Here is a 1,153,433-nt window from a genome sequence, read left to right on the forward strand (position 1 = left end):
AATTTCGGAGAAGAGAGAAAGTGCGATAATTCATTACCAAAGATGGATAAAGCGATGAAACTTGGTACGTGCGTTGAACTTACGACGCAAAATAGAAAATTAGAAAAAATGAGGACAATGGGCGTGGCACCGCCCACTTTTAAAAGAAGTTAAGGCAAGCTGTAATTTGGCAGTCGTTAAAGATGTCATGATGGAATTTGGTAGGCACGTTACTCCTATTACTATATGTGTGCTAAATAAAAATTAGCATGAGTACGCCCACTTTAAAAATTTTTTTTTTTTAAGTCAAATTTTAACAAAAAATTTAATATCTTTACATTATAAAAGTAAATTATGTAAACATTCGACTCCAGTAATGATATGGTTCAACAAAATACAAAGATAAAAGAAAATTTCAAAATGGGCGTAACACCGACCTTTTTCATTTAATTCGTCTATGACACTTTTAATGCCATAAGTCGAACAAAAATTCACCAATCCTTGTGAAATTTGGTAGGAAAATAGACTCTATGGCGATAACTGTTTTCTGTGAAAATGGGCGAAATCGATTGAAGTCACGCCCAGTTTTAATACACAGTCGACCGTCTGTCCTTCCGCTCGGCGTTAACACGATAACTTGCGCAAAAAACGATATAGCTTAACTAAACTTAGTTCACGTACTTATCTGAAGTCACTTTATCTTGGTTTAAATATGGCGGTAATCCGACTAGGACCAGGCCCACTTTTTCGATATCGAAAATTACGAAAAATGAAAAAAGTACCATAATTCTATACCAAATACGAAAAAAGGGATGAAACATGGTACATAATTGGGTTGGTTTGTTGACGCAAAATATAACTTTAGAAAAAAACTTTGTAAAATGAGTGTGACACCTACCGTATTAGGTAGAAGAAAATGTAAAAGTTCTGCAGGGCGAAATCAAAAGCCCATGGAATCATGGCAGGAATACTGTTCTTGGTATGACATATATAAATAAATTAGCGGTACCCGACAGAAGATGTTCTGGGTCACCCTGGTGCACATTTTGGTCGATATCTCGAAAACGCCTTCACATATACAACTACCACCATTCTCTTTTAAAACTCTCATTAATACCTTTCATTTGATACACATGTCATGCAAACACATTCCAGGGTTACCCTAGGTTCATTAAATGGTGATTTTCCCTTATTTTGTCTCTAAAGCTCCCAGCTGAGTATGTAATGTTCGGTTACACCCGAACTTAGCCTTCCTTACTTGATTTGATTTGACTTGGTTTGATTTCATTTTATTTTAATTTGTTTTTTTTTTTTTTATTTTATTTAAAATTCTTATGTAATCAATTTAATTTTATTTAATTTCAATTTTATTTCTGAATTTTTTTAAATTTATTTTATTATATTTTTTACCTTACTTCATTTTACTTGATTTATTTCTTTATATTTTTGTTTTGTTTTATTTTATAATTTTTTTTATTTAACTTTTTTCGTAAATTTAATGATTTCGAGACGTTTTCACAATTATTTGTTTTCTAGTTAAACTTACGAATGTTTAAAAGAGTAGTATTCTATTTTATTTTTTTTTTATTTTATTTTATTTTGTTTAATTTTATTTCTTCCTTGAGCTCCACTTTGGGTTATATATTTTACATCGGTTGTATACAGCAAGACATATAAAGTTGTTTATGCGTAATATAGATATATTCATAATAATTTGTAAGTTAAATGTCAATATCTAAAAACGAACGAACAATGGATGTTGTTGATAGAATTACTGCCTTTTGAATAGGTAGAAGCTTATCTTCTAATTTTAGTTTCTCCAGGGTCATCATAAGGGATTTGGATACCACGCCTGTTGACGAAATGATGACTGGCTCTATGCTTATTTTATTTTATTTTATTTTTTTTTTTTTTAATTAAATTTTTTTTTTTTAATTTTATTTTTTTTTTATTTTATTTTACTTTATTTTATTTTATTTTATTTTATTTTATTTTATTTTTTTTTTGTTTTTTTTTATTTTATTTTACTTTATTTTATTTTATTTCATTTTTCTATTTTGTATGAATTAAGCGGGAACTGGCCTCATTGCTTTTAAATGTATGAAAACCTTTATATGAAGCAATTTTTAATTTATAATTTATTTCAGAGTTTGGGAAAAATTTTAGCATTCTTATTTATTTCATTTAATCTAATTTTATTTAATTTAATTTAATTTTATTTTATTTTCAAATCGCGGGTTCGAATCGAGCTCAAGGCCTAACAATAATTATTTTTTTTTTAAATTATAAAATAATTATTGTTAGGCCTTGAGTTCGATTCTTACCTGCTATCTTATAAATCTGTAGTCTGATAGAACAACAAAAATTATTTTATTTTACTTTCTTTAATTTAATTTAATTTATATTTAATTTAGTTAAATTTTTTAAATTTAATTTTATTTTGTTTTGTTTGATTTTGTTTAATTTTGTTTTATTTTACTTAACTTTATTCTACCTTATTTTATTTTATTTTTATTTATATGATGTTATATTATTTTATTAAATTTTTATTTAACTTGATTATATTTTTCTCCTTATTCAATTAAATTTTTTAAATTATTATTTTTTTCTTTGTGCAATTTTTATTTTGTATAAATCAAACCAAATAATGTAAAAATATTTTACAACGAAGAAATCCTCAAAAAGAAACCAATTTCTACCCAAACTGTATTACCTTACCTCGCATTGCTTTTGAAAACACTTTGTGTATCAATAATAAAAAATACGCATTTGCCCGTATTTGCAATAATATCTGGGCTCTTTATTTCCAACATAGCAGTGCTCTATACATCTCCCGCATTTGCATGCACAAAAATTTTGTACAGTGTAGTGACTGCACTTACGCTATCATTCTTTATTGCACGATATAGCATACTAAAACCAAACACTATGCCTATGTTAACACTTTCTCTTCTACTCCATATAGTACATATACCATATAGCATACCAGTTGCAAATACTACTCTTCCACTTACGCTTACCATATACTTACGTTCAGGATTCCCCCATACCGCGAACAGAGTTGTTTACACATCAGAAATTACTTTATTTCACTTAAGGTAATCCTCATTTTAGTAGCATCGTAAGTATTTACACCCTAAGTCGTTACATTGCTTTGGGTAATATCACAAGTATGCTCGCCACTAGTCATTACCACCACACACCCCATCATTGTATTATATGATAAGCACGAATATACCAGGCACAACGCAAGTGAGCGCTATGCATTTCATTCGGCAGAGCCACGTCGAGTACCATAACTTCATAAACGCTTTATGTTAACAGTACTAAATCAATTTAGTGAACCCGTCGTTCTGGCATCAGATACCGATTTTTTGAAATGTTTGTATGGTGAACACCCCGGGGGATTCCAGGGGGTGTGCCACTGGCATCGATCGGTGGGTCGGGCCTCCAAAGTTAGTGGGTGTCGGCCATTTAGAGTGCTCCAAATGAATGGCCGCCCCCACTTACTTTGGAGGCCCGACCAACCGATTACAGTGGCACACCCCCTGGAACCCCCCTGGGGGTTCCCCATACAAACATTTCAAAAAATCGCCGGTTTTGCACTTTACATGCACTTTATCCACAGGAGGTGAAGTAGAACATCTAGCCGACTGTATATAAGGTGCTTACTTCACCACCCTGGGACGAAATTCCTTTAAAACCCCTAAAATAATTTATGTCCTTTTGAATTGAAGGAAAGCACCGATCATGCTGACTTTCTCGGCGAATCTTGCAATCTTTGAAAATATATACTTTTATTAGCAAAGCCTACAATCGTTTTCTAGACCAAACTTGGGTTCACCTGCGTAATTAGGGGACATTTTTAGGAGTTGCTGTTGCTCCTTCATTTTCTTGTTTGTGGTGAAATGTTGAACTTTCTCAGTTTAAATGACCATTTTGTGGTCAACTAAGATGAAAATGAGACGGAGTGTGAACAGCGAATAATGCCTGATTGTTGAAGGAAGGTTTGCATACCGAAGAAATTCCTGACCACGTAAGTGACGTAAGAGCGCCCTTTAATTATGGAACAAACTGTTTCCTTCATTGCTATATATCGATGGATATAGCCGCACTCTAATCACATGTGAACGAATATAAATTACGCACCAGAATGTCAAGAAGTGGGAATGTTAAAATATCGTCTGAGAAAAAAAATGATGAACACCTGTCAATCTGTTGAAATACTATGTGCCTATAAAAAAGAACATCTATCAATGATCCCACCAGCTTCAACTTGGCTAAGTGCGCTGCATGTTAGAAAGCAACCAAGCTTATCAAAACTTAAAGGAAAAACTAATCGATGTACTGGCAAAGCATTTTTACCTGGCATATGAAACCTTGTACACATGACATAATCCGATTAGTTACGATAGGGTATTCTACTCGAGCATATGTATAACTGCATTTAAACTAAATAGAAAATTAGCCAATCAAGGGATTGTCTTCACGAAAACTAAAGTACTGAACTCCTCATATACTTATACCTGCATGGTCATATAGAATAACGCACACACACACACACACCCATGGGGTACTTAAATTAAGGCATTCACATTTTTTACATGGAAATGGAAAAATTGTAGAGCCACATTGGCGATGCTGTTTTTCCTATGAACTTCCCATTAGTCTTTCATTACTTCAACTCATTCCTTTCATAAAAGATTGCTCCCTTTGCGTATTGGCTCTATCCTTATTAATTCAGTTTTGTTTGTATAAATTTTCTAATGTTGCTTCTAATCGCTTTTTGCAACTTTTTGTTTTAATACTTTATGTATTTGTATTTTCATACCACTCCTCCCCTTTCAGTCGTGCTAATGATAAGAATTATGTGCACGTTCATAAAAATCGACAGATGAAAACTCGTAATGAGTTGTTTGTTGAAAAAGGTACTATTTAGTTTTAACTGTTTCGTCGAAGGCATCTATTTCCTTTGTAAATAAGTAAAGGTTTCTTTGTTGGTGGTGCTCACCGTGGCGGAGAACTGTATCCAGTTGTAATATTGAATGGTAATTATTACCAGCTGCTAATTAAGGGAAGGGGTGACAGGCGTAGGATTGATGCACATCATTCAGCTGCAGATTAAATCGGCGGAAAGGCGGCGGAATGGATGAATGGTATATCAGTTGCTGGTGTAATTTATGAACGGTGATCGATTTTCGGGGGTACGATTGATTGTTTGACAGGCGGTGATCGGGTCTCGATGATTAATATTCGGTTGACGGACACCTTAGGTTTGTTGGTGTAATCGATGAACGGTGATCGAGTTTCGGGGGCTACCTTAGGTTTGCTGATGTAATTGGATGAACGGTAGTCGAGTTTTGGGGGCTACCATGGTTAGAGAGGCTGTGGGGGCGGCGACGAGAAATCGGTGAATCGATTGCCAAGCAACCGGTGGTTGGAAGAACATGGCGAATCGCAAATGACGAATCGGTGGATGCCCGAGTATTGGTGATGACGAATCGGTTGATCTGTTCCACATGCATCCTTTGGTTGATGGAAACGATAACTGGCGAATCGCAGATGACGGATCGTTGGAGCGGTGGACGTCGGTGGATAGGATTGGTGATTTTACGATGCGCAGATGAAGAAATGATTGATCGATTTCCAAGCAACCAATGGTTGGGCAAATCGATATTCGGTAAGCCGCAGCTGTCGTGCATCGGTGGATAGCATTTGTGACTCAGCGATGCGCAGATGTGGAATCGCGGAAGTATGCCCTAATTATTTATATGGTAGCATGGCCCTGTAGGTATGGGAAGGTGAATACACATGTGTCTTGGAGATAGAGTGGGTATGAATGCGGCAACTTCATGCCTAATCTCCGGACACAAAAAAAAAGGTGGGTGACCCGGCTTGTGGTACCGACTTCCCTTATGAGTTTTTTGTTTAGCACTATATTATTCTGTCCATCGCCCGCATCCGTGTTAGGTATCAACTTCCTTCCGCCTACCAATTTCTTCGTTTTTTGGCACATCACAACTATTTCCATCTTTTACCGGCATTGCTGCAACCGCAAGGTCTTCCTTAGCCCTGTCTTGTATATTTTCAATGGAAAAGTCATCGCGGCTTGTTTACCCAGCAGCCCTAAAAATACAGCAGCTCTCTTCCATATTCGCTTCTAAAAATCTGGCTTGTGTACCTCAGTCGATCGCTGCATATTCTACAAACTTGATGGGGTTTCTTCTATTATCCGTGTTTCTATAAACCGACTGCGATATCGAGGACTGCTCACAAAAAATGTGTTGTCGGCGTACTACCTTTGTTGAGGTTCTGCTACATCTCGGCCCAATTCCTCGCTGAAAGTTTTGTAATCGGCAGTGTATTACATATGGACATAAAAATATCGTCTGATACGGTAGACCTTCCTGCTGTAGCAAGGTCACCCCTACTCTCCGAGGTGCTCCACGTTAAAATTTGATTGAACATGCCCGTTGGCTCAAATCATAAAATAGTTGCAACTGGCATAACACCCTTAATTATGGATTTAGAATTTTAAGCTAAAACATGGAAAAAAGTTGCTAATCTTAGTGAGATATGTCGTCTACTAATCAGGCACATTTTATTTAAAAATATTTTGAACAAAATTTTCAATTTTCTCCGGAAAGTGTGGAGCCTCATAAGGGCACATCATCTTAATATTTGTCCTAGAGAACGAGATCGTTGTTGTGATAATAAAATAATCGCATAAGAAATTCCATCAACCGAAAATTATAGCAAAGAACATCGTATGGACAAAGCAAAATGAATTCAAAGTCTTTAAGTTTCTATGGTCCTGTTTTGATAGAAAAGAAGCGAGCTTCCATCTTCAAACAGCATTAACACAAACAACAACATGAGCTCTGAAATTCAACGAAGATTGCCAATAAATGCAATTTTGGACTAATTAGGCAACTGAAAAGTAAAGTTCTCTCTCGGCAAACAAAAATCTTGATATCCAAGTCACTTGGCGTACCCGTCTTGCTACAAAGTGCAGAAACATGGACCATGACAACTTCAGATGGGTCGGCTCTGAGAGTGTTCAAGAAAAAAGTTCTTCGAAAGATTTACAAATCTGCTGAATAGACCATGTTACACGAATGAAAGATGATGCTAAGATAATATTTTTATCGGAGCCCGCCTATAGAAGCAGAGAAAGATAGCGGTCCGATTACCAAATATCGCCGGTTAATTCTAAAAAGCAGCGACATGCGCGCCTTGCTGGACGAACATAACCGTTTAAACGGCTAAGCGCCAACTAAGTAAGTAACTAAGCTTTGATCTCTAACTACACAGTGAGGGTAATTATGCGCATTATCACTGGACACAATACTCTTCAAGACAGATTGAAAATGACTCAGATTTCTCGAGTTACATTCCATCGATGACTCTCAAATGTAAGGTAAGATAGTCTTTCATCACAAATTGGGAAAGAGAGGAATTGGGTGAGGGAGAGACAGAGAGAGAGAGAAAGCAAGTAAGGCGGGTGGGAGAGGAAGAAGGAGAGGAAGCGGTTTCGAAACCAAATGGGCAACATCATCTGCTGGGAATACTGTTACAAAAATCAATGTGTCACACACATCCTAAGAAAGCGGGGCTCCAAGTTACCCATGGAACTTGGGGGTGTTGGGGGACATTTTAATGTGGTCATACAAAATTGCTCCCGGGATGGTCGGGCTTGTACCGTAATGGTGCTTGTGACCGGAACGTACTGGATCTGTATTCGTCAAAGGCTCATCATCAACGATAACACTCTTCATAACTTTCTCGGACTGTCTATATCGCTACGGAAACATTAACAGCAAGCATAACAGGAAAAGGAAAGCAATATAATACGATCCCTGGTGTCTTGAAAGTATTTTTACTCAAAAATTCTTATCTGGAAGGTACAATCTCCTTTATTACGGTTATGGCTTGCTTTGAAAGATTGTCGCTTCTGCTAACATCTCCCTAACATACACATACTTAACACATACATAACTTCACACAAATTGCCGCAGATATGGGTAGTATATGCATTTCTTTTTAGAAGCGAGAAAAATAATAATTACTTGCATTCTTTTGTCGCCTTGTTAGCCTTTATTGACCTTATCCTCCGCGAAGGACTTCAAAGCTTACGTTCCAGTGCAAATATGCAGAGCTTTTATTTGCTTTTACACGCGCTAACATATTGTTACGAATATTAGCAAAACTAAGGAGTGCTGCCAGCTCTAAGCCGATCTAAGCAGTGACGTGAATGCACATCAATAATTCAATCATTATGTATCTACATAAACGAATCAATAATTGCGTCTACACATATGTACACATTCCGACGAGCAACATTTACATACAAGGCAGCGAGAGATGAGATGTCACACACCGATGAATTTACTTATACGCTCATGTGTGTGCGGGAGACTGTAAACTACAAACACATGCATATACCTTATCTGAGTTGTCACAAGAGAGAGCAATAATTTGTGCACGTAGTTGTGGCTGGCGATTTTGTAGCCGAAACAACTAGTAACTTCTGGAAATCGAAGAGCCTAGAAGTATGCAGCGTAAACTATAAAAGCGATGCAGGCGAGTAAGAAGTAATTCAGTTTGATTTGAATTGTCAAGCAGTTACGAGTAAGACGATATCTAGCGAGCAATAGCACTATTATTTTGAAAGTCAGTTTCCTTTAAGATATGAGTTTGGTTATTAAGCTATTCGTTGCACAGTTTGAGTGTTATTGTGAAGCATTTTAATAAAGGCCATTTTTCCATTATTCAATATTGGAGTTATTTATTCAACAGTTTTGTGATTCGAACTTAGCAGAGGATTGCAAATAAGAGGATTTGCAGTAAATTCGTTACAATTGGTGTCAGAACAGGAATTGTTGAATAAATTCTAGAGGACAACAAGGACATGGCAAAGTTAAGTGAATTGAAGATCCCGCAACTGAAGAAGGAGTTGGAGAGCCGTGGATTGAATACAAGCGGCGTTAAACTCGAACTTCAGGCACGGCTACGAGAAGCAATGGAAGCAGAAGGAATTGATGTGGAAGAGCATGTCTTTCATCTTGATGGCGTGGAGACAACAAAAATTGAAGAGAAGAACGAAACATCGCAGACGGTTACCAGTACAGACTTGAACATGATTTTAGCTGCAATATCTGCTCAAACATCGACAGTGTCATCTCAACTGGCAGAACAGCAGACATATATGGAATCGCAGGAGAACCGTATAACATCCAAGATGGAAGAACAGAAGACATATATGGCATCACAACTAGAATCGCAGGAGACACGCATAACATCCAAGATTGAAGCACAAGAAACGCGTATGGCAGAAATGTCGACACAGATTACATCAAAAATGGAGACACAACTGAAAGCACAAGAGGCACGCATAACAGTACAACTCGAAGCACAAGAGGCGCGTATATCATCAAAACTCGAAGCACGTATGGACGAGAAAATAACGCAGTTTGAGGAAAAAAATCGAAGCCGAGGTGGATGCTTTGAGAGGTCGTATACAAGAGTTGCAATTAAACCGCCCAGCTGTTTCAGCAAGCAATACAAAGGTAAAAACACCATCCTTTGACGGTTCTGTTCCTTTCCAGGTCTTTAAGCTACAGTTTGAGAAGACCGCAGCAGTGAACAACTGGAATGCGGAAGATAAAGTTGCTGCACTATTCGTGGCATTGAAGGGGCCAGCAGCGGAAATTCTACAGACGATTCCCGAAGGAGAGCGGAACAATTATGAAGCATTGATGGCTGCTGTAGAACGACGTTATGGAAGCGAGCATAGGAAACAGATATTCCAAATTGAGTTGCAAAACCGCTACCAAAAAGCAAATGAAACATTGCAGGAGTTTGCTTCAGATATTGAAAGATTGGCTCATCTCGCAAATGCGGACACACCCGTGGAATACACCGAGAGGGTAAAAATCCAGAGTTTTATAAATGGCATACGAGACGTGGAAACGAAGCGAGCTACATACGCGAACCCAAAACTGACATTTGCTGAAACGGTATCACATGCATTGACTCAGGAAACTGCCTCCCTATTAAGTAAACCAGCATATAAGGCTCATCGTGTAGAAGTAGAAAGGCCAGAATGGGTAGACACAATTTTGGAAGCACTAAGGGGATCTCAACAGAAGAATGCCGGAGTTATTAAATGTTTCAAGTGCGGCAACCCAGGTCACATTGCACGTCATTGCGATCTTGGTCCTAATAGTTCCAACAATGTGGGTGGCCGTAAACGCAAAGCTGGCGGAAATGAGCAAGAGCGTGTCGAAAGTAAAGAACGAAAACTTGCCCCGGCTGTTGAATGTCCTGTGATATCTGTGTCGCAGATTGGAAGGAAATCAAGCAGTCTTACCATCAGAGGGAATGTGGATGGTAAAGAGCGTGTACTGACTGTAGATACGGGGGCATCTCATTCCTTGATTCGATCTGATTTGGTCTACAGGGGAATAAAGTCATTACCTGGAGCGAGGTTGCGTACGGTCACAGGCGAATATAACCAAGTTCAGGGAGAAGTAATATGTGAAATCCTAATTGGGAAGGTCATGGTTCTACACAAATTCGTTGTGGCGGAGATCGTTGATGAAGTTATATTGGGAGTGGATTTCTTGGTTGACCATGACATCAAGATCGATATGCAGAGAAGGGTGATGCATTATGAGAACCAAGATGTGCCACTTAACTTCAGTTTGGAAAAAGGGTTCAGCAGTAAGCGAGTGCTGGTCGAGGAGATTCGACAGAGACCACGAAAGTCAAGGAAAGTAGATCGAGCAAAGGTTGATGGATCGAATGTGCCAAATAAAGCGAAATTAAAAGTACCTGCGAGGAAAGGCCGGCATCAACAAACCCTAATGGACGCACTAAATTCACTGAAAGAATTTTTCAGAAAGAATGCAAGGATGATTTCAAGCCAGCGCGCACTTTTGTTGGGAAACGTCGGAACGATACTGAGTATGTGAAGCCAATCCGTCAAGAACAAGCTCTACAAAGTAGTTCTTCATTGGCCAGCAACAGAGTGCGAGAGAACGATCCAGAATAATGAGTAGTAAGATGGAACACAGGTACGACAGGGAAAATAATTCGGAAGGTTTCCGGAATGGAGATTTGGTACTGTTAAACAACCCTCACCGGCGGAAAGGTGTCCCAGCCCAATTTCGGTGCAGTTGGGAAGGCCCGTACAAAGTTGTGAAGAAGATCAGTGATACCATCTACCGCATACAAACCACTACCAAACCGCGAACCAAAATGAAAGTGGTTCATTTGGAGAGATTAGCAGCGTTTAGATCGAGAGATTTGTCTGATCGGGACGATCAGACTTAGGTGGAGGGCAGTGTTACGAATATTAGCAAAACTAAGGAGTGCTGCCAGCTCTAAGCCGATCTAAGCAGTGACGTGAATGCACATCAATAATTCAATCATTATGTATCTACATAAACGAATCAATAATTGCGTCTACACATATGTACACATTCCGACGAGCAACATTTACATACAAGGCTGCGAGAGATGAGATGTCACACACCGATGAATTTACTTATACGCTTATGTGTGTGCGGGAGACTGTAAACTACAAACACATGCATATACCTTATCTGAGTTGTCACAAGAGAGAGCAATAATTTGTGCACGTAGTTGTGGCTGGCGATTTTGTAGCCGAAACAACTAGTAACTTCTGGAAATCGAAGAGCCTAGAAGTATGCAGCGTAAACTATAAAAGCGATGCAGGCGAGTAAGAAGTAATTCAGTTTGATTTGAATTGTCAAGCAGTTACGAGTAAGACGATATCTAGCGAGCAATAGCACTATTATTTTGAAAGTCAGTTTCCTTTAAGATATGAGTTTGGTTATTAAGCTATTCGTTGCACAGTTTGAGTGTTATTGTGAAGCATTTTAATAAAGGCCATTTTTCCATTATTCAATATTGGAGTTATTTATTCAACAGTTTTGTGATTCGAACTTAGCAGAGGATTGCAAATAAGAGGATTTGCAGTAAATTCGTTACAATATATACACACGTACACACTTCTGTATGTTTATCGCACTGATTAAATCCAAGTGTACCATGCAAAAAATTGTACGATTAGTCCCTGAAGTGAGTGGTTTACGATTGAACTCATTTGTCTTTATTGGGGTATAATTGATTTCCTCTAGTCCATTTTGGGTACTGTTGGGATAAGTTAGTTTGAAACTGTATGAGTATAAAGAGGACTTATCCGACAATACTCATAGCCGAAGAAAGAGTGTCTGTCAGATAGCACCCGAAGAGGTATGAAGAGGATATGCCCGACAGTAATCAAACAGGTACAAAGAGGATCTGCCCGACATCACCAGTTGTGTTACATAGGGGACCTTCGAACAGTACCCCTTATGGATATAAATCAGAGTAAAAAAAAGACTGGTCTGCCAGTTTCCTTAGGGGTATAAAGAGGACTGACCGACACTACCCATAGGGGTACAAAGAGGCCCTGTTCTATAGTGTCCGCTCAGGTTTTCTGCGCCAATTTATTGTTAGAACTTCTTTAGCGGCTTTGGTGAACTATAGTCCACTGTGGTCCGGTAAAGGTATTTTCAAACCCGACAAAACGACAACAAAAATACCATTCGCATTTAGCTATAAAGTCATGTCGGAATCGAACGCATTTTGTTCATATGTAATTTGGCCTTCGGCGGTAAATGCCAAAACGAGCAAAGAGGTGAGCGCAAAAACACTAGAAACCGCAGACGTTTTTGAAGCCATCAATCATGAGCATTCCACAGCAGAAGGCTCAGTAGTCATACTAACGGATATCGCAGTAATTGTAAAAATCTAAAAGGAATCCTCATTACCAACTTTTCTAGTTTTATAATGTTCCTTCACTATCTCTGCTGATTTAACATTTTGCGGCGGACCATTAACACTTACGGTTCTTATTTTGGAGATGTTTTTATTTACATAACTATTAGTGGTAAATTCACTCATCCTATGATTGGATCGCGCAAAGTTTTCTATCACTGCACCAGGTACAAGTTTTCTCCTCTGCCTTCAGATTGTTGTTGTTGCGGTCAATACATGTATTTTGACACAAGAAAGCGTCCACTATAATTAGAGTATCATTCTACTACTATTGGGGTTAAAAATGCGACTGAACCCTATTTGAATCCTTATTGATACAAAAAAGGATTAGCCTTCATATGTTCTCATATGGGTACAAAGGGGATTAGTCCTACCGATCCCTTTCGGGTAAAATTGGTACAATTTGTCTCTTTATAGGAAATGCTTAAACCAAAAGGAACAGTTCAACTCATACAAAGAGATCCAAACTGGCATTGGTCGCATAATCCCTTTCGCAGGGTTATAACACTTTGAAAAGAACAAACATATGTATGTATGCGTGGATGTAAATATGTATATGTATATGCACGTTTCTGTAGATTTGCTTTCACAATCCGGCAAATACTGCAATTAAATTGTTTTTGCTTATTAGTTAATTTTTCCTATGTCGCGTACTTACTTAGATGTCTTCTTTGTTGTTTTTATTCTGCTTGTTTTTTTTGTTGTTGTCTTGTCTTTTTCACTCTGACTCTAATATGTAAGTATGTGTATATAAGTATGTGTCATATAATTAGCAGGATTACAACTGAATCATTATAGTAAAAATAAAACGTTTTACAGAAACACGCCAACTTACAATGACAGTCAGACTAACGAGGATAAGTGGAAAAACACAGATCCTACTATTTCATAGATTGACTTTGTTTTGTGGGTGTAAAATTGTTAGTTCTCAACAAAATAGATGTTTAGATAAAGTCTTTAATGAAAAAATTTGTCTAAGTAAGAAATACATATATAAATAAATTAAGTGATTATACACGAACCCACCAACAAAAATTGCACCATATTAGACGACGCCAGAATTTGATACGGATTTATGCCCATCATTTGTGAGGAAAGGTAATGTTTGCAGACATAGAATGCTCTAGCGAAACGGCAAGACTGAGGAAAGTTCTATCTTAGGTAGAAAGAGTTCAGGGAAAACTAAAAATGAACGACGGGGAAAGCTAACACATTGGTGATGAGTTCCTAGAGGCGCTTCTTAACACATATGTACTTCCCATCAGCATATGGTGCGGAATGTGTAACAACGTTTATAATCCAAACACGAATTGAGCAGTACCAGATTGAAAACCAAATTGAATGGGTGATAAAAACTTTTGGGTTGAAATAGCCTGCTCCACGTGAGATATTTCCTGCTACGGTGTACATGGCAGGTGGAACGATTGTAAAATGACTTGAAAAAATTCTTGAGGGTTGTATAAATCTACACCACATTCCGTAATATTGGAGAACGGCTTAAGTAGTCTTCATTAACTTCGGAAGATTAAGTCATTTGCACCCGAAATACTAAAGTCATATTAGTTTGACATCCTTTCTGTTCACAACTCTAGCAATTTTATTAGAAATACATATGTGTATATTAGACTGGGTCGATTTATTAACCGCTACGCTTACCCAAAAAAATAATTTTCGAGCCAAATCCCAAAAAATATTTTTTTTTTCCAAAAAACTGTTATCGCCAACGTTTTTAAAACAGTTTTTAAAACAAAAAAAAAAAAAAAAAAAAAAAAAAAAAACAAAAAAAAAAATAATATAATATATAGTTTTTGGGTTTTGACCCTTTCGCCATTTTTTTTTCGCAGGCTCGAAAATTATTTTTTTGGGTATGCGACTTTCGTCCATACAAATCGACCCAGGTTAGTTTATTTAACATCAAATATGATCGAATAATTATTTTATAATATTACCAGAAGAAGCGGAATTTGGCCATTTTAATAAGCTTTTTCCGTCTGACTCTGCCCTCGCCCCTTTTCACTTTTTCCTAATCCTTTTATTCACTCCTCTCTCCGTCTTTTTCGCTTCATCTATCTCCATCTTCGTCTCATTCTATCTCTTTCTCAATCTCCATCTTTCTTTTCTCTTCTCTCAATTCCTTCTTATTCTTCTGCATACCTTATTGCCTGTCCCAGAAGGTGGTATGTATTTTATTCCAGTCCCAGTTCCAGTCCCACTCCCAGTCCCAGTCCTAGTCCTAATCCCAGTCCCAGTCCATCTCCGGATAACATATTACTTCTACTAAAGCATTCATCAACAGCTTTCGTTTGATATCCATATTCTATAAACACTGTCTAAGCATTCACTGGCCCACGTTTTGGCCTATATCTCGAGACCCTAGTCACCCACGGGTATGAAAATTATCCTCTACTAAAGCACTCATAAACAGCTTTCATTTGTTATCCATATTCTATAAACACATTCTAGGGGTACTCGGGTCCACGTTTCGGCCTATATCTCGAGACCCTGTACGCATCTCTTCAAACACCGGCGACCAACTAACACACATTTTAGCCTTTCTTTTGATATATCGATTTTTATTTTTCACACTTCACTATAATATTAAAACGAAATGCATATTTTCGTTGCTTTTGAAATTCGGCTTAAAAATTGCACATGGAGCAACTAAAGACTCTCCTGAATTAAAAAAAATTTCATAGTACCTCTAAATCGCGGGCCCCCGCGGGTGCGTCTGCATTCGCTAAATGTGCCAGCCTTTCAACATCCGACGCAAACTCTTGCAATGTTTCGCCAGGCCTCTGGAAGCGGTTTAGTAACTCCATTTAGTATATCTGTCTCCTATGCTCGGTTCCGTATCGCCTCTCTAGTGCGCCCATTAATGCTTCATATCTGCTCGGTCCGTACTCTGGGATGGTCTGTAAGATCTCAGCAGATGGTCCTTTTAAAGCCACGAACAATGCAGCAACTTTGTCTTTAGCACTCCAGTTGTTCGCTGCTGACGTCTTCTCAAATTGGAGCATAAATACCTGGAGAGGAACAGAACCATCAAACGATGGGGATTTTACCTTCAGAGTAGACGTTGAAGTGATTGGACGGTTCAATTGTAACTCCTGAATACGATCTTGCAAAGCATCTATCTCGGCCTCCATTTTATTTTGTCGACCACTGAACCCTTCCTGGAACTGCGTTAGTTTCTCTTCCATTCGCACTTCCAGTTGTGCAGAGATCTGCGATGATACCTGTGCTGAAATTTGTGCCAACATTTCTTATATACGTGCCTCTTGTGCTTCAATTTTAGATGTTATTTCAGACGACATCTCTGAGATATGTGTCTCCTGTGATTCGAGTTGGAATGCCATATATGTCATCTGCTCTTCCAGTTGAGATGTCTTTTGGGCTTCAATCTTGGATGTTATGCGTGTCTCTTGGGATTCCAGTTGGGATGCCATATATGTCTTCTGGGATTCAAGTTGAGATGCCATTGTCGATGTTTGAGCAGATATTGCACCCAATATCATGTTCAAGTCTGTGCTCTTAACTGCATGCAATGTTTCGTTTTTCTCCTCATCGCCATCAAGATGAAAGGCATACTCTTCGACGTTAATTCCTTCTGATTCCATTGCCTCCCGTAGAGTGCCTGAAGTTCTAGTTTATTGCCGGTTTTATTCAATCCACGGTCTACAACGCCTTCTTCAGTTGCTGGAACTTCAATTCACTCCACTTTGTCATGTCCTTGTTCTACTCTGCAACTGTGGAATTTATTCAACAATTCCTCTTTTGACACCAATTGTAATAAATTTAGAGAAATTCCGCTTATTTTCAAACTTCTGCGAACGTTCGAATCGCTAAATTGTCTAATAAATAACTCCAATATTCAGTAATGCAAAATGGTCTCTATTAGACTAATTTAAGGTACAATAACACTTATACTTCACAACTTATTGCGTATTTAAATCAAACTTATTACTGACTACTCAGCTTGCGCTGCTTTTATACTCTCCGTTGCTTCACTCGCATATTTCTACTATAGTCGGGACGTTTCGCTTTCTAGAACTGCTGTATCTCCTGCTTGGTAATTGAGCTACATATATGTACACCTATTTGTAGTTTATAATGTTTCTCCATATGCGTGTGTATGGGTGAGTAACACTTCGGCTGATGACTATATCTGTGTGTGAGTTATCTCTTCGTTGCCTTGTATGTGTGTGGGTAAATGATGATTGATTTGATGTACACAAGAGTGGCAGCTTGCTTTATTGTTGTTGTGTCTTTATTTAATAACCCTAGTGATGTGAGTATGACTTAGTGATGGTAATATCCGTCACAATATTATTGCTTATACCAAAGGCAAGTCAGTTGATATTGCATTGAATATACAGAAAGTCCTGGAACACCAGAACTATGCCTAAATTTTTTGGACATTGCCGGGGCAATCAACAATGTTTCAAAAAGAACAATCGTGGGCAGTCTCAACACGTTTTAAGTACATTCGGCCTTTACAAATTGGATCGCCTCCATGTTAAGCCGAAGAATGATCAGATCGCAGTTGGGTCTATGCGAGGACAAAAAGTCTGTTAACAGAGGACCGCCGCAGGTTGGGGTATTATCACCAACGCAGTGGACGCTGGCCATCAAGCAATTGCTTAGGCGGATCGATAGCAGATCAGGCAAACTCACGGTATATGCAGATGACGTTTCAGTAATTACAGACTGCAAATGGCTATCAACAACTAGCTATCTGATAGATAAAGCGCTTCGGGATGTATATGCATGGGCAGCTGGAGTTGGACTAACCACGAACGCGGAAAAACCGATCTAGTATTATTTATTAGATATCACAAGGTCCTTAACTGGAGGTGGAACGCTACAGTACAAAATATATAGGAATTGTACTGGATAGTAAGCTGTCGACGAAGCTCTTTGTGAAATAGTGAGCAAAGAAAGCCTTCGTAGAACTGTATGCATGAAAGAGGATGCTATGTTGTATTTGGATCTCTTCCAAACTATTTAATTGGTTATTTAATGAAGTTGTAAAACCCATATTTAAAAATGCGTTCCTTATTTGGTGGACAACCACAAAGAAGTACGTATACCAAAAAAATAGAGGCATGTGCAGATTACCAATGATTCGCATAATAAACAGTGCTTCCTAAAACTATCTCGAGGGCAGCATTGAATGCCATTCAGCACATAAGCGAAAATTGTAGGCGCGAATAAAGCAGCAGAAATTCTGGATGAAGTGTGCTTAAGATGCAGTTTGGTCGGGATATACATATATTGATATTCGGCCGGCGATGAAGGCAATCATCTTACACAGTGCTTCATAAAGTGACCCGGAAAGCAAAGAAGCAGCAAAGAGAGTTCTTTTAGGCCGGACAATACAACTTTACTGGTTTCACAGTCATAAAGAGATAAAAGCTAACGAATAAGCCTTTAAGTTGGCAAATGAGAGTGCAGCACTGAATCGACGTTTAACATCACAATTCTTTTGGGAGTAATCAAGACAGGGATTTTTCCGTGTTGTAGTCAAACAAATTCTGCTAACACTATGGAAATATTCAATCAATACGAAGTCCTACTAAAACATAGTAAAAATGAATTTCTAGTTTTAAGCTGCATCGAAATTGAAGCAGTAGAAGACCTTGGCATATGTTAGGTTAGGTTGAACTGGCCGGTCCACGAGGACCTCATATAGACTGAATGAGTCCGTAGTCTTACCAGAAGTTTGTTTTAACGACCAAACTGAAAAACCCTATCAAAAACCAGGACCTGCGTTATAAAATATCTCTGCCCTCTTGGCAAATACTAGAAGATTCCTAGGACTTAAGCCACTTGATGCTTTTAGATCTGACAGCTGTATCACTCCTAATAGCTGGAGTTTTAGTCTGGCAAGCGCAGGGCACGAGGACAGAACGCGCTCGATCGTTTCCTCCTCCAACCCGCACTTCCTACATCTGGTATCACTGACCAAGCCTAATTTAAAAGCATGTGACGCCAGAAGGCAGTGTCCGGTCAGAATACCCGTCATGAGTATACGGTCCTCTCCTTTTAATAATAGAAGCAACTTTGATAGTCTAAGGTTGTAAGACCTACACATAATCTTCGAAACTTTAAAGCCCCTCGTTTGAACCCACGCGTTTCCCGCTTGTTCGATAACGTGCACCTCTCGCCTTCGCTTAATCTCGCCCAGTTTAATTGGAACGTCTAAGGAGTAAGATTCACGGGATGTGCCCTTTTTAGCTAGTTCATCCGCTTTTTCATTCCCATCTATTCCAATATGCCCTGTCTCGATTCTCTCCAGAGACTGCTTACTCTCTAACACGCATTTGGACGCTGTGCTATACGAGGCTATTGCCTTAATTGCTGCTTGACTGTCAATATAAAAGTTAACACGGCTTGCAGCTTAAGCTATTATCCTCCAGAGTTTCTACTGCTTTGGTTACGGCTAATATTTCCGCTTGGAAAACGCTACAGTAATTCGCCAGTAGGATCTGTTTATTTCCGGATCAGCACAGTATACCGCAGGTCCTACCCCTTCCACTAACTTGGAACCATCTGTGTACACATGTGACGCCTCGTCCGTCATTTGAGCACCCTTGCGCCACATGCCCACCTCTATTGTGGCCTTAAGATCTCCCTCGAAGCGCAGGTCTATTCGTCTTGTGATTGACGACGCTATACTACTACGACCGTATGGTCGGCGCTCAAGTTGCCCCAAGGCACCGAGCCTGGTTGCAGTTGTTAACGCTATGTTATTTGCTACCAGGTCTACAGGTGGAATGTGCAGAATGGGATACAGTACAGCCACCGGGGTTGTTTTTAGGGCTCCCGTAATGCTAAGCATTGATATTCTGCATAAGCCTTCTAATTTAATCTCAAGTGTTATTTACCCTTAATGTTTAAATACTTAATCATCATTAATACAATATATTTATTACCACAAGCCTTCAATCGTTAATTCCAGAAAGAAATTTATTAACCGTTATAATAAACTCACGTACGTAAGTCATCCAACTGCAGCCATTACTGAAAACTCACAAAAGGATCTCACCTGCTGAAATGAAAAGCTTAAAACTTCCTGTTCCTCCACATTCCCATATCGGCTTTATGCTCATCAAAATCAAAATCAAATTCAATTTTCGTTCGAAATTTTCATATTCAAATCATAATTCACCTCAAGGGAAATACATAAATATTTATATGCGTCATCATCTTGATTTTTGAGTATTTTGGTTAGCGCAAAATTTTACGATGCACATACAGGCAAGTATGACTCTACGCAGTGAAAAATTTGAAGCTTATATGCGGCTTATTTCATATGACCAAAAGGCTTATGACATCAGGCCTTAATTCTATGAGGAATAATATCAGGGCAACCCTAAATATGTAACACCATATTTTTTATTTGACTCGTAACCATTAAACCAACAAATATGCATACATTTCAAGTGGTCGCCGCAAGAGTTGATGGCCCGTTTTACGGACTAAAATTTAGACGACAGGTTCTATCATCAGTGTCAAATATTTATCTTAAGGGTTCAAGAGTCTGAGGGTTATATTTACATAAGCACGAACTGAAAAAAAAAAAAAACATAAAAAAGGTCTGGGCCGGTTAAAATGGCATGATTTGACCGGACAGTGCAAACCATCAAAACAAGAGACTAGTGCACGAGGAAATGCTTCCTTCGGAATATTTCACGATTATGAAGAGGTGAGCAGTTTATCCTGATTTGTTTTCTGTATTTGGTTTACAGCTTGGCTCTTGTAGGGGCAAATAAACCACATCCAATTTGCTTGAATTCACAACTCACGTCTTGAATGGTTTTAGAAACAATCATCACACCGACGTTATATACACTGATTTCAGCAAAGCATTCTACAAAGTATCTCACTCATTTTGTCTATAAACTCGAGGTGCTTGGCTGTCGACTTGGTTTGACTCGCTAGGTCTCCTCTTATCTTTGCGCCAGAACTCACAGTGTAATTTTAAAAAATATTTGTTCGAATGCCATTGATTTTCCCTCGAGTGTGCCACAGGGCAGCCATCTTGGTCCGATTCTATTTTTGCTCTTTATAAACGATATTTCCACAATACATGTATTGTATAATTTTAATGTATAATGATGACGTACAACTACGTATTTAAGTGATACGCGTCGATTGAAGAACGTTCTGTAATCCAGGCGGATCTAACTTGTTTGATTACTTGGTGTAATGCGAATTATTTGCCATTGATCATAGCAAAATATAAATTCATGTATTTTTTACGTAGATACTGTAACAAACTTAGTGCAATTCCTCTTATTTGCAACCTTCTACTAACGTTCGAATCACTAAACTGTTGAACAAATAACTCCACTATTAAATAATGCAAAATGGCCTTTATTCAAGTACTTCACAATACTACTACTTCTCGACAGATAGCTTGCTTAAATCAAACTCATTGCTGATTGCTCATATTACGCTCTTTTATACTCTTCGATTTCCTCGTTCCATGCTTCTAGGCGTTTCCAGAATTTACTTAGTTACTGCTATAAAATTATAACTACAGATTCACGTGTATACCTTCTGCGCGTATGCGCGTATATATGTGAGTGACACCTCCACAGATAATTGTCTAATTTTGGAAGCATCTCAGATAAGATGTGTTTGTGCGTCTCTTCTGCGCTGCGTGTACGTACATATGTAGACATAATGATTGATTCGTGTATGTAGGTACAAGTGACCGCCTCCTTTATTTTTGTTGTGGCTTCATTTACTTAGCATCAGACTAGTGATGTGAGTGTCACTTAGTGTCGCTAATAATCGTCACAATATTTTTGTCGACTTGGGTGTTACAATTAATTACAACCTTAGTTTTAAACCCTCATACTAATGCCACAGTCAATAAAGAGAGAGGGGTTTTAGCATTTGTTACCAAACGAGTTTTGCGATGCTTATGGTACGAAAACCCTTTTTGCAACATTGATGAGGCCGATATTAGAATATGGATCGATAATACGGAATCCTAGTTACCAAGTTCATTCAATTTTTACTTTTCGCTTTGAGAAATCGTCAAAGGGACTCTTCGTATAACCTTCCTCCTTACACTAGTCGGTTAAAACTAATAACATTTCTTACCCTTGCAAGTCGTAGAGAAATGTTAGGAGTAATATTTTTGGCTAAGCTATTTAATGGGTCGATTTCAAGCTCATTTCTTTTGAACGAAGTTAACTTTAATGTCCTAACAATGCATAACCGATTTCCAACTAAACTATCCGAATGAACAGGATTATATTAGTACGGTTTAATCGGGCCATATTTAAGCCGAAGTGACATTTAGCGCCAGTTGCAAAAGCTTAAGTGATTTCCAAAAGCGTGATATAAGACATTTTATAAGCGCCTAAAATCAGTTTTTGTGCATATTTTGGGATGTCCTTCTTATGATACTCCCTATTTTTCTGTACATATGTAATCAGGCTTAAGGTTTATCTGAAAGATAACCTTGTGTGTAAGGCTAGCTAACAGCCCATATAAAATAAAGCTTACATAAGAAACTATTATAAGCCATTACGTAGAATATAACAACTTTACTATAAGGCTTATCGACCAAATAAAGTAAGGCTTATATGATGCCTTTTATAAGACAAATCTCGGAAGATATAGGGTATATATGAAAAAAAAAGATGATAAAAAATTTTTAACGACTACCTTTATATAAATGAACCAAGAAATAGAAGGCAATTTTTCCTTTAATACAGACATAGTCTTGTTGAATTTTGACTAAATAACTTTAAAAATAGCTCTTGTAAAAGAATTTTGGGATTTAAAACTATAAAAGTGGAGCGCAGTCTTTCAATTTAAGGCAAACCATGTACTTGGGATTAACTAATTGATTATTTAAAATTTATACATGCGCTCTACCTTTATAATTTTAAATCCCAAAATTCTTTTTTAGGAGCTATTGTTAAAATTTTTTAATCAATATTCAACGAAACTATGTCTGTATTAAGAGAAAAATTGCCTTATCTTTTTTGGTCCATTTATATAAAGGTAGTCCTTAAAATTTTTTTATCGTTTTTTTTTATTTTAAATTTTTTAGTACTGCCTATAAGAAGGGAATTGCAACTTTGATTAGTAATTTAAGTAATTCCTAAATGAAAATTCTTATCTTTATTTCTTTGTTCAAAATAGCAAGATTTAAGAGAATTTGTGGAATTTTCGCTGACAACACTGGCGAAAACAACAGAATTGCATCTCCCATTTGATAAAATATTGCATTGTTTCTCGAAAATCTCTGGCAAGATTACCCTCATCTTTGAAGGGTTTCTAGTTATCTTGACTAGCGCACCACCTGGCGGAACTTTGTTATCTATAAGTTGTATTGTCACCAGGCCTCTAACTAAGTGCCAAGCTTCAAGTCTCTAGGTAACCGTGAAGTTAGTTAAACATGGATTGAAAGATGCCTAAATTAAAATTTTGTTTCTTACTCTCTCGATCCGCGTGCCACCTAGCGAAGTTTTTTTGATCGAATGTTACATTGTCACCGGGTTCTGAGCCACGGCCTAAGTTTCAAGTCTCTAGCTCACCGGCAAGTTTCTCAAAAACCGATTACAATATTCCCCTCGTTTTTCAGGGATTTGTAGTTATCTCAATTAGCACGCCACCTAGCGGAACTTTGTTTCCAATAAATAATATTGTCACCGGGTCTCGAACTATGTGCTAAGTGACAAGTCTCTAGGTCACCGGGAAGTTAGTTAAAAATAGATTGAAATATTCCCAAATTAAAATTAATTTTCCTAATATCTCGATCCATGCGCGACCTAACGGAATTTTTTTGATAAAATATTGTATTGTCACCGGGTTTTGACTTACGGCTCAAGTTTCATATCTCCAGCTCACCGGGAAGTTACTCAAAGAACAAGATTCCCCTCGTTTTTCAAGGATTTGTAGTTATCTCACTTAGCGCGCCACCTAGCAGAATTTTGTTTTCTGTGGATTGTATCGTAACCAAGCCTCGAACTGTGTGCCAAGTTTCAAGTCTCTAGGTCACCGGGAAGTTAGTTTGTTAGCGCCAGATCTGAACTATGTTCTAATTATCAAGTGTCTAGCTCAACGGGAAGTTACCGCAAAAGACTTTTCACTGGGTCGAAAATTCGTATGGAAATGAGGGGACAAACATGAAATGGACTTAATGTAAACGTAGTAATAATAATAATAAATTGGCATTCAATATATACATATATTGTAATAAAATTTTCTACATTTTTCAATGTGGTCATATTGTATAAAAAATAAATTTATAAATTACTAGAAGACCCGGCAAACGTTGTCCTGCCCTAAATTTGGCCTATCTGCATACATTTTAATTAGCTTTTTCCATCTGACTCTGCCCTCCCCGCCTCTGCACTTTTTCCTAATCCTTTTATTCACTCCTCCCTCCGTCTTTTTCGCTTCGTCTATCTCCACCTTCGTCTCATTCTATCTCTTTCTCAATCTCCTTCTCTCTTTTCTCTTCTCTCAATTCCTTCACATTCTTCTGCATTCCTTATTGCCTGTCCGAGAGAGTGGTATTTATTTTGTTCCAGTTCCGGTCCCAGTCCCAGTCCCACTCCGAGTCTCAGTCCCAGTCCTAGTCCTAATCCCAGTCCCAGTGCGTCTCTGGATAATATATTACTCTGTACCAAAGCACTCATCAACAGCTTTCATTTGATATCCATATTGTATAAATATTGTCTAGGCATTCACTGGCCCACGTTTTGGCTTATATCTCGAGACCCTGTACCTGTAGTAACCACCGCGTGAGGTTTACGCAACTTGTGTGAAAGTTTGAACAAAGTCGACCGACGCATCTCTTCAAACACCGGCGACCAACTAACACATATTTTAGCCTTTCGTTTGATATATATATTTTTATTATTCACACTTCACTATAATATTAAAACGAAATGCAGATTTTCGTTGTTTTTGAAATTCGGATTTAAAATTGCACAAGGAACAACTAAAGACTCTCCTGTATTAAAAAAAATGTCGTAGTACCTCTAAATCGCGGGCCCCTCAGAAACCCCCCTCGTACATAAGTACAAATTAAAAATCGGTGCAGTAGTTTAGGAGTCCATTCGCCTCAAACATGTGACACGTGTTTTTTATATATTAAGATATTACGGTACAAAAAGAAAATTTTCACTGTCGGGCACACTTTTTCGCATAACTTTGCAAAAAATATTCGCACGACCCTACAAATGTGAACGTAAGCTATCCAATAATAGATTGTGTTAGTCTGCCATGCGAGAAGCCGTAACGTTTTAGTTTTTCCCGAGAATAACGAATCGTGTTAGTCTTCCATGGCATCGACGAAATGGTTTATGAATATGTAGAAAATAATGCCGGCCTGTTCGTTCTCCTGAACTCTCTTGCGAATTTGTAAGTTTTTTTTTTACCAAACAAATTTTCATTCAGTAAGAATACGTGAACCATTATCTACAAAAAGAGCCACCTTGCAAAGCTGCAGGTGGCCTAGTTCATAAGTTGGGCTTCAAGTTTAACATGAGGGTACAATTTTATTCAAAACAGAGAACGTGATAAGGAATGGTATGTCACAATACAAACAAACTATATGTCTTGTCGCAAATGTAAAATCTTGCATAGGTCACCATCTGGCTTTAAGTTATTTAATTTATCTTTATAATCACCTATTTCAAAACTTTATTTAAGTATAGTTGAGAAACCTATCATCGAAAACAAATTTTCAGTACCTATATAGTTCCTATTTATCATGTATGCTTTAAGTTTAGGCAACATTTATTTTATTTCTTCTATATTAGGTCGGTTGAATATTTGTCCGCATGTTGAATACGAATCTTGCAATCGACTTTTTAAGTAACTTCTAATTGAGCTACAAGGGTGAAACTTCACAAATATGTAGGTTAAGACACCGAGACAATGCAACAAAAGTAGAAAAAAATTACGTTAGGTGGCACACGGTTCGAAATAATTAGATAACAATTTGGAAATTTTGGATTCGGTTTTTAAGTAACTTCTCGGTGAGCTAGACTCTGGTAATTACAAACTTGAATCAGAAGCCGTTGGCAGTATAAAATATATTACAAAAAGTGTCGCTAGGGGGCGCACGGATTGAGATGTTTAGAAAAATCATACGGAACGAAGGGAATCTTACGATCAGTTGTTATACTATGTTGGGCTTGCACAGTTCACAAAATGTAAGGGTGTACGGTGGATAACGTAGTGGTGAATCTACACTGAAAGAAAACGACTGGTAAAATCAACCGAAATACGGGTCAATTCAACCGAAATCTCTGTAAATTTTTATCCATCGAAACAAGATGTTGAATCAACTGCGCACAAATCGTTGATTCGTAATTGACCGTTTTAGTAGTCAAATGAACAAAAAAAGTTGTTGCGACAGCCTTGTACGAAAGTACCTATGTTGCGGCATTTGCAAGGCAGATGAGTTTTCACTGAGATCTTTTCATGGCAGAAATACACTCGGAGTGCTTGCCGAATAGTGCCGAGGGACAACCCCGCTTAGGAAAATTTTCTTCTAATTGAAAAACCTTTTTTTCTAAAATTTTTATGTTGCTTTGCCCGGGGTGTGAACCCACGGTCTTCGGTGTGGTAGGCGGAGCACGCTACCATTACACCACGGCGGCCGCCATATAAATACGTAAATATGTGCATACATAAGTACAAAGTAGATAGCGCAGTGAGCGTAAAATTCTCTTTGAAATTTGCTCATGTATTGACTGTTGATCGCTGTTGAAATGACCAGTGAGATCAGTTGTGTTAACAAAAAAATCAGTTAGGTTGATTAGGAATCTGCCAATTTTACAGAATTTTGTTAACTTAAGAGCGACAATTTATCTTCTGTTGAAATTACTAAACTAATTTGTTCGCTCGACAAAGAACTCGGTCGAATTAACCATAATTCGATCAATTTCACCGAATCTCCGTTAAGTCAAGAACAACAGAATCGATTTGTTAATTTTACTAGCACCATTTCTTTCAGTGTAGGATCTGCACTTTTCACCAAAGGCCAAGCCTACGTAGCATTGAGCCGAGTAAAATCTTTGAATGGTTTTCGTATAGAAGGGCTCGGTTGAGCCAAACTAATGGGGAAAATACCATGCAACGAGAAGGCTATGCACGAAATGGAGCGATTGCGGCAATTAAAGTATCCACGAGAAAATAATATGTTCTGAAAGCTATTATACAGAGAATGTGAAGCTTCATTCGTTTACGTTAACATACATACATATGGGGTATTCCATCGCATTTCGACCAATTTTGAACCCGACCCCTTTAGAATTGGCTGAAAGTTTTTCTTCTTTTTCTAGCTTACGAAAGACGTTTTTCAGAATTTTTTCAAATTTTTTCAGCCAACTCAAAAACAGTTATGAATTTTTAAAAAAACACCGTTTTTATTTTCAAAATGCTATAACTTTTTCAAAAATTGGCCGTTTGGGATCTTTTTTTTTTTTAATTTGTTTTTAAATGTACTTGTCGGAAAAAATATAAACAAATTTTTAAAGTTTTTTTTTTTTTTGTAATTTTTCAGTTTTTCGAGATTTTTCGAATTTCGCCTTTTTTTCTCATAAAAAACTTCAATCAATTCTGCAATCATCCCCACTAATCCCGGAGTGTGCCGATATTTTTTTTTTATTTAATTGAAAAAAAAAAACTTTAAACATTTTTTTTTATTTTTTCCGAAAAGTATATTTAAAAACAAATTAAAAAAAAAAAAGATCCCAAACGGTCAATTTTTGAGAAAGTTACAATTTCTGGTACAAAAAGTTCAGCAAGAATATGTCTTTATATAAGGACAAATTTTTCGCTGATTTTTTTATTTCCCTTTATATAACTGTATACCGTAGCATATTGTATATTGTAGCGTAAATAAGCCGTTATTATAAGGCATATATGCACTATATTTACCTTATTCTAAGGTTTATCTGTCAGGAGTGAAAACAGTATTTCCTCCGCTTACACCAGTTTTTGCTGGGTAGCAGCATCCTTTAGTTATATGCATGCGTGTGTAAACATTTGCCCTTTGACTTTACAACCCTTTCATGGTAAATCATCTACCTTTTGCCGTTTAAGCGAGTAGTTATTATTTTATTATTATTAATGGCCATTTGGCGTCAAAAGTGTTTAGCAATTTATGATAATGAAGGCATTTATGAGCCACTTATAAATAAATTTGAATGGATGTGCTTATCGATGAATGCAAATAAACACACACACACAAATTGATATATATATAATATATAAACTTTTAAGAGCATATTAAAAATACTTATTGAAATATGTTTTTGTTATCGACTGAAGATTTAAAATGTGACAGGATAACCAGATAAGTAACTTAAACATATACATATATACCAAAAAATATTTGCCTGTGTGTTTTTTTAAGTGAAAGGATTGCAAGTCTCTTTTGTTGCGATGTTTTGACATTTTCTCCACTCCCTTTTCTTATAATGCTCATAACTACATAAATGCATACATCAATAAATATAAGTTTGGATTTGTTGGTCTTTCCTTCTCCTAAACGACTCAAGTGTCGTGTCATCATAAATTTCAGTCTCTATGAAAATACCCATAACTTTTGTATTAAAATGGGAAAGGTCACCTTAAGTATGAAAGTTTGCTTGTGATGTGCTGATTTCATTTGATTTGAGATTAAATAATATTTAAAGTATTTTGTGGAGATTAAGTTTCCTTTAAGCTATTCTGATCTATTTCGTTGTAGTGCGAATAAAAACAAGGTTTATTCCACCTTACGGCCCAACGTTTCGCCAAATTTTCTTGGCATCATCAGGGGCGTAATATTCTATTTATTATTGTATAAAATAAAAACAACAAGAAATGCAAAAGTTACAATACTAAAATTTTTTAAATGCTTTTGAGTATACATATATCCACAGATACTCCATACTCAAAAGCATTTAAAAAATTTTAGTATTGTAACTTTTTGCATTTCTTGTTGTTTTTATTTTATACAATAATAAATAGAATATTACGCCCCTGATGATGCCAAGGAAATTTGGCGAAACGTTGGGCCGTAAGGTGGAATAAACCTTGTTTTTATTCGCACTACAACGAAATAGATCAGAATAGCTTAAAGGAAACTTAATCTCCACATATTTCATACTGATCGGAAGAAAATTATTCAATTTAAAGTATTTTGTTTATTCAAAGTTCTGCTTGCAATCCTAAGTATATAAATTTTTACTTAAAATTTAAAAGCATTAAAGTTCAGCCAAAAAATTCGTCAGATATATACTTCTTGTACTAAGTTTGAAATTATCATTTAAATCTATTAATATTCATGATCATAGGATCACACTTTTGGTCGCGATAACTGGCGGCAGTTGGGAGCACCAAGCTAGGACAATTTTCCCTCGAATTCAGTAATGGGCTGCCCCTTCCTCTGCTGCCAAACTGCCATGTCGACTGTTAGCCGCTGCTGCGCTCTCTTCAATCTGCGTAAAGCTCATACACCACAACTCCTTCGATACTTGCAGTCGGTATCACGAACTCGAACACTCCAAAAGCCATCTCATTTTTTGCTGACACCGTGCATGAATCCAAGTCATACATCAGGACAGGTATGTTGAGTGACTTGTAAAGCGTGAGTTTTGTTCGTCGAGAGAGGACTTTACTTTTTAATTCAGTAATACTTGTAGGCAAGTGTTATTCTCCGTTTGATTCCTAAGCCTACATTGTTTCGCAGTCTCCAATTTAGTTATATCCGTCAAAAGTGACGTGCTAGGCCAATAATATCAATATCATTAGCATATGCAGCAATTGTACGGCCTTAAAATAGATAGTAACATTACGGTTTAGTTCTGCTGTTAGAATTAGCTTCTCTGGTAATACGTACGTTAAAGAAACCGCACGAAAGGGAGTAGCTTTGTCTGAAGACTCGTTTCTTCACCACTGTATTTTTCATTTCAAGGTTAAAACGGTAAAAAGCGGTCCTTGGAACATATTCTCAAAATCCTGACGGATTTAATCTTTGATGCCTAAGAAGATATTGACCCTTTTAAAATTAGTAACACTTTATAACACTTGAAAATTCCTCCGTTGTTCTTTTTAACACTTTTTCCAATTTTTCTCAGAGCCACCAAAAAGTACCTACGTGTTCATGCGTCATATTGCTTAGGATTTACATGGTTTTTTGATTACTTGGTTAGAAAAATTATTTAAAGACTAGGCGTAGAAAGTTGAAGTATATGTACGAATCGTTAAGCTTTATACATGAGCACTAATTTCTAGAATATAAAAATTGCCTCGTTGCAGTCGTCATGGTGTAGCCGTAGCATGCTCCGCCTTCCACACCGATGATCCCGGGTTCAAGCCTTCGGGCAAAGCAATATTGAAAATTAGGAAAAACGTTTTTTGTTTTATTTTATATGATTTTTTAATTTTATTTTTTTAACTCTATCTAGTTTTATTTTATTTTATCTTATTTTGTTTTATTTTTTCATTTTATGTTATTTTATTTTATTTGATTTAATTTTATTTAATTTTGTTTTATTTTATCTTATTTTTTAAATTTTTTTATTTTGTTTTATTATATATTTTTATCTTATTTCATTTAATTTAATTTTATTTAATTTTATTTTTTTTATTGTATGTTATTTAATTTAATTTAATTTATTTTATTTTGTTTTATTTTTTTAATTTTATTTTTACTTTATTTTATTTTTTTTTAATTTAATTTTATTTTATCTTGTTTTATTTTATTTTCTTTTATTTTATTTTATTTTATTTTAATTTATTTTATTTTAAAATATGTATGTAATAAGCGAGACTTGCTCATATTGCTTTATACAATGTTTTTTGTTATTGATATTTCTGAATTTCAGGAACATGTCCTAGTAACCATCGCCGTTTGTAAACTTTGCAATTTCTCTCTAATATCAATAACAAAAAGATAATTTATTTTATTTTACTTTATTTTATTTCATTTTATTTTATTTTATTTTATTTTATTTTATTTTATTTTATTTTATTTTATTTTATTTGATTTTATTTCATTTTATTTTATGTTATTTGATTTTATTTCATTTTATTTTATGCTATTTTATTTAATTTTATTTTATTTAGTTTTAGTTTATTATATAATATTATATTTTTAAATTTAATTTTATTTTTTATTTTTATTTTTATCTTATATTATTTTATGGCGGCCGCCGTGGTGTGGCGGTAGCGTGCTCCGTCTTCTACACAGAGGATACTGGATTCAAGCCCCCGGGCAATCAACATCGAAGGTTTAGAAAAATTTTTTCTCAATTAGAATACACATTTTTCTAAGCGAGGTCGTCTCTCGGTAGTGATTTGGCAGCCAATTTAAAACTTCTTTGTGAAAATTCGTCTGCTTTGCAGATGCCGTTCAGAGTCAACTTGAAATATGTAGGTTTGTCGCGTCAATTTGTAGGAAAAATTAAAAGGCGCACGACCCAAATTGGAAGAGAAGCCTGCCCTAAAATCTATTCGGTTGTTATCGCGCATTGAATGTTTTTATTTTTAATTTTTATTTTTTTTTTTATTTTACTTAAATTTATTTTATTTTATCTTTTTTATTTGATTTTATTTGTTTTTGTTAAATTTTTTTATTTAATTTAATTTTGCTTTATATCACTTAGACTTATTTTTATGTCTTGCCTTAATATATATTTTTGAAATTTTTATTAAATTAAATTATTTTGTTTTACTTCAATTCCTTTTTTGTTACTAATTGCAATTTAATTTAATTTAGTTAAAGTTTTTTTTTATTTTACTGTAATAAATTTATTTTATTCTATTTTTTTTTTTTTTGTAATTTTGTTTTATTTTAATTTTATTATATTATATTTTATTTTCTTTCTCAGCTTTATCTTTCGTTCATATCAACTGGTTTATGTATATTGTTCGCCCAAATATTATACTGCCCTCCATATAAAAAGCCAGTAAAATGCACTTACTGCTTTTTAGGAATTTTAATGCAAATAAATTTCGGCGACTACCATTTACTCATTAACTAAATAAAATGGATGTTTAAAATTCACATTAAAAGAAAAAACGAAGTCTTAAATTTGAATGGTTACTTGAATAATCTTAAATTTCCTCCAAAATATATTACTTTTTACACCTTACTGACTGGACCACAGTGAAGTATAGTGACTGCATGAATCAGCAAAGCTTTTTGAGAACTATGTATCTGCGGTTAGCTCGCTTAATTTGCTCTGTAAAATAAACAATTATTTTCTTTAGAAAATTTTACTACAAAATGTGCAAACAATTAAATAAACTAAAACTATAAATTGCAAACTTTAATGAAGTTTTCTTAATTGCGTTATTAGCGAATGCTCTCATGCAAACAAACAATTAAATTTGATTACTTCATATGTGTTAAAGGATCCTTTCGTCTGTGTACGGCTTCTATATATTCCTTTATGTCTAGTAAGTATAAACAATTTTATGTATTTACAAAAACATATTTTAATAATAGTAGAAAGTTTAACACACATTCTAAATTTTATTGCATGTATAACGAATTTTCATTATTTTAACCTTGATACATGAGCTGAATATTTTAGGTGGGTGTTACGCCCATGAGTCTGCTATTAACAGTTTAGGGGCCAAAAGCGGGCCGCTTCAAATAATTTCGCAAGTGAAACATACATACATACCCAGCAAAAAATGGCGGTTGAAAGCAATAAGGAATAAACATAAATAGGTACTGATTAGTAAAATATTAAGTCGTATTACAAATATTTTTTTTGTTTTGGTTCGGAATTAACGTAGTATTGGCCAAAAAAAATTCCCAGTGTATCTTTCGTTCCATAATACTTAATATGTAAATTGGAAATATTAAAAAATAAACGTAATTATCGAAAAAAAAAAAAACAAATAAATATAAAACAATATTTGAAATTTTCCGATATGTGGTAAAATCCTGGAGGTGAAAATTAAGTTGCAGTAAAAGTTAGAGAGCTTACTTCATTATTGAAATAATTTTTCACTCGAATCGAACATTTAGTCCTTTTTCACTGTCTTTATCTAGACTAATAGCTGAGCTCAGTAGCAAGTCGCAATAGTTCTGAGACAATTTGCTCTTCTGTAAGTCGTCTCGCATCTACAGTTTCACAAAACCAGTCACTCATTTTTAAGTTGGGCCGTCATTGAGACTCGAACACTATAGTCTCTTCAACCAAAAGTATGAGCGGAGCCTTACTAAGCGGCGCTACTATGATTCGAACCCTTTGGGCACTCCAAATAGAAATGTAAGTGCGCCATATTAGACTCAGCCACAACAATATGAAATGGAAATAAAAATAAAAAAAGAGCGAGGGAAAGATAGAAAGGAGACTAAGGAAGAGAGAAAGGAAGGAGATGAAGAAAAAATTAACGGTGGTTGAAGGTGAGGAAAGAATAAAAAAATAAATTTAAGGCGCTATAACCTCCGAAGAGATCTAAGGCCGAGCTTCTCTTCCAATTTGCGTCGTGCTCCTCTTGATTTTCCCTACAAATTGGCCGGACAGGACCTACATGTTTTACGCCGACTCCGAACGGCATCTGCAAGGCAGATGAGTTTTCACTGAGATATTTTCATGGCAGAAATAGACCCGGAGCGTTTGCCAAACACTGCTCAGGGGCGACCCCGCTTAGAAAAATTTTCTTCTAATTTAAAAACCTTATGAGGAAAGCAAGTGAAACTAAAAGAGAGAAACATCCTTAGGGAAAGCGATGCAGTCGTGAAAAGTAGACTTAGGATTCTTGGCTCGCTGAAAGCCGAGAACCATTCTGGATTGCTGGAGGGTACAGTAGACAATAAGTCGCAGTGCAAACGTAACAACAATCAAACTATCTATATATAATCCAATTTTTAGTAGGAGTGAAACGTCTATTTGCATGTCTACGTATGCCCGCTTTAGGGCTGGTTTATAATAGCATTTGAAAATGTTTCTGTTAACTTGTTATTTCCATTATATAATGTAAATTGTTTTGTTTTTTCAAACTAGTACATAATACTTTTATTAAATAATTGCTTGAAAATTTCCAGCAGAATATATTCTAAAATTTTCTCCGCCATCTGTTTTGATTTTATGGTTGTTATTATCAGCGGAAAATGTTTTGGTGTTTAAAGAAGAAACCAATGTCGTTGTGGTTGTGTTATCACCTCGTTTGTGACTATCCTTTTTGATAGTTTTCAACGTTGTCTGTTTAGTTTCTGTTTTACACTTCATATCGTTCTCGTTTATTACTTGTAGTTGAAAGATATTAAAGAAAATCTGTTGACAGCCACTATAAAAATGTTAAGGCAGCATAAAAAATGTAAAACGATCTTCTTTTGTTTTTTGTTCTTTAATCCCAATGGGGGTGCACACACAAAGCTCACCATTACAGCTCGCATACTTAACAACAAAAATATTTATTCATGTTTCAGTGTATTTTACGTGTTGCTTGTAGTGGCGTCTTATCAGTTTTGCTGCTATTAAATAGAGTTGCCAACATTTATGCACTTATAGAAGAAAATTACTTAAGCATAACGCGCAACATCCGATTTAAATTATGGCTGTAAACGTTATATTTTTGATGACGTTGTTTAAAGGGAGGACAATTTCGTGAGAAAATTTTATGACTATGTAAATGGAAAGTACTGTTATAGTTTTTCGCTACTTTTCCTACTTGTTTGAAGCCAGTCACGCTAACTTATCGAAGTGAAAGTAAAATTGTATGCTGTTATTGCATAAAAAACAACAGTTTGTGGCTGTACCGATCGTTCATGGATGGACCTGAGCAATAATCTCTCCTCATTTGTAATATCCGAACAATCGGGAGTATAAGATATTGTGGCGAAAAATATTTGCACAACTATGATGCTAGTAAATAATCAAAACAACAAAAAAAGCAAGCAGCCACACTTATTTACAAGGTAACGAAGAATATTCTACACACATAACCAGCAGCTTGAAACAAAGATACTATTTCACATACACATATGTAGTCATCAGCTAAGAGCAGAAGTAATTACTCACACATACATACACATATAGCTAAATAACCAAGTATGAGGTACAACGGCGCCGGAATGCAAGTTCGTGAAAAGTCTAGACGTCAGGAGAAATATGCGAACATGGCAACATAGAGCATAAAAGCAGCGCAGGCGGAGGAATGACAAATCAGTTTGATTTAAAGACGCTATTAGTGAAGTATGATTGCGATTGTGAATTACTACTCCCAAAGTAGTCTAAATAAAAACCATTTTGCAATACTGAATATTGGAGTTACTTATTCGACAGACGATTCGAACGTTAGCAGAAGGTATATAATTATTAGGAATTTCCAAATTCATTACATTAGGTAATATAAAGAGAATAGATGTATATAATTAAGCAAAATTTTCGATAAATATAAAATCTTTATATATAAGATTGCAATTGTATATCAAATACTATTTGGAACACCCATTATAAATCTTCCAAGGATGGTCGTAGGCTTAAAATAACTTCGATATATAAGGGGGCGTAGCATCTCTCATACAAAAAGAATTTTTGATACTGCATAACTATAGAAATATTTATCCTAGATCATTAAAATTTAGTAAATAGCTATATGATGTCAATCCCTATGTTAGGTTAGGTTGAAGTTCCTGCCCGAGGGCACACTAAGGGCAGTGATATTAGACCCATTGTAATACCACGAAAATACATCATTACCGGTCTTCTTTAAACCATTTTAGGGACCTGATTAAAGCTACCAGGTCCTTGACGTCATGCTCTATAACATAGCTCAGATTATCTAGAAATGGAGCACCCAGCAAACGCTGCAGTGCGCCATTTAGTTTCGGACAGTCGCAGATGAGGCATTCCACCGTTTCCTACTTCTTATTGTTTTTACAGAATATACAATAAATCGCTCTTAAGCTTTTTACATGCCTACATATAAAGCATAACCCAGTTACTGTCCCTTCTACTTTGGAAAATGTATCCCTACTTAGGTCGTACATGTGACGGTATCTTTTAGAATCCCATTTTGGCCACGTTTCCTTCGATATCCGACACCCGGGTATTTGTAGCTATCTTTCGTCGACTTGACGGTAGATGTGCTCTCTTACTTAGCATTAGGTCAACACCGCTAAGAAAATGTGGTGTGAAAAAGAATTCAATACAATTGGAATATTTCATACTTCATAACTGTAAATGTAGTAAAGGTGGAATAATGAAAGTTGGTAAGGGGATAACGGTCAGTCCTAACACCTCCAGTAAAATGTGAAAGTGAGAAAACAAGGCATGGCACTTGAAAGTGTAGACTACCTGTTATGGATTCATGATATTAAGGCTGCGTACCTAAACTATAAATGACTTCGAGAAAAGAAAAAAAAACCGTGTCCGAAATAACTTATAAATCCGTTCACACAGTCGTGCAAGAATACTAAACTGCTCACTATCCGGTTAAGTTTCTTGACTAGTTGGAGCCATCAGGAATTCCTCCTCATCGATTGATCCTTAAAAAACGGTCTATATTAAATATGCTTTGTAATTTGGAAACTCCGCGCTTATGTAGGACAAGGCTTATTATCCCAAAACTTTTACCGAATGTCATTGAAGCAAATGATTTTATCTGAAGATTTCGAGTAAAACCAAGTTTCCATTGATATGCCGTTCTATTTTAAACGCCGCCAATTTCCTATTACGTGGGCTTTCGAAATGTCTATCAGTAAAGCTCAAAGACAGGCACAGCTGTTGCAGGAGTCAATCTTACTTACCATGGCTAAGGTAACCTACTCCATAGTTGGCGAAAAATCTTTTTATGTATACTTCAAAATATTGTAACGAATTTACCGCAATTCCCCTTTTTTGCAATCTTCTGCTAACGTGCGAATCACTGAACTGTTGAATAGATAACTCCACTATTCAATAATGCAAAATGGTCTTTATTAAAGTTCTTCACAATATGACGTACTTCACAATAACACTACTATTCCTCGTCAGGTGGCTTCTCAAATCAAACTGATTGTCGCGCATCTACTGTTGCTGCCTTTTATACTCTATGATTTCTCGTTCGCATCTTCTAGGCGCTTCCATTTCCAGAATCTGCTAGTTGGTTATCTGCTATAAATTTTTCAGATATAACTACAGGTACACAATATTTATAGTTTCTCTCACAGCTCATGCGCGTGTGTTTGTGAGTAATACTTGCACAATTGTTGCATACTTTCAGGAGAATCTCAGATATATGCATGTTGTTGTGCGTTGCTTCTCCGCTGCGTGTACGTACATATGTGTAGATATAATGATTAATTTGGTTATGTGCATACAAGTTACTGCTTAGCATCGGCTTAGAAATGACAGTACCCTTAGTGTTGCTAATATTCGTAACAATATAATAAAAAAATAATGTCTTATTACAAATACGGGTTTTTAATTTGAATACTAAAAAAGTTGGACCAATTATCCTATAACTTTTCAGTTGCTATCTTGAAGATATTAGAAGGGAAAATATGAATTTATCAGAATCAAAAACAAAAAAAGGTACGTGGACTTATTGGGTTCTGATATGGAACTCTTCAAAAAGTATTACACAAAATATCGTATATCCTGTGATTTTCAGCAGTTCCTAAATAATAAATAGCAATATTGACACAAAATTTCACGTTTCTTAATGTCAACATGTTTTGAATCTCTTATCTGAATAATACGACAGCATTTCGTAGGATTTGAAGCTTCTAACTGGGAAATTGAGGAAGATTTACCTCTTTTCCGAAAAACTGGTTTTATGGGGTATATAAACCTTAGTGTTCGGACAGACGGACATACAGACATACGGACATGGCAAAATCACCTCAGTTCGTCATCCTGATCATTTATGTATATCGGTATACTTATTGGTGGGTCTATATCTTCTCCTTTGCTCACTTACAATTTTGAGATTCGTGAAAAACTAAATACAAGCATTTCATTTTCATGAAAGGCATAAAAATCCCAACAAAACTGTTTTTTTCCCGGAAAAGAAAGCCTTTCACGTCCGAACTATGCCTGGGTGACAGTGAACTCCGATTTTCAATGGAAGCAAAATATCTAGGGGTTACACTGGACAAAATCCTCACGTGGAATCCTAATCTAAATTCTGCATTTAACAAAGCAACAAGAGCTTTCTTCGCCTGCATCGACTATATGGCAAAGATGGGGCTATCTCCCAAAATTGTAAACTAGATACTAAAAGCTGCACGCCTTCTTAATTTTTATCCAACGACTATGCAAAGAACAGTAATAAAAAAAAAAACTAAGCAAACTGCATCGCCTACATTGTTTTTATTGGCATAACGGTTGCGGTAATAGGCCTCCCTCAGAAGCCTGGTTCATGGAGTGATAGATAACAAAAAAAAAAAAAAAAAAAAAGAACTGGTATTTTGTCCTTCAAGAAATCGATACCAATCGAATGCGACCCTACTACCACAACAGAAGTTTGCGGTGTAGGTGCTTGTTAGACAGCCAGGCTGCCTACTTCTAACCTAAATGATCTGGGAGCCAAAAATAGGGCGAATGTGTCTCCGGGAATTAGGGAAATGAAGTTGATAAACAAGCAGACTACGCTGGGTGCTATAGACCAAGCAGGGGGCCAAAGAAGAATTTTATGCTCCGGAGTTCTTCTGTGGACTCACAAAGGCAAACAATGGGAAAACTACAAGTAACTGGGTAAAAAAGCAGTTAGGGTAATACTTTATTTACTGTACAGGACGAGGGCAGGCCAAATTGTTTATATTCCTAGCAAAGAAAATAATGGCCAAACTCATAAAGATAAGCGGAGGGAACTTTTGACGGATGTTAATTCAAGACTGTGAAGGATTTCCTCTGATTGAGAACCAGGATAATTGACAAAAATTAATTAGAAATTAAATAGAGAAGAATTCTTGCCATCTTTGCTACTTTGAACTGAGTAGGCAATTGAGAAGTAAAGTCCTCTCTTGACAAACAAAAATCAAGCTTTACATGTCGCTCTTATACCTGTCCCGGTGTATGGGTCGGAATAATGGACGTTGTCGAGAGAAGATGAGTTGGCTCTTGCAGTGTTCGAAAGATTTTTGGTCCGTGATGCTGACGACGAGTATCGAAGGAGGCATAATCATGAAATGTATGAACTTGAATATATGTAGATTGTACAGCGAATAAAAACCCAAAGGCTTTGCTGGCTAGGTCATGTTATGCGAATGGACAAGGAGGCTATAGCCAAGAAAGTATTAAAGTCGACACCGCAGTTTGAAAGCAGGGCAAGCCTCCACCGAGCTGGTGTAGGTAGGTGCAGGAAGACTTAACCATACTTGATGCTCCCAATTGGCGTCAGTTATCGCGAAACAGGGATAGCTGGCGTGACTTGTTACGAAAGGTCCAAAATCGCTTAGGCGGTTTAGCGGCAGTTAGTCATGATGATGAAGATAAGGGGTCCTTCGAGCTCTTACTAGAAACTTCATGAAATAATGCAGTCTACGAAATCACCTGAGTACGATAAATATATCCGATGCGCAAATCTGTTGCTTTTAAGAGCTTGAGGATGAAGGGTCCGTGACTCTTGGTCCCTTTGTGATATGGAGTGAAAAGCTTGGAAACGTTCTCAAATACGTTGAAAACCTACAAATACAGTAATTGGCTAAAATAGCAAGAACAATAGGTTTACATAAATGTCGCAGTGTATAGAGGCCTAACAAATGCAAATATTTTTTTGCTGTCACTGCCAGGCTGATTGACCTAATGTATGAAGGGTAGTAGTCCTCTGCATACTTTTAAAATTTTCTTTGTCCAATGTGAAGGATGTGGGGACGCTATTTTCGGAATTGCATAGTATCAGCGCTTGAGCAGTCTGTGGTTGCCGTTAAAAAATCTAAATTAACTGCTATACACGGCGTTTTTTGTTGCAGTTTGGAAGTGCTCTGAGATGGTGTTCCCGTTAACTAGCTTTAGTCCAAAGTACTTCACTGTGCGATGCTATTCCACATATTATTCTCTGCTCATCACTCTCAAGGACTGCCAATATGCTACAAATCCTTTAAATAACTTCGCTAACTATTTGATGATAATCGACTCTAAAAATCTTTTGAAGACCTCTAGAATACACCTCAAGTAATTAAACTTCATTATTAAGGTCTCATTCCCACTTTTTCTTCATACGTATTTGCTACTGTCATCAGCTAAAAAATTTTAATTTTATTGAGCAGAAAAGTATTCCTGTGACAAATAGTTCTTTGTTATAATTAAACAGTACTCCAAGTACTTAGTGAACTGCATCACTGCATTTTAGCAAATCCAGCAATGCCCTCCCATCATCGACATCATCAACATCATCATCACAATCGAAAGCAGCAGCAAAATCAGTATATCACCAAGTAGGAGTGATTAATGAGCGCTGAGTTATTTGCATGCGTAGGGCAATGAAAGCTATTCGTTACACAAACAAACATTTTGAATTCACATCAGTGATCTCCAGCCTCCACTTCATAAATCACACAAAATCATGCATTTAAAATAACGCACCTCCGGCATTTATATGAGATTTCGAAGAAGCAGAACATATGGCAACAACAACAAGAAACAAATATGTTACCATCGCCATTTGCTAAACCAAACAAATTCAAAAGTATGCATGCTTCAAAAAAAAACAAACAATTTGTCTCCGCAAGGGGAGTGCAATGCTTAAATATTGCATTTATCAGCCGATTGTTTGTTTGCCGACTGCTTGATAAAGAACCAGAGCTCTGAAATAACTAGGTATTGACCGCAGTATAACCATGGTTAGGTAAGGTTGCATTGGCCGGTCCGTGAGGACCTCACATAGATTGAATGAGTCCATAGTGTTACCAGAAATTCGTTTGACAACCAAACTGAAAAGCCCCTTTCAAAAACAAGCACCTATGTTGTTAAATAACTCACTCCTCTTGGCAAACACTAGTAGCTTTGTAGAACCTATGCCACTTGCTGCTTCTGTACAACTGTTCTCTTATAGCTGGAGTCTTAGTCTGGCAAGCGTAGGGCAACTGCACAAAACGTGCTCGATTGTCTTCCTTCAACGCGTATTTTCTACATATGCTTTCACAGACCTAACCATCTTTGAAAGCATGTGACGGCAGAAGTCAGAATACCTGTCATAAGTCTACAGTCTCTTTTTATTGATTGGAGTAAATTTGTTAGTTTAAGATTGTAAGACCTACATATGATCTTTGAAAGCTAACAGCACTGCGCTTGGGTCCATTCCTTTCCCGCTTGATCGATCATGTGCAACTCAAGCTTTCTTAATCTGCCCAAATCTATTTGATTCGTCCAAGGAGGAAGATTCGAGTGATGCACCTTATTTAACTCGCTCGTCCGCTTTCTCATTCCCATCTATTCCCATAAGCCCTAGGACCCTTGTCCCGATTCTTTCCATTGATTGCTTACACTCTAACACACTTTTAGATGCTGTGCTATGCGAGATTATTGCCTTAGTTGCTGCTGGCTATCAATATTAAAGTTGATACGCCATATTCCACTTGTGGAGATTGCAACTTCATCTGCGTAAGTCGTAAGTTTGACGCGTTCCTCATCAAATCGCCAGAGCAGTTGATTGATGGCCAACGTCCATAGTAGATATGATAGCTCCTCGGCCTGTAACGTGCCCATTTCCACTGATTTCGTGGTCTTGTGCAATATCCATTGTGAATTTAACATGCACTCGATTCATAGAGACATTTCTAAAAGCCCCAGCAATGTCTAGCGAGACTTCTGTAGCTGTAAATTGATATTTTTTCGATAAAAACTCCACAAAATTTCGATAAAAAATCGATTAGTATTCGATAACAAATATACACGACCCCAAAAAATTGTCAATACTACGATAACAAATCGATAACTTTTCGAAAAAACCGATAACTATTAGATAAAATGTCGATCGGTTTGATAAAACATCGATAACTTTTCGATAAGAACCGATAACTACTCAATGAAAAATATAACTTTTGCTATGAATAGAAACTTTATATCACTTCGATAATTCGTTTATGCCGCGTTCGTAACACACCGACAATATAACTTTCTTCTCCTTTCCTTTCCTTTCCTTTCCTTTCCTTTCCTTTCCTTTCCTTTTTCTTTATATTAATAACTTTTGCTATAAAAGAAGCTTTATATCACTTCAATGACTCATCTATACCGCGTCTGTAACACCCCTATAATAAAATATTCTTCACCTTTCCTTTCCTTTTCTTTCCACCTTCCCTTTCATATCATTTCCGTATACTCCGATAATCAATCGATAACTTTTCGAAAAAAAAACAATAACTTTTTGATAAAATTTCGATGGGTTTGATAACAGGTCGATAACTTTTCGATAAGAACCGATAAGTATTCTATGAAAAAAATGGATTACGCCACGATAACTTTTATCACTTCGATAGCTCATCTATACCCATTTCGTAACGCACATATAATAAAACATTCTTCTCCTTTCTTTTCCTTTTCTTTCCTCCTTTCCTTTCATATCCTCGCCTTTCTCCCCTTTATTTGTTTCTTTTTAGCCTTGCATTGCCCTTATTAGCTGTCTGATTTCATTCACATCATATCTGCCACGTACGTTGTTCCCACAATATGCTAAAGTGTTTTACGTAAGCTCAGGCTTACCTGCCGCATTCCCCCATATAGCATTTAGATATCGAAAAAATATTGCACTACTTTTACTAGAAAAAGTGCAGAAATGAATTATAAATGGTTTGCGCCCATGAGCTGGCAAAAGTTCATCTCCCTATTGCAACTGTTGTTATAAGACATTTTTAAATAAGCTTAAAGTTATTTAGGAACCTTGCAAAAAAAACAAAAAAAAAAAAAAAAAAACTAAGTAAGGAAGGCTAAGTTCGGGTGTAATCGAACATTACATACTCAGCTGAGAGCTTTGGAGACAAAATAAGGGAAAATCAACATGCAGGAAAATTAACCTAGGGTTACCCTGGAATGTGTCTGTATGGCATGGGTATCAAATGGAAGGTGTTAATGAGTATTTTAAAACGGAGTGGGCCTTAGTTCTATAGGTGTACGCCTTTTCGAGATATCGCCATAAATGTGAACCAGGGGTGACTCTAGAATGCGTTTGTACGATATGGGTATCAAATGAAAGGTGTTAATGAGTATTTTAAAAGGGAGTGGGCCTTAGTTCTATAGGTGTACGCCTTTTCGAGATATCGCCATAAATGTGAACCAGGGGTGACTCTAGAATGCGTTTGTACGATATGGGTATCAAATGAAAGGTGTTAATGAGTATTTTAAAAGGGAGTGGGCCTTAGTTCTATAGGTGGACGCCATTTCGGAATATCGCCATAAAAGAGGACAAGGGGTGACTCTAGAATGCGTTTGTACGATATGGGTATCAAATGAAAGGTGTTAATGAGTATTTTAAAACGGAGTGAGCCTTAGTTCTATAGGTGTACGCCTTTTCGAGATATCGCCATAAATGTGAACCAGGGGTGACTCTAGAATGCGTTTGTACGATATGGGTATCAAATGAAAGGTGTTAATGAGTATTTTAAAAGGGAGTGGACCTTAGTTCTATAGGTGGACGCCATTTCGGAATATCGCCATAAAAGAGGACCAGGGGTGACTCTAGAATGTGTTTGTACGATATGGGTATCAAATGAAAGGTGTTAATGAGTATTTTAAAAGGGAGTGGGCCTTAGTTCTATAGGTGGACGCCATTTCGGAATATCGCCATAAAAGTGAATCAGGGGTGACTCTAGAATGCGTTTGTACGATATGGGTATCAAATGAAAGATGTTAGTGAGTTTTTTAAAAGGGAGTGGGCCTTAGTTCTATAGGAGGACGCCTTTTCAAGATATCGTCATAGAAGTGGGCCAAGGGTGACTCTAGATTGCGTTTGTAAGATATGGGTATTAAATTAAAGGTTTTAATGAGTATTTTAAAAGGGAGTGGGCCTTAGTTCTATAGGTGGACGCCATTTCGGAATATCGCCATAAAAGTGAATCAGGGGTGACTCTAGAATGCGTTTGTACGATATGGGTATCAAATGAAAGGTGTTAATGAGTATTTTAAAAGGGAGTGGGCCTTAGTTCTATAGGTGGACGCCATTTCGGAATATCGCCATAAAAGAGGACCAGGGGTGACTCTAGAATGCGTTTGTACGATATGGGTATCAAATGAAAGGTGTTAATGAGTATTTTAAAACGGAGTGAGCCTTAGTTCTATAGGTGTACGCCTTTTCGAGATATCGCCATAAATGTGAACCAGGGGTGACTCTAGAATGCGTTTGTACGATATGGGTATCAAATGAAAGGTGTTAATGAGTATTTTAAAAGGGAGTGGGCCTTAGTTCTATAGGTGGACGCCATTTCGGAATATCGCCATAAAAGTGAATCAGGGGTGACTCTAGAATGCGTTTGTACGATATGGGTATCAAATGAAAGATGTTAGTGAGTTTTTTAAAAGGGAGTGGGCCTTAGTTCTATAGGAGGACGCCTTTTCAAGATATCGTCATAGAAGTGGGCCAAGGGTGACTCTAGAAAGCGTTTGTAAGATATGGGTATCAAATGAAAGGTGTTAATGAGTCCTTTAAAAGGGAGTGGAACTTAGTTCTATAGGAGGACGCCTTTTCGAGATATCGCCATAAAGGTGAACCAGGGGTGACTCTAGAATGCGTTTGTACGATAAGGGTATCAAATGAAAGGTGTTAATGAGTATTTTAAAAGGGAGTGGGCCTTAGTTCTATAGGTGGGTGCCATTTCGGGATATCGCCATTAAGGTGGACCAGGGGTGACTCTAGAATGCGTTTGTACGATATGGGTATCAAATGAAAGGTGTTAATGAGTATTTTAAAAGGGAGTGGGCCTTAGTTCTATAGGAGGACGCCTTTTCGAGATATCGCCATAAAGGTGGAAAAGGGGTGACTCTAGAATCCGTTTGTAAGAATGGGTATCAAATGAAAGGTTTTAATGAATATTTAAAAAGGGAGTGGGCTTTAGTTCTATAGGTGGGCGCCATTGTGGGATATCGCCATACAGGTTGACCAGGGGTGAGTCTAGAATGCGTTTGTACGATATGGGTATCAAATGAAAGGTGTTAATGAGTATTTTAAAAGGGAGTGGACCTTAGTTCTATAGGTGGACGCCATTTCGGGATATCGCCATAGAGGTGGACCGGGGGTGACTCTATAATGCGTTTGTACGATATGGGTATCAAATAAAAGGTGTTAATGAGTATTTTAAAAGGGAGTGGGCCTTAGTTTTATAGGTGGACGCAATTTCAGGATATCGCCATAAAGGTGGACCAGGGGTGACTCTAGAATGTGTGTTGTACGATATGGCTATCAAATGAAAGGTATTAATGAGGGTTTTAAAACGGAGTGGTGGTAGTTGCATATGTGAAGGCGTTTTCGAGTTATCGACCAAAATGTGGAACAGAGTGACCCAGAACATCATCTGTCGGGTACCGCTATTTTACTTATATATGCAATATCGCCAACTGTATTCCTGCCATGATTCCAAGGGCTTTTGATTTCGTCCTGCAGAACTTTTTCATTTTCTTCTACTTAATATGGTAGGTGTCACACTCATTTTACAAAGGTTTTTTCTAAAGTTATATTTTGCGTCCATAAACCAATTCAATTACCATGTTCCATCCCTTTTTTCGTATTTGGTTTAGAATTATGGCATTTTTTTCATTTTTCGTAATTTTCGATATCGAAAAATTGGGCGTGGTCATAGTCGGATTTCGGCCATTTTGTGTACCAATACAAAGTGAGTTCAGATAAGTACATGAACTGAGTTTAGTAAAGATATATAGATTTTTGCTCAAGTTATCTTGTTAAAGGCCGAGCGGAAGGACAGACGGTCGACTGTGTATAAATACTGGGCGTGGCTTCAACCGATTTCGCCCATTTTCACAGAAAACAATTATCGTCATAGAATCTATGCCCCTACCAAACTTCACAAGGATTGGTAAATTTTTGTTCGACTTATGGCATTTTCTAGACAAATTAAATGAAGAAGGGCGGAGCACGCCCATTTTGAAATTTTCATTAATTTTTGCATTTTGTTGCACCATATCATTACTGGAGTTGAATGTTGACATAATTTACTTATATACTGTAAAGATGTTAAATTTTTTGTTAAAATTTGACTAAAAAAAAAAATTTTTTTTAAAAGTGGGCGTGGTCGTTCTCCGATTTTGCTAATTTTTATTAAGCATACATATAGTAGTAGGAGTAACGTTCTTGCCATATTTCACCATGATATCTTCAACGACTGCCAAATTACAGCTTGCAAAATTTTTAAATTACTTCTTTTAAAAGTGTGCGGTGCCATGCCCATTGTCCAACATTTTATTAATTTTTTATTGTGCTTCATAAGGTCAACCCACCTACCAAGTTTCATCGCTATATCCGCCTTTGGTAATGAATTACCACACTTTTTCGGTTATTCGAAATTTTCGATATCGGAAAGTTGGGCGTGGTTGTAGTCCGATTTCGTTCATTTTAAATAGCGATCTGAGATGAGTACCCGGAAACCTACATACCAAATTTCATCAAGATACCTCAAAATTTACTCAAGTTATCGTGTTACGGACAGACGGGCGGACGGACGGACGTACATGGCTCAATAAAATTTTTTTTCGATACTGATGATTTTGATATATGGAAGTCCATATCGATTTCGATTCCTTTATACCTGTACAACCAACCGGTATCCAATTAAAGTTAATATACTCTGTGTGCAAAGCACGCTGAGTATAATTAAATATGTCGCAGATGTCGCCAAAAATAATGCGTCGATGGAATTGTCAACACCATAACACAACTTGTCTTCACATCTATTTTACTTTCTCCTCTTTGTTGTTGTATTCGCTTATAAACGCATTTTTATGCAGGATGCACAATTCTGAGTTTACAAATTGTAGGGGGAGCTTATTTTGGAAACGGCGGAGATCCATACATTTGAATTCGAAATTGTTTACGCTCCGCAAGGTGTGAGAAATGTGTTATTAATGGGCGGTATTTTTATTTACGCAAATATCTGTTGCGAATTTGTGGGATTTGCTTGAATTGCAGAGTTGCGCGGGGCGAATACGTATTTAAAACAGCACTGAATGTGTTACAAAATTGTTTAAGATGGATTCAGTGGTATTTATATAGCGGTGAGATTACATTGCAATTTGCGCAGAAGTTTGTGTAAATGTATGTATATATATTATGAAAGTATTGCCGCAGAAATTAGGATAGGAATAAGAAAATAGATACCGCTTTGATCATTAGCGGCATACAGTGTCAAAACATGTTACAAATATCAATCTCTCCTTTGGATTTCAAAGTCATAGTCTGGCTAAAACCTTTCTGCTATTGAATGTAAATCATCAAATGTGATCAAAAATTTTCGACTAAGTGAGTCAGCCAACATCTTTGAAACATCAAATAAGATACACTCTCCCATTCTATTCATGTGAGACGAAAACCGTGGATGAAGTCCTTCAAACTGCTTATAGAGTTGAAGGTCGTCAGTCGCTTAAACAGACGTCGTGTCCGAAAAAATCCATAAAATGTTTTTCCCTCATTAGACGCCAGCATTTTCGAATATGTTTAATTGTCAAAGCACGTTCAAAGCCCGAAAAATTTGTTCAGTAACAGGCCATATCTTCTTATGCCCCCAAAACACCATCTGTTTTCTTATGTCCATCCTCAAGACACCATCTACATAAGGAGGCGAGAACACTCCCCATTAGTGAAAGAAATTAAATGCTAACCAAACAGTTTCCGTTGAATACCCAAACCTGGGCATCTCAACAGACATCTGATTTATGAGGCTCTGCTGCCCAGGGGCTTAAGGGGTCACCTCCGCAAGCATTATGAGGAAATACGGCACCTGAGAACACAGCCGTATAAAGCAAAAAAGCACAAGCTGGTCCTCAGTGATATGCGCAAACACTCGTCGGACCTCTATATCGGGAATTTCAGGGCGAATCCATTTCTTAAAGAAAAATACCCAGAACTCGCAGAAGAGGAACGCACTCTCCCTAGGAAACGCGCGTCACTCTAGCTCAACTTCGCTCTGGGTACTCTAACAGGTTATGGAGCCTATCCAGAATCAACTCCGACATACAAAATGTATGTCCTGCTTGCAATGTGTCCCCACATGACACCAACCTTCTCTTCAGTTGTATTGTGGAACCAACGCTTGTAATACCCCTCTCATTATGGTCCACCCCTGTTGAAACAGCAAGTTTCCTTGGACTCCCGTTAGAGGTAACTGATGACAATTTGTGATTGGTCGCACCTATTTGATGGGGCGAAGCACTGCTACAACAACCAATATTTTTAAATTAACTGGATCATGATTAGGTATTGTTTTATTAACGACTTATTATTGATAGTGAATTATTATCGCCGAGCTGTGGGTTCGGTTTTGGCTTGTTATCGCGGATTCATAGCTTCCTATTTATTCCTTATCATCTTGCCATCGACGGGTAACAGATGTTTCGTCGATTTAATTCGATCCAGTCGAACGAATCGCTTCCAACCGATTTCGTCTGGCAGTGGTATTCTGTATAATTTTCGTTCGACCCTTACGTTTCGTACATTATGTTAATGCGGAAGAATTCAAAGAGATGTTGCCATCGTTTAACATAGTGCGCTCGTAATACAGAATGAGGCCCTATATATGTATCTATATATTAATACGTTAACAAAATTTCCATACAATCAATTGCCAGGTTGTTTCGCATAGTTAGCATGCGTAAAATCATATAAAAGTTATATGAACCGATTCGTATGGATCAGCTGCAGTGCATAGGCCTATTTTTGTTAACAAATATTACTCTATTTGTTTATAATTAATAGAAAAATGTTTTTGTAAATTCGAACAATCTGTGCAAATATCGAAATTACCATATGTAGGACCCATTTTGTTAGTCCTCTAAGACACAAATCCCGCTGAATTCGAAAACTTGAGCAAATCTTGGGGTATCTTGATGCAATTTGGTACGTATTTTCCTAAGCACTCATCTCAGATCGGTAACTAAAATGAACGAAATCGGACTATAAACACGCCCACTTTTTCGATATCGAAAATTTCGAAAAACAGAAAAGTGCGATAATTCATTACCAAAAACGGATAACGCGATGAAACTTGGTAGGTGGGTTGACCTTATAACGCAGAATATAAAATTAGAAAATTTTGGACAATGGGCGTGGCTCCGCCCACTTTTAAAAGAAGGTAATTTAAAAGTTTTCCAAGCCGTAATTTGGTAGTCGTTGAAGATATCATGAAATTTGGCAGGGACGTTACTCATATTACTGTATGTGGGCTCAATAAAAATTAGCAAAATCGAAATGACGAACACGCCCACTTAAAAAAAAAAATTTAAGTCAAATTTTAACAAAAAATTGAATATCCTTACAGTATATAAGTAAATTATGTCAACATTCAACTTCAGTAATGATATGGTGCAACAAAAGACAAAAATAAAAGAAAATTTCAAAATGGGCGTGGCTCCGCCCTTTTTCACTTAATTTGTCTAGAATACTTTAAATGCCATAAATCGAACAAAAATTTACCAATCCTCGTGAAATTTGGTAGGGGCATATAATCTATAAGGCTAACGGTTTTCTGTGAAAATGGGCAAATTCGGTTGAAGCCACGCCCAGTTTTTATACACAGTCGACCGTCTGTCCTTCCGTTCGGCCGATAACACGGTAACCTTAGGAAAAATCGATATATCTTTACTAAACTTAGTTCACAAACTTATATGAACTCACTTTATCTTGGTAAAAAAAATTGCCGAAATCCGACTATGACCACGCCCACTTTCTCGATATCGAAAATTACGAAAAATGAAAAAAATTCCATAATTCCATACCAAATATGGAAAAAGGGATGAAACATGGTAAATGGATTGGTTTATTGACGCAAAATTTAACTTTAGAAAAAACTTTGTAAAATGGGTGTGACACCTACCATATTAAGTAGAAGAATGAAAAAGTTCTGAAGAACGAAATCAAAAGCCCTTGGAATCATGGCAGGAATACTGTTCGTAGTATGACATATATAAATAAATTAGCGGAACCCGGCAGATGATGTTCTGGGTCACTCTGGTCCACATTTTGGTCGATATATCGAAAAAGCCTTCACATATAAACCCAAAGGCGACTCCCTTTTAAGACGGTCATATCTCGAAAAGGCCCACTTCCTTTTAAAATACTCATTAACACCTTTCATTTGATACCCATGCTGGTCGGCCTTTATGGCGATATCCCGAAATGGCGTCCACCTATAGAACTATGGCCCACTCTCGTTTAAGATAACCATCAACACCTTTCATTTGATACTCATATCGTACAAACACATTCTAGAGTCACCCCTGGTCCACCTTTAAGACGTTATCCCGAAATGGCGTCCACCTATAGAACTAAGGCACACTCCCTTTTAAAATACTCATTAACACCTTTCATTTGATACCCATGCTGGTCGGCCTTTATGGCGATATCCCGAAATGGCGTTCACCTATAGAACTATGGCCCACTCCCTCTTAAAATACTCTTTAATACCTTCCAGTTGATACACATGTCATACAAACACATTCCAGGTTTACCCTAGGTTCATTTTCCTACATGGTGATTTTTTTCGGTTACACCCGAACTTAGCCTTCCTTTCTTGTTATATATATAGATGAGTAAAATTTGAAGAGAAACCTGGCCTTATTCTCCTCGGAGGTATATAGCGCCAAGTATTTTTTTTTTTTGAGCAGGCTGATTCCGCGGGTGTTGACTCTATTTGCAGAGTCTCGTTTGCGTTTCTAATACAAACACTCAGGGTAGCCCATACTAGGAGGAACTTTTGAGTTTGTTGCAATGGCAACTATTGTTAGGCTATGAAAGATAGCCATGATTTTGTTGCCCCCCTTTTAGCAGTGCAACATCTATCCCAACTCCCTATCAATTCAGAGTGACGCTTCATTGTAAAGGCTGAACTTTCTGGCCGTGGGCCCATACCTTTTATATCATGACGGGGAAGCGTTAGTAGGTGTCCTCTTCTCCTCCGTCAGTGCATGGGCTCGAATGAATGAAAAAAATTTGCATATAATAATTTTGACTTTCAGTAATATGAGTGGGCTTCAACAGTTGGCGAATATCTACCAAAAATCTGCGTCGTGTTATAGGCTTGGGACCTGTTTTCCCTTCGAATGAGATACAAAAATCATAAGCCGCGGATCAGAACTCTTTTTTATGACGATTACGACAAATGTTTAACCGACTATGATTTTGAAGAACATTATCTGAGTTGTCGGAAATCCTTAAATAGTAGGTACCGCTGCCAGGCTGTTTCGGTTGATTTACGTCCTCGCCAAAGGAAAAGCAGACGTCATCGGCATACATGAAGCATGCTAAATGAGGCAAGGCAGAAAGTCGATAGAGCTTTAGAAGGTACTGTTGCTATATAAGAAGCCCTTTGGTTGGTTTTGTGATGGGAAAGATACTTCGCCGCAGAGTACTCTATTTCGCAGTTGTGAACGAGCACCTAGCTGCGATGCGCATCAGGATGAATCTTTTCAATGTGCGCATACGCACCAATAGAAGATACGGGCGACAAGGACAAGGACTCCTTCAATGAGAAACTAGAATAGACATAACATAACTGACATTGCTGTGATATTAAAATCATGCTGAGCCACTTCAACACCAGGTGGGTAAAGAAGGTGCCTTTGGTCCCACTTTTGGAAAATTAAGACTCCACGATACAAGAACGCACTCTACGGGGTGCATATATCGACTCGGGCCTCTATCAAATTTGCATACAGGATACGCTCTGTGCACTGAAGAAAGTACGCACAGCAGCGAAACGAAAGTTTGCCATTGAAAAAATACTCCCGAAAGATACAGCTAATTATTAGTGCACTCGAGCAGTGGGAGCCTATTTTTTTCTCAACGTACCGCCGCTGCAGGCGCCATAGATTTACGGGGCAAATTCCTGCAACAATGATAATGCATACGTTGAAAAGGTCATACGACGAGTACTTTAGTTTTCTTTATACTCTTCTATGTAGTCTTTTGGTGCTAAGAATCAAAAGGAATATTAATTAGCAAAGAAATATAACTTATTTGTAAGTCTATTATCTATATATTAATACGCTAACAAAATTTCCATACAAACAATTGACAGTCGGTTTCGCATAGTTACCATGCGTAAAATCATATAAAAGTGATATGAATCGATTCGTATAGATCATCCGCAGTGCATAGGCTTATTTTTGTTAACAAATTTTACTCTATTTGTTTATAATAAATAGAAAAAGTTTTTTGTAAATCCAACAATCCCTCCAAATATGGATATTTACTTCCTTCCACAAAAGCGCGCCATCTTTGGACAAATTATGTAAGTGCTCTAAGACACAAGCCTACATAAGCGTGCGCGCTACACGGTTAAATATTAAAACACGGTTTCCCATTGTTGCCACTTACCTATAATAGCCTCTACCAAAATACTAAATAATTGTTCCAAAATAATTTGTAGCGTACCAAAAAATCTTAAATAAAATTAATTTCTGACCGGCCCATTTTTTGTGGCAAATTTCACTTACACGTAAATATACATAAGTCTTTATTTAACAGATTCTTTGTTTTTTATTTTAGTTGTTTACAAAAAAACAAGAAACTAACTTATTTATTTATAACAATTAATGGCAAACTTGCCCGAAAATGTTTTTGTATTTGCAGATTTAATCCTCACTTTGGATAAAGTACGTCTTATACTGAAAAAAAAAAAAAAAAATTACAAAAATATTACATTAATTTTTTTTGGCATTGCCTTTTATGCTAATTTATTTTATTTCTTATTTTATTTTATTATATATTCTCTTACATGGCGGCCACCATGTTGTGATGGTAGCGTGCTCTGCCTATCACACCGTATGCCCTGGGTTCAACTCCCGGGCAAAGCAACATCAAAATTTTAGAAATAAGGTTTTCAATTAGAAGAAAATTTTTCTAAGCGGGGTCGCCCCTCGGCAGTGTTTGGCAAGCGCGGGTGTATCTCTGCCATGAAAAGCTCTCAGTGAAAACTCATCTGCCTTGCAGATGCCGTTCGGAGTCGGCATAAAACATGTAGGTCCCGTCCGGCCAATTTGTAGGGAAAATCAAGAGGAGCACGACGCAAATTGGAAGAGAAGCTCGGCCTTAGATCTCTTCGGAGGTTATCGCGCCTTACATTTAATTTTTTTTTTTTTATATTCTCTTATGTCAAATTGGTTTATTATTACTTAAATGCAACTTGAATAAATCGGAAAGTTTCACGTTGTATATTAAACGAAACAAAAAAAGGTCCCAAAAACATTTTTGATTTTAGGTCAAAACGGCAACCGGCATCATAGCGGCCGTATTGCATAGGCAGTATATTACCCACATTTATTACAGATTATATTTTATGGTAGATATGGTCATATATATTCATTAAATGGAGTGTTTACAAAGTTAATACAAATTAATTACGTACATAGATCTCAATGGGAATCCCAACATTAAATATCCGAAAATTAGAATCTTCATATTTCCCCCATGATCACATTAAAACCCGGAAAAAAGTCTAAGTGCACTTATTGCGTTTTTATATGGAACTGTTTGTTCACTTCACTTAATTTCAAGTAATTTCACCATAATTCTATGTCAATTTCATTTGCTTTTACATAATTTTTATATTTTTGTTTAAGGAGCTCCATACCAAAACGTTATAATTACATGTGAAAAGTTTGTAGAAAACTTAAGAAAATACATTCAAAAAGTACAAAGTCTTAGATAAAATTCAAAATTTTACAGAAAAAGTTAAGTAAGTTAGACCAGTCTGCTATATTTCCAACACTTGATGCATAGACTGAGTTGAAAAAAATACACGTTGGTCGAATTCCGACCACAGGCGATACTAGTTATTATTATTATTACTATGCCTGGAATCACTGCGACCTTTGTACAGATCTATTGTGTATGACCTTTCAATCTAATTTTGTATCTGGAGGATTTTGATGTATCTAAGTACCTCTCCAGGCTTGTTACTCCATATCACATAGGGATTAAGAGTCACACCACATAGATAGAAGAATCTCTGCCTAGCCGGAGGGACATATTCGCAGAGAATGTGAACCGGCGTTTCATCATCCAGCTTACAGAAACGAAATATTTGGGTATCGGAGAGATTTAACTAACTTAGGTGATATCGTAGACCACAGTGTCCCGTATTGCTAGGTAATCTGAATATTCATTACCTTCATGTCCCTGATGTCCGGGAACCCATCCTAACAAAACATTGTTTTGGCTCCCAGGTCATTAAGGATTTCAGTGCAGTCATCCATTACCTTAGATGTAACTTTGTCGAATTTGGATCCATCCGTGAACCAGACCTCTGAGTCAAGGTCATTATAGGGATTCCCTGTTTTCCAGTGGGTCCTGTTCACAATGGACCCTTCAAAGTTCCGAGATATTCTGAGCTTAGGGGTCATTACGTCATGCAGTTGTAATGTGGGATTTCCTATGAATTTTCTTACTACTTTCATATGCCCTATTCCTGGCTTCAACTCCGAAATATTTGGAGGTCTTAGTGTGCCTAGTGTTGCCTCTTTCTGTATCAGCTTAGGGAAGGAAGGTATTGCCACTAAAGCACTAAGTGCATCAGCAGGGCCGCTCTCATCGCACCCGTTATTCCAATCCAAACTAGTCGATGTAGTTTGCTTAGTTTTGCTGTCACCGTTCTTTGCATTGCCTTCTGCCAGTCTAACTCATGCTCATCATTATTGAAATAATCACATACCTACGCACAAAAATACACACTTCAAAAAGCCGTTAATATTTTCTGACCACAGCTGCATTGAGAAAAAAAGAAAAATTGGCTAAAAACTTTGCAATTGGCAATAATCATATTTTCTCACTTTCCCGCAGCAGCGAACTGCCAAAGAACTCTTACAAAACTCTCTTTATCCATCGTCATTTGATAATGGTTCGAGTTGGTGCAGAAAGAAAAAGTAGCCATTTGTCTGCTATTCTCAACTGAGACTTAAAATGCAACACAAATAGTTGGCGTGATAAAACAGAAATCTTAGTGGTCAGTGGTGTACAGCATTGTTAGAACTTGCAGTAAAAGCGCAAGGTCTTTTGTGAAAGCCTTTACCTGATTGGAAGCAAAAATATTGAATAAATAGCTGCAGTAGTTTCTTCACAAATCTACTTACTGTATGCACTACAGCCTCACATGCACACAAACCATCACATATTTGAAAATAAATTCCCGCAATGCTCATATTATGGCTATTTTGGGGGCTACCAAAACGACACGACTTAAGTGGTTCTTATGCAATTTCAAGATATGTCAAAACGCTTGACGCTATGCTACGTAAAGTTTCAGCTATTTGTATGAATTTTGTTTGTAAGTAAATATGTATGCGTTTCGAAGAACCCAGCAAAAATTGGCATAAGCGGTTGTAAGCAAAAAGGGAGGTTTCACTCCACGCAGATGAACAATGGAGTAAGGTAAATACATACAGAACATCATACGCCTTATAATAACGCCTTATTTTAGGCTTATTTACGCTACAACTAAGCCTTATCCACCATAATCGAGAACAAAGTGTGCAAGAGCACGCCGTGTTCTATCTCCTCTGCTCTGGGTTGTAGTAATCAACGAGCTTCTTATGGAGCTGGAAGCTAATGGCTGTCGGGTGGTTGCCTACGCATATGATCTGGCGATTCTAGTCTGGAGAAAGTTTTCTGGGCACACTGCATGATATTCTGCAGGGCTAATTTGACACTGTGGACAGGTGGGCTGAATCATGTGGACTGGCGGTCAACCCGGGAAACACAAAACTGGTTCTTTTTACCAAGAAGGCAAAATGTAGCCGATTTCAGAATTCGCTAGATTGGGGGGTACCGTTGGTACTTTTTGGACAAGAAATTATCCTGGAGACCGAATTGGCCGCCTTGTACTGCTGCAGGGGGGCTATTGTCAATAGTTGGGGGCTCTGTTGTTGTTCTTGTAGATGTGGTTCACCCCATCCAATAGGTGCGCCCAATCAAAAATTTGTCGTCAATGTCCTCTAACGGGAGTCCAACAAATTTGCAGTCTCAACAGGGGCGGACCATAGTGAGAAGGTGTGTTATGGGCGTTGGTTCCACATTACAATTGAAGAGATAGTTGGTGTCATGTGGGACACATTGCAAGCAGGACATACATTTTTTATATCGAGGTTGATTCTAGTTAGGTAAGAGTTGAAACCTGTTACAGTGCCCAGACCAACGCGCGTTTCCCTAGGGAGCGTGCGTTCCTCTTCTGCGAGTTATGTATATTTTTCTTTAAGAACTGGATTCGCTGGGCAATTCCCGACATAGAGGTCCGACGCCTGTTTGTGGATATCACTGAGGACCTGCTAGTGCTTTTTTCCTTTGTAGGGCTGTGTTCTCAGGTGCCGTATTTCCTCATAATGCTTACAGAGATGACTTCTTAAGCCCCTGGCAGGTGTAGCCTCCTCATCAATCAGACGTCAGTTGGGATGCCCAACTGTCTGGGTATTCAACAGAAACTGTTTGTTCAGCATTTAATTTCTCTGCCTAATGGGGAGCAATCTCGTCTCATTTTCTAGGTGGTGTTCTGGCGACATAAGAAGAAAGCTCGTAACGGTTTTGGGGGCAGTGTTTTGACAGGCCTGTATTTTCTTCCAGTGAGTAACCTTTAGGGTGAGTAACAAATAGGGGACGCGTAACGTGTAAACGGCCGGCCAATTGCTTTGAGAGTAGTAATGAGCGTTTCTTTGTCTTTACCTCAAGTGCTGACGGCAAGAGATTTGAGGATTTCCTTATGGCTCTGGATTTGAGGAATAATTGCGGTTGCATGCTTTCCAAAATGTAGATCCTGTTCGAACGTCGCATACAACATTTTTCGGTGTAAGACAGTCGTTAGCGTAATGCCATCGACGTGGATATTCAATATGGTTGGTATTTTGCACGTCCATGTTGTAAATAAAATCGCCGCTGATTTGGTCGGTGACAATGTCAGGTTTCGCCGCGAGGAGTTGGGGGCTCTCGCCAAAAGTAATACACTGGCTTTATGAGATAGTAGACAAACCGATTCTGCTCTATGGGGTGCTGGTATGGTGGAATGCATTGAATATGGTCAGTACAAAGGACGGCGCTGGTTGGTATCACATGTATATCCTGTAGATAATGTTGAAATGGCGGCCGCGGCTCGGTCGTTAGTGCGGCTACGTGATATGGGCTATGGGCTTTCTAACTTTGGACACTCTATTCTTTTTACCAGGTTCGACTTTATCCCTGACAGGAAATGTGCCGATAACTGCACTCTTATTATGATGTCATATGTAATACTGATTTTTAGTGAGTTATAAACCTTATATGTTATTATAAGGCCTTATGTAAAATAAATAAATATAAGGCACGATAACCTCCGAAGAGATCTAAGGCCGAGCTTCTCTTCCAATTTGCTTCGTGCTCCTCTTGATTTTCCCTACAAATTGGCTGGGCGGGACCTACATGTTTTATGCCGACTCCGAACGGAATCTGCAAGGCAGATGAGTTTTCACTGAGAGCTTTTCATGGCAGAGATACACCCGCGCTTGCCAAACACTGCCGAGGGGCGACCCCGCTTAGAAAAATTTTCTTCTAATTGAAAACCTTTATTTTTAAAATTTCTGATGTTGCTTTGCCCAGGGTGTGAACCCAGGGCATCCGGTGTGGTAGGCGGAGCACGCTACCATCACACCACGTTGGCCGCCTTATGTAGGTATTTATTTATTTGACCCTTAAACCTTAAAATAAGGTTGTTATATTCTTTCTAATGGCTCATAATAATTATAACTAGTATCGCCTGTGGTCGAAATTCTACCAACGTGTATTTTTTTCAACTCAGTCTATGCATCAAGTGTTGGAAATATAGCCCACTGGTCTAACTTACTTAACTTTTTCTGTAAAATTTTGAATTTTATCTAAGACTTTGTACTTTTTGATTGAATTTTTTTAAATTTTCTACAAACTTTTCACATGTAATTATAACGTTTTGGTATGGAGCTCCTTAAACAAAAATATAAAAATTATGTAAAATCAAAGAAATTGACATAGAATTATAGTGAAATTACTTGAAATTAAGTGAAGTGAACAAACAGTTCCATATAAAAACGCAATAAACTTAGACTTTTTTCCGGGTTTTAATGTGACCATTGTGGAAATATGAAGATTCTAAACTCGGATATAGCACTTACATAATTTGTGCAAGAAAGTAAATATCCATATTTGGAGAGATTGTTGGATTTACAGAAAATTATTCTATTAATTATAAAAAAATAGAGTAATATTTGTTAACAAAAATAGGCCTATGCACTGCGGCTCATTTATACGAATCGATTCATATCACTTTTATATGATTTTACGTATGCTAACTATGCAAAACCGCCTGTCAATTGTTTGTATGGAAATTTTGTTAGCGTACTAATATATAGATAGTGGGTAATATACTGACTATGCACTTTATGATGCCGGTTGCCGTTTTAACCTAAAATCAAATACGTTTTTGGGACGTTTTTTTGTTTCGTTTAATATACAACGTGAAATTTTCCGATTCAGTCAAGTTGCATTTAAATAATAACAAACCAATTTAAAATAAGAGAATATATAATAAAATAAAATAAGAACTAAAATAAATTAGCATAAAAGGCAATATAAAAAATTTAATGTTATATTTTTGTAAATTTTTTGGTTTCGTTCAGTATAAGACGTACTTTATCCAAAATGAGGATTAAATCTGCAAATGCAAAAACATTTTCTGGCAAATTTGCCATTAATTGTTATAAATAAATTAGTTAGTTTTAACTAAAGTTAACTCATTATTTGCGATTTCATGTCTTTTTTAAAACAACTAAAATAAAAACAAGGAATCTGTTAAATAAAGACTTATGTATTTACGTGTAAGTGAAATTTGCCACAAAAAATGGGCCGGTCAAAAATAAATTCTATTTAAGCTTTTTGGTACGCTACAAATTATATTGGAACAATTTTTTAGGATTTTGGTAGAGGCTATTATAGGTAAGTGGCAACAATGGGAAACCATGTTTTAATCTTTCACCGTGTAGCGCGTACGCTTATGTAGGTTTGTGTCTTAGGGCACTTACATAATTTGTCCAAAGATGGAGCGCTTTTGTGCAAGAAAGTAAATATCCATATTTGGAGAGATTGTTGGATTGACAAAAAACTTTTTCTATTAATTATAAACAAATAGAGTAATATTTGTTAACAAAAATAGGCCTATGCACTGCGGCTTATCTATACGAATCGATTCATATCACTTTTATATGATTGTACGTATGCTAAGTATGCGAAACCGCCTGTCAATTGTTTGTATGGAAATTTTGTTAGCGAATTAATATATAGATAGTGGGTAATATACTGCCTATGCAGTACGGCCGCTATGATGCCGGTTGCCGTTTTGACCTAAAATCAAAAACGTTTTTGGGACGTTTTTTTGTTTCGTTTAATATACAACGTGAAATTTTCCTATTCAGTAGGTTGCCGTTTTGACCTAAAATCAAAAACGTTTTTGGAACGTTTTTTTTTTGTTTCGTTTAATATACAACGTGAAATTTTCCGATTCAGTCAAGTTGCATTTAAATAATAACAAACCAATTTGAAATAAGAGAATATATAATAAAATAAAATAAGAACTAAAATAAATTAGCATAAAAGGCAATATAAAAAATGTAATGTTATATTTTTGTAACTTTTTTTTTTGTTCAGTATACGACGTACTTTATCTAAAATAAGGATTAAATCTGCAAATTCAAAATGGGCCGGTCAAAAATTAATTCTATTTAAGATTTTTTGGTACGCTAAAAATAATTTGGAACAATTTTTTAGGATTTTGGTAGAGACTATTATAGGTAAGCGGCAACAATGGGGAACCATATTTGAATGTAGGTGAAACATTCGTGCTTTCGAATTTAGCGAGTATACATAAAATTTGAAATTCACATTAGAAAACTTAGAAATTGTTCCCAAAGACGGCGCGCTTGTGCATAAAGGTTTAGGTCTTTGAAATTTGCATTAGAACACTTAGATACTTGTTCCCAAAGATGGCGCGCTTGTGCACGAAAATGACTTCGATTTTGTATGAATTGTTCGAATTTACAAAAAAATTTTTCTATTAATTATAAACAAATATTTGTTACCAAAAATAGGCCTATGCACTGCGGCTGATCAAAACGAATCGATTCATATAACTTTTATATGATTTTACGTATGCTAAGTATGCGAAACAGCATGTCTATTGATTGTATGGAAATTTTGTTAGCGTATTAATATATAGATTCCTTATATAAGCATTGTTTTATATAGGCCATAAGCCTTATACATAACGTTATCTTTTAGATAAACCTTATGCTTGATGACATAAAAAAAGAAAAATAAGGAGTATTATAAGGCATATGCCATACAGCGAATATTTCTTAAACAATTAAGGCCTGTTGTCTTAAGCATTTTGGCCTTATGAAAAAAGCCTTATATGAGGCTAAAATTTTTTGCTGGAAAACTCTTTCGTCATTACAGTGTTTGTTTGTGTTGGTTTCCTTAACTACAATCCGTTTCATTTTAAACTTTTTCAGTGGCTCAGCAGTGGGAAATTTAAACTTTTTAAGTGAAAAAGCCTTTAGTTGACTAACAAATAGACAAGTGAAATTGAAAGTTCAGGCATTTTACAATAAGAAATATATTTGTTATTATAAGTTGCAATTTTGTGTTAAGATGTTACAATGCAATGAAAGTTTTTCAAAGAGTTTTCAAAAAATGTAATTCTCAAATATTGTAAAGTGCTCGATTATCGCTCTTAGTATGTCAAGGAAGTGAATATTGATTATATTATTTGTAGTAAACAAATTTACGGGAAATTCAAAACACAACCAGAGACCCAATTTAATTATTATTTCCAATTTTGAAATTGTAAACGTTGGTCGAATTGAAAAATTATTCAAAAACGTTGCTTTGTAATAAGAATTTAATAATAATTATACGTCAACGTTTATTTATTTCATTGCTTAACAATTAATGTAAATGATAAGTAAATTTTTTCGTTGGCTATAGCAAAATGCAGGGATGTTGAAGACAACTACAGAGCTTCTGAGCTGGTCAGGAAGGGAACGACTGCCCACATTATTCGGTAGGTATACGCATGACCTCTTTTAAATGCCGTGCGATCACTGCAAGTATAGCAAATGTGTTTAGAGCACTTCCTGCGACTCATTAGGGGGGGGTGGGAGTTGGGCGTTCCTATAATAAAAGATGCACCAACACTCTTTTGACCCTGAATGAGTCTAGGCTATCGTCCCTGACATGTTTCTCACTGTTCACATTTTGTTTAGCACCCACACTGCCAGAAAGGGCATAGAATTCTATGATTACTTCCGCAGCTGCAAATGATAGCATGTATAGTCCTCTGAGTCACTCTGTGGTACGAAGTATGTATGTATAAGAAATTTGACTGCTCTAAGAAGGTTGACTGCTCTGGGTTAACCGTTTTCAAATGACCATGTGAAAGTTGTCAAGCTTGAAATAAGGGCAACTGTCAAATTTATTGACTCCACGAAGTACTTTATTGCACAGAAGCAGTAAGGGTTATTTAACGTTTGGGGCATCACAATAGGGCCATCGGTGGTGTAAGTGTCAGACTAGAAATGTAGTTTCTTGGTTCAGTTCTTTCAACCCAACCTTGCCTTTTAAGAATGAACAAAATAATTAAAAAACAAAAGATTTATTTGTATAGAAATGTTGGTTAACCCAGAAATGGTAGTGAGGTTTCGGGAACAGAAAACAAGTTGTGATGTGCTCACAATGAAGCAGCACTCTATAAACTTTTTTTGCGCAAAATTCGAATGTCAAGAAATTAAATGGTTTGACTCCAAGTACTAAACTCGAGCTAATTCGCTTCTAATTCTTTATCGCTATTTTTGCTCAGTGTAGAATATATATGCTTTGTCAGATTGATTTTATATCGTAACTCTCTTATGAACTTTTTCATATCAGTTAGCAGTGCTGCTACATCAGTTCTCTGTTCATGGCTTCGATAAAAAACGCAAGGTTTTTGGTGGGACACTCTACTTGTCGTACGCATTAAGTCCAATCCATGTTAGAATGTAATGGTCTCTTTGTAATTCATTCATATTAATCTTTTTGGCTCTGCGGCTCTGTGCTCTACTACAGCAATACGTAAATGAAGCTTAGTCGTGTATAATTCGTAAAAAAATATGGTCTCAAATTGTGTTAAGATATTATTAGACTAGAAAATATCTAAATACATACGCAGAAAATTTCATTTCATTCAAATCTTCTTTAATGCTGGTTAGCCGCATTCTATGGAAATATGAAGATGTACGCTAAACCGGTTAAATGCCTGAGGTCACTAAACGATAAACCAAAATATGCATATAAAATATATTTTATATTTACATACATTCATACATACGCAAATTACATTAGAGAAATTTAAACTATTTTAGCAGGTATTGTGGAATATACAAATGTATACATTTTGTTAAAATTAACTAGCAGAGATATAACTTTGAAGAAATTTAGGCCAAGTTTCTCTTCGTATTTACGTGGTGCTACTTTTCTTCTTTCTTGCTTTTTGTTATTCCTCAAAAAGGTGGGAGCAGAAGATCGAATAGGAATAAGCAAGTGCATGCCCGACGATTGGAATCTACGTGTTTTTCGGAAGTCCACAAGTTCCTACACTCAGAGAAAAAATCGTTCTGAAACGAACAAAACGAAAGTTTAAAATTAAGAAAATTCGTTCAAAAAAGTCTGTTAAGTACGTTTTTTCTAACTCGTGACCGATCGGCTTGTTTTAGGAACAGTTTTTCCAAGCACACCGATATTATGAACAGTTTTCTAAGCGGGGTCGCCCCTCGGCAGTGTTTGGCAAGCGCTCCGGGTGTATTTCTGCCATGAAAATCTCTCAGTGAAAACTCATCTGTCTTGCAGATGCCGTTCGGAGTCGGCATAAAACATGTAGGTCCCCTCCGGCCAATTTGTAGGGAAAATCAAGAGGAGCACGACGCAAATTGGAAGAGAAGCTCGGCCTTAGATCTCTTCGGAGGTTATCGCGCCTTACATTTATTTATTTTTTTTTTTTTGGTATTGATGTCTGAACCTTCTGTGCTTATTTCAAGCAATACTTGAACTTGATTTAGGATTTTTCGTTCTCACGCTTCGAGAACGATTTGTGGTCGATTTAACGGTTTTCGGCCTCAATTCAAGAACGGTTTGTGCTGGGTCATTGGTGGGAGTGGGAAGGTAATTTTTCTTTAATAAGTACCCATTTATTTATTTTTTTTTAATAAAAAAATGTTTGTAATTACTAAAAAATATAAATAACTAGTAACTTTTAATTTTTCTATTTATCTTATCCTTATGTTATTACGTTATACTTTCTCTTCTCTTCCTTCCCATTTCCAGGGAGTAAAAAAGTAACAAAATTGTACCAAAAAGTATCCCTCCTTACTACTTTAAAATTCATGACCAGATTATGAGGGCCGTCAAATTGTTTTTTTTTTTTTTTTTTGTTGTACTAATGACTTCACCTGCCAGGTTCTACTGCGTCATGTTCAAGCTAATATTTCAGTGTTAGGTGTTTGTTTGGTTGTCCAAAGTGTGGTTATGTATTGAAGATGAATATGAGAACATATTTTGATGAATTTACTGCAAATCCCCTTATTTGCAACCTTCTGCTAAGTTCGAATCACTAAACTGTTGAATAAATAACTCCAATATTTAATAATGCAAAATGGCCTTTATTAAAGTACTTCACAATAAATAACTCTACTATTGCTCGACAGATAGCGTGCTTAATCAAAACTGATTATTGCGCCTCTACTTGGTTTACTCGTTGACATTTCTAGGCGGATCTGTTCTAGAATCTACTAGTTTGTTATCTGCTATAAGTTTCTCAGCTATAACTGCAGATGCACAATTTTTATAGTTTCTCTCACAGCTCATTGGTGCTTGTGTTTGTGAGCGACACTCAATTATATTGCCTATCTCAGATAAGATATCTGCATGTGTTTGTGCGTTGCTTCTCCCTGCGTGTACGTGCATATATGTAGACATAATGATTGAATTATTGATGTGCATGAAGTAACTGCTTAGCATCGGCTTAGAGATGGCAGTATCCCTTAGTGTTGCTAATATTCGTAACAATATTGTAAAAAATTTTGTGAAATTCCTGATAATTATACAGCTTCTACTAACGTTCGAATCGCTGAACTGTCGATTAAATAACTCCAATATTTAATATTTAAAAATGGTCTTTATTAGACGGCTTTGGGAGTAATACTGCACAATCACAATTATACTTCACGAATAGCATGTTTAAATCAAACACGAACGTGCCTTCTAGAACAGTTGTATCTCATTTTTGGTTATTTTGCTATGTAGTTTATGTTTTTCTTCTAGCCATATGCGTATGTATGTGTGAGTAACAACTTCTGCTCTTAGCTGTCGGCTACATATATGTATGTGAAATAATCTCTCTGCTTCTAGCTGCTGGTCATGAGTATGACGCATTCTTCGTTGCCTTGAATTATTAACTGTTGTGACTATTTACTAGTGTGATGCTAACATTCGCCACAATATCATGTAATTAATGGCAGTGAAATGATGTTAATTGGATATACAATTTTTTTTAAATCAATCGTTATCTAAACAGAACTCCAACAATTAAGAATCTCAAATCTTGGATAGCTTTCGAGAGTTAATCAAGCATTTTTCTCTTACGCATGTTAAAATTATTTTATCTTTCGATAATTCCTACTACTATATGGAAGTGTGATATTTCTTTGCCCGTTACTGTATGTCTGACATAGCAGCGCAAAGCGTGGCTGGGTTTGCAAATTAATTATGTTAAACAGATTTAAATAATCACTTCTGGGAAACGCCAAATGTAGCTTCTATGCAAATACAAAATATTCAACAATAAAATTTGCTTCATTTTGCGTTTCAATAAAAATTTATTTTCACTATCGTTTTGGAGAAATTATTATTAACAACAACTGCAATTTATATGAGCGAAAGTATTTATAGTTTTTAATAGTTCCTATTTGCTAATAAAAGAAGTGCGAATATTAATCTGTGGTTTAGTCGAAAAGAAAAAGTTACGATAACAAAACTTAGTTGTAAATCTATACATGACTGAGGCGGTTAAGAGCGTGATAAAATTTGAAATCCTAAAGAAAGTGAACATTTATAGGGATATATAATTCCACCTAATAAAAGAAGTTCCATAAATATAAAAATTTAAAAATGCGACAAAGTTTACTACTTTCAACAGCTGTGATAACGTTTATTACCTTCAGTTTACCGGCAGAAGGTAAGAACAAGAGTGGTAAAGTAAATACTAAGAATTATGAAGTAGATGTTAAGTGACAGATTTGTGTTTTCGATACATATAATCTACTTTTTTTTGCGGGAGGACTGAAAAATGCCTAATTCACTATATTTACCGTCGCAGCAGCCGTGTGTCCGTATACTAAAAAACAACTACAGTTCCGGAACCGTCGCTCACTTCGGTACCACTTTCGCATTACTTCGAGGTGGCGTTCCTTATTTCTCATTTTTTGAGAAACTACTGTTGTCCCTGCGTTCAGGTTCCCGCTATTTGCTCTGAGTGTCGATTTGCTTTGCCTGCGCATTTCTCTGCGTTCCCTCTCAGCATCAATCAGGCGTGCCATGATTATAAATGCCATTTTGCTCACTGCAGTCCAGCATTCCTTCTTGTGGCACATTTGTGGTACTAAATTTCTCGTGGTAGGTTCCTCCCCAAAAGCTCTATGCAAGGTGAGTCTTTCCTCGTGAAAACGGGGGCAGTAGTACATGACGTGTTCTGCGTTTTCTAACTCTGGGGTACACCTTTGGCAAAGAGGATCTGCTTCTATCCTATGCTTCCATAAATACTCTTTGAAATCGCCATATCCACTCAGTAGCTGCATGAGATGGTAGTTACGTTCGCCGTGCTTCTGCTCATTCCATTGAGCTACGTCCCAAACTAACGTGAAGGTCCAACGCCCTTTACTCGAGGCCTCCCACAGTTCTTGCCACTTAGCTATTGTTTGTGTCCTTTCTCTTATCTTGCCGGCTTCATATGGTCGCTTGATATTAGTGTTATACAGATTGTTCATTTCGCCTGCCAGTAAGTCCACTGGGATTTTGCGGGTTAGGACCAGAATCGCGTCATTTTAACCTACCTAAGCGACATTGTACACTACTTAGATTAATAACTTTTGCTGATACTCTCGTTGCTGGTAGGATAAACAATTTTGACTCCCTTTGCTTTGGTAATTTAATCAATAGTTGTCTGAACTGCTATGTTTCCAAGTTATTATGGTTTCCGTAGTGTGTGTCTTTATGAGTCCACAGTCTCACGCGGCCCATACACCAATACAAAACAACCTTTGTACACAGCCGGTCACCTAAAGACTTTCGAATCTAATGTGAGAAAGTCTAAGACCGTGCAATGGTGTCAAGCCTTGCTGGTATCCAAAAGGCACATCAGTGTCTCACTTTGCTAGGACCCTGGGCGCTAAGGAAAATCTATGAATACGAGATTAGGGAAAGATACTTGCTCTGCACCAACCAGGTCAATTACGCGTTATCAATTTCCTTATGGCCATGTTTGGATAGTTGGATAGGAAAGGAACTAGCTTCCTCCTCCAATTTAAACAAATATGCGGACCCTCTCTGCTTACGGGTATTATCAAAGGTCCTCGCACTATTGCTCCAATGCTTCGACGGTGTCGTATACCAACAAGCTCCTTTTGAAGAAGCTGCCAGGATGACTAAGAAGAGGAGTAAATTTATCACTTTCTCTGCCGATGTCCAGGACTAAAAACAAGATGACTAAGATTTCTATGCACACAGTTTTTCGAAAATCCGTTAAAGGTTTGGAATGTGGACTATTCACTCCCATTTATGTTCATCAGAGAAAGCAAGTGGTTCGTTGAGGACTACTAGGAAAGGGTTCGATTGGATGAATGTGACGTCCGGCTCTCGCTGTACGCTCTCACAATGGACAAAAAGTCTTCGAGTGGAAATGTGGGTAACTCTTACGCCCGTACTATTAATCTAGCCTAACCTAACCTTTATAATTATCAAATATTTTTCTACTTTCCAATAATTAATAATGAAGACGCCAACTATTAATAATATATCCTCCTATTTCTTTCAGGAAAACGCATAACTCTAGTACCGCTATCAGCCAATGAAGTCTATCGCATACTACGTCAAGTAGGACGTGAAAATGCTGTTCCAGAAGGTCGTGTCATATCACAAGGTATAGCTGCTGTTTCCGGATTTACTGCAGGTTTGGCCAAAGGCATTGGTGGCTCAATATTATTCGATATAGCTGCAGGTCTATTGCGTGCGCAAAATCAAACCGTGCAAACTCAAGAAATTTGTTTCAATAGTCGCAGTTTGAATAATATAAATGATGATTATTATGATGACAGTGATGATGATGATAATAATGTGGACTATGCAGCACTCAGTAGGCAAGTGGGTATTGGTGGGACTGGTGGAACGGGAGGTACTGGTGGCACGGGCGGTACTGGCGCTGGTGGTGTAGTTACTATTGGTACTGGCGCTGGCACTAATACGAATTTCGGTTCTGGTACGAATACCATCTCGAACATTTTAACACAAACAGGTCCAAGTTCTGCGATAAATTGTATTGTAATTCAGCAGCAACCAGCAGCGGCAGCGACTGTTGGAGCGTTTGGATAATGAATGATGAAAGAGGATGATGAATTTATGTAGGAACGCCCGTAAACTTTGTCCTGCATTTATTTGTCAGTATTCCAATTTGTTGGTATATTTATTTACTGTAGTTTTAATAAAAACAAATTTAACATTCTGAGTTTTCAAGCCACTTAAATTGAAGATTAACAGCGTTTAAGATTAAATTGTTCCAAAGTCTTAAATTTCCATCAACGCACAGATGCTCGTCTTTAATTTGTAATAAACTCACAAAGGCCAGTTCTTGGTGTTCACTTTAATTGAATTTTATGATAGTTCGTGAACAGATAAAGACTCACCCAAAGGCTGGAATTTCATAAATTTCTCTTGCGCCACTCAATACGTAAAATGGTAATAAATACAAAAGAAAATAACTTACAAAAAGCAAATACAGAAACAATGGAATAAAGAAAGTAAAGACGAAAAGCTGTATAGATAAGCCCATGTATGTATATAAATTTGTATGATATTCAGATATACATATTTACATATGCATGCCCCTCATATTAGCATTCGGTTAAGAGATATAAATAACTATGAGCGTACCAGGTGACGCAAAAGGAAATATTATGTTGAGAGTTAAACTGGTTAATATTTCAAATGCTTTTTGAGTGACTATCTGTGGAGCTAGAGTCTTGAAACTTGTAACATATTGTAACGAATTTAGTGCAATTCCCCTTATTTGCAACCTTCTACTAACGTTCGTATCGCTAAACTCTTGAATAAATGACTCCAATATTCAATAATGCAAAATGGTCTTTATTTAAGTACTTCACAATAATACTGATACTTCACAACTAATAGCTTGCTTAAATCAAACTGATTGTCGTGCCTCCACTGTCACTGCTTTTATATTGTGCGGTTTCCTCGTTGACATATTTCTAGGCGCTTCTATTTCCAAAACTTGCTAGTTAGTTATCAGCTATAAAATTACTCAGCTGTAACCACGATTTTAAAGCTTCTCTCATTGCATACTTTCGGGAGTATCTCAGATATATGTGGTTGTGCGTTGCTTCTCCGCTACGTGTACGTACATATGTGTAGACATAACGATTGATTCGTTTATATAGATACAAGTGACTGTCTGCTTTATTGTTGTTGTGACTTCATTTACTTAGCATCAGACTAGTGATGTGAGTATCACTTAGTGTCACTAATATTCGTCACAATATGTATATTAGGAATCATGCTATTTAAAAATGTTTCCAAACTGAAATTGACAAACTGCCCAGACTATCCCAAAATCAGCCTTCTCAACATCGCATATACGTGCTTGTCTAGCGGGCTGTGCTAAAAATTAAAGCCCACCGCAAATCGTCTTATAGGGTTTATCAGGTTAGCTTTAGACCTGGTAAATCTACCATTAACCATATTGTTGTTGTATTAACAGTGCTTCGCCCCATTCAATGGTCACGACCACTTACAAATGTCATCAAAGTCCTTTAACGGGAGTCCAAGGAAACTGACTGTTTAAACAGGGGCGGACTATAGGGAGATAGGTGTTAGAGGCGTAGGTTCCACATTATAATTGAAAAGATGGTTGGTATTATTGGGGACACATCGCATGCAGGACATATATTACGTATATCGGCTTTGATTATGGACAAGTAAGAGTTTAACCTGTTACAGTATCAAGAATGAAGTTGGGCCAGGGTGACTCGTGTCTCCCTTGGAAATATGCTTTCTTCTTCTGCAAGGGTGGGATATGGCATATTAATAACGGGGTTCACTGCGCGTCCTGACAAAGGCGTTTACCGATTCTGTGTGGATTTGGCTAAGGGCCTGCTTATGCTTGCCTGGATCAAACGGTTGTGCTGGCAGGTACCCGATCTCGTCATAGTACCTTAGGAGATGTTCCCTTAATCACCGTGGATGCGGAGCTAAATCAAGCAGTTGTTTGCTAGGATGTCCTGGTTTGTGACAATTAAGCAAAAACTGCTTGTTGAGAATTTCGTTGTGCTCCTTAATATTGAGCTCTTTGGCCTCATTATGGAGGTGGTGTTCGGCGATCATAAGGAGACATTCGCTGGCAGTTCTGATTGCAATGTTTTGAAAGGTCTGTAGTCTTTTCCAGTGTGTAATTTTAAGCCCAGGCGAACAAATTGGCGACGCGTAGCTCATGAGCGGCCGCCCAGTTGCTTTGTACGTGGTTAGCAACGTTTCTTTATCTTTTACCCATTTGCTGCCGGCAAGCGACTTGAAGATTTTGTTGCGACTTTGTACTTTAGAAACAATCTCGGTGGCATGAGCCTTGAAGGTTAGAGTATTGCCGAATGTTACCTCTAAGATCTTAGGGATTGGATTTGGTATGACACCATCGATGCGTACGTCCAATATTTGCGACATCTGTTCCTTCCACGTTGTGAACAGGGTGGCCGTGGATTTTGACGGTGATAATGACAAGATGCGTGAGGTGAAGAAACCGGAAAGATTGGGGATAGCCGTTTATTTTAGAAACTAATTCATCAATTGAAGGGGAAGGACTTGTAGCCATAAGCGTGCAATCGTCAGCATAGGAAATGATGGTAACTCCTTCTGGTGGGGAAGGGAGTTTTGATATGTAGAAATTAAACAGAAACGGGGATAGGACACCACCCTGTGTAACCCCCTTTTTAATTTTTCTGGGTTTAGAAAATTCGCTCCTAAATTGAACTGACGCATGACGACCATTCAGATATGGTCCATCAACCATATTTTCATTATGCATCGCATCTTGAAACAAACCGGCGAAAAAAATATTTGACACACATCACCTCGTGGTCAATATCAAAACCACCTTCGACAGCATGAAAAAGAGCTGCATATATTCCGCTTTGTCTGAATTTGGTTTCAATGCAAAACTGATATGGTTGTGCAAAGTCACGCTGATCAATAGCATCAGCACAGTCAGAATTGCGAAGTTCTGCTTACTCCAAACTGAAAAAAGAAGCGGAAAAGGTGAGTTTGGTGGTGAATGAGGACAAGACAGAGAGTCAGCCCACCAAGCCTCTGTTAGGAACCAGCATGAACACAAGCAACAACAAATAAAAAATAAATTCCATACGCGAAAGCCTTCAAAGAGATTTTAGGCCAAGCTTGTCTTCCAGTTTGAGTCGGGATGATGCCTATTCATCTTGTCAGGCGGGGAGGAGTGCGCTTATTGCTTTAAATATATGAAAATATTTGTTATAAAGCAACAAGTGTACTATTGCAGACTTAATCCTGCCCGAAAATTACATATTGTAACGAATTTACTTGCAAATCCTCTTATTTGCAACCTTCTGCTAAGTTCGATTCACTAAACTGTTGAATAAATAAATCCAATATTTAATAATGCAAAATGGTCTTTATTAAATTACTTCACAATAAATAACTCTACTATTGCCCGACAGATTGCGTGCTTAATCAAAACTTATTGTAGCGCCTCTACCTTTGGTGCTTTTATACTCTCTGATTTCCTCGTTGCATCTTCTAGGCGCTTCCAGAATTTACTTAGTTACTGCCATATAATTATAACTACAGATGCACGTGTATAGCTTCTCATATGCGCGTGTATTTGTGAGTGACACTTCCACAATTACAATTGCGTACTTTTGGGAGCATATCAGATAAGATATCTGCATGTGTTTGTGCATCTCTTCTCCGCTGCGTGTACGTACATATGTGTAGACGTTATGATTGATTCGTTTATGTAGATACGTAATTATTGAGTTTTGGATGTGCATACAAGTCACTCCCAGTATCGGCCTAGAGATCACAGTACCCCTTAATGTTGCTAATATTCGTAGCACAGCCCTCCACCTAAATCTCATCGTCCCGATCAAACAAATCTCTCGACCTAAACACCCCTAGCATCTCCAATTGTACCACTCTTCTACTTCGTGGTTTCCCAATTGTGTGTATGCGGTAGATGGTATCACTGATCTTCTTCACAACTTCGTACGGGCCTTCCCAACTGCACCGCAATTTGGATGGAACACCTTTACGCCGGTGAGGGTTGTATAGCAGTACCAAATCTCCCTTCAAGAAACCTTCCGAATTCTTGTTCTCGTCGTACCTGTGTTTCATCGTACTACTCATTACCCTGGTTCGTTCCCTCACACTCTGTTGTTTGGCCAATGAACTACTTCGTAGAGCTTGCGCTTGACGGATTTGCTTTGCATAATCAGTATCGTTCCGACGATTCACGACAGTAGTGTACCCTGGCTTGAAACCACCCTTGCATACTTTCTGCGAAATTCTTTCCCTCGCTTTAGTGCGTCCGTTAGTGCTTTTCAATGTCAGTGTTTCTCTCACAGATACCATCGGTTTTGATTTGCTTGGCCCATTTGTTCCATCAACCTTTGTTCGATCTACTTTCCTTGACTTTCGTGGTCTCTGTCGAATCTCCTCCACCAGCATTCGCTTAGTGCTGAACCCTTTTTCCAAACTGAAGTTAAGCGGCACATCCTGGTTCTCATAACGCATCACCGTTCTCTGCATATCGATCTTGATGTCATGGTCAACCAAGAAGTCCACTCCCAATATGACTTCATCAACAATCTCTGCCACAATGAATTTGTGTAGAACCATGACTTTCCCAATTAAGACATATCACTTCTCCCTGGACTTTGTTGTACTCGCCTGTGACCGTACGCAACCTTGCTCCAGGTAATGGCTTTACTCTCCTATTGACCAAATCAGATCGGATTAAGGAGTGAGATGCGCCCGTATCTACAGTCAGCACATGCTCCTTGCCATCCAGCTTTCCTTTGACGCCAAGACTGCTCGATTTGCTACCAATTTGCGCAACAGATATCACAGGACATTTAATAGCTGGAGCTAGCTCTCGATCTCTATATCTTACTCGGTCTTGCTCATTCCTTCCATCTTTGTTATTAAGACCACCCATACTGTTGAAACCACTAGGATCAAGATCGCAATGACGTGCAATGTGACCAGGCTTCCCGCATTTGAAGCATTTAATAACTCTTTCACTCCGCTTTTGCGATCCTTTCAGCGCCTCCAATATTGCGTCTACACACTCTGGCCTTTCTACTACCACACGACATGCTTTGAAAACTGGCTTACACAGAAGCGACGCTGTTTCCTGAATTAGAGCATGTGTTACCGTTTCTGCGAATGTTAGCTTTGGGTTTGCGTATGTGGCTCGATTTGTTTCGACGTCCCGTATGCCATTTATAAAGCTCTGAATCTTTACATTTTCAGTGTATTCCACGGGTGCGTCCGCATTCGCTAAATGGGCCAGCCTTTCAACATCCGATGCAAACTCTTGCAATGTTTCATCAGGCCTCTGGAAGGGGTTCAGTAACTCCATTTGTTATATCTGTCTGCTATGCTCAGTTCCGTATCGTCTCTCTAGAGCACCCATCTATGCTTCATAACAGTTCCGTTCGCCCTCTGGAATGGTTTGTAAAATCTCAGCTGCAGGCCCTTTCAATGCCATGAACAGTGTAGTAGCTTTATCTTCAGCATTCCAGTTGTCACTGCTGCGGTCCTCTCAAACTGAATCTTAAACACCTGGAAAGGAACAGAGACGTCAAAAGATGAAGTTTTTACCTTCGGATTGTTTGCTGAAACGGCTGGGCGGTTTCGTTGCAACTCCTATATACGACCTCTCAAAGCTTCTATCTCGGCATCCATTTTGTCCTCGAGCTGTACAATTTTTGTATTCTGTGCTTCTAACTGCAAAGACATTTGTGCCACCTGCAATGATAAGCGCTCCTCTTGTGCTTCCATCTTGGATGTAATCTGTGTCGAGATTTCTGAAATACGCGTTTCTTGTGCTTCAATCTTCGATGTTATTTCTGATGACATTTCTGCAGTACGTGCCTTCTGTTATTCCATTTGTGATGTTATATTTGTCTTTTGTTCTTTCAGTTGACATGACATTTGCGACGACATTGATGTTACTGTCGATGTTTGTGCAGATATTGCAGCCAATATCATGTTCAAGTCTGTGCTCGTAACTGTCTCCGATGTTTCATTTTCCTCTTCAATTTTTGTTTCCTCCTCGCCATCCACGTTAACTCCTTCTGCTTCCATTGCCTCTCGTAGTCGTGCTAGAAGTTAGATTTTTATGCCGCTTGTATTCAATCCACGGCTCTCCAACTCCTTCTTCAGCTGATGGATCTGCAATTCACTCCACTTTGCCATGTTCAAGTTGTATTCGAAGTCTTCAGAATTTATTCAACAATTCCTGTTCTGACACCAATTGTAACGAATTTACTTGCAAATCGTCTTATTTGCAACCTTCTGTTAAGTTCGAATCACTAAACTGTTGAATAAATAAATTCAATATTTAATAATGCAAAATGGCCTTTATTAAAGTACATGACAATAAATACCTCTGCTATTGCCCAACAGATTGCGTGCTTAATCAAACCTTTGTTGCTTTTATACACTGTGATTTCTTCGTTGCATCTTCTAGGCGCGTCCAGAATTTACTTAGTTACTGTCATATAATTATAACTACAGATGCCCGTGTATAGCTTCTCATATGCACGCGTATTTGTGAGCGACACTTCCACAATTACAATTGCATACTTTTGGGAGCATCTCAGATAAGATATCTGCATGTGTTTGTGCATCTCTTCTCCGCTGCGTGTACGTACATATGTGTAGACGTTATGATTGATTCGTTTATGTAGATACATAATGATTGATTTATGGATGTGCATAAAAGTCACTCCCAGTATCGGCTTAGAGATCACAGTACCCCTTAGTGTTGCTAATATTCGTAACAATATTTTACCTACATTAAAAAAGTGAGCTTCGCTTCCCTTATTCAAGAGCAAAGCCTAAGGGCACAGCAAACATTGCTCTCACAAACAATATTTGTTCGATGGGATTTGCGTGTACTTGAGATGACAATGCAGCGCATTGCATCGACACTCTCTCACTCTTCGTGCTTTTAACATTGTTATTGCAAAGAGTGGAAAAATAAGCATCACTCTCAGAGTATCACATATTGATTTCTTTTGTTGGTGTATATTTTATATATTAACTTCATTTGGGTGTGTGTCTGCCTTTGGTAGCGATAGTCTATTTACTCTACATAAAGTATAATCAGGTCTAAGTTTAACATGCTATGTATTGCTTTGTAATACAATAAGTATAATTAGGCCTTCACTCTCTACACCACTATCTTATATTTTATCTTCCATTGATACCTCTTTATTTGCCATCCCCTATTCCATTTGTCTGCTTCCAAATTCCACTCCCATCCCCGGTATCATTCCAACTCTCAAACACACTCCCACAGCCACACCAACATCAATACCACTCCTATTCTTATTACTATTCCTATTCCTATTCCTATTTCCATTCCCATTCCCGTTCCCACTGTCATTCCCGTTTTCGTCCACACTCCTATTCCCATTCCCATTCCCGTTTCCGTTGCCACTCCCCCTCTCATCTCACTCCTACTGCCACTCCATCCCACTCCCACTCGTATTACCACTTCCCACTCCCATTCCCGTTCCCACTCCCACTTTCCTTTCCATTCCCGTTCACACTCCCACTGCCAACGCTCCCACTACTACTCCCCCTCCCATTCTCACATCAATTTTTCATATATTGAATATCGATAACAGATATCGAATACTTGATTGCTGGGTTAAGTGCATCCTTGAACCATCACGAACGAAAAAAAAAATAATTTTTATATAAGTATATAGATTCTGAGCGGGTACGAAGTTTGTCTGCTTAGCTAGTTCCGAATAGTTTAATCACATTTACTCAGTTTCCAAACCTGCTCTGGACTTCTAAAAATAGTTTCTAATCAAGACTAGCCAAATTGGTCTAGCCGTTCTTGAGTTTAAGTGCGCAATTTATTTATTTATATATAGATATTTTGCTCTAAATGTATTTAATAATTTGAAAAAATTTCAGCAGCGTAACATCAAGACGGACAGCTGTAACGATTATACCTTGTAAATCTCTTCAAAGCCTTTTGTCCCGGAAGTGGGATTTACAACCCTACTCCTGCGATAGTTCAACTGTTAGAACCATATTTGGCAAACCATGTTTCAGCTGTTGTGCAACTTTGATAATTTCCCGACAAGAAATCGATAACTTTTTGATATCAAATTGATAACTTTTGTATAGCAAATCGATAAGATTCTTCGCTAGACGCAACACTTCGGTAGCAAGTCGATAACTCGTCTTGAGTTAGTCGATTATGCTTTCCTATATGCACACACCAATCATACACTACGCCAACACTTACCTTACCATAAGCAAGTACCAAAAAGTTTTACCCCCAGCGGGTTGGTGCTTGGAATATACCCGCCGCACATATGCCTGTCGTAAATGGCGACCAAAGTACCAAATTGACTGAAGACGTTGTATAGCCAAACCCCTTCGCCAACTTAATTGTCAACCTCACCTACCCGTGGCGAATACTGTTTTTTTTTAACAGCCGAAGCTCTGGCGACCCCAAGTTTCTCATGGATATATGAGGTAAGAGGGAGAGATGGCCTTGAAGGTTTCATGTGGTCATATTAAGACGTTCCCGAGATGGTCGGGCTAATACCCTAATGTTGCTTGTTACTACAATGTATCGGCTATGCATCCGTCAAATCATCATGAACATCGATAACAATCCTAAAGGCCTTCGAGGAGTATCCTTATCGCTACAACAACAACAACCAAAAAGTTTTTAGGTACATTGTTTTGTGTTACCCTGTATTCTGATAAAAATCGTATTCAAATTGCCCTTTTTTGTTATCTAAAGAATGTTGATATGTCTATGCAGTCTCGTATGATTGCATGTAAATATGCGCATTGAAGGGTTTAACGTAGCGTAAGTGTTGGCGGAAATGATTCTAAACGCCTCTTCGTTTGACGACGTATCACTTTTGAGCATTCCCACCATTAACACCGTTACTATGTGTTGAGTGGAGAAAGAAAATAGACATTAGACTGACTTTCAACCGCCACAGTGATTTCACAAATACAACGAATCGGAAGTTTGTGGTTGTGGGCAGGAAGCGTCGGGTAGTCGGGCTCAATGAAAGTTGGCAAATGCGAAACAATGTCCAAGTATGATGCTGCAGGGGTGAGGCTTGTATGAGGCTTGTCAGACCTTTATATCTACCAAATAAAATGTCTGTTTGATTGTCAGCTGGTGTTTCGTTGTTGTTTTGATCAAATTTCTTTACTAGAAAAGGCACTGATATGTGTTAGCCAAAAATAAAAAAGGCCAGTGAGTGTGATAACGAAGCGTTTGTTTGTGTGTGTGAATTTATACATATCCATATACTAAATATATAAAAGCTTTTTTGTATACACATATATATATAACAGTAGACTAGTAGGTATATATACATATGTATGTAACTACTTGTAACGCATCACATCGTTTGAAGGTTGCTAATAACTGATGACAAGGGCATGTATTCGAGACTCATTCCTTTTTTATGAATATTAAGTGTTTATTTGCTCACTCATCTAAAAAGTCACTTTATGAGTGGCAACTGACTCTATAACTGAATGGTAAGTTAATGGGCGTAGAAATTGTGGGGATGATAGAAAACTTTCCCTGCCAACGCCATACGTTACGGGCTGTTTTCAAAAGTAAGCTTTAAGGTTTGTTTCTCCGATAAAAATAGTTTTTGTGAACAATATTTGATTTTATAGGCCCTAAAGTTTAGACGAGAACACGGTTCTAAGTTTTTCATGTATTTATTTGTTATCAGGAACCAAAGATAATTTTTTTTCAATCCCAAAAACTTTTCGTAGAAAGGAATTTTTGATGTCCTGGTATATCTCGTGCTGTTCTCTCCAAGGGCCAATGATGCCCTAATTATGTTGGTCAAAAACCATAGCAATGGTTAAATGTAAATAAATTTGTTATCAATCGATTGATCTAAATATTTAGCTGCTTTAAGTTCTCGTGCTCCTTTTAAATTTTTCCTTCAAATTGGCTGGACTGGACCTACATGTTTTATGTCGAACGGCATTTGCAAGGCAGAGAAGCTTTTCATGACAGAAATACACTCGGAGTGTTTGCCAAATCACTGCAAAGTAGTAACCGATTTGATAAAACATTCGGTCCTATAAAAGTATTGGGTTCCGAAAAGTAACCGGTTCTAAAAAAGTATTCTGTTACGAATAGCACTAATTTGGCTAAAAAAGATATATAGTTCCAAAAATGGTACCGGTTCAATAGAAGTATTTGATTCCAAAAGTGTATTTGTTTCCATAAAAGTATTAGGTTCCGAAAAAGGAACCGGTACCAAAAAATTTCCAGTGCCATAAAAGTATTCGGTTCATAAAATCATTCTGTTACAAAAAATACTAATTGGGCTAAAAGGTATTTAGTTCCAAAAGAGGTTCCGGTTCCAAAGAAGTATTTGGTTCCTTAAAAGTATTCGGTTCCGAAAAAGGAATCGGTTCCGTACAAATTGCCAGTGCCATAAAATTATTCGGTTCCAAAGAAGTAACCGGTTCCAGAGAAGTGTTCGGTTACAAAAAGCTTTAATTTGGTCATAAAGACATTTAGTTAAAATAAGGGTACCGGTTCCATTGAAGTATTTGGGGCCAAAAAATATCCGGCTTCATACAATTTTTCGGTTCCGAAAAAGGGATCGGTTTCAAACCAAATTACCATTACACAAAGTATTAATTACAATGGCATTTAATTCCAAAAAAGGTACCGGTTCCCAAGAAGTATTTAGGTCCGAAAAAGTATTTGGTTTCATACAAGTATTCGGTTTCGAAATGGAATCGGCACTATAAATGAGCTCGTTTCGTAAAAGTATTCTGTTCCAAAAAAATATCCGGTTCCACAAAAGTATCTGGTTTCATAAAAGTATTCGGTTTGAAATCAGTAAATGTTTCCATAAAAGTAACGGTTCTAAAGAAGCATAAAAAACAAGTAAGGAAGGCTAAGTTCGGGTGTAACCGAACATTACATACCCAGTTGAGAGCTATGGAGACAAAATAAGGGAAAATCACCATGTAGGAAAATGAACCTAGGGTAAACCTGGAATGTGTTGTTTGTACGATATGGGTATCAAATGAAAAGTGTTAATGAATATTTTAAAAGGGCGTGGGCCTTAGTTCTATAGGTGGACGCCTTTTCAAGATATCGCCATAAAGGTAGACCAGGGGTGACTCTGTAATTTGTTTGTACGATATGGGTATCAAAGGAAAGGTGTCAATGAAGGTTTTAAAAGGGAGTGACCCTTAGTTGTATATGTGAAGGCGTCTTCGAGATATCGACCAAAATGTGCACCCGGGTGACCCAGAACATCATCTGTTGGGTACCGCTAATTTATTTATATATGTAATACCACGGACAGTATTCCTGCCAAGATTCCAAGGGCTTTTGATTTCGCCCTGCAGAACTTTTTCATTTTACTCTACTTAATATGGTAGGTGTCGCACCCATTTTACAAAGTTTTTTCTAAAGTTAAATTTTTGGCGTCAATAAACCAATCCAATTACCACGTTTCATCCCTTTTTTCGTATTTGGTATAGAATTATGGCATTTTTTTATTTTTTCGTAATTTTCGATATCGGAAAAGGGGGCGTGGTCATAGTCAGATTTCGGCCATTTTTTATACCAATATAAAGTGAGTTCAGATAAGTACGTGGACTGAGTTTAGTAAAGATATATCGAGTTTTGCTCAATTTATCGTGCTAACGGCCGAGCGGAAGGACAGACGGCCAACTGTGTATACAAACTGGGCGAGGCTTCAACCGATTTCGCCCTTTTTAACAGAAAATAATTATCGTCCTAGAGTCTAAGCCCCTACCAAATTTCACAAGGATTGGTACATTTTTGTTCGACTTATGGCATTAAAAGTATCCTAGACAAATTAAATGAAAAAGGGCGGAGCCACGCACATTTTGAAATTTTCTTTTATTTTTGTATTTTGTTGCACTATATCATTACTGGAGTTGAATGTTGACATAATTTACTTATATACTGTAAAGATATTAAATTGTTTGTTAAAATTTGACCGATTATACTAATTTTTATTAGGCCTATATATAGTAATAGGCCAAATTTCATCATGAAATCTTTAACGACTGCCACATTACAGCTTGCAAAACTTTGAAATTACCTTCTTTTAAAAGTGGGCGGTGCCACGCCTATTGTCCAAAATTTTACTAGTTTTATATTCCGCGTCATAAGTTCAAGTCACCTACCAAGCTTTATCTGTCTTTGGTAATGAATTATCGCACTTTTTCGGTTTTTTGAAATTTTCGATATCGAAAAAGTGGGCGTGGTTATAGTCCTATATCGTTTATTTTAAATAGCGATATGAGATGAGTGCCCAGGAACCTATATACCAAATTTCGTCAATATATCTCAAAATTTACTCAAGTTATCGTGTTAACGGGCAGACGGACGGACGGACATGGCTCAATCAAAATTTTTTTCGATACAACCAACCGTTTTTCATGTACAACCAACCGTTATCCAATCAAAGTTAATATACTCTGTGAGCTCTGCTCAACTGAGTATAATAAATGTAAGGCGCTATAACCTCCGAAAAGATCTAAGGCCGAGCTTCTCTTCCAATTTGCGTCGTGCTCCTTTTGATTTTCCGAAGCGGACCAACTTGTTTTATGCCGACTCCGAACGGCATCTGCAAAGCAGATGAGTTTTCACTGAGTGCTTTTCATGGACCCGGAGCGCTTGCCAAACACTGTCGAGGGGCGACCCCACTTAGAAAAATTTTCTTCTATTTGAAAAATCATATTTCTAAAATTTTGATGTTGCTTTGCACGGGGTGTGAACCCAGGGCATACGGTGTGGTAGGCGGAGCACGCTACCACCACATCAGTAGCCGCAACCAGTTCCATAAAGTCACTCTGTGTTACAAAAAATACAATTTAGGCTAAAAGGTATTTAGTTCCAAAAAAGGTTCCGGTTCCAAAAAATATTTGGATCCAAATAAGTATTAGGTTTTAAAAAAGTATTTGGTTCCTTAAAAGTATTCAGCTCGAAAAGGAATCGGTTCCGAACAAATTTTCAGAGCCATAAAAGTATTTGTTTCCAAAAAAGTAACCGGTTCCATAATAGTATTCGCTCACAAAAGGTATTAGTTCGGATACAAAGGTATTTAAGTCCAAAATAGGTACCGGTTCAATAGAAGTATTTGGATCCAACAAAGTATCGGTTTCATAAAATTATTCGCTTCCAAAAACGGAATCGTCTCCACAAAAGTAACCGGTTCCATCAAAGAATTCAGTTACAAAAAGTACTTCGGACAAAAAGGTATTTAATTCCAAAATAAGTACCGGTTCCATAGAAGTTTTTGGGTCCAAAAAGCGTTTGGTTTCGTAAAAGTATTCGGTTCCAAAATATTATCCGGTTCCACAAAAGTATCTGGTTCCATAAAAGTATTCGGTCTTAAAAAAGTGATTGTTTCCATAAAAGTAACGGTTCCAAAAAAGTAACCCTTTCCATAAATGAGTGCTGTTCCAAAAAAAAAAGAAAAGTAACCGGTTCCATAAAAGTATATGTTTCCAAAAAAGCAACAGGTTTCATTAAATAATATGTTCCTAAAAGGTATGCGGATCTATAAATGTAGTCGGTTCCAAATCAATACCTCGTTCTAAAAAGTTAACCGGTTAGAAGTTTTCGGTTTCAAAAAAGTAAGGGATTTAAGTACTTAACAAACTATTAAGTGGTTCCATAAAAGTATTCTGTCAAAAAAAAGTCATCGGTTCCATAAAACTTTCCAGTTCAAAAAAAATAATCGGTTTATACAAGTAACCTGTTGGAAAAAAGCACACGGTTGAAAAAGAAACCGGTTTCAAAGATAAACTGGCTTTAGAAAGTGAACGTAACCGTCTCTAGAAACCGATTCAATAAACTGGCTCAAAGAAGTCAATTCTAAATAGAATCGGTTAAAAAATTAAAGGTACAGAAAAAGTTACTGAAATATTTAGAAACTAAACTGGTTTCAAAACGGTAAGCTTGTCCTTTAAGATTGTAACCGGTTACAAAAAGTTATATATTCTAAAAATGTAACAAGTTACAAAATTGGAGGCCTGGCGCAAGTAACAGGTTTCAAAAAGGAAAAAAATTGTCCCAAATTGAGTGCTTGAAAATTTTAACCGGTTCCAAAAGTAACCGTTTACCTTAAAATAGACGCTTTGAAAATTTAACTGATTTTAAAACGCTAAAAAATAGACGGTTTTCCAAAAGGAAAACTTTAAAAATTTATAAGGTTTTTGTTGTTATATCGGCCTACTGATTTTAAGATCGCGGGTTCGAATCGAGCTCAAGGCCTAACAATAATTTTTTATCATTATTATTGTTATGATAAATTTTTTCTTAATTGAAAAAATTTTTAAATTAGAATAGAAGAAAGAAAAAATTTTTTTTTGACAATATTTTTTTGTGAATATCAATTGGCACGAACCAGAATAGAAGTAGGATTAATGAAGACAAACAAAAAACCGCTGTGGTGGCTGAATGGTTATAGCAGCGGCGCCTAAACGTTGCCGATGAAGGAATTTAGCAGTTCCCGAAATGGATCTATACAACGAGCTTTGGCAGTTGTCAAAAAAAAATTTTTTCTTTCTTCTATTCTAATTTAAAAATTTTTTCAATTAAGAAAAAATTTATCATAACAATAATAATGATAAAAAATTATTGTTAGGCCTTGAGCTCGATTCGAACCCGCGATTTATAAGGTTTAAAAAAGCGTAGTGCTAGTTTTTTTATTTTTTCACCTTATACCTACATATATTGCTCTCCCCATTTTGTAGAAGCCCCTGCCTAAAGCAGATACAATCGCATTCTATTTCTAAGTATATAAATGTCATCTAATCATTTCACATAATAACACCCACCAGAAGTATAAGAAGATAAAATAAAAGAAAAAGTTAGCTAGGGTAGTCAAAAATTGAAACGTTGGCTGTCATAATCAGCAACAACAAATGCAACAATATAAGTACATATATGTACATACTTGCTTCAGAAAATAATAAAGCAATTGAAATTCATTTATAAGGAGCTTGTCTTTTTATGATATACTTTTTTCTACGACTGTAGTCATTAATTTTCTTGAATTCCCTTTTTGACAAGTTCATTTCAAGTCTTTAATAAATGAAGTTATTGAATGACTTTAGCGAATTTCATATTTGAGGACTAGACCATGTCGGGGGTGGAAATAAAAAGTCCCAAGTATCTTTTTATCTTTATCCATCTTGAAAGAATTCGGGGTAAGTATTATATTTTCACAGAGGTACATATGTATGCACATAAAAGTACTAACGGATGTTGCTCCATGTAATTTTCCCTTAAAATAGTTAAAGACACTCAGGCATCCCACACAATTTCAAAAATGATTTACGAAGGTGTATATTCCAACCGATTTCGGTAATGATAGTGACGTAGCGGTTTAGAAGCTGTCTAAAGAGTGCCGGTGACGCTGTTTTTGTCCGTCCATCCGCTTAAGCGGCAGTTACCCACGAACGTACGTACAAAAAACGTGTCAGCTGACACGACCTATCTTATGAGTGTGCAATGTAAACGAAAACTCACCGACGTACAACGCCCGTACGTACGTAGCTCGGAACGTAGAAATCAAAAAAATTTTGATGTTTTCCGTAAGATCTTGTCAGCTGATCGCTCTCTCACTAGACAGAGTTGCCTAGTAAACGTTTGTGCGCTAATTTTTGACCGTTTGCAGTTTTATGCAAAAACACCTAATTAAAGTTTGAAAAATTGGGAAAATAATTCGAAATAATTATGTAAAAGTGCAGATTATAAATATGTAATCTATTTATATTTATTTAATATACATTCCAGCCTTTTACAACATCAAAAATTAAATTGGAAAAAGTAGATGTTTCCATAAGCATGCATGCAAAATGGACAATGGCAACAGTGCTTATCTGTAAACAATACACACACAAATATGTTATGTACATGTACACAGACGCACACATTGATTCCTACGGGCTTGAGGGTTCGGTCAAACGTGTTTCGTACGACAAACGTCCGTACGTATGGCACACGTCGGTGGGTAATTGCCGCTTTACTCGTTGCCATATTCCTGCATTTCAGAAACCCAGAAAAGTCTGATTATTTTATGACTTCCTGCTGACTGTAGTGGCTTCTTACAGTCGCCGCCATGACCGCTGCTTGTATTTTTTTCAGCAATACTAACGCTTTTAGGATGCATCTTACCACAGATGTGTTAAGCCACAGCTCGCCACTCTTCACTGTACTTTTTCCAGGTTCCTTTTTTCAATATTCGGTAGCTAACTAAGCTTGATATCTATTTTAACACCGGGATATTTTATGCATGGGAATGCCGGTCTGATCGAGGTAACGCTAAGCCCACTTTAAGCTGCAAAGATCTACATCTCCCTATGTCATCTCCATATTCTGCTATCCTCAATATATTTCTATTTAGTTCGAGTGGTATTTTGTTTAGACCAACAACCCATAGTGGTAGGATAGAGAATAAGCGCAAGATTTTATTCGCTCCTATTTTTAAATTTATACCTTTCATGAACATGAAATTGTATATTAACTTTGGTCCGATGTTTGTAACGTTGAGAAATATAGAAGATAGACTCACCATTAAGTATACCGAATTGATCAGGGCGACGAACTGAGTTGATATAGCCATGTCCGTCTGTCCGTCCGTCTGTCTGTTTGAACGCAAACAAGTCCCTCAAATTTTGAGATATCTCAATGAAATTTGGCACAAGGTTGTATTTTGTTATAATATTAGACATTTGTCGGATTCGGTAGGATCGGACCACTATAACATATATCTCCCATACAATCGATCGTTCAGATAAGACGACTTTGGTCATTCCTGCCGCAATTTAGAAAGTATAAACGTGAAACTCGGCGATATATATTCTAATATATCATAGAAGATATCCTGAAAAAATCACTTTGATCTGAGCTATATATATCATATATATCCCATTCAACCGATCGTTCAGATAGAAAGATTTTTGGCAATTTCTCCCTTAATTTCCAATATAAAAACCTTAAACTTGGTGATATTTATTCTAATTTATCATAGAAGATTTCATGAAAAAATCATTTCGATCGGAGTTATATATAATATATATCCCATACAACCGATCGTTCAGATAGAAAGATTTTTAACCATTTCTCCCTTAATTTCCCATATAAAAACGTTAAATTTGGTGATATTTATTCTAATATATCATAGAAGATTTCCTAAAAAAATCACTTTGATCGGAGCTATATGTATATAGTGTATACCTATCCCATACAACCGATCGTTCAGACAGAACGATTTTTGGTCATTTTTCCCTTAGCTTCCAATACAAAAACGTGAAACTTGGTGATATTTATTCTAATATATCATAGAAGATTTCATGAAAAAATCATTTCGATCGGAGCTATATATAATGTATATCCCATACAACCGTTCATATAGAAAATTTTTTAGCCATTTCTCCCTTAATTTCCAATATAAAAACGATAACTTTGGTGATATTTATTCTAATATATCATAGAAGATTTCATGAAAAAATAAGTTCGATCGGAGCTATATATAATATATATCCCATACAACCGATAGTTCAGATAGAACGATTTTTAGCCATTTCTCCCTTAGTTTCCAATGTAAAAACGTGAAACTTGGTGATATTTATTCTAATATATCATAGAAGATTTCCTGCAAAAATCATTTCGACCGGAGCTATATATAATATACATCCCATACAACCGATCGTTCAGATAAGGGGGTTTTTTGCCATTTTTTATTTTATATTTATTTTAAAAATCGCTTAGATATGTACACCTGTTCACTATATTATTCTTGTCTTATACATCCGATTATTTGGATATTACGAACGGGATAAGATTATTGTTCAGCCCCATTCATGAAAGGTATGAAGTCCTTACTTGTTATACTCAGTTGAGCAGAGCTCACAGAGTATATTAAGTTTGATTGGATAACGGTTGGTTGTACATATATAAAGGAATCGAGATAGATATAGACTTCCATATATCAAAATAATCAGGATCGAAAAAAAATTTGATTGAGCCATGTCCGTCCGTCCGTCCGTCCGTTAACACGATAACTTGAGTAAATTTTGAGGTATCTTGATGAAATTTGGTACGTAAATTCCTGGGCACTTATCTCAGATCGCTATTTAAAATGAACGATATCGGACTATAACCACGCCCACTTTTTCGATATCGAAAATTTCGAAAAACCGAAAAAATGCGATAATTCATTTCCAAAGGCGGTTAAAGCGATGAAACTTGGCAGATGGGTTGACGTTATGACACAGAATAGAAAATTAGTAAGATTTTGGACAATGGGCGTGGCACCGCCCACTTTTACAAGAAGGTAATTTAAAAGTTTTGCAAGCTGTAATTTGGCAGTCGTTGAAGATATCATGATGAAATTTGGCAGGAACGCTACTACTATTACTATATATGTGCTAAATAAAAATTAGCAAAATTGGACGAAGAACACGCCCACTTTTTAAAAAAAAATTTTTTTTAATTCAAATTTTAACAAAAAATTTAATATTTTTACTGTATATAAGTAAATTAAGTCAAAATTCAAATCATGTAATGATATGATGCAACAAAATACAAAAATAAAAGAAAATTTCAAAATGGGCGTGGGTCCGCCCAGTTTCATTTAGTTTGTCTAGAATACTTTTAATGCCATAAGTCGAACAAAAATTTACCAATCCTTCTCAAATTTGGTAGGGACATAGATTCTATGACGGCAACTGTTCTCTGTGAAAATGGGCGAAATCGGTGGAAGCCACGCCCAGTTTTTATACACAGTCCACCGTCTGTCCTTCCGCTCGGCCGTTAACAAAATAACTTGAGCAAACAACGATATATCTTTACTAAACTTAGCCCACCTACTTATCTGAACTCACTTTATCTTGGTATAAAAAATGGCCGAAATCCGACCATAACCACGCCCACTATATCGATATCGAAAATTACGAAAAATGAAAAAAATGCCATAATTCTATACCAAATACGAAAAAAGGGATGAAACATGGTAACTGGATTGGTTTATTGACGCAAAATATAACTTTGGAAAATCTTTGTAAAATGGGTGTGACACCTACCATATTAAGTAGAAGAAAATGAAAAAGTTCTACAAGGCGAAATCAACAGCCCTTGGAATCTTGGCAGGAATACTGTTAGTGGTATTGCATATATAAATAAATTAGCAGTACCCGACAGATGATTTTCTGGATCACCTGGTCCACATTTTGGTCGATATCGCGAAAACACCTTCACATATACATCTAAGGGCCACTCGCTTTTAAAACCCTCATTAATACCTTTAATTTGATATCCATATCGTACAAACACATTCTAGAGTCACCCCTGGCCCACCCTAATGGCAATATCTCGAAAAGGCGTCCACCTATAGACCTAATGCCCACTCCCTCTTAAAATGCTCAGTAACACCTTTCGTTTGATACCCATATCGTACAAACATTCTAGAGTCACCCCTGGCCCACCCTATTGGCGATGTCTCGAAAAGGCCTCCACCTATAGACCTAATGCCCACTCCCTCTTAAAATGCTCAGTAACACATTTCGTTTGATACCCATATCGTACAAACATTCTAGAGTCACCCCTGGCCCACCCTATTGGCGATATCTCGAAAAGGCGTCCACCTATAGACATAATGCCCACTCCCTCTTAAAATGCTCAGTAACACCTTTCGTTTGATACCCATAATGTACAAACATTCTAGAGTCACCCTTGGTCCACCTTTATGGCGATATCTCGAAAAGGCGTCCACCTATAGAACTAAGGATTACTCCCTTTTAAAATACTCATTACCACCTTTCATTTAACACCCATATCGTACAAACACATTCTAGAGTCACCCTGGCCCACCCTAATGGCGATATCTCTAAAAGGCGTCCACCTATCGACCTAATGCCCACTCCCTCTTAAAATGCTCAGTAACACCTTTCGTTTGATACCCATATCGTACAAACATTCTAGAGTCACCCTTGGTCCACCTTTATGGCGATATCTCGAAAAGGCTTCCACATATAGAACTAAGGATTACTCCCTTTTAAAATACTCATTACCACCTTTCATTTGATACCCATATCATACAAACACATTCTAGAGTCACCCCTGGCCCACCCTAATGGCGATATCTCGAAAAGGCGTCCATCTATAGACCTAATGCCCACTCACTCTTAAAATGCTCAGTAACACCTTTCGTTTGATACCCATATCATACAAACACATTCTAGAGTCACCCCTGGCCCACCCTAATGGCGATATCTCGAAAAGGCGTCCACCTATAGACCTAATGCCCACTCCCTCTTAAAATGCTCAGTAACACCTTTCGTTTGATACCCATATCGTACAAACACATTCTAGAGTCACCCCTGGCCCACCCTAATGACGATATCTCGAAAAGGCGTCCACTTATAGACCTAATGCCTACTCCCTCTTAAAATGCTCAGTAACACCTTTCGTTTGATACCCATATCGTACAAACATTCTAGAGTCACCCTTGGTCCACCTTTATGGCGATATCTCGAAAAGGCTTCCACATATAGAACTAAGGATTACTCCCTTTTAAAATACTCATTACCACCTTTCATTTGATACCCATATCATACAAACACATTCTAGAGTCACCCCTGGCCCACCCTAATGGCGATATCTCGAAAAGGCGTCCATCTATAGACCTAATGCCCACTCACTCTTAAAATGCTCAGTAACACCTTTCGTTTGATACCCATATCATACAAACACATTCTAGAGTCACCCCTGGCCCACCCTAATGGCGATATCTCGAAAAGGCGTCCACCTATAGACCTAATGCCCACTCCCTCTTAAAATGCTCAGTAACACCTTTCGTTTGATACCCATATCGTACAAACACATTCTAGAGTCACCCCTGGCCCACCCTAATGACGATATCTCGAAAAGGCGTCCACTTATAGACCTAATGCCTACTCCCTCTTAAAATGCTCAGTAACACCTTTCGTTTGATACCCATATCGTACAAACATTCTAGAGTCACCCTTGGTCCACCTTTATGGCGATATCTCGAAAAGGCGTCCACCTATAGAACTAAGGATTACTCCCTTTTAAAATACTCATTACCATCTTTCGTTTGATACCCATATCATACAAACACATTCTAGAGTCACCCCTGGCCCACTCTAATGGCGACATTTCGAAAAGGCGTCCACCTATAGACCTATTGCCCACTCCCTCTTAAAATGCTCAGTAACACTTTTCGTTTGATACCCATATCGTACAAACAAATTCTAGAGTCAGCCCTGGTCCACCTTTATGGCGATATCCCTAAATGGCGTCCATCCATAGAACTATGGCCTACTCTCTCTTAAAATACTCTTTAATACCTTCCATTTGATACACATGTCATACAACCACATTCCAGGGTTCCCTAGGTTCATTTTCCACATGGTGATTTTCCTTATTTTGTCTCCATAGCTCTCAACTGAGTATGTAATGTTCGGTTGCACCCGAACTTAGCCTTCCCTACTTGTTTTATTTTAATTAAGTTTATAAAACTCAAATTCAGAGTAATTATTTTGTAGGGTCGTAATCATCATCATTAAAATCCGCCTGGAGCTGGGTGGGACAAATTAGTCAAATGTGGCTTCTGTGGTATGCCCTCAAGGGGGTATATTGTGGAAGATAGTCATTCATTTATTAATATCACATGGATTTCAAACACACTGCTGTGCAGATGACTCAGTAATCTCGGGCGTCAGGCATAGTTCAAGGCAATAATTTCAAATAATACTTTATCAAGAAGTGTTCCGCAATGCAAAAAGTATTGCGGAGACTTCACTCAGGCCGGAACATACATGTGTACTGGGCTCCCTGTCATAAAGGGATGGAAGGTAACGATGACTTAGCAAAGGAGGGTGCAGAACTCGATGGATCGACGTTAGGTTAAGTTAGGTTGAACTGGCCGGTCCATGAGGATCTCGCATAGACTGATTGAGTCCGTAGTGTTACCAGAAGTTTGTTTTAACCACCAAATGGAAAAAACCCTATCAAAAACTCCGTCTTCTTGGTAAATACTAGAAGCTTCCTAGGACTTAAGCCACTTGCTGCTTCTAGATCTGATAGCTGTATCACTCCTAATAGCTGGAGTCTTAGCCTGGCAAACGCAGGGCACGAGCACAAAACGTGCTCGATCGTTTCCTCCTCCAGCCCGCACTTCCTACATCTGCTATCACTGACCAAGCCTAATTCAAAGGCATGTGACGCCAGAAGGCAGTGTCCAGTCAGAATACTCGTCATGAATCTACAGCCCTCTCTTTTTAATAATAGGAGCAACTTTGTTAGTCTTAGGTTGTAAGACCTACACATAATCTTCGACACTTTACAGCCCCGCGCTTGGACCCACGCCGCTTTCTCGTTCATGTGTACCTCTCGCCTTCGCTTAATCTCACCCAGTCTAATTGGGACCTCTACAGAGCAAGCTTCAAGGGATGCGCCCTTTTTAGCTAGTTAGTCCGCTTTTTCATTCCCATCTATTCCCAAATGCCCTGGGACCGAATATAGATGTATGCTTCTCCCTGTCCCGATTCTCAACAGAGACTGCTTACTCTCTAACACGCATTTAGATGCTGTGCTATGCGAGATTGTTGCCCTAATTGCTGCTTGACTGTCAATATAAAAGTTAACGCGATTGCAGCTTAAGCTATTCTCTTCCAGGGTTTCTACTGCTTTGGTTACGGCTAAAATTTCTGCTTGGAAAACGCTACAGTAGGATCTGCTTATTTCCGGATCAAAACAGTATACCGTAGACCCTACTCCTTCCACTACTTTGGAACCATCTGTGTACACATGTATGGCCTCGTCCGCCATTTGCACACCTTTCCGCCAGCCGTCCACCTCTATTGTGGCCTTGAGTTCTCCTTCGAAGCGCAGATAGGGAATCAGGTAGTCTGTTCGTCTTGTGATTGATGGCCCTATACTACTATGGTCATAAGGTCGGCGTTCAAGCTGCCCCGAGGCACCGAGCCTGGTTGCAGTTGTTAAAGCTATGTTCTTTGCTACCAGGTATACAGGTGGAATGTGCAGGAGGTGCAATGTTTTTCCTGTAAAGTCACCTCTCCTAACTTATGCCTGGTCCAATTTGGGACCGTGTACCTCTTTGTAAACAAGACATTTTCCGTCTTCTCCGCATTTACCTTCAACTCGATATTAGATGCCCAGGTATGAATATGCCGAAGCGCCGGATCCATCAAAGAACTAATCGTTGGAAGGCACTTTCCACTTGTGACAATTGCAACGTCATCCGCGTAAGCCGTAAATTTTACGGGTCCCTCATCGAACCGCCTGAGCAGTTGGTTGTTGTTGTTGTTGTTGTTGTAGCGATAAGGTTGCTCCCCGAAGGCTTTGGGGAGTGTTATCGATGTGATGGTCCATTGCCGGATGCAGATCCGGTACGCTCCGGTACCACAGCACCAATAAGGTGCTAGCCCGACCATCTCGGGAACGATTTATGTGGCCACATTAAACCTTCAGGCCATCCCCTCCCTCCCCACCCCCAAGATCCATGAGGAGCTTGGGGTCGCCAGAGCCTCGTCTGTTAGTGAAACAGGATTCGCCGCGGATAGGTGAAGTTGACAATTGGATTTGGAGAAGCTATATACTGCGCTGGCAACCTGAAGGGTTGCGCTACACACCCCTTGAATCTGGTATTTTAGTCGCCTCTTACGACAGGCATACCTACCGCGGGCATATTCTGACCCCCTTACCCGCTGGGGTGAGCAGTTGGTTGATGACCAGCGTCCACAGCAGAGGTGATAGCACGCCTCCCTGCGGCGTGCCCCTGTATACTGATTTCGTGGCCTCGTACAATCCCCATCTTCCTGCAATTTAACATGCTGTCGATTCATCTGGTTAAAGCTGGATGTACTTTAATGTAATTAATACCATCCTTAATCGCCCATTTAGAAACATTATTGCAAGCCGCGGCAATGTCCAAGAATACTCCTAGAGCATACGCCTTATATTCCAGGGATTTCTCTATGCTTATTACCACCCTATGCAATGCGGTGTCTACCGACTTGCCTTTGGTGTACGCATGCTGTGTTGTGGAGAGCAGCTTTTCATCCACGTTGGACTTTATGTACACATATATCAGACTCTCAAAGGTTTTGAGCAGAAATGATGTTAAGCCGATGGGTCTATAGTCTTTGGGATACACGTGACCGATCTTCCCCGCCTTTGGTAGGAAAGCTACACGAGCAGTTCTCCAAGAGTGCGATACATGATTCAGCCTTATGCACCCATAGAATAATATTTTAAGCCATTCCACGACCGCCATACTTGAAACTTGTAGCATATCCGGGAATATACCATCTGGGCCCGGCGATTTAAACTTAGAAAACGTCTTCACTGCCTATTAGATCTTGGTATCAGTCACCAAGCCCGGCACTATCCGCTCCGTGATCAAAGTGTGAGTGATATCTGCTGGCTCTTCTGAACCATCTCCCGATGGAAAATTTGTGTCAAAAAGCACCTCAAGGGATTCCTCACAATTACATGACCATTCCCCGTTCTCTTTCTTTATTAGTCCCTGGACTATGTTTCCCCTTGCTAAGACTTTTTTCAACCGTGGTTTTTCGCTGGAGAAATCTACATGAGACACGCTCCGCTTTCCGCGGTCTTTGCGAGCTTAAACATTTCTTTTACCTGTCTTTTGAGAAAACTCAGTTCATTGCTCCACCATGGCGGCTTTGCTTTTCCTCTGAATCTTCTTAGAGGGCAAGCTATGGTATACGCAGTCATAAGCGTCCTTGTTAGGAAATCATTCGACACCTCCAGTTCCTCCACATTGGCAATCTCTTTGGGTTGTCCCAGTTTTGTTTCTGCCTATTTCTGGAATTTAGTCCAGTTCGATGACTTAGGGTTTCTAAAGGTTCCTCCCTTCTCTACCCTCTTTAGGGGGATGCTGAAGCTAATATACGCATGGTCGGAGAAGGGTGGTCTATCAAGAACCATCCAATCATACCTTGATATATCACGCTCGGAGCTCAATGTAATATCCAAAAATTGCTGGATGTTGGACCAATGTATGTAGGGACATTTCCCCTGTTGGCTATCTGCAAATTGGTTTGTAGGATGTAACAAAATAGAGATCGACGTTAGACGTGCCAATCTATTTTTGATAAATCAAAAGAAGACGGGAGTTACATGTGATCCATCAACCATGAAATTTGTGAACCAAAGCGTGAGGCTGCAAAGTTTCTGAAATCATATTCAAATCCCACGAAGTTAGATTCACAAAGTTGCTCATATCTCTAAAGTGATAAAATTTAAGGATCACTGTAGGGATAGTAACTATAGACACTCCCTTCTGGCGTCACATATTCATAAGTTGGGCCTCGTCAGTAACAGCAGATGTAGGAAGTACGAGCTGCAGGACAAAATGGTTGAGCACGTTCTGTGCTCGTACTCTACGCTCAAAAAGAGACGTCTCCAGCTACTAGGGGTGAAAGAGTTGCCAAATCTCGAGGCTGGGTCCAACGAAGCGTTTAGTATTTTCCAAGAGGACGGAGTCATTCTATAACTTAAGCCCTGATGCTTAATTGAGGTTTTTTTCGTTTGGCTGTCAAACCAATTCGGGTAACACATTGGACAAATTCCGTCTATGTGAGGTTTTTACTGAACGGTCAGTTTAACCTAACCTAACCCATATCTAACGGAACATTGAGGTGCTCATTGCGGAAAGAAGTCTTATGGAAAAAGGGGAATTTATATACTGACCTGACTCAGAGATCTGGTTTACGGATGGATGGAAAATTTCTTAGTGGAAAACTGGGAGTTGGAACCCAATCTTCAAGAAATCGATGCGCTTTCATTTTTCAGACAGAGTTGCATATAATAAAAATTTGCGGAAAGGAAGAGAGAGAGAGAGAGAGAAAGAGTCTTATTACCGAGGAGTATCTATCTTCATTATGTCAGACAGCCAGGCAGCCTTGCGTGCCTTGCAGTTTTACATAGCTACTGCTAAGCTAGTGGATGAATGCATAGCAGTCCAAGTTATCTGGGACCCAAAAACAAGTTTGTTTTAGGATGGGTTCCAAGAAGTCAGGGACTTGAAGGCAATGAACCCAGAGTGCTATAACAGCAAAAAGGTTTACACTAGAGAAGCCATAAGTAACTGGAAAACAAAGCAGTTCAAAACAGATTTAATGCCCAGAGCAAAGAAAGATCCATTGATTTACTACCACAATAAAGAGAATTATTAAACACTGATAAATCAACTACTACCTTTAACGAGAAATTCACCCACACATGGAGACGCGCGCTTTGCTAGGAGATTCCGTAAAAGGTTTGTAGAACATCTGTTTATAGGTACTTATAAACATGTAAAGTAAGGTAATAATGTTCAGAGAAATTAAATAAAGCTAATGGCATCAACAAAAAAGTACTCACACTTGTATCAGTGCAATAAAAGACGAACTCTTTTGGAGGTGAGAAGATGTAAAGTAGACTAATAAACTAAAAATTGATTGTGCAACAAAACTTGCAACTTTCGTTATATACAAAAAAGTTTACTTTAAAGTTGTAGTATGAACATTCGTTTGTATTGTAACGAATTTGGTGCAATTCCTCTTATTTGCAACCTTCTGCTAATGTTCGAATCACTAAATTGTTGGATAAATAACTCCACTTTTCAATAGTGCAAAATGGCCTTTATTAAAGTACTTCACAATAACACTACTATTGCTCGCCAGATAGCGTCTTAAACCAAACTGATTCTCGTGCCTCTACTGTTGCTGCCTTGTATACTGGCTTGTTTTCCTCGTTGTTTATTTCTAGGCTTTTCTATTCTAGAATTTAATAGTTAGTTATCAGCTATAAAATTACCAGCTATAACTACGTTTATAGCTTCTCATATGCGCGTGTATATGTGACCGATACTTGCACAAATTATTGCCTTCTTTTTTGAGCATCTCAGATAAGACATATGCATGTGCTTGTGCGTCTCTTCTCAGCTGCTCGTATGGACATATGGGTGGACATAATGTTTGATTTAATGATGTGCATACAAGTCACTGCTTAGCATCGGCTTAGAGATGATATTATCCCTTAGTGTTGCTAATATTCCTCACATTGCCCTCCACCTAAGTCTGATCGTCCCGATCAGATAAAGTTCCTGATCTAAACGCCGCTAGCATCTCCAAATGTACCACTCTTCTACTTCGTGCTTTCCCAATGGTTTGTATGCGGTAGATGGTGTCACTGATCTTCTTCGCAACTTTGTACGGGCCTTCCCAACTGCACCGAAATTTGGATGGAACACGTTTCTGCCGGTGACGGTTGTATAACAGTACCAAATCTCCCTCCAAGGAACCTTCCGAATTATTGTTCCCATCGTACCTGCGTTTCATCTTACTACTCATTATCCTGGATCGTTCCCCCTGTTGTTTGGCCAATGAAGAACTATTTCGCAGAGCTTGATCTTGACGGATTGACTTTGCATCATCAGTATCGTCTTAACGTTTCAAAACAGTAGTGCACGCCTGCTTGAAACCACCTTTGTACCCTTTCTGGAAAATTCGTTCAGTCGTTTTAGTGCGTCCATTAGGGGTTGTCAATGCCAGTGTTTCTCTCGCAGGTACTTTTGGTTTCGCGTTATTTGGCCCATTCGATCCATCAACCTTTACCTTTGACTTTCGAGGCCTTTGTCGAGCCTTCTCCACCAGTACCCGATTACTGCTGAAATCTCTCTCCAAACTAAAGTTAAGTGGTATATCCTGGTTCTTTTAACGCATCACCCTTCTCAGCATATCGATCTTGATGTCATGGTCAACCAAGAAGTCCACTCCCAATATGACTTCATCAACGATCTCCGCCACAACGAATTTGTGTAGAACTGTGACAATTCCAATTAAGACTTTACATATCACTTCTCCGCGGACTTGGTTATACTCGCCAGTGACCGTACGCAACCTTGCTACAGGTAACGGTTTTACTCTCCTGTTGACCAAGTCAGATCGGATTAAGGAGTGAGATGCGCCCGTATCTACAGTCAGTACACGTTATTTGCCATTCACGTTCCCTCTGACGGTAAGACTGCTCGATTTTTTACCAATTTGCGACACAGATAGCACAGGACATTCAATAGTTGGAGCTAGCCCTCGATCTCTACATCTTACTCGCTCTTGCTAATCCCCTCCAGCTTTGTTATTAAGACCACCCATGCTGTTGAAACCACTAGGATCAAGACCGCAATGACGTGCAATGTGACGGGGCTTCCCGCATTTGAAGCATTTGATAACTCTTTCACTCCGTTTTGCGATCCTTTCAGCGCCTCCAATATTGTGCTCACCCAATCTGGTCTTTCCACTTCTACACGATGAGCTTTGTACGCTGGCTTACTCCAAAGTGAGGCAGTTTCCTAAGTCAGTGCATGGGATACCGTTACAGCAATTTTTGACTTTGGGTTCGCATATGTAGCTCGTTTCGTTTCTACGTCCCGTATGCTTTTTATAAAACTCTGAATTTTTACCATTTCGGTGTATTCCACGGGTGCGTCCGTATTTGTCAAATGAGACAACCTTTCAACATGCGAAGCAAACTCTTGTAAAGTCTCATTATCTTTTTGGTAACGATTTTGCAACTCAATTTGGTATATCTGTTTTCTCTGTTTGCTTCCATAACGTCTCTCGACAGCGGCCATCAATGCTTTATAGTTGTTCCGCTCTCCTTCGGGAATAGTCTACCGGATTTCGGCTGCTGGCCCCTTCAATGCTAAGAATAGAGCTGCAACTTTATCTTCAGCATTCCAATTTTTCACTGCTGCGGTCTTCTCAAACTGTAGCTTAAAGACCTGGAAAGGAACAGAACCCTCAAAGTATGGTGATTTTACCTTTGGATTACTCGCTGAAACTGCTGGCTGATTTAGTTGCAACTGCTCCATACGACCTTTTAAATCATCGATTTCTGCCTGAAATTGAGCGATTTTTGCATCCTGCGCTTCCAGCTTTGATGTTACTCTTGCTTCCTGTGCTTCTAACCTTACTGCGAAGACATTTGTGCCACCTGCAATGATAAGCGCTGCTCTTGTTCTTCTATCTTGGATGTTATACGTGTCTCTTGCGATTCCAGTTGGGATGCTATATCTGTCTTCTGTTTTGCCAGTTGATATGATATTTGTGACGACATTTCTGAAATACGCGTTTCTTGTGCTTAAATCTTCGACGTTATTTCTTACGACATTTCTGCAATACTTGTCTTCTCTTCTTCCATATTGGATGTTATACGGTTCTCCTGCGATTCCATATATATCTTCTGTTCTACCAGTTGAGATGACACTGTCGATGTTTGAGCAGATATTGCAACTAAAATCTTGTTCAAGTCTGTGCTCATAACTGTCTGCGATGTTTCATTTTTCTCTTCAATTTTTGTTGTCTCCTCGCAATCAAGAGGAAAGACATACTCTTCCACGTTAATTCCTCCTAATTCAATTGCCTTTCGTAGTCGTGCCTGAAGCTCGAGTTTATTGCCGGTTGTATTCAATCCACGGCTCTCCAACTACTTCTTCAGTTGCTGAATCTTCAATTCACTCCACTTTGCCATGTCCAAGTTGTATTAGAAGTCTTCGGAATTTATTCAACAATTCCTCTTCTGACACCAATTGTAAGGAATTTAGTGCAATTCCTCTTATTTGCAACCTTCTGCTAACGTTCGAATCACTAAACTGTTGAACAAATAACTCTACTTTTCAATAATGCAAAATGGCCTTTATTAAAGTACGTCACAATAACACTACTTTTGCTCACCAGATAGAGTCTTAAATCAAACTGATTCTCGTGCCTCTACTGTTGCTGACTTTTATACTGTCTGGTTTCCTCGTTGCATATTTCTAGGCTTTCCTATTCTAGAATTTACTAGCTAGTTATCAGCTATAAAATTACCGGCCACAACTACGTTTATAGCTTCTCATATGTGCGTGTATATGTGACTGATACTTGCACAAATTATTGCCTTCTTTTTTGAGCATCTTAGATAAGACATATGCATGTGTTTGTGCGTCTTTTCTCCGCTGCTCGTATGGACATATGGGTGAACATAATGTTTGATTTAATGATATGCATACAAGTCACTGCTTAGCATCGGCTTAGAGATGATAGTATCCCTTAGTGTTGCTAATATTCGTCGCAGTATGTATGTATGTTTGTAAGTTAAAATTTCACCAGAAGCCAGAGCAAAGTCAGAATAAATAACGAGCATATGTATATTAATTTACAAATTGCCTCAATAAAAACTTTTAACAAACTATGCAGCTCATGCATGTATATGTATATATCTACATATGATCAAATACTTAGGTATTTGCAGATATATATGCATGCATATTATGTGTGTATATATGTGTGTATGTATGTATATATGCAGGACAGTTGATTAACTTAGCGCAAGCTGGAAACTAAATGCCAATAAATTGGGCAGCGGTAATAATTAGAAAACTTTTTTCGAAGGAGAGGGAGACGAAGCACAATGCTCAGAAATAATATCCCAAGCAACTAACTCAAATGAGAGTTGTAGATTTTGACTACACGCCCCAGAGTTCCAATTTGAGCCGGAGGGTTGGTGCGGGGGTGCAGAAATGGCAGAACATGCTATCCATGTGTATAAGGATGGTTACAATTAATGGAAGGGGTTGGGTCTGCTGTTTATTGTGGCGATCCAGAAACAAGTAGATCCTACTGGCAGTCAGATTACCGTAGCGTTTTTCAAGCGGAAATTATAGCAGTAAAGAAAGCAGCAGAAGTTCTGAAGTAGGCGTGTTTAAGCTGCAGTTGCCTCAATTTATATATTGATAGTCAGGTTGCGATTAAGGCAATAATCTCACACAGTACTTCACCAAGAAGTGTTCTGGAATGCAAAGAAGCATTCGCAGAACTTCACACAGGCCGGACCATACATCTGTACTGAGTTCCCGGTCATAAAGGGATAGAATGTAACGAAAGGCCAATGAGTTGGCAAAGGAGGGTACAACACTAGCTGAGTCGACGATAAACATCCCAATCCATTTGGAAGAAACCAAAAGGAGACATGAGTTGCATACGATCCATCAAGCAGGAAAGGCGTGCACAAAAGCGCGGGACTGTAAAATTTCTAAGAACATATGCAAAGACTACGATTTTAGACTCACAAAATGGCTCATATCTCTGAAGAGAGAAAGCTGAAGGCTGACTTTGCTCATACTGACTGGACACTGCCTTGTGTAGGAAGTGTGAGCTGCAGGAAGAAACGGTTGAGCACGTTCTGTGTTCATGTTCTGCGCTCTCCACGTCAAGGATCCAGCTATTAGGGCGACAGAGTTGCCAGATGATGAGGCAGCAATTAAGCTGGGTCCTATAAAGCTGCTAGTATTTGCCAAGAGGACGAAGTTATTTTATAAAATAAGTCCTAGCACCTGATTGGGGTTCTCCCGTTTGGTCGTCAAACAAATTCTGGTAACACAATGGACACATTCAGTTCTATGTGAGGTATTTATTGACTGGCCAGTTCAACCTAACTTCACCTTCCAGAGTTCCAGGAACATACAAAAACATGGAACTTTTTTTAAGGAATGTTTTCTCTTCTCCAGGATGCATCCTTCTGAAGGAATGATGTGGCATGTATATTTTGTTGTTGATGTTTAATAACCCTTCGTTCTATTCGATATGTGCAATAACTTCCAGATATTCATCGAAATCCTATAACATCAGTCCCAGTAAAGCGGCTGTTACAATAGAATAGGGTTGGACCTTGGGGATAACTAGGAATTTATCCTGCTCCGACTTCGAGTTCGAAATAGGGCCAGAGTGGCTGTTGTGTATCATTAGTGACATTCTTGATTGTGGTCCAAGAAGGAGGTATATATAACCAGTGCTGTAATCATGGATAATTAACTCGGATACATGCTAAAGAATATATGAATTACCATACCTGCGTTTTTTCGTTGGCTGGGAAGAAAAGAGACAATAGACCGGCTGGAAGAGATTGCTGTTGTTTTGCATTGCTCCTGGTCGTTGATGTAATGCTACTGACATTGTAGAGAAATCGGTAAGGATAGAGCAGCATTGCTTCCGATATCCGAGTTTGAGGATGTAGAGATTCTCTTGGTAGTGAGCAACAAACAGCAAAATATTTAGGATGCTTTCTTTTTTGCAATTAACGCCGATAAATGAAACTAAGTGTCAAGTTTGTCTACTGCATAAGTTTGGCGCATAAACTTGTTAATATACATAAATTAAATAAGTCTATATATATCAAGAAAAAATAACTCAATATTTACATGTCCATCCATCCGTACCTTCGCCTGTAAGCACAAGTAAATTTAAGATACCCTTCTTGAAATTTTGTGTATGAGTTCCTTGGCACTCATCTACAATATGTTTTTAATATGAACAAAATCGGACAAAAGCCCCGCTACTTTTTTATATATGTACTAGAAGACCCGGCAGACGTTGTCCTGCCCTAAATTTGGCCAATCTGCATACGTTTTAATAAGCTCTTTCTCCTTCCCCCCCTCTTCACTTTTTCCAAATCCTTTTATTCACTCCTCCCTCCGTCTTTTTAGCTTCATCTATCTCCATCTTCATCTCATTCTATCTCTTTCTCAATTTCCTTCTCCGTCTCTTTTTTCTCTTCTCTCAATTTCTTCTCATTCATCTACATCCCTTACTGCCTGTCCCAGAAGGTGGTATGCATTTTATTCCAGTCCCAGTCCCAGTCCCATTCCGAGTCTCAGTCTTAATCCCAGTCCCAGTCCGTCTCTGGATAATATATTACTCTGTACTAAAGCACTCATCAACAGCTTTCATTTGATATCAATATTCTATAAACACATTCTAGGGGTACCCGGGTCCATGTTTTGGCCTATATATCGAGACCCTAGTCACCCAGGGGTATGAAAATTACCCCCTAAAACTCATCAACAGCTTTCATTTGATATCCACATTCTATAAACACATTCTAGGGTTACCCGGGTCCACGTTTTGGTCTATATCTCGAGATCCTAGTCACCCAGGGGTATGAAAATTACCCTCTAATAAAGCACTCATCAACAGCTTTCATTTGATATCAATATTCTATAAAAACATTCTAGGGGTGCCCGGGTCCACGTTTTGCCCTATATCTCGAGACCCTAGTCACCCAGGGGTATGAAAATTACCCTCTACTAAAGCACTCATCAACAGCTTTCATTTGATATCCATATTCTATACACACATTCTAGTGGTACCCAGGTCCACGTTTTGGCATATATCTCGAGACCCTAGTCACCCAGGGGTATGAAAATTACCCCCTACTAAAGCACTCATCAACAGCTTTCATTTGATATCCATATCTTATAAACACATTCTAGGGGTACCCGGGTCCACTTTTTAGCCTATAGCTCGAGACCCTAGTCACCCAGGGGTATGAAAATTACCCTCTACTAAAGCACTCATCAACAGCTTTCATTTGATATCCATATTCTATACACACATTCTAGTGGTACCCAGGTCCACGTTTTGGCATATATCTCGAGACGCTAGTCACCCAGGGGTATGAAAATTACCCCCTACTAAAGCACTCATCAACAGCTTTCATTTGATACCAATATTCTATAAACACATTCTAGGGGTACACGGGTCCACTTTTTGTCCTATATCTCGAGACCCTAGTCACCCAGGGATATGAAGATTACCCTCTACTAAAGCACTCATCAACAGCTTTCATTTGATATCCATATTCTATACACACATTCTAGTGGTACCCAGGTCCACGTTTTGGCATATATCTCGAGACCCTAGTCACCCAGGGGTATGAAAACTACCCCCTACTAAAGCACTCATCAACAGCTTTCATTTGATATCAATATTCTATAAACACATTCTAGGGGTACACGGGTCCACTTTTTGTCCTATATCTCGAGACCCTAGTCACCCAGGGATATGAAGATTACCCTCTACTAAAGCACTCATCAACAGCTTTCATTTGATATCAATATTCTATAAACACATTCTAGGGGTACACGGGTCCACTTTTTGGCCTATATCTCAAGACCCTAGTCACCCAGTCACCTATCCTATATTTCAAGTTAGATCAAACTACACACTGGTGCAAAACAAATTCAAAATCGGTTCAGTAGTTTAGGAGTCCATTGGCCTCAATTGTGTGACACGTGTTTTTTTATATATTAAGAAGGAGAAGACATTAAGAAGATTAAAAAGATAAAATTTTGAAAAATACCAAAAACTTGATTATTCATTAAATAATGCAGCTACAATAACATTGTTTTGTGTATAGGTTAAAATACAAAAACCCCGTATTTATATTTTCTTAAATTTTCAAAAAGGGGCGTGGTAACGCCCACTTCTAATAAAATAAAATTTTCAAATATTATTTGTCGTTAATCAAAAGCGGCTTAAGCCGCCATCACAAAACTTGGTGAAATTATCACACATTTCATAAGGAATGAGTCTGGAAACTACTTACGATATCGGTAAAGAGAAATACCCATCTTTATACAAAAGATTTTTAAATAGATCATAGGCGAATTAAATTGACAGTATCTTTGCGATAATATTTTTTCTAATGCTATTTTTATACGGTTAAGTGCGTAAAGTGTGTAAAGTGTAAATGAACAATGCGATCTTCTATCAGCCGAGTATTTACTGTTCAAACTCAGACAATCTTACTTCATTTGCGTAAATTTTTGATATAACTTTAAAACGTGTTCGTTGAACAAAGGGGATGGAAAGAGGTGTGGCTGTTGTTGTTTCAGCGATAAGGACACTCCCCGAAGGGGAAAACTTTCTAGGCCATACCGCCCTTCCACCCCCTAGATCCATGAGGATTATAGGGTCGTAGGAGCTTCGTCTGCTAAAGAATTCGCCACGGGTAGGTGAGGTTGACAGTTGAGTTGGAGAAGCTATAAATTGCGCCGTTAACCTCCTGTATCAATTTAGTTTTTTAGTAGCCTCTTACGAAAGGCATACCTTCCACGGGTATATTCTAAGCCCTCCTAGCCTGCTGGGGGAGAAAGAGGTGTTGTAGGGAGTACCTGTGTTAAGATTGTGGCGGGTACTTAAATCTCTGACATATTCCCTGCGGCTTGAGCCTCATTTTGCACGCGTTGACTGACTTATATTGAAGCAGTAAATTGTATTTCTGTGAGAGAAATGTGATTGTGGATGTAATAAGTTTTTTTCGAAAGAGTCTTTCTCATAATATTGCGACTCTATCACTATTTAATCTAAACACGCATAAAATTCATTGTAAATTCGAAGACATAATCAAAAATAGCAGAATCTGCTACATTTATTGCCAAGCCCTAAATGGGAGTGAGAGACGATAGAGCCGTATATTCTGTCTATAACTCGATTTCAGTCATAAATTCGGCACGTTTTGCAATGGAGAGAAGTTTTATTAAAAATGGTGCACGTATTTTGAACGTGACTTTGGAATTCCGATGGTTGAGCGAACTGAAATGACATATTTCCTTTTGATGAGTGGGGTTTAAACAGGAGACAACACAATACAAATGCAAAGCGAAACTACTTTATTCGTTTTAACTACATGAAATCTAAGAAAAACCTAATACAAGACCAAATGGAACTTTCTCAAGACTAGCTCATTTAAGCACATAGTTTTGCTGACTTGCATAATAACTTACTGTTGTCGTTTTGTCCAAGTTCGTTTATCAATGTACGGCACCTTGTTCATGAGAAACCGTTACGAGTCCACGATAATCAGTCAAATAAGCCACAATGAAATGGAGATGGGGGAGAAGTCCCTTAGGCTGCGAATGTCCTATTTACAGGCCATTTGAGGTCTGTACCACTAAATAAGCCAACACCTATGGAGCGCTGCTTCTCTTGAAAACTTATATATATCCGTAAGATCATTTGAGAAAGAGTTACCGATGAGTGCTGATGCCCATCACAAAGCAAATTAACAAATTAATTTTTATAAGCAATGCCTGGAAAGCTCCCCAGTCAGCGACAATACCACCGATTTCAGGTTTTATAATATATATATAGTATAATATATATACTATATTATTTCCTATCCTCTTATAAATTACGATATAAAGCAGGTGTATTGGATTCTCTAAAAATTACGTAATCAATACCATGCCCTCCTAAAAGTAGGCCAGGTTTATTTATCTGTTTCACGTAACATATTGAAGAAATCAAACGGTGGTACTAAGGCCCGGTTTTTCATTACAAGTTCAACTCAGTTTGTCAGTTAAACTACTCCTAAATTTATGCTGCAGTTTTCCAGTCTACTTTAACTGAAGTTTGCGGCCGATCTGGCAAGGTTAAACTCTAGTTTACTTATCAGTTATATGCGTTCGTTCAAAATGGCGTTGAATATATCCAAAAAGTATTTGGGCTTGAGTACCATTAGAGCTCATGTTGATAACTAGGAGTACTTCTTAAATCTCAAGAGGTGTTTCGAAGCAGTGGCTCAATTAATTACGCTTCGTTACTGGTATCAGCAAGGTGTTTAGCTCTTGCTTTGGTGGTACCATCTTGGTGATTTTTTTCAACTCCACCTCAACTTGATATGCAATGTAGGATATTAACTGGAGAAATGTGTTGAATGTTCATTTGAAAACTGTACATTTCTCAAAATCTCTATGTTTGAGCGACTGTCGTCGTCGTCAACAACGAACCTCTTTATTTTGTACAAATTAGCTTTAAGAATATTGAATTATAAACTGAAGGTTGAATTTATACAAAGATCGAATTAGTTATACGCTCCAATATGTATTTTATTACATATTTTATATTGAATTTAAACTTATTTGAATTATTTATGAATTATTCTGATAATACCCATTTAATCTCATATTAAGCACTCATCAAAATGTATTGCATTTAATCTCATATTAAGGCACTCATCAAAATGTATTGCAGTATAACACTTTATACTTCACCTCTCTGGCAACCCCAACAATGGGTTGACAGATGTGAGTGTATATATATTAGGGCGGGTCGATTTGTGGGGGGGCAAAAAAATCGCCCATTGCTCTGTGAAAATCATATTCTAGGGATCAAAATAAGAAACTTTGCCGAAGGAACCATACCTCTAAAACGAATTCTGATGCCGCCCCCAATTTTGAAAAATTCCACTTTGACCCATTTAGAGTGCTCCAATCGAGTCCAAATGTATGACCGACCCCCACTAACTTTGGAGGCCCGACCCACCGATGCCAGTGACACACCCCCTGGAATGCCCCTGGGGCTTCACCATACAAACATTTTTGGTCAGGCCTCCAAAGTTAGTGGGGGTCGATCATACATTTGGACTCGATTGGAGCACTCTAAATGGGTAAAAGTGGGATTTTTCAAAATTTGCCCCTACCCAAAAGTTCGACCCAAATTGGGGGGGGGGGGGCATCAGAATTCGTTTTAGAGGTATGTTTCCTTCGGTAAAGTTTCTTATTTTGATGCCTAGAATATGATTTTCACAGAGCAATGAGCGATTTTTAAATCGACCCGCCCTAGTATATATGTATCTTTGTTTACATTTTCTATTCGAATTTATCTTCTCGGTGTGACTGCAAGAAAGGCATAAACCATTGTGAATGATAACTAAGTGTGATATCTTATCTGTCAAATGCCTGACAGGATGTTCAATATGGCTACTTTTTAGCGTTTTGACAGGGTGTTCAATATAGCGGCGCCTATCTTCAGCGGGTGATAGAAAGAGATACAGAATGAGACAGCGATAGTCAAATACAAATCAGGTGATCCAATCACTTTGGAATTTTGACGTCTATGCAGAAGATATCACAGTTAGTTATCTTTCACAATGGTATACACCTCCCATATTAAAACAAAAAGTTTGTAAGAAAAAGTAAAAGTTAAAGTTGTGAAAATAAGGAACTGTAAATTAGACGATGTAGATTCTCGCACAAAAATGTAATTTTTTTTGAGAATGGATATGTATTGTATTATACGTATACACAATTAATAAAAAATAGTAAGGATCGAAACCTCATTAAAATGTATGATTATAAAGTTTGTAAAGAAATTATATTGTACTTTAATACGGAAATCGTTGGAATACATTTCAACGAAACAAGTGAATATTATAAAACCAAAACCCCTTTGAATGCTGTTAAACCTTTAACATAAACCATCGACACTGTCCAGCCACTCTCCCGTTATCACCAATCCATTCGACACCGCCGTGCCACCACAGTGAACACTCTATAATACATTTCTCAAAATCTATAAAATAATGATAACAAAGTTGGAGATAAGCTCAAAAACTTCAAATTTTACAAAATTTCTCAAAGGTTGGATAGGGATTGGGAAATGAAGTTGGATATCAACTCGAGAACTATCTGGTTTAAGAATAATTAAATAATGATGTTGGATATCCCTTCGGAATTAGATATATATCTCGCTGAAAAAAATGTTTTCCATGTTTGCTGTGTAAACAAAATCCAGCTGTTGCTGTATCTAGAAATCCTCTAGATAATAAATAAAATAATAAATTGGGCGTGAAATTTCTAAAAATGTGAGGCGTAGCATAACCTGATTAGGGTTCAGTTGGTCTTATATATGACTATCAATAGAAATTTTACGCGTCCAACGCTTTTATTTAATTGTCTGATAATTTGTTACAATCTACATCTACAATCAATCCTTCCAGAGACTTTACTCGACGCTTCTACCGGACTGAATGTAATATTTGTTCCCAATATGGGTCAAATCGGACCACAAATATGATTTTTGTGAATATTTCGATCCCTGCACCACCCAGCGGCTTATAGGTGGCTTTCTAATCTTGTATGTATTATGTGTTCCAAATATGAGCCAAATCGGACAACAAATACGATTTTTGTGAATATCTCGATCCTTGCGCCCCTTTGCGGGAATTTTTTTTTTCATATGTCGATTTCTATTCTTGTATGTATTATGTGTTGCAAATATGAGCCAAATCGGACCAAAAATTCGATTTTTGTGAACATCTCGATTCTTGCGCCACCAGCGGCGATTTTTTATTAGTGCATTGTCATCGGGTTCCGAACTATATTCCAAGTTTCAAGCTTGTAGCTTATCGGAAAGTTATTTAAATTTCAATTAAAAAATGCGTGCCAGCCTGTCAAGTCAACCTAAATAAAACCGTTTAAACACCAATGTTGCCACACAAAAAAGCCTACCACGAAAGCTGCCTTAAACTGTGACTGAAAAACTGCTTAGTATTTTAATTGGAGTTTAAATTTGACTAGAGTTTAAGCAAACTTAGTTTAAGCTTAGCTTAACCAACTACTGAGAGGCCGGGCCTAAGACGAATACTGCCTAGTTCTAGACAAAATCCCTTATGTTGTATGATTTTAGGTGGGTGCAACTTATATTTTCTTAGAACTTGTAGGAGATTAAATCTTAGTGAATACGGTTACAGGAAATTTAGAGTACACGAACAATCTGTACCTAGTGGAAACCTATTGGCTATATTTTCCGTTTTTTTTTTTTTTTTGTAAATTTTTAAAAAGTAACGTTAATATTCAGCATAGTGAGTGGTGAGATTATGCCAGTCTCCAACTTAAAATACCGCGCTGGGTAAATTTTTTAATCTATCCACAATAATTTGAAAATATAGTTTAACGGTTAACAGCTACATTCGAATTGTACGAAGGATTCATAAAGAGAGTATTCCATGTGTGCGCTTTTTTGATACAAAGTGTGGTGAATTTGATATGATATTTAATGGCAACTTCGAAACAGAGAGAAGTTGAGAGACGTTAATATAAGAGTTACTTTTTTCGGTAAGTTAAAGAACTCAAAAGAGCAAATTTTATCTTTAGTAATATCGAGTTTGAAATTTTGCGAACTGACCTACAGCAGGTGGCAATTGTTGACGCAGTTAAGTTTTCTTTTTGGATTATTTGTGCAATTTGATGGATGGAAGCATTGATAGAATTTTTTTTTTCCGGTAATTTATGGAAAAGATATTGACACGTGAAAAATTTAGTTCCAATGTGAAATTTCAAATTTTAACATTTTGTCAACGCACCTACGCGAGTCGAAACCTTTTACAAATATCACACATATTTAGTAGGCGAGGCTGTGTTGACTCCAAAATCCTCATAGAAGTAGGGAGTGAGGCCGGGGCGACCTAAGACGACCGCGATGGTCAGACTAGTACCTTAATGGTGCTTGTTACCGGAACTTACCGGATCTATATCTGGAAAAGGACCAATCACATCGCAATATAGCGACATCAAAGTTCCTAATAAGGCGCTTTTCGAAATCGTAGTTAAATACATCACACTCCCAGATGGACTCTTCTTATATATGTACCTTCGAGCGCAATCTTGATTGGCAGAACTCTTATCAATCAGTATTTTTGAAAATGATAGCAAGTCCATGATTTGGACCAGGGGCCGAAACTGTTATTCCTTTTATAATATAATTCCTTGCAAAACTATTAATTTTGGACTTTTAATATACATATTTGGATCAAGATAAAAATAATTTAGGATTTTCATTTTTTGATTCCAATAGAACTAGTTAAACTCGGACTTTTAAAACTAAAGTCCGTAAATAAAAGTTAAATCCGGACTTTTATTTTTTAAGGCCAAAATAAAAGTCCCGCTTGATAACAAAGAAATGGCTTATCCGAGACAAACATTTTTTTTTTAATTCGGATAAGCCCTTTCTTTGTTATTCAAGCCGGACTTTTATTTTGGCCTTAAAAAATAAAAGTCCGGATTTAACTTTTATTTCCGGACATTTATTTTTAAAAGTCCGAGTTTGACTAGTTCTATCGGACTAAAAAAATAAAAATACAGATTTTACTTTTATGAAAAAAGTTCGAAAAATAAAAAGGATGCATGATTCGACATGATATTGCTATAGGGATACCTGGGAACTCAAACATTTTCACCTAGGACCATTTTTTTGACCAGTACTTTTCGACTCCGAAAAAAAAACAATAATTATTTTCCGTCCCTGATTTGGACTGCTGAATGAATGGATGCTAGGGTTAGAATTCGTTAAGCCAGTCAACGCTAATGAAAAAAAAAAATTTAAATTTATAAGGAAAATTTGACTTCAAGAAAACTAAAGCAAAATTTGGCTTTAACATTCACAACTTGACTTGTAAATTCCTCATAAGATATTCTCGTCCTCACAGCTTTCTTAAAAAAGTCTTTCACCTTACTTGTCCAAATCTTATTTTACCGGCTTTTCCGACTACAATCATTTTTTTTTTTTGTTCGAACATCATTCTCTTTATTGACTTTTCTCTTTGCATGCGCGCACTTACTCTTGCAAACACAAAATGTAATATTCGAAAGTCTCATTCGTTAGCAGTAAACATTACTTTCGTACTGCGCCAACTTAACGAATCATACACAGCTCGTGTACTCGTTTTTCAAATGTGTCCCTTACTCCTCATTACCTATGCTGTCCTAAAAATGGCAACGACGCAGCAGCTGTTCAGCTGTGTAGAGCTATGAAAGGCAGCTAAGGCTACGACTGCATGTGGAGCCAGTAGCCAGCCAGTAGTTTAATACGATGTGTTAAGTGTATTACAAGTGGGTGCGCACGTTCATATACGAGAATGCTAATGCCAGCCAAACCAACTCACTTGAATCGAAGAAGGAAACGAAGACAGCAGAAAAATAATATGTGAAAGTGAAATAACAATTTTAAATGAAACGAACTAATGATATGTCAATCAATTTATCATATTAGTATAGTTTTTAATAAATTTTCAGTGACAGCCTAAAAGTATGCAGCACATAATAATGTGAATATGCGTCGAGCTGGCATTCTTTTACAGTTGCTATTATAAAGTTGTTGTAGCCTTAAAAGAATAACTACAGATCATAAGACGTATTTATTTCATACGAAAGTCAGTGAGTCAATTGTATGAACGTGCAGTTGTTAGTTAGCTGGTTTGCCTACTTCTAGGCGTTAAAAGTTGCCTAAAACTAAGCACAACAAGATAAATGACATCTAGTTAGGCATGAGTTCAACACCATTGTGAAAACATTGCCGCAGCATGCTAATGCCGAAGCAGTAAATAAATGAGATTTTAGCTACGAACAGCAAAGATTACAGGTGAAATAACAAAGAAAAAGAAAACGAAAAAACAACAACAAAACATAGAAGAAAACCAAAGTTAAATAGCAAAAACAAAAAGTTGGTGAAAATAAAAGTAAAAAGTTTCTTGCACGACACTGATATAAATTGGTTGCCATTTATGCGCAAAGTCAAATATTGTTGAAATAAGTAAGCATTATTAATGATGGCATATATATAGGCGCCGCCACAGGCGATAAGCGGGCAAAGCTTACACAAAAAGCGTGACAGCAGTATAAAATCTAGGATTGTATGTAGTAGAACAGTATGACACCTGCTTTTGTAAAAGTGAATTGACATGAAAAATGTGAAATTAAAAATGCAAATAACGAAATTATTGATCGACTTTTGATGTGAACAAGCAATTAGCCGTAATGTATGCTAGAATGTTGGAAGTAATTGGTTATGCATTATAAAATTTTTTGTAGCTGTAGTGAACTTTTTATCATGTTCAATGGAAAATTTTTGAGTGATTTTCTCACAACGCCTTAAAATATGCTTCTATGTTTGCAGTTGTAGTTGTGAAAGCTAAGTGGTGAAGCAACTCATTTTATATGGTGTGCTTGAAGAAACAAATATGTGAGATTTTTCGTAAAGTTTTAAATGTTTACTTAGTTAAATGATAATCAATCTATTACTTTGCAATTTATAGGGGCCAAAAAAAGAAAGCTGTAACAAATTGTGGTAAAAACATGGGCTGATTAGATGTTATAGTGATCGGTAAAAAATTAATTAAAATAATAGCCTGAACAAATACATACTTCTAGGCGCATAATGGAAGTATTCTTCTCAAAGTGACCTGAAACGTGCTGAAATGGAGTGCAATGGGAGTGATTAAAAAAATAATTATTTTTAGAGTGCATATATACAACAGTAGTTCCCTCACATAAAAAGGAGTAGACAGCTTCAGCTGGTGGTGATTGAAAACTCATTTTGTTAACTTATTACAAAATATTTGGTCAAAATAAATTGAATGCTTTTATGATTTTTTTGTATATTTATCAAACACCATTCAAAAAGAATTTAATAGAAAAATGAGCAACAAAAAAAAAAATCAGGTTTACCCAACCAAAACGCGAAGATTAACCAACAACATGGTGTCCCTTTGCATTAAAAATAAAGGAGTATACTTTCATGCTACATCAAGCAGCGGTAGCATAACTGTGTTACGGTCAAACTAAATTAAAAAAATAATAACGAAAAAGAAAAATAAATTGAAAAAGAGTCTTCAACACTATCAGCAAACGTAGCGACTAAAAAATCACACCTACAACAGGCGGAACTCAAAGGCAAAACAAACAATTTCGTTTAAGTGCCTTTGGCGCCCAAAAGTATGCAACACTGCAGCGAGATCAACAAGATATGATGAGCTTAAATAGCGTATAACGTTGTAAGCATACTTGAAACGGTTATGGCAAAAGCTTAGTACCACCTGACAGCCAGAAACCAAATAACCCAATAGAGAATTCATAAAAAGGACGAAGTAAAAGAAGGAATAGAAAAGTGCGAAAAAGAAAAAATGTTTAGAAAAAAAAAGAAAATTAAAATGTGTACTGTTTTGTGTTATTAGTCCCGAGAGTGATATATAAAAAAAGGCCACTAGCCATTTTCGCGTTTTTGTTTCTCTTTCCTTTTTTTTCTTTCGAAAAACTTCATTTGCCTTTTGGCCGCCTGTCGCTAGGAGGTTAATTGAGTGTGCAAGAGGAAACAATTGTTGTGATTTACGGAACGGTGAATATGCAAATTTTTTAATAGAAAATTGAATATTTAAAATTCCAAACTGGCAAAAGTTCAATATGATGAGTTGTTTGCCTATTCAATGCGATTTTCCACGTCACTAAAGATGCCTTTGGGAATGCAAAGGCATTGTTAGCTGTGTGCCGCTGGTGTGCGGTGTATATTCCAACCAAACTATTTACAGTGAATAATTAAGCATTGGAAGGAAAAGGTATTCTTCCTTTTGGGCTCACTAATCAATTAAAATTAAAAAGAAAAGGGAAATAAAAAAAGACGTACATTTCAAAACCCCAAATGCTATAAGCATCGCAGCCAAAGCTAGTTAACAATAAATATTGAACTTAAATCAGTGACAAAAACTCACATCAGCACATTTCTACAACATAGACGCTTTACTAACAAAATCACAAAAAAAAAAAAAAAAAAAAAACACCAAAATAAGCAAAAAAATGTCTGCTGCTTTACCTTCTCATCGTTTTGTGGGCGCTTTCGCGTTCGCATTCATTTTGCAGCAACTTTTAGTGTTGGCAGCAATTCAAGGTGAGTCGGCATAAAAAACTTTGTTGCATATTTTAATTTGATTTGGTTTGACTTTACAATTTACAATATGCGGATCATGCCGCCTTAAACTTTTTGTATGTCGTCGTTGATGCCCTGTAGAAAATTTAACTTATTAATTCACATCACCTTCAACTAATATTTTAGGCGCTTTTACACAGACGCACAAATTTTGGTGTCAAAACCGCACTTTATGGTGTTGTTTTATATAAAAGCCGAAATAGTGTTAATTGCATCCACAAGTAGCACTGAAAAAATACTATTCTAAAAATAGAATTTAATTTTTAATAAAAACAAGTAAGAAAAGCTAAGTTCGGGTGTAACCGAACATTTAATACTCAGCTGAGAGCTTAGCTGCGTTGGTTTTGTAGATGGTTTATACGTGGTTTTTAATTCCATAACACATACATTTGGGAAATATCGACCAAATTGTAGACCAAGGGTGACGTTTTTTGGAATGATTTTCCTTCATCCTTTGTCGAGTAAGGGAAAATCACCATGTAGGAAAATGAACCTAGGGTAACACTGGAATGTGTTTGTATGACATGGGTATCAAATGAAAGGTACTAAAGAGTATTTTAAAAGGGAGTGAGCCTTATTTTTATAGGGGGACGCCTTTTGGAGATATCGCCATAAAAGTGGGCCAGGGGTGACTCTAGAATCCGTTTGTACTCTATGGGCATCAAATGAAAGGTGCTAATGAGCATTTTAAAAGGGGGTGGGCCTTAGTTCTATAGGTCGATGCCTTTTCGAGATATCGCCATAAAGGTTGACCAGGTGTGACTCTAGAATGTATTTGTACGATATGGGCATCAAATTAAAAGTATTATTGAGGGTTTTAAAAGGGAGTCGCCCTTAGTTGTATATGTTAAGGCGTTTTCGAGATATCGGCCTAAATGTGGACCAGGGTGACCCACAACATCATCTGTCGGGTAACGCTAATTTATTTATATTTGTAATACCATAATAACAGTATTCTTGCCTTGATTCCTAGGGCTTTAGATTTCTCCCTGCAGAATTTTTTCATTTTTTTCTACTTAATATGGTAGGTGTTACACCCATTTTATAAAGTTTTTTTTTTTTTTAAGTTATATTTTGCGTCAAAAAACCAATCCAATCACCATGTTCCATCCCTTTTTTAACACTTTAGCTTTGCCTGTATGTAACGGAATCTTTGAGCTTAATTTTCACTGGTTTCTAGAAGTCTGATTAATTTGAAACTTTGCATACGTATCAAGGACCGATGACAATGCATTAATGTGATGGTGTGGTGACATAAGGTCAACGGCCATAAAGTCAATTGGCCTTATTACCACTTTGAATGGCCATGAGATTGATTGAAACTTTGGACACGTATCAAGGCTCGATGACAATGCATTAATGTGATGGTGTGGTGACATAAGGTCAACGGCCGTAAGGTCAATTGGCCTTATTACCACTTTGAATGGCCATAAGTTTGATTGAAACTTTGCACACGTATCAAGGCTCTATGACAATGCATTAATGTGAAGGTGTGGTGACATAAGGTCAACGGCCATAAGGTCAATTGGCCTTGTTACCACTTTGAATGGCCATAAGTTTGATTGAAACTTTGCACATGTATCAAGGCTCTATGACAATTCATTAATGTGAAGGTGTGGTGACATAAGGTCAACGGCCATAAGGTCAATTGGCCTTATTACCACTTTGAATGGCCATAAGTTTGATTGAAACTTTGCACACGTATCAAGGCTCGATGACAATGCATTAATGTGATGGTGTAGTGACATAAGGTTAACGATAGTTAATTAAGTTATTAATAAAATTTAATTTAATTTTTCGGAATCCTGCCATCTTCGCTGCTCTCGTCTATAATGCCAATGATCTACCGACCTTTGGCAATTTCGGCGAAAAACCGCGTCCAGCTTCCCTGCGTCTTGGCCCTTTTCGGTTCCGTGGGGTTGGATTCATCCATGGACCGCTGACGTTTCCAGGTTTCATCACTCTCTACTAAAACTTTTAAAATTACTTGAACTAAAATATTAAAAATAAATAATAGTTTAAAAAAACTAAAAAAAAAACACGCTTTTATAGCTAACCGAACTAAAAAATAGAAAATAATTTTCAATTAAAAAGAGTTTATATAACAATTCAACCCACCTGCCAAGCTTTATCGCTTTATCCGTCTTTGGTAATGAATTATCGCACTTATTTGGTTTTTCAAAATTTTCCATATCCATAAAGTGGGCGTGTTATATTCTGAATTCGTTTATTTTAAAAAGTGATCTGAGATGAGTGCCCAGGAACTTATATACCAAATTTCATTAAGATACCTCAAAATTTATTAAAGTTTTCGTGTTCACGGACAGACAGATGGACGGACGGACATGGCTAAATAAATTCCTTTTTTCGCCCAGATCATTTTAATATATAGAAGTCTATATCTATCTCGATTAGTTTATGCCATTACGGGGTACCGTTATACGAACAAAATTAATATACTCTGTGAGCTCTGCTCAGCTGAGTTAAAAACAAAAATGGATGGTGCTTCGGATGTGTCTTGAACTCGAAGACGTCCAGTGTGAAAGGCGATTCACACTACCACCACTCCACTATGGCTTGTTGTTCACATCTGCCATTACGCACAACGAGCAAGAGCATTGACTTCAAAATTACATCCTAGAGGGTTAGGGGATTAGAATATACCCGCGGTAGGTATGTATGTCATAAGATGCGACTAAAAAAGCGGATTCAAAAGGTTTGTGTACGGCAGCCCTTTCAGGTTGTCAGCGCAATATATCGCTTCTCCAAGCCCAATTGTCAAACTCACCTATCCGTGGCGAATCCTGTTTCTTTAACAGCAGAGGCTCTGGCGACACCGAACTCCTCATGTATGTAGGGAGTGGGAGGCCGGGATGGCTTAGAAGGTCGTATGTGGTCATAACAAGTTCCCGAGATGGTGGGGCTTGGTACCGGAACGTACCGGATCTGCATCCGGCAAAGTACCATCAACTCGATAACACTCCCAAGGCCTTCGGGGAGTGTCCTTATCGCTACAGCAACAACAAGAACAAGGGGTTGTATAGTGCAAACCATTGAAGGGGTTGTCAGTGTAATATATAGCATCTCCAACCCAATTGTAAGCATCATCTACCCGTGGCGAATCCTGTTTCTTTAGCAGTCGAGGCTCTGGCGAATCTAATTTCCTCATGGATCTAGGCGGTGGGAGGGCGGTTTGTCCTAGAAAGTTTCATGTTGTCATACCAAATCGTTCCCGAGATTTTCGGGCTAGTACCTTAATGGTGCTTGTTAACGGAACGTACCGGATCTTCATCCGGCAAAGAACCATCAACATTGATAACACTCCCCAAGGCCTTCGAGGAGTGTCCTTTTCGCTACAATAACAACAAATTCAAAACTAATTTTTATATCACGCCGAAAAGTGTTACCACTGCACTTATTTTTTTTGTTCGCAAGGTAACAATGAAACGCCCCTCCGACCTCTGCGCTTGAAGCGACAAAAGTGTTTGTCTAAATCCATATTTATAGAGCCTTGAAGGTCTTTAGTTGTTTTTAAACTAGCTGCAAACAAGTTACATGAAAACTAGTTCATATTTAGTAAGTTATTAAAATATGCTGGGGAGATGGTTGTTTTTACTACTGCTGTGTATGATTAGTTGGTTATTGGCTATTTATAATAATTTTGATTAAATATTTCGTTTTTACAGCAAACATTTGCGTATTGTTTTTTTTAATATGACCGAAATTAGATTCCGTTTCCCATTGAAGGTAAAGCCAGTTTTGAAAATATTTTTTTTGGGTTGTCTAAAATTTGGACGTGACTTCATACACATTCGACTTGAGAATCTAACTCGAATTTTTTTTATGTAAAGTAATAAAAATAAAGTTAAAAATTCATTTGGTATATAATGAAATAAATGAATTAGACTATTTCTGTCAAAACTACAGAAATATCCCCTACAGAAAGTAGGACCCTTGTTACATTCCGTGCCGTTTTCGTGTTCCTTTAAATCCACCCCACTGATGAATAATTGAACGCGATTCGATTTCAAAGAGCCCAGGTATTTTTTTCCCAACAAATCTATTTCAAAGGCAAATAATAGATTCGAGCGAAAGTCGGTGCACCGAAAATGCTCGGCCGCCTGATCCTCACCGTTAACGCAAGAAAAGAAAGCAAGGGTTGCCGTCTCGATCATATTCATGTTTTCACTGAATGTGAACTGACCTATCAGAAATCTCAGAATTATCTGCCATTCTGAATTCTGAACGAAAGCAGACATCTAGGCAGACCTCTTAAGGTTGATAGCATTACTATACTTGCTTTGGGCTTTTAAGAGACCCTCCAGAGTTTGACATTAAACTTGTTTTTGGGTCATCACTAAAGATGTACCTCATGGAGCTCAGCATTAAAAAACGTCCACAGAAACTATAAAGACATAATACACACATAGCATCAGGGGCTTTTAAGGCATTGTAGAATTTCAACTCGGTTGTCAGCTATTTGAATTAGGCTAGAGTAGCGTAAGCCGCGAACTTGAATTACCTCATTATTGACCGTACAACTTTCCGCTTTACCACAGATACTATCCGCTTTGTTATAGGAAGTGTAGATCCAAAGAATTTCTGTTGGAGACAGATTCCACGTTTTATCGAAAACTTTATTTTTCTTCTTCTTCTTGTAGGGGTGCTTAGGCACATTCATTAAAGGCGACCAGTCATAATTGTCATCAACATCTTTCAACTTCAGTCCTAAGCAACTTGCAATCAATAGGGTCGGACTTGGAGATATGGCTGTTAGAGACATTGCGTATGTTGGAGTTGATTCTGGATAGGCAAAAGTTTAACCTTTAGCAGTATTTAGACCGAAGTTGTCGTATTTCCCTGTGAATTTCGCTTTTATCTGCTGCAAGTTTTGCTTATCGGAAACTGAGGCCGGGGTTGGCAGGGCATTTATGGGCATAAGAAATAGCCGACTGGACTAAGCTAACGCCCTGTTTATGCTCATCTGATTCAAATAGCTGTACTCTTGTGTGCCAGCTGGAATGCCCACGTTTCTGAGTATTTCGCGGACACTTTTCGTGGAGTATTCTTCTTCGCTGTGCAGATGATGTTCTGGCGGTGTAAGAATACATTCCGTGGCAGTTCTGGTCGCGTTATTTTGACAGGCCTGCAGTTTTAACCAGTATGTTTCTTTTAAGACCGACAAGCAGGTAGCGTCTTTCCACATCTCTACTCTTAAACTTAACCAGATGGAGCGATTGTGTAACTTTCATGTATATTAAACTGCGGGTCAGTTTTTTTTTTTTTTTTAAGGAAATGATTTCATGAGAATCTGACGTGCGGAATCTCGTTTGTTGTGATAAAAAAGCAAACAGCTAAATCTCAGAACTGTGGAGGGTTAAACCTCCGATGCAGTGTGCTAGTTTACGTCAAAATGCATGGTAATTGCCTATCTCAATCCAACAGGGCGAGCTAAGAAGTATAGTTTTAATTTCGAGTAGAAAAACTGTCCGCCAAAGCAGCGTCCCTTACTGTGATGATACTCCTGGTACTTCCCGGTATTAGGAAGGATTCATTGAAATGCAGCAAGCCATCTCATCTTTGTTAATTTCGTGGTACGCTCGGCGCTCTAAAGTAAAAAAGCAAAGTTCAGTGGGTAAGTTTATTAATCTGGCGTAACACCGCTCTCTGGACTATTAACGAAAACTTTCTTGGAACACCAGCATTATAATTTCATAGCAAGTCGCATTAAAGAACTTATGAAACTGCTTCGGTTTGACTATCATTTTATGAGACACCAAAGAGACTATGTTTCGTCGCGAAACTGCTTTCCGGACGCATGAGAAAGCACTACGATATGAAATGTAAAGTGATATGATAGGTTTAATCTATTCCTCAATATTCCATACAAAAAACTAAACAAGGATGGAGCAGAGCCTAAACTTCAATTTTACTCGCATTGGACTTACATCTCCATCCTGGCTGTCAGTGACTGATAATTGTTGCAGCTAAAATTCAAATTGCTCAAAACTATCTCATTGAGAGACAGTAATAGTTATAGTTCTGGCCTGCAAAGCCTTCAGGCTTTCAGGTGATACTTTTACCATTGCGATATTCATCTCATTTTGCAGACATTAAGAACGGGTTCTTTGCTCAAACTTCAGCACTGTTTGTGTAAATAAGTACGACTATCAACTGCTTCGCTTTTCATTCGGCTACCACCAGCTCGGAGGTTGTCATTAAACCCGTAGGGCGAAATTGTGGTTTTGTGTTACTGCCTTCCATATTTTCTGCAGTGTTTTTTCAAATTGAATATCAGTTGAGAACTATTTGAGAGGGCCACTTCGAGTGGACTTTTTTATACTCAGCGTGCTTTGCACACAGAGTATATTAATTCTGATTGGATAACGGTTGGTTGTACAGGTATAAATTAATCGAGATAGATATAGACTTCCATATATCAATATCATCAGTATCGAAAAAAAACTTGAATAAGCCATGTCCGTCCGTCCGTCCGTCCGTTAACACGATAACTTGAGTAAATATTGAGATATCTTCACCAAATTTGGTACACGAGCTTATCTGGACCCAGAATTGATTGGTATTGAAAATGAGCGAAATTGGATGATAAGCACGCCCACTTTGTATATATATAACATTTTGGAAAACACAAAAAACCTGATTATTTAGTAAATAATACACCCAGAATGTTGAAATTTGACATGTGGACTGATATTGAGACTCTGGATAAAAATTTGAAAATTTTTTTTTAAAATGGGCGTGGCACCGCTCACATGTGATAAAATCAATTTTACAAATATTATTAATCATAAATCAAAAATCGTTAAACCAATCGTAACAAAATTCGGCAAAGAGGTTGCCTTTACTATAAGGAATGCTTTGAAGAAAAATTAACGAAATCGTTTAAGGATCACGCCCACTTTTATATAAAAGATTTTTAAAAGTGTCTGGGATGAATAAAATAAGCTATAAACTTTGCAAAAAGGAGCTTTATATCGATGGCATTTCATTTCCCAAGTGAATTTATAACAGTAACTAGGAAAAGCTTCAAAATTAAAAAAATTGGCATGGCACCACCCCTTTTATGACTAAGCAATTTTCTATGTTTCGGGAACCATAACTCGAAGAAAAATCAACGGATCGTAATAAAATTGGGTACACAAATTTTCCCTATTGCAGGAAATATTTGTAGGAAAAATGGACGAGATCGGTTAAAGACCACGCCCACTTTTATATAAAAGATTTTTAAAAGGGTCGTAGGCGAAAATAATAAGCTATATCTTTGCAAAAAGGAGCTTTGTATCAATAGAATTTTACTTTCTAAATTGACTTATAACATTAAATTGGAAAACACTAAATTTTTTGAAAATGGGTGTGGCACCGCCCCTTTTATGACTAAGCAATTTTCTATGTTTCGGGAGCCATAACTCGAAGAAAAATTAACGGATCGTAATAAAATTGGGTACATAAATTTTCCCTATAATAGAAAATATTTCTAGAAAAAATGGATGGGATCGGTTAAAGACCACTTCAACTTAGATATAAGACAATTTTAAAAGGGTCATAGACTAGAATAATAAGCCATAACATAGCAAAAAATAGTTTTGAATCAATGATATTTCACTCATAAAGATTTATTGTAAGAGGAAATGCGGTAAATTTTTTTTTAAACGGGCGGTGCCACGTCTTATATAGAAAAGTAATTTATATGAAATGAAATTTACACATGAAGCTCACGCTGAGTATATAATGTTCGGTTACACCCGAACTTAGACACCTTTACTTGTTTTTATTTAAAATGTGATTATCTCTATTTCTTAAATTGACCATCTCAACTTGTCTCGCAACTTGTACCTGAAAATCGAAAAAGATTTCGTCTCAAGTGATGAAGACTCCAACCTTTAAGATTTTTTGTATTGTCATTTTCTTTACTGCTACATTTCCAGCTGGGCATATGATTAATACATGTGTATGTGTGGTATGCTAATATTGGTCTTTTTGCTTTGCTTTCGTTTGTCTGACAATGTTTTAATTTGAATTTTTGTTAATGATTAAGAATAACGGTTGAACGTTTTTTTATTGAAAAATTTTTTTTGCAATTCCTACATTAGAATAAATGCTTATTCATTATCAAGCAGTTTTTTCTTCTCCGATGTTGTTTTTTCAACCTCAGCAATGATTTTTCTCTTGCAAACATAAAATCTGCGGAGAAACTCGTTACTTTTCTATTTTATTTTTTATTTGATTTGAGAATTGTTTGCACTGAGAATTTTTTCAATTTAGCAAAGAATTTTTATTACTTACGTAGGTTGAATGAATTTTACCAAAAATTATGCATTGTCAGCAGGATGACGTTAAAATGGAATAATATGACTGGGGAGCCAATAACGAAGCTCCTTTGGAACGTGTCTGCAGTAAATAAGTATATGTGACTCGGTCTATGAAAAGGTGGCTTATGACTCAAAAAATTGTTTCCACCTTTTTTCTGGTTTCGACAGTTTTTGAGGCGCTCTTTCACGTGGGGAAACTAGAAAGTCCTAACTTGCTTAGCAGTGTACTAAAAATGTAGAGAAAGAAGAGCACAAATGAAAGACGATGAAGCCTCTGGTTCCTTCGATGCCACTTTGGTGGCTGGTGAAGCATCCTTAGATTTTTTTGATAGCATTTTTTTCGATATCATTGGAGCCAAAATATCGGTCAGAAACTGGTTTGTGCTTTGCCTTTGCATGACTGTTCATAATGCAGAAGAAAAACTACTAAGAAGCTGAAGAAATGCATTGTTTATCTTTAACAGCTGTTTCCCACAATTAATTTTTTGAGTCATAAGCCACCTTTTCATAGGCCGGATCACATATAAAAAGACTGCATCGTCTTTAAATTTGAATCTTATGATGAGATGTTCTCGGAACAAATTTATATAAAAGAACAAAATTTGAAATGTTTTTGGAACGATTTTGCTGTAGACACGTACGGGTTCTGAGTTCATTATTACTTATTTAAATATTAAGGGTTTAAAATGGATCTTTGAGCTGAATGTTTAAAATCTGGAAGAGTTACAGCTATGGTAGCTAAACGGATATTGTTTCCAATAAAAAGCTTGAAATATCGTACTTAATTTCATAGTTTTTTTATCCGATAGGTAAAAATGCTGAGAAAACTTTTAGCAACATGTTGCATCAACATGTAGCAAATTTATGATGCCTTAGTGAAGTAGATGGAATATTTTAATGTTTCAAGCTGCCAGGTAAGGTTAGTTAGGTTGAATAGGCCATAGTCTAGGCTTACAAGTAAGATATGCTTGCTTTTCTCTATTTCGAACACACTGTCGTTTGGCACTGACCGAAGTTTCAAAACAGTATGGAATGTGATGGAATGAGCGGTTGACCCTAAACGGAGTGTCAAAATTACTAGAGTTGATGACATCGGGATCGACGCAGGGATGCAAATTTAGTATGAAATATATAATGCATTATATGGGACCTATAGAATATTTTACAACAGTCGTAGTAATACACTACTACACTATTTTTTGCAAGTAAAACGTTTCTGAATAACCTCCATAAATTCGGAGATAGAAGAAGAATTATGATCAGGTGAGCGCAGCTGTGTACATACTGCTGATACATATTTTATTTGTAAACCTCTACAATGGAAGTGGCAGTCGCGGAGGCACGCATAGAACAGTGTCAGGAGTCTCGTTGTGACAATGGTCATAACTGAGCTTTCCTTGTCAGAAAGAATTTGCTTTATAGTGCCCTGTCTAGCAAGTCAGCCTGCCATACAGTTTCCCTCAATATCAACGCGGTTGAACCTTGGAGGAACATTCGATTTGGGCATGCCCAGGTCCTGAAGCAAATATATATTCTTAAAGCGTGTCCGAAAATTGCATGGAAACGGGAAGTAAAGAAATCTCCGCCTTAACGGACGGCTCTAAGCTGAACAACAGAGTTGGCAGTAGAATATTTTCAAGGAAGTTCAATATAAGAAAATGCCATCGGCTTACCAGACCACTGCAGTATTTTTCAAGCTGAGCTTATAGCTTTCTGGGAAGCTGCTCTCTATTTAAATAACCTGCCGGTGGCTAATATTGTTCCAATTCTTTTGAAAGCCAAGCTGCCTTAAAATTCCTGCAATATAGTGATACCGCGTCACTAGTAGGGAAGCTCTAAACAAGCTAGCTGATAAGTGCAACCTGAGCCCTCACCTCTGCTGGCTGCGTGAATCCTCTTCCGAATAGCTACTTGCAAGCACTGGCTGCACTTCACGGAAGAAGGTAACGCGAGATGGCCAATCCTGTTTTTTTATACGAAGAGGCTCTGGCGACCTCAAGTTGCTCATGGATCTAGTGGGTGGGAGGGCGGTATGGCCTAGAAGGTTTCATGTGGTCATACCAAATTGTTCCCGAAATGGTGGGGCTAGTGCCTTAATGGCGCTTGTTACCGGAACGTACCGGATCTGCATCCGGAAAAGGATCATCAACATCGATTACACTCCCCAAGGTCATCGGGGAGTATCGTTTTCGTTAAAACAACAACAACAACAATAGATGGCCCACGGAACCAACATATAGGGTGTCCAGGCAAATCTGGCCCAAGCTGGACGAAAAGAGCACACATGGAGCTCATATGGGTCTGCAAACAAATGACTTCTGCCGCAGCTGCAGGGACTTGGAAGAGATAGAAAGTGTAGATCATTATCCATGCCATTATTCCAACGTATTGAATACTCCAAACTGGAAAAAGAAGCGGTAAAGATGGGTTTGATGGTGAATGAGGACAAAACGAAGTACCTGCTGTCATCGAGCAAAGAGTCAGCGCATACACGCCTTGACAACCACGCTGCTGTTGGCAGCCATAATTTCGAAATAGTAAAAGACTTCGTTTATTTGGGAACCAGCATCAACACTAGCAACAACATCAGCACTGAAATCCAGCGAAGAATCAATCTTGCCAATAAATGCTACTTTGGACTAGGTAGGCAATTGAAAAGTAAAGTCCTCTCTCGGCGAACGAAAATCATACTCTAAAAGTCACTTATCATACCCGTCCTGCTATATGGGGCAGAACCATGGACCATGACAACAGCAGATGAAGCGGCTTTGGGACTGTTCGAGAGAAAAGTTCTTCGAAAGATTTATGGACCTCTACGCGTTGCCTATGGCGAGTACCGAAGAAGATTTAATGATGAGCTTTACGAGCTATACGCAGACATCAACATAGTCCAGCGAATTAAAACACAGCGGCTGCGCTGGCTAGGCCATGGTATACGAATGAAAGATGATGCTCCGGCCAAGAAAGTGTTTCTACGATTTAAACTCCCTTGGCATGACCAATTGGCGCCGGTTGGCGGAGCGAAGCAGCGACTGGCGCGCCTTGTTGGACGGCCATAATCGTTCAGACGGTTAAGCGCCAATTTAAGTGAGTAAGTAAGTAAGTATTTGAATACCAGGTACCGATGTCTCCCCAAACAGTTCTTTGGGTGCATTGCGGAGCTAGAATCCACAAACAAAAACAAAATTTCGCGCAGCATTAGGAAAACGCACTGGTTTAGTTTTATGGGTGTATAAACAACATTCTACAGAAAGGAAACAATAGCTTCTTCGTAGTAGCACAAGAGCCTACGTGAGTTTCCGGTTGGCAGCGGAGGAGGCCACTTTAACCTAACCTATTCCATAAAAATATTAGTAAAATGGAGAAATAAAAAAAAAAAAAATTTGTGTAGTGTCTCGTCTATTCACTTCTTTTGTTGCGGGCCGTCACTGAAGAAAGATTTAAATGCTTTAAATCTAAACACAAAACTTAAATTTGAATGCATTTAATATTTTATTGAATTTATTATTCTTCCTATGAAAAATCAACAAAAAAATTATGACTTTACTTAATCCAAATGGCTTCTAATTTATTCCATTTATTAATTATAAAATTATATTATAGTGTTTAACTAAAATTGTTAACCCGAAATTTACGCTCATTACGCTAATGCTAATTAATACACAAATTAATTTGTGTTATTGCAAATTTATTATTGCAATTTTAAATTAATCATCAACATCATTTTGTTAAAATTTTGTATTTCTCATAATAAAAAAAAATCATAGCCATAAAAGAGTCAAATGTGAGTCGTAAATGGAATTGCTTATGCATTCTATGTGCTCAAAAATGATTTAAAATGAATGCATTTGCAATGCACGCTCGAAAAGAGCTTTATTTCGCGCATCACATGAGGGTTAATGAAAGCCATATATGCCACCTATCGCGAAATGTATACATATTTCACATAGCCTTGCTTTATATTTTTTTGGCCACTAAAATACTTCCTTGGGACGCCTATTGGAGGTAATTTATTTTCCTTTTAGCGTAATTTTCTGCTTATACCCTGTAGGGAAAATCTCTAGATCAAAACTGGTGCACTCTAGTGCACTCAGAACCACTAATATGGCGAATTTACCATGGCGATGCTCTGCATTACTGTTTATATAACTCCGAACTAGATACAAATTTCTACTTTAGAACAAGTTGGTTTATCGGCACTTTTTCGCTAGTTCAGAGCTAGTGAAAAGTTTACAGTTGAAATCTATTTATTTTGTTAGTACTATTTCGTTGGCTATGAACCATACCAAAGCTCTGCATCTTGTTTCTTCTACCATTTTTCATAGTCCCAAAGCACTTCATAAATATTTGCATTGGAAATATCAACTCCCTTTTTAAGATAGTTCTGATCCACCCGACAATTCTAAACATTTTAGCTGGTAAGTTTCTACATTCCCAACTTTCGCCCGTTCTTTAAAAGAATATCCCTGGATAGGTCTAACACCGAATATGCGATACAAGGTATTTACGCGTAAGAACACTTTCATAAGTTTATGTGTATACAGGCAATAAAGATTTCGTATCCCCTTAAGTTACCCTCTGAAGGACTTCGACATATTTAATACGAATTGCTGAGTTAATGGTAAAACAATACTTACTTATTTTGATTTTTTTGATTTTCCGACATGGTGGATAAATGATATATATTGGAACAATTTTCCGTCATTCCTTGTCATATTTGGTTTTGAGATAAACCGGTTTCGGCGTTGTGCCATCATTAGTGTCGATTTTCGTTCTGATCTGTTATTGTCATTTGTCCTGTATTTATAGTTCGTAGGTACATGATCAGGTATTGTCAAAATTGATGCTTGTGTATATTTAGTTATGTGTATGTGCTGTGTGTTTATTCAGAACCGAGTGTAGTTTTTACTGATCGATTTGTGTGGCTGACTGGGGCAGGTAAAAATCCGTAATTTTAATCGATTGACCTTCTTTGTGGGTTTGTTGTTTTGGTGCGTTAATTGTTTTGTGTTTATTTGTTGTTGTGGGTTTGTCTGTTGTACCTGTGTGATTACTTTGTTTCTTGTAAAAAAATACCCTTGGTCGAATCCCATTCCTGCCAATTTGCGTACATGTATGCTATAGAGTTTACGAAAGGGTTTTAAGTCAGATTTGAGTTAGAGGCTCGATAGAAAAGATTTTCCTGAAACTTCAGTAGCTTTGTTTTATATTGACAAATTCCCGGAACTTAATAATCATACCCAGGGACGGAAATTAATAATTTTTTTTTTTCGGAGTCCGGATTTGAAAATAAAAGTCCGGAAATAACTTCACACAGAATACTCCGATTTGAAAACGGTTTTTTGCATTTGAAAGTTTAGCTACGTGAGATGGTACAGTTAATATAATTTGAAGATATATATTGTACAGGCGTGGCAAATTGCCAAAATGTAGCAAAAATCATAAAATTTTTGTTTACACAGCTATAACTCATACTCGGATGGATGGATTTCAAAAATTCTGCTTTTCAGTAAAACTTTGAAATATATACCTTCGATCTGCATCAAAAAAAAAAAACTTAATTCCTTTCTTATATCAGCCAAATTGTTTAAACAAAAGTGACATTTTTATCAAAAAATGCGTGTGTGTGGTTGTTCGCTGTGAACTGTCCGCGCTAATTGCTTTTGAGTGAGGCTTGATGCGACACATACATACGTACATATATAGCAATCGCTGCGTTATTTAACTTCGGGCGTAGGTTTATAGGTATGTATGGATGTACATCACTACATAGTATAAAACAAAGTCGCTTTTTCTGTCCCTATTTGAATGCTTAAACCTTTAAAAATACGCAACGGATTTTGATGCGCTTTTTTTTAATAGATAAAGAGTGATTGAAGAGGAAGCAACAGATGAACATATTTGGCTTAAAATTGGTGGAGGCGTAGTTAGAAACAGGAGACAGGCATAGGCTAATTTTTATTCCGTTCTGGATAGGGTCTTGAGATCAAAACGTGGACTTGGGTAATCCTGGGATATGTTTGTACAATATGGGTATCGAATGAGTACTTTGATACGGGGTATTTTTCGTACCCGCGGGTAACTAGGGTCTCGAGATATAAGCGAAAACGTGGACGCGGGTACCCCTAGAAAGTGTTTGTACAATATGGATAACAAATGAAAGCTGTTGATGAGTGCTTTAGTACAGGGTAGTTTTCATACCTATTGGTGACTAGGGTCTCGAGATATACGCCAAAACGTGCATCAGGGTAACACTAGGATGTGTTTTTACATTATGGGTATCAAATTGAAGCTGTTGATGAGTGCTTTAGGACAGAGTAATTTTTATACCGCTGGGTGACGAGGGTCTCAAGATATGGGCAAAACCTGGACCCGGATACCCCTAGAATGTATGTGTAATATGGATATCAAATGAAAGTTGTTGCTGAGAGCTTTAAAGTAATTTTCATTGTGATATTCGATTTAGTCGCATCAACCTGGCAAAACTGATAAATGTGCATGCGAAGCCGAAATAAAGACATGAATTAATTATACCCACATAACTATTTACATACGTCCTATTCGATTTGCCTGGCAATAAGGGATGAAGAAGAATGGGAAAAACTTTATAGAAGAGAAAAGAGAGAAGTAGACTGAGAAAGAGATAGAGTGAGACGAAAAAAGAGATAGATGTAGCGAAAATACAGAGGGAGGAGTAAATAAAAGGATTAAGAAAAGGTGAGGAGGGGGGGCAGAGCTAGACGGAAAAAGCTTATTAAAATGTATGGAGATAGACCAAATTTAGGGCAGAACAACGTCTGACGGGTTTGCTAGTTATATTATAAAAAAAAAGAATAATAGTTTCCATCCCTGATCATACCTCGAAAAAGGTTAGCGATTAAACTTAAATGTTATAAATTTTTTCGCGGGGAGTATTACCTGCACACATATTTCGGACTTCTATATTGGACTCCTAAGTCTGAAGTGAATAAATATTAACCACAAAACAAATATATATGTAAAGTAGATATGCTAAAATTTTAGGTTTTTACGTTCCAGCTTTTCCAACTGTATTTGAGGAAAGGGGAAATATATTTGAGAAACTAGAAAATGTTTTTTTAGAAATGAGCAAATTTATTTCAGAAATTGGCAATGAATTTGAGAGGAAAAGAGATAAATTTGAGAAATGGGGAAATATAAATGAGAAAAGGGTAAACTAACTTACGATAGACATACATTTATTTCAGAAGACGGCAAATGTATTTGAGAAACGGGTAAATGAATTTGAGAAATGGGCAAACGTGTTTTGGAAAAAAGAAAATTAGGTTGAGAAAAAGGCAAATATATTTAACAAAAGAATAAATACATAACAGGAATCCGTAATTTTATATAAAAAATTGGCCAATTTATTTAAGGAAAGGTCAAATGTTTTTGCGAAAAGGGCAAATGTATTTGTGAAATGGGTAAATCAGTGGGATAAACCGACAAATAGATTTAAGGAAAGGGAAAATGTATTTAGGAATAAAGCAAACAAATTTGAGAAAAGAGTAAAGGGATTTGAGAAGAGGCAAACATATTTGAGAAACTGCGGAAATTGATCTTTTCACATTACGCGATCTGAAATTATCACTGACCATGTCCGCGGCCACTTTGTTTAGGAGGTGATAGGAACAGGTGACGCAAATATTCGACATTTACGCCCATGGCTTTATGCTATGGACCCCCAATTACCCAAAGATTTTTGGTGCAGCGCACTTTTACCTTTAAAGCGCATGCCCTCGAAGTTGTATCTTAAGTACAAAGCCACAAGAAAAACTCCAAATCTGCTGCAGGCAATATAACCTACAAAGGAGTTGGTCTTACTTAAAAACATTCACATTGAAAAAGCTTGCAGGTGTATCAAAATACCGCACACAGAACTACCACGGGAATGGCTTCTTTTGACCTCTGACCACCACTTACATAGTGATGCAAAGGAGCTCAACTTAAAGGGGGATGATAATACGTCGATGATACAGTTTTTTCTGAATCGTCACAAAGCGGGGAATACCAGCAAACAATTGCTTGATCTAGGCCCACCTCCCAGAGGGATAAGGAAACAGCTCCACTCAGCCAAGTGATCCATATATAGATAAGAAAGACCTTATCCTAATACACACTCAGACGGTAAATATCTACCTTAGCTAGGTCGCGCACGGTGAACATGGTTTTCAGTAACATGTTACATGAACTAACTAGTAGGTCAATTGTTATGATATTGGTGTATATAAAGTATGCCATCTGGTATGATGCTGGCGCAGAGGCTGACTAGTGTGGAATCTGGTACGACTTTGGTTTATATAATGACTAGTTTGTCAACAGATATGATGCTGATGCAGAGCCTGGTAATTGATATTTCGTAGGACACCACCCGCTTAGAAATATTAGTTGCTGAAATGGAAAATCTGTAAAACTTTTTGCAAACTAGTATTCTTGTACTATACTACTAGTTAGTCTGAATGCATGGATATATTAGAAAATTTTTTCTATTTAGAAATACATTGTGAGCCAGGTGCCTAGCTGTGTGTGATATATTTGGTTTAGGAGTTGAGCAAGAACACCTTATGAACTTCGTGCATGACATTCCTTGATTATAAGTTGTACCCGAACAGTTGTCTTCTTCGATTTTTCGCAATTGCCTTTCCGCTCATCTGACTGGCAAACTGCCTACCATGCCGTACGAGTTCTGTACTTCAGGTATGCAGCCAAGTTTCGAAAAGAAACTGCATCAATATTATTTTTAAATTAAAGTTTTGTTTTGCCACAGACCTGTGCGGTAATTATGGCTCTGTGAAACGACGAAGTGGCTAAAAATGTCCGTACATTTGAATAAGTTTTTGTTTGAATTTTTTTATTTCACCGTTTCACAGAACAAGAATTGCCCCCCTGTTAATTACTAAGTACACACTTGTAATAGTATTAGGTTCGGAAAGTAATGCTTTCCAAAATTTCAGTGAAATGCTTCTGTTAACTGATGATAAAGATATGACAGATTATTGGCTGGAGTCCTGCTCTTTACGCCAACATATTCAATTATACAGAAAATAACTATGAAAATAAGTAATCAATGTAATACCCTGTATGAAATATGAAGATTTGGTTAATGAAAAATAACAAATAACTAAACTTTTCTGATAATGTACGTCGGCCGCTGTAATCTTTAACTAGAAAATTTAAGATGAGTTACGATATTTAACAAGTTTATGTTTGACATGAACAAAAAATAATACTTCTCAATTCCGTGTATGACCACAATACAAAAGGTCACACAAAGGTTGCTGATGCAAGGAAAAACTAAATCAAATTTTTTAAAGAAATATTTTTCAGATAAGAAATAAAAGGGTCTGCGTTTCTCAGAAAGAAAAATGTAAAAGAAAAAATAATAATTTGGGAAATTTGTGCAAAAAATATTTTAATATTTATATAATAACATTGTACTGCATATTTTGTTCGTTATGCAAACTTACGGTCCCAGCTACACGTACAAACATACAAAGTTCTATATATATATGATGACTTGTTATAAAATCTATGGCTCTTATAATCTCCACTTTGATAGTTTTCATTGAAATGGAAAGGACAATGAAATGTACAGCCCAAAGAGTTTACTCCTGAAAGAAAGAAAAATGTGTACAATAAAAAATGTTAAATAAAATATATTTGTATATAAAAAGTGAAAATAAAAATATGATGGTATATGCAAGTAATAGCATTGAAGTAGCGGTTATAAAAAACTAAAAACAAAAAGAATGGAAATAACACTCAAAAATACACTTGAATGCAATCAAAAAATAAAAGGGCAGAAATGTACAAGGGCAGTAAAAGACACGATAAGTTGTGTTTGTGTGCGCGTGTGAATAGATATGGTTGAAGAGAGATGAGCGAAGAGCAGTGCCACCAGAGAAACTACAAGACATAGAGAAGCGCCAACGATGCTTGCAAGTGAAAGGTGTCAAACTGATTGTAGGTAATTCACCATATTATCGGCCTGAAGATGGTCAAAACCGTACGGACCCTTAACTCAAAACTTGCAAAATTGTTAAACTGTGAACATTTTTATAGACGCTTGAATACAGTTCCACCCTAATCCGAATTAGTTCGTAGAAAATTCCATCTCAAATTTTTTTTTCAGAAACGATTTAAAGATTTGTTAGAAGAAAATGCAATCACAGATTTTTTTCCACGAAAATGCTAACTTGAAATTTTTTACTAAAAAAATCTTATCTCGAGACTTGTTGCCAAAACGAGCTGTCACAAAATTTGATTGAAATCGTCCTATCAACAAATTTTTTTCATACCTACTTCAGCTTAGGTTGGCTTGAAGTGGCTATCATGGAGGAATACATAGGCCAGTGCCAGGAGACTCATTGTGATACTACAAAATATATACTATTTTTCCTCCGCTTCGAACCGTTTTAGTGATCTGAAAAGGGTTATCAAGTCCTTGATGTCGTAACTCACGACTTGGCGTAGATTATTCAGAAATGGGAGCCCTTGTACCACTTCACACCGTGTAGTTGAGCGTGAAATGATCTAGCGTTTTATTCTCTTCGTCATATTTACAATTCCTACACTATCGAAGATACTGCACTCCTGGTCTTTCTGTATGCCTAACAATAAAGCAGCACTCAGTTATTACTCTTATACGTCTGGAAATTTTATACCAAAATAAGTTGTTAACTTGATGGAGTCCCTTAGGATCCAGTTTTGGCTAAGTTTTCTTAGATAAACGACGCCCAGAGGAACGTCGCCAGAAGACAGTTTAGTGAAAGTTCAGACTTGAACAAATAAGAGAGAAGAGATTCACTCAGTTGTTGCTAAAAGTAAAGATTTCCTAGCGGAAAGTATGTTTTCATAACTAATTCACAACTTTCATGATAGCTGATACTTCTGCCTGGAAGATACTACAATTATCAGATGGTCTGAAAGAGAGTTTGAGGTCGCGCTCCTTCTCAGCTTATATGTATTAACACTTTACTGAGAGAGGACGTCCTTGATCAGTGTACATAAATGAGGTCTCTTTAAAAAAAAAATCAGTCTTGAAAAGCTGGGCGTTTATTCTGTTATAGGGCGTTATTTTTAATTTTTGTTAAGCTAGGGAATTCTCGGGATAGCAGGTCAAGAAAGGGTGGCACTCCACTCATCATCCAATTAATTAAATTCAAATTATTTCTATTTGTATGTAGAAATATATCTCAACATCTCTTGAAGACCTTCCTAGCTCTATAGATAATTTTTATAAATATATTAAGCTGGAGTGGCGTCGGCCGTCCTAATCTTATCTTACGTAATGCATTTCTCTGAAAGTGTAAAAATATTGAAATTCGTTAAAAAGTTGCTCGAGACTTTTTCCTGAAATCCTCAGACCACAGACAGATGAAAATTTTCATAAGCATTCCCTAGAGTTTTATTTTAGATCAGCTCAATCAAAAAAGGAGATATGTGAAAAGGGGGCGCGGCATTATCCATATTAATAGAACTTTTTGTACTCCGGACCTCCGGGAGCATTTTATTAAGGATATTTAAAGAAGGCATGGCATCTGCCATACTTATCGAATCTGACGTACCCTGCATCTCTTGAATTATTCATATATACATATATAAATACACTGCAGTATCGGGAGTAGTGATAAAGCTAGGCGCTCTCTCTTATTTTGATCATCTTATAATTCTTAGCGACGTCGCTTTTGCCCAAGACAGGAAATACGATATTAAGCCGACAACTGTTCCCCGTAAAGGACTCCCCTCAGTCGTTCCCTAAGGGGTGTATTAGAAAACTTATTTGAGGCAGTAGCCGGGGAACTTGTGCGAATCAGACGATAAGCCCAAGAACTTGGTGTTTGCAATGACTTAGTGCCGCCTTATCACTGAAGCTTTTCCAAGAAGAAGTGACCGAGATTAGTGATGCGGTGGATGCGAGATGTTCAATCTACTTTGTCGACTGACATGCCAGCCGTGTGAAATATTGTGAACCTCTTAATCCGCTGCGTATATAATGCTTCTTTTGGAGTAGAGAGAACATTCTGGCTTAAAATGGATACAGAAGATCTGCAAAGATTATAAGATTCACCAAAGCTCATTTAACAAAAGTGATTAAGGGCTTGTCTAAATATATTAGAAAGCTCATTTCTTGCATCAAATATGATGGGGTGGAATCGACAAATCGCTTCATGCTTGACTGTCCATTTTTGCTGAAAAAAGATAAAGTACTTAGTTCTCGGCTCACTTGTCTTCCCGCAAGTCTTATGTTTTGTCGAGATCGGTCGTATTCGAAATTATATGCTTACTACATAACGATTCTCCTAAAAGCTACCGTCTACATTGCCAGGTGTGCATACCACTTAAACTAGCCTGACCTATAATGTTCATATTTCTCTGAATACTATAGGTTAGCATCACTACTTAAAGTTAAATAGCATTTAGAATTTTCGAACTCGAATTTTTGAAGTCGAATTTTCGAAATAAACTTTTTGATTTCGAATATTCGAAATCGAGTTTTCGATCTTCAGTTTTTCATATTCGCGCTGTTGAGTTTTCTCTTTACCCACAATGTTCTCTGGTTCCCACATTTTAGTTGTCATAGAAAGTGCCATGAATTCGTTGTGTTGTTGCCGTGGTTTTTATGACACTGACAGGTAAATCTTGAAATACTTTTCAACTTGTAACTTGAAAAGATATACATATGTATACATATGCATGCTTCACTAACAAGCACCGTACACAAAAGCTCGTCACACGCACACTTACACAAAAAAATATCAGTTGTTTTTTATTTACTAAAAGTGGGAATGCTTGAGGTGGCAGTTAGTGACGCAGCAATAAACAAATGTATATAACTGCATAAGGAGAAAGTTTCTGTATATGTTTGCGTGCATGTGTGCATGTATGTACTACACTGGTCAGGGACGTTACACTTGTTCTGATTTTGATGTTTGCTGTCGTGGCTGTTGCTGATGCCAATGCAACTACTCACTCACTCACTACAATATTCAAGTGGTTATGCATGAATGGCAAGTCCTGTTTTATCTGGACCACAATATATATTTTAAAAAGTAAAAAAAGCGATCCAAAAAACAAGTGGTGGATATAGAAATAAAAGTACAAAAAAAAAAAAATCGTTGTATGCGATAAAAAACAATACAAAAGCAATGTTGTGCGCATAACAACAGTTTTGTTTGCAATATTTATGAGACACACGCGCAATGGCCCATATCACTCAACGAGCGCGCTTGAATTGGGAAATAAAGTGCGCCTAAATTTATGCTTCAAGTGAAGATAAAGCTGCATGCGCAAACTTTTAAAACTAACAAAAGTGTCTGTAACAGGAACGACTTATTTTATTTTATATGTGGTTTAGGCAGTTGTAAATGCTTGCAGCTCTAAAATAATAAATATCACTAAATTTGCATTCTTTGGTGACCTTCATGTCTAAAGTCTTATATGAATTTTGGCTGTCCTAATTTATACAAAAAAATGCTGTACAAATTGTATGCAAGTGTTAATTAGTCCGAAAAATTTAAAACACAGAAGCGAGCCTATAGTTTAATGAAGGCATAGTGTATCTCAAAGCTGAGGCCGGCTTGGGAAATAGTGCTTTTTGAAATATTTGCGCCTGAAAGTGAAAGTTTTTTTGATTTATTTACTGTACTTTTGTTTCTCCACAAAAACTTTTTTATATTGCGAAATTTATATCTTAAAATTTAAAAGTCGAAATTGTCTTTTTAGAACATGTAGTTTGCAGTTTTTGAAAGTCTCACTTTGTGATATGCGATATTGTTCTGTATACTGGATTAGGTTTGCGTTATTTCCACATACAATTTTTTTTTCGAAATTTGAAGTCTGCTTTAAGGCATTTTAGTCTTTTAGTAACTAAGCGAAGCGGGTTTAGCAAGTCGTATTTATGTTAAAATGAATTAAATTGAATACTCTATCTGCTACAAAATTCCAAGCCCAATATAAGAAGGCCCGCATTAAATTAGGCTACGCACATTGCCTTTGTTCGCAGTGATTAAGAACGTCGAGAACAAGAACATATCCACCATTTGTGAGGCTATCTTCACCCCATGGTACCAAATTTAATGTTTTTGGTCCGACGAAGCTATTTCCGAACCAACGGTCTAGTTCACAGAACAGTCAGAGGTTTCCACAGTCCAGTGAAAAGTTAGACATAAAATCGGGTGAAGCAGTTATTTTATACTTGGTATAGAGATTACGTATATGAAGAAATTAATATGAGGGAGGGAGTTGAACAGGAGGGTAGGAGTGGGAGTGGCAGTTGGAGTGGGAGCGGGAGCTGAGGTGAGAATAGGTTCGGGAGTGTGAGAAAGATAAATCGAATAAGGGATGTACAATAATTAAAAGAGAAATGAAAGAAAAATTTGAAGAGAATGTGAAAGGGTGTAAAGATGGGAAGCGGGGTTCACTATTGAATAGGACGGGTCGATTTAAAAATCGCTCATTGCTCTGTGAAAATTGTATTCTAAGGATCAAAATAAGAAACTTTGCGGAAGGAACCATACCTCTAAAACGAATTCTGATGGCCCCAAAAGGTGTTTTAAATTTTTCCCTTACAAAGTTTGAAAATTTTTGTTTTATATGAAAGAAAACTAACACACCCTGCGGAAAAAATTTTTCAAAAGTCAGTGCGAATTTTCGCAGATTAAAATTGTTTTGGCTACCAAAGTGCATGCTCAGTGAAATTCAAAAATTCTAAAATAAAATTTGAAATTTTCAAAAACATTTCTAGCGTTCTCGATTTTTTTTTAAATATTTTCGAAATTGGTTTGTTAAATTCATGAAGTTTCTTCTTAAAGTATGGAAAATAAAAGAAATAAATTCACTAGACGAAATTTGTTAAAAATTGTCAATGTTCTTTTTCTAAGAGTCTTTGAATTATTTGTTGAGTTTTTGAATTAATGTTGCCTTTTTGTTACCATTGCATATCCTGTGGTGTGATAACATTATTATTAAATAGTGTGTGCTCAAAATCAGCTGTTGGCTCCACAACAATTCAAAAGGATGCAAAAGTGAAATATGTAAAAGAATAGAGCAAATACTAAAAAAAATACACCTTTGAAGGTTACATATGTATTATGTTTGAGTATAGGCGAATTATTCATTGTTGAGTGCTTCATACCTTGCACTTGATCCAATTTTTATTTTATATATTTTTTTTTCGTGGTCAGTGCTCTAATATAATGCACCATCAGCAAAGTACAGCTATGACCAAAAAATAACTCACAGCGCAAACAAAATCTAAGCGCGCTTCAACCAAGGCCATGTTGCTCAATAAATTTCCCATAGGTGACCATAGTGCCATTGGTGTTGTTTTTGTGCACGAGGCATATCTTCCATTAAATGAAATAAATATTTTGTTAAAATGCGTTTTTGACTAGCAAATGTATATTTTGGCTTTGTTATAGTTTTTGTTGCTGATGATAGTGATATCCTTAACAGTTGTTTTACTGCTTGTTTTGTCTAATGTTACAAATTCATAGTGATTTCAGTGTACATTTGCGAGTGTTCAATACGAATGTATTTATGTATATGAAACAGTGAGTTCCAGTATCAGGATGAGCTCACACAAAGCCCGACAGAGGCAGTAAAAAGCTCTCGTTGTACTAAAATGGGAGGAGCTTACGGGAATGATTAACGAGGTCGACAAATTTTGCACCTAGAAGTAAGCTAACACTTCTATGATGGCTTGAGATATGCTGAATCTGAATAGATTCTCACATTTCCCAGATTTTTTTATTAGAAGTGGACGATTTTTGTTCAACTTATGGCATTAAAATTGTTGTGGAGGTATACACTAAAAAAGTGCAGGGCTGCACACGTTCTAATTTTGTTTTTCTTTTTTTCAATCGAATTTATCCTACTAAATGTGGGTGGAGCCACGCTCATATAGCAAAATATTACTTATTTTTTTGCTTCGTACATTTAATGCAAGTTTCACCTCTAAAACAGCATTTGTTAATGCATTGTGTAAACTTTTCCATTTTTCGAAATGTTCGATATCGAAAAAGTGGGCGCGGTTACAATTTTATTTCGGTAATTTTCAATGTCAATATATATTGAGTTTCGATAAGCTATTATACTTAATTTGTTGTTGATATTTATTTTTTAATACATTCTCGGTAAAAGTCCAGTTGAGGGGTCGACTGCTAATATGCTCCCAAAACTATTGTGAGATTTGGCAAACGATGCGTCTTGACCTCAGTATTAATAATCTGAAGGCGGAAAAGGAAATTTTAGCTTCAAAAGATATTGTAACGAATTTAGTCCAATTCCCCTTATTTGCAACCTTATACTAACGTTCGAATCACTGAACTCCACTATTCAATAATGTAAAATGGCCTTTATTAAAGTACTTCACAATATCACTAATACTTCACAACTTATAGCTTGCTTAACCAAAACTGATTGTCGTACCTCTACTGTTGCTGCCTTTTATACTGTCTGGTTTCCTCGTTGCATATTTCTAGGCTTTTCTATTTCCAGAACTTACTAGTTAGTTATCAGCTATAAAATTACTCAGCTGTAACTACAGATGCATGATTTTATAGTTTCTCTCAAACCCTATGCGCTTGTATGTGTGAGCGACACTTGCGCAAGCATTGCATACTTTCGGAAGTATCTCAGATATATGCATGTGGTTCTGCGTTGCTTCTCCGCTGCGTGTACGTACATATTTGTAGACATAATGGCTGAATTATTGATGTGCATACAAGTCACTGCTTAGCATCGGCTTAGAGATGATAGTACCCCTTAGTGTTGCTAGTATTCGTCACAATATTAACGAAAAACCGAAAAAGGACCCGCGAGTCCCTCCCAAACCGAAGGTGGGATCTATAGTATTTTTGCGCGGAACACCTTTCTGCATTGGCAGCCTTCGGCCGCGCTTATAAAAATTACCCTGGGTGAGTCCAACACCGGCTTGGAGACAAAAACTATATCCGCGTAAAACACTTATGTTCAAACTTTTTTTTGTGAGTAAAACAACATTACAACAACCACATGAAAATCGCCAACTTCAACTGGATTATTATTGTCGAGGTCAATACGCGTTTTTTTACACCTCTCTCGATATTTTTGGTAGCGTTTTAGCAGTCAACCCTTTAACCTGTTAACATACGATCGAAAGGACAGACGGAAGGCTGGGTAAAAAAGTGGGTGTGGTTTCAAAGGCGATTTCGCTCATTTTTGCACGAAATTTTAACAGTCATAAAAGAAATTCTCTCACCATATTTCCTTAGAATTTAGTGATTATTGTTCGATTAATGGTATTATTTGTTTATTGAAAAACCCAACTTTTCTGCATCATTTCACTTCTGACGTGCAATATTAGAACAACTAAGTTTTATACCGTTAATGTAGTAATTTTTTTTTGCACAAATTGGTCTTAGAAAAATATTTTTTTTAGAAGTGGGCGGTTCGTCAACGGATTTTGAAAATTTTCATTAAGTACATCTTGCCCAATCTCAACATTTTTAACGAAAAGCTTTAAAATTTTCTTCTTCGAAATGTGGGCAGGCCGCAGCCATTTTTAAAAGCTTTAGTGATTTCCATTTTATGTTATAATGTCAACCCAAATATTAAGCTATATGACTTCGTCGATTTTTGTGTATTTATTTTGGTATTTTTTCCGTTTTTCGAAATTTTGATATCAATTTTTTTTTGTAAATGGGCGAAGACGATGCCACACCCATATTCCAAAATTAGAGCGAATTTCAGTTTTTTGTTATAAAAATAACTCTCGCATCAATTGTTATCAGTTTAAAGGTTTTTTTCTAATCTCGGTATCGATTTTTTTAAAGTGGGCGTGGCCGTCAAAAGAATTTTGTTAGTTTTTGCATAGTGAATATGTGATAGCAAGGGCAAACTTCATTCCAAATTTAAACATGATAGCTTCAAAGGCTTTTGATATACAGTTTGCAAAACAAGCGGTGCCACGCCCATTTTACAGAAGCTGACAAATTTCGGCCTTTCGTCATAAAGTTACTCCACATTTAAAACTCCATTACTTCATTGGCTTTTGATAATGCAATAATTCGGAATATTTCCATTTTCAAAATTTCGATATCGAATTTTTCTAAAGTGGCCGTGGCCACCAGCCGATTTTGTAAATTTTTAAAGGTTATGTATATAATAGCAAGGGCAGCTTAATGGCAAATTTCAACACGATATCTCCAATCACTTTCAATTTTTTAAATGTGCTCCTTCTAAATATGGACAGTGGCTTATCCATTTTCCAAAAATCCACCAAATATCTATTTCACCACATAAAGTCTGCACAAATATCAAGTTTGATTCTCTATACGTCCGTGGTATTGAATTGTGGCAGTTTTACCACTTTTCGAAAATTTCGATATCGAAAAAGGGGGTGTGGTTATAATTATTCCTGATCGTTAGCAGCTCAAGATCCTCGCACTAACGCTTTTCTGCCTATGTTTTTTTTTTCTTCCTGGAAAGGCGTCTCGGACGGAGATGGCTCAATCCAATTCTTTCTCGAAGCTGATAATTTAAATTAATTAAGGAAGCCTTTGTCTATCTGGCTTCCTTTTGGGCACTACGTACAACCGTTATCCAAACGAAGTTATTATACCCTTAAGTGCAACTACACGATGAGTATACAAATCTGTTTTGATTTTCAGAATTGCAGAGTCAAGGACCTTTTAAAAAGTATCGAAAAGTTTCTGGGTCTGGCCACAATTAACATTGTGTCGGCCTGTTTTATCTTTTGCCGATATTAATGGTCTGAGCACGAAGGTTTAATGCTTTTCTATTAGACATTTTATATTTTTTTTGTATTGTTATTACCAACCAAATCTTTTTTATATTCGAAATTTGTTAACCTATTTGTGTTTGGTCAATACTGACCCATATAAATAAAATCCACGCATTTCCCGATTGAAGTGCTTAAAACATTCCAAATATTTAAGTTTGTTTATCTTTTTGTTGAAATTTGGCAAATGGAGAATTGAAATTTAATATCTTTCTAAATAGTGCTTCTACTGACTATTCAAAAATCACTTTGAAGGCCTTTGCTTACACATACAGATATATATATATATATATACACATATATGTATGTTAATGTGCTTACATTTATATGTAAGAGTTGTTTTCCTGCAAATACGACTAGTCTAGGATGAATACGGGATAAGCCGTCAAGAAGTATGTGACTATAGCCAGTTCTGATCCCCTTATATGGGATGGTTGGTTTTGTTTGAGCATGACCTATAGAGAGACCAATTGTTTATGCCTGAACGGGTAGTGTCGGAAGGTCCTCTTTATACTCTTACGGCTACTGTCGGACATACCCTTTTTGTAATGTTCGACACTTCCTCTTTGTACTCCTATGGGAAATACCCGTCAGGCCCTTTTTGTATCCATATGAGTAGTGTCGGACATATTCTCTTCGTGCCTTAGCAGCCAGAGTCACAGAAGTCTCTTTTGTTCGCCTATGTGTACTTTCGGACGTCCTCTTTCTACCCGTATGGAATTTCTTACGGATTTTATAATTGTGTAAACTCTAATACAATATTGTTAATTTTTGTTCGTATTGGTATTGTAGAATAATAAAAAGAAAACATATATGACGATAATGGGACATATGGTCCTAGTATTTTAGGTTCGGTATAGAGCTCCGCATTTCTTTTAAATAATGCTATTAAATCACATTTAATCGTTTTGTTTTATTCATTTCATTTCTGTTTGTTTTTTGTCTTTTTTCAACTGGCTACATACATTTCACAATGAATGATGCCAAATATACCCAAAAGAGATTATAGGGGATCAATTATACCCCAATATGGACAAAAGAGATCAATCGCAGACCGCTCTCTTTAGGGATATATCGCACAATATTTGTAATAGTCAGATATACACATGCACATACACATTTACATAGAATCAGTTGTAAATGTAAATACAAATTGTTGTGGCCTGAATTTTTTGTGTTTGGTATTAGTTTTGCTCGTATGGCTTTTATTTGGAATTTCAGTATGTTTTGCTTGTTTGTAGTTTGAAGTTGTACATTTTGATAATTGCTGGTTTTCGAAAGTTTACCGCCATGTGAGTGATACTTTTTTGTTGGTTTTGGTTTTACAGTCACTTCAGTTGGTATATTTAGTTTTTGTTTTGTTCATTCGTCCAAATATTTAATAATTTGGAAATACTATTTGAAATGTATTAATTTAAGTGAATTGAAATGTTTATGTTAGTTCGAAATTTTTAATTTGAATTTAATTGAGGTAAATATGTAGCAATATTTTAACGGACCGGAGTGTGGTTTTCAAAAAAAAAAAAAAAAAAAAAAAAAATTTGGGAATTTAATATTTTTCCAATCATGTGATTTATCGCGCTGATTGCTGTTTTGATTTTCATAGATGTGATCAATATGTGAAAAAGTTACTCATACGCCCTGACAAAAATCAAATTCTGTGTGTGTGGGTATTACTTATGGAAACGTATTTCCCACACTTCAATCATCACCAAATTTTGGCTATAGGTTCCTCCGATCACCGGGAAAGTTTTAGGCTAAAAATAATTTGGATATATAAAAGGGGCGTGGCACCTCCCATGCAAATGAAATCTTTGGTACTGCATAACTCTGAAGGTATAAATCTCAGAACATTGAAATTCAGTAAGGAAATATATGAGGTCAATGCCTAACATCACCACGAAAATGTGGAATTGGGAAAAATTGGGCGTGGCACCTCCCATACAAATCTAAATATATAAAAGAAAGTCGTGTTAGTTACACTACGCATAACTCAAGAACTGATGAAGCGATTTGGCTGAAAATTTGTGGAAATGTAGCTTAGAACCAGGGAACGGGCATAGGATACTTTTTATCCCGTTCTGGCTAGGGTCTTGAGATAAAATCGTGGCTACCAAATGAAAGCTGTTGATGAGTGCTTTAATACAGGGTATTTTTCGTACCTATTGGTGACTATGGTCTCGAGATATAGGCCAACACGTGGACCCGGGCACCCCTAGAATGTGTTTATACAATATGGATATCAAATGAAAGCTGTTGATGAGTGCTTTAGTACAGGGTAGTTTTCATACCTATTGGTGAATACGGTCTCGAGATATAGACCGAAACCTTGACCCGGATACCACTAGAAGGTGTGTGTAATATGGATAGCAAATGAAAGCTGTTGATGTGTGCTTTAGTACAGAGTAACTTGTATATCGCTGGGTAACAATGGTCTTGAAATATAGGCCAAAACGAGGACCCGGATACCCCTACAATGTGTGTGTAATATGGATATCAAAGGAAAGCTGTTCCTGAGAGCTTTAAAGTAATTTCCATTGTCATATTCGATTTAGTCACATCAACCTGGCAAAACTGATAAATAAGCATGCGAAGCCGAAATAAAGACATGAATTAATAATACCCACATACCTATATACATATGTACTTCCTATTCAATTTGCTTGAAATTTGGTGTATTAATTTACCTGTATTAGTATTTACGATCATTTTTTCCGGGAACTAGACCAGAGACGGACTGGGACTGGGATAAGGACTAGGGCTAGGGCTGAGACTCGGAGTGGGACTGGGACTCGGAATAGAACTGGAACAAAATACATACAACCCTCTGGGACTGGCAATAAGGGATGAAGAAGAATGAGAAGAACTTGAGAGAAGAGAAATGAGGGAAGGAGAAGGATACTGAGAAAGAGATAGAGTGAGACGAAATAGAGATAGATGAATCGAAAAAAAACGGAGGGAGGAGTGAATAAAAGGATTAAGAAAAATATAAGAGGGGGGATGCAGAGTTAGACGGAAAACCCTTATTAAGATGTATGCAGATAGACCAAATTTAGGACAGAACAACGTCTGCCGGGTCTGCTAGTAAGTAATAACTAGTTTAGTAGTTGTGCGAATCTCTACATATTGTCACGGATATTAGCATCACTAAGCTATACCATCACTAAGGCCATGCTAAGCAGTGTTTACGTCAATAATCAAATCATGTATACACATATATAAGGCAGCCGAGATATGTCACACACAGATGCATTTACTTATACGCCTATGTGTGTGCGAGAGACTGTAAACTACAAACTCACATATATCTGAGAGACGCTGAAAAGTAGAAAATTGTAAACAAGTAGAAACTATATGAGAACTATAAACACTCGAAATAGTTGGTAAGTTCTGGAAATAGAAGAGCCTAGATGTATGCAGCGTAAACTTTAAAAGCGGCACAAGCGAGTAAAAAGTAATTCAGTTTGATTTGAGTTGTCAAGTAGTTGCGATTAAGACGATATCTAGCGAGCAATAGCAGTATTATTTTGAATAGTAGAGTTTCATTGAGCTATCAATCAGTGTGGTTATTAAGCAAGCTATTCGTTGCACAGTTTGAGTGTTATTGTGAAGTACTTTAATAAAGGCCATTTTGCATTACTGCGAATTTGAGTTATTTATTCAACAGTTTAGTGATTCGAACTTAGCAGAGGATTGCAAATAAGAGGATTTGCAAGTAAATTCGTTACAATATAATAAAACTCTCACAGCTCGATGTCTGTACATTGAAGATGTTTAAGAAAAATTGATTGGAGGGGTTGTAATTTGGATACCCTAAACCCAAGTAACCAGTTTTTAAAATTGTGCTCTTGCTGTCTGTAAGTTTGTATTAACACCACTCAGAAACCATGGCACAGAGTTTAGTGACACTTTCACTATTGCATCAGCTGAGGTCTAACTTAAATGTGAGGATACTTTTCAAACCCCTCGAGACTAGGAATTTGAAATGCAAAATGCGTGCCCGGGTATTTTAAAAATATATTTGTGTAATATGGATATGAAATTAAAGCTGCTGCTTTAATAAAAAGAAGAACGTATTTATTATTATTATTATTATTATCATTATTATTATTATTAATGTTGCAGATGGCAGGGGGAATGTTTGTTGTTGTTGTATTAACGGTAAAGGCACTCCCCTTAGGTCCTGGCGAATGTTATCGTTGTTGATGGCCCTTTGCCTGATACAGATCCCGTACGTTCCGGAAACAAACACGATAAAAGTACTAGCCCGACCATCTCGGGATCAACTAATACGACCACATTAAACCTTCAAACTGCAGAATAATCACGTCGCTATTGAATCTGTGCGAGTTCACTGAATCTGTAAACAATGCAATGCTACAGGTATTATTACCAATGCAGGGCACGCTAGTCATCAGCCGATTGCTTGAGTGGTTCGACGGAAGACCAGGCAAATACATGCAGTATGAAGACCCTACAAAGAACTGCAGCAACAAATATCTTGGAGATTTACTACATAGCAAATTGCTGTGGAAACTCCATTTGGAAGCGAGAGTGAAGAAAGCCATCGCCTCACTTATTGTGAATTTATTACAGTTATTGTCAAGCCCGTTCTTTACTTTGGGAACCTGGGTTGGTGACGAGCCACACAAAGGTGTACATTTACTAAGAAACTTGGAGGGTATGCGGATATTGTAGCAGTGAAGAAAGCTGCAGAAATTCGTGAGAAAGCGTGCTCAATAAGCACTTGCGTCAATATGTACATATATTGATAGTCAGGAGGCGATTAATTCAATAATCTCAAATAGTGCTTCATCAAGATATGTTGTGGGATACCAAGAAGCATTGCGGAGATTTTGATCAAGGGGGAGTTTTCATCTACATGCGGTTCTCGGTCATAAAGGGATCGAAGGTAAGGAAAAGATGAGTCTATGGTAGAAATCCCAATCTACTTGGGAGAAATAAAAAAGGGACAGGGGTTCGATCAATTAAGCAGGAAAGGTGCTGCGTAAGCACAAGGCTGTAAAATATCTAAGAAAATGTGCAAGTCCTACCAATTTTGATTCACCAAGTTGCCCATATCTCTAAGGAGAAAGGACTTAAGTCTCACTATTGGTATACTGGTTACTGCCTTCTGACGTCACATGCCTAAAGGTTTGGCCTCGTCAGTAACATCAGTTATAGTGAGTGCAAGCTGTATGGAAGAAAATCTTACGAAATGGGTTTGATCAAAAGCTGAGATTTGCTTAGTGGATCCAGAGTCGGTTGGAGGTCCCACTTCCCCACCTAAATAAACATACAGTAAATTTATGTTTTGACTTTAAATACACGAGCAAAACGCGGCTTTGACACCAGAGTCCCCACAAGCTTAAGTCCAGTTGAGAGGGAGAGAGATAGATTAGAAGGACGGGTTTTTATAGGTAATGTCGCCGAGGCAGTTGCGATTCAAGGACGGTGATGATTTTCCACGGACAGAGGGATATAGTACTTGGCAATGGATTCAGTACCGGTGACGCTGGGAGAGAGAATATTAACGAAGTTAATCCTTACCATAGACTAATTACGATATTCCTCCATTAACGGTGACGCTCGGAGAATTTTCACGCTTCCATCTCTCTTTCAAACAACGGCGAAAACTGGTTGACTGAAGCCAACATTAGTGAACAGTTCCCTGCTATTTAAGATACATTTAGACTCAATATATTGGCTCTGGAATTCAATCAGGGCAGTAGGGGCAACACCATCTGAGCAGAATGCTTCTGCATTACTTTTCTTCTTCTCTTATAGCTTCCCCAACACAAAAGTCAACCTCACCTACCCGTGAATAGTCTTGATTCATTAACAGCCGAGGCTCTGGCGACCCCAAACTCCTGATGGATTTAGGGGGTTAGTGGGCGGTATGGCTTAGAAGGTCTTATATAAAATCGTTCGCGAAATGCTCGGGCTCGTAACTTTATGGTGCTTGTTACCGGAACGTACCGCATCTGCATCCGGCAAAGGATCACCAACATCGGTAACACTCCACAAGGTCTTCGAAGAGCGTCCTTATCGCTACAACAGCAACAACAAAAACAACAACAACAAGAAATGTGGGCAATAGTAAGGTTCCCCAGTAGTGGTAAACAAAGCCCCTCTAACGCAAAGGGACTCCCTTGCATGCCATCACAGCAGCTTACATCTTCTTCATTTGCCCGTATGTTAATGTCTTAATTGTGTTTAAGTTTAACTTTTTGTACATAGTGCCTATAAATTAATTCAGAATTGCTTCCTATTGTGTGACAGCGAAATAAATTTTCAGCCTCCATGAGTGGACTACAAAACTGTATACCTACTCACAAAAATTCAGGTAACACCTGATATATTTATTTGGGCAAAATTTCTTTCTTGCTTAAGTCGTTCAGGTAAAAATGCAATTTTTTACCCACAAATACCAAATATTAGCATCACTATGCTGTTAGTAAATATTCGCAACAACAAAACACAGAAAGCTGCAATACTTATGTACAAGGCATCGAAAGAACTTCGACAGAAAAGTCCACCTTAACCGAAAAAGTAAACTATGATTTAAAAAAAGGAATTGCTTGGACTATTAAAAAAATATTTAAATGTTATAAAAATAATATTTTCAAAATTTTCCTTACTTGCGATGGTGAGCTATCGGTACACAAATTTCGTGTTCCATCGGTGATCAGTTTTTTTATTTACAAGAGCATTTTCTCTTTGCTGTTTAAATTTCTAAGAGTAACTCTGCAATTCAACTCTAATAACTCGAATTTGGCAATAACAAAAAGTAGGCATAAAATCAATGTAAAAGAGCTGTGACGCTTCAATTAACGGTAAATTTTGAATCTACTTTTAAACAATATTCTATAATAACTTCACGCCATACAGAGGCTATTTAATCTTATTATATCTGCGCTGTCGATTGTAAATGCAAATAGTTTTGTGTTTTAATAAAAATTGACAAAGTTTACAAATTAAATTAAAAATCACGCAATTTAAGCAAGTACTTACTTTCATATTGAGTTTCAAAGTTTCGTAACGTCACGCCATACAGTAAGTAATTTTCTCGACAGGTGATCTTTTATTCTGAATTCCAATTCAATCATGTCTTATGCAGATGTATTCTTCGAGTAACGGTAAAAAATACTCAAAGTGCTATAGGGAAAAATTAAAAACTGACCCACTAAGGCAGGAGAGAAGCGGTTTAAAAGCAAAAGAGAGGGCATCAAAGTATAGAAAAGGTTGGAGTCCAGCAAGCATAAATATGATGCAATAAGAAAACAAAATTGTAAAAGACAACAAGCATTTCGCCTGAGAAAGAAAAATGAATGTGCTATAAAAGATAACCCAGAAGCCAATCAGCCCTATAAATGCAAGCAAATAATAGGAAAGGCATTAAAAAAAGCCAAAACTGCTTTGCCGGTCGACCCAGAGAAAAGAAGATATATTGTTGACTTGTTATATAAAAAATATGGAGGACGACTCCAAATCTGCAATACAAGAAAAAAAAAAAACAGTTTGTCGTAGACTTTTACACAAAAGAGGATATAAGTGTCCAGGCCGCTGGTAGAAAGGAGACATTAATTGTCTATGGAGAAATAGTGGCCAAGCGTTTTATGTTGCTTTCTGTTGCTGAGTCGTATGAACTCTACAAATTGGAGAAAAATATCAACTTCGTTAGCAAGTTTGCATTTTACGAATTGAAACCAAAACACGTGCAACTATCATGTAAGGTACCACATAATATGTGTGTTTGTAAGCATCATGCCAACTTTGCATTTATTTTGGAAAGCAGTGCGGATGTTATAAAATCTTTTTCGTCCAACTTTGAAAATTTTCTCAAATCTGCTTGTTGAAACATTTAAAACGAAAATTGTATGATGAATAAATGCAAAAATTGCGTTCAGGATGTAAGAAATGGATTAGTTTCCCTAAAATGTTGGCCATTGATGGATGAAGCTGTTAAATGGAAACATTGGCGCAAAGTTAAAGACCGCCTTGCTTTGACATACACCGAAGGTTCTTTATCTGATCTTTCGTATGAACTAGATGCACAGTTACCTTTGTTTAAACACCACTTTTTTATTAAACGTTCCCAATAATACTATTTCGAAAGCAAAAAAAGTAACATTAGCCCAGAAGATCTAATTCTACAAATTGACTTTGCAGAGAATTATAGGTTAACTTTTCAAAATGAGGTGCAAAGCGCACATTTTAACCACCGTCAAGTTACCATTTTTACTTGCGTTGCTTGGCTGGTTCGCGAAGTAAAATCGTATGCTATAATCAGTGACAAACTTACTCACAATAAATTCGTTGTGTGCTGTTTTTTAACAAAACTTGTAGACATAATCGAAAAAAAACATGGGCAACTTCAAAATATTTATATGTTTTCGGATGGCAGTAGCTCTCAGTTTAAAAATAAGTTTATTGCGCGAAGCTTGCCAGATTTTGTTTTTGAATTTGGTTGCAAAGTTGTAGAGTGGAGCTATTTTGCAACTTCTCATGGAAAAGGTGCGGTCGATGGGGTAGAAGCAACGATAAAACGAAAAGTTTGACAGGTGACAAAAACGAAAAATATAATTTTGGATACTGCAGTTTCTTTTTACCAATGTGCTCGAAATCATATCTTTGGAGTTAACTTACTTTCCCACACAGCAAATAGAAGAGTTTTCTGTTTTGCTAATAGAAAAGTGGAATGAGTTGCCGAAAACTTCTGGAATACATAAAATTCATCATTTATCAAGCAGCGACGACAGGCAAATAAAAGCAGCCGACACTGCGTTTTCACATAAAAGTGTTGTATAATAATAAAATAAAATTTGAAAATGTTATTATTACTTATTTAAAATATTTTTAAATAAAAAAAAATACATATTTTTAAATAAAATTCATGTTTTGTTTTTAAATGTCAAATGTTGTGTGCATATTTATTTGGTTTAGTTTTTCAAAACAACAAAATCACAGCACTAACCCCAATTGAATATATCGATACATGCATTCAATTTGAAATTTCTGCAAACAAATTTAAAATTGGAAAATTGGTATATCAACAAAGAAAATTTTAATGTATCTAATTTCAGTAACATAACGCCAGGTAACGTCACGCCAGATACTTCGTCTGGTAAAAAAAAAAAAACCGAAAAGACTTTTTAATATAAGAAATTGGAATATTAACCTTAAATATTTAAACATCATGACAAGAAGTTTAACGCGAATAGTTCTACCCAATTCGAAGAATTATGCCTTTTCACAATTCAAGCCAAAGAGGAATTTTTTTGTAACGTCACGCCAGCCCATTTATTACCTTACATCTATAATTTAGTATTTTTAATAAATTTCCGTAACTTTTTTTACTAAAATAAAGTCCACTTTATAACAATGCAACTATTTAAAAAAAAATTTCCGAAATGTTAAGTAAAGCATTTTTTTTTAAAATTTAGTCATACAAATGTCACGCCACGCCATTTTGGAAATACCCATAATTCACATACGCACATATAGTCATCAGCCGAAGTAGTTACTCACATATGCACACGCATATGGCTATAAGAAAAGCATAAACTACAAATATACATGTATATAGCTGGTAACTAAGCATGAGATACAGTTGTTCTCGAACTGTTCGCGAAATGATTGATAAAGACCATATTTCAATACTGAATATTGGAGTTATTTATTCGACAGTTCAGCGATACGAACGGTAGCAGAAGGTGCAAAATAATCGGAATTCCCCAGAATTCGTTACAATATGCTATTTTCACTCAAACTAAATCAAAAATTGCGAATATTTAAACCTTTGAACTTTGCAAATTCTCAAATATTTCTGCTTAGCCAATTGTATACAAATATTTACACACATCTGCTGGGAATGGATAAAAATCTAGATCAAAAATTAAAATAAAAAAATTCAAACGTCTGCACAAAATTTTTAAATTTTTTGTTTTTTCTCGGCTATTTTTATAAAATGTTATACCCTACGGTTATTTGTCAGCATCTGGTTGCATTTATTTTAAATTGCGTTGGTGCGAGCATGCAATTTAGAAACATTAAGCTTTATTGTTGTATGTGGGTGTGAATGGATATAGAAAAAAATAAATTCAACAGCGGCCAATGAACTCCTCCAACGCATACTTAAGTACGAATCTAAACGCTTTGAGCTATCAGTGTAAACTGCCAGAACAACAACAACAACAACAAAAAAACTACAAGAATACTTAACTAAATGCAAACGTACTTCCAACACAACCAAACAAACCGACAACAGCAACAAGATTATATCCTGCGGACAAGCTTAAACAAATTGTTTACGCAATCATCAAAGGTTGTGGAAACGAGGCAAATCGTAAATCAAACCAAAGCAAATAAGAATTGTTAACGCAAAGTGCAGAGGTAATTGACTGGGAGTAAAAGAAAGTGCTAACACTTGCAATAATGCGAAAAAAAATAATAAGAGCTAAGAAAAATACATAGCAAACTAAAAAAATTTCAAATACGCAGAAATACGGCCAAACACTAATGGCCAAAGTAATAAACCACCATTTATTTGAATTTTAATATTAGAATTTTTATTTGAATAAATCAAACGGAAAACTCTGTTTCAACGTTGAAGTCAGATTTCATACCCAAATACAGGTGTTTCCTTACAACGACGTCAGATCTGACGTGGCTTTCTGTGCTAGCGTAATAAGCGCCGAGTCCACGTGCTTTGAGTTCGGAAATCGTTCCTGCTGATGACAGGCATGAATCCGGTATTCACCCAAATCGGACGCTACTCAATATTCGGGAGTTGCTTGATAGACGTCATTTTTATTATTTTCATATTTAAGGTTTATTGGTAAGGCAATGATGCTGCGTGCTTGTCTTTCTCATATTTCTCGCCATTGTGTTGTAGTTTTTCGGTGCTGAAAGTCTACTTCCTGTGCTCATAGCGTATATTCATGTTCTTGAGGTTAATTTCTACCACCCTTGATTTTAGCGTTTGGTGGTTATTTGTAAGATACACTGCATAATTCAGCTGTAATTTGTCACTTCTTGCATATTATCGATATTTCTTTCTACCTCACCTGCTTTTAGCGTATTGTGGTTATTATTGCGCCTTCCAGGACATGCTCTCAAGTTCTGGCTGCAATGTGCAGGTGTGCTGCAATTTTTTTCAGATATTAAAGATTGTGTTATTTGGGTAGGTCATCAACTTAACGTCATTGTACCTTCCTCCCATCCTCTACTATACCGGTAGCGGTTTATTTGGTTGAGCCTGATATTAACCAGATTCCCTTAAACATATCTACTTCTCAGTAGATATTTGCCTATTCTGGTTGTTGCAATCTTTTAGTGCCACAGTCAGGAGCAGCTACGCAACTTCGTTCGTCTTCTTCGGAGTGGCAGCGTCAGGGCAGGGTAAATGGTATCAAAAATTTAATAAATTTTGTTTTTTTTTTATAAAAGCGGTATTCATGTATAAATTTCCATGCATCGTGAAATGCCAAAATTTTGTGCCTACTGCTATTTTCATGCTCAAGAAAAATGCAAAATTTTTCTTGAATGTTTTTTGATCTGCGTACAGCGCTTAATAATACCAAAATGTAAGCTTTCGATTTCAAGGTATTTTCGAAAGTATGTATGCATTCTGTTTTTAAATACTTTCAGGGCCGCGGAGAGGGATGGTTTTAAGTTAGATAAACGTTTTTGACACAATTTTATAAGCGCTATCTGTCAAAAATGCTTCAATTAACTTAAAATCACATTTTATTTCGACTTCCGAACGACTTAAGCGGTCACCATTTCCTTCAAATCACATTCCATACTACTCTAAAAAAAACGGAGAAAAAGTAAAGAGTGATTGGCTCGTTTCGAGTGTGACAAAAGAAGCGCTTTTTTGTTTTCCATGCCGGCTTTTCTGCAAAATTTCCGAAAATACCCGATCAGTTTTGACAAAATCTTCAGGTTATTCTAAAGAAAAAGGTTGAGAGAGGTCACACGACAAAATTCCTGAACACGAAAATAGTCAAAATCATAAAACTTGCTATATAGAGTGGCGCCAATATGAAATGAGAATTCGAAATGCAAGTTCAGTGGATTTTCTCTTAGCGGAAACCTTTAAAAATGAAGCAGCTCGCTGGAGTATTGTGGAACTGATCAGCAATTATGACCCCCTATTGCATGAACATTTGGAGAAGGTGAGGGAATCTCAAACGAAAAGGAATCGTCTCCAAACACATTATTTGTCTCATGGAATACAAAATGAGTTCATATAAATCTGTGTGAGTCAAGTAATAAGAAAGATAGAAGGCGAGAGAAAGTCCGTCAAGTAGTACACATTAATAGTGGATGCGACCCCTGATTCGGAGCATATTGAGCAGACTGTTTTTATATAGCGTTATGTTTTATTAAACAGAGACTCCGGAAAATGGAAAATCCAAGAACGCTTCTTAGAGTTTGTCGATTGTAACGCAAAAGCAGGAGAAGCTATCGCTGAGCTGATTCGCAGCACTCTAAAAAAGCACAATATTCCCCTGGATGACTGCCGTGGGCAGGGGTATGGTAATGGCAGTAATATGAGCGGTCCTTACAAAGGAGCGCATAGTCATATCCTGAGAGATACTTACTTACTTACTTAATTGGCGCTTAACCGTCTAAACGGTTATGGCCGTCCAACAAGGCGCGCCAGTCGCTCCTTCGCTCCGCCAACCGGCGCCAATTGGTCACACCAAGGGAGTTTAAATCGTTTTCCACCTGGTCCTTCCAACGGAGTGGGGGCCGCCCTCTACCTCTGCTTCCATAGGCGGGTTCCGATAGAAACACTTTCTTGGCCGGAGCATCATCTTTCATTCGCATAACATGGCCTAGCCAGCGCAGCCGCTGCATTTTAATTCGCTGGACTATGTTGATGTCTGCGTATAGCTCGTACAGCTCATCATTAAATCTTCTTCGGTACTCGCCATCGCCAACGCGTAGAGGTCCATAAATCTTTCGAAGAACTTTTCTCTGGAACACTCCCAAAGCCGCTTCATCTGCTGTTGTCATGGTCCATGCTTCTGCCCCATATAGCAGAACGGGTACGATAAGTGACTTGTAGAGTATGATTTTCGTTCGCCGAGAGAGGACTTTACTTTTCAATTGACTACCTAGTCCAAAGTAGCATTTATTGGCAAGATTGATTCTTCGCTGGATTTCAGTGCTGATGTTGTTGCTAGTGTTGATGCTGGTTCCATGAGAGATGCTGGTTATTCCTGAGAGATAACTCCCTGGCAATATTTGCACATTGTGCTTGTCACAGTTTAAATTTATGTGGAGTGCAAGCTGCTGAATGTTGTGCAGAAGTCATCACATTTTTCGGTATTACCCAGAAAATGTATAATATCTTTAGCGCAATCTCTCAGAGATGGGAAAAAACTAATTGCTCCTTGCACAGCATATCACAAACACGATGGTCTTCTCATGTGGATAGTGTGAAACCTTTCCCAACTCACATTCCCCAAGAAAGCTATTGATGAAATCAAGCTTTTAAATCTGAGTTCAGAAACAGTAACGGATTTGGAATGTATTGAAACATATATGGGGAAATTTGAGTGTATCCTCTTAGCCTCCATTTGGCTCAAAGGGATGACGGTAATCAACCATCGAAATCTGGTACTGCAAGCTAGAAATGTCACACTGGACGTGGAAACAGGAATTATACGTAGCATTATTGATGAGTTGAAGAAGTTCAGGGATCAATGGTCGATCATACTTCAAGAATGTAAGATTCTGGCAGGGAGTATAGGAGTTGTGAATACCTTCGCAGAGAAAAGAAGGAAGATAACAAAGCGCCAGTTCGATGAATTACCTGGCGAATCACCTGAGTGTGATTCCAAAACTCAATTCAAACAGCAAGTTTTTCAACGGCTAAGCGCTCACACCATCGACAAGGGGTGGGCACCTTTCAGATAATCTTTTTGGACTTTAAGGATTTTTCAAAAATTGTGAAAAGATATGCAAATAAATACTTAAAAGTTTGTTACCGAAACTTAGCGAATAAATTTTAAAAACGTTTTCCAAAAATGTCGAAAATTCGAGACAATTTTATGAAAGTTTCGCTGTTTTTGATTCGAGTTTTCTGAATTTTTGTTTGTATGCACTTTCGTAACCAAATTAATTTTAGTCTAACAAAGTACAAGTAAAAGGTCTCTCGAAATTCGCGTAAGAAGGAAATCTTAAATATTCTACGACAAAAAAAAAAAAACAAACAATTGTAAAAAAACAATGCAAGTTTTTTTTTTCATTTTGGTATACAGAAAATATTGCTACGGACTTCAAAAACGATATGAATAATATGGGGAATTTTCAAGTTCTTATAAAAAACGTACCACAGCACTAAACCTAGGTTAGGTTGAACTGGCCGGACAATAAAGACCTAACATTGACTGAATGTGACCATAGTGTTACCAGAATTTGTTTGACGACCAAACCGAAGAACCCCAATCAGGTGTCAGGACTTATTCCATAGAATAGCTCCGTCCTCTTGGCAAATACTAACAGTTTTTTAGGACCCAGCTCAATTGCTGCGCCGATATCTGGCTACTCTGCCGCCCCTAATAGCTGTAGCCTTGACCTGGCGAGCACGGAACACGAACACAGAATTTGCTCAACCGTTTCTCCCTGCAGCTCACACTTCCTGCACTTGCTGTTACTGACGAGGCCTGACTTATAAGCATGTGACGCCAGAAGGATGTGTCCAGTCAGTATGCGGGTCGTGAGCGTTACGTCTTCTCTCTTCAGAGATATGAGCCTCTTTGTGAATCTAATATCGTAGGCTTTTTACATGATCTTAGAAATTTTGCAGCCCCGCTCTAACTAAATTTTAAAAATATTTTCTACTAAGTTGTTTCGTTCAGTTGTTATTCGAAGTTAAAATTCAAACTCAAATAGTATGTGGTTCTCCATGCAATTCGTGTAGAAAAATTGAAGACGTGTTGGGTATCTCTACACATAAAAATTAAGAGCTGCACTTTTTAAAGGTTATATTTTTGGATGTCCTGAAAAATGGAGATAATATAATATTTTTGGTTCACCCTAATGCGCAGGCAGAGTTATAATCAATTTTTACATACAAACATTATAATAAGCGATACTATTTTTTAGCCCAGGTATTATTTAAGAATAACCAGCTGATTTTAAGATTAGTTTCTTTGGAAAGCGCTTAATAGTTTGCAGCGATGGTCGAAAGCAAATAACAAGCAAAAAGTAGCGACGAGTGCTTAGTTCAAAGGCGATGCTGCATGACTTGAAAACTAGTTTAATAGGTTACTTTTTTATTATTCATTAAAAAGGAGTTTTTTTGAGCATTCCTGTAAAACATTCAACTATTACGAAGCTCGTTTTTAACTACTGCTCACAATTTTCTGTATGGGAAATTTAACAAGCTATTTGAGAAAAGAAATGTTGAGCGATATTTGTTCTGGAACGCATAGCCAATGAATATAATGATTGTTTTTTCATTGTTAATTTAGCAACTTCTTAAACAAACAAATAAGCATATTGTTTTATTAAAAATCCACCAATTACACACAAACCAGTTGAAAAGCTTTTTGCGAAACTTTCAAATCACGTTATTTGGGGAAATCATATCTAAATAAAATAATAAAACAAATTTTAAGTTAAACTGCTTTATGGAAAACAATACTTACATTAAGTAGTAATAATACTAAAAGATAGAAAACAAGTAAAGGTGTATAAGTTTGTGTGTAACCGAACATTATATACTCAGCGTGAGCTTCAATTGTACATTTCATTTCAGATAAATTACTTTTCTACATAACCGTTTAAAAAATTTGTCTCCATTCCCTCTTTCAATAAAACGTGATAAGTGAAATATCATGATTCAAAACTATTCTTTGCCAAGTTATGGCTTATTATTTTCGTCCACGACCCTTTTAAAAATCTTTTATATACAGGTGGGCGTGCTCCTTAACCGAGTTCGTTAATTTTTCTTCAAGGCATTCCTTATAGTAAAGGCAGCATCTCTGCCGAATTTTGTTACGATAATTTTAACGGTTTTTGATTAATAATATTTGTAAAATTGATTTTATCACAAGTGGACGTTGCCACGCCCATCTTACATTTTTTTTTTCAAATTTTTATCAATTTAGTCCACCCGTCAAATTTCAACATTCTAGGTATATTATTTACTAAATAATCAGGTTTTTTGTGTTTTCCAAAATGTTATGTATATAAAAAGTGGGCGTGGTTATCATCCGATTTCGGTCATTTTCAATACCAATCTATTCTGGGTCCAGATTAGCTCGTGTACCAAATTTGGTGAAGATATCTCAATATTTACTCAATTTATCGTGTTGACGGACAGACGGACGGACGGACGGACATGGCTCAATCAAATTTTTTTTCGATACTCATGCTTTTGATATATGGAAGTCTATTTCTATCTCGATTCCTTTATACCTGTTCAACCAACCGTTACCCAATCAAAGTTAATATACTCTGTGAGCAAAGCACTCTGAGAATAATAATCAGACAGGTCCTAGGTACTAGTTATCACACTCCTCATCAATCTAGGGCGTTGATCAGACAATTAAATAAAAGCGTTTGGTGCGTGAAATTTCTAAAAATGTGAGGCGTAGCATAACCTGATTAAGGTTCAGTTGGTCTTACTTATGACTATCAATAGAAATTTGGCACGTCCAACGCTTTTATTTAATTTTCTGATCAACGCCCTAGATTGCTGAGGAGTGTGATGACTAGTACCTAGGACCTACCTAATTATTTTCTAGCTTTTAATATTATTATTACTTCATGTAAGTATTGTTTTCAATACAACCTTTTAACCCAAAAATTTTTTTATTTATTTTATTTACTAAAGCGGTTTCTATTTCTGTATATCAAATATGAACCAAATTGAACCACAAATACGATTTTTGTGAATAACTCACTCCTTGCGCCACCTAGCGGCGATTTTTTTTTTTATGGGTCGCTTTCTATTCATATATGTATTATGTGTTCCAAATATGAACCAAGATCGCTTTCTATCCTTGTTTGTATTATGTGTTCCAAATGTGAGCGAAATCGGACCACAAATACGATTTTTGTGAATATCTCGATCCTTTCGCCACCTAGCGGCGATTGGTTTCTTATTATTGCATTGCCATCGGGTTCTGAACTATATTCCAAGTTTCAAGCTTGTAGCTTATCGGGAAGTTACCTAAATTTAAATTACAAAATTCGTGCTGGCCGTGCGGCCTGTCAAGTCAACCTAAATAGAACCGTTTAAAAAATGGTGTAATCAGAAAATTTTTACAATTTTCGCCTTTAAACTGAAATTGATTTTTGTGTAACATTAACTACAACTCTAAAAACAGGCTGCGATTTATTACCTCGTTGGTCAAATTGGCAATGTATCATCCATGCTAAATGTGTTTTAGAAATCAATTTTGAAATTTTTTGTGCGCATTATTGCTCAGCATTTTTTGTTTTTCACAAAAACAGGCAATGATATATTTGATCATCAATCAGTGACCAAACCAATACAGTAACAATGTAAATCATGTGTTAAATTTTGACATTGCTTGACATAACAGCAACAATGTGATATGACAGATAATGAGGCAACCAAATAACGTGAGAATACAACTTTACAAACAAAAAAATATATTGAAGAAACTTTTTTATAAAATATTTGCACGAACGCAGTTTACACGCATATTGAGCACGTCCGTCCATCCTTTTTATATTCATGACGATATTTCTGCTTGCGTGAGCTCAGCAAATGCGTGTGCTTAAAGATTTGTTATGTATTGATTAAGTGGGCGTACCTTAAATATGTTTATAATCATATTTGTATTAAATGTCTATGAAATTATGCTAACACACAAAAAATCGATGTGGAAAATTTCTTGCAAAACGCTTAGGTTAGGATTACTTTGCTGCTGTATTGACATACGTGCTTAACAAAAAGTTTGTGTGTGAATGACAAAAGGGTTCGAGAAGTTTGTTAATAATATTTCTTCTAGTGATGCCAGAAATAATTTACTAAAGAGTAAGGGCTCCTAAATTCACAGTAATGGTGTATGGTTGGCGCAAAAATGCCCAAATGGCGGACGAGGCGGTACACGTGTACACCAAGGGCTCCAGAGGAGTGGAAGCACTACGACTTGCGGTTTACAGGAATACACAGCTCACACGAAGTTTGTAATTGAATTTTAAGTAACTTTTCGATAAGCTACAAGCTTGAAACTTAGAATATAGTTCAAAACCCAACGACAATACAGTAAAAAGAAGAAAAAACTCCGCTAGGTGGCGCAAGGATCGAGTTATTAAAAAAAAAATCGTATTTGTGGTCCGATTTGGCTCATATATGGAAGAAAATATTACATACAGTCCGGTAGAAGAGGCATCAAAATACTTTGGAGTTCGAGGACGGACAAGCATACGTGGCGCTGAGTCGAGTAAAGTCTTTGGAAGGATTATGTATTGAGGAGTTAGTCTGTAACGAATTGTCAGAAAAGACTCCTTATAATAATGAGGCACTAAATGAACTAAATAGAATGAGAAATAATAGGCAATTAAATAAACCCTAAACACTTGGAAAAAAAAAATAATAAAAAAATTTTTAAGTTAAAAGGTTTTATTGGAAAGAATATTTACATTAAGTAATAATAAAATTTAAAGCTAGAAAATAATTAAGTAAGTCCCAGGTACTAGTCATCGCACTCCTCATCAATCGAGGGCGTTGATCAGATAAATAAATAAAAGCGTTGGGTGCTGATTAAGGTTCAGTTGTTGAAAATATGGTGGCCCTGATAATTATATACCTTCCGCAAACCTTCGAATCACGGAACTGTCGAATAAACAACACCAATATTAAGTATTGAAAAATGGTCTTTATTAGATTACTTTGGGAGTAGCGTTTCACCATTACAAATATACTTCACTAATAGCGTGTTTAATTCAAACTGACTACTGATTCCTCAGCTTGCGCTGCTTTTATACTCTCGGTTATCTCGTTCGACATTTCTCCTAAGGCTCGAACTTGCCTTCTAGAACAGTTGTGTCTTCTCTCGGGGAAATAATTGGGTGTAGGTTGTATAGGGAGCAGTTATCGGCATACGATAGTTCGTCCTGTCCGGGACAAAGTCGAACCTGGTAAGAAGTCTACAGTGTCCGAAGTCAGAATCACAAAGTCCATATCACGAAGCCTGACCAACAACCGTGCCGCAGCCGCCTTTCCCGCAATATCTACTGGATTTATGTTCAGCATAACATTCAGTGCTAAGGTAGGTGTTGTTCTAAGAGCGCCATTGATACCGATTAGCACCTTGCGTTGCACTGACACTAACATTTTGGAGGTGCTCGCCGTGTCCAGTGCTTTCCACCAGACCATCCCGCCATAGATCAGAATCGGTTTGACCACCATCTGATAAAGCCAGTGTACTACTCCTGGCGAGAGTCTACATCTCCTTCCGATAGCCCTCCTGCAGCAGTACAAGGCAACCGCTGCCTTGTAGTGGATATGTAGCTCGAATAAAAAACAAATAAAAGGACCGATATACCTCCGAAGCTCATTTAGGCGAAGATTCTCTTCCAATTTGCTGTTCCCTTTTTATATTTTCCTACAAATTGGCGAGACGGCAGCTACTTGTTTTATGCCGACTCCGAGCGGCATCTGCAAGGTAAATAAGTTTTCATTGGTAAACTTTTCATGTCAGAAAAGCATTCGGAGTGTTTTCCGAAACATTGCTGAGGTCAACCCCGCTTATAAAAACTTTCTAATCGAAAAAACATGTTTCGAAATTTTTAATGTTGTTTTGCCTGGAAGTTCAATACAAACCAGTATCTTCGGTGTGGGGAGCGAAGCAAGCTACCACCACACTACGGCGACCCGATGTACTCTCTTTATTACTCATATTTAAATTTTTCTTAAATTTTCACAATATTAAATCCTGCACGAACCCTCATACATTTGTAGACATGTAGACGCCGTAAACATATAATCCCTTCTGCATGCTTCGTTTAATGAAGTGCACATTTCAAATGCTTGTCCCTGCTCGAGCATCGCGCAAATCTTCTTTGACGTGACTATGCAGACGCAAAATACCTTTTAAGAATATCTTATTAAGCGCTACTTAATAATATGTTTTTGTTGTTGTTTTTGTTTTCCGCTGTCATATTACTGGTTCGCATTTCATTTAAGTTGTTTGAAGGGAGGCTGTTAGCTTTGCTTATATTGACGGTAAAAGGTAACAGCAGAGACGTGCGCATGTGGTCGCGGGGATGTACACAGGCAGAGACGGGCGTACGTGGTCACGGGGATGTACACAGCATTGTTTCATAAGAAATATTTCATCCTTCTCAATCTCCTGCTTGTTTTTATATATGTATGTATGTTTGCTCGTGCTTCTTTACATTCTCTACGTGACTTGTCCTATGCCGCTTTTTATCAATTTTATTTAGTTTATTATTGTTTTCATTTTCCTTTTTTTTTTGCTTACTACGCTTTGCCACAAGTGTCACGTTTATTGCCACATATCTTTCTTTGACATTTATATGATACCAGTAGGCAGAAGTGAGCTAAGCATGCTATGTAGACTGCAGTTATGAACATAAGAGGGGCAAATTGTTTTTCCGCAATATTAATCATTGTGATAAAATGTCCGATTTTCTGCACAGCTGGACACTCCCATCTTTGTGTCAATTATTTCTGTTGTTATCTTACGCTTGGTCACATTTGTTGTTGGAGCTTAGTTTTGCTTTACTCGAAAAACTTTTTTTGTTTTTTTTTTTAAGAGTTTGGCAAATACTTAATAAAAGTTTGCCGCCGCCACTTATGTTGTTATTGTTTTGTCGTGATGTGCTCGCAAAAGCAAACAATTCTTCTGAGCTCAATAAACAAAAAGATAACAATAAACGTGACTATGGCCCAGCTTACGAAACATGATCTGGTTGATTTGGTTCAAATAAATAATTTGGTTTTTCAATTGGAAAATTTAATAGATTCTTGCTTTGTAGGCTTTATTGTTTGTTTTATGACCTTTTTATTATTACCTTTATAATAAGTCGCTTTCATGTTTGTCCCCCCCAGTTCCATACGAATTTTTGACCCACGGAAAAGTCTTTTTCGGTAACTTCTCATTGAGCTAGACACTTGATACTTATTAGGACATATGTAGTTCAAATCTGGGAGACATTACAATGCAAGTAAAAAAAATCCGCTAGGTGGCGCACGGACCGAGATAGACAGGAAATTAATTTTAAAATGGAAATGTTGCGATCGAATTTTAACTAACTTCTCGGTGATCCAGAGACTTGAAACTTAGCACATAGTTTGTGAGGCGATGGTACTACAACTCGCGGAAAACAAAATGTCGCCAGGTGGCAGACGAATCGAGATAAACGAAAACACCTGAAAATCCCTAAAAAAATGCAGGGAATTTTGCGATCAATTTTTAAGTAACTTCTCGGTGAGCTAGATACTTGTAACTTGGGTAGGGAGTCAGAACCCGGTAACAATGCAATATTTCATCAACAAACTTCTGATAGGTGGCGCGCTAAGTGAGATAGCTACAAATTCTTGAAAAACTAGGGGAATCTTCCAATCGATTTTTGAGTAACTCCCCGACGAGCTGGAGATATGAAACTTGAGCCGTAAGTTAGAACCCGGTGAAAATACAATATTTTATAAAAAAAATTCCGTTAGGTGGTGCATAGATTGAGATATTAGGAAAATTTATTTTAATTTGGGAATATTTCAATCCATTTTTAAATAACTTCCTGGTTACCTAGAGACTTGTAACTTAGTACATAGTTCGATACCCGGTAACAATACAATTTATAGAAAACAAAGTTCCGCTAGGTGGCGTGCTAATTGAGATAACTACAAGTCCCTGAAAAACGAAGAGACTCTTGCGATCGATTTTTGAGTAACTCAGTCAGAACCCGCTGACAATGCAACATTTGATCAAAAAAAAAAAAATTAGCTAGGTGGCACGCGTATCGAGATTGTAAGAAAATGAATTTTAATTTGGGAATTTTTCAATCCATTTTTAACTAACTTCCCGGTGGCCTAGAGACTTGAAACTTGGTACACAGCTCGAGGCTTGGTGACAATACATTTTACAGAAAACAAAATTCCGCTAGGTGGCGCTAAGTGAGATAACTACAAATCCTTGAAAATCGAGGGGAATCTTGCAATCGATTTTTGAGTAACTTGCCGGTGACCTAGAGACATGAAACATGGGCAGTGGGTGAGAACTGACTTCCCGGTTACCTAGAGACTTGAAACCTAGTTAGAGGCCTGGTGACGATGCAATCTATAGAAAACAAAGTTCCGCTAGGTGGCGCTAATCAAGATAACTGCAAATCCTTTAAAAATGGGGGGGGGGATATTGCGATCGATTTTCGAGTAGCTTTCAGATGGGCTAGAGACATGCAATATTTTATCAAAAAAATTACGCTAGGTAGCGCATGGATCGAGATATTGAGGAAAATAGTTTTAATTTGGGAATCTTGCAATCGATTTTTATCTAACTTCCTGGATATCTAGAGACTTGAAACCTGAAATATAGTTTAAAACTCGGTGACAGTGCAATGTTTCATCAAAAAATTTGAGCTACGTAACGCACAAGTCGGACTATTTAGAAGATTCAGCCATACCTTCATGGTTAGCCTCCTGAGTGTTGCAGGCGTTGTAGAATTCCACCTCGCTTAAGCTGTGCAAATTAAGTAGCTGACAAACAAGGTGGAATTCTCTTGTTATGATGCACATTCACCAGCAACGAAAATTCACCACATAATCAATTATGTTGATTTTACTTCCTCAACAATTGTGATCATATTCACCAACAACGATTGCGTTACACTATCCGGCTTCGCCAATTATGAGAATAATCGCCAACAAGAATGATTCACCACATTCATTCTCTTTGTTCAACTCATCCGCTCTACCAATATAAGTCCGAACAGCTATAATAATTCACCGATTTATATGTAGCGCACATATATCTCTCTACAGTCTCCTAAGCCGAATATGGATATAGACGTTAGTACGTCCGAGCAACGCCAAAGAACGGGTAGCTATTTTGAACAAATAAATAACGACAAGAATTTTCACTTAGGAATTACTTAAATTACTAATCAAAGTTGCAATTGCCTTTTTGTAGGCAGTACTAAAAAATTGAAAATAAAAAGATGATAAAAAATTTTAAGGACTACCTTTATATAAATGGACCAAAAAATAGAAGGCAATTTTTCCATTAATACAGACATAGTCTTGTTGAATTTTGACTAAAAAGCCGTAAAAAATCCTCAAGCATCTTGCCGGCAATACTTCGGAGGCAAAAATAAAGAAACGCTCATAACCACTCATAAATCAACTGGCCCTTCGCTTGAATACTACGTGTCCCAGATGTGGTCGCCGAGCCCAAAAGAAACATACTGTAGGAAACTGCAAGCCTGTCAAAATATCGCACTTGCAACTGCCATGGAATATCTTCTTATGTCCCTAGAACATCACCTACAAAGTGAGTTTCAAAAAAGAGAAAGGAAATGCTGAACAAACATGTTTTTCTGAATACCCAAAAACTTGGGCATCCCAGTTAACATCCGATTGTAGAGGCTATGCCTGCTAGGAACTTAATAAGTCATCACTGCAAGCACTATGAAGAAATCCATTACATAAAACTTCAGCCTAATAAGGAAAAGGAGCATGAAACGGCTCTCAGAGATATGCACAAAAAGGTTTTGGACTACAACGCCAGAGATTTCCCAGTGAAACCCGTTCTTAAAGACAAATACCCGGAGCTCGTGAGTCAACTTTGATTTGGATACTGCAATAGGTTAAATTTATACTTTTTCCAGAATATTTCGAATGAAAAAAGACATACCCAATGCATGTCCTGCTTGTAACTTGCCTCACATTACACCAACCATCTTTTCAATAGCAATAAGGAATCCACACCACTAAAACACTGATCTCTCTGATCCAACCATGTTGAAACATCAAGTTTCCTCAGACTGCCGTTAGAGGATATTGATGACAATTTATAAGTGATCGCACGTATTGCATTCAACGAAGCTCTTCTACAACAACAACAACAACGACAACCATCATATTGGCCCACTTTCAAGGCGAACCTTTCAAGCTCACTTCGTTGAAACGCTTCTCATTGGAAGTTTTGCTTACCGCTAAGAGGTGATACAAAGCGAATATGTTTTTCTTAAAAATAAGTCAGCTTCTCTCGTTGAGATATGCTTATCGCTTGAAATCAGAGAAATAGTAAACGTGATCACAGAGTTCTGTAACGTCACATTGCGTGCCACGTGACCAGTGAAAAAGCAGAAACCACCATAGTGGAGCTCCGGGCCTTTCTCGGTCTGGAAGATTAATTGAAAACACCTAAGAAAGAAGTGAAACTTACCAGATCGTGACAAGCTTATAAAGATACTGTAAAATTCTTAAAAAAAAAAAAATAGTCAAGGAACAAGAGGACACTTAGGAGAACTCTTGCGACAAAGTAATATAAAAAATGGGACTCAGGGCCATTAGTTTTGCATTGGTTGTACACCACGTTCGTTAGACCATATAATTCAATGGTACTCCGCTTTAATGGCCCACATTCGAAAGAAATGGCACATTCAGCATGTTCACTTTAGTGCAGCGGTGAGCTGCAACACTTATATTAAGGATACTATCCTTTACACGCACAAAGGCTCTAGAAGTTTTGTGCTGCGATGAACCGCAAGACTTATATTAAGGATATTACTTTCGACACCCAGAAAGGCTTTAAGAGTTTTGCAAAACCTCCCCCCAATAGACCTGCATGACAAGCTTCTGAAGAAATACAGTCCTGCCTTGAAGTCACATTAGGCTTGGTCATACCACGGTTCTGGGAAACATTTCGGAAAACTTTCGTCAACTTGATGATGCTAATCAGTCTACTCTTCCAGACAATGAATTCTTTATTAAAATGGGATGATGTCTCCAATCCATGCTTAGAAAATACAACAGTCTTCACGGATGTCTAAAATCTGAATGCCAATTTGGGCTTTGGTATCAACTCAAAAGAACTTTCGTTCTCCTTATGCAAGCCATGGTAGCGTCTTCCGGACGGATCTAATAGGCATTAAGGGGGCTACGCATCAAGCAGCGATCGAAGCTCTTCAAAGCAGCAGATTTTCGTTCAAGGTTTCTATAGAACAGACAGTCGCCAAATGACCTTTCACAATTGTGTTGATGTTCCCGGGTCAGAGTGATATTCTCAAACTGTGTTGCTGATGTACTAGCGAGGAAAGCCAGTGAACACACTTGGGTAATTCAGTTAATGCACATCGCTACTCCTCCTGGTACATGTAAATACTTCCCCATGTCTATATACAGTTATCGTTACATAGTTGTCTAGCACCATACTATGCTGCAGTAGTCTGGTTGCTCTCTCTATGGCACAGACCTCCGCATGGAAGACACTACATGCCAGTAGATCAGCTATTTTGTGCTAAGAAAATCCGGGTTTTTAATATAAAAAAATTGCAAATGCGAATCAGGTTTAGATTTCTTGCGAGCTTAATTTTAAACATATTAAGGCAGAATTACATGAAAAAGATTTTTCTACCAAAAATTAAGCTGCATGTGCTGGCAAATTAAAACCACGCTAACTCACCCTGGCGGCCACCGTGGTGTGATGGTAGCGTGCTCCGCCTACCACACCGGATGCCCTGGGTTCAAACCCCGGGCAAAGCAACATCAAAAAATTTTAGAAATAAAGTTTTTCAATTAGAAGAAAATTTTTCTAAGCGGGGACGCCCCTCGGCAGTGTTTGGCAAGCGCTCCGGGTGTATTTCTGCCATGAAAAGCTCTCAGTGAAAACTCATCTGTCTTGCAGATGCCGTTCGGAGTCGGCATAAAATCATGTAGGTCCCGTCCGGCCAATTTGTAGAGAAAATCAAGAGGAGCACGACGCAAATTGGAAGAGAAGCTCGGCCTTAGATCTCTTCGGAGGTTATCGCGCCTTACATTTATTTTTTATTTAACTCACCCTCTAGCTGAAAAGTTTTTGAAAGTATGAAACTTTTGAAGACAGTCCTCAGTTAATTTCTAATTAAGAACTTCTTGATGTATTTATGCGCCTAAAACACATTTGTTACGTTTGAATGCGATTGTGTGACAGCTGATATGTGTGGGCGTGAGATTAAATATATATTTTTATTTTAACAAATTACTTTTGCATAGACTCTCAAACACCTGCGCACAGGCAATCAGCCTCCTACACTAAACGATATTCAAATTGCAAATAATTTACCTACTAAGTAAGCTCATAGCATATATTTAGGCATTAAAAATTTGACATTAAGTTTTTGTGTAAGTGTGAGAGAATTTCGAAAAATTCACCTACTAAGTACTCTTGTTGCATATATTTAGGCGTCTAAAATTTTCCATAAATATTTTGTGTGCATGTGGGGTGTATGGTCGTACTCTGTCTAATTTGGCACGCTCAATTTGTTTCTGTAGTACACAATTTTGCCACATCATTGCAAATTTTTTTTTTTTTTTGAAATTTGATTACGTTTTACTTGCCTTATAAGTCTCACTCCCATTGCAATATGCCTAGTTTAGTTAGGAACACACATACTCAGTCTTTTGTCAAATATTATTTGAGTAACCTTGTAGAGAGCTGATGAAAGGAATCATGATTGTTGAAGATTTTAGCACTGACAATGTTTTTAGGTTTGATAGTTTCATTTAAGCAGATTTTGAAGGCAAGGCTCTGAAAAAGTCGAAAATGTTCAAGAGAGCGGGTCCCAAAACTTTCGCGAGTGTCTTTATCGTTAATACAACAACATCAAAGCATGCAAAGCACTCGGCGCTGCCATCTAGCATAGCAAACTTACATGCAGAAAGTGTACCGAGACCCAAGAGACAAGGATATAGGATATTAAGGAAGAACTTAGACACAACGAGCCAGTGTGTACGGTTCATTTTACATCCAATTACCCAGAGAGAAACCATCTCACGAAGAAGCCCTAAAAACAGCTCTACCCTAGGGTCTAACTTAATACCCGCAAAGGAAATTAGGTTATCTGCAAAAAGTTATTCTAAAGTCTTGCTGCACGTGTTCATTTAAATGTCAGGAAAAAAGAATCTTTATCAATAGATGTTATACACAAAAACTAGTTATAATTCCTAAGAGAAAATCACATTTCATCTACTCGTCATTTTTCCGTCCACTGGTCTGCCCCAACAATTATGACAAAACATCTCAAACAACACCTATGGTAAGCATTGAGGTTGGGTAAGAACTGTCTCACCGACAGCATGACTTCCATAGAGGGCATTCCACAATAACTGCAAAAGGCCCACTAAATAAAACCGGCACCGCGTGACACCAATCAAAATCAAAACGCTTTTTTAGCTCTGCGTAGTAGGAATAAATGTTATTGGCTTTAGAATGTCATTGCAAGGTAAAGCAAAAAAAAATCAAGATAAGAGGTCTAGCAGCACAGCAATTTCACTAAGGACAGCGTCTTGGACAGGTCAGAAAGCATCCATAACAGCTAGACGCAAGCTAATATGTATAAAACCAAGTCTTGCGCAGCGTAAATAAATGCATTGTGAATCAGAACTCCGTCAGCAAAAACGGAAGTCGTCATCCTCACGATGAGGCGGATCGACAGTTCCATTAACATCATAGTTGGAGACCAAAATAAAGTAACAACCAAATATTTCGAGGTAAGTGTAGACGCCAAACTCAAATGCTTGGAGCACATTGGGAAAGCTAACGAACACAATGATGAATCTGAGGAGATTTATGGCAGCAAAGATCCGCGGTCCATATTCATATGCAAAAAATCGGACATCGGTGAAGGATTCCAGGTTGAAACACCGAAAGTATCTAGTCGCTCACACCTGGGGACTATAAGTTTCCTTAGCTAAACTCTACGAGGTGGCAGCCACACCAATATAACATTACGCTGAGTAAGTTTAGGAAATATGCGACACCGATACAGAAGCAAACGCAGATGACATTTCCAATTAGGCACGATACCCTCGCTGGAGGATAGGAGTACAGCAGGCATATGAGCTAGTAGAATAATACCTAAATTGAGCCTATTTATAAAACAACCATCTGATCAAACTTTTAACCGGACACAATTACTTCCATGCATATCCGCATACAATGGAAAATGTTGAAAATCGGAACTGCCTATACTCCGGAAGAACAGACGCCACACTAAGTGCAAATACTTCTCTCAATAGCGAACATGACCCATGAAATGGTTTGATGGCATGTGGTTTACAGACATTCAAGGCACATGATTCTTCCCAATCGAAAGAATGGCCACTTATCCCCTTTACGTTAGAATAGTAAAATCTTGAATATGATCCTTGAGGGTTGGCTAATAGAACGGTTATTGATAAAATTACAGGGAACAAACCAAAGCAACCTGAATGTGCTATACCAATGGGAGCAATAGTTGTAATTCTTTTTTCGGCAAAAGTTTGCTGGACCTATCAAAGCGAGCACCCCGAAGGTATGAAAATCCTACAAATAACAGAGCGTGAGGTATTGGATGCAATACATAGGATCAGAGGGAGTGCCATATATAGCCCTTAAATCAGGGATCAGCATTTACGCCTGCATTGAAGAAACCATCTTCCTTCGCTCATGGAAATGTCAAAGACTGCTCCTTTTGCCTGAACCTGGTGTGATGCCCTACCATCAATCTTCATACAGGCCACTTTGATGAATTTGATTGATAAGATTCGCGAGCGTATAATAACTGAGACCCTGGAAAGACCAATGTCAAATAGTAACTTTGGATTTCGAAAATCAAGAGGCAAAAATGATAGATGCAATTCAAACATTTGTCAATATAGCCCGTAAGGCCACAATTGGAGGTCAAAATAAATGGAAGCTTTGATCTGTTCTAAAGAAAACGCTATGGAGTGCTGTACGACGGAGAGGAAAGAATGGCTTACAAGCATAGGATCGGAGATACCTAGCAGTAAGACAGAACTACTGGTTGTGTGAGCTCAACGCGGACTGTGGATGATTAGGTCCTACTCATAGGAGATTATGAAATCTCAGTAGATCTGTTGTCAAGGGAAATTGGAAATGGCGATATACCTATACATAAGTTTGGAATATTGAGAAATGGTATAAGCGGAAGCACGACAAACTATACTATTACCTGATGCAGATACTGAGTGGGTACGGCGGTTTCAATGAGCATAAGTATATCTCACCGAATTGGAAAACGCAGAACAAGTAATGTTTTATTGCCCTCGTTTTCTCGGCGAAAGACTCTCTGTACACAGAGTTGTTTGAGGAAGATTCAATTAGGAATTTAGCTCCGCTAATGTAAAATATAAATAAATATAAGTCGCGATGTCCTGCGAAGAGGTTTGGGCCGAGCTTCTTCTCCAATTTGCATCGTGCTCCTTTTAATTGTTCTTACATATTGGCGGGACGGAACCTACTTGTTTTATGCCGACTCCGATCGGCATCTGCAAGGCAGATCAGGTTTCACTGGCAGCTTTTCATTGCAGAAGTACACTCGGAGTACCTTCCAAACACTGCCGAGGAGCGACCCTGATAGAAAAAATTTTCTTCTGATTGAAAAAAACTGTTTTCTAAAATTTTGGTGTTGCTTTGCCCGGGGCGTGAGCCCGGGATCTTCGTTGTGATAGGCGAGCACGCTACCATCGCACCAAGGCGGCCGCATTGTGCCGAGCAAAAAATTGTTGGACCGCTGTGATCAAAATGAACTTTATAGTTATGATCAACCTCGAAAAATGCGCATGCAAAGCAGTGGTGATTAAATCGTCTCTTTCCCGCGTGAAGTTATGCCTAAAAGCGGTCTCGCGGCGTGTGGACACATGAACTGGATAAGTCTGGTTTCATTGGAACACTTTCATGCAGTAGTGCCCTGCCTCAACGTGAAAGAAAAAACATAACATAACATACCATACTATAATATAACATTACATAACTCAACATAAATGCCCTGGCAAAGTTGACGTATTCATATCCGTATAAAACAGCTGATCCAACCAAACTTAAATAATAAAATTATAATGGATAAATAAAAATTCGGTTATGACTTTGGCGTTATGACTATGTTAATTTTACCAGGCCCTTAACCTAACCAAACATAACATACCATAACATAGCATAACAAGGGCAAAGTTGATTACCCGCTGCCTGTACTCTGCACTGCGGAAAAATAGCTGATGTACGCTATACCTTCTTTGAATGCGGGTACTTCCCCGATCAGCGGAGGAGGGTAGACGATACACTTGGCGACTTATCCTCGGACAGTGTCAATAAAAACATGACCTGATGAGGGGATGTGTGGGATACAGGCACATATGTGAGGCATTACTATTATTATTATTACCAGGCCTGGAAGCACTGCGACCCTTGTGCATATTAATTGTGCAAAACCTTTCAGCCTAATTTTATATCTGGAAGCTTTTGCTGTATATTAGTACCTCTTCAGGATTTTTACTCCATATCACATAGGAATTAAGAGTTCCACCACCTAGATGGGACAGTCTCTGCCTAGCCAGAGCGACAAATTCGCAGAGAATGAAAACCGGCGTTTCATCACACAGCTTACAGAAACGAGAAATTTGAGTATCGGATAGATTTAACTTACTTAGGTGAAACCGTAGACTACAGTATCCCGTATAGTACCCAGGTAGAGTTCTTAGGTCAACCTTGCTTAGATTAATGAGTTTGGCTGATACTTTTGTTGGCGCAAGTATAAACAGTTTGGCCTGTCTTTGCCCTGGGCAGTTAATCCATTGTCGTCTGAATTGTTTAGTTTCTCAATTACTTATAGTTTCCCTGGTGTGTGCTTTTGTAAGTCTACAAAAGGGTTCCCGACCATAGAATGCTGCTAAAACACCCTGCTTTGCTAGGTAATCTGCATATTCATTACCTTCGTGTCCCTGATGTCCGGGCACCCATCATAATAATACCTTGTTTCTGCCTCCCAGGTCATTAAGGATTACAGTGCATTCATCCGCTAGCTTAGTTGTAACTGTGCAGAATTGTACGGCACGCAGGGCCGCCTGGCTATCCGAAATAATGTAGATGCTCTCTATGTTGGGTCTCACCGTAGACGCATAGACTTACTTTAAATATTTCGGTAAACTTTACTGAATATACATAATCAACATCACATAGCTGAATATAACATGATATAACAGTAAATGAAATCCACTAATATAAAATAATTAAATTTATAACAAGCCACACATACCATTAAATGTTATACATATTTGTTGTTGCCCCATGAAAAAACCATAATTTTCCGTCAAATGACTGCAATAATTGTAAATAACAATTTCTTTTTTTTTAAATTCTACATTTTAATAATTTGCAAATCAAAAACTTGTTTTATAATACACATCAGTGGCAGTATATACTGTTACGAATTTAGTGCAATTCCGCTTATTTGCAACCCTCTACTAACGTTGGAATCACTAAACTGTTGAGCAAATAACTCCACTATTCAATAATGCAAAATGGCCTTTATTAAAGTACTTCACAATAACACTTCTACTACTCGACAGATAGCGTGCTTAAATCAAACTCATTCCATGATTGCTCAGATTGCGCTCTTTTATACCCTTCGATTTCCTCGTTCCATACTTCTAGGCGTTTCTAGACATTACTTAGTTACCAGCTATAAAATTATAACTACAGATGCACGTGTATAGCTTCTAATATGCGCGTGTATATGTCAGTGATACTTGCACAAATAATTGCCTACTTTTTGGAGCAACTCAGGTAATATATATTCATGTGCTTGTGCGTCTCTCTCCGCTGCGTGTACGTACATATGTGTAGACATAATGATTGATTCGTTTATGTAGATACAAGTAACTGCCTGCTTTATTGTTGTTGTGGCTTCATGTACTTAGCATCAGACTAGTGTTGTGAGTATCACTTATAAATAAAAAAAAACAAGTAAGGAAGGCTAAGTTTGGGTGTAACCGAACATAACATAGTCAGTTGAGAGCTATGGAGACAAAATAAGGAAAATCAATCTGGGGTAACCCTGGAATGTGGTTGTATAACATGTTTATCAAATGAAAGGTATTAAAGAGTATTTTAAGAGAGAGTAGGCCATAGTTCTATGGATGAACGCCATTTAGGGATATCGCCATAAAGGTAGACCAGGGCTGACTCTAGAATTTGTTTGTACGATATGGGTATCAAATGAAAGGTGTTACTGAGCATTTTAAGAGGGAGTGGCCCTTAGGTCTATCGGTGGACGCCTTTTCGAGATGTCCCCATTAAGGTGGACCATGGGTGATTCTATAATGTGTTTGTACGATATGGGTATCAAATGAAAGCTGTTAATGAGTATTTTGAAAAGGAGTGATCCTTAGTTCCATAGGTGGACGCCGTTTCGAGATATCGCCATAAAGGTGGACCAGGGGTGTCTCTAGAATGTGTTTGTACGATATGGGAATCAAAAAAAGGTGTTACTGAGCATTTTAAGAGGGAGTGGGCATTAGGTCTATAGGTGGACGCCTTTTCGAGATATCGCCATTAGGGTGGGCCAGGGGTGACTCTAGAATGTTTGTACGGTATGGGTATCAAACGAAAGGTGTTACTGAGCATTTTAAGAGGGAGTGGGCATGAGGTCTATAGGTGGACGCCTTTTCGAGATATCGTCATTAGGGTGGGCCAGGGGTGACTCTAGAATGTGTTTGTACGATATGTGCATCAAACGAAAGGTGTTACTGACCATTTTAAGAGGGAGTGGGCATTAGGTCTATAGGTGGACGCCCTTTCGAGATATCGCCATTAGGGTGGGCCAGGTGTGACTCTAGAATGTTTGTAAGATATGGGTATCAAACGAAAGGTGTTACTGAGCATTTTAAGAGGGAGTGGGCATTAGGTCTATAGGTGGACGCCTTTTCGAGATATCGCCATTAGGGTGGGACAGGGGTGACTCTAGAATGTTTGTACGATATGGGTATCAAACGAAAGGTGTTACTGAGCATTTTAAGAGGGAGTGGACATTAGGTCTATAGGTGGACGCCTTTTGGAGATATCGCCATTAGGGTGGGCCAGGGGTGACTCTAGAATGTTTGTACGATATGGGTATCAAACGAAAGGTGTTACTGAGCATTTTAAGAGGGAGTGGACATTAGGTCTATAGGTGGACGCCTTTTCGAAATATCGCCATTAGGGTGGGCCAGGTGTGACTCTAGAATGTTTGTACGATATGGGTATCAAACGAAAGCTGTTACTGAGCATTTTAAGAGGGAGTGGGCATTAGGTCTATAGGTGGACGCCTTTTCGAGATATCGCCATTAGGGTGGGCCAGGGGTGACTCTAGAATGTTTGTACGATATGGGTATCAAACGAAAGGTGTTACTGAGCATTTTAAGAGGGAGTGGACACTAGGTCTATAGGTGGACGCCTTTTCGAGATATCGCCATTAGGGTGGGCCAGGGGTGACTCTAGAATGTTTGTACGATATGGGTATCAAACGAAAGGTGTTACTGAGCATTTTAAGAGGGAGGGGGCATTAGGTCTATAGGTGGACGCCTTTTCGAGATATCGCCATTAGGGTGGGACAGGGGTGACTCTGGTATGTTTTTGTACGATATGGATATCAAATTAAAGGTATTAATGAGGGTTTTAATAGCGAGTGGCCCTTAGATGTATATGTGAAGCCGTTCTCGCGATATCGACCAAAATGTGGACCAGGTGATCCAGAAAATCATCTGTCGGGTACTGCTAATTTATTTATATATGCAATACCACTAACAGTATTCCTGCCAAGATTCCAAGGGCTGTTGATTTCGCCTTGTAGAACTTTTTCATTTTCTTCTACTTAATATAGTAGGTGTCACACCCATTTTACAAAGTTTTTTCCAAAGTTATATTTTGCGTCAATAAACCAATCCAGTTACCATGTTTCATCACTTTTTTCGTATTTGGTATAGAATTATGGCATTTTTTTCATTTTTCGTAATTTTTGATATCGATAAAGTGGGCGTGGTTATGGTCAGATTTCGCCCATTTTTTATACCAAGAAAAAGTGAGCTCAGGTAAGTACGCGGGCTAAGTTTAGTAAAGATATATCGGATTTTGCTCAAGTTATTGTGTTAATGGCCGAGCGGAAGGACAGACGGTGGACTGTGTATAAAAACTAGGCGTGGCTTCCATCGATTTCGCCCATTTTCACAGAGAACAGTTACCGTCATAGAATCTATGCTCCTACCAAATTTGAGAAGGATTGGTAAATTTTTGTTCGACTTATGGCAATAAAAGTATTCTAGACAAACTAAATGAAAATGGGCGGAGCCACGCCCATTTTGAAATTTTCTTTTATTTTTGTATTTTGTTGCATCATATCATTACTGGAGTTGAATTTTGACTTAATTTACTTATATACAGTAAAGATATTAAATTTTTTGTTAAAATTTGAATTTAAAAATTTTTTTTTTTTAAAAGTGGACGTGTTCTTCATCCAATTTTGCTAATTTTTATTTAGTACATATAAAGTAATAGTAGTAACGTTCCTGCCAAATTTCATCATGATATCTTCAACGACTGCCAAATTACAGCTTGCAAAACTTTTAAATTACCTTCTTGTAAAAGTGGGCGGTGCCACGCCCATTGTCCAAAATCTTACTAATTTTCTATTCTGCGTCATAACGTCAACCCATCTACCAAGTTTCGTCGCTTTACCTGTCTTTTGTAATGAGTTATCGCACTTTTTCGGTTTTTCGAAATTTTCGATATCGAAAAAGTGGGCGTGGTTATAGTCCGATATCGTTCATTTTAAATAGCGATCTGAGATGAGTGCTCAGGAACCTACATACCAAATTTCATCAAGATACCTCAAAATTTACTCAAGTTATTATATTAATGTAAGGCGCGATAACCTCCGAAGAGATCTAAGGCCGAGCTTATCTTCCAATTTGCGTCGTGCTCCTCTTGATTTTCCCTACAAATTGGCCGGACGGGACCTACATGTTTTAAGCCGACTTCGAACGGCATCTGCAGGCAGATGGGTTTTTAATGAGAGATTTCATGGCAGAAAAATACCCGGAGCGCTTGCCAAACACTGCCGACGGACGACCCCGTTTAGAAAAATTTTCTTCTAATTTAAAAACCTTATTTCTAAAATTTTGATGTTGCTTTGCCCGGGGTGCGAACCCAGGGCATACGGTGTGGTAGGCGGAGCACGCTACCATCACCCCACGGTGGCCGCCGAGTGAGTATCACTTAGTGTCACTAATATTCGTCACAATATTGTAACTTCTTTCCAACAGGGCCTTATGTCTCACAACATGTTTGAATTGCTTTGTCATCAATTTTGTTTTCTTGTTGACATGTTAGCGCCTTTATACGAGTCATTTACTTCCTGAAGTATTCTTAATAACCTGTCATCCACAAGGCAGACACAAATCCAAAGTTCATAAATAGGGGGAGGGAGTGAGCGATTTGGGGGTAAGTTTCTTTCATTTACTTACACAGTGTAATACGTAGACTTTCAATTACCCAATGAGTGAGAATCCTGATTGCCTTAGTGTCTGCTACTATACAAGCAAACATTTCTACCCACATCTGTATGTAAACATTTCACACTACTTACCCTTTACACAATTCACTTTATTTGCTCTGTGAGTATTTACTTAATTTCAAATCTATTACTCATTTCGCTTACTCTTGACACAAGCAGCAATAATATTAATTTTAATGAGAAAACCCATATACAAATATTGATACACGTTTGTGTGTATGTACAAAGAAGATGCCTAAGCTAGCATGTGTAAATCTGCAACACTTCGAATTTTATTGGCGCCTGGAGGGCTGATACGGGTTCAATATGATGTTTTTCGTCTGAGCCATCACCCTCTGTGTATGCATGAAAACACAGTTACCCAAAAATAAACAGTAAATATTTTTATAAAACATACATGTCGTTGGCTTAGCGTGTAAATATGCTAACTGGCAAAAAAAAAAAAATTACGTGGCAGGCAAAAAAAAAAAAAATGCATTTATTATTAAAGCATAGAAAGTAAAGCTAGGTAAGATAAGGTTGAACTGGCCGGTGCACGAGGACCTTACATATACTGAATGAGTCTGCAGTGTTACCAGAATGATTATTAAGCTGGGTTTATTTGTATGCACGAAAGTTAACCCATATCGCGCCAACGATTTTTCGATAGGTTTTGGGCTCAGGGAAAAAAGTTCCACTAAGCATACCCAAAAAAATAATTTTCGAGCCTGCAAAATTTGAGTTTTTTGATTTTTTTTTTCTTTGATTTTTGAGGTTTTTTTCATGACCTACCTAAAAAAATTCAACAAAAATAGGCTCTTAAAAAATAAGAAATATGGAACGCCACCCTGAAGTAATTCGAAATTGGTACCGAGGTGGGCGACGGTTTCAAAACGGTGCTATTTTTTAGTCTACGGACACACAGTTACTGCGACGGCAGCAATTATGGTGCACTAGGTCGTGTGCTCATGCCCTGCGGTTGCCCGGCGAAGACTCCAGCTATTAGGAGTCATACAACTGTCAGATCTAGAAGAAGCAAGTGGCTTAAGTCCTAGAAATCTTCTAGTATTTGCCAAGAGGAGGGAGTTATTTTATAAAGTCCTGGTTTTTGATAGGGTTTTTCAGTATGGTCATCAGACTGGGTCGATTTATTAACCTATATCGCGTTATCGATTTTTCGATAGGTTTTGGGTTCAGGAAAAAATATTTCCACTACGCATACTCAAACAAATAATTTTCGAGCCTGCAAAATTTGAGTTTTTTGAATTTTTTTTCTTTATTTTTTCATTACCTACTAAAAAATTTTCGTTTGATTTTAAAATTTTCGTGTATACCCTGTCCGACTCAGAATTGTCCGCTAAAAACTTTGGCGATAACAGTTTTTTGACAAAAAAAAAAAAAAAAAAAAAAAAAAATTGGGTTTTGAGGAGTGTTTTGGTGAAATAATTTATTTTTTTGGGGTTTCTTCAGAAACGTACAAAAGTGTTGCAGATGAAAACGAATTTGTCTCATAGTTCCTATCCCACTTAAAATTATGGGATAAAAACGTTGGCATTTTTTTTTGGTTTTTGGGACTTGTTTTGGTCGAAATCGAATCGATTTTTTTTCATTTTCAAGGCTCCAAATCATTTTTTGTGTATATGTTTCCGTTAGACCCACCAATAAGTATACCAAAATGATCAGGAGACGAGCTAAGTTGATTTAGCCATGTCCTTCCGTCCGTCCGTCCGTCTGCCCGTTTGAACGCAAACTAGTACCTCAATTTTTGAGATACCCTGATGAAATTTGGTAAACAGGCATATTTTGATGAGGATTTGACATTTGTCGGAATCGACCGGATCGGAACACTATAGCATATACCTTCCATACAATCGATTGTTCAATAAGAGGGTTTTCGTCATTTCTGCCCCATTTCTGCCTCATTTTAAAAGCTAGCAACATCAAATTTTACCACGAGCTTACGTATTGGGCATAGATGGCTGTCTGAAAAAATCGTCAAGCTCGGACATATTTATAATAAAAATTGTATGGGACTGTTCAGGTAAGAGGATTTTCATCATTTTTTTCGAAATCGATTTTTATTATAAATATGACCGATCTTAACGATTTTTTCAGACAGCCATCTATGCCCAATACGTAAGCTCGTGGTAAAATTTGATGTTGCTAGCTATTACAATGACGCAGAAATGGCGAGAACCCTCTTATTAAACAATCGATTGTATGGGAGGTATATGCTATAGTGGCCCGATCCGGTCGATTCCGACAAATGTCAAATCCCCCATCAAAGTATGCCTGTTTACCAAATTTCATCAAGGTATCTCAAAAATTGAGGTACTAGTTTGCGTTCAAACGGGCAGACGGACGGACGGACGGAAGGACATGGCTAAATCAACTTAGCTCGTCTCCTGATCATTTTGGTGTACTTATTGGTGGGTCTAACGGAAAGATATACATAAAAAATTATTTGGAGCTTTGAAAATGAAAAAAATCGATTTCGACCAAAACAAGTCCCAAAACCAAAAAAAAAAAATAAATAAATTTTTTCACCAAAACACTTCTCAAAACCCAAAAAAATATTTTTTTTTTTCAAAAAACTGTTATCGCTAAAGTTTTTAGCGGACAATTTTGAGTCGGACAGGGTACAAATGAAAATTTTAAAATAAAATCAAAGTAGGTCATGAAAAAATAAAGAAAAAAAGACAAAAAAACTCAAATTTTGCAGCCTCGAAATTTTTTTTTTTTTGGTATGCGTAGTGGAAATTTTTTTTCCTGAGCCCAAAACCTATCGAAATTCGATGGCGCGATATAGGTTAATAAATCGACCCAGTCTGATGACCATACTGAAAAACTCTATCAAAAACCAGGACCTCTCTTATAAAATAACTCAGTCCTCTTGGCAAATACTAAATTTCTAGGAATTAAGCCAATTGCTTCTTCTAGATCTGACGGTTGTATGACTCCTAATAGCTGGAGTCTTCGCCTGGCAAGCGCAGGGCATCAGCAGACGATCTAATGCACCATAATTGCTGCCGTCGAAGTAACTGTGTGTCCGTAGACTAAAAAGTAGCCCCCTTTTGGGCAGTGGAATATGACGTGTTCGGCGTTTTCTAACTCCGTGGTACACATTGGGCAAAGAGGATCTTCCTCTATCCTACGCTTCCATAAATAATCCTTGAAACCGCCATGTACACTCAGTATCTGCGTGAGATAATAGTTCAGTTCGCCGTGCTTCCACTCATTCCATTGAGCTACGTTCCAAACCAGCGTAACTTTGTTAGTCTAAGGTTTTAAGACCTACTTATCATACATTTGATTTAATTTGTGTGTGGCCAATATTCGATGTTATTGTTTAGCCTGTTTAATGCAATAGCTCATTCTCTATCAGACTGCATCAAAAGTTCGTTTTTAGAATAAATATATATATGGTACTTATCAGGTTTACTATCTGAGCCTACGATACGTTTCAATGAATTACCACGTTTGTATACAATTTGTCAGTAATCAGTTCAAAGTGACAAAAAATAAATTTCTAACTTTGCGTTATATTGCTATATTGAAACAGCCGATTCCCAAATATATTGGCAATATTGAACTGTCTAATAGATCAGTCACTTCAGATTGTACATATTAAAGTATAGGCCTTCGAATCTAGAGCCAAGTTCATCTCCAAAGCGAGAAAAACATTATCTTATGTTGTTAGCAACGAAATATAATATACCGACTTCGAGTAGGCCTATAGAGGTAGAGGCGACTATAGATGAAAAAGAGCACAAAATATCTCGGAATCATATCAGATCGTAATTGCAGTAGAAACTCAATGTGAAAGAGGACGAGAAAAAATCCACACAGCACTGTGTTCCTGTGCAAATAACGGGCGGAATGTACGCGGTGCTAACTCCCGAATGCTCTCATTGGATATCAAAAATGGTTGACAAGTCCCACCCTTACTATGAGATGATAGAAACGTAAGTATGTCTAAAAACAAGATAAATATACAGACAATCAATGGTAAGCATAAGGAAAGGTGTGAAAAACTACCCTGAAAGCAGCATTTTATGCCATTAATACATCCCAACTATTAACAAATGTGATGAATGCAACAAGGATTAGGATTTCGCTTTAGCCATATTTTAAGAGTTATCTTATAAAGCGCTGCCATAACATATATTCCTGTGTTTGTGTTACGAGGTCGGTAGGTATAATAATCAAAATATAGATCAGAGGTCGTCAGAGAGTGAAATAAGTATTCGCTGAGCGGCAGATTAGTGACATACATAGAGGCTAGTGTTTGTTTGCGTTGTATAATGTTTTAATTTTTTTTAGTGTTTGTTAGACTTTGACAATAAAATTATATTAATATAGCGGATTTACGGATAATCTTTTGAATGTTAACAAACATGTGCGCATACGTCTTAACTCGTTTCTCGTTAATCAATAAACATACTACTACATCTACAAAACAGTACTCTTACCAACACAATCCTTGCTTTTAGTTTGATGATGCTTGGTTTTAACTGAGTTCCCTGCCGTGAAGTTAATGAAAAAGCCAATGAGTTTACAAAGGGAAACGCAGCACTCGGTGAGTACACGGCAGATGTCCTATTAACTTTTGGTGAAATAAAAAGAAGACATGACTTGTATACGATAAATCAAGAAGAAAATGCAGTAAAGATTTTTTCACCTCTAAAGAGATTCATTTTGTAGTTTAAGATGGATGTACTTGCTCTAGTTCCGGAATGCACTAGATTCAAGAAATTTTCTAGGCATGTTTTTTCAACAAAAATTTAAAGCTGTTTGCGCCTACAATTGATCCTACTACCATAACAGTTGACAACTGCATTAAAATAACAGGACATACTTATACTCATTAGCACTAAACCGCTGAAAGGTAAAGATTCTGCGCCACGCCGAAGGTTAAAGACAAGTTCCGTTACAGTTTGATGATACGGACTTCTACTCGCTAGCGACGGCGAGTACCGAAAAAAATTTTATGATGGGCTGTACGAGCCAGCAAATAAAAATGCAGCGAATATGCTGGCTAGGTCATATTATGCTAATGAAAGATGATGCTCCGGATAAGAAAGTATATGAATCGAAATCCGCCTATTGAAGTCGAGGAAAAGAGCAGCCCCCACAATAGTTTTTGTTACAGTCAACAACGGCACGATGACTGCACGATAGTGGCTACAAGCCTCGGCTCACCCATCGGTGAGCTACGTAAAAAAATAAACAATTATCTCCATGATCTCTCCAGTTTGTCGCTCCGCGAAACCTGCAATCGTCACCGACCAAATCATTGGAAACATTATTTACAATATACAAAAAACAAGTGTCGCCATATTGGATATCCACGTCGAAAGCATTTCTCTATCGACTGTTTTACACCCAAAAATACTATGTGTGACGTTCGATCAGGATCAGAATATCTTGGCAAGCTTGCATCCGCAATTTTACCTTTAATCCAGAGCCAGGTTGAAATCTTCAAATCTCTTATAGGCAGAACTTGGGATAAAGATTAAGAAAAGATCGCTTCTACTTAAAAAAGTAATAAGCCAGCCGCTTGCATGCAACACCTTCCCGATATGAACGCTGAGTCTGCAGGTTACTCACTGGAAGAAAATACAGTCCTGCCAAAACACCGCTCTCAGAGTCACTATGGGCTGTCTTTTTATGTCGCCAGAACACCACATACACAGTGTGGCGAAAGTACTTTCCATTAGGGATGGAAATGAAATGTTGAACAAAGAGCTTCTGTTAATTACCCCGAGAGAGATTGTCTATTTTGGAAGAATTATTAACAGCAAAACCAATGTCAGTAAATACACAAAATGGAGAATTACTCTGGCCAACAGGTGCTACTTTATACTGCATAGGGAACCGAAAAGTAAAGTCTTCTCTCGTTGAACAAAAATCGCGCTGTACAAGATGCTTATAATACCTGTCCTGATGTATGGCTCGGAATCATGAACGGTATCGAGAGAAGATGAGATTGCTCTTGGAGAGTTCGAGAAAATCTCCTGAAGATTTATGGTTCTGCTCGTTATGCCGACGGCGAATATCGAAGGAGGTAAAATGATGAGACATACGAGCTTTATGCAGATATGACGATGGTGCAAGGAATGAAAACCCAAAGACTGCGCTGGTCATGTTATGCGAATGGGCGAAGACGCTAGAGCGAAGAAAGTATTTCAGTCGACACTTCTGTTTGGAAGCAGAGGAAAGGGGAAACTTCCTCCGAGTTAGGAGAGGCAGTTGGAGGAAGACTTGAGCTTACTTGATGTTACAAATTGGCGTCAGCTATCGTCAGTTATACGAAGGGTTAGAATCGCTTAGACCGTTAAGCGCCAATTAATGATGATAATGATTTAGTTGGTAAAAATTGCTTGCAAAAATTAAATTTTTCGAATTATCACATCGCGACCTAAGTGTTTATGACTTATGAGATGGTGGATCACTAACAGCAAAGGATGTAAATTTTTATATGCAGAAATGCAGGAATTGACTAAATCGCAAGTCTGAAAATTTCCAAAAATTATGTGTGTGATGTTATTTGGTTCCTAAAATATTTTGATAGCTCTGCGAACGTAGGTGTGTTCAGTTCCGAAATAGATAAAAATTTCCACCGTAGAACTAGTTCTTTATTGGCACTTGTTTGTTCCGAAGTAGTGTTGAAATTTACATAATAACTGTTGTTAGTTCTTTTCTTAGCACTATTTTGTTTGCTTGGAACCGGGCCCGAGGTCCGCATGTTGCTTCTAGTACGATATTATACTCGACATTTGCGAACTAGTGCGAAGGTTAGGGGATAAAAGGAATACTCATAGCCGAAGCTTCTTAAATCTGGTACCACTTTTTTTACGTTATGGCCTTTTTTCTTTCTACAGGTGCATAAATAGATATTGTAACGAATTTATTGCAATTCCTCTTATTTGCAACCTTCTACTAACGTTCGTATCGCTAAACTGTTGAATATGTAACTCCAAAATTTAACAATGCAAAATGGCCTTTATTAAAGTACTTCACAATAACACTGATACTTCACAACCAATACCTTGATTAAATGAAACTGATTGTCATTCCTCTACTGTTGGTGCTTTTAAACTCTGTTATTCCTCGTTCGCACACTTCTAGGCTCTTCAAGAATTTACTTAGTTACTGCCATATAATTATAACTACAGATGCACGTATGTAGCTTCTCATATGCGCGCGTATTTGTGAGCGATACTTCCACAATTATAATTGCATACTTTTGGGAGTATCTCAGATAAGATATCTGCATGTGTTTGTGCGTCTCTTCTCCGCCGCGTGTACGTACATATGTGTAGACATAATGATTGATCTATTGATGTGCATACAAGTCACTGCTTAGCATATGCTTAGGGAAAATAGTATCCCTTAGGGTCGCTAATATTCATCACAATATGCATAAGTATACTTTCGGAGAATGGAAATCCTTGAAATTTAATTCTAATTTAATTGGCACAAACTTTTAGCGCCTACGCAGCCCAATCAATTATTTACTGGGAACTATGCCGATATTTATGTAGCTTTGTGGTGCTATGCTTCAAATTTAATATTCCTTAGAATTGTTTTCTAAGGTAAGGTAATTCATATTTCTAGATATTCGCGCCCAACTGAACAGGACGCATCAACTTTTGAGTTGGTGTAGCATACCTTTAGGCTATTGGCAATTGATGAGTTATTTATATATCAATTTCGCAAATCCAACCTGGCAAAACGTGTATTGGTTATTAAATTGAATAAAATTTATAACAAAATATTATGAAATAATAACGAATAATTCAATAGAAAATAGATAATGATAACATTGTTTTAGGTAATGACAGCTGCCCTTCCCAATTTGACGAGTGCTGAAGATATGAAGGGATGAAAAAGTACTGCGGTATATTTTAGGGCCCAAATTTCGAATGAATTTTTACATGAATTTAATAATTTTTTTTTCAAGTTTTGAAAAAAGAAAAAGCAATTAACGGTGTCTAAGTTCGGGGGTAACCGAACATTACATACTCAGCGTGAACTTTAATTGTACATTTCATTTCCGATAAATTTCTTTTCTACATAACACGTGGCACCGCCCGTTTAAAAAATGTCTCCCCATTTCCTCTTAAAATAAAACTTGATAAGCGAAATATCATTGATTCAAAACTATCTTGCTAAGTTTTAGCTTATTATTCGTGTGCCGTGGTCTTTAACTGATCCCGTCCATTTTTACTAGAAATATTTTCTGCTATAAGGAAAATATGTGTACACAATTTCATTTCAATATGTTAATTTTTCTTCGAGTTATGGCTCCCGAAACATAGAAAATTGTTTAGTCATAAACGGGACGGGGCCACACCCATTTTTAAAAATTTTAGTGTTTCCAATTTAATGATATAACTCAATTTATAAAGTAAAAAACTATTGAAACAAATCTCTTTTTCGCTAAGGCATAGCTTAGTATTTTCGTCTACCACTCTTTTAAAAATCTTTTATATAAAAGTGGGAGTGGTCTTTAACCGATCTCGTCCGTTTTTTCTAGGAAAACTTCCTGCTATAGTGTACCCAATTTTATTACACTCCGTTAATTTTTCTTGGAGTTATGGCGCCCGAAACATAGAAAATAACTTAGTCATAAAAGGGGCAGTACCACGCCCTTTTTCTAAATTTGAAAGTTAAATTTGAAGTTAAATCCACCTGGGAAAACAAATAAAATCTTTTATATAAAAGTGAGCGTGGTCCTTAACCGATTCCGTTAATTTTCCTTCAAAGCATTGCCTATAGTAAAGGCAACCTCTCTGCCAAATTTCGTTACGATAGGTTTAACGATTTTTGATTTATGATTAATAATATTTGCAAAACTGATTTTTTCACAAGTGGGCGGTGCTACGCCAATTTTAAAATTTTTTTTAAATTTTTATCAAGAGTCTCAAGAGTCTGGGTCCAGATAAGCTCATGTACCAAATTTGGTGGAGATGTCTCAACATTTACTCAAGTTATCGTGTTAACGGACAGACGGACGGACGGGCGGACATGGCTCAATCAAATTTTTTTCGATACTACATTTCCTTTATACCTGTACGACCAAACAAAGTTAATATACTCTGTGTGCAAAGCACGCTGAATATAAAAATGTTGAATAAGCGCAGTTTTTCAGATAAACTGAATAAATTCCTCCAGGAACAAAAATTGCAACTGCAAATTCTCTAAAAAGCTTTTCCGATGGAAAATTTTACAAAAAGTTTCTAATGACACCTAGTTTATTCCAAATACGACAACGTATTAAGGGCTATGATTTGATTGTATGCACCTACCCCGAATGCCAGGGGGATTTGTGCCTGGTTGACATCACTAACCTTCATGAAAACGGGAAGGCAGGAAGATAGCGGAGTCCTGAACCATTTATCCCACTGACCATACAAAGGAAAGCTCCAGTAGTTAGCTTAGGTTGAACTGGCCGGTCCATGAGGACCTCACATAGACTGAATTAGTCCGTAGTGTTACCAGAAATTTGTTTTGAGGACAAAACTGAAAAAACCTATTAAAAACTAGGACCTATGTTATAAAATAACTTCGTCCTCTTGGCAAATACTAGAAGCTTCCTATGACTTAAGCTCCAGTAGTAGTCACTTTGCTAATTTTGGAATGGGAAAAAATTAGCTCCAAATACCATTGTTAGCGGCTATAAAAGAGCGTTATATAGCTGTAAGCATCACCATCCCTTGCAAACTCAGCAAATTAATTGTCGCTTTCTTAAACACGGAAGAAGTCTTTTAAAATATAATCGATAAACTCAGCCGTCACGGTGTGATATCCCGTAATGGATTGAGTTTCACCGCAGCTCGAATAAGGGCCATCTGTTCTATAAATTTTTAGCATATAGGGACAAACAGAGCTACCAGAAGACAAAACCAATCACATTGGAAGAGACGGTAGTTATAGCACCAGTGTCCTGGATGTGAGTACTTTACGAGGTCCAAATATCGACATGGACCATTAAAATGTCTAAACCAGGACACATTGACAACTCTGTGCAGATAATAAATTGCACGTGTTAATAAAATGCAAGCTTTTTGTCGAAAAGTTGCTCACAATATATATATCCACTCCAGTTGGCTCTTTCACCTGGTCATTGAAGACAATGTTCAACATTACGATGTTGCCCACAAGTGGGAGTACGTTATTCTTTTACTACGAAGCGTTGAATATTTTTGGCTTTTAGATAACCCGCAAGAACCAATGATAAATTGAAGAATGTCGCTCTGCCTTGGAAGAAAAATAGAGCGTGAGCTATAAGGGAAGAGCGAGAGAAAAAATGTGCTTAGGCAAAAGTGCGAGTAAATTTCATCAGAAAATTGATGACGTTTGGTAGCATGCTTAAAGGTGACAATTGTCCTCCTTACAAGAGCGATGTTGAATCTTATGGGGATTCAGTGGGTGATAGGCATATAAAGAATCTTTATAGCTCTACAGCTTTCGCAATCCAAGTGTATAGCCATCTTAGTTGAGGGTAATCTTTGATCCTCTTTCGACCGCAATTTGCTCATGGACGGGAGGATTGAACAAGAAGGATCAATGTGGTCGTAGTGAATTGTTTCAGAAGATAGTCGTCGCAGTACATTAATGTTGATTTATATCGAAACCTAACGGATCTACATCCTTCATGGTGTGTTATTATCACTATATGAAAAAGAAAAGGACGAATCCGATACCATCATATCTGACGATGGAATACGCTTATCATTCCATCAGTGGACCATGAATAAGTGAAAAAGGCTATAACATTGCTATGCTCTAAATAAAATAAAACATTTGGGTATACAATTATTTAATTTTTCACCAAATTCCTTGAATTATCGAATTGCCTTCTTGTTATATTAGCTTTTGTTGTTATGCAACAACGGGTAAACTGCTTCGTACGCCTTAAAGTATGTTAAGTATCACAAGTATAAAGCTTAAAAGTTTAATGGGAAATTAACGCCTAAAAATATGTACTTTTGAAAGCAATTCTCAGAAATGGATATATGATCGTAAAGGAAACAATTGGGAGTGGAAAAGGATTACTCGAATAGTTAGTATGTATGTAAAAAGCTGAACCATAAAAGATTGGATGGAAGAATATTTCCAAGAACTCATAAGCGAAATACAAACAAACATTAACGCTTTTGATTTTTGATGCATTGTTTTTGCTAATCGAATTTTTTTGCGTGAAATTTATAACGAGGATGCAACGAAGGAACAAACGGAGCTCCTCCACTATCGTCCCGTCATAAGCCACTGGAATTAAGGATATTTTATTGCGTAGGCGTATTTTTCTGTAATATAATGTGAAGTATAAAATATTTAATTTAAATTTAAATTAAATTATTATTTAGGCCAGGGTTTTCAGTAGTTTGTTAAGCTAAGCTTAAACTAAATTTGCTTAAACTCTAGTCAAATTTAAATTCCAGTCAATCTACTGGGCAGTTTTTTAGCCACAGTTTAAGGCCCCCTTTGGGGTATGCTTTTTTGTGCGGCAACGTTGGTTTATTTATTATCTTGATAATTTTTAGATACGGCAACAGCTAGATTTCGTTTTATCCAACAAACATGGAAAACAATCTCCAGCCAAATATATGTATATCTAGTTGCGGAAGTGATATCCAACATCATTATTTAATTATACTTAAACTAGATAGTTCTCGAGTTGAAATCCATCTTCATTCTCCAATCACTCTCCAACTTCTGAAAAATTTTGTAGAAATAAAAGTTTTCGAGTTGATCTCCAATATCATTAATATTTTCCAATTATTATCCCAATTTCGAGATATCTTGAGAAATGTACACTGTTCAAATGAATATTCAACACAATTCTCCAGTTGATATCCTACGTTGCAAATCGAGTTGAGGCGGAGTTGAAAAAAAACTCCAAGGTGTTACCACCAAAACCAACACCTGTTAGTTAGCAGTAATGAATAAATTTTATAGGCAGCCGCCGTTGTGTGATGGTAGTGTTCTCCTCCTACCACGCCGAAGATCCTCGGTTCACGCCCCGGGCAAAGCAACACCAAAATTTTAGAAACAAGATTTTTCAATTAGTAGAAAATTTTTCTAAGCGGGGTCGCCCCTCGACAGTGTTTGGCAATCACTCGGAGTGTATTTCTGCCACGAAAAATTAAAACGAGCACGACGCGAGTTGAAGCTCGGTCTAAAATCTCTTCGGAGGTTATCGCGTGACATTTATTTATTTTTTAAATTATATACATATATTTCATTTTATTTTCATGAAAATACTCTAGTATGGAGTCCAGTTGGAGAAACACAAGTTGTTAATTAAATTTTTTCAACTTAAGTAATAGCATTTTTTGCTTTATATGCTATGATTCTCGAGTTGAGCCTCTGTTTCGAAAATACACTTGAAATTTTAGAAGTATGCGTTATCAACATGAACTCTAGCCCAAATGTAAATTGGGTATATTCGACGCCATTTCGAACGAAAGCAAATGACCTATAGGCTAACTAGTGTTTAACTCTGCCAGATTGGCTGCTTAGGCTCAGCTTAAACTTCAGTTAAAGTGGACTGAAAAACTGCAGAATGAATTTAAACCTAGTTTAACTGACAAACTGAGTTGAACTTGTACTGAAAAACCGGGCGGGAGAGGCTGCATTGTTCCTCTATCTTTTTCTCCAAGAAAGTTTTGACAGCGAAAACGAACTCCCACACTCCCGCAGATAAAACACTGACGTTGGCTATAGATATATTATTGCATAATTTTAGGCGCATTTTTTTTTTTTTAAATATAATGTTAAATCTAATGTTTTTAAATATAATGTTTAAATATAATGTTTTTTTTTTTTTAATATAATGTTAAATATGAGATCATACACTGCCTGTCTATTAGTTCATTGACAGCAGCTGCAATTGAGTATTTTAACAAATTGTTGTGAATATTTCTTACCAGCTTGGCAATAATGTACACACATATATTAACATATTTTATATCCGGGTTTATTGCCTTGTTCTACAACCATTCACATTTGCTGATTTCGCGTATTAATAGTACTTGTGGTATCAGCTGGCTTTTCACTAAAGGATGTAGCAAAAACAACATGCGTGGCTCTTCCATGAATGGCTGCAATAAAGTTGTGCATATTTAAGTGACACCAAGAAGAATAAGTCGAAAGAGTTTACAAATTTAATTGGGGCTATGAACTTTAGACTCAGAAGGCAGCTACAAATTTTCCAACAAATAAAATGTAACTAAAGAAGTAAGCGAACGCTGATCAGAACAGAATGCCAAAAATATGCGATATATCGAACGAAAGGATAAGAATGTCACGACGCCAGTGTTGCAAAATAGTACAAAACCAATGTGACTTACTTTAGTTACAACAAAAATGATTATTTACAGTCAGTTACAGTGAAAACGAGATTTTATATATTTATTTTTTTGTACTTAAAGGGGTTTCGCCTTAAAGGGGTTTCGCTTATTGCGAAGAATATTATAATGATTTTACTGAAAACTGAATAAAAAATCGCTAGAGAGAAAAAGATCCATACAGTAAGACTTTCAAAACCGTTTTGCTATATTTTATAAAATTGCATTATTTTGCCCGAGTTATTTTAACCCATTAAACGCCGCACGTTGCGTCTGCGCAAAATTTAGGGCTTCGCATATATTTCAAAGATTTTCGGAAAATTTTACGAAAAAACAACTTAAACTTAATAAAAATGAACTTACTTAAAATGTGTTAGACTTATATTTGAACGTAGTAATGATTTATACACATTTATTTGGGCGTATTTTGTTAAATTATTCAAAAATACTCTCGATTTAAAAGTTAAGAAAATCTCCACGTTACCAGGATTTTGTCTACCTGAGAATTAGTTTTGTCTATTTGATCCAATTGCATTATTTTGACCGAGTGATTTAATTAGAGTTAGAAAATTGAAAGACGGAGTTGGGGTGTATTTAGTAAAATTTTAGACTGTTTAAAGCTGACACCCCGAATTGTTTTTTTTTTAATAAAAGCTGTGTAGTTCGCTAACAAAAGATCAACCAAGGATAGCTCGCTTTTGGAAAAAGGATTTTCGGAACAAAAATTTTAAAATAGCATAAAGCTGTCAACCCGAATATAAACTAAGTCGTTAGTTTGCCCAGTTAAGCCCCACTCTCTTTGTTTGCTAGACCATCCTTGAAAAAAAAAAAAACTATCGTACAAAAAAAATCTGTTTAAAAGCACGAACCTATCCGAAAAAATTCAGAAGATACTGACGATAACGACAAAATACCTGGGGTGATGGAGGAGAGTTCTCCATTGGCCATAGAAAATGATAATTCATCCAAGGCAGTGAGCTTGGACGGAATTTGTGATGATTCGCAATAAGGGAATCGGCTGTTTGTCAAACATTTCCCATCTCTCTTAATCCACTTTTGTCATTTCTGAAATAAATTGCGGACGTAATCACGACCATCAATGCAGAACAGTACTCGTTGCGTCAGAATTTTCAATAGTCCTTGTAACAGTCAACTACGGCACGTTACTGCAAGACGCTAAAATACGTACGTCGTGCACCGTGTATTACTTGAGTTATCATAGTCATCAGTAAAGTTTAAACCTTTCGTTCCAGATGGAGTCATTTGTTTTCTACCACGGCACGATAATGGCTACTGGCCTTGTCCATTCCATAGATGAGCTATGCCATAAAATCAATGATTATCTCATTGGCCTTTCGAGTTTTTTCATTTTGCTTAACTTGAAATTATTACCGGCATTATTAGGGACATGAAAGAAGCAAAAATGTCTACTACTGGACATCCACGTCGATGGGACCACATTACTGACTGTCGGATAACCAAAAATATTGGAAATAATGGACATGACGCCCGATAGTGATCTAAATATCCACGAATATGTAGCTCCGAATGCATCTATAGTACAAAATTACAGCAAAATCCTCAAGTCTCACACTGGTAGCACTTGCAGCAAAGACATGGAAAGGTTTCGATCTAATAAAACGACTGGTCTGCCGTTCATATACTAAGTGGGCCCATACTGGGCACTGACCTTTAAGGAAAAAACTTAAGGAGGCTAATAGCATGCAAAATTGTTACTTAAAAACTTGTACTGGATGTATCATTATGGCACCTGAATAAGCCGGAAATACTCCTCATAAAGTAGAGTAAAAAATGCTAGTTTCTGTTAAATTCCCGGATGGCTTCGTAGTGTCTACAAGGATGTCCACTTTTATTCTGGTTGTCTGGTATATGACTGAAAATTCATAGCACAAATATAACTTGGTGCAGAAAGGCGTGTGTGTGAAGAGCTATTAGCTAAAAGAAATAATATCCGAAAAATTTTGGAAAAAAACTCGTCGAAAGACTTAAGGTTTCAACACCTGGCCATATCCCAGCAACGCCACCGCTTCAGCATTAATGCTTATATTATACAGGGAAAACTACTCTGCTTTTTTAAATTAAGGCGGTAATGAAGCGTCCGAATAATATTCTAATGTTCCCCAAACCGACTACGAGAACTCTCTGCGAAACCATCCAAATAAGGCACCGAATATTCGGAGAAGCATATGCATTCATCTATCTGCAGAATATAGTCAACAAAATATTTTAGTTAATTCTACCTCTATTAAAACTGTAACGAATTTATGGAAATTATCTTTAATTTGGTATATTTTGTTATCGTTCGTGTCGCTGAACTGTCGAATTAATAAATCAAATATTAGTATAGCAGAAACTTTTTTATTTACAGAAATACTATAGTAGTAGTGCTTAACAGTTAAACTACTCACGTGTTTTAGTTAGAACGTATTAAAATCAAAGTGACAAATAGTTCCTAAACTTGCATTGTTTTTATACTCACAGTGGCTTCGTTCGCCTATTTCTCTCAGGTGCCAAGATTAAAGATTCGTTCAGCCTTCTCGAATAGTTCTATTTATATTTCTCATTGCTGCTTCCCATATTCACTGTTTTGTGTTAGTGATAACTTCTGCGCTTTTATTTGCTGTTTACATGTATTTGTAAATGCGTCTGGGCTCTTATGCGCACTCACTGCTACCTTCTATGCCTATGTGTGTATATGAGTGAATAATATAAGCTCTTTTCTCATTCAGCGGCATAGTGACGTATCCAAACTGCTAGCATTCAGCACAATACATTCTTTGTACAAGAATTTCGGCCGAAAGCGCCTTAAATGAAGTTTTATGTCGAAGGTTTTTCCATATTATTTTATTCGTGACGACTTTCGAAATTTCACTTTATTCATTATTTCCAAAAAAATGAGACAAAAATAGCTTTTTATGAGTGTGCTTGGATATATAGAGAGTTAAAATATTCAAAAGAAAATATTTATAGTAAAACTTGACTACATTAGCCCTAGTACGTGAGAATTTAAGCCCTATTTTAAAACCAACTCTCTAAATATATTTCGAATTCAAAATATCCATAAAAAAAAAAAAAAAAAAAAAAATTTGCCTAAAGGTTGTTAAACGGTTTTCAAGTTCCAAAATAGCAATTATTCCGCCTCTAGATAATTAGACTCAACTTGCTGCATACTAAAGTTGCCTTGTCTGATTTAACTTGCGCGTTACTGTATATTTACAATGAAACAAAAACAACAGTTATGTGCACAAACATTGGTGATATTTGGCTCATCATCGTTTTCACAACATACTAATGTATATTGTTGTTATTTTTTTGCTTCTTATTGGCACTTACTACTAAGTTTGGCGCATAGCCAATATTGGGTAATTAATTGCTTAAGGATGAGTGGGCAGAAAGAAAGGCTTGCGGCTAAAATAGTATCTATTCATAGCAAGAATGATATCGTTGCAAGAAGGAAAATGTAGCAAAACGAAGCAGTAAAACAACTTCTGATTCATATCTGGTGAAATTGACATCTAAATTTGCTGCACCCGAAGTTTCGTTACAGTTTGTATATGCTATTATTTGAGTTTTTCTGTTTAAAAAACTTCAAAAAAATATGTGCAGAATTTTTGAAAATCGTACAAAAAATATTACAATCTATATACATATGTATGTATATAAAGATCAAATTCTGTGCGTGTGTGTGTGTATTGGTGTGTTCCTATGGAAACGTATTTCCCACACTTCAATCATCACCAATAGGTTCCTTCGATAAAGACGAAGGTTTTTCATATTTCAGAACTAATAGTCTTAAATTTAAAGTTTTTTTTTTTTTTCAATTTCACGTGCGCCACTGGGTGGTACTACAAATTTTGTATGCCAGAAAAAGTTACTCATACGCCATGTACGCACTTAAGTGCAGAACTTTTGTTTGGTCACAGCATTGAATTCACAAAAAGTTAAAGCGATTGCATTGAGTGATTTAAATGTGTTTATTACATTTAAGCATTCCATTGTAAAAATAGCTGTCGCTATGTGATGATGGACAAAAATTGTGCAGCTAAAATATTTTGATTAAGTTATGAGATTTTGAGTATGAATTGTGTATGACAAAATAAAATTTGAAAAATAAAGCAAAGAATGATAAATTAGAGGAATGAGGGAACTAATAAAAAAGAAGAAGAGAGGTAGAGGGTGTAAGAAAAGAAGAGCGAGAGATAAGAAAATTATAGAGGGTAAGATTGTTGCATTATATTTAATTGGTGCTCCCTTCACCACGAAAAAAATCACCGAAAAATTTTGTAATATGAGTCTCATATTTCATGTCTCAGCCGTATTTATGCAGATTATCAGATTAATAAAGCATAGCGGTAGTGCAGAGAGAAATTATTCCGACAGCAGCATTGCATACCATTCAGCACATCAACTTATAGACTTAATGAACAAAACTATGCAACAAGGCTTAAGGCTTCGTGGCATACCATAGTGGTATAGCGGCTTTAAACAGAGGGCGAAGTGACTATATGGTTCCATATTTGAGCTTCGTAAGAGTTTTTGGGACCACAATAGAGCATGAGAGTTGCTGCAAGGGTATTCTAATGGCAGAGCACGGTTATACCGATAGTTCTAAATTAACGGAAGGGTTGAGTCTGCTGTTCAGTGTGTCGATCCAGAAATAAGTTGATTCTATAAGTTGCTGGAAGTAATGCTCTATCGAAGATTATGTCAGAGGTGGTACTTCATCAAGTGTACTGGAGTACAAAGAAGCATTGGTGAGACTTCGGCTAGGTCGGACTTTACATCTATACTTGGTTTGCGGTCATAAAGTGATAGAAGGTAACGAAAAGGTGGATAAGTTAGGAGGGTGCAGCACTCAAAGAATCGACTTTAGACGTCCCAAACGGTTTGGGAGATATCAAAAAAGCGTTCACAGATGAGTTTGATTGCAACATTTTTAAGATCATGTACAAATCCTACGATGTTAGACTCACAAAGTAGTTCACATCTCTAAAGTGAAAAGACTCACGATGAGCGTGCTAACTAAACAGCCTTCTGCTAATAAGTTAGGCCTCGTTAGTAACAGCAGACTTTGAGCTTTTAGGTAGAGTTGTAAAGCCACTAATAAACAAAAGACGCTAGGGCTGGACTATAAATTCATGAAAATACATACACTGAAAGAAAAAATAAATTTCGATCAACTTTTATCCATCGAAGATAGCTACTTAATTAACTTAGAATTGTGGATTCTAAACTGACGCATTCAACAGCCAAATCAACAAAAAACATTTTATTATATGTAAGATATACCTTTAGCTCTGTTATTTTTACAATTTTAACTGTCAGCTTGTGAGTGCCAATGATAACTTTTAAAATAACAAGTTTTCGTTAACATCACAAAAACAGTGTTATCTGCTTATATGACAGGGATTTCTGCAGCACAATGGTCATAAGAACAAAGCAAAAAAAGTACCGTGAGCTCAACTTCCTCTTTAAAATTCGCTGAAATATTTAAAAAATAGTGACAGGTCTTTTTATTCTGTCATTTTTATATAGCCATTGATAACTTGAAACCAATCTTCTTTTGTTGAAATGGCTATACAAATTTGCCTTCTTGACAAAACAACTCGGTTGAATTAACCATACTGCGCCAGTGGCGTAGTGCGGGGCGAGGGGCGCAAAGCAGACCTTCCTGGATAATTTGTATTTTTATTATAACTGATTTTTGGAAAATACAGATTTCTGGAAAAAATTTTATACAATAAAAAAAAAAAATGCATGCATATATCCGGAACACTTGCGACAGGTTGTGGAATAATTGCAAGCATATATCTTTTTTTCTCACGTGGGAATTATTAAAAATTCTTAAACAAAAATTGTCAAACGTGAATCTGAAACACGATGAAGCGCCAGAATGCAGTAGAACAATTAGCAGGAGACACTTACACCATAAGTAACACCAGAGCCGATGCTGCAATTCTGTTGCAAAATATACTAAATTTTAGTTGCAGAACATTAGTCCATTTCTGGTATGAAGTCTTAAGGAGGATTGATCGTGTGTAGCTCAGATTAAAAGGTCCGTGGATGAATTTTAGAGAAGCGTAACATGATCTTGAATCATTATCGACTGAACTATCCGAAATTTTGGGAAAATGGGATATTGATATAGTAAAACGTGTAAGAAGGCACTGCAAAATACGCGGAGAATGGGCTTGAGATGTTGGTCTTTACGCAGAATGTGAAATTTCTCGCGCCATGAAAATATTTCGCCCGGGCGCAAGAAAACTTTACTCCGCCACTGTAATGCGCTCAATTTCACCAAATGTCTTTTAATTCAAGAGCTACAATTCCGATTTGTTGATTTTATTTGCGTCATTTCTTTAAGGTTACAAATATATACATACGTATATACATATCTCTCTCTAACACATTGTAAAGAAATTCTGCTAAGCCTACAAACATTTAAATAAACGGATGAGAACAAGAAGACTTAAATTTTTAAGCTGCAACAAGTTTGAGCTCCATTTAGCTACTTTAACAAATACAGACATACATCTGTATATGTACGTGCAAATAATAGGGACATTATGAATGTAAAATTAAAAAAAAAAATTATCAATGATAGTACGCATATTAAAAATTTGAGTTTTCGGATATAAAAAATTTGAGTTTTCGTTTACAAATAACAACATTAGAAGACTGCATGCAGCCCATTCTATGGTAATAGATGCCACCAAAATTATTTCTTCTATTCACCTGATAATCCGAAATGAGTCACACTTATATTTAACCGTACGCATACATTGAGTGTCAAACTCAACTAATTTGTTTTGCTATTTTCATAATTTTATGAAAAATTTCTATAAATTCCGTAACTGAAACTATAGAAATCACGGTCAAAAACTTTTTCAAAAAAATTCGAAAATTCCAGAAAATTTTAACGATATTTCGAACTTAAATTAATTTTTTAATTGAAACTACACACATAAAGCTCAAATCCAATTCCGATAAAATTAGAACATTTTAGAAACTTTTGAGAAAATTTCGCACTCTTTTTTTTAGAGTTTTCAGAGGCTTTTCTGCATATGCAGTTTTATAGCCCTGCCAGGTTTAGTCAAACAAAGTAAGAGTGCATGTCTTAAAAATTCAAAATTTGCTTACATTTTGTTTCATAGAAGGGCACAAAGCTTTATTTTTGTGTGATAGAAAAACTGAAACAGACAGACATTTTCAAATATCAATGCGAGTTTTAAGAGGCTTTTGTTTTTCCTTTGACGGACTAAATTGGACTCGGCTCCAAAACTGCACACTGAGAAAAAGTCTGAAAACTTTAAATTAAAAATTTGAAATTTTCTTTCATGTCGCAAAATAAATCAGCATTGTCGTCTACCGCATGCAAAAATTGGAAAATCACGAAAATGTGAATGCTGAAAAACGACGCTGTATACATATATATAGTGCTGAAATCGAATGCATTGAGAAGAGTGCGTGTATGCTGCAGTAAGTTGAAAAAGGAAGGGATACATCTTTTCAGAAAAAAAAACTAAATGTAGAAAGACGTGATGATGAGTAGCATGAGCAAATGTTATCAATGAATTCGGCGAAAGATGTAAGTGCGCATCCCCCGCGTGAGCTCCAAAGGAAGCTTTAACCTGCTAGCACATGTCTAGAAATTGAAAAGATTATGAACGGACCACCATTTGCCCTATTAGCTGAAAGCAGCAATCATGCGCCGAGGGATAGGATCAAGTCCACAATCGGATAAGAAGAATATTAGAAGAAAAGCATGGAATTATTATTGACAACAAATGCTAGTTAAAACAATTCAGAAATAAACACGTATTTCTTCAAAAGAACAACTAACTGAACAGGTCACTTCTTGTTCACGTTTCGCTACATGGTGTGACAGCTTCGGGACTATTCAGGAGAAAAGTTCTACGGGTGGTTTGTGAACATTTGCATATTTGCGACAGCGAAAAAGCTGTAGGAGCTTTTTAAAGACATCAATGTTGTTCAGCAGGTTACAACACAGCAAATACGCTGGAATTATGCTAATGAAAGTATATGCTCCGATTAGGATTTGAAATTTGATCAGACTATTGCTCAAAATGATTCGTGGAAGGTATGAAGTCTTCGGCACAGCCAAAAATAGTCCCATCTTTAGTTGTTTCAATTTTGAAATTTTTGGAAAAAATTATTTTTAGGTCTACTCATGAGAGCAATTTTGTAGGTTTAAGTGCTTTGCACCAAAAGAGAACGTTTTTATTGTTATCTAGCGATATGTGATATGGCATATTTATTTTAAAATTTTCACTAAAATTTCTGAACTCACTGCTGATTGCTGAACGAACACAACGAATTAATTCGCATATACGGGACTTGGAATATTCGCAACATTATATACATGTACATAGAGTACGTATGTATTTTAAGTGAAAGGGTAGAGGTATTTTTATATTCCTGCACTTCCTGTTGTCAAACGTGATTGATATTTCACTTACATTTAAATTCGTATTCCTAAAATGCTTTTTAGTGTTTTAGGGTGCCTTTTCGTTTTACGCAATAGCTTAAGGCAGTGAAATCGTTCCTTTGAACTGATAGTATTTCTACGAATTGCTTGTCAAGAATTGAAATAACTTCTGAAAACAAGAGTATAAAAAAGTTCAAAAGCTTTTTCGAACAACAAATATGACAACGCAAACATAAATAATCACTTTCATGCATTTTTGAGTTGATTCATGGAAAATTCAAATTTTTTTCCTTTTTATGAATACAAATTTGACGTGAAAACGCTGCGAGGTTAATGCGGTTTTGAATTTCTAATAAGTCTGAAATTAAATTCCAGCTAATTTATGTGCAGGAAATTGAATTTCAATGTAAGGTTTAGAGGGATCATTATGCTCGTATCGTTTCTCGAAATTGGAAAATAATAATTAACTTTAAAATCTAATATCAACCAGGCAATGGTTGAAGCGAATTAATTGGAAGCACTTCACTTTTGACGATAAATTATTACATATTTGATTAAGGTTATAGATTCGTTTAAAGTGAAGTAGAAGTGAAACTCTTTTTGATGAAACTAAATTTTCAAGGGAAAATCGTAGAAATTTGATAGTAAGACTGTATGATTGAGTTGGTAAAGGCAAAGTTGGTTAATAGGCAAAAACTTCAAAACGTGTATATAAACCAAATGCAAAGAACAAAACATGAGGATGAGGTGAAAGAAAAAAAAACTGAATAAGTTGAGTAAGAAAAGCTAAAAAAAGGCGTTAGGCTATCAACATTCAATATATTAAAAAATATGAAATTTAACCCAACACCCGATACGAGCTAAGACTAAATATTAACGAATTTGGGTATTAGAAAGCAAAAAATATCATTTTCACTTTTTGAGCTTTCCCAGCAGAATCTTAACTTGGTCCTTGCAAATAAAATACGAGGTCTGGGTAATGTATTCAATTCAACGTTATCATTGACTGAGCATCAAAATTTTATAATCCGCAAGGGATATTCCTTATTGTCCTTTATTAAGAGAAATGGATCTGAGTTTAAGAACGCATATACTAAAGAGCTATTGTACAATGCCTTTGTACAATCTAAGCTGGAACATGGTTCCATTATACGGAGTCCCTATTAAAAGGTACTTAGCCAAAGGATTGATAGTGTACAAAAAATAGTTTTGAAATACTGTTTATCCTATGTCATATTGGATTTGAAAGCTTTTTGATAAATTTCTAATAGCTAATAGATACATTTTAGATAACAGATCGAAAACTGTCAAAAAACAAATCAATTCATAATAAAATTTAAGGTGCGATAACCTCCAAAGAGATTTTAGGCGTTTCTCTCTTCCAATTTGCGTTGTGCTCCTTTTAAGATTTCCTACAAATTGGCGGGACGGGACTTTCTTCTTTTTGCCGACTCCGAACTGCATCTGCGAGGCAGATGAATTTTCAATTATATACAATATACTCGAGCGGCTACCTCGATTGAAAAATTGTTTTTCTAACTATAAATAAAAAAAAAAATTGTCGATGTTCCGTTTCCCGGTTGTTGAATACAGGACCCTCGCTGTGCACGCTACCCCGATAACAAATGGATAATTCTTCTTCAACAAGTTGATAAGTTTTTTATATTATATCCCAAACAAACAAATCAATAATATTGTCAGAATAAATCGAAACATTTTTGAAAAAAATTAATAACTTTCGATAGGGAATCGATAACGGCGATTGCTAAATATTAGCGACTCGAAAGCAAATCGATAACGTCTCAATAACAAATAAAAAATTTTTTATAACATATCAAAACAGTTCGATAAAGCGATATATTTTTAACAAAAAATTTATAATATTTTGACAACATATCGATAATTTTATTTTGGATAAAAAGTCGATAAGTTTTTTGATAAATAATCGATAAAAAAAGATAATACGTCGAGAAAAATCTACCACTCAATGATATCCTTTTTTCGATTACAAATATAAAGATAAGGAAAGGAAAGGCAAGGTAAGGCAGGAAAAGAAAGGAAAAGAAAAGAAAGGAAAGAAAAGGAGAGGAAAGGAAAAGAAAAGAAAAGAAAGGAAAGGAAAGGAAAGGAAAGGAAAGGAAGGAAAGGAAAGTAATGTAATGGAAAGAAAAGGAAAGAAAAGGAAAGAAAAGAAAAGAAAAGAAAAGTAAGGAAAGGAAAGAAAAGAAAAGGAAAGGAAAGGAAAGGAAAGGATGGGTAAAGAAAGGAAAAGAAAAGAAAAGAAAAGAAAAGAAAAGAAAAGAAAAGAAAAAAAAAGAAAAGAAAAGAAAGGAAAGGAAAGGAAAGGAAAGGAAAGGAAAGGAAAGAAAAGAAAAGGAAAGGAAGGGTAAGGAAAGGAAAAGAAAAAAAAGAAAGGAAAGGAAACGAAAGGAAAGGAGAAAGGAAAGGAAAGGAAAGGAAAGGAAAGGAAAGGAAAGGAAAGAAAAAGAAACGAAACGAAATGAAATGAAAAGAAAGGAAATAAAAGGAAAGGAAGGTAAAGGTAAGAAAAGGAGAGGAGAGGAAAGGAAAGGAAAGGAAAGGAAAGGAAAGAAAAGGAAACGAAAGGAATGGAAAGAAAAGGAAAAGAAATGAAAAGAAAGAAAAGGGAAAGAAAGGAAGGGAAAGGAAAGCAAAGGAAAGGAAAGGAAGGAAAAGGAATGTAAAGGAAAAGAAAAGAAAAGAAAGGAAACGAAAGGGAAGGAAAGGAAAGGAAAGGAAAAGAAGGGAAAGGAAATGAAAGGAACTGAAAGGAAAGGAATTAAAAAAGCTCCCTGTAAAGTGTCATATCTAAAAGTGATATCTGAATAAGAGAGAAAACAATCTTGTATGTGAATTCCTCACATTTCACGCTGCAACGTGAGCTGTAGCTGATTTAAAATAATTGACATTATAAGTACATAGGGATTCCAAATAGTACTTACATACGTCGTTTTGTACTTAGACGAAACTCATTGCACTCAAATACGATTAACTCTTTAATATAAACTCATATGAGCGATAATGCATACATCCCGCGTTCCAATGGATATCTATATGCACCACACTTTTGTTGCATTTGCATGTTAAATTTTTATAGGGCTCTGTATCACGGTCAATCGGAACACGAAGAAATTTACTTACCAGTTCGCAGTAAAACTTACGCTATTATGCTTAGCGTAGCTACCCTGCACGAAATTCGGTAAATTCGCAATATGTTCAGGATACAACTTGTTCTTGTTGTTGTTGTAGGATAAAGATACACCCCGAAGGTTTTAAGGAGTCTTATCGATGTTGATAGTTGTGTGCCGAATATAGATTCGGTACGTTCCGGTAATAAATACCTTAAAGTGCAATCTTTTACATTTATTTATTTTTTTAATTATTTTTTTATTTATTTATAAGACTCGTTGGTGTAGCGTAAGACTAATTTCTTTTAAGCCCATCATCATTAAATCAATTTACAATATTTTCATGTATAATTAATAATGATAATATCAAATCTAATATATAAAACTCTTCTGTCACGGTTTTAGAGGCTGAACTCCTCCGAAACGTCTGAACCGATTCTCATGAAATTTTGTGAGCATATTGGGTAGGTCTGAGAATCGGCCAACGTCTACCTTTTTTTCGCTACGTGTCTAGGGTCTTGAGATCAAAATGTGGACCCGGGTACCCCTAGAATGTGTTTATACAATATGGATATCAAATGAAAGCTGTTGACGAGTGCTATAGTACAAGATAATTTTCATACTCCTGGGTGACTAGGGTCTGGAGATATAGGCCAAACGTGGGCCCCTGAACGCCTAGACAATGTTTTTAAATTGTAGGTATAAAATTGAAGCTGTTGATGAGTGCTTTAGTGCAGGGTAGTTTCCATACCTGTTGGTGACTAGGGTCCCGAGATATGGGTCAAAACGTGGATCAGGGTAACACTAGGATGTGTTTTTACATTATGGGCATCAAATTGAAGGTGTTGATGTATGCTTTAGTATAGAGTAAGTTTTGTGCCGCTGGGTGACTAGGGTCTCGAAATGTAGGCCAAAACTTGGACCCGGATACACATAGAATGTGTTTTTACATTATGGGTATCAAATTGAAGCTGTTGAAGTGTGCTTTAGTACAGAGTAAATTTTACACCGCTGGGTGACTACGGTCTCGAGATATAGGCCAAAACATGGACCCCTATACACCTAGAATGTGTTTTTATATTATGGGTATCAAATTGAAGCTGTTGCTAGGGAGCTCTAAAGTTGATTGTGATATTCGATTTGGTCGCATTAACCTGGCAAAACTGATAATTATGCATGCGAAGCCGAAATAAAGACAAGAATTAATAATACCCACATACCTATTTACATACGTCCTATTCGATTTGCCTGAAATTTCGTATATAAATTTGCCTATGTTAGTATTTACGATGCTTTTTTCCGGGAAGTATACCAACGGCGAACTGGGACTGGGATTAGGACTAGGACTGGGACTGAGGCTGAGACTCGGAATGGGACTGGAACAAAATACATACCACCCTCTGGGACTGGCAATAAGAGATGAAGAAGAAGGAGAAAAACTTGAGAGAAGAGAAAAGAGAGAAGGAGACTAAGAAAGAGATAGAATGAGACGAAGATTGAGATGAAGCGAAAAAGACGGAGGGAGGAATGAATAAAAAAATTAGGAAAAAGTGTAGAGGGGTAGGGCAGAGTTAGACGGAAAAAGCTTATTAAAATGTATGCAGATAGGCCAAATTTTGGACAGAACAACGTCTGCCGGGTCTGCTAGTACAATAATAAAATTGCATTTATCTAAATCATAATTAACAATTTATAACAAATATTTTAGGTTTAGAAAGATTTATTCTTAAAAATATGAAAAACAGAAATTAAGCTCATAAGGATGAAAAAGTAAAAGAAAATAGGAAGAAATATTTAGGAATTTAAAAACTTAAACACTTCCAATTTAAAGCGCCTGGGATTTGCTATAGATTTAATTTTGTTTGGTAAAGAGCTCCAGAGTTTCACTACACTGACAAAAACCGTTCGTGATGAAGTATTATGATGATGTTTTGGTACGATGAGGTTGCATGTTCTAATCGAATGCGCAAAAGCCAACTTTTCAAAAAGGTACTTTGGATTTCTCGTATTAATGAGTTTATACGTATATATAAGATTACGGTACTTCAAGTCAAGTCAGATTGCAATCGCGTATCTTGTAACTAACCTGTGAGATGTGGTCATACTTACACCTACATAACATATACCTTGCACAGCTGTTTAGGGCCATTGCAAGTTTTCACTCAGATGCGCTATCTAGGGGCCCGTAGATGAGTTCGCCATAAAAAATGAGTGGAACTATAAAGGTTTTCACCAAACGTAATTTTGTGTCCTACGGGACGAAATTAGCTGTGCACCACAGCTTTCTTAGAATGAAATAACTTTTAGATATGGTTTGGTTTATATAATCGGAGCACCCAAGGTATGAAATAACTTTGTAACCAAGGCTAGTTACAACTGATTCGAAATTTATATACGAGTGCTCTAAAATTATTGGGGGAAAGAATTCCTCACAATTCGACCTGTGTGGCTTTGGTTTTTTTTTGCGTTAAGACTCAAATTATTACATTTGGCCCTAATAGAGATTGAGTGCAGATCATCAATGATTCTAGCTATCAAAACTTCACATAGTCCTGTTGGACGGGATAGATATACCTGTGCATCATCCGCATACAGTTGTATCGACACATTTTTACAGCAATAGACCATATCATTGATAAAAATACTGAACAAAATCGGGCCCAAAATGGATCCCTGAGGTACCCCCGAATACAACCTTCTTAGCTCAGAAGCCATATTTTTAGTCACAACCTTTTGCCAACGATTACTAAGGTAGTTTTTGAGCGGATTTACCGCGCTTTCAGAAAACCCAAAATATTTTTCAAGCTTGAGCAAAAGTATTGTATGGTCAACTTTGTCAAATGCTATGGAGAAGTCCAATAGAGTTAAAACAGTTAAATCACCTTTATCGAAGAACGGTCTAATATCACCAATTACTTTAAGCATGGCAGTTGCACAGCTGTATCCCTTTCTATATCCTGAATGATTTTCGGCAAGAAGATTATTGCTGTCTAGATATTCAACTATTTGCGTAACCATTAGCCTTTCCAAAACTTTTGACAAAGAAGGAAGTATGCTAATTGGCCGAAAATCTGACGGAATGGTACCCGAACGATTTTTAAAGATTGGATTAACTTTAGGTATTTTCTAGGAGTCGGAAACGTCGAGGTAGTGATGGAAAAATTCAAAATGTGTGTTAGGGTTGAAAGTATGAATGGAATTATTAGCTTTATAAATTTTAAGCTTACGTTGTCCTCTCCAATGGCATTCGATTTAATTGAAAAAATACTTTTTAGAATATCATACTCAGTCGCGGTTGAAAAGTCAAATGTTTTTTCTGTTGCAAGTAGTAAGCTTTCATTCAGTATAAAATCTCTGCTGCTTTGGATAATGTTAATTTAAGCTTGAAGTGAAAAAGTCTAGTTTTTGGTTTGTATATGGAAAGAACCAAGCTGTGTTCCAATCAAGGATGCTAGTCTCATATCTTAATGCATCAATATCAACAGATTTAAAATCCCTGTAATAAAATTGTCGACATCATTATTAAACTGTAAATCATAGGCTAAAAACATCATATCATGATCTGATACTCCTGGAATGGAAAACTGATTACAATGAAGTACGTTAGAACTGTCAGACACACATATAATATCAAGCAGATTTGATTTACAATTATGACCACAACGTGTGGGAAATTTATTTATTACTTCCAAACTAGCAGAAATCAGCCTATCGGTTAAATCAATGGAACTGCTATCACTGTTGAGAAGATCAATATTGAAATCCCCACATAACAAGACATGCTCATATTTGGGAGCTAACTCAGCAACTTCATTGAAAAGGCCACTAAGATCGAATCTTCTACTAGGATTGTAAACACATACGACCAAACACTTCCTGTAATCATCTCCAATTTCTACCACCAAATACTCAACCGGATCATCACAACTTGATTTAAATATAATTTTTCGATTAAACCTGGATTTGCAGTAGATGCCGATTCGGCAACGATTTTATATGACCACATTAAACCTATTAGGCTATCCCAACACCCATCCCCGGTTCCATATTCTAAGCCCCCTTACCCGCAAGGAGACTCAGTATACAGGGTATATGGAGGTTGTTTTCGGATCTTCAGAGATAAGAACTGAATTTTTGGTGGACATGATACTTTTCGCTCTTCAACTCAAATGCCACATTGTACCAAATAATGTGTTATCCATGATGATTTTCTGCAGTGTGTGTTCGCCACATTTTACAGTGTACACAACAGTATATGTGCATACGAATGTATGTGTGTGTGTGGATTAAATGAAATTAGTGAGTGAAAGCTAATTCACTCACGCGCTAATGCTTACTAACAACATAAAATTTAATAGGCGAATATACTGAAACTGCATTAAAAATACATTATCAGCATAATTTACGCAATGTTGCCATATTTACGAAATTTAATGTGATGCATTTACAAAGGTAGATGTGTTGCTACATTTGTTTGGGGGAATGTTATTTGTGTGTGGATCGTAAAATATGGCGATGTGCATATCTCACAGCACACATCAACACTTCGTAAATTTAGTCTTTATATCAAGTTGGGAGAAAGAAATAAAAATGTATTATATTAGAAATGAAAAACTGCGTACTAAACGTGAATGAATGTACCAATGTTTGCGTTAAGGTGGGAGTTTTTCCTGTGATCAACCTAATATATTGGAGCACTTTAGTATACCAAAATAAGTGCAAATTCACTTCGAGCATTTTTGGTGCCAGATTGGAGTTGATGGCAGTGCCACCTTTGACAAGACGAAAACCACGGAGTTGTGGCCCAAACGCGCACTTCTTCAAACGGCTTAGGCCAGGTTAAGCAACATTTAACGATTATGTCCGGACAATGCATGCTTTTGGGTCTATTTTGGCACCATAACGGGATTGTTTTCGAAATCCTCTCAGGAAGATTCAGAATAGTAAAGAGCTCACAATTTCTTCCCGCGCACAAGCGATAGTTTCTAGACTTGAGAAATCGAGAACTCGGCTTCACTGAAAACATTTTTATATAAATTTGGTAATAATATCCAATTTTTTCATCGTGAAATCGAGAGCTCTTGAATCCCGAAACTCTCGTATATCTCGCAAATTTCTCGAATTTCAATTTAGTCTTATTCTATGCACTCCGGTACTTTTATATGTGGTTTAGTGGGAATCATAAGCTCTATAGTCAGCGCAGAGTTTAAGCTGCAAGAATAATATCAAATAACAATAATAAAATTGCATTAATCTAAATCATAATTAACAACTTTAACAAATAATTTAGGTTTATAAAGACAAAATAGGAAGAAATATTTAGATATTTAAAAACTTAAACACTTCCAATTTAAAGCGCCTGGGATTTGTTATCGATTTAATTTTGTTTGGTAAAGAGTTCCAGAGTTTGACAACACTGACAAAAAACGTTCGTGATGAATTATTATGATGATGTTTTGGTACGATGAGGTTGCATGTTCTAATCGAATGCGCAAAAGCCAACTTTTCAAAAAGGTACTTTGGATTTCTCGTATTAATGAGTTTATACATATATATAAGATTACGGTACTTCAAGTCAAGTCAGATTGCAATCGCGTATCTTGTAACTAACCTGTGAGATGTGGTCATACTTACACCTACATAACACATACCTTGCACAGCTGTTTAGGGCCATTGCAAGTTTTCGCTCAGATGCGCTATCTAGGTGCCCGTAGATGAGTTCACCATAAGAAATGAGTGGAACTATAAAGGTTTTCACCAAACGTAATTTTGTGTCCTGCGGGACGAAACTAGCTGTGTACCACAGCTTTCTTAGAATGAAATAACTTTTAGATATGGTCTCGTGAACTTTAGGAGTATTTCAAGATACGACAATATCGCTAGAGCCCATACTCGCGAGAAATTTTTTCACGAAAAAAATCGAGAATATGTAAGCTCTAAATATATTAGCTACTTCAAGCCAATTTCGAAATCGAAACAACCATGATCTTATATCGGCACAGTTTCAGTTTTTTTTTATTTATAATTCCCAATTGGACTACTTGGGGACAATATCCGTATCGATCGAAGATTTTTTCCGGTTTAACTTTATGCTATTTCTATACTGAGTTTTATTCCAGAAATTTCAATATAATTTTGTGACAATTTCAGGACCGTTTATGTGATCATTGCCTTGTGAGTATATTTGTTGTAATTTCGGGAGTGTTTGAGGAGAATTTTGAGTTGGTTTTGGGCATACTGCGGGACTATTCAGTACTATTTCGGGTCGTCTTGGTATTGCGGCGGGAATAGTTTCAGGGCTATTTTGGAACTTTTGGAATTGTTATAGAAACATTTCAAGGCTATTTCGGTATTGTTTAAGGGATCAATTTGAGCCTGTTTTGAACCTATTTTGGGGCCGTTTTTGAATAAACTCGGTACTTCTGCTCGATTTTTTAATGATATATTTGATGATTTTTTTTGAGTATGTATAAGGTAATTTCGGGATCATTTTGAAATCATTGCGGCATCAATTCGGGACAATCACGAGACCATTCGGGCGACCACCGTGTTGTGGTGGTGGCGTGCTCTGCATCCCACACAGAAGCTACTGTGTTCAAGTCCAGGGGAAAGTCACAATAAAAAACATTTTCTAATCGGGGTCGCCCATCGGAAGTGATTTGGCAAATACTCCGAGTATATTTCGGCCATGAAACGCTTCTAAGTGAAAATTCAACGGAAAATTTCGTATGGAGTCGGCATAAAACATATAGGTACTTTGCGGCCAGTTCGTAGGCAAAATTTAAAGGAGATCGACGCAAATTGGAAGAGAAATTCGCCCTAAAAGGAAGTTATCGCGCCCCTGCATTTTGTCCATTTCGAGATTATCTAGGCAATGTCTGAATTAGTTTCGAAATCATTTACACCATTTCGGTATAATTTTCACGATCATATTTAAACTACTTTGGGGTACTCTCTTTCACTTTTTCTAAGCCTTGTTCTCCGCGTCTCTCTTCCGATTTCACTCACGATTTTTTCAAAATACCTTTACGTATCTGCTTCCCTATTTATCTCTAAAATCTTTGTCTGGACTGTGGCTGATTGACTTCGCCAATACTTAAAATATGGTCATATCCAGCACGAGGTTCTTACATAAAAATATACGTCAAGCTACATAGCTGTCCCCGATCGAAACACACGCAACCATATCGACCACGTATTGATAGACGGACGAAATGCCTCGAATTTAGTAAATATGCGCAGGATCCGAGGACATAACAATGCGCCGGATCATTATCTTGTTGCAGCCAGAGTTCGGGCTCGCCTCTGCGCTCTAAAAAGCCAAAGAACAGACTGCCATTGATTTCGCAACTCGACTCTCACATCTACTCTTTGAGTGCACAAATCAACCCGACGGAATGCAGAGGCATATCTCTAAAGCACTTGGTACTGCCCAAGTGGAAAAAATAGTTATTGGCGACCACGGAAAAACAACTGATGCGATGAAGAATGCCGCCTTGCACTTACAGGAAGAAAACCCTAGAAGCCGAAAAACTTGGGTGCGGCAAGCTTGAGTTTATAACAAACAAGTGTAACACCTGAAAATCTTGCGTTAAAAATTGGCGACAGGTTTTAAGTCCGGATCAAACTCCTGTAAGTATGAAAAAAGCGACCTTTTAACCGGTGCCCGGAAGGTACTAAGATTATGAAAAGAAAACTTCTATGATCTCAGTAATGGGGTCAGCGATGCACCGCACAGGGTTAATGAGCCCGATCCCGCAATTCATAATTTTGGATGGGCTCCGATTATGACGGAGTCAAAATAGCAACACATAGGTTGAAAAATAGCAAGGCCACGGGCGCTAATGGATTGCTGGCGGATCTATTAAAAAACAACGGCGAGGAAATGGCTAGGCGCATACATCAACTTTTTACACAATATGGTCGGATGAGTGCATGCCCTATCCACAGTAAGGGGGATCCTGCAAACTGCGCTAACTACCACTGAATCAGCCTTCTACACATATCGTATAAGGTCCTGCCAAGCGTATTGTGCAACAGATTGAAGCCCACCCTGAATCGGCTGATTAGACCTTATCAGTGCGCCTTCACCCTCCTGGTAGATCTACAATCGACCAGATTTTCACTTTGCAAAAAAAAATTTACACAAATTACCTCTTCATTGATCGTAAAGCCGCCTTCGATAACACGCAAAGGATCTGCCTATATGCCGCTATGTCTGAATTTGGTTTCCCCCAAAACTTAAATGGCTGTGCATAATGGCGTTGAGCAACACCATCAGGTCAGTCAGAGACCTCTCCTAGCCGTTCGAAATTAAACAAGGTTTCAGACAACTTGACCACCCATCATGCGATTTCTTTAATTTGATGCTGGAGAAAATTATACTAGCTGCAGAACTTAACCGCTCTGGAATAATATTCTATGAAAGCGTGCAATTGCTGACATATGCTGATGACATTGATATCATGGGCATGAACACCCTGCTTACTCCAAAATGGAAATAGAAGCGGTAAAGATGGGTTTGTTGGTGAATGAGGACCAAACAAAGTACCAGCTATCATTGAGCAAAGAGTCAGTTGCACCTCGGCGACCAAGCCACTGTAGGCAGCCGTAATTTCGAAATAGTAAAAGGCTTCGTGTATTTGGGAATCAGCATCAACACTAATAACAACATCAGCTCTGAAATCCATTGAAGGATCACACTTGCCAATAAATACAACACTAAAGCAGGTGGGAAATTGAAAATAAAAGTCCTCTTTCGACAAACGGAGAGCATTCTCTATAACAGGGTTCTACTTCCAAAGCACAATGTTGATGTCACTGCCTTTGCGAAAGGGGAATTACTTAAAATTTTTGGATACCCATGCTCTATATATCGTACCGCTGCTGCTATAATGTGTGAAAGTGGTCGAGAGAATAGTTCTTTGAAAGATTTACGGACCTCTATGCATTGACGATAGAGAGTATCGAAAAAGACTTATTTATGTACTTTACGAAATTTACGCAGGGATCAACATAGTCCAGCGATTTAAAATGCAGCGGCTGCGCTGACTATCCCACTTTATGCGTATGAAAGATGATGCTCCGGCTAGGTATTCTTATCGGAATCTGCTAAGGGAAGCGGAGGAATAAGGCGGCCTCCACTCTTCTTAAAGGACCAAGTGAAAAAGGATTAAGATTCCATTGCCATTTAAATAAGTAAGTATAACGTGGACCTTGGTTAAAATTGATTGGGCTACAAATCTGCGTTTTCAGAAAAATTCAAAATAAAAAGCTCGAAAGTTTGTTGAAATTTTCCCGATGTTTTAATATTTTTTCGAAAACGATTTTAAAAATGATTTGAATAGTGTCAGTAACACAACTCATAAAAGACTCTGCACTAAATATGAGAAATACTAGCAGACCCGTCAGACGTTGTTCTGCCCTAAATTTGGTCTATCTGCATACATTTTAATAAGCTTTTTCTCTCTAACTCTGCGCTCCCCTCTTCAATTCTTCTTAATCATTTTATTTACTCCTCCCTCCGTCTTTTTCGCTTCATCTATCTCTATTTTCGTCTCACTATATCTCCTTCTCAGTCTCCTTATCCTTCCCTCTTTTCTTTTCTCTCAAGTTTTCCTTTTCTTCTTCATCCCTTATTGCCAGTCCCAGAGGGTGGTATGTATTTTGTTCCAGTCCCATTCCGAGTTCCAGTCCCACTCCGAGTCTTAGTCCCTATCCTAGTCCTAATCTCATTCCCAGCCCGTCTCTGGTCTACTTCCTCGAAAAAAAGGATCGTAAATACTAATATAGGCAAATTTATATACCAAATTTCAGGCAAATCGAATAGGACGTATGTAAATAGGTATGTGAGTATTATCAATTCATGCTTTTTTTCGGCTTCGCATGCATATTTATCAGTTTTGCCAGGTTGATGCGGCTAAATCAAATATCACAATGAAAATTACTTTAAAGCTCTGAGCAACATCTTTCATTTGATATCCATATTACACACACATTCTGGGGGTATCCGGGTCCAGGTTTTGGCCTATATCTCGAGACCCAGTCACCCAGCGGTATAAATTACTCTGTACTAAAACACACATCAACAGCTTCAATTTGATACCCATAATGTAAAAACACATCCTGGTGTTACCGTGATCCACGTTTTGGCCTATATTTCAAGACCCTAGTCACCAATAGGTATGAATACTACCCTGTACTAAAGCACCTATCAACAACTTTCATTTGTTATCCATATTCTTTAAGCACATTCTAGGGGTACCCGTGTCCACATTTTGGCCTATATCTCGGGACCATAGTCACCCACGGGTACGAAAAATACCCCGTATCAAAGTACTCATAAATAGCTTCCATTTGATGCCCACATTGTACAAACATATCCCAGGATTACACAGGTCCACGTTTTGATCTCAAGACCCTATCCATAACGGAATAAAAAGTATCCTATGTCTGTCTCCTGGTTCTTAGCTACCCTTCCACCAATTTTCAGCCAAATCTGTTCATTCGTTCTTGAGTTATAAATAGTGTAACTAACTTTCTCTTATATACATATGTACATATGTACATCACATTAGAAACTCTAAAAATAACAGTATTTCTCCACCATTTAATGGAAGTTATTTATTATACAATCTACAAACTTCAATCACTCTATCTATTAAAAAAAGCGCATGAAAATCCGTTGCGTAGTTTTAAAGGTTTAAGCATTCAAAGGGACATGGGACAGCAAAAGCGACTTTGTTTTATAATATGTAGTGATAGTGATACATGCAAAAATACCAGAAAATAAAACTTTTTTGAAGAATTTTAAGGAAATATTTAATATTTTTAACGAAAGATTATTTTTCAATAGATGTATGCATTCTTAACCATTTATGTTGCATTAATATGTATGTATGTACATACATATGTCAAGCTGATGGGATGTGAAAATACATACATATGTACACTCATACATGCCTATAAACCTACGCCCGAAGTTACATAACGCAGCGAATGCTATGTACACATGTACATATGTGTCGCATCATGCCTCACTCAAAAGCAATTAGCGCGCACAGTTGACACCGAACAATCACACACACGAATTTTTTGGTAAAAATGTTACTTTTGTTTAAACAATTTGGCTGATATAAGAAAGGAATCAAGTATTTTTTTTGATGCAGAACGAAGGTAAGTATTTCAAAGTTTTACTGAAAAGTAGAACTTTTGCAAATCGTCCTTTCGTTTATGAGTTATAGCTGTGTAAACAAAAATTTTATAATTTTTTACAAAAATTTGGCAATTTGCCACGCCCCTAAAATATATACCTTCAAATTATATTAACTGTACCATCTCACGTAGCTAAGCTTTCAAATGCTAAACACCGTTTTAAAATCGGATCATTCTGTGTGAAGTTATGTGCATACATGGCATTTAGTGACTTTATTTTATAAAATTTATAGATAGATGAATTTTTTCTGACGTTATTGAAAAACTATTCACTGCTATTTTTCTGCTCAATGCTGCTATTGTGTGTAATAGAAAAGTAAACCAATAAAGAACATTGATTATTATGATACAACGTAATGGAGGAGACTAAAATATTATATTTTACACGAGAGCAATCAAATCGAATGATGATTATTTACGCTGGCATAGGAAATAAACTATTCATCAAAATACTCATACAAGTAGATACAAATATGTTGGAAGGAAAAACAAAAAAAAAAAATATTACTAAAATTTTATAAAAAGCTTTCTTTAGCTCATTATCCTAACTTAGTACGATTACGAAGTTTTATTGTGAATATAAAAAAAGTTGCAGCAACAGTTAGCTGTTACTAAAAGCAGTTGCAAACATAAATCTTTAAGTAGCTTGAGGGGCTATTTAGATGCATTGTTGTTTTTTTTTTTTGCTTATTGCAGATTCTTTTTCGCGAAAGGAGCAGCTACATAACTGTATTTTATTACATTTTAGAATACCTTACTTAGTTAGACAAAAATAAACAAACATATAAAAGCTCTCCCTCGAGTTTGTTAATAAAACTAGTCATAAATTTAATGTTTATTTAATGAGTCAAAAAAAGTTTTAGGGTTGCTTCAATTAGGAGTATATGACTTATATGCGGTAGCATTCATTGTTCATTTTATAGTGCGAAGGAAAGCTGTAATGGAAAGTATATACCGTTATTGGTTGCCCATTACTTTGTGGCTGTATCTTAATTGAGAAACATTTTGTAGTTTTATAAGAAATAAAATTGATTTATATTGGAGTTGTGGCGAATCAGCGTTGGTAGTAGGTTTTGGTAAACGTCCGTAGACGAAATTAGCGTTTACCAAGTTGAGAGAGGAGACAGCAGACATCACTCACAATTCGATCACGGAGCTAGTAGTGCCGGGCTTGGTGACCGATACCAAGATCGAGAGGGCAGTGAAGACGTTTTCTAAGTTTAAATCGCCGGGCCCAGGTGGTATATTCCCGGCCATGCTACAAGTCTCAAGTAGGCCGGTCCTGGAATGGCTTAAAATAATATTCGATGGGTGCATACGACTGAAACATGTACAGCACTCTTGGAGAACTGCTCGTGTAGCTTTTCTACCAAAGGCGGGGAAGATCGGTCACGTGTATGCCAAAGGCTATAGACCCATTAGCTTAACACCATTTTTGCTCAAAACCTTTGAGAGGCTGATAGATGTGTACATAAAGTCCAACGTGGATGAAAAGCTGCTCTGCACAACACAGCATGCGTACACCAAAGGCAAGTCGGTAGACACCGCATTGCATAGGGTGGTAATAAGCATAGAGAAATCCCTGGAATATAAGGAGTATGCTCTAGGAGTCTTCTTGGACATTGCCGGGGCTTTCAATAATGTTGCAAAATGGGCGATTGTGGATGGTCTTAATTACATTAAAGTACATCCTGCCTTAATCAGATGGATAGGCTGCATGTTAAATTGCAGAAAGATTACATCACAATGGGGATTGTACGAGGCCACGAAATCAGTGGACAGGGGCACGCCGCAGGGAGGGGTGCTATCACCTCTGCTGTGGACGCTGGTCGTAAACCAACTGCTCAGTCAATTCGATGAGGGACCCGTAAAACTCACGGCTTACGCAGATGACGTTGCAATTGTCATAAGTGGAAAGTGCCTTCCAACGATTAGTTCTTTGATGGATCGTGTGCTTCGCGATATTCATACCTGGACATCTAATGTCGGATTGAAAGTCAATGCGGAGAAGACTGATATGGTCTTGTTTACAAAGAGGTACAAGGTCCCAAATTGGACCAGGCCTAAGATAGGAGGGGTGACCTTACAGGGGAAACCTTGCACAAAATATTTAAGAATCATCCTAGACAGTACGCTGTCATGGAAGCTCAACGTGGAGTAGAGGGTAAAGAAGGCCTCAGCGGCACTCTATGCATGTAGGCGTGTACGTGGAGCCTATCGCCCTCTCCTTCTCATTGGGTTTTTACAGCGATTGTAAGCCCTATTCTATACTATGGAGTTCTTGTTTGGTGGAAAGACACACAAAAAACAACATAACTCAAAAAATTAGAGGGGGTATGCAGACTATCGAGGCTTAGCATTACGGGAGCCCTGAAAACAACCCCGACGGCTGCACTGTATGCCATTTTGCACATCCCACCTGTAGACCTGGTAGCAAAGAACAAAGCGTTAACGACCGCAACCAGGCTCGGTGCTTCGGGGCAGCTTGAGCGCCGAGCATATGGCCATAGTAGTATAGCGTCATCAATCACAAGACGAACAGACTACATGATTCCCTATCTGCGCTTCGAGGGAGATCTTAAGGCCACAATAGAGGTGGACGGTTGGCGCAAGGGTGCGGAAATGGCGGACGAGGCGATACATGTATACACCGATGTTTCCAAAGTAGTGGAAGGAGTTGGGTCTGCGGTATACTGCGCTGATCAGGAAATAAGCAGATCCTACAGGCTGCCGGATTACTGTAGCGTTTTCCAAGCGGAAATATTAGCCGTAACCAAAGCAGTAGAAACCCTGGAAGAGAATAGCTTAAGCTGCAACCGTGTTAACTTTTATATTGACAGTCAACCAGCAATTAAGGCAATAATCTCGTATAGCACAGCATCTAAATGCATGTTAGAGTGTAAGCAGCCTCTGGAGAGAATCGGGACAGGGAGAAGCATACATCTATATTGGGTCCCGGGGCATATGAGAATAGATGGGAATGAAAAAGCGGATGAACTAGCTAAAAAGGGCGCATCCCTTGAAGCTTGCTCCGTAGATGTCCCAATTAGATTGGGCGAGATTAAGCGAAGTCGAGAGGTGCACATGATCGACCAAGCGGGAAAGGCGTCGGTTCAAGCGCGGGGCTGTAAAGTGTCGAAGATTATGTGTAGACTAACACAGTTGCTCCTATCATTAAAAAGAGAGGACTGTAGACTCATGACGGGTATTCTGACTGGGCACTGCCTTCTGGCGTCACATGCCTTTAAACTAGGCTTGGTCAGTGATAGCAAATGTAGGAAGTGCGGGTTGAAGGAGGAAACGATCGAGCACGTTCTGTGCTCGAGTCCTGCCCTTGCCAGGCTAAGACTCCAGCTATTAGGAGTGATGCAGCTGTCAGATCTAGAAGCAGCAAGCGGCTTAAGTCCTAGGAATCTTCTAGTATTTGCCAAGAGGACGGAGTTATTTTATAACATAGGTCCTGGTTTTTGATAGGGTTTTTCAGTTTGGTCGTTAAAACAAACTTCTGGTAACACTACGGACTCAATCAGTCTATGTGAGATCCTCATGGACCGGCCAGTTCAACCTACCTACCTACCAAGTTGAGAAGTTATCACAAATTTCGACTCTTAAAATCCAGACAAGTCGTAGCCCAGTTAGCTAAGGCAACGCAAGATGAGAAGTACAGGTAAAACAAGGAAAAAATAGGGAAGAAATAGGGAAGAAAATGAAAGGAAAAAAGGAAGGAAAAGGTCGGAAAGAAACAAGAGCAAAAGAAAGGCGAGTCTTGCAAACTTACTTATTTGACGTTTAACCGCTTAAACGATTACGGCCATCCAACCAAGCCCACCATTCGATTCATCTGCCAACTGGCGCTATTTGGTTACACCAAGGGAGTTTATATCGTTTTCCACTTTGTCCTTTCAGCAGAGTGGTGGTCCCCTCTTTCTCTTCTTCCATAGGCGGGTTTTGATAAAATTACTTCCTTAGCCTGGCATCTTTCATTCGCCATTGTAGCCGCTGTGTTTTAATTCGCTGGACTCTATTGATGTCTGTTTGCTATCTGTATTTTCGATTTGTAGTCGATTTCTTTTTCAAAACATTCGATTTCTTATCGAGTTGTTGTCGGTTAAATATTAATTATTACTACTCATTTATTTATCGATTTGTTATTGACATTTTATATGCGTTTTATCAATTTTCCAGAGTATCAAATATTTTTTTCCACTTGTTGTTGGAAAGGTTGTCGATTTTTCCAGTAGTGAAATTCACTAACTTTTTTTATCGATTTTCTTGATAGATATATCGGAGACGTGATAACTATGTTTAACAATTTTGGTATTCATTAACCACTTTTGATCGATAATCGGTAAATTTTGATCAGCTTAATTATAGAAGATAATTTTGATATTATAGAAGACAATTTTAAGATTTTCGAGAGCATTAGCTGGAATTCCACAATTCTTCCATTTAAACTGATAATTGTAGTCACCGTCTTAGCTACGTAAAATTGAGTTAGCGAATACCACGATCGTTATTGTAAGTGAAAAAGTTGTTAGTTAAAATTATACAGTTCGTATCTTTAAAAGTTAGCGAATTTCACCAGAAATTGGTATTACCGTGTTAACAATTTGTTAACGATCTCTCATTATGAAACAAATATCGATAGCACTTCTATAAATCGACGACAGCAAGCCGAAACAAACCCAAAAAAGAATTCCATAGATTCAAGGGATTGTGCAGCGCAACCCTTTCAGGTTGCCAGCGCAATATAAAGCTTATCCAAACCCAATTGTCAACCTCACCTATCCGTGGCGAATCCTGTTTCATTAATAGCCGAGGCTCTGGCGATCCCGAACTCCTCATAGATGTAGTAAAGGAGTGTTTTCATTACTACAGAAGAAGAAGAAGAATTACTTAATGCCCACACCTTTTCGTTAAATTTTCGTTTTTCTGTTAAATAAATAAAAAAATGTTGTCTTTAGCTTTAACATTAAAGTACGTGTATTTAGAATATGATATGAAAAAGGTTACATTAAAAAATTAAGCCATTTCATTTAAAACTTCATCAACGTTAATAATTTGATCGCGGTGTATGCTTAGTGATGCACAGCCATTCAATCGATTTTCACTCATCGTGTTTCTTAAATAGTTTTTCATCAGCCTAAGAGTTGAAAAAGATCTCTCGTTCGTTGCCGTTGTTACTGGAAGCATACACAAGATTCTCAACAACATGTGAACATTAGGAAAAGCCACAGAATCGCATTCCCGTAATATTAATCATAGATAAATTGATAAAAAAAAAAAAACAAAGTACCTCCTTCAGGAATAAGTAGAATTCGTGGTTTTTGAGCCTATGCATGAGATCTAACGTATACGTGTATAAAATTCAAAAGAAAGAAACTGATCGAATAGAAAAAAAATTTTTTAAAAAAGTCATATCTACACGGAAAAAACACTAATGTGTTTTTTACATTTTAAAATGTGAAAAACACATTATTTTTTCATTTATCAAATATTTTGAATTTTACATTTGTGAAATGTGTTTTTGATATGAAAAAAAAAAAAAAAAAATGTAGATATTATATTATAATAATGTGTTTTCCATATGGAAAATAATGCCAAATTTGCATTATATTTCGAAATAGGAAATGTGTACTTCAAAAAAATGCTGTAAACTTAACATTACTTAAATGTGGAGAATGAAATCAAAGCACGAGAATTAGTATCGTTTAGTTCGACAAAAAAACAGAACCGTAAGCAATGTTTATATGTATGTTTATATGTAGCTTGTCGCCGTAACGTAAGGACAGAAGAACCATGCAAATATTCAGAGGCATGGACTTTTCATATTTGTCTTTTCATTCCGATGAATGTAATCGCGGTTGAGGCAAACGAGCAAACGCCTGAATTAATTATATTCACGTATGCAATAGTTGGTGGATTTTAAATCAATGTCGACTATGTTCGTTTAAGCAAGTTGGATCATTGAACACGATCATGTTGCCGAATGTAATCGAACGTTGTTGTGTTCGATTTTTGCTGTTCTCTGATATGTATGTAGATGGTCTTTAGGCAAATTTAGAAGGAAACTTCTATATGAAATTATAGTAAAAGTAACATGTACATTTGTGTATTAAATAAATTGCAGAATTATTATGAAACAGAATATGATTAAAATATAAGTGTTGACTTCGTACATACATATGCTTGCATATTAAAAATATAATATCACCAACAAAGTAAATACGTAGCAGAATTTTAAAGAAATTTATTAACATAGACAAAACATTAAATATTTGAATTGTAACGACCTAAAAAATCAAACGATTCTGTAGAAAAAGGGGGGTGGGGGCTTAAACCCCCAAAACCTCCCGTCGCTACTCCCCTGACCACAACTCTTGTTTTAAACATCCTGGTGTGGGATTTTGAAAATGCTTTAAGCTTCTCATGTTCATGTGTCATATTAGTTTCAAAATTGTGACTACACCTATCTAAATACAACAACAAATGGACTAAGGTTATGTAACACTTAAGAAGAGAAAAAAGCAAAAAAAGAAAAGCGAAATGAAAACAAAATCCAGAAGCAAAGTGACATAAAACCGAAATCAACATTTCTAACTACTTTTAGTTTGCAAAGGCTTCTACAAATTTGTGCTTCAGTAAACATATTTTACGCCAACATATTTTACGCCAACAAAAAAAAAAAGAACACAACACAGCACAAGTTATGTGCAGTTAAAAACCCGCCAAAAAATATGGACTCTAAATAAAATCTCTTCGGAGTTTATCACGCCTTACCTTTACTTATTTATTTAGGATATTGCGTGTTTAAAAAAAAACCTAAACTGATGTGATTTTATTGGTATCTAAATATATTTAAAACTATGTACAGATAATAAGTTGGTGGATTTATCATTGAGCTCTGGCTGTACTATATTTTTAAAACAAGTTGGAATATCGTAAATCACTTTATGTCGAAAGCCTTTTTCGACACCCAAATCATAAGCCCTCATTTCACTCCGTTATGCATCTAATAAGCCCTCACTATGCCATATCCTGCGAAAATTTCTTTAATTTTAAATCCTCTTAGCACAAATAAGAAAAAATCCCCAAAAGCACATCTTCTGTTAGTTTCATCGTTTTTAATTCTGCGTAGAAGAACAAATTACGATTTAATTTTATTTGTATGAATTTAACATGGATTGAAACAATTTTTTAATTTATAATTTATTTAATAATTTAAAAAAGCTATGAGTGCAATCCCGGCGTAATTCATACTGTAAAGAATTCTGGAAAATTCCGATTATTTACAAACCTTCTGCTAACGTTCGTATCACTGAACTGTTGAATAAATCACTCCAATATTCAGTCTTATAAACTGGTCTTTATTCAGATTACGTTGGATGTACTTCACTTCACAACTAATTCACTTCAAAACTGAATCGTCATTCCTCAGCTTGCGCTGCTTTTATGCTCTCTGTTGTCTCACCCACATATTTCTCCTAAGGTCCAGACGTTTCACCTCCTAGAAATGTTGTATCTCCTGCTTGATAATTGTGATATATGCATGTGGATGTGTGAGTAACAACTTCGGCTGATGACTCCATGTGTGTGTGTGTGAGAATTCTCTTCACTTCGAGCTGCTAATGATTGCATGTACATAAGTTTGGCTGCTAACTGTATTTTTTGTTGTGATTGTTTATTAACAGGGTAGTGATTGTAGTATTCGCCACAAATATTCAACAATGTTCAATTCTTTGTATTTCTAGACATAGAATAAAGCAAGTACCAGTTTCTTTGAAACCGCCATTAACAAAAAGCATAACTTTAACATATGGTTACATGCAAAGTATGTGCTGTGCAGAGAATAAAATATACAATAAAAGCAATTGGGAGAAGTTTACAACAACTAACGCATGACGTGGCTGAATGTGTTTGTAGGACTTCAAGGAATGCGGCTTCGAATCCCCTCCCGTGAGAAAAGGCTGTGCAGAGATTTACAAGGTATAATCGAAACAGATGTTGCGATAGTGCCGTGCTCCCCCTACCGCACCGAAATCCAGAGATCACGCCCCGGGCAAAGCAATATCAAAATCTTAGACACAAGGTTTTTCAATATAAAGTAAATTTTTCCAAGCCTGATCGCCCTCCGCAGTGTTTGGCAAGCACTCCGAGTGTATATCTTATTGGATGAAATCTCTTCGGAGGTTATTGCGCCTTACATTTATTTTTTTATTTATAGTGATATAAATTCGCACTTTACTAAATTTCACAATATTGCAATTGCATTGAGTAAATACCGAACAAATCACCATGCCCTGCATTTCGCTCCGCTAGGTAAAAGTTTCTCCACATTGATATCTCTTATTTTGTCTTTGAACTGTTTGCGCATTACATTATAGAGCCTTTGACCCTCTAGTTATCTCATGATGCTCGTCAACTCACATTAGACGAGACCATACATAACTGCAACCATAACTTTTTTATAGATGTGTATGTGTGACATATCTAGTGCTGCGCTTACGTTGTTGTTGTTGTTGTTATTGTAGTAGAGTTTTTTTTATTATTTGCGTAAGTTTTGGAGATGTATAACGAGATATGTAATTTGATAGCATTCGCAAAAATACAGATTTTTTCGTAAATATTGGCACCACCCAGCTGGAAAATAATCTAGGAAAGGTCAAACATAACCTTTATACTGATCAGATATACACTATGGTAGAAAACTCTGCCTACGACCCTGAACAGTTTCAAGTAAGGAAAACATTGTCTATTTACGGGAAATGTCCCATATATTATGTGAAAGGTCTAGCTGGATTATTCCAAACGCGGATTAACGAGAGCTATATTCTTGTAAATTTAACCTCAGAGAAACAAAGGGAATAAGTGAACACATTGAGGAAATTATCACCCTCATATTTTACTACGCTGCGTCAAGTAGTTCAAGCTAGGCAATATATTGTCAGAATACAGAACGATGCCCATAATAAGAAAAAAATTTAAAATATGCCCCGAATTCAAATATTTACTGCACATATTCTAGCCCGAGAAATCAGAACCTTTCTTAGATATCTTATATCTAGAAAATCAAGCTAGAGGTAAAATTTTTCCCAAATATCGGTTCCAAGCCCAATTGATCGAAGTTTCACTCATATCGAGTTATTTATGTATCCAAATATGAAGTTTTAATTATAGTTTAAGATATAAGCTTATTTTTAGATACAGTATGGAGCACAGATATACACAAAACAGAGAATATGCTCAGAGTACAGACAAAGATGAGGCGAAGTGCTTGAAAGAAGCTTTATGCCCAATAGGAGGCTATGGTGAAAGGACCTCCCCATTTCACAGAAAAAAATTTCACGCAAACACTTTCCGTGTTTTTATGAAGCCATAATAAAAGTTTAATAAAAATGGGCTAAATTGAAAAACGCAAGTATGTATGGCGCAAAATATTGATATTTGAGTATATGTATGTACTCTCGTAATTGATCTGTATAGAATTTTTTAAAGGAAGGCGCTGTCACATCCACTATTACGAAGAATTTTTATTCGCTATATCTCCGCAATTATTTAAAGCAGGCATAATATTTTTGGCATGGAAATTCAATATACGAGTGTACTCGTATGATAATTGGGATGGAAGAGGTAGAGGAATGTGGCAGTAAACGGGATTCGGAGTAAGTGTAGAGTATTAGTTAGAGTTTGAGTTTCAGCGGGAGTTGAATTTGTTGTTGGAGTTGGAATTTTAATGGGAGTTGGTGTGGGAGTGCGATTTGTAGTAGGAGTTGGTGCGCGTGTTGGAGTTGGAGTATGGGATTTGAGTGGAAATGGAAAAAGTACTTTTTTAAATTTTTGTTTCACTAATTTTTGTTTGAGAAAGTAACGTCTATCAAACTTAACTTTTAAGATCAATTAAGTCTTGATGTAACTTCGAGAGTGCCTGAAAAAGTTATAAAAGATCCTAATAATACTAGTGCAATATTAAATTAATGTAAAATATGAAATAAAAACATTAAACTGAAAAAATTTTATTATTGTATGTCTGCAAACTTTTTAACACAAAATAAATTTTCTCTTGAAAATTTTGGATAAATTCAGAAAGTTGGCTATGCGTGAACCATATGTATCGAGATCCGCTGATACTTCCTCAGATCTTTTTCTTGTACCCATAAGTGGTTCTTGCATTGACCAACAATTATCATCCCAGTGCCAGAAAACGATCTGATAAATGATTTGCAGGCCACGAAACATGTAATACAAGCATTGCTGTGGTTTTGGAACCATTTTTGTGACTTTATCTTAATATTCCAATAAAAAAAAAAAAAATGGCAATCCTTGCTTAATTCATACAAAATAAAAAAGCCGTAGTTGCAGCGAATGTTTCGGACATTTGAGCAAAAATATGTGTGCGATTGTAACGTTCAATACAAAAATGTTTTTTGTGTTGGGTACTTTTATATATAACACCCTAAGATTTATATATATAAAAAAAACAATCAAAGTTATAACAAACAAGTAAGGAAGGCTAAGTTCGGGTGTAACCGAACAGTACATACTCAGTTGAGAGCTATGGAGACAAAATAAGGAAAATCAACATGTAGGAAAATGAACCTAGGGTAACCCTGGAATGTGGTTGTATGACATGTGTATCAAATGGAAGGTATTAAAGAGTATTTTAAGAGAGAGCAGGCCATAGTTCTATGGATGGACGCCATTTAGGGATATCGCCATAAAGGTGGACCAGGGCTGACTCTAGAATTTGTTTGTAAGTTATGGGTATCAAATGAAAGGTGTTACTGAGCATTTTAAGAGGGAGCGGGCCTTAGGTCTATCGGTGAACGCCTTTTCGAGAAATCGCCATAAAGGTGGACATGGGGTGACTCTAGAATGTGTTTGTATGATATGGGAATCAAATGAAAAGTGTTACTGAGCATTTCAAGAGGGAGTGGGCATTAGGTCTATAGGTGGACGCCTTTTCGAGATGTCGCCATTACGCTGGGCCAGGGGTGACTCTAGAATGGGTTTGTACGATATGGGTATCAAACGAAAGGTGTTACTGAGCATTTTAAGAGGGAGTGGGCATTAGGTCTATAGGTGGACGCCTTTTCGAGATATCGCCATTAGGGTGGGCCAGGGGTGACTCTAGAATGTTTGTACGATACGGGTATCAAACGAAAGGTGTTACTGAGTATTTTAAGAGGGAGTGGGCATTAGGTCTATAGGTGGACGCCTTTTCGAGATATCGCCATTAGGGTGGGCCATGGTGACTCTAGAATGTGTTTGTACGATATGGGTATCAAATGAAAGGTAGTAATGATTATTTTAAAAGGGAGTAATCCTTAGTTCTATAGGTGGACGCCTTTTCGAGATATCGCCATAAAGGTGGACCAAGGGTGACTCTAGAATGTTTGTACTTTATGGGTATCAAACGAAAGGTGTTACTGAGCATTTTAAGAGGGAGTGGGCATTAGGTCTATAGGTGGCGCCTTTTCGAGATATCGCCATTGGTGTGGGCCAGGGGTGACTCTAAAATGGGTTTGTACGATATGGGTATCAAACGAAAGGTGTTACTGAGCATTTTAAGAGGGAGTGGGCATTAGGTCTATAGGTGGACGCCTTTTCGAGATATCGCCATTAGGGTGGGCCAGGGGTGACTCTAGAATGTTTGTACGATACGGGTATCAAACGAAAGGTGTTACTGAGTATTTTAAAATGGAATAATCCTTAGTTCTATAGGTGGACGCCTTTTCGAAATATCGCCATTAGGGTGGGCCAGGGGTGACTCTAGAATGTGTTTGTACGATATGGGTATAAAATGAAAGGAGGTAATGAGTATTTAAAATGGAATAATCCTTAGTTCTATAGGTGGAAGCCTTTTCGAGATATCGCCATAAAGGTGGACCAAGGGTGACTCTAGAATGTTTGTACTTTATGGGTATCAAACGAAAGGTGTTACTGAGCATTTTAAGAGGGAGTGGGCATTAGGTCTATAGGTGGCGCCTTTTCGAGATATCGCCATTGGTGTGGGCCAGGGGTGACTCTAAAATGGGTTTGTACGATATGGGTATCAAACGAAAGGTGTTACTGAGCATTTTAAGAGGGAGTGGGCATTAGGTCTATAGGTGGACGCCTTTTCGAGATATCGCCATTAGGGTGGGCCAGGGGTGACTCTAGAATGTTTATACGATACGGGTATCAAACGAAAGGTGTTACTGAGTATTTTAAGAGGGAGTGGGCATTAGGTCTATAGGTGGACGCCTTTTCGAGATATCGCCATTAGGGTGGGCCATGGTGACTCTAGAATGTGTTTGTATGATATGGGTATCAAATGAAAGGTAGTAATGAGTTTTTTAAAAGGGAGTAATCCTTAGTTCTATAGGTGGACACCTTTTCGAGATATCGCCATAAAGGTGGACCAAGGGTGACTCTAGAATGTACGATATGGATATCAAACGAAAGGTGTTACTGAGCATTTTAAGAGGGAGTGGGCATTAGGTCTATAGGTGGACGCCTTTTCGAGATATCGCCATTAGGGTGGGCCAGGGTGACTCTAGAATGTGTTTGTACGATATGGGTATCAAATGAAAGGTAGTAATGAGTATTTTAAAAGGGAGTAATCCTTAGTTCTATAGGTGGACGCCTTTTCGAGATATCGCCATAAAGGTGGACATGGGGTGACTCTAGAATGTGTTTGTACGATATGGGTATCAAACGAAAGGTGTTACTGAGCATTTTAACAGGGAGTGGGTATTAGGTCTATAGGTGGCCACCTTTTCGAGATATCGCCATTAGGGTGGGCCAGGGATGACTCTAGAATGTTTGTACGATATGTGTATCAAACGAAAGGTGTTACTGAGTATTTTAGGAGGGAGTGGGCATTATGTCTATAGGTGGACGCCTTTTCGAGATATCGCCATTAGGGTGGGCCAGGGGTGACTCTAGAATGTTTGTATGATATGGGTAAATAACGAAAGATGTTACTGAGCATTTTAAGAGGGAGTGGGCATTAGGTCTATAGGTGGACGCCTTTTCGAGATATCGCCATTAGGGTGGGCCAGGGGTGACTCTAGAATGTTTTTGTACGATATGGATATCAAATTAAAGGTATTAATGAGGGTTTTAAAAGCCAGTGGCCCTTAGATGTATATGTGAAGGCGTTTTCACGATATCGACCAAAATGTGGACCAGGTGATTCAGAAAATCATCTGTTGGGTACTGCTAATTTATTTATATATGCAATACCGCTAACAGTATTCCTGCCAAGATTCCAAACGCTGTTGATTTCGCCTTGTAGAACTTTTTTTTCTTCTACTTAATATGGTAGGTGTCACACCCATTTTACAAAGTTTTTTCCAAAGTTATATTTTGCGTCAATAAACCAATCCAATTACCATGTTTCATCCCTTTTTTCGTATTTGGTATAGAATTATGGCATTTTTTTCATTTTTTGTAATTTCCGCTATCGATAAAGTGGGCGTGGTTATGGTCGGATTTCGGCCATTTTTTATACCAAGATAAATTGAGTTCAGGTAAGTACGTGGACTAAGTTTAGTAAAGATATATCGGTTTTTGCTCAAGTTATTGTGTTAACGGCCGAGCGGAAGGCCAGACGGTGGACTGTGTATAAAAACTGGTTGTGGCTTCCACCGATTTTCACAGAAAACAGTTGCCGTCATAGAATCTATGCCCCTACCAAATTTAAGAAGGATTGGTAAATTTTGTTCGACTTATGGCATTAAAAGTATTCTAGATAAACTAAATGAAAATGGGCGGAGCCACGCCCATTTTGAAATTTTCTTTTATTTTTGTATTTTTTTGCATCATATCATTACTGGAGTTGAATTTTGACTTAATTTACTTATATACAGTAAAGATATTAAATTTTTTGTTAAAATTTGAATTAAAAAAATTTTTTTTTTAAAAAGTGGACGTGTTCTTCATTCAATTTTGCTAATTTTTATTTATCACATATATAGTAATAGTAGTAACGTTCCTGCCAAATTTCATCATGATATCTTCAAGGACTGCCAAATTACAGCTTGCAAAACTTTTAAAATACCTTCTTGTAAAATTGGGCGGTGCCATGCCCATTGTCCAAAATCTTACTAATTTTCTATTCTGCGTCATAACGTCAACCCATTTACCAAGTTTCATCGCTTTATCCGCCTTTGGAAATGAATTATCGCATTTTTTCTGTTTTTCGAAATTTTCGATATCGAAAAAATGGGCGTGGTTATAGTCCGATATCGTTAATTTTAAACAGCGATTTGAGATGAGTGCCCAGGAATCTACGTACCAAATTTCATCAAGACACCTCAAAATTTACTCAAGTTATCGTGTTAACGGACAGACGGACGGACGGACGGACGGACATGGCTCAATCAATTTTTTTTTCGATACTGATGATTTTGATATATGGAAGTCTATATCTATCTCGATTCCTTTATACATGTACAACCAACCGTTATCCAATCAAAGTTAATATACTCTGTGAGCTCTGCTCAACTGAGTATAATAACCGGAGAAGAAGATACTCATAAGCGTTGTTAACGAAAGATGACAAGAGGAAATTATTTTAGATTGCCTTGGGAGAAGATTACTTCTTCACACAATTTTCCTTAAACAAAACCCACATATATGACACAACATATACATTTCTGTATATACGCTAACCATACATGTATATATATATAAATGTATCTGAAAGAGGATATGTGCATAAATAAGTATATATCATTCAAGCTTACTTAATATCATAGGGACTTACGCAACTTTAGCTTTAATGTTAAGTTTGTTATTTTCTGTCCACAATAAAATTGCTGTACTAAGCACATAACTGACACACTTCACTTATGAGGTCGTTTCAACTGGACTTTACAACAAAACTGCTCAGAAGCTGAGGCAAGAGTTGTTGGTCATTTTTTAGTGTCAGCATTTAACTAAAAACTATGTTCAGAGAAATCTTAGGCAGGATGTGAAAGATTATGAGTGCCACATTGTAGGTTTGTTACAATTTTCAACACTTTTGATTTTAAACAGAAACTTGTAGCATTTTGTATACCCTGTTGTGTTAAGCTCATCAAAGCATACTGGTCAATATCCGGGAACGGGCTATCATAATGGATTGCCTTCATCACTGCTATTACGAACCTTAGGTCCCCTGCGGCACCTGCTTCTGGTATTTGCCAAGAGGACGGAGTTATTTAAATCATAGGTTCTGGTTTTTGATAGGGTTTTTAAATTTTGTCGTTAAAAGAACTTCTGGTAACATGCATGGTAGGACTAACTCAGTCTAAAGTCTTCACCTACCTACCTTATCTAAGCTCTCAAGCGACATCATAACATATAGATACTTGTATCGCTGGATACTAATATTTCCTACTCGATACTTTTCTGACGATATTTTGAATTTTCTCATTCCGAATCTTTGTGTAATATTGAATTGAATGCAGTATTTTGTGGTAGCTACGAAGTCAATCAATCTTTATTTATTTATCAAACTTGTATGAGCTCGGACCTTTTGGTCTAAAAGTTCATCAATCCATGAAATTTTTTAATTTTTTTCATTTAATGGCAGTTTTCAGAAAGCTACTAAATAGTTGGAGAGAAAGTGCTTTCAGCTTTCAATAATTCTGTATTTTATAAGACTTACTAATGATATTTTTGGGAGATAGTTTTTAACTTGATATTATGGTTAAGATATTTTTTGTATCGGATTTTTCTTTTCGATATTTGCAAGGCTATATTAGAAATTAGCATCCTATCGATTCTTTGCATTCAATTTTTTTACCCTATTCTAGCCAGAAATATTATCATAAACAGTCGCACTGAAGACTAACAACCATTTCTTTTGCAAGACAATCAACTTTCGTGCACGCAAGATCTTCTAAAATATTTTTAGTGACACCTACAATTGTTTCAATTTGGGATTGACAGCATATAAAGAGATCACTACTGTTATCCTACACAAATTCCCCATTCTTGCCAGGTACTCTAGTTGATGACTTCCATTAGCAGTTATTTTTGATGTCCCAGGAATTTGAGATTTGAGAGCCCCCTAAAACCCCCGTGCTTCCTCCTATGATATTAGTTTACGGAGTAATAGCTTAGTTTCAATTTTATCGGTTACTAATCCACCAGTTATTTAGCACCATTTATCGATCTATCGGCATTTTTTGACATCGGCGCATCGGTTATCGATCCACCGTTTATTTAGGCGGCAATTCATCTATTGTTTGGACACGGCATTATAATTCAGCTATCAGACACGCCTACCGACAATCCTGCCACTCTCCACAATTGGCATTACATCTTCAATCATTTATTGTCCTGCCTTAAAAAAACCACCTTACACATTTTAATTGGGTATGTAATTTCGTTTTCAGCATAACTGTTTTCGTTACGTATATATGAATCGCAAGATTAAGACGTGAATAATTGCGTATATTTGTAAGTCCCCAATAGGAATAGAAGTAAACTACACCAACGTGTAATTTTCAAAACACACACTACTTTTGTATGAAGATGGCTTCAAAATAAAGAAGCTGCATTACTTGTCAACTAACTATAAGTCAACTTATATAAGTCTTAAATAACTTAGACTTTAGTTAACGATTATACATAATCAGGCAATTTACAAGGTCTCCTACTCGCCGTATGTGATATGCTTTAATAAAATTGTATATTGGAATCCATGGAATGAATTCATATACGACACTCTTGTCAATTGCCTAAAATATTATGTATGTAACTGTTATATTAAAAAACATAATCCAGATCCAGTGGTTCATCACACCCAAATAAAAGCTTATATTACAAATGTATAGAATCAGATCTGGCTATAGAAGTTAAAGCATCTATTTGCATATTTTATAGCAATTATTTCGAAAATGCAATATTTCAAAAAACTACCAGAAAAACGTTCAGAAAGCAATTTTTTCTTCTTATTCAAAAATGTCTTTGAAAAATTCGACTGCTGATGGGAACATCACCCTATCTCGGATGCTGTTTCGAAAACACCCTATCTCAGAAAACTGTTGATTAACGTCCTATTTAAATTTTTTTGTCAAAAACGCACAATATTGGAATTTGGTTGAAGAGCGTCCTATCTGAGCTCAAGTTAAATATATTTTGACATTAGCTGTGGCGTTTATGATGAAAGTGCTGAGATAGGGCGTTCTTCGACCAAATTCTGAGATAGGCTGTTTTTGAAACAAATTCTGTAAAAAGGCATTATTCAAACATTTTCTGAGATTTGAACTTTAAATTTCAAAATTACAATGGTTGCCATGGCAACCCCGTATGACGTTGACAGTTGACTAGTTGTAGCTAACTAAAAGTGAGTAACTTTCTGGAATACCGTAAAGTAGTAAATTATTAGATAACTTTTTTGTAACGAAATGGATAATTTTTTACTGCGGGGTATGTACAAGTAAATACGATAAGATCATGTACATGAGTTGTAGCTAACATATAGTACGATGCTGATATTTATAATGTTGTTCATTTGTGACCAATTTGCGAAAGTTTGATTTGTTAAATTCCTTCAAGGATTTCGAGGAATACAGAAATCATTAGAGTAACTGAGCTATTGCTAAGTGAGCAAGAAATAATATCAAAGGCAGTTATTTAACTTTTATCGTTTATATTAGAAACATTTTTAATCATACACACAAGAGACGATTTTTATTACACAAGTGTGAGCAAAAATGGGTATTATTGTATACATATTGGTTTTTATTCAAGCTTTAAGTCAAGCTTTATAAGTAAGCTCAGTTGTTTTTCATGCTTAGATAATAGAACAAAGGCATCTTCCGAATGTTAGAGGATGGACTTCATGTTGAGCTTTATGTGATTGTTGTTACCTATTTCTTCAGGCCGCCGAGGTGTGATGGTAGCGTGCTCTGCCTACCACACAGAAGATCCTGGGTTTATACTACGAGCAAAACAACATAAAAAAAATATATATATTAGACTAAAGTTTTTCAATCAGAAGACAATTTTGCTATGCGACGTCGTCCCTCTGCAGCGTTTGGCAAGCACTCCGAGTGTATTTCTGCTATGAAAAGCTTTCGGTGAAAATTATCTGCCTTGCAGATGCCGTGCAGAGTCCGAATAAAACAAGTAGGTCCCGCTATGGACAACGGAGGCAGATTTCCATATCAGGTTTTTTCAATTAGAGAAACGTTTTTCGCATGGGTGTCGCCCTCGGCAATGGTTTGGCAAACACTTCGAGTATTTTTCTGCCATGAAGCAATTCACAGTGAAAATGCATTTGCAGTTCAGCTGCCGTTTGGGGTCGGCATAAAACATGTAATTCCCGTCCCTATTATATGAGGGATAAATAAAAAAGGAGCACGACCCAAATTGAAAGAGAATCTCACCCTTAATTTCCCGGAAGTAAAACGCGTCAAGACTTAATTTTTTTTATGGTTTAAGCGGCTGATGGGGATTATTATCCTGAGTAGAAAATTGATATGGAAAAAAAAATAATTTGGAATTAAAAATAGACCTATACTGTATTCTTTACTTGTAACAGAGCATTGATCCTAGTGATATCTATTTCGAGTAAAATACCCATCGCTTTATTTTGGGTGTTAGCAAAGCGACGCCGTCTAAGCTGAGGGCCAAACCTTAATACTTTGCGATTAACGTACAGCGTTGGTTTGTATCAGCGGTGTCTGCCTTGGCATTGAATGTCATGCTGAGCAAATATTCGTTAGATGGCGCGGAAATGGGCTATGGGCATTCTGACCTAGGGCATTCGAGTATTCTCCACAACTATAACTCGATTCCAGACAAGACAGACTACTGTGTGCCAATAACTTTCCCTATGCAAGCAAAATTAGTTAGCAAACGAATTAAAGGACAGTTGACTGAATAACCCGTTCACGGATTTGTTGAAGTTAGAAAAAAGTAAGATGCTTGGAGGAGGGAGGGTTGTCTGTCAGGTAATTGATCCAAGCCGCTAGCTAAAGTTGCCTGATCACTGCAGTGCCTTCCAAGGGTGCCAAAATTTAAAATGTAATAGATGGGGTACAGGCCAGTACGGCTACGTTTAGAGAATTCAGTGCAACTGCGGGAAAAGTATTCAACATCTATCATCCCGATATCCAATCGGCTACCAAAGACCTTTCTTCAACTGTAGAGCAATCCAGAGAAGTATGGAAATACCTACATTCGCTTCTAGTTTCTTCGAAATTTATTAGTATTAATATTATCTGTGTTCTGGAACATAGTAATGTAGGTGCAGCTGAGCTGGATTTAAAAGGCTGTAGTTAATAAAGAGTACTTCTGGCCATATGTGGTCTTCTTCTCCATAGATTGGCCTCGAGTGAGCTAAACAAGCGCTGGGCAGACACTAACTTTTTCAGTTTAGCAAGCTAATTTTGCACTGAAGTGTCCTGCGAAATTAATTGTTTACACCGAGGTTCATCTATTAGTGTTGATTAATACTTACTGATGGTTCGCTGCCCAATGGAAGTTCACCCGGTACGTCTTACCAAAGTGGAAAACACATCTTACTGCAGTTACATCGAGAGTGGCGATGTGGAATCATTGACTTCGAATATTCAACTTTTGCAAGAGCTAGGTAAAAATATGTTTACAAGTCCAAGTGTACTTACAGCTAGCCGTAAATACCTTTTTAAATATATGAATGTAAGTCACTTAAGGCTCACTTGGTTAGAAAGTCCAAATATAGCGACAAGGTAAGTGGAAAAAAAATTATTATCAAGGCGGCAATATCTACTAGTACTTCAAATGACCATAAGTACAACTGACTTTATAATCTTTCCTAATTTGGATTTATGACCATTCAAAAACTTTCAGCTTGACCTTATTAACATTTCGAGAAAAGACCATCACCACGACCATATACAGCTATTTAAGATCAGCACTAAATAAAATTCCGCTTCTTATTTCAGAGGACTCGTCACCGGCCAAGATTTGAGTCCGATTTTGCACCGCAAAAATTAAAAATTAAAATTGTACGATTTGCAGATGAAGAAAAATGGCTGTAAGTTTTTAGTTTAATAAGTTCTTCTTATCTCAGAGAGAACCGATTTTATATTTTTTTTCACAAGAATCGGAAAAATATATAGGCGCCGTAACTTGAAACTTAAAATAAAAAAATTCTTAACTTCGATTCAGCAGTCATCAGTGTTCAATTCATGTTGTTGTTGTTGAAGATCTTATCTTACCGCTCCAATTTAAATACCTTCCTTAGTTATTTCGCATTCTTATTTACATTTTATATAACCACAAATCCAAAAGCTAAGCAAGTTTTCTTTGGAAGAGAAATAAAAATTACTGCCTTTTAATTCGCTCTCTACCAATTTATACATTGCATTTTACTGCCTTTGAGATTAATTTTAATTTAGTAGGTCACAACAAACTTTACTGTTATTACAAGAACAGAGATTTTACTAAGTTGACGAGAATTGAAGTGGTCATTGGATGTATTAACTATTTTATTTAGTGCACCATGTTTGCATGGAAGTATTGTCGTATTTTTGTAAATTTCACTAACCGACATAATGACATAATGTAAGCTTAAATCTATTTTGAAATAAGAAAACCATTATACAATAACATACATAAATATATATGAGAAGGATTTTTGTGGATGATCCCTTACGTACACACTATAAATGCGTTTATAAATTTGGAAGTCTGCCTTTGTTTCGTATGCATGCACTACTTTCTGCTAAAGTGTAATAACTCCAATTTCGAAAATATATTTGTTAAAGGTAATTTGTCCCAAGCAACCGTATACACCAAATTTAGCACTTTTTGAAAAATATTTTGAAAGCCGTTTTATAGCATTTTAAAGGAAGAAGCCTTTTTGTATTGTGCATTTCTTTTTGCATTACTCATGGAATTTCCTGCAATTATGGTCATGCAGTTAGACTTTTACAAAATACGTACCTTAGGGTGCTCCTTATACGGGTGCAAATATTATTTTTTTTGCATCCGTTCGATATGTCGAAAAAAAAAATTGCCGAAACAGAAAAGGCCGAATTAAAAGCCTCTTTATACAGAAAGCTTTTGTTAACGAATCAAAAAATGTGGAAAAAAATGACCGAAAATGGCCGAAAAAAGTCAAAATTGGTATACTTAAAACAAAACTGCAAAAACAAAATTTTAAGGCAGTGTTTTATTATTATGGTTGTAAATTATGACAGCATCAAACAAAAAAAAAAAAAAAAAACTATACTTGTACAATGAATGCTGGGTAACGTCTCCAATATAAAAAACACGTGTCACAACATTTTTTGGTGCGATGGACTCCTAAACTACTGAACCGATTTTGAATTTGTTTTGCACCCCGTGTGTAGTTTGATCTAACTTGAGAGATAGGATAGCTTATATCTCAGTTTATAGTCGCAATATTATTTTATTGCAATTTTTTTATTTGTTTATACGTAATAAAAAATGTTGCGTATACGCAGTGGCACTCATATTTTCAGGTGGTGCGGATATACTTCCGTGTAATTGCTTGGTGTTTAATTAAACAACCTGCTTATCAATAAAAAATATTCTAGAGAATGATATCAAGTATAGTACATCACCAGGCCCGCCGAGTGGTTGGGGGGGGAGGGGGGGAGGTGGTTTCTGAGGGGCCCGCGATTTAGAGGTACTATGACATTTTTTTTTAATCCAGGAGAGTCTTTAGTTGTGTAGGGGGTAATTTTCATACCCCTGGGTGACTAGGGTCTCGAGATATAGGCCAAAACGTAGGTCAGTGAATGCCTAGACAGTGTTTATACAATATGGATATCAAATGAAAGCTGTTGATGAGTGCTTTAGTACAGAGTAATATATTATCCAGAGACGGACTGGGACTGGGATTAGAACTAGGACTGGGACTGAGACTCGGAGTGGGACTGGGACTGGGACTGGAATAAAATACATACCACCCTCTGGGACAGGCAATAAGGGATGCAGAAGAATGAGAAGAAATTGAGAGAAGAGAAAAGAGAGAAGGAGATTGAGAAAGAGATAGAATGAGACGAAGATGGAGATAGATGAAGCGAAAAAGACGGAGGAGGAGTGAATAACAGGATTAGGAAAAAGTAAGGAGGGGGAGGGCAGATTCAGGCGGAAAAAGCTTATTAAAATGTATGCATGTAGGGCAAATTTAGGGCAGCACAAAGTCTGCCGGGCCTTCTAGTGAAATATAAAATGTAAATTCGCGCGAATTTAACACATCATTCATTACACTGTTTCAACATTTTTTTCTTCGGCATTTTATTTTTCGATATATGATTTTCAACATTTTTGAATAAATAATTTTCTCGCCGGCTTGAGGTCCAATTTTTGTAATTAAAATTCAAAAATTGTTAACTTTTTCAATATATTTCGGTTACCTACTGTAACAGTCTTCAGGATTGACTATACATTTTTGGTTTTCGACTTTTTTTTCTGCATTTTTAGTTTCGACATTTATATTTTCGTCATATCGTTCCAGATTTTTTTTTGATGTAGTTCCCAATCCTGAGAAACTATTTCAGTATTTTTCTAAAATTTGTTAAAGGAGCATAAAATTTTGTATGACGCAGCGTCCTTTTACGGTACTATTTAGTATTTTACATTTTCCCGTAACAATCAACAATTTCTTTGTCACAAAATAACTTATATTAACTTTAAAGTTATGAGCAGACCTTTTGGAATGTGTGCATTAAAAATAAAAATTTCCAAAAGTTTGACCTTCGGTAGCGATATTTGTAAACCTAACCCAAAAATATGCATGTCGCACAGTAACTGCAAAACAGTCACAACTTGAAAAATGTAAATGTTCAGGAGAGAAGAAACACGGTTTATGTGAAAACGTCTGTAATGTTATACTGAAATACAGTTTTACAAAGAAGGAAAACTTCATTATAAAATGAACTGACGAAATTTTGTTGTAATTATTTGTTTACGGACAAAATATTTAGCAATTTTGAATTATGACATTTATATATGATAAATATTGCATCAAAAAGGCACATTTCACAATAATACAAGCAAATTTACTTACTATTTACGTATAAAAAGATACAATTTTAATTAATACACCACAAAGTTAAAACTTTTTTGCAACAAGATAGTCAGAATTTAAAATAATATGCTTTATGCGTAAAAAAACTGTTCACTTGTTCTTAAGCACATTGACACAACTAACAAGTAAGGACGGGACTGTCTTCGGCTGTGCAAAAGACTTCATACCTTTCATGAATGGGGCTGAACAATAATCTTATCTCGTTAGTAATCTCCAAATAATCGGATGTATTAGATAAGAAATATATAGTGAACCGATGTACATACCTAAACGATTTTTAAGATAAATATAAAATAAAAAATGGCAAAAAACCCTCTTATCTGAACGATCGGTTGTATGGGATATATAGCTCCGATCGAAATGATTTTTACAGGAAATCTATGGTATATTAGAATACATATCACCAAGCTTCTCGTTTTTATATTGGAAACTAAGGGAGAAATGGCCAAAAATCTTTCTATCTGAACGATCGGTTGTATGGGATAGGTATATACTATATACATATAGCTCCGATCAAAGTGATTTTTACAGGAAATCTTCTATGATATATTAGAATAAATATCACCAAGTTCAAAGTTTTTATATTGGAAGTTAAGGGAGAAATGTCTTAAAATTTTTCTATCTGAACGATCGGTTGTATGGGATATATATTATATATAGCTCCGATCGAAATGATTTTTTCATGAAATCTTCTATGATATATTAGAATAAATATCACCAAGTTTAATGTTTTTATATTGAAAATTAAGGGAGAAATTGCCAAAAATCTTTCTACCTCAACGATCGGTTGTATGGGATATATATTATATATAGCTCCGATCAAAGTGATTTTTTCAGTAAATCTTCTATGATATATTAAAATATATGGGGAAATCCGCCAAACTTTGGTTTTTTTGGTATCACTTAAAATCTTTTTGTTAGGAACATTGAGGGGTAAATTGGAGCTATAGTGCATCGCCGTTCCTCGTCTTACATAATGCCTCAAAAAGATATAGTCAAAAGATCGAGCAAAATACATATATATTGAGGTCGCAGTGTTAAATATACATTTATTTCAACACTTCTGTACCGACTATATCGAACTTTTAACAAAATATGGAGATATATGCAACTGCTAGGTATGTAAAATTTTTTTGATACACGAGACCCGGTTTTGTAGATATCGGTAAAAATATAAAACCGAATAACCGTCAAATATTTTTTATTGCAAACTTTGCAACACATTTATTTTAACACCTTCCTACCGTTTCTTTTGAAACTTTAAAGACGTATAGATGTGTGAACAAAGTATATTTAGGTAAAAAAGTTTTAATACTCGAGATCCGGTTTTGGAGATATTGATAAAAATATAAACCCGGAATACCTTAAATTTTTTTACTTATTTAAACACTTCTTAACCGATTGCGTTGCAATTTTATCAGGATGTACATATCTATGTGGGTTATATTTAGGTAAAATTTTGTACACCATTAATTGCCTCATCTTGGAATATTCACGCAAGGAAAGTTATTGATGTTTGTACATGGGGCAAATATACGAAATTTTCGCCAAAAATTGGCAATCGTCAAAAAGTTTAGAAAAAAAAATTTTTTTGTTTAATTTTTGTGCCACATTTGTGTTTGTTTTCATTTACTTTTAAATAAAACCTGTTTAAAAAAGAAAAATTAAAAAAAATTTTCTACACTTTTTGACGATTGCCAATTTTTGTCGGAAATTTCGTATATTTGCCCCATGTACAAACATCAATAACTTTCCTTGCATGAATATTCTAAGATGAGACAATTGATGGTATAGCACTGTGGTGTAGAGATAGAATTAACAAACGGGTATGAAGTGATAAAAGTAAAGTTGTAGCTATGACCACAAAAAAACATGCTCCTGAAAAAAATTTACGCAACCAAGCGCTTCCACTTTTCTGCCTCTACCTTCAAAACTGAAAGGGGCAAATCGAATTTGAAGCCCCAGATATTTTTAGTCCCTCACAGGCTATTATCGTGCATAATCCAAATTTCAATACTCAGTTGCCTCAAAAAGCTGTAAGCAAAAAACTGTTAATATTGAAAATGACAAAAAAAAAGGATCGCTAATTTGATTGATGATAGCTTTGAGTATTGGAGGGGCACATTAATTTTGCCCACACCTTTCGAATTTCCGTCTCAAAAGCAACATTCAGTTTAAATTCCATAACGTTTCAACGATGTCTCAAAATTTTATCGAAATAATTGAAAAAAAAAAAATCAATAGTATCGCTTCAAAAAGTGTAAAAATCGACGATTTTACGTTTGGAAGTTCTGCAAAAACTTACTATCAACTTTCTTGATTTTTAAAATCATCAGATCGGATAGTCAAAAGATCAAACTTAACGTCCTTATGCTTTTTTCTGGCCTTAAGTTTTTTGCCCGTGTGTAAAACCCGAGTATCCAAAAAAGTAAAAATTGTTGGGATTTGCCCATATATCACCAAGTTTAACGTTTTTATATTGGAAATAAAGGGAGAAATGGCCAAAAATCTTTCTATCTGAACGATCGGTTGTATTGGATATATAATATATATAGCTCCGATCAAAGTGATTTTTCAGGATATGTTCTATGATATATTAGAATAAATATCACCGAGTTTCACGTTTATACATTCTAAATTGTGGTAGGAATGACCGAAATCGTCTTATCTGAACGATCCATTGTATGGGAGATATATGTTATAGTGGTCCGATCCTACCGGATCCGACAAATGTCTAATATAATACAAAAATACATTCTTGTGCCAAATATCATTGAGATATCTCAAAATTTGAGGGACTAGTTTGCATTCAAACAGATAGACGGACAGACGGACATGGCTATATCAACTCAGTTGGTCGCCCTGATCAATTCGGTATACTTAATGGTGAGTTTATCTTCTATATTTCTCAACGTTACAAACATCGGACCAAAGTTAATATACCATTTCATGTTCATGAAAGATATAAAAATAGTACTCATTATTTGATACAGCGCAAGCGATGCATTCAACACCAAAACTGGCATAACGGTAATTTTCCAGTTAAAGAAGAAAATAATGATAACGTAATTTAACGGGCAGTTAGAGGTGTGTACTGTGAATTGGTTTTTGAAAAAAACCGATTTTGAAAAATTTTATGTTAGTCTTTTGTAGTTAGTGTGCGATATACATATATACACTGTCAGTATTTTTGAGTAAAGAATATTCCGCCTAAATTTTTTAAAAGTCGAAAAATAAGGACCACCCTAATGTACTCACTTCTTTTGTCACATTCAAAAGGAATGATGCAATAAATTAGGGAGGAAAGTGGAAGCACTTATTGAGGGAGAAAAAAAAACGGAAAAGTAAATTTAGCAAACATCATTTATGCCCAAAGAGTAACAAAGATTTAGAGAGCAATAAATCCTACACGTGCACATGAGTACTTTTGAGCTTTTTTTTGTGATGCATGAAAGAGCAAGAATGGATATGGAAAACTGGCTGCTTTTTTGGAGCAAAGGTTAGGGCTTAAAAAAAAACTAACCCTAAATTAACTACTACGTTTTCGCTTAAAGCAGTGGTTGGCAAAAATATAAATGTAGGCGTATAAGTTAAAGTGAATTCTGGGTCAAGCTAAGGTGCCTCAGATGCTCTTCGACGTAACACACAGAACTAGTATATGTGCTATGATCGAAAACACACACACACACTCATGATGGCGCGTATCGATAGCGGAGTCGGCGAAAAAATTTCGCACTCCTTTGTATTATTATTGGAATGACTTTGCTATCATTCTGTACCAAATAAGAAACTTTTTCGTAATGATGCAAGTACAACTTGGAGATCTATGGGGATATTGGCAGCGTCATTTCTGATCGACTCCGAGATCATTTGTTGCACTTATCGAGATTATTTAGCGATCATTTCCGAAGTATTTCGGAACTGCTTTATGACATTTACAGTGCCATGTTGGATAATTTTTATGGCCATTCTGGTATAATTTGAAACTTTGTGACTGTTATCTGTTTAATAACAAAGATATGAGTCGCCTATAACGATGCTTTGGAGAGAAAATCGAAGAACAAGAAAACTCGTCGATAACAAATTTCGCAAATTTCAAAGCGATAAGTCATCGGCAACAAAGCAAAAACACAATGATACCATATACCAATAACTCGTCGAAAAAATATCCATAGCACTTCGTTTACTAGCCAATAACTCGTCGATAGCGATTGTTATCGAATAAAAAAAGGTAGCTCTTGGATAAAATATTTCGATATAGCACGTCGACCGGTTTCGGTTACTATTCCTATTTTGGTTTTAGTTTCTAATCGTTCCATTCCTCACTTATCGTTTTCGTTTTCAAAAATTAAGATAAACGCTTTCTCTCTATGTCTTCAAATTAAAGTAAACACTTGCACACAGAGCCGCCGCTCTGCAGAAAACTTTAGATTTTAATTCACATCTCCGAACCATATATTATACGTTGGAAAAATTCGGTTACACTCCGATTTGGAAAAATAGCCCCGAGTGAGCTGCCTTTGAAAGAGTTTGTATTAAACATCACGAAGTTTGTCTCATTTGTTTTTTCGTTTAAGTAAATAAAGATGATTTTTTTCACATGTATTTGTATAAATTTATATGTATGTATGTACAGTACGGAAGTGATAAAAACTCCCAATGAGAGCAATATAGCGATTAAGCCATCTAGGTAAAAGCAAAGACCCCGTAGGAAACGTTGTCTTATTTGTTTTTTATGCTTTCTTTAAGTTCTTCCTCTTTATGAAAAAAAAATTTATATCAATTTCGTACGTTTTATCCAAAATTTTTTATAGAAAAACTTTCCCGAATACATTGTGCTTCATAACGATATTTGTGAGGTTGCTTTTTACAGTAACTTATAAATATTATCTGGTTACTGTTAGCCAGTGCCTACTGTAAATATAAACAAAAGCAGTATCTTTTTGTCAGCATCGTTCCGCCTTGTTTCATCACATTTTACCTTTGGTATTTGTGTCACATTCGTAAGCTTATAAGAGTGTGTGAGTTATTGTAAGCAATTTTGTTTTCCTAGCCATTTACGCTTGTAACAATTTTGAGGCCGAAATACATATTAAAACACAGCACAACACAATATCAGTAAGAAGAGACGAAAAACTATTTCTTTTTAACTTTGCTGCCAATTGCCGCCAGAGCTTTTTCTGTCGCCGTTTATAATCTTTGTGGCCAAGACTTAAAATTAAAACAATTTCATTGTGACTCTGTTGGAAAATGTATTAATCAAAGGTACTATAAATATTCATTTGCTCAAAAGATATGGCTAGATAAATTTTTAAGACCTATATTTTCTCTTTTTTCCGCAGAAGTGTAATCAGTAATAATAAGAAAGGTAAATCCAAAAAAATGTATTTCGCCATCTTCCGGCAGCTGTCACTCGATTGAATGACCAATTTATGCTTATGGCGGTTTACTCTACAATGTCCTGAAATAATAGCTGTTAGAATTTTCAGGTTACTTCTTAAAGGGCCCATGATTGCCCTAGAGAGATTTGTACTATACCTCCTAGAAGTAACTTAGCATGCCTTAAGCCTAAAGCCGCATTGCGCCGGTACTGTTCTCTCTTTTGCCTCTCTTCTAGCAATAAATGTTCCTTCTTTTCTATGAGTCAATTGGCAAATACGGCTTAGGATCCGCGGTGCTACATTGTGTGTTCCTAGCTGGCTTACCTTTTTCACGCACTCTAAGACTAGTGCTAATTTTTTTTCGAACGTCGAAATTGCCTCGAGTGCGGACTGACTGTAGCTTAGGGGGCTTGGAATATACTCATGGCAGGCATGCCTGTCGTAAGAGGCGACTAAAAAATCGCACTCATTCGATGGGTTCTGTAGCCCAACCCTTTCAAAGGGTTTCCAGCGCAAGACATAGCTTCTCTAATTGTCAACCTCAACTACCCATTGCAAATCCTGTTTCTTCAAAAGCTAATGCTCTAGCGACCCCAAGTTCCTCATAGATCTATGGGGTGGGAAGGCGAAATGGCCTTGAAGGATTCATGTGGTCATACTAAATCTTTCTAGAAAGTGCCTTAATGGTGACCTAAGAACGTACGGGATCTGCATCCCGTAAAGGATCATTAACATCAATAACACTCCCCAAGCTCTTCGAGAAATGTCCGCAACGCTGCAACAAAAAAAAAAAAGTAGTGATGGTTTCGACTTATGGCACATGCTTCCGCTTGAAATATGCTAAGGTATACTCCCAAAGGCACTGATATTCTGGATCGTGGTCGCAAAGACTTCTACTCTAGTCCAGTCTGGTGTCTACGAACTATATGTGTAGCCTACTATCTTGTGTAGGCGTTGGATGATCTATAGTCTGGATGCACTCGATTTAACCTTGTTTACTAATTCTATTTTATATCTTTTCTGAAAGACTACCCGCTTGAGAATATCATTTCTAGAGATCAGTAATAATGGATTTTATATTAAATGTATGATTTTAATAGCAGCAAGATGATAATTTAATCTGATCCGTGAATCCATGCATCTCTACATCAGGTTTGCTGTGCAGAGGAATGTTTTAAATAAGAGATTGTATGAAAGGATCGAACAAGTTCACTCTTCAACAGAGATATGCTGGTAATATTGTAAGCTTTACCAAGTGAGACGAGATCGACACTGTACATATCGACGGGGACGTCACCGCATACTCGATTCAAAAAATGCTGTGATTATTTTCTTAGTTGCTCTTCCGAAATTCGGTTGTTGTTGGGAGCCAACCAGAGCCAAAATATTATTGTTGGGAGCCATAAGGAGCCAAAACAGACATTGCTTGTACTCCGTTGCTTTAATTCGCGTTCGACTAGTGGCTGATTTCATAGAAACACCGATTTGAATTGTTGATTTTTGGGAGTCAGCCAGATTCAAAGTGATGTTGTTGAGAGCCATATGGAGACAAAGAGATATTTAATGGCCACTCCTGCTTTAAGGCGCTTCCTAAATGTGTCAACGTTTGCTTTAGCTGCGGTAGTAATTTTTAATGGAAGATCTTGTATTCACATATGAATTCTGAATTCGCAAAGAAGGAATGCGCAAAATAGATGGGGAAATAGGGACGGCGTGTTTCAAAATAAAGGTTTCGTCTCGTTATAGGTTGATCCATATGAGTGTAGTCCTCCATTATGTAGTGTGTGTGAAGTCTATGAAGTTACCACCTGGCAGTGCCTTTTGCTTATGTTGATATTTACATTAAAGCGTATTGTGGTTGTTATAAAGGATTAAATTTATTATATTTTTATAAAAAATATATATATCTTAGACGTTTTGTGCGTAAATGTAAAAAAAATTACGCTGTTCGTAAAAGGCGAGCAAACTACAAATATGCTATCTAATCCTGAGTGATGACATCTCTAAAGGGAGCAATGCGGACACATATATCGCTTGAGCTACCCCTTCAACGTCAATGAAAACTGTACCTCAGGGAGTAGGAAACGCCAGTTGTAATATGAACTTATTGTATCTCTTTTGTATGTAATGGTGTTTATATACAGGTGTATTCTGCTGTCCTTGGGATCGACTCCCTAGTGGGAGATTCACGTTGCCTGTGGCTTGATCACGCATGTTTGGTTATTTCCTTAAAAGCGCTGGAGCTCACTTTTGGAGATGTTGAAAATAAATCATATTCAACGAAGTTATGTAGCGTCTTCTCACTAAAATTGGTAATAAAGCATCATCTTCGGAGTAATGTGGTTTCTTTAGATTTCGAATAAGCTTTGGTGATTCGGCGGTCGGATCAGTTTTTTTATAATTATATTATTTTGTTATTTTTAGTGGACTTTATATTATTTTATTGTTTAGAGAGAGGTCGCTATGCGCCTGTTACCGTGGGGCCCTCAGGTATTGGCTGCGGGTTGAGCCACCTTATTTTACTTTGAAACCCGATGCAGGAAATTATTTATGCTTGGAATAGAGAGGTATTGGAAATCAAGGTAGAATGGCTTGCGAATGGATGCCCATATCCCTAAAAGGGTAGGAACTTTGACAGTATCTTACCAAAACCTTGTGATTACACACACGATCACAAGCTAATTTTTTACAAGCCAAGGCAGCTGTAGTGCGATGGTAGTATTCTCCGCCTACCACACCGAATATCATGGGTAAACGCCCCGGGCAAAGCAACATCAGAATTTTAGAAAACACTTTTTTGTGGCATAATGCGTTTGTAACATTCGGGTTCAAATCCCACTCTCGGGAGAAAAGGAGAAGAGATGATGTCAAGTTGTTTAAATTTTTGCCAAATTATTAAATAATAGTTTTTTTTCAATTTGAAGACAATTTTTCGAAGTCACCCCTCGACAGTGTTTGGCAAGCACTCCGAGCGTATTTCTGCCATGGAAATCTTTGCAGGGAAAATTCATCTACCTTGCAGATGCCGTTCAGAGTTGGCATAAAAACAAGTAGGACCCATCACGCCAATTAGTAGGGAAATTTAAAAAAGGAGCAAGACTCAAATTTGAAGAGAAGCTCGGCCTAAAATCGCTTCAAAAGTTGTCGTATTTACATTTATTTAATTCGGTTATGAAGTGCTTGTGCAGAGAAAATGAAGCGGATAGTTGGATCACTGGTCTGTTAGATCCGTTGTGTTTTTACACCTTAAAGAGCAGCTACTCAATCATATATATATAAATTTTTCAAAATGCAGCTCATCAAGTAAATGTGTAAATGTTTTACCCGATAACGTAGACGGGCTATATGCTGAACAAACGAGAACTCTATTTTCTATTGATGACTATGACAAACGTGTTTGCTATGGGAAGCAGAACCTCTTCCTAAATTTACTGGTGCCCGTGTGATCGTTGTGGCTCCACAGGAAAATCGATGTATGGTGCGACGCCTGAAAGCAATCTGGTCCCTCTGTTTGTACTACAACGCTATGCAAATACTCTTGTTAGCATATACAAACAAATTCGGTACGTTCCGGTACCAAGCCCGACCTTCTCGGGAACGATTTGGTATGACAACATGCAACCTTCTAGGCCACCCGCCTTCCCACTCCCTAGATCCATCACAAGTTCGGGGTTGCCAGATCCTCGGCTGTTAATAAAATAGGATTCGCACGGGTAGCTGAGGTTGACAATTGGGTTGGAGAAGCTATATATTGCGCTGGCAACCCCTTGAAAGGATTGCGCTACACAACCCCTTGAATCCATTTAGTATTTGAGTCGCCTCTTTCGACTGCGGGTATATTCTAGCCCCAAACCCGCTTAGGGTATATATTATTGCTCTTTACCAGTACAGTCCAGTAACCGATTAGCTGGAGAATATTTCTCAATCACTACATACCATAAGAAATGACGGTCCGCCGTGAAAAAAAATCTTATATAGAGGACTCGGCGGTTTGGTGATAGCTTGTTAGCACCCGTAAACCTTGGCAGCACTGTAATTCTGCCATGTCAGGATTCTCAGTGAAAGCAGTGATTCAGTATAAACCTACGTTTCACAAATTCGTGAGAAAATTTAAACAGGAGCACAAAGACAATTTGAAGAGAAGCTTGACCTTGGAGGTATATCGGGGTTTATATATTTTGTTGTACTTGAAGCGAAGTTAACGATTGCTATTTATACCTCAACGATTTTATCTTACTCCCATGATTAACTTAACAAAAGCTCACCCATGGGTTAAAGTTTAACCGCGACAAAGGTAACAGTGATGATATCATCGGCTTCTTATCGGTAACAACAGCTACCGATAGACTATTATTTAGCTACAGGATTAGCCTTGAATGAAAACTACTATTGTAGATTAATCGGTCTCCTATCGCCGAGCCAACGGCTTGTAATTGGTTTCTTATTGGCTTTTTATCCACGGATTCCATTTGTCTCAAAAATTGTATGTCCATTTCATAACCAACTATTGAGTCGTCCACAACAAATCGATAAAAATAGACAGCAAATAGGAATCTATTTTTTTTACGATACTAAATCGAAAACTTTTTGATCAAAAGTCAATAAAATTTGGGTAACAAAACGACAACACGCCGGTAATAAGTAGATAACTCTCCGATGATAAATCGATACATTTTCGATAACAAAAAGATTATTTTTCTATTAATAATCGATAACTTTAAAAACAAAATCGTTAACTTTTCGGTAGCTAACCGATAAAAAAACTATTGTGTTTGACTACGAACAGGAAAGATCTATTCTGGGTTCCAGGATTAGAATAACTTAGTCATCTTATAAACTGCTACAAGTTTTCTAAGACACAGATAAACTGCTGCCTCGAAATCTGCCGCCCCTAGTAGCTTTAGCCTTCATCTCGATTGTGCTGTGCCCTTTCTCTTGCAGCTCGCAGTTTCTACATCTGCTGTTAGTGACAAGGGAATTAGTGATCAGGATGTGTTGCCAGAGAGCAGTGTCCAGATAATATTCCCATTGTGTGCCTTAAGTATTTTCCCTTCAGAGATATGAGCACCGCGCTTCTGTTCACGCCATTCATGCTTGTTGGATCATATGCAATTCCTTTCTCTTTTTGGTTTATACCAATCGGATGTTGTTGTGTCATATTAACGATAAAGACACTCCCCGAAGTCTTTGGGGAGTGTTATCGATGTTGGTGGTCCTTTGCCGGATATAGATCCGGTACGCTCCGGTAACAAAGCACCATTAAAGTACTAGCGCGGCCATCACAGGAACGATTTATATGACCACATTAAACCCCCAAGGCCATGCCTTCCTCCCCACCCCCTAGTTCAGTGAGGAGCTTGGGGTCGCCAGAGCCTCGCCTCTGTCCCAATCGGATCGGAACGTTTACTAATGTTTCGTTTCATTCCAAGACACTTCTCGATAAAGCACTGTGTGAAGTTATTGCGTTGAGTGCTTACTGACAATCAATATATGTATAGATTGAAGCAACTGCAGCTTAAGCACTCTTTCTCCAGACTTTATGCATTATGGGACCCCTGAAAACATCCCCGTCCAGTGCACTGTATGCCATTCTGCACATTCGACTTGTAGACCTGGTGGTAAAGAACATAACGTTAACAACTGCAACGAGGCCCAGTGCCTCGGGGCAGCTTGAGCGCTGACCATACGGCCTTAGTAGTATAGCGTCATCAATTACAGGACGAACAAACTATATGATTCCGTATTTATGTACGTTTCGAAGGGCAGCTGAGAGTCACAAATTTTAACAGCAATATTATAAAAACGCAGATGATTTCAATTATAACCTTATTTTTCGATATCCGAAAAAAAATTTCATTACCAACGTCTTTCAAAAGAAAATAAGAAACTTTTGTTATTTGTTCCGACTGTATTTCCGTGAAAAAATTTTCTTCATGTGGAAATTTGCATGAGTTAAAGATAAATTTCAACATTTTCGACGAACAATCACAACATTGTCAAAGCATATGTTTTGCAAAATATGCTGCCGGAAAGTCACAGAAGTTTCTTTCTTTATGCATATTTCAAATTCCCAGAAACTTTCACTTACACTCACATGACACACAAATACAGGCACATACGGACACTTTTGTACATAAATACGTGTAATAGAAAACTTGACATGTCAAACTTTAAATTGAAGCTTCAAATTTACACCATCGCTATAGAGGGGATAATTCCACGTAAAACCGTTCATCAATACTTAACGCTATAAAGCCAACACACATGTATGTGCATGCATACAGATGTAATATAACGTAAATTAGTAGTTTCAAAATTTTCGATTTTTCAATTTAGTTTTCCTCTACGCCCAACCCATACATATGTACATATAAATTGTGTTAGTGGGTGCTCCACTGAGAGTTGCATCTGTGTATGTTTTTTGCATGCATATTTATAGTTTTATATGTAGTAGTGTTATGGTTGTCTCAAACGCAATCATCGGCATAGTTCTAGACGCACTTGTTATTCAGCAATTATTTCACATGCGTCATAAAGGGTGTTTTGTTCTTTTTATACTCAGCGTGCTTTGCACACAGAGTATATTAACTTTGTTTGGACAACGGTTGGTTGTATAGGTATAAAGGAATCGAGATAGATATATACTTCCATATATCAAAATCATCAGTATGGAAAAAAATTTTGATTGAGCCATGTCCGTTCGTCTTTCCGTCTGTGCGTTAAACGATATCTTGATTAAATATTGAGAAATCTTCACCAAATTTGGTACTCGAGCTTATCTGGACCCAGAATAGATTGGTATTGAAAATGAGTGAAATCGGAGTATAACCACGCCCACTTTTTATATATATAACGTTTTGGAAAACACGAAAACCATGATTGTTTAGTATGTAATACACCTAGAATGTTGAAATTTGATAGTAGGACTGATATTGGGACTCTTTATAAAAACTAAAAAAATTTAAAATGGGCGTGGCACAACCCACCGGTTAAGGACCACGCCCACTTTTTTATAAAAGATTTTTAAAAGGGTCGTGCACGAATAATATAAGCTATATTTATTGCAAAAAAGAGCTTTATATCAATAGTATTTCATATCCCAAGTAGATTTATAACAATAAATAGGAAAAACTCCAAATTTAAAAAAATGGGCGTGGCACCGCCCCTTTTATGACTAAGCAATTTTCTATGTTTCGGGAGCCATAGCTCGAAGAAAACTTAACATATCGCTATCAAATTGTGTACACATATTTCCTTATAACAGAAAATATTTCTAGTAAAAATGGACGGGATCATATAAAGACCACGGCAGCTTAGATATAAAACATTTTTAAAAGGGTCGTAGACTTGAATAATAAGCTATAACTTAGCAAAAAATAGTTGTGAATCAATGGTGTTTCAATTATCAAGTTTTATTGTAAGAGGAAATGGGAAGACATTTTTCTTTTAAGCGGTCGGTGCCAAGTGTTATGTAGAAAAGTAATTTATCTGAAATGAAATGTACAACTGAAGCTCACGCTGAGTATATAATGTTCGGTTACACCCGAACTTAGACAGCTTTACTTGTTTGTTTGAGTTTTCGATATGCAAAACTAGGGAAATAGTTTTGACACCAAATAATTAAGCATATTTGTGTGCTGGATGCGTATGTATGTATGTGTGTATGTGAAGGTGTTAAGCAACATGTTACAAAGTAGGTCAGCGCTAATGAAGTGAAATTATGCGTAAATGTAGGAGGCAAGCTTTTCTTTTCACTAAAGTTGCAAAATGTGCAACACATGTTTTTTTTACTTATTTTATAATATGAAATTGCATGGAATTTTGATATGAAACTTTATTGATGACACAAGCATTGCTGCATAACTGGCGCATGCACATGCAATTTCACACACATTTGTATGCGCTGAAGTAAAGAAAGATATCTTATGTACTTCGGAGAAAAGATTGAAAGCTACTAACTTTAAATTGGAATTTAGTGATGTCTTGTAACTCTAATATGAAAACATGGCTGCATATATGTATGTATATGAATATAAAAACATATCTACCAATTTTATTAATGTTGAAATTAGCGAACAGGTTGAATGGGGGATATTTACCTTATGGTCAATAAAATGTATTTAGTAGATCATATTATGGCGAAAAATCATTTCCACAAAATCAATACCGCATATACATATATATGTAAGTATACTTAAGAAATCCACATTTCATTTCATTGTTATTTTATTTTATTTTGGTTTTTAATTTTTTTATTTTATTTTATTTACTTATTTTTTATATTATTATTTTTTTATTTTATTTTATCTTAATACATTTTTTTAACTTATTTTAATTTAATTCATTTTATTTTAGTTTAGTTTATTTTATTTTATTTAATTTAATTTAATTTAATTTTATTTTATTTTATTTTTTTCCCTTGAGCTCCACTTTGGGTTATACATTTTGCATCGGTTGTATACAACAAGATATATAAAACTATTTATGCATAATATAGATATATTCATAATAATCTGTAAATTACATGTCAATGTCTAAAAACGAACGAACAATGGATGTTGTTGATAGAATTACTGCCTTTTGAATAGGTAGAAGCTTATCTTCTAATTTTAGTGTCTCCAGGGTCGTCATAATGGTTTTGTGTACCACGCCTGTGTATGAAATGATTACTGGCTCTATGCTTACTTTATCAAGGTGCCATAACAGCTTCATTTCCTGAGCAAGTCCTATGTAAGCTGTTTTCTTTATTTTATTTTATTTTATGTTTTTTTTATTTTACTGAATCTTTTTCTATTTTATTTTATTTTATTTCATTATTTATTTTGTTTTATTTTATTTTATTTAATTTAATTTAATTTTATTTTATTTTATATTATTTTATTTTATTATATTTTATCTTTTTCTGCTTTCTTTTATTTAAATTTATTTTATTTTATTTTGTTTTATTTGATTTAATTTTATTTAATTTTAATTTAAAATTGTTTCCTTTGAGCGTTAACATTAAATATCGGTTATAAACAACAAGATAGTTAATGCAATTTAATTCTATTAACTACTTCTATTTTATTTTGTTTTATTTTATTTTATTTTATTTTATTTTATTTTATTTTATTTCTTGTTGTTCCGATTTGATTTTTTTCTTAAGTTTAATTTTATCTAATTTAAATTAAATTAAATATGATTTTATTCCACTTATTTTTTTCTATTACCTTGTTTTATTTTTATTAATTTTACACTATTATTATTTTATTTTATTTTATTTTATTTACTCATTTTTTAATACTATTATTTTTTATTTTATTTTGTTTTTTTATTTTATTTTATTTTATTAGATTTTATTTTTATTTATTTTCTTTTGTTTTGTTTTATTTTATCTTAATAAATTTATATATTTTTTATTTTATTCGGGATTGTTTTTTATTTTATTTTCTTCTTAGTTTATTTATTTATTTTATGTTATTTTATTTTATTTTATTTTATATTATTTTATTTTATTTTTTATTTGGATCTTATTTGTTTTATTTTACTTTATTTTAATACCAATTTATTTTCTTTTAAATAATTTGTTTTTTTTTATGTATATTTTTTATCTGTTATCTTATCGAACCCTGCATCATTTCTAAGCTCTAATTTTTTTGGAATAGTAGTTATAACAGATGTTGAGTGGTACTTGAAGGTAGTTTTTAGACATAAAAGTAGATATGTATGTATATCATTGCTGAAATCAATCTTTATCATATAAAATAACCCTGCCTACCATATATGTATAAACGTAATAAAAGCGTAGTAATGTTTTCACCGACCTCATCCACTTCACGTCATCACTATTATGCCACTGTTTATTTACATTTGTATTTACATACATACTTATGTACGTTTCTGCGTAACTAGATTATATTATATAAATTCAATGCATAGCTAATGAGGCGAATCCAAACAAAGTCTTAAGTACTTAATATGAGAGAAGATTATTTAGATATTCAGCATATGTATGTGAACTGCAAGACATACATGTATTTGTTAGTAAATGAAATCATATGACTATGTCATTATAAAAATAATAAAAAAGATGACAACTTCAAAAACGCACACTCATATTTCCTTTTGGATACATAAGATGTCACGCAACGCTTTTTGTCGAGTGATCCAAAATTCGTAAAATAAATAATCATTCACCTATTTTCGTGTGTGATAGTGAAGCTGAGTGCCTCTATGAATTATTTGTTTTTATGAAATGGTGGTGCCATATCAAATTTTCCTTAGACCTTCGAAGTTACCTATGTGTATATGTATTAAAATTTCTACATTAAGTCAACATAAGTCAAGTATTTAGCCAAAGCAAAATTTTGTTTATCAACATCAAAATCAAAAAAGTTTGTCAAAAAATGCAACATCTGAAAAACGCTAAGAGAACTCAAAGGAATAGCTGTGTACACACACATACATAGGCAAATATACAAATGAGTGAATTTCTACAATACCATGGTTTCATTGCTGTTTAACTTAACTTATTACTACACACACAGCTAAAAAATACATACAAAACCTAGCTCAGCTTGCATGCAGTCAACAAACAGTACTTTTGAAAAAACTGCCTTTTCAATTCGCACGACATAGACGAACTGTGCGTTTCAAAAAATGATGGCAAAGAGTAAATAACTTTGACACACATACAAAAAAAAACTAAGTCAACTGTTAACTCCATAGTTGAATTTAATTTGGCACATTTTGTTTGTGTTTGTATGATTTCACTTATTTTTGTTAATTTATTTGAGTGCTGCGCGTAACGCAATCTGAATTTGTTGAGTAATGTGTGTGTGTATGTGATATCGCTGTTGTGCGTGTGTGATAAGCTTGTGTATTTCGCAGCCTTAAAACTTGTCTTTCGAAATTGATTATGAGTTTTTTAAACATTTCAAAGCTATTTTTGACATTTGCTTAACCGCATCAAGGTGCTTGTATGATTATGTGGTTTTAAACTTCTCATTGAGATTCTGATTTAATTGGAAAAGTTTTCTGGCGTTGACACAAATAAATGTACCACGAAACTCTATGAGCTCACTGAATATATGTACATATATTATGATATATTATTATAATACATATTTATTTATTTCGTGCCTTTTGCGCGAAATACAAGGTTATTTGCTGGCATAATTATACTCAGTTGAGCAGAGCTCACAGAGTATATTAACTTTGATTGGATAATGGTTGGTTGTACAGGTATAAAGGAATCGAGATAGATATAGACTTCCATATATCAAAATCATCAGGATCGAAAAAAAAATTGGTTGAGCCATGTCCGTCCGTCCGTCCGTCCGTCCGTCCGTCCGTCTGTCCGTTAACACGATAACTTGAGTAATTATTGAGGTATCTTGATGAAATTTGGTATGTAGTTTCCTGAGAACTCATCTCAGATCGCTATTTAAAATGAACTATATCGGACTATAACAACGCCCACTTTTTCGATATCGAAAGTTTCGAAAAACTGAAAAAGTGTGATAATTCATTACCAAAGACGGATAAAGCGATGAAACTTGGTAGGTGAGTTAAACTAATGACGCAGAATAGAAAATTAGTAAAATTTTGGACAATGGGCGTGGCACCGCCAACATTTAAAAGAAGGTTATTTAAAATTTTTGCAATCTGTAATTTCGCAGTCGCTGAAGATATCACGATGAAATTTGGAAGGAACGTTACTCCTATTACTATATGTATGCTTAATAAAAATTAGCAAAATCCGAAAACGACCCACTTTAAAAAAAAATTTTTTTTAAGTCAAATTTTAACAAAAAATTTAATATCTTTACAGTATATAAGTAAATTATGTCAACATTCAACTCCAGTAATGATATGGTGCAACAAAATGCAAAAATAAAATACAATTTCAAAATGGGCGTGGCTCCGCCCTTTTTCATTTAATTTGTCTAGGATACTTTTAATGCCATAAGTCGAACAAAAATTTACCAATACCTGTGAAATTTGGTAGGGGCTTAGACTCGGGGACAATAAATTATTTCTGTGAAAAAGGGCGAAATCGGTTAAAGCCACGCCCAGTTTTTATACACAGTCGACCGTATGTCCTTCCGCTCGGCCGTAAAACGATAACTCGAGCAAAAATCGATGTATCTTTACCAAACTCAGTTCACGTACTTATCTGAACTCACTTTGTATTGGTATAAAAAATGGCAGCAATCCGACTATGACCACGCCCACTTTTTCTATATCGAAAATTACCAAAAACGAAAAAAATGCCATAATTCTATACCAAATACGAAAAAGGGATGAAACATGGTATTTGGATTGGTTTGTTGACGCAAAATATAACTTTAGAAAAAAAATTTGTAAAATGGGTGTGACACCTACCATATTAAGTATAAATAAATGAAAAAGTTCTGCAGGGCGAAATAAAAAACCCTTCAAATCTTGGCAGGAATACTGTTCGTGGTATTATATATATAAATAAATTAGCGGTATCCAACAGATGATGTTCTGGGTCACACTGGTCCACATTTTGGTCGATATCTGGAAAACGCCTTCACTTATACAACTACCACCACTGCCTTTTAAAACCCTCATTAATACCTTTAATTTGATATCCATATCGTACAAACACATTCTCGAGTCACCCCTGGTCCACCTTTATGGCGATATGTCGAAAAGGCGTCCACCTATAGAACTAAGCCCCACGCCCTTTTAAAATACTCATTAACACCTTTCATTTGATATCCATATCGTACAAACAAAGTCTAGAGTCACCCCTGGTCCACCTTTATATCGATATCTCTAAAAGGCCACCACCTATAGAACTAAGCCCCACGCCCTTTTAAAATACTCATTAACACCTTTCATTTGATACCCATATCGTACAAACGAATTCTAGAGTCACCCGTGGTCCATCTTTATGGCGATATCTCGAAAAGGCGACCACCTATACAACTACCACCACTCCCTTTTAAAACTCTCATTACTACCTTTAATTTGATACCCATATCGTACAAACACATTTTAGAGTCACCCATGGTCCACCTTTATGGCGATATCTCGAAGAGGCGTCCACCTATAGAACTATGCCCCACGCCCTTTTGAAATACTCATTAACACCTTTAATTTGACACTCATATCGTACAAACGCATTCTAGAGTCACCCCTCCACATTTATGGCGATATCTCGAAACGGCGTCCACCTATGGAACTCCCTTTTAAAATACTCATTAACACCTTTCATTTGATACTCATATCGTACAAACAAATTCTAGAGTCACCCTGGTCCACCTTTATGGCAATATCCCGAAATGGCGTCCACCTAAAAAAACTATGGTCCACTCCCTCATAAAATACTCTTTAATACCTTTCATTTGATACACATTTCATACAAACACATTCCAGGATTACCCTCGGTTCATTTTCCTATATGGTTATTTTCCATTATGTTGTCACGATAGCTCTCAACTGAGTATGTAATATTCGGTTACACCCGAACTTAACCTCTCTTAATTGTTTTAGTCTAATATTGGATTTATTACAGCGCATTTGAGTTTACTAAGCCCTAATACGACATGGTATTAAGAAAAGTAAAATTCTGTAAAAATAACATAAGTTTCATATACTCGTGCAATTTTATGTGCAAATAGGTAGAAAAAGAAAGGAAACGGAAGGAAAGGAAAGGTAACGAAAGGAAAGGAAACTAAAGAAAAGGAAGGGAAAGAAAATAAAGGAAAAAAAGAAAAGAAAAGATAAGAAAAGAAAAGAAAATAAAAGATAGGAAAACGAAAGGATAGGAAAGAAAAGAAAAGGAAACGAAAGGAAAATAAAGAAAAGGAAACTAAGATAATGCAGTGGTTGAATTTGAACTAATTGGCGAACCCTAGTTTAAGTTACTTAAAATACAAATTTTCAATGAATCAGTTTAGATATGGTACAAAAGGCCTTTCAAGGGGTTATTTTGCCATACCATAGGACATCACACTTTTAAAATTTCGATTTTTTTTACTCAAGACAGATGGTTAAATTTGAAATACATACATATATATGAAAAAATTTACCGATACTTCATAAACATCGTTTTTCGATTCGTAAGTACAATTTTTTGCGAGACCACCTTCGCCACTTACCGGAGAAATTTTAATGTGCCCCTTTTAAGCTCTTAAAAAGTTAGACTCCTTCTTAATATGAACGCAATCAATTGGTTGATAAATAAATTTGATTAGCATGTACCAGCTCTAGCAAACGATGATTTTTTTATACAGTGTTACTGAATTCTAAACTTTGCCTGCAGTATTTTGTTGCTTACCCAAAGGGAGGTAGGCATAATGGCTGTGAGCCAGGTTGCCCAAGTTGCTATTTAAAATCAGTTTCGGTACCTGGAAATCTCTCTTGATATTCTGAATGTTACATCCGGTATGCAGTGCAACCACTCAGAGTTGTTAAAGTATCATGAATATTTAGAACCTTTATTTCCGATAAATCGATCCATCTTCCCAAAAGTGAACTACCGAAGGATTTTAGACACGTTCTTGCAGGGGCTGGGCTTTTACGCCGAAAGTGTTGAACAGTCTCTGCAGTAGTTACATCTTTACTCCTTCTGCAGTAGTCAAAATAAGAAGTATCGATTTTTTCCGCGAGGTTCAATGACTTCTGCATTTCGCTTTAAGTTCATGAGTTTTATTAACAGTTCTCTCCACTTGTGCTCATCTTCTTTGAAGTCAGAACCCACGAGTGATTTGCAGGCTTGCCAAATCGCGTTGACTTCTGACTGAAACACAGTATATTATGATGGCAGTTTTAATGACGTAAAAGTCTTTAGAGAAAGCGAAAAGAGCGTGTGGGTTCAATATGGAGTCGTCAGTGTATATTTGTATGTCGTTAAAAGCTTGAATTGTAATACCCTTCCAATCATTCCCGTTCGGAAAGATATCATTAAAAATGCTTTGGAACCAAAGTTTATGAGAATAGTAATTTATATTGAAAGTAAAATTTCCCACTCGAAATGAATGCTGTGCCCCTTCTGAGTAGCTTTCTCGCATTCAGATTCCTTGAATCCCATTGCGGTTTGTGCAGTCAATGCGGCAGGTGCGGCAAGTTCCGGTGGTGGTTTTTATTTCCTCATGAAGGATAACAGAACAGTTTTTTTGAGATACTGCGTGAAGTCACATCCCTGTGCCCACCTACTTTAAAGGAAGAGAAAAAGGGAAAGAGGAAGAGTGTGGGAATAGAACTAAGAGATAATACTATTCAAAAGTAATACATATAAAGCAAACTTAGGTCAGAATAAATTCTGCCGGGTCTGCCAGTATTTACACATTATAATCCTCTTATGCCCCAAACAGTGTTATCAGAAGTTTGCTATGAGCTACGTACTAAATATGTGATTACGCAAAAATAACAGCCCTTTTTCGGGGTGTCATTTGGCATACGGCACTTCGGTTTGACGACAGAAATTGGTGGGTTTGATGCGAATCAGAGTTTTGGACAAAAATACATCTGAACATCTATTTCATTCGTACATGGGATCAGTATCAGGTGAACTACTGGGCGAGGGTGACCATATTCTTTCGCGCGCATTGATTTTCTTTACGTAAATAAGCGAACACGAAATTAGCAGTATTAATTTTCACCAGTTTTGCCAATTGAGGTATTAATTTTTTGCTTTCGAAAATTTAAGAAAAAGTTGCTGCGAATTTGGAACTTAAACTATGGAAGCTAATATCAAAAAAGTTTCAAAAATTTGAAAAAAATTTACGAAAACTTCGAAATTTTTATTAATAGTTTTCTGAGTTTTCTAAGTATGTAGTTTTGTAGCCCCAGCAATTGTTGTCCAACAAAGAACAAGTACTTAATATCTAGATCGCTCAAAATGCTTGAAAATTCGTGTTTTTTTTTTGAAGAATGGTTTTTATTTTTCTTCATACGAAACACTCTTCGAAAAAAAAAGTGTCAAAAATCTATGCGAATATCGATAGATCTATAAGGCCTTATTAATTGGGCTACGTAACTCCGTACCCAAAATTCATAGATATTTTTTTTGAATTCTCGAAAAAAAAATTATAAAAATTTAGTCGACGGAAATTTATAAAAACTGCAAGCTTTCGCTTAGGTCTTAACTAAAGTCGAGGCAATCTATTCGAGAACTCTTCAATTACCATTTAGCACATACTTTCTTCCAATGTCGTAACTTATTTATACAATGCTCAAAAAGAAAATAAATTGAGTCAGTTTCGATTTAAATTGTGTGGTGTTCATACAACTCAATTTAGCTAACACAATAGTAATGTGGCTCACCTCTACAGCAACAATATAACTTTATTCAGACTGTCAAAATGTGCGTTTTGGTATTAGGCGAATGGGATGGAATGAAAACATAAAACTTTGAAATTTTTGTGTATTCTAAGAAAATGTGTTTAAAGTTTTGGTTTAAATTGAGTCTACCATGATCTTTTGACAATCCCTGCTCCAGGGAAATGAAAAAAAAAATAAAATCAGCTGATAAGACGAGCCAACCATATAGTTGAGCCATGCGTAACTGACGTTTAAATTTATTCAATAAACACACTTTACAAGGTTGCATTTGCAGTTTGAAACAATTTTTTACGCAATTTTTTTTAAATTGGCAGTTTATTATTACAATATATGATATGATAAATTGGTTAATAAATTGCTCAAATGGTATAAATTGTCTTTTCGGGGTTCTCCCGAAGTCATATATTCGAGCTATATCCGGTATGGCTTTGGAGACAGAAAAATTGCAAAAATATTTCGAATTATCGAGAAATACTTTAAAAAAAAAAAAAGGAGCTATGTTAACGAGCAATTAGTTGGGTGGATTTATATTTAATCAAAAAAGCTATGCTAGGCTATACCAAGAGCCAAAACTGACAAAAATATGAGATACAATTTTTAGGGTTTCAGACAACTTTTTCGAAAAAGCAGTGTTTAAAACTCTCATCTGATCACATCACGGCCGATTTCGCGCATAATTTTTTTCGTAGAAAGCTTTAAATGTTTGTAATGATTACAATTGGGTTCGAAAAAATTATAAAAACGGTCTAAAATTTTATACAGTCTTACCTAAATATTGATTTTTCGCAGAACTTTTGTATATTTAGCGATGATTTTCTCAACTGAACTGAAAAGCTCTGAAAAGTTTACTTGGGTTCATAATTTTTGAGACATATCATCCCATCGGCAAAGATTCAACATAGATGAAATACGCGGACATACATGGCGTATACGTAATTTTTTTGTTTCAACACCACATACAAAATCGAAGTTTGAGAACCGAATAATCGTTGAGCTGCGATTACTCGAAAAATCGAAATAAATGGTATCCGAGTAATCGAATTATTCAATCAAGTATTCGAGTAATCGAATTATTCGAATATTTTCAGGTTCCTTTAAAATACTTCGTCTGTACAAAGCCAAATTTTGATTACCAGCTTTTGTTCATAAGCGCAAAAAAAAAAATTTAGGAAAAAAAATCATTTCATTCAAATTTGTGACTGTCTTATCAACATCTTGCCACAAGCAGGCAATTAAAATTAATTTCTTTGGCACAATGTGCTTAGATGTGTCTTTGTTTAAATTTATGAGTTTTTTATTGTCTGAGTCTTGAGATTGTGCTACTCATTTTTTGAATATTTTTTGAGGAAACGATTAACTGAAAAATGTTTATTTTAAAGTAGCAAAGACACATATGATTTTGATATATTAAATTACTTTTTATTTGCCAAGATTTGTTGGCAAGGAGGGTGCTTTGTGAAAGTTGCTGGTATTTTGTGTGATTTTTTCAAGCGCCTAGACGGTTCAAGATTCGCAACAAAACAAAACCGATTGGGCCTAGACGGGGTTTATCGCATGCGATAAGAAGTCAGAGTATTTTATTCTTAAAAGAAATGGTTGCGAATTAGGATTGGATATAAATTAATTAATTTAGTTCATTTTATAAAATTTACAAAGCTAGAGGAAATACGGTCCAAGGTACTAATAAAGACAGAGCACGAGGAATGGTCAAATCAAACTCAGACATATGTATCCCAAAAACAACAGACCCATTAACTTAAGATCATTTCATCTGTCACCTCTGCTGCGAATGCTGGTCATCAGCCAGTATGATGCTGGACCCGTCATAATTACGGCTTACGTTGTAATTCTTACAAGCGGAAAGTGCTTTCAATGCCTAGCATAAAGGGAGCCCTGAAAACTATCCCGAAGGCTGCACTATATGTCTTTCTGCTTATTTGACCAGTAGGCAACAAGACTCAATGCCTCGGGGCAGCTTGAGCGCAGACCAAAAGTAGTAAAGCTGTATCAAATAATGGACAAACAGACTACCCATTTCACTACGTGCGCTTTTATGGGTCTCTTAGAGCCACGATAAAGGTGGGTGCTTAGCGCAAAGCCGCTAAAGCGCAACATGAGGCAATATATGTATTTACGGGTGAATGCAAAATAATTGAAGAAGTAGGGTCTGACGGAAGCTAGTTTAAAATTGTTCCCACTACATCCTATCCTATCATTTTCTTACTTATGCTTCCATTGAGAGTGAGTTAAACAATTGCATCATAGCAGAGCTAACCAATGTAGAAGCTGAACGTTGCTTTGATATTTCATTTTCTGGCCCAGTATGTTTTTGACATTTTTATACTCAGCTGAGTAGAGCCCACAGGGTATATTAATTTTGTTCGCACAGTGGTACCCAGTAACGGCTTGAACTAATCGAGATAGATATAGACTTCTATATATCAAATTGAACTGGGCGAAAAAAGAAATTCATTTAGCCATGTACGTCCGTCTGTCCGTCTGCCCGTAAACACGATAACTTGAGTAAATTTTGAGGTATCTTCATGAAATTTTGTATGCAAGTTCCCGGGCACTCATCTCAGATCACTATTTAAAATGAACTAAATCGGACTATAACCACGCCCACTTTTTCGATATCGAAAATTTCAAAAAAAAAAAAACGAAAATGTGCGATAATTCATTACCAAAAACAGACAAAGCGATTAAACTTGGCAGGTTGGTTGACCTTATGACGCAGAATAGAAATGTAGTAAAATTTGCACAATAGGCTTGATACTGCCCGCTTTTAAAAGTGGGTAATTTAAAAGTTTTGCAAGCTGTAATTTGGCAGCTGAGTATGCAGTGTTCAGTTCCACCTGAACTTAGCCTTCCTTTCTTGTTTTCCGAAGCGAAGTTTCAGAAATTTAGATAGAGGAAACGAGAGAAAATGAAAAACGAAGGAGCAGAAAGAGATGACACAAGACGAAGATGGCATAATAGACAAATATGGAGTGTGGGAAGGAAAACAAGGGAGAGTTAGACTAGGTGAGGTGACTATAGGTACTTAGAGAAACATTGCGTAGCAACGTAGTTTCGATTGAGACCGACTTTAACCTTGGATTAATACTCCGGAGATCCAAGTGAATAGATAATTCAACACCATCGTCCTTCATAGAGCGGCAGAAGGATGGGGTTTCCAGTATATTGAGATGTACTGCATGGATTCCCATTGGACAGTGTCCTGCCAAAACCCCAATGACCATAGACAGATGAGCCTTAGTGAACCCAATTACTTGCGGCTTACATTTAGCTCCTCCTCCTCCTTTTCTTCCAATGTAGACCCATTCGTGAACAAGTTAACTGGTCTTCTGCCCCAGATATGTCCCCTTCCCCATTCCTCTCTCGGGGGAATGATTGTGTTGAAAGTTGCAAAGGGAGCAGTAATCGGCACACAACATTCCGTCCTGTCAGGGACGAAGTCGGACCCGGTGAGAACGCTGGGGTGCCCGAAGTCAGAAATCCCAAGCGCATTTCACGAAACTTGACCAATGGTCACGCTGCGCCCGCCTTACCCGCGGGAAGGCGCTAGGGGAGAAAAATGCATGCGGAAAGAGGAATACAGAGAGAAACAGGTAAAGGTGTCTAAGTTCGGGTGTAACCGAACATTATATACTCAGCGTGAGTTTTAATTGCACCTTTCATTTCAGATTAATTACTTTTCTACATAACACATGGCACCGTTTAAAAAAAAATGTCTCCACATTTCCCCTTACTATAAAACTTGATGAGTGAAATATCTTTGATTCAAAACTATTATTTGCTTAGATATGGCTTATTATTCTAGTCTACGACCCTTTTAAATTTCTTTTATATCTAAGTTGCCGTGGGCTTTAACCGATCCCGTCCATTTTTTCTGGAAATATTTCCTGCTATAGGGAACATTTATGTACCCAATTTTATTACGATCCGTTAATTTTCTTCCGAGTTATGGCTCCCGAAACATAGAAAATTGCTTAGTCATAAAAGAGGCGGGGCCACACCCATTTTTCAACATTTGAAGCTTTTCCTATTTATTGTTATAAATCCACTTGGGAAATGAAATACCATTGATATAAAACTCTTTTTTGCAAAGATATAGCTTATTTTATTCGTCCACGACCCCTTTAGAAATGTTTTATATAAAAGTGGGCGTGGTCCTTAACTGATTTCGTTAAGTTTTCTTCAAAGCATTCCTTATAGTAAAGGCAACCTTTCTGCTGAATTTTGTTACGATAGGTTGAACGATTTTTGATTTATGATTAATAATATTTGTAAAATTGATTTTATCAAAAGTGGGCGGTGCCACGCCCATTTAAAATTTTGTTTCCAAATTTTTGTCAAAAGTCTCAGTATCAGTCCTCACGTCAAATTTCAACATACTAGGTGTATTATTTACTAAATATAATCAGGTTTTTTTGTTTCCAAAATGTTTTATATATAAAAGGTGGGCGTGGTTATCATCCGATTTAGCTCATTTTCAATACCAGTCTATCCTGGGTCCAGATAAGCTCGAGTACCAAATTTGGTGAATATATCTCGATATTTTCTCAAGTTATCGTGTTAATGGGCAGACGGAAAGACGGATGGACATAGCTCAATCAAATTTTTTTTCGATACTGATGTTTTTGATATATGGAAGCCTATATCTATCTCGATTCCTTTATACCTGTAAAAACAACCGTTATCCAATCAAAGTTAATATACTCTGTGTACAAAGCACTCTTGACTATAAAAACGGAGAGGGGGAAAGGAAGTGGACAATGTAGAAGGAAAGAGAGAGAGAGAGCGCAAAGGAGAGTAATAGATACACATTTTTTAAAAGGCAGTGAGTTAGAAAAAATTTAGAACAGAACGTCAGACCCGCCTGCTAATAATATGTATGTATGACAGAACTATGAATTTCACTACGCTTAGAATACATAGCAGCCGAAAATTACGCTTAAATGCTAAAAGCCTCCACGGAGTTGGGCTTATAAACAGAACAAACTTTTAATAAAAGAGTACAAGCCCTCAAAATTAATTACAATAAATATATATGTATATGTGCATAACTACTAAGATTATGCTGTATGTTCACATACATAAATGTGTAACATGACAAGCTCATCTTACTGCCTTAGTATTATATTTTACATCCATACTTAGTAGAAAAATAAACAAGTATGTTAAAATATCTTATCTAGGCTACCTCCTTTTACTTTCACATGAAATTTCACTTATCTTGGCATTAATTTTTTCTTCTCCCTCTTTCCATTTTGACATGAATCATTCAGTTTTTACTATCCCAGCAGAGAAATTATTGGTAAATGGTCGAGATTTCAAGTCCACAGTAAGCGCTAAATATTTATGTAAAAAATGTCTCGTTCGTATTTTTGTTTCTACTAAAAGCTCTTGGTAGTGAAGATTAGTCGTGAAAAGTGTTATAAGCACTAATCATAAGCACTAATCGTAGTTTTACAGAAAATCTAAAAATACAACTTTTTATGGAAAATATCACATTATCACCGAAAATTTTCTGTTTGTCGAATTGATATTTGAGCAGTGAAAATAATAACGCTTATAGAAATAGGTCACTGCTTGTAACCATTCAACAAATGAATGTAATTATAGTAATATTTCATATAAAAATATTGTATAATTTAATAATTATGATTATAGGTAAAATTAACGCAATTTCTACTCTTTCTATTTGAAGTCTTTTTGATACTTGTATGACATATACGTCTTCGATAAGATTTTGCCTATCTTAGAGCCAGCACTATACTAACGATAACGACCGTACCATAAAACAGCACGTTATTTCAAATATGGAGTGCAATGCTTGTTTAACTAACAAGACATTTTTCCTACAGGATCGTTACTACTCAAAATACCCTTTTGTTTATTTTGAGGAAAATTGATTACCTTTTCCGTATTTAAGCATGTTAGAATGTATGTTGCTCTAAAAGTGACAAAACCCAATACACATGAGAACGTTTTTTTCCGCTTCCACAAAAAGACACAAGAACTTAATTTAATTTTTTTTTCTGAGCAATGCTACTTAATTTAATTTACTCAAGTCTGTTTTGGGCTCATCTTATTCATTAAGGTTGAAAAGTTGTCAAAATATAAAGGAATTTTCGTATTTTCTTGCCTTACATGCGTAGACACTTAAGCCTAAATTTATGTATGATATTTTCTATATATATTTGGTACCTAAAAAAATAATAAGTAAAATTTTCTTTTTACATACACATACATCAGAAGGCTCTGTTGAAAAATTTCTTTCACATACATATTTTATTACTGGCCAATACAGCTTTATTCGTTCTACTCGAGGGCTATCTAACAGAAATAAAATGAATACAATTATTCTAAGGCATAATTTATTATGCAAATTGTAACAAAATTATCACCAGTTCACATGCTAACACAAGACATTTTGCGGAATATTTGATGTCGATGCTTATTTACATATATGTAAATATTTGAATGCGGCTATCGCTAAATTAAAGCGACCACTTAGCAATCAATTGACAACATTTGGACATTTCATAAACACTCCCAAATTAACTTAATGCTATGCATATTCTTGTCAAAATTAAATGAAATTTACGGTCTGCTAGTTTTTCAGCGAAGTTCTAGATACGATTTATTTGTTTATTTAGATTAATAAATATGGACTTATGTGAGTTATATAAGGGCAAGTAAATTTGTTTTTAGAAATCGTTCTAAGCAGTTTCGAATTGCGCATGAAATTTGATGACAAAAAAAGTTCGTTGAAACAAAGCTTTAAATGTGATGGTAGCAATACTTTCACGCTTCACTTATTTTTCTTCAGTACACATTTCTAACCTTAAAATATTTACAAAAGTATCATAATAACATTTGTAAATACCAAGGAATTAAAAAAAAAGGTTTTGCTTTTTCAGAGCTACGTGAAGTGGCCGATTATCAATTTACAAAAGCAACACCACTACAATTGACCAACACGTATTTTTACTATGAAACTTTACACGCAAAATAAGGTTTACGCTCACAATATGGGCTTTTAGTGTATTTACTTTACTTAATATCACGTTGTTGCATAGAAAAAACTAACAGACCTCATTCGAACGAACTGGATGAGCATTTACTCAGAATTGATCTTGCGTGCAAATAAACGAAGAGAATGTTCTTAGTTATGGTGCGAGTAAAGCGTGACAGTCTACAAATGTGACTAAAAATGCAATTTTCTCCGCTGATATTCAGTGTTCGCAAAAAGAGAGGATCACACTCAAGTTGGATTTGCATATATTTATTAATTTGTATACATTTTTGGTGGGTTTTTTGTTGGTTTTAACAATTTTGTTTATTCATTTGTTAAGCAAAAATATGAAAAAAAAAATAAAATAAAACGCGTAACTTTACCGCTTGATGCCATACGAAGTACGGACTGTGAATAAAGAAAATATGCAAAGAAGGCAACTGGGATAAGGTTTACAACAACTAAGGCATGAAGTGGCTGAATGCATTTGTAATACTCCAACAATCGTAGAAATGAGGGTACAAATCCCATTCCCGGGAGAAATGCCTTTGAAGAGATTTAGAAGGTATAATCGAAACAGCTTTCGCCTTGTACGTCCTGATGTCACATTGTTTAAATTTTTCACAAGTTATTAAATAAATTATAAAATAATATAAAAAGAAGTAAAAGAAACTAAAATAAAATAAAATAAAAAATTTAATATTATAAAATAAAATAAAAAAGGGTTAAACATAATAGAACAAGTATTTTTGTTTATTTGTTTAATGGTGTGTTCAATTTATATTTATTATTAAGAACTCATGAGCTTAACACCGGCTTTTAATAATTGAATATTCAATTAATATGTTCTTCTAAGAGAAACTGAAAAGAAGGAAAGCAACATTTACTGGCATATTGCGATGGATCCATTTCGAAAACCGCCAACGTAATCATTATTAGGCAATTTCGTAATGTTATCAAAGGTTTCACCGGTTTGTTTGTTTAATAGTGTGTTCAATTTATATTTATTATTATAATAATAACACAAGTACATCTGTAAAACTGAGCACGAGTTTACAAAGCTTCTCATTCTCAACGAAAAAGAAACTTCACAAAAACAAATCTACACAACACGTCAATTAGTAGAGCCAGAATGTCACAATTGTGTTGTTAGTGTAGAAATGAGAAAAACTGAATTAAGCATGAAAACAAATAGCAGCAGGACAGCCTAGTGGTTAAGGCAGTTTCACCGTATGATTCGCGGTTCGAATCTCGGTGAAACCTTTGATAACATTACGAAATTGCCTGATGATGATTACGTTGGCGGTTTTCGAAATGGATCCATCGCAATATGCCAGTAAATGTTTCTTTCCTTCTTTTCAGTTTCTCTTGGAAAATCATAGTAATTGAATATTCAATTAGTATGAACCGGTGTTAATAATAAGTATAAAATAAATATATAAAATAAAATAAAATAAACAAAAATAAAAATATTATGTTGAATAAAATAAATTTAAATAATATAAAAAAATAGATAACATAAGGCGAAAAAAAATTAAATTAAATTAAATAAAACAAAATAAAATTATGTAAAATAAAATACAAAAAAATTAAATAAAAGAGAATAAAAAAAAATTATAAAATAAAATAAAGAAATAAAAAATAAAACGAAAATAAAAAAAATTGTTGAATAAAATAAATTTAAATAATATAAAAAAAATTAATAACAAAAGGTGAAAAAAAATTGTCTGTCTATCTGGTAATAGTCGTCGCAGTATGTTTACACATCAAATTTCAGGCCTCGCTATTGTGGGCTGAGTCAGCAATTGAAGAATTTCCTTGCGCACATAACATAATATTTGAATGAGTGATATTACTATTTGAATTACTAAATAAAATTCCAATCATTCAGAAATCAACAGTTGAATATATGAATATTTCAATTTTTAAGACACCTATCTTGAATTTTAGTTGTATTTATACTCTTTTTCTTTTTTCAGGTAAGAAACTACAAGACATGTAACTATTCTATATAAATAGTGTTAAATGGATATATTAATTCAAAGTAAGTATTACAAAAAATATATTGTTTTTACTCGGAAATTATGTACAGCAGCGAACAAGAAAATAACGGTGGCAAATTTTATAAAATTTTGTCAAGTAGACCCTTTTTTATTTACGCTAGTTTGAGAAAAAAAAAACAATGAATTTTGTTACGGAAACTATGCAATTCATTCTCAAAGACGATTCCAAACAATTATAAAATTTCGAATTTTTAATTCGAGATTTGTGCATTTTTTTGGGTACGTAGTTTTGTATCCCAGTAAATTTTTTTCACAAAAATTATAATTTGTAATCATCTCAAAATTTGCGTTGCTTTTCGACAATTTTTTTCTAAGGGTGTTGCAAATTTTCTTTGATATAAAAAAAAAAAATTTAGCTCATTCTGTGTGGAATAAAATCTAAAACACCCTTCGAAAAAAAAAAAAAAAATAAAAAATCGACACGACTTTTAAAAGTCATAAATAACTTGTACATTGATAGATTTACACTGATTCGGCTGCAAAACTGCATACTCAAAAAAGTTTAAAAAGTCAACATTAAAAACTTGAGTTTTCGTAAAACTCTCGAATTTTCATATTTTTTCAAAAATATATTTTAGACTTCTTCGCATAGGTTCAGTTAAAAAATTAATAGAAATTTCTCTTAAAATTTGCCAATTCTTTTTTTTTTTTTTTTTTTTGTTTTCTGCTGTTCTTCTGTTCGTATACACATGCAATATTCGGGCAAAAAAGTAATCAATAGTTTTAGGTAACCAAAATCTGACCATTGTATAAACCCAGTTGAATGAAAAAAAAAATTATTGTTAGGAAGATAAAGCAAAGTATTCAAGCTATTAAAAACTCATTTTCTACTAAAATTCCCAAAGCCAAATGCAAACAATGTGAACAATGCTGTTAAGTATGGCTAACAAACCACATATATATGTACTTAATCACATGTAGACATACATAAATATTAGGGTGATCGTCCCGGTTTATTCGAAACGGGTTTAAGCCGGTTTTTTCTTAATGTTTTTGGCCAGTTTTTTTTTATACTAAAACTTTGAATATCGCATAATCCGGTTTTTTCTTGAGTTAACCGTTAACTTTTAGATATTTTGATACTAAATTTAATTCAATTGATTCAATTAATCTAGGATTGGACGGAAAAAATAAAAGCGACAGCATATAACTTAAAGAAAATACCATAAATGAATATAATTTTGTGAAATGAAATAATAATAAATATTCTTTTGTATATAATTGTTTTAAATACACATTGAATTTATTTTGTTTTTAATAAACGATTTACCTATTGGTATGTTAACTTTTTATTTTTAGCTGAACGGAAATTTTATTATTTTGAGCAAGTACTAATAATCCGGTTTATCCGGTTTACCCGGGTTTGAGAACTTACAGCCATTTTTCTTCTAATTAACATTTTTCGAATAATCGGATGACTGGTTTTTGAAAAAAATTGAATAATTGAACACCCTAATAAATATATAGGAATACATAAATCTATAATAGCATCAGATTTACATTCTAACAATGCACAACAAAACTCTTGCCTTACTAAAAAAAAGGAAAAACTGAAAAGGTTTACTATAGTTATGGAAAAGTATAAAATGTATTTTTGTTAAGCAGCAATACAGATATATCGGGATCGAAAGTTGATTATCGTTCTGAAATGAAATATTTTCTCGAGTTCTCTTGTAATCTCCTTATAAATTAAAAAGTAATGTGATTTTTGCTTTATTTTCGTCAAAGTCATTTTGCTATAGATGCAGGGGGTAAAATATAGGGTAAACATATATTGACTTAAAAATGTCGTAGGTAAGCTATATACATAAATTAGATAAGATTTTAATCCGAAAGAAATGTTTGTGTTTTACCAGCAGTCCAGGTTTGAATTCGAGCTCAAGACCTATAATAATAACTTTTATGATAATTTTTGTTTTATTTACATTTTTCTATAATTGAAATTTTTTATAATTTTTTTTTTTGAATAAAAGGTACACAATTTTTCAGACACCTGCAAAAGTTGCGCCGAGAGAATACAAATTACCTTTTAAATTATTGTAAAATTAGAAAAACAATCATCATAAAAATTATTGTTACAGCCCTTGAGCTCGAATTCTAGGCTGGAAATCCAAACAATTGTATTCACATCAATTAAACTTCGATATATGCGGCATAAATATGGCTTTATAAATTTTGGAAGGCTGCCTTTAACCACAAAAATGCTTAGTTCCAGATATGTTGACAACGACTTCTAATATCTATTCTGAGACAGCTACTTTAATTGGATCCTTTACACATAATTTATGTACTAAATGCAAATAAGAGTAATAGTATGATTAAGAGAAAGAGTAATAAAAGAGCAAGAGTAAGGGTAATGGTAGGAGAGTCCATCCGGTTTGTATAGGTAAAAGTAAAACTATTTGGAAGGATACTTGTAAAAATTAAACTATTAGTAGGAGTAATAGTGAGAGTGGAAGTAAGAGTAAGATTAGGATTAAGGTTAAGAGTAAGAGTAAGTGTAGTGGTAAGAGTTAGAGTATGAGTAAGAATAAATGCAAGAGTAAGAGTGAGGGTAAGAGTAAGTGCAACGGTAAGAATAAGAGTATGAGTTTGAGTTAGAATAAGAGAAAGAGTAAGAGCAAGAGTAATAGCAAGTGCAAAAATAAGAACAAGAGTAAAATTAGATTACAACAAGAGTAAGAGTAAATGTAGGTTACGACTTTGGGATTTTTGTGTTTTAATCATTTGAAGTAACATAGCCTTTTTGTTGTTTTAGCATTTGAAACATTTTCTTCACATAAAGTGACTCATTCCATTTCACGGCACCCGGTCCGCGCAGGACATGATTTTTGATTTCGATGAAATTTTAATATGTTGTTATTTGGTCAAAATAAGGAAATACGTGTTGTTTTTTTTTTTGCCTTAAAAAAATTTTTTTTCGGATTGATCGGCAATTGAATTCGATAAAATGCAATCCATATTTTATTCACCTATTTTTTCAACTGTCAATAACTTTGTCAAAAATTAACGGATACTCATGAGTTTTTCTTTGAAATGTTCGTTATTACATTTCATTTTATATAAATTTATAAACAATAGCATATAGTTAAAAAATATTTTTTTTTAGTATTTAGTAAAAATTTATGACTATTTTTCAAAACTAAATATTTCAAAGTAATTTTTTTTGTTTAAACATTTCTATATTGATTGGTTAAAAAAGGAAAAATTATTAAGCCAATCAAACGTGAGAAGCGGCCTACAGCTTCGCCGAGATATCGCGGTTTTATCCAAGGTAATTAAAAGATGAGCGAGAGCAGATAAGAGACCATATTATGAAAGATTAGCTAGTGAGGCTGAGGTTGCTGCATCTAAAGGAAACTTGAAAGAAGTTTTTGTTATCACTCGGAAGCTTTGCAACTATAAATCTAACCGAAGCATGCTCGTGAGGGATCGCGACGAGAACATGGTTACTATGGATGAAGAGCAACTCAAAATATGGCAAGACCACTTCGATAAAACATTTAATGTAATAGCTCACAATCCCGATATGGCCAGCTTTAGTCAACAAAGGAGTCCACTACGTAATATATGCAAACAACCACCAAGTAAGGAAGAAATCGCCGCGGCCATTCGTACGTTGAAAAATAGCAAATCAGCTGGAATTCCTGAAATGATGTGGACAGTACAACCGATATGCTTTATCCCCTATTTAGAGCCATATGGAACTCAGAAAAGATACCGCCACAATGGAATGAGTCCATCATCGTAAAAACACCAAAGAAAGGCGATTCAACTGACTGCAACAATTGGAGAAGCATTGTGCTTGCCCCTGTGGTGAGCAAAGTCTTCAACAGGATTATATTGGAGCGCATTGTTTAGCCACTAAACGAACGTCTACGAAAGCAACAGTCTGGTTTTCGTCCTAATTGCTCCTGCATTGACAACATTAACGTTATGCGAGCTATCATAGAACAATGCATTGAGTACAACAGCACGTTGTATGCAATTTTCGTAGACTATGAGAAGGCTTTGGAGTTCCTCAAAGAATTATTAACATTATAAGGAAAAGCTATGAAAATTCAAAATGCAGAGTGTTGCATAATGGGAAACTAAGCAATGCATTTGAATCGACTACAGGTATCAAGCAGGGGTGTATATTATCACCACTGTTGTTTATTGTGGTCTTGGACTGGGTGCTTGAAATATTCGACTCGCAAAATGTGGGCATAAACTGGAGACTTATCTCTAGTCTTGAGGATTTGGCTTACGCAGATGACATTGTCCTGCTATCACACACACACCAGCACATGCAGGCAAAACTCGACCACCTGCATCACCAGTCGTCAAAGTTTGGGTTGAAAATAAATATAAGAAAAACCGAGTCTATGCGCATTAAAGGTAACAACTCAGCAAATTTCACAATTGACGGCCAAAATGTTGCAGATACCGAAAGCCTTACATACTTGGGAAGTATTCTCGCCGTAGATGGTGGTGCAAAAAGAGATATAAACGCTCGAATCCTTAAAGCCCGGGGAGCTTTTGCCAGACTTCGTGGTATATGGCGAACTAACAACCTTCGAAATGAAACAAAAATAAAAATTTTTAACGCATGTGTGAAGTCTGTTTTGTTGTACGGATCGAAAACTTGGCTTGTAGCTGCTGAAACTAAAGCCAAGCTACAGTCCTTCATTAACCGCTACTTGAGAAATATAATGCAGATATGGTGGCCTAGAACGATATCGAACGAAGAGTTATGGAGGCTGACCAACCAAACCAGTGTACATATTGAAATACGGAAGCGTAAATATGGCTGGATATGCCACACATTACGACAGCCATACGATGACGTTGCACATGCTGCCTTAACCTGGAATCCTCAAGGGATACGATGCAGGGGCCGACCAAAAATGACTTGGAGTAGAACGGTTCTTCAGGAAACTGGCAAATCGTTTAACGAATTAAGGCAAATAGCACGAAATAGAGATAATTGGAGAACTTTTGTTAAATTCTTAAGCTCCTAATGGAGTATGGAATAATAATAGTATCGAGTGAATAGTTTATATTTCAACTTGGGTAAATATCTATTAGCCAAAACACGTTGTTTTCGAAATATGAATTTTTGAATATTAACATTTTGCTCGCCATATATTGAAGCAATACATAACAGCATAAAGGGCGATCAATGCCAAATTGTTAAAATTAATTAAAATATCATATTTATTATTGAAAGCATTCATTTGTTGTTCGATCGAAATACGTGTTTCATTATTTTGACCAAAGAACAACATATTAAAATTTCATCGAAATCAAAAATCATGTCCTGCGCGGACCGGGTGTCTTGAAATGGAATGAGCCAAGTATATTTTATATATAGTGATTCCAATATAATATATATATTATTATTTAAAAAATTAATTTTTCACAATTTTTACCAGATATGGTGAAATAATTAAATATAACATAGAAGCAACAGTGGTGTGCCAATGAAGTATTTGTATGTCCCACCTCATATGTAAAGAAAATAAAATATATAATTTCAGTGAAATCGGGAGACGTTTATGTATCGAAATACGTCGGAGGAACACTGTATACACTCGCTCTTTCAGAAATAGCGTCATGACACACACTGAACATTTTAGGGTACACTTTTTCGCAACATATACAAAATTGTCCACTAAATGCATTGAGAAGTACAGGCTTCATAATGGGCATCATAATAGAGCTATGGAAAGTGCTTGCTGAGTTGAAAAACAGATAAGCGTTATAGCTTTACTAAAACTGTAGTAAAATTTAATAATACCTCACATATTTAATTGTGATTTGCTGTAAAATCAAAGGGTCATTGTGCTTTTCATTATTAATATTAATTTTAAAAAACTTTTTAAAACACCTATTTAAAGAATTTGTTCATTAGTAAAGCAATGACTCGGTCTAAAAGTCAGATTTTCATTATTTCATCTAGTTTCGGTGTGAAATTGGTGCAATACTGACACTAAATGATTTGGCTTGATGTTAGTTTTAAGCTAAGGGGACGTATATTCTGCAGCTAACATACAAACACACATTGTGTTCATTCATAGTAGTGATTCCCCTTTACGCATATATATACAAAATTATTTGCGTGTCATAAATTTTAAATGCCATACTCAGATTGTATAATAATTAAAATTTTAGTGTCTAATTAAGTGGAACACACACACAATTTAACCACAAATGATATAACTAAACTGTGATAAAAATAATTACAGAAGCTAAAATCCCTAGAGCAACTAGTTTAATTATTTTACATAAAGTTGCCATATCGACAGTGGATATAACTACATATATACGAAAGTATGCATGTATGTGTGTAGTTCTGTAGTGGGTACTTCTGTTTAGAATTTTATGATCGAAAAGATGTAGAGTGTCGTCACATCAAACATAATGGCTGTTAAATTAGTGTTAAAACGTTTAAATTGAAATAATAGAGAATATGTGAAGTGGTCGAAATTGATTTTATAGAGAAAAAGTTTATATGTATGCTAGAGTGGGTCAAATTGTATGGGTGGATTTTTTTTCATCAGGGGTATAGCAAAAACGTAATCTACATATGATTTTAAGAAAAATTTTTGAAGACACCATTTCTCTAAATCAGATTTCGAGCCCCCACTTTTATTGTTAGATAGATAATAGATATTTTGTAGGGTTTGGAAAAAATCTTCATAGCTTCTGACAGAAATAAAGCAAATAATATATTTGGGCTTATTTTGAAGGTATTTTACGCACGTTTCAGAATCTGTATTAATATCTATAGTGTTTTTAATTTTAGTAGAGATATCAGGCTTAAATTATGAGAAGTTAGCCTAAAATGAACTTTTAACTATTATATTAACAATTTTAACAAATTTCTTATGGACATTTTTTTTTCTCTACAGCTAAAATAAGTTCAGAACATATGCAACAACTTTCATTTAGACACTGTTTCTTTTTTCGAATTCGTTTTAGTAGAAAAATAATTTCAACAAGTAAGGAAGGTTAAGTTCGGGTGTACCCGAACATTACATACTCAGTTGAGAGCTATGGTGACAACATAAGGGAAAATAACCATGTAGGAAAATGAACCGAGGGAAACCCTGGAATGTGTTTGTATGACATGTGTATCAAATGAAAGGCATTAAAGAGCATTTTATGAGGGAGTGGGCCATAGTTCTATAGGTGGATACCTTTTCGAGGCATCGCCATTAAGGTGCACCAGGGGTGACTCTAGAATTTGTTTGTACAATATGGGCATCAAACGAAAGGTGTTAATGATTCTTTTAAAAGGTAATGGGCCTTAGTTCTATAGGTGGACGCCTTTTCGAGGTATCGCAATAAAGGTGGACCAGGGGTGACTCTAGACTTTGTTTGTACGATATGGGTATCAAACGAAAGGTGTTAATGAGTATTTTTAAAAGGGAGTGGGCCCTCGTTTTATAGGTGGTCGCCTTTTCGAGATATCGCCATAAAGGTGGACCAGGGGTGACTCAAGAATGTGATTGTACGATATGGGTATCAAAATAAAGGTATTAATGAGGGTTTTAAAAGGGAGTGGTGGTTGTTGTATAGGTGGTCGCATTTTCGAAATATCGCAATAAAGGTGGTCCAGGGGTGACTCTAGAATTTGTTTGTACAATATGGGTATCAAAAGAAAGGTGTTAATGAGTATTTAAAAAGGGAGTAATCCTTAGTTCCATAGGTGGACGCCGTTTCGAGATATCGTCATAAAGGTGGGCCAGGGGTGACTCTAGAATTCCTTTGTGCAATATGGGTATCAAAAGAAAGGTGTTAATGAGTATTTTAAAAGGGAGTAATCCTCAGTTCCATAGGTGGACGCCGTTTCGAGATATCGCCATAAAGGTGGGCCAGGGGTGACTCTAGAATTCGTTTGTGCAATATGGGTATCAAACGAAAGGAGTTAGTGAGTATTTTAAAAGGGAGTGTGCCTTAGTTCTATAGGTGGACGCCTTTTCGAGATATCGCCATAAAGGTGGACCAGGGGTGACTCTGGAATGAGTTTGTACGATATGGGTATCAAATTAAAGGTATTAATGAGAGTTTTAAAAGGGAGTGGTGGTAGTTGTATATGTGAAGGCGTTTTCCAGATATCGACCAAAATGTGGACCAGGGTGACCCAGAACATCATCTGTTGGATACTGCTAATTTATTTATATATGTAATACCTGACAAGATTTTAAGGGTTTTTTATTTCGCCCTACAGAACTTTTTCATTTTCTTCTACTTAATATGGTAGGTGTCACAACCATTTTATAAAGTTTTTTCTAAAGTTATATTTCGCTTCAATAAAACAATCCAATTACCTTACCATGTTTCAGCCCTTTTTACGTATTTGGTATAGAATTATGGCATTTTTTTCATTTTTCGTAATTTTCGATATCGAAAAAGTGGGCGTGGTCATAGTCGGATTTCGTTCATTTTTCATACCAAGATAAAGTGAGTTGAAGTAAGCACGTGAACTAAGTTCATTAAAGATATGTCGATTTTTGCTCAATTTATCGTGTTAACGGCCATGCGGAAGGACAGACGGACGACTGTGTATAAAAACTGGGCGTGGCATCAACCGATTTCGCCCATTTTCACAGAAAAGAGTTAACGTCATAAAATCTATGCCCCTACCAAATTTCAAAAGATTGGTTAATTTTTGTTCGACTTATGGCGTTAAAAGTATCCTAGACAAATTAAATGAAAAAGGGCGGAGCCACTCCCATTTTGAAATTTTCTTTTATTTTTGTATTTTGTTGCACTATATCATTACTGGAGTTGAATGTTGACATAATTTACTTATATACTGTAAAGATATTAAATGTTTTGTTATAATTTTACTTTAAAAAAATTTTTTTTTTAAAAGTGGGCGTGGTCCTTCTCCGATTTTGCTAATTTTTGTTAAGCGTACATACAGTAATAGGTGTAATGTTCCTGCCAAATTTCATCATGATATCTTCAACGACTGCCAAATTACAGATTGCAAAAATTTTAAATTACCTTCTTTTAAAAGTGGGCGGTGCCACGCCCATTGTCCAAAATTTTACTAGTTTTCTATTCTGCGTCATAAGTTCAACTCATCTACCAAATTTCGTCGCTTTATCTCTCTTTTGTAATGAATTATCGCAATTTTTCGTTTTTTCGAAATTTTCGATATCGAAAAAGTGGGCGTGGTTATAGTCCGATATCGTTCATTTTAAATAGCGATCTGAGATTAGTGCTCAGGAACCTACATACCAAATTTCATCAAGATACCTCAAAATTTACTCAAGTTATCGTGTTAACGGACGGACGGACGGACGGATGGACATGGCTCAATCAAATTTTTTTTCGATCCTGATGATTTTGATATATGGAAGCCTATATCTATCACGATACCTCTATACCTGTACAACCAACCGTTATCCAATCAAAGTTAATATACTCTGCGAGCTCTGCTCAACTGAGTATAAAAAGGAGTGGGTCATAGTTCTATTGGTGGACGCCATTTCGGGATGTCGCCATAAAGGTGGACCAGGGGTGACTCCAGAATGTGTTTGTACGATATGGGAATCAAATGAAAGTTGTTGATGAGTATTTTAAAACGGAGTGGGCCTTAGTTCTATGGGTGGACGCCTTTTTGTGATATCGACATAAAAGTAGACCAGGGTGACTCTAGAATGCGTTTGTACAATATGGGTATACAAAGAAAGTGATAATGAGTATTTTAAAAGGGAGTGGGCCTTACTTCTATAGGTGGACGCCTTTTCGAGATATCGCCATAAAGGTGGACCAGGGGTGACTCCACAATGTGTTTGTACGATATGGGAATCAAATGAAAGGTGTTGATGAGTATTTTAAAACGGAGTGGGCCTTAGTTCTATGGGTGGACGCCTTTTCGAGATATCGTCAAAAACGTGGACGTGGGGTGACTCTATAATGTGTTTGTACGATATGGGTATCAAATTAAAGTTATTAATGAGGGTTTTAAGAGGGATTGATGGTAGTTGTATATGTGAAGGCGTTTTCGAGATATCGACCAAAATGTGGACCAGGGTGACCCCGAACATCATCTGTCAGGTACCGCTAATTTATTTATATATGTCATAGCAAGAACAGTATTCCTGCCAAGGTTCCAAGGGCTTTTGATTTCACCCTGCAGAACTTTTTCATTTTCTTGTATTTAATATGGTAGGTGTCACACCCATTTTACAAATTTTTTTTTTCTAAAGTTATATTTTGCGTCAATAGACCAATCCAATTACCATGTTGAATCCCCCTTTTCGTATTTGGTATAGAATTATGGCATTTTTTTCATTTATCGTAATTTTCGATATCGCAAAATGGGCGTCGTCATATTCGGATTTCGGCCATTTTTTATACCAATACAAAGTGAGTTCAGATATGTACGTGAACTTAGTTTAGTAAAGATACATCGATTTTTGCTCAAGTTATCGTGTTAGCGGCCGAGCGGAAGGACAGACCGTCGACTGTATATAAAAACTGGGCGCGGATTCAACCGATTTCACCCCTTTTCACAATACAGTTATCGACCTAGAATCTAAGGCCCTACCAAATTTCACAAGGATTGGTAAATTTTTGTTCAGCTTATGCCTTAAAAGTATTTTAGACGAATTAAACGAAAAAGGGCGGAGCCATGCCCATTTTAAATTTTCTTTTATTTTTGGATTTTGTTGCACCATATCATTACTGAAGTTGAATGTTTACATAATTTACTTATATACTCTAAAGATATTAAATTTTTTGTTAAAATTTAACTTTAAAAAAATTTTTTTGTTTAAAAGTGGGCGTGGTCGTTCTCCGATTTTGCTAATTTTTATTAAGAATACATATAGTAATAGGGGTAACGTTCCTGCCAAATTTCATCATGATATCTTCAACGACTGCCAAATTACATCTTGCACAACTTTTAAAACACATTCCTTTAAAATTGTGTGGTGCCACGCCCATTGTACAAAACTTTACTAATTTTCTATTCTGCGTCATAAGCTCAACTCACCTACCAAGTATTATTGCTTTATCCGTCTTTGTTAATGAAATATCGCACTTTTCGGTTTTTCGAAATTTTCGATATCGAAAAAGTGGTCGTGGTTATGGTCCAATATCGTTCATTTTAAATAGTGATCTGAGATGAGTGCCCAGGAACCTACACACCAAATTTCATCAATATACCTTAAAATTTACTCAAGTTATCGTGTTAACAGACGGACGGACGGACAGACGGACGGACGGACATGGCTCAATCAATTTTTTTTTCGATACTGTTTATTTTAATATATGGAAGTCTATATCTATCTCAATTCCTTTATACCTGTTCAACCAACCGTTTTCCAATCAAAGTTAATATACTCTGTGAGCTCTGCTCAACTAAGTATGAAAAGAAAAACTGTCTGAATGAAAGTTGTTGGAAATGTTCTGAACTCGTTTTAGAAAAAAATTATATAAGAAATTTGTTAAAAATTATAATATAATAATTAAAAATTCATTTTAGGCTAATTTCTCATAATTTAAGCCTGGTATCTCTACAAAAATTCAAAAAGACTATAGATATTAATAAAGATTCTGAAACGCACGTAAAATACTTTTAAATTAAGCGCAATATGATAGTTTTCCTATAATTCTATCTGAATCTATGAAGATTTTTTGGCCAAACCCTACATTCATATGGCAAAATATCTATCTTGGAACCATATGTAGATTACGTTTTTGCTATACTCCTTAAAGGTAAAAAATTTCGACCCGCTCTAATGTATGTATTTGCTTAAATAATTTTTGCCGCAAGTTTGTGAAAAACGCAATAACAATCAGAGAACAAATTTGTAATGCGTGCGTCTTGCAAGTTTAAGTTTTTGAATGAATTTTAGTGTTCGCCATTGTTTTTTCCCATATAAAGTCTTAATTTTTATACTCAGTTGAGCAGAGCTCACAGAGTATATTAAGTTTGATTGGATAACGGTTGGTTGTACATATATAAAGGAATTGAGATAGATATAGACTTCCATATATCAAAATAATCAGTATCGAAAAAAAATTTGATTGAGCCATGTCCGTCTGTCCGTTAACACGATAACTTGAGTAAATTTTAAGGTATATTGATGAAATGTGGTATGTAGGTTCCTGGGCCCTCATCTCAGTTCGCTATTTAAAATGAACGATATCGGACTATAACCACGCCCACTTTTTCGATATCGTAAATTTCGAAAAACCGAAAAATTGCGATAATTCATTACAAAAGAGAGATAAAGCGACGAAACTTGGTAGATGAGTTGAACTTATGACGCAGGATAGAAAATTAGTAAAATTTTGGACAATGGGCGTGGCACCACCCACTTTTAAAGAAGGTAATTTAAAAGTTTTGCAAGCTGTAATTTGGCAGTCGTTGAAGCTATCATGATGAAATTTGGCAGAAACATTACACCTATTACTATATCTATGCTTAATAAAAATTAGCAAAATCGGAGAACGACCACGCCCACTTAAAAAAAAATTTTTTTTGAAGTCAAATTTTAACAAAAAATTTAATATCTTTGCAGTATATAAATAAATTATGTCAACATTCAACTCCATTAATGATATGGTGCAACAAAATGCAAAAATAAAAGAAAATTTCAAAATGGGCGTGGCTCCGCCCTTTTTCAATTAATTTGTCTAGGATACTTTTAATGCAATAAGTCGAACAAAAATTTACCAATCTTTGTGAAATTTGGTAGGGGCTTAGATTCTGGGACAATAACTTATTTCTGTTAAAAGGGCGAAATCGGCTGAAGCCACGCCCAGTTTTTATACAGAGTCGATCGTCTGTTCTTCCGCTCGGCCGTTAACACGATAACTTGAGCAAAAATCGATATATCTTTACTAAACTCAGTTCATGTACTTATCTGTACTCACTTTGTATTGGTATAAAAATGGACGAAATCCGACTATGACCGCGCCCACTTTCTCGATATCGAAAATTACCAAAAACGAAAAAAAATGCCATAATTCTATACCAAATATGAAAAAGGGGTTGAAACATTGCGATTGGATTGGCTTTTTGGCGCAAAATATAACTTTAGAAAAAACTTTGTAAAATGGGTGTGACACCTACCATGTTAAGTAGAAGAAAATGAAAAAGTTCTGGAGGGCGATACCAAAAGCCCCTGGAATCATTGCAGGAATACTGTTCGTGTTATTACATGTATAAATAAATTAGCGGTACATGACGTATGGTGTTCTGGGTCACCTTGGTCCACATATTATTCGATATCTCGAAAACGCCTTCACATATACAACTAAGGGCCACTCCCTTTTAAAACCCTCATTAATACCTTTAATTTGATACCCATATCATACAAACCCATTTTAGAGTCACCCTTATCCACCTTTATGGCGATATCTCGAAAAGGCGTTCACCTATAGAACTATGGCCCACTCCCTTTTAAAGTTATCCTTATTACCTTCCATTTGATACCCTTGTCCTACAAACACATTCCAGGGTTACCCTAGGTTCATTTTCTGCATGGTGATTTTCCCTTATTTTGTCTCCAAAGCTGTCATATGAGTATGTAATGTTCGGTTACACCCGAACTTAGCCTTCCTTACTTGTTAAATTTGAAGTGTTTCATATTTATTCTTATAAATCGACTTGGGAAATGAAATGCCATTGAAATAAAGCTCTATTTTGCAAAGATATAGCATATTTTATTCGTCCACGCCCCTTTTAAAAATCTTGTATATAAAGGTGGCCGTGGTCTTTAACCGATTTCGTCTATTTTTCTTCAAAGCAGTCCTTATAGTAAAGACAACCTCTCCGCCGAACTTTGTTACGATAGGTTTAACGATTTTTCGTTTATGATTAATAATATTTGTAAAACTGATTTTATCCCAAGTGGGCGGTGCCACGCCTATTTCACTGAGATGCTTTCCATGAAAAAATACAGAAAGTGCTTGCTAAACACTTGCCTCTAAACTTTTAAAAATTGAGCTTTCGATAATAGTTAGGCCGATAAAGAAAACAATAACTTCTCAGTATTGGTTATTACCGAAAAGAAGTCAACAAAAGTCTTCTCAAATAACGCGAAATTATTTGTGTTTGGTAAAGTTGCTTCTTTTATGGGTTAACTTTAACGCCTGGGCGAACACCTGTGTGTTTACTTTTCGCACTCCACTAATACTTTTACTTACGCCTTTTTTTATAACCTTCTGCTGCCGAAGTTAGTAATAATCATTAAAAACTATTAAGTTGATAAATTGTGTCAAAAATATTAAATAATGGGCAACAATAGCTAAAATTAGACAAATCCCATTTGTAAACCGTTTTTTGTCATTTAGTTGACAAATCATTATATTTGACCCCTGATGATGCCTAGGAGTATGACAAAACATTGAGTAAAAATAAAACAAAGTTCAACAAGTTATAAACCAGCAAAGCCTGTGTACAAAATATCTGAAAATTATCAAAATTAATATTGATAGCAGCGGAAAGTGAGATATTTATCGATAAAATATTTCAATAATTTATTAGAATGAGAAATCAATAAAAATCTGTAAATATTGGAAGAAATTAAAATTTAATAATACCTAGGAAGAAAAAATAAATTGAATATATTTATTCTAGTCCCTAAAATTGTTTTTATGTGTTTTTAGATTTCTTTTTTGTGCAAATGTTGTTTTTGTTTTATGTTTGAAAACTTCATAAGCTAGATACGTCATGTCGATCCGAAATAAATTGATACATTTCAACACACATACACAGACGAGCAAACCTGGAACAATAATTTAGAAAATAAACTTGTTTTTATATACTAACTTGATTTGTTTAATTTGTTTCATTAAATCAACTTTTTAAGTGTTAACATTAATTATATATTTCAATATTGCTGAAATGCTGATTAGGTTAAGTTGAACTGGCCGGTCCATGAGGACCTCACATCGACTGAATGAGTCCGCAGTGTTACCAGAACCTATGTAATGAAATAACTCCGTCCTCTTTGCCACTTGCTGCTTCTAAATTTGACATCTGTATCACTCCGAAGAGCTGGAGTCTTAGCCTTGCAAGCGCACGGCACGAGCACAGAACGTGCCCGGTCGTTTCCTCCTCCAACCCGCGATTACTTCATCTTCTATCACTGACCAAGTCTAATTTAAAGGCATGTGTCACCAGAAGATAGTGTCCAGTCAGAATATCCGCGACGAGTCTACATCCCCCTGTTTTTAATGATAGAAGCAACATTGTTAGTCTAAGGCTGTAAGACCTAAACATAATCTTCCACACTTTACAGCCCCGCACTTTAACCCACACCTTTCCAGCATGGTCGATAATGTGCACCTTTTGCCTTCGCTTAATCTCACCCAATCTAATTGGGACGTCTACGGAGCAAGTTTCAAGGTATGCACCCTTTTTTGCCAGTTCATCCGCTTTTTCATTCCCATCTATTCCCTCATGCCCTTGGACCCAAAATAGATGTATGTTTCTCCCTGTCCCGATTCTCTCCAGAGACTGCTTACACTCTAACACGCATTTAGATGCTGTGCTATGCGAGATTATTGCCTTAATTGCTCTACTGTCAATATAAAAGTTAACACGGTTGCAGCTTAAGCTATTCTCTTCCAGGATGTCTTCTACTTTGGTTACAGCTAATATTTCCGCTTGGAAAACACTACAGTAATCCGGCAGCCTATAGGATCTGTTAATTTCCGGATCAGCACAGTATACCGCAAACCTTACTCTTTCCACTACTCTGGAACCATCTCTGTACATATTGTAACGAATTTACTGCAAATCCTCTTATTTGCCCTTTTGCTAAGTTCGTATCACTAAACTGTTGAATAAATAACTCCAATATTGAATAATAGAAAAATGGCCTTTATTAAAGTACTTCACAATAACACTTATACTTTGCAACTAGCTGGCTTTATAACAAAACTGATAGCTTAAGTGAAACTGACTTTCAAAATAATACTGCTATTGCTCGCTAGATGGCGTCTTAATCGAAAACTGCCCATAGCGCCTCTACCGCTGATGCTTTTATACTCCGTGATTTCCTCGTAGCATCTTCTAGGCGCTTCCAGAATTTTACTTAGTTATTTATAAATTTCTCAGCTACAACTACAGATGTATAATTTCTCATTTGAGTAATACTTGCACAAATTATTGCCCTCTTTTGTGACAACTCAGACAAGATATATGCATGTGTTTGTGCATTGCTTCTCCGCTGCTCGTATACGTACATATGTGTAGACGCAATTATTGTTTCGTTTATGTAGATACATAATGATTGATCTATGGATGTGCATGATATCACTGTTTAGCATCGGCTTAGAGATAGCAGCACCCCTTAGTTTTGCTAATATTCGTAACAATATGTATAGTCTCGTACGCCGTTTTAGCATCCTTGCGCCAATCGTCAACCTCTATTTCGGCATTAAGATCTCCCTCGAAGCGCAGATAAGGAATCAGGTAGTCTGCTCTTCTTGTGATTGATGACGCTATACTACTACTACGAAGTACTGATTGAAACTTATATAATGCAAACTAAACTCCTAATAATTTGATGTGGCTGGATTGTTTCTGTGTCGCACCCAACTAAGCCTGCAAAAAATATTTTTTGTTTTTGTAGTTTGCCCACGGCCATTTTTTTATTTCTTGCTTTCATTTTTAAATTTCTGGTTGATGGCATGCCCTAAGCTTTCAACTAACATATGGAAGAAATCTGGTAGTATAGCCTATTATTAATTCTGAACATGTTCCCAGAACTTCTGCATGCCCTTGGGAAAAATAGCTTAATTCTTTAGCTGCCGTTTCAGAAAACTCCTTAAGGCTACGTTTATGTTCGAGCGTAATCTCATCGCGCGATGCGACGAGAATCGCTCTTAGCGATAAATTATATTAGTGCATATGGAGATGTTTATGACAAAGCGATTCAGCGTAAAGCGAATTGAGCGGTTACAAGCGACAAAAGCGACGAAAATTTGCAACCAAAATGTTTTGATTCAGTTGAGCGAAACTAGCTAAACAATATGGATGTTTTTATTGAAAGGGTACGTGACAGAGATGGTTATGGGGACTCCCTCGGGGTCATTTGGGGGTCATTCCGGTATAGTTTTGGGGACTCTCTCGGGGTCACTTGGGGGTCATTGCGGGATGCTTTTGGGTACTCCCTCGATGTCGTTTGGGGGTTATTCCGGGATGGTTTTGGGGACTCCCACGGGGTAATTTGGGGATCATTCCGGGATGGGTTTGGGGACTCCATCGGGGTCATTTGGAGTCATTCCGGGATATTTTTTGGGGACTCCCCGGGGGTCATTTAGGGGTCATATCGGGATGGATTCGGTGACTCCATCGGTGTCACTTGGGGTCATTCCGGGATATTTTTGGGGACTCCCTCGGGGTTATTTGGGATCATTCCGGGATCTTTTTGGGGACTCTTTCGGGGTCATTCTGGGATCTTTTTGATTACTTATTTAAAGTTGAGGATTGCGGAAAATGGGCAGCTGCAATCCATCCGCAATTCAAAACTCAGTTGATAGGTTGCCTCTCGACCGAAGCACAGAGAAAAGTTAGCTGCCCATTTTCCGCAATTTTCAACTTTAGATAAGTCCCCAAAAATATCCCGGAGTGACCCCCAAATGACACCGAGGGAGCCCCCAAAACCATTCTGGAATGACCCCCAAATGACCCCGTGGGACTGCCCAAATAAATCCCGGAACGATCCCCAAAAGACCCGGGAGGTCCCCAAAAACATCGCCGAACGGCCCCCCAAAAGATCCCGGGAGAACTCCGAGGGAGTCCCGAAATGACCCCAAAATGAACCCCGAAAGACCCCGGGAGGATCCAGAGGGTGTCCCCGAAATTACCCCAAAAACCCGTGGAACACTCCCCAAAATCATCTAAATTTTACACTTAGAAGCTTCAGACTACACCCGCACTGGTTACGCATATGGGCATATTTTCAAGGCATTTCGAGGGTTTATTTTTTTATTTTTGTATATCTGTATAAAAATTGAAATTTTATTGTTATTCCATATTTTTTAAATAAGGAATAATAACTCAACTCTTTACTCAAAATTTACAAAAATAAGAATGACCGATTATCATGACTCAGGATATTTTGAATAACGATAAATTGTTATTCATTATTCCAAAATGTTTGAATAAAAAATACCTTGTAATTCATCACTCAAATTTTCTTGAATAATGAATAAAAATTTATTTTTTCTCTTAACGTTCGAATAGCTTAACTGTCGAATAAAAATTCAAATATTCAGTATGGAAAAATATTATTTATTTACAACACTACTGTGCAGTAGTACTTCACAATTACAATACTTGCGTACTTCACTAATAGCGGGACAAAGTCAAACTGATTGATCATTCATTTTACACTCCCGTTACCTCGTTCACACATTTCTGCTAAAGTCTTAGCTTTTCACAAACAGTTGCTTATTTATTTCTCCTTTTGTGTCTGATATTTACGTTTTTCTTCTAGTTATATGCGAGTGTGCGTGTGAGTAACAACTTCTACCCTTACCTGCCGACTGCATTTATATATGTGAGATATTGTATTTACTGTTAGCTTCGCTGTTAACATGGACGTATTTCTCATTTGCTGCAACGTCATCATAACTCAAAAAACATGACTTTTGAGTTAATAACATATAAACATACCCAATATCATGATCTATGTCGTATAGAAAAATCTTCGTGGTCAGTTAAAAATTTTGCACGTGGTATAAAAATGAACATGTGCCTTTATATGCGCAACATATGGCAGTTAAAATCTTTGAATGGCTCTCCTGGAAAATTGTGTTTTTTGAGTTATGACGGCGTTGCAGCAAATGAGCGATATGTGTGGCAAGTTTATTTGCTATTGTTGGGAACTAATTTACTAGCAGCATAGTGATGTATAGAAGTGCTAATATTCGCCACAATATTGTTACTCGGGGTTTGCTCGTTAGTGTGCATACACTAGTACATAAATATATGCAATTGTTTTTGTCTTTATCGGCCTATTGATAAATGATTCAAGGCTGCGTTCCTAAAGTGTACTGATGATGAAGACTTAGCACCTTTCGAAATGGATCTATTTATCTGCGCAGCTATGGCAGGTTGTCTGAAAAATTTTCTACTTACTATTCCAAAAACAAAATACATTTTTTTAATTATAGAAAATTAAAAAATAACAATAATTATCATTTGAAAAAAAATTATTGTTCTGGCTTTGAGCTCGAATGGAATCTTGAATCATACATACATATATGTGTTAAAATGTCTCATCTATTCAAGTTTTAGATACACACGGCATATACGTAAAATACTTTAATATGTAATAATTTCTTACAAAAAAAGCCTTAGGTTAGGTTAGCTTAGGTGGTAGCTGCCCTGATTAGGATAGCTCACTTGGACAACACGAAGGTGCGTTGTGATACCAAATACACCAAAAATAACGGTGACTTAGATCTAGCTACTTGAGAATCGTTGGGTAGCAACGATAAAGCTCCGAATGATACCGATCTCAACTTTGGATAAATCGTCGGGAGATCCAAGTGAGTCGCGACCGAAGTACTTTCGCCTAGTTCTGGCAAAAGCTGGGCAATCAAGCATAAAGTGATTTGGTGATTCCACCTCATAATCCTCTATACAGCTGCAGCACGATGGAGTTTCCGGTATATTGAGACGTACCGCATGGATATCCATGGGGCAGTGCCCTGTCAAAACCCCAATGACCATTTATAGGTGAGCCTTAGTGAACCCAATTATTTCAGCAGACCTCCTGCCATCCAATTTCTGCCATACAGATCTTGCTACCCTGCAAGACGTGGTGTCCGCCCAACGTTTGCTGAGCTGACTCGAGGCCCAGCTATGGAGGAGCAATCCACAGGTGGCCAGCGGGATCCCGAAATGCCTACAGCCATCTTCATCCAGTTCAGTTGTACCAATGCGGGCTAAGAGATCCGCTTGACAGTTACCCGGGATATCACTATGGCCCGGGATAATCTTAATTGTAAAATAATTCGATGCAATCGCAAGCGAGGTCAGGCACCCCCAGACCGAGCTCAAGGCCTTGATAGCCGCTTGGCTATCAGAGTAGATGTTAAATTCCCTAACCGTAGTAGCACAGGATAGCATTCCATCCACCGCATCCTTAATCGCAGCAACGTCCGCTTGGAATACACTGCAGTGATCAGCCAACTTAAACTTGCGGCTTACATTTAGCTTTTGTATGTTTTGCTCACGATTTCGTTTTTTTAACGATTGTTTTATATTGTTTTTTATTTCGTTTGTTTTGCATTTTTATTTGTTTTTTTTTTTTTTATATTTTTTATTGTGCTGAGTTTTCCGCGTGCAAAGCTACTTTAAAATTTACGCTGTGCTTTTGTGATCACATTTTAATGCTTTTTATAAAGGCAATATTATTAATACAAATACATAATTGTATAATGCAGCGAAGAATCACTCTTGTCAATAAATGTTACTTTGGACTAGGTAGGCAATTGAAAAGTAAAGGCCTCTCCGGAAGATGCTCTAATCGTCCAAATGTAACTAATCGTAGCCATCCTGCTATATGGTGCGGAAGCAAAGACCATGGCAACACCAGATGAAGCGGCTCTGGAAGTGTTCGACAGAAAAGTTCTTCGAAAGATTTATGGAAGTCTACGCGTTCGCGAGTACCGAAAAATGATTTGCTGTGATGCCCTGTACGAGCTTTACGCAGACATCATCATAGTCCAGCGGCAAAAACACAGCGGCTACGCTGGCTAGGAGGTGTTATGAAAATGAAAGATGACGCTCCGGCTAAGAAAGTTTTTTCAGCGAAACCCGCCTATGGAAGCAGAGAGCGGACCCCACTTCGTTGGAAGGACCATGTAGAAAACGGTTTAAACTCGCTCGTTTGACCAATTAGCGCATACCGAAGAAGCGACTGGCGCAACTTGTTGGACCGCCATACCCGCTTAAACGGTTAAGCGCCAATTAAGTGAGTAAGTAATTGTATAATGTAAAAGTGAAAGTTTTTTGGAACACTCCAAAACGAAAAATGTCACAAGGTAAGGGAGCGCTTTTTATACCTTTCAAGAACATGAAATGATATATTAACTTTGGTCCGATGTTTGTAACGTTGAGAAATATTGAATATGGACTCACCATTAAGTATACCGCATTGATCAGGGCGACGAACTGAGTTGATATAACCATGTCCGTCTGCCCATCCGTCTGTCTGTTTGAACGCAAACTAGTCCCTCAAATTTTGAGATATCTCAATAAAGTTTGGCACAAGGATGTATTTTTGTATTATATTAGACATTTTTCGGATCCGGTAGGATTGGACCACTATATCATATATCCCCCATGCAATCGATCGTTCATATAAGACGGTTTTGGTCATTCTTGCCGCAATTTAGACATTATAAGCGTGAAACTCGGTGATGTATATTCTAATATATCATAGAAGATATCCTGAAAAAATTACTTTGATCGGAGCTATACATAGTTATATCCCATACAACCTATCATTCAGATAGAAAGATTTTTGGCCATTTCTCCATTAATTTCCAATATAAAAACGTTAAGCTTGGTGATATATTTTCTAATATATCACAGAAGATTTGCTGTAAAAATCATTTCGATCGGAGCTATATATAATATATACCCCATAAAACCGGTCGTTCAGATAAGAGGGTTTTTTGCCATTTTTTATTTCATATTTATCTTAAAAATCATTTAGGTATGTACAACTGTTCACTATATATTTCTTATCTTATACATCCGATTATTTGGAGATTACGAACGGGATAAGATTATTGTTGAACCCCATTCATGAAAGGTATGAAGTCTTCGGCACAGCCGAAGACAGTCCCGCCCTTACTTGTTTTTTTTTAGCAAACTTACAGAACCACTTGAAATTCATGGTTGGATCATAAACGGTATAAAGCTGGTGGAGTAGTCGCGTGAAAAAGCGATAGATATACGAATATCATCTTTTACATGCATAAAGCGCTGTCGATGCCTTTTCCACTATCTCCTCTACGTCGGCCTTCCACGACAACTTATTGTGTGTAATGGTTTCTAGATGCTTTGTGAAAGGTTTCTCCTGCAGTATCACATCTGCTACCTTAAGCCTTGTACGTTGTGGGACCTTGCACCACTTAGCAACTAAGGTCATATCCGTCTTCTCCGCCTTGTCGATCAACATTACATTGTATGCCCAGCTATATTTATCTTGAAGTGCGCGGTTCATCAAAGAGCTAATTGTTGTAAGTGTACATTTTTTGATAGAAGTTACGTAAAAATGAAGCTACGTAAAAATGAAGTGAAACATATTTTATAAATTTTTGTCTGTAATATTTATAAGTCCATACTTAATCAATATCATCACATGCAATATTTTGGAGTCATTCCACTCTTGCTGTGTTTAATTTTAAAGTGAATTTTAAATTGCTGCTTATGCAGCTTAAAATTATAGCTTGTCAATGTTTTTATGAGAAAAGTTTGATTGACTACAAAATTTGTACATATTTAAATTTTGTAAATTAGAAACGTTTTGCATTGAGTGGACAGTTGAGTAGTCAAATTTCGTACAAACATCTCCAAACTTTGAAGCCTTACTGATTCTTTTATCAACTATGCTATAATATTTTAATTTTATGAGGCGTAAGTTTATCAAGAATATTAAGATTTTTTCTTTGTAGGCTTATATGTTACGGAGAGAGTTTATTTAAATTAAGTTGCTATGGAAATCTATTTTATAAAGTAAAAAGTTGAAGTGTGTGCTTGCAATAAGAGCTGTTTAAATATGTACAACATGTGTTGCTGCTAATATGCCCAGATTGAGTAAATAACCACAAAATGTGAGTAGCCCGGCTAAATTGATCAAAGTGACGGATAAATGGGGTTTTTGTACATTTCATAAAAATGCCATGAATCTCAAAATTGTATGTCCTGAAAGGGGAAGAGATAGACCCACCCATAGGTATACCGAAATGATCTGGATGAAGAGCTGAATTGATTTAGCCATGTCCGTCTGTCCGTCTGTCTGTTTGTATGCAATCTAGTCCCTCAACTTTTGAGATATCTTGGTAAAATTTGGTGAACGAGTATATCTAGGTGTCCGATTAGACATTAGTAGGAACCGTCCGGACCGAACAACCATAGCATATATCCCCCAATCAACCGATTTTCCAGAAAAGGGGATTTTTGTCATATCTTGCTCGATTTATCATATTGCATTTTCAAACTTCACCTTATGCTTTCGTATATTGCACATAATATTGTCTGAAAAAATGGACAAGATCGGTGGTATATATGCGTTTTCGGAGTTTCTGCCCCATTTTAACAGCTAGAAGCTTCATATTTCATCAAAATCTTACGTATATATCATTTATTGTTGTCTGAAAAAATCATAGAGATCGGAGGTATATATATTATATACCCCATATAAACTGTAATTGTTAGCCTTCTGGGATGCAACTCTAAACTGGATTGTTGAAGTCTCCAATTTTGTACGGAAATTGGAGGAAAAACATCAAACAAAACTAATATAAAGGAAGTAAAATGGATACAGAAATGTAACGCCCAGGGATAATAAACCTGATCCCACAATTGAAGATGATGGTATTAATGTCCCCTTACACAATTATGATGCAATCAGCATAGCAATAACCAGATAAAAAACATTAAAGCTGCAGGCGCTGATAGTTTGCTTTTAGATCTATTCAAGTAGGTCAGAGCGGAGTTGGTTAGGCGCATGGCTTAGTTTTTTTTGCAAAATACGGTAGGATGAGCGAATACCCTGCGATTGGAATCTAAGTGTTCTTTGCTTAGTCAACAAGAAAGGTGATCCTGCAAACTGCGCCAGCTTCTGCGGAATCAGCCCTGTTAATATAAAGTATTGTGTGACAGATTGAAGCCCAACGTGAATTGGCTGATTGAAAATTATCAGTGTGACTTGAGACCTGGTAAATTTACCAACGAACTTATTTCCACTATGCGCCAAATGTTGGAAAAACGCTGCAGAACTTGGCCACTCTGGTCCCTCACAAGGGTAGGCACCTTGTCTTTGGTGTGACGGCTTCGCTGAACTCCATAACGCTCGACTATGAGGCGGAGAACTTAAGGAATGGCATCTACGCTGTTTCGCCTCACAGGAGGGCAGCGGTATGTTGTTAAACAAGAACTCCCAACCCCTTAGTCCAGGATGTTATGCGAACCGTGCCAATTGGCCGATTTGCGGCCAGGGCTGTATTCGAACGGAGCCTTCCAGATACAGGCCACCAACCACAGTTAGGGGCGCTGCTGTGGCGGACGGTTCTTTCTCCGTATATAATACTGGACCACTGAGCCCGCCTTGTCGGGCAGGTGGTCCTGCGACTAAGATGAATGACACAATATTTAATTTTAATAAGGTCGATGATAAAGGGAGGTCTTTATCGCAAGCTAAGGAGGACAAAAGTACACTAAGCGATGTGTGGACTCTGGAAGCGAGAGCAGTGCTGATTGAATGAACTCCGTGTTGGAAAAGCATACATATGAAAACAGTGTGGTACTGTGGAGAAGGGTACGTATCAGAGGAAGTAAGAGAGTAATGGCGCAGTACCATGCAGAATTAAGAATTTTTGGAGCAGTGGTCCATACAATATAAGTGGAGATCGCGGGCATGAAATGGGCTGAAGAGGCGGTAGAAGTAGGTTGAAGGAAGTTCAAAAGGTATGATGCGTTACTGCGACCGCTACTGATACAATAATCTATAAAGGCTTGCAGTTACTGGCGTATGCTGACGACATTGATAAAATCCTCCTGACCACCCGCGCCGTAAATTTTTCTTACTCCAAACTAGAAAACGAATGAGGGCAACACAAAATACTGTCTTCAAGCAAAAAGTCGCGCCTCGGCAACCGCGCTACTATTGGTAGCCATAATTTCAGAATAGACAAAAACTTCGTGTATTTGAGAACTAGAATGACTACAACCAAGAACATCAGCTTTGGCATCCAACGAAGAATCATTCTTGCCAATAAATGCAACTTTCAGCTATTCAGTTGATAAGTAAAGTTCTTTATCGGCAAACAAAACCCATACTCCACATGTCACTTATCGTACCTGTCCTGACATGTAATGTAGAAGAATTCTTTGAAAGATTAACGGACCTCTACTCGTCGGCGATGGCGAGTACTGAAAGAAGATTTAATGATGAGCTGTATGCTTTAAAGCAAAGGGCAGAACTGACTGATTCTCTTCTGTTGATTTTCAAAAAAATTTCATTTCATCAAATAAATACATTTAAAAAAATCCTTTTACTATTTGGTAAAAATTTAACAAATTTAAAAGAATCCTACGCTGATAGATAAAACAAAAAAATTCACCATTTCAAAAGTAAAAGCCTCAAATATTTCTATTAAATCAAATAGTGAACAAACCAATTAAGCGCAGATGTTTTTTGCGTTACCTCAAAACAGATGAATATAAGTTGAATAAATTTTTCACCAGGACATTTTTTTTATTTCTTTTTTTTTTCACTTTCAATAAAATAATTTTGCGTGCCAAACTGGTGGCTCATTTTTAAAACCCAATTATTGCCTTTTTATGGGTTTTTAGTTCGCTGAAAGTGGCATGGCTCTTTGATGCGTAATTTTCTTGTTAAGTGAATTTACGTTTTTGTACTCACCTATGTTTTATGACTTTTTATCTTCAATTTAATGATAATATACCAAAAGGAATCATAATAAAAAATCTGCTGCATCTATCAAAGATGAATTCAATTAGAAAATTAAAATGCGAAGATTTAATTTTGGCTTAACGGCGATAGATTTCATTTGCATTTTTTTGTTGAGAATTTGGCATAGTCAGTTGGAATGAAATTTTGTGTTCGTGTGTGTCATTGGCAAGTCTGGGACTTGTAAAAAAATGTTCATCACGCCTCAGTACATACGCTTTATACTGTAGTATACTTTGAAGAGAGATTCTTTGATATTTTTATCTATTAGGCCGAGGACGGATCATAACGATGCGCAATATGAAACCATCAAATGAAGATATTAATAAAAGAGTCTCGTAGATGCTTCAAAGTATTATTATTATTCGTAGAGGAAATTGAACAAATATCCAATTTTTGTTGCACAACTTCTGGTGTGGTCATTATGCGGAATATCCATATTTTCCGCATGCGTACCTAGACCCTTGTTACCGGCGAAAATAGCTAAAACTTTACGAGTATCGGCCCATGATCTATCCAGCAGACTTCTTGTTCTCCTTTCATTGTAGTCTTGAAATCACACAGATCATGGTGCTCCTCAAATTTTGCTCAGCTTTGTTCACATAAAAATTCCAAATTTCCATTTTGGCCACCCTTAGGGGTATGCCTACTTCGACGCTGGTTACTCCTATTCTATTTGTGCCAATTCATTAGCCATATCATTTCTTTGAACCACCTACGTCCTGGAACCCAGATAATTGATACCTCAAAAGTGTCGGTTAGCACAGCAATAAGTTCCTTAAATTACAATTTTAGTTGAAGGTAATGCATGGTGCTGCTAGTGCCTTAATTTCGACATGATTTTCAAAAAAGATAGACGCTTTGCCAGTTTTGCTTCGGGCCTCGCTTGTTTTAAAACCCTACCTGATGGCGGGGACTTCTGCTTAAAACACACAAAAGTGTGGCGCTGTTTGAATTACGTTTACATTTATAGGAGATGCGAAAAGATTCCAATCCCCACCACTGAGTCCATCTTGGAGCTATTAGTGTAGATTAGTATGCCGTAGTTAGCTAGAAACATTCCCCCTTCCCATTATTCCATACTGGAATGATAGTGCTAACACCTCCCTTAATAAGATGGCTCCAAAGTAATGGAAGGAGTACGGATTTGCGGTATGCTGCGCTGATCCAAAAATAAGCGAATACTACCAGTTTCCAGATCACTGTACCGTTTTTCAGGCAAAAATTTTAGCCGTAATCACAGCAACACTAGAAGAAAATAGCTTAAACTGCATCCGCGTCACACTTATATTGGCAGCCAAGCATATACGTTTAAATGAAAAACGGATGAGGCAACTAAAGAAGCACATCTCCCGAAACTTGATCCGTAGACGTTCCAATTAGGATGGCGAGAGTTGCACATGATTAACCAAGCGGGAAGGGCGTGAACTCAAGCGCGGAGCTATGTGTGTGATATTGAAGATCATGTGTACGTTTTAAAACCGTAGACTAAATCTAATTCTATCATTAAAAAGTGTGAACTATACAATCATGACGGGTATATTGGTTAAACAATGCCTTATGACGTCACATGCCTTTAAATTAGGCTGGGCTAGTGAGAGCAGAAGTGGAAGATCACGTGTGTTGGTGTTGTTGTTGTTGTTATTGTTGTGGGGATAAGGACACTTTCCGAAGATTTTGTGGAGTGTTATAGATGTAGATGGTCCATTGCGGTATATCCCGCTCGTTCCAGTAATAAGCACCATTAAGGTACTATCCCGACCATCTCGGGAAAGATTTAATATGACCACATTGAATCTTTTAATCCACATAGCAAAACAAGTTCCATAAAGCAATTATTGAAATTGTGTGTTTCTAAAAACTCGCTTCATCAGATTTTTCTTTTTTCGGTTGAAAGAAAGCTTCTGTCGCTTGGACTATGTATCACATGTGCTTAATTAAAAAGAGAAAATTGTTGTATTTGTTGTTTCTTATATTCATGAAGTTTTCTTTTCAGTTCGCACCAAATAAAATTGTTTACCAACAGCAAATATCTCTGGCTACATATATCACAAAACATAAATGTACAACACATCACTTCAGCACACTGCATATCTAACACCTAGGCCACTGAACCATTTTGGTGCTAAGAGTATAATGATAGAAAACTTTCGCATAAATAAGTAATCGCTCCAGCAATATTACTCATACGCCATGTAGCCACTTTCAGCATACAAAGCCGCATGAAACACACAAAGTTCACCCACTAGCGCTCAAGAACGTACACACACATACATTCACACATACGCTAAAATTAACTACACTAAACGAACTCATCCACTTAGTTCGGCTATATAAAGTCCTCAAAAGCCCACATAAGTCATTACTTAACTAGGATTTTCACGCTCATCCAATGTTAAGCTTTACACAGACAACTAAATTTCTAATAAGTTTCGAGTTAAAACTACAGTTTGTATAAATGTAAGTTTATATTGGTCTATACACATTTGTATGTATTGGTGTTTGATATCTGTGTATTATTGCTCATTATTATAGTTGTTATTTCGTAGTTTGTTGAGTAGATGGCATGAATATAAACTAAAACCACGGGAGTTATCTATTGATGTTTGTATGTTATAAATGCGTATGTATGTGTGTCCGTTAAGAAGAGCAATATCAAATATTCAAATATGTCAACATGCATTAATGTTAAATATGTACATACATATGTGCATATGTACGTGCATTTGTTCACTCATTCATCGCTGTAGGTTTATGATAGAGTGTTGCTACTCTGGTTTCTAACGTGTATTACGCTAGCTGGTTAACCAGCAGGGACGCCCACCATCGTCGGCTTTGCATCAGCTCAGCAGCATGCTAAACGGCGCATGACATAGACGAAGTAAATTCATCATATGATGGGCAAATATCCCAATGATGTCAAAACGAGTTCACACTCGATAGAAATTAAACCTTTTTCTATGTAGTTGTACTAAAGTGTGTGTAGAACAGCCCTACAGAAAATTTGACTATGAGACAAATACTGAATTTTGATATCCTCAGCGTAAAGTCACCTATATGTATTAAATGTACAGTGTGAGATGATATGCAGCAGCGATCACGAAAAAAGTAATAAGTGGTAAAATACAGAATGTATGCGTACTGTGTAGTGTTGGCTTGTTGTGTGGAATTAATATGTTGTATGGGGGAGTAGTGAATGTAAGTGTAAGTGTAGTCACTGCACCATAGCATAATTTGGGAACAATGCATGTGAAGGCAAGGAGTGGAAAGGAAAACCTTGCTATGAGTGTATTATTTACGAAGTGTAAACAAGCTATCTATTTTTTATCGATGAGTTATTCTTGTTATCGATAACATTGGTTTTCGACACATATTCATCAAAAAGTTAGCGTTTATTTATGCAAAGGTGACGATATGTTAACAATGAGTAATCGAAAAACTTTCAATATATTCTCAAAAAGTTGTCGAGCTTTTATCCAATAAGTTTTCGAAAAGTTACAAATTTGTATTACCAATTTGTAATCCGCGTTGTTTAGGTTTCTTCCCGAAAATTTATCGATTTGTATACAGCGTGTTATCATTTGCTATTGATTTTTTATTAAAAAGTTATCGAGAATTTTCGATTTCTTATCGGAGAGCCACCAATTTTTTATCGGTGTGTTATCGACTTACTAACAGCGATGGGATTTTTACGAAACAGAAGAAACTTCTGCAATTTTATAATAACTCAATAAGAAACCAATATGAAGCCGATGACTAGGTGTTAACATGCTGCTGACTAACATATAGCTCGACGATAATAATCTAGTATCGATAAGTTTGGCTTTGTTTAATCTCAAACACACTGAACTTTAGCAGCATTTGGTATTTATGCCATTTATTATTTTCGATAATTGAGGAAATCGTGATTTTCTAGTTATGATACCATTGAAGTAAATGAGCGACCTGCTTATATGAGCAGGTGCCTTTTAAGAACAGACTATTTTTTTAGAACCGGGTACTTTTTAAATCCGGGTACTTTTTAACCCGGGTGCTTATTCAGAAATGGGCACTTTCTCGAATATGAGCACTTTTTAATAACCGGTACTTTTAAAAACCTCTAGCTTTTTCAGAATCGGATAGTTTTTCGGATTCAGGTAATCTTCAATAACCAGGTAGTTTTTGAACCGGGCTCTTTTTAAGTGTTTCCAAAATTTTAGTTCGATAAGCTTTAAAATGGTGTTTTCATAAACTTTTACACTATTTTTTGAGTTATAATACCGTTGGAAAAAGGAGTGACATACTTACATATATAATAAAAGAAAACTTTCTTAAGAACCGGATACTTTTTAAAGGCAGGTACATAATTTATTATCGAGAACTTGTTTTAAATGGGACTTTAAATCAGAACCGGCTATTTTCTAGAACCCGAGTATTTTTTAGAATCGTATGCTTATTAGAATCGTGTAATTTTTTAGAACTTGGTAATTTTTCTGGTTCAAGTACTTTTTTATAACCAAGTACTTTTTCAGAGCCGGCCCTTTTTGGCTCAGGATATCTACTTAAAATCGTGCGCTTTTTCTGAACCGTGTACATTTTCAGAACCAGGTACGTTTCGCGATCCAGATGATTTCTTATAACTGGGTACTTTTTTAGAATCAGGCCCATTTTCTAGCCTGGGTACTTTCTTAAAACTTGGGTTTTTTGATCAAACTAGATCTGGGAGCCGGATAAATTTAAAAGTCGAGTACTTTTAAACCCCGGGTGCTTTTTAGGACTACTTTTCAATTAACGAGTACCCTTTTGTAACTGACTTCATTTTAAAAAGCGGGCTTTTTCCAGATCCTGGTACTTTTTGATATTCGGGTATTATTTCGCATCCGATAATTTTTTTTAAACGGGTACGTTTTCAAATCGGTCCTGGTTTCTTATATGGGTAGTATTTAAGATTGGATACTGGTTAGTTGCAGGGTGGTTTTTGGGATACGAAAAGTATTTCATAACCGGGTATTTTTGAAAACGATAATTTTTCGGTTCTGAGTACTCTTTTAGAACGTCTTATTTTTGATATCCAGGTACTTGTTAAGAACCGGATATTCTTTTAATAACGGGTTCTTTGCTCAACCGGATATATTTTCTAGTCCGGGTACTAATTTGGAACCGGTTTATTTTTTAGTACGGGCAGCTTTTGGATGTGGGTACCTTTTCACAACCGGTTCCTTGTTTTAACTAGTACTTTTAAGAACAGGACACTTTTTTAAAACTGGGTAAATTTTAGTATTGGTTGCTTTTTCACAACTGCTTGCTTCGTATCCAGGTATTTTTTAGAACCGGGTACTTTTTCGCAACCGGTTACTGTGTACAAGTTCTTTTTAGTACCGGGTACTTTTTTACTGCCGCCTGCTTTTTCGGATCCGAGTATTAATTTAGAATGTGGTACTTTTTTAATATCGGCCTTTTTTGCGAATTTGGGTACATTAACACAAACGGTTACTCTTTTGTACCTAGTACTTTTAGGAACAAGGTACATTTTTAGAACTGGGTAAGTTTTATAACAGATGCCTTGTTTCATATACAGGTGTTATTTAGTACCGAGTACTTTTTCGAAAGCGTTTACTGCTTCGTGTCCAGGTACTTTCAAGTACCGGGTACTTTATGGGATTCGGTTTCTAATTTAGAGTCTGATACTTTTTTGTTACCGGTCATTTTTTCGTATTTGTGTACTTATACACAACTGGTAACTTTTCGTATCCAGGTACTTTTTAGAGCCAGGTACCTCAGTAGAGGGGTATACTAGTAGTAGTAAGCCACTAGCGCTTAGTCCAAGGCATGTTACACAGTCCCAAACAATCCTACAAGTGAAGCCGTAATAGGCGTTTTACAAGAAAGGATTTTTCCACATAAGTTGATCTTTCAAATTGCTATGTGGTTGTTGGGAGTTGAACGTAAATTAGCGTAACAAAGCGATTTAAACAACTTCGGATTAAAAGTGACAAAAAAAATGAAAAAATTTCAGCAAAATTAATATTCTGAATAACTGTGCGCAATTGCTGTTGGCAGCGCTATTAATAAGATTATATATATGACATTGTATGTATAGTAGGGGTATGACATTTTACAATTTTTTGAAAAAAATTATTTTACATGGCAGCACATGATGACGAATATTGATAAAATGATAACTGTGTTCTTATTTTTTCATTTTATTGCAAAAACTTCACGCAGAAACAAAAAATAAAATTTGAATGTTATCTGCAAGCAAGAAGAAGACAGTTTTCATTTAGAACAGCGGAATGTTCAGGTTGCTATTCAATAATTGTTTATAAATATGTAGTTATTTTTATATTAGATGATTTGGGATTTAAAGTAGAATCAGATTTACAATTAGGGTATATTTCCTGTATGACTTTAAAGGCTCTTTCAGCGCAGATATTAGTTCGTTTCAAAGTCGAAATAACAGAATCTTCTTTAACCCAGTGTTTGAGAAAACTCTTACGAGCAGCTTTAAATTGCTTGACGGATTTTTCAAAACTTTAAAAATCGTTTATTTGGAAACAGTGATCAGAGAACCATACGTCATATCATGCACTGTATATGAATTGACAAATTGGCAAAAGTTTTATTCTGTGTTCAGGAATGAGAATGAACATTAAAATTGCAAGAATAGCTCTTGAAATCCAGCGAGCCTTGCTGAGCGATGGAAGAACTTTGAATTTTATGTATGGAAATTTGTTGTTTATGTCATAGTGTTTAAAACCTTGTCCTAGTTACTATAAAAACTGCATATGATCACGCCATTTTATAGATTTTATTTCTAATTTATCTCCGGTTTGTTTGTACTTTTATTTGAGATTGTCGTAGTTAATTATCAATTCGGAAAAAATATCATAAGAGATGTTTGGCGATATTGACTTTCCAACAAGTAACTCATCCATTACATCCTTCAAAATTAAATCTAGCACGTGATGCTGGCAACCAATATACTGCGGTGGGGACAGAGCTTTTTTCTCAAAACAGGTCTGCAGTGACTTTACAACTCCATTATTTTTTCCGGTATTAACGTTTGTTGTATCACAAACTATCACTTTGACGGAATTCCAAAGCTGAAATTTATCCAGGTCATTCTTAATTGCTTCAAAAGTTATAGAAAATTAAGTAAAGTTTTACAAATGTATTATTAAATAGGTATCTTCAAAGTTTGTCAAAATTTTTCCGTTTTCAAGAATCATGACCGCTACCCTTACTTCTTTTGTTTCGTTTGTCAACACAACGGCCTGCACTTCTTTTTTCCCAAATTTCTTGCCACCAAAATGAACACACCAAATATCATCTTTTACGACAGTTTTATAATTTTTATCCAAACGTTGCGCTGCTTTTATCGATGCTTTGTAAATACCAGATTGTGACGGTGTTGCTAAATCAATTCTTTCTTTTGCCAACTCGTTACATATTTTAGCGACATTTTTGGTGCTAACACTGGCTTTTGTAACCATTGCCACTGTCGCTTTTGTTGAACACTTCACTTGTTTGATTCTTGAAGGAGCTTGATATTCAGCAGCAGATGGGCTGTATGATTGCTGGATAGTTTCGGTTGATGATGTAGAATTGTCGAGTTCATTTTCATTAATACACAAGGTGCTTTTAACATTTTCTTCATTATTTTCTTGTTTAAAAAGAGCAGCTTTGGAGGGATGCACATCAAGAGCTTTAGCTGTCGTGTATCCAGCTTATCCATTCGTAGATATTTGAAGTTGATATAACGCTTTGTCCTCAGTACTTATCCAAATGCCTTTTAAATTAGTTATACCACATAAGTTGTTGAACATCATTATGACATTTCGTCCAGTCGGATATTTTAGAAATGTTGAATAATCATTTAAAATGTTTGTTATTTTCCGTTCTATGGATGATCATCTTATGCTTGGAAAGTTTAGTTTAGACCACAAATCAATCATTTCATTTTTATAATCTGCCATCATTTCTTTCATAATATTTCCGTTTTCGCTAATTCATTATACCTTCCTATTATAACGGTCAGTTTTGGAATCTTGCACAGTTCACTTAAGGCTCTCTCAATGTTATTGATATCTCTTCTTTTATTCTTGGATTTTTCAAAGATGGTTAAGTTAATTTTGCATTGCTTTGAATTTTTTAAAACTTCATCACCACTTTTTTTTTAAAAGACATTATTGAACAAGACACCTCGAATACGAAGAGACCAAAAGCAAACTATATGTAATGGCAAGTTGATGACACGCGCTTTGGTTGTTTCATAAACAATCTAAAAACAGTTATGTATTGTGCAGAAATACAAATGTATGGAATTTGTATTCAAATTTTATTTTTTGTTTCTGCGTGAAGTTTTTGAAATAAAATGCAAAAATAAAAATGCAGTTATTATTTTTTTCACTATTTCTCATCACGTGGTGCCATGTAAAATAGGTGTTAGAAAGATGTCATACCCCTAATGTATAGTCTTATAGTGGTTATAGCAACAACTCAGGTAAAAATAGATGTGGTTGCTGCCGCTTGACTGTCTGACGTGTTAAATGATGTGTAAAATTATGCAAAACATAATTTTGAATTTTTTTGTTTCCACTTGAATGCAAGTAAAATTAGAAGGAACAAAGGAGAAAGAGAGAGAGAGGGGGAGTAAACTAAGTAGACTAAGGCTGATAGGCGAAAAATGTTGGCAAAGCTCTCGCTAACGCATCAGTGCAAGTGTAAGAATTTTATGGCTCGCTTGAAGTGCTTTAGCACAGGAAAAATTTTTAAAGCCAAAATACTAGTTAAAGTAAACTGCTTCCCACTCTACATAAAGCCTAATATATGCAAAACAAAATAATTTTGAATTTAAGTACACGCACCAACTATTTGCGCTATTTTATTTTGGCATAATTTATGCAGCGAAGAAATTTACTTAATTTGCATACGAAATGACAACTAGTTTTTTTTTGTTGGAAAAAGTCGTCATGAAAATGCGAACGCAAGAGAACAGGGGGGAGGAATGAAAGAAAACACTTCACGTTTAAATTAAACTTCTACTGTGCACTTATACCCACTTTGTAGGCGCTAGTGTATTAGTAAGCAGTTTGCTAGAATTTTTACTTTAAATTTATGGCTATTTGATGTTTGACGCATTTCTTGTTAATATAGAATTTTGCAAATGGATGAAGTGTAAAAACATAGAGTATTAAAATATAAAAAAAAGAGAAGCAACACTTAATACAAACGTTAAATTTGGCAAAATTTTATATACACAGATGTATCTTTTAATATCAGCTTTAGCATAACATGCTTTCAAAAAGCAGGATCATGCTTTGGGGGAAGATTTGTATCACTTTTTCATATATAATTTTCTTAGCTCGATGTTCAATATTTTGAACTTCGGACATGTATGTGAAATACCATTAAGCCAACACATTCCGAAGGTAAAATTTTAATTTGCAACCTTGAAACATAGCCTCTTACAAGGTAGCCGAATATATAGGTGTGAAACTAGACTCCCAAGGTAGACACAGGGCGTAAATTCAACATGCGACTATCATCGACCTACTTGAAATAAAAGTATAAGTAAATCATTTCCATAACAAATAAGTTGGGACGAGACTACCGAAGACGTCAACATCATTGCTATATTTTTTTATCGGGTGTGTCTTCATCCATTCGTGTAGCTCGATTCCGAGCACTACAAATCTATCAATACAAATATGGTGAGCGATTTATGGAGCATGATTTTTATTCGTCGAGAGAGGTATTAACTTTCACTTGCCTAACCTCCGTTTGATTCCTAAGCTGACATTGTTTCTGCTATTAATGTTGATTCCCAAATATTATAAATCCTTCATAACCTCGAACATCCTATCATCAGCATACGCCAGTAGTTGTATGTAAGAAAGTCGCCTTGTTGTTTGATTTTGAGGTGCACGCAGAGGTACTTCCCATTCCTAATAGAGCTAATGGTGTCTTTCAGCGTCATTTGGCAGAGCCTTATTAACTTTGCAGGAAACTTAAATTCAGACATAGTAGCTGAAGACCTCATAACTTAGTAAAATGGAGCCGAGCAGTGTCCTTATCCGGTTCTTAATAACCACATTATCGGATGTATCTTGTATGTAATATGTTAAGAAGAGATGCACCTAAGTGATATTTTCGATAAATATCAAATAAGTAATTGGCTGATCCGGAAAATAAAGACCTCACTTACGCTGAATGTGTCCATAATGTTTATTGGTACTTAACCCTTTCTCCCCTGAGTTTTTTTTTTTTGAAATCAGACGGGATTTTCATCATAACGACAGAAAATACTGTAATATGGCTAAAATATAAGATGTTTGGCATACCTGAATTCTTACCGTTATTCTGGGATATATAATCCCAATAACATTTATAGGTGGGACGTATAATTCCCAATAATACCAAAAGGTCCAAACAATTTTACACATCTAAAGGTACAAACAAATTTTGGGATATTATTATCCCAAACAAATACATTATTGGGATTATATGCCCCAATGCAGTTATAAATATAAAAAACTTACACTTTCATTATAATTTCTTTCCAATTTCGAAGGAATAATATTTGTTCACACCTAGATTTTACAGCAAGCGGTATACTACGAATAAAAACGGTACCAGTTAGACGTTTCACACTGAACTACAACGACTTTCTGATGAAATTTCGCGACATGTCTGTGCAAAATATTCTGTAACGGGAAACTGATATCAATAATAACGGAATGCGGTTACTGATCATCAAAAAAGGCTTTAAGGTTTTACTGGGCGCATTTCAATGCGAAATTGGATAACAATTAAAAGTTATACAAATGTTTGAAGTTTGCTGGGACGTATTGTCCCACTAGGGGCGAAAGGGTTAATCCAAACACAAAACTTCACGCTTCTTTTTGTCTACATGAGATAGATAATACTATGATCCCCCTTTTCTAAACAGTAAATTGTATGGGATATATACTAGCTTAATGATTTTTTCAGACAAATTATACATTCCATGAGTGAGAGCATATGATGAAATTTAAAGTTTATATTTGATAAATAGAGGATAAGTGACGAAAAACCATCTTTTCGGAAAAATCCGTTGTATGGAGTATGTATGTATGCTAGTGGTCTAATCCCGTCGGTTCCGAAAAACGTCCAATCGGACACCGATATATACCTTTCCACGAAATTTTACCAAGATTCCCCAAAAATTTGTGGAACTTACTTGCATTCAAACAGACATATCGACAGACGGTCAGGCAGACAGATGAACATGGCTAAACCAACTAAGTTCATTATCCCCATCATTTGCGTAAACTTATTGGTGGATCTATCTCCTCTGCTTTAAGGACTTTCAATTTTGATATTAAGACGGAATTTAATATACTGTTTCATTTTCATGAAAAGTGTCAAACAAAACGTAACAAATCTCTAAGTTTTCGATAAAGAATCGGCCACTTTTTGATAATAAATAGATAACTTTTCGACAACGAATTATTAAAACTGACATAACAATTTTTATGTTTTTATTATTAAACGGTTTTATTTAGCTTGAGTTGACAGGCCGGCCGTTGTGAACAAATCTTCTAATTGAAATTTAAGTAACTTCCCGATAAGCTACAAGCTTGAAACTTGGAATATAGTTCAGAACCCGATGACAGTGCAATAATAAGAAAAAAATCGCCGCTAGGTGGCGCAAGGATCGAGATATTCGCAAAATTCGCATTTGTGGTCCGATTTGGCTCATATTTGGAACACATAATACATGCAAGAATAGAAATCGACCTGTGAAAAAAAATCGCCCCTAGGTGGCGCATGGATCGAGATATTCACAAAAATCGTATTTGTGGTCCGATTTGGCTCATATTTGGAGCACATAATACATGCAAGAATAGAAATCGATTTGTGAAAAAAATCGCCGCTAGGTGGCGCATGGATCGAGATATTCACAAAAATCCTATTTGTGGTCCGATTTGGTTCATATTTGGAACACATAATACATGCAAGAATAGAAATCGACCTGTGAAAAAAAATCGCCGCTAGGTGGTGCATGGATCGAGATATTCACAAAAATTGTATTTGTGGTACGATTTGATTTGGTCCATATTTGGAACACATAATACATGCAAGAATAGAAATCGACCTGTAAAAAAAAATCGCCCCTAGGTGGCGCATTGATCGAGATATTCACAAAAATCGTATTTGTGGTCCGATTTGGCTCATATTTGGAGCACATAATACATGCAAGAATGGAAATCGATCTGTGAAAAAAAATCGCCGCTAGGTGGCGCATGGATCGAGACATTCACAAAAATCTTATTTGTGGTCCGATTTGGTTCATATTTGGAACACATAATACATGTAAGAACAGAAATCGACCTGTGAAAAAAAATCGCCCCTAGGTGGCGCATGGATCGAGATATTCACAAAAATCTTATTTTTGGCCCGATTTGGCTCATATTTGGAGCACATAATACATGCAAGAATAGAAATCGATCTGTCAAAAAAAATCGCCGCTTGGTGGCGCATGGATCGAGATATTCACAAAAATCCTATTTGTGGTCCGATTTGGTTCATATTTGGAACACATAATACATGCAAGAATAGAAATCGACCTGTGAAAAAAAATCGCCGCTAGGTGGCGCATGGATCGAGATATTCACAAAAATTGTATTTGTGGTACGATTTGATTTGGTCCATATTTGGAACACATAATACATACATGAATAGAAAGCGACCTATGATGCCCGATTTGGCTCATATTTGGAACAAATATTGCATACAGTCCAGTATAAGTGACATCAAAATATTTTGGAGTTGGAGGAGGGACAAGCATACGTGGCGCAGTCGAGTAAAGTCTTTGGAAGGATTATGTATTGAGGACTTAGGTTGTAACAAAACGTCAGGAAAGAGTCCTTGTAATACTGAGTCACTAAATGAACTAAATAGAATGAGAAATAACAGGCAATTAAATAAAGACTAAAAACTTGAAAATAAAATAATTTAAAAAAAATTTTTAAGTTAAACGGTTTTATTGAAAACAATACTTACATGAAATAATAATAATATGAAAAGCTAGAAAATAATTAGGTAGGTCCTAGGTACTAGTCATCACACTCCTTATCAATCTAGGGCGTTGATCGGACAATCAAATAAAAGCGTTGGACGCGTCATATTTCTATTGATAGTCATAAGCAAAACCAACTGAACCTTAATCAGGTTATGTTACGCCTCACATTTTTAGAAATTTCACGCGCCCAACGCTTTTATTTAATTGTATGATCAACGCCCGAGATTGATAAGGAGTGTGATGACTAGTACCTAGGACCTACCTAATTATTTTCTATCTTTTCGTATTATTATTATTTCATGTAAGTATTGTTTTCAATAAAACCGTTTAACTAAAAAATTTTTTTAAAATTATTTTATTTGTAACATGCGCTTGTTACCGCAACGTACTGGGTCTATATCCGGCTTAGTACCATCAATATCTATAAAACTCCCCAAACTTTCGATAGTGTCTCTATCGCTACACCATCAACAACAACATTCCGATAAAAAATCGTATCACTGCGGTAACAAATACATTAATTATCGATGAAGGTTAGGTTAGGTTGAACTGGCCGGTCCATGAGGACTTCACATAGATTGAATAAGTCCGTAGTGTTACCAGAAGTTTGTTTTAACGACCAAACTGAAAAACTCTCTCAAAAACCAGGACCTATATTATAAAATAACTTCGTCCTCTTGGCAAATACTGGAAGCGTCCTAGGACTTAAGCCACTTGCTGCATCTAGATCTGACAGCTGTATCACTCCTAACAGCTGAAGCCTTAGCCTGGCAAGTGCAGGGCAGAAGCACAGAACGTGCTCGATCGTTTCCTCCTCCAACCCGCACTTCCTACATATGCTATCACTGACCAAGCCTAATTTAAAAGCATGTGACGCACGAAGGAAGTGTGCAGTCAGAATACCCGTCATGAGTCTACAGTCCTCTCTTTTTAATGGTAGAAGCAACTTTATTAGTCTGAGGTTTTCAGACCCATACATAATCTTCGACACTTTACAGCCCCGTGCTTGAATCCACGCCTTTCCCGCTTGGTCGATCATGCGCACCTCTAGCCTTCGCTTAAACTCACACAGTCTAAATGGGACCTCTACGGAGCAAGCTTCAAGGGATGCACCCTTTTTAGCTAGTTCATCCGCTTTTTCTTTGCCATTTATTCCCATATGCCCAGGGACCAAATATAGATGTATGCTTCTCCCTGTCCCGATTCTCTCCAGGGACCGCTTACACTCCAACACGCATTTAGATGCTGTGCTATGCGAGATTATTGCCTTAATTGCTGCTTGACTGTCAATATAAAAGTTAACACTATTGAAGCTTGGGCTATTTTCTTCCAGGGTTTCTACTGCTTTAGTTACGGCTACTATTTCCGCTTGGAAAACGCTACAGTAATATGGCAGCCTGGAGGATCTGTTTATTTCCGGAACAGCACAATATACCGCGGACCCTACTCCTTCCACTACTTTGGAACCATCTGTGTACACATGTATCGCCTCGCCTGCCATTTGAGCACACCTGCGCCAATAGTCCACCTCAATTGTGGCCTTAAGATCGCCCTCGAAGCGCAGATAGGGAATCAAGTAGTCTGTTCGTCTTGTGATTGATGAGGCTATACTACTATGGCCGTATGGTCGGCGCTCAAGCTGCCCCAAAGCAGCGAGCCTGGTTGCAGTTGTTAAAGCTATGTTCTTTGCTACCAGGTCTCCAGGTGGAATGTGCAGAATGGCATACAGTGCAGCTGTCGGGGTTGCTTTTAGGGCTCCTGTAATGCTAAGCATTGATAGTCTGCATACCCCCTCTAATTTTTTGATGTAGGTTGCTTTTTGTGTGGCTTTCCATCAAACAAGAACTCCATAGTATAGGATAGGGCTTACAATCACTGTAAAAACCCATTAAGAAAAAGAGGGCGATAAGCCCCACGTACACCCCAGCATGCTTTTACATTCATAAAATGACGTTGAAGCCTTCTTCACCCTCTCCTCCACGTTGAGCTTCCATGACAGCTTACTGTCTAGGATGATCCCCTCCTAACTTAGGTCTGATCCAATTTGGGACCTTGTACCTCTTTGTAAAGAAGACCATATTCGTCTTAAATGCGTTGACTTTCAACCCGACACTTGAAGCCCAGGTATGAATATCCCCAAGTGCCCGATCCATCAAAGAGCTAATCGTTGGGAGGCACTTTCCACTTATGACAATTGCAACGTCATCCTGGTAAGCCGTAAATTTTACGGGTCCCTCATGGAATCGCCTGAGCAGTTGATTGATGACCAGCGTCCACAGCAGAGGTGATAATACCCCTCCCTGCGGCGTTCCCCTGTCCACTGATTTCGTGGCCTCGTACAATCCATTGCGGTGTAATCTTCCTACAATTTATCATGCAGCCGATCCATCTCGTTAAGGCTGGATGTACTTTAATGTAATTAAGACCATCCATAATCGCCCATTTTGCTACATTATTGAAAGCCCTGGCAATATCTAAAAAGACTCCTAGAGCATATTCCTTATATTCCAGGGCTTTCTCTATGCTTATTACCACCCTATGCAAAGCGCTGTCTACCGACTTGCCTTTGGTGTACGCCTGCTGTGTTGTGGAGAGCAGCGTTTCAACCATGTTGGACTTTATGTACATAGCTATCAGCCTCTCTTTTGAGCAGAAATGATGTTCAGCTAATTGGTCTATAGTATTTGGGATACACGTGACCGATCTGCCCCGCCTTTGGTGAGAAAGCTACACGAGCAGTTCTCCGAGAGTGCGGTACATTATTCAGTCTTATACACCCATTGACTATTATTTTAAGCCATTCCACGACCACCCTAATTGAAACTTGTAGCACGGCCGGGAATATACCATCTGGGCCCGCCGATTTAAACTTAGAAAATGTTTTCACTGCCCATTCGATCTTGGTATCGGTCACCAAGCCCGGCACTACCCGCTCCGTGAGCGAAGTGTGAGTGCTATCTGCTGGCTGTTCTAAACCATTTCCCGATGGGAAATGTGTATCGAGAAGCACCTCAAGGGATTCCTCACTATTACGTGACCATTCCCCGTTCTCATTCTTTATTAGTCCCTTGATTATGTTTCCCCTTGCTAGGACTATTCTCAACCGTGCTGTTTCGCTGGAGCATTCTATTTCCGTACAGAAACTTTTCCATGAGAGTATCTTCGCCCTGGAAATTTCACGCTTGTAGATTCTCAGTAGATCCCTGTCCGCGTCCCGACACGCTTCGCTTTCCGCAGGTCTGTGCTAGCTTCCACATTTCTTTTAATTGTCTTCTTAGAAGACTCAGCTTATTGCTCCACCATGGCGGCTTTGCTTTTCCTCTGAATCTTCTTAGAGGGAAGCTCTGTTATACGCAGTCATAAGCGTCCTTGTTAGGAATTCAAGAGACTCCTCCAGTTCTTCCACATTGGGTTGTCCCAGTTTCGTTTCTACCTGTTTCTGGAATTTAAACCAGTTTGTTGACCTAGGGTCTCTAAAGGTTCCTCCTTTCTCTACCCTCTTTAGGGGAATGCTGAAGCTGATATACGCATGGTCGGAGAAGGATGGTCTATCAAGAACCACCCAATCATACCTTGATATATCACGTTCGGAGCTCAGTGTAATATCCAAAACATTGCTGGATGTTGGACCAATGTACGCAGGGACATTTAACCTGTTGGCTGTCTGCAAATTGGTTTGCAGGATGTAACAAAATATAGATTCCCGTCTCTCGTTCGTATCTGCTCCTCCCCACGCATTGTGGTGCGCATTTTCATCCGCGCCTATGACCAACCGCCCTTTGCGCCCTTCGTCCTGTACTAGCCTCTTGTACTCCATCGGTGGAACCTCCGCAGCATGGGTCATGTAGCAGGATGCCAGGATAAATGCCTGCTTATACCTTTGCTCAACGGCCACCACTACGAGGTCCTCAGTAGTGTAATTAGGCAGCATATATGAATGCAGCTGTTTCCTTCACATTACTACAGCTCGCACCCGTACCTTCGTTTGCGCATAGTAAACGCCAAAATCCGCGCGCGCTATGTCCAGAAACCTTTCCTCCCGATGAGAGCCACGGCTCCTGGATCAGCGCCACGTCAAACGAGCCCTTGCATGGGTTAGGAGTAGTTCGCTCGACACTATTTTACTGTGTTGGAGGTTTATCTGTAGGACTCGCAGCATCATTGGGCTGTTTGCCCCCCTCCAGCATCTTCGTCATGACGTCGTCCTCCCCTTGCCATTTTGGTTTAGAGTGTTCGAAGCCCCCTTCAGCCTCTTGTAACTGTTGTGCCGGGTTTTCCTCTGTGCGAATCACAGCACCATTTGGCTATAGGTCCTCTTCTAACAACTTTGTGGTTACGGTGACTATCTCCACCGGTCTTTTTTCCCTTAGGCTTTTGAGGTCCTTTTCGACTTCGCCCACTTCCAGCGTGTTGCGATTTTTATCCTCGGGACTTCTTTTCCTGAGACGCATATAAATTTTGCCTGTACCAAAGGACATTTTTCCAAGCTGCATGTATAATATATCCTCCGCCTGCTGGTTTATTTGGAAGATGTACTGAGCTTCCTCCGTAGGCCGAGATACAGTAAGTATCTTCCAAACCTGTGTCGGTATGTTCGGAATCTGATTCTGCAGAAGTCGCAGTGTATCCTCCGACTTCATCACGCATGGTATCCACACCATAACTTTTGGTACCGTGGGGATTTGCGCTTTATCCACCACCTCAAACTGCGCCTTCGTGCCTTGCCTTTGGATGTTTGGAACCACTTCCTCCAGCCATTGCAAGCTCGCGATGTTGTCGCACGCTATCATCTTCACACCATTATACCATCCACTTCGATCAAAGGTTGAAAGGAGCTTATTTGGTTGTTCCCGCATCATCTTAAGCATTAAGCTAATAAGCTTTTTACAGATCTCCGCCTTTCACTAGTCATCTGTCCGAAAGGACTGCTACGATCAACCAGCTTCGCCAGATCACTCATCTGCTCGGGAAAAGCCGGCGTATTAGTGTTAACTCCCTCTGGCACCTCCGAGAAAGCCAGAGTCTTAGCCTTATCTCCCTTTAGCCCCTCCGAGAAACCCGGAGACTTATCGTTATCTCCCTTTGTCTTATCTCCTACTTCTGTAGTTGGAGCATCCCTCTGACTCGCAGCTTTCGGGGTAGTTGCTACCTCGCTATTGGGGCCCATCTCTCTTACAGTTTTGGGCCTACTTGTCTTGTCTACGCGACTGCCCTGCTTCGCGGCTATGGGACTGGGTCTTTTCTGCCTCTTAAAAGTAGGCTTGTCACCTTCCGCCGAACGTTGCCTCTTCATTCTGCCATTCGACGCTTCTTCCTCCTCGTACCTATTGCAGAACCGAGGGTTTCTAGCAGCAAACATTTTGAACTGCCTTCGACCTACCTCTACCGCCTCATGGACCTATTCCATGTGCTCGATCTCCACTTCTGTTGGTCCGACCACTGCTCCCAGGCGTTGGACAATTCTTAGTGCAGCACGGTTCTGCGAGAGATATCTTTTACTTCCTCTGCTCCGTACCCTTCTCCATTCTTCTAGTTCGTTTTCATTTGTGTGCTTTTCCAACACGGAGTTCATTGAGTCATCACTACTCTCGCTCCCCGAGTCCGATGCATCGCTTAATGCGTATTTGTCGTCCTTGGCTTGCGTCTCAGTCCTCTTCTTATCATCCTCCTTATTACAATTTGGTAATGAGTCGTTCATCGTGGTCGTACGACCACCTGCCCGATAAGGCGGGCTCAGCGGTCCAGTATTATATACGGGGAAAGAACCGTCAGCCACAGCAGCGCCCCTTACTGTGGTAAGGCTATCAATACTTTCCGAGGTGGCCCGGTATCGGGAAGGCTCCGTTCGAATACAGCCGAATTTAACCCCTGGCGGCAAATCGTCCAATAGGCACGGTCCGCATAACACCCTGGATTAGGGGGTTGGCAGTTTTTGGTCACCGACTTCCCGCCGCCCTCCTATGAGTCGAAGCGGCGCTATGGAGATCGCATAAACCCTCACACCAACGACAAGGTGCCTACTCTAGTGAGGGAAATACCGATATATTGTGATAAAAAAAAAATTTTTGTAAGGCGCGAAAGCCTCCGAAGGGACTTAAAGCTGAGCTTCTTTTCCAATTTGTTTAGCGCATCTATTTGTTTTATGTCGACTTCAAACGGCATCTGCAGGGCAGATGAATTTTCACTGAGAGCTTTTCATGGCAGAAATGCACTCGGAGTGGGTACAAAACTTCTTCTAATTGAGAAACTTGTTTATAAAATTTTGATGTTGCTTTGCATCTGGCGTGAACCCAGGATCTTCGGTGTGATAGGCGGAGAACACTACTATCAAACCACCGCGGCCACATATTTGAAAATGTATCGATAAATTATCTACCAAATTTTCGATAGTCAATATAAATTTTTTCTTTAATATAACGATAACTTTTGGGTAACAAAATTGTTAACAACCCAATAAAAAATCGATAGATTTTCTATATATAATCGATAACTTTTCTATAATTAAGTAATATCTTTTCAGTAGGGATTCGTGAGCAAAAAATCTATAGCCTACGATAATCTACGTTAGCAATGGCAAATCGTATATCGTCGTCCTTCAGGTAGTTTAAGTATTGGGGTTTTCCTATAATTTGCATCGTACCGCAGAGGTGGGTGCTGACCTGTTCTGAAATAGTTTAAAGTCATCAAGATTGAATCCCTCGCTTACTGCCCTCGGCTGAAGCACTTTTAGTATCATACCATTCACTGCCGTTTGGCGCTACGAGTGAATGGACTGTATTCTAATTAGAGTGGAATTTTGTTTATATGCTAACTCCGTTTGTTAAACTTTTGATTATGTCATAGTTTTTGGCATTGTTTTTGTATTATTTTTGGACATGTCGCCATTTTGCTAAAAATAAATTGATAAATCGTACGAAGACAATGTAGAGAAAGTGACTTTGCCTCCAAATTTAACAGCGTTAGCTGGGCTTGCTGCTTATAAACCAAGTATACAACATTGTAGAGAAACTTTCAGTTCCTTCAACTACTTAGTTAAGTTGGTGCCCTGTGCGCAGACCCATGGCGGGGATCCTCTTTATATAAGACTTTCACTTGATTAATTTCTCCATTAAACTTCAACTCCAAGAAAATTCCAAATTTATGCGCAATCTTTTTCTCTACGTTAGATCAGAAAAAATTAAAGTAATAATATGTAGTAATGATACCAGAGGTATAAAGAAACCGGTGGAACTAAATTTTTTGGATTCATCCAAACTTCCTTCGAAGAAATCATGCCAAAAAAAAAAAAAAAACAAGTAAGGACGGGACTGTTCTCGACTCTGCCGAAGACTTCATACCTTTCATTAATGGGGCTAAACAATAATCTTATCCCATTCGTAATCTCCAAATAATGCGCTGTATAAGACACGAAATATATAGTGAACAGATGTACATACCTAAACTAATTTAAGATAAATATAAAAAAATGGCAAAAAACCCCCTTATCTGAACGATCGGTTGTATGGGATATATATTATATATAGCTCCTATCCAAATGATTTTTACAGGAAATCTTCTATGATATATTAGAATAAACATCACCAAGTTTAACGTTTTTATATTGCAAATTAAGGGAGAAATGGCTAAAAATATTCCTATCTGAACGATCGGTTGTATGGGATATATATTGTATATAGCTCCGATCGAAATGATTTTTTCAGGATATCTTCTATGATATATTAGAATATATATCACCGAGTTTCACGTTTATACTTTCTCAATTCCGGCAGCAATGACCAAAATTGTCTTATCTGAACGATCGGTTGTATGGGAGATATATCTTATAGTGGTCCGATCCTACCGCATCCGACAAATGTCTAATATAATACAAAAATACATCGTTGCGCTAAATTTCATTGAGATATCTCAAAATTTGAGGGACTAGTTTGCATTCAAACAGACAGACGGACGGACAGACGGACATGGCTATATCAACTCAGTTCTTCGCCCTGATCAATTCGGTATACTTAATGGTGATCCTCTCTTCTATATTTCTCAACGTTACAAACATCGGACCAAAGTTAGTATACCATTTCATGTTCATGAAAGGTATAAGAAAAACAAAAAAGTGCCTGCTAAAAAAAAAAAATAATAATAAGACAATTTGCAAGCCTGCTACGTGTAGTGTTCATTCCAGCAAAAACAAGATATAAAAACTAAATAGAAAAAATCAAAACGTTTCTCTCAAATTGGCCCAATTTATTTTTATCCTTATCAGGTGTTGAGAATGTGCTTTTATTATAAATGAAGCTCTTTATTTCCTATGCTTCAACTTTAATGCCGTGCATGCCTCTCATGGATAATGCTATTTGTTTTTTTCTTTTCTTTATTTTTTTCTTACTCATTCTTTAGCTAAATTTTCTGTTATGCCATCTATTTTACAAAACACTTTGATGTTGAACATTAATTTAGTTTTCTTTAATAAATGTTTTCATCGTGTTGCTCATACGCCATGGCACTCTACTAAGCTTTAGTTGAATACTAAATGAAATGCTCTAATCTCTAAAATGCCCAAAGGCATTTGTGTTGCTTTGAGTGGTGAGTCCAGTTTGCAGGTCACTTAATGCTTAAACAGGCAAATTCCATGTTGCTTTTCCCGAATGGAATTCGGTAATTTGACGAAAACTTTATTTGATGTTTGAAAAATATTTTCATACACAATTTGATGATATTCATTTATCACGAATTTTAAAGAGCCAAAGCTTAAGCTTTGTTTTGAAATTGAAACTTTTAATAGTTTTTGATAGTATTATACTAATATATGAAACATGGGCTGTGAGGTAGATATTTCTCTGGGTAGGGCCAAACACAAAATTGTCAAGGTCACCGGTTGCATGCCAACTTTCACGGTATTGAAGGGATTCTTCAACGTTAAATTCCTGACGCACTGTTTTTTTCCTAACCGTGGCTCCATATATTACCGAATCTTTGCTGAGGGCTTTCAACTGATTTTAGGTCATCCGATGCGGTGCTTGTTTGAGGACGATGGGAAGGAACTTCACTTTTCTTTTGGGGAGTATAATATATAATTCCTGCCTGAGATGTAGCTTAAGGCTGCAAACTATGGTATGATGAATGAGATGAATGTAGAATTGCTATCGGATATATGTAGCAACTATAAAACTTGTGACCGCATGTCTATAATGAGTATATATGAAGGGGATTACTCAACCTGATGGCCATCGAATCCACGGGTATAAGTGAATAATTTGCAAAGCTTAAACTGGTAACTGGCTGTAGCTGGGCACAAGACATGATGCTTTCTATCTTAGATGGTAAGGATAGGAGTCTGCTGATAGGAATCACGGTAATATGGTCCTTTCAAGGACATATTAAAAAGCAGCACGTTTGGGGAATTATGGATTCACCTAGCACCAGCGTATGTTTGCTCTCGACAACGTTTGAAAGTAACATGGCTTGTTCCGTCTTACGCAATGCCGAGCACAGGGACCCCAAGATGGTAAGGAGATTTATATTTTAACCACGACAGGGATACCTATAGTAAGAGGCGACTAAAACAACTAAAGTGATGGCAAGGAACCCTGTTTATTCAGTAGTCGAGGCTTTGGCGAACCCAAGTTCCTAGAATATACAATAAGGTCATACTAAATCGTTCCCGAGATGGTCGGCCTTGCACCTTAATGGTGCTTGTTGTAGAATCATAACGAACCTCGATCAAGCGAGGGGCCATTGTCATCGAGAACACTTCCCAAAACCATCGGGTAGTGTCGCTACAAGAACAACAACCGAGCACAAGAAGACCATTAAGCTACAACCACTGCTGTTTTGAGATTAATGTAGGTTTTAACCACGAGTAACTGTTCCAAAATTTATATCCTCTCCCATTCGCTGTTTTAGAAAAACCGGAAACCCATGAGGATTTTATATAGATTTCGATTGAATTCCGCAAAGGGCTTAGAAATATAGATCAGAGGAAACAATTCAGAGTGCAAAAGTTTCGCTTCTTGATTATCAGTAACAATTGATACACAAAACTTATAGCAGAAAGAGTATCTGGACCGAGGTTGGTAAGTCACACAACCTCATACTGATCCTGAATTATGGGTATAATGAATAATAGGCTGTTAAGGAAAGAAACTATAGTGCCCCTAATTTTTAGGTTTCCATTCCAAAAACTGTTTAAAATAATCGAGATAATATGAAAGATGAGCCTAACATGTAAATCTTTCTGTCAATAAATGATGAGGCAAGCTTAAAGGAAGGCCGGGACGCTCAGATCACTTCCAATGTGCGCGCTAAGAAATATTTCAATAAAGAATCACTTGAGCGGAGCCCAAGCTGTACGATGCTTAAAGAGTGCCTTCATCACAATCATCTTTCTGGTACAGCTTGTATTAATTTGTTTAGATACTTCTCCTTATAAAGTGCTGCAGTTAAACTCTCAATTAATCTTGTTTATACTCGGTTTTTGGAATCTAGGAAAATAGCTTCTTTCGTTTGTGGTGCAGATAAAGCTAGAGCATGCATCATGTACAAAAATTGGCTTAATCTCTTCCCTTTATTGAATTTTAGTGAGCGCGGATTATCGTGTCACGAAATGATAATGAAATGGAAGTGGGTGGCTGATTTAGGAAATGGCGTCTCCGTTATCTGTTTAAGACAACAAAAAAACTATGGGAATCAATTCAAAATTCGAGGGATCAAATACATTGCTTATACGGCTTGTAAAATTAGGCTACCATTATAGAGGCTAAAGCTCTTCCCAGCAAGTTTGGATTGTTTGCAATAAAGGCTTTCAATTTAATCTCTACACGTTTGCCTTCTGCGCATGAAAGTCAAAACTAAAACAACAATATTTGCAGCCTATATATTATTGTTTAAATAAAATGATAAATCAGCTCTTAAATTATAAAAAAAATTCAAGAAATTATATACCTAAATACAAGCATGGAATAATTCTGCCATTAAATTATGGAAATTATAAATACAATTCCTTTTCCATCCATACATTGTTTTCATTTTAATATTTTTCTGACTTTCATTAAATAAATCCCATGATCCTATTACGGGCTATAATTTATTACAAATATTTTCTCATTCTCCCACACTTGCTATGAAAGAGTCTTGTGAGTAGCTGATAGAGTAAGCGATGAATATTTATGAAAACTGTATGTGCACATTAGGCCGGGTCGATTTGTGGGGAGGCAAAAAAATCGCCCATTGCTCTATGAAAATCGTATTCTAGGGATCACAATAAGAAACTTTGCCGAAGGAACCATACCTCTAAAACGAATTCTGATGCCCCTACCCAAAAGTTCGATCCAAAAGGGGGGACATCAGAATTCGTTTTAGAGGTATGGTTCCTTGAGCAAATTTTCTTTTTTTGATCCCTAGAATACGATTTTCACAGAGCAATGAGCGATTTTTAAATCGACCTGCCCTAGTGCACATATACATACATTTATAAATTAGTATTAGAGTGCCATCATTTTATATTTGGTTAAGGGCTTTACAAAATTAAAAATCTTGAAGCAAGTTATAAAAAAAAAAATAAAGTAATATAAACCGGCAAAAATATTAAATAAAATAAAATGAGAAAATAAAATAAAATAAATAAAAATATAATAAAATATAATGAAATAAAATAAAATACCATATGAAAAATAAGATAAAGCAAAACAAAATAAAATAAAATAAATTAAAATAAAATAAAATAAATTGAAACAAAATAAAATAAATAAAAATAAAATAAAATAAAATATAAAAAATAAGATAAAATAAAATAAAATAGATTAAAATAAATTTAAAAAATAAAATAAATTTAAAAATAAAATAAAATATAAAGAAATAAAATAAAATAAAATAAAATAAAGTAAATTGAAACAAAATATTATAAAATAAAATAAATTAAAATAAAATAAAATTATTTTTGTTGTTTACGGCCTTTGAATTATAACTTTTTAAATATAAACGAGCTCTAGGCCAAATATTTGTATATTCTTAATAAAATACAATACGTGAATTTTTGATATACAATTATATTATTTAATTTGTCGATATTTCAAATACATATACAAATATTTGGCCTAGAGCTCGTTTATATTTAAAAATAAAATAAAATAAAATAAAAAAAGATAAAATAAAATAAAATGAATTAAAATAAATTAAAAAAAAAATAATAAAATAAAATAAAACAAACAAGTAAGGAAGGCTAAGTTCGGGTGTAACCGAACATTACATACTCAGCTGAGAGCTTTGGAGACAAAATAAGGGAAAATCACCATTTAGCAAATTGAACCTAGGGTAACCCGGGAATGTGTTTGTATGACATGTGTAGCAAATGAAAGGTGCTAATGATCATTTAAAACGTAGTGGACCTTAGTTCTAGATATCGCAATAAGGGTGGACCAGGGTTGACTTGTATGATAAGGGTATCAAATTAAATGTATTAATGAGGGTTTTAAGAGGGAGTAGCCCTTAGTTGTATATGAGAAGGCCTTTTCGATATATCGACCAAAATGTGGACCAGGGTGACCCGGAACATCTTCTGTCGGGAACCGCTAATTTTTTTATATATGTCATACCACGAACAGTATTCCTGCCAAGTTTCCAAGGGCTTTTGATTTCGCCCTGCAGAACTTTTTTATTTTCTTCTACTTAATATGGTAGGTGTCACACCAATTTTACAAAGTTTTTCCTAAAGTTAGATTTTGCGTCAATAAACCAATCCAATTACCATGTTTCATCTCTTTTTTCATATTTGGTACAGAATTATGGCATTTTTTTCATTTTTCGTAATTTTTGATATCGATAGTCGAATTTCGGTCATATTTTATACCAAGATAAAGTTACTTCAGATAAGTACGTGAACTAAGTTTAGTTAAGATATATCGTTTTTTGCTCAAGTTATCGTATTAACGGCCGTGCGGAAGGATACACGTTCGACTGTGTATAAAAACTGGGCATGGCTTCAACCGATTTCGCCCATTTTCATAGAAAACAGTCATCATCAGAGAATCTATGTCTCTACCGAATTTGACAAGGATTGGTAAATTTTTGTTCGACTTATGGTATTAAAAGTATTCTAGACGAATTAAATGAAAAAGGGCGGAGTTACGCCCTTTTTGAAATTTTCTTTTATCTTTGCATTTTGTTGCACCATATCATTACTGGAGTCGAATGTTGACATAATTTTTGTTAAACGTGGGCGCGTTCGGCATCCGATTTCGCTAATTTTTATTTAGCACACATATAGTAACAGGAGTAACTTACTTACTTAATTGGCGCTTAACCATTTAAACGCTTATGGTTGTCCAACAAGGACTTTACTTTTCAATTGCCTACCTAGTCCAAAGTAGCATTTATTGGGAAGATTGTTCTTCGCTGGATTTCAGTGCTGATGTTGTTGCTAGTGTTGATGCTGGTTCCCAAATAAACGAAGTATTTTACTATTTCGAAATTATGGCTGCCAATAGTAGCGTGGTTGCCAAGGCGCGTATGCGCTGACTCTTTGCTCGATGAGAGCAGGTACTTCGTTTTGTCCTCATTCACCATCAAACCCATCTTTACCGCTTCTTTTTCCAGTTTTGAGTAAGCAGTACCAACAGCGCGGGTGTTAAGGCCGATGATATCAATGTCATCAGCATATGACAGTAATTGCACGCTTTTATAGTATATTGTTCCAGTGCGGTTAAGTTCTGCAGCTAGTATAATTTTCTCCAGCATCAAATTAAAGAAATCACACGATAGGAGGTCACCCTGTCTGAAACCTCGCTTAGTTTCGAACGGATCGGAGAGGTCCTTCCAATTTCTGACTGAGCTGATGGTGTTGCTCAACGTCATTTTGCACAGCCGTATAAGTTTTGTGGGGAAACCAAATTCAGACATAGCGGCATATAAGCTGCTCCTTTTCGTGCTGTTGAAGGCGGCTTTAAAGTCGACGAAGAGGTGATGTGTTTCGATTCTCTTTTCACGGGCTTTTTCCAAGATTTGGCGCATTATGAAAATCTGGTCAATGGTAGATTTACCAGGTCTGAAGCCGCACTGATAAGGTCCAATCAGCCGGTTCACGGTGGGCTTCAATCTTTCGCACAATACATTTGAAAGGACCTTATATGCGATAATAAGAAAGCTGATTCCACGATAGTTGGTGCATTTTGCAGTTTCCCCCTCTTTGTGGACTGGCCAAAGAACACTTAAATTCCAATCGTCGGGCTTGCACTCTTCCGCCCATATTTTGCTAAGAAGCTGCTGCATGCGCCTTACCAACTCCTCGCCGCCGTACATGAATAGCTCCGCAGGCAATCCATCAGCGCCCACGGCCTTGTTGGTTTTCAATCTGGTTATTGCTATTCTAACTTCGTCATAATCGGGCGGGGGGACATATATTCCATCATCATCGATTGCGGGATCGGGTTCTTCATCTCTGCGCGGTGAATTGCTGCCTCCATTTAGGAGAGCAGAGAAGTGTTCCCTCCATGATCTGGGCACTCTCTCTAACAGGAGTAACGTGCCTACCAAATTTCATCATGATATCTTCAACGACTGCCAAATTACAGCATGCAAAACTTTTAAATTACCTTCTTTTAAAAGTGCGCGGTGCCACGCCCATTGTCTAAAATTTTTCTAATTTTCTATTTTGCGGCATAAGGCAACGTACCTAACAAGTTTCATCGCTTTATCCGTCTTTGGTAATGAATTATCGCACTTTTTCGGTTTTACGAAATTTTCGATATCGAAAAAGTGTGCGTGGTTGTAGTCCGATTTCGTTCATTTTAAATAGCGATCTGAGATGAGTGGTTAGGAACACACATACCAAATTTCATCAATATACCTCAAAATTTATTCAAGTTTTCGTGTTTACAGACGGACGGACAGACGGACGGACATGGTTAAATAAATTTCTTTTTTCACCCAGATAATTTTGATATATAGAAGTCTATATCTATCTCGAATAGTTTATGCCGTTACGGATTACCGTTTTGCAAACAAAGTTAATATACTCTGTGAGCTCTGCTCAGCTGAGTATAAGAAAATAAAATAAAAAGGAAATAAAATAAAATAAAATAAAATAAAATAAGATAAAATAAAATAAAATAAAATTAAATTAAATTAAATTAAATTAAATTAAATTAAATTAAATTAAATTAAATAAAATAAAATAATAAAATAAAATAAAATAAATTAAAATAAAATAAAATAAGATAAAATAAAATTAAAAAAAAATAAAAAAAAATTTATTAAATAAAATAAAATAAGATAAAATAAAATAAAATTAAATTAAATTAAATAAAATAAAATAAAATAAAATAAAATAATAAAATAAAATAAATTAAAATAAAATAAAATAAGATAAAATAAAATAAAAAAAAAAATAAAAAAAATTAAATTAAATAAAATAAAATAAAATAAAATAAAATAAAATAAAACAAAATAAAATAAAATAATATAAAATAAAATAAAATAAAATATAATAAAATAAAATATAGTAAAATAAAAAAAAAAAAAAAATATAAATTAAATAAAATAAAAATTAAATAACATATATTAACAAAAAAATTAAGGAAAACAAAATAAGATAAAAGTAAATAAAATTAAATATAATATATTTCCTTTGGTTCGAAAATAATTTTTTAAAATGAAATTATTATTTTTGGACTTTTATAAATATTTATCACTAGGTCACTGGGCTCAAGTCATAACTTTGTAGTAATAAGACTCTAATGCATACATATATACATTAAGTCGGTATGAGAACACGTAATTCGTTTTGAGTAGTTAAAAATGCCAACAGAAGTGAGAAAATATAAAGGTTTCATTTTCGCGAAATAGTTAAATATGTACGTGTGTGATTGCAGAAATGAAAAAAATTTAACAACCATTTATCATAATTTCAAGTCAAATGTCAACCGAAAATAAATGCTCATGGGGCTCAAGAGATGACAAACCATCAATGGAAATTTCTCATTAAATTTCGAAAAAGTGAAATCAAAGCAAAAAAAAGTAAAATACGTAATTAAAAAAATAAAAACGAAATAAAAATACATAAATACAAAAACAAAACGAAAGTTTTTTAGAAACAGAAGTTTGTTCTACAAACTGTAAGCTCCTTTCGCTGTAAAAATTGCTGATATTATTATTAATTTAGGTTATTTTCGGATACTCACTATTTCGCTGCACCATCATAGGACCAATTTTGCTTCCCCGGACTATGCAACCGAATATTCTTTTCCAACCTCCAAATTTCAGCTTTTGCCAGCGCTAAAACTCAATCATCAAAAACATGTAAAACGGTATCAAGTGCGCAGAAAGTAAGCAAAATTTCGCCTAAGTTCTGTATAGTAGTATAAGATATGGTACTAAGTGTTGCATACTTTTCTGCGCACTTGATGCTGTTTTAGATATTTTTAGTCTTGGAGTTTTAGCGTTAACAAAAACTGAAATTTGGGAGCATATTTTGCTACAGGCTCATTCCATTTCAAGACACCCGGTCCGCAAAGGACATGATTTTTGATTTCGATGAAATTTTAAAATTTTAAAAATGTTGTCCTTTGGTCAAAATAATGAAACACGTGTTTTTTTTTTGTCTCAAAGGATTTTTTTTTGGATTTATCGGCAATTGAGTTCCATAAAATGCAATCGGTATTTTATTCACCTATTTTTTCACCTGTCAATAACTTTGTCGAAAATTAAACGATTCTCATGATTTTTTCTTTTAAATGTTCGTTATTACTTTTAATTTTTATATAAGTTTATAGACAATTGCATATAGTTTCAAAAAAATTATTTTTTTAGTATTTAATAAAAATTTATGACTTTTTTTTCAAAAATTAATATTTCAAATAACGGTTATTGTTATACTTAGCTGAGCAGAGCTCAAAGAGTATATTAACTTTGTTGGCATAACGGTAATCCGTAACGGCATAAACTAATCGAGATAGATATAGACTTCTATATATTAAAAGGATCTGGGCGTAAAAAGAAATTCATTTAGCCATGTCAATCCGTCCGTCCGTCCGTAAACACGATAACTTGAGTAAATTTTGAGGTTTCTTGATGAAATTTGGTATATAGGTTCCTGGGCGCTCATCTCAGATCGCTATATAAAATGAACGAAATCGGACGTAGTTGTAGGCCACTTTTTCGATATCGAAAATTTCGAAAAACAGAAAAAGTGTGTTAATTCATTACCAAAAACGGATATAGCGATGAAACTTGGTAGGTGCGTTTACCTTATGACTGAAAATAGAAAATTAATAAAATTTTGGACAATGGGCGTGGCACCGCCCACTTTTAAAAGAAGGTAATTTAAAAGTTTTGCAAGCTGTAATTTGGCAGTCGTTTAAGATATCATAATGAAATTTGGCAGACACGTTCCTCCTATTAATATTTGTGTACTGAATAAAAATAAGCGAAGTCGGATGACGAACACGCCCGCTTCTAAAAATTTTGTTTTTTTTAAGTCAAATTTTAACAAAAACTTTAAAATCTTTACAGTATATAAGGAAATTATGTCAACATTCAACTCCAGTAATGATATGGTGCAACAAAATACAAAAATAAAAGAAAATTTCAAAATGGGCGTGGCTCCGCCCTTTTTCATTTAATTCGGTTAGAATATTTTTAAGGCCATAAGTCGAACAAAAATTTACCAATCGTTGTGAATTTTGGTGGGTGCATAGACTCTATGACGATAACTGTTTTCTGTGAAAATGGGCGAAATCGGTTGAAGCCACGCCCAGCTTTTATACACAGTCAACCGTCTGTCCTTCCACCCGGCCGTTAACATGATAACTTAAGCAAAAATTTACATATCTTTACGAAGCTTAGTTCACATTTTTTATGTGAACTCACCTTATCTTGGCGTAAGAAATGGCCGAAATCCGACTATGACCACGCCCACTTTTTCGATATCGAAAATTACGAAAAACGAAAAAATGCCATAATTCTATACCAAATATGAAAAAAGATATGAAACATGGTAATTGGATTGGTTTATTGACGCAAAATATAACTTTAGAAAAAACTTTGTAAAGTGGGTGTGACACCTACCATATGAAGTAGAAGAACATGAAAAAGTTCTGCAGGGCGAAATCTAAAAGCCCTTGGAATCTTGGGAGGAATACTGTTCGTGGTATGACATATATAAATAAATTAGTGGTACCCGACAGATGTTCTGGGTCACCCTGGTCCACATTTTGGTCAATATCTCGAAAACGCCTTCACATATTCAACTATGGGCCACTCCCTTTTAAAACCCTCATTAGTACCTTTAATTTGATACCCATTTCGTAGAAACACATTCTAGAGTCACCCCTGGTCAACATTTATGGCGATATCTCGAAAAGGCGTCTACCTATAGAACTAGGGCCCACTTCTTTAAAATAATCATTAACCCCTTTCATTTGATACCAATATCGTACAAACGCATTCTAGAGTCACCCCTGGTCCACCTTTATGGCGATATCACGAAATGGCGTCCACCTATAGAACTATGGCCCACTCCCTTTTAAAATACTCTTTAATGCCTTCCATTTGATACCCATGTCACAAAAAACACATTCCAGGTTTACCCTAGGTTAATTTTCCTACATTGTGATTTCCCCTTATTTTGTCTCCAAAGCTCTCAGCTGAGTATTTAATGTTCGGTTACACCCGAACTAAGCCTTCCTTACTTTTTTTGTTTACGATTTTTTTCTATCGATCGAGCAGTTCATATTTCAACTTGGGTAAATATCGATTGCTCAACGCTCGTTGTTTTCGAAATATGAATTTTTTAATATTAATCTTTTTTTCGCCATATATTGATGCATTACATATAAGCAAACAAGGCGATCAATGCCAAATGGTCAAAATTAATTAAAATATCACATTTATTATTTAAAACATTCATTTGTTGTTATTTTTCAGAATATGGCAAAATATTTCACTAAACCTCCAATGCCGTCACAAGAGCCTTTGCATTTCCTGTTACAAAATCACTGTAATTCTGAAAAATAATAACAAATGAATTTTTCAAAGAATAAATGTGATATTTTAATTAATTTTAACCATCTGGCATTGAGCGCCCTTTATTCTGATATGTATTGCATCAATATATGGCGAAAAAAAGATTAATATTCAAAAATTCATATTTCGAAAACAACGAGCGTTGAGCAATCGATATTTACCCAAGTTGAAACATAAACTGCTCACTCGATACAGAAAAAGCTTAAACAAAACACAGTAACAGTTATTGGAAATACTAATTTTTGAAAAAAAAAAAACAAGTCATAACTTTTTACCAAATACTAAAAAAATAATTTTTTTGAAACTATATGCAATTGTTTATAAACATACATATATAAAACTAAAGTAATAGCGAACATTTCAAAGAAAAAATCATCAGAATCGGTTATTTTTCGACAAAGTTATTGACAGTTGAAAAAATAGGTGAATAAAATACCGATTGCATTTTATGGAATTCAATTGCCTATAAATCCGAAAAAAAATTTTTTTGAGGCAAAAAAAAACACGTGTTTCATTATTTTGACCAATAAGCCGAAGTTATGCTTAAACAAAAAACAGTAAATTCATTTTCAACATAATCGGATTTGCATTACATAAAATTATCCCTGCCGGCACTGAGTCATCCACATAAAGCATGGAGCTAAGACATATCTTGAACTCAACAGTTTGCAAAAAAAAGGGCGATTTCCAAGAAACATTTTGCATAAGCGCAAGAAAATTTGTGTAAGCTCAACGAATTTCAAGGCAAATATTCTGCGAAGACAGTGAAAATTTTTAAAAGAACTAAACATAAACTAAACTCAAACACAATCGTCCTTTCTCAAGAAATGAGGGCGACTTTTATCCAACATTTATGTCAGAGTAAGAAATTATTATCATACTATAATGTAGGCTTTTTTAGTGTCTTACTTACGCGCAATTGTTCAAAGTAGTGAATAAATGAAATAAGAAAAAGACAATAAGAACTTTAGTGTATGTTTGACGCTATGCAGAGTTCAGGATACAGCAGTACATATGGATATACAGCAGCAAACAGAAAAACAGCAATGGCATTTTAAATCAAATTTTGTTAATTAAATTTTTTTTAAGTGTTAATATTTTAAGAAAATACTTCTGAGTTTTGTCATTGAAACTATAAAAACCAAATTAAAAAACGTTTTCGAAAATATTCGAAGTTTCGAGAAAATTTCCGGAAGTATAAAATTGTTTATTTGTAGTCCTATGAATTTTTTTTTGGTATGCCATTTTGTAGCTTAACTGATTTAGGTCACACAAAGTACAAGTTATAAGCCTCTCTAAATTCGTATTGATTTTCTACAGTATTTTTACCGAAGAGTGCTTCAGATTTTTATACTCAGTTGTGCAGAGCTCACAGAGTATATTAATTTTATTCGCATAAAGGTACCCCATAACAGCATAAACTAATCGAGATAGATATAGACTTCTATATATCAAAATGATCTGGGCGAAGGAAGAAATTCATTTAGCCATGTCCGTCCGTCCGTCCGTCCCTTCGTCCGTAAACACGATAACCTACGTAGATTTTGAGGTATCTTAATGAAATTTGGTATGTAAGTTCCTGGGATGAGAGCTCAGATCGCTATTTAAAATTAACGAAATCGGACTATAACCACGCCCACTTTTTCGATATCGAAAATTTCGAAAAACCGAAAAAGTATAGAAAATTAGTAAAATTTTGGACCAGAAGGTAATCTAAAAGTTTTGCAAGCTGTAATTTGGCACCTGAGTACGTAATGTTCTGTTACACCCGAAATTAGCCTTCCTTACTTGTTTTTTATAAAAAGTGTGAACATAAAAAAAAAATATAGCAGAAAATCTGTCACACCCATCAAACAATTTTTTCTTATATTAATAAGGGACTTTTGACTTGTACTTTGTTAGACTTAAATTTGTTTGATTACAAAATAAAATTCTCAAAAAATAGGAGAACTCCAAATGAATGAATGAAGTTGGAAATTTTTTCGAAAACGTTATTGAGATTGATTTGCATAGTTTCAGTTGCAAAGCTCATTAGTAGTTTTCTCAAAGTATTTACCATAAAAACAAAAGACGAAATTTGATCATAACTGCTACTGCTATTTTTCTCTTCGCTACTGTATAGACTTGTATACCCGCATTCGTGTGTTTGACGAATTTCTTTCATGTGCATGCGGTGATTCACTCGCTCATACTGTTGTGGCTGAAGCAGCAACAAATGAAATAATTCGAGTTCAGTTTAACTTATAACCAGCTGTAGCATTTCGCTTGTAGCTCAAATATCTTGAATTTAAGATTAAATTGAATAAAAAAGAACTGTGTCATAAGGTATGCCTCTGTCAGCCGGTCCGCTCCGCTTATTTATTCAAGATAAATAATAAAACTATTAGCAGCTCTATCGCATTTTTTCGTTGGCTGAAATCGGCTTAAAGCGCCTTTCGAGATTTCACTGAACTGCAAAGGGTTTACCGTGACAGGAATCCTGGACATTGAGTGTCCCTTCTTTAACGCTAAAATGCAGGCCGTTTGCAAAGAGTTTATGCAGCAAAAAATTCAAGACCCTGTGCCTCCTTGGATGGGCTATATGATCAGAAATAGGGTCTTCAATGCAACTTAATTAGCTGGCTCTGTATGTAAAATGGCTACCATAGATACCCCTCAGGGCGGCATGCTATGACCTCTTCTATGCATAATGATATTTAATGAGATTCTAGATATTTTCAGGGCAGAACGAACGAGGGTGGTCGCATATGCCGATTGCTTAGAGATTCTAATCCCAGGTAAATTTTTGGTAACAATAAGTGAGCTCATGGAAACGACACTTTTGTGGCTGAGCAGAGCAAAACAAAACTAGGGGTAAACCAAACAAAAACGGAAATTGCTGTAGAAAAAAAAATTTCGCTCCTTCATCTTACCGAGGCCAAACGGCTCAATGAAAAATTTGTCTTCTGAAATCAAAAACATTGGCATGATTTTCGACAAAAAATGAAGCTAAAAGGAGAAGCTTAAGGTGAGATGATAGGAAGCTTTCACAGCAAGCTACACATATAAGAGGGATTTCGGGGGAAACTCTGTACAACAAAGTCATCCACCGATGCTTGCGTATGAAGCTTTTATTTAGTGGAAGATACTGAGAAAGAAGGGCAATCAACATGTGGCTTGGAAGGTGCAGAAGCCATTATGCATGGAAGTATAGGCGCAGTGAGTAGCGCAGGAAGCGTTAAACGCAATGCTTTCACTTAATGCCACCACAAGTGTTCCTGCAAGAATGGTTGCGAAATAGGTTCTCCGATTTGGAAAATCTGATATGTAGAAATCAATCGAATACGGGCACGTGACGATATAAAACGATATGGCAAGGGGACGGCGAAACGAGATCAAAACTGACCTTACCACAGATATCGCACAACGACATTATCACGGCAGATTTTGACTACTCGGTGCAGAACATAAAATATCTTTCGAGGGAATACAAGGCGGACAGCCCAGACAGTATGAACATAATAATCTATACACACGGACGGCTCAGAAATGGAAATGTGAACTAAAGCTGGACTTAGCACAAATTATCAACATGTAAATCAGTTGTACTGAATTGTTGACTCGTGCTGTGTTTTCCAGGCGGTGGTCTTTGCTATAGAGAGAAAAGCCAGATTGTTCTTGGAGAGCACGATATCTCAGATATACCAATGTAACTATATATGCTCATAACCCAACCTTCGTAAAGGTATGATAATCCAAAGTGAAAAAATGAGATATCGATAAGAGGTTTCGATGGATTATATACAGCATCTCAATACCTCTATTTGTAGGGTTGCCTGAACTTGGAGATAAAATAGCCAGGAAAGGTTTCGAAAAGAACATAAACAAGACCGACAACAAACAGGTTGAGCTAGATTTCTAGGTGCACGGGTTTTCGACAGTCCGACCGAGATAAGGGAAGCGCATATTTTGCGCCTATTTTTTAATTAAATAATGGAAGCGGTTCGTTGAGGACTACTTGGAAACTATCTAGGGCGTTCAAGGTAAACAAAAATGTCAAATGGGAGTGTTGGATGGTCTAATACACGCTCTCTTAAGCTAACCTTATCCAAACTAAATATTTATTGAATACTTCTTGATATTTTGATCATATGGATATGGATAACAAAGTAGTATGTTTGAATCTGTGTTGTCTCAGATATAGCAACCAATTAAGCCTCTTAGCAAATGCTACAAAGAGATATTCTCCCGAACATTGATAAGCCTTGAACCGGCTAGCACATAAAACCCCCTGCTTCCTTGAGGAAATTGGGACAGCAGAACCTCGAATGATAAATAAATATGATTCACCACGTGTAGGCGAGGTTGACAATTGTGGTGGAGAAGTAATGAGTTTTGCTGAAAATTCCTTGAACGTGGGCACAACCCCTTGAATCTTTCCGCATTCGTATTTGGGTACACTACTGATATATATTCCGTTGTCATAAAGCTACTGTCTACCGTCAAGTTACTCAAATGGTGCTTCCCGCACTATCATTAGGACGGCTGCTGACCTTCCAATGCCTACAGCCGTAAAGACTTGTTGCGTGCTACCTTTGCCTGAAAAAAAACCAGCTGATAGTGGGAAATCTCAAGGGGTAGCTTTTATAACTGACATCAATTTTGCGTAATAAATAGGTTTTAATAAGTTGTGTCTGATTTCGTAATTCACGGTATACATGAACTAGTAGGCGATAGTGCGAACTCTGTAATCACCAAACACACTTATCAAATTCTCTAATAAGACTGAGATCTGACACGTCTCTTAAATGTTCATACCTTGAACCAAAGGTCGTCTAGAGTAAGAACGAAAGTGTTTGCAATACTATGCGGAAGTCTTAAGTCAGTCACAACATAAGCATTTGGACAGGCGGCCCTATGGACTTGACCAACAAGGTTGACGATAATGATTTGATGGATTAGGCTGATCGAAGTGGGGTCTTTAATTAAGATAACTAGGCGCTGTAACATATCGGCAAACGAGATGATATGTAGGCATCCTAAGCCCGGGTATAACGTAGGTCTGTATTTCACAGATATAAAGCGACGTTCAACAAGTAAAAGTGCTGGAAATCCTGAATTGTGATCATAACTTATCGATTTATAATTCGGTATCGATAAACAAAAAATCACACCCTACATGTCGGTCAAAATACCTCTACTAATATATGGCTTGATATCGTGCACGGTGTCGAGGAAAGATAAGATTTCTCTTTAAGTGTTCGCGAGAAAAGTTTTTCGGAAGATTTGCCGTCCTCTCGTTACGCCGAGGCCTGGTATCGAGGGAGGTAGGATGATCAGCCGAATAAGCTATACATGAATATGAAGAGCGAATAAAAGCCGAAGGCAGCGAACAAAAGCGGTAATGCCGGCTAGGTCATATTATGCGAATAGTCGAAGGCCCTCCAGTCAAAAAATAATTTTAATCGACACAGCCATTTGAAGGGATAGTAAATGAAATTGGCGGGTAGAATAAAATTTAAGCTTCTTTAGTGCTCCTGAATGGTATAAATTATCGCGGAAGGGGGATAGTTGGCTTAAATTAATACGAAACGACCAAAATCGCTTCGAGCGTGAAGTCCCAATTAATGATGATGATTACATCTTTCTCACAAAATTTTTGATAAACTTCCACCACATTTGGGTATAAAAACCAGTATTTGGCCAATTATCTAGTGCAAATAAAAGTTTGTCACTTTTAAAAGTTAAAATGACAGTTGATTCAACAAAACGTTAACAAAGAATAGTTGGCTTACGAACTCAGAATTTTTTGATATATGTAAATATACACTTGCGAAAGCAAACAGATATATGTGTTAATATGTAGATAGCCCTGCAAAAATATTGCGACTAATCCCTAAAGAGGGCGGTCTCCGATTGATCTCTTTTGTCTACATTGAGGCCTAATTTATCCCCTCTAGTCCCTTTTGGGCACAGTTGGGATTAGTCAAGTTGAAATCTATGAAGTCTGTTTTAAGAAGGATAAAAAAAGCGGCAAAGAAGTGTGTTAAATAAAAAAAAATTATAGGTGATTGATTCGAATTATTTAAGAAAAATGCGGAGACCTATATGGAAGCTAAATGACTTGCACCATATGTTCCATTATTGTTGACCCATATCTCTTGGAATTAGTTGGCGACTTAATAATTTTTTTACATAGATGATACAAATTTTTTTGTAAGTTTTAATATTACGTTTAAATTGTACATAACCTCGTACCATACGAAACACTTTTTGATGAGAAACCAGATTAGTACTCATTCGTTCCGATATGGATACAAAGGCGATTGGTCCTATCGTTCCCGTTCGGGTATAAATGGGTACAATTAGTTTCTTCGTAGGACATGCTCAAGCAAAAGGGAACAGTTCTACGCATATAAGGAGATCAAAACTGGCATTAGTCGCATACTACTTTCCGACTCAACCCGGACTCAACCTAGAGTCCGCATTTTTTGAAGGGATGTTTATATACTTCTTATATGTACTTTGATGCATTATTGTCTCGTGTTTATATACGCACACACACCAGAGAACAGCAAAAATCGAACACAACAACGTTCGATTACATTCGGCAACATGATCGTGTTCAATGACCCAACTTGCTTAAACGAACATAATCGACATTGATTTAAAATCAACCAACTTATTACATGCTTGAATATAATCAATTTAGGCGTTTGCTCGTTTGCCTCAACCGCGATTACATTCATCGGAATGAAAAGACAAATATGAAAAGTCCATGCGTCTGAATATTTGCATGATTCTTCTGTCCTTACGTTACGGCGACAAGCTACATATAAACATACATATAAACATTGCTTACGGTTCTGTTTGTTTTTCGAACTAAACGATACTAAATATAATTTTCTTCCGATCTGTTTGGATAATATTTATGTATATTTTAAGCTACGCAGATCTATTGTGTTGGGTGCAAATAATACTAAGTTTCTTGCTTTGATTTTATTCTTCGCTTGCCTTCGTTTCATCAATACAATCGTACGCAAAACCTGTTCGGTCATTCGATCGCAATCATGATAACGGAGTCTAGTAAAGACAGATGCTGAGTTTATTCAATTATAAGTTTATTCGCATGATTGATGTGATAGCAAGTTTTAGTGTTTGATTAAATCAAGAAAATTGTGTTTTTGCAGTTCTCTGATACACACCTACATGCGAACAAACTGCACCACTGTTGCTTGTCTGACTCTACTCAACATTACATATATAACAACAATAACAAAAGCAACTATTGTGTTGATTTGCATCATGCTACGTGCATTTGTTATTGCTGCATTTTGTCTTTTTTGATTCTTTGCAAAACAAAATGCACTCAAATGCGGGTCTCTGTGTGTTTTAGAAAATTTTGCGTATGCGTCTCTAACTGCGGGGCATTTGTCTGACACAAATTCACTTTTAAGTGCGTTGGCGTTGGTTAGCGCTTTGCTGGTTTATGTTTTATGCAAATTTGTATGTGGTAATTGTAAGTCACTGCATGTGGATTTGACTTTAACCCTTAATTAGGCGCATGGGGTCAGGGCAACTTGAAATTATAAAAATAATGGCTTACAGTCTTCAGAGCGTACTAACGCTCTTTCTACCTTCCTCATTTCCTGCGGGGTAGGCAAATTGGTCCCGTTCAGAACATCAACGCGCGCACCCATCGCTGCCCTTTAGACCGCTGATCCCATGCGACCAGTTACGTTTGGCGGAGGTAAGTTTTTACTTTTGTGATTTTTTTTGCGTTTATATTAGTATATTGTTTAATATTTATTTTTGTACGTATGTATTTTTATACTGTATGATTTCTTTATGTATTTTTGAGTTGTTTTATCCAGTTTTTTTTTTTTTTTTTTTTTGTAGTTTTTTTTACTGAATTGAAATGCCTGACGACAAACATATATTGCAATATATGAAAGGAAGCCTGATATTTCAGCTGAATTTTTCCCAAACAAAAATAGAGCAGTATATAGTTCAGTTTTCGGATTTCATAATCAAATGACTATAGTCTCATATGTTCCTAAGCCAAACAAAGCTGTTTTTGACTTTCAACCATGTACAATGATAACGCCATTGAAGAAACAACATCAAACGCTCAGAAACCAGAAATGATTACTTATTACAATAGTACCAAAGGTTGTGTGGATTGTAGTGTCCAACTTTGCGGCAATTATAATATTGGAAGAAGAACAAAAAGATGGCCACTGGCTGTATTTTTTTATCTTATAAACATATCTGGGATCAACATATTTGTCATACACAAAGCGAATACTGAGAAGACTATGACACATACAAGACAGATTTTCTTGAAGAAAGTAGCAGCAGAACTTGTGGAAGATCTCCAAAAGCGTCGCATACAACTACCTGCTTTACCAGCGACAACAAAATTCATGATGTGAACGAGGCGGTGCATCAATCGATAACTAAGCGCGGGCGCTGTTCGTCATGTCCCAGAAAGGACGACAACACTCAAGGGTCTACTGCATCGGACGCAGAATAGAAGAATCTGCTGATGAGACTGAATAATTTTTATTTTTTAATTTGATCTCGGTTATGTCAAAAAAATTAGTTTTAAGAGAGGTTTACTGGGTTCTTTTTTTTTTTTAATAATTTGAATGTTCCAGTCAGTTTTTGTTTCTTAAAGTGAAGTATTTAAAGAACTTTATTTATTACTATAGAAATCTATTTAATTTTGTTGCTTTTTGATATTCCTTTTCCAATGTTTTTTTGTGGTCACTCAAGACCCCATGCGCCTAATTGGGTGATTTTCTTAATGCGCCTAATTAAGGGTTAAGAATACGCAAAACAAAACTGGAAATAATTCACTAGTGCGTTATGCTTTTGTTGAATGAAATTTAATTATTTATATTTCCTAAATTATGTGGGATACTGGCGCAAAGTCATGGAAAATCAGGTTCTCTTATTGGCTAAGTGACTTTTTAGTACGAATAAAAAATTAAAAAGCGACAAGAACTTCATAAAGACAGATATCTCAATTACAATAATATACTAAAAAAAATACGTAATTACATCAGGTTATTTTAGCTCTAAAGTATATTTCCAAGGCTTGCTAAAAAGGAGTCGTACAACGTAAAAATTTCCTTGTCCACCGTAACGAGCACATTCAGTTCGCAGTCGCGCCATTATCTTCCAAATTTAAAGTCACAAATTTTCTGATTTAAGTTTAGTATTCGGAAGGTGAGCCGGTAACAGTGGATATTTATTGGCATATTTTGCTTCGACAAGGCCGATACATTTTAAGAGTATTTATAAGCTAGGTTACGTTAGGTTAACAGGTCGTAAGTGCGAGTTTCCCACAATTCCTCTCGGAGACATTTTTGTCCATTGTGTGTGCCGGGTGGCGGCACATTCGTACAACCAAATCACTTTCTAGGGGTCCTCCACGTACCACTTGCTGTCTCTGATAAATTTAGGTAAGATTGTAAGATACACCTTCCAAACCACTACTAGACTGTGCCCAGAATCTGTTTGTTTGTAGTCCTGCACATTGGCAGGCAAAGTGATGAATCGACTTCTCTTTCCCCGTCTACCTGGCAGCTTCTGTAGCAAGAGATTGTTGGTATGCGTCATTGTCGGAGCATCGGCACAGATGCGCAATAACGTATGAAGACACTCGTTATCACTCTCACTACAGATTTTTTTAGTTTGCAAAGAAAGCATGTTCATATCCAAACATGCCCATAAGGTAATTGAGACTAAAAAACCAACCCGGCTGGTCCACAGCAAGTCCGTTGCCCTAATCTCATATTGTGTGATTTTCTGGAAGAGATAATTCAAAGGTGGTCGCACGGAGCTATACGCCACTTTTATGCTTCTTTCGGAACCTTTACCAGCTTTCACGTCTGCAAATGCATTTCGTTAGGGCCCTCTCCACCACACTTAATTAGTTATTTATCTCAAAGTTACCGAAAAACTCGTTCACAATAGACTTGTGCGATTTGTATTACACAATCTTCTTCTTCTTGCAGCAGTGCTTCGCTTCATACAAGTGCAATCCTTTTGGGATGGGTCACCCTGCGTTAGTGAAAAGGAACATGTCAAATTAAGCTATCTGAAGTATTGCTATACTTATTAATGTTATGTTCTGGTTTATGGTGAAAGAGTTCCTTTAAATTGATTTGCGGCGGTAAAGTACAATAAGTTCAAGTCCTTAATTGTATACTTTTAAGCTGAGCTCACGAAAGAAAGCGCACATAGGAAGTTTTTGGGTTCAAAACAAGATTTTTTATTTACAAATTTATGAAACGTAACAGGAAATTGAATAAGCAGCACAAATCATCATATAAATTTTTATTTATATAGCTGTAGGTAAGACACAAAGGACTCAGACATATATTCGTACTTTGATTTAAAAAAAAAAATACGAATCAACTCACATAAAAAAACAAACAAAACAAGTTATCAAAGTTATGGCGCCTAAGAGTCTGCAATATTATTGTTAGACAGGCACATTGTTGCCGTTTCAAAATTTTTTGGCGCACAAATTTAGTTGATTGCGTTTTTATTCAAGTAAGTAATCCGAAAAAGGGAGGGTTGTCAAAGGAGGGTTTAAAATAGCTGCGTGGGTGTGTCGTTGTGCGTTTTCTTTGCTGCCGCTGCTGTCATTGGCCTCTACTTTTGTGAAAACAAGCAATAATAGCCAAAGTTGAATGAGGACGGAATCGGCACTGTTATACAAATAATGAAATTGCTACTTTCGCACACAAATATAAATATACATTTTTATAAGCATGAGCTAAGCTGGATTTAGTTATTGTTCAAAAATCTTTTAGATTATTTTCGTTTAGATTATTTATTTGCTTCGATCTTTTTAACGTTTTTCTCTTTTTTTGGCGGAAGTTCAATATTTCCTTTATGCAGCCTTTGCAGTACTTTTCTAACTCCTTAAAATGAACAAAAAAGAAAAGATTATTGAAAATGTTCACGGTTGTGTTTCTTTCAATGTTTTATATGCCAATGGTTATTTGTTAAGAAACATTATTTAAAAAAAAGTTATTTCGCCTTTTGCAGATTCAATGTGTACTTAGAACCCGCGTTGTATGCCAAGGAAGTTTTCCCTCTTAGGTTTTTTTATTTTTATACTCAGTTGAGCAGAGCTCACAGAGTATATTAAGTTTGATTGGATAACGGTTGGTTGTACATATATAAAGGAATCGAGATAGATATAGACTTCCATATATCAAAATAATCAGGATCGAAAAAAAATTTGATTGAGCCATGTCCGTCCGTCCGTCCGTCCGTCCGTTAACACGATAACTTGAGTAAATTTTGAGGTATCTTGATGAAATTTGGTATGTAGGTTCCTGAGCACTCATCTCAGATCGCTATTTAAAATGAGCGATATCGGACTATAACCACGCCCACTTTTTCGATATCGAAAATTTCGAAAAACCGAAAAATTGCGATAATTCATTACAAAAGACCGATAAAGCGACGAAACTTGGTACATGAGTTGAACTTATGACGCAAAATAGAAAATTGGTAAAATTTTGGACAATGGGCGTGGCACCGCCAACTTTTAAAAGAAGGTAATTTAAAATTTTTGCAAGCTGTAATTTGGCAGTCATTGAAGATATCATGATGAAATTTGGCAGGAACGTTACTCTTATTACTATATGTACGCTTAATAAAAATTAGCAAAATCGGAGAAGGACCACGCCCACTTTTAAAAAAATGTTTTTTTTAAAGTAAAATTTTAACAAAAAATTTAATATCTTTACAGTATATAAGTAAATTATGTCAAGATTCAACTCCAGTAATGATATGGTGCAACAAAATACAAAAATAAAAGAAAATTTAAAAATGGGCGTGGCTCCGCCCTTTTTCATTTAATTTGTCTAGGATACTTTTATCGCCATAAGTCGAACAAAAATTAACCAATCCTTTTGAAATTTGGTAGGGGCATAGATTTTATGGCGTTAACTATTTTCTGTGAAAATGGGCGAAATCGGTTGATGCCACGCCCAGTTTTTATACACAGTCGTCCGTCTGTCCTTCCGCATGGCCGTTAACACGATAACTTGAGCAAAAATCGATATATCTTTACTAAACTCAGTTCACGTACTTATCTGAACTCACTTTATCTGGGTATGAAAAATGAACGAAATCCGACTATGACCACGCCCACTTTTTCGATATCGAAAATTACGAAAAATGAAAAAAATGCCATAATTCTATATCAAATACGAAAAAAGGGATGAAACATGGTAAGGTAATTGGATTGTTTTATTGAAGCGAAATATAACTTTAGAAAAAACTTTATAAAATGGTTGTGACACCTACCATATTAAGTAGAAGAAAATGAAAAAGTTCTGCAGGGCGAAATTAAAAACCCTTAAAATCTTGGCAGGTATTACATATATAAATAAATTAGCGGTATCCAACAGATGATGTTCTGGGTCACCCTGGTCCACATTTTGGTCGATATCTGGAAAACGCCTTCACATATACAACTACCACCACTCCCTTTTAAAACTCTCATTAATACCTTTAATTTGATACCCATATCGTACAAACTCATTCTTGAGTCACCCCTGGCCCACCTTTATGGCGATATTTCGAAAAGGCGAACACCTATAGAACGAAGGCCCACTCCCTTTAATAATAACATTAACACCTTTCATTTGATACCCATATCGTACAAACAAAGTCTAGAGTCACCCCTGGTCCAGAAAGGCCCACTCCCTCTTAAAATACTCATTAACACCTTTCATTTGATACCCACATCGTACAAACGCATTCTAGAGTCACACCTGGTCCATATTTATGGCGATATCTCGAAAAGGCGTCCACCTATAGAACTAAGGCCCACTCCCTTTTAAAATACTCATTAACTCCTTTCGTTTGATACCCATATTGCACAAACGAATTCTAGAGTCACCCCTGGTCCACCTTTATGGCGATATCTCGAAAAGGGGTCCACCTATAGAACTAAGCCCCACGCCCTTATAAAATAATCATTAACACCTTTCATTTGATACCCATATCATACAAACAAATTCTAAAGTCACCCCTGGTACACCTTTATGGCGATATCTCGAAAAGGCGAACACCTGTAAAACGAAGGCCCACTCCCTTTTAAAAATACTCATTAACACCTTTCATTTGATACCCATATCGTACAAACAAAGTCTAGAGTCACCCCTGGTCCACCTTTATTGCGATACCTCGAAAAGGCGTCCATCTATAGAACTAAGGCCCACTCCCTCTTAAAATACTCATTAACTCCTTTCGTTTGATACCCATATTGCACAAACGAATTCTAGAGTCACCCCTGGCCCACCTTTATGGCGATATCTCGAAACGGCGTCCACCTATAGAACTAAGGCCCACTCCCTTTTAAAATACTCATTAACACCTTTCGTTTGATGCCCATATTGTGCAAACAAATTCTGGGGTCACCCCTGGTCCACCTTTATGGCGATATCTCGAAACGGCGTCCACCTATGGTACTAAGGATTACTCCCTTTTAAAATGCTCATTAACGCCTTTCATTTGATACCCATATCGTACAAACGCATTCTAGAGTCACCCCTGGTCCATCTTTACGGCGATATCTCTAAAAGGCGTCCATCTATAGAACTTAGGTCCACGCCCTTTTAAAATTCTCATTAATACCTTTCATTTGATACCCATATCGTACAAACGCATTCTAGAGTCAACCCTGATCCACCTTTATGGCTATATCCCTAAATGGCGTCCACCTATAGAACTATGGCCCACTCCCTCATAAAATACTCTTTAATGCCTTTCATTTGATACGCATGTCATACAAACACATTCCAGGGTTTCCCTAGGTTCATTTTTCTACATGGTTATTTTCCCTTATGTTGTCACCATAGCTCTCAACTGAGTATGTAATGTTCGGTTACACCCGAACTTAACCTTCCTTACTTATTTTTATATATGAAGATTTGGATATTGCGCAGATGAACGCAATAAAAATCCCCGTGCAGTACTTTCAGAGAACCTTTTGAGCCACACTTATCTAGAAAGGGAAAAAGAAAATAAATATTCCCCATTAAAGTATGCAACACTTCTTGGTGATTTCTTGAATTCGCAATTTTGTTGAAAGCGATAATTTCTGGAGGACTGGTTAAGTAACGTGGTGCGCAAAGCCACCAGAGTTTCGAATACAAATGCAACTTTTTTTGTAGTAGGATATGTGTATAAGAAGAATGGTGAAACAAATTCCTGCACAGAATTTACGCAGAAGATCTTTACTGCTTGAAGTATAAGCAAAACCTTATTCATTGTTTGCTTTGCTAAGTCTCAGTCGGTGCGCTCACATGGCATGTATGTGAACGGTGAATAAATTTCCGACGCTCTACGAAGCTCTCAAGGGCATCACTGGTTAAGTGGAAGGAAATGGAGACGGAAAGGAGGAAAGAAAAGGAAAAGAATGGAAGCGAGCAGTAACAGGGAAAGTGTAAAAGAAAGCTTCGATTAGACGCAATAGAATAGGAAGTAGAAAAGTAAAGCTTAATTGACCCATTGTTTATCCTTGTTCCCCTAATGTAGCGCAGATGTATTTGGAGATTTACAGAGCGTACTAGAAACAAGTCCTATCCTACTTGCTGCTTCTCAGTCTAATAGATATTTTACTCCTAGACCTTCTTTAAGCAATCGATAAATTATATTTTTTTATTTTTGTTAATTGCCATGGTTAGAGGAGTCCAGTGTTTAACTCTCCCTATAGTCTCCTTTTATTTTGTATATTTTTCTCGTCCCTAAAAGTACTACGAAAATCTATCGTTAGGAGAGAGGGAGAAACGATTAAGATTGGTTATAAATCTGATCCGGTTCTCCTCAAACCGGACACAATTTTGTCTCTCAGTCGCCCTTATGTATTTGTGTGCTTTATGAAATCAAACTGAAAATGGCGAGGATTGAACAATGAATCTAATTTGGTTCATATTGGTGTTTTTATTGACCTTTCCTACAAGATATTCGGCAATGCGGTTTTTAGGTACATCCACGTGAGAAAGCATAACTGTTCCTGAGTACTGCGGTGCACGTTATTTAAAACACTTGTTGTTATATTTCTACCTACGACACTGAAGATCTACATGAGTGTAAATTTGTTAAATAGTAGCCATTTTATGGCTACTTTATGATTTGAAGTTTGTTTTGAAAAGGTGCTCGAAAGCCTTAAACCCGAGCAGTGTTATCGATCTTACGGACAGAGGCAACTGCTTACATCGCAATTTAGTTGTTAGGTATCTATGACTACAGCTGCGGACTGCAGGTTTAGACTGTAGAGTATTATCGATATACCACAGCGCCTCTCGGGGATTTTTATAATGAAATTTTATGTCGAGGGATATTCTCGGAATTAAGATTTAAATATTCCGCTTTTGTATGAAAATTTTGAAACGTCTCTTCGTTTCACCTCCTTCCCTGAATTCGGTCTAGTTGTTCTAAAGCGTTCCTTGAGTTAAACAAGTAGGACTTTCGAAAGAAAGGGGTTTGGGGAAGAGGCCTTGCTAAAAACGTTACGGTGGCTACACTCTATCCATCAAAATGTTAGTGCTGCTTTAAGAATAGAACTGGTCTTACGAGCAAGGTGTATATACAAAATATCTGGCAGATGTCTTTGTGGCATAAAAGGTAGTATAGAAGGACAATTTATATGAACTTAGAAAGTAGAGCAACTACAAAGAAATTATTCTAGATGTTCGTATAAGACCGAGGTAGTAATAATTCGTTGGGATTGTCACCATATATCTACATTATACAGCGGTCCTTTGATATTACAAAATCTAGGAAGATATATCTAAGCAGTGGGGCCAATTTTTCTTGAGTTTGCAGCAGTCAAATTAGGCCTCGTTGCATTTCAAAATAAAAGCCGGTAACCGGTTAAGCTGTGTCATCGGTACGCTGTTTTTTCACTTTGTACTAGACGTTCAATGCTGATGATTTTGATAATATTGTCCTCAAAAACTGCCATGAGTTCTGTCTTATCTTAGATATAGAGGGGAAAAAGTGAGTCTTGAAGAAAATGCCGAAAATACGAAGTACTTGTTGTCATCGAAGAAAGAATAGGCACATTCGCACTTTGGCAGCCACATAACTGTTGACGGATGTAAGTTTGAGACTATGAAGATTTTGTCTATCTGGGAACCGTCGTGTACAGAAAGCCAATGGCAGCTTAGAAATCAAACGGAAAATAAATCTTTCCAACAAGTGCTACTTTGCTTTTAGTAGGCAATTGAATATTAAAGTCCTCTCCCGTCGAACATTAGTTATGATATACAAGTAGCTCAAAATTCCTGTCCTGATATATGGCTCAGAATCATGGACGATGCCGATGTATTTTGAAGCAGATGAAGTGGGAAACCTATACTGTCTTGGGAGATGTAGTTACGGGAAAACTTGACGTCCCTCGGTGCTTCTAATTGGCGTCAGTTATAAGTAAATAGGGATCTCTGGCGTGACTTTTTACGAAACGGCGTTGATGCCTAAGCTTTTTGCGCCAATTATTGATGTTGATGAGTAAGGTTCTTACAATAAGACAGCACAATATAGGGTATCAGACACTTGGGAGTGCCCCTACTCGGGTATCGAATGATAGTCGTAAGTGGCAAAAGGGTCTCACTCGATAAAGGCAATTTTTTTTGTATCAGCTAGATCTACGGATACAGTTATGCTTACACATATAATTGTGATTGTTGCGGTAGGAGTTACTTATGGTTGTTGTTTTGGTTATGCTTCTGTTTATCTTAAAAGATAAAAATAATTGTTAAGGTTGTGGTTATTGTTGCGGTTATTGTTACGGTTATGCTACCGGTTTTGTTATGGTTATGGTGATGGTTGTGGTTATGGTTATGGTTATGGTCCAACCAATCTTATAAAAATCAATGTAATTGGTCAATGGTGTCATGCTATAACGCTCTAGCCATAACCATACCATACCAATTGGTTTTTGTGCTTTCGCCATTTCTGTAACCTAAAAATATTTGAGTTAGGGAATTTATTAACTTTTTGTAGATTTTATATATTGTTTTGGATACGTTTTGACTAAGAGACTTATTTTTTGTGGTATATGTTTGTACTGTAGTAGTAAGTAAGTATTGTTTGTACTTTATTCCGTTTTCTTCTTTTTATGAAAATTTCACGATTTTTAGGTTAAGGCACAAATAACTGATGCCAATTAATATCGATTAGTAAAAATATGGTTATGACTATGGCGTTATGACTATGTCATCTTTGCTAGACCCTTAATGGTTATCGTTATGGTTATGGCTGTGGTTATGGTTATAATTTAGGTTAAAATTACATTTACGGTTATGGTTACGGTTATAATTATGGGTATGATAAATATTAAGTTTACGGTTATCGTTACGGCAATGAACACGGTTATGGTTATGGATATGGTTACCTTCATGTTTATTGTTAGAATTTCGGTAAGGTTAAGGGTTACGATTACGGGTATGATTAATTTTATGATTACTGTTATGTCTCTGGCTGTGGTGAGGGTTATGGTTTCAGTTATCTTTCCAGTAAGGGTTAAACACGGTTACGTGATGTTTAAGATGGCTGTTCAAGCTAAAGTTCTAGTAATGAAACCTTCTCTGATAACACTGGAACACAAATTCCAACTTTTTTCTGCACCATAGACGCCATTATGAAATTCCTATGTAAAATCACCCCCTGACTCCGAAAATCAACGTTAGTTTTAATTCTATGGTAACGTTCTTTCGATATTTACAAATTACCGTTAAAAAAAAAAAAAAAAAAAAAATTGGGTCCACTTAATCATATATATCTCAAGAATCAATGGAGTAATTCCAACACGATTTAAATCTTTTAAAAGGTAAAAAAATTTGCTATAAACTGTGTATACAACACTTCTTGCCAGGCCTTGCAGATTCAAAGATAACGAATAATTATTACGGATTTTTAAATTTTTTTTATAAAAATATAAAAAAGTTTGTACTTTGCGAGGAAGGATCTCGAAAAAGTTTTACTTTTTGCAGTTTTTTTTCTCTCTAAGCTCTGTTTTATTACAAAAAAAATAAGCTTTCATTCAACAAAATTGATGAACTAGTACAAAAGTTATAAGCATTTAAGTAAATATATCCATTTAATACTTAAGTACCCTACTGGTACATATGTGTTATAGTATTCGTATATCAGTTAGTTAGCAGGTAGATTTTCGAAGGGTTATAGAAACAAAAAACTGTTAGTGTCGTTTTCTCAAACCCAGGTACACCGTGGTGTGATGGTAGCGTGCTCCGCGTACCACACCGTATGCCCTGGGTTCACACCCCGGGTAAAGCAACATCAAACTTTTAGAAATAAGGTTTTTCAATTAGAAGAAAATTGTTCTAAGCGGGGTCGCCCCTCGGCAGTGTTTGCCAAGCGCTCCGAGTGTATTTCTGCCATGAAAAGCTCTCAGTGAAAACTCATCTGCCTTGCAAATGCCTTTTGGAGTCGGCATAAAGCATGTAGATCCCGTCCGGCCTATTTGTAGGGAAAATCAACTTGAGCACGACGCAAATTGGAAGAGAAGCTCGGCCTTAGATCTCTTCGGAGATTATCGCGCCTTACATTTACTTTTTTTTTTTAGGTACATTTCAAACAAGAACATATTTTTAAGGCAGGCAGTGTTTTCTTTGTAGAACTAGGGAACCTTTTTGTCTAGGTAGGCTTGAGTTTTTACTTGATCTAAGTATAAATAATAGTACATGCGCCTTTTTCCTTCATAATATCTGCAAGTCTCACCGGACACTGTTCAGTTTATAATTGCAGTTTATAACCCGTCATTTATTTAAAAAAATTTTATATGGATAAAAAGGCGCGGGAGTTCGAGATATGTTCTCTTTCATCTGTGGTCAATTTATCGTTAAAATGATACGACGTGCGTTTTCAAATCCTTTGAAAGTTACATACTATAAGTACTTTGGAATTGAGCCAATGAGAAACAATGGACATCGAATACTGTGTGCACCACATGTCGAGTCGAATTGATATTTTTGGAAACCGGAACACAAAGGTGCGTTGTAAAAATTTGGAATTTGCTCCCTTTTAATGCATAGCTGACAAATTTCTGAAACTATCTATTTAGGCGACATATGAAATCTATTACACCAATGAAGTGGAGGGAGCCAATTTTCCATTCAACGAACTGCTATCTTTGTACTATAAAAGTACTTGGGGTTGGAAATTCAAGAAAAGGAACCTATGCGAGCGTACCTACAGTATCATTACCAGAACTAAATTCAATGGGAGCTACATTGCCAGGATCAAATTTAACTTTTGTTCCGGCTCCAGTTTCATTGTCAACAGCAGTATCCTATTACGCGGCATCATGTTGTACTGGATTTCAAACGGAAAACGAAAGAAACTCTTTGTCACTGTCACAACTCAATGATTGGATAAGGGATTTGGAATTGTCAAAGGAAAAGGCCGAACTACACGCTTTTCGTATGCAACAATTTTAATTTGTTTCATTTGATGTTAAGGTAACATATTATAGAACCCGTCACGAATAATTTTCCAAATACTATACGAAGGAGGACAGTGTTTGTAACTGCAACGACACTGCTGGTCTATTCAAACAGTTTGGTGAACCATATGATTCAAAAGAGTGGCGAATGTTCATAGACGGCAATAAATTAAGTTTAAAGGCCGTATTATTGCATACTGGCAACCAAAAGCCATCTATCCCGATCGTGCAGGCAGTAAATACGAAGGAAACGTATGAAATAATGCAAAAATTGCTAAAATTAATCAAATACGAAGAATATGATTGGAAAATATGTGCCGATCTTAAAGTCGTTGGAGTGCTATGTGGTCTACAAAGTGGATACACAAAATACTGTTGCTTTCTATCAAATATGATAGCCGAGCTCGTCAAGACCACTACATAATAAATGATTGGCCAGAACGAATCGAGTTTCAAGTTGGGGTGGATAGCATAAAATACTCCCCACTTATAAAGAAGGAAAAAATAATTCTACCTCCGCTCCACATCAAGCTCGGCCTTATCAAAACTTTGTCAAGGATTTGTACAAAAAAGGCGAAGCTTTTCATCATTTGAAGATAATCGTTCCAGAGATTTCAGAAGCAAAAATAAAGGAAGGGATTTTTGTGGAACCGCAGATAAGGAAAATGATGACCTATAACCATTTCATAGAACTATTGTCACTAGTGGAGTCAGCAGCGTGGGATTCTTTTTAGGCAAACACAAAAGTTATAACTACGAGATGATAGTGAACGACTTAACTAACTATGCGGAAATGGGTAAATAAAAAACATATTTAAGACCGTTTTCTCATTTAACTTTAAAACTTATCTGCCCGATAAACAAAAAATTTGTATGAAAATTTTTAAATTTACATGAGAATATATAGCCCAAATCTGAATTCATCGCCCAGTTCCGAACAAACAAGAACGAGAACAATGTAAACAACAAATTTGTTCTGAATTGAAGGATAAATCCAGCCCAAGAAAATTATATACTAATGTGTAACTTATGTATTTATCTAATTTACATTTTTTGTTTTCTTTCAGGAGTAAATATCTCTTTAAAATTTCATTTTCTACACTCCCATTTAAATTTTTTTCCCGCAAAATCTTGGCGACGAAAGTGACGAGCATGGCGAATGGTTTCACCAGCAAATGAAAATGATTAAAAGTCGGTATCAAGGATTCAGCGATGTCGCTATAATGGGTGACTACTGTTGGTTTCTCATAAGAGAAACCGATCCTAATCTAAATAAGCGTCAAAACAAGACTCATAGCTTTTCAATTATAAAATAAGATTATATAGTTAAGACAGAATCCTATGTACATAAGCTGTTATTTGTAGGGTACTTAAGTTTTACTATATGGATATATTTATTTGAATGCTTATGTATTAGTTCATCGATTTTGTTGAATGAAAGCAAATTTTTTTTTTCGTAATAAAACAGTGCTTAGAGAAAAAAAGAATCTGTAAAAAAAATAAGAGTTTTCGAGATCCTTCCTTGTAAATTACAAATTTTTTTATATTTCTATAAAAAAAATTGAAAAAATCCGTAATGATTGTTCGTTATCTTTGAATCTGCAGGGCCCAGCAAAAAGTGTTGTATGTACAGTTTGTAGCAAATTTTATTACCTTTTAAAACCGTTTTGGAATTGCTCAATTCGTTCTTGAGATATATATTTTTACGTATATTAACAACACTAAGGGGTACTGCCATCTCTAAGCCGATGCAAAGCAGTGACTTGATGCACATCAATAATTCAATCATTATGTCTACACATATGTACGTACACGCAGGGAGAAGCAACGCACAAACACATGCAGATATCTTATCTGAGATATGCAATATAATTGTGGAAGTGTCGCTCACAAACACATGCGCATGAGCTGTGAGAGAAGATATAAAAATTGTGCATCTGTAGATATAGCTGAGAAACTTATAGCAGATAACCAACTAGTACATTCTAGAACAGAACAGCCTAGAAATGTCAAAGAGTAAACCAAACCGTATAAAAGGCGACACCAGTAGAGGCGCAATAATCGGTTTCGATTAAGCACGCTATCTGTCGAGAAATAGCAGTATTATTTTGAAAATTAGTTGTAGTGTTATTGTAAAGAACTTTAATAAAGGCCATTTTACATTATTAAATACTGGAGTTATTTATTCAACAGTTTAGTGATTCAAACTTAGCAGAAGGTTGCAAATAAGAGGATTTGCAGTTAGTTCGTTACAACTGGTGTCAGAAGAGGAATTGCTGAATAAATTCCGAAGATTTTGAATACAACTTGGACATGGCAAAGTTCAGTGAATTGAAGATCAAGCAACTGAAGAAGTAATTGAAGAGCCGTGGATTGAATACAAGCGGCATTAAACTCGAACTCAAGCAAGACTTCGAGAGGCGATGGAAGCGAAGGAATTAACGTGGAAGAGTATGTCTTTCAGAGCTTTATAAATGTCATACGGGACGTCGAAAGAAAACGAGCTACTTACGCAAACCGAAAGCCAACATTCGCAGAAACGGTGTAACAAGTTCTGATTCAGAAAACAGCGTCGCTTCTGTGTAAGCCAGGTTTCAAATATGATATGTGAAGTCTTAATTAGGAAGTTCATGGTTCTACACAAATTCCTTGTGGCAGAGATTGTTGATGGAGTAATATTGGGAGTGGATTTCTTGGTTGACCATGACATCAAGATCGATATGCAGAGAAGGGTGATGCGTTATGAGAACCAGGATGTGCCGCTTAACTTCAGTTTGGAAAAAGGGTTCAGCAGTAAGCGGGTGCTGGTGGAGGAGATTCGACAAAGACCACGAAAGTCAAGGAAAGTAGATCGAACAAAGGTTGATGGTACAAATGGGTCAAACAAATCAAAAGCGAAGGTAACTTTGAGAGAAATACTGGCATTGAAAAGCCCTAACGGATGCACTAAAACGAAGGAAAGAATTTCGCAGAAAGAATGCAAGGGTGGTTTCAAACCAGGGCACACTACTGTCGTGAAGCGTCGGAACGATACTGATTATGCAAAGCAAATCCGTCAAGCGCAAGCTCTACGAAGTAGTTCATTGGCCAAACAACAGATTGTGAGGGAAAGAACCAGGGTAATGAGTAGTACGATGAAACACAGATACAACGAGAACAAGAATTCTGAAGGTTTCTTGAAGGGAGATTTTGTACTGCTATGCAACCCTCACCAGCGGAAAGTGTTCCATCCAAATTTCGGTGCAGTTGGGAAAGCCCTACAAAGTTGTGAAGAAGATCAGTGACACCATCTACCGCATAAAAACCATTGGGAAACCACGAAGTAAACGAGTGGTACATTTGGAGATGCTAGCGGCGTTTAGATCGATAGATTTGTCTGATCGGGACGACCAGACTTAGGTGGAGGGCAGTGCTAAGAATATTAGCAACACTAAGGGGTACTTCCATCTCTAAGCCGATGCTAAGCAGTGGCTTAATGCTCAATGAATTATTGCAATCATTATGTTTACACATATGTACGTACACGTAGGAAGAAGCAACGCACAAACACATGCGATATGCAATATAATTGTGGAAGTGTCGCTCACATACACACGCACATGAGCTGTGAGAGAAGCTATAAAAATTGTGCATATGTTATTGCTGAGAAACTTATAGCAGATAACCAAATAGTAGATTCTAGAACAGAACCGCCTAGATATGTCAACGAGTAAACCAAACAGTATAAAAGGCGACACCATTAGAGGCGCCAGAAGCAGTTTCGATTAAGCAAGCTATCTGTCGAGCAATAACAGTATTATTTTGAAAATCAGTTCTAGTGTTATTGTAAAGAACTTTAATAAACGCCATTTTGCATTATTAAATATTGGAGTTATTTATTCAACAGTTTAGTGATTCGAACATAGCAGAAGGTTGCAAATAAGAGGATTTGCAGTAAATTCGTTACAATATGATTAAGTGGACACTATTTTTTTTTTTTTTTTTTAAAAGCGGTTATTCGTAAATATCCCAAAAACGTTACCATAGAATTAAAAATAACCTCGATTTTCGGAATCAGGGGTGATTTTACATAGGAATTGCATAACGGCATCTCTGGTACATTTTGGCTGTAAACCAGTGTTATTGCTGCCATTTTTATCAAGGTTTCTATGGCCTTTAAAGGAAAATGTAGCAGTAGCAGTTACGGTTACGGTTATGGATACGGTAGCTATTCACGTTTTGGTTACGATAACGATAACATTAACGATTATGGTGTCACTGAGTTGCTTTATTCTATTTAAATACGAAAAAACACCTATTCGATTATTTTTCCAAATTAGGCTGTAAGTGACGGCTTTGTGTTAGGCTTACATTTTGTCCATCTGCTGTCACTTACAAAAGTGGTCTAACTTGACGATAATATATTCCAGTTCGCTGACCAGTCCATTAAACTCACAATAACAGTATACCAAATTCACAGCTAACTAAAATTTAATTGAGTGCGTATGTAACAACTTACAATACAACAGAAGAGCTAGCAATACAAAGATATTGCTGTATGTAATTATATCTAAGTTTCTATTTATAGGAAGATAACTGTATAGTGCAGTAGCAGCATTCAACGGAAACTTTCCGTCATGAAAGTTATTTTGATGCTGATTTACGCCATGAGATACATAAAACGTATCTAGATTAATATCGCAGGCTTGAATAAATAAATTGTGGACAACTCAAAAATGCGCAATGTTAACAAAATACGAACAATTGGCAGTCTATTTCATATGAGCAGAGACTTTTTTGTTTTAAATTATTATTTTAGAATTGAGTAATAGAAATATTTTCTAATCATGCACAAATCAGACAGTTTTGCGTTTAGTAACCCGATAGCACTGATAACTTCAAAAATCGTAATTTTCCACTTAAAACATTTTAGATTTTGGTGCGCGTTATGTGTTAGCACATTGATATCAGCATAATTGCAATTGCGTGTACACAAAGTATTTACCTACATATTGTAACGAATTTACTTGCAAATCCTCTTATTTGCAATCCTCTGCTAAGTTCGAATCACTAAACTGTTGAATAAATAACTCCAATTTGTAGTAATGCAAAATGGCCTTTATTAAAGTACTTCACAATAACACTCCAACTGTACAACGAATAGCTTAATAACCAAACTGATAGCTTAAAGGAAACTGACTTTCAAAATAATAGTGCTATTGCTCGCTAGATAACGTCTTACTCGTAACTGCTTGACAATTCAAATCAAACTGAATTACTTCTTACTCGCCTGCATCGCTTTTATAGTTTACGCTGCATACTTCTAGGCTCTTCGATTTCCAGAAGTTACTAGTTGTTTCGGCTACAAAATCGCCAGCCACAACTACGTGCACAAATTATTGCTCTCTCTTGTGACAACTCAGATAAGGTATATGCATGTGTTTGTAGTTTACAGTCTCCCACACACACATACGCGTATAAGTAAATTCATCGGTGTGTGACATCTCATCTCTCGCTGCCTTGTATGTAAATGTTGCTCGTCGGAATGTGTACATATGTGTAGACGCAATTATTGATTCGTTTATGTAGATACATAATGATTGAATTATTGATGTGCATTCACGTCACTGCTTAGATCGGCTTAGAGCTGGCAGCACTCCTTAGTTTTGCTAATATTCGTAACACTGCCCTCCACCTAAGTCTGATCGTCCCGATCAGACAAATCTCTCGATCTAAACGCTGCTAATCTCTCCAAATGAACCACTTTCATTTTGGTTCGTGGTTTGGTAGTGGTTTGTATGCGGTACACTACATCGTTGATCCGTTTTACAACTTTGTATGGGCCTTCCCAGTTACACTGCAATTTCGGGGACAAACATTTTTTTCGTTGTGGGTTGTATAGCAGCACCAAATCTCCTTCCTGAAACCCTTCCGAATTAATTGCTTTATCGTACCTCGCTTTCATCTTGTCACTCATAATCTTTGCTCGTTGCCTTACCAGATCGTGTATCTCTCTCAGCTCTTCTTCTAAGACATTAGTGGATTTCTTGACATTCCTCTCCGCATCGGCATCTATCCCATACTTCAAATCAGCTGGCAGTCGAAGGTCATTGCCAAAAATTACCTTTGCGGGAGTTTGGCCCGTTGTGTCATGTACTGCCGATCGGTAGGCCATCAAGAATAATGATATGTGTGTATCCCAGTCCTTATGGTACTTGTCGACTACTTTCCTTAAATGCTCCTCCAATGTTCTATTGAAACGTTCCACCATACCATCGGACTGAGGATGCAATGCAGTTGTCCGTGTTTTTCGAATGCCCAACTTCTTGCACAGTTCTTGGAACACAGCTGATTCAAAATTCCTGCCTTGGTCAGAATGTAACTCAATTGGTACACCATACCTTGCAACCCATTCGTTTTTAACCACTTCTGCTACTGTTTCTGCTTCTTGGTTTGGGATTGGGTATACCTCTGGCCATTTACTGAAATAATCCATAACCACCAATACGTATTTGTTTCCGCGGTTGCTAGTAGGAAATGGACCTGCGACATCCATGGCGATCCTTTCAAATGGTGCACCTGAAATATACTGCTTCATCTGGCCACGACTTCGGGTTTTGGGCCCTTTCGCTCTGTTGCATACCTCGCAATTGGCAATCCACTCGGTGACCGACTGACGGCAACCAACCCAATAGAATCTCTGCTTAATTTTCTCGAGTGTCTTCGTGATTCCAAGATGGCCTCCACTTGGACCATTGTGCAACTCGCTGAGCACGTCAGGAATCCTCTTCCTGGGAACAACTATAAGTTTCTTCTTACACTGACCATCCTCACTCTCCCATACTCGATGCAAGCAACCGGATATCAATTCCAAACTGTTCCACTGTGCCCAATATGACTTCGCAATGGGACTCTCTGCTGACATATCCTCTCTGCTTGGTCTTTCGTTTCGTTCGAGCCCTTGCATAACATGTGACAGATCTGTATCTTCTAGCTGACACTTTCTTAGTTGTTCCTTGTCCCATTCATCCGTACATGTTATAGTCATTAGCCGGACATCTATAATGTCTTCTTTAGCCTCGGCCTTTGAACAGTGCTTGCATTCCAAACTACATGGCCTTCGTGACATTGCATCGGCATTTCCATGGGTACTACCTTTTCGATGCTCAATGGAAAAGTCATAGCTTTGAAGTCGCTCGATCCACCGTGCCAATTGTCCTTCCGGATTACGGAACTGCAGTAGCCATTTTAAAGCTGCGTGATCTGTCCTGACACGGAATCGCTGGCCGTAGAGGTATTTGTGAAAATGTTTAACGCACTCTACCAATGCCAACAGCTCTCTCCGCGTAACGCAGTAGTTCCTTTCTGGTTTTCCAATCGAACGGCTGTAATATGCAACTACCTTCTCCTGTCCATCGACCAGTTGTGATAAAACGCCTCCTATAGCATATCCACTCGCATCTGTATCTAGAATAAATGTTGCTCCTGGAATCGGATATGCTAACATTGGGGCAGTGCACAAACGCTCCTTCAATGTTTGGAAAGCCACTTCTTGCTCTTTCTTCCATTCAAAAACTTTATTTTTTCTTGTAAGCTCATGGAGGCTATGGGCTACGCTGGAAAAATTTGGTACAAATCGGCGGTAATATGTGCACAGCCCAGAAAACTTCTCAATTCATGTAGGTTCTGTGGTCTTGGCCAATCCTTTACAGCCTCTATTTTTTCGTTCGCAGTGCAGATGCCCTCTGTCGTTACCTTGTGACCCAAATAATTGACTTCCTTTTTAAACAGCGCACACTTTTTGGGACTTAACTTCAGACCAGCGCCAGCTATTCTCTGGAAAACTTCCTCCAAATTCTTAAGATGTTCATCAAAGTTCTTGCCCAATACGATGATGTCGTCCAGGTACGCCAAGCATGTTTTCCAATGTAGTCCTTTCAGTACCTGGTCCATGAGTCTCTCAAAAGTAGCTGGTGCATTACAAAGTCCAAAAGGCATCACTGTAAATTGCCAAAGACCATCACCGATACTGAAGGCTGTTTTCTCTTTATCTTCCTCCTTCACCTCCACTTGCCAGTAGCCGCTTTTCAAGTCCAGCGTGGAAAACCATTTCGTACCAGATAGCGAGTCCAGAGTGTCGTCAATTCTTGGCAATGGGTAGCTATCCTTTTTCGTTACGTCATTCAACTTCCGGTAGTCCACGCAAAACCTCATTTTTCCATCCTTCTTTTTTACAAGTACTACCGGTGAGCTCCATGGACTAGCTGATGGTTCGATGACGCCGCTGTCGCTCATTTCTTGAATGATTTGACTCACAACTTCCCGCTGCGCCAGTGGAACACTACGTGGAGCTTGACGGATCGGCCTCGCATCGCCAGTGTCAATTTGATGTTTCACAACGTTGGTGCGGCCTGGTTTAGAATCATCCTGGTCAAATATGTTCGCGTACTTTAGGAGCAGTTGTTTTGCCTTACTCTGATATGCTTTCTCTAGCCCCTGCATCCATGCCGTGATGTCATTTGAAAGATCAGTATTACTAGCTGAAACGTGTTCCTGGAGTTGTTCACAGTTAATAACTACTTCAGCCTCTTGGCATCTTCCCAAAATAGCTCCTTTAGTCAGTTTGAGTGGTGACTTGAACTCATTGAGTACTCTTACCGGAATACGACCATCTTGTTGTGTCATAGCCAGGGTTTTTCCTACAAGTATGTTTAGAGCTGATTTGTTTGCTGCTTCGACAACCCACAATTTGTTTGTCCCACAATCTCCATCAACCTTTGCCCAGATGACTGCTTCGGATTTTGGTGGTATTTGCTGACTCTCTTCCACCAGCACTCGTTTACTGCTGTAGCCTCTCTCGTAGCCGAAATTAAGTGGTACATCCATGTTTTTATATCGCATCGTCTTGCTTTGCATGTCGATCTTGATGCCCTGGTCGATTAAGAAGTCGACTCCAATTATGATTTCATCAACAATTTCTGCCACTATAAAATTGTGTACTACCGTGACGTTCCCAATTGCGACTTCACATTCTACTTCTCCAATTACCTGGGTGTCCTCTCCCGTGGCTGTACGTAATCTTGCTCCAAGCAATGGTCTTATCTTTTTGTTGACTAAATCCGCTCGAATGATGGAATGAGATGCACCCGTATCTACAGTCAGTAACCGTTCCTTTCCGTCCACATGTCCTCCAACAGTAAGATTGCTCGATCTTCTTCCAATCTGCGAGATGGAGATTATGGGGCATTCAATTGCGGGAGCCAGCTGTCGCCCCTTGCGGCTGACTCGATTTAGTTTAACGATTGAGTGGTCTTGGATATTTGCTCATCACCTTCTGCTCTGCGTTTACGACCACCCACATTGTTGGAGCTATTGGGACCGCTGCTGCAATGTCGTGCCATATGACCTGGGTTGCCACACTTTAAACATTTAATAACTCCGGCATTTTTCTGTTGTGATCCCTTCAGTGCTTCCAAAATAGTGTCTACCCAATCTGGTCTTTCCACTTCTACACGATGAGCTTTGTATGCTGGTTTACTCAATAGTGAGGCCGTTTCCTGAGTCAATGCATGTGATACCGTTTCAGCAAATGTCAGCTTTGGGTTTGCGTATGTAGCTCGCTTCGTTTCCACGTCCCGTATGCCATTTATGAAACTCTGGATTTTTACCCTTTCAGTGTATTCCACGGGTGCGTCCGCATTTGCAAGATGAGCCAATCTTTCAATATCTGAAGCAAACTCCTGCAATGTCTCATTTGCTTTTTGGTAGCGGTTTTGCAACTCAATTTGGAATATCTGTTTCCTATGCTCGCTTCCGTAACGTCTCTCTAAAGCGCTCATCAATGTTTCGTAATGGTTCCGCTCGTACTCTGGGATGGTCTGTAAGATTTGCGCGGCAGGCCCTTTCAGTGCCACGAACAGAGCTGCAACTTTATCTTCAGCATTCCATTGGTTCACTGCTGCGGTCTTCTCAAACTGTAGCTTAAAGACCTGAAAAGGAACAGAACCGTCAAAGGATGGTGTCTTTACCTTTGGATTACTCGCTGAAACAGCTGGGCGATTTAGTTGTAACTGCTCCATACGACCTTTTAAATCATCTACTTCTGCCTGAAATTGAGCCATTTTTGCATCCTGCGCTTCCAGTTTTGATGATACCTGTTCCAAAATTTCTGCCGAAATTTCAGACATACGTGCCTCTTGCGCTTCCAATTGAGATGCCATATATGTCTTCTGCTCTGCCAGTTGAGTTTCCATCTTGGATGTAATACGTGTCTCCTGTGACTCCAGTTGGGATGTTATATTTGTCTTTTGTTCTTCCAGTTGTGATGACATGTTGGTGGATATTTGTGATGACATTTCGGACATTTGTGCCGATATTGCAGCCAATATCATGTTCAAGTCTGTGTTTGTAACTGTCTGCGATGTTTCGTTTTTCTCTTCAATTTTTGTTGTTGTTTCGTCCCCATCAGGATAAAAGACAAACTCGTCCACATCAATTCCTTGCGACTCCATTACCTCTCGTAGCCGTGCTTGAAGTTCGATCTTATTTCCGGTTGTATTTAATCCACGGTTCTCCAACTCCTTTTTCAGTTGCTGGATCTTCAATTCACTGAACTTTGCCATGTCCAAGTCGTATTCCCAATCTTCGGAATTTATTCAACAATTCCTCTTCTGACACCAATTGTAACGAATTTACTTGCAAATCCTCTTATTTGCAATCCTCTGCTAAGTTCGAATCACTAAACTGTTGAATAAATAACTCCAATTTGTAGTAATGCAAAATGGCCTTTATTAAAGTACTTCACAATAACACTCCAACTGTACAACGAATAGCTTAATAACCAAACTGATAGCTTAAAGGAAACTGACTTTCAAAATAATAGTGCTATTGCTCGCTAGATATCGTCTTACTCGTAACTGCTTGACAATTCAAATCAAACTGAATTACTTCTTACTCGCCTGCATCGCTTTTATAGTTTACGCTGCATACTTCTAAGCTCTTCGATTTCCAGAAGTTACTAGTTGTTTCGGCTACAAAATCGCCAGCCACAACTACGTGCACAAATTATTGCTCTCTCTTGTGACAACTCAGATAAGGTATATGCATGTGTTTGTAGTTTACAGTCTCCCACACACACATAAGCGTATAAGTAAATTCATCGGTGTGTGACATCTCATCTCTCGCTGCCTTGTATGTAAATGTTGCTCGTCGGAATGTGTACATATGTGTAGACGCAATTATTGATTCGTTTATGTAGATACATAATGATTGAATTATTGATGTGCATTCACGTCACTGCTTAGATCGGCTTAGAGCTGGCAGCACTCCTTAGTTTTGCTAATATTCGTAACAATATTGTAGCAATCAAATAGAATGCATTGACTTATTTTGTTGCCAATTATATAGTTTTATTTGCGCATTGAAATTTATGCCAAATACATGAAGTTCGAAAATTAGTTGCATGAAAATCGTTCATGCACAGCTTTTGGATTTTATGGGAGTGAACAAATATCACTTATATCAAATGATTCGATTATATGCGTGCAAACCCAGTGAAGACAATTTATTAACAGATCACGGAAATCAGAATGAAAATAGAAATAAGCGAGTTAAAAGTTACATTTAGGTTAAAGCTATTTTATTAGCACATCGAGGCCGAACAAAAATTTTTTATAACAAACAAAAATAAAATTTTACAGGTTTTTAAGGTACAATCCCATGTTTCAAAGAAACAAAATTCCAAACGAAAATTGGGACTATCTCAGCTCTTGTAACATAATGACAACCTCTTTCCTTAGAATTATGCTAATACTGTAATTTTTTTCATCTTTGGTTACACTAGAATTGCCGTTAGGGCTCGATATATTGAATATGGCTAAATACGACAGACGAAGCATTGGGTGTCGATATTGCCAGCAACTCCTTCTTCGGCTGGCAAGTTCGTACGCAGAAAAAGATGCGTCAGGCAGTAAACCATAATACAAGACAAATGATAATGGAGCAAAAAGAAATGAGAGGCTGTTTTTGTTATTCTTGTTGTTATCGAAATACGTGCCGTCCTTATTGCTGTCTGTAAGTCCTTTTTTGCTCGAACTTTTGGGTTTGAGAATTTGCAGTTGTTTTTTATGACAAGCAGCCCTACCACGGACATATTCTGATCCAATATTATCTTTTCTAAGTCAACGAAGATAAATTTAATAGAATATCGGTTATGGTAAGATAGTATACCGGTGAAAAAGAGGGAACCCGCCTATAGAAGCAGAGGAATAGGGCGGCCCCCGGATTTAAATTCCCTTCAAAATACCAATTCGTGTCAGTAGAAGAGCGAAGAAGACTGGTGCGCCTTGTTGGACGCCAATTACGCGCAAACATATTGATTTGGTTTAGAAGAAAGATATGTATATTAGGGTGGGTCGAATTATATGGACGAAAGTTAACCGATATCGCGCCATCGATTTTTCGATAGGATTTGGGCTCAGGAAAAAAAGTTCCACTACGCATACGTAGCCTGCGAAATTTCTTTTTTTGATTTTTTTTTCGACTTTGATTTTTAAGCTTTTTTTCATGACCTACTAAAAAATTTTCATATGTATATTTTGTCCGACCTAAAAATGTCCGCTAAAAACGTTGGCGAGAACAGTTCAAAAAAAAAAAAAAATACAGGGTCTACATGAAAATGTTACAATCAAATGAAAATTTTTTTAGTAGGTTATGAAACAACTTTACAAATCATAGTCGAGAAAAGGAAAAACAAAAAAAGTGAAATTTCGCAGGCTCGAAAATCATTTTTTTTAGGTATACGTGGTGGAACTTTTTTTCGTGAACCCAAATCCTATCGAAAATTCGATGGCGCGATATCGGTTAATAAATCGACCAAGTCTAATGTACATACAAACATACAAATGAAGCATATATTATAGTGCGTTTATAAGGAATCTTGTTTAGAAATTTCTGTTGTCAAATTTGCTCTCAGCGAAGGACACACAAATTTGGTTTAAGTTCATTATTAACTTTGCTTGCAACTCCTTATGATCACAGTTTGCATATTATTTGTAGCACTTATTTTGTGGGCCTTCAAATATTCTCAATATAAAGTTGGCGCCCTGATTTTATTGAAATTAGTTTAGTTCCTTAAATGTGGCTCCTTGCGGTAAGAGCTTGTATGCTATGAAACGTATACATTTTTTCCCCCAAAACAAATACACTTTGCGAAATTGGCGCCCAATGTGGGGCGGACTAATTTGGTTTATGTTAATTCAGTTTTTTGTATGCAACTCCCTACGTTGATATTTTGTATATTTTTTGAGACGTCTGACATTCTGACGTTGCGAAATTGGCCCCCAACGTAGGGCACATTAAGTAATGCGATTGAAGTTAATTTAGTTTTTTTGTGTAATTGTTTACAGTGATAGTTTTTATAATTTTCTAAACGCACTGTTTTCGTGCCATTAAAATTTCACTGTATGACGCCCCACATGGGGCGCACTTATGTGGTAGAGGTAGTCGTAATAAGAGTTGTTTTTTTTTTTTTTGCATTTTGACTAATATGTTTCAAGCCCAAAACTTCAGTACGCTTTCTCAAACAACAATTTTCGAAATGAAGAATATATTAGGAAGAGAAAGCGGCCTTTAGGTACATGTGCAATATTTTATTATATATATATTTATTATATATTATATTATATGGTATGTATTCAAGTGTTAAATTGAGTACTTTTTTCAGAGAAATATTTGTGAATAAAAGAAATTTAAATTTTGGTACTCCTTCTATTAAATTGCTTAACCAATCTAAATTTTGAAGAAAGAGACTGATTTGTATATTGAAATATGTATGTATTTGCAAAGCGAATCGCACCGATCACATATCATTTAATTTCAGTCCAATGATGTGCTATTTGAGCAGATGGTTAGTTTGTGCTCGGTTTTTTAATTCATCGATCACAACTTGGTTATTTTGGCCGTATTTTAGCAAGTCTTATCCGTCATATCTACTTTACGGTAACTGACGTCAATCGAAAGCCCCAAACAAAGCCAAGTCTTCCTGGACTTTTTCCGCACTTTGCGGCACAGAAGAGCTCATAGCGGCATTGTACGATTGCAACGCTACTCTACAAGAAACTGAACATCTGAAATGAAACTGAAACTTAACACCAACAGACAACTTTAAAGCCCAGAAATAAGACACAACCACTGCTCTCATATTTAAAAAAATAAAAAAAAAAATGTAAGGCGCGATAACCTCCGAAGAGATCTAAGGCCGAGCTTCTCTTCCAATTTGCGTCGTGCTCCTCTTGATTTTTCCTTACAAATTGGCCGGACGGGACCTACATGTTTTATGCCGACTCCGAACGGCATCTGCAAGGCAGATGAGTTTTCACTGAGAGCTTTTCATGGCAGAAATACAATCGGAGCGCTTGCCAGACACTGCCGAGGGGCGACCCCGCTTAGAAAAATTTTCTTCTAATTGAAAAATCTTATTTCTAAAATTTTGATGTTGCTTTGCCCGGGAGTTGAACCCAGGGCATACGGTGTGATAGGCGGAGCACGCTACCATCACACCACGGTGGCCGCTCTCATATTTACTGTGCCCTAAAATTCCTCATACGATTTTCAACGGCGAATAAATTTAAGAATTAATACCCACATGAGAAACATTTGCAATGTTAAAATATTTCTAATAACATTGTCTTAAAATATAGCAAAAATATTAAATTACACCTTATCACGTACATATGTCGATAAATATTCACAACAAAACATCTGCGCAAGCATAGCTGATTATAAGCCTGCTAAAATTTTAAAAAAATTTATAATCCAAAATATTTTTTGGCGAATATTTATTATGTTAGTTGGTTGACCTTAGCATATGTTTGTGATGTACCCTAAAACAATTTCCATATTGTATCAAGTTAAAAGGAAAATCAATAGCTTTGTTCGAAAATGTAAATTAATCTTTTCACACGTGAATAGCACAAGCTTATTGCCAAAAACGGTATGTATTACAAAAGAAAATTATTTAAGTTCGAAAGATTTCCCTTTTAACTAAATACAGAACAAAAGTGTATTGAGTTCATTTATTTAGACAACAAAAGCAAAATATGCTGTAAAGCTTCTCGACGACGCTTTAAAGCTTTAAATATAATTGAAAAAATAAATTGTTGTTATAAGAATTATTGTTAGAGTATTTATATCATCAGATTACATTTATATGTAAGGGCATATTGCATGTATTGACGTTTAAAAAAAGTTTATAGTTCAGTCGTGTATAAAGCATATATGCAATACAACTTATGTTCAGGTAAGGAGCTTTTCGTAATTTCTGCCCCATTTTAACAGCTAAAAGCTTCAAGTTTCACAAAATGCTTCCGTTCATGTCATACCAAGTGATCTGGAAAAATCATAGAGATGTGTTATATAAATTTATTATATATATAGTGTATATATCCCAAACAACCGATTGTTCGATAAGAAACTTTTCCTCATTTCTACCTCACTCTAACCTAAATGCTTCAAATTTCATCAGCATCTTATGTATATGGCATGTATTGTCGTCTGGAAAAATCATAGGGATCAATGTATATAGTATACTAGCAGACCCGGCAGACGTTGTTCTGCCTTCATTTGGCCTATCTGCATATATTTTAATAAGCTTTTTCCGTCTAACTCTGCTTTACCCCTCTACACTTTTTCCTAATCTTTTTATTCACTCCTCCCTCCGTCTTTTTTGCTTCATCTCCATCTTCGTCTCATTCTATCTCTTTCTCAGTCTCCTCTCTTTTCTCTTCTCTCAAGTTTTTCTGCTCCTTCTTCATCTCTTATTGCCAGTCACAGAGGGTGGTATGTATTTTGTTCCAGTCCCATTCCGAGTCTCAGTCCCAGTCCCACTCCGAGTCTCAGTCTCAGTCCCAGTCCTAGTCCTAATTCCAGTCCCAGTCCGTCTCTGGTATACTTCCCGAAAAAAACATCGTAAATACTAATATAGGCAAATTTATATACGAAATTTCAGGCAAATCGAATAGAACGTATGTAAATAGGTATGTGGGTATTATTAACTCTTGTATTTATTTCAGCTTCGCATGCATATTTATCAGTTTTGCCAAGTTGATGCGACTAAATCGAATATCACAATGAACTTTAGAGCTTTCAGCAACAGCTTTCATCTGATATCCATGATACACACACATTCTAGGGGTATCCGGGTCCATGTCTCGACCTATATCTAAAGACCGTAGTCACTCAGCGGTGTAGAACTTACTCTGTACTAAAGCATACATCAACAGCTTCAATTTGATACTTATAATGTATAAACACATTCAAGGGGTGCCAGGGTCCACGTTTTGGCCTATATCTCGAGACCCTAGTCACCCAGGGGTATGAGAATTATTCTGCACTATAGCACTTATCAACAGTTTTCATTTGATATCCATATTGTATAAACATATTCTAGGGGTACCCGGGTCCACGTTTTGGGCTATATCTCGAGACCCTAGCCTCCCAGTTGTAGGAAAATTACCCTGTACTATAGCACTCATCTACAGCTTTCATTTGATATCCATATTGTATAAAAACATTCTAGGGGTACCCAGGTCCACGTTTTGGCCTATATCTCGAGACCCTAGCCTCCCAGTTGTATGAAAATTATCCTGTACTATAGCACTCATCAACAGCTTTCATTTGATATCCATATTGTATAAACACATTCTAGGGGTACCCGGGTCCACGTTTTGGGCTATATCGCGAGACCCTAGTCTCCCAGTTGTATGAAAATTATTCTGCACTAAATCACTCATCATCAGATTTAATTTGTTAACCATATTGTATAAACACATTCTAGGGGTACCCGGGTCCACGTTTTGACCTATATCTCGAGACCCTAGCCTCCCAGTTGTATGAAAATTATCCTGTACTATAGAACTCATCAACTGCTTTCATTTTATATCCATATTGTATAAACACATTCTAGCGGTACCCGGGTTCACGTTTTGGGCTGTATCTCGAGACCCTAGCCTCCCAGTTGTATGAAAATTACCCTGTACTATAGCACTCATCTACAGCTTTCATCTGATATCCATATTGTATAAACACATTCTAGGGGTACCCGGGTCCACGTTTTGGGCTATATCTCGAGACCCTAGCCTCCCAGTTGTATGAAAATTATCCTGTACTATAGCACTCATCAACAGCTTTCATTTGATATCCATATTGTATAAACACATTCTAGGGGTACCCGGGTCCACGTTTTGAGCTATATCTCGAGACCCTAGCCTCCCAGTTGTATGACAATTATCCTGTAATATAGCACTCATCAACAGCTTTCATTTAATATCCGTATTATATAAACACATTCTACGGGTACCAGGGTCCACGTTTTGGGCTATATCTCGAGACCCTAGCCTCCCAGTTGTATGAAAATTATCCTGTACTATAGCACTCATCAACTGCTTTCATTTGATATCCATATTGTATAAACACATTCTAGCGGTACCCGGGCCCACGTTTTGGGCTGTATCTCGAGACCCTAGCCTCCCAGTTGTATGAAAATTACCCTGTACTATAGCACACATCCACAGCTTTCATCTGATATCCATATTGTATAAACACATTCTAGGGGTACCCGGGTCCACGTTTTGGGCTACATCTCGAGACCCTAGCCTCCCAGTTGTATGAAAATTATCCTGTACTATAGCACTCATCAACAGCTTTCATTTGATATCCATATTGTATAAACACATTCTAGGGGTACCCGGGTCCACGTTTTGAGCTATATCTCGAGACCCTAGCCTCCCAGTTGTATGACAATTATCCTGTAATATAGCACTCATCAACAGCTTTCATTTGATATCCGTATTATATAAACACATTCTAGGGGTACCCGGGTCCACGTTTTGGGCTATATCTCGAGACCCTAGCCTCCCAGTTGTATGAAAATTATCCTGCACTAAATCACTCATCATCAGATTTCATTTGTTATCCATATTGTATAAACACATTCTAGGGGTACCCGGGTCCACGTTTTGACCTATATCTCGAGACCCTAGCCTCCCAGTTGTATGAAATTTATCCTGTACTATAGCACTCATCAACTGCTTTCATTTGATATCCATATTGTATAAACACATTCTAGCGGTACCCGGGCCCACGTTTTGGGCTGTATCTCGAGACCCTAGCCTCCCAGTTGTATGAAAATTACCCTGTACTATAGCACACATCCACAGCTTTCATCTGATATCCATATTGTATAAACACATTCTAGGGGTACCCGGGTCCACGTTTTGGGCTACATCTCGAGACCCTAGCCTCCCAGTTGTATGAAAATTATCCTGTACTATAGCACTCATCAACAGCTTTCATTTGATATCCATATTGTATAAACACATTCTAGGGGTACCCGGGTCCACGTTTTGAGCTATATCTCGAGACCCTAGCCTCCCAGTTGTATGACAATTATCCTGTAATATAGCACTCATCAACAGCTTTCATTTGATATCCGTATTATATAAACACATTCTAGGGGTACCTGGGTCCACGTTTTAGGCTATATCTCGAGACCCTAGCCTCCCAGTTGTATGAAAATTATCCTGTACTATAGCACTCATCTACAGCTTTCATTTGATATCCATATTGTATAAACACATTCTAGGGTACCCGGGTCCACGTTTTGGGCTATATCTCGAGACCCTAGCCTCCCAGTTGTATGAAAATTATCCTGTACTATAGCACTCATCAACAGCTTTCATTTGATATCCATATTGTATAAACACATTCCAGGGGTACCCGGGTCCACGTTTTGGGCTATATCTCGAGACCCTAGCTTCCTGTTGTACGAAAATTATCCTGTACTATAGCACTCATCAACAGCTTTCATTTGATATCCATATTGTATAAACACATTCTAGGGGTACCCGGGTCCACGTTTTGGCCTACATCTCGAGACCCTAGCCTCCCAGTTGTATGAAAATTATCCTGTACTATAGCACTCATCAACAGCTTTCATTTGATACCCATATTGCATAAACACACTCTAGAGGTACCCGGGTCCACGTTTTGGGCTATATCTCGAGACCCTAGCCTCCCAGTTGTATGGAAATTATCCTGTACTATAGCACTCATCAACAGCTTTCATTTGATATCCATATTGTATAAACACATTCTAGTGGTACCCGGGTCAACGTTTTGGGCTATATCTCTAGACCCTAGCCTCCCAGTTGTATGAGAATTATCCTGTACTATAGCACACATCAACCGCTTTCATTTGATATCCATATTGTATAAACACATTCTAGGGGTACCCGGGTCCACGTTTTAATCTCAAAACCCTAGACACGTAGCGAAAAAAAAAGGAATACGTTGGCCGATTCTCAGACCTACCCAATATGCTCACAAAATTTCATGAGAATCGGTTCAGCCGTTTCGGAGGAGTTCAGCCTCTAAAACCGTGACAGAAGAATTTTATATATTAGATATCCCACACAACCGATTGTTCAGATAAGAAACGTTTCCTCATTCATTAATTTTCCTCACATCAGCATCATGTGTATATGGCGAGCACTGTTGTCCGGAAAAGTCATAGGGATCGATGTACTATATAGTATATATCCAAAACAACCTTTTATTCCAATAAGAGGTTTATCGTCATAGCTACCTCTTGTTGAAAACAAGAAACGAGGAATACCGCTCTTTTATTATTTTTTTTGTCGAAAATATTGCTTAAGTATGTACATCAGTTCTCTATGTATAACGTATCTTTTAAAGCCGATTATTTGGATATGTGTTTGGGATAAGATTATTGCTCAGGTCCATACATGCAAGGTATGAAGATATAGCCGAAGACAGTACCGTCACTGCTTGATTTTTAAACGGTTTTATTTAGCTTGACTTGGCAGGCAGGCCGCACTGCCGCATGCACGGCCGTTGTGAATGAATTTTGTAATTGAAATTTAAGTAGCAAGTTTGAAACTTGGAATATAGTTCAGAACCCGATGACAAAGCCACTAGGTGGCGCAAGGATTGAGATATTCCCAAAAATAGTATTTGTGGTCCGATTTGGCTTATATTTGGAACACATAATACATACAAGAATAAAAAGCGACCTATGAAAAAAAATCGCCGCTAGGTGGCGCAAAGATCGAGATATTCAAAAAAATCGTATTTGTGGTCCGATTTGATCCATATTTGGAACACATAATACATACATGAGTAGAAAGCGACCTATGAAAAAATTGCCGCTAAGTGGCGCAAGGATCAAGATATTAAAAAAAACGTATTTGTGGTCCGATTTGGTCCATATTTGGAACACATAATACATACAAGAATAGAAAGCGACCTATGATGTCGGATTGGCCTCATATTTGTAACAAATATTACATACAGTCCGGTAGAAGTGACATCAAAATATTTTGGAGTTGAAGGAGGGACAAGCATACGTGGCGCAGAGTCGAGAAAAGTCTTTGGAATGATTATATATTGAGGACTTAGATTGTAACAAATTGTCAGGAAAGAGTCATTTTAATAATGAGTCACTAAATGAACTCAGTAGAATGGGAAATAATAGACAATTCAATAAAGACTAAAAACTTGAAAAGAATATAATTAAAAAAAATTTTAAGTTAAACGGTTTTATTGAAAACAATACTTACATGAAGTAATAATAATACGAAAAGCTAGAAAATAATTAGGTAGGTCCTAGGTACTAGTCATCACACTCCCCCTCAACCTAGGGCGTTGATCAGACAATTAAATAAAAGCGTTGGGAGCGTAAAATTTCTATTTATAGTCATATATGAGACCAACTGTACCTTAATTATGCTACGCTTCATATTTTTAGAAATCTCACGCGATCAATGCTTTTATTTAATTGTCTGATCAACGTCCTAGGTTGAGGGGGAGTGTGATGACTAGTACCTAGAACCTACCTAATTATTTTCTAGCTTTTAATATTATTATTACTTCTTGTAAGCATTGTTTTCAATAAAACCATTTAACTTGAAATTTTTTTTAAATTATTTTATTTAACTTATGGTTATTTTATTTAACGAAAGGACGGGTGCGAGCTGTAATAATGGTAAGGAAACAGCTGCATCCATATATGCTGCCTAGTTACACTACTGAGGACCTAATAGTGGTGGCCGTTGATCAAAAGAATAACCAGGCATTTATCCCGGCGACCTGCTACATGGCCCATGCTGCGGAGGTTTCAACGATGGAGTGCAAAATGCTAGTACAGGAGGAATGGCGCAAAGGGCGGTTGGTCATAGACGCAGATGCAAATGCGCACCACAATGCGTGGGGAGGAGCAGATACGAACGAGAGAGGCGAATCTCTATTTTTTTACATCCTGCAAACGAATTTGCAAACAGCCATTAGGGGAAATGTCCCTACATATATTGGTCCAACCTCCAGCAATGTTCTGGATATTACATTGAGCTCCGGGCGTTATATATCAAGGTATGATTGGATGTTTCTTGATATACCATCCTTCTCCGACCATGCCTATATCAGCTTCAGCATCCCCTTAAAGAGGGTAGATAAGGGAGGAACCTTTAGAAACCAATGGCTAACGAACTGGACTAAATTCAAGAAAGATGTAGAAACAAAACTGAGACAACCCAAAGAGATTGTTAATGTGGAGGAACTGGAGGAGTCGAATGAATTCCTAACAAGGACCCTTATGACTGCGTATACCAAAGCTTGCCCTCTAAGAAGATTCAGAGGAAAAGCAAAGCCGCGATGGTGGAGCAATGTTTAAGCTCGCCAAGACCGCGGAAAGCGAAGCGTGTCGGCACGAGTACAGGGATCTACTGGGCATCTACAAGCGTGAAATTTCCAGGGCGAAGAGAATCTCATTGAAAAGTTTCTGTGCGGACATAGAGAGCTCCAGCGAAACAGCAAGGTTGAAGAAAAGTCCTAGCAAGGGGAAACATAGTTTAGGGACTAATAAAGAAAGAGAACTGGGAATGGTCACGTAATAGTGAGGAATCCTTTGAGGTGCTTTTTGACACACATTTTTCATCGGGAGATGGTTGAGAAGTGCCAGCAGACATCACTCACACTTCGATCACGGAGCGGGTAGTAGCGGGCCTGGTGACCGATACCAAGATCGAATGGGCAGTAAGACGTTTTCTAAGTTTCCAGGCCATGCAACGAGTTTCAAGTATGGCGGTCGTTGAGTGGCTTAAAGTAATATTCGATGGGTGAATAAGGCTAAATCAAGTACCGCACTCTTGGAGAACTGCTCGTGTAGCTTTCCTACAAAAGACGGGGAAGATCGGTCACGTGTATCCCAAAGACAATAGACCCATCAGCTTAACATCATTTCTGCTCAAAACCTTTGAGAGGCTGATAGATGTGTACATAAAGTCCAACGTGGATGAAAAGCTGCTCTCCACAACACAGCATGCGTACAACAAAGGCAAGTCGGTAGACACCGCATTGCATAGGGTGGTAATAAGCATAGAGAAATCCCTGGAATATAAGGAGTATGCTCTAGGAGTCTTCTTGGACATTGTCGGGGCTTTCAATAATGTTGCAAAATGGGCGATTATGGATGGTCTTAATTACATTAAAGTACATCCAGACTTAACCAGATGGATCGGCTGCATGTTAAATTGCAGGAAGATTACATCACAATGTGGATTGTACGAGGCTACGAAATCAGTGGACAGGGGCACCCCGGAGGGAGGGGTGCTATCACTTCTGCTCTGGACGCTGGTCATCAACCAACTGCTCAAGCGATTCGATGAGGGACCCGTAAAACTTACGGCTTACGCAGATGACGTTGCAATTATCATAAGTGGAAAATGCCTTCCAACGGTTTGTTCTTGGATGGATCGGGCGCTTCGGGATATTCATACCTGGGCATCTAATGTCGGGTTGAAAGTCAATGCGGAGATGACGGATATGACAAAGAGGTACAAGGTCCCAAATTGGACCAGCCCTAAGTTAGGAGAGGTGACCTTACAGGTGAAACCTTGCACATAATATATAGGAATCATCTTAGACAGTAAGTTCTCATGGAAGCTCAACGTGGAGGAGAGGGTGAAGAAGGCCCAAACGGCACTTCATGCATGTAAAATAATGCTGGGGTATACGTGGGGCTTATCGCCCTCTCTTTCTCATTGTGTTTTTACAGCGATTGTAAGCCCTATTCTATACTATGGAGTTCTTGTTTGGTGGAAAGCCACACAAAAAACAACATACCTCAAAAAATTAGAGGGGGTATGCAGACTACCGATGCTTAGCATTACGGGAGCCCTGAAAACCACCCCGACAGCTGCACTGTATGCCATTCTGCACATTCCACCTGTAGATCTGGTAGCAAAGAACATAACATTAACAACTGCAACCAGGCTCATTGCCTCGGGGCAGCTTGAGCGCCGACCATATGACCATAGTACCTGATTCCTTATCTGCGCTTCGAGGAAGATCTTAGGGCCACATTAGAGGTGGACAGTTGGCGTAAGGGGCGGACGAGGCGATACATGTGTAGACAGATGGTTCCAAAGTAGTGGAAGTAGTAGGGTCTGCGGTATACTGTGCTGATCGACCATGGAATAAATATTTGTTTGGTGTTATTCTTAATGGGAAACAGATTACATAGATTAACACCATACTGTTAATATGTGCCTGAACGATCACATGTTAATGCCAAGAAGGGCGAGATGTCGGCCTTTGGTCGTACAACTGCGAGTTAAGCCTTTAAAGTGTAAGCTGATTTATTTTCCCGCTGCTCCAAATAAGTTTCATGCTATAACCACACTTAACATAAAATGATGTTGGCGCTGGTTGGGACGTATTTTTCACTGTTAAGTAATGTTTATCTGAGAAGAGTTTCAAAAACTCCACGCAAATTAAGCAAAGCTTATCTTATATCTTATTTAAGCGTAGCCGTATATTCTTTCTAGCCCGTATTTGTAATAGATTTTCTTAAAATAAATTAACAAAATTTTTAGGATTTCAAAAATACTAAGCATGTTGTTTTAGTAAGAACTGAGAAGAACCGGGGCTCAAACGCAGCATTTTTTATAAAATTGCGTTTTCTTTTCTAAAAATAATATCGCCCGGTTGTTTTTTTCACAGGTCTTTGGTAAGTTTGTGCGTTTTTTTTTCCAAAAATTTGTTCTATTCAATAAGAAAACGGGCACCATTACCTACAAATACGGCCATTTTGCAAAGCTCAAAGTGACCTAGTACAAAAGTTGGAATTTAGGAGCTCTATTACTATTGTAACGAATTTAGGGAAATCCTGGTTACTTTGCACCTTCTGCTAACGTTCGTATCATGAACTATCCAATAAATAATTCCAATATTCAGTATTGCAATATTGTCTTTATTTAGTTTACTTTGGGAGTAGTACAATTATAATTTAATATCACGTAATTCATAATTGCGTGTTTAAATCAAAACTGATTACTGATTCCTCAGCTTTCGCTGCTTTTATAATCTCAGTTTTCTCGTTCACCTATTTCCTTAAAGTCTAGTAATTTCGCGAACAGTTCGAGAATAATTGTATCTGGTGCTTGGTTACCAGCTAAATACATGTATATTTGTAGTTTATGCTTTTCTTATAGGCATGTGCATGTGTATGTGTGAATAACTACTTCGGCTGATGACTACATGTGCGTTTGTGAGATATCTCTTCGTTGCCTTGTACACAAGTTTCCCGCTTGCTGTGTTTTATTGTTGCGATTATTTACTAACAGCATAGTGATGCTAATACATGATGCTAATACATTATGATATGATAGTAGTATCACGTACACGTACTACTACACATACTGTTTTGTGTGTCTGTGCCCTGGTGATGGGATTGACTTCTGAATTATTCATTGCATGTCCATCTTCATCTTTATAGAAAATAATCGGGTATTGTAAAAAGCCTTAAGGTTGAAGAGTTTCAAACTGTCGTCATTACTATGAGTGCGTTGTCTATTAAGGTGCTGTTCTGATATGAGAGGTGCCAATTTAGTAGTGCTAGAGCATTATAACGGCCGCGATTTTTGATAGCTGTCACCCTGTTTGAAAGACTGCACATACGTATTGCATTCTAACAACATGTCCTGATTAAACCTGTAAAGTTTTCCTGTTGTTGTTGTTGAAGCAATAAGGTCCTTTGCCGGATACAGATCCGGTAAGTTCCGGTAACACAGCACCATTTAGGTGCTAGCCCCACCATCTCGAGAACGATTTATATGGCCACATTAAACCTTCATGCTCTTCCCTCCCCACCCCCAAATACCATGAAGAGATTTGGGTCGCCAGAGCCTCGCCTGTTAATAAAACAGGATTCGCCGCGATAGGTGAGGCTGACAATTGGGTTTGGAGAAGCTATATATTGCGCTGGCAACCTGAACGGTTGCGGTACATAGCCCCTTGAATCTGGTATTTTAGTCGCCTCTTACGACAGACATACCTACCGCGGGTATATTCTGATCCCCTAAATAGTTATGGCCGTCGAACAAGGCGCGACAGTCAGTTCTTCGCTAATTTGTCACACTTGAAATTTTCAAAAAAAAAAAAAAACAAGCTATATTTTCAAGAAAAACATTTTTTTCTACTAAAACGAATTCGAAAAAAGAAAAACTGTTTGAATGAAAGTTTTTGGAAATATTCTATACTTATTTTAGCTGTAAAGAAAAACAATTTTCCATAAGAATTTTGTTAAAAATGATAATATAGTAGTTAACTACTACTAAAACTATAGATATTAAAACAGATTCTGAAACGTGCGTAAAATACTTTTAGAGCAAGCCCAACACGATATTTTTCCTATAATCCTATCAGAAGCCATGAAGATTTTTTGGCCAAACCCTATATTCAAATGCAAAATATCTATTTTGCAAAAGTGAGGACCTCGAAATCGGACTTAGAGCTATGGTGTCTTCAGCAATATGTCTTAGAATCATCTGTAGATTACGTTTTTGCTATACTTTTCATGGGCAAAAAATTTGACCCGCTCTATCATACATACATTAATTTTCTCAAAAAATATAAAACTTTGTGCGAGAAGATATCGAATACATTTTTCTCATTTTGCATCAATCAGTTGTGGTAAAAGAAAATATTTTTAATTAGGGGAAAAAATAATTTGGATTGTTCCATAAATATTTTAAGTATGTGGTCATATATATATTTATATATTTATATTCTAAAATTGTAGCTATGTATATATACATATATCTAGAAAAAAATATTTAGAAAGATAACCACATTTACAGGATACTGGCAATTTTTCCCACACTCAGAAAAAAGTCATGTACCGAACTCTAGGCGGTTTCTTTTTGTCCAATCTAAGAGAGGTATCAAAATATTCCATTAACGATATACACCGGGTTATTGAACTAAAAGAGTGGTTCTCATTCCTGATAACTAATTTGTTTCAGGAGATAGTGCATCAAGAGTGCATATGGAGTGCTGCATGTGCTCGATCTCACCGGCCGGGCAGCACAGCAACCAACCAACCAAACATGGTTTGTAATAGCGTTGCTATCATTGCAGCGTAACGAGAGGCAGTTGATTTCCGACTCTCTCATTATCACACTTCTTGCAGCTACAGCATTTAATTTGAGTTTCTTTGTAGCAGTGCTGTGCGTGCTGTAATAAATAATCTCCTAAAATGCACTAATATTTCCTGGACCTTTATCATTATTTATTTATGAAATTAATTTTTTTTTTGCAGCAAGTCATCCCAACTCTTATGTAAGGTACTTTTACAGAATTTCATACCATCTCTTTTTAGAAAACTAATTAAATTTTATAAAAGTCATGCGCACCACAAATATAAGGAAAAATGACATAAAAAAATGCCATAAAACTCATATATTTCTTTTCTTTTGCATGGAAAAGTGTTGAATGCTTTTGCATATATGCGTACCCAAAAATACTTGCCCAATGACTCAAACGAAAACTTATAAATTTTTTCAAAATAAACATTTTCCATTTCTTTTTTTTATATTTTTATTTGGTTTTGCTATTTCCGTTTTTACAGAAAATTGTCCACCTTGTCATGATATTTGTGCAAGTGAATTCAGCTATTTTATTAATTATCATTGCATATGACATGAACACAATTACTTAACATTTTGCTGTGTTAGATAGAAAATGCAATTTTCAGAAATATAGATTGGAAAATAAAATTACAAATAATAGAGTCTTTTTTGATATGAAACTATGCATGAAATGAGAATAAACATTATATCATCTCATGGTATAAAAAAGAAGGTAGTTCCGCTCAAAATTTTTTCGCGTATTTGAGGATTTTTGAAGTTTATTAATGTTTGTTGTTTAGCTTGAAGCGTTACTTTTAACCGTTAATTTTTAACGCAGAATTGTGGCTTTTGTGAATGGGAATTTCCTTCAGGATGAAAAGGCAATGGTCATCTGAGACAATGATAATATACTTTATCACGATCAATATCGATTGAAAATACAGTAAAACATGAAATTTTGTTGAAAAATAATGGATAATGACCCATACATTGGTTAATGACTAATATTTTTATGGCAGCTTGACCCCTAGAGAGCAAAAAAAAACAAAAAAAACAAAAATACACGAACAGCCTGTTGTTCTAGTATGGCCTTATTATCGTGCCTCTACAGTGGATATTTCTCAGGGAATGTTGAGAAAATGTGTACCCCCAAAGTTTGCAGGCAGTGGTAATTTGTTACGTTTGTGAGGCGCCACATCCATGTCAATGCTAAAAGGGCACAGAATGTCCATTAGCGGTGCTTGCCCCAAGGTGACCACTGGTAAAACGGGCAAAAGAACTGTCATAACTAGTGGCTAACCTGCAGAGCTAAATTGAAATGTTCTCCCTAAAAATGGTTTATGGAATTTCCTCCTGAATCGCTACGCTATAATTATACAATAAATAAAAAAATGTGGGCTTGTACCCAATTAATCACCATTCAATTTCATAAAAGTATCTTAAACTCTTTAGAAATTGTGGTGTCGGATTATAAGGACCCACTTCGGACAAGCATTTGACAAACGTGTATGTTTTGTCAAGATGTTCTGAGCAAACGTACGGACACTTAAAAGGGCTATATTTGTAGGATTCTTATTATTTTCATTTAACTTTGTGTTTAAGTTACTTTGAATTTTGTAATTTTGAAATGTTTTACCAATTTTTAATATTCAATATTGATTTTGTGATTATCAAAAATTTTCATTACAAAAAGAAATTGTGTTGAATATAAACTTAATAAAAGATAAATATCTATCAAAATAAAAATTACATTTTATAAAATAATATATATTAAATAGAAATTTATTAATTTAGTTGGATCTGTATATTCAGTACGAGAAAGTCGCGTATACGCCTAGTGGTTACACGGGAAGTCTAAACAATTGGATCTGTACATTCAGTACGAGAAAGTTGCGTATACGCCTAGTTGTTACACGGAAAGGCTAAACAACATATGTTCATATAACCACAATTGCCGATCCTCCCAGGAGTCGAACCTGGAATCTTCTGATATTATCTTAACAGCAGCTAATGGTTCAGCGATTTTTACATATGGAAATAAACTTATAAATGTTAATTTAGGTTTAAGGAGATAATTTCCTTTGTGTTTTTGATCGCTGATATAGTAAAACCAATTATAGGTGCAGATTTTTTATGCAAATATGGACTTCTTATTGATATTAAAAACAAACGTTTAATAGATCCATTAACAAATTTATCAGTAGAAAATAAATACACAAAATTGTTGAAAGAATTTCCTTCTCTTATAGAAGAGCCAAATTATTCAAAACCAGTTAAACATACCACAGTTCATAGATTAGTTACAGAAGGTAATCTCCCTTTCTCAAAACCCAGACGTTTAGACCCAATCAAATTTAAGGTAGCTAAAACTGAATTTGATTTTCTTGTAAAAACTGGAATTTGTAGACCATCAAATTCCTCTGTAGCATCACCACTTCATTTAGTACCAAAAAAAGAGAGTAATGATTGGCGTCCCTGTGGTGATTTTAGAAGACTTAATACTGCTACTGTTCCTGACCGCTATCCTTTACCACATATTCAAGATTTTAATATGAATCTAAGAAATAAAAAGATATTTTCAAAGTTGGATCTTGTTAGAGCGTATCACCAAATACCAATGGCAGAAGAAGATATTTACAAAACAGCGATTACTACTCCTTTTGGTATGTTTGAGTTCATTCGAACGCTTTTCGGCTTGAGGAACTCAGCACAAACTTTTCAAAGATTCATCAATGAAGTTGTAGGTGAGTTAGATTTTGTTTTCACGTACATTGATGATCTTTTAGTTGCAAGTGAGAGTGAAGAGCAACATTTTAAAGATCTACGTATACTTTTTGAACGTTTGTCTGAATATGGTTTGAATGTTAAACCAAATAAATATATTTTTGGTGTTACTAGAATTGATTTTCTAGGGCATAGTATTTCTGAGTTAGGAATACGTCCATCTGAAGATAGAATAAAAGCTATTCGAGATTTTGAACTACCAAAATCCATTAAACAAACACAAAAGTTTATTGGTATGGTTAATTATTACCATAGATATATTTCACAGTTAGCAGAATTTACTGTAGTTATATATGATTTAGTTAACAAATCAAGTAAAAAAAGAGACAAAATTGTAGTTTGGGATGATAAATCTATTAAAGCGTTTGAATGCATTAAAGATAAATTTGCATCTAAGATCTTGTTAAATCATTTTAGCAAAGATGCAAAATTGACTTTAACTGTGAGGCTGTCGGTGGTGTTCTACAACAAAATTTTAACAATAAATCTGAACCTCTCGCATTCTTTTCGAAGAAACTTCCTCCAGCTGAAATAAAATATAGTGCTTTTGATAGAGAGCTATTAGCAATTTATCTTAATATTAAGCATTTTCGATACCTATTAGAGGGAAGAGAATTCACTGTGTTTACTGACCACAAGCCTTTAATTTTCGCTCTAAATTCAAAAACTGATCGTAGTCCACGACAAACCAGACATCTTGAATTTATTGCACAATTTACAAGTGATATCCAGCATATTACTGGACAAGCAAATGTGGTAGCCGATACTTTATCTAGGGCATTTGAAATAGAAACAGTTCAAAATTCAGAACTTAATTTTAAAATTTTAGAAAAGGAACAACAACAAGATGATGAACTAAACAACCTTGTATCTCAACAATCATTTCAAAATTTAAAATTAGTTAAAATTCCTGTTTTAAATTTCAATATATGGTGTGAATCATCTAGAGATTATCCTAGACCGTTCGTTCCAAATAATTTACGAAAAACAGTATTTGATAAGTTACATGGAATAGTACATCCGGGTACTAAAGCCACTCGACGTCTAATTATAAAAAAATATTTTTGACCAAACATGAATAAAGAAATTAATACATGGTCCAAAGAATGTATTAGTTATCAAAAATCTAAAGTTTATCGACATGCGAAATCACCAGTTAGTAAAATCTCAATACCGAACAAAAGATTTGAACATATTTATTTAGATATTGTAGGACCTTTACCTATTTCAAAGGGACATCGCTATATTTTGACTATTATCGATAGGTTCACACGTTGGCCAGAAGCATACGGATTAAGAGAAATTTCTGCAGAAACAATTGCAAATAAATTTTTACGTGAACATATATCTCGGTTTGGTGTACTCTAGAAATAACTACTGATCAGGGTGCTCAATTTACTTCAAAATTGTTTACAGAATTAACAAAGTTATTAGGCAGTCATCAAATTACAACGTCAGCTTATCATCCTCAAGCGAATGGCATGGTAGAGCGATTTCATAGGCAATTGAAATCTTCTTTAATGGCTACAAATGGAACCAGAGATTGGTATGGAGAGCTACCTCTAATACTGTTGGGCTTGCGATCAACATTTAAAGAAGATATTTTGGCTACACTGGCTGAAATGGTTCTTGGACAAAATTTACGATTACTCGGTGAACTTATTGTTCCAACATCTGAAAATCCATCGTCAAATGAAATTTTGGGTAAATTACGTGAAAAATTTAGAAATGTTCATTCGAGTTTAAATCATCATAACTCTAATGTTGGTTTTTATGTTCCGAAAGATTTACAAACATGTAAATTTGTTTTTGTTCGTTTAATTAATAAGCGTTCTTTACAACAACCGTATGAAGGTCCATACAAGGTACTTGAAAAAAAACAAGAAGTATTTTAAAATAGAAATTGATAATGAAATCAAAACTATCCCGATTGACAGGTTAAAACCAGCGATTATTGAAACGTTATCTAACAACTCTAACACTCATCACAATAGCATTAGAACAAAAAAGAAAGTCACATTTAATTTATTTAATGTTAATTCTCTGGAAGGGGGAGTAATGTAGGATTATTATTATTTTCATTTAACTTTGTGTTTAAGTTACTTTGAATTTTATAATTTTGAAATGTTTTACCAATTTTTAATATTCAATATTGATTTTGTGATTATCAAAAATTTTCATTACAAAAGGGAATTGTGTTGAATATAAACTTAATAAAAGATAAATATCTATCAAAATAAAAATTACATTTTATAAAATAATATATATTAAATAGAAATTTATTAATTTAGTTGGATCTGTATATTCAGTACGAGAAAGACGCGTATACGCCTAGTGGTTACACGGGAAGTCTAAACAATTGGATCTGTACATTCAGTACGAGAAAGTTGCGTATACGCCTAGTTGTTACACGGAAAGGCTAAACAACATATGTTCATATAACCACAATATTCACTTGCTTTGTATACTTCGATCCATGTTTCTTCCTCCAAAGCAATTTTCGGGAACTCGGAAAACTTATTGAAGACTTTATTTTCTAGGCTGATATTTCGTATTTCGAACGCATGCTGCTCATTTTTTTCTTTTTTATTTAAAATAACTATGAAAGTAATTTAGTCGTATCCGTTAATATGAAATCCATCAAAATTAGAAACATTCGTGACACTTTTCAATCTGGTAGCTTGTTTGTGGTGAAATTGTCATTGTCCTCGCAAAAGTCAAGTGGTAACGTCACAATAAATAGAACCGACTCCATTTTTTGTATCATGTTTCACCTGCTATATAGGATTCTTTTTGTTTAATGGAAAATATTTAAATAATTGCCTTACATAGAAGTACATGCTGTGTGTATTATAGAAAATAATGATATATATAGAACCTCTCTTCGGAGGAAATCGTTCCTTGAATTTTTTTTATAATAAAATATTTGAATACCACTAAGATAATCAATACAAATAATATGCAAACAAATGAGATGGAGAAATGTCAACAAAAATTTGTGTTAACATATAAAATCATCGGACTGGTAAACATTTCAATTTATATTCGTGAACATAACCTGAAGCTGTCTCAAAACATTTTATGATTACCTTTCCAAGCACACAGAAGCACGTACATATAAACAAACATAGATATGTCAGCAACTTTTCAACTCAATGTTATAACATTTCATGACGTATACAAAAAAAGGAGAAATAAACCGAATACATACCAAGTAGCACGTTTCTTATAAGTACAAAAATTTGTTTCCTCGTATTCATGAAGAGAGAATATAATAAAATTATAAATAAATATATCAAGAATATGATTGCAAGGACATTAAATGCTTTTGAACTAAAAATTAAGTAATCAAAATATATTTAGGATATGCAAGTGTGAGTACTCGTAAAGTTGATGCATATAAATACCTAAGTGAGCCATAGTCTCCTATCACAAAGACAAGTTCAATTATTTCAAATATATTAAATATGAACTAGACAGCGTTTGGCTTTATGGCAGCAGACAAAAACACCTACAAACATTCGCATATACTATATGAATACATAGGCAAATGCATACGCAAATATCTTTACCTACGTACTAGATTTTTCGTAATTACAGTTGACTGTGCACCCAGGTGTATACACAACATTTTCACGCGCGCTTGACGCACAGCGGGCTTATATATTAAGTGTAAACATCTTTGCAAGCATTTATATATGGAGAAATTATCAAAAAGTTACCGATTTATTGATTAACAGTTATTGAAAAATTATCGATTTTTTATTGAAAATTTATCGATATGTTTCTCGATTTGTTGTAGAAGAGTTATCATTTTGTTATTGAAAAACAAGTAAGGAAGGCTAAGTTCGGGTGTAACCGAACATTACATACTCAGCTGAGAGCTTTGGAGACAAAATAAGGGAAAATCAGCATTTAGCAAAATGAATCTAGGGTAACCCTGGAATGCGTTTGTATGACATGTGTATCAAATGAAATGTGTTAATGATTATTTAAGACGTAGTGGGCCTTAGTTATATAGGACACCTTTTCGAGATATCGCAATAAGGGTGGAACAGGGGTGACTCTAGAATGTGTTTGTACAATATGGGTATCAAATTAAAATTATTAGTGAGGGTTTTAAAAGGGAGTAGCCATTAGTTGTATATGTGAAGGCGTTTTCGAGATATCGAACAAAATGTGGACCAGGGTGACACAGAACATCTTCTGTCGGGTACCGCTAATTTATTTATATGAGTCATACCACGAAGAGTATACCTGCCAAGATTCCAAGGGCTTTTGATTTCGCCATGCAGAACTCTTTCATTTTCTTCTACTTAATATGGTAGGTGTCACACCCATTTTACAAAGTTTTTTCTAAAATTATATTTTGCGTCAATAAACCAATCCAATTACCATGTTTCATCTCTTTTTTCATATTTGGTACAGAATTATGGTATTTTTTTAACTTTTCGTAATTTTCGATATCGGAAAAGTGGGCGTGGTCGTAGTCGGATTTCGGCCATATTTTATACCAAGATAAAGTGATTTCAGATAAGTATGTGAACTAAGTTTAGTTATGATATATCGCTTTTTGCGCAATTTATCGTGTTAACGGCCGAGCGGAAGGACAGACGGTCGACTGTGTATAAAAATTGGGCGTGGCTTCAACCGATTCCCAGAAAACAGTTATCGTAATAGAATCCCTACCAAATTTCACAAGGATTGGTAAATTTTTGTTCAACTTATGGCATTAAAAGTATTCTAGACGAATTAAATGAAAAAGGGCGGAGTTACGCCCATTTTGGAATTTTCTTTTATCTTTGTATTTTGTTGCACCATATCATTACTGGAATCAAATGATGACATAATTTACTTTTATACTGTAACGATATTAAATTTATTGTTAAAATTTGACTTAACAAAAAATCATCCGATTTCGCTAATTTTTATTTGGCACACATACAGTAATAGGGATAACGTGCCTACCAAATTTTATCATGTTATCTTCAACTACTGCCAAATGACAGCTTGCATAACTTTTAAATTACCTTCTTTTAAAGGTGGGTGGTGCCACGCCCATCGTCCAAAATTTTTTTATTTTCTATTATGTGTCATAAGGTCAATGCACCTACCAAGTTTTATCGCTTTATCCGTCTTTGGTAATGAATTATCGCACTTTTTCTGTTTTTCGAAATTTTAGATATCGAAAAAGTGGGCGTGGTAGTAGTCCGATTTCGTTCATTTTACATAGCGATCTGAGATGAGCGCCCAGGAACCTACATACCAAATTTCATCAAGATACCTCAATTTACTCAAGTTATCGTGTTTACAGACGGACGGTCAGACCTACGGACGGACGGACGGATATGGCTAAATGAATTTCTTTTTTCACCCAGATCATTTTGATATATAGAAGTCTATATCTATCTCGATTAGTTTATGCCGTTACGGATTACCGTTATGCGAACAAAGTTAATATATTCTGTGAGCTCTGCTCAGCTGAGTATAATTATCGATTTGTTATCAAAATATTATTTATATGGTATCGAAAAGTTATCAAAAAGTACTTATTATTATTTTTTTTATCGATTTGCTATCGGAAAGTTGTTGCTGTAAAAATTTATCGAATTCTTATCAATAAGTGATCGATTTGATATCAAAAACTTGTGGATCGGTTAGCTGGTTGGTTGCTGTGCCGCGCGTGGTTCCCCCCATAAATTCAGAAAGCAAAAATTCAGAAAAACATTTTATCAGAAAACTTGAGTCAGAACTCTTTCTTCAGAAAGTCAAAATTCAGAAGTCACAACTCAGAAAAAAAATTCAGAACTAAAAATTCAGAAGTCAAACTTTAGAAGTCAAATGTCAGAAGTCAAAATTAAGAAGTAAAAATTCAGAAGTCAAGATTGTGATGATTCGTATGAATAAAATGATCGTACAACCAGTACGGATGACCTCTGACGAGGACTTGTACGTGGAGAAGCGTGCATGTAGCGTCTGGTCTAAGCTCGCCGGATTCGAGTGGTTCTTGTTTGCCACTAATGTACAAGCTTTACCAATTTCACAAAGAAATGCATGCACATATGTATTAACTTGAAGTAGAAAATCCAAAAAAAAACAACTTTAACCCCAAAATAAAACTCCACATTATTAACGGACAGACGGACATAAAATAAATTTCGGAAATGCACCACCCTAACAGCAGAACCAATAAAAACGCTTCTCTTCTCTCCTCCTACCCAACAATTTAGAGGTAAATTGCAACAAGCAGAAACAAAAATCCCAAAACCCAACCATAACCATAACGCCCGACAGCTTACCTTACCTCACATTCCTTTTTTAAAAGGATCAAGGATTCAAGGATCGAGAAACCCCCTTCGCCATCTAATCTGCGGGGCGCAGATATTTAAAGGGGGAGGAGTTGCACGCTGCGCACCCAACACGCCGCTGTATCAGCATAATTTCAGTCATATCATTTTGCAACCCAAAACCCCAAATCAAGGCCAATGATATTTCACCATATATACCTGTGGGAAACCAAGTTCATTATTAGTACCACGTACTAATGGTTACGCAATAAGAATCATACCAACAGGGCCAGACAGTAGCGTCAGCAAATTATGTTTCACACGATTGTGAAATACTTGCACATGCCCTCAGTGCATGTCAACCGTGAGAAGCTAGGGCTTAAGCCAGCGTACCAAATACTGCGCACCCCAAGGCAGCAGAGCAACAACTCTATAAAAGGAAGCAGCGCGCATCAAAGTGGTAGTTGCATCGTGGACTACTAACCCGCTTATTCTATTTCAATAAATTACTGTATATCTAACTTTTCTGTATTTCATTGCAGGGCAAGTTGGCCCTTTAATTTTATTTATTGTTCAAGGACCTTCAGTCCTTTACTGGTGCCCGAGCAGGGACCAGTAGTGAAGTGTATTGGAGTGAAGGATATTCAAGTGAAAAAATTAGCTAAATTAAAGCTATGTTTAAAAAAGGAATTAAAAGCCAATAAACGAAAGAAAAATATTAGCTAAATAAAGGCTATAAATTAAATGCTAATCCTGGTTACGTGAGTAATACTTCTTGTTGTTTCCATATTTCTTCTCTTTCGTCTTCCAGGATCGATTAACTACAGGTTACAGTTACAAATTTGATAGGTGCCGTGAATGCATTTATGGACAAAACAAATGATCTGGAGAGGCGTGTATCGTGCTTGGACACACTCTAAAGCAGAATCGCTTCGATGGAAGCTGCTACCCCGGTGCGAGAAGCGGTAGAAGCTCCAGTTCAACCCCGAGCTCCAGCAACTGAGGCGGAATTAAAGGATATCTCGAGGCTTCCGGACTCCGTAAAAGAGTTAAAAATGTTTAATGGTAATCCGACGATGTTTGTGTCATGGGTGCACGCTGTCAAAAGCATTGTTAAGGACTTGGAGTCAATGAAGAATAAGCCCATCTATCGGGCAATTTTACAACACGTTCGCCAAAAGATACGAGGGCCCGCCGATACAGCCCTCGTTTCCTATAGTATTTTTGACACTGACTGGGCCGCCATGAAAGAATGTCTATAACTCCATTATGTGAACAAACGTGACATCTGCACCTTGGAGTACCAACTCCACCAACTCTCTCAAAATGACTCACGGCTTGATGACTTCTTCAGAGCCGTGAATCACCAATTTGCTTTAATAATTAATAAACTTAAAACTGAGAAATATTCTCCGGAGACAGTTCGGGTATTTATAGATACGTACATGAACCGCGCTCTGGATGTACTCATCCGCGGATTGAATGGGGATATCTCAAAGATGCTCCTGGTTCAGCGTCCAAAGACTCTACCCGAGGCATATTCAAGGTGCCTCGAATTACAAAATACAAACTTAAGAAACAACATGGTGCCTACTACACGATTCAATAATCGCATCATCGCACCAATGAACACCATTCCAGAACGCATGCATGGCCTAGAGGGCAACAAGGCACCTCTGCTACCATCTAGGATGACATATCGTCCCCAGGAGCGTCAATATCCCTTTGAAAAACGAGGTGGATACACCTTACCAAAACGAGATCCTTCAACAACCTCTCAGCCACCCATCGAGAAAATGGACGTAGACCAATCTACCCATTCCCGTAAGGTAAATTATATGAATAAACCGAATCCTTTTAAACGAGGTGCAAAGTCAGACAATCTTCCGCGGAAACAGCAAAAGGCTGCTCAACATAGAAACAGAAAGCACCAACGACGAAGTGAATAACTACCTACAGAAGGCACAAGATGCACAGGAGGAGAATTTTTTATCCGACGGCCATCCAGCGTACCTTACATAGAGTACGTACTCCCTGACGGCCGCATCCTAGATGTTCTCATCGACACCGGTGCCAATAAAAATTGTATCAGCCGAACGGTCGTAAAGCAAGGTAATCCGGTCGAAAACCCTTTCTCCGTAAAATCAGCTGGCGGAAATATTCCCATAAAAGAAAAAAATAATTTAAAACTATTTAAAGACATAAGTAATGACTCTGAGACAACATTCTTTGTGCTCCTAGGGTTGACGTCATTTGACAGGATCATAGGAGACGACACACTTAAAATATAGGCGCTATAGTTGATAGGAAATCGAACATCCTGAAAGTAAACAAATACAAAATTCCACTGAAAGCTCGCACATCTACTCAATTGAATTATACGTTGTACAAAGATCTCCCTCCTGAGACAGAAGGAAAATTGTGTAACCTTATTGATAAATTTAGCGAACTTTTATTACCCCTTTACGGGACGGAATTAGTAGGCACTTGCGAACGAGCTGAAATTAAGACAACAGCCCCTGAACCCATTTATAGCAAAAGCTATCCCTATCCTTCTTGTATGAGGGAAGAGGTCGACCGACAAGTGTACGAGCTGTTAGAAGAGGGAGTTATCCAACCATCCAAGAGCCCATATAACTTTCCTATTTGGGTGGTTCCTAAGAAACCTAAGCCCAATGCGGAGAAACAGTACCGAATGGTGATAGATAGAAAACTAGTGAAAATTTTGTCAAAATTTCAAACTTTTTTAGAGTTTGCTGGGTTTTTGTATTTTGTAGCCCAACCAACTTTGTCTAAAAAAGGACAAGTGCTCTCAAAATTCGGATTGATTTTTTAAAATGTTTTTAAAATTAATTTTTTTTTTAACTTCTTTTCTCAACTTTGATAAAAACAAATAAAAATTTGTTCAAAATAATGATTTTTGAAGTTAAATAATTTTGTGTGGTTTTCCCAGAAGAAAAGTCAGAAACTTGTGATAAAAATTTCTAATTCAAAACTAGACCTAAAGAACCAAATAAATATAATTCTATTGAAACTGGATTTCCTATAGTTCAAAAATCATTTTATGTTATTTCGTGTCTCGTATTTGAACAGGTATTTGATAAATTGTAAGCCCACAAAAAAAATGTTTACTAGCTTTTAAGAGCCTCAGCTATGAGTCTGCCTTCTTTACCTGAACCTGAAAACCTTTCCCACTGCTTCGCAACTAGCGGAGTAGGGGATAAAATCGTACCAAAAGCAGTATATTGAATTTGAGTGGGGTTCGGATACAATCAAATAGTATCAGCAAGAGAACTACATCATAGATCATAACTTCAAATTTTTACACTAGCGCGAAGCTATCGAAAACCTAATGCAACAAGGAGGACCGCCAAGGACAACGCCTTGTAAAAATCGCAAGTCGAAAGCATTTTAAAGAGACAGTGGACGAAATACTACTGAATGAACTAGAAGCGCACCAGTAGAGAGTATCCAAGAAAGCAGATTTTATGTTTATATCAATAATATACGTGACTCAAATTTCGCGAAAATATTATGTTGCAACAACAAAAAGTGTCAATTTAAATGCGATGAATGTACTTTAGATGAAGTATGAGGAATGCATACATATGTATCGGCACACAAATACTAGGGTGGGCCATTTTCCGTCGAATTCCATAAACACATACATTTGTGAAGCATAAACATGATGGGAGTAAAATCGTAAGTTTAAGTGTAGGCGTGCTAAGTAAAAGCGATAAAGCAAAGGGGAGAGAAAAGAAAAAAATAAGACAGGTCAGAAATCAAAATCGACGGAGTGTTAACGATTTGTCATCGTAGTATTATAAAATTTTCATCGATAAAAACCGTAACTGATGAAATATGGGATTGCTCTCGAAGGGTTATGGGCTTTCGGCGAGTTGTTTTAGAAGCATTAAAAGCGTTTTTTTCACGGTTACTAGTTTAGTGGACACCGTGGTGTGATGGTAGCGTGCTCCGCCTACCACACCGTATGCCCTGGGCTCGCACCCCGGGCAAAGCAACATCAAAATTTTAGAAATAAGGTTTTTAAATTAGAAGAAAACGTTTCTAAGCGGGGTCGCCCCTCGGCAGTGTTTTGCAAGCGCTTCGGGTGTATTTCTGCCATGAACACCTCTCAGTGAAAACTCATCTGCCTTGCAGATGCCGTTCGGAGTCGGCATAAAACATGTAGGTCCCGTCCGGCCAATTTGTAGGGAAAATTAAGATGAGCACTACGCAAATTGGAAGAGAAGCTCGGCCTTAGATCTCTTCGGAGTTTACCGCGCCTTACATTTATTTATTTTTTTTTTATTAGTTTGTTTAATGAAATGCTATCGATTTGTTATCGAGCAGTTAGCGCTTTAGTTTTGAAAATTATCATATATGTAATACTTCTATATCGCTACTACTGAACTGTGCAGTCTGGCAAACATTACAGTACAGATATAAAACGAGAGAAGGAGACAAAATCTCAAGGCTGTCGTTACATTTTTGTAAAAAAGGAGATTAAATATATATATATATATTTCAATAGAAGGCTTCTTTCACCGATATACTCAATTGCAAAAATTATTTTTCTAAGAATGAATTCAGACGGGCATTGACGGATGAGTCATATTGCAACTTAAAGGCGCACGCGCAGGAATTCGAGGATTATATCTCTTCATTACGAGATGCTAATGGCACCCTTCTGGTTCAATCTGGCCGGAAAACAGGATTTGTTGGTATGATCGTTGCTTTAAGAAATATTTTTCCACTATTTGAGAAGCTATAACATTTTGGCATGACATACCTTTTAACTTATAAGCTTTCACAAGACTTCCTGGAAACCTATTTTGGAGCAGTTAGGGCAAGACGGGGTTTCAACAACAATCCCAACGCAGTTCCATTTAAAAGTGCATATAGACGACTCCTAGTAAGGCACGAGTTAAGTGCGATTGAAAGTGGGAATTGTACCTTCGACGGCGTATCCATTCTAGAGGCGTCATCAGCGTCTACTAGTATCCTTAAAAAAAATAGCGAGGTAATAGATTTCGAGTTAGCAAATGTTTATATTAATACGATGTGGGGACTGTCTGTATATGTGGACGTGTTGTTCGTTATATTGCTGGCTATGTTGCTTGGAAGGTACAAAAGAAAATAAAATGTTCCACATGTCAAGGAAAATTGATAGGTGAAGAAATGCCTTTACTTTCAGCGCACAAAAATAAAGGTCCGTTTGTCGCACCATCTGTGGATATACGTAATATTTGTATAGTGTCAGAGAAAGCTTTAAGACAAATTCTCAAGGCATGCCCTATTGGAAAGGCAAAATTAAGTTTTATAAATAAAATTTTTCAAAACACAAGTGATGCATTCTCCAATAGTATCATGGACGATCAGATAGCTATCGAAAATTTATTTAGCAATGCTTACTTACTTACTTAATTGGCGCTTAACCGTCTAAACGGTTATGGCCGTCCAACAAGGCGCGCCAGTCGCTCCTTCGCTCCGCCAACCGGCGCCAATTGGTCACACCAAGGGAGTTTAAATCGTTTTCCACCTGGTTCTTCCAACGGAGTGGGGGCCGCCCTCTACCTCTGCTTCCATAGGCGGGTTCCGATAGAAACACTTTCTTGGCCGGAGCATCATCTTTCAGCAATGACATCTTTAATAATCATCGGACGCAGCTGTGTAAGGAAGTATTTAGTTTTTATTTGGATATTCCTTTGTTTTTAGAAACGAAAAAAAGCAAGGACGAAAAAGTGTATGTTAGAAAAAAATTTACAAAATTGATATTATTTCAACACCAATAGCAGCCAGCCCAGTATTCATATTTTGTTTACTTTATCAAAAATTTACTTCATTAAAAAACTCAAAATAAGTAAAATTTTGAAAACGTTTATATATCGTTTGTTCAAGCTAATTCACTCTAAATTATTTTTAAAAACGTTTAAAAAAATACTTGTTGGGTTGTATGTATAAGTATATTTTTATACATGTATATTTGAATTTTTTTCATTTCAAAAATATGATTTCTTTGCCCTGTTTTATTTTGTTTACTATTTATGTAAATAATGTACTTTGTATGGCTGCAGCCCATGTTTAAATAATAAATACATGAAGCCTTGTATTGTATTTGTTGGCCTTTTCATTGTTTAATCGACTAAACTGAGATTTTGTAACAATTAGCATGCAGAAGTTGAGTAAAGGGGATAGTGACCCGTTGTCTCCCCTTTAATACTTTTTTTACACACGCTACTACAATTCACTAACACTAACAAAGCCCGCGCATGCGCAGAACATACATTTGCACAGTTTCAGCAAGTAATGATTGACAGAAAAGATAGGAAGGTATTGATATAGAAGTATTATACATATGAAAATTATTTATTTTTTAACGCTGAGTTATCAAATTTTTATCGAAAAGCTATCGATGTGCTATAGAAAAGTAACGTATGTTCATCTTAGAAATATCGTTTTTTAACCCTCCCATAGATTGTGGCTTGAAAAACTTTACTGCTAACCACCCGATAATGAAAAGCTTTAATAACTTTTTAAGTTTAGAGGCGGTCTTTATAATAATTCGGAAATCGATATTTTATTCTTTTTATTATAAGCTTTTATTTACTTTCACTTGGCTGTTGTCTGTAATCAAATTTTTGCAAGTTAAACTTGATACACTTCCCGGTGTGCGATTGAGCTGAAATTTTGCACACATGTATAACTCCGACGACAATGCAATATTACTTTGCGAGAATTCAACAAATTAATCGATAACATAGTTATCGGTAAAGATTTGTATTCACAAGGGAATAAAAACCTAAGTCCTCAACAACGCAGGTAACTTCGCTTTGTTTTTGTATGCAACAAACGTAGAAGTTACGTTGTTATCGCTAAATGTTGCATACTTTTTGTTGCATACTTTTCTGCGCACTTGATTTTGTTTTACAGATGTTTGGCCATGGAATAGAGCAGAGATCTGCAATGAGTAGTTGTAAACTGAACGCGACATAGGCAAAGTCACAATAAAATATGATTTTAAGTTAGTTAACACTCGAATAGAAGAGCTTGACTGTTCAAAGTTGACTTCGAAGAAACCCTGTAATGTTGATGCATTAAAAGAAATGGATAGGATGTAAAACGTTACAAATAACTAAGTAAAGTTTACGTAACTAATTTAAACAATATTTTACCCCACCAAAAATTAAAAAAAATCATATTTAAATTAAATTGAAGAAAAAAGCTTTTCTAAGAACAAGCGCCTATTACCTGTTAATAAAACGAACTAAAAAGTAAAAAACAAAATTAAAAAAAATTAATTAAAAATTACTTTGCACCTAAATTATTAAATCTTACGGTTTATAACACAGTTCTTATAGTTCTAATAAAAGCGTGTTACATTGTTATAGCAAGAAAAGGGGGTCCTAAATATTCTTAATTATACCATCAAAATTTAACATGTTTTTTATTAGAACAATTAGAAATGTGATATAAACTGTAAGATTTAATAATTTAAGTGTAAAGTTTTAATATTAAAAATATATAATTATGTACAATATAAATTTTTTTGTCGCAGACGAAAAAGCCTAATTATCGTTAAAGGTTACAATGAACTTATAAAGTGTTATATTTCTTTACAGTCAATTTATTTTTCACTTTTTAGTTAATTTTATTAACCAATAATAAAAGCTTATTTTAAAAAAAGGTATTTTTTTTTTCTTTAATTTTATTCTATCTTTTTTTTTTTTTTTGTACCAAAGTTGATTATGTGACATTTTAGCGTTGTCGTCTGGCTAGACGAACAAATTTTAAGCCTATAAGACCTCATAGTTCGTATTCATTTCAAAATTTATCAATAAAAATACAAATTTATTTCTGGGTAATCACAAAGTGCGACGAGTTTTCTTGAAAATTTAAATATTTGTGGATAAATTTCAAGTTTAAATTTGTCTGACCATACGACAACGCTAAGGATTGTTGAATTTATTCACCGGTAATCGGAGGGTTAAAGAAAAGTTAACGATTTGTTATCAGAGTGTAACAGATTTTCTATCGACGAGTTATAGGTTTGTAAACGAAGTTTGCAGTTTGTTGTTGAGGTGGTATTAGTTTGCCAACAAAAAATATTCTCAATATATCATTCTCATATATCATCCAAACGACCAATATATAACGCAGAAAGCCTGTACTATTCCCTAAATTTCATTGGCTGTTTCGCACATTTCAATGTAAAATACAAATTTCGTATGGTAAGATACAATTAACCAAAGAATATAGAAAACAATACCACAAAGTATTGGATGTGTGTTATTGAAGGTTAAATGTGGTCATATCGGGCAAATACCTTCATGTTGCTTTGTTACCGGAACGTGCCGGAACTGTATCCGGCAAACAACCAACAACATCGATAACACTACCCAAAACCTTCGGGGAGTGTCATTATCGTTAATACAACAACAGAATGCCCGTCGTGAGCTTTAAGACTTATCTCTTTGGAAATATGAGCAATTTTGTCGTAGGATCTTGGAAATATTGTAGCTTCGAATTTTTGTCAACGCCTTTCCTGCTTGATGAATCATCTGCAACTCTTGTATCCATTTAATTTCACTCAAATGGTTGGGACGTTCTTTCTCCAGATATTGTAGCCTCGCATATACTCAATTCCAACGTGATCATCCTGCAGCTTACCATGGAGCCGATCCAATTTGTCAATGATGTACTTCATCTAGTAAAGGTTGTCGATAGTTGTTCATTTTGAGACGTTGTTTAAAGCCTCTGCAATGTGAGAAAAACACCTAAGTCATATTTATGTTTTCCAGTGCTTTCTCTATATGCGACCCGGTCTATGAAAAGGTGGCTTATGACTCAAAAAAGAAATTGCGCGAAATAGCTGTTAAAGATAAATAATGCATTTCTTCAGGACTTTGTGCTCTTCTGTTTTGTGAATCATAAGCCAACTTTTCATAGACCGGGTCACATATATTAATGATCACCGTATGCAATGCGGTAGGAACTGACTTTCTTTTGCCGTAATCATGTTGCGCTGAAAAGAATAATGCTTTATTCCAATTAAATTTTTTATAACATCTAATAATCTCTCTTGGTCTTAATTTGGTGTGTGAAACAAGTTTTAAGATAAATAAACTTAAATTGTTTGACCCACCCTAGTATACACCCATACATATAGTTGCTTTGCTCATAAAAGAAGGTACTCGTTTTGTGTTTTTTCAACAAAATAAACAATTTGTATTTAAAGCTTCACGTCGCTTCGACCCATAGTACGTGCAAATAATTTTTCGTACATGTTGAAATGTTTTATTTTGTTTTTGCAGTGCGTGCGTGCCGATTGTAGCGATTTTGTTTTACATATTTAAAATTGCTACAATTTTCTCAGAATCAGAACACACAATGTGGACATTTAGTTTTTATACAAACAAATAACATGCACTTTGCGTCGATGTGACGAATACTAAAGAGGAAAAAATTTTTTTCATCTTATATGCCAAGGATATTATCCCGTCATTTTGGGTAGGAAGAAGAGACACAAGTTTGACGCAGTAATATTCAAGTAAAAATCTAATAATTCTTTTAAAAGCAAATCAATTTCCTCTTAAGGACTTAAAAGATACATAAATATATGCAAATTTCTTAATAATAAGCCTTAGGCCAAATATTTGCCTTGATGTTTTATTAGAATTAAGTAAAGCAAATACATTTTGCAGTTTTTTAAGCTCAAAAATCAGTCTTCGATCTACAGTAGCGTACACGAAATGTGCTGTAGCTTTTTAATAAAATTTCGCAAGTAAAACTTTAAGTTTTTTATTTTGAATAACTCAAAAAAGAAAGTCTATCAATTCTTTTACTGAAGCCACGCAAATTAAAACCAAAGAAATTTACTTTTTGCATCATGGCTAAGAAACACTTCGTACCTTGTTTTACCGTAATTTGTTTGATGACGAAGCGCTTGAACAATTTGGCTTTTCTTTGCGGTAGCAGCTTTCTCTGTGGCAGGTCCCAAGCCCGGCCCACAACCTCGGTAGATCGCAAATTATACGTCTGGTAGGCAAACACCGGTGTAGTTCATGAAAATGACATCCAAACCAAGAAGAATTAAACAAGGTATGCTACAGGGTGGTGTCCTATCCCCACTTCTGTTTCACTTCTAAATATCAAAGCTACCTTCACCACCAGAAGGAGTCACTATCGTTTCCTACGCTGATGACTGCACAATAATGGCCACAGGCCCAGGCCCACAGATCTATGAGCTTTGTAACAAAATAAACAGCTATCTCCCTTATCTCTCCAATTTCTTCACCTCGTGAAACCTGATATTGTCACCGATCAAATCATCGGCGACCTTATTTACAACATGGACGTCCCAAATGTCGACCATTTTGAACATCCACGTCAATGGCTCCACGCTATCGACTGTCTTACGCCCCAAAATCTTGGATGTGACGTTCGGTCAGGATCTACATTTTGGTGAGCATGCAACCGCAGTTGTACTCAAAATCCAGAGCAATAATAAATCCTCAAATCACTTGGGATAAAGACAAAGAAACGCTCATTACTATTACTATACAAAGCAATTGGCCGGCCGATTGCATGCCACGCGTCCGCGATACGGTCACCAAGCCTAAAGTTTACTCACTGGAAGAAAATACAGGCTTGCCAAAATACCGCCCTCAGAACCGCTACGGGCTGTCTTCTTATGTCCCCAGAACATCACCTACACAATGAGGTGAGAACATTCCGAATTAGGGAGAGCAATGAAATGCTAACCAAAGAGTTTCTTTTTTCTTAGGGGGTCATTTCCGTAAGTATTATGAGGATATACGGCACCTGAGAATACAGCCGTATGAAGTAAAAAAGCACAAGCAGGTCCTCAGTGAACTGCACAAACAGGCGCCGGACTTCTGTGCCAGGAATTGCCCTGCGAATTTTGTACTTAAAGAAAAATACACAGAATTAACAGAAGAGGAACGCACTCTACCCAGGGAAACCCGCGTCACTCTAGCTCAACTTCGATCTGGGTATTGTAACAGATTAAACTCGTACCTATATAGAATCAACCCAATATGTCCCCACATGACACCAACCATCACTTCAATTGTTATGTGGAACCAAATCCTCTAACACCCCTCTCATTATGGTCAACCCCTTTTGAAGCAGCAAGTTTCCTTGGAGCCATGTTAGAGGACATTGATGATAATTTATGATTGGTCGCACCTATTGGATGGGGCGAAGCACTGCTACAACAACAACCTCCTCCGATGGTAACTCATTATTAACAGATGCTGCAAATTGTACCAGCCTTTGAGCCAAGACAGATCCCATGAAAAATATTATTTAGACCCAGTCCACTGGCTTTTTACACTTCTGCGACTTAAATCGATGTTTTTACCATATAATAAAGAGAAATAAAAATTTTACGTATATGCACCAGTCCCCCGTCTCTTCGGGTGACACGTATATTTTTGCATGTAATTGGTTCGTTTCTAACACAACAACGTGCTTATTTTGAAATGCCTCAACGACTAATTGAATTCAATAATGTCCTACCTTACAGCGCATACCCAAGCCAATATCAATTAGCCCTATAAAGGGGAATGTGACTGTATGATTTGAAATTATAGCGCAGAACAGCAGTAGCATCTCAAGATAAAAAATCGTTTATCATACTGCGACCAATGTTTAAATTACAAATAGATTTCATACTTTACTCTACTCTTATTTGTTTGCTGCCTCTATCGAGTTTTTTATAAAGCTAGCATCTATGATTAAATAGCTAGCATATGAAGTAACGAAGAAAGTCACAATGTGGCCAAGCATCTTTATACCCAAACAGCATCTGGAGCGATCTTGCATATCAAATTAAAGAAATCGCATGATATAAGGGGTCCCCCGTCTGAAACCTCGTTTAGTTTTGCGGGGATTTCTCGAAGCCATAACCTTTTAAAAATGCAACGTTTCACAAAGAAATATAATAACTAACACTTCTTGATTATACTCCACTTGTTGCGTCTTCTACTTTCACGGAAATATTCCTCTTATCCGAATCATTTAACACGTGAGTCGCTTAAAATTAGGGACTTGAGTTATGTGGGGCATCAACAAAAATGAAGTATTATTTTTGGGGAACAAAAACTCGATTGATTTTAGAATACCAAACGAGGACCCTTTTAGCGAATAGCTAATAAAAAATTGCAAGGTTTAGTGATACGCTAATATTTTTCCGCGAACTTCAAATGATGATACGGCCCTTTTTATGTATATATAATTCCGTTTATCTTACAATGATCTTATTTTCTCTTTTTTCTTACAGAATCCCTGAGCTCCTATTCTACCACAACCTCAACGTCAACAATTTCGCCAGCAAATCTACTACCCTACTTTGATTTTGATGTGCCGCGAAATTTGACCGTAACAGTGGGTCAAACGGGATTCTTGCATTGTCGCGTAGAGCAGTTGGGTGATAAAGATGTAAGTATCGAAAGTTATTTTAAATAATATTTTAAACATATTTTAATTTGAAAAAAAAAAAAAAAACAAAAAACATCACATCTCTCCATTATTTATGGTGTTCGCAGTAAACATAGTGAATAAGTGGAGCACTACAAATGTTGGCGCGTATCGCCTGCTGAGTGAAATATCACCCTATCTGGACTGCCGTTTCGAAAACACCCTATGTCAGAATGTGTTTATCAAACGCCCTATGTCTGAACTCAGTTGAAGAATGACCTATGTGAGAATGTTTTTCATAAACATTCTAGTGCAGAGCCGGCCAAAAGTTGCACATTGTGCAATTTGAGTTCGTATTTTCACACAGACACTAACGATGTACGATCACGATCGTTTGCTTTCGCTTGTCACTCACTAAAATCAACAGTGAATGCAAAAGGAAAAGTCCATGGTACTTTTTGGGCACATAATAAAAACAATATGCTGCAATGTTAAAGTGACTTTTAATACGTTTTAGGCGGCCACCGTGGTGTGATGGTAGCGTGCTCCGCCTATCACACCGTATGCCCTGGGTTCAACTCCCGGGCAAAGCAACATCAACATTTTAGAAATAAGGTTTTTCAATTATAAGAAAATTTTTCTAAGCGGGGTCGCCCCTCGGCAGTGTTTGGCAAGCGCTCCGGGTGTATTTCTGCCATGAAAAGCTCTCAGTGAAAACTCATTTGCCTTGCAGATGCCGTTCGGAGTCGGCATAAAAACATGTAGGTCCCGTCCGGCCAATTTGTAGGGAAAATCAAGAGGAGCACGACGCAAATTGGAAGAGAAGCTCGGCCTTAGATCTCTTCGGAGGTTATCGCGCCTTATATTTTTTTTTTTTTTTTTTTTTTTAGTTAGTATTATTAAGTTCTTTGAACATACATATTAATATTGACAATTTAAGTATTAATAATTAATAATAATTAGTTAATTATTAATAAATATTGACAATTTAATATAAGTAAATTTGTATACGTTCTACTTAGTTTTATTAATTTTTATACATTTTTTTTATTAACAATTGTTTTTGTTTTTATCGGCCTATTGATAAATCATTCAAGGTTCGAATCGAGCTCAATAGGCCGATAAAAACAAAAACAATTGTTAATAAACCATGAGCACTTGGGAATGTCAAACAAAGTAATTGACAATAAACAAAAATCCAGCATTATCAGTGATTTGCACCAGATGGCGCAACACTGAATAAATATAGTTTGTAAAAAGGAATAGAAGTAGCAAATTTGCCAGTCAAACAAAACACCGCTCTATAGCTAAATGGTTAGCGCAGCATGCCTAAAGCGTACTGATGATGAAGGCTTAGCACCCTTCGAAATGGAGCTATCTGCGCAGAAATGGATCTATCTGCGCAGCTATGTCAGTTTGTCTGAAAAATTTTCTACTTACTATTCCAAAAACAAAATACAATTTTTCAAATTTAGAAAAAAATTTTAAAATAACAATAATTATCATTAGAAAAAAATTATTGTTCTGACCTTGAGCTCGATTCGAACCTTGAATCATTTTTTTATTGAATAACTTTATGTTTTGAAAATATATATTTCTATCTTCACATTTACTTTGTTTTGTAGTTCTTTCTAAATTAAAAAAATGATGTTTTTAAGTAAATTTTGCATTGAAGAAACACCATACCTTCTTTTATAAAAATATGTATCTGGCCAGCTCGACCTCCACGTTCTTAGTTATATGAATATAAGCAAATATTGTTAGGATTAGCTTAAAATCAAATAACCAGAGTCGTTTTTAATTTCGAACTTCACAGTCCACATTTTCTTTTAGCACACTGTGGGGAGTTGTCACTCAATTTTTACACACACTTATGCAATTGTTTTAGTATTTGTGTGGCGGGCTCTGTTCTAGTGTAATGAATATGAGCTCATATAGGGAGTTTTTGAAACAAACCCTGAGATAGGGCATTTTCGAGACTACAACCAAGATTCGGTGATATTGCACTCAGCAGGAAATAGTTTTTTTTTAAACAAATTATTTCAGAGAAATATAAAAGCAGGTTGCCTCTTGTAAAAAGCAGAAAAAGTGATAAGAAAATAGCCTTATTTCAAACCGCCAAATACTACGTGTAAGTCGTGTGATATTAGACTTCCCAAGTTGCTCCTGTCTCTAATGAGGCTAGATTTGCGACTCATGAGTTACGCGTTAACATAACACTATCTACTTGCGCCTCGCGCTTAAATAAGGCTTTTTGCTGATCCTAAAATATTTCTAGTATTTTCCGAGAGAACAGAGCTGAGAAGCAACTGGCGTAACTTGTTGGATGAACAAAGTTGTTGAGGGCCAATTGAGAAAGGAACACCGAAATAGACAGCAGAATAAAGGTGAAAATCACTTATCTTGGATAGACTATCGTGTCATTTGAAGCGCTTTTGATACGGTCAACACAGTATTACGTTTCCCAAAGATTTTGAGGAATGATCGGCAGGAAATGCCTATATTATGATTTGCAGGCAAACTGACTTTTGTGTAGTAAATCTCCATTTTGCTATAAAACTTTGAAAATAGAGACAACTGGAGGTAAGCTCAGCTGCATACACTTAAAGGCGGGATAAGAAGCCAAAATAAAAAAAAAAATATATATGTATATATTGTTACGAATATTAGCAAAACTGAGGAGTGCTGCCATCTCCAGGCCGATGCTAAGCAGTGACGTGAATTCACATCAATAATTCAATCATTATGTATCTACATAAACGAATCAATAATTGCGTCTACACATATGTACACATTCCGACGAGCAACATTTACATACAAGGCAGCGAGAGATGAGATGTCACACACAGATGAATTTACTTATACGCTTATGTGTGTGCGGGAGACTGTAAACTACAAACTCACATATGTACATCTGAGAAGCGCTAAAAAGTAGACAATTGTAAACAAGTAGAAACTATATGAGAACTATAAACACACGAATATAGTTGGTAAGTTCTGGAAATGGAAGAGCCTAGAAGTATGCAGCGTTAACTATAAAAGCGGGGCAGGCGAGTAAGAAGTAATTCAGTTTGAGTTGAGCTATTAATCAGTTTGGTTATTAAGCCAGCGAGTAGCAAAGTATAAGTGTTATTGTGAAGTACTTTAATAAAGGCCATTTTTCCATTATTAAATATTGGAGTTATTTATTCAACAGTTTAGTGATTCGAACTTAGCAGAGGATTGCAAATAAGAGGATTTGCAAGTAAATTCGTTACAATTGGTGTCAGAAGAGGAATTGTTGAATAAATTCCAGAAGACAACAAGGACATGGCAAAGTTCAGTGAATTAAAGATCCAGCAACTGAAGAAGGAGTTGGAGAGCCGTGGATTGAATACAAGCGGCGTTAAACTCGAACTTCAGGCACGGCTACGAGAGGCAATGGAAGCAGAAGGAATTGATGTGGAAGAGTATGTCTTTCACCTTGATGGCGAGGAGACAACAAAAATTGAAGAGAAAAACGAAACATCGCAGACGGTTACCAGCACAGACTTGAACATGATATTGGCTGCAATATCTGCACAAACATCGACAGTAGCATAAATGTCGTCGCAATTGGCATCCCAACTGGAAGCGCAAGAGGCACGTATAACAGAAATGTCATCGCAAATATCCACCAACATGTCATCTCAACTGGAAGAACAGAAGACATATATGGTATCACAATTGGAAGAACAGAAAACACACATGGCGTCACAAATTGCAGAACAATTAAAAGAGCAAGAGGCACGCATAAAATTACAGCTGATCGCAGCTGGAGGCTGTTAGTGAACGACAAAATAAAGTGGAGGCCGAGATGGATGCTTTGAAAGATCGGATTCAGGAGTTACAATTGAACCGTCCAATCATTTCAACGTCTACTCTGAAGGTAAAATCCCCAACGTTTGATGGTTCTGTTCCATTCCAGGTATTTAAGCTCCAATTTGAGAAGACGTCGACAGCGAACAACTGGAATGATGAAGATAAAGTTGCTGCACTGTTCGTGGCATTGAAGGGGCCAGCAGCGGAAATCCTACAGACGATTCCCGAAGGAGAGCGGAACAGTCATGACGCATTGATGGCCGCTGTAGAACGGCGATACGGAAGCGAACACAGAAAACAGATATTTCAAATAGAATTGCAAAACCGCTACCAAAAAGCTAACGAGACTTTGCAGGAGTTTGCTTCAGATGTTGAAAGGTTGGCTCATCTCGCAAATGCGGACGCACCCGTGGAATACACTGAAAGGGTAAAATTCCAGAGTTTCATAAATGGCATACGAGATGTGGAAACGAAGCGGGCTACATACGCAAACCCAAAGCCAACATTCGCAGAAACGGTGTCACAAGCCCTGATTCAGGAAACAGCGTCGCTTCTGTGTAAGCCAGATTTCAAAGCACGCCGTGTGGAAGTAGAAAGGCCAGAGTGGGTAGACGCAATTTTGGAAGCTCTGAAGGGATCACAACAGAAAAATGCCGGAGTTATGAAATGCTTCAAATGCGGGAAGTCCGGTCACATTGCACGTCATTGCGATCTTGGCCTTAATAGTTCCAACAATGTGGGTGGGCGTAAAGGCAAAGCTGGAGGAGATGAGCAAGAGCGAATAAGAGGTAGAGAGCTAGATCCAGCTATTGAATGCACTGTGATATCTGTGTCGCAAATTGGTAGAAAATCGAGCAGTCTTACCGTCAGAGGGAATGTGGATGGCAACGAACGAATACTGACTGTAGATAGGGGCGCATCTCATTCCTTGATCCGATCTGACTTGGTCAACAGGAGAGTAAAACCGTTACCTGGAGCAAAGTTGCGTACGGTCACTGGCGAGTATAACCAAGTTCAGGGAGAAGTGATATGTGAAGTATTGATTGGGAAGTTCATGGTTTTACACAAATTTGTTGTGGCGGAGATTGTTGATGAAGTTATATTGGGAGTGGATTTCTTGGTTGACCATGACATCAAGATCGATATGCAGAGAAGGGTGATGCATTATGAGAACCAAGATGTGCCACTTAACTTCAGTTTAGAAAAAGGGTTCAGCAGTAAGCGAGTGTTGGTGGAGGAGATTCGACAGAGACTACGAAAGTCAAGGAAAGTAGATCGAGCAAAGGTTGATGGATCGAATGTGCCAAATAAAGCGAAATTAAAAGTACCTGCGAGGAAAAGACCGGCATCAACAAACCCTAATGGACGCACTAAAATGACTGAAAGAATTTTTCAGAAAGGGTGCAAGGATGGTTTCAAGCCAGCGCGCACTTTTGTTGGGAAACGTCGGAACGATACTGAGTATGTGAAGCCAATCCGTCAAGAACAAGCCCTACAAAGTAGTTCTTCATTGGCCAAGCAACAGAGTGCGAGAGAACGATCCAGAATAATTAGTAGTAAGATGGAACACAGGTACGACAGGGAAAATAATTCGGAAGGTTTCCGGAATGGAGATTTGGTACTGTTAAACAACCCTCACCGGCGGAAAGGTGTTCCAGCCCAATTTCGGTGCAGTTGGGAAGGCCCGTACAAAGTTGTGAAGAAGATCAGTGATACCATCTACGGCATACAAACCACTGGGAAACCACGGATTAGAAGGGTGGTACATTTGGAGATGCTAGCGGCGTTTAGATTGGGAGATTTGTCTGATCGGGACGATCAGACTTAGGTGGAGGGCAGTGTTACGAATATAAGCAAAACTGAGGAGTGCTGCCATCTCCAGGCCGATGCTAAGCAGTGACGTGAATTCACATCAATAAATCAATCATTATGTATCTACATAAATGAATCAATAATTGCGTCTACACATATGTACACATTCCGACGAGCAACATTTACATACAAGGCAGCGAGAGATGAGATGTCACACACAGATGAATTTACTTATACGCTTATGTGTGTGCGGGAGACTGTAAACTACAAACTCACATATGTACATCTGAGAAGCGCTAAAAAGTAGACAATTGTAAACAAGTAGAAACTATATGAGAACAATAAACACACGAATATAGTTGGTAAGTTCTGGAAATGGAAGAGTCTAGAAGTATGTAGCGTAAACTATAAAAGCGGGGCAGGCGAGTAAGAAGTAATTCAGTTTGAGTTGAGCTATCAATCAGTTTGGTTATTAAGCCAGCGAGTAGCAAAGTATAAGTGTTATTGTGAAGTACTTTAATAAAGGCCATTTTTCCATTATTAAATATTGGAGTTATTTATTCAACAGTTTAGTGATTCGAACTTAGCAGAGGATTGCAAATAAGAGGATTTGCAAGTAAATTCGTTACAATATAAAACAAGTAAGGAAATTTAAGTTCGGGTGAAACCGAACATTACATACCCAGCTGTATACATGAAATGCTGTTGTTGTTTGGTTTGTGTGCTAAATAGTGTTACAAGGATGCGCAATAATACATATACATATGGTTATATTCTGAACTATTTTTTCTTCGAGTTACGGCTCCCGAAACATAGAAAAATTCTTAGTCATAAAAAGGGCGGTGCTATGCCCATTTTTTAAAATTTAAGTTTTTCGTATTTATTGTTATAACTCCACTTGGGAAATGAAATACTATTGATATAAAGCTCTTTTTGCAAAGATATTCGTCCACGACCCTTTTAAAAATCTTTTGTATAAAAGTGGAAGTGTTCCTTAACCGATTTCGTAATTTTTTCTTCAAAGCATTCCTTATAGTAAAGGCAACCTCACTGCCCAATTTGGTTACGATAGGTTTAACTAGGTAGGCAATTGAAAAGTAAAGTCCTCTCTCGGCGAAAGAAAATCATACTCTACAAGTCACTTATCGTACTCGTTCTGCTATATGGGGCAGAAGCATGGACCATGACAACAGCAGATGAAGCGGCTTTGGGAGTGTTCGAGAGAAAATTTTTCGAAAGATTTATGGGCCTCTACGCGTTGGCGATGGTGAGTACCGAAGAAGATTTAATGACGAGCTGTACGAGCTATATGCAGACATCAACATAGTCCAGCGAATTAGAACGCAGCGGCTGCGCTGGCTAGGCCATGTTATGCGAATGAAAGATGATGCTCCGGCCAACAAAGAGTTTCTACCGGAACCCGCATATGGAAGCAGAGGTAGAGGGCGGCCCCCTCCCCGCGGAAAACGATTTAAACTCCCTTGGTGTGACCAATTGGCGCCGGTTGGCGGAGCGAAGGAGCGACTGGCGCGCCCTGTTGGACGGCCATAACCGTTTAGACTGTTAAGCGCCAATTAAATAAGTAAGTAAAGTTTAACAATTTTTGATTTATGATTAATAATATTTGTAAAATTGATTTTATCACAAGTGGGCGGTGCCGCTCCCATTTAAAAATTTTGTTTAAAATTTTTATCAAGAGTCCAGATAAGCTCGTGTACCATATTTGGTGAAGATGTCTCAATATTTACTCAATTTATCGTGTCAACGGACAAACTGACGGACGGACATGGTTCAATAAAATTTTTTTCGATACTGATGATTTTGATATATGGAAGTCTATATCTATCTCGATTCCTTTATACCTGTACAACTAACCGTTATCCAATCAAAGTTATAATACCCTGTGTACAAGTACATCTGGGTATAAAAATAAAAATAAATAATGCCAACGGACGGTTTCCATTATATTGGATGATGCTCCCAATTGTATAGGAACAACAATGTTGAAAATGTTCATTCTTTTGGCTATATATATTTTACTTTTACTAAATGTCCTTAACATCCTTACTCTAAGCTGATAACACTATTCTTCTAACCGTTTCCAATAATGAAAACCCACTTTTTGTATTCTGATAATGTATAACAAGGTTACCAATACAATAGGTCCTAACGTCTTGTTACCACGCAAAATTGCATGTGTTTGATAAATATTTGTTTGAACCAAAAAAAAAGTGTGTCCATGTTAATGTACAAGAGTTTCCAAACATTATTGATACTTTTTAATACAAAATATATTTCACTCTTTCTTTTTACTCTCAAGTGCGTTTTTCTTCACAGTATAAGCGGGTATGTCAAAATCGTGGTTACATAAACTGTTAATGACTTTCGGTTGCATAATACTCCGGTAACAAATTTAGCGGTAACGTTCGAAATAAGGCCATATATCACATATTCCTTGCCTTATATATAACTAGCAGATCCGTCAGATGTTTCTCTGCCCTAAATTTGGTCTATCTTCATACATTTTAATAAGCTTTTTCAGTCTAACTCTGCTCCCCCACTCTTCGCTTTTTCTTAATCCTTTTATTCACTCCTCCCTTCGGCTTTTTCGCTTCATCTATCTCTATCTTCATCTCACTCTATCTCTTTCTCAGTCTCCTTCTCCCTCCCTATTTTTATACTCAGCGTGCTTTGCACACAGAATATATTAACTTTGATTGGATAACGGTTGGTTTTACAGGTATAAAGGAATCTAGATAGATATAGTCTTCCATATATCAAAATCATCAGTTTCAAAAAAAAAAATTTATTGAGCCATGTCCGTCCGTCTGTCCGTTAACACGATAACTTGAGTAAATATTGAGATGTCTTCAATAACATATAGCTTACCAAAAAATAGTTTTGAATCAATGATATTTCACATATCAAGTTTTATTGTTAGAGGAAATGGGGAAAATTTTTTTTTTTAAACGGGCGGTACCGCATGTTATGTAGAAAAGTAATTTATCTGAAATGAATGTACAACTGATGCTCATGCTGAGTATATAATGTTCGGTTACACCTGAACTTAGACACCTTTACTTGTTTCTTCTCTCAAGTTTTCCCATTCTTCTTCATGCCTTATTGCCAGTGCCAGAGGGTGGTATGTATTTTGTTCCAGTCCCAGTTCGAGTCCCAGTCCCACTCCGAGTCTCAGTCCCAGTCCTAGTCCTAATCGCAGTCCCAGCCTGTCTCTTGTATAATTCCCGGAAAAAAGGATAGTAAGTACGAATTTCAGGCAAATCGAATAGGACGTATGTAAATAAGTATGTGGGTATTATTAGTTCATGTCTTTATTTCGGCTTCGCATGCATATTTATCAGTTTTGCCAGGTTGATGCGACTAAATCGAATATCACAATAAAAATTAATTTGAAGCTCTCAGCAACAGCTTTCATTTGATATCCATATTACACAACCATTCTAGGGGTATCCGCGTCCACGTTTTTGCCCATACCTCGAGACCCTAGTCACCCAGAGATATAAAAATTACTCTATACTAAAGCACACATCAACAGCCTCAATTTGATACCCGTAGTGTAAAAACACACATGGACCACGTATTGGCCTATGTCTGGAGACCCTAGTTACCAATAGGTATGAAAACTATCCTGTACTAAACACCCATCAACAGCTTTCATTTGGTATCCATATTGTATAAACACTTTCAAGGGGTACCAGGGTCTACGTTTTGGACTTAGTCTCGAGACCCTAGCCACCAATAGGTATGAAAACTACCCTGTACTAAAGCACTCATCAACAGCTTTAATTTGTTACCCATATTCTATAAACACATTATAGGGGTACCCGGGTCCACGTTTTGGCCTATATCTCGAGTCCCTAGTCATCAATAGGTATGAAAACTACCCTTTACTAAAGAACTCATCAGCAGCTTGCATTTGTTATCCATATTGTATAAACACATTCTAGGGGTACTGGGGTCCACGTTGTGGCCTATATTTCGATGATAGTGATACATACATGCAAAAATACCAAAACAAAACTTTTGTTTAAGAATTTTAACGAAATGTTCAATATTTTTGACGAAAGAGTATTTTTCAAGAAAAGTTTGCATTCTTAACCATTTATGTTGCATTAGCGTGGCAACAACGTATCAATATGTATGCACATACATAAGTCAAGCTGATATGATATGAAAATACATACATACCTACATACATATAAATGTGTTCCCGAAGTTAAATAATGCAGCGAATGCTATGTGTCGCATTGCCTCACTCAAAAGCAATTAGCGCGCACAATTGACAGCGAACAACCACACACACGCATTTTTTGGTAAAAATGTTATTTTGTTAAACAATTTGGCTGATATAAGAAAGGAACCAAGTATTTTTTTGTTGCAGATCGAAAGTAAATATATCGCAGTTTTACTGAAAAGTAGAATTTTTTAAATCCATCCATCCGTTTATGAGTTATATCTGTGTAAACAATAATTTTGTGATTTTTTACCACATTTTGGCAATTTGCCACGCCCTTATAATATATACCTTCAAAATATATTGACTGTACCATCTCACGTAACTAGGCTTTCAAATTCAAAAAACCGTTTTAAAATGGGAGCATTCTGTGTCAAGTTATGTGCGTACATGGCATTTAGCTACTTTATAGAAGATTTCATGTTACTCATACACCATGGCATACCTTACCAACATTCTCATTCCATGCTACAGTTAAAGTTTAATAGAGTTTAACCCCTGTATTTGGTTCGCTTCGAAAATAACACACAAGTAACTGAGAAACAAAGCAGTTCAGACAACACTGGATTGAATGCCCAGGACAAAGGTACGTAAAATTGTTTATACTCCCAGCAAAAAAAGTAGCAGGCAAACTCTTTATTCTAGCAGAGAGAACCTACGAACTCTCTATATGGGACATTGTAGTCTACCATATTAAATAGGTAAGCTAAATACATCCAACACAAAAATATATCGCTTTTGTGGGCTGGAGGATGAGACTATACCAACTAGATGGCGTGACTCTTAATCCCTTCCTGAAATGGAGTGGAGGTATTTAATGCACTAAGGGTCTCTACATAGAGTTATGGGCTGATCTTAATTAAGGTCGCAGTGCATCGCGCCATAATGATAATTATAATAAATCAAACTCAACCTTTAAAATGAGTTCAAACGATCTCCAGGCAGGCAACATCCATTCCATAGTACAACACAATTTTAAAAGTTATATGAACTCAGTTTAAAGGGATTAGAGTAAGTACCGCTTCTTAATACGATATTTAGGCACCAGTTCGTACTTAGTGCGATTTACTGCAGGGAACCTTTAAAACATATTTTGAAAAATCGATAAATTAAAAAAAAGTTAATTGCGCCTATAAAGTTATCGATTTTGCTTGACATCGCTCTACGCAACACAAATGCAATATGTCAGATTTATGGCTATGCTAATATGTCAGTATCACTTAACCATTATACCACTCGCTAAAAATCAACCACACACATGCCAAGATAAGTTAAGCAATAACTTCTCTAGGATTTTTTATTTACATTGATAAGCAAAATGATGCATCGTTCTGTAAAATACCGTAAATTGGCTACAGATTTATGCGGCCGAAATTCGTTCCCAACACAGCGCTCGGTTTTCTATTTTTCATTCTTTCTAATAGTCCTTGCGTTCGGCTCACTCTTACGCTCATCAATTTGTCTTCCACAAGTGGCAAGGATGTTGTAACAAGTAATCATTGGATCGATAGGATTCACCCAAAATGCCTAATTTATGAAACATATATCACGTTTGATGTCGCCTGGACATGCACAACCACAAACAAATATTTGTCAAATTGATTTAATATTGCTGTACATTTTTGAATTTCTGCCATGAAAAGCTCTCAGCGAAAAGTCATCTGCCTTGCAGATGCCGTTCGGAGTCGGCATAAAAAACGTGTAGGTTTTTGGAAGAGAAGCTCGGCCTTTGATCCCTTCGGAGGTTATCGCGCCTTACATTTATTTTGTTTTTTTATTTACATATTTGAATTATGCGTATATGAGGGCAAATTTAGTAAACAAGTGAATCGGTGCTGGTATAAATTTTTGTGCAGGTGTATCCAGTGCCCGTGTGGTGTTATGCGACGCGTGACCGAAATAAATTTTGAAACCGAAATAGCTTTTAAATGGCGAATCAGGTTAGTTGCTAAGAATACACATTAGATTCATAATTTAATATCATTTTTTTTTTCAAATAGTTCAAATAGTTTGACAGAATGGGTTGTTTGATATTTGAGTGGGGCCCAGATCGCAAAAAAACGCTCGAGAATTGTTTAGTTTTTCCCGCATAACAACGATACAAGCAAGCGAAATAACAGAAGCTACTTATGCATATTTCAAAAATGCAATGCCGTACTTTATGTCATGTACGACAAAATACACACACACGTGCACACCGCAAAATATGCCTATAAGCGAATATGAGATGCAATTAACGTGGGTTGTGGAAATTGGAGGAAATTGGCTGCCGCCGTGGTGTGATGGTATCGTGCTCCGTCTACCACTACGAAGATCCTGGGTTTACGCCCCGGACAAAGCTACGCCAAAAATTTTAGAAATAAGTTTTTCAATTAGCGGGAAATTTTTCTAAACGAGGTCGGCCCGCGGCAGTGTTTGGCAAGCACTCCGAGTGTATATCTGCAATGAAAAGCTCTCAGTGAGTACTCATCTGCCTTGTAGATGCCGTTCGGAGTCGGCATAAAACAAGTGGGTTACATCCCGCCAATTAAGGAAAAAAAGAGGAGCTCGACGCTAGTTGGAAGGGAAGCTTACATATATTTAAGGTAACTTTGTTTTCATTTCCGAGCACCAAATATCAATACAGGGCCCGTATCGCGTTTTTAGTGACCGAGTCGGTAATCGTATGAGAAAAGTTTATGTAACTGATGGAATGAGCGGCATTATCGCAAGATACGTTCACTATCGTATCGTAATTTTTCACCATATACAATGGACTCAATATAAAATGTAATAGAATCTCTTGGCGAAACTATACAAGGTGGCATCACCGGACAGCTGATTTGTACTTTTTTTATTCGATTGAATACATCAACTTCCGGCGCAGTACGATTTTGACATTAGTCCATCGAATTTACAAAAACAAAGACGGTCTTGTGGTAAGGGAACTAGGCTTTAAATTGAACAATTTAGCCTGGTGCTGTGAACTATGCAGGAACCATGGTGTTGATTGCGTAGTCGCTGTTTTGCGGTTAGGTAAGGGACAAATATCAAGGTGTGGGTTTGTTAGAAGAGAGGCGGCTGAGTTGGCTATCCTTGGTTATCTCATTTGTAGGGCTTTATTAAAATACCATCATCGGTTTCTATACTTCTGGATTGGAACAGAGACAGTATTATTCTGTGTTAGTTTTTAGTTCAGTGCTAATTTTTTTGCGTGTAAGTGGCATGCATCCATGGTGATGGAAAGCAAGCCGTAGATATGGGTTTAGATGAAAGAGTAGGATAGTCTTAAGTGTAGTAGCTGTTGGCTAGAACAGGGATATCGGACAATGTGATCTCACTTAGCTAGCTAGATTCACAGCCTCGGCTTTCTTAACTTCTGTGGAGGTTATAGAAACTTCGCTTCGTCGTTAGTTTGAATTTTTTGCTCCTAGTGAATGGCTGGCGGTTTGGTCAGTTTGACGAATTATAGATAACTAGGAGATCCGGAAGACGTTGTTCTGTCCTAAATTTGGTCTATCTGCATACATTTTAATAAGATTTTTGCGTCTAACTCTTCACTTTTTCTTAATCCTTTTATTCACTGCTCCCTCCCTCTTTTTCCATTCATCTATCTCCATCTTCGTCTCACTCTATCTCTATCTCCATCTCCTTCCCTCTTTTCTCTTCTCTCAAGTTCTTCTCAATCTTCTTCATCACTTATTACCAGTCCCAGAGGGAAGTATGTATTTTGTTCCAATTCCACTCCGAGTCTCAGCCCCAGTCCTAGTCCTAATTCCAGTCCCAGTCCCAGTCTGGCCTACTTCCCGGAAAAAAGGATTGTAAATACTAATATAGGCAAACTTAAATACCAAATTTCAAACAAATCGAATAGGACGTATGTAAATAGGTATGTGGGTATTATTAATTCATGTCCTTATTTCGGCTAAATCGAACATCACAATTAAAAATTAATTTAAAGCTCTCAGCAATAGTTTTCATTTGATATCCATATTACAAACAGATTCTGGGGGTATCCGGGTCCACGTTTTTGCCTATATCTCGTGACCCTATTCATCCAGCGGAACAGAAATTACTCTGTACTAAAGCACACACCAAAAGCTTCAATTTGGCACCCATAATGTAAAAACACATGCTAGGGTTGCCCTGATCCACGTTTGGCCTATATCTCGAGACCTTAGTCATCAGTAAGTATGAAAACTACCCTGTACTAAAGCACTCGTCAACAGCTTTCACTTGTTATCCATATTATAAAAACACATTCTAGGGGTACTCGGTTCCACGTTTTGGCTTATATCTCTAGACCCTCGTCACCAGTAAGTATGAAAACTACCCTGTACTAAAGCACCCTTCAACACCTTTTATTTGTTATCCATATTATACAAACACATCCCAGGATTACCCAGGTCCACGTTTTGATCTCAAGACCCTAGTCAGTATGAGATAAAATCCTATATCCGTCTCCTGGTTCTAAGCTACCTCTCCACCAATTTTCAGCCAAATCGGCTCATCCGTTCTTGAGTTGTAAATAGCGTAACTAACACCACTTTTTTTATATATAGATAATACAGAATTTAAAAAATGTGTAGAATTTTTTTGAAAATTATTGTTTTCGAAAGCCGGTATGCTATCGAAGGGATTTAATTGACATTGACGACTTTTTGCATACGTTCAATGAAATCGTAATATCAAATTACGATATTGAGCACAAGTTCACGTTTAACGCGATAACAAATTCGCAATTTTACGAAACGAGTATCTCGACCACGGAGGAGACGACACAGGCTCTGAGCTACGATTTTAATTTCAGTCGTCATTTTCTGAACTTCAGATATAGCTTTCTGAAATAAAACTAAATAAGTGAAGTGTAGTGTGCGAAAAGCGCAATGATATTTAGTGAAACAAAATATTGGCATTATTTATTGATCTTTTTCGGGATTTTTGTTGTAAATTTTTAAAATATTCTTGTGACCTTAAGGGATCAAATAAGCATATCTCTGGTAAAGCACTTTCGGTATCTCTTTGATTACAAACAAATGATTATAATTCGATAATCAACAGATAGTTTATCGATAGCACACCTATAATCGTCCGATAAAATTCTCTAATGACTCGTCCGTGAAAATTCGGCAAAACTCTTATAACAAATGATGGCTTTTCAATAGCATATCGATATTTTTCCCGATCGTTAACTTTTCTATAGCTAATCAAAAAATAATCGATAAAAAGTCGAAAGTGAGTTGATAGAACCCGATAACTTATCGATGTTATTTTGTGACCAGGCTTGCTGTGTCTTTACATTTTAGTACGGTTTTACGTGGCAGGTCCCATGCCCAGCGCGCAATCCGCTCAGCGGCAATGATAGTGTTACTTGCACTTATATATATACAACAAACCTGATTGTAGCTGCACCTTATGGTGGTCAAACTTTCTGATAAAATTCGCCAGTCAGCCCTTAAAACTTTTATGGTTGTGTGGGTTAGCCAGGTTGTCGCCTTTTACACACTAGTTCACGACTAAACGCACTTTCAGTGGCTACCCAGTGAATGTAATGTGACAGTCCATGATTTGGTTCACATACATACGACATACACTTATACAATTTAGTTTGATGAACTAAATTGCTTAGAATGAGTTGGGCTCTCGATCTTACTTCTTTATGATTATATTGAAATGATATAATGAATGATGAAATAAATCAAATAAAAGTCACAGTATATCATCCGCACACTCCTTTAATAAAAATTTATCAAATTTGTATACATTCATATAAATATATATCTATATACATACAGTATTATTTGATTAGCTGACACAAGTCATCAGCACTGCTTTATCATCTTCATCAACATTCTAGCTTATCAGTTTTTGTGATCCGTTGAAAACGGATGTAATCAATTGGGAATTCATTCATTCAATAACGGTCTTTTGCTTTGTGCTCAATAAATAAATTTTACTCTTTGTATAAGATTTTTCACTTTTTATACGGGAAATTTGAAAGACGTAGCAATTCCCTTGTCGGCAATTAATTTTTCCCTAACTATGGACTTTAACTTGTTAGCAATTAGTTGGTAAACAATTGAAAATTTATTGTCGTGGGGCAAAATATATAATAAATTTAATGTTATTGGTGATTTGTAAGCGCTGGGCGGCGTCTTAAATGAGCACGCTGGATACATCGTAGAAAAAATGTATGCTATCCCTATGAATGAGGCCCGACACATACATTATATAAAAATTCATTCAATACAACCAGTAAACAGCAGCTAAGAGCGCAGAGGATACACACATGTACATAGCAGTTAAGAGCGCACATGACCTTACATAAACTACAGATACACACGTATGTAGCCAAAGCCATTATAAGTTACATAAACTAAAAAATAAATAAGCAACTATAAGAAACAAAAATGAGAACTAAATAAGCAACTATACGGGAAGTCTGCTCGTGAATAGTCTAGACCCTGGAAGACATAGACAAACGAGACGGGTGAGAGTATAAAAGCGGCGCAAGCTAAGAAAACGCTATATGTGAATTGCGGAGTAATTTAATTGTGAATTACTATTACCATATTAGTGTTGTCAATAAAGAACATTTTGCTATACTGAATATGTGAGTTTTTTACGCGATCGTTCAGTGATTCAACCGAAAGCAAAAGCTGCAGAGTAATCAAGAATTTCTTAAGATTCGTTACAATATCATAAAATATTAAGTGTGCAAAAGGGCGTATGAGCAATTTTTTTTTATACAGCGTAGCACGTGGACCAAATAAGAAAACAGCATTTTTTTTTGTATTTAATTAGACATAGATGACATGTTGATATTACTTCACACAATTATTTTTGTTATTGATATAAGAGAAAAATTATAAAGTTTACAAACGGCGATGGTTCCTTGGACCTGTTTCTGAATTTCACTTCTTTATCAGCAAGCTGTGCGGGTGCTGAGTATTGCAGCCGAAATCTCCAACATTCATAGTCTATGCAGATGTCTTTATCCACCCAGCCATATATCTGCCCCGCTGGCGGCTTTGGTGTATTAGTACCGCCTTTTTGTTGCTATACATTTATACCATTTACTAATCCAATGTTGTTAAGCTCTTGATAGCGCGCCTATAAATATTCTAAACAATTAGGATTAAAAATATATAAAACAAGTCGGATCCGTGCGCATTTTGCGCAACCAATATAAAAGTCTCTTATCAAATATCAACAGAAATCAGCTGTTCTATCAATAAATTAAAATTTACAGTTTGCGCTGCCATCTGGCGTAAGGTAGAAACTGCCGGTAATGCATTGCAAATATTCACAATAGTGCCATAGTACAAATAGATTTCTTTGTGCCATCACAAACGTTTATTTTTAACAAATTATTTTAATAAGATATAGATTAACAAAAGCGCTACGACCAAAATTACCCAAAGCTCGCTAGTAGCCGGAATCTCCATCTTTACAACCAAACTTTATATATAGATTTGGATTCCAAATAAGAGCGAAAAAGGGATCCGTACATAAAAACCGAAATTTGATATGATATATATGATTAATAGTGTGAAAGAATAGAAAAAAAGGCAGTACTTAGAGAACAATTGCAAAGCGAGCAGCTGGGCATCTTCCTAAATTATGAATGTTGGAGATTTCGAGTTCAGTACTCAGCTCCCGAGAAGCTAGCTGATAAAGAAGTGAAATTCAGAACCAAGCCATTGCAACCATCGGTTTTTAACCTTCATGTGCCCGGGTTATAAAACTCACGTACACGGTCGGAAGTCTACATTTGTAGCAAGCATGCAACTGCATGTAAAACCACGATAATGTTTAGATAAAAATATTTGTATGGTGATTATTTGACATGTACGTGTGTACTAACGTTTTTATTTAAAAATATTGAATTCAGGTAATAATTTTAAGCTAAAAAATGTATTAGTTTTCAGGAACTGAACAGCATTTGCGCAAAGTATATGTTTCGGCATGAGCATCGCACACTGCTTTTTTACACCAACTACAGATTTTGCGTGCACTTTTACGTTTTCCCATTTTCACAGTGTTGACAACAGGGATATGCTGGTTGTTTATCGCTGGAAATATCAGGTAAAATGGATAAATCACCTTTAGAAATGACAGCAATGGATCCATCTAGTGCCATTTCAATAGCTTTACGTGTTTGGATGTGTCCCACCACCCACGGAACTTTAGAGAGTTGTTCCATTGCTGGCATAAAAAGCTGTTTGGCCGAGCTCCGCAAGAAATTTCGTCGCGCGTCTGTACGTCGGTCTTATGGATAACTTTCCGAATAAATGATGAATGGTGCAAGTGCACTTATACATATCTAGCAAGTTATAAAACGTGGCCAAAGGCCAACGCAAAGTTGTGCGTTTCCTTGAATATGCAGAAAGCATTTTATCCATTCCGTCGACACCTCCTTTGTTTGTATTGTAATCAAGGATATATTGTGGCTTGTTTTTCTTTTCAACTACAATTGAATCTGTCAAAGGTGTACTGGCAAGTATTATGGCTGCTCTGCCTCTTTTTGGGACGTAAGATACCAACGAAAACTTTCCATCGAGAAACCCGAAAATGTTAGGCTGTTCTGCTCGATTGCGGTCAGCCTTCATTTCATTTGGTACAAAAGTCTTATTTTAGCGAACAGTACAAAGAAGAGCAAGACCTTTAAATACTTGCCCAAGAATAGCGATTAGAAAAAATTGTCACAAATTATAGTCCTTCCTGTGTTCTCCCAATGGCATACAAACCTTTGCACAACACCTTCTCCTACGTTGGTTGCTCGATTAGTATTTGAGTTGTTTCCCATATATATCTCTTTGAGTGGATAGAACAATTTATATAATATTTTGCATACATTTTATATAGTGACTACAAATGTAGACTACCGGCTGCAAGATGATGTTTTTTTCAAGTAGGGGCTGGGGGTCAGGTAAATAATAGTTGCGATAATATTATACTCTTAATCGACTCAAAATTAATAATTAGGAAGCTACTGAAAACCTCGGCCATTTTTGTTTCGGAACTTTTTGTTTTATTTGACTTTTTTCCCCAAATTGATACAAATGTAGACTACCGGGCACAAGAAGGTTAAACTTTGTAATTTTTTCTGACATCAGCAAACTTTTTTTTTTGGTTGAATTGAACTTTATTCATCAAGTGAGTCTTCTTTGAGAGTGATACAATAAGTCTAACGATTTTACAACATTGCATTACCATTTTCTGATAAGCAGTTGTTAATCTGTTTGGTGGGTTATTTTATTATATATTAATTAGCTGGTAATGTTGGACAGAAACTGAGAGTAGCTTCGCGTGTACCGCAAAATCTTGGGAATTATTCTCAACGCTTATTCAAAGATATTTTAAGTAAGGTTTAGAATTTATTTGATCATCTCCGTTGGTTAAAAACTGATTCGCAGTCCGTTTTGGGCCCATGAAAACCACTTCTGTCTAATTGGTAGCCATCTTTAACCCAATATTTGTCAGCCTTTCCTATATTCTTCCTAGGTCGTCACTAAATGATGCTTTGGGCTGATTCGGTTTCTTGGCCACTGCTAAAGTGACAATATCATCTTCGTAGATGATAAATTGTTGGCCTTAGCAAGGTAGATTTTCAGCAGACCTAAAACAGATGCCTGAGGATGCCGCTAGTGATGTTATGCATTCTTGGTCCCTCATCCGTATCAAAGGCGATAGCTCTGTCGCGAATATAGCTTAGAGTTATTCTGTTCAGGTAAGCAGATGCGCCAAATTTTCGTAGCGCTGTATAATTTATAGTATTGAAAGCATTCGTAGTAATCAAAGTACTTAATCAGTGAACAGAGCTTTCTGGTATTTTAAGGGGTTGATAAATGAAATTCATAGCTTCCGCAAGCCATTTGTCAACCTCATTTACGCGAGGCGTGTCCTGCTACAAATATGAATGTATTATACACATATTTAGCAGGCGAGGCTCTGGCAATCCAATGTATCTCATGGAACTAGTGGGCATTCGTGTTATGGCCTAGAAGGTTCAATGTTTAAACATTTACGAGATAGTCAGTCTAGTACTTTATTGATGCTTGTAACGGGAATATACTTTATATATATTCGCCAAGAAGTATCCTTATCGCTACAACAACAACAACAATTTAATTTACGAGAACCAAAAAAATAAAATGGCTGGACAAATATCCACTTCCAAGTTAAATAATGTTTCTCTTCATCACTCGAAAAGCATTTATTGCCGTCATTTTTGTAAACATTTAAATTCAGTTCATTTACATTTGCCAGTTGTCCCCCTTGACATATAGTCTTCCCAACCAACTCGTGCTTGTTATATATCAAGGTCTCGTTAAGAATTTTTAATTGCGAGCTACAGCTACATTTTATTACCAAATTCTGCAAAAAACAAACAAATAAACATGCACATAAATCAAGAGCAACAACATCAATAACGGTAATTCAAACATGATTTCGATTATGCAGATAACCTCACAATTTTACCACATCACCGCCAAACTCATTTCATTCACTCTCTTTACAATATATTAACCAACTGTCAATTATCCGCTTATATTTGTTTGCTTGTCTGCAACTTCCCATCACCGCACTGTCACTATGACATATCTCTTCTCTACCTCTGCTACTCATGTACTATCTTTATATTACCGTTTCAAATTCGTAAAGGCAACTTTTGAGCGGTATTTCAATTGCGGCTGCCGTTGTCAATTTATTGCAATGCATTGCCGCAGCTCCACTCTCACACGTAGCCATTACAAGCGACATCGACCTTTTGCCACAACAACTCAATGCATCATCGTCAGTGTTGGTGGCATTTGCAACGAAAGTATTATTGTTGTTGTTATTCGCAATGCATTGCAACTCGATGGTACTAATTGTGATGGGTAAATGAGTGGTAGGAGTGTTTGTGGGGCATATTGGTATTGGTAGCACTGGTAAATTTCGTATGTGTATGGGTATGCTGATGGCAGCAGTTGTTGGTTGGATTGTATGATTGGGTTGATAGAGCGTTGATGGTGGTGGTGTGTTATTTGCTTGTGGCGTTTGTATTGATGGAGGCGCTACAATTCCATGTTGTTGTAGTTGTACCATATCTGTTAGCTCTTGTGCAAGTTGATGACCTTCCAGACGTCGACTTGAGCTCAACTGAAATGGTTTGCGGTTTTCTAATATTAATTTAATGTCCCGTGCTGATTGCCACCAGCTGTGAATATGCAAAGCGAGGAAATGAAGGAAATTAGTAAAACGTTAGTTTGGGGAGATAAAAGTGGAATGATTAAAAGCTAAATTTCAACAGGTTGTCAAATAAAATATTTGTATGTGATGAACGAACCTCGTTTGCATTAGGGCTATGACAAGTTTTCGGATTACAACAAAAAAGCTGACTTAAAAATAACGCGAGAAAAATTATAGGCAATTATTATTCGTACATATGTATGAGATGTAATAAGTCTTACTACATTTCGACTGCTGTATGGAATATTACCCTAGCTAGAATGCCGTTTCGAAAGCGCCATATCCCAGAATGTAGAATAACGTCCTACTTTAGAATTTGTATCAAAAACGCGCTATCTCCGAATTCAGTGGAATAACACACTATCACAGGTTTTGTGCTGTAGACGTTTGTGAAAAAATTCTGAGAGAGGGTGTTCTTTAACGGAATTCTGAGACAAGGTGTTATTGAAACAAATTTTGATGACCTACTTCAGAAGTTTTCTGAGAAAAGGCGTTTTTAAAACGCCAGCCGAGAAAGTGTGATATTCCACTCAGCATTCGATTTATAAGTTATTGATAATTGAAATTGTTTACGAAATAAAATAAATAAAAATAAATGTAAGGCGCGATAACCTCCGAAGAGATCTAAGGCCGAGATTCTCTTCCAATTTGCGTCGTGCTCCTCTTGATTTTCCCAACAAATTGGCCGGACGGGACCTACATGTTTTATGCCGACTCCGAACGGCATCTGCAAGGCAGATGAGTTTTCACTAAGAGCTTTTCATGGCAGAAATACACTCGGAGCGCTTGCCAAACACTGCCGAGGGGCGACCCCGCTTAGAAAAACTTTCTTCTAATTGAAAAACCTTATTTCTAAAATTTTGATGTTGCTTTGCCCGGGGTGCGAACCCAGGGAATACGGTGTGATAGGCGGAGCACGCTACCATCACACCATGGTGGCCGAAATAGAAAACTTAAAAATAATATTAAATTGTTTTTATAAAACTTTTCAAACTATGCATAAATTTTTAGGATCAATTATTTTTTAAGTTATTAGTAATTTTCCCTTAATTATAATTTTTTTTTTCAAAATTAAAAATTAGAAATTTAATATTAAAGTATTTCAGAATTAATTAAATTTTTTTTTCAAATAATGTATATTTTTTAGGCATAAGATGTGCCAAGTTTTAGTATTTGTATATGTTATTTATTAATTGATTAATTAAATTTTTTTGTTTTAATAAAAAATTTGATTTTTTTAATTTTTTTTAAAACAAAATTTCATAAAATATACATTTTTAAATATAAATAATTTGCAAATATGTAATCATTTTCTTTACAATTTTTTATTTTTTACAAAATCAAAATTTTTTTAATAAAAAAATAAGAAAATTACTAGTAGTTTAATATTGTTGATTTTGTAAAAATTTAAATTAATTTAAAAATAAATAACTTATAAAAGTTCTTCACCATAAAAAATAATTATATTGAAAATATTACTAATTTGTCTTTTAATTTTTTTTTTTTTTTTTGAGGTGTAAACAACTTCGATCCAAATGTGAGCGTAATGTACGTCAATTACATATAACGTTCTCGCTATAACCTCTGACGCTTTCTCAATTCCAGCCACCGTAGTGTGGTGGTAGCGTGCTCCGTCTACCACGCCGAGGATCCTGGGTTCACGCCCCAGGCATAGTAATATTAAAATTTTAGAAAACAATTTTTTGAATTAGAAGACATTTTTTCTAAGCTGGGTCGTCCCCCGGCAGTGATTTGGCCAGCACTCCAGTATATTTCTGCAATGAAACGCTTCTCAGTGAAAGCTCATCTGCCTTGCAGCTTCCGTCCGGAATCGGCATAAAATATGTAGGTCCCGTCCCGCCAATTTGTAGGAAAAATTAAAAATGGAGCACGACTTAAATTGGAAGAGAACTTCGGCGTCAAATTTCCACGGAGTTATTCGCGCCTTACATTTTCTCAATTCCAATTGACTCTTCTCAAATACCAATGACGCTTTCGCACTCTCTCAATTCCAAATTACTCTTCTCATATCGAAGTGACACTTTTCTTCACAATTGAAGACTTTCCAAAGCTTCTCATTCGAAACGAAAAGGAACTTTTCAAAAACAAATTCTACATAACACAAATTAATATAGAGACAGAATGTCTCAATTGTGTTGTTAGTGTAGAAATAAGATAAACTGAATTAAGTAGGAAACAAATACAAGCAGGATAGCCTAGTGGTTAGCGGTTAAATGTGATTCGCGGTTCGAATCTCGGTGAAATCTTTGATTACATTTCGAAATTGCCTTATGATGATTATGTGACGGTTTTCGAAATGGTACCATCGCAATTTGACAGTAAATGTTTCTTTCTTTCTTTTCAGTTGATCTTAGAAAAACATAATAACTGAATATTCAATTATTATAAGCCGGTGTTAAGCTCAGGAATTCCTTAATAATAAGATTTTCTAATTTAAAATTGATTTATCTCATTTAAAGTTAAAAAGTCTTATTATTGTATTTCAACTTTTGTTGTTTTTATGCTATTTCAATTGACGGTTTCTTATTTAAAATTCACCATCCTTGTTTTCAAGTGACAGCTCATTTTAAAATTGAAAATGTTGTAGCTGTAATTCAGCAATTAGGATAAATTTTCTTTCGTTTGCTCACCGATACCATGGACCCAATTGTGCTTTGAGTATCATATAAATATTGATGAAATATATGGTCAGCTAAAAAAAGATATTTATTATCATTTAGCTCTAATTCTCGAACGTAATATATACAAAGTCACTTACCGTTGTAAACAAAAAGAATATAAGCCAACCTTTAGTCCAAACACGACTGAGTCCCCAAGATCTTCCTTGCAAAACGTAATATTGTATGCCAACCAATAAAGTTCCAATTATGCCAAAAGCGACCAAAGTCAGCAGTGAAAACATTTGACAATCTTCCTGTTAAAAGAATTTATTTTATCTGTACTATGTTATTTATAAACATAGCTGCATATATATTTTGCTATACATTGCAGAAGGTAAACTGTTGTACCAAAATTAGGGTGTGTGGTATTGCTACTTTGTAATTTAAAGCAAATCTGCAGCTATAAACATCATTCATATATAAACATATTCAAATCATAAAAATGTGGCTTTAAAATTAAAATTTGTTTACTTTAACTTTTTGTACATCCTAATATTATTTCATGCGGAGATGTATTTATGCTTAACAGAGAATTTCGGCTTATAAGTCAAAGTGATTTTTAATGAAAAAATAAAAACGAAAATTGATTCTTAATGAAAAAATTAATTAAATACGTTGCAAAAAATCAAAAATAAAAATTTTAAAATACAATGTATGTAGCATTTGCACATACACAATAGTTATTTACAGTTAAATGATTTTTTTTTTTATATTTAATAAATTTTGAGAAGGCTTCTATGAATTATGTAACTGAAAACATAATAAAACAAGTAAGGATGGGACTGTCTTCGGCTGTGCCGAAGACTTCATACCTTTCATGAATGGGGCTGAACAATAATCTTTCAGGAAATCTTCTATGATATATTAGAATAAATATCACCAAGTTTAACCATTTTATATTGGAAATTAAGGGAGAAATGGCTAAAAATCTTTCTATCTGAATGAATGGCTGTATGGGATATATATTATATATAGCTCCGATCGAAATAGTTTTTACAGGAAATCTTCTATGATATATTGAAATATATATCACCGAGTTTCACCTTTATACTTTCTAAATTAAGGGAGAAATGGCCAAAAATCTTTATATCTGAACGATCGGTTGTATGGGTTAGGTATATACTATATACATATATATATCTCCGATCAAAGTCACTTTTTCAGGAAATCTTCTATGATATATTAGAATAAATATCACCAAGATTACGATTTTATATTGGAAATTAAGGGAGAAATGGCTAAAAATCTTTCTATCTGAATGAATGGCTGTATGGAATATATATTATATATAGCTCCGATCGAAATAATTTTTACAGGAAATCTTCTATGATATATTGAAATATATATCACCGAGCTTCACGTTTATACTTTCTAAATTAAGGGAGAATTGGCCAAAATCTTTCTATCTGAACGATCGGTTGTATGGGATAGGTATATACTATATACATATATCTCCGATCAAAGTGACTTTTTCAGGAAATCTTCTATGATATATTAGAACAAATATCACCAAGTTTAACGATTTTATATTGGAAATTAAGGGAGAAATGGCTAAAAATCTTTCTATCTAAACGATCGGCTGTATGGGATATATATTATATATAGCTCCGATCGAAATAGTGAATTTAATTGTATTAACAACATGATATTGCTAGCCTACACCTGTATTTCGTTGATTAGAAATTAAAAAAATTCAAGCGTATTCAAGTTAAGTTTAAAATTTTGTGAAAGCGTGTTTTATTGTGTGTTCACTACCTACTATCCATCAATTTATCATTTTTTAGACACAATGACTTCAGTACCAAAACGAAATTTTTACCTAGTATGGCTGGACGAAAAAATACCCAGGAAGAAGTTTCTTGCTATCGAAAACTACGCTTTCGGCACAGTTCTTAAAAATAATAACCTAAGTTTTGACAAAGATATCAAATTAAAAATTTCCATACGATAACACCTGTGTAAAAGTGAGCGTGGTCACTAGAAGGTTAAGCCAATTCCATTCAATTTTGGCAGCCACCTTCCCTTTTATGAAAAATTCTATCCTGCTAAGTTTTATTTTGATCGGATATGAAACAACTAACTTATTAGTTTAACGCCGCTAGGGATATCAAATCGCCCACTGTGCAACGCCTTTGTAAAACAATATGAGAGTTAATCGAAATCAACGAACAAATTTTTTTTACTTGATATTTTTCGTCACGATGAATTAGGCTGAATTCGCTTGTATAGATTTGCATTGACTGAAATTATGTAAATTTATCTCAAAAAATTTTTCAAAAATATTCGAAAATTCGATAAAATGAAATTATTTACTTACAGTTTTCTGAATATTTGCGAGTATGCAGTTTTAAAGCCCAACCAATTGTTTCTATATAAAATATAAAAGTATGCTAGTCTAGAATTGATTATGCTACAAAACTGTATACTCAAAGAAATTCAGATAACTCCAAATAAAAATTTCAAAAATTTTCAAAAAATTTTCTCTAATTATTTCGAAAAGGTTTTTGAAATTTTAAATAGCTTGGTGAAATTTTTGCAAGGTTATATCAGTATGAAAAAGGCAAAAATGAAAAATAAAATTAGTTTTCTAACTTTGGGTAGAAATTTTTTAAATTGTATAATGCTTTTTTATACGTATAAAGCTGTGTTGTTCCGAGTAAATATAGCTTATATCCACCTGTAGTGCACGCCGGCTCATAGAACGTGAATACCACATACGAAGAGATTGAAAGCAAGTGTATCTGTAAGCAAACAAAATATAAAATTAACGGAAGAAAATATGAAGACGAGATTAAGCAAGCTATTAATAATCGAGTTTGCTTCAAGAACGTCCTAACTGAGCACTTAAGAAAAAATTTCCGATTTCAGTAGTTTTTGAAAAAAAAATTTGAGATAGAAAATTTTTGAAAATTTTCTGAAATTTTACATTTTCGATGCATCAACAGATTTTGGACGATATTTCACTCAATATTCGAAGTGTTAGGTTAGGCTGAACTGGCCAGTCAATTAAGACCTCAGATAGAATGAATGCGTCTATGGTAAAACCAGAAACGGATACCTTAAATTTTTAAGGACCTAGCATAACTGCTACCTCGAGATCTGGCAACTCTGCCGCAACTTATATCTAAAGTGTTGACTTGGCAAGCGCAGGACACGCACACGGAACGTTCACATTGCACAATCGACTGCCTATGTGAATGCTATATAAGAAGGATATTTCATTCAATCATTTTTCCAAATGAAGTATTTTAAGTTGAGTTATGCTATTGAATGCAAATCTCAAATTTCATAGAAAAGTTACTCTAAATTTTTTTTTTCACGAAACCAAAGATTTTTTTTTTTTGTTTTTCTAGCAAAAAGCAAGTAAGGAAGGCTAAGTTCGGGTGTAACCGAACATTACATACTCAGCTGAGAGCTTTGGAGACAAAATAAAAGAGAATCACCATGTAGTAAATGAACTTAGGGTAACCCTGGAATGTGTTGTATGACATGGGTACCAATTGGAAGGTGTTAATGAGTATTTTAAAAGGGAGTGCGCCTTAGTTCTATATGTGGACACCATTTCGGGATATAGCCATAAAGGTGGACCAGGGATGACTCTAGAATGTGTGTCCGATATGGGTATCAAATGAAAGGTGTTAAAAGGGAGAGGACCTTAGATCTATAGGTGGACGCCTTTTCGAGTTAACGCCATAAATTAAACTCTTGAATGCGTTTGTACTATATGGGTATCAAATTAAAGGTGTTAAAAAAAATATCGACCAAAATGTGAACCAGGGTGACCCAGAACATCATCTGTCGGCTACCGCTAATTTATTTATGTATGTAATACGCGAACAGTATTCCTGTCATGATTCCAAGGGCTTCTGATTTCGCCCTGCAGAGCTTTTTCATTTTCTTCTACTTAATGTGGTAGGTGTCACACCCCTTTTACAAAGTTTTTTCTAAAGTTATATTTTGCGTCAATAAACCAACCAAATTACCATTTTTATCCCTTTTTTCGTATTTGGTATAGAATTATGGCATTTTCTTCATTTTGCTTAATTTTCGATATCAAAAAAGTGGGCGTGTTTATAGTCGGATTTCGGACATTTTTTATACCAAGATAAAGTGAGTTCAGGTAAGTACGGAAACTAAGTTTAGTAAAGATATATCAATTTTTGTTGAAGTTATCGTGTTAACGGCCGAGCGGAAGGACAGACGGTCGACTGTGTATAAAAACTGGGCGTGTCTTCAACCTATTTCACTCATTTTCACAGAAAACAGTTACCGTCATAGAATCTAAGCCCCTACCTAATTTCAGAAGGATTCGTAAATTTTTGTTCTACTTATGGCATTAAAAATATTCTAGACAAACTGAATGAAAAAGGGCGGAACCACGCCCATTTTGAAGTTTTCTTTTATTTTTGTATTTTGGTGCACTATACCATTACTGGAGTTGTATTTTGACATAATTTACTTATAAACAGTAAAGGCATATAATTTTTTGTTAAAGTTTGACTTAAAAAAAATTTTTTTTTAAAAGTGGGCGTGGTCTTCATCCGATTTTGCTAATTTTTATTTAGCACATATATATATTTATTTTTTTTATTTTAGTAACGTTCCTGCCAAATTTCATCATGATATCTTCAACGACTTCCAAATTACAGCTTGCAAAACTTTTAAAGTACTTTCTTTTAAAAGTGGGCGGTGCCACACCCATTGTCCAAAATTTTACTAATTTTCTATTCTGCGCCATAAGGTCAACCCACCTGCCAAGTTTCTTCGCTTTATCCGTCTATGGCAATGAATTATCGCATTTTTTCGGTTTTTCGCAAATTTCGATATCAAAAAAGTCGGCGTGGTTATAATCCAATATTATTCATTTTAAATAGGGGTCTGAGCTGAGGAACCTATATACCAAAGTTCACCAAGATATCTCAAATTTTACTCAAGTTATGGTGTTAACGGACGGACGGACGGACGGACATGGCACAATCAAATTTTTTTTCGATACTGATGATTTTGATATATGGAAGTCTATATCTATCTCGATTCCTTTATACCTGTACTACAAACCATTATCCAATCAAAGTTAATATGCTCTGTGTGCAAAGCACGCTGAGTATAAAAATTATTGTTCTGGCCTTGAGCTCGAATCGAACCTTGAATCAAGATTAAAGTAAAGATACTTAATTAAAATAAAACAAGTAAAGGTGTCTAAGTTCGGGTGTAACCGAATATTATATACTCAGCGTGAACTTCAATTGTACATTTAATTTCAGATAAATTACTTTTCTATTAGCTGGCTCTAGGTCATAAGGGCATACGGACAGACGGATGGAGGGACGACGGGCGGACATGGCTCGATCAATTTTTTTTCGATACTGATGATTTTGATATATGGAAGTCTATATCTTTCTCGATTCCTTTATACCTGTACAACCAGCCGTTATCCAATCAAAGTTAATATGCTTTGTGTGCAAAGCACGCTGAGTATAAAAAAACTGCTATAGAAAGCCTTTCGTCATACAAAATAGCACAATTTTTAAGAATTTATTCATGAGGCTTAACCTTAATAATACTCTCTAGTGGCATAATCAAGAATTCTCTTAACAAATTTTTATTGTTTAAACGTGCATAAGTACTTAACTGTGCTCTGCATACATATGAATATTTTAAAAGAAAAATTAGTTTCTTTCAAGCAATTTACACTTCATATTTATTTTTTGCAAAATATCAAACAACTCATAAATCTGAATTGTTTCGCAAGTTGTGCTTTATTGCAGCTGCTGGTAAGTGGTTTGCATGTACATACATATATATGTATGTAAATATGTTTCTACCTTTGTATGTGTTTAAAATTATTTGACTTAACCAATCAAAGTGTGCAGACAATTTTATCCAACACTAAACTTTCACATTTCTAATATGCACCACAAATCGACGATAAAAAAAACAAGCAAATTACAAAATGTTTAACTCGAATGTTCGGGGAAGCACCAATTTAGTTGGTTACAAAGTAGGTAGCAACAAAGAAGCTTACATCAAGAAATGGGGACGTGTGCTGCAATTTATTGCTTCGAATATATGTATGCATAATATGTATGTATGTATGTTTGTACACCTAATAAAACGCTTCCATCTGTGGTTTTGGAAAACAATTTTTCAGCTCATTTGATGTTGTTTCTTTTATTTATGGTCTTTTGCAACATTGGTAACAACCATTCGACATTTCTAAATGTTAAATACAGTGGCTTTCAACAAAATAGTATTCAATAATATTCGAATGTGATTGTTTAGGATCTCCAAGTTAGTCTGCTGAGTTTATCTACTAGCATAAGGCTCCCGATCAAAATTTTTTTAAAAGATTTTTTTTTTTTAATAGGGATGCTACTATCAGCGTTATGACAAGCACTTTGAATATAATTAGGTCATGAAAATCTTCTATGCAAAAAATTAATCTGCTTTAGCAGCGATGGGCAGATAAGTGTGGTGCAAATTTGATCAAATTTCATTAATTTAGTTTTTCCTTTTTATTTACTAATATTTAAGAAAAAACATCTTTCAGTTTTGGTGAACGAAGAAATTTGTCATACTATAATGGTTCTTGTGTGTTCATGTCCCAGCCAAAGCAATATCAAAAATTGAAAAAAAAAAAAAAAATATTCCAATTACAAAAAATTGTCTATGCCCCTCGGCAATGATTTGGCGATTAGACCGAGTGTTTTTCTGTCATAAGGGCCTCTCCGTGACAAAATTATTTACCTATCCGATGCCGATCGGAGTGGGCATAAAATAGGTAGGTCCATGTCGCGCCAATTTGTAGGAAAAATTAAAAAGGAGAATAACTCAATTTGTCGGAGCTAATTGCGCTAGATATTTATTTTTTATTTTTTTGAAATAGATTGTACTTCAAAACTGCATACTTAACAAAATTCAGAGAACTCCAAATAAGAAGTTCGAAATTTTTGCAAACATTTTCACGAATTTTTAAACATTTTTTTAAAATACCTATGTGATTGTTTGTAAAGTCTTATACCGTTTTCACACAGAAACTTAATCAAGTCACAATTCTATTTAATGAAATAATTAAGTTTCCCTTTTCATATAGGGCCTTTTGCTTCATTAAGCGAACTTCTGTCAGCAGCCTCAAAAAATATTTAATTTTTACAAAAAATAGTTAAAATGAAAAGCAGCCGCTTCCTTCTTAACTATAAATACAATCAAAATAAAACGCATCCGTAACTACCCGTATATGTTGCACCTAACCAAAATGTGCCTATTTTCGAGAAAGCCATATTATCTTTTGCAACGAAATTTACATTTTCAAGTTTTTCTTGTTTTTCAATTTTTCGCAAATTATTTAATATAATTTATTGTTGATTATCGTTTGTTACATTGACAATGAAATTTGAAGCACCAATCGACTGGATTTTTCATTCGATTAGGCATTCAGTAAAACAATAAAGAGATATTTAAGAATTTGTACTTTGTATGGAAAATTGAGTTCAATTAGGGCTTTAATGTACAAAACTTGATTAATTATTTCATTTAGCCTCTGTGTGAAATTGGCGTTACAAATCTTTTAGAAATGTTTTACTAAAATATTTAAAATAAGAAAAACTGGAGCTATTGTAACTAAATTTCATGAAAATTACTGAATAATAAAAAAATAAAATGTTACGTATACGCACCGGTACCCATCTTCACAGGTAGTATGGATATATTCGCGTATTTAGATAAAACAATGTGCTTATTTTCATTACGCTTCATTTTGTATCCGAAACAAATGCAACTCTAAAAGCAAAAAGTACCTTACGAATGAGCAAATTTCATCAAAAACAAAAAAAATTGGTTGCTCGTCCTAAGATGCTTCGCCCATTTGATTTGTATATCCAGGTCGGCAAGTCATCGGAACTCTGAATTTTCCTCGCTTATTTAGAGAAAATTTGGTTTGAGTTCTTGCAAAATACAACGTTACCTCTGTGGGACTGTAAAAGCCGCTATAAAAAGCACCAAAGTATGATTGGTGATGATTCTACGAAACTAAGGTTCACCTTGGCGGTCGTATGTAGAAATGTGGAATGCAGCGAAGGAGTTCCATGAATTTTTCAATAAGGTTTATTGATGTTAATATCTTAAGGTTCGTTGCTCGGTGGGTCAGGAAATGTGCAAGTCGATGCCTCTCAAAATTCTGGGTACTATGTCAGTAGAGCTCTTTATAACCGACTAGTCACATAATAGATAAGCCGATTAGCAAAATTTGCTTGCTAAAATTATCGATTAGCACTAATCGACTAGTTGATTTTATTCGTATTGTGAAAGATTTGATCCTTCGCCATCTTAAGTGTCAGTTTTCTGCACGAACAAAGTTCCAAAGTTATTCTCATATTGTTCTTAATTGCTTTTGAAATAGTCTAGTTATAATCCCGAAATGATACTCAAAAGATCTTTTGTCCTCAAATTGCTACGGTTTGGTTTCGATATAATTCTGAAGTAATCTTGCAGCTCTCTTTAAATAGTTTTGAAATAGCCTTGAAATGCACCTAAATGATACCAAAATAATACAGAAGTGATCTGTTCCAAATTGAATCCGTTATACTATTTAATGATTCAGAAATAATCTCTAAATCGACTGCGGAGTGAATTGACCCATATCTCTGTTTACGTTTTGAAAACGGCATATACAGAGCATTTAAGTAACACTCTTTCCAAATTTTGAATCTGGATGTTTCTCAGACGTTCTCTGAGGCAAGGCGTTTTTGAAAAACAACCGAGATAAGGAGAATATTGCACTCAGCAATCGCAATGTTCACGAAATGGTGATGTTGTCAAATAATGATCCAGTAGTATACAATACAATTCCTTTTCCTTTAAAACTGTATCAAAATCCATTAATCATTTACGCATAGGGAAAGGTGGCTGTTAATAACCACGGGACTTCTGGCAGCCTACGTAAGCTTTGTATAAATTATTGTTTGAATTTTAAAACTACTAAAACAACAAATAATGAAGAAAACATCGAACTCCTTTGATTGGTGGCCACTGTATTTCGATATGTATAAAGGTATGGTACCTTAAAAAGGCCCTCTAAAAAATTCTCTTTGCCCACCAAAATACAATGATTTTACCAACACAACTGCCAAAGCAATAAACGCTCGACAACGCTTGAATGTGCAAAAGCGGTGATGGCGGTTTTGTTTATTGTTGTTTACACACACGCGCTATGTACGCTCAGATGCAATGTACAAAATGCCAGAGTATCTAACGAAAAAGGATGGCAAGTAAATATGGATGGCGTGTTTAAGCTTTCGTTTAACTACGGCGCCAGACTCCGTCAATTGGTCTTTCAGCGATAGCAACAAATGCGTTGTTCTCTTTGCCATTTACGAGTTTGATTTAAAAGAAAATAGAAAACCATGGAAGGCTTCAATGTTCATACATAACTGTTTGTCACACTAACGCACACCTACAAGCATGCCAATGTGTTTCCATATATGCAAATAAGCTAGCCTATTCGGCAGCCAAGAGTAGCAACAATGATTAAGAAGCAAGCAAAAAAAAACAAAAACAAGTAAGGGAGGCTAAGTTCGGATGTAACCGAACATTACATACTCAGTTGAGAGCTGTGGTGACAAAATAAGGGAAACTCACCATGTAGTAAAAAGAACCTAGGGTAACCCTGGAATGTGTTTGTATGACATGTGTATCAAATGGAAGGCATTAAAGAGTATTTTAAGAAGGAGTGGGCCATAGTTCTATAGGTGGACGCCTTTTCAAGATATCGCCATAAAGGTGGACCAGGGGTGACTCTAGAATTTGTTTGTACGATATTAGTATCAAATGAAAGGTGCTAATGAGTATTTTAAAAGGGCGAGGGCCTAAGTTCTATAGGTGGACGCCTTTTCGAGATATCGCCATAAAGATGGACCAGGGGTGACCCTAGAATTTGCTTGTACGATATAGGCATCAAATGGAAGGTGTTAATGAGTATTTTAAAAGGGCGTGGGCCTAAGTTCTATAGGTGAACGCCTTTTCGGGATATCGCCATAAACGTGGACCAGGGGTGACTCTAGAATTTGTTTGTACTATATGGGTATCAAACGAGAGGTGTTAATAAGTATTTTAATAGGGAGTGAGCTTTAGAGCGATGGGTGGACGCCTTTTCTAGATATCGCCATAAACGTGGACCAGGGGTGACTCTAGAATTTGTTTGTACGATATGGGTATCAAACGAAAGGTGTTAATAAGTATTTTGAAAGGGAGTGGGCCTTAGTTCTATGGGTGGACGCCTTTTCGGGATATCGCCATAAACGTGGACCAGGGGTGACTCTAGAATTTGTTTGTATAATATGATTATCAAACGAAAGGTGTTAATAAGTGTTGTAAAAGGGAGTGGGCCTTGGTTCTATGGGTGGACGCCTTTTCGGGATATCGCCATAAACGTGGACCAGGGGTGACTCTAGAATTTGTTTGTACGATATGGGTATCAAATGAAACGTGTTAATGAGTATTTTAGAAGGGCGTGGGCCTTAGTTCTATAGGTGGACGCCTTTTCGAGATATCGCCATAAAAGTGGACCAGGGGTGCCTCTAGAATGTGTTTGTACGATATGGGTATCAAATTAAAGGTATTAATTAGGGTTTTAAAAGGGAGTCGCCCTTAGTTGTATATGTGAAGGCGTTTTCGAGATATCGACCAAAATGTGGACCAGGGTGATCCAGAACATCATCTGTCGGGTACCGCTAATTTATTTATATATGTAATACCACGAACAGTATTCCTTCCAAGATTCCAAAGACTTTTGATTTCGCCCTGCAAAAATTTTTCATTTTCTTATACTTAATATGGTAGGTGTCACACCCATTTTACAAAGTTTTTCTCTAAAGTTATATTTTGCGTCAATAGGCCATTATAATTACCATGGTTTATCCCTTTTTTCTTATTTGGTATATAATCATAGCATTTTTTTAATTTTTCGTAATTTTCGATATCAAAAAAGTGGGCGTGGTCATAGTCGGATTTCGGCCATTTTTTACACCAATACAAAGTGAGTTCGGATAAGTACGTGAACTGCGTTTAGTAAAGATATATCGATTTTTGCTCAAGTTATCGTATTAACGGCCGAGCGGAAGGACAGACGGTCGACTGTGTATAAAAACTGGGCGTGGCTTCAACCGATTTCGCCCCTTTTCACAGAAAACAGTTACCGTCCTAGAATCTAGGCTTCTACCAAATTTCACAAGGATTGGTAAATTTTTGTTCGACTTATGGCATTAAAAGTATCCTAGACAAATTAAATGAAAAAGGGCGGAGCCACGCCCATTTTGAAATTTTCTTTTATTTTTGAATTTTGTTGCACCATATCATTACTGGAGTTGAATGTTGACATTATTTACTTATATACTGTAAATATATTAACTTTTCTTTTAAAATTTGACTTTAAAAAATTTTTTTTTTAAAAGTGGGCGTGGTCGTTCTCCGATTTTGCTAATTTTTATTAAGCATACATATAGTAATAAGAGTAACGTTCCTGCCAAATTTCATCATGATATCTTCAACGACTGCCAAATTACAGCTTGCAAAACTTCTAAATTACCTTCTTTTAAAAGTGGGCGGTGCCACGCCCATTGTCCAAAATTTTACCAGTTTTCTATTCTGCGTCATAAGTTCAATTCACCTACCAAGTTTCATCGCTTAATCCGTATTTGGTAATGATTATGTCACTTTTTCGATTTTTCGAAATTTTCGATATCGAAAAAGTGGGCGTGGTTATAGTCCGATATCGTTCATTTTAAATAGCGATCTGACATGAGTACCCGGGAGTCTACATACCAAATTTCATCAAGATACTTCAAAATATACTCAAGTTATCGTGTTAACGGACGGACGGACGGACGGACATGGCTCAATCGAATTTTTTTTCGATACTGATGATTTTGATATATGGAAGTCTATATCTATCTCGATTCCTTTATACCTGTACAACCAACCATTATCCAACCAAAGTTAATATACTCTGTGAGCTCTGCTCAACCGAGTATAACAAAAGGAAACAAAGCCAAAGCATTGGCTGCTTCGAATGCGACATACGTTTCTCTGAAAGGATATGCGAAGCGAAGGAGTACAGAAAAAGATAGTAAATGTTGATCTTTTTATTATTTTCTCTTGTTTTATTGTTGTTTTTATGGCAGCTATGTTTGTTGTTGTGTTGTCGTACTTAAAAATATTTTCGCCTAAATATGACGGTCGATAAACGAGTGAAAGTGAATTGTGCCAATATATCTTTGGCGTCATTTATAAACGAACAATTATCGGGGGAGTTAGAGTTCGTGGAAGTTAGAGGGAGTGAATTGTTTACAAGTCTGCAAAGAGTAGCGAGCCAAGGCCATTTATATATACACAATTTCCATCTGCTTGAATGTGCAATTTAACCGATTTTAATTTTTACATAAATCTTATCTGAAGTTGGCTCTATTTCACTTAGCTGACCCAGCAACCTTCGAAGCTATGTTTTTTGCATTTATAGTTATGTTAATGGTGAAATATTTATTTATGAAAAAAATTACATTATTTAGCATAATGTTATCTGTTATAATAGATTTACATTAACTTGAAAGATCTTTGCGCAGAATTTTAAACGAATGCTCACAAGTCATTCGTCAACGTCACCTAAACTAGTTTCGCCGTTGCGCTTTAGGTCAAACCAGTTATTCCTCTGTAAGGTAGGTTTTGTCAAAGACTGGAATAGCACTCAGCGATTTCAGAGTCGGGAAGGCACCATTTGCTTTCTTAGTGAATACACGTTACTGTGTCGTGAAATTTTCTTCAGACGTACACACAGAGGCACAGTGACATTTTTGCTTGGCGTAGACGCGAAAAAGTAAACATTTTCAAGTAATTTTTTTTTTTATTTTGAATGCAGTTTGTTTTTAAAATATCCACAGAATCATGGTTCAACTATATGGTTGGCTCATCTGTACAGCAACAAATTATGTCTGTTCAAATTGTCAAAATCTGTGTATATGGAATGAAATGAAAATATAAAACATAGCAGTTTTTGTGTGTGGTAAGAAAATGTTGTCAATGGGTTGGTTTCATTGTTAGTTTGCCATCTCCTTTTGACACTCACATCGACCATGCAATATTAAAAATAAAATCAGCTGATGAGATGAGCCAACCATATAATTGAGCCATGCACAGTATATAACGGTAATTATCATTTCTTATAATTATTGTTTTTCATGGCATAATCTGCTGTCAAACTGTGAGTTGTTGAGGAGGCGCTAAGTAGTGCAATTTACAGAAGTGAAATAAAAAAAAATTTAATAAAAAAATTAAAATTAAATAAAACTTTGTGGTGAAACAAAAGCTAAAATATTTTTTGGTTATTTAAAATCTAGACGTAATTGTGTTATTTTGCAAGTGCTCACACATTTTTTGGTTGAGTATTTTTTACGAAATTATGAGTTTTTTAATGTGTATCATTTTTGTGCTGAAAATATATAAAACCGTGAAAAGAAAAGCCTGCCAAAAGTTTGAACCACTCTGCATTACAATAATTTTTGTATTTCTGCAATAAGTCAAATGATTTTTCATCCCTGTGTGTCCCCGTTTTGATGTAATGACGTCAACAAAGAGGCAGTTGTATGAGATGTGGGTTGCAGAACGTGGCTAAAAGCGAAAGGATAAAGACCTCGTGTGTACTGTTTTAGGGAGGGAGTAAATAGAGACGAGGGATTGTATGATGAATGCTGCAGAAAAGTTAGAACTTTTCTTTGTCATAGCTTCGTATGAGATGGATTCAAGTGAATTACACCAAAGTAAATTTTCTTGGCAAGTTTGCTTCACGGTTTGAAGAAGATAAGAAATTTAAATATAGGTATGTTCAATTGTGAATAAAAGAACAAGATAAGGCTATAAGAAAGTTTTTGTTTGGGGTAAATTCAAAATTTTTGGAGGGGGTACAACCCCCCAAACCGCCCACCCCCTTCGCATATTCTCACTGAAAGGTAAGGCATACAAACACTTGGTTTGAATGAAATATATTAATTTTTCAGTGAGTTATTAATTTTTCGCGTCTAAATCATAAAAAAATGCCACTGTGAGACGTGGCATGGAGAAGAGTTGGTACTAGTTGTAATACTGAAAAGGAGCTCTTACCAACTGCTTATTAATGGCGAAGGTACACCGTCTGGATGGCGGTGGAACCAGTAGCCAGGCTGATGACGTGATTTGTAGCATACTAGTATCTTACTGATCAGTGGTGGCGAGGGGGGGGCGGGGGTTGTACAGGCAGTGGTCGGACATGCGGTTGGTGGCTGTGATGATAAATCGTTGGTTCGATTCCCAAGTATCCTGTGGTTGGTGGGATTGGTGAATCGGTGGATGTCAGCGAGTAGAATTGTTGGATCGGTGGTGCCGAATAGCTAGATTGATTCCAAAGTAACCGATATTTGTTGGAATCTGTACTTGGCGAATCGTAGATTACGAATCGCTGGTGTGGTGGATGTCGGTGAATAGGATTTGTGAATCGTTGACGACGAAGCAGTGTTTCGACCCCAAGCACGGTGGTTGGTGAAATCGATGTCAAGTTACAACTGAAGAATCGGTAGATTGATCCTCAAACAATTGGAAGTTGGTCGAATCTATAACCGGCAAATCACAGATGACAGATCGGGGTTTTGGTATATGGCGGTGGATAGAATTTGTGAGTTTGCATAGTGCAGATGACGAATCGGTTGATCGATTTATTACCAACCAGTAGTTATTGAAATTAATGTCCCATGGTTCGCAGCTGACGAATCTGTGGATATATAGCCAGAATATTTACATGATGGCCTGGCCCAGTAAGTGCGGCGCGGTGGAAACATCTGTGTATGTGAGAAGTAGAGGATATGACCTAGGTTCTTTTAAGTTCAACATTCGGACACAGCTAAAGTAATGCGCGACCAAGTCACCTACTGATCAAAAGTGGCGGGCCAGTACAAGATAAGGGGACTAAATATGTCCATGTAAAGTGCTTGTGGCTCAGATTTCCCTTATCATGGTTAAATAAAAATTACAAATTGGTAAAAATTTTACGAAAACTTCTTACTTGTAATTCACTGCATTTTTTGAGCAAACAATTTTGTAAACCAATCTGTCTTGGCCTAAAAATTTACTTGTACGTAACCAATATCGGAGACATTTTCGAAAAAGTTCGAAAGTTGGGTAATATTCTACGAAAACTTTTCGGCATTTTTTTGAGTACTCATTAAATTTTAGTCTAAAAAACTACTTAAACAAACCCAATCTCAGCACATTTTTAAACAAAATCGAAAACTGCAAAAAATTTAAGAAAAATTTTAACCTTTTATTTGCGGTTCTCAAAAATGTTTTGAGTACGAAGTGTTTCAGCCCAATCAATGTTAGTCTAACAAAAAAGTTAAAAAGATGTCCTATATTGAGAAAAAATGTACGAAAACTTGGAACATCTTGTATGGAGTTCTCTGATTTTTTATTTTTCTTTTTTTTTTGAGTATACAGCTTTGTAACCCAATAAATTTTAGTCTAACAAAGTACTTGTACATAACCAATATCTAAAACATTTTCGAAGAAGTTTCGAAAACAAATTTTCGAACTTTTTATTTGGAACTCTCTTTTTTAGCCAAGAACTTCCTTTAGTACCTAGCCAATATTTGAAACGTGTTCGAAAAAATTCGAAAATTGGGGAACATTTTATGAACATTTCGAACTTATGATTTAAAGATCTTTGACTTTTTTTGAGCTTAGTTTCGAAAACTTTCCGACAAAGTACAATTTCGTTCAACTTTTCGAATATTGTATGCTTTCGTTTACACAATTCACAGATGTTTTCTAAAGATATTGAAAATAAAAGTTTAATTGACACAATTTTATGAAAATTGCCACTGCCATTTTTCTGTTGTTGTTGTGTTAACCGTTGTTGTTGTTGTTGTTGTTGTGTTAACATTTTTCAGTTCACTGCTGTATAAAAAAAATTTAGCTCAATTTAATTGTAAACTTATCTTCTGTTAATATTCCAATATTAATTTTTGCATAGAAATATATCCGTTTGCATTTGCAAAACTGATACATATCTACATACACTACCTATTTGAAAGAAAATAATTTAATTTGCATTGTTTTATTTGTGCTGGTCTCAGCTGAGTTCACTCATTTAAACTAATTTGATATTTATTTTACTAAATATACCAATTGCTATTATCAGAATTTATTAATGAGTGCAAATATTATGCAATTATCAAAGTGATACTAAAATTACAATGCAATTTTTGCACTGAAATTACACACACTAAAATTACTTATCAACAAGTAAGGAAGGTTAAGTTCGGGTGTAACCGAACATTACATACTCAGTTGAGAGCTATGGTGACAACATAAGGGAAAATAACCATGTAGGAAAATGAACCGAGGGTAACCCTGGAATGTGTTTGTATGACATTTGTATCAAATGAAAGGCATTAAAGAGTATTTTAAAAGGGCGTGGGGCTTAGTTCTATAGGTGGACGCCGTTTCGAGATATCGCCATAAAGGTAGATCAGGGGTGAACCTAGAATTTGTTTGTACGATATGGGTACCAAATGAAAGGTGTTAATGAGTATTTTTAAAAGGGAGTGGGCCTTGGTTCTATAGGTGGATGACTTTTCGAGATATAGCCATAAAGGGGGACCAGGGGTGACTCTAGACTTTGTTTATAAGATATGGATATCAAATGAAAGGCGTTAATGAGTATTTTAAAAGGGCGTGGGGCTTAGTTCTACAGGTGGACGCCTTTTCGAGATATCGCCATAAAGGTGGACCAGGGGTGACTCTAGAATGTGTTTGTACGATATGGATATCAAATTAAAAGTATTAATGAGGGTTTTAATAGGGAGTGGTGGTAGTTGTATATGTGAAGGCGTTTTCCATATATCGACCAAAATGTGGACCAGGGTGACCCAGAACATCATCTTTTGGATACCGCTAATTTATTTATATATGTAATACCACGAACAGTACTCCTGCCAAGATTTCAAGGGTTTTTTATTTAGCCCTGCAGAACTTTTTCATTTTCTTCAACTTAATATGGTAGGTGTCATACCCATTTTACAAAGTTTTTTTCTAAAGTTATATTTTGCGTCAATAAACCAATCCAATTACCATGTTTCATCCCTTTTTTCGTATTTGGTATAGAACTATGGCATTTTTTTCATTTTTCGTAATTTTCGATATCGAAAAAGTGGGCGTGGTCATAGTCGGATTTCGGCTATTTTTTATACCAATTCAAAGTGAGTTTGGATAAGTACGTGAACTGAGTTTAGTAAAGATATATCGATTTTTCTCAGGTTATCGTTTTAACGGCCGAGCGGAAGGACAGACGGTCGACTGTGTTTAAAATTTAAAAACTGGGCGTGGCTTCAACCGATTGCGCCCATTTTAACAGAAATAAGTTATCGTCCTAGAAGCTAAGCCCCTGCCAAATTTCACAAGGATTGGTTAATTTTTGTTCGACTAATGGCATTAAAAGTATCCTAGACAAATTAAATGAAAAAGGGCGGAGCCACGCCCAATTTTCTTTTATATTTGTATTTTGTTGCACCATATCATTACTGGATTTAATTGTTGACATAATTTACTTACATACTGTAAAGATATTAAATTTTTTGTAAAAATTTTAATTAAAAAAAAATTTTTTTTTAAATTGGGCGTGGTCGTTCTCCGATTTTGCTAATTTTTATTAAGCATACATATAGTAATAGGAGTAACGTTCCTACCAAATTTCATCATGATATCTTCAACGACTGCCAAATTGCAGTTTGCAAAATTTTTAAATTACCTTCTTGTAAAAGTGGGTGGTGCCACGCCCATTGTCCAAAATTTTATTAATTTTCTATTCTGCGTCATAAGTTCAACTCACCTACCAAGTTTCATCGCTTTATCCGTTTTTGGTAATGAGTTATCTCACTTTTTCGGTTTTTCGAAATTTTCGATATCGAAAATGTGGGCGTGGTTATAGTCCGACATCGTTCATTTTAAATAGCGATCTGAGATGATTGCTCAGGAATATACATACAAAATTTCATCAAGATACCTCAAAATTTACTCAAGTTATCGTGTTAAGAGCGGACATGGCTCAATCAAATTTTTTTTCGATACTGATGATTTTGATATATGGAAGTCTATATCTGTCTCGATTCCTTTATACCTGTACAACCAACCGTTATCCAATCAAAGTTAATATACTCTGTGAGCTCTGCTCAACTGAGTGTAAAAATATACAAACAGCAGCGTACACGAATATAGGAACAGGATTTTTTTTAAATTTTGAGGTATTTTTTTTATTTTCTATAATTTAAAAAAAAATTCCACGTAAAGCAATGCAAATGAATCTCAAATCGTTTTCCAAAACATCTAAAAAAATTTCAAAACAATTTCGAAGTTTTTATTTAAAGTATTCTGAATTTTTATACGGTTTTATTTAGCTTGACTCTGTGTATCGAACAGAATTTTGTAATTGAAATTTAAGTAACTTCCCGATAAGCTACAAGCTTGATACTTGGAATATAATTCAGAACCCGATGACAATGCAATAATAAGAAAAAAAACTGATATGTGGCGCATGGATCGAAATGTTTCAAAAAATCGTATTTCTGGCCCTATTTGGCGCATATTTGGAACACATATTACATACAGTCCGGTAGAAGTAACAACAAAATACTTTGGAGTTCGAGGAGGGACAACACATACGTGGCGCAGAGTCGAGTAAAGTCTTTGGAAGGATTATCAATTGAGGAGTTACAATTGTAACAAAATTCTCAGGAAAGAGTCACTGTAATAATGAGGCACTAGATGAACTACATATATAGAATGAGAAATAATAGGAAATTAAATAAAAACTCAAAACAATGAAAATAAAATAATTAAAAAAAAAAAAAAATTTGTTAAACGGTTTTATTGAAAACAATACTTACATTAAGAAATAATAACACTAAAAGCTAGAAAACAATTAGGTAGGTCTTAGATACTAGTCGTCACACTCCTCGTCAATCTAGGGTGTTGATCAGACAATTAAATAAAAGCGGTGGGCGCATGCAATTTCTAGAAAAGTGAAGCATAGCATAACCTGATTAAGGTTCAGTTGGTCTTACTTATACATATGTATATGAAAATATGAATAGAAATTTGACGAGATCCACGCTTTTATTTAATTGTCTGATCAACGCCCTAGTTTGACGAGGGCTATTACCTAAGACCTACCTAATTACTTATTATCTTTTAGTATTATTATTTCTTAATGTAATTATTGTTTTCAATTAAACCGTTTAACCTAAACATTTTTTTAAATTATTTTATTTTGAGTAACTATGGATTTTTATAGGGCAGTCACTTTCAAGCCCTCCGCAGAATAGTTGGCTCATATCGTACTTGTAAGAAACGTTACAAGGCACACGCTTTGTGTCGCACAAATGTTTGTAAAAAATAGAACCTCATGTCGCTCGTACGCCTCGTTTGCTTCCTTCACTTCAACTGTCACGCAGCATTGCCGTCATTTGATCATCCTGTACGATTGCACATTTTTGGTTTTTTTCATAATTTTTTTACTGCAAATACTTCAAGTTTTGAGGAAGACCTAGTGCTAGGAAGTTATGGCATAAGCTCTGCTCGTCTGTCCTTTTTATATTCACTAAATATAATTACAAAATTACGCTTTTGGTGATTTAACTATGTCGAATCCATAAGAGTGCGCTAGACCTTTTTTGTTGACAATTTCTGACAAGATCGGTCGACGAGCCATCAGATTAGCGCAAAGACAAAATCCATGTTGGCTCCTTTACGATCACAATCACAATGGTGGAAGCCATCCAAAAGCCAAACCATTAAACTCTATAACTTGGTAAAACTCACTTCAAGGAATTCAACTACTGCTTTGTTATTCCTGAAGAATTGGATCAGGCACTAGCGGTACCACCAATAAACCAGGGAAATATGCAACCAAAAATAATCATATCCACCGATATATATATCCCACTTAGCTAATAGGAATAGGTAATTGAACTAGTAACCAAAATAATTGAGTAATCTTATTTATGGTAAAATTTGTTTGAAATTTAGTACATGAGTTCCTCTTCGACCAGATAAATATTTGGAAAACTTTCTGGAAGCATGTGCAAGGAAAGGGGTGAAGGTTGATGGAGAGAAAAGAACGTGGAAGTAGAAGAGAGAAACATCAGGAACGTAAAAGAGAGAAAATACAGAGAAGAGAAACGGTCAAATATGAAGAGAGAAGGAAGAACAGGCAAGATGAAAGTATGATGACCCCAGCGGGTTAGGGGGTCAGAATATTCCCGCGGTAGGTATGCCTGTCGTAAGAGGCGACTAAAATACCAGATTGAAGGGGCTGTGTAGCGCAACCTTTCAGGTTGCCAGCGCAATATATAGCTTCTCCAAACCCAATTGTCAACCTCACCTATTCGCGGCGAATCCTGTTAAACTAGCAGACGAGGCTCTGGCGACCCCAAGCTCCTCATGGAATTTGGGGGGGGGAGGGAGGGGATGGCCTGAAGGTTTAATGTGGCCACATAAATCGTTCCCGAGATGGTCGGACTGGTGCTGTGGTACCGGAGCGTACCGGATCTGTATCCGGAAAAGGACCATTACATCGATAACACTCCCCAAAGCATTCGGAGAGCAACTTTATCGCTACAATAACAACAACAACAACAGGCAAGATGCTAATTTTGTTGTTTTTGCCCTATCTACATATGATAAACGCCTCTATTTACATGTAGAGTAATAACACAACAGAGAGGAATGGGATTGTGAGTGGAGGTGGAATTGTAGAGTGGGAGTGGAAGGCAGACAAATGAAATAAAGGGCGGGCAAGAATTATTCAAAAAATGGTAGATAGAGAAGAAGACAATGGGAACGATATTGAAAATCGAGGCTCTATTTTTAAATGTATGCAAACCAATTTTCCGTCATAACAAAGTGCTTGGGATACTCTAGTTGACTCTAAAAGACCTGGACGCAACGAAATCTGAAGTCACGTGCAACCCAAATAAGCAACCGATGGTGTGTTACTCGCGCTCAGTATGATTGCGTAGCCTTAAGGACACATATTGGAGAAAGCTGCTGGCCTAGGGACCAATTCATTTACGCGAAAGTCAATGCTTTTTCGAAAGAATTTAAACAAATTTACTCAGTGCTCATGGTGGAATCACCTGGTGAAGTAAATAAAAAAAGACAGAAGGTGTATGCTATCTGAAATGGTAGGGATGCATTTTTAATAGTCACAAGTGGGTAAAAATTTTACCCGTTCGAAAAAATAGGAGTAGAAAAGTAAATACCTTGCTACGAAAGCCATTACAGAAACTGTTTTTTTTTTTTAGCATATCAGTGCCACCTGTCGCCAATGCAAAGGTTATACACAGTACCTGTGCAAGTTTGCACTACTTTCAGCATCAAATAAAAAAATTCCATTTGACCAACTGAACTGTGATGAGCAGTGAAATTCAATTGTGCGGCCAAAGTAAACTGACCTCAACTTCAACTGCAGTTGAAACTTTCATCGGACGTAAAAGCGAGAGGTGTTATCCATTATTTAATTGAACCTAACTACCTTTTGTGACACTTAAATGGCTTTGGGTTCAATGAAAAGTTTTACAGTCACAGTTGGAAGTAATCGTAATACTTTTTATTGTGCTTCCAACCGTAAAAATCCATAGTAATTTACATCTGTTTTGTTGATTTATCGTTCAGATCCAGAAACCCAACAAAAGGCCTAATATATTATACAACCTTGACCAGAAAGTCCCCCAAAAGCTCTTGATGGTTGAATTGTTACCAAGTTATTATTTACTAAAATATGTCAGGGGATAGAATAGCCGCAGTCCGCCTAGAACCAGAAGATGCTGACCCCTAGCGAGCTGGATTCATATTCAATTAAAATCGATTACTGTATCATTCCTCTTATCTTAGTGGTCTGATTTTTACGGCAAAATAACAATAGTGGGTACGAATTTCTTGTAACTATATTTAAAATACCAAGGTTTTATATTACTTACTTACTTAATTGGCGCTTAACCGTCTAAGCGGTTATGGCCGTCCAACAAGGCGCGCCAGTCGCTCCTTCGCTCCGCCAACCGGCGCCAATTGGTCACACCAAGGGAGTTTAAATCGTTTTCCACCTGGTCCTTCCAACGGAGTGGGGGCCGCCCTCTACCTCTGCTTCCATAGGCGGGTTCCGATAGAAACACTTTCTTGGCCGGAGCATCATCTTTCATTCGCATAACATGGCCTAGCCAGCGCAGCCGCTGCGTTTTAATTCGCTGGACTATGTTGATGTCTGCGTATAGCTCGTACAGCTCATCATTAAATCTTCTTCGGTACTCGCCATCGCCTACGCGTAGAGGTCCATAAATCTTTCGAAGAACTTTTCTCTCGAACACTCCCAAAGCCGCCTCATCTGCTGTTGTCATGGTCCATGCTTCTGCCCCATATAGCAGGACGGGTACGATAAGTGACTTGTAGAGTATGATTTTCGTTCGCCGAGAGAGGACTTTACTTTTCAGTTGCCTACCTAGTCCAAAGTAGCATTTATTGGCAAGATTGATTCTTCGCTGGATTTCAGTGCTGATGTTGTTGCTAGTGTTGATGCTGGTTCCCAAATAAACGAAGTCTTTTACTATTTCGAAATTATGGCTGCCAACAGTAGCGTGGTTGCCAAAGCGCATATGCGCTGACTCTTTGCTCGATGACAGCAGGTACTTCGTTTTGTCCTCATTCACCATCAAACCCATCTTTACCGCTTCTTTTTCCAGCTTGGAGTAAGCAGAACTAACAGCGCGGGTGTTTAGGCCGATGATATCAATGTCATCAGCATATGTCAGTAAGGTTTTATATTAATAAGGTTTAATACGACAACTGTGATGTTCTTGTTGTCGGAATGACAAAAACATTTCTCGAAAGTTTTCAGTAGCATGCATAGGGGAAAATCCTTGGTTGGATGTGACGTGAATACAAATGGTTTGTTCAATCAAAAACCGGTTTAAATTTTGAAATTGAGAACAAACGAAACATACATATATAATGCAAAGAACAACAATATGGACGTAATAGTTAGGGAAGCCACAACCAAAGATACCCAAATGATGAATCTTTGTAATTAAATCCAGTGAAAGTCCTAAAATTGGCATTTTTTACTCCCGAAAAATGCAAAAAAAAAACACTTTTTGGGGACACCATTGGTGAAAAATTATCATATAGGCGAATTTCAGAATAAAGAAGAATATAGACAAGAAAATTGATGGCTTACTTCACCTGGTTATTCCACCGTGCTTCTTTTTATGCCTTTAATGCTTCGGCATAAACAAATCGAGATAGATATAGACTTCTATATATCCATACGATCTAGGCGAAAAAGGAAATTCATTTAGCCATGTGCGTCCGTCCGAACCAAAACTCCGACTGCATCCGAGACCGAAGTGGTTACTGAACCCTGACCGAAATTGGAATCAAAAGCGGAATCGCACCGAAACCGCAATATTAACTGGAGCGGAAACTAAGTTTGGAAGGTAACCTGGAACCGAGACTTAATCCAAAACCAAAACAGTATTAAGTACCAGAACCCAATCTTAGTAATGTCGTAAACGAAGCCGAAAAGAGAACTGAATGCGGGATTGGCGTTGGAACCAAAACCGGGACTTATTTCGAAACCGGAACACAAATCAGACCTAAACTGTAAACTTGAAGCATTGAAATTGGAATGTCCGTTAACACTATAACTTGAGTAAATTTCTTATTTATTATCTTAGTGAAATTTGGTATGTAAGCTCCTGGGCACTCACCTCAGACCGCTATTAAAAATGAATGAAATCGGACTATAACCACGCCTACTTTGCGATATCGAAAGTTTCAAAAAATCGAAAAAGTGCGATAATTCATTAAAAAAGACGGATAAAGCGGATGAAACTTGGTAGGTGGGTTGACCTTATGACGCAAAATAGAAAACTAGTAAAATTTTGAACAATGGGTGTGGCAGCGCCCACTTTTAAAAGAAGGCAATTTAAAAGTTTTGCAATCTGTAAATTGGCAGATGAGTATGTAATGTTCGGTTACACACGAACTTAGCCTTTCTTACTTGTTTCTTGTATTTTTTTCTTCTAAAATTTAACGAACAAATTCTTCATGGCTCGATATTTTAAAAACTCGTACTATGACGATCGTTTGTCGCATTGTATGTGGATCCGCACACGTATCGTTAGCGTCAATATTTGAACAATACGTGTACGATACGATGAGGAGTTGGGTCATCTGCGGAGGACTTTAAGCTAACGAAATACAAGTTAAGGTCTCTCAAAATTCGTATAGGTTTTTCAAATATTTTTTAATTTAAATTGCTTCTCCTATTTTCTCGTACGATGCTGTAAATTTTCAAATGCAAAAAATTCGAATGAATTCATGTTTTTTCCATATTCACTCACCTCAGTGTCTGCACGGTGTTATATTGAAATTGGCAAAGTTCACATACGGTGCTCCTCGAAGTGCTAATCCAACGCTCCAGGCAATGAACATGAACATATGTGAGCGAACCTTTACACAAACATGGCGAAACTAATCTGCAAATCCAAAATTTTTTTTTAATTTGTTTTATTGTAATCAGTATTAAACAAATTTGTTAATAGTGTTTTGTTTAAAACTTCATTTAACAAATTAAATATGCGCATAATTGTTACATCGTTTGGGGTGGGCGCTAAATGTGTTTATTTTTACACAAGGGCTTACATCGATACAAATGTATGTAAATGATTTCAAAACTAATGCAGATTTTAGGTACTGATACATGTAAGCTTTTACGTGTATATAGAGAAAACTCACTCACACAACGCCGATTATCATATGTGGCGCATATGTGCACACCAAATAAAGGGAAAAGTGCTTAAACTAATTATTGCCATTTTTACGAAAATTTAATCAAACAAAAAAAAAATAAATAAATATTCGTTTGCTCATTTGATAAGAAATAGCTATGGGCCATTATAAACTTTTATTATTTAATTTTATTAGATGAAGGTAAGACTAAGTGAATTGAAATGAAATTTTCTACGATCCCTTCAAAAAATGCGACTATTCTAGGAAGAATCCGGTATGATTCGTAAAGGAGTATGCGGCTAATGTTAGTTTTGATCTCTTTGTAAGCGTTGAACTGTTCTCTTCTGTTTGATCATGTCCTATGAAGAGACTAATTGTACACATTTGTACCCAATGGGAACGATAGGACCAATCCCCTTTGTACCCATATGGGAACGAATGAAGACTAGTCCCATTTCTAATCAGAAAGTGTTAATTTTCGTATGGAACGAGATTATATGCATTTAAAGCGCAATATTAAAACATGCAAAAGATTCAAAATATTGTTTTCAATAATTTGGAAAAATTTTAAACAACGTTACATCAGGACGGACAAGACGACAGCTGCTTCGATTATTCCTTGTAAATCTATTCAAAGCCTTTTCTCCCGGGAGTGGGATTTGAACCCGCACTCCTACGATTGTTGAAGTGTTACAAACGCATTCAGCCACGTCATGCCTTAGTTTTTGTAAACCACCTAAAATCTTTTTTATTTAACTCAATTCGTTACCAGCTTCTTATGTTTCTTAAAATGGGCTACAAAGATTTAAGCCTGTTTAGTCACAACTATAACTAAAAGGGACTAGAGGTAATCAAATATGCCCCAATATAGACAAAAGAGATTAATCGTAGACCGTTCTCTTTAGGGATTAGTCGCACTAATTTTTGCAGGGATATTAGAGGTTACCATATGTTACTAGGGGTGGGCACATACTATCTACTTAGAGGAAAAGCCGCACTAATACACACAACATCAAACAAGAAAGTAGCAAGACTGTTTTTATACATGATGCAATTACAAGGTGACTGACGTTGGCAGCTTCCCTTTCTAATCCGCCAACTTGAACTCCCATTCTGAAACTCAATTTGCCTCTTTGCTAAACTACTTTTACATTCAGAAGAAAGATTGTAGAAAAAACATTACAAATTAATTTTCCTGGAAAAGTATGAAACGGCATCACTTTTTTCTTCAACTCTGTTTTGTGTTGACTTTTCTTTCATTCAAATTGGTGACAATTTTCATAAAAGTAATTTTGTTTATTTAACAAAATTAGAGAAATTTTAATATTATCCACACAAAATGAAGGTAATTTGTTTAAAATAATAATCATAATTTACATCTAAATTCTATTACCCTTTCTAGGCTATTTTTCTGGTTTTTGCCGCTCCGAGTGTGCTCCAAAAGCATTTCTTCCGCCCGTCGCAACATGGTCGACGTGGCTGGATCGAAAGACAGGATATGTAATGACTTTGCCAATGTTTCGGGAGTTGGGGAAATTGATTAGGCTCCATTGGGTGAGATAATGTGCTAGGGACTATATTTTCATTGGGACCATTCATGATTCAATCACAAGAGGTTTGCTCGACAGACAAATTTTTTGACAATTGCAGCCATTTTGCTCCCAAATCGAATTGATATCCGTTAACTGTGTTGTTTCTTTGCGATTTTTCGAAAAATTTTAGTAGTAGAAATAGGATGCAATCAGTTTACAAATACCCGATAAGTACTAAATTGCATAATTCCTTAGAACATTTATTTTAATTGTATGATGAATTTATTAACTATGCCATGATCTATTAGTGTGGCTGAACATGGGTTTTATGAAAAGTACGGACACCAAAGAATCGCGCACTTCCATAAACCTGTGAACAAACGAATCCTAAAACACCTCAAAATTCATCGTTCAACATCAAAAACTCGACTAGTAAATCGATTCACGTAAAAATGGCATTAGTAAATAATGAAGATGCCATAACGAAATGTACTCATTGAGCACGTTAACTTATTCATTTCGTATGTTCGAAACATTCGTCTCCATTTAAGAATTTGGGGAATCGGTTTATATTTTGAATATTATGTATATTCGGACCTTGTGAGGTAGTATCAAACGAACGTGTTCCGAGTATTCTAAATTAACGGTTTATCCGGAACACTTCCATGAATACTTGACGTAAAGGAGCTTTCCGAAATTTCAGAATAAAAAGGTGAATACTCCTTGTGTTGCAGGACCGCATAAAATCTGAATTCTTCTGTCATAGTCAAGACCGGAATATGAAGTTCTAAGACAATAAGCCATATTCTTTTATTTTTTTTTTGTTAGACCATGTCGGATGCCTTTTCAATATCGTCCTATCTCAAAATATTTTTCAAAAACTTCCCATTTCATGATTTGTCACAAAAACGCCCTTTATTAGAATAGATTGAAGAACGCCTCAGAATGCTTTTCATTAACTACCTCTTATGTCAAAATGCATTGAACTTGTGCTCATATAGGGAGTTTTCGAAACAAATTTTGATATATTGTATTTTTGAATAAAATTCTAAACCGACATAGCTTTTCTTCAATTCACGAAATATTTAGTAGAAAATTAATTTTTTCCTCCAAAACCTATTGGCATTTACAAATTTATTATCACTACTAATATACTACTTAGTAGTAACTACTAAATGTACTTTTCTACTACAATTTTCGTTAAAGGGGATTTAATTATTACCCGGTTTCCTTACTTCGTAAAAGCAACTCGTCCAGATTTTTCAATTTGGGAGTGTCAAAGCTCTGCCGTCATTGAAGAACAAACCTCTAATAATTGAATCATGGGGACCATTTACATCTTGTTAACACTTGCCAAAGTTGCCAAGCATCACTTTTATATTATGGCAGAGGTGGCGCTCGTATGAGCATTACAATGCGATGTATTGAAATACCTCAGATCCGGCATCAAATCAAAGCTTTTCTAGAGTTAACCATATTTCTATCGCGTCTCTTTGTTGCTGTTTTGTTTTCTTGTGAGCGTTGTTTCATATGGCAAGTGCCAATTCCAGCGCATATCTCGGTCTGCAGGCAATAGTGTTTGATTACACATTGTAAAACAGTTTTTCATCAGAAAACCTTCAACTTCAAACAAATTAGAACCGTGTGATCATTCCTGGTTTTAGCCTTAAGCACATCAATATACTGATAGTCAGTGTACCCGTAGGCAATTCTATGGTTAACGACGTTTAGGAAGCTTCATACTTGTGTGCATTTTTTGTTACTTCATCCTTCTGTAATTTTTAGCCCTGCATATTATCTCACATCTGCGGTGCTTAGGAGTGAATCTCGGATCGGGTTGTAAAACGTACCCCATAAAATGCAACAGTCACACGATTCGATTTTCTCGCCAAAACAACAATGTCTGACACGGCAAACTCTCACGTTGTTACTGGAGCCAGTTGCCCGAATAATTTGGATAATGTCTGGTGACCTCATAATAGGATAGCCAGTTATATCTGACCTTTGTTTATACTCTCGCGGCCACCGTGGTGTGATGGTAGCGTACTCCGCCTATCACACCGTATGCCCTGGGTTCAACTCCCGGGCAAAGCAAAATCAAAATTTTAGAAATAAGATTTTTGAATTAGAAGAAAATTTTTCTAAGCGGGGTCGCCCCTCGGCAGTGTCTGGCAAGCGCTCCGATTGTATTTCTGCCATGAAAAGCTCTCAGTGAAAACTCATCTGCCTTGCAGATGCCGTTCTGAGTCGGCATAAAACATGTAGGTCCTGTCCGGCCAATTTGTAGAGGAAAAATCAAGAGGAGCACGACGCAAATTGGAAGAGAAGCTCGGCCTTAGATCTCTTCGGAGGTTATCGCGCCTTACATTTATTTATTTTTTTGTTTATACTCTGCAGTAACTCATGTGCCGATCATGAAAAAGGCCTTAAGCAATTTTTCAACACCACAGTGCTCACATATTTGTGGTGGTCTTCGGGCAAAGGGATTTTCGGATACTCGAGTAATATCTGGGTAACCGGATTCCCGCTACCTGATTACCCAGGTATATCATTACTCCGGTAAAATCACCAGCCCTACCTCTCATCAGGCTTTTAAAAAACTATAAGGGCACACTGGAATTTCAATCGTCAACGCATACTTAGTCAACGGTGTTAACTGGCTACCGATCCATACTTCCATCGAACCTTTTTCCGCCCCCTGTATCTACTTACAAATCGAACTGCCGTGCTCTTAAAAAACGCCCGAGGTAGCGAAAGTAATTACAGCAGGGTAGCTGCTTCTTCTACACCTAGCTATTTATATCGAATATAATAACAGATATTATGCAGCCTTGGGGAGATAATGTGGCCCTCTTAATTCAGGATTCAAGATCCTTATCAGAATCCGTATCTCAAGGTGTCTGCTAAGGCTGATAAAGGTTTTTATGGCAGAAATTTACTCGAAGGATTTGTAAAGCTTTTTTCAAAAAAAAAAAAAAAACAAACTGTTCGTAGTTTTCCTACAGTATCTCGATGATTGGTTTCCCTGGACTTGATTAAACACTCTCGATATAAAAGGCCAACACCACTACTCTATACATGCTTTGCTCTGTTTCGACTAGCGTATATTAATATAAGTAATATTTTTTTAAACAATTTAAATAAACACACAATTTCGTCACCATTTGTGGATTTAGTGCATTGATACAAAAAAGTACTTTATTTAATACTCTTTCCTAAAACGACCTCTTTTATTCTTCCCCTTTCTCTCATCATTCGTATTGTATGGGAGTTTTCAAAATGAGCTGTCACTACAAACACCATCTTGTCGTTATTATATCATGGTCTTTATTGAAATATTTTTGTTTCGATTTTCGATAATATTTTGGATAATAAACTGAAAAATCTTTTCAAAAAAATTCGAAAATAGACGAATATTTATAACTTTTTATTTATATTTTGAATTTTTCTAGGCAGAAAACCCAATTAATTCTAGTCTAGTTGTCTCGGTTGTCCTCTAAAAATAATCCAGCGGTGAAACCTTTCCTAGTCACCTCATCTCCAAATTCATTCCCTTCAATAACGCTGTGGCCAGAGATCTAGCAAAGGGAGACATTGAGATGCCTAATGGATGCTGGAGATGCTCGAAACTTCCGCATTATATATGACTTTATAGCGTTGGATTCTAATCTCTTTAGGGGGGCCTAACTGTCGACAAAGGATGTTACATTCTTATCAGGGACCGTAAAATCCTGAAGCAGTCTGACTGCTCTCTCTGTGGCAGAACCTCCGCCTGGAAGATACCGAATGAGTCAGGAAATCGTTTCAATAGATTTAACTGCAGATGCTTTGAGTACATTCCAGCTCAAGTTCCTTTTACCACTGTTTAGGCCTACCTTCCGTTCCGCCCTTGAGGGATATCTTATTTGAAAAACGTTTTAGAAAAAATTCGATATTTCGGGAATATAGAAATTTTCGTTTAGATTATTCTGGGTTTGTAGTTTAACAGCACAATGAATTTTGGCCTAAAAAAGCGCAAATTATAGGTCCCTAAAAATCGCATTGGTTTATCTTGAAGTGTGTTTCAGGTTTTCTTTCATTTAAAAACTAAAGCTAACTGCTGCTCCTATGGAAGTGAATATAAAACACCCATTTGGAAACAATTTTCAAAATCAATGCAAACTTTGAGAGACATAAAAGTTGTATTTTGTTGGACTAAAATGGATTGGCAAACAAAACTGCATCCTCAAAAAGCCACAAGTTGGCCGTAATCTCCTGGGAGGTATGTCGCACCGAGTAAATATTATTATTATTAACAAGAGAGAAACTAATGCCGTAACATACCGGTTATGATTTTAGGATAGATTCGGGAATATCTCGGGACCATTTAGGAATAATTTCGGGGCTTTTTGCACTCACATAGAAACGGGTCATATGCATATCCTCTTTTCCTTTGAATTCTCTTAAGCGAATTGGAACATCTATAGTCGATTCAGCGAGTGCTGCCCTCTTGTTTGCCAACTCACGTGCCTTTTCGTTACATTCTGTCTCTCTATGACCAGGAACGCGGAATAGATGCCTAAATGAAGTTTTTCCAATGCTATTAGATGACATTTTATTGCTATGGACATACGGCCTTCACACAAGCTGCCCCGATGCCTTAGGCCTTGTTGCAGTTGCTAACGCGATATTTTTGGCCATTAAGTTTGCATGCGGTATCCGTAGAATGGTGAGCAATTCTGCTGTCGGGATAGCTTTAAGAGTTTATCATTAAAAGATAATTTCCGAATCTTTTTGGTATCATATCAGAATTTTCTCGAATCAGTTAAGGAATTGTTTGAACGATACTTTAGCAAATAGTTCGGTATCATTTAGTGAGAATTTCTGGACTGTTAGAGTATTTTCTCAGGATAATATCAGGACTGATGCGAGCTTCTGAGTGATATAATTTGGGAAGTATTTGGATATAATTGCGCGAATGTTTTCGGTTTGATTTTGGTCCTTCTTTGATTTTGTTTTGAGATTATTGCTGAAAATTTTCATGACTGCATAGAAATCATATCGGACTTAGTTTTAGTTATCTGGGAACATTTCGGGATTGATTTCAAAATAAATGAAACTATAATTATTAATAATTTAAGAGTTATTATAGGATTATGTCGGAACTTTTTCTAAAGGTAATGTTTGTGGAATAGTTTCCTCCCGACCGCTGGAATAGAATTTTTTTGTTATCATTCCAACTTTGGCTCTTTTCTTGTTGGATCAAGAATATTTTCTTTCTGGGTCAGCTGCCCTCTTGGGCTTCAGGAAATTTCGAGTTTTTATCGAACAGTAACAGGATTTTATTTGGATTTTTTTCGGGAAAATTTCAAGGATTTCTTGACCACTACTTTGGAAGTATTTTCGAGAAAATTTCGGAATTTTTGACGCCTAGTTCGGGGACTGTTTTCGGGATTATTTAGATACATTTTCAGGCAAAGCAACATCAAAACTGTAGAAACAAGTTTTTTTCAATTAGATGTTTTTCTAAGCAGGGCGCTAATTTGGCAAACACTTCGAGTGTATTTCCGCCATGAAAAGGTTCTCAGTGAAAACTCGTTTGCCTTACAGATACTTTCGGAGTCTGCATAATTGTAATTTAAAAATTTTATTTGGAGTTGCGAGTAAAATAATTTCGGGCCTATGATTTTGAAATATTTGGATCTGTTTCGACGTTATTTTTGAATAATTTCGCAATTGTTTAATGATCTTATCGGTGTCATTTTTAAATCATTTGAGGTCCTAGTAAAGCAAGAGAGATCTTCAACCGAGTTCTGAGATAGGGTGTTTTTGAATCAAACTCCGAAGTAATGTATTTTTGAAAAATATTCTCAGATGGGGTTTTTTCGAACTGACAACTGGGTGGAATTTTGGTTCTGTGAAACCATGATGGAATTATAGAAGGTGGCGGATGTAAGCAGTTTCTCGCACTAACGCCGCCATCTTGAACGCCCTTAGAAATAAAAATGTGGTCGCTGTACAAAACTCCTTTTTTATTCAGAGGAAAAAATGTATGTAAAATTATACAAATCGTTTTTTTTCTGAAAAAATATGCAACGGCATCACTTTTTTCTCGAGTTCGTTTTGTGTTGACTTTTATATGATTCAAACGTATGACAATTCTCAATTAATAATTTTGTTTATTTGAACAAAATTATTAAAACTCGCATATTTTCTGCATTAAATGATGGCAAGATGTAGCAATATTAATATAAAATCGATAATAATTGTTTAAAATATGTTTTTACAGTTTTCCTTGTAGGTTTTGTGACGATAGAAGGACGGATATTTCATGCTCAAATGTGATTCCCAAAGCTTTACGTGAGGCCTCGTTGTGTAGGCTGAAAAGTGCAACTGAGCCAAATGCACCTTTTCTCCATATCCTAGCATTCACGTCGCCAAGGACAACTTATATATATCACGGCGTGGGCAAAACTTGTGCTTTCCAGATGCTTCTGAGACCAACTCTGCGCTTTTCTTTGCTTCATATATCGCACATATTGGATGGCAATATTGTCAGCATTTTCCTTGACGAACCATTCGGGCAGTCAATGTCCCGTCAGTGAACCGGAAATTATAAATACAGACCTCGAATCATAGGTGTTAAAATGTTTTCCGTGGTCAGCACCAAAAGGGGCAGTATCCGAGGCTTTTATGGTTGTTTGGTTGCTTGATATACCCCGTTAGTGTTTAACTCAAAACCATTTGTTTAGTTCAATATACCTCCTGATGTCCTTTATAGAGTATTTTGATATCGCCCTTAAAGCATAAAACACGCTTATTTTCGGAACCTAATGCTCCCTAAGACTAAGCTCTTGCAGGGGATATGGGTGACTGTTTCCTATCAACCGTCCTCACTACAGGTCTTGCACTTAGCGTTGAACGGGACTTCCATACTTTCCGTGTGTAGGCTAAACAGCCTGTGCCTTGTGATTGTGGATGTGATCCTGAATATCTCTTTTCTAGATATAATCAGCAGACACTGTTATTTTCTAATCGTAATCAGACTAAATATACGAGTCCGTAGAAACAAATTGCGGGTTTCTTGACCGTCAGCCTCAGAGATGTCTACCGATACACCGGTCTTTGAGAGGTGGGCGGGCGTATTATATTACACTTTTTTATAGTAACCCGATAAATGTACAAGTCATCCACCCATGAATGGTCATTCCAGGTGAATGGCTATCAGAAGCTTGTGTGGAGAGGATCGTATAACCTAGAAGGCTGAACTTGGTCACATCAATTCGTTTGCGAGCAACTCCTGCTAATACCTTAATGGCACTAGCCGGATCTATATCCGGAAAAGGACTATCAACACCGATAACGTTACCCAAAACCTTTGGGGAGTATCTTTTATCGTTAAGACAAAAGCAAAAACAATGTATGCCATGTAATGTAGATGTAGTGTTGTTTAAAACAACGCTATTCTTCTGTACTGTCAGCGAAGGATTGGACTGATGCGTAGTCTTGGGACCGATAATCCCTTTGGCTCCGAACCCCTGAAGTTGATCTGAGCGTCGAATTGTAATGGTGGGTGACCAATATTGAATCTTCTCACAGCAGAAACTTCTCAGGTTTACGGGATAAATACTCAAATTCAAAACTTCAACTTATTATATCCAACGTAATTTATACACCTGTCATCTTGTTCGTCCTACTATTGTATGTTGTTAAATTTTTCCACCACTCCGCTTGAAGGACCAGGTGGAAAACGATTTAAATTCCCTTGGTGTAACCAATTGGCGCCAGTTGGCAGAGAAAAGAAGCGGCTGGCGCATCTTGTTGGACGGCCATAACCTTTTAAACGGTTAAGAGCCAATTAAGTAAGTTATACTACAGGACAGGCGTAGACTGCTAATACCCGTTCAAAACTGTCAGGAGCGTGTTCAAAAGACACGTTTTGGCCTCGGTATTTAAATCCGAACAATGACCCTCAACCGCTCAAAGACCAGGAGTACGATCTTTTTCATAGGCTTTTGTCGCAGAACCCTTTCAGCATAAAATTTAATAAGTTTTTTTTGCAAACATCTTTTGACATTAGTAGTCTTTACTTTCAGGTTTTGATATGGAGGTTAAGACATGTCTTTTGAAACACTTTTCCATATTTTTGGCAGTGTATTAGCAGTCGACCTCTGTCCTAGAGTATTACCAGCAAAATCGATAAGCTGCAAACGTTTCAAAAGTCAATAAAGCAAACTTAATTTCATAGTTTTTATCACAGAATTGCATTAAAATCAAGCTCCATCTATATTCTATCATTATTTAAAAAGTATAGACTTAAGTAATATTTGAAAAGGGGCCTTTTTATATGCCCACATTCTCGTGTGCTTCCAAATTACAACCTGGAGCTAAGGGCGTTCGATATGACAGCTGTCAAATCTTCCTCCACCTTCTATCATTACATTATGTGTTAAAGGATGAAGTAAAAGAAATTTCCATACATTTGAAGGAATTTTCGTTTGACATATATTTTTCATATCACCGTTTATTAGAACAAGAATTGCCAACGAGAGATGTGGTGATATTTTACTCAGACGTCGATTTATTTTCGGTGGAACAGATCGAGACACATGCCATAAATAAATTTTTAACTTTTTTTCTAAAAAGCCATTACCACTAACCTCTCTGGATTCTCCGAATTGTGACAAATTCTGCAAACGAGCGATCCAATCGACCGTATCGAACCAGAGGGTGTGCCAAATCGTGCTGCACCTTCACCGCTAGCACTACAGCCTCTCTCGTTTTCTGTTACATTCGCTATTGCTGCATTGAAGTTTCTCTTTGTACCAACCATCGCATCAGCAGCAGTAACACCAACACCACCACCACCTGCACTAGCATTGGTACTTTGTATTGCCAAGCCCGGTACGCCTGCTGCATTCGAAGTGCAATCCAGTTCTAAGCATCCCGTCGTTATTAGTTGCTCTGAATGTGCAAGCAAAATGCGGTCTAAGGTTTGTTCATCGGAATATCGTTTGTCATTGAGTGTTTGTGCAACGCGCTGTTGAAGTGCATTCCTTTCAGATTGCTCAGCTTGCAGTGTAAAATCTGAATCATCGGATTTTTGGCTAAGCGGTTTATCGATGTTTTCTGGTGCTTGATGGTCTACATTTGCTTGACTGATCGATATCACTTTGTTGTTTGTAGGCGGTGTTGTTATTGATGTTATGGCAACATTCTCGACAGGTGTTAATATTGTTGCCGTTTGTGCTACCACTGTCATTATTCTAGAATCTGTGCGCACATCTGTGTTTACCGAAAATCTGGCTGCTACTTTAGCGGCTAGCTCGGCAAGTGTTTGTAGATCCGATTGCTGTTGTTTGTGTGTTTGCACTGTAAGGACAAAAATATTTTTGCAAGATTTCCTTATATTTTTATGTTTTTGCATACCATCGTCTTGATTGGTGTTGTTAATTCTCCCACTTCCGTATTTAGTATCCATTTTACTTACTCGATTCGAACAAAATAAATTAATTTAATTTATTTTTATAAGCTTTTTTTTTAAATTTGATATTTGAAATTTTCTTTCAATAATACAAATAATTTTGTTTTAATTATTGCTAGTAATATTTCTGATGTTTTTCTCTTCAAATTAACTTAAATTTCAAAGTATTTCCAAGGAGAATTCAGTACAAGTTGTTGTTATTCCATCAGATAATTTCTTCTTATTTTTTTTAATGAAATTTGATTTAATGCATGGCTCAACTATATGGTTGGCACATCTCTACAGCAGCAACATACCTTTGTTCAGATTGTCAAAATCTGCGTGTTGGAAGAAAATGTTGTCAACGTGTTGCTTTCATTTTGAGTTTGCCATCTTTTGAACAATCCCTACTCCAGTGAAAAATCAGGTGAGCCATCCATATAGTGGGCCATAATTTAATATTTTTTGATAATCCTGATAGGCAGGGCAAAGGTAAAAGTATAGAACACCCTCCAGGGTAATTGGTAACCATGATTCAATTACTAGAGGTTTGTTCTCCAATAATGACAGAGCTTTCACACTCCCAAATTTAAAAATCTGGACGAGTTGTTTTTGAGAAGTAAGAAAAAAGGTGAATAATTGTATCCCAGTCAGCGAGAATTTTAAAGGTATTTTTTAGTAGTATATTAGTAGTGATAATAAATTTTTATTTTAATAAATAATTCATTTTCTACTAAGTATTTCGTGCATTTAATTGAAAGAGTTATGTCTGTTGGGTCATTCTTGCACGGAGCTGTAAAAAGATTGAATCAGTTGAGTGTGCATTCTCTCAGCATTCTTTCAAAAAATTGTGAATCTTGCAGAATTAGTTTGAAGAAGTCAGAATTTTATTCACAATTACACTATCTCAAAATTTGTTTCAAAACCTCCCTATCTGATTACCTGATCATAATTTAAGTACATTTTGACAAAAGAGGGAGTTAAGAAAAATCATTCTGAAATAAGCGTTGTTCAACCTAATTCTTACTAGAGCGTTTTTGTGACAAATTCTGAAAAGGGAAATTTTTGAAAATTATTTTGAGATAGAAAGATTTCAAACTGGCACCCGGAATGGGGTTATACTCTACTCAGCAGCTGCAATGAACTATATAAAAATATTTAAGTAAATAACTTGTATTTAGCAGAATAGTTAAGCTTTTTTGCGGTCTTGCTACACAGGGAGTATTTACCGTTTTATTCTCAAAATTCGGAATGCTCCTTTCCGTTTAAGTATTCATGGAAGTGTTTCGAATAAACCGTTAATTTAGAATATTCGCAACACGTTCGTTTGATACTACCTCACGATATCTTAATATTCCAAATATAAAACGACTCACAAATTTTTAAATGCAGGCGAATGTTCCGAACATACGGAATGAATAAGTTAACACGCTCAATGAGTATATTTTGTTATCGCATCTCTACCAGACAAGTCTGGACGTTGAACCTTGAATTTTAAATTGGTTTAGGTTTAGTATGTTCATAGGTTTACGAAATTGCAAGATTTCTTGGTGTCATCACATTTCATAAAATTACCTAGATATGTTTAGCCACACTAATAGATCATGGTATGGTTAATAAATTCACTATAAAATAAAAAAAAAAATGAAAACCGCCGTACCAAGCATAGCTTTAACACATAATTGCATACGAAGTATGCAATGTGTAAAAGATTAAAATATGCATAAAGAAGGCAATTGGGAAAGACTTCACAACAGGCATGACGTAGCTGAATGCGTTTACAACCATTTCAACTATCGTAGGGGTGCGAGTTCGACTCCCACTCCCGGGAGAAAAGGCTTTGAAGAGATTTACAAGGTATAATCGAAACAGCTGTCGCCTTGTCCGTCCTGATGTCACGTTGTTTAAATTTTTCCCAAATTATTAAATAAATTATAAAATTAAAAAATTGCTTCAAATAAATGTTTTCATACATTTAAAAAAAAAAGCAATATGGGCAATCCCCGATTATTAAAAATCATACACAAAAAAAAATGTTCTAATGAATTATGCAGTTCAGTACTTATTGGGTATTTGTAAACTGATTGCCTAATATATCTACTACTAATATTTTTTGAAAAATCGCAAAGAAATAACACAGTTAACGGATGTCACTTAGATTTGAGAGTAAAATGGCTGCAATTGTCAAAACAAATTGTCGGCCGAGCAAACCTCTTGTGATTGAATCATGATTGGTAAATTTTTACAACACAGTGTTTGTATAAAAAAATTATCAAGTGTTTCAAAACACGTGTTTTACCTAAGGATTAAGAATCCCTAAACGAATATTGAAAGATTTATGGTTTTTGTTTTATTTTTTGCACAGTATACTTTTCCGCGTTGGCGGCTTTCGGCCGCGATTTAAAAAAATAACCTTAGGAAGGTCCAACAACGGTTTGTGGTTTAAACGGTTAAAGTCGAGCACAGGGGTCGAGCGCTAAAATGCGTTCAAAAATATTAAGAGAATGGTCAAACTATGCGCCTCGGTATTAACAATCCGAATTCGGAAAATAAAAATTTTAACTCGTTCAAAAGATATTAACGAATAGTCGTGTCCCCCCGAAACTGGAGGTGGAATCCATAGATTTTTGCACAGAGCACTTTTCTGCGTTGGCGACCTTCAATCGCGCTTTCAAAAAATTTCCCTGGCCGGGGTGGGATCAAACAAAAGCCGTTAAAAGTTCCTTTGTGCAAATTTTTTTTTTAAATTTTCACCTACATACTATTGTTTTCGGGGTCAAGACGCGTCGTTTGGCACCTTTTCTGATTTTATTGGATGCGTGTTAGCAGTCGACCACTGTTATAGACTTTTATCAAAGCGGGTATATACATAGTGATGGCAAAGCGAATTCAATCCAAATTGCCTCGGAGAACAAAGTGTTAGGCGAAAGAAAATTTGCATTCATTTGGATTATCTGTTTGTTGTACCAAGGCGTGGTATGGAAAATATACAGAAGAAGTAATTAGCTGATAATATATTACTACCTCGTACTGAATTCGCCTTGGTTTCAGTCATGATACAAATAGCGTATAATAAAACCGCTGAGGGTCGAGAACATATTTGATGTTTGCTAACTTAACTCCATCACGAGTTCATACGAGGTAATGGCAAAACAAATTCAAGCAAATTCGCCCTAAAAACTAATGTCAATTCGAAAAAAAAATTCATTTCGATAAACTGACATATGGTTGATCCAAGGCTTTTTTCGGAAAATACCAAAAAGAAACAATACGCTGATGGGATACCATAACCTGTTATTTAATTTTCCTTGGTCTTAACGATAAATTTAAGGCGATTTCTGCACACGCTCGCGTGTTTCTATTAGGTTGTTTCCTCTAGTAATTTTCCGACAAAACTCAGTGCTTTACTGTGTGTCAGTAAAACTTAATCGATGACAATAGTCTTATGCAAGGCGAATTCAGTACCAGGTGTTGTTATCCCAACAGCTGATTGCTTCTTCTTGATTATTTTCCATACAGTGCCTTGTATTTAATATGTCAATTAATCGAAATCAATTAAAATTTTCTTTTGACTTGACATTCTTCTGCACGGCGAATTCGTTGAATTCGCTTTCCCACCACCTGGTATAGATTTGCCTTGGTCTAATAATTTGATATTCTTGTCTACGGCGAATTCGGTTGAGCTCGCTTTACTACAAGACGAATTCAGTAGCTTTTTCTTGATATATTTCATACAACGCTTTGATAAAACAATATGCCAGTTAATCGCAATCAATGCTGATTTTCCTTTTACTTGACATTCTTCTGAATGATAATATGGATTGTGTATATTCGTCTTGCTTTGCTATCGTCCTTGGAACGATCTTCTGGGGAATCTCCTTTCATAGTTTCTCCTGTTACGGTAGTGTTCCGCTCACCACACCAAAGGTTCTGGATCTAAGTACCGGCCAAGCTACATCGAAACTATCGGTCGCCCCTTGGCAGTGGTTTGGCAAACACTTCGCATGTATTTTTGCAATGAAAAGCTTATCAGAGCACAATTTATCTGTTTCGTTTCATAACATATGTATTTGCAAATATATTGGTAAAGTCAGCGTTATAACTACTGACAAAAAAAATAAAAAAATAAAAATTAAATTAAATTAAAGTGACTGTTTTCAGGTGCCAGAACCCCTAAAATATTCAAATATTTGAGTTAAATCACTTGTGTGACTGGATACTAGGCCGGGTCGATTTGTGGGGAGGCAAAAAAATCACCCATTGCTCTGTGAAAATCATATTCTAGGGATCAAAATAAGAAACTTTGCCGAAGGAACCATACCTCTAAAACGAATTCTGATGTGCCCCCCCTCCCCCCCTTTGGGTCGTAGGGGCAAATTTTGAAAAATCCCACTTTGAAATGCCTATGTTTTTTTCTTTTTGGAGTTTATTTTTCTCTTTAGAAATTTATTTAACCAGAACATATGTATGTAAATCAAAAAATGAATTTAACTTAGTAATAGAAAATAAATTAAAAAAATTATTAGAAATTAGCGTTTTTACAACCCCCTTTTAAAACCAAGGCATCACTGTGATGCACTTGCATGTCGTAAACATAGTTGTGTGGGTTTTTTATTCAACCGTTTTAAAAAATGAAGGTATCACTGTGACACAATTGCAGATCGTAAAATTGCTTGTGTTGTTTTTTTTTTAAGCCACCACAAGACACAGCAGGTAGAATTGAAATTACCCCTACCCAAAAGTTCGACCCAAAGGGGGGGACATCAGAAATCGTTTTAGGGGTATGGTTCCTTCGGCAAATTTTCTTATTTTGATCCCTAGAATACGATTTTCACAGAGCAATGAGCGATTTTTAAATCGACCCGCCCTACTGGGTATCAAACACAATCATTTGGATATCTAAACATCATAGCATCCGAGTTTTTATGAAGATACGATTATTTAATAAGATAAACATTTTCACAAAGGTATTGCTTTGTAGTTTAGCAAAACATTTACGTATAAAAATAATTTTATCTGTTGTGTATTTTCTATAATAAAGAGGTCATTGTTGAATACATTATCCAATTTTCGGACTAAGTCCGTCCCCCTCCGTCTGGCAACGCCTGGCCAGTGCGGCCAAGTGCCAGCAGTGCAGCCCAGCTGTGCCTACAACCACCACCCGCGCTCACTCTCTCAAATCATAATTTTCAGTTGATCATAAACTGCCCACACTCACGCATCGCCGAGCCGCAATCCATCGTTTTTATATATTACCGTCCGCCCGCCGTCACACAGTTTGCTTTTCGTCTTTTTATTTTATTTTAATTAAATTTAATGTTATAAATTTTCTTTTTTAAATTTTGGAGTTGCTTTGTTTATATAACTTATGAAATAAAGAAGAATATATACGTATTTCAACTCAACTCCGTGCTCTTATCTTTCGTAAATATAGTGGTGCTGGGTAGTGCATTTTTATACAGTCATAAGGCTAACCTAAGGTGAAAACCGACTCAATTATGTATTTTATATTAGCATAAAGTTCATACCACCACTTGTAAACTATGTCTGTTTTAAACATCAATATTTATAACCAGCACATATGTGATACACAAGGACTTGTATGACCTTAAAATTACTATTCATAGCAGTATTTAAGTTTATGTATAAGTACGTCTGTTTGCTTTGCATAAAATTGCTTTAGCTATGCAATGAATTGTCCAAAAAATTCCAGTAAAATTCAGAAACCAGGAAAATTTTTCAAAATCTTGGTAGCTGAACTCAGAAAAAATGTAAAATGTTTCCCCAGGTATTTTGTTGCTATGATTCTTTTGATTCCCTTCTCTCTCTCTTTCTCTATCTCACTCTCTGCTGCTCACATTTGTGCTGTGTAAAATGATGAATATTTATTAAACTTCTACTTTGTTCTTTTAAAAATTTTCCAGAGCTTTTTTTCTTTAAGAATTCCAATTTAAATTATTTTGCAGCACTTCAAAGTAGCGTGAAGCTAATGTTTTTACGGAGGTATATGAATGTGTGTATGTATGCATTTTGTATGTGTGTGTGTAGGTACTAGCAGCCATTAATTATATAACTTCGTTAGCTATGGCAGTTTGTCACATATACCTTTCTTCATTATTTATTGTTTTTTCTTCATGCACAGCTGTGCTTGTTATACATATATTTCATTATACTCAGCTGAGTAGAGCTCTCAGAGTATATTAACTTTGTTCGCATAACGGTAATCCGTAACGGCATAAAGTAATCGAGATAGATATAGACTTCTATATATCAAAATGATCTGGGTGAAAAAAGAAATTCATTTAGCCACGTCCGTCCATCCGTCCGTCTGTAAACACGATAACTTGAGTAAATTTACAGGTATCTTGATGAAATTTGGTATGTAGGTTCCTGGGCGCTCATCTCAGATCGTTGTTTAAAATGAAATCGGACTACAACCACGCCCACTTTTTCGATATCGAAAATTTCGAAAAACCGAAAAAGTGCGATAATTCATTACCAAATACGGATAAAGCGATGAAACTTGGTGGGTGAGTTGAACTTATGGCGCAGAATAGAAAATTAGAAAAATTTTGGACAATGAGCGGGGCACCGCCCACTTTTAAAAGAAGGTAATTTAAAAGTTTTGCAAGCTGTAGTTTGGCAGTTGTTGAAGGTATCGTGATGAAATTTGGTAGGCACGTTACTCCTATTACTATATGTGCACTAAATAAAAATTAGCGAAATCGGATGACGAACACGCCCGCTTTTAAAAAAATTGTTTGTTTAAGTCGAATTTTAACAGAAATTTAATATCTTTACAGTATAAAAGTAAATTATGTCAACATTCGACTTCAGTAATGATATGGTGCAATAAAATACGAAAATAAAAGAAAATTTCAAAATGGGCGTAACTCCGCCTTTTTTTATTTAATTCGTCTAGAATACTTTTAATGCCATAAGTCGAACAAAAATTTACTAATCCTTGTGAAGTTTGGTAGAGACATAGATGCTATGATGATAACAATTTTCTGTGAAAATGGGCGAAATCGGTTGAAGCCACGCCCAGTTTTTATAAACAGTCAACCGTCTGTCCTTCCGCTCGGCCGTTAACACGATAACTTGCGCAAAAAACGATATATCTTAACTACACTTAATGATTCAAGGTTCGATTCGAGCTCAAGGCCAGATCAATAATTTTTTTCCAATGATAATTATTGTTATGTTTTAATTTTTCTAAATTTGAAAAATTTTATTTTGTTTTTGGAATAGTAAATAGAAAATTTTTCAGACAACCTGCAATAGCTGCGCAGATAGATACATTTCGAAGGGTGCTAAGCCTTCATCATCAGTACGCTTTAGGCATGCTGCGCTAACCATTTAGCTATACAGCGGTGGTTTGTTTGACTGGCAAATTTGCTACTTCTATTCCTTTTTACCAACTATATTTATTCAGTGTTGCGCCATCTGGTGCAAATCGCTGATAACGCTGGATTTTTGTTTATTGTCAATTACTTTGTTTGACATTCCCAAGTGCTCATGATTTATTAACAATTGTTTTTGTTTTTATCGGCCTATTGATAAATGATTCAAGATTCGATTCGAGCTCAAGGCTAGAATAATAATTTTTTCCAATGATAATTATTGTTATTTTTTAATTTTTCTAAATTTAAAAAATTATGTTTTGTTTTTGGAATAGTAAGTAGATTGTCTGAAAAATTTTCTACTTACTATTCCAAAAACGAAATACAATTTTTCAAATTTAGAAAAATTAAAAAATAACAATAATTATCATTGGAAAAAAATTATTGTTCTGGCCTTGAGCTCGAATCGAATTTTGAATCATTTATCAATAGGCCGATAAAAACAAAAACAATTGTTAACTAAACTTAGTTCACGTACTTATCTGAAGTCACTTTATGTTAACTAAACTTAGTTCACGTACTTATCTGAAGCCACTTTATCTTGTTATAAAATATGGCTGAAATCCGACTATGACCACGCCCACTTTTCCGATATCGAAAATTACGAAAAATGAAAAAAAAAATGCTATAATTCTGTATCAAATATGAAAAAGGAGATGAAAAATGGTAATTGGATTGGTTTATTTACGCAAAATATAACTTTAGAAAAAACTTTGTAAAATGGGTGTGACACCTACCATATTAAGTAGAAGAAAATGAAAAAGTTCTGCAGGGCGAAATCAAAAGCCATTGGAATCTTGGCAGGAATACTGTTCGTGGTATGACATATATAAATAAATTAGCGGTACCCGACAGAAGATGTTCCGGGTCACCCTGGTCTACATTTTGGTCGATATTTCGAAAACGCCTTCACATATACAACTAAGGACTACTCCCTTTTAAAACCCTCATTAATACTTTTAATTTGATACCCATATCGTACAAACACATTCTAGAGTCACCCCTGGTCCACCTTTATTGCGATATCTCGAAAAGGCGTCCACCTATAGAACTAAGGCCCACTATGTTTTAAATAATCATTAACACCTTTCATTTGATACACATGTCATAAAAACACATTCCAGGGTTACCCTAGGTTCATTTTGCTAAATTGTGATTTTCCCTTATTTTGTCTCCAAAGCTCTCAGCTGAGTATGTAATGTTCGGTTACACCTCAACTTAGCCTTCCTTACGTGTTTTAACTGTTCCCTTTAAAATAATGTACGATTAACCCTCCGATTAGCGGTGAATAAATCCAACACATCTTAGCGTCATCGTCTGTCCAGACGAAATTTGACACAATGAACTTTATCCACAAATATTAAAATTTTGAGGAAAACTCGTCGCATACTGTGATAACCCAGAAATAAGTTTGAATTTTTGTATGTATGTATGTAAGATAAATTTTTGAAATGAATGCGAACTATAAGGTCTTATAGGCTTAAAAATACGTTCGCCTAGCCAGACGACAACGCTAAAATGTGACATAATCAACTTTGGTACAAAAAAAGGTAAAATTAAAAAAAAAATATAGATTTTTGAATTGTCATAAAGACCGCCTCTAAACTTAAAAAGCCACTCAAGCTTTTCATGATCGGGTGTTTAGCAGTAAAGTTATTCACGAAAATAAAGCCTTTTCGTCTGGCCAGGCGCCACAATCTATCGGAGGGTTAAGAAAATGTGTAGAAAAGTACATACATCATATTTGTATGCATGGAGCTTTCTTTTATACCATAAAAAAAAAAAAAATTTTCGTAATCGCACCAATACCCATCTCTTCATGTGGTACGGGTATGTTTGCGTGTAGTTTGGTAGTGGTGTTTAACTAAACAAAAAGGCGTGAGCACCAGTTACTCTTGAAACTCGATCTTTAAACATTCCGGTATTCGTCTGGAAAGTAATATTTTCAAACTAACTCGAGCTCGCCCAGGAGTTGATATGAAACCACAATACAGATAGCTTTACCAGAACAAACTTTTGCAGATAAATTATTCGGCTTCTTATTGGCAACAACTGATTAGGACGGATTTTAGATGTGGCACATATTTTGTATTATTGTTTAATCGGTATCTGTATGAGCCTCTGTTAAAACAATTTCGTTCTTGTTTTTCCCGACGAACGCTTTCATTTTATAAAATGCGTCTAATATGAATATTTGTGCGTCATTATGCTTAATGTTGCACTTAGATTTAAGAATTCTGTTGCTAATTTCGCGCGATTTCTTTATCCTTTTCCTTTTCTAATGATTGCATTATTTGGTCCATTTCGGCTATGATGTGTATATGCCAAAAATTCGATTTAGTTGTTGGTACTGTCAATTTCTAACCAAGTGACAATAACTTCATTATGGAAAACAATCGTTGTTTTATTTACGAACCAGTTATCGTTTCTTCTTTTCTTAAGTTTCTTCATTTGTTCGTTCTTGAGTTTGAGCTTTCACTGAGAAGCTTCTTATGGCAGTGGAGTGCTTATCAATGAAGAACGGCGACCCTGCTTAGAAAAACATTCTTCTAATCGAAAAAATTTGCTCCTTAAATTAAAACAGTGCTTTGCCCAGAGCATGGATTCAGGAACTTCAGTGTGGTAGGCGGAGCACGCTACCACCACACCACGGCGGTTGCTAAACAAATTGATAATTCGTCTGTATCTCGTCAATAACGCACCAATAATAAACTGATTACTCAACGATAGAAATTGATTACTCCTATCCTATCGTCTCCTATTTACTCTGCTTCCTAAGTGCTGTGTTGACCTAAATGCTGTCATGACCGGAGCGTGTTCGTCCATGCCCATAGTATGACCTAGTCACAAAGTCTAAGAGCTTTTATTCGCTGGTTTATAGTCACATCTGGTGGCCGTCGTGGTGTGGTGGTAGCGTGCTCCGCATAGCACATCGAAGATCCTGGGTTCACGCCCCGGACAAAGCAACATAAAAATTTTAGAAACAAGTTTTTCAACTATAAGAAAATTTTTCTAAGCACCCTTCGGCATTCAGAGTCGGCAAAAAAAAAAAGCCAATTCATTCCGCCAATTTGTAGGAAACATTTAAAGGAGCACGACGCAAATTGGAAAAGAAGCTCGGCCTAAAATCTCTTCGAAGGTTATCGCGCCTTACATTTGTTTTATTTTTTATAGTCACATCTGCGCCTCGAGAGAGGACTTTACCTTCAGTCCAAAGAAGCACTTGTTGACAAGAGTTATTCCCATTTGATTTCTAAGCTGACATTCATTTTGCTGTTAATGCTGATTCCGAAATAGGCGAAGTCTTTCACAATCACGAAAGTATATCAATCAACAGTGACGTGGCTAACAAGGCGCTAATGCACCGATTCTTTCATGGATGATATCAAGTACTTTATATTGTTCTCAATTTCTGCAAAACCAAATTTTGTTTTCAAATCCAGAGAAGGCAGATCTCACAGCGCGCTCGTAAAGGCATACGCCAGTTGTTGTACCATCAACGTTTAGTTCTGTTGCTAGAATTATCTTTTTCACACTTGGTAAGGAAACCGTATGAAATAGAACCACCTGTGTAAAGCCTCGTTTTTTTTCGAGTGGCTCGTTGGGATCCTTTCCAACCCTTATTGAGCTGTTGGTGTTGCTCAAAGTTAGTTGACAGAACCTTATTAATTTTGCAAACATAGCAGCATACAAGCAACTTATTTTCACGCTTTCAAAGGCTGCTTTGAAGTCGACCAAAAGTTGGCGTGTGTCGAGTCACTGGTCGTAAGTCTTCCCCAGTATAAGGCGCATCGTGGAAGTTTGATCGATGGTAGTCTAACAAGTTTCCAGTCGCACTGACAAGGTTCACTCGATTTGTTTACTATGGGCACAGCACTCTAAATAAACCCTTATAGGCGATATTAAGCAGGCTCATTCCGCAGGAATTGGCGCGTTTTGGGAGATCGCCTTTTTTGTGGATTGAGCAGAGTACACAAAAGTTCCAAACTGGAAAATATTTTAGGAGAAGTTGATGATAAAATTCACAAACCTTCGCGTCCGTATTTAAACAACTTGGCCGGTATTTCGCCATTCTCACTACGTTACGGTCGGGTGCTGGAACGTATTTTCCACCATCGAAGATTCGTGTATAGGTCTCGTCTTCTCCCTCGCTAGTACGAAATGGATAAAGGTGTTCCCTACACAACTTAAGCACACTTTGTATGTCAGTTACTACTCTTGCAAGAATCTGACATGGTCCTTAAACACTCCATCATCTGCAAATTTTTTTGTCGAATTTTTGGCCATTATTCCTATCAGCCAGCATCTGAAGCTCCTCGAATTCACGTTTTTATAACCCACGTTTTTTTACTTCTGAGTAGACGTCTTTCTTCGTCTCACAATAACGCTCCAATATACTGTGCATTGGCGCGCCCATTCCTGTTCATAAGAATTGTTTTTGAGGTCTCGCTGGAAACCTTTGGTGTCGGCAGCGTCTGTACACAATGAGAGAGAAATATATACCGCAAATCACAAATATGTAATATGTATATGGGGTATTCCATCCCATTTCGACCAATTTTGAACGCGATCCCTTTAGAATTGGCTGAAAGTTTTTCTTCTTTTTCTAGCTTACGAAAGACGTTTTTCAGAATTTTTTAAAATTTTTTCATCCAACTCAAAAAAAGTTATGAATTTATAAAAAAAATACCGTTTTTGTTTTCAAAATGCTATAACTTTTTCAAAAATTGACCGTTTGGTATCTTTTTTTTTAATTTGTTTTTAAATGTACTTTTCGGAAAAAATTCAAAAAATGTTTAAAGTTTTTTTTTTATTTTTTCAGTTTTTCGAGATTTTTCGAATTTCGCCATTTTTTTTTTTTCTCATAAAAAACTTCAATCAATTCTGCAATCATCCCCATTTTTTTATATTTTTTTTATTTAATTGAGAAAAAAATTTTCAAAAATAAAATTTTTTTTATCAATTTTATTTATATAACAAAAAAATGTAAGAAAATGATTTTTAAGCATTATTTTTTTTATATATTATAGTAATCTACGATTAAAATAACCAGGATTAATGACTGACACAGTAAACATGTAAGTTTTGTAAAATAAAAGGAAAAAAATTATGAATTTATTTTCTGGCGTTTAAATATTTTACAAATTCTTTGTTCTTCTGAATTTGAAAAGTTTTTAACATACAAACAACCATTTTTGTCAGGAATAATGCAATGTAATTGTTGAGTTCCTGTAATCGATTTTGTTTTCAAAAATCTTTCATTCAAATCTTTTACTGCTGTATTATAATCATCTTCTGGGGAAAACTAGACTGTAATGTTTGGCAAGTTGTCCGGTTCAGTAGTCCATTTAAAAAGTCCTTCAGGTGTCGTTATTTGATAATCAACCGCGAGTTGGAGACTTGCTCTTGCTCCATATCGTTTGGTAATGCCACCAATACCATCACACGGACCTTTGCCATGAGCAGTCGCAAAAAAGTGCCATTCGGCAGGAATGTCAAAATCATCTTCATACTAATATAAATTTACAAAGTTTTTGAAGTTTTTAAATTGTTGAGGAGCTCCATCAGAAAAATAATAAATCTTGTCACAACGTTCAGGAAAACTCTTCACATAATCAGTAGTTATTTTAATAAAAACATGAACAGCAATGGCATCATGATTATTACAATCTGAAATAATTGCTAACCTTTTGTGTTCAAGTTTGCCATTTACTTTATAATAAATTACTACCGGAAAAATTGTTGCCTGGTTATTGTTCCAGTGAAAACCAGATGCCGCATTTTGCACTACGAATGCGTAGTTATCTGCAAAATCACAAATAATAATAAATTATTTTAATAAACGTAAGTAAGTATTGAATACGAATATATGTGCATACCGGCCTAATGCAGTTGCTGGATAGCGAAATCGAGTCATTTAAATCGTAGATTACCATAATATATAAAGAAAAGAATACTTAAAAATCATTTTCTTACATTTTTTTGTTATATAAATAAAATTGATAAAAAAAAAATTTTTATTTTTGAAAATTTTTTTTTCAATTAAATAAAAAAAAAATAAAAAAAAAATCGGCCCACTCCGGGATTAGTGGGGATGATTGCAGAATTGATTGAAATTTTTTATGAGAAAACAAAAAAAAAAATGGCGAAATTCGAAAAATCTCGAAAAACTGAAAAATTAAAAAAAAAACTAAAAATTTTTTTGTATTTTTTCCGAAAAGTACATTTAAAAACAAATTAAAAAAAAAAGATCCCAAACGGTCAATTTTTGAAAAAGTTATATAATTTTGAAAACAAAATCGGTGTTTTTTTAAAATTCATAACTTTTTTTGAGTTGGATGAAAAAATTTAAAAAAATTCTGAAAAACGTCTTTCGTAAGCTAGAAAAAGAAGAAAAGCTTTGAGCCAATTCTAAAGGGGTCGGGTTCAAAATTGGTCGAAATGGGATGGAATACCCCATATGTATTTTCAGGTCGAAAATTGCTCTGAAGGGGATTGTTCTCCTTCCACCTCACCTCTAAAACTTGTTCTTAGTTACCGACTATCGTAAGGAAAAACTATATGGAAGATCTTATTATTTTAATAATAATTAGAAGCTTACTCTTCTGATATGTAAAACAGGTGTAAGGCTAGTTTTTACATTTTTTTTAGGGCCGACCTAGTACAGATCCTTCAGTAAACAAACTAATTTTGTTAACACCTCTAATGCGAAAACTGTCCACAAATATTTTTTTTTTCCATTTACATTTTGTGACTTGTAAAGAACAAACCCCACTTAAGCTTACTTAGTTACTCAACTGGCGTTTAACCGTTTAAGCGGTTATTGCCGTCCAACTAGGCACAACAGTCGCTTATTTTCTCTGCCAACCGGCGCCAATTGGCCACACCCAGGGAGTTTAAATCGTTTTCCACCTGGTACTTCCAACGTAGTGGGAGCCGCCCTCTACCTCTGCTTCCATAGGCGTGTTCCGATAGAAACACCTTCGTGGCCGGAGCGTCATCTTTCATTCGCATATAATGACCTAGTCATTGCAGCCACTCCATTTTAATTCGTTGGTCCATGTTGATGTATAGAGTATGCGTAGAGCTCGTACGTACGTGGCGTTGTTAGGTACTCGGCTTCGGCCACGCCTAGAGGCCCATAAATCTTTCGAAGAACTTTTCTCTCGAACACTCGCAAAGCCGCTTCATCTCATGTTGTCATGGTTCATGTTTCTCCACCATAAAGCTTAAAGGTGCACAAATGAGTTACAAAATTTAAAACCTGCTGCCTTAAAGTTAAGAAGCTTTACGCAAAAAAGCCATAGCAAAAGTTAAAAAAAAAAATTCTGCAAAAAACTTATTTCTTCCTCACCTCATATTCGTGGTCTGCCAGCTCGCCCAATTCATGCGAAAATGGCCTTAAGTGTTTTATGTAGTACAAACAATTTTCACACTAAGAGGTGTGAAAATTTAAACAAAAAGATGCAAAAAAAAAAAAAATTACAAATAACGCTGCAGTTGCGGTTTGAGGCGAAAATTGAACGATTTTTTTGATGTATTTAAAACGATAGCAATATAAACTTCCTACGAATATGGGGATGCAATAGTAAGTGAGCAAAAACAAAGAGGTCACTCACGTGAGAAACTCAGATTAAGCACACACACGCACACGCACATACAAACTAGAATAACATAAAGCGTATAAAAATGGTTGCAGAAAATGTTGGTCAAACAAACTTTGCCTTTTGTTGTTCGGTCTCAGTAACCCGCAGGTTTGTTGTTTGGTTTCACGCACACTTACTACAATTTGTACATAGTTTTGTGGCCGGAACTCTAGCAACTTTGACTTCCTTTGGAGCTTTGATTTACGGCACGGCAAATTTTGCTTATAATATAATTTGCGCAATAAACAAAAACAGGCAATTCAGTAAGATCTGTTTATATGTAGTACTAAAAGCATACATTTATGGCGTTGTCCGTTGCCCCCACCCCTTTGTCAGCAAACCATTATTTCCCTTTTGATTGGTGGTTTTAACCGGCAAATAAAATCTCATAGAAATATTTGTATGTAAACTTAATGAGTCGATATGTGTAGGTGTGTACGTTACAGCTCGTTTGCAGCCCCTTGACCGGAAAACTATTATGACCTCGTTTGCGTAAATCCACGGTAAACCGTTCGTTTACTTAAATTGTGCATAGCTTTTATGGTTTAGTATGCGAAACTCTTTTTCTAGTTTTTAAGTTTGTGCAAAGAAATTACTTTAATTCGCAGTATGTAATAGTTTTCTTGTTGGCATGATGCAAATGATTAACGGACTATCATTTTAAAGATCATTTGTGCATTTGATAGCATGTGCCTGGAACGTCTGAACCTGCTTAGAAGAAGGCACTGATGACCAGCTGTTTCAGTTGCTTGATGTCCTTGCCGAAGCAAGGGCCGACATCAACGACCTACAGCAACCACGATGGACGAGCACGGCAGAAGAGCGATTGGATCTTGCTACGTCTACTACAGTGGCCATATGAACAAACGCAAGATTCGTAGCCAAGGTGTTGAATTTGTGGTGCAAAAGAAACTTAACCGGCAGGTACTATTATTTCCAGCTGTGAATGAACTTCTTGCCGCGATCCAAATCAAGGCGAAGTTTTTCAATATTTTTTTTACATGTGCTTATACACCTAAAGACGTTGCGAACAAAAACGACAATGACTCCTTCTAAAAAATACATGCGATGATGGTCCCCGCCATGATAATCATGCTGGAAGACGTTTACGCTCGGCTGGGAAAGAAATGGGTCTGAAGCCCATAATCAACAAACTGATTTGATCTTTTCAGTGCGGTTTTAGACCTTGTAAACTTACAAGCGAAGCAGCCTTGTTTGAGTTTAAGTTCCCTGCAAAGTTGATAAGACTCTGCTAAAAGAATTAGTCCAAATCCACCAGCCAGTAAGGATTGGAAAGGACTTCTTCGAGCCATTGGAAACCAAACGATGCTTCACACAAGTTACCTGCCTTTTCGAGAAAATTTCAAAATTATATTAGCGACCGTTTCGGGACTTTTTGGAATCTTATCGGCTACTTTTCAAGAAATATGGATTTTTATCGATAATTTATGGACTTGGTATCGAAAAGTCATTGACTTGTTACGTCATTGATCGTCTTTATGAAAATATTTTTGGATAATTTTTCAACTACATATTTCAAAATTTTTTCAGAATTATATAAGGAGCTTTTAAGATCATTTCGGTAAGGAAAAGTTATCTGACTCTAACTGCTTTGAGAATATTATTGGTTACTTATCAAAGTGCTATCAGCTTATTATCGTCGCAACGGTTAATTAGAAATATCGGTTTACTATCGTAAAGTAATATATTTTTATTGAAAACTTACTTATTTGTTGTCTAAAAGTTTTTGATTTACCATTTAAAATTTGGTCAATTTATTAGCTCAAATATCGATTTGTTTTTTAACGAAATGAATTATAATCGATAAAAAATCGAGTAATGAGCCGATAAAAACGATGCAATTTCGACAAAAAGTGGATAACTCATCCATAAGCTTTGCTGTCAATTAAAAATTTATAGCACGTAAGTTATATATCGTCAATTCTTCTATACCTCATCTATAACGCGCCGATTGCAAACCGAAAGCAAATGGATAAAAGATCCTTAGCTCATTTTGAGCGGCTGTTATAAATAACGAAACGTTAACATATCGATAACACATTGGCTATAAGCCATTTCGTTCCGATTTTGATTTTTAATTATTAATTTTTTCCTCTGCAGTTCTCTTTTACCTTGCCTTTCCTTTCATCCGTCAAATTTTATGGTTCACTTTTCGAGCATTTGACCTCTGAGTCGGCAGTGAGAGCTCCCCTCTCTGATGGTCATTAGGGCGGGTCGATTTAAAAATCGCTCATTGCTTTGTGAAAATCGTATTCTAGGGATCAAATCAATAAACTTTGCTGAAGGAACCATACCTCTCAAACGAATTCTGGTGTCCCCCAATTTGGGTCGAACTTTTGGGTAGGGGCAAATTTTGAAAAATCCCACTAGGCATTTCGCTGATTTTTTCATGTAAAGTGCAAAACCGGCGATTTTTTGAAATGTTTGTATGGTGAACCCCCAGGGGGGTTCCAGGGAGTATGCTACTGGTATCGGTGGGTCGGGCCTCCAAGGTTAGTGGGGTCGGTCATACATTTGGACTCGATTGGAGCACTCTAAATGGGCCAAAGTGGGATTTTTCAAAATTTGCCCCTACCAAAAAGTTCGACCCAAATTGGGGGACACCAGATTTCGTTTTAAAGGTATGGTTCCTTCGGCAAAGTTTCCTATTTTGATCCCTAGAATATGATTTTCACAGAGCAATGGGCGATTTTTTTGCCTCCCCACAAATCGACCCAGCCTAGTGGTCATCCTTCCCCCTTTTGAAATGCTTTGCCACCTTGAATCTGCATAACACCTCTTCTTATTACAAAATATGTTGAGCTCCACTTAATTTAGTTGCTGCACTAAACAGTTGTTGCAATCGTTGCTCCTAATGCTTTTTATATTGCTACCACTTCAGGTACTTAAACACACCGAAAGTTTTAATGCATTTTCGCCAAACACATACGAACCCCAAATACATACACAAGTGTTTTGAACTGACTTCAAATGCCTTGGGTTGTTTTCCCTACAAACGCAGTATGAGCTATCATTTTAACAATACTTAAATTTCCCTGCAAAAAATCGTGCGATATATCCCTAAAGAGAGCGGTATGCGATTGATCTCTTTTGTCCATATTGGTGTATAATTGATCCCCTATAGCCCCTTTTGAGTATATTTGGCATCAGCCTGTTTGAAATTTATGTACCCAATTGAAAAAACGATAAAAAACAAACAACAACGAAATGAATAAAATAAAAAATTAAATGTGATTGAATAGCATTATATAAGAAAAAAAAGCAGAGCGCTATACCGAACCTAAAATACTAAGACCATATCTTCCATTATTGTAATATTTGTTTTTTTTTTCTATTATTCGACAACACAAAACGAACAAAAAATTAGGAATATTGTTAAAATTAGTTAAAAAATTATAAAAATCCGTAAGAAATTCCGTACGAGTATAAAGAGGACTTCTATTACAGTAGCCATAGGCGAACAAAAAGAACTTGTGTGAATCTGGCTGTAGAGGCACGAAGAGAATATGGCCCACACTATCCGTACGGATACAAAAAGGGCATACTGGACCCATTGGGGTACAAAGAGAAAGTGTCGAACTGTACAGAAAGAATCTGTCCGACAGTACCCGTAGGGGCATAAAAGAGCGCATGGCGAACAGTACCCAAATGGGTGCAAAGAGGAATTGTCAAACATTACAAAAAGGATCTGTCCGACAGTACTCATAGGAGTATAAAGAGGACCAGTCCGACACAACACGTTCAGGCATAAACAGGTATAGTTGATCTCTCCATAGGACATGATCATACAAAAGGGACCACTCCAAACCATACAAAGAGATCAGAACTGGCTATAGTCATATACTCCTTGGCGACTCATCCTAGATTAGTCGCATTTTGTGTAGGGTTGTTGGTCGTCATAAACACATACATAAGCATGCATACCACGTCACCAATGCTACAACCAACTAACACAAAAAAAATTGAAATTACACTGCATTAGCTGCAGCAAGAGATTTCGAAGGCAAGGAATGTGTCGTACGAAATATTGTTATATTTCACCAAGCCAAACAATTACTAGCAAACTATAATAACATTTTAGCTATCATCCGGTGGCAAAATTCTGAGCCAAATAAAAAAATGTTGCATGTAAATGCAACAACAACGATTTGAGCGAGATAAATCCAGATAGAAGTCTGGTTCAATTTGTGAGCCAGATAATTTGTTAATTACTTCTTTTTAGGTTGGCAACGCGGCCTTTAATATACCTACTTTTTCAAAAATAGATGTCGCTGCTTAGCCTTTCGCCGTATGAGTTAAATGAAAAACAGCGGCGACATCTGCCTATCACATTTCACGTGTTCGAAAATTTCACGACATCTGCTTCTCAAGTCTCTCAATGATCCAGAGCATTCCCGTGAGAATTGAGCGTGAGCCGGAGCTGTAAAACTCACTGAAAGACGGCATTTGTTACATTTTTGTTTTTGTTTGTTACATAGTGTAAAGTGAAACTGCTGTACAATTTATTCAAACCAAAAAAAAAAAAAACCTTATTAAATTGTTCACAAGTAAAAGTTTTTCTTGTTTAACCATGAGGGAAATACATAAAACATATCTAACGGTCAATGGTTGCCGTTAATTGGAAGGTACACACACACACATACACAATCACAGCTTTTGCAAGCAAACTTGTTTGGTCAGTGTGAAACGCACCTTTAACATCAACACGTAGAATCTACTCTTCTTATTGTACAATGTCGGTCGTTGGACTTTTGAGTTTGTTTTACGCTTCTACTGGCATTTAATGCTGCCAAAGAAAATTTCGAGGGAAATTTAGAAGTGATTTGTATATGCGTGTGTGTGTGTGTGTGCGCGCTTATGTTGAAGGGTTTGCGCGAGGTGACGGCAAAACTTTTCACTTTTGGATTTTAATGAAATATTAGACATTTTGTTTTTCTTGTGGAATTTTATAGTTGGCAAAACTTTATTTATGTTTTAAGTGGTTCTGAGACTTGCTGTAAGTTGCTCAACCATGAAAGGCATTATCGTATTTGTTGCGTGTTATCTAATCCTTTCACTTTGTTAGTAAATGTTTGTTGATGATCAATTTTTGTATGTAGATAACTGTTGGCAGCTTGAAACTAGTTTAGATCAATAAATTTATTCTAAGTAAGATGCTTTGTGTGTTGGTGTTTGATATCATATTGGGGTTGGAAACTTTTTAAACAAAATAAAGTGGAAGTATGTAAAATTAAATAGCATATTTCTTAAGAAGAGGTTTTGAATTAGTAACTATGCGCATCACTTGGCATTCAATGTGATGGTAGATTTCTGAATAACCTGCGCGATAATTTGCAGAGCTTTCTGTACTCGGTGACTTGGAGGACTGAGTCATGTGCAAGGAAATTCAAGGCTGGAAAGCGGAATTGGTTCTCTTTACGAGGGATTGCAAGACGCCCGTGTATAAGAACACCCCCGATTAGGGGAATACCGTTGGTACTTTCTGACTGGGTCTGGCATTTTAGGAAATATGGGAGAGGAACTGTTTTTTATATAAGAGAAAGCATGAAAGAATTTTCAAAGTCAGCGGCGTTCATTGGGGTGACGTTGTAGTACTGTCTAAGATTCACTACATCGCAGGCATGCGCGTCCGAATGGCTGAAGTGACCTTGTCTCCAATTCGTGCTTTCGTTGCTTTAGGTCTCTCTTATTAAAGTGGGGCCAATAATTTCTTCCGTCGTTTGAAGCATCTTAATTTTTCAAAAAATCTTAATTTTAGTTTTATATATTAAACATTTTTTTTGTTATTCAATATTTTGCGCGTGTGTAACTCCTCCGATGTGATTTTTTGCCCCGGTAAAAGGGGACTTGTGTCTTATCCGTGCCCATACAATAACTCTATTTGGAATTTTTGCTTCTTCACTCCTACTATGCTGCTCCTAAGGTTGAGTGGCCTTATCACCAATACATGCATCAGACTTTATTATAAAGTATCTTCTTTACTTTTTCTGCGGTTGGTAATCAAGGTCAGTCTTGCTTTGTGGGGTCATAGTTTTGTGGGACGCAGTTAAAAGAGCGAGCATTTCGAAAATATTATTTTGGAATTTAATATAATTCTCATTATAAATCAGATGGATAATTCGGGTGGTAGCGGCTTGCACTCAAATCAGGCTTCCTGACATGCACTATTGGATTTTTAAAGTCGACATTGCAGCATTCTTGCCTTTGACTTTATCAAACGCAAGGTAGGCTATTGTGTGTCAACAAATTTCCCTGTACCAGAACAGTTATCCACTCGCGAGAATGATGGAGCAAGAGAATAATCGGAGGCATTGGATTGCCCAAGTGGTTCACTAATCTATCGAACTTGGGCGGGGATTTTGGGTGAAGAATTTCTGTCGGAAGCTCAATGTGGGGCGCGAGTAAAAGTTACATAATGACTTGAGCATCTTCTTAGCGGAAGTTTGCTACATTTAAAATGCGCTGTATGAAATGCTCTTCAGTGCTACTACGGTTGAAGAATTCCTCGCACCTACTCCTATAACGAAGCGGCTATTAAAGCTCTTAGTTCATATGTGGTATGATCGAGTATGGTATTAGAATGTCTGTCTTGTGATTGCACCGAACGTTTTTAATTTTCGGATAATCTTCTTCTTTTTATTTTTGTAGCGACAAGGAGACTCCTCAAAGTTTTGGGAAGTGTTACGGTGACGGTGCGTTTCAATAGCAATACCATCAAAGAACTATCCGACCATCTCGGGAAGGACTTAATATGAGTTTGACAATTGGATTGGTGAAACAGTGAAGCCACAAAGTTTCGTGTTGCACTTAAGATTGTGACCAATTGAGTCCCTGTTCAGAACACTATACTTGGAAGTTGCCATGTGGATCAACTAACGTACATGTGTACAACATAGCGAATGTGTCCAATGGGGGAGTCAATGCAGTACATCTCAACATATAGGAAAAACTCTTTACGTCCGCGGCATTAACGGCGACGAATCATCGAGACACGTCGTAGTAAAGTTTTTCTAAGAATATCGAAAATAAAAATGATGGATTTCATATTAACAGATACGACTAAATTACTTTCATAGTTATTTTAAATAAAAAATTAAAAAAAAATTAGCTCATGCGTTTGGAAATATTTTAATACTGTAACAAATTTAGAAAAACTTCGCTTATTTTACACCTTCTACTAACGTTCGTGTCGCTAAATTGTTGAATAAATAACTCAAATATTAAATAGTGAAAAATGCTCTTTATTCGACTACTTTGAAAATACTTCACAATAACACTTATACTTCGCAACCAATAGCGTGCTTAAATCAAACTGATTGCTCATGCCTCAGATGGTGTTGCTTTTATACTCTTAGATTTCCTCGTTTATATATTTCTAGGCGTTTCTTCTTCTAGAATTTACTACTTGTTTACCAGCTTTAAACTCACCAGCTATAAACTCATCAGCTATAAATTCACCACCTATAAACTACAGATGCACGTTTATAGCTTCTCATATGCGCGTGTATATGTGAGTAATACCTCCTCCGATGATTGCATACTTTTGTGAGCATCTCAGATATATGCATCTGTATGTGTGAGAACTACTTTGCTGATGATTGCATACTTTTATGAGTATCTCTCTGCTGCTTTATGTACATATGTGTAGACATAATGATTGATTTGTTTATGTAGATAGGAATGACTGCTTAGTATCGGCTTAGAGATGAGAGTATCCCTTAGTGTTGCTAATATTCGTCACAATACGAAATATTGGCCTCTTTTAATATGTTTTTCGAGCTCCCGAAAATTGCTTTGTTGGACGAAACATGGTTTGAAATATACAAAGCAAGGGAATATAGCCTTCTGCAGTGTCCGTACGTTTGCTCAGAACATGTTGGCAAAACATAACCGTTTATCAATTGATTGCCCAAAAGATGCCCTTATAAGCCGACACCCCAATTTCAAAAGAGTTTAGCATACGGGTCGAAATTTCTCAAGTGGGCCACTTTAAAATCGATTGTCTCAGTTTTCATTGATTAATACGTCTATTGCTGGAGGTAGGACCGCGGTCACAAAAACGTGTATAACTTTTGACCTAATGCAAAATAATGACTTTTTTTCACCAACATTTTAGAAAATGTCGAGTTTAGTTAAACCGTTCACGAGTTATTAATTTTGTAAAATAACATGATAATAACATGACCAAAAACTCTAAATGTTTATAACTAATGTAAAAAAAAATTGTTTGCAAAAATATTTTGGGGAGATGGTGTTTACTTTTGAATCGACTAAAAACCGTATTAATCATACAAATACTGTGCATTTTAGCATTGACATGGATGTGGCGTCTCACAAACGTAACAAATTAGATACTTACCAATCACTGCAGACTTTGGAGGTACACTTTTTTTTCAAAATGCCTTGAGGAATATTCACTGTAGAGGCATGATAATAGGGCCATACAAAAACAACAGGATTTTTCGTGTATTTTTTTTTTTTTTTTTGTGTAGGGATCAGGCTGCTAAAAAATATGAGTCATTAACCAATGTATGAATCACTACCCACTATTTTTCAATAAAATTTCGTGTTTTACTGTATATTGTATTAGCACACAAATCGTACTAAAACATCTTATTATTGTCTCAGATGACCATTGTGTTTTCATCTTGAAGGAAATTTCCATCCCAATTTTGCCTTAAATAGTAACGGTATGGCAACGCTTCTAGAAAACCAAAAAACAAACATTATGAAACTTTAAAAATCCCCAAATACGTTAAAAAAATTTTGATTAGAACTACCTTCTTTTTATACCAGGTTTAAAACGTCTTCATAGAAATTTTCATAGGGGAACTCGTACCAAATTTTCCCTATTTCAATTCAAATAGTTCGCGATATAATTAGGCATTTGGGGAAATTAGGCGGAATATAAGTACGGAAAAATTTAGGTCGGTTATGGGCCATTAAATATTTGCTCATACCTTTTCAAATTACAACTCGCTCCAACTATTTTCACCTAATAAACAAAATTTATAGCAAGGCGTACAAGTAAATAATCAATTGTACAAATCTCCAATTTTCTTACGAGTCTTCTCATTAAGTTGCTTTTCGTATTTTTTTTCCCCAAAGCGTAGTAAACTTCAATGATAATGCCTCAAGTGATTAAATTTAAGGCCGTAAATGAGCGTGAAAATGTAAAAAGGGTTCACTGCGCGTAAATAATAACATTCTGTGCTAATTCGCGGTTTTGGTTGTTAAAAAAAACGAAGAATAAAAGCGAAATACAAATAAAGCCTTAAAATTAAAATGCATTATTCTCAATGGTGCACAAATACCATTAAAGGGTGAAAACACTTGGTTAAGACATTTTTCTAATCTTTTGTTGTTGCTGCCTCTTACGCGTTGTAGGCACCCAACAGTGAGTACTGTTTTGTGCTGGTATGATGACCATATTTTTTATTAGCTTACACTTTTATGTACATTTGTTTGATGTAGTTAGAGAAGATGGTGAGGTTTTTAAAAATAAAAACAAATTAGCATACTAAATTGAAAAAATGTTGTCGACAGATGTTCAACAAGGAAGTGTGCAAATAGAGATTTATAAAAGAGATCTTTGTTATTATAGCTGAGGGTGATGGAGAGGTAGAAGAAAAAGGAGAAGGGAAAACAAGGTGGGAAAAAGGAGGAGAGGTGGGTGGGAGTGAGATAGTGGTATAGTGGGATTATGGGGAGAGGGAGAGTGAAAGGAAGTAGGAGGTAGAGAAGCATTTGTAGAGAAAGATGGAGCTGGGAAAGAGAGGGAAAGGGAGAATAGAAATACGGAAAGAAATATGAGTATACGAATTAGAATTGGAATAGGAAAAGGAGCTGGAAAATTAAAAGGGATAGGAATAGGAATAAGGATAGGAATACAAATACGATAAGGAATAAGAATAGGAATAGGAAAAGTAAAAAGAAAGGAATAACAAGTAAGGAAGACTAATTTCGGGTGTAACCGAAAATTACATACTCAGCTGAGAGCTTTGGAGACAAAATAAGGGAAAATCACCATGTAGGAAAATTAACCTAGGGTAAACCTGGAATGTGTTTGTATGACACGGGTATCAAATGGAAGGTATTAAAGAGTATTTTAAAAGGGAGAGGCTATGTTCTATAGGTGGACGCTATTTCGGGATATCGCCATAAAAGTGGACCAGGGGTGACTCTAGAATGTGTTTGTACGATATGGTTATCAAATGAAAGCTGCTAATGAGTATTTTAAAAGAGAGTGACCCTTAGTTGAATATGTGAAGGCGTTTTCGAGATATCGAACACAATGTGGACCAGGGTGACCCAGAACATCATCTGTCGGGTACCGATACTTTGCTTATGTACGTAATACCAAAAAGAGTATTCCTGCCATGATTCCAAAAGCTTTTGATTTCGCCCTGCAGAACTTTTTCATTTTCTTCTACTTAATATGGTAGGTGTCACACCCATTTTACCAAGTTTTTTCTAAAGTTATATTTTGCGTCAAAAAACCAATCCAATCACCATGTTTCATCCCTTTTTTCGTATTTGGTAAAGAATTATTGCATTTTTTTTTTATTATCGAAATTTTCGATATCGAAAAATTGGGCGTGGTCATAATCGGATTTCGCCCTTTTTTAATACCAAGATAAAGTCAGTTCAGTGAACTACGTTTAGTAAACATATATCGATTTTTGCTCAAATTATCATCTTAATGGCCGAAACGTTCGTCTGTGTATAAAAACTGGGCGTGGCTTCAACCAATTCCGCGCATTTTTACAGAAATAAGTTACCGTCCTAGAATCTAATCCCCTACCAAATTTCACAAGGATTGGTAAATTTTTGTTCGACTTTTTGCATTAAAAGTACTCTAGACAAATTAAATGAAAAAGGACGGAGTTACGCCCATTTTTTAATTTTATTTTATTTTGTATTTTGTTGCACAATATCATTACTGCAGTTGAATGTTGACATAATTTACTTATATACTGTATAGATATTAAATTTTTTGTTAAAATTTTACTTTAAACATTATTTTTTTAAAAAGTGGGCATGTTCTTCATCCGATTTCGCAAATTTTTATTTAACGTACATACGGTAATAGGAGTACCGTTCCTGCCAAATTTCATCATGATACCTTCAACGACTGCCAAATTACAGCTTGCAAAACTTTTAAATTACCTTCTTTTAAAAGTGGGCGGTGTCACGCCCGTTGTCCAAAATTTTACTAATTTTCTATTTTGCGTCATATGATCAACGCACCTACCAAGTTTCAAGCTCTATGAAATTTTTTTTCGATACTGATGATTTTGATATATGGAAGTCTAGGTTAGGTGAGGTAGAACTGGCCGGTCCATGAGGACCTCACATAGACTGAACAAGTCCGTAGTGTCACCAGAAGTTTGTTTTAACGACCGAACTGAAAAACCCTATCAAAAACCAGGACCTTTGTTATAAAATAACTCCGTCCTCTTGGCAAATACTAGAAGCATCCTAGCATTAAGATAAGCCACCTGTTGCTTTTAGATCTGGCAGCTGTATCACTCCTAATAGCTGGAGTCTTAGCCTGGTAAGCACAGTGTAAGAGCGCAGAACGTGCTCGATCGTTTCCTCCTCCAGCCCGCACTTCCTACATCTGCTATCACTGACCAAGCCTAATTTAAAGGCATGTGACACCAGAAGGCAGTGACCAGTCAGATTACCCGTCACGAGTCTACAGTGCTCTCTTTTTAATGATAGAAGCAACTTTGTTAGTCTTAGGTTGTAAGACCTGCACATAATCTTCGACACTTTACAGCCCCGCGCTTGAACCAACACTTTCCTGCTTGGTCGATCATGTGCATCTCTCGCCTTCGATTAATTTCGCCCAGTCTAATTGGGACATCTACGGAGCAAGCTTCAATGGATGCGCCCTTTTTAGCTAGTTCATCCGCTTTTTCATTCCCATCTATTCCCATCTATGCCCCGGGACCCAAAATTATTGCCTAGACTGTCAATATAAAAGTATGGAAGTCTAAATCTATCTCGATTCCTTTATACCTGTACAACCAACCGTTATCCAATCAAAGTAAATATACTCTGTGTGCAAAGCACTCTGAGTTTAAAAATAGGAATATGAATAGGAGAATGGATGGGAATAGGAATAGAAATGAGGAATAGAAACAGGAATAGAAATAAGGAAAAGAATACGACAAGGGATAGGAATAGAAATAGAAATTAGATGTCAATAGGCCAGCTACTAGGGTCGTCCGAGATCTATAGAAAGCATCTAATATTTGATAAGAAAATGAAGGTTTTTTTAATTTTTATATGGTCACCAAATACTCTTGACACATTCAGTCAACGCGAGCTCTATATTTACCTTTCTTGGTTGAAGTGGCTGCTTCGAAAGCATACATAGGCCAAAGCCCGTAGGCCTGCTGCGATGCCACAAAAAGGCACCACCTCCCTCCTATTCCAACCGTTTTGTGGACTTGCTAATGCGTAACAAAGCCTTGATATCATTATCCACGACCTGACGTGAATTATCCACAAAGGCAGCATTCAGCCAGTGTTGTGTTGCGCCATTCAAAGCCGGACAGTTGCAGGTAATAGGGGAATTTTATCCTCTACAATATCTTTACAACTTTTGCAGCATCGATGGTTGGGCACCCTTTAGAATTTATGCATGCCATCCTATCAGACAGTGCCTAGTTGGTATTCCTAAGAGCATTAACATCTTAGCCCTTCTTAGGGTGTTAACCTGAAGAGAAAAAATTTAAGATTCAATTTTTCTAAGTTATTCAACATTCTGAGGTTTTCAACCATCTATCAATGGTATGACAGTAGATGTACTCGCTCAGAATCAACTTTTTTGTGGCTAAGTGTATTTCTTAGTGTTTTTATAAAGAGTTATCTGCTTGATCTTGCCTAGACGAGCAAGCTCATTTGTAATAACATTTCTCGCAATATTCCTGTGTCTCGGTATCTGTCTGAAGTATACATGGTTCTGCTGCTCCATATCTCAAAAAAATTGGCACAAGTTTATTGTAAGTTCATAACTGAACTGGATAAATAGAAAGAGTTTGAGAGACAAAGGACTTGGTGGTCGCTCGGCTGTCACTGCCAATAAATATTTCTTTGTCTGTCAAGTGTTTTCTAGTCTGAGACGCGGATAATGATCGGGAAGTCTAAGAAAGAGTTGAGTTTTCGGTACTTTGAATGTGCCCCTCTTCCTGCTCTGCAGTTTTATTTAGAACCGTGGGAGTATATGGAAAGAGGGCCGGCGAAAGGCGCGGGTATCGTGGGTAGGACTCTCAACCATGGTAAAAAATAGTCGATAAAAATTATGTCAAATAGTCTATAAAAATAACAATAACAACTTCACTACATTATAATTCATAGATTAATTACTATTCATATTTAGTTTTTAAAATAATATTATCGCTCATACCCACCACATTTATCGCCGATTTAAATTAAAAAAAAAAAAATAAATGTAAGGCGCGATAACCTCCGAAGAGATCTAAGGTCGAGCTTCTCTTCCAATTTGCGTCGTGCTCCTCTTGATTTTTCCCTACAAATTGGCCGGACGGGACCTACATGTTTTATGCCGACTCCGAACGGCATCTGCAAGGCAGATGAGTTTTCACTGAGAGCTTTTCATGGCAGAAATACAATCGGAGCGCTTGCCAGACACTGCCGAGGGGCGACCCCGCTTAGAAAAATTTTCTTCTAATTGAAAAATCTTATTTCTAAAATTTTGATGTTGCTTTGCCCGGGAGTTGAACCCAGGGCATACGGTGTGATAGGCGGAGCACGCTACCATGACACCACGGTGGCCGCCGATTTAAATTACCCATTCATATTTTGCGCGTTTCGGCGGCACTGTATGAAAATACTACAATCAACAATGAAACACCAATTCGATGAACGATAATTCGATTTCAGCCAATCGATTCATGGAAACCGAATACGAGAGCATTCGGGTAATTCGAATAATTGATTAATCATCTATCACAAAATCAAATGTATACGACAAGGTCTACTAGAAAGCACGTTGAAAAATGCCAAAAACACCCAAAGGGTAAGGGCGCTTAGAATATAACCATCAAATTAAATCGTTCGCGTTATGGTCGGCATCTGCATCCGGCAAAAGACCACCAACATCAATAACACTCCCCAAAACAACCCTCCTCTAAAATAACAACAGCAAAAATATCACGAAGTAATTCTGTGCGACAAAAATATTTTAAAGAAAATTAGAAAAGTCACTAAAAAGTATTAATTTAGTCTTTGGAAAAAATGCTAAACACCCCATACTCATTGACCTTTCACCTTCTTGTATTGTTCATACATAAAATTATTCAAGTCATTTTCACACATCATTTATGTTTTAAAATTAGCAAAACCCCACCATGGGTTGGGTTTCATAGCTGAACGAATTATTTTTACGGATTACGTGACAGATTTTGCGTTTGCTTTGGTATTAATGAAATAAATTTTTAACTTAAATTAATGTTAGTAGAATGAGACAGCTGAGACAAAGTAATCTAATAAAAACTGTGAAAATTTGTAAGCCTAATTCGCATTTTCCCCAAGGACAGCAAAATTGCAAGCACTTGGATACATACAAAAATTGTTTTAGTTTGTGCCGGAACACCTAATTCAATTTCTTTCATCTTGTTTTTCTATTATTTATGGCCTGGGTTTTTTTTTTTGCTTTTGGTTTTTTTTTGTCGACAAAATGTGAACAGTATTACGGTTCAATGGTGAGGAAATTAAGCTCATTAAATTTGACAGCGGTTTGAAAAAAGTAAACCCATGAAACGTGAACGTGATTTAACGCAAAACATTTAAAATTCACAAAGCAAAACCAAAGCCAATACAACCGGAATTGAGAAGTATAATATTGAAAAATCATGAAGCTAAGAATTAAAAATTCATTTATAAAATTAAGCCATATTATCCTATCGCCCCATATAGGGTGCCTTTATACTTTACATTGCACTACTAGCGGTTGACCAAGTAGGCTTAAATTTTAAAATCTATAGTAAAATATTCGTAGTTCCGCATAATCAGTTTGTAATTAAAGAAGGCCATGCATGCTTATTTTTTTGTGAGAAGGTTGTGAAATTTATTGAATTTTGACCGTCATGACTTCCAGGAAAACGTAAGTAAAAATTTGCCTAGACTTTAAGCTATAATTATTGGGGCTATTATTTTGTTTTGTTCATGAACTTATCATATATTTGTCATTGTGAAGAAATTGATATTTCGTCTTCTTACGATGACTTTGATACTTTTCATTCAGTGCCCCATTTAAGGTGCGCTGCACATAGGTTCATTTTAGACATTTAAAAAATAATAAATAAATGTAAGGCGCGATAACCTCCGAAGAGATCTAAGGCCGAGCTTCTCTTCCAATTTGCGTCGTGCTCCTCTTGATTTTTCCCTACAAATTGGCCGGACGGGACCTACATGTTTTATGCCGACTCCGAACGGCATCTGCAAGGCAGATGAGTATTCACTGAGAGCTTTTCATGGCAGAAATACAATCGGAGCGCTTGCCAGACACTGCCGAGGGGCGACCCCGCTTAGAAAAATTTTCTTCTAATTGAAAAATCTTATTTCTAAAATTTTGATGTTGCTTTGCCCGGGAGTTGAACCCAGGGCATACGGTGTGATAGGCGGAGCACGCTACCATCACACCACGGTGGCCGCATTTAGACATTTAGGCGGCCATAATTGAATTTATGAAAGTTGCCACAATTACAAAAAAGCACTCTCACAGCTTAACAGGGGAACAATAATTCTACCCCTTTCCATCCATCGCATACCTGGCGTTAGCTGTCAAATAATCGGAAGTTAATATTTCTGAAACGCGTGTTATGGTTTTTTTTAACCTATTTGAAATCGCATGTTTTAACGTGAATATTTTAACTTTTAAGACAATCTAGTTGAGTATTTGTGATGGATTCTGATATTTCAGGTAAATACTAACATTATTAATGGTGTTTGTGATTTTTAAAAGTTATAAATTGATAAAGAACCTACTTTATTTAGGATGTTACAAAAATGTTTTTAGTTTTTTTTTTTGGTGTTCAAAACCAGTTTTGATATGTTTCCAAGTCAGCCCAAGTGAAAATTAGTTTTGAACATAGTACTACGCACAATTTGCTTGCCAACTGCATTAAATTTAGCTGCAGATACTTGCGGTTTGGGGGTTTGATAGAGGGTTAGATACACCCTTGTTGCTGTATAACATGAAAAATGGCTTCACTGCGCAGGTATTTTTCAGTATTGCACAGTGTAATATCTATTTTTTTAATATAACTGATTAATTACACAAATTATTATATTTTTTCATTTATTTAACAGTTTTAAGAAGATATAGGCTATAAAATATTTTTGGCCGCCTAAACTTGAAAATCTACCTATGTGCGCTGGGCACATATGCGTGCGTGAAATATCATATAAAGGATTTATTGTAATTTATACTATGTATGTATTTCTTATTTACAGACCGACTATTAACGAAATAATATCAGTCCTAGAAGATGAAAACTCTATAATTTCAGCAGACATATTTATTACACCAACTGAGGATGGTAACTTTAATGATGAAGATAGTGGAAACGAAGATTCTGGGGACATAACTAATCTCGGTCGCTGTCAATTATTGGCTGAAGCCGAAGTTCGATGTACGGTTCCATCAACGGAGGGCGTCTTGGAAACTATTGAAATACTCTCCTTGAGTCAAAATGAACAGGATAATCAAACACTATCGTCGCAAGAGGAACCACCTACAAAGAAAGCTAAAATTGTCAGTAGGAAATGGAAATCAAAGGATATTATACCAAAGCAAGAAAAAGAATCAGTTCCACCCGAATTTTTGTTCGATAAAAATAATCCCTTAGAGTTTTTCAAGATTTTTTTGGCGATAAGGTTTACGAACTTCTATGTTCTAGTACAACTCATTATCCAGGAGTGACCTCGTGCATGTCTCGTAATGGTTCGAAGAACTACTACGTTATTTCCATGCCAGTGGGGATGGCCATATTTCTCCTGATGACAAATTTGGGAAAGTAAGGCCTTTATGGGATATGATGAATGAAAGATGGCTAAAGTTTTTTTTCGGAGACAAACATTTATCTATAGATGAATCGATGATATCTTATTTTGAAAAGCATGGAACCAAGCAGCATATTCACGGCAAGTCAATTCGTTTTGAGTATAAAATATGGTCACTCTACACAAGATTGGGGTATCTCATTTTTGGAGAACCATATCAGGAATGTACAAACCCATATCTAGGCGTAGGCGGCTCTGTTGTTATGAAACTTATCTCGAAAATGCCTGAGAAAGACCATTATAGCTTTTATATAGATAACTTTTTCACATCTTTGCGCTTGCTAGACGAAGTCAGCAAGGCTGGTCACGATGCTACCGGAACTCTTAGAGCCAACAGAGTTGAAGACGCTCCACTCAAAGATGTAAAAAATATGAAAAAAACTGCAAGGCGCTCCTACCATCAAGTAAACGATATAAATTCCGACATAAACTTTGTACGTTATAACGACAATAATAACGTGACCGTCGCCTCAACGGAAAGCGGTGTTCGCCCAGTAGGCAAGGTAAAGAGATGGGTCAATAATAAACGCGTGTATGTTGATCACCCGCATTGCTACCAAATGTACAACAAATTTATGGGTGGAGTAGATAGACTTGATCAAAATGTCGGAAAATACAGAATCGGAATAAGGCTGAAGAGATGGTATAGGCAAATTTTGATGTTTCCCATAAACGTGTGCATTAATAATGCATTTCAGTTATACCGGCTTTCAGAAGCAGGACAAGGTAAAGACTTTCGTGACTTTTTATCTTTCACGAGGTATATAGTGCAGACGTAATTGATTCTTGGAAAATCGGCATCAATTCTACGATGACTTGCAGCAGCACCCTTGACTGGCAAGTCCAAAGTTCTAGATTTTACAAGACTGGATGGAAACACACATTATATCGTAAAAATAATCAAATTCGATGCCAGCATTGCCACAAAAACACGAAATTTAAGTGCAGTAAATGTGGCGTTGGGCTGCATCAATATTGCTCCCAATCTTTTCATACAATATAATAATTTCAAATGGTTTATATGTTCAGTTAAGTTATCAATTTAAGTAAATTATTATTTTTAATGTCATTGATTGTTTTCTGAGTTTTTCTGTGTTTCGGCGTTAAAAAATAATTATCATAAACTGTGTTCTTTATTTGCGTGTCAAAATCCGCAGGCATATGCTCCCAGCGCCCATTTTAAGGTGCGATCCTTGCACACAGGATGTAACAAGTTTGAAAAAATTAATGACATATTTTTGGTTCTTTAAGAATCTGCTGGAATGGTTAATGTAAAAAAATAAAGAATTTTTAGCAATATTCACTGCTTGGGATAATATGGGTTAAGCCAACAGTCATCGTGTGAAGTGAAAAATTTTATATTCTTTTAACCTTTTGTTTTTTTTTGCACGTTTTTGATTTTATTTTGCTTCACTTCAAACATGCATGGAGCACTCATAATTGGGAAACCGACGTAAGACCAAAATATGTTAAAAATGTAACCTTTAGAACTATGATCAGTTAGGCGTTTTCTTTGACTCGGATATAGTGAAAAATTCAAAATTTTTGCAAAAAGTTAAGGCGAATTTAGTACCAAGTGTTGTCAGCTCAAAAGTTGATTGCTTTTTCTTGATAATTTTCTACACAAGGCCTTGTATAACAATATGTCAGTTAATCAAAATCAATGAACATTTTCTGTTAACTTGACATTTTGCTGCACGGAGAATCGATTGAATTCGCTTTGCTACCACCTGGTATAGACTCACCATAGCCTTGATCAAAATCAATAAAAATTTTCTTTTAATTTGACATTTTTCTGCACGGCGAATTGGTTGAATTTGCCTTGCCAAGAGTGTTCAGCAAACAAAGCCACTTCAAAACAAATTTACATACTGTAACGAATATTAGCAGCACTAAGGGATACAATCATCTTTAAGCCGATGCTAAGCAGTGACTTGTATGCACATCAATAATTCAATCATTATGTCTACACATATGTACATACAAGCAGCGGAGAGAAAACGCACAAACACATGCATATATCTGAGATGCTCCAAAAAGTAGGCAATGGTTTGTGCAAGTATCGCTCACACATACACGCGCATATGTGAAGCTATAAACGTGCATCTGTAGTTATAATTTTATAGTAGATAACTAACTAGTAAATTCTATAAATGTAAGGGCCTAGAGGTATGCGAAAGAGAAATCACAGAGTATAAAAGGCAGCAACAGTAGAGGCACGACAATCAGTTTGATTTAAGACGCTATCTGGCGTGCGACAGTAGTGTTATTCTGAAGTACTTTAATAAAAAAATTTTGAATTATTGAATAGTGGAGTTATTTATTCAACAGTTTAGTGATTCGAATGTTAGAAAAAGGTTGCAAATAAGGAGAATTCCAGCAAATTCGTTACAATACATATTTTCTTTTGCAAAATTTTCATTCTTATTTAATTTGAATATAATTATAATATTTCTTGATAATCCTTAGTTAAACGCCATTTTTCAGGACGCTGTTATAATTTTTTAATTATCCGCATATTAATAATAACTCTAAGTTTTTGGGACTTTTGTGATAGTAACAATAAATTGCCTCCATGGTGTATGCCGCACCTTACAGGGTTCCATTACAAATATCCAACTCTCAAACAATCCTAATCCTTTAATGATGCATAAAAGCGACTCCGAAAAGAATCATAAAAGAAGTAAATTATGAGCATAATATTAGCCTAAAACGAACTTTTATCTAGTATTCTGATTGCACTCCTATTTTGAAGTCTGATCGGACTCCTTTTGAGGCTTTCATGATATATGAAATAAGGCTCATATCGGACAATCAATACACACCAGTAATACACTCATTTTCTGCTCTTAAAAAAGTCCGCCAAACATTCACAGAGCGCCCATATCCTAGAAACCTGATATGAGACCAAATTATGTGAAACATTTTAGCCTCAAAAATATATTCATATAGGCGTCTTTTATGACTTTGTAGCAATGAATTGTGTAAGCCGCATGCCGAAAGTTTATATTAAACAAAGTAACTCCCTTCGAAATGCCTGTGGAGTTCTTAAGTCCCCTGGTTAGATCTAGGACCGAATTCCATAAACTTAAAGTTGTCTGCACCGGACATTGGGTCTTAGGCATGCAATTGTAAAATATAGATATTCTACGTAATAACCAAAAACGTTACCGCAAAAGAGACTATTGGGACCTTCGGCAACGACCGAGGCTGCATCTGGATTTACGACTGCGGTTAGTTAGTTGTACGTATATCTGTCAGTTAAGGTAGTAACGTTTTTCTTCACTGTTATTTCGGTAAAGCTTACTCTTACGCCTACAATTCTAGTAGGTTCATACTTGCACTGTCGGTAGTAGAAAAGACATATATCTTAAGTGAAAGTGCCTTCTAACAAAGAAATATTTGATCGATAGTATACTTCGGGATATAAATACCTGAGCATCTTACGTGAACGCCAAAAATACGGATATGGTCTTTTTGACCAGAATGTAGGAGATGCGACTCTGCAGGAAAAATCTTTTGTAAAAAATCTATAAATCATACTAGATAGTTAGTTATCTTGCCTCATCAACTACTGGATGGACAGACTACTTAGTTCCTAGTGTACCCCCCAGCGGGTTAGGAGATCAGAATATAACCGCGGTAGGTATGCCTGTCGTAAGAGGCGACCAAAATACCAGATTCAAGGGGCTGTGTAGCGCAACCCTTCAGGTTGCCAGCACAATATATAGCTTCTCCAAATCCAATTGTCAACCTCACCTGTCCGTAGCGAATCATGTTTCACTAACAGACGAGGCTCTGGCGACTCCAAGCTCCTCATGGAATTTGGAGGTTGGGAGGGAGGGAATGGCCTGAAGGTTTAATGTGGCCACATAAATAGTTCCCGAGATGGTCGGGCTAGCACCTTAATGGTGCTATGGTACCGGAGCGTACCGGATCTGTATCCGGAAAAGGACCATCACATCGATAACACTCCCAAAAGCCTTCGGGGAGCAACCTTATCGCTACAGCAACAACAACAACAACAGTTCCTAGTCTAAGAGCCACAATAGAGGTGGATGGTTGGCGCAAGATGTGAACGAATGGTTTCAAATTACAAACAATCTGGTATACTGTGCAGATTTGGAAATTACTCGATCCTTAAGGCTACAAGATTACTTTAGTGTTTTTTCAGATGGATTGTTAGCCGTGAATAAAGGGTCTACCACGTTATTCCCAAAATCAAAATCCCCAAAAAAAATCCCCAAATCAAAATCCCCAAAATCAAAATCCCCAAACTCATAATCCCCAACACAAATTCCCCATTTTATGTGTGAAATAAATTCAAATTAGGTTTAAAATCGCCGCGACCAAAAAAGGCTAATTATCCAAACCAACTTTCTGCATAGGCGGACTTCGGCCGCGCTTATAAAAAATAACCCTGGCCTACGCCATGCCAAGTCCGGGTGTGTGGTATAACCGTGTCTACTGCCACGGTGATGTCCTTCTGCGTAGTACACGCTTATGTTAGCTTGTTCGAATTAGAGCGACTATATATGGATAAGTAAAAATATGTATTGCCAAAACGTAAATATATAGTTATACATACATAAATATGAATGAAAGAGGAAAGAGATATTGCTATTTTTTACACGCTCATGATGTTTATCATAGCACTGGGATTTTGTGTTTGGGGATTTCGATTTTGGGGATTTTGATTTTGGGGATTTTGATTTTGGAGATTTTGATTTTGGGGATTTTGAATTTGGAGATTATGTGTTTGGGTATTTTTTTTCTTTGGGGATTTTGTGTTTGGGTAATTTTTTTTTTCTTTGGCATTTCCTGGCACTCCCGTGACTAAAGCATTAAAACACTGAAGGAAGCTTGAACTGCAGCCCCGGAAATTTTTACATTGATAGTCACTCAGCAATTAAGGCTATATCTTAAAGTGGGTAAGAGTGTAAGCAATGTTTGAGAAGAACGGGATAGGTAGAAATATACGTCCATATACTAAATATGATCATATGGGAATAGATGGGAATGGAAAGAAATAGATGAGCATTGCTCGTATTTGCAAAGGGGGCGAAGTTATTTTATATCATGGGTCCTTATTTTTGAAAAGATTTTTTATATTATGTATTTTTCATTTGTCATTGAGCAAGTATCTCATAGCAATTTACACTCCTTCAGTTTATAACAGAACCAGTCAGCTCAACTAAATGTAACCCATTTTCTTTATTTTAACTTTAATCAAATCTTAACGGCATATGTAAGTATTAGGCCGGGTCGATTTGTGGGGAGACAAAACAATCGCCCATTGCTCTGTGAAAATCATATTCTAGGGATCAAAATAAGAAACTTTGCCGAAGGAACCATACCACTAAAACGAACTCTGATATACCCCAATTTGGGTCGAATTTTGGGTAGGGGCAAAGTTTGAAAAATCCCACTTTAACCCATTTAGAGTGCTCCAATCGAGTCCCAATGTATGACGGACCCCCACTAACTTTGGAGGCCCGACCCACCGATGCCAGTGGCATACCCCCTGGAACCCCCCTGGGGGCTCACCATACAAACATTTCAAAAAATCGCCGGTTTTGCACTTTTTATGAAAAAATCAGCGAAATGCCTATGTTTTTTCTTTTTGGAGTTTATTTTTCTCTTTAGAAATTTATTTAGTCAGAACATATGTAAATGAAAAAATTAATTTAACTTAGTAATAGAAAAGAAATTAAAAAAAATTATTAGAAATTAGCGTTTTTACAACCCTTTTAAAACCAAGGCATCACTGAGATGCATTTGCATGTCGTAAACATAGCTGTGTGGGTTTTTTATTCAACCGTTTTAAAAAAATGAAGGCATCGCTGTGACACAATTGCAGATAGTAAAATTGCTTGTGTTGTTTTTTTTAAGCCACCACAAGATACAGCAGGTAGAATTGAAATTACCATTTCATTCTTATTATCTCGTCTCGTAGACCATATATAACGCAACAGTTTTTGTGAATGCATTAAGTCGTTGTGAAGAACTCAAAGTGTGAACTGCTAATTTCAGATAAAAAAATATTTAAAAAAAAATAATAAGTGAAGTGACCATTCCAAATCTAAAAGTTTACAATGAATCCACCATCCTCTACACCGCAAGATGAAGCAACTACATCAACAACTATCGAAAACCCAATGAGTCATATACCCAAGCATGATGTTAGTGTTTTTGGCGTGTCTACTGATTTAACTGATCTTAATTTACCAACCCATCTGGATATCTTGAGATATTATTTTTACTTAAGCGAACGTGCTAAAGCAGAACAAAAAAGTTTTCCCATAAATCATTCACTATTCAAGTACAAGATAAGTTGATTGGAATTTGGGAAAAACTAGGTATGGAAATAATGCTAAAAAGAGTGTATTTAATAAATTGAATAAATTGCTTGACAAGTATCAAGAGCAAATCAAGGGAAGAAACAACACCCAACAATTTACAGAGTATGTAAAATCTCTGGAAACAATTTTTTACATTGGAACATGTAAATGCGATTTGAAGGCAGCTCCATGTGCATGCGGCTGGGTTCCCGAACGCCTCAAAGAGTTCATGCGCGATCAACATAATCAGAGAAGACTAAAAATGGAGGCATTTATGATGGAAACTGAAGAGCAAAGAGCAACGTCTATGTCATCAATGCCAACATACCAAGATCCCGATGATTCAACATACGCACCGCCACCGGTTCAAGAAGATATGGATAGAAGCACAAGTTCACAATACACAGAGAGATACGATTGTTTTAGCTTTGCCTTAGTATGTGACAGATTTGGTGTGCCTGACAGAGTAGCATCAGCATTGGGAACCGCTCTTTTGCAAGATTTTAAAATTAAAGATAAGCATGGGAAACCTCTCATCATGGGTAAATTGAAAGTTAGCAGAGAAAAAGAGAAATGCAGAAAAGAAATGCTTCGCAAACGGTTAGATAATACCAATTTGTTAGCGTTTTCATTCGACGGCAGAAAAGATGATACTTTAACGATAGATAAAATTCATGAGAAGTATCATACTAGGATGGTAAAAGAACCCCATCTTGTTATTATGGGAGAACCCAATTCTGAATTGATTGGTTACGTAAGACTGGAACATGAAACCGCTGAATACAAAACAACCAAATTAAATGGTTTTTTCAACGATAAAAATATATCACTGGATGCATTAATTGGAATATGCACTGACGGTGAGCCAACAAATACTGGCCCACACGGTGGAATTGTATGACGATTCCTTCTACACTTCAATGAACTTCCGTTTCGGCATTTGTTTGAAGCTTTGGATAAATCAACTAGCACTGGACCAAGATCGGCAACCAGAAAACTGAGCCGTCAAATCGAAACTTGTGAAACTCTTCCGGTAAGTTATTGCTATCACTCATTCATTATAATTGTCAACCATTTTTAATTATTTTATTATTATATATTTTCAGGTGTAGGGCGGCTTCCAGAAAATTGAGTTGCAAAATATGCCCCCCGCTCCAAAAAAAATTTAATTTTCCACCGATTCGAAGTACTTATACGACATGGCCCATGCAATTTCTAGCGGCGTGGTTCCGGTGGATCTGGCTAACATCAAACCAGGGAAAATTGTACATTCTCGGTGGCTCACCAAGGCCGCTAGATTATTGCGATTATATGTGACAACGGAAAATCCAGATGTAAATTTAAGAATTCTGGTTGAATTTATAATTAAATGTTATATACCAATGTACTTCAATATCAAGTATTACAGCTCTGTCGTGTACGGCAGTGCATTATTTTTCAAGTTCATTGGTTGGTCAAGATTTCTAGAACCTCGTTTACGCAAAATGGTCAATCAAGTAATTAAAGATAATTCGTATTATGCGCATTCGGAAAATATTTTGTTATCAATGTTGTTTGATGATAGCAAAGAAAAGCGCGACTGTGCCATTAAGAAAATTCTACGCTATCGAACCGATGTTGACGAGCCAATAGAACTTAGAGTTTATAAAAAACCAGATATAAACTTAAATTGTACAAGTTATACGGAAATGGTCAATTTGAATGATATAAATATCGTAATATCGTATTTGAACCACCATTCACGCGAAGCATTCCGTAAGATACATTGAAAGAATATTTAAATCAAGATGATCCACCGTTTAATGTTCAATTGCTAGCTAGCGTTTCCAAACGGATTATGCCGAAAAATGTAGAGGCTGTTATGGCGACGACATTAGAGAGCCGTGCGAAATTGCCCAGACTTTTTTAATTTACATATGTTCTGACTAAATAAATTTCTTAAGAGAAAAAATAGATATTATTATAAATAAATAATAAATATTTTTATAAATAAATAAATAAAAATAAAGAAAAAACATAGCCATTTAGCTGATTTTTTCATGTAAAGTGCAAAACCGGCGATTTTTGGAAATGTTTGTATGGTAAACCCCTAGGGGGTTCCAGGGGGTGTGCCACTGGCATCGGTGGGTCGGGCCTCCAAAGTTAGTGGGGTTCGGTCATACATTTGGACTCGATTGGGGCACTCTAAATGGGTCAAAGTGGGATTTTTCAAAATTTGCCCCTACCCAAAAGTTCGACCCAAATTGGGGGACATCAGAATTCGTTTTAGAGGTATGTTTCCTTCGGCAAAGTTTCTTATTTGATCCCTAGAATACGAATTTCACAGAGCATTGAGCGCTTTTTAAATCGGCCCGCCCTAGTATGTATGTAGATTCATAAAAATGGAAGCCCAAAATAAACTCAATGCGGCGCAATAATAAGTTTCATGCACGTAATTAAAATTTATTAATAACAAAACAAATAAACTCGTTAGGTCCCACAGCAACTGAACTAAAGTCATTAAATAAATCTTTACAAAATGCGTTAGGGGAGCAGTTAAACCAACATGAACCAAGCTCCAGAAAGTATAATAAAATAAACAAAAAGAAAATAACAATAAAATTCAATAGAAAAGCCAAAGAAGTAAGAAAGTGTGTAGTACTAGGAAAACATCAAAAACGAAATGATCTTTCCATAAACTGTTTCTGTTTTGGATATTATGATTCCGGAAAAAGTCTTTCTACCTCCATTAACACAATTAATAAGTACATATGCAAATATACATACAATAGTGAATACAAAAATAGCAGTGGAAAATTTTATCAAATTTTGTCAGTTGAATTCTTTCTTTTTTGGATATATTAATACATTTTAATATTAAATTTTTATAAATTTTTGAGTGAAACAATGCAAGCCAATTTCGAAAACGTTGGTAATGCCGTTTTACCTGCATTACAAACATTTTATACATGCACCCCACTGTAACCAATATATTGTACCTATTACATACGTCACCACTGTAACAGCTGCCTGCAAGCGAATGACTGGCACTGACAAATGCAAGTAATATTGGGCATGTATTTCATTCGCGCACCGATCGTCTAGCTAAGACGGCGTTTAATTTTCAACCTTTTCAGATCCACTTCGACTTAAGTACAAATATTTTGCATTTCATAATTAGCGAGAGCTGAACCTTCAGCAAGGTACGATCCGCACCCCATGCGTGTGAGCGGATACCATTACCTTGTCTGGTACTTTCGATCCTGCGCGAAGTGGGCGACTTTAGTCGCTTCATTTTTTGGGTGTCAGGAGAGCAGTGAGCGAGGAGATACAATTCCCACCTCACAGTTCCCTCCGACACTGGTGAGTCATCTCCCCATTTACGGGAAGATACCACCGAATAAATTGGGTCTAACAACTAACTTCCGATCTTTAGGAAGCCACCAACTTGTTAATTGGTGATGTGTATCGATCCACTATCCGGCTAACCGGAATCCACCAGCTTGTCAACTAGTGACTTGTATCGATTTCACCAATCTTCGGCTACTAGGAAATCGATTCAACCATCCACCTTCGGTTGCTTGGAAATCGAACCAACGATCCACCTGCCGTGTCCCACGAATCACCGGAATTCACCAGCCGTATTCATCTACCCGCCGTAGTTCACCAGCTTGTCAACCAGGGACTTGTATGGGTTTCACCAACCTTCGGTTGTTTGGAAACCTATCCAACGGGCCACCTCCGTATTCACAGATCCGCCGGAATCCACCAATTTGTCAACCAGAGACGTGTATCGGTTTCACCAACTTTCGGGTGCTTGGAAACCCATCCAACGATCCACCAGCCATATCCACCGACCCGCTGCAATCCACCAGTTGCCCACTTGCGACGTGCATCGATTTCACAGACCTCCGGTTGTTTGGGGGAATCGATCCACCGACTCACCAACCTTCGGTTACAGGCCACCTTCCATTCCTCGGCCAGGTCTACCTCTCTGATACGGTGTGTGTGTTTGACCAAAATACCAACAACAAATTGACGTGTGTTCATTTCAAAAGGAAATAGGTGTCCTTTTTCGACTTTGGATTGGCTGAGTGCTACCCCGGCTTTCGATGAAACCCACCTTACACATTTTCGAAAAATTCGAGAAAAGTTTATGAAAGCTTCGAACTTTTCAATTTGAATTCGCCTTCCTTCTTAACCAACTTTTTGCTTATAGCGCTGTTTTTGAAGGTACGCATGATGTGCCGTGGAAATGGGAAGTAACCCTATGTATATATCAAGCAATCTCTGAAGTATTTTTAGTGGCAGGAAATCTTTGTCCAGCTCGTGTTTCCTTCTTCTCGGCTTTCGTATAAAGAGCATCCTGATTTCCTCCACTAGAAATATTTCTTTAAGTTCATTTACCAAAAATTTTTGAGTCTTCTACAGCATGCTAGGAGAATACTATCAACATGTGGTGGTTTATATAAGCTATGTATTGCGCAGGCATTTTAACTTCTGCCAGAATCGTGTCTCTTCCTGTTGTACCGTTTCTGTTATAGGCCAGAAATCGTTGGCCAGATCGTGTTCCCTTCCTCTCCACTTTGGTATGAAGACCACCCCTTTGTTTTCCTCCACGAGAACTTAATGCGACTATAGCGTGAACCTGTATATGTGAAATCATTTGTATTAGTTATTTTAACAAAGATTTTCGAGTCTTCTGCGGCATAATAAGGAGAGTACCATCAACCCATTAACCCCTGGTATTTTTGATAGCGTAAAGCTATTTATTGCTCAGGCCATTTTATCCTCTGCTGGATTTTGTCTCCAAAGGTATCAGTTGCTTCCATCTGCTAAGTGAGTATATACAAGAAAGTCCAAGATTTTAGCTACTCATCCTCCCCGTGTTTCATCAGCTGGTTTGGCAAAAGCCTTATTTGCATAATTTTCGGCTACAATCTTTCCAAACCATGCTGAGTGCCTTGTAGTCTTGATTTAGTTCTTGCATTGAGAATGGCTTTCTTATTATTCTTCATATAGGCCTTTGAGTCCTGAAAATTACCTGTTGGAAGACACTCGTTGAACACCTGAGTTCTGAAATTCGTTCCACTCTTCTTACTTCATTGGCCCCTAGCTGTTTAAAATGTTATGGCCGTCCAAGAAGTCGCGCCAGTCTGCCAATTGGTGACACCAAGGGAGTCTAAATCGTTTTCCACCTGGTTCTTCCAGCGGGCCGCCCACTCAGCATCATCTTTTATTCGCCTAATATGACCTAGCCAGCGCAGCCGCTGTGTTTTAGTTATCTGGACTATGTTGATGTCTGCGTAAATATCATACAGCTCATCATTAAATCTTCTTCGGTATTCGCCATCCGCAATGCGTAGAAGTCTGTAAATATTTTCAGAATTTTTTATCACCAACACTCCCATAGCTGCTTCGTCCAATGTTGCCATGGTCCATGTTTTCCACCATATAGCCACACGTGTACGATAAGTGACTTGATCCAAATGCCTACCTTAAGGAAACCCGGACGTTACATTAAATATCTTAGGAAGTAAAATTTTGAATAAATTTTTTGAGTCCCGTAGGCGAGATAATTTGCGAGCCAGACAAACAAATATTTTGTAAACCCGAGCAAATCAAGTTTAAGAATTAGAAGTTCTCGATTGACAGATTCAAAGGCTTCACTGAAGTCAGTGTATATCACGTCAATTTGCCTATTATTTAAAAGTCCATCCATTACTAAATAGAAAAACTCTATCTGTTTCGTTGCTGCTCCTCTACTTTGAGGACTGCCCAGTCGTGCATGGTTACATTAGCATTATACAGTTTCAAACATTGTTTGTAGGAGTTCTGGTTGCATCAATTTTCATTTTTAGCAACCAATTACGCGCCCGATGTCTCCTAGGAATCTGCGTAGCTGGGAGTAACTTCAACGGAAGATCATTAAATGCGTGGCTAACCTTAGCATAAAAGATAAATAAAAACGTCTTTGTTCTTTAATGTACTTCTTTCGACACCTGAAGTGTTGCTTTTGATAGTGTTTTATTATATAACGGTCTTAATTAGGGTTGACTTTTGGTATGAAAATGGACAAGTACGCTTTGCTGAAGGTATCCAGCGTTGCCATTATTTTACTGTTGCCCTTTTCATGCCTTTAATTTTTTTTTTCATATAATCTTGTTTCAAGATATAATCATTAAACTTGCTTTTACAGCGAACATTCTTTCATACTTGTGACTGGTATATCATTTCTGTCAGTAAGTTTCTAAGGGTATTAAGCGCTTAACGTTTACTACACGCAAAAAAATGCTGGTGTCAAAACCATGATTTGTGGTGCTGCTTTATATAAAACCAAAATTGGCGGCGGCCGTGGTGTGATGGTAGCGTGCTCCGCCTACCACACCGAAGATACTGGATTCACGCCCTGGGAAAAGCAACATCAAAAACTTTATAAACAAGTTGTTTCAATTATAAGAAAATTTTTCTAAGCGCGGTCGCCCCTCGGCAGTGTTTGGCAAGCACTCCGAGTGTATTTCTGCCATGAAAATCTCTCAGTGAAAACTTATCCGCTTTGCAGATGCCGTTCGGAGTTGGCATAAAACAATTAGGTCCAATCCCGCCAATTTGTAGGAAAAAAAAAAAATAGGATCACGACACAAATTGGAAGAGAGATCTCTTCGGAGATTATCACGCCTTACATTTATTTTTTTATTAAAAAAAAAAAAAAAACAAATAAGGGCGGGACTGTCTTCGGCTATGCTGAAGACTTAAGATTTTTCATGAATGGAGCTAAACAGTAACCTTATTGCATTCGTAATATCCAAATACTCGTCTTATAAGATATGTAATATATTGAGAACATGTGAACATACTTAAGCGAATTTTTAGATAAATAAAATATGAAATGAAGTAATTAAAAAAAAATGTTTAAGTTAAACGGTTTTACTGAAGACAATACTTACATTAAGTAATAATAATACTGTTACGAATATTAGCAAAACTAAGGGGTGACGCCACCTCTAGGCCGATGCTAAGCAGTGACTTGAATTCACATCAATAATTCAATCATTATGTATCTACATAAACGAAACAATAACTACGTCTACATATATGTACCATGTACGTATACGAGCAGCTGAGAATCAATGCACAAACACATGCATATATCTGAGATACAGGAGGTACGTATTTCCGAAATGATATCGCAAGTGTCATTTCAACTGGAAGACCAAAAGACATATATGGCATCTCAATTGGAAGCACAAGAGGAGCGCTTATTATTGCAGGTGGCACAAATGTCTTCGCAGTTAGAAGCGCAGAACACAAAAATTGTACAGCTCGAGGACAAAATGGATGCTGAGATAAAAGCTTTGAAAGGCCGTATACAGGAGTTGCAGATAAATCGCCCAACAGTTTCAGCGAGTAACCCAAAAATAAAGACACCATCCTTTGACGGTTCTCTTCCTTTTCAGGTCTTTAAGCTACAGTTTGAGAAGACCGCAGCAGTGAACCACTGGAATGCTGAAGATAAAGTTGCTGCACTGTTCATGGCGTTGAAAGGGCCTGTAGCTGAGATTTTACAAACCATTCCAGAGGGCGAACGGAACTGTTATGAAGCATTGATGGACGCTCTAGAGAGATGATACGGAACTGAGCATAGGAAGCAGATATACCAAATGGAGTTGCTGAACCGCTTCCAGAGGCCTGGTGAAACATTGCAAGAATTTGCGTCGGATATTGAAAGGCTAGCACATTTAGCGAATGCGGACGCACCCGTGGAATACACTGAAAGGGTAAAGATACAGAGCTTTATAAATGGCTAAGAGACGTCGAAATGAAGCGAGCTACATACGCAAACCCAAAGCCAACATTCGAAGAAACGGTGTCGCAAGCTCTGATTCAGGAAATAGCGTGGCTTCTGTGTAAGCCAGTTTTCAGAGCACTCCGTGTGGAAGAAGGAGTCCAGAGTGGGTAGACTCAATATTGGAGGCGCTGAAAGGATCGCAAAAGCGGAGTGAAAAAGTTATCAAATGCTTCAAACGCGGGAAGTCCGGTCACATTGCACGTCATTGCGATCTTGGTCTTAATAGTTCCAACAATGTGGGTGGCCGTAAACGCAAAGCTGGAGGAGATGAACAAGAGCGAGTAAGAGGTAGAGATCGAGAGCTCGATCCAGCTATTGAATGCCCTGTGATATCTGTGTTGCAAATTGGTAGAGAAGCGAGCAGTCTTACCGTCAGAGTGAATGAGGATGGTAAAGAAAGTGTACTGACTGTACATACGGCTGCATCTCATTCCTTGATCCGATCTGACTTGGTCAACAGGAGAATAAAACCGTTACCTGGAGCAAGGTTGCGTACGGTCACTGGCGAGTATAACCAAGTTCAGGGAGAAGTGATATGTGAAGTGTTGATTGGAAAGGTCACGGTTATACACAAATTCGTTGTGGCGAAGATCGTTGAAGAAGTCATATTGCGAGTGGACTTCTTGGTTGACCATGACATCAAAATCGATATGCAGAAAAGGGTGATGCGTTATAAGAACCAGGATATACCACTTAACTTCAGTTTGCAGAAAGGATTCAGTAGTAATCGAGCACTGGTGGAGAAGACTCGACAAAAACCACGGAAGTCAAAGCAAAGTTAATAGGTCGAATGGGCCAAATAGAGCAAAACCAAAAGTACCTGCGAAAGAAACACTGGCATTGAAAAAATCTCTAGGCCGATGCTAAGCAGTGACTTGAATTCACATCAATAATTCAATCATTATGTAAACGAAACAATAATTGCGTCTACACATATGTACCGTGTACGTATACGAGCAGCGGAGAATCAATGCACAAACACATGCATATATCTGAGCTACTCCTGAAAGTATGCAATGAGAGAAGCTATAAAATCGTGCAATTGTAGTTTCAGCTGAGAAGTTTGAGAGCTGATGGCAACTAGTAGATTCTGGAAATGGAAGCGCCTAGAAGATGCGAACGTTGAAATGAGAGAGTATAAAAAGGCAGCAAATGTAGAGGCCCTGGAATTCAGTTTGATTTGAGCTATCAATCAGTTTCGATTAAGACGCTATCTAGCAAGCCATAGATTATTTTGAAAGTCAGTTTCATTTAAGCTATCAATTTGGTTATTAAGCCAGCTAGTTGCAAAGTATAAGTGTTATTGTGAAGTACTTTAATAAAGGCCATTTTTCCATTATTCAATATTGGAGTTATTTATTCAACAGTTTAGTGATACGAACTTAGCAAAAGTGCAAATAAGAGGATTTGCAAGTAAATTCGTTACAATACTAAAATCAAAAATAGTTAGGTAGCTCCTAGGCACTACTCATCACACTCCTCATCAATCTAGGGCGTTGATCAGAAAAATAAATTAAAGCGTTGGGCGCGTGGAATTCCTAAAAACGTACGGCGTAGCATAACCTAATTAAGGTTCAGTCGGTCTTACTTATGCATATATGGAATTATCATTTATAAAGATAGGAGAGGTTGAATATCAGTAGAAATTCCACGCAGCCCAAGCTTTTATTTATGTTTCTGATCAACGTCCTAGATTAGCGAGGAGTATGATGACTAGTGCCTAGGACCTATGTTTTCTATTCATGTATGTAATATGTGTTACAAATATTAGCCAAATCGGGCCACAAATATGATTTTCTTTTAATATCCCGATCTAGCAGAGTTTTTTCTTTTTATTGCATTGTCATCGGGTGCAATTAGAAAATTCAAGTCAAGCTAAATACATCCGCTTAAAAAGTAGATAGGTACTTGGTGTGAAGTTACAAAGTTTCTGGTTTTTGGGGACTGCATGAGATAACTATGACCATGAATAACTTATCTGACGTATACGTAAATACTTAATGAAATTTGAAACTTGTAGCTGTTAAAAAAGGGGCAGAAATTTCGGATTATATGGGGTAAATGCTGTAGTATATACGACCGATCTCTTTGATTTTTCAGACAACAATATATTGTAACGAATTTTGGGAAATTCCTCTTATTTGAACCTTCTGCTAAAGTTCGAATCGCTAACTTTTTAATAAATCACTACAATATTCTGTATTGTAAAATGGTCTTTATAAGACTACTTTGGGAGTAGTGCAATTATACTTCACAATTATACTTCACTTCGCAACTGATAGCGTGTTCAAATTTGATTTGTCATTCCTCACCTTGCGCTGCTTTTATACTCTCTGTTGCCTTGTCCGCATATTTCTCCAAAGGTCTAGATGTTTCACCTTCTAGAATCCTCTGCTTGGTTACCAGCTATATACCTGTATATTTGTAGTTTTTGCGTTTCTCATAGTCACATGCGTGTGTATTTGTGATCAACTATTTCGGCTGATGACTACATCTGTGTGTGTGAGATAGCCTTTCGTCGCCTTCTCCATTAGTATTGCTAGCTTTAATGTGTACATGTACATAAGAGTGGCTGTTTCATGTTTTTGTTGTTACGTGATTATTTACTAACTGCTTAGTGCTGCTATTATTCGTCACAATATGATACATATGAAAGAATTTGGTGAAATTCGAAGATTCTAACTGTTAAAATGGGGCAGAAATTATGAAACGTTTCTTATTTGAACAATCGGCTGTATGGGATATATGCTATATATACCACCGATCTTCACGAGTTTTTCAGACAACAATATATGCCATATGCGAAAGCATTTATTGACTTTGAAGCTTCTATCTAATAAATTCAGGAAGATATTACAAAAAAAACTATATTACGAAATATCGGTTTTATAGGGGACACACGCTATTGTAGTCCAACCTGGTCGATTCGCACAAATGTCTAATCCGCCACCAAAATATATACGCTGACATGGTAACATAAAGTTATATCAAAAATTGAAAAACTTGTTTACGTTGAAATATACAGACGGACGGACGGAACCCATGTCCTCAGATCGTCATGCTGATCAAGTACAGTTAAATTGACCGGTCAATAAAAACCTCATATAGATTGAATGTGTGCATAGATTGAATGTGTTACCAGAATTTGTTCGATGACCAAACGAAAGAACTCCAATCAGGTACCAGGCTGTACCATGTTATAGAATAACTCCGTCCTCTTGGCAAATACTAGAAGTTTTCCAGGATCTTATTTAATTGCTGCCTCGAGATATGGCAAATCTGCCGCCCCTTATAACTGGAGCTTTGACCTGGTGAGCGCAGGACATGAACACAGAACGTGCTCAACCGTCTTTTCCTGCAGCTCACACTTCCTACACCTGCTGTTGCTGAAGAGATCCTACTAATAAGCATGTGACGCCAGAAGGCAGTGTCCAGTTAGTATGTACATCGTTAGCCTTAAATCTTCTCTCTTGAGAGATATGGACCACTTTGTGAGTCTAATATCATAGGCTTTGCACATGATTTTAGAAATTTTGCCGCCATGCTGCTGATCGAACATATACAGCTTTTTATTACCGGGAATCCAGTATAGATGTATGTTCTACCCTGAGAGAAGTTTTCCCACTGCTTCTTTAAATTCCAAAACACTTCTTGAAGAAGTACTGTATGAGAATATTGCCTTAATCGCCACTAATGCAGCTTAAGGACGTTTTGTTAACGATTTTTGCTGTTATAATTTCCACCTGAAAGACGCTGCACTTATCTGGCAGCCGACCCCTTCCACTAATTTGGAACCATCCGCATACACACGTATAGTATTTTCTGCCATTTCTGCACCGTGGCATCAACCCTCCTCCTCAATTGTGGCAGCGAGATCTCTTTGGATCCTGATCAATTCGATATAATTATTGGTGGGCCTGTCTATTCTCCTATAAGGACCTACTATTTTGAGATTCGTGAAAAACTTAATATACAATTTAATTTTCAAGAAGGGTATAAAAGGTGGATCTTGCTCCTGCTAAAATTAGTTTTGATAATATATCGAATTAACACTACCCTTTATTTTTTTTTTTGTGTGTACCTTTACTGTTGTTTTTTTCTGTCAGTTTTTTCTCTATTTTTATATTGTCAACTGCCATACAATTTTTAGCGCACGAGAAAACTCTTCGTTCAAAGTTTAAATGTAAATTTTTAAAATCTTTTTATGATACTTAATATTGTGAATTACACTTTTGTATATCTGAATCTGTTATGTTATTTGGAAATCCTTTTTATTTTTCTTTTGTTACTGTGAGGACTTTTTTGTTGTTTTAATGACCTTTTTTGTTGTTTTGATGACCTTTTTTGTTGTTTTGATCATTTTTTTTTTATTGTAAGTCGAAGCAACCAAATGATGTGGAAAGTTTGAAAAATTGTCCCTTGAAATTAGGTAACAAAATTCTTGTAAATAAATAATTTATAAGGCATTGCTTTTGTTGACCTCTTGGCACAAAAATAATGTTCTTATAATTTTTTGTTTATTATCGTTGTTTTCATGACAGGTACTGTCGCTACAGATTAGGTAATAAATGATGTTTTATAAATGTCAAAAAAAAAGGTTATTGAAAGTGATGATTCTTAGTTGGTGAAACGTGGAGAATATTTGGAATCAATGTAATTAATATTGTGAAGATAGAGATTTAAATGTTGGAAAAGATTCACTTTATATTAAACTGTAATTTGGGTCGCATTTGAATACGATACTTTCAGTTATTAGCGGTTTTACTTTCGTTGCTACTTTTAATTTTCGTCAGATGGCGCAATGCATAAGCGACTACTTTGCTCCCAAAGGCTAAGCTGAATGTCTGTGCATCATGCGAATATAATTTTGAACCCTTATTTCACCATTTCTTGCATCCCTTTGCAGGTTAAGGGTTAGAATATGCCCGCCGCATGCTTACACCGGTCGTAAAAGGCGACCATAAAACTATGGCTCATCCCTAGTTACTTGTGCGACCCAACGATGTTTTTGTTTTAAAACTGTACCCGCAGGGAGCAGGAAGAGCAGTACTGTATACTGCGTTTTGGTGCTGATGTTCTTTCAAAGATAAAGACAATCCCCGAAAGTTACATGAGCAACTTGGGGTCGCCAGGGCCTCGCCTGCTAAATATGTGTATGATACACTCATATTTGTAACAAGATTCCCTTCAGGTAGAAGAGGTTGACAATCAGGTTGCAAAAGCTCTGAAGCTAGAAGGCTTCGTTTTGCGCTTATCAACACCATGAATCCCGTTTATGCGTTAGTTATACTGTATCATAAATACTTGTATACAGATCTGATCTCCTGGCTCTGGGTAGGCGGTTTTAGGCATATTGCTAACTAGTATGAATAACCTTACATAATTCTAGACAACGGCAAAATTGTAGTCAATGAACTAGAATGTGTGTTGACTACTTTGGCTTTTGACTGCAGGGTCTTCATGAGCGTTTTTCTAGTTGCAAACGAGACGTGTGCATTAAAAAAAAAAACCGCCGATACCTGTTCTTACATATAGATAGGTTCAAATTTTTTTAATAGTTTCCTGAACTTGTACTCATTGTTTTAAAATAATTTTTCAGATTTTCTTATACGTATTATACATAAAGCTAGGAGAATTTCCAAACAAAATTTTCAAAATCAATACAAAGTTTGAAAAATCTATAAATTGTTCTTTGTTGACCTAAAATTGGTTGGGCTACGAAAATACATTCCCCAAAAAAATTATCTTTATTAAAACTTCTACATTTTATTAAAGTTTTCTCGAAATTTTTCAAAAATATTTTAAGGGTTGGTTTGCATAATTTCAGTTACTTCCGAATAATTTACGAAATTAAATTTTTTATAAGCTGAGAAAACAAATTATTATTTAAGAGAATGCTTTGAAATTTGTATTTTTTTTTTATTTCTTCTCTTTTGAAATCAGTCTTTAATTCTTTTTTCCATTTAGGTATCCTGGATAAGAAAACGGGACTTACATATACTAACAGCTGGATCGACGACATACACATCCGATCAGCGGTTTCAAGTGAGTATTTTTGAAAATTGTTATAAACATTTTTGCTTGAAACATTTCAAAATTATTATACTCAGTTGAGCAGAGCTCACAGAGTATATTAAGTTTGATTGGATAACGGTTGGTTGTACATATATAAAGGAATCGAGATAGATATAGACTTCCATATATCAAAATAATCAGGATCGAAAAAAAATTTGATTGAGCCATGTCCGTCCGTCCGTCCGTTAACACGATAACCTGAGTAAATTTTGAGGTATCTTGATGAAATTTGGTATGTAGGTTCCTGAGCACTCATCTCAGATCGCTATTTAAAATGAACGATATCGGACTATAACCACGCCCACTTTTTCGATATCGAAAATTTCGAAAAACCGAAAAAGTGCGATAATTCATTACAAAAGACCGATAAAGCGACGAAACTTGGTAGATGAGTTGAACTTATGACGCAAAACAGAAAATTAGTAAAATTTTGGACAATGAGCGTGGCACCGCCCACTTTTAAAAGAAGGTAACTTAAAATTTTGCAAGCTGTAATTTGGCAGTCGTTGAAGATATCATGATGAAATTTGGCAGGAACGTTACTCTTATTACTGTATGTACGCTTAATAAAAATTAGCAAAATCGGAGAAGGACCACGCCCACTTTAAAAAAAAAATTTTTTTAAGTAAAATTTTAACAAAAAATTTAATATCTTTACAGTATATAAGTAAATTATGTCAAGATTCAACTCCAGTAATGATATGGTGCAACAAAATACAAAAATAATAGAAAATTTAAAAATGGGCGTGGCTCCGCCCTTTTTCATTTAATTTGTCTAGGATACTTTTAACGCCATAAGTCGAACAAAAATTAACCAATCCTTTTGAAATTTGGTAGGGGCATAGATTTTATGGCGTTAACTGTTTTCTGTGAAAATGGGCGAAATCGGTTGATGTCACGCCAAGTTTTTATACACAGTCGTCCGTCTGTCCTTGCGCATGGCCGTTAACATGATAACTTGAGCAAAAATCGATATATCTTTACTAAACTCAGTTCACGTACTTATCTGACCTCACTTTATCTTGGTGTAAAAAATGAACGAAATCCTACTATGACCACGCCCACTTTTTCGATATCGAAAATTACGAAAAATGAAAAAAATGCCATAATTCTGTACCAAATACGAAAAAAGGGATTGTTTTATTGACGCGAAATATAACTTTAGAAAAAACTTTATAAAATGGTTGTGACACCTACCATATTAAGTAGAAGAAAATGAAAAAGCTCTGCAGGGCGAAATAAAAAACCCTTAAAATCTTGGCAGGTATTACATATATAAATAAATTAGCGGTATCCAACAGATGATGTTCTGGGTCACCCTGGTCCACATTTTGGTCGATATCTGGAAAACGCCTTCACATATACACCTACCACCACTCCCTTTTAAAACTCTCATTAATACCTTTAATTTGATACCCATATCGTACAAACTCATTCTAGAGTCACACCTAGTCCATCTTTATGGCGATATCTCGAAACGGCGTCCACCTATGGAACTAAGGATTACTCCCTTTTAAAATGCTCATTAACACCTTTCATTTGATACCCATATCGTACAAACGCATTCTAGAGTCACCCCTGGTCCATCTTTACGGCGATATCTCGAAAAGGCGTCCATCTATAGAACTTAGGTCCACGCCCTTTTAAAATACTCATTAATACCTTTCATTTGATACACATATCGTACAAACGCATTCTAGAGTCAACCCTGATCCACCTTTATGGCTATATCCCTAAATGGCGTCCACCTATAGAACTATGGCCCAATCCCTCATAAAATACACTTTAATGCCTTTCATTTGATACACATGTCATACAAACACATTCCAGGGTTTCCCTCAGTTCATTTTCCTACATGGTTATTTTCCCTTATATTGTCACCATAGCTCTCAACTGAGTATGTAATGTTCGGTTACACCCGAACTTAACCTTCCTTACTTCTTTTTCCTTTTTTTTCAATAATATCAGTAGTTCTTACTTAAATAAAAACTTCTTAAAATTTAAAGGTACTGCGTCCAGAAAATTCGGGTAATTGGACATTACAAATAAAATATCCACAGCCGCGTGATTCGGGTATTTATGAATGTCAAATAAATACCGAGCCGAAAATGTCGCTCTCATACACCTTCAATGTTATAGGTAAGTAAATGTATATATGCAGAGAATTATACATATATAAGTATGTATGCTATACTAGGTTGAGCCAAACAAAATTTTTTGAACAGTTTTATTTAGCTTGACTCTGTGTACCGAACAGAATTTTTTAATTGAAATTTAAGTAACTTCCCGATAAGCTTCAAGCATGAAACTTGGAATATATTTCAGAACCCGATGACAATGCAATAATAAGAAAAAAACTCCGACAGTTGGCGCAAGGATCGTTATATTAAAAAATGGTATTTGTGCTCCGATTAGGATCATATTTGGACCACATATATGACATAGAGATATATAAACCGCTTTAGTAAATATAAAATAATCTAAAAAAATATTTCAGTTAAACGGTTTTATTGAAAACAATAGTTATATTAAGTAATAATAATATCAAAAGATAGAAAATAAAACAATAAACAATTTTTTTAAGTTAAACGGTTGTATTGAAAATAATACTTACATTAAGTAATAATAATACTAAAAGATAGAAAATAATTATATACTTATATAGCTTTCGAAGCGCGCCTATAAGTATTCCGCACAATTTGAATTAAACAACATACAGTATACGACGTACTAGTAAAAAACCTAATGGTGCAAAGAGGAAAAGCAACAAAAAAGGCAATACTTTGATACAACTGCAAAACAAGGAGCGAGAATTCATATGGCTGAGTGTATAAAGGCATATGCCTGTACACTAGTATGAAGTACGAATGTTGGAGATTCCGAGTTCAAAATTGAACTCCCGAGGAGCTAGCTGATAAAAAATTTAAATTCAGAAGTATGTCTTGGTAACCATCGCCGCTTGTAAATTTTCCCTGGTATCAATAATAAAAACAATTGTATAAAGCAATAAAGCATGTCCAGGTAATTAAATACAAATTTTAGAAAAATTGAAAAAACGTCACATCAGGACGGATAAGGCGGCAACTGCTTATACTCAGTTGAGCAGAACTCACAGAGTATATTAAGTTTGATTGGATAACGGCTTGTTGTACAGGTATAAAGGAATCGAGATAGATATAGACTTCCATATATCAAAATAATCAGTATCGAAAAAAAATTTGATTGAGCCATGTCCGTCCGCCCGTCCGTTAACACGATAACTTGAGTAGATTTTGAGGTATCTTGATGGAATTTGGTATGAAGGTTTCTGAGCACTCATCTCAGATTGCTATTGAAAATCAACGAAATCGGACTATAACCACACCCACTTTTTCGATATCGAAAATTTCGAAAAACACAAAAAGTGAGATAATTCATTACCAAAGGCGGATAAAGCGGTGAGTTGAACTTATGACGCAGAATAGAAAATTAGTAAAAGTTTGGACAATGGGCGTGGCACCGCCCACTTTTAAAAGAAGGCAATTTAAAAGTTTTGCAAGCTGTAATTTGGCAGTCGTTGAAGATATCATGATGAAATTTTGCAGAAACGTTACTCCTATTACTATATGTGCGCTTAATAAAAATTAGCAAAATTGGAGAACGACCACGCCCACTTTTGAAAAAAAATTTTTTTTAAGTCAAATTTTAACAAAAAATTTAATATTTTTACAGTATATACGTAAATTATGTCAACATTCAAGTCCAGTAATGATATGGAGCAACCAAATACAAAAATAAAATAAAATTTCAAAATGGGCGTGGCTCCGCCCTTTTTCATTTAATTTGTCTAGGATACTTTTAAAGCCATAAGTCGAACAAAAATTTACCAATCCTTGTGAAATTTGGTAGGGGCTTAGATTCTAGGACGATAACTGTTTTCTGTGAAAAAAGGCGAAATCGCTTGAAGCCATGCCCAGTTTTTATACACAGTCGGCCGTCTGTCCTTTCGCTCGGCCGTTAACACGATAACTTGAACAAAAATCGATATATCTTTACTAAACTTAGTTCACGTACTTATCTGAACTCACTTTATCTTGGTATAAAAAATGGCGGAAATCCGACTATGAACACGCCCACTTTTTCGATATCGAAAATTACTAAAAATGAAAAAATGCCATAATTCTATACCAAATACGAAAAAAGGGATGAAACATGGTAATTGGATTGGTTTATTGACGCAAAATATAACTCTAGAAAAAAACTTTGTAAAATGGGTGTGACACGTACCATATTAAGTAGAAGACAATGAAAAATTTCTGCAGGGCGAAATCAAAAGCCCTTGGAATCTTGGCAGGAATACTAATCGTTGTACTACATATATAAATAAATTAGCGGTACCCGACAAATGATGTTCTGGGTCACCCTGGTCCCCATTTTGGTCAATATCTCGAAAACGCCTTTACACATGCAACTACCACCACTCCCTTTTAAAACCCTTTATTCCTTTAATTTGATAGATTTGATTTAGAGTCATCTCTAGTCCACCTATAGAACTAAGGCCCACCCACTTTTAAAATACTCATCACACACACACCTTTCCTTTCATTTCATAAACATATCGTACAAACACATTCTAGAGTCACCCCTGGTCCACCTTTATAACGTCCACCTAGAGACCTAAGGCCCACGCCCTTTTAAAGTACTCATTAGCACCTTTCATTTGATACTCATATCGTACAAACAAATTCTAGAGTCACCCCTGGTGCACCTTTATGGCGATATCTTGAAAAGGCGTCCACCTATTGAACTAAGGCCCACTCCGTTTTAAAATACTTATTAACACCTTTCATTTGATACTCATATCGTAAAAAAAAAAAACTAGAGTCAGCCCTGGTCCACCTTTAGGGCGATATCCCTAAATGGCGTCCACCTATAGAACTATGGCCCACTCCCTTTTAAAATACTCCTTAATACCTTCCATTTGATACCATTGTCATACAAACACATTCCACAGGTTCATTTTCCTACAGGGTGATTTTCCTTATTTTGTCTCCATAGCTCTCAACTGAGTATGTAATGTTCGGTTACACCCGGACTTAGCCCTCCTTATTTGTTTGAATTTAACATGCACATCTCTTTAATGCCTTCCTGATGGGAGTGGGACTCGTACCAATACTCCTTCAATGTTAAATCTGTTGACAAGCAGTCCCTATCAACAACATTTCATTGTTGCCGTGCAACTCCGGCTAATTGTACAAATTTTGTATATAATGCATTTTTAAATTATTTCCGAAAAGTAGCTTAAGCTTCTCTCTCTTCAAAGCATTTTCCTAATTTTTTAAACTGATTTACTTAGCTTCACAATTCATTATAATTTTAGCTCAATTATCAAAAAAAAAAAACTTAAATGACGAAATTTGATAAAACTTGTCACTGCTATTTTCTTCTTCGTCGCTGTATGTATTACGAAATGTACAAAAATAATAATTTTGTTTGTCATTTGAAGATTCCTATTTTGTTTCAATTAGTTTAAAACAAATTTTTTTATACACAGTCTGCTGGCATCAAATTCGATTAAATTACATTGAATCGTATTTAATTACATATGACCTATTGTTAAAGGCAAATTGATCAATGTTGAACTCATAGTAAACTAAAATTAAATAATTAGTAAGAGAGATTTAGTTCGAGTGCAATTTAATGGTATGTATTTAGCTAAAGTTTGATCACCCTAAAAATAATAATGAAAACAAAAAGGAGATAAACAAATTTTAAACAATACCTTTATTATATAAATTTTAGTACTAAATTAGAAAGTATGGGGCTTAAATTATAACCGCGGCAGGTATGCCTGTCGTAAAAAGCGCCTAAAATACGCAAAATATTTAAGGAATAGTGTAGCGCAACGTTTTAAGGGGTTGCCAGCGCAATTTATAACTTCTACAATCCAATTGTCCATCTCGCATACCAGTGGTGATAAGCGTTTCTTTAGCAACCGAGGCCCTGGCATCCCCAAATTCCATGGTATTAGAGATGGTCGGGATTGTTCCTTAATGCTGCTTGTTACCGGAACGTACCATATATATATCCGCAAAGAACTATCAACATCGATAGTAAACTCCAAAACCTTTGGTAGTATCTTTATCTCCACAACAGCAACCTTGGATTCTGATTGAGCATATTGGCATGTTACCTAAAATTCGAACTTATTAAAATATTTTCCTCCTATGTTGCACTGTTTCGTTAGCCATAAAATTGTGAGAGGTTTTAAGTTTGTAAACCGATACCAAGTTTCCAAAGATTGTACGTGTTCCATAGTTATTTCGATCAAAGGGCACTCGCCGGACATTTTTTCCGATTTTGTGAAGTTATATTTACATCTTTAGGCGCGTTATGAAAAAATTGCGAGAGTCAAATTTTAAGACTTTACACAAAAGTAACAGGTTTTAACACATTAACAGGTCGGAAATGCAGTTCGTGTGGTTGTTCGCTGTGAGCTTTGAGTGGCAATTTCACGATATCACATCATGCGTCACTCATATACGTATTTACATGTTGAATTAGATCAAATGATGAAAAAGATAGCATTAGCTGGCGTTATTTACACTCAGGGGTACATTAATAGGTATGAATGGATGTATGCATGTATGTGTTTTCATTTCATATCAGCTTCACATGCAAACATATGTTTTTCAGTAGTTGGTTAAGCTAAACTTAAACTAAGTTTGCTTAACTGTAGTAAAATTTAAACTCCATTTAAACTACTGAGTAGTTTTTCAGTCACAGTTTAAGTTCGTCTTTGGGGTAGCCTTTTTTGTACAGCAACATTGGTATTTTATTATCAAGATAATTTGTAGATACAACAACTGGATTTTGCTTACCCGACAAATATTTAAATGATATTTCTCCAGCGAAATATATATCTAGTTCCTGAGGTGATATCCAATATCATTACCTAGTTATTCTTAAACCAGATAGTTCTTAAGTTGATATCAAACTCATTATCCAACCACTATCCAACCTTTGAGAAATATTGTAAAATTTATAGTTCTCGAGTTGGTCTCCAACGTGATAAGCATATTCAAATTATTATCCAACTTTTGAGAGATTTTGAGAAATGTACAGTTCTCAAAAAAATATCCAACAAGACCTGTTAAATTTGAATTAGCATTAGTAATCAATTAATTAAATGCCTATGCCAATGATTATTTCAGTTGTTTTCCGTAAAAAGCAATTACTAATTTATTACCATTAGAAAAAAATCAAAAAAAAAAAAAAAAAATCATGATTTTTCCGATTATTGAAAAAAATCAAAAAAAATCTAAAATAATCAAAAGTAATCAAAAAAGGCGTACATACACACCTACAATTATCGTGTCTATAAATGTTTCCGATGAATAACTGGAGAGTGCGTATTTTTTTATGACAAAACAATATGCGCAAACAATATGTATGAGTAATACTACTTAGGTTGTTGGTTGATAGCTTCACTTGGAGCGATTCTCTAAGTTGTCATTCATCATCATGATTAGTTGTCTAACCAAAGGTTGTTATATCCCAGATAAAGATATTAACATATGTCCATGTACATTAAATACGATTAAAACTTCATTTTATTTCCTTATGATTACGTCTAGGATATTTTCTATAAAATCTTAAGTTTTGCATAGTGAGCCATATTTTAGTATTAACAACGGAAATTACAGAAAAGTGAGGTTTCGCCCCAATCTAATGTACATGCTCAAAGGTACAGTTAGAAAATGTAATCCTTAGTAATTTCATGTTATTTTTTATTAATTTTATATATATGTGTTTTTGTAAAAATAAAAATTGCACAAGTTGATGTTTTACAAGGAAGTAATGATGTTATGAAATGTGTGTCTAATTAATAATTATTTGCATCAATTAAAAATTATTTTATTAAATTAACATTGCCAAAAACAACGATATTTCGATGGAAACCAAAACTTAAAAGAAAGTAAAACAAGAGGTATTTATGTATATTCATTATCTAAAAAGTTTTTTAGTCATTATATAAAATTTACATTTGCTTGCAATAAAGTTAAGATTTCGAATGAAACGTCCGACAAAGACTGACGCCTTGGAGGATTTATAATTCCTGCAAAGGGAAATAGTCGCTCAACAGGAGCAGAAGAAGTTAAAGGCGTGTTGAAGAGTTTTTCAGCCCACCTTTTGTTGGAGAACATTGCCCCACACTGGCGATGATATTAAACCAATATTACTAAAATAAAGCGAACAATATGATAAAATTTGATTACAAAGCAATCAGTGCATAATCATAACTTAAAAAAAATAGTGGATATATTAATTTTGGATACAAAACAAAATTGGCTTGACTTAAGTATGAAACCATTATTATTTTATATAATGAGTGTAATAATGCACATGCACATTACCGGATAATATGTTTAGTTCAACACTCATATACCATTCGCCCTATATGTTGCCTCGGTAAGCGGTTACGATTTAATATTGCATCCTAAAATGTACTTGTATGTAGAAGTTATTCCGTGCATGCAAAAAACAAGAACTTTTCTTTAAACAAGGAGAAAAAAAATTAAAAATAATCAAAAAAAAAAATCAAAAAAAAAATTAAAAAAAATCAAAAATAATCGAAAAATAAAAAATAATCGAAAAAATCTAAAATAATCTTAAAAATCAAAAATAATCAAAATTAATTAAAAATGCCTTTTTTGATTACTTTTGATTATTTTTGATTTTTTTTTTTGATTTTTTCAATAATCGGAAAAAATCATGATTTTTTTTGATTATTTTTTTAAGCTAATTGAAAAGTAATCATTAAAAATAGAAAATAATGGCGTTTAAAGAAAATAATCAATGGAACGGCTAATCATTACCATTAATCATTATTTAACAGGTATGTGTCAACACATTTCTCCAGTTGAAACATTGTATATCGAGTGGAGGTTAAGTTGAAATAAATTTCCAAGGTGGTACAACCAAAGCCAACGGCTATCCATTGTGAGAAATAAACACCTGCTTCAAAGCATTAATGAAGCGCAATTTATCACAAATAAATTATATGTATATATTTTATTTAATTTTCGTGAAAATGCTGTAGTACTGGAATGTTACACTTGAGTCCAGACTAAGAACCACAAGTTGGGAACGATCAGTTTTTCAACTTTTTTCGCTTTATAAAAAATTCCCTCTTTTGCTGAGGTGATTCTGAAGTTTAGCCACTGTTTCGTAACACCTATTTAGATTTTGGATGTATGCTAGTTATCAACATGAGCTCTAATGGTACTCAAGCCGAAATAATTGTTGCGTATATTCGACGCCATTTCGATCGAATGCAAATCACTGATAGTTTAAATAGAGTCTGCAGAATAAGTTTAAGCGTAGTTTAGCTGACAAACTGAGTTGAACTTGTACTGAAAAACCGGGCTTTAATCTTTCTAATGGTTAAGTATGCATGAATCCTTTGAAAAATACTCGTTTATTTTGGTAAGTTTGTACGTTTCTATGTACGCACATGTATGTTTATGTTTGTGCACTGAGTACATTTACTCTATCTATATATATACAAAGAAAGATTTACATAAGATTGTATGCAGACTACGGACTCCAAAACTACTCTGCCAATTTCATTCAAATTTGCAGGACAGCTTCACAGCAACAGAAGATTGATTAACAACCAATCTTTTTGATAAAAAAAAGTAACAATTTTTAGCCTAAACCACTGATGACTGATGTTTTTATACAGTCATTACTGGAAGATGTTACGGCATCTTCTACTTTATATTGATGACAAAAAGTATAGATAATTTCTAATGTATAGGTACACGCGCCCATTTTTTTAATTGGCTGGGCGCCTCAAACTAAATGTATGGTTTCATGTTTCTGCATAAATGTGAATATACTTAACAAGTACGGAAGGCTAAGTTCGGGTGTAACCGAACATTACATACTCAGCTGACAGCTTTGGAGAAAAAATAAGGGAAAATCACGATGTCCTAAAATGAACCTAGCGTAACCCTGGAATGCATTTGTATGACATGGGTATCAAATGGAAGATATTAAAGAGTATTCTAAAAGAGAATGTTCAACAGGTGGACACCTTTTCGAGATATTGCCATAAAGGTGGACCAGGGGTGACCCAAGAATTTGTTTGTACGATATGGGCCCAGGGGTGTTTCTATAAAGTGTTTGTACGATATGGGTATCAAATTGAAGGTATTTATAAGGGTTGTAAAAGAGAGTGGCCCCTAGTTGTATATGTGAAGGCGTTTTCGAAATATCAAACAAAATGTGGACCAGAGTGACCCACAGCATCTTCTGTCGGGTACCGCTAATTTATTTATATATGTCATACCAAGAACAGTATTCGCGCCAAAATTCCAAGGGCCTTTGATTTCGCCCTGCAGAACTTTTTCATTTTCTTCTACTTAATATGGTAGGTGTCACACCCATTTTACAAATTTTTCTCTAAAGTTATATCTTGCGTCAATAAGCCAAGCAAATTACCATCTTTCATGCCTTTTCTCATATTATGGAATTTTTTAAATTTTTTGTAATTTTCGATATCGAAACAGTGAGCGTGGTCATAGTGGGATTTCGGTAATTTTTAATACCAAGGTAAAGTGAGTTCAGATAAGTATGTGAACTAAGTTTAGTAAAGATATATCAATTTTTTCTCAAGTTATCGTGTTAACGGCCGAGCGGAAGGACAGACGGTCGACTGTGTATAAAACCTGGGCGTGGCTTCAACCGATTTCGCCCATTTTCACAGAAAACAGTTATCGTCATAGAGTCTATGACCCTACCAAATTTCACAAGGATCGGTAAATCTTTGTACGGCTTATAACATTAAACGAAAAAGGGCGGAGCTACGCCCATTTTGAAATTTTCTTTTATTTTTGTATTTTGTTGCACCATATCATTACTAGAATTGAATGTTGACTTAATTTACTTATATACTGTAAAGATATTACATTTTTTGTTAAAATTTGACTTAAATTTTTTATTTTTTTAAGTGGGCGTGTTCGTCATCCGGTTTCGCTAATTTTTATTTAGTGCACATTTAGTAATAGGAGTAACGTTCGCGCCAAATTTCATCATGACATCTTCAATGATTGCCAAATTACAGCTTGCAAAACTTTTAAATTACCTTATTTTAAAAGTGGGCGGTGCCACGCCCGTTGTCAAAAATTTTACTAATTTTATATTCTGTGTCATAAGGTCAACCCACCTACCAAGCTTCATTGCTTTATCCGTCTTTTGTAACGAATTATCGCACTTTTTCGGTTTTTCGAAAATTTCAATATCGAAAAAGTGGGCTTGGTTATAGTCCGATTTAGTTCATTGTAAATATCGATCTGAGATGAGTGCCCAAATTTCATTAAGATACCTCAAAATTTACTCAAGTTGTCGTGTTTATGGACGGACAGACGGGCGGACGGGCATGGCTAAATGAATTTCTTTTTTTCGCCCATGTCATTTTGATATATCTATCTCGATTAGTTTATTGCCGTTATGCCTATCACACCGTATGCCCTGGGTTCAACTCCCGGGAAAAGCAACACCAAAATTTTAGAAATAAGATTTTTCAATTAGAAGAAAATTTTTCTAAGCGGGGTCGCCCCTCGGCAGTGTCTGGCAAGCGCTCCGATTGTATTTCTGCCATGAAAAGCTCTCAGTGAAACTTTTAAATTACCTTCTTTTAAAAGTGGGCGGTGCCACGCCCATTGTCAAAAATTTTACTAATTTTATATTCTGTGTCATAAGGTCAACCCACCTACCAAGCTTCATCGCTTTATCCGTCGTTTGTAACGAATTATCGCACTTTTTCGGTTTTTCGAAAATTTCGATATCGAAAAAGTGGGCTTGGTTATAGTCCGATTTAGTTCATTTTAAATATCGATCTGAGATGAGTGCCCAAATTTCATTAAGATACCTCAAAATTTACTCAAGTTGTCGTGTTTATGGACGGACAGACGGGCGGACGGGCATGGCTAAATGGATTTCTTTTTTCGCCCATGTCGTTTTGATATATCTATTTCGATTAGTTTATTGCCGTTACGCCTATCACACCGTATGCCCTGGGTTCAACTCCCGGGCAAAGCAACACCAAAATTTTAGAAATAAGATTTTTCAATTAGAAGAAAATTTTTCTAAGCGGGGTCGCCCCTCGGCAGTGTCTGGCAAGCGCTCCGATTGTATTTCTGCCATGAAAAGCTTTCAGTGAAACTTTTAAATTACCTTCTTTTAAAAGTGGGCGGTGCCACGCCCATTGTCAAAAATTTTACTAATTTTATATTCTGTGTCATAAGGTCAACCCACCTACCAAGCTTCATCGCTTTATCCGTCTTTTGTAACGAATTATCGCACTTTTTCGGTTTTTCGAAAATTTCGATATCGAAAAAGTGGGCTTGGTTATAGTCCGATTTAGTTCATTTTAAATACCGATCTGAGATGAGTGCCCAAATTTCATTAAGATACCTCAAAATTTACTCAAGTTGTCGTGTTTATGGACGGACAGACGGGCGGACGGACATGGCTAAATGAATTTCTTTTTTTCGCCCATGTCATTTTGATATATCTATCTCGATTAGTTTATTGCCGTTACGGTTTACCATTATGCGAAAAAACTAATATACTCTGTGAACTCTGCTCAGCTGAGTATAAAAATCGGTCGTAAAATTTTAGCAGCTTTATATGGATTTTCTAAAGATCTCTAAATGATCGAGATCTCATCAAGCCCATCTCAAAAACTTTTGTATCCGAAATATTACATTTTAATAGTCCATACAGCTTTATTGAAAACTCCAGTTATCAAGGTTATCGTGCAGTTAAATAAAGCTGGACCGACAAATTCGTACGAGTTATTTTATTATCACGTTCCTGGCTACACCTAGCGAGTTTTTTTCCTTGAAATGTCATTGTTATCGATTTCAGCGGTCTTATTGTGTAACTCAATACGAAAGATAATTCTTTCGCTTTATAGAAATATGCATGTAATGTAGCAGCTTGAGAGTCCAGTTGCACAGTAAGAAAGGCCCTTGAAGTAAGGTTTGCATTTGAAAAAATGTCCATAACTAAATAAATAAGCACAGTTAAACCTGTATTCCAATTTTAAAAATGAGTTTCACATTTACAATAATTTTCAATTCAAATTTTTATTATATCTTTTAAATGTAAATAATACTTCCTACATCTGCTTTCACTAATTAAGCCAAATATAAAAGCATGTGACGCGAGAAGATAGCGTCCAGTTAGAATACCAGTCATTAGTCTACAGTCCTGTCTTTTAAATGATAGGAGTAACTTTGTAAGGCTAGGGTTGTCGGTCATGTACAACTTTCTCGTTATCTTAATCTCGCCTAATTTGATTGAAACGTGAGACGTACCATTTCTAGCTAGTCCATACGTTATTTCATTCCCATCTATTCCCATATATCTTGCGACCTAATGTAGATTTATGTGTCTCCTTGTACCGACTCTTCGCAACGATTGCTTATACTATTACACAAAGCTAGATGCTCTGCTGTGAGATTTCGATTGAATGAAGATATTCTTGAAAGGCTCGACAATGCCTACGACAACTCTTTATATTCTAAGGCCTTTTCTTTACTTATAACCAGCCCTTGCAGTGGCGTGTCTACCGACTTCCCTTGTATATAAAATAAAATTATAAAAGTACCATGAATATTTTTACTTCAAATATTTCTATAAGAAAAATGCTATTCTATCTCATATCCATCAAACAAAAGAGCTCCTCCCATATCAATTTCACTATAAGTATATATGCACATACATACATATTCATTATTGTTATTATCTTTTTCTCATATCAATTTCAAAAACGATTTACGTGCACTTTTGTATTTTATCGCGACACGTCACAATATTGGATTCTTCAATTTCATAATAAATTTGATTATAGCAGATGGTAAGTGAGTGGGAGTGCAATCAACTCAAACTATTCACACATACATATGCATATCTATGTATTTGTCACACAAAACCTTTACTTTTACGTTTCAGCTATATAAACATGTGTGTGAGCTAAGAAATGTGAGAAATAAACTCAGTTTGGTAGCTAAATTGATTTCGATTTGCATATATTATTGACTAAGTTGGCATTGGTGACACGAAAATGAAACGCAAATGTGGGCACGTAGCATGAACACCCTCTAGGGAAAGTGATAAGGAATAGAAATTTTTATTTTAGAACTGGAGTTGCAATGGCAAATAGAAAATAATTACTGATGATACCAAACGGAAAGTCAAGGTAAAGAAAGGGAAGAAAAGGTAAGGAAAGCAAAGGAAAGGAAAGGAAAAGAAAGGAAAGAAAGGAAATGAAAGGAAAGGAAGGGAAATGGAAGGAAAGGAAAGGAAAGGAAAAGAAGGGAAAGGAAAGGAAAGGAAAGGAAAGGAAAGGAAAGGAAAGGAAAGGAAAGGAAAGGAAAGGAAAGGAAAGAAAAGAAAAGGAAAGAAAAGGAAAGTAAAGGAGAGGAACGGAAGGGAAATGGAAACAAATGGAAGGAAAAGGAAGGAAAGGAAATGAAAGGAAAGGAAAGGAAAGAAAAGAAAAGGAAAGGAAAGGAAAGGAAAGGAAAGGAAAGGAAAGGAAAGGAAAGGAAAGGAAAAAGGGAAGGAAAGAAGAAGAATAGAACGGAATAGGAGGGAAAGGAAAAGAAAAGAAGGAGAAATAATGCGTGGAAAGGAAAGCAGAGGAAACAAAGGAAAGGACAGGAAGGGAAACGTAAAGGAAGGGGCAGGAAATGAAAGGAATGGAAGAATAATGGAAGGAAAGGAAAGAAACGGAAAGGAAAATTAAGGAAAAGAAAGTAAAGTAAAGGAAAGGGAAGGAAAGAAAAGGAAATGAGAGGAATAGAGAGGAGAGGAAATATTAGGAAAGGAAAGGAAAGGTAAGGAAAAGAGAGGAAAGGAAAGGAAGGGAAACGAAACGAAAGGAAAGGAAGGGTAATGGAAGGAAAGGAAGAGAAAGGAAAGGAAAGGAAAGGAAAGGAAAGGAAAGGAAAGGAAAGGAAAGGAAAAGAAAGGAAAGGAAAGGAAAGGAAAGGAGAGGAAATTAAAGGAAAGGAAATGAGTTATTGAGTTTTCGCCATACTGTTATAAATTTGCTGTCTGTAAAGTTGATCGCTTAGAAAGCGACTTTTTCGACGAATTTTTAAAGTTTTATTGATTTGCTATCGAAAAGTATTGATTTGTTATCAAAAACTTAGCGGCTCCTTATAAAAGTTATCGGGTTATTGACTAGAATTTATCGATAGCTTATAGCAAATTTATTGGTATGTTTTAAAATATATATTATCGAGTTATTATCAGCTGTATGTTATTAAAAAGTTCTGGGGTTTTAGGATAAAGTTGTGGATTTTTTAACGAAAGGTTATTGAACTCATATAAAAAAAGTTATAGATTATTTATCGAAAGTTTTTTTTTTTTTTTTGTTTTTTTTTTTTTTCTCGGACTTTGTGGCAGCGCACTGCCCGATCAAACCAGGCTAATAATGTTTTCGTTTTGTTTTTTTAATTCATACATACTTTTTTTTTTTTTATCCTAATTCTTATTTATGTGTTATTTATAATTTTTTTTTGTTACCGAGTCTTTGAGAGGCAGTGAGTGGCTTCTTAAGCGCCGAAATCTAAAACCGCTCAGCTACAGAGAAACTCATCAGCTGAGAAATAAAGATTCACAAAATACAATTTATTTAAAAGTATAAATATATTTTTTTTAATTATTAAGAGAAGATAGAGCCGTCTTTTTTATGGCAAAGAGCGAGTCCGAAACATCAATTATTCTCGGGTGAGAGTTATAATTTTCACAAAAACATGGAAAAGGTTCGTGTTGTTGGAAATTGCTTCTGCATTGTTTAAGAATTATAGGTTTATAATGCCTTGAAACTCGGCATGGAACATTCAAGTTTACTTCGTTCAAAATAAATGGGCTTGAAATCGATCCATTTAAAAGTCTAGCCATAAATAGTACACCTAGCATTTCTCTACGACTTGCAAGGGTAGGAAGATTTATTAGTTTTAATCGGTTGGTGTAAGGAGGAAGGTTTTACCGAGAGTCCCATTGAATATTTCTATTTATTGTCTAGAATTTATGGGTTGTTTAAATTAAATGTATCAGTGTGCTATAAAATTGTTACCGATTTGTTATCGGAATGTTATTGAGGTTTTTAATAACTCTATTTTTTTTTTAAATTGGTCGATTTGTTATCAAAAAGTATCTAAAAATTTGCCATAAAAAATTTATTGATTAGTTATTAACATTACCGAGTGTTTATCGAATTTATTTGATTCGTTATTAAAAAGTTATCGATTTGTTATGGAATTGTTTATCGATATGTCATACAATTTATAGATTATCGAAGTGTTGCTATTCATAATTATCTATAAATAAAAATTTATCGTTTTGTTATCCGAAATTTATCGATTTGCCATCGAAAAGTTACTGAACTGTTATCAAAAAATGATCGGTTAGTTATCGCGATGTTTTCGACTAGTTATCAGAGTTTTTCAAACTTGTTATTCAAATTTTATCCATTTGTTTTACAAAAGTTATAAGTTTTTCGGATTATAAGCAAATACTTATCCACGTGTTAATGATTTGTCAGCGTTGGTTCATCTTTTATCTCGATAGTTTAAAAATTTTCAGTGGCTGTTAAGTTAATGCCAAATGTGATAAGTTAAGATAACGCGATAAAATGACCTTTCTAACAGTCTACTCTAACCTTGTAAGAAGTGGGCATATATTCTTTATTTCGAAAATTGGTCCGATATGGTCGAAGGGGATATCAAGGGAATCGCTTAACTGTCAGTTATAAAAATCTAATTGCGAAATTTAACAGTTTCTAATCGTTCAAAATATATTTGAGAAAACAAGCGCTTTCGATGTCAGAATAATTTTTTTAAAAAATTAATAAAGAAAAATAAATTTAAATAAAATCACCCAAGTGGAACATGTTTTCAAATTGATCAAAAGTTTTTAAAACACCGAGTTTCCCGAAAAACGTGCAAAATTCTATATCTCGACTGGCTGAAAGAATAAGCCAAATCAGTAATCATTTAGTACGCTTTAGGAGTTTAAGAACTCCTTTGAAATGAATCTCACTTCATACTTAAGTCGGAGATATTTGCACGTATGACAAGGTTTTGAAAACTCATATCATTTACTTAACTATAAAATAGGGTCCGAAATGCTAATTTTGATCTTCACACTTCATCATTCAACACCAAAGTAACCCTGTTTGACATTTCCTAAAGTTGGCGGCCCTATTCCAAACTAGTCCCTTGGAGTGTATCACATTGCATATAGCCTATCAACCGTGTTCAAATATCGCCTACACGTTACGGCACATATTTTAACGAGGTTAGGTTTTGTCCTTCGCAAGAATACTCAAAGTGGTGAAGCAAAAGCTTTTCCAAGACAATTTTAAAATTTTATCCACGGTCTCCACACATAAGTAACGCAATGATATCCACTTAGATTGCCTTGAGGGCTTCCTTGGCCGAATAGTTACTCCCTAACGTTTCAAAGTGTTCCTTTAGTGTAGCTCGGCTGCAATGCGCGACAAAAATATCTGTCAAAAAGTCTTCGGAGCTAAACCTACAGCTTCTATTGACGTCGACGAAGATATGAGTTTGAAGTTGCAGTCTTAGAAGCAGCCGAAAAAGTGAAACCACCCTTTGGCGTGATCAACAATATGCCAGCATTGATGCTAATCGTTAAAACTGTGCCACGAGGGTCATGACTATTAGTAGATTATTTAGAGCAACTGTAAGTCGAGCAACTGTAACGAGTATTAGAGTAAGCCCAGAAAAACAGCTACAAATAATGACAATTTCAAGTATTTCTCCCTCCCTTCGCAAGGAGACCTCCTGAAATTTTTTGAAGGATCCGCGAGATTTTGAGCCAAAAACTCTGGATATTTCCGAATGGCCGAAACGTCGATTTTCTTAAATAAATATAAGCAATTTCTTTCCAAATATATATATATTTTTAATTTTAGTATTACAAGCCCCCTAGATAATCATATGATGCTGACAACTTTCTATCTTTTATACCATTACAAACAATTTCTAGCCGTTCAAAGTTATACTCGTATCCCCGTTGAAAGGTATAGATGTACACGCTGGGAAATTTGGATGCAATCTTAGCCTGAAGTACAATGTTGCGAATTTTTGAAAAATGCATGTCATGCTTATGCTATGAATTTTGATATTCAATCTGAGAAAACGTTGTTGTTGTTTGTAAATATAAAAACAAACAAAAAATGAACAGTAACTAGGAGACATATAGCGTGAGCATGTGGAATTCGCGCTCAGCAAGTCAGAAATATTTGTAACACCAGTTTAGTAATCTAGATATGCCGTACAGGTAACATTGAGTTGTCGCACGATTTCGCCAGCACGAAATTTCAAGTACAGATTTATCACAAATATATAAAGTGAATAATAAGTGTATTACCATTAAAATAATCAGCCGTGCGTTTACAGGGAGCATGACAAAGTGTTTTCTATTTAAAATTTGAGAGACACGTTTTGAACGAGCGAAACGATAGATTTCGTCGCCTTGATAAATTAATTTCATGTGTTACATTTGAAGATTTTTGAACAAATTTTATCAAGTATTGAATTCAGTTATGAATCTTAGACACTAAATTATTTATTTTTGTTGTTTATTTTAATGTTTCTTTTTCAATAAAAGTAGTCTGTTTTCTTAGTTAATAGCAAAGATTTCAACTGATTCAATTAAGTTCTTCTAAATTTTTTAAAGGACTAAAGTTGTGATGAGGCTACCTATGGATTCTCACTGTTTCGAAAGCTATCCACAACTGAATTGTTGCAAGTCTATTGATTTTTAACTTTATTAAACTAAAAAATTTTGCGTACCAGCACAAATAATGAATTAATAAATATAATGTGTAATCTGTCATATCAAATCCCATGATGCGATATCACATCATAACCCTCATAATAAGATTTTGATTAGTTTTGATGATTTATTGATTGGTTTGTATCCGTTTCTGACTTGCCAAATAAATACTGGAAAATGCCGTATAAAAATAGTTAGGCTTATATAGAACTAATGATTTTAGAGCATTCGACGATTGAAGCGTATGCTTGAATAGTATGCTTAACTAAAGACTTGCTATAACCGTTTCCCAAGGAAGCCAGTTCTATGTATCCTGGTGACTCGGAATTGAGTGCAATAATATTGCATCGTATATGACTGGGTAAATTTCAACTGGCCGGTCAACAAAGACTTAACATAGACCGTACGTGTCCAAGGTGATACCAGAATTTGAACGACGTTCAAACCGAAAACCCCATTACGATACCAGGACTTAGGTACGCTATAGAATAACAGCATCCTCTTGGCAAATAATACAAGTTTTCTAATGGCTGCCTTAAGATATGGCAGCTATTCCGCCCCTAGGAGCTGATACCTTGACCCCGAGAGCGCAGGTCACGAACACAGAGCGTGGTCAACTTTTTCTTTCGCATCTCGCATTTCCCACAGCTGCTGTTAATGTACAAGAATGTAATGCCAGAAAGCAGTGGCCATTTAGTGTGGCCTTCATGAGCCTTAAGTATTTTCTCTTTAGCGATATAAGCAACTTTATAAGTCAAACGTCGTTAAATTTGCACATGATCTTAGAAATATTGCACCCGCGCACTTCTGTCCACGCCCTTACGGCTTGTTGAATCATATTGGGAAGTATACCGCCGATTCATCGTGTGTTTTATCCTCCATCCAGTAAGTACATCGGCCTTTATATAACAATATTTTCCTTGAAATTTTTGGTTTAATTTCTTAAATATTTTGTTAATTTTTCACCAATTAAAGTCTACTTTTAGGCACGTCAGTCCTTAATAATTACATCGATTACACTACTCGACAAAAAAAAATTTCCAAAAATAAAATAGGCCGTTCCTAAAGTAAAATTTTCTCCTGATTCCGAATATGACTTCCATTTTCCTGAGGCAGATCTAGTTTCCGGGATATCGGTATGAAAATTCCCATTTTTGCAGAACACTACTTCATATAGGTAGGGCAAAAATTTGTAGTTTTAATTTTTTCGTTTTAAGCTGTTGAATTATACATTATACTAATTCTCATAAAAATTTTTTGCCTTCAGCTCCCTTAACTATCTTCAGTAGTTTGGCTACTATGCCAAAAAACGTTGAAACATTTTTGAGAAAAAAGAGAAATTTTTTACAAAATTTCAGATTTAACCACTTTAAAATCGGAAAAATTCTATGGACGAAAAAAAGCTAGCCCTCCTATGTTGTAGGTAATTTAACTACGAAAATTTTAGGCATACCAGTACAACAATCGGACGTGCCATTGAGACTATAGCCACATTAATTTGCGTCTATCTTAAAATTTTAGTATTACTTTGAATAAAATTGGTGACACATTTCATTTGCCTTATGGTCTTCATTACCTTATGGTCTAATAAATTTAAAAAGGCATCAAGTATTTAATTGTTACTACTGTTTATTGTAAATTTGGTTTTGCAAATTGTACTGCAAATTTATACATACTACATATATCGGTAGATGTGTTTACGAAATGGCTTGTTGCGAAAGAGACTTTAAATGTAAAAATAATCCGGATGATTTTTGCTTTATTTGCGGACATTATATTTTCGGAAACTCAGCTCGAAAAATAAGGAATTCTGTCAAAGATGCATACTTTCATTATTTCGGTTTCCGTGTAAAAAATCTCGATAAATCTTGGACACCTCATTTTATTTGCGCCTACTGCAGATTAACTTTAATGAGATAGGTATCGGGTAAAGGTCATAACATGAAGTTTGGTGTTCCAATGATGTGAACTGAACCCTTTAACCACGACCAGTGCTATTTTTGCGTGATATACCTTAAAGGTAAAACGAGAAAAAAATAGGAAATTAATAAGTTATCCAAATGTGGCATCAGCTAAAAAACCGAAACTACATGACCATACCTCACCCATACCTAGGCCGCCTATAAGTTTTGAAGCCTCAAGTGAAAGTGACTCCGAAGCAGATAATTCAGACAGTGAACAAGTAGGAGAGGTCCCACATCGAGTCTCACAAGCCGAACTTAATAACTTGGCCAGAGATTTGAAATTATCGAAATTTGATAGCGAAGTTCTAGGATCTCGTTTGCAGCAACGGGGCAGCCTGGGCCCTTCGACAAGTACTTCCAAATTTCGAAATACACAACACTTTCTCTTCGTTTTTTACTAAAGGTGAAAATATTTGCTACTGCAATGATGTTCAAGGTTTATTTGAATCACTAAAATTAGAAAATAAAGTGGATGATTGCCGCTTGTTTATAGACAGTTCAAAGCATAGTTTAAGAACAGCATTACTCCATAAAGGAAATTCGTTACCGTCAATACCAGTGACACATTCTGAGAATACTAAAGAAACTTATTTAAACATATCCAATTTACTTGAGCTCATTCAATATAAAGAATTTTACTGGACAATGTTTTCGGACGTAAAGGTAAGCAGTTTCGGTGGTACAATTTAAAATAAATAGTAGTATATGAAATACATCACAGGTTGTAGCTATAATTCTCGGACTTCAATGAGGTTTCACTAAATATTGACGTTTTCTCTGTCTTTGGGACAGCCGTGCTAGAGAAACCCATTATATTCAGGAAAACTGGCCACCAAGAGCTGAGTACGAACCAGGTGCCTTCAATATCGCAAACCGGCCTTTAGTAAATACCGAACGAGATTTTTTGCCAGCAGTTCACATCATATTAAGATTAATGAAAAATTGTGTAAAGGCTTTAAATAAGGACGCGTCATCCTTCCAGTACCTAACGAAATTTTCCCTAAAATAATTCAAGCCAAATTAAAAGAAGGTATATCGCAGTGTGCCTGAAGCAAGTTTAATTGAAGGGTCAAAGCATTCTTATTTTATGCACCAAATTAGGTCAGAATCCAAAATTTAAGCTTTTCCTACCTAGCCGTTTTTGAGAAAATTCGATTTAAATTTTGAAAATAGCAAAAAATCAGTACTAAATTTTTTTTTCTTCTTTTTTTATTTGTGGTCCGATTTGGCTCATATTTGGAGCACATTATACATGGAAGAATTGAAATCGACCTATCCAAAAAAATTGCCGATAGGTGACGCATAAATCGAGATATTCACAAAAATCGTATTTGTGGTCCGATTTGGCTCCTATTTGGAACACGTTATACGGCCTGCGAAAAAAATTGTCTCTAGGTGGCGCAAAGATCCAGATATTCAAAGTTTTCGATACGATTTTTGTGAATATATCGATCCTTGCGCCACCTGACGGCGATTTTTTTTCATAAGTCGATTTCTATTCTTGTATGTATTATGTGCTCCAAATATGAGGCAAATCGGACCACAAATACGATTTTTGTGAATATCTCGATCCATGCACCACCTAGCGGCAATTTTTTTGCATAGGTCGATTTCTATTCTTATATGTATTATGTGTTCCAAATATGAGCCAAATCGGACCACAAATCAAAAAAGATCAAAAAAGTTAGTACTGATTTTTTGCTATTTTCAAAATTTAAATAGAATTTTCTCAAAAACGGCTCGGTAGAAAAAGCTTAAATTTTGGATTCTGACTTAATTTGCTCCATAAAATAAGAATCCGCGAGAAAATCGGTTGTGCTTTGGCCCTTCAATTAAACTTGCTTCAGGCACACCGTGATATTTGTTGGTTCGCAAATTGAAAAGTTGCTGAAATACGAAAATTTTGCGAATCATTTACCATCAGTAGAAGCAGCGGTTTTGGACGCCTCTAAGCAAGTCGTTAGTGGATTTCTTGGCAACAACAAAGATCCCAACTATAGAGAGATGGTCAAAGCCTTGTGAAAAACTACAGTGCTATGAAATGCAACATGTCGCTCAAAACGCATTCTTTGCATTCACATTTGGATAATTTTCCCGCAAACCTAGGTGCTGAAAGCGATGAACAGGGTGAAAGATTTCACCAAGACCTCATGGTTTTTGAAAAGCATTACCAAGGTTTTTGGAATGAAGAAATGATGGGAGATTATTGCTGTACAATAATACGGGAGACAAACCCAGAAAATTATAAACGGGTAGATAAAATTACCCCCGTCCCTCACTATTGACCACCACGGTAAAATCGCTCAATTGTTGTCGTTGTTGTTCTTTACTGAATTGCTGCTTTATACTCATATTACTCAATTGAATACAGTTTAACGTGCAAACATATGTCTATAATAAAACGTTATAAAAAAATAAAAACCTAGTTCGAATAAAAATTGTCTCTGTAAAAAATTGTAGGATAGAAGCTTGCAAGTTAACGGGGCTATAGTCTCAACGGCACGTCTGATTGTTGTACTGGTATACTTAAAATTTTCGTAATTAAATTATTTACAACATATATATGCATTTTTTCCGATTTTGAAGTCGTTAAATCTGAAATTTTGTAAAAAATTTCGTTTTTTTTCTTTCAACATTTTTTGAACGCTTTTTGGCATAGTGGCCAAACTACTGAAGATACTTAAGGAAGGTGAAGGCAAGAAATTTTTACGGGAATTAGTGTAATGCATAATTCAACAGCTTAAAACAAAAAAATGGAAAATACAAATTTTGCCGTACCTATGTGAAATATTGTTCTGAAAAATGGAATTTTCATATTTTCGCCGATATCTAGGAAACTAGATCTGCCACTGGAAAATGGAAGTCATATTCGGGATCAGGAGAAAATTTCACTTTGGAAAAGGCTTATTTTATTTTTGGAGACTAAAGTTGATCAAAATATGTTGAGTAGTGTTATTAGTAACCTTATCATACAAAACACTAAGATAATAGGAACTTTAGCAACTACTTGTTCTGTTAAAGAACTCCACATTAAATATAAAAAAGTCTGCCCGAAAATGTGCTACACATGCTGCTTTTATTTGCCGCGAACAAGGACGTGGGTTAAGAAAACCTTTATATAAATATATCGCAAGTAAATTTTCGGGAAGGTATTTCTGAGAGAAATTATTGCGCTTCCAAACTACATAACAATTGCATATTGAATGTAGTCAAAATACGTTATTTTCAAACATTTAGGTAAATATATCTCGAAAACAGAAACATTAATGAATACTCCTACTCGGCGATTAAGCAAACCGAAGACGATCCGAAAATTATTGGCTTATTTCTGGGTCTGAACTTTTTCCAAACCATATCAGCCTATGTAATCAAAACATCACTTGAACTAAGGCAATGCCTCGTTGCAAATGTAAATAAATCTTTTTAAAAACACTGAGTTTATATCAGCTGCACCTAATGATATGCAACATTGACCGTAGCTGCTTTTATTTTATTTGGTGGATTATGTCAAATGAATATTGTTTTATAAAATTGCAACTCAGATCTGGAAATGTCACTTGTGATTTCCTGAAATTGGAAATCGGTATACTAACTGTATATTTTTTCTCTTCTTTCTCACTCTCACTACTAAATGTATTACGTAAATTAAAACCTTGATTTTATTGCATTTAATACATAAATATTTGTTTGTACCGTCAACCGCAAGCACTTTAAATTGCATCAGAGCCCAATTCATATATACATATTGTAACGAATTTACTTGCAATCCTCTAGTTTGCCCTTTTGCTAAGTTCGAATCACTAAACTGTTGAATAAATAACTCCAATATGTAATAATGCAAAATGGCCTTTATTAAAGTACTTCACAATAACACTCAAACTGTGCAACGAATAGCTTGCTTAATAACCAAACTGATTGATAGCTCAAATGAAACTCTACTATTGGCCGCCAGATTGCATGCTTAATCAATAACTGCTTGATAGCTCAACTCAAACTGAATTCCAGCGCCTCTACATTTGCTGTCATTTATACTCTCTGAATTCAACGTTCGCATCTTCTAGGTGCTTCCAGAATCTACTAGTTGCCATCAGCTCTCAAAATTCTCAGCTGTAACCACAATTGCACGATTTTATAGCTTCTCTTATTGCATACTTTCAGGAGTATCTCAGATATATGCATGTGTTTGTGCATTCATTCTCCGCTGCTCGTATACGTACATGGTACATACGTGCAGACGCAATTATTGTTTCGTTTATGTAGATACATAATGATTGAATTATTGATGTGAATTCACGTCACTACTTAGCATCAGCCTAGAGATAGCAGCACCCCTTAGTAACAATATATATAAACATTAAGGTGGTCTAAATTAATCAAAAACTATATATTCCGGTCAGAATGAATAGGAGGAAGGAACCTTTAGACACTCTTGGCCAACCAACAGGACTAAACTTAAGGAACAAGTAAAATTAATGTTTAAACTGGCAAAGGGCATAGAAAGCGCAACGTACAAAATGGGTACAGGGATCTGTGATAGGTGCATATAACTGAGTCATGTACCCCACTCTAGGAAACCCGCTCATGTAGTTTTACTATAAAAGGCGGGGAAGATCGGTAGTAACATCATTTCTGCTCAAAACCTTTGAGAAGTTAAAAGAAGTATACATAAAGTCCAAAATAGATGAAAAGCTATTCTTCGCAACAAAACGTGCATAAACCAAAGGCAAGTCGAAGGACACGGCGCTGCATTGGCTGGTTATAAACATAGAGAAAATCCTGGAATAAAAGGAGTTTGGTTTAGTAGTCTTCTTAGACATCCACCAGAGCAGAGAATATGGATATGGTGCATATTTACACGGATCGGCCAGTTAAACCTAACATTAAAATTTTGGTTCCAATCAGAGACGGCTAAAAGATGTTGCCCGGGTTGAACTAATTTGTCTAGAGAGACACAAAGAATGAAAACTGCCTGAAGTGGTGAGATTGTTAATAGGGCCCACCATAATCAACATAAACCAAACATAAATTCGTTTGTAACTTTGTTAGTTACTATCTGTAAATTTATCATCATCATTCAAATGAAATGGCATTAAGCGCTTAGCTACTAAATATTTCACATTCACATGAAAACAATCACAAATCCACTAGCATTTTAAGCCAAAACGAGCCACTTTTAATTTATATACATAGTTCAATTCAAACTTGCTCTCAATTTAGCATATCTCAATTGTTGTGAATACCTTAAAACAAAGCAGCAAACAAAAAGGTAGAAGCTCACTTAGTACGCCTAAAAGCATGCAATACATTTTTATTGTATCAAACACGCAAACAAGCAACGGGTAGCAAATGCCACTTTTGTTTTCGCCAGTATATAGGTAGATACATGTGTTATGTTTATCTATATATACATATACCTTTTACCATTTTTGTCTAAAACCTGTAGTGTAAGTATGTTTGTTCTTTGCTTACGTGCTACTAAACTTGGCATATTACAAATTTATTACACTTGGCCTACAGCCAAGCAGAGTGAATAAGCAACATCGTTAGCTAACTACATACATACAAACGCAGCAACAAAAAGTGAGCAACTGTCATTACACTCACACATTACAATTTACTAAGAGCATAGACGTAAAAATGAAGAATGAAGAATATAAAATAAAAAAGTATTGGTTTCAATCATAGTAACAACTACAACGCCCGTACACATGGAGACAAAACAATAGATTGCTAAATCAAAAATGAAATGTGAAAAGTTTATTACATATATTGTTCACTTCACGGTTATGCCCATGTTAACTTTTTATGTTCTGTATTTGCATCGGTAGATTTGATGGAAAAAAAAAGTTGCAAAATATATAGATATACTCAACTTACTTAGGTTTAAAACAGATTACAATGTGCCGTAATGTAGCCGGTGAGAGCTAGTAGGTCCTCTTTGAGTTTGGCTGATACCCTCGTTGCTGGGACTATGAGCAATTTCGCCTACTTTTGCCCTAGGCGTTCAATCCAGTGTCGTCTGAAATTTTTTATTTTCCAGTTACTTAAGGTTTCTCTGGTATGTGTCTAATTAAGTCCACAGAAGGGCTCTCAATGTTCATTAACTTCATGTCGCTGATGACCGAGAACCCATCTTTACAAAACCTTGTTTTTGGTTCCCAAATCAACTGAAGCTTCTACGCATTCAGCCACAAGCTTAGATGTAATTGTCTAGGACTGCAAGGCATGTATGGCTGCCTGGCTGCTTAACATAATAACGCTGCTCTTCGAGCCCCTTTGTTGAAGTTCTCTACGGCAAACTTCTATTGCATGGAAATAATGAGCTAGCATCCCTTTAGTATAGAGTTCTGAAGTTCGACCTATAGATGCGAGCTACCATTTCCTTTATATATATCTTTTAAGACTCGAAAACCTTTTAAATGTTTTGAGTGAAGCTATGAATAGCTTTCTTCAGAGTTTTCCTGAATAGTATGCGAATCGATTTCTAAGCAGATTGATTTTTTAGGTTGATCTTTCTAAAGTGCTGATCCAAAATTTCCTCCATACCATTTAAGAGAAAAGAACTGAGGTCAATTGGTCGATACGAAAAAGGCAGCTGATCGGATTATGCTGGCTTTGATGATAGTACTACCTTAACCTCTGTCCACCAATATTTTTGTCTTGAAAAACGCTATATATCAATAGATTGTGGCTTTGAGCTATAAAATCGCTTTCACGTAGTTTTCTCTGCTAAACAAATTGTGCTCCCAAAAGTATCCTTCTGTTTGACCAAAACTGTAAATGAGCGTTTTAGTGTAAACCAAGGAAGAACTCAAAAGCTTTAAAAAAAAAGATTTTTATACTTCTAATTTCAAATAACGAAGTTTTATATAAACAATGATGTTAAATCAAGAACCTTTCCATTGGCGGCCACCGTGGTGTGATGGTAGCGTACTCCGCCTACCACACCGTATGCCCTGTGTTCGCACCCCGGGCAAAGCAACAGCAAAATTTTAGAAATAAGGATTTTGAATTAGAAGACAATTTTTCTCAGCGGGGTCACCCCTCGGCAGTTTTTGGCAAGCGCTTCGGGTGTATTTCTGCCATGAAAAGCTCTCAGTGAAAACTTATTTGCCTTGCAGCTGCCGTTCGGAGTCGGTATAAAACATGTAGGTCCCGTCCGGCCAATTTGTAGGAAAATCAAGAGGAGCACGACGCAAATTTGAAGAGAAGCTCGACCTTAGATCTCTTCGGAGGTTATCGCACCTTACATTTATTTATTTTTATTTTAATTTAATAGATGGGTAGGGCGGCGTATTCATAACAGTTTTTTGTATTATAACGTACAAAAAGCAGATTTAAATACATGCAAAGATATAAGACAGAAATGTTAATAAAACAATTTCTATTTAATTGCAAAGCATAAAAAACCAAAAAACTACTTTTTTTCTCAAATTAATCGGTAAGCTCAGGCGTCCTTCTTTGCAAGTTATATTTTTCATATGCGGAATGACTCACTCTAATGTTCTTATGCATATGCTTTATTTTATTATGTGTGTTGTATAGATTTCGATTTCTGAGAACTTTTTGCTTGTACCATAAATATATTTGTATGTATGTAGAGCCTAGCTTCACTCTTTGTAGAATATAAAAATGCACTCCCATCTGGGCAAAAGCTAGTCTCGCTAAGTTTTGTGCGCTCACATATAGCAACATTTACCAGCGCCAGATTTTTTATTTTTTTATTAAATATACATATATACATTTTTGGATGTATATCGTTGTTGTATTATGCAAAAATATTGGACAGCAAAGCCTTAAGGCCTATGTTTAATGCAGGCATTCACAGATGTACCCTTATTGGCATACCCTGTGCGAAAGTCAGCATCCAAATAACCAGTAGAATGGAGAGGGGCTACTTTTGAAGCCACAAGATGCAAAATTTTTATTTCGTTGATAAATTTGCAGTTTTTGAAACCTATCGCAACCTATTGCAGGCTCAAGCAATCATTAAAAGTTTTGCGAGTTGCCTACAACCAAAAAGAAAAGAGCTTCTTCGGAGCATTGCAAATGTTATTGATTTTTCGCTATAGAAACTTGTTCCTCAATTTAGCATACGTGAGCACGACACTCCTATGGCAAAAAAAATACAGGCCGACAAAATTCAAAAAAGCCGAAGCTGTGATAAGAGATTATATACATCGAAAGCTCCTTGGTTCGCCAAATCCAAAAATAAGATGATATTTTTCATTTTTCTTGTTGTTTTCAAAGAACAGGTGAATGGAACGAATACAACCTCACAAAGGGTAGGTATAAACGTCTTATAAAGATTAAAAAAGGCAAGTATATGGAACAAAGAACCACACATAATGTTGTGGATAGTAAGGCAATGTGGAAGCATTTGAAGAAAATCGTATGTATGTCCAAAGAAAATAATGATCTCAATAAAATATTGATAAACGACCAACTATATACTCAGGAGAATAAAATATCCCAGTCCCTCAATAACTATTTCATTGACAGTATAGTCGAAATCAGCTCGAATATTCCAGTTAATAACAATAACAAAGCATTTTCGTCTATTGAAAGCAGCACTTTTACTTTCAAATTTCAGAAGGTATCTGCAAGCGATATATTAGAAATAGTAAGGAAATTCAAAAATAAAATAGGAGGGATACAACTTGAAACTGAAGGAGTCATAAGGGACTCTATAACATACACGGGATACTTTTATACTCAAATTGTAAATGAAAGTCTAGACAAACGGGTAGTTCATAACTTATGGAAAACTTCAATTGTGGTACCAATAGAGAAAGTCAAGTATACTATAAGAGCTGATAAGATAAGACCAATTAACACGTTAGCGTGTGATGAAAAGATACTGGAAACTGTAGTTAAAAACCAGCTTGTGCACTACCTGGATGATAATAAAGTTATTATACCGCAGCAATCAGGCTTTCGGAAAAAACCTTTTTGTGAAAGTACCTTGAACCTTGTTTTAGCTAACTGGAAATAAGATCTGATCAGAAATAAACATATAATAACTGTATTCCTAGACTTAAAACGTGCTTTTGAGATTATTGATCAAAATTTGTTGCTAAAAAACTTTATAGCATAGGAGTTACTGAAACGGAGCTAAAATGGTTCCAAGACTTTATCATGAAGAGAAGTCAAAGAACTGTAATTGGATCATCCCTGTCAGAAAAAAGAGAGGTGCCTGTTGGACTTCCGCAAGGGTCTGTCCTGGCACCTATATTGTTTAATAACTATATTAATGATATAAACAATTATCTAAAGTACTGTGATATTCAACTTTTTGCTGACGATAAATTGTGGATCCTTAGTGGAGATAATATTACTGAAATAAATATAAGATTACAAGAAGACTTAAATAGGGTATATGATTGGTTATGCTCGAATAGATTGAAACTCAATATAAGCAAAACATAATTTATGGTTATATCGAGAAGGAATTTTCAAAACAATGAGTTACCACTTCTAAATATAAACAGCGAAGCTATTGAAAATGTCAGTACTATCAAGTATTTAGGAATCAAAATCCATGGTAAACTAAACTTTAGTGAGCACATCGATAACACGGTTGCGAAAATAGCCAAAAAGATATATTTCATACAAAGAACGTGCAAGTACTTAAGGAGACGGTACAAGTTATTAGTTTACAGATCGATAATCGAACCTCACTTCATATACTATCCAACATTATTCTTCATTAAGAGTGATAACCAAATTTACAAATTGCAAAAGCAACAGCACCGGGCTATGCGATTTATTCTTAGGAAGCGCTATGACACACCTATCAGAGATATGCTCGTCACTCTAAATTGGCTAAGAAATAAACAGGTACTGTTTTATCATACGATGAAATTTATTAGAAACATAATAGAAGGCAACTTGCCTGATTATTTGAAAAGTAACATAAAATATGTAAGAAATGTTCATTCCGTAAATACAAGAAAAAGAAGTGATTTTACTCTACCTGCTTATAGAAAAGAAGCATACAAATGTAATTTATACTATAAAAGACTAAAAGTCTACAATGAATTACCAAATGATGTTAAATCTAGTAACATAAGGGAATTTAAACATAAATTGTACAACTACTGTAGAACACTGCCATTCTAGTGCAAGATGGGCAAACTTTCGAATCATCAATGGCATTGCATAAATCCCGATTACTCTACGCTGGCACTAGGAAGCTCTTCCACGTACGCAAAAAGTAGCCGAAGCTCATATTGTAACGCATCACTCAACCTAATAAGTGCATCGCCGTTCAGATATTGCCTTCGCACTTTAAATACGTTAACAGCGTCAGAGGCAACTAGCAAAATCCTTGAATTTGGGCAGTCAATTACTTTAATTAGATTATATATTAATTACTATGTATGGGTAATGTAAGAAATAAATAAATATTCTTACATAACGTGGCTGACGAGTCTAAAAGTAGACTACAATTTCGTAAAAAAAAATTTGCATGGAGATAATATCGCACACTTAATAAAAAATGTCAAATAATACACCGTGCATTCCAAAAATGAAACTAAACACACTCAGTTTCAAATATCTCGACACCTAAAACAATTGTAGTTCATAACACCTTGTCATCGACTCTCCTGCTTTTATACCCTGCTGTATTTGTAGACACAGTATTATATTTTTATAGGATAACGGTCAGTTGTACAGGTATAAAAGAATCGAGATATATATAGACTTCCGTATATAAAAATCATCAGTACCTAAAAAAAAAAAATGACTAAGCCACGCCCATGAACCCGTCCTTCCGTCTCTCCGTCGGTCCATCGGTCCGCCCGTTAACACGATAACGTGAGCAAATATTGGGATATCTTCACCAAATTCGGTAAACCCACTTACCTGGAACCAGAATAGATTGGTAATTAAAATGGAAGCAATTTCGAAAAATGGAACAAATGAGTTAATTAAAAAAACGGATACCACTAAACCAATGAAATTTGGTAGGTTGATCGGCTTTATGACGCAAAATCAAGAGCCGTTAAAAATATTACATTGAAATTTGGAAGAGACATTATCCTTCCCAAATTATTGGGACTGAGTGAAGATAATAAAATCGGTTAAAGATAACGCCCACTTTTCCTAAAGGTGTAAGCTAAACAAAGTTTTTAATAAGTCCATGTTACTTGACTACAATGGGCTGATATTCTTCGTCAGTAGTGATACGGTTCAGCTAAGAATAAAACTTAACCAAATTTTTTCTATTACTCTTTCCAAAATACTTTTAATGCCATAAAATTAACAATAAATCTCCCAATCCGAATGAAATTTTACATAAACATTTTTTTCGCTACAACTATTAAATTGCATTTTTACCAGCTCAAATTCATTAGCATCTGTATCCCTTTAAAAAAAAAATGAGTTCAGAATAGAACTACTTATGTATCAGTGCGCAGCCTCATAACGCTTTTAACCACACAAAGCAAAAAACATCGGTATTTCAAGTAAGTGTGTTTAATATTCGGTTTCACTCAAACTTATACTTTCTTAATTGTTCAAAGTTATTTTGAGCTAAAACAAAAGTTGAACTCAGCTAAGCTTTGTCACTTTGGCCGTTCGAATTTGTTTTGAAAAAATATTTCCTTTGAAGTAAATATGCCAAAGAACTTTTTATATGTAATATAAAGATTTCGTGGCAATAAATATTATGCACTGACTCTGACAAAGAACTATAAATAATAAGAATAATAAGAATAAGAACGATCTTCTATACAACCGATATCGAATTTTTTTAACTTCTTTGAAATTTTACATCCAGATTTTTGGAAGCTGGCATCCAATCCGACACACTGGCATACCATACATACTACTGCGCATAGCTTGGCTTTTGGAATGATTGCTTCTTCTTAAGGGATTAGTCACTCGAGTACTCGTTTCCGTAAATAGTTCCACTTCCTTCGTATTCTGTGTGTGACGTGTGGTATAAGCATGAAATGCCAGAAGGCAGCGCTCTTTCAGAATACGAATAAACAAACACAAAATTATTTTACCATATGGTATTTTCTAACACCAAGTTATAAAAATAGGCGACTGCCGTAGCTACAGTTAGTGTGATGGCCTATCTTAAGAAGCTTTGTCTTCCTCAGCCAAGAACTTCAGCATATAAAGCAAAGACTTTTCAATTTATAATATTACAAGAAGTCAAAGACTCGTTCCTTGAAACTGTGGAAACTATTACGCTCATCACAATTAATTTATTGCCCCACTGTAAACTTTTCAATTCTACTAAATTCAATATCGAATTCAACTTACTATTTCTTAGCGAGACCTTGGACACCAAATCGCGTACTACAATATATACCTTCAAAAGTTTCAGCTCATAAGCATTGATGTATATGGTACTTGCAGCTTACATAAACTCATAAGAATTTAAATATACAGTAAAAAAAGTAATTTTTTATGGCTGTCTTAACATGTGTGCACGCCAATAAATTTCTGACAGTAGGCAGATAAATGCCAAAAAAAATTGTATACATACACTTGCGATCACGAAAATAGCAGCGACCATATTTAGCAAATTTTAGTAATTATATTCCTTTTTTTTTAATTTTTGGCAAAAAGTTAATGAATTTTCTAGCAAAAACTTTGCAAATTAATATCAAAAACATACGAAAATTCGAAAAGTATGCCTAAAAGCTTCGAATTTTTTAGAATGTATTTTTAAATTTTTTATGATACCAAATCAATTTTTCTCTATCAAAGTACAAATAAAAATTCTTTCAAAATTCACATTTCTTTTTGGTAATTATTTTTTCCCGAAGGTTATTTCAGATTTTCTTCCATATGAAAAATAAAACTAGGCGACGTTCTCTGGTTGGCAAAACAAAACAATTGTATACAAATTAAGTGTGATATCTTAACCGCCAATTGACTGATGTTCAAGATAGCAACTTTTTGGCGTTTTGGCAGCGTTTTGACAGTGTATTCAATATGGTGGCACAAAGAGCCGGCTACCTCCAGCGGGTGATAGAAAAAGATACAGGATGAGACCGCGATATTCGCTTAAAATTGAGGTGATTCGAAGTAAGCGCACTTGCCTTATCCACAATGAATAAATTACTCCTCGAAAAAAAGAAATGTCATAAATGAATACGATTTTTGGTTAACTTATTTTCTTGTAACTTGTGAGATTACAAAACTGTATACTCAAAAAAATTCTAAAAATTCGAAGCTTTCATGCAGAATTCTTAAATTTTCAAAATTTTTCTAAAACACAGTTCATAAATTTTTTTTCTTAAAGCATAGAAAATTATATTAGAAGAACATACTTGATGCAATCTTGTTCAAACTGTCACTGCTATTTTCATGCTTGCAGCTGTATGTACAAACCCTAAAAAACATGCAAATATGTATGTGTTTGTGTAAATTTGCAAATGTATGTTAACAAGTGCACCTTGAATAACTTTGCCAGTGTATGACCGCATTGCTGTAACGGAGTGATAAAAATTTATTACCCCAAATATGTTGATACATGCTCACATTTTCCCATATTTATTGGGTAATTTCCATTTAAGTGGGACATTATTTTGCATGTTTTTGGCCGAATTTGAGTGTAAGTTAAAACAGACAAATTCAGAAGCATATAAATATATGAAAACTGCCAAAAATAAGAAAATAAAAACAAATTTTGAGTTGCATTTAACAAAAATCATGTACGTTTGTTTTTGGCCAGAAAAATGGTAAATTGTATTTTAGTTCTATATCGTTGAATCATTTTGCTGCTCTGCCTCTCTTACTAATACAATTTTTAAAAGTTTTTCTCACTATGCTTTTCAAGTCTGGAATCAACTGCATCAGTTTTTTTTCAAATTTTCTTGAGTAGGCAAAAACAAAATCCAAGTTAGAATTATCTCGAAATTCAATGCGAATTCACAATCTTTTTTTCGAATTGATGTTTTAGATTCTCCTATAAACAAAGTTCGATTTTCAGTTGCTCAACGTGAATACATTTTTTCTGTCTCCAGTGATATGTACTGGTTTATCCACTGTGCGCTTTCGTGTTCTGTTCTGGTTGATCCGCTTAGGGCTTTCCTGTTTTGTTTGCGATTTTTTGGTGCGGAATTTGGACTGTTAACAGAATATATCACCGTGGATTTTGTAATAGCCCAAATTTTGGAATATGACATCAAGCTTTTCAAGCGTGCCTACATATTCGTAAAATGTTTATCAAATCTGTGGATTCTAGTTGTGCTTCACAGAAGCTTATTATTAAAATTCTGATGAGCCTATTTAACGATAAGTTTCACGACTTTTTGTTGTTGTTATTGTAGCAATAAAGACACTCCCCGGAGGTTTTGAGGAGTATTATAGGTGTTGTTGATTCTTTGTCGCATGTATATCCGATAAACTCCGGTAATAATTTGATTACGTTATAAATCATCTCTGGAAATTTAATATGACCACATTGAACCTTCTAGGCCATCTCCCACCCCTTGTCCCATAAAGAAGGCCACAGCCTCAGCTACTAAAAAAACAGGACTTGCCACTTTTATGCGAGGTCGCAAATTAGGTTGGAAAAAGCTATACATTGTGCTGACATCCATTGATAAGCATTTTAAAAAGATTATTTAAGAGCATTTAGTGATTCGAAAGATAACAAAAGGCGCCGAACTTTTTAGAATTTCTTAAAATTCGTTACAATATTCTGATATTTGGAAGCTTTTATCTAACTGAAGATTTAAAATCTAACTTAAGGAATCGTTTTCCATTAATCCATTGCGTCGCTCAGTTAATATTCATTAATTTTATTATTAGTAGAATTCCATTTGTCATTTTCTAATCACTGAGTTCAATTTGTGCATTTGTTTTATTAAGCTTTTGTTAAACTTTCATTAATCTTTAACAAACAAATTCACATGCACGAATTACATTTTTACTGTGCGGAAATTGTATGCGAATTAATTGTCAAATGAAGTAAACAAAAATAAATTTGTTTAAGTCATTTCCAATGATTTTCATGCAAAAATCCAATTACTTTTTTGTCGCTCATACGCCATGGCAGACGTCAGCAATTACTTATGTTTGATTTGGTTTAACTGTGTAGGTTCTCAAATGTCAACTGCCATCGTGTTGTATATAAAATAAGTAAATACATACATAAATGAAACCAAAACCAAACAAATCAAATATTACAATCGTTGTATAAGATTTATTTTTATACCTTTCATAAACATTCATTAACTTTGATGTTTGTAACGTTGAGAAATATAGAAGATAGACTCACCAAAAAGTATACCGAATTGATCAGGGCAACGAACTGAGTTGATATAGCCATGTCCGTCTGTCCGTCCGTCTCTCTGCTTGGACGCAAACTAGTCCCTCAAATTTTGAGATATCTCAATGAAATTTGGCACAAAGATGTATTTTTGTATTATATTAGACATTTGTCGGATCCGGTAGGATCGGACCACTATAAAATATATCTCCCATACAACCGATCGTTCAGATAAGATAATTTTGGTCATTCCTGCCGCAATTTAGAAAGTGTAAACGTGAAACTCGGTGATATAAATTCTAATATATCATAGAAAATGTCTTGAAAAAATCATTTTGATCGGAGCTATATATAGTATACATTTCATACAACCGATCGTTCAGATAGAAAGATTTTTGTCAATTTTTCCGTTAATTTCCGATATAAAAACGTGAAACTTGGTGATATTTATTCTAAAGTATCGTAGAAGATTTCCTAAAAAAAGCGCTTTGATCGGAGCTATATATAATATTGTAACGAATCTGCTACAAATCCTCTTATTTGCCCTTTTGCTAGATTCGTATCGCTAAACTATTGAATAAATAACTCCAATATTGAATAATGGAAAAATGGCCTTTATTAAAATACTTCACAATAACACTCAAACTGTGCAACGAACCGCTTAATAACCAAACTGATAGCTTAAATGAAACTGGCTTTCAAAATAATACTGCTATTGCTCGCTAGATATCGTGTTAGTCGTAACTGCTTGACAACTCAAATCAAACTGAATTTCAGCGCCTCTACATCTGCGGCCCTTTATACTCTCTGGTTTCCTCGTTCGCATCTACTAGAATCTACTAGCATTGTCCATGAGCTCTCAAACTTCTCAGCTATAACTAAAATTGCACAATTTTATACATCTTCTAGGCGCTTCCAGAATTTACTAGTCCAGTACCTCTCAAACTTCTCAGCTGTAACTACAATTGTAAAATTTTATAGTTTTTCTCATTGCATGCTTATAGGAGTATCTCAGATATATGCATGTATTAGTGCATTGACTCTCCGCTGCTCGTATACGCACATGGTACATATATGTAGACGCAGTTATTGTTTCGTTTATGTAGATACATAATGATTGAATTATTGATGTGCATTCACATCACTGCTTAGCATCGGCTTAGAGCTGGCAGCACTCCTTAGTTTTGCTAATATTCGTAACACTGCCCTCCACCTAGGTCTGGTCGTCCCGATCAGACAAATCTCTCGATCTAAACGTTGCTAGCATCGCCAAATGTACCACTCTTCTACTCCGTGGTTTCTCAATGCTTTGTATGCGGTAGATGTTATCACTGATCTTCTTCACAACCTTGTACGGGCCTTCCCAACTGCACCGAAATTAGGATGGAACACCTTTCCGCCGGTGAGGGTTGTATAACAGTACCAAATCTCCCGCCAAGAAACCTTTCGAATTATTGTTCTCATGGTACCTGTGTTTCATCGTGCTACTCAATACCCTGGTTCGTTCCTTCACACTCTGTTGTTTGGCCGATGAACCCCTTCGTAGAGCTTGCGCTGGACGGATTTGCTTTGAATAATCACTATCGTTCCCACGTTTCCCCACAGTAGTGCGCTCTGGCTTGAAACTACCCTCGCATTTTTTCTCGGAAATTCGTTGCTTCGTTTTCCTGCGTCTTTTAGGTTTTGCCAATGCCAGTGTTTCTCTAGCAGGTACTTTTGATCTACATAAACGAAACAATAATCCATTCGATCTATCAGCCTTTGCCTTTGACTTTCGTGGTCTTTGTTGAGTCTTTTCCACCAGTACCCGATTACTGCTTAACCCTTTTTCCAAACTAAAGTTAAGTGGTATGTCCTGGTTCTTATATCGCATAATTTTTCTCCGCATATCGATCCTGATGTCATGGTCAACCAAGAAGTCCACTCCCAATATGACTTCATCAGCGATCTCCGCCACAACGAATTTGTGTAGAACCATGACTTTTCCAATTAATACCTCACATACCACTTCACCTTGGACTTGATTATACTCGCCTGTGACCGTACGCAACCTTGCTCCAGGTAATGACTTTACTCTCCTGTAGACCAAATCAGATCGAATCAAGGAACGAAATGCCCCGTATCTACAGTCAGTACACGCTCTTTACCATCTACATTCCCTCTGATGGTAAGACTGCTTGATTTCCTTCCAATCTGCGACACAGATATCACAGGACATTCAATAGCCGGGGCAAGTTTTCGTTCTTTACATCCGACACGCTTTTGCTCATTTCCGCCAGCTTTGCGTTTACGGCCACCCACATTGTTGGAACTATTGGGACCAAGATCGCAATGACGTGCAATGTGACCAGGGTTGCCGCACTTGAAACATTTAATAACTCCGGCATTCTTCTGTTGAAATCCCTTCAGTGCTTCCAAAATTGTATCTGCCCACTCTGGCCTTTCTACTTCCACACGGCGTGCTTTGAAAACTGGCTTACACAGAAGCGACTCTGTTTCCTGAATCAGAGCATGTGACACCGTTTCAGCAAATGTTAGTTTTGAATTCGCATATGTAGCCCGCTTCGTTTCCACATCTCGTATGCCATTTATAAAGCTCTGAATCTTTACCATTTCAGTGTATTCCACGGGTGCATCCGCATTCGCTAAATGTGCTAGCCTTTCAATATCCGACGCAAACTCTTGCAATGTTTCACCAGGCCTCTGGAGGCGGTTCAGCAACTCCATTTGGTATATCTTTCTCCTATGCTCAGTTCCGTACCGTCTCTCTAGAGCGCCCATCAATGCTTCATAACAGTTTCGTTCGCCCTCTGGAATGGTTTGTAAAATCTCAGCTGCAGGCCCTTTCAACGCCATGAACAGTGCATATACGTCTTCTGTTCTTCCAGTTGTGAAGAAATTTGTGTTTCCTGTGCTTCAATCTTCGCTGTTATACGGTTCTCCTGCGATTCTAGTTGTTTTTCCATCTTCGATGTTATTTGTGTCGACATTTCTGAAATACGTGTTTCTTGTGCTTCAATTTTCGATGTTACTCTCGACGTTTGTGCAGATATTGCAGCCAATATCACGTTCAAGTCTGTGCTGATAACTGTCTGCGATGTTTCATTTTTCTCTTAAATTTTTGTTGTCTCTTCGCCATCAAGAGGAAAGACATACTCTTCCACGTTAATTCCTTCTGCTTCCATTGCCTCTCGTAGTCGTGCTTGAAGTCGATTTTAATGCCGCTTGTATTCAATCCACGGTTCTCCAACTCCTTCTTCAGCTGCTGGATCTTCAATTCACTCCACTTTGCCATGTCCAAGTTATATTCGAAGTCTTCGGAATTTATTCAACAATTCCTCTTCTGACACCAATTGTAACGAATTTGCTGCAAATCCTCTTATTTGCCCTTTTGCTAGGTTCGTATCGTTAAACTGTTGAATAAATAACTCCAATATTGAATAATGGAAAAATGGCCTTTATTAAAATACTTCACATCACTCAAACTGTGCAACGAATAGCTTAATATCCAAACTGATAGCTTAAATGAAACTGACTTTCAAAATAATACTGCTATTGCTCGCTAGATATCGTCTTAGTCGTAACTGCTTGACAACTCAAATCAAACTGAATTTCAGCGACTCTACATCTGCGGCCTTTTATACTCTCTGGTTTCCTCGTTCGCATCTTCTAGAATCTACTAGCATTGTGCATAAGCTCTCAAACTTTTCAGTGATAACTAAAATTGCACAATTTTATACATCTTCTAGGCGCTTCCAGAATCTACTAGTCCAGTACCTCCCAAACTTCTCAGCTGTAACTAAAATTGCACAATTTTATAGTTTTTCTCATTGCATACTTATAGGAGTATCTCAGATATATGCATGTGTTAGTGCATTGACTCTCCGCTGCTCGTATACGTTCATGGTACATATATGTAGACGCAGTTATTGTTTCGTTTATGTAGATACATAATGATTGAATTATTGATGTGCATTCACGTCACTGCTTAGCATCGGCTTAGAGCTGGCAGCACTACTTAGTTTTGCTAATATTTGTAACAATACATATCCCATACAACCGATCGTTCAGATAAGGAGGTTTTTTGCCATTTTTTATTTTATATCTTAAAAATCGTTTGGGTATGTACATTAGAGGTTTACGGCTATCACTTTATCGGCGGCGGCGGAAAGTTTTGGGTAAAAGTCTAACTGAGGAGTCAACTGCTAATCGCTACCAGAAATATCGGTAGGGGTTTCAAAAGACGCGTAATGACCTCGTAAACAATAATCCGAAGGTGGAAAAGAAAAATTGTGTCTCTGTACGGAGATATTTGCAGTTGAATTTGGCAATTTTCATGTTGTTGTTGTAATGCTGGGGTACCCACAAAAAAATTGTGAACAGAAGTATTTTTCGCGGATATAGTTTTGGTCTCCTAACCGGTGTTGCACCTACACAGGGTAATTATTTTATAAGCGCGGCCGAAGGACCGAAGGTGTTCTGTACAAAAATACTATGGATCCCACCCCCGGTTTCGGAGAGACCCGCGGGTCATTTTTTGGTTTTTCGTTAATATCGTTTGAACAAGTCGTTTGATACCTCTCTCGATATTTTTGGTTGCGTATTAGCAGTCGACCCCTCAGCTAGACTTTTACCAGGTTTTGTTTGTATGTATTTAAGGAAATCAACATTCTGGCCATTTCGGAGAGATCCGGGGTTTTTGTTTCAAATTCTCACAGATCTGTTAAAAATGTTCAGGAGTAGCTCCTTGCGGAGGGATTGTGCCTCGTTCGCTTACTTCAGAGAGGCTTCGAACCTAACCCTGGTCTTTGGAATTGGTATTGCTGCATTTGCTGGAAAGAAATAGAGATACATAAAATGGTCACACTTTTTTCTGTATAGCTCTTGCAAATCGTAGTTTCACCTGGGGTTAACTACTAACAATCGTCGCGAACACAATTTCTTTAAATCATGTGCGAATAATAGCAATCCCAACCACCACTCGCTGCCACGCCTCCTGACCCTCATACCATATGCCAGCACAGAAGCTATAGAACTGCGACTTCGAACTCATACCTTCGTCGACGTCACTCTCCTAGAAACTCTAGGTGTAGCTCCGAAGGTTTTCTAACGGATGTTGTTTTCGCGCTATGCTGCCGAGCTACAGCAGAGAAACACCTTGAAACGTTAGGGAGTGACTATTCGGCCAAGGATACCGTCCGCGAAATCATAAGCAGTCTAAATGGATGTCATTGCGTAACTCATGGGTGAAAATCGTATAATCCACTGCGCTTCTACATAATTAAAATTTTACAAGAACCCTGGATAACATTTTTAAAACGTTTGTGTTCACAACATTGATTTAAATAGACTTCTTTAAATCAAAACGATGTTTTAGAATGAAAGTCGACAGATTCTAAGTTGAAAGATCTTAACTGCTGTTTTCCGTTTTTATGGTGTAAGAGCACATTATGGTTGACCCCGTAGCTTCAGTTTTCAGACTAGTTCGACTGTCCACTACTTTAGGGTAGTAGCACACACGGCCATTAGTTCGACTGTCTTGGGAAAGGTTTTACTTCACCACTTTGAGTGTTCTTGCGAAGGACAAAGCCTGGCCAGGTAAATATATGTGCCTACGTGTTCACATTTGTAAAAGGAGCTGTCGCTGAATCAAACCAAGATTTTATATTACCTTAAACATTGTAAACATGACATAATAACTTGACAGTTTAAACTTCATTTTATTTAATTTCTTAAGTATGGCATCCTTTTATTATACATATAAATTTTCGTTAAACACGAAATTGAACGAAGCGTTTCTTCATAATATCTAAATCGCTTCCTTCAACTTCATTTTATAGAAAAACCTTCGAGGAAATTAAACGAACAAGTAAGAATCTTGTTACAAAATTTTTAATTTAATCATTTACTTATTATAACTATCTTGTAGATATTAAAACTTGCACAGTAAGACTGAATAAACACTGTCATGTTAAAATATTAGTTGTGTTTCCTTGAATCGTTAGTTGCAGCGATAACATTTTTTAATATTTGTTCTGAGACAAATCCGCAAACTATAATTACAGCGTGGAATCACATGAATACTCATGAAACGATACGATCTTAGAAGCGACAAAAACGAAATACCATTGGTCGATACGGAAAACAATTCAACGGACTCGGACACCAGCGCTGAGATGGCTTCAGCCAGCGAGGGAGAAACTGATAAAACAATCACACAAACAGATAAGTCAATTTATGAATTTAAAGCACAAATAAGAGAATTGCAGCTCCTATTGGCGGCCGCAGAAAAGGAAAAGTTAGATTTAAGAGAAACAATCGCATTACAAGCGAAATTTTGTACAGAAATTGCAAATAACACAGGTTTCGTCAAAACCCCTTTAGCCAGCATCATCTCTGCCGATGATATCTCTGTTAACGTCACCTCTGCCGACGTAATCTCTGCCAATGCCTTTTCAGCCCATGTCACATCTGCCGAAATACCCTCTGCAAACGTTAACGTAGTTAATGGTAGCTTTGCCAATGCTGCCGCCGTATCCTCTGCAAACGTCAACGTAGCCAGTGGTAGTTCCAACGCTGCCGCCACTAAAGTAATTTTTGCTGACAGCACTAGCGCAAGAGTTGGCTTTACAAACAATAGCCCCTACAACATGCTCCCTAATACTGATATCACTCTAGGCCATGGTAACTTGCCTAGTATCTATACTACTGCCGCATATGCTAGTGTACAGCCAGCCTACCTAACCTATGCCGACGTCATGAACACCAGAATCAGTCATTCTGTAAACTCTAATGTAAGCCAAGCGTGTAGTAATATTTATACTAGCACAGCCTTAAATGTGTCAAGTATTAATGGATTGTATTCCCCATTTGCCATAAGTCAAGCGCCACCAGCACAGTCAAGTGTGCAGCCAAACCAATTGCCACCGTCAATTTCTATACAACAGCCGTATGTACGCAAATTACACGACCTGCCTGAATTCAACGGATCGCCGGAAGAATGGCCAATGTTTTTTGCAGCATTCAAGGAAACTACCTCAATGTATATGTACACAGATTTGGAAAATTTATTCCGTTTGCAAAAGGCTTTAAAAGGGCCAGCCAGACAGCGAGTAGAATGCCTACTAATTCACCCATCTAGTGTAGGTGCTGTAATATCTACGCTTGAATTCCATTTTGGACGTCCACAGCTACTAATACGTAGCCAAATAGCTAAAGCGCGAGCGTTTCCAACCATAGCCGAAGGAAATATGTCCGAAATTGTAACCTTCAGAACAATGGTGAGCAACCTAACTGCTTTCTTGGAAAATGCAGGAGCAGCATCTCATCTTTCGAATCCGACGTTGTTAGACGAATTACTAAGAAAATTGCCGATGAATAAACGTGAAGAATGGGCCAGGTATACTTTCTCCACGAAATTGTGTTTCCCAAGTGTTCGCCATTTTAGTAATTGGTTACAAGAAGTCGCTATATTTATTTCAATTGCTACAGACGTTGTGCCGGTAGAGACTTCCAAAACAAATGAACAGTTGATTTCGAAGGCAACCAAGACAATGAAACCAGTGCTAGTGATGACAGAAAGTAAATGTTTATATTGCAAAGGTAACCACAATTTAAGCCAGTGTGAAAAGTTCAAAAATATGGACTGCAGCGATAGATGGTCATTTGTGAAAGCAAATCACTTATGTTTCAGTTGTCTACGACCTGGTCACAGCACTATCAATTGTAATACACGTCGCGAGTGCGGACTTGAATTTTGCCGTAGATATCATAACCGGCTATTGCACGAACGAAGTAGCAAAAATTTCAATGGCAATGCAAAGTCGACGTCGACTGCGGACAATGCAGATGTGGTAAAGCAGGCAGCTGACACAGCAAATGTCGTCACTATATTCGCGAAGGAATTTAGTAAGCAAACGCTATTTAAATTTCTGCCTGTAGAAATAAAAGGACCAAAGGGTAGTTGTAAGGTTATTGCATTTGTCGATGATGGTTCTAAAATATCGTTGATCGAAGAGCAGGTAGCTAAAACTATTGGCTTGAATGGTCCAGTTGATAAATTATCATTAAAATGGATAGGAGGTAAGACCACAAGTGAACTATCACAACGATTAGACGTCGAAATTTCTGGCTTGAATCAGAATACAACATTTCAGATGAGAAATGTACGCACAACAAGAAAGTTAGAGCTACCAGCACAAACGTTGAATGTTGACAGTTTTAAATTAAAGTACGATAAAATTCGAAACTTGCCAGTGGATGATTATGTTAATGCTGTGCCACAAATTCTCATCGGTATGCCGCATACAAATTTGGTTCGTCCAATAGAAGTTATAAACATAGACGATTGTTTTTCTGTCCACAGGTCAAAGTTGGGATATATGCTCTTCGGATCCAACGAAGATAGTGTAGAAGGAGTTGTTTGTCGTATAGACTGCGAATTAGACGCAATCAACGATATTCAGCAGCAAATGAAAGAATATTTTACGCTGGAGAATTTTGGTATGAAGCCCCTACAGCCGGTTATGTCTGAAGCAGACAAACGAGCTGAAGCAATTTTATTGGAGACAACCAAGCAAATCGGTTGCCGTTATGAAACCGGTTTATTGTGGCTAACTAATGAGGTAGAATTTTGTGAAAGCTATAGTATGGCACTGCGTCGTCTGGAATCATTGGAGACAAAATTTGAAAAAAACCGTGAATTTGGGACTTGGTACATTGATAAGATCAATGAGTATTTAAGTAAATCATATGCTAGGAAACTATCGCGGGCGGAAGCAATGGAGGTTAAACCTCACACATGGTACCTACCCCATTTTGCGGTATGTAATCAAGATAAAGAAAATAAACTACGTTTAATATTCGATGCCACAGCGTCAGTAAATGGTGTTTCTTTCAACTCAAGGCTAATGAAAGGTCCAGATGCTTATCAGCCAAAGCCTTTATTGAGTATACTATTTAAATTTCGACAGGGTGTCATTGGCGTATGTGCAGACATACGAGAAATGTTTAACAGAGTTCTGATACGCCAAGAAGACCAGGATGCACAACGCTTTTTGTGGCGGGGTGGAAATTCGTCAAAGGAACCAGATGTATATATTATGAACGCGATGATATTTGGATCAGCCTGTTCACCATGTTCTGCACAATACGTGAAGAATACAAATGCGATGAAGTTTCGAGACCTTCATCCAAGAGCTACTAGTGCTATTATTGACCGCCACTATGTGGACGACTACGTAGACAGTTTCGAAACAGGAGATGAGGCTATAAGTGTTACAAATGCGGTCAAGGAAATTCACAGCTATGCCGGGTTCGAGTTGCGAGGATTAAATCCAACTCTGAAGAGGTCTGTTTTGCACTCGGGGAAACGAAGACCCCTCTTACGCACGTTGAAACAATGAGCTTTTGTTCCAACGAATCCATGGCAGAGAAGGTACTTGGAATGTACTGGCGTCCACTGGATGATTCTTTCTGTTTTAAACTAAAATTCGTGAAAGTTCCGAATGACGTCTTGACGGGAAAAAGGCGACCGACGAAAGCTGAAGTTTTAAGCCTTACCATGTCAATATTTGATCCGTTCGGGTATCTGGCGAATATTACAATCAAATCGAAAATTATCTTGCAACAACTATGGCGGTTAGATGTAGATTGGACAAGTTCTATTCCGGAGCAGGTTTATCGGGAATGGTACAACTGGTATACAGAGCTCGACAAAGCTAAAAGTCTTATCATTCCACGCTGCTATCACCAGAATTTTAGTAACTTGGTTTCCACAATTGATTTACATATTTTTGTAGATGCCAGCGAGTTTGCATATTCTGCGGTTGCTTACTGGCGAATCAAATTCGATGGTGAAGTCAATGTAGTCTTCGTAGCTGGAAAATCTCGTTGTAGCCCCGTTAAAGCACTTTCGATACCACGACTTGAACTGCTGTCTGCCGTATTGGGCGTTCGTCTGCAGGAAGCTATTTTAAATGGTCATGACAGGAGGCCTAACGTAATAACATTTTGGTCTGACTCAAAGACGGTTCTTAGCTGGATTAAATCAGATAGTCGTTGTTACAAGCAATTTGTATCACACAGAATTGCAGAAATTTTGGACTCGTCGAACGTAAACTGTTGGCGATGGGTTCCCGGAAATTTGAATCCTGCTGATGATGCAACACGATTGAACGCACGCCTTGTTTCGAACTCTCGATGGATATGTGGCCCAGATTTCTTGAAAGAACCGGAGGATTCTTGGCCCAAGCTAGTTGATGGTGCTGCCGCGAAACCGTGCCTCGAAGAAAGGCGAGCGAAGTTCATACTTGCAATAAGTATTGACTCATCGTTAATAGATTTTGACAGATTTTCGAATTATTATAGGCTGTTAAGAGTCATTTGCTGGGTAAAGAAAGCTATGATGAAGTTTAGGTCTGTTCAAAAGCTGGAATTCACTCCAATATCATCACATTTCGTGCCACAGTTGACAGCGGAGGACATTTCTCAAGCTGAAAAGATTGTATGTCGTTTCGTTCAGGAGAACGTATATCCGGAGGAGATGCGCATTTTAGTAAACAGAAAACCAATCCCTAAAAACAGTCCGTTATTTAAGCTGACTCCGATAATTGACGACGAGGGAATATTGCGGCTATCAGGACGTATCGATTATGCTGATAGTGTCCCATTAGAAACAAAAAGGCCGATAATTTTACCGCATAAGCATCGATTATCCGGTCTCATTGCTAGACATTATCACGAAAAATACAAACATGAAAATAATGAGGCAATCATTTGCGCTATAAGAAGGAAGTTCTGGATAACTAATTTACGTAGTTTGGTTCGTGCAGCTAAAAGAGATTGTCAAATATGTAAAAACAGAATTGTTGAACCAAAGCCACCACTTATGGGACAGCTTCCAAGAGATCGCCTTACTCCGTACATTCGGGCTTTCAGCTATACTGGTGTAGATTTCTTCGGTCCATATAACGTAGAAGTTGGTCGCAGACAAGAAAAAAGATGGGGATGTTTATTTACATGTTTGACTGTACGAGCAATTCATTTAGAATTGGCAAAGGATCTGTCGTCTGATGCATTAATACTGTGCTTACGCAACTTCATAAACCGACGAGGAGTCCCGTTGAGAATGCGCATTGACAGGGGTACGAATTTCGTTGGTGTGAGTAAAGAAGATTGGGTATTGGTAGAGAGGAAGTTGGTCGATGAAGGTGTAAAGTATGGGGTAGAATGGTTGTTTAACCCACCTGGTAATCCTTCAGCTGGAGGTGCATGGGAGCGAATGGTGGGCTGTGTCAAGCGAGTCCTTTCCTTTACGTTGAAGACAAAGGTGCCCCAAGTGGAGACGTTACAAAGTCTTTTAATTGAAGCTGAGAACTTGGTGAACTCTCGTCCACTAACTTATTTGCCATTAGACGAGGAAGATGCTGAACCTCTATCACCAAATCATTTCATATTAGGCTGCCCGAATGATGTTCAAACACCGTCCGTAGATGAGGGTGCTTGTTTGCGTAAGCAATGGCAAATCCTCCAACAAATGAAGCAGACCTTTTGGAAGAGATGGGTCCTAGAATACCTTCCTACATTAACGCGTCGAAGCAAATGGTGTCAACGAGTAGATCCATTGAAAGTTGGTGATGTTGTGCTTATATGCGATGAAAACGAGAGACGTGGTGAATGGAAGCGAGGCATCGTAGTGGAAGTTTTTACGGCATCTGATGGTCAAGTCAGATCAGCAATTGTCAAGACAGCTACAGGAAATTTAAGGAGACCTGCTTCTAAGTTGGCGGCATTAGACGTAGTTCGTGAATCTTCGGGCATCCAATCGATTCACGGGGGCCGGGATGTCGCTGAATCAAACCAAGATTTTATATTACCTTAAACATTGTAAACATGACATAATAACTTGACAGTTTAAACTTCATTTTATTTAATTTCATAAGTATGGCATCCTTTTATTATACATATAAATTTTCGTTAAACACGAAATTGAACGAAGCGTTTCTTCATAATATCTAAATCGCTTCCTTCAACTTCATTTTATAGAAAAGCCTTCGAGGAAATTAAACGAACAAGTAAGAATCTTGTTACAAAATTTTTAATTTAATCATTTACTTATTATAACTATCTTGTAGATATTAAAACTTGCACAGTAAGACTGAATAAACACTGTCATGTTAAAATATTAGTTGTGTTTCCTTGAAGCGTTAGTTGCAGCGATAACAGGAGCCGTAACTTTTAGGTGATATTTAAACTTGGTTGATAGGCTATAATCAATGTGATTCATTCTAAGGGACTAGTTTTGGTAAAGCCTACAACTTTAGGAAATATCAAACCAAGAGACTTGGGTGTTGAAAGATGAAGTGTGAAAATCAAAATTAACATATCAGATGCTATTGTATAGTTTCGTATATAAACAAAAAATGTTTGAATGTAAGCCCAAGTAGTTTGCAAACCCTTCTCATACGTATATATATCCTCAACTTAAGTATGAGGTAAGAAACATTTCAAAGGAGTGTTTATGCCCCTAAACTTACTATAATATCGCTTACTAATATCGCTTATTCTTTCAGCCAATCGCAATATAAACTTCTTTAAAAAATCGTCTCCTTTTTGGGTGAGTTGCTTTTTTTAAGAACTTGGGGACAATTTGGAAACATGTTGGACTTGGGTCATTTTATTTGAATTCATCGTTCATTATTAATTTTTGGAAAAAAGTATGCAAAAAGAGCATATAAATTTATTATATAGCTTTTCTTTTAGTGTTTCGTTTTAATAACTTGGTGAATTGGGTGGTGCAAAATCGGTGTTAAGCTGACATCGAAAGCGCCTCTTTTTTAAATAGCTTTTGAACAGTTTGTTCACTATTGTTTCAGCGACTTAAACTATGAGTTTTTTTCTTTCGTTTGTTTCATAAGCGCTGAAATTCTCACCCGGCTTATGAAATATTCTAAAGACATAGTTTTAGTTTTAATTTAAAATTGAGGTTCTTCGAGTAGAAGATGCGGTGCCAATACCTCAGATCCCAGTCCTCGCCTCCACATCACATTTTGCTCCCTTTTAGTTAGGCTCATTCGAGCGAAACTTTAGAGTTCCCTATGCTCGTCCCAAATTAAATTAATAGAGGTTTTTCTAGTAGAAAATGGGGTGCCAATACCTCAGAGCCCCCTGCTCGCCTCCATATCACATTTTTAAAGGGGTCTTCAAATAGAAGATGAGGCGACTCATTAGAGCGAAACCTCAGAGTTCCCTATGCTCGCCCCATATTAAATAAATAAAGGTGTACCGATCCTTTGCATCGTCCCGTGTTTTTAAATACACCATAAATTATATGAGCATAAAATACGGTCCACTAAACTAATAATTTATAAAATAATAAATTTAAAAAATGCTTGGTTGCAGTGGGCTTTGAACCCGCAACCCCAAACGTGTGAGTCGGGTACGTCATCCACTGTGCCACGACTCATACGCCTACAAGCACATCAAATTACTCCCTTATAACTCACATTAAACTGCTCGCCCTCAACTGCCCCACGCTTAGCTATGGCCCTTCGAGCCGGCTGACCGGCTCCTATGGAATTACAACTAGACGACTAAGCCGTCTAGGGGGGGGAGCATGTTTAAGCGACTTAAACTATGAGTTTTTTCTTTCGTTTGTTTCATAAGCGCTGAAATTCTCATCCGGCTTATGAAATATTCTAAAGACATAGTTTTAGCTTTTATTTCAAATTGAGGTTCTTCGAGTAGAAGATGGGGTGCCAGTACCTCAGAGCCCAGTGCTCGCCTCCATATCACACTTTTAAAGGGGTCTTCAAATAGAAGATGAGGTGGCTCATTAGAGCGAAACCTCAGAGTTCCCTATGCTCGCTCCAAATTAAATAAATAAAGGTGTACCGATGCTTTGCATCGTCCCGTGTTTTAAATACACCATAAATAAAATTAACAAACTTAATAAAATACACTCCATTAAACTAATAATTTATAAAATAATAAATTTAAAAAATGCTTGGTTGCAGTGGGCTTTGAACCCGCAACCCCAAACGTTTGAGTCGGGTACGTCATCCACTGTGCCACGACTCATACGCCTACAAGCACATCAAATTACACCCTTATAACTCACATTAAACTGCTCACCCTCAACTGCCCCACGCTTAGCTAACTATATATTTCTTTTCTTATACATCCGATTATTTGGAGATTACGAAAGGGATAAGATTATTGTTCAGCCCCATTCTTGTTCTTAGTTAACTATGTACGTTGAATATTGTGCGTGTTAGTTATGCATAAACCTTCGGAGGCGTTTGTTCAGAAAACTAATTTTTATAAAAATTTTGGATTTAGTTCGCAGCATTACTTAAGCCATGGCCATTAATTATAATCAGGGCTGCTCAACCCGTATACACTTGTAGCACTTTTGTTTTTCGTTTGCCCTGAATTATAGGCGCAGATACACATTCACACTTCAAATAAATAAAATATATTTGTCGCACATATGATAGCCCTCGCATACAATTTCGAATAATTTTAAAATGCTCGAATTTCTTATAAAAGAGCCATAAATAATACTAAAATAGACAACTCACCGCAGAGCTGAAATGTATGGGGCATATGACTAAAGAATATAAGGAAAAATTTCTGTTTCGGAACTAGACCTAGAGTGCCAGAAAATATTATTTTGATAGTAGGTAAATTTGCAGTTACAAAATCGAGAGTCTAGATTTTTATATTCCATATTTAATATATATTTAAAATTAGACCACCAACAAAAAACTGCTACCAGTTTTAACGAGCTACGACTACATATGAGTATGCTTTTTTTGAATATTGTTATATTATTCCACCAGTCTGGAACTATCGAAGGAGGCTATATTATCATACTAGAAGCAACATGTACAATTTCGCTCTGGTTAGGGGCCAACGAAATATTACCAAGAAGGAAGCTGTAAAATTTTACACTAGTTCGTAGCTATCCAAACGGTGCCAATAAAAAACTAGTTCTAAAGTGGAAATTTTTATATAGTTGCGGGGAAAATTTCCACTACCTAGGATATCGCAATGTTGAATTAGCCAGTTGAAAGCATGTAAAAGAGATAAAATAAAATAAATGTAAGGCACGATAGCCTACGAAGAGGTCTTAGGGTCTTAGGGCGAGCTTCTTTTCCAATTTGTGTCGTGCTCCTTTTAATTCTTCCTACAAATTAGCGGAACGGGAGCTATTTGTTTTATGCCGACTCCAAACGGCATCTGCAAGGCAGATGAGTTTTCATTGAGAGTTTTTCATGGCAGATATACACTTGGAGTGCATACCAAACACTACCGAGGGGCGACCCCGCTTAGAAAAATTTTCTTTCAATTGAAAAATCTTGTTTCTAAAATTTTGATGTTGCTTTGCCCGGGGCGTGAACCCAGGATCTTCGGTGTGACAGGCGGAGCACGCTACCATCACACCACGGCGGTGTGATGTAAAAGAGATGGATGGCGAAATATTAGTGGTTTAGAATGAGGTAGAAGCGCACTGGTTTTGAACTAGAGATTCTCTTACGGGGTAGTTTCTGAGATTTTGTTTTTTACTTCGGTATATTATTTTTCGTGGTTATGAGATATTTTTTGACTGAAAGAGGGGGAAAGTATTTAGCAACAATGCCTATTCTTTATTTTTTAGTCATTTTGTTAAATTCAAGTAATAAATAATTAAGCATTTCCAATGCAACATTCGCGGATTCGCATAAATCCCCACATTCACATTAAGTATGATTATTGAAAACCAAATTCCGAAGATAAATGTAAAATATGTATGTTCCTACAAAAATTGAGGCTAAATAAATATCAATGTAATTTTCCGCAACTTTCACAATTAAATTTATTGGCTGTGTGTTGATGATATAACTATTATCGTAATATTTTAAGCAAATATTTTGTATTTGAAACCAAATCTTCAACTTTTCCCGACCTCAAAAAATATAAATTTTATAATTTTTTATCTACAAACAAAATTTCAGCGCACATACAATTTTGTATATGTATTGTGATTTGCACTCCCATATACAAATTTTTGAGCCGCACTGATTATAATATACAGCACATTATATCGACATCAGCGATCACGAAAATAGCAGTGCGAATTTTTGTTTTCAATAAACACATTTTTTTATTTTTATTCTAACTTTTGAGTTAATATGACATACCCGGGTATATTTTCTATATTTCAAATACGATTATACATTTTTTAATTACTGCGGAATATTAAAACTTCTTGTATTCCTGTTAGTATCCACAAACTATAATTTGCGAAAAAAAATAATTATTTGGAATATTTTTTATGGGCGTGGCAGGCGTTTTTTGACTTAAAACGCTATTCGCGTATACACATATTGTGGCAAATGTTGGCATCACTATGCTGTTAGTAAAAAATCACAACAACAAAAACAACAAGCAGTGACACATATGTACGAGGCAACGAAGAACATTCCACACACATAACTGGCAGCTCGAAGTGAAGAGATTTCTCACATACACATATGTAGTCATCAGCTAAGGGCAGAAGTTGATACTCACACATATACACGCATATGGCGAGTAGGCATCAACTACAATTAAGCTTACAGGGTTTGTTTATTTCCCAATCTGTGCAGTATACAACAGCCCCTACTCCTTTCAATTTTTGTTAGAGTAAATTTTTGTTTTTAAATAGTCCTTCACCAAACAAGGAGTCTATAGAATAGTATGGGCTTTACAGTCGCTGTAGATTAGTTTGCATGTATATATCGCTCTCGAGGCTTTATTTACTCTTTCCTCTACATTGAGCTTCCACGACAACTATTTATCTAGGATGATTCCTATATATTTAGTGAAAGGTTTTTGCTGCAGGGTCACGTAACTTAGTTTAGGCCTGAACTAATTCAGGACATAAACCATTCTAGTAAACAAGACGGGTCCCACATGGAACCGCCTGAGCAGTTGATGTTCAGCGTCGGCATCAGTGATGATGAGAGAAATTAAATACTAACCAAACAGTTTCTGTTGAATACCCAGAACATCTGATTAATGAGGCTACACCACCATGGGGCTTAAGAAGTCATCTCCGTTAGCATTATGAGGAAATACGGCACCTGAGAACACAGCTGTAAGCAGCTAAAAAGCACAAACAGGTCCTCAGTGAAATCCACAAACACGCGTCGGACTTTGTGCAGGAATTACCTGGTGAATTCAGTACTTAAAAAACAATATCCAAAACTAGCAGAGTAGGAACGCACTATCCTTAGGGAAACGCGCGTCACTCTAGCTCAACTTTGATCTGGATACTGTAACAAGCTATACTTTTTCCTATCCAAAATCAACCCCGACTTACAATATGTATGTCAGCTTGTAATGTGTCCCCACATGAGACCAACCATCTCTTCAAATGTATTGTAGAACCAACGCCTCTAACACCACTCTCATTATCGTCGACACCTGTTGAAACACAATTAGGGGACACTGATGATAATTTGTGATTGGTCGCACCCAATGGATGCGGCGAAGCACTGCTACAACAACAAAAACAAGCGCGCCTCTATCTACCGCTTTTGTGATCTCCTAGAGTCACCACCGCGAAATAGTCTTCCTGCAAGTAATCACATAGCCGATTCATCTGGTTAGAGCTGGATGTACTTCAGGGTACTTAAGACAATTTATGATCGCTTGCTTAGAGACATTGTTGAAAGCCCCGGAAATGTCTAGGATGACTTGCAGGGAGTACTCCTTTTATTCCAAGGCTTTGTTGCATAAATGTTGTGTTTTGGAGAAGACTTTTTCATTATCTTAACTTTGTCATAGCTTATGGACAATTTCTCAGTAACCTATAACACTTCAAAATTAAATTGATAGCTTTTCGAAAACATTTCGATGATTATTTTTAAGAAATCTAGATGTCTTTTATTATTATTATTTATTTATTATTACGGCGTTTTAAGCCTAAAACTTAGATTATTACAAATTATAAATACATTTTAATAATAATAGGATTTCTAGCGTTTGGGGTGTCAGAATGCATGAGATTCCGATCAGCACGGGAACTGATGGTCCAAGCGGGCGAGTTTTGGGATCATCTCATTGGGAGGTTGGAAGGACGTGGGAACTCCTCTCCTACTCTAAGACGTCTGATTACACAGCTTTATTATTTATGCTGTCGGAATGCATTTGATTCCGGTCAACCCAAAAGCTAGCAGCTCAGCAGAATGAGCCACTCTTATCGGACGGTTGGAAAGGACGTGTTTCCAATCCTCCCTGTACCAGCTTTTATGTAAAGATAGTTAATTATAATATATCATTGTTGTAGGAATACACGTGATTCACATGAACACTCCAACTGTTTGTCTGGGACGATATTTTCAGGAATTCTTTCCCAATTTGATTGCGAGCCATATATGTATTTGACCTGATGCATAAGGTTCCTCTGTGTCTATTTGGATTTCCATGTACGCTTAAGGATCAGTAACATGAAATACAGATACAAAATATTTTATCTTATTGGAAGGGTTTTGCAATATTCTAATAAACTTTTTTTGAAGGTGTTTAAGTTTTAACATGATTAGTTAGTACATTAAAACATTTCAGGCCTTTGTAAAATATATTTTGCTTGTCCATTTCTGTTTTGAGAAGAGGTAATCTAAAATTATTATTTTCCCTGATTATGTAAGAATAAGCTTCATTCACATAAACAAGTTTTTCACTTAAGTAGGCTGGTAATTTACCATGCTTGATATAAAATACAAATTTCATACTATGGTAAAATACCAACTGTTTCACACGCAACCAGTTTAGTGCATCAATCTTACTCTTTATGGAAGTGTCGTACCTCACTTTCAATATAAATCTCATAGCTTTGTTTTGCATAATTTGTTACTTGTCTACTTTTGTTTCATTGGCAATAAAGAATATTGTAGGGCAATATAAGAAGTTCGGTTCTATGATGGATCGATAAACTTTCGACTTATATTTCTTACTAATAAGTTTACATAATCTCTTCCAAAATCCAATTTTTTTGCCCATTTTGGCAACAATATAATCAATATGATCCGTAAACCTCAGTATATTGTCAATCAGGATCCCTAAGTACTTAAATATTTTGACATCCTCAATGCTCGTATTAATTATTTTTAGATCTAAATTAAGTGACTCTTTATTAGTCGTCCTAGATAAAACCATGAACTAAGTTTTGTTAACGTTAAGCTTGAGTTTATTAATGCAAAGCCATCTATACAATAAGTCCAAATCTTCTTGCATTTTGCTCCTTGCTATTGAAATGTCCGTTTCATTTACTTCAATTAGCGCATCATCTGTAAACAACCTGATTTTACTATATTTCAGTGCTGATGATATATCGTTTATGTAAACGTTATCGATCAATTTTCTATAAATAATCGATACATTTTCAATAATAAATGCTTACATTTTCGTAAACAAGCTGATAACTCGTCGATAGAAAATATCCTTTGTAATCAATTTTAAATTAATAAAACTTCGATAAGAAATCGATAACTCGTCTATAACAGGCGTATTGTTGACAATTACGTTACAGTGTAGTGACTACGGTTACGCTTACATTCTGTGTTCTCCTATACCATGAGTAAATATGATTACGAAAAACTCCCCATCTTTTAAGTTTATCCAAAATTTTGTATGCTGAAACCACAAAATTTTATCAAATGTCTCAGCTTCCGTACGTTCTGCTGCATACCCCATATCACCGAGTATACAACTAATCCATGTTAGCAAATTTCCGCACATGTCTCCAACTTTGTATGATTGCAATAAAAATGTGCGTAAACGCCTTGAGCTTTGAGATTAAGCTTAGTTGATATTTTGTTTTGTTATTCCTATTTGCCTGATATCAATTTTGTGATAAATGAGATAATTTGTCGCTACCACAATACACTGCAGCTTACCGACATCGCACTGTGTACCCATCATCACTTACAGCGCTCAAGACAAAACCAAAAAAAAAAAAAAAAAAAAAAAAAAAAAAACAATACAAAATTGCTAAACCTGCATTTGACACCGAAAAATTCATTTGTTAACCAGTTTTTGTGTGCTTTGGAAATATTTCGTGTGGTGTTTGCAATTTTTCTATGTAAATGGAATGTGCGTATGTTTATATTTGAGTGTGTGTGTTTGTGTGTGACTGAAACCCAAATATCGTTGCCATTGTGAATGTGATGAAATATTTTTTTCAAAGTTTTTCTTTTGTTTTTGTTTTTTTTTTTTTTTTTTTTAAGAAATGATAATAAAATGTACAAAAACAAATATATATTTTTGTATGTGTGAATAAAAAAAGTTTATATTTTTTGTTGGGTTTCTCAATTTATTAGCACAGCGGTAGGAGTAAGCATGAATGTGTGTGTATGGCGTAGCAGCAACGGATTATATGAAATCAAAAAGCGAATTTTAAATTTCGGTAATATGACTCTTTTGTGTGCGTGTGTTAGTGAATCTTCGATACAGCAAACTGAAAATCATGGATGACTGCGTGTATAATGTGATCGAATAGGGAATTACTAAATATTTACATGCGCATGGAAGGGCATAAGTAATCAGTTTTGGCAAATCTGCCTTGAGCTATTTTCAGATTTGTTTGTAAAAAAAATTTGCAATTCAGGAGCATTGAACTTGTTGACATACTTAGTTGATTCGATGTGGTGAAACTTAAAAAAAATAAATTTGTTTGATTTGACGCAATGATAAACATTTGGAGTTAATGTATTTCTAGTTTGAAATGCTTTTTTTTTTCTTTAAATTTTACAACGAAAGTAAGCGAAACCAGCTTCTCCTGGGTACAATTTCTGCAAATATTTTACAGCTCATCATTAAAACTTCCCCGGTATTCGCCGTCGCCAACGCGTAGAGTTCCGCAAAGAGCCTATTCATCTGATGTTTTCATGGTCCATGCTTCTTTGCCATATAGCAGAACGGTTAAGAAATGGTTTTTAGACTTGCTATCTATGGATAACATAGTTTCCATCGATTTTATAGAGAAGTTGTAAGAAAAAATCTATATAAGTCCATAAGTTTACGATATAAAATCGTTAAATTTTTGAAACAAAGTCCATAATTTTTCGAAAGCGAGTCGACAGTAAAATCTTTTACTTTTCGATTTCAGAACGACAAATTACCGGTAAAATGCTGGTATAACGAACCTAAATCCTCAATCAGCAGCGGGACTTTTGAGGCGCAGAACATATCGACCCAGGCATTATGGCCCAGATGTGAAAAAATTCATTTAAACTGCAATCAAAAAGGTTCTTACCAACATTGAATTAATACAGACTGATAATACCAAATTCAACTTTGAATGTAAGAAGCGCCTTTAGCAGGGCTAAAGTTCCAAATCCTTTGTTATCTTTAGCGCATTCTCTCTAGCTATCCTAAAGCTCACATGCACATACACCAAATGTATATACGACAATGAAAATCAGATGGCAAGAAGCAGAAGGTTTCAAGATGTGTGATGTCAGCTTCGATAAAGTACTCAATCTTGAACTGGTCTATGATGTATTCTAGATCTAATACGCAGAGTGCATTGCCTTAGTCGTTATAGCAAGAATCAAAGATGGAGCTCTAATCAAGTCATTATTCACACAAAAAGAGTAACTCGACCTGAAAATAAACCAGTTGACAATAGTAAATTAAAAGATAAACAATTTTTAAACAATTCCTGTTTTTGAACACAGAAAAAATGTTGACGAATTTTAGTTTTAAAATTTTAACCTTAGCTATTTTAAATAGTTTATCAAAAACAAAACTATAAACTTGTAATAGGTATTTAAAGCTTGTTGGCCTCAAAAATACGTTCAAAATTACAAACACATAGTTTTATAGGACGTTTGACTTTTTCAATTATCTCCACCAGTGCGCCACCTAGCGGATTGTTTCTACATTTCTTGCATTGTCACGGTGCACTAAACTAAGTGTAAGGTTTTACTTTTCTGTCTCAATGAAAAGTTACTCAAAAATCAATCGCAAAATTTCAAATGTGCTAAATGGATTTCCGTGATGGGCTGTCATGAAAACACAAAAGCAAAGTACGATCCCTGAAACACCTATCGAAAATTTTCCACTCGTCTTGCATTGTCAAGAGTCTACGAAGTTAGCTCTATGCGAAATTACTCAAATAGCGGTCGCAAGATTCCATATGTTCTAAATAGGTTTTCTAAATGTCTCTATCTCTGTCCTGCACACAATTCTTTTATCCCAAATATTTTAACCGACAATAACAATAATTATCATTAGAAAAAAAAAATTATTGTTCTGGCCTTGAGCTCGATTCGAACCTTGAATGATATATCAATAGGCCGATAAAAACAAAAACAATTGCAAATATTTTAACATAACAGAGACCAAAGCAATATTCAAAGTCACAGGTCTCTGGGTTATCGGATAGCTCCATATAACTTGAAAGCAAAATTTCTAAGATAAAAGGCTTTTTGAAATTTTCACGATTCCTGGACCACCTAGCGAACATTCTTTTTCATGCAGAGAACTGTCGCAAGACTCCATATCTTGCTAATGGATTTTATAAATATCTCTTAATATCGCAATGCCTGTCCCAAATCGAAAACTCTTTTCTTCCTAAATATTACCATATAATAGAAAGTAACAGGTCTTTTAGTTATAGCGAAGTTCCTAAAACACGAAAGTAAAACTTCGGAAATCGGACGATTTTTTGGAATTTTTTCGATCCTTAGACCATCCAGCCAAAATTTGTATTTGTATGCCTCATATTAAATTGTCATGGGATTCTTATTCTGTATTCCAATTTTAAAGACTCTAGCTTTTCGGCATAGTTTCAGTTTCAAAATGAAAAGAAGATTTATTTTCAAATATCAAAAATAACGAATCTGGCATACAAACGAAGAAATTAAAAAACAAAAATTGCTGCTGCTCTTTTTCTGTTCGCTGCTGTATATCAAAAGTTCATTACTTGAGTTAAATACATATGACTCAGGAAATTTTGTTATACTAAAAGAGATAAATAAATAGATATTTGATGCGTGTTAACTCCGAGAATATTTAGGCCGAACTTCGCTTCCAATTTGCGTCGTCTTCCTTTTAATTTTCCCTAAAAAATTGGCGGCATGGAATCTACATGTTTTACATGTTCTACGTGGCCGACTCCGAACAGTATATGTAACGCAAAGGAATTTTCATTGAGAAGCTTTTAATGACAGAAATATACTCGGAGTGCTTTCCAAATCATTTCCAAGGTGACCCCTTCTGCTTAGAAAAACTTTTGCAAAATATTTGATGTTACTTTTCCCGGATGTTGAACCCAGGAACCTCGGTGTGGTATGCGGAGCATGCTACCACCACACCAAGGCGGCTGCCTTATTACGTTACTGATGTAGACATTTTTAGAACTAAGGCCCACTTGCAGAACGAAAATTTATTTTTTTACCTCGGAGTTAATTTTATTTGTCAAAATGTATGAGTTTAACACTTCATGTCAGGTTAACTGTACAAAAGAAGTTAACCTGCCGTTCGGCAAGTGGGCCTAAAGATTGGAATTTAAGGTCTCGCAATATTTTTTATCTCTTTTGATGTTAATTTTGTTGTCATTTCAAATTCAAAACTTTTTTGCTTTGACATAATTTAAAATTTTCAAGACTTAAACAAATGCGACATACATACATACTTTCCGCAATCATAATAGAAAATTGCGTAATAAAAAATCATTGCCAACAAATGCAAACGATAAAGTTGTTTTTCTATATTTTTTTATTTAAAAAGTAAAAAGATTGTTGTTTGAAAGTTAGATGATTATTTACTGCAGTAAAATGCCGTATTAGTCAGACAAAATACTGCTTTGCAAACACAAATGTCTGACCGGATTCTAACTAGTCCAAAAAAGAACAAACTTGTACAACAAATAAAAATCAGATCTTCTAATTGGAAAACCTTATTTCTAAAATTTTGATGTTGGCTTGCCCGGGGTGTGAACCCAGGGCATACGGTGTGGTAGGCGGAGCACGCTACTATCACACCACTCGTTATAACTTTATGTTCATTTCCGCTTTCTGTTTCTAGACCCGCTGCTGTTATAATTTATTTTCTCGTTTCGATTGTGGCATTGGTTTCTATTTTTTGTCCGATTTCAATCTCTAATTCGTTTGAACACGGCTTTAGTTTCGTCGTCAGTGTTGTAAGCGCTTTAATTCCTATTTCAATGTTTACGAAATTTACAATTTAGGTCCGATTTATGTTCCGGTTCCGAAATAAGTCTCGGTTTTGGTTCCGACATCAGTCCCGGATTCAGTTCTATTTTCGTTTTTGTTTGCGAACTTATTACGGTGGGGTTCTGGTACTTAATACTGTTTTGGTTTTGTTTGAGGTCTCGGTTCCAATTTTTTTCCAAATTTAGTGTCACTTACTGTAACGGTTTCGGAGCTATTCCGCTTTTGGTTTAAATTTCAGCCTGGGTTCAGTACCACTTTGGTCTCGGATGCAGTCGGAGTTTTGGCTCCGAAGTGGTTTAACTTCGCGTTTTTGTTGCACCTTATGTTTTTGCTGTATCCATACTGCGTTAAGTTCGAATTTCGATTCCGCTTTCGTTTTCACTTCTGCCTTTGGTGGAACTCTGGTCGATGTTCCAGTTTTGGTTTCGCTTTCTGTAACGGTTTTCGTGCAGTTTAGAGACCGATGCTGGTTTTCCATTTGGTTTCGTTCTCAGTTTTAATTCTGGTTTGAGTAAAATTTCGGCTTTCCGTGTCAATTCTTGTTTCGTTTCCGGTTTCTGTCCCGTTTTGGGTTTCGTTCTAAATACTAATTTCGGTCTGTGGCCCGGTTACAGTTTGCTTCTAATCTTAGGTCCGGTGTGCGTTTTGGTTACAGTCTTAGTACCATTTTGAGTTTTACTTCCAATTTCCTTCCGGTTTTGGACCGAGACTAGGTTTCGGTTTCGGTCCAATTTTCAATTCCAGATTGAGTTTCGGTTTGCCCCCATGTCAGGGCCGGCCTGGTTTTCGGTTTCGTTCTTGGTATTTTTTCAGTTCCCATCGGGGTTCCGGTGCCTCTACGGTTTAGTGTCCGGTGTTGGTTTCGGTTACACTTTCGATCCCGGTTTCAGTTTCACTTTCACTGGCAGAGTGTCGCAGTTTCAGTACCTATATGGGTTTTGTTTGTTTCACTTTCAGTTTCGGTTCAAGAGTGGGTTTCAGTCTCGTTCTCAGTCTCAGTTTCGGTCTTGGCATCAGTTTCGTTCTCGGTTTAAGTTTCTCTTTCAGTGTCGGTATAGTCTTCGGTTTTTGTTTTGGTCTCGGTTTCAGTTTCACTTTCAGTTCCGGTGAAGGCTTCGTTCGGTTTTTGTTTCGGTCTCGGTCTCAGCTTCGGTATCGATCTTTTTTTCACTTTCACTTTCGAGTTAGGTATGGGTTTCAATCCCGTTCTTGGTTTCAGTTTCGGACTCGGTATCAGTGTCGGTCTCGATTTTTATTTCACATTAACTTTCAAATTCGGTGTCGGTTTCAGTTTCGGTGCTTCAATTTCGTTCTCGGTTTAAGTTTCTCTTTCAGTGCCGGTATAGTCTTCGGTTTTTGTTTCGGTACCGGTTTCAGTTTCACTTTCAGTTCCGGTGTAGGCTTCGGTTTTTGTTTCGGTCTCGGCCTCAGCTTCGGTATAGATCTTTTTTTCACTTTCAGTTTCGAGTTAGGTATGGGTTTCAATCCCGTTCTTGGTCTCAGTTTCGGACTCGGTATCAGTGTCGGTCTCGATCTTTATTTCACATTAACTTTCAAATTCGGTGTGGGTTTCAGTTTCGGCATCGGCCTTAGTTTCAATTTCAGTTTCAATGTGGGTTACATTTTCGATCTAGGTTTCAGTTCCACTTTTACCTTCCATTTCGATCTCAGTTCCACTTCCAGTTCCGGTTTTTATCCGATTTTATTTCCTTTTTAATAAATACTTCGCACAATTTACCTCCGAGAAGTTTTAGGCCAATCTACTCTTTGCGTAGTGCTCCTAATAAATTTTCCTGCAAATTGGCGGGACGGTACCAAAATATTTTCTGGCCAACTCTGAACGGCATCCGCAGGGAAGAGAAGCAGTTCATGACTGAAATTCAACCCAGAGTGTTTATCAAATTAATGCCGAGGGTCTACCCTGCTTAAAAAACTGTTTTCTCACTGAAAAAAAAAGAAAAAAAAAAAATTTTTTTTATGCCCATGTTGCTTTGTCCGAGACTTCAAATTTCAGGATTGTTATTGCCATTCACATTATTTTCGTCCAAACTAATCATGTTTTCTTCCTCCTTTCCTTTTTCTTTTTCTTTTTGTATAATACTAACACAGCACTACCTATGTTTATAAAAAAGAGCACGGAGTTAAATTAAAATGTGGGTTTTATTCACCATTCAAAACTTTAAACTGTAAACAAAGTTATGCAAATTAATGTAATTATTGTTTAAAATAAGCTAAAGATTGCGCGACGGCGGTGGGCGAGTAAACTGCACTAATGATGCGGGCACGAACGATGCGTAAAGGCTGGTAGTTATTGATAAACTAAAAAACTGAGAGTGAGCGCGGTGGTGGTTGGCAAGCCACAGCTGAGCTGCACTGCCTGCGCTTGGCCGCACTGGCCGGGTGTTGCCAGACGGAGGGGGCGGACTTAGTCCGACAACTCGATCATGTCTTCAACATGCTCCCCCCCCCCCCCCCCCCCCGCCCGACGCGTTGGTGGGTTAAGGGCGGCATCAACCCTGTCCAAGGCCGCCCGTGCCTTGGCTACTAATTCCCGTATTTTGTCGTCTTTGTGACGAGCCGATCGGTTTTGTACCGCGCTCTGGCGGTTTTCCGTGCGGGCTCGTGGGGTTGCCCTGTCTCTTCGTCGGCTGTCGTTGTCCTGGCTTCCAGCATGGTTGTTCGGTCGAGCCCGGTGGAGCAAAGTATGGTGGCCGAGGGAGCATTTTCGGCAGCTGCTTGGGGAGTCGCACGCCCCGGTGGAGTGTGAGATTGCGAGGCAGTTGAGGCAGTGCCGGTGGGTTTTTGCACATTGGTATCTCTCCTCGGGTTTCATCGCTAAGAATGCCCGGCACTGTCTCAACACATGTCGTTGGCCACAGAGGCGACACTTTGGTCCCACAGTGGTTCTGCGGGTCCTGCAAAGACAAGAAAAGAAAAATATTCGTATTTGCAGGCATGGGTGAGGGTAGCTTATATATATTTTTCAGATTGCTAGGGTCATGAAACAGAGGGTACCAGAGGTAGGGTTGGCATTACTAGGCAGTTGGTAGCACGCACAGTTTGGCAATATTTCGGGTTATTAGTCCGTTTTGTGTTTTGAGTTCCACAACTCGAACATGGTTATCCGATCCAGGGTGTAAAGCGATTACCCGTCCCAAACGCCATTCGTTCGGGGGTAGTAAATCATCCTTTACCACGACTAAATCTCCAACTTGAATATTGCGTTGAGGGCATTTCCATTTGTACCGCTTATGCAGCTCCTTGAGATACTCGTTCTTCCATCGTGTGCTGAATTGGTGGTGAAGCACTTTCAGTTTCTGCCATTTGTTGACCAAGGTGAGATGCTCTGCAGTTGGCTCCGGTAACGACAAGAGCGGCGCGCCACGTAGGAAATGCCCTGGGGTTAGGACTAGGGGATCCATTGGATCTTCGGACATAGGGGAGAGCGGTCGGGAGTTGAGGACCGCCTCTATGCGTACTAAGAGGGTAGTAAGCTCTTCGAAGGAGAACTTCTGGTTTCCTGCTACTTTCGTAAAGTGTATCTTGAAACTTTTCACGGCCGCTTCCCATAGCCCACCCATGTGTGGAGCGTATGGTGGGATGAATTTCCATGAGAATCCGTGAGTTGCATATTTTTCTGCGACGTCTGTAGCGACTTCCTTGAGAAATGTGGTGAATTCCCTTTGAAATACGCGTTGTGCGCCGACGAACGTCTTTCCGTTGTCCGAAAATATCTGATGGGGTAGGCCACGGCGACCAGTGAATCTGGCAAAGGCTGCGTTGAAGGCGTTGGTGGTGAGGTCAGAACACACTTCTAAATGAACAGCCTTTGTGGAAAAACAGACGAACATACAAACGTAAGCTTTCACATACGAAGCTCTGCGAAGGGGAGAAGTTTTTACCATAAATGGTCCAGCAAAATCGACTCCTGTTGTATGAAAGGGTAGAGAATATGTTGACCTCTCGGGTGGCAAGGCTGCCATTATCTGCGTTTTCATCTGCTGTTTATAGATGGTGCAGGTTTTGCAGTGGAAGACGAGCTTTTTGACCTTTTGCTTCAAACGTGGAATGTAGTACTGTTGCTGTACCATTCGGATCATCAGCTGTTTGTCGGCGTGCAGCAGGTGCGAATGGAGGAAGTCTAACAGAAGAGAACAAAATCGAGAGTTTTCGGGTATGATAATTGGGTGCCGCTCATTAAAGCTATAGGTGGCATATGCTAATCTTCCAGAAACTCGCATGATTCCTGAGTAATCTAGCATGGGGTTTAATGTCAGAAGGGTGTTCTTTTTGGGTAAGGGTCCTGACGTTTGAAGCAGCTCTATCGTGTCTCCGTAATGATTCCGTTGAGTTTGAATGATGATTTTGATTTTGGCATCATTCACTTCGGCGTGGGTGAGGTTAAGCGTGGCTGGAACTTCTAGTTTTCTTGCTCTTCGGATAAACCGCAACATATAGGCCACGACTCTAAGTGCTCGAGAAAACGACGAAAACCGGTCGAGTATGTCTATATTTTCTTCCTGCAGGGTGTGGAATACGTCCACATGTCGTTGTTCGGGGGGAGTTGGGTGATGAGAAATATCCTTTGGCCACGAAGTTGATGGGTTGATAAGCCAATTAGGTCCTTCCCACCATAATGGACATTGGACTAAATCCTGAGGCTTGCAACCTCGAGTGCCCAAATCCGCTGGGTTATCCTTACTGGAAACGTGCCTCCAAGTGGCATTGTCGACGTTCTTAAGAATTTCAGCGGTTCTGTTGGCGACATACGTTTTCCAGGTATGGGGTGGTTTTTCTAACCAGGCCAGTACGATGGCAGAATCGCACCAGAGAATGAGTTCGTGTTGGGGTAGATTCAGCTCACTTCGCAGCTGTTTCACTAACTTGGAGAGTAAAACTGCTCCACAGAGTTCCAACCGTGGAAGACTCACGGTTTGGAGAGGTGCTACTTTGCTTTTAGCAGCTAGCAAATGGGATGAAAAACTATTTTCATGGGTTTGTACTCGTAAATATATACAGGCACAAAATGCTTTTTCTGAAGCATCTGAGAATCCATGCAGCTGGATTAGTTTATCGGGGGAATACTGTACCCACCTAGGGATTTTAATTTCTCTGATATGAGGTAAATTTTCATAAATTGAGGTCCATTTTTGGAGAGCTCCGGGCTTCACGTCTTCGTCCCAATCCGTTCCTTCCATCCAGAGTTATTGCAGCAACATTTTGGCAAGAATCATTATTGGTGAAAGCCATCCTGCGGGGTCAAACAGTTTTGCAACTGCTGATAAAATCTGCCTTTTTGTAGTCGTGTTTTCTGCTGATGGTGGATCATACGTGTAGGTGAAGGTGTCGGTTAGCGCGTTCCACTGAATTCCAAGGGTTTTTGTGGAACTCGAATCATGGAATTTAAGGAAGTCGACGTCTAGCAAATCAGGGTCGGGAACGGGTTTTAAAATTTCAGGGTGATTTGCCGACATCTTCTTCAAAGGGAACCCTGCCGATTTTAAGGCTTCGATAACTTGAGTCATAGAGCTCAAAGTGGACTGTATATTATGACCGCCTGACAAAATATCGTCAACATATGTTTCGTTTAATAAAATGTTTTTAGCGAGCGGATATTCGTCTTGACAATCGTGGGCGAGTTGGTGTAGGGTTCGAATCGCCAAATATGGCGCGCAATTTACACCAAAGGTAACTGTTTTTAGTCGAAAATCTTGTATCGGCAGAGTTGGGTGTTTTCGAAAAACGATTCGATGAAAATCTTTATCTTCTTCATGGATGAGTATTTGGCGATACATTTTCTCAATATCGCCGTTGAAAACAAACTTATAAAGTCGCCATTTAAGTATGACGAGCATTAAGTCATTTTGTAGAATGGGGCCTGTATGAAGCACGTCGTTCAACGAGTTGCCAGAATGCGACATTTTTGATGCGTTGAAGACGACTCGCACTTTTGTGGTTTTGCTGTCGGGTTTTATGACAGCATGATGGGGTAGATAAAATGATAGATATTTACCATCTCTAATTATCTCTTGTTGGGAGGCGGGTTCCATGTGATCCATGGTTAAATATTCATTAAGGACTTCAAAATATTTGTCTCTTAATTCGGGTTTTCTTTCGAGGGTTCGTTCGATGCTGATATACTGCTGTTGTGCCGCGGGTCGTGAATGACCGAGTGCCAGATTGGCTGGAAATTCCGATTTGAAGGGTAGTTTGACTCTGTAGCGTCCATCTTCCTCACGAATTGTGGTTGTCCGGTAGAGTGTTTCACAGTATTCATCATCTGCTGATCGTTGTTGGGTTTGGTGAACTTCTTCCTGTTCCCAAAATTGTCTCAAAAGTTGATTGATGGGGTCATCGGTGCATTCCGTGACATGAGTGCTGAAGGTTGATACCTTTTCAGCTACAGGGCCGCTTAATATCCATCCGAATATTGTGTTTTGGGCAAGTAATGTTCCACTCACATTTCGTAGGAGCCCTTCGGTGAGGATTTGCGGGGTGATATCGCTGCCGATTACCACATCGATTTTTGATGGTATCGAATACTGCGGATCGGCTAACGGTAAATGGGACAGTTCTTCGAGATCGATGCTTGAAACTCTGACTGTGGGCAAGAACTTCGTTAGTTTGGGCAAAATTATTGCTTGTGCGTCTATCATTTGGGTTAAGTCTGCTGAACAGAATGTTATCTGGCAGACTTTATTGGCATTTTTCACAACCGTTCCACCCATTCCAGATATCTGGTGGAGAGACTCTTTTGTGGGTAGACCAAGAACCTTTTGTATACGGGATGATACAAAAGTTTTTTGTGAACCTTGGTCTATTAGGGCACGAATTTTATGAAATTCGCCAGCAAAGTATACTGATACTATTGCTGTGGGTAATAGGGTGGTTCCATGATTACTCGAGAAGAGTGAAGAAACCGGGTTTTTGTCTTGAGACTGTTGGGAGGAGGTGGCTCTTGCGGCGGCTTTTGACGTTGAGGCTCGCTCGTCGTCCGTTCTCCTAGGGGTGCCGGCTTGGGCATTTTGAGCTCTGGGGTTTGGTTGTGATTGTTGGGGTTTGGGCTGCAAATGCAGTAGCGAATGATGACGCTTTTGGCAATAAACGCACGTGAAACTACTTTTACATTCGTTCTTGGGGTGTGACGTAGACAAACAGTTTTCGCAATAACTATTTTCTCTCACAAATTTGATTCGGTCTGATACCGATAAATTTCTAAACCTAACGCAAGATTTGACTGCGTGGTATTGGTTGCACAATCTACACGAAGCCGTTTTATTGAACTCGGTGTGATATGCATGGGTTTTATTATTTTTAGATTGGGTCGAGTTTTGATTCACCGTTCGTGGCGTAAAACTCGAAAATTGGGGTTTCGCCTTGCCTGGTCGATAGGTACTTATTCTCTCTACTACCTCGTATCTGCTGGTCAAAAATTTATTCATATCCTCCCAAAGTGGGAGTTCTTTTCGGGAGCTGAGGGATTGTTCCCATAGTGAAAGGCTTTCACTTGGCAGCTTGGATGAGCAGAGGTAAACGAGGATTGGGTCCCAGTCCGTTGTCGGGATTCCTTGGGTGTTAAGGGTTGACATGCAGTTGTTGATTGTTGTCTGCATCTTCTGTATTTGTTCTCCGCTTTCTGCGAATATTGTGGGTAGGTTGAACAGCGTCTTCAGTTGGTTGTCGACGAGTATCCTTTTGTTCTCGTACCTAGATCTGAGCGCTTCCCAGGCAAGCTCGAAATTATTATCGCTCAGTGGGTATTGTTTTACAATAAGCCCAGCTTGTCCTTTTGTTTTCAGGCGTAGGTGGTATAATTTTTGAGCGGGTGATAATTTAGGGTGGTTTTTATAGACTGCCGTGAACATATCTCTAAAGGATGGCCAGTCTTCGTATCCACCATGAAATACTTCGGTGTCGCATGGTGGTACTTTTAAATAAAAACCGTTTGCGTCTGAATTGTTTATTGGGTGGGCGGGTATTTGTTGTTGGTTGGTGCTAGCAGTATTAAACAGCTGTAAGGCTTCTAAAATTCCTGATTTGCATGTTTGGTAAGTTTCCAAGCATTTAGCGAATTTTTGCTCAACCGAGCCGCTAACATCTGTATAATTATCTGAGAAACTTACTTCTCGATGGGACTCTAGCACCTTTGCCCATATTTTATCAAGGTCTTCTAATTTGACCTTAAGCATACACTCTGATAAATCGGTAGCTTGGGAGGATGACCATCTTGAACAGTAAACCTCTACTTGGTTAACGTCATATATGAATTTCTGCAGGCATTTATCTGCAGGGGTCAATTTTTGGGTTTCGTCCGACGATTTCGGCATTATAATTAGTTTGGTTTCTTAATAGAAATGGGAGCTTTTATTAAGCTGTGAAAATCGAAAAAAATTTTTGTCAAAAGTGCAAAAAAATTTTTTTTGAAACCAGCCTAATGTACGCTTGGTTTTTAATACGGGCTAGTCTCAGCGCTTCTGAGTACAAGTAATGTGAGTATATAATAATATAAATATTATAATATTTGTGTTCACTGGGATTTTATTTTTTATTTTTTGAGACCGGCCTAATGTGTACCGGCTTTTTGCTTTGTTATATGTACTTGTCTCAGCGCGTCTGAGCACAAGTAATATGGGTATATAGTACGTATGTATGTATTTATATATATGGGTGAAATATATTTGCCGACAAACTGTGGTGTACCAACAACCTTTTGTTTGCCGTGCCAATGCACTTGATCTGTATTGACAAAGTAAATGTATGCAAAATATGTAACCGATGATCTTCTTTGTTGATTCCTTCTATTATGTTGTTACGTATGCTCATGCAATTACTTTGTTGAGGGTGGGTTTTTGGCTTATGCAAAAAGATATACAAGTGCGTGTGGGTATTATGGGTGCATATAATTGTAGGTTTGTATGCAAAATTAATATTGGGTGCACCGGTAAAATAAACTTTTGGAAAAATGACAAAAATTTGGCAAAGTTTGTTGCTATGGGTTTTTTATAAAATATATATTATGTAATATATGTATATAAGGGTAAACTGGGCAGCGGTGCTTTTCACGCTGGAGAAATATGTAGCTCGGGTAATATTACCGAGCTAAGTGGGTATATACATATATTACATATATACGTATATATTTTTATAATTATGTAGATATTTAGCGCAACGAACTTATTGGGTATATAGAACCGGGCAGTGGATTTTCCGTTGGTACGGGAATGCAAATTTACTTGTTGAAAAATTTATATGGGTTTTTTGAAGGGACTGTACCTGTTGGTAACAGTGAGTCAGCAAATGAAAATTTTGCCGTTTAGGCTTTTGATGTGGGTTATATACCCAGGGTCCGGATCTTAAGATCGGAGGGGTATATAAATTTTGGGATTTTTTGAATTTGGGTCCGTACTTTAGACGGAGGGAATATATATGGGGGTATATATTGGGTATGTTTATAATGAAGGGGTCCGGATTCTAAGATCGGAGGGATATATATGTATGTATATATATGGGTAACAAAGTACTCACTCTGACATGTTATTTCTTCTTACGTGTTTGTGTCCTGGTTTTTGTAAAAATTCCCCTTTGTTTGTGTAGTTATTTAATGTTGTTGTTGTATCTTCGTTGTATTGTTGTGATGGTTATGTGTTTTTTTTTTCAATTAAATTTTACAAACAAAATTGTATTTTTTGTCTTGTTTTTCTTTCCAACAATTATATTTTTATTTTTTCAAATAAATTTTTATTTGCTTTAAACTTTTCTTTCCTTTCTACACCCACTTTTTTTGTAAATAATGTGTTTTCCAAAAACTTTCTTTTTCTTTTTTTTTTTTTTTATTTCTTTGCACAAACTTTGTTTTAGTAAAATTAATTTTTTCCGTTTTTGTCACACCTTAATGTTTGTTTTATTTTTTGGGTATACACGTTTGGCTGTATGTATATGTTTTTTGTATGTTTCTTTTTCTGGTTTAACACCTTTGTTGTTTGTGTCCGTACCGACCGCGTTTACTTTTATATTTATTATTTATGTAAAAAATGGATTTTAATTTTTGTAGAAAAATTTGTGTTGTTTTTTATTTATTTTAATTAAATTTTTTTTTTTGTCGCTGGTGCACTTTTTGGCACAAAAGGACCATGTATAATACTAACACAGCACTACCTATGTTTATAAAAAAGAGCACGGAGTTAAATTAAAATGTGGGTTTTATTCACCATTCAAAACTTTAAACTGTAAACAAAGTTATGCAAATTAATGTAATTATTGTTTAAAATAAGCTAAAGATTGCGCGACGGCGGTGGGCGAGTAAACTGCACTAATGATGCGGGCACGAACGATGCGTAAAGGCTGGTAGTTATTGATAAACTAAAAAACTGAGAGTGAGCGCGGTGGTGGTTGGCAAGCCACAGCTGAGCTGCACTGCCTGCGCTTGGCCGCACTGGCCGGGTGTTGCCAGACGGAGGGGGCGGACTTAGTCCGACAACTCGATCATGTCTTCAACACTTTTTCTTTTCCTATTTTTATTTTCTTCCCTTTTTAGTTTTTTTTTCATTCTATTCAGATCACATTTACATTCTGTTGATGATGTTTACATTTCAAAAAAAAAAAAAAAAAGTTTGGGAGACTACTTGGCTTTTGTTTCATACTATTTGTGAAGTAGTTTACACCTTGTTTGTTTGAATGCAGGGGTATAGCGACATAAATACATACATACCCACATTTTCACACACAATCTTATAATGGCACACGGAAACTTTGTAGGTTAACCAGGCTCGCTTTTCATATATTACGCTCGATGTTGATGTGCGCTGCGACTGACTGACCCACTTACAGCAAATGCCACAACTGCAATGAACACACACACGCACGTACACATAAATCAACTAATGACACAGCAAAACACCTTTCATTGCAATATATGATTATTTTTCTCTACTTTACACCAACACCTAACTAAGTAGATATATATTAGGGGAGTTCGGGATTTTGTGCAAATGGTCTAGCATCATTGTATTTGCAAACTGGTGTAGTATTTTTACACAAAACCCCAAAAAATTATACGGCTATGCATTTGCTACGTCAAGGTAAATGCAACATCAAAACCCGTAGTTTATTTTTTCCATTTTGAATAGAAAATTAAAATCTGTCAAAACAAAAAAATTCAAGATTCCGTAGCTTTTATTTGCTATGGCAACGTTTCCAACACCAAGTACACAAAATTCTGAACTCCCTTATTATGTATCTGTAAAGAATTTTTGTGATGAGAATTTAATTGCAGTGAAAACGATTTATATTCCTTTAGCACGATTCAATATGCAATGACTGAATGATTATCACCGCATTCAAGCGTTTCCACGAATCGTGTAGGTGTGTATGTGTATGCGTAAATATGAGTATGAGTGAAATTCGAAATATCAGCGCTACAAACGAGTCATTTTAATGTTTGCAGTTCTTGTTGTTATCCTTGTTGTTGAAGGTTCATTGTTTTTATTATAATTGAAGATGTTTTGTTGTTATTGTTATTGGAGGTTTGTTGTTATTATTGTTATTGAAGAGACTTACAACTTTACAAAAATAAAGTTTGAAGGGATTTTTGAAAAATTATGAGTGTATTTACATATACCTACCGAAATACAGGGGCACAGAAAATTAAGTTGCATGTGGTTCGAGCAAGAAAGACTACTTGGTCACACTAAGCTTAACAAACGTTCGCACTGGTTTCCTGCGATGTACCTATAGTTCATATATGTACAAGGCCGACAGAGCTTCAAACACAAGCGAAACTTATTTTGTAATAATAAGTGTTTACAAAGATAATAGCCGTGTTTTTTAACACGCGCGTATACGTTTCGTTTGCGCGTGTTAAAAAACGCCTATCTTCGCTTAGATAATGCTTAGGAGACCCATCTAGCGGCTGTGGTAAAACAACTAGCTACAGCAACAGGGTGTACCGAAAAGCGGAGACGCAACGCTCTGATGGCCATAGGGTATAACATATAGCTGAATCAGTTGCGATGAATTGTGGACACACATATAATACATAGAATTAGTGTACAGGGTGAAACAAAGACACATATTTCAGTTACATCTGAGTATAATGCGTATTGAAATTTAGTAGGACAAAATTTATGCGCAGCAATTTCAGAGGTGTATTTATAGTTTGTCTCTTAGCAGTCAATAGCCGTGTTTTTTAACACGCGCGTATACGTTTCGTTTGCGCGTGTTAAAAAACGCCTATCTTCGCTTAGATAATGCTTAGGAGACCCATCTAGCGGCTGTGGTAAAACAACTAGCTACAGCAACAGGGTGTACCGAAAAGCGGAGACGCAACGCTCTGATGGCCATAGGATATAACATATAGCTGAATCAGTTGCGATGAATTGTGGACACACATATAATACATAGAATTAGTGTACAGGGTGAAACAAAGACACATATTTCAGTTACATCTGAGTATAATGCGTATTGAAATTTAGTAGGACAAAATTTATGCGCAGCAATTTCAGAGGTGTATTTATAGTTTGTCTCTTAGCAGTCAATATAAAGTTTAAGCGTAAACGGATATACGCGTGTTAAAAAACACGGCTAATATAAAGTTTAAGCGTAAACGGATATACGCGTGTTAAAAAACACGGCTAATGTTTCGAAACTAATCGACTGATGTTTCTTTTGCTGAATCTCCGTCGCTGTACCCACATAACGTTTAGGTGCACGTCGAAAATATGGATTACTTTCTTGCTTTGGATCAGGGGTCACCAAATATTCAAATTATTGCTGTGTTGGTAAATGTTAACTCTTAGTAGTGTAAGTGGTTTATTGTTTTATTAACGAGCAACTTCTTTATTTTATTTTTTAACTTAGCGAGAAGTATGCACGCATGTCTGTTAACACTCGATGTCTGGATAAAATCACCTTTGAAAACTTCCCAAGAGTGTTTTTTATACGATATCGACATGGGTTGTCTTACTCCTTTAAACACTTACTTCTGATCTTGATTAAGGAAATACAGTAACGCAAACTTTCTATAAGATAAATAATAATTTCAAATGTTTTAAGTAGGAGGCCAAGATGAATGCTCCTTTCCAAACACCTCGCCTGACAAGTAATATTAGTAAACGCAGCAAGAGTATCGTAGTATACAACCAAATATTTCACCAGTAAAACCGGTTGGAAAAAGGTCTAGCTTTTCTAAAAATCCCTAACATTCAAAATTAAATGTACCAAACGTACCTTGGCAAGATAATGAACATCTAATTAGGAAATATTTATCTTTATCTGTTTCCTCCGCGACTACGCAGCTGTGATAGACGAGGATATTTCTTTAGGCGTCAAGTTAGATAGGGCTGAACCCTCGCGAATGAAGTGAGCTTCTTGGGCGAAGCTCGCAAACTTGCCATCGCAGGCGATTCTACCTTAATATTTCCCTACTTTACTTTTTGAGCTCACTTATTGTTCTATTCAGGTCGCTTTCGGGTCTTGTTTGCCTGGTGATCTTACAGTCGATCGAAAAGTATAATTTTTTGTGGGTGATTTTTTGAATTATTTACGTAAATCATTTATATAATTGAACAATGCAGTGCCAATGTCTTACTGAAGTTTAACGACACTCTGGCTTTTGCTAGTTTATATCATTTTACGTTTCCATCAATATTACTGTGATCAGGTACCCAAGTGATTGTGCTAAGTCGATCTCGTTATGCAGAACTTTGTTCTAAATTGGGACCGCATAAAGAAACAAAAAAAAAAAAAAAAAAGAAACGGGCATAGATTTTATATCTTAGTGCATGCTTACCACATTACCAGGTTCAGGATTTTCTAACAACAGGTAGGAGGTCTGCCATATTTCTAGTAACTCTACTTAGAACATGCTACCTAAATTTAGTAAACGGATGAATTGTGCCACTTCAAACTTTTCGGAGAAGCTCTCTGTACTATAAATGTAGGTATGTGAAGGCTGTTTAGAATTTCACTATTATGTTTAAAATTGTAATGTATTGTTAGTCCAAAATTTCTAAACGAACTGTGACTGGTATGAAAAGTTTCACCCACATATGTAGGAAATACATAACATGCATATATCAAGATACTAAGATTCTGATCGTATATGAAGGTACTAACATTCTCATTGGTTGCATGCCTCGTTGCATGACGCAGCAAGTGAGAAGTGTCTTTTTTGTCAAAAGCAGAAGAAGACTACAGCGGCATGAAACGAGGCCAGTTAGTTTATGACTGCGTATTCGAATTTTGTTGAACCTTAAATCGTCAAGAACTGCCTTGGCCTTCTATTTTAATAGCTAGCGATGAGTAATAAGTTTTTGTGCCTTTTTTACTACAGTCTCTTAGTAAGGTTAGGTTAGTTTGAACTGGTCGGTCCATGAGGACCTCACATAGACTGAATTAGTCCGTAGTGTTACCACGAGTTTGTTTTAACGACCAAACTGAAAAACCCTATCAAAAACCAGAACCTATGTTAAAAATAATTGCGTCCTCTTGTCAATACTAGACGCTTTACAGGACTTAAGCCACTTGCTTCTTCTAGATCTGACAGCTGTATCACACCTAATAGCTGAAGTCTAAGCTTGGCAAGCGCAGAGTACGAGCACGGAACGTGCTCGATCGCTTCCTCCTACAAGCCGCACTTCCTACAACTGCTACCACTGCATCAATGAGCTAATCGTTGTAAGGTACTTTCCGCTTATGACAATTGCAGCGCCATCTGCGTAAGCCGTAAGTTTTATGGGTCCCTCATCGAGTTGCCTGAGCAGTTGGTTGTTGACCAGCGTCCACAGTGGAGGTGATAGCTTATTACTACCCTATGCAATGCGCTGTCTACTAACTTGCCTTTTGTGTACGCATGTTGTTTTGTAGAGAGCAGTTTTTCGTCCACGTTGGACTTAATGTACACATCTACCATAGTGTACGGTACACGATTCAGTCTTATGCACCCATCGAATATTATTTTAAGCCATTTCACGATCACTTTACTTGAAAGTTTTAGCATGGCCGGGAATATACCATGTGGGCCCGGCTATTTAAACTTCGAAAACGTCTTCACCACCTATTCGATCTTAGTATCGGTCACCAAACCCGCCACTACCTGCTCCGTGATCGAAGTGTGAGTACTATCTGCTGGCTCATCTTAATCACTCCTGATGGGAAATGTGTTTCAGAAAGCACCTCAAAGGATTCCTCACTATTACTTGACCATCCCTCGTTCTCTTTCTTTATTCGTCCCTGGACTATATTTCCCCGTGCTTGGACTTTTTTTAACCGTGCTGCTTCGCTGGAGCACTCTATGTCCGTACAGAAACTTTTCCGTGAGATCCTCTTCGCCCTGAAAATTTCATGCTTGAGGATCTACAGTAGACCCCTGTACTCATTCCTACACGCTTCGCTTTCCGATTGTTTCTTTCAGATTGTTTTCATACAAAGGATCCAGTCCAATGAAGTTTGAAATTTTTTGGGAACAGGATATTTTTCTAGAGAACTGAATCTTTTTGCCTAGGCTACCAGCATGCTGTCGTTGTTGTTGCATTTACGATAAAGGCACTTCGCGAAGCTTTTATCAATGTTGATGGTCCTTTGTCGGATATAGATCCGGCACGTTCCGGAAACAAGCATCATTAAAGTACTAGTCCCACCATCTTGGGAACCATTAATATGACTAAATTTAATATTCTTCCTCAAAATATGTATTTATCTATCAAAATAACTTTTTGCTTCCATCAATAATTTTACCGCATTTTAAGAAAAAAAATTTTCTCTTTCAAAATCTTTGTACTATCAAAAAACGGGCTGTCTTATTTTATTTACTGTCTCTATAAGATAAAAAGTTTTTTTAACCACATGAAATTTGTTAAATACAACAACAACAAAAATATGTATGATGCCTTTGATATCAACGATGCGTTGACTCCTTTACGCTTCCTCCCTCGTATTTATGCTGGTGTAATCGTTGCAGATGACTGACGTGGCGACATGTCATGCATTCATAACAGATACTAACTTTTTCTTACTTTTTTCACAAACAATCGAGTTTATTGAAAAGTGAAAACCGTATTGAAAGAAAATCCATGGCACACATTTCGCAGTTGTGTAAGCAACAAAGAGAAAGTGAAAAGAAATCAAAAGCTGCTAAAAGCCATGCCAGAGACGATGAGACCTAAGCGTCAATAGCAAAGAATTACGCGCGTGTAAGCGTGGCAAGGAAAATCGATGTTCGAATTTTATGCTCGTACTTTTTACTTTGGAAAGTTGGTCGTACAAACACGTTATGGTTTCTTTCCATATATACAGCAACGACCTGAAAAATAGCAATAACAATTTTGTTACAAATTCCATCAACTAAAATATAAATTTTCATATTTTCGTTATTTTAGGAAAAAACTTCTATGAGTTTGTAACTGAAACATTCATTTTATGAATGGGGCTGAACAATAATCTTATCCTATTCGTAATATTCAAATAATCGGCTGAAGAGTGAACAGATGTACATTCCATAAGCGATTTTTAAGATAAATAAAAAAAAAAAAATAAAAAAATAGGTAGGTACTTTGTGTGAGGATGCAAAATTTCACGTTTTTTGTTGTCTGCATGAAATAACTATGACAACGAATCACTTATCTTAACAATTTGAAGGTTCTAGCTGTTAAAATGGGGCAGAAATTACGAAAAGTTTCTTATCTGAACAATCGTTTTGGGGGAAATATGCTATGTATACCACCGATCTATAAATTTTTTTTAGACAACAATGAATGCTCTATACGTAAGCATTTGGGAAAATTTGAATGTTGTAGCTGTTGAAATGAGGCATAAATTACGAAGTTTCTTATCTGAGCAATCGCCGCAAGTTTAAGTTGGCTGATCACTGCAGTGTATTCCAAGCGGAAGTTGCTGAGATTAAGGATGAGGTGGATGAAATGCTATCCAGCGCTACTACGGTTAGGGAATTTAACATCTACTCTGATAGCCAAGCGGCTATAAAGGCCTTGAGCTCAACTACAGTGCGATCGAGGGTGGTCTGGGGGTGCCTGACCTCACTTGCGATTGCATCGAATTATTTTACAATTAAGATTATCTGGGTCCCAGGTCACAGTGATATACCGGGTAACAGTCAAGCGGATCTCTTAGCCCGAATCGGTACAACTGAACCGGTTGAAGATGGCTGTATGGATTTCGGGATTCCGATAGCCACCTGTGGATTGCTCTTCCATAGCTGGGCCTCAAGTCAGCTCAGCAAACGTTGGGCGGACACTACGTCTTGCAGGGTAGCAAGATTTTTTTGGCCGAAAGTGAATGGCAGGAGGTCTGCTGAAATAATTGGGTTCACTAATATAATATAAATCAATATATTGGAAACTCCATCCTGCTGCAGCTGTATGGAGGATGATGATGTGGAATCGCCAAATCACTTTATGCTTGATTGCCCAGCTTTTATCAGAACTAGGCGAAAGTATTTCGGTCGCGACTCACTTGGATCTCCCGAGGAGCTATCCAAGGTTGAGATCGGGATAATTCGGAACTTCATCGTTGCTACCCAACGATTCTCTAAGTAGTTATATCTACGTCACCGTTATTTTAGTTTATTATATGGGGTTTCACAACGGACCTTCATGTTGTCCAAGTGAGCTTCCCCTATCAGGGAAGCTACCACCCAACCTATCTGAGCAATCGGTTGTATGTGATATATACTATATATATATACCACCGTTCTATACAATTTTTGCAGACAACAATGAATGCTCTATACGTAAGCATTTGGTGACACTTGAAGGTTCTAGCTGTTAAAATGGGGCAGAAACTACGAAAAGCTTCTTAACTGAACAATCGGTTGCGGGGGATAAGACAGACGGACATGGCTAAATTAACTCAGCTCTTCATCCTTATGATTTCGGTATATTTATTGTTGGGTCCATCTATTTTACTTTAAGGACTTACAATTTTGAGATTCGTGACAAAATTAATATACCATTTCATTTTCATGAAACGTATAAAAATGATAACCTACTACAAAAATATTTTCACAAAAATTGGAAAATTCTACAAAATTTTACAAAAAAGTACATATTTCGGGAAAGGCCGTGGCCCAGTCGTTGATCAGACTTTGTTCTTTGCAAAAAGGCACCGGCTTACTTGTTCAGGATGGGTCGAAGTTGGACCGGAAACCTTGGTTGGGGGAGTCTTTTGTCAAGAGCTAGCTGTAAGTCGCAAGTTAAATTTAGCTGATCACTGCAGTGTCTTCCAGGCGGTAGCTGCCGTGATTAAGGATGCGATGGATGAAGTTCGTTCCAGTGCTACAACGGTAAGGGAATTCAACATCACTTGAATAGCCAAGCTGCTATTAAAGCCCTCTGTTCAACTTTAGTATGAATAAAGGTGGTCTGGGATTGCCCAACTTCATTTGCGTTTGCAGAGAAATTTTTTATGTTTAAGATTATCTGGCCACCGGGCCATAGTGATATCCCGGGTAACTGTCAAGCGAATTTCTTAGCACGGATCGCTACAACTGAATCAGATTAAGATGGCCTTATAGATGTTGGGATTCCGCTGGCCACTTGTGGTCTGCTCCTATACAGCACGGTTTCGAGTTACATAGCTCAGCAAGCGTTACGCGGACACCACATTTTGAAGTGTTACCAGATCCTTCTGGCGGCGCGGGGATGGTATGAGGTCCAATGAAATGATTGGGTTCACTAAGGCTCATCTATCAATGGTCGTTGGGGATTTTACAGGGCAATATCCAATGGGAATATAACGGAACATCTCAATATTCTGCAAACCCCATCCTGTTGCCGCTATTTGGAGGATGAAGAGGTGAAATGATCCAGTCACTTTATGCTTAAATGCCCAGTTTTTGCCAGAACTAGGTGGAAGTTTTTCGGCCGCGGCTCACTTGGATCTCCGGAGAATTGATCAAAGTTTGAGATAGGTCTCATTCGAAATCATATCGTTGCTACGCGACGCTTCTGTTTTTGTTGTAGCGATAAGGTTGCTCCCCGAAGGCTTTGGGGAGTGTTATCGATGTGATGGTCCTTTGCCGGATACAGATCCGGTACGCTCCGTACCACAGCACCATTAAGGTTCTAGCCCGACCATCTCGGGAACGATTTATGTTGTGTATATGCATTGAAGCCCAATTATAACTTATATGTGAGGGATACACTCTTTTAAGGTAGTTCATTCAATTTTTTATTCCCATCTATGCACATATGACCTGGGACACAATAGAGATGTATGCTTCCGCCTGTTCTGATTCTTTCTAGGAATTTTTTACACTCGAAACCACTTTTAAATGCTGTGCTATGCGAAATAATTGCCTTAATTGCTGAAGAAGTTGAAACAGCTGCAGTTTAAGTTATTTTGTTCCAATGTTTCTACTGCTTTGGTTACGGCTAATACTTTCGCCCGAAAAACGCTACAGTGTGCTGGCAGCTTGCAGGATCTGCTTATTATCAGTGTACACCTGTGTTGTCTCGTCTCCCATTTGGGCACCCTTGCGCCAACCATCCACCTCCCATATGGTTCTAAGAGCACCTTTAAAGCGTAGTTACGGAATCAGGTGGTATATTCGGGACTCCGTAGTATGGGATGTGCTTTCCAATCGCTGTAAATACCCCAGCACTCTTTTACATGCATAAAGTACCGTAGTGGCTTTCATCACTCTCTCATCTACGTTGAACTTCCACGATAACACGGCATAGAATGATTTCTAGATATTTTGTGCAAGGTGTCTGCTGAAAGGTCAGCCCTCCTAACTTAGAGCTGACATAATTTCGGAACACAATATAAATGCTCTTTTTATACTCAGTTGAGCAGAGCTCACAGAGTATATTAAGTTTGATTGGATAACGGTTGGTTGTACATATATAAAGGAACCGAGATAGATATAGACTTCCATATATCAAAATAATCAGGATCGAAAAAAAATTTGATCGAGCCATGTCCGTCCGTCCGTCCGTCCGTCCGTCCGTCCGTCCGTCCGTTAACACGATAACTTGAGTAAATTTTGAGGTATCTTAATGAAATTTGGTATGTAGGTTCCTGAGCACTCATCTCAGATTGCTATTTAAAATGAACGATATCGGACTATAACCACGCCCACTTTTTCGATATCGAAAATTTCGAAAAACCGAAAAAGTGCGATAATTCATTACAAAAGACAGATAAAGCGACGAAACTTGGTGAGTTGAATTTATGACGCAGAATATAAAATTAGTAAAATTTTGGACAATGGGCGTTGCACCGCCCACTTTTAAAAGAAGGTAATTTAAAATTTTGCAAGCTGTAATTTGTCAGTCGTTGAAGGTATCATGATGAACTTTGGCAGGAACGTTACTCCTATTACTATATGTACGCTTAATAAAAATTAGCAAAATCGTAGAAGGACCACGCCCACTTTAAAAAAAAAATGTTTTTAAAGTAAAATTTTAACAAAAAATTTAATATCTTTACAGTATATAAGTAAATTATGTCAACATTCAACTCCAGTAATGATGTAGTGCAACAAAATACAAAAATAATAGAAAATTTCAAAATGGGCGTGGCTCCGCCCTTTTTCATTTAATTTGTCTAGGATACTTTTAACGCCATAAGTCAAATAAAAATTAACCAATCCTTTTGAAATTTGGTAGGGGCATAGATTTTATGACGCTAACTGTTTTCTGTGAAAATGGGCGGAATCGGTTGATGCCACGCCCAGTTTTTATACACAGTCGTCCGTCTGTCCTTCCGCATGGCCGTTAACACGATAACTTGAACAAAAATCGACAAATCTTTAATGAACTTAGTTCGCGTGCTTACTTGAACTCACTTTATCTTGGCATGAAAAATGAACGAAATCCGACTATGACTACGCCCACTTTTTCGATATCGAAAATTACGAAAAATGAAAAAAATGCCATAATTCTATACCAAATACTAAAAAAGGGATGAAACATGGTAAGGTATTTGGATTGTTTTATTGACGCGAAATATAACTTTAGAAAAAACTTTATAAAATGGTTGTGACACCTACCATATTAAGTAGAAGAAAATGAAAAATTCTGCAGGGCGAAATAAAAAACCCTTAAAATCTTGGCAGGTGTTACATATATAAATAAATTAGCGGTATCCAACAGATAATGTTCTGGGTCACCCTGGTCCACATTTTGGTCGATATCTGGAAAACGCCTTCACATATACAACTACCACCACTCCCTTTTAAAACTCTCATTAATACCTTTAATTTGATACCCATATCGTACAAACACATTCTAGAGTCACCCCTGGTCCACCTTTGTGGCGATATTTCGAAACGGCGTCCACCTATAGAACTAAGGCCCACTCCCTTTTAAAATACTCTTTAATGCCTTTCATTTGATACGCATGTCATACAAACACATTCCAGGGTTTCCCTCGGTTCATTTTCCTACATGGTTATTTTCCCTTATGTTGTCACCATAGCTCTCAACTGAGTATGCAATGTTCGGTTACACCCGAACTTAACCTTCCTTACTTGTTCAGTTTAAGTTTTTGTTTGTTTTTGATTACTGATAAAAACTATAAAAATGTATACAAATTTTTCCGTACCAACTGTATACGCAGTGGCGACCTCAACATTAAATAAATAAAAAAATAAATAAATGTAAGGCGCGATAACCTCCGAAGAGATCTAAGGCCGAGCTTCTCTTCCAATTTGCGTCGTGCTCCTCTTGATTTTTCCCTACAAATTGGCCGGACGGGACCTACATGTTTTATGCCGACTCCGAACGGCATCTGCAAGGCAGATGAGTTTTCACTGAGAGCTTTTCATGGCAGAAATACACCCGGAGCGCTCTCCAAACACTTCCGAGGGGCGACCCCGCTTAGAAAAATTTTCTTCTAATTGAAAAACCTTATTTCTAAAATGTTGATGTTGCTTTGCCCAGGGTGTGAACCCAGGGCATACGGTGTGGTAGGCGGAGCACGCTACCATCACACCACGGTGGCCGCCAAGCACTCTTTTACATGCGTAAAATACTGTAGAGGCCTTCATCACTCTCTCATCCACGTTGACCTTCCACGATAACTTACTGCCTAGAATGATTTCTAGATATTGTGTGGAAGGTGTCTCCTAACTTAGGGCTGGCTCAATTTGGGACCACAATATAAATGCTTTTTTTCAATTTAAGTTTTTTGTTTGTTTTTGATTACTGATAAAAACTATAAAAATTCATACAAGTTGTTCCGTACCAACTGCAAAATACTCCAAATACACTGGTTTACGGCCAAAATGCACCAGAGATGTCATTATGGAATTCCTATGTTAAATCACCCCCTGATTCCGAAAATCAATACTAACACATATGTACCAGTAGGGTACTTAAGTATTAAATGGATATATTTACTTGAATGCTTATAACTTTTGCATTAGTCCATCGATTTTGTTGAATGAAAGCTTATTTTTTTTGTAATAAAACAGAATTTAGAGATAAAAAAAATCTGTAAAAGAATAAAAAGTTTTCCTTCCTCACAAAGTACATTTTTTTTATATTGTTACAAAAAAAATTAAAAAAATCCGTAACCATTGTTCCTTATCTTTGAATCTGCATTGCCTAGCAAAAAGTGTTGTATGCACTTTCAATTCTCGCGAGATTCTCGAATCTCCAAATACTCGCGAGCTTCTCGACTTTCAATTCAGTCGCTGCATTGACATTATTCTATAAATTTCGTGGTTATTTACTTGTGGTTTTGCGGACATTCTTGCATGTGCTCCAATAAAACTATATAAAACAGCCAATGAATCGATTAAGTATAAAGTCGAGAAGCTTGCGAGTCTTACGAGTAATTCGAGATTCGAGAATCTCGCGAGCCTTACGAGTAATTTGAGATTCGAGAATCTCGCGAGAAGGCGAGATTCGCGAGAAATCTCTTCTCGAACATGTTCGACAAATCGTAAGCTCTAATTTTAATGCCTTATATAAAGGGATTAAAAATGGGGTAGCATATTGGAAAGCCTTGTTTAAAAGTGTGATATTTGGAATGGAACCCCATAGAGGTGTGGCATATCGGCGTCAGCGCTAATTTATGACAAGCGAAAGCTCGACACACCCAACCATCTCGGAGTCAATTTCTCGTTGAAATCAAAAAAGTTTAAAATACTTACCAAAGTAATAAGCGTAGTGTTAAGAAATTACTTGCGGCCTTGAAAGAAAAAGCGTACCAACTTATAGGAAATACTGCAAGAAAGCTTTTGATTGTAGTCAAATAAAATTTGAATGAAAATTTTTCTAAAATTTAATTTGAACATATTTTCTGAAGTTGCTTGTTGTGTGAACATTTTTGGTATAAAGTTCAAATTTCTTCATTATATTTGAGCCATGAAAAGCTCCCATATGATCGCATTTCTGAGGCTCATATTTTTTGCATATTTTGAACTCATATCCGATTCGTAAGTTATCAGCGCTCCTAGAATATTTGTGTGGATATGTATATGTTTACACACGTATATATTTATTTATGCAAATGGCGGTACAGTGTGATGAATATCGTCTCTCACTTTTACGACACGCACACAGCTGATCAATATACCTCAGCTCATATAAATATGCACATATATGCGGTCTGTATATCTCATCTACTTCTATAAATAAATTCACGTATACGTTATGCAAAAAAAAAGGACCTCGAGGGCATTATTTCGTTTTCGCATCACTAGCATTCCAAAAAAAAATCACAAACGCTGCATAAATAAAATATCATAGACCACCACTCAAAGTTTACAGCCGGTATTATCTCATCTAACTGTTTTGCCTTTGTGCATAACTTATTTGGAAATTATTCAACAAAAATTAAGAAAAGCTACTAAACCAAGGTTTGTTAAGTTGCTATTGTTTTTCTATTTATTTTGCAGAGCTTAAAGCTAATATCATTGGACCATCGGATTTGTATGTGAAAAGTGGAAGTGATATCAATTTGACATGTCGCATCATGCAAGGACCACATGAATTGGGCAACATATTTTGGTATAAAGGTGTGTATGCTTAATACGTTTTCTGGTTTTTTGAAATGTATATGTATGTATTTATGTATGTGCATTCGAAAGCAGTCACTTAACAGTTTAACAGTTTTGTGATTGAATCTATGGGAACCAATCTATTTTAAAAGAAAATTCGAAACACAATTTACTAGTCTGTAAAAGTGCAAGTTTTATATCTATTATAATTCGTGTAGATTTTTGGAAGGGAGTTTCAGATTTCAGATCCATATAAAAAACTAAAATATGCTCACTTTATATGAAAGAAATCAAATATTTAGAGCAAATTGACTGCATGATCCCGTAGTTGAGCTTCGAAAGACATCCTGGGGCCGCAACGCTGCCGGTAAAATGGCGCAATAGTGCGAAAATGGTAGAACATACTACACACGTGTATATCGATGGTTCTAAAATTAACTAAAAGGGTCGTGTCTGCTGTTTACTGTAACGATCCAGAAATAAGTAAATCGTACTAATTGAGAAATTACTGCAGTGCCTTTTATGCTGTCATTTTAGCTATGGAGAAAGGAGCAGAAATACTGGAGAAAGCGCGCTTGAGCTATAGTTCCGTAAATATATATTGATATTTATGATACGGTGGTCAAGGCAATAATCTCCAACAATACTTCATCAAGAAATTCCCTGGAACGCTAAGAGGTAGTGGAGAGACTTCGATCAGGCCAGACCATACAAATCGCAAAATCAACGATAAATATCCCAATTCCCAGATATGGCGCGTTGTGAAAATTTGGTGGCTGGTAGATTTACCAGGCCTAAAACCGCACTGATTAAGTCCAATCAGGGACTTACGGTAGACTTCAATATTTCAAGCAATACGCTTGACAACGTCGTATATGCAATATTAGAAAGACTGATTCCGCTATAGTTGGCAAAGGATCTCAGTTCTGATGAACTGCGTAAAGAACACTTAATCTGCGATCGAAGAACACTTAAAAGCATGCACTCGTGCGACCATATTTTGCAATGAAGCGCCTGCATTCACCTTGCTAACTCCTCGAAGACGTATTTTAATAATTCTAGTTTTTTGATTTGGCTTTTGCTATTCTGAGCTCAGCATAATCGGGTGTGGGGGACAATAATTCCGTCATTATCCCTGGACGATACATCGCTGCCTCAATTTAGAAAAGCTGAAAATTGTTCCCTCAAAAATCTAAGCTCTTTCTGGGTATCGGCTACAAGGCCGCCATTTTCGTTCTTAACGGAGTTTACTCCGAATTTAAAACTTTCCATCTGAGGCCAAACTCCTTGCACCTTTGTTGTCTACGCTTTTGTCTTCTTATAAGGGTGTCTGCTGCTTTTTGCAACAGTCGGCAGCGTCTTTTATTTCGGTGGAAATGCGGCATTCTTCATCGTATCAATTGTTTGTCTATGGCAGTGGTTAATTTTCTCTGTGAGAAATATTATATATTGGCAAACGCAAATGGTATCACGGCCTTTCCATGTGTAGCTCATCTTCCAAATATGTTTAGGTTTGGGTTTTTACCTTTTTGGGTATGTTATATTAAATAAATTTTCACTACAATATGAGTTTTTTAAATCATTTTAACAAAAGTTGTAACAATTTCATTCTGGGCTATGGTGATAATATGATTTTTTAAGCGAATTTGAGGATTTGAGAATATTTCAAACTATTTTCGAATCAAAAATGAAATTATCCAAAATTTTTGCTGTGAACGCATCCTCTGCATCTTGTAATTTAAACTTTAATTTCCTACTAGGATGCTCATGCTCTCGCTCTCACTAATACACTTACCGAAAACTGGGCTACGGTTAGCCGAATCACCTTATTTGCCTAGCCTTGCGTTAAGGTCGCCAAGCACGAATTTTATATCATGACAGGGACAGCGCTCGTATGTGTGTGGTAAGCGTTCATAGAAAGCGTCTTTAACCTCAAAATATTTCTCTAATGTCAGTGGATGGGCGCAGGTTAATGATTTATAAATAAATTTTGCTTTAGCGACGAGACGTTTACCCACGAATCCGACACCGAAACTGATCTTATTTGCACTACCAATCCAGTAAATGTCAAATTTATTGATTTTCTGTTTTGAGAGGTTATTAAAATCAAATATCGTAAAGCTTAACCCTCCTATAGATTGTGGCATCTGGCCAGACGAGAAGGCTTTATTTTCGTGAATAAATTTACTGTTATCCACCCAGTCATGAAAAGCTTTAGTGACTTTTTAAGTTTAGAGGCGGTCTTTATAATAATACAGAAATCGATATTATTTTCTTTTTATTTTAACTTTTTTTCGTACCAAAGTTGATTATGTTACATTTTAGTGTTGTATTCTAGCTAGACGAACATATTTTTAATCCTATAAGACCTCATAGTTCGTATTCATTGCAAAATTTATCAATAAAAATTCAAACTTATATCTGGGTAATCACAGTGTGATGCGAGTTTTAAATAAAAAACTCAAATATTTGTGGATAATGTTCAAAGTGTTAAATTTCGTCTGGCCAGACGGCAACGCTAAGATATGTTGAATTTATTCACCGCTAATTGGAGGGTTAAGTCTCACTAGAGAAATCTCATTCAAGAAGGTATAACTTTTTTATATCCAAACAGCTTATTCAATTAACTTCATTCTACTAAAAGGAAACATTCAATGCATGATACAAAAAATGGAAGTAGTTCCATTTAGTGTGGCGTTAGCCACTTGACTTTTGCGGGGACAATGACAATTTACCAAAAACAAGCTACCAGATTTAAAATTGTTACGAATTTTTTAAATTTTGATGGATTTGGTATTAACAGATACGACTAAATTACTTTCTTAGTTATCTTAAATAAAAAAGAAAAAAAAATTTGCCACATGTGTTGGAAATATTTTAATACGTAATATCAGCCTAGAAAGGAAGGCTTTTAATAAGTTTTTCGAGATAGCGAAAATTGCTTTTGTGGAAGAAAAATGGATCGAAACATACAAAGCAAGGGAACATAGCCTTCCTAGGTGTCCGTACGTTTGCTCAGAATATGTTGACAAAACATACATGTTTTTCAATTGATTGCCCAAAGGAGGTCTTTATAAAGCGACATCGCAATTTCTAAAGGGTTTAGTATACTTAAACGCAATTTTTCTAAAATCGAATGGTGCTAAATTGGCTACAAGTGTACATTTTTTATTCATTGTCTAATTCAAGCGTTGCACTTGAGGAGGGAATTCTTAAAACATTTTTAGGGAGAACATTTCAATGTAGCTCTGCAGGTTAACCACTAGTTATTAGAGTTCTTTTGCCCGTTGTACCAGCGCCCACCTAGGGGCAAGCCCTGCTTATACACATTATGTGCCCTTTTAGCATTGACATGGTCACATCCACAAACGTAACAAATTAAACACCACTTACCTTAGACTTTGGAGTTACACTTTTTCCCAACATGCCTTGAGAAATATCCACTGTAGATGCATGATAATGAAGCCATACTAGAACAACAGATTTTGTCGTGTATTTTTTTACTACTTAGGGGTAAATCTGCCATAAATATATGAGTCAATAACAAATGTATGAGACATTATTCGCTATTTATCAATTAAATTGCATGTTTTGCTGTATTCTCTATAGATATCATGCTAAAGCATATTATTATTGTCTCAGATGACCATTGCGTTTTCATTCTGAAAGAAATTTCCATCCCGAAAAACTAAAATTTTGTCTTAAACAGTAACGATATGGCAACGCTTCTGGCAAAACAACAAACATTATGAAACTTCAAAAATATCCAAATAGGTCAAACAAGTTTGAGTGGAACTACCTTCTTTTTTATACCATGATTCAACGTAAAATGATTGTTAGGTTGAAAAGTTTGATATTTCAGTTATTTTCATTTATTTCTTTCTTAAATATTTTTTTCTCTCATTTTAACTGCTAATTAATTAAAATACATTTCACCGTCATTATATTCTGCTGCTATTTCTCTCTCTATACTACTTCTCTCTACTCTGGCATTGCTGATGATGACACTGACGTTGTTTCGTGCGATAAATAAATTCCGCCAAACAACTGACGCAACTTCAACAATCAAATTAATTGCGTTAAGCAGCCATGGCAGTGCCAGAGAAGTAATTGAAAAAAAAACGCAGCATCTGCATTTAGTAGGCGTAATTTTTTACGCCTTATCACATTGCATTTCAATTGCTGCGCATTCACACATACACGCACAAACGCGTTAAAAAATAAGAGCAAAAAGCAGTAGCAATGGGCAGAGTGACATCAAAAGCAAACCATAAGAGTAGCGTGAGTAAAAGCGTTAATGCTAAGTAACAGCATGTCAATGTCATCGTCAAATGTTGAATAATTCACAATAAAAGTAACAATAGCAACAGTGCGTAAAATACATACATACAAATGGACCTACGTTAAACAGAGCAAGTGTAAATTACTTTACTCAATTATGTTGCAAATATGCCATCACATAATTGATGTGACAATTAAAGGCACATAATTTTTCAAATTTCAACTGACACGCTTAACGTATAACCATTTGTGTGTAACTTTTTCCAAATCGATAACTTTTGGTTTTGGAAAACATTGTGAATGGTTGTAATTTTGTGGAGCACCTAATTAGGCTTTAAGGCTGAATTGGGCGCCCAATAAAGACCTCATATTTGGTTGACAACCAAACGGAAAACCCTCAACAAGGTATCAGGACTTATGTTGCCGAAATATTTCGTCCTTGCAGATACCAGAAGTTTCCTCGCTAGCGCATGACCCAACACAGAACGTGCTTAGCCGTTTCTTTCTGCAGTGCGCACTTCCTACATCTTCTGTTACTAACGGGCAAATGCACAATATATCTACACAAAGGTTGCAGTGCTTCAAGGCCTACTCATAATACTAACGAGGGCCATAGTATAAAAATGTGACGCCAGGATGCAGTGTCCAGTTAGTTAACCTATCTTGCGTCGTAAGTCTTTTCTATTTAGAAATATTTGAGTATAACGTCGTAGAATTTGCTCGTGATCTTCGAAACTTAGCGGCTCCACCCTTGTATCCACGTCTATTCTGCTTAATGGATCCTATGCAACTCCTAACTTCTTGTGATTTCTCTAAAATGAAGTAGGACTTTACCGTCGCTTTATCGAGCTATACACCCTTCGTTACCAATTCATCGGCCTTTGCATTATATTCTATCTCTTTATAACCGAACTCAGTATACATGTATGGTCTGCCCTGAGCGAAAACTTGAATGCTTCTTTGCGTTCCAGGACACTTCTTGATGAAGTGCTGTGAGATTATTGCCTTAGTCGAAGCATCACAAGCTGGAGGAACCACAAAAGCTAGAATGTAATCTGGAAAAGTCCATTGTACAGATCGGTCCTATCCCATAATATCCTATGTTTGCATTAACAGAAGCAGTGCCCCATATATTCCATATAAAGTCTAGATTGATTGTTTTATGAGCTTCCCGAATAGCATGTTCTGTGTCCATGTCATTCTAGATGCTGCTTAGTAGAACATTTTAAAAACTGTTAGTTCGAAACAGAAATAGGTTGGATACTTTCGGGACCATTTCTATAATATTTGGATTATTTTATATTATTTTGGAATTATTTTATTTTTGATATTTCGAGATAAATTGCGTCCAGGTAATGGAACAACCCGAAAAAATTTACACAACTTATTAGGGATTATTTCATGTGTATTATGTTTATAGATCTTGGGATCACTACAGAGCCATTTTGAGTTAATATCGGAACTATATTAACTTCTTTTTTGGGACTCTTTTGGATTAATTTTGTCAATATCACTTCATCTCTCTTATATTTCCTTTCTCATATTTTCGTTCTTCGCACCGCATTCCGCTCTTTTCCTGATTTATATTTTTTCGGTATTAGGCTGTTCTCGTTCGCGGAATAATTCCTTTGTTTTGCACTAAATATGGTCAGTCTCTGAGAGAATCCGAGAAGAGCATCACCTGTATTTAACAGTTGTTTAAATAGTGGTGATTAAACATTTTTTATAAATGAAAATATCGGCAGTGGAAATTATTATTTGCGATCTCTGCCATAGAAACAATACCAGCTGGGGAGATGAGTGAAAAATACTAACAGACTGGCTATGGCCTTGTTATGCTTTCTCTGAATGACTTGTAAAACAAAAACTCAATCTACATCTTCGTCGCGATCTCCATCTTCATCCCCATTTTCATCTCCATCTCCACTTTCACTCCGTCTCAATTTTTATCCCTATTTTGTTTTCCATATCCATTTCCATTTCTATTTCCATCTTCATCTTAGTCTCCATATCCAGTCCATCCCCATCGCCATCATCATACCATCTATACCTTCATCTAAGTTTCCAATCTCCATTGCCTTCTACATCTTCATATCCATCTCCATCTCCATATCTATTTCCAATCTCAATTCCCATCGCCATCAACATCTCCATAACCATACCCATCCCCATCCCCATTTGCGTCTCCATTTCTCAACATTCCACTTCCTTCTTCTTGTTCTCGCCATTTCTGTTAATTTTCGCATTACTATCCCTATTCTACTCCCTATCATCACTGCCCCCCCCCCCCCCCCCCCCCCCCCCCCCCTTCACTCGGCTTCTTGTTCTTTTTATCCATCGCCCCTCCTTTTCCATATTTCTTCCGACAAATATTCTAGTCCTTATCCATTTTCATTCCCATCACCAGCATCTTACCCATAGCTATTTCTCTCCCCCCCCCAACTCTCCCAATAACCACTATATAATTTGTGAATCAACGTCGAAAATAGACAAAAGCTACAAAGATTATGATTTAAGGAAATTTTCGTAAATTTTCTTTTTATTACTTTCCTAAAATTTCAGTAGAACTACTGCTCTTTTAGATTGCAAAGTCTATTTAGTAGTCATTTTAAATTATTTAAGTCCGAACACTAAAGTAATTTAATTGCCATTTAATACTATTTTACCACTTAACATATGGTATAACTCCCTGCACTATTTTTTGTTCTCTAACTTTTCAATTAAATTTCAGGCAACGAAATCATTGATATGTCAGCGAATCAAAACGAAATTGACAGTGGGACGCGGATTAGTGTCGACAATGATTGGACAGATGGATTGACATCAAGGTAAGCTTAACTGCCAACCGCATTATCAGCTACAGGTTGAATGTGAGCATCAAACAAAAAAACAAATATGCAAATAGAAAGTATGTAAAAAACTAAAAGTATTATTCAACTTTTATTGCCAGCATTCAATTTTTTCTGGTTTTTAGTTAATTTAATATTTCATATTTTATATTTATTAAATTTAGCTTGTGCTATATCATTATTTTGTTTGGATATTGAAGATAGAAAATAATCCAATTTTATCTTTAAGTGTAAACAGCTATGCTTACGGCTCGTGCAAATCTAGCGATGTTAATGAATGTATCGAAGAAGGAAAGTAACAAGAAAAGATAACGACATATTTTTGAGATTATATGAACAAAATCAAATGATTGACGTTTAGGGTGACGAATGTTTTATAAGCCAGCATTTATGGCTGCGATCATAATACAGACAAAGATGCGGCAAGAACAAACTTATTTAACAGCGTTTCTTAGCAGCCATCAACAGTACTTTTACGCTCTATTAGCGCTCGGCTCTTCTTAGAAGGGGTACACAGTAAAACCTCAAATCTCTCATAGCCAACGGAGTCTTCCTTATCTCGTACGGCGCTGAGAGTAACTTCAGCAAGAAAGTGAGCTCTATGAAAACTCTCAGGTTAATGATCTTGGTCTTTTTGATGACCTTTTTGTTGCAGCGAAAAAAATTTCGGCAGCTATGTCAATTTTTATCAAATTTTATCTAATAAAAGAAGAAGAATTATCAATTTCTAGATTTTGAAAAAAAAAAAATTCCATGAGCTTTATGACTGAGTTTATAAAAATATGAGAAAATTTTTAAAAAATTTCAAAGTCTTCATTTGGGTTTCTCCAAATTTTTTTGAGTATGCGGCTTTTCAGTAATCAGTTTTAATGTCAAAAAGTAAGAAGTATTGCTTTCTAAAAGTTCTTAATTATTTTGGCAATTTTTTTCGAAAGAGTGGTTTCGAATTCCGTCCATATGTATAAAGGATGAATACTTTATAAAAAATGTTAACCAACCCCCCAAAAAAAAAAAAAAAAAAAAAAAAAAACAAGTAAAAAAGTCTATGTTCGGGTGAAACTGAACATTGCATACCCAGCTGTACACTTAAAATGCTGTTGTTGTTTGTTTTGTGTGTTTAATAGTGTTACAAGGCTGCGTAATAATACATATAGATATGGTTCTATTTTGAACTAATTTTCGTTTAAAAGAAGCAAAATAGATACAGAGGCTAACAGCAATGACCTTGGGCGGCTAATAATGCAGTTTTCCTTCAGGTATGGGGATTTTCCTACTGTTTGTTTTAAAATAAAGATATAACAGAACAATAAACATAAACATACAAGTGCCATTGTACTAAAAAGCGTTATTACAAAAAAAAAAGGGCAGGGCTATTAACGAAATTTTCCAACTTTTACTAAAAATAGCTTATTACCTGCATCTACGCACTTTTACAAAAATTGTATATAAAAGAAGGCGATTTAATCGATTTATTCCATTTTTACTGCTAATATTTCCAGTTAAAAACCAAATTTTTCATCGAGTTATGGCTCCCGAAACAGTGAAAATTGCTTAGACATGAAAGGGCCGGTGGCACACCCATTTTCTAAAATTTGAAGTTTTTCCTATTTAATGTTATAAACCAACTTGGGAAATGAAATACCATTGATACAAGGCTCTTTTTTGCAAATATATAGCTTATTTTATTCATCCTAGACCCTTTTAAAAATCCTTTATATACAAGTGGGCGTGGTCCTTAACCGATTTCGCTAATTTTTCTTCAAAGCATTCCTTATAGAAAAGGCAACCTCTCTGCCAAATTTTGTTACGATAGGTTTAACTATTTTTGATTTATGATTAATAATATTTGTAAAATTGCCTTTAAAACGCAAGTGGGCGGTGTCACGCCCATTTAAAAAAAATTTTTCAAACTTTTATCAACAGCCTCAATATCAGTCCACACGTCAAATTTCAACATTCTAGGTGTATTATTTACTAAATAATCAAGTTTTTTGTGTTTTCCAAAATGTTATATATATAAAAAGTGGGCGTGGTTTTCATTCAATATCGCTCATTTTCAATACCAATCTATTCTGGGTCCAGATTAGCTCGTGTACCAAATTTGGTGAAGATACCTCAATATTTACTCAAGTCATCGTGTTAACCCATTAAGCCCGGCACGTTACGTTTGCGCAGCGTTTGCGGCTTCGCATATATTTCAAAGATTTTGGAAAATGTAACGACAAAAAAACTTGAACTTAATAAAAATGAACTTGCTTAAAATGTATTATACTTATATTTGAACGTAGTAAAGATTTATACACATTTATTTTGGCTTAAATACCCGCAATATTTTGGGTGTCTTTTGTTATATTATTAAAAAATACTTTCGATTTAAAAGTGAAGAAAATCTCCTCGTTACCAGTTTTTTGTCTAAACAAATTAACTGAGAATTTATTTTGCAAAATTTTATATTGCAACATATAGCATGTATTTTCATTAAAAGTTTACGTTGCGCAAATGCAACATTAGGAATTGACGCTATGCATATTTTCAACCGGCAGCACTCAGCCCTGTGAGCAGCTGATATTGATTGTTTGCATTTTCTGTTAAGAATGCCATTCTCTCTTTGCAAAATTTTTTCTAAAAGCAGTTTATCTAAAGAGATATTAGAAAATGTAGTTAAATCGGGACGAGGAGGATGAAGTCGTAAATAATATAAAAACGCGGCTCCCATTCAAATGATATTGCTGCCAGAAACTGTAGATGCAGTTTGTGATATAGACGATGTGGACGAGGATGTAGAAGTGCTTTCAAATCCAGCTGAGAAAATTCCTTGGAAAGTTGCTGGAGCAGTAGAAATACTTTGTGACGACAATGATCGAATTGCATAAAACCAACTTTGAGATTCGGCTCCTGAGCAAATCATCATGGCAGAAAAAGCTAAGTGGACTAAGTCTTTCAAATATAAATTTTCACAACAGTCTGTTGATTCTTTAACTGAATATTATGGAATCTTGTTTGAAAAGCTCGGTAACTACATATATAAAAAAAGAAATAGTCGTGCAATTTGTAACCGTCTCAATTTTAGAAACACTGAACCCTTGCGAGCTCTTTAAACTATAAATTTATTGATGATAACGTGATTGACTTAATGGTGCGGAGTACAAATAACTACGCAAATGTATTACTATTATATTGTAGTGATACATCGTTTTCCAAAAATTTGACAGAAAAGCAGACGTTCATTGGAATTACGGATTTTACTGGATTCAAAACCATGCCATCAATAAGAAGCTACTGGTCGAATTACCCGTGTTTTGAGAAATATCGCAATTAAACATATTTTATTTATTATCATGATTTCCTGGTTTTGAGTTTTCGTTCAAAAGAAAATCAATTTTTGTAAAAATAAAATGAACTGAAAAGTAAACATTTGTATATCACTAAGACCTAACGTTGCGTGCTCCACCACCCCAATGGGTTAGAGCAGCAAATTTGTTTTTGTTTTTTATTCTTAATTGGACCACTTTAAATAGCCACAGAAAATTTCATTGAAATTGCTCCACCCCTTCTATACTCAGGACTTAATGGGTTAACGGACAGACGGACGGACGAACGCACATGTCTCAATAACATTTTTTTTCTATACAGATGATTTTGATATATGGAAGTCTATATCTATCTTAATTCCTTTATACATACCTGTACAACCAACCGTTGTCGAATCAAAATTACAATACCCTGTGTACAAGTACAGCTGTGTATAAAAACTGTCAATAATTAATGCGATTATTCTCAGCCTTAAATTTACAAAACTGCATACTACAAAATTCAGACAACTACAAACAAAATTTTCGAAGTTTATGCCAAACTTTTTAAATTTTTTTCGAAAAAGTTTGCGAGATAGTTTGTAGTAGTTTTATTAACTCAATTTAAATGCAGAGATGTACAGCGCATGTTACCGAGATATATACATACAGGCAGCAGCTGATATGAGATGCAGAGATGTACACAGCAATGAAGAGCGCAAATTACTCAACCTTATACATAGAAAGCAGATGCAAAGTTATGAGAGAAAAAAGTAGGCAAATAATTAAGAAGGCTTTCATGTCTTGACCCTGGTAGAAAAAGGCGAAGAAAGCTGAGAGTATAAAAGCAGCGTAAGCTAAGCAATAGAAATGAGTTTTATTTTAACGTGCTATAAGTGAAGTGTGCGAATATGTCGCAATTTAAATGTATTTTACCATAGTAATGCTGGTAATAAAGAGTATTCTATATAAAGAGTATTTGGGTTCGTTGATTCGACATTAGTAATTCGAACGATAACAGAATATGCACAGTTATTGAGGGTAAGAGGGGATTATCCATATCTGATTTGTTGCACCCAACACTACAGCACTAACCAATTTTAGTTGAAATTCTGCTTAAGCATTTGGCTAGTTGCATAATCTTGAAGCTTACATTTAAAAAATAAATTTAAAAGCCGCTAAAATTAAATTTTTTTTATTGAAATCTTTCTTTTACAATTCACAGATTGAAAATTCATCGTGCAATGCCAAGCGATACCGGAAATTACACATGCGTGCCAACGATAGCGAAAACATCCTCAGTTTATGTGCATGTCATAATAGGTGAGTAGCTTTCCAACAACAACTCTCATACTCTTTACACATATTTTATACAAAAAGCAAAGAACAGATCGAATGCTGAGTGGAATATGACCCTACCTCGGCTGCAGTTTTTAAAACAACCTATCTTTCGATTGAAGAACGGCCTATTTCAGGATCCTATTGAAGAACGACCTATCTCAAAATTCGGTTGAAAAACCCCTCACCTGAGCTTAAATTCACAGCATTTTGATACTAGCTGAGGCGTTTGTGAAAAAAATGCTAGGATAGCACATTTTTTAACTGATAAAATAAGGCATTTTTAAAACAAATTTTGGAATAAGATGTTTTGAAAAATATTCTCAGATAGGTCGTTTTCGATCTGGCGCCGACATAGGTCGAAATTTTAATCAACCGTCGAATTGGTTAATATGCCTGAAGTAAGTAAGAGTTTAAGCGTCTTTTCGAAAAAAAAAAAAAAAACAATCTTTCGTAGGCTTAGTTGAACAAGTTCATATCTGGATGGTTTAAATACTTTTAAATTTAGCTTAATCTCAGTCGATGTTGTCTGAAAAGCTTTTAAGCAATTGCAGACATACTCAGCTTATATTGTTTTTCCGTATTTTTCCAATTGATAAGTCGTTTCTCTGATATTTGAGGAGGTATAAAAGTAAAAAAAAAAAAAATTGTGGATACTCGATAAGCTATACTGTGCCCTTATGGTTGAAGTATTTAAGCTAGTGGATGACTGCATTGAAATCCTTAATGACCTGGTAGCCAAAAACAGGGTTTCGTTAGGATGGTTTCTTGGACAACAGGGACATGAGGGTAATTAACATGTAGATTACCTAGCAAAGCAGGGAGCTACAGTACATTATTTGGTCCAGAGCCCTTTTGTGAACGCACACACCAGGGAAAACATAAGTAAATGGGAAAAAAACATATCAGACGTCACTGGATTGACTGCCCGGGGCAAAGACAGGCCAAACTGTTTATGCTTCCGGCAACGAAAGTATCAGCCAAACTCATTAATCTAATCAGGGAGGACCTACGGACTCTCTATGGGTACTATATGGGATATTGTGGTCAACGATATCATCTAAGTAAGTTAATCTAGCCGATACTCAAATGTATTGTTTTTGTGAGCTGGATGATGAAACGACGTCTAACATTCTCTGTGAATACCTCGCTCTGACAAAGCAGATACTCTCCCATCTAGGTAGTGTGACTCTTAATCCCAATGTGATATGGAGTAAACGGCCTGATGAGGTACTTAGATACATTAAAAGCCTCCACATACAAAATTAGGCTAATGCACAATATATCTAAAAAAAGGTCGCAGTACTTCCAGGCCTAATAATAATAATAATAATAATAATAGTAATAATAATAATAATAATAATAATATTAATAATAATATCTTCTATATATATATAATTCAAATTATGTACGTATGTAGGTATATATAGAGTTGCGTCCTAAACGGATTGACCGATCACAACCAATTTATCTATGACAACCAGTCTATCAACATTTTCTATCTATATATATATATAAAGTTAAAATTATGAATGTTTGTATGTAGGTATAAGTCGGATTGCGCCCTAAACGGATGGGCTGATCACAACTATATATTAGAATCACCCACTAGAAACCTTCCAAAGATGATCATAGACTAAAGATAACTTCAATATAAAAAAGGGGGTGGGGTGGCACCACCATTCATGCCGGAGCCAGGTGAAAGCATAATGACAGATGCCACACGACAAAACTAACATGGCATGAATGGAATGAGAAGAGATCGCGAGAGCTTCTCACTCTTCGTAATAGGGATCTTTCCTTAGTTGTAGATCGTCTCATTGGTCATGTTTGTATTGGACTGCATGCGGATAGGATTGGCGTCCATTTAATGACTATTGTAGAACCTGAGGGATTGAAAAAATGCCTGTAATGCATCTACTCTGCGAATGTCCAGCGCTCGGTAGAAGAAGGCAACCTTTTATGGGCAAGATGTTTCTCGCAGATCTGACTGATATAGCTGAGGTCAATACACGACGCTTAGTTAACTTCACAAACTCAACGCAGTGGTTTGATTAGGAGAGTGTAGGAACAAATCCGTATGGTTTCACAATGGGCCTATAAAGGCCTAGGTGTGCCGCCCCGTTGCGGACGGCAGCCACTTAAACCTAACCTAACCTAACCTACCATACAATTGGAATGTTTGATACAGCATAACTCTGAAAGTATTCATGCAAGAACATTGAAATCCAGTAAAGAGTTAACACCACTAAGAAAATAAGGGGTGAGAAAGAAGGGGCGTGGCACCTCCCACACAAGTGGAATAATGAAAATTGGTAAGGAGTTATATGACGTTAAGTCCTAGCAGCACCAATAATATATGGAATTGAAAAAAAAAACAAGACAAACGGGAATTTCAAAACTATGGCTGCCTTAAAATCTTAGATTATTTCAACACGTAAAGTTTGATTGCAGAGTTGGGTTTGGCTGTTATTCCTTTAGTATTCTTTTATGCTATCTTTAGGGTTGGCATTTTTGGATACCCCTGGAAGAACTGGAAAAAAACATTTCTGTTTAACTTGATATTAATTGTTGTAAGAGCAAAAAGAGAAATCACTAGGGCAGTTGCTTTCTCAGACACAGCGGATACCCTTTGTACGGTGGACGTACAACTCTGCATTTAAATGACCACTGTCTGCAAACATCTGATACACCGATGTGCAACATATGCAAACGGTCAGAGGCCTAAGTGAGTGTGTGCGATGTATGCACCATGACTCATAAACAGTCGCTGCAAGTTTTAGGCCGAACCGAAAGCTAGTGCTTTCCTGTTAGCTGCTGGAAGAGCCGCGTGCATTTTCGTCTATAGACAGCTTTACGTACAACAATTTACTCTCTTTAGAAATATGAGAGGGCATTTTGGCGGAAACACTTCAGCAGCAGCATTTGCGAAATAACTTATTGAAATTAATTATGGCAAAATTCATATTTTTTACTAAAACATGTAACGTAGCAAAAGTGCCACGTCACAATAACCTACTCACAAGCCCTAACATTAAATACATACATACCCGACGATCGCCTTGCAGAGCGAACAACCACCCGCACATAGTATGCCAAGTACCAACAGTGAACAACCAAACATACTCAGCACTCGCGGTACTGACTATCTGACGTGCAGTTTTCATTCGCTATCATAACGAGGAGTTATTGATGAGCTGAATTCTTAACAATTTTATACGCTGCCTAGTATGAAATGCAAACGCCATCAATTACTGCATACTTCACCTAGGTAAGCAAGACCGAGGACATCTTACGATGTTAGGTATCAAAGAGATCCCAAGGTGAACCGGGATGACTCTCAGGGAACCCATTGGCTTCATGGATCTCCCCCCTCACTCCACCACCCATGGGAAACCAACCCTTTTGCACAACATCCCACGGGGCAGGAGGGGAAACGTTCTCCTTCTACCTCGAAGGACGGATGGGCATGGGTAGTTCCACCAAGGCGCGTCCACGACCAGTCCTGGGCTCCACCCGCTCCCTGGTTGAAGTGCCGAGCCATATGCAACGGTGGACTTTACTACACCACTCATGGTCGCTAAGAATCCTGTCCGAGGATATCTGAGAGGGAGTACTGAGTCTACCCAGCAACAAATGGGGATGGCATGAGGCGCGGATATTTCACTTAGGTTGGCCGAGGAGCATGTCCCCCTATTTGAGGACCATCACCACGGTTCTCTGAGAACCGCGACCCGTACCGTCATTTTCGAGACCCGCTTCCGTCGTTCCTGCGCTATCATCCGTGGCATCTCTCTCCCTCTCTTTCTCTCTGGCATAAAAGGCTGTCGGCATCGAAAATGAAAGCCGCATCGTGTGTGTGTGCATGTTCGGAACAAAAACAACAACTAATTGTGTTATTAATTGGTAGAGGTTAGTGGGTCCTTCGCCTGACCCTGGAGCGGCGGAGCTTAACTCAGCCTTCGACAAAACCCACCTCACAAACATTTGATTTCTTTTCCTGCAAGTTTTGAGAAATTATGACATCACCTGGAGCTTTAATAGCCAATATTCCTTCAAAATATTGAATCTATCTTTACAAACTATAAATGGCTTTGAGAAAATGCATTTTATGCACCTTAAAATTAGGATGTTGACATCACTAGAATCAAAACAACTTATCGGTCTATTAACACAGTCATGGAAGAGTCCCAAGCTGTGCATCTCCAATTGATGGCTCCTTTAAGCCATTAGACATTTCTCCTCATCGATTGATACTTGTAAAAGGGCTCATAATATCATAATATTTACGCTTCCTTATTTCGATTCTCCACGCTTTTGTAGTGGGACAAGGCTTTTCATCACAAAACTTTTACAAATGTCATTGAAGCAATTTATTTTATCTGAAAATTTCGAAAACAAAAAAGTTTAAAACTAAGGATTCCATTGATACCGATAAATTTGTCTTTTACATTTTAAATTCCTCAAATTTCCTATCCCTACCAATAAAGCTCAAGGACGATCATTAGCTGCGAATCAAAGGATTGACGAGCGCAATGCAAATGTTTATAGATACAGAGCTTCCGCAACCCAATTGTCAACCTCGCCTACGCGAGGGGCATCCTGTTACAAATATGAATATATCATGCAATAACAGTCATTAGCTGTGGCAAAAGTTAATCTTACCAACTCATGTTTTACCCATGACCAGTTACGCGCAGCCTGCATATTTTTATAGTAACGTGGGGTAAAACCCACGGGCATAAGCTAGTCATAATAATAATAAAAATCTAACACTTTCTCAAATAGTTGTGCTTCTGTGAGCTTAGCGGTTTTAGGTTCTGAAATTGCTGCGAATGGCCTCAAAATTTTTTAAGATATCTATCATATGGATCGCTGGTAACAGCTATACTTGAAGCGACGAATCAATACTTATGTTCCAGTTGGAGGAAACTTAAGGGAAATAAGAGTTTTGCTGGAAATTCGGCTTCGTTTAGGCTGAGTAGCTTTCACCTCTTGTATAACAACGAGATTCTTATAATCTTTAGCAGCAATATTTGTAGCAAAGGTTTTTTTTAATGTGATGCGTGTTTTGAAGTGCAATTTATACACCAACCAAAGAAACAAGGCTAACGTAACGAGATTGTTATGCTCTTCATTTAAAACGTGCACTCGCTTTCATTGTCAACACTTAATGCAAATTATTTGATGAACGACATTGATTATGTGGCGTTGCTCTTGTCATAATTTTTCCTTACCGCTACGCCCTTTTTTGATGCGAAAACATCTTCGCTCAGGGTATCCGTAAGATATAAGCTTAAGCGAAAGCGTAGTGTGAAATATTGGTATACATAAGCTAGCCTCAGGCTAATGGGATCACTGCCGGTAAATGTTGGACGGCCCAGTTATTTAGGCCAGCTGCGAGTACTCAAAACAGCAGCGCCTCACCAAAACTGACTGGCGAGGAGGGTTTGGCTTAAAAGGTTTCATGCGCACTATGCATCCCCAGTGACGTTCGAGTAGATGCTGCTCTTAATTTAAACATCCACAACCTGTATTAGATCTGCATAGAGGGAAAACTTTCCCAATGGAGACAGTTAGGCGGCCCTGGATACACACACACAAAAGAGAAAAAAAAAATTTAACTCTTAAATTACTAAGGCCACCGGTCTTGCTTAGTGGGACTCTGCCTCATCTTCCTTGACTGTGCTTGTTACTTCTGCAATGGTATGTATTGTAGAACGAGCCCTATGAAGAAAAATTCTGTTGATAAGACAGTCCTCCCCTTCCTCCGGGGGTTTTCCGTCAAGCTCTTGGACTTTTCAACATTTCGTGCTGCGCAGTTCGAGCGGTCTTCTCTCCAACCATCATCATATTAGGTGACGGAGTTTTTCATGACTATTTGATATCCTTGACCCAGGGATCTCGATCCACTTCATTGTAAAGCGCTCTACAGACTTTAAGTTTGCTTAGCAGCGCCAATTTTTCAGCGGCAGGCCTGCGATGCGCGCGAGTTCTAGCCTCCGCTTCTTGTGACATATTTTCTGCAGCTCTGCGATTTCGACTTTCCACAAATATACTTGGTATTTTCTTTCCAAAATCCTCTCCGTAGAAACATTGCAAGCTTGCCGCAGATATCACATTATTTGTTCAGAATTCTCATCCGCTGCGTTGGTACAGTGGGTTATACGTCGGCCATTTTACAGTACCGCTGTAAAATGCATGACAGCGTCGACTTTGAGTGCCTCCCATGTCAATGTTTTACGTGACCTTTTCAATATCTACCTCTGACCGGGACAGTTAAGATTTAAAATTATTTAATTGTGATCACTGTCAGTTCGATTCTCTAAAACTCTACATCCAGAAGTGGTTGGCAGCAGGCTTTCTGAAGCAAATGTTAAATAGTTGATCTAGAATTAAAAGCCTGTACGTCGGTATGTTTGGGTCGCTTCACTGCTGAGTACAGTCGGACTCAGCCTGGCTGCTACCCTCCACGAGTGCTAATTTGCGGCACTATCCATTCACGGGCTTTTTTGTTTCACTAAATAATTCAATTGTTTTTCTGATAGAAACTGAGCAAGTCTTATGTAAAACAACAGCAATTAATGAATGACTGAATGAATATCTACTTACATTTTTGTTGTTGAATATGGGCCCTTTTTACTGTTGATGATAAACTACTACATTTTCTTATGCTTAAATGCCATTAACAGAAACAGATGAATTTATTTTTTTTACAAACAATTGCAGTTCTCACTCATCGCATTATGGAAGAGTGTAAAACTGCTCGCCTGTAAGTATGCTTCATTTATCGTACATTCCAAGAGGATTATTGCACCCCTGAAAGTATGCAACATAGTAACTTAAATGCCTTTTTTTTTGCCCAAATCGTAAAATTTCGGCTGAATCGCATTGCATGGATGCAATATTTGTTTTGGTGTTGCTGTTGTTGTTGTTGTGGACGCCTCCTTTTCATTTATACTTCCTGCCTCTCTACTGCAGTAAGTAAAATTACCATCGAAAAAGGGATAAGAGGCGGTTCAAAGTGTTAACATGTATGTTTTTCTTGTAAATAAATATGCACACAGTATGGTCTGGCTAAAATAGACAGATGCTTTAAAATGTTTGATAAATTATGGACTTGAAAGTGTTGATCTCCAAATCCTTTGGGCAGCAGGTCATTAGGCGCCATTTTGGACTGAGTAGAAAATTGATACATTTAAAACAGTCTCCATAAGTAATGATAATGCCATATACATTTTTTTGGTGAACGTGTGGACATCCCGGACAAGATCATGGTTGTTGACAGCATTAGATGTAGTGACTACTGTAGTATTCTTAATGTTAATTATATGGGTTAGGCTATATAAAGTTATAAGTACTTGGCCGAGAAGTTGCATCTCAACTCGACACAAACAGCTGTATTCAGTAAGCCGTCTCTAGTCACTATTAGAGACTATATGGGGTGAAAATCACGCCTTTCAAAAAGCGACCAGTGAGAGCCCTTACCATAGACGAAAGCCCTGTCTAACTTAGGACAAAAGTGTGTTAGTGCATCCTCTTTCACGGGAAGGCCTAAATAAACCTTGATGATTCGCATGTAGGAAGCACCGATCAAAGCATTTTTGCCTGTTTATAGTTTCGTGGTCGGCCGGAAAAAATACCACACCTTCCCATGTAGTCCACACGAATCAGTATATGTGATGATAGCACCTTCAATATCACGTTGACTATTTGCCTATTATTGTCGTGTGAGAATACACACTCAGTAGCTCTTTGTGAGAATATTACAGGGAGTCGAATAATCGGCGAGTAATGTAATTAAAACTGAGGCTTTTGAATAATTTATCATAGCATTACCATTCCTCCTCTCTTTCAGTTGCCAATTTCTCTAAATCACGGGATAGTGTTGAGAGCCTTTGTAGGAGTGAAGACAAAATCACCGCTAATGCAGAGCTCCGAACTCCCATCCTCTCTGAGTGTGGGCCATTGGCTAGTGCCCTATAATGGTCGATGCGATCCTGAATATTTCTTTTCTGGATGTGATCCTGAATATTTCTGTTCTTCTCTACAACCAAAATAGGCCATGCTAGTTTGCTGATATTGCAGGTATTCGCAAAGCACCAATTTAGAATTGCGATTTTCCGAGATTGACAGAAATGTCACTCCTTATTGATGAAAGTGGCCTATGCATAGAAACTGCATCAGAGGCGCTTACCGATGCACTATTCATTACCTCCAATGTTCTTGTGACCGGATACCAAAGCTAGCATGATTGGCGAAAGATTTGCTGCTTCGCGTAACGCTCTCTTACAGTTTTCGGCGGCCTAAGAGACCGTATATTAGAATCTGTGCTTAAAGCGATGCTTGTCTGACCGAGCATATCCGTACTTCACCGAAGCTTACCCCATTCTCTAACAAGAAAATAAGGGCGTACTCTATACCTGATGTCTTTGCTGAGAAGATTCAAGCTGAATTTAGAAGAGGAATGGATATTGCGAATTTTAGCTGCTCGGATAAAATTTCTGCACCGATACCGCAGGCCATTTGCCCTCTTTGAAAATTTTTTCGGCTTACCTATCCATTTTTGAAGAACACTTCACCTTGAATTCTTGTCAAACATTAATGTGGGTGATAGGTTATATGCTATCGCATCCAGATTAAGAAGCACAATTAAGATACCACTTTGGTCATACAGCGTGTCGTTCCAGCTGCTTGACAACCTTAGTCAGATGGCTAAACAAGTAGGTGTTAGGCGTGCGTGAAGCTGCAATTGCAGCTGTTTGAAAAAAAATATTTAGATAGTGCCTCCGATGGACTAGACGTATGTGCTCCTTTCACTACCACGCATGCTGTTCTTTGTATCTTGTTTTCTTTCGTCATGTTGTATTGTGTGTCCAATTCTGAACGCCACATAAATACTCCGTACGTTAGGATGGGCCTTATGGCTGCTGTGTAGAACCATATCATAATCTTTGGCCTTATGCCTCTGGTTCGGCTAGCTTTTCCATTACGCGAGTAGTACGCAATGTATGCCTTCGCTATTTCTCCCTCAATTTTGACTTCCCAGCTAAGTTTTTTGCCTATCCCTACTCCAAGGTACATAAATTCGTTGAGAGGGATAGTTTAGTGAAAGCCAGTGAGGCCATTCGAAGAGGTATCTTGGATCTGTCACTGAAGAGAATCAGTTTAATCTTGCTTGGTTGATGTTGAGGCCTTTCGCTGACATCCAAATGTGCATTTGGCTTAGTTTACCATGTGGCATTTCATTTACAGCTGTGGGATGATGGTGTTACCTATGTTATGATACAATCCTGAGACCACCCTCACGGTAAGCAAGCACTTGCAAATTTTCTTAGTAAAAACTTGCTTTCACTTTGACTTCCACAATCTTTCGGCATAAATGATGTCAAACTCTCCCATTTTATTTTCTTTATTCAAACTACTTAAAACTCACTCTTTAACTGTACTATAATAAACTCAAACGAACGATTGTATTTCTTTCATCTTTCTTCTTACTCTTCCCTTAATTACTGGCACAAAACTAACAAAAAACAAGTAAGGACGGGACGGTCTTCGGCTGTGCCGAAGACTTCATACCTTTCATGAATGGGGCTGAACAATAATCTTATCCCAAATAATCGGATGTATAAGATAAGAAATATATAGATGTACATACCTAAACGATTTTTAAGATAAATATAAAATAAAAAATGGCAAAAAACCCCCTTATCTCAACGATCGGTTGTATGGGATATATATTATATATAGCTCCGATCGAAATGATTTTTTCATGAAATCTCCTATGATATATTTGAATAAATATCACCAAGTATAACGTTTTTATATTGGAAAATAGGGGAGACATTTCCAAAAATCTTTCTATCTGAACGATCGGTTGTATGGGATATATACTATATATAGCTCACATCAAAGTGATTTTTTCAGGATATCTTTTATGATATACTGTTATATATCACCGAGTTTCACGTTTATACTTTTTAAATTGCGGCAGGAATGACCAAAATCGTCTTATCTGAATGATCGGTTGTATGGGAGATATATGTTATAATGGTCCGCTCCTACCGGATCCGACAAATGTCTAATAAAATACAAAAATACATCCTTGTGTCAAATTTCTTTGAGATATCTCAAAATTTGAGGGACTAGTTTGCGTTCAAACACACAGACGGACAGACGGACAGGCAGACAGGCGGACATGGCTATATCAACTCAGTTCGTCGCCCTGACCAATTCGGTATACTTAATGGTGAGTCTATCTTCTATATTTCTATATTACGTTACAAACATCGGACCAAAGTTAATATACTATTTCATGTTCATGAAAGGTATAAAAAGCTTTTATGACTTCCGCTAAGTTACAAAATAAATTTTTGGGCCAACACTCTAAGAACTGCGAAATAATGGAATGCACTTTCTTGTGCTGAAATTTATTTTCATTTGGAAAGCAAAAAGTTAAATAAAAAAATCTGAAAAAAAAACTTAAATTTACTACGCCCAACTACGATGAGTCAAGAATTTGTATGCTACTTGGCTAGTCTTTGGTTTATGACTTAAACGTGGCCTAGTCAAATTTTTTTTTGTATGCAATAATTTCGCTGAGTAACCCCCCTCATGTCTACCTCTCTTATGTACTGCTTACCTGTTCAAAAAATTAAGGGAACAACGACTGATGAATATAAAGACTCTAAATGCACCTTTCTGTACGTACATAAGTTTGCACAGTGGTGTTGAGTATGTGGATGTGTGTGTGTGTGAACTCATTTTAGCGTGTCTAGCATATGAGTGGATTTTCTGCCTTTTAGCCGCTGAGTGGATAAGTGCTGCTTGTGTGCTTTGGTAGGCCGCTTATGCAAATGACTTATGCAACAAGCAGACAAACAGTTCATTCATGCAAGCCGTTCATTTGTTTGCATGTATGTATGTATATGTTCGTATTAATACAGGTACATACATATGTTCATATGGTTGTTTATTGCTTTGATCCACTTTCATTAAGCTTTCTTTGCTTGTCTTCAAGCAGTCATCAAATGACTTTTTGATGCTCAACATTTTATGATGAAGTGCTTTTTTTCGCATATTTTGCTTTGCTTTAAATCTCGCGTTGTTATTGTTGTGTTATCAGGTGTGTCAATAGGTGTGACTACTCAAAAACATTAATCAATGTCCTCTAACGGGAGTCTAAGGAAACTAGCATTATTAACAGGTTTGTACCATAATGGTGTTGCTATAAGCTGCATTGCTTAGACTTAAAATTGAAAAGGCGGTTGGTGTAATGTGAGGACACATCGCATGCTGGACATACTTTACGTATGTTGGGGTTGATTCTGGACAAGTAAGATTAACCTGTTACAGTATCCAGTAACCAAGTTGGGCCATGGTAATCTGCTTTGTTCTTTGATAGTGTATATTATTAACGGGGTTCACTGGGCGCGAATATGGCAAAACTATTAACCGATTCTGTCTGGATTCGGCTTAGGGCTTCCTGATTCTTATCTGGATCCAACGAACGCATAGACAGGTGCCGCATTTCATAGTGATGCTTACGGATATGTTTTCTTATCACTTTTTGAGGCGGGGATACATCAATCAGTTTTTTGCTGGGGTGTTCAGGAGTTGAGAATTTAGCAAAAATTTTCTGTGCAGCATTTTGTTATGCTTTTTTATCTTCAGCTCTCTTCTCTCATTATAGATGAGTTCAGTGGTCACAAAAAGACACCATTTGGCAGTACAGATTGCAGCATTGAAGCAGGTCTGTAGCCTATGTCTGTGTGTGTTTTATAGACTAGATGACTTGACTGGCAACGCGTAGCACATGAGTGGCCGGTCAGTTCATTTATAAGTTGTGGGCAGCGTTTCTTCATCTTTTCCCCAAGTGCCGTCGGCAAGCGACTTGAAGATTTTGATACCCTCCTGCACTTTAGATACAATTTGGGAGGCATGCGTATTGAAGCTAAGAGTTGCATCAACATGGAGTCTAATATTTGTGTCGTCTGTTCCACGTCATAAGCAAATAGTCGTTTATTTGGTATGTTTTAGTTTCAAGTCGTGAAGTGAAGAAACCAGAAAAACTCCGGTTTTAGTTATTTGGTTTTTATTGTGCATTCGTCGGCTAAGAAAATAATAGCGACTCTTTTCGATGTGGAAGGAAGCTTTGATATGTAGAAATTTAACCGAAGCGTGGAAAGAACACCACACTTTGGCACCACCTGTTTTCTTCCCCTACGTTTTAGGGTTTTGCTTCTAAATTGAAACGATGCTTGCCGTCCATTCAGTTAATCTACGGTCTATCCACTTAGACAATGGGGAAGGTATGAAGTCTCTATGTATTGTGCTCTGGTTGACTTTGTCAAACATTTTTGTCAGACCAAGTATTTTTGAGGATTTTTTTTTCATGTAATCAGATATCTTCGCAAAATTTCCGGTTAGCTGTTTCCAATAAAATTTCAGAATTCTGAAACAAAACGGAGTGCAGTCGCCACGCGATGCAACAAATGTGCTCATGGGGCTGCCATTGCTAAGACCGCAGCATCTGTGAAGGTGGCACTTGCCATGGTATTAACTTAATTGGTATGATGTGGCAATCATAAATATTCTTATCTGGCATACGGTGCACGTGGTGTGGAGGACTAGGAGTTTATGACTTCTCGTTACGCGAGTGCGTATGTCGGAAAAGGAGGGATGAGTTGGGGACAGAGACTGGTGCTTGGCATTGCTTCTGTTCGTGCTGCGTAGATTGTAGTTATGGGTAGCAGCGTCCGTGTGAGATGGAGGTGTAGTCTAGGGCGAGCAACAGTGATGTGAGTTGATGTGGCGTTGCTGCTAGAAGGTGGTGGAGGTAGGCTTGATCGTGAGCAGCGAGACGTCGGTGAACGTCGCCAGTTGGTTTTTCAGAAGTTCAAGCCCAAGCCGGGATGTATGAACGATGTAACGTTCTGAATCGTTACATAATGAAAATACCGCCTGAGATAGGTTAATTACATTTGGGTGTCAAACAAAAGTAGTTGCCGAACTATTTATACCTTAAATTTTACAGGAGGCATTTTACTTAACAGCACAAGAAAGGAAAGAAAGGAAAAGGAAGAGCTATTTTTCATTTTGTTATAGGAGTGTTAGCGATTTGTTAACGAAGTATTGTTGAGTTATCGGTGCAATAATACTGTAACGAATTTACTGAAAATCCTCTTATTTGCAACCTTCTGCTAAGTTAAAATAACTAAATAAAATAAAAAAATTAAAAAAATAACTAAACTGTTGAAAAAATAACACCACAATTCAGTAATGCAAAATGGTCTTTATTAAAGTACTTCACAATAAATAACTCTATTATTGCTCGACAGATAGCATGCTTAATCAAAACTGATTCTAGCGCCTCTAATATTGCTGCCTTTTATACTCTTTGATTTCCTCGTTGAATCTTCTAGGCGCTTCTGTTCTAGAATCTAATAGTTGGTTGTCTGTTATAATTATAACTACAGATGTACGTGTGTAGCTCTCATATGCGCGTGTGTTTATGAGCGACACTTCCACAACTATGATAGCATATCTCAGATGAGATACCTGCATGTGTTTGTGGGTTGCTTCTCCGCTGCGTGTACGTACATATGTGTAGACCTAATGATTGATTCGTTTACGTATATACATACTGATTGATCTATGGATGTGCATACAAATCACTCTTAGCATGGGCTGAGAGATGACAGTACCCCCTAGTGTTGCTAATATTCGAAAAAATACGAATGAAAGATGACACTTCGGCCAAGAAATTTTTTCTAACGGAAACCGCCTATGGAAGCAAAAGTAGAGGGCGGCCCAAACTCCGCTGGAAGAACCAGGTGGAAAACGATCTAAACCTCCTTGGTGTGACCAATTGGCGCCGGTTGGCAGAAAGAAGAAGTGTTGAACGGCCGTAACCATTTAAATAGTTAAGCGCCAATTAAGTAAGTAAGTAAGCGAAAAAAAGTTTATTGTTAAGTTACCGATTTTCATTTTTGATAAGTTGGCTGTTTTTTATCGAAAAATTATCGACAATATTTTTAAAGTTTATAGAAAAGTTTAGAGTTAGGTCGTTTCGTTCTGAACTTTTCCAATTGACCGGGTCTTTCAACTGAACAAGGGAACTAGATTTTCGATTTCGGTTCTATTTGTTCTTTTAGTTCATTTGTTCTTTTAGTTCGTTTTATCTAATGTTATTCTTTCTCTCTTCTCGTTCGCGAACATTGCAAATTCATACATACAAACGCAGAAATTCACATTGAGCACGAGTGTCGATGATGCCACTTACACTAAAGATATGTGTGGTCATCTTTGTATGTGGCACTGCTACAACAATATATGTATGGATTATTTATGAAAAACATGTTTTGTAAGAAACTAATTATTACATTTATTAAACTTGAGAAGTTCATATTTACAATTTGTGTCTGTACTCTTTCAATTTCCTGGATCTTCCGAAATTTGTAGCTCTTTTTGAAGTTAATTATTACATATATATATTAACTTATTTATTCATAACACATTTAAATATACCTACACAAAGAATTGCTGCATACACAACCCCATCAATACTTGTGTGATTTTTTCGCGGGTGCGAGCAGCAGTGAAAAAATTAGCTTGAAAAAAAAAAAAAGAACAAATGAACAAAAAGAACAACTTGTTCGTTCATCAGAAAAAGAACGAAAGAACCGCATCTCTGTTATAAAAAAGTTTTCGATTTGCTATTAAAATATTATTTGAGTATTACCAATTATTGCTGTCGACTTCTTATCGATGTGTTATCAACACGTAATCGTTGTGGAATTAGGCTGCTATACATTTTGTTTTAAATTATCAGGTATCTTAAAAGAAATATAATATATAATATAAATAATTGCGAAGATATATTGTGAATTAGTTTTGCTATTTTCGAGTTTTCATCGAAAGTTTATATAATGTTATCAAAAAGTTATCAACTTGCTATTGAAAAGTTGACCGCATGTTATCGCATGTTTTCATCCAAATGTCATGAAAAAAATTATCGAAAAGTTATCGATATATTATTCAAAAGTAATCGATTTTTTTATTACCGGCAAAGTTACCGGGTCTCGAGGCAGCAATTAAGCTGGGTCCCAGAAAACTGTTAGTATTTGCCAAGAGGACGGAGTCATTCTATAACGTATGTAACGTATATATGCCCTGGCACCTGATTGGGGTTCTTCCGTTTGGTGGTGAAACAAATTCTGGTAACACTATGGAAACCTTCACTCTATGGTCTTTTTTGACCGGTCAGTTCAATCTAAATTAATCGATGTGGTATGAGGCATGTATCGATTTTCGAAAAGTTACCAAGTATCTATTCAGAAGTTATAGATATATTATAAAAAAGTATCGGGTTGCTATCAAAAAGTTATTAGTTTTTTTATCGAGGAGCTCTGCCAACTCTGAAGTACTTATATTGCGAATTATTTTTGTTATTTTAATTTGTCATTAGACTTGAGCATGCGGTTTATATGAAGTTGCTTCCTCGGAAGGTATAGGGTGGGTCGATTTGTATGGATGAAAGCTAACCTATATTGCGCCATCGTTTTTTCGATAGGATTCGGGCTCAGGCAAAAAAGTGCCACTACGCATACTCAAAAAAATAATTTTCGAGCCTGCGAAATTTAATTTTTTGCTTTTTTTCGACTTTGAATTTTAAGGTTTTTTTCATGACCTACTAAAAAAAATTTCATATATATACCCATTTCATATGCATACAATCATATGAAAATTTTTTTAGTAGGTCATGAAAAACCTCAAAAATCAAAGTCGAAAAAAAAAATCAAAAAAACTTAATTTCGCAGGCTCGAAAATTATTTTTTTGGGTATGCGTAATGGAACTTTTTTCCTGAGCCCAAATCCTATCAAAAAATCGATGGCGCGATATCGGTTAATTAATCGACCCAGTCTACTGTAGAGTTCCATTGAACCCTTTCCTTCTTCTACATTTATTTGGTCATATCTCTTAATGTCTATTCGAAGCTATTTTACACGCAATTTATCTGTCATGTTGCACTTTATATAAGAAGTAGAAAAATTCTAACACCAACAAAATGGGAAAAATGTTGACTTTGTATGTTTTTTTATTCCTTCTATTTACCTTCAAGGATTAAAATAGTCGACATGCAGTTTTGTGTGTAAGAAAACTTTTTCACAAAAGACGCCTGAATATACAGGAAATGCCTTAAGCTACAAAAAATAATTAACTGTACACCAATATTTGTTTAACACATACAAGATGATCTGGAACACATAAGTAAAGATAAGTGCATTCAGTGCACAGCAGAAAAAATGGAGGTATGGATTTAGATAGGGCCAAAAACGGACTAGTTCGATAATAACTTTTAATGGGTTATATTCTACATCCAATATTTTACGCAGGCTAAGGTTGTGAGGGTTCGAAAGAGTGCATATCTTTGAATTCTTTCTGTTTAGCGACAGCATACAATAGAGCTCTGGTCCCGTATAAACTATGCATATTGGATAAGTGATAGCACACGGTCTGGGAAAAAAATTTTTGAGAGTAAACGATACCACCAATTCCTTCGAGTTCTTTTATGGAACAAAATATAAGGCTCGCTGCGTAGATTACATTATTTCTTTGGTAGTGGAGTGTTAACTCGAGGTTGAGATAAACTCCCAAGTCTTTTATATTTTGTTAGATGGAATATGGCATCACAAATAATTCAGTGTCATTGGACAAGAAAACCGAGAGAAAGTTAAGATGCTACATTTTTTAAAACTCAGACTACACCATAGCACAGAGGAGTTCATATGACATTGGCGCATTGAAGATATATGTATGAAATCTTAAAGAAACCTAATAGATCGATTAAACGTGCGACCATCGGCGGAAGGCAATCATTGAAGGCATTCACGATATCAATGATAAATATCGCGAAAAGTAATAGAATTAAATTTCTAACTTGAACCACACCGAAGATGGTGAGAACGCCATATTCTAAGTTGAATGGTAACTTTTCTTTGTGGAAAGATAACAGTAAGTAGAATACGTGAGATAAAATAACTAAGAATTACGCACTAAATCAGTTAAAAGCCCATCATAGCACAGGCTGGTGGCACGTGACCTGTCAATAGCTCTTGAAACAGCCAACCATGGCACGCTAATGCAAGATAAAGAAGGTTCATGCCTTCCCCTTTATTCCCTTTATCAGTTAAATTTAGCAACGAAACCTCAAAACCTAGGGGAATTAAACAGGTGTGCCACCGGGCGCTGTCCTATCCCCACTTCTGTTTAATTTCTTCATATAAAAACTGCCTTCCTCACCAGGAGAAGTTAATATCATTTTCTATGTCGATGACAGCATAATAGGACCTGTGCCTTATATAGACAAATTATAATCTTCGAAGGGATTTGAATCAGAGCTTCTCTTTCAATTTACATCGTGCTCCCATTATTTTTTCCTACATATTGGCAGAACAGGACCTACATGTTTTATGCTGACGCTGAACGGCATCTGCAAGGCATATGAGTTTTTTCGAGCAGCTTTCCATGGCAGAAATACACTCGTAGTGTTGGTCAAACACTGTCGAAGGGCGACCCCATTAGAAAAACATGTTTCCAATTGAAAAAACTGTTTTAAAATTTTCGATGTTGCCAGGATCATCTGTGGGATGGGCGGAGCTACCCACACACAATGGTTTTCACCCTAGTCTTCACCTCGCGCTACCTTTCACTATAACCACCCTGACCCACGGCCATTATATTTCCGGCTTGGTGGAAAAGCTGACCCAAATATTGTACGATGGCATTGGGCTAACACCAGCTATCAATCACCATAAGATCTTAGGCGTAACGTTTCATAACACTGTTAACTTCAGCGCCGATGTTTTATCTAAAGCACAAAGGCGCAACAAAATCCTCAAGTCCTTACCGGAAGTACTTGAGGAAAAGAGAAAGAAACGCCGATAACAGTTCACAAAAAAATTGCCCGACACTCACGCTTCGCCCGTTTGGTCGCCTGATCAAAAAAAAAAGCCACACGCTGGAAAGGTTCCAGATCTATCAAAATGCTGCAAATGTTAAATTGTCAAAAACCTGGACACCCCAGCAATCATCTGCTTGATCTAGATCGCCCGCCTCCAAGAGGGATAAGAAAACATCTCCATCTCCATAGGCTCTTTGATGAGATTAATGGTGTTCTTTTTGCAGAGCATACTTTATCAATATCCCGCAAATCGGTTTCTACATGCAAGTCATCAAGTTTGGTGTGTCGTTGCTTTGATGAAGCACGCATCAACTCTTTTTTGGCGATAAATAACTAAGACTTTCGTCCCTGGCAACGGTTTTCACTGATAACTATTTGATAGTTACTTACACCGCAAAGATGCTCAAATCTCATCGAATCTTACAATTACTTCTAGTGTATTGAGGAGGAAGAAGGCGTGCAGCATTTTCAATGCCACTGTTAGGCACTAAGTAGAAGAAGATCGGCTGCTCTTTGTCGACAGATTTTTTAAAGAACTTTCGGAGGATTATAAGCACGAATTAAGAGCAATATGTTAACTTAATGATACCACAAAATGATTCGATCCGTAGTAGCTGGTACGGTAAGGGCCACTCACCTTTTATGGTATCATAATGGGCTCTTTGGTGGCCTTGGCTACGGGCTTTGATGCAACTTCACGTTCCAGTCCTTCCCGCCTTATCTTTCCTCATCTAACATGAGAACCGAAAATAGTTGGATTTTAACGATAAAGTTATTTAATGCACAGCAAATAATTGAAACTCAGCAACACATTACAATGTTAAGTGCGTCAAAGAAGGTCAGACCAAAAGAGTTTCTGGAAGAGTAGTAGGTGTTCTGAACGCATTAGGAGTGCACACCTTTAAAACAAGAAATTTTTCTTTCAGGATATGCATTACATACATATTTGTGTGTATGAAAGTGTTCCAAATATTTATGCACCATGCCTTAAATGCTTTATAAATGTGTTGAGCTCTCATGAATGTGTCTCTGGGTGTGTGTGCGCAAGTATGCAGTCTTAAATTGAGGCGCCTCAAGCCATATATAAACTTGTGCCAAATGGTTTCTTTTATAGTACCAGCCACTACACTATTTGCACAACTTCTAGTTTTTTTTTTAATATATATATATTTTTTTATGTCTTTGTATTGTTAAAATCTTTACTCGCTTTCCGAGTGCAAAGCAAGAAAAGTGCTTTTCTTTTGGGTACTGATAAAAGTAGTAAAAAGCTGAATTTAGTAGAAATGAAAAAAAAAAGAAAACAAAAAACAACGTACATCCGCAACATGAACAACAAATACTAAATGGCAAGCCGCTTTAACGGTCAATTACTTTAAACAAAATGCAACAAAACATTGACAGTCACAGCACTCGTCAGTGAAAAGCAGCCAGAGAGCACAGCACTTTGGACAAATTTTTAAGCGTTGTAGCCATTTAGTTGGCCACTTAAAAATGTGCAAGTGCAAACTTGTCATAATGGAAAGAGAAAGAAATTTTCATATACCGTACATATGTACATATGTAGGTTTCATTCTAGTACAGAAGTACTAAAGGTTGAAAAGTTTGCTCAAAAAAATGAATGCGCCCATAGTGTTACCAGAACAGGTTTTATATTATTAAACTAGAAGACCCGGCAGACGTTGTCCTGCCCTAAATTTGGTCAATCTGCATACATTTTAATAAGCTTTTTCCGTCTGACCACATTTTGGCCTATATCCCGAGACCATAGTCACCCAGGGGTATGAAAATTACCCTCTAATAAAGCACTCATCAACAGCTTACATTTGATATCCACATTTTATAAACACATTTTAGGGGTACCCGGGTCCTCGTTTTCGCCTATATCTCGAGACCCTAGTCACCCAGGGGTATGCAAATTACCCTCTACTAAAGCTCTCATCAACAGCTTTCATTCGATATCAATATTCTATAAACACATTCTAGGTGTACCCGGGTCCACTTTTTGGCATATAGCTCGAAACCCTAGTCACCCAAGGGTATGAAAATTACCCTCTACTAAAGCACTCAACAACAGCTTTAATCTGATATCAATATTCTATAAACAGATTCTAGGGGTACCCGGGTCCACTTTTTGGCCTATATCTCGAGACCCTAGTCACCCAGGGATATGAAAATTACCCTCTACTAAAGCACTCATCAACAGCTTTCATTTGATATCCACATTCTATAAACACATTCTAGGGGTACCGGGGTCCACGTTTTGGCCTATATCTCGAGACCCTAGTTACCCAGGGGTATGAGAATTACCCTCTACTAAAGCACTCATCAACAGTTTTAATCTGATATCAATATTCTATAAACAGATTCTAGGGGTACCCGGGTCCACTTTTTGGCCTATAGCTCGAGACCCTAGTCACCCAGGGGTATGAAAATTACCCCCTACTAAAGCACTCGTCAACTGATTTCATCTGATAGCCATATTCTATACACACATTCTAGGGGTACCCAGGTCCACGGTTTGGCCTATATCTCGAGACCCGAGTCACCCAGGGGTATGAAAATTACCCTCTACTAAAGCACTCATCAAGAGCTTTCATTTGATATGCATATTCTAGGGGTACCCGGGTCCACGTTTTGGCCTATATCCCGGGACCCTAGTCACCCAGGGGTATGAAAATTACCCTCTACTAAAGCACTCACCAACAGCTTTTATTTGATATCCATATTCTATAAACACACCCTATTGGTACCCGGGTCCACGTTTTGGCCTATATCTCGGGACCCTAGTCACCCAGGGGTATGAAAATTACCCTCTACTAAAGCACTCATCAACAGCTTTTATTTGATATCTATATTCTATAAACACACCCTAGGGGTACCCGGGTCCACGTTTTGGCCTATATCTCGAGACCCTAGTCACCCAGGGGTATGAAAATTACCCTCTACTAAAGCACTCAACAACAGCTTTTATTTGATATCCATATTCTATAAACACACCTTATTGGTACCCGGGTCTACGTTTTGGCCTATATCTCGAGACCCTAGTCACCCAGGGGTATGAAAATTACCCTCTACTAAAGCACTCATCAACAGCTTTTATTTGATATCCATATTCTATAAACACACCCTAGGGGTACCCGGGTCCACGTTTTGGCCTATATTTCGAAACCCTAGTCACCCAGGGGTATGAAAATTACCCTCTACTAAAGCACTCATCAACAGCTTTCATATGATATCCATATTCTATAAACACACTCTAGGGGTACCCGGGTCCTCGTTTTGGCCTATATATCGAGGAAATATGCTGTTTTGAGTATTTTCCCGGCAAGTATTCGAATTTTTCTCACCTTTTAAACCTTCCCTAGACCTCCACGAATAATTCAAGACCAAGATAAGATAAATCCGTTCAGCCGTTCTCGAGTTTTAGCGAGACCAACGAACAGATGATAGATGACTCCGGCCATTTCGACATCAAATTTGGATCTGGCCAGACTTACCGCTACAGAAACCGAAGAAGAACAAAGTGGGATAAATTTGTAAGGCTGTCTATGCCAGCTTTAGAAATAGGCGAACCTAATATAAACTGCACGCAAAAGCTCGAAGAGCTAGTCGGCAAGGTAGAGCTCGCGTTAACTACCTCTTACAACAAGTGCACCCCTTCTAGTATTCGTCCTCACCCTGGTGGAGGACAATTACTTCGTAATAAGTGAGGCAGGCCTATGGACAAAGTCAGCAGAGGACTCTCTAGGCACACTCATCAATACTCACTTCCTTGGATGCGATCTAGCACCAGTAAAATAATCCCTCTGCAGGGACTCTCAGCCCTCAGAAGGCTAACTGGACAGGATAATAGACAGCTAAAAGATCAGGTTTTCCATAAATGGCTTCTCTGCATTCCAGTCGCCAGGTCTGGATGGCATTATCCCGGTAATGCTACAAAAGCTAGGTGATCCAATGATCCTCTGGTTGTAAGTGGTATACAGAGCGAGTATTGCCCTAATCTGTATCCCACAAAGCTGGAGAAAAACAAAAGTAATCTTTCTGCCAAAAGCGGGCAGACGCACACACGAAAATGCCAAAGACTACAGGCCAATAAGCCTCACATCCTTCATGCTCAAGGCCCTAGAGAGGCTTCTAGATACATATATTAGATCAATAATAACAGGACCAAACCTGTCAAAGGCACAGCACGCCTATACGAAGGGAAGATCTACGGAGACCGCCCTCCATGAGCTAACGGGTTTTGTGGAAAGATCACTATACTACAAAAAATTCACACTAGCAGCTTTCCTAGATATAGAAGGCGCCTTCAACAACATCGAAACCGGCACAATTGTGAAAGCCCTGCAAAGGGCCGGAGTTGACAACCACATGTGTCGATGGACTCAATCAATGCTAGAAAACAGAACCATACAAGCGGATATGGGCTCAGTGTCAATGATCCGCAAAGTGGGTAGAGGTACACTCCAGGGCGGGGTCCTTTCGCCACTACTCTGGGTCATTGCACTGAACGAGATACTACCCGAACTCGACAAGAATGGTTTTAATGCAGTAGCATACGCAGACTTCGTGGTCATTGCAGTCTCGGGGGCTTTTCCCTCCACGCTAAGCGACATCCTTCAGGGTGCGCTAAGCAGGCTACATACCTGGGCGGCATCGTGCGGCCTCAACACCAACCCTAGCAAAACAGAACTGAATCTGATCAGTAACAGAACGAATATACCAACATTTCGACTGCACTCACTAGATGATATGGAACTCTCGCTCTCAACTAGAGTTAAGTACTTAGGCGTCGTAATAGACAACAAGTTAAATTTGAAAACCAATATCGAAAAAAGAGTGGAACAGGCGTATATCACATACTACTCGTGCAAGAGAATAGTCAGCAGAAATTGGGGATTAAAGCCAAAAACTCATGATGTGACTCTATACGGCGGTCATAAGGCCCATCCTGACGTACGGAGCCATAGCATGGTGCCCTGAGCAAGCAATACAACACTAAAAAACTAGAAAAAATACAAAGAGCAGCATGCGCAGGGGTAACCGGTGCACTTAGATCGTGCCCGACGAACGCACTAAATGTTATACTTAACCTGCTGCCACTGGCCCTCCACATCAGATATACAGCGATCAGCTCAGCCATCAGGCTAAGGGAGTCTAGATGCTGGACAGTAAAACGATATGTCCACAGTGACATCCTAACAAGGCCGCCAATGTGGATTCGACAACAGATTACCTCTCAAAAACACTGATCTTCGACAAAAATTACAAGTTGCAGATACACTCTATAACGGATTGATTACCCGACAAAATTGGCAGGGAGGGGGTCACCTCACTCTACACTGACGAATACAAAATGGACTGCGGCGTCGGTGCAGGTGTCTTCTGCAACCAACTAAATGTCGCAATCCCCATCCACATTACAAACACAGCTAGCATCTTCCAAGCAGAGCTGCAAGGAATAGAAAGGGCCTGCATCTTCCTGCTGCTGAACCGGATAGATGGTGAGGTAGGCATATATTCCGACATTCAAGCGGCGCCAAAAGCGCTAGAATAACCGCACACTTCCTCAAGAGCCGTCGATAACTGTAAGAGGGTGCTACGGGAAGCAGCTAACCAGGCAGCTATCACACTCAGCTGGGTTCCCGGCCACAGGATCATTGACGGCAACGAAAAAGCGGATGAAATAGCAAAGGCGGGAGCATCGTTAGACATAACGGACGCAGTCGTGGTGCTTCGATCACTCACATCAATTAAAGGAGACATTCTCACATATCTTAGGAAAATAGCAATCCTTGATTGGTACTCTACGGACACCTGTAGAATCACCAAACTAATTTGGACAGAGTACAACCAGAAGAGAACCGATGATCTACTAAATAGGTCTAGGCAGGAAATATACAGAATCACGGCCACTATTGCAGGGCACTGGCCGTTTAGCCCGCATGCGAATAGAATGGGTATCCCCTACAATGAGAGGTGTAGGAGCTGTAGACTGGAGGGTGCTGAGGAATCGGTTACTCACTTCCTCTGTGAGTGCCCAGCCCTCGCGAACTTTCGGTCCCGAACTCTAGGCAACTATGTTTTTCCCGACTTAAGGGCGGTGTCAAACTGTCGCATCAAGGACATCAGTAGGTTTATAGTTTTAAAAAAGTGGTTTGAGTAAAGCAATACGCAGGGTACATCAGCCAACATATAATTGGTTCCAGGATAAAGTGCATCAAAATGGCGCCTATCGCGCTCCTTGGGCCCGGCTCTATAGCCGGGCAGCTCAGCAACCAACTAACCGTCCTCTTAGCAAAGACTAGAAGTTTTCTATAACCACGCTTAATTGCAGCCTTTATATATTTAGGAACTCTTCCCTCCCTTACAGCTATAGACTTCGCCTCGGGAGCACAGAACATAAACACAGAACCTGCTCAACCATTTTTTCTTGCAGCTTACACTTCCTATGTTTGCTCTTACTGACGAGGTCTAACTTATTAGCATGTGAGGCCAGAAGGCACAATTGCGCTATGGAACGCAGACCCCTGCTTTAGAGATATTAGCACTTTTATTTATTTAACTTGGTAGTATTTGCACATGATTTGAGAAATTTTGAAGACCCGCACTTCTGTCCACACCTTTCCTGCTTGATAGATTGATATATTATATGTCCTGTCTCTTTTTGGTTTCTCCCAAAACGGATTGGAACGTCCACCGTCGATTCATCGAGAGCTGCACTTTCCTTTGTCAACTCATGGGCCTTTCGATATGAAAAAGCATTATTGTTTTCATGCAGCATTGACTTTTCATTTCTTCAGCTAACATTGTTGTTGTTGCTGTGGAGCATGCACTTAGTAGCGGTAGAGCGTTAAGCCGAAGTTGCTAATATTCGGTATAGTGTAGAGGTTTAGTAAAGAGCATGCATCAACTTTTATGCAAAATGAGCGCATGTCTCCATAGCGGAATTTAAATGTGCTCTGCCCAGCCTACAAGAAAATCGATCCTATAAACCGCGCCAATTATCATGGAATAAGCCTGCTTGATCACGCATACAAAGTTCTACCTAGCGTACTGTGCAAAACCTGAAGCCCATAGTCAAAAAACTGACTAGGCCTAATCAGTGCGGCTTTTGACCTAGTAAATCTACAATCAGCCAGATTTTCACGATGCACCAGATCTTGAAGAAGATTCTTGATTACAGAATCGACAGTCATCATAATTTTGTCTTATTCAAAGAAGGTTTGACAGCGACAAAAGAAGTTGCTTCTATGCTGCTTTGGAGAAGCAGCATACCGAAATCGCGATGGTAGAATCTATTAAAATAAATGGCGTATTGTACTTTCTGCAAGAGCAATAAAAGTGGGCATTACTGTCATCCAAGAAAGAACTGGCGCATTTAGTAGCAAAACTATTTTAAGCCTAGGAATCAAACAGAGCATAACTCTTGCCAACAAAAAAAACTTTGGGTTGAGTGGACAATCAAAAAGGAAAGTTCTCTGTCGAGGAACAAAGCATTACGCTGTAAAAGACGCTCATCAAACCTGTCCTGATGTCTGTCTCGAAATCATGTATGGTGTCTAGAGAAGATGAGAAAACACATTTTCGAAAGATTTATGGTCCTGTCTCTGATTCAGATTGCGAGTATTGAATGAGGCATTGTGATGATCTGTATAAGCTTTACGCATATATGATGAAAGTGCAGTGAATCTAAACCGAAAGACTTTGCTAGCCAGGTAATGTTATAGGAATGCAGGAAGACGCTCCGGGCAAAAAATTATTTCAGTCTGCAACACAGTTTGAAAGCAGCGTAAGGAGTGGCTTTCATTGAGTTCGAAGAGATGGGTAGGGGAAGCTTTGACCTCACTTGGTGCTCTCAATTAGCACCGCATGGACTTCTCCCTGCAAAAAATAGCGCATTTAGCCCATTCGGATATGCTCAATGTCTCTAGTTCAAGTCAATCACTCACTACCTCGTTCTCGAACTTGTACCCAGTGGATCTTATTTAAACGCTTAATAACCTAAAATAATTCTTTTTCGAATTAAGGAAAAATATTATTCTGTAAGTTCAAAAGTTGCTAGGAAAAGAGAGGCTCTCATATTACTGCTTAAATCAGTTAGTTAATGCGACAGTCCGACGGTCAGTTAAACAAAAACCCGGAGCGACATAGCGCGCTACATCAATTTGATATTTTGCTGTTGTTCTCCCTTTGGTGTTTTTATGTTCCAGGTGATGTTTGTTATTGTTGTTGTAGTAGTCGTTAGTTGATGTTTTTTTAAGTTGTATGCGCTCAGCACTTCCCTGGCATTTTTGCAATGTAAGCAATTTTACGCTGGCACATTTAAAATTGATCATTTAATAATAATGACGTTGTTTTTGTGTATATTTTGTCCCCCTTTTTTTCTTAAAATTTTTTCTATTGTTAGTCTTTTGTGGCTGTGTACACACTTTACCACCACTTGGCTTATGCTTCTATTCATCTCAGCTACTTTTCTCTTTTGTTCACTTTTTTTGTTTCTTAGCTTTCAGGCATGATTTTGATCTTTGTTGGTTTTGTTTTCGAGTTGGTTTTAAATTGCTACATTGTTGTACTTACCTCTGACCTACAGCATTCTGTGGGTGATTTTGACATGCAGTTGCACTTCTTTCTTGTTTACTTATTTTCTCTTTGAAGTGTTTCTCAGTATAACAAACGAGGAAATGAAAAATCCCCGTAGGCTGATTACACTGAGTGAAGAACAAAAACTGCTTTTGAGGATAATTTATGTGTATTCGAGGAATTAGCAAGCCTGCACATCCAGTCCACACACGCAGAACACACAATCTAAAAACATGGAGTTATATGACAAACCCTAAATTTTTCATGAGTTGAGGCATATAATGATCTCACCCTCTTACCCATAAAAAAAAAAAAATACAGAAGTTTTAAATTTTTTTTTAAATTACATTTCAATACAAATTTCTAATTATAAGAGGCTACTAGACCTATTTTATATTTTTTGAACAAGGGATTATTGGCGAAATGTTACTCTTCACCAGTTTACATAGGTGGAGGTCCAACCCACGCATAACAGCTATTAGCTTAGCCATCAGGCTCAGGGAGTGTAGAAGTTGGAACGAAACCCTGTATGGGGCTAACTTAAGAATGCTTCCCAAATTTTATGAGATGACAGATTACATATCAACCACATTGAATTTTGATAAGAATTTCAAGGGAAGGTATCTCTTGACAGCTAATTAATCAGCCGAAAAAGTTCTCAAAGGCGGTGTTAGCTCACTATACACTGACAGGTCTAAAACAGCTAAAAGTCGTAATATCCATTCGTCTTCCAAACTAAGCTAATATATTCCAAGTAGAGACACGAGGTATAGCGAGGGCTTGTTTTTCCCTGTAAAAGGACTGGGTAAGCCACCGTGAGATAACTACGCATATACTCAGAAAGACAACCCGCGCTTAAAACACAATATTCATCATATAACTTGTCAAAGCCCGTCGAAAACTGTAAGAGGGCTTAAGGGCGAAGCAGCAAACCTTGTATCCATCATGCTTACTTGGGTAGCCGGTCGCAAAAAAAGTTGACGGCAATGAAAAATCTGATAAACTGGCAAAGGTTGGTGCATCTCTAGACACCCCTGAGGCAGGCTGGACACCACTGTACCGGCCACAATAAAGAGTGAAATTCTTATCAATTTTAAGAAAACCGCAATTCTCAATTGATGCTCTACAAATACTTGCACAATCAACAAGCAAACATGGCCTGACTATAACCAGAGAAGAATAGAGTCTCTACTCAATACATATAGAAAATATATATTCAGAATCACATCCACACCATTACGAGAAACTGATCATTTGGCCCAAATGTGGAGAGAAATGCAGGAGCTTTAGTGTAGACGGTTGTAAGAAAAATGTCACCCATTTTGCCGGCGAGTGCTCAACTCTCGCGAGCATGAGGCTATACGGTTTTCTACGGCCAAAATTCAAAGAAATAATATTTACCTTTTTTTTTTGTTGTATTTTAGCAAAATATTGTCAAATTTTTCCTTCGACTTATGCCACTTGCCATGCCTTTGCACACAGTTGGTGCAGTCCCCCAGTAGACTTGGTTGCAAAAACGAGGGTCAGTACTTCGGCGCAGCTTAAGCGCAGACTGTACGGTCTAAATATAGCGGTATTAAATACAGGATGAAAACACAACATAATTCCATACGTGCGCTTCAAAGAGGCTCTAGAATCCACAAAATGGGTGGATGGTTGGTGCAAGTGTGCCTAAATGGCGGATGAGGCGATGCGCGTGTACACCGATGGTTTCAGAGTAGTCGAAGGAATAAGATTTGCTGTATACTATGCTTTTCCGGTTATAAACAGGTCCTACCAGCTGCTAAATCACTGCTGCATTTTTTAAGCAGAGCTAGTAACCATAACCAAAGCAGTAGGAACACTGGAAGAAAGTAGCTTTACTTTAGCCGCATCAATTTTAATATCGAGAGCTAAGCAATAATTAAGGTAATAACCTCGCAAAGCCCAGCATCCTTAAGTGCTTTAGAGTGCGATCCCTAAAAGGATTCTAGATACGGAGATGCGCATGTCTTTACTGGATCCCAGGGCATAAAGGAAAAGGAGGAAATTAAATAGTGGATAAACTCTATTAAAAGAGTGCATCCGTTGAAGCTTACTCCGTAGACGTCACAATTAGATTGGTCGAAATTAAGATAAGACAACAGGTGCACATAAGGGCGGGTCAATTTAAAAATCGCTCACTGCTCTGTGAAAATTGTATTCTAGGGATCAAAATAAGAAACTTTGCCGAAGGAACCATACCTCTAAAACGAATTCTGATGTCCCCCCCTTTGGGTCGAACTTTTGGGTAGGGGCAATTTCAATTCTACCTGCTGTGTCTTTTGGTGGCTTAAAAAAAAAGAACACAAGTAATTTTACGAGATGCAAATGCATCACAGTGATGCCTTGGTTTTAAAAGGGGGTTGTAAAAACGCTAATTTCTAATAATTTTTTTTTTTAATTTCTTTTCTATTACTAAGTTAAATTCATTTTTTTATTTACATATATTCTCACTTAATCAATTTCTAAAGAGAAAAATAAACTCCAAAAAAAAAAAACATAGGCATTTCAAAGTAGGATTTTTCAAAATTTGCCCCTACGACCCAAAGGGGGGACATCAGAATTCGTTTTAGAGGTATGGTTCCTTCGGCAAAGTTTCTTATTTTGATCCCTAGAATATGATTTTCGCAGAGCAATGGGCAATTTTTTTGCCTCCCCACAAATCGACCCGGCCTAGTGCACATGTTCGACCAAGCGGAAAAGGCGTGGAATCAAGCGCGGGGCTGTAAAGTGTCGAATATGTTGTGTAGGTCGTACAACCGTAGATACACCTAATAACTCCTTTCATTAAGAAGAGTAAACTGTAGACTTATGACGGACTTCTGACTGGACAGTGCCTTTTGGTGTCACATTCCTTTAAATTAGGCCTGGCAGTGACAGCAGTATGTAGGAAGTGCGAGTTGCAGAAGGAAACGATCGACCTTTTTTTTGTGCTCATGCTCCGTGCTTGCTAGGCTAAGACTCCAGATATTACGGGTGATGTAGCTATCAAATTTAGATACAGCAAGTAGCGTAGGTCCAAGGAACTTATAGCATTTTCCAAGAGGACGGAGTTATTTTATAACAAATGTCCTGATTTTTGATAGGGTTTTTTAGTTTGGTCGCTAAGCAAAACTTTTGAGAACACTACGGATACATTAAGTTTATGTGAGGACCGGCCAGTACAACTCAACTGACAATAGCATATGTCACATTGCTGTTAGGCAAATTTTAGTACTATGCTGCTAAAAAGTATACCAAATGTTACTTTCCAGCTTTTCGTAGTTTTGAAATTTAGGGGCGAATTATGTTTAGCGCAGCGAGTCATTTCTTCTCATGCGAACCAAAATTCGTATGATAAAATAAAAAATAAATGTAAGGCGCGATAACCTCCGAAGGGATCTAAGGCCGAGCTTCTCTTCCAATTTGCGTCGTGCTCCTCTTGATTTTCCCTACAAATTGGCCGGACGGGACCTACATGTTTTATGCCGACTCCGAACGGCATCTGCAAGGCAAATGAGTTTTCACTGAGAGCTTTTCATGGCAGAAATACACCCGGAGCGCTTGCCAGACACTGCCGAGGGGCGACCCCGCTTAGACAAATTTTCATCTAATTGAAAAACCTTATTTCTAAAATTTTGGTGTTGCTTTGCCCGTTGTTTGAACCCAGGGCATACGGTGTGGTAGGCGGAGCACGCTACCATCACACCACGGTGGCCCCCGTATTCGTAATTCGTATGATATAAGTACATTAATCCACTTCAGTAAGTGCCAGTAAACCCTTTACTTTTGCCTTTACGAAATTTTTGGTATAATATAGTGGTGAGTGTGAAATTCAGTGACTGCGACGGAAAGTGTTACGGGGTCATACATAATCTGGCTCTTAATAATTTGAAATGCGTGAACATAAAACACTGACGGTATATTCAAACGCAAAACATTTTTCTTCCTGACATCTGTTCCACATACCCCATACAAATAAGTGAATATGCAAATATGAACGAATTTCCACGTACACGCTTTCTTCCGTGTTTTGAAATGTTGCTTATTTTGTTATTTCTCTTGAAATCGCTTAAATACATTCATACATCAGAGTCTACCTATCTACGTGTGCACATACCTTGAGGCGTGTGAATACCAAAGCATTTGCTTCCGTATACAATCACAGATTTAACTTAAACGTGACAGGGAGTTGCTTTACCCATTGTATTGTGTCATACAATCAAAAGTTCAACTGCTGTGGGCATTTCTCCTTTAAGCATTTTATGGAAATGTGCTTAATACTTTTCACATCCAATTTTGGTGCACACACCCGTCTCAACATACTCACATTCATATAAACGTAAGCATGTAGTAAGTACCCTTGCCATTCCTTTGCGACAGCTCTAAGAAGTCAATTTTGTTATGAAAAGCTTTAGTGCAAGGCTAAGTGCTTAGTGAATAATTAAAAGCTGCTAAAATAATAAACATTTACGAACTGTTGTTCTCTGCTCAATATTGCTAACTTATAACGAACATTTAAATTTATTATTATTTAATGAATTCGATGCGTAAGCTTTCAAAATGCGCTGCGTTCTGATAATAAATCTCAATGCAGTCTTTCAACAAATATGCTTAATTTATGAGCCATACGCGTGATTCAGTATTTTTTTTTTTTGAGGTGAATAAAGCAACTCCAAAGCTTTATTTTGTTTTGTTTGCTTTCGCCGTCTTTTGAGATGTATTTTTTTTTTTATAGAAAATAATGCCACTCTCTTAAGACGATGGTTTAGAAATCTACCTCCTGAGCAGAGCTGTCATCGTCGACCTCACCACAGCAGAGCTTTCTTAAATCAATTATTTATAAGCAAAATAAAATTAAAATACTTTGCTTAAGAACTACGAGCAAGTTTTTAATTAACAAGTAAAGGTGTCAAAGTTCGGGTGTACCCGAACGTTATATACTCAGCGTGAGCTTCAATTGTACATTTCATTTCAGATAAATTACTTTTCTACATAACACGTGGCACCGCCCTTTTAAAAAAAAATGTCTGCACATTTCCTCTTACAATAAACTTGACAAGTGAAATATCATTGATTCGAAACTATTTTTTGTTAAGTTATAGCTTATTATTCTAGTCTAAGACTCTTTTAAACTTGTTTTATATCTGAGTTGCCGTGGTCTTTAACCGATCCCGTCCATTTTTAAACGGTTTTATTTAGCTTGACTTGACAGGCAGGCTGCACGGCCCTTGTGAACGAATTTTGTAAGTGAAATTTAAGTAAATTCCCGATAAGCTACAAGCTTGAAACTTGGAGTATAGTTCAGAACCCGATGACAATACAATAATAAGAAAAAAATCGCCGCTAGGTGGCGCAAGGATCGAGATATTCACAAAAATTGTATTTGTGGTCCGATTTGGTCCATATTTGGAACATATAATACATACAGTCCGGTAGAAGTGACATCAAAATATTTTGGAGTTGGAGGAGGGACAAGCATACGTGGATAAGAAGGATTATGTATTTAGGACATAGGTTGTAACAAATTGTCAGGAAAGAGTCACTAAATGAAATAAATAGAATGAGAAATAATAGGCAATAAAATAAAGACTAAAAACTTGAAAATAAAATAATTAAAAAAAAATTTTTAAGTTAAAGGGTTTTATTGAAAACAATACTTACATGAAGTAATAATAATACTAAAAGCTAGAAAATAATTAGGTAGGTCCTAGGCACTAGTCATCACACTCCTTATCAATCTATGGCGTTGATCAGCCAACTAAATAAAAGCGTTGAACGCGCGAAATTTCTACCTTAATAAGGTTATGCTGCGCCTCACATTTTTAGACATTTGATGCCACCAACGCTTTTATTTAATTGTCTGATCAACGCCATAGATTGATAAGGAGTGTGATGACTAGTGCCTAGGACCTACCTAATTATTTTCTAGCTTTTAGTATTATTATTACTTCATGTAAGTATTGTTTCCAATAAAACCGTTTAATTTAAAAATTTTCTTTAATTATTTTACTCTGGAAATATTTCCTGCTATAGGGAAAATATTTATACCCAATTTTATTTGGATCCGTTAATTTTTCTTCGATTTATGGCTCCCGAAACATAGATAATTGACTAGTAATAAAAGGGGCGGTCCAGGCCCTTGTTTTTAAATTTGAAGTTTTTTCTATTTATTGTTATAAATCCACTTGGGAAATGAAATGCCATTGATATAAAGCTCTTTTTAGCAAAAATATAGCTTATTTTATTCACCCGCGGCCCTTTCAAAAATCTTTTATATAAAAGTGGGCGTGGTCCTCAACCGATTTCGTTAAATTTTCTTCAAAGTATTCCCTATAGTAAAGGCAATCTCCCTGCTGAATTTTGTTACGACAGGTTTAACAATTTTTGATTTATGATTAATAATATTTGTAAAATTGATTTTATCACAAGTGGGTGGTGCCACGCCCATTTTAAAAAATTTTCCAAATTTTTATCGAGAGTCTCAATATCAGTCCACATGTCAACAAAAAATTTCAACATTATAGGTGTATTATTTACTAAAATTTGCGGTTTTTTGTGTTTTCCAAAATTTTCTATATATAAAAAGTGGGCGTGGTTATAATCCGATTTCGCTCATTTTCAACATCAATCTATTCTGGGTCTAGATAAGCTAGTTTACCAAACTTGGTGGAGATATCTCAAAATTTACTCAAGTTATCGTGTTAACGGACGGACGGACGGACGGACATGGCTCAATCAAATTTTTTTTCGATCCTGATTATTTTGATATATGGAAGTCTATATCTATCTCGATTCCTTTATACCTGTACAACCAACCGTTATCCAATCAAAGTTAATATACTCTGTGTGCAAAGCACGCTGAGTATAAAAAAAAAAATAGATAAACGGCAGCAAACATGAAAATAGCAGTGAGCGTATTTAGCAAATATTATCAGCAACCTTCAAGGACTTATATTAGAAAGTATTTTTTCGTGGAGACTCCATGTGGACGAGAGAGCAAAGAGAGCGTCAGCGGTACTTAATTTGTGCCAGCAGATACTCGGATATACATCAGATTTGTCATCAAACTTCTCTCGTTGTGTATTTATGGAAATTATTACGCTCATACTTTACCAGCCATACAAAAACTACGATTACCAAAAAACTTGCTGGTGTTTGCATTTATCAGCGATTCGCATAACGGCAGTCACAAAAATTATCACGACTAAGCATTTCATGCCATTCTGCACATACCACTTCCAGACGCAATGTCCAAAAATATGACGCTAGCCTGAGCTTCGAAAGAGATATTGGGCCATATCAGAAACGTAGGTCTGGCACATCGGTGCGCAAATGGTAGAACACACTATGCACGTGTATACCGATGATTTCAAAATAACGGAAGGGGCGGGTCTACTTTTCACTGCGTCGATCCAGAAATAGTAAATCCTATATGCTGCAAAATTGTGGTAGCCGCAAAAGGAGCAGAAGGAATTCTGGATCAAAGGCGCTTAAGCTGCACTCGCGGCAATATATATCAATATATATAGTCAGGTGGGGGTCAAGCAAAAAACCCACACAGTACATTATGAAGAAGTGTCCTGAAATGCAAAGCAGCACTGGGCAGACTTCAATCAGGACAAACCATACATCACTGGGTTCCTGGTAATAAAGATATTAAAGGTAACAATACGGCGGATAATTTGGAAAAGAGAAAAGTTAAGCGCGAATAGGGGTTGCATATGATCCAGCAAGAAGAAAGGCGTGGACAGAAGCACTGGCTGTAAAATTTTTTTTCATGTGCGCTTGACACACGAAATTGATAATATTCTGAGAGAGGAGATTTAAGGCTCGGAATGGGTATACTTGCTGGCACTGCCTTCTGCCGTACGAGTAGAGAGCAGATTAGCCAGATCTCGACGCAACCATTAGGTGCTACAAAACTTCTTTTACTTACGAAGAGGACGGAGTAATTTTTCAATGTAATTCCTGAAACCTAATTGGGGTTTCCGTTTGCTCGTCAAACATTTTTTGGTAACTCTAAGGACACATTTACTCTACGTAAGGTTTTAATCTACCGACCAGTTCAACCTTGCCTCACCAATATAGGCGAGGCCATAACGACCCCAAGCTCATCATAGGAGATGGACCTAGAAAGTTCAACGTGGTAATTTCAAATCATAACCGCAATGGTCGGGCTAGTATTTCAATTTCGCTGTTGCCCAAAACATACTGGATCAATATCTGGAAAAACTCCGTCAGTCGCGCTTAAACAACCAGAACATTCGTAGAAATTCACTTGCATTACAAAAAGAAGAATGAGGTAATATAATAGCTTGAAATAAGTAAGCTTGAAATAGTGGTTCTTCTATGCGATTCGATATAAAAAACAACTATACATTTATGTACTTTCTGGTATCCGCAACAACCTAGGCTGTGGTTTTTCACATTTTTTTTAATAATAGTGTAGATTAACGTGATGCCATATTGACACTTTTCGTCCTCTATGTGGAAGCAGCAAGAAGAATATTTCGCAACAAGTGACAAGTAGATCTCGCCGCAGTTACCCTATCAGGTAAAGAGATCCGAATTAGAGTTGTACGGTATATTATTGTTGCGAATATTAGCATCACTATGCTGTTAGTAATAAATCACAACAACAAATATATCAATGAACCAAATTTATGTAATTCAACAAAACAACCAGCAGCTAGAAGTGAAGAGATGTCTCGCGTGTACACACGCAGTATACAGCTGAGAGTTGTTACTCACACAAATACACGCATATAACTAAATAACCAAGCAGGATATAAAACTATTCTAGAAGGTGAATCGGCTAGACCTTAGAAGAAATATGCAACCGAGGCAACAGAGAGTATAAAAGCAGCGCAAGCTGAGGAATATCTAATCAGTTTGATTTGAATACGCTATAAGTTGTGAAGTGAAGTATAATTTTGAAGTACTCCCAAAGTATTCTAAATAAAGACCAGTTCGCAATACTGAATATAGGAGTTATTTACTCAATAGTTCAGCGATTCGATCGTTAGCAGAAAGTGCATAAATACCAGGAATTCCTCAAAATTCGTTACATTATGATACTCTGGAACATGGATTTTACTCTCTTCTAAATAGTTATAGATGATACATAATGAAGTCAAACAATCTAGTAAGACTCTCAAATGAATGCACTTCTAATAAACTCATATTTCAACAGTGAGAACACTGGAAAGCATTTAACTTTTTGCATCATTAACGGTTGCCATGACGACTTGAGTTGGCGCCTGATTCGGACTCAATTGGTAAGCGAATCCTTTCATACCTTTCTAATATAGCTTTTTATCATTCGTAACGCTGTGCATTGTTCTATTGCCCCAGATGAGCAAAAGCTCACTTCTCTTTGAAACTTACAATATATAGTCGGAAGCTGCTTGCAGAGAGCGGCTGCGAGAGGGAAAAATGCGGGCGAAATATATATTTCGCGAACAAACGTTTCACTGTGGAGGAGGTTTGTTTCTTGCTGCAAGTTGATACATTATCGATATATGCTGGAACGATTTTCCTGAGCACTTATAAAATTTGATTTTTTCTTCTGAAGTAAAAATTACAATAAAGCTGGCCGAACCAGTTTGTCTTCTCACCAATTTTGGCAAATGATAATGGAAAATCGTTCCACAATATACATCGTATATCCCCTAGTCCATGTGGTCTGATAACGTTGCCAGGAGTTAGCGAATAGATTTAGCGAAGTTATCGAATAAGACTTTTTCCATTCAACCACCCAAATTTATCACCACATAGCTACCAGCTATTTACAAGCGCGCTTTTATTACCTTCACTTGTATGTATGGATGTATGTAACTCTGGGACGAAATCGTAACATCCGTGATCGTATAACTCGTCACGTAAAAATATGATTTTATGACATACGTGAAAGTACTACTTCGATCGTAATTTTGGATCGCAACATACGTGACGAGTGTCTGAACGTACACGTTCCGTTCCATTTTCATTCGAACAAAACCTGACGATCGTATACACACAAATTTCATTGAAAATGTAAGAATATTGTTAAAATTGATGAATAAGTAAAATATAATAACATATTTAAAACTGTTATTATAAATAAAGGTCGAAATAAAACAAGCTTAATCCAAGCCAAAAGGAAATATTATCAGAACTCATGGCAAGACACCCGCTTTGGTATCGGCTTGCTTCAAATTTAACTTCTCCAGAAAGTTACTAAAAGCTTCTTAAGTTAAGCGCAATCTCTTTAAGAAACTGCAATAATTTTTTGTTACAAAGATATAATACATAAATTATATGCTTGCGCTTTGTTCGATAAGTCCAAAGGGTTACTGCACTCTCTTAACCGCCTTTGGACTATCTTTTGATCTTCTTCGCTGTTACTGGAGCTCAAACAAAACCATACAATTTGATCCATCGCAGTTATTTACTTTATTTTTTATATTTTGGCAACCAATTTGACAGTTCGAAATCTATTGTGAGCTAAAAATAAAATCCAACCTAATGTGGATCGTAGAAATTATTGTGAATTGAAAATAAATTACGTTCCGTTTGCTATCGTATGTTATAATCCCATTTCGTTTATGCGTTTCACGTAATTTTCTTTCGTAAAGTTGCCGATCCGTGATCGTGTGTTACGATTCGGGTCCTGTTATACCAAATAATAGGGGGACTCATGTAACCGTATAAATTGATCTAGTGCGTAAACGAGCTGTCAAATTTTGTATGAAAAATCATTTACACAATTTGTATTAATTTACGCGCACATTTCATTGTATAAACGCGGTAAACTCAAAGTAATGCAACCTTGCAGACATTACAGCAGGCATTTTCATCAGAAATCTCCAATATCAGCAAGTAAAGGCGTTTTAGTTTTGATTTTTCACTTGATCTTGGCATTTTTTAATTTGTACAACAATCAAAAAAATTTTGTTTGGCAATAATACAGCTGATAAACAATCAAGTTTATCAAGAGTATTGCTAGGTGCGTTCATATAACAGCGTGTGTAAATGGATATAATTTTACACCTTATAAGTTTATATGCTTTTATGAGTCCCCCTAATTGAAAAAATGTTAAGTATACGCAGTGGTTCCCGTTTTTTCAGGTAGTATAAATATGTATGCGTGTAATCGGTTGGCATATACTTATGTGAAGTATTTTTGTATCTGTTGTTGTTGTTGTTTTAACGATACAGACACTCCGGAAGGTTTTGCTGAATGTTATCGATGTTGATGGTCCTTTTCCGGACATAAATCCGGTACGTTCCGGTAACAAAGCACCATTAAGTTACCAGCCCGACCATCTCGCATATGATTAACATAGCCACATTAAATCTTCTAGAAGATATCACCCCGCGCCTAGTAGTTCCTTGAATAATTTGGGGTCGCCAGAGCTTCGCCGGCTATGTATGATATATTCATATTTGTAACAGGATCTCACATGCGTAGGTGGGGGTGGGGTTTCGTATTGCGTTTATCAACCCCTTGAATCCAATCACATTTCCTATTTCCGCAAATAACACAGGCCTGCAAAGTTTTTTTGTTTCGGATCAGGAAGTCATTTTTGACGTATTTCTGCGTGCTGAATCTGAATCCAGATATGGTCAATTCAAGTTGGGGTCTGTTGTCGAAGTCACATATCATGAGGGGGCCGCTAATACTTTAGCTTACGTATTTATTATTGATATAAGTGCTCCTAAAAAAATCAAATCGTGGAGTCAGAAAATGGATTTTGTGGGGAAAGGGTTGTTCTCAAAGTTATTGTAAGCTGATTTACACAAAAAAATTTCCTATTATTAAAATATAAACTCAAAAAATATTAAAAACAGTGTTTTTCGCAATTTTAGGTTAGGATATCTCAAAAAGGTGACGTGCTAGATCAAATCTGAGGACGGATTTGGACTCAGCACACAGAAATACGTCAGAAATGACTTCCTGATCAGAAACAAAAAACCTTGTAGGCCTTGACCTTATGATACGTGACTTCGACAACAGACCCCAAATTGAGTTGACTATATCTCGGGGGAAAAAATCGAAATGAGGCGTTCGAAAATGGATTTTGTGGGGAAGAGTTGTTTGTTCTCAAAGATACTGTAAGCAGATTTGCACCAAAAAGTTGCCTATTATTAAAATATAAACTCAAAAAATGCTAAAAACAGCGTTTTTCGCAATTTTAGGTTGAGATATCTCAAAAACCTGACGTGCTGGGCCAAATATGCATATGAGGACGGATTCGAATTCAGCGCGCAAAAATACGTCGGAAATGACTTCCTGATCCAAAACAAAAAAAAGCCAATTTTTGCTGGCCTGTGTAATAATTTTTGTACATGACAGTTATTCTTCTTTCCCTCTAATTATAGCGATAAATTTTCAAACAAACATACCACTGCAATATGTAAAATTGTTCGAAATAATCTCCAATTAATAGTTACGGCAATAAAGGAATGAAAATGATAAAATTCCGGAAGTAAATGGTTCCGCAACGATGGTTAGAAATAAAACAAATCACTTAAAAATTGCGCAGGTATTGGGTACCTACATTAAGTTGGCGCTTTCATAAATAACAAAAAAAACGCAAAAAATAAGCAAAAAAAAAACTTTTGAAATTATTTTGCGAAATTGTACACAACAAAATTTATAGCACACAAAATTTGAGCTATAAGCTGCAAACAGTTTTCGTAAAATAAAAAAAAAGGTTAGAACACACACATACAAGTAAAAACTAAGAGAAGATATTAATGTTATCGGCCACTTCCAGTTGGTTTGGTTGGCATAGCAATGGATGCAGGTAAACGTGGCGCCAGCATTATTACGTTTTAATCTTTGAATGCAATAAAGCAATGCGTTGATGGTATATTTTAGTTAAAGATATAGCGTTTGCTTTTCTGAAAATAAGGATCTTTGTTGGATCTTTTAGCTTTCTCATGAGTTTCTGTCTCCCTTTCACAAAATATTTTCCACTGAATAGGAAAAGGGTTCACATTAACTTAAAATAGAAACATTTTGCATAGCACCAGGTATCGCAGTTGAAAATTTAGAAATTTTGAGTGTAAAAGGAGAGTAAATGTTTTTCCATGACCAAAAACCGCCAATAGATACATACATCTGTTTATTAGGGTATTTTATTTTCAGGTTATATTTTTTCTTTCCTACAATCAGGCAATCTTATTATATTAGGGTGTTTCTAAGAAATCACGTGCAAGATTTTTTTGTCCCAAATTTTGGTAGAAAATATATATATTATACCTCGGATAACACTATCTTTGATAAACCCAGACTACAAAATCTTTACCAATAGTTAAGAATTCGCCTCAGAGTCTTTCTCTGACTAAAATTTTTTTCGACAGGCCAAGTTGTTCCCTTACACGTCGACTTTGTGGAAATTTTTGGACCTCCAAAACTTTGCAAGTCGATGCAATATTTTAAATACTGCCCTTGTGGAAGAGTAGCAAATTTTACAAATTTCGTTTGGTTTTCAAGGTCTGAAAATGATAAGCGATAGTTTTATATAAACGTCTTAAAGTAATCCATTTTTTCTTTATTTTTGGGCCTCTAAGATTTGTTGATAACTCAACACAAAGCGACATACCCTGTAATTTTGTAGATACATAAACAACTTTACTTATGGTATGGAAGAACTCAGAACGTAAGCTTAAGTTCATTGTAAGCATAGGCGTTATCCTTAGAAATAAAGACAATAAATTGAGGCAAGGCCTCGACGAGCTATAGGTTTATTATAGAAGTGTTAAATATTTGCTATTGGTAAAGAGATTTTCAGTTACTGATTTTTTATCGATGAGATATCAGTATATTATTTATCGAAAATTTATCGATTTTTCGCTAAAAAGTTATCGAATTATTAAATAAGAGTTATTTATAATATTTGAAAGGTTTTCGATATGTTATCAGAAAGTTATCGATTTGCTATCAAAAAATTATCGATTAACAATTCAATAGTTATATAAATGTCATCAAAAAGTTATCGGCGAGATATAGGTATATTATTTATCCAAAAAATATCGTTTCGTTACTAAAAAGTAGTTGATTTATTATGGAAAAGTCTATGGTTTGTTATCAAAAAATTATTGATTTTTATCAAAAAGTTATAGATTTATTTTAAAATTTTTTAAAGCTTCCGTTATATTATCACCAAGTTATCGATTTTTTTCTATTTAATCGATTTGTTATAGAAAATGTAACGAATTACCTTTATCGAAGCATTCTAGAAAAGTGCTCGACTATTTATCGAAAGGTTATCGATATTTTAACACTAAATTATAGATTTGTTATTGAAAAATTATCAAAAATCTATCACTGGATGTTACCAATTTGTTACAAAAAGTTATTGGTTTGATATAGAAAAGCTATAGATTCCTTAATGGAGTGTTACTAATCGTTATCGGCCCATTAGAACTTTGTTATTAAAGACTCATCGGTTTGTCATGAAGCGGATACGGAAAATACAATATAAAATCGACGACACGTCTCCAACGATGAGATGCCGATAACGGAATAATAACTTTTCGGTATCGGTTGCTCCGTAACTAACTATTCGTTACTTATAAAGATACCTCTGTTTTGTTTTAGTTTCAACCCTTGGGTGAGCAATTGTTCTTCTTGTAGCGACAAAGATACTCCCCGAAGGTTTTGGGAAGTGTTACGATATTGCTGATGCTTTGCCGGATATAGATCTGGTACTATCCAGTAACAACCACCATTAAGGTACAAGCCCGACAATCTCGGAAGTGATTTTATATGATCTCATTAAATACTATTGGCCATAGATTGCCAGATCGAGGCAGATATCGAATACTGGTAGATATTGAGATCCTTCATGTAGAAAAAAATCTGGTAGTGATCCCTTGATATAAAGAAGATAACTTGAGACAAGCAGCGGCAGTGGAAGTAGGAGTAGGATGTAGATATGGAAAAATGGGAATGAATAGAGAAAGAAGGAAGAGAGAGATAAGCTAAGAATATTTTTAGGAATCTAAGCAGGTTTAAGTTAGATTTCTCCAAATACACAGATTTTTTTAGGAATAAAGGAGAAAAATTTAACAAGATAGTAAGCACTCCAATGAATATGCATACAAACTTAGATTATTCTGAGCAATTTGGTTTTTGTGGTTGTTGTTTATTAGTTTTACTTATCGAATGAGGTTTTTGTTTCGCCATTAAGATTTTTATGTTGTTTTACTCAGGTAGATGTATATGGTATATGTAGATATACACATTAGGCTATATAGAGAAAGCAAAAGTTCATGTTAGGCAGAGAAGTCTCACAAATAAGTTTGCTTTTCAATGTTCTTATAGAGCGACTTATTCTAGAAGCAAGAAATTATAACTCTTCTCTAGACAAAAAACTAACGATATACCTTCAAACATCAGACAATAATACATAAAAATTTAGCGAGTAAGGGTTAGTTATTGGAACTTTATTTTTTGATATGGCCTCATGTAAAACTGTGTTGTAGGTATGTATTATGTGCATGACTCTTTGAGGCAATTTTTTTTTTTTTTTTTTTTTTTTTGTAAACCATAAACACAAATACACGCATTATAAAAACAGTTGCATTTGTTGTTATTTAAAAGAGCAAATAACTTAAGTTGAACATTATATACCGTAATCGGCTTAGAAATGGGCATTTCGGGGCAAGAATCGGGTTGTAAGAATCTACATGTGTGAGTGGGACGCAAGGTAGGAAAGGTAAAAGCAGCAAGACTACTATTGGTGCGGATGATGGCGTGAGAGTTGAATCCTAAATAATATGTAAAAATTAAAGGATTTTTAGTAACAGAAGATGGAAGTAAAGGACTAGGCAGGAAGAATGGAAGACAATGGAGAAGCATATGAGGTAGAGAAACATGCGTAAGGGAGGGCGACCCATTTTTCAAATTTAGACAAATAGAATTTCTCTTGGGAGTACACTATGCGTACGTATAGGATTGCTAACTTTTTACTACTGTTGAAGCTGCAGCAACGCCCTGTTCTAACACAGAGGGAAAGGTCTGACCAAGCCTCTTATGTTTATACTCAGCGTGCTTTGCACACAGAGCATATTAACTTTGATTGGATAAAGGTTGGTTGTACAGGTATAAAGGAATCGAGATAGATATAGACTTCCATATATCAAAATCATCAGTATCGAAAAAAATTTGATTGAGCCATGTCCTTTCATCCGTCCGTCCGTGCCTCCGTCTGTCCTTTAACACGATAACTTGAGTAAATATTGAGATATCTTCACCAAACTGGTACACGAGCTTATCTGGACACAGAATAGATTAGTATTGAAAATAGGCGAAATCAGATGATAACCACGCCCACTTTTTACATAGATAACATTTTGGAAAAACACAAAAAACCTGTTTATTTAGTAAATAATACACCTAGAATGGACTGATATTGAGACCCTTGATAAAAATTTGAAAAAAAATTTATAATGCACGTGGCACCGCCCACTTTTGATAAAATCAATTTTAAAATTTATTATTAATCTTATATCAAAAATCGTTGAACCTATCGTAGTAAAATTCGGCAGAGAGTTTGCCTTTACAATAAGGAATGCTTTGAAGAAAAATTAACGAAATCAGTTAAGGACCACACCCACTTTTATATAAAAGAGTTTTAGAAGGGTTGTGGACGAATTAATAAATCTATATCTTTGCAAAAAAGAGATTTGTATTTATGGTATTTCATTTTCCAAGTGGATTTATAACAACTAGATTTCGCTCAGCGGTTGAAATTCAACCACAGGAAAGGAAAGGAAAGGAAAGCAAAGAAAAGAAAAGAAATATACTTGATGCATGATCAGCTATGTATTTTTGCTTAATTTTTATTGTGTATAAAGCAACTCCTCGGCCATGCTAGTGATTCAGCATAGTACACAAAAAGCAAATACACACACACAGCGTGTCTATAGTATGAATAAGTGCATGTGTAGTGGTGTGACTTTTATGTTAAATTTTTATACTTAGTTGAGCAGAGCTCACAGAGTATATTATGTTTGATTGGATAACGGTTGGTTGTACATATATAAAGGAATCGAGATAGATATAGACTTCCATATATCAAAATAATCAGGATCAAAAAAAAATTTGATTGAGCCATGTCCGTCCGTCCGTTAACACGATAACTTGAGTAAATTTTGACGTATCTTGCTGAAATTTGGTATGTAGGTTCCTGAGCACTCATCTCAGATCGCTGTTTAAAATGAACGATATCGGACTATAACCACGCTCACTTTTTCGATATCGAAAATTTCGAAAAACCGAAAAAGTGCGAGCTGTAATTTGGCAGTCGTTGAAGATATCATGATGAAATTTGGTAGGCACGTTACTCCTATTACTATATGTACGCTTAATGAAAATTAGCAAAATCGGAGAAGGATCACGCCCACTTTTAAAAAAAAAAATTTTTTAAGTAAAATTTTAACAAAAAATTTAATATCTTTACAGTATATAAGTAAATTATGTCAACATTCAACTCCAGTAATGATGTGGTGCAACAAAATACAAAAATAAAAGAAAATTTCAAAATGGGCGTGGCTCCGCCCTTTTTTATTTAATTTGTCTAGGATTTTTTTAATGCCATAAGTCGAACAAAAATTTACCAATCCTTTTGAAATTTGGTAGGGGCATAGATTTTATGACGTTAACTGTTTTCTGTGAAAATGGGCGAAATCGGTTGAAGCCACGCCCAGGTTTTATACACAGTCGACCGTCTGTCCTTCCGCTCGGCCGGATGCACAATAACTTGAGCAAAAATCGATATATCTTTACTGAACTTAGTTCACGTACTTATCTGAACTCACTTTGTATTGGTATAAAAATGAACGAAATCCGACTGTGGCCACGCCCACTTTTTCGATATCGAAAATTACGAAAAATGAAAAAAATGCCATAATTCTATACCAAATACGAAAAACGGGATGAAACATGGTGAGGTAATTGGATTGGCTTATTGACGCGCGAAATATAACTTTAGAAAAAACTTTGTAAAATGGGTGTGAAACCTCCCATATTAAGTAGAAGAAAATGAAAAAGTTCTGCAAGGCGAAATAAAAAACCCTTGAAATCTTGGCAGATATTACATATATAAATACATTAGCGGTATCCAACAGATGATGTTCTGGGTCACCTTGGTCCAAATTTTGGTCGATATCTGGAACGCCTTCACATATACCGCTACCACCACTCCGTTTTAAAACTCTATTTAATACGTTTAGTTTGATACCCATATCGTATAAACAAAGTCTAGAGTCACCCCTGGTCCACCTTTATTGCGATAACTCGAAAAGCCGTCCACCTATACAGCTACCACCACTACCTTCTAAAACCCTCATTAATACCTTTCTTTTGATACCCATATTGTACAAACAAATTCTAGGGCCATCCCTGGTCCACCTTTATGGAGATATCTCGAAAAGGCGTCCACCTATAGAACTAAGGCCCACGCCCTTTTAAAATACTCATGAACACCTTTCGTTTGATACCCATATCGTACAAACTAATTCTAGAGTCACCCCTGGCCCACCTTTATGGCCATATCTCGAAAAGGCGTCCACCTATAGAACTAAGGCCCACTCCCTTTAAAATACTCATTCACACCTTTCATTTGATACCCATATTGTACAAACAAATTCTAGAGTCAACGCTGATCCACCTTGGTGGCGATATCCCTAAATGGCGTCCACCTATAGAACTATGGCCCACTCCCTCATAAAATACTCTTGAATGCCTTTCATTTGATACACATGTCATACAAACACATTCCAGGGTTTCCCTCGGTTCATTTTCCTACATGGTTATTTTCCCTTATGTTGTCACCATAGCTCTCAACTGAGTATGCAATGTTCGGTTACACCCGAACTTAGATACATTTACTTGTTTTTTTTTCACATAGATTTGGGACTATATCATGATCATATTAATAATCATATTGGTGCTGTTTTCGCGATCAATTCAAAACGATCAATTCAAATTTGTTTTTGAATATTTCTGGATAGTTTGCGACAGATTTAGGTGAGTTTCCGGATTGTTTTCGAAAAAATTGCAGACAAGTTTTCAAATATCACTGCAGGACCGTTTCCAGGATCATATTGCGAATAGCTTGCGTGATAAACTCTAAAAAAATTTGGAGGACAATTTTTTTTATTGTAATTCATTTTGAATTATTTGTGATAAAGATTCCATATTATATCAGATTCATATCAAATTTGTTTCCATGATCAATTCGAATCTATTTTTTGATGGCTTTGGGATTATTTTCGCAATCACTTTAGGATGATTTGGAAAAAATTTCCTGAAAGTTTTTGGGATTATATAAGAACAATTTTGGGGATTTGTTTTTGGATAGCTTGAGCTATAATTTTGGAAGCAATTTCCGGTTTACTTCATGAAAGTGTCGACTGTTTTCTGGGCTTAATTCAAAACTATATCTTTATATGTTTTCGGATTATCATGGGAGTAGGTTGCAGACTTTTTAGAATCATATTGGCATTGGTTTGACATCACTTTGGTGCTTGTTGTTGTTGTAGTAGTGCTTCGCCCCATCCAATAGGTTCGACCGATTATTAATTGTCATCAATATCCTCTAACGGGAGTCCAAGGAAACTTGCTGTTTCAACAGGGCTGGACCATAATGAGAGGAGTGTTAGACGGGTTGGTTCCACATTACAATTAAACAGATGGTTGGTGTCATGTGGGGACACATTGCAAGCGGGCATACATTTTGTATGTCGGGGTTGATTCTGGATAGGTAAGAGTTTAACCTGTTACAGTACCCAGATCGAAATTCAGCTAGAGTGACTCACGTTTCTCTGCGAAGTATTGGTTCCTCTTCCGCAAGTTTTGGGTACTGTTCTTTGAGTACTGGATTCACCGGGCAATTCCTGGCATAAAAGTCCGACACCTGTTTGTTGGGTTCACTGCGGACCTGCTTGTGTTTTGTCCTTCATACGGCTGAGTTCTCACGTGCCGTATTTCCTCATAATGCCTCCGGAGATAACTCCTTAAACCCCTGGGCGGTGTTGGCTCATAAATCAAAGGTCTGTTGGGATGCCCAGGTTTCTGGATATTCAACAGAAACTGTTTGGTTAGCATCTCATTTCTCTCCATGATTGGGAGTATTCGCGCCTCATTATGTAGATGGTGCCCTGGGGACATAAGAAGACAGCCCGTGGCCGTTTTGAGAGCAGTAATTTGGCAGGCCTGTAGCTTCTTCCAGTGAGTAGTTTTTAGGCTTGGCGAGCATATAGGGGACGCTTAGGATACAATCGGCTGGCCAATTGGTTTGTAAGTGGTAATGAGCGTTTATTTTTATTTTCCCCAAGTACTGCCAGAAATAGATTTGCGGATTTTATTACAGCTCTGGATTTTCGATACAATTGTGGCTGCATGCTCATCAAAATTTAAATCCTGATCAAACGTGACACCTAATATTTTTGTGTGTAGACAGTCGGTAGCGTAGTGCCATTGACGTGGCTGCTCAAAATTGTCGACATTTGGGACCTCCATGTTGTAAATAAAGTAGCAGAGGATTTAGTGGGTGATAATGCCAGGTTTCGCAATACGAAAAAACTGGGGATATCAGGGAGGTAGCCATTTATTCTGTTACAAAGCTCATCGATCTGTGGGTCTGGGCCTGTGACCATTTTTGTGCAGTCACCGGCGTAGGAAGCGATATTAACTCCTTCTGGTGGCGAAGGTAGCCTTGGTATGTAGAAGTTAAACAAACGTGAGGATAGGACACCACCCTGTGGCACTCCTTGTCTAATTCTTCTTGGTTTTGATGTTTCGTTTCTAAATTGTACCAATGCCTGCCGACCACCCACATAATTTGCAGTCCACCTTTTAAGATATGGGGGAGAGGTAGACCCTTTCAGGTCTTGTAGTAGCGTGCCATGGTTGAACGTTTCAAAAGATTTTGATAGGCCTAGCGCAACGAGTACTGTCCTATGGTGGGGGTTTTGATTTAAACAGCAATTTTTCTGGGTGCTAATGGCATTTAGCGCGGTGATGGTGCTATGGAGTTTTCTGAAGCCATGCTGATGACAGGCCAGGTGCAAATTTGCTTTGAATTAGGGGAGCAAAATGGCTTCAAGCGTCTTAGCTATTGACGATAGCAGAGATATCGGGCGATATGACTCTCCTATGTTAGCTGGTTTCCCAGGTTTTAGTAACGGGACCACCTTGGCCATTTTCCATTTTTCGGGAATGATAAATGTGGAAAGAGACAGACTGAAGACATGTGATAAATATTTGAAACCCTCTTTCCCTAGGCTTTTAATCATCGGTATGGCTATGCCGTCTGGGCCCACTGCTTTGGATGGTTTAGCATGACCGATAGCGTCCTCAACCTCTTTGGCGGTGATGGTGATTGGACTAGCTGAATTTATGTTTATGTGCGTATCTGTTGGCCCTCCATCTATCTTTTTCGACCGTTCAATGCATTATATATTGTCGGCAGAAAGCGCTAACGTATTTTTTCGCATCCGACAGCACTTTATAGCCAAAGGCGGTGGAAATTTTGCCATTGTGCTTAGACGGATTCTATAGGGACTATACGGTGGACCAAAGTTTACCTACTCCGGCAGGGAGGTTACAACCGCTTAGGTGCTCCTCCCATTTCGCCCGCTTGTGTTGATCTACAAGCAATCTGATGCGTTGGTTTATATCCCTTATTTGGGGTTCACCGGGATCCAGCTGCCTTATAAGGTCTCACGTTCTCTCACTAAATTTGCGGCCTCCGCCGGAAAGTGAGGCCGAATTTCGGGAATTCTACCGGCGGGGATGAAGGGAGCCGAGGTGGAAATCACCCTTCATTTGGCGAGCATAAGTAGGGATAGGGAGGGCAGCAAAGCAGGTGTCTGTAAAGGACTTGTATTCGCCCCACTTTCCCTTTTTAAAATTAAGAAAGCTCGTTTTTCTGTGACGATGAAGTCGGCGGATGCTCGAGTTAAATAAGTATAGGCAGGTGGTCGGATACCAATGTTACCATCGGCTGGCAGTTGACACAGTTTACGAGTTCTGCGCTCACGATTGATATCTCCGGCGGCGCTCAGGCGTAGACTACGGGACGCGCTTGGGCGTGAACAGCAAGGAGCCACATAAGATCTATAGAAGTTAAGTGGACGTCTGCTTTTGGGATCTAGCTCAGAACAACCTGACCGATACAACCATCCCTTACACGAGACACACTGACAAGTGTATAACGATCCTAAAAGATTCTTTTCCGGCAGATGCAGCAATACCATTTCTCACGATAGGTGTCAGGAAACGGACCCGGATTGGGTTCGGTACCTTCCTAGAGCAAAAGATAAGAAGCAGCAGACAATTTGTGGGAGGGACGCAACAAACTAAATGGGTTTACACTGAAATGACAGTCCTTGGTCGGGAAAAATCCCGAGTTGCTGCGGTACATAGAACCGACTGCCTTGGGAAGCGCTATTCGGTGCTATTTCGAAATTATTTCGATACTATTTTGAAAATACTTTAAGATGATTTCGAAATATTTTCGAGACTAATTTGTGATAGTGTTGATAGGTTACACAGGACACAGGATAGATACCACAGGACGTTGCTTGGGATAAATTGGACGAAAGTTTCAGGAAAATTTGAGATTTCTTACGAAATTCGAAATCATTTTGGTATGAATTTGGGATTGTTTTTAGAACATGTTGAGTTTTTTGATAAGTTCGAGACTACTTCCAGATAATATTGATACCGATTCTCTGTTCAATTCTAAACTATCCAAATGCAATTCTGTGATTGTGTTGGAGATCACTAATAGATTATACCGAAATTACTTAAGTATAATTTTCGGTCTGTTTTTGAATAATGCCTCAAAGATTTAAGAATCTATTTAGGATAATTTGGGATATATCAGAATAACTGAGAACTGTTTTTTCTGATCTTTTATTTCAATTAAAAACAATTAATGGATGATTTGAAATTGTTCTCGAAATCATATCGAGCTATTTCGATATCACTTTCGGGCTTTTTTGAGATCACTTCCAAAAAACTCAACGTAATTTGCTGATTGCTTTGCGGATTCAGTACATAATGATTTTGGGACTGTTTTCAGGAGCGATTCGGAACTACTTCAAAGTCGTATCGTAATTGTTTTCGGGATCGCAGCGAAATATTTTGACATCACTTTCGGATTTTTAAGAGAGTATTCCAGAACCGATTTGAAATAGTTTATGGGTTTAGGCAACATATTTGCGTAATTTCATGATGCTTTCGAGATTGATTTCCGGATTAATTCGGGATCATCTTGAGACCATGTCAGGACAATAAAGGGGTTTTTCGTGATCACTCTGTAGTCTTATGACAGAAGTAGCAAATTCTATTCTAATTATGAGAGTTGTAACAGCTAGGACCAAGAGCTTAAGAAATTTTTTCAGAAGCAATTGGAGCAAAAGTTTTGTATGCCTTATTTAAATTTGCCAGATAATTTAATATATGGCAAAGCACAAGAATATGGTACCAAAGTAAAGCACTTGGGACATCTTTTATACCAAGCTCATATGGAAGCAACAACTCAATGACAAATAGGGCCACGAAGTCCATTATGGTATGCAAATATCTAGAAGCAAATTAAGTTGCGGCAGCCCATATGTTCTGAGATAGATGTACACCATGGTATCCTAGGGGTCGATAGCCTGCGTACAACGATTGATGCCATCGCTGACTTTACTCCACTACACATAGCGATATAGTAGTCAGCCAAGTCGAATATTACAAAAGAGGGCTCGGGCAAAGGAAAGGTCATCTCTTCTTAGACACATGGAGAAACTAAGAGAAATAATCGCAGATTTGGAAGACAAGATTACATTGAACGCAGCTCTACTAAAGACTAAGAGCTGAATACCAGTGCTTTTGGGAGTCCATTCAAGCATATTTCAAGAGGAAATATACTTAGTCAGTGAGCTGACCCGAACCTTCAACACAGATATTCGAAGGAAACCATACTAAGCGACAGTTAAGCCGCGCTCAAAGTCAATTCGGCATTAGAAATAAAAGCAGCATTATTCGCGAGGTGCACAGAAAAGTCTTACCAACTAGGAACGCCCAACGTAGTTCTGCTGATCTGGGTCCCAGGCTTGATTTGACAGGCTGAATGGCCTGCACGAATTTTGTAATTGAAATTTAAGTAACTTTCCGATAAGCTAAAAGCTTGAAACTTGGAATATAATTCAGAACCCGATGACAATGCAATAATAAAAAAAAACTCCGATAGGTGGCGCATGGATTTAAATATTTCAAAAAGTATTATTTGTGGCCCGATTTGGTTTATATTTGGAACACATAAAACATACAATAATAGAAAGAGACCTATGAAAAAACTGCCGCTGGGTGTCGCAAGGATCGAGATATTAAAAAAAATCGTATTTGGGGTCCGATTTGGCTCATATTTGAAACAAATATTACATCCAGTCCGGTAGAAGTGACATCAAAATATTTTGCAGTTCGAGGAGGGACAAGCATACGTGGCACAGAGTCGAGTAAAGTATTTAGAAGGATTATGTATTGAGGACTTTTGTTGTAACAAATTGTCAGGAAAAATTCCTTGTAATAATAAGTCACTAAAATAACTAAAAATAATGAGAAATAAAAGGCATTAAATGGAACATTACATACTCAGTTGAGAGCTATGGAGACAAAATAAGAAAAATCACCATATAGGAAAATGAATCTAGGGTAACCCTGGAATGTGCTTGTATGACATGTGTATCAAATGGAAGGTATTAAAAAGGATTTTAAGAGAGAGTAGGCCATAGTTCTATGGATGGACGCCTTTTCGAGATATCGCCATAAAGGTGGACCAGGGGTGAGTCTAGAATGTGTTGTACGATATGCGAAATGAAAGGCGTTAATGAGTATTTTAAAAGGGAGTGATCCTTAGTTCCATAGGTGGACGCCGTTTCGAGATATCGCCATAAAGGTGGACCAGGGGTGACTCTAGAATGTGTTGTACGATATGCGAATCAAATGAAAGGTGTTACTGAGCATTTTAAGAGGGAGTGGGCATTAGGTCTATAGGTGGACGCCTTTTCGAGATATCGCCATTAGGGTGGGCCAGGGGTGACTCTAGAATGTGTTTGTACGATATGGGTATCAAATTAAAGGTATTAATGAGGGTTTTAAAAGCGAGTGGCCCTTAGATGTATATGTGAAGGCGTTTTCGCGATATCGACTAAAAAGTGGACCAGGGTAATCCAGAAAATCATCTATCGGGTACTGCTAATTTATTTATATATGCAATACCACGAACAGTATTCCTGCCAAGATTCCAAGGGCTGTTGATTTCGCCCTGTAGAAGTTTTTCATTTTCTCCTACTTAATATCGTAGGTGTCACACCCATTTTACAAAGTTTTTTCTGAAGTTATATTTTGCGTCAAAAACCCAATCAAATTACCATGTTTCATCCCTATTTTCGTATTTGGTATAGAATTATGGCATTTTTTTCATTTTTCGTAATTTTCGATATCGAAAAAGTGGGCGTGTTTATAGTCGGATTTCATCCATTTTTTACACCAATACAAAGAGAGTTCAGATAAGTACGAGAACTGAGTTTAGTAAAGATATATCGATTTTTCCTCAAGTTATCGTATTAACGGCCGAGTGGAAGGACAGACGGACGACTGTGTGAAAAATTTGGGCGTGGCTTCAACCGATTTCACTCATTTTCACAGAAAACAGTTACCGTCATAGAATATATGCCCCTACCAAATTTAGGAAGGATTGGTAATTTTTGTTCGACTTATGGCATTAAAAGTATTCTAGACAAACTAAGTGAAAATGGGCGGAGCCACACCCATTTTGAAATTTTCTTTTATTTTTGCAATTTGTTGCATCACTGGAGTTGAATGTTAACTGATTTTACTTATATACAGTAAAGATATTAAATTTTTTGTTAAAATTTGACTTTTAAACACATTTTTTTTAAAAAGTGGGCGTGTTCTTCATCCGATTTTGCTAATTTTTAATATATAATATATAGTAATAGTAGTAACGTTCCCGCCAAATTTCATCATGATATCTTCAACGACTGATAAATTACAGCTTGCAAAACTTTTAAAGTACCTTCTTTTAAAAGTGGGCGGTGCCACCCCTATTGTCCAAAATCTTACTAATTTTTTATTTTGCGTCATAAGGTCAATCCATCTACCAAGTTTTATCGCTTTATCTGCTTTGGCAATGAATTAGCGCATTTTTTCGGTTTTTCGAAATTTTCGATATCGAAAAAGTGGACGTGGTTATAGTCAGATATCGTTAATTTTAAATAGTGATCTGTGATGAGTGCCCAGGAATCTACATACCGAATTTCATCAAGATACCTTATAATTTATTCAAGTTATTGTGTTAACGGGCAGACGGACGACGGACGGACATGGCTCAATCAAATTTTTTTTGATACTGTGATTTTGATATATGGAAGTCTATATCTATCTCGATTCCTTTATACCTGTACAACCAACCGTTATCCAATCAAAGTTAATATACTCTGTGAGCTCTGCTCAACTGAGTATAAAAACAGGTAGGTACTTTGTGTGAGGATGCAAAGTTTCAGGTTTTTTGTGGTCTGCGTGTAAAAACTATGACTACGAATTACGTATTTTAACAATATATGATGAAATGTTTTGAATTTTGAAGCTTCTAGCCGTAAAAAAGGGGAAAAAAATACAGTTTATATGGGGTATATAATATATGTACCACCGATCTCTATAATTTTTTCAGACAACAATATATGCTATATACGTAAACATTCGTTGAAATTTGAAGCCTCTAGCTGTTAAAATAGGGCAGTAATTACGAAAAGTTTCTTATCTGAACAATCGGTTGTGGGGGATATATACTATATATATGACCGATCTCATCAATTTTTTCAGGCAACAATATGTGCAATATACAAAAGTATATGGTGAAGTTTGAAGCTTCAATCTGTTAAATTGAGTAAGATATTACAAAAATCCTCTTTTTCTGAAAAATCGGTTTGTATGGAAGATATATGCTATAGTGGTCCGATCCGGCCGGTTCCGACAAATGTCTAATCGGACACCCAAATACACCTGCTCACCAAATTTTATCAAGATATCTCAAAAATTGAGGGACTGGTTTGCATACAAACAGACAGACGGACAGGCGGACAGACGAACAGACGGACAGACAGACAGACGGACATGGCTAAATCAACTAAGCTCTTCATTCTGATTATTTCGGTATACTTAATGGTGGGTCTATCTATTTTCCTTTAAGGACTTACAATTTTGGGTTCCGTGACGAAATTAATATACCATTTCATTTTCATGAAAGGTATAACAAGTAAGGAAGGGACTGTGCCGAAGACTTCATACCTTTCATGAATGGGGCAGAACAATAATTTTATCCAGTTCGTAATCTCCAAATAATCGAATGTATAACATAACAAATATATAGTGACCAGATGTACATACCTAAACGATTTTTAAGATAAATATAAAATAAAAAATGGCGAAAAAACCCCTTATCTGAACGATCGGTTGTATGGGATATATATTATATATAGCTCCGATCGAGATGATTTTTACAGGAAATCTTCTATGATATATTAAAATATATATCACCGAGTTTCACATATATACTTTCTAAATTAAGGGAGAAATGGCCAAAAATCTTTCTATTTGAACGATCGGTCGTATGGGATATAACTATATATAGCTCCGATCAAAGTGATTTTTTCAGGATATCTTCTATGATATATTGTTATATATATCACCGAGTTTCACGTTTATACTTTCTAAATTGCGGCAGGAATGACCAAAATCGTCTTATCTGAACGATTGGTTGTATGGGAGATATATGTTATAGTGTTCCGATCGTACCGCATCCGACATATGTCTAATATAATACAAAAATACATACTTGTGCCAAACTTTATTGAGATATCTCAAAATTTGAGGGACTAGTTTGCGTTCAAACAGACAGACGGACGGACAGACGGACATGGCTATATCAACTCAGCTCGTCGCCCTGATTAATTCGGTATATTTAATGGCGAGTCTAACTTCTATAGTTCTCAACGTTACAAACAACGGACCAAAGTTAATATATCATTTCATGTTCATGAAAGTTATAAAAATTTGTAAGTCAAACGGTTTTATTGAAAACAATACTTCAATGAAGTAATAATAATACTAAAAGCTAGAAAATAATTAGGTAAGTCCTAGGTACTAGTTATCACACTCCTTATCAATCTATGGCGTTGATCAGACAATTAAATAAAAGCGTTGGACGCGCGAAATTTCTACCTTAATAAGGTTATGTTACACCTCACATTTTTAGACATTTTATGCCACCAACGCTTATATTTAATTGTCTGATCAACGCCATAGATTGCTAAGGAGTGTGATGACTAGTGCCTAGGACTTACCTAATTATTTTCTAGCTTTTAGTATTATTATTACTTCATTGAAGTATTGTTTTCAATAAAACCGTTTAACTTAAAGATTTTTTTTTATTATTATTTTTTTATTATATACTCGTAATACTACACCTCGCCTGTGAGGCAGCTTTTTTAAAAATTAACAAATTTTCGTGATTAAGCTTTATTTAAAAAAAAAAAGTTTTTTCTTGGGGGAAGGCGAATTCATTCATTTTCTCAACTGAGTTGATACGAAACCAGGTGTTGATATTTTTATCTAATCGTAAAATATCGTGAAAACAAATAGCCAATTCGCCTCACAGGCCGAGGTTAGTGTTCTACGGTTAACAGCTCCATGCATAAATTTGGCATATTATTTAGTGTGATTAAGCGGAGGCGGCGAAAAATGTCTTCTTCGAATTCGACGCGATCTCAGGACGTAATACTAAGTTTTTGGCATCGCCATGCCCAGAGAATTTTGGCATGCAAACCGTCAAGCCAAGGACACAATTTGGTTTCATTAAGGAAGTTGTCTAAGATGAGATACTGTATAGGAGATAAGGACACATTATACCAATGGTCGCAGTGGAATCCGCAACAATTAATCTATCTACTTCTGCACACAATTCATAAGCGGAGATTAAACTGTTCTTGATGTCCATTGCAGTAAAGTATAAGTTGTTTCATATGTTCTGTATGAACCGCGCTTGGATTGTCCTTACTTGTGCTTTAAAGCACTTAGAACAAACTTTCTAACATTTATCTCTCAATTTCGTACTACAAACAAAGATCTATACATATCAGTGCCTTGCAATCGCTTATTTATTCATGACCGCATATTTAATTCAATTTCTTCTTCTTCTTCTTGCCGTTACAGGTGAACATCCTGCCGCAATGCAACACAACTCGAGCAGCATGTATAACGGCAATTTCTATTGTAGCATTTGTTGTATGCTTTTCACAATTTTCACATGCTACTTGCAACATTTTCTTGCAACAACAACAGCTGCTGCAACAATATTAACTGTGGCAACAAGAAGTGGCAAAAAATGTACTAACAACAACAACAACTACAACACAAACAATAGCTGTGGCAGCTTGAATAAGTGTGGCCATAAAACACCTGCGGCAAAGCACACAACACAAATAGTAAAAACAACAACACCAACAGCAGCAGCAACAAGAGCATTCACAATGCAACACACATCAACAACAACAACGGCACCTGTGGAGAACAAATGCAATAGCTTAAGAAAAACTAACAGTAATAATAGCTGTGTAAGCTTTGAAAGCTATGAAAGCCGCAGTCGAAACCTGAGGCACATTAGCATTAGTGGTAAAACCTCAAGTTCGTATGCAATACGCGCACTCAGCGAAATTACAAGATGAAGATGAAGTTGTAGCTTAACACACATGCACACACACAGATTATTTACATATATGTATAAGATATTCTCTGCACACATATATACATTTTCTTTGAAAATAAAACGAACTGTAAATGCAACAGCTGCTTCACAGTTGGTGGCAGCGAGGGCCGCCATACCACACAAGTAAGTGTCGAGTAAGTTAACGCAAGGAGGAGATTTCCAGTCAGCCAAATGTTATCTCATTAAAGTGGGTATCATGTGATGGGATATATGTATGTACGAAAAGTACGAGAAATGAATGACATTAAATGTTGAAGCAATCGCGTTTCGAATAGCTCAGATCAACCAACGTTCATACTTCCACTTTTTTGCGCTCACAAGAGACTCACTCATCGCCTCGCCACCACCACCATCATCATCATCATCAGCTATAGAGCTGCATTGATGTTTTTGTGTCACGCACTCGAGACGAAATGAAACCAGCAGAAAAATGGCATTAAAGCGACGAATAAAAATGAAAGCTGTGTGCAAGTGCCGGTCGAGCACATGGCGAAGTGCACTTGATTTAATGTCCCAAAACCTGGTGATGGCAACATTGAATAAGTAGTAGGTGGATTTGGCGTACAATCACATCAACAGCACGCCCGCACTCTGAATAGTGGCTCAAGGGCGTTTTATAGTTCAGCGTATTTTCCAGTATTTTTCATTTTACATCCTCAGTTCAGCTAAAGCGTTTGCTATTTGAGTTGATTTTTAATTTTTTATTTTTTAGTAGATTACTTTTACTTTCATAGTTTTACGTAGACATACACAATCATACACTCGAAAGTAACTACTGATAATAAGCTAAGTTGTATAGAGAAAAAATTAAGATAAACTTATGCACGTATAATAGTATTTATCTAGTTTAAATGCAAATCATCAATTTATTATAAAGCAGTTAAGTAAGTAATAGTAGCAAAATTTAAGATTAAATTAATTGCATACAATCGCAAAAAAAAAAAAAAAAAAAACCCTGTGTAAAAATTTTAGGACCCAATTAGAATACGCTGCTTGAAATACATAACAAGCTTTTGTATTTTTATTATTATTATACCCAGTTGAGCAGAGTTCACAGAGTATATTAAGTTTGATTGGATAACGGTTGGTTGTACATATATAAGGGAATCGAGATAGATATAGACTTCCATATATCAAATTAATCAGGATAGAAAAAAAATTTGATTGAGCCATGTCCGTCCGTCCGTCCGTCCGTCTGTCCGTTAACACGATAACTTGAGTAAATGTTGAGGTATCTTGATAAAATTTGGTATGTAGGTTCCTGGGTACTCATCTCAGATCGCTATTTAAAATGAACGATATCGGACTATAACCACGCCCACTTTTTCGATATCGAATATTTCGAAAAACATAAAAAATGTGATAATTCATTGCCAAAGACAGGCAAGGCAATGAAACTTGGTAGGTGTGTTGACCTTATGACGCAGAATAGAAAATTAGTAAAATTTTGGACAATGGGCGTGGCACCGCCCACTTTTAAAAGAAGGAAATTTAAAAGTTTTGCAAGTTGTCATTTGGCAGTAGTTGAAGATATCCCGATTAAATTTGGCAGGAACGTTACTCCTATTACTATAGGTATGCTTAATAAAAATTAGCAAAATCGGATATCGACCACGCCCACTTTAAAAAAAATTTTTTTAAGTCAAATTTTAACAAAAAATTCAATATCTTTACAGTATATATGTAAGTAAATTATGTCAACATTCGACTCCAGTAATGATATTGTGCAATAAAATACAAAAATAAAAGAAAATTTCAAAATGGGCGTGGCTCCGCCCTTTTTCATTTAATTTGTCTAGGATACTTTTAATGCCATAAGTCGAACAAAAATTTACCAATCCTTGTGAAATTTGGTAGGGGCTTAGATTCTGGGAAGATAACTGTTTTCTGTGAAAAAGGGCGAAATCGGTTAAAGCCACGCCCAGTTTTTTCACACAGTCGTCCGTCTGTCCTTCCACTCGGCCCTTAATATGATAACTTGAGGAAAAATCGATATATCTTAACTAAACTCAGTTCTCGTACTTATCTGAACTCTCTTTGTATTGGTGTAAAAAATGGATGAAATCCGACTATGACCACGCCCACTTTTTCGATATCGAAAGTTACGAAAAATTAAAAAAATGCCATAATTCTATACCAAATACGAAAAAAAGGATGAAACATGGTATTTGGATTGGTTTATTGACGCAAAATATGACTTCAGATAAAAACTTTGTAAAATGGGTGTGACACCTACCATATTAAGTACAAGTAAATGAAAAAGTTCTGCAGGGCGAAATCAAGGGCTTTGAATCTTGGCAGGAATACCGTTCGTGGTACAAAATATATAAATAAATTAGCGGTACCCGAAAGATGACGTTCTGGGTCGCCCTGGTCCACATTTTGGTCGATATTTCGAAAAAGCCTTAACATATACAACTACCACCACTCCATTTTAAAACCCTCATTAATACCTTTAATTTGATACCCATATCGTACAAACACATTATAGAGTCACCCCTGGTCAAACTTTATTGCGATATCCCGAAAAGGCGTCCACCTATAGAACTAAGGCCCACTCCCTTTTAAAGTACTCATTAACACCTTTCATTTGATACCCACTTCCTTTTAAAATACTCATTAAAACCTTTCATTTGATACCCATATCTTACAAACAAATTCTAGGGTCAGCCCTGGTCCACCTTTATGGCGATATCCCTAAATGGCGTTCACCTATAGAACTATGGCCCACTCCATCTTAAAATACTCTTTAATACCTTCTATTTGATACACATGTCATACAAACACATTCCAGGGTTACCCTAGGTTCATTTTCCTACATGGTGATTTTCCCTTATTATGTCTCCATAGCTCTCAACTGAGTATTTAATGTTCGGTTACACCCGAACTTAGCCTTCCTTACTTGTTTTTTTATTTTTTTTTTATTTTTTTTTTTTATTAAATAATTTTATTTGTATACCAATGCATGTTCAGTTTATTTGGAAGAAATGGTACAAACATGTTTACGGCTTCTTTTGCATTGAGGGTGTCTTCGACAACGTTCATACTTTCAAGGGGGCCATCTTGAGAACACTTCTTAAAATACTCTTAATTAATAAAATTTTAGAAATCGTTAGGGCAGAAGGGATGAGGGTAGCCACAAACGCTGACAAAATAGTGGTTCACAAGTAAACACATGTAACGATTAGTGAGCTCATATATACGGAACTTTGCGGCATTTCACTACGGGCATGGCAAGGCAAGCTTTGCGGAGGAACTGGGGACTGTCACCGCATGTCATCAATGGCATTTCCAGCACAATCGTTCAACAGATAATAACGTATGAAACTCTTATCTGAAGGAAGATATAGACAAGGAGAGACATATACATGAGTCTTGAAAAGATGTAAAAAGATAGCATGCCTATGTCAAGTGCGGTAAACAGCGTACCTCAGGAAGGGTTAAACGTGGTTTTATTACTTAATGTCCAAACAACATAACAGTGGTTTTTCTTGCAGGTGCAGAACAAAAGATTCACTTCAAAGAAGGAATGGGAGTTAAGGCTAGACAAAAGTAGGAGTGTTAAAATCTACACAGAACGGCTGAAATATGGAAAAGGAATTGAGGTTAGAATTTAATCAACATATCTGCAGGTAAATCAATCAAACCGACTCTCCGACTCATGCAGTGTCTTCTAGGCGAAGTTCTATGGCACACAAAGGTTAACCAGACTGCCCCATGATAGCTGGATCCCTGACATCGATGCAAAGATTTTTGTCGACAGCCAAGCCGCCTTAATGGCATTAGAATAGTGATTATCAACTGGATATTGTAACTGATTTTCCATAGGTCAGGACAAAGAATTGAAACCTGCGCTGCTCCGCGTGCACCTTTCATGGAACGCGGGCCCTCTGAGGTTTGATAATGCAATCGATGGTATCGAGTTTCCGATGACGACCATTAGGTAGCATGTTATTTCAAGTTGCTGCTCTTAAATGGCCAGTGTTGGAAGGTTTTTTTACGTTTTGGGTTGCAAAGACGATGACTCTTTAGGAATAAACATTACCTTGTTATGCTATTTATATGCTTGTAAACACTTTTCATTAGCGCCGTAGGTGCATTTTACGGGCTTGGAACCATGCTTACTGCTTCTTCTGCGACGTCCGCGATATGATCAGAGCCTTATAAAACGTTTTTCTTCGATGCGGAGCATGATCAATGGCCGGTATGCTGATGATGAATTCAGTTCCCCCTTGCTATTATCTATTAACACATGCTGCTGCTTTTTCCATGTTTTGGGGAATAAGTCGTCCTTCAGACTTGCGTTATACATATCCAACATAATCTCTGGCCTCATTTTGCAACTGCATTAATGGCTTCTGCTGGAATGCCACCCGGCTCTATTATTTTCCAAGCTTCTAAGTGCAATTTGCAACTCCGCTTAGGTAAATGGCGGAGGATGCTTTTACTATTTTATCCTTTTCAGCTGAATCTACCTTCGATGTCGACATCCTGGCACAAATCTTTTTTAGTACCATTTTGTAACTGATATCCTAAGAATCTCTGTTGACAACTTCTCGAATCACCTCCCATTTCCGCTTCTTATTGCTAGTATCAACGGCCTTTAGGTGCTTTTGTTTTTTCTTGTATGACGCCGCAACACATTTATCAAAAGATCGGCGTTAAATGTTCGGCGTTTAAATTGGTTCGGCAAGTTCTGAGTAATTTTTAGGTTTCATTTAGTTGACTACGCACTATAAATTTTTAAATTTTTTTAAACAAATTAGAAGACAGAGGGATGTTAATGTCCCCTGATCGAAAAACTTAGGCCATTACACAACAAAAATAAGCAGGTGAAGTTAATAGTACAACAACAAAAAATTTTACAACCCTTATAATCTGGTCATGTATTTTAAAGTAGTAGGGAGGGAACAAAAAAGTAAGAACAAGAGTAATGGTTTGAGAAAAAGTAGTTGAACAAGGTTAACAGGAAGAATAACAATAGGGATAAGATTAAAAGAAAAAGCGAGAATAAGACTTGAGTAAGAGCAAAAGCAGGAAGAGTAAGAAGAAAATCGGGAAGATTTAGGGAAACATGAAATGGATAGGGAAGTTAGCTAGAAACTACAGAGGAGAGAGGAAATAAGAAAGCAAAAGTGTTAGGTCAAATCAATATCTGTCGGGTTTGATCATACGTCTGGTAGTATTTCGCGTTTGCCTAAATGTTCTGATAAGCCACAGATTTTCTATTTGCCATCGGATAAATATATAAGCTCTGCTTTTTGAGACATCGTTGCTGTAAAACTTTTGCCGCTATATGTTTTACACCAACTACCTCTTTCTGCTCAATGAGTGTACCTCATATTGCTGGAATTATATATATTAATATTGGGTCTTGAGACTGTTTACTCTTAATGCCAATATTTCATACTACAGGCTTTGCAGATACGCATCCTCAAATTCTTGATTTTGTTATAGTTCGCCAATGATCTCATTGACGTATTCAGTATGTTTCCACATTCCTTAGTTGTGACGATGTGATACTCTAAAGTTATAGCAATCCAGTACCGTTGACTAAAACTTTTACATTTTCCCTCAGAGAACGGAATACAGACAAAAGGTAAAACAGACAAAACGGTTATTTTCCTGCACATCACTTCATTTTTTAGAAACGCTTTAATGTAGAATTTTTTTATGATATTGAAAAAATTAATGCTTTAGATAAGTCACGAATGACAACACTTAAACATATGAGACGCGTATTGTCAAATTTGACTCCTTTTTTTTTTAATTGACTTCACCTGTCTTCTTTATTTCAACATGACTTAGGCTATATACACAACTTTTCCATACACAAGACATCATATTTTGAACTCATTTCTTAAAAAGTTGCAGTGAAACCAAATATTATCATACGGAGTAAGATTCCATCAAAACTTTCTATTGCAAATTTTATGCTTTTCAAGAAACAAAAATCATGAAAAATTAGAATAATTATATTTTCGAGTTAACACTTAGCAAACTTTGTATTCTGGTAGAATATGGAGCGAAGTTGAAAAGAAGAAGAGAAAATGTGATTTTTTATAACTATCGTATGTATATAAATAATAAAAACAAAACATAAAAAAATTTAAAAATAAAAAAAAATGTATTAAAAATTTAAAAGAATTAAAAAAAAGACTTTAACAAAAAAGTTGTAGAAAAAATATATAAAATAAAAACAATACAATTAATTATTATAAAAACTGAAATTGTAAATATGTATTTAATTTTTATAGAATAATCATATTTATGTTATTTCTTTTAAATAAATTTTCTGAAGATATCAACTATGAACTGTATTTTATAATTTTTAATACACAATGAATTGTTCAAAGAACAAACACATATATAATAAAAATGTAGTATGTATGTTTAAAACATCACACGTAAGTATGCATGTAATTGTTTCAAAACTGTGCTTGCATACACACATACATATACATACTATATATTAATAAGGCACACAATAACATTTATAACTTAAATACGACGGATAATTAAAAAAACCGTATAGTATATGTTAGGAAGCAGCAATAACAACAACTATAAGTTATTATATATTCTTAATAATGAAGACAGCATAAAATATAGGAAAATGTATAGGAATAAATATGATAGTTTAGTATTGTAATAACGAAATGAACAATGAAATATAAACAAAAACAAAATAAAAATTAAAAAAAAAAAAATTGGAAGTAAACACTCTCATCAACTTACATGTAATGTACTGAGCACAATAAAATTAATAAAAAATTATGGTTTAGATAAATTTCAAATTATTTTGTTTTCGATAAGGAAGAAGACGGTATTTAAAGGTAGAGGTGAGTATCATTTACAGAAAAATATTAATTTGAAACAAGTAACAAAGTCTTAGTTCAAATGAAGCCGCTCAATATAGCTATATGATTTCAAATTTATTTGGTTTCTAATACATTAAAATAACAAGTAAGTACGGGACCGACTGCGAAATGTTTCTTATCTAAACCATCGGTTGTATGGGATATATGCTATGTATACTACCGATCTATACAATTTTTACATATAACAGTGAACACCCTATAGGAAAGCATTTGATAAAATTTTAAACTTCAAGCTATTAAAAGGGAGTAGAATATAGGAAAAGTTTCTTATTTAAACAATCGATTGTATGGGATATATGCCATATATACGACCGATATCTATGATTTTTTAGGCAACAAGATGTGCTATATACCGAGGTATTTGGTAAAATTTGAATTTTCTTGTTGGTAAATTCAGGAAGATATTGCAAAAGAAAAATCTAAAAATATGTTTTATGGGGGATATATGATTTTGTGGTCCAAATATATCCACATAGCGCTTTGCACATAGAGTATATTAATTTTGATTGTATAACGGTTGGTTATACAGACATAAAATAATTGAGATATACATAGACTTTCATATATCAAAATCAACCGTATCGAAAATAAATTTCATTAAGCTATGTCGGTCCGTCCATCTGTCCGATAGCTTTAGCAAATATTGAGATTTCTTCAAGAGATTCTAAAAAGCAGAAATATGTTAGAAATTTTTTATAATGGGCGTGACACTGTCCCGTTTTTGACTAAGCAATACTCTAAGTGGCTACCGCCGTGGTGTGATGGTAGCGTGCTTTGCCTACCACAGAGGAGATCCTGGGCTCACGCCTCGGTCAAAGCAACATCAAAATATTAGAAACAAGTTTCTTTCAATTAGGAGAAAATATTTCTGAACGGGATCGTCCCTCGGCAATGTTTGGCAATCACTCAGAGTGAATTTCTGCTACAAAAAACTTTTCAATGGAAACTTACCTGCCTTGCAGATGCCGTTCGGAATTGGCATTTAAAATTAAAAGGAGCACGAGGCAACTTTGATGGGAAGCTCTGCCTAAAACCTCTGCGGTAGTTATCGCGGCTTAAATTTTTTTTAATACTCTATGTTTCGGGAGCCATAACTCTAAGAAAACTTAACTTGGATCGGGTGCACATATTTTCCTTATAGCAGGAAATATTCTTAGTCAAAATGGACAGAATCAGCAAAAGACCACGCCCAATTTTATACATAAAGGCTGTTTAAAATGGTCGTAGACTAGAATATTTAGCTATATATTAGTGAAAAGTAGTTTTGTACCAATGATATTTCACTTACCAAGTTTTATTGTAAGAGGAAATTGGGAGACATTCTTTTTAATGAGCGGAGCAACGCCCCTATTCCGATAAAGCATTACGCAACATTTCAAGAGCCCAAAAAAAAAATCCTTTTTAATAAACTTCGAAAAAGTAATTTATCTGAAATGAACTGTACAACTGAAACTCACGCTCAGTATATAATGTTTGGTCACACCCGAATTTAGGCACCCTTACTTGCTTATTAAAAATTTATTGATTTGCTATTGAAAATTTATCGATTTCTTGTGGAAAACTTATGAAAAATATCAATATATTATCGAAAAGTTATCAAAAAAAAAAAGATAAATGTAAGGCGCGATAACCTCCGAAGAGATATAAGGCCGAGCTTCTCTTCCAATTTGCGTCGTGCTCCTCTTGATTTTTCCCTACAAATTGGCCGGACGGGACCTACATGTTTTATGCCGACTCCGAACGGCATCTGCAAGGCAGATGAGTTTTCACTAAGAGCTTTTCATGGCAGAAATACAATCGGGGCGCTTGCCAGACACTGCCGAGGGGCGACCCCGCTTAGAAAAATTTTCTTCTAATTGAAAAATCTTATTTCTAAAATTTTGATGTTGCTTTGCCCGGGAGTTGAACCCAGGGCATACGGTGTGATAGGCGGAGCACGCTACCATCACACCACGGCGGCCGTTAACAGTAATCATATTCAATAACACTTGGATAACAATCGATAATATTTCGGTATAAAATCTATAACTTCTCGATAATAAATTCAATATTTCTTCCGCACATTTTCGTTAACAAATCGAAAACTTTCCTATAAAAAAACCTCAAATTTTTAATAACAAACGATAACTTTTCGATTATTCATATTTAACTTTTCGATTTTAAACAGATAACACGTCGATAACTTACCTCCACCATTCCGACAACATACCGAAAATAATAATAAGTCGATAATTTGAGTTAAATGAGCTTCTCCGTACACTGCCAAAATAATCTAAACAAAGTCCGAAAATAATCTCGAAAAAGTGTTTAATATGATCACGTAATTCTCTTGAAATGGCCCTAAATTAATCCCATGATGAAACAGTAATTCAAAAAATTCCGAAATTTTCCCCAACATATTCCCAGAATAATCTTACAGCACCACCTCAAACAATCGCGAAAATTATTCAAATTAGTCCCAAAATAAACACAAAAAGTGTCGAATTCATCCATAAATTATTTCCACAAATCATTTCTGGGCTGATCTAAAAATGGACGCTGCATGCAGCTGGTAAAAAAATGTAAAATTTCCATTGTGTTAATTCTAACCGAGCAGACGAGAGAAATCCATAAATAAATACATACATCGCACTAAGTAAGCCCATCTTTGATAAAAGTGTGAAGATAAAGAAAGCACGTAGATAAGTAAAAATTTTTTCAAGTTACCGCTAACAAGAGTGAAGTGATCGGAGTTTCTCGCTGCAAACGGGATTTCTGTTCGCGGAAATTGAGTGTTTAAGACTTAGGCGTCATCCCTCGGTTAAAACTTGTTATGGAGTTATACCTTCCAAATGCATGACACGCGATTTTTTGTTGGCTCAATAATGTAGCCAAAACACTGATACACTTTGCCTTACTCCACCCTGGTAAGTAGAAAGTGTACACATTATATTTCATTGGAAGAGATAATGATTTTAATCTTACAATAAAAACAAATTTTATAACCAAAAGAAAAATGGGTAAACAAACGCAGCATAAGCGAGATTAATACTAAACGAAAGTTAAACGAAACAATAAAATAATAGATGAGAGGTGCTAGTAACAAAAGCTAAAAAGAAGATTATTATCAAAGAAGCTGAAAACAACAGCAACCAAAACCTTAAATTTATAGCCAAAACAAGACTATTAAAATAACAAAGGCCACAAGTCAAAGCGTTAGGCAAAATCAATTGATAAAGCGAAACTATAAATACGACAAGAAAATTGTTAAACGTGTTCATAAAGAATTTTTTTGACAACACGTTCAGATAGCAGGAGCAATTCCAATCCGGGGCAAGAGGAGTTTTATAAGTCAAATAAAGATATGCTAAAACAATATTTTCAGCTGGTGGCAGTGCTTTGGTTGTTAGCGAACACTGCACAAGGAGGAGGTGAACTAAATTTTGTTTCTGGAATTTTATAAGAAATGTAAGAATGTTAGTATGTTTCATATCTTTACTCAATTTGTATAGCTAGTAAGCCAAGCAAGATAAAATGCTTCCGTCCCATCACACAGTAAGAGTATGATGCTATATTGAGTTTAACTGATGGCAAGCCAGTCGTATCGGAGGGTCGTCTCATTGCTAGCGGTCTGGCAGCACTGGCTGGTTTAACCACAGGTTGGATGACATCTTTACGTTTTTTTAAGTTTCACTAACCTTTCTAATGTGCCCACGGAGGGCAACTTACTGGCTGGGTTGGCTACTTACGCCTTTTTATCACCTTTCACTCAATAATTAACACGGCGCACGATTTTAAATAATAAAATGGTTTATAATATTTATTTAATATTAATACGTTCACAAACTAACTTTCTTTAGAAGAATGCCTTTCTTGGGTTAAATTTAAATTTTAAAGTGCACCAATCGAATTAACAAGAGTTTAGGGAGTAGAAAAAATATATAAGTTTCACTGCGCGCTCAACGACAACTGAACCATTGTGAATGATGACAAAGTGTGATCTCTTCTGCATAAACGTAATATGAAAGTAGTGGTGAAGACGATGACTATCACGAGCATGATCACGAGCACTACCATGGACATGAGCATGCGCATGTGGTGACTGTTGTTGGTGACATACAAATAAATTATCACCTGTCGTGAATTGTATAGTTCTCGTAAAGAAAGATAAACATAAAAATGATCATGAATATTATTATGAGCCGGAGCCCTCTCAACAACATTCATCATATCGATATAGCGCAACTGCATTACAACCATTACCTGGTAGTTATAATAATCCATGGTATTGGCAATCACCTTACTATAATCCAAATTACAGCAACTCGGGCATTTATTCCAATCTTTATCCGTTTGCCTATTCAAATTTTTACGCACCTACTAATGCAAACGCTATTCCTTTTAATAACCCAGGCCTCGTTCCTAACCCGTTTACCACCACTTACACAGGCAATAATCTTAGAATTAATAACAAACCCCTTTCAAGTGCAATCAGTACTTACGCTACTCAGTCAAGCAGCACTACAAGACATTTATACCGGTATGGAGAATGAATTAGTCCTAGCAAATGATAAACCAGTTGCAGATGAAATAGAATCATACGCAATACCACAAGTTCACTATCAATCACTCACTGCGTACGATTATAGGGACTCACTAAAACACAAAAACTCGCCATCAGCAGAAACAACCCAACGCTGCCACTTTATCAACCAAATTAACCAAAATTCCTGATGCATCAAAACGTACAAAGGCGATGCGTGATGAAAGCCGCATACAATCGAATTCTAATGCAAAGATTGCTACTTAAATTAAAAGTGGTCATCGACCTGTCTTGTATCCTAGAACCAGTTAACCATCTACTTATCCTAGAATATCGTATATGCAAACGCTTCCTTATACGACTCCAGTTTATGTGAGACATAATATTGTAGAACCAGCTGCAAGTTTGAAATTGAAACGATTCCAAGAAGTTGAGGTAGACTCGGAGGAAAATGAAGAAGTAGATGGTTTTATTCAAGGTAGGTTTTACTTGTGACAAAATTTCTGAATAAATGATTTTGTTGCTTAGGAATATTTTTAATGATGGTTTTATTATGGTGGCTGCCTTTCATTTCAGCAGAATGTATTTATAAGCAAAAGGATATTAAATATATATAAAGAAAGGCAAATATCTTTGTCACAATAACACTTATTTTGTTTCCTTTATACTAGAATTGTTTCACGTTTGAGCTAATATCTCAGTAAGAAACGAGAGTTTTGCAATCGGTTTTTGAGAAGATTCTTGTAGAGAGGTTGCCTTTATAGGAGAGCTAGATGCATCCAATAACTTTCTACCGAAAGCGTTTATAACTACGGTCAACAGAAATTGCCCCTTAAGAAAATTAAGAGGAAAGCAAAGCCGCCATGAAGTAAGGTGAAATATATGTTTGAGCTGGCAAAGATTGCAGAAAGCAAGGCGTGCAGGAATGAGAGCAGAGATCTGTTGATTATCTACAATCGCAAAACCCACAGAGGAAACGGAGCCGCATGGAACAATTTCCATGCGGACATCGAATGTTACAGCGAAACATCGTGATTGAGGAAAGCCCTAGCTAGGGAATTACATACCTCTTATGTCGCGGCGCGTATTGGCGCCACAGCATTAAAGACGGATATGGTTTTGTTTGCAAGGAGTTGTAAAGTCCTGATATGGTAAAGCGCTAAGCTAGGAGGTGTGACCAGTCAGGAAAAATCGTTTAACAAATATATAGGAATCATTCCATACAGTAAGTTTTAGTGGTAGCTCAACGTGGAGGAGAGAGTGAAGACGACCTCGACGGCAATGAATGCATGAGGAGGATGCTAGGAGATACAACCGTTGTGTAAAGCGTACTCTCTACTGCATGAGATATGTACAGCGATTCTTAAACCTATCCTATACTATGGATTCATTGTTTTCTTAAAAGAATTAGAAGAGGTTTGCAGGCTATAAAGTATAACAGGAGCCTGCATACCTTTGGATCAAAAATATATCATTTTCAACTGCAACAAAGTTTAGGGCCTAGGTACAGTTTGTGTGCAGTTCTTGTGGCCATAGCAGCGTAGAGCCATTTGATATAGGTCGAACAGAATATACTGTGCACGTGTATATCTGTTCCAAATTAATGGAAGGGGTCGGGTATACTATTTTCCATGTCGATCCAAAAAAAGGAAGATTGTTAAATCACTGCAGTGTTTTGCATGCGGAAATTTAAACCGCGAAGAAAACAGCAGAAATTCTGAAGAAAGCGTTCTTAAGCTCCAATCGCTTCAATACATACTTCATAGTTAGCCCCGGCTATGAAGGCAATAATCTCACACAGTATTCAATTAAGAAATGTCCTGCAATGCAAAGAAGAATTTGAGAGATTCACGCAGGCTAAACCATATATACATATTTACTGGACGCCTAGTCTTAAAAATACAGAAGGTAACAAAACGACCGAAAATTTGTCAAAGGAAAGAACTGTTGTGTATGCTCGCGAAGTTAGTGTTCCATTTAGTATGAGCGCCAGATCTCGAGGCAGCAGTTAACATAGGTCCTTAAAACCTTATTGTGCTTGCCAAGAAGACGGAGTTGATTTATAACACAAGTCCTGGTGCCTAGTAAGGGTTTTTCTGTTTGGTCGTCAAACAAATTCTGGTAACACTGTGGACAAATTCAGTCTATGTGGGGTCTTAATTGACAAGCCTGTCCAATTTAACCTAATATTTCCTTGGTGGCCGCTGTGGTGTGATGGTAGCGTACTCCGCCTACCACACTGCAAATTGTACATTCACGCACCAGGGAAAGCAATATCAAAATTATAGACACAAGTTTTTTCAATTAGAAGAGAATTTTTCTAAGCGGGGTCGCCCCTCTGCAGTGTTTGGCAAGCACTTTGAGTGTATTTCTGCCATTAAAAACCTCTCAGTGAAAGCACATCGGCCTTGCAGATGCTTTTTGGAGTCGACATTAAACAAGTCGCACCAATTTACAGGAAAAACAAAGAAAATAGCACGACGCAAATTGGAAGAGAAGCTCAGCATACATTTTTTCGGATGCTGTCCACCTTACATTTATTTATTTATTTACCTTGGTTTAACTTAGTGTAAAACCATATTTTTTTAGAATTTATATTTATGCTTATCTTATCATAGACTTAACTTAATACCCACAAAATTACTTAAACAACCAACTAAAGATGTTCGTAATGCTTTATCTCATTACAATACATTTATTCACACACATCTTTCGTTGCTCGCTTCTGTGATAGTGAGCGCCTCTCAGCAAGCATTTGTCTGTTTTATAGCTTCGTAGAACAAAACGCTTTGTCAGCACTAGGTTAACTCTTATATACTTATGTATGGGGTTTGTAGGTATGTATTTGTTTCACATAGCTCCCATACCTTCTCCCAACCCTAATGATACGCAACTAAGCGCTCGCTGTCATCCTCTAATAAGTTGACAATTTGCATAGTAATCTCTGCAAATGTTAGAGTAAACAGAGTGTCTAAGCGGATTACAATGACAAAATGGTCACATATTAAATACTACGCCAGTTCTGTAGAAACACTATGGACGATGCATTGTTCTGTTTCCGTTAAGTTGTCAATGGTTTTGTCAATTAATGTTTATTCAAGGTGTTATGGTAGCAGCTCTGATGTGATTTGCAACTGAGCTATCAAAACCGCAATGATGGCATAATATGGTGTTTAGCAATCACCAGTAAGAAGACTCAAATATTGCAGCAAAATTATAATTCAAAGCTGTTGTCGATAAGGCAGTGCATAGCAAAAGGCAATCTTCGCATTTGAAAGTGACTTAACAATACGTTTTTGTAGTCTTAGAATGTGAGGTGTCTCGCTTAGCGAAATGAGTAACTAAGATTGAGATATGATGACCCAAACTTTGCTGCGATTTATCTTATCAAATTTAGCGGTTGTGAAATGTACGGATGTGTCGCTATGTCATTACGGTGGATAATAGAGTTTCGTTAGTGTGTTATATCCATAAAATTTCATTCGTCTTAGGAATACATTTATGGGTTGCTGAAAGGTAAAACTTTTGCTGCGGAGTGGGAAAACGGCATCAAAGAGAGAATTCATCTTTACTATTATTATTATAAGGTCTTGGAGCACCGAAAAATAAGTTCCATCTTGATCTTACAGCTTGTTGATGTGTAGATATCTTTAATCACGGCATGGAGAATCGAGAATCTAAAAGTAAGCGTAGTCTTTGGAAGTGATATGCTGTATGAGGCAGTACAGTCGCTACACTGTAACGTAATGTGGGAACAATGTATATGTGTAGGATGGGGGGGTGAACCAGGATCTGCGGGGTGGATGGTGGTGCACGCTACCATCACACCACGGCGGCCACCATTGATTTCCAAACTGCCATTGTTTTCACTGTTAATCTCGGCCCCTAGGTAGAAAAAGTCCATCACAGTCTAAAGTATATATTTGACACAAACCAATGCGTTCGATTTCCATAATTTTGGAGTTTTTTTTTTAGTGAACTTCATAAGCTTCATAATGTTGTAAAATTACGAATATGTCCCTTTTCAGAACATCCCCATGTTTTGCCATGAATTCTAAAGCCAAAGAAATCCTCGCTGCTTTGCTTACTAAAGCCTCCAAATGAGCATCCCCACAAATGTTCTGTACAATATTATATCCAGATATTTTGCTTCTGTAAAAAAACTGAAAACTTCTATTATATCAAAATAAAAAATAACAAGTTAGGAAGGGTAAGTTCGGGTGTAACCCAAAATTACATACTCGGCTAAGAGCTTTGGGGACAAAATAAGGGAAAATCACCATGTAGGAAAATGAACCTAGGGAAACCCTGGAATGTGTTTGTATGACATGGGTATCAAATGGAAGGTATTAAAGAGTATTTTAAAAGGGAGTGAGCCATGGTTCTATAGGTGGGCGCCATTGCGGGATATCGCCATAAAGGTGGACCAGGGGCGAATCTAGAATGTGCTTGTACGATATGGGAATCAAATGAAAGGCGTTAATGAGTATTTTAAAAGGTAGTGGTCCTTAGTTCTATAGGTCGACACCTTTTCGAGAATCGCCATAAAGGTGGACCAAGACCAGGGGTGACTCTAGAATGTGTTTATCGTACAAAGATCAAATGGAATCAAATGGAAGATGTTAATGAGAATTTTAAAAGGAAGTGGGACTTAGTTCTATAGGTGGATGCCTTTTCGAAATATCGTCATAAATGTGGACCAGGGGTGACTCTAGAATATGTTTGTACGTTACGGGTACCAAATTAAAGGCATTAATTAGGGGTTTAAAAGGGAGTAGCCCTTAGTTGTATTTGTGAAGGCGTTTTCGAGATATCGAACAAAATGTGGACCAGGGTGACCCAGATCATCATCTGTCGGTTACCGCTAATTTATTTATATATGTAAAACCACGAACAGTACTTTTTTCGCCCTGCATAACTTTTTCATTTTATTCTACTTAATATGGAAGGTGTCACACCCATTTTAAAAAGATTTTTCTAAAGTTAAATTTTGCGTCAATAAACCAATCCTATTACAATGTTTCATCTCTTTTTTCATATTTGGTATAGAATTATGGCATTTTTTCATTTTTCGTAATTTTCGATATCGAAAAAATGGGCGTGGTTAAAGTCAGATTTCGGCCATTTTTATACCAAGATAAAGTGAGTTCAGATAAATACGTGAACTAAGGTTAGTAAAGATATACCGATTTTAGCTCAAGTTATCGTATTAACGGCCGAACGGAAGGACATACGGTCGACTGTTTATAAAAACTGGGCGTGGCTTCAACCGATTTCGCTCATTTTCAAAAACAGTTATCGCCATAGAATATATGCCCCTACCAAATTTCACAAGGATTGGTAAATTTTTCTTCGACTTATGGCATTAAAAGTATCCTAGACAAATTAAATGAAAAAGGGCGGAGCCACGCCCATTTTGAAATTTTCTTTTATTTTTGTATTTTGTTGCACCATATCATTACTGGAGTTGAATGTTGACATAATTTACTTATATACTGTAAAGATATTAAGCTTTTTGTTAAAATTTTACTTAAAAAATTTTGTTTTTAAAAAGTGGGCGTGTTCGTCATCCGATTTAGCTAATTTTTATTTAGCCCACATATAGGAATAGGAGTAACGCTCTTGCCAAATTTCATCATGATTCTTCAACGACTGCCAAATTACATCATGCAAAACTTTCAAATTACCTTCTTTCAAAAGTGGGCGGTGCCACGCCCATTGTCCAAAATTTTACTAGTTTTCAGTTCTGTGTCATAAGCTTAACTCACCTACCTAGTTTCTTCGCTTTAGCCGTCTTTGGTAATGAATTATCGCACTTTTTCCGTTTTTCGAAATTTTCGATATCGAAAAAGTGGGCGTGGTTATAGTCCGATATCGTTCATTTTAAATAGCGATCTGAGATGAGTGCCCAGGAACCTACTTACCAAATTTCATTAAGATACCGCAAAATTTACTCAAGTAATCGTGTTTACGGACGGACGGATATGGCTAAATAAATTTCTTTTTTCGCTCAGATCATTTTGATATATAGATGTCTATATCTATCTCGATTAGTTTATGCCGTTACGGATTACCGCTATGCGAACAAAGTTAATATACTCTGTGAGCTCTACTCAGCTGAGTATAAAAATCTTTTTTAAGCCTTGTATATATTTAGTTTCGTATTTCTCATTAAAAGTTGCCTCACTGACCGAATGTAACTCCAATGGCTTAAAACTTTTTCAAGTGCTTTAGAATTGTGGCAAAACCTTGTAACACTTTCCAAATCTCCCCACATATCACACGAATATTATCATCACTACCACATACACATGGCGTTACTATAGCGAGAAAAAATTGTGTGGGCAATTACGGAAATGCGCAGGGCAACGGCGGCGGTACTACAACTAAAATAATTATAGTGAATTTGACGTCTTTCAATACGGCCTCTTAAAAGCATAACCTTATATATATTTCATATCAGTTTTAAAAGTAGGATTAAACTTAATCTTTTCGTTGTACCACCTTCCACACAATAAGCCTTATATAAGGTGTAGAATTCGGTATGTATAAAATTTGAATTCATATATCCAAGCATTAAAATTTCGCTCACGGCGTTAGGTCAGTCTGTGAGCAGATAGTACCTATTGAAGGGGCATGTGAAAAGACGAACGCTGAGAGCGATTGTTTACAAATACAATGGCATGTACGCAATGTAAAAAAAACTTCATATAAACCACCCAGTAAAATAAGAGTTAAGTCATGAAAGATAATCCATCTTTTCTAACTGTACTCGTTTCGCATAAAATATTTTAGTTTTTTTGAAATATAACTGCATTTACAAGGGCGGTTTCACGGGGAGGGGAATTGGGGAGAGTCCGTCGATGGCAGAAATGCACTCGAAATCATTGTTGAGGCTCAACTCCGCTTAGCAAAAATTTTCTAATTGAGAAAATTTGATTCTAAATTTTTGAAATTGCTTTGCCCAGGTCTTTAACCTATGATATTTGGAGGAGGTGGATCACGCTACGAAAAATAGTATAGGAGACATCGAAATTTGAAAAGTGAATTTTTAAACACAATTTTTTTTTCTAATAAATTATTTAAATTTGGTTTATTATTTTAACAAACCTTGTGTTGGACGACTATATCCGTTTAAACGGTTAAACGCCAATTAAGTAAGTAAGTAAGTAAGTAAGACTGGTGTCCCGTACAAATGGATGCTTTTTTGCGATTTTTCACCTTACATATACAAATATGTCCAGAGCAGGTTTCCATTTTTATTTTTACATGTACCATACAATCATAATGCACTAAAATCTTTTTCTGAAAAAGCTGAAGTTTTTCTTTAGTTGTGGCCTAAAAATTAAAAAAAATGTATAAGATTTGTGTCGCAGCAACCGTAGAATAATTCAGTAGCAATTATTGTGAAGAGCGGGCTTAAAATTATCAACTGTCCTGGGTGCTTCAACGCTGCCTCCGTTTAAGAAGACGTAGACGACTTCCCTCTAGAATATGAGCCCTCCCTGAAAGTTGTTTTCCAGATCGTACTTTTCTTTCTGGCAGAAATTTTACCCGGGTTGGAAACCTTTCCTGAATTTCCCGTAATATTTAAAATTTTCCCTATACCAGTGCCGCATTTTTGGATCGGGTGAGAGCCTTATGGATCTTTAAATGTTTAGACTTTGAGCAATAAATGAAAATCTGAATGAATATACATTTTTCATCGCCAAATGCGGAATGGAAGAAAGTGGTACCGACTACAGATCTCTAATTTCATTTCTATATAGAAAGAGGGCGTTGTAATAAATCAATGCCTAAGGCAATTCTATTTTGAATAGAAAATGTGGTTATAAATAACATCACAGCGTATTCAACCGTTTTAGAAATCGATGCATACATTTTCAAAAGATTCGAGCGGTCTTAGAAGGCGTCGCCACGCGCTTTTTTCAAGGCAGTCAAATACAGTTTTTAAGTCAACCTTACGAAATTGATCATACAAATGACGGAAAGATTTCGCAGAGTATTGATTTTACACATAATTATATTTCATTTTGAAATAATATTTATTTTTTGCAGGAGTATTAGTCGCTGTCAGAAGAAGTAGTGTATTGAATTTCATTACAAAGCATTTCTCTAAATTACAGTTATTGCAAAAAAAAAAAACGGACAATTAGGCTGACGAATAGATTGATCAGTGGATGAGCAATGCTTAGGTCGATTGTGGCTAAAAATAAGATTTTTTTCCAGAATTTTCCCCCTCAAAATGCGTCCCTGGATACGCCCATGCCTCCTTTCATGAAATGTATTTCCATTTTTACCAAAAGGTTATTTTGAATTAGGTTAGCAGGTCTTTTTAAACGCCTAATATCAGTTGTATGCTTGTATGTATGCAGTGGCGTAACTATACAATATGGGGCCCGTGACAAACACTTTTGGTGGGCCCCTATCAATAAAAATCGTCACGTTGTGCACAGTTCAATTTTAAAAAATTTCGAGGTTTTCTGCGCACTCAGTTACACGTTGTATATGACTCACTAATGGCCATGGGCCTCCTCTCTTAGGTAAGAAAGGAGTTTCGATATTTCTGTTCCGCAAAAGTGTCTATAACATCGTTAACGTTTAAAGATCGGACTATAAAATTTTCAATAGTTAGAACAGCTAAGTTACGTAACCTTTCTTGTCTCATAGAGTTTCTTAAGTAGGTTTTTATCAATTTTAATTTTGAAAATGATCGTTCAACACTAGCTGTAGTCACAGAAATTGTAAGAAATAACAGTATTGCAGTGCAAGCTTCAGGAAAGCTGCAAAGAAAATTATTTTTTTATTAATAAATCAGCAAGGTCCCCAATACACGACGATTTTCCCTTTCATCTCTGAAAGTGGGTTGAAACTGAGAACTTCCCTGGCAAATGATTCAGATATGTCTTTTTTAAACTGTTTTATTTAGCTTGACTTGACAGCTTGACTTTCTATTGATAGTCATACATATATAAGACCAACTGAAGCTTAATAAGGTTATGCTACGCCTCACATTTTTAGAAATTTCACGCGCCCAATGCTTTTATTTAATTGTCTGATCAACGCCCTAGATTGATGAGTAGTGTGATGACTAGTAACTACGACCTACCTAATTATTTTCTAGGTTTTAGTATTATTATAAGGTTAGGTTGAACTGGCCGGTCCATGAGGACCTCACTTAGACTGATTGAGTCCGTAGTGTTACCAAAAGTTTGTTTTTAATGATCAAATTGAAAAATCCTATCAAAAACTAGGACCTATGTTATAAAATAACTCTGCCCTCTTGGCAAATAGTAGAAGCTTCCTAGGACTTAAGCCACTTGCTGCTTCTGACAGCTATATTACTCCTAATAGCTGGAGTCTTAGCCTGGCAAGCGCAGGGCATGAGCACAGAACATGCTCCTCAAATCCGCACTTCCTACATCTGTTATCGCTGACCAAGCCTAATTTAAAGGCAGTGTCCAGTCAGAATATCTATAATGAGCCTACAGTCCTCTCTTTTCAATGATAGAAGCAACTTTGTTAGTCTAATGTTGTAAGACCTGCACATAATCTTCGACACTTTACGGCCAAGCGCTTGAACCCACGCTTTTACCGCTTCGTCGATCATGTACACCTCTCCCTTCGCTTAATCTCGCCCAGTCTAATTGGGACGTCTACGAAGCAAGCTTCAAGGGCTGCGTCCTTTTTAGCTAGTTCGTCCGCTTTTTCATTCCCATCTATTCCCATATGCTCTGGGACCCAATATAGATGTATGCTTCTCCCTGTCCCGATTCTCTCCCGATACTGCTTACTCTCTAACATGCATTTAGATGCTGTGCTATGCGAAATTATTGCTTTAATTGCTGCTTGACTGTCAATATAAAAGTTAACATGGTTGCAGCTTAAGGGTTTCTACTGCTTTGGTCACGGCTAATATTCCGCTTGGAAAATGCTACAATAATCCGGCAGCCTGTAGGATCTGTTTATTTTCGGATCAGCATAGTATACCGCAGACCCTACTCCTTCCACTACTTTGGAACCATCTGTGTACACATGTATCGCCTCGACCGACATTTGAGCACACCTGCGCCAACCGCCCACCTCTATTGTGGCCTTAAGATCGCCCTCGAAGCGCACTTAGGAAATCAGGTAGTTTGTTCGTCTTGTGATTGATGGCGCTATACTACTATGGCCGTATGATCGGCGCTCAGGCTGCCCCAAGGCACCGAGCCTGGTTGCAGTTGTTAACGCTATGTCGTTTGCTACCAAGTTTACAGGTGAAATGTGCACAATGGCATACTTTGCAGCCTTCGGAGTTGTTTTCAGAGCTCCTGTAATGCTAATCATTTGATAGTCTTCATAACCCCTCTAATTTTTTAAGGTATGTTGTTTTTTTGTAGCTTTCCACCAAACAAGAACTTCATAGTATAGAATTGGGCTTAGGAGGAGTGCGCTCGACGCCAGTTTACTGTGTTGGAAGTTTATCTGTAGGACTCGCAGCACCATTGGTCTTTTTGTCCCCCTCCAACACCTTCGTTGTTACGTCGTCGTCGTTCTCCCCTTGCTCTATTGGTTTAGAGTATTCGAGGCCCCATTCAGCCTCTCATAACTCTTGTGCCGGGTGTTCCTCTGTGCGAGTCATAGCACCATTTGGCGGTTGGTCCTCTTCTAACACCTTCGTGGTGACGTCGGGGACATCCACCTGTCTTTTTTCCCTTAGGCTCTTGAGGTCCTTTTCGACTTCGCCCACCTCTAGTGTGTTAGGATTTTTATCCTCGGGACCTTTTTTTCTGAGTCGCATGTAAATTTTGCCAGTACCAAAGGATATTTTGCCAAGCTGGGTGTACAAAATATCCTCCGTTTTCTTGTTTATTTGGAAAATGTAGAACTGACCTTCCTCGGTAGGCCGAGGTACAGTAAGTACCTTCCAATCCTGTGTCGGTATGGTCGGATTCTGATTATGCACAAGTCGCAGTGTATCCTCCGACTTCATCACTCATGGTATCCATACCTTAACTTTTGGTACCCGGGGGATTTGCGCTTTATCAACCACCTCAAACCGTGCGTTCGTGCCTTGCCTTTGGAGGTTTGGAACCACTTCCTCCAGCCACCGCAAACTCGCTATATTGTTGCACGCTATCATCTTCACACCATTATACCATCCCCCAGAATCAAAGGTTGTAAGGGGCTTACTTGGTTGTTCCCGCATCATCTTAAGCATAAAGCTAATAAGCTCCCTTTCCACAGATCTCCACCTTTCACTAGACATCTGTCTGAAAGGACTGTTGCGATCAACCAGCGTCACAGTCAGTGACTGCTTTGCCACATCACTCAGCTTCTCGGGAAAAGCCGGCGTCTCAGTGTTATCTCCCTTTGGCACCGCCGAGAAAGCCGGAGTCTTAGAGTTAACTCCCTTTAGCACCTCCGAGAAAGCCAGAGTCTTAGCATTATCTACCTTTGGCTTATCTGCTACTTCCGTAGTTGGAACTTCCCTCTGATTTGCATCTTTCGAGGTGGTTGCTACCTCGCTATTGAGGCCCATCTGTCTTACAGCTTTGGGCGTACTTGTCTTGTCTATGCGACTGCCTGCTTCGCGGCTCTCGGGCTGGGTCCTTTCTGCCTCTTGATAGCAGGCTTGTCGCATTCCGCCGAACGTTGCTTCTTCATTCTGTCAATCGACGCTTTTTATATTATTACTTCATGTAAATATTGTTTTTAATAAAACCGTTAACTTCAAATTTTTTTTTTAATTATTTTATCTATTTATCTCAACAAATTCTAGATATTTTTTTATATATCAGTGTCTTTTAATACTTTTAAAGTGGAGAACTGGAAACACTGAAATTTGAAACAATTTCATTCATTGGAATGAAACGCGAATCCGCTTGGTTTATAATGATGTCCAATACTGGATAAAATATGTTCACTTTGGACAAACTTTCAGGATTTTGGAGTTACTCATCTTCGCAAAACTCATCAAAATGACGTTTTACCACCTTCTGGCGAGTTTTAGAAAATTCGGGGGTGATAAACCATTTTTCTGCTACATTAAAAATCGATCTTTAAATTTTCGAATTCATGTCGATACCTTCCCAACTCTTCTAGACAAATTTTCAAACGTTTTAAGGCCTTTGAAAGATTGGTTGTACTGGAGTACTTTAGAGGCTGCGTGGATAGTAAGTAGGATCTTCTTTTTGAATCAAAGAGCTTCATTTATTTCATCCGATATGCAACTTAACCGAATGCTTTCGACTTCAAAAAAATTTTGGACTTCAAAAACAGAATTTTAAAGCGAATACGACTTCATAACGTCCTGTCCATCTGGTTTAATGTTGTTAAAGTTGAAGACTCACTTACTTTATAAGATATAGGTAGGTAGTTAGGTGAAATGGCTGCAACCCAGGTCACACAAGGAGCTATTCAAAGCCGTTTTGATGCCATGTATCTCATCAAAAAACCTACGGAATATTACGATCAATGCATTTCAACCAGCCAGAGTTGTTGATAAAATTAGGAATATTCGGGATTGCTATCATAGATAAACCTCCGAGGTCTTCTAGAAACGGAGTTCCAAGGAACTTTAGTCGTGCTCTAGCTAGAGCCGGGCATTTACACATAAAGTGTTCTACTGTCTCCCTGGCATTTGGATCTTTGCAGCTTCTGCAGTAGTCATTATACGGAATGCCCATCTTTTCCGCATGCGTACCTACTGCCCAATGACCGGTGCAGATTGCTATCAGTTTACGTGTGTTGGCCTTGGATTTGTCCAGAAGACTTCTCGTCCTCTTTCCATCATAGTTTGGCCAATTACAGTTTGATATTGCACTTTATTCCACTGTTATTCCACTTTATTTGTGCTTTCTTCAAGTAGAAGTTTTGGATATTCCCCATGGCTACTGCTAAGGGTATGTCTACTTCAACACTGGTTATTTCCTCGCTCATCTCCGATGAGCCACTGCGTGCCAGCTCGTCGGCATTCTCATTACCTTCTATCCCCCTATGACCCGGGACCCAGATAACACTTAGTTCTAGATTGGTGGATAATTGGGATATGAGTCGCTTACAAGCCCACACTATTTTTGAGCTAATGTGTGGGGAGGAAAGCGCTTTCATCGCTGCTTGGCTATCCGACACCAGCTACATTCAAGCCCTCCAGTGATTTGCAGGCTTACCAAATCGCGAGGATTTCTGCTTGAAACACGCTGCAATGCGATGGGAGTCTGAATGATGCAGAAAAAGCTGGGGACTCAGAGTAGACTCCAGCCCCCACTGCCGACTCCATCTTGGAGCTGTCAGTTTAGATTTGGATGTCGTCGACGCTTATACCCGGGTTTCTCTTCACTCGTTCCTGCTTGGAATGGCGGTATTACAACCGTACTCAAACTTTAGTTTGCGAGGGTAGTAATCTTTCACGGTACTACATGTACCATCCGGAAGTATTTTAAGTATACTACTATGCCCTCGCTGAGTATCGTTCCAACACCCAGACTCCCTGAGTCTCTGTGCAGTTGTGACGATCTACAAAGTATATGCAAGTCGATCGGAAGCAGGTGCAAAACACACGCAGTGCCCCTAACTTTTTGCAGGCTGGTGAGTTTGTAACTCTTACTTAGAGCTTCCCACCAGACTATGGAACCATAGGTAAGCACCGGTCGCACCACCGCCTCGTACATCCAAAGCACTTTGCTTGTCTTTAGTACCCATTTCTTACCAAACATTGATTTGCAGACATATAAGGCGATGCAGGCCTTCCGTACCCGTTCTTCGATGCATACTTTCCAATTGAACTTGCAGTCAATTGTTAGTCCCTGATGATAGGGTTAGTTGCTGGCCGTTTAAGAATGGCAGTCTGAAGGCAGGTGGCTTGTAATTCCTCGCGTAGAGGGGCAGGTCCGTCTTGTCGGCATTTAATCTTAGGCCACATCCCTGTGCCCACCTGCTGAGTTTAGCCAAGGCCCTTTCCATGATTTCGCTCTTTCCGGAGGGGAAAAGACCAGAGACCAAGATCGCCATGTCGTCGGCATACGCCACGATTTTAACCCCCTGCATTAAGTTTTTCTAGGATTTCATTTATGGTGATCAACCAAAGGAGAGGTGGAACCCAACCACCCCCCCCCCCCTGTGGTGTGCCTCTGCATACCTGCTTGCCAACACTATCTCCGCCTTATAATAAAAAATAAATAAAATATTCCATCTTTCGATACTATGCCCAAAAAAAATTTAAACTTGTTGAATTGTTTCAAAAAATAAGATAAAATAGTCAGGTACAAAGTAAAAAAATACTTTTGAGCTCGCCGCCTCTTGGCCCGGGTACTTTTGGGGCGGGGCCCGTGGCATTTTTCCAGCCTTGTCACCCTATTGTCTGGCCACTGTATGCATGTATCTCGCTTTAAGCCTTATAACAAACAAATAAGTCTTACGTATACGCACCGGTATCCATATTTTCATGCGGTACAGATAGTTTACGTGTAATTGGTTTACTTTCAACAAAACAACTTGCTTATTTGAATTTAATATTTTGTGATAGAAAAATTTTTATACTTTTGATTTGACCGTTGGGTATCTCCTCACATACAGATTTATATTCAAGCATGAAGGTAATTTTTGAAAGTTTTTTGAAAATGTCGGTTTTATATTTCACCAAACAATGTAGGCACATACTTGTTAATTATATAATATTTAGTATGAGTGTATTGGTGTATTCAAGTGCTTCTGGGTATTTGAAGTGCAAAATGTAATAACCAACTTGGTTTGGTTGGCAAACTAAGTTACGCAAATAAAGAGATCTTTATTTGTGCGGCTTGAAGCCAACTCTGCAATGATGAGTGAAACATTATCGGTGCTTTCGCTTACCAAAGTGTGAATCCAAGTATACTCTGAACGTAGGCTAAATCAATAACCCAGCTTCTCTTAGTGTCAAATATGATTGTTACTATTGTTCGGGTGTGTAAGTTAAGCAAAGGGTAAGTTAAAGCGTAAGCGTAGTTTTTGGAGGTAGTATCCTTTATGGAGGAAGGTAAAATAAAAGTGTAAGTATAGTATAATAATAATAATAAGTATAGTCACTAAGCTGAAGCGTAATGTTGGGAGCAAAGTACGTGGAAGGTTTGATATGAGCGAAATCAGTCAGAAAATCAGTTAATAGACACCAATTTAGAGAGGAAAAGAAATTAATATTATATAAAGAAGAAACTGAAACGACAATGGAAAATAAGAAAATGTATAGAAGATGCAACAAAAGAAGAGTGGGAAGAGTAAGTAAGAGCAGTATAATAAAAATTTCGATAATGACGTTGCTAATTTTATCGAAAGCTATTATTATCGTTCAAGTTGCGAAGATAAGGCAAGGCCAGTAAAGGAAAGCATAGCTAAGCAAAGGGTCAGAAGGGTAGTGAAAAAAAGAAAGGGAGTGTAAACGAACGGAAATATTAGAGTAATCGGTTTGTTTTTGAAGTTTTATCTTCAAAGTATAGACAGGTTATCGATTTGTTATCGAAGAATTATAAAAATGCTATTGATATCAAATATATGCAATTTTTATTGACGATTTATCAGCTTGTAATAAAAGTTATCAATTTTTTTATAATCGCTCGAAATTATTTTTTTCTAGTACAGCCACTTCTGTTGTGGTCCTACTTCAACCGCTGAGCGAGCTCTGATTAATTTTTTTAATAAATTTTTTTAAATTAAATATTATTTTCTAGACATACCCCCTCAAACTTTACGAGTAGGTACTTCGCACTCACGTTTATTTTAAAAAATTTTTCTAAAATTTTTGCGAATTTACTATGACATATATAGCATTGAGCTTAGTTATATATTAGCATATAGATCAATACCATAATAAAAGAACCAAATCCCCCCAATTTTCCAAATTCATGGACTACGTTTTAAAAGAGGACAAAAAGAAGTACTCGATGCTGTGGACTTCGTCTTTTTGGGAGCTAGTATTAACAGTATTATTAACAATAACAACTTATTTGGACTGATTAGGCAATTAAAATGTATAGTCCTTTCTCAACGAACAACAATCACGCTCTATTAGTCGCTCACCATACTTTTCTTGATGTATGGCTTGGAATCATAGACGGTGTCGAAAAAAAAATGAGGTTTTTCTTGAAGAGCTCGAGATAAAAGTTCTTCAGAAAATGTATGGTCTTGCCCGTGATGCCGACGGTGAGTATCGAAGGAGGTATAATGACGAGCTGTATGAGCCTTATGCAGATATGATGAAAGTGATTAAAAAAAAGCGAATAAAAACCCAAAGGCTTAGCTGGCTAGGCCATGCTATGCGGATGAACAGAAAAGCTCGGACCAGGAATGTGTTGCAATCGAAACTGAAGTGCGGAAGCTGAAGAAGGGGAGACCTCGACTGAGTTGGGAGGGATAGGTGGAAGAAAACTAGATCACCCTTGGCGTCAGTTATAGGAAAACAAGGATATCTTGCGTGAATTAGTACGAAACGGCGATAACCGCTTAAGCGGCTAAGCGCCAATCGATGATGATTAAGATGAAGTTTTTAATATATTTAGGTTAGATTAGGTTAAGAGGGCGTGCCTGGGTATTACTCAAACTTCCACTCGGAGACATTTTTGTCCATTGTGATTGCCCTCAGTAAGTGTAGGGTTGCGGTACATGCGTTTAATCCCATTACCTGTTAGTGGTCCTCAACGAACCACTTGCTTTCCCTGATGAACCCTAGAAGAAGCGAGACGTCCACCTTCCCAACCTTTGCCAGGCTGCAGAAGAACCGTGAGCCCAGAAATCTTAGCCTTCCTCTTTGAAGCGCCGGACATCGGCAAAAAAATGATAGATCTACTCCTCTTCCTCCTTATCCTGACAGCTTCTACAGAGGGAGCTTTTTGATATTCGCTACCGTCGGATCATTGGCGCGATAGCACAATGTCCTGTGATGACACACGTAAGTACCCTCACCACAGATTTATTCAGTTTGAGAAGGAAGCTGGTGCCTTTCCTATCCAAGCATGGGCATAGGGTCCTTGAATCTTCGCAGTCAACCCTTTTGGTCAATAGAAAGTCCATTGCTCTGTTCTCATATTCTTCGATTCTCCTCAGGAGATATCTCAGCGGCCGTCGGACAGAGCTGTCCACCTGTTCACCCTTTATTTAAATAGTACACTTTTTGCAATACAATATTTAAATCGACTTTATTACACATTTGATTATTTATTTGTGCACATGTTCCATGAAAAAGAGTCACACACTTTCAATGTCGTTCAAATAAGTAAAAAGAACCAAGGAATTTAAAGAAGATATAAATTGTTAGGCTTCATACTGATACATCAATTCACTTCATAAACTCTAAGCCATTGCCTTAAAAATCGTATAATTTGTTGCAGTGTCTTGCTATGGGTGTGGCTTTAAATGGAGCCTGAAGAAATTTCTGAGCTTTAGTCGTGCCCAGTTATGTGACTGCTTGACAGTTCACTAAACTCTACATAGAATTTCATATATAAGGTACTTGATTTGAGCGAAACACTTGGTCGCGTGTGTTTTATTGTTGTCGACTGCTGATCTATGACTTGCACCATAGTCCCCTTGTTGCTGAGAGTATCTGGCAGTGATGATCCCTTAGTCACACCCCAATGATCACTTTTATTGCTCGAATATCTAGGTTAGGTTAGGTTGAAGTGGCTGCCTCCGCTGTCCAAGCGGAGACTCACGTTGGCCGTTGTGGGCCGTTGTGCTACCACGCGGGGGAGGGGCCCCTATTTCAAATTTCCTTACTTCCGAACGCAAATGTCATTATAGCTGTGAAGTTGCATTTTATTTTGCTGTGTTTCTAATGCGAGTTTTAAATTATAATATCTAAATTGTAATACTAGTTTGTGACCAAAATAAGTGCGAAAACCTAGAGTTCATTTTAACACAATTGGTTTGCTTTGAAAAGTTAAGATTTTGTGAATTTTTAAAGTTTTTAATCAATTTCTTATTATTCATTTTGTATTTGCCGAGTCATTGTGCATTTGTGTTTTTGTTGCAATTTTGATTGGCACCTTTTCACCTTGCAATTGTTTTTGTGCGCTCACTTTTTGTTTTTCTCGCAATTTAATGTCTTCGCAGCTGTTTGCGTCGCTTTTTAAGTGTCAAGTGACAGTGACTCTAAAACTGCTAGCCACCGCTAAGCTCCCAAACTTTCAGAGTTGCTTTATATATAACCTTTCTCATTCTCAGTGCTATTTCAACTGTTTTTTCTTTGTAATTTACAAACATATCTTTACGATTTCTATATTCTTATACTAGTCTGTTTTCACCTTTCCATAAAAAATTACTTGCATTTTCAAACAATGTTAGGTAAAAAGCGAATCTGAACGTTTTGTCTCTTGCTGGCTTTGCGATGTGCTCGCCCATGGAAAGTTCGCGGGACTGACGGCTAGAGTTGTTGACACTGTCAATGATGGGCGGAAGGGAGTACGTTGCTCATGCATTAAATACAGATCAACTGAGGTTGACCTATTTAAACTGTTTAGACAAAAACGAAATGCGTTTTCTGAAATTGCTAAAGAGTTTTCCATAATCACGGAAAAGTTCAATCAATACGATAGCTTGTTCAAATCCTTCAAGTGTTTGGATGAATTACCTCATTGTTTAAATAGAAATAAAGACAAACGCGATAATAAACAAAAACACTCTGAAGACTCACCTAACGCTTTGAATCTTAATCCTGCTCAGAACATTAATCTTCCGCAAGTGGAGCTCATAGACTTGGCTTCCCCTAATCCGCAAACTGTGTTTCAATCCACTTCTAAGGCCGCCGAAAAAACCTTAGAGTCTCAAACTGTAACTTCTTAAACTGTAACTTCTGAAACTGTAACTTCTCAATCTGTGACTTCTTATTCAGAAGCACCGGCTAAGAAGCTGGTTGTAGTCCCGCTCAAAAAATCGATTTTTGTATCTCGCTTTGACAAAGACACTTCCGTTGAGGATATCAAGTCTTATGTCACTTCGAAAATTAAGGCTGACGGCATGACTTTAAGAAAATTTAAATTTAATTACGAAAGAAACATTTCTTCATTTAGAATTGATGTCTACTCAAAAGATTTTGGTAAACTTTTGGACAGAGCATTTTGGCCGCCAGGGGCTTTTGTTCGCGAATTTGTGTATAAGACTATTGAGATTACTCAAAATGTAGCAAAAATTCCTCCTCAAAGTTCCGATCCAAAAAACTTAATTTAACATCTTGCTTAAGCATTTTCTATCAAAACGTTAGAGGCTTAAATACTAAATTACCTGACTTATATTTGAAAACCATTCACTGTAACTATAATATTATTGCTTTTACCGAAACATGGCTGAAACCCAATGTTTTAAATTCCGAAATTTTTTGCGGTGCGTATCAGACCTATAGAAATGATCGCTTAAATAGGACCGGAGGTGGTGTCTTGCTAGCTGTACATTCTTCAATTCCATCTGAAGATGTTAATTTAGCCGAAGTTGATTCCATCGAGTTTAAATGCATCCGAATCTTACTATGCCGGGGTCATATTTACTTAGCCGTTTGCTATATTCCACCGTCTTCTGATCTATCAGTGTATATGCACCATATTTCACTGTTACAATTAGTCAATTCGATGATAAAGCCCACGGACTCAATGATTGTATTAGGCGACTTTAATCTGCCACATTGGAATACCGTTGATCACAATATTGTCCACATATCATCCAAGATGCATAACAATGACTTTTTCGATGGAATTACTGATCGTTGCCTTAATCAGATCAACTTCTTTCCGAATAAGTATGGAAAATTCTTAGACTTAGCATTTGTTGACGACATATATAAATTCTCTATAAATCGGTGTGAACGCGTTTACCATCCTTCTCTTGAGAAAACTTACGAAATCATAAGCAACGAAGTCGGCTGCACTAACAAAACACGTTTCTTTACCAGATGCTTTGATTTTTCCGAAACTAATTTCAACAATTTAAATAAAGAGCTTTCTGAGATAACGTGGCCTCGATATAAAGAGGATGTAGAGGAAAACGTTTTACATTTTAATAAAACCATTTATACTTTATTTGAAAAACATGTGCCCAAACGCACATGCTCGTACATTGAACAATTGCAAGCCTGGTTTACTAAAGATTTGAAAGCTTTAAAAAATAAGAAATCACGTTTATTCAAATTATATAAGAGAACCGGTTTATATTCTTATTATGCACAGTACGCTATTTTCCGTCATAAGTATTTTGAACTTAATAAAATTGTTATTAAGCTTACATATGTAAAATTAAAAGAAACATTATTTGCCACCCGAAGTCTTTTTATGATTTCGTAAATTCTAAACGCAGAACTAACGGGTTTCCTTCTGCCATGAAGTTTAGAAATAGCATTTCCAGCGACGATCAAGAGATTGCAAACTTCTTCTCTCAATTCTTTCACTCTAATTACTCTGCTGTGGTCGATTCATCACCTACAAATTATTCGTATGAGGTCCATTCTAGTAACCCTATATATGCACCACATTTGCTGCCTGAAGATGATCTACTACATCTAAAGACCCTTAAATAATCCTTCAAATACGGTCCCGATTTGATCCCAACATGTTTTCTTAAAAAATGTGCGGAATACATTTACTAGCCCCTTACTGATCTGTTTAAGCTCTTTTTAAAAAATGGCATTTTCCCGACGGCTTGGAAGGAATCTTTTCTGATCCCACTCCATAAAAAAGGAAGCAAGTCTTCTATTGAAAACTATCGTGGAATAGCAAAGCTCTCCGCTATCCCTAAGCTTTTCGAAGCAATCGTTACTAATCACCTTACATTTTCGATTTCTACATTGATAGATAGTTCTCAGCATGGCTTTTGTAGAGCCAAATCAACCACAACCAATTTGCTTAAATTTTCAAATTTTTTGCGGTAGAACTCAAAGAGTAATTTTTAAAAACATTTGTTCGAATGTCATCGATGTTCCCTCCGGTGTGCCTCAGGGCAGCCATTTCGGTCCTATTATGTTTTTGATCTTTATAAACGATGTTTCCACAACTATAAAATATTCTAAAATTTTAATGTATGCCAACGACGTAAAACTTTTTAAGTCATACGAGTCGGTTGAAGAACGTTCTCCACTCCAGGCGGATTTAAATCGTTTAGTTACTTGGTGTAATGCGAATTTTATGCCTCTCAACATAGAAAAATGTAAATTCATGTGTTTTTCATGTGGGAACATACAGCCAGATTTCTACACAATTAATGGCCAACCTCTGGAAAGCGTTAATGTTTTTGTCCACTTGGGAGTTACAATGAATTGCAAACTTAGTTTCAACCCTCGTATTAATGTCACAGTCAATAAAGCGAGAGGAGTTTTAGCATTTGTGAAAAGATGGGCAAAGGAGTTTAGTGATCCTTACGTTACAAAAATCCTTTTTGCATCATTGGTGAGGCCGATATTAGAATATGGATCGATAATTTGGAATCCATGTTATAAAGTTCATGTGGATAGACTAGAATCAATTCAAAAACAGTTTTTACTTTTCGCCTTGAGAAATCTTCAATGGGACTATCTGTATAATCTTCCTCCTTACACTAATCGGTTAAAACTAATAAATCTTCCTACACTTGCAAGTCGTAGAGAAATCCTAGGTGTACTATTTATGGCTAGACTTTTAAATGGATCGATTTCAACCCCATTTTTTTGAACGAAGTAAACTTGAATATTCCATGCCGAGTTTCAAGGCATTATAAACCTATAAACCTATAATTCTTAAACAATGCATAAACAATTTCCAACTATACGAAACTTTTCTATGTTTGTGTGAAGATTATAACTCTCACTCGAGAATAATTGTTGTTTCGGACTCGCTCTTTGCCATAAAAAAGACGGTTCTATCTTCTCTTAATAATTAAAAAATTATATTTATACTTTTAGTCTATTGTATTTTGTGAATCTATATTATCTATATTACTGAGCGGTTTTAGATCTCGGCGCTTAAGAAGCCACTGCCTCTCAAAGACTCGGTAACAAAAAAATTATAAATAACACATAAATAAGAATTAGGATACAAAAAAAATAAAATAGTATGTATGAATTAAAAAAAAAAAAAAAATAAAAACAGGATTAGCCTGGTTTCATCGGGCCACTTCAGGGCAGTGAGCTGCCACAACGTCCGAGAAAAAAAAAATGTTTAGACCCCAGTGAGGCTACACCAGCGCGTTTGCCTGATGAAACGGAAGATGTCGTTTGTGTGTGCAGATTCAAGCTCCGCAAGACCCTCAAAGGAGTGTCTGTGGAGGCATCGGTACCTGATGTCTGACAGTGCGGGACAGTGGCAGAGATAGTGCTCTACGCTTTCTATCTCCTCCTGGTCCCTACAGATGCGACAGAAGTCATTTCTTTGTAGGCCCATATAGGCACCATGAGTGCCCATGAGACAGTGAACTGTGAGAAGGCCCACTAGTGGGCTTATAGAGATATGGTTTAACAGTATCACCGATTGCAATCTCTTTTCATCCAGCTTAGGCCAGATTTGCTTGGATATTCTACATGTATGTTTCATGGCCCATCCGGCGTTTGCCTGATGCGCGAAAAGAGATCTCAAGCAGTGCTTGCAGGTGTTTAGAGGAGGGCTGGCCCACCCAGCGGAGGTTATTGTTTGCAGATTGGTACCTTCCCTAGCTAGCTTGTCCGCAGCGCAGTTTCCTGAAATGTCACAGTGGCCAGGAACCCATATAATGCTCAGGTTGCATTTTTCAGCTAGCTTGTTGAGGGTTTCTCTGCACTTCAACGTTACTAGTGAAGGGGTTTTGCTGCATTGCAGGGATTTTATGGCAGCCTGACTGTACGAGAAAATTTAAATAGAATTGGTCATCTGCAGTTTAGCAAGATAGAGGGCTACTTCCCAGATAGCTATAAGTTCAGCCTGAAAACACTGCAGTGTTCGGGTAAGCGTAGGCTTTCGCTTAGATTGAGCTTCTCTGAGTATATTATGCTGCTGACGCTGTTATTCAGTTTGAAGTCATCTGTAAAAACGGAGATTTCGTGAGATCCCGGCTCCTTGCCGTTTGCCCACTCGTTCCTCTCTGTGATTCTTGTGGAGAATTTGTTGTCCCAGCAAGGGGACGGTATTGTATGGTCCAACTTTTAGAAGGTTTCTGGGCCTGCTTCAGGATCCGGGTGTGACCAAACCTGCACTCCCTCCATGGGTCGATGGCGTGTAGCCTTGCCGCGTTGCAGGAGGCACAGTATTTTCCATACAGATCAGTGGGGAGAAGGAATATATGGTTTCAAAAGCCTTGGAGGGAGTGGAGGGAAGGGCACCGCTAGTAAGCATTGGCGCCATCCTCTGCATTCTCGTTACTTTGCTCTTGTTAGATTGAATATCGAGTGCCGTACACCATACGGTGACGGTGTAGAAGAGTATTGGTCTCACCACTGCCGTGTAGATCCAATGGAGGATGCGGGGCTGGAGACTCCACCTTTTTCCTATTGTCAATTTACCAGCGTAGAGAGCCATTGTTGCTTTCCGGGATCATTCCTGCACATTTCGCATCCAGTCTAACTTCCTGTCTAGAATAACTCCGAGATATTTAACCTTGGTAGAGAGTTTGATTTCCCTCCCATTTAGGGACGGGTGGGTAAATTCCGGTATAATGCGTTTGCGGGTAAAAAGCACCATCTCAGTTTTTTCACTGCTGATGCTGAGTCCGCATTTCCTAGAACAAGTATTTGTTAGATTAAGAGCATAATGCAAGAGTTCGGCAAGCACCGGAAGGTGTTTGCCGGTAACTGTCAAGGCTATGTCATCGGCATATGCAATGACTTGGCATCCGGTTGACTGTAGTATAGATAACAGAGCGTTCAACGCCAGGTTCCATAGCAGAGGGGAAAGAACGCCCCCTGGGGGGGGGGGGGGGGGAGCTTACTCTGTTGGTATACCTTATTAACGAGGAGTTGCCCAGCTAAGAAATAATGCTTCTCTTGTTTAGAACGAGCTCAACGGATTCCACAAGAGGCTCTTCTACCACTAGTGAACATAGAGATTTTGTGACCGCTGCTGGGAGAACGTTTTTGAAGGCTCCTTCTACGTCGAGAAAGATATCCAGCGTGAATTCTTTAAAGGCAAGTCCCTTCTCTATCTTAGTAATGAAAGCATATAGAGCTGTCTCTACGGATATGCCCTTAGAATAGGCGTGTTGGTTGTTGGAGTTTAGTGCTAGATTTGCCGATCGTCTAATATAGGCGTCCAGCGATCGTTCTAGAACTTTTAGGAAGAAGGAGGACAGACTAGTTGGTCTGACGAATATCTAGCTGAAAGTGTGATTTTATTAACACCATCACTATTTTCTATCATATAAATGTCTGATGGCTACAGCGGCCAGCAAAAATGTCATTTTAACAGAACGAGCCCCATAAAAATTTTTGTCGTTGACTCATGAGTAGGCGCTAGTTGACATATTGAAAGCATTGTCCTGGTGAGCTCGGACTATCGTAATGTGGTTACACTTAAAATCCTGCTGTATTAAAGAGCATTTCTTGTACCTGCGATACAAATACCCAGTAAATGCGAATCATACCTATGTTTTGCCTCTTTAAAAGTGTTCTAAAAATAAGAGGTTGGCATTGAAGGACCTTTACTTGACGGTTCACTTGATTATGGGTCATTCAGTTGGATCCAAAATGTAGCCTTTAGTTCACATTTTCTTTAGACCTGATTTGCAGTGCAAAATGATTTCGAGTGAAACCATACTGTGATTCGTCGTGCTTTTGAAAGCGCCTGGCTCTATTTCATATAACCTCACTGAACGTTTTAAATATTTCCGCTTTCTTGATGCTATGTTCCTTTTTTTATATTTTAATGCATATTAATGAAACAAAATAGCATAGGGATGCACATATGTTTACTTATTCAGTTGGAGTTTATGCATGTACTAAGCGTTTCTGCATAAATCCGTTACAAAGTCATACATAAATTTGTTGTTTGTTCATCTTTATTGTCCTTTTGAGGAATGCAAATTAATCCTACACATTGCGTGTAATTAAAATATAAATATTGATGCAGTTCACATTTGAACCCTATCTAAGTTTTGTTTGTTGTTTGTCTTGTTAGCGTTTTTTCTTCAATAATGGTAGCTATTGTTGTTGTTTTTTTTATATTTACGTGCATTTCCACTTAGGGCTGTCACAGGGGTTGAACTAAATGGTTGATGGAGATTAAAGTTAAAGCTTAAACTTATTATTAAGAATTCATGAGCCTAACAGCGGCTTATACTAATTGAATGTTCAATTATTATGTTTTTCTGAGAGAAGCTGAAAAGAAAGAAACATTTACTGGCATATTGCGATGGTACCATTTCGAAAACCGCCAACGAATTCATCATCTGGCAATTTCGTAATGTTATCAAAGGTTTCGAATTCGCGAATCGCGGTTCGAATTTCGGTGATATGTTGTTTCTTTCTTTCTTTTCAGTTTCTTCAGAAAAACATAATAATTGAACATTCAGTTATTAAAAGCCGCTATTAAGCTTATGAATTCTTAATAATAAGTATAAATTTAAGCCACCATTAAAACAAACAAACATAAAGGTGAAGCTTAAACGAAAACAATCAGAATGAGTTTTGATGATAATTCTGCATATAGATTCGTTTCTCATCATTGAATAATTAGTAGGAGAGTCCATTGTTTGATCGATTCTCATAAGCAGCAGAGACAATGTTGATATGAAGTCCATCCAGATTAATTTGATGTTAAATCTTTTGTTTGGTTAGTGAAAACATCGGTTTGCTATAGACTTATTATCGAATAGGTGCAGACGAGTTATCGATTTGTTATCTAAGGGTTATAAAACTTTTTACAGATTTAATAGGCAATAAATGGGTTATCGATTTTTATACGAGTTACCGGTTTTTTGTAGAAAACAATCAATTTGCTATCGAAATATTTACCTTTATTTTTTTCGAAAGGTCATCGATATGTTATCAAGATGTAATCGTCATCGAACAGTTGTTATTGACGTACTATCTATATGTTATCAAAAACTTGTCGATTTGTTACCCAAAATCTATCGATTTTCTGTCGAATTATCATCCAATTTATTAATGATGTGTTATTAGAAGTTATACTTGCCAAAGGACTATCGACTTGTTACTGGCGTGTCACCGATTAATTTCTAGTAAAATTACCTCTATTGTAATTAAGCTTCAACTCGCAGGTGAACTCTAGTTAACTTCAAACATGAAGTCCCTAATTTCAGTTCAGTTTCTATTTGGGGAGTAAGGTTGGTAGTTCCTTGCTGCATTAAATATTTGGGTGCTAAAATCTCAGTGTAAGAGGTAGAGCTGTTATGGTCTGATAAACGGTCTCTCGCTAAGCGTAGCGCAATATTTAAAGAGATGGTAGTCTATATGGGGTACTGGTCTGGCCGAACACACTGAAGACGGCAATCATTAAAAAAGTGTTGGTGACCAGACTTAGTTATATAAGGTACGAGACCTTTCACAATGGGATCTTGACATTTTTAAAAACCTCGACTTTATTTCAGAGAGGACAGACAATTCTGGACAATCGATTGCCCCTGTGCGAGGTTCAACATCTTTCCCTCAATAGAGGAATGAAGTGAGGATCCCAATTGTATCATTGGACCAGTTAACTTTGGTAAATATATTTTTGCTTCGAATGTTATGATGGCCGAAATTCGGAGGGTTTGACAAAGCATTGTCGTAAGACGACCTTATTTTATCAAATTTTTTATGTATTTGCACGTTAGTTGTCACGTAATTTGAGTCGACAATTTTCGGAAAGTTAGGACAACTCTACGAGTACCATCTCGTAGTAAAAAAGTATCCACTGTTGACTTCAATTCATTGTTAACTCAGCATTGCCGTAAATGTGAGTAAGGGAGCACATGCATATATTCATACATACGACTATGTTCTATATGCTCACACATATTTCAATATCTGATCAAGAATTTGTATGCATGATATTGAAGACCTCTTGCAACAAAATGGAATGTGGCGGTTCAGTAGGAACAAGCATTAACCGAGTTGATGTGAAATATTTTTTTTGCCAAATTGTAAATTAAAAATTATTATTGGATACAAATTTTGTGCTGAGAGGCTTAGGAAATAAGCATATTTGCTTATTTCATTAGCGAGAGGAATAAAAACTCCATACAGTGGGCTGCTTAAACTTTGAAGTCGTCTAATATTTTATCCACATAATTTTTCTGCTATGATAAAATATTCCAAAATAGAACTTAAAAATTTAAGTGGTTTCTTACGCAACCAGAATACAAAAAATTATTTTTCATATAAGCTTTATACTCTAAATCGATATAAAACTCATAAAGTGAAATAGCCTCACCCTAATATTGCACAATATAAGTAAATGTATAGTATTTAAACATAGTAATAATAGTGAAAACTTGTGTGCGTTCAAAAGAAAACATACAGGTCGTAAAGATACTAGAGAGAAACGGTAGATTAAAAAAATTACAAAGAAACTAAGAAACCAACAGCTGTGATTAATTCATTGATCCAAGATAAAGGACGTAATTTATGGAAAATTGGAAAAAAACAAATAAAAAATTAATTCAGTCATGGAAGAAATAGTTAGGAGAAAATGATGGATTATGTAAATAACTAAATAAAGTTAAAGATTTATGAACCAGAACGGATTATGAAATGATCGATTAAGTTTTCTTTTTTATTTTATATTACCTGAAGGCATCATATAACGCTCTAAAAACCAATACCACACATCGCATCAAGTCACATTTTATCATTCTTCATTATATGATATTTTACCAAAACGCACCCCATCACATCACATGCTGAATTTTCTTGGGTATGTGAACTTAAAGCAGAGAAATAGTGCATTACCATAACCGTTGGCCTTTTAAGCTGAACTGATAACAATTTCAAATTTGTATATTTATATTTATTTTACATGACAAAAACTTTGCTTAACCTAACCCGCAAACTCTTTAAATCATGCCATATTTTTTATATTATATTACATCATTATATTGCATCACATGACATTAGTTAATATCACATATTGAGAAAAAATGCAATACGACAAACTATATTATGTCATATCTCAGCTTTTGTAACTTCCCTGTTATATGATATGTTACTACAGCGCAGGTATCACTGCGATGTCTATCATGTGGACATCGATAAGCTACTTTCAAATTAAATACTAGACATCCTATCATATCATATCGCATCACATCATATGATATGTATGTCATCGGTTCGCATGACATTTTATCACACAGCATCAGATCACATCAGATGTTGAATTTTATTGGGGACATGAACTTAAAATATTGTAGTGAGTAGTACGTTTCCGTCAACGTTTGCCTTTGAAACTGCGCCGATTAAAATTTGCAACTTTGCTTATAAAAACTGTATTCGGAGCGAACCTTCTAACCCTTTAGATCATGTCATATATTTTTATATTACATTACATCAACCGATTGCATCACATCCCAATAGATGACATCATACAGTGAGCAAAAATCGAATACCACAAATCGTTTCATCCCATATTTAAATATTCTCCGTCACGTAATAGGTTTTCACAGGGAAATAGATCGTGTTGCAAATTGCGTTTTATAGAGATTTGATTTGATATAGTGTACATCATGTGAACATCGCATTGCAACTAGAAAACTAACATATCTAATTGAACACCTATCTTGTACTAAACATCATATTACGTCATATTGCATCTAATCATTATATAATATTTTTTGTCAATAGAGCTGAAAACACTATATATCCTAGATAATATCTTAGTAAAAATTGGACCATGAAGGAATTTTTTAGTTGCTTAAGTAGATCATCATCATATCACAAAAAAGCTCAAGAAATTAAGTTAGCGGAGTCGTACAGCTGTAACGTGAATAAAAATTACGAAAAAAGTACAGGTGTTTCGGCGAAAATATATTGCTCCAGAATAGACACAAATCACTTACTAACGAAGTGATATTTTATCAAAACATTGCCGATTTGTTATCGAAAAACCTTTCGAATTTTTATAGACAAGTTATCGACTGCCCATCAAAAATGTATCAGTTTGGTATCGAAAATATATGTACAATTTATAGAAAAGTTAGTAAGATAATAAACCTATACTTACGTATCGAAAAATAATCGATTTTTATCGAAAAATATCGATTTGGTATCGACAAGATATCGGTTTTCTATCAAAACGTTCTACAATCGATATTTTTATACAATGGGTATTTTTTTTAAATTTAACGAAGAGTTATCGATTTTTTATTGGAATGTTACCTGTTTGTTAACAGCGCGCAATAGAAATGTTATCGAAAGTGATTGATTTATGATAAAAAATTATCGATTTGTTATCTTTAGGGAATTTATATCTCATGAAAATTGTGTCGTTATCAATTTTATCGAAAAGTTATCAAAAATTTATAGAAAAACGTTAAAAATCCGACGATAGGTTGATAACGAACTGATAAATTGACGATTATAATTCGTTTTCAAAAACAAGCCGACAAGAAAACAATAGCTTGCCGGTATCGGTTGCTACCGAAATATAGCCCCCGAAGCTCTGCTCAAAAAGCCCGAAGTGATATGTTTCCTGCGAAGTTTCCTCTATTGTGGCTTAATTTTAACCACTGGGTAGGCTCAAGTAAAAATTAATAGATTTCAAAACGTACCTCTGGATTTTTACTTATCGATCTTCAAGGGTGTATGTTACTCATGCCTTTTTCTGTATTTCACAGAGAATTGCATTTCAAGGTTGTAGAGGAATTTTCGTACCATGTCCTAAAGAAGTGATAATACCATTTTAAATATCGCTCAGGTGAATATTTAAGCAAAAGCAGTAGAAATACCTCATCTTCCTAGAAAAAGTGACTCTACTTTCAAGCATACAATTTTAATAATTCTTTTGAAATTATCGAGTGATAATCATACATGCCTAACTGTGTACTTATATAAAAATGACTGGCGATAAAAAGCCTTTTATAGTTGATGTCGTGGTATGGCAGAAATTACAAAAGAGCAGAAAAATATAGACCACTTATTGGAAACTCTAATGAAAGCTATTAGTGGTGTCTATCATTAAAAAAATATATATACCCTTCAATTACGCAATGAGATTTAAAAATCCTTCAATTAATTAATAACATCAGTAGCTATATACGATACAAAAATATGTCTCCAATACGCTTGTAAATATTATAAAATTATATAAATTGTATATCATGCAAACATACTGCACATACGCTTCCCTGTTTTCTCCCTTCAAATGTGCATTCACTTGTAACTCGCCATGGTAAAAACAAGATAAATGAAATTCTGATGTAAATTTGATTTGTTCAAATACTCAAGCAAAACAGCAGACCAAAGCACAAGCAAAATCGACAATCATACAATCACGCATTAATACATATACACCAGTGATGCACAAGTATAAGTTAAAACTGATTGACTGCTTGTTTTTGGGAACCAGCATTAACACTAACAACAGCACCAGCTCTGATATCCTGCATATAAACATTCTTGCCTATAAATGCTATGTTGGACTCGGTAAGCAGCTAAAAAAAATCTTCTCTCGACAAGGGGAATTCATGCTCTACAGGTCACTTATCATACTCATCGTGCTATAAGGTGCAGAAACATAGACCAAGACAATATCAGATTATGTGTCTCTGGGAGTGTTTGAGAGAAAAGTTCTTTGAACGATTTAGTGATAAGCTGTACGAGCTCTGGCGGCCGTCGTGGTGTGATGGTAGCGTGCTCCACCTACCACACCGAAGGTCCCGGGAAAAGCACCATCAAAAACTTTAGAAACACGTTTTTTCAATTAGAAGAAAATTTTTCAAAGCGGGGTCGCCCCTCGGTAGTGTTTGGCAAACACTCCGAGTGTATTTCTGCCATGAAAAGCTCCCAGTCATCTGCCTTACAGATGCCGTTCGGAGTCGGCATAAAACAAGTAGCTCCCATCCCGCCAATTTGCAGGAAAAAAGAAATAGGAGCACGACGCAAATTGGAAGAAAAGTTCGGCCTTAGATCTCTTCGGAGGTTATCGCGCCTTACATTTTTTTTATGTACGAGCTTTTCGAAGATATCAATAGAGTTCAGCGAATTAAAACACAGCAGATACGCTGGCGTAGAGGCCAGATCCGTCGGCTAGAAAGAACATTTGTTAAACGAATTAAATTTCCTTCGTGTTATCAATTGTTGCCAGCTAACCCAGCGAAGATGTGACTGCCACACCTTGTTTGACGGCCTTAATTGTTGAAATGGTTAAGCAGCAATTAAATCAGTAAGTAGGACTGCGTGATTTACCGATTCCCTGTCTTTGTGCTCACCCGACATGTTGGTGGACGCCAAAAATACTTCCGAAGCTCTACGACACTTTGGAGTGCAACACAGGTATATACAAGCACTCAATACGGATTTCAATCGCAACAACAAATACAACAATTATAAAAAGTTTTTCTGCAATGTTTGCATGTATGTGTGCATTCAAGTGAAGTTAACACAAGCTTTAAAAACTACATTCATACAACAACAACAATAATCTACGAGAAAGTGCAGCATCTGCAATTCGATCAAAATGTGGCATAAACCTCACGTTAGCAGCTCAATCCATTTGACATTTTCACTCACATCACAACACACAACACAATACCATACATACGCACACACACTCATATACGCACCCTTGGAAATATCTGAAAATAGTAAAACAACAGCAAAATGATTAATTATGCAATATTGAAATTGCCCTGAAAATTAAAATGCAAATAGTACTTACGCTTGTAGCGAATACTCGTACTTACTTACTTACCAACAACTTGAGTGACGTGGGGATTTTAGAGTGGGATTTGTTAGTAATTGCTAAAGTGAAAAGCGGTTTGGTAACTATTGGAGGGATTTCATCGTAACGCGGGAATGTGTGTGAAGCCTCAATTGCGAAGAGTAAGTGTGAGTGTTTGTATTTTTTTAGTTTAAATGTCGTTATATGAGAGATATATGAAAAATGTATAGAAATTGAAAACTTCAGATGCTATTGCTCTAGTTTAAATTGACAAACAATCACATGGAATCCTTTGCATTACCAAGTGCATATGTAAATAAAATTGTGCGTTCTGTTTATTTAAATGAAGCTCTGAGTTAGGAATATAATAAAATATGCAGTACTTAAGCTAGAAAAAGGTCGTTGTAACTAAGGGTGGAGGGGGAGGGGGGGGAGGGTCAGGAATATAGTTTGTATTGCAATTTTATTAATTAAGATGTGATGTTTAAAATTATTTTAAGGCTATGCCAGAAATTATCTGTAGAAGTAACGGGTGTCACATTTTATTTAGATTTTCACTCAAATTTTAAATAACTTCTCTTTATCAAATATATTCACAACTTTTCAAATTTTATCACGTAAAAGTTAATATTTGTTTGAAAGGAATCCAAAGAAATGTAAGACTTGGTGTCTACTATGCACGTAAAACTACCATTTTCTAAGAGTGACGGGTAGGACTTCGAAATCAATCACCTTCGTACCAAATGGTTGACTTCACATCGAAAATTTGTTATACCATATATTTTAACAAAAAACTAAGATCCAATTGGTACGTTAACCTTACTTGATTATCTTAAAAAGAAAAAAATAACTTGGTTTAGCTTGTGACGATTGTGAAAAGTCGCACTGAAAGCACATAATATGTGAGTAAGTACCAACTGGATGCATCCATTTTTCTATTTATTTTTTCATTGATGAAAGAAAAGAATTTATTAAAATTGGAAACACAAAAAGTCAGCATATCTGTCCCACTGTAGGTGCGATCATTCTTAAACTGTCATCAGTATTATCTAACTGGAGTCTTTGGAAACTTCGTGTTTCAACAGGGTTGGACTAGAGAGATAAGTTTGTTAGAGGCGTCATACATTGGTTATGTCGGGGTTGATTATGGATAATTAAGAGCTTAACCTATTATAAAATGTAGATTAAAGTTGAGAGGAGTGACGCGCTTCTCCCTGGGAAGTTTCTTTCCACAGTTTCGAGTTCAGGGTATTTCCTTTTGAGAACAAGGTTCACAGGGCGATTTCGGGCATAGTTGTCCGATGACATTTTTATTCTTCACCACCCCTTTCACGGAATTGGAGCTGCATTTTGATTCGATTCTTATTCGATTTAATCGATCCTTTTTTTTAGAAATGTAGATTCGATTTTTTTTTAAAAAGCACTGGATTCTTTAGGCATCGAAATTTTCATCACTATCTACTTTACTGACGCTTGAGAAAATACAATCATATTCTGTAATTTTTACTTTTATAAATTTAGCGTTTTGGTGGCTTCGAGAGAAAGATGAAGAAATTTCTGCGCACTTCTGGTAAGCAATATATTTAAACTGTGTTTATCTATTTAGTGGTATGATCATATATGTAATACTCCTACATATATTGCTAATACAGTCTGGGTACATTTACAACCATCAGAGTGCCCATATATTGCTGTTTAAATGTTTTGGTTTTTGTAATCAAAAATCGAATGTACCCAAATAAAAATTTTTTCTTCTTACACTTATGCACAAAAATTTCGTAGGCTCTCTTTTTTGATTTCGAATTCAAAACCCATTGCGAGCATATTGTAGTAGCAATATAGGAGTATTAGCTATGTATATGGGTATGATACTGTGTTCAGTACGAAATGAAAACTAATTAATTAAACATTTTTAGATTCTAGTAAGCGATCACATCCAACGTTGATGGAAATGCCTTCATCAACAACTTCGATAGAATCCTTCCTCGAACCTAATAACACCAACATAAAGAAATCTCAGGCTGTAGATGAGCGAGAAAAAAAACAACTGGATAACGCTTTGATTAGAATGATTTCCACAGATATGCAACCCTTTAGGATTGGTGAAGATAGCGGCTTCAGATCATTTATATGATTCTTGGATCCTCGGTACGTTTTGCCTTCACGAGGTACATTAAGAAACACACTTTAACAATTATGGACTCAAGTATGAGAATAAAACTACAAAGCATACTTAATAGCATCAAATACTTTGCAGCAAAAACGGATGGTTGGATGTCACGCTCAAATGAGTTCTATTTGACTGTAACATGCCATTTTATTACCAGCGAGTTTAAGTTAAAATCTTTAGTTTTGTCCACTGACAAATTGTTGAGCGAAACAGACCACATGAGTCAAAATATCGAGAAATCGCTACGGCAGGTGCTCACTGGTTAGAAAATTTTGGACAAAGTCACGTCAGTTGTTACAGACAATGCAGCGTCCGTGATAAAGGCTTGTGAGTTGCTACTTAAACGACACTTGCCGTGTTTCGCTCACACAATAAACCTGATCATACAATATACTTTAAAACTTGATAATGTAGGCACGGTTATAACAAAGTGTAAGCGAAAGTAGTACAATTGCGTATTCCAAATTAAAAAATGCACAAGGAACTGAATTTCCATATAGTCTCATTCAGGAGACGCTATCGCGTTGGAATAGCTCCTATAAAATGATAAAATGGATACTTCAAATAAAGGATACAGTTTCACAAGTGCTACTTGACACTGTAAAAGCTCCACCTCCCCTTACAGCAGAGTAGCAATCTATTTTAATTTTATTTGAGCCATTCGCTAGTACGGCCATGCATGTATCTTCAAGCAATCAATTGAAAATCTTCCTCATATGAGAGTCGAACAGCTACAAAATACCAACTTTAGTTGACCCAAGATTCAAGAGAGAGGCCTTTAGGAGTAAAAACAATGCAGATATGGCTGCCAGTGCATTGAAAAATGAAATTTCTATAGCAGCTCCCAGCAGCTGCATTTTTACTATTTGCAGAAGAGTCTTATTCAACAAGTAAAGGTGTCTAATATCGGGTGTAACCGAATATTATATACTCAGAGTGAGCTTCAATTGTACATTTCATTTCAGATAAATTACTTTTCTACATAACACGTGGCACTGCCCTTTTTAAAAAAAATGTCTCTTGATAAGTGAAATATCAATGATTCAAAACTATTCTTTGCTAAGCTATAGCATATTATTCTAGTCTGCGGCCCTTTTAAAATTGGTTCATATTTAAATTGACGTGGTCTTTAACTGATCCCCTCCATTTTTACTAGAAATATTTTCTGCTATAAGGAAAATATGTGTACACAATTTCATTACGATATGTTAATTTTTCTTCGATTTATACCTCCCGAAACATAAAAAATTGCTTAGTCATAAAAGGGGCGGTGCCACACCCATTTTCAAAAATTTTAGTATTTTCCAATTGAATGTTATAATTCGATTTAGAAAGTAAAATTCTATTGGCACAAAACTCTTTTTCGCTAAGATATAGCTTATTATTTTTGTGGTTATTGGAGCTTTTCGGCCGATAATTTCAAGACAAAACACAAGTTTTTCTTTTTCTCCTACGCGTTTCGATGGGTATTTTCCATCTTCCTCAGGGAGGCTGTATATTTTAACATAAAAATATAAACATAAAACAAAACAAACATTAACATATTTAACAATGAAAACTTTGCACAACTCTTTAACGGAATTTCCACTTACTTTCAATGTTAAATAACTTTATTAAAACATAGACATAGACATTAATAAACATAAATAATATTATTTTCGTTTACGACCCTTTCAAAAATCTTTTATATAAAAGTGGGCGTGGTCCTTAACCGATTTCGTTAGTTTTTCTTCAAAGCATTGCTTATAGTAAGGACAACATCTCTGCCGAATTTTTTTACGATAGGTTTAACGATTTTTGATTTATGATTAATAATATTTGTAAAATTGATTTTATCACAAGTGGGTGGTGCCACGTCCATTTATAAAAAATTTTTTAAATTTTTATCAAGAGTCTCAATGTCAGTCCACAAGTCAAATTTTAACATTCTAGGTGTAGTATTAACTAAATAATCAGTTTTTTGTGTTTTCCAATTTTTTATATATATAAACCACGCCAGTTATCATCCGATTTCGCTCATTTTCAATAGCAATTTTTGTGAAGATATCTAAATATTTAGTCAAGTTATCGTATTAACGGACAGATGGACGGGCGGACAGATGGACGGAGGGATACTCAATCAAATTTTTTTTCGATACTGATGATTTTGATATATGGAAGTCTATATCTATCTCGACTCCTTTATACATGTACAACCAACCGTTACCCAATCAAAGTTAATATACTCTGTATGCAAAGCACTTTGAGTATAAAAAACCAAATCTCGCCAAGTGGACGCGATTTTATGCGTGAAGCAGTATTTGCAAAACTCACATATTTCACAAAATAGCTCTCCCTTGGATTATTGGAAAGTAAGGTAATAGTTTCATGGCAATAGGGTGAAAATAATGTGTTAATTTTTCCAGATGCACGGACATGACATGGAAAATATGGCGTCCACTGCACTTTGATATCGATGTCTTCCAGCTTGTTCAACAGAATCAGAGCGAATGTTTAGTAAGGCTGGATACATCATCTCAGACAGACGGGCATCGCTTAAATCTAAAAACGTAGATATGTTGGTTTTTACAAACAAAAACCAATGGTTATGCGAAGAATAGAAATGATGATCCCAAATATTTTTCCTTATAATAAATATGTTAACGACAGGCTCTCAATATAAGAAAACACTTCTTTTACTTTTTTTGTCGTTTAATGTACGTGTGTGATTATATCCGTACTCAGCGGATGTCTTTCGTAGGTGAAGTGCGAGTTGAATACGACCAATTCAAAAAAATTTATATTATTTTCGTTGAACACGAATTTGCAAAAAAAGGTTTAAATATAATTTTTTTGTTTTTATAATCAATACTATATTTGAAATATTGTCTTTTATGACATAGACAGCAGCAAACATGAACACAGAAATGGCAATTTTTTGTCAATTAAATTCCTTATTCCTTTTTATTTTCAATAAGTTAAGAAAATACTTTTTAACTGAAACTACGCAAACCACGACACAAATTGCTACTCATATTTTTGTGTCCGTTGCCGTATGTTGTCAATTGAAAGTTCTGTATACCTCATTGATTAAAAAGCTGCAAAAGCGTATACTGAAAACATGTTACCTAACGTATGTAATAAATAGTTCCTTTTCATATCACGCTAAACATATGTCGTTTCTAATGCCATAAACGAAGCGAGGACATTATATTGTAGTAGTAAGTATTAAGGAAGAAAATGTATTGGTTAATGTTCCCAAGGTTGGTTTCCCTACAATTTGAAATAAAAGATTCAAAAAAGCGCAAAAAGCATGACATTTCGGTATATACTAAATATATACTATACTAATTATCTCACTCCCATGAAAGGATGAAGTGAAGACCTATGTCGCATTCATTGATGCTTCCAATTTTGTCGGCAATCAACGAAACGAGAAAGAAGCTATCCTGCTTTATTTGTCGGAAAAAATCGGGTAAATGGTTAAGCACGTAAGTAAGTACATTGTTACAAAGAATAAGCAAAATTTAGATAAACTTTTTTCGTTTCGATTTAATCGATTACATCGATTTTTTTCTAGAATCGAATCGAAAAAATCGATTCTTAAAAAAATCGTAGCGAATCCAGCTCTACACGGAATAAGAAACACTAGTTAGATTCTAATGTTTTACCCGAAGTGTCGCTCGTGAGTATGCATACTTTGCACCTGGTATGCGTAAGAGTTAAGAGTTCTTTGAGTGAAAATTAATTAATGCACAAAAAGTACAGCAAGCAAACTACTACAAGTTATTGACCCTTCATATCAAATTGTATAGTATTATTTCATGTTTTTTCACACGCAAAATTATCACCATGCAATATCACCTCGTCTTATGCAATATCACAACACGTCAGAGAACATCACATCATCAAGTTATGCTATGTTACGAAACCCAGACTAAGTTGGAACTAACTTACGTGATATTGCATCACATCCCTTCAAATATCATCACATAGTGTGGACTCGCCATCATATGAACTTTACAGCATGATGGTGTACATATTTTGCATAAAATGTATATCATTTAAATTACAATTATAAATTGTCCCCTTCTTAATTAAATCAATAATATTTTTTCATATTTTATCACATGCAAAACTATCACCTCATATCAAAAATAAAATATGATATCTTATCACATCACATCATACTATGTCAAAGCAAAAATATCTCCAAGGCATATTTTTAACATCTCTGGTTAAGTTATACTCTAACATTAAGACAACAAACCTGCATATACATTCTTTGTCATATTCGCTTGCACCGACGCAGGTAGTCTTACTCATAGATTAACCGATAATTGCGAATATTTTGTAGAAAAAATCACGAAATTCTATAATGAACAGCTTTTAACCAGCACTTAAGGACGCGGTACTCCCATACTTGCACTCGCAGACGTTTCAGGCCGATTGTGAATGCCGAAAGATGGCACTTTTGTACATCCAAATTACATTCTAGTGGCCTGAAAGTTCCACCTTCTCAACCTATGTCAGACTATCAAAAATCGATGCGCTCAGATATCTGAACCGTCTTGTTTAAAGTCCTGTTCATCGGTAATGAGTCAACTCTTCTTCTTTCTCATTTTGACTGCATCTGCTGAGGGAGCTTGTTACCGGAACACCAGTGCAATGGCGCAATGACCTGTGATGATCTCCGTCACTATACTTACTTCAGATTTTTTGAGCTTTGAAAGAAAGCCAGTTCCCTTCCTTTTCGAACATGTACTATAACTCCGCCTTGGAAACGCTGCATAAGTCAGAAAGACGGCATGAATAATCTACTCGCAGATGCACTGAGTACCGTCTACCCGCAGTTTCCTTTCCATTTCGAGCCATACCTACCTCTTTTTAGGCCTTTCGCCCATTCCTACCTCGAAGTATCGCTTATGTTCTGCAATTGAAAGACCACCCTGATATGGTCGATTTTGGACGTTAGGTCAGTTACTCGTGGTTCTGTTTATATTTTATATGCCATATCATATCAGTTCTCATCTTTTGGTATAATATTACAAATCCTCAGATCACATCGCATGCTGATTTTTGCCACAGTATGCTGTCCATTATCAGCATATCTCATGACAGTTTTAAATGCCATATCTTACTATTCCCAATCACATGATATGTTACTATACATCATCAGATCAAATCGCATGTTCAGTTTTATTGCAGTTTGCTTTATATATGTTGTTCATTATCAGCACATGGCATAACAATTTTAAATGAGATATCAGATCAGTCCCCATCGTATGACATCTCAATAAAATGTCTCAGATTATATCGCATGTTGAGTTTGACCGCAGTATTGTGCGTATTGATTTTTACAAAAATTTTTTTTTGTATCGTGTCGCTCATCAGCACATTGCATGCCAATTATGGCATATTAACTCAGTCACCAACACACGACATCTTAGTAAAAACCCCCAGATAACATCGCATTTGGAGTTTTATTACAGAACGGCGTCCACCATCAGAAGATCGTATGACAGATATGGTATGGCATTTCGCATTGTCATGCGATGTGCTGATGATCGACACCAACTGCAGTAAGTCGAGTTTCAACCTAATATATCACATTACTCACATCGCATGACAATTTTAAATGCCATATCATATGATATATCATCTTATAACAAAGAGTCGTCCATAATAAGCAGATCTCAAGATAAATGTAATTGCCATTTAACATGAGATCTTACTACAAAGCCTCATTCGAAATCGCATGTTCAATTTTATTGAAATTTGTTTTTGTTTGGTGTCCATCATCAGTACATCGCTTGACAATTTTAAATGTCATATAATATCATGAGCACGTTGTATCAGCTCCTTTTTCTTTACTGACATCAGCTTCTACTGAGCACATTTATCTGAATTGGATTAACATTCTTTCTTATTTGTAATTGTCTGTATTATTTATAAATTTTTTGAAATAGTAGTAAAAAATTTGGATAAGATTCGGTTTTTTCAATCAATCATTGTTTTACTTAATTGCAAGCAATCTTTCGGAAAAATTTCATATTGCCTTGATGTTGGAGTTACGTTTCTTTTAATACTTTCCTAAGGAGAGCAATAATGAACTAACCACGTTGCTTCTACCTGCAATCCTTTTAATTTCAAGCGAACCTTTCCTTATTTACTTGTTATTCATCAATATGAAAATGTATGCAAAGCATCTGCGGCAAGTTTTACTACAGTTCATATCCTGCGCGATTGATGGCACAATTAATTAGCAATCCCAAGTACATTTAGCAACAACATATTAAAATCCATATACACACCCACTTATTTACATGGTACATTCATTCTTTTCAATAAACATACATTTCAATGCATCTGTGTAACATCACTCTAACCATAAATGCCATTACATGCCATACAGGATAATCCATTATTCCTTGGCGCTGCATATTTGACCCGCCCATTACATTTGCGCGGCGACCACCGTGGTGTGATGGTAGCGTGCTCCGCCTATCACACCGTATGCCCTGGGTTCAACTCCCGAGCAAAGCAACATCAAAATTTTAGAAATATGATTTTTCAATTAGAAGAAATTTTTATAAGCGGGGTCGCCCCTCGGCAGTGTCTGGCAAGCGCTCCGATTGTATTTCTGCCATGAAAAGCTCTCAGTGAAAACTCATCTGCCTTGCAGATGCCGTTCGAAGTCGGCATAAAACATGTAGGTCCCGTCCGGCCAATTTGTAGGGAAAAATCAAGAGGAGCACGACGCAAATTGGAAGAGAAGCTCGGCCTTAGATCTCTTCGGAGGTTATCGCACCTTACATTTATTTTTTTTATTACACTTGCGCTCTGGTTTCGTGAGGGTTTCATGCAAAATAACGTTCGTTACATTTGGTGGCGCCACGTGGGTAAGCATGCAACACACTTTAAATTTTGCCACATCACATGTCATGTTGTCGCTGCTATTAGATGCAGCCATTAGTCTTTGTTGGTTACATGGAATACTACATACATATATATACATTTGATGTGTATGTACATTATGGCTGGGAATTAAATAATTATGCATGAAGTGGTCCGTATAGCGAGGGCGTTCCTTGAGAGCGAGCAGTTTGTATGGCTTTGGAGCCACTGCCCCCAGCAAAGATCTTAAAAAAATTAATATTGATATTTTATACTGAGACTATACCCCGAAGCTTATACTTACCTTATTTCTGGATTAATCTGAAAGTGCGCAATACTTAATGGTCAGGATCACGGACTCTGTATACTTCCATAACGTAGTTTACAATAGTGGAGACGCCCACTGTAGTTAACAACAGCATGGCAAATAAAGGTCAGATTTACAACGGGTAGCAAATAACAGCTGAGTATGCTCGATAATATGCCAAATTATAATTTCAGTCCTCGCAGGTGGTTATCTTTTGAGATATTTATATCATCTCCTGCTAGCCAGCTCAATGGAGGGCGCAGCGTTGTAGCCCGAGTCAATCTTTATTAAGGTAAAGACATGATGCGATTGCAGGTCGCGGATTAGCTTACGCAGTCTGGCCTGATATTCATTAATTTGTCTTTCATATCTTCTATAAATAAATAAAAAATAAATGTAAGGCATGATAACCTCCGAAGAGATTTTAGGCCAGGCTTCTCTTCCAATTTGCGTCGTCCTCCTTTTAATTTTTCCTACAAATTGACGGGGCGGGACCTAGTTTTTTTATGCCGACTCCGAACGGCATCTGCAAGGCTGGCGAGTTTTCACTAAGAGCCCTTCATGGCAGATATACACTCGAAGTTCTTGCCAAATACTGACGAGAGGTGACCCCGCTTAGAAAAATTTTCTGCTAATTGAAAAAATTTGCTTCCAAAATTTTGATGTTGCTTTGAACGGGGCGTAAACCCAGGCTGTTCGGTGTGGTAGGCAGAACACACTACCGTCATACCACGGCGACCATCGTGTGCAAATATAGAAGCGATTCCTTGCAGTGCGTTTTTCTGTGAACACTCCGCCAAGCGAAGATCTACCGACCACATCTGTAAAAGCATACCCTGTGTTGAAAGAAATACAAAGATCTCGGCGTCCTCACATTCAATCACATCCCATCGGACCCGCTAAAAGTATGCACCTCCCAGTCGCTGTTGGTCGCCTTGTTACTTAATTTATGCTGGTCGCTATCATTCAGCTCTCGAACTGTCGTCGTTCCGTTTTTCCCGCTGGATAGTACGATCATTGACCACCTCATATATTGGGATACTTCCTTGATTGTTCATACATTGTGGGAAGCAGAAACGTGCTAGTATTCCACGCGAACAACTGAAATGTGTTAGTCTTCATCGCAAACAAAAAGTTGTACAAGACTTTCATGGGAATTTAAACCTGTTAGTCTTCCATGAGAGCAGCGAAACATTATGGAGCCTGTTTCAACATATTACATATCACTAGCTGATATAGGTGCATGCTATTAGTTCAAGTTAATTTTCGCTACGGAGTCTTGCTTCTTTTGAATTCCTTGCAGGGACCGAGACCCCATTTGAGGTTGTAAAAATGAATTCTATTTTTTTTTTTCTTTGCGGTTTACCATAATTTTATTCATTTAGACGCCCACTTATAAATTTAGTTTTACAGCTTATAAATTTACTGCAACACAATCCATGCAACGGCAATTGTAAATTTGCAAATTGTTGCAACTACATCCATACAAGTACCGCTAACATCGCCGTTCGTGCAACTCATTTATCCAACGCTAATTATGGTACAGTGGAGGCGAATCGTAATAATGTGTTTGGTGTTGTTTTTACTGATGCTGTTCTGCTGTACTAATAAACATTTCATCCATCAAAATTAAGACCAAGCTACCACCTCCATACACAAGCGCAGATACACCACCACGCGTATATGTACCAGTAGTAAAATTGACTTTGAAAATCTAGCTCATAAGTGGTAGGAGTCCCCAGCCAACTAGTCAGTCAACTATCGTTTTCGCATATGGAAAGTAACGTTAAAAAAAGACAGCCCCTATTGTTACAAGGTACGCTTGAGGATTTTCGCCAGATTACCTAGGTTAGCTGAGTTTGGGTGGAGCACTCCTTTTAAAGAACTGGACACTTTCATTTAGGCTTCCAGTTATGCGATTCGCGAGCATCGCAATGACAACGATTCGAATAAGGAACATATCGATCTTGACCGAAATAAGTCATTTGATGATTTCACCCAGCCGTACGCAATGCAGCTAACATTGGTGGGGCTATACAGTATATTAAGGCGCACCAAATAGACTCAAATTGGGCAGTGCCCTATAAGTACTCAAATTAAAATATACAGCTCAGATTTTGTAAACTCCAATAGCTCCTCCAAGCGATTTTAGTCAGCACGGTCAAGAAAGACCACGACATATGGCAATAGGTGACGTGAGCACAGCGTTTTCATTGCTGGCTCGAGGCTATACTGAATAAAAGCAGGGAGCACGTGTCTAGCGAATTTCTAAAATCTCCACGGACAGACAAGTAAAATTCGCATGTGCCTTCCATGGCCAAGATATCATCCTGACAGTTTCCACTCAGATGTTTATTATAGAAACGTAGATAATTGCAACCGCAAGTGAGATCAACCAATTACTCAGAGCCATCGACTTTACTGGGGCGAAGGTTAGCGCTTTGATAGCCACCTGACTATCTGGTGGATAGCATATTGTGACGAATATTAGCAACACAAAGCGATACTATCATCTCTAAGCCGATTCTAAGCGGTAACTTGTATGCACATAACCAAATCAATCACTATGTCTAAACATACTTACGTACACGCAGCGGAGAGAAACGCACAAACACATGCATATATCTTATCTGAGATTCTCACAAAAGTAGGCAATCATTTGTACAAGTATCACTCACATATACACGCGCATATGAGAAGCTATAAACGTAGTAAATAAAAAACTAGTAAGTTCTAGAAATAGAAACGCCTAGAAATATGCCAACGAGGAAACCAAAAAGTATGAAAGCAGCACCAGCTGAGGCACGACCAATCAGTCTGATTTAAGCACGCTATCGGTCGAGAAGTAGTAGTGTTATTGTGAAAGAAGTCTAATAAGGACCATTTTGCATTATTGAATATTGGAGTTATTTATTCAAGAGTTAGTGATTCGAACGTTAACAGAAAGTTGCAAATAAGAGGAATACCACTAAAATTCGTTACAATATGATATAATCCATCCTTCATAGCGCCGGCCTCCGTCTGGCAGACGTATCGGACAGCCTAAATTTTCCACACACATTTTATTATACGAGTAAGCATTCAGTTTCGCGGTCAATTTATAATTATATGTATTCAAAGGTGTCGCCTCACTCATTTCAATTAGTCCTCCCAAAATATTCAGAGCAACACGTTGCCTTATTTTTTGTGATATCGCAATCACTAGCCATGATATACATTTCGTGACGCCCTTCGTATACCACTTCCCCTCCTCCCCTCCCTTAGTGAGTGAGCTAATACTAACGAGTTCTCACTGCCAAGAATCCTAGTTATATCATATATCGTGCGTACTGAGACTTTCTCAAAATTTGGTAGCTCAAACCTACCCAAAGCAATGCTCATTATATCACTCCTTACTGTAATAAGCCTTGAATGATATAATTGGGGGTTAAGCAGGACTGTCTGAGTAAATGCTTATATAAAGAATTTTCTAGCAGGATCAAGCAAGCATTTCCGATACCAAGTAGTTCCGCTTAGAGATTACTTGCTGAGTTTTGGACAGGTGGTTTAAGAAACCCCTTTCCTTGCCACGACACTTCACTTTAGACAATTCCGGATTTTGGCCAGCATTGATTTTCAGTTAAGTCCGCTTACACTTTTTCATTGTCTCCTATCTACAGTTATTGGAAGTCTACTTTCATCCGTGCAAACTGAAACATCGACTCTAAGATAAGCGTAAGGCAAAAATATAAACAAAAGTCAGCTGCTTTTTTGATTTGTGTGTATTTACAAGCAAGTTTGGCAATTTGTTCTACCAAATATTCACAATCTGGAAGCTGATCATCATATATTAGGGAAAACGTAAATGTCAAATTAAGCTTTCTGAAGGATTGCTATACTCCGGTTCACGCCCGACGAGAGGGAGTGGGGAATGGGGGTTCCCCCCGGCCCGGGGTTTCTCAGGGGGCGCGAGATTTAGAGGTACTAAGACATATTTTTTAAATCAGGAGAGTCTTTAGTTGTTGCAAGTGCAATTTTTAAGCCGAATTTTAAAAGAAACGAATATCTGCATTTCGTTTTAATATTATAGTGAAGTGTGAAAAATATTTTGAAAAGTCCTTTTCCTTAAAATTTAAGAATATAAATTTCTTTAGGCAGCTGACTCTAAACTCTTTATAAAGTGCAAAGCTCCTGAGGGAAACTATATTAGATCAAAGCAAGAAAGCCCAGTATTTCATGCTACACCTGATGCTACTCACGTTGAACAGACTACGTTCGTTTTGCGCTACCTCCATTCCGAATTCGAGAGCAACATATTTTACAATTCAAGAACGGTTTTTGGCTTTCGTGGATTTTAACTACAGCTTACGATTTCTTCTCGAACACAAGCGAGATTTTCGAGACCCGAGAAATCGAGAACTCGACTTCTCGCGAGATTCTCGTGTCTCGAAGTACTCGTTAATCTCGCGAGTTTCTAGACATAAATTTAATTGCTGTATGGACAGTATTTATACACTTTGTTTTTTTCTTATGATTTCTTACGTGATTTTATTGCTCTCCAATGACACTTATCTTAAAACATATTTATTATGCATATAATATACATACATAATAGTTTATTTTTTAATATAATAAACTCACAATATTTTATTTTTTTAACGAGACATCGAGAACACGGCTTCTCGCGAGATTCACGAATCTCGAAATACTCGTAATACTCATAAGTCGCTGCATTGGCAGTATTCTATACATTTCGGTGTTTTTTACTTGTGGTTTTGTGGACATTTTCGCTTGTGCTCCAGAAGAATGCGAGACTCGCGAAAAATTTCTTTTCGAACAAGTTCAAGAAATTGTAAGCTCTAATCGTAACCAAAAGGACTGGTCAGGAAATCATTGATTTAATTTCCATACTCTAGGTAAACATGAAATCCCATTAAAAAATTTTCGTGCACAAGGGTACGAGAACGGCGCCAATATGTAAGGAACTTACAACGTAGCACAATGTCGCATTCTCGACAAAAACTCGAATGCTGATTACTCGCCTTGTGCAAACAACAGTCTCAATTTATGTGGTGTTGATGCTGCAGAATGTTGTACGGCTGCAATTCGTTTCTTCGGAGTTGTACAAAAATGTTTTACTATTTTAAGCAGCAGTCCACAACCATGGGACATCCTCAAAAAAAAAATCTACCGAGCTCTCCGCACAGTCTTTCAGACACTAGGTGGTTGGTTAGAATAGGACAATCAGATCATTCGCAAACCATGTTCCAGGATGAACACAAGCACTAAACGCATTACTTAAGCTAAATTTGACTGCACAAGCATGCGAAGATGTTACCGGCGTTCTCAAGTACATAAACAAGTTCGAATGTATGTATCTTGCTGTCCTCAACTTTGCTCAAAATACTGAGTACCATTAATGAAATAAACGTCGTACTCCAAGCTAGAGACGACACCATAGATGTTGAGGTCCGACATTTAGATGCCTTATTAGTTAATTTGAACTTGATCAGGAACCAATGGGAAACAATTTTAGACGAATGCAAAACAGTTGCTGTTCAATTAAACATCTCGCTAAAGTTTCCGGACATTCGAAATATAACACCCAAAAGACGTTTTGAAGATAATGGAAATGAGATGACTGCGGATCATCCAGAGTCTGATTTCAAAAACAATACATTCTTGGTGATCGTTGATTCGATAATCACTGGAATTACTGAGCTATTTACAGCTATGAGAAATTCGAATGAGACATTTTCCTTTTTGTGGCAATTTGAAGACATGGATGTAACTACGGTTCGGGTGAGCGCAGCAATTTTAGCGCAAAATACAAGTCCGACGTATCTCAAAGCTTAGAATGCGAAATAATTCACTTGAAACACATTTAAGAAGCAAATTTTGATAAAGGTCTGTCACCATTGGAATTGCTAAATGCCACCTATGTTCAAAAACTCTATACAATTCTCCCCAACATTTGTGTTGCTTTACGTATCTTTAGCACTTTACTTGTCACTGTAGCTAATGCAGAACGCTTTTCAGCGTCCCTGCAAAAATCAAAAACTTTCATAGATCGCGTTCATCTCCAGAGCGAGCTTCAGGACTTGCCATGCTTTGTGTTGAATCTATTTTGACAAGACAGTTAAATTTTCATATTATTATAAAACATTTTGCACCGAAAAAAGCCAGAAAAGCCACTCATTTATATCCGAACCTTCTAGTTCAAATTTATAATCATCATTATAGCTATTTATCAGAAACTTGCAGACCCGGCAGACATTGTTCTGGCCTAAGTTTGGCCTACCTGCATACATTTTAATAAGTTTTTTCCATCTAACTCTGCCCTCCCCCACCCCTCTTCACTTTTTCCTGATCCTTTTATTCACTCCTCCCTCCGCCTTTTTTGCGTCATCTATCTCCATATTCATCTCATTCTATTTCTTTCTCAGTCTCCTTCTGTCTTTTCTCTTCTCTCACGTCCTTCTCATTCTTCTTCATGCCTTATTGTCTGTCTCAGAGGTTGGTATGTATTTCGTTCCAGTCCCAGTCCCACTCCAAGTCTCAGTCCCAGTCCTAGTCCTAATCCCAGTCCGTCTCTGGTCTACTTCCCGGAAAAAAGGATCGTAAATACTAATATAGGCAAATATATATATATCAAATTTCAGGCAAACCGAATAGGACATATGTAAATAGGTATGTGGGCATTATTAATTCATGTTTCTATTTCGGCTCCGCATGCATATTTATCAGTTTTGCAAGGTTGATGCGACTAAATCGAATATCACAATGAAAATTACTTTAGAGCTCTCTGCAACAGCTTTCATTTGATATCCATATTATATAAACACTTTCTAGGGTACCCGGGTCCACGTTTGAACAAAATCGACAGACGCATCCCTTCAAACACCGGCGACCAACTAACATACATTTTAGCCTTTCCTCTTATATATATAGATTTTTATTTTTCACACTTCACTACAATATTAAAACGAAATGCTGATATTCCTTGCTTTTGAAATTCGGCTTATAAATTGTACATGGAACACTTAAAGACTCTCCTGAATTAAAAAAAAAATATCTTAGTACTTCTAAATCGCGGGCCCCCTCAGAAACCCCGGGTCCGGGGGTAATCCCTTCATCCCCCCTCCCCCTCTCGACGGGCCTGGGGATGTGCTATACTTGATATCATTCGCTATAATATTTTTTATTGATAAGTACGTTGTTTAATTAAACACCAACCAATTACACGGAAGTATATCCGCATCACCTGAAAATATGAGTTCCGCTGCGTATACGTAACATTTTATTATTACGTATAAACATATAAAAAAATTGCAATAAAATAATATTTAGAATACAAACTGAGATATAACCTATCCTATATTTCAAGTTATATCAAACTACACACGGGGCGCAAAAAAATTCAAAATCGGTTCAGTAGTTTAGGAGTCCATCGCGGACAAACAATGCGACACGTGATTTTTATATATATTTATATGTACGTATATGTATGTATTAGGGAGGGTCGATTTAAATATCGCTCATTGCTCTATGAAAATCGTATTCTAGGGATCAAAATAGGAAACTTTGCCGAAGGAACCTTACCTCTAAAACGAATTCTGATGTCCCCCCTTTTGGGTAGAACTATTGGGTGGCAATTTCTATTTAAACCTGCTGTATCTTGTGGTGGCTTAAAAAAACAACACAAGCAATTTTACGATCTGCAATTGTGTCACAGTTATACCTTCATTTTTTAAAACGGTTGAATAAAAACCCCACACAACTATGTTTACGACATGCAAATGCATCACAGTGATGCTTTGGTTTTAAAAGGGGGTTGTAAAAACGCTAATTTCTAATAATTTTATTTAATTTCTTTTCTATTACTAAGTTAAATTAATTTTTTCATTTACATATGTTCTGACTAAATAAATTTCTAAAGAGAAAAATAAACTCAAAAAGAAAAAACATAGGCATCTCAAAGTGGGATTTTTCAAAATTTGCCCCAAAGGGGGGGGGGGGGGGGGGGAGACATCAGAATTCGTTTTAGAGGTATGGTTCCTTCGGCAAAGTTTCTTATTTTGATCCCTAAAATATGATTTTCACAGAGCAATTGGCGATTTTTTTGCCTCCCCACAAATCGACCCGGCCTAGTATGTATATATTTATATGCAATAAAATGTTACCAAATAACTAGAAAAGATTATTTGAAAAAATATGTGGCTGTTAAAAGAGAATTTTATTTCTACATTACATTAAAAAAATATAAATAGTATATATTCTGTGATAATTTTATCTTGAGCTCTTAGTCCAAAAATAATTTAGTTGGTGAGGCAAAAAAAATGTGTTTATGTAATCCAGCAATAATGATTCACGAGAGACGTCATTAATTCAAATTAGTCAAATGGTTTAGTAGATTTTTTATAGGGGGCCCGTATATTGTTTAGTCCCGGGCCCGGATTTTCTCTCTACGGCCCTGCTCCCGTTAGTATTTAATTTGACCAGAGATAGTAAAAACGCCCTTAATGAAGGAGCCTGCTATGCTTATTACTCTTACTGCGCTCTTCATCTCCATTCTACTGAATTCTTAGACAATTGACAGGCTAGTATGCTGTTGTTGCTCACTAAAGGTTTTACTTTCACCTTCCATATTCAGGCTCAGCTGCTGCTGCTGATTTTTGTTGCACTAAACCATCATTTCAGTACCTAAACTCAGCTATAATAATTAGCTTCTCCAACCCAATTGTCAACCTCATTTACCCGTGTCGAATCATGTTTCATTAACAGCCGAAGCTCTGGCGATACCGAACTCCTGCAGGATCTAGGGGGTGGGAGAGACGGATGGCCTAGAAGGTTTCATGTGGTCACACCAAATCGTTCTCGAGATGGTCGGGCTAGTACCTTTATGGTGCTTGTTACCGGAACTTACCGGATCTGCATTCGGAAAAGGACCGTCGACATCGATAACACTCACCAAGACCTTCGGGGGGTGTCGTTATCGCAACAACAACAACGGCACTTTATACATGTATAAGAATGCTGGGCTGTACGTGGGGTTTATAGCCCTCTCTTTCTCATTAGATATTTACAGCGATTGTAAACCCTATTCAATACTATGGAGCTCTTGTTTGGTGGAATGTCATACAAAACGAACCTACCTCAAAAGTATAGGATAATATAATGATTAGCATTAAGGGAGCCCTGAAAACAACCCCGACGGCTGCACATTCCACCTTTAGACCTGGTAGCAAAGAACAAAGCGATAATAACTGCCTCGGGCAGCTTGAGCGCAGAACATACGACCATAGTAGTATAGCGCCATCAGTTGCAGGACGAAGATACTACCTAATTCCCTATCTGCGATTCAAGGGGGCTCTTAAAGCCACAAAAGAGGTGGACGATTGGCGCAAGTGTGCTCAAATTGCGTACTTGGCGATACATGTGTACACAGATAGTTCAAAAGTAGTGGAAGGAATAAGGTTTGCGGTATACTATGCTGATCCGGAAATAAACAGATCCTACAGGCTGCCGGATTACTGTAGCATTTTCCAAGTAGAAGTATTAGCCATAACCAAAGCAGTGGAAATACTGGAAGATAATAGTTTAAGCTGCAGCCGTTTTAACTTTCATTTTGACAGGCAAGCAGCAATTAAAGCAATAATCTCGCATAGCACAGCGTCTACAAGTATGTTATAGTATTAGAAATCTTTGGAAAGAATCGGGAAGGAAAGAGCATACAGTTATATTATATCCCAGGGCATATACGAATTGATGAGAACGAAAAAGCGGATGAACTAGCTAAAAAGTGCGCATCCCTTGAGCGCATCCCTTGAAGCTTGCTCCGTAGACGTCCCAATTAGATTGGGCGAGATTAAGAGAAGGCCAGAAGTGCATATGATCAACCAAGCGTGAAAGGCGTAGGTCCAAGCGCGAGGCTGTAAATTGTCAAAGATCATGTGTAGGTCTTACAACCTTTAAATTAGTGCGGGTAGGATGAAGAAACGACCGAGCGCGCTTTGGTCTTTATTTTGTAGGTTTTTTTCGGTTTGGTCATAAAATTAGCTTCTGTTAACACTATGGACTCATTCAGTCTATGTGAAGTCCTCATAGACACGCCAGCTCAACCTAACCTAGCTTATTTACCACTGCCGCGAGTCTACAATAATTGCCGCACCATTGGTCTCCTAAACACTATCTAAGTGATGACAACCATTTTATATTTTGCCCTCAAATGTAGGTGTATATAAATGTAAAAACGGCTAATATTTACAAGATTTTTGTAGCCATAACTTTGAAATTTTATTGATAAAGTTTTGTACTTTACAAACTAATTTAATTTCAGTCAAAAAATTCTGGTTATCAACCAGTATATAATTTAAGTACTTTCGGATTTCACTGCATTATATTTATTTACTCATATTGTCTGCACATTGAGTGGCTTCGATCTCATCATTTGATTGATTTGTATTCAATTATGCATGTCGTGCTTTGGCTATCGATTATCAACAATTTTATGTTTTCCAATTTTATTGTTGTTGCTTTTCATATTGACGTAAATATAGCTGCTTTATAATACGCGTGAATATTGGCACATATTCTGTGTGGGTTTTGTGCATAAAAAACTGGTAATGGAAATGTTTTGCTGATATCTTTATATATACATATTTGGCTGAATACGTGGGCGTGTTTGTATGTATATGCATTGAATATTAATTGAAATGTGCCCTTATAAAGGTGAGTCCTACTAAGGATTTTGCTGAATACTCGTATATAGGTTGAACTAAAAGTTCTATAGCTACTAAGTTGCTAGCGAACTGACATCAATACAATAACTTAAATAGATAATTTTTTTGTTGATTTCCGACAAAATTACCCATGTCCATATTTTTCCGCACACATGCGTCTGCGCTTATGAAGTAATACGGGCGAATAGTATTGAGTGCTTTTCACTTCTTACAAAGTGTGAATGCTCGCGCCAAAAAATAAGGCCAATATTCAATTACTTAGCCATTGGATACAAAATAACTGTAGGCTAATCTATAATCTATCTATAAATCTAATAAAATAAAGTCGCTAAATGCCACGTATGCACATAACTTCACACAGAATGCTCCGATTTTTGCATTTGAAAGCTTAGCTACGTGAGATGGTACAGTTAATATAATTTGATAGGGGCGGGGCAAATTGCCAAAATGTAGTAAAAAATCATAAAATTTTTGTTTACACAGCTATAACTCATAAACGGATGGATGGATTTCAAAAATTCAAAAAAAAATGTTTTCAGTAAAACTTTGAAATATTTACATACCTTCGATCTGCATCAAAAAAACAAAAATACTTGATTCCTTTCTTATATCAGCCAAATTGTTTAAACAAAAGTAACATTTTTATCAAAAAATGCGTATGTGTGTTTGTTCGCTGTGATCTGTCCGCGCTAATTGCTTTTGAGTGAGGCTTGATGCGACACATACATACGTACATATATAGCATTCGCTGCGTTATTTAGCTTCGGGCGTAGGTTTATATGTATATATGGATGTACATCACTACATAGTATAAAACGAAGTCGCTTTTTCTGTCCCTATGTCCCTTTGAATGCTTAAACCATGGCGGAACGATACAAGGTGGCAGCATTGGACAGCTGATTATAAACTTTTTTTATTTGATTTGATACATCAACTTCCGACGCAGTACGATTTTGACATTTGTCCATCGAATTTACAAAAACAAAGTACATGGAAATTTCATTTATGTTTGTACGTATGTCACCATGCTGCCACCTTGTATCGTTCCGCCATGGCTTAAACCTTTAAAAATACGCAACGGATTTTGATGCGCTTTTTTTTAATAGATAAAGAGTGATTGAAGAGGAAGTAACGGATGAACATATTTGGCTGAAAATTGGTGGAGGGGTAGCTTAGAACCAGAAGACAGACATAGGGTAATTTTTATCCCGTTCTGGATAGGGTCTTGAGATCAAAACGTGGACCTGGGTAATCCTGGGATATGTTTGTACAATATGGGTATCGAATGTAAGCTGTTTATGAGTACTTTGATACGGGCTATTTTTCGTACCCGCGTGTAACTAGGGTCTCGAGATATAAGCGAAAACGTGGACGCGGGTACCCCTAGAATGTGTATAGAATATGGATAACGAATGAAAGCTGTTGATGAGTGCTTTAGTACAGGATAGTTTTCATACCTATTTTAGAGGGGTCTCGAGATATAGGCCAAAACGTGCATCAGGGTAACACTAGGATGTGTTTTTACATAATGGGTATCAAATTGAAGCTGTTGATGAGGGCTTTAGCACAGAGTAATTTGTATACCGCTGTGTGACTAGGGTCTCAAGATATGGGCAAAACCTGAACCCGGATACCCCTAGAATGTATGTGTAATATGGATATCAAATGAAAGTTGTTGCTGAGAGCTTTAAAGTAATTTTCATTGTGATATTCGATTTAGTTGCATTAACCTGGCAAAACTGATAAATGTTCATGCGAAGCCGAAATAAAGACATGAATTAATAATACCCACATAAATATTTACATACGTCATATTCGATTTTCCTGGTAATAAAAGGATGAAGAAGAATGGGAAAAACTTTAGAGAAGAGAAAAGACGGAAAGAGAAGGAGACAGAGAAAGAGATAGAGTGAAACGAAAATAGAGATAGATGTAGCGAAAAGACGGAGGGAGGAGTGAATAAAACGATTAAGAAAAAGTGAGGAGGGGGAGGGGGGCAGAGTTAGACGGAAAAAGTTTATTAAAATGTATGGAGATAGACCAAATTTAGGGCAGAATAACATCTGACGGGTCTGCTAGTATGTTATAAATCGAAGTCATAAAGATGTAGTGTTTAAAATTTCTCAAACTACGCACAGGTTTGCTACGAACTAAGGCAAATTCAATGTTGCATCGGCAAGAAGTGCGATTGTGTGAATAGTTAATCAACTGCCCGTCGTGAAGGCTGTGTGAAGCTGGCGAATTAAATGCCTAGGCGGCAAAAAGTATGATTGTGTAAGTTGTTAATCAACTACTTATCTATTTTGTGCGTTAGCCCACCCTTGGAAAAAAAGTTATTGTAGAAAAACGTTCAAGCCTTGTAAAGCTGGCACCCCGAAATGCAAATTTTGTAATAGTAACAAAGGTTAGTCGCATATAGTTCGCTGTTTTTGCACTATCCCATTGATGGAAAAAAGAAATTGTAAAAAAATATATAACCTAAAAAAATTAAAGAAGCAAGTAATTATTTTGTAAAACAAAGACTATAAAATTGTCTATTAGCTTTGCTTCCTGCAGCGAATATAAGTGACAGTCACTTGAAGCGACAGGTTACACTACAGATTGGGACAGTTTGTAGCCACAATTGTGGCAACAGCGCTGAATTTTGAACCATCCTTATGTAGTGTTATTAATCAATCCAAAGCTACGACCATTTTAGAACCACCTTCATTTGAACGAGTCAAGAACGCATTCAAAACGGTTGCCTAATATGCCCCCTTGCCATTTTTAACACACCACAAAGTCAAAAGTATCAGTTGAAATGCACGGCTAGGGAACAGAACTAGAACTATCTGGTAACACAATAGCTCTGCGCTAATTTGGTACTTACTAGATTCAATCGCTTCATGGATACATAACAAGAAGTTATGATTGAGAATATATCTTTGTAGGACTCCTCAAGCTAGACTTAAAATATGCTGATTTATGGCACCAATACTTACAGCTTTGGTTTTTTCTTTGACGTAGAATTTTATTAGGGCTATTGATTCACCGATAAATTAAACATATATTCCAGCTTAGGACAAAAACGTGTGTGACCAATCATGCTAAAATTCTTTAAGTGATCGATTAGAGTTAGAAAGCTAAGGTTGTTGTAAGAATTTTAGTATGTTCAGTTGTATCCCGCAGTGCTGTGCTGCTGCCTCTGTTTTCCCGTAACTTGGACTGACGGTATATGAAAAGCTTGTCGTAGCAGCTTAACAAAGCAGCTGATTCGGGTATACAAAATTCGCTCAACAACTTTCGATATGAACGGCAGAATAGCTGTAGGCCTAGACGGTTTGTTGGTTTTCAGAAGAATAGTGCAGGTGGTTACAATCAAATTTATTAAATATTTAACTTTTGGCAAGGTCTTGGAATGTATAATTTTCGGAAACACTGCATGACTCCAACTGCATAACGTCGCATACATCACCAAGAGGATTAACAATTGAATTGTAAAATTATTGCGGAATCTGTATTTCGAATATATTCCCTATTCCATCGCAAATAATGCAGTGGTGTGATACTCCTCAGATTTGATTAAGAAATGGCGCTAAAGATAATACTGAACGAATTAGTAGCGAAGAGGCGTCGAAAAATGCTTTTAATTTCTCCTGATTTGGTTCTGCAGTACCTCCAAAATAAATGTTTTCTCAATTTTAAAAAAATTTTGTTTTTATTTTACTACCAATATGATTCCCCGCAGGTATCTGGGCATATATGTTTCTTATATAAGTTAGATAATATTGAACTTAACGGGTCTACATAGACTGAATGAGTCTATATTAGTCACAGAAGTTTGCTAAACGACCAAACTGAAAACTCCTAGCAAATTCCAGGACCTGTATTATAAAATACCTCCATTTTCTTGGAAATAACTAGTTGAAGTCTACTTGAGAACACGGCTTTTAGTGTGATCTTCTTTCCATAAAATTTTGTTAAATTATATTATATCTACCTGATAATATTAAAACACAGTAAAATAGTTTAATTACTTTTGGTTTTAACGCATAATTTCCTGTAAATTAGCAATATTTATTTTCATTTACTTGAATAGTTTAACCGCTTAGTTAAATTTTATTTAATAGTTGAAAAAAAAAATAAAACTACTATACCCACGCTAAAACTGAAAGACCGTTGATGTAAACACTAATCATATTAGTGCAAGTAAAGCGAGAAAAAGTGCAGCGGAAAAATTATGTAATTATGATGCGTCACTGATATACTCGCTTAATGTATTTACTTTGTCACTTCATAATCTTCAGCTGAGGCTGTGTTGCCTATTAATTTCAAATTACAGTAGTTTTTCCAACTACCTATTATTTCTTTTTTTTGTAATAACTGATTAGCTGGCGGAAGAACAACGGTACTTGTAGTACATATGTATATATATGTAATGTTATACAAAAGCACCCTCCACGAACCATCATGAGCGTTTGCGTCAAAAATGAGTAGAATTTCAGCCGAAATAAAGTTAAAGTTGAAATGAAAGTCCATTCAAAATCGAGTCGAAGTCGAAGTAAAAGTTAAGTCACAGTCGAGTCAAAGTTCAGCCAAATTAAAGTCAAAGTCAACTCAAAGTTAACCAAAAATCACGTAAAATTAGAGACAAAGTTAACTCAAAATCGAGTCATAGTTGGGCCAAAGTCTAGTCGAAGTCGATTCAAAGCTAAGTAAGATTAATGTCAAATTCAAGTTACAGTCAAATCAAAGTAAAGTCAAATTCAAGTCACAAAGTCAAAGTCAAATTCAAATGCAAGTCATGCCAATGTTAAAGTCAAAGTCAAATCAAGGTCAAGTCAAGTGAAAGTCGTTTCAAGGTCAAGTCCAGAACGATTAACAGGCAAGTCAAAGTCATGTTAAAATGGTAATAATATAATAATAATATATATAATAAGGTAAAGTCTAGTGAAAGTCGAGCCAAAGTCGGTCAAAATCAAGTAAAAATCGAGTCAAATTAAGTCAAAGTCAATTCAAAGCCGGGTTAAAGTTTGGTCAAAGTTCAGCCAAGTTAGAGTCAAAATCAAGTCAAAGTTAACCCAAAGTCAGGTAAAAGTAGAGTTAAAGTTAAGTCCAAATCGAGTCATAGTAAGGCCAAAATCTAGTCGAAGTCGGGTTAAAGCTGAGTAAAATTCATGTCAAATTCAATTCATAGTCAAATGAAAGTAAACTCAAAGTTAAGTCAAATTCAAGTCACAAAGTTAAAGTCAAATTCAAATGCAAGTCAAGTCCCTTTTAAAATCAAAATCATATCAAGGTCAAATCAAGTGAAAGTCGTTTCAAGGTCAAGTGCAATACGATTAACAATCAAGTCAAAGTCATGTTAAAAACGAGTCAAAGTTTAGTTAAAGTCAAGTCAAAGTAGAGTTACGGTCAATTCAAAGTCATATAAAATCCCACTATCTACTAATCATCATAAAAGTGAGTGCACGTCATAATCACGACTCTCAGAATCCGGAAAATTCATGATTCCGACAATTTTCAAAGATACTTCAGACATAAAAAAATGCCGACACAAATAAATCCCGAAAAATCGCGTAGCTGGTGTTGGATCGGCTAAGGGCAAGTTTTTTGAAGCGCGGCCGAAGTCGGTCTACGAAAGCAAGTGCTCAACGCAGAAATACTGTAAATCGCTTAGCCAGTATTGAATCGCGTAGCCACTGTTAGATGAGCTAAGGATTATGTTTTAAAGTGCGCTACGCTGAAAGGAATTCAAAAATACTGCGGATCGCCTGGTTAATGTTTGATTGTGTAAGAGTTTTTATGCAGAGTGGTCTTAAATAACAGAACAATACAGAAGATGTGTATTTTTAATGTCATCATGTTTTCCCTATGACATGTGTGTTTTCCCTATTTACATACTCTCGTGATTTTTTTCAGGATTTAATGTGGGGATTTGATCGTGTCGGAGTTTCGTATTTCGGGATATGGTCGTGGCGGGAATATGAATGGTCGGGCTTTGGTAGTGTCGGGATTATGGACTGACGAGTTTTGGTCTTGTCGAGACTTCCTATTTCGGGATTTTGTATTTCTAGATTTTTTAAGTCGGGTCCTTTAAGCAGCGCATGTGATTATTTATTTCTAAAATATGGAAGCGGCTTTACAACAGACGTCTTACGAACGAGCAAACAGTTTTGCACTATATTATTTGCCTTTTTAATTTCTCAGGTGGGGTACTAGAGACTGATATCATCTGAACAGTTCAGTGAAGTACTTTAACTACCCTCAAACCAAGAACTTGCTCAAGCACAATTATTCATTCAATCATTCTTAAAGTTTCTGTTTAGAGAAATTTCTTTATTTGTCTTATCAAGATTATATCGGAGAGGGGCTTTCATTTGAAATAACGCCGTTTGAAATCTTTGTACATCACTAAGAAATCATTTCATTATATACATAAAAGCAGATATTTATACTCACATGAAGGTACAAATTACTTGTACCCGAGTCACATAATCATGCCCTAACTCACTCGTTTGTAGGTTAGTTTAATTTAAATCCAACTAGTTGGTTGGACCTTTGCGGCACAGTTGACTGGTTCGTTTCCATCACAGGTTGACGCAGTTTGATTGCATTCAGATTAAAAACAAGAAAATCGAGATGGACATATATTAACTGCTACAGCGGCTTTGCCTTTTTCTAGTTTATACTTACATATCTTCACAGTAATTCGCCTGAGCGCAGCAAGCAACAAACCACTCAATCAAATGCAGCTTCTGCAACAAATATTTACCTTTACAGCGCAATTTTTTTTTTGCTTAACATTTCCATTTGAATTTTCATTATTCTTTCTAAGTTACTCTGACCATTTTCTTACACTTGGCTAATAGAAATTGTGTAAATTGAATTAGCCGTTAACTGCAAAAAGGTTGTACACAGAATAATTTATGATTGCTTGTGTAGTGGCTGAGGTAATTCACAAATGATAATTTTATTACAAGTTTATAAAATTTTATGAACTAAATGAGATATAGTTTATGTAAAGCTTAGGGATGTTAAATATGATTATATTTATGCAAATTAAAGCTTTGTGACCCCAGCTGTGTTCAGACTTACAAATTAGATGAGACTGTTCAAATGAAGTGTCTCCAACTTCTTCAATCGGTATATGTACTGTATGGAATACTAGATAAGTAAATAAAAAATTTTATTAAATTAAATTAAATTAAAATTAAATTCAAATTAAATTAAATCAAATTAAATTAAATTAAAGTAAATTAAATTAAATTAAATTAAATTAAGTTAAATTGAATTAAATTAAATTAAATTAAATTAAATCAAATTAACTTAAATTAAATTAAATTACATTAAATTAAATTAAATTAAATTAAATTAAATTAAACTAAATTAAATTAAATTAAATTAACTTAAGTTAACTAAGTTAAATTAAATTAATTTAAATTAGATTAAACTAAATTTAATTAAATTAAATTAAAATAAAATAACATAAATTAAATTAATTTAATTAAATTAAATTAAATTGAAGTAAATTAAATTAAATTAAATTAAATTAAATTAAATTAAATTAAATTAAATTAAATTAAATTTCATTCATTCATTAATTTCATTTATTTGGGAATTATTAGTACAATAAGACCATCTTCCGGTCTTTTATAGTACAAAACATTATTACATGAAAATTTTATAAACATTTAAGTAAACAGGAACAATAGAATTTAAATTTTAATATTAACAGCCTTCAAAGAAGAAGAAGCGCATAAAATGATTATATCAGCAAATATAGGCAAATAAACCACATGATTAAAATAAAGAACAAGATATATAAATATTGCAATATTACAATAGGTGGCCAATTCAGGTCGATTATGATGAAAAAAAATTGTAAATAATATTTGTCTATAATTTCTTTCGTTTATACAGTTTCTTACAGTAGCTGGTATAGAGTTTCAAGTGCGTATGGTGTTAACAACAAACAGTCGAGTTGATGGAACAAAGTTGAAATTTGGAACAATAAGATTATTTAAACGGATAGATCTAGGAAACATATATTTTTCGTAAAAGTAGGATGCTGTTTTTGTGGCAATTAGTTTTACAAGAAAAATACAACTCCTAGCCTTCAAGTAATTATGGATATCACAGCCCAGAAGCAATGACTTCCAAGCAGAAATATGGTCAAACTTACTTAAACCATATACATAGCGTGTTATATGATTGAAGGCTATATCAATTTTATGGGCAGAACAAGAGTCTAGTTTATTGTATATTAAATCTGAATAAGTGATTACCGGCAACAGTAGCTGAATGGCCAGTTTTTACGTATAACGGCTGGTGTAAACATTGACGATTACCCTAAATTGCGTAGAGTACCGTATACCCTCCCTACCATAAAATTAATATGATCTGTGCATGTAAGGCTAGAATTTACCATAAAGCCAAGATTTTTTACTTAGTTAACTATTTTTATGAAATTCTTATCAATATATATGGCTGAAAGGTCACCAATTACGACCTTCTTTCTAGAGATTGGCAAAACATAAGATTTATTAGTGTTGAGGTAAAAACCATTTTTAATAGCCCAACGAGAAATACTCAGTAAGTCAGCATTTAATTTATAGCATAAGTTATTGGTCCTACTATAGAAAAATGTCGTTAATAAATAAGCTGAATAACAGAGGTCCAAGGATACAGCCCTGTGGAACTCCCATGGTCAATGGTTTTGGCTTAGATAAATCGTAGCCCGTGTCCACTCGCTGATATCTGCCGGTCAGATAGCTACTCATAACTTTTACTGCATTTTCACCAAAGTGATTAACGGAGTCAAAAGCTTTCGAGAAGTCTAAGAGGCAGAGCAATGTTAGCTCATTTTTATCAAAGGACAACCGTATATTATCTAAAATTTTTAACAACGCAGTTGAGCAACTGTGGTGGGCTCTAAATCCTGATTGATAGGGGAAAGTAGTTTATTGTTTTCTTATTTTAAATATGCATCTAACAACATCACTCTCAGATACAGTTGAAAGCTCAAATGATGTGTCTGAGTAGCACATAGATATAGAGGCCGTGAAGTTATCAGGCAGATTAGTTCTTGGAGTCATGACAAACTCGTCACTTAGCACATAAGCATTTAGTTCACAGTCCACACTTTTCTTGTCACATACACGTAGGTCTTTCAGATTACGCCACAAAGTATTACACGGGAGTGATGGATCAAGTTTAGACAAAGTATTTACGCTTTTGAAGTCGAACAGTTCTGGTTGCAGTATTCTTGACAATTTTGAATAAATTCCAGTTATGCTCAGTCCTATTCCTTTTCCGCTCTCGATATGCCTTGTTCCGTTTCATTACTGCCACAATTACTCTACTGTTATACCACGCACAAGAGATAGACTTATACTTATTTCGACGTTCGGGAACATGGTTATTATACGCTTTTAGGATTTCCGTGTTCAAAAAACTCAGCTTATCATTAGTAGTAGCATAATACCAACATTGGCACCAGTCTACTCTTGATAGATCAGAAAACAAATCATTATGATTAATAGAGCGAAAATGTCTATATGTATATGACATACTTGGACTACGGCAACCAAAAGGCAAGTCAAGGGTGCAAAACAACTAGTCATGGTCTGAAAGAAAAGAAATTTGATAAAATTTAAGAATAGCTCTAGGTTCTGATGTAATAAAGTAGTCAAGTAAACTCGGAGAACTGTTTGTACAATGTCTCGTGGGCACAAGCATGTAGACCAGCACCAGCAATCTCATCCAACAAGCTAACAGTACGAATATCCCGAACACGGAGGTTTACATTAAAATCACCAAAGACAACGAGGTTGCCATAGTTAACCAAGAACGAGGACATAGTTACAAAAAACGAATTAAGATTAACATTTTTATTTGGATTGTACACACAAGAGATAAGAGCACTATTCGCATTTTCATACAGTAAAATTAAATTAAATTAAACGAAATTAAATTAAATCAAGATAAATTTTATTAAATTAAGTTAAATTAAATTAAATTAAATTAAATTAAATTAAAATGAATTAAATTATATTAAACTAAATTAAAATAAACTAAATTAAATTATATTAAAATAAGTTAAATCAAATGAAATGAAATTGTAATAAATTAAATTAAATTTAGTTAAATTAAATAAAAGAAATATTTAATTAAATGAGAATAAATAATATTAAAATATATTAAACTAAATTAAACTAAAATAGATTACATTAAATTAAATTAATATAAAAAAATTTATTAAATCGACTTTTAATCGTTATCCGTTTTTTATCGAAAGAATATCAATATTGTTGGGTTTTTTGCGATCAGTTCGATAATTTTTATTTTTTATGATTTGTAGGCTAGTCTGGTCTAATTTATGCTGGTGCAAATAAAACGATTAATTCACCTTACGCCCGACGTTTAGCTGAAAATTTCAGCATCCTCAGGGGCAACACTATTTATTTTCAAATTAAATAAACAAACAAAAAATATTTTATGTTGAAAATCACATACATATAAATTAACACAGTATTTTTAAAGTAAACAAAAATTCTACACTTACAACAATATCGGACAATATTAACATTTACTCATCAGTACCACCTTGTGTGGTAGTCTTGTCATAACTAATTTGTTTTCTGTTTAGACAAAGCATGTATGCTGCGGCAATATTATCGATATCTTCCTTCTTGTTCATGGTCCTTTCTCTGTTTTTTAAAAGTTGCAAGCTTTCCAAGGTATATCTCGTCATTTCTCTTTTATCCTTATCAATAATTGTCGTGTTGGTAAAATCTGCTGTATGGCCGTTGCTAATCATATGTTGTGATAGGGCTGTAGTGGGTTTTTGTTTTTTTATGTCTGCTTCGTGTTCGGCAATGCGAATACCTAGTGCGCGCTTTGTCGTCCCAATGTATGCTTTATCGCATTGCTGGTTTTCTTTTCCCATGCATTCAATTTTATATATGACGTTGTTTTGTTGTTGCTTGTCTATTGGAGATTTTGTTCTTGTGTATATTTTGGATAATGTATTGTTGGACCTGTAGGCTAGTGTGATGTTTTTTTGTTCGAGTATATTGTGATCGATGCTTGCACTTAATTTCGGTATGTATGTCACACTGTAGTATTTCTTTATATCTGTTGTTACTGTGTTAGAAGGTATGTTGTGTTGGTTGCTGTTTTTCATGGTTTCCTGGTTGATTAATTCGTGTATAAGGTGGTCGGGGTAGTTATTATTTTTCAATATTGCGTGTATCTTTTCTAAATTAGCATCATGGAAATCTCGGTGGCTTTGCGTTAGTATTTTGTGTATAAGATTCTTCGCTGTATTAATTTTGTACTTGGTCGGTTGGGACGAAAAGAAATTAATCAGGCGACCAGAGGATGCTGGCTTCGAGTACCAATTTAATTTGATTTTGTTGTTATCTCTGTATATGCGAACATCGAGGAAAGGGATGCTCGCGTTCTCCTCTATTTCCATGGTGAACTGGAGTTTGTGGTGGTAATTGTTAAGAACCTCTAGAATTTTATTCACGTCATTACGTTTTGCTATTGCAAAAACGTCGTCTACGTATTTGGTCAAGAATTTTATGTCAATATTGCAGACATAAAAAAAACAAAAACCCACTACAGCCCTATCACAACATATGATTAGCAATGGCCATACAGCAGATTTTACCAACACGACAATTATTGATAAGGAGAAAAGAGAAATGACGAGATATAACTTGGAAAGCTTGTACATTTTAGAAAACAGAGAAAGGACCATGAACAAGAAGATGTGATTATTCCTGAATAATCATTTATGATTCTTATTTCGAAACGCTTTTGATTCATATTTGATCTCATTGTAAAATTGAGCTTTAATAGTTTTAGAGTAATATTTGACTGCTTTTCACAGTCATTTTCTGATCCTTTTCGTGAATATATTTCAATCGTTTTGGTTGATATTTTTGAATCATTTTTGAATGCCATTATAATGCATTTATTGTTCATATCTCATTCAAAATATGAGACTACATAATAATCTTATTTCATAAGGGGAAGAAAGCATGCGAAAGTGAGCTATTCGAACCACAGCTAACTCGCAAACAAACTTGACCGATATACACCTGCGACTACAACATCCAACATCAGCATTATCGTCTGCATCTTAAAATACGGATACGATACGGGATGTTGAAGCCGTATTCAAGTATGTCAAGATAGTTTCACTTACCTGGGGTTCAAATAGCTCACAACCTATGTATCATTATCATAAACCATGTATCATTATCATCAATCATTATGTATTTTCTGGGAAGCTGAAGGGGAGAAATAGTTTGGGGAATCTTCGTTCACGAGCAGCATTACATTATTTTTGTCTTGAAGAATATCTTTTGCATAAATAATAAAATTTTTATATATTTTTTCTTAACTTCATGATTGAAAAAATATGTTTATGTGAAAAACATAAAACTTTTAATGAAAAGTAATATTTCAACAAGTATAAAATTCATTATTAGTCAACAAATATATTGATAAAAGATTCAGAAAGCTGAATAAAAAAATGATTATAAATTTTTGATCACCTAAAGCAAACACATTTGATTTAAATATGATTCTAAAATGTAACTGAAAAACTATATTCAGTTTTTGGTCATCAAAGGTAAGCATATTTGATTATTCTTTTTGTTGGTTTTTATGAAATATTAAAATGTAGTCATTAAAGGATTTCAAAAATGATTCCAAAAAGTGATCGAAAAATGCTTTTTAGTTTTTCATCATCAAAAGTATTTATTTCTTTTGTTCAATTGTATGATAACTCATTATTTAGTCAGAAAGAGTAATCAAATTGTATTGATATGTAGGAAAATTCAAAATTGAATCACCTAAATGCTGAGTGGGCTATAGATTTGTTTTTGAAAGTCAGCAGTTTGTTATCGTTGCTTTATCGAAAAGTTATCGATTCTTTATAGAAAATTTATCTATTTCTTACCGAGGCACTGCCGATGCGTTATCGGTTTCTTGTCGTTTTGTTAACGTCGAGTCAACGGCTTTTATGAAAACCTTTAAAATTTTAATTTAAAGACGCACAAGCCATTATGAAACCAGTAGGAAGACAATAAAAAGCTGATAATAAAGCAATAGAAAACTAGTAAAAATTCGAAATATTGAATATAAAAATTCACCATCAATAATAGGCCGATAATAAAACCATAGGCGACGAAGGTTTTATCAAAAAGCCTAAATGTATTTGTTTCTGATAAAGTTACATCTGTTGTGGTTTAACATGAATCCCTGGGCGAGTTCTATTTAATTTGTGAAAATTATCTTCCCGGCGTACACCTGTATGTTTACACCCCGAACTTTAAGCACATTTTATATTCAATACATTAATTCAGAGAACTCGTCTTATACCACACAACCGTAATTTAGTTTATCTCTCTAACTCAGTTGAGTTCATTGCACTGCACGTCGCATAACCGTTAATTTGCTTAAAACCCCAAATTAGTGCACATCACCCACAGAAAGAAGTTTAAATTAACCCAAAAAACAGCATTGCAGTAATTTGTGTACACAAAAGCGGAAGAAAAAAGGGGTTGACGTTGATGATGACACTCTTAAGCTTCTGCTGGCGATTTGATGAATTTTAAAAATGTTTACATTTACAAAACAATATTCGTGATGTTGCACGTTAAGTCGCATGTACACATGCAAATCTATCACGTTTTCATAATTCATTGCGAAAACGATGCCATCAACTACGTACCACACAAAACCTCGTTTCATGACATTTTCTATTTCATATAATTTACAAAAAAAGCGTTTTTTTCTTTTCATCATTATCATCATATCATTATTTTTATACCACGTTGTGCTCTGCGTAAAATAATTTTTTATTTTGTAAGCATTTTATCATTAATATTCGAACATTTTTGGTCAAGGCAAAACGGAATTTTGAGGTGTCCATTTTGAACTGAACTCTTTGGGAAACAGAGAATTCATATACTAGCCCTGACTCAGAGGTTTGGTTCACGGATGGATCGAAATCTGATGACAGGAAAACGGGATCTATGTTATGTTGTATCTATGTTGATAACGTCAAGAAAACGATGCGAATGGGAGATGTCTATGGGGAGGTTTTTCCTCTAGGAGTATCCTCATTATGTCAGACAGCCATGCAACCATGCATGTTTTGCAGTCTCTTACAACTACTTCTTAGCTAGTGGATGAATGAATTAGAGTCCTAATTAACTGGGAGCTAAAACCAAGAGTCCATGGCATCAGTAGCATGAAGGTTATATGCAGGAGGACTATCAAGTCAAGAAGGGTGCTATGGTAGCATTCGATGGTTCAGAGTTCTTCTGTGAACTCACGAAGGCACACACTAGGGAAAACATAAGTAACTGCAAAACAAAGCAGTTCACACAACACTGGATTGAACGCCAAAGGCAAAGATAGGCGAAATTGTTTATACTCCAAGCAACACGAAATTCAGCCAAACTCATTAAACTTAGCAGACATCTAATGAATCCTATATACAATTGTGTCACTTTTGTGGGCTTTAGGATGAAACTTTGGTTCACATTCAATGCAAATACGTCACTCTGGTAAGGAAGAGAATCTCTCTTGACTCTCCGTCCCTTCGTGATGTGAAGTAAAAAGGCTGAGGGAGTACTTAAATATATAACAAACTTCCACATACAGTAATGGACTAAAAGGTCCAGCACAACATAACTTAATCCTCCGATAGATTCTAGCGTCTGGCAAGACCGGAAGGTTTTATTTTCGTGAATAACTTTACTGCTACCCACCCGATCATGAAAAGTTGTTGTGACCTTTTTAGTTTAGAGGCGGTCTTTATATAAATTCCGAAATCGATATTTTTTTTTTATTTTATCTGTTTTTTTTTTTTTACCAAAGTTGATTTTGTCACATTTTAGCGTTGTCGTCTGGCTAGACGAACATAGCTTAAAAGACCTCATAGTTCGTATTCATTTCAAAATTTATCAAAAAAAATTCAAACTTATCACAGTGTGCGTCGAGTTTTCTTCTTAAATAAAAATTCAAATATTTGTGGATAAATTTCAAAGTGTAAAATTTCATCTGGCTGGACGACAACGCTAAGATGTGTTGAATTTATTCACCGCTAATCGGAGGGTTACCAAAAGTGCATCGAGGCCTAATAATAATAGTAATAATAATAAACCGAGATTAGTTTCCTCTAGAAAAGAAAATCGGTAGTTGAAATTGTCAGTTTCTTCTACAATAACTCTCACTTAATATTTTTTTTATGGGCTCCAAGACGTTCAAGACAACATTTCAACATAAACTTGGGAAGACAAAGGTAGAAGTATTGCCTTTGTTGCATACATGGAGACTTTCTTATAATATCAAATCAAAAAGATCCTCACTTCGTTCAACCAGCGCGCTACGCCCCTAATCATACAAATGCCAGGCACCTGCTTCATAACCGATGATGACTATTATCTTGTTTGTTTATATTTTGATGAGTTCTTGCTGTTTCTTGGATGCTGCAGGACGATGGTGAGCCCTTTACGTTGTATCAGCTTAAGTTTTTAGAGTTTCGTGACTGCACCTCGACCACCGCAACGCCGGCCGTGAAAGCAATAAACATATTTCTAACAAACACACAGACCTTGGGTAAATCTTTTTCATGAGCGTAGAATAGATTGCAGCTTTTGGTCTGCATGCCCATAAAAAAAAATTGTTGAACGCCACTTCTACAATATTAAAGGTAATTTTTTGTAGGCTATTCCACAATAAGGTATATACTATTCAGTTGCTGCCGATTTAAACATTCATTGTATATTTCAAAATTGTTTACTTGCTTTAATTTTGAAAATTTTCCATTGCGCAGAAAGCGAGCTACATTGGTTGCATGGCGAATGCAAGTAAAAGCCGTTAATGCCAAAATTACAATTTCAAACACGTTTTCGTTATTAACGTCGAATACAAATTTAGCTTCAATATTTGAATGCTGCATCAGTTTACAGTACTTACTAACAAATTTTTGTTGTAAAAACAGAAACCGTCACGACCATTGCAGCAAAGAGATAAAGTTGTTAGGGGTCACAATAAGCATTTTGTTTTTTCGTGGAATAACTCCCTCACTTTAGCACTTCCGTTCACCAAATCCCTTCCTACATTTACAAAATTAACCCTTTAGTGCTTAACTGAGAGCGAACTATTAAATATATTGTTAAATCTCTTTTTCCACGTATTCGTATAAGCCAAAAATCCCTAGTTTTGCTGCGTTTAGTCTAATACTGTTTTATCTACTATATCGAGGTAGTTTTGGGAATGTTTTGAGCCTCTTACTTACTAAATTATCGCTGAACCGTTTAAACTATTCCGGCCATCCAAAAAGACGTTCCAGCCGGAACTCAAACCGTTTTCCAACTGGTCTTTCAAGCGGAGTGGGGGACGACGCCTGCCTTTGCTTCTAGGTGCGGGCTTCGATAAAAATGCTTTCTTATTGTCTTTCTTTCACATTATGTCACCACTGCGTAGAGGTCCGTAAATTTTTCGCAGAACCTTCTCTTCTTTAAGGCATCATTTCAGGAATATTTGCATGACTAATTAGACCGTCTATGTTTTGCATACAGATAATTTCGGGACTATTTTGTTTTGGGATTTTATTGAAACATTGTCGGAATTTTTTCAGATATCATTACGAAATTATTTTCGGAACTGTTTCGGTATTGATTATTTTCAAAATTATATCGAGTTTCTGGACTTTTTACTGTATTGTCAAGGAAGGGGTTTGAGGGAAATTCAATAATGATTTTGAGATAGTGAGGGTACTATTCTACTTTTTTGGAATTATTTTCGGATCAATAAAGCACTATTTTGAGATATTTTTCTACTTCGGCATTGTTTTGGGAATATTTTGGAATTTTTTCAGAGTTGTTTCAGGGACTATTTTAGGATTATTTTCACGATTACTTCTTCATTTTTGCGTACTGTTTTCGATACAATTTGAGATCATTAAGGGACTATTTTGGGTTACATTTTGGGGACTTTTACAGAATTTCTTGGAGCTATTTTTAATTAAAAGCATCGTTTCGAAATAATTTCGACGACTTTTTCGGAATATTTAAAATTTTTTGATACTGTTTTCTTCATAATTCGGAAATAATTTGAAATTATTACGGGAATATTTTGAGATTTTTCGAAATTGTTTTCGCTAGTATTTTTGATATTTTCTGATTTACTTTCGAGATAATTTCGGGATAGTTTTGGGACTGCTTTGAAATATTTTTTGGATTTTATTGGAACACTTTTAAAACCATTTTGGGATAATTCGGGACTGTTTCGAGATTATGAATTGGGAATGTTTTGAAGGTATTATCAGGATTGCTTAAGGAATCGTTTCAAGACTATTTCATAATCTGTCCTCGGATCACCTAGAAGTTATTTTGAGATCATTAGGAGACTTTTTTTAAATCTTTCAACTTCGACAATGTTTAACGAAATGTTTCGTATTTATTTTCGGAACTTTTCCAGATTATCGGTTTCGAGAACTGTTATTTACGGTCACCATATCTTAGCAAATTCATAATGTCAACCTCCTATCAAACTGCCTCTTCGTTTTTTTTTATAGTTTGTTTTTTTTTTGTCACTACTTTCATTGTTTTTCTTTTTTCTCTTTTTCTTCCTCTTCTTCTTCCTCTTCATAGACTTTAGCGTAGTTCTCGTTGACTGTACTTTGGTTTTACCTTCCCATCCGACCTTCCTCTTTTTTATATTACTCTCTTTCTCCATTTCTTTATCTATTTAACTGATCTTAAATTTCCTTTTCTCTTTTGCCGCCTAGGCTTTCCCCCTTTTACTTCAACCTCTTCACTCATCTTACTTGGTATTTTTATAACTTCCTTCGTTTCCTTTTCTTTCTATGCTCTTTAATCTCCTGCCTTCTTAAAAGCCTTCGCATTCGTTTTTATTTTTGCTGTGCGTCTTTTTTTCTATTTTGCATTATCTCTCCTTTTATCCTTCTTCTTATAACAACAAAGGAGGATTAAGGCAGTGTTATTGGCCTTAAAGATCTTTGACGGATATTAAACCAAACTTCGTTTAATCATTCATGCCTGTCCGCTCACCATTTCTTTAAAGTTTAAACACCTGTCCCATTTTCTTTTCATTTTCCTTTCTTAATATCTACCTTTCCCATCTTCCCCTTCCTTTATTTCTCGCACTATTAATTTCCATGACCGTTTCCCTCCCTTTTCTTCCTCCTTCTTTCCCTCCCCCTTCCCCCACCCCTATCTCGTTCCTAAATTTATCAATTCAAAAAACATTAAAGGGTTAATTTTATTCAATTTCAACTATTTCGCTGTTTTTTTTATCTCATGTTGGGTCTGTTTCTGATGTTGACAAATTCAAAAAAAAGAAATGACACCATCAAATAACAAATAAATAACGGAAAATTGCAAACAGCAGATATATATGAATCCGTGTGTGTGTGTTTTTTTACACCGATGTAAATTACCAGCTTCATTAACAATATATCACAAGTATAAAAATCAAAGGGAATCTGTTGTCGTCACTCATTTGTCATTTTGTTTTAATTGTCCTTTTTCTGTTTAGTCTGCTGACCTATACCCTCGTGTGGTCTATGTTGCCTTTCCTCACGCTCGCTTTTTGTTTTTTTTTCCCCCTTCAGTGATTTTATTGTTTGTCACTTTTTTGGCCAAATGTCACGACAAGTGGCTACCGCTGTTAGCTCTAAAATGACAACTCTTATTTGCCAGCCGTATTTCTCCTATCTGCCCCTTCAAGCGTCGCTAGTGCCGCCAAGCAATGACATCCATTATAAGCAATTAGAGACGCGTGCATGCAGTTAAAATTTTAGTGCAGTGCCATTACCCGTAGCGCATGATGACTGCCTACAAGTTTTCGGTTTACTCTTGTATACAGAAACGAATCTTTACATGAATATTTGTACACCTACATGAAACAGGGTGACTTTATGGTTTATGCATGATATTCGTTTGTGCGGTGCTGCAGGTTTTACAACATTAGACTTACGAAGTTTCTCTTATAATTGAAAAGAGGAGACTAGTATTCTAACTGGACGCTGCCTTCTGGCTTCACATTCATTTTAGTTGGGTCTTGCCATTGACAGCAAATATAGGAATTGCAAGTTGGAGGAGATAAGCACGGAGCACGTTTGGTCATTGATTAGTTGGTAATATTGTGGGCTCATATATTCTATATAGTGTCCTCACGATACGACCGGTTCAAGCCAACCCTACTAAAATTGTATTTATATATTTTCTTCTTCTTGTTTGTTCTATCTTTCTTCTTGACTCTGGCTGTTTACATTATTGCTTCGAAGGATATAGAGCTTTAATGTTGTTCTATTGAATGTACTTTTGTATTCAGGTACTTAGATATGGAAAGCGCAAATCTAATGCCATGTGATTGAGGTTATGTCATGTGATTAATGTTATAAGACGTTTTGATCGAATGTGACATTATGTGAATGATTATGAAGATACAATAAAAAAGATATTAATATATTTGATTTTAGTAGATAAGGTTAGTCTTTATGTTATGATACGAAGTCAAATATATTCCGAAGAAATATTGCCATTTAATTTGATGTGATGTTGTTAGAGGAATAATAGGATGTATTGTTATTAGATTTTATATCAGCGGAATTCCAGCCAGCACGACATCACATCATTCATATAACCATTTTTTTCCAAGTACTATACGCTGTTAAATCACAAAATAAAAAAAAAATCGGATAATATCGTATCATGAAATAAATTCACATCATATCACTCCATAGCGCAAGCAACACATCATATGATATTTTTCGCCTATAGTTTATTTTCTTTATGAACACTCACAACACACATCATCAAACATAATATTGAAAAAGTGCCCAATAACTAAAATCTGAAATTAAACAGACACTAATCGATTTTTTACATGATATTTGTTTTCTTTGTACATTCAATCAAGTTTAGAGATAAAGGCCCGTAATCATAGTCGCTAACTAAAATACCCTTTAGTTAAAATCTTGCCTAAATTAAAAATGGGATCTAAAATTTTGGTCTGTCATAGACATATTAAACACAGTTTTCAGCTAAAATAAGCATGGTCAGGGTATCCGCATGAAAACAAGGTATTGATTGGCGCTATGAAGAAATTTTTTTGAAATTTTAAAAATTCACCCTGTTCCTTACAACCGTGGTAACTTAACTCCACGTATAAAAAGTGGTAATTTTTTACTTGACAAAAACTCTTACAATAGCACAAATATTGTCAAAGGAGTATCTGAAAACGAGTTTTGATCATAATCCGGTGGCGGATAATTATCATTCAATTCTATTTAAAAGTTATTAGCAAACTTTTTGTAAAAATTCGTAATCTTTTAATTGAACATGAACATACTTATTTAAAGAAAATTTACTTAATTTCGTTCTTAAAAAATTATATAAATCTAGCAACATAAACGAATAAGTATATAAAGCGGATTTGGGCTCCTTAAATCAAAGGAAGTAAGGCTATCCACTCTTACACTCGTATTCCTGTTAAATAGTTTATATAGTTTGTAAGAATGTTGTAAAGAAAAGTTGTTTTCATTAAGACAGATATGACGGCCAAATGATGCAAACCTTAAATGTTAGGTGGCCCTAACCCTTAAAGCCGTTTAATATAATATACCCGAAACCGAATAGGGATATCTCTAACCACGATAATAATAAGTATGCAGGACATTCAATGATAATCAGGTTAAATCAAATTTAGGTTTGTCTTAGCAAAGTCAGCATAAGTAAAAGGAGTTTAGTATAGTTTTCCATAGGAAAGAATTTACCTACAATGTTGAGCCATTGTACATGGACCTGCAAAGTGTAAGTCCATTTACATTAGAAAATCATTGAATTCAAGTTGATCATGACATAGACTAAGAGGAAGATAAGGGGGGTTAGTAGTTCAGCAGCACCCGTACCAAGAGTTCTTACAATTTTTTTGCTAATTCTTGTTGTATTCCGTGTTTTATTTCACGCTTTCTTTTAAGGGGAATTGGCAAATTTAAAGCGGAATAGAAGACACAAAAGGAAATGCCAGCAGAATTGAATTCAAGAATTCTGTAATATAATTCAATAATTAGAATTCGGAAATAAGAAATTGTTCTTTTATTAATAGATATTCACAAAAACTGAATAATTACCCTCAAATGGCTGTCAAACTGGTGAAAATATTATCAGCGCAAAACGCCTTTTTAGTTAATTCTTTTTTGTGTACAACAATATCACCAAAATTACATCAGCCACATGAAAGTTTTAACTTTTTTTTTAGCAAAAATATCTTGACAGAGTAGAAGTATAACTTTTCCGCCTTCGGATTATTGCTTCAGAAATTAAAGCGCGTCATTTGACACCTCTCCCGAAATTTTTTGACATGTATTGAAAATCGGCGCCGGTGGTAATAATTACTTCCATGGAATATTTACTTCTATATTTAATGCCAAAATCAGTATGGGATGCTACTTTTTCCTCAAAAGATACTAAAATATCAAAATTCACAAATATCTTTAAATGCGGATAAGTTTTAATTAAAGATGTCGCATATGTGGAGCCAAGTAACCATCGCACATTTTAAGATTGTGTAATTTTCGTCACAAACATATTAATACGCATTCTATGTATAATATATTAGCTCCTGACGTATATTTGCTTGTCGGGGAAGCCTTTTTTTACTTCCATTTAAGTTCATCGCGTTTAAATAGCAAATTGTTTAATATCTCGCAAATTTTGACAGCAGACCACCAACTTAAAACCTATTTTAAAAAAATTAAAATCGAGCTCATGTCAATTTAAATTTAAAATATTTTTTTAAAGCAAAATTAGTGTTTAATTGGACTATAACAGACTTAAAATGATATTTAACTTAGAACCATGTTAAAACCAATAAAACTCTAGTGTATTTCGACTATGATTACGGGCCAATTTGTCTACTCTTGCAATAGATAACACCAGATGGACACATCACATCATGACGTCACAATATAGAACATGATATCCTATCGGAAATTCTTATTATAAGAAATTGAATAGTTTAATGAAAATATCAAATAACGTTTTGGAATTTTATTACATCTCATACTTTTTGTGCTATCATTGTCTAATTGTAAGACTGGAAAACAGAGATAAGTGATATAATAATTGCAGCATCGTATCGTACCTATGACTGTTGTCATGTTTTATATATCTCTACATTTTGATGATCCTACAAGTTTCTCGATTGCTCGGCGACCACATTATCGATGTATAGTTTTTGTAGGTTTTTTTTTTATCATTTATCAACAGTATCGTTGTTGTTGTAGCACCGTCTGCTTCCAAGTGGCAAGACTGTTAGAATTGCATATCGATGTGTAATACTTTTAAACAAACTCCACAACATGTCACCCTGTAACTAACTACAATATATGCAACAACATTGTTTTTTTAACTTTTCTCGTTCTTTTGTTCGTGTTACTAATAGTAGATGTCTATTGCACAATGCATTAAAATATTAGTACCAACGTGCGCTTGAATGTACTATTTTTCATTTAGCGTGGTTTTTTTTATGTGTGTGTTAATGTAGGTAGGCAGTGGCAGGTTGCATGATACCTTTCCTCATTGTTTTTTTGTTGAATGGTTTTTGTGTAATTTGGCGCATGGACACGATTTGAGGATTAACAAAATAGCATGAAAAAAATAGAATAGCTTTATGTAGTACTGTGTAAGTTGGAGCAGAGGTCGGTGACTGATTTTGGTCTTTTTAACGTTCGCTGCAACGTAAGTGCCTTTCCACGCTTCGTAGCTAATTAATTCATTGTTTCTGCTATTATATCACATGCCGTGGACAACTTTACGTTAGTACTGACGATGTTATCCTCTTAAAATGTATGCGCAATTTCTTTAGAATCTGTGACATTTCGAAAATACATGATATACATATTCTACTCCTTTGCCCCCTTAGTGACCGCATCTGTTTTTATAAAGTTCTGTTTGAATTGGTGAAAATTGTGATTATCTTCGAGCTTCCCCCTTTGGTTTCGCCTACAGCTATGCTTACTTCGACGGGGTTTATTCTCTCATTTCACTTCGCAAAGATATCTCACTTCCATCGATCCTTCTCTGAACCGGAACCCAGTTAGCGGATATTTATAGAGTGTCTGTTAAAGCAGCTTAAACTTTCTTGCAACCCCTGAAAGGTTTGAGTTATGGTATGGCGCAGTTAGTGCCTTTCAGGTAGTGGCTTTCAAAAATGATAGATACTTTGTTATTATATTCCAAACCACGAGTGGTTTGCGGCTTGCTAAATCGCGATTACTTTTTCTTGAAACACACGCCAGTTTGCTTGATGGAGAAATCCGCAGCTCTCAGACTGCAGTTGGCGGAGTAGATGATCTATTTCGAAATTTCCGCCCAAAGGGAATAGGGGATATTGCTATACCCTTTCTGGCAGGCAGACTAAATAGCGAAGTAGGGTGCTATAGCACACACTAGGGCAACCGCAATTGGAAAACAAAGCATTAGAGACAACACTGGATTGAATGCACGAAAGGCCAAATTGTTCAAGGAGGACCTACATACTCTCATTTGATACGGGACACTGTAGTCTACGATATCATCAAAGTAAGTTAAATCTGTAAGATACAGAGATGTGCTGCTTTACTGAGCTGGAGGACGAAATGCCATTTCACATTTTCTGCGAATGCATCGCTCTTCTATTTTATCCCCACGTGATATAGTGTAAAAAGCCGAAGAGGAACTTAAATATATTAAAAGCCTACATATATAGAAATAGGCTGAAAGTTCAAGTATAAAAGATGTAAATAAATGTCGCAGTACATCGATGCCTAATACTAATAATAATAAAAATAGTAGTGCCCTATCTGAATATTTGTTCAGGACTTAGAATATCTAAGTTTTGAGCGGTTCGCTCTTAAGCCGACATAGGGCAGGTTCGATACCCCGCTGAAACAAAGGCTCGATTTTTGCTGAACTATCAATAGGTTTACTAAGTACTTCCCAATACAATCTAAAGTCATACGTCAGCATTGGTTGCAAAACTGCTTAATGCAGCCAAAGCAGCACCTTTGGCATATACTCCGAACGCCAACGTCCTTTCTATGATTTCACCCTTCTTTCTTATGAACAAACGCTCCCCAAGTAAATTGTTTATATAGGCAAGATTTCTATTTCGCTACCTTTGTTGATTGTTGTTGATGTTACTGCTTCGATAAGGACACTACCCGAATGTCTTGAGGAGTGTTATCGATTTTGATGTTTCTTTGTCGGATACAAACGATACGTTCCGGTAGCAAGCCCAACCATCTCGTGAACGATTTTTTATGACCACATGCGACCTTCTAGGCCATCCCGCCCTCCCACTCCCTATATCCATGAGGAGTTCGGGGCGCCATAGCCTCAACTGTGGATTATTACCCTCTTGTAGGTAGGTTGTGCTGTGGATGGGAGAATCGTATCAAACATGTCCTTATGCTAATAACAAGTAATCTCTCAAGTGTGTTTTACACGAAGGATGTGAAATCTCCCAAAAAACAATTTGACGCTTAAAACTTCCTATATATACATATTTATATATACAAATATATATGAAATATTATGCGTTAATATCGCTGAACCTCAGAAATGAATTGACCGATTAGGTTTATGTTTTTTTTAAGTTTCAAGGATGGTTTAAAAAGTAGGCGGTGGCACGCCCCCTATTAAGAGGATTTGAATTCGCTTTAGAAGAAGATATCCAATATTTATTTTAGAGATTCCAAGTATTAGTGGTAACTCAACTGGAGTGGATGTGAGTGTGAGAGATATAGTGGGAGTAGGAATGGTAGTTGGGGTTGGGGTGGGAAAGGCAGTAAGATTGGAAGAGAATCAAGATTGGAGAGAATCAATTCAAAAATAGTTTTTACATTTCGCCTTGAGAAATCTTCAATTGGACTCTCCGTATAATCTTCCTCTTTACACTAATCGATTAAAACTAACAAATCTTCCTACCCTTGCAAGTCGTAGAGAAATGCTAGGTGTACTATTTATGGCAAGACTTTTAAATGGATCGATTTTAAGCCCATTTATTTTGAACGAAGTAAACTTGAATATTCCATGCCGAGTTTCAAGGCATTATAAACCAACAATTCTTAAACAATGCAGAAGCAATTTCCAACTAAACGAACCTTTTCTATGTTTGTGTGAAGATTATAACTGTCACTTGAGAATAATTGATGTTTCGGACTCCCTCTTTGCCATAAAAAAAGATAGGACCGTCTCTCAATAATTAAAAAATTATATATATACATTTAATCTATTGTATTTTATGAATCTATATTTCTCAGCTGATGAGTTTCTCTGTAGCTGAGCGGTTTTAGATCTCGACTCTTAAGAATCCACTGCCTCCAAAAACTCGGCAACAATAAAAATTATAAATTATAAATAAAACATAAATAAGAATTAGGATACAAACAAAAAAAAAACTATGTATGAATTAAAAAAACAAAAACAAACAAAAAACAAGTAAGGAAGGTTAAGTTAGGCTGTAACCGAACTTTACATACTCAGTTGAGAGCTATGGTGACAACATAAGGGAAAATAACTATGTAGGAAAATGAACCGAGGGTAACCCTGGAATGTGTTTGTATGACATGTGTATCAAACGAAAGGTATTAAAGAGTATTTTAACAGGGAGTGGGCCATAGTTCTATAGGTGGACGCCATTTAGGGATATCGCCATAAAGGTGGATCAGGGATGACTCTAGAATTTATTTGTACTATATGGGTATCAAATGAAAGGTGTTAATGAGTATTTTAAGAGAGCGGGCGCCTTAGTTCTATATGTGATCGCCTTTTCGAGATATCGCCATAGAGGTGGACCAGGGGTGACTCTAGAATTTGTTTGTACTATATGGGTATCAAATGAAAGGTGTTAATGAGTATTTTAAAAGGGAGTGGGCCTTAGTTCTATAGGTGGACGCCTTTTCGAGATATCGCCATAAAGGTGGAACAGGGGTGACTCTAGAATTTATTTGTACTATATGGGTATCAAATGAAAGGTGTTAATGAGTATTTTAAGAGGGCGGGGGCCTTAGTTCTATATGTGGTCGCCTTTTCGAGATATCGCCATAGAGGTGGACCAGGGGTGACTCTAGAATTTGTTTGTACTATATGGGTATCAAATGAAAGGTGTGAATGAGTTTTTTAAAAGGGAGTGGGCCTTAGTTCTATATGTGGACGCCTTTTCGAGATATCGCCATAAAGGTGGACCAGTGGTGACTCTAGAATTTATTTGTACTATATGGGTATCAAATGAAAGGTATTAATGAGTATTTTAAGAGGGCGTGGGCCTTAGTTCTATATGCGGACGCCTTTTCGAGATATCGCCATAAAGGTGGACCAGGGGTGACTCAAGAATTTATTTGTACTATATGGGTATCAAATGAAAGGTATTAATGAGTATTTTAAGAGGGCGTGGGCCTTAGTTCTATATGTGGACGCCTTTTCGAGATATCGCCATAAAGGTGGACCAGGGGTGACTCTAGAATTTGTTTGTACTATATGGGTATCAAATGAAAGGTGTTAATGAGTATTTTAAAAGGGATTGGGCCTTAGTTCTATAGGTGGACGCCTTTTCGGAATATCGTTATAAAAGTGGACCAGGGTTGACTCTAGAATGCGTTTGTACAATATGGGTATCAAACGAAAGATGTTAATAAGTGTTTTAAAAGGGAGTGGGCCTTAGTTCTATGGGTGGACGCCTTTTCGGGATATCGCCATTAAAGTGGACCAGGGGTGACTCTAGAATGCGTTTGTACAATATGGGTATCAAATGAAAGGTATTAATGAATATTTTAAAAGGCGTGGGCCTTAGTTCTATATGTGGCCGCCTTTTCGAGATATCGCCATAAAGGTGGACCAGGGGTGACTCTAGAATTTATTTGTACTATATGGGTATCAAATGAAAGGTGTTAATGAGTATTTTAAGGGGGCGTGGGCCTTAGTTCTATATGTGGACGCCTTTTCGAGATATCGCCATAAAGGTGGACCAGGGGTGACTCTAGAATTTATTTGTACTAAATGGGTATCAAATGAAAGGTATTAATGAGTATTTTAAGAGGGCGTGCGCCTTAGTTCTATATGTGGACGCCTTTTCGAGATATCGCCATAAAGGTGGACCAGGGGTGACTCTAGAATTTGTTTGTACTATATGGGTATCAAATGAAAGGTGTTAATGAGTATTTTAAAAGGGAGTGGGCCTTGGTTCTATAGGTGGACGCCTTTTCGAGATATCGCCATAAAGGTGGACCAGGGGTGACTCTAGAATTTATTTGTACTATATGGGTATCAAATGAAAGGTGTTAATGAGTATTTTAAGGGGGCGTGGGCCTTAGTTCTATATGTGGACGCCTTTTCGAGATATCGCCATAAAGGTGGACCAGGGGTGACTCTAGAATTTATTTGTACTAAATGGGTATCAAATGAAAGGTGTTAATGAGTATTTTAAGAGGGCGGGGGCCTTAGTTCTATATGTGGTCGCCTTTTCGAGATATCGCCATAGAGGTGGACCAGGGGTGACTCTAGAATTTGTTTGTACTATATGGGTATCAAATGAAAGGTGTGAATGAGTTTTTTAAAAGGGATTGGGCCTTAGTTCTATAGGTGGACGCCTTTTCAGAATATCTTTATAAAAGTGGACCAGGGTTGACTCTAGAATGCGTTTGTACAATATGGGTATCAAACGAAAGATGTTAATAAGTGTTTTAAAAGGGAGTGGGCCTTAGTTCTATGGGTGGACGCCTTTTCGGGATATCGCCATTAAAGTGGACCAGGGGTGACTCTAGAATGCGTTTGTACAATATGGGTATCAAATGAAAGGTATTAATGAATATTTTAAAAGGGCGTGGGCCTTAGTTCTATATGTGGCCGCCTTTTCGAGATATCGCCATAAAGGTGGACCAGGGGTGACTCTAGAATTTATTTGTACTATATGGGTATCAAATGAAAGGTGTTAATGAGTATTTTAAGGGGGCGTGGGCCTTAGTTCTATATGTGGACGCCTTTTCGAGATATCGCCATAAAGGTGGACCAGGGGTGACTCTAGAATTTATTTGTACTAAATGGGTATCAAATGAAAGGTATTAATGAGTATTTTAAGAGGGCGTGCGCCTTAGTTCTATATGTGGACGCCTTTTCGAGATATCGCCATAAAGGTGGACCAGGGGTGACTCTAGAATTTGTTTGTACTATATGGGTATCAAATGAAAGGTGTTAATGAGTATTTTAAGAGGGCGTGGGCCTTAGTTCTATATGTGGTCGCCTTTTCGAGATATCGCCATAGAGGTTGACCAGGGGTGACTCTAGAATTTGTTTGTACTATATGGGTATCAAATGAAAGGTGTGAATGAGTTTTTTAAAAGGGAGTGGGCCTTAGTTCTATATGTGGACGCCTTTCCGAGATATCGCCATAAAGGTGCACCAGGGGTGACTCTAGAATTCGTTTGTACGATATGGGTTTCAATTGAAAGGTGTTAATGAGCATTTTAAAAGAGGGTGGGCCTTAGTTCTATAGGTGGACGCCTTTTCGAGATATCGCCATAAAGGTGGACCAGGGGTGACTCTAGAATTTCTTGAACGATATGGGTATCAAATGAAAGGTGTTAGTGAGTATTTTAAAAGGGAGTGGGCCTTGGTTCCATAGGTGGAAGCCTTTTCGAAATATCGCCATAAAGGTGGGCCAGGGTTGACTCTAGAATTTTTTTGTACGATATGGGTATCAAATGAAAGGTGTTAATGAGTGTTTTAAAAAGGAGTGGGCCTTAGTTCTATATGTGGACGCCTTTTCGATATATCGCCATAAAGGTGGACCAGGGGTGACTCTAGAATTTGCTTGTACTATATGGGTATCAAATGAAAGGTGTTAATGAGTATTTTAAAAGGGAGTGGGCCTTAGTTCTATAGGTGGACGCCTTTTCGAGATATCGCCATAAAGGTGGACCAGGGGTGACTCTAGAATTTATTTGTACTATATGGGTATCAAATGAAAGGTGTTAATGAGTATTTTAAGAGGGTGTGGTCCTTAGTTCTATATGTGGTCGCCTTTTCGAGATATCGCCATAGAGGTGGACCAGGGGTGACTCTAGAATTTGTTTGTACTATATGGGTATCAAATGAAAGGTGTGAATGAGTTTTTTAAAAGGGAGTGGGCCTTAGTTCTATATGTGGACGCCTTTTCGAGATATCGCCATAAAGGTGGACCAGGGGTGACTCTAGAATTTGTTTGAACGATATGGGTATCAAATGAAAGGTGTTAGTGAGTATTTTAAAAGGGAGTGGGCCTTAGTTTCATAGGTGGACGCCTTTTCGAAATATCGCCATAAAGGTGGGCCAGGGTTGACTCTAGAATTTTTTTGTACGATATGGGTATCAAATGAAAGGTGTTAATGAGTGTTTTAAAAAGGAGTGGGCCTTAGTTCTATATGTGGACGCCTTTTCGAGATATCGCCATAAACGTGGACCAGGGGTGACTCTAGAATATGTTTGTACGATATGGGTATCAAATTACAGGTATTAATGAGGGTTTTAAAAGGGAGTGGCCCTTAGTTGTATATGTGGACGCCTTTTCGAGATATCGACCAAAATGTGGACCAGGGTGATCCAGAACTTCATCTGTCGGGTACCGCTAATTTATTTATATATTTAATACCACGAACAGTATTCCTTGCAAGATTCCAAGGGCTTTTGATTTCGCCCTGCAAAACTTTTTCATTTTCTTCTACTTAATATGGTAGGTGTCACACCCATTTTACCAAGTTTTTTTCTAAAGTTATATTTTGGGTCAACAGACCAATACAATTACCATGTTTCATCCCTTTTTTCGTATTTGGTATATAATTATGGCATTTTTTCATTTTTCGTAATTTTCGATATTGAGAAATTGGGCGTGGTCATAGTCGGATTTCGGCCATTTTTTACACCAATACAAAGTGAGTTGAGATAAGTACGTGAATTGAGTTTAGTAAAGATATATCGATTTTTGCTCAAGTTATCGTGTTAAAGGCCGAGAGGAAGGACAGACGGTCGACTGTGTATAAAAACCGGGCGCGGCTTCAACCGATTTTGCCCTTTTTCACAGAAAACAGTTATCGTCCTAGAATCTAAGCCTCTACCAAATTTCACAAGGATTGGTAAATTTTTGTTCGATTTATGGCATTAAAAGTATCCTAGACAAATTAAATGAAAAAGGGCGGAGTAACGTTCCTGCCAAATTTCATCATGATATCTTCAACGACTGCCAAATAACAGCTTGCAAAACTTCTAAATTATCTTCTTTTAAAAGTGGTCGGTGCCACGTCTATTGTCCAAAATTTTACCATTTTTCTATTCTGCGTCATATGTTCAACTAACTTACCAAGTTTCATCGCTTAATCCGTATTTGGTAATGAATTATCGCACTTTTTCGATTTTTCGAAATTTTCGATATCGAAAAAGTGGGCGTGGTTATTATCCGATATAGTTCATTTTAAACAGCGATCTGAGACGAGTGCCCAGGAACTTACATACCAAATTTCATCAAGATACCTCAAAATTTACTCAAGTTATCGTGTTAATGGACAGACGGACGGACGGACGGACGGTCGGACGGATATGGCTCAATCGAATTTTTTTTCGATACTGATGATTTTGATATATGGAAGTCTATATCTATCTCGATTCCTTTATACTTGTACAACCAACCGTTATCCAATCAAAGCTAATATACTCTGTGAGCTCTGCTCAACTGAGTATAAAAAGTTACAAAATGAAGAAATCTCGGTTATTCTAGAAGGTAAACACATTTTATTCCGAGATACAAATTTAAGTTTATTAAGATCTTTTTGCAACTTTTTTTCGTAAAAGATTTATACACATCCACATAAGCGTTCAGAAATTTTTCAAAATGTTCTGTATTTGCAATGTTAAATCATGCATAAAAGATTTGACTGCGACTGCAATGAATTTATTTTCATATAAATTATTATTTTACAAAAAAAAGCACAAACTTCACACTTTAAGCTAACCAAAATTGAGAAATGTGGCGTTCTTCAGTGGAAATGTATGAAGATATGAAGAAGAGAAACTCTTGCTCTAAAAACAGGAAATTATAAAAACGAATCTCACTTAAAATGCCATCCGGCTCATAAATTAACAATATATTTTTGGCAACTGCATTTCTAAATAACAAAGCAACAATAAGAACTTGCAAGCTTAACCAAAACCGTAAACGAGTGCCCGAAGCTGAAGAAATTTTCATTTCAAACTCAAAGTCTTTGAAGGCAAGTTTTCAACTCTAGACTCAAATTTCCGTTTGTTGCTAAGGGAAGCTGAGTTTGCAAGTAGAATATTTTCTTATATGCACAATAGTGTTCTTGAAGTCTTGAGCTGGTCATTGTGGTTTGTATTGTTGTTACTGAAACTGCCAAATTGTTGCAGATTAAAAAGACGTATGTTGCCAAATGCTGAAGAAGTGCTGCTATTACCGTTCCATTATTGTTTGCTTTGCTTGACGAACTCACTTACTTTCGCTTTGCTGAAATGCTGAGTTATTCAAAAGGAGAGACGTATACAAGTTTAGTTTTGTAGGAAAGATGGCGGGCAGCTGCCCCCTTTGGCTCTTGCTTCCGCTATTTATGATGTGATGTATGCTTGTGTGTTGCATGGCTTAGTTAAGTATTTAAATGTGTGCAAATAAATTTCATGGCAATAAAAGTTTGTTATGCTTATATGTGCTTATTTATGTATGTGTATGAGTGCAAGTTTTAGCATAAATCGCTTCATGTTTGCTGACGCCATTGTTTGCTTGAATGAATGGGCCATTATGTTGTTATAAATAAAAATGTTTAAACAGCGCGGACATCCGTCAACTTATAACAAAATGGCCTAAGTTCAACAACCTCTTTCTCGTGGATTTATAATATGTACATATATGAGGGTCGTCCTTATACGGGTGCAAAAAAAAATTTTTTTTTTGTTTTTGGCAGGGTATTATCTTAATTTGTTCTCTATTTTGCGAAACCATAACTGTATTTTTCTTTATTTTGTTTAAGAATATTTAGAGTTCACAAGAGTGGATTGAATTTGGTGTTGCGCATGGTCCTTTTACTTTTATATATACTGTTTTACCTTTTCTACTAACTTTCACAGATTTTTTTTCTGAAAATAACTTAGATGATCTTTAAGGTTTTAAGCAGACCTTTGGAAAACCCTACATTAAAAATTGTATTTTCGTTTTTTGCTCGTGTTATCATTATATTATTAAAATGATTTTTCACGATAGTGAATAACTTCATTTTTATATGCAATTAAATCTAAAACACCATCCGGAAAAAAAATTTCCAAAGTCAATATGAATTTTGAGAGACCTTTTACCCTTTTACTTGTTAGACTAAAATTTATTTGTTCACATTGTTACAGTAACAATATTTGTTAAAGTTTTTGCAAAAAATATCGAAAATGAAAATTAGTGACATGGAATAAAAATTCTCTGTACTATTTTTGCGTTCACGGCTGTAATATATTAGGTCACACATATCAAAAAGGGAAATTACCCTGGGGTTCTAAGGGGCCCGGCAAGGCAAAGCAGTATTGACAGTACTCTAACTAGGATTTCATAGATGCATACATATTTTGTTGCTACAAAAGATTGTTTTAAAATTGAAAATCACTTAACTAAAATCATAAGCATCGGATCAAATACTATGGGGCGTAGTCATAGTTGAAATAAAATGTGATTTTAAGTTAGATAAACGTTTTTGACACAATTTTATAAGCGCTATCTGTCAAAAATGCTTCAACGGACTTAAAATCACATTTTATTTCGACTTCCCAACGACTTAAGTGGTCGCCATTTCCTTCAAATCATACTCCATACTACTCTAAAAAAACGGAGAAAAAGTAAAGCTTGATTGGCTCGTTTGGAGTGCAACAAAGGAAGCGCTTTTTTGTTTTCAATGCCGATTTTTCAGCAAAATTTCCGAAAATACCCGATCAGCTTTGACAAAATCTTCAGGTTATTCTAAAGAAAAAGGTTAGAAGAGGTTACACGATAAAATTCCTGAACATTAAAATTGTCAAAATCATAAAACTTGCTATATAGAGTGGCGCCAATATGAAGTGAGAATTCGAAATGCAAGTTCAGTGGATTTTCTCTTAGTGGAAACCCTTAAAAATGAAGCAGCTCGCTGGAGAGAGATACTTCGCAGAATTCTTGATGTTTTTTTATTTCTTGGAGAAAAAGGATTGGCATTTAGAGGGCATAATTCATTGATAGGAAATCCAAAAAATGGAAACTTTCTTGGTATTTCGGAACTGATCAGCAATTATGACCCCCTATTGCATGAACATTTGGAGAAGGTGAGGGAATCTTAAACGAAAAAGAATCGTCTCCAAGCACATTATTTGTCTGGTGGAATACAAAATAAGTTCACAGAAATCTGTGCAAGTCAAGTAATTAGAACGATAGAAGGCGAGAGAAAGTCCGCCAAGTATTACACAGTAATAGTGGATGCAACCCCTGATTCGGCGCATATTGAGAAGACCGTTTTTATATTGCGTTATAGGGAGTTACAGGGATTCCGGAAAATACAAGAACGCATTTCAGAGTTTGTCGATTGTAACGCAAAAGCAGGAGAAGCTATCGCTGAGCTGATTCGCAGCACTCTAAAAAAGCACACTATTCCCCTGGATGACTGCCGTCGGCAAGGGTATGATAATGGCAGTAATATGAGCGGTCATTACAAAGGAGCGCAGAGTCATATCCTGAGAGATAACTTCCTGGCAATATTTGCACCTTGTGCTTGTCATAGTTTAAATTTATGTGGAGCGCGCAAGATGCTGAAATTTTATAATATCTTTAGCGCACGCCCTCACAGATGGGAAATTCTCAAGGAAAAAACTAGTTGCTCCTGGCACAGCATGTCACAAACACGACGGTCTGCTCGTGTGGATAGTGTGAAAACTTTCTCAACTAGCATTCCCCAAATATTGAAAGCTATTGATGAAATCAAGTATTTTAATCTGAGTTCAGAAACACTAACGGATTTGAAAGGCATTGAAGCATATATGCAGAAATTTGAGGGTATCCTCTTAGCGCCCATTTGGCTCAAATTGCTGACGGTAATCAACCATCGAAATCTGGTACTGCAAGCTAGAAAAGCCACACTGTACGTGGAAACAGAAAATATACGTAGCCTGATTGACGAGTTGAAGAAGTTCAGGCATCAATGGTCAATCATACTTCAAGAGTGTAAAGTTCTGGCAGAGAGTATAGGAGTTGTGAATATCTTCGCAGAGAAAAGAAGAAAAGAAGGAAGATAAGAAAGGCCAGTTCGATGAATTACCTAGCGAATCACCCGAGTGTGATTCCGAAACTCAATTTTTCAGCAAGTTTTTTACGTTCTTTTGGACTGCTTGATTGGTAACATGACAAGACGTTTCGAAGCCGTAAATGACATTGTGATTAAATTTAGTTTTTTGTGGAAGTATCAGGATCTGACGGAAGAAGAGCTCAGAGAAAAGGCAGCGGCATTCTGCAAGATTTATGGTATCGATATTTCTACGGATTTAATAGATGAAATCATTCATCTCAAAGCCATCCACTTATCAAATTTGGCATGTGATTCGCTGCCACCATTTAAACTTCTGAAGAAATTTCATGACTTGAAGATGGAAGTATTATCTACGAACATCTGCATAGCATTAAGAATATTTTGCACACTTCCAGTCAGTGTGGCTGAAGGGGAGCGGTCTTTTTCCATTGTCTTGCATGATAAATTTTTTACGTTCTACTATGAGCCAAAATCACTTGACAAGCATTGGAAAATTGGCGTTGGAGTCCAGCCTTGCTCACAGCATTAGTTTTGAATCGGTAATTTCCATATTCGCAGACCAAAAAGCACGGAAGATTTTCCTTGGCTGCTTCTAGCTCTTAAAATGTGCATATTTAGAAAAAGTTAATGTAAGCGAATCAAACAAAGAAATCTAACATTTCATTTATGTAATTCTTATTTTATATGAAATAAAACTGGCAATGTGAATTGAAAAATTTGTGCACGTTACCTTATTTTTTTTAATGGATTGAGTTTATTTTTTAGGGGGGCCTGTAAACGCGAACTGTCCCAGGGCTCGGCTCTGCTGTCTGCGGCCCTGAATACTTTTTGTATTTTTTATTTGGTACTTTTATTATCACTGGGTGTATACATTTCATACCTATATAATTTTAATAACACAATGTAATTAATAATAACAATGTAAATAAATATTATGTTTAACTATCGCCATTTGAATTGTCTTTGTTCTTAGTCTTTTAAGTTGAATAGCAGCCGATAGGCTCCACCGATTTTGACAATTCGGTAAAAGTCCAGTTGACGGGTCGATTGCTAATACGCTACTAAAAGTATTAATAACCCGAAGGCGGAAAAGAAAAATTTTAACGCGTTCAAAAGATATTAAACAAAAGCCGAAAAATGACCCGCGGGTCCCTCCGAAACCGGGGGTGATATCCATAGTAGTTTTGCGCAACACCTTTCTGCATTGGCGGCCTTCGGCCGCGCTTATAAAAAATTACCCTGGGTGGGTCCAACACCGGTTTGGAGACCAAAACTATATCCGCGCAAAACACTTATGTTTACAATTGTGCGTGTTAATCTGACATCGAAAACGCCTGTTTTTTTTAAATAACTTTTGAACAGTTAGAAAGATTTAGAAAGAGTTAGTTTCTTATAACTGGCAGTCATGCGCATCCGTTGATACCACTTTCGACCATATTCGACCAATTTTCGACATTAACAATAAATGGCCTAAACAGTCTTAAACGAGAAAATATAGTATAACGCGTATATTTTTGACAAAAAAACAAAATCGGCGGCGGCGGCGGCGGTGTTTATCGGCGGCGTATATCTCTACTGCCTATATGCCGTCATGTCTGAATTTGGTTTCCATTTATTTGTTATTTTATTTATAACTTGAAAACTCAATAAAAACAAATTATTCTCACTTTTTGAGCCTCCATCGGTTAGTCTGGAATTTCACCCCCCTGCGACACGCCTTAGGCTTTTCCAATCGTAACCACAAAATTTTGTATGTGATATCTCCGACCATAGTGATATATATTTCGGGTATTAGATAAAAAGAAAAATCACTCTTATTTTTCGAGTCTCCATAGGCTTGTCTGAACTTCAACCCCCCTGCGACACCCCTTAGGCGTTTCCAATCGGGACGAGAATTTGCATCTGATATTTTCTACCATAGGGCTACCGATTTCAAGTATTAGATAAAAATAAAAATCACTTTTATTTTTTGAGTCTCAATAGAGCAATTTCAAATTTGACACCCCTGCGACACGCCTAAACCATCTCCAATCGGGATAAAAATTATTGTGCGATATAGTTGACCGTGGTGCAACCGATCTAGGGGGTGAGACTGGAAAAAATACTACATTCGATTATAAGGACCACCCTAATATACATATATGTATATCGCGTGAAGTCTCTTTTGTTATATGATCCGGATTGAAACTGAAAATCCCTTATAGGCTCAAAAGAGTCAAAAGGTACGAAAAACAGGTTGTTTTCGTAACTCAGGATTTTGTGGAACATCTTGTTTACAGTTTATCTTAGATCTTCAAGATCTACTAGAAAAATGCTCTCACTTCCGAGTTTTTATCACTGTTGTGTTTTTTTCCAATGCTGTGTAATTAATCCTTACAATCTAAACTAACCAGAGATACTCATAAATTTGGTATTTACAATGAAAAAGCTTAAACCTGAATATGTTCATATGTACGCTTTTATTAATTTGTGCCTTTAATTACTCTGCTATAAAGAACGAAATCAAAAACCACCTGTTGCCCAAACATTTTAAACTTAGCTGCCTCATTTCAGAGATTAAGCATTAAAGTGAACAAAACCCAAAGCTAACTGAAAATACTTACAACAACCAAGAACCTATATACATATACAATATACAACATAAAGCCAAATATGTACATTTAGAGCTTTCTAGTCAACGACAGCTTAGAACTCGGATGTCAGCCTAAGTGGCATACGTACTCGTACAAGGAAATGTCAAAAGGCAAAAGACCTGTAAATTGGTTTACTTGCCAAGAGCAAAAATCAAAGTTCCAAAAAGGCTCACATACAACCATACTTACAGACGCGTACATAAATGGCAAATTATGGTCCCTATTCACAACAAAATTAACAGCAACTGCTTACTGTTAGGCCGACAACATAAGTAGTCCGTTAGGTGTTAAGGTTGGTACAGTTGCCGCATGAAACACTTGTTGGAGTTTTGAGTATATGTTCGGTTATTTGAGTAAAGCTGGCTTGGATAGACACTGGCTACCAAGAGGATTTATATTTGATAGGCAGCAGCAGCGCATTAATCAAGTAGGAAACTTGTTGCTAACAGAGTCGGTATTGTTTTTGTGGAAGACTGAAGATATGTAGGTTTACTTAAAGTGAGGGAAAAGTTCTAAAATTATTGTCTTTAATTTCATTACGATTTTATGCTTCAATATATGCACAGTTTTTAAGAGCACTACAACGTGACATTTCGAAATATGAAATATCTAATAGAATTAATCAAGGCAGGATTAAGTCGTTCCAACACCCTTTTTTAGGTACCATTCTAAATATTATTATCAACGGAGACAAAATGAAGATCAATGCATGTAGGCGCACTCAGAAAATAGCAGTTACCTTATATGAAGAAAACATTTCCTAGAAAAATTGTATATAAATTGAGCAATATTTCATAATATAACATAAATAAGTATTTCTAATTTTTGTATAAAAGGTTTCACTTTGAGTTAAGAATACTTGAACATTTTTCTTAATTTTTTTTACCTTTATATTAGGTCGCTTTCATGTTTGTCCCCTCATTTCCACACGAATTTTTGACCCACGGAAAAGTCTTTTTCGGTAACTTCCCGTTGAGCTAGACACTTGATACTTAGAACATAGTTCAGATCTGAGAGACATTACAATGCAAGTGAAAAAATAATCCGCTAAGTGGCGCACGGATCGATATATTCAGAAAATTAATTATAAAATGGAAATTTTGCGATCGACTTTTAACTAACTTCTCGGTGATCCAGAGACTTGAAACTTAGCACATAGTTTGCGAGTCGATGGCACTACAATTAGCGGAAAACAAAATGCCGCCAGGTGGCAGACGAATTGAGATAAACGAAAATGCCTGAAAAAACGCAGGGAATTTTGCAATCGATTTTTGAGTAACTTCCCGGTAAGCGGAAGATATGAAACTTGAGCCGTAATTCAGAATCCGGTGACAATGCAATATTTTATCAAAAAAATTCCGCTAGGTGGAGCACGGATCGAGATATTGGGGAAATTGATTTTAATTTGGGAATTTTTCAATCCATTTTAAACTAATTTCCCGGTTACCAAGAGACTTGTAACTTAGCACATAGTTCGAGACAAATACCTGAAAAACGAGGAGAATCTTGCGATCGATTTTTGAGTAACTTGCCTGTGAGCTAGAGATTTGAAGCTTGGGCCGTGGGTCAGAACCCGATGACTATGCAACATTTGATCAAAAAAAATTCGCTAGGTGGCACGCGGATCGAGATAGTAAGAAAACAAATTTTAATTTGGGAATTTTTCAATCCATTTTTAACTAACTTCCCGGTTACCTAGAGACTTGAAACTTGGGACTTAGTTAGAGGCCTGGTGACAATGCAACTTATATAAAACAAAGTTCCGTTAGGTGGCGCGCTAGTCAAGATATCTGCAAATCCTTTAAAAACGGGGGAATCTTGCGATCGATTTTCGAGTAACTTCCCGATGAGCTAGAGAAATAAAACTCGGGCCGTAAGTCAGAACCCGGTGACAATGCAATACTTTATCAAAAAAAAATCCATTAGGTGGCGCATGGATCGAGATCGAGCCTCCTGAGTGTTGCAGGCGTTGTAGAATTTCACCTCGTTGAAGGCCCAACTCAATGCACGTCCTTGCATATTTTTGGGCGTACGCGAATTTCACCACGATTCTTTTAGACTTTAAGGCATATGCGAATTTCACCACGATTTTCAGCTGTGCAAATTAAGTAGCTGACAAACGAGGTGGAATTCTGTTGTTTTCGCAGGTGTTGTCAGCGAAAATCCCACTAATTCTATTAAATCTTGCTATTTTGAACAAATAAATAACGATAAGAATTTTTACTTAGGAATTACTTAAATTATTAATCAAAGTTGCAATTGCCTTTTAGTAGGCAATACTAAAAAATTTAAAATAAAAAGATGATAAAAGAATTTTAAGGACTACCTTTATATAAATGGACCAAAAAATAGAAGGCAAATTTTACTTTAATACAGACATAGTCTTCTTGAATTTTGACTAAAAAACTTTAACAATAGCTCTTGTAAAAGAATCTAGGGTTGTAAAACTATAAAGATGGAGCGCAATCTTTTAATTTAAGGCAAACCATGTACTTGGGATTAACTAATTGATTATTTAAAATTTAAACACGCGCTCTACCTTTATAATTTTAATATACAGTGACTTGGTCCAAGAAATTTTCTAGTATTTGCCAAGAAGACGGTTATAAGTCTTGGTAAGTAATTGGTGTATTTCGTGAAACAAATTCTGGTGTACCAGTTCAACTTTATAACAGATTGAATAAAAATAAATACTTCGTCTCATTTACCATAGAGGAGATTAAGGCCGTGCTTCTCTTCAAATTTGGCTCCTAGTTAATTTTCTTTATTAATTGCTTTCTGCTGACTCCGAATGGCATTTGCAAAGCAGATGGATTTTCTCTGAAACTATTTTCAGGGCAAACATTTACTTGGAGTGCTTGCCAAATCAGTACCAAATAAACATTTTTAATTTTAATTGAAGAAACTTTTTTATCAAATTTTATACTCATTTGAGAAGAGCTCACAGAGTATATTAACTTTGATTGGATAACGGTTGGTTGTACAGGTATAAAGGAATCGAGATAGATATAGACTTCCATATATCAAAATCATCAGGATCGAAAAAAATTTGATTGAGCCATGTCCGTCCTTCCGCCCGTTAACACGATAACTTGAGTAAATTTTGAGGTATCTTGATGAAATTTAGTGTGTAGATTCCTGAGCACTCATCTCAGATCGCTATTTAAAATGATAAATATCGGACTATAACCACGCCCACTTTTTCGATATCGAAAATTTCGAAAAATTGAAAAAGTGCGATAATTCATTACCAAAGATGGCTAAAGCGATGAAACTTGGTAGGTGAGTTGAAATTATGATGCAGAATAGAAAATTTGTAAAATTTTTACAATGGGCGTGGCACCGCCCACTTTAAAAAGAGGGAAATTCAAAATTTGGCAAGCTGTAATTTCGCAGTCGTTGAAGATATCATGATGAAATTTGGCAAGGTTACTCCTATTACTATATGTATGCTTAATAAAAATTAGCAAAATCGGAGAACAATTTTTTTTTAAAGTCAAATCTTAACAAAAATGTAATATCTTTACAGCATATAAGTAAATTATGTCAACATTCAACTCCAGTAATGATATGTTGCAACAAAATACAAATATAAAAGAAAATTTCAAAATGGGCGTGGCTCCGCCCTTTTTCATTTAATTTGTCTAGGATACTTTTAATGCCATAAGTCGAACAAAAATTTACCAATCTTTGTGAAATTTGGTAGGGGCTTAGATTCTAGGACAATAACTGTTTTCTGTGAAAAAGGGCGAAATCCGTTGAAGCCACGCTCAGTATTTATACACAGTCGACAACCTGTCCTCCCGCTCGGCCGTTAACATGATAACTTGAGCAAAAATCGATATATCTTTACTAAACTCAGTTCACATACTTATCTGAACTCACTTTGTATTGGTATAAAAATGGCCGAAATCCGACTATGACCACGCCCACTTTTTCGATTTCGAAAATTACGAAAAATAAAAAAAATGCCATAATTCTATACCAAATACGAAAAAAGCGATGAAACATGGTAATTGGATTGATTTATTGACGCAAAATATAACTTTAGAAAAAACTATTACTATATTAAGTAAAAGAAAATGAAAAAGATCTGCAGGGCGAAATAAGAAACCCTTGAAATTTTGGCAGGAATGCTGTTCGTGGTATTAGTACCTTTAATTTGATACCCATATCGTAAAAACACATTCTAGAGTCATCTCTGGTCCACCTTTATGGCGATATCTCGAAAAGGCGTCCACCTACATAACTAAGCCCCAGCCCTTTTAAAAGACTCATTAACACCTTTCGTTTGATACCAATATCGTACAAACGCATTCTAGATTCAGACCTGGTCAACCTTTATGGCGATATCTCGAAAAGGCGTCCACCTATAGAACTATGGCCCACTCCCTCATAAAATACTCTTTAATACCTTTCGTTTGATACACATGTCATACAAGCACATTCCAGGGTTACCCTCGGTTCATTTTCCTACATGGTCATTTTCCCTTATCTTGTCACCATAGCTCTCAACTGAGTATGTAATGTTCGGTTACACCCGAACTCAACCTTCTTTCTTGTGGATATTGCTTTGCTCGGGACTTGAATCCAAGACCGTGGGTGTGTCAGTTACAATATTTAATGTTTTTTTTTTATACAACCTTCTTCATTTTTAAAAATATTATTCCTAAGGGGTCATTTTCTCTCAGAACGCAGGCAAAGTGGCCAGTGGCGGCAAATGTGGCAATGATTCTGAAAATTTAATTTTTCGACCTTTTTAGCAACTCCTCTGTTCTCCTAATAACGAAACTTGTCAAGTTAGCTTGTTTATCTCCTACAGGAGGGAATAGGCTTTCGCTATATCCGGTTGGAAGACACAAACCGAGTTTGTTATTAAGAATGACAGTCATACTTTAAGTTTACCATCTTAAAAAATAAATGTAAATCACCATCATTCTGAAGGGATTTACATATCGCATGCGCAATGAGATCACCATTGTTGTATGGAATCCAGACCCCTGGTGTAGAGTGAAATGGCGCCTTTTCCTTGCACCTTATCACATCTAGTCCCTCTTGAAAAAAAACTTCACATTTTGACACCTGTCAAAACTAAGTTATGTACCTAGAGGAAAAATAGTAGGAACACCAATATCCCCTTTTTGCCAAAGGAAAACACCCAGAACTATTGCTTTTGGCTGACGAACTGAAATCTCCAAGTTCAACCCGATGAGGCCTTTTAAGAATATCAGTCTTGGGGTACACGACACACAGACAGTAACATAATTTCCTATAGATTGTAGGTCGTGATAATGAATATACACTATGGCTATGAGAATATCCTGAAGAAATACCCGGACCCATCAACCGTTACTACAAGGCGTATTTTAAATAAATAAATTAATTTAGATTTGAATTCCTCCAATATTAGTTGAACTTGAATGTGATTTATGACAACAAGCCCATAACTCATATTGTTTTTAGATTTTCATTTTTATTATCCTAACCTTCACTGTTATGTTTTGAATTTTTTAAATATTTTTTAGCCATGTTCTTTCTACTACATTTTTGCAATTTCCTTGGAATTTGAAGTTCTTGTTAACTTCCATATTTGTCATGCTCTCACCAAGGTTGAATGAAAAGGGAGATTGTTTGCAATACAACTGTACGAAGGTTAGATTAAAATCAAGTGGAATAACGACACAGATTAGGTGTTTTTTAATTGGAAAAGCCCAAACTCCTTTCGTTGTCCTTTCGTTGTACAAAATACGTGGGATATCGGTTATTTTTTTAGGATTAACCGAGATTGAACGATTAAACAGTGAAAAAATACATTGTTGTTTGGCTACAAAAATACAAAACGATTTGCTTTGGGAGTGTAATTTCTAAGACAGATATGAATCGTTGTAAATTCCGTGATGACACTGGCAGAGCAAACATACGCAACTTATTTTGGTAATATTATGTGTCCATAATAAAAACGTTTGAGCATATAATTAGCGTGTGAGTTGCTTACTGCCTGCAGATGGCTTGCAGCATAGTACAGGTTTACAAGTATAATATGTATGAGAAGGAAACAATTCAGTCCAAAAATGCGGAAAGAGAAATGAAAAGACGCGTTTTGTCTTGTTGTCAATAGTCCAAAGAGAAAAAATTTATTCGAATTATTGGAAGCGAGGCAAAAACGCGTTTATTAATACCTCCCCCGATGGTTTTGGTCGTGTTTTAGCAATCGTCTCCGGTAATAAAGTATCACAATTTGTTAATTAAAATTGTCCAAAATATATGGATTTTAAAGAGAGATGTAATTAAGTGCTCGTTTGAAAGTAAATAAGGATATTTCTTTGTAATATAACAATAAAAATTTTGAGCAGTTTTCGATAGCAGCTACTACACTTTTTTTGATCCTAAGAAGTACAACAGTGCCAAATAGCATCCACAAGAAAAAACGAACAAGAACAAGCATTTTATCAGGTGAGCGTGGCTGTGTATGTGCGTGCTGCTACATATCCTACTTGTGGACTGTACTATGGGCTTGCAGTACAAGCGAAAACTGATTGACGATTTGCTTTACTGAATCTCCGTCGCTACACTCACACAACAAGTAAGTAAAAGCCGAATAGTTTGCGAAGCTCTACAAAGCTTTCCAGGGCACTTTATTGCAGTGGTCGTCCGCTAGCAAAATAATTTTCCGCGCCCACTTAACGGATATTATTATTATTCATTTTTGTTTAGTAGTAAAAATTATAAATAATAAAATTAATAAATAAAAAAAAAAAATAATGAACAGCATTAGCCTGGTGTCATTGGGCCACTTGAGGGAAGTGCGCTGCTACAACGTCCAGTTAAATATAAGCGCATATGTCATGCCTTTCTGTTACTCAACAACTAAACTGCTATCACTACAGTTGTCGTACTCTAAGTCGCAATTTTGATTTTGGTGATCACTGCTCTAATCACAAACAATAAGAACTAAGAGATTTTCATATGGGTATTAAATTTCTTAATTTTATCCACTCCTCTTTTTTTCTCTTCTATGCTTAGCTTCTGGTAAGCCAAAGATATATTTTCGCGGTTTTATAATCCTGACATACCCATACTAACTTATATCTGATATAAATTTATATGGACCTCTTTTTACTACATATTGCCGTTGAGAGATGAGCCATCGTGACCACAAGTAGATCCACAAAGCGCATGACACCAAGATCCGAAAGATCTTATAATCTCACAATAGATAAGCATAACCCAATTCCAACATATACAGTACAGAATTTTGCGGTTCATATCAACCAAATACCAAATACTCGTCATACGGGCGCGTCTCAATATTAACGACCCCGCATCACGTCAAATGCGGACTACATCTGTCCGAGGGCAGTCTTCGAGACAAACTACACAATTCTCTTCCCCACAAGGAAAGATTGGAAAGTTGGAGGAATCACTCAGAGATACGACATCTTGGTTTTCATGGACGGATCTAAAATGGCCTGCGGAGTGGGAGCGGGAGTATTTGCGACTGTCCCGCCCACGTCCTTATGTATCGGCGTCACGACATGGCAAGCGTGTTTCAAGCAGAGATTTTCGCTATACAAGAGGCGTGCAAATCGTTATTGGATATCAATAGTAACGGTAACATGGTAGCCATTTTCTCCGATAGCAAGGCGGCTCTTGGGGCCCTCGGGTCAGCGACCATAACATCAAGCCTAGTTGGGAAGTGTAGGGAGAGCGAACCGGCATATCGTTACTCTTATATGGGTGCCGGAGCATCGAAACATACAGGGTAATGAGATGGCGGATGAGCTGGCATGGCGTGGAGAGGCTCTTGGTGTCTCAGGAGCAAAGGAGGTCCTTGCACTCCTGGGACTCATGAAGGGTTGCATCTCCTGGCACTGGTTGAGCGAGGCCAACAAAAGGTGGAAGCGGTTGCGGTTCTGTAGAGTTTCAAAGAGCATGTAGCCATTATATAAATAAAAAACGATATATAGCTGTACTTAAGATGAACGGAAGGGATATTTCCAGAGTAGTAGCGGTGCTCACGGGGCATTGGACGATTGGCGTACATGCGGCATGAATGGGACTTGAACACTATACCTCCTGTCGCAGCTGCAAGCGTCCGGAGGTGGAGGAAACGGTTAAGCATCTGCTGTGCGAATGCCCAGCATACTGTCGAAGCAGAATGAAGTTTCTTGTAAAGTCCTTTTTCGAAAGCCTCCCAGAACTAAAGGATGTTAGACCGAGAGAGCTTTCCAAATTTATAAACTCCACGGGATGGATATAGGGGGACGGGTTTCCCTGAGGCGCTTGAAAATTCTTACAACACCCTTTCATTGGTTAACTCACGAGTTGTGGTATCAAAACGGCGCATGAGTGCTAATTGGATTCAATTGGGACTCGCCACTCCAACCAACCAACCAACCTAGGTACCGACCATACAAAATTGCGACAAGTGAAAATGTGGATACAGACATCTGCCCAGTTATGAATATTTAAAAAAAAAAAACTAGCTACACTATCCACGTTGTGGGGAGGTGAAATTAGCCCAAAACCTCGCGAATTTTTGCTGTTGGCGCTACCTTTTCAAATACTGGTTTCATTACAGTGGTAAAAAAAAGTTTAAGCCATCCTGTGGAAGTTTTTCGCTTTAGTGCTGATTTTAAATTGCCGTAAATACCCTTCAAAAAACGCGAGTACTCTATAAATGATGTAGGGAATACTCCTTTGTGAGTATAGGACTGCTCCAAGTCTAATCTGTATTCATACAAAAAATGTGCTCCAATTAACATTGCGATGTCCTATGAGAGGAGTAGGTGATCTCACTCTCGCTTTGTTTGTGAGTATTCCATAGAGTACATACGTGAGAGTACTTTCCAAAGTACTTTCACTGTAGTACACCATGGAGCACCCACAGAGGATCATATGCCAAAATACTAAAGAGGAATTGTGTCGGAAAGAATTATCGAAGTGAATTTATTTTAAAATGAAAGTAAATGAAGAGGGGCAATACAACTTTTATATTTTATACTACGAATATTCTTATGTTATTTAGCATTTGCGTGAATAAAGAAACTAATATTTATCTATACTATAGTATGTATACATAAAACCAGTGCGCTGTTGCATTTTATCAGAGTTGCCAAAGTAAAATTTTATTATTAGTTATTTGCATGCAATATTTTACTTTTGGCAACTCTGTTCGATCGTCATCCTGTCGTGATCACTGTCGTTAAAAAACGAGCAATGATCGGCTGATGGTGGTCCGCAAACGGATTGCAAAGGAGTATTGTTAGAGTACTCCAACATGAAGAAAATGGAACACGTAATCCAACAATTTTTGCAGGGTAGCTATGGTTTTCTTTGTCGAAATGGTCACACGTTAAACGGAAATTGCCTAATGGACGTTGGGACAGCGCATTGGCCTCAAGTGTTCTTACGAAACTAGGCTAATCCTGTTCAAGTCGATTCGTTGTAAGGCAATGGTTTATTAACCATTGAGATCTAAAACTGCTCAGTTACCGAGGAAACCTTATCAATGTAGGAAAATAAGTGCTGTATTAATAATTAGTAAACATAAGTAATATTATTATTATTCTTTATTCAGTCTATGATAAAAAAATCTTATAGACTAGAAATTTAAAGGTATGTAGGTAAATAATTTAAGTCTTATAAACTAGATATGTAGTATGTTAATAAAGAAATTAGTTAGCGATTAAATATACGAGATTTTTGCTATAAATAAAATGAAGTAATCCTAAGTCCATTGATAACATCATAGATAAACATTAAGGACTGTTCACCTAATAGAAAGAGATTTCATGTTTATAAGCAATATCGGGCATTATAAGATGGAAAACGATCAGCGAAGTGAAGCGGTTGGAGAGCAAAACGAGTGAAACTCCGTTGCACACGCTCAATCTGTCGGAATGAGAAGCATAGAATGGGTTCCAAATTTTTAGGAGGCGTATTCTAACTTCGATCTAACAAGGAAATTATAAAAGTATTTCCTTATATAGGGATCTTTAAAATCTTTCGCATATCGCTTTAGAAATGCTAAATTGGAGTAAGCTTTAGGAATTACAAAGTTCGCGTGATTAACAAATGTGAACACAGAGCCAAAAATAACCCCAATTTAAGGGAATACTTCGAATGTGGACAGCTGATTACTTAGAATCGAGTAACTTGATTTGATTTGATTATATTTTAATTTTTAGACAAGTTCTAATGAAAATATTTATTGATATTGAAGGCAAGTCTATTTATAACACTCCACTCAGTAAGATTGTTGAGGTCAATTTGTAGCCGAAAAACGTCGGACAAGCAAGGAACTCTGCTAATGAGATTCAACCCACCAGCATAGAGTAAAAATTGTGCATGATCGAAACAGGCCTAATATCGTTTATAAACAGAGCAAATTAGAGCGGGCAAGAAATACTACCTTGAGGCAATCCAGAGTTGGCAACAAAAGATTAGGATTTCGTGGTAGAGATTCCTATATAAATAATTAATTAAAAAGATGGATGGAATTAGTAGAACTTAATAGAATATGGTAATGAATACAATTAGTTGCTATAAAGAGAGGAAAGAAAAAATTGTTTAATGCTAAAAAGCGAGTCTGAAATATCAAATATGCTATAGTGGGATTTGTAGTTTTGACGCAAACAGCGGAGGCGCTCTTTTAACTAAAAATTTGTTCCACAATGCTTTAGGTAAGGAAGTTTAAAATGTTTAAAGGCCGGGAAGATACATGAAGGTTTACTTCGCTCAGAAGGAATGAGCTAGAGACCGGGACATTTAGTAATTGAATCATAAATACAATTGCAAGCATTTCACTGCGACTAGCAAGGATGGGGATTTATAAGTTTTAGGCGATTAGTACAAGGTGGGAATTTATACGTAGAATCCCAATGAAGCTATCTTAAGGAGAAGAGTACGAAATGTTTTTGGACTGATTTTACCCATTCTATATGAATCTGGAGCGCGGGCTTCAAATTATTGCACCATATTCTAGTATCGGCCCGACTTATGTTACAAAAAGGGCTTTAGTAACATTCGGGTCGCTAAATTCTTCATATCATCACTTTACAAACGCCAGAACGCTTTCTAGCCTTATTGACAGTTGCAGCAATATAAAGGCTGAAGTCTAGTTTGCTATCCATATCAACCCCAAGGTATAAAAAATTGTATACATGTTCAAGATTTTAACTGTTAAAGGTGTTAAAAGGATTAAAAAAATGTTTAAATCATCAGCATAAATCAAAATTTTAGAAAACTTTATTTTTGTAGCAATATCGTTTATAAACAGCAAGAACAGAATAGGCCCAAGGTGGCTGCCCTGAGGAACTCCAGAACTTACACCAACGACATTAGACAAAGCATTTTAAAATATGACTTAAAGTCAAATTAAGAAAAGTCATAAAGTCAATTAACCTTATGAACATTTTAAGTCATCATAAGTCTGATTAATCTTATGGTAATTTGAGCTTTTGGCCGTTGGCCTTATGGAACAACATCGGCATTATCATCTTCTAATTGCCTTGAAAACCTATTTTGGAATCTCTAAAAACTAAATTCCAATAAACCTTTGAAATTAAAAAGTCTTGTTACCGCTAGTCTTGTTACTAGGACATAAAACTCAGAAGACAGCCCACGTAACATACGCGTGTAATACCAATTTGCAAAGCTAAAGGGGTGATAACAATAGCGTATTAATTCTAACCAAGGGCTTAGTTTTATTAGCTTATGGATAATGGTAAAGCAGAGGCATCTTAAGAAACAAGTGGATGACTTAAATGAAAATGAAATCAGCAATCTCTACGTTTATTTTTAGTAACCAAAAAACAAGGTGCAATCAATCACAATTTGCAAATGTCTCATTGTTATTTTGATGATGAGTGATGGAGTTTTATCATCAGACGTTACTACAAAGAAGCACAAATCTTTGACATAAACACATTTTCAAGTTAAAAAGAGTAAAAAAAAGAATACGTATGATACAAGGACATTAAAGGTATTACTTTAGTTACCTACGCCATGTGAGGAGCTTTTTTATTTAGATGCGCAAGAATCTGTGTAGGACTGCAAACGCTTATTAAGTGGGGATTATGTGCCTTAAAAAACTTCTCGAACTTTAGATGAAATTTTATACTTTGCTAAAGCAACAAAATATTTAAAGCCTATGTATGTCAGGTATTCTACTTTTCTGTTTTTTCGAAGAAGTTAATTGTCTAACTTACTTATCGGTGAGATTAGCTTAACTGTTTTCTTAAACCAAATTTATCGCTGCAAAGTTAAACAAAGTGTTGACAAATGAATATCAGTTGCTAATAAGCACGTGTGTATGCCATTGGGGTAGAATGGTGCAACTGAAATAGAATTTGACAGAATTAACACTTGCAAAGGGAAGTTTTAATGCAGGTTAGGTTAGCTTGAACTGGCCGGTCCATGAGGAACTCACATAGACTGATTGAGTCCGTAGTGTTACCAGAAGTTTGTTTTTGTCAACCAAACTAAAAACCCTATCAAAAACCAGGACTTATGTTATAAAATAAGTCCGTCCTCTTGGTAAATACTAGAAGCTTCCTAGGACTTAAGCCACTTGCTGCTTCTAGATCTGACAGCTGTGTCACTCCTTATAGCTTGAGTCTTAGCCTGGCAAGTGCAGGGTATGAGCACAGAATGTGCTCGATCGTTTCCTCCTCCAACCTGCACTTCCTACATCCGCTATCACTGACCAAGCCTAATTTGAAGACATGTGACGCCAGAAGACAGTGTCCAGTAAGAATACCCGTCATGAGTCTACAGTCCACTTTTTTAATGATAGAAGCAACTTTGTTTGTTTAAGGTTGTAAAACCTACACATAATCTTCGACACTTTACAGCCCCGCGCTTGAACCCACGCCTTACCCGCTTGGTCGATCATGTGCACCTCCTTCGCTTAATCTCGCCCATTCTAATTGGGACGTCTACGGAACAAGCTTCAAGGGATGCGCCCCTTTTAGCTACTTAATCCGCTTTTTCATTCCCATCTATTCCCATATGCCCTGGGACCCAATATAGATGTATGCTTCTCCCTGTCCCGATTCCCTCCAGAGACTGCTTACACTTTTACACGTATTTAGATGCTGCGATATGCGAGATTATTGCCCTAATTGCTGCTTCACTGTCAATATAAAAGTTAACACGGTTGCAGCTTAAACTATTCTCTTCCACGGTTTCTACTGCTTCGGTTACGGCTAATATTTCCGCTTGAAAAACGCTACAGTAATCCGGCAGCCTGTACGATATGCTTATTTCCGGATCAGCACAGTATACCGCAGACCCTACTCCTTCCACTACTTTGGGACCATCTGTGTATACATGTATCACCTTGTCCGCCATTTGCCCACCCTTACGCCAACTGTCCATCTCTATTGTGGCCTTAAGATCTCTCTTGAAGCGGTGATAGGGAATCAGGTAGTCTGTTCGTCTTGTGATTGATGACGCTATACTACTATGGCCATATGTTCGGCACTCAAGCTGCCCCGAGGCACCGAGCCTGGTTGCGGTTGTTAATGCTTCATTCTTTGCGACCAGGTTTATAGGTGAAATGTGCAGAATGGCATACAGTGCATCCGTCGGAGTTGTTTTCAGCGCTCCGGTAATGCTAAACATCGATAGTCTGCATACCCCCCTCTAATTTTTTGAGGTATGTTGTTTTTTGTGTGGCTTTCCACCAAACAAGAACTCCATAGTATGGAATAGGGCTTACAATCGCTGTAAAAATCCAATGAGAAAGAGAGGGCGATAAGCCCCACGTATACCCAGCATTCTTTTACATGCATAGAGTGCCGTTGAGGCCTTCTTGACCCTCTCCTCCACGTTGAGCTTCCATGTCAGCTTACTGTCTAGGATGATTCCTAGATATTTTGGGCAAGGTTTCTCCTGTAAGGTCACCCCTCCTAACTTAGGCCTGGTCCATTTTGGGACCTTGTACCTCTTTGTAAATAAGACCATACCCGTCTTCTCCGCATTGACTTTCAACCCGAAATTAGATGCGCAGATATGAATATCCCGAAGTGTCCGATCCAGCAAAGAACTAATCGTTGGAAGGCACTTTCCACTTATGACAATTGCAAAGTCATCTGCGTAAGCCGTAAGTTTTACGGGTCCCGCATCGAATCGCCTGAGCAGTTGGTTGATGACCAGCGTCCACAGCAGAGCTGATTGCACCCCTCCCTGTGGCGTGCCCCTCTCCACTGATTTCGTGGCCACGCACAATCCATTGTGATGTAATCTTCCTGCAATTTAAAATGCAACCGATCCATCTGATTAAGGCAGGATGTACTTTTATGTAATTAAGACCATCCATAATCGCCCATTTGGCAACACTATTGAAAGCCGCGGCAATGTCCAAGAAGACTCCTAGAGCATACTCCTCTATGCTTATTACCACCCTATGCAATCCGGTGTCTACCGACTTGCCTTTGGTGTACGCATACTGTGTTGTGGAGAGCAGCTTTTCACCACGTTGGACTTTATGTACACATCTATCAGCCTCTAAAAGGTTTTGAGCAGAAATGATGTTAAGCTAATGGGTCTATAGTCTTTCGAATACACGTGACCGATCTTCCTTGCCTTTGGTAGGAAAGCCACACGAGCAGTTTTCCAAGAGTGCGGTACATGATTCAGCCTTATGCACCCATCGAATATTATTTTAAGCCATTCCACGACCGCCATACTTGAAACTTTTAGCATGGCCGGGAATATACCATCTGGGCCCGGCGATTTAAACTTGGAAAACGTTTTCACTGCCCATTCTATATTGGTATCGGTCACCAAGTCCGGCACTACCAGCTCCGTGATCGAAGTGTGAGTGATGTCTGCTGGCTCTTCTAAACCGTCTCCCGATGGGAAATGTGTGTCGAGAAGCACCTCAAGGGATTCTCCACTATTACGTCGGTATTCCCCTTTCTCTTTCTTTATTAGTCCCTGGACTATATTTTCCTTTGCTAAGACTTTTTCCAACCGCGCTGTTTCGCTGCGGCACTCTACGTCTTTACAGAAGCATTCCATGAATTTTTCTTCGCCCTGGTAATTTCATGCTTGTAGATCCTCAGTAGATCCCTGTACTCGTCCCGACACGTTTCGCTTTCCGCGGTCTTTGCGAGCTTAAACATTTCTTTTATCTATCTTCCTAGAAGACTCAGCTCATTGCTCTATCATGGCGGTTTGCTTTTCCTCTGAATCTTCTTAAAGGGCAAGTTTTGTTACACGCAGTCATAAGCGTCCTTGTTAGGAATTCATTCGAATCCTCCAGTTCCTCTACATTGGCAATTTCTTTATGATGTCCCAGTTTTGTTTCTACGTGTTTCTGGTATTTAGACCAGTTCGTTGATCTAGGGTTTCTAAAGGTTCCTCCTTTCTCTACCCTCTTTAGGGGGATGCTGGGGCAGATATACGCATGGTCGGAGAAGGATGGTCTATCAAGTACCATCCAATTATACCTTGATATATCACGCTCGGAGCTCAATGTAATATCCAGAACATTGCTGGATGTTGGACCAATATATGTAGGGACATTTCCCCTCTTGGCTATCTGCTAATTGGTTTGCAGGATGTAACAAAATAGAGATTCGCCTCTCTCGTTCGTATCTGCTCCTCCCCACGCATTGTGGTGCGCATTTGTATCTGCGCCTATGACCAATCGCCCTTTGCGCACTTCCTCCTGATCTAGCCTTTTGAACTCCATCGGCGGAACCTCCGCAGCATGGGCCATGTAGCAGGATAAATGCCTGCTTATTCTTTTGCTCAACGACCACCGCTACGAAGTCTTCAGTAGTGTAATTACGCAGCATATATGAATGCAGTTGTTTCCGTACCATTACTACAGCTCGAACCCGTCCTTAGGTTTTCGCGTAGTAAACGCCAAACTCGCGCGCGCTAAGTCCAGAAACCTTTCCTCCCGATGAGAGCCACGACTCCTGGATCAGCGCCACGTCAAACAAAACCCTCCTCTAGGGTAAGGAGGAGTTCGCTCGACGCCACTTTACTGTGTTGGAGATTTATCTGTAGGACTCGCAGCACCATTGGGCTGTTTGCCCCCCTAGAGCACCTTCGTCTTGACGTCGTCGTCCTCTCCTTGCCCGTTTGGTTTAGAGTATTCGAGGCCCCCTTCAGCCTCTCGTGACTGTTGTGCCGGGTGTTCCTCTGTGCCAGCCACAGCGCCATTTGGCGGTTGGTCCTCTTCTAATACCTTCGTGGTGACGTCGGAGAGCTCCACCTGTCTTTTTTCCCTTAGACTATTGAGGTCCTTTTCGACTTCGCCTACCTATAGCGTGTTAGGGTTTTTATCTTCGGGACTTCTTTTCTTGAGTCGCATGTAAATTTTGAAAGTGCCAAAGGACATTTTTCCAAGCTGCGTGTACAAGATATCCTCCGCCTGCTGGTTTATTTGGAAGAGGTAGAACTGACCATCCTCTATAGGCCGAGATACAGTAAGTGCCTTCCAATCCTGTGTCGGTATGTTCGGATTCTGATTCTGCAGGAGTCGCAGTGTATCCTCCGACTTCATCAAGCATGGTATCCATACCTTAACTTTTGGTACCGTGGGGATTTGCGGTTTATCCACCACCTCAAACCGCGCGCTCGTACCTTGCTTTTGGATGTTTGGAACCACTTCCTCTCCCCACCGCAAGCTCGCGATGTTGTCGCACGCTATCATCTTCACACCGTTATACCGTCCCCCCGAATCAAAAGTTGGAACGGGCTTACTTGGTTGTTCCCGCATCATCTTAAGCATTAAGCTCCCTTTCCACAGATCTACACCTTTCAGTGATAATTTGTCCGAAAGGACTGCTACGATCAACCAGCGCCACAGTCAGTGAATGCTTTGCCACATCACTCATCTTCTCGGGAAAAGCCGGAGTCTTAGTGTTATCTCCCTTTGGCACCTCCGAGAAAGCCGGAGTCTTGGTGTTATCTCCCTTTAGCACCTTCGAGAAAGCCAGAGTCTTAGCGTTACCTCCCTTTGACTTATCTCCTACTTCCGTAGTTGGAACTTCCCTCTGACTCGCAGCTTTCGAGGTAGTTGCTACCCCGCTTTTAGAGCCCATCTGTTTTACAGCTTTAGGCCTACTTGTTTTGTCTATGTGACTGCCCTGTATCGCGACTCTAGGACTGAGTACTTTCTGCCTCTTGATAGCAGGCTTATCGCCTTCCAACGAACGTTGCCTCTTCATTCTGCAATTCGACGCTTCTTCCTCCTCATACAGGTTGCAGAACCGAGGGTTTCTCGCAGCAAACCTTTTGAGCTACCCTTCGACCTATTTCTACCGCCTCATGGGCCCATTCCAAGAGCTCCATCTCCACTTCTGTTGGGTCAACCACTGCTCCCAGGCGTTGTAAAATTCTTAGTGCTACACGGTACTGCGAGAGAGCCCTTTTACTTCCTCTGATCTGTACCCTTCTCCACTCTTTTATTCCGTTTTCATTTTTGTGCGTCACACCGCAACTGAGTTGTAAACCTAAGCCGGAACCCAAACTCAGTTTGTTTGCAACTACCATGCAGCGAATCGTTCTAGCATAGAACAGTCACGTTCAACGCAATGAACACTACCCCTCCCCCTCCTCTTCTGGTCTTTTCTTAACTAAATAAATAGCAGCTGGTAGCATTTTTCTGGATTTCGCTGCACTCTTTGTAGTTTGCCTTAAGTATTGCCTTTTTGTTGCTATGCTTTTTTTAGACAATTAGGTACATATGTACTCATAGAAATTTCGTGGAATAATTTTAGGCTTGCTCAACGGAACTTGAATAGTTGCATTGGATTTTCTAGCCGTGCATTATGAGCAATTCTTCCGCACGGCAACGGCGACCTTGTAACTGATTTCCAGAGAGTGCTTAGATTATGGAGGGAATACTTTTCTGCTCTCCTAAATGGAGGCAGCAATTCACCGCGCAGAGATGAAGAACCCGATCCCGCAATCGATGATGATGGAATATATGTCCCCCTGCCCGATTATGTCGAAGTTAGAATAGCAATAACCAGATTGAAAAACAAAAAGGCCATGGGCGCCGACGGATTGCCTGCGCAGCTATTCAAGTACGGCGGCGAGGAGTTGGTAAGGCGCATGCAGCAGCTTCTTAGAAAAATATGGGCGGATGAGTGCATGCCCGACGGTTGGAATCTAAGTGTTCTTTGCCCAGTCCACAAGAAGGGGGATACAGCAAAATGCACCAACTATCGTGGAATCAGCCTTCCTAATATCGCATATAAGGTCTTTTCAAGTGTATTGTGCGAAAGATTGAAGCCCACCGGGAACCGGCTGATTGGACCTTATCAGTGCGGCTTCAGACCTGGTAAATCTACCATCGACCAGATTTTCACAATGCGCCAAATCTTGGAAAAACCCGTGAAAAGAGAATCGACACAGATCACCTCATCGTCGACTTTAAAGCCGCCTTCGACAGCACGAAAAGGAGCTGCCTATATGCTGCTATGTCTGAATTTGGTTTCCCCGCAAAACTTATACGGCTGTGCCAAATGACATTGAGCAACACCATCAGCTCAGTCAGAATTGGGAAGGACCTCTCGGAGCCGTTCGAAACTAAACGAGGTTTCAGACAGGGTGACCCCCTATCGTGCGATTTCTTTAATTTGATGCTGGAGAAAATTATACTAGCTGCAGAACTTAACCGCACTGGAACAATATACTATAAAAGCGTGCAATTATTGGCATATGCTGATGACATTGATATCATCGGCCTAAACACCAGCACCGTAAGTTCTGCTTACTCCAAACTGGAAAACCAAAGGGTAAAAATGGGTTTGATGGTGAATGAGGACAAAACGAAGTACCTGCTGTCATCGAGCAAATAGTCAGCGCATACGAGCCTTGGAAACCACGTTACTGTTGGCAGCCATAATTTCGAAATAGTAAAAGACTTCGTTTATTTGGGAACCAGCATCAACATTAGCAACAACATCAGCACTGAAATCCAGCGAAGAATCAATCTTGCCAATAAATGCTACTTTGGACTAGGTAGGCAATTGAAAAGTAAAGTCCTCTCTCGGCGAACGAAAATCATACCCTAGAAGTCACTTATCGTAACCGTCCTGCTATATGGGGCCGAAGCATGGACCATGACAACAGCAGATGAAGCGGTTTTGGGAGTGTACGAAAGAAAAGTTCTTCGAAAGATATATGGACCTCAACGCGTTGGCGAGTACCGAAGAAGATTTAATGATGAGCTGTACGAGCTATACGCAGACATCAACATAGTTCAGCGATTTAAAACGCAGCGGCTGCGCTGGCTAGGCCATGTTATGCGAATGAATGATGATGCTTCGGCCAAGAGAGTGTTTCTATCGGAACCCGCTTATGGAAGCAGAGGTAGAGGGCGGCCCCCACTCCGTTGGAAGGACCAGGTGGAAAACGATTTAAACTCGCTTAGTGTGACCAATTGGCGCCGGTTGGCGGAGCGAAAGAGCGACTGGCGCGTCTTGTTGGACGGCCATAACCGTTTAGACGGTTAAGCGCCAATTACGTAAGTAAGTAAGTTCCGCTGATCTCTATTATATGAATATGTACATGTATTTTATTGCTGATAATGTACTCCTATAAAATTTAATGTGACAAACGGAGTTCCCTTAAACGAGCCTAAAGTTATTCCTTACAATTTAGATTCAAACACAAAGAGTATATGTTCTTAATTTTGTATAAAAGGACCAGCAACAAAAAGATAAGAGAAGAATCATTAAGCGTGCATCATATGACTGTTTAGATAGAGGCATGTGCCTTTATACCAGTATGATGTATGAATGGTGGAGATTTCGAGTTCCATACTAAGTTCCCGAAAAGCTTGTCAAAGACGAGGTGAAATTCAGAAATATGTCCTAGTAACCAACGTTGTGTAAAGTTTGTAATTTTTCGCTAATACCAATAACAAAAAAAAATTTATAAAGGAATATGAGCTTGTCTCGCTTATTAAATATAAATATTTAAACTTCAGCGCTTTTAGTGCAGTGTGGTTACCAGCTGTTCCGCTCTGAACCCGGTTAGAATCTGCTCGAAGAAAGTTCTTAAACCTGTAGTGAGAAAAAATCTCTTCGCGTGGCGGTAACCTATTTTTTGAAGTGCATAAAAAAAGCCGGAAAAGAACTTAAAATCAAAATCTACCCAAAAGTGAGTATAGAATTTGATACCCCAAAAGCCGTAAAACTGGAAATGGAAGAAAAACTGGAGCCGAAACCAAATAAGTTCAACCGAAATATAAGGCAAAATGTCAAATAATTTAAATTGGCACATCAGCCAGGCATATCCCTCAGTGTACACAATTGCTCATGTCCATGAGCTTGCATCTATTTCTGCGCCCGAATATGAGTTGTATTTACCCCGTATACTGACGAATTTTCTATGAGTTTCATGTTTTAGCAGTTTTAGGTGCGCAGAGAAACTTGAAGGGAGTTATGCACTAAAAATATTTGATATAATTTTCTTTATTTATCTAATATCAAATATATAGACCAGACTGCAATTAGTATTATAAAATCAAATATTTCAAAGTCAAACATTTTATTTACCTAACAAATACATACGACTTAGTTTCACTTGAATTACTCAAAATATCTAAGAACTAGCTATCTCCGAATGAAACACAATCACTTTTTGCTCTTACTGGTTTCGCGAAAAGAAATCGAGTAATTCTTATACTCAGTTGCGCAGAGCTCACACAGTATATTAACTTTGATTGCATAACGGTTGGTTGTACAGGTATAAAGGAATCGAGATAGATATAGACTTCCATATATCAAAATCATCAATATCGAAAAAAAAATCGATTGAGCCATGTCCGTCCGTCCGTCCGTCTGTCCGTTAACACGATAGCTTGAGTAAATTTTGAGGTATCTTGATGAAATTTGGTATGTAGGTTCCTGGGCACTTATCTCAGATCGCTATTTAAAATGAACGATATCGGACAATAACCACGCCCACTTTTTCGATATCGAAAATTTCGAAAAATCGAAAAGGTGCGATAATTCATTACCAAATACGCATTAAGCGATGGAACTTAGTGGGTGAGTTGAGCTTATGACGCAGAATAGAAAACTAGTAAAATTTTGGACAATGGGCGTAGCACCGCCCACTTTTAAATGAAGGTAATTTAGAAGTTTTGCAAGCTGTAATTTGGCAGTCGTTGAAGATATCATGATGAAATTTGGCAGGAACGTTACTCTTATTACTTTATGTCTGCTTAATAAAAATTTGCAAAATCGGAAAACGACCACGTCCACTTTTTAAAAAAAAATTTTTTTTAATTCAAATTTTAAAAGAAAAGTTAATATCTTTACAGCATATAAGTAAATTATCCCAACCTGCAACTCCAGTAATGATATGGTGCAACAAAATACAAAAATAAAAGAAAATTTCAAAATGGGCGTGGGTCCGCCCTTTTTCATTTAATTTGTCTAGGATGCTTTTAATGCCATAAGTCGAACAAAAATTAACCAATCCTTGTGGAATTTGGTAGAGGCTTAGCTTCTGGGACGGCAACTGTTTTCTGTGAAAAAGGGCGAAATCGGTTGAAGCCACGCCCAGTTTTTATACATAGTCGGCCGTCTGTCCTTCCGCTCGGCCGTTAACACGATAACTTGAGCAAAAATCGATATATCTTTACTAAACTCAGTTCAGGTACTTATCTGAACTCACTTTATCTTGATATGAAAAATGAACGAAATCCGACTATGACCACGCCCACTTTTTCGATATCGAAAATTACGAAAAATGAAAAAAATGCCATAATTATATACCAAATACGAAAAAAGGGATGAAACATGGTAATTGTATTGGTCTATTGACGCAAAATATAACTTTAGAAAAAACTTGGTAAAATGGGTGTGACACCTACCATATTAAGTAGAAGAAAATGAAAAAGTGTTGCAGGGCGAAATCAAAAGCCCTTGGAATCTTGGAAGGAATACTCTACGTGGTATTACATATATAAATAAATTAGCGGTACCCGACAGATGATGTTCTGGATCACCCTGGTCCACATTTTGGTAGATATCTCGAAAACGCCTTCACATATACAACTAAGGGCCACTCCCTTTTAAAACCCTCATTAATACCTTTAATTTGATATCCATATCGTACAAACACATTCTAGAGTCACCCCCTGGTCCACGCTTATGGCGATATCTCGAAAAGGCGTCCACATATAGAACTAAGGCCCACTCCTTTTTAAAATACTCATTAATCATTCATTTGATACCCATATCGTACAAATAAATTCTAGAGTCACCCCTGGTCCACCTTTATGTCGATATCTCGAAAAGGCGTCCACCTATAGAACTAAGTCCCACGCCTTTTTAAAATACTCATTAACACCTTTCATTTGATACCCATATCGTACAAACACATTCTAGAGTCACCCCTGGTCCACCTTTATGTCGATATCTCGAAAAGGCGTCCACCTATAGAACTAAGGCCCACTCCCTTTTAAAATACTCATTAACACCTTTCATTTGATACCCATATCGTACAAACAAATTCTAGTGTCACCCCTGGTCCACCTTTACTGCGATATCTCGAAAAGGCGTCCACCTATAGAACTAAGACCCACGCCCTTTTAAAATACTCATTAACGACTTTCATTTGATACCCATATCGTACAAACAAATTCTATAGTCACCCCTGGTCCACCTTTATGGCGATATCTCGAAAAGGCGTCCACCTATAGAACTAAGGCCCACTCCCTTTTAAAATACTCATTAACACCTTTCATTTGATACCCATATCGTACAAACAAATTCTAGTGTCACCCCTGGTCCACCTTTACGGCGATATCTCGAAAAGGCGTCCACCTATAGAACTAAGACCCACGCCCTTTTAAAATACTCATTAACGACTTTCATTTAATACCCATATCGTACAAACAAATTCTATAGTCACCCCTGGTCCACCTTTATGGCGATATCTCGAAAAGGCGTCCACCTATAGAACTAAGGCCCACTCCCTTTTAAAATACTCATTAACACCTTTCATTTGATACCCATATCGTACAAACAAATTCTAGTGTCACCCCTGGTCCACCTTTACGGCAATATCTCGAAAAGGCGTCCACCTATAGAACAAAGACCCACGCCCTTTTAAAATACTCATTAACGACTTTCATTTGGTACCCATATCGTACAAACAAATTCTATAGTCACCCCTGGTCCACCTTTATGGCGATATCTCGAAAAGGCGTCCACCTATAGAACTAAGGCCCACTCCCTTTTAAAATACTCATTAACGACTTTCATTTGATACCCATATCGTACAAACAAATTCTAGAGTCACCCCTGGTCCACGCTTATGGCGATATCTCGAAAAGGCGTCCACATATAGAACTAAGGCCCACTCCTTTTTAAAATACTCATTAATCATTCATTTGATACCCATATCGTACAAATAAATTCTAGAGTCACCCCTGGTCCACCTTTATGTCGATATCTCGAAAAGGCGTCCACCTATAGAACTAAGTCCCACGCCTTTTTAAAATACTCATTAACACCTTTCATTTGATACCCATATCGTACAAACAAATTCTAGAGTCACCCCTGGTCCACGCTTATCGCGATATCTCGAAAAGGCGTCCACATATAGAACTAAGGCCCACTCCTTTTTAAAATACTCATTAATCATTCATTTGATACCCATATCGTACAAATAAATTCTAGAGTCACCCCTGGTCCACCTTTATGTCGATATCTCGAAAAGGCGTCCACCTATAGAACTAAGTCCCACGCCTTTTTAAAATACTCATTAACACCTTTCATTTGATACCCATATCGTACAAACAAATTCTAGAGTCACCCCTGGTCCACGCTTATGGCGATATCTCGAAAAGGCGTCCACATATAGAACTAAGGCCCACTCCTTTTTAAAATACTCATTAATCATTCATTTGATACCCATATCGTACAAATAAATTCTAGAGTCACCCCTGGTCCACCTTTATGTCGATATCTTGAAAAGGCGTCCACCTATAGAACTAAGTCCCACGCCGTTTTAAAATACTCATTAACACCTTTCATTTGATACCCATATCGTACAAACACATTCTAGAGTCACCCCTGGTCCACCTTTATGTCGATATCTCGAAAAGGCGTCCACCTATAGAACTAAGGCTCACTCCCTTTTAAAATACTCATTAACACCTTTCATTTGATACCCATATCGTACAAACAAATTCTAGTGTCACCCCTGGTCCACCTTTACGGCGATATCTCGAAAAGGCGTCCACCTATAGAACTAAGACCCACGCCCTTTTAAAATACTCATTAACGACTTTCATTTGATACCCATATCGTACAAACAAATTCTATAGTCACCCCTGGTCCACCTTTATGGCGATATTTCAAAAAGGCGTCCACCTATAGAACTAAGGCCCACTCCCTTCTAAAATACTCATTAACACCTTTCATTTGATACCCATATAGTACAAACAAATTCTAGAGTCACCCCTGGTCCACGTTTATGGCGATATCTCGAAAAGGCGTCCACCTATAGAACTAAGAGCCACGCCCTTTTAAAATACTCATTAACACATTTCATTTGATACCCATATCGTACAAACAAATTCTCGAGTAAGGCCTGGTCCACCTTTATGGCTATATCCCTAAATGGCGTCCATCTATAGATCTATGGCCCACTTCCTCTTAAAATACTCTTTAATACCTTCCATTTGATACATATGTCATACAAACAAATTCCAGGGTTACCCTAGGTTCCTTTTACAACATGGTGATTTCCCTTACTTTGTCTCCACAGCTCTCAACTGAGTATGTAATGTTCGGTTACACCCGAACTTAGCCTTCCTTACTTGTTTATACTCAGTTGAGCAGAGCTCACAGAGTATATTAACTTTGATTGGATAACGGTTGGTTGTACAGGTATAAAGGAATCGAGATAGATATAGACTTCCATATATCAAAATCATCAGTATCGAAAAAAAATTTGATTGAGCCATGTCCGTCCGTCCGTCCGTCCGTCTGCCGTTAACACGATAACTTGAGTAAATTTTGAGGTATCTTGATGAAATTTGGTATGTAGATTCCTGGGCACTCATCTCAGATCGCTGTTTAAAATGAACGATATCGGACTATAACCACGCCCACTTTTTCGATATCGAAAATTTCGAAAAACAGAAAAAATGCGATAATTCATTGCCAAAGGCGGATAAAGCGATGAAACTTGGTAGATGGGTTGCCGTTATGACGCAGAATAGAAAATTAGTAAGATTTTGGACAAAGGGCGTGGCACCGCCCACTTTTACAAGAAGGTATTTGAATAGTTTTGCAAGCTGTAATTTGGCAGTCGTAGAAGATATCATGATGAAATTTGCAGAAACGTTACTCCTATTACTATATATGTGCTAAATAAAAATTAGCAAAATTGGATGAAGAACACGCCCACTTTTTAAAAAAAAATGTTTTTTATTTCAAATTTTAACAAAAAATCTAATATCTTTACTGTATATAAGTAAATTAAGTCAAAATTCAACCCCAGTAATGATACGATGTAACAAAATAAAAAATTAAAGAAAATTTCAAAATGGGCGTGGCTCCGCCCATTTTCATTTAGTTTGTCTAGAATACTTTTAATGCCATAAGTCGAACAAAAATTTTCCAATCCTTCTTAAATTTGGTAGGGGCATAGATTCTATGACGGTTACTGTTTTCTGTGAAAATGGGCGAAATCGGTGGAAGCCACGCCCAGTTTTTATACACAGTCCACCGTCTGTCCTTCCGCTCGGCCGCTAACACAATAACTTGAGCAAAAACCGATATATCTTTACTAAACTTAGTCCACGTACTTATCTGAACTCACTTTATCTTGGTATAAAAAATGGCCGAAATCCGACCCTAAACACGCCCACTTTATCGATATCGAAAATTACGAAAAATGAAAAAAATGCCATAATTCTATATCAAATAAGAAAAAAGGGACTAAACATGGTAACTGGATTGGTTTATTGACGCAAAATATAACTTTGGAAAAAACTTTGTAAAATGGGTGTGACACCTACCATATTAAGTAGAAGAAAATGAAAAAGTTCTACAAGGCGAAATCAACAGCCCGTGCAATCTTGGCAGGAATACTGTTAGTGGTATTGCATATATAAATAAATTAGCAGTACCCGACGGATGATTTTCTAGATCACCTGATCCGCATTTTGGTCGATATCGCGAAAACGCCTTCACATATACATCTAAGGGCCACTCGCTTTTAAACCCCTCATTAATACCTTTAATTTGATATCCATATCGTACAAACACATTCTAAAGTCACCCCTGGCCCAACCTAATGGCGATATCTCGAAAAGGTGTCCACCCATAGACCTAATGCGCACTCCCTCTTAAAATGCTCAGTAACACATTTCGTTTGATACCCATATCTTACAAACATTCTAGAGTCACCCCTGGCCCACCTTTATGGCGATATCTCGAAAAGGCGTCCACCTATAGAACTAAGGATTACTCCCTTTTAAAATACTCATTACCACCTTTCATTTGATACCCATATCGTACAAACACATTCTAGAGTCACTCTGGCCTACCCTAATGGCGATATCTCGAAAAGGCGTCCACCTATAGACCTAACGTCCACTCCCTCTTAAAACGCTCGGTAACACCTTTCGTTTGGTATCCATATCGTACAAACATTCTAGAGTCACCCTTGGTCCACCTTTATGGCGATATCTCGAAAAGGCGTCCACCTATAGAACTAAGGGCTACTCCCTTTTAAAATACTCATTACCACCTTTCATTTGATACCCATATCGTACAAACACATTCTAGAGTCACCCCTGGCCCACCCTAATGGCGATATCTCGAAAAGGCGTCCACCTATAGACCTAATGCCCACTCCCTCTTAAAATGCTCAGTAACTCCTTTCATTTGATACCCATATCGTACAAACATTCTAGAGTCACCCCTGGCCCACCCTAAAGGCGATATCTCGAAAAGGCGTCCACCTATAGACCTAATGCCCACTCCATCTTAAAATGCCCAGTAACACCTTTTGTTTGATACCCATATCGTACAAACATTCTAGAGTCACCCTTGGTCCACCTTTATGGCGATATCTCGAAAAGGCGTCCACCTATAGAACTAAGGATTACTCCCTTTTAAAGTACTCATTACCACCTTTCATTTGATACCCATATCGTACAAACACATTCTAGAGTCACCCCTGGTCTACCCTAATGGCGATATTTCGAAAAGGCGTCCACCTATAGACCTAATGCCCACTCCCTCTTAAGATGCTCAGTAACACCTTTCGTTTGATACCCATATCGTAAAAACATTCTAGAGTCACCCCTGGCCCACCCTAATGGCGATATCTCGAAAAGGCGTCCACCTATAGACCTAATGCCCACTCCCTCTTAAAATGCTCAGTAACACCTTTCATTTGATTCCCATATCGTACAAACACATTCTAGAGTCAGCCCTGGTCCACCTTTATGGCGATATCCCTAAATGGCGTCCATCCATAGAACTATGGCCTACTCTCTCTTAAAATACTCTTTAATACCTTCCATTTGATACACATGTCATACAACCACATTCCAGGGTTACCCTAGGTTCATTTTCCTACATGGTGATTTTCCTTATTTTGTCTCCATAGCTCTCAACTGAGTATGTAATGTTCGGTTACACCCGAACTTAGCCTTCCTTACTTGTTTTAATTACATTAACTGACAGCTGAATTGAGTCTGCTGCTGCATGTTGCGCCAGTTTATTTTTGCAACATTATTTACCTGACGACGATGACTCGACTCCATTACTAGACTTAAGACTTTGTTTGCTCTTAGTTTTCAGATGTGCATTACAATGATATACTTAAGAAGAATATTGAGCTTTTGCATGTACTTAAACAGTGGTGGAGGCAAATTTTTACAGAAAACAGAATACTGTAAGAATAATGTTATAGTGAGGGGGCATAAAAAGATGCTTTGAGAAATTATTTCTAAGAATAGAACCACAACTCTTGGTCGATTTTTGGTCGGTAAAAGAAACGATAACACTACGGACTCATTCAGTCTATGTGAGGTCCCCGTGGACAGGCTAGTTGAACCTAACCTAACCTAGGTGGATTTGAATGGAACCACCTACACAATACTAAAATATTAATTCAAAACAGAATCACTCTATTTGACATCTCCCTGCACAGCGAATGGGAGAAATTCACGAAAAGCGACGCACTACAAGTTTTATGACTATCTCCAAACTGGAGCTAATAAGATGTAGAGCGGGACAGTTGGTACCCACACCTGTACCATCCGCGCCGTCAAAGTCAAAGCTATGTGTTTTAAGTTACCGATTATCTCAGAGCCTACCACGACTGAAGAAAATTGTGGCTGTAATTTTTACTTAGAAGATGTAGGGCCCTCTTCTCGTATTTATGTATAGAACAGAATTATTGGCGTAGTATACAGAAACTATACAAAATATTTCAGACTTTCCATGAAGCTAACGCCAAGTACCGGCGAAGAACTTTTCATGAGCTACACGTGGGGCGAATTGGCATAACGGTGTTGATTCCCAGGAAATTTTATGCGAATGGATGCAAAGTTGATTATTTATAGTTGAAAGGAGGCTGGATTTATTTTTTTTTATTTATAGACGAGTTATTAAAACTCATAGTTTACGGTTTTTTTAAAAGATCTTACCATAGTTGGGTACAAATTCGGCACCATCTGGGCTTACTTGCCACCACAGCTATTATAATATGAGTCTCAAATATGTTACGATCTGATGCATGGCTACGACGAAGTTATAGATAGGGAAGACATCGATCTTGGATATTCAATCGCATCATTCCGATAACGATATCTCCGTCTCGTTCCCGATTGTGCTTGACATCTTAGCATTAAACGCCTGGATGGCTCCACCCCATCATCCTTCATACCAATCTTACACAGCTTTTAATATTCAGGGCATTAAAGTGAAAAACTTGAATTCCTATTGAGAAGTAACTGTTTAACACTCCGCTGAGAGCTTAAATTTTACAACTGGGCAGAGAGTAAGACCTATTGGTATCAAGTCAGTGTTAAATTAGCTGACTAGGTACCATCCATATAGAAACATAGAGCAAGTGCTTTGCGGCATATCAAAAATCCCTCAGATAGCCGCACTCAGCTTGCAAGCTCATGCTCAACAGAATGAAGACTAATATTAGATGGCCCCTTACAGCCATCAGTATTACGGAAGTAGAGTCTATTCCTTTGATATCCGCTTGACTAGAGCTCCCTAAAAGAAAATCGGGTAAGTAGGTACCATAACATACAGCCAAAGTGCCGCCTTTGGAGCTCAACCTCCGAATTCCGCTTCAACAGCAGAGCAAGGCAACCGAAGCCTTTAGATCGCCTTTTATCACATAAACCTTCCGTGACAGCTTGATTTCAAGAAACCAAACTAATGGGTCTTGTATCTCCTCATAAAGCGGCTGCGTTTTATCTGCTTCATCTTACAGATAGTTCAAAGAATGCAGATCACCTGGCCATGACACATAGGTATCCTCAGTTTTTGAAAGGAAACTTCGCTATTATAAAAATGCTGAGGTTATCAGCATAGCCTATCACTCACTAGACCCTATTTTCTGCATCGTGAAATGCCTTAAACATCATTCTCTATGTCGGTGAGGAACTAGAACACATTGATTTCCTTAAGTTTTTGGGATGAGTGTGGATTTCTCCATATTGGAATTAATAAAAAGGATTACGGCTTAACTGTTGCAGTGAGAACTTTGTGCACCAGTAGTGGGATAAAGAGTTCTCCGATAGAAAACTTCAATCAATTTTGACATAGAAATTTAAAAAAATATTTATGAGGAGTAAAAAGTGGAGCGCACATTACTTGGATTGGAAAGTTGGTAAGAAAGGAGATATTATTAGTCAATCAATTGCACTCCACCTTTATATTTTTATTTCTCATAAATATTTTTGCAATTTCTAAGTCAAAATTTAAAAATCAAAGTTTAGCAAGATTATGTCTTTATATAAGGAGACATTTTTCGATGAGTTTTGTCAATTTATATAAAGGAAGTGCTTAAAATTTTTTTAATTTATTTTTTTTCCCTTTTCTTATATTTTCTTGGCGTCTTAACCTATCTGTGAAGTTTTACAGTTGTAGCTCAATGAAAACTTACATAAAAATCAATCCCAAAATTCGCTCCGTTCCGTTTGATTTTTCTAAATATCTGAACTCGTGCGCCCCCCTAGCGAAACGAATTTTTGTCTCCTTTTGTTCCTTTGCACGGTGTCTTACCCTGTCTCAGAGGTTTCATGTTTGTAGCTCAATAAGAAGTTACTTTAAAATCGATCTCAAAACACTAAATTTCCAAATTCTTATCTAAATATTTCGATCCGTGCGCCACCTAACGGAAATTTTTTCTCCTTTTCTTAAATCTTCTCGGCGTCTTATCCCATCTGTGAAGTTTTACAGTTGTAGCTCAATGAGAACTTACATACAAATCAATCCCAAAATTCTCTCCGTTTCGTACGATTTTTCTAAATATCTCATCCCGTGCGCTCACTAGCGAATCTTTTAGTATCGTGTCAACGACCTCTGAATTAAGTTTCAAATATTAAGTCTCTAGCGCATCGAGAATATACTTAAAAGCTGGTTTGGAAACTTTCAAATTATTATCTAATTATTTCGATCTGTGCGCCACCCAACGGATTTGTTTCCTTTTGTTGCATTTTGTCGGTGTTCTAACCTATGTGTAAAGTTTCACGTTTGTAGCTCAATGAGAAGTTACTTAAAAATCGATTGCAGGATTTGTATGAAAAGCGGAAAAACATTCAACCGACCTAATATAAAGGAAGTAAAAGCAGAGGCTAGTGAAATCATTATTCTCGGCTAGTTAAATCATTATTCGCGCTCACTTCACACATATTACTATTCTCTTTCTATTAATAGTCACTGAATAAGCTTCGCAGCAACCTCAAAGGAAGTAATTGTTTACTTACGTATTTTAAAAAGATATTTTGCAAACAAACACACAAGGGCGGAGCGTTTTTACTTTAAAACTTTATCAATACATTATATTTCTATTGTTTGGTTAACTCATGCAATAAAATACTTTTGTATAGCATACGTACGAAAGATTGTTTGAGTGTTAACAAATATGCGTGCATATATCTTACCTCGTTGGTCGTTAATCAACAACTAAACTATTATCACTGCGATGATAATACTCTTACCAACACAGTCGCAGTTGCAATCCTGGCGATCACTATTTAAATTGCAGTTAAAATATTTGTGTTGTTGTGTTACAATATGACCATGACCATACGAGTGCTTTTTTAGTTGAGTGCACGCACCGCAGGATGGAAAAGCTTACATTAACTGAATGTTAACCAAGTACAAGTAAAATGCTATGTGCAGGTGTGTCTATGAATAGGAATCTATGCAGTCGAGTTCCCAATTTTATATATGTATGTGTATTCTGCTGTTGAGTAGTCTACCACTTCCATGTTATTCCTACATGTTCTTCCCTGTTTTTCTTTAGCTTATTATTTACTTTGGTATTGAAATACAGAAAGTGACAATTATTATGATTGCTGTTGACATTGCCATTGTAAGCCACCTTTGTATCTCGACATCATCATCTAGAGCATTTTGCTAACTAATGACATTTCATTTCATGATCTGGTTGTTTTTTTTTTTTGCCAATCAATTTCATGCTCTTTTCATTAGTCGTTTCTCATGTTTCATTAGTCATTCTTCTTCTTCTTGCCTTTTTATTTAATCTTTGTATATTTCATCTTTCAATGTACACAATCGTTGCAGTTTTCCACTTCATTGCTGTTAATCCTGCAACGGGTAATCACTGCAAATTGCAGCTCTTGAGAATTTAGCACTTAAACGACAGCAACTTCAAGTATGTGTTATGTATGTGTGTGTCTGTAGTTATTTGTATTAGAAAAAGATTTTATTTTTCTTTGAAAGCAACCACTTAAGCTCATTGAGGGAAATGAAGGTTGTGACACGCCTGAAGTGAAAGAACTTGTTTGATTTGTACTAACATTTTGACAAATGCTGGAAAATAATATAAAAAATGCTGGAAAAATTAAAAAAAAAAGAATAGTAGGGCCCTCTTACAGGACGCTTTGGCATGATAATTAACCCCAATTTAGCTGGAGAAGGAAGCTTGAGATGAGATCGAAGAAAGCCCTGGCATCATACTTCACCTGCAAAAGGGCTTTCGGGAGGAACTGGGGTTGTCAGCTCATATTACCTATGGCACAAACAATACAATCATTCGACCGATATTAACGCATGAACATCTTGTCTTGTTGAAGGCGCTAGATAAAAAAGCAATAAATAAGGTTAAGAAGATATCAATGCTAGCATGGGTATCAGGCGCAGTGAGTAGCGCAACGTAAGAAAGGGTTAAACGTAATTTTTCGCTTCAAGCCCCTTCAAATGTTCGAGCATGAATTCGCCGCGAAAGGGGCGCTATGACTAAGAAAATCCAACATGTGGAACTCAATCAAATACGGGCATGCGTCGTTATTAGATGACATGAAAAGTGCACGCTCAAACGGAATCATAGCTGACCTAACATCCTGCATCGACCACATCACAGTTTTTTACTTCTAGGTGTATTTGATATTCTTAAAAAGAGGAATGGAAGGAAGGCTTAGATAAAGGTAGGGGCATCGTAATCTTCGCAGGCGTCTAAAAAACAAAAAGGAACTGGATTTGGAATGTATTCAAAACATTTGTAGGTAAATAGATTGTACCAACTTCTTGACTCCTGCAACATTAATGCAACGATTTTTGTCGACAGTCTATCACAAATTCATTACAATCCAACGTGATAAAGTCGGATAACGTGCGAATGTGTCGAGTGGCGCTGGCAACCATAAGCCGTCTAAATTACTGCCTTTTCTGGGACCCATGGCACATTGATATTGAAGGGAATGAATTTGTTGATAAGCTGCTTGGGAGAGGTTCCGAAATGAATATAAGTGAGGCGAATAGCTCCGTACGTCTACCGCTCTATTTATCTACTGCTGTTCTTAAAATTTGATGGGAAAGGTTTCCCATTTGGTACGAAACTTCTAAATATCTAGCCCAGGACTCCACCTACCGGAATATCTTAAAGGAAGTCTCTGAAAAATGTATCACATTCATCCAGTTGGTACGATTTTTTAAAAATGTTGTTACTTTTTGTAATTTCTATTTGTCATTGAACTCTGACTACTTATAAGATTTCAGGCGCTATCTCACCAAGAAGTTGCTCAAAAACCGAACTCAAGTTTTCAAGTCTTGCATGCATTTTCTAACCATCTGTCTAACTGTCACGATGCCCTGAACTAGGTGTAGAATCTACACTGTAGATAATATTTCAAGTTTCTGATTCAAAGAGAAGTTACTTTTAAATCGATCGCAAGACTCCACATTAAAAGTCTATAAGAAATCGATAGCATTTGATAAAAAATCCAAAATTCGTAAATAAAAAATCGATAACTTTTGGTAACAAATCGAAAACTTTTCTATTACAAGTGCATAACTTTTCGAAAACAAACCGATAACACGCCGATAAAAAATTTATAACACTCAGTTAACTTTCTTGAGCAAATCGATTTTGTTGTGATAACTTTTCAATAGCCAATAGACAGATTTTCGATAATAAAACGATGAATTTCGATAGTTTATCGATAACATTTTTTATAATTAATCGATAACTTCATGGTAAAATATCGATAATTCTACAAAAATAAACCCATAACTGGTTGATAAAAAATTAGCAAATTAATAACAATGCGATAGCAAATCGTTACCTCTTCTATAAAAGATTAAAAAAAATGTAAGGCGCGATAACCTTCGAAGAGATTTTAGATGGAATTCCTCTTCTAATTTGCGTCGTGCTACTATTAATTTCTCCTACGAATTGGCGGGATGAGACCTACATTTTTTATACCGACTCCGAACGGCATCTCAGTTTTCACTAAAAAGGTTTTCATGGCAGAAGTACACTCGGAGTGCTTGCCAAATCACTTCCGAGGAACTCAGAAACTTCGGTGTAGTAGGCGGAGCACGCTATCACCACACCACGGCGGCATTGTCGATAACGCAATTATAACAAACCCCTAGCACTTCTGGCTACGTTTACGCTTTTTTCTGAATTCACTCATACAGCATACCAATACCACACATTACACCTACACTTACATTTGGAATACCCCCGTAGGAGCTCCTTAGAAAACTATAACATATCACCACATTTGAACGACTCAAAACTAACCAATAACCAAAATGCAATAAATATAACATTTTACCATGCCAGTAACAAACTGAAAGTAATAAGCCATCAATGAAAATTTATGAGAATAAAAAAAACCACTTCATGAAACATCAAGGATAGAGAAAATTAACATAAATGTCACAACCGCAAATCAAATCATACAACAGCAGGCGAAGCAAACCAGCAAATGTCGACAATTGATGCAACCACATTACCATTCAATTCCAATTCCATTGAAAATGAGCCAACAATCTATGTGTTTAGAGTGTCTGCAAGTGGCAATTGAAAAACTTGTTTTAAGTAAAGAAATTGAAAATATTGACAAAACCAATGAATTGCATTTGGAACCTGTCCATCGCCTCAATGACATTAAGCACTGACTGCTGGAGAGCATAAATGACATGTCACCTCAGACAGCAAATGCTGCATAAAACCGGATTAAAACATCATGAACAAAAAAAAACAAAAAACAATACAAACCACAAAAATACAATGTGCACCACACGCTGATGTGAACAACACAACGACGAAGAGCTGAGGATGATAATGAAGAAGTTAAAGCACAATTTCTGGAAGCGATGTTCAGCAAAATAGGAATAATTAAAACTGGAAAACAGAAGTAAATAAAAGAAACACCAACAAGACGTAAATATGTATTTATATTTCTTGTGAGTTAAGTTAGGACGCAACCCGCTAGCTAACGTACATAAGACAATACAACTCTATTACGTGCCTGCATTCGGAACCATGTCGAGAAGTCTTAGATAGTACGACAAGTCTCAAATAGAGTGAAACTGTACCTTATATACCCGTATGCGACTTAGTGGGACATTGTGAACGTGTATAAAGCAAATATCAAAAAGGTGATTCCACTATTTGATATGCGATATTATTTCGGACCTATCTCCACATCATTTCGGAACTATATCTTAACTACTTCAGGACAGAATGGCCACGCTTGTACCTTGGCTTCGATACATTGAACGACTTCGTCTACCTGGGAAACAATGTAAGCTTAGAAACTAAACGTACAATAACTCATGCCAACAAGTGCTTCTACGAACAAAAATTACGCTCTAAAAGTCATTTTTACTACTGTCCTGATATATGGCTTTTAAAGTGTTCGAGAAAAAAATGTCTACGGAAGATTCATTGACTTTTCCGTTAAGCCAACGTGGAGTATCGAAAGAGGTATAATGATGAGCTATATGAGTTTTAAGTAAATATAATAGAGCAGCGAATAAATGCACAAATACTTGTTTAGGCGGTTAAGCACCAATTAATAATAATGATGATGATTTAGGAATCGTATTGAGATTCTTTTGAGACTATTTGCTTTCATTTTAGGATTATCTTCGGATCATTTTGTTATTGTTTTCTGAATAACTTCGAGACTGTTTCAGAATTATCTAGAATTACCTGCGGATTACTTTAGGATTCTCCCCTAAGCATTTCTATAACGAATTTTTTACTCTCTTCCGATATTTCATAATTAATAATGGATTAATACTGGTTTTATTTCGGGACTATCGTCTGAATTGCCTTGAACTTCTTTTTGGACTTGTAATAAAAGTTCTGTAATAATTTCGGTATAGGTTTGGAATAATTTCGGCATTCATGGTTCTTTCGGGATTGTGTTTGGAATCTTTCCCAAACTTTTTGGGAACCGTTTTGTGATTGTGTTAGCGATAATTTCGGTATCATCTTGGTACGGGAACTGTCCCCAGATCAATTTGAGATTTTTTCAAGGTAACATTCGTTACTTTTAAGAAGGCGCACTGTTTTGAGCATTTCATTTTGTGATGATTATCTCCGGTCTATTTTGGGATTGTGTTCCGCATTATTACAGGAATATTTCAAGATAACTTCTGGACTGTGTGCCTGTTCGATATCAGACAGTATTTTGAAGAAATATCGAGACTGTTTTCTATAAACTTAATTTTGAGAATATTTCCGAATTAAGCGGTATCCAAATATTTTAGGATAATTGTGGGATAGGCATCGAAATAATGCAAAAACTATGCGATGATTGTTCTTAAAAATATTGGAGGACTATTTCGTGATTACATCGCATCGTCTATTTCAAAATAATTTTAAAAATTGATGTGATTTGGAAAGATTTTCCCTCGTCATTTGTGTTTGAGACACACCTATTTCGGCGTTGTGCCATTTTCAGTATCATTTTTCAATTCGTTCCAATAAATATCAATTTTTTAAATTATTTTGAAATTACCTTTAAAACGACCTCAAATAATCACAAAGCAGTGACATTGATGATTCTTTTAAACAATCCGTATATTGTCTCTGAGCTATCCCCACCGCTACGCTGAAGGTCTCCGTACAATTATTCACCCTGTCGGAAAATCAACAAACCAAAATTAAACAATATTTTAGGGATCATTCTGGGACCGTTTCGTGCTCTTTTTGGAATTTTTTACGACTAATTTTACGACTTTTACGAAAATATTTAGAGATAGTTTTACGACAATTTGGTGATAATTTTGGGATTATTTTTATATGTTTTGGATACAGTTTCTTGATTATATACATAAGTAATATATTTTAGGCATAGGTTTAGGACAGTTTCGGGATCCTTTTGGAACTAGCTCCGTATAATTTTGTAACTGTCGCGGAAATATTCGGGGATAATTTTGCCTTTCCTTTGTAACATTTTCGGATTGTCTTTATATTCTGCTCTGTGCTATGTCAGGTGCGTATTTATTTTGATTTAACATGTCATTGACATAAATCTGAACCTAAGACGACGGTCTGTAATGTCGCTACGTTGACGTAGGTTGATGTAATATGGACCCAATCAAACTTCTTCCGGGTCTAAAATATCGCTGCAAAAGAACCGGTATCAGCCCAATATACCCTTTACAGACTTTTACAAATTTGAAACTGTAATGAATGCTTCTCAGCCTACAAACTCCTGCACTTTATTTATTACTTCTGTGTATAAACATAAAAATCGTTAACAGTTGACAATTACAACTGGCGATGACAGTTCAAAAACATTGCAATCAAATACGCGTACAAACGACGAGAAGGGCAAAGCAACCATGCTGCTGAGAGGTGCAACTGTAATATGATTCTGTTGTTGCTGTAGAGATCTAAAAAAATAATCACATCGATGAAAGCAAGGCGGATGATGAAAGCTCTGATTAAGGTATGGTCGATGGTACACTGGTTATGATAGTGTAAAAAGTAAGAATACAGAACACTGAGGGCTGTATTGCAAACATCCTTGAGAATTAGAAAATTTGTATGTGTATGTGTTATTGGTGATGGTATTGGGCATGTAATTTATGTTGGGCGTAAATATTTAGGCGGTGTATGCTAAGCAAGATACTACAGATCGCCGATGGATATTTACAACTTGCTAGAATTGAATCTATCATTTATCTTTCAAAATTTGTTTTTCCAGCTGACTCCCTAACTTTAAAGAGGTAGCGGGCTTAAACCATACAGTAGAATTTGGCTTATCGAATGTATTTGAAAACATAATCGTGAAGTCTTATTCATAGCCAGTAACAAATTTTTTGGGCAGATATGAAAATTACAGGAAGCTGGCGAGCTATCGACTATTAAAAAAATAGGCACCCTTTCTGACTTTGAAGCCCTTTGTTCAACGATGCTCGTTACTGAAAGAATACTTGATATTTACGTAACAGTGGATGGTACGATAATGGATAGTTAGGGTATCCTTTTCCTTTATAATAACGCGCCTATCCTCTCTGAGTAGGGGGTGGGAAAGAAAATTTCTACAATTTCTCTTATATTATCCTCGTCCATCATTTGTTTAGAGGTGTTGAACTTCTATCTTTTCTAACTTTTCTATACTTGTAAAAAACAGTCAATTCGAAGTTTTTGCAAAGCGCTTTCCAGCACGTAAGTTTGCTTGATTTAACGGCAGTACGCAGAACTTTTTTCACTCATTTGTGCACTTTCGACATTTCCAGTCTTTTTTTAGCCTGCTAAATATCTGAAAAAGTTTATAGGAAGAAGGCATATACTATACAGAACTTAGTTTCAGAGGTTCGCCTTTAAGGTACTAGCACTACCCTTAATAGTTCATAAAAATGCTATAAGATAGTGGAACTCTAAAACCATTTTACTGCCTTAGATTGCTAATTTTTAACTTGTTTGTCTATGATAAGAACTTTATAACTAACAGCCTGAGTACTCTGCAGCATTATCTATATATATAAAATAGGATGTATGTATGTATGTTTGCATGTTTGTATGAGGCTTATGGACTCCGAAACTACCACGCTGATTTTATTAAAATTTGCAGGATAACTTAGAAGGAAGGAGTGTTTTTGAAAAGTTTTTTTCAGGGAAGTGGACCAGGGACCGATTTATTCTAAACTATCGTATATATGGCTCGATTTGCCTGAAATTTGGTATAATTTTTCTTCCGGGAAGTGGACCAGGATATATATTGGTGACTAGGGTCTCGAGATATAGGACAAAAAGTGGCACCCCTGGAATGTGTTTATACAATATGGATATCAAATGAAAGCTGTTGATGAGTGCTTTAGTACAGGGTAGTTTTCATACCTATTGGTGACTAGGGTCTCGAGATATAGGCCAAAACGTGGACCCGGGCACCCCTAGAAGGTGTTTATACAATATGGATATGAAATGAAAGCTGTTGATGAGTGCTTTAGTACAGGGTGGTTTTCGTACCTATCGGTGACTAGGGTCTAGATATGTATATAGGCCAAAACGTGGACCCGGGTACCCCTAGAATGTGTTTGTACAATATGGATATCAAATGAAAGCTGTTGATGAGTGTTTTAGTACAGGGTAGTTTTTATACCTATTGGTGAATAGGGTCTCGAGATATAGACCAAAACTTGGACCCGGGCACCCCTATAATGTGTTTATACATTATCGATATCAAATGAAAGCTGTTGATGAGTGCTTTAGTACAGGGTAGTTTTCATACCTATTGGTGACTAGGGTCTCGAGATATAGGCCAAATCGTGGACCAGGGCACCCCTAGCATGTGTTTATACAATATGGATGTCAAACGAAAGCTGTTGATGAGTGCTTTAGTACAGGGTAGTTTTAATACCTATTGGTGCCTAGGGTCTCGAGATATAGGCCAAAACGTGGACCCGGGCACCCCTAGAATGTGCATATACAATATGGATATCAAATAAAAGCTGTTGATGAGTGCTTTAGTACAGGGTAGTTTTCATACCTATTGGTGACTAGGGTCTCGAGATGTAGGCCAAAACATGGACCCGGATACCCCTAGAATGTGTTTATACAATATAGATATCAAATAAAAACTGTTGATGAGTGCTTTAGTACAGGGTAGTTTTCATACCTATTAGTGACTAGGGTCTCGAGATGTAGGCCAAAACATGGACCCGGATACCCCTAGAATGTGTGTATATTTTGGATATCAAATCAAAGCTGTTGCTGAGAGCTTTTAAGTAATTTTCATTGTGATATGCGATTTAGTCGCATCAACCTGGCAAAACTGATAAATATGCATGCGAAGCCGAAATAAAGACATGAATTAATAATACCCACATACCTATTTGCATACGTCCTATTCAATTTGTCTGAAATCTGGTCTATAAATTTGCCTATATTAGTATTTACGATGCTTTTTTCCGGAAAGTAGACCAGAGACGGACTGGGACTGGGATTAGGACTGGGACTGAGATTGAGACTCGGAGTGGGACTGGGACTGAGACTCGGAATGGGACTGGAACAAAATACATACCACTCTCTGGGACTGGCAATAAGATATGAAGAAGAATGAGAAAAACTTGAGAGAAGAGAAAAGAGGGAAAGAGAAGGAGACTGAGAAAGAGATAGAATGAGACGAAGATGGAGATAGATGAAGCGAAAAATACGGAGAGAGGAGTGAATACAAAGATTAGGAAAAAGTATAGAGGGGCGAGGGTAGAGTTAGACGGAAAAAGCTTATTAAAATGTATGCAGATATACCAAAATTAATGCAGAACAACGGCTGCCGGGTCTGCTAGTTTTGTTTATGATAAGCACTTCACACTGCTAATCTCATTGTAATCAGCAATAATTACGTTCAAGTAAAATTTATGCTGGATCGATCTTTATTTAAATCAAAAGTAGGTTGAGGTGCAGAGGTTAGATTTTCGGGGAATATAAGGTGCAGTGAGCAGCGCACCAGGATAGGCAGAACCAAGGTAACGAAATAAACCGGATGAATGGGACTAATAAGCAGGATGATAACTGACCTAACATTTGACACCGCCCATACCACGGTATTTTTTGGTTGCCAGGTGAAAGATATCCCTCGAAGAATAAAGGGCAAGACAGTAGGAGAGGTATTAAAAAAATCTACACAAACGGCTCAAAAAGAGAAAAGAGAACTGGAACCAGACTATAACCCAAACACTTGTTGTCTGAATACCTGACTCTTGCAGAGAGAAGCCAGACTTCTCCAGGATAGTACGATCTCAGACACCAATAGAAAGATCGACAGCAAGACCGCCTTGAAGACATTTAAATTCAAATTGATAAAACTGAACAAGGTCCTGGGACGTCGAACTTACTACCGTACATGAGGTGTCGCAATATCTAGCTTCAATTGGAGTGAATTTGAAGGCGAATTAGCCACGAGATTTTCCGAAATTGACAAAAGCGAGGTTTGCTCCAGATGAACAAGATTTTTAGATAAGTGTAACGGACTTGACGTGGACCAACTGGGATAACATCGATGCTCCTACGATGGTGCCTGCCAAGAAGCTCCTTCTACAACAGTTGTCAGGACTTCAAACAAGACAACTCAGATTTTGGGGCACCCAATTGTACACGAATATAAGTCTGAGAAGTTTCCATGCATGCCCTCTTAACGTAAGAGGCTTTCTTTACCTCTTTTACTGAATTCGCTGAGAAACTCTATGATATGATATCAGAATAGAAGTAAGAGGGAAAGACGGTCTAATTTGACATGAAAGGGAAACATGTTGCGGCCTATGGTCTAAGACGGGCACACACTTATTCTAGTTCCCGCACCTTTTTCAATTATTTTTATTTAATGGCCAGGCAAACGGCAGACATCACAGTGCAACAACGTTGGCATTAAAGTCGTGCACAACAGAGAGCGGAAATGCCAAATACCCACTTACTCCCAGTAGCTGAACTATCGACATCTACTTCAGAAATAGATAATGGCAAAGTATACTTGCATAATGGTGACTATGGCAATGGCAATACAGCGGCTGCAGCGTATATCGAATCAATAGAAGTTTCATCGGTGCTATAGGGGTGTAGAAGGGTATTTGCTGAATCTAAGAAAGTACTTACAAATGAGATAGTTTAGATTAGATGTCTCTAAATTTGTTATACAAAAATGGTATCCGAAGCAAGTCGCTGTTATTCATGCAACTGTCTGAGATATCCTTCATAACAAGAAATATTATGTGAGGTTTCGGGTGAAAATTAGATAGCTCTTGGAGTGATCGAGAAAAAAGTTCTTCGGAAGATTTATTTAATCGAAAGCGCAATTTGAAAGCAGAGAAAGAGGGGTTGGGAGATACAGTTGTAGTAAGACTTTACTTCCCTTTGTGCTCCCAATTGGCTTATGCAACTAAGCGAGGCGTAAGGCGAGTTATCACCTTCTTATCATCGACTAGTAACAGATGTGTCATGATAAACAGGTGAATCATCGTTAATAAATCGGTAAAAGTAGATCGATAATTTTTCGATACGAGATGTCTTACTCTAAGATCACAAATCGATAACTTTTGCATGAAAAATTGACAAGTTGCGATAACAAAGCGATAACGCTTCTATAATAAGCTAGTAAAACTTTGATAGCGAATATATAACTCATCGATACATATTCGAAAGTTTGTGCAATAATAAATAAATTAAAAGTCGATAAAAGTTCGATAACTCATTGATAACTTTGTTTATCGATATAAATTTTATAATAATAAAAAATAAATGGATTACAAATCACGTATAGTAAACTGTTCAGTCTTATAAAACTACAACTACTTCTAAGCTAGAATATGAGTGTATTAGTGTCATAATTGATGCTGGAGCCAAAAAAAAAAGTTATATTTTGATAGTTTCGCGGGAATCAAGCACAAAAACGGCAATGAGCAAGCAGATTACCTAGCCAAGCAGGGTGATATTGCATCATTGCATGGTCCAGACCCATTTTGTGGACTCACAATGGCATACACTGAAAAACAAAGCAGTTTAAACAACACTGGATACGTCAGAAGAAAAAGATGCCAAATTGATTATACTCGCTATAACAGAAGTATCGGAAACTCATTTATCTAAGCAGAGAAGACCAACGAATTTTCACCATACGGTTGAAAGTTAAATCTATCTAATACACAAATCTGTAATTTTTGTGAGCTGAAGGATGAAATGCCGCTTCATATTTTCTGCGATTGGTCGATCTGGCAAGGCAGAATAAGTGGTGTGATTCTAAGTCCTCTCGAGATATGGAGTTAAACGCCTGAACAGGTGCTGAAATAAATAAATAAATGTAAGGCGCGATAACCTCCGAAGAGATCTAAGGCCGAGCTTCTCTTCCAATTTTCGTAGTGCTCCTCTTGATTTTTCCCTACAAATTGGCCGGACGGGACCTAAATGTTTTATGCCGACTCCGAACGGCATCTGCAAGGCAGATTAGTTTTCACTGAGAGCTTTTCATGGCAGAAATACAATCGTAGCACTTGCCAGACACTGCCGAGGGGCGACCCCGCTTAGAAAAATTTTCTTCTAATTGAAAAATCTTATTTCTAAAATTTTGATGTTGCTTTGCCCGGGAGTTAAACCCAGGGCATACGGTGTGATAGGCGGAGCACGCTACCATCACACCACGGTGGCCGCCAACAGGTGCTTACGTACATTAAAATCCTGCACATACCCTGATAGGCTGAAAGTTTAAGAACAATAAATCCAATAAACGTCGCAGTACAAGTAGGCCTACTAATATTTATAATAATAATATAGCATTCTTCTTCCAAAGACTACGCTCACGCTTACACCTACTTTACGCTGTTGCTGTAGCGATAAAGATACTCCCCGAAGATCTTGAGGAGTGCTATCGGTGTTGATGGTCCTTCGCCGGATGCAGATCCCGTACGTTCCGGTACCAAGCCTGACCATCTCGGGAACGATTTTTTATAACCATATGCGACCTTCTAGGCCATACCGCCCTCCCAACCCTAAATCCAAGAAGAGTTCGGGGTCGCCAGAACCTCGGTTGTTAATGAAACAGGATTCGCCACGAATAGGTGAGGTTGAGAATTGGATTTGCGCTGGCAACCTGAAATGGTTACACTACACAACCCCTTGAATCTATTTGGTATTTTAGTCGCCCCTTACGACAGGCATACCTACCGCGGGTATATTCTAACCCCCTAACCATCTGGGGGGCCTAACTTACGCTGTCGTTCTAAACTCCCCCGTGACGTGAGCAAAAATGTTTACTCAACATAAAACGGTATTTGCAAGTATTTTGCAGTTATGGGCCCGTTAAGTGAGCTCCTACCCCTTTACGCGTAGCCCCGCTTCATATCTATCGTCTAGCGGCAGCAACGCGGAAATGTCACGCTTGCAACAAGCATCACATGGAATCAAAAGCGTTGATGCAGAGCAGCACTAAAAGTTCACTAGCATTAATTGAATGTAGCTCTGAAAGAATAGAATACAGGTCACTCTAACAACGTTCAAAATTGAGACAAAATCAACAAACTTCAATAAACAAAAAAATTCACTACAAAACACACTGATGCCAATGACAGCGACAGGAAAAGTGATGTTAACCGAGCTGACGTTGAGGGCAAATTTGTTATGATGATGATGTTGCAGCTAATACCAATATTGCGGATGTGAATTAGAGAGCTGCTTATGTTGAAACGTATAACCCGTCACACTTTACTCCTTTAGCTTGTACGCCCATTACCTACTACTTTGGCTGTCACACATGACACTGACGCGAACTCACACGACAGCTAGAGAGCACATAGTGCTGTCTCTTCACATGAACTCTACTTTAAAAAGCGGATATTACAACGACAAATTGGTGTCATACATTGTTATTGACGGAAATTAGTTCATTTCTAAAAGCTTCACATGAATATATCTAAGTTCATTGGATAGTCAAGCGTTATCCGCGTTAACTATCTTTAATGGAGCATACATACGGATTATATATTTCGTATGTGCAGGTGGCAGTAAACTCGCGGAAATCAAAGGAAATATAAAGTACCAGTACGGAAATTATTTCCAAATCATTCAAATATTGACGATCGGAAAGTTAAGTTCGGATGTAAGTGGCAACTTTGATGTCCACTAACTGGACACCGGAAAAGAAGGAAATTTGTATCATAAATACATACGAGTGTATATGATAAGGTAATGTGAATACAGTTTACAGTATTGGTTGGAAAAATAGAAGTGCTATATTACATATTTTACAACTGTATTTGGGAAAGTGGCAAATATATTTCAGTATAATATACAGGGCCGTAGAGAGAAAATCCGGGCCCGGGACTAAACAATTTAATGGTCCCCTATAAAAAATCCACTAATACACTTGAATTAATGACGTCTCATTCATGAATCATTATTGATGGATTACATAAAAAATTTTGCCACATCAACTAAATAATTTTTGTACTAAGAGCTGAAAATAAAATTAACACAGAATATTTACTATTCGTACTATTTTATTGTAACGTAGAAATAAAATTCTCTTTTAACAGCCACATATGTTTTAAATAATCTTTTCTAGTTATTTGGTAACATTTTAATACATTTCTGATAAATTTAATGATGATTATAAATTTTAAATATTCAATATACAAAGTTGGGATATCAAAGAGTGGCTTTACTTGCTCTTTTCGCTGCAAATTTTTTTATAATAATATCATTATTTAACTGTCTTGCCAAAACGGATTCCACACAAAGCGCTCTTGAGATGAACACGATATATGAAAATTTTTGATTCTTGCAAGGACGCTGAAGGAACGTTCTGCACTAGCTACAGTGACAGGTATAGTGGAAAAGATACGTAAAGCTACACAAATGTTTTGGAAAATCATATTCAGATTTTGGACACATATAGATGACATTTAGCAATGCCAATGGTAAATGTGTTTCAAGTGAATTATTTCGCATTCTAAGCTTTGAAAAATATCCGACTTTTATTTTTCGACAAATTTTTCTGTTTTCGCCCGAACCGTTGTTTCATCCGTGTCTTCAAATTGCCACAAAAAGGAAAACGTCTCGCTCAAATTTCCCATAGCTGCAAATCTTTCAGTAATGCCAGTGATTACCGAATCAACGATCACCAGGAATGTATTGTTTTTAAAATCATACTCTGAATCATCTGTAATCATCTCATTTCCATTATCTTCAAAACGTCTTTTGGGTGTTATATTTCGAATGTCCGGAAACTTTAGCGAGATGTTTAATTGAATAGCATCTGTATTGCATTCGTTTATAATTGTGTCCCATTGGTTCCTGATCAACTTCAAATCAGCTAATAAGGCATCTAGATATCGGACCTGAACATCTATCGTGGCGTCTCTAGCTTGGAGGACCACATTTCTTCTATTAATGGTAGTCAGTATTTTGAACCATATTGAGGACAGCAAGATACATTCGAACTTGTTGATGTACTCGAGAATGCCGGTAACATCGCCGTATGTTTGCGCAGCCAAATTTGGCTTTTGGCTGAAAGACTATGAAGAGAGCTCGGTACATTTTTTGAGGATGTCCCATCGTTGTGAAGTGCTGCTGAAAATAGTAAAACATTATTGCGCACCACACAAATTGAGACTGTGGGTTGCACAAAGCGAGTACTTAGCATTCGAGTTTTTGCCGAGAATGTGACGTAGTGCTCCGTTGTAAGCTCCTTTCATATTGGCGTCGTTATCGTATCCTTGTGCATGACAATATTTTAATGGGATTTCATGTTTACCTAGAATATAGCAAATTATATAAGTAATTTTCTCGCCAGTTTTTTGGTTAAAATTCACGAAAGCTAAAAACCGTTTTTGAATTGTAAAATTTGTTGCTTACGAATGGAAATGGAATTAACGCAAAACGAACGTAGTCAACGTGACTAGCATCAGGCATAGCACCAACGATAAGAGCGAAACACTTGGCTTTCTTGCCTTGATCTAATATAGTTTCCCTCACGTGCTTTGAAAAAATTTCTATAAACTCGTTCTGAATGTCTGGGGAAAGATAGCGAACTTATAAACGTTTGTGCTGCTGTTGTGAAATCATAGTTTTCTCCAAATTATCTCTAAATATCGGATCATAATGGCTTATGAGACCTTAGATGCCCAAAAAAATGTCCACTGTTTCGTTCACCAAAATATATACTTTCGCCTTTGGAAGCTAGGCCTCTTTCGCCCAAAACAAAAATTGTGTCCAAAATTCTATATAAAATTTCTTTCCACTTTTGAGTTTCAGTGATTAACTGTTCATTGATATGTGTATCAATTGTAGCGTCCTTTTGAATTAGATTTTGTAAAGCTCGCCATTAAGTATAACATTTAATGTGATCTTGAATATTTTCGTGTGATGGCAGTTTATGGTACAGCTTCTTCCATACCTGGAATTTCGAATATCCGCAGAACAAATTTTAGGTCGATTTAAAGTATTGGTGCTTAAAAGCCGACATGGTAAGCAGTAAAAAGCATTGTCACTGGCACTCCACACTAACCAGTCACGCTCCACTCTCTCTCCATTTGGCAACATTCTGTTTAACAACGAGGTAGGAAATGCCTCGTCATGAAATCACGTGGAAAAATAACAGAGCACTTTTGATGACCTCGACGAATTATTTCGTTGACTTCTTCAGATCGCAAAAACTCATTATTCACGGTACCGATATCGAAGTCGTTTAAATAATCTGGACTTTGATACAGAGTTGTTGGTATTGTTGGAAAACTTTTTGAAGATAAATCTTCATCAGTGTCACCACGAAAACTGTACGATTTCGGATTCATGTAAACATACATTTTTGTTTGATATTTTTATTGTCTCCTCACTGTTCGAAAGCCCAGGCAAAAAATCATTATCAATTTTCGTTGATTTTGAAATTTGGCTTAAAATTTGCACATGGAACAACTAAAGGCTCTCCTGAATTAAAAAAATGTCTTAGTGCCTCTAAATCGCTGGCCCCCTGAGAAACCCTGGGCCCGGGGTATCCCCCATTCCCCCTCCCCTCTCGTCTTGCCTGATAAGATATTAATGATTTTTTGAACAGTTATGAAAATACCTTTGAAAATTTCACAAACACATTTGCACGTTTTTCAAATACATTTGGATTTTTCTTAAATAAAATTGGACGGGGTGAAGTCTGTACAGTCTTCGATGGCAATATCATATTTTGTGAATGGGCGGAGACGCTACAGGCTTGAAAGTACTTCAGTAACACCGCAACAGAGGAAGGTGGAGACCTCCACTGAGTTGGAAGAGGCAGGTGGAGTAGAAAAATGTAAAAAAAAAAATAAATAATAAAATAATAAAAACATTATAAAATGTAACTTTGTAACCGCCCTCCTTTCTTTAATTGGAGCGTGACTGCTAGACGAGTTATGACCATCCTACCAAACTTCTTCGTAGTGTAAACCATGAGGACTTAAATCGGTTTCCAGCTAGTCTTTCCAGTAGAGTGGGGGCCGCCCTAATCCTATGCTTCCCTAGGCAGATTCTGATAAAAATATTTTATAAGTCAGAGCATCATCTTGGGCTAGCCAGTGAAGCCACTTTATTTTAATTAGTTGTACTATACTGTTGTCTATGTAAGCTCGTAAAGCTCATCATTGAATATTCTCGGCACTTGCCGTCGCTAGCACGCAAAGGTCCATAAATTTCCGAAGAACTTTCCTCTCAAACACTCCCAGTGCCGCCTTTTCTGATGTTGACATGATCCGATAGTTGATTTATAGAGCATGATTTTCGTTTGCCGAGAAAAGAATATACTTTTTAATTGCCTAATTGCAAGAGTGATAGTTCGCTGGATTCAAAGCCGATGTTGTTTTTTGTGTTAAAACTGGTTTCCAAATAAACGAGATCTTTTAATATTCCGAGTTTATGGCTGCCAATAGTGGTGTAGTTCTCAAGACGCAAATGCGCTGACTCTTTGCTTGATGACAGCAGGTACTTTGTTTTGTCATTTAATATTAAGCAGAACCTACGACGCGGTTGCTCCATCGCATGATATTAATTTCGTCAGCATACGTAAATTATTGTACGCTTTTAGAGAATATTGTTCCAGTGTGGTTAAGTTCTGGCGCTATTATAATTTTTTTCAGCATCAAATGAAAAAAATAACACGAACACCCTGTCCGAAACATTATTTAGTTTCGAGCGGTTCGAAGAGATTCTTCCCAACTGTGACTAAGCTAATGGTGTTGGTTAACGTCATTTTTCACAGCCGTAAAAGTTTTTCGAGGAAACCAAATTCAGATATAATGGTATTTAGGCAGCTCTTTTCCGTGCTGAGTGGTTTAAAATCGATGAAGAAATAATGTGTTTCAATTCTTTTATCGCGTGATTCGACGCACAGCAAAAATCTAGTCTTACCATGTTTAAAGCCGCGCTGATAGGATACAATCAGCTGATTCATGGTTGGCTTCAAATTTTCGAAGGCTGAGTCCGAGTTGGCACGATTTGTAGGGCAAATAAAATGCACTCGTCCGGTCATATTGTTCAAACAAGCAATATATCAGCCGCGGCCTAGTTGCTTTTTATAACTGGATATTGCTATTCTGATTTCATTAAAATCGCCTGGAGGTACATTTTTTCATCATTATCGATTGCAGGATCGGGTTTATCGCTGTCTTCATTTAGAATTGCAGAAAATACTTCTATTCATAGTCTACGTACTCTGTGGACACTGGTTACAAGATTGCGGGTTTCGTTCTTACGAATGTTAGCCCCAGACATTACACCTTCCCTTTATCGCCAAATTTTTTGGTTAAATTTGTAGGCGTTTTTCCTGGTGGCTACATCTCAAGGTTTTCTCGCTTCCCTTTTCAACTCGCAGTAGCGTTTACACGCTCTTCAATCTTGGTTTTAACATAACCCTGTAGGCAGCGTCTTTTCTTTCGGTTGCTATGCGGCATTTTTCATCGTACCAATAGTTTTTCCATAGTCGCCGATAACTTTTTTTTTCCTCATCGTCGGAACGAATTTCTTTAAAGATATGCCGCTGCATTGCATTAGGTCGGCTTGTGCAGAGCAGATACTTATGCATGCTATTGGCGTCTAGCTTTTATTTTGTGTTTTGTTGCGTGGTTTAAGCCGTGCAGAGGCAGGCGTGTATTTTGACCGCGACGAGATAGTGATCCGAAGAGATAAAAGGTTGACGGATCTTGCGAGTATGTCAAACACTTGAGTAGTACCATCCGTCTAAGACAACGTGGTCGATCTTATTGCGTGTATTTCAATCCGGGATAGCTATGTAGCTTGATGTATACTTTTCTGCATGTACTTCGTGCTTCAGCTTCAATTCCTTATGAGAGGTTTCATTGTGTGCGATGGTCACATACTTGTTTAATTTTTTTGCAACGGTCTAAAGTAAAGAGCACAGTAAGAAGACGTTACGAATTGGGCTATTGTTATAAAATCATTTAATTATTGATTCATCTTTCTGATATTTGGCTAAAAATAAATATTGCATATAAACTTACACAAAATATGCGCAATCAGCAAATATACGACAGAGTTTAGTAAAACTGTGCAAATAACTTACTTTCACTCTTATTTTTCTTCAAGCCATACCACAGACTTGATCTTAAGCAAGACAAAAAACAAAACTCAGTTTTATTTTTATAAGCAAGCTTGAAGCAAGAAAAATTTAAAGCCAAGTTAATATATTTAAAAATTAATTAAATTTGCGTTTTCTGTAAAATGAATTCGTACAAAATTGTATTGTTAATACTTTTCATATTAAGTGCTGGCCCTTTGACGAGATCAATAGAAAGTGATAAAGAATTTTTACAAAGACTTTCTAAACTAACATTAGATGAAATCCAAAGTAAATTCAACACAAACGAAGTAAGGAGTGTGGAGCAGCTTTATAACGGTAGTCATTTGAGGCCGCCAAACAGTTATCGATTGGCACTGTTTCCAGCATTCAACATTGTGGTTGCTTACAATGAGGTGACGTCACAGCAAGAGAAAGTTGCTGGCGAGCAAGAGAGAGAACAGAATGAAGAATGAAACTGCGGAGGCGATATTGTATATTACTAGTGATGCACAACGTCGACAGAGCTTCGAATACCAACGCAAATTGTTTGTGTAGTAATATGTGTTTAGATAGAAAATATCTGAGCGCAGTTATCGCGCATGAGATAAAATGACGTTTAAGCTAAAACTGGATTTACTAAATATCTTAAAAAAATTCTTGTATTGTCAAAATTTAAATCAAACCATATGACGAATATTTTACTATAATTTATCAAATATCAAAAAAAAAAAATTTCCATTTAATATTAAATAAATATGTGTTTAAAAAAAATCTATTTAGTTTGTTTTTAGTAAACCCTAAGATTCCTTTCCGATTACAAGCGAGAATTTTGAGACCCGAAAAATGGAGCACTCGTCCACTCGCTATATTCTCGTAACTCGAAGTACTCGTAACTCTCGCGAGCTTCTCGACATTCAATTTAGTAGCTGTATTGATAGTATTCTATGCTGGCATATATTAGCAAAAAATATTATTTTAGTAAATAATCACAACAACAAAAACAGTAGGCAGTACTCTTATGTGCATGTACACATTAAAGCAAGCAACACTTACGTACATAGAAGGCGACGAAGAATATCTCACATACACATACGTATGTAGTCATCGGTGAAGAGAAGATGTAGTTACATAAAAGCGTATATGGCTAGAAGAAAAGCATAAACTACAAATATACATGTATATAGCTGGGTAACCAAGCATGAGATACAATTGTTCTAGAACACATTGTCGTGAAATTACTAGACCTTAGGAGAAATGGGTGAACGATAAACCCTAGAGTATAAAAGCAGCGCAAGCTGAGGAATCAGTAATCAGTTTGACTAACACAGGCTTTTGTTAAGTACGTGCTAATGAAATATAATTGTAATACGCCCAAAGTAGTCTAAAAAGAGACCACTTGCAATTTGGAGTTTTTTATTCGCCAGTTCAGCAATTCGAACGTTGGCAAAAGGTGCATAATTATCAGAAATCCTCAGAATTTGTTACACCGTTTTTCAATTGTGGTGTTGTACAAGTCGCTTGTGTTCCAGAAGAAAACGTATTCTCGATATAAAATAGCAAGTGCAACGATTAAGTTGAATTTCCAGAAGCTCGCGAGCTTTACGAGTATTTGGAGATTCGAGAAACTTGCCAAGAAGCCAAGGCTCGCGAGAAATCTCTTCTCGAGCAAGCTCGGGAAATCATAAGCCCTACTCTCAAAGCTATTGCTGAACTCTAAGAGTGTCTTAGGCAAGCTTTAACGGAAATTTATTAAACGAAAATCTTAAATAATGCTGACTTCATTTGTGTAAGATCATTAGAGATTATTTCTCTCCTTTTCTCCATCTAGATCATTTCAATCAAGCTCAACAAAGTGTTGCAGCCATCCTTGCTTAAGTTGGTTGGTTCCTGCCCGAATACCAAAACACCGATCCCAAGTAGTGCACGGGATGCCATTTTGATGAACATTCCCTAATAGAACCAGTAGCTGCTGTTTCTGGTTAGTATGACTAGTCGGTGTTCCCTTCAAACCACTTAGAGCGGTAAATGATAATCCGGCAGTATATAACTGCCCAAAGTTCTAAACCTGGTGTGAGATAGAGCTGATTGGCTAGTGTCCCATAATTGTGGTAGTCATCTTAAATATTTTTTTGTTTACCTATTAAGTAGGTCCCATCTAGGTGGTGTGACTCTTAATCCCTATGTGATATGGAGTAAAAAGTCCCATCTAGTTGGTGTGACTCTGAATCCCTATGTGATATGGAGTAAAAAGCCTGAAGAGTACTCAGATACATTAAAATCCTCCACTTACAAAATTAGGCTGAAAGGTCATGCACAATATGTCTACACAAAGGTCGCAGTATTTCAGGCCTAATAATACTAAAAAAAAGTAGGTCCTTCGTTCTCCTTTTATCTTAATTTGGCCACGTTTTCTTGGTTATCTTGCAGTTGTTCAAGGCTAAGCAGTTGAAGACTTTAATCTGCCATGTATGTTTCTATTTATTGATGCAAGAGCATTGATACAATAATTTAAATAGAGGCCATGATTCTCTTTCAAATGTTAGTCATCTGCAAAAGAAATTAATTTTCTTTGAGATGAACTTACTCAGAGCACTTGAAAAATTACTGCCGATAGGAGACCCCGTTTTAGAAAAATTTTCAAAATTTGTTTGTGGTATTCGTATTGCTGTGGTAGAGGTCTGTTGAGATGCACTTAACACGGCGGTTGATATCAAAATGTAAATATCACTACAACGTTCAGTGATGGTTGATATCAGCGGCGCTCTTAGAACGACACCTACCTTGGCATTGAATGTCATGCTGAAAAAACATGAGGTGGATATTGTGGATAAGATAGCTTTAGCCTTATCTCTGATTAAGCTTGGTGACATATGTCCTGAGCTTTCTCATCTAGGCTTTTCAGCATTCTTACCAACCGTGACTTCATCCCACACAAGGCAGAATATTGTGTGCCAAGAACTGTCGTCTGTGCAAGTTTCACCACAGTCATACCCTGGAGAGATGGGAGCGAGAAAAAGAAATTAATATGCGGCAGTGAGCTTGTTAACTTGTTCACGAATGGGTCACAGTTTGACGAAAGTTTGAAGGAAGCGTTTTCTCTCAAGAATTCGGTGAAATGCGAAAATTTGAAAGCGTGAGCTGCCTGATCACTGCAGCGCCTTCCCAGGAAATTTTGCAATTATCAAGGATTTGCTGATTGGATGCTCTCCAGCGCTACTACTGTAAGAGAATTCCATATCTTCTCTGACAGCCATGCGACTGTTAAAACCCTTAGTTCAAGTGTGTTGCGATCGAGGGATCTTCTAGCGCGCAGGTGCATAACTGAACTGAAAATATATGACTCTGATCACCACTTATATGTAGTTAGGCTAATGTCCATTGGAAGTCCATGCAGTACGCCCGACATATCACCAGAACAATTTATATTTGACAGTACAGTTTTTGTCATAAATAGGTGAAAGTATTTCGGTCTCGGTCTTGTTTGAAACTACATCGGTGCTACGCAACGGTTCTCTAAATAGCTATAGCTTACCTTACAGTAATCTTTTGTGGTATCACAACTGCCCATATTGTTTTCGAAGTGATCTTGCTCTGCCGGAGTGGATAACACTCCTCCACCCAAACGAGCATTAACTTTGGGAGTAGTTATGCCGTCCTTGTAAAAAAAAACTAAGGAAGCGTAAATTCGTCTCCTCTAGACATCAGAAAAAAGGATTCCATTGTCATAGATCTGTATCAGAAAAAAGAGCGTATTTTATGGACCAACTTTCAGAATCCCTACAACAAATAATCCACATAATTTTTAAAATCCGGACAGTATTCAATCTAGACAATCGAAAAACACAGCAATATCGTAAATAAAAAATTATCCAGGAAAGTCAAAACTTTGACAACTCCGAGTCCCAAAAAACCAAATCTGTTAAAACTGAAGTGAGCATTAACTAAAAACTTGACAAATTTTTAAACTTGCATTACAATTTTATCCTTACTCCTAAAAATGTGTTCTTGAATCTCAACTCAGATGTAAGACGAAAATTGAGAGTTCACTCAAAAAAATTAAATTAAAAAACGAGTACTGACTTCACAGAATGAGATTAGTACACAAAACCCCAGCGGGTTAAGGGATCAGAATATACCCGAGGTAGGTCTGACTGTCGTAAGAGGTGACTAAAATACCAGATTCAAGGGGCTGTGTAGCGCAACCCTTCAGGTTGCCAGCGCAATATATAGCTTCTCCAAACACAACTGTCAACCTCACCTATCCGCGGCGAATCCTGTTTCACTAACAGACGAGGCTCTGTCGACCCCTAGCTCCTCATGGAACTTGGGGGTGGGGAGGGAAGGAATTGGCCTGAATGTTTAATGTGACCACATAAATCGTTCCCGAGATGGTCGGTCTAGCACTTTAATGGTGCTGTGGTACCGGAGCGTACCGGATCTGTATCCGACAAAAGACCATCACATCGATAACACTCCCCAAAGAATTCGGGGAGCAACCTAATCGCTACAACAACACAACAACAACAAGTACACAAAAAATTTTGGGTTTCTCTTCTGAAACCGATAATGTTAGTAGGTTTCTAATTAGGATACCTTTTCATTGGGGTATGTTTATTATACCTCCCTCTTTAAATTTAATTTGACATCAGTTTCTGGATATATTTCTGTTGATGTTTCTGTTGCGATTGCGAGGAAGATTATGTTGGTTTTATTCTTGCTGTTTTTTCTGTATCTTTTTCAATTCGGTAAATTTTTATTTCTAAAGCTCTACTATTATTTCTGCAAACCGTTTTCTTTATGTCTCTGTTGGTGATTCTGTTTTTGTTAATTTTTCCACCACTTCTTGTGATATTTCAGTAGGTGTGCTGATGTTTCTTAAGGTGTTGCCTATGACAGCTCTATAAATGATTCTGCTGATGCCTCTATTAGTGTTTCTTGTGTTCCTTGTGGACATGTATGATTCTGTTGGTCTTTCTTTCTGTGCTTCTGGTTGAGTTTCCATCGATGTTCCTTTCTGTGAATCCGTTGGTGCTCCTGTGGATGGCTCAATTGCTGTTTTTGTTAAGGTTTTATTTGTTTTTCCATTGACGAATCTGTATATTTTTCTGCAGGTGCCTCTAGGTGTATTTCTAGTGTTCGTTGTGCTAATTCTGTATATGGTTTTCTTTGTTTTTCAGGCGGTAGATATTTCTGTCTATGATTCTACTTATGTTCCTTTCTGTGATTCTGGTTGTGTTTCTGTAAATGGTTCCATTGGTATTTTTGTTGACATTTCTGTTTGTGTTTCTTGTGTCACTTCAGTTGATGTTTCTGTTGTTATTTCTATTGGAGTGTCTATAGGATGTGAAATTAATGTTATTGCTGAGGCTTCTACTGCTATTTCTGTATATTTTTCTGATGCACGAGTTTCATCAATTGATGTTTCTGTCGATGTCACTAACAATGTCTCAGAAGGTTTCGTAATTGTGTGCTCAATAGCTGACATTCCTTCAGGTTTTTTAGTGGTTGCTGCTGACAATGAAGCAAACTGCGAACCAGGTGACAAAGCCACAGTTGATGACACTGAAGAAGAAGAAGTTGTTGCTGACACAGGTATTGACGGGTACGCCGGTAGAATAGTTTCTGTTGATATATTCATTGCAATTGTTAATGGTTCTGAAGCTAGCACAGGTGATATTGGAAGTATTAAAATTAAAGGTTGCATATATGTTGGCGGTGGACGTGGTCTAGTTATCCAATAATAGGGCAAATTATAAAATGGCAATGGACGAGTTTGTTTTGAATAAAATGGATACCAATAATATGGCAAATATTGATTATAAGGTAGCTCGTTTGTGTAAAATTGCTGTGATGTGGGATAAGCGCTTGGTTGATATGATGACTGCCAATTTTTTAGTCCAACAACCGTTGGCTTTAATGACGACTTACGCTGCTCGTTGTTTAGCTCTTCTTGTCTTATAAAATAAATTTTAAAATTTTTAAATTCCACTGATTTTTGCGGCTGATATCGTTGTATATTAAATTGAGTTCCATTATAAGCCGCCAACAAATTCAGTGTCTGTATTTCAGCACATAACACCAAGCTCCATACAAAGGGCAACACAAAAATCTGATATTCTTTTAACATATTCGCTTTTAGTATCTAATCAAATTAATTAATTTAAAAGCATGACTGCAAGCAGATAGAAAAAGTTGCTTCACTGAATGGACAGCTCGTAAGCAAAGAGGTATTTATAGCGGCACAAAAGAGTGATTGTCATAAAAGCACGATTTGAAGAGTTGCAAAAGCATGCTATTAGTATTACATTTATACACACCTATATATGTAATTAATTAATTGCTGTTTTAGCCTACTTTCATTTAATTCTTTCCTTTATTTAAAACTTAATAAGAGATTATAGAGATTAATGCTCTGAACTTTTGTAATGCAAACTTAAAAATATATCAATTCAATCTAAGCCAAAAAATAGGTCGTAAACTTTTGTTTGAGCTTGAACCGGTTATAGCAAATAATTTTATTCAAACGCTTGGCCAAAATGCCTTTTTTAAATTAAGTATTACTAACAAATGATATATAATATAATCATCAAACTGAAATACTTTCTTGGCCGGAGCGTCTTCGTCCATTCGCACAACATGACCTAGCCTGCGAAGTTTTGCGTTTTTATTCGCGGCAATATTGTCGTATCTACGTAAAGCTCATAAGGCTCAATACCAAACCTCCTTCAAAACTCGCTTTCGGCATCACAAAAACGAGCATAAATCTTCCCTAGAACTTTTCTTTGGAGCACACCAAGAGCCATCTCATTTTCTCTCCACACTGTCCATAACTCCGAGCCATACAGAAAGATAGGTATGAAAACGAAAATGCGCTGATTTCTCTTGGATGACGGCAAATACTTCATCTTGTCCGCAAGACTCGCTTTTTAGCTTCTTTATCTTATCCAGAGAAGGCAGAATATGTCGACATCATCAATATACGCCTGTAATTGTACGCGTGTAATAGATTGTATCATCGCGGTTTTGTTCTGCACGTATTTACCTTGTCTGAAGCATTGTTTGGTTACAAAAGGCTCGAAGAGGTTCTTTTCATTCCTGCGAAGCTGGTGGCATTGCTAAAAGTCAAATGACAGTGCCCCAATAACTTAGCTTGGAACTTACATAAAGACATAGCAGCATCTTTTCGCGCTGTAAAAGGTGGCTTTGAAGTCGACGATGACATGAGTCTTCTCCAGGATTTGGCGCATCGTGAATATCTGGTCGAAAATAGATTCAACAGTTCTGAAGCCGCACTGCGAAGATCCAATGAGTTTGTTCACTATGGGCTTCAGTCCGTCGCAGAGTATTAAGAAGGCTGATTCCGCGGTCATTGACATGGTTTGCGGCGTCGTCTTTTTTTGGATGTTGAGAAATAATAATTTAGTGGTAATAAACACCTAATCGCCTACTGAAAAACCAATAGACTATAGATAGCACAAAAACCGAAATGAATTCAACGATGGCGTGTGACTTGGGTATTACGAAGAAATTACGGAATGAAATCAAGAACTGACCACATCGATTTCAATAAATTTCATTGCATCAATATTGCGATTTTATAAGAGACTACTCAGCCCCGCTTCTGTGTAAGTCAGCATTCAAGGCATGCCGTGGGAAGGTAGAAAGGTTAGGCTAGGCGCACACAATATGGAAAGCACTGACATGCACGAAAAGAACGAAAAATTTGGTAAGTTCTCTGGAGAGGGATTTGGTGCTTTATAGAACCCACTACGGCAGAAAAGAAACTCATTTAAATTCCAGAGTTACTGGTATGTCCCGTGGAAAACCATTTTTAAGGGCTACCAGCATTTAGATTGGAAAATAGAAAACAGCCACTCATACATGTAAGTAGCAGCCCAGAGTGCGGACGACATTACACACACATGTACAAAATAACAAAGAGCGCTGATGAGATAACACACACATGTACACAGCTATAAAGGGCACATATGACGTTAAATATACTACTCTATGAAATATCAAAACGAGAAATAAATAAGTAACATTTCGAGAATGCTGCTCGCGAAGAGTCTAGCTCCTGGGAGAAATAGAACAACGCAGCTAAGAGTATAAAAGCAGCGCATTTAAAGAAAAATTTAATCAGTTTGATTTGAAAATTTTGTAATTGAAGTATGAGAATGATTTGAATTGTGAAGTTCCACTACCATGGTAGTACTGCGAATTAGGAGCATTTTATATAAAGAATACTAGATGTTATTTACTCGAAAGCTCAGTAATTTCAACTGTAATAGAAGGCTAATAGTAATAGAGAATTTTTTAGAACTCATAACCATAGTATAAATGTCAAAGCTTGAATGTCCATACATTTAAGATTTTCTAACAGCTCAGAACCGTTTAGCTAATTAGATCGGGATCTTTTCCGAATTGCCGTGTATAAGTTTCTTTATTGCTTTTGGAATAACATCGCATTACGTTCGAATAATTTCGAGATTACCTTGAGATTATCACCGCCCCCGAAATAATATTATATCAATTCTATTTGACTTCTCGGATGAGAAAAAATCAAAATTATGTAAACATAGGCGCTGTGCCGTCACTTTTTTGGTCAAAATCTAATATCGTCGTAGGCGGACGGTTTTTTAGTTTTAGTTCGATGTAGACCCTCTTCTAAGTCTTCCCCGCTAAGTAACCTTAACTATTTTCCTTAACTCGTACGCACTTTTTTAAGTAAACATGTATTCTAAAAACCATTCAACCAATTTAATTATATTTATTTAATAACTTTGGAAAAATTCTGACAATGTGACATGAAGGCGGACAAGGTGACAGCTGTTTCGCTTATATCTCTTTCGCTTATATCTCTTCAAAGCCTTGCACTCATACGATGGTTGAGGTGTTACAGCATTCAGCCACGTCATGCCTTTTTAAGCGATTTAATTTAGCTCGACTTCACAGGCTGCACGGACGGCCGGCCACCGCGAATTTTGTAATTAAAATGTAAGTAACTTCCCTATAAGCTACAAGCTTGAAACTTCGAATATAGTTCAGAACCCGATGACAATGCAATAATAAGAAAAAAATCGCCGCTAGGTGGCGCAAGAATCGAAATATTTACGAAAATCGTGTTTGTGTTCCGATTTAGCTCATATTTGGAACGCATAATACATATATGAATAGAAAGCGACCTATGAAAAAATCGCCGCTAAGTGGCGCAAGGATCGATATATTCACAAAAATCGTATTTGTGGTCCGATTTCGCTCATATTTGGAACACATAATACATAAAAGTATAGAAAGTGACCTATGAAAAAATCGCCGCTAGGTGGCGCATGGATCGAGATATTCACAAAAATCGTATTTGTGGTCCGATTTGGCTCGTATTTGGAAATCATATTTGACATACGGAAATAGAAACCGCTTTAGTAAAAAAAATTCACGCCAGGTGTCGCAAAAATTGAGATTCAAATAAAATAAATAAAAAAATTTTAAGTTAAACGGTTTTATTGAAAACAATACTTACATTAAGTAGTAATAATACTAAAAATAGAAAATAATTAGGTAGGTCCTAGGTACTAGTCATCACACTCCTCATCAATCTAGGACTTTGATCAGACAATTAAATAAAAGCGTTGGGTGCGTGAAATTTCTAAAAATGTGAGGCGTAGCATAACCTTATTAAGGATCAGTTGGTCTTACTATTGACTATCAATAGAAATTTGACGTGTCCAAAGCTTTTATTTAATTGTCTGATCAACGCCCTAGATTGATGGGAAGTGTGATGACTAGTACCTAGGACCTACCTAATTATTTTCTATCTTTTAGTATTATTACTACTTAATGTAAGTATTGTTTTCAATAAAACCGTTTAATTTGACATTTTTTTTTTATTTTTTTAATTATATTTTATTAATTATTTTGCTTCAATTAACATGTAACTCATAAAACCTATAATTTTTTTCAGCTTGATCTTCGAGTATTTTCTTCTTTTTGCCATTTTCGGCAATATATTTCGAATCATCAAGTAAAACAAATGGAAGCTTTCCAAGTTTTTGTGATTTTTTACTACTAGAGCTTTCACCAAATCTACGAAGACGCGATCTCAAAAGTTTATTTTTCTCCACGTTACTGGAATATTTTGTGTCCGCTGCGATGGGTGTTCTGCCTGCGCCTCTATTTTGCTGAAGACCCTGAAGAATACCTTTAATGAACTCCGTACGTATAAGAGTGTCTGCATCCATTTCATCTGCAAGATTTGGTTGCCTTAAAGGTGCTGCTTGTAATGTAGCTGGCGGTATATATGGCCTGGCATATTGTGGCCGGTAAAGTGGTAGCAATATTGGATAGGCTCCTGGGCTTGCTTGTAGGCGATTGTTAATATTATTTGCATTATTTAAATTGAAATCATCTGACAGAAGGGAGGATGTATTATCATTCGCTGCTCTTATTGGTAGTGGATCTGAGAGTAGTCCATTCGCAAGCGGCAAAAGGCTAAGCCATAACAGAGTTTTGGTTTTTTCCGTTGGTTTCGGTACAACGCGCGCTTTAACTGAATAGTATTTGTACAATATTATTATGTTAAAAAGCAAATAAAATCCATTAGAATAGCGCATTGTTTACTAAAGTGTGCAAAATAGATTAGAATCGACTAAAATAATTTTATACTTACAATTCTTTTTATAGTCACGCTTTCATTGTTTTACTTGTGAAAAAATTTCTTTTTCTCATTTGAGGACTACTCTTTGATTTAGTTCGTTGGCTAAAACCGTTAAAGACTTTTAACACAAAAACTCTGTATAGAAATGATCTACTGGTAGGTCAGTGACATGCTTGTAGTAAACAAAGATCAGAAAATATTGTCAGCGAAATAAAATCGTCACCAGCTAGATTTCTTATGAACAAAGCAAGTAAGTACCCAGCAGGAAAATAAGCTAACTGCTATTTGCAATCTCATTTACCAGCGAGGAGGTTCAGAAGCTGGCTGAAAAGAATAATGCCCAAAAGTTAGGTAGGTTGGTAGATGAAATGGCTGCGACCCTGGTCGCCCAAGTAGCTATTTAAAGCCGTTTTGATGCCATGTAACTCGTCTAAAAACCTACGGAATGTTACGGTCAATGTATTACAACCAACCAGAATTGTTGATAAAATTAAGAATATTCGGGATTGCTATCACAGATAACTCTGAGGTCTTCTAGAAACGGGGTTCCAAAGAACCTTAGCCGGGCTCTAACTAGAGCCGGGCATTTACACATAAAGTGATATACTGTCTCCCTTGCATTTGGATCTTTGCAGCTTCTGCAGTATTCGTTATACGGAATGCTCATATTTTCCGCATGCGTACCTACTGCCCAATGACCAGTACAGACTGCTATCAGTTTGCGTGTGTTAGCCCTGGATTTGTTCAGAAAACTTCTCGGCCTCTTTCCATCATAATTTGGTCAAATGGGTTTTGATATTGCACAGGAGGTGATGTTATTCAACTTTGTTTGCGCTTTCTTCAAGTAGAAGCTTTGGATATTCCCCTTGGCTACTGCTAAGGGTATGCCTATTTCGACACTGGTTATTTCCTCGCTCATCTCCGATGAGCCCCTGCATGCTAGCTCGTTACCCTCTATCCCCCTATGACCCGGAACCCAGGTAGCGCGTAGTTCTAGTGTCGTTGATAACTGGGATATGAGTCGCTTAAAAGCCCACACTAATTTTGAGTTAATGTGTGGCGAGGAAAGCGCTTTTATCGCTGCTTGGCTATCCGAGAGGATGCAAACTTTACCAGCTACATTCAACCCCTCCAGTGATTTGCAGGCTTGCCAAAACGCGAGGATTTCTGCTTGAAACACGCTGCAGTGCGATGGGAGTCTGAATGATACAGGCAAATCTAGGAACTCAGAGAATGCCCAAAAACTCTACCAAAAAATTCAATGGATAACGAAATGTTTTAAGGCCGGGGCAGATTCCTACAAGAACGATAATTGCGATTATGTAACTGACGTACAGAGTGCGCTTAGGTTTTAAAGGGAACACTTCTCCTCATTGTTAGCTAGCGAGGGAGAAGACGAACCCGAAACCCCAATCGCCGATGTCGGAATTACTGCCGATCAGCCTACTTAATATCGCATTTCCTCTAGCGTACTGTACGAAATACTGTTGTTGTTCTTTTGATGATAAAAACACTTCCCGAAGGTTTACGGGAGTGTTATCGATGTTGATGGTCCTTTGCCGAATATAGTTTTGGAACACTTCGGAACAAAGCACCATAAACGTACTAGCCTGACCAACTCGGAAATGATTAATATGACTAAGTTAAACTTTCAAGGCCTCCCAATAGGTTTCCCCATGCGTGGATGAGGTTGACAAATGGGATGGGGAAGCTGTGTATTGCGCAAATAAACCCCTTGAATCCCTGAAGCCCATAGTCGCCATACTGACATTACCTTATTAGTCCGGCTTCAGATTTGGTTAATCGACTAACGGCCAGATCTTTACGATGACTCATATTCTGGAGCAGACTCAGGATAAGGGTATTGACTTTCACCATCTTTTCGTCGACTTCAAAGCATCACGTGCCTTCTCTAAATTATATAAATAGGTAAAAAATAGTGGATCTTGCAGTAAATGTAGATAAGGTGAAGAACTTGCTGTCATCCAAGAAAAAATCGGCTTATTCGCGCATTTGCAGCCACGTTACTATTGACAGATATAAATGCTACTTTGGACTGACTAGAATTAAGGTCCTATCTTGACGAACAAACGCTCTACAAATCGCTCATCATACCCGTGTATGGCTCGAAATCATGGATGGTATCAAGAGAATGAAAGAAGAATGAAGAAAAATTTATGGTTCTGTCCATGAAGCCGACGGCAAGTATCCAAGGGGGTGATAGCGTAGCGAATAAAGAACTGAAGACTTCGCTGGGTCGGTCATGTTATGTTATCGACAACGCAGTTTGGAAGCAGAGAAAGGAGCAGATCTGCACTGAAATTATAGAAGCAGATTAAGGAAGATCTTGCCTCCAATGGTGACCACAACTGACGCCAGTTACCGCGAGACAGGGGAAGCTAACCCCCTCAATGTTTTAAAACTTACTTTCTTCTTTTTTAAACTGCTGAAATGTTTGGGTCAGAAAAAAATAAATAAATTATGAAAAATTTGCTAAAGTCAATAAACTTTATGATCTTTGATTAAACCAGAATAATGAATGAAAACTCGGTCGCAAATTCCAACGCTTTTATATCGATGGCTTGTTTATAGAGAACTTTTTGAAAACAATGAATATTCCAACTTACTTATTCTAAATAGTCCCATAACGAATAAAGAACGCCATCATATTATATCAAAGAACTATTTAGTTCATTATCTTAAACGGTTCTTACCTATTCTTGGAATCAACTTACTTGCTAACCAATACATATAAAACAAATATAAATATGCGCGTTTGCCAAATTAGGTTATTTAGTTGCTATACACAATCTCCACCAGCATAGCCAATTGCGGTGTAATGTTGTTCAAATCAACCTTTGGAGTTCTGCTATCAACGCTGCTTTCTGCGCTAAAACAACCAAAAATGTGCGAAACATGCCAACTCAAAGTTACGCGGAAGAAGATGAAGATATCACAGAGCTCGATGCAGATGATCAAACCATTTCGAGTGGACCAGTGCTTTTGTGTTTGACGCAAGTAGCAAACCACGCGATTTGGGTGCCATTTTACATATAACAACGCCGAGACCTTCACCTACTCATCACGATCATCATTACTATCATGTGCACGAATCAAGATCACATTACAGGCCGCCACCTCCTTTATCACATGGTTATGGAGACAATTACAATTCACGTCCACCACAAATACCACCTTAGTTTCGTCCAGCACAGTCACCGTATCCATTTGCGCCAACACCTTTCAATCCTTGTAATCCTTATTCACAGTTTTATCCACCATATTATCCTTCACCGTTTTTCTTTACACCTTTCTTTCCAAATGGAACTAACTTTGTTTCTAATCCATTTTTTTTGGATGTGTTTTCAAGATTTTGGGGAATGACTATGATTACAGTGAGTATGGCTTTTGTAAGAGAAATTTTAACAAAATTAGACTCGTAAAAAAATTTAACTAGAATTAAAATAAAAATTACTGAAAACTCGTTAGAACTAGTTTCTATTATAAAATATTTACTCTGATTCCAAATTATTGTAAATCTCTGCAGACATCTAAAATTTTTATCGGCTTCGGCAAAACGGGAACTTAGGTGAGGTAAAGTTAAAAGGGTTTACATTGGAACTTCCGACACTTCCGCTCGAAGATATTTTTGGCCATTGTAAAAGCCCCCCGCGAGTGCCGAATGACAACACATACGTACAACCAGATTAGTTCCGGGTAGTCCTAAAGGAATCACTTGCTTTCTCTGGTGTACTCAGGTAGTAGGAAATGATCCCCTTCCCTTCTCTTAATGGGTTTGTAGCTTAGAAACTGCAATGCGGTAAAACTAACTTATTCCCGATATGATAGGGCTGTTATCTTAATGGTGCTAGTTACCGGAACGTACGGATCTATAACCGGCAAAGGACCAACAACATCGACAACACTCTCCAAAACCTTCGGGAAGTGTCTTTATCGCCACAACAGCAACATCAAACTGTTAATTGAGATCAATCTTTGTATTAGCGACGAAATCGTGCAGTCTGAGCACATCTCTCATTCACTTCCGCTGTGAAAATTATTGAGTTCCACCAAAACCCAAAAAACAGCTGGAGAGTTAAAAAAGATTTCGCAGCCTTCAAGGAAACATGGGAGTAAAAAAAATGGGGCTGCGAGATGCTGACAGATTGGTATAATGCTAGGGTATAATGCTGGAATAAGCTTCAAGTTCAGGGCAAATATCCGCAGAGTAACGAGAAGGTTGAAGCCGATAGGGAAACAGGAACCCCAGGATCTTACATAAGCGAGCGAGCACATAAGGGCAATGCCCAGAAGGAGGGTGCCGTTATCCTATGTGTTACCCTTCGCTTACGAGGGCGACAGTCCGCTGCCATTTAGTTGATATTTCTAACCTTCTAGAATATTAGACTTTAGCTACATAACCGCTTCCTCTCAGACGTGCCTCCGGCCGGATACGAATATATGTGCTGGAGTTAAGAGTTCACTTCCCTTTAGTATACGTTACCGAAGCTCTGGTGTCGCCAGGCTGAAGCCTATCTTGCTACTACGAGCAGTTTGTTGTCTACCACAGAAGAGTTCAAAGCAAACCTCTGTTCAAGTGTTCTCAGAGAATATTACTACACTGAAAGAAATGGTGCCAGTAAAATCAACAAATCGGTTCTGTTGTTCTTGATTCGGTGAAATTGATCGATTTGTGGTTAATTTGGCCGAGTTCTTTGTCGAGCGAACAAATTAGTTTAGTCATTTCAACAGAAGAGAAATTTTCGCTCTTACGTTAACAAAATTTTGTAAAATTGCTTAACCGTCTAAACGGTTATGGCATTCCAACAAGGCGCGCCATTCGCTCCTTCGCTCCGCCAACCGGCGCCAATTGGTCACACCAAGGGAGTTTAAATCGTTTTCCACCTGGTCCTTCCAACGGAGTTGGGGCCGCCCTCTGCCTCTGCTTCCATAGGTGGGTTCCGATAGGAACACTTTCTTGGCCGGAGTATAATCTTTCATTCGCATAACATGGCCTAGCCAGCGCAGCCGCTGCGTTTTAATTCGCTGGAATATGTTGATGTCTGCGTATAGCTCGTACAGCTCATCATTAAATCTTCTTCGGTACTCACCATCGCCAATGCGTAGAGGTCCATAAATCTTTCGAAGAACTTTTCTCTCGAACACTCTCAAAGCCGCTTCACCTTCTGTTGTCATGGCCCATGCTTCTGCCCCATATAGCAGGACGGGTACGATAAGTGACTTGTAGAGTATGATTTTCGTTCGCCTAGATAGGACTTTACTTTTCAATTGCCTACCTAGTCCAAAGTAGCATTTATTGGCAAGATTGAGTTTTCACTGGATTTCAGTGCTGAAGTTGTTGCTTGTGCTGATGCTGGTTCCCAAATAAACGAAGTCTTTTACTATTTCGAAATTATGGCTGCCAACAGTAGTGTGGTTACCAAGTCGCATACAATAAGATAATAAAAAAACATTCTTTTTTAATGTTGATGTTTCCGACAAAAAAAAATTTGAGTGGTTTTGGAATCGTTTCAACTTAAAGTGTTACGAAAATTAAACTTGCAATTACATGTAAAGTTACTCCAGTTGTGAATTACCTTCCTGCGATTTGATTCTTTATTTTTCTATAACTTACAAGTTCTCTTTTTAAAATGTTACTACAAGCTGTGTTCTAAACAATCAAGTATGGCAACTAAATGCGAGAGAAGAAATAGAGAATGAGCGGAGCTGCAACTGAAAGAATTGAGAATCAGTTTTGTGACTACTATTTTCATTTCTATATTCATATGTATGTATATGTAGCAAGCATGCGTATTTATGTATTCACATGTTTTCGTATTTATATGGCGGCCGCCGTGGTGTGATGGTAGCGTGCTCCGCCTACCACACCGAAGACCCTGGGTTCACACCCCTGGCTAAGCAAAATCAAAATTTTCAATTAGAAGAAACATTTTCTAAGCGGGGTCGCCCCTCGGCAGTGTTCGGTAAACACTCTGAGTGTATTTCTGCCAATTTGTAAGAAAAATTAAAAAGGAGAACGACGCTAATTTGTAGAGAAGTTCGGCTTATAATCTGTGCGGAGGTTAACGCGCCTTACACTTATTTATTTATACGGCAATATAGGTGCTTTCATACAAAGCTGTCGCAACAACTTTTTTTGTCCATTTTACTACTAAAACAGTCAATTACGAATCGTCGATTTGTGCGCAGTTGATTTAACATCTTGTTGTGATGGATAAAAATTTACAGATATTTCAGTATTTCGGTTGAATTGACCTGTATTTCGGGTTTTTTCTTCATTTTTTATGTCGCATATTTGACTGTACATAATGTAGGCAGGGTGCATTTATTTTGATTTTTACCAATGGCCAAAAACGCAAAAGTTCCCCAGGAAAAAATTTCGATTATACAAATACAAAGTCGAAGAAAAAAATTGCAAAGCGTCTGTTCAACAAGATGGGCCAATGTCATGAAGCGGTATCCACTTACATTGAACTTCATGCAGCAATATTCGAAGCCTTTGAAGAGATAGCAGAAGGGAAAAATGACAAAACTTCAGCACAAGCTTCTCAGTTTCAAGCTGCTATTTCTAGCGTGCACTTCCAAATATGTTTGCTGTTGTTGTAGCAATAAGGACACTCCCCGAAGGACTTGGGGAGTGTTATCGATGTTGATGGTCCTCTGTCGGATGCAGATTCGGTACGTTCCGGTAACAAGCACAATAAAGGTACCAGCCCGACCATCTCGGGAAACGATTTGCTATGACCACATGAAACCGTTTAGGCCATACCGCCCTCCCACCGCCTACATCTATCGGGAATTCGGGGTCGCCAGAGCCTCGGCTGTTAATAAAACAGGATTCGCCATGGGTAGGTGAGGTTGACAATTGGGTTGGATAAGATTGCGCTGGCAACCGCTTAAGAGACTTGCGCTACACAAGAAACCACGCATTAGTAAACACGAATTAAATAGATGCAACGTTCATACTGAGAATGTCAAAGATTATTTTAGAATCGCACTCTATATTCCATTCCTTGATGCATTCATAACTCATATCAAGAGCCGTTACATGAAACACCAACTAATTTTCGAAAATTTCGGTGTTTTGTTCCCCAAAAAATGAATACAACGCTGAAAAATGCAATAAACTGCATGAATTTTATGAAAATATTCTGAATTGTTCAAAATCTGAGTTTGCAATGGAAGTCAAAATGTGGAGAAGGCGAGTCGATCGTCAGAATTTTAAAAATGTGTTTGATGCACTTGAGGTGGGTGCAATTTTGATGACTACCTACAAAATTTGTATGCTATATTTCTAATTTATTTTATTTTTTCAGATGGTGAACCCAAATGCTTTCGAACATGTAAATAAGGTATTGCGCATATTAGCCATTCTACCAGTTTCGACAGCAACACAGAACGCACATTTGCTGCCTTCAAAAGGTTAAAATCATACTTTCGGTGTACAATCAGTCAAGAACGTTTGAATGGTCTCGCTTCATTGAATATCCGTATTGATGTACCACTTTCTGTAAACGAAATACTAGAAGAGTTTTTCAAAAAAACTAGGCGATTGTTGGGAAATAGTTATGGGAAAAGTTAGTTTCTTAATACTGTATGTGTCTAAAGCTTGAATATACAGCCATATTTTACTGACCGATTTTCGCTACGACCCAATTTTCATGAAAAAAGGTACGAAAAATACCTCACATCTACACCATTTTCTTCAATTTTGTAATTATCAACCTTGAGAGGCCAATTTTACAAGCTGAAGCTAATTTAAAGTATTTTTTGTACCTTTTTGTACGATATAAAAATTTGTTAGCAGCCAAAATCGGTCAGTGCTGATATTCTTATTAAAGTGCATATTGTAACGACTTTAGAGAAATTCCGCTTACTTCCAACCTTCTGCAAATGTTCGAATCGCTAAGTTGTCGAATAAACAGCTCCAACACTCAATAATGCAACATAAGGACCATTAGAGTACTTCACAATAACATTTATACTTCACAACCAATTGCGTGTTTAAATCAAACTGATTGCTCACGCCGCAGCTGGTGCTGCTTTTATACTCTTCGGTTTCCTCGTTGGCATATTGCTAGGCGTTTCTCCTTCTAGAATTTACTAGTCCGCTGAAGATTGCATACTTTTGTGAGTATCTCGGAGATATGCATGTGTATGTGTAGGAACTACTTTGCTGATGATTGCATACTTTTGTGAGTATCTCTCCGCTGCTGCATGTACATATGTGTAGACATAATGATTGATTTGTTTATGTAGATACAGGTGACTGCTTAGTATCGGCTTAGAGATGATAGTATTCCTTAGTGTTGCTAATATTCGTCACAATATGTTAATTTATTTACGCCACCACCCCCCCCCTCCCCACCCTCCCCTACCCCGTAAATCCGCCACTGACTCCTGCCATCAAGATATCCGCCGTAGTGCAACATTCAAGTGCAACCAAACCTTCAATTTGATAACATAACTTTCAACTACGCTCCACCAACAATTTTCTTGCTAAAAACAACAACAATAGCGACCACAAATAGCAAGAAGAAACATCAAAAACTGCACTCAATTGCATCAAATATTGCCACTTCAACTACTCTTAAACTTCTACACTTCTTAGTTATCACTCTTTTACCGTCGAAAAATTTTTCTGCTTATTTAGTTGTCGACAAGTTGTTAACTTTTTTTTTTTGTTGTTGACATTTACGTTGAGTGCATTAAGATGCAGTAGAGAACAAGTTGACACTGATTGACATGTTAGTTTAGATATTTACAAATTGGAGTGGATTGAATTGATGATTTTACAAAAATTGGAATGGAAATTTTAACATGATGGACGGATATGAGATAATGATGTCAACATGGCTTGATATATTCAAATAGTCGAATAGTTTGTAAAATAAATAAGGTTCCACTACAACACAAATAAAGGTGATTAAGATGTTCGAAGGAAGACTTTAAGGAGGAGTGGGCAAAATTGGCACATATTCTTTTTCTGAGGGTGGAAGAAGGAAATAGAGTCGATGTGTAAGCCTGAGTAGGAGCGGGAGCGGGAATGGCGGACGGTGGAAGAGAGAGATGGAGAAAAAGTACGATATTACGATATGGGTTGAGGGATAGAAGAATAAAAAGGGCAGGAGGAAGATGAAAAAATCTTAAAAAAAGTTAAATAGGACAGGAAATAGAGTAAGTAAAAAAAAAACAAATAAATAGAGATAAAATATAAGGAAATAACAATAAAATAAAATTAAAAAAACAAAATAAAAAAAATAAGCTAAAATAAAATAAAACAAAATAAAATAAAGTAAGATAAAATAAAATAAAATAAAATAAAATAAAATAAAATAAAATAAAACAAACTAATATAAAATAAAATAAAATAAAATAATCTAAAATAAAATAAAATAAAATAAATTAAAATAAAAGAAAAGAAAATAAAATAAAATAATATATATTAAAATAAAATAAAATAAAATAAAATAAGATAGGATAAAATAAAATAATATAAAATAAAAAAACAAATTTAAAAATAAAGAAAAGAAAAATAAAATAAACCAAATAAATAAAAAAAAATTAAATTAATCAAAATAAAGTTTAATAAAATTAAAAAATGTTATGTTTGTTTTTGGGATAGGATCATATGTTTTTATTATTGGTACTAGAAAAATTACAAAACTTACAAACGATGATGGTTAGTAGGACATATTGCTGAATTTGACTCCTTAGTCAGCTAGCTTTTCGGAAACTGAGTATTGAACACGAAATCTCCAACGTTCATACTTTATGGGCTAAGGCCCCTTGAAGCGCGCCTGTAAATATTCCACACAATCTGGAAAGCGTATAGTATACGTAAGTTATATATTAAAGGAATAGCAACAAAAAGGCAAAATTAAGAGGCAATTTACAAAGCACTGATATGGCTGAGTGTATTTAGACATCTGACTTAAAACCAGTATAAGGGATGAACGTAGGATATTTTGCGTTCAATACTGAGCTCGCAAAAAGCTTGCTGGCGAAGAAGTAAAATTCCAAAACATGTCCTAATAAGCAGCACTGTTCGCAAATTCGCAATTATATTAAATTAAATATATGCATCATCACTCTCACATACACTCAACCTCGTCCTCGCTCTCAACTTCACTTTTTTCATCACTCACTTTTAAAATAAATTTGTCTTTGCTTAAAATTTCATTTAAATTTTCTCTTTCTTTATTTGTGTCGAATATATTTCTGTTTATTTCTTTCGTATTTAAATATGTTTAATGAACCGCTGCTCGTATTTTCAGACGTACGACAATTAGTATACCCAAATGACGTCAATGCTCAGTTTGAATAATTCAAACAATTTGCAAGCCACCCATAGCATCTTCCTTCTATTGAAAATGGATAATCAAATAAACAAATTGTTTTGCACTTGAATTACCCAAGATTATTAAGGAGCTTTTCAGCCTTGCCTAATACAACCCTAATTGTTCATTTCTCAGTTGATTTCTATGATTTCTCGTGGCGACTTAACATTTCCTACACATTGATAGATATAAAATAAAACATTTCGAATATTTACAGACATACTACCACATTATCTGTCTACAAATAACCTTTAAATTTCTTGGAAAAGTGCTTTAATTTGATTAGACAAAATTCTCTCTACACTTCAATTACATTTTAATTACCCGCATTGGAACTTATCATGCCAACTGATTTGATCTATTTGAATGTGATTTAATTGTAGGTAGCTTTTCAACTCTGACCCTTTCGCTGAGTTGAAGCTAGCTAGCGCAAATTTGTTTGCTCTCTATCAAATGTTGAATAAGCGTAGATAATAATCCAATCCAATCGTTGACTAATCCAAAACGGCATGTAATTAATGAAAAATTCAAATCCTTCACTAGCTACTGAGTCGATGGTGGATTGAAGAGCTGTAAATTGAAAATAAAATATTCGATTTGGTACGTATTGGAATGCTGATGTAAACTGATATATTAACATTTTTGGTTTGAGTTCATTGACTGAAAAATGATGAACTTAAAGCTGGTGAGGACTGATTTTTTAATAAGCTTGTCGGAACTAACACAAACTCACTTCGGAATAATGAACGCAAGGTAAGTGAGTTTACTCACTGTGTAAAACGGTTAGAATTAAAATGTACCTAAATGGTGAATAAAGGAATACCAAGAAAAAGGCATCATTTAGAGACCAATTGCAAAACGAGCAGCGGGGCATTCAAATGGATGAGTGAATAAAGGTAAGTTGTTGTTGCTGTAGCGATAAGGACACCTCCCGAAGGCCTTGGAGACTGTTATCGATGTTGATGGTCCTTTGCCGGTTGCACAACCGGTACGTTCCGTCACCAAGCCCGACCATCTCGGGAACGATTTGGTGTGACATCATGCGACCTTCTGGGTCATCCTGGCCTCAAATCCCCTAGATCCATGAGGAGTTCGGTGTCGCCAGAGCCTCGGCTGTTAATGAAACAGGCATCTGCCTTTACACTAGTATAAAGTGTGAATGTTGGAAATTTCGACTTCAATACTCATCTCACGAGAAGCTAACTGATGAAAAAGTGAAATTTAGAAAAATGTCCTAGTAACCATCGCCGGTAGTAAAATAAAATAAAATAAAATAAAATAAAATAAAATAAAACAAAATAAAATAAAATAAAATAAAATGATATAAAATAAAATAAAACAAAATAAAACAAGATGAAATAAAGAAATTTAATTTTTTTAAGAAAAGTAAAATAAACCAAAACTAAATAAAATTTGCTTAAATAAAACTAAGAAAGACAAAATAAAATACAAAAAAAAACTAAAATTATCAAAATTAAACTAATGAAATAAAATAATAAAATAAAATAAAACTAAACAAAATGAAATAAAGCAATGAAATAAAAAACTAAAATGAAATGGAAACAAGTATGGAAGGCTAAGTTCGGGTGTAACCGAACATTACATACTTAGCTGCCAAATTACAGCTTGCAAAACTTTTAAATCACCTTCTTTCGGAAGTGGGCGGTGGCACGCCTATTGTCCAAATTTTACTAATTTTCTATTCTGAGTCATAAGTTCAACCTACCTACCATGTTTCATCGCTTTATCTATTTTTGGCAATGAATTTAGCCATTTTTGGCAATGAATTCGATATCGAAAAAGTAGGCGCGGTTATAGTCCGATTTCGTTCAATTCATAATTTCATTATGATACCTCTAAATTTACTCAAGTTATCGTCTTCATGGACAGACGGACATGGACATGGCTCCTTGAATTTCTTTTTTCGCTCAGATCATTTTGATATATAGAAGTCTATATCTATATCGATTAATCTATGCCGTTACGGGGAACCGTTATACGAACAAAATTAATATACCCTGTGAGATCTGCTCAGCTGAGTATAAAAAATTAAATAAAATTAAATTAAAAAACTAAATGCAAGTGGGATCTTTCCAGAATACTTGATTGCAGTTTCGGGAGGAATTGGTACTTATACAGTAGGAGTTTTGGTGTAGGTCAAAATCCCAAAACTGACAGTTTAAGACTTTCGATGTGTTCTCCACTAATAAGATAAGCAATCAGATGTCTTAGGTCTTGAAATCACTACACAGAAGATACATTAATGAACCTTGTCACCATAAAACCTCATTCAACGTACAATCACATTTCTAGCATGGATGAAGTCGGTTAGCCCCCGTCTCGGAAAATAAGGTATCGGAGAAAATAATTTTCTCAACTATAGTAACAAAGGCACATTACACCTTATACTGCATATTTATTAGGGTAGTTCTTATAAATAACATATAAGATTTTTTCCAGTCTCATCGCTTCAGAAGGTTATGCCGAGGTCAAATATATATTACATATAAATTTTGGTTCCAATCGGAAACTGTTAATGGGTATTGTTGATATTTCTTTAAAGAGTTAATATATTAAAATTTTATATTTTAACACTTTGCGACACCCTTTAACCCTTTCAATCTGAATCTAAATTTATAAGTTATATTTTTGACTGTTGTGTTACTGTTTGAGTAGCTAAAACTGGAAAAATTTAAAAAATTTTGTATACGGACCACCCCAATGTATATAGAATTGACAAATTAAACTTGTTAAACCCTACGCGTTATCGCTATTGACTCAAGTTCTTTAAAATGCTGATATGTCGAAGTTTTTATACATTTTGGTATTCTTATCAACTATTAAAAGAAATAGTATCCATATGATGAAATAAACCTGCCTTTTGCTGTTATAAGTTGCACAAAAACAGTTAGCAAAACTGTTAGTGATCCCTAGTAAATACGGAAATACAACATCGACAAAATCAAATGCCGGAAATCAAATAGCAAGGTAAAAATAACCAATGTGTAATTGGATGAGAATGGAAAGAAGCAAAAAAAAAAAAAACCAGTAAGGAAGTCTAATTTCGGTTGTAAACGAACAATACATACCCAGCTGTACACTTGAAATGCTGTTGTTTTTTGTTTTGTGTGCCTAATAGTGTTACAAGGCAGCGCAATAATTTTAGCAGTAAATACATATAAATACATATAAATATTGTTCTATTCCGAACTAATTTTTCCGCGAGTAATGGCTCCCGAAACATAAAAATTGCTTAGTCATAAAAGGGGCGGTGCCACGCCCATTATTTTAAATTTGAAGTGTTTCCCATTTACTGTTATAAATCCACTTGGGAAATGAAATACCATTCATATAAAGCTCTTTTTTGTCAAGATATAGCTTATTTTATACGTCCACGACCCTTTTAAAAATCTTTTGTATAAAAGTTGGCATGGTATTTAACCGATTTCGTTAATTTTTCTTCAAAGCATTCCTTTTAGTAAAAGCAACCTCTCTGCCGAATTTTGTTATGATAGGTTTAACGAGTTTTGATTTATGATTAACAATATTTGTAAAATTGATTTTATCACAAGTAGGCGGTGCCACGCCCGTTTAAAAAAAATTTTGCAAATTTTTATCAAGAGACTCAATACCAGTCTACTCGTCAAATTTCAATATTCTTGGTGTATTATTTAATAAATAATTTGGTATTTCGTGTTTTCCAAAATTTGGGCGTGGCTATCATCCGATTTTGCTCATTTTCAATACCAGTCTATTCTCGGCAGTGTTACTAGGTGATGCAAAAAAATACGCTAGATTGGCAAAAAAAATGTTATAAAAGGCTAAATTTAAAAAAAAAAGAAGCTAAAAAAAGGCCAGAAATTTTTTGGTTAATTCATTAAATTTTTTTTATATTTTAGTTTACACATTTGTAAATAAAAACTTATAAACATAACTTAAGCATAACTTCCTTTTTCAAAACATATCAGGCACATTTTCCTTGTTTTGCACATGGAATTACTTTAAATGATTGCATATGTGTATATACATAAAAAAAAATATTACAAACTAATTATTATTTATATATATATTTCCCATCTGAAGAATCAGAAGAGCTTAAATTTGGGTATAAAGTTTGGCTATTTACCATAGATATGAGATCATCGGTAATTTCAAAGTAATTACACATTTAGATAAGCGTTTTAACGAGCATCTAATATTAAGCAGCGCATTAAGCATTTTAATTTTTAGTTTGTCCCTTAATTTAGTTTTCAGAATTTTCATGCCACTAAAAATTCTTTCAACCTCCGCGTTACTGAGTGGTAATACTAAAAAACTTGGCAAGTTCTAAAAAAAGGAGGTTCGTTTAATACATTTTTATGTTCTCGGACTTCCGACCAAAATTCCATTGTGGAGTGTACATTTTTCCATTGTATAGTTATAAGTTTTCGCCACTGCATCTCTATTAATGCTATTTGACTTGAAGAATAACTATACTTCTCTTTTTCAAAGTAAGAAAATACATCTGACTTTGAAATTTTCAACGAATTTTCAGCAGAAAAAGAATTAATCTTTTGTAGAGAATTCATATTATTAGGTATTAGGTGTTCACAGGAACTACTGAAATTATTTTATTTTAGAAATTTTTAAAAATACATTCGGAGTAAAAAAGGCTAGAAAAAAGTCACGAAGCTAAACCCAAAATTTCGAGGCTAAAGGCAAAAAAAAAAGGCTAAATATAGCCTCGAAAAAGCTAACCTGGCAACACTGATTCTGGGTCCAAATACGCTCGTGTACCAAATTTTGTCAAGATATCTCAATATTTACTCAAGTTATTTATCGTGTTAACGGACAGACGGACGGACGGACATGGCTCAATCAAATTTTTTTTCCGATACTGATGATTTTGATATATGGAGGTCTATATCTATCTCGATTCATTTATACCTTTACAACCAACCGTTATCCAATTAAAGTTATAATACCCTTTGTACAAGTAAAGCTGGGTATAAAAACTTAAAAATAATAAAACCGAAACTCACATAAAACTGCAAATATACCATAAAAGCAATAGCTACGATGTGATTTTTTTTACGGATTTACAAAGAGTTCAATATGATGTCATTTTGCTTATTTGGAGTAAATCACAATTTGTATCAACTGAGGAAGGCAACTGCACGAGGAGGCTATGTTTATAAAGGTCATTCGTTCAACGCTTATAGCCTAGACTGCGGACTATAGGCGCGTTCCAATTAGCAGTGATCATGATGCCATTAAATCCATCTACATCATTATCTTATAGAAATTTCCTCCCGTTTTATTTAAGCGCTTGAATACTTTACCACTTTAGACGTGATGTGGCAAGGATAATTTAGATGAGTAGCATCCTCACCTCATCTACCTCTAAGTTTTTTTGTTTTTCTTTAACTTGTAATTTTTATACAACTATATTATATTTTTAAAACTTTTCTCAATTTCGTTACGATGCCCATGTTGTTGTTTATTAATTGTTGGTTTTTTTTTTTTGTTTACTTTCTATGTCAGCTGTTTGACTTTCTTGCTGTTGACTTATTTGCTTGCTTATTTACTTTCCGTTTGATTGCGTTCAGATGGAATGCAAATGTTTTCCCAATTCCACTTTAAGTTCGTTTTGCCTAACCTTTCCTGCGCAAATAGCTGCGGGCTTGTTAGAAGTTCTTATTTTCTTGATGTGCTTTATTTGTTCGTTCGAAAAAATATGTCGACTTTTGTACATGTTTAATAATACAATTTCGAAAAAAAAAAAAATATTTTTCTTTCAAATTTGCGTGCCACTTCTAATGCTCATTGCAGGACTAATCGGCATCAAGCAGCGCCTTAAAGCTTGCTTGGTTGCAACTAAACTAAAAACTGAACTGAACTGAATTCTTAAAACTGAACACCAAAGCCCGGTTTTTCAGTAGTTGGTTAAGCTAATCTTAAACTAAGTTTGCTTAAACTATAGTCAAATTTAAACTCCAGTTAAACTAACTACTGAGACGTTTTTCAGCCACAGTTTATAGCCGCCTTTTGGTAGGCTGTTTTGTATGGCAGCATTTTTTTTTTTTTTGTTATCTAGATAATTTTTAAATGTGGCAACAGCTGGATTTTGTTTACCCATCAAACCTGCAAAAATATATTTTCAGCCTTAGAGAAATATATATCTAGTTACGGAGCTGATATCCAACAGTATGCTCTAATTATTCTTCAACCAAACACTTCACGAGTTGATCAATTTCATTCTCCAATCACTATCTAACCTTTGAGAAATTTTGTAAAATGCATTCTTCTCGAGTTGATCCCCAGTGTTTGTTTATTTTCTGACCTTTGAGAGATATTTAGAAGTGAATATCCAACATATTTTTCCAGTTTATATCCTAGATTGGATATCAAGTTGAGGTGGGTTGAAAAAAAATCATTTCCGAGGTGTTACCACCAATGCCAACAGCTTTTTATTGTGACAAATAAACACCTGGTTGGTAGCAGTAAAGAAATTCTATTAATTAAAAATAAGTTATACGTAGATATTTTATTTCATTTTCGTGAAAATAATGTAGCATTGATAATCTTACATTTGAGACCACTTAGAGAACCACGCATAAATACAAATATGGAACTATCTTTTCTTCAAATTAAGTAATTGTTATCAACATGGACTCTTCTAATGGTACTCAAGCCCAAATGCTTGTTGGGTATATTCGGCGCCAAATAACTGAAGAGTTAACTAGAGTTTAACCCTGCCAGATTGGCCGCTTACGGTCAGCTGAAAATTCAGTTAAAATATACTGAAGAACTGCAGAATAGGTTTAAGCGTAATTTATCCCACAAACTGAGTTGAACTTTAACTGAAAAAACGGACCTAAATAGAATAAACTACCATACACCAAAACCGATTTTTTTTCATCTGAATTTCTAGTTTTTTTTTTTTTGTGCTACTTGCACGGAGGAAATGCTTTATGCTTAACCTGGTTGTTAAACCTCGTTGATATACTCTGTAGCAGCGAGTTTTCTAAGTAAAGGACTTCATTCTTCATTTCATGGGCTACGCACTTAAACCTTAACTCGCATGGCCTGCGTATTTTCCGCAACTGGCACCGGGTTTTGCATTACCTCGGGAATGGAAACACGCGATGTGAGCTCTTTGGATACTCTCACGTTAATGGGCTAAGTAACCATCTCCCAATTTCTCCAGGAGAATATTCCTCACGTATTTCCTGACCGTGTCCAACTTTTCACTTCCTAGGCCATCTTATGAATGACGCTGATAGGGGAAAGATCGCCAAGTGTTACTTCCAGCCTTCTTCGTTGCTGCGCGAAGTGATCGCATTCGAAATAGATTTGACGTGTCCATTTAACCTGGCCTACTTGCCTGCGGCACTGCTATTATCTAAGCAAGGTGGATTATATTCACATGTCAGCAACTCTCTGCGTACTTCTCTGCGGAAGTGATAAATTGACTTGTTCTGGTCAGTCAGAAAGCGTACCGCTATGGTCCCGACAAAGACGAGGACTGGATCTCCTGAAATCGTGCGCTAAGTTCAGGTGATTTATAGTGCTTCTCTATTTCGGAATTTTATTGCATCCGCCCAAAATGTCTGTATCGTACTAAGGTATAGAATCCGTCTGGTACATAGTCTTGTTCATGCCGTGGCCCGCCTATATTTTCCGTTTATCGAATTAAGTACCCTGCGGCCAGCACATAATTTTTGCAAGCTCCTAAAAAGTGTTCTAAGTAGGTGAGCTTGCTATCTAACCTTGTGGATGTGCGTGTTTGTACTTGCTGTTCCCCAACCATAATATTCTTTATGGTGGGAATTCATCCCTTCGTGAGCAACACGATCTCAGTTTTCGCTGTCGAAAACTGCAGTCTATGGTCGTTCATCCATATTTATGTGCTAAACATAACTTTGTTTAATTGAAGCTGCGGCAGCTCCCACTTACGTGCTTTCTGATATTTGCAAGCAACAGAGACTATCATACGAAGAATTCCAGAGAACGGGACCTATCACCAATCCCTTTGCTTCTCCGCCAGTTATCCTCACTTTCTTTGGCCTTGATTTGTTTCCTGCAGGAACCAACAATCTTAAAGGTAGTCCTTTAATATAACAAGTCCAGCATGTCGTAACACCTGACGGAGTTGAAGGCATTTCCACGTCCAACGTAACAGTAAGATAGTCGGCTTTGCTTGGTAGCAAGTCATTTCGGCTTTTCTCTCCTTTCAGAGAGGACGAGAAGTGAATTGTTGTTCCAACTTGTTCAAAAAAATCCTAACTTCAAGGTATTTACTATACATATGTGGCAAAATCTCGTGGCTTTCCGGGCTTCATACTGTGTAGGATCATTTTAAGCTTTCCTTCACTTAACGGTTGCACGTTGTGATCATCATGAGAATCAGAGCATCTGCAATATTTCGCATCTTTTCTCCGCCTATGGATTGGGTCGGTAGGCGAAGTTTCTTATTACTATTTTGTACCCTTGTGCCCAAGGATTACGATCGACTTCTTTGCAAAGCTTTTTCAAGAAACTAATTTTGCCTTGCTTAATGGCGGAATCCACGGCCTTTTTGGCTCTTTTGTATGCCTCCAAGTCATCTAGATCGTCGGGCCTGCTGGGCGCAAGTGTTTTCCGATTTGTCATTCTAAGGCATAGCCTACTCAGTAATTTCATTGCTCCTCCAGTATACTTATTTTTTTGCTCTCCAACTTCATTTTCGTGGCATAGAGGTATTGCAGGCGTGGTCGTTCCTACCATAGCATTTGCCACTTTGTTACTATCGACTGTGTGTCAGGCGCCCCCTTATACAACAGTAGAGAAATTTTTAGCATTATTCATATAAGTCCGTCTTGTTTTCATACGGGCCGCTGTCCATGTCTGACTTGTCTCTGTGTTCTTAAGATGGAAGATGATATAGTTATGTTCACTTCCTCCATCACCCTTTATCTAGTCGAATTTGATAGATAGTTTTCCGATACTAGTGCTTAATCAGGTTTCTAGTTTCCAATGGCAGGTAGGCGACAGCGACCAATTAAAGACGGTCAACCATTTCTAGCACTAAATTAGCTCTGGCGCATTAACCATTCGCTGCTCTCGCATCGAAATCTCCAGCGACGACCAAGTTACCAGTTTGATCACACAGTTCGTTTTCGAGTAGTGGAAGATTATATTTAAATTCTTGAATCAGATCTTTCAAAGACAGTTATCAACTCACTAGTGTTAGCAGCACCTGTAACGTCTACCTGCCAGTCACTTCTGACCATATAAGATTCGCTGATGATCACTAATCGAGAACCCGTTAATCCAGCAGATTATTAGCTAACCTGCTTTGGTTCAGGTTTCCTTGAATGGTGCTGGTGATATGCGCGCCTGGTTGCCTGAAATGCAGCAAATATTTCCCTTAAGGTGCTGCGTGCTCCAAAACCGCGAATGTGATCAACCTTCTGTGAATGGCGTTAAAAGCTCCTTGGCGTCTCCGTGCAGGCCGAGGCCTGATGGCCATTCAGCTCGCACTTAGAGCAAGCACTACTTCTCTCGGCACCCCTACATTCTGCTTTTCGATCTCCGTAGCCTAAATATTTTTTTTTATTTACTGTGTAACCTTTTTAAGTATTAAAGACTTGTTTCGGTACAACATTTGAACGAAATACGGAAATTTTTCAATTTTGTAATATGTCATATTTATACACTAAACAAAATTACGTCTATACTTACTTCACCTCTGACCTTGAGCATCCATTCATTATCTAATTTTATCTTTTATAACGTAGTTGATAAAATGCCACCGTCCATTTTCTATTTATGCTTTGTTCCCGCTTCAGTTCATTTGTTTTTATTTTCTTCATGCCTCTGATTTTATTTTTTATTACTTTGTTTATTTATTTATTTGAACCTTCCTCTACACATAAACTTATATTCTCAATAGAGCGCCTGTAACTATGCTTCAAGTAATTTTTTATGGTTCAAAATAACTTTGTTTCTAACGCATATCTATACCTCCCGGAAGATAATCCATCTCCCTCTCATACCATTTCATTGTTTCGGTTTTCAATTGTCAATTTATTTTTATAGTAGTTTTTCAGACTTCTTGGCGTCGTTTATTTAATGAGATAACTTGCATACGTTCAGGCTTTAAATGTTTACTTTTCATATATGACTTGAATCAGCTGATTCCTTTTTTGATGTATTAGTTTTCCTCGTTGTTTATTGTTGCTACGATTACAGAGCGCTTGTCAATAGTTTATTTTATTAGATAAACTTTTCAATGTGTTAACGATAGCAAATAAACCTCTAATATATAAGATATACAACAATACCAATGAGGAACAAACACAGTATTTAAGGCAATTTGGAATAAAACGCCTGTAGATATGCTTCTGCTAAAACTAAGACTCGCTGTTCATTGAGCAGGCAGTGTGTTAAACACAGTGTGTTTACAAGTATCCGTACATACAGTCGGCAAGTATTGGAACAAGATGAAAAAAGTTGTTTTTGTCTGTTTATCATTTATTAAAATACTATTCACATATTGGGCGTTTGCACACTAGCCGACACGGCACAGACACGACACCGATAACGAAAACAGTGGGAACACAAATTCATACGTATAATTATATGGGCACGCTTTCACACTTACCGACACGACAGCTTTATGCCGTTGTCGGCAACGACATGTCGGCGGGAAGCAAGCATTCCATTCGTGTCGTCGTTGATAAGCTGTTTTTACTTGTTACATTGTTTGTTATTTTATGATAGGTATCGTGTCGTGTCGCTTATAATGCGTGAGTACTTTGAAAAAATCCGCTGATATTTTTAATAAATTTTACTGAAAGTTCCATCAAATTTTATAAGAAACTGTGAGTATGTCACTTTAAGCGATTTTCTTGAAAATGCCCAAATGGTGCTTTGATGACTGTAGCGCACAATTTCAGCATTCTTTCGATGTGTTTTATGTGAATATTATACTATTATTCTATATTAAAATATTATTCTATTATATATATTTATATAAGGCTTGTTGGCTTTAGATCTCTCACACGTAGATCCAATTCTTCCCACAATAGCTCGATGGGATTTAAATCGGGGGACTCCATTGTATCAAGGTCACCTGCGTCTTTTTTTCGTTCTAGATAAGAAGTATTCAAGTAGATTAGTAATTTTAGATTTGCCTTTACATATCTTACAAACACATTCTAGAGCCACCCCTGGTCCACCTTTATGACGATATCTCGAAAAGGCGTTCGCCTATAGAACTATGGCCCAATCCCTTTTAAAATACTCTTTAATACCTTCCATTTGATACCCATGTCATGCAAACACATTCTAGAGTTACCCCTGGTCCACCTTTATGGCGATATCTCGAAAAGGCGTCCGCCTATAGAAATAAGGCCCACTCCATTTTAAAATACTCATCACCACCATTCTTTTGATACCCATATCGTGAAAACAAATTCTAGAGTCACCCCTGGTCCACCTTTATGACGATATCTCGAAAAGGCGTTCGTCTATAGAACTATGGCCCAACTCCGGTTTAAAATACTCTTTAATACCCTCCGTTTGATACCCATGTCATGCAAAGACATTCCAGGGTTACCCTAAGTTAATTTTCCTACATAGTGATTTTCCCTTATTTTTTCTCCAAAGCTCTCAGCTGAGTATGTAATGTTCGGTTACACCCGAACTTAGCCTTCCTTACTTGCTTTAGTTGACCATTGCCTACGTAGCTGAAACAGTCCGAAACCATCACTGAGCCACCGCCATGCTTCACAGTTGGCACAATGCAATCTGCTTTGAATAATTTATTGACGTTTCTGGGAACACATTGACGCCTATGCCTACCGAAAAGTTCGAATTTTAATTCGTCTAACCATAAAACTGATTTCCACTGATCAATCGGCCATTCAGTATGTTCTTGAGCGAACTTCAGTTTTTTTGTTTATTTACTGGCCGTAGAAGCAGCTTTCTCACAGCAATGCGGCCAATCTTACCTTTTACTCTAAGTCGGCCTTTGACTGTTGTGAGCGATATTGGTGAATCCAAGTCTTCATTGTTTTCAGCACGAATTTATGATTTACTTATTGGATATGTTTTGTTGTCGATCCTTTGATTTGTCTTTCTTGGTCGACCAGATCATTTTCTGTTTGTCCAGTTTCCCGATATTTTCTAATGGCTGTATGAACTGAACATAGAGATATTTTCAATAGTTTGGTTATTTCTCGATAGTTTTTACCTGTTTTTTGCAAAATAATGATTTGGGCTCGTGTTTCGACGGATATTTCCTTGCGCTTGACTATTTTCAATTCTCAGGCTATTTCAACATCAACATCTTTTTTTATCCTGTTCTAATACCGTCGATGTATACTGTACACAAATATTTCTATATCATTCTTTTTTCGCCTTCCATATACCTATCACTGGCTATAATTCAATAAAAGGGAAACAAGTTATATGTAATAAATATTCTAAGCTTAACTTGGCCAATGTACGACTATGCAATTCATATAAATGTGTACTTGTGGGGCCGATTTGACGCAACATAAACAGATGGCTCCTGTTATTTATAAATATTGTAACGAATTTACTTGCAATTCCCCTTATTTGCAATCTTTTGCTGAGTTCGAATCACTAAACTGTTGAATAAATAACCAATATTTAATAATGCAAAATGGCCTTTATTAAAGTACTTCACAAAAACACTCGAACTGTGCAAGGAATAGCTTGCTTAATAACCAAACTAATTGATAGCTCAAATCAAACTGAATTCCAGTGCCTCTACAATTGCCGCCTTTTATACTCTTTGACTTCAACCTTCGCATCTTCTAGGCGCTTCCAGAATCTACTAGTCCAGCAGCTCTCAAACTTCTCAGCTGTAACTACATTTGCACAATTTTATAGTTTTTCTCATTGCATACTTATAGGAGTATCTCAGATGTATGCATGTGTTTGTGCATTGACTCTCAGCTGCTCGTATACGTACATGGTACATATGTGTAGATGCAATTATTGTTTCGTTTATGTATATACATAATGATTGATCTATGGATGTGAATTCACGTCACTGCTTAGCATCGGCTTAGAGACGATAGGATCGCTCAGTGCTGCTAACATTCGTTACAATATGTATGCAAATGGTGGTGAAGACTGAGAACCACTCGAAGGCAAGAAAGCATGGATTCCTTTTTAAATGAATAACCGTTACTATGTTGATGGTACTTGGTTCACAGGTGGTGGAGAATTATTGTAATATTGTAGAGGAACTGTTACCAACCGCTGATTGATGGAGAGGATGACAGGCGTCTGATTGATGGACAGCGTCCAGCTGTTGGCGGACTCGTTGTACGGTATATCATTTGATGGACAGCTTACGGTCGCTGATGAAATCGGTGAACGGTGACAGGGTTTGCAGTGGACTGATGTCTTATAGATCAGAAGAGAGGACTTACATGGTAGTTACCCATCCTAGTCATAAATGACGAATCGGTAAATTGGTTTATCTCGATGATAAGGATTGATAAATCGATGTTGACAAATTTGTGGATCGATTCCAGTGGATCGGTGATGACGAAGCGGTTGATCGATTCCGAAGCAACCGGTGGTTGGTAAAATCGAACTTAATTAAAGGGCCAACTTGCCCTGAATGCAAAAAACAATAAAGAGCTTTTCAAGTTAAAATTTAGACTGGTTTATTTATTCAATATTTAATAACACACTATGAAAGTAATCAGTAGGAGAACCCCGACGCAACTGCCCTCTGCGTGAACTGCTGCTTCCTTTTATAACATTTCGTGCAGCTAAATTCTGCAGCCAGACTTATGCGCCGTCCGCATGCAAGCTACCTTGGCCATGACTTCCCAGTGGCTTCGTGCATTGCAGGAATGTGCATCTCTGCAATTGCCTTATGTCATACTCGTGTGAATTAGAATTTGCATTGCTTCTTCAATTAATGTTAGCCAGAGGTACTAATATGCTATTGTGCGTTATAGTGAAATACGCTTGGCCTTGAAGCCGGTGTTAGGTTGCAGTTATGCTGCTTACAATAATTATGCTAAGGCACCTGCATGTGCGCTATGGGACTGTGGGAAGAATAATTATGCTGACACAGTGGCAGTTGGGCTATGGAACTATGGGAAGAATAATTATGCTGACACAGCGGCACGTGTAAACTTCAGCTTGTGGGAATCTAACATGTTGTGTGCCGCCAGCGTGTTAACTTCGATATATGGCAAGACGCAGCTGACGACTCGCTGGAACGGTGGCTGTGGGTGAAAGTGATTGATGTATCGGCGATGCGAAGATGAATACACTAATTTTATTATCCTGTGTTGGATTACTATATCTAAACTGGTGGTTGTATGTTTTGTTTACAGTGAAAACACACAATGTATGCGTTAATTTTAAAAAACATTTAATTTTTGTTTAAAGCCAATACTGTCCACTTGTTCATACCTTGTGGGACCGCCGCTGGGCAAAACGTCCGCGAAGGAAAGCGAATTATCTGTATTTGTACTTATATCTGTATCTGCATCTGTATCTGTATTTGTATCTATATCTGTTTCTGTGTCTGCATCTGTTTCTTTATCTGTATCTGTATTTGTTTCTGTATCTGTATCTCTTTCTGTTTCCTTATGTGTATCTGTATCTGTATTTGTTTCTGTATCTGTATCTGTTTCTGTTTCCTTATGTGTATCTTTATCTTTTTTTTACGTTGTGGCAGCTCACTGCCCTCAAGAGGCTAAGTGAAACCAAGCTAATACTGTTCATGTATCCACAACCCGTGAGACTGATGGCATAGCAGCAAGGGAAAAAGACGACTTCACCACCACTGCTTCGATTTCGCATTTCCCTGAGCATGAATCCATTTCCTCATAGCAAGGAAAGCCATTTTGCTCACAGCAGTCCAACACTTTGTATATTTGCATATTAGGGGAACTAAATTCTTCATGTAAGGTTGCCCCCAAAACACTCTATGAACGAAGAGTATTACACTGAGAAAACGAGGACAATGTAACATTACTTGCTCAGCGTTTTCCAACTAGGTGGGACAGTATGGACATAAAAGATCCTCTATCTTACGCAGAAGTTAATACTCCTTAAAACCGCTGTACCACTCAGTAACCGTATGAATTGCTAGTTCAGTCTGCTGTGCTACCGCTTGTACCATTGTGCTGCGTTTCGAACAAACCTGAAAGTTCAGCGCCCTTTCCTCGATTTTTTCAACCATTCTTGACACATTATTCTTGTTTGTGACCTTTCGTTTTTCTTAGATTTTCAGACGGTCACATGCTTCCGATATCATACAAATTAAGCTGACAGCAGATCCACTAATATTTTACGAGATAATACAAGGACCGCGCTGTCGGATACCCCTCCGATAAGCACTTGCTATTCATATAGCAGTAATTCGCTAAACTGCCACAATTTTTTTTTTTTTGGTCATTTTATACCCGTGTCATTCTGGTGCTACAAATAATATCATCGACCTGGTGCCGTTTGATAAAAGCTGATCGGTAGCTTCGCTTTGGCCTCCAAGGTTGAGCGTTATTCACGGTAGGGCTCTACTTACCTAAGAAACTTTATCTACCACTGCGCTGAAGTGCTCCTTTAAAGTAAGTTTAGAGTCAATGTATACTTCTAAATATTTCAAGTAAGGCTCATCTACAATTCGCTTGGAGCTCACCAAGGCCACTTCTGTCTTAGGTGATGTGTAGCTGTTTAACACCAAAAACTTTTGGCTGAGTTTATAATGTTCAATGGCGCTCGAGCTCAGACTTCTTTACTTGTTATTGACATGTTTGTGGAGTTAAAGCGAGTACAAAGTAGAAAACCATGAAAACTAATATTTTTTGCGACCTCAGCACTTATGAAAACTTGTTCGAAAATAAAGTATAAAATATTTACGAGCACATCATCAAGTTGCAAAAAGTAGTTTAAAGAAAAACTAAAAGCTTCAAAAGCATAGAAAAATTACAAAAAAAAGTATACAAAATATGGCTTTGTATTTACAAGTAAAGAGTCGACGTTTGAAATAGCAATTTCCGTGTTCTCTGTACCAAAATTTAGTTCATTCATTCCATTTCCGGTGGTTTGGAAAATATAAATGCAGAGTGGCCCAAAAAAGGTTGCAATACAGTAATTTCTCTTTACTTGTGTTCGCACTCTAAAACTAATTAAACGCTACAAATAAAAGTCGATAAATTTTTTTAACGTACAAAGGCAAGCAATTCGACTGTGCACAAAAGTATGCTAAATATATTAGCAGTATTCGACAAATTTGGCGAAAGTGCGGGCATGGTCTTCTAGTTTTCACTACAAAGAGGTAAAAAGATATACCTCCACAATTAACCGTAGAACGCATAACCAACAAATACCACGCAAAGGCAAAACGGGGTACCCGTAAGTAAAAATTATTACAGATTTTGTGCTGATCAGTGAGTTATTTACTTACGGCGACAAGCTCGAGAAAACCGGTAATTGGATCCTGCTACCTATGTTATACTGAAACCCCCAAACGAAGAAGAAACACGCAAAAAGCATGCAGCAACTGCAAAAAACCAATATGCCTGGTACATTCGGTGACAAATTGTATCTGCAGCGTTTGTGAGCAGACAAATTAGTATACACATTTCTACAAAATACAATATTTTTTGTTTAAAGATTCCTGTTTTCTAATATATTTTTACAATGCGCAATAAAAATATCCTATTAAAACAAATAAATTGTTAAATATTTGAAGGGTACACGGATACCCGGTTATGCGTTCGCGTAGGTGCCGACTTTGGGAACTTATATGTGGGGAACCCCTCAACTGAAACCTGCAAGCATTGACTTAAATGATACATACTGTAGTTTCCTAGATTAGAAGGTCCAACACTCTAGTGACAGTGGTTCTCTCATTAAAATAGTTTAAATTCGCAACTGGACACACGGGTACCCGGTGTTGCATTCTAGGGTTAAGAAAACACTGCGAAATTTTGTTTTATTTCATTTTTTAATCGTTTTCTTTTTTTTCATGACTCTTTGCTGTTTTTCGTTTGCAATTTTCTTTTTGATCTTTATTTATTTTTACAAAAGAAATTTATTGACTATGCAACTTTATTGGAACTTAATTTGCACCTGAATACGTTTGTTTGGGTACCGTCGCACTGCACCGTTCATTGCGTTGACTTTTTACTACTTCCATTCCTTTTTTTACCATTTTTTTTGTTTCTGTACCTATGTATACTTGCAAAGCAGCATCAAATCCGGTATTTGTAAAGCGCCAAAAAAATATACCAGTGAATTTTCACTTTTGATATTTATTACGAAAATGTTCGACATTTTTTTGTTTTTTTCTCGAAGGTAGCGACAAACGCGACAACACGAAAATCATTACAATGGATATACAATGCTGCATGTACACTAGGGTGGTCCATATAAATCAATTTCTGATTTTTAACGGTGATACTTGCAACGAAATTAGCAGAATAAAAAACAACACATAGGAATTTTTGTGCCGATCGAGGACGATTTATAGCCTTATTTTCTTATAAGAAACCAACGTTCATTATGCTTCTGCGACAAATCGTTCGTATATTTGCATTATGTTAAACTATCACGTCACCAGATATCACAGCCGATTTGATGGGTTAGAATATAACTGCGGTAACATGTAGATTTACTTGGCGTTGTTAGCTTGATCAAATTTTTAAAAACAGCATCAGTAATTTGAACCACTTTACTATTACTATCTAACAAGTTTTTAAATAAATTACGTATGGTAAGACATGCTTTGATAATTGTTTAAGCTTCCTATTTGACATAAAACAGAATAAATATAAATGCCGAAGGAAAATGATAGAGAATATCATTGCTAGACTTAGGGACGGTTTTTCAGTAGTTGATTAAGCTAAGCTTAAACTAAGTTTGATTGACTCTAGTCAAATTTGAACTACAGTTAAAACACTGAGCAGTTTTTCAGTCACAGTTTAAGGCCGCCTTTAGGGTAGGTTTTTTTGTACGGCAACATTAATTTTTTATTATCTAGAAAATTTGTAGATATGGCAACAGCTGGATTTTGTTTACCCAACAAACATGGAAAAATATTTCTCCTTCGAAATATATATATAGTTCCAGAGGCGATATCCAACATCATTATTTAATTATTCTTAAACCAGATATTTCTCGAGTTGATATCCAACTTCATTCTCCAAACACTATCCAACCTTTGAGAAATTTCGTAAAACCTGGAGTTATCGAGTAGATCTCCAACGTTATTATCACTATCAATTTATTATCCAACCTTTGAGACACTTTGAGAAATGTAGAGTTCTCAAATGAATATCCACACATTTCTCGAATTGACATCCTACAATGGATATCGAGTTGAAGTGGATTTGAAAAAAACTTTCAAAGGTGGTACCGTCAAAGCCAACAGCTGTTTATTTTGAAAAATAAACACCTAGTTGATAGCAGTAATAAAGCTAAATCAATTAAAATAAACTGCATATATTTTATTTTATTTTCGTGAAAACAATTTAGCATTGAGATCATACATTTTACTTCAGTTAGAGAACCACAAACTGGGAATTATACTTTTTTCGAGTAATAGCATTTTTTGCTGTATGAAAAATTTCCGCTTTTGTGAGTACGCTATTATACTCAAGTTGAGCCACTTTTTCGAAACAACTATTGAGATTTAAGAAGTATGCCTCGTTATCAACATGAATTCTAATGGCACTCAAGCCCAAATGTTTGTTGGGTATATTCGACGCCAGTTCGAACGAATGCAAATATATGATAGGTTAATTAGAATTTTACCCTACCAGATTGGCTGCTTAAGTTCAGGTTAAACTTAAGTTATATTAGACTGAAAAACTGCAGTTGAACTTGTACTGAAAAACCGGTCCTTAATCATCATATTTCTTTTGAGGAACAGAATGATGCCCAAACAAACTAAAATAATTTTTTTATACTACAAACTATAATATAATAGTTGAGATATCACATGTAAATTTTGGTCCCTATTGGAGACAGGTAAGTCGTAAAGCGGTGAGGCTACAACTCAGATTACGCAATAATTTAATAATATATTAACATGATTGCTCAAAAATTTTTATACTGAAGTGCAAATCACAATGCATATACAAAGTTATATTTACACTTAAACTTTATTAAATTAGAACAAAAAATATTTTAAATGTTTAAAGAATTTTTATGGTTTTCTTAATGAATAAACTTTGAATTAAAATTTTCCTCAGTACTACAATATTTTTGAAAAATTTTTTGCTGTCAATTTGTTAGCATATATTTGAATATCATACCGAAGTGCCGTAGCTTCATATGGATGTGCTTTTCTTTGCACTTTCGTATGAAATTCAGGCACCTTCATATGAATCAAAGAGTATGCTATGAATTTTTGTTTATATTCAAATTATGAATTTGTATCTGTGCCTATTCTTAAGGACAAAACAAAGCAGCTCTGATATTAAAATATGAACTTTAAATCCTGTGCGGCACTGCTCAATAAATTCCAATAAGCAACAAAATTTAAATGCGATATCGCCTAGTACTAAAATATTAACTATATTTGTTATTACCAAACAAAAAATTTTTGTTCTAACTTTTTGAATCTCCAAAAATAGTTTTAGGGCCTCATTCTCTATTAAGAAAATGAACGCTCATTTCGCCTCAGAGACGATGAAGAAGGATTAAATGAAAAAATGATCAACGTTGGTTCTTTGTTAGAATATGATTGCATTCTTTATTTTCAAAGTACTTTCTTTTATACAAAATATTTCGACATTACTAATACGTTTCTACAATAATACTTACAAACTATAAGTTCAAAGATTCGTAATACGTAAATGACAGTCAGCATATTATAATGAACTATTTATGTACATATGTATATTTTTCGATAGTCATTATGACCAATAGAGAAATATGTCGATCAGCGTGACTGGTCGATAAGTGTGTTGGTCAATGTGATGGATTGACAAATGTAAACAAATATGTGTCGTGTGTGTCGGCATGCACATATGATGTTGAACTCTTGCTGAGTTCAAGAAATTATTGGGTCAGTATAACTTGACTACTTGTGTGTATATTATACCATCAACTGCATTGAAAGTGAAACGCGTTCCAAGTAACGCTACAACGAATCGCAAATGTATTTTCATTATGTTAAACGATGGTAACATATCATTTGACTATTGCTTTCGCCTTCCTCTTTGAAATAAAGTAATAAACGAAAAGGCTGAACGAAAATGATAAATAATATCATTACTAGACGAAATAGTATGGAGGCGAATCGTTGGTCTGAGCTATCGTTCGCAATACAGAATGAAGTCCTTAATTTTGATCCCTGTGTGATAGACTGTTAAACGTCTCCAATCTTTTTGAAGAGTTGAAGCGGAAAAAAATAGAAAATACGGTTTATAAGGGTCAAACTAACACTTACCAAAACCACAAGCACCTTTTACGTTACGATGTTGTTTTGCCATTTTTAGCATTCGTAATGTAACAAATAATTGGGAGCGAGTCAACACTCTTTGGGGAGTGTGTATCTGTAAATTCAAATATGCTCGGCAAGAGTTCAACCATATATTTTGTCCCTTTAAAAATATCTAAATTTAACGAAGAAAATTATGTAGAAAAAGCTTTTGTTCAAAGATTTCTGCTACTATCGCTAAAGAAGATTTCAGACTTTCATTCCTTTGTGGGAGCAAACTAGGGGAACTGGTGGCTTTCAGATATTTACACAAAAAAGCCTTTTCAACACTACCTGCCTACCCAAATACTAAAAGGGTTTCATGCATATTTCCAAAAGCTACTTCAGCGTGAGAATGAAGCGAAACAAGTGAAAAAAGCTCAGTTCTACATAACGAGGAAGACGGAGACTTTCAAGGCTCTTCCCAAACCAAGCCAAGTTAGTTTTGAAAGAACTTCATTTTCACGAGTTGGTCTACACCGGCAATGAAAGTATTTTGTTTAAAAGTGGAATCTTTACACACCAGTTGGTGTCCGCAATTTCAATAAAACCAGGTTAATGCTATTCATGTGTCCGTACAATTGGGACCGCCGTTAGGCATAACGTCACTGGGGGAAAGGCGATTAAGTCGTCACTACTTCGTATGCGCATATCTCTGCGTTCCCTTTTGCTAAGACTTACACTTTCACTTACACTTACCTTTTCTTTACCACTTACACTCACACATGCACTTACAAATAAATTTACCTTCCGCTAAGAGTCTGAATTCCCCATACCGCACTTACTTACTTACTTAGTTGGCGCTTAACCGTCTAAACGGTTATGGCCGTCCAACAAGGCGCGCCAGTCGCTCCTTCGCTCCGACAACCGGCGACAATCTGTCACACCAAGGGAGTTTAAATCGTTTTCCACCTGGTCCTTCCAACGGAGTGGGGGCCGCCCTCTACTTCTGCTTCCATAGGCGGGTTCCGACAGAAACACTTTCTTAGCCGGAGCATCATCTTTGATTCGCATAACATGGCCTAGCCAGCGCAGCCGCTATGTTGATGTCTGCGTATAGCTCGTACAGCTCATCATTAAATATTCTTCGGTACTCGCCATCGCCAACGCGTAGAGGTCAATAAATCTTTCGAAGTACTTTTCTCTCGAACACTTCCAAAGCCGCTTCATCCGCTGTTGTCATGGTCCATGCTTCTGCCCCATATAGCAGGACGAGTACGATAAGTGACTTATAGAGAATGATTTTCGTTCGCCGAGAGAGGACTTTACTTTTCAATTGCCTACCTAGTCCAAAGTAGCATTTATTGGCAAGATTTATTCTTCGCTGGATTTCAGTGCTGATGTTGTTGCTAGTATTGAAGCTGGTTCCCAAATAAACGAAGTCTTTTACTATCTCGAAATTATGGCTGCCAACAGTAGCGTGATTGCCAAGGCGCGTATGCGCTGACTCTTTGCTCGATGACAGCAGGAACTTCGTTTTGTCCTCATTCACCATCAAACCCATCTTTACCGCTTCTTTTTCCAGTTTGGAGTAAGCAGAACTAACATCGCGGGTGTTTAGGCCGATGATATCAATGTCATCAGCATATGCCAGTAATTGCACGCTTTTATAGTATACATACATTTAGTATACATACTAGGCCGGGTCGATTTGTGGGGAGGCAAAAAAAATCGCCCATTGCTCTGTGAAAATCATATTCTAGGGATCAAAGTAAGAAAATTTTCCGAAGGAACCATACCTCTAAAACGAATTCTGATGTCCCCCCCCCCCCCCCTTTGGGACTTAGGGGCAAATTTTTAAAAATCCTACTTTGAAATGCCTATGTTTTTTCTTTTTGGAGTTTATTTTTCTCTTGAGAAATTTATTTAGTCAAAACATATGTAAATGAAAAAATGAGTTTAACTTAGTAATAGAAAAGAAATTTAAAAAAATTATTAGAAATTAGCGTTTCTACAACCCCCTTTTAAAACCAAGGCATCACTGTAATGCATTTGCATGTCGTAAACATAGTTGTGTGGGTTTTTTATTCAACCGTTTTAAAAAATGAAGGTATCACTGTGACACAATTGCAGATCGTAAAATTGCTTGTGTTGTTTTTTTTAAGCCACCACAAGACACAGCAGGTAGAATTGAAATTTCCCCTATCCAAAAGTTCGACCCAAAGGGGGGGGGGGGGGGGGGACACCAGAATTCGTTTTAGAGGTATGGTTCATTCGGCTAAGTTTCTTATTTTGATCCCTATAATACGATTTTCACAGAGCAATGAGTGATTTTTAAGTCGACCCGCCCTAACACATACGTATACATACGTATCCATACATATACAATACATACGTATACATACATATACAATACATACGTATGCATACGTCTACATACATATACAACACATATACAAAGTTATATTTACACTGAAACTTTATTAAATTAAAACAAAAATATTTTAAATGTTTAAAGAATTTTGATGGTTCTCTTAATGAATAAATTTTGAATTAAAATTTTTCTCAGTAATACAATATTTTTGAAAAATTCTTTGCTGTCTTTGAATATCATACCGAAGTGCCTTAGCTTCATATGGATGTGCTTTTCTTTGCACTTTCGTATGAAATTCAGGCACTTCAGGCTTTCGCCTTCCTGTTTGGAATAAAGTAATATACGTAAATGATAAATAATATCATTACTAGACGAAATCGTGTGGAGGCGAATCCTTCGTCTGAGCTATAGTTCACAATACAGAATGAAGCCCTTAATTTTGATCCCTGTGTGACAGACCCTTAGACGTCTCCAATCTTTTTGAAGAGTTGAAGCGGAAAAAAATAGAAAATACGGGTCATAAGGGTCACCCTAACACTTACCAAACCGCAAGCACCTTTTACGTTACGATATTGCTTTACCATTTTTAGCATTCGCTACATAACAAATAATAGGGAGCGAGTCAAAACTCTTTGGGGAGTGTGTATCTGTAAATTCAAATATGCTCTGCAGGAGTTCAACCATATATTTTGCCCCTTTAAAAATATCTAAATTTAACGAAGAAAATTATGTAGAAAAAGCTTTTATTCAAATATTTCTGCTACTATCGCTGAAGTAGATTTCAGATTTTCATTCCTTCGTGGCAACAAACTAGGGGAACTGGTGGCTTTCAGATATTATGACTTGCTCTCAAAAAAGCCTATTCAACACTACCTGCCTACGCAAATACTAAAAGGGTTTCACGCATATTTCCAAAAGCTACTTCAGCGTGAGCGAAACAAGTGAAAAAAGCTCAGTTTTACGTAACGACGAAGACGGAGGTTTTCGAGGCTTTTCCTAAACTAAGCTGAATTAGTTTTGGAATAAGTTCTTTTTCACGAGCTGATCCACACCGGCAATGAAAGTATTTTGTTGAAACGTGAAATCTTTACATAACAGTTAGCATCCGCAATTTCAATAAAACCAAGATAATCCTGTTCATGTGTCCGTACCCCTTGGGACCGCCGTTAGGCATAACGTCACGGGGGGGAAGGCGATTTAGTCGCCACAACTTCGTATGCGCATTTCTCTGCGCTCCCCTACGCTAACACTTACATTTACATTTTCACTTACACTTACCTTTACTTTACCACTTACACACACACGTGCACTTATAAATAAATTTACCTTGCGCTAAGAGTCTGAATTCCCCATGCCGCACAGTGTCTTAAAAACGGCAGAAAGTGTAGATGTAAAAAAATAAAACCTATTTAGAAACAAGTAAGGAAGGCTAAGTTCGGGTGTAACCGAACATTACATACTCAGTTGAGAGCTATGGAGACAAAATAAGGGAAAATCACCATGTAGGAAAATGAACCTAGGGTAACCCTGGAATGTGTTGTTTGTACGATATGGGTATCAAATGAACGGTGTTAATGAATATTTTAAAAGGGCGTGGGTCTCAGTTCTATAGGTGGACGCCTTTTCGAGATATCGCCATAAAGGTGGACCAGGGGTGACTCTAGAATTTGTTTGTACGATATGGGTATCAAATGAAAAGTATTAATGAGTATTTTAAAAGGGAGTGGGCCTTAGTTCTATAGGCAGACGGCTTTTCGAGATATCGCCATATAAGTGGACCAGGGGTGACTCTAGAATTTGTTTGTACGATATGGGTATCAAATGAAAGGTATTAATGAGTATTTTAAAAGGGAGTGGGCCTTAGTTCTATAGGCAGACGGCTTTTCGAGATATCGCCATATAAGTGGACCAGGGGTGACTCTAGAATTTGTTTGTTCGATATGGATATCAAATGAAAGGTGTTAATGAGTATTTTAAAAGGGAGTGGGCCTTAGCTCTATAGGTGGACGCCTTTTCGGGATATCGTTATAAAGGTGGACCAGGGGTGACTCTAGAATGCGTTTATACAATATGGGTGTCAAATGAAAGATGTTAATGAGTGGTTTAAAAGGGAGTGCGCCTTAGTTCTATGGGTGGACGCCTTTTCGAGATATTACCAGGGGTGACTCTAGAATTTGTTTGTACGATATGGGTATCAAACGAAAGGAGTTAATGAGTATTTTAAAAGGGAGTGGGCCTTAGTTCTATAGGCAGACGGCTTTTCGAGATATCGCCATATAAGTGGACCAGGGGTGACCCTAGGATTTGTTTGTACGATATGGATATCAAATGAAAGGTGCTAATGAGTATTTTAAAAGGGAGTGGGCCTTAGTTCTATAGGTGGACGCCTTTTCGAGATATCGCCATATAAGTGGACCATGGGTGCCTCTAGAATTTGTTTGTACGATATGGATATCAAATGAAAGGAGTTAATGAGTATTTTAAAAGGGAGTGGGCCTTAATTCTATAGGCAGACGGCTTTTCGAGATATCGCCATATAAGTGGACCAGGGGTGACTCTAGAATTTGTTTGTACGATATGGATATCAAATGAAAGGAGTTAATGAGTATTTTAAAAGGGAGTGGGCCTTAGTTCTATAGGCAGACGGCTTTTCGAGATATCGCCATATAAGTGGACCAGGGGTGACTCTAGAATTTGTTTGTACGATATGGATATCAAATGAAAGGTGTTAATGAGTATTTTAAAAGGGAGTGGGCCTTAGTTCTATAGGTGGACGCCTTTTCGAGATATCGCCATATATGTGGATCAGGGTTGACTCTAGAATTTGTTTGTACGATATGGATATCAAATGAAAGGTGTTAATGAATATTTTAAAAGGGCGTGGGCCTCAGTTCTATAGGTGGACGCCTTTTCGAGATATCGCCATAAAGGTGGACCAGGGGTGACTCTAGAATTTGTTTGTACGATATGGGTATGAAAAGAAAGGTGTGAATGAGTTTTTTAAACGGGCGTTGGTCTCAGTTCTATAGGTGGACGCCTTTTCGAGATATCACCATAAGGGTGGACCAGGGGTGACTCTAGAATTTGTTTGTACGATATGGATATCAAATGAAAGGTGTTAATGAGTATTTTAAAAGGGAGTGGGCCTTAGTTCTATAGGCAGACGGCTTTTCCAGATATCGCCATATAAGTGGACCAGGGGTGACTCTAGAATTTGTTTGTACGATATGGATATCAAATGAAAGGTGTTAATGAGTATTTTAAAAGGGAGTGGGCCTTAGGTCTATAGGTGGAAGCCTTTTCGGGATATCGTTATAAAGGTGGACCAGGGGTGACTCTAGAATTTGTTTGTACAATATGGGTGTCAAATGAAAGATGTTAATGAGTATTTTAAAAGGGAGTGGGCCTTAGTTCTATAGGCAGACGACTTTTCGAGATATCGCCATATAAGTGGACCAGGGGTGACTCTAGAATTTGTTTGTACGATATGGATATCAAATGAAAGGTGTTAATGAGTATTTTAAAAGGGAGTGGGCCTTAGTTCTATAGGTGGACGCCTTTTCGAGATATCGCCATATAAGTGGACCGGGGGTGACTCTAGAATTTGTTTGTGCGATATGGATATCAAATGAAAGGTGTTAATGAGTATTTTAAAAGGGAGTGGGCCTTAGTTCTATAGGTGGACGCCTTTTCGAGATATCGCCATATAAGTGGACCAGGGGTGACTCTAGAATTTGTTTGTACGATATGGATATCAAATGAAAGGTGTTAATGAGTATTTTAAAAGGGAGTGGTCCTTAGTTCTATAGGCAGACGGCTTTTCGAGATATCGCCATATAAGGGACCAGGGGTGACTCTAGAATTTGTTTGTACGATATGGATATCAAATGAAAGGTGTTAATGAGTATTTTAAAAGGGAGTGGGCCTTAGTTCTATAGGTGGACGCCTTTTCGAGATATCGCCATATAAGTGGACCAGGGGTGACTCTAGAATTCGTTTGTACGATATGGATATCAAATGAAAGGTGTTAATGAGTATTTTAAAAGAGAGTGGGCCTTAGTTCTATAGGCAGACGGCTTTTCGAGATATCGCCATATAAGTGGACCAGGGGTGACTCTAGAATTTGTTTGTACGATATGGATATCAAACGAAAGGAGTTAATGAGTATTTTAAAAGGGAGTGGGCCTTAGTTCTATAGGCAGACGGCTTTTCGAGATATCGCCATATAAGTGGACCAGGGGTGACTCTAGAATTTGTTTGTACGATATGGATATCAAATGAAATTAGTTAATGAGTATTTTAAAAGGGAGTGGGACTTAGTTCTATAGGCAGACGGCTTTTCGAGATATCGCCATATAAGTGTACCAGGGGTGACTCTAGAATTTGTTTGTACGATATGGATATCAAATGAAAGGTGTTAATGAGTATTTTAAAAGGGAGTGGGCCTTAGTTCTATAGGTGGACGCCTTTTCGAGATATCGCCATATAAGTGGACCAGGGGTGACTCTAGAATTTGTTTGTACGATATGGATATCAAATGAAAGGTTCTAATGAGTATTTTAAAAGGGAGTGGGCCTTAGTTCTATAGGCAGACGGCTTTTCGAGATATCGCCATATAAGTGGACCAGGGGTGACTCTAGAATTTGTTTGTACGATATGGATATCAAATGAAAGGTGTTAATGAATATTTTAAAAGGGAGTGGGTCTTAGTTCTATAGGTGGACGCCATTTCGAGATATCGCCATATAAGTGGACCAGGGGTGACTCTAGAATTTGTTTGTACGATATGGGTATCAAATGAAAGGTATTAATGAGTATTTTAAAAGGGAGTGGGCCTTAGTTCTATAGGCAGACGGCTTTTCGAGATATCGCCATATAAGTGGACCAGGGGTGACTCTAGAATTTGTTTGTACGATATGGATATCAAATGAAAGGCGTTAATGAGTATTTTAAAAGGGAGTGGGACTTAGCTCTATAGGTGGACGCCTTTTCGGGATATCGTTATTAAGGTGGACCAGGGGTGACTCTAGAATGCGTTTGTACAATATGGGTGTCAAATGAAAGATGTTAATGAGTGGTTTAAAAGGGAGTGCGCCTTAGTTCTATGGGTGGACGCCTTTTCGAGATATTGCCATAAAGGTGGACCAGGGGTGACTTTAGAATTTGTTTGTACGACATGGGTATGAAATGAAAGGTGATAATGAGTATTTTAAAAGGGAGTGGGCCTTAGCTCTATAGGTGGACGCCTTTTCGGGATATCGTTACAAAGGTGGACCAGGCGTGACTCTGTAATGTGTTTGTACAATATGGGTGTCAAATTAAAGGTATTAATAAGAATTTTAAAAGGGAGTTGTGGTAGTTGTATATGCGAAAGTGTTTTCGAGATTTCGACCAAAATGTGGACCAGGGTGACCCAGAACATCATCTGTCGGGGACCCCTAATTTAGTTATATATGTAATACCACGAACAGTGTTCCTGCCATGATTCCAAGGGCTTTCGATTTGGCCCTGCAGAACTTTTTCATTTTCTTCTCCTTAATATGGTAGGTGTCACACCCATTTTACCAAGTTTTTTTCTAAAGTTATATTTTGCGTCAATAGACCAATACAGTTACCATGTTTCATCCCTCTTTCGTATTTGGTATAGAATTATAGCATTTTTTCGTTTTTCGTAATTTTCGATATCGAAAAAGTGGGCGTGGTCATAGTCAGATTTCGGTAATTTTTTACACGAATACAAAGTGTGTTCAGATAATTATGTGAACTGAGTTTAGTAAAGATATATCGAGTTTTGCTCAAGTTATCGTGTTAACGGCCGAGCGGAAAGACAGACGATCTACTGTGTATAAAAACTGGGCGTGGCTTCAACCGATTTCGCCCTTTTTCACAGAAAACAGTTATCGTCCTAGAGTCTAAGCGCCTACCAAATTTCACAAGGATTGGTAAATATTTGTTCGACTTATGGTATTAAATGTATCCTAGACAAATCAAATGAAAAAGGGCGGAGCCACTCCCATTTTGAAATTTTTTTTTATTTTTGTACTTTGTTGCACCATATCATTACTGGAGTTGAATGTTGACATAATTTACTTATATACTGTAAAGATAATAAATTTTTTCTAAAAATTTCACTTTAAAAATTTTTTATTTTTTTTAAGTGGGCGTGGTCGTTCTCTGATTTTGCTAATTTTTTTTAGGCATACATATAGTAATACAAGTAACGGTCCTGCCAAATTTCATCATGATATCTTCAACGACTGCCAAATTACAGCTTGCAAAACTTCTAAATTACCTTCTTTTAAAAGTGGGCGGTGCCACGCCCATTGTCCAAAATTTTTCTTATTTTCAATTCTGCGTCATAAGCTCAACCCACCTACCAAGTTTCATTGCTTTATCCATCTTTGGTAATGAATTATCGCACTTTTTTTTCGAAATTTTCGATATCGAAAAAGTGGGCGTGGTTATAGTCCGATATCGTTTGTTTTAAATAGCGATCTGAGATGAGTGCCCAGGAACCTACATACCAATTTCGTCAAGATACCTCAAAATTTACTCAAATTATCGTGTTAACGGGCGGACGGATGGACGGACGGACGGACGGACATGGCTCAATCAAATTTTTTTTCGATACTGATGATTTTGATATATGGAAGTCTATATCTATCAAGATTCCTTTATATCTGTACAACCAACCGTTATCCAATCAAAGTTAATATACTCTGTGAGCTCTGCTCAACTGAGTATAAAAAGTTTCTTCAAGCGGGGTCATCCGTCGGCAGTGATTAGGCAAACGCTTCTCAGTGAAAATTCATCCGCTTTGCAGATGCCTTTCAAAGTCGGCACTAAAGGCACTGTCCCGCCAAATTGCAAGGAAAAATTAAGAGAAATACGACGCAAATTAGAAGAAAAGCTCGTTCTAAATATCTTCGTTCGTATATCACGCCAAGTATTTATGCTTTATTTCAGTTCGTAAGTAGGTTTGGGGCCCATGTTGTTTTAAATGAAAAAAATTCCTTAATATTTTACTTCCAAACATAAATTTTTTTTAATTAAATTCAAGCGACTAGTTTTGGTTCCATATTTAAAATTTAAATTTCTCTATATGTATGCATATAAGGCCGGGTCAATTTGTGCGGAGGCAAAAAATCGCCCATTGCTCTGTGAAAATCATATTCTAGGGATCATAGTAAGAAACTTTGCCTAAGGAACCATACCTCTAAAACGAATTCTGGTGTCCCCTAATTTGGGTCGAACTTTTGGGTAGGGGCAAATTTTGAAAAATCCCACTTTGACCCATTTAGAGTGCTCCAATCGAGTCCAAATGTATGACCAACCCCACTAACTTTGGAGGCCCGACCAACCGATGCCAGTGGCACACCCCCTGGAACACCCCTGAGGGTTCACCATACAAACATTTCAAAAAATTGCCGGTTTTGGACTTTACACGAAAAAATCAGCGAAATGCCTATGTTTTTATACTCAGTTGAGCAGAGCTCACAGAGTATATTAAGTTTGATTGGATAACGGTTGGTTGTACATATATAAAGGAATCGAGATAGATATAGACTTCCATATATCAAAATAATCAGGATCGAAAAAAAATTTGATTGAGCCATGTCCGTCCGTCCGTCCGTAAGGAATGAAATATGTTAAGGTAATTGGATCGTTTTATTGACGCGAAATATAACTTTAGAAAAAACTTTATAAAATGGTTGTGACACCTACCATATTAAGTAGAAGAAAATGAAAAAGTTCTTCAGGGCGAAATAAAAAACCCTTAAAATCTTGGCAGGTATTACATATATAAATAAATTAGCGGTATCCAACAGATGATGTTCTGGGTCACCCTGGTCTACATTTTGGTCGATATCTGGAAAACGCCTTCACATATACAACTACCACCACTCCCTTTTAAAACTCTCATTAATACCTTTAATTTGATACCCATATCGTACAAACGCATTCTAGAGTCAACCCTGATCCACCTTTATGGCTATATCCCTAAATGGCGTCCACCTATAGAACTATGGCCCTCTCCCTCATAAAATACTCTTTAATGCCTTTATACACATGTCATACAAACACATTCCAGTGTTTCCCTCGGTTCATTTTCCTACATGGTTATTTTCCCTTATGTTGTCACCATAGCTCTCAACTGAGTATGTAATGTTCGGTTACACCCGAACTTAACCTTCCTTACTTATTTCTTTTTGGAGTTTATTTTTCTCTTTAGAAATTTATTTAGTCAGAACATATGTAAATAAAACAAGTAAGGAAGGTTAAGTTCGGGTGTAACCGAACATTACATACTCAGTTGAGAGCTATGGTGACAACATAAGGGAAAATAACCATGTAGGAAAATGAACCGAGGGAAACCCTGGAATGTGTTTGTATGACATGTGTATCAAATGAAAGGCATTAAAGAGTATTTTATGAGGGAGTGGGCCATAGTTCTATAGGTGGACGCCATTTAGGGATATAGCCATAAAGGTGGATCAGGGTTGACTCTAGAATGCGTTTGTACGATATGGGTATCAAATGAAAGGTATTAATGAGTATTTTAAAGGGGCGTGGACCTAAGTTCTATAGATGGACGCCTTTTCGAGATATCGCCATAAAGGTGGACCAGGGGTGACCCTAGAATTTGTTTGCACAATATGGGCATCAAACGAAAGGTGTTAATGAGTAATTTAAAAGGGAGTGGGCCTTAGTTCTATATGTGGACGCCGTTTCGAGATATCGCCATAAAGGTGGGCCAGGGGTGACTCTAGAATTCGTTTGTGCAATATGGGTATCAAACGAAAGGAGTTAATGAGTATTTTAATAGGGAGTGGGCCTTAGTTCTATAGGTGGACGCCTTTTCGAAATATCGCCATAAAGGTGGACCAGGGGTGACTCTAGAATGAGTTTGTACGATATGCGTATCAAATTAAAGGTATTAATGAGAGTTTTAAAAGGGAGTGGTGGTAGTTGTTTATGTGAAGGCGTTTTCCAGATATCGACCAAAATGTGGACCAGGGTGACCCAGAACATCATCTGTTGGATACCGCTAATTTATTTATATATGTAATACCTGCCAAGATTTTAAGGGTTTTTTATTTCGCCCTGCAGAACTTTTTCATTTTCTTCTACTTAATATGGTAGGTCTCACAACCATTTTATAAAGTTTTTTCTAAAGTTATATATCGCGTCAACAAAACAATCCAATTACCTTACCATGTTTCATCCCTTTTTTCGTATTTGGTATAGAATTATGGCATTTTTTCATTTTGCGTAATTTTCGATATCGAAAAATTGGGCGTGGTCATAGTCGGATTTCGTTAATTTTTCATACCAAGATAAACTGAGTTCAGATAAGTACGTGAACTGAGTTTAGTAAAGATATATCGGTTTTTGCTCAAGTTATCGTGTTAACGGCCATGCGGAAGGACAGACGGACGACTGTGTATAAAAACTGGGCGTGGCATCAACCGATTTAGCCCATTTTCACAGAAAACAGTTAACGCCATAAAATCTATGCCCCACCAAATTTCACAAGGATTGGTTAATTTTTGTTCGACTTATGGCGTTAAAAGTATCCTAGACAAATTAAATGAAAAAGGGCGGAGCCACGCCCATTTTTAAATTTTCTTTTATTTTTGTATTTTGTTGCACCATATCATTACTGGAGTTGCATCTTGACATAATTTACTTATATACTGTAAAGATATTAAATTTTTTGTTAAAATTTTACTTTAAAAAAAATTTTTTTTTAAAAGTGGGCGTGGTCCTTCTCCGATTTTGCTAATTTTTATTAAGCATACATATAGTAATAAGAGTAACGTTCGTGCCAAATTTCATCATGATATCTTCAACGACTGCCAAATTACAGCTTGCAAAATTTTAAATTACCTTCTTTTAAAAGTGGGCGGTGCCACGCCCATTGTCCAAAATTTTACTAAATTTCTATTTTAAAAAATGAAGGTATCACTGTGACACAATTGCAGATCGTAAAATTGCTTGTGTTGTTTTTTTAAGCCACCGCAAGACACAGCAGGTAGAATTGAAATTACCATTTCATGGAATTGAAATTACCATATGGTCTCGTAGACCATATATAACGCAACAGTTTTTGTGAATGCATTAAGTCGTTGTGAAGAACTCAAAGTGTGAAGTGCTAATTTCATATAAAAAATATTTAAAAAAAAAAATAATAAGTGAAGTGACCATTCCAAACCAAAAAGTTTACAATGAATCCACCATACTCTTCACCGCAAGATGAAGCAACTATATCTACAACTATCGAAAACCCAATGAGCCATATACCCAAGCATGATGTTACTGTTTTTGGTGTGTCTACTGATTTAACTGATCTTAATTTACCAACCCATCTGGATATCTTGAGATAAAAAGTTTTCCCATAAATCATTCACTATTCAAGTACAAGATAAGTTGATTGGAATTTGGGAAAAACTTGGTATGGAAATAATGCAGAAAAAAGTGTATTTAATAAATTGAATAAATTGCTTGACAAGTATCAAGAGCAAATCAAGAGAAGAAACAACACCCAACAATTTACAGAGTATGTAAAATCTCTGGAAACAATTTTTTACATTGGAACATATAAATGCGATTTGAAGGCAGCTCCATGTGAATGCGGCTGGGTTCCCGAACGCCTCAAAGAGTTCATGCACGATCAACATAATCAGAGAAGACTAACAATGGATGCATTTATGATGGAAACTGAAGAGCAAGGAGCAACATCTATGTCATCGGTGCCAACAAAGCAAGATCCCGATGATTCAATATACGCACCGCCACCGGTTCGAGAAGATATGGATAGAAGCACAAGTTCACAATACACAGAGAGATACGATTGTTTTAACTTTGCCTCGGTATGTGACAGATTTGGTGTGCCTGATAGAAGTGCTTGGCAAACGGTTAGATGATACCAATTTGTTAGCGTTTTCATTCGATGGCAGAAAAGATGATACTTTAACGAAAGATAAAATTGATGAGAAGTATCATACTAGGATGGTAAAATAACCTCATCTTGTTATTTTAAGAGAACCCAATTCTGATTTGATTGGTTACGTAAGACTGGAACATGAAACTGCTGAATACAAAACAACCAAATTAAATGGTTTTTTCAACGATAAAAATATATCACTGGATGCATTAATTGGAACATGCACTGACGGTGAGCCAACAAACATTGGCCCACACGGTGGAATTATACGACGATTCGAATTTCTGTTAAAAAGACCATTGCATTGGTTCGTTTGCGTTCTACACTTCAACAAACTTCCGTTTCGGCATTAGTTTGAAGCTTTGGATAAATCAACCAGAACTGGACCAAGATCGGCAACCAGAAAACTGAGCCGTCAAATCGAAACTTGTGAAAGTCTTCCGGTAAGTTATTGCTATCACTTATTTATTATAATTGTCAACCATTTTTAATTATTTTATTATTATAATGTTACTATTATATATTTGCAGGTGGTGGCCGGCTTCCAGAAAATTGAGTTGCAAAATGTGCCCCCTGCTCCAGAAAAAATTGAATTTTCCACCGATTCGAAGTACTTACACGACATGGCCAATGCAATTTCTAGCGGCGTGGTTCCGGTGGATCTGGCTAACATCAAACCAGGGAAAATTGTACATTCTCGGTGGCTCGCCAAGGCTGCTAGATTATTGCGATTATATGTGACAACGGAAAATCCAGATGCAAATTTAAGAATTCTGGTTGAATTTATAATTAAATTTTATATACCAATGTACTTCAATATCAAGTATTACAGCTCTGTCGTGTACGGCAGTGCATTATTTTTCAAGTTCATTGGTTGGTCACGATTTCTACAACCTCGTTTACGCAAAATTGTCAATCAAGTAATTAAAGATAATTCATATTATGCGCATTCGGAAAATATCTTGTTATCATTGTTGTTTGATGATAGCAAAGAAAAGCGCGACTGTGCCATCAAGAAAATTCTACGCTATCGAACCGATGTTGACGAGCAAATGGAACTTAGAGTTTATAAAAAACCAGATATAAACTTTAATTGCACAAGTTATACGGAAATGATCAATTTTAATGATATAAATATCGTATTTGAACAACCATTCACGCGAAGCATTCCGTACCATACATTGAAAGAATATTTAAATCAAGATGATCCACCGTTTAATGATCCAAAAATTCCATCACATATACAAGGAACGGAACGACATGCTCAATTGCTAGCTAGCGTTTCCAAACGGGTTATACCGGAAAATGCAGAGGCTGTTATGGCGACGACATTAGAGAGCTGTGCGAATTTGCCCAGACTTGAAAGTAAAAAAGACTTCAAACAATATTTTTTTTGAGTTTTTTTTTTTTTTACTCACTTAAATTAATTTATTCATTTACATATGCTCTGACTAAATAAATTTCTTAAGAGAAAAAATAGAAATTATTATAAATAAATAAAAATAAAGAAAGAACATATCCATTTAGCTGATTTTTTCATGTAAAGTGCAAACCCGGCGATTTTTTGAAATGTTTGTATGGTGAACGCCCAGGGGGGTTCCAGGGGGTGTGCCACTGGCATCGTTGGGTCGGGCTTCCAAAGTTAGTGGGGGTCGGCCATATATTTGGACTCGATTGGAGCACTCTAATGGGTCAAAGTGGGATTTTTCAAAATTTCCTACCCAAAAGTTCAACCCAAATTGGGGGACATCAGCAATCGTTTTAGAGGTATGGTTCCTTCGGCAAAGTTTCTGATTTTGATCCCTAGAATAGGATTTTCACAATGAGCGATTTTTAAATCGACCCGCCGTAATGTTTATGTTTCTAGTACAGCGTAATGCATTTTCCCATGAAAGTTAATATGTGTGAGCAGACTTATCTACAATCAAATATAGCTTACTATGCTCACATGATTGGCGAAAGAGTTGTTTTGTTAATCATATATGCATATAAGAATGTGTGTGTGTGTGCATTAGTTCTCTATATTTTTCTAGTGTGTGTGTGTTTTCGCCTGTAAGCAAATATTAGCTTATGCCAAAGTGTTATTTTGTTGTAATACTTTAACGCAATCTCGCCAAAACACACAACCAAATCAAAAGCACACTATGCCGTTGCATGCACACATTCACACATGTAAATATGTATGTTCCTATTTATATGACACTGCATTGAGCATAGTTTTACGAGCGCATTCGCATAATTTATCATCCAAATGCCATGACACAGCACACTGAGAAAGTAAGACGCTTCAGAGATTCTTGCGCGTATTGGAGTTTGAGTTCAAAAAAATACAGATTCTTGATAGATTTTTTTTTTGTTCAATGTTTTACTGTTATTATTGCTGTTATTCTTTGTATGTGGCCTGATTTATCTATTTGACATGGTGGATATCTACTGGATTTACATTGTCATAGATTTCATTGAATTTACTGTTTTCGGATTTAATATTACCACTACTTTATAGGAGCCTTGTATTTGTATACGTGAATATTATGTATATATGTATTTATATGTATACTATTTTGAATCAATCACATACACCTTTTACTGTAATTATTTTTTAGGGAATGTAGAGTACGCGTCGGCAGTTAAAGTCTAAAAAGTTAAATGTGCGTCTGCGTTACTGGCTTTAAATCTTTGACGCCAGTGACCACGCTTAACTAATCTTGACTTAAGTCGTTTTTACTGCAGTTTTTTCATGTTTTATTTGACGCCGTATAAGGGAGAATTCTATAGTTTCGTTCGTGATAAAAAGGTAGCTTTAGTTAAAATATTTAGAGCTACCATTTTATTAGGGATTCAAAATCCTGGACATGTATCGTGTTTCCGTGACCGATTCGGCAATCTTATAGGCAAAATTTACGTGACTGATGGAATGAGATATACAATTTGTATTGCGAGATACGTTAACTATCATATCGTTGTTTTTGAAAATATGAAATAGTTTTAAAATAATATGTAATAGAACATTGAGACCAACATGTCAAAAATATTATTTGCTTACAAAGGTTTTTTGGGTTGAAATCATGTGTCCAAAAATTAAGCATTAATGGAGATTAGACACATAGCACAAAATCTGCTGTTTATTTAGTTTTTGTTGATTAAGCCTTGCTGGAAGCGAACCTGGGCCACTACGAAAACTTTTGAAAGAACGAGTTCGTGGCACTCTTGTGGTGAGGCATTTAGGAATTATATTATAACATTTAGCTCGGTGATATGAGCTATGCAGAAGCCATGGTGTTGTTTGTCTAGTTGCAGTTTCGCGGTTAGGTAAGGAAGAGGAATCAAGCTGTGATTTGCAATCGAACGGATTTTATTGCCATGAGCGACTTTTTCAGTACGTTCACTGTACCAAACTACGATACTGATTACACGTTCACGTATAAAACGGTACCAAATAAGAAACTTGACGAAACGAGTATCTAGGCCACAGAAGACACGGCACGGGTCCTGCTCTTTAGCTCCATTTTTATTTATGTGTAAACAACTTTGCTCAAGGTATGCCTTGGTACAGGGTTTAAGCGTAAGGTAAGTGTAATCTTTGGAAGAGGGAATATATGTGGATATGATATTGTTATACTGTACTATATGCTTTATTCGATTTTTGTCAAAATTTTGTCGAATGTTTATCGAAAAAATATCCGAATTCTATCAAAAATGAGTCGATTTGCTATCACAATTTATTGAAAGTTATCAATTTTTATATGAGTGCTACCAATTTGTTACCAATGTATTATCGATATGCTGTTGAAAAGTTATTGGTTACCGGAGCATTCCAATTTAATATAGGTGTATTATCGATTTGTTTTCTAAAGGTTATCGGTTATCGGAGTGTTAAACATTGGTTATCGGTGAGTTATTGAAAATTTATAGATTTGTTATCGGAGTGTTATTAGGTTGTCATCAGTGTGTTTAATCGATTTTTTACCGAAAACTTATAGATTTTTTTTTTTTAAATTAACGATTTGCCTAAAAGTTATCGATTTTATATCGCAAAGCCCATCAGTTTCTTCTTTAGAGTTACCAATGTGTTATTGCCGTGCTATCGGTTTTAATCGACTACCCATCAATTTGCTATGATACAACATCAACATAGAATCGACAACACATCGAAAACCCCTCATAACAATCCGCTACCAATAGTAAAACAATGACTTTTTGCTATCGTCTGTAAACAATAAGAAGCCGATGAAATTTTCACACAAAGCTAGAATTTATGTGTTTCTGGCTATGTTAACTCTCTTGTGGTTTAACTTCAGACCCTGGGAGAGCTACACTTAATTTTAAAACATTAGTTTTCTAGACTTACAACTGCATGCTCTGGAGTACTTCTTACTCAGAACTTTTCCACCAAAAATCAAAAATCCACTCGATTGGTCTGCTGGCCACCCGCACGGTACATTTTTGGAAGGTACTGAATTCAGAAATATGCGAGCAAAGTATTCTCGTAGCCTTTATACGGTTTTGGGTTGCAAAAATTCACTTGATAGCTCTTACAAATTTTTAACCGAGGTTTTGTTGCACTATTTAGGGCACGGCTGAATTGATTTAGATCAATATGCGTAAAATGCATAGTTAGCTATTTTATTTATATGGTGCCGCTATAATATCACAGTGTGTAAACAGCAGTGGAAATTTCTACTTTACTCTCGATAATTTATGAAAAAAAGCTTTTGAACGAGAATTTTGAACTTTTTATTTAGAATACTTTTGAGTATAGGGTTTTGTAGCCCAATACATTTAAAGAAACATGGTCTGAGGTATACAAAGCAAGGGAATATAGCCTTCTTAAATGTCCGTACGTTTGCTCAGAACATTTTGAAAAAACATACACGTTTGTCTATTGATTGCACAAACGAGGTATTTATAAACCGACACGGCAATTTCTATTTATACCTTTCATGAACATGAAATGGTATATTAATTTTGGGCCGATACCTATTTATACCTTTCATGAACATGAAATGGTATATTAATTTTGGGCCGATATTTGTAACGGTGAGAAATATAGAAGATAGACTCACCATTAAGTATACCGAATTGATCAGGGCGACGAACTGAGTTGATATAGTCATGTCCTTCTGTCCGTCCATCTGTCTGTTTGAACGCAAACTAGTTCCTCAAATTTTGAGCTATCTCAATGAAATTTGGCACAAGAATGTATTTATACTCAGTTGAGCAGAGCTCACAGAGTATACTAACTTTGATTGGATAACGGTTGGTTGTACAGGTATAAAGGAATCGAGATAGATATAGACTTCCATATATCAAAATCATCAGTATCGAAAAAAAATTTGATTGAGCCATGTCCGTCCGTCCGTCTGTCCGTCCGTTAACACGATAACTTGAGTAAATTTTGAGGTATCTTGACGTAATTTTGTATGTAGGTTCCTGGACACTCATCTCAGATCGCTATTTAAAATGAACAATTTCGGACTATAACCACGCTCACTTTTTCGATATCGAAAATTTCGAAAAATCGAAAAAGTGCGATAATTTATTACCAAAGACGGATAAAGCGATGAAACTTGGTAGGTAGGTTGAAATTATGACGCAGAATAGAAAATAAGTAAAAATTTGGACAATGGGTCTGGCACCGCCCACTTTTAAAAGAAGGTAATTTAGAAGTTTTGCAAGCTGTAATTTGGCAGTCGTTGAAGATATTATTATGAAATTTGGAAAGAACGTTACCTGTATTACTATATGTATGCTCAATAAAAATTAGCAAAATCGGAGAACGACCACGCCCAAATTTTTACAAAAAATTTAATATCTTTACGGTATATAAGTAAATTATGTCAACATTCAACTCCAGTAATTATTTGGTGCAACAAAATACAAAAACAAAAGAAACTTTCAAAATGGGCGTGGCTCCGCCCTTTCCATTTGATTTGTATAGGATACATTTAATGCCATAAGTCGAACAAATATTTACCACTCCTTGTGAAATTTGGTAGGCGCTTAGATTCTAGGACGATAACTGTTTTCTGTGAAAAAGGGCGAAATCGGTTGAAACCACGCCCAGTTTTTATACACAGTGGATCGTCTGTCCTTCCGCTCGGCCGTTAACACGATAACTTGAGCAAAAATCGATGTATCTTTACTAAACTCAGTTCACATAATTATCTGAACACACTTTGTATTCGTATAAAAAATTACCGAAATCCGACTATGACCACGCCCACTTTTTCGATTTCGAAAATTACGAAAAATGAAAAAAAGCCATAATTCTATACCAAATACGAAAAAAGGGATAAAACATGTTAATTGTATTGGTTTATTGACGCAAAATATAACTTTAGAAAAAAACTTTGTAAAATGGGTGTGACACCTCTACCATAATAAGTAGAAGAAAATGAAAAATATCTGCAGGGCGAAATCGAAAGCCTTTGGAATCATGGCAGGAATACTTTTCGTGGTATTACATAAATAAATAAATTAGCGGTACCCGACAGATGATGTTCTGGGTCACCCTGGTCCACATTTTGGTCGAAATCTCGAAAACGCACTCACATATACAACTACCACAACTCCCTTTTAAAATTCTTATTAACACCTTTAATTTGACACCCATATTGTACAAACACATTACAGAGTCACCCCTAATAAGTAGAAGAAAATGAAAAATATCTGCAGGGCGAAATCGAAAGCCTTTGGAATCATGGCAGGAATACTTTTCGTGGTATTACATAAATAAATAAATTAGCGGTACCCGACAGATGATGTTCTGGGTCACCCTGGTCCACATTTTGGTCGAAATCTCGAAAACGCACTCACATATACAACTACCACAACTCCCTTTTAAAATTCTTATTAACACCTTTAATTTGACACCCATATTGTACAAACACATTACAGAGTCACCCCTGGTCCACCTTTATGGTGATATCTCCAAAAGGCGTCCACCTATAGAACTAAGGCCCACGCCCTTTTAAAACATTCATTAACACCTTTCATTTGATACCCGTATCGTACAAACAACACATTCCAGGTTTACCCTAGGTTCATTTTCCTACATGGTGATTTTCCCTTATTTTGTCTCCATAGCTCTCAGCTGAGCATGTAGAGTTCGGTTACACCCGAACTTAGCCTTCCTTACTTGTTTTAGTTGACCATTGCCTGCGTAGCTGAAACAGCCCGAAACCATCACTGAGCCACCGCCATGTTTCACAGTTGGCACAATGCAATCTGCTTTGAATAATTTATTCACGTTTCTGGGAACACGTTGACGCCTATGCCTACCGAAAAGTTCGAATTTTAATTCGTCTGACCATAAAACTGATTTCCACTGATCAATCGTTCAGTCAATATATTCATGAGCGAAATTCAGTCTTTTCTGTTTATATACTGGCCGTAGAAGCGGCTTTCTGACAGCAATGCGTCCAATCATACCTTTTTCTTTAAGCCGGCCTTTGACTGTCGTGAGCGTTATTGATGAATCCAAGTCTTCATTGATTTCAGTACAAACTTGTGATACAGATTACCGTCGATTGGCCTTACTTATTGCATATATTTTGTTGTCGATTCTTTGATTTGTGTTTCTTAGTCGACCAGATCGTTTTCTGTTAATATTTTGTCCAGTTTCCCGATAAATTATAATGGCCTTATGAACTGAACACAGAGATATTTTCAAAAGTATGTCTATTTCTCGACATTTTTTCCCTGTTTTTTTTTGCAAAATAATGATTTGGGCTCGTAGTTCCAAGGCTATTTCATTTCGCTTGACCATTTTCAGTCCGAAAAAATACAATTCTGAATCATTTCAACACCAACATCTTTTTTATCTTGTTCTAATATTTTCCGACTGTACTGTACATGTTTAACTGATGAAGTTTCATACAAATTTCTACTGCTGTAAGTGCACTACAAATAGTATGACCCGAAAAAACAACCAGCGAGGTACTTAACTTACTTCGAATTACCCATAGAGTCTATAGCACTTGTTTAAATGTAACAAATTTTGGAATGCGAAGATAAACAACATTGGCAAGCGAGACTAAATAATAATTTGAAAATAACAATAAAAAACAATTCTAATAAAAGACGACATTAGCTTCGTCTGTACTTGTTTGCCGTCATTTAGTATTAACGCCAATCAACAATCTCACAAATTGCACAAATGCTGTTTTTATTTTAGTAGTTTTTTTTTTTTTTTTTGGGTGCCTCTGAGTCATTGTGGCTGTGTGTGCTAGTGATATTAGTTTTTGAAAAATTTGTTATTTTTCTTCCAATGTTTTATTTCGTCCCTCCACTTTGCACTAGCGAACTCGCATGACATTTTCGAGTCAGTGGCTGAGTCATTCACACAGTCCAGCAGTGACTCGGTATGTCATCTCACTCATTCTTTTTTTTTATCAGTTTAAAAGTAGACTTTATTTGTGACACTTGTGCAAAAAAGTAACTGAAAAGACAGAGAAGAAAGTTTGTGGCTACTTTCCTTCAATTGTTCCAAAGTATTTTCACAGTGCCGGAACAAATGAGTTTAATATTTTTTATTACGTTGTTTGCTTTGAAAATATTGTTAAATGACAGTTCTTGTACTTTTTGCAATTTCTTTTGACTCTCTTTTTCTAAAATTTCATTTTAATTTTATTTTTTATTTAATCTTATTCATACCATTCCAGTTGTAGTTCATTCACACCGAGCCAGCCCTTATTGTCTTTTGTAAGCTGAATTTTGACGTTACAATTTTTTAGACGATGGCATAATAATTTTGATTCCAATTAAAATAATTCTTTTTTTAGGTTTTTAATAATTCGCAATTAATTTGAAAATTCACTTTGTCGAAAATCTATGTATTCTTCTATATGTAGGCTTCTAAGTACGCTCTTATTAACGGCATTTTGGAAGTAAAAAAAAAAAATAATAATAATTACTGGACCAGTTTTACCTTCAATGAGACTAAGACAGAACTTCCCTTCCATTTTACATCGTGCTTCTTTTAATTTTCCCCAAAAATTTGCGGGACTGGACCTGCTACAAGTTTTATGCCAACTCTTAGCGGCATCTGGAAGACATGTGCATTTTTTTCTTAGACGCTTTTCATTGCAGAAATACACTCGAGGTGTTTGCCGAACGACTTCCGAGGGGCGACCCCTATTGGAAAAACTTTTTTATAATTGAAAGGGCAGGCGGAATACGCTACCACAACACCAAGCTTCTATCACAGCACGGTGTCTGCCGTTTGTATGTATCTAACTTTTTATACCGAATATAAAAAAAAAAGTTACGTATACGCACTGGTACTCGTATCTTCGAAGGATTAAATGCAAAAATCCGACGTATGAGACAAATTATCCATTCAACCGATCTTGGTGATTTTTTCGGACAGCAATATATGCTGCATACGTAAGCATTTGGTCATCTTCAAGTGTTTATCTACTATAATGAAGATTAAATTACGAAAAGTTATCGATTTGTTATTGAAAAGTTGTCAATTTGTTGTCGAAGAGTTAGCGATTGGTTAACAGCCTATTAACGAAAAGTTTCAAAAGTTAATGATTTGTTAAAAAAAATGTATCGATTATTCCTTGTGAAGCTATCGATATGTTTTCAAAATACTATCGATTTATTTTCAGAGCCTTACCAATTGATTAACAGCATGATATTGAAAAGATATTTTATTTCCAAAAGCAAAAGATTTATTTTCGATTTTCTTACCGATTTGTCACCTTAAGGCTATCGATTCCTTATCGCAAAGTCACACAGTAATGATCAGATTGTTGTCAAAAATATTTGATTTTTTGAAAGTTGTCGATTATTATCGAAAAGTAATCGATTATTCATTGAAAATTTATCAAAATGTTATCGATTTGTTATTGAATATTTACATATTAATTATCAACGTGTAAGCAAAAACTATCGAATTTTTCCTTAAATTAATCGGTTTATATCCGAAAAAATATCGATATTTTATCAAAAATCAATCAATTTGCTATCGGAGTTGTACAAAAATAAATTAATTCAAGGCGGAATGCGGATCAAAAGACATTAGGGCCGAGCTCCTATTCCCATTTGCGTCGTGCTCATTTAAATTTTTTCTACAAATTGGCGGGATCGGAGTTTTACCTAGGTATTCATTATTAGCGCTCTATCAGCAAGCTACACACTTTTTTCGGAGAGTTATCCATTTGTTTGTCGAAACTTTATCGAGATTTTATTAAAGTTTATTTTCGTGAATAACTTTACTGCTACCCACCCGATCATGAAAAGCTTTAGTGAATTTTTAAGAACTTATTCGGGTAATCACTGTGTGCGACGAGTTCTCTTCAAAATTCATATATTTGTGGATAAAGTTCAAAGTGTCAAATTTCGTCTGGCCGGACGACAACGCTAAGATGTGTTGAATTTATTCACCGCTAATCGGAGTGTTAAATAAAAGTCAAAAATAAAAGTCAAAATTCTACATACGCTAAATATGTTCGCTACAATATTCTCTCATCTGAAACGATTAAGAAATACTAGCCGCTATGAAATGGTTATTTGCCTCGTATTTAACCGACACAATGTTTAGGTTGTTATCTATTTGGGCTCATTTGTTTATGAGATTGTTTTGGGGGTAATCTCGGTAAATTTTCGGAATCCGTTGAAACTCTCCTGGTTGGCTCTGCTTTAGCTGACCAACAAATTGAACTCCTACGGCGGAGTTGTGAGGACCACTGCGGAGTGAAAGGCGTGTAGAAGCACTCAACGGGGCATAGATATTATACGAAGTGGCTGCCGAGTGGTTGCATACGCGGATCACCTGGCATCATTGTTATGCAAACACCCTGCGCTATAGTTTGCAGGTCTATTTCGAATTAGTCACTAGGTGCTTTGAGTCATGTAGGCTGTCAATAAATATCCTCACTCTCAGGACACGCACGATTTAGGGAATTCTTTTGGCACTCTCTGAAAAAGTTAAATATTTGGATAGGAAACTGTGCCGTAGGATCTGTGGATGATAGAGCTAGGGAGGCCTAAGTTGCCTTGAACTGCTGCAGGAAACACATCGGTAAGAGTTGAGTACTCTCGCTAAGGGTAGCTTACTGGCTTTGTGGAATGGTAGTCAAGCTGATCGTAAGATAATGTTATGGTGGAATCCGTAGGTTAATATCAGCGGCACTCCTTGAACAACATATATGATGGCTTTAATTTTACACTCGAGATTTCGTGACATGGGCTTTCACACATTTCAGAACTCCCACCAATTTTAACTTCATTCCAAACAGGAAATACTATTATATCCACCAACTGCCCCTGTGCAAGTCCCAGAATTGTCATACTCCCCCCTCGCGAGTGGATTGGTGGAGGGCACAAATATTTCTGTTGGGAACTCCATTTTGGCCCAACTAAAAATTGTCCGATCACTATAATGACTTCCAAATGGAATTTTTCAACATTAAGGACGCAATGAGATGGAACAAGATTTTGTTCAGTTTGGCCACGGTTAAATGATTCATCAGCTATCAGCATATCCAAACGGCTACTAAGGACCTCAGTTGTGCGAATAGGGGGTATCTTAGTACCTTACCTCGCTTCCGATTGCGTCGAAATATTTTCAGACTTAAATCATCTGTCCAGTGTCACTAAGATTAAGGAATTCATCAGCTACTGAATTTCCAAGCGGATATTCAAGACCTCGATGGCGCAAGTAGGCGTTATGGGCGTACCTGCAAATGCTCGGAGGTATTTTCAAATTAAAATCATCGGAGTCTCGATCCGTGGCAATATTCCTGACATGTGTCACGAGGATGCACACAATTATCTCCAATAAATAGACCTCGATTCAGCAAAGCAAATGTTGCTATTGTACCTGGATCCTTTTATACGGAAACGGATAGCGGGCGGTCTGCTAAAATTATTAAGTTCAGGAATGGCAGGTCAATGTCTATAAGAGTCCTAGTAATATGTCTCAATATAACTGAAAATTTCTCTTGATATAGCTTCATGGAAGATGATGAGTTGAAATAATTAAGACACATCGTGCTGTACTTTCGAGACTTTTTCAATAATAGGCAAAACTATTTTCAGATCGGTCGTATTTAAAACTATATCGTTGCTTCGCAACTATTATCTCAAAAGCTATAGCTCACGTCTCTGTTATCTTATGTGGTAGCACATCGGCCCTTCATGTTGCCCATGTGAGCTTTCTCTTCCGTGGAGGCTTCCACTCAACCTTACCTTACCTTATTCGTACCATACAAAAAATGTAATAAAAAATCGTATATTGATAATCATTAATGACATAACTCCTGACAAAGTTCCAAATAATAATCCTCGAGCTCATTTATGTTCCAAGCCACAAACAGAATAAAGTCCGCAAAGTTTCCATTTCCAGGTCTATAGTTTTTAATTCGCACACAATTTTGATTTGTTGGTGATGACTCGATTTTGATCTTATGTACTTACTTAATTAGCGCTTGACCGTTTAAACGGTTATAGCCGTCCAAAAAGGCACGTCAGTCGATCATTATCTCTCCCAATCGGCGCCAATTGGTCACACCAAGGGAGCTTAAATCGTTTTCCACCTGCTCCTTCCAGCGGAGTGGGGGCCGCCCTCTACCTCTGCTTCCATAGGCGGATTCCGAGAGAAATACTTTCTTGGCCGGAGCGTCATCTTACATTCGCATAACATGGCCTAGCCAGCACAGCCGCTGCATTTTAATTCGCTGCACAATGTTGATGTCTGCGTAGAGCTCATACAGCTCATCGTTAAATCTTCTTCGGTCCTCGCCATCGCCAACGCGTCGAGGTCAATAAATCTTTCGAATAATTTCTCTCTAACACTTCCAGAGCGGCTTCATTTGATGTTGTTATGGTCCATGCTTCTACATCATACAGCAGGACGGGTAAGATAAGTGGCTTGTAGAGTATGATTTTCGTTCGCAGAGAGAGGACTTTATTTTACAATTGTCTACCTAGTCCAAAGTAGCATTTATTGGCAAGAGTGATTCTTCGCTGGATTTCAGAGCTGATATTGTTGCTAGTCTTGATGTTGGTTTCCAAAGGGGGTCACCTTTTCTTAAACCTCGTTTAGCTTTGAACGGCTCGGAGAGGTTCTTCCCAATTCTGGCTGAGCTGATGGTGTTGCTCAACGTCATTTTGCACAGCCGTATAAGATTTGCGGGGAAACTAAATTCAGACATAGCGGCATATAGGCAACTCCTTTTCGTGCTATCAAAGGCGGCTTTAAATCGACGAAGCGGCGATGTGTGTCGATTCTTTTTTCGCGGTTTTTTTACAAGATTTGCGTATTGTGAAAATATGGTCGATGGTAGACTTACCAGGTCTGAAGCCGCACTCATAAGGTCCAATCAGCCGGTTCACGGTGGGCTTCATCTTTCGCACAATACACTTGAAAGGACCTTATAACCGATATTGAGAAGGCTGATTCCACGATAGTTGGTGCATTTTGCAGTATCCTCCTTCTTGTGAACCGGGCAAAGAACACTTAGATTCCAACCGACGGGCATGCCCTCTTCCGCCCATATTTTGCTAAGAAGCTGCTGCATGCACCTTACCAACTCGCGCCGCCGTACATGAATAGCTCCGCAGGCAATCCATCAGCGCCCACGGCCTTGTTGCTTTTCAATCTGGTTATTGCTATTCTAACTTCGTCATAATCGGGCGGGGGGATATATATTCCATCATTATCGATTGCGGGATCGGGTTCATCATCTCTGCGTGCTGAATTGCTGCCTCCATTTAGGAGAACAGGGAAGTGTCCCCTCCATAATCTAGGATCTAGGAGGATGGAGCTATGTGCAGAAGTCCCTGAAAGTGGGGAAAGATTCTGACCGTCATTCACCTGGGAATGGCCAGATCGGCTCTTTTGCATGCGGTCCAAGCAGCACACTACTTCCGGTCGCTTGTGGCCAAGTATCCTCTGGGTAGCCACTAAACGGATGTGAGCTAATTTGGGAAGGCGACAACCTGGCTAGGTTTAAGGGCTAGCTGGGGGAACTTTCATCATCAGGTCTGTCCACCACGAGTTGCGGCTGCATGCTGGCATCTGTTTTGGGTCAAGCGGTTCGTTACATAAACGTGCAAATAATATTTTCATCCCCGCTGAGCGGGTTGCATGCTGGGCTTGGCACCCGCCACGTCAAACCACACTCCAATGAATAGCAACAACAAACTTCGATTTTGATCATATCATCATTAAAAATGGGGACAGCCTTAAAGAATAAATCTTTTATTTACTTTATGTATGTTTGCTAACAATACTTTAAAAAACAATAAACCGGATCCTTATTTTATGTAATATATTAGCTTTAAAAATATCAACCGAGAAACTAAAGAAAATATGCATTTTTTCTTATTGTTTGCTATCACAGATGTTTTATTTTTAATCAAGTATGCTTATTTACCTGGTCACCGTGGTGTGATGGTAGCGTGCTCCGCCTACCACACCGTATGCCCTGAGTTCACACCCCGGGCAAAGCAACATCAAAATTTTAGAAATAAGGTTTTTCAATTAGAAGAAAATTTTTCTAAGCGGGGTCGCCCCTCGGCAGTGTTTGGCAAACGCTCCGGGTGTATTTCTGCCATGAAAAGCTCTCAGTGAAAACTCATTTGCCTTGCAGATGCCGTTCGGGGTCGGCATAAAATATGTAGGTCCCGTCCGGCCAATTTGTAGGGAAAAGCAAGAGGGGCACGACGCAAATTGGAAGAGAAGCGCGGCCTTAGATCTCTTCGGAGGTTATCGCGCCTTACATTTATTTATTTTTATTTATGCTTATTTACCTGCCACATATCGATATAACAAAATTTTCCTTAAAAGAAAAGTTTATTGAATTTTTATTTCAGCCAAATGTCAACCACAAAATAACAATACACCTAGTAATGTTTACAGCTATTTTTGAACACATACAGAAAGAGAAAAGCCTAAAAAATAAATTAAGTCATACTTGTTGATTTTCTTCATGCACAATGAAAACTTTTTTTCTTTTGTTTATTTATTAAATTTTTTTGTTTGCCTACGCTTTCTCTACCCATATGGCCTCTTATTGCCTCCTCTATTTTTTGTCTAACCAGATTGTAAACCAACAGTCTGGCCAAATTAGAATGGCTGAAATGAAACCGAAGCCTCGAAGCCCGCAGAGAATCAGCGTAATGGCAAAAAAGTTGCAAATGCGGCAATACTTAACATTCTTGTATCAGTGATATATCAATCTGCTCCGATAGGTAATATACAAAAAACGAGAAGAAATTGAATGTCAACAGCAAACCAATACATATGTACATATATACATGTATGTATGTAGTGACCGTTGATTTGTTACTATTTTGTTCAATTATTTTATATACTTTTATACCCAGTTGCGAGTATATGTCTAGTTTTAACAGCAAAAGAGTTTTAAAGAGATTTAACAGCTTCTTCATACTATACCTGCTTGTATGTATATAATATGGTTATGACATATGAAATCTCGAAAAAGAAAAACAGCTTAGAACATGTTAGAGCTTCTGAGAAGGATAAAACAAAATTTGCAAAGTTTTGAAAAAATTTCCGCATTTTTCCAAAAATTGTTTTTGTTTTATCGGCCCATTGATAAAGGATTCAAGATTCGATTCGAGCTCAAGGCCAGAAAAATAATTATTTTTAACGATAATTATTGTTTTTTTAATTTTTCTATAATTCTAAAACCAAATTCAAATTTTCAATTATAGATAAATTAAAAAAAAAAAACAATAGTTATCGTTAAGAAGAAAAATTACTGTTCTGGCCTTAAGCTCGAATCGAACCTTGAAAAAATTAAAAAAAAAAATCCAGGCAGATTTTTTAAAGTTTTAGGCTGACGAGAGAGTGCTTCCCAGAAGCTATGCTTAAAACGTTTTAGCACAATGTTATCCTTTAGAATTTTCCTAAATCTGTCATGAGCCTTAATGTTCTTGAGAAAGATGAAAAACAGTTCTACCAAATTGAGTAAATTTTATTCACATTTTTCCATAAAGTAAAAAAATTAAAAAAAAAAATTATAAAGAGAGTTTTTAAGGAATTATTTTATTTAATAATTTGAGAAAAATTTAAACAACGTGACATCAAGACCGACAAGGTGAAGGCTGTTTCGATTATACCTTGTAAATCTCTTCAAGGCCTTTTCTCCCGGGAGTGGAATTTGCGCCCACAATCAGCCTCGTCATGCCTTAGTTGTTTTAAAATGTATCCCAATTGCATTGTTTGCATATTTTATTCATTACACAGTACATACTTTGTATATTATCATGTTTTAAAGATATGCTTTTTTTTGTTGGCAAGTTTCAAAGGAACTGGTATTTTTGCTTTTGTTCTTTTTATAGAACTACAAAGAAATAACCAATGTTGTCTATTTGTATGAATTAAACTAATTGCTCTTAAATGTATGAAAACATTTATTCGAACCAATTTTTTAATTTAATTTATTTAATACTTTGGGAAAATTTTAAACAACGTGACATCAGGATGGACAAGGCGACAGCTTTTTCATAGTTTCAGAGAAATAAAGTTCTACAAAAACATGTCACATATTCACATTCTTCTAAGAAATTTTCAAAGTTTATAAATATCAACAAATTAAATACACTGGCCTGCTTAGCTTTTCCTCAGTTCTAGGGTTCGTAGTATGAGGAGGGTTTTGTCTAAGGCTGGGGTAACGCTCAGTCAATCCAGAGTCGAGTAAAGGTCCCACAAACCCCTACTGAATAAATACACGATATTTATGTGTTACGAACACACGCACACACGGCTGGAGATATTAGACGGGCAGCAGCTTTCCGTCGTAAGATGGCGAGGGGCGGAGCGGTGGCTAACTGTCGTTGGAGTAGAGGAGGTTGCGTAGGCCGGTTGAACGATCGAGTAACGGACGAACTGGTACGGTGGTACGGAAGCAGCGGCGGGATAGATGCAGCGGCTTAACGGCGGTATGATGGCAAGCGGCCAGTGGCTGGTGTTGCAGCGGCGGGACGGATGCCGCGGCTTAACGGCGGTAGGATGGCAGACGACCAACGGTCGTCGGAACAGCGGGATGACGAATGTAGCAGCTTAACGGCGGTAGGACGGCGAACGGCCAACGGTCGTCGTAGCAGCGGCTTAACGGCGGTAGGATGGCGAACGACCAACGGTCGTCGTAGCTGCGGCGGCTGAATGGCGATAGGTCGGCGAACGGCCAGTGGTTGGTGTGGCGGCACCAGCAAGGCGGGATGGACATGGCGGTAGTATTGCGGACGGCCAACGGTCGGCATAGCACCCGCGGAATGGAAGCAGCGGCGGCACTAGAGGAGCGACGATGCGACGGCAGCGGCGGTGGGCTACGGAGCGTATACCAGGGCTGTGGTGAGAGGGGAAGTAGGCTAGCGATGGTGTTTGCCTGGGCAGCGGCGGCTCGTTCCGGGCGGGGTCGGTTGACGGTATCGGATTGATCGGTAGCCTTCGGCCGGATCGGTAGTCCGCCGGGTCGGTCACCTGGGGAAGAGACTGCGAGGACTGAATTGCAAAAATGCAAATTCGATGTTTATATGGGTGGTGACGCAAACTGGTTGAGAAATCAACACACCATTATTGTGATTTTCATTGGTTTGCTATCAGTGGTTGTTGGCTATGCTATAGAAAATTAATTACAGGGAGGTTCAGGTTTAAGTGAATAAGGAAATACAGGGGTTGCGTTAAAGTAGTAAGGAAAAAATGGACTTGAAAGTTTACGACACACATGCACATTTTTCAAAAAAGTCAAACAAATTACAAATTTCAAAATCGTTACGGCAAATATTCACATTTTTTAAAAAGAAATGGAAAAATAATTATGCACATTTAAAAAAAAGTCGAATAAATTACAAATTTATAAAAACTACGCCAATTATTCTTAGAAAAAATTTAAAAAATTCAAAAATATTACGAAAAATATTCACATATTTATGAAAAGTTGAAAAAAGTACATATTTCAAAAAAATTACGCCAATTATTCGCAATTTTCCTAAGAGTCACGAAGTTTAAAAATTTCAAAGATATTTCAATAAATACTCACATTTAAAGAAAAAAGTCGCAAAATTTGAAATTTAAAAAAATATTACGCCAAATATTCACTTTGTAAAAAAAAATTTAACAAAGTTCAAATTTATAAATATTACGGAAAATCTTATCTGCAGGCACTTATCACCGAAAGCACATTAGCGTAAAGCGTCGTGGCGTAAGCAAGTGAAAGCATGTAAGAACGTGCTACCTTAAAAGCGCATTCGAGTTTGAAAAATGTATAACATTTTACTAGCGTAAACTATCTTAAGTAAATGTGTAGTCTCAATCAGAGACATAGCCGTAGCTATAACCATAGTCCAAAAGATGTACAAACGTAAGTTGTATTACCGCAAGCGCATTAGCTTAAGCGTTTTACAGTTATCGTAACATCATAAGCTTAAGAGTATCAGCGTAAGCGTATCAGCATAAGCTTGTGATCGTTAGCGCTTAAAAGGTAGAGTATACTCATAAGAGTAAGCCAATTTTCTCTATCCGTTTGTTTAAAATTGTTTCTATTTCCCATCTCAAAATTAAGTCACAATTTATTTGAAAATTTTTCACCGGAACTGCCTCCCATAAGTCCTAAACGTAGCTATAGTACGGAGTTTAAATACGGGGTTTGTTTGAATTTTTAATATTAAAAAGAAATGTTGTAAAACTTCACAGCTGGGTATATCATTTATGTTTGTATACAAAAACTTCTTTACTTTTTTCTTCTGTTTAAACTTTTCTTCGCGCTTTTGCTTTGTTATGGGCGTCGTAAAAATTGCAAGAAAGGGCGGATTGCGAGACAAGTGTTGACATTATTTTGTGGGTAATCATTGGCGGCGCTGCTTGTTTTTGGAGAATAACACAAAATAAAACAAATACAAACAAGTAAGGAAGGCTAAGTTCGGGTGTAACCGAACATTACATACTCAGCTAAGAGCTGTGGAGACAAAATAAGTGAAAATCACCATTTAGAAAAGTGAACCTAGGGTAACCTTGGAATGTGTTTGTATGACATTGGCTTCAAATGGAACGTATTAAAGAGTATTTTAAAATGGAGTGGGCCATAGTTCTATAGGTGGACGCCATTTCGGGATATTGCCACAAAGTGGACCAGGGGTGACCCAGAACATCATCTGTCGGGTACCGTTAATTTATTTATATATGTAATACCACGAACAGTATTCCTGCCAAGATTTCAAGGGCATTTCGCCCTGCAGAACTTTTTCATTTCCTTCTACTTAATATAGAAGGTGTCACACCCATTTTACAAAGTTTTTTGTAAAGTTTTGTTTTGCGTCAATAAACCAATCCAATTACCATATTTCATCTCTTTTTTCGTATTTGGTATATTATTATGGCATTTTTTTCATTTTCTCGTAATTCTAGATATTCAAAAAGTGGGCGTGGTCATAGTCGGATTTTGGCCATTTTTTATACCAAGATAAAGTGAGTTCAGATAAGTACGTGGACTAAGTTTAGTAAAGATATATCGATTTTTGCTCAATTTATCGTGTTATCGGCCGAGCGGAAGGACAGACGGTAGACAGTGTATAAAAACTGGGCGTGGCTTTAACCGATTTCGCCCATTTTCACAGAAAACAGTTATCATCATCGAATCTATGTCACTACCAAATATTAGAAGGATTGATAAATTTTTGTTCGACTTATGGCATTAAAAGTATTTCAGACGAATTAAATGAAAAAGGGCGGAATTACGCCCATTTTGAAAATTTCTTTTATTTTTGTATTTTGTTGCACCATATCATTACTGGAGTCGAATGTTAACATAATTTACTTTTATGTTGTAAAGATATTAAATTTTTTATTAAAATTTTACTTTAAAAAAATTTTTTTTTAAAGTGGGCGTGTTCGTCATCCGATTTCGCTAATTTTAAGCATATATATAGTAATAGGAGTAATGTTCCTGCCAAATTTCATCATGATATCTTCGAAGACTGCCAAATTACAGCTTGCAAAACTTTTATATTACCTTGTTTTAAAAGTGGGCGGTGCCACGCCCATTTTCCCAAATTTTACTAATTTTCTATTTGGCGTCATAAGGTCAACGCACCTACCAAGTTTCATCGCTTTATCCGTCTTTGGTAATGAATTAGTGAACTTTTTATGTTTTTCGAAAGTGGGCGTGGTTGTAGTCCGATTTCGTTCATTTTAAATAGCGATCTGAGCGCCCAGGAACCTACATACCAAATTTCATCAAGATATCTCAAAAGTTACTCAAGTTATCGTGTTTACAGGTGGACGGACAGACGGACGGACGGACGGACATGGCTAAATGAATTTCTTTTTTCGCCCAGATCATTTTGATATATAGAAGTCTATATCTATCTCGATTAGTTTATGCCGTTACGGATTACCGTTATGCGAACAAAGTTAATATACTCTGTGAGCTCTGCTCAGCTGAGTATAAAAATATCTGTATAGACTGCAACACAATATTACCAATGAACATTTTTTTTCTCTCTAGAAGTATCTGTCGTAACATTTTGTTGTTGTTAAAACAAATAAAAAGGAAGCCAGCGAAACGAGAAATAGAAAAAAAATTTAATTCATGTAAAATCGAAGTACAGACTAATTTGTGGCTCGATAACAAAGAAAACAAAATGTGATTGTTGTTATTGTTATCGTAACGGCGCGATTTCGAGTGGGAACAAAAAATTAATTTTTTTTTTTTATCTTAGCAGAATTTGTTATGAGCGCAAAAATTAATGTATTTGGTAATAATGGACAACCCACAGACAGAGAACAACACCCAAATACAACAATTAAAGTTCGTTTGAATAAAAGAAACCAAGAAATAAGTGGCCTGGTTTGCGCATTCTTAGCGCCCGCAGCTTGGCGGAATTTTGCTCATAAAAGTTAATTAAAAGTTAAAAAATAAAAAAAATAAATCCTCTTACAATTCTATGAGGTATCCTCTAATGTTGCTGACAAACGCTATAGGCGCAAGCCAAGCCAAAAAACGTGACTAATTAAATTTTGTAATGATTATAAATTGTATGCGCCTAAAAGCAGACAACAAGCGACCGTGTTTTTAAATTATTGCTCTAATTTGGGGTGGATAAAAATAGAAATTACAAGAAAACTTAGAATCATAAGAAATTAATACGTCTAAACTGAAGCAATTTGAAGTCTTAGGATTAAGAAACAAAAGTAAGAAAATATGATGCGCTATGTACACAACTGTGGACAGCCTGAAAGTATGTGATAGTTTATGATTTTCGTATCCCCAGAAGTTAAATACATATATATATATATTAGGGCGGGTCGATTTGTGGAACCATTGCCGAAGGAACCATACCTCTAAAACGTATTCTGATGCCCCCCCCCCCCCCCCACCCCAATTTGGGTCGAACTTTTGGGAAGGGGCAAATTTTGAAAAAATCCCACTTTTACCCATTTAGAGTGCTCCAATCGAGTCCAAATGTATGACCGACCCCCACTAACTTTGGAGGCCCAACCCACCGATGACAGTTGCACACCCCCTGGAACCCCCTGGGGGTTCACCATACAAACATTTATGTATATACATTAGAGCGGGTCAATTTGTTTTTCCATCGGGAGTTTAGCAAAAAAGTAATCTACAGATGATTCTAAGAAAAAATGTTGAAGACACCATAGCTGTAAGTGCGATTTCGGGCACCCGACTTTTGCTAAATATATATTTTTCCAAATGAATGTAGGCTTTGGCCAAAAAATCTACAAAGCTTCTGATAGAATTATAGGAAAAATGTCACATTGAGCTTACTTTACACTGAAAGAAATGGTGCTAGTAAAACAGCAAATCGGTTCTGTTGTTCTTGACTTGACGAAGGTTCGGTGAAATTCATCGAATTATGGTTAATTCGACCGAGTTCTTTGTCAAGCGAACAAATTAGTTTAGTCATTTCAACAGTCGCTCTTTCAATTGTCGCTTTTAAGTTAACAAAATTTTGTAAAATTGACAGATTCCTGATCCATCTAACTGATTTTTCCGTTAACACAACTGATCTTACAGGTCATTTCAACGGCGCTAAACTGTCGATACATGAGCAAATTTCATTCTCACGCTCGCAGCGATCTTTACTTTGCACTTATGTCGACGTTGCCACTTGTTAAAAAAAAAACACCAAAATAAGAAAACCATCAAATCGAAAAACACACAAAATGGGCAAAAATAAAAATAAAAAACTAGTTTTTCGGTTATCAATACAAAACGAAAAAAACATTTTGGAATTTACTGTGCAAAAAATTATGAGATACCGGGACACCTATTTATCGGGTACAATTTTGCAACTTCTCGTCCAAGCGAAATGCAAAATTGCACCCTCTAGTTGCAAAAGTTTTGCTTGAACGAACAGGTTTTCCAAAGCTAGAAATATTTCGTTCAAGTTTTTATGAATTTTCGCTCACGCGAACGAGTCTAATAAGATAATAAAAAAATATTCTTTTTTCATATTGATGTTTCCGACAAAATAAAGGTTGGAGTTGTTTTGGAATCGTTTCAACTTAAATTGTTACGAAAATTTAACTTGCCGAATTACATGTAATGTTACTCCAGTATTGAGTTACCTTCCTGCGATTTGATTCTTTATTTTTCTATAACTTACAAGTTCTCTTTTTAAAATGTTACGTCAAACATTTATACTACAAGCTGTGTTCGAAACTATCAAGTGTGGCAACTACATCCGAGAGAAAAAATTAAGAATGAGATGAGCTGTAACTGAAACAATTGAGAATCAGTTTTGTGACTACTATTTTCATTTCTATGCTCATATGTAAGTATATGTTGAAAGCATGCTTATTTATGTATTCACCTACCTATTCACCGCCTATCACACCGAAGACCCTAGGTTCACACCCCGGGAAAAGCAACATCAAAATTTTAGAAAGAAGCTTTTTCAATTAGAATAAAAATTTTCTAAGCGGAGTCGCCCCTCGGCATTGTTCGGCAAGCACTCCGGGGGTATTTCTGCCATGAAATGCTCTCAGTGAAAACTCATATGCCTTGCAGATGCCGTTCGGAGTCGACATAAAAAAAAGTAGGCGTCCCGCCAATTTGTAAGAAAAATTAAAAAGGAGCACGACGCAAATTGGAAGAGAAGTTCGGCCTAAAATCTCTTCGGAGGTTATCGCGCCTTACGTTTATTTATTTATATGGCAACATAGGTACTTTCATACAAAGCTGTCTCAACAAATTTTTTTGTTCATTTGACTACTAAAACGGTTAATCACGAATCAACGATTTGTGCACAGTTGATTCAACATGTTGTTGCGATGGATAAAAATGTACAGAAATTTCGGTTGAATTGACTCGTATTTCGGTTGAGTTTACCAGCCTTTTTCTTTCAGTGCATAGGTAGATTTCAAAATCTGTATTAATATTTATAGTATTTTTGAATATTAATACAGATATCAGGCTTAAATTATGCGAAATTAGCCTAAAATGAACTTCTAACTACTATATTAGCATTTCTAACAAATTTCTTATGGATTTTTTTTTTATACTCAGTTGAGCAGAGCTCACAGAGTATAATAACTTTTATTGGATAACGGTTGGTTGTACAGGTATAAAGGACTCGAGATAGACATAGACTTCCATATATCAAAATCGAAAAAAAAATTTGATTGAGCCATGTCCGTCCGTCCGTCCGTTAATACGATAACTTGAGTAAATTTCGAGGCATATTGATAAAATTTGGTATGTGGGTTCCTGGGCACTCATCTCAGATCGCTATTTAAAATTAATGAAATCGGAATATAACCACACCCACTTTTTCGATATCGAAAATTTCGAAAAACACAAAAAATGCGATAATTCATTACCAAAGACGGATAAAGCGATGAACCTTGGTAGGTGAGTTGAACTTATGACGCAGAATAGAAAATTAGTAAAATTTTGCACAACGGGCGTGGCACCGCCCACTTTTAAAAGAAGGTAATTTAAAAGTTTTGCAAGCTGTAATTTGGCAGTCGTTGAAGATATCATAATGAAATTTGGCAGGAACGTTACTCCTATAACTATGAGTATGCTTAATAAAATTAGTAAAATCGGAGAACGACCACACCCACTTTAAAAACAAAATTTTTTTAAAGTCAAATTTTAACAAAAAATTTAATATCTTTACAGTATATAAGTAAATTATGTCAACGTTCAACTCCAGTAATTATATGGTGCAACAAAATACAAAAACAAAAGAAAATTTCAAAATGGGCGTGGCTCCGCCCTTTTTCATTTAATTTGTCTAGGATAATTTTAATGACATAATTCGAACAAAAATTTACCAATCCTTGTGAAATTTGGTAGGGGTTTAGACTCTAGGATGATAACTGTTTTCTGTGAAAAAAGGCGGAATCGGTTGAAGCTACGCCCAGTTTTTATACAAAGTCGACCGCCTGTCCTTCCGCTTGCCGTTAACATGATAACCTGAGCAAAAATCGATATATCATTACTAAACTTAGTTCACGTACTTATCTCAACTCACTTTATCTTGGTATAAAAATGGCCGAAATCGGACTATAGCCACGCCCACTTTTTCGACTTCGAAAATTGCGAAAAATTAAAAAAATGCCATAATTCTATACCAAATACGAAAAAATGGATGAAACATGGTAATTGGGTTGGTTTATTGACGCAAAATATAACTTTAGAAAAAAACTTTGTAAAATGGGTATGACACCTACCATATTAAGTAGAAGAAAATAAAAAAGTTCTGCAGGGCGATATCAAAAGCCCTTGGAATTATGGCAGGAAGTTAATTCGAACTTCCTGATTTCAGACTCCTCATCGCTGATGTCCTTACCAGTTTCCAGGTGGCGCCGCATAGAAATACCATTGTCTGTCCGCCAAAAGAAGCAGTTCATAGTTACGCTCCTGGAAATAAGACATTTTTACCGCCCCCAGAAATACGATTTGACCAATTTGGACACTGGCCGGAGATAAAGGAAGTACAAGGAAAACGAAAATGTAAATTTCCTGGCTGTAAATATGAATCACAAGTAATATGCAAGAAATGAATTTAAATCTTTGCTTGGTCAAGGACAGAAACTGTTTTGTACAATTTCATACAAAATAAATGTTCCTCTTATTGATATTTTCCTTTTTTTATGTAGATAGTTTTTCTCATAGTATATACCATATTATTACCCAATTTATGCCTTCATCAGACAAGACCACTTATAAGCGGTGTAACGGTTTTTCCACTTTTCTCCATAAAATACACAAAAAGCGCCGAAAATGGTTCCGTTTCCGTTTTCCTCTATTTAAAATTAGTCTAGGGGGATTTTTTCAACATCGTAGCCCCCGTAATAAAAATGTGCCTGCTTGAGGGATATACAAGGAACAGAAATATATGTACAGTTGTTAACATCTGTTTCCAAACGTGTTATAGAAAAACAAGTAAGGTAGGTTAAGTTCGGGTGTAACCGAACATTACATACTCAGTTGAGAGCTATGGTGAAAACATAAGGGAAAATAACTAGGTAGGAAAATGAACCGAGGGTAACCCTGGAATGTATTTGTACGATATAGGTATCAAACGAAAGGGTTAATGAGTATTTTAAAAGGGAGAGTCTAGAGGTGGACGCCTTTTCGAGATATAGCTATAAAGGTGGATCAGGGTTGACTCTAGAATTTGTTTGTACAATATGGGTATCAAACGAAAGAGGTTAATTGAGCAAAACTTTTAAATTACCTTCTTTTAAAAGTGGGCGGTGCCACGGCCATTTTCCAAAATTTTACTCATTTTCTATTCTGCGTCATAAGTTCAACTCACCTACCAAGTTTCATCGCTTTATCAGTCTTTGATAATGAATTATCGCACTTTTTCGGTTTTTCGAAATTTTCGATATCGAAAAAGTGGGCGTAGTTATTGTCCGATAACGTTCATTTTAAATAGCGATCTGAGAGCAGTGCTCAGGAACTTACGTACCAAATTCGGAAAGTCAAATGCAAAAACAATTTCAAACGAGACGAAGGGAGAGCAATATTGCCCGCAAAAGGAATAAATTTGACATGTTATTGGTTGACTTTTTTTCATTTCATTTTGCACTAAATTTTTTCACAATAGAACTATGAATCTATAGCCGAAGAAATATTGCACGATCGTTTGGTTGTTTTTTTCACAACAACGTTGATTCTCTTTTTGGTTTTGTGCACAAAATTTGTAAAATAAAAATTAATTTTCCTTTGTCAAAAAAAATTAAGAAAAACCTGAATGCGTTTGTAACCATTTCAACTATCGTAAGAGTGCGGTTTCGACTCCCAGTCCCGGGAGAAAAGGCTTTTGAATATAATTTACACACTCGCACCATTACTGAAGCCGAAGATAAGGTATCATTACTTGAAAATATAGGTTTTTTTTGAAAATATTTTTCTACTAAAGCCAATTCGAAAAAGAAAAACTGTCTGAATGAAAGTTGTTGGAAATGTTCTCAACTTATTTTAGCTGTAAGGAAAAAAAAATCCTTAAGAAATTTGTTAAAAATGATAATATATTAATTAAAAGTTCATTTTAGGCTTATTTCTTATAACTTAAGCCTGATATCTCTGCTAAAATTCAAAAACACTATATATATTAATACAGATTCTGAAATGTACATGAAATACTTATTATTAAGAATTCATGAGCTTAACACGGGCTTATAATAATTGAATGTTCAATTATTATGTTTTTCTAAGAGAAACTGAAAAGAAAGAAAAAAACATTTATTGGCATATTGCGATGGTACCACGAAAACCGCCACGAATTCGTCATCAGGCAATTTCGTAGTGTTATCAAAGGTTTCACCGAGATTCGAACCGCGAATTACACGATGAAACTGCAGTTGCTTTAACTACTAGGCTATCCTGCTTGTATTTGTTTCCTTGCTTAGTTCAGTTTATCTCATTTCTACACCAACAACACAATTGAGACATTCTGAATTTATTAATTTGCATGTTAAGTAGATTTTTTTTTTAAGTTTCTTTTTCGTTGCGAATGAGAAGCTTTGTGAACTCGGCCTCAGTTTTACATATTTATGTTTGTTTGTTTTAATGGTTTGTTCAATTTTTACTTATTATTAAGAATTCATGAGCTTAACACTGGCTTATAATAATTGAATCTTCAAGTGTTCATTCCATAAAATAGGTGCAAGTATAAAGATAGACTCGGGCCATTTTTAACGAAAATAAAAATCCCCGAAGGTTTCTGAGGAGTGTTAGCGGCTCAATTTCTTTACTGCTATTGCATCAGGTTTAGCTCTTACTTGTCCAGAAACCTGCATGCGATGTGTCCCCACATAACAGCAACCATATTGTTAGGTTGTAGTGTGGAACCTACTGGTTAAGTTCCAACTTTCTCACGGTTCACATCTGCACAAACTGTTAGTTTCCTTGGACTCCCTTTAGAAGACTTTGATGACAATTGGTGAGTGGTTACACCAATTGAATAGGGCGATGCACTGTTAACAAAATAGCAACAACAGACAGTTTGGGCTGATCATTAAATCCCACGATACCGCTTCTAATCTTACTAAAACAGAACGAAGCTTCGGCATTATGTTAGAGAAGGATATAATATACTGGATCTGTTCTCTTGGTTAAACTATAAGCAAATCGAGGTTATTTCAAAGGCGGGCACATGTTTCACTTCACCTTGTAAAAATGCAAGACAGTTCAATATTTTGGCCAATTGTTACCATTCCATACCATTCTGACTGGACACTGATTTCTTGCGTCACATTACTTTAAATTAGGCTTGGTCAGTGATAGCAGATGTAAGAAGTGTGGGTTGGAGGAGGAAAAAATCGAGCACATTTTGTGCTTGTGCCCTGCACTTGCCAGGCTAAGACTCCAGCTATTAGGAGTGATACAGCTGTCAGATCTAAAAGCAGCAAGTGGCTTAATTCCTAGAAAGACTCTAGTATTTTCCAAGAGGGCGGAGTTATTTTATTTTATTTTCAGTTTGGTCGCTAAATAAACTTCTGGTAATACTACGGAATCATTTAGTCTATGTGAGGTCTTCATCTACCGGTCAGTTCAACCCAAGTTAACTTACGATTCCAAAACAACTTCGTATATAAACACTTTGTACATACACACTCGAGATACATATAAGATCAAAAGTCGTGTAGGGACGAAAAATCTGACTTGGGGCGCACAGCGGAAAAGCTCAAATTCAACTACGTCTGTGTACGCCATCCAGCTTAGCATTTTAGAGGGCATTTTCAACGACATTAAATTGATTTCCATCACTACATCATAACAGACGAATCTTTGTGGATAAACTAACCGCGGTGGCCTTGAAAATACGCATAATATGACATTGAAGACTACTAGGAAGTAACCTGGTTGGACGAGTGTGCCGTAATCCTGCACTCACTAAGGGCACTCAAAATGTACCAAAATATATCCAAATGGAAGGGTGGGAAACTCGCATGCCCTTCTCTTATCCTCACCTAAACTATGAAGAAAACATCCGCATTGGAAGGGAAAGGACGTATATTTAAAAGTATGTATGCGTGAACTCGACATGCAATAAAGAGTCGAAATGTTGAGCGGCTAGCTTAAAATGGCAGTTTCTAACCCGGGGTGATTCCTTTTAAAATCAACTTTCTACTCGTAGGAGGAAGAACTGCTCTGAGCTATTAAGTGGACGATATACAAAAATTTAGATTATTTGGTAAATTTCTTCTAATTTGGACACTGTAAACTTAGAAACTGGTTGCCTGCTGAATGACGAAGCGGCATACAAGAAAAAATGAATAATACTTAAAAATACAAAGCTAAGAATCTAATATTAATTTCGTATTTAACTTTCCTCCGTTAACTTCAAAACAAATATTTTGCATTCTTTTATTTGATTTATCATTTCTTTGGTCTATTTGCGCAGCCATTTTTCCGTTCCTTTTCCACACAGAAACACTCATAAAACAAAGTCACTGCTTCAACATACATACATACATATATCTAACCATATGTGGCGCCACCATACAAAACCTTCCACAAATTTATGATTTATTGACTATTTACCTTAAATTACATAACGTTTCTACGATTTCTGTTTAATTTTCATTTTTCTCTTTTCATATTTTCTTAATTTTTTTTTTTGTTTTTTCTTTTTTTAATAAAACTCATATCACTTTTGAAAGTAAAAATCTAAGCATATATTTGGGCGTATAACAAGCTCTTACATTTATCATTTTTTATCACTCCCTAAATGTCGACTATAAATTTGCAAAGTAAAGAGGCGTATTTAATGCAGACGTATGTAGACTCGTTTTAAAGCGCACAAAGTACCCTGCAAAAAATGCGACTAGTCTAGGATGAAACCGATATGAGTCGCAAAGGAGTATGCGACTATAGCCAGTTCTGAGCTCTTTATATGGGTTGGAGTGGACCCTTTTCTTTGAGCATGCTCTATGGAGAGACGAATTTTACCTGTCTATGCCTGAACGGGTAGTGTCGGACTGGTCCTCCTTATACCCCTACGGGTACTGTCTGATAGATCCTTTTTGTGATGTTCGAAATTTGCTCTTTTTACCCCTTTGGGTACTGTTCGACACGACCTCTTTTTACTCCTACGGGTACTGTCGTACAGATCTTTTCGCCACTGTTCAAAACTTCCTCTTTGTACCCCTATGGGAAGTGTCCCATAGGCCCTTTTGTATCCATACGAATAGTGTCGGACATATTCTCTTCGTGCCCCTACAGTTAAAGTAGGTTAGGTTAGGTTGCAAGGGCTGAGCTGGACACTATGGTAACAGCTCACTACTTAGACCACCATTGTAATACCCTAAAGGGTATCAAAGAGGACCCCTACCCTGCCTAAAGCGGGTCAAACCAGTTCGTGGAATTTATATATAGTGCTAGAGCCTTGACTTCATAGCTAGAGACCTCAACAAGGTCATGTAGAAAAGGTTTACCAAGGATAGCCAACCTACGCCTACTAAGCACTGGATAATGACAGAGAAGGTGCTGGACACTCTCCTCCTCTTCTGTACATTTGCACTGCGACAATAGTCGAAGGTCATTGCCCCCATTCTAGCACCATGCGTACCTATTAAACAATGCCCTGTTAGAGCCCTTATCAGGGACGATAGAACTGATTTGTTTAAAATCAGAATCGCTCCTGTGTGCCCCTTGTAGTATGAGGGCCAGGTTAGCCTGAATGTCTCACACGATGATATGGCTGACCATAGTCTATTTGCAATTCTTATAGTGCTTGTGTTCACACGAAGGCTGAAAGTGGCCATGGGTATACCTACCGAATAATTTCCCTGAAGGATATGGTCGGTGGTGCCCTTCTACAGTTAGAATAACACAAGTATATTTTGTTTGCCTACGGGTACTGTCAGACAAGTCCTCTTTCTACCCGTACGGAATTTCTTACGGATCTATAATTTTCTAAGCTCACAATATAATACAATATTCTTAATGTTTTTTCGTTTTGGTGTTGTAGAATAGTAAAAACATAACAAATATTATGATGATGGGAAATATAGTCCAAGTATTTTAGTTTCGGTATAGAGCTTCGCATTTTTCTTAAATAAGGCTATTCAATCATATTTAATCTTTTTATTTTATTCATTTCTTTGTTGTTTTTTTTTTTTTCAACTGACTGATGCCAAATATACCCAAAAGGGACTATATCGGATCAATTATACCCAAATATTGACACAGGAGTTCAATCGCAGATAGCTCTCTTTATGGATATATATTTTTGCAGGGTAAAATTAAACACACACATACATAGAAATATTTAGACATGCAAACAAAGTCACACACACACACACAAACACGTAGCTGCTTGCCAGACAAATAGCACATATTTACATTACTCTAAAATACGACCTTTGCTACTAAAAATTCAAGTATATGTTGTAAATTTTTATACTCAGTTGAGCAGAGCTCACAGAGTATATTAACTTTGATTGGATAACGGTTGGTTGTACAGGTATAAAGGAATCGAGATAGATATAGACTTAAAAAAAAAATAAAAAAAAAAATCTAAATCATCAGTTTCGAAAAAAATTCGATTGAGCCATGTCCGTCCGTCCGTCCGTCCGCCCGTTAACACGATAACTTGAGTAAATATTGAGGTATTTTGGTGAAATTTGGTATGCAGGTTCCTGGGTACTCGTCTCAGATCGGTATTTAAAATGAACGATATCGGACTAAAACCACGCCCACTTTTTCGATATCGAAAATTTTCGAAAAATCGAAAAAGTGTGATAATTCATTACCAAATACGGATAGAGCGATGAAACATGGCAGGTGAGTTGAAATTATGACGTAGAATTGAAAACTAGTAAAATTTTGGACAATGGGCGTGGCACCGCCCACTTTTAAAAGAAGGTACTTTAAAAGTTTTGCAAGCTGTAATTTGGCAGTCGTTGAAGATATCATGATGAAATTTGGCAGGAACATTACTCTTATTACAATATGTATGCTTAATAAAAATTAGCAAAATCGGAGAACGACCCCGCCCACTTTTTAAAAAAAAAAATTTTTTTAAGTCAAATTTTAAAAGAAAATTTAATATCTTTACAGTATATAAGTAAATTATGCCAACATTCAACTCAAATAATGATATGGTGCAACAAAATACAAAGCTAAGCGAAATTTTCAAAACGGGCGTGGCTCCGTCCTTTTTCATTTAATTTGTCTAGGATATTTTTAATGCCATATGTCGAACAAAACGTTACCAATCCTTGTGAAATTTGGTAGAGGCTTAGATTCTAGGACGATAACTGTTTTCTGTGAAAAAGGGCGAAATCGGTTGAAGCCACGCCCAGATTTTATACACAGTCGACCGGCTGTCCTTCCGCTCGGCCGTTAACACGATAACTTTAGCAAAATTCTATATATCTTTACTAAACTTAGTTCACGTACTTATCTGAACTCACTTTATATTGGTGTAAAAACTGGCCGAAATCCGACAATGACCACGCCCACTTTTTCGATATCGAAAATTACTAAAAAAGAAAAAAATGCCATAATTCTGTACCAAATACGAAAACAGGGATGAAAGATGGTAATTGGATTGGTCCATTGACGCAAAATATAACATTAGAAACGCATTCTAGAGTCACCCATGGTCCACGTTTATGTTAATATCCCGAAAAGGCGTCCACGAATAGAACTAAGGCCCATTTCCTTTTAAAATACTTATTGACACTTTTCGTTTGATACCCATATTGTACAAAAGCATTCTAGAGTCACCCCTGCTTTATGACAATATTTCGAAAAGGCGTCCACCTATAGAACTAAGCCCAATTCCTTTTAAAATACTCATTAACACTTTTCATTTGATACCCATATCGTACACATAATTCTAGAATCACCCCTGGCCCACCTTTATGGCGATATCTCGAAAAGGCGTCCACCTATAGAACTAAGGCCCACGCTTTTTTAAAATACACATTAACACCTTTAATTTGATACCCATATTGTACAAACAAATTCTAGAGTAACCCCTGGTCCAACTTTATGGCGATATCTCGAAAAGGCGTCCACCTATAGAACTTAGGCCCACTCCCTTTTAAAATACTCATTAACAACTTTCATTTCATACCCATATCGTACAAACAAATTCTAGATTCGCCCCTGGTCCACCTTTATGACGATATCTCCTATAGAACTTAGGCCCACTCCCTTTTAAAATACTCATTAACACTTTCATTTGATACCCATGCCGTACGAACAAATTCTAGAGTCAGCCCTGGTCCTACGTTATGGCGATATCCCTAAAATACTCTTTAATACCTTTCATTTGATACACATGTCATACAAACACATTCCAGGGTTACCCTAGGTTCATTTTACTACGAGATGATTTTCCCTTATTTTGTCTCCATTGCTCTCAACTGAGTATGTAATGTTCGGTTACACCCGAACTTAGCCTTCCTTACTTGTTTTACTTCTCCTTTATTATCACTTTTTTTTTGCGATTTTGTCTCTTTAAAACTTTTAACGACTGGTGCGTTGCGGTTACTCAACCCATGTGTCATGTGGCGCATGTTGATGGTTGTGCATGTGGCACGACCAATTCCACATATGGGGCAGCCTAAATGGGCCATAAAGCTGTTTATGTCTATTATGTAGATGTGCCATGCAATGGCAGGTGTGGAGTTGCAGTTTGTTAAAATTTTTGCGGTGATTGCTTTAATTACATACTTACAATACGACAAAGGCAATGATAATATATCTTCATACATGTACATATGTTTGTAAATACTATGGATTTTTTAAATTTCATAATGTTTGTTGTTTTGCTAGAAGCGTTGCCATACCGTTACTGTTTAAGACGAAATTGTGGTTTTTCGGGATGGAAATTTCCTTCATGATGAAAGCGCAATTATCATCTGACACTATAATAATATGCTTTAGTACGATTTATGTGCACTGTATCTATTGAGAATACAGTGAAAAGTGCAAATTTATTGAAAAATAGTGAATAATGACTTATATTTTTACGACCCCCAGACAGCAAAAAAATACACGAAAAATCCTGTTTTTCTAACATGACCCTATTATTATACCTCTACAGTGGATATTTCTCAAGGCATGGTATTTAATTTGTTACGTTTGTGAATCGCCACATCCATGTCAATGCTAAAAGGGCACAGAATGTGTATAGGCGGGGCTTGCCCCAAGGTGACCCCTGGTTCAACGGGCAAACGGACTCTCATAACTGGTGGTTTAACTATTCCCTCCTCAAGCGCTACGCTTGAATTATACAATAAAAAAATTTGGACTTGTAGACAATTTATGACCATTCAATTTCATAAATAGATATTGTGTTAAGTATGCTGAACTCTTTAAAATTGCGGTGTCGGTTTATAAGGACCTACTTTGGGCAATCAATCGACAAACGTGTATGATTTGTCAATATGTTCTGTGCAAACGTATGTATACTTAGGAAGACTATATTCCATTGTTCCATGTTTCTACCACCAAAGCAATTTTCGGGAGCTCAAAAAACTAATTAAAGCCCTTCTTTTCTAGGCTGATATTTCGTATTAAAATATTTCCAACGCATGCGGCTAATTTTATTTTTTTTATTTAAAATAACTATGAAAGTAATTTAGTTGTATCCTTAATATAAAATCCATAAAAATTAGAAAAATTGGTAATATTTTTCAATCTGGTAGCCTGTTTTTGGTGAAATTGTCATTTTCCCCGCAAAAGTCAAGTGGCTAACGTTACACTAAATGAACTTACCTCCACTTTTTGTATCACGGTGTATACAAATTTATTATAAATAATCATAAATATAAATTCTTAAGAGAACTTTAACTGACATTTTTAAAAGTTCTGTCGGCATAATTTTTCAGTTTTTATACTACTGAACTCATTATTGTGGCTGCTGAAAAGTCTGAAATAAAACGAATGGAGTTTGCATTTAAAATTTTCAACTATTTATTATTTAAATGTGTAAGGCGAAATAATAAATAGATTTTAACTTAGTTTTGAATTTCGAAATAAGTTCTTATAGAAATATTATTGCATACTTGAAAATGCATCAAATATTTGTCCGTGCAACTTTTCTTTTCAATTTCGTAGTTTCAGTTCTTGGATTGACATGACAACAGTACGACTTTAAGACAAACAAAGTCTTTTGTGGGTCCTTTATTCCTATGGTAGAAAATTGTAGATGTTTTAAGTATGCCATTGGAAACCAAACGAGGCTTCAGAAAACCCGCACCTCCCTTTCATGAAATTTCTTTAACATAATACTGGAGAAGAAAATTCTGGCAGCAGAACTAAACTGTGATGGTGCAATCTATTATAAGAGCACAAAAATACTGGCGTATGCTGATGATATTTATTTTATTGTCCTTAACAATACGCCGGAAGTGTTGCTTCTTCAAAACGCAAAAGTTTTCGCTGGCTAGATAATGTTACGCGATTGGAGGAAGACGTCCAGGTCAAGAAAGTTTTTCAGTCGACATCGCAGTTTGAATCTGAGTCGACGAGGGATAAAACACTGAAGAAAAGGTATATCACAGAGATGAATGTTATCGGGCATTAGAACGTCTCAATTATTTGTCAATATCTTATACATAAAAATTAATGCAATTGCGGGTTCGAATCGAGCTCAAGGCCTAACAATAATTTTTTATCATTATTATTGTTATGATAAATTTTTTCTTAATTGAAAAAATTTTTAAATTAGAATAGAAGAAAGAAAAAATTTAGACAACTGCCAAAGCTCGTTGTATAGATCCATTTCGGGAACTGCTAAATTCCTTCATCGGCAACGTTTAGGCGCCGCTGCTATAACCATTCAGCCATCACAGCGGTTTTTTGTTTGTCTTCATTAATCCTACTTCTATTCTGGTACGTGCCAATTGATATTCACAACACTGCGACATCTGTTGCCGAATGGATGTGAAAATTGGACTTGTTTGATGGCAATGCCGCCATAGTGTCATATTTTATTGAAACTTTTTCCCCGTGCTCTGGGATGTATTAACAATTTTTGTTGTTATATCGGCCTACTGATTTTAAGATCGCGGGTTCGAATCGAGCTCAAGGCCTAACAATAATTTTTTATCATTATTATTGTTATGATAAATTTTTTCTTAATTGAAAAAATTTTTAAATTAGAATAGAAGAAAGAAAAAATTTAGACAACTGCCAAAGCTCGTTGTATAGATCCATTTCGGGAACTGCTAAATTCCTTCATCGGCAACGTTTAGGCGCCGCTGCTATAACCATTCAGCCATCACAGCGGTTTTTTGTTTGTCTTCATTAATCCTACTTCTATTCTGGTTCGTGCCAATTGATATTCACAACACTGCGACATCTGTTGCAGAATGGATGTGAAAATTGGACTTGTTTGATGGCAATGCCGCCATAGTGTCATATTTTATTGAAACTTTTTCCCCGTGCTCTGGGATGTATTAACAATTTTTGTTGTTATATCGGCCTACTGATTTTAAGATCGCGGGTTCGAATCGAGCTCAAGGCCTAACAATAATTTTTTATCATTATTATTGTTATGATAAATTTTTTCTTAATTGAAAAAATTTTTAAATTAGAATAGAAGAAAGAAAAAATTTAGACAACTGCCAAAGCTCGTTGTATAGATCCATTTCGGGAACTGCTAAATTCCTTCATCGGCAACGTTTAGGCGCCGCTGCTATAACCATTCAGCCATCACAGCGGTTTTTTGTTTGTCTTCATTAATCCTACTTCTATTCTGGTTCGTGCCAATTGATATTCACAACACTGCGACATCTGTTGCAGAATGGATGTGAAAATTGGACTTGTTTGATGGCAATGCCGCCATAGTGTCATATTTTATTGAAACTTTTTCCCCGTGCTCTGGGATGTATTAACAATTTTTGTTGTTATATCGGCCTACTGATTTTAAGATCGCGGGTTCGAATCGAGCTCAAGGCCTAACAATAATTTTTTATCATTATTATTGTTATGATAAATTTTTTCTAAATTGAAAAAATTTTTAAATTAGAATAGAAGAAAGAAAAAATTTAGACAACTGCCAAAGCTCGTTGTATAGATCCATTTCTATTCTAATTTAAAATTTGGATCTATACAACGAGCTTTGGCAGTTGTCTAAATTTTTTCTTTCTTCTATTCTAATTTAAAAATTTTTTCAATTAAGAAAAAATTTATCATAACAATAATAATGATAAAAAATTATTGTTAGGCCTTGAGCTCGATTCGAACCCGCGATCTTAAAATCAGTAGGCCGATATAACAACAAAAATTGTTAATTAATGCAATTTTTAAAATTCTGCCTTCGGTAGTTTCGTATTGAAATCGATCGGTCAGGGGAAGCAGGTATTCAATATTTTATAAAGAGATTCCATATAAGGAAAGTGAGATGGGAGTGGTAAAGAGAGTGGATGAGGGAGTGGTAGCAGGATTGAAACCAGGAGTGAAAATGAGGATTGTAGGGGGAGCGCAAATTGAAGTACGGGTATGTGTAGGGGTAGACATGGTAGTGAAAGTGAGAAAAGTGGAGGTGGACAGGAGATAAATTGAATAGAGGAATCGCAAGAATAAAAGAAATATTGTAGGGAAGAATGGCGAAGAGAACGAGGGGCGGGGGGTTGGAGATTGTGCACGAAGCTCACCTTTTAAATGTAGGCAAACAAATTTTCGGACAGAACAAAGCCTGCAAGGTACTCTAAGTATACTAGAGTTTTTTTTTTTTTTTTTTTTTTTTTTTTTTTTGAGTTTACTAAGTTTTTATGTTCTTTCTTGGATGTCACTTGAATCGGGCAGCTGCCAGAGATTTGCTCGACATCACCAGGTTAAAAAAATTGCACCAAAAGGAGTCGCCTTGTTGAAACTTAGTTTGGTTTCAAATAGTTTGCACCAGGTGCTTCCCAATCTTTATGAAATTGTTTTTTTTTTTACCTTGTGTAATTTACCAATGTTAAGGGCTAGTCGGGGAGATCCCATCGGCAGCGTCTGTATACCTCTAGGTGCGGCTGCAAGCGGGCGTCTGTCTTGGAGCAAGCGGCTCGCTATACAAACGTGCAAGTAATAAATTCACCCCCGCTGAGCGGGTTGTGCGCTGGGCTTGAGACCCGCCACGTTAAACCATACTCCAATGAGATATACCAATAAGCCACGGATAAATACACTCTCTATTGATGACGACCATGGCAAACGTTTGAAGGACAATCAATTGAGGGAATGCACCTGGAACGTCCGCTCCCTGAATGGGATTGGTGCAGATGCCCGGCTGGTTGATGTCCTCGTCAAAGCAAAATCTGACATCACCGCCATCCAAGAAATCCATTGGACGAAGCAAGAAAGAAAGAAGATCAAAAATTGTGACATTTATTGGAGTGGCCATATGAATGAGCGTAGTTTCGGCGTCGGATTCGTGGTGGGAGAGAGAATTTGTCGCCAAGCCCTGTCGTTCAGGCCTGTGGACGAGCGTCTCGCCGCTATCCGCATAAAAGCAACATTTTTTAATATATTATTCATCTGCGCCCATACGCCGATAGAGGAGAAAGCCGGTGCTTGAAACATGGTCATAACCAGCACGAGGTTCATGCATAAAACGATACATTAAGCTACATGGCTGTCTCCTGATCGAAATACTCGCAATCAGATCGAACATGTTGTGATAGATGGACGGCATGTCTCCAGTGTTTTAGATGTGCCCACGACCCGAGGACCTAAAATTGACTCGGGCCATTATTTCGTTGCAGCCAAAATACGCACCCGCCTCAGCGCGGCTAAAACAAGGAACAAAAAACACAAGGAAAGCTAGACGTCGAAAACCTTCAATCACAACAGACTGCCAATGATTTCGCAACTCGACTCTCACACCTACTCTCTGAGGGCACAACTCATCCTGAAGGAATACAGGAGCAGTGGGAGCATATCTCCAAAGCACTTCATACTGCCGCCGAGGAAAAAATTGGTTACCGGCGGCCACGAAAAAACAACTGGTGTGATGAAGAATGCCGCGTTGCAACCGAAAGAAAAGACGCTGCGTAAAGGGCTACGTCAAAAGCGAGCACAACAAGAGGAGTGTGTGAACGCTATCGTGAGTTGAAAAGGGAACCGAGAGGCCTTTTCAGGAAGAAAAAAGCCAAAGCAGAAAGGCGTGAGTGCGAGGAGACTGAGCTGCTAGCCACCAGGAATAAAGCGCGAATATTTTACCAAAAAATACGGACGGAAGGTTTTAAGATCGGGCAAACTCCTGTAAAAACGAAAATGGTGACATTGTAACTGCTGTCAAGAGAGAGCTTAGATTGTGGATGGAACAATTCTCTGCTCTCCTAAATGGAGGCAGCGATTCACCGCGCAGAGATGACGGACCCGATCCCGCAATCGATGATGATGGCATATATGCCCCCCCGCCCGATTATGACGAAGTTAGAATAGCAATAACCAGATTGAAAAACAACAAGGCCGTGGGCGCTGATGGATTGCCTGCGGAGCTATTCAAGTACGGCGGCGAGGAGTTGGTAAGGCGTATGCAGCAGTTTCTTCGCAAAATATGGGCGGACGAGTGCATGCCCGACTATTGGAATCCAAGTGTTCTTTGCCGAGTCCACAAGAAGGTGGATACCGCAAAATGCACCAACTATCGTGGAATCAGCCTTCCTAATATCGCATATAAATTCCTTTCAAGTGTATTGTGCAAAAGATTGAAGACCACCGTCAACCGGCTAATTGGACCTTATCAGTGCGGCTTCAGACTTAGTAAATCTACCATCGACCAAATTTTCACAATGCACCAAATCTTGGAAAAAAACCCATGAAAAGAGAATCGACACACATCACCTCTTCGTCGATTTTAAAGCCACCTTCGACAGCACGAAAAGACGCTGCTTACATGCCGCTATGTCTGAATTTGGTTTCCCCGCAAAACTTTCACGGCTTTGCAAAATGACGTTGAGCAACACCATCAGCTCAGTCAGAACTGACAAGGACCTCTCCGAGCCGTTCGAAACTAAACGAGGTCTCAGACAGGGTGACCCCCTATTGTGCGATTTTTTTAACTTGCTGCTGGAGAAAATTTTACTAGCTGCAGAACTTAACCGCACTGGAACAATATTCTATAAAAGCGTGCAATTACTGGCATATGCTGATAACATTGATATCATCGGCCTAAACATACGCGCTGTTAGTTCTGCTTACTCAAAACTGAAAAAAGAAGCGGTAAAAATTGTATTGATGGTGAATGAGGACAAAACGAAGTACCTGCTGTCATCGAGCAAAGAGTCAGCGCATACGCGCCTTGTGAACCACGCTACTGTTGGCATCCATAATTTCGAAATAGTAAAAGACTTCGTTTATTTGAGAACCAGCATCAACACTAGCAACAACATCAGCACTGAAATTCAGCGAAGAATCAATTTTGCCAATAAATGCTACTTTGGACTAGGAGGGCAATTGAAAAGTAAAGTCCTCTCTCGGCGAAAGAAAATCATACTCTACAAGTCACTTATCGTACTCGTCCGGCTATATGTGGTAGAAGCATGGACCATGACAACAGCAGATGAAGCGACTTTGGAAGAAAAGTTCTTCGAAAGAGTAATGGACCCCTACGCGTTGGCGAGTACCGATGAAAATTTAATGATGAGCTGTACGAGCTATACGCTCAGTGTCTGCGCTGGCTAGGCCATGTTATGCGAATGAAAGATGATGCTCCGGCCAAGAAAGTGTTTCTATCGGAACCCGCCTATGGAAGCAGAGGTAGAGGGCGGCCCCCACTCCGTTGGAAGGACCAGGTGGAAAACGATTTAAACTCTCTTGGTGTGACCAATTGGTGCCGGTTGGCGGAGCAAGGGAGCGACTGGTACGCCTTGTTGGAACGGCCATAACCGTTTCTTCGGTTAAGCGCCAATTATATAAGTAATAAGGAGAGCCTAGTGGACCAATCATCAGCTGTGTGCAGCCTCGATACGGCGAAATTTCTTTGGGTCATTTTACGCGCTTTAGTGGTTAAATAGAACGAACTTTTATTAAAATTTTCCGAAATTGATCAGCAATTTTAAAATTTTTAGTAAGATGTTTTGTACTTGATTTTTACTCTTTAAATTTATAGTGGAAATTCTGAACTTGAATTGTAACTTTCTCAACTTAGACAGGTGTAGTTGATTAGCTTCATTAGCTTTTTTATACCAACTTTTCTTTTGCTGTTTTGTTCCCTTCTTGAGGGATATCTTTCTGCGCAATTCTCAAAATGGCCATAACGCAAACTGAAACTTATGTAAATGTCTTTTTTAAATTAGTTTATCGCTATTTTTAAAGTAAATTAGCAACAACAACTTTCTAACACAGCACAAGCAAAACAAAATATCCTTAAAGAATTCAAGCACTAAACATTTTTATAAAACACTACTTTGGGATCACGGGTAAAACAATTTACAATATTCCTATGCTAGCAAAAACAAATTTCATAGAATGTTCATTAAATTAATCCACATAAAAAAAAAATAAAAATAAAATTAGTGTGCGGGGCCAAAGTGAAGTGTTGTCAACAAATTAAGTGGTGTGAATGTGAGATTTCGTCAAGCGCTTAAGTGGATTTTAAGTGTAACCATGCAGAACAAAAAAAAAAAATAACTCGAACCAGTTTACGCTTACGGCAGATTTGAGGGGAACATTTTGCATATATTTTTGTGCGTCATATAACGTGAAAAAGGGCACCAATTTTAAAAAATTGTGTTTGTTTGTTGATGCCAAACCACTTTGTTTGCCTTCATCGCTTTTTATTTTTATTCATTTATAATTTTTTTTTTGCGTGCAATATTAGTGAGGAGCGAAAAATATATTTCTTTAAATTTATTTTACACGTTTTTTCGAGAAAAAACTTGGTTTCGTTTTTTTAATATCATCATCTTCATCATTATTAATTGACACCTAATCGACTAAGCAATTTTGGATGTTTCACAACAAGTCACGCTTGCCATCCCTATTCCGCGATAACTGACGCTAATTGGGAGCACAAAGGGAGCTCAAGTCTTCCTCTACCTGTCCGTCCCAAATCAGTGCTGGCCTTCATCTAAGTTCCGGTATAATGCATTTGCGGGTGAAAAGCACCATCTCAGTTTTTTCACTGCTGATGCTGAGTCCGCATTCCCTAGACCAAGTATTTGTTAGATTAAGAGCCTTTTGCAAGAGTTCGCCAAGCACCGGGAGGTGTTTGCCGGTAACCGTCAAGGCTATGTCATCGGCATATGCAATAACTTGGCATCCGGTGGGCTATAGTGTAGATAACAGAGCGTTCACCGTCAGGTTCCATAGTACAGGAGAAGCAACGCCCCCCTGGAGGGTTCCTCTGTTGATATACCTTATTAGCGATGAGTTGCCCAGCTCAGAGATAATGCTTCTCTTGTTTAGAAGGAGCTCGACGAATTCCACAAGAGGCCCTTTTACCCCTAGTGAACGTAGAGATTTTGTGACCGCTGCTGTGAGAACGTTGCTGAAGGCTCCTTCTATGTCGAGAAAGATACCCAGCGTGAATTCTTTGACGGCAATCCCTTCTCTATCTTAGTAGTGAGAGCATGTAGAGCTGTCTCTATAGATTTGCCCTTAGAGTAGGCGTGTTGGTTGTTGGGTATTAGTGCTTGATTTACCGATCGTCTAATATAGGCGTCCAGCAATCGTTCTGGAACTCTTACGAGAAAGGAGGTCAGACTAAATGGTCTGAAATCCTTTGGACTGTTGCACGATATCCTGCTTCCTTTTGGTATGAAGACTACCTTTGCCGTGGTCCATCCCGTGGGGATATAGACAAGGTTGGTGAAAGCCTTGTAGATTTTAGCTAGTAGCGGGCTTATAAGATCGCTTGCAGCTGATAATTCAGTGGGAAAAATTCCATCCATTCTCGGAGATTTGAAGGATATAAAGGACTTAATTGCCCAGATAACTCCTTTTTCGCTTACAATGTGGTCCAGGGATCGAAACGACGCTGGGACAGATTGCGTGTTTAAGAGGTAAGGTTGAGGGGTGCAGCCTGGAAAGTGAGTGCCAACCAGGGTTTCTAGAATTTCCGTACAAGAAGTGGCCCATTCTCCGTACGCTGTGCGAATGCAGCTGGGAGGTATTGAGTTTTTCGAGAGGACCTTTCGTAGGCGATTGGCGTCTGAGACTTCTTCCATGTCAAGTCAGATAACAAAGAAGTGCGAGACGTTAAAGAAAAGAAACGGGAGTGTCAAAGGAAGAGGAAAACGGGTAACGGGTGAAAATTCATGAAAAATGAGAGAGGTATAGATCGAGATTAAGAAATTGTTTGCACTGATCTTCGGAGTCGATATTGGAAATGTAATTGTATGAACGGGCTTGCAATAATTGCAAGCAACAAAGTTGGTAGTCATTCAATTTCCAAATCAATTTTTTGTTACGTGCACCGCTGCGTTTTTTAACATTTGAAGGCTTATAAAACCATTTGTTTTTCCAATTTCGACGTCTATCAAAATATTTATTAATTTCATTATTTCAAATTAAATTCGAATAAGAGTTTGGAAGAGATTGGGATAAAGAAGAAGAAATTGGGGCTAAGACAAGAACAATAGGAATAAGCGGGAAAGAAAATTAATAATTCAATTGTATAATGAATTTAGTAGCAGCGCGCTTTAATTCCTTTGGAATTACCTTTACCTTGTGGTTATTGATTTTAAATTATACCGAGAGTTAGAATTTGTAATCTTAAAACTATATTTTACTAGCGGCCCGGTACGTACTTAGCTACGTATAAAGTGAAATATTAAATCAAACTCATTTATTACAAAAAAAAAGATATTTTATTATTTGCTAGCTATTTTAAAACTTAATCCAAATCATTTGGATAAACAATATTTTTTGTTTTTCCATTTTGAGCATGAATAAACAAACGGCTGGGGGTACCGCCTCTGGAACAGGCAACATAAAATTGGCCATGTGAAAACATGATACCTCCAAATTCACACCACAAGTGCTAAGTGTTTGCCCTTGGGCTTTGTTGATGGACATCGCAAATGATAAACGCAGAGGATATTGTAATCGTTTGAATTCAAATGGCATATCAATTAGAATCATATGGATACGCGGTATTAAACAAATTTCTCCTTTTGATTTACCAGTTAAGATCGTAGCTTCAATCAAATTTGGCAATACATTTTTCACTGCCAATCTGGTGCCATTACACAGTTTTGGTGGATTAATATTGCGCAATAATATAATCAAAGAACCCACTTTCAAATTTAAACAATGCGGTGGCATAACAGCCGGTTCTAGTGAATTTAAAAATTCAATTGGATAATTAATTGCCTCATCTTGATTCATAGCACTGTCAATGGATTTATATGTCGTGACTACACCTGGGAGTCTTGCTTGAATTTCAAAATTAATGGCATTGATATGAATGTTCTTCGTTGCTAAAATGGTGCGTTCTCTCAACCAATCATGATTTCTGTAATTCTGAAGAATATTTGGAAAAACACATTCAATCAATTCATCTATCGATTTCGCAATTGTACAAAAATTGTTCGGTACAGTGATCAATCGGTTGGTTCTGTCGATTTGTATTTTGCCATCACCAATTTCTAACAATTGTTTTTAAAACTCATGGGCAGCTGGATAATTTTGTAGGTGAATACGCATATTAATGTTCAGTGTCAATTTTTGTACATATCTCCAAAAACTGATGACTTCAAACATGCATTTATTTGATGAGCAGGAGTTCATCGAGGAATGACAGGCAATGTTTGTCGAAAATCCTCTGACAGTAATATCAAAGCACCACCAAAAAGCTGTTGATCACTTCGTAAATCTTGGATCGTTCGATTAAATGCTTCTAGTAATTTTTTATTCGCCATTGTACACTCATCCCCATTTCTTGAAATATTGCAAGCTGAATTTTCAATCACCTGTACATTCAGTGGCAATTTTAATGCAGATTGTGCTGTCCGACCACCTTCTAAAAATGTAGCAGCAATTCCCAAAGATGCATGTGCCAATGCTATTTTCTCTTCCGATCGAATAGTCGCTAAAATCAGTGATATAACGAACGTTTTGCCTGTACCATCAGGTGCATCCAAGAAATATAATCCACCTGCATTATTGGAAATGGCTTGCATGATTGTGTCATATACATGTTTTTGCTGAATATTCATTTTGGTTATATTCGATTGTACAAATAAACGAAAATCATTTGAATTGAATTGCTGCTCACGTTGCAATTCAATTTCAAACCATTCGATGGAGTACGTATGGCCAGCAGCTCCCCAAGTACATATAATTTGACAATTAAATCCATAAGTGCTTTACATATTTGACAAAAAACACGCGCAGTAATGTCATGACGATCGGTTGTCGACTGTCCTGCAAATAAATTGTTTTTGATGTCATCCCACTGCGGAACACATGTAAATGTAATTAAAAGTAGCATGCTTAATTTCAGGTACAACAGTACTATTTCGTGCATTACGTTCACGCTGCGATGCATTAGCTTGTGCTCATCTGGAGTCTGTGATCGCCTTTGTAATGCCGCAGCATTTGCATGATGCGTTCGGCGACCTATATTTCCTCGTGTGGGTCGTGGCATTTTTCTTTTTCATTAAAAAAAAATAAATTAAATTTAAACGAAATGGTATATTAATTTCAAAACGAAACCCATAATTGTAAGTCCTTAAAGGAAAATAGTTAGACCCACCATTAATTATACTCAAATAATCAGGATGAAGAGCTGAGTTGATTTAGCCATGTCCGCCTGTCTGTCTGTCTGTTTGTATGCAAACTATTCCCTCAATTTTGAGATATCTTGATAAAATTTGGTGAGCGGGTGTATTCGGGTGTCCGATTAGACATCTGTCGGAACCGGCCGGATCGGACCACTGTAGCATATATCCTCCATACAACCGATTTTCAGAAAAAGGGGATTTTTGTCATATCTTACCTAATTTAACAGATTGTAGCTTCAAACTTCACCATATAATTTCGTATATTGCACATATTGTTGCCTGAAAAAATTGATGAGATCGGTCGTATATATAGTATATATCCCCCACAACCGATTGTTCAGATAAGAAACTTTTCGTAATTACTGCCCTATTTTAAGAGCTAGGGGTTTCAAATTTCAACGAATGCTTACGCATATAGCATATATTGTTTTCTGAAAAAATCATAAAGATCGGTGGTATATATAGTATATATATCGTGGTATATATAGTATACATATATAGTATATATATATTTTTTTTTTGCGATTTCGGCCCCATTTTAACAGCTAGAAGCTTAAATTTCACCAAATGCTTACGTGTATAGCATATATTGTTGTCTGAAAAAAACATTGAGAACGGTGGTATACATATATTGTATACTTCATACAAACTGCCATTTTTGCCCCTTTTTTTTACAGCTAGAAGCTTCAAAATTCATCAAATTTCATCAAATAGTTACGTTTACGTCATATATTTTTGAAATACGTGATTCATAGTCATAGTTTTTACATGCAGACCACAAAAAATGTGAAGCTTTGCATCCTCACACAAAGTACCTACCTGTTTTTTATTTTATATTTATCTTAAAAATCGTTAAGGTATGCAGATCTGTTCACTATATATTTCTTATCTTATACATCCGATTATTCGGAGATTACGAACGGGATAAGATTATTGTTCAGCCCCATTCATGAAAGGTATGACGTCTTCGGCACAGCCGAAGGCAGTCCCGTTTTACGTTCCTTATTTCAAATAAGGAAACACACATGCATTCGTGTAATTCACTTCAGCAATCCAAACTTACCGTTTTTTGCTCGGAAATTCGCTTTGCGCTATATTTCTTCTTTTCGCAAATTCACACAAACTTCAATAATTATTAAACAAAAAACTATTTGCATTTTTATGTGATAATTTGCACCATGGTAATTTCGGACACTACTGAACGTATTGGGCTGCTTCGTTTATTCTGCTAATGAATGGTGTTGAGGCCAAAGAAAACGCTCCAGCGATGTTTACACTCCAACGTCATTTATTCTCCTAATTTGTCATTTCTTAATGCTAAGAGCTATTTATATAAAATATTCATGTATTTCTGTATGCAAAAAAAATGCACCGTAATAATGTTCGATATCTTTTCAAAGCCTACTTTGTTTGTCGACCTGCCTGCTACATACATACTTGTTGATATAAATATAATGCAAGTAATTTTGTAGGTGGGAATAATAAGTAAGCTAGTTAAAGAGCGTAGCTAAGTAGGTAACAAATCATTCAGTAAATGATTAAACTATTACTGATGTATGTATGTTAATATGGAAACGTATAATCCGCTGGCTAAGTGGGATGAATCTGACAAAACAAATGGGTTTTTGGTGTGTTTTTCAAAATAATTTAACCATACATTGAGCGCTTTTCAGCGCCTTCAGGTGAAAAGATTATATTGTTATGTGATTGAATATACCATTTTAACTGGTTGTAGTACATAAGAATACAATCTCTTAACCTGAAGGCGAGTTCCCAATTGGTCTATATGTCGAGTCCTTAGCTACCCAGCGAAAAGAAAAGTTTTCTTTTCATTAGCATTTATCAACAACTTACAATGGATACTCATGTAGTTCAAACACATCCTAGGGTTATCCGGGTCCACGTTTTGGTCTATATCTCGATATCCTCGTCCCGGAGGGGCATTAAAGTAATCTATACTATAGCAATCATCAACAGCTCCCATTTGCTACCCATATTATACAAACACATCCTAGGGTTACCCGGGTCCACGTTTTGGCCTATATCTCGAGACCCTGGTATCCGATTCTTAAAATTTCAAAACACAAACCATCTACTGAGTAGTCAAAACAAATCCTTCAGTTGAACGAAAAATGGAATTCATTTTTATATATATAGATTACTTTAAATTAAAGAGCGATTAGCGTCTTATTTTGTTTGCTGACGAATACAAAAAGAGAGAGAAAGAAATGTAATTACAAAGAAGAAAAGCTTAAAGCTAAGATGTAAAAACGATTCAAGAACGGATAGAACAGGGTGTTACATGAAGGTTTTAGGCGACGCTTAAATGAGCACACAGGGAAACTTATTGCTCAGCACTCTTTAATGAAGTAATAAAAATTTGTATTTGATTGCAACAATTTGCACAAATTATCTCAATTAATGCGTGCAAAAAATGTAATAACATTTGAATAATAACACTCCTGAGTTTCGTAACCTCAATGCATGCACATTAGAGTGGCCGCAACTCGTATGGAGAAAAATAAATATTGAAAATCCTGAAATTTTTTCTTATTAAAACATGAGGTTAGAAGTAAAAAGAAATGGTGTAATTTTTCAGCCCGACGCGATGATGCTAAAATGTGCCTTGTGGAACTCAAAGTAGGTATAATATATATAGATAATCGTGTTTACTTTATTGCGCTTTAAGCCAATTACACATCGCAATTAGGAAAACAGCTGACAAAGTCTTGTTCTTCTTGTCCATATTTGCAATATAGTCGGTGGCATTGCATTGTTTTGAAGCTAAAAATTAACTAATCGGTAAAAAAAATGAGTTATCAATCGTCAGCGGGCATTTCAAAGAAAAGACTACGTTCTGGGCAAGATATATTTTTAGTGGGGAATTGTGAGAGTGTTATTTCTGGGGCCAAGTTGCCATCAGGGAAACAGGTGCTCCAATTCGTATTTTACAAAATGCGCAAGGAAAATATGAGTTTGGAAAAAGCAAACATCCCTATAATGAAAGAAGGCCATTGTATTAAAAAATTAAAAATACTTTACCAGAAATGGAGAAATTTACAAAAAAATGAAGCAGACTTTTTAGATAGAATTGGGAGCTACGTATTCGACTTAGCAGCCCCGAATGCCCTGGATATAATAAAAATACAGGAAGGTAAAGATTTTCTTTTGCTTCAAAGGAATAAAGGTCGTCCAGGTAGTATGTGTGGTGCTGATTCTGTATTGGCTAGAAAACAAAAACGCAAAGAACAACGAATGGAAGAAGAAAGAAAGCGTGTTGAAAAGCATCAAATCCAAGGAAAGTACATTTTAGTTTAAGTTTGCAGTATTTTTTTTTTAATTTTAAATCACTTCCATATAACTATCTAGCTGCTGAAAATACTAACGCCTTTGGAAGCAATTTCCCCGAAGACAGTGATATGGACTGTGTACCTGGTGAAGAAAATGTGCCTTCTGATATAATTGATAGTGAAAATACTGACATTAATTTAGAACTAACAAAACCAAATCGGGGAAAAATTAATATCATTGATGATAGAATGCTTGCGAGTATGGACAAATGTAGGCTCTCTATAAAAGATGCCATGCATTTGGTGAGTGCAACGGTTTCCGCCTTCGTAAACAAACTGCAAGAAGTTAATGGTGGAAAATTACCGATAAAAATGGAAGATTTAGTCCTCAATCGAACCACAGTACATTCGATGAGAAAGAGTTTTCGTCGCAGACAAGCAGAAGAGATTATTGATGGATTCAATGTAATAAATTTGTATTTCTGAATACGTTTATAAGGATGTTTGATTTTTTAACCTGCTTTAGATTCCTGTCCTTCACTGGGATGGCAAGCTTCTTCCAGAAATCAGTGGCACCGAAAAAAAGATCGATTGTCTCTCGTTGTAACGGAGCAAAACATGGAGAAACTGCTAGGTATACCTAAAATGGAAAATTCAAAGGGAGAGATTATATCTGCAGAAATTTATAATTTTTTGTGCGCATAGAAACTGGAAGAATTAGTGGAAATTGTATCATTTGATACAACGGATGCTAATACTGGACTTAATAATGGAGCTGCTTTCCTGCTCGAAAAAAGAATTGGCCGCACTCTACTTTTCTTCCCATGTCATCAGAGCTGTTAGTAAAGGCAGTGTTTCAATTGAATTTTGGTAAATCATCAGCCCCGGATGTTCCACTTTTCAATCGTTTTTCTAGCTACTGGACAAATTTTAACCCTAAATCCTTCAAAAGTGGAATATCGGACGTAGAAGTTCGGTGAGTCTTAGCAATAACAGAAATAGATACTTTTAAGAATTTCTGCTTAACTACGTTAAATAAACATCACATTCGTGCTGATTATAAGGAGCTGTTACAACTGTCTCTACTCTTTGTTGGGGAAGACGTACCAAGTTGTTCACAAGTTGGGTCACCTGGCGCAAGGTAAGGTTTATGTCGAAGTGTCTGTATTGTTACAAAATTTTTCTGTTTCGCAACCAATTCAAATTAACAACTTCAGAGAAAAAGAGTGTACGAAGCATTTGTATTTTTCTGGTTTGAATATATTCAAGATTCGATTGCCTATTTTGATAAAAAAGTTTCCTATGCTTTATTACAAAAAATAAAAAATCATTTATGGTACCTGTCGGAAGAAGCTCTTGGCCTTTCATTTTTGATGGAAAAATTCCCTTGCATAGTCAGCAAAAAATGGTAAAAGCAATTAATAAAGAAAAGCAACATGACAATGCTGTTCCAAAACGAATTACCGCAACAATGCCCGATATACTTCTCTATGGCAGCAAGGATATAAGTAATTTTGTTTCACCAAGAACTAAAGCTTTCTTCACACGTTTAGGAATAGAAACAAGTTTTTTGCAATCGGATCCTTCCACATGGCAAGAGAGAGAAGATTATAAGGTAGGAATAGGAATTTGTCAACATTTAACTCTAGTCAATGACGCTGCTGAGAGAGCATTGAAAGTGATCACCGACTTCAGTCGATCACTGACTTATAATGAAGAAGATAAACAGTACTTATTACAAGTTGTTGAGCACTACAGGCAAAGTTATCCATCTTGCACCAAATCGTCTCTCATTAAATAAGTAATCAAATTTTATTTCTTTTGGAAATAGTAATGTATACTAATAAAAAAAACAATGTATTAAAACAAATGTTTTGTTACACTTGTTTAATTTGTTCTTTTGTCGTTTTAAAACAATTTGAACAAACTTCAAAAAAGTGAAAAATGACACTAAAAGTCGTAAAAATGGTAATTTTCTTGAAGTTATACGTAATTTGGCCTTCATAAGGCACATTAAGAGATGGTCGAATCGAGCTGAAAAATTATGCTGTTTCTTTTTACACATAACCTCATATCTTAAGATGAAAAAATTAAAGGTTTTCAAAAAAAAAAAATTACGGCCAGTCTAATGCACATATAGATACGTTCATACATACACATATGTAAACGATATGTAAATATGATATAGCGAGAAAGTCAAATACATAAACAAGTTTACGTGTAAATTTTCAAAGGACGATTAATATTTGCGATAAAATCAAATGTTTTGCTTAATTTAGACATTCAAACCAAATTTAAATTTATATAATACGCTTACGCATACATATGCAAATTAAGTCATGCTGATATTTCGTTAAAATATGCGTCAGTGTCTACGTGATGTGGAAAATTGTTTGAATGTATAATTTTACGACTGAGACGGCGACGAAGCTTAAATTAATGAATAACAAACAATAACATGAAGAGCACCAAAAGAAAAGATAAAACATATAATTTGAAGTAGAACAAAAAAACCAGAATATGCTTAGTTATATTTATGCATAGGTGTGTGATTTAAGCGAGGAAATTTTTATGATAGTACTTCAATCTAAAAGAATATGTAGATGGAAACTGGATTGCGCGCCTAGAAGTACGCACTTAAATATAAACAAATTCATGAGACCCATCTAAAGCACTAACACATACCAAGTATACATATTGTTTGTGTAGATAAGTGATGCACAAAGCCGGCAGAGCATCTAATACAAACGCAACTTCTTTTCTAGTAGTTTTTGTTTACATGGAGAATGGTTGAGCATAGAATTTACGCAGAAGGTGTTACTGCTTGAAGTACAAGCTTAAACTGATTGACTTCTTGCTTAACTGAATCTCTGTCGCTGCACTCGCCCGACATGTAGGTGAACACCGAATAGTTTTTCGATTCTCTACGCATCTCTTGCGTGCACCACTGGTGTAGATTAAAGTAGAGGGCAATGTGCTGTTATGTATGCTTACAAAAAATTTGCATATACATATCTTTGTCTTCTTTATGCATATATTGGGCTTATGTACCGACCGCTGCCAGCGGAATCAACTTTTTGTTGTTTTAACTGAAGCAGCGCCGTTTTATTATAACGTTGTTATTTGTTTTATCTGTTAAATTTTCTAGTATGTTTTTCTTGTCAAACCATCTTAAATTGCAGAAAGGAACCCCGAAGTAGATTTTTCTAAAACGTTCATTATTTAACTACACAACATAGCATTGCTTGACATATCATGGCACAACGATAAATTAACATAGTAAAACATTTCAAACCATTACATAACATATAAAAACATAATATAAAAAAATTAAATAACACAACATAACATAACACATTATAGCTAAACAAAACAAAACATAACATAACATAACATAACACAACGTAACATAATATAACATAACATAACATGGCATAACATAATATAATATAACATAATATAACATAAAATAAAATCACATAACATAAAATAAAATTACATAGCATAACATAATATAAAATAACATAACATATTTATGTGTGCTAAACACCCTCGGAAAACGAATGGAAAACCTTCAGAAACAACGCCTCACTAGAGCAATAGAGGATGAGGGAAGACTGTCTCATCGACAGCATGTCTTCAAGTGAGGTCACACTACATGAGACTCCAGAAGTGAATATCGCAATTAAGAAAGCCGAACTACATCCTACCGAGCAAGACCGGTACACTTGCTGGTTACGCTAGTAGTCAAGAATGATTTTAAGTCCGCCAGTTGCGACGGCATTATTCAAGAATTTTAAATCTATTGCAAGTTACCTCAGTATCTGCTAGAAATTCTGCGAGGCTCCTTGAGGTATCTAACTTACAAAACTACCCTTCACGTCAAAAAATCCCCAGCGGGTTAGGGGGTCATAATATACCCACGGTAGGTATGCCTGTCGTAAGAGGCGACTAAAATACCAGATTCAGTAGGATGTGCATCGCAACCCTTTCAGGTTGCCAGCGCAATATATAGCTTCTCCAAACCCAATTGTCAACCTCACCTATCCGTGGCGAATCGTGTTTCATTAACAGCCGAGGCTCTGGCGACCCCGAACAGGCCAAGAGTGTCGCATGTGGTCATAATAATTCGTTCCCGAGATGGTCGGGCTTGGTACTGGAACGTAGCGGATCTGCATCAGATAAAGGACCATCAACATAGATAGCACTCCCCAAGGGCTTCGGGAGTGTCTTTATCGCTACAACAACAACAACATCAACAAAGGTTAATGTACCAAGCTGAGAAGCCCAGGGTTTGATACTAGGCCCCGATCTCTACAACAATACTTACGACACTCTTCTTCGACTTGACATGCCAGAAAGTACATTCCCAACCTAAATGCAACCATTGCATGCGCAGTGTAAATAGATGGATGGTTGATCACGGTCTTTAACTGGTAACAGCAAAAAGGAGAACGTAGTTTAGAAGCATGTCCCCACTATTGTAACTATGACGGTGGGCGACCAGCAAATGGAAACACGCACTTCAAAGGAATATCTGCGGGTGAAGCCAGATAGTAAGTTCACCTATTCGTAGCACGTACAAACAGCATATTGCACACACAGCAGCGAATTTTAGTAGATTTTTTGAAAACGCTGGCAGTACAAGGCAATGTATACTAAAGCTGCTTGTATCAGCCTCGGATTCTATTCTCTTATACGAAGCATAAGCCTGGGCGGAAGCTATGAAATACCAGAAGAACTGAGTCACCCTCACCTCGGTTTAGCACGGATGGATCGGTGAATTGTTTAGGCTAATCCACCGATCACGGCTGAAGCTGTGCTGATCGTTGCGGGAACCGCACCGATATATAATCGTGCTGAGAAATGAAAAGCAACATACAACTGCGGATGGGATGCAAGTAGAGCTGCTATATTGCCATATAGGCGCGAGAGGAATCGACGCTGGCAAGATCAGTGGAGCAAAAGAATCATAGAACACTGGACCAGGGAACAGATTCCTAGACCTGAACTTAAACGGTGGTAAAGGCGACAAAACGGAGTGGTCGACTCTTACCTGACTCAATTTCTAAACGGACACGGTTACTTCCGCAAATAACTCCACATAATGGGAAAGGTTTAAAATTAGCACTGCCTGGGCTATGGAAAACAGACGCAGTACGTTATACCTTATTCGAATGCTAGCACTTCCTGGAACAGCGATGAAGGGGAATCATAAGAAATGTTCGCACTCCAAGAAGGAGTGGCGTACATTATCTATTCGACGTCAGTACAGACAGTTCGGGCTTTCAACCTTCCCCACTCAGTGAAGAAAATAGCCATGTCCGGTTAAAAATTGTGTCAGACCGAGAGCGACCTTGCCGTTTGGTCGATTTGTCCATGTGTTCCATTCAGGAATTAGTTCCTTGGTCCACAATATAACACAACATTACATAGCTTTATAATAACATGAAATAACAACACGGATAAATGTAACACAACATAACATAACACGGCATAACATAATATAATATAACATAACATAAACTAATATAACATAACGTAACATAACATAAGATATACCAAACACAATGTCATAAAAAAACATAAAATATCATATCATAACATAACATATTATAGCATAACATTACATAACATTTCATAACATAAAATACAAAACTCCACGTATTATATGAAAGATGAAAATGATACAGATAAGTGTTTCACATAAGGGTTGTTCGTCGGCAGTTGTGTAGCAAACTCCCTAGATGTGTTTCTCTTAGAACTTTTTCCCAAGAACTTTGACAGACTAAAGGTATGTCAAATACTGTAGATAACGTAAAGCGCTGCTTATTGTCACATCTTTCTCATTAATGTGGGCGAACCCCCTTAGCGCCGTTAATTTTCTGCAGTGTATGACAAAACGCACCCAGAAGTCATCGGGAAGACCGTATCAAACGAAATCGGAAAAGGCGCTTAGCACTCAAAAGAGTAATCTAATAGCAAATCGGAGATATTTACATATCTACTAAGCTCACTCTTCTCAAAACCTCTTTAGACTTGGTGCTGTACTACCAATTATTTTTCCAATACTGATTATGGTTCAACGTCATTACTTTAAAATATGGCAGCATAATTGAATTGCAATACTTATCTTCTTTCTGTGTGAATGTATGTATGTGCATGTGCTCTGTGTGCTCTATAAAGAATTTGTGCAAACTATTTGCCGCGTACAGGATTCGATTTCCGTTTGCGAATAAGCTTAGCTTAGCAACATACTAAGCTAACCAAGCGGGATAAACGAGCACTACCATAGGATGTGCATGAAGCATGTAAGGGGTAACGACTTGCTAGGAATTCCACATTACTCATTCGCGCGCATTTTACACCCTCTCATCCACAGAAATGCAAAGTTTCTTGTGAATTCCGGTAACAAGGAGTTATCGAAAAGTATTTACGATTCCTAACTTCTGCAATTTTTTAGACTTTTTTGTTGATTTTTTTATCATTTTGTATGTATGTAGGTTTTCCAGCTTCTGATGTGTGGGAAATTGATGATGAAAAAAAGCATACTTTTAAAAGAAAAAGTGAATGAAAACATGACCAAATCACTTATTTTGTTCTGGCGAATCAGACAAAGAAGAAAAAAACATGAATGGTAGAAAGTGAGGATGGTGGGAGGGGGGAGGGGTGGTAGTTAAAAATCGAAATGAAAGGATATTTGTGTGCGGTTACGAGTGAAGCAAAAAATTGTTTTCTGCCGAAAACAGCTGGCGGGCATTTGCAGATTGCCAAAGTATTCGTGTTTCCATTCATATCATTCGACATTCATCTTCATTGCATGGCCAGAGCGGGTGTACGAATGTTTGAAGACGGAAATACTTACTTTTCCGTTTTGACTTTGTGTTTTTGGCTACATTTTGGTTACTTCCGCATTTATTTCTTTTTGTTCAATTTAAATTTACTTTTCTCAAAATTCAATGAACAAACTTACAAATATTGGCCTCCGGTATAAAATTTCAACAATGTTTGAGTTTAATGACATGGAAATAATTGTTCAATTCATTTTCAATTTTCACAAGTTCAGATTTAATTATTTTGGGTTTCGTTCAAAAACATAGTCATGACCGATTTATTAAACAACGTTCATATTTGGTCAAAATGGGCCCAGATAATGTGTACATTATGTATTTAAAAAAGTCTTGGCTCTTTTCGACTATCACAATAAGCTTTGAACAATTATATTTTTATTGCTCTCTTTAGGTTGTGTCGATATAACAAGTCCGGTCTTGTTTTTCTTTTCCATATTATATAATAATATATTTTGATATGTCATGTTGGCTTATTGCTTTTGTTCTAAAGTGTTATACGGTACTATGTTTTGTTGTGTTATGTTATGTTATGTTATGTTATATCATGTTATGTTATGTTATGTTATTTTATGTTATGATATGCTATGTTATGTAACGTAATAATAAGTTTTGCTATGTTATGTTAGGTTATGTTTTATTATTTTATATTATTATACGTAACAAATGTAACATATTATTATGTTATGCCATGTATATTTATGTTGCGTTATGCTATGTTATATTTTGATATGTTATGTTTTGTCGTGTTATCTCAATTTATGTCATTTTATATCATATTAGATATACATATGTATGTACATCCATACATACAACATATACATATGTACATAGTTTTAGTTTATCATGTTGTTCATTTCTACTTCGTTGCGCTACATATATCATGTTTTGCTGTATTATATTGTTACGAATATTAGCAAAACTAAGGGGTGCTGCCAACTCTAAGCCGATGCAAAACAGTGATATCATGCACATCCATAGATCAAGCATTATGTATCTACATAAACGGAACAATAATTGCGTCTACACATATGTACCATGTACGTATACGAGCAGCGGAGAGTCAATGCACAAACACATGCATATATCTGAGATACTCCTGAAAGTATGCAATGAGAAAAAACTATAAAATCGTGCAATTGTAGTTACAGCTGAGAAGTTTGAGAGCTCCTGGACTAGTAGATTCTGGAAGCGCCTAGAAGACGCCAACGTTGAAATCCGAGAGTATAAAAGGCGGCAATTGTAGAGGCGTTGGAATTCAGTTTGATTTGAGCTATCAAGCAGTTTCGATTAAGACGCTATCTACCGAGCCATAGCAGTATTATTTTGAAAGTCAGTTCATTTAAGCTATCAGTTTGGTTATTAAGCCAGCTAGTTGCAAAGTATAAGTGTTATTGTGAAGTACTTTAATAAAGGCCATTTTTACATTATTCAATATTGGAGTTATTTATTCAACAGTTTAGTGATACGAACTTAGCAAAGAGAGCAAATAAGAGGATTTGCAAGTAAATTCGTTACAATTGGTGTCAGAAGAGGAATTGTTGAATAAATTCCAGAGGACAACAAGGAAATGGCAAAGTTCAGTGAATTGAAGATCCAGCAACTGAAGAAGGAGTTGGAGAGCCGTGGATTGAACTTCAGGCACCGCTACGAGATGCAATGGAAGCAGAAGGAATTGATGTAGAAGAGTATGACTTTCATCTTGAAGGCGAGGAAACAACAAAACTGGAAGAGACAGTTACGCAGACAGTTACGAGCACAGACTTGAACATGATTTTGGCGGCAATATCTGCTCAAACGTCGACTGGCAGAACAGAAGACATATACGTCATCTCAACTGCAGGAACAGAAGACATATATGACATCACAAATGTCATCTCAACTAGAATCACAGGAGACACGCATAGTATCGAAGACTGAAGCACAAGAAACACGTATAACAGAAATTTCATCACAAATGTCCACAAATATGGCAGCTCAACTGGAAGAACAGAAGACATATATGATATCCCAGTTGGCTCAGCAGTTGAAAGCGCAAGAGGATTGCATATCATCGCAGTTGGAGTGTTTTAGTGAACGATAAGATAAAATAGAGGCTGAGATGGATGCTTTGAAAGATCGGATTCAGAAGTTACAATTGATCCGCCATTCACTTCACCGTCTACTCTGAAGGTAAAATCACCAACGTTTGAGGGTTCTATTCCTTTCCAGGTATTTAAGCTTAAATTTGAGAAGACGTCAGCAGCGAACATCTGGAATGCCGAAGATAAAGTTGCAGCGTTGTTCGTGGCTTTAAAAGGACCAGCTCCTGAGATCCTACAGACCATCCCAGAATACGAACGCAACAGTTACGAAGCATTGATGGCTGCTGTAGAACGAAGATACGGAAGCGAACACAGGAAACAGATATACCAAATGGAGTTGCTGAACCGCTTCCAGAGGCCTGTTGAAACATTGCAAGAGCTTGCGTCAGATGTCGAAAGGCTAGCATATTTAGCGAATGAGGACGCACCCGTGGTATACACTGAACGGGTAAAGATTCAGAGCTTTATAAATGGCATACGGGACGTCGAAACAAAGCGAGCTACATACGCAAACCCAACGCCAACATTCGCAGAAACGGTGTCACAAGCTGTGATTCAGGAAACAGAGTCGCTTCTGTGTAAGCCAGTTTTCAAAGCACGCCGTGTGGAAGTAGAAAGGCCAGAGTGGGTAGACGCAATATTAGAGGAGCTGAAAGGATCGCAAAAGAGGAGTGAAAAAGTTATCAAATGCTTCAAATGCGGGAAGTCCGGTCACATTGCACGTCATTGCGATCTTGGTCCTAATAGTTCCAACAATGTGGGTGACCGTAAACGCAAAGCTGGAGGAGAAGAGCAAGAGCGACTAAGAGGTAGAGATCGAAAGCTAGATCCAGCTATTGAATGCCCTGTGATATCTGTGTTGCAAATTGGTAGAAAATCGAGCAGTCTTACCGTCAGAGGGAATATGGATGACAAAGAACATGTACTGACTGTAGATATGGGCGCATGTCATTCGTTGATTCGATCTGATTTGGTCTACAGGAGAGTAAAGTCATTACCTGGAGCAAGGTTGCGTACGGTCACGGGCGAGTATAACCAAGTCCAGGGAGAAGTGATATGTGAAGTCCCAATTGGGAAGGTCATGTTTTACACAAATTCGTTGTGGCGGAGATCGTTGATGAAGTCATACTGGGAGTGGATTTCTTGGTTGACCATGACATCAGGGTCGATATGCGGAGAAAAATTATGCGCTTTAAGAACCAGGACATACCACTTAACTTTAGTTTGGAAAAAGGATTCAGCAGTAATTGGGTACTGGTGGAAAAGACTCGACAAAGGCCGAGAAGTTAAAAGGTAAAAGTTGATGGAACAAATGGGCCAAACAAATCAAAACCAAAGGTACCTGTGAGAGAAACACTGGCATTGAAAACCCTAACGTACGTACTAAAACGAAGGAAAGGATTTCGCAGAAAGAATGCAAGGGTGGTTTCAAGCCAAGGCACACTACTGTTGTGAAGCGTCGGAACGATACTGATTATGCAAAGCAAATCTGTCCAGCGCAAGCTCTACGAAGTAGTTCATTGGCCAAACAACAGAGTGTGGAGAACGACCCAGGGTAATTAGTAGTAAGATGAAACACTGGCATGACAAGAACTTTAATTCGGAAGGTTTCTTGGCGGGAGATTTGGTACTGCTAAACAACCCTCACCGGCGGAAAGGTGTTCCAGCCAAATTTCGATGCAGTTGGGAAGGCCCGTACAAGGTTGTGAAGAAGATCAGTGATCTACCGCATACAAAGCATTGAGGAACCACGGAGTAGAAGAGTGGTAGATTTGGAGATGCAAGCGACGTTTAGATCGGGAGATTTGTCTGATCGGGACGATCATACTTAGGTGGAGGGCAGTGTTACGAATATTAGCAAAACTAAGGGGTGCTGCCAACTCTAGGCCGATGCTAAACAGTGCTATCATGGCAATCCATAGATCAATCATTATGTATCTACTACATAAACGAAACAATAATTGCGTCTGCACATATGTACCATGTACGTATACGAGCAGCGGAGATTCAATGCACAAACACATGCATATATATGAGATACTCCTGAAAGTATGCAATGAGAAAAAACTATAAAAATCGTGCAATTGTAGTTACAGCTGAGAAGTTTGAGAGCTGCTGGACTAGTAGATTCTGGTAGCGCCTAGAAGATGCGAGCGTTGAAATCCGAGAGTATAAAAGGCGGCAATTGTAGAGGCGCTGGAATTCAGTTTTATTTGAGCTATCAAGCTGTTTCGATTAAGACGCTATCTAGCGAGCCATAACAGTATTATTTTGGAAGTCAGTTCATTGAAGCTATCAGTTTGGTTATTAAGCCAGCTAGTTGCAAAGTATAAGTGTTATTGTGAAGTACTTTAATAAAGGCCATTTTTCCATTATTCAATATTGGAGTTATTTATTCAACAGTTTAGTGATACGAACTTAGCAAAAAGGGCAAATAAGAGGATTTGCAAGTAAATTTGTTACAATATTATGGTTTGTTAGTGTTTGCTATGTGCTATTTTGGTATGTTATTGTAAAGTATGTTTTGTTATATTAAGCTTTGTTATGTTGTGTTTTCTTATGTTATGGTTTGGTATGTTATGCTATGTTGTGTTATGTTATGATATGCAATATTTTGTTATGTTATGATATTTTATATTATGTTATGTTATGTTACTTTATGAGCCGGTTCCTTGCATTCTGATATGGTCTGCTAAGTTATATTGATTATTTTACAATGTTAAGTTATGGTATATATTTATTGTTCTATTTTGTGTCGTTTTCTATAACTGTTTTGTTGTTGTTGTTGTTGTAGGGGCAAAAAATTTGTTGGGACAGGCCGTGAAACTACATTGTCCTACTTGTTGTTAGGAGTGGCTGTTACAACGCCTCGAAGATAGAGCAAATGGTGAGATTTGCACAAAAGATTTTCTCACCTTTTACTTTTTATAAGAACTAATAATTTTTCCCTTTTGTGCTTTCCGCCTCGAATGCTGTGTGCATTAATTTCGCTATAAAGCAACTGTCTACGTTATTGAAAAAAAATTTGCCAATACCATCAGCCCTTTACTGCAGATATTTTCCGACTAAGTGAAGGAATCATTCGAGACTGGATGTAAGAATAGGTAGGGGCAGTCTCCGTTGAGAATATATCGGGTTGCGCGTGTTATTGTTCTTCTTCTTCTTATTCTTTTGGTAGAGCTAAGGACGGTTATTTGGGATTTTTATCGATGTTGATTAGTTCTTTGTCGCATATTGATTGGGCTCGTTCTGCAAATCCGCATCAACGAAATATCTGGACCATTGCGGGATAGGTTTGATATGATAACGTTATACTTTTCAGATCCTTTAATCTAATCCTTCCAACCGCAACTTGGAGTCGTCAGAGCCTCGGCTACGAAATAAGCAGGATTTCAGGTTGTTGAGTTTGACAATTGGGTTAAAAAACTTAAAATTGCACTGACAACCATTTGGAAGGATTGCCTCGTTACTTTGAATAAACTTGCAAAGTAATAAGGTCCAACAAGGGTCTTCCAATGAAGGTGGCAACCGCTTAGTCATTGTGCACTTCCCAATTCCATTTGTCAAATCTACACGTTTTACATCTAGATGAAGACTTCCTTCAGTTTTAATTTTTTTTTTTAGTACTTTCTGGAGTGATTTCATTTCTCTTACTTTTTGGTTTTCGGTATTGTAGGCAGAACATGTAACTTCGTACAATGTCAACTAAGAAGCGCCCATGTATTCTACTTTCTCCGTATTTTATACTTTTTACACAAAATACACGCCATCATACACATCAGCCTAACATACGAATTTCGCTGAAGGTTCGAAAAAATATCTATATTCGAAGTATTTCTTCGTGTTCAATAATGGAAAATTTTACACATTTTTGCATAAATTGATCACATAATTTCCACAAGCTGGCATATTAATATCTACCTACACAAATATGGAAACTTTTCTTGGAGGTTCTTGTGGCATTTTTATTTATCAAGGAAATATGGGTTTGTTAGAGAATATTTTTACAAACACAGATATTTATTTACATATATGTATTTGACCTTTTCCATAAGTCAGTTCTAACATACGTACATATATACTAAATGATAGCTACTTTGGAAGGTATGCAGTGGAAAGGAATGAACTCAATAGTAATATGGAAATCAGTTTTCCCCCCACAATTGCTCACCTTGTTTAAGCGTAACTTTTAGTAAAATTTTTTTTTTACATTTTAAGTAGCGACTTTAGCTGAAAACCATTTAGTATAGTATGAAAGAAAATCGTGTTGTTCCCGTGGTAGTTTTATACTACAAACTAACCACAAATTGCATTAATCAATTTAATTTAAATTAACTGGTCAAATCGTTATGTTGTTGTGTTTACACTGTACCCACAAATTGTCATCAAAGTCCTCTAAAGAAATCCCAAGGAAAAAGGAGTTTCAACAGGAGTTGCCCATAGAGAAGTTGGTGGCATAGGTTCCAAATTACAATTGAAGAGAAGGTTGTTGTCATGTGGGGACACATGGCATACTGGAAATACATTAGGTATGTCGCAGTTTATTCTGGACAAGTAAGAGTTTATCCTGTTAAAGTATCCAAAAAGAAGTATACAGATAACTGGGCTCATCCTAGGCTTCCTTATTCTTGTCCAGATCAAACGGCTATGGTGACAGGTTCCGGATCTCATCATAAGACTTATGGAGATCTTTCCTAAACCCTCTTGGAGCTAGATAAACCAGTTGTATGATAGGGTGTCCAGGTTCGTGAGAACTAAGAAAAAACTATCTGTTTATCATATTGTTATGCTCCCAAATATAGAGCTCTTTGGCCTCACTACGTAGATGAAGCTCAGTGGTCCAATCTGCCAACCCATGGCAGTTCTAAGTGCAGCATTTTGACAGGCCTTTTCCAGTATGTGTTTTTAAGAGCAAGCGACCAACGAGGTGACACGCAGCACATGAACAGCCGTCAAATTGCTTTGTACATGGTTAGCAATGTTTCTTAATATTCTCCCGAAGTGTCTCCGGCAAGCGACTTGAGGAGTAAGTTGCGGCTTTAAACTTTCTATGCAATTTTGGTTGCATACGTCTTGAACTTGAGAGCATTATCGAACGTTAACCCTAAGAACTTTGAAAGTCGATAGCATAAAACCACGTCCAATATATTCGTCAGCTGTTGCTTCTACGTCAATTTCTTTGCAAAATATGGTCGGATGAGCGCATGCCCGACGATTGGAATCTAAGCTTTCTTCGCCCAGTCTGCAAGAAAGAGGATATTGCAGACTGCGCCAACTCTAATGGAATCAGCCGTCTTAGTATCGCACATAAGGCTTGATCAAGTGCATTGCGCGAAAGATTAAAACCTAAAGTGAATCGGCTGATGGGAACTTACCAGTGCGGCTTCAGACCTGGCAAATCTGCCATCAACAAGATTTTCACATTGTGCTAAATCTTGGCAAAAACCCGCGAAAAAAGAATCGACCCACATCACCTTCGTCGATTTTAAAGCCGCCTTCAACAGCATGCAAAGGATCTGCCTATATGCCGTAATTTCTGAATTGGATTATACTGTTTTCACACAGACGGCTTATTGAATAATAAAGACAGTTTTCTACATTAAGACGCTTATTGAGCTCATTCTTCCCTACGACATTCGAATCTATAATTATTTCATTAGTAGCTAATCGAATGCCTAATGAAGTCAAAAGCACAATGCAACTCTGTTGGGAGCGTTCAATTTCTTAGTTTTTGGTGTGTTCAGTGCTTAAAAATGTCATTTGTCAAAGTAAATGTCATTGTCTGCATGGCGGAACAATACAAGTTGGCCGCGTCGAACAGCTGATTATAACCTTTTTTTATTTGATTTGATACATCAACTTCCGGCGCAGTACGATTTTGACATTTGTCCATCGAATTTACAAAAGCAAAGTACACGGAATTCTTATTTATGTATGTAGGTATGTCACCATGCTGCAACTTGTATCGTTCCGCCATGATTGTCTGTCATATAGCATTGTCATTTTATTCGATTGACATTTCATCCTTCATACTAATCGAGCAGTTACTTCTGTGTGAAAGCAAAAAATTTACGATTTCATTAGAAGGTGAAAAGAGATCATTAAGTTTCTGTATGCAAACAGTATTACACCGCAAACCGTATACGGTTGTGCAAAACGACGTTGAGCAACACCATCAGCTCAATCGGAATTGGAAAAGACCTCTGCGAGCAGTTCGAAACTAAACGAGGTTTCAGGCAGGGTGACCCCCTATCATGCGATTTCTTTAATTTGATCTTGAAGAAAATTATACTAGCTGCAGAATTTAACCGCTGTGAAACAATATTCCATGAAAACGTGCAACTATTGACATTCACTGATGACACTGATACCTGCGCCGTAAGTTCTGCTTACTCCAAACTGGAAAACCAAAGGGTAAAAATGGGTTTGATGGTGAATGAGGACAAAACGAAGAACCTGCTGTCATCGAGCATAGAGTCAGAGAATATGCGCCCAGGCAACCACGCTACTGTTGGCAGACATAATTTCGAAAACTAAAAGACTTCCTTTATTTGGGAACCAGCATTAACGCTAGCAACAACATCAGCTCTGAAATCCAGTTATTTAAGCCGCCTACATCACAATAATTAAACGGCGGCGCGCGCCATCCTTACGCGCAGCCATGCGCGGCGAAGTGGAAGGCGCCAACACTAACAAACGACCACTGCCATCATCGTCAACAATAATTGCATGAACCAGTCCAGCACTAGAGTGTAGCGAAGAAAGGCCAAGTGAGTACTCAAATGTTGTTCACCAGCGAAGAATCACTATTGCCAATAATTGCAACTTTAGACTAGGTGGGCAATTGAAAAATAAAGTCCTCTCTCGGCAAAGAAAGTCATACTATACAAGTCACTTATCCTACCCGTCCTGCTACATATATGTATGTATGTAGTGATTAACAAATATAAAATGTGTTTATTTAAAAATGTATTAAAAGTTAATTGACACAGTAAATATATTTAAGGATCACGACTCAGACTTCTCCGCACAGAAAATATTGAATTTTCCACCGATTCGAAGTACTTATACGATATGGCCCATGCAATTTCTAGCGGCGTGGTTCCGGTGGATTTGGCTAACATCAAACCAGGGAAAATTGTTTGACCACTTCTGGTCTTTAACCCTGATCCCACATTCGGCCGTCCTGATGACCGCTTTTCCCCACGACGCGTTCCATTTTTTCATATACTCCGCTACCGTTATTGTCCGGTTTGGTCCCTCATGCTGACCTATCTATTCGACTTCATACCTACCATGATTTAGTATGCGGACAACCTTATACGGGCCAAGATATTTTCCCTTTATTTTAACCTACTGAGCCTAACTACCTCGCGCTCTTAGTTTAGCTCTTGCACTGCTTCATCCTCGAAAACTTCAGTCAAATCTATCAATCATTCTGTAAAAAGTTTGAACGGAGGTGCCCCTGTGCTTCTGCTGGCCGAATTATTTAAAAATTGTTGAACGTCTGCTACATTTCGGTACCGTTTATCAGAATTGTGCAGAGTTAACTTTGTCAGTATAGGCACAACCCTATGAATGCGCCCCACTTGATCATTACCTCTAGGAACTCCTGTTGCTATTAAAATATAGTGTATACCGTGATTACTACAATAAGCGTTGAATGCTTGTGAGATAAAAGCACACCTCTGTCTGTTACTATGCGGTTCGGAATTCCAAAAATGGCGGCTTCTTTCTCTAACCTATCGATCACAGCAGCAGCGCTTGTTTCTTTTGTCGGATACAACCAAACAAATTTCGAAAATGCATCCACAACTGCTAAAATATGATTGTACTGCTTTGACGTGGCTGTCAATTGCCCTAAGTGATTGATGTGGTACGTAGTGAGTGGTTGATAGTCTTTTGGGATTGGATTAAGGAAATCCTCTTTCTTCCCTGCTTTGGCGTTTGCAATTATGCACGGAACGCAGCTATTTACTACTTTTACACCCTTCTAACTTGTGGTATGAAATACGCTCTCTCTATACATTCTTGAGAAGCATGGAAAATGAAAACATCAGACGAAGCGGCTCTGGTAGTGTTGGAGAGAAAAGTTCTTCGAAAGACTTATGGACCTCTACGCATTGGCGATGGCGGGTACCGAAGAAATTTTAGTGATAAGCTATACGAGCTTTACGCAGACATCAACATAGTTCAGCAAATTAAAACGCAGCGTCACGCTTTGGCTATGTTATGCGAAATAAAGACGATGCTCCGACTAAGAAAGTATTTTTATCGGAACCCGCCTACGGAAGCAAATGAAGTGGGCGGCCCCTACTTCGCTCGAAATAACAAGTGGAAAACAATTTAATGGTGTGGCCAATTGGCAAATAATCAAATTATTCGAATATTTTTAAGAGTACTAAAAAATTTTATAAATTTAATTTAGTGCCTCATTCTCACCTTTTTATAAATTTGCTTTTATTTAATTGCCTTTAATTAATAAATCATAAGGTATGTGGTTGAGTTCTAGCTCTTGAAAATTTTTGTTAATATAATATATAGTTGCTTGGAAAATGTGTTATTTATTTGTTCAATTTCATTATTTAATTCTATATATTTTAATTACAAAGTGGTTAATTACGAACACAAGCAAACAAATCTATGTGGTTAGCCAAAATGCTACTCTCTTGCGTACAACAAAAAATGTATATTCAATTAATTAGTAAAATTATTAGTTTGAATAATTAATGAAATGCAAACGAAATTGAATAAATATTTTATGTCAACTTTTTGACATCAATGCCATTTTATGCCTAATTAATTTTAAGAAAATTAAATTGTATTGTAATGGGATTTATAAGATTTAATGAAGTATACTCACTCATAAGATATGGGTATGTGTATAAACCTATGAGTGTATATCATTTGTGTTTGAACTAAGCGGGGATTAAATTCGTTGATTTAAAATGTATAAAAGCATTTATTTGAAGCAATTCTTAATTCGTCTTGATAATTGGGAAAATAGGTAGGTACTATATGTGAGGATGCAAAGTATCACATCTTTTGTGGTCTGCATTGAATATATATGACCACGAATCACTTATCTCAACAATATATGACATAACCGTAAGTATTTGATGAAATTTTAAGCTTTTAGCTAGGAGGCAGAAATGACAGTTTATATGGGTTATATATTATATATGCCACCGATCTCTATGATTTTTATACACAGCGTGTTTTGCACACAGAGTATATTAACATTTATTGGATAATGGTTGGTTGTACAGTAGGGCGGGTCGATTTTAAAATCTGTGAAAATCGTATTTTAGGGATCAAAATAAGAAACTTTGCCGAAGAAACCATACCTCTAAAACGAATTCTGGTGTACCCCAATTTGGGTCGAACTTTTGGGTAGGGGCAAATTTTGAAAAATCCCACTTTGACCCATTTAGAGTGCTCCAATCGAGTCCAAATGTATGACCGACCCCCACTAACTTTGGAGGTCCGACCATCGATGCCAATGGCACACCCCCTGGAACCCCCCTGGGCGTTCACCATACAAACATTTCAAAAAAATCGCCGGTTTTGCACTTTACATGAAAAAATCAGCGAAATGGATATGTTTCTTCTTTGTTCTTATTTATTTATTTATATCAATATTTGTTATTTATTTATAATAATATCTTTTTTTTCCTTAAGAAATTTATTTAGTCAGAGCATATGTAAATGAAAAAATTAATTTAAGTGAGTTATAGAAAAAAAACTAAAAAAAAATATTGTTTGAAGTCTTTTTTACTTTCAAGTCTGGGCAATTTCGCACGGCTCTCTAATGTCGTCGCCATAACAGCCTCTGCATTTTCCGGTATAACCCGTTTGGAAACGCTAGCTAGCAATTGTACATGTCGTTCCGTTCCTTGTATGTGTGATGGAATTTTTGGATCAAACGGTGGATCATCTTGATTTAAATATTCTTTCAATGTATCGTACGGAATGCTTCGCGTGAATGGTTGTTCAAATACGATATTTATATCATTAAAATTGATCATTTCCGTATAACTTGTGCAATTAAAGTTTATATCTGGTTTTTTATAAACTCTAAGTTCCATTGGCTCGTCAACATCGGTTCGATAGCGTAGAATTTTCTTAATGGCACAGTCGCGCTTTTCTTTGCTATCATCAAACAACACTGATAACAAGATATTTTCCGAATGCGCATAATATGAATTATCTTTAATTACTTGATTGACAATTTTGCGTAAATGAAGTTCTAGAAATCGTGACCAACCAATGAACTTGAAAAATAATGCACTGCCGTACACGACAGACCTGTAATACTTGATATTGAAGTACATTGGCATATAACATTTAATTACAAATTCAACCAGAATTCTTAAATTTGCATCTGGATTTTTCGTTGTCACATATAATCGCAATAATCTAGCGGCCTTGATGAGCCACGGAGAATGTACAATTTTCCGTGGTTTGATGTTAGCCAGATCCACCGGAACCACTCCGCTAGAAATTGCATGGGCCATGTCGTATAAGTACTTCGAATCGGTGGAAAATTCAATATTTTCTGGAGCATGGAGCATATTTTGCAACTCAATTTTCTGGAAGCCGTCACCACCTGAAAATATATAATAATAAAATAATTAAAAATGGTTTACAATTATAATAAATGAGTGATAGCAATAACTTACCGGAAGAGTTTCACAAGTTTCGATTTGACGGCTCAGTTTTCCGGTTGCCGATCTTGGTCCAGTGCTGGTTGATTTATCCAAAGCTTCAAATAAATGCCGAAATGGAAGTTCGTTGAAGTGTAGAAGGCAAACGAACCAATGCAATGGTCTTTTTAACAACAATTCGAATCGTCGTATAATTCCACCGAGTGGGCCAGTGCTTTTTGGCTCACCGTCAGTGCATATTCCAATTAAAGCATCCAGTGATATATTTTTATCATTGAAAAAACCATTTAATTTGGTTGTTTTGTATTCAGCAGTTTCATGTTCCAGTCTTACGTAACCAATCAAATCAGAATTGGGTTCTCTTAAAATAACAAGATGAGGTTATTTTACCATCCTAGTATGATACTTCTCATCAATTTTATCTATCGTTAAAGTATCATCTTTTGTGCCATCGAATGAAAACGCTAACAAATTGGTATCATCTAACCGTTTGCCAAGCACTTCTTCTATCAGGCATACCAAATCTGTCACATAACGAGGCAAAGTTAAAACAATCGTATATTTCTGTGTATAGTGAACTTGTGCTTCTATCCATATCTTCTTGAACCGGTTGCGGTGCGTATATTGAATCATCGGGATCTTGGTATGTTGGCATTGATGACATAGACGTTGCTCCTTGCTCTTCAGTTTCCATCATAAATGCATCCATTGTTAGTCTTCTCTGATTATGTTGATCGTGCGGGAACTCTTTGAGGTGTTCGGTAACCCAGCCGCGTGCACATGGAGCTGCCTTCAAATCGCGTTTACATGTTCCAATGTAAAAAATTGTTTCCAGAGATTTTACATACTCTGTAAATTGTTGGGTGTTATTTCTTCTCTTGATTTGCTCTTGATACTTGTCAAGCAATTTATTCAATTTATTAAATACACTTTTTTTCAGCATTATTTCCATACCACGTTTTTCCCAAATTCCAATCAACTTATCTTGTACTTGGATGGTGAATGATTTATGGGAAAATTTTTTTTGTTCTCTTTTAGCACGTACACCTAGAATGTTGAAATTTGACATGTGGACTTATATTGAGTCTCTTGATAAATATTTGAAAAAAATGTTTAAAATGGGTGTGGCACCGCCCACTTGTGATGAAAACAATTTTACAAATATTGTTAATCATAAATCAAAAATCCTTAAACATATCGTAACAAAATTCGGCTTCGAAGAAAAACTAGCGAAATCGGTTAAGGACAACGCCCACTTTTATATAAAAGATTTTTAAAAGGTCGTGATAGAGTAAAGTAAGCTACATCTTTGCAAAAAAGAGATTTATATTAATGGTATTTCATTTTCCAAGGGGATTTATAACAGTAAATAAACTTTAAATTTAAAAAAATGGGCGGGGCACCGTCCCTTTTATGACTAAGCAATTTTCCATGTTTCGGGAGCCATAACTCGAAGAAAAATTAACGGATCGTAATGAAATTGTGTACACGTATTTTCCTTATAGCAGAAAATATTTCTAGTAATAATGAACGAGATCGGTTAAAGACCACGGCAACTTAGATATAAAACAAGTTTAAAAGGGTCGTAGACTAGAATAATAAGTTATAGCTTAGCAAAAAATAGTTTTAAATCTATGATATTTCACTTATCAAGTTTTATTGTAAGAGAAAACGGGGAGACATTTTTTTTAAATGGGCGGCGCCTCGTGTTATGAAGAAAAGTAATTTATCTGAAATGAAATATACAATTGAAGCTCACGCTGAATATGTAATGTTCGGTTACACCCGAACTTAGACACCTTTACTTGTTTCAAACAAATTTGAAGCTTCTAGCTGTTAAATTGGTATAGAAATTGCAAAAAGTTTCTTACCTGAACAATCGGTTGCAGGGGACATATGCTATATTTACGACCGATCTCTTCAAAGTTTTCAGACAACAATAATGTAATAATGTATTTATTTATTACGGCTTTCCTAAGCACATGGTGAAATTTGAAGGTTCTAGCTGTTAAAATGGGGCAGAAATTACGAAGTATCAATATCTATACAAATCTTTCAGGCAACAATATGTTCTATCTATGGAAGCATATGGTGAAATTTGAGACTTCAATCTAAAAATTGAGGAGGATATGACAGAAATATACCATATATGCTATACCCTTCCGATCTAGCCGGTTCCGACAAATGTCAAATCCAACATCTAAATATGTCCGCTCACGAAATTTTGTCAAGATATCTCAAAAATTGAGGGACTAGTTGCATACAAACAGACAAACGGACAACTCAGCTCTTCATCCTCATAATTTCGGTATACTTATTGGTGGGTCTATATGTTTTCCTTTAAGGACTTGCAATTTTGAGATTCGCAACAAACTTAATATACCATTTCATTTTCATGAAAGTTATAAAAAAAATTTGATTTGCTATGGAATGTTGAACAATTTTTAAAGATATCGAAAAAGTAGCAGCTTTGTAAAACTGGAAGCTTTTTTTATAATGTAAAAAGTTGAAATGAAGCCATTTTCTATTATTTTTATAAATTTCATATCAGTAGTGGAATTCACTAACTTATAACGATGCGATTTGTAGAGATTTTAATTAACAATTTTGTCGCTTGCCTTTTTGATTGTACTATTCACTAAATTAGTTTTAACGACTCGAAAAAAAATGACATTTAAATTTTGTTTTAATAGTAGAAAGGTGGAAGCACAGCTTAACAAAATATAAAAAATTCGAAAAGCATAAAAGAAATGCCAAAAATAAATAAATTCCGTATACTAACTAAAAGTCATTATTGTGCAAGTTTTTACATATTTTAACAAAAGGTAAGTAAATGCGGTATTAATTTCTTTTTTTTTTCTCCGTTGATATCTCAGTTATTCTTGTACCCTTCACCCTTGACCATCATGATGAGAAATAATATCATGAGCCAAGTCTGGGGTTAGTCGGTACAGCATTCGAAACTCAGTTCCTTTCAACTGGAATGGGTTAACTACTGCTCTAAGGAGGTGTCTGTGCACTGGCGATGGACTTAGTAACACTTCATCTTGTGATAAAACGTACGCCAAGTACTCAAATGCTATATCATTTATAAAACAGCTTTTCGTGTTTGAAAGTATTTAATTAAAGTTCCGATTTTCTTTTTTAACTAAAATTGCAGGAAATATTAATTTCGTGATCGTGATTTTTACTTGCCGTTTATTTAACAACACAGCTGATCGTCGATAAACAAATATCAATACAAAATAGTTACTGAATAACGAGATCGTTATAATTATCGATTCGTAAATAAAGCGATGGCAAATGCGGTTAAAAAAGTTAGTGAATTCCACTGCAGGTTTATAGTTTTTATTTGAGATTTTGTTGCCCTGAATGTAATAGAACTTTTATTCACATATATGCATTTTTTGCAGGGTTTTTAATACCAAATACTAAAAATAAATGTTGCGTATACGCACTGGTGTCCGTATTTTCTTATGTTACGGATATATTTGCGACAAATTACTCGTTGATTTTTATACTCAGTTGAGCAGAGCTCACAGAGTATATTAACTTTGATTGGATAACGGTTGGTTGTACTGGTATAAAGGAATCGAGATAGATATAGTATCGAAAAAAAAATTGATTAAGCCATGTCCGTCCGTCCGTCCGTCTGCCCGTTAACACGATAACTTGATTAAATTTTGAAATATCTTGACGAAATTTGGTATGTAGGTTCCTGGGCGCTCATCTCAGATCGCTATTTATAATGAACGATATCGGACAATAACCACTCCCACTTTTTCGATATCGAAAATTTCGAAAAATCGAAAAGTTGCGATAATTCATTAGCAAAGAGGGATAAAGCGATGAAACTTGGTAGGTGGGTTGAACTTATGACGCAGAATCGAAAGTAAGTAAAATTTTGGACAACGGGCGTGGCACCGCCCACTTTTAAAAGAAGGTAAGTTAGAAGTTTTGCAAGCTGTAATATCGCAGTCGTTGAAGATATCATGATGCAATTTGGCAAGAACGTTACTCCTATTACTATATGTATGCTTAATAAAAATTAGCAAAATCAGAGAACGACCATGCCCACTTTAAAAAAAAATTTTTTTAAAGTGAAATTTTTACAAAAAATTTAATATCTTTACAGTATATAAGTAAATTATGTCAACATTCAACTCCAGTAATGATATGGTGCAACAAAATACAAAAATAAAAGAAAATTTCAAAATGGGCGTGGCTCCGCCCTTTTTCATTTGATTTCTCTAGGATACGTTTAATGCCATAAGTCGAACAACAATTTACCAATCCTTGTGAAATTTGGTAGCGGCTTAGATTCTAGGACGATAACTGTTTTCTGTGAAAAAGGACGAAATCGGTTCTGCTCGTCCATTAACACGATAACTTGAGCAAAAATCGATATATCTTTACTAAACTCAGTTCACATAATTACCTTAACTCACTTTCTATTGGTATAAAAAATGGCAGAAATCTGCCTATGACCACGCCCACTTTTTCGATATCGAAAATTACGAAAAATTAAAAAAGTGCCATAATTCTATACCAAATACGAAAACAGGGTTGAAACATGGTAATTGGATTGGTTTATTGACGCAAAATATAACTTTAGAAAAAAACTTTGTAAAACAGGTGTGACACCTACCATATTAAGTAGAAGAAAATTAAAAGGTTTTGCAGGGCGAAATCAAACGCCCTTGGAATCATGGCAGGAATATTGTTCGTGGTATTACATATATAAATAAATTAGCGGTACCCGACAGATGATGTTCTGGGTCACCCTGGTCCACATTTTGGTCGATATCCCGAAAACGCCTTCACATATACAAATACCATCACTCCCTTTTAAAATTCTTATTGATACCTTTAATTTGACACCCATATTGTAAAAACACATTATAAAGTCACCCCTGGTCCACCTTTATGGCGATATATCAAAAAGGCGTCCACCTATAGAACTAAGGCCCACTCCCTTTTAAAATACTCGTTAACACCTTTCATTTGATACCCATATCGTAAAAAATTCTAAAGTCACCTCTGGTCCACCTTTATGGCGATATCTCGAAAAGGCGTCCACCAATAGAACTAAGGCCCACTCTCTTTTAAAATACTTATTAACACCTTTTATTTGGTAACCATATCGTACAAACTAATTCTGGAGTCACCCCTGGTCCACCTTTATAACGATATCCCGAAAAGGCGTCCACCTGTAGAACTAAGGCCCACTCCCTTTTAAAATACTCATTAACACCTTCCATTTGATACCCATATCGTACAAACAAATTCTAGAGTCACCCCTGGTCCACCTTTATGGCGATATCTCGAAAAGGCGTCCACCCAAAGAACTAAGGCCCATCCACTTTTAAAATACTCATTAACACCTTTTATTTGGTATCCATATCGTACAAATTAATTCTAGAGTCACCCCTGGTCCACCTTTATAACGTGTCTCGAAAAGGCTTCCACCTATAGAACTAAGCCCCACTCCCTTTAAAATACTCATTAACACCTTTCATTTGATACCCATATCGTACAAACAAATTCTAGAATCAGCCCTGGTCCAACTTTATGGCGGTATCTCGAAAAGATGTCCACCTATAGAACTATGGCCCACTCCCTCTTAAAATACTCTTTAATACCTGCCATTTGATACGCATTTCATACAAACATATATTGGGTTCATTTTCCTACATGGTGATTTTCCCTTATTTTGTCTCCATAACTCTCAACTGAGTATGTAATGTTGGGTTACACCCGAACTTAGCCTTCCTTACTTGTTTATCTTGTTCTAATACTTTCCGACTGTACTGCACATGTTTAATCGATGAAGTTTTATACAAATTTCTACTGCCGTAAGTGCACTACAAATAGTATGACCCGAAAAAACAACCAGCGAGGTACTTAGCTTACTTCGTATTGCCCACAGAGTCTATAACACTTGTTAATTTAGTTTTTTGATTCAAGCAAATGTATTTGATGTTGGTTTTTTTATACCCGCCGCGTACATGCTTACAAGGGTATTATAAAGATGTTTGCACCTTGGTAGTACGTGAGGGCATAAAGAGTTAGATATAAACTTTCTTAAATCAAAGTTGTCAGCATCGCAAAAGATTTTGATTGAGGCATGACCCTCCGCCCGTTCGTCCGTTTGTTTTTAGGATAACTTGAGCAAAAATTGTTATATCTTTACTGTTTAAGCGACTTAAACTATGAGTTTTTTTCTTTTGTTTGTTTCATAAGCGCTGAAATTCTCATCCGGCTTATGAAATATTCTAAAGACATAGTTTTAGTTTTTAATTTAAAATTGAGGTTTTTCTAGTAGAAAATGGGGTGCCAATACCACAGAGCTCCGTGCTCGCCTCCACATCACATTTTGAAAGGAGTCTTCAAATAGAAGAAAAGGGGGCTCATTAGAGAGAAACCTCAGAGTTCCCTATGCTCGCCCCAAATTAAATACATAGAGGTTCTTCGAGTAGAAGATGGGGTGCCAATACCTCAGGGCCCAATGCTCGCCTCCACATCACATTTTGAAAGGGGTCTTCAAATAGAAGATGAGGTGGCTGATTAGGGCGAAACCTCAGAGTTTCCTATGCTCGCCCCAAATTAAATAAATAAAGAGAGGTTTTTCTAGTAGAAAATGGGGTGCCAATACCTCGGAGCCCCGTGCTCGCCTCCACATGACATTTTTAAAGGGGTCTTAAAATAGAAGATGAGGTGGCTCATTAGAGCGAAACCTCAGAGTTCCTTATGCACGCCCCAAGTTAAATAAATAAAAGCGTACCTATGCTTTGCATCGTCCCGTGTTTTAAATACACCAGAAACTAAATGAAAATAAAATAGAGTCCATTAAAATAATAATTTATAAAATTACAAATTTAAAAAATGCTTGGTTGCAGTGGGCTTTTAATCCACAACCCCAAGCGTTTGAGTCGGGTACGTCATCCACTGTGTCACGACTCATACGCCTACAAGCACATCAAATTACTCCCTTATAACTCACATTAAACTGCTCGCCCTCAACTGCCCCACACTTAGCTATGGTCCTTCGAGCCGGATGACCAGCTCCTATAGAATTACAACTAAACGACTAAGCCGTCAAGGGGGGAGCATGCTTAAGGGACTTAAACTATGAGTTTTTTTCTTTCGTTTGTTTCATAAGCGCTGAAATTCTCATCCGGCTTATGAAATATTCTAAAGACATAGTTTTAGTTTTTAATTTAAAATTGAGGTTTTTATAGTAGAAAATAGGGTGCCAATACCTCAGAGCCCCGTGCTCGCCTCTATATCACATTTTTAAAGGGGTGTTCAAATAGAAGATGAGGTGGGTCATTAGAGCAAAACCTCAGAGTTCCCTATGCTTGCCCCAAATTAAATACATAGAGGTTTTTCGAATAGAAGATGGGGTGCCAATACCTCAGAGCCCAGTGCTCGCCTCCACATCACATTTTGAAAGGGTCTTCAAATAGAAGATGAGGTGGCTCATTAGAGTGAAACCTCAGAGTTCCCTATGCTCGCCCCAAATTAAATACATAGAGGTTCTTCGAGTAGAAGATGGGGTGCCAATACCTCAGAGCCCAGTGCTCGCCTCCACATCACATTTTGAAAGGGGTCTTCAAATAGAAGATGAGGTGGCTCATTAGAGCGAAACCTCAGTGTTCCCTATGCTCGCCCCAAATTAGATAAATAAAGGTGTACCGATGCTTTCCATCGTCCCGTGTTTTAAATACACCATAAACTAAATACATAAAGTTGTACAGATGCTTTGCATCGTCCCGTGTTTTAAATACACCATAAAATAAATGAAAATAAAATACAGTCCATTAAAATAATAATTTATAAAATTATAAATTTAAAAAATGCTTAGTTACAGTGGGCTTTTAATCCGCAACCCCAAGCGTTTGAGTCGGGTACGTCATCCACTGTATCACGACTCATACGCCTAAAATCACATCAAATTACTCCCTTATAACTCAGATTAATCTGCTCGCCCTCAACTGCCCCACGCTTAGCTATGGTCCTTCGAGCCGGATGACCGGCTCCTATGGAATTACAACTAGATGACTAAGCCGTCTAGGGGGGGAGCATATTTAAGCGATTTAAACTATGAGTTTTTTTCTTTCGTTTTTTTCATAAGCGCTGAAATTCTCATCCGGCTTATGAAATATTCTAAAGACATAGTTTTAGTTTTTAATTTAAAATTGAGGTTTTTATAGTAGAAAATCGGGTGCCAATACCTCAGAAATCCGTGCTCGCCTCCATATCACATTTTTAAAGGGGTCTTCAAATAGAAGATGAGATGGCTCATTAGAGCGAAACCTCAGAGTTCCCTATGCTCGCCCCAAATTAAATAAATAAAGGTGTACCGATGCTTTGCATCGTCCCGTATTTTAAATACACCATAAACTAAATGAAAATAAGATACAGTCCATTAAAATAATAATTTATAAAATTATAAATTTAAAAAATTCTTGGTTGCAATGGGCTTTGAACCCGCAAACCCAAACGTCTGAGTCGGGTACGTCATCCACTGTGCCACGACTCATACGCCTATAAGCACATCAAATAACTTCCTTATAACTCACATTAAACTACTCGCCCTTAACTGCCCCACGCTTAGCATTGTTCCTTCGAGCCGGATGATCGGCTCCTATGGAATTACAACTAGATGACTAAGCCGTCTAGGGGGGGAGCATTTTTAAGCGACTTAAACTATGAGTTTTTTTAGGTACACTGGCTCGCCTGGCCTCAGAATGGATCGGCATTGACAATGGGCGAAATCGAACTATACGCCAACTTTTTCGCTATCGAAAATTTCAAAATAGAAAAAAATGTTATAATTTCATACCAAGGACAGATAAAAGATTAAGTTTTATACGTTCGTTGATTTTATGTTGGGAAATAAAATTCTGGAAATATCTTTGAAAATGGTTGTGGGGCCGCCCACATTTAGAAGAGACAAATTTTAAATTTTTTCAATCCGTAAAACAAGATATTACGTTGAAATTCGGCTTGATGATTATTTTTGCCATTGAATCATTTTCGAAATTTAACAAAATCTTTTGGCCCATGCCCACTTATTAAAGAAATTGATATCAAAATTTCGAAAATCAGAAAAAATGCGATAAAGTGGTGAAGTTTTATATGTGGATTGAGTTTATGACGAAATTGTGTAAGTTTGTCTATACTAAGAAGAAGAAAGTTTTAAAATTTTAAGCCGTAGCTGAAATCCGGTGAAGGTATCGTAATGAAAATTCACATCTTAGTTAAACTTGTTATTTAATAAACCCTTTTGAAAATAATCGAAATCGAGTGGCAACCACGATCCATAACAATACTTCCAAAATTGAAAAAAGGCGATAATTCATTGCCAAAGATCGATAAAGTGATGACACCCGACAATTGGATTAACTTTATGATAAAAAACAAAAATTAAAAATAAGAAAGGTTTCACGAGCCATAAATTAAAAGAAAGACAAAATATAATGTTGAAATTTGATAATTCTCTGTGAGAACTCACAAAATCGGTTGACGACTATGCCCACAATATCTGTTATTAATATTTTTTTTTTCAAGTCTAACGGCAACAAAAAATTTTATATATTTGCTGTATATAACTCGATTATACTGATATTTCACCGCAGTAGCTATACAGTGTTGCATCTCGAAAAAAAAACTGCCCATGTTAACAAACTTTGGTATAAGTATAATTTTTGAACAAAAACCTTTATAAAAATTTTGTTAACTTTTAGAAAATGAGCGTGTCATTGACTACATTTGATAGAAGAAATATTACAATGCAATATTGCAAAGCATTTCGACGCTCTCACGTTTTTCTCAGTGAGTTTAATAACTTAATTTAAAAAAGAAATTCGTTTTCATAAAAACACAAATATGAGACTTCCCGAAGAAGACGGTAGAGCATTGAAACTCACAGGAAAGAAACGAGAAAGCTCAGCTTTGCTCGAAGAAAGTAAACAGTTAATTATAAACTTGGCCCAACAAGAAAACATTCAAACAAATATGTAAGCTTAATTTCAATATGGCTCCCGCCACCACTACTTCAACTAAAGGCATTTTATTCTATGTAATCTTGTTTTTGAGATCTTGCCTACATTTGAAGTGTCAGCCCACAAAATGGCACTTAGGCTACTTACAGAACACTTATGTACATATTGTAACGAATTTAGTGTAATTCCGCTTATTTTCAACTTTCTACTAACGTTCGAATCACTAAACTGTTAAATAAATAACTCCACTATTCAATAATGCAAAATGGCCTTTATTCAAGTATTTCACAATAATACTACTACTTCTTGACAGATGGCGTGCTTAAATCAAACTGAATTAATGACTACTAAGATCAGGGCATTTTTTAAGTAATACGAACGTGGCCAAATGGCCACGTAGTAGTCCGCCGTGGCCACGTAGTAATCATAATCTGGCCACAACTAAATTTCGAAAATGTGTGAACAACACCTAACTGAAATAATGTCAGAAATTTTCTGACCATACAAGATTTCCCCAAAATGTCAAAAAATATGTAACTTGCTAATTATAATGAAGTTTTTTGGTGCTAATCGAAGAAATTTATCAACGAATGAATGATAGTTCATCAAATATACTGTCAATGAGGATTTATATGGAAAAGAACATAGGTACTCACGACTTCCGTGACATATATAAATTCTGCACGTGCTCGAGGATTTTTGTCAGCATATAATAAAAAATTTTTGGGCAAGTATATAATAAGTTGTGTATGAAAAATAACTATTCCTGGGATTACTTGTTTTATTGCAAATGTTTTGGTATGAGTGAGTCGCAACCACGGTTGCCACAGCATTACGATACAATACCCTGCTAGACACCTGCTAGTCAATTGATTAATCAACTGACTGGCATGGCTGCTATTTACATCATGATTTACCATCATTTTCTTAATGGCAATATTCAAAAGCTGACCGGTATGGTCGTCATGTCTAGCAGGGTACAGTAGTTGCTCCAAACCAATCTTCCTCGTTCACGTGTATAAATTTCATAAAATCTCCTATAAAAAAGACTCGGAAGACTTTCTCTTTTCATCCTTCTTCGTTTCAACTGGTTCCCGTTCTACGCGTTTCTCTTACACTACACTAGGTTCTGAGTCAACATATAATGTTTTCAGACTCGCGCATGTATGTCGTTAGAGTAGTGGGTGTTCGAGGAGATATTTTTCTTTTGGCCACCTAGTGAAAAATTCTTAAAAAATGCCCTGACTAAGATTGCGCTCTTTTATACTCTTCGATTTCCTCGTTCCATTCTCCTAGGCGTTTCCAGAATTTACTTAGTTACCAGCTATAAAATTATAACACAGGTGCACGTGTATAGCTTCTCATATGAGCGTTTATATGTGAATGATACTTGCACAAATAAGTGCCTACTTCTAGGAGTATCTCAGATATATGCATGTGTTTGTGCGTTGCTCTCCGAAGCTTGTATGGACATATGTGTAGACATAATGATTAATTTGGTTATGTGCATACAAGTCACTGCTCAGTATCAGTTTAGGGATGATAGTATCCCTTAGTGCTGCTAATATTCGTCACAATATGCATAAATACTTACATAGGTAAATACTTATGCAAACACTTATGTATACAGAACTTTCACGCAATTCCTGTGTTTAAACCAGGGACGGAAAATAATAATTTTTTTTTTCGGAGCTGAAAAAGTCCTAGTCAAAAAATTGTCCTTGGTGAAATGTTTGAGATCCCAGGTATCCCTATAGCAATACCATCTCGAATCGTGCATTCTTTTTATTTTTCGAACCTTTTCCATAAAAATCCACATATAAAAGTAAAATCTGTATTTTTATTTTTTTAGTCCGGTAGAACGAGTTAAGGCGGCCACCGCGGTGTGATGGTAGCGCGCTCCGCCTACCACACCGTATGCCCTGGGTTCACACCCCGGCAAAGCAACATCAAAATTTTAGAAATAAGGTTTTTTTAATTAGAAGAAATTTTTTCTAAGCGCGGTCGCCCCTCGGCAGTGTTTGGCAAGCGCTCCGAATGTATTTCTGCCACGAAAAGCTCTCAGTGAAAACTCAACTGCCTTGCAGATGCTGTTCGGAGTCGGCATAAAACATGTAGGTCCCGTCCGGCCAATTTGCAGGCAAAATCAAGAGGAACACGACGAAAATTGGAAGAGATGCTCGGCCTTAGATCTCTTCGGAGATTATAGCGCCTTACGTTTTTTTATTTTTTCTATTTAGAACTAGTTAAACTCGGACTTTTAAAAATAAAAGTCCGGAAATAATAGTTAAATCCGGACTTTTATTTTTTAAGGCCAAAATAAAAGTTCGGCTTGTAACAAAGAAACGGAAAGTCCTTTTATTTTTAAAAGTCCGAATTTAACTAGTTCTTTCGGTCTCAGATAATAAAAATCGGAAAATAATTTTTATCTTGATCCAAATATATTAAAAGTCCAAAAATAATAGTTTTGCAAGGAAATATATTATAAAAGGAATAACAGTTTCCGCCCCTGGTATAAACAGCACGCAAGTGAAACAAACAAATGTCCTTGAGACATAAGACTCGAAGTCAAATGAATGTATAATTGTTTTGATAAAGATATTTTTGTTTGTTTGTATTGATATGGGAAATAATCAATAAAAGCAATTGATGACATTCAAAATATATGAAGAGTAGGGTGAGTGAACTTATATAAGGTTTAAGTAACCATTTAATAAAGTGGGCTCATTACACTAAAACAAATCAAAGTAAAATCAACGAATCGGGTTTTTTTGTTCTTGAATTAACACACATTTGGTAAAATTGATCGCATTATGGTGAGTTAAACAGACGTTTTTGTTAAGGAAAAAAATTTTGTTAAGTCATTTCAACAAAAAAGAAACTTTATATTTCAAGGTATTATCTTTGTTGTTGGAGGGTGGAGCCGTGTGTAGAAGTCCACGAAAGTGGAGAAAGCTTCTGACCGCCATTCACCTGGGAATGGCCAGAGCGATTCTCTTGCATGCGGTTCAAGCAGCTCACTACTGGCGGTCGCTTGCGGCCAAGTATCCTCTGGGTAGCCGCAAAAAAACATCCGCTGAGCCGTGAGCTAATGTGAGAAGGCGACAACCTGGCTAGGCCACTCTGACATAATCGGTTTAAGGGCTAGCCGGGGAAGATCTCATCGGCAGCGTTTGTATGCCTCTAGGTGCGACTGCTAGCGGGCGTCTTTCTTGGAGCAAGCGGCTCGCTATATAAACGTGCCAAGTAATATTTTCACCCCGCTGAGCGGGTTGTGCGCTGGGCTTGGGACCCGCCACGTAAAACCATACTCCAATGAAATATAACAACAATCCCCGGATAAATACACTCTCTATTGATGACGACCATGGCAAACGTTTGAAGGACAATTAATTGAGGGCATGCACCTGGAACGTCCGCTCCCTGAATGGGATTGGTGCAGATGCCGGCTGGTTGATGTCCTCGTCAAAGCAAAATCTGACATCACCGCCATTCAAGAAATCTGTTGGACGAAGCAAGGAAGAAAGAAGATCAAAAATTGTGACATCTATTGGAGTGGCCATATGGATAAGCGCAGTTTCGGCGTCGGATTCGTGGTGGGAGAGAGACTTTGTCGCCAAGTTCTGGCGTTCACGCGTATGGACGAGCGTCTCGCCGCTATCCGAATAAAAGCAAAATTTTTTAATATATCGTTCATCTGCGCCCATGCGCCGACAGAGGAGAAAGACGATGAGGTGAAAGACACTTTCTATGAACAATTAGAACGCACATAGAGCGCTGCCCTCGTCATGATATAAAAGTCATGTTTGGTGACTTTAACGCCAGGGTGGGCAAAGAAGGTGTTTTGGCCCTACAGTCGGAAAGTTCAGCCTACACAATGAAATTTCTCCCAACGGACTGAGGCTGATTGACTTTGCCGGTGCTCGAAACATGATCATATCCAGCACGAGGTTCATGCATAAAACGATACATTAAGCTACATGGCTGTCTCCTGATCGAAATACTCGCAATCAGATCGATCACGTTGTGATAGACGGACGGCATGCCTGCATCGTTTTAGATGTGCGCACGATCAGAGGACCTAACATTGACTCGGATCATTATCTCGTTGCAGCCAAAATACGCACCCACCTCAACGCGGCTAAAACCAAGGAACAAAAAACACAAGGAAAGCTAGACGTCGAAAAGCTTCAATCACAACAGACTGCCAATGATTTCGCAACTCGACTCTCACACCAGCTCTCTGAGAGCACAACTCATCCTGAAGGAATACAGGAGGCCATGAAAAAACAACTGGTACGATGAAGAATGCCGCGTTGCAACCGAAAGAAAAGACGCTGCCTACAGGGCTACGTTAAACGTGAGCGCGACAACAGGAGTGTGTGAACGCTATCGTGAGTTGAAAAAGGAAGCGAGACGCCTTTTCAGGAAGCAAAAAGCAGAAGCAGAAAGGCGTGAGTGCGAGGAACTTGAGCTGCTAGCCACCAGGAATAACGCCCGAAAATTTTACCAAAAAATACGGCGACAGACGGAAGGTCTTAAGACCGGGGCAAACTCCTGTAGGAACGAAAGCGACCTTGTAACTGATGTCCAGAGAGTATTTAGATTATGGAGGGAACACTTCCCTGTTCTTCTAAATGGAGACAGCAATTCACCGCGCAGAGATGAAGAACCCGATCCCGCAATCGATGATGATGGAATATATATCCCCCGCCCGATTATGATGAAGTTAGAATAGCAATAATCAGATTGGAAAACAACAAGGCCGTGTGCGCTGATGGATTGCCTGCGGAGCTATTCAAGTACGGCGGCGAGAAGTTGGTAAGGCGCATGCAGCAGCTTCTTAGCAAAATATGGGCGGAAGATTGCATGCCCGACGGCTGGAAATTAAGTGTCCTTTGCCCAGTCCCCAAGAAGGAGAATACTGCAAAATGCACCCACTATCGTGGAATCAGCCTTCTCAATATCGCATATAAGGTCCTTTCAAGGGTATTGTGCGAAAGATTGAAGCCCACCGTGAACCAGCGGATTGGACCTTATCCGTGCGGCTTCAGACCTGGTAAATATACCATCGACCACATTTTCACAGTGCGCTAAATCTTGGAAAAAACCCGTGAAAAAGAATCGACACACATTACCTCTTCGTCGACTTTAAAGCCGCCTTCGATAGCACGAAAAGGAGCTGCCTATATGCCGATAAGTCTGAATTTGGTTTCCCCGCAAAACTTATACGGCTGTGCAAAATGACGTTGAGCAACACCATCAGCTCAGTCAGAATTGGGAAGGACCTCTCCGAGCCATTCGAAACTAAACGAGGTTTCAGACAGGGTGACCCCCTATCGTGCGATTTCTTTTATTTGATGCTGGAGAAAATTATACTAGCTGCAGAACTTAACCGCACTGGAGCAATATACTATAAAAGCGTGCAATTACTGGCATATGCTGATGACATTGATATCATCGGCCTAAGCACACGCGCTGTTAGCTCTGCTTACTCCAAACTGGAAAAAGAAGCGAAAAATCAATCTTGCGAGTAAATGCTACTTTGGACTAGGTAAGCAATTGAAAAGTAAAGTCCTATCTCGGCGAACGAAAATCATAATCTACAAGTCACTTATCGTACTCGTCCTGTTATATGTGGCAGAAGCATGGACCATGACAACAGCAGATGAAGCGGCTTTGAGAGTGTTCGAGAAAAAGTTCTTCGAAAGATTATGGACCTCTACGCGTTGGCGATGGTTAGTACCGAAGAAGATTTAATGATGAGCTGTACGAGCTATACGCAGACATCAACATATTCCAGCGAATTAAAACGCAGTGGCTGCGCTGGCTAGGCCATGTTATGCGAATGAAAGATGATGCTCCGGCCAAGAAAGTGTTTCTATCGGAACCCGCCGAAGAGGGCGGCCCCACTCCGATGGAAGGACCAGTTGGATTTAAACACCCTTGTTGTGACCAATTAGCACCGGTTGGCGGAGCGAAGGAGCAACTGGCGCGCCTTGTTGGGCAGCCATAACCGTTTAGACGGTTAAGCGCCAATAAAGTAAGTAAGCTATCTTTGTTAAAATAACAGATTTTGTTTGGTAATTTCAACAACGAACTACTGTCAATACTCTGAAAATTCATTACATAATTAACAGCCCTCACTCTTATTTGACAGATAACTATCCAAAATACATGAGGGTTACACTGGACAAGACTCTAACGTGGAATGCTGTTTTAGTTGAAACCTTAAACAAAGTAAGAAAAACTTTCTTCGCTTTCACTCGACTCTAAGGCGAAACATTTCGGATATCTCCCGAAATAATGTATATGACATTCAATGCTGCGGTGAAACCAATAGTCATCTCTACTTCATGATTTTTGTGGCCGAAGACCACGGGACGGACAGCAATAATAAAATTAAGCAAATTACTTCGACCAGTTTGCGATAAGGACGTCCCCTGCTGATGCACTTAGTGGGAATGCCTCCCCTGCTGCACCATGACTTGAAAATATCTTCTATGAGTTAAAAAGCGGAAACAACGACAGAGTATATGAAAGTAATAAAAAGGTCCATAGAAAACCCTGTATTGCAATTATGTGTAGCAATGACCTTTACGCTCAGAAACTAATGGAATTTTGAGGTGGATGTTATTGACAAAACTCTTAGAAAGAGGGAATTTATATGCAACCTTATCTCAAAGGGCTCGTGCACTGATGGATTTAAATTTGATGATGGAAAAGCGGAAGTAACAAAAGGATTCTTATTCACTACTTTTCATCGAAAAGTATCCTCATTATTTTAGAAAACTAAGCAGCCGCTTCCGCCCTGAAGTCTTACATAATTACTTCTATGCTAGTGGATGAAGGCATTTGATTATTTGGGAGTCAAAAACAAGGTTTTGTTAGAATGGGTTGCCATGCATTAGGGGCATGAAAGTACTGAACAAGCAGACTTCTCAGCCAAAAAGAGTGCTACATTCTAGAGGCCTTCTGTGGACTCAAAAGGGCACACGCCCATAAGTAATGGGCAACAAAGCAGTTGAGAAAACACTGGATTGAATGCCCACAGGCAAAGGCAGGACAAATTGTTTATGCCTACGAACTCTCACTGGGTACTATAAAGGACACTGTAGTTTACGATATCACCTCCGTACGTAAAATCTCTAGGATACAAAACTCTATCGCTACAGGATAAAACTCGCGCTCACATTTTCTGCAAATGTACCATTCTTTAAAGACAGAGATTGTCCCATCAAGGTGGCATCGTGATATGGGATAAAAAGCATGCAGGAGTCATAGATACATAAATATGTAGTAATCGGCTAAACGTTCAAGCCAAAATAAATCTCAATAAGGATCAAAGTGCATCAAGGTCCTATAATTATAGCAATAATAATAAAATAATAACAATAAAAATAATAATACATATCGCCTACAATACTTCATCTGATGTATGACTGTTACATGGGCGATATCACCATCAGATCACGTGATCTGCGATGGAATTGGTCAACACTTTCTATCGTATCCTGGTCGCAACGACAGTATAAACTAAAAGTAAGTAGTGCTACATATAAACATACGTGCTTAAAAATCATCTGAACAGAGTAAAAATTCGGGGAACATAAAAGTTAAAAGTTTAGTGGATTTTCCCATAAATATTTCCTCATACACAATTGTTTAGAACCAAACGAATGTGTGTCCAGCTCGTCACACACATAGAACAGAATATCCATGATAGTCGCCCTTTAATTTATTTTGATCAAGTCAATCATGTAATTAATTGTCAACAAGACTGTAATTAAGTAGCATAAGTGTATGAATTTACCCCAAAGCAAATATATGTTATGCGCAATATTGATTAGAATTGATTGAATTGAGATTGAAATTCTTGCCGTGGGAAGTACAATTGACTTTGTTATATACGCCCAGCATACATTCGGAGTCATAACTGCAACAGAAATGAATGCATCATTCCGAAAAAAAATTTTCTTCTAACGATGGTCCTCTGATTTGAGTCTAATTTCACATAATACATAACGCTTAACCACTCTTCTTAAAAAGTCACGCCAGATATACGTGTTTCGCGATAATTCAAACCAATTGGGAGCACCAAAGGAGGAGAAGTTTTCTTCCACCTGCCTCTCCCAACTCAGTAGAAGTTGTTGCTGTTGTTGTTGTTGTAGCGATAAGGACACTCTCCAAGGTTTTGGTTTGGGTTGTGCTTTCACCTCTGCTTTGGATGATCACCATAAATGAAATCCTAGGAAAATTTAACGCAGGGAGTGTTAAGATCGTGGGGTATGCCGACGACATGGCGATATTGGTCTCTGGTCCTTTCCCCTCCTTAGTGAGCGAAATCATTGAAAGGGCCTTGGCTAAACTCAGCAGGTAGGCACAGGGATGTGGCCTTAGGTGAAATCCCGACAAGACGGACCTGCTTCTCTTCACGAGGAAGTACAAGCCACCTGCCTTCAGACTACCATTCTTAAACGGCCATCAACTAAACCTGTCATCGAGTACCAAGTATCTTGGACTAACAATTGACTGCAAGTTGAATTGGAAAGTATGCATCGAGGAGCGGGTACGGAAGGCCAGCATCGCCTTCTATGCCTGCAAATAAATGTTTGGTAAGAAATGGGGACTCAATCCAAGCATGGTACTTTGGATGTACGATGCGGTGGTGTGACCGGTGCTTACCTATCGTTCCATAGTCTGGTGGGAAGCTTTAAGTAAGAGCTACAATCTCACCAGCCTGTAAAAAGTCCAACACACTGCGTGCGTTGGTGACATAGGGGCCGGACGCACATGCCCCACAGCTGCTTTAGACCCCATTTTGCACCTGCTTCCGATCGACTTGCATACACTTTGTACATCGTCACAAACCGCACTGAGACTCAGGGAGTCTGGGTGTTGGAAGGATACTCATCAAGGGCATAGCAGTATCCTAAAGAAACTTCCGGATGGTACATTTAGTACCGAGACAGATTACTATCCTCGCAAACTGAAGTTTGAGTACGGTTGTAATACCGCTATCCCAAGTAGGAACGAGTGGAAGAGAAACCTGGGCATAAGGGTCGACGATATCTAAATCTACACTGACGGCTCCAAGATGGAATCGGTCGGGGCCGGAGTCTTCTCTGAGTCCCTAGATTTGTCTGCATCACTCAGACTGCCATCGCACTGCAGCGTGTGTCAAGAAGAAATCCTCGCTATTTGGCAAGCCTGCAAATCACTGGAGGGCTTGAATATAGCTGGTAAAATTTGCATCCTGTCGGATAGCCAAGCAGCGATAAAAGCGCTTTCCTCACCACACATTAACTCAAAATTAGTGTGGGCTTGTAGGCGACTTATATGCCAGTTATCCACCAATCTAGAACTACGCCTTATCTGGGTCCCGGGTCATAGAGGGATAGAGGGTAACGAGAAGACCGACGAGCTAGCACGCAGGGGCCCATTGCAGATGAACGAGGAAATAACCAGTGTCGAGGTAGGCATACCCTTAGCAGTAGCCAAGGGGAATATCCAAAGCTTCTACTTGAAGAAAGCACAAACAAAGTTGAATAACATCACCACCTGTGCAATATCAAAATCCATTTGGCCAAAATATGATGGAAAGAGGACGAGAAGTCTTCTGAACAAATCCAGGGCTAACACACGCAAACTGATAGCAGTATGCACCGATCATTGGGCAGTAGGTACGCATGCGGAAAAGATGGGCATTCCGTATAACGACTACTGCAGAAGCTGCAAAGATCCAAATGCCAGGGAGACACTAGAACACTTTATGTGTAAATGCCCGGCTCTAACTAGAGCCCTACTAAGGTTCCTTGGAACCCCGTTTCTAAAAGACCTCAGAGGATTATCTATAATAGCAATCCCGAATATTCTTAATTTTATCAACAACTCTGGCTGGTTGTAATACATTGACCGTAACATTCCGTAGGTTTTTAGACGAGCTACATTGTATCAAAACGGCTTTAAATAGCTACTTGGGCGACCAGGGTCGCAACCATTTCACCTACCTACCTACTTACCTACCAAGTACTCCATAAGTTCGATATGTTTATGGAGATGCTTTATCCGTATATAAAGGAGGCTTCACTGATGGAAGCGGGAGCCAGATGGAAGCGTCATGATAGATGCCACACGGAAAAACTCATATGGCCGGAATGTAATGAGAAGAGATCGCGTGAGCTTCTCACCACCCGTAAGAGAGATCTTTCCTTAGTTTTGGGTCATCTCACTGGTCACGTTTGTATTGGACCACATGCGGAAAGGATTGGCGCCTGAAACTGATAGGCATCTACTCTTCGAATGTCCAGCGCTCGGTAGAAGAAGGCAACGCCTTATGGGCAAAAGGTTTCTCGTAGATCTGACTGATATAGCTGAGGTCAATACACGACGCTTAGTTAGCTTCACAAACTCAACGAACTGGTTTGAATAGTATAGTAGGTACAAATCTGTGTGGTTTCGCAACGGGCCTATAAAGGCCTGGGTGTGCCGCTCCGATGCGGATGGCAGCCACTTGAACCTAAGCTAATCTAACATATCTACGTAACTGTTCAATGATAGATGGGTCGTCGAAAACAAATCGATATGAACCAATTACTGGCTTGTAACACTCCGATAAAAATTTTTTAATTTTCAATATCAGATTACAAATCGATTGTATTCGATTAAAAAATCAAAAACAAATCTCCAGTAAAAAAAGATAACATATTGGTAACAAGTTGGTTATCCTTCGATAACTTTTTTAAAACAGATTGATAAATTTTTGATATAAATCGATAACCTTTTGATTAAAAAAGGATAGTTTTTGAATAACGGATCAATAAAAAATCGAAAAAAATTTATTCAAAAACGATAACACATTGATAAAAAAATTAGTAACACTTCGATAACAAATCGATAACTTTTCTTTGGATGTTCAAACGTACTTCATTTAGAATAACAAGCCCAACCCTGACTTGCGCTTTGATTTTTTCAGTAAACTATGCGAAAAACCGTCGTAAACAGACTTCCTTACGCAGCTCTTAGGAGAAAAAGTAAGGAAGTCTAAGTTTGGGTGTAACCGAACATTACATACTCAGCTGCCAATTTACAGCTTTAAAAACTTTAAATTACCTTCTTTTAAAAGTGGGCGGTACCACTCCGATTGTCCAAAATTTTACTAATTTTCTATTCTGTGTCATATGGTCAACCCACCTACCAAGTTTTATCACTTTAGCAGTCTTTGGTAATGAATTATCGCACTTTTCGGTTTTTCGAAATTTTCGATATCGAAAAAGTGGGAGTGGTTATAGTCCGATTTCGGTCATTTTAAATAGCGATCTGAGACGAGTATCCAGGAATATGCATACCAAATTTCACTAAGATACCTCAAAATTTACTCAAGTTATCGTGTTTAGGGACAGACGGACGGACGGACGGACTGACATGGTCGGAAATTCATTTACAATTTCTTTTTCACCCAGATCATTTTGATATTTAGAAGTCCATAGCTATCTCGATTAGTTTATGCCGTTACGGGGTACCGTTATGCGAATAAAATTAATATACTCTGTGAGCTCTGCTCAGCTAAGTATAAAAATAAAACCCTTCACATTTCACTAAACAAAAAATAATCTTTAAATTTATAAGCATCTGAACAATAATAAACTTAAAGTAACATAAAAGAATTTTTGTGCAAACAATGACATACAACTACGACCAACGGACGCATTTACTACGCATATTTTTCCGCACGCCCTTTGCCACGAAAGAAGAGCACCCCCATCAATGTGCGACCATAAGTGACATGACCCGACATTCAAACATACTTAACGTTAGTTTGTGGTTTGTTTAGCGAGCGTGTGAGCGCACTTGTGAAAGGACAATATGTGTAAACGGAAAATAATATGAAAAATAAAAATAAAAAATATTATATGCGCTTAAAAGTCATGGATACTAATGTTACACACACACACATGCCACAAATGTTTAGAGTTCATGTGTTTGTTGACACATTTACGGAACATATGTTTATGTCACATTTAGTGCAAGTAAACAAAACAAACAGATAGCAAGACAGCTGGCATGTTTATGCCAAAATACAATCACGTGCCTCTAAAAGACCTTTCCATAAGCGAGTGGTTTGTCATTGTAAAATGTTCAACTGCCCTGCACAAAATGCGATCTAGGATGGAACTGGGATGAATCGCAAAGAAGTATGCGACCAATGCCAGTTTTGATCTCTTTGTATGAGTTGAACTGTTCCCTTTTGTTTGAGCATGTCCTATGAAGAGACTAATATATTATATTTATTATATTATAATATAATACAATTATTATTATAATATAATACAATTATTGTACCCATTTGAAGACTAGTTCACTTTTCGGTTCAATAAGGACTCAAATAGGGACCAGTCGCATTTTTCATGGCAGCAACACAATCGAGGGGTTTGCTAAACCTCCAAATCTAATTGATATAAAATGTTTGCCCGCTTTTCAAAAAGGAATACAAAATAATCTCGGAAAATTTAACCCTAACTCCGGCGTAGTCGTTAAGTCCTAGTAATTTAAGTTCGGTATAGGCATTACATTTTCTTAAATAATTCGATTCAATCATCTGTAATATTTTTTATTTTACTCATTTCATTGCCGTTTTTTTAATATTTCTTAAAGTGGGCTTCATACACAGATTTCAAACTGACTAATCCCAACTGTACCCAACAGGGGCTAAAGAGGATAAATTATGAACAAATTTAGACAAAATAGATCTATCGTGAACCAATCTCTTTAGGGATTAAACGCACGATATTTTGCAGAGTGAGTTTACGCGGTGGAAGTTATGTCTTGCTCTTCTTCTTCTTTGCATGATGCTCGTGTGGTTTATGTCCCAGAACAGACTATCAACCATGACCCATATACATATGTACATATGTATGATACAGCTTCTGAGGCAATAATCTAAGTAACGCCTGCATCGTTGATCCTTGGTCCTGCTTCCTCAGGCATCGTTACAGCGATTTACTTCGTTTGACTTCGCTCATTTAGCATTTCTGTTTTGTAAACATATGAATTTAAATATATACATTTATAAACAAATATGTTCAACATAAAACAGTTCTATTTCCACAGATATACAGTGAGTTTTATTTAAATTGGTTCTGATTCCTCTAAATGCGTTCAGCTAAAATGTGCTATGCGTCAAAAGACATAACAATGAAATTAATTTAAATACGCGTGTGCTCCTTCCATTTCAAAAAAGTACCCAACACCTCCAGCTTGTCAGCCAAATAAAGAGCTGTTTCTGTTAAGTTCCCCCTACAAAAGGCGTCTTGATATGCCAGAGTTTTTTAAAGAAACTTGAAGAGGCTGATTAGTCTTTGGAAGTGAGCTGAAAGCTTTTTCCGACTTTTGTAATGGAGATGTAGCAAAGTCAATCGCAGACAGTTGGCGTAAATGGGAGGCAGCCAGCTGCCAAAAATTTTAAAATATCTTATAAGTTGCATTATAATTATAATTATATAATTATAATAATAATTATTATAATTATTCCAAAGCCCCCAAAGCCTTATACGAATTAATTTTGTAAATGACCCATGCTGTGGCTTGTAGGTTTAACCCAAAATGAATGGATCATCTCACAGTTTCCAATTAAATCTTTCAGGTGCTCCAATGCAGCACGATCCCTTGCGAAGATTCTCCTGATCTCCCTGATTCTTCTTATCTCATTTTTAAAATTATCTATCCCCTTATGGCTTATTAAATAGCCGGAGGTTTATGCCTATCCTTATGAGTCTTCAGTGTGGGGACTCAAGGTGTTGATAAGCGCAATTTATAGATTCCCAAACTCCTCTACGTGAGACGAATCCTATTGCCTGTTTCATACACATATTTAGCAGGCATAGCTCTGGTGATCCCAAGTTCCCATGGAACTAGGCGATGGGGGTGGCCTAGAAGGTTCAATTTGGGCATAATAAAAAGCTCCCGATATGGACACGCTGGTACCTTAATGGTGATTGTTATTAAAATGTACCGGATATATTTATATCCGCCCATCACCATAGACGAGGTGTTATCTAATCTGCGGGGATTGTCCTTATCGCAACAACAACAATATATACCGACGCTTACAGCAAAAACATTCCATTACATTACCTGGGAGACCAGACCACCAGAGAAAAGGATCAGGTTTAAAATTTATTTTGTTATTGCAGTAACAAAACAGCAGATAACTAAGTTATATGCATGAAAATATTGAACTTATTTAGGGACCAATTGCAAAGCGAGCAGCAGGGAATTCATATGGCTGATTGGGTAAAAGCTTCAATGTAGTATAATTTATGAATGTTGGAAATTTCGAGTCCAATACTCAGCTCGCAAGAAGTGAGCTGATGAAGAAGTGAAATTCATAAACATGTCCTAGTAACCATCGCCGTTTGTAAAATTTGCAATTTTCTCTAATACCAATAAATTTTTATAGCAACAGCGATAACTGTTTGGAAATAAATGAACTATTGTTCATAGAATTCTTAATTTAAGAGTCACTGTATGGAAAAATGTATCTATACATGCATAAAATAAGACTGCATTAGTGTTTGCGTGTCTGATCATTGACATATGTTTGGATATGTGAACATGTTTATAATTGCACGCCTTCTACTTGTAGTTCACGCTCTTACGCTTTTGCTTATGTTTGCGCATTTTGCTCCTCTTCACTCAGGGGCACTTAAATAAGCACACACACACACATTTACACACACCAAGTGGACTTGCATTTATGTTTCCTTGAATGGATGACTTTGGCTTTCACTGTTTTAAAGCTTCTTCGCTTTCACCGTTAGAATAGCATTGTACAGCTGTTTGTTGCCATCTTATGCCTCTTAGTTTACATTAAACGTAGTTGATCCTTTCGATTTAGTACACATATATGAATACATGCATATGTGTATAAAGGCCCTGCAGATGGGAAAATTAGTTGTAAACTACACCACAACTAGTATGGGTCCAAATTATAGTGAGTTATCTATCAATTTCTACAAAACTAGATCAAAAATATTGGTCAAATTAAGACGCTTGATAACTAAAAAGGCAAAAGTTTCAACACCAAGCATCTCTCCCAGAGACTCTCATATTGCTTTGCTTTGTCAACACTCAACACCATTCGTGGTTATCTTTTATGTCTATATATGCATTTTTTTTATTTCCAACGTATGGTGATGGAGATGACGGAACCAAACCGTGAAGAAATGTAGTTTTACGATTCGATTCCGTCACATCAATCACCTTATAAGGTTTTACTTCTGACTTTAATTTGTGGTGCATCCACATAATACGTCTTTCAGGCCAAATCTTATACCTTCATCTGCTCTTTACTACATATTATGTAACACATTCCCTTGCAGATTATCGTCATCGCATCCAGCAGAACTGCTGCTTTACAACACTTCGACATTTATGCGATTTTAAGGTGACGTCATATATGCAATATTTCTTGCTTAGGAACGATTACAAGTTTAATAAAAATGAGATGATTTTCATTGTACCCATAATAAATTTACAAAAGGAAAACCTTGTCTCAATTCCTCTTCGTAAGTTAGTACACATTAAGTCCTTTCAAATTTTTCTTCAAACGCTCCTTTGTGAAAATTAATGCAAAAGTATCCGCCTCTGCCTTACAATGTTCCTGCTGCTACACGCCCTGTTTCACATTTTTGCTGCTTTAATCCATGTCGTGCTCAGAGCCAAAAAATTATATCTAGTTCAGTCAAGAAATGTACGCCAATGGCTAAATCGTCTCCACCATTCGCTACGAAAACATTGTGATAACTGCCCACATTTCATACCGAAAGCCTTGGGGAGTGTTATCAATGTTGATGGTATTTTTCCGGATGCAGATGCGGTACGTTCCGGTAGCAAGCACTATTAAGTTACTAGCCCGACCATCTCGTGAACGATTTGGTATCACCACACGAAACCTTCTAGGCTACACCACCCTCCCACCCCCTAGATCCATCAAGAGTTCGGGGTCGTCAGAGCTTCGGCCGTTAATGAAACAGGTTTCGCCACGGGGAGGTGTGGTTGACAATTGGGTTGGAGAATCTATATATTGCGCTGGCAACCCCTTGGGAGGGTTTCGCTACACAACCCCTTAAATCAATTTGGAATTTTAGTCGCCTCTTACGACAGGCATACCTACCACAGGTATATTCTAAGACCCCAAACCCGCTGGCTTCGTGCACTTTCTTCAAAAAATTTAATTGTTTTCACCCGTTACTATAAATTGCTTAGCTTACTGCAGTGATCTCCAACTGCAGATTAAGTTAGTTCAAAAATTGGAACGCGACGCATTTGTACCCTCAGGGAAAACCCCTTCATTTCAAAAATATTAACGTTCTTATTTCCAGACTTGTATGCACTTTTTACTTCTTCTAGGTCTCTGAAAATAGCATACAAAGTGCTAAGTCCGTATTCAACTTAATATCAGTGGTTATTTCACAACAAAACGAACTACTTTTGTTCTAAGAGTGTCTTTGATACCAACATTCAGATACAGTTTCCTACAAAAAGTATTGGAGAAATGGTTGGTTTTCACCCACGTATGGCACAATGAGAATGGGACGCGAACACTGCAATACACCATTTCGCAGTGGCAAACATGCAGAAGCGAAAGAAACTGAGAACCATTTTCTGTACGACTGTCCATTGCTCTGTATAAACAGAATCAATTTTTTTCGAAACATCCGTTTGCCAAAGCTTCCCATAAACGAAGGCTATTAGCCATGAGTGGCTAAACAAATATATAAATTTAAAAGGATGGATAGAGGAAGACGGAACTCACATTTCTATATTTACTGAACAGAGCTGACAGAGTATATTATATTGTTCGCATTTTTTTTTTTTTTTTATAGCGGTACCCCGTAACGGCATAAACTAATCGAGATAGATATAGACTTCAATATAACAAAATGATCTTGGCGGAAAATAAATTCATTTAGCCATGTCCGTCCGTCCGCCCGTCTGTACGTGAACACGAAAACTTGAGTAAATTTTGAGGTATCTTAATGAAATTTGGTACATAAGTTCATAAGTTCATCTCAGGACGCTACTTAAAATGAACGAAATCGGGCAACAAGCCCATCCACTTTTTCGATATCGAAAATTTCGAAAAACAGAAAAGGTGCGATAATTCATAATCAAAGACGGATAAAGCAATGAAGCGCGGTAGGTGGGTTGACCTTATGACGAAAAATTGAAAATTAGTAAAATTTTGAACAACGGGCGTGGCACCGCCCACTTTTGGAGAAGGTAATTTAAAAGTTTTGCAAGCTGTAATTTGGCAGGTGAGTATGTTATGCTCGGTTACACATGCACTTAGCCTTCCTTACTCGTTGCTTTTGAATATTAGTAAATTTTTTTCTCAATGGCACTTTCCGTTTGTTACTGCACCAACATAGGCGCTAATTGAAGTTAAAGAGAACTCGACTGACTATTAAAAAATAGTCTCAGTACCAAGTACTCTAGAAGTAAGGTTGGTAAATTTACAGATGTAAGTCTAGATAACTGGTGTTTTTAAGTTATCTAGAGCGAGCTCAGGAGTTGTGGGCTTTTGAAGAAGGGCTTTGTTGACTTCTTACCTGTGACAACCGATACAAACAAGCTATTGCTTTTGTTGGCTTAATATCAAAAACGAGTTAGATTGTAAAGTTTTCTGTTCGTAATCGGTTTTTCATCGCCGAGTAGTCATCTTCTTATTAGCTTATTATGGGATTATTATAAACGGAATACAAATGAAACATCAATTTTCTAGTGAAATTTTATCGCTTCATAACAAACGCACTAGCCTTTGATAACAAATCGATAACACGCCAATACCGATTTGGTAAAACTTTGATCGAGAATTTATTACTTTTGGATATCAAGTCGATTATTTTTCAACAACAAAATTCATAAAATTTGGATAGCACGCAGGTAACAAATTTATAGCAGTGCGATAACAATTTCTAAATTGTTCGATAAAAAATTGACTTTTTTTGTAAATTATCTATTATTTTCGGATATTTAATCGATAGTAAATCAATAACTTTTCGATTAAATATCGCTCACTTTTCGCTAACAAATCGATAACTTACCGCTAATGTTTTTTTTACATATCGATAACATTTCGGTAATTAATCGATAACGTTTCGCTTCCAATCTCTCATCTCCTTTACCCTCCTTTTTGTTTTACCTTCCCTCTCCCCATACATTCTGGATTCCGACATTCCGTGAACAGATACGTTCACAATCTGAAACTCTCCGCCAACAGCGTTTGTCATGATTATAGATTTGGTACCACTGACCTTCATTTTAACAACATAAAAATCTGCATACATTGACTGAAAGCATAGAACTTCAGCAACCTTTCTTGTTTTAGTAATTTGCATATAAACTTCGGAGAATATCGGTAGCTATTTCCTACATATGTTAAGAATAAGGGAACAATAAAGTGCTTAATAGGTTTAGCCGAAGTATAGTGATTTTCAAACTAGTTCTATTTCAGTAAGGGAATTGTAGTATATTGTATTGCTCTAAGCGTCCATATAATTACGTACATACATACATCTGCTTTGAGCTTCTTCACTTGCATCCAACATGTCGCTTTACAGTCAATGAAGAGCTTTGTGAAGTCACAGCCACCACCATCGCCGCTTCTTTGCACGCTTGTCGTTTTGCTGCTAAACTTGGTCTTGCCTTGTTTCGTAATGTCTTGATTATATGCTATGACATACAGACACACACCATGCACATACAGATACAACACAAATTGCTAGCATACCACTAAATTCGCTCGGTAAATCTATGCCGTAGTAACTCTTTGCTTGTATTACTCCATTGGCAGCTTCTTTGGCCTCTATCTTCTACCTACTTCTTGCTATTTTATCTTTTTATACTCAGCTGAGCAGTGCTCACAGAGTATATTAATTTTGTTCGCATAACGGTAATCCGTAACGGCATAAACTAATCGAGATATAGTAGTAGTAGAAGTAGTAGTAGTTTATTTATTTGCTTTTAAAAATGGAATTACAAAAGTAAAAGCAAAATTAACCTGAACTAGATATAAAATAAATAAAATTTTTTTAGACAATAGCAATAAATATTGTGTGTCTTAATATCACTTATATCTAAACAAACATTTAGGAAAATTCGTTCATAATAAGACTTCTATATTTGAGACAGTTCCTTATATAATCGTAAATCTAATGATAGGTACAACCTTTAAGGATATTTATCACCATCTGCAGACTAAAACTTTCTCACCAAAACAATTATACCGAATATCTTTATATATAGGACATATGCCAATGAAATGGTATGTGTCTTCAACAGCATTTAGATTGCAAATAGAGCAGTTTACAGAAGCAACGTTTTTGAAAGTTCTAGCATTAAGATTTAGCAAGCCACCCCTTGCCCGGAAGATCAAACTTATGGCATACGCAGAATACGTATCATTAAAATAGGTGGAGTCCGTAGGAATCAAGCCGGAGTAGAGGTCATGTGACCTAGACTGGCGTGCACTTTCGGTATAGTTATCAAATTCTTTTTGAATCAATTCTTCTAGTACTATTGGAATACTAAGCTTGAGCAATGCGTGGGAGAAGTCCGACTGGGAAATCATGTTAACACTTTCGTAAATGTTTTTCCACTTTTTGACCCAGTAGGAACCTTGCCTTACTGCTTCCTCTGCTACAACGCGGGGGAGTTTGTTTGTAGTCAAGCTTAAATAGCGTGAAATATAAAGCATGTGTGTACGCAAAGTATGTATGAATAGGGAGCATAAACCTGATTCTAGGTGTATCATATAATATGGTGTGTTGGATGGCAGAAAGATTAACTTTTTTACAAAGAAATACAGAAGTTTCTCTACGCATTCAAACTTATCAACACCCCATATTTGGGCACCGTAAAACATGATGGACCTACATGCGGCGTCAAAAATTTTCATCTTTTTTGAGATACAAATGCGAGGGTTATCTATGTATTTTAACCATGTAGCATTTATAGTTGTCTTAACCTCTGCCAGTTTCGCCTGTTGTTGTTGTTGTTGTTGTAGCAGTGCCTCAGCTAACAACCGCGACCGATCACAAATTGCCATCAATATCCTCTAACGGGAGTCCAAGGAAATTTTCTGTTTCAACAGGGGTGGACCATAATGAAAGGGGTGTTAGAGGCATTGGTTTCACATTACGATTAAAGAGATGGCTGGTGTCATGTGGGGACACATTGCAAGCGGGGCATACATTTTTTATGTCGGGGTTGATTATGGATAGGTAAGAGTTTAACCCAAGGCAGTCGGTTCTATGTACCGGAGCGACTCGGGATTTTTCCCGACCAAGGACTGTCATTTCAGTGTAACCCCATTTAATTTGTTTCGTCCCTCCCACAAATTGTCATCCTCCCAGCAGCTCCTTGCAGCAGGACTGCTCCATATTCTCTTGCTCCGGGAAGGTATCGAATCCAATCCGGGTCCGTCTCCTGACCTCGGTCCTGAGAAATGGTTTTGCTGCATCTGCCGGAAAAGAATCTTTTTAGGACGGTCATACTCTGTTCAGTGTGTCTCGTGTAAGGGATGGTTGCATCGGACAGGTTGTTCTGGGCTTGATCCCAAAACCCGACGTCCACGTAACTTTTATAAATCTTTTGTGGCTCCTTGCTGTTCACGCCCAAGGGCGTCCCGTAGTCTACGTCTAAGCGCCCCCCCATTACCTTCCAGCAGCCCCGCTGCTCAGCAAGCCACAACAAGTACCCGCTGCTGCTCGCGCCTTACGGCGCCAACAACTCAAACAGCTGCTACCACTCATAACTACAATCTTCGTAGTAGAGTCGGAAGCAATGCTGAGCAACAGCCCCTGCCCCCGTCTTCTCCCCCCCTCTTTTCCGACAGCAATCGTGTAGGTCAGGGAAACAGACTCTTAGTCCCTACCTCCGTTTGCACCGTTTGCCAGCACAGAATATATATGTTTGCGACATCCGCCCAATGCAGCTCCTGCCTCGGGTGGTGCCACTTTCCTAGATGTTCTGGTCTCCGCGACGGCAACCCCTCGACGGGTTTCATCGCGCCATGTTGCCAGGTCGCAAACCCAAATCATCCGGGTACCCCAATGCTTGCCCAAGGACGCCCAGTCCCAGGGCCACAACAGCAATTGCGTCCTGGCCTTCCTCAACCCAGGCGTAGTCACCCGTCACTTACCCCCAGAGTGGCGACGTCTCCCCTCATGCACTTCAGAATTCTGCAGTTAAATTGTAATGGACTAACTGGGAAGATTACGGAGATAGTCAATTTCATGAAGCGGCACAACATCCGCATTGCTGCGATTCAAGAGACTAAACTCACAGCACGATCTGCATTGCAGACCTGCTCTGGGTATAATGTCCACAGAAAAGATCGCGAGAGCGGAAATGGAGGCGGCCTCGCGTTTATAATACACCACTCTGTGCAATATCACATATTTGATCCTGGCATCGACCGCAGGGACAACGTCTTAGAACGTCAAGGCCTATCTGTCCGGTCAGGCGATGCAAACCTAGAAATCATCAACATCTACATCCCCCCTGCCACCTGTTGCCCCGGTGGATACCACCCTAATATTAGAGCCTTACTCACTGGAAACAATCGCATTATTTTAGGCGACTTCAATGCCCATCATGATCTATGGCATTCAAATTTGCGGGCGGACAGTAGGGGCGAGATGTTGGCGGATCAAAAAGAAGAAACGACGTTCTGCACTATAAACGGAGACGCCCCCACACGTATGGTAGGAAGCTGTCACAGTTCGCCAGATATCTCAATCGTGAGCGCAGAACTCGTAAACTGCGTCAACTGGCAGCCGATGGTATCACTGGCATCCGACCACCTGCCTATACTTGTTTCGCTCGAGCGTACCGCCGACTTCATCGTCACCGAAAAACGCACTTTCATAAACTTTAAAAAAGGAAAGTGGGGAGAATATAAATCCTTTACAGACAACCTCTTTGCTGCCCTCCCTATCCCGACTGATGCCCGCCAAGGGGAGCGCGCCTTCCGCAAGGTCATTGAATCCGCCTCGGCACGTTTCATTCCCGCCGGGAGAATTCCCGAAATCCGGCCCCACTTCCCGGCGGAGGCCGCAAACTTAGCGAGAGAACGTGACCTTATAAGGCAGCTTGATCCAGGCGACCCCCAAATAAGGGATATAAACCAACGCATCAGATTGCTTGTGGATGAACACAAGCGGGCGAAATGGGAGGAGCACCTAAGAGGTTGTAACCTCTCTACCGGTGTGGGTAAACTTTGGTCCACCGTAAAGTCCCTATCGAATCCGACTAAGCACGAAGACAAAGTTTCCATCGCCTTTGGCGACAAAGTGCTGTCGGATGCGAAAAAATGCGCGAGCGCTTTCTGCCGACAATATATAATGCATTCTACGGTCGACAAAGTTAGACGGAGGGCCAACAGACACGCACATAAACACAAATTCAGCGCGTCACCAATCACCATCACCGCTAAAGAGGTTGAGGACGCCATTGGTCGCGCTAAGCCATCCAAAGCAGTGGGCCCAGACGGCATAGCCATGCCGAAGCTTAAAAGCCTAGGGAAAGAGGGTTTCAAATATTTAGCGCAGGTCTTCAACCTGTCTCTTTCCACCTTTGTCATACCCGAGAAATGGAGAATGGCCAAGGTGGTCCCGCTACTAAAGCCTGGTAAACCAGCTAACATAGGAGAGTCGTATCGTCCGATATCTCTCCTATCGCCAGTAGCAAAGACGCTCGAAGCCATTTTGCTCCCTTATTTCCAAGCAAATTTGCAACTAGCCTCCCATCAGCATGGCTTCAGAAAACTCCATAGCACTACCTCCGCGCTAAATGCCATTGGCACCCAGATAAATTGCGGTTTAAATCAAAACCCCCACCATAGAACAGTACTCGTAGCGCTAGACCAATCAAAAGCTTTTGATACGGTCAACCACGGCTCGTTACTGCAAGACCTGGAAGGGTCTACCCTTCCCCCATGTCTTAAAAGGTGGACCGCAAATTATCTGGGTGGTCGGCAGGCATCGGTGCTATTTAGAAACGAAACATCAAAGCCAAGGAGAATTAAACAAGGGGTGCCACAGGGTGGTGTCCTATCCCCACTTTTGTTTAATTTCTACATATCTAAGCTACCTTCACCACCGGAAGGAGTCACAATCGTTTCCTACGCCGATGACTGCACAGTAATGGCCACAGGCCCAGGCCCACAGATCGATGAGCTATGCAATAAAATAAACGGCTACCTCCCTGATCTCTCCAGTTTTTTTGCCTCGCGAAACCTGGCATTATCACCGACTAAATCTTCCGCGACCTTATTTACAACATGGACGTCCCAAATGTCGACCATTTTGAACATCCACGTCGATGGCTCTACGCTACCGACTGTCCTACACCCCAAAATCTTGGGTGTGACGTTTGATCAGGATCTACATTTTGGTGAGCACGCAGCCGCAATTGTTCCGAGAATTCAGAGCCGTAACAAAATCCTCAAATCCCTTGCTGGCAGTACCTGCGGAAAAGATAAAGAAACGCTCATGACTACATACAAAGCAATTAGCCAGCCGATTACGTGCTATGCGTCACCCATATGGTCGCCAAGCCTAAAAATTACCCACTGGAAGAAGCTACAGGCCTGCCAAAATACTGCTCTCAGAATTGCCACGGGCTGTCTTCTTATGTCCCCAGAACACCATCTACATAATGAGGCGAGAATACTCCCCATCAGGGAAAGAAACGAGATGCTGACCAAGCAGTTTCTGTTGAATACCCAGAAACCTGGGCATCCCAACAGACATCTGATTGACGAGCCAGCACCGCCTAGGGGCTTAAGGAGTCATCTCCGTAAGCATTTTGAGGAAATACGGCATCTGAGAACACAGCCGTATGAAGCGAAAAAACACAAGCAGGTCCTTGGTGAACTCCACAAACAGGCGTCGGACCTTTATGCCGGGAATTGCCCGGTGAACCCAGTACTCAAAGTAAAGTATCCAAAACTTGCGGAAGAGGAACGCATACTCCCCAGGGAAACGCGTGTCACTCTGGCTCAACTTCGTTCTGGATACTGTAACAGGTTAAACTCTTACCTATCCAGAATCAACCCCGACATACAAAATGTATGCCCGGCTTGCAATGTGTCCCCACATGACACCAACCATCTCTTTAATTGTAATGTGGAACCAACGCCTCTAACACCCCTTTCCCTATGGTCCACCCCTGTTGAAACAGCAAGTTTCCTTGGACTCCCGTTAGAGGATATTGATGACAGTTTGCGACCGGTCGCGTCTGTTAGGTGGGGCGAAGCACTGCTACAACAACAACAACAACAGTTTAACCTGTTACAGTATCCAGAACGAAGTTGAGCAAGAGTGACACGCGTTTCCCTGGGGAGTATGCATCCCTCTTCCATAGGTTCTGGTACTTTTCTTTGAGTACTGGATTCACCGGGCAATTCCTGACATCAAGGTCCGACGCCTGTTTGTGGAGTTCACCAAGGACCGGCTTGTGTTTTTTTGCTTCATACGGCTGGGTTCTCAGGTGCCGTATTTCCTCAAAATGCTTACGGAGATGACTCCTTAGGCCCCTAGGCGGTGTTGGCTCATCAATCAGATGTCTGTTTGGATGCCCAGGTTTCAGGGTATTCAACAGGAACTGTTTGATTAGCATCTAATTTCTCTCCCTGATGGGGAGAATTCTCGCCTCATTATATAGGTGGTGTTCTGGGGACATAAGAAGACAGCCCGTGGGGATTCTAAGAGCAGTATTTTGGCAGGCCTGTAGCTTCTTCCAGTGGGTAATTTTTAGGCTTGGCGACCATAAGGGTGACGCGTAGCACGTAAACGGCTGGCCAATTGCTTTGTATGTAGTAATGAGCGTTTCTTTATCTTTTCCCCAGGTACTGCCAGCAAGGAATTTGAGGATTTAATTACGGCTCTGAATTTTCGGAACAATTGCAGCTGCGTGCTAACCAAAATGTAGATCCTGATCAAACGTGTGACGTTTATTTGCCCCACGATTTTGGGGTGTAGGACAGTCGGTAGCGTAGTGCCATCGACGTGGATGTTCAAAATGGTCGACATTTAATTTGTTGCCAGATTCGCCTCAAGGTGCTTTATGTACGATAATTTGTAATTCAATAGAACTCCCAAGTACTTGTACCCATTAACAATTTCAATGATCTCGCTCCCATAATTACATTGAAAAGTAGGAGACCTGTTAAATTCCATGAAAACTATTATTTTAGATTTGGCGATGTTAACTCTCAAGCCCCACTGCATACTGTACTCGTAAAGCTCAATTATCATTCTCTGTAAAACTTGTGCCGAGTCGGCTAAAAGTACGATATCGTCGGCGTACATAAGAGCTTTTACTGTTGTGTCCGCAACCTGTATACCGCCGGTGAGACTGTCACTTAGGTCATTTAAATATATCGAGAAAAGATTTGAACTCAGCAAACAAAATTGTCGAACACCTTCATTGACAGTATACGGCTCAGAAAGCACTCCATCAAATTATATCTGACTTGATGTATAAATGAGTGGCAGAACCTCTATAATGTGGCTGGAGAAACCGATATGAGCAAACTTGTAAAAAAGCATATTCCGAGGAACTGTGTCAAAAGCACATGAAAAATCCACAAAGAAAGCGAAAGTTTTCTTCTTCGCAATGAAGTTTAAGTGTACTATACTAGTTAAATTGAACAGATTGTCCATTGTTGAATAGTTTTTTCGGAAACCCGCCTCGTATTCCGTAATTATATTGTTACAATCAAGCCACGCGTTGATGCTGCTCAGCAGCAAACCTGCGAAAATTTTATAAATTGAATCAAGCAGCGATAAGCCCCCGTAGTTGGATGCAAGATCAGGGTCACCTTTTTTGAGAAAGGCGATTAAAATAGCGCTGCGAAACGAATGAGGTACTTGTTTTTTTTTTTTAAATTACGTTAAACAAAGCATGTAGTTCGGTTAAGAGGGATTATGGCGCATATTTGTAAAACTCATAGCTGATACGGTCTTGGCCAGGAGCTTTTTTGTCTTTCAAACCTTTGAGTACAAGCTGCAGCTCGCGAAGCTCAAAAGGGGCATCGAGAAAAGGGTCGATCACTGAGGGCAACGTCCATTGCATGGAGGGTGTTTCATGTGTATCCGACAAGAGGATCTTAAAATGATTATATATATCTCCTAGCGTCAAACTACAAGTCACACTATCAGGACGGTTTTTTAACGAGTTAGCAACCCGCCACCAGTCTTTTGAGTTTCTTACTGTATTTAATATGTCAATTTCTTTACATCTATATTCCAATTTTTTCTTGGAGCACAGCTTAGAATAGCTAGAACGAAGCACAACATAAGATACGTGAGCTTCTTCAGAACCACTAATCGAGATATATATAGATCTGGACGAAAAAAGAAATGCATTTAGCCATGTCCATCCGACCGTCCGTAAACACGATAACTTGAGTAAACTTTGAAGTATCTTTATGAAGTTTGGCAGGTAAGTTGCTGGGCACTCATCTCAGATCGCTGTTTAAAATGAACGAAATCAGACTATAACCACGCCCACTTTTTCGATATCGAAAGTTTCGAAAAACCGGAAAATTGCGATAATTCGTTATCAAAGACGGATAAAGCGAAGAAACTTGGTAAGTGGGTTGATCTTATGGCACAGAATAGAAAATTACTAAAATTTTGGACAATGGGCGTGGCACGGTCCACTTTTAAAAGAAGGTTATTTAAAAGTTTTCCTGTAATTTGGCAGTCGTTGAAAATATCATGATGAAATTTAGCATGAACGTTACACCTATTACTATATATGTGCTCAAAAAAATTAGCAAATTCGGATGACGAACATGCCCACTTAAAAAAAAATTTTTTTAAGTCAAATTTTAAAAAAAATTTAATATCTTTACAGTATATAAATAAATTATGTCAACATTCAACTCCAACATTTGTCTCCAAAGCTCTCAGCTAAATATGTAATGTTCGGTTACACCCGAACTTAGCCTTCCTTACTTGTTTTTGAATATATTTGTTGTTGCTATTTTAGCTGTTGTTATCATGCTTGCTAAGCTATTCTTTAAGTATGCGTGCATGTTTGTTGTAAGTTCACAACCTCATTTCCCTAATCTTGTAAATAACTTAGAAGGGGCGGCATCGATGAATAAGTAGAAAGTTCACATCTGCTAGCTGAGGGCGGTGGTCATGGTGGTGTTCCCATGCGGAGACAGCACAGCGCATTGCTTTGACATATGAGCGCGTAATTTCTTGCATATTTAGAGGCGTAGAAGCATACTTTCATGTAAATATAGGAAGAGTTTTCTTGCGTGTGCGTGAGTGAGTATGTGTGTGTGCATACATGTAAGTGCATGTTGTAAAAGTGTGTCATCAAAACACATTAATTATGCTAAACTTGCGAGTAATTAAAATATTTAAGGTCTAAATTTTTATTTCCCTTTTTGAAAATCCGGAACATAGACAGCTGTTTCACATTTACAGTTTAAAGCGTTAATTAAGTTGAAGCGTTTCAACAACGCAAAAATACTCTGCGGCCGCAGAACAACGCTGTTTGAAATCTCGTTTCGTTTAGAACAGCGCAGAGAAGACGTACGGAAGATTGGTTATTTTTAATGCTAGAAAAGACGCTTTAAAACAGGCAAAAACGTAATGAGACGATTGCACTCCTGAGGCAAAGTAACAAAAAATGGACGCAACCATGTAAGTTCATTACAGACATAATGAGGTTTTTAAGTAGCCTGCAACGGCTTCACCGTAGTAGTAATGAATAGGCACCAGAACTAGAACCAAAGCGCAGATGAAAGACAAGGCCTCTCCAATCGTGCACATAATAACAACATCAGAGTGTCCGATTTTAGCTTCCATAATTAGTAACATCTGAGACTCGGAGTGGAGAAAAGGTATCTTCAACCGAGCTAACAGCCGAGTGATACACACTCCAAAGTACTAAAAAAGTATTCTTTACCAGAAGTAAAATAAAAAAATTATAAAAAAGAATAAACTAAAAATTTAAATATATAAAATATAAAATCTAATATATATTATAAATGGCAAGGTTTGGATGTGAAGATGTTTGGATATTTGGATGTGAAGATGTTTGGATATTTGGATGTTTGGATGTTTAGATGTTTGGATGTGAAGATGTTTGGATATTTGGATGTTTGGATGTTTGTCCAGACGTTTGTCTTTGTGACTCAATCACGCAACAACGGCTAGACCGATTTGGATGAAATTTTGCACACATATAGCCAATAGTCTAGAAGGATCTACTAACTATATATTTTTGAAAAGGGGCGTGGTCCCCGCCCCCTAGGAACAGTTATAATTTAATTATTATCTTTTTTCGTCTTTGCGACTGAATCACGCCAGAATGGCTACACGGATTTTGATGAAATTTGGGACACAGACAGTAGTCTACTAGCGAAATTTTTTTCGAACATGGAAAGAGGGGTGGGGGTCCTACGACCCCTTCGAGAAATTATTTTTCAATAATTTTTACACATTATAACTTTACGTATACTGGCCTTCACCAATATCACAGACTCAAGGGGTCAAATAAGTCGAGGGCTTACAAAGTAAGCAGTGACACCCACCGCCCGCCCCCCCCCCCCCTTCTTTTATATAAATTGTTATAACTCAATATAAATTTTCTCCTAAATCAATAGTTTTTGGTATCTGGTACATACAGAACGAGATCTAGACAATTTTGGAGGAACGATCAGTGGTCCTCTCCTCTACTCCCGCCATCCGCCCTCCATCAATTGTTTTCATTAGCACGCTTTTATTAGCTTTACCTGTATGTTTCTATGTAACTTTTTATTCGCTCCAATGCGCCTGCTGCCTTATTAACATGGTTTTATAATTAGCTTCACCTTATTTGTTATCCCGTAAGGGTCATATCGAGACCCTCCGGGATCATTTCTGGATGGTTTTCGGGATCGGTTCGGGATTACGCCGGGGTAATTTCGGGACTTTTTCGGGACTATTTCGGGATCATTTTGGGACCCTTCCGGGATCATTTCTGTATAGTTTTCGGGATCCGTCTGGGATCCCGTCGGGGTTATTTTGGGACTATTCCGGAATCATTTCGGGACTATTTCGCGATCATTTGGGGACCCTTCCGGCATCATTTCTGGATGGTTTTCGGGATCCGTCCGCGATCCCGTCAGGGTCATTTCGGGACTATTTCGGGATAATTTGGGGTACCTGCCGGCATCATTTCTGGATGGTTTTCGGTATCCGTCCGGGATCCTGTCGGGGTCATTTTGGGATTTTTGCGGGATCATTTGGGGTCTCTTCCAGCATCATTTCTGGATGGTTTTCGGGATCCGTCCGGGATCCTGTCGGGGTCATTTTGGGATTTTTGCGGGATCATTTGGGGTCTCTTCCAGCATCATTTCTGGATGGTTTTCGGGATCCGTCCGGGATCCTGTCGGGTTAATTTCGGAACTTTTTCTCGACTAATACAGGATCATTTGGGGAACCTTTCGGCATCATTTCTGGATGTTTTACGGGATCCGTCCGGGATCCCGTCGGCGTCATTTTGGGACTTTTGCGGGATCATTTGGGGTCTCTTCCGGAATCATTTCTGGATGGTTTACGGGATCCGTCCGGGATCCTGTCGGGGTAATTTTGGGATTTTTGCGGGATCATTTGGGGTCTCTTCCAGCATCATTTCTGTATGGTTTTCGGGATCCGTCCGGGATCCTGTCATGGTCATTTTGAGACTTTTCCGGGATCATTTGGGGTCTCCTCCGGCATCATTTCTGGATGGTTTACGGGATCCGTCCGGGATCCTTTCGGGGTCATTTTGGGGCTTTTGCGGGATCATTTGGGGTCTCTTTCGGCATCATTTCTGGATGGTTTACGGGATCCGTCCGGGATCCTGTCGGGGTCATTTTGGGACTTTTGTGGGATCATTTGGGGTCTCTTCCGGCATCATTTCTGGACGGTTTACGGGATCCGTCCGGGATCCTGTCGGGGTCATTTTGGGACTTTTGCGGGATCATTTGGGGTCTCTTCCGGCATCATTTCTGGATGGTTTACGGAATCCGTCCGGGACCCTGTCGGGTTCATTTTGGGACTTTAGCGGGATCATTTGGGGTCTCCTCCGGCATCATTTCTGGATGGTTTACGGGATCCGTCCGGGATCCTGTCGGGGTCATTTTGGGACTTTTGCGGGATCATTTGGGGTCTCTTCCGGCATCATTTCTGGATGGTTTTCGGGATCCGTCCGGGACCCTGTCGGGGTCATTTTGGGACTTTTGCGGGATCATTTGGGGGCTCTTCCGGCATCATTTCTGGATGGTTTACGGGATCCGTCCGGGATATTTTCGGGGTCATTTTGGGACTTTTGCGGGATCATTTGGGGTCTCTTCCGGCATCATTTCTGGATGGTTTACGGGATCCGTCCGGGACCCTATCGGGGTCATTTTGGGACTTTAGCGGGATCATTTGGGGTCTCCTCCGGCATCATTTCTGGATGGTTTTCGGGATCCGTCCGGGATCCCGTCGATGTCATTTCGGGACTATTTCGGCATCATTTGGGGTACCTTCCGGTGTCAATTCTAGATGGTTTTCGTGATCCGTCCGGGATCCCGGTGGAGTCATTTCGGAATTTTTTCTCGACTAATACAGGATCATTTGGGGACCCTATCGGCATCATTTCTGGATGGTTTTCGGGATCCGTCCGCGATCCCGTCAGGGTCATTTCGGGACTATTTCGGGATAATTTGGGGTACCTGCCGGCATCATTTCTGGATGGTTTTCGGTATCCGTCCGGGATCCCGTCGGTGTCATTTCGGGACCATTTGGGGTCCATTCCGGCATCATTTCTGGATGGTTTTCGGCATCCGTCCGGGATCCTGTCGGGGTCATTTTGGGAATTTTGCGGGATAATTTGGGGTCTCTTCCGGCATCATTTCTGGATGGTTTACAGGATCCTTCCGGGATCCTGTCGGGGTCATTTTGAGACTTTTGCGGGATCATTTGGGGTCTCTTCCGGCATCATTTCTGTATGGTTTTCGGGATCCGTCCGGGATCCTGTCGGGGTCATTTTGGGACTTTTGCGGGATCATTTGGGGTCTCTTCCGGCATCATTTCTGGATGGTTTACGGGATCCGTCCGGGATCCTGTCGGGGTCATTTTGGGACTTTTGCGGGATCATTTGGGGTCTCTCCCGGCATCATTTCTGGATGGTTTTCGGGATCCGTCCGGGATCCTGTCGGGGTCATTTTGGGACTTTTGCGGGATCATTTGGGGTCTCTTACGGCATCATTTCTGGATGGTTTACAAGATCCGTCCGGGATCCTGTCGGGGTCATTTTGGGACTTTTGCGGGATCATTTGGGGTCTCTTCCGGCATCTTTTCGGGATGGTTTACGGGATCCGTCCGGGACCCTGTCGGGGTCATTTTGGGACTTTAGCGGTATCATTTGGGGTCTCCTCCGGCATCATTTCTGGATGGTTTTCGGGATCCGTCCAGGATCCTGTCGGGGTAATTTTGGGACCTTCGCGGGATCATTTGGGGTCTCTTCCGGCATCATTTCTAGATGGTTTTCGGGATCCGCCGGGATCCCGTTGATGTCATTTCGCATTTCGGGACTATTTCGGCATCATTTGGGGTACCTTCCGGTATCAATTCTAGATGGTTTTCGGGATCCGTCCGGGATCCTGTCGGAGTCATTTCGGAACTTTTTCTCGACTAATACAGGATCATTTGGGGACACTTTCGGCATCATTTCTGGATAGTTTTAGGGATCCGTTCGGGATCCCGACGGGGTCATATCGCGACCATTTGGGTACCTACCGGCATCATTTCTGGATGGTTTACGGGATCCGTCCGGGACCCTGTCGGGGTCATTTGGGACTTTAGCGGGATCATTTGGGGTCTCCTCCGGCATCATTTCTGGATGGTTTCCGGATCCGTCCGGGATTCCGTCGGCGTAATTTCGGGACTATTAGGGGGTTATTAGGGGACCTTTCCGGCATCATTTCTGGATAGTTTTAGGGATCCGTTCGGGATCCCGACGGGGTCATATCGGGACCATTTGGGGTACCTACCGGCATCATTTCTGGTTGGTTTCGGGATCCGTCCGGGATCCCGTCGGGATCATTTCGGGACTATTTCGGGATCATTTGGGTACCTACCTTCATCATTTCTGGATGATTTTCGGGATCCGTACGGGATCCCGTCGGGGTCATTTCAGCACTTTTTCGGGATCCGCCCGTGATCCCGGCGGGGTCATTTCGGGACTATTTCGGGATCATTTGGGGTATCTAGATGGATAGTTTTCGGGATTCGTCCGGGATCCAGTCTGGATCATTTCAGGACTTTTTCGGGATCATTTGGGGTATCTTCCGGCCACTTTTCTAGATGGTTTTCGGTATCCGTCCGGGATACCGTCAGGGTAATTTCGGGACTATTTGGGGATAACTTGGGAAGCTTTCCGGCATCATTTCTGGATAGTTTCCGGGATCCTTCGGGGATCCCGTCAGGGTCATTTCGGAACCCGCGACTAATGCGGGATCATTTGGGGACCCTTTCGCCATCATTTCCGGATGGTTTTCGTGATCCGTCCGGGATACCGTCAGGGTAATTTCGGGACTATTTGGGGATAACTTGGGAACCTTTCCGGCATCATTTCTGGATAGTTTCCGGGATCCGTCGGGAATCCCGTCAGGATCATTTCGGAACTATAAGGGGATCAATTCATTTTTCATCTTTCTTTAAGGGGATCATTTCACCTTCCAGCATCATTTCTGTATACTTTTGTGGATCCGCCCGGGATCCCGACGTGGTCATTTCTGGCCTATTTCGGGATCATTTTTGGGTACCAACCGGCATCATTTCTGGATGATCCGGGATCCGTCCGGGATCCCATTGGGGGAACTTCGGGAATTTTTCGGGATCATTTGGGGTCCCTTCCGTTATCATTTCTGGATCATTTTCGGGATCCGTCCGAGATCCCGTCGGGTTTATTTTTTTACTTTTTCGGGAAAATGTCAGGGAATTTCGAGACTGTTCTTGGATCATTTGGGGATCCTTCAGGGATAATTTCTGGATGGTTTTAGGGATCCCGTCGGGGTAATTTCGGGACTTTTTCACGACTATTTCGGGGTCAGTTGCCCTTTAAGATCATTTCTGGGTGGTTTTCGGCATCCGTCCGGGATCCCGTCAGGGTTATTTCGCGCCTTTTCGGGACTATTTCGGGATCATTTTGGGACCCTTCCGGGATAATTTCTCTATGATTTTCGGGATCTGTTCGGGATCCCTTCGTAGTTTTTTCGCGACTTTATCTGGGATAAATTGCGGACCCTTTAGAGATCAATTCTGGATGGTTTTCGGTATCGGTCTGGGATCCCCTCAAGGTCATTTCGGGACTTTTTCGGGACTATTTCGGAATCATTTTGGGACCCCTCCGGCATAATTTCTGGGTGATTTTCGGGATCTGTCCGGGATCCCGACGGAGTTTTTTCGGGACTTTTTCCGGACTATTTCTGGATTATTTGCGGACGTTTCAGAGCTCAGTTCTGGATGATTTTCGGGATCTGTCCGGGATCCCGTCGGAGTTATTTCGGGGTAATTTTGGGACCCTTCCAGAATAATTTCTTAATGATTTTCGGGATGGGTCTGAGTTTTTCGTGACTTTCGGGACTATTTCGGGATCATTTGCGGACCGTTCAGGAATCAAATCTGGATGGTTTTCGGGATCCGTCCGGAATCCCGTCAGGATCATTTCGGGACTTTTCGTGACTACTTCGGGATTATTTTGGGACCCTTCCGGCATCATTTCTGGATAGTTTTCGAGATTTGTCCAGGATCCCGTCGGCATCATTTCGTGACTATTTGGTGTCATTTAGGGACACTTCCGGGATCATTTTAGGTCTCTTCGAAACCGGTAATTCAGCACACATGGCCGTGGATTTACGGCAAATTATTCGTAATTAAAATTCGGTATGTTTTATCTTTAATATATCACAGCTTTTTCGTTCTATTTTTAAATGAATCCTGTAACGAACTATTACAACTATAATTAAAATTTTTGTAATATTTTAACCAACTAAATACCCGAAAAAGCAACACTGCTTTCATTTAAAAACTTCTTTTTGGTTTTAGCTAATTGCAGTTTCACTCCTTTGTTCTATGAGTAGTAATTCTTTCACCCCTGTCATATCAATTAATTAAACTTAGAAACAAAATGTATTTTTTTTAATTCGAAAAAAGTGTATTGTACTATTCATGTAAGCGTGCCCATCAGCTCAGTTAGTTCTTTTTTTTTACTGTATTAAAAAATAAAATACATTGACAGAAAAAATTTTTAAACAGACAACTTGATAAGCAGGCTCACGTGAATAGCACATATATTTTATTTTCTCCTTGCGGGCGGGGCCGCGGGTAAAGGCTATATATATTATAAATCTAATATCTAATATATATTATAAATGGGAAAGTTTGGATGTTAAGATGTTTGGATGTTTAGATGTTTGGATGTTTGGATGTTTGGATGTTTGGATGTTTGTCCAGACGTTTGTCTTTGTGACTCAATAACGCAAGAACGGCTGGACCGATTTGGATGAAATTTTGCACACATATAGCCAATAGTCTAGAAGGATCTACTAACTATATATTTTTCAAAAGGGGCGTGGTCCCCGCCGACTAGGAACAGTTATAATTTAATTATTATATTTTTTCGTCTTTGCGACTGAATCACGCCAGAATGGCTACACGGATTTTGATGAAATTTGGGACACAGACTGTAGTCTACTAGCGTAATTTTTTTCGAACATGGAAAGAGGGGTGGGGGTCCCACGACCCTTCGAGAAATTATATTTCATAATTTTTACACATTATAACTTTACGTATACTGGCCTTCACCAATATCACAGACTCAAGGGGTCAAATAAGTCGAGGGCTTACAAAGTAAGCAGTGACACCCTCCGCCCGCCCCCCTTTATCTCCCCCTCTGGTGTAAAATCCATAAATTGTTATAACTCAATCTAAATTTTCTCCTAAATCAATAGTTTTTGGTATCTGGTACATACAGAACGAGATCTAGACAATTTTGGAGGAACGATCAGTGGTCCTCTCCTCTACTCCCGCCATCCGCCCTCCATCAATTGTTTTTATTAGCACGCTTTTATTAGCTTTACCTGTATGTTGCGGCCACCGTGGTGTGATGGTAGCGTGCTCCGCCTATCACACCGTATGCCCTGGGTTCAACTCCCGGGCAAAGCAACATCAAAATTTTAGAAATAAGATTTTTCAATTAGAAGAAAATTTTTCTAAGCGGGGTCGCCTCTCGGCAGTGTCTGGCAAGCGCTCCGATTGTATTTCTGCCATGAAAAGCTCTCAGTGAAAACTCACCTGCCTTGCAGATGCCGTTCGGAGTCGGCATAAAACATGTAGGTCCCGTCCGGCCAATTTGTAGGGAAAAATCAAGAGGAGCACGACGCAAATTGGAAGAGAAGCTCGGCCTTAGATCTCTTCGGAGGTTATCGCGCCTTACATTTATTTTTTTTTTTTTTTTTTTTACCTGTATGTTTCTATCTAACTTTTTATTCGCTCCAATGCGCCTGCTGCCTTATTAACATGGTTTTATAATTAGCTTAACCTTATTTGTAATCCCGTAAGGGTCATATCGAGACCCTTCCGGGATCATTTCTGGATGGCTTTCGGGATCGGTCCGGGATTACGCCGGGGTAATTTCGGGACTTTTTCGGGACTATTTCGGGATCATTTTGGGACCCTTCCGGGATCATTTCTGTATAGTTTACGGGATCCGTCCGGGATCCCGTCGGGGTTATTTTGGAACATTTTCGGGACTATTCCGGAATCATTTCGGGACTATTTCGCGATCATTTGGGGACCCTTCCGGCATCATTTCTGGATGGTTTTCGGGATCCGTGCGGGATCTCGTCGGGGTCATATGGGGACTTTTTCGGGATCATTTGAGGGCTCTTCCGGCATCATTTCTGGATGGTTTTCGGGATCCGTCCGGGATATCGTCGGGGTCATTTGGGGACTTTTTCGGGATCATTTGGGGGCTCTTCCGGCATCATTTCTGGATGGTTTTCGGGATCCGTCCGGGATCTCGTCGGGGTCATTTGGGGACTTTTTCGGGATCATTTTGGGGCTCATCCGGCATCATTTCTGGATGGTTTTCGGGATCCGTCCGGGATCCCGTCGGGGTCATTTCGGGACTTTTTCGCGACTAATACGGGATCATTTGGGAACCCTTTCGGCATCATTTCTGGATGGTTTTCGGGATCCGTCCGGGATCCCGTCGGGGTCATTTCGGGACTTTTTCGCGACTAATACGGGATCATTTGGGAACCCTTTCGGCATCATTTCTGGATGGTTTTCGGGATCCGTCCGGGATCCCATTAGGGTAATTTCGGGACTATTAGGGGATCATTTGGGAACCTTTCCGGCATCATTTCTGGATAATTTTCGTGATCCGTCCGGGATGCCGACGAGGTAATTTCGGGACTATTTCGGGATCATTTTGGATACCTACCGGCATCATTTCTGGATGGTTTTTGGGATTCGTCCGGGATCCCGTCGTGGTCCTTTCGGGACTCTTTTTCGACTAATACGGGATCATTTGCGGACCCTTTCGGCATCATTTCTGGATAGTTGTCGGGATCCCGTCACGGTCATTTCGGGACTATTAGGGGATTATTTGAGGACCTTTCCGGCATCATTTCTGTAATGTTTTCGGAATCCTTTCGGGATCCCGTCAGGGTCATTTTGGGACTTTTTTGGGGCTAATACGGGATCATTTGGGGATCCTCTAGGGGTCGTTTCGTGACTTTTTCTGTTTTATTTCGGGATCATTTGGGGATCCTTCCGGCATAATTTCTTGATGGTTTGCCGGATCCATCAGGGTCATTTCGGGACCATTTTGGGATCATTTGGGGACCCTTCCGAGATCATTTCTGGATCCGTCCGGGATGCCGTAGGAGCCATTTCGGGATCTTTTGTTACTTTTCCGGGATAGTTTTTGGACCCTTCCGGGATCATTTCTGGATCTGTGCGGGATCCCATCTGGGTCATTTCCGGACTATTTCGGGATCATTTTGGGATCCTTCCGGAATCATTTCTGTATGGTTTTGCCGATCCGTCGTTGATTCCCTCGGAGCCATTTCGGAACCTTTTCTGGAGTATGTCGGGGTCATTTGGGGACTTTTTCGGGATCATTTGGGGCTCTTCCGGCATCACTTCTGGATGGTTTTCGGGATCCGTCCGGGATATCGTCGGGGTCATTTGGGGACTTTTTCGGGATCATTTGGGGGCTCTTCCGGCATCATTTCTGGATGGTTTTCGGGATCCGTCCGGGATCCCATCAGGGTAATTTCGGGCTATTAGGGGATCATTTGTGGACCTTTCCGGCATCATTTCTGGATAATTTTCGGTATCCGTCCGGGATGCCGACGAGGTCATTTCGGGATTATTTCGGGATCATTTGGGATACCTACCGGCATCATTTCTGGATGGTTTTTGGGATTCGTCCGGGATCCCGTCGGGGTCTTTTCGGCACTTTTTCTCGACTAATACGGGATCATTTGCGGACCCTTTCGGCATAATTTCTGGATAGTTGTAGGGATCCGTTCGGGATCCCGTCACGGTCATTTCGGAACTATTAGGGGATCATTTGAGGACCTTTCCGGCATCATTTCTGGATAGTTTTTGGAATCCTTTCGGGATCCCGTCAGGGTCATTTCGGGGCTTTTTCGGGATCATTTAAGGATGGCTTTCAGGATTCGTCCGGGAACCCGTCAGGGTAATTTCTGGACTTTTCCGAGACTATTTCGGGATCATTTTGGGACCTTCCCAAGATCATTTCTGGATGGATTTCGGGATTTGTCCGGGATGCCCTCAGGGTCATTTTGGGACTATTAGGTGAGCATTTGAGGACCGTTCCGGCATCACTTCTGTATGGTTTTCGGTATCCGTTCAGATTCCCGTCGGAATAATTGCGGGACTTTTTCGGGATCATTGGGGTCCCTTCCAAAATCATTTCTGGATGGTTTTTGGGATTCGTCCGGCATCCCGTCGGGGTCATTTCGGGACTTTTTCTCGACTAATACGGGATCATTTGCGGGCCCTTTCGGTATCATTTCTGGATAGTTGTCGGGATCCGTTCGGGATCCCGTCAGGGTCTTTTCGGAACTATTGGGAGATCATTTGAGGACCTTTCCGGCATCATTTCTGGTTAGTTTTCGGGATCCTTTCCGGGTCCCATCAGGGTCATTTCGGGACTTTTTCGGCATCATTTAAGATTGGTTTTCAGGATTCGTCCGGTATCCGTCAGGGTAATTTCTGGACTTTTCCCAGACTATTTCGGGATAATTTTGGGACCCTCCCAAGATCATTTCTGGATGGATTTCGGGATCTGTCCGGGATGCCGTCAGGGTCATTCTGGGACTATTAGGTGATCATTTGAGGACCTTTTCGGCATCACTTCTGGATGGTTTTCGGTATCCGCTCAGGATCCCGTCGGAATTATTGCGAGACTTTTTCGGGATCATTTGGTGTCCCTTCCGGCATCATTTCTGGCTGGTTTTTGGGATTCGTCCGGCATCCCGTCGGGTTCATTTCGGGACTTTTTCTCGCCTAATACGGGATCATTTGCGGGCCCTTTCGGCATCATTTCTAGATAGTTGTCGGGATCCGTTCGGGATCCCGTCAGGGTCTTTTCGGAACTATTAGGTGATCATTTGAGGACATTTCCGGCATCATTTCTGGATAGTTTTCGGGATCCTTTCGCGGTCCAGTCAGGGTCATTTCGGAACTTTTTCGGGATCATTTAGAGATGGCTTTCAGGATTCGTCCGGGAACCCGTCAGGGTAATTTCTGAACTTTTCCGAGATTATTTCGGGATAATTTTGGGACCTTCCCAAGATCATTTCTGGATGGATTTTGGGATCAGTCCGGGATGCCGTCAGGGTCATTTTGGTATTAGGTGATCATTTGAGGACCTTTCCGGCATCACTTCTGGATGGTTATCGGTATCCGATCAGCATCCCCTCGGAATCATTGCGGGACTTTTTCGGGATCATTTGGGATCCCTCCCAAGATCATTTCTGGATGGATTTCGGGATCTGTCCGGGATCCCGTCAGGGTCATTTAGGGGTGCGTTCGAGATCCCGTCAGGGTCATTTCGGGACTTCTTCGGGAATATATCGGGATCATTTCTGGATGGGTTATGGGATCCGTCCATGACCCCTTAAGGGTCATTTCGGGACTATTAGGTGATCATTTGAGCACCTTTCCGGCGTCACTTCTGGATGATTTTCGGTATCCGTTCGGGATCCCGTCGGAACCAATGCGGGACTTTTACGGAATCATTTGGGATTCCTTCCGGCATCATTTCTGGATGGTTTTCGGGATTTGTCCGGGATCCCGTCGGGGTTATTTCGGGACCTTTTTGGGGCTAATACGGGATCATTTGGGGATCCTCTAGAGGTCGTTTCGTGACTTTTTCTGTATTATTTCGGGATCATTTTGGGACCCTTTCGGCATAATTTCTTGATGGTTTGCCGGATCCATCAGGGTCATTTCGGGACCATTTTGGGATCATTTGGGGGACCCTTCCGAGATCATTTCTGGATCCGTCCGGGATGCCGTAGGAGCCATTTCGGGATTTTTTGTTACTTTTCCGGGATAGTTTTTGCACCCTTCCGGGATCATTTCTGGATCTGTGCGGGATCCCATCTGGGTCAATTCCGGACTATTTCGGGATCATTTTGGAATCCTTCCGGAATCATTTCTGTATGGTTTTCGCGATCCATCGTGGATCCCCTCGGAGCCATTTCGGAACTTTTTCTGGAGTTAGTCGGGATAATTTAGGGGACCCTTCCTGGATATTTTCTGGATGGTTTCTGAGATCCGTCCCGGGAGCCCGTCAGGGTAATTTCGGAACTTTTTCGGGACTATTTCGGGATCAATTTGGTACCCTTCAGGCATCATTTCTGTGTGGTTATCTGGATAAGTCTAGAATCGTGTCGTTGTCATTTCGGGTTTTTTGGGGACTACTTCGGGAACTTTTGGAAACACTTCCGGGGCGTTTCTGGATGGTTTTCGGGATCCGTCCGCGATAGCGTCGGGGTCATTTCGTGGCTTTTTCTGGATAATTTCGTTATCATTTTGGGATCCTATCAGGTTATCAGCTCATAAAGTTCTTTTTTTTTACTCAATTACAAAAATAAAATGCATTAGACAGAAAAAAAATTTTAAACAGATAACTTTATAAGCAGGCTAACGTGAATAGCCCACATATTTCATTTTCTCCTTGCGGGCGGGGCCGCGGGTAAAGGCTAGTATATTATAAATGGCAAAGTTTGGATGTTTGGGTGTTTAGATGTTTGGATGTTTGGATGTTTGGATGTTTGGATGTTTGGATGTTTGGATGTTTGGATGTTTGTCCAGACGTTTGTCTTTGTGACTCAATCACGCAAGAACGGCTGGACGGATTTGTATGAAATTTGGCATGCATATAGCCAATAGCCTAGAAGGATCTACTAGCTATATATTTTTCAAAAGGGGCGTGGTCTCCGCCCACTAGGAACAGTTATAATTTAATTATTATATTTTTTTGTCTTTGCGACTGAATCACGCCAGAACGGCTTCACGGATTTTGATGAAATTTGGGACAGAGATAATAGGCTACTGGCGAAATTTTTTTCGAACATGGAAAGGGGGGAAGAGGGTCCCACGATCCCTTCGAATAATTACTTTTTAACAATTTTTACACATTATAACTTTACGTATACTGACCTTCACCAATATTACAAACTCAATGGGTGAAATAAGTCGAGGGCTTACAAAGTGAGCAGTGATACACCCCCCCCCCCCCTTTCCCCTCTCGCGCAAAATCTATAAATTGTTATAACTCAATGTAAATTTTGTCCTAAAATCAATAATTGTTGGTATCTGGCTCATACAGATCGAGATCTAAACAATTTTGGAAAAACGATCAGTGGTACTCTCCTCCTCCCGCCATCCGCCCTCCTTCAATTGCTTTTATTAGCACGCTTTTATTAGCTTTACCTGTATGTTTCTTTGTAACTCTTCATTCGCTCCAACGCGCCTGTTGCCTTATTAACATGGTTTTATAATTATCTTCACCCTATTTGTAATCCCGTTTGGGTCATCTCGAGACCCTTCAGGGATCATTTCTCGATGGTTTTCGGGATTCGTCCGCGATCCCGCCGGGGTCATTTCTGGACTTTTTGGGGACTATTCCGGGATTATTTTGGGACCCTTCCGGGATCATTTGTGTATAGTTTTCGGGATCCGTCCGGGATTCCGTCGGGATTATTTTGGGACATTTTTGGGACTATTCCGGGATCATTTCGGGACTATTTCGCGATCATTTGGGGGACCCTTCCGGCATCATTTCTGGACGGTTTTCGGGATCCGTCCGGGATCCCGTCGGGGTCATTTCGGAACTTTTTCTCGACTAAGACGGGATCATTTGGGGAGCCTTTCGGCATAATTTCTGGATGGTTTTCGGGATCCGTCCGGGTCCCATCGGGGTCGTTTCTGGACTTTTTCTCGACTGATACGGGATCATTTGAGGACCCTTTCGGCATCATTTCTGGATGGTTTTCGGGTTCCGTCCGGATCCCGTCAGGGTCATTTCGGGGCCCCTTTCTCGACTAATACGGGATAATTTGGGGACCCTTTCGGCATCATTTCTAAATGGTTTTCGGGATCCGTCCGGGATCCCGTCGGGGTCATTTCGGGACTTTTTCTCGACTAATACCGGATCATTTGGGGACCTTTTCGGCATCATTTCTGTGTGGTTTTCGGGATCCGTTCGGGATCACTTCAGGGTCATTTTGGGACTTTTTCTCGACTAATACGGGTTCCTTTGAGGTACCTTGCGGCATCATTTCTAGATGGTTTTAGGGATCCGTCAGGGATCCCGTATTGGTCATTTCGGGACTTTTTCTCGACTTATACGGGATCATTTGGGGACCCTTTCGGCATCATTTCTCGATGGTTTTCGGGATCCGTCCGGAACCCGTCGGGGTCATTTCGGGACTTTTTCTCGACTAATACGGGATCATTTGGGGACGCTTTCGGCATCATTTCTGGATGGTTTTCGGGATCCGTCCGGGATCCCGTCGGGGTCATTTCGGGACTTTTTCGCGACTAATACGGGATCATTTGGGTTAGCTTCCGGCATCATTGCTAGATGGTTTTAGGGATCCGTCCGGGATCCCGTATTGGTCATTTCGGGACTTTTTCTCGACTTATACGGGATCATTTGGGGACCCTTTCGGCATCATTTCTCGATGGTTTTCGGGATCCCTCCGGAACCCGTCGGGGTCATTTCGGGACTTTTTCTCGACTAATACGGGATCATTTGGGGACGCTTTCGGCATCATTTCTGGATGGTTTTCGGGATCCGTCCGGGATCCCGTCGGGGTCATTTCGGGACTTTTTCGCGACTAATACGGGATCATTTGGGAACCCTTTCGGCATCATTTCTGGATGGTTTTCGGGATCCGTCCGGGATCCCATTAGGGTAATTTCGGGACTATTAGGGGATCATTTGGGAACCTTTCCGGCATCATTTCTGGATAATTTTCGGGATCCGTCCGGGATGCCGACGAGGTCATTTCGGGACTATTTCGGGATCATTTGGGATACCTACCGGCATCATTTCTGGATGGTTTTTGGGATTCGTCCGGGATCCCGTCGTGGTCCTTTCGGGACTTTTTTTCGACTAATACGGGATCATTTGCGGACCCTTTCGGCATCATTTCTGGATAGTTGTCGGGATCCCGTCACGGTCATTTCGGGACTATTAGGGGATCATTTGAGGACCTTTCCGGCATCATTTCTGTATTGTTTTCGGAATCCTTTCGGGATCCCGTCAGGGTCATTTTGGGACTTTTTCGGGGCTAATACGGGATCATTTGGGGATCCTCTAGGGGTCGTTTCGTGACTTTTTCTGTTTTATTTCGGGATCATTTGGGGACCCTTCCGGCATAATTTCTTGATAGTTTGCCGGATCCATCAGGGTCATTTCGGGACCATTTTGGGATCATTTGGGGACCCTTCCGAGATCATTTCTGGATCCGTCCGGGATGCCGTAGGAGCCATTTCGGGATTTTTTGTTACTGTTCCGGGATAGTTTTTGGACCCTTCCGTGATAATTTCTGGATCTGTACGGTATCCCATCTGGGTCATTTCCGGACTATTTCGGGATCATTTTGGGATCCTTCCGGAATCATTTCTGTATTGTTTTCGCGATCCGTCGTTGATTCCCTCGGAGCCATTTCGGAACCTTTTCTGGAGTATGTCGGGGTCATTTGGGGACTTTTTCGGGATCATTTGGGGCTCTTCCGGCATCATTTCTGGATGGTTTTCGGGATCCGTGCGGGATCTCTTCGGGGTCATTTGGGGACTTTTTCGGGATCATTTGGGGGCTCTTCCGGCATCATTTCTGGATAATTTTCGGTATCCGTCCGGGATGCCGACGAGGTCATTTCGGGATTATTTCGGGATCATTTGGGATACCTACCGGCATCATTTCTGGATGGTTTTTGGGATTCGTCCGGGATCCCGTCGGGGTCATTTCGGGACTTTTTCGCGACTAATACGGGATCATTTGTGGACCCTTTCGGCAAAATTTCTGGATAGTTGTCGGGATCCGTTCGGGATCCCGTCACGGTCATTTCGGAACTATTAGGGGATCATTTGAGGACCTTTCCGGCATTATTTCTGGATAATTTTCGGTATCCGTCCGGGATGCCGACGAGGTCATTTCGGGATTATTTCGGGATCATTTGGGATACCTACCGGCATCATTTCTGGATGGTTTTTGGGATTCGTCCGGGATCCCGTCGGGGTCATTTCGGGACTTTTTCGCGACTAATACGGGATCATTTGTGGACCCTTTCGGCAAAATTTCTGGATAGTTGTCGGGATCCGTTCGGGATCCCGTCACGGTCATTTCGGAACTATTAGGGGATCATTTGAGGACCTTTCCGGCATCATTTCTGGATAGTTTTTGGAATCCTTTCGGGATCCCGTCAGGGTCATTTCGGGAGTTTTTCGGCATCATTTAAGATTGGTTTTCAGGATTCGTCCGGGATCCGTCAGGGTAATTTCTGGACTTTTCCCAGACTATTTCGGGATAATTTTGGGACCCTCCCAAGATCATTTCTGGATGGATTTCGGGATTTGTCCGGGATGCGCTCAGGGTCATTTTGGGACTATTAGGTGAGCATTTGAGGACCGTTCCGGCATCACTTCTGGATGGTTTTCGGTATCCGTTCAGATTCCCGTCGGAATAATTGCGGGACTTTTTCGGGATCATTGGGGTCCCTTCCGACATCATTTCTGGATGGTTTTTGGGATTCGTCCGGCATCCCGTCGGGGTCATTTCGGGACTTTTTCTCGACTAATACGGGATCATTTGCGGGCCCATCGGGATCCCTTCGTAGTTTTTTCGCGACTTTATCTGGGATAAATTGCGGACCCTTTAGAGATCAATTCTGGATGGTTTTCGGTATCGGTCTGGGATCCCCTCAAGGTCATTTCGGGACTTTTTCGGGACTATTTCGGAATCATTTTGGGGCCCCTCCGGCATAATTTCTGGGTGATTTTCGGGATCTGTCCGGGATCCCGACGGAGTTTTTTCGGGACTTTTTCCGGACTATTTCTGGATTATTTGCGGACGTTTCAGAGCTCAGTTCTGGATGATTTTCGGGATCTGTCCGGGATCCCGTCGGAGTTATTTCGGGGTAATTTTGGGACCCTTCCAGAATAATTTCTTAATGATTTTCGGGATGGGTCTGAGTTTTTCGTGACTTTCGGGACTATTTCGGGATCATTTGCGGAACCTTCAGAGATCAATTCTGGATGGTTTGTGGACTTTTCCGGGATCATTTGGGGAACCCTCCAGAGTCATTTCTGGATGGTTTTCGGGATCCCGTCAGGGTCATTTCGGGCCTTTTTCGTGACTACTATTTTGGAATCATTTTGGGACTCCTCCGGGATAATTTCTGGGCGATTTTCGGGATTTTTCCGGGATCCCGTCAGAGTTTTTTCGGGACTTTTTCGGACTATATCGGGATCATTTGCGGACCGTTCAGGAATCAAATCTGGATGGTTTTCGGGATCCGTCCGGAATCCCGTCAGGATCATTTCGGGACTTTTCGTGACTACTTCGGGATTATTTTGGGACCCTTCCGGCATCATTTCTGGATAGTTTTCGAGATTTGTCCAGGATCCCGTCGGCATCATTTCGTGACTATTTGGTGTCATTTAGGGACACTTCCGGGATCATTTTAGGTCTCTTCGAAACCGGTAATTCAGCACACATGGCCGTGGATTTACGGCAAATTATTCGTAATTAAAATTCGGTATGTTTTATCTTTAATATATCACAGCTTTTTCGTTCTATTTTTAAATGAATCCTGTAACGAACTATTACAACTATAATTAAAATTTTTGTAATATTTTAACCAACTAAATACCCGAAAAAGCAACACTGCTTTCATTTAAAAACTTCTTTTTGGTTTTAGCTAATTGCAGTTTCACTCCTTTGTTCTATGAGTAGTAATTCTTTCACCCCTGTCATATCAATTAATTAAACTTAGAAACAAAATGTATTTTTTTTAATTCGAAAAAAGTGTATTGTACTATTCATGTAAGCGTGCCCATCAGCTCAGTTAGTTCTTTTTTTTTACTGTATTAAAAAATAAAATACATTGACAGAAAAAATTTTTAAACAGACAACTTGATAAGCAGGCTCACGTGAATAGCACATATATTTTATTTTCTCCTTGCGGGCGGGGCCGCGGGTAAAGGCTATATATATTATAAATCTAATATATATTATAAATGGCAAAGTTTGGATGTTTGGATGTTTGGATGTTTAGATGTTTGGATGTTTGGATGTTTGGATGTTTGGATGTTTGGATGTTTGTCCAGACGTTTGTCTTTGTGACTCAATCACGCAAGAACGGCTGGACGGATTTGTATGAAATTTGGCATGCATATAGCCAATAGTCTAGAAGGATCTACTAGCTATATATTTTTCAAAAGGGGCGTGGTCTCCGCCCACTAGGAACAGTTATAATTTAATTATTATATTTTTTTGTCTTTGCGACTGAATCACGCCAGAACAGCTTCACGGATTTTGATGAAATTTGGGACAGAGATAATAGGCTACTGGCGAAATTTTTTTCGAACATGGAAAGGGGGAAGAGGGTCCCACGATCCCTTCGAATAATTACTTTTTCACAATTTTTACACATTATAACTTTACGTATACTGACCTTCACCAATATTACAAACTCAATGGGTGAAATAAGTCGAGGGCTTACAAAGTGAGCAGTGATACACCCCCCCCCCCCCCTTTCCCCTCTCGCGCAAAATCTATAAATTGTTATAACACAATGTAAATTTTGTCCTAAAATCAATAATTGTTGGTATCTGGCTCATACAGATCGAGATCTAAACAATTTTGGAAAAACGATCAGTGGTACTCTCCTCCTCCCGCCATCCGCCCTCCTTCAATTGCTTTTATTAGCACGCTTTTATTAGCTTTACCTGTATGTTTCTTTGTAACTCTTCATTCGCTCCAACGCGCCTGTTGCCTTATTAACATGGTTTTATAATTATCTTCACCCTATTTGTAATCCCGTTTGGGTCATCTCGAGACCCTTCAGGGATCATTTCTCGATGGTTTTCGGGATTCGTCCGCGATCCCGCCGGGGTCATTTCTGGACTTTTTGGGGACTATTCCGGGATTATTTTGGGACCCTTCCGGGATCATTTGTGTATAGTTTTCGGGATCCGTCCGGGATTCCGTCGGGATTATTTTGGGACATTTTTGGGACTATTCCGGGATCATTTCGGGACTATTTCGCGATCATTTGGGGACCCTTCCGACATCATTTCTGGACGGTTTTCGGGATCCGTCCGGGATCCCGTCGGGGTCATTTCGGAACTTTTTCTCGACTAAGACGGGATCATTTGGGGAGCCTTTCGGCATAATTTCTGGATGGTTTTCGGGATCCGTCCGGGTCCCATCGGGGTCGTTTCTGGACTTTTTCTCGACTGATACGGGATCATTTGAGGACCCTTTCGGCATCATTTCTGGATGGTTTTCGGGTTCCGTCCGGATCCCGTCAGGGTCATTTCGGGGCCCTTTCTCGACTAATACGGGATCATTTGGGGACCCTTTCGGCATCATTTCTAAATGGTTTTCGGGATCCGTCCGGGATCCCGTCGGGGTCATTTCGGGACTTTTTCTCGACTAATACGGGATCATTTGGGGACCTTTTCGGCATCATTTCTGTGTGGTTTTCGGGATCCGTTCGGGATCACTTCAGGGTCATTTTGGGACTTTTTCTCGACTAATACGGGTTCCTTTGAGGTACCTTGCGGCATCATTTCTAGATGGTTTTAGGGATCCGTCCGGGATCCCGTATTGGTCATTTCGGGACTTTTTCTCGACTTATACGGGATCATTTGGGGACCCTTTCGGCATCATTTCTCGATGGTTTTCGGGATCCGTCCGGAACCCGTCGGGGTCATTTCGGGACTTTTTCTCGACTAATACGGGATCATTTGGGGACGCTTTCGGCATCATTTCTGGATGGTTTTCGGGATCCGTCCGGGATCCCGTCGGGGTCATTTCGGGACTTTTTCGCGACTAATACGGGATCATTTGGGTTAGCTTCCGGCATCATTGCTAGATGGTTTTAGGGATCCGTCCGGGATCCCGTATTGGTCATTTCGGGACTTTTTCTCGACTTATACGGGATCATTTGGGGACCCTTTCGGCATCATTTCTCGATGGTTTTCGGGATCCCTCCGGAACCCGTCGGGGTCATTTCGGGACTTTTTCTCGACTAATACGGGATCATTTGGGGACGCTTTCGGCATCATTTCTGGATGGTTTTCGGGATCCGTCCGGGATCCCGTCGGGGTCATTTCGGGACTTTTTCGCGACTAATACGGGATCATTTGGGAACCCTTTCGGCATCATTTCTGGATGGTTTTCGGGATCCGTCCGGGATCCCATTAGGGTAATTTCGGGACTATTAGGGGATCATTTGGGAACCTTTCCGGCATCATTTCTGGATAATTTTCGGGATCCGTCCGGGATGCCGACGAGGTCATTTCGGGACTATTTCGGGATCATTTGGGATACCTACCGGCATCATTTCTGGATGGTTTTTGGGATTCGTCCGGGATCCCGTCGTGGTCCTTTCGGGACTTTTTTTCGACTAATACGGGATCATTTGCGGACCCTTTCGGCATCATTTCTGGATAGTTGTCGGGATCCCGTCACGGTCATTTCGGGACTATTAGGGGATCATTTGAGGACCTTTCCGGCATCATTTCTGTATTGTTTTCGGAATCCTTTCGGGATCCCGTCAGGGTCATTTTGGGACTTTTTCGGGGCTAATACGGGATCATTTGGGGATCCTCTAGTGGTCGTTTCGTGACTTTTTCTGTTTTATTTCGGGATCATTTGGGGACCCTTCCGGCATAATTTCTTGATAGTTTGCCGGATCCATCAGGGTCATTTCGGGACCATTTTGGGATCATTTGGGGACCCTTCCGGGATCATTTCTGGATCCGTCCGGGATGCCGTAGGAGCCATTTCGGGATTTTTTGTTACTGTTCCGGGATAGTTTTTGGACCCTTCCGTGATAATTTCTGGATCTGTACGGTATCCCATCTGGGTCATTTCCGGACTATTTCGGGATCATTTTGGGATCCTTCCGGAATCATTTCTGTATTGTTTTCGCGATCCGTCGTTGATTCCCTCGGAGCCATTTCGGAACCTTTTCTGGAGTATGTCGGGGTCATTTGGGGACTTTTTCGGGATCATTTGGGGCTCTTCCGGCATCATTTCTGGATGGTTTTCGGGATCCGTGCGGGATCTCTTCGGGGTCATTTGGGGACTTTTTCGGGATCATTTGGGGGCTCTTCCGGCATCATTTCTGGATAATTTTCGGTATCCGTCCGGGATGCCGACGAGGTCATTTCGGGATTATTTCGGGATCATTTGGGATACCTACCGGCATCATTTCTGGATGGTTTTTGGGATTCGTCCGGGATCCCGTCGGGGTCATTTCGGGACTTTTTCGCGACTAATACGGGATCATTTGTGGACCCTTTCGGCAAAATTTCTGGATAGTTGTCGGGATCCGTTCGGGATCCCGTCACGGTCATTTCGGAACTATTAGGGGATCATTTGAGGACCTTTCCGGCATTATTTCTGGATAATTTTCGGTATCCGTCCGGGATGCCGACGAGGTCATTTCGGGATTATTTCGGGATCATTTGGGATACCTACCGGCATCATTTCTGGATGGTTTTTGGGATTCGTCCGGGATCCCGTCGGGGTCATTTCGGGACTTTTTCGCGACTAATACGGGATCATTTGTGGACCCTTTCGGCAAAATTTCTGGATAGTTGTCGGGATCCGTTCGGGATCCCGTCACGGTCATTTCGGAACTATTAGGGGATCATTTGAGGACCTTTCCGGCATCATTTCTGGATAGTTTTTGGAATCCTTTCGGGATCCCGTCAGGGTCATTTCGGGGATCATTTGGGGCTCTTCCGGCATCATTTCTGGATAATTTTCGGTATCCGTCCGGGATGCCGACGAGGTCATTTCGGGATTATTTCGGGATCATTTGGGATACCTACCGGCATCATTTCTGGATGGTTTTTGGGATTCGTCCGGGATCCCGTCGGGGTCATTTCGGGACTTTTTCGCGACTAATACGGGATCATTTGTGGACCCTTTCGGCAAAATTTCTGGATAGTTGTCGGGATCCGTTCGGGATCCCGTCACGGTCATTTCGGAACTATTAGGGGATCATTTGAGGACCTTTCCGGCATTATTTCTGGATAATTTTCGGTATCCGTCCGGGATGCCGACGAGGTCATTTCGGGATTATTTCGGGATCATTGGGGTCCCTTCCGACATCATTTCTGGATGGTTTTTGGGATTCGTCCGGCATCCCGTCGGGGTCATTTCGGGACTTTTTCTCGACTAATACGGGATCATTTGCGGCCCCTTTCGGTATCATTTCTGGATAGTTGTCGGGATCCGTTCGGTATCCCGTCAGGGTCTTTTCGGAACTATTGGGAGATCATTTGAGGACCTTTCCGGCATCATTTCTGGTTAGTTTTCGGGATCCTTTCCGGGTCCCATCAGGGTCATTTCGGGAGTTTTTCGGCATCATTTAAGATTGGTTTTCAGGATTCGTCCGGGATCCGTCAGGGTAATTTCTGGACTTTTCCCAGACTATTTCGGGATAATTTTGGGACCCTCCCAAGATCATTTCTGGATGGATTTCGGGATCTGTCCGGTATGCCGTCAGGGTCATTTTGGGGACTATTAGGTGATCATTTGAGGACCTTTTCGGCATCACTTCTGGATGGTTTTCGGTATCCGCTCAGGATCCCGTCGGAATTATTGCGGGAGTTTTTCGGGATCATTTGGTGTCCCTTCCGGCATGATTTCTGGATGGTGTTTGGGATTCGTCCGGCATCCCGTCGGGTTCATTTCGGGACTTTTTGTCGACTAATACGGGATCATTTGCGGGCCCTTTCGGCATCATTTCTAGTTAGTTGTCGGGATCCGTTCGGGATCCCGTCAGGGTCTTTTCGGAACTATTAGGTGATCATTTGAGGACATTTCCGGCATCATTTCTGGATAGTTTTCGGGATCCTTTCGGGGTTCAGTCAAGGTCATTTCGGGACTTTTTCGGGATCATTTAGAGATGGCTTTCAGGATTCGTCCGGGAAACCGTCAGGGTAATTTCTGAACTTTGCCGAGACTATTTCGGGATAATTTTGGGACCTCCGCAAGATCATTTCTGGATGGATTTTGGGATCAGTCCGGGATGCCGTCAGGGTCATTTTGGCATTAGGTGATCATTTGAGGACCTTTCCGGCATCACTTCTGGATGGTTTTCGGTATCCGATCAGGATCCCCTCGGAATCATTGCGGGACTTTTTCGGGATCATTTGGGGTCCCTCCCAAGATCATTTCTGGATGGATTTCGGGATCTGTCCGGGATCCCGTCAGGGTCATTTAGGGGTGCGTTCGAAATCCCGTCAGGGTCATTTCGGGGACTATATCGGGATAATTTCTGGATGGTTTATGGGATCCGTCCATGACCCCTTAAGGGTCATTTCGGGACTATTAGGTGATCATTTTAGACCTTTCCGGCATCACTTCTGGATGATTTTCGGTATCCGTTCGGGATCCCATCGGAATCAATGCGGGACTTTTACGGAATCATTTGGGATTCCTTCAGGCATCATTTCTGGATGGTTTTCGGGATTTGTCCGGAATCCCGTCGGGGTTATTTCAGGACCTTTTCGGGGCTAATACGGGATCATTTGGGGATCCTCTAGGGGTCGTTTCGTGACTTTTTCTGTATTATTTCGGGATCATTTTGGGACCCTTTCGGCATAATTTTTTGATGGTTTGCCGGATCCATCAGGGTCATTTCGGGACCATTTTGGGATCATTTGGGGACCCTTCCGAGATCATTTCTGGATCCGTCCGGGATGCCGTAGGAGCCATTTCGGGATTTTTTGTTACTTTTCCGGGATTGTTTTTGCACCCTTCCGGGATCATTTCTGGATCTGTGCGGGATCCCATCTGGGTCAATTCCGGACTATTTCGGGATCATTTTAGAATCCTTCCGGAATCATTTCTGTATGGTTTTCGCGATCCATCGTAGATCCCCTCGGAGCCATTTCGGAACTTTTTCTGGAGTTAGTCGGGATAATTTAGGGACCCTTCCTGGATATTTTCTGGGTGGTTTTTGAGATCCGCCCGGGAGCCTGTCAGGGTCATTTCGGAACCTTTTCGGGATCATTTTGGAACACCTTCAGGGATCATTTCTGTGTGGTTCTCTGGATACGTCTAGAATCGTGTCGCTCTTATTTCGGGTTTTTTGGGACTATTCGGGGAACTTTTGGAGACCCTTTCGGGGCATTTCTGGATGGTTTTCGTGATCCGTCCGCGATAGCGTTGGGGTCATTTCGTAGCTTTTTCTGGATAATTTCGGGATCATTTGGGATCCTATCAGGTTATCAGCTCATTTAGTTCTTTTTTTTACTCAATTACAAAAATAAAATGCATTAGACAGAAAACAAAATTTTAAACAGATAATAAGCAGGCTAACGCGAGTAGCCCATATATTTAAAATTTTCCTTGCGGACGGGGCCGCGGGTAAAGGCTAGTGGCAATTATAAATGGCAAAGTTTGGATGTGAAGATGTTTGGATGTTTGGATGTTTGTCCAGACGTTTGTCTTTGTGACTCAATCACGCAAGAACGGCTTCACGGATTTGTATGAAATTTGGCATGCATATAGCCAATAGTCTAGAAGGATCTACTAGGTATATATTTTTCAAAAGGGGCGTGGTCTTCGCCCCCTAGGAACAGTTATAATTTAATTATTATATTTTTTTGTCTTTGCGACTGAATCACGCCAGAACGGCTTCACGGATTTTGATGAAATTTGGGACAGAGATAATAGGCTACTGGCGAAATTTTTTTCGAACATGGAAAGGGGGAAGGGGGTCCCACGACCCCTTCGAATAATTACTTTTTAACAATTTTTACACATTATAACTTTACGTATACTGACCTTCACCAATATTACAAACTCAGTGGGTGAAATAAGTCGAGGGCTTACAAAGTGAGCAGTGATACCCCCCCCCCCCCTCCTTTCCCCTCTCGAGCAAAATCTATAAATTGTTATAACTCAATGTAAATTTTGTCCTAAAATCAATAACTTTTGGTATCTGGCTCATACAGATCGAGATCTAAACATTTTTGGAAAAACGATCAGTGGTACTCTCCTCCTCCCGCCATCCGCCCTCCTTCAATTGTTTTTATTAGCCCGCTTTTATTAGCTTTACCTGTATGTTTCTTTGTAACTCTTCATTCGCTCCAACACGCCTGTTGCCTTATTAACATGGTTTTATAATTATCTTCACCCTATTTGTAATCCCGTTTGGGTCATATCGAGACCCTTCCGGGATCATTTCTGGATGGTTTTCGGGATCCGTCCGCGATCCCGCCGGGGTCATTTCTGGACTTTTTCGAGACTATTCCGGGATTATTTTGGGACCCTTCCGGGATCATTTGTGTATAGTTTTCGGGATCCGTCCGGGATTCCGTCGGGATTATTTTGGGACATTTTCGGGACCCTTCCGGCATCATTTCTGGACGGTTTTCGGGATCCGTCCGGGATCCCGTCGGGGTCATTTCTGGACTTTTTCTCGACTGATACGGGATCATTTGAGGACCCTTTCGGCATCATTTCTGGATGGTTTTCGGGTTCCGTCCGGATCCCTTCAGGGTCATTTCGGGGCCCTTTCTCGACTAATACGGGATCATTTGGGGACCCTTTTGGCATCACTTCCCAATGGTTATCGGGATCCGTCCGGGATCCCGTCGGGGTCATTTCGGGACTTTTTCTCGACTAATACGGGATCATTTGGGGACCTTTTCGGCATCATTTCTGTATGGTTTTCGGGATCCGTTCGGGATCCCTTCAGGGTCATTTTGGGACTTTTTCTCGACTAATGCGGGTTCCTTTGAGGTACCTTCCGGCATCATTTCTAGATGGTTTTCGGGATCCATCAGGGATACCGTCGGGGTCATTTCTGGACTTTTTCTCGACTAATACGGGATAATTCGGGGTAGCTTTCGGCATCATTGCTAGATGGTTTTAGGGATCCGTCCGGGATCCCGTCTTGGTAATTTCGGGACTTTTTTTCGACTTATACGGGATCATTTGGGGTACCTTCCGGCATCATTTCTATATGGTTTTGAGGATCCGTCCGGGATCCCGTCGGGGTCATTTCGGGAATTTTTCTCAACTAATACGGGATCATTTGGGGACGCTTTCGGCATCATTTCTGGATGGTTTTCGGGGTCCGTCCGGTATCCCGTCGGGGTCATTTCGGGACTATTTTGGGATCATTTGGGTACCTTCCGGCATCATTTCTAGATGGTTTTCGGGATCCGTCCGGGATCCCGTCGGGGTCATTTCGGTACTATTTCGGTATCATTTGAGGTACCTTCCGGCACCATTTCTAGATGGTTTTAGGGATCCGTCCGGGATCCCGTCAGGGTCATTTCGGGACTATTTCGGGATACCTTCCGGCATCATTTCTGGATAGTTTTCGGGATCCGTCCGGTATCCCGACGGGGTCAATTCAGGACTTTTTCTCGACTAATACGGGATGATTTGGGGACCCTTTCGGCATCATTTCTGGATGGTTTTCGGGATCCGTACGGGATCCTGCCAGGGTAATTTCGGGACTATTTCGGGATCATTCGGGGTACCTTCCGGCATCATTTCTATAAGGTTTTGAGGATCCATCCGGGATCCCGACGGGGTCAATTCAGGACTTTTTCTCGACTAATACGGGATGATTTGGGGACCCTTTCGGCATCATTTCTGGATGGTTTTCGGGATCCGTACGGGATCCTGCCAGGGTAATTTCGGGACTATTTCGCGATCATTCGGGGTACCTTCCGGCATCATTTCTATATGATTTTGAGGATCCGTCCGGGATCCCGTCGTGGTTATTTCGGGACTTTTTATCGACTGGTATCGGATCATTTGGGGACCCTTTCGGCATAAATTTCTGGATGGTTTTCGGTAATTTCGGGACTATTAGGAGATCATTTGAGGACATTCCGGCATCATTTCTGGATAGTTTTCGGAATCCGTCTGGGATCCCGTCGGGGTCATTTCAGGACTTTTCGGGACTAATACGGGATCATTTTGTGACCCTTCCGGAATCATTTCTGTATGGTTTTCGCGATCCGTCGTGGATCCCCTAAGGACCCTTCCTGGATATTTTCTGGATGGTTTTTGAGAACCATCCGGGAGCCCGTCAGGGTCATTTCGGAACTTTTTCGGGACTATTTCGGGATCATTTGGTGTATTTTCCGGCATCATTTCTGTATGGTATTCGGGATAATTTGGGGTCCCTTCCGGCATAATTTCTGGATGGTTTTCGGTAATTTCGGGACTATTAGGGGATCATTTCAGGACATTTCGGCATCATTTCTGGATTGTTTTTGGGATCCGTGTGGGATCACGTCGGGGTAATTTCTGAACTTTTCGGAGATTGTTTCGGGATTATTTTGGGCCCTTCCAAGATCATTTCTGGATGGATTTCGAGATCTGTCCGGGATCCCGTCAGGGTCATTTAGGAGTCCGTTCGAAATCCCGTCAGGGTCATTTCGGGACTATTAGGGGATCATTTGAGGACCTTTCCGCCATCATTTCTGGATAGTTTTCGTTATTCGTCTGGGATCCCGTCTGGGTCATTTCAGGACTTTGCGGGACTAATACGGGATCATTTTGGCACCCTTCCGGAATCATTTCTGTATGGTTTTCACGATCCGTCGTGGATCCCCTAAGAACCCTTCTTCGATATTTCCTGGATGGTTTTTGAGAACCGTCCGGGAGCCCGTCAGGGTCATTTCGGAACTTTTTCGGGATCATTTTGGTACCCTTCAGGCATCATTTCATTGTGGTTCTCTGGATAAGTCTAGAATCGTGTCGTTGTCATTTCGGGTTTTTTGGGACTATTCCGGGAACTTTTGGAGACCCTTTCGTGGCATTTCTAGATGGTTTTGGGGATCTGTCCGCGATAGCGTCGGGGTCATTTCGTGGATTTTTGTGTATAATTTCGGGATAATTTGGGGATCCTATCAGGTTATCAGCTCATTTAGTTCTTTTTTTACTCAATTACAAAAATAAAATGTATTAGACAGAATCATCTTTTTAAACAGATAACTTGATAAGCAGGCTAAAGTGAATATCCCATATATTTAATTTTCTCCTTGCGGACGGGGCCGCGGGTAAAGACTAGTAAAAAATAAAAAAGAAAAAATTTGCATTCAAAAGATTAAATTAAAAAAAAAATATTCTTAAATTAAACAAGTAAGGAAGGTTAAGTTCGGATGTAACCGAACATTACATACTCAGTTGAGAGCTATGGTGACAACATAAGGGAAAATAACCATGTAGGAAAATGAACCGAGGGTAACCCTGGAATGTGTTTGTATGACATGCGTATCAAATGAAAAGCATTAAAGAGTATTTTATGAGGGAGTGGGCCATAGTTCTATAGGTGGACGCCATTTAGGGATATAGCCATAAAGGTGGATCAGGGTTGACCCTAGAATGCACTTGTATGATATGGGTATTAAATGAAAGGTGTTAATGAGTATTTTAAAAGGGAGTAATCCTTAGTTCCATAGGTGGACGCCGTTTCGAGATATCGCCATAAAGGTGGACCAGGGGTGACTGTAGAATGTGTTTGTACGATATGGGTATCAAATGAAAGGTGCTAATGAGTATTTTAAAAGGGAGTAATCCTTAGTTCCATAGGTGGACGCCGTTTCGAGATATCGCCATAAAGGTGGACCAGGGGTTACCCTAGAATTTGTTTGTACAATATGGGTATCAAAAGAAAGGTGTTAATGAGTATTTTAAAAGGGTGTGGGGCTTAGTTCTATAGTTGGACGCCTTTTCGAGATATCGCCATAAAGGTGGACAGGGGTGACTCTAGAATGAGTTTGTACGATATGGGTATCAAATTAAAGGCATTAATGAGAGTTTTAAAAGGGATTGGTGGTAGTTGTATATGTGAAGGCGTTTTCCAGATATCGACCAAAATGTGGACCAGGGTGACCCAGAACATTATCTGTTGGATACCGCTAATTTATTTATATATGTAATACCTGCCAAGATTTTAAGGGTTTTTTATTTCGCCCTGCAGAACTTTTTCATTTTCTTCTACTTAATATGGTAGGTGTCACAACCGTTTTATAAAGTTTTTTCTAAAGTTATATTTCGCGTCAATAAAACAATCCAATTACCTTACCATGTTTCATCCCTTTTTTCGTATTTGGTATAGAATTATGGCATTTTTTTCATTTTTCGTAACTTTCGATATCGAAAAAGTGGGCGTGGTCATAGTCGGATTTCGTTAATTTTTCATACCAATATAAAGTGAGTTCAAGTAAGCACGTGAACTAAGTTCATTAAAGATATGTCGATTTTTGCTCAAGTTATCGTGTTAACGGCCATGCGGAAGGACAGACGGACGACTGTGTATAAAAACTGGGCTAGACATCAACCGATTCCGCCCATTTTCACAGAAAACATTTAGCGTCATAAAATCTATGCCCGTACCGAATTTCAAAAGGATTGGTTAATTTTTGTTCGACTTATGGCGTTAAAAGTATCCTAGACAAATTAAATAAAAAAGGGTGGAGCCACGCCCATTTTGAAATTTTCTTTTATTTTTGTATTTTGTTGCACCACATCATTACTGGAGTTGAATGTTGAGATAATTTACTTATATACTGTAAAGATATTAAATTTTTTGTTAAAATTTTACTTAAAAAAATTTTTTTTTTTAAATTGGGCGTGGTCCTTCTCCGATTTTGCTAATTTTTATTAAGCGTACATATAGTAATAGGAGTAACGTTCCTGCCAAATTTCATTATGATATCTTCAGCGACTGCCAAATTACAGCTTGCAAAACTTCTAAATGACCTTCTTTTAAAAGTGGGCGGTGCCACACCCATTGTCCAAAATTTTACTAATATTCTATTCTGCGCTATAAGTTCAACTCATATGCCAAGCTTCGTCGCTTTATCTGTCTTTTGTAATGAATAATCGCACTTTTTCGGTTTTTCGAAATTTTCGATATCGAAAAAGTGGGCGTGGTTATAGTCCGATATAGTTCATTTTAAATAGCAATCTGAGATGAGTGCTCAGGAACGTACATACCAAATTTCATCAAGATACCTCAAAATTTACTCAAGTTATCGTGTTAACGGACGGACATGGCTCAATCAAATTTTTTTTTCGATCCTGATTATTTTGATATATGGAAGTCTATATCTATCTCGATTTCTTTATATATGTACAACCAACCGTTATCCAATCAAACTTAATATACTCTGTGAGCTCTGCTCAACTGAGTATAAAAACATAGAAAAGGGGTTTTTCGGACACATAAGCGCAAAAGAAATGAAAAGGAAAAAATATAAATAAAAAATATATTAAAAAAGAAAAAAATAATAACAAAAAACCTATAAAGAAATACTTGACGGCAGCACAGGGGATAATGGTACTTAGATGGCGGGAGGTTTATTGCAATTAAAGTTCCACACCTGCTTTAAGGCCTTCGATGCTTTCTCACCTGAAAAAATTATATAAACCTTTTACCATTGATATTGTTCAAGTTTCAGTCAGTTTCTTAAACCCTTCTGTAATTTCAGACATGCGTTGCCACAACTAAGGGATGCACCCAACCTTTTCAACTGTGAGATGTCAAATGCCTTTAAATTAGGCTTGGCCAGTGATAGCATATGCAGGAAGTGCGGGCTGGAGGAAGAAATGATCAAGCACGTTCTGTTCCCGTACCCTGCACTTGCCAGGCTAAGACTCTAGCTATTAGGAGTGCTACAGCTGTCATATCTAGAAGCAGCAAGTGGCTTAAGTCCTAGGAAGCTTCTAGTGTTTTCCAAGAGGACGGAGTTATTTTATAACATGGATCCTGGTTTTTATAGGGTTTTTCAGTTTGGTCGTTAACAAAAAGCTTCTGGTAACATTACGGACTTATTCATTCTATGTAAGGTCCTCATGGACCGGTCATTTCAACCTAACCTAACCTAACCATTGGTATTAGAGAAACATTTCGAAGTTTACAAACGGAGATGGTTACTAGGACATGTTTCTGAATTTCACTTCTTCATAAGCTAACTTCTCGGGAGCTGAGTATTGAATTCGAATCTCCAACATTCATACTTTATACAATTGTAAGTAAAGACAGATGCCTTTAATCACTTAGCAATTGATGCTATGAACAAGCTTCCCCTGAAGAAGCGGTCAGGATTACGAGGAAGAGGAGTCGATATACCACTGTCTCGACCGATGCCCGGCGCTCCAAAAAAGAAGGCTCACATTTCTGGGCTCACGGTTCTTCGACAGCCTGGCAGAGGTTGGGAAGGCGGACGTTTCGCCTTTTCCTGGGTTCATCAGAGAAAGCAAGTAGTTCGTTGAGAACCACCAGGAGATAATGGGGTTAAACGAATATGCCGCCACCCTGCACTTACTGAGGGCACCCAAAATGGAAAAAAGGTCTCCCAGTGGAAGTGTGGGTAATACCCGCGCACGCTCTGTTAACCTTACCTAGCCCAACATCTCGTCGCACCTTTATAACAATTTTTTTTTAAGAACTTCCTGCCTGCTCTACTAATCTCGGTACTAACACCTTTATATCTGTATTGTAAGTCAAGGCAAGCCAAGGAAAGAACAAGTCTGTTATCTAAAAATTTAAGAAAAATATGTTCTATATAATAAAGTTGATTGATGGGTTACCGATTTTTTTTTAATATTTATCGCAAATATTTCAAGATGTTATTAAAAAGTTATCGTTTTTTTATCAAAAACTTGAAGATCTCTTAACGAGGTGTTCTAAATTTTTCATCGGAGGTTAACGATAAGTAATCGAAAATGTATCGGTTCATTACGATAAGCTATAGATATATAATGGAAAAGCTATAGATTATCAAAAAGTATTAGTGTATAATGGAAAATTTGACGTTTCTGCCTAATCTAAAATGACACAGTAAAAAAAGGAATAATGTCAAAGTTAGTGGAAAAACAGGGCCTCCCTCGGAATGCACATGACCACGCGTCAGCCGAATAGACTTTTGAAGAAGATTTAATTCTAAGCTATACAAACAGACATCAACTAAGTTCAACCCATCATAAACCAAGAACTGTGTTTGCTAAGCTATACTGTGTTGACTGATGGGTATTATCTGGCCTAGAAACAGAGAGATTTTGGAAGCAGAAGTAGACAGAAGCACCTACTTCCTTGCAAAGTCTAAACGAAGAACGACACAAGATCCTTTGGAGTCTCAAATTGGCGCCAGGTGGCAAACACAAAAGAAGCTGGCGTTCTTTATTATACTGCCAAGATCGTTTAAACGTGTAAGCGGCAAATAAGTAAATTAATATAATATTGCAGATCAATCCTAGGTATATATTCTGCAGGAAATCGCACTAGGTCCAAGCAAGCGCATTGAAAGACGATACTAGTTTTAACTCTCTGCCCTTTTATTACTTTCATCTGACACTTTCAACAATGTGACGCCATACGATAGGGCAATTACCTCCCTTTGCAGACCTTTTGAAAGCATTTTAACTAGTTTAATCTTAGTTAGTTTGGAAATAGTCGCAGTAATCAGTCTAAATACAAATTGCTCAGACTTCAGCACTATTGCTGAAAGAGTAACTACCAATTGTTCCAGTGCTCTGCATAAATAAATAATTAAATAAATAAATCTGTAATGCAAAAATGTCGCTTTGAATGACTGTCTCTAATTTTTTTTTTTTTTTTTGCAGGATATTGTTCGCTTTTGCTTGGACTTAAATTTGTTTTTCAGTATTCTTCTTTACTCACTGACTACTCTTTACATACAATACTGTCCTATACGTGAATATTAAATATTCCTATACGTGAACATTAAATACTATAACAAATTTCAGTATATGTTTCATATACATATACATGCATGTATATTAGGGTGGCCATTCGTTGTATGGAGGGAAAAAAAATGTTTGGATTATTGATCTCACCCCATCAAAATATGCGAATAGCTCAAAAACGAATATATACAAAGTTTTAGGCCAATCAAAAAGATTTAGAGGTGGCGCAAAGGGCTTTAAATCCTGAAAAATTACGAATTTTTACAATTTTGTGTTTCAGGCTTACATATTTCTAAACCCTATGAAAATTTACAGCTTTTCCATACCGTAGTAAGATCTGTATTTTCTTACTTTTCTAAAATAGTCACAATCTTCCAAATCGGTCGATCAATAACAGAGTTACAGGGCAAAATATATATTGCTTTCGACAAATAAATATGAAAAATAAATTAAGTCTGTGAAAATGTGTTGCACGTGCATGCTGAAGCGCCACATGCTTGTGATATACCCTTGTAACCGTTACCGTTATAAAATGTGAACTACAAAAAATTTCTTTGGCGTTTTCGTATTAAAACTATACTGATCTTGAATGAACAAATTATGAATAGTAGGTTTTTTTAAATAGATAAATTGCGGCGGCACTTTGCATTGGGATGGAAAACTACTTCCAGAAATAACAGGTCATGAAAAGGTGGAACGACTTCCATTCGTTGTTACTTACAGGAAAGGCAAACAGTTAATAGGAACTCCAAAATTATATGCTGCAACAGGCTCGGAAATAGCTGATACGTTGTATGGACTGTTATTTGAATAGAATCTGAAGGATGATATTGTGGCCTGTTGTTTCGATACGACATCGGTTAACACAGGCGTTATAAAAGGAGCTGCAACGTTATTAGAAAAAACACTTTATCGAAAACTATTGTATCTACCTTATCATCATCATATTTATGAAGTTTTGCTGAGAGGGATTTTCGAATGTTATTTTCCAGTAAATACTAGTAAGGACGTCAAGTTATTTCAGCGATTTCAAGAAAATTGGAAAACATCGAATTAAAATAATGTATTGAAATTACTTTTAAGCGATAGCAAAGATACTATTCTAAGTTTCTTTAAGGAAGAGTTGAAAAAGAAAAAGGTAAGAGATGACTATTGAGAATTATTGGAAATAACGGCTATATCTCTAGGAGAAAGTGATGGTATAAAGTTTCGCGTATCAGGGTCCACTCATCATGCTCAGTGGATGTCTAAGCATTGTATCGCTTAAAAATCTATTTATTTCGTGAACAATTTAAATTAACGGAGTATGAAGAGAATTTGCTAGCAAGTATATGCGTGTTTATTATATAATTCTATGTTAAGCTTTGGTTTAACTGTATCAATCCTCATAGAGCACCTTTTCAAGGCTTATATTTTATTAAAGAAATTTATAAATACAGAAATGTTAATAAAAAAAATATCTGAAATTGCAATAAAAAAGATTTGTAACCACCTATGGTACCTGTCTGATGAATTAATTGCATTGGCACTGTTCGACGATGACGTCTCTTGTACCATGAAGAAAAAGATTGTGGAAAGCTCAAAAGCATAGACAACTGCGACAAGGAAACTGAAAATTTAAAGAGGTTAAAATTAAGGCCCATTGAAATCAATAAATTCATAGAAAAAGAACTAAACCATTTTGTAACAGTAAAAACAATTGATTTTTTTGGTCGGTTTGGGATATCATCTCAATTTCTGGAGGTAGAGCCGCTATACTGGGGGGATACAGGAACCTATAAAAAAGCTAAGGATACTGTTATAAATAAAAAAGTAGTTAACGAAACAGCAGAACGGGGAGTAAAGCTTATGGAAGACTACTTAAAAATGACGAACAATAAAAGCAATATTTTTTACAAGTTGTAACTGATTACAAAAAACAATTTGAATCACATACTAAATCATCATTAATTATATCCTAGGAAATAATATCGTATAATATATGTGTCAGTTAAAGTTTCACAAGATATATGTATATGTTTTAAAAATGTATTTTCAAAAAAATCTATAATAAAAAAATTTGAAACAAACTCATTTACGTATACTCATTATATACACATTCTGGAAGTAATGAAACCGTGTTTAAGGCATAATTTATTTTATACCTTTATTATTATTTGACCAATTTTTGTTGCTTTAGATTTATTTGAAAGTCAAATATATCTAGAACTTACTAATAACACGATACATTACGTTTCACCCATAACAAATAAAGTAGTGTTGACCAAATTTAAGAAATTGTAAAAATTCGTCATTTTTCAGGACTTCAAGCTCTTTGCTCCACCTCTAACCCTTTTTCGATTGACCTAAGACTTTGTATATTCTAGTTTTTATACTATTCGTATATTTCTAGGGGGCGAGATCGAGAATCGGAACACTTTGGAAAATAAGGGCCGCCCTAATGTATATATGTACATATGTATGTTCATGCGTAAATATTAACACTAACTTAGCTTAGATGGCAGGTAAAACATTTGCGAAAACGTCATAAACTATAAACTCTAATTTAATTTAAATGAAAATTGATATATTTGCATTTGTATTTATCGCCAAAGCAGTGTACACGTGTACAAACATAGCTACTCCAGTTGTATGCTTATACTAAAACAAAGCATATTTGTTGTTGCAATTGACAACACCACAAATACGCAACGTTGGCGCTTTTGAATAGCCACAGCTGGAAATCTGGTACATTTAAATGATTTCCCGGTCTAGCAAAAGGGAGGAGCACACTTCCGGTTTCCGGTTTTTGGTTAACACTTACGACTGCATATGAGCAGAGAAACATCCATAAATATGTATACATACATATATACACACATGCAACATGCATGCCTTGCTTATGTTTATATTTATTTATGCAAGCTTCCTGCATTGCACACGAAACCATTAAAATAGGTGTTGGAATATATATTGTAATACATATGAATAAAGGGAGATATATATATATATCTTATTGTTTTTGTGCGCGCTCATATATTTGCATGCATGTATATATGTATTTACATTGTTTTTGTTTTACACCAAAGCTTTGGTGCTTGTTCGGCCATATGTTTGCAAACTTGCTTAAAACACACACACAAGGCCACACACACACACACACGCCTAGATGCATATCGCAGTTAATGTTAATCAATAAACTTTAACGTTATATAAGGCTTATTCAAAATGGTCAAAATATCTTGTTTTGTTGGCTGATGGGCTGCCCGGCGGGCGAGATCGGGTCCAAGTAGCGCTCTAGGTGCCATTATGATGCACAATCTGATCCAATTGATTTTCATGTATATTAACCTTCTGTACAATGGGCTTGTTTTTACGCGAACTATTTTGTTTGATCAACACGGCGCATTCTAATTCCCCACTTCGATACCTCACTGATATTTTCCTGTCTGGATATTTACAGACCAGAGATATATTGACAGAGCAGAGCACAGAGTTTCCCTACAACCTCCTTGGTTGCACCTCCAGCACGTTTATGGGGATTCCTATTTATTCCGCGTATAGGCCTAGTAGCCATTGTCCTGTAATTGTGGCTGTTATCCTGCACTTTTATAAATCCTCTGCTTTTCTTTTGGTAAAAGTCTGATCAAACTCTTTTGGAGATCCTCATGAGTCCTTAGAGTACTAATTTTGAATGGCGGTTTGCATAAGACAAGTTTAAGTATCACTTTTTATTGATATTACTACCTCATTGATATATAACGATGCACCGGCCTTTGCCAGTTCATCCGCATTTTCTTTGCCTTCAGTGTTCCAGTTTCTCGATACATATTTGAAAGCAATCGTGTCTGTGTTTTCTGTATTACGCAGTCCCTTCTTAAAGTTATCGACGGCCTTAGAGGACGTATTTAGTGGGTACAACGACTTGGGCGCTGCTTGGTTGGCTAAAATTATGCATACCTTTCGACCGTTTACAGAGTTTTTCAAGAGAAAGTAAGAGACAATCTATATGCCTTGAAACTCTGCTTAAATTATACTAGCTGAATTTTGGAAGACGGATTGAGAGTGCGACTTCCAGCTGTTCGAAGCAACAAAACAATCCTTTTGGACTTGTCAGTGATTATTGAGGTCGTTTGAGCAATTCATTTTAGATGATATCTTTACCTTAAAGTTCTTTATAAAGTTCATTGCAGGTGAAAGATACTTTGTTGTCGAATCTATGTCGGATCTTCATAGCTTACCGCTGCGGCCCCAATGTTCCCCGAGTCTGATGGCAGATGTTGTAGCTGTAAGGCGTAAGTAAGGTGCCAGTGGCAGCTGGTTAAAGTTAACATCTAACTCGTCTGTAAAACGCAGACAGTTCACAGCTGCCTTGGATGTTTAGAATAAGCGTAGCGCCTAAAAATATGTTGTGAAATGGAAACTGGTGAAACTTAGTAGTAAAGTCATTTATAACAAATTAATAACACTTTGGTAACTCTACGAAAATAAGTTAGCAGCAAATCGATATTTCTTACGATAACAAATCTATAATTTTTCGATAACAAAATGTTAACTTTTCGTTAATTTTTCGATGACAAACCAAAGCCGATCAATGTATAACAATTATATAACTCTTCATATCTCTTAACCCTAGAAAGATAACGTTATCTTTTTACCCTCGAAAGATGACGTACGTCTGAGAGACGCGTTCAAGTTTAGGGACCCTAAAGATATAAAAAAAACTTACATTTTTTTTTTTTGTTTTTTTTTTTTTTATCATTTACTTGGTATATATTCACCTGTTTTAAATGTATATAAAGAAAAATATTCTTTTTTTAATATACTAAAAATTAAGTTTGACTTGTCTTGGGCTTGTCCTTACAAAAATGAGAATTTTTCGAAGGACCTCAGTTTATAGCAAAAAAATTTGAATAAAATACATTTTTTTGTACTTCAATTGAATAAATTAACTGTTTTAAACTATATTTAAAAAAATGTTAGCTAGAATTACCATTTTGGCAAAAATTACATACAAAATTTTTAGTCACGTAAAAGATAACGATACGTCTCTTAGGCGTATTTTTAAAAAACAATCGTATATATTTCAGCAAACAAAAAAGTTACTACTGAAAAAGACCCCCCACAGACAAGTTGGTAATGGTAGCTGAGACGATTGTGGACGACTGAGAGCAAAATTAAAAGGACCTACGTCTCACAGGCGTACGTTATCTCACTAGGGTTAAATAACACAACGATAAAAAACCGCTAGTTAATGTTTAACAACAGATTGCTCATCGATAAGCACTGTTATCGATAATAAGCGCCAACATCTCAAAAACAGAGCTACAACATGTCCGTCCGGTTTCGGTTTTGATTTATCCGAGATTTTTTGCGATTACTTGTTTCCCACCGCTCATACATAATACGCTTCACTTACACTGCACTTTCATTTTGTATTCGCCCATGCAACATACCACTTTTAGACATTACTCTTACATTTACACTTACTTAAGCTTACATTCTGGATGGCCGCTACCGTGACCAGACATGTGAACACATCAAAATAGAGTAAGATGTAGTACATATACTTATACCTTATTATAAGTTTTATTTTTTTTTTATCGGCCGTCGTGGTGCAGTGGTCGCGTGCCTCCTAGGTTCACGCTCTAGTCAAAGCAACATCAAAATTTAAGAAACTCGTTTTTCTTTTTAATAAGACGAATACTTTTCCAAGTGGGGTCGGCCCCCGGCAGTGATTTGGCATACACTCCGAGTGTATTGCCGATGTCTTCCGAAGTCGGCAAAGAGCACGTAGAGTCTGTCCCGCCAATTCGTAGGAAAAATCAAAAGGATCAAGACGCAAGTCGGAAGAAAAGCCCGAACTAAAATCTTTTCGGAGATCATCGCTTCTTACATACATAAGTTTTTTTATAAGCCTTATCTATAAAGAGTTAAAGCAGCGCTGCTGCGCGATTCCTTTATGCTAACAACTATTTCTGCTAGTTTTTGCCTGGCATTTGAGGGAATGTATTTGAATATTTATTTCAATTTTGTACTGAATTGCTTTATGTTTTTGCTATTTGTTGTTATTTCACAAACGCCTGGCTTGTTATACCAGCGCCCGAACATAGAACACACTTGCCATACATTTGTTTTTTTTTTTTTTTGTTATTATTATCATTGTTTGAACCTTAACTATTATTTACAACGGAAAACGAATAGCGCAAATTTATCTGAATTATCTCACTTACCGACAAATTTGTACGGTTGGCTGCTTTCGTGTGAAATATGGTATCTATGTCCATATAAACGTGCTTTCTAGAAGTAACATATGCCGCTTTATTTACTTTCTGTTTAACCAAAACCAAATCAATAAAAGTGGTTGAAAACCTAGTTGTTAAGTGAATTTATGTTACTTATGTGGGCGTACGTCTGTCCTGCGCTGTAAAAATCAAGTATAAAAATTATTTTCAATATGTTGCAATTCCATTATCATCATTACCAATAAATGCACACTTCTGCGTTTCAAATCACGTCAGTCATCCAAACATTAAAGGATATCGAAACCGCCTCTAATTACTTTCTGGAACACATTTAATTTAATTTGGTCTTGGTCACAGCAACTTACTCTTCTTTCGACTTTTTATCCAGCTTAGAGAAGGAAAGGCCTAAACGGGCAATCTTATATATTATTTCTAATTGCTATTTTTATGTGCAGGTCCCTTTTTCTCTCTTATTTGGAATCCAAATCTATAAATAAAGTTTTAGTTGTAAAGATGAAAATTCGTGCTATTAGCGAGCTTTGGGCAATATTGGGCGTAATGCTTTTGTTTAACTATATTTTATTAAAATAATTTGTTAAAAATAAATGATTGTGAGCACACAAATAAATTTATTTGTACTATGGCAGTATTGTGAATATTTGATTAGAACTAACACTGCATTACCGGCAGTTACTAACATTCGCCAGATGACAGCGCAAGTGCATGTAAATTTCTACTGATAGATGATTGATTGTTAGGACAGCTTATTTCTGTTGATGTTTGATATGAGACTTTTTATATTTTTTGCGCAAGATGCGCACGGGTCCGGCTAGTTATTTTATATTTGTATCTCGAAAACGGTTAACCGATTTGGATGAAACTTGATACATGAATATTGTAACACATCCTGAATAAGAGCTTAGGTGATGCCATTTGAGCCGATCTTACAAGGCTGCCAGATCTTAAAAGAAAATAATTATAGATATTAAAGAAAAAATTTTATTTGTGATATTACAGGAAATATTTTTCTAAGTGGAGTTCGCTATTTTATGTATTCTTTTAACTATCCGCTCTTATCTCAGAAATGGTTCAACAAATTTTGATGAAATTTAGTACATGGATTGTATATCACGTTCTAAGATTTTTTGCTTAGGTGTTGCCACAGTTATGCCATATTTATGATTTTGTGGCGAACATTATCATCACGATGCTCTTAGTAAATAATCACAACAACACAAACAGCAAACTTATGTAGAAAGCGATGAAGAATATCTCACATACACATATGTAGTCATCAGCTAAGAGCAGAAGTTAATACTCACACATACACACGCATATGGCTAGAAGAAAAGCATAAACTATAAATATACATGTATATAGCTGGGTAACCAAGTATGAGGTGTAGATATTCTAGAACACATGATCGTGAAACGGCTAGACCTTAGGAGAATTGGTGAATGAGATAACCGAGAATATAAAAGCAGCGCAAGCTGAGGAGTCAGTAATCAGTTTGATTTAAACACGCTTTTATGAAGTACGTGATAAAATTGTGAAGTACTACTCCCAAACTAGTCTAATAAAAGCCATTTTGCAATACTGAATATTGGAGTTTTTTGTATGATAGTTCGACTATTCGAACGTTAGTTGAATGTCCATAAATTTCAGGAATTACCCAAAATTTGTTACAATATTTTTTTTTATCTAAATTACGTGGAGAATCAGTGGTAGCAAAAACAAATTATTTTTCGTCTTATTTCAAATATTTCTTCGTAAAGTTGCCACCGTATCCCATTTAATCTATTTCCTGAAATATTCGCTTTTATCTCGTAAACGGCCCAACCAAATTTTATTAAATTTTGAACATAATTATTGTATAACATCCTAATAACATACAATATATTCAAAGAGGATTTTTTGGAAGTTTGCCACCTATTTAAAAAAAGTTTAACTTAAATCAGGTTTGTTAACATAAGTACCTGGAGAAAAGTAGTATACCACGTACTTTAACAGAAATATTTTTATGTAGGGTTGCCGCTTTTTCTTTTCTTCCATATATATATTACTAGAAAACACGACAGAAATTTTCCTTTATACAAGTCTTTAATTCGAAAATTTCAAACTTTTCAACACGCTTATACATCTGTGTATAAGCTTCACTTGTCTCTTTTTAAGTACGTAACTCTCCTTTGGAATAATAGCTAGTGGCTTATTACTTTAATTATATCCGACTATTAAAGTATCCGGCATACTCGGTTTCAAAAGTAACGTGGCTTTAAAAAGTACTCTGTTCAAAAAGTTCCCGGCTAGGGAAAATTAACTTGACACTGTATATTTCCAGGTCCCAAAACGTATCCGGGTATACCCGTTATCCTAAAAGTGCCCAGATCTGAAGAAGTACTAAATATTAAAGAAGTACTAAGAACCCACTGAGAAGTACCCGGATCTTGAAAAGTATCCGATTTTAATATAGTGACTGATATCGAAAACGTAACCGGTTTTAAAAAAGGACCTCAATTCGATAAATATCCGGTTATTAAAAGGTACCCAAATTAGAAAAAAATCGGGTTCTGAAAAAGAACCGGATCAAGAAAAGTGCCCGTGTGAGAAAAAGCAACCCAGTACTGAAAATGTGCCCGCCTCCCAAAATTAACCCGTTTTTCAAACCGTACCCGAATCAGAAGTAATGTCCCGTCCTAAAAGAGGACCCTCACATACGAAAATGCACCTGGTTAACAAAGTGCAATGATCAGAACAAATATATGATTCTAAAAATAGGCCCCGATCCGAAAAATGTTTCGACTCTAAAAAAGTAGTAGGATCCAAAAAGGGTCTTGCTTTCTCATAAACCTAGCCTTTTCAAAATTACCCGGATCAGAAAAAGTATCCGGTTAAGAAAAAGAGCCCCAGTCAGAGAAAGTATCCGTTTTTAGGAAATCACACTGACCCGAAAAACTCTCCGGTTCTGAAAACATGCCCGCATTCGAAAAATTAGCCGGTTTTATAAAAGCGCTCTCTAGCGCTTTGAAGCAGTGGTCGTCCCAAAATACATGGAGAAAGCATGGGTCGTCAGGGGTTGAAAAAACGAAGACAGTGCAAGAATTTTTTCTGCGATATATTTTCGATATAGCGTTTAGTATGAGGAGGAAAAAAGTTTCAGACATTAGAATGAAACAAACGCGTATAATTTTCAAACGAGGAACAACACATTCACCCTGTACTTCGAACGCTTTAACTAAGAGAAGAAGTAAAATTAAGACGTAGTAGTAGCCAGCAGTTTAAGCTCGCATGAAAATTGTGGCCGCTAGTATGTTTAAATAGATAAAATTTTTAAATACAAAGTTTTTTTTTGAAGGTTGCGATGGAAAATACCTAATGCACCATAATTACTGCCATCGCAGCAACCACTTGTCCGTGGACTAAAAACCATCACTCACATTCCCATAACACATTTGCAGTTTATGAAGAGCCCTCTGTTTTTCCTGCGTCCCGGTTCCACTTTTGATTTGTTGCCACTCTTCTAGGCCGTTCAGCATTATCAGTGATTTTGCGGACTACTTCCCCGAGAATTTGTCGGTTCTTGCAGCAACATAAAAGCTGTCTCTCTGTTCTCTTTGCTAACGATTTTCATGCGCTCTTGATCCGTTTAGTTTTTTGTTTCCCATAACCTTCTGCTTTCCAGTGCTCACAGGTCATTGGGGACGATAATCATTTGTACCGCTGGTTTTGACAAATTGCGATAAGCAGAGCATACTCTCCAACCTGTCAAAATCTTACTACGATTCTCCATACAAAGTTCGAAATAAATTATGAAGACATTGAGAATAAAAATTTTGTTTTGTTCCTTTCGCACTCTAATCCCTGTGCTCACTTCCACGGCCACTACCGCTTCCACTTACATTACCTCATGGTATATGGAATCTATATGCCATCTTTATGACACCTGTTTGCAAAAAAAAAAAAAAAACAAGTAAGGAAGGCTAAGTTCAGGTGTAACCGAACATTCATACTCAGCTGACAGCTTTGGAGACAAACTAAGGGAAAATCACCATGTAGGAAAATGAACCTAGAGTAACCCTGGAATGTGTTTGTATGACATGGGTATCAAATGGAAGGTATTAAAGAGTATTTTAAAAGGGAGTGGGCCGTAGTTCTGTAGGTGGACGCCATTTCAGGATATCGCCATAAATGTTGACCAGGGATGATTCTAGAATGTGCTTGTACGATATGGGAATCAAATGAAAGGTGTTAATGAGTATTTTAAATGGGAGTGGGCCTTCGTTCTATAGGTGTTCGCCTTTTCGAGATATCGACCAAAATGTGGAACAGGGTGACTCAAAACATCATCTGTCGGGTACCGCTAAATTATTTATATATGTAATACAACGAACAGTATTCCTGCCAGGATTCCAAGGGCTTTTGATTTCGCTCTGCAGAACTTTTTCATTTATTCTACTTAATATGGAAGGTGTCACACCCATTTTAAAAAGTTTTCTCTAAAGTTCTATTTTGCGTCAATAAACCAATCCAATTACAATGTTTCATCCCTTTTTTCATATTTGGTATAGAATTACGGCATTTTTTTCATTTTTCGTAATTTCCGATATCGAAAAAGTGGGTGTGGTCATAGTCGGATTTCGGCCATTTTTTATACCAAGATAAAGTGAGTTCCGATAAGTACGTGAACTAAGTTTAGTAAAGATATATAGATGTTTGCTCAGACGGTGGACTGTGTATAAAAACAGGGCGTGGCTTCAACCGATTTCGCCCATTTTCACAGAAAACAGTTAGTGTCATAGAATCTATGCCTCTACCAAACAAGGATTGGTTGAATTTTTGTTCGACTTATGGCATTAAAAGTATTCTAGACAAATTAAATGAAAAAGGGGGAGGCACGCCAATTTTGAAATTTCCTTTTATTTTTGTATTTTGTTGCACCATATCATAACTGGAGTTGAATGTTGACACAATTTACTTATATACTGTAAAGATACTAAATTTTTTGTTATAATTTGACTTAAAATTTTTTTTTTTTTAAGTGGGCGTGTTCGTCATCCGATTTTGCTAATTTTTATTTAGCACACATATAAGAATAGGAGTAACGCTTTTGACAAATTTTATCATGATATCTTCAACGACTGCCAAATTACGGCTTGCAAAACTTTAAAATTACCTTCTTTCAAAAGTGGGCGGTGCCACTGCCCATAGCCCAAAATTTTACTAATTTTCTATTCTACGTCTTAAGGTCAACCCACCCACCAAGTTTCATCGCATTATCCGTCTTCGGTAATGAATTATTGCACTTTTTGGGTTTTTCGAAATTTTCGATATCGAAAAAGTGGGCGTGGGTATAGTCCGATCTCGATCGTTTTAAATAGCGATCTGAGATGAGTGCCCAGTAAATAAATTTCATCAATATACCTCAAAATTTACTCAAGTTATCGTGTTTACGGACGGACGGACGGACGGACATGGCTAAATAAATTTCTTTTTTCGCCCAGATCATTTTGATATATAGAAGTATATATCTATCTCAATTAGTTTATGCCGTTACGGATTACCGTTATGCGAACAAAGTTAATATACTCTGTGGGCTTCGGTCAGCTGAGTATAAAAATAATTATAATGAAAAATTGCGCGGTAAAGTCCATACCGCTGCCATAAATAATTTGCATTTGCAGCACATCATTACCAACAAAATTTCCATGACATGCGCTTATTTCGTATTTTCAATAAATATAATAATTTTATAATTTTGCAAATTGCTCTCCCATTAGATTGTAACCACACTGAATTATTTTGTTATGTAACACAAAATAATATTAATATAAAAATATTTGATATTTCATTTAAATCGCAAAAATATTTCAATACTGAACGGTAATGAAAAATTCCACAAAATCAACCATTAAAATAGCACAACGAAACCGCCGCATATGTGCCTTATTAATAATAATAACATTTACACAAACAACAATTAGAATAAAGTGAAGAGACTAAAGCGGGGTAGTGACTGCCAAAGCCACAATTATGTTGTGGTCATTGCTAAATGCACTACGCGTTTGCCGTTGGCGGGGTGTAAAACCAAACCTGAGAATTTGATTGTTTGTGAGCGCACTGCGAAATTAATTACCAATGATACGTATTTTGAAACAATATTTGTGCCAACAAAAACAAAATAAAGAGGTAAGCAAAACCAAAATGAAGAAAGATTCAATTCACTAACTACAGAAAATAAACTTGAAACATAAAAATAAATAACAAAAGCACAAAGGAAACAATGCCATACTATTTATCCGGGAAGACTAGCAGCATATATATTTGTATGAGTTATGAAGGCCTGATTTTTCAGTGCCAGTTTAAATTTCAGTTAGTTGAATAGTATTTAACCTTGCCAATTTGTTCGATAACATAAAATTTTGCTGCTCATCTCAGCTTAAGCGGTCAAAGTGGCAAGGTTGAACTCTAGTCAACTAACTGTAGTTTGGTTAAGATAAGCTTAAACTATGTAAGTTTTCTTAAAATCTAGTCAAATTTAAGCTCCAGTTTAACTACTCAGCAGTTTATCAGTCACAGTTTAAGGCCGCCTTTGCGGTTGCCTTTGTCGTCGGCAACATTGGTTTTTTATTATCTAGATTATTTATAGTTACGACAAAAACTGAATTTTGTTCACCCAACAAATCTGGAAAAAAATTTCTAGTTCCGGAAGTGATATACGAAATCATTATTTAATCATTTTTAAGCCAGATATTACTCAAGTTGATATCCAACTTCGTTTTCCAATTACTTCGTTCTTCAATCACTATCAACCTTTGAGAAATTTTATAAAATTAAGAATTTTCGAGTTGATCTTCAACGTCATTAATATTTTCCAATTATTAACCAACTTTCGAGAGATTTTGGGAAATGCTCAGTCCTCAAATGGATATTCAACACATTTCTGTAGTTGATATCCTACTTTGGATATCAAGTTGAGATGGAGTTGAAAGAAAATCTCCAAGGTGTTACCACCAAAACCAACAGCTATATATTGTGAGGAAACACCTGGTTGATAGCAGTAATAAAGTGTAATTAATCAAAAATAAATTAAATATATTTTATTTATTTTCGTGAAATTATTGTAGAATGGAATCTTACATTTGATTATGATGTCAGTAACGTAAGGCCATCTTTTAAATAAGGTCGCCGTGTATTTGTTCGATGACAATGTCAGAATTCGTAAGGGGAAAAAACTGGAAATATTAGGAAGATAGTCGTTGCTTTGATACCATAGGAGCGCCGAAAAGCTATTAAGGTTTTTTAGTATCTGTAGAAGTATTGGCAGTATGTAGAGACAGTTTCATAAGTCTATATTGTGAACATTTACATATATTTACACCGATTTTTGATCAATGCATTATAACATGCAATCGAAAATTATTGATTTTCTGTCGAAAGGCTATCGATTATTCATCGAAAAGTTATCAGCATTTTACCAAAAAGTTATCAATTTGATGTCAAAAATATATCGATATATCAACGAAAAAGTGCCGATTTATTATTGAAAACTATGCGATAATTTATCGAAAAGTTATTGGTGAATTCTTGCTTTCGCAAAATTATTGATTATTTGTCAAATAGTTATCGGTATGTTAAAAACAATAGTTATCGATAAGTTACCGATTAGTTTGCAAAAAGTTATCGATATGTGTATGAAAATTATCAATTTATAATTACAAAATTTTTTACAATTTATCGACAACTTATTGATAAGCACTTACTATTGAAAAATTATAGATTATTATCTAAAACTATGTTACCATAAATTTATCGAAAAATTATCGATTTGCTTTAAAAAATTATAGAAATGTGTGTATAGAGTGTAATTGATGTTGTTTATCGAAAAGTTATTGAAAAGCTCTTACTATTGAAACATTATAGATTATTTGTCAAACAGTTAACGGTATGTTACCAAAAAGTTATCTACAACTTATCGATTAGTTTGCAATAAGTTATCCATATGTTAACGAAAATTTATCGATTGTCTATATTTATATATTTTATTTATTTCAAACACACAACTTTAAGTTACTTTACAATGTTTGATCTTAAACTAAATTAAAGTAAGTTAAGATTGACTTAATTGCAGCAATTATAACAATACAATAACATAGAAATAACATATTGCAAAAATAAACAAAGTTAGTGATAAGCTCTTATTATTGAAAAATTATAGATTATTAATCTAAAATATATGGCTATGTTACCATAAATTTATCGAAAAATTATCTACTTGCTATAAAACATCGAAATGTGTGTAAGGAGTGTAATGCTGTTGGTTGTACTTTTCTGGATAAGGGTCTGGTACGTTACGGTAACAATCACCATTAGCCAGTAACCCGACCATCTCAGGAACGATATAATTTGACCACATTGAACTTTCTAGGCTATTACATACCTCACCCTCTAGTTCCATAAGAAACTCGGGGTCACTAGAGCCTCGCAAGCTAAATATATTTATGATACATTAATATTTGTGACAGGTACCATCTCGCTTAGGTGAGGTTCTCAATTGGGTTGCAGAAGCTCTAAATTGCGCTCATTAACCTCCTGAATACCTAAATAAATCCTTGTAAAACTCTTCTCAAAAATTTCGAAGCAATTTGTTTCAGGCAAAGTTACTTTTGCCCTTGTTTAACTTTAACACACACACGAACTACGCGAATACTTGTTACTCATCTTTTGTTATACTCAGTTGAGCAGAGCTCACAGAGTATATTAACTTTGATTGGATAACGGTTGGTTGTACAGGTATAAAGGAATAGAGATAGATATAGACTTCCATATATCAAAATCATGTCCGTTAACACGATAACTTGAGTAAATTTTTAGGTATCTTGATGAAATTTGGTATGTGGGTTCCTGGACACTCATCTCAGATCGCTATTTAAAATGAACGATATCGGACAATAACCACGCCCACTTTTTTGATATCGAAAATTTCGAAAAATTGAAAAAGTGCCATAATTCATTACCAAATACGGATTAAGCAATGAAACTTGGTAAGTTAGTTGAACTTATGACGCAGAATAGAAAACTAGTAAAATTTTGGACAATGGGCGTGGCACCGCCCACTTTTAAAAGAAGGTAATTTAGAAGTTTTGCAAGCTGTAATTTGGCAGTCGTTGAAGATATCATGATGAAATTTGGCAGGAACGTTACTCTTATTACTATATGTCTGCTTAATATAAATTAGCAAAATCGGAGAACGACCACGCCCACTTTGAAAAAAAAATTTTTTTAAATTCAAATTTTAAAAGAAAAGTTAATATCTTTACCGTATATAAGTAAATTATGTCACCATTCAACTCCAGTAATGATATGGTGCAAAAAAATAAAAAAATAAAAGAAAATTTCAAAATGGGCGTGGCTCCGCCCTTTTTCATTTAATTTGTCTAGGATACTTTTAATGCCATAAGTCGAACAAAAATTTACCAATCCTTGTGAAATTTGGTAGAGGATTAGATTCTAGGACGATAACTGTTTTCTGTGAAAAAGGGCGAAATCGGTTGAAGCCACGCCCAGTTTTTATACACAGTCGACCGTCTGTCCTTCTGCTCGTCCATTAACACGAAAACTTGAGCAAAAATCGATATATCTTTACTAAACTCAGTTCACGTACTTATCTGAACTCACTTTGTATTGGTGTAAAAAATGGCCGAAATCCGACTATGACCACGCCCACTTTTTCGATATCGAAAATTACGAAAAATGAAAAAAATGATTTGAAAAACTTCAAAAGTGCCTTGCAGAAGGGACGCACCCTTCACATGGTTATTCCTGAAATCGTAGCAAGCTGTTTGCAACCGGTCACATTACTTAAATTTAGCTATATTGATAAACTTCTTACAAAACACTTTGGTGACAAGTGGCCATCTCTAAAAGAACTTAAATTTTATAAAGCTGTTCTACCTGTGTATTGGCCAGCTGAAGAAAAAAGAGAGTCTAGATTTTCAGTAAATGTTTTTAATTACATTATTCTCACTTCTAATAAAGGAAGAGGATCCGCTTTTACTCTCCCTTTCACGGCGCTCACTTTTGAAAACTATTCAAACAAATTTTCGGGCAGAACAAAGTCCTAAAAAAATTTAAAAATGTATGACATATTTCAATTAAAAGGTGTTTGAGCAAATCGGATAATGCAATTGAAAAACTTTTTTTCAGCAATAACTTGGCGCCACTTATCTCGGAGGACACTAAAGCCGAGCTTCTCTTCCTATTTACATCGTACAACTTTTTGTTAAACGGAGTGTAAGCTTGTACACAAGGATATACTTACGTTAATTGAATAACTACTGTGCGTAGGAGCATACAAAAAACGGGAGAAATATAGATTAGCCTATTTCAAAATAATAAATAACAAGTAAGGAAGGTTAAGTTCGGGTGTAGCCGAACATTACATACTCAGTTGAGAGCTATGGTGGCAACATAAGGGAAAATAACCATGTAGGAAAATGAACCGGTGATAACCCTGGAATGTGTTGGTATGACATGTGTATCAAATGAAAGGTATTAAAGAGTATTTTAAGAGGGAGAGGGCCATAGTTATATAGGTGGACGCCATTTAGAGATATCGCCATAAAGGTGGATCAGGGTTGACTCTAGAATTTGTTTGTACGATATGGGTATCAAATGAAAGGTGTTAATGAGTATTTTAAAAGGGAGTGATCCTTATTTCCATAGGTGGACACCGTTTCGAGATATCGCCATAAAGGTGGACCAGGGGTGACCCTAGAATTTGTTTGTACGATATGGGTATCAAATGAAAGGTGTTAATGAACATTTTAAAAGGGAGTGGGCCTTAGTTCTATAGGTGGATGCCTTTTCGAGATATCGCCATAAAGGTGGACCAAGGGTGATTCTAGAATGTGTTTGTACAATATGGGTATCAAATGAAAGGTGTTAATGAGTATTTCAAAAGGGCGGGAGGTTTAGTTCTACAGGTGGACGCCTTTTCGAGATAGCGCCATAAAGGTGGACCAGGGGTGACTCTAGAATGTGTTTGTACGATATGGGTATCAAATTAAAGGAATTAATTAAGGTTTTAAAAGGGAGTGGTGGTAGTTGTATAGGTGGTCGCCTTTTCGAGATATTGCCATAAAGGTGGACCAGGGGTGGGAGTGGTTGTAATTGTATATGTGAAGGCGTTTTCCAGATATCGAACAAAATGTGGACCAGGGTGACCCAGAACATCATCTGTTGGATACCGCTAATTTATTTATATATATAATACCACGAACAGTATTCCTGCCAAGATTTCAAGGGTTTTTTATTTCGCCCTGCAGAACTTTTTCATTTCATTCTACTTAATATGGTAGGTGTCACACCCATTTTACAATTTTTTTTTCTAAAGTTATATTTTGCGTCAATAAACTAATCCAAATACCATGTTTAATCCCTTTTTTTGTATTTGGTAGGGAATTATTGCATTTTTTCGTTTTTCGTAATTTTCGATATCGAAAAAGTGGGCGTGGTCATAGTCCGATTTCGGCCATTTTTTATACCAAGATAAAGTGAGTTCAGATAATTACGTGAACTGAGTTTAATAAAGATATATTGACTTTTGCTCAAATTATCGTGTTAACGGCCGAGCGGAAGGACAGTCGGTCGACTGTTTATAAAAACTGGGCGTGACTTCGACTGATTTCGCCCATTTTCACAGAAAACTGTTAACATCATAGAATCTGTGCACTTACCAAATTTCACAAGGATTGGTAAATTTTTGTTCGACTTATGGCCTTAAGAGTATTCTAGACGAATTAAATGAAAAAGGGCGGAGCCACGCCCATTTTGAAATTTTATTTTATTTTTGTATTTTGTTGTACCATATCATTACTGGAGTTGATTGTTGACATAATTTACTTATATACTCTAAAGATATTACATTTTTTGTTAAAATTTGACGTAAATTTTTGTTTTAACTGGGCGTGTTCGTCATCTGATTTTGCTAATTTTTATTTAGCACACATATAGTACTAGGAGTAACGTGCCTGCCAAATTTCATCATGATATCTTCAACAACTGCGAAATTACTGCTTGCAAAACTTTTAGATTACCTTCTTTTAAAAGTGGGCGGTACCACGCCCATTGTCCAAAATTTTACAAATTGTCTATTTGACGTCATAAATTCAACGCACCTACCAATCCGTCTTTGGTAATGAATTATTGCACGTTTTTCGAAATTTTCGATAACGAAAAAGTGGGCGTGGTTGTAGTTCGATTTCGTTCATTTTAAATAGCGAACTGAGATGAGCGCCCAGGAACCTACATACCAAATTTCATCAAGATACCTCAAAATTTACTCATGTTATCGTGTTTACGGACGGACGGACGGATATGGCTAAATAAATTTCTTTTTTCGCCCAGATCAATTTGATATATAGAAGTCTATATCTATCTCGATTAGTTTATGCCGTTACAGATTACCCTTATGCGAACAAAGTTAATATTCTCTGTGAGCTCTGCTCAGCTGAGTATAAAAATTGAAAGTTGTGAAAGACGTTGTATCTGTTTTCGGCTTGGCAAAATTAATATTAAAGCATTGTAAAATCACTTAGCCAACACAACCGCCATTAAACGAAAATTTTGTCCAGCTCCTATATTATTTCAATCGTTTATTGAAAATTGTAACTATTTATGCATTCAATAAGGCTCATATTATACAATATTATCTTAGTTCACACTTTCCTATACACAAAAGGAAATAAATAAACACAAAAAGAAATAAATAGATTTTGAGCTTAAAATAAATTGTACTCGTAGATCCACTTAGTTATGTGTAGTCACGTACAAGAAAGAATAAAGCCATTGAGCCCTTAGACAATAACAAGAGACCCTACTTTCAGTCGCTAAGTTCGATTTAATTTCAATTGATTTTCGCGTATTTCCTTTCCCAATGGACAATGTGCAAATGAAATGAAATGTTTTTGTGTTGACAAACTAAACGAAATATTCAATATATAAGTATATGTGTGTATTCCTATATATCTACAGCAGCGAACAGATATTTTAAATGGTAAATGTTTACAAATTTCGTCAACTTAACTGTTCCTATTTTACTTTCAATTATTTAATGAAAAGCTTCTTTAAATTTTGTAACTGAAACTACGCGAACCAAAGTCGAAATCGTTTACAGAAAAATTTTAAATAATTTACTAAAATGTCGAAGCTTTTATTTCGAGTTTTCTCACTTTTTTTAAATGGTTTTGCAGGCCTGCAAATCTAACAAAGTACAAGTTTTATGTCGCTCAAAATTTGAAGTTGACATTTTTTTTTTTTATAGCAGTTAAGAAATTTTGTGTAACAAATTCAAACATAAAAATTTTGCAGTTTCCTTAATTTTTCGAAAACGTTTATGGTATTGTTATGCATATTCAAATAAATTCGGGAAGAGCTTAAAAAAAAAGTTAGAAATATTTGAAAATTTTTTTATATTTTTTGAATTTTTCGCAAACGTTTAAGAAAGTTGCATAATGAAATAAATTAAGAAAACACTAGATAAAAAGTTGGAAATTTCCTTTTAAGAAATCTTTAATTTTTTTTTTGAAAACGTTGTTAAGATATACTCAAATGAGTTCAGAAAGGGGTAATAAAGAGTCCCAAATTTAAGTTTAGAATTTTTTTACAACTTTTTAAAAGTTTTCGAATTTTTTTGGAAGTTTCAAGGAGGTTTTCCTACTCAAATAAATTCGGCAAGCGCTTAATAAAAAAATCCACATTTTAGTGACATTTTTCGACTTTTAGAATATTTTCGAAAACTTTTATGATTTTTTTTTTTTTTTGCATATCTACTCAAAAAATTCCAAAAACTAAAAACGAATTCCTAAATCTTCATTACACTTTCTAAAAAGTTTCAAATTTTTTCGAGAATCTATTTATATAGAAATGATTTGCATACCTAACTTATTAAGTAACAAATTTGAAATTTTCCTGGAATTTTTCGAATATTTCGAAAACGTTTTTAAGGTTGGTTTGCTGGTAAAATTAATTCAGAAAAATGTAAAAAAAAATGTCAGAAATTTCGAAAACATTTTTGGAATGTTATGTATACTTAAAGAAATTCAGAAAACTATAAACAAAATATTCGTAGTTTTCCTAAAATTTTTTATAGAAAATTTGGAAAATACTTTTTAGATTGCTTACTCAAAAAAACTCAGAAAACACTAAATCAAAAAATAAGAATTTTTGTAAATTTTCTAGAAATATTTATATAAAAAAAATGCAGATAGTTATATCCGCCAAATGACCAGCAACATGGATAACACTCTTCAAAACCTTCCGGGAGTGCTTTCATCGCTACAACAACAAGAAGATGAACTGTTTTCTTTAGAAGCTAACAGTCGACATATTCTGCTGCAAAGGCAGCGGCCAAAGCTTCCTAGGCGTCAATTATAAGTGTATACTTTTCAAAATATTTAACTTTATTATAATAGTCACCAAAATTAAACTGTGACTGTGTAGGTATAAGTAAAATCATCGTAGTGAGTGGAGTTAAGTCGTTGTTTAACGAGCAACGAGGCAATATGTATGCATCAATTGGGAAATCATTTTTACTTCCACAGGAAGTCATTAACAGCGCTTAAAATAAAACTGATTTATACAGCTTGCTCCTTACCCTTAGTGTTTCTACACCTCACTGTGGTATTAGCATGTAACATTCTAAAAAGCGCTTTTGATTAATCGACATTTCCGCTTTATGTCACATTCATTGGCGCTCAACCATTTGCACTTTGTTAAATTCATTAAATATTACGCATTTATGCTTAAATATGTGCCCTTCAAAAACACAAAAAATCATTTACTCAACTAAAGCGCACAAACACTTTAAGAACCTATTATTTTCATCGGGAGAAGATCTGATATCTTAACTTAAGCAGCAATGCCGACAACCCATTAGAGCTTTTGTCGCTGAAACTTTTCCTTATATATATTTACACATGTTCATGTCTGTTGAACAATCTAAAGTGTTTTAAAAATTTGACCCAATTAACCCTTTTTTTGTTAAATCTCTGCAAAAAAGACGCATTTTGTTGCGAAATTATTTGCTTTGAAAATTTTTTGCATGTGCCACTTTGTTTACGCTTGAAAAAATGTTTATTTGTTTGCTCAATTGAGAAAAATTGCTGCTTGGCGGGCTGGCGTAGGATAGCGGAGATTCAACGGTATTTCTTTCCTTATCCCTCAACGACGCGACACTTAAGTATTGTTTTTGTTTGTGTGTCCTTTGGTTATTTGTATCCTTTATAAAAAAATATATTCTTGACTTTATAAAGATTTAGGTCGCTTTGGGGCAGGAACGCAAATAAGGGTCACATCAGAATTTGAAATAGCGAGTTTATAATTCAATTAACTTAGAAACAAACGAATACATTTCCTATTATGGTAGCTTTAATTTCGACACATCGTGCTTTTTTTATTTTTACGTATCTGATATAAAATTTTGTATTTATTAAGTACTAGACATTACCCGCAGCCCCGTCCGCAAGGAGAAAATAAAAAATATTGGCTATTCACGTTAACCTACTTATTTAAAAAAAATTGTCTGTCTAATGTATTTTATTTTTGTAATAGATTAAAGAAAAATAACTAAGTGAGCCCCAAAATTATCGAAAGTCACGAAATTGCCCCGAGGGTATCGTGGACGGATCCCGAAAATAATCCAGAAATGCTCCAGGAAGGGTCTCCAAATATACCCGTAATAGTCCCAAAAAAGTACCGAATTAACAACGACGCGATTCTAGACTGATCCAGAAACCACACAAAAATTATCGCTGAAGGGTACCCAAATGGTCCCGAAATAGTCCCGAAAATGTTTCCAAATGACCCTGATCGGCTTCCGGACGGATCCCAAATATCATCCCGGAAAGGTTCCTTAATTATCCCGACATAGTTAAGAAAAATTCCCGAAATGACCCCGACGGAATCCCGAAGACCATCTAGAAATGATCCCTGAAGGGTACCCAAGTGATCCCGAAAAAGTTCCGAAATGACCCCCACGGACTCCCGGACGGATCCCAAACACCATCCAGAAAATGTTGCGGAAGGGTCTCTTTATTATCCCGACATAGTCTAGAAAAAGTCCCAAAATTACCCGAACGGGATCCCGGAGACCATCCAGAAATGATCTCCGAAGGGTCCCAAAATGATCCCGAAATGACCCCGACGAGATCCCGGACGGATCCAGAAATGATCACGGAAGGGTCCCAAATTCCTCACGAAATAGTCCCGAAAAAGTCCCGAAATTACCCCCACAGGATCCCTGATCTCAAATGGTACCTAAACTATTGGTGACATAGTCCAGAAAAATTCACGAAATGACCATCCAGAAATGATACCGGAAGGGTTCCAAAATGATCGCGAAATGGTCCCGAAATGAACTTCAAGGGATCCCGAAAACCATCCAGAAATAATCCCGGAAGGATCCCCAAATGTTCCCGCAATTGTCTTGAAAAGGTCCCAAAATAACCATGACTGGATCCGTTTTAGTTTTGCTTAAACTTTTCAAATGCAGGAAAAATAATTTTTGATTGTTACTTGGTTCCGTGACATCGCATTTTCATGTATATAAATATGTAAGAACTGATACAGAAAGTTCTGCAAATTTATAACTCCCTATAGGTTTTTTAGTAACGACAAACAAGGCTTTAAAAAAAAATTAATTTAAAACAAGTAAGAACGGGACTGTCTTCGGCTGTGCCGAAGACTTCATACCTTTCATGAATGGGGCTGAACAATAATCTTATCCCGTTCGTAATCTCCGAATAATCGGATGTATAAGATAAGAAATATATAGTGAACAGATCTACATACCTAAACGATTTTTAAGATAAATATAAAATAAAAAACAGGTAGGTACTTTGTGTGAGGATGCAAAGCTTCACGTTTTTTGTGGTCTGCATGTAAAATCTATGACTACGAATCACGTATTTCAAAAATATATGACGTAAACGTAACTATTTGATGAAATTTGATGAATTTTGAAGGTTCTAGCCGTAAAAAAGGGGAAAGACTTATAGTTTATATGGGGTATATAAAATATATATCACCGATCTCAATGATTTTTTCAGACAAAAATATATGCTATATACGTAAGCATTTGGTGAAATTTGAAGCTTCTAGCTGTTAAAATGGGGAAGTAATAACGAAAAGTTTCTTATCTGAACAATCCGTTGTGGGGGATATATACTATATATACGACCGATCTCATAAATTTTTTCAGGCAACAATATGTGCAATATACGAAAGTATATGGTGAAGTTTGAAGCTTCAATCCGTTAAATTGAGTAAGATATGACAAAAATCCTCTTTTTCTGAAAAATCGGTTGTTTGGAGGATATATGCTATAGTGGTCCGATCCGGCCGGTTCCGACAAATGTCTAATCGGACACCCAAATACACCCGCTCACCAAATTTTATCAAGATATCTCAAAAATTGAGGGACTAGTTTGCATACAAACAGACAGACGGACAGACGGACATGGCTAAATCAACTCAGCTCTTCATCCTGATTATTTCGGTATAATTAATGGTGGGTCTATCTATTTTCCTTTAAGGACTTACAGTTTTGGGTTTCGTGACGAAATTAATATACCATTTCATTTTTATGAAAGGTATAAATATATTAGCTTTGGAAGTCAAGCCTTTGATAACGAGGAAACTGAGTAAGGCAGAACTACGCAAGAAGTTTTTTACGTTGGGACAAATAGTCCTAATGTTAGCTAAAAAAAGTTAACTCACATGATTCTGCTATGACACTGCCCCAAGAATGGTTTTACACTTCAAGGAAAGCTCAGTGAAGAACAAGCCAAGAAGTGGCCGTAAAAAGGGATCAGCAGACGCCCAATTTTAGAATAAGCAGTATTTCATGCTTAATTAGGAAAAACCGAATTATATCAACAAGAGATGTAACCAAATTAGCCAAACCCACACTTGTGCAAATCACACAAATCAAGCAGAGAAACGCCATTAAAATCTAAAAAAAAAGGAAAAAGTGCCAAAAGCGTGTGAAAAACAAACGTCAAAAAACATTTCCCATGCACTTCATTTCTATAAGACCAAATTGAAAATCAAAAATATTTGTGTTAGAACATTCCTATTTGGAACAAAACAACTTGTTAGAAACTTTGGCAATAAAGGTATGTATGTGAGCATAAACCCTCGCCGTTCTTTACCATGGGAAAATCAGCGCAGAAATTTACGTGTATCGAGTGTATTCAAAAACACCTCTGCCATTTTTACGTCGCCATAAGGGTTAATCTTTATTTTTGATTGACTTGACTGCAGAATTTTACGTTCGTGTCACACAAAAATGGTTTGAAGAAAAGAGATTACATTATGTTCGAAAATACTCGAATCCACCCAACGTACCTTAGTTGCAACCAATTAAGAGATATTGGTGCTCAGATGAAAACAAAACTTTTGAGAATAGGGAAATCAATCAAAACCGTTAAATAAGTAAAAAGAATGTCGCCAATAGTGCCGCTAAATGTGTATAAGACAGTTTGTCAAAACTAGATGTAGGGGATCTTCAGAAAAGTTTGTTCATACGTAAAACAGCTACCTATGTAGATGATAATTTTGGTCTGGAGAAACTGGTTTTCCTTCCAACATGCTCTTGGGATATTTAGTCGGTTTCATATTGTTTTGTCTATAACCGCTGTATCCGCTGTTTTGTCAAGTTAGAACAACCGACTAAATGAATACAACAAGATGTGTAATCATAAAATTTTTAAATTAAATAGGTTTCCCCCAGGGGCTGAAGTTCAACCAGCACAGAGGTAACTTTACCGGAAACTATTAATTTTGGGCTTTTCGAAAAAAGCTTCTCCGGATTGTTTTAGATTTTACCCAACACTGGTACGTTATTTTTTTTTTTTTTATCAGCTCATTGTCGAAAGCAAAATAATCGCCGAAATATCGTTTTGTTATCGGCATATTATCACCGATCCACGGTTTATATCGGTTTGTCATTGACGTGTTACAGGAGTGTCAAAGATTTAAAATTTAAGTTTTATCAGTATCTGTATAATAAAAAGCCGACAAGTCACCGGTACCACTGATAACAATTAAGTAAAAGTGAAATAAAAATTCGATGCATATTTTATATCGAATTTATATCTTTTGATAACAAATCGATACATTTTGGCTAGCAAATCGATAAAACGGCAATAACAAATTGTTTTAATTTCATTCACCAATCAATGACTCCTTGACAACATATATATAACTGTGTTATACAAAATCGATAACAGATCGTATTTTTTGTTTTTTTTTTTTCAATCAAATCGACAACTTTTTGACATTAAGTTAATAAAGTTGAGTCAACAAATGGAGAGTAAGTCCATTGTAAATTGGTAACACTCCGATAACAAGTCCATGATAAATGGAAACATTTTTGATAACACATCGAAAACTCTCCGATATGATAGCGTATCGATAACAAATTTATATCTTTTCCAAGTTAGCTGTTTATACTAATTTATACACCGTGATAAAAAGCCAATAAATTTTCGATAACAAATCGGTAATATCTTGATAAAATCTCGTTGAGCTTTCGATTAAAAACCGATAACTTGCCAAAAAGAATCGAAATTTTCTATAACATTTGTTATCGATAGGAAGTTTTTAAACTCCAATCGTGAGATATTTATTTACGATAACACACCGATAAAAAACTGATTATCATTGATGGCGATTCGTTGACCCTAAATTTCCTTGTATTTTTTTTTGCTGATGATAACTGTACGTATCGCTGCTATCATCCAAATCATAACGTTAACGTGTTATTATACTGCCCTCTATCTTTCTTCTCAACCTTTTTACATAACCTGCTTGTATATGTTTTTTACAAATCATCGACTTGCTTTTCTATTTTCGCTCATTTTGATGTTTACGCATCAAGAATGACGAATATATAACAAAAAAAAAAAAAATTGTATTTTCTTTTCTGGAACAAATGTTACACTCATACTGTACTCCTAAATTCATATTTTTGAACAAGGTTGTATGGTGAGATACATTTTCTTACGCAAAAGCGACGTAAGAAGAGCAAACAAGGCGACATTGTTTTTAGTAAGAATACACCATATATTAAAATAACAAGTAAGGAATGCTAAGTTCGGGTGTAATCGAACATTACATACTCAACTGAGAGCTTTGGAGACAAAATAAGGGAAAATCACCATGTTGGAAAAGTAACCTAGGGAAACCCTGGAATGTGTTTGTATGACATGGGTATCAAATGAAAGGTGTTAATGAGTATTTTAAAAGGAAGTGGGCCTTAGTTCTATCGGTGGACGCCATTTCGGGATATCGCCATAAAGGTGGACAAGGGGTGACTCTAGAATGTGTTTGTACGATATGGGTATCAACTGAAAGGTGTTAATGAGTATTTTCAAAGGGAGTGGGCCATAGTTCTACGGTGGACGCCATTTCGGGATATCGCCATAAAGGTTGGCCAGTATGGGTATCAAATGAAAGGTGTTAATGAGTATTTTAAAAGGGAGTGGGCCATAGTTCTATAGGTGGACGCCATTTCAGGATAACGCCATAAAGGTGGACCAGGGGTGAATCTAGAATGTGTTTGTATCATATGGGTATTTAACTAAAAGCATTAATGAGGGTTTTAAAAGGAGGTGGCCCTTAGTTGTATATGTGAAGGCGTTTTCGAGATATCGACGAAAATGTAGACCAGGGTGACCCAGAACATCATCTGTCGGGTTCCGCTAATTTATTTATATACGCAATACCACGAACACTATTCCTGCCAAGATTCCAAGGGCATTCTATTTCGCCTTGCAAAACTTTTTCATTTTCTTCTACTTAATATGGTAGGTGTCACATCCATTTTACAAAGTTTTTCTAAAGTTATATTTTGCGTCAATAAACCGATCCAATTACCATGTTTCATCTCTTTTTTCATATTTGGTACAGAATTATGGCATTTTTTTTTTTCATTTTTCGTAATTTTCCAAATCGAAAAAGTGGGCGTGGTCATAGTCGGATTTCGGCCATTTTTTATACCAAGATAAAGTGAGTTCAGATAAGTATGTGAACTAAGTTTAGTAAAGATATATCGATTTTTGCTCAAGTTATCGTGATAACGGCCGAACGTAAGTAAAGACGGTCGACTGTGTATAAAAACTGGGCGTGGCTTCAACCGAACTCGCCCATTTTCACAGAACAGTTATCTTCATAGAATCTATGACCCTACCAAATGCAAAACTTTTAAATTCCCTTCTTTTAAAAGTGGGCGGTGCCACTCCCGTTGTCCAAAATTTTACTAATTTTCTATTTTTTGTCATATGGTCAATCCACCTACCAATTTTCATCGCTTTATCCGTCTTTGGTAATGAATTATCACACTTTTTAAATTTTTCGAAAATTTCGATATCGAAAAAGTGGGCGTGGTTGTCGTCCGATTTCGTTCATTTTAAATAGCGATCTGAGATGAGTGCCCAGGAACCTACATACTAAATTTCATCAAGATACCTCGAAATTTACTTAAGTTATCGTGTTAATGGCAGACGGATGGACGGGCGGACGGACATGGCTCAATCAACATTTTTTTCGATACTGATGATTTTGATATATGGAAGTCTATATCTATCTCGACTCCTTTATACCTGTACAACCAACCGTTATCCAATCAAAGTTAGTATACTCTGTGAGCTCTGCTCAACTGAGTATAAAAAGCATTCAGGTAAAATTTCAAGGAACGTTAAAGATATGATAAACTTCCAACGCTAGCTTCGAATTTAAGGGCGATTAACAATTAACAATTATTGTTGTGAACGCGTTAAACTAGTTCCACTTTTTTAGCTCCGCACTGGGGTTTTAAACTTTATGTGCTAGGAATCTGCTTGAGTGCATTTAAAAATAAAGTATCTTTGACTCATTTAAAAAGTAATTATACTCAGTTGAGCAGAGCTCACAGAGTATATTAACTTTGATTGGATAACGGTTGGTTGTACATATATAAAGGAATCGAGATAGATATAGACTTCCATATATCAAAATTATCAGGATCGAAAAAAAATTTGATTGAGCCATGTCCGTCCGTCCGTTAACACGATAACTTGAGTAAATTTTGAGGTATCTTGATGAAATTTGGTATGTAGATTCCTGAGCACTCATCTCAGATCGCTATTTAAAATGAACGATATCGGACTATAACCACGCCCACTTTTTCGATATCGAAAATTTCGAAAAACCGAAATAGTGCGATAATTCATTATCAAAGACGAATAAAGCGATGACACTTGGTAGGTGAGTTGAACTTATGACGCAAAATAGAAAGTTAGTAAAATTTTGGACAACGGGCGTGACACCGCCCACTTTTAAAAGAAGGTAATTTAAAACTTTTGCAAGCTGTAATTTGGCAGTCGTTGAGGATATCATGATGAAATTTGGCATGAACGTTACTCTTATTACTATATGTACGCTTAATAAAAATTAGCAAAATCGGAGAAGGACCACGCCCACTTTTAAAAAAAATTTTTTTTTAAAGTAAAATTTTAACAAAAAATTTAATATCTTTACAGTATATAAGTAAATTATGTAAAGATTCAACTCCAGTAATGATATGGTGCAACAAAATACAAAAATAAAAGAAAATTTAAAAATGGGCGTGGCTCCGCCCTTTTTCATTTAATTTGTCTAGGATATTTTTAACGCCATAAGTCGAACAAAAATTAACCAACCCTTTTGAAATTTGGTACGGGCATAGATTTTATGGCGCTAACTGTTTTTTGTGAAAATGGGCGAAATCGGTTGATGTCGCGCCCAGTTTTTATACACAGTCGTCCGTCTGTCCTTCCGCATGGCCGTTAACACGATAACTTGAGCAAAAATCGATATATCTTTATTAAACTCAGTTCACGTACTTATCTGAACTCACTTTATCTTGGTATGAAAAATGAACGAAATCCGACTATGACCACGCCCACTTTTTCGATATCGAAAATTACGAAAAATGAAAAAAATGGCATAATTCTATACCAAAAAAGAAAAAAGGGATGAAATATGTTAAGGTAATTGGATTGTTTTATTGACGCGAAATATAACTTTAGAAAAAACTTTTTAAAATGGTTGTGACACCTAACATATTAAGTAGAAGAAAATGAAAAAGTTCTGCAGGGCGAAGTAAAAAAACCTTAAAATCTTGGCAGATTTATAAATAAATTAGCGGTATCCAACAGATGATGTTCTGGGTCACCCTGGTCCACATTTTGGTCGATATCTGGAAAACGCCTTCACATATTCAACTACAACCACTCCCTTTTAAAACTCTCATTAATAACTTTAATTTGATACCCATATCGTATCATTCTAGAGTCACCCCTGGTCTACCTTTATGGCGATATTTCGAAAAGGCGAACACCTATAGAACGAAGGCCCACTCCCTTTTAAAAATACTCATTAACATCTTTCATTTGATACCCATATCGTACAAACAAAGTCTAGAGTCACCCCTGGTCCAGAAAGGCCCACTCCCTCTTAAAATACTCATTAACTCCTTTCGTTTGATACCCATATTGCACAAACGAATTCTAGAGTCACCCCTGGCCCACCTTGGAGATATCTCGAAACGGCGTCCATCTATGGAACTAAGGATTACTCCCTTTTAAAATACTCATTAACACCTTTCATTTGATACCCATATCGTACAAACGCATTCTAGAGTCACACCTGGTCCATCTTTATGGCGATATCTCGAAAAGGCGTCCACCTATAGAACTAAGGCCCACTCCCTCTTAGAATACTCATTAACTCCTTTCGTTTGATACCCATATTGCACAAACGAATTCTAGAGTCACCCCTGGTCCACCTTTATGGCGATATCTCGAAAAGGGGTCCACCTATAGAACTAAGCCCCACGCCCTTTTAAAATAATCATTAACACCTTTCATTTGATACCCATATCATACAAACAAATTCTAAAGTCACACCTGGTCCACCTTTATGGCTATATCCCTAAATGGCATCCACCTATAGAACTATGGCCCATTCCCTCATAAAATACTCTTTAATACCTTTAATTTGATACTCTTATCGTACAAACACATTCCAGGGTTCCCCTCGGTTCATTTTCCTACATGGTTATTTTCCCTTATGTTGTCACCATAGCTCTCAACTGAGTATGTAATGTTCGGTTACACCCGAACTTAACCTTCCTTACATGTTTTTTTTTTTTAACATTTTCCTTTGCTATGCAAGTTTCCACAGTCCTTTTAAAATTTCTTTTCACAATGCACTTTAATTGTGTTTGGGTTTTCCTTCTAATGCTCGTTTTTTGCTATAACCACTTTGACACGCAGCTGTGCGGCTTTTATGCGTTTCAATAACGTCATTATTATTCTGTTCTTTATCTACATTTATACGCATTCAAATGTGTGAAAATTGATTTTGTTTCTTCTTTTAAGATTTTGTTTTTGTTTTTATACTCTGCATATTAGGCTATTCATATTCATTGCTTACAGATGGTGCGCATCATTATCACTGCAAGAAAAATGCATAAAACGAATCCAATAGTTTTTTATGCAGAAAACTTAAACTTAATTTTCATTTGGAAGAAAGATACGTTCTGGAGCGTTTTTTCATATCACAAACGAATTGGATCTCATACCAACGAGTTGGAAATTTTGTGTTGATTTGGGTTTCAAACAGATCTTGCTTACTTGGGTAAAGCGTCATATATACATATTTTGCCTGTTGCTTAATTTTGTTGGAAGTAGACACCAGGGCTTACGATTCGAACTTGCTCGAGAAGAGATTTCTCGAGAGTCTCGCTTTCTCGCTAGATTCTAGGATCTCGAATTACTCGTAATACTAGCGAGCTTCACGATTTTCAATTTAAATGCTTCATTGGCTGTTTCATATATGTAGAGCTTGGGATTTTTTCTGGAGCGCAAGCGAAAATTTCCACAAAACCACAACTAAAAAACATCGAAATGTATAGAATACTGCCAATGCAGCGACTGAGTTGAAAGTCGAGAAGCTCGCGAGTATTTCGAGATTCGAGGATCTCGCGAGAATTGAAAGTCGAGAAGCTCGGGAGTATTACGAGTATTTCGAGATTCGAGAATCTTCCAAGAAACTGTGTTCTCGATGTCTCGTTAAAAAAATAAAATATTGGGAACAAAATTATATACATGATACAAAAAATGGAGGTAGCTCCGTTTAGTGTGACGTTAGCCACTCGACTTTTGCGGGGACAATGACAATTTTACCAAAAACAAGCTACCAGATTGAAAAATGTTATGAATTTGATGGATTTCATATTAACGGGTGCGACTAAATTACTTTCATAGTTATTTTAAATAAAAAAGAAAAAAAATTAACCCCATGCATTGGAAATATTTTAATACGAAATATTGGCCCAGAAAAAGAGGGTTTTAATTAAGTTTTTCGAGCACCCGAAAATTGTTTTGGTGGAAAAAACATGGATAGCAGTATGCAAAGGAATATATATATAGCCGCCTTAAGTGTCCGTACGTTTGCTCAGAACATTTTGACAAAACATACACGTTTGTCAATTGCTTGCTCAAAGAAGGTCCTTATAAACCGACACCGCAACTGCTTCATAAATTGGCTACATGTCCTCATTTTTTACTTTTTAATTTATTGTATAACTAGTAGATCCGGCAGACGTTGCTTTGCCCTAAATTTTACATTTTAATCAGCTTTTTCCGTCTAACTCTGCCCTCTACCTCCACACTTTTTCCTAATCTTTGTTTTGTATCCTCACTCCGTCTTTTTCTCTTCATCTATCACCATCTTCGTCTGATTCTAATTCTTTCTCAGTCCCCTTCTCTCTTTTCTCTTCTCTCAGGTTTTTCTCATTCTTCTTCATCTCTTATTGCCAGTCCCAGAGGGTGGTATGTACTTTTTTCCAGTCCCATTCCGAGTCTCAGTCCCAGTCCCACTCCGAGTCTCTGTCTAAGTCCCAGTCCTAGTACTAATCCCAGTCCCAGTCCGACACTGGTCTACTTCACGGAAAAAAGCATCGTAAATACTAATATAGGTAAATTTATGTACCAAATTTCAGGCAAATCGAATTGGGCGTATGTAAATAGGTATGTGGTTATTATTAATTCACGTATTTATTTCGGCTTCGCATGCATATTTATCAGTTTTGCACTAAATTGGATATCACAATGAAAATTACTTTATAGCTCTCAGTAACAGCTTTATTTTGATATCCATAATACACACACATTCTAGGGGTATCCGGGTCCATGTTTTGGCCTATATTTCCAGACCCTAGTCAGCCAGAGTTGTAAAACTTACTCTGTACTAAAGCACACATTAACGGTTTTCATTTGATATACATATTCTATAAACACATTCTAGGGGTACCCGGGTCCACGTTTTGGCCTATATCTCGAGACCCTGTGCGTCGGTCGCAAACAAGCCACCGCGTGAGGTATACACAACTTATGTGAAAGTTTGAACAAAATCGACCAGATAATTTTTGATTCTATAAGCCTCACACAAACGGACATTCATTTTTATATTTATTGTATAATTCAAGCGTTGCGCATTAGGAGGGAATTGTTAAACCATTTTTTAGGGAGAACATTACCCTGTAGCTCTGCAGGTTAGCCACTAGTTATGAGTGTTTTTGCCTGTTGTACCAAAGGTCACCTTGGTGCAGCCCCGCCTATACACATTCTGTGCCGTTTTAGCATTGCCATAGATGTGCAGTTTGGAGGTACAATTTTTCTCAATATGCCTTCAGAAATATCCACTGTAGGGCCATGCTGGAACAACAGGATTTTTAATGTATATTTTTTTTTTTCTGTCTAGGGGTCAAGCTGCCATAAAAATATGAGTCATTGACCAATATATGAGTTGTTATCCACTATTTTTCAATAAAATTGCATATTTTACTGTATTCTCAATCGATATATGCACATAAATCGTGTTATAGCATATTATTATTGTCTCACATGAACATTGCATTTTCATCCTAAAAGAAATTTCCATCTCGTAAAACCACAATTTCGCCTTAAACAGTAACGGTATGGCAACGCTTCTGGCAAAACAACAAACATTATGAAACTTCAAAAATCCCCAAATACGTCAAAAAATTTTGAGTGGAACTACCTTCTTTTTTGTATCATGATTATATGTATAATAAATATATTTTGAGTTAAATGTCATTGGAAAGCAATATAATCAAAAAAAAATTCACAAGTAAAACAATAAAACAAGTGTATAAATACTGTCCATACAGCAATTAAATTTATGTCGAGAAGCTTGCGAAAGGTACGAGTACTTCGAGACACGAGTATCTCGCGAGAAGTCGAGTTCTCGATTTCTCGGGTCTCGAAAATTTCGCTTGCGTTCGAGAAGAAATCGTAAGCTCTAGTAGACATTATTTCCATAGAAACACATTTTTTTACTTACGCGCACTTTCATGAGTCCACCATTTCCTGCCCCGATTTATTATTTATAAAAAAAAATTGTTATATAAATGTCCATTGCATCGATGCACGGCTACATGACCTTCACACCGAGATAAGTACCTATTATTTGGGAGGTGATAGGTACCCTGGCGTATACGCAATATTTAAAACTACCACGCACTATGGGGTCACTCATATACATATGTATGTATGTATGTCTGGATTACGGGATTGTTTTCGAAACGATTTCAGGCCTTTTTCGTGATTATTTCAAAACTTTTCCAGATTCAAGTAAATATATGGCCAGTAGATACTTCTTAACCGCACTGGAACAATATTCTATAAAAGCGTGCAATTATGATGACATTGATATCACCAGCCTAAACACCCGCGCTGTTAGTTCTGCTTACTCCAAACTGGAAAAAGAAGCGGTAAAAATGGGTTTGATGGTGAATGAGGACAAAACGAAGTACCTGCTGTCATCGAGCAAAGAGTCAGCGCATATGCGCCTTGGCAACCACGCTACTGCTGGCAGCCATAATTTCGAAATAGTAAAAGACTTCGTTTATTTGGGAACCAGCATCAACACTAGCAACAACATCAGCACTGAAATCCAGCGAAGAATCAATCTTGCCAATAAATGCTACTTTGGACTAGGTAGGCAATTGAAAAGTAAAGTCCTCTCTCGGCGAACGAAAATCATACTCTACAAGTCACTTATCGTACCCGTCCTGCTATATGGGGCAGAAGCATGGACCATGACAACAGCAGATGAAGCGGCTTTGGGAGTGTTCGAGAGAAAAGTTCTTCAAAAGATTTATGGACCTCTACGCGTTGGCGATGGCGAGTACCGAAGAAGATTTAATGTTGAGCTGTACGAGCTATATGCAGACATCAACATAGTCCAGCGAATTAAAACGCAGCGGCTGCGCTGGCTAGGCCATGTTATGCGAATGAAAGATGATGCTCCGGCCAAGAAAGTGTTTCTATCGGAACCCGCCTATGGAAGCAGAGGTAGAGGGCGGCCCGCACTCCGTTGGAAGTACCAGGTGGAAAACGATTTAAACTCCCTTGCTGTGATCAATTGTCGTCGGTTGGCGGAGCGAAGGAGCGACTGGCGCGCGTTGTTGGACGGTCATAGCCGTTTAGACGGTTAAGCGCCAATTAAGTAAGTAAGTAAGAAGATACTTCTTGAGTATAACTTGTGTGAAAAAATTTTGTAAATAAGTTCAGCCGTTCGGGTGAACAAAGTCAATATCTGTTCATCCCGACATCGAAAGTTTTAACTTTTACAAAAATTTTATGTATGTGTGGTTCTTGGTCTGTTTATATTTTGGTATAAATAGTTTTGGAAAAGTAGTCAGATATGGGGACAGTTACTCGATAAATTCAGGATAATTTTGGGATCATTCTGAAAAAGTTCCAGATTATTTCGAGGCTATCTGCGGATCACTTCACTATTTCCAACGGGTTGTTTTGAGATCATTTTGGAGCTATTCCTGCCATTGGGATGTATCTGTCATCATTTTCGAATTTTATTTTTTTTTGGAATCATATCGGGAATATGTATGTATGGATATATATCAGCAATATTTGTGGCCGTTTCGGGTCTAGGTTCAGAATTGTTTTGCAGCTTTTTCAAAATTAAATCAGGATATTTCCAAATTTATTTCAAAACTATCTAGGGATTGTGATTAAATTTGTTTGGGCTAGTTTGGATCAGTTTCTTGAATATCTCCGTAAAAATATTGCCGAAGCTAATTCGTGACTATAAAATATCGGAATTTTTTTAAACATACTTCAAGGCTGTTTGAGAAATATATCGAAAGATTTGCTTCTATAATTTTAAAACCATTTTAAAACACTTTAGGAATCATTTCGAAAAAAGTTGTCCAAGGGCCAATTGGGCCAAGCCTTAAAAAATACTAATCTTATTTACATAGATTTCTAGACTATTAGAAGTTATATGCTAAATATTAAAAAATTCAATTGAAGTGCTAGTAAAATCAACAAATCGGTTCTGTTGTTCTTGACTTAACGGAGATTCGGTGAAATTGATCGAATTATGGTTAATTCGACCGAGTTCTTTGTCAAGCGAAAAAATTAGTTTAGTTATTTCAACAGAAGAAAAATTGTCGCTCTTAAGTTAACAAAATTCTGTAAAATTGACAGATTCCTAATTAATCTAATTGACTTTTTTGTTAACACAACTGATCTCACTTTTCATTTCATTAGCGATCAAAAGTCAATACATGGGCAAATTTCAAAGAGAATTATACGCTCACTGCGCCCTCTACTTTGTACTTATGTATGCTGTGTACTATATGTATGCACATATTTACGTATGTATATGGCGGCCGCAGTGGTGTGATGGTAGCGCGCTCCGCCTACACACCGGAGACCCTGGGTTCACACCCCGAGCAAAGCAACATAACAATTTTAGAAATAAGATTTTTAAATTAGAATAAAATTTCCTAAGCGGGGTCGCCACTCGGCACTGTTCAGCAAGCACTGCGAGTGCATTTCTACCATGAAAATATCTCAGTGAAAACTCATCTGCCTTGCAAATGCCGCAACATAGGTACTTTCGTACAAAGCTGTCGCAACATCTTTTTTTGTTCATTTGACTACTTAAACGGTCAATTACGAATCAACGATTTGTGCGCAGTTGATTCAACATCTTGTTGTGATGGATAAAAATTTACAGAAATTTCGGTTGAATTGACCCTTATTTCACTTGATTTTACCAGCTTTTTCTTTCAGTACAAACATCCAGACATCCAAATTTAACATCTTATATAAAAAATTCTTATGTTACAGTGTTTGTGTTTGGACTTCGTGGAATTCGCTCGACTGATTCTTATGAAATTTTGTGATCAAATTAAGTAGGTCTAAGAATCGGTATATCTCCATCAATTCATACCCCTTAATGCTAATGGTAGTCTACCACTTAATTTTACTTTCCATTATAATGAAATTGTATATTTAGTTTGTGCTGAACCTAAAAACTGCAAGTCATTAAAAGAGAAGAAAAAGACCGAGAAATAAGTATACCTAAATAATGAGGATATTTCTAAATTTTTGATATTGCCTTGCCCGGTAATTGAACCCGCGTGCTTCGACGTAGTGGGCGTGCCACAACGGCCTCCAAATATGTAAGCTTCAGAAATGATATGGAAAAGTTAATTCCTTTCAATTGTACTGTATCTATAGCCAGTTTCTGTGCCTTTCCGATATAATAGCGAACTATTTTTTATCGCTTGTCTAGTAACGATTTCGTTAATAAAAGTGTTTCTATATCGAAAAACTTAAGGTGTGATATATTTGAAAATGATAAATTATAAGTAAGCAGTGCACCACAAGGCCTTACCTTTTTATAACAATTATTGAAATTAGTATGCTTTGAATACACATATCACTACTTTTATATGCAGCGTTATTATTATTACAATCCATAATTAAAATATATTTATACAGCACTTAAAAAACACTACCCAGCGATAACTACGAAGACGAAATTTGCATTGAAATTCGTTTCGAAAGGATACAGAAACCGGCTACGCTGAAAAATATGCTTGTTTTTGCCTACGGGCCAAAACATAAATATTTGCGGCAGCCCTAAGAACATAAATGTTTTCGGCAGCCTTAGTATGCGTTCTGTTAATCTTATGTTAACAGCTACTGTTTGACTACTTTTGTCAAACAGTTAACTACAATAATCGTTCGATCTTACCGTTTCGCGAGTTAGAGGATTTTATGCAAAAGAGGGCTCTTTCACTTCTTTTGCGATCACAGAAAATATAAGCAGCAAACTCCAGCCACCACGATTTACGTAAGTAACAATAAAATTATATACTTATTAACATAAACATAAACATATGCATATACATATACACGCAAACATATTAGAATATGATATTGTAATTAATTAAACAATTTTGCATATTTAATTAATTAAATAAATAATATTATAACGTGATAGCTAATACCACATTTTTGATTTTTTTTATTTATCTCGTCGGACGTGCCCAAGGTCTCCTGCTCCCTCGAACAATGCTGGTAATCGTCAAGTGATGAGTGGCGATGGGCTGGTGGTACTGTTTTTAGCACCGATTTCACGAAAAATTTGTATGAAATTAAAAAAAGTATATGTTTATTTTTTGTTTTTTTTTTTTTTTGTGAACGCAGTATGGAAATGGAATTTTGAGTCACCCTGTGTAATAGAGGTTATTTATTGGTAAATCGATATATGGTAGCACAGTGCAATTCAATTTAATATACTAATACTTACCACTATAGAACACGCAAATTGGCATACATTTTTTTTTTTTTTTTTTCAAACAATTTTCAAACTAAAATTTAAGTTTACAAACAAATTTTCAAAATATTTAACTCTCGTCTAATTTTAGTCATAATCCAAAGCATTATACCCAACATAATTGATCCAACATCATTAAACAACAAATGGTTATGTAAATAAGTTTATTTAGTGGCATTCATATTGAAGTAAAATAATTTGCTTGAAATATTAGTGAATGCAGCTCAAATGTAAACAGTAAACGATATCTCGCACACAAACGCAGCAATCATAAACACATATGTACATACTTATATTCATACCACTCTAAACATAAACAAAACATACAACAAACTAGACATGCAAAGCAGATTTGCCACGCCCACTGACTGCAAAAATTTTCATGCAAATATTCAATTATGAGATGCGCGTATATATGTGTGTGTGTGTAAATGAGAAAACAAAGTATGTATGTGAGTAAAGCATAATTAGCAGAAGCAACCACAAAAGGTTATGCGAATATATGAATTAATGCATTCGGGTGTGTTGTACTTCCTGACTTTTGCAAATGTTTGTATTTATGCATGTGTGAGTATGCTAAAAGTCCTGTTTTGGTAAAACTTTTTCCATTTTGTTTGGAATGCATGCAACACTGCATCAGACATGAAAGGAAGTTGTAGTTTTCGGCTTTCAATGGTTAAGCATTTGTCCAGTTAGTAGTTTTTTTGTTTATGAGTTATGGAAATGGCTCTAAGCTTAGTGATGTCATATCCCCTTAGTAATATGCTCGAAATTCTTATCAAATAATAGGTTCGTAGGTTTTTTAACACATTCTGGAGAACATTTTTAGGTTTTTGTAAAACAAAATTGACGAGGTTCAGTGAAGCCGTATAAGGGGTATGAGTTGTCGAGTCTCATTTTTACAACAGGATGCACTTCTGTCAACGAAAGACATTTAGGTGCACATAAGCTTAGAACACACTTTACTGACTAGGTTAGGTTGGGTGGAAACTGACTGGTCCATAATGACCTCACATAGACTGATTAAGTCCATAGTGTTACCAGAAGTTTGTTTTAACAACCAAATTGAAAACCCCTATCAAAAACCAGGTCATATGTTTTAAAATAACTCCGTCCTCTTGGCAAATACTAGAAGCTTCCTAGGACTTAAGCCACCTGCTGCTTCTAGATCTGACAGCTGTATCACTCCTAATAGCTGGAGTCTTATCTTGGCAAGTGTAGGGCACGAGCACAGAACGTGCTCGATTATTTCCTCCCCCAACCCGCACTTCCTATATCTGCTATCACTGACCAAGCCTAATTTAAAATCATCTGATTTCAGAAGGCAGTATGCAGTCAGAATACACGTTGTGAATCTACAGTCCTCTCTTTTTAATCATGGGAGCAACTTGGTTGGTCTAAGGTTGTAAGACTTCCACATAATCTTCAACACTTTACAGCCCTGCGCTTGAACCCACGCCTTTCCTGCTTGGTCGATCATGTGCATCTCTCGCCTTCGCTTAATCTCGCCCAGTCTAATTGGGACGTCTACGGAGCAAGCTTCAATGGATGCGCCCTTTTTAGCTAGTTCATCCGCTTTTTAGTTCCCATCTATTCCCATATGCCCTGGGGCCCATCAAAGATGTATGCTACTCCCTGTCCCGATTCTCTCCAGGGACTGCTTATACTCTAACACGTATTTAGATGCTGTGCTATGCTATTTCTGTGCTATTGCTGCTTGACTGACTATAAAGTTAACATGGTTGCAGCTTAAGCTATTCTCTTCCAGAATTTCTACTGCTTGGGTTGCGGCTAATATTTCCACTTGGAAACCGGTACAGTAATCCGACAGCCTGTAGGGTCTGCTTATTTCCGGATCAGAACAGTATACCGCATTCCCTGCTCCTTCCAGTACTTTGGAACAATCTGCATACACGTGTATCGCCTCGTCCGCCATTTGCGTACCTTGCGCCAACCGTCCACCTCTATTATGGCCTTAAGATCTCCCTCGAAGCGCAGATAGGGAATCAGGTAGTCTGTTCGTCTTGTTATTGATGACGCTATACTAATATGGCCATATGGTCAGCACTCAAGCTGCCCAGAGGCACAGAGCCTGGTTGCAGTTGTTAATGATATGTTCTTTGCTACCAGGTCTACAGGTGGAATGTGCAGAATGGAATACAGTGTAGCCGTCGGGGTTGTCTCCGGGACTCCCGTAATGCTAAGCGTCGATACTCTGCACACCACCCCTAATTTTTTTAGATGTGTTGTTTCTTATGTGGCTTTCCATCAAACAAGAACTCCATGGTATAAAATAGGGCTTTCAATCGCTGTAAAAACCCAATGAGAAAGAGAGGGCGGTAGGCCCCACGTACACCCCAGCATTCTCTTACATGCACAGAGTGCCGCTGAGGCTTTCTCGACCCTCTCCTCCATGTTGAGCTTCCATGACAGCTTACTGTCTAGTATGATTCCTAGATATTTTGTGCAAGGTTTCTCCTGTAAGGTCCTCCCTTCTAACTTAGGCCTAGTTCTCCTAGAGTGCGGTACATGATTGAACCGTATGTACTCATCGAATATTATTTTAAGCCATTCCACGACCGCCGTACTTGAAACTTGTAGCATGGCCGGGAATATACCATCTGAGCCCGGCGATTTAAACTTAAAAAACGTCTTCACTGCCCACTCGATCTTGGTATCGTTCACCAAGCTCGGTACTACCCTCTCCATGATCGAAGTGTGAGTGATGTCTGCTGGCTCTTCTAAACCGTCTCCCAATGGGAAATGTGTATCGAAAAGCACCTCAAGGGATTCCTCACTATTGAGTGACCATTCCCCGTTCTCTTTCTTTATTGGTCCCTAGACTAAATTTCCCCCTGATAGGACTTTTTACAACCGTGCTGTTTCGCTGAAACCTTACTGACTAAGATCACTGTAAATATTTCCCGGACTTTGCTAAGTGTTATTAATAGCTATACAGAGAATAGAGTGCAAGAAAGCGAAGTAGCTTTGTGAAGTCACAGATGAAGGAATTAACGGCGGACTGTGTAAGAGATTACTCCTACATGGGTGGTTGGCAGTATTTAGGCAAACGATCAGTGGAGTAGCTAAACAAATTTGGACGGCAAGGACCGGGGTAAGCAGCGTTGAGTATAGGGACGGCGTCAGTTCGAGCTTTGTATGATAAGGTGAAGCGACAGTTGAAGAGAGGGACCATGGATAGCAGAGGTGAGCCTCACACAGCAGCCGCTTATATGTTGCAAAGTAACTAGACATCTTTTTCACAGCCAAGGGATGTAATTTCAGTGTAACATGATTAAATTTGTTACGTCCTTCCTACAGGGTCCCGGCAGATCCTTTCAGCGGCATTGCCCCACATTCCTCTGCTCCTGGGATTTATTGAGCACAATCCGGGTCCAGAGCTTAGTCCCGGTCAAAAAAATGGAGAAAAGGGCCACACATCATAGAAATCCACCAAAACACGTCAGACTCCTATGCCAGGAAATGTCTTGCGAGCCCCATTCTTAAAGCTGAAAGCCTTTATTTCACAGTACAGGAAAGCAACGTTCCCAGACAGATCCACGCCACTCTGGCTAAACATCGATCTAGATACTCTTACCCATCCAAAATCGACCAAAATATGCATAATGTATATCCTGCTTGTAATGTGTCCACCCATGACACCAACCACTCCTGAATTTAAAAATGCTTCTTACACCCCTTTACCTCTGTTCCACACTTTTGAAACTGTTGAAAAGTTTCCTTGAACTACCTTAAGAGGATATTGAAGAATATTTGAGAGTATTCGCACCTATTGGGCCATAACAGTAGCGGTGAGTCAATGAAGTGTGTACTAATAAGGGTCGGGAGGTGCTAAGAATGGCTTTAGCTTTGTTTTCCTGCCTACCTGATTTTTCAGGCTACTTCATATATAAGCCTCGAGTCAAGCGCCGAATGGTAACGACATATTGGCAAGTATAGAGGTTTTTATGGCCAGCCAACAACAAAGCCGAAGTATGTTTCTAACAAAAGCATGGGTGTATATTTTTCCGCTAAGTGTTATTATAGATAATATAGTAACACATGAGGTTCCTAAAGTATTCCTTTACTGGCGAAAGAGCGCTCAACCTGACATTATCTATTGCGGTGCTTCAGTCCCCGTAAAGCTATCTTAACTCTAACCACTGTCCAACACCTTTAATCCGTCCCCTATCACAACCAAAATTACGTTCTTTATTCATAAGGACTACCCTAATATTTATATATTCGTGTGCATCAATGCATTACTCTAAAACTGCAAGACCGATATTTGTATGTATTGTAGAGGACTTGAGAATACTTCACATGTTACATACAATTTGTTGCCTTTACTTCCTTTTCTTTATGGAGAGCGGACCAGGGGCTGATCTGTTCTAGAAAATTTGTTTAAAATGCGATTTACTCTAGCTAAGAAGTAGGATTTCCTCTTCGAATGGGTTAATATTTGGAAAACTTTATTTCCGGTAAGAGGACCATGGACCGTATTATATTAAATAGTTGTATTAACGGTGATATTTGCTCGAAGTTTGGCAAAGGAGAACCTTTTTTCCTGGCGCTCTTTCTCTCGGCCCAGGGGGCTAGAACTATCGTAACAAATATGCCGTGCAAAAGCTTCATATTTCTTATCTGTTGTATTTAAAATATATTAACATTTGAAGAGTATACCGAAAAATGTATGTTAAGTTAATTAAAGTTGGGCTGCCAGGTAAAAAACCTCATATGGACCGAATGTATCCATAGTGTAATTTGTTTGAAATGCAAGAACCCCATCAGGTGCGAGGAATTGTGTTATAAAACAACTTGGTCCTCCTGGAAAATACAACAGGTTTTCTATGATCTTGCTTTATTTATGGCGGCCTAAATGCTGAAAACTTGACCTCGCGAGCATACGAAATGAACACAGAATGTGTTCAGCCCTTTCTTCCTGCAGCTCACACTTTCTTTGTGTGCTGTTACTGGCGAGGACTCATTTATAAATAAAGCATGTGACGCCAGAATACAATGTCCAGTAAGTATGCCCATTGTGAGCCTTGATTCTTCTCTCTTCAGAGATGTGAGTTGATTTGAGGGTCTAATGTCGCAGGATTTTGCACATGATTTCAGAAATTTTGCAGCTCAGCGTTTCTGTTCACGCCTTCCCTGCTGGGTGAATCATATGTAACTTCTGTCTCCTTTGATTTATTCTAGCAACAAGTACTGCACCTTATTTTGCCAACTCATTGGTCATTTCGCTACCTTCTTTCCCTTTCTGCTTGATAAAGCATTGTGTGAGAATATTGCCTCAATCGATAATTAATGAACTTGAGCCAAATTTGTTGAAATTTGTGATTCCGAAGAGAAAGAGGTAAAAAGTACCCAATAATTTAGAGAATAATCAATGCTCTGGTTTGAATGGCAAACCAGTGATAAAGAATCCAAATTTGTTCGAAATTTTGGGTATTTTTTGTGGTATTTGCGATTAGCTTTTGCTTTAGAAATAACTGTGAAAACAATTCCTTTTTAACGTGCTATATATGAACTCTTTGCGATGGTAAATATGCTCGCAAGCTACAGAGATGTTATGATACGCAAGCGGCTGGTATGAGAGCCCTAAGCACCGATATTTCGAAAAAATTGCCTCAGCTCCAAAAGAAAATGTATATCTATATATGTTGAATCACCTGTACATAAACATATTTATTAATTAAATATACACACGATAGTTTGAAGCTTTCATTTACCATTCTTGCACCTACTCAGACAGCTTTGTAATAATAGCAAATGATGTTGAAAATAATATTAGGTATAAATATATGCACATGTACATAGACAAACAAAATATATTATAAACGCATATGTAAATCAAGATTCTCACAGCAATGACCTGAGGGTCATATACACGCCAAGTTCAACCCGTTCAACTTGAAAAAGGTTTATTGCACTTTGAACAGCACAAGAACATAAGCCTTGTATTTTTACGCACATATACATATGTACACGTACACTGCTACGAATATTTACATACACTCGGCACTATTTATATATGTATGCAAGGACAACTGATTAATGTTATATATGTATGTATAAGTATATGTATGTATTCATGCTATCTCATTGCAAATTCAAGTGCAGCAGATAAATTGAATTGTTGTTACTGCTTTAGTCCTGCAATGCATTGCATAAGCTTTTGTGTCACTTATTTGCATTGTAGTTGTTGCTTTATCCTAGCATGAAGAGTTTTGTTGTCGTTCATTTGTTTATATTGCTGTTTCTCAGCTGCTAAGAACGCATTTGCACATCTTCATTTCTTAATGACACATAATCGGCTTTTAATTTATTGTATTATATTGTTTTGTTGTTGCTTTGTTTCTAGTGTACATCTAATGTATGCAGTTGTATGTGTGTATATTTCTCTAAAATGGTTTAGGCTGTATGTTAATATATATGATTTGATTTAAATTACATCGTTCATTGCACCCTTAATCACTGTTCACGCTGTTGCATCTTCATTAACAGATTTAAATTTTCATGTGTCTACGTAAAGAATGTGTATATGTTGTTGTACGCATGTGTTAATTTATGCATATTATGGGTTTTGCAAAATTAAGTTAAGGACACTCTGAGCTACACTAAACTAAACTATTGTTTGCATGAATTTTTATGGAGCACTAAGCGGCAACAGAACTACGCGACGCGGCCATGAATGGCAACGTTGATCAAATAGGCAAAAAAGTGTAGAGCCGCTGAGACTGCATGCACTTGTATTGTTCTCAAAGTGTTTATAAGTTGTTTAAAGAAAGAAAAGTATAATTTTCAAATTTACATATCGTTGTTTCACATGTTGCGTATACGCCGTGGTGCCCACCAACATCCAACTAATACGTAGCCATGTAAAATGATTCAATTACTAGAGGCTTGTTATCCAATGATGACAGATGTTTGACACTTTCAAATTGAAAAATCTGAACGGGTTGCCTTAATGAAGTAGGAAAACGGGGAATAATTCAATCCCCTTCAGCGAAATTGTAGTAGCAAAGTATCTTTGGTAGTATATTAGTAGTGATAATAAATTTGTAAATGCCAAAAGTTTCTGGGGAAATAATTCATTTTCTACTAAATATTTTGTGAATTCATAAAGTTATGTTGGTTTGGTCATTCTTTCAGAAATTGCTAGAAGAATGCCGCACGTTAGAATTTTATTTAAAAATGCATTATCTCAAAATGTGTTTCAAAAGCTCCCTATAAGGGCATAAGTTCAATGCATTTTGTAAGAAGAGGAAGTTAATGAAAAGTATTCTGAGACGAAGCGTTCTTCAACTTGCTTCTAATAGAGTGCGGTTTTGTGACAAATCCTGAATTGGGAAATTTTTGAAAAATATTTTTAGATAGCACGGTTTTGAACAGGCGGCCGGTATGGGGTGATACACTACTCAACAACGGCAAAGAACTAACAAAAAGAAAAATAAAAGAAAATGGCTTATTTTCTTCTTCTCTTTCTACCTTGACTTTGACAGAAGCGTTAAGCTTTTTTGCGGTCCTGCTACACAGGGAGTATTCACCTTTTTATTCTGAAATTTCGGAAAGCTCTTTTCCGTTAAGTATTCGCGGAAGAGTTCAGGATAAACCGTTAATTTAGAATATTCGTAATACGTGAAGTATATACAAAATATACCAAATATAAAGCGATTCCCCAAATTATTAAATAGAGACGAATGTTCCGAACATACGGAGTTAATAGAACAGAAGGTCAACTTTTAATGTACGCCCAAAAATATAGAGAGAAATAGCCGTATTAATCACGATAACAATAATTCGAAGGCGGAAATAAAATTTTAGCTCGTTCAAAAGATATTGACGAAAAAACGAAAAACAGCCTCGGGTTGCGTTGGCGGCGTTCAGACGAGCTTATACAAAATTACCCTGGCCGGTCCTCCAATAAGGTGGGATCAACATTATATGCGTGCCGAATCCCTTTGTACACAAAATCTTACCCCTGTGGGCTAGAGGAAAGAATATGCCCACGGTAGGTAAGAGGCGACCATAATACCATGGGTACCCAATCCATGAGTAAGGTGTTTTACTCGAAAGGTAGAAGGGTGGCCGCGGGTATCACCCTGTGGGACCCTAGGCAAGGTCTTTATAAATACTGCTACTGCGGGAGCAGGAGAAGCCAGTGTGACCTGATGCACTGCATCGAACGATGCTTTGTACTCAGGTCTCACCTCCTGTCCTGGAATGGCCCCCTTGTGGGAGCATCGCGGTGGCTGTGGTTTCAAATAAGTGTTCACTTTATGACACGCTCTGAGTAGACATGTTTTCCCTTGGGGCGTGCAAACCCAAGGGAATTCGGTCTCTTGCTTTTCACAGTATACCCAAATTCATTGAGAAACTGACCCTGTGGGGCAGATGAAAGGTTGGTCACATCCCATAATTGTGGCAACCGGAGATACCGAAGAAAGATGGTGAAACACGGTTGAAAGATGGTGAGAGATTAAACGTATGTCTATCGCCAGCCGAAAAACAATTGATAATTGTACGAGTGTGTCGGTGCTCATCTCGTCTTTTGAGATGTTTGAGGCTGCTTTAGACTGCGTAGCGAATAGGAGGCATTCGTGGAATGGATGGCCACATCCAAAAATGTGGCAAGATTTGATGCTGTCAAATCACTGCCGTGTGGCCGACTGCTATGCGAAGATGTTGCTGAGGCGGGAAAGCCCCCCAACACAGGTCTATGGTTGAAAAGGTTGGCCACAACCCTAAATTGTGGAATAAAACGGAGCATAATTGAAGAATAATGAAGAATAATGAGGAAGATTATACAACGAAGCGAGTTATTAGAAGTTGTATACCACAGTAGCAAATAACGGTGAATATGTGGGCATATATAAAGTAGCAAATAATGCAGAACAAAGTTGCATAAAACTGAATAGAACGTTTAGCTGGGTTCAGTTGCAACATGATCATAAACGCACAAGTACCTGTGACTAGTGAGATGTGTCTTGATGCGCAAGTGGGTTATTACCATGATTAGTGAAGATGTATCTTGCGAGTGTTTGTGTCGTAAGTACTTGTGAGCAGCACTGTCTGATATTCCAAAATTCAGATAGTTTTATTCGCAAGGAATTATATGACGCTCTCACTCTATAGAACATTTAAGTAGCTATTTATGACGAAAGACACTTGCGCTGATAGATTACATCGGTAGTTGGTTCACGGCGAACGGGCGTTTTTGATCATAACATGTGGTGCATAGCGTTGGAGGGAGGTGCCGCCTTCAAGCAATGTCTGAGCAAAATCAGCTCCGTCGTTAACAATGTATTATACATTTTTGTAACACTGCAGGGCAGAAAAGGTTGGTCACATTCCTAAATTGCAACAAAACACAAATCTCGATCTGATTGACCTGACAATTAGATACCCGAGATTATAAATTCAATGAAAGAGGGATACTGAGGCAAGCACGGAACTCGCGGTGGAGTTGCCGTGCAACCGGGTGCCATTACCCGAAAATGGAAGAGGAGGGTGGATAGTCCTCCTCAGTCAAACCAAGGCTGGTGGACTTGAACACCCCAGCTCACCGATTGGTACCAACTTGTTGGGCCGAAAATCAACGGACATTGTTCTGTGTTTACACGGGAGGTAGGTCTACGGAGACAGGTACTCCTGTAAGTATTTATCGACTGTACACAAAATCTTTTTCGGTGCACAAAAACATTACAATAATCACATGAAAATTGCCAACTTCAACTGCAAATATCTCCGAACAGAGATACAATTTTTTTCCGCCTTCGGATTATTGTTGTCGAGGTCACCTCTCTTGATATTTTTCCTGTTCTATACTTTTACCTGAATAAGTTAACAAATAAGTACATTTCGTTATGGCATCTCCATTATTTACAAATCACATTTTGACGTGAATCGATTTAATATTCGAGGTTTTGACATTGAACGATGAATTTTGAATTGGTTTAGGTTTCGCATATTCATAGGTTTACGAATGTGCACGACACTTTGGTGTCATCACTTTTCATAAAATTACGCATGTTCAATGTTCAGCCAAACTAATGGATTCAGGCGTAGTTAATAAATTCACTATAAAATATAAAATGTTCTAAGGAATTATGCAGTTCAATACTTATTCGGTATTTGTAAACTGATTGCTTCCTATTTCTACTACTAATATTTTTCGAAAATTCGCAAAGAAACAACACAGTCAATGAATGTCAATGCAATTTGGGTGCAAAGCGGCCGCAATTGTCAAAAAATTTGTCTGTCGAGCAAACCTCCTGTGATTGAATCATGGCCATCTAACAAATATCGTGTCTCACTGTATTTATCCAACACTTTTATTTAAAAATAAAAATTTTTATTAATGTTATAAATGTGAAAGTTAGAATGTTCACATGTGCAGACGTTTGTTTTTGTGACTCAATGAAGTCAGAATGGATCTAAATAAAGTTGTGTACCCAGTTTGCGAATGGTCTGACAGGATATGTGGCTGCTGGTTGGCGCTACGCCACCTAAGAAAAGTTACTTTAAACAATTTTTTAATCGTTTCGTGGCTCAATTATATCAGAATGAATGATCATATTGCGATCACGCAGAGATTTACAAGGTGTTGAAAACTCTAGTGGTTATACTTTCTATTTTGGGAGAGAAACGTCCTACACCTCTAGCGGATGGTAACATTCAATTGATTTTTTCTGTTATAGCTTTAAGCGTAGAATGGTTGGTGGCTGTGCTGCCCGGCTGGCGTATTGGCTTTGAAGAGAATTACTAATGGCGTTTTCTATTCTTATAATAATGTCAACATGCTGGCCTTTTTAAGCTCTTTCGTGAGCTTGTGTGCTCTTTTCACAAAATCCTTTCGACATAATGAGAAAAGGAGCATCATTATTTTTGCACAGCGCTAGGTGACCTAGTACAACAGTTAGAATATTGGAGTTGGTAACATTTTCCTTGAAAAGAAATTGCCATGAATTAGGGGCTTTAAAAAGAATTAGCAATATCGGTAAAGTTTCCCCTTCCCGCTCCCACTCCCTATAGTAGTATTCTTTAGTTGTTTAAACTATACCTCCTTGAATACTTTTTCACTACTGCTCCATTAATTATTTTTATAAATCATGACAAACCATTGCTTATATATTCTAAACGAAAAATACAAGGTAAATAAAACTTATGTAAAGGTGGAAAAAGTCGTGCTCCTATCTTTGCCCTACAAAGCTTCCTGGAATTTAAAATATAGGTCATAATAATAGAAGTGAAAGCAATTTTGGAAAAGTGAGCGGTAGTGCTCTGCTCTGTTGTAATGGATATACGCAATAAAATTAGGCCGAATTTTCTTCCTTCCTCTATTCACTCAGCTATTTTAATGCTCCCCTGCAAGCTTTTAAATTTTTCAAATGTTGCCGTGTTGTTGCAATTCATTTTCATACGGAATTTGGTACATTAAAATTTTTTTTTATAGTCCCAACGAGCGTTAATCCATAACCGTTGATGGGTTAAGAGGCTGCGGATTAACTGTTGATGAATTCAAAGTTTGAGCACCCCCATGTATGTTTGTATGTATTTCGATAATGATCCGAGATTAGTCTCGAAATGATAAATATTTTGAAAACAATCCGCAATGATGAAGAAAAAAAATTATAACTGTAATCCTTAAAAGAGTCACAAACCGAAGCCGAAGTAGTATCAAATAATACCAAAACCATTCCGAATGTGACACTGCTCATTTTTGCACAACTGATGCGGCCCAAATCCCAAGAGATCTTACTCAATCTACTGAATTCCAAATAAAAACAATCAAAGAGAGAGAAGAACAAGGAAAGCATAAAGAAAGGAAATAAAAATGTAAAAGGTATGGAGAAAGCCCGGAACACGAAGGCAATCGCGAAAACAAGCACAAGCAGAAACTTTCCTAGGGTAACCACTACTATGGCTCCAATATCCATTCAAATAATAGAGTATATTACAGTTATATCTTCGTTAATATTTTGCTTTTCTCTAGAATTATGATTGGGGCTTACAAATTTTTAAGCTATATCATTCAAATACAGACAATTTTTTATGTATTAAGTAAACAAATCTCTGCAGCAAAATCTGAGTGTAGTCTTCCATACAGACTCGTCTGCTGAGAATTTTCAGTCATAAAATAAAATATATAAATAAATGTAAAGATAACCTCCGATGAGATTTAAAGTAGAGTTTTTCTTCCAACTTGCGTCGTGCTCCTTTTAATTTTTCCACCATATTGTTTTTATGCCGACTCAGAACGGTATCTGCAAACCAAAGAAGATGAGTTTTCACTGAGAAGCTTTTCATGGCACAAATAGACTTGTAGGGCTTGCCAAATAGCGAGGGCAGCCCGTTTGGGAAAATTTTCTTCTAATTGGAAAAACTTGTTTCTAAAATTTTGAAGTTGCTTTGCCAGGGGCGTAAGCCCAAGATCTACGGTGTGCTATGTTGAGCACGCTACCACGACACAATATCAAGAACTTCACATGGAATTTGCATCGACGGGTATCTGTACATAACACTCAACACATCACCAATGCAGTTTCACATATATAAACCTGCTCGTGCCAATTTTCATTTAATATCACAAACGTGCGCATTTGCAGGCGGTAAGGTGTATGACACGGACACGATATGTCATATGAAATGAGGAGTGACAGTATATAGTTGGTTGAAGCAGCTGTCGATATCAGAAAATAGAATAAGTAGAGTAAGCTGATGGCAGAGAAATGAGCATAACCGATTGGAATGAATTAATGATGGGCAAATCGAAAAACAAAAATTTTTTTTGTTCAGTATATGCAGAGTCAAACAAATACACAGTCAACGAATAACAGGAGAGTGGAAATTATATTCTTTCTTGTTAAGTTATACCCTTGAAGGAAAAATTCTAGTCCAAATATGGTGCGCTTCTAGGGCATTCGGAACCTCCATTAGTTTTCTATCGATCACTTTTACTTGCTCTAAAATGGCGAACTTAACATGGCAATGTTCTAGACGGTGGAAATCCTCCCCACTGAATTCATCCAAGAAAGAATCGGCGCACTCGTGTCTGGCAGCCGCGCCACTGTTTACGGATATATAGGAATCAGAATTAACAACAAAAACGACGCAATCTTGTAAATCAAACGGAGAGAAACTCTTGCCAACAAGTGCTTCCTTGGACTGAGTGGGCAGTTGAAAATTAAAGTTCTTTCTTGACACACAAGAATCACGCTATAAAAATGGCTCGGTATCATAAACGGTGTCGAGAGTAAACGAGTTGACTTTTGGAGTGCTCGATAGAAAAATTCTCGGGAAGATTAATGGTCCTGTACGTGATGGCGAAGCCAAGTATCAAAGGAGGTATAAGAGTGCCCTGTATGAGTTTCATGCAGATATGCCGATAGTGTAGCGAGGTCATGTCACGAGAATCGAGGAAGATGCTCCGGCCAAGAAATGATTTCAGTCGACCCCGCATTTTGGAAGCAGAGGAAGCGGGAGACCTCTATTAATTTGAGAAAGGCTAATGGATGGTTGGAAAATTCCTTTGTGCTTCCAATCGGCGTCAGTTATCGCGAAACAAGAAGAGCTGACGTGACTTTGTGTTATTGATTTTTGAACTACAGAGAAGCTGGATATTATCAAACTAGTACTTAATCGGTACTTAGGGTGAAGTTGTGAACTAGACAAAATTATCACTAGCTAATAACTTCACTATTTGCGCGGTTGTGCCTAAATATTCTATTATGCTTTTCTTCCATTTTCATTCCCATACGATTCGTTCCAATTCAAATAGGTCAGAGTCTTATGATACCAAGACAACTCAAAACTTTTAAATATACTCCAGTCGTTGTTCAGCTTATGGAGCTCACAAACTGCTTCAAATCTCTCTGTATCGCAATCCTTTTCAACTACTTAAAGAGTGCTGAGAAATACAAACCTAAACAATAACTAAGGGATAAAAAAGTATCCTACATCATGCTGCGATCAACGCACAGCTAACTCACCTGCACTCGCATTTTCCTGTTTGCTGAGATGCACATCATATTAATTGAAGTAACGCCACGGCCCTTTCCTTAGATCGTAATGTCTTACATGACTGCTAAGACCCACGCCAAGAGCAGATGCCTTGTCAATAGTGTGAGGGCTAAGCCAAACTTCATAGTGCCATCAATTGTGACGGAGGGGCAAATGAGCTTCTAATTTATAAACCTTCCTATTTGAACGGAGGCCATCTTGGGAAGTGACAGTGGCTTCGCCTTTGAAAATGCCCAGGATAATAATTAGGAAGGTTTAAATAGAAATGGGCTGCAAGCCGCAGAAGATCTATCGCTGCAAGCGATGAGTTAAACATGTAGAACGAAGGTAAGTGAAAGTTAGTGGGTTCGGTGAGGGAGCGAAAATTGTGTGCGAGGAGGGAAGAAGGTAGGAGAAGTCTACGAAGAAGAGAGGGTTAGACAGTCCTTTCAAAATAGCGGGAAGAATAAAGAACTGCTCAACGCTTGTAAGCCTTTTTCGAAAAAAATACATTGGGAGAAAGAGTGTTTTGCATGAACTAGCAACGCAGTCATAATATGTCAGAGGCAGCTTAATACAAAGAACTCTTCAGCGAGAAACTATACGCAGAACAATATAAAGGAAATCAGGTGACACGCCGGACTGAAATTGGTGAAGAGGACACCGTCCAACGACGGATGAGCTTACGGATAAGAAGGGGGTTTAGCCCTTGAGTGATATAAAAAAGAGAGATCATGGTGTTCTGGCAATACAATGCCTTGTGGTCTCACACGAACATCAAGTCTGATAAATGGTATTAGAAGAAGGAAGTGCGGACTACAGGATGACATAATTGGGCATATAAATATTGTATTCAGTTCTTGCTAAGGTTCAACCCATTAGAAGCGGCAGAGTTTTTAGATCTGCCATCAGCACCAGTAACTGTGAAGAGCCCAGGAAAACTGTTAATATATGCCAGAAGAACAGTGTTAGTTTATAAGTTTCGGGTTCTGCTGTTCAGTTTTTCATTTTATTCTCTTATTCATTTACTAGGGTTTACATCTGTCGATGGTAGTATGGATACATTCAGTATTTTCAAGATCTTAAGACGACGGCCAGTTTAACTTTACCTAACCCATTACCTTATTAAACTTTAAATATAGTTAATTTTCTCTCCTCAACCCTTTCAGGTAGGTATTTTAATCCTGTGGAAAATACTGTTATAGAATGCTTGGTTCCATTGTTGGTTCAATATAAGTATCGCTGTCGTTGAGGTGAATTCAGTTATATCCATACGTTCGCCCTCTTCACAGTATGAGTTGTCAGGCCCATTAAAGCCATTTTCACAGATAGAGACCACGAAATTGCTCTCATGTCGAATGACATCACCACAACAAAATCAGGCGCATTATACTACTGGTAACGGTATATATTCTTAACAGATAGGTCCTATGGTAAATAAGCATGGTATATGTATGTATGCGTAAAAATAATTTAGTAGTAAATAATGCGCTAAATTGATTTGTGCCAATTTCTTTCCATTTACGTTTAATTCACATACACATGTCACCACCATAGAAATGGGTAATTTAATTAACTGTGTGTGTCGTCACTAATACATATGAAGGCTTCACTTTGATATTTGCAATGTCCACTGAACGACACTAAATGTCCGTACAACGGTTCACAGTTCGTAAGCTAGAATGAGATGTCACTGCGTAAACATTGACGTAGATTGACATTGACTTTGGATTCACTAGTTTTACTGTGACAAAAACAACAACAATACTGACAACAAAAACAACATACAATCACTTACTATTACCAAAGTGATAGACACATAAAAACATATTGAGAGTAGTGATCTAACTGACTTTAGCGGCTGAACGCTTCATTGTATGTCCATTTTCATTAAGTGCAGTGTTTGCTGTCACAATTCACAGCATATATAGAGAAATATGTACCATTAACCTAGTTTTCAAAGTAAGGTTAGGTTGTGCTGGCAATTCTATTATCTGGAATCATAATCTGGCGCACGACACGAACAGCTAACATGCCCATACGTACCGCTAATGAGGCATATACGGTACGAGAGCTAAAAGTTGCGCCCCAATTAGCGAGTTTATTCACTCTTTCATTACCATCCACCAAGATATGGCTAGGGATGCCATATAGATGTAGAAACATACATCATAGCCTATACTTTCTGGGGATAGCTCCTGTTTTACCATGATTACAATTATCAACCTGATCGACTGCTCATAGTAAACGCCGAAATCATGCGAATGAAGTGCAACTTCCAGCTGCGAGCTTCGGGTATCTGGCTGAGAAACTGTCGTTCGCCGCATATTTATTTATGACCTTGCCTACTTACACTGAAGACACTGAGGACCTTCCCAAAGCAGCCGGTTCTATATACCATAGCGACTCATGAGTTTTCCCGACAAAGGGCTGTAATTTCAGTGTAACCCCATTTAATTAGTTGCATCCTCCCAAAGCCTTTTTGTTCTGGTCCAAACGTCTGAGGCTTTCTGCTCCAAAATTCTCCATAGTTTCTGCCAAGACTATACTTTACCTACCTCTACCTGAGATGCTGGGCTCCTTCAATCACTTGTCTGCTAAAATGCATTTCTTTATGTAGAGTATTCCTATCACGTTCTGGGGCATAAAAAGATATCTCTTGATAGTTCTGAACTCGGTAGTTCGGTAGGCTTGTGCTTTTTAGCTCGGTGACCACATTGAACACGCGTGGCTAACAGCAATTCTTGTCTCCGTCCCGAAAGGGCCCAACGAGGTAGTCGTGGATTTTATTGTCAGCACAAGACCATAGATATGGATGTTCAATGTTGCAGACATTTTCCACGTCCACATTGTTAATAAAGTTCCTAAGGACTTGATGGGTGATAGTACCTAGCTACGTTAGGCGAAAAAAGTAGAATTCATAATCCAGCAGAGTACTGCGCTTCTCACTTATTTTTTCCCATTCATGCCTTTCGCCACAATTTTTCTCTATTCGAGATCGCCTGCCGTTTCTCTATAGAACTCATAAGCTTTCCGCTACTTTCGTTATTTGAATGCAACCTATCGCTTTTAGCGCATTTATCGTTTTTAGTTTGTTAGGCTATTATCCTCCTCTCTTCCTCCTTTTAAATATTAAGCGATTCTGAACGATTCGTTTTGATCGTACGACCACTTGCCTTGCAGGGCGTACTCAGCGGTGTTATATCAAATATGAGAAAGAAAATCCATCCGGCACAGAACACTTTATTGCCACATTTCCCGACAAGGCGCCGTCGAAATACAGCCGAATATGCCACGTATCTCGAAGCCATCGGGCCAATTACGGTTTGCCTAATAAATTGAATTGGGAAATTGGTAGCCAACGTCCCGTTGCCCTTCTATGAGGCGAAATGAATTAAGTACAAGGCCCTTAATATTTCGGCTACATATTCAGGCGTCATGGAATTCAGCTAAGCTTCACACTACCGACAATGTGCATAATCCATTGAGTTACCTTGTTGGGTTAGTAACTAAATTTAAGTTTAAAGGATAAAATAAGAATACATAATGGAAGAGGTTGAAAATTCAAAGCGCTTTTATCGTGGCACATATAAAGATGATGTTCAACGCTCCTTTTACAAAAGCTCTCGATGAAATCTGAATCGATAAATGCTTGGGCAGAAATTCGGTCAAACTAGAGTTAGTTATCGGCAACCCCGTACGACCCACACTTAGAGGAACTTACAATGGCCTTCAAAATTCCTAAATGTGTAAACCCAACTTGAAGCAATGCGAAAGCGGCACCAGTGTGAGCGACGGTTTTAAAGTTATTTCCGAAGGTTCTTTCCAAGATCGCTTTATAGTTCACTGACTGCCTCGCGGGTCAGTTTTGCACAGTCTCCGACTCTGTGCAGGGGGTCACTATCGGGTTAGGGGCTTAGAATATCACCGCGAAAGGTATGCCTGTCGTACCCAAATTAGTCAAGGGATTGTTTAGGGTAACCCTAGCAAGGGGTTTGCCAGCACAATTTATAATTTCTCGAGTTCCATGTAACTAGGAAAGAATGGCCTAGAAAGTTCAATGTGGTTATACTAAATCATTCTCGAGATGGTCCAGCTTGTATCTGAATATACCGGACCTATATTCGGCCAAATCTTCGAAGAGTGTCTTTATCGCTACAACAAGAACGGTTTCGGAAGGAGGAAATTAACGAACAAACGGTTGCTATGCCGGAAATAATAATGATCCCCTAAGAATTTTATCATTTTATCCGCAAAAAAAGACATCAAGAAGTTTATCAGCTTTAAAGTTCGTTACAAAAGCCTTTTGTCTATTTTGATACTTAGGTATTTTCATATGCCGGAATAAATGCTTACATATAAATATATATATTTTTGTTTTTTTTTTTTTTTTGCATGTATGTAACAACTCGACTGTTTGCTACACTTAGCTTGCCTTATGTAAATTTCTATTCTCCACACAAATCCAATGAATTCCACTGTTTAACAATTTTGCTACTACTTTCTACGAAATCAATACCAATCGTATATGCCACGCACAACACTTCTCTTTCCCATTGCCATTTATCTTTGCAACCCTTTTAGCAATGCCACGAAGGCCAGGGTCAGGGCTGTTAGCAATGCTTCGGCCATGATTGAGGTCGTCTAATCGTTGCCTTGGAGTTGAAAGCATTCACTGTAATATCTGCTACTAAATCTTAATCCACATAACAACTGTCAATTAAAAAGGATAATTTCCATGTTATTCATCATTTACAAAACCCAAAAAAAAGCAAGCTGGTATCGTAGAAAGGATACACAGATTCAGTTGGTTATAAAAACTAATAGGAAAAAAAAGTTTAGTGCGAAAGTGATATTCCACTTCGGGTACCCATTTAGAGAGTCGGTTGTATTTAGAACGACTTCAAGTTTTAGCCAAATAGATACTTTAATTTTTGAATTGAGCTATTTGCATTAACGAATTCGTGTTAGTATTGGCGTGCCTTTGACTTTTTCGCTGCAACTAATATATAAATACAATTTTATGCGATTTACAGCATCCACCCCTCGGTCGAAATCATTGTTACGAATAATCGCAATAACAATCCCAATCCAAGTTCTACCCATTGTATCAATAACCTGGGACAGTATGTGCTAAGAACCTGTGATTTGTTACTACTATGTAGCATCAAAAATATCAAATTAATTTATTCCTATAGCCGGTGCTCATCTTCTGCTGTGAAAAGCCCTGTGATATCAAAAATTCGCCTATTTTCATTGACATATTGTATTAATATGCTTGAATTTTCGTATAATTATGATTCTCTCACTGCGACTGAGGGATCACAATAAATCGCAGCGGCAACTTCGAATAACTCTTTGCGACTTGCTAAGAGTGACAGCTTCTACGCCTTGCTCGAAATCGTGCTTATGCAATAAAAGTCCCAATCAAAGCAGTACCAATAAAAGCAGTAAAGTGTGTAAAAAGATTTTGATTTAATGCTACTTACTCGCATCAAAAATGCCACATTTTTTTATATAGCCGCAGCCCATTATTCTAATGTGGCGCGAGTTGTGAGTAAGATTACTGGCGATAAGGTAATTTTTTTCTTATATTACTGGTAAGTAGATATCATAGAGCAACGTTACTGTGCCTGAGAATTCACCGTCAAATGTCAACAAATCACTTTGTTAGTTAAAAGTCGCTAAATATGCCAACCATAGCTACGGTACTGGCTGAAAAAATAGGAAATTGCCTTAGAACAAGTTTCAAAAAAAGCCGCTGCGACTGGGAAGTCACAGTCTAAAAATCTCAGGCCCGCTAATATCCGCTTCGGGAGCCTTGTGAGACAATGTTTTCTTTTCTGCCCATTTCTCAAGCATTTCCACATCGTTTTGTAGCCTATTTGAAGACAACTGCCGAAAAAAAAATCTAAATCAAATAGTATCGGAAATAATACGAAAGAGCAACAAAACTCATGTAAAAAGAAATTATTCCGAGGTGTTCGGCCCAGAGTAGCAAAAGAAAATCATTAGACCTATTGGATTAAAGAGATGGGGATTAATGGCAAGTAAATTAATAGGATAGAGGAGAAAGGCGAAAGTGAGAATTAGAATAAGAAGATACATCAAAAGAGATAGAAAGAACGAGAATGGATGGAGAGACGAATTATAAGGAAAAAGAAAAAAGCAAACAAAAAAATTTGCGAAAGTGGAAAAAAGAAGCTACGGAGCAAAAAAAAAAAATACAGGAAAGGATGAAGAAAGCCACAGCGCCGTAGCAATATCCCAGAAAAATATATGTGGAAAGAGATGCTCAGAGAGAGTGGACGATGTAATGGTGTAGGAAGAAAACCTCAAGAATAGGCGACTTTATCTGATGTGATAAGAAACTAAGCATCATGAGTGCTGATTGACAGCTTCAATAATCATAACTAGCCCCCTCTCATTAAGTGTTCCAACGGGAGTTCATTAACCCTTTCTATACAAGAATCTTTCAATTGAAAAATATTAGCCAAGTCTGCAAGACGCACTGAAATCGCAATCTGAGGATGCTTAGAAAAAGTTTCAACACTCGAGGTACCAACTATTTGGAGTGTAAAGTGAGTTTAGCCCGCTTGGCTCACTTTGTCTCCACACTAATTCCTTTTTAAGGCGTGTGATAATCTCATTTTAGAATTGTGCTAGGAAACCATAGGGGTTACCATACTGCTCTGGACTCCAATAATCGTACATATAAAATTTAACTTTCGAAGAGGTTGCAGTTTCACACACGTAAATGTCCAGACGTAATTGGTTAAAGATCATGTTTTAGGAATTAGCTATGCAAGATTTTTGTGCTAATTTTAACTAAACTAAGGTTGCCAGTAGTTTCATATGGTATTGTTTGTGCAAGGCTGGCCCCCATACTATCATCTCATAAGTATTGCTCTGACGGTGGCCATGTAAAGCCGCTTTCTGATGACATCACAGTGTGAATGCATTGATGCATGGATTATGTCAAAGCTGGAAAGGAAGAGGATATCGTAGAGAGTGAAAATGACTTAAGTGATAAAGTGATGATGATATTGCTCGTGCACCACACATAGAGCAGGAAGAATATTACAAGCTAATTATGGGTAAGGACTTTTCTTTTTGCAGCGAGGGCTTACTTTTAAATTGTCAACTTAATGCAACCTAGAGCATGTTGCCAAAAAGTTATTCGATGAATTTCCAACCTCTTACTACAGTCCGTAATAACCCCTGTGGGCTAGGGGAAAGAATATGCCCACGGTAGGTATACCGGTCGTAGAAGGCGACCATAATACCATGGGTACCCAATCCATGCGGGTATCGCCCTGTGGGACTCTAGGCAAGGTCTTTATAAATACTGCTACCTCGGGAGCAGGAGAAGCCAGTGTGACCTGATGCACTGCATCGAACGATGCTTTGTATTCAGGTCTCACCTCCTGTCCTGGGATGGCCCCCTTATGGGAGCATCGCGGTGGTTGTGGTTTCAAATAAGAGTTCACTTTATGACACGCTCTGAGTAGACTTGTTTTCCCTTGAGGACGCAAGACCCAAGGGAATTCGGTCTCTTGCTTGTCACAGATACCCAATTTCATTGAGAAACTGACCCTGAGGGACAGATGAAAGGTTGGTTACATCCCATAATTGTGGCATCCGGAGAGATATGGTGAAAAACGGTGAAAGATGGTGAACGAAGAAACGTATGTCTATCGTCAGCCGAAAAACAATCAATAATTGTATGAGTGGGCCGGTGCTCATAAAGTCTTTTGAGATGTTTGGTGCTGCTTTAGACTGCGTAGCGAATAGGAGGCGTTCGCAGAATGGATGGCGACATCCAAAAATGTGGCAGATTTAACGATGTTAGATCACTGCAGTGTGGCAAGCTGCTGTTGCAAAGATATTGCTGAGGCGGGAAAGCCCCCCAACACAGGTCTATGGTTGAAAAGGTTGGCCACAGCCCTAAATTGTGGAATAAAACGGAGCGTAATTGAAGAATAATGAAGAATAATGAGGAAGATTATACAACGAAGCGAGTTATTAGAAGTCGTATACCACAGTAGCAAATAACGATGAATATGTGGGCATATATAAAGTAGCAAATAATGCAGAAAAAAGTTGCATAAAACTGAATAGAACGTTTAGCTGGGTTCAGTTGCAATATGATCTTAAACGCACAAGTATCTGTGACTGGCGAGATGTGTCTTGTTGCGCAAGTGGTTTAGTACAATGATTAGTGAAGATGTATCTTGTGAGTGTTTGTGTCGTAAGTACTTGTGAGCATCACTGTCTGTTGACCAAACAACAGACAGTTTTATTCACAAGGAATTATATGACACTCTCACTCTATGGAACATTTAAGTAGCTATTCATTAAGGAAAGACACTTGCGCTGATAGATTACATCGGTAGTTGGTTCACGGCGAACGGGCATTTTTGTTCATAACATGTGGTGCATAGCGTTGGAGGGAGGTGCCGCCTTCAAGCAATGTCTGAGCAAAATCGGCTCCGTCGTTAACAATGTATTATACATTGTTGTAACACTGCAGGACAGAAAAGGTTGGTCACATTCCTAAATTGCGACAAAACACAAATCTCGATCTGATTGACCTGACAAGATTATAAATTCAATGAAAGAGGGATACTGAGGCAAGCACGGAACTCGCGGTGGAGTTGCCGTGCAACCGGGTGCCATTACTCGAAAATGGAAGGGAGGGTGGATAGTCCTCCTCGGCCAAACAAAGGCTGGTGGACTGAAAACCCCAGCTCATCGATTGGTACCAACTTTTTGGGCCGAAGATCAACGGACTTTGATCTGTGTTTTACACGGAGTTAGGTCCACGGAGATAGGTACTCCTGTAAGCATTTATCGACTACAGTCCGTAATAATGCTAGTTTCCAAATAAACAAGCTCTCCAGCGATTTAGATGGCATAGTATATAAGGTGAGCTAAAAAGGGCATGCGTGGAAACTTCCCACACATCTACTCGGAGACATTTTTGTCCGTCTCGAGTGCCCCCTCGAGAGTGCCAGGATGTTTCTTGTTCGACTTAAGTCTACTTTCTAGGGGGCCTCAACGAACCACTTGCTTTCCCGGCTGAACTTAAATTACAATCGATAAACCGTGCTCTCACTAACATGATTCACATTGTTTGCAGTCTTGAATATCGGCATAAAATGTGATGAATTGACTCTTTTAGTTCCTTGCAGAGGGAATTTGTTGATCAGAGTATGGGTGCAAAACACAATTGCCTGTAATGACACTGATAAGTACTCTCACTGCATATTTTCTTACCGTGAGAATGGATCTAGTTATTTTCCTATTCAAATATGGCCATAAAGATCTTAAGACCTCGCAATCAGCCCGATTGATACACAGCAAATCTTTGCCACAATCTAATATTCTTAAATTTTCCTCATGAAATAACCCATCTGTGGTCGTACAGAGCTATCGGCCTAGCTTATGCTCATTTCGGAACCTTTATTTCCCAATAACATTTGCAAGTTCATTCCGACTTAAGGCTATGCGCAGAGTTAAATCAAAAGGAACGTTGAGACGCCTTATTCCAGCGAGGCGTGACATCGGATTCTAAATCGTTTGATTTTAGTGCATTTAAGGCTGTCAGCTTGGGCATTTTTACAATTTCGAGCCGCCTATGCTGATCCTGATGCCCCTGCGACTATCTGGATCTTCCTTTTCCTTTCTTGAAGTATATTTTGTGCTTTGCACATGAGGGTCAAGAAACGCCGTAATATGGTGGGTGTCGTACGTTTCAGTTATGATTCCTCTTGTCTTGATACCATTTTCGTAGTTATTTCTTTTGCTCCTACACCAGCTATGAACGATGCTATAAATTACCCAGATTACCGAATCCGCTTCTTACGATCTTTACATCACTAATGGATATGTTTTGCTTGCTCCTCAAAGCTTCTAAAGCACATAAATACATATAAACATGGAACCATATATTAAGATGTATATATATAGGAAATGAATACATATACACACATTGACCTTTACCTAAACCATTACATTTACTTTGCAACCACTCTTCGTCGCCTTCAACCAATTAATGCCAATATCCCGAGCTTTGTTCATGAGTAAGTGAGTTATATCAGACAAATTAAACTGGATTAACACTGTGGATTGCGAGTTAAATTCATGAGAATTTTATAAATTTTTCGCTTCGTTTAATAATAAGCTCTTGTCAGATGGTGCTTAAATTGGGGGGCTGGGGAGACTGACTGACTTGCGTGATGAGCGTAAATTGAACATCTGTTTTATGTCCATTAGTATGCGGATAGGGAGAAATGGATTAAAGCTTTGTTAGATTTTTTATCTACACAAGCCTAGGAAGCGATTCACTTTTTGTTTCTTAATTTGACGTTAATTTACGCAAATGGATATAAATGCGTATGAGGTCTCATTAGACGGATTTTAGATGAATGAATTGTTGCATTAGTAACCACCGAGCAACTAAGTGATGTATTACCATACATATTTGGTTTACTACACTCTTACAGAAAACTATGGATACATTCAGCCTCAATGATGTCTTTATTGTCCCTCCAGCTCAGCACTCTTATAAGCGTATTTGAATGGATCTTTATTGGCCAATAGTTTAGTGAGTGCATTTGTTTGGTCACGTTTGAGCAACCGCCATCCCAACTATTCTTTATAAATTCAACAGGGTGTTAAGTTAGGAAATTGATTTTCTGACAGAATGATAGATGACGCTCCGGCCAAGAAAGTGCTTTTATAATAACCCGCCTGATCTGGACAAAGGTCGCAGTGCTTTCAGACCAATTAATAATAAGAACCCGCCTAAGGAATCATAGGTAGAGGGCGGCCCCCACTCCGCTGGAAGGACCAGGTGGAAAATTATTTAAATTCCCTTGCTGTGGTCATTGGGTGCCGGTTGGTAGAGATAAGAAGCGACTTGTTGGACGGCCATAACCGTTTAAACGGTTAAGCGCCAATTAAGTAAGTAGTAGAGTATAATAGAGCGATTTTCAATGTTGACTTAGCATGAGGTAGTGGTGAAAGAATAGGAAAGGAAAGAAAGGTAAAGGAAAGGAAAAAATTAAAAAGTGAGAGGAGATGAGAAAGAAATAAGATGAGAAACAAAACTGGAACCACAACCGGCATGTTGAAGATTTGTAATCAAAGTGGTAGAAACCGTTATCGTTTAAAGCCGTAACCGACGAGTTGTCGGCCACTATTAACTGGTTATTGGCGTATTACATATTTCTTTTTGGCGAGTTATCGGTTTTTTGTCCATTTGATATCGGAATATTACAGGGGTGTTATCGATGAATTATAGCCCAGCTTTTTTGAGTTGTTATCGAAGTGTTATAAATACGTTATCGATTCAAAGTAATCAAAGAGTTACTGATCTGTTGTCGAAAAACTATAAATTTATTATCAAAAATATATACAAACGAGAAAAACTGGAACCTGATCTGTTCACAAGACAACCAAAAATTCTCACCATCAACTTTATAAGGCTAAGCCGCATAACGATAAATCTCTCTTCTGAAGTCAAATATCTTGGCTGAACTCTCGACTCAAAGTCAAGCTGGAAAATGAACGTTAAGGTGAGATCAAAATAAGCGAAAAGGCTTTCGCAAGGAAATGGAGACTATCAATACATATCATTCATGGCAAGTACAACACAGTCATTCGACCGTTACCAACGTATGCAGCTCTTGCCTGTTCGAATTCCCTAGACCAAAGAGCATTCAATAGATGATTGGGAAGGAGAGAAGGCTAGCAGGCCTAGCAATATGAGGCGCAGTGAGCAATGTACACCAGTAAGGGTTTAATATAATAGTTAAAGGTAATTAATAAATCAATCGAATACGAGCATGCACCGTTATTAGGTGAGAAGGCAAGTGGCGCCAAAACGAAATCATAACTGACCTAACGTATATCACTGTCGTTATTGACTTCCAGGTGCAGAACCTAAGGTATTATTTGAACGAAAAATGGAAGGAAGATCTAGGCTGCTAGCTTTATAATCTACACAGATGGCTCAAAAATGGAAAAGGGAACTGAAGCTGGACTGTAACCAAAGCATGTGCAGTTAAATCCTATACAGAAAACAGCTAGACTACTCAAGGGCAGCGCGTTCATAGACACCAATGTTAAGATCTTTGTCGACAGTCAGACCACCATACAGGTACTAGAATCCAACTTGTTAAAGTCCTTTAGACTGTGGAGGTGTTGGGCTTTGTTGTTGGTGGTTTTGTTGTAGTATTTCGCCCGCATCCAAGAGATGCGTATATCGGCTAACGGAGATCCGTTGAAAGTTGCAGTTCCTACAAGTTTGGATCAAAGATATATAGATGTTAGAGGCATTGGTTCCAACTTGCAATTACAAACTAATTTGGTGTCATGTGGAAACACCTCACAAATCCAAGATGCATAACAATGACTTTTTGGATGGAATTACTGACCTTTGCCTTAATCAGATCAACTTCTTTCCGAATAAGTATGGAAAATTCTTAGACTTAGAATTTGTTGACGACATATCTAAATTCTCTATAAATCGGTGTGAACACGTTTACCATCCTTCTCTTGAGAAAACTTACGAAATCATAAGCAACGAAGTCGGCTGCACTAACAAAACACGTGTCTTTACCAGATGCTTTGATTTTTCCAAAACTAATTTCAACAATTTAAATAAAGAGCTTTCTGAGATAACGTGGCCTCGATATAAAGAGGATGTAGAGGAAAACGTTTTACATTTTAATAAAACCATTTATACTTTATTTGAAAAACATGTGCCCAAACGCACATGCTCGTACATTGAACCAGTGCAAGCCTAGTTTACTAAAGGTTTAAAAGCTTTAAAAAATAAGAAATCACGTTTATTTAAATTATATAAGAGAACCGGATTACATTCTCACTATGCACAGTACGCTATTTTCCGTCATAAGTATTTTGAAGTTAATAAAAAGTGTTATAAAGCTTACATATGTAAAATTAAAAGAAACCTTATTTGCAACCCGAAGTCTTTTTATGATTTCGTAAATTCTAAACGCAGGACTAACGGGTTTGCTTCTGCCATGAAGTTTAGAAATAGCATTTCCAGCGACAATCAAGAGATTGCAAACTTCTTCGCTCAATTCTTTCACTCTAATTACTCTACTGTGGTTGATTCATCACCTACAAATTATACGGATGCGCTCCATTCTAGTAATTCAATATATGCCTCACATTTTCTGCCTGAAGTTGTTCTACTACATCTAAAGACCCTAAAAGAATCCTTCAAATACGGTCCCGATTTGATCCCAACATGTTTTCTTAAAAAATGTGCGGAATACATTTACCAGACCCTTACTGATTTGTTTAATTTCTCTTTAAAAAATGTCGTTTTCCCGACGGCTTGGAAGGAATCTTTTCTTATCCCACTCCATAAAAAAGGAAGCAAGTGGTCTATTGAAAACTATCGTGGAATAGCAAAGCTCTCCGCTATCCCTAAGCTTTTCGAAGCAATCGTTACTAATCACCTTACGTTTTCGATTTCTGCATTGATAGATAATTCTCAGCATGGCTTTTGTAGAGCCAAATCAACCACAACCAATTTGCTTGAATTTACAACTCACGTCTTTAATGGGTTTAGAAACAATCATCATACCGACTTTATATACACTGATTTTAGCAAAGCATTCGACAAAGTACGCCACTCATTACTTGTTTATAAACTCGAATTGCTTGGTTTTCAACCTGGCCTAACTCGATGGAAGATCCTCCTATCTTTGCGGTAGAACTCAAAGAGTCATTTTTAAAAACATTTGTTCGAATGTCATCGATGTTCCCTCCGGTGTGCCTCAGGGCAGCCATCTCGGTCCTATTCTGTTTTTGATCTTTATAAACGATGTTTCCACAACTATAAAATATTCTAAAATTTTAATGTATGCCGACGACGTAAAACTTTTTAAGTCATACGCATCGGTTGAAGAACGTTCTGTACTCCAGGCGGATTTAAATCGTTTAGTTACTTGGTGTAATGCGAATTTTATGCCTCTCAACATAGAAAAATGTAAATCCATGTGTTTTTCACGTGGGAACATACAGCCAGCTTCCTACACAATTAATGGCCAAACTCTGGAAACCGTTGATGTTTTTGTCGACTTGGGAGTTACAATGAATTGCAAACTTAGTTTCAACCCTCATATTAATGCCACAGTCAATAAAGCGAGAGGAGTTTTAGCATTTGTGAAAAGATGGGCAAAAGAGTTTAGTGATCCTTACGTTACAAAAACCCTTTTTACATCATTGGTGAGGCCGATATTAAAATATGGATCGATAATTTGGAATCTGCGTTATCAAGTTCATGTGGATAGACTAGAATCAATTCAAAAACAGTTTTTACTTTTCGCCTTGAAAAATCTTCAATGGAACTCTCCGTATAATCTTCCTATTTACACTAATCGATTACAACTAATAAATCTTCCTACACTTGCAAGTCGTAGAGAAATGCTAGGTGTACTATTTATGGCTAGACTTTTAAATGGATCGATTTCAAGCCCATTTCTTTTGAACCAAGTAAACTTCAATGTTCCATGCCGAGTTTCAAGGCATTATAAACCTATATGTCTTAAACAATACAGAAGCAATTTCCAACTACACAAACCTTTTCTATGTTTGTGTGAAGATTATAACTCTCACTCGAGAATAATTGTTGTTTCGGACTCGCTCTTTGCCATAAAAAAGACGGTCCTATCTTCTCTTAATAATTAAAAAATTATATTTATACTTTTAGTCTATTGTATTTTGTGAATCTATATTTCTCAGCTGATGAGTTTCTCTGTAGCTGAGCGGTTTTGGATCTCGGCGCTTAAGAAGCCACTGCCTCTCAAAGACTCGGTAACAAAAAAAAATTATAAATAACACATAAATAAGAATTAGGATACAAAAAAACAAAAACAGGATTAGCCTGGTTTCATCGGGTCACTTGAGGGCAGTTCGCTGCCACAACGTCCGAGAAAAAAAAAAAAATGGGATGTACGATGTGTGTGCCGGGGTTGATTATAGATAAGTCAGAGTTGAAACTGTTACAGTATCAAGACCGAAGCTGTGGTAAAGTGACGCGCGTTTCCCTGGAGATGTTGCTTTGCTCAAGTGCGAGTTTAGGAGTTCGCCAAGAATTTGTTGGCATAGTAATTTGTCGACTTTTTGTGTATGTATATGAGAGCCTTTTTTGCTTCTTTTCTTCATTGGCCAACTTCTTTAGTGCAAAACTCCTTCATAGTGCTCACGGAGATGAGTCCTTGCTGGCGTCAATGCGGCGTTTCAGTGTTTTCGTTTGCTGGGTCTTCGTGCTCAACGACATTGAAGGAATGAATTTGCAGGTAAGATGGCCAGGAAAGGTATCAAAGTTAAAAGATTAGGGCAGTGGACTTGCTGTGGAAGATTTCTGGGTCTCAAGATCCTTCTGACTATGTTCGGATAAGAAAAGCACTTGCTTCTTTCCCACTCTAAACAAATCTACAGTGAGGGTATTTTCGGGTGTCTTTGGAGGTCATTGCACCGATGCTCATCAGTGGCGCATACTAACAAGCCCCTTTTGCAAAAGCTCTCAGGATGATGAGGAAAAGTAGTCGATTCGTCAGTTTCTCCTCCGCGTCCAGTACTACAGACAAGACGAGGCAAATCTCTGGGCACACGGTTTCTCGCAATTTGGCAGAGGTTTGGAAGGTGGATTCTTTGCTCCTTCTTAAATTCATCAAAGGCAGGAAGTGGTTCGTTGAAGACTGCAAGGAAATAATCTGCTTGTACGAATGTGTTGGTATTGGTATTCGCTGTGGGCGTTCGCAGTGGACAAAAAATTCTCCGAGTAGAAATGTGGGAAGTTTCCATAAACGCCTTTTAACTTAACCGTACCTAACACAGATGAGATACAAATTTCCTACCTTGTAGTCTTATCAAGAGTCTGATCCTTACCACTGCTACATATGTAGGACAGCTCATCAACAACGCAGCAAAAGAGAGTAATCGCTCTAATGTATTGCTTGTCTTATCAACAAGGGTACAGTTCACACTGCTAAGAATATTTCCGCTGCAGTTATGCCTGTCACAAGAAGCATCTGAAATCCACCAACGTAGAAGGTTAGACGTAGTACAGTACAGTTTTCGGAGCGTACTGAATCAACATACGGCAAAGGATCATCAGACTCGATAATGCTCCCCAGAATATTTGGGGAATGTGTTTATCTCTACGATAAGTAGAAGAGGGAAATCCTTTTTATACTCAGCTGAGCAGAGCTCACAGGGTATATTAATTTTGTTCGCATAACGGTACCCCGTAACGGCATAAACTAATCGAGATATAGATAGACTTCTATATATCAATGTGATCTGGGCGAAAAAAGAAATTCATTTAGCCATGTCCGTCCGTCCCTCCGTCTGTCTGTCCGTAAACGCGATAACTTGAGTAAACTTTAAAGGAATCTTAATGAAATTTTGTATGTAAGTTCCAGGGCACTCATCTCAGATCGCTAAATGAACGCCCACTTTTTCGATATCGAAAATTTCGAAAAATCGGAAAAGTGCGATATTTCATTACCAAAGACGGATAAAGCGATGAAACTTGGTAGGTGGGTTGACCTTATGACGCAGAATAGAAAAGTAGTAAAATGTTGGGCAATGGGCATGGCACCACCCACTTTTAAAAGAAGGTAATTTAAAAGTGTTGCAAGCTGTAATTTGGCAGCTGGCTATGACATGTTCGGTTACACCCGAACTTAGCTTTCCTTACTTGTTTGAGCATAGTTTCTTTCTTGAAAAGAAATCTCTGAAAATATGCAGCTCAAATTAAATTGAAGTGACATAAGGACAACCGCCGAAAGCTCATTTTCAAAAGATCGATTGATCAATATAACTTTTTTAATTTGCCTTTATGACCACTTAGGAAATTTCCGTTTAATCTTATGCCTATTTCCAGAAAGATACCGTAACGATACACAGCAAGTTAGCATTAGCACAAAATTAAAAAACTTTCGCAGGAGAGGTAAGACGTTTAATTGAATATATTTTTCTTAGTTCAAAGGAATCTATATGGGTCCAGCTTTAAGCCCGATTTTACGCTGCAAATAAAGCAAAATTAGGAAAAGTTACGTCGTGGCGGAAAGATTTGTATAAAAATTGAGCAATTATTTTTTTTTTGTTCCAAATTACTTATAAATTTTCGATTGTGTAAGTTCGTCTTATCTCAGACAGCACCTCCTTAGGTCTTTTTTTATCCGAGAGACGCGGTGCTGCTTTTCCGAAAATTTTAAATTAGAAATATTTATTTTCATTAAACTGGGCAAAAATTGTAATTCTTAAAATTTATTACGGGTATTGATTTTATGTCCGCTTTGGAAAATCAGAAGGTTGACTTTATGACCATTTCAAATTTGACGTTAATGGCATTCCATATGGTCGTAACTTTAATTGACTTTGTGGCCAGTGATCATAACCTCAAATGCTGTTTTAGACGTCACCCCTCTACAAAAAAGTTTGTTTTCGGAAATTCAAACATTTAGCAGCTTCGATAATATTTTAAAAACTAAAACGCAACGCCAATAAGCTCAAATTCCTTTATTGCTCACGTTCGTTAGTTTAAAACAAATTTTTCCAAATACAACAAAATCTTAAACTAATACAAATACATGCACGTACATATGAACATAGTAAAAACAAATCATTTTCAATTGGACTTAATTGGAAAATATTTTTCCTATCGCAAAAAGCAAAAGCAATAAAGGAAGCATTGCAAATAAAACAACGAAAAAACAAAGATCTTAAGCGCACGCACGCTCGTTAGCAGCATCACAAAACAGCGTTATTACGTAATTTACTTTCTACTTCTTGTATTTTTTTTAGTACATTTATTCTAGCATTTATTTTCGATTCGTTTTTACATCTTAGTGCAAAGGAGTGCCAACAGAAGCGAGCTCTGTTCTACATTTGAAAATGTGTATAAAATAAAGTAAAACAAAAACTCTGAGCTCGCGCCACATGAATTATTCGCTGCGCGTAAATTCGAGCAGGAAATTTGAGAACCTTTTAAGTGTCGGCACACAGAACTATAAAACAGAGCAAAAAGATGTGGAACGCCGATAGAGGAATGCGTTTGAAAAAGTCAAAGTATGGGTAACAGCGAATATTGTATACCCATTTGCGCTATATGCGTAAGTGATTTTTTTTTATTTTGCAGCCATCTCTGTTTCCTCACGCCACTCAATTTTCCAGCCCCTCTTCCTCACAATCATAAATACAATTTGTTTGGAATAGGTCGATCTCTGATCTATGTTTTATCAATATACTGAAGGCAAACCCCAACTTGTCATTAAATGATGTATATTGGAACGATTTTTCGTCATCCCTTGGTAAACTTGGTTTCGAGACAAACTGGTTTCGGCATTGAGCCATCATCAGTGTCTCCAAGCGAGAACGAAAATCAACACTGATGATGGCACAACGCCGAAACCGGTAAGTGTCGAAACCAAATTTGACAAGGGATGACGGAAAATCGTTTCAATATACAACATTTATCTACGCTGTCGGAAAATCAACATAACAAAATAAGCTTATTAAATAATATTTTATCGATCTATTCGGTCTCTTATTCTGCACCCAGAGATAAGGCGTTTCAAAAAATAACTCGGAAAGAGGCTAGCTCATTATCAAACTTCAAGCAAATGGAGTCAAAAAGAATATATATATGTATATATGTATATGCTATGTAAAGTACAAACTTTTAAGCAAATGGGATAAAAAAACTTCACAGTAGTTACAGAAGCAACGCTCGAAAGCGCAAGTGGGTATTTTAAAAAAACACACATTTTTAAGCAAGAGATAACGAAGAAAAAACGACTGTACTTAACGGAAATGCACACGGCTTAACGAATGCTTAAGGGAACTATAGCGAGACTCTTGGTGGCTAAGGCAATGTGTTTTTCTTATGCTTTTGCCGTTTAGTCTGCTTAAAAAATTCCAAATAATTTATTTCATCTATATTAAGTTGGAAGTTAGTCGAAATGGTATTTATTAGTACTAGGTACAAGAAAAAAAAAAAGACATAAGCATATTGTACACTGAAAGAAAAAAGACTAGTAAAATCAACCGAAATACGGGTCAATTCAACCGAAATTTCTGTCAATTTTTATCCATCGCAACAAGATGTTGAATCAACTGCGCACAAATCGTTGATTCGTAATTGACCGTTTTAGTAGTCAAATGAACAAAACAAATTGTTGCGACAAAAAAATAAAAAATAAATGTAAGGCGCGATAAACTCGGAAGGGATCTAAGGCCGAGCTTGTCTTCCAATTTGCGTCGTGGTCCTTTTTAATTTTTCCTACAAATTGGTGGGACGGGAACTACTTGTTTTATACCGAAACCGAGCGGCATCTGCGAAGCAGATAAGTTTTCACTGAGAGATTTTCATGGCAGAAATACACTCGGAGTGCTTGCCAAACAATACCGAGGGGCGACTCCGCTTTGAACAATTGCCTTCTAATTAAAAAACCTTATTTCTAAAATTTTGATGTTGCTTTGCCCGGGGTGTGAACCCAGGGCATTCGGTGTGGTAGGCGGAGCACGCTACCATAACACCACGGTGGCACTTACTAACCGAACTTCAATTCGGCGCACATCAAATATGCCGGCACACATTAAACATTATACACTTTATTATTTTGTTTTATTCAACACACTTTCACCAAATTTTATATTTTATAACTAGCAGACCCGGCAGACATTGTTCTGCCCTAAATTTGGTCCATCTGCATACATTTTAATAAGCTTTTTTCGTCTAACTCCCCTCTTAACTTTTTCTTAATCCGTTTATTCACTCCTCCCTCCGTTTTTTCGCTTCATCTATCTCTATTTTCGTCTCACTATATCTCTTTCTCAGTATCCTTACCTGTTTTCTCTTATCTCAAGGTCTTCTCATTCTTCTTCATCCCTTATTGCCAGTCCAAGAGGGTGGTATTTTTTTTTTTTTTTTTTTTTTGTTCCAGTCCCATTCCTACTCCGAGTCTCAGTCCCAGTCCGTCTCTGGTCTACTTCCCGGAAAAAAGGGTCGTAAATACTAATATAGGCAAATTTATATACCAAATTTCAGGCAAATCGAATAGTACGTATGTAAATAGGTATGTGGGTATTATTAATTCATGTCTTTATTTCGGCTTCGCATGCATATTTATCAGTATTGCCAGGTTGATGCGACTAAATCGAATATCGCAATGAAAATTACATAAAAGCTCTCAGCAACAGCTTTAATTTGATATCCATATTACACACACATTCTAGGGGTACCCGGGTCCACGTTTTAGTCTATATCTCGAGACCCTAGTCACCCAGGGGTACAAAATATTACCCGTATCAAAGTACTCATAAACAACTTCAATTTGATAGCCATATTGTACAAACACATCCCAGGATTACCTTAGCATAACAATTTTAAATTTTTTTAGTGCACAATATTAGAATATACATGCAAAAATACCAAAAAATGAAACTTTTGTTTAAAAATTTTAAGGAAATGTTCAATATTTTTAACGAAAGAGTATTTTTCAAGAGATGTTTGCATTCTTAACCATTTATGTTGCATTAACAACAACTCATAAATATGCATATACATACATGTGTCAAACTGATATGATATGAAAATACATACATACATCCATACATATAAATGTACTCCCGAAGTTAAATAACGCAGCGAATGCTATATGTCGCCTCACTCAAAAGCAATTTGCGCGGACAGTTCACAGCGAACAAACACACATACGCATTTTTTGATAAAAATTTTACTTTTGTTTAAACAATTTGGCTGATATAAGAAAGGAATCAAGTATTTTTTTTTTTTTTTTTTTGATGCAGATCGAAGGAAAATATTTGAAAGTTTTACTGAAAAGTAGAATTTTTTATATCCATCCATCCGTTTATGAGTTATAGCTGTGTAAACAAAAATTGTATGATTTTTACTAGATTTTGGAAATTTGCCACGCCCCTATAATATATATCTTCAAATTATATTAGCTGTACCATCTCACGTAACTAAGCTTTCAAATGCAAAAAACCGTTTGAAAATCGGAGGATTCTGTGTGAATTTATGTGCCTACATGGCATTTAGCGACTTTATTTTATAAGATTTATAGATTTATTTAATTTATAGTTTTGAACTTCGGTTTGCAAATAGAAATGAAAATAGTACACACAAAACTGTTTCTCAATTCTTTCAGCTGCAGCTCAGCTCATTCTCAATTTCTTCTCTTGCATGTAGTTGCCACACTTGATTGTTTCGAACAAAACTTTTAGTATAAATGTTTGACATAACATTTTAAATAGAGAACTTGTAGGTTATAGAAAAGTAAAGAATCAAATCGGAGGAAGGTAATTCACCTCTGGAGTAACTTTACATGTAATTCGGCAAGTTTAATTTTCGTAACACTTTAATTTCAAACGATTCCAAAACAACTCAAACTTGTATGTTGTCGGAAACATAAACATTAAAAAAGGATGTTTTTTATTATCTAATTAGATACGTTCGCGTGAGTGAAAATTCATGAAAACTTGAACAAAATGTTACTAACTTTGGAAAAATCCTGTTCGTTCAAACAAAACTTTTGCAACAAGAGGGCGCAATTTTGAATTTCGCTTGGAGGAGAAGTTGCAAAATTGTACCCTATAAATAGGTGTCCAGGTATCTCATAATTTTTTACACAGTAAATTCAAAAAAGGATTTTTCCTTTTGTATTGATAACTGAAAAACTAGTTTTTTGTTGTTTTCCCATTTTGTGTGTTTTTCGATTTGTTGGTTTTCTTATTTTGGTGTTTTTTTTTAACAAATGGCAACATCGTCATAAGCACAAAGTAGAGAGCGCAGTGAACGTAAAATTCTCTTTGAAATTTGATCATGTATTGACTGTTGATCGCTGTTGAAATGACCAGTGAGATCAGTTGTGGTAACAAAAAAATCAGTTAGATTGATTAGGAATCTGTCAATTTTACAGAATTTTGTTAACTTAAAGCGACAATTTCTGTTCTGTTAGGTGGCTAAACTAATTTGTTCACTTGACAAAGAACTCGGTCGAATTAACCGTAATTCGATCAATTTCACCGAATCTCCGTTAAGTCAAGAACAACAGAACAGATTTGTTGATTTTACTAGCACCATTTCTTTCAGTGTATGGTACTTAGTTTTTAAAACATAATTTAAATCCACTTTCCGATTTTAGTATGAAGATTAATTACATATATTTTTTAACAGATGTTGTTCATAGCAGTAAAGCGCCATCTAATATATGACGGAAAGTATTCATGATTTTTTTCCTGAGTTTCGAAAGGGTTCTGGGGGCTACAATTGAGCCTAACATAATATTCACGACGATTCCAAATTAACAGAAGGTATCGAATTTAATGTTTATTATGCCGGTTGAGAAATAAGTAAATCCTACAGGATGCTAGACTGCTTCAGGGTCTTTCAGACAGAAATCGTAGCCGCAAAGAAGTCAATAGAAATTATGGATTAAGCATGCTTAAAATGCAGATACGTCAGTATATATATTGATAGTCTGCTTGTGGTTAAGGCAATAATCCTGCGCGTGTGTCCTTAAATGCAAAAAAGTGTTGGAGATATTTAGAACAGGCCAGACCAAGCATCTATTAGTCATTATAAAAGTACAGAATGCAACGAAACGGCCAAAGGAAGAGGAAGAGCGCTACTTTCGATAAATTTACGAAATACATCACAATCAGGTAGAAATCAAAAGATCACAGCAGTTGAGTACGGTGCATCAAGCAGGAAAGGCATGGACTGAAGTAAGTGCGGAAAATATTCTTAAATGGTATGAAAATCGTACGATATTAGATTTATAAAGTTACTCAAATCTGCAGAGTGAGCAGTTTTAAGTCCAATTATGTGCATACTAAATATAGGAAGTGCGAGTAGCAAGAAGAAACGATTGTGCACGTGCAAGGTTTCAGCTACTAGGGGCTGCAGAGTTGCCAAATTTTGAGGCAGCAAATTCGTTAATTCCTAGGAAACTTTAAGTATTTGAAAATAGGAAGCAGCTATTTTAAAAGATAACTCCTGGAACCTAATTAGTGTTTCCGATTAGTCGTTAAACAAATTTTGGTAACACTACGAGCACATTCAGTTTATGTTTGGTTGTTGAGCGGTCAGTTAAACCTCACCTCAGCTATGCCATATTCAGAAAAAAAATATAATTTTTCAATCACCCTAGATTCCGCTTTAAAAGGCCCAGCTCTGAAAGATTATAGAGGGTATACCCAGATTAGAAAGTGTTGACTTATTATTTATTAATTATTTTATTTAAGGCCAAAATAAAAGTCCGGCTTGATAACAAAGAAACGGCTTATCCGAATTAAAAAAATGTTTTTATTAACTTTTATTTCCGGACTTTTATTTTTAAAAGTCCGAAATTAACTAGTTCTATCGGACTCAAAAGAAAATACAGATTTTACTTTTATATGTTTACTTTTATGGAAAAAGTTCGAAAATAAAAAGGATGCATGATTCGACATGATATTGCTATAGGGATATCTGTGAACACAAACATTTGCACCTAGGACAATTTTTTAACCAGGACTTTTTCGACTCCGAAAAAAAAAAAATTATTATTATTTTCCGTCCCTGTGTAAAGCACATCGTTTTGTGTTATATGTGCGTTTTCCCAGTTGTGGTCTGGCCACAGCGTAGAAACTGTGTCTACCTTATAAATATTGGTTATAAATGCAACGCTGTCGTATTTCAAGAACAGCCATATTTTTGAATTAAATAAATATTGTAGCACATTTCGTTTCTTAAATTATTATTTTTTTTTGGTAGTGGCACGTATTCATTACCTTGTGGTCTGTCAGACCACAAAATAGCGTTAACGACAATTTAAGTCACCAATAGTATGTGTTAAAATCGGTACACCCAACCGCTTTTATATTTACGTTCTGTCCGAATATTATAACATTAATGTGAACTCATGAAATAATTGAAAACAACAGAAAAAGAGAAAGTAACGAATTTTGTTTTTTCATCCTTTGTCCTGCATCCTTTAAATCCTTTCCCATATAATATGTGCGTAAATATATTTTCGTACTACTTATATAATATTAAATTAAAAGTTCACACTCGTTACACAAGCGTAACTGGCAGACAAAATAAATGGACATTTTGTGTATTTTCGCTAAATTTGCTCTAAAATACTTTTAAATCAAGAGAAAACTCCAAATGCCATAACGAATTAGCACAAACAACGTTAAAATATGAAATTTCAATGCAAGACTTTTAAATGAGGAAACATAATTATAAACAAGGTCAACGGTTGCACCAGAAAATATGATATGAAAAACAACACAAACAACCAACAACAACTTCATCAAATACGTCGCTTCACGCGATGACGCCACATGCAACGTGTTTTTATACTCAGTTGAGCAGACCTCACAGAGTATATTAACCTTGACGGGATAACGGTTGGTTGTACATATATAAAGGAATCGAAATAGATATAGACTTCCATATATCAAAATAATCAGGATCGAAAAAAAATTTGATTGAGCCATGTCCGTCCGTCCGTCCGCCCGTCCGTCCGTTAACACGATAACTTGAGTAAATTTTGAGGTATCTTGATGAAATTTGGTACGTAGGTTCCAGAGCACTCATCTCAGATCGCTATTTAAAATGAACGATATCGGACTATAACCACGCCCACTTTTTCGATATCGAAAATTTCGAAAAACCGAAAAAGTGCGATAATTCATTACAAAAGACAGATAAAGCGACGAAACTTGGTAGATGGGTTGAACTTATGACGCAGAATAGAAAATTAGTAAAATTTTGGACAATGGGCGTGGCACCGCCCACTTTTAAAAAAAGGTAATTTAAAAATTTTGCAAGCTGTAATTTGGCAACCGTTGAAGATATCATGATGAAATTTGGCAGGAACGTTACTCCTATAAATTAGCAAAATCGGAGAAGGACCACGCCCACTTTTAAAAAAAATTTTTTTTTAAGTAAAATTTTAACAAAAAATTTAATATCGTTACAGTATATAAGTAAATTATGTCAACATTCAACCCCAGTAATGATATGGTGCAACAAAATACAAAAATAAAAGAAAATTTCAAAGTGGGCGTGGCTCCGCACTTTTTCATTTAATTTGTCTAGGATACTTTTAACGCCATAAGTCGAATAAAAATTAACCAATCCTTTTAAAATTTGGTGGGGGCATAGATTTTGTGACGTTAACTATTTTCTGCGAAAATGGGCGAAATCGGTTGATGTCATGCCCAGTTTTTATACACAGTCGTCCGTCTGTCCTTCCGCATGGCCGTTAACACGATAACTTAATCAAAAATCGACATATCTTTAATGAACTTAGTTCACGTGCTTACTTGAACTCACTTTATCTTGGTATGAAAAATGAACGAAATCCGACTATGACCACGCCCACTTTTTCGAAATCGAAACTTACGAAAAATTAAAAAAATGCCATAATTATATACCAAATACGAAAAAAGGATGAAACATGGTAAGGTAATTGGATTGTTTTATTGACGCGAAATATAACTTAAAAAAAAACTTTATAAAATGGTTGAAACACCTACCATATTAAGTAGAAGAAAATGAAAATATTCTGCAGGGCGAAATAAAAAATCCTTAAAATCTTGGCAGATATTACATATATAAATAAATTAGCGGTATCCAACAGATGATGTTCTGGGTCACCCTGGTCCACATTTTGGTCAATATCTGGAAAACGCCTTCACATATACAACTGCCACCACTCCCTTTTAAAACATTCATTAATACCTTTAATTTGATACCTATATAGTACAAACGCATTCTAGAGTCACCCCTGGTCCACGTTTATGACGATATCTCGAAAAGGCGTCCATCTATAGAACTAAGACCCACTGCCTTTTAAAATACTCATCAACACCTTTCATTTGATACCAATATCGTACAAACAAATTCTTGAGTCACCTCTGATTCACATTTATGGCGATATCTCGAAAAGGCGTCCACCCATAAAAATAAGGTCCACTCCCTTTTAAAATACTCATTAACACCTTTCGTTTGATACCCATATTGAACAAGCAAATTCTAGAGTCACCCCTGGTCCACCTTTATGGCGATGTCTCGAAAAGGCGTCCACCTATAGAACTAAGGCCCACGCCCTTTTAAAATACTCATTAACACCTTTCGTTTGATACCCATATCGTACAAACAAATTCTAGAGTCACGCCTGGTCCACCTTTATGGCGATATCTCGAAAGGCGTCCACCTATATAACTAAGGCCCACTCCCTTTAAAATACTCATTAAAACCTTTCGTTTGATACCCATATCGTACAAACAAATTCTAGAGTCAGCCCTGGTCTACCTTTATGGCGGTATCCCTAGATGGCTTCCACCTATAGAACTATGGCGCACCAACGGCCCATTTGATACACATGTCATACAAACACATTTCAGGGTTACCCTAGGTTTATTTTTCTACATTTTCCCTTATTTTGTTTCCATAGCTCTCAACTGAGTATGTAATGTTCGGTTACACCCGAACTTAGCCTTTCTTACTTGTCTTTTTTTTTTTTTTTTTTTGTTTAGCGTTCGCCCGCCAATGCACGTCCCTCAATTGCTTGTGGTCGTCGCTATATGGAAAATTATGCGGATTGCCAAATGTCTAATACATCACTGCTGCCGGGCGTCTTTTTTCTGTGTTTATTCAAATAACGTTGCTCTTTTAATGACGAAACTTTTTAATTTGGGCATCGTAGTTACGTATTTCTGTTAAATTTTTAACGCTCCCTTCTCTCGATGTTCATGCGGTTTTAGCAGTTCCCACGCACAGTGTGTTGCGGCAAATATGATGCAACTTGGGTTTTCCTTCTAAAATTAAAAAACTATTTCAAAATGTATTTATTTTTTCATTTCTTCATTTCACTAACCTCTTTCCTTCGTCCTCCTCGTTCCCATAGTCCTTCTAAAGCTTCTATAATTTTTAACTCCACTTCTTCCTTCTACTCTCACCCCTATCTGAACCCGCTGTCACCCTTTCTCTCCTTGATATGCCTTTTTTCTTCCAACTGCTGCTTCATTTTCATATTCCACTCGTTCGTCCTCCTTCTATTCAGATTCATACCCATCTACACCTCTTCCTCTTCATTTCCCAATCTTCATTGTCCCATTTCCAGTCCTCTTAATTTTCCCTACTTCCTTCCAAATCCTGTTCATGTTTGTTGCTTTTGCTCCCCTTATTCTTACCTTCTCAGTTTATTTCTCTTCCTCCTTCTCGTTCCCTTCCTCGTAGTCCCACTCTTATTTTTACCCTTATTCTTAGTCTAACTCTCACTCTTACTCTTACGCATATTCTGAATATTACTCTTATGAAAACTCTTACTCTTACTTTTGCTGTTAGTTTTGTACTTAATCTTACTTTTCTCCTAACCGTTATTCTTATTCTTACTCTAAATCTTACTCTTACTCTTACTCTTTCTCTTACTCTTACTCTTACTCTTTCTCTTCCTCTTACTCTTACTCATGCTCTTAGTCTTACTCTTACTCTTTCTCATACACTTCCCCTCACTCATACTTTGATGTTACTGTTACTTTTACAATTAATTTTACTTTAACCTTTCAACTAACTTTTCTCTAACTCTAACTCTTACTCTTACTCTTTTTCTCACAAATACTCGTACCTATATTCTTAACTGACTATTGCTCTTGCTTTATTACTCTTACTATAAATCTTATTCTTACTCTTAATAACCCTTAAATTAATTTTTACTAACTCTTAAATTCACTTATTTGCAACTCTTTCTCTTGCTCTTCGTCTTGCTCTTCTTTATCCTCTTTCCCTCATCATATTCCTCACCGTCTCTTTTTTCTCTTTTTTTCGCTCTTCCACTACTCGCCAGCTCATCTCTCCCGTCTTTAATTTCTCACATTTTCCCATTTTCCTCCAATGGTCGAGCGTGAAAGGTACACACTTATTGCCGGAAGCTATAATATTTGTCCCATTTTAATCGAACTTTATCACTGCGAGAATCTGGCGTAAAGAAATATTGTTACGAGTCTGTGTTGTGGAGGCCTTTAAAATTCAGCTCCTGTGAAAGATCTCCAGCTTTGGAACCAAACTAAATACAGCGCGCCATTCCCAAAAGACTTTCAAAGTTGGCATTATTTTTGTGCTGCGTGACTTAAATAAATTTTTAAAATCGCTCACTGGGAGTATTAGATCGTTGTCTAGGTGCCAAAAGTAACCTGACAGATTTAGTGTTGCTGAGTTTCACACTCTACTATGCAGTTTATTCCGCTTCTTTTCAGAGTCAACAAATTGTAATGTAGTTGTGAAGTTTTTATAGCGACTGTGTGCGTCTTACTCGCAAACGCTCTGAGCAATTTTAGCAATCATTGACACAATCATAGTTCTTTTCAAAGAAGATCATAGCTGCAATACTACGAGCCTATGAGCCTGCAACATCTAAGCGATTCTTTTGCTGTGACAAGAGCTGTGATCGCGGCTTAAGGCAAGTGTGATTCTATCGCTCCTTCGTCACGGATTAAAACGCCCGCGATTATGAATTCGCAGTTATATGTTCAGTTTGCCCCAAAATTTACGAGATATGCTAAATCTACTGCAGTGAGCTCTCTTGTTCTGGTCAGTACAAAAAAGCGTCACGATAGGCTACAGCATGCGCTTACCTCGCATGAAAAACTATCGAGGTTTGTTCCACTAACAAAATCCTGACAAGAACTAGTTTCAGATTTCATCGAAACAGCGTACAATGAAAATTAAAGTACGTAGCTATGTGGATGAATTTCTACTCTTGTCTTAACTGTTGTACGCCTACTGTAAATATGTTAAGCTTGTTCCATGGAGCTAGCTAAGTAAAAATTTGTGTGGCACTAACGCGTATTCCTATCGCTCCTACATATCTTCTATTGTCCCAATCACTGTAGGTTGTTGTTTGTTTAACGACCACGATTTCGTTGTAGTGGAATGCTCCTCTACCGCACATTTACTGTTAGTCGGTTGCCAACATTATTATACTTAACCACATACTTGTGCATAATAAAGTTAGAAAATTTTATATGCCAAAATTGTGAAAAGCAAGCAGCTATAATAACAACTAAACAGAATAACGCCAACAGCATCGAAATAAAACAACAACTACTTAAAATGCCATTCAACTTTTTAGCTCCCATCGGAAAAACTCAACGCAAGACTTTATTATCTCTGTGCGCGCCTACGCAGCCATTCAATGCTGATCACGTGTAGGCACATCCACTACGAGAAACAAGAGCAGGCATAGAAAGCTCAATTCAGTTTCATGCAACGGTGGTGTACAGCATTACAGTTTATCACTCAAAAATTTTTAATAGATAAGAACTCTTTGCACTAATTACTGTGGTGAATGATAGGGGTAAATAGGGCTAAATGTCGCTTCGACGGTTATATCTATCGAATAGTGGGAAAGGCCAAATTCCAAAGTCAATGAACTAATCGGACCTTATCAGTTCCGTCAAGACCTGGTTAAAATATTATCGTCCATACCTTAAAGAATCGACACTCACCATGAAAGAAGCGTTTTATAGTGCGAAATGAGTTGTCTTTATGCTGTTAAGCCTGAATTTAAATTCCTTCCTGCAAAACAAACAAGGCTTGGCCAAATGACGTTAAGCAACACCATTGGCTCCGTAAGGATTGACAGGGATCTCTCCGAGTCATTTGCAACCAAACTAAACCTCAGAAAAGCCGGATCCCTTTCGTGACCTTTCTTCAAAACTATGATGAGAAAGATAATTCTAGGAGCAGAACTAAGCCACTATGGTACAATTTATTATAAGAGCGTACGTTTGTTCATGTATGCTGATGACATTGATATCATAAGCCTCATCCCAGTGGGTTAGGGGCTTATAATATGCCCTCGGTAAGTACGCATGTCTTAAGAGGCCACTAAAATACCAAACTGATTCAAGGGGCTGGGTAGCGCAACCCTCTCAATGGGTTGCCAGCGCAATATGTTGTTCCTCCAACACACTTTTCAACCTCACCTACACGTGGTGAATCCCGTTTCATTACCAGCCGAGGCTCTAGCGCCTCCTAACTCCTGATGGATCTAGGAAGTGGGAATGCGGGATGGCCTAAAAGGTTTCATTTGGTCATACCAACTCATTCCCGAGATGGTCGGGCTAGTACCTTAATGGTTCTTGTCACGGGAATGTACCAATGCCTTCGGGGAGTGTCCTTATCGCTAAAACAACTACAACAACAACATATCATTAGCCTTAAACACTGCAATCTCTAGTTTGAATAGAGAAGCAAAAAATATCGGTCTTGCGATAAATGACAAAAAGACGAAGTATTTGTTATCAAAAAAAAAAACAAAAAAATCGCTGTATTGGCACCTTCACAGCCACGTCAATGTTAAAGGATATAGTTTTGAGGCTGTGAAGGATTTTAGCTATTTGGAAACCAGAATTACAAGCAAAAATAATGTCAGCAAAGAATTTAAAGGGAGAAGGTTTTTGACCAACAATTTTAATTTTTGGAATAGTTAATTTAAAGCTAAAGTCGCCTCTGGACGTCAAAAAATCGCGCCCTTCAAGTCGGTCGTCATACCTGTGCTGATGTATGGCCCGGAATAAATGACTGGATCGAGATAGGATGAGATTGCTTTTTGAAGTGTTCGAGAAGAAAGTTCACGATAGGTTTTATGGTCCTGTCCGTGATACCGACGACAAATATCGAAGAAGGTATAATGGTGAGCTGCGTGAACTTTACGTAACTATCAGGGAGGGTGATACGCATAAAAGATCAAAGGTTTCGTAGGCTATGTCGTGTTGTGTAAATGAGCAAAAGCAAAAGGGTATTGCAGTCGAAGCCCGCATTTTGAAAAAGGGAATATAAGATACCTACACTGAGTTGGGATAGACGGGTGGAGGAAAATTTTACCGATCTTGGTTCTCGAAATTGGCGTCAACTATTTCAAAATAATGATAGGAGGCGTGACTTGTTACGAAACGTCCAATGGCTAATTATCAGTTAATGGTGATCATATTTTACAGAGTAGAAGAGAATTTGTTGAGCGCTATGTTCAGTCACTGTCGTATATTAATCTCGTTGCGACTTAGAAAGCACTATCTCAGATCACGAGGATTTGACAAAATTTTGGGATCTGTGGACTCTTGCTTTGTCCAGTGTCAAAAGAGCAAGTGAAATTAGGCCATTCAATGCAACTTCCCGCAAAGTTGTTGAGAGAATTGCACTATCTCGTGCAAGCGCGATGAGTTCCGTTTGGCGATTTTTTATTGCTACTTTCAAATGTTCCTGCGGCAAAAAGCTTCGGTAGCTGCCTAATGTGTTCATGCAAATTCCAAATATTTTCTTATTCAAAAAGCTTCTGAGCGCATCACTGCCATGAAAGTTGAACTGCCTTATGGTACTTGTTGTACGCGCATCACGCAAAAATATCAAAATCTATAAATAAAATAAATTGATACAACGAATAAATTTTCACTAAAATCATTCATTTTTATGTAAAAATATCGAAGATTTTGATTCCCAAACAATTTTTTTCACTTAATCGAAGGATGAAGCCGAAGTCAACATGTTAAAAAATCAGAACTTTATTGTTCTGCCCACAAATATTTTTTTGTTATATATAGACATTTCTGATTTGGAAATCCCACTTTACCCATCATTTCTGTTATGTTGCCTTCTACCTTATTTTCGTTCATTGTGATCTTCCTACGTTTTGTAGCAAATACTCCACCCAAAGCTAATAATCAATTTTGACATTGAATGAATAGCACGTAAAATAAATGATCGAGTACATGACTGATGGTGGGGGGAATTTGGGTCGCTGAGTGCTACACACATTTTTATTTTTAAGATAAATGTAGATGTAGATTGTAATATAATCCATTAAACCCACAGTAGATAATAGTTTGGGTTTGACTTGTTAACAAAGATTATGAGCAACTTCTGATTTTTTATGCTGTCTTTATACCCAATTGCTTGCAATAAATAACAATAGTAACTTGCTGAGAAACAACTTCGCGGAGATTTCGACCAGACTTCTCTTTCAATTTGCATTGTGCGCCTTTTTAATTTTTTGCTTCAAATTTCATCATTTGAAGTATTTTTTAGTTTTCTATAATTTTCGAAAAAAATTCCTTGAAGTTTGAAACTGGACCTATGCAATTTAATCTCAAACCCGTTTTAGAAACTAATTCGAAAATTCGAAAAAATTCAACGAAAATAGCAAATATTATATTTTGAGTTTTTACAACTTTTCTGAATATACCCAGCTTATTTGTGTCTAACAAAGTAAAAGTTGTAAAGTCTCTTAAATGTCGCACAGTGTGATATATCATCAACCTGGCTGATATAAAGTCACGATTGGAATAAATAATTAATTTTTCTAGCTCTACTCATGATACAATCACAAGAGGTTTGCTCGACAGACACATTTTTTGACAATTGCAGCCATTTTGCTCCCAAATCGAATAGACATCCGTAAAATGTGTTGTTTCTTTGCGATTTTTTGAAAAATATTAGTAGTAGAAATAGGAAGCAGTCAGTTTACAAATACCCGATAAGTACTTAACTGCATAATTCCTTAGAACATTTTTTTTAAATTTATGATGAATTTATTAAATATGCCATGATCTATTAGTGCGGCTGAACATAGATTTTATGAAAAGTATGAACACCAAGGAATCGTGCACTTTCGTAAACCTATGCACATACGAAACCAAAACTAATTCAAAATTCATCGTTCAACGTCAAAACCTCGACTATTAAATCGATTCACGTAAAAATGTCATTAGTAAATAATGGTAATGCCATAACGAAATGTACTCATTTGTTAACTTATTCAGGTAAAAGTATAGAACAGGGGCCTACTGCTAACGCGCGTCCAAAAATATCGAGTGAGGTGTCCTCGACAACAATAATCCTAAGGCGGAAGAGAAAAATTGTATTTCTACCGGAGATATTTTCAGTTGAAGTTGGCAATTTTCATGTGGTTGTTGTAATGTTTTTGTGCACTGAAAAAGATTTTTTTGTGTACAAAGGGATTTTTCACGCATTTAGTTTTGATCCCGCCGGACCAGGCCAGGGTAATTTTTTATAAGCTCGGCTGAAGGCAACCCGGGGTAATTTTTCGGTTTTTCGTCAATATCTTTTTAACGAGCTAAAATTTTTATTTCTGCATATTCTAAATTAACGGTTTATCCGGAACGCTTCCAATAGTACTTAACGGAAAAGAGCTTTCCAAAATTTTTGAATAAAAAAGTGAAAACTCCCTGTGTAGCAGGACCGCACAAAAGCTTAACGCTTCTGTCAAAGTCAAGGTATGAATATAAATTTCTAAGACAATAAGCCATTTTCTTTTATTTTTGTGTTTGTCAGTTCATTGCGGCTGCTGAGTAGCGTATCACGCCATGTCGGCAGCCTGTTCAAAATCGTGCTACCTAAAAATATTTTTCAAAAATTTCCCAATTTAGGATTTGTTACAAAACCGCCCTATATTAAAGTTAGATTGAAGAACGCTTCATCCCATAATGCTTTTCATTAACTTCCTCTTCTGACAAAATGCATTGAACTTATGCCCTTATAGGGAGTTTTTGAGACAAATTTTGAGATTGTGCATTTTTGAATAAAATTCTAACGTACGGCATTCTTCAAACAATTTCTGAAATAATGACCAAACCAACATAACTTTATCAATTAGCGAAATATTTTGTAGAAAATAAATTATTTTCGCAAAAACTTTTGGCATTTACAAATTTATTATCACTACTAATATACTACCAAAGATACTTTTCTACTACAATTTTCACTGAAGGGGATTGAATTATTCCCCGTTTTTCTAACTTCGTAAAAGCAACCCGTCCAGAATTTTCAATTTGGGAGTGTCAAAGATCTGTCATCATTGCAGAGCAAACCTCTAGTAATTGAATCATGGCTCTGCTCACCAACTAAAGCTTTTACATAAAAATAAACATATTATTTGTAAATATTTATTATTATTTCACCTATTTTTAAGTTTTTATTGAGCAAAATAAATTTAAATTGAGAAAGGTTATATCAAAGTTAAAAAAAAATCCATTAGAGAGAACGTATTATCGTGAATAAAAGCATATTTTTGTATGTAGTAATAAGTAATTGCAATAAACTTAAATAATTGTAATCAAAATCAAAAAAATTTAAGTCGATAACGTTATGTTAATCGCTGAAACTTGAGTCGACTCTTCATCTAGGTCTGAGATGTCGGAGCCTTGATCAAAATTTGTTTCTGGATTTGATAATAGTTTAAGTACTTCTTTGTCGAATTTGCCTTAAATTCCTTCGAATTCTTTTCTGAAATAGAGTATCTTAGGGGATCAACGACAAAAAACAAATATTGAATAAATTTTCCATTGTATATTTACGAGACATCTTTATTACAATGTTTTGCCTGTAGCTCTTAAAATCTTTTTTTCTATTATCCAGTGCTTTTTCTGAGAGATTTCCTGTTGGAAGTAATGCTTTATTAACAATGTCTGCCCAATGAATCAAAATTTTGTGAATGCCCGATGGCATGTTATAATATGGGTACAAATCTACAAACATTTTTGTGGTCAACGGCTAATCCACATGAGATAGTTTGTAGTATGACAGCAAATCGCTTAATTAATTCAACTCCCGTTATTTCCGCAGCATTTGAAGCGCATTGGAAAAATGTCTGGCTGTGTTGCCATCATTCGTCGTCCCAAAGCCTTGTTTTGGAAAATCTACTAATAACCCTATGTCTTTTTTAACATTATCCCACTATAACATGAAAAACTAATTCCTGCTCAACTAAAATAACAAAAATGTATATTCACTAAAATCAGCATACCTCAGAAATTAAACACAATATTAGTTTTTAGCAATTGAAGTATAACTCACAGCAGACCAGCAATTTAAACTTTCACATTTAATGGCAAAAATTCGAGTTAAAACTTTTTCTCAATGATATGAAATAAAGCTCCGTTAGTCGATTCAACTTAGTTCAAATTTCCTATTTTTTTTATTTTTTCGCTTAATTACGTATTTCTATATAGAACTTCAAAACAATTTTTGAAATTCAAAGATATACTTTCTATACCTTTCATGAACATGAAATGGTATATTAACTTTGGTCCGATGTTTGTAACGTTGATAAATATAGAAGATCGAGTCACCATTAAGTATACCGAATGGATCAGGGCGACAAACTGGGTTGATATAGCCATGTCGGTCTGTCCGTCGATTCGTCTGTCTGTTTGAACGCAAACTAGTCCCTAGAATTTTGAGATGTCTCAATGAAATTTGGCACAAGGATGTATGTTGTACTATATTAGACATTTGTCGGATCCGGTAGGATCGGACGACTATAACATATATCTCCCATACAACCGATCGTTCAGATAAGACGCCTTTCGTCATTCCTGCCGCAAATTTAGAAAGTATAAACGTGAAACTCGGTGATATATATTTTAATATATCATAGAATTCCCGAAGAAATCACTTTGATTGGAGCTATATATAGTAAATATCCAAACAACCGATCGTTCAGATAGAGGGATTTTTAGCCATTTCTCCCTTAATCTTCCCTTAGAAGATTTCCTAAAAAAATGACTTTGATCGGAGCTATATATAGTATATATCCAAACAACCGATCGTTCAGATAAGGGGGTTTTTTGCCATCTTTTATTTTATATTTATCTTAAAAATCGTTTAGGTATGTACATCTGTTCACTATATATTTCTTATTTTATACATCCGATTATTTGGAGATTACTAACGGGATAAGATTATTGTTCAGCCCCATTCATGAAAGGTATGAAGTCTTCGGCACAGCCGAAGACAGTCCCGTCCTTACTTGTTTTAATTAATATTTTCTAGAACATGAAATTAGTACACTGTGTGTCGTAGTGATTTTTGAATTCAGAAAACTTTTAACAAAAATTTCGAGATACTCGTAAAACTCTTTCGAAATTTCGAATTAATTCGAAAATTTTTTTGAGATTGGTTTGCATACAAAATATAAGTTTTTCTGAAACATAATACGTACTTATTGTATAAACGCAGGGTATAGAAGTGTCTTTTTCTACGTATTTAAACTTTGCTTCTTCGTTCACCATTTTGCATTGGGCAAAGAAACCATAATACGAAATTTTAAGTGCTCGTGTGTTTGTAAATTTTACAATCATTTTTGTAAAAAAGTTATATTCAATTTTTAAAATCGATTTTCACTTATAGCATCCATCCATCAAATTCCGTTTATTAGCAACAACACGAAATAGCATGAGTTCATATTAGTAAGAAAAATATATAAACTGAACATTAGGGAGGCTCAAAATATTCTAAAAATTTGTTATGGAAGGTCAGGAATACAAGTTATGATAATTTAATTGTGTAATTAATTTATTATTCCATTATAATTGCTACTAGATTTATGTTCGAAAATTTATCGATAACTTGTCGAAAACTTATCAATATGTTATAAAAAGTATCAATTTGATAACTGGGTGCCACCGATTTGTTATCGTCATTGTTTCGACTTTTTATCGAATACTTATTGATTTGTCATCAGTTTTCTGTGAAACAGTTATCGATTTTTTATCAAAAAGCTCGGCCTTAATTCTCTTTGGAGGTTATCGCGCCTTACATTTATTTCATTTATAAACCTGGAATGTGTTTGTATGACATGGGTATCAAATGGGAGGTATTAAAGAGTATTTTAAAGTGGAGTGGGCCTTAGTTCTATAGGTGGAGGCCTTTTCGAGATATTGCCATAAAGGTGGACTAGGGATGACTCTAGAATGTGATTGTACCATATGGATATCAAATTAAAGGTATTAATGAAGGGTTTAAAAGGGAGTGGCCCTTAGTTGTACATGTGAGCGCGTGTGTGGACCAGGGTGACCCAGAACATCATTTGTCGGGTACCGCTAATTTATTTATATATGTAATACCATGAACAGTATTCCTGCCAAGATTCCAAGGGCTCTTGATTTCGCCCTGCAGAAATTTTTCATTTTCTTTTACTTAGTATAGTAGGTGTCACACCCTTTAAAAAGTTTTTTCTAAAGTTATATTTTTTGTCAATAAACCAATCCAATTACCATGTTCCATCCCTTTTTTCGTATTTGGTAAAAAATTATGGGATTTTTTCATTTTTCGTAATTTTCGGTATAGAAAAAGTGGGAGTGGTCATGGTCGGATTTCATCCATTTTTTACACAAAGATAAAGCGAGTTCAGATAAGTACGTGAAGTAAGTTTAGTAAAGATATATCGATTTTTGCTCAAGTTATCGTGTTAACGGCCGAGCGGAAGGGCAGACGGCGACTGTGTATAAAAACTGGGCGTGGCTTCAACCTATTTCGCCCATTTTCACAGAAAAGAGTTACCGTCATAAAGTCTATGCTCACATGGATTGGTAAATTTTTGTTCGACTTATGGCATTAAAAGTATTCCAGACGAATTAAATGAAAAAGGGTGGAGTTACGCCCATTTTAAAATTCATTACTGGAGTTGAATGGTTCCATAATTTACTTATATACTGTAAAGATATTCAATCTTTTGTTAAAATTTGACTTTAAAAAATTTTTTTTAAAAAGTGAGCGTGTTCCTCATCCGATTTTGCTAATTTTTATTTAGCACACATATAGTAATAGGAGTAACGTTCCTGCCAAATTTCATCATGATATCTTCAACGACTGCCAAATTACAGGTTGCAAACCTTTTAAATTACCTTTTTTAAAAGTGGGCGGTATACGCCCATTGTCCAAAATTTTACAAATTTTCTATTCTGCGTCATAAGGTAAACCCATCTTCCAAGTTTCGTCGCTTTATCCGTATTTGGTAATGAATTATCGCACTTTTTCAATTTTCGAAATTTTCGATATCGAAAAAGTGGGCGTGGTCATAGTCCGATATCGTTCATTTTAAATACCAAACTTCACAAAGATATCTCAAAATTTACTCATGTTATCATGTTAACGGACATACGGACGGACGGACATGGCTCAATCCAATTTTTTTTCAATACTGATGATTTTATATATGGAAGTCTATATCTATCTCGATTCCTTTATACCTGTACAAACCAACCCTTATCCAATCAAGGTTAATATACTCTGTGTGCAAAGCACGCTGAGTATAAATAAGAAGATGATAAAAAAATTTTAAGGACTACCTTTATTTAAATGGACCAAAAAATAGAAGGCAATTTTTCCTTTAATACATCTTATCTTTATTTATTTCTTCAAAACAGCAAGCTTTAACAGAATTAGTAGAATTTTCGCTGACAACGCTGGCGAAAACAACAGAACTCCACCCCGCATCATAACAAGAGAATTGCACCTCGTTCGTCAGCTACCTAATTTGCACAGCTGAAAATCGTGGTGAAATTCGCATACGCCTGAAAGTCTAAAATAATCGTGGTGAAAGTCGCGTACTCCTAAGAGTATGCAAGGGCGTGCATTCTACAACGCCTGCAACACTCAGGAAGCTAGCCATGAAGGTATGGCCCAATCTTCTAAATAGTTCGACTTGTGCGTTACGTAGCTCAAATTTTTTGATCAAACATTGCACTGTCACCGAGTTTTAAACTATATTTCAGGTTTCAAGTCTCTGGATATCCAGGAAGTTAGTTAAAAATCGATTGCAATATTCCCAATTTAAAACTAGTTTTCTCAGTATCTCGATCCATGCGCCACCTAGCGGATGTTTTTTTTTTTTTTTTTTTTTGATAAAATATTGCCTTGTCACCGGAAAGTTACTCGAAAATCGATGGCAACATTCCCCCGGTTTTTAAAGGATTTGCAGTTATCTTGACTAGCGCGCCACCTAACGGAACTTTGTTTTCTATAAGTTGTATTGTCGCCCGGCCCCTAACTAAGTGCCGAATTTCAAGTCTCTAGGTAACCGGGAAGTTAATTAAAAATAGATTGAAAAATTCCCAAATTAAAATTTGTTTTCTTATATCTCGATCCGCGTGCCACCTAGCGAATTTCTTTTGATCAAATGTTGCATTGTCACCGGGTTCTGATCCACGGCCCAATTGCCAAGACTCTAGCTCACCGGCAAGTTACTCAAAAATCGATCGCAATATTCCCCTCGTTTTTCAGGTATTTGCAGTTATCTCAATTAGCACGCCACCTAACGGAACTTTGTTTTCCACAAATTGTATTGTCACCGGGTCTCGAACTACGTGCTAAGTCACAAGTAACTAGGCAACCGGGAAGTTAGTTAAAAATGGATTGAAAGGTTCCCAAATTAAAATTAATTTTCCTAATATCTCGAACCATGCCTAAATTTAATAAAAAATTTTAAATCACGCAATCGCTTTTACTTTTTGTGAATTCAGTGCTATGACCAAACAAAAGTTCTGCACGTAAGTAAGTACATGGCATATAAGTAACTTTTGCTGACATACACAGTGGCACACGGGAAATTGAAAAAAAAAAATAAATTTAAAATTCTTAGTTCTGAAATATGAAAAACCTCCCTCTTGATCGAGGTAACCTACAGCCAAAACTTGGTGATGATTGAAGTGTAGAAAACACGTTTCCATAGGAAACACACACAGAATTTGATTAATATATATATATATATGTATAGATTTTGGATCTAATGATATATTCTTAGATATTATTTCAAATTTTTCGATTTAAAAAAATCATTTCAATCATGGATCGTATTATACCATACGGGTCTATATTGCTTATATGTATTTAAGCTGTAGACAACAAGCGTTAAGAAACCTATAAGAATCCGATGATGTAGCCACAACAAACCGATATCTCGGAGATAACTATTCGCTATCGATAATATTATGATGATAAAACAATAACTTGTCTGTATCTGTTGTTACCAGGAGGAAGTCTGTGAACCTCTTCTCAAAAAGTTCAATTTTATTTGTTTCTGGGTTATTTTTGCTAAATGCCGCATCTTCCTGCTCAGTGCTCGATACCACCTGAATTAGGCGGCCTAGCTTCACTTGTATGTTTGTATGTATGCAACTCTCTTTTATACCAAACTAGCAGACCCTGCAGACGTTGTTCTGCCCTTAATTTGGTCTATCTGCATACATTTTATTAAGCTTTTTCCGTTTAACCCTGCCCTCCCCCTCTACACTTTTTCCTAATATTTGTATTCACTCCTCCCTCCGTATTTTTCGCATCATCTACCTCCACCTTCATCTCATTCTATCTTTTTCTCAGTCTCCTTCTCTCTTTTCTGTTCTCTCAGTCCCAGTCCGTCTATGGTCTACTTCGCGGAAAAAAGCATCATAAATACTAATATAGGCAAATTTATATACCAAATTTGAGGCAAATCGAATAGGACGTATGTGAATAGGTATGTGGGTATTATTAATTCATGTCTTTATTTCGGCGTCGCATGGATATTTATCAGTTTTGCCAGGTTGACGCGACCAAATCTAATATCACAATGAAAACTACTTTAAAGCTCTCAGGAGCAACTTTTATTTGATATCCATATTGCACACACATTCTAGGGATATCCGATTCTACGTTTTGACCTATATCTCGAGACCCTAGTCACCCAGCGGTATAAAAATTACTCTGTACTAAAGGACACATCCACAGCTTCAATTTGAAATCCATAATGTAACAACACTATCTACGTTTGGCCTATATCTCGAGACCCGGTATGTCGATCCTGAATTTTCTTTGCTATAAACCTCACGGAGCCCTATACCTTTCCAACGAATGCAAAACCGTGGAAATCGGTTCGTTTGTTCTGGAATTATAGCGTGAGGAAGGAAAACCCGACTCATTTTTTTTTAATTATAGTTGAAAAAAAATTTACGTATACGCACTGGTGCCCAGATTTTAAAGTGGTATCGTTAAGTTTGCGTACAATTGGTTGGTTTTTAAGAAAACAACGCACTAATTTTCAACTTTCATTCTTCTTTTCCACGAAGTACACCCTAATGCACGAAATCCTTTGCAAACATGTGCCACTTGCCGTGGTCGTGACCTTGCACTTGTATCAAATCACTCAATCAAACTGAGGTGGAATTTGCAATTTCCGGGAATAATTGAATTCATGACTAATAACGGATAGTGCATGCAACGAAAACATTTGAAGGAATAACCACTAAAATTTTCATTGCACGAATACATGCAAGTCTGCATATTTTTTGCAAACATTTCAAAGAATCCCAATTAGAAAATGTAGTAAATTAGAAAAAATCACGGAAGACAAAAAGTAATAAAAGCGTTTAATATTAATAAAGTGAAGGTTTCTTTTTAAAGGATATGTATACCTCCGAAAATATTGAGACCGAGCTTGTCTTCCTATTTGCGTCATGCTCATTTTGGTTCTCCTACACATTGGTGGGTCGATCTTGATGTTTTTTACTTTTTACGCCGACTCCGAATGGCATATTCAAGGCAGATGAGTTTTTATTGAAAAGCTTTGCATGGCAAAAAAAACATCTACAGTATTTACCAAATGACAATGAATGGGCGACAACGCCTAGAAAAATTGTTCTACTTAAAAAAAAACTTTTTCTTAACTTTGGATCTTTTGCCCCCGGCGTGAAACCAGCATCTTCGGTGTCATAGGCGGAGCACGCCTTATAACACCATCGCGGCCGCCAGCTATATCAACTGTTGAGTGGAATATCAGCCGATCTATGTAAACCTCTTTCCAAGAACGCTCTACCTAAACATATATTTAATAAATTTTGACCTAAAATAGCGCCTTTTCTAAACACAATAATGATAGGACCTTCTTCAACTTAATTTTTAGGTAAGGTTTTTTTAAAACTGCAGTCAGTGTGCAACAAAAATTCACAACGAATTGCGTTGACACTGAATTGACATCTGTCGAGCAAAAAATTGGGTTTGTTTGTCAAGAGGCGGCTTTTTTTAACAAATTTCCAGATCTACATGTTTTATGCCGATTACGAATGGAATCAACTAAAGTAAATGCATTTTCATGACAGAAAAACATCACAAGCGGCTTCCAAGCCACTGCCAGGGGACGATCCTGTTTTAGGAAAACTTTCTAAAGTTTCTTGATGTTAGTTGTCTCATCACCTTAGTCGGGAACCTCCGATTAGTAAGGCCAGCGCACTACTTCTACACTTCAGCGGTCGCAGCTGAGGACGTTTTATTTTTGTGGTAAAGAGTTCTTTAGTAATTTATATATCGCTAATGAGACTCATCGTCGACTTTTTATAACCGATTTAGGTTACCCGCAAAGCGAGATTTGAGCCCTGACTTATTTATGACATGATTAATCTGATTCCGGTCGTGATCTACCTCATATTCCCTACACCTACACCTACCAAAAGGGGCTAGGTAGAAATTCTATAGCTGTGAAGTTATGCAAATTTCGAGTTCTCCACATCAATACTTACTGATCTGTATAACTGATTAAGGGGCAATTTATGTAAAACGCAACGAGTCGTATCAAAAGCGAATATATATGAGGCTAACGAAGGGAGTGAGCCTTGTATTAGTTCTTTGTAGTCTTCTCTTGTATGATTTTCATCTTTTACTATATTTTTGATACAGGTTACAATTTTGACACGTTTTTCGTCTGGCACAGGGCTTTCTATATACAAAATTATCGTGTTTGACTTCTTATCAAGTGAAGCCCGAATAATTCGGAATTAATGATAAATATTGATGACAGAATTATATGATGGTATATCACAACACTCTTTAATTACTTCTTTTAATATTAGTTCATCAGTACGATGATGTCATGCTAACCTCAAAAGTTTTGGTACTAAATCCCTTCCAAATTTTGTACAGGCTCCTTGGATTACTCCTGGATAAGATGTTATGGTATTTAAAGGTATAACGACTAATTTCTCAAGTAGCCCAAATCGACCCTCTTTTCTAGTAAAAACCTCACCCATTTATTTATTCGTGCCTTTTAGGGCCACAGGTATGCCAAGCAATCGCTCACTTTTTACACATATTTGGTATTCCCAGTACAGTTTCTTTATACCAGTACGAATGTTCTCCTCCGTCTTTACAAAGCTGGTAGACTTGGTAGCATCGGAAGGTGTTTCTTTAAGTTGCATGTGATAGCTAATAAAAACTAAAATCACTTGTGCTTTTGACGGGATCCAAGCTTCTAAACACCCTTAACCTTCTCCAGCAGCCGAGGTCATCTTTTGGTTCCCATTTTTATACCTTTCGTGAACATGAAATGGTATATTAACTTTGGTCCGATGTTTGTAACGTTGATAAATATAGAAGGTCGACTCACCATTAAGTATACCGAATTGATCAGGGCGACAAACTGGGTTGATATAGCCATGTCCGTCTGTCCGTCCGTCTGTCTGTTTGAACGCAAACTAGTCCCTCAAATTTTGAGATATCGCAATGAAATTTGGCGCAAGGATGTATTTTTGTATTATATTAGACATTTGTCGGATCCGGTAGGCTCTAACCACTATAACATATATCTGCCATACAACCGATCGTTCATATAAGACGATTTTCGTCATTCCTGCCGCAATTTAGAAATTTAAACGTGAAACTCGGTGATATATATTCTAATATATCATAGAAGATATCCTGAAAAGATCACTTTGATCGGAGCTATATATAGTTATATCCCATACAACCGATCGTTCAGATAGAAAGATTTTTGGAAATTTCTCCCTTAATTTCCAATATAAAGGCGTTAAACTTGGTGATATTTTTTCTAATATATCATAGAAGTTTTCCCGTTAAAATCATTTCGATCGGAGCTATATATAATATATATCCCATACCACCAATCGTTCAGATAAGGGGGTTTTTTGCCATTTTTTATTTTATATTTATTTTAAAAATCGGTTAGGTATTTACATCTATTCACTATATATTTCTTATCTTATAAATCCGGTTATTTGGAGATTACGAACGGGGTAAGATTATTGTTCAGTCCCATTCATGAAAGGTAAGGTCACGTCCTTACTTGTTAAAATTAAATTATCCACACCTTCCACAAACCGCTTTTTCACAATGACCATCTCTCTACTACGTGTTATGCTAGGAATGCGATGGATGGAATACTGTAGAGAGCTGCTACAGTTTAGGAACTTAACATCTAATCTGATATTGAAGCGGCTATCAAGGCTTTGTGTTCAAACCACAGTGCGTTCATGGGAGATCTGGGTGTACCTGATCTTACTTGCGATTGCATCGAACTATTTCATGATGTAGATTATCTGGGTCCCAGGCCAAAAGTAGAATAAGTATTTCGTGCGCGTTTCACTTCAGTCTTCAGATTATTATCAAAGGTTGAAATCGGTCTCTTGCGGAGCTTTCCCTACCAGGACCGATACCAGATAAATCTACCTAACCTAAGACCTGTTTATAATAAACAACTGAAGGTGTCTCAGTTCGGGTGTAAAGGAACATTATATACTGAGCGTGAGCTTCAATTGTACATTTCATTTCAGACAAATTACTTTTCTACATAAAACGTGGCACCGCCCGTTTAAAAAAAAATGTCTCCCCATTTACTCTTACAATAAAACTGATAAGTGAAATATCATTGATCCAAAACTATTTTTTGCTAAGTTATAGCTTATTATTCTAGTCTAAGACCATTTTAAACTTGTTTTATATCTAAGTTTCCGTGGTCTTTAACAGATCCTGTCCATTTTTACTAGAAATATTTTCTGCTATAAGGAAAATATGTGTACACAATTTCATTACGATATGTTAATTTTTCTTCGAGTTATGGCTCCCGAAACATAGAAAGTTGCTTTGTCATAAAAGGGGCGGTGCCACACCCATTTTTTTAAATTTGAAGTTTTTCCTATTTATTGTTATAAATCCACTTGGGAAATGAAATACTAATAATATAAAGCTCTTTTTTGCAAAGATATACTTTATTTTATTCGTCCACGACCCTTTTAAAAATACTTTGTTTAAAGTGGGCGTGGTCCTTAACCGATTTCGTTAATTTTTCTTAAAAGCAATACTTATAGTATAGGTAACCTCTCTGCCGAATTTTGTTACGATAGGTTTAACGATTTTTGATTTATGATTAATAATATTTGTAAAATTGATTTTATCACAAGTGGGCGGTGCCACGCCCATTTTAAAGATGTTTTCAAATTTTTATCAAGAGTCTCAATATCAGTCCACACGTCAAATTTCAATATTCTATGTGTATTATTTACTAAATAAACAAGTTTTTTTGTGTTTTCCAAAATTTTATATATATAAAAAGTGGGCGTCGTTATCATCCGATTTCGCTCATTTGCAATACCGATCTATTCTGGGTCCAGATAAGCTCGCGTACCAAATTTGGTGACGATATCTCAATATTTATTCAAGTTATCGTGACAGATGATTTTGATATATGGAAGTCTATATCTATCTCAATCCATCTATACCTTTTCAACCAAACGTTATCCATTCAAAGTTAACATACTATGTGTGCGAAGCACGCTGAGTATAAAAATGATGTATTCAAGAGTAGCGAAAATAGTTTAAGGACTACATTCTGAATTTTCAATTCTTAAAGCGGAGTCATTGGTACCGTTTGTCGTATCGCTGTAGTCGTACTTTTAACGTAACCCTATACGATACATTGTTATCGATTAATGGTATCTTAACCTGAAAATATTCCACAAAAAATAAGTCTCTTAGTCATAACGTATCCAAAACAATGAATAAATTCACCAAATCAAATATTTTTAGGTTATGGATATGGCGAAAAACCAAAAATCAATTGGTTGGCTACGATACGGTTACGACCTTAGCTTTACGATATGTCACCAATAATCGATTACATTGATTCCCATAAGGTTGGTCGAATCAGCTGTTATGAGGTTACCGATACGGTTACCGATAGCGCACCAATGTCTGCAGGTTTAGTTTACTTGTTGTACAGCACTGTTAAAGATATAACAGTAACATATTGTATAAGAGTAAGTATTATACAGAAATTCACCACATTGGCATTATTGTAAAGAGACGTTCAATGTGTACCAGAGCAAATAAAGAGATGACTTCAAAGAAGTTCGAATTTGCTTGGCATATGTATGTAATACATACAGTATTATTTCGAAAAGCTAAAATGGTGAGCAAAATCATTTACTGCATCTAACCAAATTCGAAAAACAACACATTCGTCTTGGCTGCAACTTTATTGAGTACACATAAAGAGAATCTATTAATTTCTCTTAACACATTGCTTGCTCAGTTATGTAAAGGTTTTCTTGTTTGCCGAATACCTTCAAGGCCACTAGAAATACCATAAGAATGTTTCTTAAAGTTCAGCCAGAGAATGTTAGTGTTTTTGTGATGTCGTCGATAGTTATTTAGATGAGAGTGACAGCCTTAAAGTTGGCCAAATAGCTGCTGAAACATAAGCGCTGTTGGCATGTAATGTCTATAATATCCTTGAAAAGGTTTGGTGCAACTTAGCTTAGTTACAATTAAAATGAAGTGTTAAAAAGTAATTTTAAATAGATATAAATTACTTAGCTGAATGCTACATACCTCGAAGACTAAAAGAATGAATGCTTGAAGGGTATATATTCAATTAGTTTGCGGTTATTAAGAAAATTTTGCAAGAGATAGCTGCAAGGTCATTAATTGATTTATACTTTCTAAGGTAAGTTCAAATGATCTTTTAATAAAAAGATGATAAAAAACTTTTAAGGACTACCTTTATATAAATGGAACAAAAAAGAGAAGGCATTTTTTTTTTACATACATAGCCTTGTTGAATTTTGGCTAAAAAAAATTTAACAATAGCTCTTGTAACAGAATTTTGGGATTTAAAATTATAAAGGTACAGCGCGTGTTTAAATTTTAAATAATCAATTAGTTAATCACAAGTACATGGTTTGCCTTAAATTGAAAGGTTGCGCTCCACTTTTATAGTTTTAAATCCCAAAATTCTTTTACAAGAGCTATTCTTAAAGTTTTTTGGTCAAAATTCAACAAGACTATGTCTGTATTAAAGGAAAAATTGCCTTCTATTTTTTGGTTCATTTATATAAAGTAGTCTTTAAAATTTTTTTAAAATTTTTTTATTTTCAATTTCTTAGTACTGCGTACAAAAAGCCAATTGCAACTTTGATTAGTAATTTAAGTAATTCCTAAGTGAAAATTCTTATCTTTATTTATTTGTTCAAAATAGATACCCGTTCTTTGGCCTTGCTCGGAGAATTCCACCTCGTTTGTCAGCTACTTAATTTGCCCAGCTGAAAATCGTGGTGAAATTCACATACGCCTGAAATTCTAAAAGAATCGTAGCGAAAGTCGCGTACTCCTAAAAGTATGCAAGGACGTGCATTGAGTTGGGCCTTCAACGAGGTGGAATTCTACAACGCCTGCAACACTCAGGAGGCTAGCCATGAAAGTATGGCCTAATCTTCTAAATAGTTCGACTTGTGCGTTACTTAGCTCAAACTTTTTGATCAAACATTGCACTGTCACCGAGTTTTAAACCATATTTCAGGTTTCAAGTCTCTAGATATCCAGGAAGTTTGTTAAAAATCGATTACAAGATTCCCAATTTAAAACCAGTTTTCTCAATATCTCGGTCTATGCACCACATAGTGGATATTTTTTGATAAAACATTGTTTTGCACCGAGTTCTGTCTTACGGCCCAAGTTTCATGTCCCTAACTCATCGGGAAGTTACTCTAAAACCGATCACAAGATTCCCCCGGTTTTTAAAGGATTTGCAGTAATATTGACTAGCGCGCCACCAAGCGGAATTTTGTTTTCTATAACTTGTATTGTCATCAGGCCTCTAACCAAGTGCCAAGTTTCAAGTATATAGGTAACCGGGAAATTAGTTAAAAGTGTATTAAAAGGTTCCCAAATTAAAATTTGTTTTCTTACTATCTCGATCCGTGTGCCACCAGCGAATTCTTTTTTATCCAATGCTGCATTGTTACCGGTTTCTAACCCATGGCCCAAGTTTCAAGTACCTAGCTCTCCGGCAAGTTAAACAAAAATCGATCGCAAGATTCCCCTCGTTTTTCAGATATTTGTAGTTATCTCAATTAGCACGCCACCTAGCGGAACTTTGTTTTCTATAAACTGTATTGTCACCGGGTCTCGAACTATGTGCTAAGTTACAAGTCTCTAGGTAACCGGGAAGCTAATTAAAAATGAATTGAAATATTCCCAAATTAAAATTAATTTTCCTAATATCTCGATCCATGCGCCACCTAGCGAAATTTTTTTGATCAAATTTTGCATTGTCAATGGGTTCTGACTTACAGCTCAATTTCATATCTCCAGCTCACCGGGAAGTTACTCAAAAATCGACTGCAAGATTCCCCTCGTTTTCAGGGATTTGTAGTTACCTCAGTTAGCACGCCACCTAGAGGAAGTTTGTTTTCTATAAATTGGATTGTCACGGGTCTCGAACTATGTGCTAAGTTACAAGTCTCTAAGTAACCGGGAAGTTAGGTAAGAATGGATTGAAAGACTCCGAAATTAAAATTTTTTTCATTACTATCTCGATCCGCGTGCCACCTAACGAAATTTTGGATCAAATGTTCCATTGTCACCGGGTTCTGACCCACGGCCCAAGTTTCATATCTTCAGCTAACCGGGAAGTTACTCAAAAACCGATCGCAATATTCCCCTCGTTTTTTAGGGATTTTTAGTTATCTCAGTTAGCGCGCCACCTAGCGGAATTTTGTTTCCTGTAAATTTTATTGCCGCCAGGTCTCGAATTATGCGCTAAGTTACAAAGTCTCTAGGTAATCGGGAGTTAATTAAAAATGGATTGAAACATTCCCAAATTAAAATTAATTTTCCTAATATCTCCATCCATGCGCCACTCAGCGGAATTTTTGCGATAGAATATTGCATTGTCACCGGGTTCTGACTTACGGCCCAAGTTTAAAGTCTCTAGATCGTCGGGAAGTTACTTAAAAATCGATCGCAAAATTCCCTGCGTTTTTTCAGAGATTTTCAGGGATTTTCGTTTATCTCGATTCGTCTGCTACTTGACGGCATTTGGTTTCCTACGAATTGTAATGCCATCGACTCGCAAACTATGTGCTATGTTTCAAGTCTCTGGATCACCGAGAAATTAGTTAAAAGTCGATCGCAGAATTTCCATTTTAAAATTATTTTTTGGTATATCTCGAGCCGTTCGCCACCTAGCGGGCTTTTTATTCACTTGCATTGTAATATCTCCCAGATCTGAACTACGTTCTAAGTATCAAGGGTCTATCTCAACGGGTAGTTACCAAAAAAGGCTCCGTAGGTCAAAAATTCGCATGGAAATGAGGTGACAAACATGAAAGGGACTTAATGTACAGGTATAATAAATGATTAATTAACATTTTTAATAAAAATGTAGATCTTAGGCCAGCTGAAAACACAGGTTTAGATTAATTCAAGTTTGCAAGGCTTAGCAATGAAGATATTTTACTACAACTATTTATGCGCTCTAAACAACTATAGTTACTCATATACCGAATCGAGCCTGACAGCTTAACGTAACGGTTAATAATTTTTAGAGCTGACTTTCGAGGTCGCCACTGCTGCTGCTGCCAATAGTTTGGTGCAAGTACAGGAAAAGACTTGGCATTTAATTACCTTACCCTGTATCCGCTGCGCGTTAATTTAAATTAACACTTTTGCGGCAAGTTTGTAGAAATAATGGATATACATATATGGGGCTTTTCATGTCAAATTTTTTCGCACGAAAAACTTGATAACTTCAAATTCCCCAAAATTGTTGAATATGTTCTCATTTTAGGGCACATCAGTGTCCAAATGGAGTAACCAAATACGAAGAGATAGCGGGAATAAAAGGTGTCGAACTTTCCTCCTTTCCTTGAGATTTTTTTAGTAAATATTTAGAAAACGTCAAGGTCTATATATTTTTTGTTTTTAAAACTTAGCGCTATAATTCCTTTAGTCTTCAATAAAAAAAAAAACGCCCACAAATTAGCATAGCCTGAAAAATTAACTATTAATTTTTGTAGGGAAGTAATTGAATTTTATCTTGAGCAACACAAAATAAAAATCGAAGCAGACTCGTTTTGCCATAGGGTCCAATGTTTTAAGAAAATTAAAAAAATTATTACAAATATTGGCAAATTTTTATTGTTTTATATTTTTTTTACAGTACAGAAAAAGTACTATTAGAATCATCCTACCCCCTTTTATTTCTTTTAGCCTTGAAATTTAGTGCGCTAAAATTATTTATTGAAAAAATCGCATTGAAAACAAGACAGTTTTCGACACCCTGTATGTGTTCATATGTGTCGATTACTTTTTTTCACCGTTGATGTAACTTGAAATGACAGCATTTCTAACTGCTGTGGTATATTATGGAGCCATCAAGTTTTTCGAGCGAGAGCACTTCACTTAAAAAGCCCCATATGTATATTGCTACTTTGGAGCAGGTAGGCAATTACAAAGTAAGTTCTTCTCTCGGCTAAGGAATATCATGCTCTAAAAGTCACTTGCTGTTATTTTTCCGTTTATGCTGCAGAAACATGGACCAAGGCAACATCAGATGAAGTGCAGCTGTGAAGTTATATGAATAAAAGATGATGCTCCGGTTAATAAAATGTATTTTTATTAGAACCTGCCCACGCAAGCAAAGGACATGGGTGGGCCCCACTCCGCTGGAAGGACCAGGTGGAAAACGAATTAAACTCTCTTGGCGTGGCAAGTCAAAGATATTTCTTCAAAGATATTTCTTCAAAAGATACTTCTGGCACCAAATTTTTATTTCATAGTTTATGTACAGTTGAAAATTAAGGTTAAAAATAAATTTGATATAAGCACTTGGTTTTTTAAAGGGCCTGGCAAAGTTGACATAGTCATAACGCCATAGTCATAACCACATTTTTACTTATCCATATCAATTGATATCAGTTATTGGCGCTATAACCTAAAAATCGTAAAACTTTCATAAAAATGAAGAAAACGCAAGAAAGTACAAACATATTACACAAACAATAAGTTTCTTAGTCAAAACAATAAATAAAATATACAAAGAGTTAATAAATTCGCCAACTCAAATATTTTTAGGTTATGGATATGGCGAAAAACCAAACACCAATTGCTTAGCAAAAACCAATGGTTATGGCTAGGTATTATGGTTTGGCAACATTGAACAATTACATTGATTTCCATAAGGTTGGTTGGATCAAGTTTGCCAGGGCTTTAAATCCAACCAACTACACGCAACCAATATTATGCCATATAAAAAAAGGGCGCCGGTACGCATACGTAACATATTCGTTATATTATTATTTGGTATAAAAGAGTTACGTACATAAATACAAAAAAGTTAAGCTAACATAAACCGACTAAAAAAAAAAAGATTTTTAAAATTAGGCTTCAGAAAAAATATCCTGCAAACATATTGTAACGAATTTTGGGGATTTCTGATAATTATGCACCTTTTGCTAACGTTCGAATCGCTGAACTGTCGAATAGATAACCACGGTTGCCGTTTGCCTAAAATTTTGCGTACCAAAATTAGTACCAAACCAAAAAAAATGTACCAAATAATTTGCTCGGCAAAAAATACAACATTTATTAAAACAATTTTAAGCAGTTCATCTGCTGACATAAATTTACATACAAACGGGTTTCATTATACATACATATGTGTTTGTATAAACATAAAAAAACGTAAAACATGTTTTCTTCTAAATATACCATATAATGAGTAAAAATAAATAAATAAATTAAAATGTCCTCAATTCCTTTCATAAAGGATCAATGGTAGTTAAGAATTATTAAGAAATATTTTCGTTTTAATATTTTGACCAACTGAAATTTAAAAAATTTTACTTTCCGTCCAAACGTCACTATATCCTATGGAAAGCTCTTTGGTGAGCATAACATTATTAAGTGTTTTAAATAAAATTTTATTTCGCAATTTTGCCTTAATCAGACTCAATTCAAAAAATTTTCGCTCGGCAGCTGCAGAGCTATGGAAAGGCCTCCTCTTCAGAATAAGACAAATGTTATAATAATTTTAATTTCCTTAGCACTACTTGCTGGCGCTATTTTGCATCACAAATAAATAAACTTTTCCAAAAATATCAAAGCGACGTATGACAAAGAAATAAGGGCCCATTACTGATACTTAGCATAGACTTGACTTGACTTGCGACCCAACAGAAGTGGAGATCGAGCGCTTGGAATGTGCCCATGAAGCGGTAGAAGTAGCTCGAAGGCAGTTCAAAAGGTGTGCTGCGAGAAACACTCGGTTCTGCAACCGGTACGAGGAGGAAGACGCGTCGAATGGCAGAATGAAGAGGCAACGTTCGGCGGAAGGCGACAAGCCTGCTTTCAAGAGGCAGAAAGGACCCAGTCCTAGATCCGCGAGGCAGGGCAGTCGCATAGACAAGACAAGTAGGCCCAAAGCTGTAAGACAGATGGGCTCCAATAGCAAGGTAGCAACTACTTCGAAAGCTGCGAGTCAGAGGGAAGTTCCAATTAAGGAAGTAGGAGATAGCGCTAAGACTCCGGCTTTTTCGGAGGCTCTAAAGGGAGTTAACGCTAAGACTCCGGCTTTCTCGGAGGTGCCAAAGGGAGATAACACTAAGACTCCTGCTTTTCCCGAGAAGATGAGTGATGTGGCAAAGCAGTCACTGACTGTGGCGCTGGTTGATCGTAGCAGTCCTTTCGGACAAATGACTACTGAAAGGTGGAGATCTGTGGAAAGGGAGCTTATTAGCTTAGTGCTTAAGATGATGCGGGAACAACCAAGTAAGCCACTCCCAACCTTTGATTCGGGGGGATGGTATAATGGTGTGAAGATGATAGCGTACGACAATATCGCGAGCTTGCAGTGACTGGAGGAAGTGGTTCCAAACCTCCAAAGGCATGGCACGAACGCGCGGTTTGAGGTGGTGGATAAAGCGCAAATCCCCACGGTACCAAAAGTTAAAGTATGGATACCATGCGTGATGAAGTCGGAGGATACACTGCGACTTCTGCAGAATCAGAATCCGAACATACCGACACAGGATTGGAAAGTACTTACTGTATCTTGGCTTACCGAGGATGGTCAGTTCTACATCTTCCAAATAAACAAGCAGGCGGAGGATATTTTGTACACGCAGCTTGGTAAAATGTCCTTTGGCACTGGCAAAATTTACATGCGACTCAGGAAAAGAAGTGCCGAGGATAAAAACCCTAACACACTAGAGGTGGGCGAAGTCAAAAAGGACCTCAAAAGCATAAGGGAAAAAAGACAGTTGGAGGTCCCCGACGTCGCCTCGAACGTGCTAGAAGAGGACCAACCGCTAAATGGTGATGTGACTCGCAAAGAGGAACACCCTGCACAACAGTCACTAGAGGCTGAAGGGGGCCTCGAATACTCTAAACCAAAAGGGCAAGGGGAGGACGACGACGTCAAGACGAAGGTTCTGGAGGGGGACAAACAGCCAAATGGTGCTGCAAGTCCTACAGATAAACCTCCAACACAGTAAAGTGGCGTCGAGCGAACTCCTCCTAACCCTTGAGGAGGGTTAGTTCGACGTAGCGCTGATCCAGGAGCCGTGGCTCTCATCGGGAAGAAAGGTTTCTGGACTTAGCGCGCGCGGGTTTGGCCTTTACTTCGCGCAAACGGAAGGACGGGTGCGAGCTGTAGTAATGGTAAGGAAACAGCTGCATTCATATATGCTGCCTAATTACACCACTGAGGATCTCGTAGCGGTGGCCGTTGAGCAAAAGAATAAGCAGGCATTTATGCTGGCGTCCTGCTACATGGCCCATGCTGCAGAGGTCCCACCAATGGAGCGCAAAAGGCTATTACAGGAGGAAGGGCGCAAAGGCCGGTTGGTCATAGGCGCAGATGCAAGTGCGCACCACAATGCGTGGGGAAGAGCAGACACGAACGAGAGAGGCGAATCTCTGTTTTGTTACATCCTGCAAACCAATTTGCAGATAGCCAACAGGGGAAATGTCCCTACATACATTGATCCAACATCCAGCAATGTTCTGGATATTAAATTGAGCTCCGAGTGTGATATATCAAGGTATGATTGGATGGTTCTTGATAGACCATCCTTCTGCGACCATGCGTAAATCAGTTCCAACATCCCCCTAAAGAGGGTAGAGAAGGGAGGAACTTTTAGAAACCCTAGGTCAACGAACTGGACTAAATTCCAGAAACATGTAGAAACAAAACTGGGAAAACCCAAAGAGGTTGCTAATGTAAAGGAACTGGAAGAGTCGAATGAATTCCTAACAAGGACGCTTATGACTGCGTATAACAAAGCTTGCCCTCTAAGAAGATTCAGAGGAAAAGCAAAGCCGCCATGGTGGAGCAATTAGCTGAGTCTTCTAAGAAGACAGGTTAAAGAAATGTTTAAGCTCGCAAAGACCGCGGAAAGCGAAGCGTGTCGGGGCGAGTACAGGGATCTAATGAGGATCTACAAGCGTGAAATTACCAGGGCGAAGAGAAACTCATGGAAAAGTTTCTGTACGGACATAGAGTGCTCCAGTGAAACAGCACGGTTGAAAAAAGTCCTAGCAAAGGGAAACATAGTCCAGGGACTAATAAAGAAAGAGAACAGGGAATGGTCACGTAATAGTGAGGAATCCCTTCAGGTGCTTCTCGATACACATTTCCCATCGGGAGACGGTTTAGAGGAGCCAGCAGACATCACTCAAACTTCGATCACGGAGCTAGTAGTGCCGGGCTTGGTGACCGATACCAAGATCGAGTGGGCAGTGAAGACGTTTTCTAAGTTTAAATCGCCGGGCCCAGATGGTATATTCCCGGCCATGCTACAAGTCTCAAGTAGGGCGGTCGTGGAATGGCTTAAAATAATATTCGATGGGTGCATACGACTGAATCATGTACCGCACTCTTGGAGAACTGCTCGTGTAGCTTTTCTACCAAAGGCGGGGAAGATCGGTCACATGCATTCCTAAGACTATAGACCCATTAACTTAACATCATTTCTGCTCAAAACCTTTGAGAGGCTGATAGATGTACATAAAGTCCAACGTGGATGAAAAGCTGCTCTCCACAACACAGCATGCGTACACCAAAGGCAAGTCGGTAGACACCGCATTGCATAGGGTGGTAATAAGCATAGAGACATCCCTGGAATATAAGGAGTATGCTCTAGGAGTCTTCTTGGACATTGCCGGGGCTTTCAATAATGTTGCAAAATGGGCGATTATGGATGGTCTTAATTACATTAAAGTACATCCTTCCTTAATCAGATGGATAGGCTGTATGTTAAATTGCAGAAAGATTACATCACAATGGGGATTGTACGAGGCCGCGAAATCAGTGGACAGGGGCACGCCGCAGGGAGGGGTGCTATCACCTCTTCTGTGGACGCTGGTCATCAACCAACTGCTCAGGCAATTCGATGAGGGACCCGTAAAACTTAGGGCTTACGCAGATGACGTTGCAATTGTCATAAGTGGAAAGTGCCTTCCAACGATTAGTTCTTTGATGGATCGGGCGCTTAGGGATATTCATACCTGGGCATGTCGGGTTGAAAGTCAATGCGGAGAAGACCAATATGGTCTTGTTTACAAAGAGGTACAAGGTCCCAAATGGACCAGGCCTAAGTTAGGAGGGGTGACCTTACAGGAGAAACCTTGCACAAAATATTTAGGAATCATCCTAGGCAGTAAGCTGTCATGGAAGATCAACGTGGAGGAGAGGGTCAAGAAGGCCTCAACGGCACTCTACGCATGTAAAAGAATGCTGGGGTGTACGTGGGGCCTATCGCCCTCTCTTTCTCATTGGGTTTCTACAGCGATTGTAAGCCCTATTCTATACTATGGAGTTCTTGTTTGGTGGAAAGCCACACAAAAAACAACATACTTCAAAAAATTAAAGGGGGTATGCAGACTATCGATGCTTAGCATTACGGGAGCCCTGAAAAGAACCCCGACGGCTGCACTGTATGCCATTTTGCACATCCCACCTGTAGACCTGGTAGCAAAGAACAAAGCGTTAATGACCGCAACAAGGCTCAGTGCTTCGGGGCAGCTTGAGCGCCGACCATATGGCCACAGTAGTATAGCGTCATCAATCACAAGACGAACAGACTACATGATTCCCTATCTGCGCTTCGAGGGAGATATTAAGGCCACAATAGAGGTGGACGGTAGGCGCAAGGGTGCGCAAATGGCGGACGAGGCGATACATGTGTTCACCGATGGTTCCAAAGTAGTGGAAGGAGTAGAGTCTGCGGTATACTGCGCTGATCCGGAAATAAGCAGATCCTACAGGCTGCCGAATTACTGTAGCGTTTTCCAAGCAGAAATATTAGCCGTAACCAAAGCAGTAGAAATCCTGGAAGAGAATAGCTTAAGCTGCAACCGTGTTAACTTTTATATTGACAGTCAAGCAGCAATAGCACAGCAATAGCATAGCACAGCATCTAAATGCGTGTTAGAGTGTAAGCAGTCTCTGGAGAGAATCGGGACAGGGAGAAGCATACATCTATATTGGGTCCCAAGGCATATGGGAATAGATGGGAATGAAAAAGCGGACGAACTAGTTAAAAAGGGCGCATCCCTTGAAGCTTGCTCCGTAGATGTCCCAATTAGATTGGGCGAGATTAAGCGAGAGGTGCACATGATCGACCCAGCGGGAAAGGCATGGGTTCGAGCGCGAGGCTGTAAAGTGTCGAAGATTATGTGTAGGTCTTACAACCTTAGACTAACACAGTTGCTCCTATCATTAAAGAGAGAGGACTGTAGACTCATAACGGGTATTCTGACTGGACACTGCCTTCTGGCGTCACATGCCTTTAAACTAGACTTGGTCAGTGATAGCAGATGTAGGAAGTGCGGGTTGGAGGAGGAAACTATCGAGTACGTTCTGTGCTCGTGCCCTGCACTTGCCAGGCTATGAGTCCAGTTATTAGGAGTGATACAGCTGTCTGATCTAGAAGCAGCAAGTGGCTTAAGTCCTAGGAAGCTTCAAGTATTTGCCAAGAGGACGGAGTTATTTTATAACATAGGTCCTGGTTTTTGATAGGGTTTTTCAGTTTGGTCGTTAAAACAAACTTCTGGTAACACTACGGACTCAATCAGTCTATGTGAGGTCCTCAAGAACCGGCCAGTTCAACCTACCTACCTGACTTGACTTGGCGTAAACTTGGCAACTTAAGGGCCCATTACTGATACTTAGCATAGACTTGACTTGACTTGAGAACTGTCACTTACAGTTCTGTTAAATGAACATTGCATGTTACTGATTACTCAAAACTTAGCAACACTTAACTTGACTTAGAAATCTGTGTCAAATTGGCGTTTACATTTTGAGATGTCAATTGTTTGTTTCCATATCATTGTGACATTTTGTCGTACAAATTGACATGAATTGATTATGATGCCAGATTGTATGCGCTAAGTGGAGTATAATCGTGGCTAAGTTGCCAGGTTTACGCCAAGTCAAATCAAGTCTATACTAAGTATCAGTAATGTGACCTATACTCCTACGTATAAGTTTATGCAAGTGGTACCACTTCACTTCTACTCCCAGTAAAGCAGTAGAGTGAAAGAGACGCAACATTATGACTAAATAATTTTTGTAGGCATTCAAATGCAGGTTTGATATTTTTAGCAGTCATCGGAGTTGCGTTCAAGTAAAAATGGCAAAAACGTACCTTGCTCTCCGTTGCCTCGTCCGAATATTTCTCCAAAGGTCTAGACGTTTCACCTTCTAGAACTGTTGTATCTCCTGCTTGATAATTTAGCTATATGCGTGTGTATGCGCGAGTGACAACTCCTGCACTTAGCTGATGACTACATAAGTGTATGTGAGATATTCTTCTTCGCCTTGTAAGTTTCCATGTACATAAATGTGACTGTTTGCTGTTTTTGTTATTGTTATTATTTACTAACAGCGTAGTGATCCTAATATTCGCCACAATATTTATGAACATACGGACGCATTCAGTCTATGTGAAGTCGTCACGGTATGGCCAGTTCAACTTTACTTAGCATATACATATATAAAATCTCTTAAAACAAAAAGTAGATATTACCGCAATCCTTACAGTTATTTACAAAAATGGTTTTGGAAAAAGAATTTCAAATGACAAAAGAAGTGAAATCTCAAAATGTAAAAAAAATAAATTTCGATAAATTTTTCAAAAAAAAAAAAAAAACGCAAATGCTACAAACCTTAGTTTTCTTATTTTTAAAATTAGTATAATAATAGTTTCCATGAAAAATCTGCAAAATGAGCCAGAATAATAATAAGTTATATTTAGAAACTTTGAGTAATCCAAAAGGATCCAGTTTTCTCCATTAAAAAAAAATATGCAAGTAAATGATTTTAAAATTGAAATAGTTTTGAAAAATTTTAAAAAGTTAATACAGCAATTTCAAAATTGGTTTTTAAAACAATTTTAAAATCACCAAAAACTATTTTTGTTTCCGAAATTTTTTTTTAAAGAAAGAAAAGTTGGTCAAAAAATTAATTTAACAATTTTCAAACCATTAAGGATAATTTTCTTTTTTTTTTTTGTTTTGAATTTTTTATGAAACAAAGATAATTTCATAAAAGAATATCTAACTAAAGGTTCCAAAGGTACGCGATTGGTGCTACAATAAATTTGGAAAAGAGAACTCGAAACAAAATTTTGAAATTGGAAAAATGTATGTAAATTTCGAAAGCAATATAAGGGTGGGTCGATTTGTATGGACGAAAGTTAACCGATATCGCGCCATCGATTTTTCGATAGGATTTGGGCTCATGAAAAACAAGTTCCACTATGCATACCCAAAAAATAATTTTCAAGCCTGCGAAATTTAATTTTTTTGAATTTTTTCAACTTTGAATTTTTTCGTGACCTACTAAAAAAATTTTCATATGTATATATGAAAAAACCTGTTATCGACAAAGTTTTTAACGGACATTTTTTGGTCGGACAGAGTGCACATGAAAATTTTACAATGAAATGACAATTTTTTAGTAGGCCATGAAAAAAACCTTAAAAATCAAAGTCTAAGCAATATGTTGTTAAAAAAAAAGAATGAGAAAAAGATTTTAACATTTGAAAAGTTTGGATTGGCATCATTTAAACAAAGTCCTTTAAAAAAATTGCCTAATTTTAAAATCTTGAAAACCTAGAAAAAAAAATGTGTCAGAATCAATAGCAAACAATTTTTCGAACGGCTAATACATGAAATTTAAAATTTGAAAAACCTGACAATTTGAAAGTTAAAATGTGGAATTTGAGCAAAAAAAAGTGTTGATAAAGCAACGGTTTATAATAATTGGATGTTCAATTATTATGTTTTTCTAAGACAAACTGAAAAGAAAGGAACATTTACTGGCATATTGCGATGGTACCATTTAGAAAACCGCCACGTAATCGTCAACAGGCAATTTCGTATTGTTATCAAAGGCTTCACCGAGATTCGAACTGCTAATTACACGGTGAAACTGCAGTTGCCTTAACCACTAGGCTATCCTGCTTGTATTTGTTTCCCATTTTAATTCAGTTCCAGTAAATGTTTCTTTCTTTGCAGTTTCTTTTAGAAAATATAATAGTTGATTATACAATTATTATGAGCCGGTGTTAAGCTCATGAATTCTTAAATAAGTATAAATTGAACACACCATTAAATAAACAAACATAAGTATTGAAAAAATTTATTTAAAAACGAGAATTTAAAAAAAGAATTGATTTTAATAAAATGTCAACTTCAAAAATAATTAAGTTTAAGTTTATTGGTTTAAAAAACGAAATCAGCAAATATTGGCAGAATAAGACAATCAAACTTACAAATATGTGGTATATCTGCAATTTTTTATTTCTATAAATACTTAACAACGATTTGGAAAAAAATTTTGGAATTTCTATTTTGGACAAAAAGAAGGGCAAAAAAAATTTTATTTTGCAAGCGAAAAGTAGTAGAAAAATATGAACATAATTTATATAATTTTTAAATCAGGACAGTGGAGCTTTTACTCATACCTACTTGTTAATTTTCCACCAATACTCCAAGAACCATCTCATATTCTCCGGACGCAGTCCATGCTTTCTAGTCATATATCAGGACAGATGTGATAAGCGACGTTTAGAGCGTCATTTTTGTACGACGAGAACGGCCTTTACTTTTCAGTTGCATACTCAATCAAAAATAGCAACTGCTGGCAAGAGTTATTCTCTATTTGATTTTTAAGCTGAGATTGTTTTTGCTGTTAATGCTGGTTCCCAAATAGATAAAGTCCCTAGATAAAATCGAGTTTATATTCATTATCAGTAACGTGGCTGCCAAGACGCGAATGCGCCGATTATTTCTTGAACAACAGCAAGTACTTCTTCTCTTGTTTTTATTTACAGCAAGATCCACTTGTTTCTTTGTCTCATCCCAAGAAGGCCGAGCTCATAGCGCCTTTGTTCAGTTCAATTATATTAATAACCAGCATTCACCAGCAATTTTTGACCTTAGGCATTAATTCATTTTGCAAAATTTTGATATTCGTGCGGCGAAATTTTGTCTATCCACTGCAACCTATTCCTCTTTGCCGCCCTTTAAATGTGGCTCAATTTTATTGGCCATTTTCATTTTTCATATTAAAAAATTGTCAAAACGTGCGCTTTATAAAGCGAATAGCAACAACTTTGAAATAAGCACAAAGCAAATTAATGAAAAATGTGTAAAAGTACAGAAAAAAAAGTTTATTTGAAACACAAGATATGTATGACAAAAAATTTGAAAGTAACATTCCGAACGTGTTCATTTAATGGGCTCTATTTTAACATATAAAGGGTGGCTTAAAATGGAAAAATTAATTTCCACACCAATATCCAAATATTCGAGAGAAACGTATGGTAATTTCGATGTGCAGAAACAATTACACATACAGGCTATGTAAACTGCGTGGAAACGAGGCATGATGAACAGTGTGCTTTAAACTCGCTGTAAGTAAAGTACGGTAAAGTATCGCACAGTGTTTCCAAATTTGATTTGACAACAGAAAACTCTCTTAAACCCAACTAAAAATTAATCTTGCCAAAAAAATGCCACTTCGAACTAGATAGGCAATTGGAAAGTAAAGTTCTCTCTTCATAAAGTTTTTCGAAAAATTTAGGGATTTCTACGCGTTGGTGAGCGAGTTCAGAAGAAGATGTTATGATGAGCTGTGCGAACTTTACGCGGACCTCAACATAGTTCAGCGAATAAAAACACAGCCGCTTCGCCGGCTAGGCCAGTTATGCGAACTAAAGATGACGCTCTGGCCTGGAAAGTATTTTTATCGGAATCCGCACATGAAATCAGAGGAAGAGGGCCCACCCACTCCACTGGAAGGACAAGGTGGACAATTATTTAACTTCCCTTGCTGTGACCAATTTGCGCCAGTTGGCAGAGCGAAGAACGAAGCGACTGGCGCGCCTTATTTAACGGTCATAATCGTTTAAACGGTTAAACGTCTGTTCAGTTAGTAAGTAGCCATCAGGCTAAGTTTAAATATGCTTACTCAACAAGAAGAGCATTTCCTTGAACGAATGTAAGCCAGAGCTCCATCACTATACTCTTGTGGGTTGTTCTGAAGCTCCTGGAATTATTGCTTGGCAAGATTTGGCCAGATTCTTTACAGACATCGCCTACGCATGTAGAGCCTGACTTATTTGGGGGGATGTGAAGAAAAAATATCTATTTTACAGTTGTTTTCAAAATAAATTAAAAATTTACGTGAGAGTCGAACGATTGCATGCCATCAGAAATAAGAAATGTAGACACAAGGAAAAAAAGAGAAGATATGAGCTAAGTTACCTAATGACCTAATAGAACATCGGAAAGCTTTTTTGAAGAACTTAAATCATACGGGGGTATGGGAGGGCTGAGGAAATTTGGATGAGAGGGAAATACTTAGTAGGACAAAAGCAATATCTTCAAACGACTAACTGAGGGCAAAACCAACTCACAAACAAATACACTGAGGTGTGGGTACTGTCCAAACAATAAATAAAAGAGGTTAAGAGGTCTTCATTATAGAACCCGAACTGATAGCTTTAATTTTCATTGATCTATCGGCACTCATGCTGAGAACATGAGCATGATCAATCCATAATCTGTAAAGAGATAACTGTCAGTGAGACTGTTCCTACTAGATTACGTCTAAAAGTTATTCTGAAATTAATTTTAAGAACGTCTGAGAAGGTTGTTTAAATAAGGGCTTTCAAATAATCTTTACTTTGATTTCCAAATTATGTACCCATCTAATGTTCTTCTCTGCAAAAATTGGATTTTCAAAGTTTAAAAATGTAACCTTCCTCCCTTCATGCCCAGTAACAACCCCCAACCTCATATTCTTCACGTATTCCTGTCCTTCTTCCATTCCGCGTGCTTATCAATCTCACTCCCAATCTAACCCACAACTCACAACAAGGCCCAACCTATTTTTAAACGCGCACTTCCAGCTCACTTTAACTCCCACTTCCACCCAAACCTCAATCTAACACTCACTCTCATTTTCATTTGAAATTCTAACTTACTTTAACTCCCACTCCTACTCCAAATCCCACTGCTTTACTCACTCTCACCCCTGCACCACTTCGACACCCACTTGCATTTTAACTCGTACTTTAACTCCCCCGCTCCCGCTATCACATTCACTTCCACACCCACTCTTACTCCCACTCCACCACTCTTTCATTAACATATGTATAATATCCATCTCAAGTATGTTATAGCTGTCTCAACTGCTTGCAGAGATATTCGTAGAACCTCTGATTTATAACTGACATTTTGCTTTTGAAACACCCTTTATAGAGCTTTTCTTTTTAACTCATGAAACAAGTTGACACCTGCTCAACATTTGCAACGTGTTATGTAACTTTTGTAAGTCCGCAGTTAACATAAGTCGGTCAGAGGCTCGAATGGTGCAAAGTGTAGGTGTATAAATGTAGTTGCATGACTTTTGTTGCACAACCACCAACATGCTTTTAATGATTTATATAAAGACTTTTTAATCAATGTATAATGTTGAAAAAAAAAAACCAAAAATTTTACTACATTCATTAACAGTTGGTAACTGTAATTTCACATTAAAGGAACAAATTTTCGAAATAAAAATTGCGAAGGCTACTAATTTAGCTGCTACCGGGCATCGATAATTACTTTTCATAAAAGGAACGTGTTTGCCCCAAAGGTAAGAATATTTGTGAAACAAATGAATAATTATAATAAATACGTGATTTCTTTTTTGATGGCTTTTCAAAAGTGTACATTTGGTTATAATGAGAGACACTGTGGGAGCATAGAAACTACTTATTTAAGTTTCAAGTTTTTACGCTAATTTGGTAAAATATTAGCGAAGTTCTCAACCTATTTGTGAGTAAGCTCTCGGGGAGTTAGTGCCTTGAAACTTGGAACACATTTCGGAATCCGATGAAAACTTAACGTGAGGGAAGAAAAATTTTAGTCCAGGTATCGTTAAAAGTTAAAAAATTCTCCGAACATGGAATGTGGAATCTTACGACAGCTATTTGTAAAATTTCACGCAGAGTTAGATTCTTCAAACTAAAAACGTACTTCGGAACCACATGACAATGCAACATAGGGGGAAAATATTTTCGTTTGGTGGTCCAGTGATCGCGAAATTTCAAAAAGTCATCTAAACCTGGAAATTTTGCTTTCGAGTTTTAAGGAGCTGCGCGATAAACTGGAACTTTGAACGAAACTTTGTGCTTTATTAGTTTGTAATTGGGACAGGGATCCAGATATTTAAAAAATTTTCGAAAATCCACTACAACTTTTGGAGATCTTGAGATCGCTATTAGAGTAACTTCCCGTTGAGATATATACTCGAAACTACGAGGAAAATAATTTTCGCTATGGTTCAAAAAGAAAAATCATCCAAATTCGAAAATTTGCCTTCGAGTTTGTAGGAACCTCACGATAACCTGGAAACCTGAAACTTTGAACAAAGCTCAGATCCGGGTTTTAAAAGCTCCTTAGTAATCTAGAATGCATAGATATCTGTACATCTAATATTTGGCGGAATATCCTCAATATCGGAAAATTACGTTACTTTGAAATGAACATCATTCTGATCCAGAAGACTTCTTTTACAGGCGTTCACAATTTGGAGGAATACTGTTTACGGACAATATGAGAAAAAACCTTACCTGGGCTTAACGTTCAACGGTAAATGTTGCAAGCATGTATATCTCACTAAAACACCCCAGCAGCTCTACAGACCGCAGCTGAAATACTCCATGTAAAGTAGAGAAGTGATATGCTTAACAAGCAGTTTATGATTAATTTCCAGAAACCTGTGCATTTTAACAGACAACTTATTGATATAGGTCTGCAAAAAAAAGCTGCTCGAAGCCTCATCTATAAATGATGGGTAATATTTTATATCGAATTATGCCCGGTTAAATCCGTTTTCAGAACCCAATTCCCGAAACTGGAGAAAAGCGGAGTCTTCAAGGAGACGCGCGTCACTCTGATGCGACTTTTTTTTGGGTACTGTAGTCTATAGTCTATCTTTACAACCCACTATATCCTACATGTTAGGCGTGCCAGCTTAACAACAACCATTATTTCAATTTTAATGTGAAAACAAGTAAGGAAGGCTAAGTTCGGATGCAACCAAACATTACATACTCAGCTGCCAAATTACAGCTTACAGAACTTTTAAATAACCTTTCTTTTAAAAGTGGGCGGTGCCACACCCATTTTCCAAAATTTTACTAATTTTCTATTCTGCGTCACTGGGTCGACCCACATACCAAGTTTCAACGCTTTATCCGTCTTTAATCTAATTAATTTAACCTTTTGATATCGAAAAAGTAGCCGTTGTTATAGTCCGACTACATTCATTTTAAATAGCGATCTGAGATGTTTGCGCAGAAACTTACATAACAAATTTCATTAAGATACCTCAAAATTTACGCAAGTTATCATGTTTACGGACAGACGGGCGGACGGACGGACATGGCTAAATTAAATTCTTTTTTCGCCCGGACTGTTTTTATGTACAGAAGTCTCTATTATCTATCTCGATTAATTTATGCCGTTACGGGGTACCGTTATTCGAACAAAATTAATATACTCTGTAAGCTCTGCTCAGATGAGTATAACAATTCCTCACATCAAAAGCTTTTTAATGCAAACCTGTTGAAACTTCAAGTTCTTTAAACACTGTTAGAAGATATTGATCATAGAAGATATGATCATTAGAGGATATTGATCATAATTATTAACTAATCGCACATATCTACAGGTCGAATAGGCAGAATGGCATACAGCGCTGGCGCCGGCGTTATTTAAGGGGTTCTCGTTATCTCAAGCACTGATAGCCTGCATACCTCCTCAAGTATTTGATGGTCTATTCTTGTTTGTGAAGCCGTTCACCAAACATTGACCTCGTAGTATGATGTAGACTCAACAATCACTGAAAATACTGAATGAAAGAAAGAGGGCAAAAGACCCAACGTACACCCCAGCATTCTTTTCCATGCATAAAGTTCGAGGCGTTCTTCACTCTTTCTTCCACGTTGAACTTCCACGAAAACGAGCGGTCTAGAATTTGTCTTAAACATTTTGTGAAAGACTTATTCTTTGTTAGTAAAAAAGATCCATCTTTTCCGCATTTACGGTCGACCCGACATTATAAAGGTAGGTATACGTATATATATATATCCCGAAGTACCTGTTCCATTAGAGAGCTAATCGTTGAAAGGCGCTTTCTACTTGCGACAATTTCAACGTCATCTGCGAAAGCCGTAAATTTGAAGGGTCTCTCAATTAACTGCCTGAGCAGTTGGTTGATGGCCAGCTTTCACAGCAGAAGATATAATACCCCGCCCTGCAGCGTGTAATTATCTTCTGATTTCGTGGCCTATTCTAGAGTAATCTTCCTGCAATTTAACATGAAGACGATCCATCTGGTTATGGCTGGATGTAATTCAATGTAGCTTAGAACATCCATGATCGCTCGCTTATAGACATTGTTTAAAGCCCCGGCAATGTTTTAGAAAACTTCAAAGCATACTTCTTATATCCCAGGGCTTTCTCTTTGTTCATAACCACCCTATGCAGTGCCGTGTCTGCACACTTGCTTTCGCAATCTACGTTAATTAACTTTATTTAAGTAAAACCAGAAAAGTGCAAGTAAGTACATTCCCATCTTAAGTTGATATAATTAGCTCACTAATATAATTACAGACTTAGTTGAAATAGAATACGAACTCATTTTCCCATAGGATAGAATAGGCTAGGTGGTAGCTGCCCTGATAAGGATAGCTCACTTGGACAACACCAAGGTCCGTTGTGATACCACATACACCAAAAATAACGGTGACTTAGATCTAGCTACTTAGAGAATCGTTGGGTAGCAACGATAAAGCTCCGAATGATACCGATCTCAACTTTGGATAAATCCTCGGGAGATCCAAGTGAGTCGCGACCGAAGTAATTTCGCCTAGTTCTGGCAAAAAGTGATTTGGTGATTCCACCTCATCATCCTCCATACAGCTGCAGCATGATGAAGTTTCCAGTATATGGAGACGTACCGCATGGATACCCATGGGACAGTGCCCTGTCAAAACCACAATGACCATTGATAGGTGAGCCTTAGTGAACCCAATTATTTCAGCAGACCTCCTGCCATCCACTTTCGGCCAGAAAGATCTTGCTACCCTGCAAGACGTGGTGTCCACCCAACGTTTGCTGAGCTGACTCGAGGCCCAGCTATGGAGGAGCAATCCACAGGTGGCCAGCTGGATCCCGAAATCCCTACAGCCATCTTCATCCGGTTCAGTTGTACCGATGCGGGCTAAGAGATCCGCTTGACAGTTACCCGGGATATCACTATGGCCCGGGACCCAGATAATCTTAATTGTAAAATAATTCGATGCAGTCACAAAAGACTCCCCCCCCCCCCCCCCCCCGTCAACCTTTCCATCCAGCTTCGACCCATCCGTGAACAAGTTAACCGGTCCCATGCCCCATATAATTCCTCTTCCCCACTCCTCGCTCTCTGGAATGGCTGGAGTGAAGGTTGTATAGAGAGCAGTTATCGGCATACAATAGTCCGTTCTGTCCGGGATAAAGTCGAAACTGGTAAGAAGGCTAGAGTGTCCGCGGTCAGAAAGTCCATATCCCATATCACGAAGCCTGACCAACGACCTCGCCGCGGCCGCCTTTCCCGCAATATCATTTGCCCATAGAAATACCAAACTCTAAATTGAAGTTTTATTTGAAATAAACGTAGCGTTAAAAGCCATAGCATAACAACTGCTTTGCAGAAATTATTAAACGCAGAACTAGCCTTTAAATAAGACCAAATTCGCTGTAGTCGAAAGGCACGTGTCAAAACTCAATCTAAAAAAAAATTATATATAAAAACCAAATTGCTAAAAAAATTTAAATAAAAATTTACTGGAATTGCTAACAACCATCTTAATTTAAAATCGGTTAGCATTATACTATGTTCAAACAGAAAAATAAATTGAGGAAATTTCGATTTGAATTGAGTGCTGTTCATACAACTCGATTTAGCTTACACAATAGTAATTTGATAGCTGGTTGGCTCATCTCTACAGCAAGAACATACCTTTGTTCAGACTGTCAAAATGAACACGCACATTATAAGGCGAATGAAATGGAATGAAAACATAAAACTTTGAAATTTTTGTGTGTTGTAAGAAAATGTGTTCAATGTTTTGGTTTCATTTTGAGTTTGCCATCTTCTTTTGACAATCCCTACTCCAGTGAAATGAAAGACATAAAATCAGCTGATGAGATGAGCCAACCACATAGTTCAGCCATGCGTAACTGACGTTAAAATATACTCAATAAACACACTTTACAATGTTGCATTTGCAGTTTGAAACAATTTATTACCCAATTTTTTTAAATTGGCAATTTATTATTACAATTTATTATATGACAAATTGCGTAATAAATTGCCCAAATAGTATAAATTGCCAATTTGGTGTGTGTTTGAACCTAGTATTAGGTAGGTATGTCGAAGAAATTTTTTAAAAATCGAGAGTGAAGCAAACCAATTTTTTTTTTTTGTGATTTTTGCCTATTTATGTATCACACAAAAACACACCCATAGAACATTTAGGTAGCTGAGGTCGTTTTCATGAAAACGACTTCTGATTTTAACGTTTATTTCTCACAACTGCAGAAAAAGCCGAAAATAATTTGAGTTAAGAAATGATTCAACTGCGGAAGCTCTTGCATATTAATATTTATAATCAGCTGTGGTTTATGTTGGTTCGTAGGAAACGGTATGCATATACATATATACATAGCATAGAATTTTTAAAGGAGTCCATTTTTTGCCTACAGCTTAACCGGTCGTCCCAAATTACTACATATAACTCTATTCACTGTATCACTCCTAATTCCGTATATTTTTCCTTGCATCCATACGTTCAAAAGCCGTTCAGAATTTCCATACACTCTAAAGCGTTCAGCGGTTTTTATAAAAAAAAAATATGTATATATCCACCTCGTCCATTCGTTTTTTGCTTTCCTCTAAACATTCGTTCCTTCATCAATCTCAAGGGATGTGTTTGTGGGTTAGGCTAGGTTGAACTGACCGTTCAACAAAGACTGAATTTGTCCAAAGTGTTACCAGAATTTGTTTGACAATCAAACCAAAAACCTCCAATGAGGCATTGGAACTTATGTGTATAGAATAATTCCATGCTCTTTGCAAATTTAAGAAGTTTTCCAGGACTGCCCTAAGCTGCTGACTTGAGATCTGGAAACTCTGCTGCCACTAAATCTGGAGTCTTGACCTTGCGTGCCTAGAAAGCGAGCACAAAACATTCTCCACCATTTCTTACTGCAGCTGGCACTTCCTGATACTGACGAAGCCTCATTTATAAGCATATGATGCCAGAAGGTGGCGTGCCGCATGTCTGTCCAATTTGAGCCTTAAGTTTTCTCTCTTCAGAGATATTAGCTACCTTTTCGATCCATCGTCGTAGGATTTGCACATAATCTAAGAAACGCCCCACGCTTCTTTCCACGCCTTTCCTGCTTGATGGGTCATATGCAACTCCTCTCTATTTTTAATTTTTCCCCAACTTAATGGGAAGTCTATGGTCGAGTGCTACATCCTGTTTTGTCAACTCATCGACCTTTTTGGTAAAGTCTACACCATTATGAACGAGAGAACAGGGTAGATATATGGTCCGACCTTAGCGAAGTTTTTCGAGTGCTTCTTTGCATTACGGGACACTTCCTGATAAGGTACTGTGTGAGATTATTGCCTTGATCACCACCTTTCTATTAATGTATATATTGACGTAACTGCAGCTTAAGCACTCTTCTACCAGAAATCCTGCTGCTTTTTTTGTGCCTAAGATTTCTGCCTAAATTACACTGCTGTAATCTGATAACCTTTAGGATATACTAATTTCTGGATAGACACAGTTAAAAGCGGACCCGACTCCTTCCGTTAATTTGCAACTATCCGTATACAAATGTGTAGTATTTTCTTCCATTTCTGCACCAACACTATAGCTCAGCTCGAAGCTCAGGCACTTAACCATTTATTCCGTCTGCATACTCCTAAAAGTTTTTTTGTATACGTACTTTTTTGTGTGACTGTTCATCAAACAAAGTACCCATAGTAAAATATGGGTTTAACAACTGCCGTAAATACCCAATGAGAGAGTTTGGATGATAAACACGCCGATAGCAAATTGATAACACTCCGATACGAAATCGATAATTTTTCAAAAATAAATCGATACATTTTTGAAAATTGTTAATTTTTGGATAAAAATGTCTAAGCTTTTTAAAACATATCGATAACTTTTCTATAAGTGTATTAAAAATCCTTAACTTTTAATAAACAATCAATAGCTTTTCAATAACCAGTCAAAAATTTTTCAATAAACAATCGATAAATATTCGAAAATAAGTGATAAACTTTCGATAGCATGCCAAAAAAAAACCTATTCCTCATTCGTAGGCTTTTTCACTGATAGGAAATTTATAGCACTTCGAGAAATATCTATAGCTCAACTATGCCTCGTCGATAACACACACAGTACAAACCTGCTTTTTCAAAATCTTTCGATGTTTCAATCCCTTGGACTTGAGCACAGAACCTTTGGTATGGTAGGCGAGCACGCTATATACAAAGCATGGTTACTATGCAGGTGCCTCAATTGAGATTATTTTCGTCTTTAATCGGAAATGGGCGTGGTTTTTTGTACTTTTGTATACGCTGACAACTTCATCATATCAGGTTCCAACATAAATATCAGACTAAGTTCCTCGGATATTATTATTATTATTAGGCCTGGAAGCACGGTGACCTTTGTATAGATCTATTGTGCATGACCTTTATAATTTTGTATGTGGAGGCTTTTGATGTATCTAAGTACCTCTTCAGGCTTTTTATTCCATATCACATATGGATTAAGAATCACATAACCTAGATTGGAGAGTATCTGCCTTGCCAAAGCGACGCATTCGCAGAGAATGTGAAACGGGGTTTCATCCTCCAGCCCACAGAAATGACAAACTTGAGGGTCGGATAGATTTAACTTACTTAGTTGAAATCGTAGACCACAGCATCCCGTAAATAGTACCCAGTGAGAGTTCTTGGGTCCTCCCTGTTTATATTAATGAATTTGGTTGATACTTTCGTTGCCGGAAGTTTAAACAGTTTGGCTTGTCTTTGCCCGGGGCAGTCAATCCACTGACGTCTGAATTTTTAGTTTCCTAGGTATTTATTGTTTCTTTCGTGAGTGATTTTGTGAGTCCACAGAAGGGCTATGGACCATAGAATGCTGCTCCTTCGATGTTGATTGCATCGATTTCTGCCTGAAATATAGTGGGGTTGCATCCCATTTGTATCGATTTCTTGAAGTTCGGCCCAGAGATGCCAGCTCCCGTCATCAAATTTAGATCCATCCGTTAACCTCTCAATCAGGGTCATTATGGGGATTTCCTGTCCGCAAAGGACCCTTCAAAGTGCCGTAAGATTCTGAGCTTAGGGGACATTACGTCACGCAGTTTTAATGGGATTTCCAATGAATTTTCTTATTACTTTCATATGTCCTATCATGTTTCCTGGCTTCAACTCCGAAATATTTTGAAGTCATAGTGCGACTTTCTCTATCAGAATAGGGAAGCACTAAGTGCATCAGCAGGGGACTTTCTCATAGCACCCGTTATGCCAAAGCAAACTAGTCGATGCGGTTTACTTTGTTTTGCTGTTGCCGTTCTTTGCATGGCCTCCTGCCATAAAACTAGGCAAGCATAGGTGATTATTGGCCTTTCAACAGTATTAATGTACAGTAAGCCATTTTTGGACATATCTCCTATGTTTTGCAGTAGAGACGAGTACAGGTGAAGAAAGCTCTTGTCGCATTGTTTAGGATAGCATTTGGAGTTCCCAAATTTTAGCTGATCACCTAGAAGTACAACCAATCGACCACTAAAAAGCCCTTAGTTGGGTATAAATATGTTGCCCATCTTTATTTAATATTTGCAAATTTTAACTGCTTTTCCAGTCTTCTACTTTTTGCATGCCAACAATGGCTTGGATCGAACCGAGTACAATCTTTCTCAGCATACCTAAATACTTATTCGTTCATGCTCGTTTGTTGCATAAATTATGCTAATAAAATTTCCTAGAATTCAGTAAATTTAAATTATTGCGTCAAATATTATGGAGCCTAATTTTTATACTCAGTTGAGCAGAGCTCACAGAGTATATTATGTTTGATTGGATAACGGTTGGTTGTATATATATAAAGGAATCGAGATAGATATAGACTTCCATATATCAAAATAATCACGATCGAAAAAAAATTTGATTGGGCCATGTCCGTCCGTCCGTCCGCCCGTTAACACGATAACTTGAGTAAATTTTGAGGTATCTTGATGAAATTTGGTACGTAGGTTCCTGAGAACTGATCTCAGATCGCTATTTAAAATGAACGATATCGGACTAAAACCACGCCCACTTTTTCGATATCGAAAATTACGAAAAATGAAAAAAATGCCATAATTCTATACCAAATACGAAAAAAGGGATGAAACATGGTAAGGTAATTGGATTGTTTTATTGACGCGAAATATAACTTTAGAAAAAACTTTATAAAATGGTTGTGACACCTACCATATTAAGTAGTAGAAAATGAAAAAGTTCTGCAGGGCGAAATAAAAAACCCTTAAAATCTTGGCAGGTATTACATATATAAATAAATTAGCGGTATCCAACAGATGATGTTCTGGGTCACCCTGGTCCACATTTTGGTCGATATCTGGAAAACGCCTTCACATATACAACTACCAACACTCCCTTTTTAAAACTCTCATTAATACCTTTAATTTGATACCCAAGTCGTACAAACTCATTCTAGAGTCACCCCTGGTCCACCTTTATGGCGATATCTCGAAAAGGCGTCCACCTATAGAACTAAGCCCCACGGCCTTTTAAAATACTCATTAACACCTTTCATTTGATATCCATATCGTACAAACATATTCCAAAGTCACCCTTGGTCCACCTTTATGGCGATAACTCGAAAAGACGAACACTTATAGAACGAAGGCCCACTCCCTTTTAAAAATACTCATTAACACCTTTCTTTTGATACCCATATCGTACAAACAAAGTCTAGAGTCACCCTGGCCCACCCTAATGGCGATATCTCGAAAAGGCGTCCACCTATAGACCTAATGCCCACTCCCTCTTAAAATGCTCAGTAACACTTTTCGTTTGATACCCATATCGTACAAACATTCTAGAGTCACCCCTGGCCCACCCTAATGGCGATATCTCGAAAAGGCGTCCACCCATAGACCTAATGCCCACTCCCTCTTAAAATGCTCAGTAACACCTTTCGTTTGATACCCATACCGTACAAACATTCTAGAGTCACCCTTGGTCCACCTTTATGGCGATATCTCGAAAAGGCGTCCACCTATAGAACTAATGATTACTCCCTTTTAAAATACTCATTACCACCTTTCATTTGATACCCATATCGTACAAAAACATTCTAGAGTCACCCCTGGCCCACCCTAATGGCGATATCTCGAAAAGGCGTCCACCTATAGACCTAATGCCTACTCCCTCTTAAAATGCTCAGTAACACCTTTCGTTTGATACCCATAATGTACAAACATTCTAGAGTCACCCCTGGCCCACCCTAATGGCGATATCTCGAAAAGGCGTCCACCTATATACCTAATGTCCACTCCCTCTTAAAATGCTCAGTAACACCTTTCGTTTGATACCCATATCGTACAAACATTCTAGAGTCACCCCTGGCCCACCCTAATGGCGACATTTCGAAAAGGCGTCCACCTATAGACCTAATGCCCACTCCCTCTTAAAATGCTCAGTACACTTTTCGTTTGATACCCATATCGTACAAACATTCTAGAGTCACCCCTGGCCCACCCTAATGGCGATATCTCGAAAAGGCGTCCACCTATAGACCTAATGCCCACTCCCTCTTAAAATGCTCAGTAACACCTTTCATTTGATTCCCATATCGTACAAACACATTCTAGAGACACCCCTGGTCCACCTTTATGGCGATATCTCGAAACGGCGTCCACCTATGGAACTAAGGATCACCCCTTTTCAAAATACTCATTAACAGCTTTCATTTGATACCCATATCGTACAAACATATTCTAGAGTCACCCCTGGTCCACCTTTATGGCGATTTCTCGAAAAGGCGTTCACCTATAGAACTAAAGCCCATTCCTTTTAAAATACTCATTACCACCTTTCATTTGATACCCATATCGTACAAACACATTCTAGAGTCACCCCTGGTCCACCTTAATGGCGATATCTCGAAAAGGCGTCCACAGATAGACCTAAGACCCACTCCCCCTTAAAATGCTCAGTAACACCTTTCATTTCATATCCATATCGTACAAACAAATTCTAGAGTCAGCCCTGGTCCACCTTTATGGCGATATCCCTAAATGGCGTCCATCCATAGAACTATGGCCTACTCTCTCTTAAAATACTCTTTTAATACCTTCCATTTGATACACATGTCATACAACCACATTCCAGGGTTACCCTAGGTTCATTTTCCTACATGGTGATTTTTCTTATTTTGTCTCCATAGCTCTCAACTGAGTATGTAATGTTCGGTTACACCCGAACTTAGCCTTCCTTACTTGTTTTTTTTTACGGTTGCGTTCATTTGTGATTGTGCAGAAAAATAAGTAAAGCTTTTGTTATGCAAATTATTTTCACTACTCAAGAAAGTATTTATCTTAATATTGCTCTAGCATTTGGCAATAATATTTATTTATTCAATACTGGATGCTTAGCCCCAAAAGTGTGCTGTCGTATTTTCGCCTTCAATTACATTATCATTCCTAGCATAATCCCCATTTCCAGTATCATCATCATTATAATGCTTCAAATGCCGATAATATTCTTTTGTGAATGATTTACTTTACTATCATAATGAAATTTATGTAGGTTAATCGTTCGGAGTACTCAAGCTGTAAAACTATGCATTATATAACCCAGTCCAGGTGTTTGTTATATCTAAGAAGCTGCCACTTTCAGTCTTTTGTGATTCCTTTGGCTGGCTGTCTGCTCACCTTTTTCAGCTATTTGATTTACCCTACGGAATTCGCAGCTCAGCAACTAAGAAATGGAAATATTTAGAAGTTGAAGAAACAATCTTGAGAGAGTATGAGTTCGTGCAGAACACTTGAAGCATTATATAACCAATAGCGTGTCTTTTTAGCTACAAATTGAAGTTTTTATGCAATAAAAGCTTAAAGGTTTTAGGTCAATTAGAGCTTCTCTAGTGGTTAATGTTAAACTAAATTAAAGAGCGGTTAAGTTAGGTAAGAGCGGCCACCGCACACTGGTCGGTCTTATAAGGAGTTGGTGGCCAAATATATTTTCAGTAGAGATATCAACGTGAAAATTTTGTCGCGGCTTTACAAATATGTGAGAATTATTTTTTCATAAAATTGGCGCGGGTGATATCTTCATACCGACCCACTTTCACCCCATGCATACAAAACACAAAGAAGATTGGTAAGATGTGTCTATTGCAAATACAATATTCAATAGGATTATATAAAGAAATTAAAGTTATTAAAAGATTTTTCACATACAGCAATAACAAAACAACAAACAAAGATTTGCATATCGTCGAGTGGATAAAATAATGTCATATGTTACATCGGCGCTCATATAACAAACGACAACAATTTATCAGGATGACGCTATCAGAAAACTGTTGTTGTTGTTGTTGTTGTAGCGATAAGGTTGCTCCCCGAAGGCTTTGGGGAGTGTTATCGATGTAATGCTCCTTTTCCGGACACAGATCCGGTACGCTCCGGTACCACAGCATCATTAAGGTGCTAGCCCGACTATCTCGGGAGCGAATTATGTGGCCACATTAAACCTTCAGGTCATCCCCTCCTTCCCCACCACCAAGTTCCATGAAAACCATAGTAAGTGGCAGAAAGTGGCAGCTGACATTAACACTCTAGAATCTTAAAACTTTGACTAATAATAAGATATAAGTCCAAACGTGAGGATCGGTCAGGAACCCAACTAAAACTTTAGCTGAAATTGAAATATTTGTGGAAATAAACACTAATAAATACCAATAAACTAAAGACATTAAAATTATTTCAAAATGAAATAAATACCTTGGATTTCTATATTCATATTTATTTATTTCAACACAATAATATTTTATGTGTTTTTAAATAGCTTAAACTTGGACTTTATTTTTAACTTGCTCACACTGCTTAAACCAACTAATACCATCCTCAGTTTTGAAGCTATTTTTAAAGAGTATAGTTCGGATACAACAAAAACAAATATACCTCTTAAAAGGCTATTCTAATAAGGGATACTAACAACATATTTGGTGACAAACTTTTCACTTTGATTTTTTTATTTTTGGCCTATGGGACCGACCGACCACTGTGCACCGGTGCGAGCACTAACGCATTTAGGACCACGTGGATATCTACCCTACTCAAACCAACGCGCCGATTCAGCAAATCTCAGGACATTCGTAGGTTCCAAACAAGCCAAATCACAAAGATCATCAAAGAAGGGAGATTCCAGAAATTTCTTTCTTTCGTAGCATAACGAAGGGCAATTGCACAGGAAGTGCTTTACTGATTCTTACTCCCCCTCGTCTCTACAGCTCCTTCAGTAATCATTATAGGGAGCAATCAGCCGCCGTGTATGCCTTCCGATTGCTATGTGGCCGGCTATAAGTCCGTCCACGAGATATATGTCTCCCCTTCCAAGAAAAAGCAGACTTCTCGTACATTTCGCGTCCCTTTCAAGCCACATGAGCTCACTCTAAGCTCAGAATGATTCAAGATTCCTCCATTACACACCCACTTCCTTAAGGAAAATCCATTTCACAATAAGCTTACAGTTTGCAAGCGGCATGCTCAATTCATCCGAGGACAACGAAAACGGAATGGATGTGCCACCTCTTGCAAGACCGTCAGTCATCTCGTTGCCCGCCCAGTATACCCGAGTGTAAAGGCACTCATATAAGATAAAGGGAAATTTGCTCAGCAATCTCGTTAAGAGATTTGTGGCACTTCTGAACAGCCTTTCTCAGGTAATCGAAGGCCTCGTTAGTTGCAGGGACCTACACCTGAAAGACGCTGCAATGATCGTGTAGACTAAATGATAGATTTGACCACAGTTGAGGTGCAAAGATGCCACTACCTAATTTTTATATCCAGTTTGGATCCTTCAATCACTAATCCCTATCCGTGATGAAAATATCGGACTTCATATCGAAAAACCAATTGGAGTGCAATATTCCGGTAAAGACAGGAATTCAAATTATAAAGAATGGCTGCATGGCCATCCACGTTGTCTTTCAAGCCGGAGAGGTCTCGCAGTTGCAGAGCAGAAAAGGCGGGACATTATAAATAGTGTGCAGCGCAAGAGAGGTAACTTTTTTAGAACAAAAAAAATAGTTTGGGCTTTTTGTGAAGAATTTCGTCAGTTTTTCTTGTCATAACCAACCAATACCAATAATTATTGTTTTAGAATCGGCTTGCCACCAATAGCAAATTTTTACTGCGGAGCTAATTGTTTGTTTAGCTTCAGCTTGTTACGGCCAAGCCATCGGCTTCTTCTTGGTTTTTTGTCTGCGTGTTATTAAGGAGTTTTATAGTGAAGTTTTATCGCTATCTGTTTCATAACAAATCGATAGTTTTCTTATAACAAATCAAAAGCAAACGGTAACTTTTCGATACAAAATCGATAACTTTTCAGTGAAAATTCGGTAGCTAGCCAACCGGTTGTTAGCACTACGTTAGTAAATTTATAATTTTTTGGTATTAATTGGATAACTGTTCGATAAAAAGTCGATTACTTTTCGATAACAATTCGATAACACAAAGAGGTAAAGCAACGACCTCTACTTGGCTCTGACGTGATTGAGTGCTACCTCATCCTTTGAAAAGTCACATTCGTATACTTCATGTCAACTGCTAAGTGGAGTATCACCCCATTTGACGTCATAGTACATCGAAGTTATGCTCAGATACGGCGTAGGGATCTCCGAATCGAACTCGAAATAAAGATTTTTGAAATTAAAAAATTGGAAAAAACTCTCCGGACATGGGCCTTTTTTGAAACAGCAGTCGAGATAGTGTGATATTCCGCTCAACAATCAATATGCTATTGAGTGAAGCGATCAAATCAGTCAATAGTAAGCTGATCATTGCTGCTGGGTATAAGAAATTTAAAAGCTCAAAGCTAAACCAACCCTGCCAAAAATCGTGCGATTAATCCCTAAAGAGATTGGTCTCAGATTGATCTCTTTTCTCTACATTTGGGCATAATTGATCCCCTTTAGTCCCTTTCGGGTACAGTTGGGATTAGTCAGGTTGAAATCTATGTAGCCCATTTTAAGAAATATTAAAAAAACGGCAGCGAAAGAGCCGATCAATCACTTGTAAATCGAATTATTTAAGGAAAATGCGGGGCCCTATACCGAACTTTACGACTCTATTCAAGTCCTTATTGAATCGGAAAGGGACTAGTCCTCATATCTTCCCATCTCCTATCGATCCCTTTTGGCTATAAATGGGTAAAATTAGTATCTTCATAGGACATGCTCAAACAAAAGGGAACAGTTTAACTCATACAAAGAGATCAAAACTGGCATTGGTCGCATACTCCTTTGCGACTCATCCCTGATTCATTGTAGACTAATCGCAATTTTTGCAGGGAAGTATTTGAAACCAACACTTGAATATAAGATATGCATATGACCGTCTGTATATCTTTGTGAAATTTATATGCCTGAGTAGTAAAAGTGTGCCTATATATTTCTTTACCAATTTTTTTTTTTCATTTCTGCTATTTTATATTCCAACTGCCATACTTTCTTACGACTGCTTTAAAAAAAATTTCTCAAATAACATAAATTTTTCTAGCCAAGCTGCAAGTCAATGGAAGGCGCCAATGCACTGTGTTAGACCGTGCATACACACACACATACGCATTTTTTCAAGTTTTTTTGATGTAGTGCAAGTGTGTAAGTATATAAAATATACAGCCAACTTTACGATTATTTCATATTCTTGACAAAAATGTGATTTTCTCACTTTTTATTTATATTATTTAGTGCTGTATATTCACATTAGAGTGGTACTTAAACCTAACATGAACAATTTTTTTCGGTTTCACTTATTTAAACGATAATTTCATAAGATATAATATAAAACAAGTAAGGAAGGCTAAGTTCGGGTATAACCGAACATTACATACTCAGCTGAGTGCTTTGGAGACAAAATAAGGGAAAACCACCATTTAGCAAAATGAACCTAGGGTAACCCTGGAATGTGTTTGTATGACATGGGTATTAAATGAAATTTGTTAATGATTATTTAAAACGTAGGTGCCTCAGTTCTATAGGTGGACGCCTTTTCGAGATATCGCAATAAGGGTGGACCAGGGGTGACTCTAGAATGTGTTTGTACGATATGGGTATCAAATTAAAAGTATTAATGGGGGTTTTAAAACGGAGTAGCCCTTAGTTGTATATGTGAAGGCGTTTTCGAGATATCGAACAAAATGTGGACCAGGGTGACCCAGAACATCTTCTGTCGGGTACGGATAATTTATTTATATATGTCATACCACGAACAGTATTCCTGCCAAGATTCCAAGGGCTTTTGATTTCGTCCTGCAGAACTTTTTCAATTTCTTCTACTTAATATGGTAGGTGTTTACAAGTTTTTACAAAGTTTTTTTCTAAAGTTATATTCTGCGTCAATAAACCAATCCAATTACCATGTTTTATCCCTTTTTTCGTATTTGGTATACAATTATGGCATTTTTTTTCATTTTTCGTAATCTTCGATTTCGAAAAAGTGGGGGCGGTTATAGTCGGATTTCGGCTATTTGTTGTACCAAGATAAAGTGAGTTCAGATAAGTATGTGAACTAAGTTTAGTAAAGATATATCGATTTTTGCTCAAGTTATCGTGTTAACGGCCGAGCGGAAGGACAGACGGTCGACTGTGTATTAAAACTGGGCGTGGCTTCAACCGATTTCGCCCATTTTCACAGAATCACAGTTATCCACATAGAATTTATGTCCCTACCAAATTTCACAAGGATTGGTAAATTTTTGTTCGATTTATGGCATTAAAAGTATTCTAGACGAATAAAATGAAAAAGGGCGGAGTTAAGCCCATTTTGAAATTGTCTTTTATCTTTGTATTTTGTTGCACCATATCATTACTGGGGTCGCATGTTGACAAAATTTAGTTTTATACTGTAAAGATATTAAATTTTTTGTTAAAATTTGACTTAAAAAAAATTTTTTTTTTTAAGGTGTGCGTGTTCGCCATCCGAATTCGCTAATTTTTATTTGGCACACATATAGTATTAGGAGTAATTTCATCATGATATCTTCAACGACTGCCAAATCACAGCTGGCAAAACTTTTAAATTACCTTCTTTAAAAAGTGGGCGGTGCCACGCCCATTGTCCAAAATTTTTCTAATTTTCTATTTTACGTCATAAGATCAACGCAACTACGAAGTTTTAACGCTTTATCCGTCTTTGGTAATGACTTACCGCACTTTTTCGGTTTTTCAAAATTTTCGATATCGAAAAAGTGGGCGTGGTTGTAGTCCGATTTCGTTCATTTTAAATAGCGATCTGAGATGAGTGCCCAGGAACCTACACACCAAATTTCATCAAGATACCTCAAAATTTACTCAAGTTATCGTGTTTAAAGACGGACGGACGGACATGGCTAAATGAATTTCTTTTTTCATCCAGATCATTTTGATATATAGAAGTCTATATCTATCTCGATTAGTTTACGCCGTTACGGATTACCATTATGCGAACAAAGTTAATATACTCTGTGAGCTCTGCTCAGCTGAGTATAATAATGGTATTGTTCCAGTACCGTCAGGACGAAGCGCATAGGGGTAAAAGATGAGACTTATCGCTACAACAACAACAACATCAGAATTCAACATTTTTCGAAGACTCAAAAAATTCAAACGCAAAAAACTAAAATATATTTTTATTTTTCAATATTCAAAATCGTTAACACCTTGGTCGTTGACATCATGCGTAAGCACTGCTACAACAACACAAACACTATCGTGTGTAAATTTGGTTCCGATTGGAGTTTCATAGAGTAACTTGGGCTGTGACTCCTATGTGAAGAACTCTTGATTTTAGTATCATCGAGTTTAGGCTAGGTTAGGTTAGTTTGGGCTATCGTGGCTGCCCCCAGCAGGACTGTGTGGCAAACTTATGTCAGCTGTTCTCTTGTCATACCACTGAATAATCTAAAATCCTTCCTCCTTTATGTATGTAAAAAGTTGAACAAATTTGTACGGCTAATCACATATCTGCCAAATAGTTGAAGAACTGTTTCGTTCGGACTTTCCTTGCAAGTTCTGTTTAGTGCTTGGCACCTTCAGAGTAAATTTTCAACACTTTCTATCACCTTCTCATTCTACAGCTTCGACAGAACTTAGTCGGAGGGACTCGCGTGCGTTCGCGGCATAGTCCCATCAGACACTATTTTGTTAATATCTCGTTTAATGAAACTAAGGAGAGGTAACTGAATTTTATAAGGAACCTAGTTTGGTTCTCATTTCCGCGTTACCGGATTTTTCGATACACCTCATAGCTGAGTTGGCTTTCTCAGTAAAGGCAGACGTGAGAAAGTGTTTGCGTGTCGGTCTGTTAAGTTGAATTTCTCGCTATATCATTGGTAACACAGTTTCCAGGCACACCAGTGTGACCCAAGCGACTAGTTCGTTTACCGACCGTCTGCAATCTATTGCAACCTTTGAGAAAATGATTCTGCCTTGAAAAGCTCCGATTGCTACTTGACTTTCGCAATAAATTACAACGTATGTTAAATTATGGGATAGTAGGAGCCTCCTACATGGTTGTTTGTTTTGCCTGAAAGATGCTGCAATGGCTTGGTAGCCTACTTAGAGAAAGAGAGCGCGATCTCCTTTGAGTAGCTGCCTTTTCCCTGAAGACTACTGTGGATACTGGGTAAGGAGAGGAGATGTGAGATGAATCATGTCACTATAGGGTTTTAATAGAGAATTTTTTTCTAGATGAAGGGTTTGAGTAGTTAAATTTATTTGACTTAAGTTGTCTGGTATTGTTCCCAAACTGTTGGTATGGTCAAATTTTCAGAGTAGGACTGCATTCAAACTAACCGCATTACAATTCACTAAAAGCTGAACATACAGGTTTTTTCGCGTGTGTGGTGGGTTGTGTTTGTAGGAATGGAGAGCGGTTATGGCATTTATGAGTCCCTCCTCTATTTGCTTTTTCCAGTTCAATTAAAAAAAATAAAAATAAATGTAAGGCGCGATAACCTCCGAAGAGATCTAAGGCCGAGCTTCTCTTCCAATTTGCGTCGTGCTCCTCTTGATTTTTCCCTACAAATTGGCCGGACGGGACCTACATGTTTTATGCCGACTCCGAACGGCATCTGCAAGGCAGATGAGTTTTCACTGAGAGCTTTTCATGGCAGAAATACTATCGGAGCGCTTGCCAGACACTGCCGAGGGGCGACCCCGCTTAGAAAAATTTTCTTCTAATTGAAAAATCTTATTTCTAAAATTGTGATGTTGCTTTGCCCGGGAGTTGAACCCAGGGCATACGGTGTGATAGGCGGAGCACGCTACCATCACACCACGGTGGCCGCCGATCGAGCTTTGCACTTGTTTAATTGAGTTTGGCCTATCTGCATACATTTTAATAAGCTTTTTCCGTCTAACTCTGCCCTCTCCCCACACGTTTTCACTTTTTCCTCATCCTTTTATTCACTCCTCCCTCCGTCTTTTTCGCTTCATCTATCTCCATATCCGTGTCATTCTATTTCTTTCTCAGTCTCCTTCTCTCTTTTCTCTTCTCTCACGTTCTTCTCATTCTTCTTCATCCCTTATTGCCTGTCCCAGAGGGTGGTATGTATTTTGTTCCAGTCCCAGTCCCAGTCCCACTACGAGCCTCAGTCCCATTCCTAGTCCTACACCCAGTCCCAGTCCGTCTCTAGTCTACTTCCCAGAAAAAAAGATCGTAAATACTAATATAAGCAAATTTATATACCCAATTACAGGCAAATGGAATAGGACGTATGTAAATAGGTATGTGGGTATTATTAATTCATGTCTCTATTTCGGCTTCGCATGCATATTTATCAGTTTTGCCAGGTTGATGCAACTAAATCCAATATTACAATGAAAATTACTTTAGAGCTCTTATCAACAGTTTTCATTTGATATCTATATTATATAAACACATTCTAGGGGTACCCGGGTCCACGTTTGAACAAAATCGACCGGCGACCAACTAACACACATTTTAGCCTTTCCTTTTATATATAGAATTTTATTTTTCCCACTTCACTATAATATTAAAACGAAATGAAGATATTCGTTGCTTTTGAAATTTGGCTTAAAAATTGCACATGGAACAACTAAAGACTCTCCTGAATTAAAAAAAATGTCTTAGTACTTCTAAATAGCGGGCCCCCTCAGAAACCCCCGGTTCGGGGGTAATCCACGCAAGTATATGCGCACCACCTGAAAATATGAGTGCCGCTTCGCTTCCCAAGGCAGTCGGTTCTATGTACCGGAGCGACTCGGGATTTTTCCCGACCAAGGACTGTCATTTCAGTGTGACCCCATTTAATTTGTTTCGTCCCTCCCACAAATTGTCATCCTCCCAGCAGCTCCTTGCAGCAGGACTGCTACATATTCTCTTACTCCGGGAAGGTATCGAACCCAATCCGGGTCCGTCTCCTCACCCCGGTCCTGAGAAATGGTTTTGCTGCATTTGCCAGAAAAGAATCTTTTTAGGACGGTCATACTCTGTTCAGTGTGTCTCGTGCAAGGGATGGTTGCATCGGACAGGTTGTTCTGGGCTTGATCCCAAAACCCGACGTCCACGTAACTTTTATAAATCTTTTGTGGCTCCTTGCTGCTCACGCCCAAGGGCGTCCCGTAGTCTACGCCTAAGCGTATCCCCACTACCTTCCAGCAGCTTCGCTGCTCAGCAAGCCACAACAAGTACCCGCTGCTGCTCGCGCCCCACGGCGCCAACAACTCAAACAGCTGATACCACTCATAACTACTACCTTCGTAGTAGAGCTGGTAGCAATGCTGAGCATCAGCCCCTGCCCCCGTCTTCTTCTCCTCCCCTCTTTTCTGGCAGCAATCGTGCAGGTCAGGGAAACAGACTCTTAGTCCCTGCTTCCGTTTGCACCGTCTGCCAGCACAGAATATATAGGTTTGCGACATCCGCTCAATGCAGCTCCTGCCTTGGGTGGTGCCACTTTCCTAGATGTTCTGGTCTCCGGGACGGCAACCCCTCGACGGGTTTCATCGCGCCATGTTGCCAGGTCGCAAACCCAAATCATCCGGGTACCCCAATGCTTGCCCAAGGGCGCCCAGTCCCAAGGCCACAACAGCAATTGCGTCCTGGCCTTCCACAACCTAGGCGTAGTCACCCGTCACTTACCCCTAGAGTGGCGGCGTCACCCCTCATGCACTTCAGAATTCTGCAGTTCAACTGTAATGGACTAACTGGGAAGATTACGGAGATAGTCGATTTCATGAAGCGGCACAACATCCGCATTGCTGCGATTCAAGAGACTAAACTCACAGCAAAATCTGCATTGCAGACCTGCTCTGGTTATAATGTCCACAGGAAAGACCGCGAGAGCGGAAATGGAGGCGGCCTCGCGCTTATTATATACCACTCTGTGCAATATTATATATTTGATCCTGGCATCGACCGCAGGGACAATGTCTTAGAACGTCAAGGCCTATCTGTCCGGTCAGGCGATGCAAATTTAGAAATCATCAACATCTACATCCTTCCTGTCACCTGTTGCCCCAGTGGATACCGCCCTAATATCGAGGCCTTACTCACTGGCAACAGTCGCATTATCTTAGGCGATTTCAATGCCCATCACGACCTATGTCATTCAAACTTGCGGGCGGACAGTAGGGGTGAGATGTTGGCGGATCAAATAGACGAAACGACGTTCTGCACAATTAACGGAGACGCCCCCACACGTATGGTAGGAAGCTGTCATAGCTCGCCAGATATCTCAATCGTGAGCGCAGAACTCGTAAACTGCGTCAACTGGCAGCCGATGGTAACATTGGCATCCGACCACCTGCCCATACTTATTTCGTTCGAGCGTACCGCCGACTTCATCGTCACCGAAAAACGCACTTTCATAAACTTCAAAAAAGGAAAGTGGGAAGAATATAAATCTGCAACAGACAGCAGCTTTGCTGCCCTCCCTATCCCGACTGATGCCCGCCAAGGGGAGCGTGCCTTCCATAAGGTCATTGAACCCCCCTCGGCACATTTCATTCCCGCCGGGACAGATTGATCCAGGCGACCCCCAAATAAGGGATATAAACCAACGCATCAGATTGCTTGTGGACGAACACAAGCGGGCGAAATGGGAAGAGCACCTAAGAGGTTGTAACCTCTCTACCGGTGTAGGTAAACTTTGGTCCACCGTAAAGTCCCTATCGAATCCGACTAAGCACAAAGACAAAGTTTCCATCGCCTTTGGCGATAAGGTGCTGTCGGATGCGAAAAAATGCGCGAGCGCTTTCTGCCGACAATATATAATGCATCCTACGGTCGACAAAGATAGACGGAGAGCCAATAGACGTGCACATAAACACAAACTCAGCGCGTCACCAATTACCATCACCGCTAGAGAGGTTGAGGACGCCATTGGTCGCGCTAAACCATCCAAAGCAGTGGGCCCAGACGGCATAGCCATGCCGATGCTTAAAAACCTAGGGAAAGAGGGTTTCAAATATTTAGCGCATGTCTTCAACCTGTCTCTTTCCACCTTTGTCATACCCGAGAAATGGAAAATGGCCAAGGTGGTCCCGCTACTAAAGCCTGGGAAACCAGCTAACGTAGGTGAGTCATATCGTCCGATATCTCTCCTATCGCCAGTGGCAAATACGCTTGAAGCCATTTTGCTCCCTCATTTCCAAGCACATTTGCAGCTAGCCCCTCATCAGCATGGCTTCAGAAAACTCCATAGCACTACCTCCGCGCTAAACGTCATTAGCACCCAGATAAATTGCGGTTTGAATCAATATCCCCACCATAGAACAGTACTCGTAGCGTTAGACCTTTCAAAAGCTTTTGATACGGTCAACCATGGCTCGTTACTGGAAGACCTGGAAGGGTCTACCCTTCCCCCATGTCTTAAAAGGTGGACCGCAAATTATCTGGGTGGTCGGCAGGCATCGGTGCAATTCAGAAACGAAACATCAAAACAAAGGAGAATTAAACAAGGGGTGCCACAGGGTGGTGTCCTATCACCGCTTTTGTTTAATTTCTACATATCTAAGCTACCTTCACCACCGCAAGGAGTCACAATCGTTTCCTACGCCGATGACTGCACAATAATGGCCACAGGCCCAGGCCCAAAGATCGATGAGCTATGCAATAAAATAAACGGCTATCTCCCTGATCTCTCCAGTTTTTTCGCCTCGCGAAACCTGTCATTGTCACCGACTAAATCTTCCGCGACCTTATTTACAACATGGACGCCCCAAATGTCGACCATATTGAACATCCACGTCGATGGCACTACGCTACCGACTGTCCTACACCCCAAAATCTTGGGTGTGACGTTTGATCAGGATCTACATTTTGGTGCGCACGCAACCGCAATTGTTCCAAGAATTCAGAGCCGTAATAAAATCCTCAAATCCCTTGCTGGCAGTACCTGGGGAAAAGATAAAGAAACGCTCTTGACCACATACAAAGCAATTAGCCAGCCGATTACGTGCTACGCGTCACCCATATGGTCGCCAAGCCTAAAAACCACCCACTGGAAGAAACTACAGGCCTGCCAAAATACTGCTCTCAGAGTCGCCACGGGCTGTCTTCTTATGTCCCCAGAACACCATCTGCATAATGAGGCGAGAATACTCCCCATCAGGGAGATAAATGAGATGCTGACCAAACAGTTTCTGTTGAATACCCAGAAACCTGGGCATCCCAACAGACATCTGATTGACGAACCAGCACCGCCTAGGGGCCTAAGGAGTCATCTCCGTAAGCATTTTGAGGAAATACGGCACCTGAGAACCCAGCCGTTTGTAGCGGAAAAACACAAGCAGGTCCTTGGTGAACTCCATAGACAGGCGTCGGACCTTTATGTCGGGAATTGCCCGGTGAATCCAGTACTTGAAGAAAAATATCCAGAACTCTCAGAAGAGGAACGCATACTCCCCAGGGAAACGCGTGTCACTCTTGCTCAACTTCGTTCTGGATACTGTAACAGGTTAAACTCTTACCTATCCAGAATCAACCCCGACATACAAAATGTATGCCCTGCTTGCAATGTGTCCCCACATGACACCAACCATCTATTTAATTGTAATGTGGAACCAACGCCTCTAACACCCCTTTCCTTATGGTCCACCCCTGTTGAAACGGCAAGTTTCCTTGGACTCCCGTTAGAGGATATTGATGACAATTTGTGATCGGTCGCGGCTATTAGGTGGGGCGAGCATTGCTACAACAACAACAACATGAGTGCCGCTGCGTATAGGTAACATTTTATTATTACGTATAAACATATAAAAAAATTTGCAATAAAATAATATTGCGACTATAAACTGAGATAAAACCTATCCTATATTTCAAGTTAGATCAAACTACATACGGGGTGCAAAACTAATTCAATATCGGTTCAGTAATTTAGGCGTCCATCGCGGCCAAACAATGCGACACGTGATTTTTATATATAAATATGGTCAGCGAAAGCCTAGTAACCGGTTCTTTCTTACTTTAATAACGAGGTGCTTATCGTTGGGTTCCACAGTAAAGGGCTAATTCATCTCCTTGGGGATTGCCCCTAGGCGTGTGCCGTATTACCGAGAAGTCTGCAAGACATGACAGCTCTTCTCATTAATAGTAGCTCCATGAACTTTACATGCGGCCCGCTCGATCTTATGTATAGTAAAAAATTGAATTAGGCTTGCGGATAGGCGTGCTTAAACGCCCCTTCTGTATTAAGAAAGATGATAGAGTGAAGCCCTTGAAGGCAATCGCCTTCTCTCTCTCGTGGAGTGCTGTCTCGACGAATATGCCTTTTATCGGTTATGGATAAAAGAAAAAAAGAAAATTTTATTTTAGTTTATAGTACAAGTTTTAACCATCTAAATAGGGGAAAAAAACTCATATGAAAGAGTGAGACTAAAAAAATTACTTTAATTTATTTCTAAGAACTAGAAATATACGCCGCCGCCGCCACCGATGTTGGTCGTTGTTCGAATGCCGCCGCCGAATGTCAGTAATATCGGCGCGGCGGCGGCGGCAGCGGCGTCCGGCCCGTTACAATATTTTCTAATCGTTTAAGACTATTGAGACCATTTATTGTTCATGTCGAAAATTGGACCGATATGTTCGAAAGTGTTATCAACGGATGCGCATCACTGCTTAACTCGGGCTTTGCATCACCCATTTCACCAAGTTATTAAAACAAAACACTAAAAGAAAAGTTATATAATAAATTTGTAATTTCACTTTGCATATTTTTTTCAAAAAAAGTAATGAACAATGAATTCAAATAAACTGCCCAAGGTGAATATGTTTTCAAATTGTCTTCAAGTTGGTAAAAAAAAGCAAGTTACCCAAAAAAGGTGCCGATTTTGTTTAAATATTATATTGCGATTGGCTGAAAGAATAAGCGAAATCAGTGATGCAAAATCCTTAAGTAGGTTCTAGGGGCATAAACACTCCTTTGAAATTATTCTTACCTCATACTTAAGTTGAGGATATATGTACGTATGAGAAGGGTTTGAAAAATCATTTGGGCTTACATTCAAACATATGTTGTTTATTTGCGAAACTATACAATAATTTTTAATTTCACCGTTCATTCTTCCCTAGTCTGCCGGTTTGACATTTCCTAAAGTTGGTGTCCCTATGCAAAACCAGTCCCTTGGAGTGAGTCACATTGATTATAGCCTAGCAACCAAGCTTAAATATCACCTACACGTTACGGCTCCTTTTACAAATGTGAATACGTAGGCACATATACATATTTACCAGGTGAGGCTTTATCCTTTGCAAGAACACTTAAAGTGGTGAAGCAAGAGCTTTCCCAAGACAGTCGAACTAATGACCGTATGTGCTACGACCCTAACGTAGTGGACAGTCTGAAAACAGAAGCTACGCGATCATCCATAATGAGCTCTTATATCATAAGGCCCGAAAACAGCAGTTAACAATTCTCAACTTAAAATTGGTCGACTTTCATTCTAAAATATAATTTTGATTTAACGAATGCTATTAAAATCAATGATATGAACACAAAAGTCTGCAAACTTTTGTCTACATTTTAAAAATTTTATCCAGGGTCCTTATAAAATTTTAATTATGTGGGTGAGCCGACGATTATACGATTTTCACCCATTACGCAATGACTTCCTCTTAGATTGCTTATAATTTCGAAAGCAGCATCCTTGGCCGAATAGTCACTCCCTAACGTTTCAAAGTGTTTCTTTGATGTAGCTCGGCAGCATAGCGCAACAAAAGCATCCGTTGGTAAGTCTTCGGAGCTACACCTAGAACTTCTAGGAAAGTGACATCGACGAAGGTAGTAGTTCGAAGCCGTAGTCATATAGCTTCTGTGCTGACATATGTTGTGACGGTGAAGAGGCGTATTAGCGACAGGTGGTCGGGATTGCTACTGTTCGCACAGCGGAAATTGCAGCTCTTAAAAACAGCCGAAAAAACTGGAGGCGCTCTTTGCCAAGAGAGTCGTGAGTATTAATAGACCATTAATAGCAAACGTAAGTCGCCTTTGTGCGTGACCGCCAAGAAGCCACAAATGATTTAAAGAAATTGTGTTCGTGACGATTATTAGGAGTTAACCCTAGGTGAAACTACACTTTGCACGAGATATGCAGACAAAAGTGTGGCTATTTTATAAATCTCTATTTCTTTTCAGCAGACGCAGCAGTACCAATTCCAAAGACCGGGGTTAGGTTCGAAACCTCTCTGGAGTAAGTGACCGAGGGACAATCCCTCCGAAAGGAGGAGTATTAAAATTTTTGAACTGTTTGCGAGATCTTGAGGCAAAACCTTCAGAAAAACCCGAAATGGCCAACACGTTGATTTCCTTAAATACATACAAACAAACCCTTTCCTAAATACTATTTTTTTAAATAGAAACATCAAGCTTTTTAAAGTAAGAACCATCCACGCCGCCGCCGGTATATAATAGAGCCGACGCCGCCGCCGCCGATAAAGTGATCCGCGTAAACCTCTACTAAGAAACACCCTAATGTTTAAACAATATCTTCATATGTATCGAATTACATATGTAAATACAACTCCGAGATGTACTTTGTGTTGCTGCACTCTTGCTATACTATGAAAAATAAGTTGGAATTTTGTGTAATAAATTTGCATACCATACCACCTTTCACACCCGCAGGCCCCGCTGTATCCAGCTGTCGATGCAGCTAGGTAGTCTTTAAGTTGCGCAATCACTATGCCTACTGGCATTTCTAGACAACTATTTTGCTAGTATGCTGCAAGTATTCGCATATATGAATTTGTATATATTCCCCAAGCTTATAGATGCACGTGTGTGTGGGTGTGTCGTTTGAGTGTATTCGTGCGTCTAGATTCACATGTATACTTCCTTTCAATTTTGCATTATTTTTACGAAATATTTGCATTTTATTTGTGCATATTTTGTTCTGCTTTGGCCTCGTGCAACATTTTTGCATTTATGCTACGCCTACACTTTCACACTGAGACACCTCTAAATTGGATTACCCAATAAATATTTTATGTGCAGTTTTAATTTGAAAATCTTAAACTTCAAAAATTCAAATAACTTTGGAGGCTTTATTAAATTAAGGAGCAAGTTACGTATAACGCAAAAATTCACTTTTTGAATAGCAGTTAATAACAGTAAATCTGAGTGCTCAATATTAACCACTTCCGCATCATATCAAAAACGGACTACATAAGTCCGAGGGCAGCCTTCGACACAAACTTCACAATTCTCTTCCCCACAAGGATAGATTGGAAATATGGGGGGATTACTCAAAGATTCGTCATATCCGTTTTCACGGTAGGATCTGAAATGGCTTGCGGCATGGGAGCGGGAGTATTTGCGACTGTCCCGCCCACGTCCTTACGTATGCGACTTCCCGACCCAGCAAGCGTGTTCCAAGCTGAGATTTTCGCTATCCAAGAGGCGTGTACAACGTTAATGGATATCAATAGTAACGGTGGCAGGGTATCCATTTTCTTCGATAGCCACGTGGCTCTTGGGGCCCTCTGGTCAGCGACAATAATATCAAACCTGATCGTTACTCTGATATGTGTCCCGGTGCATCGAAACATATAGTGTAACGAGATGGCGGATGAGCTGGCACGGCGTGGGGTGGTTCTTGATGTGTGAGGAGCGAAGGAGGTCCTTGCAACCCTGGAACTCATCAAAGGTCGCATCTCCCAGTACTGGTTGAGCGAGGCCAACAATATGTGGAAGCGGGTGCGGTCCTGTAGAGTTTCCAAGAGCATGTGGCCATTATATAACGAAAAGCGATCAATAGCTGTCGTTAAAATGAACAGAAGTGATATATCCCGGGTAGTTGCGGTGTTCACGAGACATTGGACAATTGGGGTACAATCGGCGCGTATGGGACTGGAACACAATACCTTCTGTCTCAGCTGCAAGCAACCGGAAGCAGAGGAAACGGTTGAGAATGCCCAGTACACTGTCGAAGCAGAATAAAGTTTCTTGGAAAGCCCTCAGAACTGAAGGATGTTAGGTCGGGACAGCTTCTCAAATTTATAAACTCCATGGGATGAATATAGGGGACGGGTTTCACTGAAGCGCCTGAAAATTCTTATTAGTCTTCTTGCAACACCCTTTCATTGGTTAACTCACGATTTGTGGAATCGAAACGGCGCATTAGCGCCAATTGCAGTCAATTGGAACTCGCCACTTCAACCAACCAACCAACCACACCTGAGTACTTTTGTGAATTATTGGGTAATATTTATTTGGGAATATAAGTTAAAGTTAACGTTTCATAGAGTTGAACGGTGCATTACATAATTAGCCCCTAAATTGTATATTTTCAATATAAAAGAATAACTGTGAAGATTAAAAATCTCCGTAGAAATGTTTGGCTGAGCTTCTCTTCCAATTTGTCCTTTTTAATTTTGTCTGCGAATTGGCAGGACGGGACCTATATGGCAGAAATACATGCGGAAAGTTGCCAACTGACTCCGAGGGGCGACCGCGATCAGAAAAACCTGCTTATAATTAAAAAAAAAACTTGTTTCCAGAATTTTGATTTTGCTTTGCCAGGCGCGTCTACTCAGGATCTTCGGTGTGGTAGGTGAAACACTCTACCTCCACATCACGGCGGTCGCCAGTATGGAGTTCTTCAACTGCATATTCTCAAACTCTGCTCAAACTTGATTTGAAATGTACTCATATTCCAATCGGTGAAAACAATATTTATGACTCGAAAATTCTTTTATTCATATGAATAAATACGAATGTATCATAAACACGTTTGTCAGGCGAGGGTCTGGCAAGCCCGCATTCCTCATGAAACTATGAGGACGATAGAACAAAAACAATTGTTTTCAAAACACTCTAGGTCGTCGAGTTGTAGCGGTATGTATCTCATACATTCGACAAAATATCGACAAGTTATAATCCCAACTGTCTTCAGAATTCCCGAAAAGACGTAGACTTGGGCAAACCAAAATCACGACTTAGCAAAATTCCGACATCTCTTAATCCAGACAAATTTTCATATCCACGGCTGAGTGGAATATCATTCTATCTAGGATGTCGTTTCGAAACACCCCATCTCAGAAATCTTTTGAATAATTTGTGTTAAACACGCGCCAGCTGATGTCAGAATATAAAGTGCCTCAGCTCAGATAAGTCGTTTGCAAAACAAATTTTGATAAGGGGCGTTTTTCAAAAGTTTAATGATATATGGCGTTTCGAAATGATATTCAAGATACGGTGACATTTCACTTTGAAATAGAATGGAAACAGGAATGAGTAGAGTATTTATTGTAGTAGTATCTTCAACGCCTAGAGGTGCAGAGTGGTCTAGGACTCCACAGTCGGAAAGATCAGCCATCACAACGAAATAACATAAACGATAGTCGAACATAATTCCCTCAGTTTTTTTTGCTTCGTACACGAATTATTGACCTTATGTCGACTCGAATCACTATCTCGTCACAGCTAAAATCCAAGCCTACTTCTGCGCGGCTAGAAACAAGAAGAGAAAGCATTGTTTAACACTTATTTTGCATCATTTGACCAGTGGAAACTGTGTCGCTAAACACTTATTAGAAACAAGACTACGAATTTACAATTACCGATCTTGGGGGAGCGGTTGTCTAAGGACCATTTAGAATTTTTACTTGGTCTTAAATAATTTGTTGAAGTTAAGAACGAATAAAACAAGAAGAGTATGTGAACGCTTTTTCTGGAGGAAACAAATTTAACAGAAAGCTGTATGTGCGAAAAGTTTGAGCTTTTATCCAGTAAGAAAAAGGGGCTACAAAGGCGGATGCATCAACTTCTAGATAAAATATTGTCAGGCAAATTCATGCCTTACTATTGGAATCTTAAGCCCTGTCAGGCGCATTATGCGTAAGCTTTATCCACCTGTAGATTGACCGATTGGTGTAGCTGCAGATTATCTACCATCAACCAAGGTTTTCACAGCAATAATACTGTCGATATATGGTCATGAATTCAAAGATTATGTTTCCTCAAAATTGATGTTAATACGAAGAAGATGTAGTAAGAATTTGATTTCCCCTCTGCTATTGGCTTGGCCTTCAAGTGCCAAGTTTTGAACTCGAGCACACCTTCATTCATACTGGGGTTAAGGTAGATAAGGTAGTTTTTTAAAGCGGGGTCGCTCCTCGGCAGTTAAAATTTATCCGCCTTGCCTATGCGGCTCGGAGTCGGCATAAAACCTGTAGGTCCCATCTTGCCAATTCGCAATGTAAAGGAGCACGACGCAAAATTGAAGAGAAGATCGGCCTTAAAACTCTTCGAAGATTATCGTGCCTTACATTTTTATGAAATAGTTACTTGTGCCGTTCGAGTTTTATTCGCTTCCACTCGTACGGCTAGTCCCAAAACCTTTTCAAGAGATAATCTTAATAAGCAGGGCTCAATGACTTTCAATTCAGGAAGATATTGCCGTCAGAAGTATTATGAATCTTCTTCAGGATTTGGAGAATATACAGTCTGATTATGCATGAATAACCTTAAATAAGCACGCTCAAATTTAGTTTCTTATATAAAATTGTATGCCACTCGTCTAATTTCACTAAAAGTGACCAGTTGGCTCAGTCTGTAATCCATCTTTCGTAGGAATTGATTGAAGCAAACCTAAGTTGCGGTCTGCAGAAACACAAGTACTCACTTCTCTCACTGTCCTGTGGCATCTGAATTGTTACAATATGTTTATATATATAATATGCTTTTATTATAATACATACCTTTATTTCAATACTAAATTTAGCTTACTATGTTGCATTCACTTTTTAGATGCTAATATAAAATTTATAAACTTTTAAAACCTTCGACATCAAACTCAATATATTTGCCTTTCGTAAGTTAGTATGCGAAATTTTTCTTTTCAAGTCATACCTAATACGTTCACGTTTGTGCGTACGTACATGTATGTTTCATAGCAATATACAAGCAATGCTTCAATTTTAAACATTTCCTTTCTTTCAAGACTTAACCCTTTACTTACTATCCGCTTAATCGACATTTCTGCAAGTTTTTTTTTGCAAATTCATTGTTTGTAACTGTGCCCAACTCTTGAGCTTAGTTACTAATTAATTTCAATTACTTTGCGCTTCTGTTTTTGTTTTTATTGTTGCTGTTTTAATTATTATAGTGTAGTGTAAATTATTTGCGCTTAGCAACAAGTAAAAGTAACTAAGTAACTCTAAGGTAGGTGGAAATACTTAACCTAGCGAATACATACAAACACATAAACTTACTTGTATACATATATATATATTTTTATATAATAAATACCCTGCAAAAAATGCGATTAGTCTAGGATGAATCCAGAATGAGCCGCAAAAGGGTATGCGTCCAATGCCAGTTTTTATTTCTTTGTATGAGTTGAACAGTTCCCTTTTGTATGATGAGGCTAATTTCACCCATTTATATCCGAAAGAGATCGATAGGACCAATCCCCTTTGTACCCATATTGGAATATATGAAGACTAAACCTTTTTCATTTCAATAAGGACTGAAATAGCGCCAAGCCACCAAATCTATTTGATGTAAATTGTTTGCCCGCTTTTCAAAAAGGAATAAAAAATATTCCCCAATTATGCCCAAATGTAGTCTCTTTAGGGATTAAGCGCACAATTTTTTGCAGCGGTATTATATATATTGCAATTCACAGTTACTTTGCAGCTAGGCACCAATACAAGCAAAAACACATAGACCCACAGGGTAAAGTTGAAGATTAAGCTCGTGTTCAGATAGCGCAATCAATTTGAAGCTTAGAGGTAGTCAAATGCAATGCGCTTTCATTTCTGTTGTAATGAAAAGTAACATTTAATTTGGTAAGTAAGAAATTATCATTTTTACTTTTTATTTGCTTCAAATAATTACAGTTAATATAAATGCGATTTTCGAACTTTGACATTGTTTGGTAAATTTTAACTATTTTCACGCGGTCGGTAGAGAGCAAGGATGGGGATTGGGGATAGCGCTGACTAGAAACTGCCACTTTCCAAGTTTCACATCTAATAAGCAACTTTGTATTTATTTACTTTTAACGGGTAAACAATTCTAAGTGGCGCAATATTTGTAAGTTCCATTTTGTAGTGATAAAATAAGTAAATTGATGGAAGGGAATGCAAATTGTATTTACAGCTTCAAGAGGCGTATTTTGCTCATTTAGTTATATGTCATTTAGATATGACAGAGTTTTAAACAGGACTTTGTCTTGTAAAAATTTTGTTTCTTGCGGAATGATCCTGTAGGGAATATGTCAAGTTCAAAACTGGTGCACATCTAGTGCATTCGGAACCCCTACTAGATCGCCATCTATCAATTTGACATGCATTCAAATGGCAGATTTAACATGGCAATGGCCTAGGCGGTGGAAATTGTCCCGATGCATTACCTTTTCTCTAGTTTCAAACTAGTTACAAATTTTGATTTTGCAGTTAGTTGTTTATTCGCGCTATTTCGATAGTTCCAAAGTAGTGAAAAAATGTACAGCTAAGATCTAAGCAGTTCTTTTCTATTTTCTTTTTTTTTTTTGTCAAATTTTTTATTTTTTTATTTAAATACGAAAAAATTGTGTTTAAATAAAAAGAAATAGCACAGGCCTGCAAAAATAGGTGTTTTTTTTTTTTTTGTTATGGATCAGGAAGTCATTTCAGACGTATTTTTCTGCGCTGAGTCTGAATCCGTCCTCAGATTTGGTCCAGCATGTCAGGTTTTTGAGATATCCTAACCTAGATGTGCGAAAAATGCTGTTTTTAGCATTTTTTGAGTTTATATTTTAATAATCGGAAATTTGTTTGTGCAAATCTGCTTACAGTATCTTAGAGAACAACTCTTTCTCCCCACAAAATCCATTTTCTGACATCTCGATTCGATTTTTTTCTCCGATATATGGTCAATTCAAGTTGGGGTCTTTTGTCGTGACTCAAAGTGTTAGCGGTCCCCTCATGATATGTGACTTCGACAACAGACCTCAACTAGAATTGACCATATATCGGAGAAAAAAATCGAATCGAGACGTCAGAAAATGGATTTTGTGGGGAGAAAGAGTTGTTCTCTAAGATACTGTAAGCAGATTTGCACAAAAAAATTTCCTATTATTAAAATATAAACTGAAAAATGCTAAAAACAGCGTATTTCGCACATTTAGGTTAGGATATCTCAAAAACCTGACTTTCTGGACCAAATGTTAGAACGGATTCGGACTCAGCACGCAGAAATATGTAAGAAATGATTTCCTGATTCGAAACAAAAAAACCTTGTAGGCCTGTGGAGTTATTGACAAATTTTTTTTTTTTTGTTGATTTTCCGACAGGGTGGATAAATGATGTATATTGAAACGATTATCCGGTCAAATTTGGTTTCGACACAAACTGGTTTCTGCGTTGTGCCATCATCGTTTAATGTAAATCAAGTAGTTATTGCTTCCTTTGTTTTATTTTTTTTAACAAAAATTTAAATTATACTTAGAATTTTTTTCGAATTTCATTTTCTAATCAAAAATATTAATAATTTTTTGTAGACCTTTTATTTTTATACCTTTCATGAACATGAAATGGTATATTAACTTTGGTCCGATGTTTGTAACGTTGAGAAATATAGAAGACAGACTCACCATTAAGTATACCGAATTGATCAGGGTGACGAACTGAGTTGATATAGCAATGTCCGTCTGTCCGTCCGTCTGTCCAACCATCTGTCTGTTTGAACGCAAACTAGTCCCTCAAATTTTGAGATATCTCAATGAAATTTGGCACAAGGACATATTTTTGTATTCTATTAGACATTTGTCGGATCCGGTAGGATCGGGCCACTATAACATATATCTCCCATACTACCGATTGTTCAGATAAGACGTTTGTGGTCATTCTTGCCGCAATTTTGAAAGTATATACGTGAAACTCGGTGATATATATTCTAATATATTACAGAAGATTTCCTGTAAAAATTATTTCGATCGGAGCTATATATAATATATATCCCATACAACCGATTTTCATATAAGGGGGTTTTTTGCCATTTTTTATTTTATATTTATCTTAAAAATCGTTTAGGTATGTACATCTGTTCACTATATATTTCTTATCTTATACATACGATTATTTGGAGATTACGAACGGGATAAGATTATTGTTCAACCCCATCCATGAAGGGTATGAAGTATTCGGCACAGCCGAAGACAGTCCCGTCCTTACTTGTTTATTTTTTACTTTTTTTTATATTTGTTAAAATTTAAATTTTTTGCAAATAAAATTTTTTTTTAACATAAAACAATCACTTGTGTTATACAGTTCGCCACGCCAACTTTTCTGCTTAAAAATTTTATTTTATTGCGTAATAAATATAACCACATACACAGAAAATCTGATAACGAAAGTCAATTTAATACCCTAATAATTTTTTTGCATTGTTTTTTTATCAAAAATAAGAGTTATTTTTAAATTAAAGGCAAACACATATATATTAGAGTGTTCCTGATACGGGTGCAAACAAGTTTTTTTTAATTTTTTTTTTTTTTTTTTTTTTTTTGGGCAGTGCACGATCCTAGTTTTCCCTACATTCTGAGAAAAGTACTTTTATCAACATTTTTGTAAAACTTTAAGAGGTCACTGCTGAGAATTGAATTTTGTATGGCGCATGGCAACTTTCAAAAATTTGTTTGTCCCAAAATAACTTACATAATCTTAAGAGTTATAAACAAAAACCTACATTAAAAATTGAATTTCCGTTTTTTCCTGTTTTATCATAATGTAACGAATTTTGGGGATTTTCAGATAACTATACACCTTCTACTAAGGTTCGAATCGCTGAACTGTCGAATAAATAACACCAATACTGAGTATTGCAAAATGGTCTTCATTTAGTCTACTTTGGGAGTAGTACAATTATACTTCAATAACAGGTACTTCACTACTAATGCGTGTTTAAATCAAACTGATTAGTTATTACTCAGCTTGCGCTATTTTTATACTCTCTGTTGCCTCGTTCGCATATTTCTCCTAAGGCTTAGACTTTTTACGTACAATGAACTGTTGTATCGCATACTTGGTATATATTGGATCGTCTTGATAAGATAAATTTTCCGATCCAACCGCTGCTAGCCTCTTGAAATGAAGCACCCTTCTATTTCGTGGTCTCCCAATTGTTTGTATATTGTAGACAGCATCACTGATCCGCTTCACAACTATGAATGGGCCTTCCCAACTGCACCGAAATTTTGATGGAACACCTTAACACCGGTGAGCGTTGTATAACAGTTCCAAGTCTCCCTCCAGAAAACCTTCCGAATTGTTGTACTTGCCGTACTTGTGTTTCCTCTTACTACCCTGGTTCGTTCCCTCTAAATCTGTTTTTTGGCCACTGGACAACTTCGAAGAACTTGAGCTTGACGGATTAGCATAATCAGTATTATTCTGACGTTTCACAACAGCTCTGCACCCTGGCTTGAACCCACCTTTGCATTCTTTAGCGCATAATCCTTCTCTGCATATCGATCCTGATGCCATGGTCAACTAAGAAGTCCACTCCCAATATGGCTTCATCATCAACCTCTGCCACAAGTTTTCCCTGCAGAGACCTCCAACTAATAGCTCCAGTGTAATATGTACACACATTTAGTCAATTCCACGAAAATCTTAATATCATAATCGCTACGCTGCCGATTAACGTTTGGTCGCCCAACGTTTACATTACATGCACTCATACACACATACACATGTCAACAATTATAAGTAAATAGCATGCTGGTCAATAAACAAATACAATTAGAGCACTGCAGGGAACGTAAAATTTCGAGTGGAAAAGCTAATTTTAGCTAATTCGGCACGCGTCTCATACAATTCATACGACATGCTGTGCCCCAACAGAGCGATATTCAAGCTCACCAGTCGGTTAACAGCAATTTTGCTGTTTGTCATTAATTTCAATTCAATTTATCTTCGTTCGGTATGTCGTGTAGTATTGTTGCTGTAATTGTTTTGAAAATGTTCAAATAATATTACTTATGGTGTCGGGTTGACAATAATTTTTGCTTAGCCGGTAGGAATGTTATTGTGTTGCCCTCTTTAGCCGCAATAGCCACTCGTTTGTTGTCAAATTTGCTGAATAAGTTCTTTCCAATCTTCAGAGATCTAAATAACAGTACTGTCCTGCATTATTTGGCAAAGCCGTATACTCAAGTTCAGGCAACGTATCATTCTGGCAACTTCGTTAAATATTTCCAATTATGCTTTGAAGCCAACAAAGGAGAGATTCATTTCATATGCCTTATATTCCGATACGAAATTATTCCTATATATCAACCTTAACCTGAAGCTCTAGTAGCAAAGTTATTCCTATATGTCAGTCTGAATCTGAAGCCACTAACACAATGCCCTTTAGTCCAATTTTTTCTTCTCACCAGGCTATCCTCCCTTTTAACGGCGCTATAGCGCTTCTGTTCGAGTTACGCGTTGTTGTTTCTGTACCCAGACCAGTAGGTTCGCTTAAGCGGTGAAATATTTCTTAAACTACCAGTTATTGTTCCGCGCTCTTTGTGTCTCTATTATGTATACAGAGGTATTGCGTAGTGACCATGAGAGGTATTCCCATTTTTCTAAAATCGTTTAAAGCAGATGCTCACAGTTAACAGGCCGAGTTATCCTTGACGGTAAAGCTGCCTTAACCCAAATAAGTGGCACCCTAAAGTATTTGGGCCACACTGAGCGCGCACACTAAAGACCCTTGATTTATTTCTTTCTTACATCGCAAAGGGAGTTCTTATCTGAGGCTTCCAAAAATTATTTATTCGAAGTGAACTTTAACAGGGCAGTTATCAAGCTTAGCTGGCATTCTGCGCAATGAAGTAGTGATAAAAAAAAGGCGTTAATATCAAGTAATCATGAAGCGCGAAAGGTAAACACACGTCTAGGAAATCAATTTCTTTAAATTAACTAAAGCCCTCCCAGAGGTTTAAGTTTAAACCACAACAGAGGTAAACACACCTAACTCAAATAATTTGGACTAATAGAGACGAGTTTTATCGGCTTCTTATTGGAAAAAAACTATACCAAAGCTTTTTCATCGGCTTGTTATCGCCTAGTTGAAAGATTTTATATTGAAAATTTACTGGAATGTTTTTCGTAACAATGCGATGAGTCATCTAGAACAAAAAGATAACACGCCGATAGGAAACATATAGTTTTTCCATCAAAAGCGATACATTTTTAATAGAAAATCGATACCACGAAGACCAAATATATGACTTTTCGACAAACGACATCTTTTCAGTAACAAACGACAGTTTCTCGTTAATGCGTCAACAAATTTTCCATTAGTTAGCGAGTACCTAATGATAATTTATCGATCACATTTCGATAATAAACTGATACCTTTTTGGTACAAATCAATTATTCGCCGATAGAAAATTGGTAGCACTCCGATATCTAATCTATGAGTTTTTCATATATAGATAACACTTTAACATTGGCAATCGATAACATACTGATAAATCGTCGATAGAAAATAGAAATCTCATTGAAAACGTCCCTGCACCGAATCGCACAATTCCCTAACTAGTGCAGAACTATCCCATTAAAGGGCGATACTAGTTCTAATCCCTCGCAGTGCTTTCAACTTAACACTCTTAACATTGTATGTATTACGAGGTGGCAATTGTCCCACTTTTCAGACCTTATTATTATGTTCTTAACTTGTCCAGTCGTTAGTGCTCCTGATGTAGTCGCTACCTTTAAGTAACTCATTTAAATTCAGCTATAAGAACTTAGCAGATTTAAGCACTGTTGGTATAAGGATGGCTAGCAACTGTCCCTCTCTTCATGTGGTTAGCAACATTTCCGAGGTAGTCATAAAACCTGTAGTGCGAAACTGGTTTTTCCGTAAGTGTTCCCCATTTTTGCTGAAGGGCTTTGCTTTCGATGGTAAGTTCATAACACTTCGACAACAAACCGATTAATCGTCTGTACCAGATAACACTCCAATAATATACAAATCGTTTTATCCTCATTATCTTCTTTTCCTTTCCTTTGCTTTCCTTTCCTTTCCTTTGCTTTCCTTTGGTTAACTTTCTCATTTACATATCGTCGATTCGTTTTTCTGTCTCCGTTGTTTTCCGCAAATTGATTTACTGAGCGACTACATTTACGATTTTTTTTTTACGGAACGTTGGAGTTGCGCATTACCATCAAGTAGCCCAATGAAGCGAGGCTAATCCCGGTCATGTGTCCGCACCCCGTAGGGCCGCCGTTAGGAAAAATAGGCGATTTAGCCGCCACTACTTTTTATGCGCATTTCTCTGTATTTCATTTCAGCAGACATCAATTGCGTCATACCTATAAAGGCCATCTTGCTCACATAAGTCCATCAATCTATTTACCCACGCATTCGGGGAACTTATTCCTAACGGGAGACTCCTCTCCAAAAACTGTGTGTTCAGAGAGTCTTTCGCCGTGAAAACGAGGGCAGTGAAACATTACATGTTCTGCGCTTTCCAATTCGGAGGGACAGTATGGACAGAAAGGATCCTCCTCTCTTTCATGCTTACGTAGATATTCCTTGAAGCCGCCGTTCCCGCCCAATATCTGTGTGAGGTGGAAATTTAGTTCGCCGTATTTTCGCTCGTACCATTTCGCTATATTCCGACCTATCAAGAAGGTCCAGCGCCCTTTTCTCGAATCTTTCCACCGTTCTTTCCACTTAACTATTGTTCGTGACGTTGCGCTTTTCTTATCATCTTCAGATGGTCGGCTAATTACAATGCCATACAGATCGGCGATTTCATCTGAAAGTATATCTACTCGGATTTTCCTTGGTAAAACATGGATCGCGTCGTCGGACACCGTCCGATAAGCACATGCTAGTATATCTTTTTTGTGGATATAATATAATAGAGCTGGTTACGTTGGATAATAGCTGGCGCGTAGCTTTACCTGGGCCGCCTATGTTGGGCATTATTCTCGTTAGGGCTCCACTAACTCTAGAAATTTTCTCCCCCACCGCCCTGATGTGCTCCTTAAAAGTTAGTTTTGTGTCAATGTTTACTCCTAGATATTTCAAGAAAGGCTTTGAATTTATTTGATAACCTATGGTTAAGACAAACTAATCCACAGTCCGCTTTGAGCTTACCAAAACCACTTCTGTTTTAGATCTATCCATCTCCAGTCCGGTGTTCGTCAGCCATTCCTTTATTCTTCCCACGGCGTCATTATATAATGCTTGGAGCAGATTAAGTTTCTTGGCCACTGTTACTACGACAATATCATTTGCATAGCCGACAAATTCCGTACCTCCGGGAAGATCGCTTTGTAGCGCACCGTCATATATCGCATTCCATAGCGTTGGACCTAGAACAGATACACGATAGCCACCGCCGTAATATTGTGCTTTCTTGGTCACTCATCCGTATCAAAATTAATTATTAAATAGCTAACAATTATTCTGATCAGGTAAGCAGGTGTGCTAAAGTTTCGTAGCGCTGTCATTATTTGCATCAAATTCGCGGTGCTAAATGCATTTCTAATATCCAAAATTATCAGTGCACAGAGCTTCCTTTTACTTTGGCCTCCGGTTATGGCTACACGGGCTATATTGACGACTGTTTGTATTGTATCTATAGTGGATCCTGATTTTCGAATTCTAAACTGGCCATTTCACAATACACCTGGGATTTCCAGGCTTTTTCTAATAATGTGAGGCTTAGCATAACAAGACTAAAGTTCAGTTGGTCTTGTATATGACTATCAATAGGAAATTGATGCGCCCAACGCTTTTATTTAATTGTCTGATCAACGCCCTAGATTGATGAAGAGTGTGCTGGTTAGTACCTAGGACCTACCTAATTACTTTCTAGCTTTTAGTGTTATTATTACTTAACGTAAGTTTTGCTTTCAATAAAACCGTTTAATCCTAGTGAGACGTACGTCGTTTTAATTTTGCTCTCACACAATCGTAAAGAGAGAACATTCTCCATCTTTGTTTTATCAGCTACCATTACCAGCTTGTCAGTGGGGGTGTTTTTCAGTAGTAACTTTTTTGTTTGCTGAAATATATACGATTGTTTTTTAAAAATACGTCTAAGAGACGTATCGTTATCTCTTATGTGACTACAAATTTTATATTTAATTTTTGCCTTAAATGGTAATATTAGCTAATATTTTTTTAATTATAGTTTAAAACTGTTAATTCATTCAATTGAAATAC

The 1,153,433-nt window shown here is 37.1% G+C and overlaps 4 protein-coding genes and 2 pseudogenes across 9 annotated transcripts; 3 read left to right on the top strand and 3 right to left on the bottom strand.

Annotated features, from left to right (window-relative positions):
• Positions 1-64,970: 64,970 nt before the first annotated feature.
• LOC137246983 (uncharacterized) lies at positions 64,971-68,388 on the top strand. The gene is made up of 2 exons (XM_067778050.1): positions 64,971-65,215; positions 67,070-68,388. Exons 1-2 carry the CDS (start codon positions 65,149-65,151, stop codon positions 67,621-67,623), a joined length of 621 nt encoding a protein of 206 aa, XP_067634151.1. The 5' UTR covers positions 64,971-65,148; the 3' UTR covers positions 67,624-68,388.
• A 40,750-nt stretch (positions 68,389-109,138) lies between these two features.
• dpr1 (defective proboscis extension response 1) lies at positions 109,139-659,270 on the top strand. Of its 5 annotated transcripts, none has more exons than XM_067775270.1 (9): positions 109,139-110,074; positions 110,351-111,975; positions 389,727-389,884; positions 501,804-501,881; positions 503,918-504,050; positions 586,059-586,178; positions 593,173-593,269; positions 597,806-597,903; positions 653,758-659,270. In XM_067775270.1, the coding sequence occupies exons 2-9, from the start codon at positions 111,885-111,887 to the stop codon at positions 654,267-654,269; spliced, it is 1,287 nt and encodes a 428-aa protein (XP_067631371.1). In that variant the 5' UTR covers positions 109,139-110,074; positions 110,351-111,884; the 3' UTR covers positions 654,270-659,270. The 5 variants fall into 5 exon arrangements, with proteins under 5 accessions (XP_067631371.1, XP_067631373.1, XP_067631372.1 ...); XM_067775272.1 differs by having other exon boundaries at positions 111,620-111,975; XM_067775271.1 differs by having other exon boundaries at positions 109,139-109,677.
• Positions 297,169-306,002, bottom strand: LOC137243607 (uncharacterized; annotated as a pseudogene).
• On the bottom strand, positions 409,986-449,611 carry LOC137246984 (uncharacterized). Its single transcript, XM_067778051.1, has 7 exons — positions 449,464-449,611; positions 448,695-449,406; positions 438,136-438,270; positions 416,346-416,409; positions 413,767-413,922; positions 413,639-413,700; positions 409,986-410,955 (listed from the first exon to the last, which is right to left on the bottom strand). Exons 1-7 carry the CDS (start codon positions 449,513-449,515, stop codon positions 410,391-410,393), a joined length of 1,746 nt encoding a protein of 581 aa, XP_067634152.1. The 5' UTR covers positions 449,516-449,611; the 3' UTR covers positions 409,986-410,390.
• LOC137243611 (piggyBac transposable element-derived protein 3-like) lies at positions 480,807-495,452 on the top strand (annotated as a pseudogene).
• A 143,220-nt stretch (positions 659,271-802,490) lies between the features above and the next one.
• LOC137246985 (uncharacterized) lies at positions 802,491-810,733 on the bottom strand. 2 transcript variants are annotated; one of them, XM_067778053.1, is made up of 2 exons: positions 809,166-810,733; positions 802,491-804,368 (listed from the first exon to the last, which is right to left on the bottom strand). In XM_067778053.1, exon 1 carries the CDS (start codon positions 810,670-810,672, stop codon positions 809,752-809,754), a length of 921 nt encoding a protein of 306 aa, XP_067634154.1. In that variant the 5' UTR covers positions 810,673-810,733; the 3' UTR covers positions 802,491-804,368; positions 809,166-809,751. The 2 variants fall into 2 exon arrangements, with proteins under 2 accessions (XP_067634154.1, XP_067634153.1); XM_067778052.1 differs by having other exon boundaries at positions 809,139-810,733.
• Between the last annotated feature and the right edge of the window lie 342,700 nt (positions 810,734-1,153,433).

This window comes from Eurosta solidaginis, chromosome 3 (assembly GCF_040869045.1).
Source record: "Eurosta solidaginis isolate ZX-2024a chromosome 3, ASM4086904v1, whole genome shotgun sequence".
Taxonomy (NCBI): Eukaryota; Metazoa; Arthropoda; class Insecta; order Diptera; family Tephritidae; genus Eurosta; species Eurosta solidaginis.

Excerpts from the sequence above, each read along its gene's own strand:
- LOC137246983 (XM_067778050.1), top strand. The coding sequence starts at position 65,149 with ATGCGACAAAGTTTACTACTTTCAACAGCTGTGATAACGTTTATTACC. Across the intron at positions 65,216-67,069 it reads CTTCAGTTTACCGGCAGAAG|GAAAACGCATAACTCTAGTA; the intron begins GTAAGAACAAGA and ends TATTTCTTTCAG.
- dpr1 (XM_067775269.1), top strand. The coding sequence starts at position 111,885 with ATGTCTGCTGCTTTACCTTCTCATCGTTTTGTGGGCGCTTTCGCGTTC. Across the intron at positions 389,885-501,803 it reads AGCAGTTGGGTGATAAAGAT|GTATCCTGGATAAGAAAACG; the intron begins GTAAGTATCGAA and ends TTTTCCATTTAG. Across the intron at positions 593,270-597,805 it reads ACAGATGGATTGACATCAAG|ATTGAAAATTCATCGTGCAA; the intron begins GTAAGCTTAACT and ends TACAATTCACAG.
- LOC137246984 (XM_067778051.1), bottom strand. The coding sequence starts at position 449,515 with ATGGATACTAAATACGGAAGTGGGAGAATTAACAACACCAATCAAGAC. Across the intron at positions 438,271-448,694 it reads AATTCGGAGAATCCAGAGAG|ATTAGTTTCGCCATGTTTGT; the intron begins GTTAGTGGTAAT and ends TTGGATTTGCAG. Across the intron at positions 410,956-413,638 it reads CAATTGGGTCCATGGTATCG|CTGGTGGCAATCAGCACGGG; the intron begins GTGAGCAAACGA and ends GCATATTCACAG.
- LOC137246985 (XM_067778053.1), bottom strand. The coding sequence starts at position 810,672 with ATGTTAAAAGAATATCAGATTTTTGTGTTGCCCTTTGTATGGAGCTTG.